General features: G+C 46.2%; 7 protein-coding genes, 1 long non-coding RNA gene and 2 other non-coding genes across 21 annotated transcripts; 3 read left to right on the forward strand and 7 right to left on the reverse strand.

Moving 5' to 3' along the window:
* Positions 1–605: 605 nt before the first annotated feature.
* TMEM115 (transmembrane protein 115) lies at positions 606–4905 on the reverse strand. Of its 2 annotated transcripts, none has more exons than XM_029052458.2 (2): positions 3786–4905; positions 606–960 (listed from the first exon to the last, which is right to left on the reverse strand). In XM_029052458.2, the coding sequence occupies exons 1-2, from the start codon at positions 4562–4564 to the stop codon at positions 756–758; spliced, it is 984 nt and encodes a 327-aa protein (XP_028908291.1). In that variant the 5' UTR covers positions 4565–4905; the 3' UTR covers positions 606–755. The 2 variants fall into 2 exon arrangements, with proteins under 2 accessions (XP_028908291.1, XP_028908290.1); XM_029052457.2 differs by having other exon boundaries at positions 3711–4903.
* Positions 4906–12600: 7695 nt separating this feature from the next.
* Positions 12601–555798, reverse strand: CACNA2D2 (calcium voltage-gated channel auxiliary subunit alpha2delta 2). 6 transcript variants are annotated; one of them, XM_029052857.2, is made up of 39 exons: positions 555278–555797; positions 512297–512378; positions 393341–393457; positions 166911–166970; positions 106924–106968; positions 75901–76039; positions 63095–63226; positions 62607–62664; positions 50908–50958; positions 50288–50387; positions 49215–49373; positions 47316–47423; positions 42159–42237; positions 41336–41385; positions 38441–38530; positions 37333–37404; positions 36770–36844; positions 36243–36317; positions 35735–35806; positions 35357–35428; positions 34865–34926; positions 32045–32121; positions 30617–30637; positions 26020–26080; positions 21698–21795; positions 21107–21197; positions 20630–20692; positions 20105–20148; positions 19459–19557; positions 18257–18345; positions 17760–17807; positions 17514–17585; positions 17147–17299; positions 16849–16901; positions 16392–16447; positions 15799–15922; positions 15331–15440; positions 14713–14795; positions 12601–14427 (listed from the first exon to the last, which is right to left on the reverse strand). In XM_029052857.2, exons 1-39 carry the CDS (start codon positions 555403–555405, stop codon positions 14296–14298), a joined length of 3300 nt encoding a protein of 1099 aa, XP_028908690.1. In that variant the 5' UTR covers positions 555406–555797; the 3' UTR covers positions 12601–14295. The 6 variants fall into 6 exon arrangements, with proteins under 6 accessions (XP_028908690.1, XP_028908688.1, XP_028908689.1 ...); XM_029052855.2 differs by having other exon boundaries at positions 20105–20208; XM_029052856.2 differs by lacking the exon at positions 30617–30637 and having other exon boundaries at positions 20105–20208.
* Positions 555799–566941: 11143 nt separating this feature from the next.
* Positions 566942–567084, reverse strand: LOC114807544. Its single transcript, XR_003755603.1, has one exon. It is a non-coding gene; the product is annotated as a small nucleolar RNA SNORA7 (small nucleolar RNA).
* A 109176-nt stretch (positions 567085–676260) lies between these two features.
* LOC114807498 lies at positions 676261–676397 on the reverse strand. Its single transcript, XR_003755559.1, has one exon. It is a non-coding gene; the product is annotated as a small nucleolar RNA SNORA7 (small nucleolar RNA).
* Positions 676398–731905: 55508 nt separating this feature from the next.
* LOC103171144 lies at positions 731906–733882 on the forward strand. Its single transcript, XR_486610.2, has 2 exons — positions 731906–732006; positions 732475–733882. It is a non-coding gene; the product is annotated as an uncharacterized LOC103171144 (long non-coding RNA).
* Positions 733883–857826: 123944 nt separating this feature from the next.
* Positions 857827–874228, forward strand: LOC114807400 (high mobility group protein HMGI-C-like). 3 transcript variants are annotated; one of them, XM_039910522.1, is made up of 6 exons: positions 857828–858091; positions 863603–863706; positions 864643–864871; positions 869336–869416; positions 870028–870087; positions 874052–874228. In XM_039910522.1, the coding sequence occupies exons 3-6, from the start codon at positions 864713–864715 to the stop codon at positions 874178–874180; spliced, it is 429 nt and encodes a 142-aa protein (XP_039766456.1). In that variant the 5' UTR covers positions 857828–858091; positions 863603–863706; positions 864643–864712; the 3' UTR covers positions 874181–874228. The 3 variants fall into 3 exon arrangements, with proteins under 3 accessions (XP_039766457.1, XP_039766456.1, XP_028908968.1); XM_039910523.1 differs by lacking the exon at positions 863603–863706 and having other exon boundaries at positions 857827–858091; XM_029053135.2 differs by lacking the exons at positions 857828–858091; positions 863603–863706 and having other exon boundaries at positions 864586–864871.
* Positions 874229–884303: 10075 nt separating this feature from the next.
* Positions 884304–904682, reverse strand: CX2H3orf18 (chromosome X2 C3orf18 homolog). Of its 2 annotated transcripts, none has more exons than XM_029052465.2 (5): positions 904160–904682; positions 893409–893793; positions 891312–891337; positions 890004–890133; positions 884304–885157 (listed from the first exon to the last, which is right to left on the reverse strand). In XM_029052465.2, exons 2-5 carry the CDS (start codon positions 893634–893636, stop codon positions 885077–885079), a joined length of 465 nt encoding a protein of 154 aa, XP_028908298.1. In that variant the 5' UTR covers positions 893637–893793; positions 904160–904682; the 3' UTR covers positions 884304–885076. The 2 variants fall into 2 exon arrangements, with proteins under 2 accessions (XP_028908298.1, XP_028908299.1); XM_029052466.2 differs by having other exon boundaries at positions 904497–904681.
* A 1838-nt stretch (positions 904683–906520) lies between these two features.
* On the forward strand, positions 906521–948518 carry HEMK1 (HemK methyltransferase family member 1). 3 transcript variants are annotated; one of them, XM_029052424.2, is made up of 11 exons: positions 906521–906647; positions 911299–911595; positions 913364–913461; positions 914392–914485; positions 932869–933036; positions 933677–933741; positions 941096–941145; positions 941809–941917; positions 944236–944331; positions 944856–944969; positions 947875–948518. In XM_029052424.2, the coding sequence occupies exons 2-11, from the start codon at positions 911359–911361 to the stop codon at positions 947975–947977; spliced, it is 1134 nt and encodes a 377-aa protein (XP_028908257.1). In that variant the 5' UTR covers positions 906521–906647; positions 911299–911358; the 3' UTR covers positions 947978–948518. The 3 variants fall into 3 exon arrangements, with proteins under 3 accessions (XP_028908257.1, XP_039766496.1, XP_039766495.1); XM_039910562.1 differs by lacking the exon at positions 911299–911595 and having other exon boundaries at positions 947875–948517; XM_039910561.1 differs by lacking the exons at positions 911299–911595; positions 913364–913461 and having other exon boundaries at positions 947875–948517.
* A 140764-nt stretch (positions 948519–1089282) lies between these two features.
* CISH (cytokine inducible SH2 containing protein) lies at positions 1089283–1099932 on the reverse strand. The gene is made up of 4 exons (XM_001513444.5): positions 1099906–1099932; positions 1099514–1099779; positions 1093113–1093339; positions 1089283–1091916 (listed from the first exon to the last, which is right to left on the reverse strand). Exons 1-4 carry the CDS (start codon positions 1099915–1099917, stop codon positions 1091399–1091401), a joined length of 1023 nt encoding a protein of 340 aa, XP_001513494.4. The 5' UTR covers positions 1099918–1099932; the 3' UTR covers positions 1089283–1091398.
* A 22127-nt stretch (positions 1099933–1122059) lies between these two features.
* On the reverse strand, positions 1122060–1122698 carry IFNB1 (interferon, beta 1, fibroblast). Its single transcript, NM_001242721.1, has one exon. It carries the CDS (start codon positions 1122696–1122698, stop codon positions 1122060–1122062), a length of 639 nt encoding a protein of 212 aa, NP_001229650.1.
* Between the last annotated feature and the right edge of the window lie 30735 nt (positions 1122699–1153433).

Raw genomic sequence — 1153433 nt, forward strand, 5'->3', positions numbered from 1 at the left:
CTGCCTTCCAGCTCTGCCAGGTCAGAAGCAACCACCTTCACCTGAACACGGCAAAAAGGACAAAAAAAAAAATCCAAACTTGAATACTAACCTCTGCCCCAGTGGGCAGCCCAGCAGTGGCTGGGTCCCTTTCCTCCCAACAACAATCCTGGCCCCAGGCTCCAGGTTTTCCTTTTGGCAAATTCCTGCCTGGCAGCCGCTGTGGGGGGGCAGGGGCTTTTCCAGCACCTGGGATCAGTTAAAGGACCGAAGGATCCAGAGGAGGAGGAGGAAGTGGAGGGGCCAGCATCTCCAGATGCAATTGACCGCCATGAAGACCCAAGGATCCATTCAGGGGTGCTGCCTTGAGCCTGAGCACGGCCTCAGAGTGCCGAGGCGGATGCGGGCTGTGGCCCCCCGCTATCTTCCAGGGCTGTCCCTGGTTGGAATAGTCTTCTGCGGGCAAGTCGGTTCTTAGCCTGGTGTTTCTGACAGGGAGGCCACGGCAAAAGCAACAGCTGAATGGAGCAGTGTGACCTTAGCGCTATCGGGCTGGAAAGGATTCCTTTCTCACGGGGCCAAGGTAGCTGTGATCCTCCCTCCCCCATTCCCGCCTCTCCCCCCCCCCCACCCCCCACCCAACAGAAGCAGTCGGTTCCCTAGTGCAGCCAAGATAGGAGGAAAAGAGTCCCCGCTCTGAAGGGAGATGATCTCAAGTAGCCCACTGAGACAGCTGTCCAGGCTGGGGAGAAGGAAGGTGTTGGTGAGGCGTGGCATTACAGCTGTGGGGGGGCTTCCTCAAAGGTGATCAGACTGGACTCGGGTGCGGCCTCTTTCTCAGAGGGCCCAAGGCTTTTCTCAGCAAGCAGGAGGCTCTCCACCTTGGTACTGGCCTCATCGTCCTCGTCCTCCATGTTGGGCCAGGCCGTCTGGTCCTCCACTCGCTTCAGCCGCTCATTTAGGGCTTTCAGGGCCAGTTGCCTAGGGAAGGGGGGTAGATAGAGGAAAGGTTACTCCAAAGGTCACTGGTCAGGCTACAGGGTAAGGACTACAGGTGCCAGCTCGCTGAGGGCATTCCTAACCGAGGAGGGAGAAGAGGGAGGGGTCCACCCTGGACTCCTTCCCTTTCTGGCTAGCCCCAGATGACTAAAGTTTCTGCCTGGGTCCCTCGCCACTCCTTCCAACCTGAAATCCCCTGGCCCATCCTGAACCCCAATCCTCCATTCTCCCTCACTTCTTGTTCATAGTTCAAGCAGGAGTATTCCTCCTGGAGTGACCTGACCCCGCCTTTACATCCAGGCCAGCATTAAATCCTGACAGTTCTCTCTCCTGGCCCATCTCCCAGGAGATGTTCAAATTAACAGCCACACGTTAGGCAGCATCTCGATTTTGATTTAAGCCTTTCGCCCTCTTCTAAAGTCAATCTAAAGTGCCAGAGTGAGCAACCTTTCTCTCTGTCATTAATGCTTCTTGTCCTGATCCTCATCCTCAGCACCTTTAACCTGCCCCTGCCTACGTCTCCAACTTCCGCTCCTCTATTCCCCAGGAAGGACGCATGGCCTGGCCGGGGAGGAGCAGCGTGGCCTAGAGGAAAGAGCACGGGCCTGGGAATCAGAGGACGTGGGCTCTAATCCTGGCTCTGCCACGTGTCTGCTGTGTGACCTTGGCTAAGTCACTTCATTGTGCCTCAGTTACTGCATCTGTAAAATGGGGATTGGTGCTGATGGGTGCGGACCCATCACTTTTGACCAACAGAGCCTTTGCACAGACCCGGCCTGAGGATCCTGAGCCCCCAAGGCCAGGTGAGAGCGACACAAAGCCAAGCAGTCAGGTGAGGGCAGACCCCGGGCCCCCTGTTTCAAGCAGGGTTTGCAGTCCTCCTGCCAAATGAGAAGTGGCCCGGGGTCTCAGCAAGTCTAACCTGGCACTCAAAGACCCTTGCCCAGGACCGGTAGCAATGCGCCAGCGACGGGGCGGGCTGGGTCTAGGCTATGCCTGGCCCCAATTTCTTAAAACCCTCTTGAGGCTTTTTTGGCCAAGGACCCCTTAAGGGCTTTCCCTTGGAAGTTTCCCACACTTCAGAAACACCTCCTTCCATACTGGGAAATCTATTCCTCTCCCAGTTCTCGCTCCCCTGTCCACTGGAGTGAAGACTTCACTGCTGAAAATTTTTCTTTCTCCAAGGCTCCCACTGTCCCAGGGCTGGCTGTTCTCAGCCTTGCTTGTTGCAATCCCTGAGGTGGGGCACGCTGTACGGTTGGACAGGAAACTCCACTTCCTAAAGAACAACGTCACCAGCCGATAGGCTCACATCTAGATCCAGGAACTACTTCCCTGTACCCAGCAACCAGCTGCCAGGGTGAAGAAGGATGCCCTTTGGTCGGTAAATTTATGAAATCCAACGAGAACCCACACCATATTTCCCTGCTGTTGCTGCCCCTCTCTGGGACAGGGGAATTTTCCCAGTAGAGGAAGGGTACCCGATCAGGTTCTTGCCTTCCTCTGATTAACTTTAATAAGTAACTGGTGGGTCTGCCCCCACAAGGCCACAGCCCGCTCCTCTGGGGAAACCAAGCCGCATGGCAGGAATGAGCTCCAGCTGAAGGCTCCAAGGACCCGTGAGCCCTTCACAGATGCAGAAACACCACGTTCTCATAAGCTGCAGTGGGGGCTAAAGTTCAGCAGTTGTTGAAAACGTAACATTGGACAGAGCTCTCTGCCAGAAAGTTACTTCAAGAAAGAAAAATTAAAATCGTCAAGCCAAGAGTCTCAGGTAAAGAGAGCGAGCAGGAAGTGAGGCTGTCCAGTCTCATCTAGCCCATCCACCGAGATGGGGAAACCAAAGCAAAACGGGTTAGGCACGGGTTTCAGAACCACCTGAGAAGCCGAGCGTACCGTGGGCTCTGGGGGGTACAACGGGAAGGCCAGTTTGGGGGATGCCATGTGGGTGAGGAGGCTACGTGAAGGGACCCAGGAACCACCCGGATCCATTCCCCACAGGGCAAAAGATGCATGGCTCCAAACAGAGCCCAGAGAGGTTCCTGCAGCACCCCCCGGCCCGGCCGACACCCCCAGGCTCTAGCACCACTGTGACCAGGCCGGACTGCCACGTCCCCATGACTGACCGGGGCCCGGGCGGGAACTCCGTCCCTCCGTCCACTGTTGTTTACCAGAATGAGCTGACGCTCCGAGGTGGGGAGGGAGCTGGAATCGGACAAGGTGCCACTGGGTGAATAATTAAGCCGACGCCCCAGAGACAGCAGCTCAACGCTCAGGAAATGAACCCCCCCGTTTCCCTTTCTGAGACGAGAACAGCCGATCCAAACAGCTCGAATCCCGGGTAGCGGTGCAGACGGTTGGGGTGCTGTCACCCGCCAAGAATGAGGACGTCCCAGGTCACACAGGTGAAAGAGGGCCCGTTCCATAAACTCTGCAGCCAGAACGTGGGTCTGGGCAAGCGCCCGTTTCGAAGAAGACGGTCGGGTTAAGGATCTAGGCCACCCAGTAAGCGTGACCTCGAGCAAGTCGCTCATCCCTACGGACTCCTCCCGAGCGAAACTTTGGCGGGACCGCTCCCTGGCGGGGGGGGGACGGGGACCCCGAGGAAGCCCAGTGAGGTTCCCGGAAAGCTCTCTCAACGACTAACTCGGAGGCGCGTGCCGGGCCCAGGGTGCCGAGAACGTCGCCTAGCACGGTAGCACGTTTAGGTTTCTCGAGACCACGTACGGTACCTTCTCCGCTCAGCATCCTGGGGATCTGTCCCGGGCAGACTAATGGTAATGGACGACGGGGCCCCCACGTCATACCGCTTCACCGTTTTCCGGCAGACTCTCGCCTTCACGAGGAGACCGTGCACGAGGTTCGCCGCCAGCCCCACGACGGGCTGAAGGATCTCCGGGAAGAAGGTGGCGAAGGCGAAGTGGTCCGACATATCCCCGCGGCCTCGGCTGTGGCGCTGGTAAAAGCGGAGATAGATCCAGCTAGAGAGGACCCCGAAGCCGTAAGAGGCCAACGCGCTGCTCCGCACCAGGGTGGTCAACCGCAGGAGCACGAGGGACAGGAGCAGCAGCATCGGGACCACCTTCATCCGAACCTGCGGCACCTTCAGGACGATGCTGTCCCCCATGGTCTGCTTGAGGGCCACGAGGACGCCACCCAGGAAGCCCAGCACGCCGGAGATCCGCACGGTGAACAGGTAGGCCAGATCGAAGGACGCCATGTAGGTGAGGAGGTAGGCGAGGGCCCCCAGGCACCCCACCGACACATTCACTACTACGAAGAAGACGAGTAACTCCAGCGCTCCCCAGAGGGGCTCCAGGAGCCGCCCGGCGACTATCACCGTGGCCAGGCTGACACCCACGTCCCAGACGTGCCGCTCCACCAGTCCGTGGGTAGCGAGGGTCCAGATCCAGAAGTTGGGCGGGAAGAGGTAGCCGGGAGTGACGGCCAGGCCCGGGGCCGTGTCCACGGCGAAGGAGAGCAGGTAGAGCAGCACCACGGCCGAACACAGGGCCTTGACCACCACGCTGGCGCCGGCCAGGGCCACCCCCAGGTGCTGGCGGGCTATGGGGAGGGAGCGGTGCATCTTCCCGGCGGGAGCGGGGCGCGCCTCGCCCCCGGCCCCCGGCCGAGCCGGACGCTGGGGTGGCCGACGCGGGGCGGGGCAGGGGCGGGGGAGGGGGCAGGGGCAGGAGAGGGGGAGGGCCCGCCCTGGGCTGGGCCTCAGGGCGCGGCTTCCCCCATTTAGGCCGAGCCCGGCCGGGCGCTTCTCCCTCAGCGTGGGCGGGCCTCACCCCCCGCCCGTCCCCGGCCCGCGCGCCGACCGTCCCGCCCGGGCCGCTTCGGCCCCGTCCCCCTCCAGCAACGAGCCGGATCGGCCTCCGTCTCCTCGGCCGCCGCCGCTCCTCCGAGCCTTTGACAAACAGGAGAGCTGCGCCTGCGCGGCGGCGACGACGGCGATGCGCTCCGGCTCCCGCCTCCGTCCCCGTGGCACGACGGGAGATGGAGTCCTACTAGGGCTCTCAGGGAATTTCCTTTAAGGCTAGTGTTCTTCTAGAGAGCCTCCTCCCCGTTGGGTCAGGAGCGATATAGAAAAGAAACCGGGAAACAGAGCTCTGCCCATCTCTGAGACCCATGGTGCATCTGAACTCAGAATGCCATTAAGTTCTGGTTGCACCATCTTAGGGAGGACGTGAAAAGAGCCGAAGAAATTATGGAGAGGGGAAATTGAGTTGGTTGGGAAGGGAGCGGCTTCAGAAAGACCGAAAACGATTAGGATCCACTCTAGAAAGGTGAAGGCTGGGAGGGGTATTGTACTCATTCGAGTTTGTAGTACAGTACTCCACTCAAAGAAAGCTCTCAATAAATACGATTGGTTGACTGATTTGGTGGGGGCGGGGGGCGCTAAGGTTGAAATTGACCAAACCATGAAGGATGTGGGACAGGGTTAAGTAGCAGCATGGCCTAGTGGAAAGGGCAGAGGTCTGGAAGTCAGAGGACCTGAGTTCTAATCCTGACTCTGCCATTTACCTGCCATGTGACCTGGGGCAAGTCACTTCACTTCAGTGCCTCAATTCCCTCATCTGCAAAATGGAGATTCTATACCTGTTCTCCCTCTCGCTCGTAGTTCTTTACGGCGGCCGAGCCGCCCGCGCCGGCGGCTCCGACCCTCCGGCTCCGTCTGGCTGGAGCGGGATCGGAGCGGGTCGGACCCCCCCCGCTCGCCCTTTCTGGCCCCGTATGCCCTCAACCGGGCGTGCCCCTTCCGTCGCCTTGCTAAGGACGGGGCTGCTGCGGGTGATCGGGGTCCGTTTAATAATAATAATAATGTTGGTATTTGTCAAGCGCTTACTATGTGCAGAGCACTCTTCTCAGCGCTGGGGTGGATACAGGGTCATCAGGTTGTCCCACGTGAGGCTCAGTTCATCCCCATTTTCCAGATGAGGGAACTGAGGCACAGAGAAGTTAAGTAACCTGCCCACGGCCACGCAGCTGACAAGTGGCAGAGTCGGGAGTCGAACCCATGACCTCTGACTCCGCAGCCCGGCCTCTTTCCACTGAGCCACGCCGCTTCCCTAACCTGGCTTGATGTCCGTCTCCCCCGCCCCCTTCCAGACTGAGCTCGTGGTGGGCGGGGATTGCCTCTCTTGCTGTAGTGGCCTTGCCCGAGCGCTTAGCACAGTGCCCCCCACACGGTACGTGCTCAATGGAGAAGCAGCGTGGCTCGGTGGAAAGAGCCCGGGCTTGGGAGTCGGAGGGCTTGGGTTCGAATCCCCGCCCCGCCGCTCATCAGCCGTGTGAATTTGGGCAAGTCGCTTAGCTTCTCTGGTCCTCAGTCACCTCATCTGTGAAATGGCGATGAAGACTGTGTGCGCCACGTGGGACAACCTCATCACCGTGTATCCACCCCGGCGCTTAGAACAGTGCTTGGCACGTAGTAAGCACTTAATGGAAACCATCGTTCTTATCATTATTGTTAATAAATACCATCGATTGACTGCCTTGGGACTTTTAATGCTCCCAGTGGGCTCCAGAGCTGGGCCAGGTCGGAGCTGGGTGGGGTGCGCTCCTGGAGCCATGCAGAGGGGTTTAGAGCCCCCAGTCCCACAGGGAGCAGGAAGAGATGGTTCCTAGCTGCAGTTTGGGCACCTCTGACCATTTCCCAAGGCAGACTGGGAGCTTTCGGTGCCTATGGCTGGGGGTTTCTGGGACTCCTAGCTGGCTTCTACCAGGACGTAGGGTTTGCACTCCCATGGCCATCCCTGGGACTGAGGTGGTGGCTCTCCCGTCCTTTGCCTAGCCTGACTGGGAGTTTTGGGATGGTCATTTTTTGGCACGCCCGATTTCTGCCTATCTTCTTCTCTCTGGGTGGGCCTCTCTGTCTTCCAGGATCACTTCTCTGTCTTCGATGTCTCTGTCTCCTGTCCCCCCAGGAATGCCGCCCCAAATTTTCCCTAGGCTCCAAGTGCAAAGTTGGCACCTCTACCCCAGATGCACTCTGTGCCATTATCGGAGAGAGTTCATCCCCTTGATCCCATTTATCGCTATTGTTCTTGTCTGTCTGTCTCCCCCGATTAGACTGTAAGCCCGTCAAAGGGCAGGGACTGTCTCTATCTGTTACCAATTTGTACATTCCAAGCGCTTCGTACAGTGCTCTGCACATAGTAAGCGTTCAATAAATACTATTGAATGAATGAATGAAGGACACTAGAGTGGGATAGGCTGGCGGCAGCACACATAAATGATGGATACAGTCGCTGGGAAACGGAGGCGACGATATTCAAAGCAACCTAGCTGATATCCCGCTCCCTGGATTAATTCGTGGAAACGGAAACTGGCAAGAACAGGGCTCCTTGGTGCCCGAACACTAGACGATCTCAGACGTGCCCCGTTAAAAACATATTTAGCTGATGATTTGGCTGGGGAGGTGGGAGGTAAAGATAGCCTCCCTCCCCCTCCCCAGCCCCTGGTGCTCCTGCCCCGGGTAAGTAAAAGGGTTAGGGTGTGTCCGTGAATCGATCAGTCGTGCTTACTGAATGAGTACTCTGTGGAGACCACTGTACTAAGCGCTCGGAAGAGGGCACCGTCAGCTATAACACTATTAGAGACACAGTCCCTGCCCACAACTTCTTCCCTTCCCTGCTCTTTAGGGTCTCGCTTGCTTGGGGCAAGTGAATTCTGCTGCCTCCCTCCCTCACTCCCTCCCTCCTTCTATGACTGTGGTTTCGGCTGCCAACTGCCTTCCTCCTCATCTGCCTGGTACCTTGTCCCGTTCTTCCCGTGAACGCCACAGATGATGACAGAGCGCCATGGCTGTCCTTCAACCTTGTGCCTGGCTCACGCTGCCAGTGCCTTCCTTAGGCAGCAAGGGGCTCTCAGGGAATTTCCTTTAAGGCTAGTGTTCTTCTAGAGAGCCTCCTCCCTGTTGGGTCAGGAGCGATATAGAAAAGAAACCGGGAAACAGAGCTCTGCCCATCTCTGAGACCCATGGTACATCTGAACTCAGAATACCATTAAGTTCTGGTTGCACCATCTTAGGGAGGACGTGAAAAGAGCCGAAGAAATTATGGAGAGGGGAAATTGAGTTGGTTGGGAAGGGAGTGGCTTCAGAAAGACCAAAAACGATTAGGATCCACTCTAGAAAGATGAAGGCTGGGAGGGGTATTGTACTCTTTCGAGTTTGTAGTACAGTACTCCACTCAAAGAAAGCTCTCAATAAATACGATTGGTTGACTGATTTGGTGGGGGCGGGGGGCACTAAGGTTGAAATTGACCAAACCATGAAGGATGTGGGACAGGGTTAAGTAGCAGCATGGCCTAGTGGAAAGGGCAGAGGTCTGGAAGTCAGAGGACCTGAGTTCTAATCCTGACTCTGCCATTTACCTGCCATGTGACCTGGGGCAAGTCACTTCACTTCAGTGCCTCAATTCCCTCATCTGCAAAATGGGGATTCTATACCTGTTCTCCCTCCTACTTAGACTGTGAACCCCATGTGGGAACTGATGATTTCAGGTCTGCCCCAGTGGTTAGTAGAGTGCTTAGCTCCTAGTAAGCGCTTAACGAATGCCATAATTATTACTTATTGGTCACCAAATCCCACAACAAAAGGGCTAGGGGATAAACACTCAAGCTCCAAGGCGGTAGGTCTCTAGGAAACCCTTCTTCACAGAGTGGGTGATAAATGGATGAAATTCATCACTTCAGAAAGTTGTGCCGGCAGAAAACATCAGCAACTCCAAGAAGAGTTCGCATAAATTCATGGGTGAGAGGTCCGAATTTATTAGAGAGTGAAGTTAGGGATGCGAATAGACTCCAGAAGGGTTTGGATACATTTATGAATGGTAGATCCACTATGGGGTATTGGAGGGAGAAATTAGAGATGTTATCTGACCATCAGCTTTAATGGTCTCCACCGAGTGGGGCCCTTTCTCCTCTCTGATCTCTTTTCTCCTCCCAAGCAAACCTCCTTTACCCTCAACTCTTCAGCCTGCAGCCCGTGGCCTATTGCTCACGCCTCTCCCCTACCTGGAACAGCATCTTTATCAGTCCACTTTCCACCGAGTGCCCCAAGGGGACAGGGACTCTGTCTGATCTCTTCTGTTATTTATTCCAGGGTTTAGTCCAAGGCTTGACCCATAGGCGAGGGCTTAGTAGATAATAATGTTGGTATTTGTTAAGCGCTTACTATGTGCCGAGCACTGTTCTAAGCGCTGGGGTAGACATAGGGGAATCAGGTTGTCCCACGTGGGGCTCACAGTCTTAATCCCCATTTTACAGATGAGGGAACTGAGGCACAGAGAAGTGAAGTGACTCGCCCACAGTCACACAGTAGATATCCTAACCAATGCACTCCCCTCTCAGCTTTACCAACCACCCCGCCCTGAACCCTTCTAAAAAGCCACCTCCTCCAGGAGATGTTCCCTGATTCACCCCTCACCTTGCTAATCCTTTCATTCCCTTCATCATCTCAGTTCTCTTATATGTTTACCTGTTGATTTTTATTGGCTTATAATTTATTTGTCCTCTTGGGTTTCTAGCTAGTCTCAGCCTTTCAACTCTGGAATATTTACCCAAGGTGATTCTGCTATTTCCCCGCTCTAGGTTGGAAACTCCTCAAGAGGAGTGATCATGTCTTTAATTTCTTCTGTCGGGTTTCCAAGTGCCCAGTACACCTCTCTGCCCACAGAAGGTGCTCAAGAACACTGCCGGGATTCATCATGATGTTGATGATGGTGGAAGCCCACTGTGGGCAGGGAATACGTTTGCTTATTCTCTTGTATTGTATTCTCCCAAGCGTTTAGAACAGTGCTCGGAACATAGTGAGCACTAAATAAATACCATTGATTGATCGATGTCAAGGAGGGCACCATCTGACTCGGTCGCCATGGTGGACTTTCAGCTTCTGTCCCAACACTCATGGAGTGGGCGTGTTCCATCGTTGGCTGTGGCTGCTTGTTCTCTCTTGTTCCCCCTCCCCCAGGACCCCCTGACGGATAGCTGAGGAGTAAAAGAGTCACCAGGGTAGGGTTGGTGTGTGTTGAAGTGAAAATATGAACATTATTTAATAACTGATCCTCTGTCATAAACCATTCGCCAATATTTTACAAGGAACCACACACACGATATTTTACAAAGTTTTTTTTGTCTTTTTTGTCATGTTTTTGTTTTCCCACTCATCTGTACAAAAAAAAAAAAAGAAAAAGAAACAAACCTGGAAAAGAGAGAAAGCAAAAGAACCCCTCCGCCCCTTCCCCGCCCTCCTCCCGTTCGCCATTCCTCCCCAGCCCCTCTCAGAGGGAGGGAGGAAGAGAGGGAGGGAGAGAGAGGTCAGGCGGGCGGGAGGGCCGGCGGGTGGGTGGGCTGGCTGGCGAGGTGCCCATTCGGATGAGAGACGAACAGGATTCGCAGTCAGCAGCAGTTAGGACAACTACCTGATGGTTTTTGTCTGCTTTTTCATTTTTAAAACTTAAAATATATGTATATATATTTATATTTCTGTATACTTTTTAAGATCGTTTTTGTTTTTAATTCTCAAGTGAGCACCGGACTAGACTACAGAATTACACACACTCCCATTACATGGAGCCGGCTGGCTCGCCAGACACAGGCCCAGGGACAGACCAAACACACACCGAAGCAACAAGCAACATGACCATTAATTAACGAAGCCATTAATTAATGAATCACTCCCCTTCCCACCCCCCTCCCCTTCCTTCTGAGAGTCAGAGCTCTCCTTGGCCCCCGACCCCCCCACCCCCCACTGCCTGCCCCTGCCCCTCCCCCACAGCCCCCTAGCCAGGTGCCTTTTGGGGGAATGTAAGTGGAATGCACTGAGCGACTCTGGTGGGGGATCCTGTCTCCGCCCCCATGCCTCCGCCGGGCCGGGAAACAGGTGGGTGGGGGGTGGGGGACAAGCCTGGGCAGCTGGGGAGATGGGAGAGTAGAGTTTGGGGGGAGCTGGCGGGGCTTTAGGGAGCAGGCAGCCTGGCACCAGTTTAGGGGGAGCCAAGAGGGGCTTGTCATGAGGGGGCGGGGGCTGAGGGAGGTGGGCCCCAGGGATGGGCTGCATCTGTTGGATTCATGTGACTATGGGGGGGGGGGCGGGGAGGTAATCAAAGGTTGGAGGGGTGTGGAGGGGTTTTGGATAAGACTAAGTGAGTGTTCTGAAGGTGGGGGGGGGGATCGGGGACAGTAAATAAGCCCTGCTTGGGGGAGGGGTGTAAAGCTGATGATTGCAAGGCAGGCAGCCGGGCCTTGAAACATCCTGGTGGAGTCCCCTTCTGCCCGTCAGGAGACCTGGCCTTCCCAGCGAGGCAGTCTGGGGTTTCAGGAGAAGCCCTCAGCCAGTTGCCTTTTGGGCTCCTGATTTACTTCTTGGACAGTAGTGGGAGCTGCCGGGGTCAGAAAGCAAAGACTCTGTGAACCTCCAGGAGTGAGAGTCAGAGTCAGAAGCAGAGGGGAGATTGGGCAAGGCTGAGCCCCAGTGAGGGAGTCAGGAAGCAGGGGGCAGCATATAACCATCGTGTCTACTTCTCACCCGGGTATTTTTTCCCAACGCTTAGTACAGTGTTCTGCACACAGTAGGCGCTTAATAAATACTATGGGTACAGCTGCTACTACTATTATGATTACAACTAGTCTTCAGCTCTTCTTGCACTCCTTGGTGCTTCCTCCAAGTCCTGTCTTCTCTGCAGAGCTGCTCCGCCTCCTTGGCCTCTTGGTTTTCACATCCCCCTAGAAACCCCACTCCTCCCAACAACCCTTCCTGAAGTAGGCCGGATTTAGTAGGCCCCCCTGAAACTGAACCCCTATACGTGTTCCTCCCTCCAAGCCCCAGGGCACTCTAGGGCTGAGTGGGGGCCTGGGGCAACTGAGGGGTGCAGGAAATCTTGGAACTCTTGTCAGTTGGGCGTGGAGGAAGTGGCTCCCTGAGGGAGAGAGGAGCTGACGCGGCCAGGGAGGCGCTGCTTAGGTACAAGCAGATGGGTCCCAGGCACCGGGGCAGAAAACCTTATGCTCTGTGGGGGCATGTTACCCCTGGATACCTCTAGGTCAACGTCCCCATCAATAGCATCACCTCAGAGTACAAAGGACAAATATATATATATGTGTATAGCTATATCTATATACATAGATAGATAGATGCCCCAAGGGAGGCGGAGGGCAGAGCAGCAGACCTGGCGCCATGCCAGATGGTGCCACCTTTCTACCCTGACACGAGAAGGGAAGAATAGCATTTGGTGCTCCTGGAGGGGCCCAAGTCATGAGGAGGCCGAGAGTCAGGCCTCCTTGAGCCCAGGCTGGGAGACGGTGTCCATCTCTGGCAGTTGAAAATCAGAGAAGGAACAGGTGGGTGGGTCCGGGGATTTGGGCTGGCCGTTGTGGGCCTGGAGCGACCCAGCTTCTCTGGGAGCGACTGGCAGTGAGGCCAGAGTTTCATCCCCCACCTGCCTGGGATTTGGCATGGTTTCACATTCAGCTTCTGAGAAGTCAGAAGGCTTGGGGTGGGGGGCAGGAGGGAGGGAGAGAAACTGAAGCAAATTGAGGCCGGAGGGCCACAGGAGTAGGGCAGAAAGGTGAGGATTGAGTGGCTCCCAGCCCCCAAACAAGGTTCGCCCCCCCCCCCCCCCCCCATCCTCCGGCTGGTCAGCTTTCTGCCCATGTAGACCCAGGATTGTTCCTTAAGGCAGAACCGCAGCCCGTCTCCCTGGAAAGGTCTGTCAGTCGGGGACACAGAACTGTCCCGCGTGAGAATGGCACAACCCCCTCTGTTGTCCACGGGGCCGGGAGTGGGTGAAGCCAGAATGCAGCAGGGGACCCCGATCTGCCAGACCAAAATCTGGCAACTCTAGACGGAGGTGGAGGGGTTGCCCTGTCAATGCCCAGACGGTCCTGCCCTGCACTCCATCCCGCTGCCTGTGTGTCCCAGCTTCTCTGCACTGGGCTGCTGAATTGCTCAGTGCATCAGGGAGGGTCACACTGCCTGGGGTGGGACTCCTGGTCAGAGTGGAGGAAGGAAACGCCCTCTCCTGCAGAAGCCAGCAGAGATGGGAATGCCAGTGGCCTATTTACATGGGGTAGTCCTACCGCCCTCCTGCCCCCCCCAGTCAGCTAGGCCAGGGACTTAGGACCAGCCGAATTCCTCACTGGTGTTCCTCACCGAAGACCTACTCACTCCCCCACATAGCTCCCTAGCACATTGGAAAGGTCTCCAGGCTCCACCTGGGCCTGGTGGGGAGGGACGGGGAGGCCAACTTCACCCCTCTCCTGATGTCAGCTCTTGCCGCCTGAGGAGCAGCCTTGGAGGGGGGAATGATAAGAGGGTCCAGGGGGCCGGAAGGAAATGGTTCAGGGTAGCTGATCCTCACTGCCCCTAGACTCCAGTCCCTGGAGGGTGAGATGCTGGGGAATGCTGCCCCTTCCCCCTGAGCCTGGGGTGGGAGTGTGGGGCAGGAAGGGAGGGAGGAGCAGTGGGGGTGGACCGGCTGGTGTCTGGGAGGATTGGCTGGAGGAGCAGAGAGAGGATGGGCAGCAGAGGAGAGTGCTCACAGTGATTCTGGGAAATGGAGGGGCCTGCTGTCATTTTGCTCACGTTAGTAGCAACTTTCGGAGTGCTCCTAGCCCAACTCCCTCTGCACCCTCATCAACCCCCTGCCAAACGCAGATGTGTTGGGAGCCCTGGAGATGATCGGTGGCAGGGAGGGGCCGGGTGTTGGGTTGAGCTTGAGAGTGCCCTCTCTGGAGTCGCCTGCCCCGCTTTCCCTCTCCGGCCCCCAACCACAGCCTTGTTCAGAACAAACCACGCTGAGCTGCAAGCCAGGATCAGGTGCCCTAGAGGGGGAACGGAGGAGTGTACAGAAGCTGCGGGTGGGGGAGTTGGCTGAAGTGGAGAGTCTGCTTGCTCCTTGCTCCCTCCCACCCTGAGCCCAGGCTGGGGCCAGTTTTCAAGTTTGGCATCAGCACAAGACAATCTTTCTGACTCTGGCTCTTCTGCTCGTTCTGAGGGAGGATGAGCAATATCATGACAGCAAAATGGTGAAACGTGGCCTTGGGGCCATGGAACCCGCAAGGGCTTCACGGGGAGAGAGCCAGGCCTCCTGCTTTACCACTCCCCACCACTTCCCCCAGAGTCTTTCCTTTGCCACTGCCTGGAGTGGAATCTGGGGAGAGGGAGGGTTTGGGGGGGGGGGGCGAGACGGGCGAGCACCCAGAGGCCAGAGGCCTGGCAGGGCCTGGTGTTGGGGCGGGGGCAAAAAGCCGGAAGGAAAGGGCTAGGGCGAGCAGGGGGAAGTGGGGAGGCGGGGAAGGAGAAGGGGCTTAAAGGCAGGACGTGCAGAGCAGCAGCTGGGAGTAGAAGGGCAGGCCCAAAAGGAGTAGCAGCTGCAGAGACAACAGGACCCCCAGGGAGGGTTTGAAGGATGCCCCTCGGCCACAGTCTGAGGTATCTTCCTGTAGAGGAGAGAGAGAGAGGGAGAGGGAGAGAGAGAATGAACATGAGAGGGGGAGCGGTGGGCCTAGGAGGGGTTGCATCCAGAGCTGGGAAAGGAAGTCAGCTTGACAGAGAACCAGGATGGGGGTCCACGGAGGGGGTCAAAACCGAGAACTGCATGGGGGCTGGAGAGAGAGGTGGGACAGGGGCCAAGGAGACAAGGATGGCTCCCAAGGCACCGAGTGCCTACTTCCCCTCGCCCACTGCTTCTACCGCCCCATGCCCCACAACCCCTTCCCCCTTACTGTTGTGTTGTAGTCGAAGCAGATGTGGGGCCCTTTCCGATACCGCGGCTTCTGCACCAGCTCACACTGCTCTGGCCCATCCGCTGGGCACAGCAGGAGGATGGGTCAAGGAAATGAATTTCTGTACCAAGGCCTCGTGGGAGGGGGGAGGAAGGGAGGTATTTGCTTTGGGGGCTCTGTGGAGATGGGAGGGGGTCCCCAGTGCCCTCCACCAGGCCACATCTCTGGCAACAGGTAGACAGGGAACATGTCTACCAACTCTGTTGTATTGTCCTCTCCCAAGTGCTCTGCGTACAGTGCTCTGCGTACAGTAAGTGCTCCGTAAGTACCATTGATTGATTGATTGATCACCTCCCAACCTAAGGTTCCTCTTGGAAAGCAGGGAGGACAGGATGCTGTTGGTGGCAGTGGCGTGTGCTTAGAGATCCTCTCTGGCTCCCGGGATCTGAGTTCTCCCCCCTTTCACTCCACCCCTACCTCCCTGTCTCATGGCTGCTGAGGCCAAGACCTCCACTGCAGAGAGGAATGTAGGGAGCCACTGGGGAGTCAGAGGGACCAGGCCTCAGTCTAGCCACAAGGGAATGGGAAGAGGGGAAATCCCGCAGTGGCTCAGGATACAGCGCGTCTCAGCTTGCGTCAGTTTAACAGACTCGCACTGACTACAGAGGGGTTTCTCGGCCACCACGAAGAGCAGGTTGGTGTTGGCCAGTCTCTGAGCATGGAACAGCCTGGGGGAGCAAGCTGGGTTGGTGAGGTGGGCCCTCCAGGAGGCACCGCCCCCCCCCCCCCCATCCCATCAGCCCCACTCTCCCCACCACTCCGACCTGCTCTCCAACCACCCAACAGATCCTGGTCCCAACCCCTCTTCCTGAGTTCCCCTCCCCCCAGGGTCCCTGGGACTTCAGGCCTGGTGTCCTGGCCATGGGGGCTGGGGGCCACTAAGTCCCTGGTTCAGGAGGCCTAGCGTCTGTCTGGGAGAATCCCCGGGCTCTCTCTCTCTCTGCACACATCCTCAGGGTCACTGTTTGTGCCCTCCAGCCCTTCCACGGCTCTGGGACTCGGTCTGGGAGGCCCACCCTTGCTGACCTGGAGCAGTTGCCACAGTCTATCATGCTGTTATAGGATGCGTTGACACTGCTGAAGTAATACTGGGTCTGCTTCATGATGCAGCTGGTCTCCCGGGCCTCCATGCTGTCTGCCACCACGTCCTCTGTGCCGGGAAGGAGGAGCCGGGGAGGGGGGCGGGGGACGGGACAGAAAGTCATCCCATGGCCTTGAGCCCCTGGCCACTTCGGGTCAGCAGCTTTCCTCTGTTTTGAACTTCAAATCTCTCCTTCCCTCTCTCTCCATAGGGGCCTTTTCCCCCAAAGCCTGACACCCATCTCCTCCTGCAAGTCCCTCCTCTATGCCCATTACTTCTGAGAAGTCTCAGGCAACTCCAGGCTAAGTGCTTAGTCCAGTGCTCTGCCCACAATGAGGGCTCAATAAATACCATTCATTGATTGACTTCAAGGGACAGCTCTGGACCCAGGGGACTCTTTCAAGACCCTGTCTCCAGATGCCCTTGCCCCCTAGCCCACTCTTGCCCTAGGGCTGCTGTTAGTGACCCCCTGGAAGTCTTAGTGCCTGCCTCTTGCTCGGCCCCTCTCCACACCCCTGCCCACTGAGCCCCATTTTACCTGATTGGAACCAACTGCCATAGGCGAGCCCGTAGAGAAGCTGCTGAAACAGGGACCTGTTGGAAGGGGAAGGGGGCCAGCACTTTGAGGCTCCAGGGTATGCTTGTGGTGGGGAGGGGACGTCTTTGAGGTATGAGTGTGTTGGGGGGTGGGGGAGGAACCAGGTGGGAATCTCTCTTCCCCACTAGTAGAGGCAAGGGGGTCCAAACTTTTCTGGCCACAGGTCGAAGAAACTAACTCTCCACCTCGGCCAGCTGTGCCATTGTTCTTCTCAAGGCAGCTCTTGGCCACTCTTTTAGCTTAGCTCAGGGCCTGGTGATGGTCTGCCCTGTCCCAGACTCCCATGCAATGAAGGCTGGCGGTCAGGGCTGTCCTGATGGATGTTCAGGTGAAATATATTGTCCCATCAAGTCTATGGAAGGTGGGGCTCATCCCAACCCCACCCAGTTGCTCTTACCAGGCTACAGCTGAGGTCCACCAGGCCAGGTTGAGAACGTCAGCAATGGTGGGCTGGGAGGGTGGGCAGAAGGGGAAGAGAGAGTGCAATGGGTCAGCATTCCTGGGGCCTCCCTAGGGAGTCCCCCTCCCCCTGGCACTTCTAGAAGGAGTAAAGGATCCCAGTTGTCCCCAGGCTGTTGGCATGGGCCTGGGAATGGATTGGCCCTGGGGAGAGCAGAGTCCACTCCCAGCCCTTGCAGGGGAGAGTCCTCTTGCCCATCCACACAGCTACTGCCCCACCATCTCCCCCCACTTACCACAAAGACCCCACGGGGCCCAGCGCCTGTGTTGCTCTGGGCCCGGGGAGCACAGACGGCTTGGTAGTCAAAAGACTCTTTGCGCTTGAAGAAGGAGTTGTTGTACAGGGCCAGCATCAAGTTGGCATCCACCTCACTGAAGAATTTGCCCACCTATGGGAGTCCGCACGGAAAGAAGGGCAGTGTGAGGGCACGGTGTGTGGCAAGGATGCTGGGGGGGGGGATGTGAGGAACTGTCATGGTGCAGAAGAGGAGGAGAGGGAAGGAGAAGGAGGAGGAGGCGGGAGGAGAAGCTTCAGAATGGAAGGGAAGCAAGCCATAAACACTCCAGCCCAAGCTCCTTACTGGCTCTGGCTTGTTCTCCTACCTGGTCCCACTGATTATTCTGGTTGGAAAGTACCAGAAAGCCACCGTCATCGATGAGGACACAGAGCAGGTCCTGCAGGAAAGTGGGGGTGGGGAGGGGTTTTTCAACTCTCCTCTGGAGGCTTGGGCAGCCATGCCATCCCCTCTCCCCACCCCAACCCCCACCCAGAAGTGGAGCACTGGCCCAATCAGATCAGGGTAAGTAGCTTTGGGGCTTGAATTTGGGCTCCCTGTCCCTGATACCTACCTCGTTGTTAACCTCACAATCCATTTCACATTGGCTATTGGGCCCACACTGTCAGAGGAGAGAGAGAGAGAGTGAGGGAGCTGGGGTGGGGGGCAGGTCCACTTAGGAAGATAAGAACACCCTCTCTTCCCCAGCCCAGCCCATCCCTCGAAGCTTCAGGGAGAGGGGAGGAGGGCTATAAGGCTTCTTTACTTCTGGGGAATGGGGGTGCCTGCTGTTTTTCCTTCTTCTCCCACCCCAGAGCCTCAGCGATCAGGAAATCAGAGATAAGGAGGTGAGAGTCAGTCAGGAAGTGAGGTATAGGAGCTGAAAAAGGGTCAGGGGCATAGAAGACACAAGCAGAGATGTGCCGGGCTGGCTGTAGAGGCATGGAGATGATGGGGCCTGCCTCTGGGTGAGTCCTGTCTTGTTAGGCCCTCCTCAGTCCTCTCCTCCCCACCCTTAGTCCTCCACCCGCAAACTATGTGGGCACCTGACTACCCCTTTCCACTCGCTACCTTTTGTGGCTGGTCACGGTCAGTGCGGTTGCTGGCCAACACCTTGAATTTCTCAGCCCAGGCCTCCAGGTCCAGCTTCACACCTACCACTGTGGAGAGGAATGGAGTTATCTCAATGCCCTCATCCAGGTTGGCATTCCGGAATGGAGTTATCTCAGTGCCCTCATCCAGGATGGCATTCCTATGTCGACCTGGGCCAGGGATTTTACTCTGGGCAGGCAGGGGGCCCGGGTTGGAAGGGACAGCTGAACTAGGATATCTGGCTCCGGATGGAGGGAGGGAGGGATTTAAGCAACTCAATCAGCTCTCTCCCCACTACCTAGCCACACTCTCTTCCCACTTCACCTCAGCTTGCGGGCTTCACACCTCTCAAACCTCGCTCTTGTCTCTCTCGCCATCCATCCCTGTTCCTGGCTTCTCTCTAGCCTGGAACTCCCTCCCACTTCATAGCTGAGAGACCACCATTCTCCCCACCTTCAAAGCCTTATTAAAATCACATCTCCTCCAAGCCTTCCCCGACTAAGCCCTCATTCCCCCCCACTCCCTCTCCCTTCTGCTTCACCCTTCCACTTGGACCTGTATCCTTTATTGACACCACCCTCCGAGCCCCACAGCACTTACGTACAGATCCATAATTTATTTTAATATGTCTCTCCTTCTAGACTGTGAGCTCTTTGTGGGCAGGGAATGTGTCTACCAGCTCTCATAGCGTACTCTCTCAAGTACTTAGTACAGTGCTCTACACACAGTAAGTGCTCAATAAATGCAATTGATTGACAGACCACCACTGTCTCCATCTTCAAAGACCGACTAAAATCACAACTCTACCAGGAAGCCTTCCCTGACTAATCTTTCATCTCTCCACTCTACTTCCCGTCCCTACTGCATCTCCATGCACCTGAGGCCTCCTACCACCCGCTCGCTCCTAGCACTTTGATATTCACCCCCCCCTCCCCCCCCCCCCCCCCCCCAGCACTTACGTGTCTATCCCTACACTCAGTTGCTTACCTTATCTGTAATGGATTTTAGTGTCTGTCTTCCCTACTAGTTTGGAATTCCCGGAGGGCAAGGATTGTGTCTACTTAAACTACTGTCCTTTCCCAAGGGCTTAGTTCATTGTTCTGCACAAAGTAAATGCTCAATCAATACCACTGATTGATTGATTGGAAGGAGAGAGGGGTTTCTCCTCCCCACCTTCTCACCTGCGGGCTTCAGGGTTCGACCCCCGATGCTGAGCTCCACCGCTGTGCTGACAAGGATGCCAATGGTGTTGTTCTCTAGCTCCAGTGATTTGAGGCCAGCTGGGTAAGGGAAAATGGTGGGGAGAGAATCCATCAGCCTTGCTTGGAGGAAGTCCTGACTCCTCGTGGGTAGCGATGATTTGCCCCACACTCATTCCCCTAGGGTTAGGGCTAGCAGTGCCCCTTCTGGCGTTTGGGTCTGGACATGCGGTCCGGGGCTGTGCCATCCCCTCCCCCAGGCCCCCTTGTTCTTCTGGTTTCCCTTCAGCCTCGGGACCCAAGAAGTCGCTGGCCCAGTGCCTCTTCCCTGGAGCAGGTGACCCTAGGGGATGGAGATGGTGCTGAGCAGAGAGCCTTTGGCTTTCTACTTCTTTTGAGAACTGACCCTGGGCCCTCTCTCAGGGGAGGAGAGTCGGCTGGCATACCGCTCTGCATCTCATTTGCATTGTATCTCCACTGCATAGTACCTTGAAGTTAGCACCTGCCCCTTCCCCCACCCCCTCCCCCCCCCAGGTCCTCTTCCTAGATGCTCTGTTTTGAGGGAGACCTCCCTCAGACCCCCTCCCTGACTTGGGAGGGATTGTGGGGGCAGGAGGGTGTGACTCACGGTCCCGGGATGGGGGCTTGAAGACGTAGCCATGGTTGTCCAGGCTGCGGCGGTAGAAGCTGGCGTTGTAGGGCTCCGGGTCCTCCTCCCAATCCTCCGCCGCTCTGTCCACCCCCCCGCCCCCCACCCCACCAGGATGTATTAGGAGGGGGATGGGGAGAGTTGTAAGGGGAACGAGGGAGAAAGCATAAAGCCGGGCTCGCGGAGGGGAAGAGCCGAGGCGGGGGAGCGAGTCGGAGGCCAGAGGGGGACGAGGGGCTGCCGAGACCCAGCACAAGGATACAGTTCAGATCAAAGGGTGGCAGCGGACCTGGGGTAGCTTCAGTGCCCGGAATGCCAGGAGAGAGCTGGCTCTGCCAACCGCCAGCCTTCTGGGCTGGCATCCAGGGGGCAGTGCCCACAGGGCCGCCCAGCCCAGCCTGAAAGGTTCTGGGAAGGCCCCAGTGATCCCAGAAGGACGGTGGGGTCCTCTCCTCAGCAGGGGACTCCTGAGGGGAGGAAGTGCGGTGGGGTGAGGCCACTCACTTGTTGGGGAAAACTCGGGTGATGCCACCGTCGGTGGCAGCGAATACTGCCAGGAGGCTGTACCTGTGGGGAGGGCATAGGGGCACGCTCGGACAAATGAGCAGGGGGAGACCCCTTATCCCCAGGGTCGAACCCTTCCTCGTCCTCAGCTTCAGGCACAGGAACTCTGACACAGTCCCCGACAGCGCCCTCCCCATGACCCCAGGCCCGTGAGCTTCCTCCCAGTAGTGCCCTGCTCAGGCCCCTAGCGCTTAATTTTTCCCCAGAAGGCTCCTCCCGCACCCCCAAGGTTACAAGCTTCCCCGTATCGGTACCCTGATGGTGTCCCCTCAGATTTCTGGCCTGTCGGTGACCTCAAAATGGAATTCCTGGATAGATGGATGGATGGATGGATGGATGGATGGATGTAAGGTGCTATGACTGAGCCCATGCCTGTGGCTGGCACGGTTGTCTGAGGTAGGAAGGGGCGATGCCTACGTGTTCAAGTCTTGGTCCTTCCACACCTTCTCCACCAGTTGTTGTGTGATGCCCGTGTCCAGGATGAGGTTGTGAAGTAAGAAGTTGTCACCTTGGGAACCAATATGGACAGGGAGGGAGTGGGGAGGGTGGGGAAGGGGGCACTTTGAGTTTCTGCTCTCCTCCTTCTCATCCCTTCTCTCCTTGGGGCTCCGCTGCTTCCTCTGGACTGCCTCTACCTCTCCCTCCTGGCCCGTCGTCTGCCGAGCACCCAGCCCCGCCGCAGGCCCGGCTCGGGTGGTCCGACCAGACCTCTAGATGCTGTCCTTCTGCCCACCAACCCACTCTGCATGTCCAGGGAGAACTCTTGCACCTACGGTCCCTTATAAAAGGTCTGAACGACTGGCCTCAAGCTAATTTCCAGTGTCCTTGCTTCTTTCGACCCAGTACCTTCCCTCCCACTTGCCACACCAGCTGCTTCTGCTTTTCTCCTCAGGGTCTTCCTTTTGTGTCCCCTCCCTGCCCCCCTCCCCGCCCCCCCAGGGCAGACTGGGCTCCGTGCAAGGAGTAGCCGGCTGCAGGGTAGCACGGGCCCCGCCCTATAGCACTCACACTGCTTGGAGTCGGGGGTCACCTTCTCCATGAGCGCAATGAAGTTCTCCAGGAACTCGGTGTTGTTGTCCGACAGGTCCAGGTCATTGCAGTATGCTCTGGGGTGGAGGGTGGGGGAGGGGGGCGAGAAGGGGTGGGGTTTGGAGTCTGAGAAACAGAGCCCACGTGGCAGGAAGTGACAGACAGAAGAGGCTGAACGTGTGAAGGAAAGGGGAAAACACACTAGGGACGTGTGCAATCCGTGTGCATGCTGTTGAGGTATAAGAATGTGTGTGAATGGGGCTGTGGTGTGTGTGTGTGGGGGGGGGTGACGGTGTCTATTTATCAGTTTGTGCGTGGGCATGTGTGGATGAATGGGTATGGCTGTCTGCAGGAGGTATGTTTTCCTGGATAGGAGAATGGTGGGTGTGAATCTGTATGATGTGTAGATATAGGTTGTAGTGGCGGGAGTTCTGAGTGAAGTGGTGCATAGGTGGGTAGGGGTTTGTATAGGGCTCTTTGAGTGGATGAGGTAGTGAGTGCATTTAAGTACAGTTGTGTGTGTGTGTGTGTGTGTGTGTGTGCTTAGGCGGTGAGTGTCGGAACATGAAGTTACCCGTGGGTTGTATGTGTCCATCCTGGGTAAGGGAGTTATTGCGGCTTGGATCTCTGGCAGTAATTCTGGGGGAGCATCCCTGGGTACTCCCATTAGTTGATTGTGTAGGGTATGGCTAAGGCTGGCACAGTAGAGAGAGCCATGGGGTTTTGAGGCGTTACGTAGGGCAGAAAAGAGAGCCAGAGAAGAGGTTTTCCCTCAAGGCTCGGAATGACTCGGAAAGGGCATCACCAAGGTTTATGTGGTCAGGGACTGTGTCTTCTTTTGTAAACCCATAATACCAATACAAGGCACTCTGCTTCTGGAGGGTGTCCAATCAATACTGTTGGCTGACTGACTGGCCGTCCCTGGCTTGGACAAAGGAGAATGCACAACATGTGGAGATGCTGAATTTATTCTAAGGTCTTCGATAGGGACAGCAGGATAACTGGCAGGGTCTCAAATTGGCAGTGCCATCCAGGCAACTGGCCCTGCCGTGAGTTGGGAGGAGTAATTTAAGGATCCTATGAGCAAGCACGAATGATGGCGATATCCCTTCTTGCCCTGGGCCAGGGATATTCCTGGGGCAGATGGTATCAGGAGGTGGAATCAGTTGGGGGTGGGCTCTAGTTTAAGGAGCGGGATCCTCTGCAATCCCTCAGTTAAGAAGGTCACTCTCAGGCCTACTTGGCAGGCTAAGTACAGCCCTGGCATTCCTTTCAGAGTCATGAACTTTGCCTGGAGGGCATAATCTGGGTGGCCAAGAGGGTCGGCTCTTCTTTTGACCTGATGTGTGCTCAGATGTGGGTTGTTTGCCACCTCGCTGGAGCTGTCAAGTGACACAGTAAGAGTTCTGGGGCCTGTGAAGTAAAGACTCTGGGATTGCCCTGTGGTCTGAGAGAGGGCTGCTGGGTAACACCTCTTGCACCTCCAATCCTGAAGGGGCTCCACCAGCTGCCCCAGGGACGTCTGCTCCAGGCCTGGCCCTCTTTATAATAATAATAATTGTGGTATTTGTTAAGCGCTTCCTGTGTGCCTGGCACTGTACTAAGCAAATCGGGTTGGAAACAGTCCCTGTCCCACTTAGGGCTCACAGTCTCAATCCCCATTTGACAGATGAGGGAACTGAGGCACAGAAAAGTGAAGTGACTTACCCTCTTTTTGCCAGCCTGAATTAACCCTGTTGGGGTTGGGCCTATTCGAGCCCATCTCTGGAGCTTCCAAGCCTTTGGAGGGGGGTGGTGAACTAAGGAGTCTGAATCTGGTTGAGAGTCTCCTCAGAGTTTAAGGGTTCCCTTTATCATAAGGCCTGAGAGATTTACCTGAACAGGGGCTAGAACTGACTTGTTCGTGGGCACCATGGATCTGATTATTGGGAGAAAATACCCAGACTCCTGGAGTTTAGACCTGGTTGTGCCACTGACTGGCTTGGGAGTCATGCTTTCTCCCTGCTGTGCCTCAGCTTCCTCCTCCATGCAGTAGGGGCCACTGACACTTACCTCCTGGGGATTGTAGCGTCATCAGCAGAGTGTTGAGAGAAGCCTAGACAGGTGAGTACCCGAGTGCCTGGACCTGGCTCTGTTTTAGGGGCCTGGAGCATGGGGCCATATGCTTACAGTCAAGAGACACTCTCATCACCATACACACATTCACCCTCTAGTCTACACTCATTTTCGTCCATATCCCAGGCGCTCCCAAAGCGCACGTGCGCACACACACACACACTCCTCCATTTCCACACTCACCACCCAAAATACCCTCTACATCTACATATTCACTTCCCACACTTACTTGGACACCTCTCCACCCGCCAAGCACACCCCGCATCCCCCGACCTCCGTTTGTACACTCAGTCCCACCCATCACACCCCATACACGCTCCCCGATCCAAATTGGGCATGAAGAGAGACAGGTTGCTGGAAGAGGAATGTCCAGAGCACAGACATGAAGTGTGCAATGTGTGTATGTGTGTGTGAAAATGACAGGAGTGTGTGTGTGTGTGTGTGTGTGTGTGTATGCACCTACACAAGTACTCTGTTGTCTTTGCCCCTCAAACTCTCCCAAGAGGTGACAGAAATAATAGGGACTCTCCGATGTCTGTTTCAGCCTCAGCAATATTGGTCTCTTGGTCTCAGGGCCCAGCACCTCCTGGCCCCTTCACCTCCCTCCCACTTGGAGGTGCTGGGCCCTGAGAACCTCAGGGCTTGGGACACCATTTCAGGTGGCCGGATGGGAGGAGGTTGGTGAAGCCCTTTATCCCTGGCCAGGATGAATCCCCAGGTTGCCCAATGAGTAGGATAAGCCCCCTGGCCCCTGCCTGCAGGCTGCATCTCTGGGCATGGGCCCCCACTCCACAGGGGTATCGGGGGGGGGTGATAGACCCCTGCGGCTGTTGAGAGTCTAGTCTCCCAGCCTCACTCATCCCAGGTCCCTAACAGGACCCGAGGGTGTCCAGAAAGGGCTGAAAAGACCCTTCGATAGTGGATGCCTGGCACCTGGGGTCCCCGTCAGGACTCCACGTGGATCCAAACCTATCTGGAACCCCCACCCCCCTCTCCCACATTGCCAGACCCCATGGGCTGGGGTTCTGGAGAGAAATCATTTCATTTAAGGGGGAGGCACTTCCTCCTCTGCGAACTGAAGAGGATGCCCCTGGGATGGGGGTAGGAGGGCACCTGGGCAGAAAGTGAGGCTGAGGGCCTGAGCCTAATGCCTCTGGGAGTCCCAGCCCCTTACTGCCTGAGGGGCAGAGACAGTGGCTAGAGGACTCATGACCAGTTCCAATCTGACCACTGCTCCCCATTCTTTCTCGGCAGCTCCCTCAGCTCCTGATATGGGCCACTGCCTGGAGGGCCCTCGTTACAGACCACTGACTGAGTCAATGCCCACAGAGTTGTTCAGTCCACAGGAATTTCGGGGCCTGTTCTTCTTTCCCCCTCTCCTTCTATCTGCCCTCCTCCATCCTGTTCCTCCCTCACATGCAAAGAGATACCAACTTGGTTCAAGGGGATCCCATGCCATAAAGCAATAGGTGCCTGCAGGAGGAGTTAGGATCTAAATCGGGGTGAAGAAAGAACTCACGTCCCCGGGGCAGAAGACAGAAAAGGCAGCGGGGATATCAGGCACCTTGGAGAAGGGGCATTTAGTGCCTAGACCCCAATCCCAACCTCCTGACCTCCAGCTCCTCTCAAGAGCAAAATCCACTTGGGTAGGGAGGTGGCCAAAGTGGAGCTCCGGAGGACCCAGGCCCTGGAGATGGGTACCGGGCTGGGGACTGCCATCTTAGGACTGCCTCAGAGGTCTAGGCACTAAAATCCTCTCCCACCTAGATCAGGGCCAGACCACTGCCTGGCAGTCTCTGGGCTTCTAGTCTGCTGCTCGCTGGGGTCGCCTGGCGGGGTGGACAAGGGCCAGATAGTGTCTGGATACATGTTCCTGTATGTCTGCCTGCCTGGACTGGCAGCCACCCATACAGAGCTCATGTATATGAACTGGGCAGGGAGGTGGGCACGGGCAGAAGATCCCCTCGGAATGGGGAGGAGGGTTTCTATGGGATGCGAAGGAAGAGGGGAGACACACTGACACACAACACAGACACAAGAGAGATCAGAGAACAAGGGCTGGACACGATGAGAGGTGACAGTGCAAGGGAGGGGAAGGAGGAGTGGGAGAGGGAGGTATGAGGCCCAGGGTCAGCAGGGAGACAGAAGATGGACACCTCAGCAAGCTCACACACACGCAAAGCTACCTGGGAGCAATGAGAACATGTCCCTCGGACTCAAAGCTGTTTGGCAGCAGGAACTCAAAATCTGCAACAGAAAGGTAAGGTTATCCGGCGGGGGGCCTGGGGAGGAGAAGGAGCTTCGGGTCTCAAAGCTGGACTGAAGGGGAAGAGAAAGAAGAAGAAGAAGAGGAGACGGGAGAGGAGGAGGAGGAAATGGAGGAAGGAAAGGAGGAGGAATGGGGAAGAGGAAAGGAAGGAGAAGGAGTGGGGAAGAGGAAAGGAAGGGAAAGGAGTGGGGAAGAGGAAAGGAAGGAGAAGGAGTGGGGAAGAGGAAAGGAAGGAGGAGGGGGGGAGGAGGAAAGGAAAGAGAAGGAATGGGGAAGAGGGAAAGAAGGAGAAGGGATGGGGAAAAAGGGAGGGAAGGGCTGGGGAAGGAGGAGGGGAAGGGAAAGGAGGAAGAAGAGTGGAGGAGAAGGGATGAGGAAAGAAAAGGAGGAGAGGGAGGAAAAGAAGAACTGGAAGGAGAGACACCAGAAAAAAAAGGAGACCCGACAATTTCACTTGTGTGAAGGAGAGAAAGGCAAAGGGCGGGGTAGCCCGCTGGTAACTGCAGCATCGCAAGAGAAGGAAAGTTATAGCCAATATGTTGCCCACATTTGGGTGGATTTGGTCCTTGTTTTGGATTCATGTTCTGAAATGAAGTATATTTGCTTGGTTGTATATGTATTAATATAGGCTGTATATTTACATATACACATACACACACACACATATATATACACACACAACTATATATATATGCATGTTTGGTAGGTAATGTGGGAGTCTCTCTCTTATTACATTGAGAAAGAAAAAAAAACTGCATGCTATGCTTGTGTTGGAAGAGACTTTACAGAAACAATTTGTTTTAAAATACAGAGATTTTTCTTTCTTTTTTTTTTTCAGGCATCAACATGGCCAAACTGGGATCTTTCATGGAGACAGTCCAACCAGAGATGCATACACAGGAAGAGTGGGGCTGCAGTACATCACAGGGGCCCTGTTAACTACCAGGAAACTGAGATTGGGGTTAGGGGATCCCCCAAATCTTGCTAGGTTGGAAGGGGGACATGGACAGGTGGCAGGGTGACACCCCCCACCCCCTCCGACTTCTACTCAGTACCATTCCAATATGCCACTAAGACAAATAGTTGACTCCTCCCACATCCCCTGCTCCTTAGCTCCGCTGTCATCAGCTCAAGTCACAATCACCCCTCCATTCCCAAACACTCCCACGTTCTCTCATCTCAATTCTTGCCTTCTTCTGCCCTTAGACTGTAAGCCCTTTGTGTGCAGGGATCCTGTCTACCAACTATGTTATACTGTATTCTCCTAAGAACTGAATATAGCGCTCTGTACCCAATAAGCACTTAATAAATACCACTGACTGACTGACTGATTTTTCCTAAAGGCTAGTCCATTTGGCAGAAGGAACTGAGGCTCAAAGTCAGACTGCCCAGTCTGTCCTGGCTAGATTCATTTGGAGAGGATGTGGAGCTGGGAATGAGGATCCCTGGGTTCTGATCCCAACAGGTTGCTGGTCTGGGGCTTGGTCCTTTGAGAAAGAGATGGAGGGTGGGGAGAAGAGGCAGGGCACTCCGAATGCCACCAAAATTTGTGGCCATACAGATTTTTCCCCTTAATTCTGAGGAGGGGAAAGTCACATATTCTGTCTGCCTACAGACTAGGGGGCACTCAGGATATAGGCCTGAGAGGAAGAAGTTTAACACCGGGAAAGAGGGCCTGAGGAGCCCAGTTGGCATTTTCAAAGAGCCGAAATTAGGGTCTTGCTGGCCGATGCCCATTCTTTCACTCCCAACAGCTCCTGGCCCCAGTCACCTTGGGTACCACCCTCAAGTGGGTAGGGTGCCATCTGCTCAATAGAACCGTGCATGGTCCTGGACCTGGCTAGGATATGAAACAGTGGGCGGGAGAAGGGTGGCCAACATTGCGACCTGTAGAAACTGGGGTGGCTAAGGTGCAGTCACACCTGTACGATACATGCCTGCATGGAAGTCCTTAGGGGTTTGCTGAAACTACAGATCCCAGCAGCCAGGCATGCACGATTCACAGCACGTGTCGGGCCCCACCCACACGGAGACAGAGACAGAGAGTGCAAGAGAGAGTGTTCTGTGTGTGCATGGTGGGGGGGTTGGGGGGTGGGGGGGGAAGTGTCTGGAAGAGCTGAGGACAGCAGTCCCTTGGGATCCCCACATCAACACCAGAGGCCCGGGATGATGGTTTTCTGTTCTCTTGAAGGGTCACAAAGTACAAGGGACAAGGACTCCAGAATGACAGGATTGCCCGAGAGAATGCCTCCAGGAATTTCCAGAGAAGGGACTGAGGTGCCAATCCTCAAGAACCCCCAAGATAAAGGGGAACGTTCATGAATTTCATGAAAGGGTAGTGTTCACAAATAAGGCAGGGACAGCTTCCATCTGGCTCGGTCTCCAATGGGGACAAGACTATTGACTGAAATTCAACCTGGCCTCTATCCCTTGCCAGCCCCAAGAACTCTCACCTTTCCTCACCAAGAGGCTACCATTTCCCTCCCTTTGTAGGCAGTCTGTTCATGGAGAAGTCTCCCCAAGGCCAAACAGGCCAGAACTTCCCCTCTCCGGCTCCATCGCTCTTGTGCTTCTCCCAAACCTGCTGCTACTCTGACAACTTCCCACAGTGCACCACCAGACACAAAGGGATGGGAGGGAAATGGGGGAGGGTCTGGAGGAAGTTACCCTGCCACTGGTTGGACTGTTGCTTTCTGACAGGACTGTAAGGCAGGGTCTGGATACAAGCCAATGAGTGGAGAAGGAGGAGGGAGAAAGGAGAGGGTATAAGGAAGGGAAGAATATGGGACGCTGGTCATTGTCTCATCAGCATTACCATTGCAAGGTCATCGGGCGGGGAAAAGGAGGAGGAGGAGGAGACGAAGGAGACAACTCAAGCTAGACAGAACAGGGCATTTCCCCCACTCCCCACTTATCTGATCCTCCCCTTTCCACTTGTCTCAGGGGTCTCTGCTGGGGCAGCTTGACATCTCCTGTTCTGGGGCTTAGGATGTCCAGAAAGACCGAACCTCCAAGAGCCACGGCAGGGGGAGAGGGGTGGCCAACTCCCTGGTGAAAGAGAGGCCCTGACCTCCATTGCTTATCTCCCAAACAAATCCCAAGGTCCCAGAGGCTAAGATCCCCCAGGGCTACCAGGAGAGAGGTGAGTGGGATATACTAGATATTTAATATTGATGGGGAAGAGGAGGAGAGCCCCTTCCTGCTCTAGGTCTCACTGTTGTGATCTTGGGAAGAGCTGAGTTGGAGACCCAGAGAGAGAGAGAAAAACACACACAGAGAGAGAAGGAGAAGATGGTGGGGCCAAGAGATTTAATAGATGCTGGGTAAAATCACTCAGCAGGTTCTTCCCACCTGTGGAGCTGCTTCTCTTCTGTCTTAGTTAACTCCACTGTCAGCCGATCGCCTCCCTTCTTTTCTCCCTTCTCTCCACCCCTTCCTCCTTTTTCTCTTTTCTTCCCTCTCCACTTCTTTCCTTCCTTCTCTCCTTCCCTCCTCTCTCAGTCTCAATCTCTCAGTCTCAACCAAGCACTTAGTACAGTGCTGAAATGCTTAGTATAGTACTCTGCACATAGTAGGCACTCAATAAATAACATTGATCTCAGTCTGTCTCTCTCTTCCCCCTCTTCCTTTTCTTCATTTCTTTCCTTGCCTTCCTTTTCTTTCTTTCTGTTTTCCCTTTCCTTCCCCTCCATCTCCTGCCCATGGGAAACTTGTATCCCAGGGAGCCCCATCCTCCCACATTCTTCCGGCCTGGTCCCTACCACTCAGGGCCTGGGAAGCCCAGAAGTGGGCCCAACTGAGGAATGCCACACCACAGACAGTTCTTCTGGGCTCAGCTTGCTGGGCTTTCTAGGGACCTGAACTTTGACCCGGAATCCCCAGGTTGGGGAATTTGGCTCCCATTCTCTCTCGAGCACAGTGAGGTTTCCTGGGATTGGCAGGTTCCAGCTAGCCCTGTTCCTGAGAGGTTGAGTTGACTTGAAGAAAGGCAGGGAGGAGAGGAGGGACCGGTGCTAGGAAAGGGAGAGGGTTTGGTGAAGGGAGACAAGTGGAGAGGGAGCAAAAAGGGGAGGAGGAGGAGGAGAAAAAGAAGGGCATGTAGGTTTGGGGGAGAGGAACAGCAGGCTATCAAACTAGCTATGCAGAAAAACCTTGCTGGAGAGAAACCAAATGAGGGCAGGTGGCTTGGGTTTGGGAACGAGCCTCGGCACAATGCACAGGCTAGGGAGGGGGCAAAGGGAGCTCAGCTGTGAGGAAGCTCTCATGAACAGAACAAGACATGTTGCTTTCAAAGAAAAGGGTTGGGGGGGGGGGGACTCGAGGGATGGGGTGGGGAGTCCGCGGTTTGCAGGTTAGACGTGGCAAGACGGGCAGGGAGATGGGGCAAGCAGGTGGGGGAGAGATCCAGTGAGGTGGAATCGGAGGGGGGAGTGGGGAGAAGGGAGGGAGAGAACTGGACATGGGGAGCAGGGAGGGGGTGAAGGGTTTAGTGTTCTAATTCTGAATATACTTGCCCTTCATTTTGATGGTTTGCACTGTGTGAGTCCACCATAGAGAGAAAGCAAGAAAAACAAACAAACAAAAAAACAAAAAAACAAAACAAAAAAAAAGGGGTTGGGTGGAAAGGGGAAGGGGCACAAACAATATTTTATTCAATCGTTGTTTGAATAAAAATATTGTGTATCATAATCATACTGAAAGGAAACCTCTTGCAAAAAACGACATGAGAGAGAGAAACTCAAAAAAGAAGTCCACGATATAACCTAAAGGAAAGGCCACAGGAAAATGATAGGAACCCAAATGTCTAGGTATTGTTCTAGAAATATATAAATATATATATATTTAACAACCAAAAATAAAAATGAAAGTCAGTAGCAAACAACTGCAACAGTCTTGATATAGAAATGTTCTCACTACATTAGCAGGACATGCAGAAAAGTCAAGGCTAAATCCATAGGTGAGAAAGAGTGGAGCAGGGAGAGGGAGGGAGAAGGGAAGAGAGTTAGGAGAAAAGAAAGAGAGAATGAGGACCAGAGGTGAGAAGGCAGAGGAGTGACGGGGTGAAGAGAGAGAGAGAGGGAGAGGGAGTAAAGAAGAGAGCCAGAGGGAAAAGGAAGGGGGGAGAGGAGCAGCAGCAGCGGTAATGGGGTGGTAGTCGTAGTTGTAATCATAGTCGTAGGGGTGGTAATAGTAGCATTTATTGAACGTCCATTTGGGAGAGGAAGGAAGATGGAGGGAAAGAGTGAAGAAAATGTGGGAGCAAGGGGAAGAAAGTTGGGGAGAGACCAAAAAGTGAGGGAAAGAGAAGGGGGGGGGCGGAGGCGGAGGCACCAAGAGAAGGGAAGAAAAGATCCGAGGAGAAAAGGGGCAGATTCAGAGAAAGAAAACGAATCAATAAAGGTGCGGACAGTGAGAGGACAGAGGAGAGAAAGCAAGAAAAAGGAGAGAGATAAGGGGAGAAAAGAGAGAGGGTGGGGGCAGAGAGAGGAAGGCAGGCTAACACAGCAATACACAGATTAATAAAATAAAACAGAAACCTAAATGTAAACAATAAAAATAATGGTTAAAAACCCAAATTATAATAAAAAGGAGAAACATGCCAATTTCCACAGGACTTTCCATTTAGCAGGCTGTTCCAGAACCATCGCTGAGCGCGGAGGCAGCAGCAGGGCCCAGGGGGGTGCAGCTGGCCTCAGGGTTGGTTTGGAGTGCCCAAGGGGGAGGGGGTCTGGGTGATGCATCCAGCACTGCCACTCAAACGCTTTTCCTTTGAGCTTGCTTTTTTTCTTTTTGCACTTTCCATGGCTATAAAGTTTTCTCTTTAGGAGCAGCAAAAAGTTTTTGTCGTCTGCTGCCCCCCGGCGGCACCAGCTGGGGGAGGGTGGGGGTTCAGGGACAGAGGCAGGTGACAGGGCAGCAGGCAGGGGGCGGCGGTTACTTACACTTGACCTGGAGGATCTGGTCGCTGAGGTTGGCGCGGATGTAGTATGTGCTATACGGGGGGAGCACCAGGCCAAGGCTGCAGTTGGTTGGGGGTTGAGGCAGGAGAAAACAGAGAAGAGCTCCCGTCATTCCCTCAGAAGGGGAACACTCAGCCCGGTTGGGATAAAGCCCCAGCCCCAGTGGTAGCTCCAAGTGCAAAGGACTAGAGGGGGCAGGGAGCGGGCCAGGGTGAGCTGCCTGTGCCTGGTTGCTGCTTCCCTCTGGAGGAAGAAGCCTGCCCTCTTTGTCGACCCCGGTGGAGAGGGCTGGGTGGGGCTCCGGCTTCCTCTGGGTCTCCACGCTATTATTATTATTATTATTTGTTAAGCGCCTACTACGAGTCAAGCACTGAGGTAGATACAAGTGCTGAGTGCTAAGGTGGATACAAGTTAATTAGGTTGGACACACTCCCTATCCCGCATAGGGCTCGCAGCCTAAGTACAATGGAAAAGAGGTATTGAATTATCACTGTAAAGTTGAGAAAACTGAGACACAGAGAAATGAAGGGACTTGCCCAAGGTCACCCCACAAGCAATTGGCAGAGGTGGGATTAGAACCCAGGTCCTCTGACTCCTAGGTCTGGGCTCTTCCCACTAGGCCTTGCTGCTTCCTAACGTTAGGGACTCGGATGTCCCTAACATTCCTAGTCCTTAATCCTCCCTTCCTCACTGGGACAACTCCTCCCCTCCCACCCCTGTAGTGCTGACAGTGGGATTTCTGTGTTTCCTTGATGGAAAAGGCGGCTCTGTGGCTGCTCACTGAGACTGAGTACTAGGTTCGTTTCCTCATTCCAGGCCTGAGCCTTCTGCGGCAGGTGCCTCTGGCGTAGTCCTGTTGGGAGCAGCTGGGATTGAGGAAGAGAAGGGATCAAGGAACCAGATAAGGGTGATTCCAAGACGGCACCTGGATATGTCAGTCCTGGGACTCTGAACTGCTAGGCCCATCTGGCCAGGAGGGGAACTCAGGGTTGGTTTCCCTAGGGAACTCACGGAAGCCCCACTAGCAGTCAGAGATAGAGCTGGCTGCGCTGGAGGGCCTCAGATTCAAACCCTGGGCTTGGGGGTTTCCCTCACATTCTGCCCCACCCCACCTCATACCCCCTCGGGGATTCACGCCAATATCCCAACTGTGGAGCTCTCCCCAGTGTCCTTTGAACTCCCCCCAATCCCCTTCAGAGCCTTTGGCTCTCAGTAGAAATCCTACAACCACCTCCGGGGCAGAAAAGTCACATCACACCCCTGCTGGTGCCACCTCCATTATTAATGCAGCTGAAATCGGGAGCAGAATAAAGGCTCATCTGTGAACACCTTGGTGCGAGGGGCATATGGCCCCTTCTGATACTGGCGATCTGAGAATGCAACCTGGAAGTCTACGATGGAACAGCGAGGGTGGCTTTCTCAGGGGTGAGAACACGTGATATCCACCCAGGGTGGGATAAGACAGTCTGGAATTCCGGGGTGTGGGCAAACCAAGCACGGTATAATATCTGGCTGGGATTTCAGAGGTTGCTATCTGGAATGGCTTCAAGCAATCTGAAATTCTCAGTGGGGGCGGTGGGGATAATGAAGTCTATCATCTAGTATGGGGTAACCCCAACTGATATTTGGGGTGATATGATGCAGGTGGAGATCCGTAGCCTGCCATTCTGGGGTGCGATACCTCAGCGTGACATTCTGGGGGTGGGTGGGTTATCCCATCCACAGTCACTGTAAATTACAGGCCAGAGTTGTGGCTGGACTATGCCACATCTCTATCCTGTAATTTACGGTTGGAGAAGCGGCCATGTTCAGATTTATCAACCCATAGGCTAGAACATGGCTGGAACTCACTATTCCAAAGGTACATTCCAGTGCAAAGTGATAATACGGTCCATGTTTTAGGGCAGGTAAAGACTCTGGGCCAGTCTCATATTTCCTCCTTGCCAGCAGAGGGTGGGTGCAGATATCCCACCCTATCTTATTTAATAACAATAAACAGCCGTAGTGGAGTTTGTTAAATGCTAATTAGGTGCCAAGCACTGTGTTGAGCATTGGAGTACATTCAAGATAATCAGGTCAGGCATAGTCCTTGCCCCAGATGGGTCTCACAGTCTAAAGGGGAGAGAGAATAGGTATTGAATCCCCATTTTCCAGATGAAGAAACTGAGGCCCAGAAAAGTGGAAGTGACTTGCCCAAGGTCAGGTGGTAGGCATATGGCAGAGCGTGAATTAGAACCCAGGTCTCCTGCCTCCTAATCCTAGGCTCTTTTTACCAGGCTATGCTGCTTCTCTGTTTGAGCTGGGCTCTGCTCTGTGCTCTTCCCAACCCCTGCTCCCCGGGACAGCAGTAGGGTGGATGCAGGAGAGGCCTTGAGCAGTTACGAGGTAGAAGCCAAGAGCTAGCTGGGAGGAAGGAAAGAAGGGCAGGGGGAGTTAGGTCTTCTAGAAGGTAAGTCCCGGGCAGAGCTTGCTACGGGAAGCGATGATGCAGCTCTAACTCCCCTCAAAGGCTGAAGTCCCAGCTCAGCCATTCAAATGTCAAGCAGTTAGTACAGTGCTCTGCACACAGTAATTGATGGATTGATTGAGATCCTGGGACTGACTCTGACTCTCCCACCAGAGGGGGCTTGGGAAGAAGTTGAGGGAGGACAAGAAAACAAATCCAGAGAGGTATCAGGAAAAAAAACCAAACCCATGGTAGGGATGAGACCACCTCCCACCCTCTCCACTGCCTTCACCTTGGAGGGATCTGTGGGCTGGGAACCACATTCTGACCTGTCTCCCCTACTCAGCCCTCCTCACCTGTAGTTAGTACTCTTGATGGGGGCCCAGGTGTAGTTCCGGATCACTTCATCAATGTACCGCTGGGAAAAGGGGATATGAAGAGTCAGGGAGGGGGGAAATGGACCTTTGCAAGCCCCAGGCAAAGAGGTAGACAGGTGTGGGCACCATCAGGGGCCTCTAGCCATCTCACTGCATTCCTGACTCTAAATAGAGCAGAGCAACCAAGAGATTTGGCACCTGGGGGGACTGACTGAGGGGGAGTTGTTACTTGGAGAAGCCTGACAGGGCTAAAATCTGGTACAGAAGACCAATGAGACAAGTTTGGGCTTTAGAAATGCAATATAAGAGCATGATTCCTTTGATGGGCTCTAATGCACTTACACACCCCAAACCCAACCAATATAACTACACTCCTGGCTGGGTTGTGGAACAGAAGGTTGTGATCTCCCTTGGGGTCCGTGGGAGCTTTCGCCCACTCTGTTTCCTACCCATCCCCGGTGTCAGCCTCACCTCATCCAGGGATTTGATCAGCGTCTTGACTTGTCTGTGTCCCTCGTTCCCATCGATCATGCTTCTCCGGATCTGGAGAAGAGGGGGGGTGGGAGGGATGACTCGGTACAGGGGGTGGGTTTAGCTACAGCAAGATTGGGTGCTGGGTACAGAGATGTGAGGGGGATGGGGACAGGAGGCTGGGGAGCAGGCCTGGCCAAATGGATGGCCCTTTCAGAACTACCAAGGCTGTACTTCCAGTGGCCATCTGGCAGGCTCGGCCCAGCCGGAAGGGGAGTCAAGCAATTACAGAGTGCCGTTCTGGTTGAGAGAGACCATTTTTCTTGCCCATCTCCCACCCCTACCTCCTCCTCCTGCCTCCAGGAGGCCTCCTCTCACCTCCTCTTTATTCTCATCCTCCAGTTCTGCATCCAAAAAGTCCAGGGTCACTGGTTCCCGGAAATTGATAATCTGAAGGGACAGAGCGGGAGACTGAGGGGACAAGTGGCTCAGGAAAGCTGGGTCCTGAATGACATTCAGCTGGGAGGATGGGGGGCAGGGATCTCCTCCATCCTTCCTGGCCCCTTCACCCTCTGCAGGGGTCTAGGCTGATGCTGCCCTACTCCAGACCCCTAGAGAATGTCTCCAAGGCTTTCCCATTTTCTGACCGTAAGCTCGCTGTGGGCAGGGAATGTGTCTGGTTTCTGTTATATTGTACTCTCCCAAGTGCTTAGTCCAGGGCTAGAGCCTTTGGAGGATACTGCATTCTCCCCTCCAGTGACATTCTATCATCCACAGAGCCCTCCAGTTGGACACTGGTTGGCACTGGACTTCTTCCCCTCTGGGATGACCTGAGCAGTGGGGCAGATCTGAGAGCCAGGAGCAAGGGCTAGGCATTGATGCTTACCTGGGGTTGCAGGTTGGGATGTAGGAGAACGTAGCCATTGAGGTCAATGGAGAACACGTAGCCATTAGCTCCCAGCTGTGAGAAGATGATGGGGGTGGGAAGGAGGGAGTGGGGGGAGGGACACAGTACCAAAGAAGTCAGTGGCAAGGGAACTACTGACTCCTTCAGTCTGGGTGCCAGCTTTCCATCCGGATAGGTCCCGAGTTGCATGAAAGTCAGGCCATCTGCACCTCCTGGACTGGCAGAAATCTGTGATGCCCAAGATTGGTGATCTCCACGGGTTGCAGAGGGGTTAGGGATGCAGGTGCCATCCGGGCCACTGGTCCAGGGTAGTTCCTAGAGTTCTGGGCCGGCAGGGAAGGGAGGCCCCAGCCTACCTCTGGGAGCCTGTCCAGCTTTGGGGTAGGGAATGAACTGAGATCCACTTTCATGCAAGAGGGCTAGGGTAAGGAGGAAACTCTGAGAGGGGAGAATTGGGAAGGGAAAGGTTTGGGCAAGCAGACGGGAGGGTGGGGCTTCACACTCACATTATAGCTTGGAGTCAGCTTCTTGATGTCATTCAAAGCCACATCAATGCCCATCACACCTAAGATGAGCTGGTTCTAGGGGAGACACGAGAGGCATGTGAAAGAGGCCCAATGGAGAGAGCCTGGGGCATAGGCAGGGCTGTGTAGGACATGGGTCTGTCTTGCCACCATGTCACCCTTGGGTTATGGGTCATACTAAAGCTCTGGGATCAGGACATCTGGATCTCATGTCCAGCCAAACAGTGGAGTGTCCTAGGCTGGAACTCTGGCCTTTCGGGGGACTCAAGCTAACATAGGGAGAATTTGCCTGCCCTACTTCATGGGTAGGGGGTGAAGCAGGGCCTGGGAGCAGAGAAGAGAACCGGTGGGAGTCCCAGACCTAAGTGCCCGACATGGGGGATGGGAAGGGGAGAGGTTGCCTCACTGTCTCCTCATCTCCTGAGACACAGTCCAGAAGACTGACGCCTCCCTCCTCACCCCAAGATCCTCACCGCCCCCCGCCCACACACACACATGTGTGTGCCCTGAAGGGGGAATGGAAACTGTTGCCATGATGGCCAGACCTTCCTCTCCCCGCTGCCATCTTGGGTTAGGTTGAACACTGGCAGGGTTCCTGTCACCACCAGCCCCAGACCCTGTGGAGAGAAGGAAGAAAGTGGTGACATTAGTGTGGACAGATCTGGCTGGAGAGCACCTTAGTCCCAAAGTGCCTTTCTGTCCATGTCATCCTGGGGACTATGTTTGCTCATAGCCTTGGATGGGGCTGAGATCCAGGAGAATACCCCTGCACCCTCATTGATCGAGCAGCATCCGCAAAGCCTGTGCGGCAACTGGGTTCTCTGCATAGGGTGTCTTAGTACAGTGCCTGGCACATAGTAAGCATTTAACAAATACCATAATTATTATTATTACTATTACAATAGCTCCTTGGGGCTCTTTTGTCTCCTTTGTGCCCAGGGCACTGTTCCACCCTTGGACAGGGCAGGGAATTTTCAGAAGTAGAGTATCTAGTTCAGCCCCTATCATTGAGCAGGTGGCCTCTTGCCTTGGCTTGGCCTGGCTCCCTTCGGGAAGCAGCATGGCGTAGTGGGTAGGGCACGGGACTGGGAGTAAGAAGATAATGGATTCTAATCCGGATTCCACCACCCGTCGGCTGTGTGACCTTGGGCAACTCACTTAACTTCTCTGTGCCTCAGTAACCTTATCTGTAAAATGGGGCTCGAGACTGTGAGCTCCAAGTGGGACAAGGACTGTGTCCAACCCAATTTGCTTGTATCCACCCCTGTGTTTAGTACAGCGCCTGGCACATAGTAAGTGCTTAACAAATACTATTATTATTATTATTATTATTATTCTCTGAGTCTGGCATCCCCCCCTCCAATTCCTGATCCCAGATGTGAAAGGGCTAAATAATAATGATGGCGTTTGTTAAGCTCTTATTAGGTGACAAGTGCCCGGATAGATACAAGACAATCAAATCAGAAACAGCCCCTGTTCCACATGAGGCTCAAGGTCTAAGGGGGAAGAACAGATTTTCTTCAAAATCCCCATTTTGCAGATGAGGAAACTGAGGCACAGAGTGATTAAGTGACGCTGACAGAGCTGGGACCCGAACCCCGGGGGACTGCAGGGGTGGAGAAAAAGGTTGACCCAGGACCCAGGTCTTCTTACCAATGCATCCTGGTAGACGTTGGTCCACTGTACCTGCTTGGCCTCATTCCCTGCTAGAACCATGGGCCTGCCCAGCACGTCAAGATACTCCTGTAGGGGAAGGATGGAGCATGAAGGGAGGGGACTCAGTAAGTATGGAGGCAGTGCCAGTGGTTCTCACTCATCAGTGGGTGCATGTTCCAGCATTTGCTCTTTGGTGCACGCTACAGGTGACTTCCCGGGAATCCACTGGGAAGCCTGTGGTGTTGCACAGATGCCCCCCTGGGAGTCTCTGACCTTGGACTTCAGCTCTCAATCAGGGCCCTTCTCCATTCTGCTTCTCAGTGGACTGGCCCATTGCTCCTATTCCCTCCCTGGCTCTGCCTCAGTCTGTGGCGATGGGGGCACTTAGGTTCTTCACGGCAGAGGGAGGAAGGAGGATCTGACTCTGCAGTGGCCCTCTCTTCCGTATCCTGGCTTCTATTGCATCTCTAAAGCCTAGAAACCATCCCCCTCCATACTCAGGGTCCTCCAGAATCTCTTAGGGAATGAGTTGCCTAATGTTCAAAGATTTTTAAAACAATCTGCCCCACCTGGGGCCAGGAAGCAAGAGAGTCTTTCTTCCTAGGGGTGTGATTTTTTCTCCTCTTCTGGCAGAACCCATTCTGCTCTCAGCTCTCTGCCCAGGAGACTCTTGTTTGCCTCAAAAACTGCTCATCTTCTGCCAAGACCTCATCTTCCAGCCTCTGGGGAAGGTTGGTAAAAATTGAAAATTCACCGCTCCTTCAGCCCCAGAATACTTATGTACATATCCATAATTTATTTATATCAATGTCTGTCTCCCCCTCCAGACTGTAAGCTCGTTATGGGCAGGGAGTGTGCCTACCAACTCTGTTATACTGTACTCTCCCAAGGACGTACTACAGTGCTCTGAATATTGTAAGCGCTCAATACATACAATTGATTGATTGATTGATGGTAGGTGTATATTAGTATAGGTAGAAGCCAGGGCTCTTAGAAACAATCCTAGTGTCAGGAGCTGGGGAGAGTGGCACAGAGGAAGAAAGAGGAACTCCTAGAACAACTATGTTTTCTGTTTCATATTGGTCTTTCACTGATGTTGCTAACTCTGAGGGATTGGTGTGTGTGTGTGTGTGTGGGTGGCGGGAGAGTGAGTGTGTGCATGGGTATGCATATGTCTGTTTCGCAACCTGCCCAGTCGGTCCAAACTCTGCCTTAGGGAGGAGGAAGTATACTCAATGTCACTGCCTGCTTTAAAGCAGCCCTGGGCTATGAGGAGGAGGAGGAAGGACAGAGCCCGGACAGACATCGCTTTCCTGGAGCACTTTTCCTCTGTGGTCAGTCCCGGGGCAGTCTTTCCACGAGGGGGAGCTCCAGCTCCATTAAAACAGAGATGTTCAGCCCAAAAGACTGCAGCCTTTGGGTAGAGAGAGACATTCATCATCATCATCATCATCATCATCATCATCAGTGGTATTTATTGAGAGCTTACTGTGTACTGTACTAAGTGCTTGGGAGCGTACAATACCACAGAGTTGGCGGACACATTCCCTGCCCACAGCGAGCTTCAGTCTAGAGGTGGAGATAGACATTGATGTAAATAATTTATAATATATGATTTATAGACATATTCATTCATTCAATCTCATTTATTGAGCGCATATTAATTGAGTGCAGAGCACTGTACTAAACGCTTGGAATATATACATAAGTACTGTGGGGCTGAGGGTGAGGCAAATATCAGATGCCCAAATTCCCAAATTCTCTCCATCTTTAAATCGTAACAAGATTCCACGGAACTGGCCGGCAAGGGGAGGGCCTAGAACCAGAGTAGTAGGTCCCTGGTGAGCCAGAAGCTCAGAAAATCGTCTTAGAGTTTTTGTTATTAGGTGGTGTTATCCCTGGGGGACAGGATCCAAGCTCCCCAGTCAAGAAGATTGAGCCCAGGCCATAGTCCTGTTTGTCCAGAGAGGGCAGAATCCCCATCGTAAGAAGAGAAGGATCTTCGGGAGATCACCAGAAAGAGGAAAGACAGAAAAACCTGAACCTTCAAATGAGAGTCAAGCTTCTTCTTTTGGAGGAGTGTGGTACCCCCAAAGTTGAGAGATGATCTCCCCTTCCTGTTCTACTTCTCTACTTGACTCTCTATATTTCTCTGCATCTGTTTGTCTCTCCTTCCCAATGCTCCAGCTTGAAGAATCAGCCTTAATTTGAATGGAAAGCTGTAAGCTCTGACTCCCTGCCTCATTTTCAGGGCTGCTAATAACTCATCCCCAGCTCTCTCTCTCTCTCCTTTCGTCACTGTTAATAGTTTGATAGATTGGCTGGCTCTACTAGCTTTCCTCCACGCTGATTAAAGCACAAAGTCTCATCATTAGCCACTTAAACATTCCTCCCCTGCTTCCCCCCCCATTTCCACTCTCCATTTGCCAGTGTTTTTAAACACAGTCAGATCGGCTGAGGAGCTTGGCCTAGAGGAAAGGTGGCTCACAGCTTTATTGGCATTGCTGTTGGGGTTGGCTTCCTGCTTTTGTGCTCTCTCACTTTCTCTGATGGTTTTGGATGCCTCAGCCGAGGAGGTCTTCACAGGTGTGCCCTTGTAAAGCCACCAGAGAGAGTGAACCATGGGAGTAGGATGGAATACCTGGTCCCAAGAGCCCACTGCGAGAGCTGAAGGGGTTAGGAAGTCACTTCATATCTTGGAGACCAAGGAAGTCTGGGTCTAAGGAGCGCAGCACTAGAGACCCAAGAAATACCCAAGCTCTTATCTGCCTAGGCCCTCTTTCCTGGACACCAAGGTTCTGACTCTTTTCTTCCTGTTGGGGAGAAGGAAGGGTGGGAAAGCAAACCCTTCGTGGGTTGGGAGCAGTAGAGTGGTGGAGACAGATGGCTCACCTGGGTGTTGATTCGGATGGCCCCGATGGAGGGGATCTCAAAGTAGTAACCTGAGGAGAGAAATGCATCCCAGCATGAGGGAGGGACTATGTAGACAACTCTGGGCCACCTCTACTTCTCAACTCCTGTTTGCACATCACCCTTGGCCTGCCAGGCTCTGTCCTATGGGTTAGTAGGTGAAGGCCAAGAGGCTAACCCACATCAGCACCTACCTCACCACTCTCATATTAAGCTCTGGAAGCCAGGGGGAGTGGAAGGAAAGCCCACAGGGAGAGAAGAAAGGGGTCAGAGCCAAAAGAACCTGACGGGAACCCAGCTGACAGTCTATGGGTTCTCCAGCTCTGCTCCTTACACTCCAACTCAGGATCCCAGCGGAGACACCATCACAAAGAGGAGCTTCCTTCTGAGGGGACTAATCTGGGTCATGTGAGTGGGGCCAGGTGGGGACCGAGGACTCTGGATCCACAAGTAGGACCCAGACCCTAAATCTTTGGACTGTGCTCCAGAAAGGTCAGGGACCAGAGAAACTCAGCGACAGTTTATGTGGGCCAGGTGGAGAAGTGGGCAACAGAAAAGTCTGCATTTCTCCAGATCCTCATTTCCACTCCTTCCCGAGATCTAAGAGGCATACACACACACACACACACACACACACCCCCCACCCCCCACCACCCCACAGCTCCCCTATACATCTCCCTTTTCTCAAACCTTCTTGCCAATGACTTCACCCTCCATAAGTAAGCCCTGGTGTCCAGGGTTCCTGAGATTCATGAGCGGCTATTCTGTTTAATTGTTTCTAATTTCCCGTGGGTGGGGTCGGTACCTTTGTTGGCACAGGCCATCCACTGCAGGGGGGTGACATCATAGTTGTGCTGTCCAACAGAGAATGTGAACACACGGACCTGGGAAAGCGAGGAAGGGGTTGATTTATATGAGGAGCATCCCATCTGCACCGCCCGTCCCTCACCCCCCCACCCCCCACCCCCACACGAGACCAAGAACTGTAAGCTGCAGGACCTCACCATGACCTCCCCCACACCACCCCCTGAAACTTTCCTCCCCCTGCATCACACCCTGACAGCTCACTCCCATCTAACCGTATCCCCTGTCCTGTACCCCCTCTACAATCCAGTCTATAATGTGGCCCATGGAACTCCTGCTGCATCGTGGGCCAGCTCTCTTTCACTGTTAGTCTGTTCCTATCCTAGTCACTGTCACCCAGATCTAGTAGTAGTTAATGGTATTTATTGAGAATCCACTAGGTGCAGTGTCCTGTAGTAAGCACTTGGGAAAGAACAACAGAAGTACAAGGCATGTTCCCTGCCTATTCGGAGCTTAATGTCTGAAAGAGGAGATAGACATGAGAATATTGACAGGTAGAATAATCAAAGGAAGTGATTGAATGTGTAATCGAATCCCACATATCCATAGCACTCAGGATGAGTATAAGTGCATCAGTGCTGGAAATGGCTGCTGGGTTTGGATGACTTGGGTGTTGGGAACTGATCAGCGAAGGCTTGCTATAGGAGGTGGTGTTTTAGGAGGGCACTGAATACGGGAAGTGCTGTGGTCCGTCAGATCTGTGGAGGGAGTTACAGGCTCTGAGGAGGGGGACAACCTGGATGAGGAAATGAAGGTTAGATCAAGGCTTTAGATAGAGATACAGTTAGATGGTTAGCTTGTAACGAATGAAGAGAGAGAGCTGGGGAGTAATGGGTGAAGAGAGTAGATATGCAAGATTGGGCGAGTTGTTTGAGAGCCTTGAAGCCAAATGTGAGGAGTCTTTGTTTGATTTAGAGGGATCTGGAAAGCCAGTCGAGGGTATTGACAAAGGGAGAGAGAAGTGGGCCTAGCGACACTCCAAGAAGAGAATCCCTGCAGGAAAGAGCAGTATGGATTGGAGTGGGGAGATCCGTCTTTCACCTGATGATACTGTTGCCTTTGTTGTTCTCTCCTGAGGAGGCCTCACCTACTCCCACCTCCCCCTTCGACTCCCAAGGAAAGAGCCGTAAGTTTGGACTGCTCCTCATCTTCTCATTCAATTGCACTGATTGAGCACTTACTGCGTGCAAAGTACCGTACTAAGTGCTTGAGAGAGTACAATATAACAATAAACAGACACATTCCCTGCCCACAATGAGCTTGCAGTCTTACCATGTCATTTTGCACCATCCCACCCCCTCCACCTTCTCCTTCTCCTCTTTTGAAGCCCACCTCACCTGCCTCTACCACTCACTATGATTGCTAGTTACACCTCTAGACTGTAAGCTCCTTGGGCTCAGGTAATGTGCCTCTCAACTCTGTTATATTGTACTCTCCCAAGCACTCAGTACAGTGCTCTGCACACAGTAAGTGCTCAATAAATACGATTGATTGATAGAGTCACCTACCACTCTGCTGGCCCCATCTCAAATTTTCTGAGCAATTCTGATGCCTTCCTTCTCTCTGCCCCCTCTACACTGACCCTTGTGAAAAATCAATATCCATGTGGATATTCTTGATGATCTCCCAGCCGCCCACTTCTTCTCATTCCTCAACTCTGCCAACCACCTAGCTCCATTCCACTTCACCCACTCCCCAACTTGACACCTGGTGGTTCCTATCACTAACCACTGAACAATCTCTAGCCTCACCATCCCGACTCTGCCACTTGTCTGTTGTGTGACCTTGGGCAAGTCGCTTAACTTCTCTGTGCCTCAGTTCCCTCATCTGTAAAATGGGGATTAAACTGTGAGCCCCACGTGGGACAACCTGACTACCTTGTATCCACCCCAGTGCTTAGAACAGTGCTCGGCACATGGTAAGTGCTTAATAAATACCATTATTATTATTATTATTATTATCTCTGAAATTCCACTCTTACAACTACCTCCCCTGCCTTCTCTCCCACCCTCCTCTCTGTTTCCAGACCATCATGCCCCAAATGGACTCTCTACCCAACTTCTCCTCTCTGCATACCCAAATCCATATCCTCAACTCTGCCCTGCTCATTGAACCCATCTCCCTTGCCCCCCTGTCATGGATCACTTCCATAGTACAGTTCTTCTGCTCCTGCATTCATGCTGTTGACAGAAATCTAGGCACCAAGTCAACTTTGAGTCCTTCAAATTCACCCTTAGTTGCTTTATGCTGTCCTCTCTTCCAGCCATAACATTTTTCTCCTCTCTCAGCTACTCCCATGTCCATTGCTGGCACCAACAATTTCAGAACTTTAACTCCTTCCTGAAACCCCCAGTGTCCCACCTCATCCATCTCTCTTCCATGATGATCTCACCAACTACCATACTCTGTCGGAAAAATCAAAACTATGAGCTTCCCTAAATCTCCTCACCTCCCCAGTTCCTTTTTGCCGCCACAACCACTCTCGTGCTTTTCACCATCTCTCGAGAGATCTCCCGCATGGTCTTACAATCACCCTCCTCCACCTGTGCCTCCGACCTCATCCCTTGGCACCTAATAAAAACACTTGCACCCAACTTTTTGCCCCTGTGCCTGCCATTTTCAATCACTCTGTGATGGCTTTTTCCCCTCAATCATCAAACATGCCCACATCTCCCTTATTTTAAGAAATCCTTCTGTGGACTCCACTGTACCATCCAGCTATCACTCCAATTCCAGCCTCCCATTCCTGTTCAAATTCCTTGAACATTAAAAATGATAACTGTGGTATTTGTTAAGCACTTATTATGTGCCAGGCACTGTACTAAACTCTGGGGTGGATATAAGCAAGTTGGATTGGACACAGTCCCTGGCCCACCTGGGGCTCACAGTCTTAATTCCCATTTTCCAGATGGGGTAACTGAGGCCCAGGGAAGCGAAGTCACTCGCCTAAGGTCACACGGCAGACAAGTGGTAGAGCTGGGATTAGAATTCAGGTCCTTCTGACTTCCAGGCCTGTGTTATATCCGCTTGGCCATGCTGCTTTTTAAGTCCATCAAGTCGTATACATCTCCTGCCTCCACTTTGTCTCTGCTAACTCCCTCCTTCACCCTCTACAATCACTTCACTCCAGTGAGACTGATCTCTTCCCAGTCACCAATACCTCCTTCTTGCCAAATCTCATGGACTCTGTTCTATCCTAATCTTCCTCAATTTTTCAGTTGCCTTTAACACTGGACCACTACACTCTCCTGGAAACATGATCTAACCTTGGTTTTTTAAATTGTATTTGCTATGTGCCAGGCACTGTACTAAGCGATGGGGTAGATACAAGCTAATCAGATTGGACACAGTCCATGTTCCATGTGGGGATCACAATCTTAATCCCCATTTTACAGATGAGGTAACTGAGGCACAGAGAAGTTAAGTGACTTGCCCAAGGTCACACAGCAAACAAGTGCTGGAGCCAGGATTAGAACCCAGGTTCTTCTGACTCCTAGACTCTCTTGCTCCCCTCTCCTTTGGCTGATCATTCTTAGTCTCTTTCATTGTCTCTTCTTCTGCCTCCCACTCCCTACTGTGGATGGCCCTCAAGATTCTGATCTGTTTCCCCTATTTCAATTTACACTCATTTCCTTGGGGAGCTTATCCACTCCCATCTCTATGTGGCTGACTCCCAAATCTACCCTGCTAGCCCTGACCTCTCTCCTGTACAATCTCGCATCTTCTTCTGCCTCCAGGCAATCTCTACACAGATGGCCCAACGTCATCTCCAGTTTAACACATTCCAGACTGAACTCAATCTTGGCATTTTCCTTGACTCCTCTCTCTTTCTAACCCCCATATTAAGGCTGTCACCAGATCCTGCCTGTTTTTCCTCCACAACATTTCCAGGATCCAGCACTTCCTCTCCATCCAAACTGCCACAAGGCTGGTCCAGGCAGTTGTCATATCCTGCATTAACTATCGCATCACAACTCCTCTCTGACTTTCCTGTCTCCAGTGTCTCCCCTCTCCAGCCCATTCTTTACTCCACGCTCGAGTCATTTTCCAAAATGTCATTCTGCACGTCTCCCCACTCCTCAAAAACTTCCAGTGGTTGCCTGTTTCTGTTTACATCAGACTGAAACTCCTGACCACCCAATCAATTCTCTCCCTCCTACTTAGCCACTCTCTTTTTCCATTACACCCCTGCTCACACTCTTCATTCCTCTGAAGCTAAGCTACTCCTTGTGCCTCATTCTTGTCTCTCCCATCACCCACCTCTCGCTCACAATCTCCTTCCTGGAACTCCCTCTGCCTTCACATCTGACAGGCCACTGGTCTCTTCATATCCCTTCTGAAATCACATTTCCTCCAGGAGGACTTCCCTGATTGATTTCTAATCTCCCAAATTTCCATCCCCCCAACTGCCATTTCAGCCCTTCTAAGACACCTGAACACTTAAGTACTCACAAACTCTGTAACTCTTATGTACACATCTTATGTACTCTAGTGCTTTCACCTCTCTGTAATTTACTGTACTGTTTGTCTCCCTCTCTAGATGTGTGCTCATGTATCCTCATTTCCATTGTACTCTCCCATGAGTTTAATGCCGTAATCTGCACCCAGCAAATGCTCAATAAGTGTTATTGACTGATTGCTTGTCTGGGCCAGTGAGGAGAGGCCCGAGGATAGTTGATGGGGCCCAGGCTACTACTCCAGGGCAGCAGTGTGACCTTAGTGGAAAGAGCCTAGTCCTGGGAATCAGAGGACCTGGGTTCTAATCCCGACTCTACCATGTACCTGCTGTGTGACCTTGGGCAAGTCACTAAATTTATCTGAGCCTTAATTCCCTCATCTGTAAAATGGGAATTCAATACCAGTTCTCCCTCCTACTTAGACTGTAAGTCCCATGTGGAACTTGCTTATCTTGTATCTAGTACAGCGTTAGGCACATAGTAAGCATTTAACAAACAAGTTGACCAAGTTTGCAGGGTTGGACAACTTGAAACAAACTCCTGTGCTTCCCTAAACCTGCCCGACGTTTGGAGATTCTGCTGTGCGTACTTATGCCATCCACCTAGCCACAGTGCTCCTGCCCCCCGCCCCTCAACCTCACCGTCCGGTTGGGCCAGTTGTACTTCTCAAAGACATCCTGCACACGGTCCTCTCCACCGTCTGTGAACATCATGATCATCTTGTTGCAGTTGGCCCGGGTGATGTTGGACTGTTCGGGGAACAACGGGCAGTAGGTTGGGGTGGGGTTTCCGGCAGTGTGGCCTCACCAGGCCAAGAGAGATGGGCTGGGCAAGCTTCCCCCTTCTCTCCAGTCTGGCTCCTTTCAGGGATGCTGACTGGGGGTGGAGATCTCCAAGAGTTGGGCCAGGATAGGATCTTAGTGCTTCCCACCCCTTGCTCAAACTGTTGTGCCTTCCCTCTCCAGACACCATGGTGGCTTTGGTTCCAGGGGAAGGCCCTCTTCATTTCCCAACCAGGGGCAAGAAATGGCCAACCAACATCAATTGTCAGCACTTCCCTTTCATGGGGCCTGAAGAGGCTTCTGATTCTTAGAAACTGCTTTGAATTGGGTTGCGGGTATGGGGAGAGTAGCCTAGCTGGGACTGCCATGGAATAGTCAGCTACTGTGAAGACTGGGCACCAGGATTGCTGACCAGTCCAACTCCTTCTTACAGCCAAGGACTCTGGAGAGGATGGGGTGGTTCTGGGTCTTTCCCTTGCCTCTTAGGCCCAGGGATTAGAGTTGCTGTTTCGTGGGCCTGGGGAGCTCCGTAGAGACCCATAGAAGAGTGATAGGACCCTCCAGGTGAGGCCAATAGCTGACCAGTCCTCTGGGCCTTCTGGCCAGGAGAGATCTGCTCAGGCTATCCTGGACCCTCAAGAGGGTCAGAGGCAAAACTAGAGCAGTCCTGGAACCAGAGGGAGGGAACTGGTAGGCCCATGGCAGCTGGGCTGGCCATTTTTGATTCTATAGGATGCAATCAGCAACCTAACTGGCATGGGCTCGAGACAGCAGAAGGGTTCAGGAATGTGGACTTGGGCTAGCAGACTGCAGTTTCCCCCTGGGCCCAACAAGCAAGCCCCCAACCCATATCTAAATGACTTTCCTTCCGGTGAAGGAGCGGGACGAGTCCCTCATGTACTAGAAAGGGGCCTTTGAGACCCAGCTTCCCAAGGAAGGTTTCTGGCTTCCTGCCCACACAAGCTAAGAGTCAGGCCAGCTTGCTGCCCAAGATGCTGGGGATGAAAAATCTATTTTCCCAGCCCGTTTCTCTGGGGGTGAAGGTGGTGCCGGTGAGTTGGGCGGCAGGGAGGGTGGAGGATTGGCTGGATAGAAATTATGTTGTGGCTATTACTGTTCACAGATTAATAGGCCTATTCATCTTGATTTCCAAGGCGTCGCACGGCTGCGGCTGCTGCCAGCCTGTGCGCACTGGCCCCGCCACCTTCTCCACGGATAGAAAACCGCAGCTGGGAATCAGCGAGGCTCTGAAAAATCCCCCTGTGTCCCTAACTCCTCCTCTCATGAACCGCCTGGGTCAGAAGATGGACGGAGGGTACCCAGAGGGACCATAGTTCTCCCTGGCTGTTCTGGACACTGCCTTGGGTTATACTGGGCAAGGGAGTAAGGGGAGAGACCCTGCAGGAAACCAGATGAAGCTGATTTCAGCAGCAGTGAGGAGAGGTTCTCATGCACCCAGGAAGGAAAGAGGTGGAAATTCAGTGTTCAAGGAGACAGGCCCCCTGAAAGAGTCAAGGGGCAGGCAGAATTGAGGGACCCACCCCAGTGCTGTGCACAGAGGAGAGCACCTAGTCACAGTCTGTCTCCACTTATGTTAATGGGATAGCAAGCAATTGCCTTGGCACCGCCTCCTCCCCGCCCCCCTGGCCCAGAGCGATAGTGAGGCCTGGACTGACACTCAGGTTGCAACTGAGCAAGGCCTTCTTCGAGGGACAGGAGAAATCGCATGAGAACAGCCAGGGAGCAAGCAGGACTCACATTCTGGAGCTGGTCAAAGGCATATTCAAAGCCGGCCTTGTAGCCTGTGGTCCCCTTGGCCACCATGTTCTGTACGGCCTCCTTAAAGACCTTCTTGTTGCGGACGTTGGCCTGCACAAGCTGGTTGAAGCAGGACACGGGCTGGGCCTTCTCGTTGAACTGGAGAGCCACACAAGGGAAAGAGGGGCACGGGGAGAGAGAAGGAGTTAGGGCTCCAGGGTTGGGAGGAATTCAAGCTCTCTGGATGAGAGAGAGAGAGGCAGAAGGAAGCAGAGGCTCGGTAACCTGGCTCTGAAGTCAACTCCCTGGATCAGACAGCTCACGACCCAGGGTGGGACAATTTGTAGCCTGTTGAGCCATTCCTAACTAATCCCTCCCCAACATGTTTCCCCAAAGATGTCCTTAATAGCCTCACAGAGCTCAGCATCATAATCAAGCCATCAAGGAAGATAAATGGAGACGCAGGGCCTGAAGGTGCTGCTTTTCCCACAGATTCCAAAGGAAGGAGAATTGAGGAGGGAAGGACAGCTAGGGGCAGGCAGGGCTGAAAGCAGCATGCCATGTCTCACAACTTCTTTCCCCTTTGCTCTTTCCTCTCAGTCTCTCCCTCTCTACTCTCCTGTATGCCTGCCCTGATTACAGTGCTTATCTAAAGCACTTTCTCTCACTCTTTCTCTGCTGTAATTGGGAACAGAAGGAAAAAAAAATCTCATTTTCCCTTCAGGTCATCAGAATCTAAGGCGGCCTTATCAGAAACCGGCAGTGGGGGCAGCTGCCCTCCCACTCCTGCTACCCTTAAGGTCTGGCCTGCGCCCCCTCTGTGGCTGAGGGATGCCCCTGGCCCACCTCAAACCTGGGTCCTCTTGCCCCTAAATCAATCTCTTCCCCCTTTCAGTTGTTCTCTTCCTCCCTGGGTTTGGATCTCAGTTCTGACCCAGTCCAGGACCTGGACACCGAAGAGCTTTACTTACACCAATACTTAGCCTAATACCACATCCCATTCAGCCCTCCCCCACCATCCCCCCACAAGCCCCAATTTCCTTTTCTCCCCTGTTCCATCACCTGACACTAACCGAAGCCACATTGACGTAGTCATCATCAGAGAGGGTGTCCAGCATCTCACAGACGGATGTTTTCATTAGCTTCAGAGTCAGGCCGCTCACACTCCCGCTCCTGGGGAGGGGGATGGGGTGAGGGAGGGGGAAGAGGGGAAAGGGGGTGCAGAGCACAAGCACAACTGTGGATACCCAAAGCAGCGCCAGCCACTCAGCCCCCAAAGGGAAACCCCAGGCTCAGGTCGCAAGGGTTGCTCCTCATGGGTGTGGGCTCCAGCTCAGAGAAGAAAGTTCTTTCATACCTAAATCATTTCCAGCTCTTGGGCTGGGGGGTGCTGTTAAAGCCCCTAGAGGCTTTGGTGAACAACTTCGCAAGAGTTTGGACATGGAAATGGCACTTCCAGTGGCCCAGCCACACCCAGATGCCCCAGCCTTGAAGACTGGATGGAAACCACTACAAGAGAATCTCTACTGTGATTTCTGATAAACCTTACTGCCACCAAACTCTGGTCATTGTCGTTTTGGACTCTTCTGCCAAAAGAAAGAAACTTGAATTTTCCTCCCCGGCCCAGAGACTGTTTCCTCTTCCTGGATGGCTGAGGAAAAATCAGGATGGCTACCCCATTTCCTGCACTCACACGTCCACGATGATGACCATATCCTTTGGGGAAGAGGCTCCTTGGATGTACCTGTGCAAGAGAAGATCAAGAAGTCAGAAGGAGGGGCGAGGGTTCCAAAGTGAGATTGGAGGAAGGATTTACCGTCTTCCTTCCCCTGGCCCTTCTCTGCAGCTAGGCAGGCAGAGGGCTCTGGGTGGAGTTTGGTGATGCCCTCGGGTCCTGAGAAAATCAATTAGGAGGCTCTCCCCGCTCCTTGGTCTTTCCCCATGCTCATCTTCTGGCTTTCTGGCATCCCCAGCCTTGCCCTGGCACAGACTGCCCAGGCATCTGGGGCTTCCTCCGAAGAACATCATCATCATAATAATAATAGTGCTATTTGTTAAGTGCTTACTATATGCCAACCACTGTACTAAGCGCTAGGGCAGATATGAGACAATCAGGTCCCTCATAGGCTCACAGTCTAAGTAGGAGGGAAAACAGATAGTGAATTCACATTTTGCAGATGAAGGAACTGAGGCACAGAGAAGTTAAGTGATTTGCCCAAGGTCACACAGCAGAGCCAGGATTAGAACCCAAGTCCTCTGACCTCCAGGCCCGTGCCTTTTCTACTAGGCCGTGCTGCTTCCAGGTCACAGGCAAAACCATTACCAGATCAGTCAAGTGGTCCACCCAGTTTGTGTCAGGCGGTGGCAACAGGATGCTTGGAAGAAATGTGCCATAAGTGCCTAAACATAAGTTCCTCTTGCTCAGATCCAAGAAATCCCATAGCGGCCTTCAGCACGGCACCAACGTGGCCCTGATGTTGAGGGGGGTGGAGCATGAGGGGACAGAATGGCATGGGCCCGGAGGCCGAGGAGTAACGGACAAGGTAGTTGCCCTATTTGGGGCCGGGTGGTAGGAGACATCCCTAGGGTGGGCATTCTGGGGAGACCTTGGTGTCAATCTGGTTGTGGGTCTAGAGAGCAGAGTTGTGGCCCCTGCAAGTAGCCGTGAGAATTGGGGCGGGATGTGCTGGGGGTGCTGGAGTCCTCTTCCTGATGTTTTCTGTGCCCGCAGCCAGCTTCATGATTAGGCCCACTGTTCACATCCCTTCTGTTCTGCTATCTACCCCCTGCTGCTCCCACGGGTCCAGGCTTGATTAGGATATTTTTAGCAGCTCCGGCCGGGGTTCCTGCAAGATTATTCTTTTCAAAGAATATGCGTGGAGGGGTTTCCAGGCAGAAGGGAGGATGGGAGGCAGTACTAAGGCAAATGAAGTCCCATCTTGAAACACAGAGGCACAGGGGTGAATGAATGCCTTCTGTCCGGCCTCTGTCTCTCCAAACGAAAGCTCTTCTTGCAGGGGCCTGGGTCAAGTCTCACTCTCTACCTTAAGCCTCCTACAGCCCCGTCTCCTCCCACTGGCTCTTCTCAACTCCTCCACGGGCCTCTCATTTCTCCCAATCTTCTCCCTCCTCCTGTTAGTTCCATTTGCCAGGATGGGAGAAGGGGCAGGCAAGAGATGGTAGACCAGTGATGGGCCAGGCTGGTTTCCCATCGATGGGGTGGGAGAAGTGGGTCTTGTGAGGTTGTGGTGTACAGGGCTGGGTGGGCGGGTGGCCTGCCTGACTCTGGCATCAGAGAGGTAATGTTACTGAGATATGTGGGAGTCTCTGTAAAGTGACACGCTAGAACTGGGTGGTTCTGCTTTCTGAGTAGCTTTCGTCCTTCAGGTGTAGCTTTGTGGGTGTGCATGTGTACGAGTGGGTTGTTTTGCATCAGTGCTTGTGTGTGTGTGTGTATCAGAACACAGATGTGTGTAAAGTGGGTTATATTTGCCAGTGGATACCAGACTCTCCTTTACTGACCCAAAAGTATCAGATGCACATCACGTAGATTACAGAGGCTGCGCAATGTCTCGTAATGCCACCGTGTGGAACCTTTTGCAAAAGTTTGAAGAACCTAGAACTTCTCTACAAGGGGACCCCCCTGTCCTCTGCCTCCCTCAGACCCTCATTCCCCGCCCAGGCACCATTTCCAAACCACCAGACTCAGTGGCTGGAGGTTGAGCACTTCAAATAAAACTACTGGATATAAAGGTCACCCGTGCCTTATAAGTACCAGACAGGGAACTGAACAACTGAATGCAGTACTGCCCTAGTGCCTTGTGGAAAGAGCATGGGCCTGGAAGTCAGAGGACGTGGGTTCTAATTCCTGTTCCGCCACATGTCTGCTGTGTGACCTTGGGCAAGTCACTTAACTTCTCTGTGCTTCAGTTACCTCACCTGTAAAATGGGGATTATTAATAATAATAACGATGGTATTTGTTAAGCACTTACTATGTGCCAAGCACTAGTCTAAGCACTGGGGTAGATACAAGGTTATCAGGTTATCCCAGGTGGGGCTCACAGTCTTAATCCCCATTTTACAGATGAGGTAACTGAGGCACAGAGAAGTTAAGTGACTTACCCAAAGTCACACAGCTGACACATGGCAGGGCACAGATTAGAACCCAGAACCCACAACCTCTGAGTCCCGAGCCCGTGCTCTTTCCACTAAGCCATGCTGCTTCTCATAAGTAAGCACACAGAAAGTGCTTAACAAATACTTATATATCTATATATCTATAGCTATAATAATAATGTTGGTATTTGTTAAGCGCTTACTGTATGCAGAGCACTGTTCTAAGCGCTGGGGGAGATACAGGGTCATCAGGTTGTCCCACGTGAGGCTCACAGTACTGTCCAGGATAAGACTGGATGAATGGCCACCCTATGGATAATGTATGTGTTGCCCCATACATTTTGTGTGTGTGTGTGTGTGTGTGTATGTAAGCAGTGAAGGATGTGGGGAGTGAGGGCCAGCAGATAGCGTGTTGGGGAACCTCCATCTCCCCTGATTTCTGAATTCTGTGTGGGGGGTGGGCCAAGCCAGGCAGAGTGGGTCCTCTCTCCTTCCCCCTTAGTGACTGGCAGTTTCCCACAGTCTAAGTGCCCATCTGATGGTGAGTGAGCAACTTCTGGGAAAGTAGTGATGAATTTTGGGGCTTGAAGCGAGCCCAGAAATGCCACCCTACTCTCCACCAGGAAACAGTCAGTTGCCAGTTCCAGTCAAAGGGGACACAGCCATGGAGTACAGGTAGGGCACTGAAATCAAGCCTTACTGAAGACACATCTCCTCCAGGAGGCCTTCCCTCACTAAACTCCCCCCTTTCCTCTTCTCCCACGCCCTTCTGCATCACCCTGACTTGCTCCCTCTGTTCTTTTCCCCTCTCAGCCCCACAGTACTTATGTACATATCTGTAATTTTGAAAAAATTATTAATGTCTGTGTCCCCCCTCAGACTGTTAGATCGTGGTGGGCAGGAAATGTGTCTGTTTATTGTCGTATGCTCCCAAGTGCTTAGTACAGGGCTCTACACACAGTAAGCCGCTCAATAAATACGATCAAATAAATGAAGGCACGCACAATCACATACACATCCCACCTGTGTACTTGTTTCTAATGGTTAGTACAATGCTCTGCACACAGTAAGCACTTGATAAACACTATTACTTTTACAACACCACCACACGGGCAGCATGAGAATACCAACAAAGGCATAGAAACACACCTACAAAAGGAACAAAGACACAGATACAAATTTAGGGCAAATACAGATCAATCAACCCATCAGTGGTATTTATTGAGTATTATTGTGTGCAGAGGACTGTACCAAGTGCAGATCCACAGACTCATCTACAGACACACCCACACACTGAGAAACACAGACAAAACATCCTGAGACACCCCAAGTGCAAGCACGCAAGAAAATATGTTCTCATAAACAGCATATGAACAGTAGATGAGATCTCTGTTCAACGCATATATATACACAGGTATGTACCTTTCCCCTGCTTCCACCCCACCCAAAATATCAGAGCAGAGACATCCATTACATCCTCTGACCGTCCATTACCAAGGCAGGACCACCTGGTAAGAAATAAGGAAATCAAGGTCCAGTCACATGGCCCAGAATTTACCTTCCCAATATTCAGAGAGCAGGGAAAGTTGTGGTGGATGGGATCTAAGATGAGAACTGCCTCCTTCAGTAGTTAAGTACCTGCCGTTTTCATGTTGTCCCATTGTTGCTTTGGCTGAATTTTGGTGTGTGAAATTTGACGACTCAGACAAGAACCCAAGGAGGCTTTCTCCCCCTACCCCCAAAGGGTTCAGAAATGGTAGGGTGAAGAAAATCTTGCCAGGAAAGTTCATGAATTGTGGAGGAGGGGGAAGCTTATTTTCCTTTCCATCCCTCCCCCACCCCTCCAGCCCCCATTTTCCCAACTGGCAACAGCCCCTGGGTATTTAATGCTGTTTACTAACAATTAATGAAAAGTAACCATTGGGGAGGAGACGCCTGAGTGCCTGGTAATTACTTAACTGTAGCCATCACTATGTTGGTAAATGAGAGAGAAATTACAGCTGATTTTCGCTTGCCATTGTAAAAAATAGCAATTACTCAAAATTACCAAGAAACCTTGTGCTACCCCGTAGTAATATTTTTTTCCCCAAGTACGTATATTCGTAAGTGGACTAATTAATATGAAATTACCCAACATTACCAGCAATTCATCGAGATGAGACAAATTGATTTCCAGGTATTTAGAGTAGGGATGATTCAGGTACGTGAGTGTCCCCGAGTTCCCCACCCCACATACAGTTATCCTGGTGCTTGGTTCTGCCCAACCTTTCTTCCATCATCTGAACCTCTGCTGCCCTTATAACCTCACCAGCCTCCCTAGGACAATATATTCCAAAGCCTTGAGTTAGAATCTTGTAAGCAGCAGCTGGTTCCTGATCAATCACTACCGCTCTCTTGGGGTTTAGTTTTGTCATCTGAAATGGGAGCAAAGTGTGTGTATCTATGCACCGTGAGTAATAGAATCATCAGTATTGTGTGCAGAACAGTCTATTAGGTGCTTGGGAACATGCAATAGAAATAGAAGACGTGATCCCTGCATTTGGGGACATTTTAATCTAATGGGGGAGACAGGCAAACACAAATTTGTTTACATACAATGGAAACGAGAGTAAAACCATAGATACATCTGATATAAACACAAGTGGGCAAAAAGTGAAGAAATAAATATAATGAATAAGTGCTCTAGGTTCATGAGCCGACGGCATGACAGGACCAGGAAGGTGGGCATTAGCAAGAGAGGAGTGTTTATTAATGGCAATTTGATAGTGGTTTGATGTCAATCTGGTGCATGGCAGTGGTAACGTTTGCCATGTCCCTGGGCATACTCCTCTAGATGTGCACGTGTCTGGGCAGAGCCGCATAGGAACATAAAGCCACGTTGGACATTCCTATGGATGGCGTGAGCTGGGTGCCTGTTGCTGCTGCCCGCTGCTATCAGGGAGACATTAAGGGGGAGAGAGATAGCTGTATGGGGATGGCTTCCGTTTCATACAAATGACCCAACGAAGATGCTCTATATTGGTTTGAAGACATAAGATAAGAAACACCCCAACTCTGGGGACAGCCTCCAACCATCCCTGCCAGTTGACTCTCCAATCCAGTGCCTGGCACACTCTCTGCACTCTCTGCAGAGGACCCTCCAACAGACACCTCTACAAATCACCTCAAAATTCACTCTGGCTTGAGAAAGTCAGAAAACGGGGCCAGGGGAGAAGCAAAGGTATTAAACCTGGCTGTGGTTGGCAGGATGAGCGAGCCAGGGCATGGGTCTTCAGAGAGGTGGGTGGATCTGCCCTGAAGTCAGCCTGTCTCTCTGTCTGTCTGTCTGTCTGTCTGCCTGCTTTCTCTGGCATCAGGACTCTAGGAGGCAGGCTTTGCAGCTCTTGGCCAGGGTGGTATGAGGCAGGGGAACTAAGACGCTGTTGTTAATGGCTTCTGGCAGGGCATTTATCTCTGGGCACTGCACTCAGATTAATACTTGCAGCCCTAGAGGAGAAGGCTTTATTTAATAGGGCCATCTATCAAGGGATGGAAGAAGCAGGAGCTGGCTCCCAGAGGCAAGGGGTAAGCTTTGGTGTGGGCCTCTCCTTCTCTTTGAGATTTGGCAGGGGCCGGGGGGGAGGGGGGGAACAAAGAGCGGTAGCATTTGGCTCTCAGGATGCCAGGCAGAATGAATTGGGTTGGGCAGCCAGACATTGAGGAGTTTGGGTGGGTGGTCAACCTGTGGGACTTGGATGATGCCAGGATCTGGGCGGGGCGTGTGAGTCTGGCTCTGCAGTGCCCTGGGATCCCTGACCTTTTAATTCAGTTCTTCAGTGCTCAGCTTCACCAGGTGGGCTTCTCCATTGGCTCCTGGGTCAAGAACCTGCTCCTCTCTCCATCTTTAATTGTCAATCTCCAGTTCCTGACACCTTCCCCTACTCCTCTATGCAGAGCATTTTTGCATCCCAGAAGGAAGGTGGGTTCTGACCTCTGGCCTAGGGAAGGCCCAGGCCATATTGGTCTCACATGGATGGGAAGAGGGGGCTCTACTCCTATCCTCCCTCAGGGTTTATTTTGGGGCTTCAGTTCCAGTGCCCCTCTCCTGCCCCTGGAGTCACAACATGGGATCAGTAGGAGCCCTAACATTGCTAAAGAAGCAGTGTGGCTTAGTGGCAAGAACACAGGCTTGGGAGTCAGAGGACGTGGGTCCTAATCCCAGCTCTGCCACTTGTCTGTGTGACCTTGGGTAAGCTGCTTAACTTCTCTGTGCCTCAGTTACTTCATCCACAAAATGGGAATTGAAACTGTGAGCCCCACTTGGGACAACCTGATTACCTTGTATCTACCCAACGCCTTGAACAGTGCTCGGCACATAGTAGGCACTTAACAAATACCTTAGGGTTCCTGCTCATGCACAGGAGTCTGATTCCTTTCCCCAGCCTCAGTCCTTGGGCCCTGTGAGCTTTGGACTAGGGCTACCTGCCTGGGGGACTCCTGGCTGTCACCCACCCAATGCCCCCAGACCTAAGGGTAGGAGGAAGCAAGGAAGGGAAGACTAATCCAGGTCTTGGTCTAGGACTAGACCCTGGGATCTGTCAATCTCCACCCCACCCCACCCCTAATGACCAGCACAGATGCAGCAATCGAGAAAAGTGAATAATGAATGTGGAGCAATCAAAGACATTTAACCATAACGGTGGGACCATTAATTTCCTGACAAAGAAAGAGTCTAATCTGCACCAGCGTGGCCCTCCCTTCTGGAGAGTGGACACTGGACAATCGATCAGTCTGTCGAAACCAAGGGACGGGGGGGAAATACCATTTCTGCTTGCCCTGGGGTCCTGCCCTAAGCCTGGGCCAGGGACACAGGGTCCAACTCTTCTGTCCCTTGCAGCTTGCTTGGATTGCACATGAAAGCCTGAGGTGGGGGGCGGCTGCTATTTTTAAGAATTTGTCAATGCTTCCATTTGGAGGCTCTGGTTTCAACAACATTCATAAATAGGGCTGTCAATCCTCTCCCTAGGCAGAATCTGTGCAAAAAAAAGAACCATTTTACAAGGGCAAAGGGGTGGGGAGGAGGAGTAGTGGGTTAGGAGGGAGAGGAGGAAAGAAGGGGAGAAATTCTGCCAGGCCACAGATGAAATGGTGAAAACACTAGGAGGCAGCAAAGGGCCATACTCTAAGCCACACATCCTGTTTGCCCTTCACTGATTTACCACACAGAGATGGGAGATCAGCGGCACAAGTTAGCTCTCGCTGGGCTAATTCCTTCCATTTTAAGGGCCCTGCATGCCATACCTGGGGGGTTGAAGCGGCCCCACCTACAGTTATCAGGACTTCTCCCCTACCTAATGTTCACTCCTCCTTCAACCTCTCCCCCGGGGAGCCTTTAGTTCAGGGAATGGCAAACCCAGTTTCCTCCCAAACCCAAGGAGACCAGACCCAGTGGGGTTAGAAAGAAGCAGCAGAGCTTATTCAATTTCTTTTGGGCCCGGTTGGTGGGCTCATACTTCTTTGCATGATTGAGTGTCCATTTCGCCCTTTGGGAGACACGTTCGCTCATCTCTCATTTGCTCAACAACATTCCGGGGTCTTGAATGATAACAGTGATAATACCTAACATGTGTAGAGTGCTTTTATTTCTCCAAAGCGCTTCGACATCAGTTAGCTCATTTTCTTGCCCAAGGCCCAAGAGAAGGTCAGGGTCAGAGCTGCTATTCAATTATGATTCCTAGATTCCTGCTCTTGCCGCTAGACCCCACTCCTCCAAAAGAGAGAGCCTCTCACTTTCTTCTCTCTGGTAGGACCAGGTGCTGGTTTCTTATGGACAGTCTTTAGCCACATGACTAAGCCTGAATCAGACTACCAGAGAGAGCATTTGCGGGGAATGGGGAGGTTTGAGGGTCCCATATGGCTTGACCTCTGTCCCCCTTTAGTGATATAGTGCATATTGTTTCCAAACCTCAGAAGGTGGGTGCCCCACCTCCCATTATCCTGACATCCTGGAAATTTGCCTGGCCTGAGGGAGTCCAATCTCGCACCCCACTCAGGAGCCTTAGAAGATCAGGGGTCTGAGCCCCTCCACAAGATGGCTTGAGAGAGAAAGGAGCAAGACAAAGTGGTGTTTCTATTAGCACAGAGATCTTTTTTAAAAATTTTAAACGTTTTTAAACATCCTAAATGGGACTTACAGTCTTAATCCCCATTTTATAGATTAGGTCACTAAGGCACGGAAAGGGTAAACTCAAGATTCCACAACAGAGACTTTCCCCTCCCTGCCTGGAGGGGGAGCCATGTGCCAGGATGATGATGATGATGGTATTTTTAAGCACTTACTATATGCCAAGCGCTGTTCTAAGCACTGGGGTAATCAGGTTGTCCCACGTGGGGCTAACAGTCTTAATCCTCATTTTACAGATGCGGTAACTGAGGCCCAGAGAAGTTAAGTGACTTGCCCAAAGTCACACAGCTGACATCCCCTTGATTCTATTTATTGCTATTGTTTTTGTCTGTCTGTCTCCCCCGATTAGACTGTAAGCCCGTCAATGGGCAGGGACTGTATCTGTTGCCGAAATGTACATTCCAAGCGCTTAGTACAGTGCTCTGCACATAGTAAGCACTCAATAAATACTATTGAATGAATGAATGACAAGTGGCAGAGCCGGGATTGGAACCCATGACCTTTAATTCTCAAACCCGTGCTCTATCCACTAAGCCACGCTTAGGACCAAGCCCACTTCATCTGTGTAAGGGCATTTGCACACATACACACATGCACCTATTTATTGCCATTGTTCTTGTCTGTCCATCTCCCCCGATTAGACTGTAAGCCCGTCAAACGGCAGGGACTGTCTCTATCTGTTGCCGACTTGTTCATCCCAAGCGCTTAGTACAGTGCTCTGCACATAGTAAGCACTCAATAAATACGATTGAATGAATGAATACCACAAACACCCATTCACACTCACACAATTCATTCATTCAATCGTATTTATTGAGTGCTTACTGTGTGCAGAATACTAAGCTAAGCACTTGGAAAGTACAATTCGGCAACAAATAGAGGCAATCCCTACCCAGCAACGGGCTCACAATCGCACTCACAAATCCAAACCCCAAAGCAAACATCCATTTACATCCACAAGCCAGCCTCTTTGTTTAAGTGATCCAAGAAGCAGCCAGCTCTTCCCTGCCTGATTCCTGGGGCTCTGCATTTAAGGACTGATGCAACAGTTGTCCCCAGTGGGTCATCATTCTTGCTGCTGGAGCCTAGTAGTCACTGGTCCTGGGGTCACTGGCTGCTGCTGTTGGAGCCAGTTGTCTGGGCTGCTGCTGTTCTGCTAGCACTGCACCCCCAACTGTCCCCAGTCCAAATGGTCCTCTCTGGGTTGCAGTATAAATAACCCAGGCCACTTTCCTATAATATCTTCCTAGTCTAGAGGCCAAGAGGTTGTGGAGGGAGAGAGGTAGGAAATAAGGGGAAGAGAGGGAGAGGTATTTTCAATCACCTGCAATGTCTTAAGTCTTTCTGCTGCAAGCCCAGCCCTGTCAGTCTGGCCTTAATTTTGAGAGCTATCCTCCCCATCTTCCTTGTTCTTTCTTTGATCCCCAGACTGAGACCCTCATGTTCACAGCTGATTTATGGAGTTATCACTACCCAACTGCTTAATTCCAGTAGAATGGAATCTGTGCTGACAATTTGTGCTGTGCCTTGTGGGTTGTGGCCAGCAATCCCCTCTGTCTCTGCTACTTGTCCTTTTCAGCTTTACTCTCACTCCTCTTGGCCAGATCTTTCTGAAGCCTGTGTGTACTCCTTTTCAGCGGGAGGGGGGTTGCCCCGGGGCCATATCTCTCCAAGGGATCACCAATTTCCCACTGCGCACTGTATCCACATTGGTCTGTCCTTTCCTCCTGGCTCTACAGTGTTGGGGAGAGGTGTTGGGGGGGGGGGAGGGGCGTGGGGAGGCCCAGGGGGCAGGGTGGTGGGGAGGGGGCAGGGGGAGTGAGATGAAAACTGCATCCTCAGTGCTCCTGCCTGTGTTATTGTAGCCATTTTCCAGTGGCAACGATGTGTGAAATGAAAATTGGACAGAGCTGGCTGCTCCTCGCTCAGAGGGCTGGAATATCATAGAGGTGAGGAGAGAGGGAGAGGAAAAAGGAAATGGAGAGGGAGAGGGAGGGGGAGAGGGGAGGGGAAGGGAGAGAGAGAGGGGAGAGGGAGAAATGGGGGGGGGGGAGAACTGGAGCAGGGAGAAAAGAGGGAAAGAGAGGTGGAAAGGGGGAAGGGAAACAGGAGGGAAATCATAGGAGAGAGAAGGGCAGGCAAACACAAGAAGGTACAGCCTTGGAGAGAAGTTAGGGGCTTCTGCTTTGCATTGCATTGCTTTGCAGATATCCTATCTGCAGAGAGGATATACGAGAGACAGCTTTCCATTTCCTGGTGATAAATTCTGGCTTCTTTGCCCCACTTTCCCTGGTAGGTAGATTTCTGGGGACCTAGGACCCACTACAGATTCCACCCCCCACACCACTCCCTGACCCAGATCAGCATAGTGGGAAAGGACTTGTGACTCTCTGACTCCAGCACCAATGCTGAACAAGGGCAGAGATGTTGCCCTCTGGAGTCATATGCTTCTCAGTTTCATGCCCTCTGGAAGCAAATACAGTGGGTGGAGAAATGAGGCTGAGGAGCGGAGGAAAAAGCAGAAATTCCCTTCTGGAAGTCACTCAGCTCTTTTGACTGAGGCTGTGGGATGCTACCCGGGTTTTATCCCTAGTTTGAGCTCCGTGTGTAGTCTGTGGGTGGGACTGGGGTGGTCTGGGGAGGAGGGAGGGAGAGAGTTTACTCTTTCTGACTCCATGGCTGGGAAGGATCCTCTAAGTATGGTGCAGGAATAGGGGATGGGAAACCCCTCCACCTCTCATTCCCGTGGCCCTCATTGTATGCTAGGATTACAATAGGATTCAGTGACTTGGGATCTCTGAAGTTCTTCTACTGCCAGGTGTGATGGGTGGTTGAGAAATCCTTCCATCAGTAAATCAACCAATCAGTGGCATTTACTGAACACTTACTGTATGCAGAGCGCATACTCAGCTCTTGGGAAAGTACAATACAACAGTGTTGGTAGACACGTTATCAGCCCACAAAGAGATAGGGGAGAGAGACAGAATTTGCCCCATGTGGGTGAAGCCGAAGTTGGGTGGGGCTTGAGGTGGGCGGTACCACTGTTCCCTTCTTTATGCTCCCCTCCCTCCCCCTGTCCTCCCATCCTCAAAAGTAGCCCCTTTCTGCTCACCATGGCCGCCGGCGCACATCATACAGGTCAATCTTGTTCGGCGCTCTCCAAGGGGTAGCTGTGATGGAAGTAGACGGATCGTAAGAACCACGTGCAGAGAAAGAGAGGTCAGAGTGGGGGATGAAGGGGTGGGGATGGGGTGGAGGGAGGTGAGGGGCAGAGAGAGAGGGAAGAGGGAGAGGGAAAAGGAGAAAAAGGTTAAAGAAGGGAGAGGTTTAGGTCTAGAGGGACTAGGACAACTGGGTTTTGGGCCCAGTCATGACTTTGACTCCTTCTGAACCATGAGGCATATGAAGAGGGACAATAACTTCACCTCTTCGTATTCCAGCCAGGCCCCAAGGGGACAGAATGCTACATGGAGTATCCCGGCCCGGTGAGGGCTCCCCACCGCCCCCCGTTTCCTAGGATGCCATTAGGAGGGACAAGGCTCTGGAAGAGTGAGCTCTCTGACCTGGCAGCTGAATCCCCTGGAAGTGGCTGTGACTCACCTGGGTAGTAGCGGGTGACACCCGTGGCACTACCAAACACCTGCCAAAGCAGAGAGGGATCTTCCTTCCGGTTCTCCACAAACACGTCCTCCAGGGCCTCTGTCCAGTTCAATTCATTGAGGATAACTGTGGCTGGAAGGCAAGGGAAAGAAATGGGAGAGTCTCTAGAGCTGTCATAAAGGCAGGAAATACCTAACTGGAACTCAACCAGTGGTTTTTCTAGGCTGATCTTGTTCAATTTGGCACAGCGAGGAAATGAGATGGGGCTGGAACAAAGTGGGTATTCCTGAGGGGGTAAGGCCAAAGGCAGAATGCTTCATGTGATAAGGAACGGGGGCTAAGGAGCATGGGCTGGGAGGCATGAAGTGAAGACCAGGCAAATTTTATGCAAAGTCATATGCAAATAGACACACCCTAGTTAAGTCGACAACTCAGGCCATTTTTATTGCAGGAGGGCAGGGTTCTCTCCCCATCATCCCTGACCTGAGCTGGAATCGAGTGGGAGCCAAAGGTGAACAGTGTGAGTGGCAGAATCAGGGCTCTCCTAAGGCAACGGTGAAGAGGAAGGGGGCCTGGGACACTGGGGATGGATAGCAGGTGCCAATCACCTCGCGAGCAGCCAGGGTAGATAGGAAATGTATCGGCCCCCTGTGCCTCTTCTGGGCCGTCTCCTGTGGACTGTAAGCTCCTTTTGGGCAAGGGAGCATGTTTCCCAAGTCTACTGCAATGTACTTTCCCAAGCACTTAGCATAGCAACCTGCACATCATAAGTGCTCAATAAATACCATTGATTGATTGATTGAGTAGGGGGTGGGGGCGGGGGGGACTGACCCCAGGGAGCTTGCCCCATTCAGCATGCACTGAAGCATGGTAGCAATTAAGGTACCTGCTAGGATGGGCAAGGAATTATTCAGTTATTAAGCAACTAATAAGCTGCAAGCGACTCAGCTCTGTGATTAATCAACAGGGGCCAGGGTGAAGGGAGAAGTTACTGTTGTTGTCACCTCTGCAGCTGCAGCTGCTGCTTGTTGCTACTCTTTGAAATTACCATTCCAGATGCCACTTCTAACTGGACCTTGGCAGGGGAGGGTTGGGCCAGGGACGGGGGCCCAGGGAGGATGGGCCCAGGGGACACTGCCAAACCCCACCAAGACTCAGTCCTGGGCTCTCTGTTGTTCTCTATTCTCTTTATATACTCTCTTGTGCCCTGCAGAAAGGACCAAAGTTTTGGGAGTTCTGCCAACCATTCTGGACAGGGCCTATCAATCACGTGCAGCTACAAACTAATCAGGAAGCGGGCCTGAGGAAGCAATCCCACGACAGTCCCACTTTGTCTCATACGGCTAAATGGTCCGAGCACAATTTAGAGTTCCCAGCCCTAGCTAAATGGTGACAAACAGTGTTTTTTGCCAAGTTCTCTTATGGTAGCTGGCCAGCTCATCAGACCGTGCTAGGGTGGTTTAAGAAACAGCCAGAATTTGCAAAGTTTTCCCAATCTGCTACTGGGTTTCCCCCACACAAGCACAAGCTGTGTGTGTTGACAAGGGGATTGAGGAAGGGGGATGGAGGGGATGTCTTGGCCAGCAGTGACAGATGACCATTCCGGGTGTCCAGAGGGAACAAAAGGCCAAGGCCCTTGGGTAAGGGTGGGCAAGTAGGGAGGCAACACAGCCTAGTGGAAAGAGCATGGGATGGGGAGTTGGAAGTCATGGGTTCTAAGCCCAGTTTGGCCATTTGTCTGCTGGGTGACCTGGGGGAAGTCACTTCATTTCTCTGGGCCTCAGTTTCCTCATCTGGGGATAAAATGCATGTTCTCTCTCCATCCCTCTTAAGACTGTGGCACAGGGTTTGTGTCCAATCTGATTACTTTGCATCTACCTTAGGGGTTAGCACAGTGCTTGGCAGATGGTGTCTAATTATTATTATATTATAATATGATTATTTGGTTGGAGGCCCACTTAAAACTGGTTTGAGTCAGCTGCAGGGGGCTGCACCCCTAAAAGGTTCTGGATTCCCAATACCTCTCAGTAAAACTCTCAACGGCATTTAATATTTAAAGAACTCTTCGGGTTGTTTCCATACAAATGCATATTCCTTACAACCATGGGAATAAGCAGGATCCAGAATATCAGGAATGATATTACTGAGACTTTCGCTTATTCTGGGAGGGATATTGGGCTGGGTGGAATCAAGAGAGGAAGTGAGTAGGAGATGAGATCAGCCATGTGGGCTGGGTTATCAGGGGACCTTAGACGTGGACTACAGATGCACTTTTACCCTTCAGATATTACTCACATATTTAAATCCATTCACGCAGAAATACATACCATTTTAATGCACGTGAATTCCCAATGACACCCAATCACACATGCACATCTGTACACATATACTCACAGTCATGCCCAGTCACTGAGGAACATACTCTTACCCGGATCTGCATGGCTCAAATGAAGTGGAGTTTTGAACAACTCTCTGATTCACTTCATCTAGTCTTCCCAACTGGACAATTCAGGTCTCACAGTAAATTCTTTTGTAGAGGGGGGGTTGGGGTGGGGGGTGGGGGGCAGGAATTATCCATTTGGGCTACCTCCAGGGAGATAACCAATCAGATTCCTCCACCTAATATCCAGCCAGTGTCAATCAATCAATAAATGGTATTCATTGGGCACTTACTGTGTGCAGAGCACTGAACTAAGCCCTTGGGAGAATATAACATAATAGGGTTGGTAGGCACGATCCCTGCGCACAAGGAGTTTACAATCTAGTGGGGGAGAAAGCCATATAAAGCCATATGTGTCACATGCACAGTCACCTAAGGTCGTCGTCGTTCCACCCCCCGCCCAAGTCACACATAAAAAACTTGCATTGACAGACATATATGCACAACTATGCGCATACACACTCACACACAGTGCGCCTACACACTCACACCCATGTAAGTCTGTGCTGGATAGGCCAAGACTCCTCTTTAAAAATTCTGAGAAGTGTTTCCTCTAGAACTTATCTTTTTCCATAAATTTCCTCTCAAGTGTATTGTAAGATTAGGGATTTCTTTTTCCCCTCAAATGATCTTTGAAGGTGTTTCCTGGGCATAACTAATCCCCAAGCAAAGATACATGAAATTCAGGGAAAGTAATTGGTGATTTCACAGGCTCCAAAGCCACTGCCTGTTTTCAAAGGGAACTAGACCTAGCACTTGTTTGGAGTTTCTCCCTGGGGGTTGACATAGCAGAAGAGCGTGGCTCAGTGGGAAGAGCATGGGCTTTGGAGTCAGAGGTCATGGGTTCGAATCCCAGCTCGGCCGCTTGTCAGCTGTGTGACTTTGGGCAAGTCACTTAACTTCTCGGTGCCTCAGTTCCCTCATCTGTAAAATGGGGATTAAGACTGTGAGCCCCACGTGGGACAACCTGATTCCCCTGTGTCTACCCCAGCGCTTAGAACAGTGCTCGGCACATAGTAAGCGCTTAACAAATAACAACATTATTACATTATTAAGATGGAAACAATACACATGAGGAACTGGGCCTGGAACCTGGCCTGGGGAAAGCGTTATGTAAAGTGTTATGTAGAGGCAGGCAGGATAGGCCTTTGGTTGGGTAAGGTTTGCTGAGGCAACAAAGACTCCAGCAGAGAAGTCTGGAGAGGATACAAAGAGAAGGTCTAGTTTGGATTTGAGTGGTGCTGCCCTCTCTAGAATTAAAAAAACAACAACGTTGAAACGCTACTTTAAGATTAAGTCTCGGGAAGGGAAAGATTGTGTTTTGTCACGGGATTTGACTCTGTGCTGTTAATAGCTCGTACTCATGCTGTTTCAATGATCTGGTCCATGTTTTTGAAGTGCATATGGCTACGTTCTTTTGCCTAATAATCCAAAAACTCCCTCAGTTTCAGGAAAAGTGATTTTATCCCTTTTGGAGCAAAAGAAATATGTTTTGGGCATCCATATCTCTGACTAATCAGAGAGGATTTTCTGTGAGAGGAACAGAAAACCCTCCAGCAAAGGCAGTCTTAGTCATAATTTGCCTTCATCCTTGCAACACCTCCTGTGGAAAGCATGGGGAGTCATATAGGGAGGGAGCTGGTTTGGGAGACACTGAGTTTAGCACGTTCCTATTCTACCTATTCAATAATTATGGTAGTCGTTAAGCACTTACTATGTGCCAAGCACTGTTCTATGCACTGGGCAAACTGAATCCCAGCTGTTTCCAGGGTCAATTTGGGGAAAGTTGTCAAGTGGGCTATCTAGTAAAAGTGAATGTCTTGAACATTTGGGCTGTTCTATAGGGGGAAATGCCTCATGCAGCTGAGAGGGAAGCTGGAGATCCCAATTTGGGGTGGACAGCCTAAAGTCAGATCTGGCATAGACAGAGGGGAGCTTTGAAGGGTAGGTACAGTCAAGAAAAGTCCTGGGCTACAGGATGAAAAGTCACAAACACACTCCTAACTCATCCATATGCATACATATCCAGACTCCCCCTTGCCCCTGTCCCCCCACCCCCCGCCCTCGGGCAAAACACACACACACACACACACACACACACACACACCAGTTCTCACAAAGGAGAGTCCAGAAGGGAAGGTCATTCACCTCATGTCATGAAATGACTTGAAATGGCTCAAATTGGGCCTCTGTGGGTCTTCCATTAGGGGAGGAAGACTCTTGTCCCATGAACTCCCAATTCCCTGGGCCCTGCCCTTTAACTCTGAGATCTCACAAAAACCTTTCCTTTTTTGTTTAGTCTCACTGCTTCCAGCTAGCCAATCAATGTAAAAAACTCTCATGCTTTGCCTTACCAGGGGTGAGAAATATGCTTTGTATATTGATTTTTCTCAATTTCAACAATAAAGAGCAGACAAGGGAAAACAAGAACTTCATCTCCCTGGGCTCTCCCAGAACTCCGTTCTTCACTTGAGCAGTGAAAGCACAACCCTTGCTCACTCTCTAACAAAGCCTGTGTCCCTCCAGCTGTTTTACTCATTCCTAAAAAGCCGGGAAAAGACTTGGCGACTGCAGAAATCATGATTCATCTTCATCCTTACAACACTTCCTATGGAAAGTGTGGTGAGCCGTATAGGGAGGGAGTTGGTTTGGGAGACACAGTTTAGGGAGTTCCTGTTCTCCCTATTCTCACACGTTGCCTCTTTCTAGCTCTTGGTTTAGGGGAACCCCTCCTGCTTTAGAACCTAGAAAGAAGATGTTTCTTCAGAGCTTCCACTGTTTATATAACTGGTGTCCATGGGAGCTTGTGAGTCTCCAGGTACTCTTCCCTGCTGGAAGTGTGTGTGTGTCTCTACATCCAGCTGCTCTTGCCCTCCCTCTGCTCCTAGGCCTCCCCTCCAATGCCTTCCCTGCTCCCCATCCCCATCTCATTCCCTCATTCTTGGGCAGAATGTGCAGGTAGAGTGATGGATAGAGAACCCTCTTCTGGAAAACTGAAGTAGCATGGTCTAGTGGATAAAGCATGGGCTTGGGAGCCAGAGGACCTGGGTTCTAATCCCAGCTCTGGCACTTGCCTGCTGTGTAAACTTGGGCAAGTCACTTCACTTCTCTGGGCCCGTGTTCTCAAATGTAAAATGGGGATTCAATACCTTTTCTCCTTCCTACTTAACTGTGAGCCCCAAGTGGGACAGGGACTCTGTCCCACCTAATTAACTTGTATCTATCCTAGCACTTAGAACAGTGTTTGGCACACAGAAAGTGCTAAACAAATACCATTAAAAATACAAAAACAAAAAAAAAGGATTTTCCTGGGGAGAAAAAGAGTAAACTCCCTCTCCAGAATGGGGCCTCTCAGCATGCTGGGAGTCAGGCCTATCTCCTGTGCCCTGGCATCTTCCCTCCCACACTGTGGGGAGCATGGACAGGGTAGAACAAAACTCCATGAGAAAGGGATGCCAGGGAGATCCGGTTCTGACCCAGACCACCCCTTCCTCTCTGGCTGCTTCGGGGGCTGAATATTTGCCTGAGAAGCCTGAATTCCCTTCTGTTCCTCTGTTGTAAAGAAAAGGGAGGGTAGAGGGAACAGGGAAGATGGCCAACTAATTGTAGAAGTAAGAGAGAAACAGAGGAAGGAAGGAACCAAATGGCCTCGACACCAAGAGGAAGCCTGAATTCCCTTCTGTTCCTCTGTTGTAAAGAAAAGGGAGGGTAGAGGGAACAGGGAAGATGGCCAACTAATTGTAGAAGTAAGAGAGAAACAGAGGAAGGAAGGAACCAAATGGCCTTGACACCGAGAGGCCCACTTTACTTATCTGCTCTCTTCACCTGCTCTTCCCCAACTCATCCTCAAGCCAACCTTCTAACTGTACCTCAGCTCTTGACTCTCCCACCTCCATCCCTTCACTCACACTGTTCCCCCAGCTTGTAACTCCCTCCTTCCCCGTATCAGAGAGACCTCAGCTCTCCTCACTTCAAAACCTTCCTAAAAATCCCACAGGCTGTCCCTAATTATTTCCCAACACCCCAAGTCGTATCATCTCACCAGCCATCTCCAGCACTTTTGTATTTACCTATTCCCATCCTCAGCACTTATGAGTGTATTTGATTGTCCATTCAATTATTTATACCGATTACCCTAGTTGTAAACATTTTCATGTCTGTTACCCCCTTTACAGTGTAAGCTCCTGGTGGGCAGGGAACCCATGTCTTCATTCTGTTGTACCTTCCCATGCACTTTAACAGTACATTCATTACACCCAGTGGGTGCTCAATGAATACTATTTCTACTACTATTGCTCTTCAGGGCATTACGTAATGACGGAACACACACGCAGAGACCCGAAGACACATTTGATGATATGTCCTTCCAATGATGATACCCATCTGAGTACCTAGAGAAGTAGCATGGCCCAGTGGCAAGAGCATGGGCTTGGGAGTCAAAGGATGTGGGTTCTAGCCCCAGCCCCATCACTTGTCTGCCGTGTGACCTTAGGCAAGTCACTTAACCTCTTTGGGCCTCAGTTACCTCATCTGTAATATGGGGATTAAGACTGTGAGCCCCATGTGGGACAGGAACTGTGTCCAACCCGATTACTGTGCATCTACCCCAGTGTTTAGAACAGTGCTTGGCACATGGTAAGCGTATAACAAATACCATTATTATTATTACCTTCTTAGTCACATGCAAACCATGACATGTACACTCACAAACACGTACAAAATGGCTCACAAGCACAATACATACATATATGCACAAAACAGGCACGACAGTCCCCTTCTCCTTCTTTCTTCCTGGACCACCATCCTCTTTCCATCCCTCCCTCCCTTTCCTCTCCCTACCCACCATGCACTAGCTGAACAAGCACAGGCATACAAAGAAACCGGGGGACCGCACCCCTCAGGCAAGCGATTACAGATTTAATTAAAAGTGACACAGTAAATAAAAAACATATAAAATGTAATTTGTGTGGGTAGTGAGGGGTGACTGTGGAGGGCGGTGTAGTAAATGTTTTAATTAGCATGCCAGCTTGCGATAGTGCCCCTCTAGTGCCTTGGCCCCCAACATCCCCCACAGCGTGAGGCAGGGAGGGAGTCAAAGAAGGACCTGCTTAGGGGCAGAGATTCCACCACTGGCAAGCCAAGGGGAACGGTGACTCATTTCATCACCAATGCTTCCCTCCTCTCTCCTGGAGGATCTGGTGGGCTTCTCACCCCAACCTCCACCGGGCAGGGGTGCTATCTTGGCCCATAGTCCTAGGTGTTCCTCCTCACCGCCTTACCCTGAGATGGACTGGACATCCAAGCTTCTAAAAGAGATTTGTTAAGAGCATCACACATTTCAGTGCAAAATGGGCACGGCCCCAGGCCATATTTCCCAATCTCTCCCTCTTGCTTTTAGGCCAGTCTAATGCCTGATTTCCCTAGTCAATGGGCCAGGGCCAATTTTCACTTTGGCAGCTCTCCAGCCCTTCGCATCTCCCCAGCGGAAGGCCCCCAGACTGTCCTATAGCCAGGACAATTGCACAGCTCCCAAATGGGCAGGTCTCCCTCTCTTGGGACCCTGTAACTGGGGAGCAATTCAGGACCTGCATAAATCCTCCAGCTCTCCTGGAAGCCCTGGTGAAAGGCCAGGGGGAGGGGTTGAAACCGGGTGGGCCAAAAAGCCTGCCCGTCGCACAAACTATGCTTCAGAACTGGAGAGAGCACAGTGGGGTTTGGAGGCAGAGGGTGAACTCTGAATAGGCAGGCCAACACTCTCCCCATGTTCAAAGCCCTACTAAAATCACATCTCCTCCAGGAAGCCTTCCCTCACTAACCTTTCATCTCCCCACCCTGCTGTTCCTCCTTTCTGAATGACTTTTGGCTTAGATTCTGTTGTACCCTCTAAGCACTTAGATACCCCATCCACAGACCCACAGCACTTACCTACAGATCCTTATTCTCAGTAGCTTCCCCAACTGTAACTTAATGTCTGCTTCCACCTCTAGATTGTAAGCTTCCTGAGGGTAGGGATCTATTCTATTCTATTCTATTCTCCCAAGCACTTAGTACGGTGCTCTGCAGGCAGTAAACCCTTGATTGACTGTTGCTAAAGAGAGGACTGTGATCAGAGATTTGGGTAGGATAGTTGTACCGTATGCTTCTCTGGAGGCTCTCATTTGTAGTGCTCCGTACTCAGGCCAGATGTGGACTGCCTAATCTGGAGAGCCCCAGTGGATGACAAGGGGGCTTCTCAGGGCTATGGGGATTGTGACAGTCCATCCCTCTCACATGGATCAATCGATCATACTTATCGAGTGCTTACCGTGTGCAGAGCACTGTACTAAGTTCTTGGAGAGTACAGTATGACAGAGTTGGTAGATATGTTCCATGCCAGCCGATGGGGAAACTCTTGGGGAGGGGAGGAACCCAGCCAAGCCATAGGTCAAAGATGAGAGTTGATGGAATTGGGTCGAGTTTCTGGTATTGCCCATTACTTCTGAGTGAGCTGGATGCCCCATCCCCCCCGGGCCAGGAGCCTCTCGCTCGACAGGTGTCCGACAGCTGCTATGTGCGGAGGACATGGAGAGGAGTCACTACGGTCAATGCCCAGGATGCTAGAAGGATCAACAGCTGCTTGAAGAGCTCTGGGGTCCCTGATAGAGATTTGCCTTAAGACAGACGGTGAGCTCCGTGTTAGATTCCAACTTACAGGGCCTAATTTGAGCCGGGTGAGGGGCAGAACGGGGTCCATTGCCGCTGCACGGCCCCACCTGTCTCTGCGTCCTAATCAATCCTCTCTTGACCAGTATGCTTAGGTGGGGAGGAATTTTCACTTCTGAAAATCCTCTACTGCTGGGTCCGAGTCTGCAGGCCGGGCTGGTAGCACTGGCTCCTAATAGCAGTGTTCGCAGTAAACTGGGTGGAGGGTCCTGGGCAGATCCTAGGAGCAGGGCTCCGACACAGGTCTCAAGGCTCTTATTTTTTTTTTTTGTTAAGCACTTACTATGTGCCAGGTACTGTACTAAGTGCTGGGTTAGACACAAGGTAATCAGGTTGGACACAGCTCATGTCCCACATGGGGCTCATAGTCTTAATCCTCATTTTGCAGATGAGATAACTGAGGCACAGAGAACCCAGATCCTCTGACCCCTAGGCCCATGCCCTTCCCACTAGGCCATGCTGCTTCCTTAAAGCTCTGCTTCAAAGAGATCAGGGTTGAGCCCCAGCAAGTCCCAACACAAGTTAAGCCCAGCCGACGAGGCCCGATTCCCAATTTTTGCTCCACTATTTCAAGCCAAAAGCTCCTGCTGACCCCGAGGCACTTGGGCCTCTGCCTTCCTCTCCTTCCTACTCCTTGCCTTCTCCAGCTGGCTTGGCCCTCATCATTTCAGTGAGGAGCCTGAATTTTGCTATTCCAACCCAACAAGTGTGGAAGTGCTCATGGGTAGTTCTCTAAAGAGGAGCTGGGGGTGGGGACAGCAGGAATTCCAAACGCCTCTCCTCTTGTATGATTTCTCGATTCCTTTCTCCTCCACCTCTCCTCCCAAGCCAGCCCCCTCTCCTAGTCATTATTCCCCTGAATGGGATGCCACTCCCTGGAGAGAGTTAATCTTCTATTTGATTTTGTTCCATAACAGAGCCTGGTGATTTATGTGGCTTAGGTTGAGCACTGGGGACTGTGCCGGCTGAGAACCAGGAGGTTGGAAATCATGAATATTTCACTCTATTTCCTCCTCTCATCCTCCCCAAACTGGGCCCCTCGCTTTCTCTCCCTCCTTCCCATTCTCATGATCTGCTTCATTAGTTGCTTGGCTGGGGCTTGTGGGATAATAAAATTAATTGTAATTTCTAATCTGCAGATGCCAATGTAGGGACAAGGGCCGGGTCTCAGGCCAGGCTGGAGAATGAAAAGGCAAAGGTTGGGGAGAGAGAGTTGGACAGGGAACTGCTCAGGGGAGGGCTGTGTGGGGGTGGGAGGGAGTGTGACTCAGAGGTCAGGCTGCTGCATGGAGACGGGGAGATTATGTGGAAAAAAGTTGGAAGGCCGAGTGTGTGGGGAGAATACTGAACATGAGTGCCTGAGTGCGGCGGTGTATATATTAGTGAGGGTACTACAACTCTATGAGTGAGCTTTTCTGCACTAAACATGTACCCAGCGAAAGTGTGTGTTGTCAAGTCCCCTGCCTATGGGCCCATTTTGGGTCAGCACCAAACTAAACCTGGCTGGACTTGAGCTGGGTTGGCTACTCCTCCAGTGCCTTTGTGGCCCTTTCCCTTTCAGGCTGGGAGGGTTAAAGTATAACAGCTGGGGTGTTCTGGGCCAGAAGTGGCCTGGCTGCCCCTCTTGGGACTGCTGTCATAGCTTTTGTCACAGTGGTTGCGTCCTGGCTATTAGGGAAGTGGCGTGACCACGTGGATAAAGCAAGGGCCTGGGAGTCAGAGGACCTAGGTTCTAATCCCACTTCTTTCACTTGCCCACCGTGTGACTTGGGTAAGTCACTTAACTTCTTTGTGCCTCAGTTTCCTCGACTGCAAAATGGGGATTCAATACCTGTTCTCCTTCCTACCTAGACTTTGAGCCCCATGTGGGACAGAGACGGTATTCGGCCTGACTAACCTGTATCTACCCCAGTGCTTAGAACAGTGCTCGACACATAGTGAGGACCATTAAACAGTGATCCTGTGCAGCGTCACTTTCTGTTTGGCCCAGGCTTAATTCGAGGCAGATGTGGATCAGGACTAATCTCGTATACTGCACTCCCAGCTTGGGCTTACACCAGGGGTTTGAGCCATGGATTTTAGTGTTCAGAACTCTGCCCGGGATCAGGGATTAAATGGGACTAATGCAACTGGAGCTCATGGCTACATAGGGCTGGGAAACGCTGGGCCTTAGGGGATGTTTGGTGGGTTCCCAGAGCTCAGGGTTAGGGAGGTAAGAGGGCAGGCCTCCCATTCTGGCATGGTCATCTCTGGCCTTTGGAAGTTGGTTAACCCAGTTACCTTTCCCCTCTACAGAGCCCTGGGTCTCCTGTTCCAGGCAGGAGAAGCAGGGCTGTTGAGTGCAAGTTCAGTTTCCTGAATCTTCACCTCACCATGCCTAGGGAGAGGGCTGGGTGGGAGAACTGGAGAGACAGCAGGTGACTCAGGGTGTTTTTGATCTTAACTGCAAGGCTGAGCTGAGATCTTAACCCAAATTCCTCATCCGCGAATTAGGGAGAGGAAGACAGAGTCACCATACAAGATGGGAAGGAGAAGAAGAGCAAAGCTTAGAGGGCTTTGAATTTCTCGGAATCACGGGAATCAGAGTCACTGGACTGAAAGGGGTCATATATAGCAGGCAATCCTCCTGCCTGTGAGCAGAATTGGACTCAGGCATCTGTCTACTCTTTCATTAAAAATTTCCCGAGATGGTGACTCCCAGCCTTCCCAGGGGTTCAACCTTTACAAGGTTTCTCACATTTAACTTAAATCCCTTCTGCTACAATTTAAACATATTCCTTGTCCTCAGAGACAAAAGAACGGCAGCTCCCCAGAGCCTATATAATTTCCTTTCAGTAACTTGAAACTGTTACACGGTCTCCACTCAGTTTTATCTTCTCCAGCTTTAACCTAGTTCCTTTAACCTTTTTCCTTGAAAAGGTGCGGCAGATTCCCACGCAAGTCAAGAACTCTAGACATGAAATGCAACAGAGAAGCAGCGTGGCTGAGTGGAAAGAGCCTGGGCTTGGGAGTCAGAGGTCATGGGTTCGAATCCCAACTCTGCCACTTGTCAGCTGTGTGACCATGGGCAAGTCATTTAACTTCTCTGTGCCTCAGTTACCTCATCTGTAAAATGGGGACGAAGACTGTGAGCCTCACGTGGGACAACCTGATTACCCTGTATCCACCCCAGCGCTTAGGACAGTGCTCTGCACATAGTAAGTGCTTAACAAATATCAACATTATTATTTTATTATTAACAGAGACCCCAAAATGGAAAGACATCGCCATGCTGCTGCCCCACTACTGCAAAGCAGTTCCTAGGCCAATGAGAAGCAGTGTGGTCTGAGGGAAAGAGCGAGGGGATGGGAGCCAGAGGACCTGGGTTTTAAATCCCAGCTCTGGTCTGTAACCTTGGGCTATTTACTTCACTTCTCTGTTCCTCAGTTTCCTTATCTGTAAATCAGGGATGGACTAAATACCTGCTCTCCCTCCTACTTAGACTCTGCACCCCTTGTGGGAGAGGGACTGTGACCAAACTGATTATTTTGTATCTACTTCAGCGATTAGTACAGTGCTGGGCACAGAGTAAGCACTTAACAAAAATACTATTGTTAGAGAAAGGGAGAGGAGTCACAGAGAACAAAGAAAATAGGGTCTGGGGGAAGAGGCATGTGATACTCACAGCCTTTGTAGATATCCGTGGGGATCTGGACCGCAGCATACGAGTAGTTAACCTTGGTTTTAAAGTTCAGGTCTTCGGTAAAGTCTAGCTTCAGGGAATTGGACTTCTCCCTTGTAGTCTCCTCACCCTCTGGATCGTCCTGAAAAAAAAAAAGAAGAAAATGCACAGCGTCAGCCTTGAGGGGGAACAGAGGGAGAAAGAAAGAGATGGACAGGTGGTGGACTGGCTTAAAGAGAGTTGAGGGATACACTGCTCCAGTCTATTCCCCTGCAGAATAGATAGAGCTCAGGCAGGACCACTTTTCACACTCCAGAACTTAAGTGAGAAAGAGAGAAAGATAATGGCTCCTCCTGCCCACAGCCTTTACGCCTGTTCCCCTTCCTAGAGGACCACCATTCCAGAAAGAGTCCATGGGCCTCTTTATTGATTTATTTATTTGCTTATTTTAATTACTGTAAGCTCGTTGTAGGCAGGGAATGTGTCTAATTTTATATTGTACTCTCCCAAGCGCTTAGTACCACGCTCTGCACCCAGAGAGCACTCAATAAATACAATTGACTGACTGGCTGAGCCGGCCCCAGCCCCACTGTGATTCTTTCCAAGGAAGAGTAAGATTGCAGACCTGGAATTTCTTCCCAAGCCTCCTCCCCACTTAAGTCTTGCTCTGTTCCCTCCCTCTCCTCTTTTAACTGAATTGGCCCTCTTGACCCTTCAGGCTGGATGTTTCCATGGGCTGGCCTCCCTAGTAGGTGTTGTGGTGTCAATCCAAGCCCAAACCTGAATCGGAGCCCTGTCCCATGGTTTGGGCTGGGCCAGAAGAAAGGTGAGCTGGGCTAGGCTTGGGTTCAGACAGCTCTTTCTTATGGTATTTGTTAAGCACTTACTCTGTGCCAGGCACTCTACTAAGCACTGGGGTAAATGCTTGGCACATAGTAAGGGCTTAACAAATACCTTTGTTATTATTATTACACAGGCTAATCGATTGAACACAGTCCATGTCCCTCCCACAAGGGACTCGTAGTCTTAATCTCTATTTTCACGTGAAGTAACTGAGGCACAGAAAAGTTGAATGACTTGGTTATGTGACAAGGTCACACAGCAGATGAGTGGTGGAGCTGGGATTAGAACCCAGGTCCTCTGACTCCCAGGCGCATGCTCTTTCCACTAGGCCACGCTCTTTCCCCGAGCTGTGATGGTGACCGGGAGGCTCCCATGTTCAGTGTTTTGTACATATGTGCAATCAGAGACTCGAGTGACTCAAACTACAGTTTTCAGCAGCCAGTCAGGATGGTATGGGTGTACAGCAGCCTCATCCTAGAAGGGAGGACGGTGCCCATTTCTGTTTCCTCTTGGATGAATGGTCAGGTCTACATCAACATGGGCTATGAGGTACCAGGACTTTGGGCAGGGCAGGGCAGGATGGGCTGTGAAATTGTGGCATGTGCTCCTCTAGACCACAGCACCTCAGGACTCCCCAGGGAGCATAAGGAAGCCCGAGGACACTGGTGGCACCAACATCAATAACAATGATTTATTGTGACTGCTCTATTTTTAAATATTAATAATAATAATTATGGTATTTGTTAAGTGCTACTATGTCCCAAAGCACTGTTCTAAGTGCTGGGATAGGTACAAGGTAATCAGGCTGTCCCACGTGGAGCTCACGGTCTTAATCCCCATTTTACAGATGAGGTAATTGAGGCACAGAGAAGTTAAGCGGCTTGCCCAAGGTCACACAGCAGACAAGTGGCAGAGCAGGAATTAGAACCCACGTCCTCTGACTCCCAAGCCCGTGCTCCTTCCACTAAGTCCTGCTGCTTCTTTAAATATATTTTTCTTTCTCTCTCTCTATCTCTCTCTCAGAGTGGCAACTTCATGTGGGCAGGGGATGTGTCACTTCTTTATTTGAAGCAGTGGGACTTTGTGTAAAGAGCCCAGGGCTTGGGGTCAGGAGATCTGGAGTCAAATCCTGGTTCTGTCACTTGCCTGCTGTGCAACCTTGGGTAAGTCACTTCACTTCTCTGGAACTCAGTTCCCTCTTTTCTGAAATGGGGGTTCAATACCTGTTCTCCCTCCCTTTTGGACTGAGCCCCCCATGTGGGGCAGGGACCATGTCTGACCCGATTACTGTGTATTTACCCCAGGGCTTAGCACAGTGCTTGGCACATAGTAAGCACTTAACAAAATCTCAAATGATTATGATTATTTTGTACTTCCCCTAGTACAAAGCCCCTTGTTAAGTGGCCACTCAATAAATACTAATGCTAGTACAACATCCAGGTCCATCCTTGCCAGGTCCCTGGATTTAGGCCCCTCATTTCCATTTGCAGCCGCAGGTATTAAATCAAAACTTAAGAAAGAAAAAAAAAACCTTCCCAAATCCTTGAAAATCAATTAGCAGCACAAGGCAGCTATCAAAGAACAAATTAAAACAGAGTGAGGCTTAGTGTTCTGTCAATAAGTAATGCAAACAATATTTAATTATGGAGTAGAAATGGCAAATTCCCTGCTGCTGGAGCCAAGCTGCTCCCTCTTTTTCACACCCCACTACCGCCCTCTCCGCCCCGCCCCCCAACTCCACTGCTTGCACTTTCTCTGGCAATGGAGCTGAAGAGTGGAGCTTCCAACTGGTTTTTAGAGGACCTCACCTGCTCAGGAGGAGAATTGCTGGATCTGGGTGGCAGAGAGTGGGGAGCCCAGGGGTCCAACTGGTGTGGGGAGAAGGTGGGGAAGCAGGGGGAGTTGGCCGGGAATTCCTTCCCAGCCACGAACGCTCTCTATTGCAATAGGAACCCAACTCCCTTTGCCTGGAAATGATGGGGGAAGTGGGGAGATGGGCTCCCAAATCCTGGTCAGGGCACCTTGTGCCCTGATCTGAGACCGACCCAGTCTCTGAGGGACACCTGCGCTTGTCACAACTCCCAGGACTCGCCAGTGCTCAGCTGGCCCTCTCCCACCCTGCCCCTTCTCCGCAAGAGCAGCTGCCAGCAGGGTGATTAGGTGAGCCAAATCATTCCCAGCCCAGCCCAGGCTACTGGGTAGTCCCACTGCTCCAGGCTTCATGAAAGAACATTCCATACATATGCATGGGTCTTCCTACCAGCTAGAGGTCCCAAGAACCTATAAGGGGAACTCTTTTAATACCAAAAGCATGCAGCCACCATGCTTTCTGAGAGCCTTGCCTTCCCCTCCCTAACCCCAGGTAGAGACCCAAATTGGGGCAACAATGACTGCCCTTAACTGTACTTTTCCTACAATACTAAAAGCCCTGATCTCAGGGATTTAGTTATTTAGGCATTCACTCACGTCCACTCTCTCCATTTCGTCTCTCTCGTTGCCAAACCCTTGCCCACACATCCTTCCTCTGGCCTGGAACTCCCTCTCCTTTCAGATCTGACAGACCACCGTTCTCCCCATCCCCAAAGCCCTACTAAAATAATTTCCCCTCCAAGAAGTCTTCCCAGATTAACCTCTCTTTTCCCGACTCTATTCTCCCTCCTTTCTACATCACCCATGTACTTGGATCTGTACCTCTTAAGCATTTTTATACTCACCCCACCCCCAGTCTCACAGCACTTAGGTATAGGTCCTTAAATTTTGTCCCTTCCCCTTGCTGTAATTTATTCTCATGGGTCTTTCCCACTGTCAACTGCTAGCTCCTTGTGAGCAAGGATCGTGCTACTCACTCTATTGTACTGTACTTCCCCAAATGCTTAGGACAGTGCTCTGTGCACAGTAGGCGCTAAAAAAATACTGTTGATTGATTGATTTATATCTATTTTCTCACTCTTCATTCTGGCTTATTCATTCATCTGTGTCCCTCTGAGGGCCAGGACTGTATCTTTTACTCTTTGTCCCCCGCCCCAGTGACTAGTACAATGGAATGTACACAGTAGGGGCTCATCATGTAGCAGATATATACCCTCCTGGAGGATGCTTGGGCTGCACACCCCTCCCCGCTGAGGGTATCACCTAACGTGCACAGTGGCTTCAGGATGGGCTGGGGGGGTGGGATGCGGGGAACAGACTTGGCTGTCCCCAGAGGTGACTCTGGCAATAGACACTCAGCACTAACACTGAACATGCAAGAGCTTGAGAAAGGCAGGAGTAAAGAGTGGGCACCTGGAGAAAAGCGCTTATGTTCTTTCCAAGAGCTCTGCACACAGTAAGCATTCAATAAATACGATTGAATGAATGAAATCAGTCTTTCCTAGGATCCCTGTGGAAGACTGTGATCTGATTATCCTGCATCTACCCCAGTGTTTGGCACGCAAGAACAACTTAATAAACACCATGATTATTATCATATGATTATATTATATAACAATAATAATACTAAATAAGCCATGGTGGTCTGTCTCTCATGGGAGAGATGAGGTGTGTATGACCAGTTGGAGGGGGGAAAGTCTGGGAGAACAGAGGGGAGGTCAGAGCTTCCACTGGGCCCTGGTTTGAGCCCCATTTGGAGGCCCAGGAATTCCAGGTACAGATGAGGACTGAAGGGCGGGGAGAGGAGGAGGAGGAACATATCCTGAGCCTGGACCATTTCAGAGAAGCCACCCACAAGGGAAGGAATCCCTTTCTCCTTTCAGACAGCTCATTCTTCTCTTTCCCATTTAACCTTATTAAAAGCCAATGTGTTAGGCTTTTCATCTCAGTTGCTGACTATATTGCAGGCACTATTGGTCAGCAGGTGGGGAGAAGCTTCTGTGTTGGTCCTGCTCAGAAATTGAGGCTCTGGGAAAGAAAAGGGAGCAGAAAATGGGAGTCGGAGAGAAAAGAGGAAGAGGGAAATGGAACGAGATCAGAGAAAAAGGAGATCTGAAGTGGGGAATGTGGGAAAAGAGGGCGTGTGGGGGAGTGGGGAATGGCAAAGGGAAAGATGTTGCCCCAGTTACAGTAGTGCTCTGCACAAAAAGGAGGAATTTGGTTTGGGTGGAGGCAGGATGGGGGCCAATGGGGCACTGTGGTTGGTGTTGTGGTTGAGCGGGGCTTCATTCATTCATTCATTCATTCATTCAATAGTATTTATTGAGAGCGTACTATGTGCAGAGCACTGTACTAAGTGCTTGGAATGTCCAATTTGGCAACACATAGAGACAATCTCTGCCCAATGACAGGCTTACAGTCTAATCGGGCTTGAAGAAGTTACAAGGATGGCCTAGGGAGCATGCCCTACGCACACAAGCAGAGTGGCCCAGGAGTCAGAGGACCTGGGTTCTAATCCGAGCTCCACCACTTGACTCCAGAATGACCTTGGACAAGTCACTTAACTTCTCTGGGCCTCAGTTACCTCATCTGCAAAATGGGGATTCAATACGTGTTCTCCTTCCTACTTAGACTATGGGGCCTGATTATTTTGTATATACCCCAGCCCTTAGTACAGTACTTAGCACATAGTAAGCACTTAACAGAAACCACAAATCTTATTACGCATACCAGAACAAAATCAATCAAGCAAACAAGCGTTTGCACTAAATTTCAGTAGCTAATATTCCAGCCCCAGAACTACTGATGTGAAAAAGCCATCCAGCCCCCAAAGACATCTCAGTATCTATCTCCAAACCAGCTTCCAGAATCAGTACCTGTGCATAGCCAATCAGTGGGTCCCAGTAGAATGAGTGGAAGTCTCTGGGACCGGTGGCCTGGGGAACTGGGCAGGGAGGCTGGTGGGGAAGGAGGGCTTATTCATAGCTCTCAACACTGCCTCGACAAGGGGCTGCAACTTTTGTCTGGAAAACAGGCTTGAAACACATTCAATTTCTAAAAACAGCCCTGCCCTCCCCAAGGCGTCATGCCCACCCGTGACAGGTGCCAATTATGGCACTTCACCACTATAGACATGAGCTGCGGAGCAAACCACCCACTCTTGGCTCTGTCTCAGCTGACAGGACCCAACTGTTTAATTGGAGCCCCAGCCACAGTAGCGAGGAGGAGAAGTGGGGAGTGAAGAGACAGCAATTTGCCAGTGCAGGTGTGTAAGGGAGAGGGAGAGCAGGGAAGCAAAGGGAGAGATGGATGGTAGAGGGAAGGGAGAAATAGAGAAGAGGGAAAGAGGGAGGAAGGGTTAGAAAAGAATAGAGGAGGAGGGAAGTAAAAGGGGTAATTAGGAGGGGCAAAGCAAGTGGAAAGGCAGAAAGAAAGGGAGAAAGAGAGAAAGAAAAAAAGTGGGAAGGACAAAAGAGATGGAGAGGTAGCACAAGGAAAAGGGAAACAGAGGGACGAGTGAGAAGGCAGGAGAACAAAGTTGAAAGATGGGAGAAAGAGGGAGAGCAGGAACAATGAGTGGGAAAAAGAGAGAGAGGAGAGTTTGGCAGCATTCCATCTCCCCTGGTCTCTGGGCATCAGGCCTAGGGCAGACCAACCTGAACTTTTGGCAGAAAGCTGAGGAAAACAGGAGATGGAATCAACTTCAGAGAGGTGTTGGCCCCCTCTATTTTACCCACCCTATCAGGCCTCATCTCAACGTTCCACCTCATTGAACCGGAGGAGCAAAGGAGGAAACTATTTCCTTTGGGACCCTAAAGATTATTTTGTTTTTTTCTCTTGGCCAAGATGGGGACAGAGTTGGGGAGTGGAAGAGTGGGGACACTGTGGGCTGGCAGCTAGAAAAGCCACAGAGAGGTGAGATGAAGAGAATGTTCTTTACAATGCAGGGAACCATTGCTTGGGTTCTAATCACCCCTTCCCCTCTTGATGGCATGATGGAAAGAAAAGCTGTTTCTGTGGGTGGTCTTGCCAGGAAAACCTGCCCATTCTTTTCCCTCCCCCTCCCCTTTCCCCCTCAACTGGATAAATCAATCCACATATCCTTTTATCCCTTTGCTGAGCTTCAAATCGACCTGTGCCCAGCTCCCTGCTGTGTTCAGAGTATGGGACCCAGAGGAAAGGGCTCATGGAAAGTGACCAATAACCAAAGTTAATAATAATAATCATGGCATTTGCTAAGTAAGTACATCAAGCACTGCACTAAGCATGGGGTAGATACAAAATAATCAGATCCTACATGGGGCTCACAGTCTAAGTACTCATTAATTCAATAGTATTTATTGAGCACTTACTGTGTACTAAGCACTTGGGAGAGTACAATACAACAGTAGACACATTCCCTGCCCACACTGACCTTAGGGAGAACAGGCATTGAATCCTCATTTTGCAGATGAGGGAACTGAGACCCAGAGAAGCTAAGTGACTTACCCAAGGTCACACAGCAGACAACTGGCAGAGTCAAGATAAGATCTCAGGTCCTCTGACTCCCAGGCCCGTTGTCATTTCACGCGGCCACGTTGCTTCTCTGAAGTTAGAACCAAATTTCCCTTGCTACTAATCCTCTCTGGATCTCCCTCTTGATTTTTCAGCAAGAGAAGGTCTCCAGTTAGGCAGGTGCTCCTTCCCTTTTAACTCCATTCCTTTCTGCCAGAGGGCCCAGGAAGAGGAAGCTGAGAAAGACTGCCAGCTCAGCGGCTCACATGTTTGCTCTTTTACCTGCAAGATTGCTGAACCCTCCAATAAATTCATATATTTATCAATCAATCAAATGTATTTAATCAGTGCTTATTCTTTGAAGAGCCTTGTACTAAATGCTTGGGATAGTGCAATAGTTAGTAGACTCAATCCCTGACCTCAAGTTGCTTACAATCTAGTGGGGAAGACAGACAAGAAAACAAATGAATAATAATAATTGTGGTATTTGTGAAGCACTGGGCTAGATACAAGATAATCAGGTCTGACACAATCTCTGACCTGCATAAGGTTTTCAGTCTAGACAGGAGGGTGAACCTGTATTTAATTCCCATTTTATAGATGAGGAAACTGAGTCCCGGGAAAGCTCACTGGCTTACCCAAGGTCACCTAGCAGGTAAATGGCAGAGCAGGGATTAGAACCCAGGTGCTTGACTCCCAGGTCCATGTGTTTTCCACCAGGCAACACGGCTTACAGGTAGGGGGAAACAACAGAGTTTATCCATATGTACATAAGTGTTATGGGAGTGGGGGTATGTGGGGAGGAGTACCAAAGTGCTTAGGTGATGCTGAAATGCTGGACTGGTAGTAGTGGGGGAAATAGGGTGGGGAGATGAGACATTAATCAGGGAAGGCTTCCTGGAGGAGATGTTAGATGGATTAGTAAACATTTAATGAATACCAAGTACCAAAGTGCTTAGGTGATGCTGAAATGCTGGACTGGTAGTAGTGGGGGAAATAGGGTGGGGAGATGAGACATTAATCAGGGAAGGCTTCCTGGAGGAGATGTTAGACGGATTAGTAAACATTTAATGAACACTATTAAAAAATGGCTAAATGGCTCTTAAGTTGGGGAAATCAGTGGTCTGACAGTTGAAAAGGAGGAGGGAATTTCAGGCAGAAGGGAAAGTGAGAGCAAAAGGTCAATGGCCAGAGATGATTGTGCTGAAATCCAGTAGGAGACTTAATAGAGTTGGGACCCCAGGCTAGGCAAAGTCTCTATCCTGAGAAAAATAAGCTTGCTGCAGTCCTCCTAGATTCTGTATCGCCCTAGTGAGTTTTGACTTGGGCCAAGGGAGCAGGCTAGTGAAAAACACAGGTGGCTAATGCTGCTCTTTGGCATTATTAAACTGGTAGCAGCAGGAAGGAAATTGATCAATCAATAATTAGTATTGATTGAACACTTTCATTTCCCACTGAATTATCCACTGCTGTTTTTAACACCAGTGTAGATTATAAGCTCCTTGAGAGCAGGGAATGTGTCTACTAACACTAATAATAATATTAATAATGATGATGGTATTTGTAAAGTGCCTATTATGTGCCAGGCTCTGTACTAAGCGCTGGGGTAGATACAAGCAAATCGAGTTGGACACAGTCTCTGTCCCACGTGGGGTTCACAGTTGCAATCTCCATTTTACAGATGAGGTAACTGAGGCACAGAAAAGTGAAGTGACTTGCCCAAGGTCACACAACAGACAAGTGGCGGAGCTGGGATGAGAACTCATGATCTTCTGACTACTAGGCCCATGCTCTCTCCACTATTCAACGGTACTGTACCCTCTCAAGCACTTAGTACAATACTCTGTACAAAGTAAGTGCTCAATAAATACCAGTAATGGATTGATTGGTTGATTCCAACATTTATTTGGCAGCACACAGAATGAAAGAAGGTACATAAGGGGAGAATAATCTTTAGTAAAGCCTTTTCAGTTTGGCTGTAATGGCAGAAGCTTCTCAAGTCAGAGGTAAGCCCCAGTAATGACAAAAAACTAGACTAGAAGAGCAAGCAGTTAAGGCTAAATAATAATAACTGTTGTATTTAAGTGTTTACTATGTGCCAGGCACTGTACTAAGTTCTGGGATAGATACAAGATAATTGGGTTGAACACAGTCCCTGTCCCATATAGCACTCACGGTCTCAATCTCCATTTTACAGATGAGGTAATGGAGGCACAGAGAAGTTGTGACTTGCCCAAGATCACACAGCAGATAAGTGACAGAGCCAGGTTTAGAATCTAGGTCCTCTGACCCCCAGGAGAAGGATTTCTTCCCCTCTTCAAAACCCTACTTAGAGCTCACCTCCTCCAAGAGGCCTTCCCAGACTGAGCTTCCCCTTTTCCCTCTGCTCCCTCTGTTCCCCCTCTACCCCCCTTCATCTCCCCTCAGCTAAGCCCCTTTTCCCCCACCTTTCCCTCTGCTTCTCCCCATCTCCCTTCCCCTCCCCTCAGCACTGTGCTCGTTCGCTCAATTGTATATATTTTCATTACCCTATTTATTTTGTTAGTGAGATGTACATCACCTTGATTCTATTTATTGCTATTGCTTTAATGAAATGTTCATCCCCTTGATTCTATTTATTGCTACTGTTTTTGTCTGTCTGTCTCCCCCATTTAGACTGTAAGCCCATCAGTGGGCAGGGACTGTCTCTATCTGTTGCCGATTTGTACATTCCAAGCACTTAGTACAGTGCTCTGCACATAGTAAGCGCTCAATAAATACTATTGAATGAATGAATGAATTTCTACTCCTGTGGAAAAGGCTGGAAGTCAACTTAATAAGTCTTGAAATACTCTCATCCAGAGGACAGTGGGCAGCTGCTGGTTCTCAGTAATGAGACTAGGAGAGGAAGGAAATGGATATATACTAGTGGCAGGAGGGATTGAAGTTAGATTCTAGTACCTCTCTCTGCAGAGGACCAAACCAATTTAGCTATGTGGAGAGTCTAACGATGTGAGTCCCAGTTCCTGCCCAGCCTGCTGAACCCTTCAGGAAGTCTCATGTGGCTCAGTGGAAAGGGCCCAGGCTTGGGAGTCAGAGGTCATGGGTTCTAATCCCGACTGCCACTTGTCAGTTGTGTGACAGTGGGCAAGTCACTTAACTTCTCTGTGCCTCAGTTACCTCATCTGTAAAAATGGGGATTAAGACTGTGAGCCTCACATTGGACAACATGATTACCATGTATCTCCCCCAGCGCTTAGAACAGTGCTATGCACATAGTAAGTGCTTAACAAATACCAACATTATTATTATTATTCTCAACTTCAACATTGGCTAGGTTGTAGTTCTTCACATATTTTACTCTTAGTACTTTGGTTTCCTGAATTTGAATAGGCTCTAACTGTTGCTTGTAATATATTCTTATTCTTCTATATGCCTGCCCTCCTTCACTTATATTATGAGTTCTCTGTGGAGCAGGGTCTGTGCACTGATTTTCTTCCATTTTCCCCAGCACTCAGTATGCTGAAAGCATTTAATAAATGTCAGTAATAATCATAATAATATTTCCCTCCACCCTCCCAATTTTTTCCAATGGATGCAAACTGTGCAAACAAGTCCTGCTCCACTTATGCTCAAATCTCAAAAGAATGATGAAATGGCACACATTGCAGTAATTCTATACTAATGTGGTTTCATTATTTTGCCCCCTGCAGACAATATAGTTTTGACCAGGGGTGTTCTTTTGTTTGCCTTTGGATTGGTCAGGAGGCTGCCTGATTGATTCACTTCTGCCTCTTCCAGGTCCCCATTCCCACTTGAGAAAAGAAAATGTCAAAATGTTTGAAACATTTATTTTGTTCTTTCTGCAATTAGAATGTTGTTATTCTATCTATCCAAGGAGCAGAATTCCTTGCAGATCAAAGACACCAAGTTGATTTAGGACAGGAAGGGGAGAACTTTTCCAATTCCTCTCAATGGACTATTAAATTAGGGAAAAATTATTAAAAACAATGCCCAAAGAAGTGTTTTACTTTGCCAATGTTATTACTATGGAACTTCCTGTCTGGAGAGTTTGTTAGCCCTGCTTTCTCTTTAGCTTCCTTATCTTCCCTCTTCCATGACCCTAGAGAGAGAGAAAAAGATAAAATCTCACAATCAAACCAGCAGGATTGAGCCCAAATCTGAGATCCAAAGGCAAAGCAAGGAAATCTGCCATAAATACAGTAAGGGCAACTTGTCAATTGGACAGATGTGCTAACATCAGCGTTCCTGGGGTGGGCCCTGGGGCAAAAAGACTGGTTTCTAGCTTTAGAATTGCTCACCCTGTCTTCACAGGGCCCTTTCCACAAGTGTTGGATTGGTATAAGCAATTGAGAAGCAGTGTGGCTCAGTGGAAAGGGCACGGGCTTGGGAGTCAGAGGTCATGGGTTCGAATCCCGACTCTGCCACTTGTCAGCTGTGTGAGTGTGGGCAGGTCACTTAACTTCTCGGTGCCTCAGTTACCTCATCTGTAAAATGGGGATTAAGACTGTGAGCCTCATGTGGGACAACCTGATGACCCTGTATCTACCCCAGCGCTTAGAACAGTGCTCTGCACATAGTAAGCGCTTAAAAAATACCAACATTATTATTATTATAAAGAATGAGATTTGCTCCATCTAACTACAGGGCCCAAGAGGAATTATATTAGGAAGATTAATTTTAAAACTCACCTACCCTTTCCCCATCCAAATGATGCAGGTACTTGTTATATCCCAGCTTGGCTACTGATCCCCCTCTCTCTGGTCTCTCCCCTCTCCAGTTCTTATATCACATTGTTACCCAGATCATTTTTTTACAAAAGGTCGTTCTGCACATATCTCCCTACTCCTCAAAAATCTCCAGTGGTTGGCCATTCATTTCCACATCAAACAGAAACTCCTGACCATTGAATTTCAATAATTCAATCAGCTCTGTCTCCCACCACACCCCAGCTCACACTCTGAAGCTAAACTACTCACTGTGCCTCATTCTCCTCTCTCCCACAGCCAACCTCTTGGTCATGCCCTCCCTCCTCCCTGTAACTACCTTCCTCTTCACATCCAACAGATCATTGCTCTCAGTATCCTCAAAGCTCTTTTGAAATTATAAATCCTCTAGGAAGCCTTCCCTGATTCATTTTTATATCCCCTCAACTGCCTCATCAGCACTTCTGGGCCACCTCAGCACTTAAATAACTCACAACCACTTATTACACTTTGTGCATATTTTTATTCACCCTATTACCCACACTAACTCAGGTACACATTCCCTTTGCCTTCTTGATAATAATAATAATGATGATAATAACAATATTTATTAAGCACTTACTACATGTCAAGCACTCTTCTAAGCACTGGAGTAGATAATGTATTTTAGTGTCTATCTCCTCTCTAGGTCGTTAGCTCCTTGAGGACAGGGTTCATGTCTACTGATCCTATTGTACTCTCCCAAGCACTTAGTACAGTGTTCTGCCCACAGTGGGTGCTCAATAAATACCACTGATTGACTGATGATTGATACTTGCCTATGCAAACACAGTAAATGAAGTACTGTTTGCCCTTGAGAGTTACTGAACATTGGGATGCACAACTAAGGAAAACTGAAGAATCTTTCTCTCTGGAGGCCTTCCAAACTAGGTTAGAATCTCACTTTTCTGGGATAGTTTAGATATAGTCTTGACTAAAGGCAGAAGGATGGATTAGAAGACCTCTAAAAGGCTGTTTCAAACCCAGGATTCTGTGATTCCATGACAGGATTAGGAAACTCAGAGAAATGCACCATCGGTTTGGAAATGCTAGTAAAGGCTAGAAAGGCCAAGAATCCTTGAAGACTGTGTAGAAATGTTCACAGTGTGGAAACGCCCATTCCATGACAGGATTGGGAAATTCAAAGAAATGCACCATCAGTCTGGAAATGCTAGTAAAGGCTAGAAAGGCCAAAAATCCTTGAAGACTGTGTAGAAATGTTTATGGTGTGGAAATGTCCATTCAGCAACTATTTTTTTTCCCTTTTTGTTCTTCTAATTTTTCTGTCTCTTTCCTGTTTCCCCATTTCCCCTCTACCTTTTACCTCTTTCCCCACTTCTGGTACCCCTTTTCCATTCTCCTCATTCTCCGTTGCCTTCTGGCTCTGCCTTTTTCAAGATACTGTCTCTTTTAGATCACACCACCTGCCCACCGAACCTGGAGTTCTGGTCACCTTATTCTGAAGCTCTTCATGCTGGGGGCAGTTAAGTCTTTGCATAGTAGCTTAATGTAACCAAGAAGGGGCTAGATTTCCAGAGGTCACCTCACCCATTCCCCCGTCTCCAGGCAGGATTGCATCTAACCTAATTCAGAAAGTTGGAGGATTCTGGGAAAGGAGATGTCTCACCCTTCCTAGACCACAGGTTTCCCTGTCTCAATTCCTCATAGTCCCAAAATTTACCCTTTATCTCACAATGACTCCACTTTTCCTCTACAAGGTGGGGAGCATCATTCATTAGCAGAGACCTAGGAAGATAAATGAACAGCTAGATAAGTTTTTCTGAGTTCCTTGAGAAAAGAGGCATCTCAGTAGGGTCAAGGGAGACATTTCTGGTGCTCTGTCTGGCCCTTTGCTCATTTCCTGACCCTAGATAGTCTAGAGCTGAAATAGATGAGACTGAGTCACATATCAGTCTGAAATCCTGAGTGCTCAGGAAAGCAGACAAGGTTGTTTATTAAATGCAGGCAATAGGAGCAGATAAGTGGAAGGGAAAGAGTGAGGAAGGAAAGAGATAATGAAGAAAAATGTCTAGGGACCTAGAGGCAGGCCAAAGAAAGGAAAACCAGAAGAAGGACAGTAAGTCTGATCTGAAACAGCCAAGTCCCGGTCCTGTCCCTCTGTCGATTTCTCACAACCAACCCCCAGACCTGGACCACCGCCACGGAACTCTGCTCCTGAGCACTTGCTGCAGAGTGCTGTTGGTGGAAATCCAGACACCAGACTGATTTTGACCACTTCAAATTCATCCTTTCATGCCAAAACTAGGCCCTCTCCCCTGCTCAGCAACATCACTTCCCCTCCTTCATTGACTCCCATGTCCATTGCCCCAGCTTCCTATTCCAGACCTTTAACTCTCTCCTGATCCCTCCTCTTCACCACGTGCTCACCTCGCCAACTACTTTGTTCACAAGGTCAAAACCATCAGGCATAAGCTCCTCCAAATCTCACCTTCCCAGCCCCCTTCCACATCCTTTTTCAAATTTTTCTAAGCCATTCCTTGAGAGGAATCAACTACCTGCTTTCATTATGGATCCTCTCCATCTGTACCTCTGACCCTATCCCTTTTCACTCCTAAGATAATTTGCACCCAGTCTTCTTCCCTCCCTGACCAGCATCTTCAACCACTCACTCTCTGATGGCTCTTTTCCCTGGGCCTTTTCAATGCATCCATGTCTCTCCTCTCCTTAAAAAAAAAAAAAAAAAAAAAAAAAACAAACCCAAACAAAACCAAAAACCTCTCTGGACCCCACTGCACCATCCACCTATAGCTCCATTTCCCTCCTCCCAGTTCTGTCCAAACTCCTCAAGTGGGCTGTGTACACCTGCTGCATCCACTTCTACTCCTCCTGTTTCCTTCTTAACCCTCTAAAATCCAGTTTCCACCCCCTTCACTTCACTGAGACCACTCCCTTAAAGGCCACCAATGACCTCCTCCTTGTCAAACCTAATGGACTCTACTCTATCCTGATCCTCTTCCATCTCTTGGTTGCCTGTGACTCTGTGAACAACTCCCTTCTCCTGGGAATGCTATCTAACTTTGGTCTTCTCCTGGTTCTCCTCTTACCTTTCTGGCTGCTTTTTCTCAGTCTTTCACCAGATCTTCCTCTGCCTCTCACCCCCAAACTATGGGTGTTCCTTAAGTCTCTGTGTTGGGTACTCTTCTTTTCTCCCTTTACACTCACTAACTCATCTGCTCCCAAACCTTCAGCTGCTACATCTATGTGGATGGCTCCCAAACCTACTTCTCTAGCTTTGACATCTCTCCTTCTATGCAATCTCACATTTCATCCTGCCTCTAGGACATCTCTATGTCCTGGAACCTCTAGCTCAATGTGTGTAAAACTGCACACCTCATCTTCCCCTTCAAATCATCTCCACATACACCGCCACTATCCTCCCTGTTTCTCAAGCCAATATAATCTTTGTGTTATCCACAACTCCTTTCTCTCAACTCCTATATTCAGTCTGTTCCAAAATCCGATTGGTTTCTTCCTCCATGACATTTCCAGAATCTGTGCCCTCCTCTCCATTCAAATGGCCACCAAGATGGTCCAGGGACTTGTCATATCCCAGCTTGACTACTATATCAGCCACCTCATTGATTCCTCTGCCTCTAGTCTTTCCCCTCTTCACTCCTTTACTCTGTGGCCCGGATCATTTTACTAAAATGTCATTCTACCCCCAGTACTTCTCAAAAACCTTCAATGGTTGCCCATTTCTCTTTATATCAAGCAAAAACTCTTGACTACTGGCTTTAAGGCATTCATCAGCTCTCTCCCTCCTGCTTCTCTACTCTTTTCTCCCACTGCTCCCCAGCTCGCATTCTCAGTTCCTCTCAAATTAAGCTACCCACTGTGACTCATTCTCATCTCTACTACTGCTGTCTCTGGCTTTCCCTGTGTAGATTGTAACCCTCTAGACTGTAAGCTCCTTGTGGGCAGGGAACATGTCTACCGACTCTGTTGTTTTGCACTCTTCCAAGCGTTTAATACATTACTCTGCACACAGAAAGCACTCCATAAGTACTAGTGATTGAAAGATCCATATTTGATAAACCACAGCTCTTCCCAACTTCAAAGCCCTTCGCAGATCACATCTCTTGCAAGAGGTCTTCCTGGCATAATCTCTCATCTCCCTAATTTAAATTCCTCCCAACTGCCACTTCAGCATTTCCAGTCCACCTAAGCACACAACCCTTTGAACACTTATGTACATATCTTATATATTACTTCCTCTTATCTGAAATTTATTTCAGTGTCTGTCTCCCTGGCTAGAGGTTAGGGATTGTGTCTTCTCTTTTGTAATCCTTCTGGCACTAACTGTGAGTGCAATATCCTACTAATAAATCCTACTCAATCAGTGGTATTTATCAAGCACTTACTGTACGCAGAGCACTGTACAAGGTGCTTGGGAGAGTAGGATAGAGTTGGTAGATAAAATCCCTGCCCTCAAAGAGCTTACAATCTAGTGGAAGGAGGGCTTAAAACAGTGATTGGCACATAGTAAAAGCTTTACAAATACCATCATCATTATTGATTGCTTGGATGGAAACTACGATGAGAAGTCTCCAATTTTAACAGGGAGATTCCTCTAGCTGAGTTTCTGCCTTGCCGAGCATCCATTCATGGACATGTATAGCTACTGACACTTCCATACAATAATTCACAGACCCATTTTCCATGCTTCTACTTGCATGTACACACACATGCTTGGACATTAGGCTGAAATCTTAAGGTGACATCTAGAGCTTGAAAAATTGGCTTTAAGAAGCTAGCTGGTAGCCTGAGATGAGGAGCTGTCTTTATAAGCTTTTTCGCTCAAGATGTTAAATCTGGAGAGATGGAGGCGGGAGGGTGATGAGGGGGAAAGGCCCTGAAATGTCAGCTGCAGATGCAGGGCATTGCAAAATTTAATCTCCTAACTTTCTCAACTAATGTGACATTTGGATTTCATTCTGATAAGCTATCAGCTGGAGAACTTTTTTTCTTTCTTCTTTCCTTTCTCCTCCCCTTTCCTCTGGCGAGTAATTTAAAAATAAATGGTCTAGAAAGATCTCTAAACAGTACCTTTGACAAAGATTTAAAAAAACAGCTAAGAAGAGAGTGAGGGAGAGCAGATGTAGGAGAGGCTGATGGTGGGTTTGTCCTCAGTGAGATGCCAAATGGCCATGAGGGCTGGCAATCAAGGGGTCCTCCCTTCTTAGATCAGCCAGCATCTCCATTTGATTCCCCTCCCTATGAATTCCCATTCTGCCTCTCATATCCTTCCTAGGCAGAGGGCCTTGTTTTGTCTTAGATTTGGAATCAAATGATCCGGATAATTTCCCACCCACCATAAGGAGTACACAGGCACTTGCACCTTGGGTAGGAGCTGATTGGGACAGAGCAGCAGGGGGGAAGCTGATTGTTGGCCAGGTGTGCCCTCAGTTTGGGGAGGGAGAAAGGTGCTAGCCAATTTGTTCCAGAATTGGATTCTGCCCCAGCCAGTGCCCAGATGAGTCTCAGTTTCCTCACTCCTTGTCATTTCAGCCTGAGCAGATCCTTGGTTGCTTCTGACAGAGTGCAGAAGCCCCACCATACCCATATGCCCCTCCACCCATTTTCAAGTATGAGGAAACGTCTGGTTTCATTCCGAGGCTTTTCTACCTGGCTAGATATGTATGTAGAAGAGAAGCAGTGCGGCTTAGTGGAAAGAGCATAGGCTTGGGAGTCAGAGAACGTGTGTTCTAATCTTGGCTCCACCACTTGTCTGCTGTGTGACCTTGGCCAAGCTGCTTAACTTCTCTGTGCCTCAGTTACCTCATTTGTAAAATGGGGATTAAGACTGTGAGCCCCACGTGGACAACCTGATTACTTTGTACCTACTTCAGCACTTAGAACAGTGCTTGGCACATAGTAAGCACTTAAATACCATAATAGTAATTAATTAATAATTATGGAGGTCCTGCCTATAGGGGCTGACAGAAGGGCAGGCCAATCAGGGCCCTTGCCTCTAGCTCCAAAATGGAGGATGCTGAAAGGGAGCAGCACCAAAGTCACCCCACTTGTTGTTGGAGCACCCCCATCTCTGGCAAAACTTTATTTCAGTACGTCACCAGATCTTTCTCATCCCTGCCCTCCCTTCCTCTGCTGAGTCATAAAGAGTGACTGCAGCATCAAACATTTCTGTGAGTTGTGGACAGGGTGGGGAGAAGGGAGAGGAAGAGAGGAAGAACAGGTGAGTGTGTTTCTGAAGGTTTTGTCCCTGGACTTGTGAAAATTCACATTAGGCTCAGGGAAGGGGGAGAGGGCTGAAGGAAGGCTCTCACAAAAGCAGGTGAAATCTGCTTGCCCCAAATCTCACAAAGGCCCTAATAATAATAAGCAGATTATTATTATCATTATTTTATTTGTTAAATGCTTACTAGTGTCAAGCACTATTCTAAGCACTGGGGTAGACACAAGTTAATCAAGTTGGACACGGTCCCTGTCCCACATGGGGCTCACAGTCTAAGTAGGAAGGAGATGAGATATTGGATCCCCATTTTACAAATGAGAAAACTGAGGCACGGAGACACTTGTCCAAGGCCACATTGCAGGTGAGAAGCAGAGCCAGGATTAGAACCCTGATCCCCTGACTGGATCTGTGATCCTTCCCACTAGGCCACAGACTGTACCCTGATCCAAACAGGTACAGAGATGCCTTCTAACCCAGCTTAGTGGGGTCGGAAGAAGACCAGAGGACACTGCAGAACCCCAGCATTTGATTAGCGAATCTGACCACTGCAGCTTTGTGTAGAAGAAGCTGGGGGAGGGGGGTGATCAGCAGGATCGCTTTGCCAGGACCCCTTGGAGTTCCAAGTTCTACCTTCAGAGTTCACCTCGGGAAGTCAGCGGGGGTCCTCTGCCTGGAGCCTCCCTAATGATGGGCCCATATGGGAATCAAAGCAGGCAGACAGCTCTGAACTCTGGTGCATACTAATCAACCACTACAAAGAGGAGGACATAATGGAGTGATGAGAAACAGAGGTTTGGTAATTGTATGCAGAAGCAGTTCCCAAATAAAATCACTAGTAGGAAAATCCTGAGAACTGGCTTTTGCAGTTTGAAAGTCTAAAAGCAGCTCTAACCACTGCCATCCCCTGGAAAAACTGAGGAACACTGTCTTTTTATCCCCCAGTCCAACATCACCATGAGGTGACCCGGGGTCAGAACCCAGGGTCTCCGTTTTCTCATCCGTAGATATTATTATTATGGCATTTGTCAAGCACTTACACTGTGCCAAGCACTGTTCTAAGCCCTGATGTAGACAGGAGTTTATCAGGTGGCTCACGGTCCCTGTCCCACAGGGGGGTCACAGTTTAAGTAGGAGGGAAAAGAGGTATACATAGGGAACAAACTACCAAAAAGGGAAAACTTTTGTTAAAAGACAAGCTCTGGGGATCCAAAGGCTAACTACTGGCCCTGTGGAAAAATCCCTCCCACTCGCTTTTGGGGACAGGGAACCGCAGTCTGGGTGGGCTTGCCCAGCTCAGCACTGGGTTTTATTGATGGTATCTATGCTCCCTTGCTGTGCAGGATACTGGGGAACTGGACTCAAGGAACCATCAGGTGGGAGCTCCTCGATGTCTTCTGTACCTCACCTTCTCAGTCCCCTCCGTTCTCACACATCCCCTCTTACCTCTTTCTTGGCTCTTTCCCCTCTGCCTTCTAACATGCCCACCTCTCTCCTATCCTAACATCTTCTCTGTTAGAGACTGTGAAAGAATATACCTGCCAGGTGTCACAGTAGTGATAACAGATGTCAAGAATATATGACTCATTATGGTTATTAGGTCTCTGCTCTGGGGATTAAAAAAACAAATCCACCATCCACCTATCACTCCATCTCCTTCCTCCAATTCCTGTCCAAACTTCTTCAATAGGTTGTTTACATTTGGTGCCTCCACTTCCTCTCCTCCAACTCCTCCTTGGCCCTCTATAATATGGTGTGTGACCCCTTCCATCCACTGAGACGGCTCTCTCTGAGGTCTCCAATCACCTCCTTCTTGCCAATATAACACTCTACTCTGCCTTAATCCTCCTGGTAATTGGGGGTGGGAAGGGGTGGAAATAGGGGTCCACTGCTGGGAGGGATCCCAGTACCCCTATAGCTGTTTCAAGCCTTTGTTCTTTTGGAAGTCTTGGAGGCTTGAGGGGTGGAAGACAGTTTCAGAGAGAAATCATCCAGGGATGGGTGAGGCTATCCCAGAACAAATCAAAAAGGGATGGACACAAATGGAGAGGATAGAAGGAATAGGAGGATAGGGTGAGGGGACCACATGAGACATTGTTGAGAGAGAAATTACAATTCTGGGTTAAAATGCGCTTTGTTCTTAGGGGCTCTGAGTCTGACCAGGCTTGCCCCTACCCTTTGTAGCAATAAAGGCTGCTGCCGCTATTTTTTTTCTTTTCCATTTCTCAAAATAGTGCCTTTTGCCTGCTTTATTCAAAATGGTGCCTTTTGGCTGCTTTGGGAGTCTTTAAATCCTTGTTTTTTCTGCACCTAGAACCACGTCTCAAAATCAGCAAAGAGGTATGGACTGCCTTAAGACACTTAGACTGCGAGCCACATGTGGGACAGGCACTGTGTCCAACCTGCTTAACTAGAATCTACTCCAGTGCTTAGTACAGTGCTTGACACGTAGTAAGCACTTAACAAACACCATAATAATGACAACTGACAATGAATTTGAAGACTGTTATTTATGCATCAGCCCACCCCTGTCAAACCCTTCACACAACTGAGGATTGGTGACATGGGGAATCCTCTTTACCTGAGGAGCACATTGTCCAAGGATGCCAAGATAGACAGGGAGGTAGAAAACCAAACCTAGAAGGCTAGTGGGTCCTTTGGGAGACTCAGAGAGTTGGTACCAAGACCAAACCATAGAGAGGATATTACCCAAATGATTTAACATGAAGATAGTAAATTCCAAAAATAGGAGTGGATTTATTTTTTTAATCCCCAGAGCAGAGACCTAAAAACCATGATGCATCATAAATTGTTGATACTTGTTATCACTACTCTGCTGCCCGGTGGGTGTATTCTTTCATCAGTTTTGATTCCTTCTCCATTAGATATCTGGCAGAAAGTGTTTGCTGCCACTGTTCAAGGTGGGATACAGGCCAGGTGCAAAATGTTTGTGACTTTTAGCTCATCTGGTTCCTTAACGGTAGCTCTTTTGCTGAAGTTTTTCTGTCAGCGCCTCTACTCCAAAAGACAGCCACGACACTCCTCCAGGTTCCTGTCGTCACCTGCTTTGTGGCTCCCAGAGCCTTTGGCATCTTCCTCTACTGGATTTCCCAGATGCCTCTCTGTGCCTGCACAGTCTTCTCTGCATCCCTGAAGCATCTCCATCCCACCCTGCACCACCCCAGAGGGACAGAGAACAGCTGCTGCAGCCTGGCTCCACCTCCACAGAACCTTGGGAAGATTGGGCGGCTGCTGCTGGAGAGCTCACTGTGGTCCCGGTTGGGACTGTGGACTCTGTCTGAGCTGTGAGGAGCCTGAGATTCTGTTCCTCCTGTGACAGTACCCTACTGAGCTTTGTTGTGCTTTTGTGTTGTCTTAAAAATAATAATAATATTAATAATAATAATTATGGTATTTAAGTGCTTACTATGCAGCAGACACTGTAATAATAATAATAATGATGATGGCATTTGTTAAGAACTTATAGTGTGCAAAGCACTGTTCTAAGGGCTGTGGAGGATACAAGGTGATCAGGTTGTCCCACGTGGGGCTCACCATCTTAATCCCCATTTTACAGATGAGGGAACTGAGGCACCCCTCCTTGACCTCTCAGCTGCCTTTGACACTGTCGACCATCCCCTCCTCCTCCACACCGTATCTCACCTTGGCTTCACGGACTCCGTCCTCTCCCGGTTCTCATCTTCTCTCTCTGGCCGGTCATTCTCGGTCTCCTTCGCAGGCGCCTCCTCCCCCTCCCATCCTTTATCCGTTGGAGTTCCTTAAGGGTCAGTTTTTGGCCCTCTTCTGTTCTCCATTTACACTCACTCCCTTGGTGAACTCAATCGCTCTCACGGCTCTAACATCTTTACGCAGATGACACGCAGATCTACATCTCTGCCCCTGTCCTCTCCCCCTCCCTTCAGTCTCGCATCTCCTCCTGCCTCCAGGATGTCTCCACCTGGATGTCGGCCTGCCATCTAAAACTCAACATGAGCAAGACTGAGCTCCTCATCTTCCCTCCCAAGCCCGGTCCTCTCCCAGACTTCCTTACCACCGTGGATGGCACGACCATCCTTCCTGTCTCTCAGGCCCGCAATCTCGGTGTCACCTTTGACTCGTCTCTCTCGTTCACCCCACACATCCTATCCGTTACCGAGACCTGCCGGTCTCACCTTTACAATATCGCCAAGATCCGCCCTTTCCTCTCCACCCAAACAGCTACCTTACTGTTACAGGCTCTTGTTATATCCTGGCTAGACCACTGTGTCAGCCTTCTCTCTGATCTCCCTTCCTCCTCTCTCGCCCTGCTCCAGTCCATTCTTCACTCCGCTGCCCGGCTCATCTTCCTGCAGAAACGATCTGGGCATGTCACTCCCCTTCTTAAACACCTCCAGTGGTTGCCTATCAACCCCCGCTCCAAACAAAAACTCCTCACTCTAGGCTTCAAGGCTCTCCATCACCTTGCCCCTTCCTACCTCTCCTCCCTTCTCTCTTTCTACTGCCCACCCCGCACACTCCGCTCCTCTGCCGCCCACCTCCTCACCGTCCCTCGGTCTTGCCTATCCCGCCGTCGACCCCTGGGCCACGTCCTCCCGCGGTCCTGGAATGCCCTCCCTCCTCACCTCCGACAATCTAATTCTCTTCCCCTCTTCAAATCCCTACTTAAAGCTCACCTCCTCCAAGAGGCCTTCCCAGACTGAGCTCCCCCCTTTTTCCCTCTGCTCCCTCTACCCCCCCTCACCTCTCCGCAGCTAAACCCTCTTCTCCCCCCTTTCCCTCTCCTGTCCCACCCCCTCAGCACTGTACTCGTCCGCTCAACTGTATATATCTTTATCACCCTATTTATTTTGTTTATTTTGTTTAATGAGATGTACAGCATCCTGATTCTATTTAGTTGCCATTGTTTTTATGAGATGTTGTTCCCCTTGACTCTATTTATTGCCACTGTTCTTGTCTGCCTGTCTCCCCCGGTTAGACTGTAAGCCCATCAAACGGCAGGGACTGTCTCTATCTGTTGCCGACTTGTACATTCCAAGCGCTTAGTACAGTGCTCTGCACATAGTAAGCGCTCAATAAATACTATTGAATGAATGAAGTTACTTGCCCAAAGTCACACAGCTGACCATTGGCAGAGGCAGGATTTGAACCCATAACCTCTGACTTCCACGCCCGGGCTCTTTCCACTGAGCCACACTGCTTCTCTAAGAACTGGTGTGGATAAAAGCCAATCGGGTTGGACACAGTCCCTGTCCCACATGGGGCTCACAGTCTTAATCCTCATTTTACAGATGAGGTAACTGAGGCACAGAGAAGTTAAGTGACTTGCCCAAAGCCACCCAGCAGATAAGTGGTGGAGTCAGGATTAGAACCCATGACCTTCTGACTCCCAGGCCCATGCTCTATCCAGTACCCCATGCTGCGGCTTAGTGTTTTGTTTCCTCTCTCCTCATTTTCCTGTTTCCAGTCCCCTCTCCCCCTTTTACAAAAATTTGAGATTATGAGACACAAAGGGACAGGGACTATAACTAATTCCCAGCTGTGTATTTTTCCCAGTGCTTAATACAGTGCCCTGCATACTGTAAGTGTTTAAAAAATATTACTACTATTATTCCAACCACTACTACATGAACCTGGAGAAGAAGTGCAGCTGATTGGGACTGCACCAGGCAAAACTATCAGCAGGTGACAAAACAAATCTCCTGGATCTTACTGGCACCTTAGTAGGATTAATGCTATTTGACCAGCTACCTAAGAAATATGGTAAGGGGATCAGATACCCTGATCTTTCCCAGCCCTGAAGGGCTGAAAGCATGAAGCTGCGACTGGGCAAATCAGAGAGATTCTCTTCTCTTCCAGGCCTTTGAATAGTCTTACGAGGCTGCCTAGCTGACAGACTTCCTGTACTCTGAGGTTTAAGGTCTTTTAATTAGGTGCTGACTTCAGGGTTTTGAGAACAAAGCATCAAATCACTTCAAGCTTTTTTATGGTATTTGTTAAGCGCTTACTATGTGTTAAGCAGTGCAGCTAATACAAGTTAATCAGGTTGGACACAGTTCTCGTTTCATATGGGGCTCACAGACTAATTAGGAGGGAGAACGGGTATTGAATCCCCATTTTGCCATTGAGGAAATTGGCAGAGAAGTGAAGTGATTTGCCCAAGGTCCCACAGCAGGCAAGTGGTGGAACTGGCATTAGAACCCAGATCCTCCCGCTCCCAGGCCTGTGTTCCTTCCAGTAGGCCATGCTGCTTCCCAATCCATCAGGCCCTGAGCTTCCCTTGGTCCCATGGAGAAATATTTCCCAAAGATTTGCCCCATCCCTCAAAAAATGGGAAAAAAGAATCTGCTATGAAAAGATAGTGGGTTAGCAGCAACCTAAAATGAATAGATGACTCAATCCCATTTTTCCCCGATTTAAATCTGGTATGAGTTTGTGAATAAAGTCACAGTTTCAGTGAATAGGCATTGTCTGTTAGAACTAACTTCATTTCAGGAAGATCATGCTCAATTTAAGTTTAAAAAATAGAGCTAAAAAAAGCTCACTGAGGTTTGCTATTCATTCCCATTTGCAGACGTGCCCGAAAGTACCTTGATTTCATCATCAGAACTTCCACTGCCACAACTGCTGGCTCCTGTCTCCTTTTAGGATTTTTTTTTGGGGGGGAGGAGAAAAAATAGAGGTTTGGGTGGGGGTGGGAATTAAATTATTTGGGATTTCACTGGGACCAGTAATTGTTTTAATAAATAGATTCTGTGTACAGCAAATTACCACTGCTTTCAATCAGACCCATGCACCTTAGAGAGAGAGAGAAGAAAATTTGAAGTTTTCAAAGCATAGCCTAGAGGGAAGACCACAGGTCTGGGAGTCAGTAGGCCTAAATTCTAATCTCTGTTCTGCCACTGGACTGCTGTATGACACTGGACAGGTCACTTAACCTCTCTGTGCCTAAGCTTCCTCACCTGGGGATGGGGTTGGCTCAGAGGTGGGAGAAGCAGCCCTTAGAGGAGGAAGATAGAAACGCTGGTTCCCTACTCTTGGGCTGGTGACATAGCACAAAGACAGTTGGGGACAGAATTGGGCCCTGTGCACCTGTCTCCCGGTCAGGTGCTGAAAGCAGAGATCCCAAGGCTGGCCTAGAGGGCCAAACTCAGGGCGGTCAGAACTCCCACCAACCATGTTTTAGTATGATGGCAACAATTTGAAGGTGGGTTCTACACCTTTTTCAACACTTATTGCTAAAACAGGACCATTGAACGTTGTCTCTGTGCTTGGTTCTACACCATGAACTTTGATGGCAGGAGGATTTTTGCCTAGCATCCTAAAATCTGAGAGTTTTGGCCCAGTCGCATGAGCATTTGAAACGGGAAATGGAGATGTGGGTAGACGTGCATCAGCAAGCCTGCCTGGGGCTGTGGTGGTAGAGAGTTGATGGGCTTGGGGAAAAGGCTGGCTTTGGGTCTTTCCCAGGCAGCTTCCTGAGAGTAGTTAATTGGCAGAGCAATGAGAAGCAGCATGGCCTAGTGGAAAGAGCACTAGCCTGGGAGTCAGAAGACCTGGGTTCTAATTCCGACTCCGCCGCTAGCTTACTGTGTGACCTTGGGCAAATCACTTCGCTTCTCTGGGCCTCAGTTTCCTCAACTGTAAAATGGGGATTCAATACCTGTTCTCCCTCCTCCTTCAACTATGAGCCCCAAGTGGGACAGGGACTGTGTTCAACTTGATTGACTTGAATCTACTCTAGAGCATAGAAAAGTGCTTGACACATAGTAAGTGCTTAATATAATAATAATAATAACTAAGGGGAGCGGAGGGCTTACTGCAGCCCCTCCTCATCCCCCTCGGCTGCCAGCCGTCACCGTCCCTGTCGTTCACTTCACTGCTGGGGAAACTGGGCCAGGGTGTAGCCCAGAAAAATCCTCTCCTCCCCTTGATGGGGTTCCATCAAGGCTGGGTGTCTGGGGTAACTGCCAGGGAGGCTCTAGGGTCCAAAAGCCCACCGAATGACCTGGTACCCACCACACTTCCAGTTTGATACCTCACAAAGAGTTCAAGTCCAATTCCAATCTGTTTTCACTGCAAATTCTCCTCTTTCCCATTCTGGGGAGGAACCAAACGTTCAGCGGTCGCACGGTGTAATGGTTAGCATACTGGACTCTGAATCCAACGATCTGAGTTCAAATCTCTGTGGAACCTTAAAACTTTTGGAGAAGCAGCATGGCCCGTGCTGGGCCTGGGAGTCAGAAGGACCTGGATTCTAATTCTGGCTCTGTCACATGTCTGCTGTGTGACCTTGGCCAAGTCACTTAACTCCTCTGGGCCTCAGTTACCTCATCTGTAAAATGGGGACAAACAGTGTGAGCCCCATGTGGGACAGGGATTGGGTCCAAACTGATTAAATCGTATCTACCCCAGGGCTTAGAACAGTGCTTAGAACATAGTAAGTGCTTAATGAGTACCATTAAAAAAACCCCAAATGGGCAAACCAAGGCAGATGATATAGGACAAAGTCAAATGACCCAAGATTCCCAGGTAACTGGGGCTGGAACCTGGACTTTTGGCTGTAGGTCTACCCTCTGATCCACCCTCTACCCATCTCAGGATTAGCTATCTTGGCAGATCACTGGGGAGCCTGGCAGTGGTATTTACCCATCCCAACCTCTCCTTTCTGTCCCTATCCCAAAGTTTCCAGAAGCAAAACGGATTACTGCGTTCTTGGACTCTGAGCATTAGGGTTGGGACAGTGATGCCAGGCAGAGTACCTTCATTAGCCTTCCAGTCTTCTATTCCCCATCCACCCTGTAGCCTCCCATTCTTCAACCTGGTGTGCTGGTCCTAGGGAGGACCAGAAGCAGCTGCCTACTCCAATCTCTTCCCAGATCAGCTATTCCAGGAGAATCCCACAGAGCCACTATGGCAGACATTCTTATGTGGCAGAGGGGGGCAACCAACTGGTCAGAATTGGGGGGGAGGTGCAGAGGCTGGAAAGAGGGCATTACTGGTGTAGGAAAAGTGAACTGCTTGAAGAAGGGCTTCTTTCCTCACTCTCTCTCTTATCCTAAAGCCAGTAACTCTTTCAGGATGTTCCAGGGATCAAGCTAGTAGTAGTGCCGAATCTCGGGGGGTGATTTGGGTGATGGCCCCTATAGCTTTCTGGGCTGTACTTCTAGTCATGCTCAACCCAGATTTCTGACATGATCTGAGAGTTTCCCATCGGGGCCGAATGAGCCCAAAATTGTGGTTTCCGGTCAGTCAGTTACTTGAAGTCTGGCCCTTCCAGATCCCTACCCTCTTGAAAATTCCCACCTCCTTTTTTTCCCCAACTCTCAAGTAGAAAAGTTGGTATCTATGGATCTTGTCACCCCTCAGGGTACAGAGGAGAGCTGGTTAGGATGCCCAGACTCCACCATGGGAGGAGTCTCAGCCGAGTGCTCCATTCCCAGAAAGACTACAGGGCTTCAGGTGGGCAAAGGTGGATCATTGGGATCTGTGGCTGAGCCTCATCAAAAAGAGTCGGCTCCGGCCAGGCCCTGGGGGAATTGTGAGGAGCAGGAAAATTAAAGATCTCTGGCTTATATTTAATGCACTGATTGCTAAAATTACAGCATGCCTTTGCCAAGAGGGGGGTAAAGAATTAGATTCAGTGTCTAATTAAAGGTTTGCTTTTCATTTGAATTTCAGATTTCAGCTTTAATTTTAGAAACTTCTCTAAGAAGCATGGTGGCTCAGCCGAGTGGCAGTGCACCTGCTCTTCCTCAGGCTTCCTGGCTCCAAGGGGGTCCCTGAAAGCACTCCTCACCCTTACCCTCTGATGGCACTTCCCACAACTTGCCATCCCTCTCCCAGGTTGAGGCGGGGCTGAGATAGCCTCAGCTGCTGGATGCAGAGGCTTGGCTCAGGATGGGGGAAAAGGGAGACAGGGGGCAGAGGAATTGTACTTCCTAGCTGAAGGAACTTTGCCCTACCCTACCCATAAAGAGGGCCATGCCACCCCAATAATACTAATAATAATGGTGGTATTTGTTAAGCATTTACTATTTGCCAAGCACTGTCTCAAGACTGAGGTAGATACAAGAATCAGACCAGATACAGTCCCTGTCCCATAGTCTAAAGGGCGGGGAGAACAGGTATTGAATCCCCAATTTATGGATGAGGAAACTGACGTACAGAGAATGATAATAATTATGGTATTTGTTAAGCGCTTACTATGTGCCAGGCACTGTACTAAGCACTGGGGTACATACAAGCTAATAGAGCCGGATGCAGTCCTTGTCCCACATGGAGCTCACAGTCTTAATCCCTATTTTATAGATGAGGTTACTGAGGCACAGGGAATAATAATAATAATAATAATAATAATAATAATAATAATAATTGTGTATTTGTTAAGTGTTTACTATGCACCAAGCACTGTACTCGGCGCCGGGGTGGAGACAAGCTAATCAAGTTGGTCCCAGTCCCTCTCCCGCATGGAGCTCACAGTCGTAATCATCCCCATTTTACAGGAGGTAACTGAGGCCCAGAGAAGTTAAGTGACTTGCCCCAGGTCACACAGCAGATAAGTGGTGGAGTGGGGATTAGAACCCAGGCCTTTCTGATAAGTTAATTAGGTTGCACAGAGTCCCTGTCCCGTATGGGGCTCACACTCTAAGTAGGAGGAAGAACAAGTATGCATTTAATCCCAATTTTCCAGTTGAGGAAACTGAAGCAAAGAGAAGATAAGTGACTTGCCCAAGGTCATACAGTAAGCAACTGGCAGAACTGGGATTAGAGCCCAAGTCCTCTAATTTCCAGACCTGTGCTTTTCCATTAGGCGATGCTGCTTCTGGGTTTGATTTTCAACTTCCTTGTCAAAGCTGCCTCATTAGAAGTACGCTGCCTAGGTGATGATGTTTAGCTCCGTGTTGCCAATGAAGATCTTCGGTTGCCTGAAGGGTTTCCTTATCAAAAACTGAAAAATGGCTTCAATTTTATTTTAGATTTATCCATCCCATGGTGCCTGGCTGATTGGCTGAAGTGGTGAACAGTCGTTTCCATGTCATCTTGGGTCTCTAGATTGCAGTCATCTGTGTACAGTAGTTCTTGAACGAATGAATGAACGAGCGACTGTTTCTAGGATTTTGGATGATGCTCTTAGCCTGTTAAGTTGGAAGTGTTCCTCTGAGGAGCAGAACTGTATATTTCAGTGCTTGCACATAAATCCCTTGTTGCATTCACCCACAAGGCCGCTTAGAATGAATTGAACAGGACCAGGCCTACTCCACTTTCTTGCTCTACCCCATTAGTGATGGGGAACGGATCACAGATAAGGTCCCTTCTAGCTCTGACACAACCAGCCATGCTATCATGAAGCGGTCTCAGAATCTTAATGAACTTTGCAGGGTAGCCAAATTTAGTAAGCAGTTGCCAGAGCTCAGGTTTGCAAGCAGTTGCCTGGCAGGGTATTTGTAAGGTCTACGAAAAATGAATTGAGATGTCCGTGCTGCCCCCTGCACGGCTCCTATATCTGACAGGCTGTGAAAATCACATCCATGGTGTAATGTGCTAGTCTGAAATCGCACTGCTATTCTAGGAGAATGTGGCCAATGTTGTTCTTCAGTAGCCAGTCCAGAAGGACTTTGGCTAGGATCTTCCCAGCAATAGAGAGCAGTGGGATGCCTCAGTAAGTTACCATAGTTGCCTTTCTTCTTGAAGGCTTTGAGGATGATGGCATTTTTGAAATTCTGTGGCAACTAGCCCAGTTTTCCAAACATGGAGGAAAAGCCTGGGGAAGTGCATAAAAGCCTGGGGAAGTGCATCCCTTCCCTGCTTTTCAGATGCTTTGCCATTTTTTATGGGCAGTTTCATGGCAATTTCCTCAATGGTTGGGGCAGGTACCACATCCTTGCACATTGATAGGGTTTCTAGGTTTGGCAAGGGGGTGGTGGTCTCAACTTAGATAGTAGAAGGTGTGTTTTAGAAAATATTTAAGAAATCCCTCCTGTACTGTAATGGGGCTGGAGTCATCTTCCCTCTTCAAAGGTGTTGTGATGGCACCTACTTGGCCATATAACTTTTGTAATGAGGTGTACAACTTTTTGGTTTTGGTGGCAGCTTGCATAATCTGGAATCTCTTGCTCTTTGGAAGTAGTATAAATAGCAGTAGTAGTAATAATAATAATGGCATCTGATAAGCGCGTACTAGGTGCAAAGCACTGTTCTAAGCGCTGGGGAGGATACACGGTGATCAGGCTGTCCCATGTGGGGCTCACGGTCTTCAACCCCATTTTACAGATGGGGTAACTGGCACAGAGAAGGGAAGTGACTTGCCCAAAGTCACACAGCTGACAAGCGGCTGAGCTGGGATTTGAACCCAGGACCTCTAACTCCCAAGCCCGGGCTCTTTCCACTGAGCCACGTAGTAAAAGTAGTGTAATAGCAGTAGTAATAATAGCAGTAGTATGAGTAGTAACAGCAGCGTGTACTGTGAACCCATTGGATACTAGGCACTTTGGGAAGTACAGAGTAAAGAAGTGACACAATTCCCTGCCCACAAGAAGCTTCTATTCAACCCGGAGAGACGATCTTAAAAAAAACTTACAATTAGAGTGGACAATATAAATAACTGAGTGCACATATATACATGAGTGCCGAGAAGGGTATAAATAAGTGAATAAATGCTAGAGTTTATGAAGGGATGATATGATTCAGGATGCCGGGAAATTAATAGGAGGAGGCTTGTTGGAGGAGGTGGGATTCTGGGGGGGTGGATTTTAATATGAATTTGAAGCTGGAAAGGGTTGTGGGCCAGAGAATTCCCCCTGAGAAGGGACTTCCATGTCAGTTTAATCATCCGTGGTGAGGTGAGAAGGGGATGACACTTACATATTCTGTGTCTGCCTTGGAGTCATAATATTCGATGTCCTCTTCCTGAGGGGAGAAGAGAGAAGCACCTGTCAGTTCAGAGGTAGATCCAGGTCCCTAGGAATACCTCCCCTTGCCCCTATTCCCTCCAAAGCACTCCCCACTTTCCCCCGCCCCCCAAACACACACACATACCTGAACACCGCTAACCCTGCAGGGAGACAGGCAATGGAGAATTGACCCAGAAAGATGTTTGGTCACCAGCTTTATCTGCAAATGTGGCAGACCACCCAAGCCCGACTTAGGATAGAAGCTTTCATCTCCCTATCCTTGCTGGGCCAATTCCTCATTGCCTATCTCCTTGCAGGGTTAATTAGTTGGGTCTCCTCAAAAAAGACAGATTTTACCCTTTGCAAGGCCTCCTTGTGATCTCTTACCCAACAGCCTTGCAATAGCAGCCCCCAGGGACTTTTAGGGCTACTCTTTGAGGGAGGAAGAGAGGGAGGATCAAAGGGAAGACAGAGGCAAACATGCTCAGCCTGCCTCTTCTCAGATCCCAAGAAACAGAACCCTGAAAGGCAGGCCCCCTGATCAGTCCGTCCACCCTGAGGGCTTCTCTCCCCACATCCATTTGGGTATTTAGAAACTATTTAAGGAGAAAGGTCCTGCCAAGATCTGTCTCCCCATTCACAGGGTGCATAGGAGCTGATAAAATTCAGAAGGAGACAAGCAATTCGGAGAGCGGTAATACTGTCAAAATAGAATTTTCTCTTCCATCAGCAGGGGTAATTAAAGGGCACTCTGTGAAGGCGCTCTGCATGTGAGAATGAGGGTCTCTGGAACAGCTCCCTCCCTCCCTCCCCGCCCCTCCTTCCTCCCCGGCCATTCGCATGGTGGCATCCTAATGTTTTCTCTTTCTATTTGGAGAGGAAAAGGAGGCCTATTGAGAACATTAACACATTCATTGCACAATTAGCTCCCTCCCACAATCATTGAAGTCGGTGCATCTCCGGAAACCTCTGCTTACAAGCATCTCCGCGGCTCTGGCCATGCGCCATCATGCTGCAGATGTAAGGGCAACTTGAATCAGGTGGGCTCTTAAGACCTTGGCTCAGCGACCCTGCTGATTGGTAGATGGGGCCAAAGGGGATCAGGATGTTTTCCTTTTAGCCATTAAAGCCCCAACCTTCACTCAACAATGACCTAAATCTGGTTCTCACTCTTTTCTCTCCCTCCAAAGATGGGGAAGATGTGCAGTTAGTGAGGTCAGGAGGGAGGCCTGCAGAGATTATTAGAGATGTGGCTAGGGAATTCATTGAGGAGACACGAGAGCTAGGTTTGAGTCTCAGCTCTGCAACTAATTGTCTGTTGGATGTTGGGCAAGTCACATTTATTTTTGGGGCTCCTTTTTGCCCAGCTGGTCAATGGGGCTGAAACACTGGTCCTATAGCAAATAACTGAAAATAAACAACAGATTCTTTAAGCATCACTCTAAGCCCATTGATCAAATGCTGAATCATCAAAACAGTATGAGAAGCAGGAGGACCTGAGTCCTAATCCCAGCTCTGCCACTTGCCTGCTGTGTGACCTTGGACAAGTCTTTTAACTTTTCTGTGCCTCAGTTATCTCATCTGCATAGTTGGGATTAAGACTGTGAGCCCCATGTGGGACATGAACTGTGTCCAACCTGACCAGCTCGATTCTACCCCAGGGCTTAGTACGGTACCTGGCACATAGTAAGTGCTTAACAGATAGTATGTGATTCTATGGGGAAGCAGCGTGGCTCAGTGTAAAGAGCCTGGGCTTCGGAGTCAGAGGTCATGAGTTCGACTCCTGGCTCTGCCACTTGTCAGCTGTGTGACTGGGGTCAAGTCACTTAACTTCTCTGTGCCTCAGTTACCTCATCTGTAAAATGGGGATTAACTGTGAGCCTCAAGTGGGATGACCTGATTACCCTGTATCTCCCCCAGTGCTTAGAACAGTCCTCTGCACATAGTAAGCGCTTAACAAATACCAACATTATTATTACCCCAGGGCTTAGTATAGTATCTGGCACATAGTAAGTGCTTAACAGATAGTATCTGTTAAGCAATATATATGTATATGTATATATATATATAGATATATATTATAATGTTGGTATTCGTTAAGCGCTTACTCTGCCAAGCACTGTTCTAAGTGCTGGGGTAGATACAGGGTAATCAGGTTGTCCCACGTGAGGCTCACAGTCTTAATCCCCATTTTACAGATGAGGGAACTGAGGCACAGAGAAGTTAAGTGACTTGCCCAAAGTCACACAGCTGACAGGTGGAGGAGCCGGGATTAGAACCCATGACCTCTGACTCCTAAGCCCGTGCTCTTTCCACTGAGCTACGCTGCTTCTTTATATAAAAAGCATCATGGCCTTGTGGAAAGAGCATGGGCCTGGGAGTCAGAGGACCTGGGTTCTAATTCCTGCTCTGCCATATACCTGCTGTATGACTTTGGGCAAGTCACAACCTCTCTGTGCCTCAGTTCCTTCATCTGTAAATTGGGGAGTAAGACTGTGAGCCCTATGTGGGACAAGGACTGTGTCCAACCTGATTATCTTGTATCTACCCAGTATTTAGTACAGTGCCTGGCACAAAATAAGTGCTTTACAAATACCATAAAAAAAATTAAAACAACAGTGAGAGCTCCTCCTCATCACCCTTCCTCTTTCTCTTATCCTGACACAAAATCCTCCCCTTAACCCTAAACTCTACATCCCTAGACTTAATCCTAAACCAATCTTAATCATTGTTTGAACCCTAACCCTTGCCTTAACCTGGTTTAACTTTAATCCTAAATCTTTCCCTTCTCTTAATCTAATGCATTTTTCGGAGGGGGGAGAAGGAAGGGGGAGGGCGATTTTTCCAATGACAGAATATTTTCACTTTTGACTTTGTCAATGAAATATCCATGTCAGATTTTGACCATTGTCATTTAATTTTTCACAATTTCTCATCAAACTGAAAAACTCCTGCTCCTCAAAGGGTTAAGTGCCTCTTGCATTGGGGTCACTTAGGAGAAGATGAAGCTTGATATGGGGATTGGGACTCGCACATAGTAAGCACTTAACAAATACCACAATTATTAGGGTCAGAAAGACAAGAAGGGGAGATGAACACCTCCAGCCACTTTCCTTTGGAAATCTGCTCATACTCTGGGAAGGAAGAGAAGCATGAGCAGATTTCCAATGGAAAATGAGAAATTTTTCACAATTTTTAAAAAATGGTATTTGTTCAGCACTTGTTATGTGCCAGACACTGTACTAAACACTGAGGTAGATAAAAGCTAACCAGATTGGACACAGTCCCTGTCCCATATGGGACTCGGAGTCTTAATCCCCATTTTACAGATGAAGTAACTGAAGCACAGAGAAGTGAAGTGATTTGCCCAAGGTCACACAGCAGACAAGTAGCGGAGTGGGGATTAGAGCCCAGGTCCTTCTGACTCCCATATCCTTGCTCTATCCACTTGGCCACACTGCTTCAGAATTTATCAACAAGCAGAATAATTCCTGTTCCCCAAATGGTTAATTGCCTCTTGTATTGGGGTCACCTAGGAAAAGATGAAGCCTTGTACTAAGCACTGGGATAGATATGCGATAATCAGGTTGGACACAGTCCCTGTCCCACATAGAGCTCACAATCTAGTAGGAGGAAGAACAGGTTTTGAGTCCCCATTCTACAGTTGAGGAAACTGAGGCACAGAGCTAAGTGACTTGCTCGACAGGTAAGAGGCCGAGCTGGAATTAGAACCCAGGTCCCCTAACTCCCAGGCCCAAGCTCTTTCCCGTAGGCCATGCTGCTTCTCACACATAGACTATACTCCCTCTAGACTGTAAGCCCATTGTGGGCAGGGATTGTCTCTCTTTATTGCTGTTTTGTACTTTCCAAGCGCTTAGTACAGTGCTCTTCACACAGCAAGTGCTCAATAAATACGACTGAATGAATGGGCCTTTTTAATTTCTCTTATGTCTTCGGTTCCCTAGACATTCTGCCGCCAATTCCTCTCACAGTATTTCTTAGGGAGATGAAACACATTGGCTGGGATCAGTTAGCCTCTGCTTGGGTCACTGCCTTCTCCCCAGAAGATGAGACAAGGTCCAGGGCTTAAGGAGGCGGCAGGTACACAGACTGCTCCACTGCTTTCTTCTTGTGCCAGGTATGAGAGCTTAGATTCTCCTAAGAAATTCTCCCTCATAACAGCTGCTGGATCGAGGCTCTCTTCAGAGCCCCGTTTGAGAGGTCAAATGAATAATAGGAACAGAAACTCTACCTCTGACTCCAATTCTAACCCTAACTCTAACCTTTCCTTATAAACAAGTTGGAGAAGTGTCCCAACTTCACCCCCTCCTCCAGGGTGGAGATGATCTTGGCCATAATGTAAATTCATTCATTCAATCATATTTACTGAACGCTTACTGTGTGCAAAGCACACAGCTAAGCGCTTGGGAGAATACAATATAACAACAAACAGACACATTCCTGTCCACCACGAGCTCATAATCTAGAGGGGGAGACAAACATTAATATAAATTAAATAAATAAATAAATAACTAAATAAACTACAGATATATACATATGTGCTCGGGGGATGGGAGGGAGGATGAATGAAGGAGCAAATAAGAGCAGCCCAGAAGGGAGTAGGAGAAGAGGAGAGGAGGACTTAGTCAGGGAAGGCTTCTTCAAAGAGATGTGCCTTCAATAAGGCTTTGAAATAGGGGAGAGCAATTATCTGTCTGATATGAGGAGGGAGAGCATTCCAGGCCAGAGGTAGGATGCAGGCAAGCGGTCGGTGGAGAGATAGACGAGATCGAGGTACAGTGAGAAGGTTAACCAAGTGTTAATTTAGAGGAACGAAGTGTGCAGGCTGGGTTTTAGTGGGTTTTAGTAGGAAAGTAGTTAGGTGAGGTAGGAGCGGGCAAGGTGATTTAGTGCTTTGAAGCTAAGGGTGCAGAGGTTTTGTTTGATGCGGAGGTGGATGGGCAACCACTGGAGTTTCTTGAGGAGTGAGAAACATGGTCTATGCTATCGGCATCCTTCTCCACTCTCCTGGAATAAAGTTTGACTCATTCCGGATGGGTAAGGGAGTGGCTATTGCCAAGACTGCCCCAACACTCACAAAGCAGCCACATCAGATTTCTCCATCCAGAGTGAACAGAATGCAAAAGGCAAACAACAGAAAAAACTGCTGAAGCTTAAATTCAATTTTAAACACTCCACTGGGATGAATTAACTCAGTGTGTTATTAGTAACTGACACGGACAGAGTTGCTAAGAATGTCTGATTTTTACCTTGTTGCTTTCCCTACAGGGAAGTTGGGAGGCAATGGGCTCCTCCTGCACCTACCTACTGCACCATCCAAACATACAGCCACACAAAAATACACCATACCACATAAACTCATGCATGCTCACATGCACTTAGGGAAGCAGCGTGACCTAGAGGAAAAAGGTCAGTGGACCTAGGTTCTACTCCCAGCTTTTCCAGTTCCCTGCCATGTGACCTTGGGCAAGTCACTTCACTTCTCTGAGCCTTAGTTTACTCATCTGTAAAATGGGGATTCAATCCCTGTTCTTTCTCCTAGAGTGTGAGCCCCATGGGGGACAGGGACTACGTCTGACCTGATTAACTTGTATCTACCCTAGAACAGTACCACAATTAAAAAGAGCCTGTGCTCTTAGCGCAGTTGAAAAAATGATGCTAATTTTTCTATTCTCCATGTGCGCTCTATCAAATTGCCAGGGGTTGCGAAGGTCACCATTGGCTTGGTGGTGGACTGGCTGACATGGTGGGACCACCCACTGGACTCCAACAGAGAAGACCCTCGCAAGAGAGGTGGGGACTGGGAAGCTCTTGACTTTCCCACTGATGATCTCTTGCAAACATTTTTCTCCTTCCTGAAACTCCCTCCCTCCCCAATCCACCACACTTCAACTCTCCTCACCTTCAGAGCCCTCCTAAATCCCATCTCCTTCTGGAAACCTATTCCCCAACCAACCAATCAATCAATCAATCAATCAATCATTTATTGAGCACTTACTTGTGCAGAGCACTGTACTAAGCATTGGGAAAGTACAACACAATATAACAAACATTCACCAACAGTCACCCATAGCACTAAGGGATTTTACTCCTCTCCCCAGAACTTATGTATATAGGTCTATTTGTACTCATATATTTCAATCATTTATTTAATTATTTCATCCCGATATAATTGTAAGGCTTACTGTTACATCCTTATCCTTCCTCCAACTCGTAAGTATTGGTAAATGATTTTGGTCTGTCCGTTTCCTCCATTAGACTGCCAGTTTTTAGAATGTGTGCCTTGCATCTTTCATACTCTCTCAAGTGCTTACTACAGTGCTTCACCCTCAGTGGGTGCTCAATAAACACAGCCCTGATCGATCGATCACAGCCCTGATCCTTCTGGCCTCCATTTCCCTTTCCAGTCTTCTCCTACTGGGGGCCTGGCTTAGGAGTGACACTGTCTCTTTCCTTATTGCCCCTGCCCTGCCGGACTTTTCATTTTGCCCATCAAAGCAGCCAACGAGTCCATGCCACTCAGTGCCTGGCAAGACCCTGGATGGGCATCTTGAACAAGGGGATTAGTATCTGACTGGGCACGGCTGGTTCTTGCCCAAGCTGCTTCCTTTCCCAAACACCAACTGCACAGAAGAGCGAGGGAAAAATTGGGAGTAAAAACAAAGCGAGAGAAGTAATGAATTGACTCTGTATCTTTGAATTTCTGCTATTAAAAAGACTAGTAATTATGGGAATGTACTTATTAATTATCTGTGATTTGTTGTGAAATGCAATGGGGTTTACAACAACAAGAGAAGGAAAAAAATTAATTTAGATTCAGCTCCCTCCCCGGGCCTCTTCTTCCCTGCATGGCTCTGCCCCCTTTCCAGAGCCACTGTGTCCCCAGGTTCTTGGCCATCTGCACTTCATAATTAAAAGAACCCCCTGGAGACCCGTAACACAAACGAGCTAATTTCATGTTTAATGATCTTTAATCAGAAGTGAGTGTGACTAACAACAGTCATCCAGAAGGTGCTTTGTTATTCATTTTAGTTTTCATCATTAAAAAAAAATAAAATAAAAGAGAAAGATCCACATTCTCCTTTGGCATTTGGTAGCTATGGCTCCCCTGGAGGGGCTGGGGAAAGGGGAGGAGAAAGAACAGAGAATCTGGAGAGAGAGAGATAGAGAGAGAGAGAGAGAGAGAGAGAGAGAGGAATTTGTCCATCTCTATCAAAGCCCTGGGGCTAGCACTAGCCCTCTTTGTCAGCCCTAAACTCAGGACAGCCCCTGCTCTTTTTGGCTTTCTCTTCACTTGCCCAGAAAAGGAATTGCTCTGGAAGCCTGGGGTACTCCCCACATGACAGAGAAAATTATCTCCCTTGGCTCCGCAGGCATCTCTAGAGCTCTGATCAGGGAGTCAGCACGGCCTAGCAGAAAAAGGAAGGGACCAGGAGTCCTAGAATCTAGTCCTGTCTCCTATTCCTTTTTTTTTCAAATGGTATTTTTTAAGTGCTTACTATGTAATAAGGCACTGTACTAAGCACTGGGGTAGGTACAAGATAATCTTGTGACCTTGCACAAGTCACGCAGTAGACAAGTGGTGGAGCTGATATTTGAACCCACGTCTTCTGACATCAGGCCTGTGCTCTTTGTACTAGGCCACACTGCTTTTCTTACCTGTTTACCTTCTTTGTGACCTTGGGCAAGTGACTTAACCCCTTCTATGCCTCAGATTCCCCATTTACCAAATGGGGACAAAATACCCATCCTTCCTCCCTCTTAGACTGTGGGACAGGGACTGTGGCCAATCTGATTGCCTTGCCCCAGGCCCAGGACTAAGCATGATGTTTGGCACATAGCAAGCACTTAATAAATGCCATTATCATCACTGTCCATTGTACTCACTCATTGTCTCTCCTCCATCCTACCCCACTTCACCTAGGGAATCTCTCCTTTCTTGAACTGAGGTCCATCTCCGGCTGAAAACTGACAAGGGAAGGGAAACCCTGGAGAAGAAATGAGGGAGGCTGGGGGGGTGAAGAAACAAAAGCCATAACGGTGTCATGGCGGGGAGGGAAGTAGGTAGGGTCGTGGGAGAATGGCAGAGAGGGAGGGAGATGCCGAAAAGGGACAGGGCATGAGTCTGGAGCACAGACCCAGCAGCAGGAAGTGGGAAAGAATGTTTCATATTGATCCAGCACCCTTATGGACTGGGCGCTGGACAGGTCACCCACAATGCATGGACCCTGCCCCATTGCAGTAGCATAACTGTCCTAGGTTTTTGAAGATGGCACCACTAATGGTGAGCTTCTATCTGGGTACATGAGAGTGACTGGAGCTCAGGCCCAGGTGAGAGGACGATGGCATCAGGACCAGAGAATAGAGTTGATTCCAGTTGATTCCATCTGACCAACAGAGCTATCGTGTAAAACCAAACTTCATAACGGATACGATTGATTGGTAATGGGGCCTTGGGCTCATAACAGACTTCTGATCTCACCTCCACCAGTCTGTCGGATCTCTCCTGTCCCCTTAGGGGATTGTCAATCCCCAGAGAGAAGGGACCTTGTGGGTTCTTGGTAGGGCCAGCCCACTCATCCATATTAAATCTATCGATTCCTCAGCCACCCCCTTCCTCTCTCCCACCGGGTTGGAGTGCCTCAGTATTCTTTCTCTGGCTCCAGGCTTCGTTGTGATGTTCCTCTCTGCCTCTCTGCCTCACTTATTTTTTTTTAAAAACAGTATTTGTTAAGCACTTACTATATGCCAAGCCCTGTACTAAGCACTGGGGTAGATAGAAGTCGACAGAGTTGGACACAGTCCCTGTCCCTCAGGGGGCTCACAGTCTAAATAGGAGGGAGAACAGGCATTGAATCCCCATTTTACAGATGAGGAAGTGGAGGCCCAGAGAAGTGAACTGACTTGCCCAAGAGACAGTCGGCAGGACTGTGCCGCTGTGAGTTGGTGCTTCCCCTCCCACCTCTGCTGACTTCCCCATCCCAGCTACTCTTGCCCGGCACTCACGCCAGGAGGCATTAGTTCCAAAATCTCCAAACTGCTCTAGATACTTAGGCGGCGATGGTTGAGGTTTAACAAGCCTAATTATGCGGCTGAGAATAACATGATTTCTCAGCTCTCCCTGGTCGTCCTGATTGCTCCCTCCGCTTTCCTTTGCAGGACTTGTAATCGGGCTCCTGAATGGGTTTTCTCTCTGCCCTCTCCTTTCCCTTTCCCCCTGTCCCTCACTCCCCCCAGTCCCACCTTCCAATCCTGTGCTTCTGCTGCGCTTATGTGAGGCTGCTCTCCCCTTCGCTCTTTAACCTGCCCAGAAAACAAACCTTGCTCGCTTTCCAATTAGTATCCATCTGTTAAGGTAGGGGTAGCACTCCCTGGCTGGGGGATGGGGGGGGGGCGGGGGGCTGGCTGGCTCTGGGTTAAATGCATATTAAATGCACCATCTGATCACTGGAATCACTCAAGTGCTGCTTCCAATTTCGGAGCCAGAGTCAGTGCCAGCTCCATGGGCACACTTGCAACGGCGGCAAACCAACCCGATGTTTTGTTGGGGCAGTGGGGCGGCAGCAGCTGCCACCCAAGGGTGTGGTGCAGGTTCGATGCCCCATGGCCAGGGAGTGCAGAGAAGAGACTTTCTACCCCTCTGCTTTATTCGGGAACTCCGGATTGGGATGGAGTAGAACTTGACCGGGGAGAACCACAGAAGGGAGAGGCCGGGAGGTTTGAGCACTGGGTCTGAGAGTGGGTCAGAAACAGCCAACCCAAGGAGCTGGAAGGATCCTTGGTGGGATCAAAGTGATCTCTGAAACCTTTCCTTAGAGTGAATACCCTGTGGGCAGGGAACCCGTCTACCAACTTGGTTGTATTGTCCTCTCCTAACCGCCTAGTACAGTACTCTGTACACAGGAAGCACTCAATAAACACTTTTGATGAGACTGACTGATCCAGAGCTACGAAACTATAGGACCTAGAAATTCTCTGGATATTAACTGATGCCCCATTAATTGGATGGAGGAATAGGTTTGGGACTGAAGTTATAAATTTAAGCCTTTCTTTATTCTGTTCAATGACAATCCTACAGAAGGCAATTTAATGATCCACAGTAACAGTAAACTTGTGTGTTTGTGTGTGTGTGTGTGTGTGTGTGTGTGTGAATCCACAGACGCACTATCTTGTGTGTCGCTGTTTCCAACTGTCCCAATTAGACAGCACTCCTCAGCTCCACAGCACTCATGTACATAGCTATAAACGATAAATTATTTATCTTGATGTCCATCTCTCCCTCTAGGCTGTAAGCTCCTTGAGGGAAGGGAACATGTCTACCAAATCTGTTGCACTGTACTCTAAGTGCTTAGTACAATGCTCTGCACACAAAAAGTACTCAATAAACGCCATTGATTGATGGATTGATCATTAGCTTGCAGCTGGTTGCCAGGGGTAATTGGCTGGGAGGGCCCCAGTATAATCCCCCTCTTACCTAGCTACCGGAGCACTGCTTCCCAGAGGAAAAAAATACACTGAATGGGGTAATAATGATAATAATAATTATGGTATTTGTTAAGCGGCACTGTACTAACGGCTGGGGTGGATACAAGCAGACGGGGGTGGAAACAGTCCCTGTCCCACGTAGGGCTCACAGTCTCAATCCTCATTTTACAGATGAGATAAGTGAGGCACAGAGAAGAGAAGTGACTTGCCCAAGTCTCACACATCAGACAAGCAGCACAGCCGGGATTAGAACCCATGAACTTCTGACTCCTAGGCTGGTGCCCTATCCACTCCACCATGGATCCACGCATTGGCCATCCCCCGCCTACCTACCTACTAACCTGAGGCAACAGCCTCCATAGGAGTACAATTCGGCCTGTGGCCAAGACCAGCAGGACTTAACAAATGTCTGGCCTGTGGATGCAGTGGTCATCAAAAGGGTGCCCAGAGTAGCAAGATAAGGTAAAGGATACTACGGCTGCCACAGAAGCTGCTGATTCCCTGGGTTTCCTGCATCTGGTAGCTCCTTCAGGCTGCTCGCCAGGTAATCAGAGTGCCAGCTAAGGGGAGAAAGCGGCTGGTTTGGCAGGTGCAGTGTCTTTTGTTTCTGGTGTGCACTCTCCCAAGGTATTAGCACAGTGCTCTGCACCCAGTAGGGGCTCAATAAATAATACTGATTGACTGATTGTATGAGTCTCCCAGGACGCCACTTGTTTGGTCTGCAATTAACGTGAGAGAAGTGTTTTCTTATTAGTTTGAAAACAAAAAGCTTAGGGAATGTGGCCAGGAATGGATGGAAATACAAACACTTCTCATTCCAAGAAGGTAGAGACATTCTGGCCTTCCTTTTTGTTATTTTAAGTAGCTTGCATTTATTTAGTTAATTTAATAAAAAAATATGTTGGAAAGGCTGGCAAAGGAGTGTCCAGAATTTTTGAGTGCTCTAAGTGGCTACCCATGAGGCAGTCCTATGTCCACCTCCTAGGATGTGTGTGTATGTGTGTGTGATATGTGTGTTTGCCTAACTATATCACTGTCCTTCATTATCAAAGATGATGCCTCTGACAGGGAGATGCTATCATTACATGCAGATGAGGCTGAACAGATCGATGCCAGACTGGCAATTTACTCCTCACTGAAGGCACGTAAAGAAAATTCCATGCTATGCTGATGCATTTGTCTGTCTCTGTTTCAGACCTACTTCTTGGTCTCCTGATCTTTTAGAGAAGCACCATGGCATAAAGAAGCAGAATGGAATGGTGGAGAGTGCATAGGCCTGGGGGCCAGAAGGTCATGGGTTCTAATCCTGGCTTTGCCACTTGTCTGTTGGGGGGCCTTGGGCAAGTCACTTCATTTCTCTATGCCTCAGTTACCTCATCTGTAAAATGGGGGTTGGGACTGTGAGCCCCACGTGGGACAGGGACTGTGTCCAACCCGATTTGCTTGGATCCACCCCCGTGCTTAGGGCAGTGCCTGGCACATAGTAAGCACTTACAAATACCACGATAATCATTACTAGTGAAGCTATTGCTCAAGGAGAGCAACCACTGCCCAGACCGCTGCCCGGCAGGCTGATCTATCTGCTTCAGTGATCTCCCAACCGTCTATCCCTACGTTCCATTGTTTGAAATTGTGCTTCAGTACGTCTTGAAAAAATTTATTCTGCATTCACTGCTTGTATGTTCCCTTGTTCAGTGTTCCAAAAAGCAACTATTTGGATGTCCTGCTATTATTCATTCTCCTCACTTGTTTTGCTCAAGGTAGCTGTGTGGCTGTGAGCTAACACTGTTCCAGGTCCATGTTGATGGTAATCTTGCCCTGCCATTCGATTAAAAGGGCTTTTGGAGAAACTGCTCAAGAATTTCAATTTGTCTTCTGTGGGAGATCCAGGTCTCTCATCATATAGAAAGTTGGCCATCATTGCAGCTTTCTATGTCTTTAGTTTCAGAGGGAGCATCTTAAAGATTGGGATACCCAATGCCAGCCTCTAAAACAGACAGGCTCTGCAATCAACAAACCCATCAGTGCAGCCAGGAACTGTCTTTATGGGCACACAGTGTGGAATGGATGATCGCTCAATCAATGGTGGTATTTATTGAGCACTTACTGTGGGTAGAGCACTGTATTAAGTGCTTAGGAGTACAGTACAAGAGAATTAGTGGACATGTTCCCTGCCCATAATGAGTTTAGCATTCACAGTCTACAGTCTGATCAGTTACAACACATCAGTCTTTTCAGCCACAATACATCAATCTTTTCAGCCTTACCCTTATACACGGATAGACTTTCTCTGTCAGGAGTCAACAAAGGCCTTGACCCTACTCCTCCTTCCTAAGACATTTAGGACCCAACTGGGACAAGCCTCCTGCCTTCAGTGCTGTTTGTGTATAGCCAGCATCCTAAAGGCCAGAGGCCAAGGTGCTGAACACAGTCAATCCTCAACAATCACCCTCTCCTCTGCTCTCCTTTCATTTCTTTCTTTCATGATGAAATGAAGGATTTAGAAATGATTATTTCAACTTCATTTTTATGGCCTAGCCTCACAAGAACCCACCTGCTCCACCCAGCACTCCCAAGTATTTTTTCCAGTTGCCAGGAGGACTATCTCAGGCCCCCCACTACATGCTAGGGAAACAACGGTCTGTCAGAGATACTGGACATTGTGGAGAGAGGCAACGGTAGAATATCCGAGGGCTGCTAGGGGCAATCAAAACATACAACTCTTATCTCTTTCAGTATTTGCTTACATGGCAGAAGGAGGTTTACACAGCTCCAGGGCAATTATTGTGCAGAAGAAATCCTCTGAATTGCTTTGCCCATCTCCTTTCTCCACCTGGCAGCTTCCCCCAGCTCGTCCTATGCCCCACCCATTCCAGAGTGGTGGAGTGGAACAGCCTGTGAATGCCCAGGGAAGTATTCATTTCAATCAATGAGAAATGCATCCAATTGAATATATTTGGGTCCATTTGCTGTTTGATTTGAGAAATCACTGTTTGCTCTGCTATAATCCCTTGCCTGGTAACCAAACCCATGACTGGCAAGGCACCCGGTGACCTTGGGCAGCCTTAAAGCTGGGGAGAGTGGAATAAGATTGAGGAATGGAACCATTGTGAAGGGGGCTTGGACTAGATAATAATAATAATTATGGTATTTATTAAGCACTTACTATGTGCCAAACACTGTTCTAAACGCTGGGGTTGATACAAGGTAATCAGGTTGTCCCATGTGGGGCTCACAATCTTAATTCCCATTTTACAGATCAGGTAACTGAGGCACAGAGAAGTTAAGTGGCTTGCCCAAGGTCATGCAGCAGGCAAATGGTGGAGCTGGGATCAGAACCCAGGTCCTCTGACTCCCAGTCCCATGGTCTTTCCAACAAGTCATGCTGCTTCTCAATCCTTGATCTGGTTGCGGGGAGCAAGATGTTGAGAACCAGGAAAGAGAATGTGGTGAAGATGGCCGTAAGAAGGTGAGAACTGATCAGATGTTACAGAAGGACAAAGGTCCCTCAATCCCTACAGCACATCCAACACCCATTCGGCCCCACCATTCCCTTCAATCAATCAATCAATCGATGGAATTTATTGAGTGCTTACTCTGTGTGGAGCACTGGACTAAGCACAACCTTCCTCCCCCATTCCTGAGTTTCCCAACTCACTGGACCCTTGGCCAATGGCGACGAGGAAGACAAGAATTGGGCACAATCCTCCCACCCCTGCACTGACCACATCCAGCCCCTCTAGGTCCTGACCGCTGCTAGCCATGGCTTAGTGGAAAGAACACGGGCTTGGGAGTCAGAGGCCATGGGTTCTAATCCCGACTCCGGCACTTGTCAGTTGTGTGACTTTGGGCTAGTCACTCAACTTCTCTGTGCCTCAGTGACCTCATCTGTAAATTGGGGATTAAGACTGGGAGCCCCACGTGGGACCACCTGATAACCTTGCATTTACCCCAGTGCTTAGAACAGTGCTTGGCACAGAGTAAGCGCTTAACAAATCCTTGGATGGATGAGGTTCAGGACGGATTGGGTCCAATCCCCTCCACCTCCACTACGCTGGTGCCCTAGTTCCTTGTCTCTGTTTCCACTGCAGAACAGGATCCAGAGAGCTAAGGGACAGGGGATCGGGGGCGGGGGGGAGGCTGACAGACTGAGGCAAGGGGAGGCAGAGAGAGTTGGAGGGAACAGGGTGACCAGGGGGATGAGGATCCTGAACATCCTCGATCCCATTCCCTCGCCTGGCTCCCCACTTTCCACTCAGGTGTCAAGGACATTTGATCGCCCTCAACTCCACCGCACTTAGGTATGTATCTTTAACTTACATATTATAAATTTCCTATTTATTCATATTAATGTCTGTCTCCCCCTCTAGACTCTAAGCTCCTTATGGGCAGGGAACACGTTTGCTAATTCTGTTGTACTCTCCCCAGCGCTAAGTACGGTTCTCTACACAGAGTAGGCACTTAATAACATTCGATCGATTGATTGGAGGATTGCGGGGATCAGAGGGAGGGAAGAGATTTGGGATGGTTGGGGATTCGAGATCCATTTCAGCTCTGGGCTCCTCTGTCAATCCCGGAAGTGGAGCGATAGAGAGCGAGCGGGTCACCTAATCTAAACAAAGTCGCCAGCTCCAGGCTTCCTATCATTTCAGGGGGACACAAAGTGAGAGTCACCTCCTCTCTCGGCCACGGGAGATTATTTCTCTGGGGCCGTGCGACCCCTAGTGGAGTAGTTATAACTCTATAGCAGACATGTGAGAGGAAGGAGAGGGAGGTGACTAGACTTTGTGGATGGATTTAAGGGGGGAGAGTTCGCCTTTGCTGCTTGTTTAGGGTCTCCTGGACCATGCTCTGCTTTTTCTTGCTCCCCATTCCAAGGGCGCTGGGGAGACTGTGACAATTCATCACCTGAGGACAGGTGTCCTGCACTTCATCTGCCCTTTACGGAAGCGACCTTGAGCAGGGTGGGGAGAGGAGGTGGGAAGGATGGCTGGGCGAGCAATCGTTTTCTAAATGTGAAGAAACCTTCCGGATGTGTTTTTTTCTTTCAAATTAAAAATCTCTTCTCATGAATTTTTCCTACACAGCACCAGTTCCATGCAGAGAATCCCCAAGAAGAAATTTACAATGAGGAAAGAAACCATGGAAAGTTATGGTCCCTCCTTCCACTTGCTCCCTCCCTCCTCCTCCTCCCCAGTGCCAAGGGTCAATGGCATGAGGTCACCGTTTCCTGGATGATGGTAGATAGATTTCCACTATGAAAATTGGAATTTTCCTAATTCAGAAGAAATCGGGACACAGGGAGTCAAGCACGTCCCTCAAAGCAATTTTCAGCCAATGGTATTTCCCTCTCCCCACTGAGGGATATCTTGTCAACAGAGGACTGACCTATCTGCACTGGCCAGTATTCCCACTAAAGCCCTTATTTCATCCACTGCAAGCTCAGCTCGTTGCTCTTGTCATTTGCCGTAGAGTCTCAGACACCCGAGGTAAGGAGCCAAGGTGACCCTGTCCCTATACATTTAATTTATATCCCCTGCTGATCCTTTCAGCGCAGAAATGAAAATACCAAGTTAATAGACAATTAATTAAAAAACAAATCTCTGAAGCTCCTAGGAGTGATAGCTTGACCTAGTTCCAACCAGGGAGAACACTGAGCTCCAACCCCAACTTGGTAGCTTGCATGCTTGAATGTGTACGTGTGTGTGTGTGTGTGTGTGCATTTTTGTGTAAACTAGCATATGTGCACACATCTAGGTATGCATCAACGACACTAAAAGGGTCAACCTTTTTTTTTTTCATGCCCAATGTGGCCAGGTCTGTGGATCCCACATTGAACTTTTTACACACACACACACACACACACACACACACACACACACACACACACACACACTCTCATAGCTGAATTTCACCATCAGTGAGCTTGTTGTGGCAGGGAAAAACTCTGTTTTATTGTTCTCTCCCAAGCACTTAGTACTGCTCTGCACACAGTAGACAATCAATACAATTAAATGCAAAGTACAACTCTATATGTGTGTTGGGTGTGTGTGTGTGTTTGTGTGTGTGTGTGTGTTTGTGTGTGTGTGTGTGTGTGTGTGCACGTGCACGTAGACCGTGTGTGTAATGGCAGAAAAGAAGGAATTGGTTTGAATCCAGGACAAAGGGAACCAATGGAAAGGTCCCAGATACAGTAAAACATTTTCGCCCAGGAAACCGCTCCCATCAGAAACATCCAATGTCTGGGTCGAACAAACTTCTGTGGGAGGACAGATTCTGAGATGGAAACAATTTAAGGAAGTTCTTCTTTATATCTTACCAGCAACTTAAGTCCCTTTCTTGCCGCAGTTTATGTCCATTTGGTCTTATTCTGTCCCCAATGAACTTGGAGAGCTATTACATATCCTTGACTAGATTTCACTCAAGGACATATCTTTGGTTAAGGGACGAAAATCTGGAAAGCTATGGGCCGAAAACCAGAGTCTGACTTGTCCTTTCCCCATCTCCAGGATATTAAGACTCGGTCTGGCAGAGAATCCAGTGCAATGTGTGGGTTGGTCAATGGAAGAGGGGGTCATAATCTCCCCAGCAGCAACCAAGTGGTCCATTTCTGACTGGACCCAGTGGTAGCCCACTGAGACTATAATTGATGCTTAGGTTCCAGCCCATGTCCCAGAATCATCAGGCACTCCAGTCATGCACGGCACAAGCAATGGGAGGAAATGGGATTTTGCCTGGCACGTGGCTTTTGTCCGCCCAGCATCTCCTGGTGCACTACAAGGCAATGAAGTAGAGCCTGAGGAGTTGGGTTAGGGGAGGGAAGGTGCAGCAAACTCTGTGGTCTGTATGAGGGCAGTGGTCTAATGATACCTCCATCATCACCTAGGGCCCAGAGGAGTAGTAATAGTAATGACATTGATTATTAAGCACCTGCAGGGGGCTGAACACTGTACTAACTGCTAGGGTGAGCTAGTGCTAGGGCAAAGAATATGGCTACCAACTCTATTGTATCATACTCTAGAAGCACTTAGTCCAGTGCTGGGCAAACAGTTGGTGCTCAATTAATACCAGTGACTGATTGATAGGGAGAGTACAAAAATAAGGGAATTCAGACCTGCTCCTTGCCCCACATAGGGCTCCTAACCTTGGTTGGGAAGGACAGACATTTTCAAGAGAGAAATCAATTAGAGGCAAGGCACAGACCAGAGGAGTGCTTAGGAAACAAGAATCAAAAGCAAAGGGGACTAGAGAGGTGAAGGAACAACACTTCACCAGTCTGTGGAGGGGGTGGTCCTGATGATCTTCTCCCACTTGAGGCCGTGAGACCACTAGTCTAACCTTCACCAGTAAGCAAGATGACTTGATCTCCTCACAGGGTCCCAGGAGGATGGAGCTGAGGGCTTCAGAGGTCTCTGGCAATCGATCAATCAATGGGATTTTTAGAGCGCTTACTGTGTGCAGACCACTATACTAAGTGTTTCGGAAAGCATACGATCCAATAGAGTTGGTAGACGCGATCCCTGCCCACAAGGGATGAAGGGACTCTTCTGTCTTCATGGCCTTCAAATGTACCCTTCTGGGGAAGGGGGAAGCACTGTTACTTAGGGTGGAAGTGTGTCGATGTCTTAGGTGGGAAATGTATGAGGGTGTGGGTGTGGGCGGGGGAGTGTGTGTGTGTGTGGATCTCTCTGTGTAAACATATGTATGGGTCAAGCATGTAAATGTACCTCAGAATGAAGGAGAGTATGCAAGCATGCTAGGGGAGCATATGTGTCTGGTGGACTGGGTGAACATCAGCCTGGACTCTGCCTGTCTGGGTCGCTCCTGTTAGGAATACAATAAGGTTACCCTGCAGAACCTTTCCCCAGTACTGAGACCCTGTGCATATCTAGTAGTCTGCATAAGGGAGAGAGAGTGGGACATTTCCATACTTCATCAATTCATCCCCACACCAACAACCTGATTCTGATTTCTCCTCAAGAAGCCCCTTTGTCAGGGACTCAAGTTAAACTGGCAGTCCTAGGTCCTTGACTTGACTTCCTTGCACATGATTCCTCTCCCTTCTACCCCATCGGCCTTTCTCAAATGGCCCGTTCTAAAGATCATTTGTGGTTAGGCTGGATCCAGGCCTGGCTTAGTTCCAGCAGGGCTATGTCAAATCTTGGAATTTCAGTCCATGACAGTGCTCAGCTTTGGACTGCTGATCTCCCCCTCCCCCATCTAGTTACCCCCAGGCCACTGGGGAGAGGAATGAACCATTTGGGTCAACACTATTTTATATTGCCAGTGAAGCAGAGTGACCTAGTGGAAAGAGCACAGGCCTGAGAGTCAGAGGAGTTGGTTTATAATTCTAGCTCTGGCAATCGCTTACTGTGTGACCTTGGGCAAGTCACTTCACTTCTTTGTGTCTCTCAGTGACCTCAACTGTAAAATGGGGATTCAATGCCTGTTCTCCCTCCTACTTAGACTGGGAACCCTATGCGGTACAGGGACTTTGTCTGACCTGATTATTTTTTATCTTCCCCAGTGCTTAGAACAGTACTTGACATAGTAAGCATTTAACAAACACTACAATTATTAGTTAAGAGAAAGCCAGCTGAAGACCTGAGTTAAGTGCTTATAAATACCACAATTATTATTATTATCTAAGAGAAAACCAGTTGAAGACCTGAGTTTTTTTGTGAATAATTTTCTTGGTCTCCTTTCAGTCAGTCAGAATGGTTATTCAGCTAGGTTGGGGCTTTAACACAGGAATTTGCCCAGTGCCCTGTGAGCATAATGAAAGCTGACATTATATCAAACACAATAAAGACTCTCAGTTGATGAAGATCATTCCTGAACACACAAACCTATTAAACCGAAAGAAAAAAATATCAATTCTACACACTCGCCGCTGAAAGAAAATGTGATTTGTTATCTAAAAGGGGGTTTATAAACGCAGCTTCAATGCACTTTCTCTGCTGTAATGAAAACTGGCAAGATGACTGCAAATTAGAGTATTTGATTTTATTTTCTAACTTTTTAGGTAAACCTTCCACAAGGGCAAGGGCAAGGTTAAAGAGACCGTTTTCCTGTGTGTAGCCTGTAAGTGGGTCCCCTAATTAGAGGAGGATGAAAATAAAAATAGGAGGAAGAGTGCCGTTCTTCCTCTTCTGCTGGTACTTTGAAGATCCAGTCTTCACTTCACCAGGTCCGCTCCAGGAAGGAATGAATTAGATCTGCGCCTTTTGAGCATTTGCTATTCACCCCGCCCTTAGTCCCACAGCACTTATGTACGTTTCTATAAATTATATATTATAAATTAATCATTTATATTGTCTGTCTCCACCTCTAGAGTGTAAGCTCATTGTGGACAGCTCATTGTGGACAGGGAACATATCTACCGACTCTGTTGTATTGTACTTTTTCCCAAGTGCTTAGTACAGTGCTCTGCACACAATAAGCTCTCAATAAATTGATCGATTGACCTGCAACCCCCCCCCCCCCCCCCGCCCACCACCAGCATTTTAAATGGAGAACAAACAAAATCACAGAGGGTGCTTAAAGCTTCCTTCTCTCCTGAGGGGAGGACAGGAGGAAACAGGTCCAAATGGCAAGAGGATAGACCTAGGTTAGGTAAGAGGAAAAACTTCCAGACAGTAGGGATTCTTTTCCCCTTGTTCTCATCTCTCCTGCTACTGACCTGTTGTTCACTTCATCCCCATAGTCTGAAATTCCCTCCCTCTTCAAATCTGGCAGACCACTGCTCTCCCCAGCTTCAAAGCCCTTCTGAAGTGATAACTCCTCCAAGGGGCCTTCCCTGACTAATTTTTCATTTCTCTGGCCACTCCCCTGCTCCTATCCCTTCAGCACTTCCATGCCACTTAAGCACTCAAGCACTCCCCCCCCACCTCACAAAGCATTTATGCACATATCATATACTCTTTCATAACTGCCTAGCTATTATTATTATTGAGAGAAGCAGCGTGGCCCAGTGGAAAGAGCACAGGCTTGGGAGTCAGAGGTCATGGGTTCAAATCCCAGTTCAGCCACTTGTCAGCTGGGTGACTTTGGGCAAGTCACTTAACTTCTCAATGCCGCAGTTACCTCATCTGTAAAATGGGGATTAGGACTGTGAGCCCTACGTGGGACAACCTGATCACCTTGTATCCTCCCCAGTGCTTAGAATAGTGCTTTGCACATAGTAAGTGCTTAACAAATGCCATTATTATTATTATTGGACATTTATTATTTACTACAAGCTAAGTGCTGAGGTACATATAAAGTCATCAGATGGGACACAGTCCCTATCTCAAATGGGGGTCATGATCAATTTTATCCACATTTTACAGATGAGGAACTGAGGCTCAAAGAGGTTAACTGACTTGCCCAAGGTCACAAAGCAGGTTAGTGACAGAGGTGGGACTAGGACGTGAATCCTCTGATTCCAAGTTACATGCTCTTTCCACTTGGCCTCCCTGCTTAGGTTGTAAGCTTCTTGAGAGCAGAGAATAATAATCATAATGATAATAAGGGTATTTGTTAGGTGCTTACTATGTGCCAAGTAATAAGCTAAGCAGTGGGGTAGAACCAATGCAATCACATCAGATACAGTGCCTGTCCCACATGGGACTCATAGTCTATGGGGGAGGAGAACAGCTATCTTATCTCCATTTTTACAGATGAGGAAACTGAGGCCCAGAGAGGGTAAGTGACTTGACCAAGGTGACAGAACAGGTAATTGGTAGAGCTGGGATTAGAACTCGGGTCTCCTGACTGCCAGTCCTGTGTTCTTTCTATAAGACCAAGCTGTTTCTCATGCATCCTAATTATATTGTGTCGTCCCAAGCACTCAGTACAGTGCTCTGGACACAGTAGGGGATTAAAAAATACCATTATTTTATTATTATTGCGAACTGGATTGCTAGTCAAGGCAACAAGTGACAGAAAGGGAATGTAGAATCTCCTTTCCAAGCTAGATCTTCTTTATTCTGGACTAGGTGATTTACTGAACCTATATTATATTTTCAAATCAGGTTTATTGGTCTCGATTCCCCTTTGGCTTCCAACCGCCTGTCCTCTGGAAGCTGACATACAGTCAATTGATCACACATATTTTTGAGAGCTTTCTGTGCGCAGACTACTGTATTGAGAACCTTGGAGAGGACAATACAACAGAGTTGGTAGACACATTCCTTGCCCTCAAGGAGTTCACAGTCTAGAGGGGGAGACAGACAAAAGAAATTACTGATATCTATAAAGGTGCTGTGAGGTTGAGGGTGGAGTGAATAAAAGGTATATATCCAATTGCAAGGGTACCGCAGAAGGGAGAGGGAGTAGGGGAAATAAGGGCTGGACTTATTCAGGGAAGGCCTCTTGGAAGAGATGGGTTTTTAATAAGGCTTTGAATCCTGAAGCTGAATGATCCCAGCCCTGTACAGTCAACATCCCATAGCCACCACCCCTGCAGCCCAGCAAAACATCCGAGATTCTGTACTATCTCACCTATGAATTGCTGGGGCATTTGAGACACAACCAAATTTCCAATCATCAGCAGAAAGAAACCTGGCAATACCCCTTTCTCTCTGCCTTGGGAATACCACACACCCTTTAATTTCTTGGCTTTACAATATGGAACAAGAGCATGCTGAATGAACAGTATGTACCAGTTGACCCAATATTCCATTCCCATCACTGCGCTTTTCCTTCCAGAAAGGAAGCCCTGCTGAGCCAGGTGCAAAACCGATCCTGCTTCAACAGGTCAGGCCATGGGGTGAGGGGGACTAACAGCTGTGGGGCAAAGCCAGATCTCTGCTGTCGGTATCAAGGTGCATACTGATTGCTATCCTGAATGAAAACCGCATGAGCACCTGTGTCTCCCTGGCCAACCTTATTATCCACACTGTACTGAAGCCCAGTCCAGCTATGCTTGGAACAAGGCAATAAAATGTTCCGAGTCCACCAGCTCTCCACTTTTATAAAGGCATTTCTATTCTTGCTGCACAAACATGATTTATCTCTTGGGGAAAGTTTGGTGGAGAAATGGTGGCTTGCTGTGAGCTTGCTGTGGGCAGGGAATGTCTGTTTATTATTGTATTGTACTTTCCCAAGTGCTGAGTACAGTGGTCTGCACACAGTAAGCACTTAATAAATATGATTGAATGAATGAATTAATATCTCAAGAGCTCAACTTGCACAGGAGTGGAGCTTAGGGGCAAGGGGATGAATAAGAGTATGTGGGTGTTGGGGACAACGGGCTGGGGGTGGTGTTATTTCAGGCACTACTTGGAAATTGGATTTGACTTAAATCTCCACTCTCCCTGGACCAGGAGACTGGGCCCCAAACTGGATCGGTGAGCCAATTTTCTCCCCTTTCCTAGGCTATCATGCCAGCCTTACCCCAGTTCCTCCCACAGGGTCTGGGAGGCATATTCACTCAGAGAGGCTATAGTTGGAGCTTCCAAAGGCCTGTAAATGACCTTGGAAAATACAGTTCTAGGGCCATCATGGTAGCAGAAACCAGGTGGCAGAGGATGAGTCTCACACTGATTAGAGAACCATGTCAAGTGGCTCCTCCAGTTGTGGCTTTGTTTTTTTTTTGTCATTTTCACATAATGGCTAATGTCATCAAAAGTAAAACAATGACATTAATGTAATAATACTAATGAATATGTCTTCAGAAATGTATAGTAGAAAAACACTATAATACCCACTATAATTGGCTCATCAGGAAACAGCTCCAGGAGACAGATTGGCACTATTAGTTTTATTTGGCCACATTTCTCCTATCCTAAAAAAACCTTCTCTGGACTCTCCTGCACCATACAGCTATGGCCTCATCTTCCTGATGCCATTATTCTTTGAATGGATTGTATGCACCTGTGGCCTCTAATTTTTAAAATTTTTATGGTATTTGTTAAGTGCTTATTATGTGCCAGGCACTGTGCCTAAGCACTGGGGTAGATGTAAGATCATCAGGTTGAACACAGTACATGTCCCACGTCGGGCTCACAGTTTTAATCCCCATTTTACAAATGAGGTAACTGAGGCACAGAGAAGTCAAATGACTTAATGAAGGTCACACAAAAGACAAGTGGCAGAGCCGGGATTAGAACCCAGGTCCCCTGACTCCCAGGCCCGGGCACTATCGACTAGACCACACTGCCTCTCATCCTTCCTCTCCAACTCCCTCCTTGGCCCTCTATGATCCAGTTTTTTCCCCTTTTCACACCACTGAGTGCACTTTCTCTAAGTTCACCAGTTGGCTTCCTAGTAGCCAAACCTATTGACCTCTATTCCCTTTTCCTCATCTTTGACCACTCAGCTGCCTTGGACACTGAGGATTCTCTTCTCCCGGAAAATCTGGAGATTTCTAAATGAAGGACTAGGCTCCTGTTCATTCTGAATGGCTTAGGGGTTTTCCGGCTTGGAGGCAGGGAAGAGATTTAATAACCTCTTGAGGTCCCTTCCAGCTGCAGGATTCTGTGTACCAGAGCACTCTAAGCCTGATAGAGATCCTCGGAGTCCATCCCCCTGAATCAAATTTAACACCGAGTCTCAGAGTCTCTCACTTTTTTAAAACGGTATTTGTTAAGTGCTTACTATGTGTCGGGCACTGTGCTAAGCACTGGGGTAGATCCAAGAAAATCCCTGTCCCACATGGGGCTCCCAGAAGTAATCCCCATTTTACAAATGAGGTAATTGGACACTGAGAAGTTAAGTGACTTGCCCAAGGTCACACTCCAGGTAAGTGCCGAAGCCTGGAGGTGAGCCCAGAACTGTGCCCAAGTCACAATCCCAACTTCCTGTGCTCTTTCCTCAACAGAGTGAGGGCAACCAAGTAGGAGTGGAGGGATGGAGAATGCTAATCCATAGACCTCCTTGGAATCTGTTATTCATTCAATAGTATTTATTGAGCGCTTACTATGTGCAGAGCACTGTACTAAGCGCTTGGGATGAACAAGTCGGCAACAGATAGAGACAGTCCCTGCCGTTTGACGGGCTTATAGTCTAATCGGGGGAGACGGACAGACAAGAACAATGGCAATAGAGTCAAGGGGAAGAACATCTCGTAAAAACAATGGCAACTAAATAGAATCAAGGCGATGTACAATTCATTAACAAAATAAATAGGGTAACGAAAATATATACAGTTGAGCGGATGAGTACAGTGCTGTGGGGATGGGAAGGGAGAGGTGGAGGAGCAGAGGGAAAAGGGGAAAAAGAGGGTTTAGCTGCGGAGAAGTAAAGGGGGGATGGCAGAGGGAGTAGAGGGAGAAGAGGAGCTCAGTCTGGGAAGGCCTCCTGGAGGAGGTGAGTTTCAAGTAGGGTTTTGAAGAGGGAAAGAGCATCAGCCTGGTGGAGGTGAGGAGGGAGGGCGTTCCAGGACCGCGGGAGGACGTGACCCAGGGGTCGACGGCGGGATAGGCGAGACCGAGGGACGGTGAGGAGGTGGGCGGCAGAGGAGCGGAGCGTGCGGGGTGGGTGGTAGAAAGAGAGAAGGGAGGAGAGGTAGGAAGGGGCAAGGTGATGGAGAGCCTTGAAGCCTAGAGTGAGGAGCTTTTGTTTGGAGCGGAGGTCGATAGGCAACCACTGGAGTTGTTTAAGAAGGGGAATGACATGCCCAGATCGTTTCTGCAGGAAGATGAGCCGGGCAGCGGAGTGAAGAATAGACTGGAGCGGGGCGAGAGAGGAGGAAGGGAGGTCAGAGAGAAGGCTGACTCAGTAGTCTAGCCGGGATATAACGAGAGTCCGTAGCGGTAAGGTAGCCGTTTGGGTGGAGAGGAAAGGGCAGATCTTGGCGATATTGTAGAGGTGAAACCGGCAGGTCTTGGTAACGGATAGGATGTGTGGGGTGAACGAGAGAGACGAGTCAAGGATGACACCGAGATTGCAGGCCTGAGAGACGGGAAGGATGGTCGTGCCATCCACGGTGATAGAGAAGTCTGGGAGAGGACCGGGTTTGGGAGGGAAGATGAGGAGCTCAGTCTTGCTCATGTTGAGTTTTAGGTGGCGGGCCGACATCCAGGTGGAGACGTCCTGGAGGCAGGAGGAGATGCGAGCCTGAAGGGAGGTTATCTCCTTTCTGGTGAAGAGTCCTCCCCTCCTCCTAATGTAGCAGTGGTTGTGGTTTTGTGGGGAGGTGGTGGTGGTGGGGGATGTACTGAGGGCAGTAGGTTCTGGTGTTCTCTATGCTTTGGTCCCTTTCCACCCTTACTACATCACTGTTTCAGGCACACTCCATTCACTGACGGCAAGAGAATCGGGGAAGCCACGACAATGCTTCCTTCCTCCTCTATGAGAGATTACTTGTCCGTTACAGTCTCCCCTTAACCTGGAGTGCCCCACACTTCAACCTCCAAAATCCTTCCCCTTTCAAACTCTTCCAGAAATGCTATCTCTTCTAACAACCAGGAGTGCGGTTGCTACTCATGAAAGGCTAATTATTATTATTGTTGTATTTGTTAAACACTCGGCTCCAGGAGGGAGAGTCAAGCAGAAGCATACCCATTCCGTTCCTGGCATGGGCAGTGGTTAGCAAGTCGAAACTCACTCATGCTGGACAGCGGCAGCATGGGAGAGAGTCGAGGGCAGAGACTCAAGTTGACTGCGCGGAAGGTGGCAATAGTAAACCACTTCCATATTTTTACCAAGAAAACTGTACGGATACACTACCAGAATGATTGCAGATGGAGAGCAGGGAGTTCTGGGAGAGACACGTCCGTGGCGCCGCATGGGTCGGAACGACGACGGCATAAGACAGGATGTGTCGATCCTTGTCCTAAGCGCTGGGGTAGATACAAGTTAATCAGGCCGGACCCAATCCCTGTCCCACATGGGGCTCAATTTATAAGCAGGAAGGAGAACAGGAATTCATCTTCACTCACCACCTCATTAATATAGACAGAGGTCTCCCTCATTTTCAAAACTGACATAACTGACGGGGTCATTCTATCCATGCAGGCCTGTGTGGCTTAAAGGGCTGATGCACGACTGAAACTTCCTTCTACATTGTGGGCATGGAAAGATAATTGCTGTGCACTCAATGTTTTGCCCTATTCAGGGCCTGTCTCTGCTTTCAAGCCTGCCTCTTAGTATTTTGATCTTTGCCAAGCCTTGGGTCAAAGAGAGCTGTCCCTGTCCTACTGGTCTGTCTGACGCAGAGATCTCCCACTCTGTTGCACTGTGCGATACTACGCTTCACCATCAATCAATCATATTGATTGAGCGCTTACTGTATGTTGAGCACCATTCTAAGAGCTTGGGAGAGTTCAACATAACAGAGTTGGTAGACCGCTCCCACCCTCTCAGGATGGCACCTGGAGAGTTTCCAGTACTCTACCATGCTTGGTTACGGGAGGGAGAGTCAAGCAGAGGCATACCTATTCTGTTCCTAGCTCGGGCAGTGGCTAGCCAGTGGAAAGCAATCTACTACAAGTCAAAACTCACCAGTGCTGGGTGGCAGTGGCATGGGAGAGAGTCGAGGGCAGAGACCCGAGTTTACTGTGCAGAAGGAGGCAATGGTAAACCACTTCCGAATTTTTGCCCAGAAATTCTATGGATACACTACCAGAACGACTGCAGATGGAGGTGAGGTGTTTTGGGAGAGATGTGTCCACGGAGTCTCTATGGGTCGGAGACAACTCAACAGCATAAGACTGGACAGACTGTTCCCTGCCCACAAGGAGCCAGATCTTTAAATCATTTATTCTGGCTCCTGTGTTTGCTTGACCCCTCTTTCAATCCCCCATAGAGCAGCAGCTATCATTCATTCTCCTCAGGTGTCCTGCCTGGTGAGGCTATGTTGCTGTGAGTATTGCCTCAATGCTGGTGAGCTGACCTCATTCCAGGACCTCACTGTTGATAATCCTGTCTCGTCATTTGATATTGAGCGGGTTATTAGGTGATGTTGGTGGTACTGCTCAAGAAGATGGATGTTCCTTTTGTAATAGGAACAGGTCTGTCAGTCATATAGAAGATAGTTTTCTAGACTTTTGATTTACACCATGATGCCAAACTTGGTCAATCTCCCAAAAGCCATCCTGGTCTTTTTCATTGTGTTTTTAATTTCTTGGACTATCTGTGCATCACTGGACGGTGTACTGCCTAGGTAGAAGAATTCAATGATAACATTAGGTCTGTATTGCCAATGAACATATTTGGTTGGGTGTGGGAGTTCTCTTGTGTTTGGTTTCTTGGATGTAGGCTGGTACGTAACTTCTTTGTTGCTTCAGCTATTTTGTCAGTCCATAACCCTGTGCAAACGTGCAAAGCCATTCATGATCATTTGCATGTCCCTACATGTATGTGGTTCAAGAGCAGAGTTGTTGGCATTTAACATTCCTCAATGACTCCCTCAAAGAAATTTGACGATGCTCATAGCCTTAAGCACTTTGCTACTCACCCCAGCCCCACAGCACTAATATAACTATCCTTATATTTCCCTATCTGTAATTTATTTTAATAACTCCTCCTTTAGACTGTAAGCTCCTTGTGGGCAGGAATCACATCTACCAACTCTTTTGAATTATACTTTGCCAAGGACTGAGGACAGTGATTTTCACAGTGAACATTCAGTATATACCATTGACTGATTAATAGCCTGTTGAGCTGGCAGAGTTTTCTGATGACTCGGAAGCATATTCTAATTCCAGTTTCCAGATCTCCCCTGAGAGAATAAATAGGTAGGATAGGGCTGGGGCTATCACGCAATCTTACTTCACTTGGTTTGCACTATGTGAAGGCTCTACTTATGTATTTAATGTTTGTGTATTGATCTGCACACCCTCAATATTTCCATCTGCATAAAGATTGTCTTCCTCAGAATTTAAGTATCTGGTGAACAGGGGCTCTGTGTTACATCTCCTGAACAGCTTCCAAAACAGTGTCATGCAGATGAGTAAAGAGAAGATGGATGGGAAAGAGAGGAGCTCCCCTGAGCAAGAGGTGATTAGCTCATGAGCTTTCTCAGTAATGAAGCTTTAGTAATGAAGACAAAGCCAAAGCATTGCAAAACCAGGGGCTGGGACACCTTTGGTAATTATTTGCTACAAAAATGAAGGCCCCTCCTTAGCTTTCCTCAGCGCTATCACTGACCGTTGTGTAAATGCTGAACAGTTTGATAATCCGCCTAGCAGGCAGGGTTGGAGGTGGAGGAAGGAGGGAGCTGAAAAGGTATTCCATCCATAGTGGTTTGATGTACAGTCCAAGAAATCCTAATCACTTTCTTATTTTTTTTCTCTGCACAGAGTCTCCACCCTGCCCAAGAGTGCTGGGAGCAGAGTTAAATGAAACCATTGGAGAAAATGATTATGGGTAGGCAGGGGGGCACTATTATAGAGGCAGCCTGGAAGGGAGGAGAAGGCACCAGGAGTTAAAGTAAAATGAGAGAGATTGAGTGGAGAGAGGGAGAGAAAGGGGAAGAGAGAATTAAACTTATGAAAATAGATTTCACCAGAACAGGAATTTATGTTCCAAGAGGAAGTAAAGTAAAGAAAGAAAAATCAAAAGAACTGGGGGCAAGATAGAGACAGGCAGATAGAGACAGAGAGACAAAGGTTAACATGAGAAATGAGAAGGCTGAGGAAGGAAAGAATACTGGGAATAAGGAGACAGAACATTTGTGAAGTTCACCATTAGAGAAATTCAGGAAAGAGAATGAGGATATTAGCCCGCTTATGCATGCTTCCCCAACGTCAGATAGAAATTGGAGTAGGATTTGGGGAGAAATTGGGATATAGAAATCCTCTTCCTGCAAGAAAGACTGAGTGGGGGCTCTCTGGTCCCAATTTCTCTGCAGGCCCCCAAGTTCTTTGTCAGGTGGGGATGGGGGAATGTCAGAGAGGCCCCTCTGGCCCTATAAAACCATTTAAATTCTGATGCTGTACAGGCTTATAAGGATCAATGAGAGAAATCCAAGAGCAACAAATTTATCTAGGGCAATTGATCAATTGCCCTGCAGAGCTCCTACTCTGTGCAGAGCCCTGTACTCAGCACTTGGGAAAGCACAACAGAGTTGGTAGACACGTTCCCTACCCTCAAGGAGCTTACGGTATAGAGGGGAAGACAGACAGGAAAATAAATAAATTATGGATATGTGCAGAAGTGCCACAGGGCTGAGGGTGGGGTGACTATCAAGTAATAATAATAATGATGGTATTTAAGTGTTTACTATGTGCTAAGCACTGTTCTAAGTGCTGAAAATTTCTAGGCAGTGTTTTTATTACCAAAACGCCTTTTATTATTTAGTTATTTCCTCACAACACCCCTGTGAGGTAGGGTTCAGGTATTATTACCCCCAATTTACAGCTAGGGAAACTGAGACATGGACCAGTATGTGACTTGCCCAAAGCCACATAGGGAACGGGTGTCAGATCTGGGACTCGAACCCGGGTCCTCTGGCTTTCTGGCCCATGGCTCTTCCATCGCACCATGCTGCCTCCCCAAGGGCCTCAAAGGTATAGAACCAAGTGCATAGATGATATAGAAGGGAAAGAGAATAGGAGAAAGAGGGCAAAATTGGGGAAGAACTCTTGGATGGGTGATGGGGATTATTGAAGCTGGGAGGGGAACATTTCCTTTGAGGAGCTTTCCAATGTCAAGAGTAAAACATCACTCTGAGGAAGATAACCTGTTAGTTCTACTATCCCCTCCTTCATCCCTGTCTCACTACAGAATGTTCTAAATTTTACTGAATGTTTTAGCAGCTTTAGGACAAGCTGCTAAAATGCTAGCATGGTCTCATTTCCCTATTTAAAACTCCCAGGGGTCCTACTTCACATCAGGAATAACAATGATAATGATGATGATAATAATAATGATTACAATAACAATAGCTGGTATTTGTTCAGTGCTTACCATTTGCCAAGCCCTTGGATAGATATGGGATAATCAGGTTGGACATAGTCCGAGTCCCATACATAGCTCCTATTCTAGGGGGGAGGTGAACAGGTATTGAATCCCCATATTATAGCTGAAGAAACAAGCTCAGAGAAGTGAAGTGACTTGCCTAAAATCATACAGCAGGCAAGTGAGCCAAGAGCTGTGCCTAGGCATCAGAGGGTGGAGGTGGGCTCCTCCCATTTAAGTGCTGATCGATCTGGCACCAGATTAGCTACAGCACCTGTTGTCTAGGCACCGATTCTGGGCCAGCTCATGCCCCTAGGCTTTCTCTTCCTCTCTCAGATAATGCGGCACACACACAATGGGAGTGACTCCCGCCTACTTGATCGGGTAGGCATATACACACCTCTCTTCCCTATCTTTATTCCCTTCCACTGCCATCCCTACGTTAGATGGGAAAGCAGTATGGCCCAGTGGATAGAGCATGGGCCTGGACTCAGAAGGTCGTGTTTTCTAATCCCAGCTCTGCCGCTTGTCTGCTATGTGACCTTGGGCAAGTCACTTCACTTCTCCATGCCTCAGTTTCCTCATCTGTAAAATGGGGATTAAGACTGTGAGTCCCACGTAAGACAGGGACTGTGTCCAACCTGCTTGGCTTGTATCCACCCCAGAGCTCAATACAGTGCCTAACCTAGCACATTGTCTTATCTTATGCCGTCGAGTCGTTTCTGACCCATAGCGACACCAGTCAGCGCTTAAATTCCACAATTATTATTATTATAGTATCCCCTGCACGCACCTGAGCATACTTTCATTCTCATTATTATACTCAACTGGGAAAGAAAAAAAAGTCCACGTTGCACATATATTTTTCTACTTGTAAGATATACAGGGCTGTCCTTTACAGAGTCCCTCATTTATCACCTCCCAAAGAAAATGTGATGCCCAACTCTGAGCACTGGGAGTACTGCTCTGAAATACATTAATGGAATCCAATCGAACACAAGAGATTAACGGGATATTGGTCAACTAAATCTAGGGTTTGGCCAGGCCCAGGCAAGCTTATCTGCTACTTTAAAGGGTGTTATAATTCAACAGATGCAGAGTATGTGAAAAATATTTCTCTACTAACTCATATTGGGACACAGACACACCCACACAAGCATCCGTCCTTTGGACAGGGATGAGGTTGTCTGGGAGTCCCACACCACATAAGACATGCTCAAATGTCAGATCCCCAACCTGGCACCTGATAAATGGCCAGTAGCAACCCCCAAAGTATCATGGTGGGAGCAGCCATGGGGTCACATGCAGCTGGGGGCCGGGGAAAGGACAGCCAGTTGGGAAGTATGTAGAGAGAGCCCACAGAACTGTCCCTATCCCAGTGCTGTTGACTCCTTTGCCCTTGGCAGGCAGTTCTATCCCCACAGTTGCCAGGGATCTGCACTGGCCACCCTGCCCATAATCCCCCAGCCCCAGATACAATCTGGGGAGCAAAATCTTAGAAGCGGGGGTGGCGGGGCTTGGGCCACTGACTCGGATCAGGGAGGGAAGAGGGACAGCCTCTCTCCTTGCTTAGCTGCTGCTGCTTCCAGCAGGTTCTCTAGAGCAGCAATCACCTGGGTGTTGTATGTGTACATATCTGTATATATGTCACCCCTGCCTGTGTGTATTTCTCTCTCTTCCTCTCTCTGCCTGCTCCTCTCTTTCTGACTCACTCACTGCCCCTTTCTGTCAGTCCATTCTGTCTCCTGTAGCTGTCTTTCTCTTCCCCACTCCCATTTTGTATTACTGGCCTGGCCCTTACCCTTATCACTTATTTACTAATTTTTACATGTCCTCAGCACACATAAATGGAGATTCAATACCTGTTCTCCCTTCTGACTAGACTGTGAGTCCCATGATAGGGACTGTGTTCAATCTGATTACCTTTATCTACCCTGGTTCTCAGAACAATGCTGGCCACATAAGTGCTTAAAAGATATCTTAATCATCATCAGTAATAGCTGTATTTGTTAAACGCTTACTTTGGGCCAAGCACTGGACTAAGTGCAAGGGTAGATAAGAGCTAATCAGGTTGCACACAGTCCCTCTCCCACTTGGGACCCACAGTCTAAGCATTTCATTGCTACCGCAACTCAGAAATGAGGACAAAGAGCAGAGAAAGAGAGAAGGGAGAAAAAGAGTGAGCAAGAGAAAGAAGAGGGAAATGCTTGCACTATGGGCTTGGGCTTGAGGACGGTCTACAGCAGGTGAGGGAGACAATGACTCACCAAAAGGGATGGATTTGGGTTGGGGGGAGTACAAGAAAGAATAGAGATTTTCAGCTGCGGCAGTGAAAAATGCAGGAGGGAAAAGGACTCTGAGAAAAACAACAGTAATAAACATTTTATGAAGCAGAAAATGACTTATAAAGAAGTCAACTTTTAAAGGCAATTTATATAATCCTGCCAAAAGCACATAAAAGAGGCAACGGCTCTCTCTGCCGTCACTAAGTGTTTTCTTACAGGGATGACAGTCTGGACAGCGGGCCCTGGAAAATCCAGCAAAACAACCACCACCACATGAAATAGGAAATTCATCTCCCTCTTTTTGGCCAGCACTCACCCAGGACAGTTCAGCTCAGATGATGACAGCTGGTTTTCCACTAAGTCCTTCTGTTATCTAATTTGACTGTTGGGCTGGCGGTGGCACCTGGAGGTCAATTTGAGTAAGGTCACATGGTCCGGGGGTGTCAGCGCTGCCCAGCTGCCTAGATTTCTGCTCTTGCCTGACTGATTCCCTGGCCCCAGGCCTCCCCAGTGAGCAGCACTGGCTCTGGCCCCTAGTGGGCTGCCTGTGGATCAAGGCCAGGGGGAGCTGGTGCCATCTGCTTCAGTGAAGCAGAATATCATGGGCATCTTGGGCTAAAAGCAGTGGAGATCAAAGGTGAACGAGTAAGCAAACCCAGCCCAGCAAACCCATCTCACCACTCCTCATTTTTCCTTAATCAAGAAAACATTAGTATGTTTACCTAATCCACCAAGGGCCCATGCCCTGCCCCAGCCCCTCCATCAATCAGTGGTATTCATTGAGCACTTGCTGTGGGCAGAGCACTGTACTAAGTGCATAGGAGAGTACAGTAAAACAGAGTTGGAAGATGCGCTCCCTGCCCACAACGAGCTGTTTCTGGAGGCATCTGATTTAAAGTGATCAAATGTCCTAATTTTGATGAGCCAGGTCTGAAATTGAAGGGCCTGTCCTCCCACCCACTTCAAGGTTTACACTGAGTTTTCCCTTGCACTTAGTCCAGTGCTTGGCCCAAAGTAAGCGTTTAACAAATACAGCTATTACTGATGATGATTAAGATATCTTTTAAGCACAAAGCTGCCTGAGATGTGGGTGAGAGTGCACCTCAGTCAATAGGACCATGCTAGTTGTAAATAGTAATAATAATAATAATGATAATAATGATGGTATTTGTTAAGCACTTACTATGTGCCCAGCACTGTTCTAAGCACTGGGGTAGATACAAGGTAATCAGGTTGTCCCACATAGGGCTCACAGTCTTAATCCACATTTTACAGATGAGGTAACTGAGGCACAGAAAAGTTAAGTGACTTGACCAAAGTCACACAGTGGACAAATGGCAGAGTCTGGATTAGAACCCACGACCTCTGACTCCCAAGCCCGTGCACTTTCCACTAAGCCATGCTCCTGCACTGTGCTATTTCTTAAGCACTTGGTTAAGCCAAGCAACATACTAAGAACTAGGGTAGATACAAGGTATTCAGATCAAACACAGTCCATGTTCCATGTGGGAGAGATGGAGGGAGAACAGATATCAAATCCCCATTCGATGGATGAGAAAACAGAGGCCCAGAAAAGGTAAGTGACTTGACCAAAATCACACAGCAGACAAGAGCGGGGAGCAGCATGACCTAGTGGAAAAATCATGGGCCTGGAAATCAGAAGACCTGGGTTCTAATCCCCTCTCTGCCACTTGCCTGCTGTGTGATGTGGGGCAAGTCACTTAACTTCTCTGCAAAGCGGGGATTCAATGTCTGTTGTCCCTCCTATTTAGAATGTATCTACCCCAGTGCTTAGTCCAGTGCTTGGCATATAGTAAGCACTTACATGCACCACAATTATTAATATACTATTATTGATTAGTAATACTACTATTAATAGTAATTTAAAAGCCTCACAGTGCTTTCCTAGGGTCAGTCTGCCAGTCTGTCCAACCCAAGGTTCTGTCCATGACAGTATCAACAGGATGCTTGGAGGAACCATATAATGGTTAAGTATGGACCATTTACGATCACTAATTTTTCCCGTCAACATCCCTAACTTTCCCACTAGCCCCCATTATGAATCTCTCATCTATGAATGTCACTAAAGCCCTCTTGGACTTGTTGATATTTCCAGCTATACAACTTCCTGGGGCAATAAATTCTCTACCTATAGTCTGGGTAAAAAATGTCCTTCTCCATCTTTGTCTTGAATGTATTGTCTTCAAGATTCAGTGTGTGTCACCTTTTCCTGGTGGTGTAGGATTTAGTGAAAAGCAATGGTGTTTAGTTAGTCATGGAATTGTGCTCACTATGTATGTATGAGAAGCAGAATGGCCTAATGGAAAGAGCATGGGCCTGGGAGTCAGAGGACCTGGGTTCTAATCCCATCTTCAACACTTGCCTGTCCATAAAACAGTACCAAGCCCTGAACAAAGTCCTGGGATAGTTCCAAATGTAACAGACCACACACAATCCCTGACCCAGATGAGGCTCATAATCTAGGGGTTTTCCCCATCTACTTCCTTCTTGACTTTGCAGAGGCTCAGGACAAGATGAAAACCATACAGAACAATAAGCTACTCATCGGGATGGGGTGCCCTGGGCAAGGACAACCGCCCGCCCCTGCTTCAGTCCAGACTGAATTAGAATAGCCCTCTTGGCACCTAAAACCACACAAAGCTCCCCTATGCTTCTGCTTTAAATCTCCAGCAAATTGCCACACACCAGGAGCAAGGGAGAGAGAAAAAAAACCTAACAGCCAGGGCCACATTTGAGCTGAGGATGAGCAAGAGGAGGGAAGGTGGAAATTTAATTGAAAAAGTCTTTCCATTCGCCTAGATCCATCCGGTCCTTTCAGAGAAGAAAACTTGAAAGGAACAGATCTTTCTCCTTTCTTCCCTTCAAAATTAATATTTGAACCCAGAGCTGATAAGCTGAGATTGAAAATTAGCGGAAGAGCATTGCTGGGGAGAGCTCTCACTGCCTTAGGAATGAAAGGGGAGTTGGGGAGGAAAGTCAGGTTCAGCTGCTTTGAGGTTAATAGTCTAAATGCATTACAAGCACACCCCTGTGGTGCCTCAGAGTGGGCAGACTTCTACTCATTCATTCAATCATAATTACTGAGCACTTACTGTGTGCAGAGCACTGTACTAAGCGCTTGGAAAGTACAATTCAGCAACGGATAGAGAAAATCCCTACCCAACAACGGGCTCACAGTCTAGAAGGGGGAGACAGACAATTACCAAAACAAGTAGATACTCCCGCTAAGAGGGTGGGTGGTAAGGGACAATGGGGTCACCACTGAACTTTTCCATCCTTTTGCTCCTAAGCTTGAACTAAGGAATTTGGCAAACCCAGGCTTCGCTTTGAAGGAGGAGTTTGGCTTGGCTTTGCCTCCGACTCTGCCTCCATTCAGAGAATTAGGGCAAATCTCTTACCTCCCCTGGACGTAATTATCCTCCATCTGCCAAATGGAGAATTCTGGCTGCACCCTTCTGCATATACCCCCACCCCCATCCCACCCAATAAGATATCATTGACAGTAGTGTTGGATCTGCAGCCAGAAGGATTTAAATTAGACAAAAGGAAGTATTTCCTTACAATGTTGAACACAACATTGCATGATCAAGTGAAATTCTGGAACCCTCTTCCCTCGACTCGTTCAATTAGACCCTCTTCTTTCCTCTCTGCTCGCCTCTCCCCTCCGGTCTGGAAATGGCAATCAAATCCCAATTTCTAGCTCCTGATGGGATAATATTCTCATTCTACTAGACTGTAAGCTTCTTGTGGGCAGGGGTCATGTTGACCACCTCTACTGTCCTCTCCCAAGCACTTAATACAGTGCTCTCACACAGTGAGTGCTCAATATATACAACTGATTAACTCCCTCTGCCTTCTTTGTGACCACTTCATTGCCCCCGCAGAGCAGGGGCAAGGGAAATAAAAGGTGAAACTCTGATCAATTCATTTTCTCTTTGCGAGCTGCCCTGGTAGAAGATTTCATTTGGGAGGATGGTGTAACGAGTGAGTCAAATGGGATTTTTGGATTAGGGGGGACACTGCCCCCATGCCCCCAGATAAATGGGAGTTAACTGTACCACGACTACGTCTGAATTAGCAATTTCCCCCTTCTGCTCAGGAACACAGTCACCAACCCTTCCCTCTCTCCTTTTCCAGTCCCGTTCCCTGCCCTGCCAACCGCAACAGCTCATAGGCCTGAAGAGGCCCGGTATGAGCCCCAAACCCTAGGTTTTGAGGCTTTCTTTAGGAAGAGTGAGGAGTGGGAAGGAGGAAGAGCAGGTGGGAGAACCAGGGGGCTGGGAGGAGCTGCTTGGGCCTCCCTGGAGCTGTCACTGGGAGGGGAATCCTCTCCGTGCCATCTCCAAGTGCAGTTTCAGTGAGCAACATGTGGGCGTCTGGCACCAACAGCCTCGGCAGGCTTCCCGATTGCTGTCAGGGGAGCGGGAGGGAAACACCAGCCGAGTCCAGTGGTAGAGTGAAACAAATCCTGTGCCAGGAGAGGAAAGCCTCATGCAGTCTCCATTAGCAGAGGGCTGGGCTGGGTGCTGGGTTCCTAGACCCCATTTCCTGCCTCCAGGATGGACTCCTGAGGTGGTAGGCCTTCTACACTCAAAGAAGTGCTCTCTGGGTGCTACCGCTGCAGCTGGTTCTGCTTCCTCCCAGTGAGGCTCTTCATTTCATGCTGAGAAGATGTCAACGCATCAGTATGAGATGCAGCAGGGCCTAGTGGATAGAGCACAGGCCTGGGCATGAGAAGGACCTGGGTTTTCTAATCCCAGCTCCTCCACTTGTCCGCTTTGTGACCGTGGGCAAGTCACTTAACTTCTCTGTGCCTCAGTTCCCTCATCTGCAAAATGGGGATTAAAACTCTGAGCCCCATGTGGGACATGGACTATGTCCAACCTGATGAGCTTATATCTACCTCCTCACTTAGTACATTGCCTGGCACATAGTAAGCACTTTAGAAATATAAAAAAAAGATGTCAGAGTGGGTAGCCACAAAGAAGACAGAATTGGCCCCAGTATGTGCAACCAACCTGCCTTCTGGAGTATCCCAATGACCCTATTATTATTATTATTATTAAATATTGATACAAATAAATATATATTAATACAATTTATTTATTTATATTGATGTCTGGCTCCCCCACTAGACTGTAAGCTTCTTGTGGGCAGGGAACGTGTCTATCAACTCTGCTGTATTGTTCTCTCCCAAGCGCTCAGTATAGTGCTCTGCACATAGTAGGTGCTCAGTAAATATCTGACTTCAGGGGTACGCCAATCCCAGAATGCCATAGCATTGGGAGCACGGGGCAGGTCAGGAATATTGTCCTTTAGTAGCAGTAGTACAGTCATGGCATTAACTGAGCATCTATTGAGTGCCATGTAATGTACTAAGTGTTTGGGGAAGCCTAAGAGAAGCAAAAAACTCAAGGACAACAAGGACAGAGAGGGGAGAGGTGGACTTAATAATAATTGCCTATATTTGAATAAGACCAGTCACCAATGAATTTGATGTCCTTCACTGAATTTGCCTCCAGTTTTTCCCTCCCAATGTCCCCCTGAGGTGGAGAAGGGCAGGGATTATAGTTGCTCCATTTCACAGATGGGGACACTGAGAAACAGAGAGGAGAATAGATGGAGAGATCAGAGATGAGGGGTGAGGAGAAGAGATGAAGAGAAGGGAAGCGGTGTGGCCTAGTGGAAAGAGCACGGGCCTGGGAGCCAGAGGACCTGGGTTCTAATCCTAGCTTTGCCTCTTGTCTGCTGTGTGACCCTGGGCAAGTCACATAACTTCTCTGTACCTCAGTTACCTCATCTGGAAAATGGGGATTAAGACTGTGAGCCCCATGTGGGACATGGACTGTGTCCGACCTGATTATCTTGTAACTACAAGAGTGCCTGGAGCAGAGTAAGCACTTAACAAATATCATTAAAAAAACAAACAAAAAAAAGATAAACCTCCCAGTTCAATGATCTATCCATTCTCCTATTTATAAGGCAAAACATGCAAATTAGTGGGGGTCCATTGGCCCTAGACCAGAAAGATGTTGACTGAAGACTAGAAAAATGGAAAACAAGACCTCCCCCAAGCCACTCTCCCACTGCTACACCCCTGGCACTGGTTCTGTGGCTTTTTTAAAAGTTCCTGCCACTTATAACCATCAGATGCATCAATTCTATGTATCGTGAAACTCCTGCAGGCTGACTGACATTCTGTCAGGCTCAGGGAGATTTTAAACTTATCTACAAGGGTGTGCTATGCCCTGCTCCCTCCCCCCGACCTCAGCCTCTCCTACTGTGAGTTGGGGCAGGAGGAAATATAGGCAAATGGTTTCGGTTCTCTCCCCTGGCTAGCTGGGTCCCCCGCCCCCCTGCTCTCTCTGCCTTCCAGGAGTCTTCCACTGGGCTAGGGGGAGGAGGGGCTGAGGTCTCCCAGAGTGTTCGGCCCAGGAACGCTGTGTTCCAAGCTCCATGATGGAAACCACAAACTGGGGAAGAAGGGCCCTTCGGCTCCATGGAACTGGCAGCTGAGAGGAAGACTGCAATAAAAAAAATCATAGAAGTCATCTTCTCTAATTTTTATAGGTACATTTTGCACCTGTCTCTCATCTGAGTGAAACAGCAGTGGGAGGACTGGGTCCCTAGTAAACAGTAAGACGGTGCAGTGAGTCCAGAATGAGGGTCTTCGGGGTGCCAGCAAGTCAGTTCTCTTTGGGGATATCAGCCAGGTGGTGGGGGAGGGGCGGCTGGCCCTCAGCCAGTAGCCCCTCGCTGCTCTCCTGTCCATTCCCCTTCAGTTCCCCAGCTACATTTGCTGGATGGGCCAAGGAAGCAGTCGGCCACTGACGGGTGTCCTGAAACCTTAATATGGGCAGTTCTTTTGGGTTCTGGTGGCATCGTGAGGGCAGGCAGATCCTATTCCCTACCAAGTAGATTTTGCTTTTTCAAGTCTCGGTCAAGGAGGGGGAGGGTACGGTGTGGGGCTCCTTGCCATCTGGGCAGTACCCTGGAGGAGGATGACCACGGAATCACGGGAGGGAGGAAGGGAGATGGCGATGAAGCCGAAAGCTCCCGGGGGGCAGAGGAGTCAGACGGGTCGACACCTGTCCCAGGTCCACTGCTGAACTGTGAAGGCTCAATCTGCACGCCTTCCAGCAGACATCTTAGCTCCTCACCCAATAACCTGCAGTCTGCTGTTCAGTAGCCACAGCTTCAGAAAGATGCTTTATGGCGTAATGGGTAGAGCACGGGCTTAGGAGTCAGAAGGTCATGGGTTCTAATCCTGGCTCCGCCACTTGCCTGCTGTGTGACCTTGGGCAAGTCACTTCACTTCTCTGGGCCTCAGTTACCTCATCTGTAAAATGGGGATTGAAATTGGGAGCCCTACAGGGGAAAGGGGCTGTGTCCAACCCGATTTGCTTGTATCCACCCCAGCGCTTAGTACAGTGCCTGGCATATAGTAAGCGCTTAACAAATATCCATAATTATTATTATTAACTTGCCCTCAGAAACAGCACTGTACTGAGGGCCAAAGCTGGGGGAGAGGGTGGGAAGGAGGGATCGTTTGGGGACTTTCCAATGTGGACAATAATTTCTTTAGAGCCCTCCACTGCTCAGCCAAATACATCTCAAGATGCCAGAAGTCCCTGGGGTTGGGAGGGGACCTAAATTCCAGGATGTGGGAGTCAAGTGCTGTTGGAGATGGGCGGGGAGAGCTGGAATATAGACACACGGTCCTGCGTGGCAGCCCCGAAGAAAGGGAGTGGGGAGGTAGGAGAAACAGAGAGGTGAGAGAGAAAAAAAGAGAAACACCTAAATGACAACTTTACAGCCAGCAAAGTGGAATTAATTCTGGATGCAAAAGACAAGTATGAATTGGCTCATGACTTATGCAGATCTACGCAAATCATTATGCAAATGACCCAAAAAGGGCCAGGGGGGCATTTGCAAATGGTAATGCTACCAAGCTGTCACTTCTGCCACTCGAGTGCTCATCATCAGACTAAGACTGAGAATCAGAGCCCTAGGATCATGCACCGGCAAGCAAAGCACAGGAAAGGAAGGCAAGCCGTCTGGGGTTACGAATATGTGGTGTATTCTTTTTTTTACATTTTCGCCCAGGGCAAGTCCAAAGCGGAAGAGGACTGCACAAAACATAAGCTTACGGGAACTCGGGAGGCCCTGGCTTTCCCCAGCAAAGGTGTCTGACTGACCCACAGTGGGGTGAGGGTCTCAGGAAAGCGGACTGCAGGCTCCATAAGGAGGATCCCGTTGGTTCAACATCGCTAAAATCTGCCCTTTCCTTTCCATCCAAACTACTATCACATCAATCTAAGCTTTTATCCTATTTCACCTTGATTACTATATCAGCCTCCTTGCTGACCTCCCTGCCTCCTGTCTCTCCCAACTCCAGTCCATACTTCACTCTGCTGTCTGGATCAGTTTTCTACAGAAAAGTTCAGTTTATGTTTCCCCACTTCTCAAGAACCTCTGGTGGAGGCCCATCCACCTCAGCATCAAACAGAAATGCCTTACCATAGGCTTTAAAGCACTCAATCACTTTGCCCCCTCCCACCTCGCCTCACTATTCTCCTACTATAACCTAGCCCTCACACTTCACCCCCCCAATGCCAACCTACTCACTGTACCTCGATTTCATCGATCTCGCTGCCGACCTCTCACTCACATCCTGCCTGTGATAATATTTCTTTATATTAATGTCTGTCTCCCCCGCTGGACTATAAGCTCATTTTGGGCAGTGAATGTGTCCATTACAGTGTGTTGTTCTCTCCCAAGCTCTTAGTACAATGCTCTGCACACAGTAAGAGCTCAGTAAATACTATTGATTGATTATTTGATTGATAGGATCAAGGCAGAGAGGGTCAGGTCAAAGGACCGAGTTCCTATGTTAAAGGGGTTGGCCAGAGACTAATGATGATCTTTAGGACTAAAGAATGGGCTAAAGGTGAGTTCTAATTCCTCTCTGTCTTTAATTTGCTCAGTGATCCCTTGGGAAGCCACTTTTCCTCTCTGGGCTTTTGTTCCTCCTGCCCCCGCCTTCTAGCCTTCCTTCTCAGAGCTACTGAGAACAACGACCAGCAAGCTTGTCTGGAGACCACTTTGTAAATCTGAACTACGGTTCCCTTCCTTTCTCAGCTGGACCACTAAAGTCAGGGCTGGGGTTCCATTGGAAAGTTTCTCCACAACTCCCTTGCTACCTCCTGGCACTTGCCCAGCGAAGGCAGGAGAAACATCTTCAGAAGGATGGAGGAAGAGTCTCCTCTGTGTTTCAAATAAGCTTGCGATGAAGCCTACAACATTCAACAGTCCACAAAATCTTTAAGACCCATTTGGTCAAAAATTCCCATATAAAGCCAAGTGATTTTGTTTTGTGAAAATGAAGAAAATTACCCAGCTCAGAGCACAGAATGAAAAATGATGCTATCTGACCTGATCTACTCAGCTAGCACATTAAATAATATAGAAACACCATATTTCCCATTGGCCTGCCAGGAAGTGTTACTAGCCATGGGTATGTGGGCAAATGTCTCTCTACAAACCTATTATTCAGCATATTATGCCCTCATAATATTTCCACAAATGGGAGCCAAATGGACAATGCAATATAGGAGCCTACTTTACAATAATTCATTGAAAATCACGCAACTAATGGCCAAACACAGAGCAGCACATTTCATGCATAATGTCAAAGACTGAGGGCCAATCACTGACAAAATCAACCACTGAAAAACCTTATTAGGGCTATGCTTAAGGTCTAAGCTTAAGGTTAGAGCCTTGCTTGTTCATAAGGATCTCTGAACAAGTAGATTTCACAACCGAGTCTGGTGGCATCTGGTCGAGTGGCCAGGTGGGAAGATCAGATGACACGGAGCCAAGAGACCTGGGTTCTGGTCCCAGCTCTGCCCCTGGCCTGCTAAGTGACCTTGGCCAAGTCACTTCATTTCTCTGGGCCTCGGCTTCCTCATCTGTAAAATAGAGATGAGCTAGATTGTGAGTCCCGTGTGGGACATGGACTGCATTTGATCTGATAACCTTGAATCTCCCCCAGTGCTTAGCACCTAGTATGTGCTTGAGAAACACCATAATTATTACCTTCTAAACAGTGTTCCAGACAGCTATGGTGCGTGAAGGGTGGAGTCAGAAACCCAGTGAAAGGCGGAGGGAAGAAAGAGAAGGGAGGCTGAGTTAGAGAACTAGTGCCATTTGCTATAATTGAAAGTGAAGGTGAGTGAAGAGGAGAGGAGTTTCCCATAAACCCATTCTTCAACCCAAACTTCTGAAGGTTACTCTAAAGGACACTGTTGCAGACACAAGAGAGTTAGAAAGGAAACGCTGGCATGCGGTTGGAAGAAAAAAACCCATACAACCCCCCCGACCCCCCCTACCCCCCCTTCACGTAGGGATCACAGTTCTGACTGATTGCCCAGCCGGTGATTGCTGGAAACAGCCTACCAGCCGCTTTCACTCCTGCTCCTGTTTCATTTTCCCCTGAACCTACATAGCAACCCATCTGCAGTGAGTGACTCTAATGTTTAATGGTTCTGCCATTAGCACTAATGCATTCCAAACACTCAGCATCTGCCGTCGCGCACTCAGACGGAAACACAAAAATAACCACGCTCACTGCAATCTGTCATAAACTCCAGCTTGAGGTTATAAAATGAAACACTGGGAGAAGGAGAAGGAGGTATGTCCAAAATTAACAAGTCGCTTGATAAAAAAAGACAGAAAGAGAGAGAAAGGGAGAGAGGGAGAGAGAGAAGCGGCCTGAAAACCACAGGCTAAATAGGGTTAATAATGTGCAGATGGACAGGTCCAGAGATGGGGCTTGGGTCATGAGTCCTGTGGTCCAGCATGAAATTGCTTATTGGACACACCAGGTAGATGTAAACAACGAAGGGAGATAATTTGGAAAATAAAATTGCTTTGTCCTCTCAGGAAGCGTTATTTGGAAATAAGCACTTGTGGCACACACAAGTATTGATCCAGCAGAAGGGGAACTTTATAGACCGAGACATCCTGAAACTCTCTGCGAATTACCTTTCTGTGCATTTCAATACGGTAGGTGAAATTCTCAGCTCAGGGGTTTGCATTATGTTCTCATTGGCAGGGAACGGGGAGTGGGTGTTCCCCTCATAGAATCATTGGGCTGGCTTGGTGGCTTTATTTTTATTTGAATGCGGGAGCTTTGGACTGCATTACAGTATAATTACTGCCCACTGAAGCCTGAAGCCCCCTAAGCCCATTGAGCCCATTTGGACACTGGGGACTAACATGTTTCTGGATTTTTGAGTAACTGGGGGGAATGTGGGAAGATGGGGAGCAACAGGGATTGAGGGCTCTGGTGCCCGCCTTCCCAAGTTTCACTTTCCTATCCCAGGGCACCAGGCTGCTTGGTTGACACGCCAGAGAAATGGAAAAGGGTAGACCCATGAAGTCTAGACATCTCCAGGAAACAGACGGTGGTCTTTATCTGATGGCACTCTTAAGAGACCCTCTCTCTGCCTAGCATTTCTCCTTTTCAGCTCTTCCTTGCTTCACAAGATATTTTGTGGCTGTGCTCTGAAATTGAGAACCAACGTCAGGGCTCAGGGAAAGAGAGGTGCCCATCTGAGCCAGGGGCCAGGCAGACATATGCTGGGGAAACTCTAGTTGCAACTATGTCCTTACCTCCCACTCTCACTAGGAGAATCTTTGCATGGTTCTGCCATTGTTTCTCCATCCTGCCCTAAAGTCCCCTGGGTTCCCCAAGGCAGCATAACCTAATGGAAAAAGCACAGGCTGGGAATTGAGAGACTTGGGTTTTAATCCCAGCTCTGCCACTTGCCTGCGGTGTGATCTTGGGCAAGTCACTTCACTTTTCTGGTCCTCAGTTTCCTCAACTGTCAAATGGGGGTAAAATACATGTTCTCTCTCCCTCTTAGACTGGCAGCCACACGTGGGACAGGGATTGTGTCCGATCTGATTACCTTATATCTACCCTAGCGCTTAGTATGGTGTTTGGCACATAGAAAACACTCAACAAATGTCAGCGTTATTGAAGGCAAGACCCCCCCAGAGGCATCTACCACACTCTTATACTTTGCTCTACAATTCTCCAGTTACAGGTGATGATCGAGGTGCAGCTGTGCCTCTGAGCTCTCAATGCTCTCCATGCCCTTTTCAGTCCAGATGGACAGGTGGGAAAAAAAGATGGAATAAGAGCCATCTGCCTTTTGCCAGTTAGCCTCCCTCTAGCCTTGGGAGCTCAGTTTCATGTGAATCAAAAATTTGCAGCAAACCATAGACCAATTGCTACATGCCTGCTGCCTGGCTGCCCTGTCCAACACCTATTCTGGTGTCCAACTCCAGGCACCAGAAAAGTCATCAACCTCAATAGTACCACCCTAGCTAAGTTATCCCATGAAATCCTAAGAATCCACTGGAGCAAAAGACACTGGGGCAGAGTGGAAAGACAGTCACCGTGGACATCACTCACCATATGGCAGGGATTGCATCTACCAATTTTATTTTGTTGTACTCTCCCAAGCCCTTAATACAGTGCTCTGCACACAGTAAGTGCTTAATAAATACCATTGATTGATTGATATCAAGGAGAGAGCCACAGAGCGAGACTGGTATGTTCAACAGTGTCACCTAGCGGAAAGAGCACAGGATTGTGAGTTAGAAGACCCGGGTTCTAGTGCCGCTATGCCACTGGCCTGCTGAGTGACCTTGGGCAAGTCACTTAACTTTTCTGGACTTCAGTTTCCTCATCTTTTAAATGGAGATAAGATAGATTCTGAGCCCTGTGTGGGCCCGGGATGGTGCCTGCTCTGATAACCCTCTATCTACCCCGGCCCTTAGCCCAAAATAAGCACTTAATAAATGCTTTTACTACAATTATTACAGCTACTGATGCTTTCAGTCTTCTTTCCAAAGATAGAGGAGGCTGAGACCCCCCAAATCCCAGCTTCCTCCAGGCAGAAATGGGCTCCTCAGGGCCAGCTTTTCATCTCTGAGGAAAGAATTTTTTGCACCCCATCACCCTGCGGTTCAGGTGGTCTTGGTCAGGCTCTTAAACCAGACAAGGCTTAGGGCTTTAATGGTAGAATGTGGCTCTTTCAGTCCATCCTGAATCCCCCATAAGGAGATGTGGGTGGTTTCTGTCAGAGTCAAAGAACTTGTCTACAATTCAGCGGGACTAGAGAGCTTTGCTCTGAGCTGGCTTGGGGAATAAGTCGGTATGCACTTGAAACCAGTAGGGTCTGGCTGGAGGCTTGCCTTCAGGCAAGTTGAGCCAGCAATTCTAAATGAGATCATTTCTAACTCACTTCTCCAGCATCCCTCTAAATTCTATATCTCCAAAATCACATTCTCAGATCTCCTGTGATTACCCACAGCCCCAACTCCTATACAGCACACTCAGGCTGTTCCTATGCTGGCAATATAAGCACATTAACAATTGCACAAATTCCGGGGAGTCAATCACTTGATTTGCAAAGCACCCACTTTCCTTTGTTAGTGTAGAAACAGTTGTAGTTAGTCTATCATGGCCACACTGAACCCAGAGGCTTGTTCCAGTATTTTTCCAGTATCCTGTGGTGGGTAGAGGTCAAGAAGGACAAGAGAACTGACCTGGCCTCTGGAAGGGAGTTGGAGACAAACATTTTGGAACCATCCTGGGGCTCACAGATCCTTTAAGCTGTTAGCAGCTCAAGGCTGAAATGGATTCCCTCTGGTATCCCTCCAACCTCCTGCTTCTCAAAAACACCCTGAAATAGCCAGATAGTTCAGGACAAAGTACATTTTGTGGCATCAGTTATCCATATCGTTTATATGTAGACCATGCCTTTTTTATCCTGCCAAATTTAGCCTTAGCTAATCTTTTCCTTTTCTGAGTGTATACTTGATTCTTGTCCATACACACACTTCTTCCTGTTGAAGTAGAGGCCTTCCCAGACTAAGCCCCACTTTTCCTCATCTCACACTCCCTTCTGCGTCACTCTAACTTGCTCCCTTTGCTCTCAGTCCCCAGTCCCCCAGCACTTATGTATATATCTGTAATTTTATTTATTTGTATTGATGTCTGTCTCCCCACCTCTAGACTGGGAGCTCGTTGCAGGCAGGGGATGACACTGTTTATTGTTGTATTGTACTTTCCCAAGCGCTTAGGACAGTACTCTGCACACAGTAAGCACTTAATAAATACGATTGAATGAATGAATGAACTTTATCCTGTTTCGGACAGAGTAATTTATTGCGATCATTTTGCGTTTGATTTTTGATTTTTCACAAATCTACCCAACTTAGTTTGTGAAGTTGTTATGTCTACTCTCTCAATTCTTACACTCAGATCGTTGATAAAAAACCATGAATAATATTGACCCCTGGGCAGATCTTCACTGGATTCTCTTCCATATTACCCTTCGGGTTAACAATGAGTCATTGAAAACCACTCTTGAGTGATGAGATGGTGGCGTGGTCAGTAATATCCAAGTTGTAGTGCCTTTTGTCATGTTTCCAGGGGTCCTCAGTTCTAAATCCCAGCTGAAAGAGCCCCTGGGGTCACAGTGCCCAGATACCTGTCAGCCTCTGCTGGGTCCCAGGATCCTTCAGCTCTTTTGTTCTCTTCTGCTCAGTGCTCCCCAAGTCCCCGCACCCCTAGCACTGCCACCACCCTTTGACTAAAGCCCAGGTGCCTCCATAAAGGAGAAAAGGAGAAGGGGTCATTGGGGACTAGCCTACTACTTCTGTTCTGGGGCTGGCTACAGGAATCTCATGGAGAAAGGGCTCCCTTCCATGCCCAGGGTTCCCAAGATCCATGTGTCCCCCCACAGCACCCTAAGTTTCTCTTCCAGTCCCTATGCAGGCAGACACCAAGATCTAAGATCTCAATAATGTTTAATAGTTTCCTAATTTGGTGTTAATGAAAACAATTCCGGTTCAAACCACTTTTCCCTGCACCTAATACTTTTCCTCCCAGGACCCTCTGTGCTTCCCTTTAGGCATCCTAAGGCTTACATTCTTTTAGTTCTTTTTGCTCCTCTGTCACGGCATGCTAGGTCTCAGTCTCACCCTATCCAAGTCCTTTGGAATGGGGTCTCTCAGTGTCCTTGTTTCATTCCCCCTGAGTCCTAGGTGCCAGACTCTGAACCTCCAGGGTTCGAATCCCGGCTCTGCCACATGTCAGCTGTGTGACTTTGGGCAAGTCACTTAACTTCTCGGTGCCTCAGTTCCCTCATCTGTAAAATGGGGATTAAGACTGTGAGCCCCACGTGGGACAACCTGATTCCCCTATGTCTACCCCAGCGCTTAGAACAGTGCTCGGCACATAGTAAGCGCTTAACAAATACCAACATTATTATTATTATTATTATCCCCCTGCATTCCCTACCTCTTGCCCCTAATGACCTAGCCACATACTTTATTGAGAAAAGTGAGACCATCAGGCATTATCTCCCTAAAATCTCACCTGCTTCTCTCCAGTCCCTTCCTCCTCCTTCCCCTTATTCAACTCTCCAGTCTTTCCCAACAGTATCACAAGAGGAATTTTCCTGCCTCCTCTCAAAAGCCACCCACTCCACCTGTGCCTCCGACTCCATCCCACTGCATCTTATCAAAGTGCTTGACCCCTCTCTTCTTCCCTCCCAGACCACCATCTTCAACTCTTCACTCTCTAATGCCTTCTTCCCCATAGCTTTCAAACTTGCTTATGCTTCCCTTATCCTAAAAAACCCTCCCTTGACTCCACAGCTCCCTCCAGTTATTGCCCCGTCTTCTTCCTACCATTCCTCTCCAAACTCAGTGTGCGAGTTGTTTACATCTGCTGTCTCCACTTCTCCTATAATTCTCTCCTTTATCTCTTCCAATTTGGCTTCTGCCCTATTACTCCACAGAAACTGCTCTTGCAAAGGTCACCAGTGCTCTCCATCTTGCCAAATCCAGTGACCGCTATTCCATCCTAATCGTCCTTGACCACTCAGCTGTCTCTGACACTGTTGACCACCCTCTTCTACTAGAAACATTATCCAACTTTGGCTCCACTGACATTGTCCTCTCCTGGTTCTCTTCCTATCTCTCTGGTCACTCATTCTCAGTCTCTTATGTGGGCTCCTCCTCTGCCTCCCATCCATTAACTGTGGGAGTCCCTCAGGGCTCCGTTCTGGGTCTCCTCCTATTCCCCATACACCCACTACCTTGGAGAACTCATTTGCTAAATCTAATGGCTTCTATTCTACCCTAATCCTCCTCGACCTCTCAGCTGTCTTCAACACTGTGAACCATCCCCTTCTCCTGGAAATATTATTTAACCTTGACTTTACTGACAGGGTCTTCTCCTGCTTCTCCTCCTATCTCTCTGGAAGCTTCTTCTCAGTCTCTATTACAGGTTGCTCCTCTACCTCCCTCCCTCTAAGGCTCAGTTCTGGGTCCCCTTCTTTACTCCATCTATGCCCACTCCCTTGGAGAACTCATTAGTATGGTTTCAACTACCATCTCTACAGAGCAGAATGGCCTAGTGGAAAGAGCATGGGCCTGGGAGTCTGAAGTCCTGGGTTCTAATCTCAGCTCTGCCACTTGTCTGCTGTGTGACCTTGGGCAAGTCACTTAATTTTTCTGTGTCTCAGTTTACTCAGCTGTAAAATGGAGTTTCACTACTTGTTCTTCTCCTACTTAGACAGGGTCAGGGACTGTCCAGCCTGATTAACTTGTATCTACCTCAGCATTTAGAACAATGCTTGATACATAATAAGGACTGAACAAATAAAAATAAATTACAGGAAATAAATAATCTACACAGATGATTCCCAAATCTACCTCTTCATCCCCAACCTCTCCTCTTTTCCACAGTCTCACATTTCCTCCTGCCTTTAGGACAGCTCTACTTGGATGTCCCACCGATACCTCAAACTTAACATGTCCAAAACAGAACCCCTCATCTTCTCACGCAAACCATGCCTTCTCTCTGACTTTTCCCATGATTGTGGACACCACCTCCAGCCACTCTGTCTCACAAGCCCATAACCTTAACATTATCCTTGACTCCTCTCTTATTCAACCCACATATTCAGTCTGGCACCAAATCTTGTTGCTTCTCCCTTTGCAAGGTCTCTAGAATCTGTCCCTTCTTTCCCACAGAAACTGCTACCTTGCTTATCCAAGCACTTATTATTTCTCACCTTGACTACTGCATCAGCCTCCTTGCTGACCTCCCTGCTTCCCGTCCCTCCCAACTCCAGTCCATACTTGACTCAGTTGCCCAAATCATTTTTCTACAGAAATGTTCATTTCATGCCTTCTCACTCCTCAACAACCTCCAGTGGTTGCCTATCCACCACCATATCAAACAGAAACTCCTTACCATCGCCCATAAGGCCCTCAATCAGCTCTCCCTCTCCTACTAGGCCTCACTCATCTCCTATTTATAACCCAGTCCTCACACTTTGCACCTCTAATGCCAACCTATTGCTGTTCCTTGATCTCATCTTTTTCACCACCGACCCCTTGCCAATATCCTCCCTCTGGCCTGGAACTCCCTCCCCATTCATATTCGACAGACCACCACTCTATCTTCAAAGCCCTTCTAAAACCATATCTCCTCCAAGAAGCCTTCCCTGACTAACCCCTCATTTTCCCATCCTATTCTCCCTCTCCTTTGCACCACCTATGCTCTTGGGTGTGTACCTCTTAAGCACTTTGCTACTCACCCCACACCCAGCCCCACAACAATTACGTTCATATCCTTATATTCTTCTGCTCCCCCTATCTGCAGTGTATTTGAATGGCTGCCTCCCCAACTATGCTGTACGCTCTTTGTGGGTTAGGATTTCATCTACCTACTCCATTGTATTGCACTTTCTCAAGCACTTATTATAGTGCTTTGCACACAGTAAACACTCAATAAGCAATATTTGATTGATACCCATCCTCAGGACTTACATGTATATGTATAAATGATTGTACATCTAATTACTCTGCTTGTAAATATTTTATGTAGGTTTCCCTGTTAGAGTGTAAGGTCCTTGTGGGTAGGGACCATGTCTCATGCCTCTGTTGTACTTTCTTAAGCTCTAACCATCTTCCCCATTTTAGTTTGTCATTGCTCCCTCCCAACTAAAATGGCACTTGCTCTGGTTGTAAGATTACTGTTGAACTTTTCCAAAAACAGAGAGAAAAAGAGCATTTAAAACCTCTACCTTTTTTGCAGCCATCTGATATCAGCTTTCCATCCAGATCTTCCAAGAAGATGACATTTTCCCCAGTCTTCCTCTTCTGCCTCATATAATTGAAGATGTTTCCTTTACCTTTTACGGTATCTCCCTCGCAAGCTGCATCTCTTTTCCTGTTTTAGCTTTTCTGATCTTGTCCCTACACATTTGGCTATTTCTTATTCTTCCTTAATTTGATCAGAATCCCACTCTTTCAGGCTCTCCTTTGACTTCTCAGGTGCTGTACAATTCTGAAACGTAACCAGACCTGGCATATTGCTATTGTTCCTGAGTTGCCCATTTATTCTTTTGCCCTCAGCACTGTTTTATGTAAAGGGTAACTCACTCTCTTAGAGTCCTCTGTCTTCTGACACTGGCACAAGTTATGGCCATGAAATTCCCTTGCTGTGAGAATCTATGAAAGAAGGAAGCCTAAAACAAAATTCTAAGTCACCTCTTTCCCCTCCATTGTCTTTCCCCTCCATTGTGCCCATTCCCTGGCCACTGGCCACCAGACAATGATATGGTTAGGAGAGGGTGCTGATGATGAAGTAAAAGACTTCCACACCACATAACAACAATAATAACGCTAATACAAATGATCATAACAACATCGGTAATAATGATAATGGATGATGCTGTTGGGTCCTAGCTTTCCTGGCGGCCTGAACTTATGTCACCGTGCCCTGTGATTTTTTTCCAACAGGTCCTTCATACCAGTGCCCTAAGGTTGCGGTTGTGGTCTCAAAATGTGTTTTCTTTATCTAGATAAGTTCTCTACTTCTTTTCCTTAAGAGCCCAAATCACCTCGTGTTTGAGTCCACTGAGGCTTCTCTCTGTTAGTCTGTTGACTGATCCCTCAATTTTCACAAGAACTAACTCAAGCAGAACCTACGCCTCCATTGATTTCTCTTCCTTCTCTATTCAGACATCCCATGCCCCAACACGCTCAAAGAATATGTTTTGTTGGTGGAACAATGGAGATGGAAGGAGCCTCGAGAGTTCTTCTGGGCAAACCCTCTGCATGCAAGTAGATAAATGACTAAAGCATCCAGGGCTGTGGGAGGTTGATCCTTCCCTGAAAGACCACCACATCCTTTCTCAGTAGCCTATCCTCAGGCCCGAATCCCTGTCCTTGTTTTTTTAGGGGGGGTGGGGTGGGGGGGAACTGAGAACAGGATACAAGCCAATTTTTCCAACCAGGGAACACCCAGCCAGATGAGCAAACTGTTTTGGCAGGGAGAGGGTGAAATTTTGAAAAATAATGAGCTGACAGGAGAAGCAAGAGGAAACACAAAATTTTCAATATAATATCGTGAACAAGAAAATTGATTTTGCGTTACAGCCTTCTCTTTTCTTCCTCATTTGGAAGGAGACTTAAGGACATGGCATAAAATCAAACTGTGTGCTGTACAACCAATAAAGAAGTGGTTTTCCCAGCCATGGGAGTGAAATACCTGTCCAACTGAGGAAGTCAATTTTGCAGCAGGTGTGTTTTGTCAAATGTCCCCTGAGCAGGAGGAGAACAGTGAGATGGGGAAGTAGGAGCCTGAGTTTGTGAACCGGTGCTCAGGGCGACAAGCTGCTAGCCCAGACTGCTAGGCTCTCTGCCAATGCGTCATTCCTCACAACTTGGATTTCCCTCCCAGGCCTGTTAGGAGATGCCGTTACCCAGAATGGGAAAGCCTCATGAGGGATTAGGGATGCTGAGATGAAGGGTGATGCCATAGTGACTTTCTAACCCTTTAGGTGAAAGCTGTGAGCCAGCTGGACGCTGACCTAACCCTCAGCTCCCTCTGAATATGTCAGCATCTGGCTAGAATATCCAGCCTCTGGTCCTCAATTAAGGATTAGTCTGGTATTATCAGACTCTGGGCAAGGATTACCCTTGAGGAAATGACAGAGAGCCACAGTCAGGTGTACAAAATGATCAGGAAGGTCACACACCTATGTGTGTAAAATTTACATAAAACTTATATGTACTGTAGCCTGCCCAGCTGTTAGCATAATTTCTGCAACATCTTCCTAAATTACAATCCTCAGAGTGGTCATTTCTTGAATTTTATTTTCTCTTCTCTGCTACTAATAATGGCCCTGATTTCCCCATACCAAATGTTGGCTTTTCCTGATTCAGTGTCACCCTCTGATCCAGCCAAACAATTTGGAAGAGGAAGGAAGACAAAATTCAGACAGCCAAGACCAGGCAGAAGTTGGATCCACTCCCCTTCCTTCTGCTCTTCCAGTTCATCCTATCTTTACTGTCTTCTGATTTGTGCAGCTCCCTCATTGAGAGTGAATAGTTCTTCCATTCTTGTGGCTTTTGGAATTCCTCTTTCTCCCCCAACCCCCAACCTTCCAATGTCCTTGGCAACCCTTGATCCATATCACCAATGTTGCAGTGCCTTCTAATACCAGCAGACTTCACAGCCAACAACAAACCAGAGATGATAACAGATTCTCTTATGCAGACTTGGAGAAGGTGGCATGGCTTAGAGGATAGAGCATGGACCTGGGAGTCAGAAGGATGTGGGTTCTAATCCCGCTCTGCCACAAGTCTGTTGTGTGACCTTGGGCAAGTCACTTAACTTATCTGGGCCTCAGTGACCTCATGTGTAAAATGGGGATTAAGAGTGTAAGCCCCATGTGGGACAGGGACTGTGTCCAACCTGATTAACTTGCTCCTAACCCAGCACTTAGAACGGTGCCTGGCATACGGTAAATGCTTAACAAATACCCTAATTATTATTATTGTTATTATTAGGTACAGACCTTCTGGGAGGCAAGGGGATGATTGCTTGAGAGTTCTCTCACTCAGCTTTCGTGTTGCGTTTAGACTCCGATGTTCCTACTGCAGAGTGTCCTAGACTCAGAGTTGAAATGTGGATTCTAGTTCCAGCTCTGAGGGTCCTTGGTTTCACAGTGTTCTCTTCTTTGAACTGGGGATAATTCCATAGGGCTAAGGGGGCTACTGATGGCTACTCCATTACTGGCTTCCCACAGAATACCAGTCAGGGAACAGACAAGCTGAAAACCAGACTGTCTGGTAGAAAACCAGACCAACGGCCACCCGATTGGGCCCCAACAGATCATCCAGGGGTCCGGAAGATTGACGGGCAGTCGGAAAACCCCCACCAGGCTTCTAGGAAGAGAGGCAATTTTGAACAATCCCTCTATTCTGGACAGTCCCACTCTGTCCTGGCCAGGGGTCGAAGGAAGGGCTCAGCTCTCTGGGATAAATAAGAGATGGGTGGGGCGAGGAACAAACAGAAGAACGAAAACCCTTACTGCGTAGATGAACTCTTTCTTTAGTTCCTATTTGAAACATAAATGCCAACAGGCTGAGACCTGAAATGAATCCTGAGTAAAGCGCTGAACCGAGAATCAGGAAGCTTTGGTTTAATACTCAACCTGCCTCCGGATGCACCAGGTGATTTGGACCATTAACCCCATGTGTCTGAGTTTCCCCTGGAGCAGGCCATGTCAATGTTTGCCAAATGCTCTGCGATCCCCTCAGGAAGGGGAATTAAAAATAGACCCTGCAATGGGGTGACAGGCACAGTGTGAGCAGAGCTCTTTTTGCATCTGTTTCTGCACCTCTTCCTCTCATTTCCATCTATATTTCCAACTGAATATGGGGCCTGAAAGAGAGAAGAACCAAGGATAATGGCAAGTGTGTGGGCTTTAGAGACCGGGAGGATGGTGAAATTGTCAACTCTGATGGGAAAGTTAGGTGGAGAGATCTAGCTTTCTCAGGACCACGGACTGGAAGTTGCAGTCACTCAGAGACAGCAACAGGAAGCTGCATTCCTCAAGGATCAATCAATCAGTAAATCAATTTATTTATTGAGCGCTTACTATGTGTAGAGCACTGTACTAAGTTAGCGCTTAATAAATGCCACTGATAGATTGATTTCTAACCTCACCAATTAAGAAATCCTACTCTCTCATCGGGACTTCCTAACCAGCCTTTTCTCCTATGCCCCACATCCCTGAAAAGCTGCCCTTTCCCCCACAGAGTCTTCTGATCACTAGAACCTCTTCCACATAACTCAGGCCAACATGCCCCTCTTGCAGGCTCTGAACAACCTCCCCTCTCTTGATGCACTCCTTTACTGCTATTTCTGAAGCTAATCAAAAGGACCAGGGAGTTCTCAGAGATGACCTGTGGCATACTGGTGGAGAGAGAACAGGGAAACCTCCCTAGAGTCTCTTTCCTTTGACTGGGCAGGTGACAAAACCCCTTGTCAATCAATCAATTAATCGATGATATTTACTGAACACCTACTCTGGGCAGAACACTATTCTAAGTGCTTGGGAGAGTACAAGACGAAGGAGTTGGTAGAGATGATCCCTGCCCACAAAGGGTTTTCTGGGTAAAAGGGGACACAGACATTAAAATATATTACAGATAGAGGAAATGGTAGGATATAATGATATGTACGCAAGTGCTGTGGGGGGTGAATAGCAAGCGCTTAAGAGGTATAGATCCAAGTGCACATCATGCATAAAGGAGGGTAAATAGGGGGAATGAGAACTTAGTCAGGGAAGCCCTCTTGGAGGAGATGTCATTTTAGGAGGGCTTAGAGGGTGGGGAGAGTGATGGTCTGTTGGTTATGAAGGAGGGAGTTCCAGGCCAGAGGAAGGGTGTGGGAAAGGAGTCACAGACAGACTCCTCTGTTCAATGAAAAGGCATAAGGAGAGGACAATGGGAGCCATAGAATCAGATGGAAAGGTGTGAACAAAAAACTCTTCTGATCCCTCTCTCTTTTTCTCGCTCTCTCTTTCATACTCTCTCTACACACACACACACAATCTCCTCTGATATTTAGTATCTTTACTATTAGTATTTAGTATTTTTACGAGATGTTCTTCCCCTTGACGCTGTTTAGTGCCATTGTTCTTGTCTGTCTGTCTCCCCCGATTAGACTGTAAGCCCGTCAAACGGCAGGGACTGTCTCTATCTGTTGCCGACTTGTTCATCCCAAGCGCTTAGTACAGTGCTCTGCACATAGTAAGCGCTCAATAAATGCTATTGAATGAATGAATGAATGAATAGTATCTGCTTCAAGCCCAGGTCCCTGATGGGAGGATTGGTCCATCACAACCAAGACCAATCAATCAGTCAATTAATCAATGGTATTTGTTGAGTGCTTACTATGTGCAGAGCACTGTTCTAAGCCATTGGGAGAGTAAAGTACAACAGAATTAGCCGACACGTTCCCTGCCCATAATGAGTTTACAGTCTAGAGAAGCTTATGGTCTATGCAACAAGTTTATGGCTGTACTCTGCTGAATTGAGGAGAGGGGGGTGGAGGGATGCTGTGGTTAGACGAAGCTGCCATCAAAGCAAGGAAGCCACATATTCACAGGCTTTGTACAGTTCTTTATGCTATATCAGGGTCCAAGAGGCTATATATAATCCAGCCTCCCATCTCAGGGAGGCCAGGCATAGTCCCAAGCCCAGAGAAAGTCATGATAATAGTTCTCGGAAATCTCTCATTTCAGCAAGAACCAGACCCACAGTTTGGGGTTTCCTCACTAATTAAAGAAATGTAAGCTGAAATGACATTAAGAGCTCACTCAATAGGAGTGATCTAAAGAGTGTCTGACTGTTGTCTGGGAGAAAATGGAGAAGCCAAAGGGGGTTGTTCAGGAGAATAGGCCCTGAAGACGAACCAGGTGGTGACAGGGGCAGCCGGGCAAGAGGCGGGACTGGGCAGACCCATGATGAGACCTATGCTGGTCATGGGGTCTTGACCAGCCCCTGGGTGTGGCCAATCCACAGCCCAATCTTCAATGCCGGTGCCCTTTCAGGGTGCCTACCTCTCATAGATTTCCTGCCAGCTTGTCCTTCTTTCCCATTTCACTCTCTTGCCCCCATGTCTAACTTTTCCCTTCTTTTATAATTCTCCTTCAAATCTTCTCCCTTCCCCTGAAAACAAAAGAGAAACTATAAGCTTCTCCTTGAGGGCAGGAATCGTGTCTGCCTACTCCTATCATATTGGACTGTCCTAAGCACTTTGTATAGTGCTCTACATTCAGTAAGTGCTCAATAATAATTAATAATAATTATGGTATTTGTTAGGTGCTTACTACGGGCCAGGCACTGTACCCAAGCATAGGGTAGATACAAGCTAATCAAGTTGGACACAGTCCATGTCCCACATGGGGCTCAGAGTCTTAATCCCTATTTTACAGATGAGGAAACTGAGGGACATAGAAGTGAAGTACTTGCCCAAGGTTGCAGAGCCGGGATTAGAACCCAGGTCCTTCTGACTCCTGGGCCCGTGTTCTATCCACTGGACCACTCTGCTTCTCTAGAAATACCATTGATTGATTGATTAATTGATTGAAACAAAAGTGGAAAGAAATAAACCAGTATGATGCTACAAACTCCCCTTGCTCAGATATAACTAAACACTTGTCTCAGATGGAATGTATAAGGTTTCTATTCATTCCCACAGCACCCAACGTGGCACTGGCAAGAGGGAGAAACGTCAGTGATGACAGAGTGTGTCCTCCCCCTTGCCCCCCCGGGGCCAGAATGATTGACAGCAACTGGTAGAGGGCGCATCCTTCTTTGGTCCTGGCAGTGCCTGGCACTTTCTCCAAACTATAGGCCCTGGTGGATCCCAGTTGCTATAAATTTAGACCTCCATATGTCTTGTTCTGCTTCTCCATTGGGTCACTGTCTTCTAAGGCCAGAGGCTGTTCTTTTCAGAATCCGCACAGCACCCGACACTGGGATTGGTGATTAAATGCCAAATAGAAGATATTGGAGGGAGAAGAGAGTCTGCTGTCTCCCTAATTGTTTTTCTACCTATCTTCTGGTGCTTTGCTGGTCTTCCACATTTCCCTGCAACTGCCCAAATGGCATCTTTTCTCCATGACTCAACAGCTACCAATGACTTCTCTTTACCCTAGTAACCTACTAGCTTCTTAGTACTGATCTCTTTATGCTCAGCCAATCCCCGGCATTTTGGGCTGTCCTCTTCCTCTGGTACTTGCCAGGCATCGACCCCTTTCCACCCTTGTAGTGGTGGACATGTAGAACACTTTGGAGTAGGGATAGCAGGGAATCTGCACCAGGGGATTTGATCATCGGGCCCTCCATTCAGCCTTCCTCCTTTAATTGTAGGCTTCGGGGCTTCACCTTCATTACAACCTAGCCTCTCCTACTACAACCCAGCCCGCACACTTTGCTCCTCTATTGCTGCCCTTCTCACTGTACCACGATCTCATCTATCTCGCTGCCGATCTCTCGCCCACATCCTGTCTCTGGCCTGGAACGCCCTCCTGCCTCACATCTGACAGACTATTACTCTCCCCCACTTTGAATCCTTACTGAAGGCACATCTCCTCCAAGAGGCCTTCCCTAAGCCCCCCCTTTCCTCCTTTCTCACTCTCTTCTGAGTTGCCCTGACTTGCTCCCTTTATTTTCTCTCCCCTCCCAGCCCCACATCACTTATTTGTAATGTATTTATTTATATTAATGTCTGTCTCCCCCTCAGTGTAAGTTTGTGGTGGGCAGGGAATGTGTCTGTTTATTGTTATATTGTATTCCCCCAAGTGCTTAGTACAGTGCTCTGCACACAGTAAGTGCTCAATAAATACAATTGACTGACTCACTCTCTGGCTTACCCCGCAGGACCCTCAAGTCCCGTCACTACCGGACTAGGCTCCAGTTCTCCTCACACATGGTGCCCTGGTCTCCTCTACTTCATGTTTAGAGGGGACACAACACATCACAAACTTGGGTCTCTGAAAGTGGCTGTTCTAGTGGGCTCTGAGCAGTGGTATAGATCAAAGCGTGTGTGTGTGTGTGTGTGTGTGTGTGTGTGTGTGTGTGTGTGCCCACAGTGGGATAGTTTGGGGGATACTAGGCTTGTTTGACTTGGACTGGTATTTGGTTGTCTGAGAGCAGTCAGCTCTTTAGGATGGAAGGGCTCTCTAGTGTGCTAGTGACCTGCAGTTTTTGTCTGAGGTCCTCCAGGAGGCTGGTTCATCTGGGGTTGAGCATTTCCAGTTTTCCACACAGCTGGTCTCCCTGGGCTTTGCGGAATCCATTTGCCCCAGTGCCAGCAGTAAAAGGAAAACAATCTTTTCTTCCTTTTGTATTATTGTTATAATTTGAGAACATTTCCAGGCAGAATCCTCCCTAGTTCCCCGCTGAGCTTTTTCACGGCCATAATTACAAAGTCAAACGCAATCATTAAAACAACATTTTCCCCATGCCAGACAAGCTTGCTCGTTTCCCCCAGAACCAATGCCCAACTGGAATCGTTGGAGGACTGTCAGGGGAACGGGGGAGCGAGCGGCTCGATCACCCTGGAGCCCCAAAGACAACTGGCGGGATTACATGGTCAAGATGCAAAAGCTCAAGGGATCTCTTGCCGGGGACCGCGGGCCAAAACATTAACCGTTAGCTTGACCTTCACTTTCTGTCACTGACTGCTCCTATTACCTGGGTGCACAGACAGGCGCCCGCTGGAAACGAGATGAAAATGACTTCATCCACTTTCATTACCACTAGCAGGCAACAGGGGCAGGGCAGACGAGTAGGAAGGGGCTCTGGGGAGATGAGCAGTGTGTGGGAAGAGGGGCTGGAGAGAAAGGGATGGGGTGCGGGGAAGGGTGAAGGAAGACTCAGTGGAGGAAAGGCATCTGAGGAGGGGAGTAAAGACACAGTAGAGGAGCTAGGAGGGAGCAAATAGGAAAAAAAGCCTAGTGTGAAACAGTCGACAGGAGGAATTTTTTTTCACGAATGTTATCATCATTACCAAAAGGTTCTGGAACAGGGGCTGGCAAAACCCGGGAATTTAGGATAAAAATTTGTTGAAGTCAATAATAAAGGTTCCTAAAAGTGAATTAAGTGGACAAGGCCCTTACTCTCTAGGAGATTAGAGTTTGGGCATGGACAGATACGAGATGAACATGAAGAGTTACAGACAACCTGACAGACCTGGGGCTAATGCGTGAAGTGAATCAACCCATCAGTTCATTTTTAGGTCCCCTGTAAAGAAAGTATTTTACAGCAAAAGCATATCAGTCAGTGGAAGAGTGAAGAGGGGCATGTGGAAGCCCCACAGTCAAAGTCAATGGTCAGAGAAGACATCGGGACTCACCTTGATGTTGTCCTGCCAGCGATGGGCCTTCTGAAACTTCTCAGCTGCATCCGCTAGCCTCTGAAAGCAAGAGAGCACAGGAGACTTGGTCAGAGGGGCAGGAAAAAAAATCCAGCGGGAAAATTAACACGGCACGCCCAAGTTGCTTTGATGCCAGGTCTTGGGCAACTGAATCCAGTGCCCTTGTAGCCTCCAGGCAAGTAGGTTGAGAGGGCAGCAGATGTTTTGGCTCCAACCCTGATTCAGGACCTTGCTAGCTTGGTTATTCCTACCCTCATGCCCTAACTCCCCTCTGCTCAAGCTCCCCTCAGAGACAAAGGAGTTCTACTGCTCAGAAAACCCTGGGTCCAAACTTTAGCCAGTACCTTCCACCCACTCCCCTTCTTTATTCTACAATCTCATGCCAGCAAAACAAACAAACCCTCCCAATCCTATTGAAATTGTGGAAACCACGGAGAGGTGCATTGGCCCAGACCACTACTGTATCCTGGCCATGCTTTGTCCATCCCGAGGCTTTTTGCTCTTAAGTTTAGTATTTCCTCCCCCTCTCTCTATAGATTCCACACCGCTCAGCCTGATTTTCCTCCTCCAGCCTGGGGAAGATATGTAGCTGATTGCTTTTTCCAGGTAGAAGCTTTCACCCAGTATTTGCTGCATGGGGAGTTTTTCACTCTGGGAAGTGGCAGAATCACTCGGACATGCTGACCACCCCCAGTCAACTGCAGAAGGGGTAAGTGGTGGAGTTATGTACAAGTCAGGTATGCGTTAGCTCAACAGCTCTGCTTTTAATTACGGAGTGCAGTGGGAAGCTTGCAGGCTGCAATTGCATTTAAAGACAGCCTGACAAGGTCTAATCAAAGGGTAGGTTAAATGCAGACATGAGAACACATTTTTCAGTTAAAATGTGAGAAATTAAGCACGGGTGGTGGGGAGGGGGGAAAATGGAGCTCAAAACAAAGAGCTGAGATGGTGATATTCCCTGCCACTTCACTCTATGCTCCATCCTCTCCTCTAGGATAGGCTCCAGAGCCCAGCACTGAGAAGGAAATGGGGCAGTGTTGGGGTGTGAAGGACAGGGTGGATTGGCTCCCTCTGAACATCTTGACTAGTTCAGTCCACTCTGGTGGCTGGAGGCTCTTTACATAGGCAAAGAGCTAGTCACAGTGCAAAGGGCCCAGGGCCACTTGGATTGTATGGACTTGCATCGGGCCAGGCCAGGCCAGGCCAACCTCCAGGTCTCTGAGACAACCAAGGGCTAGGTCACCAGCAGCTCACTAAAAATCAAGCTGCTGCCAGAGGGAGAGCTGAATCTCTTCTAATGAGGAACAAGCCATCAGGCTAGTACAGGGCACATGCTGCTGAAGAGTCTAGCAGGACAGAGGGTGTGGGGAGAGAGAGAGAGAGAGAGCACCCTCTCCGCAGAAACCTTAATCTTGGAATATTTCAGTCAATCAATCAATATTATTTATTGAGCACCCACTGTGTGCAAAGCACAGCCCTAAGCACTGGAGAAGAGGACAAGAGTTACAGATCACATGGTGCCTGCCCCCAAGAGCTTACAGTCTAAAGAGAGAGGCAAGCAGGCACAAATAATTTACACACAGTGGAAGCGGTAGGAAGAGCAAAGGTTCTAGCAAGAGTATGGAAGGGTGAAAAAGATGAATAAATGAGTGAATGAATAAGAAATAGTAGGAGTATAGTAGTAGTGGCAGGAGGAGTAGCGTTTACTGAGTGTCCAGTGGGTACAGTGTACTCTACTAAGAACTTGGGGAGCTCAAAACAACAAATGAAACATTCTTGGCCCACAAGAAGCTTATACTTATCTGAGGAAGTCAGACAAGAGTATTTATAAACCAAGTAAACGTAATACATCATTGAAGGTGGAATTGAATAAATATATCTCTGTAAGTGCTGAGGATGGGTATAAATAAGGTTGAAAATGCTAGAGATGGTTGATGGGTTCATATGATTATTTGGGAAAAACATGTGGGCTTTCAGGAGGGGTCCATGATGGGGGTGTGATTTGCATGAGGCGTTCGGAGGGCTCACGAGACTGTCTAGGCATCCTATGAATTTCGCCAATCCCTAGGTGAAGGGATTGAACTGTGATCAAACATGGTGCTGCCTCCCCCTGCCAGCCATAGGATACAATCTGACCCCAGACTGGCGCCTATCCCCATCTGCATCCATGATAGAAGGATCCCGGGCAGTGCTCTCCTGCTTTCCCTGCTCCAGCCGCTGCTCCAGAGCACTTTTTACAGAAGGAGCCCGGGCAGTGCTTTCCGGCCTGAGTAGTGCTTCTTAGAGTCTGTGGCAAGAACCCACTTTCCTGCTTTCCCTGCTCCAGCTGCTGCTCCGGAGCACTCTTTACAGAAAAAGAAAACTGACACGAGGTTTCTTGCAGGTAGAAGTCTTCTCTGCACCCTGCAGGGAGCCTCCCAGCTTCCACCCCTCCTATAGTTCTAGCTCAATCTAGTGGTTAGAGTACAGGCCTGGGAGTCAGAAGGACTTGGGTTCTAGTCCCAGCTCCACCGCTTGTGTGACCTTGGGCAAGTCACTACACTTCTCTGTGACTCATTTACCTCATCTGTAAAATGGGGATTGAGACTGTGAGCCCCATATGGGACATAGACTGTGTCCAATCTGATTACCCCAGTGTTTAGAACAGTGCCTGGCACATTAAAAAAAAAGTTCCAAGTGGTGGCAACAGCTCACCATGGCCTTCTGGGAAAACCCAGGCTGCAGCAGCCCAGACTGGGGTCCCTCCTGCTTCGGGTGTCCAGTTCAGAGAAAAGTCCCACCGCCCTCTTCCCCGGCACCAACCCTGTTCGGAAGGTCGGCGACTTGGTGATTTAAACTATGCAGACACAAGAGCAGGAGGTGCTATAAACCGTTCCTTTATGGGATCGCCTTGAAGGATTTTGCTCGGCATTTCGTATTGCAAAATGTGCCAATCTGTCATGGAAACAGCAGGCTGGGGAGTAGAGGGTGAAGAGAGCAGACACGTAAAGTGGGGTGAGTTGGTGGAGAGCCTCAAAGCCCTTCGTGAGGAGTTTTTGCTTGACGCAGAGGGACTCAGGAAGCCCGTGGAGGATTTTGAAAAGCAGACAGATGTGTGTGGAGCAATGCTTCAGGAGGGTAATCTGGGCAGCAGCTGGTAGTCTAAATCGAAGAGGGAAGAGGCTGGAGGCAAGGAGACCAGCAAAGAATAGTTGAGGCATGTTATGACCTGAACTTCTACCAAAGGGATAGCGGTTTGGGCGAGAGGAAGAGGTGGAACTGGGAGATGTGTAGGAAGAACTCGCAGGATTTGGCAGTAGATTGGATATGAGAATTGAAGGAATAATGTCAACATGGTGGGCTTCAGGGACAGGAGGGATGATGTGCCATAACCTGCCTCTGCCCTGGAAGGCCCTCCCCCCTCAAATAATAATATAATAATAATGATGATGATGGTATTTAAGTGCTTACTATGTGCCAAGCACTGTTCTAAGCACTGGGGTAGATACCAGGTATTCAGGATGTCCCATTTGGGGCTCACAGTCTTAATCCCCATTTTACAGATGAGATAACTGAGGCACAGAGAAGTTAAGCGGCTTGCCCAAGGTTACACAGCAGATAGGTGACAGAGCCGGGATTAGAACCCATGTCCTCTGACTCCCAAGTCTGTGCTCTTTCCACTAAGCCACACTGACTCTCAATCCGACAATTACTCTCCTCACCTTCAAAGTCTTATTGAAGGCCCATTTACTCCAAGAGGCCTTCCCTGACTAAGCCCCCCTTTCCTCTTCTCCATTCCCTTCTGTGTCACCCTGAGTTGCTCCCTTTCTTCATCCCCCCTCCCAGCCCCACAGCACTTATGTACTATCTGTAATTTATTTATATTAATGTCTGTCTCTCCCTCTATACTATAAGCTTGTTCTGGGCAGGGAATGTGTTGTTTATTGTTATACTGTATTCTCACAAGCACTCAGTAAAGTGCTCTGCACACAGTAAGTGCTCAATAAATATGATTGAATGAAAAAAATGCTATTGACTGAGATGGGAAAGTTAGGTGGAGGGGGGTTGGAAGGAAGATGAGTTTGGTTTTAGACATATTGAATTTAAGGTGCTGGCAGGGCAACCAAGTAGAGATGTCCTGGAGGCAAGAGATGTGAGGTTGCAGGTTAGAGAAGAGGAAGATTTGGAAGTTATCTGCACAGAGATGGTAGCTGGAGCCCTGTGAGCCGATGAGTTCCCCAAGAGAGTATGTGCAAAGTAAGAAGATTAGGGGACCCAGAATAGAGTCTTGGGGGGTACCCACAGTTAAAAGTTGAGAGGCAGCATAGGAGCCCAGTGAAGAAAACTGAGAATGAGCAGCTGAAGACGTAGGGGAGATGTAGCTGGGGGGAAGCAGCATGGAGTAGTGGATAGAATATGGGCCTGGGAGTCAGAAGTTCATGGATTCTAATCCCAGCTCTACCACCTGTCTGCTGTGTGACTTTGGGCAAGTCACTTCACTTCTCTGTGCATCTCATCTGTAAAATGGGAGTTGAGACTGTGAGCCACATGTGGGTCAGGGACTAATGTGTCCACCTCGAATTGCTTATATACGCCCCAGCGCTTAGTACAGTCCCTGGCACATAGGAAATGCTTAACAAATACCATCATCATTCGAGGAGAACCAGGTACAATTAAAAGGTTAGCTTGGGAGGAATGAAGCAGTAATCAGCTTACTCCTCCATCATTTGCTCAGTGTCTTTTAATAGGGTCTTAGTGTCTTCAGGCTCGAATTCACCCAGCTGAGCTTCTTCTGATTGCCCATGAACATTACTTTTGTGCTAGCCTACTTTGCTCGAAGACAAAAAAGCCTGAAAGAAGGAGTAGAGGGAGACTATGCACTCCTCTATGGCCCCTAGAAGTCACACAATTAATGACTTCTCGGGCTCTCTAAGGAAAATCTCATTTACGCTCCGAGGCAACTCTCCTTCCTCAACTTGGGGACAGCATGAATACTGGGAAATTGAGACACAGGGAAGGAGAGGAACTTGGCTAGGGTGGACCAGCAAGTTGGGGTGGAAACAGAAACTGACCAGAACACCAATTCACCAACACCTTGGGATGCCCTGCCGCCCCTTATAAGGCCCAAAGCACCATCCACCTGAATGGAGCCACTACGGGTTGGCGGTGAGAGGAGAAGAGATTTACAATAAAAAAAAGTGAGGGATTGATTTGTGTAATGAAACAGGAGAGAAAGAGCAGCTGTTGAGGCCTTTTAATTGAGCTGCAAAGAGCAAATGTCAAGACGCTTGAGATTTCTAAAGGGATCAATACTGCATCAGTAAGTAAATTAAAAAACAGAAAGCAAACTAAGTGGCACAATTAAAATAGAAAGTTCTCTCCAAACCCAATCAGGAGCAGCTCTATTGCCACAAGACCCTCTTCTGTCCTCAGACAAATCCCAGGTCAGTCAAGATGTAGCAGCTGGATATAGAGTGGAGTGGAAAGACCATTTGACAGGTCCAGAAAAAGTAGAGAGCCAGATGTGGTAGTGCTAGACAGCCATCTGACAGGCTTCCACCCCATTTTGTGCATAAATGCTCATAACGTCCCCCTTTTTAAAGATGTAACATTGAAGCCTAGGAGTCAGTGGAAGGGTTGTAATTAGATGCCCTATCATCATCATCATCATCATCATCACCTCCACCACTACCCACAATATTTACAGAACACTTAAAATGTCTCTATATACAGAGAAAAAAATGATGAACTACAGTCCTTGCCTACAATGAGTTCACATTCATGCAGCTCACATCCTGACTCAGTGTCGTACATTAACAAAAACAACTCAAGCCAAAGGTGATGCCCATCGTGGCACTAGGAATGGACAACAGTCATCTGTCAATTCCTTCCCGGTGGGAAGAAAAGGGGCTCAGAGCATTCCTGTAAGAATCTATGCCTGTAGAAAGCAGACCTCAAAGTCTAGACCAGTCTGGGTCAACCCAGATCCCAGGGCCCCTACTTCGAAGGAGGAAACAGATGTAGAACCAGCATGGGGAAGGGAACTGGGAGAGGTCCGGGTCACGGCTCCACAGGTCTTGAGCCAGAGAAGCCAATCCTCAAAGAATTATAGGCAAAAACAAATGGGAAAGGGAAGGGAAACAGTGATAGCAGGGCAGGCGGCACTTTTCCATGCACTGGAGAGACAGGTCCTGACAGTGCATCAGGCAAGCAGGGAGTGTCATTGCAGGTAATATCAGCTTTCCCCCCTTAAGGTGCTTTATGATAAGGAGAACACAAAGGGGTTCCTCTGAAATGTCAATCTTAGCCCTCGGAATGCTATGCAGGAGTAGATGGACGTTGGCTTAGGGGTGTTTGCTCCCTCTCAGTCCCCACCACCCATCTCCCAAGAAAAGCTGGTATCCTTCAGTTCTGGTTCTACCTCTATGGGCAGGGCCCACATACCCTCTGGTGGCTTTCAATGCTATGAAATCAGGTAGGACCAAGAGGAGGGAAATATTGATTCCATTTGGAAAACGGTGACAACGCTGGGGAGAGTGACCAGGCTAGAAACAGTCTGGAGAAAAGATAGCTGCTGATAGAGAGTAACAATTTATCCCAGGCTAGTGGTATTAGAAAATTGATCTTATGCATTTTCTTTTCTAGGTGCTCCTTGCGGGGAATGCTGAGTTCTTGGAATTATTGGGGGTGTGTGTGTGTGTGTGTGTGTGTGAGTCCTTTTTTTCACCTTATCTGCAAGGTTGGGTGAATCCTGGGGTTTCCTCCTTTCTGATCAATCTATGGCCTCAAATCCTAAAATCCCTGACTCCTCTTCACTTGCCCACCAAAAACTGGCCCTAGAGCTGAGCTCTCTAGAGATTCCTCCCTACCTCAGCCCAGCCACTGTGAACAAATGAATCCTTTCTCTCCATCCTACCCCACCATCTCCACCCTGCCCCACCCCTACAGGCAAACAGCCATGTATCAAGCTGAACTGGCTGTCAGTCTCATGGACCACTTGAGCAAAGCAGACACGGGAAGATCCTGATAATGATACAATGTGGGACTATCACCACCCCGGTCTCTTTATGACTTCCTCCCTCCAATACTCCTGGAGGTGGGAAATGTTAAATGATTCAGCAGTTCTTAATGGACACAGAGCACAAAGCACGATGGATAATGTTTGGTGATCATTACTCTTTGGATGACTGAATGCACTGTGACAGAAGGTAAACCATACCAATAATAATGAAGAGGAGGAAAAAAAAAACAGCCATCAGGACTCATTAAAACTTCAGCAAATAGACGTTTTGAAGGGTTGAATGTAGCTAAAGTTCTATTGTATTAGAAACTGATGCTAAAACTCTTCTTTCCATCATTCCCTTTCTCTGTCTCTCCCATTCTATTTAAAAAATCCCTATCCCGGCGACGAAAACAAGCACTGACCCACCTCCTCAGGCCTAAACGAAGTGACCTAGTGAAAGTCAGGCAGTGGGTAGAAAAGAAGCAGAAGAGTCCCTGCCTCTCCTTTATCTTCTTTTTTTATTAGGTTTTAATGGGATACTGCCTAGCACTTGAGTATGCAAGCCGGCAGACTGTGTTCAGCTGATCTAGTGATGTGGGAAGCAGTAGAAGGCGATCAGAATGGCTGGGAGAGGAGAGGTTTCAGGAAATGATATTTGAAAATGATTTGAATGGCTGTTGAGCACATTCTGGACTCTGACATTTGGGGCAGGGAGTCTGTCTCCCCTAACCCGATACTTCTCCTCCATCTCCCTCCCCCTGGGTTTTTATGAGTGACTATGAAAATGGGTACTTGGCTTACGGAATGGGGGAATAAAAATGGATTGACTACCAACCCACTGCAGAGTGACCCCCTTCTGCCTCTGAGCTAAAGGCAAGAGGTTTTGAACTTCCTTTCCGGGAGATCTTTAAGAATAGTAGAGAACCCCATCTCCTTAAGCTGGTATTGTGAAGCCAGCATGGAGACAGGGGGATAGATGAGATGATCTGTGGCATTTCCTTGCAACCTGAGGATTTGATGATGCACAGCAATCAACGGACCCACATTGATGCTTAATTCTTTTCTGTGAAATGTCCTGTAAGAACAAGCTTCTTCAGGGGATGTGTTGTCCTGAATGGCTGCCTTATCTTTAAGGCCATACTAGTCTATCATGAATAATGGGACTACAGCTTCTGTGACCAAAGGATTATTTCTCATCCTCAATAATGATAAGTGCTTAGTACAGTGCTCTGCACACAGTAAGTGCTCAATAAATATGACTGAATGAATAAAACCACAATTTTCTTCAGTGTTACAGATCAATCAATCCATCTCCTGGCACGATCTGTGCAGACTCTCTAAAATGCCTAGGGGGAAAGCTGTAGACTGGAGGGAGAATGGGAAAGGGGAAAACAGAGGAAGGACTTAAGGAAGATGAGGATTTTTTTCCTGGTAAGGCCAAGAAGAACAGGTTCTTCGGTGGTCTGAGGGTCTGAAGTCAAACATGAGTGAGAAGGAGTGCCATTCTACAACTGCCCTGCAGCAGGAAACAACAGGATTAGACATAAGAAAGGAGGTCTTGATAGCTGTCCCTCAGAAGTCCTTTCCAATCTCACCTAGGAAAGGATTCATTGAGTACTTAAAACCTTCAATGCCCCAAGATGCCCCAAAGGAAGCACAGCAGACTCTCCCTGTGGCACTACAAAGAGGGACCATGTGATTCAGTAGTCTTTCATTATTCATTCATTCAATACTCTTAATTATGCACTTACTATTTTCAAAGCCTTGTACTAAGCACTAGTAAAAAATACAAGTTTGAGAATTAAATAACAGTTTTTAGGTTTCCAAGGGGCTCACAATCTAAGAATAATGGTTGGTGGGGTGGGTGGGGTGGGGGGAAGCTGGTGATAGAATAAGGCAAGATAAAGCAATTAATCCATAACATAAAATATAAAGAAAATGGCAGCTATAAGAGGAATAGGGTACTGTGGAGAGAGAGAGAGAGTTTCAGAACAATCACAATCACACCAATATTCATGGCCTTCTTGGTATTCTAAAGGATGAGTAGTCATTATTATTTCTGCTCCTTCTCTTTGCCTTGGTGGAGCAGAGCAGGGCTGATGGGAAGTCCTCGTGACGTGGTGGTAGGGCAGCTTTTCTTCAGGACAGAAGTCCTTGGTCTTGTGGAGAAGGGACCAGCTGAGGCTCTGGCTATTTTTTTATAGCATTTATTAAGCGCTTACTATGTGTCAGGCACTGTTATAAGCACTGAGGTAGACACAAAGTAACTAGGTTGGACACAGTACATATCCCACATGAGGCTGACAGGCTTAATGCCCATTACACAGATGAGGTAACTGAGGCACAGAGAAGTCACGAGGCAGACAAGTGATGGAGCGGGGATTAGAATGCAGGTCATTCTGGCTCCAAGGCCCATGCTCTATGCACTAGGCCATGCTGCCTCTCACACTGCTATTGCTTCTATACAGACCCAGGAGCAAGTCCAGTTCAGTCATAAGAACCACACCCTTCCTCTTTCTTTTTTTAGAATGGAGATGTGATGGCAAATATTTGGACTCCCAAATATTGACTCATCCAGATCATCTGTTTTTTGGGAATCCACTGGAACCTCTCCCCAAACAGGAGCTTGGAGTCACACACTCAGTTATTTAAAGATCAGATTTTTATGGGGCAAAATTAGTCCTAGTCCTTAATAGATACTGTTATACAAATAAAGCATATGGAACTGCGTAGCTCTCACTACCGTGCTTGCCAAGAAGGGGCAGCACTTTGTTTAAGAGGAAGGTTGTTGATGAAAGGGCTGGGGGCTGTTGATGAGTACCAGAAGAAGAATTTAGGATCCTGAAGGTTCTAGTCCCACCATTTTCTCTGGGACTGTCTAAGCAGTTCTCTGTTCCTTGTCAAGTGGCAAGAGCCGCTCTGGGAATCAGCAGACCTGGGTTCTAATCCCAGTTCTGCTCATAGCTGGCTAAAGTGGGCGAAAACAGACCACACTTGCATTTCACAACATGCTGCCATCCCCACCCACTGGCCTGCAACTTGCTCGTTACACTCTGTAATAATAATAATAATGTTGGCATTTGTTAAGTGCTTACTATGTGCCGAGCACTATTCTAAGCACTGGGGTGGGTAGATACAGGGTAATCAGGTTGTCCCACGTGGGGCTCACAGTCTTAATCCCCATTTTACAGATGAGAAAACTGAGGCATCGAGAAGTGACTTGCCCCAAGTCACACAGCTGACAAGTGGTGGGACCGGGATTAGAACCTATGACCTCTGACTCCTAAGCCCCTGCTCTATCCACTGAGCCACACTGCTTCTCTGTACCCTGGCAGGGATGACAGAATGCAAGTAGCATTGCATGAATCACTAGCGGTAAAATCAATTCCTTCCTACAGGTTCTGGGTCCTGAAGTCTCAAGACCGAGGCTCATCCATTGTTCCCGAGGACAGATTCCATCCATCTATTAGAGGGGCCCCAAGGCTGTGGTTCGCATTTGTCTATATGAATGTGCGGCCTAGACTCAGAATGCTTTTAAATTAAGATGCTATTTTTCCTCTCGTCAAGGTTGTCATTTCTTGATTTTTTTTCTACTTGGTTCCTTTTCTCCTTTGCCTTCCATCTTTCCCCTCTTGGATCCTGATACCCTTATCCAGTTGTCAACATGAGAGAAGAAAGGGAAGGCACAATAACAACTGAAACCACTGCCTGTTTTGAGAAGAGTGCTCTCAAGTGCTTTGTGACATAAGAGCGAGAGGCCTACCAGCCAGACTGGGCACTGTTAGGGACTTGCCTATGGAGGGAGGGAATATAATATTATTTAAAAAAGTATTTATTAAGAATTTACTGTGCCTAGTACAACCCTGAGATACATGGCTAAAGTCGCTGTTTAGAAATCTTGCCAGTTTCCCATTCAGTGACTGCAGGGCTGAGGGAGAAGAAGGGAAGAAAAGGGCTCAATAAATACTATTGATTGACTGACGAGCACAGCAGAGTGTTGGCCAAAGACCCTTTCCCTCTTTCAACTGGCGTGGTTCCCGTTTGGTTGGCTCCATTGGATTGATCTTTCCCCTCTCTCCCCAGAGTCATAACCTCTCATGTGACAAATTCTAGACCTTAATTCTTCCCATAGAGGCATGAGGAACAGGTTATCAATCAATCAATCAATCAATCAATCAATCAATCACAGCCATTCAGTAGGTGCTTACAGTGTGAGAAGCACTGTACTGAGTGCTAGGGACAAGTCCCTGGCCCACAGACAGCTCTCAATCTAAAGAGGGAATGACAGACACACAGAGAAATATCCACCAGGAGTTCAAGTAAAGAGGTTAATTTAACAATTCAAAAGTAACAGAAGTAAAAAAAAAATCACTGCTGAGAATAGCTAGTCCTCAGCCTCCTCGGCACTCTGGCAAAACTATCCATGGCCCAAACTGCTACAGCCCTCTCAACACTGTAACTGGGATGAGGGTAGGGGAGAAGAAGGCAGATTCAAACTTCAGCCATCTGAGGAAGGTGGAATCAAAGGGAGAAAAATGCAGAGTCTTGTGCCCTTTGTAGCCCTGGGAGCGGCTCTTTTCCCTGGAACTTTCCCCTCTGGCAGGGCTGCTCTGGCCTCTGGGTAAATAAGGAGAGAAAAGAGTAAAAAACCCAATAAATTGAAGACTAAATAGAGATTTAGAGATGGAAAAAAGAGAATTTAAATGAGCCTGTGGGTCAGAGAAGGCCAATCCTCGCCTTGGGATTTACAGGTTTCTCTAGCTCCCAAGGCTACACGTGTCTGGATGCCAGAGAACTGATGGTTTAGACGGTGGAGGAGGAGTGGGAGGGGGACAAGGCAGATGGATGACTATTTATTTACTGTTCCCTGTCTTCTTTCTCATTCCACACACTCCTTCTCTCCTCTTCAGTCCTCACCTAGGCAAATCCATCCTGAGCTTTCTCTTCAGAGCTCCAACTCAGGCAGGGATTAAATAGCATCAGAAAAACCACTGACTCAGAACTCACAGACAATGACAAATGGAAGTGGCTAAGTTTTGAGAATTGGAACGAAAGGCCATGCAAACAGCTCTTCATCCTTCTCCCAGAAGAAAGGGAAAGGTGGGCCAAGGGTTAAGGAGGTGGGGCAGGGAGGGAGAGAAACACTAGAATTATTAAAGAGTCAGGATTCAGATCAGGGAGTACTGTACCTTCAGGGCATTAGCCATTTCAGTGGTTAAACTGGGAGGTTTGGGGACTTGGAGTCACTTTCCCTAGATCTGTTTCATTCCTTTGTTGCTCCTGGAGGTTTTCTCTCTCCTCTCAATGTCTGTGTGTCTATGTGTGTGTGCATGCATGAGAGAGCAAGATAGAAGGGGAGGGGGAGAGAGAGAAATAGAGAGAAAGAGAGAGAGACCCCCTGTGTGTGTAACGATCCTTCCCAATCTCAGCTGGAAAATAGCTGCCTCACAATAACATACTAGACCCTTCTGTGACAATTCCTGCCACAGTTGTCCATTGTAAGGTGAAAAGTCATTACCACATTACAGATTTAGAGAAGAAGGGGAAAGGAGCCAGAGAAGATCATGGGCACTGAGAGAGTAATCCTTTTAAGGGAAAGCAAAGTTTTGGAAGAGAAGAAAGAGCAGAAACTGGGAGTGACTTAATCAATTTTATTTATCGAATGCTTACTGTGTACAGAGCACTGAACTGAGCACTTGGGCGAGCACAGTACAATAGAGTTGGCAGATATGTTCCCTGCCCTCAAGGTGCTTAGAAGCAGATGACTTGAAATGTAGTTTAAAGCATAAATAAATTAATTATGTTCTAATAAAGCATTCATTGACTGGGTTGGGATTGGTTTAGTCAACAGGATTCATCTGAGTGAAAGTGGGGGGTTTTAAGACACAGTGGGCTGAGTGCCTCTACTTTGAGCTAGACTGACAGCCAATCCCATAAACTCACAGCCATTTAAAATGCCGGTTCCCAAATTGTCAACCTTGTTCTCATCCTGTGACACTCTCGAGAATCAGCTGAATCCAAGTCTGCCACATTGGAGTGGGCAGGGATAGTGTCTACCAACTCTGTTGTATCATCCCCTCCTAAGGGCTTAGTACAGTGCTCTGTACACAGTATGTACTCAATAAATATCACTGATTGAGTTATTGAGCGGATCATAGTCTGGTGTTTGGCTCTTTTCTTCTATTTTCCCCCATCTTCTTCCTTTGTGAGCCCAGATGAGCCATTTTGTCATCATTTATCTTCATTCAAGCCCTAGGACCTGTTTGGTTCGCCCTACCCTTTCATATATGATAGACCAACATTCTTACCACTTTAAAAGCCTTATTAAAACCACATCTCCTCCAAGAGGCCTTCCCCAACTGGTCACCTAAGCACTTGGATTTGTATCCTTGAAGCACTTGATATTCGCCCCATCCCTCATTCCCATAGAACTTATGTACATATCAATAATTTCTGTCTCTACTGCTAGACTGTAAGCTCATTGTGGCAGGGAATGTGTCTGTAATATTGTTGTGTTGTACTCTCCCAAGCACTTAGTATAGTGATCTGCACACATCAAGCGCTCCATAAATATGATTGATCGATTGATTCTTTAATGTCTGTCTCCCCCTCTACTACAAGCTCCTTGTAGGCAGGACACATATCTACTCACACTTTTGTATTGTACAACACAGAAGTGGACAGTTGGGAAACTACTGCAGGAGTCAGGCCAGCCTGTAGGTAGCAATCAGGAGAAGGGATGCTCGAGGTGACTGGAGGTTCTGTGAAGATCGGGATACCAAAGGGGTCGACTTGAAGACAGAGGCAGGGCCCGCTAGGACAAACAAAATCACACAGCAAGCACCTATCTTTACCTCTGCACAATGTAGAAAGGAGTATGGGTCACATATTAATCTTTTCAATCACACCTACACACATGCACTTAGTACAGTGCTCTGCACACAGTAAGCTCTCAAAAAATACGATTAAATGAACAAATGCATAGGTTCTCACCATTAGGAGTGTCACCTTGGAAAATGAAGCACTGCTATACATAGGTTCAAAGTACCATTCTTGAGGGTACCATTCTTGAGGAGTCCCCTTGACCTGAACAATCCCTTGTAATAATGATAATTGTGGAATCGATTAAGTGCTTACTATGCATCAAGCACTGTTCTAAGCACTGGGGTAGATATAAGATTATCAGTTCGATCACCATCCATGTCCCACATCTCCTGCTTATCTTATGTATGAGTCGTGCTCTGGTTTCAACAGCCCAGGAAAGTGCTGAGTCTTGTAAATACAATATGAGCTCTTCAAAACAAATTCCATTAGGCAAAAATCCCCTCAAACCTAAGTTTTCCATTAGTTCCAGCAATTCACTGGGCAATTTAGTACTCTATTAAAACAGAACTCCCAAATAATCCAGTCTCCAATCAGACCCACCCATTTTGTTATAAAGAGGTTTATACTGTGTACCCAAACTTATTTAAACTTTTTAATATATTCCAGGAAGATTTTCTCCACACCCCCCCCAAATACATTTAATTCTATATATGGGCTATTTTGTATCCTATGAAAAGAAGCAGATTTTAAAAGAAGGTTATTTGAATCGACATGTGTCCCCAACTTCACCGAGCTGGATTGGCTTTGTTTTACATTTCCCAGACACCTCCGCCCATCTTTTAGGGTTTTGTTTTGGAACAAACCACTTTTTACTAAACTGGACAGTGTCCATAATATTGTGGGAACACGACATCATAGTTTACTACTATGGAGTGACAGGGAGAACGTATGTGTCACTGTATGATAACGATCAGGGTGACAACCCCAAACACCCTTTTGGTAATTGCCAAAGCATCAATGTCACATTATTCATAAACAAGCAAATAGCAAATCCATTTATGGTTATAGAAGATAAAGTTCTCCTCCAGCATGAAAGCAGCTCTTTAGCAGAAGCATTTAAAGAAACCTAAACTCTTCATCAATATGGAACAATAGTGTTATTCTCACTAATGAGGGCATTATTGGGGATTATGGACTAGTTTGGCTAGAAATACTGAGGCCTCTGGAGAGGGCATTAGCAGATGTTAGCTCAGCTTGGCAAGCAGTATGCCCTGGATATTCCTTGTCAAACTAGGTCTGCTTTCCTCCATAAAGCCCTCTCTGGGGAGCGTGGCACCACTTGCCAGGTTGGACTGAAACATTTCAAAATGCCCTTTCTCCAGGGAGGCTGACTGGCATCCTTTGCCAAGTGAGGCTGTAATCCACGATCATTTTGCTTGGCATCCCTAAGAATCATCGTGTCCTAGTGGAAAGAGCACTGGTCTGGGAGTCAGAGGACCTAGGTTCTAATCCAGCTCTGCTCCTGGCCTCCTGGGTGGTGAGCTTGGGCAAGTCACTTAGAGAAGCAGCATGACCCAGTGGATAAAGCAAGGGCCTGGAAGTCAAAAGGATCTGGATTCTAATCCTAGCTTCACCACTTGTTTGCCTTGTGACCTTGGGGAACTCACTTCACTTCTCTGTGCCTCAGTTACCTCCTCTCTAAAATGGGGATTAAGACTGCGAGCCCTATGTGGGACAGGGATTGTGTCCAACCCAATTATCTTGTATCTACCCCAGCGTTTAGTACAGAGCCTGGCACATAATTAACACTTAAAAATACCACAATTATTATTATTCTCTGGGCCTTAGTTTCTTCATCTGTAAAATGGGGATTCAATGCCTGTTCTTTTAGATTGTAAGCCCTAAGTGGGGCTGAGACTGTGTCTGATCTGTTTGTATTGAATCTACCCCAATTCTCCACACGTAGAAATCATACAACAAATGCAAATACCACAGTTATTATTGGAACTTATAACTCTGCACTCTTCTTCCTACTGGGTTGTTGGAGAACCATTTTGGTGAGGTGGACGTATTGGCTTGGAAAGAAAGGGAGGGAGCTTGGAGGAACAGCCACCTCTGCCTACACACCCTTAAATGGGTGCCTTTTCCTTGTCCAAGCTAGACTATGCTGACCTTTGCTGAGCAGTTATTGAGTGGATTTACAGGTTGGTCCCAGTGAACCTCTGGGCAAATGCAACAGAAAACTCGTTGATATGCTGTTGTGTTTTGGATCCAAGCACTGCAGTTCACCCTGGAAAAGTGAGTAGTAATAATTAATAATAACAATAATGGTATTTGTTAAGCTCTTACTGTGTGCCAAGCACTGTTCTAAGTGCTGCGGTAGATACAAGATAATTAGGTTGCACACAGTCCTTGTCCCAGATGGAGCTCACAGTCTTAATTTCCATTTTACAGATGAGGGAACTGAGGCACTGAGAAGCGAAGTGACTTGCCCAAGGTCACACAGCAGACAAGTGGTGGAGCTGGTATTAGAACCCAGGTCCTTCTGACTCTCAGGCCTGTGCTCTATCCACCAGGCCTTACTGCTTCTCTGTACTGTGTCCACAGGGGGCACCCAGTTTATTGAAAAACAAACTAATGAGCCAGGCCACACCGGGAAAAGCTCTAAGTTTAACCACTGGTAAATATCATCAAGGCCAAGTTCAGATACTGCCTCTTGCAGCTCATGCTAAACAATGGTGCCTTCGGAGGATCAATGGGGGCAAATACTTGCTCAAGGAGGCCAGAATAACCCCACTATCCCTCCAGCTATTTTGTTACAATCACAAAGCTTTCACATCATGTGGTCGACTGGAATTACTAAGACTTCCAGTCCCATTTTATCTTCTACGAGGTACAAACCGAGAAAGACACCCAGCAACTACTACTCCAGGCTAGAATTAAGATGTCTTATATGAAATTACTGTCTTATTTATCCTAAATCCTATCTAGATTGTGAGCCCCAGGAGAGCCAGGGACTGTTGAATTTCCAACTGTGTATTCTTCCCCAGTGTTTAATGATAATAATAATAATAGCATTTGTAAAGCGCTTACTATGTGCCAGGCATGTACTAAGCACTGGGGTGGATACAAGCTAATTAGGTTGGATACAGTCCCTGTCCCATTCACCCAAAAGGCCAAGGCTGCTCAGTGGCTAGTCTGGAAGGACAAGTGGCATCCCAGAGCAGTAGGCAGAAGTAATGAAATGCCAGACTCTGAGCAAGGTGAGGTTTACGAGGTGAAATCTCAAGGCAAGTGATTCCTCTTATCACTAGTCTAAAGTGACATCCCTGACCTTGTTTCTCCTACCCCAAGCATCTTCCCCAACCCAGAGTACCAGGACATCTGAATGCACACATGAATCACTTGATTCTGATTCTCCATTTTGGGGTCATTTTCATTTGTTTAGAATCACAAGTCCTTCATCTCCAGGAGAGAGAAAGAGAAAGAGACCGAAGAAACAATAACGATATACTAATCATGGGAAGCAGAACGCTATCAAAAAATTATCAACCGGCGACAAGACTAAGACAACCCCCTTATATGCACACAGGGAATATAAATCTTTAGTAAACACTATAAAGCAATGAAGCGTCTCATCCTGTAATAATCTCCGAGACAGTTGATCCCCGGGCTCTTATTACCCCAGCAGCCCTCATCTGAAATCCACTAGACAGCAGGCTTAGCCACGGCTGAGTATTGATCAAGGAGGCAGCTTCAGAAAATGTTGCGGCATTTTTCTTTCAAAGCAGTAACTTGTTTGTCAATAAGCTCTTGGCTGTGCAGCCAGGGCAGGCTGAGTGGGGCATGGAGCTAGTTGGGGTGAGGGCAGGGGTCAGGGGAGGGCAAAGCAGATCAGAACAGAGCAGATCTGGCATATTGGCTTCCCTCTAACTGAGAAATCAACTCATTTCCAGTGAGAAAGGCTGATAGGGTCTGTGGTTACAATGACCAGACGTCCTGCATTAGGAGAGATGGTCACAAGTCAGTGCTCTATCCCATCACCCAAATGGCCTAGAATAGAACCCATTAGGAGCCAAATTTGGGCTAGTAGCTTCAGTGGTGTAAGCCCTCCTCCGTTCCCCATTAAGCCGACCTCCAGGGCCCACCATGCGGGAGAAAGGCTTGCCGGTCCTAATGCCACTGCGACTCCCATAGGCCCCTGCTCCCACCGAGGAAGGACTCAGAGACAGCAGCGTGTGGTCTTCCACTCCTCTCCTTACAGGTGACCACCAGGATCCAATGGGGGGGTGGGGGGGACTGGCCCAACCCCATGCCACTGGAACTCCCATCATCCCCTTCTCCAGCCCAGGAAGGACTTGACCAGTAGAAGCGGGTGGAAAGGCCACCGCTGCGCTACGGCTGTGACTTCTGGGACTGCTGGACTGAGCTGGGAGGAACCTGAAACCCTGCCGTTCTTGCCGGATCAATAGTCGTCTCTGAATTTTATATTTTTGTTTCATATTTCCTTATGTGTCTGTTGCCGACCACCTCCCCCAACCCCGCTACTCTTAAATCACGAGCTCCTTGGGAGCCAGGGACCATGGCTACATCTCATCTGTGCATTTCTTTCCCATGGCATAGCATAATGCTTTCTACTCAGGACATTCCTAGTAAGTACTATTATTACTGCTGCTACTCCTAGCGGCGTAGTGGATAGAAGACAGGCCTGGGAGTCAGAAGGTCATGGGTTCTAATCCCAGCTCTGCCACTTGCATGCTCTGTGACCTTGGGCAAGTCACTTTACTTCTCTGGGCCCCAGTTACATCATTTGTAAAATGGGGCTTGAGACTGTGAGACCCACATGGGACGGGGACCGTGTCCAACCTGATTTGCTTGTATCCACCCCAGTGCTTACTACAGTGCCTGGCACATAGTAAGCACTTAACAAACACCACAGTTATTATTATTATTGTTATTACTACTATAGCAGCCTGGCAGCAGGGAGGAACGGGAACAGTAGCCGCCACCACTTAGGTGTAAGTAATTGTGGCCCTGGCTTAACAGCCCCTCCTGGGCCTTTCCACTGGGGCTGCTGCTGATGCTGCTGTTTCTCCTTCAATGATGGCAGCAGAGGATGTTGAGGGCAGCAGTCGGTGTTAGCCCTCTCTCTTCTCCCCCTCCCATTCCCCTTCTCCCTCTTTCTTTCTCTCCCTCTCTGGCCCACTCCCATTCTGTTCCCCATGGAATCCCACATTCTGGAGGCCGTGTTCTGCCCCACCTTGAATTGGGCGAGGGAACCTGGCGACCTTAACTTTGGCTTCATTTTGCCAATCACCAAAGGGCTGGGAAAAAAAAAAATCTGAACTGCAGCCAGCAGGTGGCGGGAGCACTGAATTTTTCAAAGATGCCCATTTTAATTTTCTTTTTTTTTTGATCATTTGAATGCCTCGGAGTTTTTGTTGCACAGGACGGAAGTGAGGCTCGGAAATGTCAAATCTCTGGAGCCCGCGGAGGCAGTAGAAGAAATGACTGTGACCCAAGAACCATTTGGCCTTCATCAACCTGTACCGATTGCAGATCTGTGTCATATGAAACATGCACGGAGAACGTGGTTATTGCCCCTATAAGAGCCAGCATAGTAAAGGAGAGAAGGGGGACAAATATAGATAGTTTATCTTTAAGAGATTCTGAGAGGGTTAACAGTAGTCAGCCTCAATGTCCAGTGTCATAGAAGAGTGGCCATCCTGGGGGTCAGAATTGTTCCAGGACTTGAGAGGAATAAAAATCTCACAAGCCCACAGGACAGGCTGCCCCACTTCGCTCTCTCTCCCAAGTGGGAGAAAAACAATTTGACTCCAAGATCACCCCCTAAGAGCCACCAATGTGAACATGCTTGTTTGCCTCAGTGCACTTTTCCTCTCTTCAGTCACTGGAGTGGACACCAAGGAAACAAGTTCAGCAGGGCATATTTATCTCCTCAGTCCTTTGCTTGCTTTGATTTGGTGGGCTTTTTTCATCTTCTACTGACGGTGTTGTCCTCCCCTCACCGCTGACCCCCCAGCATCACCCATACCTACTTCGCTTTGGAGAATGAGAGCAGCTTTTTCTTCCACAGTTTCAAACAAATCTTGGTCCTCCTCCTCAGGCCCTAAAATCCTCCTTTCCCTTCAGACAGACCTCACTTACAGTCCAGACATGAGGTGGCAGAATTGGTGCTTTTTCCCCCACAACTCACCCTCGCAGACCCTATCCTAAAAAAACAAAAACAACTAAAAGATCCTCCCTGGACTCGCCTTCTTCCTTCTCCCATTTCTTCCTAAAAAACCTAGAATGAGTTGTACAAACCCACTGCCATTTTTTTAATGATATTTGTTAAGCGCTTATTATGTGTCAAGCACAGTACTAAGATCTGGGGCTAGATACAAGCTAAATCAGTTTGGCTCACATTCTTAACCTTCATTTTACAGGTGAGGTAACTGAGGCACAGAGAAGTTAAGTGATTTGCCCAAGGTCACACAGCAGACAAGTGGCAGAGCGGGATTAGAAGCCAGGTACTCTGATACCTAGGCTCATGCTCTTCCCACTAGGCCATGCTGCTTCCCATTTCACTTCCTCTTCTTTAATTCCCTTCTCAACTCCTTACAATCTGGTGTTCGCTCCCTTACCCCCACTGAGATCACTCTTTCTGGGATCACCAGTCAGTCAATCAAATTCATTCAGTCAAACATACTAATGGATCGCTTTTTGTGTGCAGAGCACTAAACTAAGCACCTGGGAGAATACAATATGACAATAAACAGACACCAATGACCTCCTTTTTGCCACATCTAATGGACTTTCCTCTAACCTAATCCTCCTTGACAATCTTAGCTGCCTTAGACACTGCCTACGAAACCCTGCTCCTATCAAAATTGGTTTGTCACAGTCCTCTCCTTCTTCTCAGCTCTTCCTCTGCCTTCCCCCACTGAACTGTGAGTGTCCCTCAAGGCTCTGATCTGAATCTCCTTCCCTGCTCAATCTTGGGGGGGTTCAACTGCTCCCCAATCTTGGGGGGTTCGACTGCTCCCCAATCTTGGGGGGGTTCAACTGCTCCCTTGGCTTCAGCTACCACCTCTTTGCAGATGTTTCCTAAGACTTTCTCGATAACTCGGCCACTCTTCTTTGCTTCAGTCTCTCAGTGACCTCCTGCCTCCAGGACACCTCCACACAGGTGTTCCATTGGCACCTCAAGCTTAATATGCTGATAACTGAACTCATCAATTAATTAATCAATCAGTAAATATTTATTGAGTGCTTACTGTATGCAAAGCACTGTACTAAGCACATGGGAGAGTACAATTGTGTATGTATGAACGATCGCTGCCCTCAAGGGACTTACCATCCAGTGGAGGAGACAGACACTAAAATAAATTACAGGTAGAGGAAGTAGCCGAGTGTAAAGTTATGTGCGGGGGCTGTGAGAAGAGGTGGGTGGAGTAAGTACCTAAGTACTTAAGGGGGTACAGATTCAAGTGCTTAGGCAATGACGTATGGAGGGAAAATAGGATGGGACGATGAGAGATTAGTCAAGGAAGGCTTCCTGGAGGAGATATGATTTTGATCTGTCAGATGTGACAGGGGAGAGAGTTCCAGGTAGGAGGGAGGGCAGGAGCAAGGGGCCGATGGCAAAATAGATAAGAGTGAGACGCTGTGAGTAGATGGGTATTAGAGGAGCAAAGTGTGCAGGCTGAGTTGTAGAGGGAGAGGAGTGAGGCTAAGTAGTGGTGAGAGAGTTGACTGAGTGTTGAGGAGTTTCAGTGATGTGGAGAGGGATGGATGGGAAACTAGTGGAGGTATGTGAGGAGTGGGCCTGGAGAATGATGTTTCAGAAAAATAAACTGGGCAGCAGTGTGAAGTATGGCCTGGAGAGGGGAGAGGCTGGAGTCATAGAGGTCAGCTAGGAGACTGATAGAACAGTCAAGACGGGATATGACTAGTGCTTGGACCAATGTGATAGCAGCTTGGATGGAGATGAAGGAACAGATTCTGCAGATGTTATCAAAGCGGAATCAATAGGATTTGGTGACTGACTGAACATGTGGGTTGAAGGAGAGTGAAGAGTCAAGGATAATGGCCCGTTTATGGGTTTCTGAGGAGGATGGTGGTACTGCTAATAGTAATGGATGAGTCAGTGGCAGGGGATGGAGAGGATTTGGGAAGAAAGATGAAGAGCTGTGTGTTTTAAACAGGTTGAGTTTGAGCTGTTGGTGGGACATCCAAGTATAACTATTCTGAAAGAAATGCAAGATTGCAAAGAAAGGGGAAAAATGGGCCTTGTTGATAGATTTGGGAGTCATTCGTGTACAGATGCTTGTCTGCCCTCCAAAATGCCCTCTTCCACTTAACTTTCCCAACGCAGTTGACAACACCACCACCAGCCCTGTCTCTCAAGCCTAGTGACCTTGGCATTATCCTTGACTCCTCGCTCGCTTTCACCCCAACACATTCAGCACTTACCCAGCATTTAAGTACTCACATTCCCTGTTGTACTTATGTACATAAGTAATATATTCTATTACTTCCTTGTACCTCTAATTTATTTAAGGGTCAGACTCTCCCTCTAGATTGAAAGCTCCTTGGGGGCAGGGATCATGTCAACAAATTCTACTCTACTTTCCCCAGTGCTTAGAACAGTGCTCTTCACCCAGTAGGTGGTCAATAAATGAGAACAATGAATTGAGAAGCGGTTAGTAAGGTAGTCAGTGGGGTGTAGGGGACTCTTTCAGGTCCAGGCACCTGTGACCTTGGCAAAGACACATGCGGTTGTTGTATCTTGAAAGAGCAGGCTCAGAGCACCCAAATCCAGGCTGGTATCTGGGGCTGGGCTTCTGTTGAGGTCAATTAGGGATCAAAGATGGCAGTCCTGAGGCAGACAGGACAAAAAGACCTGGGTTGGGTAGTTTGTAAGGCAGGGACCTTGATGCTTGGGATATGTTAGATCCTGAGCAGCAGAGTGATACTGGTTAAACACCACCAAGGCCCTTGTCCTGGGGGCTGACATCATGCTGGGCTCTTGGGCTCTTTTGCTGCTTTTGCCCTGCATCCCAGGGGGACCCTGATACTCATCCTTCTTTCCTTTGTGCCTCAGGCCAGCAGGCCCAAATGGTGGGGAAGGAGAAATCATTTCTGACCCGCCCCCTCAGTAGTTTGAAGATCTCCTGGGAAGGCCCAGTGTTATCCCCTCTCCCAAGTGGGGAGTTGTTATTCCAGGACTGGTTGGTTATTTTGTTGCTGAGGCAGCAGAGGGAGCTCATAACATTGCATTTTGTTATTCTTGCCAAAATAGCAACTCCCTGTGCATCGATGGGTGAGGATTTCTTTTGGGGTTTCAAGCGGGGGGGAATTGTGGAGGAAGGTTTTCAAAGAGCCTCATGACAGATTTTCCATTCTCCTTTCTTCCACTGTGATTAGTAATACTGCAGCTACCACCTGCACTTAATTTGGAAAATTCCAAGCAAGAAAATGATCCAGGACTGGGTTTTCTTTCTGAGTTTGGGCATGTGATGGAGAGAAAGGTGGGCAGATTCCAATCCACCTATCCTTCCCAGCACCGTCCAGGGCAGGAGACACCTGCCTCACTGACCAGTAGTGGTCTTCAGGCATTTACAGGGAGGGCCTAGACTGATGCGAGAGTTGATTTTATGTTAAATCAACCATAAGACCATAAGGCCGCCTTTAAACTTGTTCCATCCACCTACTTGGCCTCTTTGATGACCCTTCCTCATTCCCTACAATCTCATACAAACAACTGTCCCTATACCCTCCAATATGAAGCAGATTAAATCCATTCCAAAGACTGTCTGAAGTTTGGATTACGAGACAGTAAAACTCTTTCGGAAACCTATTGTCGTAAGTGGAAATATCATGAGGCCAATTTCAACATTAACTGCTCTTCTTTAGTCTGGTCAATTTGTCTTTCCCTATCACCAACAGAGTGAAACAAGGCTGTGAGTTTTGGTTTTTTTTCCAAATGGTATTTGTTAAGCATTTACTGGGTGCCAGACACTGTACTAAGCACTGGGGTAGAGACAAGCTAATCCTGTTGGACACATGGGGTCTCACGTGGGGTTCACAGTCTTAATCCCCATTTTACAGATGAGGTAACTAAGGCCCAGAGAAGTTAAGTGATTTTCCCAAGGTCACACAGCAGACAAGTGGTGTAGCCAGGATTAAAACCCAGGTCCTTTGATTCTCAGGCCTTGGGCTCTTTCCACTAAGCAATACTGCTTCTTAATCCAGTATTATTCAATCTATCCTATGCTGCCATTCTTGAGGCTACACCACGGAGATAGGGAGGCTGGAGGTCAGATTACACTTCCCTTACAGCAGGAAAGTCTTCCAGCTCAACAGTCTATGATCATCAGCAAAAATATTAAGAACAGTCACCTAGGAACTGATATAAATTGATGACTGTGCTTTTGAGGTGGAGGCTGCATGGTCTGCTGGAAAGAACACAGATAGGGAGTCAGAAGATCTGGGATCTAACCTCAGTTCCACCATTGGCCTTTTGTGTAAACTTAGCCAAGTTTATAAAATAATAATAATAATAACAATTGTGGTATTTGCTAAATTCTTACTATCTGTCAAGCACTGTACTAAGTGCTGGGGTAGGCACAAGGTATTCAGGTTGGACACAGTCCCTGCCCCAAGCAGGGTTCACATTCTAAGTATGAGGGAGAACAGGTATTGAATTCATTCATTCATTCAATAGTATTTATTGAGCACTTACTATGTGCAGAGCACTGTACTAAGCGCTTGGAATGAACAAGTCGGCAACAGATAGAGACAGTCCCTGCCGTTTGACGGGCTTACAGTCTAATCAGGGGAGAAAGACAGACAAGAACAATGGCAATAAATAGAGTCAAGGGGAAGAACATCTCGTAAAAACAATGGCAACTAAGTAGAATCAAGGCGATGTACAATTCATTAACAAAATAAATAGGGTAATGAAAATATATACAGTTGAGCAGACGAGTACAGTGCTGAGGGGATGGGAAGGGAGAGGGGGAGGAGCAGAGGGAAATGGGGGGAAAAGAGGGTTAAGCTGCGGAGAGGTGAAGGGGGGGTGGTAGAGGGAGTAGAGGGAGAAGGGGAGCTCAGTCTGGGAAGGTCTCTTGGAGGAGAGGAGTTTTAAGTAGGGTTTTGAAGAGGGGAAGAGAATCAGTTTGGCGGAGGTGAGGAGGGAGGGCGTTCCAGGACCGCGGGAGGATGTGGCCTAGGGGTCGATGGCGGGATAGGCGAGACCGAGGGACGGTGAGGAGGTGGGCGGCAGAGGAGCGGAGCGTGCGGGGTGGGCGGTAGAAAGAGAGAAGGGAGGAGAGGTAGGAAGGGGCAAGGTGATGTAGAGCCTTGAAGCCTAGAGTGAGGAGTTTTTGTTTGGAGCGGAGGTTGATAGGCAACCACTGGAGGTGTTTAAGAAGGGGAGTGACATGCCCAGATCGTTTCTGCAGGAAGATGAGCCGGGCAGCGGAGTGAAGAATAGACTGGAGCAGGGTGAGAGAGGAGGAAGGGAGATCAGAGAGAAGGCTGACACAGTAGTCTAGCCGGGAAATAACGAGAGCCCGTAGCAGTAAGGTAGCCATTTGGGTGGAGAGGAAAGGGTGGATCTTGGCGATATTGTAAAGGTGAAACTGGCAGGTCTCGGTAACGGATAGGATGTGTGGGGTGAACGAGAGAGATGAGTCAAGGATGACACCGAGATCGCGGGCCTGAGAGACGGGAAGGATGGTCGTGCCATCCACGGTGATAGGGAAGTCTGGGAGAGGACCGGGTTTGGGAGGGAAGATGAGGAGCTCAGTCTTGCTCATGTTGAGTTTTAGGTGGCGGGCCGACATCCAGGTGGAGACATCCTGGAGGCAGGAGGAGATGTGAGCCCAAAGGGAGGGGGAGAGGACAGGGGCGGAGATGTAGATCTGCGTGTCATCTGCGTAGAGATGGTAGTCAAAGCCGGGAGAGTGAATGAGTTCACCAAGGGAGGGAGTGTAAATGGAGAACAGAAGAGGGCCAAGAACTGACCCTTGAGGAACTCCAACAGTTAAAGGATGGGAGGGGGAGGAGGCGCCAGCGAAGGAGACCGAGAATGACCAGCCAGAGAGATAAGAGGAGAACCAGGAGAGGACGGAGTCCGTGAAGCCAAGGTGAGATAAGGTATGGAGGAGGAGGGGATGGTCGACAGTGTCAAAGGCAGCAGAGAGGTCAAGGAGGATTAGAATGGAGTAGGAGCCGTTGGATTTGGCAAGAAGGAGGTCATGGGTGACCTTAGAGAGAGCAGTCTCGGTAGAGTGGAGGGGACGGAAGCCAGATTGGAGCGGGTCCAGGAGAGAATGGGAGTTAAAGAATTCTAAGCAGCGATTGTAGACGACTCGTTCTAGGATTTTGGAAAGGAAGGGTAGTAGGGAGATAGGGCGATAACTGAAGGGGGAAGTGGGGTCAAGAGCGGGTTTTTTCAGGATGGGGGAGACGTGGGCATGTTTGAAGGCAGAGGGGAAGGAGCCATTGGAGATTGAGTGGTTAAAAATAGAAGTTAAGGAATTCCCATTTCCCAGACGAGGAAATTGGGTACCTTGAGGCTAAATTACTTGTTCAGGGTCACAGCTAGTATTAGAACCCAAGTCCACTGACTCCTAGGCCCGTGCTTTTTCCACTAGGCCACACCTTCTCACTTAATCTTTCTGGGCCTTAACCACACTTAACCTTTCTGTGCCTCAGTTTCCTCATCTGTGAAATGGGGATAAAATAGTTTTCCAGCCCCGCAGTGGGACAGAGACTGTGTCCAATCTCATAACCTTGTGTCTACCCCAGGGCTGAGCACATAATAAGTGCTTAAATAAATGCCACCATCATTATTATTATAATTAGTTAACAGATTTAGGGTAGCACTATGGCCGGACAATACATCTGAAGCAAACTAAGGTTATGTACTAGCCTGCACCCAGGAAACCCTAAACCTAACTGAAGATATTCATCAGCCACAGATATTCATTAGAGAAGTGATGGCAAGCCAATTACATCACACTCCCCACTGGATTCTCTGTCTCTAGCCTCTACCCTGTCCATCCAAGCTCCTTGCTGCTGCCTAGATCACCTTCCTGAAATGTCACTCAGATTACGGATTCTCTCTCCTCAAAGCCCCCCGATGCCTGACCCACACCAACCTTTTCTGATAGTCTTAGACAGCATATGCCACAGCGGGATAATGGAACCAGCAGCAAGCAATCCGGTACTTTACTAACCAGATACTCTGCACCTCCTTTCTAAAGTAGACACACACTCATGAGGCAAGACCTTATTTTCCCAAGGGAGGAGTTGTATGCTTGATACGCCAGAAGGAACTTGGGAAAATCATCCCCAAGAAGCCTTTAAGGCCCAACCCTGACCTAGCCAGTTCCCCGGGGGAGTCCTCAGCTGATGTAAGTCCAACATGAACCTAAATGGTTCTGATTACTCTCAAAAAAGTTAGAAAAACATCATGTTGCCTGGGGCATAAGGTCTTAGTGAAATCTATCTGGAGGGGTTATTCCTGAAGATGGACCCAACTTTTCCATCAGAAAGGGCTCTGTTGAGCCAGTCCACACTGATTGCTCCTTTCAGAAATTAGGCATCCTGTCCAAGATGCCACTGCTAAAGTTCTGCACTGGCCATTCTTTCTTCATTTCCTCCCTGCCTCCCCCACCCACACTAACCTATCTCTCCTTTTCCATTCTTCTCTTGAGTGCATAAAATATCACTGCTGGGTGTGGTGTGCCTTTAATTTCAGTGTAGGATGTAAATGGAAATTCAAAGGCTACTCTAGGTGATAAACTCAAGCGCAGCAGTTTCAAATGGTTCTCATTTCATACCTCTCGAAATGTTCTGGTGTCTATATCGCAGTAATGCATTCTTTACAGCTGTCTCAGCCACATATATTTTATAAACATTTTTATCTGTATATTTTATGGTATTTATACCAGTCTGTGCAGAATTGCCAATGAAGGGGCAGTGGGCTAGATGAAGGTTTTGCACGTATTTATGATGGGTATTTGTGTATGTGTGTGTGTTTAGTTCATGGTTTTGAAATATAAATATATATACACCTATATTGGAGAAGCTGATTCTCAAGCGATGTTTCAATACATAAGTGGACAGTGACACTGAAAAGTGGACAAAAATTATTGGACAACCTGGGATTAGTAAATGAACAGCAATGGTCTACTTGTGGTCAGTGAATATGCCAAACATCAGCTTGTAATTACCAGGACAGTTTTTCATTTACTGAATAAGAGAAAGACATCTTGGATGCACCCTAGATCGAAGCAGCGGCACCTTATTGATTATATCATCATCTGGTAGTGAGACCTGAAAAGTGTTCATATCAACTGCTGCGATGCACGGTTTTGAATGCTGGGCTGATCACTGCCTGATATTTTACAAACTTTCACTAATGATCAATCCAATTTTTCACAAAGTGGCATCCAGATTCCCAGGAGGCTGAACGTCAAACCCCTGGAGAATGAGGAAATTTTCTCATGCAAGAAACTTTGTGAGTGAAATTGGGAAACCGAAAGCAAGGAAGACAGAGAAATGTTTTAAGGACCCGGTAAAACAAACCTGCATTTCAACTGAAAATGGGAGTGAGTTGCCACAGACAGACTGGCATGATGCACTGCAATCAAGAAAGGAGTGGCTCTTTTCAAGCAGAAGCTTCAAAAAAATGATGAAAACGGCGCTAGGCGTTGCAAACAACGGATATGATAAGTACAGCCAAGGACGGTCCTTGGTGTACTGATAAACACAGTTTTGTGGGGACTGGGAATCTTTCACTGGGCTTTCCAGTCACACACCCACATAGGTGAATTTCACTGTCAGTGGCATCTTCTTTGAGTAGTTTTATTTGGGTGTGTGTGTGTGTGTGTGTGTATGGGTGTGTGTGTATATACACACACACACAAACGGCAACCTGTCCTATTTAGCAAGTAGAATCTCCACTTGTCATGCTAGAGCCCCAGGCATTTTTCCCAGAAGGCACCTCCCTGAGGTAGCATCCATCTTTTGCAATCTTGTCTAGGTTACCTTGGGGTAAAGGCAGGGAGGTCATTTCTGTCATTGGTTATGGGAATGAATGTGTTCTTCTGTGTAAAGTAGCCTTGCAGGGAAATGCAATCAGTTTTTACAAGTCCAACCCCGTGACTTGTCTTTACTATCCAGATTCCACAGCCCGCATTCATTTTCACTGGACTACAACAGATGGTTAGTCTCTGGAAGGATATTATAGAATGCTTTCAGATCTATGGATGAAGAAGGTCTTAAAAAGAGTGTTTACAATTTGCTTTCTATTAATAATGAGGGCTTGGGATAGCCTGAATGATTGAAATTATCCAAATAATTCACAAAAAAGATTTCAACCTCCTTTTTTTTTGTTACTTCTGTAGTTAACAAGGTTAAAAATGGTCCAATTTCGAATTATCTCCTTGCTTTGCCCTTACACGCCCTCACTGATGAACATAAACAGTGCTTTACTAGGTTTAGGTCCAGTCAGACAAATATTCTGCTGCCAAAAGTGGCACCAATGGATGCTTGAAAGCGCAGTATGTTCTCTTTTCAGCCCACTCTCATGTCTTCACTCGGTGGAAACTGCCCTCTCTAAGGTCACCAGTGATCTCCTTTTTGCCAAATCAGACAGCCTCTTCTCCATCCTAATCCTCCTTGACCTTTCAGCTGCCTGGGACACTGTGGGCCAACCCTTCTCCTGGAAACATTATATAACCTTGGCTTCACCGACACTTCCTTCTCAGTCTCTTTCACAGGCTCCTCCTCTGCCTCCCACTCCCTAACTGTAGGTGTCTCTCAAGGTTCAGTTCTGGGTCTCCTCCATTCTCCATCTACACCCACTCCCTTGGAGAACTCACTCACTCCCATGGCTTCAACTACCCTCTCTACATAGATGATTCCCAAATCTATCTCTCTAGCCCTGACTTTTCACCTTCTTGGCAGTTTCCCATTTCCTCCTGCCTTCAGGACATCTCTACTTGGACATCTTGACAACACCTCAAACTTAACATACCCAAAACAGAACTCCTTATCTTTCCACTCAAAACTTGTCTTCCCCCTGACTTTCCCATCACTACAGATGGCACCACCAACCTCCCCATCTCAGAAGCCTGTAACCTTGGTGTTATCCTTGACTCATCTCTCTCATTCAACCCACATACTCATTACAGCCTGAACATTTTGCTCCTCTACTGCCACGCTACTCTTTGTACCTCAATCTCATCTATCTTGCCACTAACCCCTTGTTCACATCCTCCCACTGGCCTGGAACTCCCTCACCCTTCATATATGACAGACCACTACTCTCCCCACCTTCAAAGTCTTATTAAAATCACATCTCTTCTAAGAGACCTTTCCTAACTAAGCCTTTACTTCACCTACTCATTCATTCATTCGATCATATTTACTGAGCGCTTACTGTGTGCAGACCACTGAACTAATTGTTTGGAAGAGTACAATACAATAAACATTCCCTACCCACAGTGAGCTTACAGTCTATGGGATGGGAGACAGACATCAAAACAACTAAATAAACACAGATATGTACATATGTGTTGAGGGGCTAGGAGGGGGGAAAACAAAGGGAGCAAGTCAGGGTGATGCAGAAGGGAGTGGGAGAAGAAAAAGGGGGGGATTAGTCTGGGAAGGCCTCTTGGAGGAGATGTACCTTCAATAAGGCTTTGAAGCAGCGGGAGAGTAATTGTCTGTCGGATTTGAGGAGGGAGGGCTTTCCAGGGCAGAGGCAGGACATGGGTTACGGGTTGGCAGCGAGATCGAGGCACAGTGAGAAGGTTAGCACTAGAGGAGCCAAGTCCCTTCTGTGTCACTTGATATTCACTTGATAGTCATCCTGCCTTCAGCCCCACAGCACTTACATGCATATCCATAATTTATTTTATTATCGGTCTCTCCCTCTAGACTATAAGCTCCTTGTGAGCAAGGAATGTGCCTACCACCTCTGTTTTTTTTGTACTCTAGCACTTAGTACAGTGCTTTTGAGAAGCAGCAAGGCCTAGTGGAAAGAGCATGGGCCTGGGAATCAAAGGACCTGGGTTCTATACTGGATCCACCACTCGCTTGCTTTTGACCTAGGACAAGAACTTCTCTGTGCCTCAGTTTCCTCATCTGTAAAATGGGGATTCACTACCCTCCTACTTTGACCTTGAGCCCCTGTCACAAGACAGGGACTGTGTCTGAACTGACTTTCTTGTATTTCAGTTATCTTTCTTCTAGATGGAAAGCTTGTTTGGGGCAGGGAACATGTCTACCAAGTCTGCTGTATTGTACTCTCCCAAGCTCTTACTACAATGCTCTGCACACAGTAAGTGTTCAATAAATACTGTTGATTCTTCGATTTTTATCTACCCCAGTGCTTAGTTCAGTTGTTAGCACATAGTAAGCACTTAACAAACACATTATTATTCTTGTTTTTGATATTTTCTGCCAAGATAACCTCCTGTGGAGGTGCTAATAAGCAGTAAACTACTCCCTAAAGGAAGGTTGCAGTAAGGTGACCACACATCCTGGTTTAGGCAGGAAAGTCCTGATAGTTAAGAGACTGTTTTTCTACACACTCTAGATTCTTTAGGCACATCAGTAGCTTGAAAACCTAAAGCTGATTTACCACTCCGTCACTCTGGCTGACTGAATTGCATATCCATCTCAGCCCACCGTGAGGGGTGATATAGGGAGGAAGATGTATAGGAAGAAGAAACGTTCTGGGCATGTCACCCTCCTGCTCAAAAATCTCCAGTGGTTGCATATCAACCTCCAAATCAACCAAAAACTCCTCACTATTAGCTTCAAAGCCCTCCATCACCTTGGGCCTTCTTACCTCACCTCCCTTCTCTCCTTCTACAGCCGAGCCCACACCCTCCACTCCTCTGGTGCCGCTAACCTCATTGTGCCTCGGTCTCGCCTGTCCCGCTGTCGACTTCTGGCCCACATCCTACCTCTGGCCTGGAATGCCCTCCCTCCTCAAATCTGCCAATCACACTTCCCTCCTTCAAAGCCCTTCTGAAGGCTCACCTCCTCCAGGAAGCCTTCCCAGACTAAGCCCCCCTTTTCCTGAGCTCCCCCTCCCCCCACATCACCCCGACTCATTCCCTTTGATCTGCTCCACAGCACTTGTGTACATATGTACATATCTATAATTCTATTTATTTATATTAATGTCGGTTTACTTGTTTTGCTGTGTATATATATCTATAATTCTATTTATATTGATGCTATTGATGTCTGTTTACTTGTTTTGATGGCTGCCTCCCCCTTCTAGACTGTGAGCCCATTGTGGGCAGGGATTTTCTCTCTTTGTTGCTGAATTGTACTTTCCAAGCACTTAGTACAATGCTCTGCACACAGTAAGCGTTCAATAAATATGATTGATTGATTGATGTACACACATGTTGGCATGCATCTACCTCCTTCCTTGTATGGAGAAGAAAAAAACTGGAGAGAAGAAAGGGGCTTGGATTGCTGTGGTGCCTCACAAACCAAGCCATTATCCACTACTCTGCCACTGCTGTCACCTGGGCAGAAGCACCCTTAGTAGTCCAGCCCAGAAGGACAATCAATCCATTAAGAAAAGCAGTGTGATCCAGTGGAAAGATCCCAAACCTGGGAGTAAGAGGACCTGAGTTCTAATCCCAGCTCAGCCACTTGCCTACTGTGTGACCTTGGGTAAGACACTTAACTTTTCCGGGCCTCAGTTACCTCATCTGTAAAATGGGGACTCAATACCTCTTCTTCCTCCTACTTAGACTGTGAACCCCATGTGGGACAGAGACTTAGACCTGATGAAGCTGTAACTATTCCAGCACTTAGAACAGTGCTTGACACATACATACATAGTAAGTGCTTAACAAAATCCATTATTATTATTATTATAATTTGATCAATCAGTGTTACTTATTGAACACTTCCTGGGTTCAGAGCACTGTATTAAGCACTTGGGAGAGGACCATGCAACAGAGTTGGTAGACATGTTCCCTGCCCACAAGGGACAATGGTCTTGGCAAAGCCCGGTCTGTGTGGTTCCGGTGGTTACAGCTTTGGTGTTAGAAGATGGCTGTGTTTGGGGAGAATCCTCTCCCCTTTCTTTCCCTTTAACTTCTGTCCTTTCTCCCTTTCCCATTTTTCTCATCTCCTCCTTTCCCATCTACATTTTCCCTCTTTCCTTCTCTTCCCCTTTCCCCCCTCCCTTCTTTCTCCCCTGCTTCCCTCTCTTGGTTCCATTTGTCCCCACCTCCATACTGCTTAAGTTGCAGGATCTAGAAGACAAGAGACTCCAGGGTAACTTTCAAGCTGAGTGATTCAAAGACACTTGAACCATCATCATTGTCTTCATCCTCTTTCTCCTCACTACCATCAAAAAAGTGGTCTTTAAAGTTATGCCTAGTTATTGTAAGTCACAGCAGAAGGTGCCTTAATAGGGCAGGACAAATAGATGGGGAAAGGTTTTTCTAACCTCTTTCAAAAAGTGGTGCTTCAGAGCATACCAGTTGGTACTCTGCCCCAGACCTTCGGGTTATCGTGTTGGTTTTGCTAGGGGAAATTATTGTACTGGTTTTCCCTAGATCACCAATAGTGGACCCTTTAATATATAGGAACTCTTTCTCCACCTCAGACCCCAACTAGGGAGGTTACAGTGGTAATAATAATGATGTTGGTGGTATTTGTTAAGCGCTTACTATGTGCAGAGCACTGTACTAAGCATGGGATAGGTACAAGAACATCAGGTCATAAACAATCCCTGCTCCTCACTGGGGTCACAGTCTAAGTAGGAGGGAGAAAATACATTGAATTCCCACTTAACAGATGAAGTGAAGAAACTGGAGCAGAGAAAAATAAAGTAACTTGCTCAAGGTCGCCCAGCAGGCAAGTGGCAGAGGTGGGAGTAGAACCCAGTTCTTCTGGCTCCCAGGCACATGTTCTTTCCTCTAGACCACACTGCTTATCACCTGAGTGGTAGCCCCCCACAAACTCATCCAATCTGAAGGTCTTGGGATACTCAAAGGTACCACAGATCCAAAGCTGTATATCTGGGTTGGAACTGGCCCATATTGCAGAAGAATTAGAGTACAATAATAACGTTCAACATTCATATGGCATTTAGATCTTCTAAAAGCTCCCCAAGGTCAAGAGAAAGATTGCAAAGAATAATTCCACTTGACAGATTGACTTTTCTCCTTCAACTCTAAGGTGTTGCGGCACAGCAGAACTACAAGACAGAGTCACAAAAGAGGGAACTCCAAGATGTTGGGGAACAGGTGGGCCCCGTGTCAGTTAAACTGTACAGTCTTTCAGTCACCTGTTCAGCTCCACCTTGGAAGGCAGTTTCCGTCTTTCTAATTGTAATCCCTTCTTTCCCTCTCCCCGCTGCTCTATCCCCAGAGTAAAGTCAGGAACTCACATGCTGCTTTCCTGCCTCTTGTATCCCCTGGCAGCCTGTCCCAAGTACCAGACTGTAAGTGGGCCCGGCACACGAGTCAATCACATTTATCGAGCGCTTATTGTGTGCAGAGCACTGTACTAAGTGCTTGGGGAGTACAATATAACAATAAAGACACATTTCCTGCCCACAATGAGCTTACAGTCCAGAGATGAAAGTCAAAAGTCAAAAATAAGACAGATTTTCCCTGGACATAAGCTACTCCTTGGGAGTAATTCGGACCCCCATGGAAGCAGAGGTGGAATGACAAAAGGGCAGTCAGGGCTATTGCTCTGGGGGCCCATTTAATTTCCTTAGACACCCTATTTGCTAGTGGTTGTAGCCCTGGAGCTCTGAGTGATTTCATAACTGTGCTGGCTATGAAGCAGTTATCCTAAATAACAATTAATAATAATAACTGTGACATTTGTTAAGCAATGATTGTGTGCCAGGCACTGTACTAAGCCCTGGGGTAGATACAAGCTAATTAGGTTAGACATAGTCCCACAAGGGCTTCACAGTCTTGATCCTCATTTTACAGATGAGGTAACTGATGCACAGAGCAGTTAAGTGATTTCCTCAAGGTCACACAGTAGACAAGTGGCAGAGCCAGGATTAGAATGCAGGTCCTTCTGACTCACGGAACCATGCTTTTTCCACTAGGCCATGCTGCAAAACCCCAGAGTTCACATTTGGAGTTTGCAGCTTGGAGATTTCCCAATGTTCAGGGTCTAAACCCAGGGACCACCTGACTAGGAGGGGCTTTAAGGTGATCACCAAGTCCTACTTCCATAATCATGTTATCGTAATGCCATGATGTCTAGGAGGGAGGAGCCTCAAGCTTAAATACAGCTTTGGGGTTTTTCTGTTGTTGTAGATGAATGGGATTTTGTTATTTGGGGGTTCCCATCATGGGAGTTAAGGAGTCAATCTTAAGCAAGATCCTTTCCGTCATCACTCATCTCCATGCTCCATGAGCTTTCTGTCCCTTTCTCATTCTGTTCTGGGTATCTTTATTCCCTCTCCCACCCTCTGCCAACATCCACCCTGACAAGCAGCTTCCCCTCCCCACCCTAGGATGGGAGTGCTCCAAGGATACAAGATATGCGGGGCAGGAGGGGTGGGTCTTGCTGCTTCCCCCCAGAACAGACCCAGGATATGTGAAGGTTCTGAGTACCAGGGCCCAGCCTGTAACAAGCCCAAGATGGGGAGACGTGAGGTAGGAGAGCTCAAGGGAAAAACAGGTTCCTTGATGCCATTGTTAATCTTTCTCTCTCCTCCCTTGCCAACTGCACTCTCTCTGTGTTTTATTACTGTCATTACTATTACAATCACAGGGCTTTTGAGGTGGGTTTCGTTAGGTTTTTTTCTTTCTTTTCCCTGCACACTAGGCAATTTCTGTTCCAGTCAAACCCCCTCTCTCGTTGTCCCTCCCTCTTCGCCTGTTCTCCTTCACCCCTTTCCCTTTCCCATTCTCTCATTTTCATTGTTTTTCAGACCCATTCCTGATGCATTTTAATTCATTATTCCAGTCTGGTTGCCAATACAAAATGTTTTCATTATCCTTATGCCTTCTCCATGTAATTTTCACAAAAAGCCTTTTATGGGGATAGGGCGCCACAGCAGGTTTTAGACTTAAAAACTTGACAAGAATTTGCAGTCACATCAATCATCTCTGCCTCCGAGAGGCTGTGGAGTTCACCTGCTGTCCCGCAGACCCATTTCCCCCATCCTGCCCTGTGACAAGGTCAGTCTGTCTGTCTGGATTTTTGACCATCTTTCACCAGGTCCCTCTGTCAGCCCTCCCACCCGAAAGCACTCTGGAAGCAGTTCGCTCTCAATGCGGGTCCGGGCTCCAGGGAAAGGAGATGAGATTGGCAGGGGTTGGGGCAAGAGAAGGGGAGAGAACTTTCCAAGCACTTAGTACAGTGCTCTGCACACAGTAAGTACTCAATAAATACGAATGAATGAATGAATGAATGAATGGATGGAGAGAGGATAGGCAGTTGTTCTGTTTGGGGACTCAAACCTGCAAGGCCAGCACAGTGACATTGTCCTCCAACACAGACTCTTCTGAACTGCTCCACCCAAGGGAGATTTTCTCTGCTTGAAGTAAGGTGAACAATCATCTGGGCGAGTGCCTGAGGGCCCTCCCTGCCTCTGACCTCCAGTTCACTCTCCAATGTGGGGCTGGGGCAATAGCCACCATGCTTCTGTGCTCGCCCTACCTTAACTGTCCACTACCTCAGGTCCTGAAAAAATGTGATTGGGTGGAAAAGTCAAGCAGCAAGCCAAGGAGAATTTTAATAGTCAGAAAAAACAGAGTATGGGTCTTGGTCTTTCTTTGGGCCTGCACCCTGACAGTTGAGGACTTCGGTGAGGGTGGGAGGGGCTGAAGAAGGCACCGGGGGTGACGGGTTTTCAGAACCCATCTGCATGGCTGCGCTAAACCATTGAAAAAACGGGGTTAACCAAAGTGAGACCCTCCCTCCCCCGGGGAGTTGTTGGGATTACCTAATTGGTGGTGATAAAATGCTAGATAAATGTAAAGCTCTGTGGGCATGCTGCTGTTATTAATAGTAGTAATAGTATTAACACATGAGGCTTGTGAAACTTAATTAATTAGTATTTATGAAGCACTCCAACGCCTTGATTAAAGAGGATCTGATGACCAGATTCTTATTTGAGGGTCTCCCTCTGTGCACAGGCCAAATTTCCCAAGCGACCGCTCCTGCTCTGAAATCTCTCCCTCCCACCCTTTTGAAATCCCACCCATGATCACTAAAGAATGAGACGGGGAAGGCAGGACATCGCTTAAACTGGGTTGGATCTGGGCAAAGAGACACCTAAACCTTGTGCTGCTCATGACACACAGACATCGGACAGGGGGCAGGAGAACATGAATGAAATTTGGCCTTCATTATAACTTGCCCACAGGCTGAGACTTTACAGTCTGCTTTCTGTGAAGTATACCAAAGTACCTAGCTTTGCAAGCTCAATGCATAACACCTGATGATGGAAATGATCCATGATGGTAATAGCGGTGGTGGTGATAGCGGGAGAAATGGAGAATACCAAATCTGGTGGGGTCAAGACAGAACCTTTCATTTTCCTCTTTGCAAATACTGTAGGTGACCAGTTCCTGATGCCGTTGCTGAGTTCTGGGGCAGTTCTGGGGCAGTTCTGGGGCTCCTACAGCATCAGGCAGAAAAGGAGCAGATTCCTGCAGCGATGGACCCTAATGCTGAGCAAAGGGGAGGTAGAAATCCATACTAGCCAAGGGCACTTTCCTGGAATGGATTTGAGTCTATCTTGCATGGTTCCCTGATGGCCATGATCCCTCCTATTCATTTTTAATGGTATTTGTTAAGTGCTTGTTATGTGCTAGGCACTGTTAAAAGTACTGGGGTGGATAAAAGGTTACAATAATAATAATAATGATAATTATGGCATTTTTTAAGCACTATGTGCCAAGCATTGTTCTAAGTGCTACAGTAGATACAAGGTAATCAGGTTGTCCCGCGCAGGGCTCACAGTCTTAATCCCCATTTTAAAGATGAGGTTACTGAGGGACAGAGAAGTTAAGCGATTTGCCCAAAGTCACACAGCTAAGTGGCGGAGTCGGGATTAGAACCCATGACCTCTGACTCCCAAGCCCATGCTCTTTCCACTAAGCCACGCTGCTTGCCCTGCACAAGACTCATAGTCTAGATAGGAGGGAGTAGGATTTAATCCCCATTTTACAGATGAGGAAACTGAGGCTCAGAGAAGTGAAGTGACTGGCCCAAGATCACACAGCAGACGACAAGTGGCAGAGCCGGGATTAGAACCCTGGTCCTCTGACTCTCAGGCCCGGGCTCTTTCCACTAGGCCATGCTCCTTCTCATCTTATAGAAACACCTCAACTTCTCCATCTGAGAGAAGTGTGAGCTATTGAAAATAGGCTCTAGAGGGAAGTTGGTGCATCTCCTTCCCTGGATAGCTTTAGGAACCATGGTTGCCCCACCGACTTCGGTTGGAGTAGATACAAGTTCTGCCTGGAGGCAGGAGGAGGGATCTGATTTTACACTGTGAGCCCCACAGAGGAAAAGGGCCGTGTTTAATTCCCACCTGTGCATTTTCTCCCAGCACTTAGTACCGTGTTTTGCACTAAATAAGCACTTAATAACAACAATGTTGGTATTTGTTAAGCGCTTACTATGTGCAAAGCACTGTTCTAAGCGCTGGGGTAGATACAGGGTAATCAGGTTGTCCCACGTGAGGCTCATAGTCTTAATCCCCATTTTACAGATGAGGTAACTGAGGCACTGAGAAGTGAAGTGACTTGCCCACAGTCCCAAAGCTGACAAGTGGCAGAGCCAACATTCGAACCCATGACCTCTGACTCCCAAGACCGGGCTCTTTCCACTGAGCCACGCTATTACTACTATTATCTCAATCTGATAACCTTGGGGCCTGCTGCTTTTTGGGAGCTTGCTATGTCATGAGTGTCCACAGCCAGTTCAAGCCTTGAAGTTACCCATTCTAGCCGCTTTGAGAATGGGATTCTCAGAGGTATCCGCAGGGTCTTAGGGCCCTGATCCTTTTTTTATGTCTGAGGCAGAGATTTTCATAGAGGCACGACCTAGTGAAGCCTAAGACTGTCCCACAGATGGCTACCATCATCACTTGCATGCTCAGGCAGCAGGTGCAACATCCAGGTTCTAGCCAGACAATCCCCCTACCTAAAGCCTGAATTGCTGAGGCTCGGGGAAGTGGAAACATCCATTCCTCACCACAATAGCAATCCAAAACTCCTGAGTCTCTCTCTCTCTCTCTCTCTCTCTCACACACACACACACACACACACACACAACCTGGTGCCGTGGAACTCCCTCCCCCTCCATATACACCAGACCACCACTCTCTCCACCTTCAAAGCATTATTAAGGTAACGTCTTCTTCAAGAGGCCTTCCCTGATTAAGCCAAGAGGCCTTCCCTGATTAAGGCCTCTTTTCCTCAGCTCTGGTTCCCTCCTGTGTCATCTATGCACTTGGATATGTGATCTTTGGACATTGGATATTTCCCCCACCCTCAACCCCACCGCACTTATGTGCATATATTTAAATGATATATTAGAAATGACTCATTTATTCACATTAATGTCTGTCTCCCCTTGTAGACTGTATGCTCATTATGTGCAGGAAACATATCTGCTAAATAAATACCTTTAACTGATAATGAATCAATCAATCAATTGTGCTTATTGAGTGCTTGCTGTGTACAGAGCACTGTACTAAACGCTTGGGAAAGTACAATATAACAATAAATAGATACATTCATTCCCTGCCGACAGTGAGTTTACCCTGAACTCTACTTTCCAAGCGCTTGGTACAGTGCTCTGCACACAGTAAATGCTCAATAAATATGACTGAATGAATGAATGAATTGATATAAATAAATAAATTATGGATATGATGATGATGGTACTTGTACGCTTGGTATGCTTACTATGTGCCAGGCACTGTTCTAAGCGCTGGGGTAGATACAAGATAGTTGTGTTCATTCATTCATTCAATAGTATTTATTGAGCGCTTACTATGTGCAGAGCACTATACTAAGCGCTTGGAATGAACAAGTCGGCAACAGATAGAGACAGTCCCTGCCGTTTGACGGGCTTACAGTCTAATCGGGGGAGACAGGCAGACAAGAACAATGGCAATAAATAGAGCCAAGGGGAAGAACATCTCATAAAAACAATGGCAACTAAATAGAATCAGGGTAATGTACATCTCATTAAACAAAATAAACAAAATGAATAGGGTGGGAAAGATATATACAGTCGAGCAGACGAGTACAGTGCTGAGGCGGTGGGATGGGAGAGGGGGAGGAGGAGAGGGAAGGGGGGGGAAGAGGGTTTAACTGCGGAGAGGTGAAGGGGGGGTAGAGGGAGCAGAGGGAAAAAGGGGGGAACTCAGTCTGGGAAGGCCTCTTGGAGGAGGTGTTTTAAGTAGGGATTTGAAGAGGGGAAGAGAATTAGATTGTCTGAGGTGAGGAGGGAGGGCATTCCAGGACCGCGGGAGGATGTGGCCCAGGGGTCGATGGCGGGATAGGCGAGAAGGGGGGACGGTGAGGAGGTGGGCGGCAGAGGAGCGGAGCGTGCGGGGTGGGCAGTAGAAAGAGAGAAGGGAGGAGAGGTAGGAAGGGGCAAGGTGATGGAGAGCCTTGAAGCCTAGAGTGAGGAGTTTTTGTTTGGAGCGAAGGTTGATAGGCAACCACTGGAGGTGTTTAAGAAGGGGAGTGACATGCCCAGATCGTTTCTGCAGGAAGATGAGCCGGGCAGCGGAGTGAAGAATAGACCGGAGGGGGGCGAGAGAGGAGGAAGGGAGGTCAGAGAGAAGGCTGACACAGTAGTCTAGCCGGGAAATAACGAGAGCCTGTAGCAGTAAGGGAGCCATTTGGGTGGAGAGGAAAGGGCGGATCTTGGCGATATTGTAGAGGTGAAACCGGCAGGTCTTGGTAACGGCTCGGATGTGTGGGGCGAACGAGAGAGACGAGTCAAAAATGACACCGAGATTGCGGGCCTGAGAGACGGGAAGGATGGTCGTGCCATCCACGGTGATAGGGAAGTCTGGGAGAGGACCGGGTTTGGGAGAGAAGATGAGGAGCTCAGGCTTGCTCATGTTGAGTTTTAGGTGGCGGGCCAACATCCAGGTGGAGACATCCTGGAGGCAGGAGGAGATGCGAGCCTGAAGGGAGGGGGAGAGGACAGGGGCAGAGATGTAGATCTGCGTGTCATCTGCGTAGAGATGGTAGTCAGAGCCATGAGAGTGAATGAGTTCACCAAGGGAGTGAGTGTAAACGGAGAAGAGAAGAGGGCCAAGAGCTGACCCTTGAGGAACTCCAACAGTTAAAGGATGGGAGGGGGAGGAGGCGCCTGCGAAGGAGACCGAGAATGACCAGCCAGAGAGATAAGAGGAGAACCAGGAGAGGACGGAGTCCGTGAAGCCAAGGTGAGATAAGGTATGGAGGAGGAGGGTATGGTCGACAGTGTCAAAGGCAGCAGAGAGGTCAAGGAGGATTAGAATGGAGTAGGAGCCATTGGATTTGGCAAGAAGGAGGTCATGGGTGACCTTAGAGAGAGCAGTCTCGGTAGAGTGGAGGAGACGGAAGCCAGATTGGAGGGGGTCCAGGAGAGAATGGGAGTTAAGGAATTCTAAGCAGTGATTGTAGATGACTCGTTCTAGGATTTTTGGAAAGAAAGGGTAGTAGGGAGATAGGGCGATAACTGGAGGGGTAAATGGGGTCAAGAGCGGGTTTTTTTTAGGATGGGGGAGACGTGGGCATGTTTGAAGGCAGAGGGGAAGGAGCCATTGGAGATTGAGTGGTTAAAAATAGAAGTTAAGGAAGGGAGGAGGGCAGGGGCGATGTTTTTAATAGGGTGAGAGGGAATGGGGTCCGAGGCCAGGAGGAGGGGGTGGCACTTGTGAGGAGGGAGATCTCCTCTGAGGATACTGCAGGGAAGGATGGGAAAGTAGGGGAGAGGGTTGGTGGGTGGGAGGGGAGAGGCGGAGGGGTGACTTTGGGGAGCTCAGACCTGATTGTGTTGATTTTTGTGAGGAAATCGGTGGCCAGATCATTGGGGGTGAGAGATGGGGGAGGGGGAGGAACAGGGGGCCTAAGGAGAGAGTTAAAGGTCTGGAACAATTGGCGGGGGTGACGGGCATGGGTGTCGATGAGGGAGGAGAACAAGTTTTGCCTGGCGGAGGAGAGGGCAGAGTTAAGGCAGGAAAGGATAAATTTGAAGTGTGTGAGGTCGGCTTGGTGCTTGGACTTTCGCCAGCAGCGCTCAGCAGCTCGAGCATAGGAGCGTAGGAGGCGGACAGAGGAGGTGATCCAGGGCTGTGGGTTAGTGGAGCGAGAGCAGCGGAGGGAAAGGGGGGCGAGAGAGTTGAGATGAGTAGAGAGGGTGGAGTTGAGAGTGGAGACCTGATCATCGAGAGTGGGAAGTGAGGACAGGGCGGCAAGGTGAGGAGAGATGCTTTTGGAAAGACGGATGGGATCAAGAGAGCAGAGGTCTCTGTGGGGGAGTAGCAAAGATTTGCAGGGTTGGACAGAGTCCCTGTCCCACATGGGGCTCCCAGTCTTAATCCCCATTTTACAGATGAGGGAACTGAAGGCCAGAGAAGTGAAGTGACATGCCCAAGGTCACACAGCAGACAAGTGGAGGAGGTGGGATTAGAACCCATGACCTTCTGACTCCCAGGCCTATGCTCTTATCCACTAGGCCATGCTGCTTCCCACATATAAGTGCTGAGGGGCTGAAGGAGGGGTGAATAAAGGGTGCAAGGGCAAGGGCGAGGCAGAAGGGAGAGGGCCTAGAGGAAATGAGTGCTTAGTCGTGGAAGGCCTCTGGGATAATGAACAGAATACGAGCGCTACCTTAGTCAAAGAATTAACATAAATCATGCAATCAATCTTAAACCAAATTCAGGATGAATTTATTTATTGGTCCCTGGTACTGGAACTTTTTCTCTAAAAGCAGAGTCTCTATCAAAACTGCTGCACTTACCTGCAAATAGCTCTTCTGTGATCTGCCTCACTTATGGTCTGCCTCATGCATGGGCCTTCTTGGACAGTTCACCTAGCTGATCCTTGCCTACTTTGTAGCTCCTGTTACTCAGGATCCCAAGATGCAGACTGCCCCGACTGAACCTAGAATGGTTACTTTGCTAGTCACCTCCTCCTTTTCCCAAGTCCTTCCCTGCAACTGGCTATAGTCCAGCTGATGTCATATAGTTTTCCCCTTGGAAGAGGGATTACGGAGTAAGCAGTTACCTGCTCTGGGAAATTTCTGGGCTTCCCCTGCCTCCTTATCTGTAGGTATCTTTATTCACTCCTCCCTCAGTCCCACAACACTAATGTACATGCCTGTAATTCATTCATTTATATTCATATCTGTTCCCCTCTCTAGACTCTAAGCTCGGTGTGGGCAGGGAACATGCCTACCAAATCTGTCATAGTGTACTCTCCCAAGTGCTCAGTACAGTGCTCTGCACAGAGTAAGTGCTCAATAAATGTGATTGATTGATAGGTGAAGGAGAGTCTGGCTTGACAATTACAGGCAAAAAGATGACCTGAACTGATCTCTTGAGTGGGATGGTGAAGGAAGGGATAAGGACAGTTGCACCTAGATCCCTGGTATTCAGGGCCTCTTAAACCTAGTTGTCCCTTTTAAACCTCACCAGTGTTATAATGGACACCCCAAAAACTTTTAGCACTTAAAGGGCTGCTCCTTCCCTCGTCTCTTTTTTATTCAGACAAAATGCTTGGATAAGCTTCAATCATTCAATCCTACGACATTCCCAAAATCACATTCAAGTAATCTGTGGAGCTCCAGTTATGATCATCAAGCAGGACTTGTCACAGTTCAAAATCCATTACAATAACCACAAGGCATTTCAGCTGCAATTATAAGAGATAGTTTCACTTAAAAATCAATTTTACTTAGAGCTCGGGGGAACTGTTTTTACTAAAAAAAAAGAGAGAGAGAGACAGAGAGAGAACGAGAGAGAAAGAAAGAAGAAGAAGAAAAGACATAGCTAGCTATTTGGCTCAGAAGGGGGGCGGAGGAATTAACCCAAGTTGATCATATTACTGAACAGGGCAGTGTAGTATCAGATATCATAGTAAACAATCTCCCCCCCAAAAAAGAATAATTATTCTCACTGAGCAAATAAGAGACTTTTTCCTTTCAAACGAAGTATTTGAAGTTCAAAAAGTGAAACGCTTGCAATCATGCCTCTGGTTTGTTTGCTGATCCGCGAGCACTGGAGGATCAACATTCCAAGTGGCTAGGCCCACTGAAAGGAGAATTAAAGGAGAATTAAAGAATTAAAGGAGAATTAAAGGAGAACCTTACTGAATCCATCAGGGGATCACTTCCCTACAAGAGATGTGTTGGTCTCAGGCCGACCCTTCTTCAGCAAGGTCTGAGGTCAGGGTCCCCCCATGAGATTGTAAACTGTCCTGAGAGCAGGGATTGAGTCTACTCACTTTATGTCCTCTTCCAAGCACTTCATACAGTGCTCTGCACACAGAAGGACCTCCTGTCTGGTCAAGCAAACGGGATATTCTTCAGGTTTTTGACTCTGACCAGGAATGCCCGCCCTCATCAAAATTCGACAGACAATTACTCTTCCCCACTTCAAAGCCATGATTTAGAAGAAGACCTGGGGGTAAACAAGGATGATACCCGACAGATAATTACTCTCCCCACCTTCAAAGCCTTATTGAAGGCACATCTCCTCCAAGAGGCCTTCCCTGACTAAGCCCTCCTTCCCTCTTCTTTCACTCCCTTCTGTGTAATCCTGACTTTGCTCTCTTTATTCATTTTCCCTCCCAGCCCCACAGCACTTTTGTAAATATCTGTAATTTATTTATTTATATTAATGCCTGTCTCCCCCTCTAGGCTGTAAGATCGTTGTGGGCAGGGAATGTATCTGCTTATTGTTATAGCGAACTCTCCCAAGCATTTAGTACAGTGCTCGCACAAAGTAAGTGCGCAATAAATGTCATTGAATGATTGAATGTCTTCTGGCCTGGGGAGGCGCAGGAAGGAGAAAGTCTCGAGAGGTTTCCATCTGAAGTGATTTTGGGTGTAGCAGTGGGGTGGTTGGGTGTTGGAGTGTTGTGCACGTATGTTTGTTTTCCATTCTATATTCTGGAGACGTTCAGTCAGTCAATCATATTTATTAAGCACTTACTGTTTGCAGAGCACTCTATTAAGCTCTTGGGAGAATGTAATAAAACAGAGTCAGTAGATATGTTCTCTGCCCACAACGAGCTTACAGTCTAGAGAGGGAGACAGACACTAATATAAATTATGTATAAATATCTAAGTGTTGTGGGGCTGAGGGTGGGGTGAATAAAGGGTGCTACTCCAAGTGCAGAGGAAACCCAGAAGGGAGAGGGAGTCAGGGAAATGAGGGCTTAGTTGGGTAAGGCCTCTAGGAAGAGATGTGATTTTAATAAGGTTTGTGTGGGGGAGAGTGATCATATTTTGGATACGAAGGGGAAGGGAATTCCAGGCCAGAATCAGGATTTGGGCGAGGGGTCAGCGGTGAGATAGATGAAATCAAGGTACAGTGAGCAGGTTTGCCTTAGATGAACAAAGCGAGTGTCCTCCCTCATAGTAGGAAATCAACAAGATAAGATAGGAGGAGGTGAGATGATTGAGTGTTTTAAAGTCGATGGTAAGGAGTTTCTGTTTGATGTGGAGGTGGGTGGGTGACCACTAGAGGTTCTGGAGGAGTGGGGAAATGTGGACTGAATGGTTTTTTTCAGCAAAATGATCCTTTGAGATCAGCTGTGATTCCTATCTGTATGATATATTTTCAGAAATAATGTAGGTTTTTATGTTGCTTGAGGCTGGATGGGAGTTTCCATACTGAATGTTAGAGCTAGATTTAATATATATATATAAAGCAATAAGTTCCATTATTATGGACCTATTCTCCCCTTGATACACATGCATAACTCTCAGTGACATTAATGGGAACTGGTCGTGCATCAGCAGGAGAACAAGACCCTTTAATATGGGCTGTAATTACACATATCGGATAAAATAGATATTTCTCCAACCTATTTTAACCTCTGACCCAAGGGATTCTCCCCAGAGCTGCTTCAAAAGACCTTGGGCACAAGCCATGGTAGTTTGGGTAGGGTTGGCTGGAATTACAATGTATTTCTATGGATTAACTATCTAGCAGCATGAGGCACTATACTAGGCTTTGTTCACATTTCAGCTAAAGGACATGGTCCTGGTCCCCAAGGAATATATAGTCTAGTAGATAAAAGCCAAAGAATGATTTTTTTCTCAAATGTAATGTAGTTGGGAAGATTATTACACCTTTCTTCTGAAGGGTTCAAGACCCTTTAAAAATGACTGCAATTGTGCAAATTACTTTGACGATGAATATTTCTAAATTCCCTAACACTGAAAAATTGTGATGAGAGAGAAGGAGCAGATGGGAAAGGAAAAGGAGGGGGACCCTGGGAGACAGAAAGGGAAGGAGGAAGTAAGGACATAAACAGTCATAATTCTTAAATGATACAAGTCAGGAGAAGTATTTGCTTTATCAGGTCAAGGGGGCTGCTGAAAGAATTGCAGTGAGAAGGGCAAAAACAGGTGAACCAGGATATCTGCTAGGCCAACCCCTCAACTGGGCCTCACTAATTTTCTCAGGACCTCTTGTTCCGTTGTTATATACTGGGCTCACACATACATTTATAGGTGCATTTCACTGCCAGTCTTTGTCTTCTTTGAATCTGGAGGACAACTCTCTCTCTCTCTCTACATATATATATATATGAATATATTGGGGTTAATTAGAGAAGAGTGAGGTGCCGGCAGTCATGGGACATTAGATTTTAAAATGAGAGTGACTCCCCACATTGCAATACACCATGTGTGAACTAGATTTTTTTTAGGAGAAGGCATGTTTGGAAACCAATACCTTTTTTAGGCCACTAGTGGGTGATTTAATACATTAGCCTAGAGCAGTAACTTCAGTTCACTGATAGAAGCAGTAGTAGTGATAGTATTCATTCATTCATTCATTCATTCATTCATTCAATCGTATTTATTGAGCACTTATTGTGCAAAGACCTGAACTAAACTCTCAGTTGGAGTGGTGCACTGTCCTAGGCATTTGGGGATTACAGAATAGAGAAATGACACTTTCCCTGCCCGCAAGGAGATTTATAGTCTATGGGGGAGACAAACATAAAACATATTTACAACTAGAGGGACGGTGTAAATTAGTTCATAAGTAGTAGAGCTGCCTGAAGGAATTATACTTATATATATATTGAGAAGCAGCATAACCTGCTGGTGGAGGGGTAGGGAGACGATCTCTGGCCATGTGATTCAAAGTGGGTGGCAATTCACCACAAAGCGGCCAAGGCAACTGGAAACTGGAAACTGTAATTTCCAGGACCTGGAAGTTATAAGGTATTGGGGTGATATGTTATCTAATAATGCTAATTGTGGCATTTGTTAAGCACTTACTATGTGCTAAGCACCACTCAGTGCTTGGGAAGATTCAAGATTAGCAGGTTGGTCCTTGGCCTCCATCCTCAGTACTATCTAGAATAATGTTAGGTACCTTGTGGGGGAGGGGAAGCACTCAGCAAATTTTATCTGAGGATGAGAGTGCTTTATTAAATTTGCTTAATATAGGCACACTCTTTAGACCAGGTACTCCAAACCTTCATATTTCACGTTAAAAACTACAGTTGAAATCGGATTCAATTTCACAACTTCTCTGTGTGGTAGGGAGAGAGGGGTATAATTATTATTCCTATTTTACAGAGAGGGGGTAGGGTCACTGAAGCATGGAGAGGAAAATAAGCTTGCTCAGGTCAGGACTAGGACCCAGCACTCTCCTGTGTCCCCAAGCCATTTCATCTACTAGAGCGTGCTGCCCTTGAGGACTTTTTTTTCTGTTTTACTCTCATCTCCCTAAAAGAGAGTTTTTCTCTCTTTGGATATCCATGCATAAAAATGGATAAAAACCTATAACAGCTGCAGACATTTTTCACATCTCCCAAGAAGAGGGAAATGGGGCCATGTGATGTAAAATGCCGCCTCCCCACTTTTACAACAGATTGCTCGCAACTTTGAGAAAATCCCATCTCTCCAAGAGGGACGCTGATTACTGAATTCATTTTGTCTGTCTGGACAGAAGCATCTCCAAGTGATTACTAACCTCACCCCAGATGGCAAGCAGCAAAATGTACAAATAAACATAGAGTAATGTCTGGGCGGAATGAAGGCAGAATTTTCATAGAAGTTTTTTCCCTTTCTTCATCCCTCTACTTGCCCCAAGGAGAAACCTGTGTAATGACTGAATATCAGGGGAACCCCTGATGTACACATCTCTTATGGGGTTGTTCACACCTGAAAATATGCCTTCTGAATGGTCCCTGTCCCCTGATTACACTCACTCTCTTACATACATGCTCATCTCTCACATTCACACACACACACACACACACACACACACCGTTGTGGAGCATATCGGATGTGTGTTTCTAGCATATAGTCTTACACCACCAACTAATTCAGTGAAGGCAGGGACCATATTTTCTCTTTGCTCCATAGAGTGCCATGGTGAATCTTCAGTCAAGAGCCAATTCATCAATCTAAGAGCAGTAGCTGCTTCCCAATAACAATAATTGTGGTGTCTGTGAAGCACTTCCTACATGCCAAGCATTTTGGCAGGAAACAAGAAAATCCGATTGGAAACAATCCCTACCCCACACGGAGCTCACAGTTTTAGGGAGAGAGAGAACAGGTATTGAATTTTCATTTTACAGATGAGGAAACGGAAGCGCTGAGAAGTCAAATGACTTGCCTAAGGTCTCACAGCTGGCAAGTGGTGGAGCCGGGGTTAATAACTCAGATCCCCTGACTCTAGGACTTTGGATAGTTCCACTAGTCTATGCTACTTTTCCTGTGAGGAAGCATCCTGAACCAGGCAGGAGACTTTGGAGGTCATCTAGGGAGAAGACAACACGGTTTCTGTAAGGGGAAATCGTGGCTCACAGATCTTTTGGAGTTCTTTGAAGGGGTCAGTAAGCAAATGAATATAGGAGAACCAGTGATCAAAATATACTTAGATTTTCCAAAGGCCTTTGTTTAACATCTTTATGAAAGATCTGGAAGAGGGAGTGTGCAGTGAAATCTCCATGTTGGCAGTGACACTAAGCCCTTCTAGGGAGTGAAATTTATCATAAAGCTGGGCGAGTGGGTTGAAAATCGGCAGACGAGCATCAGTGTGAGCAAGTGTAAAGAAATACTCCTAGGGTGGGAGGGGGGAAATAATATATATTGAAGATGATAGGTTTGGAGCTATCAGTCATGACTGAGGAGAGACGGAAAAAGATTAGCACTCTTCAGTCTGTTAAGATGAGGGCTGAGAGGAGACATGAATGAAGTCTATAAAATGATGAAGTAGCAGGGTGAGCACAGAATTGTTGTTCACCCCCAAATTCTCCAACAACAGGATGAGAGGACACCTACTGAAGTTTGAAGATTGTAAGTAAAAAATGCACAGGGGGAATCATTTCTTCACACAGCATTTGGTATCAAAAAGGAATTTACCACTGGAAATTGTGAGACTGAAAATAACAGTAGGATCAAGTGAATTTGGATACATTCATGGATGAGCATTCCATAAGGGTTACTAGAGGAAAAATTAGGGGTGTCTGATGGTACATTCCTAAACGGTAGGATGGATGTCAAAGAGGCAACCATCACACGGCTTCTCCAAGCATCCTCTTGCCACCATCAGAGACAGAGTGCTGGGCAGGATGGACCACTGATCTGAACTAGTAATGACATTTCTTGGGTTTATAGCTTTATTATCCCCTTGCTTCTGATCAGGAGCATACTTAACCCTGGCCCACTAGACACTGGCTCAGGAAGGTGTCTATTTGTCTCCTTTAATCATTTGTTCCAACATCTAAAATGATTCCGTCAGGAACTGATCTGTGTAGCTAAGTTACATCCCTCCTGCCATGGTCTTAGACCATTCCCTTCTGTTCTATTATAAGTGATGATAGAGAATAAGTGGTCACCATGCCTTTCCCTAAGATATTTTCAGGATGAACCACAGCAGATGAAGGGGAGAGAGTATCCTCTGCCCTTTAGTACTCTGGTGCCAGGCTGGATAAAAAACCCAATGAATGATCTTGGTGACAAGAGAAGAGAGGTTCTCCTTCCTAGTGTCCCAGCACCCCGAGTCATATCATTCCTCCAGTTCTTATGAACTTACTTACACTCTCCTCTGCACTTGTGTGTGTATATATATAAAGAAATCATATCTATGTATACATACACACATACATATATACATATCTCTATCTGTTGCCAAATTATACTTTCCAAGCCATTAGTACAGTGCTCTGCATACAGTAAGCGCTCAATGAATACAATTGAATGAATGAATGATTTATTTTGACAACTCTAGTTGTAAATACTTTTATGTTTCTCTCCCCATCAGAGTGCAAGTTTCTTGTCATTTTATTTTGTCCTTCCCAAGTGCCTCATATGGCACCCTGAACCAAGAGGGCACTCAATAAATACCACTACCAGCATTACTACTAGAAAACACTGTGGATAGGACCCAAAGGCCAATCCAAGAGCTAAGGATGGGAAGGACCAGGATCTGGCTTGTTTCCCAGAAGGATCATTCTGTGGGGTCAACATGAAGACCTCTAAACTGTAGGACACCAGGAGAAGATATTATGCCAATTTGGTTTCAGGAAAATCCTACCCCCTCCTTCTGTCCTTCTCCAGGAGAGAAAGCCTGGCTCATCTACATAGGCTGGCCCACTTAATTCTGACATTCCCAACAAAAACAATAATAATAATCATCATTGTGATATTTGTAAAGTGCTTACTACGTGCCAAGCACCATACTAAACCCTGGGATAGATACAAAATACCAGGCTGGACAGAGTACCTGTCCCATGTGGGGCTCACAATCTAAGTAGGAGGGAGAACAGACATTGAATCCCCATTTTACAGATGAGAAAATGGAGGAACAGGGAAGCTAAGTGACTTGCCAAGGTCATAGAGCAGGTAAGTGTTCGAGCCGGGAATAGAACCCACGTCCTCTGACTCCCAGGCTTGGGCTCTTTTCACTAGGCCAGGCTGCTTCTGTGCTCCAAGTGACTTGTGGGTAGGCTCTGACTTTCCGGGTGGCCTCTCGGCCTGCACGTAGTCGCCCTGAAGCAGTTGGCTATTTTGTCTTGGCTGGTAATTACCTTCACTGCCATCAGTGGTAACAGCGAAGCCATCCCTCTCATTACTCTGTGTTCCCTGCAAAGGTTTCATGGGAATATTTCTTCTCAGCATCCTCACTGTCAAACATGTGACAATGATGTGCTGAAGAGTCACTCACTCCTGTGGTGAACAGTAAGGCCTGAGGGGATCCTAGTGGAACAGTGGCAAAGATGAATGGGTCGGTGGAAAGAGTGAAAGGGAGACCAGAGTGGGAGAGGAGGAAACTTAGAAACAGGGAGAGGAGAACAAAAGGGAGAGAAATCCCTGGTTGCCAAATGTTAATGGGGATGTTGCATCTGGGCTCCACATGCTCTCTTAAGTATTTAAAAACCAGCTGGATGCTCCCTCTGTCACCACCTTGCCCCAGTCTGTGTAAAGTGCTGCTAGAGAGGTGTATGATATCCTCTTACCACCTTAAGCAAGAGGTGAGAGACACTGATTTACCTGCCCTAGGCAAAAGCCCCCTTGGCCTTACCATGCTCTGCCACCTCCAAATTGTTTTGACTCTCAAAAGAGCTCTGTAATTGCTTTAAATTAGAAGAACAAATAAATATGCTTCATACCCTGCTCCTGCTTCTCCTCTTCTGATAACTATTATTGAAATTATTATGATTTTTTCTAATGCTGACATCAATATAGGCATCGGTGACTTAAAACTGCTAGGCAACTCTGGTCCTATGGGGCAGCTTAGGCAGGTTCCAGGGCTAGGCAGTGGCACCTGTCAAGTGACCCAACTTTGAATTCCTGCTTTCCCAGTAGAGTGGGGTCGGGGGTGACTCAGTTGGAGCTCTCTGAGATTCTGGGCTTGGCTCTGGTGACAGACAGTGGAGGCTCAGCTGGACCCTTTCTTCGGGGGACAGGAGGAAAGTCCACTGGAAAGGCAGGAACTTCTCTCTCCCAGTGGGCACCCATGACCTCACCCCCCTCCCATTCTGTCCATGGCCTTCGAAGAAAGTCACTCAGATGGAACGGAACCCTGTCTCTTGGACCCCAGATAGGTACAAAGTGTTGTGCTCGCCTTCAACGGTGTTGGGGGATGGGTTCTCCGGCCAGACGGTGAACCCATTTTGAACCAGGCAGGGAGTGGAGAGATCTCAATTCTACTCCTACCTGCTTAACTGCATCACAGGTTAAACCTTGGCAGGAGAGTCCTCTCTACCTCTTTTGATTTTTTCTGTTTCTCTCCATGGGCCATGGAGTGGAGATTACTTGCTTCCTGCCTAAATCAGAACTGTACCAAGAGGGATAACAAGATGGGAGAGAAGCCCTGATGGACAAGTATTCATTCAATTGTATTTACTGTGTGCAGAGCACTGTATTAAGCACTTGGGAGAGTACATTGCAACAATAAACAGACAGGGAATGCCCTGCCCACAATGAACTTACAGCCTAGAGGGAGGCATTCTGATTGCTCACTAACGATCTCAAAAAACAATATATCACCATTATGGGTTTTTTTCTCTTCCTAAAAATTACAATCCACTTTTCAATGATTTCTTGGAATTATTTCAGAAGATGGAATTTCCCCTGTAATGTCACAACACCCAATAGCTGACATTTCAGCATCAGTCAGCACAGAAACAGTCTTCTTATTTTCTGCTACACCTCTGTATTCTAGCAGCAGCAGAAGCAGTTCTGTATTGTGGATTAATAGATACTAAATACAGATTTTCAATTTTCAGAGCTGTTATGGTCTAATGAGTAAATAATATACATATTTAAACTATCTAAATCCATGGCTGCATAATTAACATATCTGCAAAATAACCAAATGAAACTCAACTTGGCAAAATGCAAGCCAATACATCTTGCTAGGAATAATAATGTGAAACCCAGGCATTCAAGAGGAAAGGGAAATCTGGAAGGCCATTATTTGGAAAGAGACCTGGGGGTGAACAAGGATGATATTCAACAGATACTTCTCCCCGCCTTCAAAGACTTATGGAAGCCACATCTTCTCCAAGAGGCTTTCCCTGTCTAAGTCCTTATTTCCTCTTCTTTCATCCCTCTGCATCTCCCTGACTTGCTCCCTTTATTCATCTCCGCTCCCAGCCCCAGAGCACTTATGTGTGTATCTGTAATTTATTTATATTCATGTCTGTCACCCTCTCCAGTCGGTAAGCTCGTTGTGGGCAAGGGATGTGTTTGTTTATTGTTATATTGTACTCTCCCAAGCGTTTAGTACAGTGCTCTGCACATGGTAAGCACTCAATAAATATGATACAATTGAATGAAGGAATGATGTTAGGTAACTAATGCCTGACATCCGCACCCACATTGAAATGGTAAAAAAACCAGGCCAGATGGTGGTCACCGTTCTTGAGCTAATGGGCAACCAATCTGACTAGAATCCTCAGCTAGACACCTCTCAGTCCCAGAAATACCTCAGGAAGCAACTGGGGCTACACTCAGTTCTCCAATGATGCAGAGGTTATGTTCTTGGCAAACCTTGCTTCAAGGAAAACTCTAGTTATGGCACACATGCCTTGATTGATATTGCATGCCTGGGCACCCACTCTTTTTCTAGCATATCACGTTTTAGCCAGAGAGTTCCCTAACAGTGAGAGGACAGGTAGATCCATCAGCCTAGGGATGGAACTAGGGAAAGGATAATTCCATTTGAATATCAGGAAAGGGATGACTCATCCACGCCGAGACCGCCCATCTCTCCCGGGAAGCTGAGCCTTGTCATCGCCCGGAGCCTTGGAGCCATTACCACGTGGGCTCGGGATCTCTGCTCCCCTGTGGGTGAGTCTTAGACCGCTGGTCCCGCTCTTCCCAGCCAAATCGGCCACCACATGGACTCGGGAGCTCTCCTCCCAGGCGGCGGTTCCTTGGCCTGCCAGCCCCCATTTCCAGGCTAGCTCTTTAGCAGCCTTTTGGACACCGACTGCCGACTTTAGCTGCTTTTTGGCCACCGACCGCTGACTTTAGCAGCTTTTTAGCCACCGACCGCCGACTCATCCACGCCGAGACCGCCCCTCTCTCCCGAGAAGCTGAGCCTTGTCATCACCCGGCGCCTTGGAGCCATTACCGCGTGGGCTCGGGATCTCTGCTCCCCTGAGGCGCAGCCTCGGCCTGCCCGGCGCTGATTCCCGACAAGCCCCCGCTTCGCCTCCCACTTGCCGACTCATCTGCCCCTCCTCCGCCTCCCCCGGGGAGCTGAGCCTCGGACCGCCCGGCCCCACGCCTGCCTCATCCTTTCCCAACCTGGACCTCCGCACCCCCGCTCGGGAACTCCGACACTAAGGATCTTCGCCCCCACAGACCCCCAGCCACCAGCTCCCATTCCACCCCCCCGCTCGGGCCCGGGGACATTGCGCCCTCTGGGGACATTGTGTCCCACTGCTCGGGCCCGGGGACATTGTACTCCCCTACCGCCCCCCCGCCTTCCGCCTGAGGCGGCCATTTTGGGAAGCCCCCACTCCGCCTGAGGTGGCCATTTTGGGAAGCCCTCACTCCCTCTTCCCCCCTGAGGTGATTCATCTCCCCCGCCCCCACCCCGAGTGACGATGTCCTTGTTCTCACCGTGTTACCTTACCTTAGCCGCCGCCTATGGCCGCAACCCACCCAGGACAACTCAGGCCCCCCCCCCCCCCCCCCCACCGCCACAGGGACATTTGGTCATGAGCTCTGGGACTCTCTCGGCCGCTGGCTGCTTGACTTTGAGATCGGGAAGGGTTGGGTCGTCTCCTGACCCTGGTCATCGCCTGCTTATTAACACTATTGTATTGTGTCTTACTGTACCATGTTGCTATATTAGCGATTTTGCTTGTTATTGTTTATTGTCGTCAGTGCTGCCACCCACCTCTCTGGCCTCACCAGCCGCCTGACTTTGAATTTGATCAGGTCAGCCCTTAATCGAGCCTACCCCCGACCCTGGTCATCGCCCGCTTATTAACACTACTGTACTGTATCATACTGTATCATGTTGCTATATTACCGATTTCGTTTGTTACTGTTGATTGTTGTCAGTGCTGCCACCCACCTCTCTGGCCTCGCCATGTCCCTCCTCCCCCCCCCTCCCTCCCGCCCCTTCCTATCCTCCCCTTCCCCTTCCCCTCTCTCGCTCAGCTCTTTCCCGCTCTCTCCTCTGCCTCCTCCCCCCTCCCCTCCCCCGCCCTAGAACCCCACTTTACCAGCTCTACCCCACTTCGCCCTCCCCCTACTCTCCCCCCCACCAAACACCCTCCTCACCCCCTCCCCCCTTCTCTCTTCCCCACCCACACTCCATCCCAGTCCTCCTGTCCCACCGCTACCCCTCATCCCCCACTCCCCGTCCAGGGCCCCGCCACCTCCTTCCCATCCAAACCCTCCCCTCCCCCCGCCCTTTCCCTCCTCCCCCCCTTGCACCCACAGCTACTTTCAAGTGTGGCCTCAGGAACCCCCGCTCTATTACAGGTAAGCTACCTTTCGTCCATGACCTTTTCCTCTCCCGCTCTCTCCTCCTCCTCGCCCTTTCAGAAACGTGGCTCACTCCCGAAGACACGGTCTCCGCCACTGCTCTCTCCTGCAGAGGCCTCTCCTTCTCCCACTCCCCCAGACTCACCAGTAAGGGAGGAGGCGTCGGCTTCCTCCTCTCACCCCGTTGCCGCTTCCGCACTATCCCTCCTCCCCCCTCCCTCTCCTTCCCCTCCTTCGAAGCCCATATCATTCGCCTCTACCACCCCCTCCAGATACTTGTCGCTGTCATCTACCGCCCTCCCGGTCCCACCTCCGACTTCTTCAACCACCTTGACCCCTTTCTCACCTTCCTTCCCTCCTTCTCTCTGCCCATTCTGATCCTTGGAGACTTCAACATCCATATGGATGTACCCGACGACTCCTCTGCCGCCGCCTGCTATCCCTCCTCGACTCTGCCGACCTCCTCCTCCACCATACCGCGCCCACTCACCGACTCGGTCACACCCTCGATCTCGTCATCTCCTACCGCTGCACTATCTCCTCCCTCACCGACTCTGAAATCCCTCTCTCTGACCATAACCTTCTCACCTGCCTCATCTCTCACACTCCCTCCCCCTGCAAATCTTTGCTACTGCCCCACAGAGACCTCCGCTCTCTTGATCCCATCCATCTTTCCAAAACCATCTCTCCTCACCTTGCTGCCCTGTCCTCACTTCCCACTCTCGATGATCAGGTCTCCACTCTCAACTTCACCCTCTCTACTCATCTCGACTCTCTCGCCCCCCTTTCCCTCCGCCGCTCTCGCTCCACTAACCCGCAGCCCTGGATCACCTCCTCTGTCCGCCTCCTACGCTCCTATGCTCGAGTTGCTGAGCGCTGCTGGCGAAAGTCCAAGCACCAAGCCGACCTCACACACTTCAAATTTATCCTTTCCTGCCTTAACTCTGCCCTCTCCTCCGCCAGGCAAAACTTGTTCTCCTCCCTCATCGACACCCATGCCCGTCACCCCCGCCAATTGTTCCAGACCTTTAACTCTCTCCTTAGGTCCCCTGTTCCTCCCCCTCCCCCATCTCTCACCCCCAATGATCTGGCCACCGATTTCCTCACAAAAATCAACACAATCAGGTCTGAGCTCCCCAAAGTCACCCCTCCGCCTCTCCCCTCCCCCCCACCAACCCTCTCCCCTACTTTCCCATCCTTCCCTTCAGTATCCTCAGAGGAGATCTCCTCCCTCCTCGCAAGTGCCACCCCCTCCACCTGCGCCTCGGACCCCATTCCCTCTCACCTTATTAAAAACATCGCCCCTGCCCTCCTCCCTTTCTTAACTTCTATTTTTAACCACTCAATCTCCAAGGGCTCCTTCCCCTCTGCCTTCAAACATGCCCACGTCTCCCCCATCCTAAAAAAACCCGCTCTTGACCCCATTTACCCCTCCAGTTATCGCCCTATCTCCCTACTACCCTTTCTTTCCAAAAATCCTAGAACGAGTCATCTACAATCACTGCTTAGAATTCCTTAACTCCCATTCTCTCCTGGACCCCCTCCAATCTGGCTTCCATCCCCTCCACTCTACCGAGACTGCTCTCTCTAAGGTCACCTGTGACCTCCTTCTTGCCAAATCCAATGGCTCCTACTCCATTCTAATCCTCCTTGACCTCTCTGCTGCCTTTGACACTGTCGACCATCCCCTCCTCCTCCATACCTTATCTCACCTTGGCTTCACGGACTCCGTCCTCTCCTGGTTCTCCTCTTATCTCTCTGGCTGGTCATTCTCGGTCTCCTTCGCAGGCGCCTCCCCCCCCCCCCCCCCCCCCCCCCCCCCCCCCCCCCCCCCCCCCATCCTTTAACTGTTGGAGTTCCTCAAGGGTCAGTTCTTGGCCCTCTTCTGTTCTCCATTTACACTCACTCCCTTGGTGAACTCATTCGCTCTCACGGCTTTGACTACCATCTCTACGCAGATGACATGCAGATCTACATCTCCGCCCCTGTCCTCTCCCCCTCCCTTCGGGCTCGCATCTCCTCCTGCCTCCAGGATGTCTCCACCTGGATGTCGGCCCACCACCTAAAATTCAACATGAGCATGCCTGAGCTCCTCATCTTCCCTCCCAAACCCGGTCCTCTCCCAGACTTCCCTATCACCGTGGATGGCACGACCATCCTTCCCGTCTCTCAGGCCCGCAATCTCGGTGTCATCCTTGACTCGTCTCTCTCGTTCACCCCTTCACATCCTAGCCGTTACCAAGACCTGCCGGTTTCACCTTTACAATATCGCCAAGATCCACCCTTTCCTCTCCACCCAAACGGCTACCTTACTGCTACGGGCTCTCGTTATTTCCCGGCTAGACTACTGTGTCAGCCTTCTCTCTGATCTCCCTTCCTCCTCTCTCGCCCCGCTCCAGTCTATTCTTCACTCCGCTGCCCAGCTCATCTTCCTGCAGAAACGATCTGGGTATGTCACTCCCCTTCTTAAACACCTCCAATGGTTGCCTATCAACCTCCGCTCCAAACAAAAACTCCTCACTCTAGGCTTCAAGGCTCTCCATCACCTTGCCCCTTCCTACTTCTCATCCCTTCTCTCTTTCTACTGCCCACCCCGCACGCTCCGCTCCTCTGCCACCCACCTCCTCACCGTCCCTCGGTCTCGCCTATCCCGCCATCGACCCCCGGGCCACATCCTCCCGCGGTCCTGGAACGCCCTCCCTCCTCACCTCCGCCAAACTGATTCTCTTCCTCTCTTCAAAACCCTACTTAAAACTCACCTCCTCCAAGAGGCCTTCCCAGACTGAGCTCCCCTTCTCCCTCTACTCCCTCTACCACCCCCCCTTCACCTCTCCGCAGCTTAACCCTCTTTTTCCCCCATTTCCCTCTGCTCCTCCCCCTCTCCCTTCCCATCCCCTCAGCACTGTACTCGTCTGCTCAACTGTATATATTTTCATTACCCTATTTATTTTGTTAATGAAATGTACATCGCCTTGATTCTATTTAGTTGCCATTGTTTTTACGAGATGTTCTTCCCCTTGACTCTATTTATTGCCATTGTTCTTGTCTGTCCGTTTCCCCCGATTAGACCGTAAGCCCGTCAAACGGCAGGGACTGTCTCTATCTGTTGCCGACTTGTTCATTCTAAGCGCTTAGTACAGTGCTCTGCACATAGTAAGCGCTCAATAAATACTATTGAATGAATGACACAAGGGGAAAACAAAGGAAACAACATGGCTTAGTGGATAGAGCATGGGCCTGGAAGTCGGAAGATCATGCACTTTAATCCTGGCTCTGCCACATATCTACTGTGTGACCTTGGGTAGGTCACTTCACTTCTCTGGGCCTACTACCTCATCTGTAAAATAGGGATTAAGAGTGGGGGGCCTCTGTGGGGCAGGGACTGTGTCCAACCTAACTTGAATCTACTCCAGCACTTAGAACAGTGCTTGGCACATAGTAAGCACTTTACAACTACCATAATTATTATTATTCCCTAATCTTTTTTTTTAAAGTGATTGGGCAATGCAGCAAGTCATGTACTGCATGCACTGAGAAAACAAACTTGAGGTCAACCGGTGGGCTCTCAGGCTTAAAGCAAACTGGAAGGGCCTAATTTTTGTCACTTCTAGCACACAAATAGACATTTCTGGAGGTAATGCAGTTCCTACATTAAGAAGCGAGAACACCTGATTCCTAACTCAGGTACCCCAGTGACTTCTGTGATTCCAAACACTCAATCAGCTTTCCCTCTCCTACCTACCTTACCTTTCTGATCTCCTTGTACAACCTGACCTGCATCCTCTGCTCCTCTAATGTCAACCTTGATCTCATTTTTCTCACCGCCGACCCCTCGACCACATCCTCCACCTGGGCTGAAACTCCCTCTTATCTTCATCTACAACAGACCACCACTCTCCCCATCTTCAAATCCCTGTGAAAATGATCTCTCCTCTAAGAAGCCTTTCCTGACTACCATCTTGCCTCCTCATTGCCCTCCCCTCTGTGTCACCTGTGCACTTGGGTCTGTAACCCTCCACCCTACCCCCAGTCCCACAGCCCGTATTTACTTATCTATCTGTTGAATGTCTGTCTCCCCCTTTAGTCTGTAAACGTCTTGTGGGCAGGGATTGTGTCAACCAATTCTATTCGCCCAAGCTCTCAGAACATTGCCCTGCACACAATAAGCACTTAATAAATACTATTGATTGACTGACCGATACCTCTTCCCATCCAAACCTCAGTTACTCCCTTTGTAAAATGAGAAGTGTCCCTATCCCTGGAGCATGGTTAAGATCCATGATTTTGAGGTTTGACTCCCTGTGGCAAGATCGTCTGACTTTGGACATACTTTTCAGCACTAATTGGAGAGGTAGGTAGCCAGCTGGGGAAACCAGTTCCAATTCCAGTTCCAGAAAGGGCTCAGCTAAATGATAGGTTATATTCAGAGTGTTTGCCTTATTAACAGCCACTGAAAAGCTTGACCCATCAGGACATCAATTAGCTTTCAGTGTCACAGCAAAGAGCCAGGTCGAGAGAGTGACAGTGGTGGACTGAGTCCAAAAACAATGGAGCATCTGTCCAGAAGATCCTTTCTGTCAGGGCAGGGTAAAGGTTTTCTGCAGTCTGGGTTCTGTCCAGGATGAGGGGAAGGGTAGGGAAGGGGAGGGAGGGAAGTCCAGGTAACATTACCACAGAAGAAGATTTTCTTTGGATAGGTTGCTACGAGAAATTATTTTTCCCTAGTCCAGGTCTGTGAGATATTGAAGGCAACCAGGTTTGCCTGTTTTAGCAATTGAGGCCTACCCAAGACTGACCAGATCGGCCCAGGATGCCCCAGACTCAAGCAGGTAATATCCTCAAGGTGACCACTTCCTTTGCTTCAGAGGCAGAGGCCTAAAGTCTGGGGATTTCCTCTCTTCTGTCCCATCCCAACATGACCCACATGGTGTCTCCAGCCTATAAAGATGAGGGAGAAAGGAAGTCGGAAGCATACAGGATACTGACATATTGACATGCCAAACTAACTACGGTGAGGCCACACTAAAGATCTGACAAGTTGGGAAATATACCAACTAAGCCGTGATCCTCAGCTTGGCTTTTCTTTTTCTTCTGTCCTTATTCCCCGCCCAACACCTTCTCTTTCCCAACCTCGGAACTGCAGGTTGCCTCCCTAACCTCACCCTCACCCACACCCCCACTTCCATTATGAAACTCTTCTTCAACTCCTGATCCTGTTGCCCATGAAGGGACAGAACTCTTGGCATTATTTCCTTCCCCACTTCCCCTCACTTTACACATGCCACCTCTTTGCAGTTTCATGATTTTCCATTCCTAAGTTCCTCTCCTATGTACCTATCGGTAATTTATTTATTTATTTATATTAATGTCTGTCTCCCTCTCTTGACTGTATGCTCGTTGTGGGCAGGGAATGTGTCCGCTCACTGTTATAGTGTACTCTCCCAAGTGATTAGTACAGTGCTCCGCACACAGTAAGAGCTCAATAAATATGATTGAATGAATGAATATTTTGCCTCTCCCTTATCTTTCACTTTGATGTTGCTTTTAAGCCAATGACAACACTGCCCTGTCTCTAATGACTCAGCTCACACTGGGAACAAGTTCTGTCCTTCAGGCGTGCCCTGATCTGGTGTTAGCCAGAAAGGAGACATTGTAGTTTCTTTATGGGTAAATCCCATTGTCTCCCATCCTCAGTGCCATTCAAGAACAGGGAAATCGACTTTACACTCATTGGCTTCTCCACGGAGAGCTATGTCTCACCCGCTTTGGACAGTTCTTCAAGAGTAACCCATCACTGCTATAATGAAATGGCCAGGGTATTCCCATCAACACCCAGAACATGAGGGCTGCTCTCCTGCTATGCCAGTATAGTTGGCCCCCGAGTAGTACATTGGTTCCTAAGGTCAGGAGACATCAGCCTAGTGGGTACCCTCACCGACGATGGGAGCGGACAGAGGAATCTCTGGACAGGCTACTGTGGCGATGTGTGGGTGACAGTGGAAAGAGTCACTCAGAAGCTGTGGCGAGAGGAGAAAATGCCTGCAGATGTCCCCCACCCCAGCTGGACTTCAGTTTCTTGACAGTAACTGATAGAAAGGCACAAAATAAGATGGACAGGCCTAATGCTCCCCCCCAACCTATTTCTCTGGAAGTGTCACCTTTTTGGTATTTTAGCATCCCGGTCCTCACTTTATTTGATGTAGCTGGAGTCAAGGATCTGTCTTCCCTCAGGCAGCTCCCCTTTGCTCTTGGCCTCCGGCTCCAACTCCAGGATTTTAAGGGAGAGTGAATGAAGTGCTATAACAGCCCTCTGTGCCTTAGCAGTATAGGTTCCCCTTGGGATTTAGGTAAGAGGATTGTCTGAACGTGAGGCATGTTAGCTTGGACAAAATAGTTGCTGGAACTAGAGGGACTGGTCAAATGAAAAAAGCCTGGCAGAGCTATAAGGGTCTCTGAGAGCCATTTGCTCCACTCCCCAGTAAATGCCCTCGTTCTCTAGTTGCTCAGTGGCATATTATTTCCAGGAAACGTTCATGGTTTTCTTGGCCCAATTGCAATCAGAAATAACCCTTCTCATTCTCCTTTCTCTTTTTCCTCTATAATTGGTGAAAGAGCATATTGAGCATTTATCATTAAAACTGGAAAAATCAAAACAACCAACATGGGGCTTTTATAACTGGGTATTTATTTGGGGTTTAAAAGGTAAAAATATAGAGAAAATCCACCCCGAAACACACACACACACACACACACACACACACACACACACACAGAAATAAAAGCCCTCCGGGGAAAGTCATCAACTGAAACAAGATTTCGGCAGCTACACATTTCCTGACCTTTTCCCCAGTCAGATCTTTAATGTTTCCCTGACGAAGTTGATAAAAAAAATTAATAAAATAGATTTCATTTTTTTAAAAAAGGTCAGGACAAGTGTTATAGGGAAAAACTCATTTAGGTTTCTACTTTCCATCTTCTGAAAGGTGAAGCCCGCACCTTCTCCCTCCCCCCATTTTCAACTCAGGGGATGCTTTCTTTCTCATTCATAGCCTATGGAATGGCACCATTGATTTCTGTTGGCATGTGTTTCTCCTGCCCAGAACTCGATCCATTTTTTTTCCCAGGACAATCTGATTAAGTAACCAGTCACCAAGAAGGAGATACACACTTCCTAGTCACCAAGGTCCCAGGGGAATGGCAGTTTAAAACAACAGAGGATAACTGCAGCCTACGGAGTGTATTGGAAAGTTAGACGGGAGAGAGCCAGCAGTGGCTTGCTTCCAGACACAGTCCAGTCTCACTCAGCAGGACACTTTAAGGGCAGTTCAACTGGCTTGAACTGGGGTGTCAGTTCCTTGTGGGCGGGGATTTTGTCTACTGACTTTATTGCACTGCACCCTCCCAAGTGCCCTGCCACTGTGGACCACCCACTTCCTCTGGAAACATTATCTAACCTTGGCTTCGCTGATATTGTGTTCCCTTGGTTCTTCTCCTATGTCTCTTTCTCAGTGTCTTTTGCAGGCTCCTCCTTGGTCTCCCACCCTCTAACTGTGGAGGTCCCTCAAGGCTGAGTTCTAGGTCACCTATTTTCCAACTACATCCCCTCCCTTGGAGAACTCATTCACTCCCACAGCTTCAACTACCATCTATCTCTACACAGGTGATTCCCAAATCTATCTCTCCAGCCCTGATCCCTCTCCTTCTCTGCAGTCTTTCATTTATTTCCTCCTGCCTTCAGGACATCTCTACCTGGATGTCCCACTGACACCTCAAACATAACAGGTCCCAAACAGAACTCCTCATCTCTCCAGCCAAATTCTGTCCTCCCACTGACTTTTCTATCACTGTAGACAACACCCCCACCCTCCCTGTCTCACAAGGCTATAACCTGGGCATTATCCTCAACTCACTTCTCTCATTCAACCTGCAGAGTCAATCTGTCGCATCTGTCAGTTCTACCTTCACTACATCTCTAGAATCAACATCCCCTTGCCCACATCCTCACTTAAGGCCTGGAACTCCATTCCCCTTTATATCTGACAGTCCCTCACACTCCCCACCTTCAAAACCCTCCTAAAATCATATTTCCTCTAAGAGGCCGCAGCATGGCCTAGTGGAAAGAGCATGGGCCAGGGAGTCAGAAGCCCTGGGTTCTAATTCTGGCTCTGCCACTTGTCTGCTATATGACTTTGGGCAAGTTACGCGACTTTTCTAGGCTTCAGATTCCTCATCTGTAAAGTGGAGATTAAATTCTACTTCCTTCTTCTTATACAGTGAGCTCCATGTGGAACAGGGACTGTTTCTGATCTGATTATCTTGTATAATAATAATATTAATAATATTTGTTAAGTGCTTACTATGTGCCAAGCACTAAGCGCTGGGGTAGATACAAGGTAATCAGGTTGTCCCACCTGGGGATCACAGTCTTAATCTCCATTTTACAGCTTAGGTAACTGAGGCAAAGAGAAGTTAAGCGGTTTGCCCAAGGTCACACAGCGACAGGTGGCGGAGCCGGAATTAGAACCCACGTCCTCTGACTCCCAAATCTGGGCTCTTTCTACTAAGCCATGCTGCTTCTCTACTCTAGTGCTTGGTACAGAGTAAGTACTTAACATGTACCATTTTAAAAAAGAGACCTGCCCTGGCTAAGCCTTCATTTTCCCCATCAGCCCTCTCTCTGTGTTTCCTTCACACTTGGCTGTTTACCCCTTAAGCATTCTGATACCCCATCCTCACAGCACACATACATATCCTTATACTCTACTATTTCCCTTATTTTTAATTTATTTTAATGTCTCTGTCCCACTGCAGACTATAAGCTCCTTGTGGGCAGGGATCATGTCTAAACACTCTCTTTCAAGGGCTTAGTAAATTGCTCTGCAAACAGTAAGTGATAAATGAATACCACTGATTTATTGACTAATTGGGTTCTAAGCCGCCTTTCCCCTTTTCATATGAGCAAGCTACACTTGCAGGTCTCTTTGGGGGAAACAAGTGAGAAACAAGGGGGAGAGTAGAAGAAGTTTGGCCTGGATGGTGAGCGGTGGCCTGGGCCCAAGGCCGGGAGTGGTACTGCAAGGCTGTTGGGCCAAGCTAGGCCAACATTTGGTCAGGGATGGTGGCCTGAGGACTGAATCTGGAACTGAGCCCCAGTGATGCAGCCACCCAGCGTGTGAAGCAGTGCTGTGGCCATGGTGACCACACAAAAAACTACCCCTGAGCTCAGGGGAGAGCAGCAGAACCCAAGAGGTTTGCCAAGTGGACGAGGTGGAGGAAGGGAGGAAAAAGCAGGGGATAGGAATCAAGTCACATATTCAGTGCCTAGGCCAGGGAGCAGAGCTATAAACCCTGGCATATGGTGCCCTCAAATGGAACCTTTCCTAATGGAGCAGGCCAAGCTCAGATATAAGATTCATTCACTCATTCATTCAATCATATTTATTGAGTGCTTACTGTGTGCAGAGCACTGTTCTAAGCACTTGGGAGAGTATAATATAACAATAAGATGGCACTCTCCTTTCCCAGACTTCTCATGGCTTCGTGGAAAGATCTCGGGCTTGGGAGTCAGTGCCTCAGTTACCTCAGCTGTAAAATGGGGATTAATAATAATAATAATAATAATAATAATGATAATGTTGGTATTTATTAAGCGCTTACTATGTGCAGAGCACTGTTCTAAGTGCTGGGGGAGATACAGGGTCATCAGGTCGTCCCACGTGAGGCTCACAGTTAATCCCAATTTTACAGATGAGGTCACTGAGGCACAGAGAAGTGAAGTGACTTGCCCCCAGTCACACAGCTGACAAGTGGCAGAGCCGGGAGTCGAACCCATGACCTCTGGACTCCGAAGCCCAGGCTTAAGGATTAAGACTGTGAGCCCCACGTGGGACAACCTGATTACTTTGTATCTACCCCAGCGCTTAGAACAGTGCTTGGCACATAGTAAGCGCTTAACAAATATCATTATTATTAAACCAACCCCATTTCGATTGGGCCTGCTCAGGCTGGGATATGGCATAGGAAGAATCTGCTTGTCCAAATGTGATTTGTGGAAGGTTTTTTTTTTTCTTAAAAGAAAAAAACAGTTTACATAAGTTCAGCTATATGTGATTTACAGCTCACGGACAACAAACAAACAAAAGTAAAACTCCCTCCCTGTGTTGAGCTGAACCCTAAACCAAGAGTGCCTTTACAAATTACAATTTCCAAGGAGCTTATCATTCATGTCATCTAATCACTGTGGGTATTTCAGAAAGTCGGGGAGAGGTGGTAGGGGGACCCACCCATAAGCCAAGCCCACAGACCTCTATCCTTGTAAATCAGCTAAGCGGGGTTGCAAATTTTCCCATAACTTTGCCATTTTGTAGGGGGTCTTAATGAATTATAGCAAAATGCAATTCATCAAACTTTATTAAAAAAAATGACCCTGATAAGATCGCGCCAGGTTATTAGGCAGTGACAAAGGGGAAAATTACAGCAGAGTCCATTATATAGCATTTCTGCTAGGCTGAATCGAAGTAAAAGTGCACAATGAATGGAGAGCAGTTATTAATCAGGACATTAGTGTAACAGTATAATATCCTCCATTCAGAGGGGATGTTTCTATGTTTCACAAAGCAAAGTGAAGACATAGGTGAGAACCTTTGGTTGGTAGGAGTTGAGGACAGGGGTGCAAGGTTGCATGGAAAACACTCCCTGTTCCCACTAGCGGTTGACACAAGATTCCCCAGGGAAGGAAGAACAGTATACGCTTTGAGCATGGCTCACTCAGCTGGGACAATGTCTTTCATCTCATCCTCAGAAGTTCAAGTTCCCCTTTCTGTAATTAATGAGTTAATTATGGTATTTGTTAAGTGCTTATTATGTGTCAAGCACTGTTATAACCTCCCGGGTGGATGCGAGGTAACGAGGGTGGAAACAGTCCTTGTCCCAAAAGGGGCTCACGGTCTAAGTCAGAGGGAGTGGGATTTAATCTCCATTTTACAGATGAGGTAACTGAGGCCCAGAGAAGTTAAGGGACTTGTGCTGGGTCACACAGCAGGAGTGGAAAAGAGCCTGGGCTTCGGAGTCAGAGGTCATGAGTTTGACTACCGGCTCTGCCACTTGTCAGCTGTGTGACTGTGGGTGAGTCACTTAACTTCTCTGTGCCTCAGTTACCTCATCTGTAAAATGGGGATTAACTGTCAGCCTCACGTGGGACAACCTGATTACCCTGTATCTACCCCAGCGCTTAGAACAGTGCTCAGCACATAGTTAGCGCTTAACAAATACCAACATTATTAATTTACAGAGCCGGGATTAGAACCTAGGTTCTCTGACTCCCAGATCTGCGGTATTTCTACTAGGTAATGCTGCTTCCCATGGTAATAGTAGTAGTTATTAAGCAGCAGTGATAGCATGCTGTAGTAGTAATATTAGTATTAGTAAGCATTTTTTGAGCACTCCCGGGTGCTAAGTGCTTGGAAACTGCAAAACAAAAATGTGATACATTCCCTGCCCACAGAGAGCTTACGTTCAAATGGGAGAGGCAGATATAAGAACATTTACAACCAGAATGATCAAAATAGTTGAATGTATGATTCGAGAAACAAATGCAGATCAGTGTTGAGGTCTGGTATAAATAAGTATGTAAGTGCTGGAGATGGGTGACAGGTTAATATGACTTCGGATGCTGGGAATTAATTGGGGAAGGCATGTTGAAGAGGTGGGATAAAAGGAGGTTTTTGAACATGGAGAGAACTGTAGTATGATTTTGGGGTGGGGGTGGAGGGGAGGAAGTTCCAAGTCAGAGGAACACCATGAACGAGACTACGGAGGCAGAGGAGTCAAAAGCAAGGTAGGTACAGTTAGAAGGTTGGCTTGGGAGGAATGAAGAGAGTGGATTGGGAAGTAGAATGAAGAGAGCAGATCTGTAAGGTAGAGTGAACTGGTGGAGAGACTTGAAGCCAATTGTGAGAGTTTTTGCTTGATGTAGAGGGACTCGGGAAGTTAGTGAAGGGTTTTGAAGAGCAGAGAGATGCGTGCAGAGCAATGCTTCAGGAAGATGATTCTTGCAGTGACATGTAATATTGACTGGAGAGGAGAGAGGCCGGAGGCAGGGAGACCAGCAGGGAGGCTGATGTAGTGGTCTAGACCCAATATAACCAGAACTTGTAGTAGTAGTACGAATAGTATTTATTAAGCACCTACTTGGTGCAGAGCATTACACTAAGTTCTGGAAAAAAATACATGGGAAAGAATTAGACAAGGTCCCCGGCCCTTTAAGGGCTCACAATCTACTTGTACCCAAGTGGTAGTGGTTTGGGTGGAGAGGAAAGGACAGATCTGGGAGATATTATGCAGGATTTGGCAGAAGATTGGATGATTGGAACACAGAGTCAAGGATGGTGCTAAGGTTGTGAGCTTCTGAGATCGGGATGACTGAGTTAGGAAAGTGAAAAGTAGATTTGGGAGAGGAGCATGACCTAGTGGAAAGAACACGGGCCTGGGACTCAGAGGACCTGAGTTCTAATTCTGCCTCTGCCAATTGCTTGCTGTGTGACCTTGGGCAAATCATTTAACTTCTCTATGCTTCAGTTTCCTCATGTGTAAAATGGGGATTAAATTTTCCTCCCTCCAACTTGAACTGGGAGACCTATGTGGGACAGGAACGGTGTCCAATCTGATGAACTTGTATCTATGCCAGTGCTTGGAACAGTGCTTGACAGAGTAAGCACTTTAAGAAATATCAGAAAAAAACAACAATGAGTAGTTCAGTTTTACATATGTAAAGTCTGAGGTGTGGGTGGGACATCCAAGTGGAGATGTTTTGGAAGCAAAAGCAGATGAGGGATTGCAGATTAGACACAAGCTCACTGTGGACAGGGAACATGTTTACCAATTCTGTTCATTCATTCATTCATTCATTCATTCATTCATTCATTCAATCGTATTGAGCACCTTCTGTGTGCAGAGCACTGTACTTAGCGCTTGGAAAGTACAATTCAGCAACAGAGACAATCCCTGCTCAACAACAGGCTCTCCCAAGCTCTTAGTACAGTAAGTGCTTAATAAATTTGATTGATTGAGATGAGAGGTCAGATCTAGAGAGGTAGAACTGGTGGTCACCCACATGCAGGTGGTAACTGATGAGAGCAGATGAGCTCCCAAAGAGACAACATGTTGAGCAAGAAGATTAGAGGACTCAGAATAGAGCCATATGGGATGTCCACAGAAGGTTTGGGAGGTGGGGGAGGAGCTTCAAAACTGAGAAAGAGTGATCAGAGAGGTAAGAGGTGAACCAGATTAGTTCCGGGGCAACTAAACTGAGGCCTGAAAATGATTCAAGGAGTAGAGAGTAGTCCACATCATCAAAGGCAGCTGAGTGGTCGAGGAGAATTAGAACAAAGCAGAGTCCACTGGATTTGTCTATGAGGAATTCAATGGTGAACTTAGAAGAGTGCTGTCTGTGTGGAACGCAGGTGTCGAATCTCATTTTCTACTCCTACTACATCAGAGCCACCCATTCCTTAATTCAAAAATAAAGTGTTATTTTTTACTCTTATTCCACAATCCATATTTGCATAGGTATTGATGACTTGTAACTTTTTCATAAAAATAGAAGCGTCTCAGGGCAGAGGAGGACTCAGAAAGTCAGTTGGTCCCTTCCCTGACTCTGGGAAGGCCACAACTAAACCAGTCTGCACGGAGAAATTGTTGACACTGCTGACGGTTTTAAGCATGTTAGCTGCCAGAAGGCATGGGCTGCTTTGGCCAGGCCCCATTCATATCAACCCCAATTCTTCCGTTACAGATGACCCTTGTTTTATACGGGGGATTCATTCTGGGATAAGACTGTGCAGAGAAAATTGTTGTAAAGTAGAGAAGTGAAAGACCCCTTTAAACTATAAAAGTATAGGCGATGAGTGTGATGATCAAGAGGAATTCTGCCTTTCTCCCTCTCCACTACTTAGACACGCCCATTTGCTGTGAAACATACCTTTACTTTTCTCCATGCAGGCCAGGAGGAGGGGAAACTTGCACAGGGTTGCAAGGGGAATCACCCGGAAGGGAAGGCAGAGGACACTGCAAAATACTCTGCTGGTGGTGGTGTCTAAATGCTGACATCAAAGTAAGTGCAGTCAGGAACTTCATGGACCAGACTGCTTTACTCAAGCCCGTAACTGTGGCCTTATCCTTGACTTCTCTTAATATCTTAATATCTTATTTATTTAGTCGCTAGGCAAATCTGACAGTTCTTTCTTCCACAACATTTCCAGAATCCATCCTATCTTCTCCATTCAAACAGGCACCTCACGGGTCTTGACTACTTCATCAGCCTCCTTGCTGATTTCCCAGCCTCCAGTCACTTCTCTATTCAGTCCATATTATGCTATGTTGCCCAGATTATTAAAAAAATTTTTTTTCTGGGCTTGTTTCTCCATTACTCTCCTCACTCCTCAAAAGCCTCCAATGGCTGCCCATTCCTCTCTGTATCCAGCAGAAAACTCCTGGCCATTGGGTACTTAATCAGGAGCTCCATTTTCCTATTTATCCACGCATTTCTCCCACTACACCTCAGCTCAAACTCTTTGTTCCTCTCAAGCTAACATGCTCACTGGGCCTCATTCTCATCTCTGCCACCATCAGCCTCTTGCTTTCTGTCTAGAACCCTCTTCCCTTCCACATTCATTCATTCATTCAATGGTATTTATTGAGGGCTTACTACGTGCAGAACACTGTACTAAGCGCTTGGAATATACAATTCAGCAACAGATAGAGACAATCCCTGCCCAATGACAGGCTTACAGTCTAATCGGGGGAGACAGACGGACAAAAACAAGACAACATAAACACGATAATGTTTATGTACACGATGTACACCTCATTAACAAAATAAATAGGGTAATAAAATATATACAAATGAGCATAGTGCTGAGGGGAGGGGAAGGGAGAGGGGGAGGAGCAGAGGGAAAGGGGGCTTAGTTGAGGGGAGGTGAAAGGGGGAAGGGGGAGGGAGCAGAGGGCGGAGCGGGAGCAGAGAGGGAGCAGAGGGAGCTGAGGGAAAAGGGGAAGCTCAGTCTGGGAAGGACTCTTGGAGGAGGTGAGCTCTCAGTAGGGCTTTGAAGTGGGGAAGAGAGTTAGTTTGGCAGAGCTGAGGAGGGAGGGCATGCCAGGACAGCAGTAGGACGTGGGCCAGAGGTCGACGGCAGGATAGGCATGAACGGGGGATGGTGAGGAGGTGGGCGGCAGAGGAGCGGAGTGTGCGGGGTGGGCAGTAGAAAGAGAGAAGGGAGGTGAGGTAGGAGGGGGCAAGGTGATGGAGAGCCTTGAAGCCCAGAGTGAAAAGTTTTTGTTTCGTGCAGAGGTTGATGGGAAACCACTGGAGGTTTTTAAGGAGGGGAGTGACATGCCCGGAACATTTCTGCAGGAAGATGATCCGGGCAGCAGAATGAAGAATAGACTGGAGTGGGGAGAGAGAGGAGGAAGGGAGGTCAGAGAGCAGGCTGACACAGTAATCCAGCTGGGATATTATGAGAGCCTGGACCAGTACGATAGCCCTTTGGATGGAGAGGAAAGGGAGGATCTTGGCGATATTGTAAAGGTGAGACCGGCAGGCATTGGTGACGGATTGGATGTGTGGGGTGAATGAGCGAGCTGAGTCAAGGATGACACCAAGGTTGTGGGCTTGAGAGACGGGAAGGATGGTGGTACCATCCACAGTGACAGGGAAGTCAGGAAGAGGACAGGGCTTGGGAGGGAAGATAAGGAGCTCAGTTTTGTACATCTTGAGTTTTAGGTGGCGGGCAGACAGCCAGGTGGAGACGTCCTGGAGGCAGGAGGAGATACGAGCCTGAAGAGATGGGGAGAGAACAGGGGAGGAGATGTAGATTTGGGTGTCATCTGCATAGAGATGATAGTTGAAGCCGTGGGAGTGAATGAGTTCACCAAGGGAGTGAGTGTAGATGGAGAACAGAAGAGGGCCAAGAACAGACCCTTGAGGAATCCCTACAGTTAGAGGACGGGAGGGGGAGGAGAAGCCCGCAAAGGAGTCCGAGAATGAACGGCCAGAAAGATAAGAGGAGAACCGGGAGAGAGTCCGTGAAGCCAAGGTGAGATAAGATGTGGAGGAGAAGGGGATGGTCTACAGTGTCAAAGGCTGAGAGGTTGAGGAGGATTAGGATAGAGTAGGAGCCATTGGATTTGGCAAGAAGGAGGTCATGGGTGACCTATGAGAGAACAGTCTCGGTAATAATAATAATAATGTTGGTATTTGTTAAGCGCTTACTATGTGCCGAGCACTGTTCTAAGCGCTGGGGTAGACACAGGGGAATCAGGTTGTCCCACGTGGGGCTCACAGTCTTAATCCTCATTTTACAGATGAGGGAACTGAGGCACAGAGAAGTGAAGTGACTTGCCCACAGTCACACAGCTGCCAAGGGGCAGAGCCGGGGTTCGAACCCATGACCTCTGACTCCAAAGCCCGTGCTCTTTCCAGTGAGCCATGCTGCTTCTCATAGCCACGAGAGTGGAGGGGATGGAAGCCAGATTGGAGGGGGTCCAGGAGAGAGTTGGAGTTGAGGAATTCTAGGCAGCGAGTGTAGACGACTCGTTCTAGGAGTTTGGAAAGGAAGGGTAGGAGGGAGATAGGGCGATAACTGGAAGGGGAAGTGGGGTCGAGAGAGGGTTTTTTAAGACCACTGCTCTCCACATCTTCAAAGTCCATCTGAAACCACATCTATCTTCTCCAGGAGACTTCCCCTGGTTGATTTTTGATATCCTCACCTTGTCAATCAATCAATCAATTAATAGTATTTATTGAGTGCTTATTGCGTGCAGAGAACCTTAGGCCCCTCAACTGCCTCTTCAGCCCTTCAGCTCTATTTAAGTACCTAAGTATTCCCCAACCCCATTGCACTTATGCACATAGCTTATATATTCTATTATTACTTTTTAGCTTTGTTTCCTTCTTTCACTCTGCTGCCCAGATCATTTTTCTGAAAAAACATTTAGTTCCCAACTCCCCACTCCTCAAAAAGCTCCAGTGGTTGCCCTTCCACCTCCGCATCAAACAGAAACTCCTCACCATCAGCTTCAAAGCACTCAATCAGCTCTCTCTCTCACCTACCTAATCTCACTGATCTCCTACTACAACCCAACCCACACACTCCGCTCCTCTAATACCAAGCTACTCCCTGTACCTTGATCTCATTTAATCCACCACTGACCCCTTGCACATGTTCTCCCTTGAGCCTGGAACTTCCTCCCCCTTTTCATCTGACAGACCACCACTCTTCTCACCTTCAAAACCCTCCTCGAATCACAACTCTCCTCCAAGAGGCCTTCCCAGACTAAGCCCTTTATTTCCTCCATCCTCGCTCCCTTCTGGGTTGACTCTGAGTTTAGCTGTGTACCCCTTAAACACCCTGGTACTCACCCCAGTCCCACAGCATTTATGTAAATATTCTTATACTCTACTATTTACCCTACCCATTATCTATTTTAATGTCTCTCTCCCCATGTAAGCTCGTTGTAGGCAAGGAACGTTATGCACTCACTAAATACCACTGATTGATAGATTGGGAAAATCATGCCATGGTGATTGTGTCTTGATGACTCCAATTGTTTTCAGTGATTTTTATTTGGACACCTAACCTTAAATATGATTTATTCTGGAGGTCTGAAACATTGTTTTGTTCTCACACTGTTGGTTTGTCAATATACCGACAAGGGAAGAAATAAACTAGGGACGAGCCCCTCTTTCCTCTTGCTGGATGGTCACTCCTCTGACTGCTACTGCTGCCCAAGCCCAAGCCCAGACACTGCTATGGAATGAAAATTCAACAAACATAAGCAGTCTGGATGAACCTCTCTTATCTTGGGTTCTCTGGGGAAAGCCAGCTGCAAACCACCCAGCTTGTGGTTTGGATGTGGCTGGCTGGGCTGGCAAGGAAATGTCTGGGTAGGGTAGGGCAGGGCAGGATACTCTTTTATTGCTTTCCCCTTTTTGTGAAGCCATCTCACTTTGAACAATACCTGGCTACAAGAATCCAGGTGGAGGCTGAATGCAGCCTCCATCACCAACTCAACACGAAACCTAAAACCTCAGCTCAGGAGGACTCCGTTACCATCATCCCACTCCAGTGCCTCAGAAAGGGGCTCCGATGCCTGGAAAACACCGAACACTAAGGAGAATCATGCTTCTCTTGTAGCTTGGTTAAAGCGTCTGGCTGGGTAGGCGGTGGTTTGGAGAGCTGGAGTGTGTGGGGAAACTGTGCAAATGTTTGTTTAGACAAGAGTGAGAGTGACAGTCAACAGAGCATTCAGAGCTACAGACTGTTGACACCCTACATCTGTTGAAACTGTAAAGGAGAATATTTTGAGACATTTTCAAAATAATTGCAACAGTTTTCTATTTGTACTAAGCAGTTAATTAACTGGTATGTAAACAAAGTGAAATGGGAAAATCTTTCATTTTTGGCTGCCTGTCTTTGACCAAAAAAACTAGAAATGGGCTTGTGGGGCCCTCACGGAGTCCACTTCAGCAGGCGACAAAATGCTGCTTTCTCTCCATGAGCCTCTAACTAATAATAATAATAATGTTGGTATTTGTTAAGCGCTTACTATGTGCCGAGCACTGTTCTAAGCGCTGGGGTAGACACAGGGGAATCAGGTTGTCCCACGTGGGGCTCACAGTCTTAATCCCCATTTTACAGATGAGGTAACTGAGGCATCGAGAAGTTAATAATAATAATAATGTTGGTATTTGTTAAGCGCTTACTATGTGCCGAGCACTGTTCTAAGCGCTGGGGTAGACATAGGGGAATCAGGTTGTCCCACATGGGGCTCACAGTCTTAATCCCCATTTTACAGATGAGGTAACTGAGGCCCAGAGAAGTTAAGTGACTTGCCCACAGTCACACAGCTGACAAGTGGCCGAGCTGGGATTCCAACCCATGACCTCTGACTCCAAAGCCCGTGCTCTTTCCACTGAGCCAAGCAACTGCTGCTACTGAAGTGGTAGGCAATGTGAGCAAATGACCAGACAGCCATGTAGGCCTCTAACTGTCTCCAGGTCAGCTGCAGGGAACACTCTGTACCTAGCCCTCACTACCCGGTCATTTCCCCACCCTATTCGCTCTCCCTTTTTGTTTGCCTCTGGACTTGGGCCTGTACCCTTTAAGCACTTTGATCCTCACCCGGCCCCCAGCCCCATGGCACTTACGAACTTACTCTGCCAATTCCTCTATCTGTAATCAATTTTAACATCTGTCTCCTCCTGTAGACTGTAAGATCCTTGTGGGTAGGGATCATATGTCTACAGTATGGTACTCCACTCTGCACACAGTAAGCACTCAATAAATGCCACTGATTAATTGACTGCACACAGTTAGTGCTCAATTGATAGCACTAATTGATTGGGTAGCCCAGGAGAAGTCAGCAAAATGGTGGAGCCCCATCAGGAATAGACACTACAGAGCAGGCATTGGGGTTTCTTTACTTTTTAAGATTTTAACTTTTTCTCTTGGTAAGGACTTCTAAATCTGACGTGGGCTGCTAAGAAGAGGCGCTGGAGCTGCTTATTAGCACTGCCTTCAGCCAGCAGCATCATTGAGGGTTGGAAGGCCCTTGTGGAATCCCTAAAACGCGAGGTTCCTATGTCTCTGGACTCTAAGCCGTCTCTTCTGGAAGCTTGGAGGGGTGGGGTTACACATGGTGATATTCTATTTTATCTTTCAAAATCTCAGAAAACAAACCCCCTCCTTCCCCCAGCCACAGCAGGACTTCCTCTTGACCGCCCCCCCCCCGAATCCAGGCAGAAAGTTCTTCCCTATAGATGGTCAAAGTGTCACCTGCTGCAGCAACGTTAGCCCCTTTCCTTTTTGTCCCACTTCTAAAGGCATCGGAGAATAGTAATAAAAACTGTGGTATTAGTTAAGTGCTACCTGTACTAAATATTGGGGCAGATACAAGATATTTAGGTCAGACGTAGGTCCCATCTCATCTTTAAAGCACTCAATCATGTTGCCCCTCCTACCTCACATCGTTACTCTCCTACTGCAACGCAGCCCGCATACAATTTACTCACTGTACCTCTATCTCGCCTATCTCACCGCCAACTTCTAGCTCACGTCCTGCCTCTGGCCTGGAACACCCTCCCTCTTCATATCTAACAGACAATTACTCTCCTCCCCTTCAAGGCCTTATTGAAGGCACATCTCCTCCAAGAGGCCTTTCCTAAGCCCTTGTTTCCTTTTCTTCCACTCCCATCTGTATCACCCCGACTTGCTCCCTTTATTCATCACTCTCTCCCAGGCCTCAGGTCTTATGCACATATCTGTAACATATTAATTTATATTAATGTCTGTCTCCCCCCTCCAGACTGTAAACTCACTGTGAGCAGGGATTGTGTCTGTTGTGTTGTACTCTCTTAAGTGCTTAGTATAGTGCTCTGCACACAGTAAACACTCAATAAATATCATTGATTGAGGTTTACAGTCTAAGTAGGAGGGAGAGCAGGTATTTAATCCCCATTTTACAGAAAAGTAAACTAGGAAACAGAGTCGTTAAATGACTTGCCCGAAGTTACACAGCTGGCAAGTGGCTGAACTGGGATTAGAATCCAGGTCCCCTGACTCCCAGGCCCCATACTGTTTCCACTAGGCCTCAGCTGGTCCACTTCCTTCAGTTTATGAGTGTCACCTTTCCATCCACCTGAAATTGATTGTTGAAAGAAACTAACCACCAACCTGTCCATAGCACTGTTGCTTGGGTTTTTCTCAAGAGGAGAAGGACAGTATGCTCTTTTTTACACATAGCAGTGTGGACAAAATAAATCTAACACACTGCCTCTTCTTAATGCTTCTGACCAGCGAAGGTGGGCAGGTTGGAGAAAAGAACATGCTGGATCCTCTGCAATTTCATCCCCTTGGGATCTGCTTTATGGCCACAGTGGACTGGTGTCTTAATCCTTCTGGACTTGCTTTAGTACCTCCACCTGCAAAATAGGGCTAAACAGTGCCTACCTCCCCTGGTCCAAGATTTCAAAATGAAAATCCTATTCCTGACCATGGATTCCACTTAGCCTAAGAAGGGCCTGTCCTGAAATGATTTGACATCTGAGTCAATGAAAGTCAGTGCTAACCAGAGGAGAGGCTTCTGCACAGGGGATCTGGGTTTAAATCCTACCCAGACACTCTTGTCCCATGTCTGTTTAGTTTTAGAAAAGTCACTTAACTTCTCTGTGCATCACAATCTCTATCTGCAAAATGGGGACCATCAGAGTTTCTCCTATTTGAATCCCAGGGTTGCTATCTGGAATGAATGAGGCCAAAGTCCTTCTCCTGTCTCTACTGCCTCTCACCTCCTTTTGCCTCTGAAGTCCCTGAGACCTAGCTGGATGTCCCGAGAGAGCTCAAGTCTCCCTCCAACAGCTCTAACTCTCTTTCAGAGATATTTTTAAACATCACTTAAAATATAACACCAAGAAAGAGGCTTCTTGACTATATTAACATTAGGAATCTAATCAACAATCAGACAGCTCATAATTTTCTGATTAGCTCTGATTATACTCAATCTTAGGGAAAGAAAAAAAAGAAAGTAAAAGGGGAAAATAATCTATACCTACCTACCTCTCAGCTACCAGGCGAAGGGGGAGAGTGAGCTTGGGAGGAGTCAGTGGGAATGAAGCTTAATGTGGTTAAAAGGAGTAAGATTTGTGGAATTCCTGGAATGTTATGGAGCACAGGAAAAGGAGCTAGAGCTAAAGCTGATTCTGACATTGCTTTTTCTGACAGAGAACACAGGTGAGGCTGTATTATGGCCAGCCCGTATGTTGGACAGAACTACAGCGGTGTCTTCACTCTCACCATCAGCCATGGACGGATGATAGGCCTAGAGTTTTTTGGGGTTTTTTTTAGTTGGTTTTTTGTGGTATTTGTTAAGCGCTTACAATGTGACAGGCACTGTACTAAGCACTAGGGTAGAAACAAGCTAATCAGGTTGGACACAGTCCATGTCCCACAGGGGGCTCACAGACTTAATTCCCATTTGACAGATGAAGTTAAATGACTTGCCCAAAGTCACACAGGAGGCACGCAGTGGAGCCTGGTCCTCTGGCTCTCGGGCCTGTGGTCTACCCATTAGGCCATGCTGTTTTTCCTAGGAGTGTGAGATTTGGGTCAAAGCATCTGGACTGTCAGCCTGTGGGGATAGAATTAAGTACTGATGCAGGAATGCTAGGTTTATATTGCTTTCCTCTTAGAATATTCATTCAATTCCTTCAATCATATTTATTGAGTGCTTACTGTGTGCAAAGTACTGTACTAAGTGCTTAGTAAACCCTGGAATTTGTTCTGGGGGCCCAGCTGGGCCCTCACTGAGCATTTCTGCTATTTGCCAGGAGAGTGTTCTCCTGATTTGCTCTGCCCAAGGGACAGCCCAGGCTGCAGAGCTTCTGGCAAGAGTGTTTAAGCTGTTATTACAAATGGCCATGGTAACAGCGAATTGCGGGACTGCCCATTTAGCCCACATCTACAAGAAGGGCTACAGAGGTGAGTCTTTCTCTTCTTTAACTGGCAAATTAGTCAACTATCTCATTAAGTTTAGGCTCAGTGAGCACTTAGAAAAACACAACCTGTGGGGAGAAAGACAACGTGGTTTCCGTAAGTGTAAATCACAGCTCACTGATATCCTGGAGTTCTCTTGGGAGGTCAACAAGCATATGGAGACATAATGAATTAAAATCTTTCAAAAGCATTCGACAGGGTTCCACACTAAAGGCTTTAGGAAAAAGAAATGATTAGTCATAGGATTGGAAGGAATGTTTAATCGTGGATTAAAAAATCAAACTACTGGCTAAAAGATGGCAAACAAATGCCCATTTTGGGGGGTGAAAAGTGTCGTGGGACCCCCAGACATCAGTCCTAAAACTAGGCTTTAGTTAACATCTACATAAACGATTTGGAAGAAGGACTATGGTAATGAAATCTCTAAGTTTGCAGCCAATAATAATTGTGGCATGTATTAAGTGCTTACTTTGTGCTAAATGCTGGGGATAGGAACGCAGCTATGAGATCAGACACTCAACTCTTCCGGGTGGTGAAATGCCATGCCAGAGGGGGAGAGGTTGCAGGAGGATGTCATACGGCTGAAAAAAATGGGCTGAAAAAGGGCAGATGAGCTTCAGTGGGAATAGGTGCAGGTAGAGAAAAATAATCCAAATTACAACTCCATGATGATGGGCTCTGGGCTATCAGGAAAGAAAACTCTTAGTCACTGGTGACTGTTATTTTATATTCTGAGACCAGTTATTATATATTCTGAGACACCCAAAAAAGTCCAACCACATTTGGGGCACCATCAGATGGGGATGGAAAACACATGGAAAATCATAGTTTTGAATCTGTATAGAAATGTAAGTGCAATTCTGGTCACTCTTCTCAAGACCAAAAGAGACCCCTCAGGCCCCAGGGTGACCACGAACATGGCTGTTCCTTGATGTGTTGGACTGTCGCGAGAGGACAGGTGATTTCCTGGCCCACTGCCTCGGCTCTACATGATCCTGAGGACCTGAACTGGAGACTCAAGGGAAGCTGATGGCAAAACGGAGAAAACAGGGGAGCAGAAGAAGGATGAATCACAGGTGGCAAGTATTTGCTTGAGATCTAAACTCTCAGTGTAGCTTCTGGGCACCCTGCAAGCCCTGCTTGATCATACCTGCCCAAGTTGACCGGCTGAACACTCCCTTCAGTTACACCCTGCTAAAAATGAGATGTTTCCACAATGAAACCACCTGCATTCAGAGTGACCCAGGGTCACTGAGACCATGGCCTTCCAGCCTTTTAGTTGCTGAAATCTCTTTCTCCTCGCACTCCTCACCCTGTAATCACATTCACCGTGCCCTCTTTTGTACAAGCTGCGCTGCCAAGGTAATTAGTTTGGGGTGACCTCTGTTGAAAAGAAAAAGTTGAAGTTGAAAAAGAAAAAAATCTCTGGTTAATGCTATGTAAATTGCCACAGAGGCAATCAGACTGACTCTTTAAAAGCTGCCCCGTTGGAGCAGCTCACAAGCCAGGCTCATTGTCTTTCGATCAATTTGCATCTCATTACCCAGAATGCTCTGCTCATTGGAAGTAACCATTTCTTCTGGTGGGAAGGACAGGTGGAGGGAGCGTGTCGCTCTGCATTTTGGAGTGTGGTGAAAGATGCTATTCATGTTGGCCAGGATCGGATGCTGACTGGGCCCCAAAATACAACTGTTCTGGGGACCACTGTGTAGGTGAGCCCCTTTCCTCTGCTTTTGCCTGAAAAGTCAATTAGGAGGGACTCCGTGTACTTTCCCACTGCCACCGCGGACCTTCGCTGCAAGGCTTGGCGTTTGTCACTGTGCAGGAGACTCTTTGGAGCTCACCGCTGCTGAGAAAGAGCTACTAGAGACTGCGGTTGTCATGCCATTGCACAGAGAGAATGGGGGGATGAGAGATGGAGAAGATGGGTCAAGTAAGACTCCTCCTTGTCTTAGACCCTCCCCCTTCTCTACCCTTGTCCTCTGGACCAACCTTCTAGACCATCCACTGATGTACTCAGGAGGGACCAAGCCTCTCTTTGTCCCTCTCTCCATCCCCCCACTCAAATTTACCAGAACAAAGCCCTCCTCATAAACCATCCCCCTCCAGGAGTCTCCTTCTATTTTCCATCTACACCCACTACTTTGGAGAATTCATTCATTCTCATGGCTTCAACTCCGACCTCCATATGGATGATTCTCAAATCTACATTTCCAGCCCTGATCTCTCTCTTTCCCTGCAGTCTCTCATTTCCTCTTGCCTTTGGAATATCTCTATCTGAATGTCCCGCCGACACATCAAACTAAACATATCCAAAACAGAATGCCTTATCTTCCCACCTAACCCTGTCCTCCCCCTGCCTTTCCCATCACTATAGACAACACCACCATCCTCTCTGTACTTTTCTACACACCTAGCTTAACCCCAGGAAAGAAGGGCACATGAGGGAGGAACCCATCCATTATCTTATTGCCCAACCCTAATACGTGCATAGTGTTGCCTAGTGAAGCAGCATGGCCTAGTGGAAAGAGTCCGGACCTAGGAGTGGGAGGACCTGGGTTCTGCTCCTGGCTTTCCCTCATACCTGCTGTGTGCTCTTGGGCAAGTCACTGCACTGTTGTGACTCAGTTTCTTCATCTGAAAAATGGGGATTCAATATCCGTTATCCTACTTAGACTGTGAGCTCCATGTGAGACCTGATGTTCTTGTATCTATCTGCTCCAGTTCTTAGTAGAGTGCTTGACACGCTGTATGTGCTTAACGAATACCACAAGTACTATCATTCCTTTAGGCAGACATTCCCACTCTCTAGCCCATCACAAACCTGATCTGAATGGCCTTTAGCTAAAAAGAAACCCCCTTGGGTTGTGTAGAAAATAGTCCCACCCTCCTTCTAAAGTGTCATTCCTCTGATGACACCTTAAGAATGTGGAAGTAACAGAACTTTGTAATATAGGTGGTTGAGAGTCAGTCTGGCATAGTGGAAAGAGCAAGGAGATGGGAGTCAGGAGACCTGGGTTCTGCCCCTGGCCTGCTGTGTGTCATCTAACTTCTCTAAGCCTCAGTTTCTGCATCGGTGATATGGGGAGAAGATTGTGAGTCCTATGTGGGGTGGGGACTGAGTCCAATCCAATTATTTTGTATCTATCCAGCCCTTAACAAAGTGCTTGGTACATGCTTAATAAAGACCATTATAAATAGATTACTTTGTACCAAGATCTGACCTGTCTGCCCCATCAGACTGTCAGGCACCATGTCTTCTCATCCCCCTGTGCTTCTCTCTTGCATCTAGTTTAGTGTGTGTGTACGTGTGTGTGGTGGGGGAAGGTATGTGTGTCCCCTGTCTCTCCCACCAATCTGATAACCCCCAAGGGCAGGAGCTGTGCCTTCCCTCATTCATCCACTCAATCAATCATATTTATTGAGTGCTTACTCTGTGCAAAACATTGTACTAAGTGCTTGGGGGAGTACAGTATAACAATAAATAGATACATTCCCTGTCCATAATGAGCTCACAGTCTTAGCCTCTTCCCCCAGCCCTCAGTACAGTCATGTCTAGATGCCACCCAACTCCCCCATCACAGTCAGCTCCCTTCTCTCCCAATTTTTACTTTTACTTCTTTACTTCAATTGTCCCCAAGCACCCAGTACAGTGCTGTGCACCTAATAAGTGCTTAATATAATGCTGTTGTTGATGATATCTCTCAGGGTCGCACCTGGAGAGTTTCCACTACTTTACGAGTCTCAACTATGGGAGGGAGAGTCAAGCAGAGGCATATCCATTCCATTCTCAGCTTGGGCAGTGGCTAGCGGCTAGCGAGTGGAAGGCAATCTGCTACAAGTCAAAACTCACCTGTGCTGGGCAGTAGCGACATGGGAGAGTCGAGGGCGGAGATTCAGCTTTACTGCACGGAAGGAGGCCATGGTAAACCGCTTCCATATTTTTACCAAGAAAACTCTATGGATACACTACCAGAACGATTGCAGATGGAGAGCGGGGCATTATGGGAGAGATGTGTCCATGGTCTATGCATAGACACATAGAGATGTGTCTATGGGTGGGACACGATTCGACAGCATAAGACAACAACAACAATTGTTGATGATAATGATGATTGCTTTGTAACTTTAATCTTACCAGCTCTAACTCAACACTGCTGTGGGGTGGATACTGCATAGATAATAACGTTCCCAAGGTACAGAACGGGAAGCCGAGGTCACCCAGAGTAGGCTCAAGAATCTTGACTGCTGCCAGTTCTGTGCCCTCTATACTTTAGCCTGTAACCACACTGCCCCCATCCCTCTTCCCCCAAGAAATTTACCACGGCTACACCGCATTTCTATCGTGCCATTCACCCAAAGAGCTTGGAACCTTTTGCACTTATGAGCTCATTTAACCTTATGACTGCCCAGGGTAAGAGGCAGGTGAATATTCTTCCCATTTTACACCAGGAGAAATGAAGGCCCAGAGAAGTGTGATGACAATTCACTCGCAGATATGGGACAAGAGCTTCGGTATCCTGAGTTTTCCCACTCACTCCCTGAGTGCATTGACCCCAGTGACCTGCCTCAAGCCCAGAAACAGCAGCACGGCCTAGTGGAAAGAGCGCAGGCACGGGAGTCGGAGGACCTGGGTTCTAATCCCGGCTCTGCCACTTGCCTGCGAGCCACTTCACTTTTCTGTGCCCCAGTTTCCTCATCGGTAAAATGGGGATTCAATATCTGTTCTACCTCCCCCACAGAAGGTGAGCTCCAATGTGGGACAGGGACCGCCGTTCGACCTAATTATCTTGTATCTAGCCCAGTGCTTAGTGTAGTTCTTGGCACAGAGTAAGTGCTTAAAAAGTACCATGATAATAAGAAACCCTCTTTTGTAAAGCCTTCTGGCAAATCCCATTTGCAAGGAAATTTTCCCCTGCGAGGTAGCAAAATTGAGATTTTACCAAGACCAAGCTAAGCATCCAGCCCATCTCCCTTCCCCCCAGCCCCTCACTCAGGGGTCGTGTGAAGTCGGCTCTGCTCAGTGCTCCCCAGTACTCAGAGCCAATCAGGAAAAGCCACATCATGTACCCAGAGCAAAGGTGGCAGCACAACAAAGAGAATCTTAATAGCCCAGAGAGCACTACTGTGAAGAATAAAACCCGATAATTTAAAAACTCCTTTGAATAATGGGGCTGTGTCCTGCTGTTCAAATCAGCCATAGAATTTTGTTATTATGATAACTAAATATGGCAGATTTTAGCAGCTGGAAATTCAGCAACAATATTTAAAAGAATTTTTCAAATTGTCAGGATTTTATTCAACAATACAGTGATGGTTTCTCTTTTAGTAAAAAAAAGGCAGAAGGAGAAAGAAAAGGGGAAAAACATAAAGCTCTTTCTGCACCGTGCTGGTCTGGCAGCATCCTGGGCAGCTCCTTCCCCACCATGTGCTTGGCAAAGCCAAGGACAACACCAGCATCACACACCACAGTCGAGAGCATGGAGCCAGTGGGGTTGGCCATGGGAGGGGGCACTGTGGCATTAACTTGCTCTTTGCATCTCCATTTTGTCTGTCAACTCCTTTCTTTCATTCCCATCTTTCTTCTTCTTTCTCCCTTATCTCTTTCTCCTCTTCATAATGATAATAATTGTTACTCTTATTATGGTATTTGTTAAGGGCTTACTACATGCCAAGCAACGTTCTAAGCACTGGAGTAGATACACGGTTACCAGTCCCTGTCCCACAAGGGGCTCACAGTCTAGGTAGAACTCCTAAACTCCTTTTGCTTAGATTCATTCTCATTTTTCTTCTTTCCCTCTCCCCATAATAATAGTAATTCTAATAATAATGGCATTTGTTAAGCATTTACTATGTGTCAAGCACTGTTCTAAGAGCTGGGCCAGATACAAGCTAATCAGGTTGAACACAGCCCCTGCCAAATGGGGCTCACAGTCTTAATCTCCATTTTACAGATGAGGGAACTGAGGCACAGAGAAGTTAAGTGACTTGTCCAAAGTCACACAGCAGACAAGTGGCGGAGCCGGGATCATAACCCAGGTCCTTCTGACTCCCAGGCCCGTGCTCTATCCACTATGCCATGCCGCTTCCCCTTGTACCTCATTTTGGTACCATTGTCCATCTGTGTTCATGGGGAGGAGTGACTGAAAGATATTTGCAGAAAAGCTGTGACTCTCAGACCAAAGACAGAAAACCAAACCTACCTACGTCCTTCTGCATCTTCAAAGTCCCTCTAGAAAACCCACATCCTTCAGTCAGGCACTAGTATTTATTCAGTCAGTCACTTGATGACATTTATTGAGCACCTATCATGTGCAAAACCCTGTACTAAGCTCATAGGAGTGTACAACAGAGCGAGCAGATAGGATCCCTGCCCTCAAGAAGCTTCCGATTTATTGTGACTGTTGTGTATAGAGCATTGAACTAAGTGCTTGAGCAAGTACAAGAGGTGGAAGACAAAATACTGCCTTCAAAGGACTTATAATCAAATGAGGCAGTCTGATGGAAAATAATGGAGATAGTAAGAAGCAGCAGCAAAGTGATACATTCAGAAATGCAATCGGTGTCTGTGTGTGCATAAGTGGCAAGAAGGCTATGACCTGGGGAGAAGAAAAAGCCACTGATGAAAACTTCCTGGAGGAGGTGGGATTTCAGGAGGCCTTTGAAGATGTGGAGAGCTGAAATTTGGCAGATTTGAACATGGAGGAATTTCCAGGAAGATGAAAGGGCATAAGCAAGAGGTCAGAGGGGGGAGAGTTGAAAACAAGAAAAGGTACCAAGTTTGACTTGAGAAGAACAGAGTGCGAGCTGAGGTATAGTGGAAGAATAGAGTTGATAGGTAGGAAGGAGAGACCAGATGAAGTGCCTTAAAGGAGTTTCAGCTTAAAACAGAGAGGAATGAGCCACCATTGAAGGTTCTGGAGGTGTGGAGAGACATTTTCAGAATGATGTTTTAGAAAAATGATCTAGGCAGCAGAGCAAAGTATGGACTGGAGAGGGAAGTAGCTGGAGGCAGGGAGATAAGCGAGGAGACTGACACAGTAGTCTAAGGGGGATATGATGAGTGCATGGACCAGGGTGTAAAGAAGAAAGGGGTTGATCTGGGCAACTATGATTATGGGCTTTGAAGATCAAGGTGGATAGTAGTGTTAATTGATGGGAAAGTAAGCTGGAGGAGAAGTATATTTGGGAGGGCTGATGAGGAGTTCAGTTTTAGACATAGTGAGCTTAAGATGCTTTTGGGATATCCATATGGTGATATCCTGGGAGCAAGAGGAATTGCAAAACTGCTAAAGTGGTAAGAAGTCAGGGCTCACATTATGGTTTTGGGGATCATCCGCATAGAAAAGGTAACTGAAACCATACAGCAGATGAACTCCCTGAGGGAGTGAATATCAAATGGCAAGAGTAGGGCAACCAAAACAGAGTCTTGAGGTCCCTCCACATTCAGGGGATGAAGGAGAGGTGGAAGAGGATCCAGAGAAAGAGAGCAAGAAGGAGTCGCCAGAGTGGTAGAAGAACCAGAAGAGAACTGTGTGGATAAGCCAAAGGTTATATAGAATTTCCACAATGTCAAAGGTGGCTGAGAGGTCAAGGATGATTGTCATAGAGGAGGAGGTCATTTATAACCTCAGAGAATCAGGTCTCAGTGAAACTAAGGGTTTTGGAATACCCATTATGTTATAATAATAATGATAATGATAATATTTGTAAAGTGCTTACTGTGCGTTAAGCACTGTACTAAGCATGGGATAGATATGTTAAGTTAGACACAGTCCCTGTCCCACAGGGGGCTCACCGTTTAAGAAGGAGGGGGAGTAGGTATTAAATCCCCATTTTACAGATGAGGTAACTGAGGCCCAGCGAAGTAAAGTGACTAACCCAAGACCACACGGCAGATAAATGACCGAACTGGAATTAGAACCCAGGTCCTCTGGCTCCAAGACCCGGGCTCTTTCCACTAGGTCATGCTGTTTCTTGTGTTCCAGTGCAGGGAGTTGGAGAAGAAAAAGTGGAGGAATAAGGTACAGTCAATCTGACTGAGAGTCTGGACAGGAATGGGAGCAGGGAAATGAGGTGCCTCTTGGAAGGTGCAGTGAAGTTCAAAAAAGGGCTTTTAAGTATAGGGGAAACTTGAGAATATTTGTGTGAGCAATTGAAGATGGTGATTAAGAAGGGAAGAATGGCAGTGGGATGAAGAGTTTTTAGAAGGTCAATGTAATCCCAACAGTCATCCCACCATATTCCATTTATTTTGTCATTTATGTTTTTGGTTTGCTTTTAGTTTATTCCATGCTTTTGTTGCCATCAGTTTTTCCACCTACTTCCAGTTTTTCCACCTACTTCCAGTGCAAGTCAGCAAAGTTTGTCTGTCTGTCTCCCACATCAGACTGCAAGTTCCTCAAGGCCAGGGACTGTATTTTCTACTTTAAGTGCACTCGCCTAAGTGCCTGTTAGAGTGCATATGGAAGGTGTTCAATCTATACTAATGGAAGAATGACTTTATTGTGGTGTATAGCTTAAATCTCAGGTACAGACTCTGGTTTCTTCCCTCTCCACTTAAACAAATTTAATCGATCAAAATCTTATCTTTTCCTTAGAAGGGAATACTAGTTATTATTGTAGTATTTGTTAAAGGTTTACTATGTGCCAAGGACTGTACTAAGCACTGGGGTGGATACAAGATTAACAGGTTGGACACAGTCCTTGTCCTACATGGGGCTCGAGGTCTAGCGGGGAGGGAGAACAGGTACTGACTCCCCATTTTACAGATGAGGGAACTGAAGCCCAGAGAAGCGAAGCAACTTGCCCAAGGTCATACAACAGGCAAGAGGCGGAGCCGGGATTAGAACCCAGGTCCTCTGACTCCCAGGTCCATGATCTTCTGAAGAGGCTAGATTTATAATGATACTAAAAGGACGCCTACCTTCTCTCCACACTATGCACAATACTACACACTGCTGTACGGATGACTTTCCTGGCAACTCACTCAGCAAACACCTTTCCGCTCCTCAGAATCCTTCACTGGCTTCTTATGAGCTTCTGCCTTAAGCAAAAACTCCTCACAATTAGCTTCAAAGTTCTCTTACAACAATCCTGACCTTACATATCTGCTCTCTTCACCTGTTACTAATTACCCCACTCCCTTCATTCCTCCTTCTAGCTGTAGATAGTTCTTGACTAGTGTCCCCATCCCACATTCACACTGTTGCCCTCCCTCCCCGCATCAGACAGCTCACTGCTCTCCCCACATTCAAAGCCCTCCTGAGATCCCTGACTAATTCCCTGCATCCCAAGTCATAGAAACCCATCAGTCATCTTCAGCACATATGCACTTATTTATATCCACCCTCAGGAGTCAGGTATAAATGCTTATTCAACTGGATAGTCAATTTTGTATATTGATTACTCTCTTGTCATCCACTTTTATATCTGACTCATTCGTTAGAGGGTAAGCCCCTTGTGGGCAGGGAATGTGTCACGAGTGCTTTAGTAGAGTTCAATGCATCTATTAGGGGTTCAATAAATGCTATTGCAACCACTACTACTCCTCTCTAGGGGTGAGCACGCAAGAAGCAAAGAATGCAAAAACAGAAGGGGAAATCTAAATACTGAGCATGAGGAAGTTAAAGATTTGCTTATTTTATTTGCTAAGAAGAGCCGGGGGAGAGCCAGAGAGCAAGTGAAGGTAGGGACAGAATGAAATAGCAGATACGCTCTACCCTTATCTGACATTAGAACCTCAGAGAGTAGGCTTTTGGAGAGAAAGCTAGGTGCCAAAGAGCATGGTGAACTTTCTAGAGATAGGGACACTGAGGCAACTGAATCAAGACGAGTGGATGTGACTTGTTCCAAGGTCACCCAACGAGTCAGTGGTCAAACCAGAGAATGAAGTGGGGAGTGCTGACTTCCAGACCTCAAATCCCTTCACTAGATGCTTACTGAGAAAGGAGAAAAAATGAGAGTGAAGAACTGAGAGCCAGAAGAGTAGAATCAAGAAATTGAAAAGAAATGAAGAGAGTCAGGTTCAGATGAACAAAAGGCACACACTGGAGCTAGGAGAAGGGAGGAGGAGGGGGCTTGTGCTGCAGTGACCCAGGACAAAAGCATTATCTTAATGTTTCATTCCCAGGCTCCTGTGCCCTTCACCCTGTTTCCCATTTAATGACCCTCTATTCAGTATGTGTCCCCATGAACTGGTAATTATCCTTCACGTACTAAAGACGAGTTCTGTGGCACAAATGCTCTCCTCTCTAACTCTGCCACAGATCGATATTTCCTCAAGGCCTTTTGCTATTGTTTGGAGAAGGGTATTGATCTGTGAAGAAGGGAGAAGGGAATGGGAGAAGAAGGGAGAGGAAGGAAAGGGAAAAAGAGGAGGAGCTGGGGCAGAAGAAGAAGGGTGGGGGTAAGGAGAGAAAAAAACCCCAAAGATATGGTTGTGCCAGGCTCCATTTAGGTCTGAGTTATGAAGCCTGTGAACCCATCAACCTTGCCCAACCCAGGCAGCAGTGCCATATGCCAGGCTCTTTTAATATTATTGTTATTATTATGGTTAATAATGATAATTGTGAAGTGCTTACTATGTGCCAAGCACTGTACTAGTGCTGGAGTACATACAAGTTAATCAGGTTGGACACAGTCCCTGTCCCTCATGGGGCTCACAGTCTAAATCTTCACCTCCTTTTCTGGTAAACTGCAAATACTGTAAGGTCTGCTGATGCCTTCCCTCCTAGCAAACACCCACTAAAAAACTGATCTGACTGTATGGTATCAACTCCAAGGCTTATGCTTGGCACATAATTAGCAACCAACAAATTCCACAATTATTAACATGCTCTCCCACTTTTCAAGAAGGCCCTTTTCAGGATATTCCCTGATAGCCAGGAACACCTAAAGGAGGTACATGCTGCCTCTTCCTGGGAAAAATTTCCTACTCCTCCAGGTTTCCTGGGATCAGCTACTCTCTACCATTGCCAAGGAGAAGGTTAAGGGACAAGAACTGAAGTGTAAGACATACTCCACTTTGAACCCACATCATGAATTGACCCAGGATGGCAAGCGAGGGCTGAATTTTAGTTTGCATTAGGGAGGCAGAAGCTCTGCATTCTTAGTGCATTCTCAGTAGCTGGAGATTGTGACAGGCCAGTTTATCCCTGGATGCAAGGGAAGCAGTGTGGCCTAGTGGGAAGAGCATAAGCCTGGGTGTCAGATGACCTAGATTATAAACCCAGCTCCACCACTTGTCTAAGTGACTTTAGGCAAATCACTTCACTTCTCTGTCCCTCAGTTACCTCATTTGTAAAATGGAGATTAAATCCCACTGCCTCTCTTACTTAGCGAGACCCGTGTGAGACCGGGATTGTGTCCAACCTAGCTTGTCTTGATCTACTCCAGGGTTTAGTACAGTGCTTGGTACATAGTAATCACTTAAGTGCAATTCTTTTTAAAAAGTGGGAGGGTGGGGGCACATGCCTTCCCTGGAACTAACTACTGGCCTGGAAAGGGCTGGGAATGAGTGAGCGATAGGTCAGCGCCCTTATTCTGAGAAGAATATGCCGATAAGGCCAGGGTCAATAATAATGCTGATATTTGTTAAGTTTCTACAGCATGCCAAGTTAAGAACGATGCTAAGTGCTGAAGTAGATCCAAGATAACCAGAACAGACACAGTTCCTGTCCCACACTGGCCTCGCTTTCTAAGAGGGAGAGAGGACAGGATTTTATCCTCATATTACAGAGGAGTAAACTGAGGCACTAAGCCTCTAAGCAAAGTCATAAAGCAGGCATGTGGCGGAGCTTGGACTAGACCTAGGGTCTCCTGACTGCCGGGATCAGTTCCACTAGTATCAAATTGGTGAAAGTACCTGCCAACGCTCTCTACGCTCATATTCTCTGCACTTAACCTGGCCCAGGCAGACGACGTTATCTCCTAGGCTTAAAACAGTAAGGGCCACCATCTTCCTCAGTTACCAGGTCCTAGACTGCACCCTTCTGAGCACTGGGCAGGCCTTTATATTTCCCACATGTCCTATCACTGAACTTCAGTGAGTCCCATAAAAATGCATAACGATGCCTCGCTGCCTTCCCTCTTCCCTTGCTTCTCTTTGAAGCTCCCTTCAATCTTCTTATTACTTTCTTCTGTTAGGGAGAAAAATGACTAGGTTAGTCACCTAACGCCAGCAGCTCTGTGGCTACAGATGAAGGAGGAGACATTGACTTGACCTGAAATGTTGACTATGTAAATTCAATGTCTCTTTAAAAACTGGATCATCGTAGGAGCTCTGATGTGAGGTGACCCTGTTCAATTGCTAGCGTTGAGCTTCTATTTAATCCTGCTACAGCTTAACTGACAGGAGTTCCCCAGTCCCTTTAAGTCTTGTTCTGGGGGTGGGGGTTGCTTTTACACTACACCCTGGCACAAGAAGGAGCAGATATGAGTCCTGGAGTGTGAGCTGGCATAAAGCTTTAGAAGAACATATAAATATAATCTGCGCCGTTCCACCTGGTCTCAGACAGCAGAAGCACTATGTGCTCTCCAACTTATTTCAACAAACTCTCAGAGGGCCCAGATTCTAGTCTCGGTGCCCTGTGCTGCTGCTTGGTTTGGGCTGTCTGTTCACTTACACACCCAGAGACTTCTTGAGCATCCGCTCTCTCGATCGGATAATGAGATCTCAATTGGCTGATGTAGGGAGCTATGTGGGGAAAGCCTTCTTGAATTCAGAACTCCCCAAGGGGCCCTTGAACTTTGGGCTGCAGGAAGTCCCAGGGAAAAGACAGACCGTGGGTCCCTGCAGAGATGAGGAATGGGGTGAGCAGGGGTTGAGGACTTCTTAACCAGATGAGTTGGCAGGGGCACAAGTCAGTCAGCCAGTCGGTCAACTGTATTTATCGAGTGCCCCATTTCAGGCTCTGAGGTGCCTCCGGACCCCCGATGCTCCCACCTGCAGGTTCAAACCACCTCGAACCGCAGCTATCACTCCTGTAAGTGGGATCGCCCATCAGGTCTGTGCCCCTGACAACTCATCTGTTTGAAACTCTGTAACTCCTACTTACACTATTGTTGGGATCAAGCTCGGTGTTGTCTCAGTCCCTTTCCTGTTCAGACACCATCACATTTAATCTCCTTTGGACAGCTAACAAATCTGCCAGCACAGCTTGGGTAGGAAGGGGGCTGGGAGCTGTGCACTGGAGTACTGACAGCCATCCTCCTTGCCCTGGCAAGACTCGAGCTGGCCTGGGCTTGGGGAAAAACTGGGCCTGGTGGTAAGTAACTTCAGTGAGGATGAGGAGAAAAGCCATTCTCTTTTTCTGAACTCTCACAGAAGTGTTTTTGAAAAACACCAACCAGCCACTTTTGAGGCAGTGTGTGGTATTGATTTCTGCTTGACTTTTATTTATGGTGAGCTCATTCAATTGCTTTCAAGATGCAGACATTGTCCCAGCATAAAAGAAGGAGAGGAGAGGGTATGCCAGTGCACTTGCAGAATGGGGGAGGGGAGCAGTGGAGCTGATACCAACCTAGGAAGATTGGAGATGGTTCCCAACTTGGTTGCTTTGCATATTCACTGCAGGGCTTTCTTACTATCTCTGCCTCCAAATTGGACATTCTCACTCTTTGGTCCTCCACATGGGGCCAAACAGGCAGAGCTATGGCCTTGGTAAAATTCTGACATTTATTTTGTGTCTCAAATTCCCTAAATGCTCCCAATGTTTATAGCACAGCCGCCTGCGCAACTTGGGCGGAAACCCATTACTGAGGAGACGGGAGAAAGGGAGGGAGGGAGAGTTAAAAGGGTACTTGTAGTATTTTCATGTTCTGTGTGGAAATTGTACGAGGCAGATGTTTTCAACAGCTCCCTGCTTTGTGGGAGCTCTTATTGCTGTTAACTTGTTTCCACGTCTCATATTGAATCCAAAATGATGAAAGACAGAACACCACGCCTTTCCTCTTCCTGGCTGGCCCCGGCAATGGTGGCGGTGCCGGCCACCACAGAGGTAACCACACTTCAACCTCTATTTTCCTGATCTCTTTCCGAGTGGGATTCTCAACACTCCATTGACTGAGCCATGCTCTTTGTGACAAGAAAGGACAGGGCAGGGTGAAGGCAGAAAGAAATGTGTGTTAAGGGGAGAAACCAAGATCTGATCTCAGGGCCATTTCTTTTCAAATCTGCCAAGCTCCAAAATAATAATGATAACAATAATTATGGTACGTTAAGTGCTTACTGTGCTGGGGTAGATACCAGGTAATCAGGTTGTACACAGTCCCTGTCCCACATGGGGCTTGCACACTTAATCCCCATTTTACAGATGAGGTAACAGAGGCCCAGAGAAGTTAAGTGACTTGCCCAAGGTCACTGCAACCATTTTTATCAGGGTTCCCTTGGCAGCCCGGCAGCACATGCTCTTCCTAAAGATTCCACCTCCCTGCTCCAGCTCCCTCAGTTCCCCCCCGGTGGCTCCACTTCTGGTCCCTTCTCTCCCTCTCGCCCCTCGGTATCAGGACCACGAGTGCTGTCAATCAATCAAACTATAGTGTTCCCTGAACAATGTCTACATGCAGAGCATCTGACTTTGGAAAGTGATCTTAGCAGAGTTTGGAGACGGCAAGCGGTGGGTCCACCTGGTGGGAGCCTCTAAGCAGAGAGGTAGCTCTACTGTGAAATCACACCTCCTGCCTCCTGGGCCCCAATGCTATGATTAAAGCAAAGACTTTGAAACATTCTGGAGGTGTTGCACACAGGAACACAGGCTCTGCTCTACCTCCTAGTCTCTGCTACTTGTTTTCCATCTTCATAATTTCTCTCTCCTCTCCCGTTCCCTGTGGGGAGTCTGCTTTCCAACTCCCCTTCTCTCTATCTCTCTCTCTCTCCCTCTCTCTAGCAGCAAAGTGCCTCTACACCTTTGCAATTAAATTTCTCTGTAAATAGTCCACCTCGGTGAAACAGGTTGCAGGAGCCATGGAGCATGGGGCTAATGCACTTCCTCCATTAAAGTTAAACCTCCTTCTTGACAGTATTACACAGCTGTCAAAGTTTCCACTTGAGACAGGTGATAGTTAAGGTAGAATTGCTGTACAATGGATTAGATCCCTGCATCCCCCGACAAAGGCCTTGTTCCTACAGGAAATTTCTGATGCAGTTGGGACAAGCGATAAAGATATCTTGGTGCTTATCCCTAGCACAGCTCCTTAACCATCTTACTCCTTTTGAATGGTGGGTGCCATCAGATGTGGAGTGATACTGTTTTAAGGAAATACAGTGCTCCCGAGTAGGGCTAAAATAGTATGTGCATCGTCAGCTGGAGGAGAACAGCTGAACATTCATTCAGTGGTCCTTGTGCAGATCCCTGCCTGGGAAGCAGAAGAGGTTCTTGCTGCCTCCTGGGGCCTGCTCGTCTCCTTTTCACAGGCAGATGCCTTGCTGAGGTCAAAGGGACTTTTCCCTCCCCATAGATGGAAAGCAAGACAGAATCCTGGAATGAGGGAGAAGACTGGGTGGGACTATCCCAGGGGGAAATTGGGTGAAATCCTTGGGGCTTGGCCATCAAGGTAGCTCCAAGAAGCCTTCTCAAATCAAAAGTAGACTTAAGTTTCTGCACCTGTCCCCTAATGCTTGCCCCATCCTCTGGAAGCATCTTCTGCACCCCCATCCTCTTCCCCATCCTCTGGAAGCTGCATGGGCTGGGAGTCAGAGGACCTGGATTCTAATCCCGGCTCCACCTCCTGTCTGCTGTGTGACTATGGGTAAGTCACTTAACTTCTCTGTGCTTCAATTCCCTCATCTGCAAAAGGGGGATTCAATACCTGTTCTCTGTCTTTCTTACTTACACTGTGAGCCCCAGGTGGGACCTGCTTATCCTGTTTCTACCCCAGCCCTTAGTACAGTGCTTGGAACATTGCAAGTAGCTAAATTATTACTATTATTATTATTATTATTTTATATCCTGGAGAAAATAAAGCAGCAAGTACATTTTAAAGGGTACGATGGATGTCCTTGATATCATTACATATTTAATGGAGAGTCACATATCCCCTAACTCGGCTCATTAACTTGAAACAGAGAACTTTCCCCCTACTCTTTCTAAATAGGTCATTCAATCCTGGCAGGGGCTGCTGCTGGTGGGGAGGAGTTAAGTAAATGGAGTATATGCTTGACACCTTTATACTCATTAAAATGTTAACCACAGAAAACCCATGGTGAAAAGATTAATTTCACCAGAAGTAGGACTCGGGAAATAAAAGTAGTAGTACTGGTAATAGTAGTAATCTAAGACTGGGTGTCAGAAGTCCTGGGTTCTAATCCCAGTTATGAGAAGCAGCTTGGTGGAGTGGGTAGAGCACGGGTCTGGGAGTCAGAAGGTCATGAGTTCTAATCCTGGCTCTGCCACTTGTCTGCTGTGTGACCTTGGGCAAGTTGCTTCACTTTTCTTTGCTTCAGTTCCCTCATCTGTAAAATAGGAATTGAGGCATGAGGGACAGGGACTGTGTCCTTCTCCATTAGCTTGTATCCACCCCAGTGATTAGCACAGTACCTGGCACATAGTAAACTCTTAACAAATACCATAATTATTATTAGTTCCGCTTTTTGCCTGCTGTGTTATCTTGGACAAGTCACTTGACTTATCTGGGCCTCAGGTTCTTAATCTGGAAAAAGGGGGTTTAATGCCAATTCTCCCACCCTCTTAGACTGTAAGCTCCATGTGACGTAGGACCAGTATCTGATCTGATTGTATTGTATCTACCCTAGAAGTACAGAACAACCAAGTGACATGTCCCTAACTCACAGGTAGCTGTTCTCTTCTCCCCCTGCCAAGGGCTCCTTGCAGCTGTAGGCAAGTATCTCTCCCCCTCTGCCCCTGACCCAGTGGTTCATGCTGTAGTTTGGCATCCCCTGACTTGAACTGGTTTCTGGAGATGGACACTGACCTAGACTGGACTGTTGTATTCTAGGTTGCAGACCAAGGCAGGGGTCTTTTATTAACTACATTCTCTGTAGACTGTAAGCTCACTGAGGGTAGTGGTCATGCTACCAACTCTATCACATTGAACAATTCCAAGTGCTTAGTATGGTGATCTGCTCAATAAACGTAAATGATTGAATGATTTATATTACCTTAGTCACCCACCCAGAGGGCATGGGCAGAGTTCCCTGAAGTCCTGGCCAGGGTCTGACACCCTTAGGGGGAACCTAATCTAGAGTAAGTGATAATGGTAATGATGATGAGGAGTGGGACATAACTGCTCTACATTTGGAGCAAGTTAATTACTGGAAATAAAATATTCTACATCCTTCCTAGACCCTCTACCCTCCTGGGCTTCTCTGCTTCTTTCTTCATTTGTTCTCTACAATACATTATTGTGAACCTAAAAAATAGAGTGAATAACAACTTATTGAGAAAGCAGAGTAATAATGTATTAAAATAATAATCCATCAAGTCCAGGATTCATAGCTATAAATAGGGACAGAAATAAAGGTGGACAAAAGACAAGCCTTTTAATTTCACCAAGAGAGATGCTTGCAGAAACAGAAGAGGTTAATTTATAAATAGGGGGTTCAGGAATTGAGAGGGAAAATATTGCATTGGATAACCTTTGGCTGCCATTTTACTGGAGGAGGCTTTTCAGGGGAAAACTTTTCTAGGGCAGAAACACCACCCTGAGGATAAATGTTTTGCTAATGGGAACAAATCGCCTGGGTGCTGATGACCATAGCAGGGGCAGAAGGGAGATAAAAATAACTTGGATTTTGCAGACAACATGGGCTTAGAGTGTTCTACTTCAGACAATTGTCAACTTGATTTTCTTTAAGAAAAATGAAAAGGGCCCAATGAAATCTTTATAAACCTACTGACTAGTGAGTGGTGGTCTGTAGGAAATTGATAACTTTCTTTTGTTATCCTCTTTGCAGGGAACGTGCCTCCTAATTCTGTTGTACTGTACTAAGAACTTAGTACAGTGCTCTGCACATAGTAAGCACTCAATAAATAGGACTGACTGATTGATTTGCCTAATATATGAAAAGAAGACAGGGAGATGACGACTGCTGAGTCTGGAAAACACCTTTCTTATTTTCTGGACCCTGAGTTAGGATTCTTGCTTTTCTTACTTTCCTTACACAGACAATCTCAGAGCTCAGAGAGTTAGAGCCCAGAAGACTCACAGTGGGACAAGAAGCAAGTCATATACACTTTGGTACCTCTGGGATGGAGGGGAGAGGGTGGGTTCTTGTTCGGGGTTCACTGCCTTGGCACTGGGGTTGCTAGGAAGCTAAGGCAGAAGTTTCAGCTGAAATGATCCCTGTGGGAGCTCCTTTGTGGTCGCAGGAGGTTCCACCCTGGAGAGCTGGGGTGGTTTGGAGGCTGACCTAGAGGTCCAAGTTCCTGCCTGGAAGGGCTCAGGATTTGGTCCATTCTGGAGCCCTCAGGATATCTCCCCCTGCCTCACCCCATTGTTAAACCTGCCTCTGCACCTCAGGGGCCGGGAAATAACCAGCCCAGCCCTCACAGGAGCTGGGTGCCATGTTCTGGGGTCTTTGACCCAAACATTTGGTTCTTTGCTGGACGTCATCAGGCTGCCCTATTAAAATACCAGTTCCCCCTTGAGGACAAATGCAGCAGCAACTAGAGAGTTCATGCAAATAAGCAAGGGGTCCCCAAAGACAGGACAGAGTCTGAAGAGTCGGTTCTAATCTCAACTGCCAGCTATGTGTGCCTGACCTGGTGGCATTTAAAGAGCTTGGAGAATGCCGTGAAAAGTACTGTGTAAATACCAAGTTGTTCCTATTCCCACGGATATCTGCATTTACCTGGCCCTAGATTCTATTCTGTACTGAGCCCCATGTTGGGTATCAGAAGGCCTTAATTCTTCTCCATCGCCCCTGCCCTCCATCGCCCCTGCCCTCCTCCCTTCCTTAACTTCTATTTTTAACCACTCAATCTCCAAGGGCTCCTTCCCCTCTGCCTTCAAACATGCCCACGTCTCCCCCATCCTAAAAAAACCCGCTCTTGACCCCACTTCCCCCTCCAGTTATCGTCCTATCTCCCTACTACCCTTCCTTTCCAAAATCTTAGAACGAGTCGTCTACAGTCGATGCCTAGAATTCCTTAACTCCCATTCTCTCCTAGACCCCCTCCAATCTGGCTTCCGTCCCCTCCACTCTACCGAGACTGCTCTCTCTAAGGTCACCCATGACCTCCTTCTTGCCAAATCCAATGGCTCCTACTCCATTCTGATCCTCCTTGACCTCTCTGCTGCCTTTGACACTGTCGACCATCCCCTCCTCCTCCATACCTTATCTCACCTTGGCTTCACGGACTCTGTCCTCTCCTGGTTCTCCTCTTACCTCTCTGGCCGATCATTCTCGGTCTCCTACGCTGGAGCCTCCTCCCCCTCCCATCCTTTAACTGTTGGAGTTCCTCAAGGGTCAGTTCTTGGCCCTCTTCTGTTCTCCATTTACACTCACTCCCTCGGTGAACTCATCCGCTCTCACGGCTTTGACTACCATCTCTACGCAGATGACACGCAGATCTACATCTCCGCCCCTGTCCTATCCCCCTCCCTTCAGGCTCGCATCTCCTCCTGCCTCCGGGACGTCTCCACCTGGATGTCGGCCCGCCACCTAAAACTCAACAAGAGCAAGACTGAGCCCCTCATCTTCCCTCCCAAGCCCGGTCCGCTCCCAGACTTCTCCATCACCGTGGATGGCACGACCATCCTTCCCGTCCCGCAGGCCCGCAATCTCGGTGTCATCCTTGACTCGTCCCTCTCGTTCACCCCACACATCCTATCCGTCACCGAGACCTGCCGGTTTCACCTCTACAATATCGCCAAGATCCGCCCTTTCCTCTCCACCCAAACGGCTACCTTACTATTACGGGCTCTCGTTATATCCCGGCTAGACTACTGTGTCAGCCTTCTCTCTGACCTCCCTTCCTCCTCTCTCGCCCTGCTCCGGTCTATTCTTCACTCCGCTGCCCGGCTCATCTTCCTGCAGAAACGATCTGGGCATGTCACTCCCCTTCTTAAACAACTCCAGTGGTTGCCTATCGACCTCCGCTCCAAACAAAAACTCCTCACTCTAGGCTTCAAGGCTCTCCATCACCTTGCCCCTTCCTACCTCTCCTCCCTTCTCTCTTTCTACCGCCCACCCCGCACGCTCCGCTCCTCTGCCGCCCACCTCCTCGCCGTCCCTCGGTCTCGCCTATCCCGCCGTCGACCCCTGGGTCACGTCCTCCCGCGGTCCTGGAACGCCCTCCCTCCTCACCTCCGCCAAACTGATTCTCTTTCCCTCTTCAAAACCTTACTTAAAAATCACCTCCTCCAAGAGGCCTTCCCAGACTGAGCTCCTCTTCCCCCTCTACTCCCTCTGCCATCCCCCCCTTTACCTCTCCGCAGCTAAAGCCTCATTTTCCCCTTTTCCCTCTGCTCCTCCACCTCTCCCTTCCCATCCCCACAGCACTGTACTCATCCGCTCAACTGTATATATTTTCGTTACCCTATTTATTTTGTTAATGAATTGTACATCGCCTTGATTCTATTTAGTTGCCATTGTTTTTACGAGATGTTCTTCCCCTTGACGCTGTTTAGTGCCATTGTTCTTGTCTGTCCGTCTCCCCCGATTAGACTGTAAGCCCGTCAAACGGCAGGGACTGTCTCTATCTGTTGCCGACTTGTTCATCCCAAGCGCTTAGTACAGTGCTCTGCACATAGTAAGCGCTCAATAAATACTATTGAATGAATTGAATGAATGAATTCTCCAGCTCTGTCAGTGACCTGATGGGGAATTTAACTTCACAGACAGGAAAACTCACTTTGTCCCTCTCTCTCTCTCTCCCTCTCTAGAGAGAAGAAAGAGTCTGGCATCAAGATTTTCTGCAAGGAGCAAATGAGGAAAGAATGTTTGCACTTCATGGTCGAGGGAGGTATGCCACGGTTAGCTGCCTCCACATCTATAAACTGATGGATTTGGAAAAGCTCTAATGTAAAGTGGGGACTGAGAGAGGTTGGGATTGGGGAAGACACCTTCCCCCCACCCCACACGACCAAACACATACAGACCTAGAATGAGCACACAGTGGTTAAAAACAACCCCGAGTCAACCAGGACCACAATACAAGGTCAAGTCCAATTTATCCCTCCCTTCCTGCTACTACACAACATCCCAATCTGCCTTCTGGGAAACAGAAGAAATATGCTCCCCATCCTCCTCCGGCAGCAACATTCATTTCCTCTCAATACAAATTAATCTCCTATTGATTCTAGGCTTAAAGAGGGCTTAGGGCCGCTCATCACAGGCAGTTTTAACCATCGGGTTTGCTGACCTCGGGGGTTGCTGTACTGGAGAAAGAGATTCGAGTTCCAGGGTTCTGTCAAGAAGGAGGCGATGTCGAGGATGGCTGCAAATGTGGGCTGGGTAGCCATAGTAAACCAGGTCACTGCCATAGAAAACCACTTAAGGGAAAGTCAGAGGAGATTCTCCAGAGCCAGCCTACGCACTAGTAGACAGAAAAAAGGGCGAAAGAAAAGGTTGTCCCTCAGTTGCACTTATCGTGCATGTGCATACAAATATTGTACGCACATACTTTTAAAGCACATACACACATATGTCTGTCTTTAGATTCTGAAAATGATCCTCTGCTCCAAAAGTCACCCCACATCTAATGGTCTGTCTGCTGCCAAATATGTTGTATTGTACTCTCCCAAACACTTAGCACAGTGCTCTACAGACAGTAAAATACTCAATAAATACCACCGATTAACTGACTGATGGCTCCTCTTTCCCAGATATCCACAGCTACACCTCAGAGTCTTATTTTTTCACTCATTCTGCCTTTAAAATGTTTCTTCCATTCACCACAGAGTAGCAGCTGTTTGGGTATTTTGCCGTTATCCATTATCTTCACATGTCTCACCCAGCCAAGGTAGAGAAGCAATGTGGCCTAATGGATAGAGCAGGCGCTGGGGACTCAGAAGGACCTGAGTTCTAATACCGGCTCCACCGCTTGTCTGCTGTGTGATCTTGGGCAAGCCACTTAACTTCTCTGTGCCTCAGTTCCCTCATCTGTAAAATGTGGATTAAGACCGTCTGTGAGCCCTTTGTGGGATGGGGACTGTGTCCAACATGATTAGCTTGTACTTACCCCAGTGCTTACTACAATGCGTGACACATAGTAAGCACTTAACAAATATCATCAAAAAAAATTCTACACTGTGTTCACAGAAATGATCGTCCCCCAACTCTCCACAGAGCTGGAGGTTGTGCTCTGTCATGTCTTTAAAATGTTGGTTCTGCCCTTCCTGTTTATCTACACCCCAACTCTCCTCATCATTTAACAGTTGCTACCCATTCTTTACAAGTATCCCACCCAACTAAACTGTAATTTGAGAGCTGTTGCCTCAGTGTTTATGGGAAGACTGCATTTTAGGGATTTCCTGTGGCAGATACTGATTTGCCATTTGATGTCAAGGATTGAGCATAGATGACATGGCTGAAAAAGCTAGAGAAACTGGATGTCACAGTAAGTGCTACTACAGTACTCTGCACACAGTAAGTGCTCAATAAATATGATTGATTGATTGGTAGTTCTAAGTTTTGCACCTAAATAGGCAACTGGAAAGTCCTCTAACTTTGAAGACCTACAGTTTGGTATGAAGCTTCATGCTATATTATGGTCTGACTTTCCAACTGACAGCTTCTTTAAGTAGAAATAGTAGTATTTATTGGTATTTATTGAGCAACCACTGGTGCAGTGCACTGTACTAAACACTTGGGAAGGATTTGCTGGTCTTCTCGGTTCTGTTTTCTTCTCTTCCAGCTCAATAGAGTCATTCTGGAACTGCTGCCTGCAGACAGCTGTTCTCCTGGAGCACATACACAAGAAGACATGCAGATGATGATGAATCTCTTCGCAGATTTTTTAAAATAGCTGAGACAGGGAACTGAGACACAGAGAAGTTAAGTGACTTGTCCAAAGACACACAGCAGACAAGCGGTGGAGCCGAGAGCAGAACCCATGTCATCGGGCGCTCAGGCCCATGCTCTTTCCACTAGGCTGCACTTGGACTGACAATGTCTGAAGAAAACTGAAGTTTTATACCTGCCTACACCTGGAAACCCCATACATGATCCAAGATTTTCATAAGCAACAGAGAACTCAGAGCAGTCACCAAATTCTCCTACCTAGGCAGTGCCCAGTCCAGTGATGCTTGGAAAGACCCAGCAGTAGGAAACAAGAATAAAAAGGCCAGCATGTCTTTTGAACATGACACTGAGGCATTGGGTTCTATACTAAATTGAAGGCCCCAAAAGGGGTGCCCAATCTTCTAGTTGGCTGTGAAAGCTGATCTACAAGAGAAGATACATCCAGCTTCTTGAGCAGTTTCACCAGGGTGACCTAGAAACCATGTTCAACATCAAACATCAAAGACTTCCAGTAATGAGATCCTAGAAAACAGTCAGCTAAACTGCAATGAAGTGACGCTCAGAGAGCAACATATCTTCCCTGGGCAGGACATGTGAAGAGATCGGGTGATTGCAGGATACCCACACAGCTACCATATGGTGTGAATGAAAGGCAAGCTTGGAAATGGAGGCAGGCCCTGTATGGGACACACCCATTAGCCTAACTAGGAACCTCCTTTCCATGCGTACCATGAATAAGGGAAAGTCAGTCAAGCATCACTCTTTTCAGTCACACTCGCCTGCAAGGATAGGATCTCACCGTCAGTGGCCTCGTCAAAAACAAAGGCCTGTTCTCTCTCTATAAATGTCTTTGTCCATGCACTATGGGACGGTGCCTAGCAGAATTTAGTGGAAGCACTAAGCTCTAAGTTATTCTTGAAAAGTTTTTGGCTGCATGTTACGTTTTCTTGATGAAGGCTGCCCTACAACCTTGGCACTTAACCGAGGTTAGAGAAACTTACCAGTTAATCATCTGCTTGTAGAACTCTTTTGTTTCAGGATTGGCAGTACTAATTTTTTGACCTGTTGACTCTGCAATGGGCAATTTTCAAGCTGCGTTGTTTTGACACTTTCTCCTGTACCCCTTTCTCCTACTCCATTGACCCCATCTAGAAAATATAAGCATCTCCCTGTACAAATACACTGAATTCTGTCCCTTGCCAACCAGGCTCTCCTGTCTGTTTTCCTTTGGGTCTAACCTGTTTTCTTGAAACAGAAAACTGTTACTATACACTGATGCGTGAACCCTGGGAGCACATACCCAGAAGGACAGGCAGATGATGATGAACTCTTCTCAGAAACAACAAACTGCTCTGGACTGACAGCTTGAGGAAGACTGAGGTCATATAGACCTGCACCTAGGAAGCCACACAGAGAAGAATACTGCCACTGAGTTCAGTCACCTAGGCAGAGCATTACTCTATCTCTTTCTTGATCCTGGCATCACTGAGCAGTGATGCCAGGATCATGAAAGAGAAAGAAAAACAAATGAAAAAGACTAGTGTGTCCTTTGAAAGACTAAGAACATGATGCCATCGTGGCATCGAGATTTATAACAAACAAGGTCTACAGAGCAACCTTCTTTACGCTTGTGGGACTTGGACCCACCACAGATGCCACATTCAATTTCTAGAGCAGTTCCACTAATGCCACGCTTACCTGTGATACTCAGCATTAAATAGCAAGGCAGGATCATGAATAAACAGAGCCTGGAATGTGTCAATATCCAGGCTGCCTACTTTGTAGAATGGTACACTAGGGTAGGGTAGGATAGGGAGTTTCTCACAGTCAGCTGGACATGTACTCGAGTCATTTTTCTAACAATAGGTGTGTGGAAGCAGCAGGGCCTATTGGAAAGGGCACAGGCCTCAGAGTCAGAGGACCTGGGTTCTAATCCAGATCCACCACTTGCCCGTGTTATGACCTGGGGCAAGTTACTTCTCTGGGCCTCAGTTTCTTCAACTGTAAAAAGGGGATTCAATACCTGCTCTCCCTCCCACTTATACTGTGAGCCCCACAAGGGGAGGGAACTGTGTCCAACTTGATGATCTACTCCAGCAATTGTACAGTGCTTGGCACATTGTAAACGCTTAAAAAATACCACGGCAATAATTAGTAGTAGTAGTGATGATGATTTGTGCTGAGTTATCCACACTGTCCTGCCTCATCTCTCTGCGACCGGCAGCAGGCCTTGTGTGATAGGTGATCAAGTTAAGAGTATCGTCTGTGCTCAAAGGGCAGGAGATCTTGTGTCTGATCTGCCCCCACCTGCTTTTTTTATTCCGTGGGTGAGTGTGGAACTCACTTTCCCTATGAAAGCTGTTGGTTTCTTTATCTGGTTATCAAAGGGCTGCCTTTCTATGGACTATTGGGTGGTTTGTATATTTTTAGACATACATTGGCCTCTAGGTATCTGGGAAAATCGTTGTCTGAAAAGTTAAGAAATTTTAGGAAGGGTAATAAGAGCTGGGGAACGGGTCAAGGTAATAAAAGACTGTAGACCTAGAAACCAACAAACTATTACTATTTGGAGACCTTCATAATAGGGTTTGGACTAGCTTCACCCTTCAAGACACAAAGCATTTGTGCTCTCTCGGGATTCAGCCTCAGAATCTTTCTTTCAAATTCACACTTCAACTCCACTTATTTTCTGCCCCTGAGAAACAACAGGCCACTTTTGTTGGGAGATTTCAAAAATAAAAAGGTGGCAGACCAGCTTCACCCCTGGAGAGACAGATGAGTGTTAAGGGAGCTGAAAGGATGGGGGATCCATCAGGAAATGTTTCTTGGAGCAGGTGATTTTCTAGGGGATTTTGGAGGCACTGGGGGAGGAGAGTGGTAAAAATATGGTCTGGTGGACTATAGGACTCAGGAGTTCCATGCAGGGAGAAAGGTGAGAACAATTTATCAGAGTTGGGAGGGTCAAAAGAGTTCTCACAGTTAGAAAAGGTTAACTTGGGAACTGGGAGGCCAAATGGGCCTCTGGAAACCAAATTAGCCTCATGTCACTGAGCTGTCACTGCCAGGCGGAGACTTCCCAGGATCTTCTGCCAGTCCCTTGGCTTAACAAAGTCAGGTGTTTCCAGAGATCTCTTTCTATATTTGACTCTCTGGTGAAATAAACCCCACCAAGGTTCCACACACCCTATTCTCTTTTGTCAGAGGAGGACTCGATATCTGGTGGCCAGACCCTGGCAGGAAGAAGAACGAGGATCCCTATGAGATCCTGTCTCTCCAGGGTAAGAGGCATCGTCAAAGCTGTAGATGAGAAATTAGCACAGAGCCTATTTATACTGCCCTGACTTCGGCATCCAGGCTTTGATTAGCACTGAAGCTGACACCTAAATTAGCATGGGTGCACCAGGTCTAGAAGAAATCAGGCTGGGATTGGGAAAAATTTTCATAAGAATTGAAAATTGAACCTACATCATCAGCCCTGTACCTCTTCAGGCTCCCGCTGTTCCCAGCCATCAGCTGTACCGTGGCTCTAACAATACAGAATGTAAGAATGCCTGGAGTACTTTTCTTGCAGGCTGGTAGATTGCTTTGAACCAGTCCATTTTTGCATTCTATAAATTCTCACTACAGGCACATCAGTCACCTTCTCTTCAGGAAACCAAATGGTGACTCCAACCTCCATGTTCGAATCCGATTTCGAGACGGCCTCATGAGTTTCCCGGAAATGTGTTTGGCTGAAGTCCAACAACCCCAGCCTGGGCTGGCCCTGGGGGAAATGTCATCCGTATTCTTTTCAGAAAACTTTTATTTCCTCTTTAGCTCCCTCTCCAGTCCCTGCTCCCTGTTTACGAGTTAACTTCTCAATAGCTAGTACTTAGCATCCTGCAGGCTTTTTTACCTGAGTGCAGCAGCGAAATCGTTTTTAAAAGTTCAAATCTGCAGCACCTGAGGGCATTAGACCAGGATAAGGGAGGAGGAGGAACCCACTAAATTGTTATGATTCTGCAAAGGTTTCTGTTTTCTTTTTCGTTATCCTAATAACCCTTTTATGGAGCATGTTGTTGGCAAAGCTCTCTGCTGAGGCAGCCGGTTTCTGTGTAGGCAGAAGACAATTTGCAAAAAGCAATAAACTGACATTCAGCTGGAAAAGTCTGCTAGAAAGATGAACTATCAGCAAATCCCCTCCCTCCCAACTCCCCAATGCTTGGCTTTAAAGACACATTAGTTTTGCTCTGCAGTCACCAGGAAAACAAACCTGAAACAAACATACAAGACCACAAAGAGCACCTGGAGAGAAGCCCTGATGCCTGCATTGAAAACCACCAGCTGGCCTTCTCTGGGTGGTGGGGGGAGATAGAGGGGAGAGAGGTGAGGGAGGGGGCGAGGGAGAGAGAGAGATATGTGACTCTTCCTCAGAGCTAAGCTTTGAGCACTGAGACTCAGGTCTCTGAGGCTGAAGATGTTGGGCCTGCAAAACCATTGCACCAGGACACTAGTGTGTGGTGATCTCTACTGTGGAAGTCCTGCATGGGTGAAAACTCCAGGCCCTGGCCTGACAGTCTTTCCTTTTTTGCCTGGGCCCAGCTGGGTTCCACCTGACTATTGGAGAGTGGTCAAAGGTGATCTGTAATCTCAGCAGGTGTACACAGATTTCTTTGTCAATGAATGGAAGCACCACCCGTTGCCATCTTGCCAGAGGCTGAATTTCTCATTGACCTGGCCTTGAGGCTTTGTAAGGGGAGGGCATAGAAAGAGCCCTGAGCCATCCTACCCCAGCATGAGCTGTGCCAGAGACTCACAGGTCCAGTTTGGTCATATGCGAGACGCTTACACCTAGCTGTGCAATTCCAATAAACATCGGGGCTTGCTGGGGAGGGAGGTTTGGGAGTAGGAGAGGCTTTTAGGGTGTCAGCTCCTGGAGGGCAGGGAACTTGTCACTTCTTGATTCTGTACTCCCCAAGGGCTTAGGACAATGTGGTGCACCAATTAGGTGCTCGATGATTGCTATTTCTACAAATATTACTACTGTTACTTAGGGCTAGGAAAACGGTGCTTCAGCACCTGATTCACTGAAGAATCCCCACACCTACACGGGGAGGCCCCTTGCTCTGTGAGAAGAAAATTATTGGTTTCCTTCAGCTATCTCTACAATCCTATCAAATTTCCACCACAGTCACCCCATTAGCCAGTCTCTAGATCTCACCTTTCCAGGAGTTTGTGTATGGGTTGGGGGGGGGGGGGGGGGAAGGAGGGAGAGTCCATGCTTTTTAGGCCTGACAGGAGGCTCTCTGTTGCAACTGCATAATATAACAGGGACCCGACATCTCATTATCAAGTAGAAGTTTACAGGGTTTTGCTCCAGGCCCCATGTCTGTCAGTATTTTTTTTTTAATAACTTAGATGATGGAGTAGAGAGGATGCTTGTAAAGCCTGCAAATGATACCAGGTTGGCAGGATTTCAGAAGGCCAGATGAGAATCTAAAGAAATCTAGCCAAATTGGAGGAATAACCTGAATTAAATGGGAGGCAATTCAATAAGAAGGGCTACAGCACGTTATTGCACCTTAGGAAGGATTCATAAATCCTACAAATGCGAAACCCCAAAAGTTATGGGAGAGAAGATCCTGGGGGCTTATAGTGGACTCCAATGTAGACATAGGACCTGTGTTCTAATCCCAGGTCCTTCACTTGCCTACTATGGTACCTTGGGCAAATCACTTAACTTCTCTGTGTCTCAGTTTCCTCAACTGCAAAATGTGGATTCAATACCCGTTCTCCCTCCTATTTAAACTGTGAAGCCCATGTGGGACAGGTACGGTGCCTTACCTGATTAACTTGCATCTACCCTAGAACTTAGACCAGTTTGTGACACATAGTATAGTACTTAACAAATACCATAAAAAATGAATACTCTTTTTGGGCACATTAATTTGTTTCAGACCTTAGCCCTGTATCCCACGGGTGGGTATCTCAGGAATTCTGCAGGGCTTTGCTCTGTCACATTGTGGGAGCTCTGCTGATGGTACGCTACGGTCATTTGGAATTCTTATTCACTCCCCTGGAGATGGACATTCCTGCCCACTGCTTGGGGATGATGAAGCTGAGGGCCCACACTTTTTGGACAATTTTAACTGGACTGCCTTGCCTCTTCACTTTATTCCCTGGTATGACCCTCACAAATAGGTTACACCAGACAGCTGTGGGCACCAGAGAAGCATCCTGACCTATTAGAAAGAACACAGAACTGGGTGTTAGGAGACCTGGGTTCTTAGCTCAGCTCCACCACTTGTCTGATGTGTGACATTGGGCAAGTCACTTAACTTTTCTGTGCCTCTTTTTCCTCATCTCAGAAATGGGGATGAAATACCTATTCTCTCTCCCCTTAAGAGTGTGAGCCCCATGTGGGACAGGACTGGGTATCCTGTACCCAGCGCTTAGAGGAGTTCTTGACACATAGTAAGCAGTTAATGCATACCATAATGATTAATTTATTATTATTATTATTGTTATGGAGCTCAGAAAAGAAACTCAGCAGTGCTCAGCTGTTTAAGGAACAACCCTCGGGAAGGGTATGGGGAGGAAGGAAAGGGAGGGGGAGGAAGAGGGAAAGAGGGAAGGAGGGGTGAGAATTCACTGTAGTCTTAGAGAAGCAGCATTTGCATTCTGTTGGGTATCCCTGCCCAGATGGCCATGTAAGGGAAGGAGTTTTGGGTTGTCTGTCAGGCTGTGATTGGTTTAAGTGGGAATCAGTTTTACTCAGAGCAAAGGCATAGATGATAATAACATTTTTCTTTTCATGCTTTGGGATTACTTAGAAGGATGCTAAAAATAGGAATAAATGCAAAAATGCTGTTTTACTATACATATATATGTGTGTGTGTGTGCGTGTGTATATATATGTATGTATGTGCATATATATATATATGTATGTATATATACGGAGAGAGAGAGAAAGAGATCTGAAATTCAACGAACCAGGGAGCATCCTCCAGCTCAAGGTACAGAACTCCCTCAGATCTGCTGGGTGACCTTGATGAAAGTCCCTTGAAAGGGGGTGTGACATCTCAGAGGTTTCTAAAAGGCTTTCAAAACTCACACTCAAAAGGTACTTAGATAAAGGTCCATGAGCTTGTTGTGAGAGTGGGTATAATTTCTTATCTGTGGTTCTAATGTCTTGGTTCAGTAAAATTTGGAGGGTTCCAAGAATCTCTTTAATTTGAAACATCAGTGTCATACTATGATTTCAGCTCTGCTTTTGTGTTCATTCCTCACTGTGACATGAGCTAAATGTGATTGTCAATGCCAATTCTTTGCCTTTTTGTTCTTCTTGAAAAAAAGCATCTCCCCATTTCCCAGGTCCAGATTTCTTTTTCATCCCTAGTCACCACTTCATTTTCCAGTCTTAAAAGTTAGCCTAGTGTGCAGGACTTAAGTCGCAAGGCTAGCCTAGGGTAGATCAACTCCACACAAGGCATTCTTATATAGCATTTCTCTTTTTTATTGAAGGGGGAGAGTGGTATCTTAAATCCCTTTTTGGCAAGGCTGGAGTTTTCCCCTTCCACCCTTCCTGGAATGCATGCACATGCCTAACTTTACAGGTAACATTCCCTTGGGGGAGGTGGCATGACATAGTGGATAGAGCACAGGCCTGGGAGTCAGAAGGTCATGGGTTCTAATCCCGGTTCTGCCACTTGTCTGCTGTGTGACCTTGGGCAAGTCACTTAAATTCCCTGGCTCTCAGTTCCCTCATCTGTAAAATGGGGATTGAGACTGTGAGCCCACGTTAAGTGCTTTGGGAAGTAGTGTGGCCTAGTAGAGAGAGCATGGGTCTGGGAATCAGAAGACCTGAGTTCTAATCCTGGTTCTGCCAATTCTTTGCTGTGTGAGCTTGGGCAGCTCACTTACCTTCTCTATGCCTCAGTTTCTTTAACTATAAAATGAGGGTTAAATCCTACTCCCTTCTACTTAGACTGTGAGCCCCATGTGGGACAGGGACCGTGTCCAACCTGATAAACCTGTACCTACCCCAACACTTAGAGCAGTGTTTGACACATAGTAAGTGCTTAACAAATGCCATAAAGAAACCATTGGGGTAGATACTAGATAAGCCAGACACATTCCTTGTACCATATGGGGCATGAATAGCAAACTGAGTTAGAGCAATGACCCATCCAGTCCAGAACTCTGTCTCTAACAGCAGCAAGAAAAGGAAGCTTGGAGGAATCTGTGACCCCTGTTCTCTCAGATGTCTATCGCCACGGATATGGATGTGCCATATAACATCCTTACCTACACTCAAAAGTGGGCCCAAAGTAGAAACTTGGATGAAGAAAGAGAAGAATTTAAGCAGCCTGGAAAATCCTCAGACTGGATCATAATTCCCTGGAAAACTGAGATTTGGCTGTGCCCTATCTTTGTGGGCTGTGGTGGCTCTAATCCCAAACTTGTATCTGTGACCTTTGGACATTTGATATTTGTCCCACCCCCAACCTCACAGCACTTATGTACATATCTTTCAGTGATATATTATAAATTATTTATTCATATTAATATTAATAATAATAATGGTATTTCTTAAGCACTTACTATGTGCGAAGCACTGTTCTAAGTGCTGATAATAACTGTGGTACTTAATCGCTTACTATGTACCAGGCACTGTACTAAGCACTGGGGTGGATACAAGCAAATCGGGTTGGACACAGTCCCTGTCCCACTTGGGGCTCACAGTCTCAATCCCCATTTTACAGATGAGGAAACTGGGGCCCAGAGAAGTCAAGTGACTTGCCCAAGGTCCCACCGCAGACAAGTGGCAGAGCTGGGTTTAGAACCCATGACCTTCTGACTCCCCAGCCCATGCTCTATCCACTATGCCACGCTGCTTCTCATAATGTCTGGCTCCCCCTTTAGACTGTAAGCTCATCATGGGCAGGGCCGTGTCTGCCAATTCAGTTGCACTGTACCCTCCCAAACTCTTAGTAGAGTGCTCTGCCCGTAGTAAGCATTCAATAAATACCATTGATTGATTGAGTGCTTACCATGCTACAGAACACTGTACTAAGCACTTGGGAAAGTACAATCCAATAGAATTGGTATACACATTCCCTGCCCAGAAGGAGCTTACAGTTTAGAGGGGGAGACAGACATTAAAATAAATTACAGATCTGTCCATAAGTGCTGTGGGGCTGAGGTGGGGTGAATGTTGTGTATCTGAGGGATACAGATCTAAGTTCACAGGCAATGCTGAAGGGAGAGGGAGTTGGGGAAATGGGGGCTCAGTCAGGGAAGGCCTCTTAGAGGAGTTGTGATTTTTAATAAGGTGGGCATAGTGGTGGTCTGTCATATATTAGGTTCGTCCAACATCCAGGCTTGAGGTAGATTGCAGGGAAGGAAAGTATAGGTGTGAGAGTCATTCAAAAGATTCACAGTCTCTAGATTCTAATCCCAATTGTCCCTGACCCACCATGTGAGCCAAGGCAAGCTAATTTCCCCTTCCCAAGCCTCAGTTTCCGCATCTGAATAACTTGAATAGCCTGCTGGAGAGGGCTGAGGATTAGTTAACAGGCCAGGTGTAGCTTGGCCTAGGTGTATTGTTTCTTGGGACAAAGCTTCATGCTCCACAGACTAATCCAGTTAGGGCATTGAGAAATAACCCAGTTATTGAGGAGTTGATTTCCCAGCTTTTCCAGGTGCTACAGTCCTTGAGAGTTGGTCAACCAGAGCAGCTTTTAGAAACGGTGCAAATAGGCGATGTAACTCTTTGGGTGGATTAACCCTAGAGGTCTTTCCATGGCTTTATGGGATTGGACATTGAATCTCCCAAGATTTTTCTCCACAATCGTCAGTACTGAGGAGAAACCAGCCAAAGGAGAGCCTGGGGATTTCTTGGGGAGAGGGGAGGTGAGGGGTGGATGAGGAGAGGGGTTTTAGCCAGAGGCTTACCTCAGCCAGTCGGATGCTGACAGGGGACTAGAGCTGTTGAGCTGGGACCTAGTGAATTCCATTCTGAAGGGAGAGTTGGAACATGGTCTCACAGAGGTAAGAATTTGCTCCTCTAAAGTGTGTATGAGGAGGATGGGAGAGGGGGTGTAAATAGCACTCTGAAAATAACAGAGCAGCTACTCCACTCTCCCTTAAGGACCTGGGTGAAATGGACTCAGTGAGTTAGGGTTATCCTCCCCCAGTACTGGCAGCTCAAACACACCAGTACTCAAGTTGCCCTATTCCAGAGCTTTAAGGGAGGTTTACTAATCAATGAGGCTAATAGGATTTTTGAGAGCCTTGTCCTTTCTTCCCTTCAGCAAAGAATACAAAGGCTTTAGCGCCTCAGCCAAAGTGGAGCCTGAAATTGTATAATTACTTCTCACTTTTGGGTCAAACCACAATGCCTAGGGTAGCCTGGCTTAGACCAGATGGGGTGATCTGATATTTCCAAGGCACTGATCCCTCACTTTCATCTTATTTGTGATGTCTAACACCCCATACCACCTTAACCCCTCCTGTTTTGCCATGTTTTGATTAAAATTGTTCTGTGGGGAGCTGATGGGGAAGGGGGAGTTCTTGAGAAAGAGCTGCTTCTTTCTCCATGGCCCCTTTTGCATTAGGCAATTTGGAAAGTTTTTCCCTTCCAACCACTGTGGTCTGAGGAAAGAAAAAAGTGACTTTTTTAAGGTATTCGTTAAGCACTTGCTGTTGTGCCAGGCACTGTTCTAAGCACTGGCGTAGATTCAAGTAATCAGGTTGAACACAGTCCATGTCCCACATGGGGCTCACAGTCTTACCCCATTTAACAGATGAGGTAACTGAGGCCCAGAGAAATGAAGTGACTTGCCCAAGGTCACTGCAACCATTTAAATCCACTTTAATCAGGCTTCCCTCAGCAGCCCAGAGGATGAGTTTACAGTCTAGAGGAGCGATTTACCCAAGGTCACACAGTAGACAAGTAGCAGAGCCGGGATTTGAACCCAGGTCCTTTTGACTCTCAGGCCCATGCTCTATCCACTAGGCCATGCTGCTTCTATAGTTTTATGTGTTCTCATAGTTCTCACTGAAGGACTGGGGAGGGAAGGCAGCAATCTCTTGTTTCATGTTATCTTGGAAGAAACTAGGCGGAAGAATGAGGGAGGGTAAGAGGGACTGATCAGTTGTCCTTTGGTCTGGTCCTATTCTTGTGACATAAATAAACATGGGGGGTGGGGGAGAAGAGGAGAGAGAGAAAAGGGTGGAGTGAAGGGGGTGGGAGAGAGAAGAAAAAGGAGAGAAATATAAGAGAAAGAGACAGGAGAGTGAGAGAGATGGGGAGAAAGGGAGAGAGAAGAGGGAGAATGAGGAAAGAGAAAGACAAGAAAAAGATAGAGGGGCTGAGTAGAGAAAGAGGAGGATGAGGAGAAAGAAGGGGGAAGAAAGAGAGAGAGAGAGAGGAGAGAGAGAGAGAGAGCCCGAGAGTCTGTAGATGCTGGGTATGGCCAGGGAGGTGAGGGACAGGACTGATGAGATTTGCTAGATTTCTTTGATCTGAACCCCTGATTCCACTCCTAAACCCCCTCAAGCAAGCCTAAACTCCTTTACTCCTTCACCCTTCATTCCAAATCACCTGAGCTTTTATGGGCATCATCAGTGAAGCTTCTCAAGTCCCCTCATTCTTTCCCCCACTTCTCCCCTGACCCTTACTCTTTCTTCCACCCAACTACTTTCCTTTCAATCCCACCAACCCTGCTTCCCAGAAACTGCAAACCACAATAACTGGGTCAGCCTTTGGCATCTGGCAGGCATAGCAATCTTTTTGAAAAGATGAGATGCTTCTTATTAAGATAACTAACTGCTCCATTTAGATCTAAATTGACCTCTTCCAATTATCCTATTTTCTACTACATTTCACTAGATTGAAATTCCTCATCTATCGTTCTCTAGCATCATGCTCCCCCACCCCCAGCTTCATAGCTCCAAATCCTCCTCCTAGCAACTAAAAGCTCCTCCTCTATCCCAATCTTTTCCATTCTACTCCACCGGCCAACTTCTCACTTGGCTACTGTGTTCCCAAACCCAAAGAAACCCGCCCTCTCCAGCCCCAGTGCTTCTCCCTCTCAGCCACGGTTCCAGAGTCGAGATTCTTCCACTTCCTCCACCACGGGGCCTAACAGATGACACCCTTACTCCTTACCCCTGCCAGACATGTAAGCACTGTGCCCTAGCACAGCTCAACGGGCACCAAACCATATCCTGGTTCCCAGGCTCTTCACTTGTCATGCCAGTGCCTCCCTCAACTCGGAGCACAGATTTAATTTCATCTGGTAATGTTATTCATCAAAGATCAAGCTCTTAACTACCCACTCTCTCTAGCTCTTCCCCCTCTTTCTTTCGCTTTCTTTTCCTTCTTCTTAACAAGATAAGAACATCTCACTGGAGCATACCGGTAGGTCTTTTAGATCCTTTTGCGTGTTTCATGTTTCCTTTATTCTAAAAGATGCTTTATGCAGCTGTCTGCACAAAATGAGAATTTGTATTTTTTTCTTTAGTACATTCTTTGAAATAAGGATGTGATGTGGGATCAATTTTTTTATGGCAGTAAAGTAAAAGGGGAAAATGGTAGCAATTTTCTCTTCTGAACATGCCCTATTTAATGGAATGGATGTCACGGAGAAGTTTTATCCGAGAGAGAAGGGGAAAAAAGGCACAAATGATACTGTGGTCAATCAAAGATTTCTACACTACAATTTTTTTTTCTCCATTTCTTTTTATCTCTCAGCTCACCCTCCTCCTTTCTGCTGCTTCCTCTTCCCCTCTCTCCAGTTCTATTGCTTTCCCTCAATGGGCTGGGGGCATTTGCTGAAAGAGGAGATAAAATGTGGAGGGGGAAGGGGAGTGAGCTTGGATGCACAGCCTGAGCCTGCCTGCCTGCATAGATGGAATGTTCTCTCTACTGGAACAGGATCTGCTGCATTACCGGTGGAATATGCAGCTCAATTGGAAATGAAAGAAAAGAGTCAAAGCACCCAAAGAATGGGGGATTTAAAAGAATCTTTATAGTTAAAATATTGTTTGATCGCTACATCCCTCTAATAATGAATATAAAATGCACATCTCTTACGGAGGAGGTTGGGTTCTGACACCCTCAGGGTACCTAGATGTTAATTAGGGTTATAAAATACTCGGTACTCCAACTGCTTCCCAAGATCAGCGGGAATGTTGCCTTCATGTTAAATTCATGAGGCTGCAGCTTTCATTCTCAAGCCAGATTGTAGAGGAGGAGAGAGAAAGAGGATCCAAGGAAGCAGCATCAACAGCAGTTCAGAAGAGAAAAGTAGCTGAACGGAGAGGAGGGAGTGAAACTCCAGGGGAACGGGGAGAGGGAAGAAAGGCATGGGAGGAAGGGAAGGAAAGCAAATGAGTAAGAGAAGAAGTGGGTAGGATTAAAATGAGGAGAAGAAAAGAGTTGGGGTGGTGGGATGGGGGAAAGGTGGGAGAAGGGAATGGGAGAACAGAAAGAGGATGAAAGAAGGGGTAAAAGAGGCAACTTCCCATTGTCTCCATTCCACAAATGGCTATGAGACACAAGGGAAGAGAAAATTCCACTGTCACCTACCCAGATCCATAGCAGAAAATACATGCAATACCCATTCTGAGACATCTGGGAAATGTGACACCCACGGCCCCAAGGGAAAGGAAACCTCTGAGGATGAGCAGTTCACCAGAGAATTTGGGCAGCATAAAATGAAAGATGGAAAAGCGGTGTTTTGAACATCAAGAGATTTCACAAAATCTCATGGGGAAAGAATAATTTTTTTGTTCCCCACCCAAGCCCCCAAATTTTAAAAAGTAGTTCGAGTTTCTAAACACAAATGTTTCAGGGCTCTCCATTGAGGCACAGTCTAGACTGAGGCAAACAAGGGTGTGAAATGCCTAAATATCCCAGGTTCCAGAGTCTAACAGCAGTTTTCCTTCCAGATCCTCCTAAAGTGTCTACTTGGCAGTTTTTTCTTAACTGCAAGTATAGAAAGGTTCTCCGTATGGCAATGGGGCTGGGCTCTGCAAAGAACCTCACTGGATGTTGTAATTGAACAACAGATCTGCCAACAAACTCATTGAAAACCAAACAGGCTGTATTGCCAAATGGACCTCTTTTTTTCTGATAGAAGCAGTTCATCCTAGTGACTTGGGCAGTGTTTCTTGCACTTTCTTCATGTGCTCTGTAAAAATGATGTTGACTTAGGCACATTACAAACATGACACAACACCTATTTGACTTGTCTATAGGCTGGCTGAGGAACCGGCAGAGTGGGCCCGAGACTTTGACAGAGTGAATAAGAGTGTGAACCGGCAAAGAGTGAGAACTAGAGAATTTAAGAACTATATTTACAATGCCGCCCTCAGGTTCACAACATGATTGGTTCCTGAAAACTGCTTCAAGTCACAACATTGCAAGTTAGGACAAATTTTCTCCGAGAAACAAAGTTATAAATGTAGGATTGGGTCTGCTATTTTTCCATCGAATAATCAGAATTGTGTACTGAATCCAAAACAGATGGGTAAAATGCACTGATCATTGCATCAGTGTATTTTTACTGAATCGGAAAGGCTCCACAACAGGCCAGTCGAATTTGGCTTTGTCAGAAGTACAATGGTTGTGCCTACCCTCTCTAGAGACCTCTCCTAGTGATCAGATAAAAACAAAATAAAAAACTCCTCCTCTTGACATTTTTTGCTCTGCCCCAGCCCACTCTAAACTTTCCTCCCCTTCTGTCCCCCTACTGCACTTTTGAGGCATTTCCCCATTTCTCTGTGGCTCCCTAATGCAACATCCCCTCCGCCCCCACTCTGGCCATTGCCCGCACCCCCAGAACTGGTCTCGTAAAAAAGGCTGGTGTTATTAAGTTGAAAACTGATGCAGTGTAAAGCTGAAACATGGTGTAAATTGAGAAATCTTGTAAAGCTCCATTTGTCCTAACTCATTTTAAGTTGAGGACTGCCTGTATCTATTTTAAAGGCAAAAGGGAAACATAATGCATACGCATAATCTCTCCCACTCCTTGTTCTTCCCTGCACTGATGACGCAGAGCTTAACCGAGGCAGGCATTCCTAGGAGGTTTGATACAGAGTCTTCTCTGTGTGAGGAGACACAATTGGGGAATTTGCTCTGGGTAGGTAGGTAGTGCTTGGCTTTCCTCACACGCCGCTGGTGGGCTTCAGCCTCCTTGCTGACCTCCCTGCCTCCTGTCTCTCCCTATTTTAGTACATACTTCACTCTGCTGCCTGGATCATTTTTCTACAAAACCCTTCAGTCCATGTTTCCCCATTCCTCAAGAACTTCCAGTGGTTGCTCAATCACTTCCACATAAAATAAAAACTCCTTACCATAGGCTTTAAAGCACTCAATCATCTCACCCTCTCCTACTTTACCTCCCTGATTTTCCACTACAACCCAGCCCAGACACTTCGCCCCCCTAATACCAACCTATTCACTATACCACGATCTCATCTATCTCACCACTGGCTCTTGCCCCTGTGCTGCCTGTTGCCTGGAACTCCCTCCCTCTTCATATCTGGTAGACGATCACCCTCGGCACCTTCAAAGCCTTACTGAAGGTATATCTTTTTTTTAAATGGTATTTGTTAAGCACTTACTATGTGCCAGGCACTGTACTAAGGGTTGGGGCAGATATAAGCTAATCAGGTTGGACAGAGTCCATGTCCCACATAGGGCTCATAGAATGATTATCATTACTATTAATAATAATGATTAAGTGCTTACTGTGTGCCAAGCACTGTTCTAAACACCAGGGGTAGATACAAGTTAATCAGGTTGGACACAGACCCTGTCCTACATTGGGCTCAAACTCTTAATCTCCATCTGTAAAAGATGAGATAACTGAAGCACAGAAAAGTGAAGTGCCTTGCCCAAGATCAAACAGAAGACAAGTGACAGATCTGGGATTGGAATCCAGGTCCTCTATCACTAGGCTACGAGGCCTTCCTTGAATAAGCCCTCATTTCTTCTTCTCCCACTCTCTTCTGCATCATCCTTACACTTGGATTTGCATCCTTCATTCACCTCTCCCTAAGCTCCACAGCACCTACGTACATATCTGCCATCTATTTATTTATATTAATGTCCATCTCCCTCTCTAGACTATAAGCTCCTAGTGGGCAGGGAACATGTTAAAGCAGCAGCATGGCATAGTGGATAGAGCACGGGACTGGGAGTTAGAAGGTTGTGGGTTCTAATTCCGGCTCTGCCACTTGTCTGCTGTGTGACTGTGGTCAAGTCACTTTACTTCTCTGTATCTCAGTTGTAAAATCTGTGAAATGAGGATTGAGGCCGTGAGCCTCATGAGGTACAGGGACTGTGTCCAACCTGATTTGCTTGTATTTACTCCAGCGCATAGTACAGTGCCTGGCACATAGTAAGCTCTTAACAAATACAATAATTATTATCCCCCTTCTAGACTGTGAGCCCGATGTTGGGTAGGGATTGTCTCTATTTGTTGCCGAACTGTACTTCCCAAGCGCTTAGTACAGTGCTCTGAACACAGAAAGCACTCAATAAATACTATTGAATGAATTAATTCAGTAAATACAATTGACTGATTGGTGGACTAGACCAAGCCAGGACTCTAGTATGCTGATCTTTAGAAAGAAGTAAAAAAATAAATGAAACCACTTCCCAAACCAAGGCCTGTGGTCCCACAAAAGAGTCTCCCATTTTCTTTCTTTTTCGCTATGTTTTCAAAAATTTGACCCAATGTCTCTTTCTTTGCCACCCATCCATCCGCCTGATTCTGGCTGATTGGGGAGGCAGGCAAGCGAACAGAGATTAAAGGGGGGAAAAAGTGAGAGTCTCCCCTTTCCCGTCAATTTCTCCACATCTTTTCCTGGATAAGGAAACCATAGGTTGAAATGAGAACAAACACTCTCCAAAGAGAACAAAATAGGAGAAAGCTTCAGGCGAATGGTAGAACCACAGCCAGTTGGTTCTACATTTTCTTCTCAAGAGATGATTCTATGGGTCCCGTACTGATTTGTGTCAGATGTGAAGGGTTAAGAAGAAACCCAGATTCATGTCATAATTTATGTTGATTCACTGAGGTCAAGACAGCCTCAGCAGATGTCATAGAATATGTCTAATTCTAATGGTATTCTTTCAACTGCAGCTAGGTCATTAACCCTACATCTCCATCTCTGATTTGTGCCATAAATGGTGATCTCCACTTAATAAGGATTAATGTCTTTGCTACGAGACAAGCATGCAGGCAGTTGGTGTGGTCAGTGCCTTCTCTGGAGGGAGGCCATGTATGTCCCTGAACAAGGAAGTGGTGGGGGGAAGAAGTGAAGCAAGGCCAGGAGAAATGTTATGTCTCTCATATTAATTGCATCGTGATAAACTCTGAGCATTGAAAAACATACACAAGAAAACGGGGGTTGATGAAGACAATCTCCTCTGCTGCACAGACCCTGGCAACAGAGCTAGGTTTCTGGCTGGCTGGACTCAGTGCACAGTGCACAGATGTGGAACGACTATTTTTTATTGAATGAAGTCCCTCGGTAAATCAGGAGCAGGATTTATTCTGCCTTTCAGAAAAATCCTGGAGTAGAAAGCTCCCCACACCAGGGATGGGGACAAAGTAAGTCTTTCCAACCTTAGAAGCCAAGAGGAGGGCCAAGTAGGAGAACCAGGGAAGTTTGAGCAAAGTGAAGTAAGAAACAGATAATAAGCATGTTGCCGGGAGCAGCTTAGTGGACTTTGCAACCCTTTCCCTTTTGCCTGTTGCTCCACTAGTGGAAAAGAAATCTGCTTTGGGTTTTCAATGTCTCGATTTCCATTTTATCGCTTGCCCCCCTCCTGATGGGATTGACAGCTTTGTCTCCCTGCCTTCTTTTCCCAGCTGTGGCCTGAAGGGGGGGAAGTTCCAGCAGGGGCTGCTCTTTCCCTGCCCCACTCTCAGGGCCTGCATCTTGCTTGTTTATGAGTGCACTGAGCCAGAGTTGGCAGGGAGGAAGGTTGGGAAGGAAAATGCTCCCCCAGTCTGCCAGCTGATCCTCTTCTTTCCTGTCTCCCCCTTAGCAGCATGGAGAAAGAGGCACAGGCTCATTTGCCTGGCCCTTTCTTTGTGGACCCAGAAAGACTGTTGACCTTCTGCCCCAGCAGCTCCCAGTAGGAAAGCCCAGGGGCCTTGATGCCCAAATCCAAGGCCCAAACTTTGCCACCTCAAGCCCTCCATGGCTGGACAGGGGGCCCAGGGCCTTGCTGGGCTTGGTACTTTTCCCTTTGAGGGACTATTACACCAATAATTGATAATCAAGGAACTGCTGTTCCTTTTTCCACCCCAACCTTTGGGGCAAAGCAGAGAGTGGCGGGGAAGCCATTTTCTGAACAGGTCCTTTCAGATATTCAACAGTGTAGTTTGAAAACTTATACACTGTTTTGCGAGGGGCCAGGAAAACAGCAAGCAATTTTCTGGCCATCGCCTGCATTTGAGGGGACCCAGGGGCAGGAGCTTGAATTGCTTGCTATTGTGTACTAGAGCAGGAGCAGATGAAGGAAAAGGGGCAAGGGGGCCAGAGGAGAGGGGAGTTGTGTCCCCGTCAGAAGTGCCTCCCCTCCCCATTTATGCTCAACAGCTCACACCTGTGTCTCCTTGCAGCGTGCTGTGTCTGTGACTGGCACAGAGGCTGAGGGAGGAAGTAGGACTGCATTTGCCTGCACTGGCTCAGGCAGCCTAGATGGTGAGGCACCCTAAGAGAAGTGGGGAGATTAGGAGTGTTAGGAGAGAGACGATCAAATAAGGGACTGCGAAGAGAAGCGGTGTGACCTGGTGGTAATAGTAGCACAAGCCTGAGTCAGGAGACCCAGGTTCTCATCCTTACTCTGCCTCTTGCCAGCTTTGTGGCCTTGGACAAGTCACTTCACTTCTCGCAGCCTCAGTTTTCTCATCTCTAAAATGGGGATAAGAAAACTGTACTCCTTCACCTTAGATTTGTGAGTCCTGTATGAGACAAGGACTGGGTCCAATCTGATAGTCAATCAGAGAAGCAGCGTGGCTTAGTGGCAAGAGCACGGGCTTGGGAGTCAGAGGACGTGGGTTCTAATCCCACCTCTGCCACTTGTCTGCTGTGTGACTTTGGGCAAGTCACTTCACTGCTCTGGACCTCAGTTACCTCATCTGTAAAATGGGGATTAAGACTGTGAGCCCTGCGTGGGACAACCTGATTACCTTGTATCTACCTCAGTGCTTAGAATAGTGCTTGGCACATAGTAAGTGCTTAACAAATACCATTATTATTATTATTATAGCCTTGCACTTACCCGATGGCTTGGCAGATGATCAGTGCTTAACAAATACCACCATTTCTTGTGGTATTTGTTAAGTGCTTACTATGTGCCAGGCGCTGAAGTAAGCGCTGGGGCGGATACAAGCAAATCAGGTTGAACACAGTCCCTGTCCCATGTGGGGCTCCCAGTCTCAATTCCCATTTTACAGATGAGGTAACTGAGGCCCAGAGAAGTGAAGTGACTTGCCTGAGGTCACACAGCAGACAAGTGGTTGTGCTGAGATTAGAATCCACGACCTTCTGACTCCTAGGCTCGTGCTCTAGCTACTACTCCATGTTGCTTCTTGATGCACTCCTGGGTGCTGAGGTGGAAAGCCCTAAATAAGTGCAATTGATTATTCCTCTATAGCAGCCCCTGTTGCACCCACACAGCCCATTTTTGCAGGACACAGCGCAGCTTGTGTCCTTCCTCAGTTGGTGCCTCTCCTTTAACCCCGAAAATGTCCCATTTACATGATGAACACTACTGCAACCCACCCCACCACGGCCAGGATTTTGCTGCGGGATCCATACTCCTCAACACCTCCCCACGGCCAGCGGTTAGCAGCCTGTCTCCTACCACTCAGCATGGAAGTAGAGTCCGGCAGCTGGCCTGGGTCTGAAAGGCTCCTTCCCACCTACCACCCAAATGTCCCCTCTAAAGGCTTGGGGATTTGGCAAACTGTCATGGGTTCACTCTAATGAGAGAGCCCTCAGTCATCTTTCCCCCAGCAGCATGGTATCTGAGCAAGAAAAGCTGAAGCATGTTTCCCCAGGCCTGAGCCAAATCTCCCCCATCTGCAGGTGCTGGAGGCACTGGAGACCACAGAGCCCATGAGCTCCTCTACCTGGCAACAGATGTAGCCAACTCCTCGTTCATGGCTGGGCTTTTGCAATAATTAGCAATTCTGCACTACAAAACACTGTCCCGGCGGGATAATAAACTCAAACATCTGTCAGAAGTGCTAGCGCCTATCAAATTGCCAAGAGAAACATTTTTCTCCTTATTCAATTCACATTTAAATTGAAAACAACCCCAGAAAGTATCCGGTGGTACCAAATCACTATACATCTCTGAGAGCAAGCAAGCTGTTCACCATTGCCGGAAAAGTGTTTTGGCCACAGAGCGATCACTCACTCAAATTAACAAATCATTTTATTTAGATATGAAAAGAATTTTGTAATTGACTGATGGCAAGGCCCCATATGGTTGTGTGAACCAGAGATGAGAAAGGAGGAGAGGGGTGAATACTCCATCGGATCTGACCCTTCTAGCATCTCTCCCTCTTGGAAAGGAAGAAAGAATATTCCTGGCAGGGCCTACTGTGGGAGAGGTTGGCTGAGAGAAAATCTCAGCTATTCCAGTTTCTCCCTCTAGGTCTGGCAACTGGGAGACCCTTAAAGGTCAGAGATAGTGTCTGCTTCTGAGCTTGCCCTGCCAGCCTGCTGGATGTCCAGTGGCTTTCGTGGCAACCATTCTTTCTCATGCCAGAGGGTGGGGTGGGGAGAATGGCAGGAGAATCCCTGACTTTCACAGGAAACCCACCCTGCACTAAAAAGAATTGCTTCCGGCCTCCTTGTCCTGCTTTCTCACCTCTATTTCTCGGGTGCCAGCCTGGCTCCTTGGCCCTGTTCTCCTGTGGCCCCTCACACCCCCGGCCCCAATCTCTCCCAGCCCCCAGATCTCTCCCCCAAATGCTTCCACTGCTCCGTCTGTGCACAGCCCATGCCCCCTACCCCCAAGTCCTCTGCCATCTTCAGCTTCTGTGCCTCACTAGACTGTAGGGACCATGTCTATTAACCTGACTGTACTGTCCTAAGAATTTAGAATGGTGCTCAATAAATTCAGTATGTGCTCAAGACATACTTTTGACCGACTGATTCCTCGATTATGCTGCTCCCCTTTGCTACTGCGGTTCCCCAGGTTCGAGCCCCTGTTAGTCATTCATTCATTTATTCATTCATTCATATTTACTGAGCACCTGTTGTGTGCTGAGTACAATGAAAATCAAAGACACAGTCCCTGCTCTCAAGGAGCTTACAGTCTACAGGGGTATATATTATGTCCCACCAGTTGAGTCACTTTTAGAGATACAATCTGCTGGAGGACAGGGGGACACACAGATCAAAAATGGGACAGAAATGGGATGGTCCTGCAGAAAGCGGGATACCTTTTAACTGGGAAATGAAAAGGAAAGGCAGAAAGAATCCAAACTATCCACTTGGCGCCTTGTGAGCGGCTCTGAAAAAAGATTTGCTAAGGGGAATGGTGGAAACCATACAATATTTGCTTCTTGATGACCTGTGGATTTAATCGATCCAAGACAACTCCTAATTATTAGAATTACGCAGCACCTTTCCCCCACAAATCATCAAGAGTGGCTGTTCCTCCATCGAGGCGGATGTTATAGCTATCCTGATATTTAGTCCAAGGACAATTCTACTCAGGAATCTTCACTGTGAGTCTGCTCCCTTCAGCTGTGCCATACCCTGATGTAGTCTGGCGTGGGTGACAGGGAATAATGAAAGATGGAAGACAACTCCATCCTATACTGTGAAAACTTGGCTCTAAAGCAAATGAAGGGGTTTATCCCCGGAGCTCTGTGAGCTCGCTGTGGTCAGGGAATGTCACTGTTTATTGTTGTATTGTACTTTCCCAAGCACTTAGTACAGTGCTTTGAACACAGCAAGCACTTAATAAATACGATTGAATGAATGAATAAATGAATGACACAGTCCATGCCCCACATGGGGCTCACACAGTTGCAATCCCTATTTTACAGATGAGGTAAATGAGGCAGAGAGAAGTTAAGTGACTTGCCCAAGATCACACAGCAGACAAGTGGCAGAACCAGAATTAGAACCCAGGTCCTTTTGATTCCCAGGCCCATGCTGTATCCCCCAGGCCACGCTGGCATATAGTACAGTGCCTGGCATATAGTAAGCACTTAACAAATACCATAAAATGACAATAAAAAATAAAGTACTAGGCAGGATCACAGACAAACAAGTCCTGAAATACAGTCAGTCCATCGGGATTGAAGCAAGTGCTCTGCACATAGTAAGCGCTCAATAAATATGATTGATTGACTGAATGAATGCTCATCACATCACACTTTTGCTGGACAGGACATGGGAAGAAACTGGATGGCAGCAGGATGGATGAACAGCTGCTGTATGCTGAGGTGAGAGATAGCAGCCGAAGGCAAATCAGTCTGCTGTGCAGTCACAGAGTCTTTGGAAGGATTGCAACCCTACAAAGGAGAAATAAAAATGGCCCCAGGCACCGCGTGGGTCACAGGGATGCCAACTTTTCGATTCAAGTGCAGGGGCAAACTTGAAGCAGGGACTTCTGGATATGGGAGCTAGGAAAAAACGAGAGGCACAGACACATACAGGAGTGGGGAGGTGGACACACAGATATGGCTAGGAAGGTAGACACACAGTAACCAAGGTCAAGGAGAATGGACACAGCAAGGATATACACACTCATGGAGTCAGGGAGATGGACACACGCTACACCCACATACATGCACATACACAGCCAGGGTGTTGGCCCCACAGATGCACACAGGCATACATACTGACATATATACACTGGAGTCAGGGATGTGGACCTGCAGAAAGAGGCCCACACAAATGGGGTCAGGGAGAAGAAAATGCCACCACATACCTAGGACTAAGGAGGTGGACGCACAAACACACAAACACACGGCCAGGGAGTTGGACAAGCAAATGCACGTGCACATACACAGGGCCAGGGATGAGGACTCACAGACAGGGAGAATATAGGGAAAGACAGATTCACCCAGGGGAAGCGGCTGAGGATTAGTGGAGATCCCCTTTTGGCTGGGGAGATGAGAGGCCACAGCCTGAAGTGCTGTCATGGCTCCAACCTCCGACCAAGCCCCATCTCACCGGGAGGGGAGCCCTAGAAGCTGTGGGAGCAAAGCTAATGGATTCATCCTCAGAGTCCCAATTCTGTGGGGGGCATAGCTGCCACGCCCTGCCGAGAGTTGGCACCCCCATCCTGGGAAACAAATAGAAGGTGAGAGGCAATGTCACCTTTACATTCAAATGATGTGGAAGGAATTATCAGTCCTATATGGGTTTTTATCAGCCGAACTCTCACCATCTGAACCAGATGGCTCTTGGGAGCCGGTAATGGTGTATCTTGCTTCTGCTGAACTCTCCTAAGGACTTAGGTTAGTGTTTTGCATTCGGTAAGGCTCAGTATATATCACTGATAAAGACGTGAGACCCCCGTGAGCTAGGGACTGTGTCCAACCTAATTAACTTGTACCTACCCCAGCTCTTAGAACAGTGTTTGACACAGAGTAAGTGCTTAACAAATACTATTATTATCATTATTACTACTAATAATTACTGATTATTACTTACTAATTACTAATTACTTACTAATGATAATTATAATAATACTATAATGATGATGATTATAGCTAAGGGCATTCACTTAGCCCATAATATATGTTTTCACTATGCCTCTTGGTGGGAATGTCATTAGAGAATTAGAGAATGTCCATCTGACAATGCAAACTTGGTTGGACTTGGTCTTCTGCCTGATCAGGAAAAACTGCTTGCACCCGGTTTTACTTAAAGATAGAGTTTTGCGGAAATGCAACCCTCATGTTATCAGAAAACCGGGAGTACAAATTAACGAGAGACAGAACGAAATCCCTGTCTGTTGGCTCAAAGTAGCTGATGTTCTGGGTATTTTATGTTGACTCCACAAACTACCCTTCCCTGTGGATCCTATTCCACAGATGGGAAAGCTAAAGCACAAAGGAGAGATGACAGGGGCCGGGAGAGGAAAAAACTTGTTCGTGGTTATTAAAGGAGCAAGTGGCTGTGTTAGGATTAAAAAGAGTTTTTAGCACTTAGTCCTGGGCTCTCAATATTTGCTGATTGCCATGCTTACTGGCTCTCCAGTTTTCCATTCCCCATCCCAATCTGGCAGCTGTGACACACGGTACTGCACTATATTGGCTTTGGGGTAAACCACTCTCCCTACTTCTGACAGCTATCCATTGAAACTCAGATCCTGATCTGAAAATAAGCTCCCTGATGACCTGGCATGCTGATTTCTATGGGGCAGCTGTGAAATTTGAGGGTCTGCACCACCGTCGGATTTATTTTTTCAAGACATGCTTTTTTGAGGATGGGCAGCCCTGAAAAGTCCATGCTTAGTATATACTAGTCCTCTGGAAGAAAAAAATACTGGTCTACATCTCAATTGTTGGAAGGAGTGGCACAGGGAAGGGCCGAAGAGTAGAAGAGGGGGAAGGAGGGCCTTGGGCCTGGGAGTTGTGTCAGTGACTCTGCAAAGGGGGCTCCACAGTGTTGCCACCTGAGCAGAAGTGACAACAGTCAGGGCTCAACTGGCCCATCGCATATCAAGCATCATCATGCTGCCGTTTCAGGGGTTGTTGCAGCAACAGCAGCAGCAGCGGAAAGGAGGGATCTCTTCCTTTTCCCCCTTTTCCTCTATCCCCTGGTCCCCTATCTGCTAATCCACACACTCCACTGAGGCTGGGGCCAGGCTCTAGATCCCCCAGCAGTAGGTGATCAATAAACAGGTTTGGTTTATGGTTGCAAAAGTTTGGCATAAATACAACTCTGCAATTGGAATAGAAGCAATGCAGTGACGAGAATTACTCAATTGCCATAAAGCTGCTCGAAGCCATGACAACTTTATCCCCACTGTGAACTTGACTCTATCGGAAATGAAAATTCAATACCCTAGAATCTAGAGAGCATAAAGACACCTGGGTGGTCCCCAGAGAATAGAGAGAGAGAAGGAGAGAGAGAGAGAGGGGAGGGAGAAAGGAAAGAAGGGAGGGAGGAAAAGAAAGAGAAGGGGTGGTAGAAAGGCCAGAATAAAAAAAAAGCAAGTGTGAGGGGAGTTATTCACCTTTATTTATTTTGTCAGTTGCAGTTTTGCCAACCATGCACAATGTCGAGCAAAATTTCTCTCCTTTTTCAAAATGTCAAAATTGTTATGACTGCATCGTCGGAAGCATTCCATCAAAAGAAGAAAACTCCCTCCAGTGTCTGCCAGTCAACTGAGCTACAGGGACCCCCATGGATCCCACAGCTTTTCCTGACAGTACATCTATCACTGAAGAAGGAAAAGTTGGTTGGTTGTTGTTTTTAAAAAACAAAAAAAAAAAACCAATATTTTTCTGTCCCTCATATTGCTCTGTTTCCCTTTCTTCTGACAGTTAAAGTCAGAAAGACACAGAGAGAGAGAGAGAGAGAGAGAGAGAGAGGTGGGGGTAGTGGGGGAGTAGGGAAGGATGAAAGAGGGAGAACTCTTTTAGATGGAAAACCTTAAAAGAAACCTAGAACGATATTCTCATGAATTAGTGTGGGGTGGGAGGGCTGAGAGTAAGTGTCGGAGAGAAGATGAGAAGAGGAATGATGGAGAAATGGAGAAGAATAAAGGTCACCCCTTTGGCCCACATGGCTCTGCCCTCTGAATCAGCCAATCAACGAGGGCTCGGCTGGATATACTCAGTATTCACCAGACTCCTGGAGGAATTCTCCAGCTCTCATTTTTCCTGATTGGAAAAGACATCAAGACTTTATCTCTTTCCAACAGATGAGGGGTAGGTGGAGGGGAGGCGGGGACTGGGAAAAGCACGTGGGTGTTGTTGGGGTCTTTTTTGTCTCAGCTTTCTCATTTAAAAAATCCAAGCAAGTCAGTAGAAACACATGGGCTAATACTCTGAGGGAACAAAGACATCTGCTAGCAATAGTGCAGACTGCTTTCCTTGTTTCCAGACCCCCTTCCTTCCTTCCAGTCCCTAGCTGACACAAGAGGTCTGTTCAGCTGAGAAGTACAACCACCCTCATCTTGATCCCAAATTCCTCCTATTCCAACTATTTGGAGAGAATGAAGAGGAAAGACGGCAGCTAGGAGGAAGAATAATGAATGTTCCTTGACTCATATCCCAAGGCTTTTGATGCTGTGGAATTTTGCAACTCCTAGACCTTATGTGATCTGAGTCATAGGACTTCCAGATCTTGTCCCTCCCTCCTTCCCATGTCCCTTAAGCAACCCCCACCTCTGGAAAATCAGGTAGCAGACCAAGGGGCAAACACCATACCACAGGACTAAGGATTGCAAAGTTCCAAAAGCCATCATTAATCAATCAACCAACCATATTTATTGAACACTCACTTTGCACAGAACACTGTACTAAGAGCTTGGGAGAGCAATCAATGGTTGATATACACATCACCTGAGATGAGATGAGAAGCAGTGTGGACTAGTGGAAGATCATGGCCCTGGAAGTTAGAGGACCCGGGTTCTAATCCCAGCTCTGCCAAATGCCTGCTGTGAGACCTTGGGTAAGTCACTTCACTTCTCTGTGCTTCAGTTTGCTCATCTGTTTCCTCATCTGTAAGTGCCTAAAAATGCTACTATAATATATACATATATATGTAATATAATTTAAAAGTACACATACACATATACATATATGTATATATAATTATAGTATATATAACCAAAGGTAGTGAGGAATCTTGCCTTAATTCTTCCCATTTCTCCGCCCTTCTCCCTCACTCTGCAGCTCTCATAACTGGATTTGAACTTGGAAACTGACAATTCTGGAACTGCTTTTTTTTCTCAAGATACAGCCATTGGGGAGGGCTGTGGAAAATGCACAAAAGGGAGTTGTTCTACTGGGACACCATGCTGAAGCTACATTAGTTTGAGGCACGAGGCAGAGCTGTTGTTCAAACAGAGAATGCAACCCTTTTTTCCATCTTTTTATTTATTTATATTAATTTCTGTCTCCCCCCTCTTGACTGCCACCTAATTGTGGGCAGGAAGCTTGTCTACCAACTCTGTTATATCATACTCCCCCAAGTGCTTAATACAATGTTCTATACACAGTAAGCACTCAATAAATATGATTGATTGGTGGACTGATTGATCTCTTGTGTGAGTGTGGAACATGGATAGAAATGCTGCATCTCTAAAATTTTGAGGAAATCAGGTGTCATTCTGTAGTTCTGGCAATGATACATTCATCAGAATGAGTTTCCTGTGAGCTGTTTGCTTCTTCCCTCCTTTTCATTCGTGGACCTGACTGGGTCCCCACATTGGTCCCCCAGAAATCGACCGAATAGCTGATCCCTAGAGCTTTGAATTTTAAAGTCAAAGGACGGAAATAAAGTTAAATTACAAAACAGACTAATTGGGCAGAAGCACAAGGCAGAGAAACTGCTCTGCAAGAGGAGCATGATGGGGTTCTGTCTCCTTGGAGATCCGAGTTCTAATTCTACTTCAGGTTACAAGCTTAATATGAGCACCAGGAAGATTCACCTTATTTTCTTGATAAAAATAAGAATCTCAGTGCTTGTTAAAACCTTACTATTGGTCAAACCTTACTATCGGTCATGCACTGTACCGTGCTGAGTTAGAGAAAATAAGAGCACATTTAGACACAATCCCTGTCCTGCATAGGGATCACCATCTCAAAGGAAGGAGAACAGATATTCTAGCCCCATTTTACAGATGAGGAAAGCGAGGTCAGAGAAGAGAAGTGACTTTCCCAAGGACAAATAGCAGACAAGCAGCAGAATGGGGATTGGAACCCAGGTCTCCTGACTCCCAGTCCTGGGCTCTTGCCGCTAGGCTAAACTGCTTTTTAACAGTCACTCACTACTCTTTCAGAGAGGATTGATCCCTGATCTCCCAGGCAAAGACATAAAGTACTCATTTCTGTAGGTTGACACACCAGGGGTGTTTGATGGAAATTAACTAGATCTACCAGAGTGAAGTTGGTCAACACTGGAGCAGAAGAGGAAAACCTAGCTTTACCATATTCAGTCGAGGTAACAGTCCTCTTTATCCAAATGACAAGCACTTGATATTTGGTATGAGTATTTGACAACTGTCTTCCATACTTAGTCCCAAATACTTCATTCTAAATTTGCCATGTCTTACTTTGTCTCAGGGCAGGATTTTGTATTTTTCTTTTCAATGATATCCTATATAGGATTTCACCCTACATGCCTCTGAGGATTCTTGGTGAATATTATTAATTAAGAGCAGCAAAAAATAATGCAAGAAACAGGTTTGTAGAGAAAAGAGGGCAAAGGAAAGTAAGGAGTACAAGAAGAAAGAGAGCGAGAGAACGAGAGAGAGCGTGATTTTACAACAGTCTACTTCCTCCCAAAGCAATTTGCTGGAAAATAGGGCAGAGAACTACAAGAAAAGGGCATTACAGCAGGCAGGCAGAACACAAAGCCCAAAAAGCCTGGCTAATTGTGGCAGGCCCATCCAGGTTGAGGCTGATGTTAATGTTCTAAAGCAAAATTAAAAGTCCAATTGGCACTTGTAAAGCTGTCCAAGGTATGGTGCCGCAGGCTGAAGATTTATCAGTCCTATGAAGACTGAATTTTTTGAATGTCTCAAACCTAAAGATTAATGACCAGAGAGGAAGGAGTTTAACTAGGAGATGAAAGAGTTTTGTAAAAAGCAAACCCACAATTATGTTCAGTTCAGTCGCAAAACACGTGCTCTCCTGGAGTTGTGGTGGGTTTACCTACTTCTTTCCTTTTTTCAAGAGGACTGGCAAGGGAGGGAGCATTAGAATAATGTGATTTCCACATAGATCGGTGTTATCTTTCAGGATACCGGCAGCCTACTCTCCCATCTCGCCAGGTTGGAAGAATTGAGCTCCCTTGGCCCTGGAGATGCCACACAAGAGAAGTTAGTTTTCAAAGTGCAGAAAGAAAGGGGGCAAGAGGGGAACCTGGGGTCTTCTAGCCACGGAGGGAACATCATGAGGCTGGAAGGAGAGGGGGTTGGAGAGAGGGAGACAGATCACAGAGGCAGCAGCCAGAGATCTGCTTGTTGACATCTCCTGAGTAGGGGGCAGTGTGGCTTAGTGGAAAAAGCATGGGCTTGGGAGTCAGAGGACATGGCTTCTAATCCTGGCTCCGCCACTTATATGGTGTGTGACCTTGGGCAAGTAACTTAACTTCTCTGTTCCTCAGTTACCTCATCTGCAAAATGTGGATTAAATGTATGAGCCCCACGTGGGACAACTTGATTATCCTGTATCTACCCCAGTGTTTAGAATAGTGCTTGGCACATAGTAAGCACTTAACAAATACCATTATTATTATTATCATTATTATTATCAATCAATCAGTCAACCAATCACATTTATTGGGAACTGAATGTGTGCAGAGCAAAATAATAATAATAATGTTGGTATTTGTTAAGCGCTTACTATGTGCCAAGCACTGTTCTAAGTGCTGGGGTAGACACAGGGGAATCAGGTTGTCCCACGTGGGGCTCACAGTCTGCATCCCCATTTTACAGATGAGGTAACCGAGGCACCGAGAAGTTAAATGACTTGCCCAAAGTCACACAGCTGACAAGTGACCGAGCCGGGATTTGAACCCATGACCTCTGACTCCAAAGCCCATGCTCTTTCCACTGAGCCACGCTGTTTGGGAGAGTTCAATACAACAGAGTTAGCAGAGACATTCCCTGCCCTCGAAAAGCTTATAGTCTAGAGAAGGAGACAGACATGTTGCAGTGAGGGTACATATATAGTTTCACTGCAATTGAGAAGCAGCATGGCATAGTGGATAGAGCATGGGCCTGGGATTCAGAAGGTCAGGGGTTCTAATCCTGGCTCTGCCACTTGTCTGCTGTGTGACCTTGGGCAAGTCTTCACTCCTCTGTGCCTCAGTTACCTCATCTGGAAAATGGGGATGGAGGCTGTGAGCCCCATGTGGGACAGGGACTGTGTCCAACATGATTTGCTTAGTGCTTAGTACAGTGCTTAGTACAGTGCCTGACACACAGTAAGGACTTAATACCATTATTATTATTAATAAATTTGCCCAAATCATCTCACTGTTCTCCCAGAAACAGGGAATATCCCCAGACTATCACTACCCTCGACACCCAAATTTGCTGGCTACATGGCTACCTAAGCAGTCAATGGCATTTACTGAGTGCTTACTGTGTGTAGAGCACTGTACTAAGCACTTGGGAAAGTAAAATATGATAGAGTTGCCGACAAGGAGCTTACAGTCTACAGCAAAGGACCATGGTTTGCGAGAAGAGCAGTGTTGAACTGGACCCACTTGAGACCATGTGGCACTGAAAGGCAGAGTGTTCCAGTGAGTGGAAAGAGCACAGGCTTGGGAGTCAGGGTACTTACTAATAATAATTATCATTATTATGGTATTTATTAAGTGCTTATTATGTGCCAGGCCCTGTAATAGGTACAGTATATGCAGATTGGACATAGGCCCTGTCACACAGTCTAAGCTGGAGGGAGAAAGGGTATTGCATCCCCATTTGACAGATAAGGAAACTGAGGCACAGAGAAGTTAAGTGAGTTAAATGGAGCCAGGTGTTGGGTGGGTAGATGGGTGGCATAACGTGATGGAAAGGGGCCTGGGATTGGAGTCAGGAAACCTGGGTTCTTGTCTCAACTTCACCATCTGCTTACTCTAACCAGGGAACATTTGCGTAGTGTTTCAGGTTTTCTATCTGTAAAACGTGGAAGTCACTGCCTCTCATCCCAGCTTTCTGTTATTGTTTCTGGGTTAATGAGATTAAAATGCTTCTAATATGTTGAGTCTCTTGGTGGAAAGAGCAAGATTTCAGTTAGGATTATGGTGTCCTTCAGGCTCTTATACCAGTCTGGCATAAGGGTTAAAAGAAATGACAAGTCCATCCAAATTTTGGGATCCTTCTACACTAATAATTCACCTTTTAATCAGTTTTTTGCACTGTCTAGGAAATCAGAGCCACTATAGGGCAGTGCAATTGAGGAATGGAGAGGTGTAGCATGGGTTAGTGGAAAGAGCACAGGCCTGGGAGTCAGAAGGACATGGGTTCTAATCCTGACTCTGTCACTTACCTGCTGTGTGACCTTGGGCAAATCACTTAACTTCTCTGTGCCTCAGTTTCCTCATCTGGAAAATATGGATTTAGACTTTGAGCCCCATGTGGGACAGGGACCATCTCCGATCCAATTACCTTGTATCTGCCCCAGCGCTTAGAGCAGTGCCTGGCACATAGTAAGTACTTAACAAATGCGCAGTTATTGTTATCATTATTCTTATGTGGCCCCCAACTATGACAGGCAGTGTTTGACCACATATTGGTCCAACCAAGAGCCTAGCGAGACAGGAGTAGAGGGTCACATAGCTAAACTAAGAGGCAGCGGGAAAAGCTGCAACGCTTTAACTGAGCTTGGGACATTTGGGCACAATAATAATAATGTTGGTATTTGTTAAGCGCTTACTATGTGCCGAGCACTGTTCTAAGCGCTGGGGTAGACACAGGGGAATCAGGTTGTCCCACGTGGGGCTCACGGTCTTAATCCCCATTTTACAGATGCGGGAACTGAGGCACCAAGAAGTTAAGTGACTTGCCCAAAGTCATACAGCTGACAAGTGGCCGAGCCGGGATTCAAACCCGTGACCTGTGACTCCAAAGCCCGTGCTCTTTCCACTGAGCCACACTTATTACCCCAAGTGATCACATCTGGGTTGGAAACATGGGGAAGGACTCTCTTTTCAAGTCAGCCTCCCCAAACATTGAGCCACAGCCAATGGAATCTGCCTCTGGCTGCTGAAGGCCAATAGTAAAGTCACAGTAGTCAACGCTGAAGGGTGCTAGCCTTCCTTGCTGACTGCAGAGTTTAGGAGCAGGCAAGGAGTTAAAGGGGAGCAAGCTACTTTTTCCTCTGCCGCAGTAACATCTTAGCATACTTAGTGTAGCACTTCAGGATATTTAAAGGGCACATTCACTGTAATCTCAATGTAATGATTTGCAGAACCAAGTGTATTCATAAGAGCATAAGACTAGTACTTCTTTGCACAGTTTGCATAATTCCTCAGAATTTGACACAATGAAACTCTTCATTTGAAATAAATATGAAACAGGATCTGAAATGTCATGTAAGAAACACTTTTAATTTCTACACTGTCAAGGGGGGAAAAAAGGAAAAAATAGATATATAATTAAAGATGAAGGAAGGAAGCACACCTCTCAATTGACACCTTCCTCGGTACCTAAAAGTATCTGTTTTGATTCCGCAGCATAACATGACTTGGAGTTTGGCTGAAACACAAAATCTGATGTCCTCAGAAGAGGGCAGATGTGCACAATGGGGAAAGAGAGCAAGAATATGGAATGGCCCATTTCTATAAAGTAAGCTTCTCTTTGGAAAAAAATGTAAAGATTTGTAACTGCAACTCAAAACCAATTTCACTTCCCCCAAACTAACTTATCTTGTGCAGGGTCTCTAGGGCCAAGGGAGTCCAACTCTTCTAACATGGGGAGATGGGAGAGAAAGAAGCATGCACCCTGAAAGGTGATACAAGAGGAGACTCCAAAGAGAAAGATCATGGAGGATATTTTTTGAGAACATTAGACAATTTTAGTCATGGGCGGAGACATCCAGGAGCAGATGAGATCATTTCTGCTTTTCCAGTTTTCCATGCAGGCTAGGGTTCATTCGTTGATTACATGAATGGCGAAGACTGGGGGAAATGCCTGACTCAATTAGTGGATTCATTGCCTAGTTCATTATCCAGGAATGAAACCACGTTAGGATGTGATTTAGGGAAGAGCACATGGGATTGCTTACCATTCCAAAGGTATCGCCAGCCTTCCCCACCATATAATTGTGAGGAAAAAGCACTCTGCTCTAACGAGGCCAGATGGAATGATATAATAATAGGAATAATCAACATTTTATTTAGGATCAATCCTGTTAATAGAACCATATACCGTCTGGGTGTCATACATTACAGAGGATGTAAACATTGCAAGGGCCAGGGAGGCCCTCAATCCCAGCCACACCTCTAATAATAATAATAGTAATGATATTTGTTAAGCAATTACTATGGGCCAAGCACTCTACAAAGTGCTCGGGTAGATATAAGATAAATAAGTTGGACATGCCCCTGTCTTTCCTGGGGTTCACTATTTAAGGGGGAAGGAGAACAGGCATTGAATCCCCATTTTACAAAGGAGGAAACTGAGGCCCAGAAAAGTTAAGTAATTTATCCAAGATCACACAACAGGTAAGTGGTGGAGCTGGGATTAAAAAACAGGTCCCCTGACTCCTAGGACCTCTAACAGGAGATACTAAATCATCTCTGCAAGTTAATGTGGCTCAGTTTTCCCATCTGTAACATCTCTAGACCATAAACTCATTATGGACGGGGAATGTGTCCACTAATTCTGTTGTATTGCACTCTCCCAAGCTGTCCATCCCCTTACCCCCTCCTACCTCCCCTACTCTTCTCTCCTTCTACAGCCCAGCCTGCACACTCTGTTCCTCTGGTGCTAACCTCCTCACTGTGCCTCGTTCTCGCCTGTCCCACCGCCGACCCCGGCCCACGTCCTACCTCTGGCCTGGAATGCCCTCCCTCCTCACATCCACCAAACTAGCACACTTCCTTCCTTCAAAGCACTACTGAAAGCTCACCTCCTCCAGGAGGCCTTCCCAGACTGAGCCCTCCTTTTCCTTTGCTCCTCCTCCCCTCCCAATAGCCCCGACTCCCTCTCTTACTCTACCCCCCTCCCTGCTCCACAGCAGTTGTGTATATATGTACAGTTATTGTTCTATTCATTTTATTAATGATGTATATATCTCTATAATTCTATTTATTTATATCATTGCTACTGATGCCTGTCTATTTGTTTTGTTGTCTGTCTCCCCCCTTCTAGACTGTGAGCCCGTTGTTGGGTAGGGATTTTCTCTATTTGTTGCCGAATTGTACTTTCCAAGTGCTCAGTACAGTGCTTTGCACACAGTAAGTGGTCAATAAATATTATTGAATGAATGAATGACTTAGTATAGTGCTCTGCACATAGTACACGCTCAATAAACACGATTGATTGATAAGGGTTCTGTCTATTCTTATTTGGCTCTAATGCACTGTGAGACTCCAAGTAAGTAAAATGGAAGATACTTTGCTGCTCTTCCATGCTTTTCTTTCTCCCCATCCAGAAAGATCCCTACCCTGGATTCAAGATAGAGGAGAAGCTACCCAAGAAACATTTGAAAAGAGGATACGTTTGGAAGGGATGAGTGGTGGTTTAGGATACGAGAGTAACGCAAGGAATTACCAGACTTCCAGAAGTTCTCCAAATTACTAGTTATGGCCTATAGGAGAGTCAGTGCTTCTAGAAAAAGGGGACCCCACCTACTTATGAACACAAACAAATCTAATAAGGCAGTTATCTATCATGCCTTGATCTAAAGTCAAGGTTTCATTAGTAAAGTTCTTTGAGATTTCCAGCTGGATAATATTATTTAATAACACTTTTTACTTGTTTGTTTTTGATGGTATTTAAGTGCTTACCATGTGCCAGGCACAGTACTAAGCATTGGGGGAGATACATGATAATAAGATTGGACACAGTCCCTGTCCCACACAGGGCTCACAATCTTAATCTCCATTTTACAGATGAGGTAACTGACACACAGAGAAGAATAATAATGATGGTATTTGTTAAACGCTTACTATATGCCAAACACTGTTCTAAGCGCTGGGGTAGATACAAGGTTATCAGGTTATCCCACGTGGGGCTCACAGTCTTAATCTCCATTTTACAGATGAGGTAACTTGAGGCAGATGAGGTAACTTGAGGCACAGAGAAGTTAAGTTCTTTGCCCAAGGTCACACAGCAGACAGTGGGGGAAACAGGATTAGAACCCAGGTCCTTCTTACTCCCAGACCTGTGCTCTATCCACTAGGCCATGTTGCTTCTCTTGTCTTCTTTGCTCAAGGTCCTAGAGCCCTTCGACAAGGAAAGGTTAACTATGAAACTGGGCCTGGCCTGGTGAGGGTAACAGGAAGGCTTTCCAGAAGCCAGACTCATCTGTTTAAATCATCGCTGGCTAAAGGCCAATGAATAGAAAAGCGTAAACAGTGCCATACTAAACAGCCCTGTTTTCTCTTTCTAACAGTGACGGAACCAAGTATGGTTTGAATACCAGCATGATAATTCCCCTACATGATAGCCAACGTCTTGGTTCCAGATACACCATCTAACATCCCTAACTTGTCCCCTCCAATAACCCGCCATGAACATATTATAGTTCATGAATAGCCCTAACTTTAAATATCCCTCTCTTCAAAGCCTGCCTGAAAAACCACCTCCTCCAACAGGCATTCCAAGGTTTGGCTCCACCTTCTCAGTCCTGTCAGTCCAACAACTTCCCTTTACACTAATGTTTAAGGCACCTGTCCTTAACCCTTACCTTGATGTGTTAATTACTTATTCATGTTACTATAGGCCTATCAGCAGTTTTAAGACTGTTCTTTCTCCTGCTCCCACTATTTGTAAACAATTGGTGTCTGCCTGTCTCCACTAACTTGATGGTAAGCATCTTTAGGGAAGGGACCATGTTGCTAACACAGTTGTGCTCTCCCAAGTGTACAATACAGGGCTCTGCACACAATAGGTGCTCAATAAATAATATTGATTGATGGATGGTTAGATTGAACAGAAAAGTAAATCCCAAGTCCCTTGGAAAATGTCAAGTCTTTCATGAGCTACTGTCCTCATGGGTTTTCCCTCAGCCCCTATTTCTTTGGTTGTAGGATATGTCTCAAGTGATGGCACCTCTTTATATTCATGGGCACTATCAACGGACACAGTCATGTACTCTGGGCCTTATGGAGTTGGCAGCCCACTGGAACAGATGGGTAAGAGGGGTGTGCTTGTGTGTGTGTGTGTGTGTGTGAGAGAGAGAGAGAGAGAGAGAGAGAGAAAGAAAGAATGAAAGAGTCTGTGGAATCTCTTTCCCTGGAGATTTTTAAGAACAGGAAAATGATCTTTGGGATGAGTTGGTGCAATCCTACTTGGAGTCAGGGGGGCTGATGGAAGGCCTGACCAACCCAAGCTTCCATGATTCTGCCCTTGCCCTACCTGGTACAGCCTTATTCATAAAGGCAATTCCACTAAATCATTTCCAAACCAGTTCCCTTCCTTCTTCTAAATCCCCTCATGCCTCAATAAAACCTCCTTCCCCCTCCTCCCAAAATAAAAAAATAAAACCCCAAAATAACTGATCACTGAAAACTAGAATGCAAAAGTTAAAGGACAAAACACAGGGTATTATTTAAAGTCAGACTTAATCCCTTTGAGGCTGGCCCTTTATAGCTTCTTGTTCAGTCACCATTTACAGAATCGCTATTCAGAACTGGGTCTGGCACCCAGAACACAAAGGGGAGTTCAGGAATGAATTACCCCAGAATGCTCAGTCGTCATAGGGAGATTAAAAATGCACGTTTGTTTTACATATATATTATTCAAGTGTTGACTGCTGCTTGTTCCTTCATCTCCACTCCCCTCTTCCCCCTTCTGGAGAAGAGGAGGAAAAAAAATGACAGATGCAATATGTTGCAAAATGAGATAATTATATACCAGCCACATGGGGAGATTAGATTGGTAAGAGATTTCAATGCAAGAATATTTAATAAAAATGAGACACAGGTACATGAGAATGTGCACAGCAAAAGGTCATCATCATCATCTTGAGATTATGAAACAAAATGCTTATGACCTAGCCAGACTCTGATGCTTTTTGCAGTAATTCTATGGTTATTGCAAAGGCAAGTAATCAGATTATTTTGAACATTAAATTCAGAGTTGCACAAAGACACATATAAACACACACCAAGGGAGAGAAAAAACATCGCCAACCCATGCTAAATTAAACCAGCTAAAAACCAGGGAATTCAGAGTTATGACAGCAGCTCCATTTTTAATTCACTTCAATTTATTATGTCTGGCATGATGAAATTTGTGGTTTTCCCTCCGAATTCAAAAGTCCACTGGTTCAGCAGGATAGGATCAATCAATCAATCAATCAACCAGCGGTATTTATTGGGCAGCAGTGTGCAGAGCACTATATTAAGATTTCGGGAAAATTTAATAGAACCGGGAGACATGATCCCTGCCCTGAAGGAGTTTACAATCTAGAGGGGAAGATGGACCTAAAATGAATTACAGGCAAGGGAAGCAACTGACTATAAGACTAGATTTTCCCCCTCTAGAGTGTAAACTCTCTGTGGGCAAGGATTGTGCCTACCAACTAACTCCATTCAATTGTACTTATTGAGTGCTTACTATGTGCAGAGCACTGTACTAAGCGCTTGTAAATTGCTCTGCACACAGTATGCCTTCAATAAATACAATTGATTAATTGACTGATTGCTGTGGGGATAGGGTTTGGGTGAGAAGCTAAATGGTTAGGAGTCACAGATTCAAGTACATTGGTGACGCAGCAAGGTGGGTAGGAAGGATAGGTTCTCTCTCCAATCTAAGCTTCTAGATTCTTCCTGGGCAAGATAGGATTATTTTAATGCAAATCCTTAACCTGAGTTTACAAAAAATCTTTTATTTAGTTATTTGTTTTGAAAAGATCCTGAAAAAGGAAGAAAAATAAAGAGGCCTTACATGGTAGGAGAAAATGCCAGACGCAAGACGGCCTGACTTCTTCAAAGAATTTGATGGTACAAACGAGAAGGGACCAATTTTGCTGTGATTAAAGGAACTGCTGTAGCAGTCAACTAGGTAAATAGCATGTCAAGTAATTTATTTTGAGACTCAAGTTACTTACTTCATCCTCCTATTGGTTAACACTGAGGGGGAGGGGCTGTATGAAGAGCTGGGTCCTCAGAGCTGTTGCCCTGGTTGTCTGGAAGAATGCATGCTTCGCTGCAAGCCTCACAATTGCTGAGACATGCTCAGTAAAAATTTGCTATGGCTGCTTTTCAAGTTTGTTTTTTCCCATTTTGATGAAGATGCACTTTTTTCAGAGTTCACTCCAGGCTTCTGCGTATGGCACCCAAATCCCCACCCAAACAATCAAATTCTGGACAAACCTGACTTCTTGGATCCATTATCTCAATCACGCCATCGCTTCAGCCACTTCAGAATTCTTATACCGTTATCTGTTTATTCCTTATAGATTTGTATACCCATTTTGTTAATGGAAGCTAGGGGCCAAAAAGCAAGAGAGAGGGAAGGGGAAGGGGGCTAGAGAGGGACAGAAGACTGAAAGAGGTAAACAGCCGAGGAGTGGGGGAGGAGTGGGGGCAGAAGATGGAAAGAGATAGACAGAGAGAGGGGTACAGAGAGGGAGAAAAGGACAGAACGAGTAAGACAGTGGGAGATCTGGAAAGAGAGGAAGAGACAGACCGGATCCTACTTTAGGCTCGTGGTGGCGGAGGTCCCAAGCAGTCCTGGTGGCAGTGGCCCAGCAGCAAGGAGGTGGGGAGAAGAGAGAAGAGATGGTAGGGACTCAGGCTCACTCAACTGCTGTTTCCTGCACCACGGGCGACACTGGGGTCGTGGCTGCAGGGCAGAAGCCGTTAGCTGGCACTGACTGCTGTGGCGGCTGCCCATAACTAGAAATATATCCTGCCAGCCATGCTAGAAACTTTCAAGAAACAGCCCAAGAAGACTCACACCGTTAGGGTGGGTGCTTCTGTCAACCAATCAATCATTCAGTGATATTTCTTAAGTGATTACTATGTGCTCGGGAGAGTATAAAACCACAAAATTAGCAGACTTGTTCCCTGCTCATAACAAGCTTATGGTTTAGAGGAGGAAACACACATTAATTTGAAAGTCCTACGTCATCCCTGTCACCGGAGAATCAGAGAAGGCAGAGACAGGGGAGGCTCTCCTGCTCTCCTCCATCTTCCTGCTGATTAAGCTGCCACTACTGTGGCTAATGAATTCCTTCCCACCACCCCAGAAGGCCCCTCTCAGGATCGCACCTGGAGAGTTTCCAGTACTCTACCAGTTTCTGCTATGGGAGGGAGAGTCAAGCAGGCATTTCCCTTCCTGCCTTGGGCAGTGGCTAGTGAGTGGAAGGCCATCTGCTCCAAGACAAAACTCACCTGTGCTGGGCAGCAGCGGCATGGGAGAGAGTGGAGGGTAGAGACTCAAATTTACTGCACTGAAGAAGGCAATGGTAAACCACTTCTGTATTTTTACAAAGAAAATTCTTTGGATACACCACCAGAACAACTGCAGATGGAGAGTCGGGTGTTCTGGGAGAGATGTGTCCATGGAGTCGCTAAGGGTCAGAAACGACTCGACAGCATAAGACAGGACAAGACCCTGGCAGGATATTATCCTTCAAATGATCCTGCCAGAGGCCTTTCACAGATGGGACAAAACCCAGAAAACATAGCCATATTGTCTAATGTGAGAAACCTGACCATTTTACACAAGTGTAAAATTATGAAATATGTCTCCTGGTCCTCCCCATTTCAACTATAAACTCTGCGAGGGCTGGTATTGCAACTTTTACTTTCGGTACGTTCCCCAAGTTCTTAATGCTGATGGAGTCTCCCATTAGCAGGGATAGTATTCACTGAACTCTTAATGTGTGCAGAAAACTGTATGAAAGCCCTGGGAAAGAATACACAGATGGGAATTAGACACAGTTCCTGTCCCTTGGGGGGATTCACAATCTGAAAATAAAAATGGGGAGAGGAGCTAGTATCAGACACATAAGGAGAGATGAAACAAAAGACAAAAAACATCAGCAAAGACAGCTGCACGTAGAACCTGAGACTTCAGTATTGATAGCTTGCACAAAGGAATTGATTCTAGTGCTTTTGGTTTGCCCTGCCAGTGTCGTTACCACTGGGACATGGAGGGCAGTGAGCGAGTAGGGTTGTAACACAGCACAACATACAGTTGCGACGTATGCCCACATCAACCCGCTGTAGGCAGAACTGGGACTCGAAGTCACATCTCCTGATTCCCAGGGCAGTGCTCTTGCCAAAGGACAAGCAGCAGTGTTAAGGATCTAGTACAGTGCTCTGCACATAGTAGATGCTCAGTAAGTACCTCTGAAGGTGATAAAATCCCAAATGCACACCATACACCTGAGTAAACTGCTGCCACACATGCTAGAGAATCCTGAATATTCTTAGGAGTAACAAGCAGTCAATCAATGGGATTTACTAAATGCCTACTGCCTGTACTAAATCATTGCCCTGTAGTACAATAGAATTAGTAGGTGGTGCTCCCTGCCTTCAAGGAGTTTACAATCCAACTGCTGAGAAGTCTGTCAGCACCCGGACAGAGAAAACTCTAAGGGAAACCACTCCGCCACTGACATGACACAAAGAAGATTGACTTTGAATGACCCAAGGAAAAAACGAGAGTCAACTATCATTTGCTTATCAGAAAATAGAGTGGGGTTCAAAGAGTGGAAGAAAAAAGAGAAAAAAACTAAGGGAGAGAGTGAGACGTCATTCAGAGAACACTGATCTTCTAAAAATACTTTATTAATATGCTGGAAGCTCTTTCCATGGGCACTTTCTTCTGAAGACACCTGCTGTGGGATCTTGGGCAAGTCACTTGACTTCCCTGTGCCTCAGTTCCCTCATCTGCAAGATGGGAATTCAATACTTGTCCTTCATATTTAGATTATGAGCCCCATGTGGGCCCCGATTATCTTGTATTCACCCCAGTACTTAGTATAGTGCTTGGCATATAGTAAGGACTTAACAAATACCACAAAAAATATACTTGTTTGAGCAAGGAAACTGCATGACAAAAAAGTTTGGTTGATTTTAAAAAGTGGGAAACAAGATTGCCTTTCAAGGAACAAAATGAATTAGTATGCACCAAAGGAGGAATGCCTGCACAATCCTCTCAAAGTCAGATGGAAAAATTATTAATTCAAACAAACCTAAGACTTATTAATCCATAGCCATCAGAGAAAGGCAAACCTAATTTATAAACCTGTTTAAATGCATCCTGTAGATCAAATACCAATGATATTTCTTCATTGTTACCAGCAGAAACTTCACCTCCCCAGAAAATAACACGTGTTAATGAATAAAATAGAAAGACATATGGAGTCTTGGCTTCCTCCTCAATCCTCATGCAGTGGATTGATTCTGCTCCGAGGACTTCAAACGCACAATTCTGTTTTTTTCCGGACCCCTAAGGAGATGCCCACTTTTACACCGGTTATATATAGACTGGGCCAACAGGAACCCTTTCCCTATGTCCAGTGACTGCATTCTGTCTGGACAGAGTTAGCAGCCAGTGACACCATGAACATAGCAATTCTGGTGTTCAAAATTGATTAACTAAGGCAATGGGATCCTTCCTGGCTTTCACTGCTCAAGGCCTCTCCTCTCCTTTTCCTTTTCTGTTACCATTCTCTTCCCCCTCTCCTGCTTCTTCTCCTACCTCTCTGACTGTTCCTTCTCAATCTCATTCACTGACTCTTCCATTCTTCATCCCCTATATCCGTGTGTCCCTAAAGGCTCTGATATGAAGCCTTAGGTTTTTCTTGTTCACTCTCTTGGGAAGCTCATCTGCTTGCATGGCTTCAGGATAGGGATGGTGTCTACTAACTCTGTTATACTGGACTCTCCTAAGTGCTTAGTACATTGCTCTGCACACAGTAAGTGTTCAATGAATACCATTGATTGATGGATTGATTCAACTACCACCTCTATGTGGATGACTTCCTAATCTGTTTTACCATCCCCAACCTCTTTCCTGTGATACCATCTTACATTTCCCCTTCCCTCCAGGACATCTCCAGGTGGATATACTTCTGGCACCTTAGAGGGAATATGTTTAAAACTGAACGCTTCATCTTCCTCTAGACTGAAAGCTCCTTGTGGGCAGGGAATTTGTCTACCAACTCTGTTATACTGTACTCTCCCAAGTGCTTAATTCAGTGCTCTGCACACAGTAAAGCACTCAAGAAATACCACTGATTGATAAATACGATGAATTGATTCCATTCTAAACCTTCCTCCCCCCCACACCTTCTTACCAACTTCCTTACCTCTGTCAACACCACCACCACCCCTCCAGTCCCTGAAGCCTGCAAATTTAATGACATCTTTTAGCTTTTTGCTAAATTCTGCCAGTTGTTCCTTCACAATATGTCCTGCCTCTGTCCCTTCCTTTCCCACCAAATGGCAACCACCCTGATTCAAACTCTCTTTAATCTCTCAAATTGAATAACTGGATCTGCCTTCTTACAGGTCTTCCTACCTCCAATCTCTCCCATATTCAGCCTCTACTACTCTCCATAGCTCAGGTCATCTTTCTCCAGTGTCATTCTTCTCACAGCTCTCCCTTCTTCACAAAACTTCAATGCATACCCATTTTTCTCCATATCCGGCAAAAACTCCAGACTATTGCTTCAATGTTCTCCGCCGGTTCTCCTTCTTCATCATCTGCCCTCTTCAACTGCTAAGCCTCAGTCTGTTCTCCATGTTTCTCCCAAGTTCACCTTCTCACTGTCCATCATTTTCAACTCGTCTACCTCCAGTCCCTTGTGCATGACCTCCCTGCTGCCTGGAAATCCCTCGCCCTCCAAATCCACCAGAACACCACAGCTCAAGTCACCTTCAAAGTATTTCTGAAATCCCAATTTCTCCAGGAAGCAGTCCTTGATTAATTTCCTTCTCCCTGGATCATATCTTCCCAACTACCACCTCAACATTTATGTCAGGAGTGGCTAAGCCTCATGAACTGAAGAGCCACAAACAACATAAAATGGCTGAATGTTGCAAATCCAAAAACCTTCCTCTAATCGGAACATCAAGCAAGAGATCCGGGGAAAAGGAGGAGGGAGTGGAGGTGTGGCGGTGAGAGGCAGAGACTGAGTGTTTCGGGGAATTGAAAGGGAGTAGTGTTGTGAGCAAGAGACAGCCAGACAGGCATGGGGACAGACGCCCTACCGCTCTCTGGCATGGGCCCATGTGAGCTGGGATGCCGCTACCACCAAAAGAGCTGTTGCAGTGGCATTCTGCAGCTGACTGTGATGGTGAAATCATAAATAATATTCTGTGAACTACATAGCAAGTGAAGAAGAGACACATGTGGCACACAAGCTGCTGTTTGGCCACTCCTGGTCTAGATGATTCCTGGGGTTGCCCTCTCCCGACTCTTAAGTCAGGGTCCATCCTGATCTCACTGATTATGAACTCTCTCTTATAATAATTATAATAATTGTGGTATTTGTTAAGTGCTTATTATATGCCAGACACTGTACTAAGACTGGGATGGATACAGCAGATCGGGTTGGACACAGTCCATGTCCCACATGGGATTCGCAGTCTTTATCTCCATTTTACAAATGAGGTAACTGAGACCCAGAGAAGTGAAGTGACTTACCCAAGGTCACACAACAAATGAGTGGCAGATCTGGGATTAGAACCCAGGTCCTTCTGACTCCCAGGCCTGTGCTCTATCCACTAGGCAACACTGCTTCTGAAAGGAGTTGTCCCTGAGGGAACCAGAGGAACAGTATCCCACAGGGGTAGACCCCATGCAAGAAACCTCCTGCTGCTGTTTGTAGATTGCACCCCTTCATTAATGTTGATAATTGAGGGCCAACCATCCACCTATATCACTCCCTCTTTTACCTTTTCATTATGTGTGTGTGTTCGTGTGTAGGGGCGTGGGGCACAAATAACCCAGAGAGTCAAACTTTCAAATTTTGAAGGCAGGTGGTACTCTAGGAAAACTAGTTACGGAATTATTTGGAAAGGGAAAAAGTATGAAAATCCTGATTTTTTAAATGGTATTTGCTAAGCGCTTACTACGTGTCAAGCACTATTGTAAGTGCTTGAGTAGATATGAGTTGATCAATATACTTGAATTTATAACCAATGCGGACATCACTTCATACCAGTATCATAAAAACCCAACTTGCTTTTAATAAGCATGTTTCTCTCTATTAAATTAACAGGACTGTTGGTACTAATGAAACTGCACAAAACCAAGTCCTCAGAACTACATTAAATACAAAGTTAATACCCAGGGAAGGGGGAGGGGATGCTGGGCATATATCCTCCAGAGACCACCTTGGGGATTAGAACAGAGCTTGGCACATAGTAAGTGCTTAACAATTACCATAATTATTATTATTTTTTATAAAAGACACGATTCCTGCCAAGGGAATCATGAGAAGCAGCATGGTCTAGTGTAAAGAGCATGGGCCTGGGAGTCAGAGGACCTGGGTTCTAATCCCAGCTCTGCTACTTGCCTGCTGGGTGACCTTGGGCAAGTCACTTAACTTCTCTGTGCCTCAGTTACTTCATCTGTAAAATGGGGATTAAGTGCCCACTCCTGGTCTAGATGATTCCTGGATTGCCCTCTCCCGACTCTTAAGTCAGGGTCCATCCTGATCTCACTGATTATGAACTCCCATGTGGGAGAGGGACTGTATCCAACCTGATTATCTTGTATCTACACCAGTGCTTTTACAGTGCCTGGCACATAGTAAGTGCCTGATGAATACCATTAAAATAAAGGGGAGGCTTACAATCAAATGGAGGTCTTGCACCTACAGACTGTAAGCTCATTTTGGGCAGGTAATGTGACTATCACTCTGTTGTACTGTACTCTCCCAAGCTTTTAATACAATGCTCTGCACAAAATAAGCACTCAGCAAACACCATTGATTGGTTATATCCATAAATTATTTACTTATATTAACATCTGTCTCCCCTTGTAGACTGCAAGATTGGTGTGGACAAGGAGTGTGTCTACCAACTCTGTTGTATTATGCTCTCCCAAGTGTTTAGTATACCGTGCTCTGCACTGTAAATGCTCAGTAAATGCTCAATAAATGCCATTAGTAGATTGATTGCATGGTAAAATATTGGCTGAGCCTCCCAAAAGCATTTTGATGTTGGGACTGGACCAGATCCTGATTAAAAATGCAAAAGCTCATGGAACTGGCACTTATCTTTGAAGTGTGAGACTGCTTCCCCCAGGCTCCAGGAGTCCTTGGCTTCACAAATCCATTCTGCCCTCCAATTGTGCAGAAAGGGTTGATTTATCTCCCTCCTTAAATAACCAGTATCACGGTCATCTACAGCGAACATGTCTACCATCTCTGTTACATTGTACTGTCCCAAGAGTTTTTAGTACAGTGATCTGCACAGAGTTAGTTCTCAATAGATACGACTGATTGATCGAATCCTTTCTGAAGTTCTTGGGTGACCCAGTTTGGAATAACGTGAAATGTTTTAGTGTCAGCAGGGTAGATCACATGAAGAGTTCACCCATGCCTGGAATCGGTACAGCAACTGGAGTCAGCGGCTAAGCTCACTTACTTACACTAGCCCCTAAATCCAAATGCTCGATGCCCCCAGGGAGGCTCTGGAATGCAAATGCCATAAATGGAAGCTGAGTAGGGAAGGTTATTTGCAAGTTCAAGGCTGTCCTGAGGTCTGTAGTATAGACTTCCCCTAGGAGCTTGGGAACTCTGCAGCGAGAGCTATCTTTCAAAATGGGGCTTTAGCTTTTTTCCAGTTTTTAATTTAAATTCAAACTGAGTAAAGGAGATTAGCTCTTATACAGTAATCATAATCCTATTTTAGCCGATAAGCTCCTGGAGGGCAGGTTCTGTATCTGCTGACGTAGCCTAGTGGAAAGAGCACAGCATGGGGAATAAGGAGACCTGAGTTCTAATCCCGGCTCTGCAACCTGCCTGCTGTGTGACCCTGGGCAAGTCACATGTCTTCACTATGCCTTAGTTCCCTCCTCTCCAAATGGGGATTCAATACCTGTTCTCCCTCCTACTTAAGTTTCCTCATTTTTAAATGGTATTTGTTAAGCACTCACTTTGTGTCAAGCACTGTTCTAAGTCCTGGGGTAGATATAAGTTAATCAGGTTGGCCACAGTCCCTGTAGGACTCAATAGTCTAAGTAGGAGGGAGAACATGTATTTAAGCCCCATTTTACAGTTGGGAAACCCGAGGCACAGAGAAGCTCCAGTGACTGCTCATCAAACAAAAACTCCTCACTATTGGCTTTAAAGCACTCAATCACCTTGCCGCCTCCTACCTCACCTCGCCACTCTCCTACTACAGCCCAGCCCACTTTTTTCACTCCTCTAATGCTAACCTTCTCACTGTACTTGGATCTCATCTATCTCACCTGCAACTTATTTCCCACATCCTGCCTCCGGCCTGGAATGCCCCCCCTCCTCATATCCAACAGACAACTATTCTCCCCGCCTTCAAAGCTTTATTGAAGGCACATCTTCTCCAAAAGGCTTTCCCTGAGTAAGCCCTCCTTTCCTCTTCTCTCACGCCCTTCTGTGTTGCCCTGACTTACTCCCTTTATTTTTCCTGCCCCCTCCCAGCCCCACAGCACTTATGCACATATCTGTAATTCATTTATTTATATTAATGCCTGTTTCTCCCTTTAAACTGTAACCTTGTTGTGGGCAGGGAATGTGTCTTTATTATCATATTGTACACTCCCATGCGCTTAGTACAGTGGTCTGCACACAGTAAGTGCTCAATAAATACGAATGAATGAATGAATGAATGAATGAATGAATGAATGAATGAACTTACCCAAGATCACACAGCAAGCAACTGGCAGAGCCGGGATAAGAACTCAGGTCCTTTGACTCCCAGTCCCCTGCTCGTTCCACTAAGCTATGCTGCTACTCGGTAAATTGGGAATAAATACCTGCTGTTTCTCTCCTATAGACTATGAACCTCATGTGGGACAGGGACTGTGTTTTATCTAACTATCCTGTATGTACCCCAATATTTGGTCCATAGTAAGAACTTAAATACCACTGTGATTATTATTCTTAGACTGTGGGACAGGGACTGTGCCCTAACTGATTATCTCTTTTATTCATTCATTCAAATTATTTACTGAGGGCTTACTGTGTGCAGAGCACTGTACCAAGCACTTGGGCGAGTACAATGCAATAAACAGACACATTCCCTGCCCACAACAAGCTTACAGTCTAGAGGACCTTTAGATGTTTCCGCCCGGTTGCGAACCGTGGACCTTTCACCTGCGAGGGGAACGTGATAACCACTACACTATGGAAACACTATGGGTCTCTTGTATCTAGCCCTTTTTAAAATGGTATTTGTTAGGCGCTTATTATGTGCCAGGAAATTTACTGAGTGCTAGAGTAGGTACAAGCTAATCAGGTTGTCCCACATGGGGCTCACAAGTCATCCCTATTTTACAGATGAGGTAACTGAGGCACAGAGAAGTTAAGTCATTTGCCCAAGGTCACACAGCAGACAAGTGGCAAGCCGGGATTAGAACACAGATCCTTTCGACTTCCAGGCTCGTGCTCTCTCCGCTAGGCGACGCTGCTTCTTTTTACTAAGCCTAGTGCTTAGTAAAATGTTTAGCATATAGTAGGTACTTCAAAAAATACAATAATTATTATTGAACTTGTTTTGTATAGAGCCTTACCCAGGACCTTGTCAATCAATCAATAATAATGTTGGTATTTGTTAAGCGTTTACTATGTGCAGAGCACTGTTCTAAGCACTGGGGGAGATACAGGATCATCAGGTTGTCCCACATGAGGCTCACAGTTAATCCCCATTTTATAGATGAGGTAACTGAGGCACAGAGAAGTTAAGCGACTTGCCCACAGTCACACAGCTGACAAGTGGCAGAGCTGGGAGTCGAACCCATGACCTCTGACTCCGAAGCCCAGGCTCTTTCATTCATTCATTCATTCATTCATTCAATAGTATTTATTGAGCGCTTACTATGTGCAGAGCACTGTACTAAGCGCTTGGGATGAACAAGTCGGCAACAGATAGAGACAGTCCCTGCCGTTTGACGGGCTTACGGTCTAATCGGGGGAGATGGACAGACAAGAACAATGGCAATAAATAGAGTCAAGGGGAAGAACATCTCATAAAAACAATGGCAACTAAATAGAATCAAGGCGATGTACAATTCATTAACAAAATAAATAGGGTAATGGAAACATATACAGTTGAGCGGACGAGTACAGTGCTGCGGGGATGGGAAGGGAGAGGTGGAGGAGCAGAGGGAAAAGGGGAAAAAGAGGGTTTAGCTAGCTGCGGAGAGGTAAAGGGGGGGTGGCAGAGGGAGTAGAGGGAGAAGAGGAGCTCAGTCTGGGAACGCCTCTTGGAGGAGGTGAGTTTTAAGTAGGGTTTTGAAGAGGGGAAGAGAATCAGTTTGGCGGAGGTGAGGAGGGAGGGCGTTCCAGGACCGCGGGAGGACGTGGCCCAGGTGTTGACGGCGGGATAGGCGAGACCGAGGGACGGTGAGGAGGTGGGTGGCAGAGGAGCAGAGCGTGCGGGGTGGGTGGTAGAAAGAGAGGAGGGAGGAGAGGTAGGAAGGGGCAAGGTGACGGAGAGCCTTGAAGCCTAGAAGCAGCATGGCTCAGTGGAAAGAGCACGGGCTTTGGAGTCAGGGCTCATGAGTTCGAATCCCAGCTCTGCCACTTGTCGGCTGTGTGACTGTGGGCAAGTCACTTAACTTCTCTGTGCCTCAGTTGCCTCATCTGTAAAATGGGGATTAAGACTGTGAGCCCCATGTGGGACAACCTGATTCCCCTATGTCTACCCCAGCGCTTAGAACAGTGCTCGGCACATAGCGCTTAACAAATACCAACATTATTATTATTATTAGAGTGAGGAGTTTTTGTTTGGAGCGGAGGTTGATAGGCAACCACTAGAGTTGTTTAAGAAGGGGAGTGACACACCCAGATCGTTTCTGCAGGAAGATGAGCCGGGCAGCGTAGTGAAGAATAGACTGGAGCGGGGCGAGAGAGGAGGAAGGGAGGTCAGAGAGAAGATTGACACAGTAGTCTAGCCAGGATATAACGAGAGCCTGTAGCAGTAAGGTAGCCGTTTGGGTGGAGAGGAAAGGGCAGATCTTGGCGATATTGTAGAGGTGAAACCGGCAGGTCTTGGTAATGGATAGGATGTGTGGGGTGAACGAGAGAGACGAGTCAAGGATGACACCGAGATTGCGGGCCTGAGAGACGGGAAGGATGGTCGTGCCATCCACGGTGATAGAGAAGTCTGGGAGAGGACCGGGTTTGGGAGGGAAGATGAGGAGCTCAGTCTTGCTCATGTTGAGTTTTAGGTGGCGGGCCGACATCCAGGTGGAGACGTCCCGGAGGCAGGAGGAGATGCAAGCCTGAAGGGAGGGGGAGAGGACGGGGCGGAAATGTAGATCTGCGTGTCATCTGCATAGAGATGGTAGTCAAAGCCTTGAGAGTGAATGAGTTCACCGAGGGAGTGAGTGTAAATGGAGAACAGAAGAGGGCCAAGAACTGACCCTTGAGGAACTCCAACAGTTAAAGGATGGGAGGGGGAGGAGGCTCCAGCGAAGGAGACCGAGAATGACCGGCCACTGAGCCACGCTGCTTCCCAATCAATCAAACAATAGTAGATTGATCGCACAATAAAATGTTGGTTGAACCTCCCAAAAGCATTTTGATTCTGGGGCTGGACACAGACCACTGAGCACTTTTTGTGTGCAAAACTTGGATTTGTACCCTTCATTCACCCCTCCCTCAACCGCAAAGCATTTAAGGTACATAGCTGTAATTTATTTCTTTATATTAATGTCTATTTCCCCCTCTAGACTGAAAGCTCATTCTGGGCAGGGAACATGTCTGATACTTCTGTTGTATTGTACTCTCCCAACTGCTTAGTACAGTGCTCTGCATATAGTAAAGCACTCCATAAATAAGGTTGATTCATCAACTGACTGAAAGCAAAATACTCTAAGCACTTGGGAGAGCTGTGAGACAAGATCCCCGCCCTCAAGAAATTTACAATTTAGCAGGGGAAATAGACATTAAAATAAATTAGAGGTAAGGGGAAGCAATAAATTAGAGGGAAGGGGAAGTTTAAAGATAATAGATTGCAAACTCTTTGCGGGCAGGGATAATATTGTACTCTCCCAAGCACTTAGAACACTGCAGAGCAATCAATCAGTCAGTTATATTCATTTAGCCCTTACTCTAGGTGGAACCCTGTGCTAAGCTCTTAGGAGAGTACCATATAACAGAATTGGTAGACAATGTTCCCTGGGCACAAGGAGCTTACAGTCTGCACACACCGTGATTGACTGATCGATACGCACATGAGTGCTTTGGAGGGAGTGAGTACTCAGGTGCTTAGGTGACACAAAAGTCCTGGAGTGGAGAGATGAGTGATCAATCAGGGAAGGCCTCCTTCAGGAGATGTGATTTTAGAAGGGCTTTCAGGAAAAGAAGAGTAGTGTTCCTCTGGCCTTGAAGGGGGAGGAGGTTTCCAGTAGAAGGGAAGGCGGGAACAAGAAGTGGATGGTGAGAGAGATGTTGATATATTTGTTAAGTGCTTACTATGTGCAGAGCACTGTTCTAAGCACTGGGGGAGATACAGGGTAATCAGGTTGTCCCATGTGGGACTCACAGTCTTAATCCCCATTTTACAGATGAGGTAACTGAGGCACAGACAAGTTAAGTGACTTGCCCACAGTCACACAGCTGACAAGTGGCAGAGCCGGGATTCGAACCCATGACCTCGACTCCCAAGCCCAGGCTCTTTCCATTGAGCCATGCTGCTTCTCAGCCATCTAGGCATATACAACTGAATAGGTTGGCTTGGGAGGAGGGAAGAGTTCAAGTGGGAGAGGAGAGGAGAAGCAGCAGGGAGAAGGGAGAGAGTCTTTAAACAATCAATCATTGGGACTTATTGATTGATAGGTGGCTGCCCATCCAAGGCCACATGCAGTGGTTTAACGTGGGAGAAAACCCAGTCCACCAGCCCTGATTGGTCGTTGCAATTTGAAGCTATATTTCCTCCCAGATGGAAAACAGGAAGCTCCAGATCCTTAAGCTTCATCTTTGGGAAACTCCAACCTAAAGGCCACACGTGAGGTATACATCTAGTATGCCTCACCATGTATTCCTCATGCCTGTACGCCTCACATCTAGAACACACATTCCTCCCACAAAACTGCTCTCCAAATGAATATAAAGAACCTCCTACTAAATGATTAAATCTGGTTCACGATGACAGGAACATAGGTTTACTTCCCCCTGATAAACCACTCCACGTCACAAGTAATGATTGAAGTTTGACAGAGGGTCTGGATCTACTGGCTCACCATTTGCTCTCCCCAGGGTCCATGTTAACCCCAAAACTAGCCATGGTCCTTTTCCTTGACACCACCCCATTTATGGCTCCTCAGCGGGGCTGGTTCCTGGAATGGGAAGAGGTGAGGGGGCACTTGGGGAAGCATATGTGGCTTCTGTCTGGGTATATTCTCTTCTGAGAATCTGCAGAGGGAACTGCCAGTCTCTTTGATTGTCTAACCCTTCAGGAAATCTTAGCCAAGGCATGGTATATTTCTAATCGTGAGTAATGCAGGAGGCTTAAGGAAGAGGAGTCTGCCCTGCTCTCAGCCTGTCAAAGTCTGACTAATGAAGACTACCGGGGACTGTATGCATGTGCTGAGGGAAGAACAGGGATTCACGGTCATTATATTACTTTGGGCAGGTTTACATCCTTTCTCTTGATTGCTACCCCTCTGGTGACTGGGGGGCAAAGAACATGGCACCTGTCACTCCCTGCTGCCAAGTGCATCTTAGAATAGGATGGCAGGAACAGTTGCTACCCTCTGTAGAGGGAACCCTGCTGACTGAGCTCCAGGTGCAGCCAACATTTTGTGTAGGAAATATAAGCACATAAACACACCCTCATCTGGAAATCCAGTCCTGCTCTCTGCTCCGCTCCGCTGGGCTGATGGGGGCGATCTTTCCCTGGAAATTTAAGCCACAGGAGGGCTTGAAACTTAATTCTAACCTCTTGATTTCAATTGAAATTCCCGAAGGAAGAACAGCCTTGAGAAAGTCAAGAAACGGAACGTGCTGTCTTCAGGAACTGAAGGTGAGTGCAAGGATGCAGGTGAAGGGTGATGGTAGCCCAGTGTTGTAGGAGAGCAAGCAGAGAGAGAAGGAAAAAAGGCGAGGCACCCCTTAGCTGCAGACATGATAAAAGCATCAGCCTTTCAATTTGGGCAACATCATAAATAAAAGAACGAAATGGCAGAACAGGAAAGGCCGCCTAGCGGTATTCCCCCGTGAGTCCTATGTTTCCACAAGTGAAATATCATTGGTGTAATGGGCAAAGAGGTCAATATCCACGCTATACAGCACTTTCTAGTATAGAAGGGGCCAAGACACAAGATTCCTGTAGCCCAAACCTCTCTCCCTGGTGCCTGGGCTCAGTGTTTTAGAAAAACACCCCCCCGTATGCTTTGCCCACACACCCAGCCTCTTTTTCTGTATACACTTTTAAAGTGGAGCGAGAAAGTAGTGCGGGCATTTATAATCCAACTTTACCTGTGCGTGCCTCTCGTCCCAGTAACCCCCTTTCCCCATACCACTACATGCTTTAGATTCAGCTCTGGCTTTTAGTCATTCTGCTTCTGGCAGTTTTGGTGCCATGACCCATTTTCTCTGTCCCCAACTGCAATTTTTTATTTGGCATCTTCCTCTGTCACCTTATCTACCTCTTACCTCAAAATGCCTATCTCCTGACATCTCTAACCCTTTCCCGATGTGCTTTGCATGACACGACACACAGCCCATTTTGTTGTGGCTTCTGAAAAGTAGTAGAGACCTCACCACTGGGGCAATACCAAACTCTTCAAATACGACTTCAGCTCCTCTAGAACCCTCTTAGATGGGAGAACGTCCCTCTCCCCATGTGTTAGTAACTTCGGCACCAATTCAGACTGTTATGTCTATGTCCTTGCACCAGCATCTCTGCAGTCAATCACTCAACCGTAACTCATCTGAATTCTCTACGAAGATTTATCGAGTAGCATCCTTTGTTCTTGGCACAGTGCAAAATCGGAATCTAGGGTTACCTCTCCTCTCACCTTGATAATCACTACACCTTTCCTTCGGTCTTCAATCAGGGCTGCAATTCCCACACTATCCCCCGGGAAAAGTAGGTGCCCAGAACCCCACACCTTCTGGGAACCCAAAGACATCGTCTTCAGATGGCCTCTCTTCATTCCCTGAATCAGGCCTGAATCAGATTCTTCTCCCTCAACTTCCCTGGCTCTCAATCTCATTTCATATCTTGGGTAAAAATACTCACTTCCTTTCCCTCTGCTCAGGCACCTTACAATCTCCCCTCACTAGAGTATAATTCCACAAGTACACTACACTTTTGATTTTCTATGTGAATGGCAAAACTGGCAAGACTAGAGAATCCAAAAATAACTTTCCCAATAAAGTTTGGAGGGATGAACGACTTGGGCTCACTGCCCACCCAGCTGACACTTATGAACTTATTTAGATCTTCCTCAGCACACATGTCAACTGTCATGACAAGAGCTGGGGCTTTGAGCAGGACTGGATATTCCAAGTCCTGCTCACTGCACATACCCCATTTAGAATTGAGAATTCACCATATAACATCTACAGGAACTCTACAAACACAATCAGGGAGATACGATCAGAAAGCCAATTTAAGAAACCCATTTTAATACAGGGAAAAATAAATTCTGAGTTATTTTCATTAGCTAGATGCCGGGAGATAAATATCTTCAGAGTGGTTCTAGAAAAGAAGAGGATATATCACTACCGGGATGGTGAACAGAAAGTGAGGAAGATACAGTGCCACTAACATGGCCTTGGCATTCCACCTGTCTGAGTAACTCTGAGTTCCCATCTTGCTAAATACTGAGCCAGAACAGGATGAGATATTCCTCATCACTCCAGTGCACTTTAAATAGATGGTATTCCAGATGGTATTGACATAGCTAAACAAATTGTGAAACCCACATGGCAAAAAAACTGTGGGTAAACACACTGAGCCACCCCATGCAACAAAGAACGCTCTGAAAACTGCAATCATCATCAACTTTAAATGCTACGCATCACGAAAGAGAGGTTAACTGCAATAGCTACATTTAAAAGATATAAGGCGACACATGAAGAGAGAAAGCCAGACTCAGTGGACTTGATGTGGGTGGGGCAAAATTGCACTTGTGGCTCTAGCCCTCTAGGTAGGATCTCCAAGCCAGGAGGAAGAGGTAAACATTTGACGGATGGGTCAACAAAACTAACTGAACAGATTAAGATCTATGGCTTTGCTATAGGCCTTGGATGAGTCACTTTCCTGGATAGAGGGGCAAATCAGTGGCTAGCATCCAGTAGCCTGTCTTTCCAAAATGAGTGGGAGAATAGGGTTGGTTACTGACAGTAAAGGTATAGGAGGATCATATCTGCTATCCCATAGAACGCCTGGGCAGCAGGCATTACTGCACCCATTTCTCAGATGGCAGAATTGAGAGGTTAAATGATTTGCCCAGGACCACCCAAATGAATTAATCAAGGGCAGAGTGACAATTAGAATGTAGGTCTTCAACTCTTCGGTAAGCATTTTTCTCACTAGACCATCATAGCTTCTGCTAGTCAGTCCACCTATCATTAGGGAAGCCCCTGATGTCAACTGGGGCATTTTGGGAATTCAAAATATTAACATTCTTTCCCCCTAGCAAAAAAAATTTCCCCGTGAATAGGAGTACCTCAAATTAAACTGGAAGGCACAGGAACTAGCTCTTAGACAGTGAGCTCCTTGTGGGAGAGGACTGTGTCACTTCCATTCAGCTCTTCCTCCTCCTCCTCCTATTCTATTTGACAATGACTGGCTGTTTTCCTCCCTTTTGTTTTGGGACTGGTCTGTTTCTCCATGAATAAACTGATTGGGGTTCCCCACATCCAGGTAACTGTGACCGGCAACTAAGGGCCCATGAAACTGTGATCTAATTCCCACTGAGGGTCTAATAGTAATAATAACGATTGTAGTATTGTGTTTACTTTGTGCCAAATGCTGAACTAAGCACTGAGAGCGATACGAGATCTCTTCCCCACCCATCTCTTCCCCACCCATCTCTTCCCCACCCACCCTTCTCTCTTCCCCACCCATGCCCCATCCCAGTCCTCTTGTCCCACCGCTACCCCTCATCCCCCTCTCCCCGTCCAGGGCCCCGCCACCTCCTTCCCATCCAAACCCTCCCCTCCCCCCGCCCTTCCCCCCCTCCCCCCCTTGCACCCACAGCTACTTTCAAGTGTGGCCTCTGGAACCCCCGCTCTATTACAGGTAAGCTACCTTTCATCCATGACCTTTTCCTCTCTCGCTCTCTCCTCCTCCTCGCCCTTTCGGAAATGTGGCTCTCTCCCGAAGACACGGTCTCCGCCGCCGCTCTCTCCAGCGGAGGCCTCTCCTTCTCCCACTCCCCCAGACTCACCGGTAAGGGAGGAGGCGTCGGCTTCCTCCTCTAGCCCCGTTGCCACTTCCGCACTATCCCTCCTCCCCCCTCCCTCTCCTTCCCCTCCTTCGAAGCCCATATCATTCGCCTCTACCACCCACTCCAGTTACTTGTCGCCGTCATCTACCGCCCTCCCGGTCCCACCTCCGACTTCTTCAACCACCTTGACCCCTTTCTCACCTTCCTTCTCTCCTTCTCTCTGCCCACTCTGATCCTTGGAGACTTCAACATCCATACGGATGTACCCGACGACTCCTCTGCCGCCTGCCTGCTAACCCTCCTCGACTCTGCCGACCTCCTCCTCCACCATACCGCGCCCACTCACCGACTCGGTCACACCCTCGATTTTGTCATCTCCTACCGCTGCACTATCTCCTCCCTCACCGACTCTGAAATCCCTCTCTCTGACCATAACCTTCTCACCTGCCTCATCTCTCACACTCCCTCCCCCTGCAAATCTTCGCTACTGCCCCACAGAGACCTCCGCTCTCTCGATCCCATCCGTCTTTCCAATAGCATCTCTCCTCACCTTGCCGCCCTGTCCTCTCTTCCCACTCTCGACGATCAGGTCTCCGCTCTCAACTCCACCCTCTCTACTCATCTCGACTCTCTCGCCCCCCTTTCCCTCCGCCGCTCTCGCTCCACTAACCCACAGCCCTGGATCACCTCCTCCGTCCGCCTCCTACGCTCCTATGCTCGAGCTGCTGAGCGCTGCTGGCGAAAGTCCAAGCACCAAGCCGACCTCACACACTTCAAATTTATCCTTTCCTGCCTTAACTCTGCCCTCTCCTCCGCCAGGCAAAGCTTCTTCTCCTCCCTCATCGACACCCATGCCCGTCACCCCCGCCGATTGTTCCGGACCTTTAACTCTCTCCTTAGGCCCCCTGTTCCTCCCCCTCCCCCATCTCTCACCCCCAATGATCTGGCCACCTATTTCCTCACGAAAATCAACACGATCAGGTCTGAGCTCCCCAAAGTCACCCCTCCGCCTCTCCCCTCCCCCCCACCAACCCCCTCCCCTACTTTCCCATCCTTCCCTGCAGTATCCTCAGAGGAGATCTCCTCCCTCCTCGCAAGTGCCACCCACTCCACCTGCGCCTCGGACCCCATTCCCTCTCACCTTAAAACCATCGCCCCTGCCCTCCTACCTTCCTTAACTTCTATTTTTAACCACTCAATCTCCAAGGGCTCCTTCCCTTCTGCCTTCAAACATGCCCACGTCTCCCCCATCCTAAAAAAACCCGCTCTTGACCCCACTTCCCCCTCCAGTTATCGCCCTATCTCCCTACTACCCTTCCTTTCCAAAATCCTAGAACGAGTCGTCTACAATCGCTGCTTAGAATTCCTTAACTCCCATTCTCTCCTAGACCCCCTCCAATCTGGCTTCCGTCCCCTCCACTCTACCGAGACTGCTCTCTCTAAGGTCACCCATGACCTCCTTCTTGCCAAATCCAATGGCTCCTACTCCATTCTAATCCTCCTTGACCTCTCTGCTGCCTTTGACACTGTCGATCATCCCCTCCTCCTCCATACCTTATCTCACCTTGGCTTCACGGACTCTGTCCTCTCCTCGTTCTCCTCTTACCTCTCTGGCCGGTCATTCTCGGTCTCCTTCGCTGGAGCCTCCTCCCCCTCCCATCCTTTAACTGTTGGAGTTCCTCAAGGGTCAGTTCTTGGCCCTCTTCTGTTCTCCATTTACACTCACTCCCTCGGTGAACTCATTCGCTCTCACGGCTTTGACTACCATCTCTACGCAGATGACACGCAGATCTACATCTCCGCCCCTGTCCTCTCCCCCTCCCTTCAGGCTCGCATCTCCTCCTGCCTCCAGGACGTCTCCACCTGGATGTCGGCCCGCCACCTAAAACTCAACATGAGCAAGACTGAGCTCCTCATCTTCCCTCCCAAACCCGGTCCTCTCCCAGACTTCTCTATCACCGTGGATGGCACGACCATCCTTCCCGTCTCTCAGGCCCGCAATCTCGGTGTCATCCTTGACTCGTCCCTCTCGCTCACCCCACACATCCTATCCGTTACCAAGACCTGCCGGTTTCACCTCTACAATATCGCCAAGATCCGCCCTTTCCTCTCCACCCAAACGGCTACCTTACTGTTACGGGCTCTCGTTATATCCCGGCTAGACTACTGTGTCAGCCTTCTCTCTGACCTCCCTCCTCTCTCGCCCCGCTCCGGTCTATTCTTCACTCCGCTGCCCGGCTCATCTTCCTGCAGAAACGATCTGGGCATGTCACTCCCCTTCTTAAACAACTCCAGTGGTTGCCTATCGACCTCCGCTCCAAACAAAAACTCCTCACTCTAGGCTTCAAGGCTCTCCATCACCTTGCCTCTTCCTACCTCTCCTCCCTTCTCTCTTTCTACCACCCACCCCACATGCTCCGCTCCTCTGCCGCCCACCTCCTCACCGTCCCTCGGTCTCGCCTATCCCGCCGTCGACCCCTGGGTCACGTCCTCCCACAGTCCTGGAACGCCCTCCCTCCTCACCTCCGCCAAACTGATTCTCTTTCCCTCTTCAAAACCCTACTTAAAAATCATCTCCTCCAAGAGGCGTTCCCAGACTGAGCTCCTCTTCCCCCTCTACTCCCTCTGCCATCCCCCCTTTACCTCTCCGCAGCTAAAGCCTCATTTTCCCCTTTTCCCTCTGCTCCTCCACCTCTCCCTTCCCATCCCCACAGCACTGTATTCGTCCGCTCAACTGTATATATTTTCGTTACCCTATTTATTTTGTAAATGAATTGTACATCGCCTTGATTCTATTTAGTTGCCATTGTTTTTACGAGATGTTCTTCCCCTTGACTCTGTTTATTGCCATTGTTCTTGTCTGTCCGTCTCCCCCGATTAGACTGTAAGCCCCTCAAACGGCAGGGACTGTCTCTATCTGTTGCCGACTTGTTCATCCCAAGCGCTTAGTACAGTGCTCTGCACATAGTAAGCGCTCAATAAATACTATTGAATGAATGAATAAATACTATTGAATGAATACGAGATAAATCAGGTAGGACACAGTCTGGCCTAGAACTGACCTGGTATCCTATAGGCCTGAGGTCCGGGATGACTCAGACTGATTCAATCTACTTCCAAACTTGGCTACTTCCAAATTCAACCCAATGGGTTTGAGAGAATCAGAACTTTTTTTCTGTCTTCCTCATAATATCCCTCCCCACTGTCCCCTCTCTGTCACTCCTGCTTCCCCCAAACTCCCAGGACACAAATAGTAGCCGGGCACCGTTCAGCTATATATTTTAGCTCCTGTTCTGGTGACTTTTAATGAGTGGAGATTCTTATCAGAACATGCCCAATTAAGCCATTAATTCCCTTTAAGGTTGTCCAATTCCTTAAGTAGAAGAGAAGTCTGGGTTTTTGACTTAATTTCTAAGCAGATTAAGACACAAATAAGGAAAGTCATAAAACACAAAAATATCCACTGATATTTAAAGAATACTTGCAGGAATAATTGGCAGCATTCACACCAAAAAATGAAAGGAACAAAATTTCCAAGGTTCAAAGTGGGTAATAGAGGCAAGAAAAGTGTCATGAAAAACAACACAGATCACTTGACCATGTTAATTAATTACAGCAACAAATTTCTCAAAAGAATTCCCTGAACAGTAATGAGATTTTCTGGGGACGGGCCTCATGTCATCCTGCTAATGACTCTCCTTCCATAATTTCTATTAAATAATGTTTAAAAGAAAAGATTAATGACTGGAGGAAAACACACATGACATAAAATCCAAACCATATTATTTCAACCCAAGCGGAAGTTACTCAGTGTGATTGCTGCTCATTTGCCCCTAGAAGACTGCACCAGAGTGAGGTTTTGGGGCTCTTTAAAGAAGGGTTAGCCCTTGACTCACGTCCCAAGCAGGGACGGATTAATACAAGGGCTCAAACCCAAGGGCCCAAGAGTAATGAATCCCCCCCACATAAATACCCCACAAAGTTGCTCCCAGTTACAGGAGCTAACTCTTCCACTTCAGCCCACCCCCACTCTAAACTGGCCCTTAAGCCCAGCCTGATGAACTTTCCCTCTCAATCACTCCCTGTCCCATGCAGAACTCCCTCTCTTCCCTATTGCTCTAGCCTGCTGCTGGAGCCAATCCTGACATGATATTGGCAGATGAGAAGACTGTACTTGGTGGGATGATGTGGTGGGAGAGGGGGAGATGAAGGAACAGCGCAGGATAATGGGAAGATGACGACACAGAGAATAGGCAGGTTAGGATGGTGAGAAAAAAAGGGAATGGCATCTTGGGGGAAGGAGAGAGTGGAGACCTCAGGTTGGCTGCTCCCATCCAACCAGTCAGAGTAATTGTCTGTCGGATATGAAGAGGGAGAGCGTTCCAGGCCAGAGGTGGGATGTGGGTGAGAGATCAACGGCGAGACAGATGAGATTGAGGTACAGTGAGTAGGTGAGCAGTAAAGAAGTGAAGTGTATGGGCTGGACTGTAGTAGGAGAGTAGCAAGGTGAGGTAGGAGTGGGTAAGGTGATTGAGTGCTTTGAAGCCAATGGTAAAGAATTTCTGTTTGATGCGGCGTGAAGGGCAACCACTGGAGGTTCTTGAGAAATGAAGAAGCATGGACTGAAGTGTAGAAAAATGACCTGGGCAGCAGAGTGAAGTATGGACTGGAGTGGGGATATAGAGGAGGCTGGGAGGTCAGCAAGGAGGCTGATACAGTAATCAAGACGGGATAGGATAAATGCTTGTGTTAACATGGAAGCAGTTGGGATTTGGTAATGTTGTGAAGGTTGAACTGACAGGATTTAGTGCTAGACTGAATATATATGTTGAATGAGAAAGAGGAGTCAAGGACAATGTCAATGTTACGGGCTTGTAAGACAGGAAGGATGGTGGTGTTGTCTACAGTGATGGGAAAGTCAGGGGGAGGTCAGGGTTTGTGAGTGAAGATAAGGAGTTCTGCTTTTGCCATGTTAAGTTTGAGGTGACAGCAGGACATCCAGGAAGAGCTGTCTTGAAGGCAAGAGGACTGGAAATCCGCAGAGAGGAAGAGAGATCAGGATTGGAGATGAATATTTGTGAATCATCTGCATAGAGGTGATAGTTGAAGCCATGGAGTGAATGAATTCTCTAAGGGAATGAGTGTAGAGAATAGAAGGGGACCCAGAACTGAACCTTGACGGACACTCTCAGTTAGAGGCTGGGAGGCAGAGGAGGACCCCATGAAAGAGACTGAGAATGAGTGGCCAAAGAGATAGAAAGAGAACCTAAGTCCAGCTCCACCACTTGTCTGCTGGGTGACCTTGGGCAAGTCACTTAATTTCTCTGTGCCTCAGTTTCCTCATCTGAAAAATGGGGACTAAGCCTGTGAGCCCCATGTGGGACATGGACTGCATCCAACCTGATTGCCTCATATCGACCCCGACACTTAGTACAGTGGCTGGCACATAGTAAAGCGCTTAACAAATGCAATAATAATAATGATAGTATTTGTTAAGCACTTACTATGTACCAAGCACTCTCCTAAGCACTGGGGTAGATATGAGATAATTAGCGTGGACACAGTCCCTGTCCGATATGGGACCCAGGACTCTCGTCTCCAGCCCAAGGATGCTCCAATTCACCTTAAAATCAGACCCAACAACTCTCCCCTCGAATCATTTACTGCGACCAATGAGACTCAGCTTATATTTGAAACGTTTTCATTCACTGTCATGCTGTTCAAGATTCTCCTCAGACTGCCGAGAATCTGAAGGAGCCAAGCTACTCCTCCTCTGCTAGTGTTAAATGCCAAAACAGAAGCTCTGGCCACAGAGCAAAAGCGCCTCTGGTAACCCAGTAAAATGCACAGTGCAGCACAGAAGCTCCTAATTCAAACGTAGCCTGGATCAGGGCCATTTCCGTCCTGCAGTAATGCACCCACGTACCAACAGGCACAGTCAGTTTAATTAAGGGCGGACCACACGATGTGTCTATTCCAACTTCAGAAGCTTTCAAAGGAAGAAAGTGAGGAGAATAGAATGAGGGTTTCAGGTTGAGGGAGAGATGGTCAAAGGCAGAGAAGAAACCCTATCATCCTCATGAAACACATTCAATAGCCCAATGCTTCCTTTGGCCAGCCAGGAGACTATCTCCCTCATTCACATTGCTGAGGCAGGTCTCACTCCTCTCAAAGACAGTCTTGCTTGCTTGGATAATGAAGTGAGAGGAAGAATGCAAGACCATCTTGAGTAAGGACTGTTTTCCACAGTGACTGTGCAGCAGCACAGCTGTACTCAGAGTAAAAAGTTAGTGCTCAACACAGAATAAGCCTTAATCCATACCATCAACGGCAGCATTATTATTATGGTAATGAAAAAGCCACATGCATTAGAAGACAGTTCTCTATTGGCTAGCGGTTGGTGCAGCCCATCTAAGGAAATATGCCCTTGGACCTTTCTGGTCAAACTTGAAGAGGCCTAGAAGGAACCTCTAGGCTCACATGGATGAGAAGCAGCATGGCTTAGTGGAAAGAGCACGGGCTTTGGAGTCAGAGTTCATGGGTGCCAATCCCTGCTCTGCCACTTGTCAGCTGTGTGACTCTGGGCAAGTCACTTAACTCCTCTGTGCCTCAGTTACCTCATCTATAAAATGGGGAGTAAGTGTGAGCCCCACATGGGACAACCTGATAACCTTGTATCTATCCCAGCGCTTAGAACAGTGCTTGGCACATAATAAGCACTTAACAAATATTCATTCATTCAATAGTATTTATTGAGTGCTTACTACGTGCAGAGCACTGTACTAAGCGCTTGGAATGAACAAGTTGGCAACAGATAGAGACAGTCCCTGCCCTTTGACGGTCTTACAGTCTAATCGGGGGAGACAGACAGACAAGAACAATGGCAATAAATAGAGTCAAGGGGAAGAACATCTCATAAAAACAATGGCAACTAAATAGAATCAGGGTGATGTACATCTCATTAAACAAAATAAACAAAATAAATAGGGTGGTAAAGAGATATACAGTGGAGCGGACGAGTACAGTGCTGAGGGGGTGGGATGGGAGAGGGGAAGGAGGAGAGGGAAAGGGGGGAGAAGAGGGTTTAGCTGCGGAGAGGTGAAGGGGGATAGAGGGAGCAGAGGGAAAAAAGGGGGAGCTCAGTCTGGGAAGGCCTCTTGGAAGAGGTGAGTTTTAAGCAGGGATTTGAAGAGGGGAAGAGAATTAGATTGTCTGAGGTGAGGAGGGAGGGCATTCCAGGACTGCGGGAGGACGTGGCCCGGGGGTCGACGACGGGATAGACGAGACTGAGGGACGGTGAGGAGGTGGGCGGCAGAGGAGCGGAGTGTGCGGGGTGGGCAGTAGAAAGAGAAGGGAGGAGAGGTAGGAAGGGGCAAGGTGATGGAGAGCCTTGACGCCTAGAGTGAGGAGTTTTTGTTTGGAGCGGAGGTTGATAGGCAACCACTGGAGTTGTTTAAGAAGGGGAGTGACATGCCCAGATCGTTTCTGCAGGAAGATGAGCCGGGCAGCGGAGTGAAGAATAGACTGGAGTGGGGTGAGAGAGGAGGAAGGGAGATCAGAGAGAAGGCTGACACAGTGGTCTAGCCAGGATATAACAAGAGCCTGTAACAGTAAGGTAGCCGTTTGGGTGGAGAGGAAAGGGCAGATCTTGGCGATATTGTAAAGGTGAGACTGGCAGGTCTCGGTAACGGATAGGATGTGTGGGGTGAACGAGAGAGACGAGTCAAAGATGACACCGAGATTGCGGGCCTGAGAGACGGGAAGGATGGTCGTGCCATCCACGGTGATAAGGAAGTCTGGGAGAGGACCGGGCTTGGGAGGGAAGATGAGGAGCTTAGTCTTGCTCATGTTGAGTTTTAGGTGGCGGGCCGACATCCAGGTGGAGACATCCTGGAGGCAGGAGGAGATGCGAGCCTGAAGGGAGGGGGAGAGGACAGGGGCGGAGATGTAGATCTGCGTGTCATCTGCGTAGAGATGGTAGTCAAATACCATTATTATTATTATATTCACAGGGAGGCGGTCAAACAGACTCCACAGTGCATAGTTTGCAAACCAAGTCTGAGCATGCCAAGATGCCAGACACAGTCTGTTTTCTCACTTTGTCGTTTTTGCCTTCGGACAACCTAAAAATATACCATCCTGCCATGTGGACATAGCTGGACTGTGTTATTATTGAGTAGGTTAGTTTGAGAGGGATGAAGGGGGTGAGCTGGGATGGAGTGGAAGAAGAAAGTGCATAAGGAGGAGAGAGTTGATTAAAGCCAATGGTCACAGGCTTTTGCTTGATGCAGGAAGGAGTGAGGAGATATGTGCAAAACAACATTTTAGAAAAATGATTTGAGGAGCAGAATGAATGATGGATGGAAGAAGGGAGATAGAAGCAGGGAGACCAGTGAGGAGGCTGATACGGAAGTCTAGAAGTGGCATGGCCTAGTGGAAAGAGCACTGGTTTAGGTTCTAATCCCAGCTCCACCACTTACCTGCTATGTGACCTTGGACAAGTCCCTTAACTTCCCTGTGGCTCAGCTCCTTCATCTGTAAAATGGGGATTCAATGCCTGTTCCCCATCCTACTTAGACTGTGAGCCCCATGTGGAACCTGATGATCTTGTATCTACCTCAGTGCTTAGTACAATGCTTGGCACATAGTAAGTGCTTAACAAATACCACCATTATAATTATTATTAGTTGGGATATGATAAGTGCCTGGATCAGCATGATGGCTCTATGGGTGGAGAGGAAGGGGTAAATCTGGGAAATGCTGTAGAGGAAAAACTGACAGATTTTAGTGACAGACAGACTGGGAAAGAGGAGAGAAAGTGAGAAGTCAAGGTTGTAACCTTGAGATATGGGGAGGAGGGTGGTGGTGTTATCTGTGATCGGAGAGTTAGGTGCAGGAGAGGATTTGGGAAGGAATATGAGTTCAGTTTTAGACATCCTGAGCTCTAGGTGTCAATAAGACATGCTCGTGGAGATATCCTGATGGCAAGAGGAAATGAGAGACTGCAGAGATCGGGTTAGCCGGGAAGACTTTGGAGTCATCCACGTTGAGGTGGTAATTGAAGCCATGGGATTGGATGAGCTCTGTGTGAGAGTGAGGGTAAAGTGAGAAGAGAAAAGGGCTCAGAACAGAGCCTTGAGGGATGTGTGGGACGCTTCCAAAAAGGGCAGCCCCAAAGGACATCAGCAACTGTTAGGGGCTTCCGGGGCATTTAACATGGATCTCTCTCTGACCTGCTAGTTCAGTGAGATGTAAGAAGGGCCTGTCAAAACCAGGAGGGTCACATGAAATTTGGAGTTGAGTTTAGGAGCATGGTAGCTTGATCCTTGAACTACTCACCATCCCTACAAGCAGTGGGGCTAAACTCCTCCCAGGCAGGAATTACGTCTACCAACTCTGCTGCTCTCTATTGTATTTTATTGTCCAAGTGCTTAGTACAGTTGGCCTGCACATAGTCAGTGCTCTATAAATACCACTTACTAATTGATTGATTGAATGCCAGCCTTCGGATGGAGCTTCAGAAGGCCTCCACCTCCACCTGTATGAGGTGTGAACAATGAAGGGTCACTGCTCCTCAGATGCCAATGGAGACCTGGAGAACAGGAGATTACCAAAGCAACGGAACATGTGAAATAAAAGGGGAAGCAGCGTGGCTCAGTGGAAAGAGCCTGGGCTTTGGAGTCAGAGGTCATGGATTCGAATCCCTGCTCTGCCACTTGTCAGCTGTGTGACTGTGGGCAAGTCACTTAACTTCTCTGTGCCTCAGTTACCTCATCTGTAAAATGGGGATTAACTGTGAGCCTCACGTGGGACAACCTGATTACCCTGTATCTACCCCAGCGCTTAAAACAGTGCTCTGCACATAGCGCTTAACAAATACCAACATTATTATTATTATTAAATAATAATAAAAAAGAACCCAGCAGAGTATACTTTTTTCTCTTTCTCCCCAGCATCACGGTGCCTGTAAGTGCTGGCTAGCTTTCAGCGATCTGTCACAACAAACAGTAGGTTGATAACAAGTTTACTAAAAGGCATATGTTTGCAGACAGATGCAGGCATGAAAGCACACACACACACAGGCTCACACACGTATCCACATGATGTATACACACACATATATACACACTTTTGGCTAGTGTATAAATCAGCTACTCTGCAGGAAAACCACAGCACACAACATAATGCTGAGTAAATAATGGCTCATAAGAGAAATGACCTTCTTGTTAAAGATTGTTATAGCAGTGACTGTGCCACTTGCAGGCACCTTCGCTGAGAAAATACAAATTACAACATTTACAAACCCATCGTTAGTAAACTGACTTCAAATATCAAGACGAGTCTAACACACACTCAAAACACACACTGGTGCTATCTCACTGTCCTTGCTTGTCAAAGCCTTCAGAATAGATGACTAAAAATACTGAAGTCACTGAGAGCATTAACACCAACCATTTCTAAATCCCTCTACATTAGCAAAGTGCATTACCATCATCTACACTGGTTAACCTTTACACTTTGGTGAGGAAAGTTGCAATTGCTCTTCCCACTTTCCTCTTAAGGAAACTAAGGTATGGAGAGGTTGAGGAACTTTCCCAAAGTCACACAGAGGCAATCAATCATGTGACAGGGTGAGGCCTCCGCTCGCTCCCTGGTTTAATGCAGATACCTTGGGCTCTACCCAATCTTTCTAACAAGATGAGAATGGGAACAGCAGAAACCAATGCAAGTAATGCCATTAATCTCTGCTTTATCAACAGATCAATGGTATTTACTGAGCACTTACTGTGTGCCGAGTACTCTACTAAGCACTTAAAAAGGTACAATAAAGGAAGCAGATAGGATCCCAGTCTTCGAGGAGCTTATAATCAAGCCAGGGAGGCAGGCATTAAAATATATTACCGGTAGGGGAAGCAACTGAGCATACTGATATGTACAAAAGCTCAGTGGGTACAGACACACGTGAATAGGCGACACAGTAGGGAGAAAAAATAGGATGGGGAGATGAGATATTTGTGAGGGAAGGCTTCCTGGGGGAGATGTGATTTTAGTAGGGCTTTGAAGATGGGGAGAGCAGTGGTCTGCCTGATGGAGTTTCAGGCAGGAGGGAAGGTGTGAGCAAGAGGTCAATAGTAAAAAAGCCAAGAGAGCGAGCTCTTCTTCATCTACCCCTTTTTCTGATCCCCATATTTTGCCCACTACTGGCATTTTCTAATCCATCAATCAATCCATTATAATAATTGAGCACTTACTATGTGCAGAGTACTATACTGAGTGCTTGAGAGAGTACAACAGTGTTAGCAGACATAATCCCTGCCCTTATTTTTCCATACTACTCTATAATCTACAAGTGAGTTATTCTTCTTGCCATTCACCAAGGTATCCTGCTCTGCCAAGCTGACATCTATTGCATTTACTCCCCTGTCTCCATCGAATAATTGCCTCACCCTGCTTTTTGTAGAGAAAATGAAAGGCCATTTTCGGGTACAAAAAATGATAACAGCATCTGCCAGGGAAGATGAGAAGGGTCAGAACACAAAAATGCCTGGGGAAGGGGAACTTCTTTAAAATGCATGTGCTCTAGACAAGGAAGAGGCAAGGTCATTAATTCATTGAGGGCACTTGTATGTGACACTTGGGAGAGTGCGATAGAAGTAAGAGATTCCCTTGCTCCCTTGCCTTTCTTTTCCTTCCCCCCTCCTTTTTCTCTTCTCATTCTTCCCCTGCTCCCCTCATTGTTAAACTTAATTCCTATATGACCCCATAATGGCCCCCTTCTTGTTTTAATATTATAAATATTACACTAAAAAGTGGGGCAATTAGGTGCGTAAATATGGTATCATAATGCACCACTGCTCCTTTCTGGGGATATATGCTGTATTCAGTTTGAGAGTCTTAGGTAATATGTTCTTCAGGGTAAGGACCTGTCTTATTTGAGAGTAAATGTGCCATGTTCTTCCTTGGTGATATATAAATTAAAGTCTGTTAGTTTTATAGAGTGCCTTTTGTTAAAGGTTCCCAAGAGGGTAATAAATATAAACAGAGCCTGCCCCTACCAGTAAACAAAACTGGACATTTGTGGGAAAAGTGAGAATTCTATATATAGATTTGCATCTGATTTTCCAAGTATGAAAATTTAGGCAGGCCTCTATTGCAAGGCCTGAGGGCAAGCTGCAGGATGATGAAGACACCCCCAGATATCTGGCCTCAATGTCCAGAAGAACTTGACTCATTTTTCCAAATCAGAGACTGGAGTTCAGAGAGGTAAATTGACAGCCATCTTTGTAGGGACCAGAAATTGTAATTCTCCTGCTGACCACAGCAATATCCCCAAATCTCAGTCTTGCACATAAGGATACAAACGGCACCAGTCCATTTTTCTGCTGCCCAAACGTAAATACCCAGGTACCAAAATAAATTAAGGCCTGAACTACTCATCCAAAATAAACTGTGAGTTGTTATGACTGAGTCAGAAAGTCAATCGTATTGAGTGCTCACTGTGGGCAGACCACTGTACTAAGCACTTGGGAGAGTACAGTATAGCAGTGTAACAGACGTAATCCCTGCCCACAATGATCTTACAGTCTAGAGTCCCTTTAAATAACAAGCTAGCAGTGGACAGTTGGAGACTACTGCAGCAGACAGATTAGTCTGGCAGCCAGCAGTCGGGAAAATGAACGTCCTCCTTGAGCAAAGACTTTCCAAAAATCAGGCTACCAAGAGGCAGGCTGAATAAAAACAGAGATGGATGAGTTTCCAGGTTATATTGTCTGATGGATAGAAAGGGGGACACCCACACCTTCTGGAAAAGGTTAAACCAAGTTTAAAAACAGGTTTTCCTCTCAGCTCCTCTGAAGGTTGTGACATACTGGTTGAGAACTGCAAGTACTAAAGTCTTAGAAGAAGATTTAAATGCCCGGGTGCTGGAGGGGATTAACTTGAGTTGGACAGGAATAGCAGTTCCACATATAGCCAAGTGAATCCAGCAGGTTGGCCAAGCCTTTTGTTTCTAACAGCTCCTGCTGAAATTTGCCATCTGACCTCATTTATAGTGCAACAACCTTGATATAATATTGAAGGGTTCCAGGGGCCTTGATGCCTCTCCTTGCCTAGTTACACCAGAAGAGGTGTAGGATGCAAGTAGATCACCGTTCAACTACTTCCCAGGAGAGCCCAGTATGTGACAAACCAGCCCCTCCTCAACAGAAAAGAGAAAGAGAAAAAAATCTTCAGAGCAGGACGCAGATTTGGAAGTGCCTGCTCATCAATCAAGGGTATTTACCGTTAGAGTGCTTACTGTGTGCAGAGCACTCTATTATGCAGTTGGGTGAGAGTACAGTATAACAGAATTGGTAGACTCATTTCCTGCTCACGAGGAGCAGTCAGTCTAGAGGGACTTGGTTGAGTGGTGTTGGCTACAAGACTCCAAACCAACTCCCCAACCCGACAGTATGATATACCCCCATAGTTCGTCAATCCTGACATACACTCGCCCATTCCATTCCTCCCATTACCTCCCACTCACAACTATGCCGAGACCTTGGATTGGAGTGCTGAAATGCAGGACTTTGCCATGGGGAGAAGGTGTTTTCTTGGGTGACCTCAGCAAAGAGGTTTGACTGCTCCTTAAGATTAACAGATGGGCATCAGGACTCTGGGTTGGCTCTCCTTGTGACGCCCCTTGACAGGTCATTTGAGCATGCCATTTCCTTCTCTCAAGCCTCACATTTTTCCAGATAGAAAAGGAAAGAAAGCTGTTGATTGGGGAAAGTGTTTTGAGATTTGGGACAGCAAAATGCATCAGTCAAATTCAACTCAGAAAGAGCTGAAATTTCTTAGCACTCTGTATTGGTTCCAATTTCAGTGAGATTCTAAATAGCCTGGGTTTGGGGTCGGGGAGAGCCAAGGGATGGGAGTTCCCAGAAGAACAGTTCCCCCAGAGAAGCAGTACAGCCTCATGGGAAGAGCACAGGCTGCAATTTGCCTGTTGTGTGATCCTGGGCAAGTCACTTCACTTCTCTGTCCCTCAGTTCCCTCAACTATAAAGTGGAGATGAGGTAGCTATTCTCTCTCCCACTCAGACTGTGAGCTCCACGTGGGACAGGGATTATGTCCGACCTGATGATCTTTATCTACCTTAGCACTTAGCAGAGTGCTAATAAGTGCTTAACAAATACCACTGAAATAAGTATATACCCCACATGTCCCAAGCATATCCTAAAAATTTGCATATGCACAGTTGAGGCATAGTACCTTGGGCTCAGTTCCCTTGATTCGGTCAAGTCCCTTAGTTAAACTCAATGCAAGGAAAATTGAAAATTTCCCTTATTCTCCAAAGATGAAATTTCCAATGTAGGGACAAAGAACACTGCTGATGAACACTTCTGGGGAAGGACAGGCAATTCTCAATGATCTGTGTTCCTAGGGTCAGAGGGAATGTTAGAGTCCACAGAGCATCCAAAAACTTCATTTTACTCCACAGGTTCTGTCCCCTTTCCTACCACCTTCTTCACCGTAGTGGCTCATCAGGGTCACAATTGGTGAGTTTGTATTTCATCTCCTTTGCTTTCAACCAATCAGTTGTATTTATTGAGCACTTACTATGTCCAGAGATTAAGTACCTGGGAGAGTATGATACACAGAATATGTTTGATTCTGAGGAACAGGGAAATTGCCAAACAGCAGAGCTGATGGAAAAGTTGGAAAAGCAAAGTGAATAGGTAAGCCATAAATGCAACAATCAGATACTGGAGAGTTTCCCATGGTAGAGGAAGTGGGAAGGTAAAAAAGGTTGTTGAGTCAAAAGAGTGGAAGAGGGAGATATTGTTGCCCTCCAAGATCTCTCCAGGCTACAAACCAAGAATAGTGTCATATTCTAATCAATCACAGAAAAGAAATGGAGCATAATTCACCACTGTTAGGTCAAAGGGAAAGGAAAATGAAGATGGAAAGGGGAAAGAGAAACCTTCCTCATTACTAGCACATGCCAATCTTAGATTGTGAGCCCCAAGTGAAACAGTGACTGTATCTGATCGGATTATCCTGTACCTACCCAGGTGCTTAGCACAGTGCTTGGTACAGCATAAGCACCTATTAAATACCATTACTGTTCTTCTTCTTATCAATATTTTGAAGCTCATCACAAGAGTAAAATATCTGAGAGGGGCAGGGAAGGTAAGCCTATATGATCGCAAAATATTCTAACTTGAATATACATTCCCATCGGTGTATATTTCACATGCCCACACATTTATGCATCTGCACAGCTGCAGGCAAAATGTGACTAAAGAGCCTTAAAGAATCTCCAAAGAGTTCCCTAGGGAAAGAAGCAGGCAGAGGCTCCCAGCAGTTTCAGGGGTCTCTCGGTGACAATCTGAGTGCCTTGATGTGATTGCATCAGATAGGGATACTGACCAGGCTTCAGGGGACTGGGCATGAAGAGGGAGGAGAAGCAGAGTTAGGGGCTCTTCCCGGGCCCTTCTTCCCCAATGCACAATGAGTTTCCTGTTAAGGAAAATCATCACTGGAGTTGTGGAGTGGGAGGAAGAAATCAACCATATACCTGGGTGAAGCATCATGGCCTAGTGGAATGAGCACAGGCCTGGGAGTCAGAGGACCTGGGTTCTAGTCCCGTCTCTGTCATCTGCCTGCTGTGTGACCTTGGGCAAGTTGCTCACCTTCTCTGGGCCTCGGTTTCCTCCTCTGTAAAACACCTGTTCTTCCTCCTTCTTTGACATTGAGCATTATGAGGGACAAGGATTGTGCCTGGCCTGGTTATCTTGGGTCTTGCTTGACATATAGTGAATGCTTAACAAATACCACTAGTATAATTAACTTCCCAAGATGGAAATGTTGTAATGAGGAAATAGTAATACAGAGGTAGTAGAAGAAAGAAAAGGAGGAATATAAATGATTTAGTGCTTAAGTAATAGAGTATGCAAGATATGTACAGGAGTGCTACTATGGTTGTGAGTAAATGAGAAGCAGCACGGCTTAGTGGAAGAAGCCCGGGCTTGAGAGTTAGAGGACCTGGATTCTAATCCCAGCTCTGCCACTTTTCTGCCGTGTGACCTCGGGCAAGTCACTTAACTTCTCTGTGCCTCAGTTGCCTCATCTGTAAAATGGGGAAGGAGACTGTGAGCCCCACTTGGGACAACCTGATTACCTTGTACCTACCTCAGTGCTTAGAACAGTGCTTGGCACATAGTAAGCACTTAATAAATACCATAATGATAATAATAATAATAATAGTAAGTACACAGTTGGTAAAGAAGGGATGAAGTGGCAGCTGGGAGTGATAAAATCTGGGGAGAACAGAAATTAATGGGGAAATGCTTCCTGGAGGAGATGTGGCTTTAAAAGAGCTTTGAAAATGTAGAGAGCTGTGGTCTCTTGGATTCGGAGGGTGGGGGAATTCTACGTACGTGGAAAAGTGTGAGCAAGAGGTCAGAGGAGGGTACAAGGAGAACGAGGCACAGTGAGTAGGCTAGCTTGGGAGGAATGGAAAGTGTGAGCTGGGATGTGGCAGAACAGAGTATTTAAGTGTTCCAGGATTAGGATTTAACTGAGTGAAAAGAGGTGTGGAGAGAAGGCATAGTTAAATCACAAGGGAACCCAGGGTAGTATAATCCATCAAGTCTGTGCAGCAACCTGGAACTAGCACCGGGGGCAACCAAGACCACCACTCTGAACTGCCCAGGAATCAAAGGCAACATGGGGTATGGGTGCCTCAAGGGAAGGCCTTCCGACAGAGCCATGGAGACCAGGCATTTGCCCTGTGAGTTGGCATGCTCACCCTAAACTTTTTATCATTTGGAAGAGTAATCAAATTGAAGCCATCATGATGCTCTCCATTTTGCCCCACAAGTCACCTCCCCACCTCCATTCCCCTGCAGCTCTCTTCCTACGTCAAATCAGAGCGGCACCTCATTTTCACAAACTTGCATCTCCTAGGTTAAGCTAAGTGGAACTTCTTAGTGATTCTTCCAGGCCCAGTCTTTTCTCAGGAATCAAATGACACCTGTGCTTTTCAGTCAAGTAAGAAATGGTGATACTTGGTGGACAGCCTGGATCATGGCCTCTGAGATCATGGACCACAATGGCCATCTGTTTATTTTTTTGTCTTCCTTGCCTGCCGTGGATTGGAAGCTCCTTGTGGGCAGGGTTCATGTCTACCAACTCTATTATAGTGTACTTTCCCAAACGCTTAGTACAGTGGTCTGCACATTGTGAGTGCTCAATAAATACCCCTGATTGATTCATTGCCAGATGAAATGGTTAGGTTCAGCTTGCCTGACGGGTGGCTAAGAGATGGGATCAACCACGTTCTATGCCACTGCTGATACCCAAGTTCCGGATGTCTCCTCTAAATAATGCATGCATACTAAAATGATGATTCCCCAAATCAATTAATTCCTAGGAAATAAAAAATTCAGATAATAATAATAATAATAGTAATAGTAGCATTTGTTAAATGCTTACTACATGACAGGCACTGTAAGTGCTGGAGTAGATTCAAGGTAATCAGGTTGGACACAGTCCCTGTCCCACATATGGCTCACAGTCTTAATCCCCATTTTACAGATGAGGTAACTGAGGCACAGAGAAGTTAAGTGACTTGCCCAAGGTCACACAGCAGACAGGTGGCAGAGTTGGGATTAGAACCCAGGTCCCTCTGACTTCCAGGTCCATGCCCTAACCAGTAGACCATGCTGCTTCTCACTGGGCCATGCCTTAGTCCAGGGAGCTGTGGCACCTAAGGATACATCCACTCTCTTATTGATCAGAGGGTGAGAAATCCTCATTTGGTAGGAGTGAACAAGCCAAGATTGCGGCCACATCCTCAGGCTCTAGTGGCCCTTAGTCACTTCTGTCAGAGGGACCTAGGTGCCTCACAGGGTGCCAAGATTATGATTGCTGGTCAGCAGAGCATGTGAGAGAAATCCCTTTGTATCTACTGTTCTAGTATCTCCTGTGCTAAACACTCTTTTCCTCTGAAGGGTGGAGATAAACTAGCTGCAAGTCCTCCGTAAAAAAAAAAGATGGTTAGCTGACCACTGTTCAGTTAATCAATCTTCCACTGTATTTGCCATTTGGTGAAAACTGAATCCTAAGTGAACACAAGCACAGGCCACAAATATTTCTACTAGGAAGGTATGTATTTACCATATTTAGAAGAATTAAAATGGAGTTTAAGGCACACAGTGGCAATTTCTGGATATATGCCAGGGGATATGCCAGCTTGGCATTCAACTGTCTGGCCCAAGGCCCCGGGATTTCCAAGTTTTCCATGACTCTGGGGTTGCAGGCAATCTTAGTGTTATCTCACTCTGGTGGCCGAATCCCTGCCGCCATCTTCGGTTCCCCGTCACCTCTCCCTTGTCCATCCGTGTTGCTGCTTGGGGGTCAGGTTTATTGTCAGGAGGTTTCAGACACAGAGGTGGCAAAGCAGTGCAGAATGCAGAATTGCTATGGAATCCCGAAACTGGGCTTTAAATGACTGCATCCAAGCCCTGGCCAAAAACTGCTTTCAGGTAAGTGGCTCACACTCAGTAGTATCCTTCCCCTTATGTTTCTCCAGAAACAGCAAAGAAAACAAAAATTCTCTTTAACATCTTGATATTAGTGAACAACACTCCCTCGCACCCCCATGCCCACCTCCCCCACACATTCACTCACTCATGTACAGTACTTCAGGCACAGCTATTTTATAACCTGTACAGGGAAGCCTGATCTTAATTATGTTAAATACCTCACAATTACACTGGCAATTCAGGTGAAAGGCATCCGATGTATACAACAAAAATCTAGCAGCTCTTCATTTTTAAAGATGATGATGCATGTGATGCAGATGTATGTGAAAAGCAATAGTGTGTCCTAGTGGAAAGAGCACAGGGCTAGGTATTATAGGATCTGAGTTCTAATTTCACTCTGACACTTGCCTTCTGTGTGACCTTGGGCAAGTCACTGAACTTCTCTGAGCCTCAGCTTGCTCATCTGTTAAATGGGGATTCAATACCCATTCTCCCTCCTCCTTAGACTGTGATCCCCATGTGGGGCAGGGACTGTGTTCATTCATTCAATAGTATTTATTGAGCGCTTACTATGTGCAGAGCACTGTACTAAGCGCTTGGAATGAACAAGTCGGCAACAGATAGAGACAGTCCCTGCCGTTTGACGGGCTTACAGTCTAATCGACATGATTATCTTATATCTACTCCAGTGCTTGGTTGTATTTGGCGAACACTATCGTTTATTATTATGTGAGTATGCCTAAAGAGACTGATGTGTGACCGACATTACCTTCTTCAACGTTCACATATAAAATTAGATCCCTGGGGAGATAATGGGGTTGGCCCATATAGGCCTTGTTTCTGGCTCTAAACTTACCTCTTGGTAGCCTCAGCTCTGCATAACCTTTGCTTGAGGAGAGCCAGTCCTCTCCCAACATCAGCCCACCAGGATGATCTGTCTGCTGCTGTGATCTTCCAACCATCCATTGCAATGTCATGTCATTTAAAATGTATGAGGTACCTATCCCCTAAAGAGCTCAAAGTACTTTCACCACCAATTTTTTATCTCACTTATCCTTCAACATCTCTGCAAGGCACAAAGAGGAAGAAATCATTATCCCCATTTTATAAATGGAGAAGTTAAGGGAGCGTTTCAAGATTATGCAGCAAAGTGGAACTAGAACTCAGGACTGCTGATTCCCAGAATAGGATTTTAGCCACTAAACTGTACTGCTGACTGTTCTACTCACAACCAAAAATAGAACCACTAAGTACCCTGCTGCTGCCTCTTCCAAATCCAAAATAAGGAAAGAAAAAAAATAAACAAAAAGGAAGAGTAGAACACTATAATGACTAGCTTTTCTGGCTGTCCTCCATTTGCAGGTGTGGGGAAGGAGATTTCTACTTGGAACATACTTATTTCAGAACAAAGGAAGAGACCTTAAAACACGTTATTAAAACCCAATTAAATTCTTCACTTCTTTGTTCTTAAATTAGGCATGTCGGTTCTCCCACAGCACATACCGCCTCTTGTGATACTCACCGCCAATGTGGCCAGCTTCTCAGAGGGATTACGGTGTTCTAGATGCATTCATTCACCCGCATCTGCATCTATTCTCCTTTATCTCTCTCTCTCTCCCCTTCTTCTTGGCCATACTCCTCCTTCCTCCCGCACCCCCCCAAGTTTGGTGACTTTGCTCTGAAATCTTTCTTGGGCTTCACATTCCATTTCTCCTGTGAAGGAGCCTGAGGCCTCCTGTGATGATGAAAGAGGGAATAATTCCCTTCCCCCACTATTTTATAGAATTCCTCTGGGCTTGGTGCACTAGAGACCTGAGCAAGAGTGAACGAGAGGAAAAATTACAAGTCAAAATCCCAACACCCAATGACATTCCAATGTTAGAAGAACCACTATGGTGCATATGCCAAAGGAGAGGGGCTACATGAACCCAACTGGGGCTTAAATAAGGAAGGGCTTTACAGGGTTTTAAGTCTGGGTCCCTTTGGGGAGGGGCCGAAAAGGATCTTCAGTTGGCATTGTGAGCAGTGCTTGTGGCAGAGGGTCCTACAAAATGGGTGGAAGAGGAGGTGGGTGAAGAACCTAGATCACAAAACATTTGGGGTCCCTGAGAAGCATCCACCAGAGAACCCATGATCTGGGAAGGCACCATACAGCTGGTGTGTCCACTAATCCAAAATAAATTCAACATTTAGTTAGCATCCCTTCTCACCAGCATCCCGCACCCTCATCTACCACACCACCACCACCACGAAGTCTTGGTTTTAGATCAGTTCAAAGGAGGACCCTGAAGGGAGTCCGTAAGGGGTCCAGTCTTGTCCCAGTGGCAGAGATGTGTCCAGGATCAACTTATTTGGGTGGGAAATCCCCCTGGAACTGACCTTTGGAATCCTGAGGACTAACAGCAGATCAGACATCCAACCAGAGCCAGCTCTGACCCTCTCTGAGTTGGTAGCCTACATGGTCCCAGAATTAACAAGGGAGAAGGCCAAAGCACAAGTCCACACCTGACATATCAGCATTTTTCTTAGTGGCTGAAATTCATTGGGGATTTTGGGGTCCTGGTGGATGTTGAAATAGTCTGCCACTGGAAAGGAACCTCTCTCATTACTACTATGCAGATGACTAAACAATAGTAGAACCAGGGTTTCATTTTGACTCCCTCCACAGCTCAGCAGAAGTCTGCCACTGTTCATAAGTCAGGTTGAAGGAAGAAGCCCTGTGGGCAAGTGCTCACTGAACACTCCTCCATCCAGATTGCATATGCCACTGGCCAAACACTTGCCCTATTTTGGGAGGAGAGAGGATTACTCTATGAACTATATGTGTGCATGTGTTTGTAACTACTAATTCTATTCAGTTATCTCTCCAGGGCTGGGAAATGGAGCCTAACTGAAATGGAGAGAAGGAAATACATCAGGAAAAGAAAAAAAATGCAGAAAATGGACCAATTATTCCTGTGAAGATGTGTGACAGCTCGTATAAAATGTAAAGGAGTAAAAAATGAAGGGGAGAGAAGAGAGGGAAAATAGGATAAAGAAGACAGAATAGGAAAGAGGAAAGAAGTGGAAAAGAAGAAAGGGAGGTTGGGGAAGACAGGAGACTGGGGGTGGTGGGTGAGAAAGTGAAAGGGAGAGAGAGAAAGACACAGAGAGAGATACACATACAGAGAGAAGAGAAGTATCTGTAAGAGGGAAAGGAGAGGAGAGAGGAAGCAGAGAGAGATGAAAGGGAAGATTCAGAAGAAGCAGGAGCTGGCCAAGATGAAGAATTTCAAAAATGTCACCTAGAGTAGTAATTACTAGAGCATCCATCCATATCGAGATCCAAGGGACTGCCTGACACCTCAACACAGATCTGCAAAACAGAAATGCCTGAGGAATGGCAAATCTGTCATGAGCAGGGACTGTTTTCATGCCCCTTTGTATTAGTATAGCTCCAAGGCTCCATGTGATAATGCTGATAGAGAGGCATGAGCACCAGCAGATGTAGAAATGTGTATGGGCGCACAGGTATAATTGTTTCCTTATTTTTTAAATGATACTTTTGTACTAAGCACTGTTTTAAGCAACGGGATAGCTGCAAGATAATCACATTGGATACAGTCTCTGTCCCATATGGGGCTCACAGTCTAAGTAGGAGGGCATAGGAATTAATCCCCATGTTACAGATGAGGAAACTGAGGAACTGAGAAGTTAAGTGACTTGTCCAAGGTCATACAGCAGACAGGTGGAGGGCCCAGGATTCAAACATGCCCAAAATAGAACTCCTTATCTTCCCACCCAAACCCTATCCTCTCCCTACCTTTCCCATCACTGTAGATAGCACCACCATCCTTCCTGTCTCACAAGCCTGTAACCTCGGCATTATCCTCGACATCTCATTCAATCAACATATTTAGTCTGTCACTAAACCCTGTCAGTTCAACCTTCACAACATCGCTAAAATACACCCTTTTCTCTCCATCTGAACTGCTACCACATTAATTCAAGCACTTATCCTATCCCATCCTGATCACTTACTTCCTTACTGACCTTCCTGTTTCTCGTCTCTCCCCACTCCAGTCCATACTTCACTTTGCCGCCCAGATCATTTTTCTACAGAAGTGTTCAGGCCAAGTTTCCCCACCCCTCAGAGCCTTCGGTGACTGCCCATTCTCTTTTGCATCAAACAGAAACTCCTTATCATCGACTTTTAATCACTCAATCACCTTGTCCCCTCCTACCTCACCTCGTTACTCTCCTACTACAACCCAGCCCGCAGTCCTTGCTCCCCCAGTGTCAACCTACTCACTGTACCTCGATCTCGGCTATCTTGCGTCCGACCTCTCACCCACATCCTGTCTCTTGCCTGGAACGACCTCCCTCTTCCTATCTGACGAATGATCACTCTCTGGACCTTCAAAGCCTTATTGAAGGCACATCTTCTCCAAGAGGTCTTCCCTGACTGAGCCCTCATTTCCTTTTCTCCTACTCCTTTCTGTGCCACCTTTGAACTTGTATTTGCACCCTTTAGTCACCCCTCCCTCAGTGCCACAGCACTTAAGTACTCTCTGTAATTCATTTATTTATATAAATGTCTGTTTCTTCCTGTAGACTGGAAGCTCGTGTAGGCAGGGAACATGTCTCACAACTCTGTTATATTGTACTCACCCAAGCGCTTCATAGTAAAGGCTCATAGTACGGGCTCAGTAAATACAATTGACTGATGGAACCCAATTCCTCTGACTCCCAGCTCTGTGTTCCTTCCATTAGGCCTTGCTGCTTCCCACTTATCTAAACTTAATTCTTCTGCTTTCTGTTTGAGGCATAATGACATGATACAGAGCTCTCACCAGCCTGGCAATCAGGAGGTCTGAGCTCTCATCCTTGGTTCCTCCACCGGCCTATTGTATGACCCTGAAACAATCATCCAACCTCTTTTTCTTGCCTGTAGACTGCAAGGTTCTTGTGGGCAGGGATCGTGTCTATCAACTCTATGTTCTGTATTTTCCCAAGTGCTTAATACGGTGCTCTGTACATTGTAAGTACTCGATAAATACCACTGATTGATTGATTGCCTCAGTATACACTTTTGCAAACAAGGACATTGGAAGGATGCATGAGAGCATTCTGAAAATGCTCTTGGAGTTCCAAGAAACAAAAGGGTCAGATAAATTCAGGGGTTTCCTTCAGGTCTTTGAGGACTCAGGTCCTGAAAGTTTAAAATATTTTTTCATTTCTACCTCTCTCAGTTGGGACTGAGTGAACAGGGCCCCGGAAGCCTCGAGGTATCCACCTTGTGAGAAGGGGAAGAGGTTAGCTGTGGACAGACAAGTAGCTGCTAGAAATCCGTCCTTGCCGGAAGTTATCTGTCCCCAAGGGTTGAGCGGCAACCAAAAACAGCCACCCTCATCATTTAGGTTTGACATTCAGAAGGACTTCCTGACAGTATGCATCGGTAGACACTAGAGGAAGCTCTTTCTCAATTTATTTTTAACAGGATGATTTTCATCAGTATGGGGTGGCTTGGGAAACAAACCTCAGTTTGTCAATGACTCCACCTTCTCTTTGCATCACAACAAAGGCTCTTGAATAGAGATAGATGAGGGAATGCTGGGCTGGGCACCATGGGTTGTTCGTACGCCCCATGGCTGCAGTGAGTATTGGGGTTATTGTACTAGTCACGGGTTGCTTACATTGATTCCAGGCACAGGGGCAGCTAAGCGAGCACTTGAGACATTTTGCAGCCTGCCCATCAGCAAAAGGCAAATCCTTCCAACCCAACCCTGAGACCAACACTCATGGCTCAGAGCTGAGTAGGTTGCTTCCCCGCTCTCACAAACCCCCTTGTAATCTCTTCTCCCTGCATTCTGACCCTCTATTTGAAGGTATAAAAATTTGATTGAACTTCTATCCTGTTGAGTCGATCAGCAGGGAGTGAAAGGAAAGGGGAGTATGGGAAAACAAGAGGCAACCAGACCAACAAGTGAACTCTGGATGGGAGCTGCAACTCTCTTCCAACTACCCAGTGCTGAAACAACACAATAATCCTGGGCTGAGCCAAGCCAATTTACCTAACTTCTTTTAATGTAAAGAGAAAAGTGGTCTCTTCTCCAATCCTGCCTATGGCTTCTGTTCATTCAATAGTATTTATTGAGCACTTACTATGTGCAGAGCACTGTACTAAGCGCTTGGAATGTACAAATCGGTAACAGATAGAGATAGTCCCTGCCCTTTGACGGGCTTACGGTCTAATCGGGGGAGACAGACAGACAAAAACAATAGCAATAAATAGAATCAAGGGGATGAACATCTCATTAAAACAACAGCAAATAAATAGAATCAAGGTGATGTATATCTCATTAACAAAATAATAGAATCAATGTGATGTACATCTCATTAACAAAATAAATAGGGTAATGAAAATATATACAGTTGAGTGGACGAGTACAGTGCTGAGGGGAGGGGAAGGGAGCGGGGGAGGAGCAAAGGGAAAGGGGCTTCCCCTGCCACCTACTCGTTTCTAGTGAGAAATATTGTGGCCTAGTAGAAGAAACACGGGCCTTAGTTGTCAGAGGACCAGGATTCTAATCCTGGTTCTGCCACTTAACTGCTCTGTGACCTTGGGTGTCACTTCACTTCTCTTTGCTTCATTTACCTCACCTGTAAAATGGGGGTTAAGACTTTGAGCCCCAAGTGGGTCAAGAACTGTGTCCAACCTGATTAGCTTTAATCTACACCAGTGGTTAGTATAGTGCCTGGCACATAGTAAGTGCTTAATAAATACCATTTAAAATGTGTGTGTATATATATATATCTTCTGGTACTCAAAACCAACCAGTCTGGCCTTTACCCAAAGTCTAAAGGACTACCCAGAAAAACCTCAAGCTAGAGCTGCTAGCTTTTCAGAAAGGGACGGAGGAACACGTGCATTAATAGGACATTAAACGCTAGAGAAAGCACAGCCTGGAATAAGCCAAATGTTGGGCAGCCCTAACCAATCAACAACCAAGTCCCGGAGCCTATCCTTCACCCCCAGGGCACACTGCCTGCTGCCAATAGGATTCTCCTGCTCCTGGCACTGAGAGGGTGCCCTCTAATTGAGTTTCCTGGTGGTGTCAAAGCCTCCAGTAGCACATACATGAGAAATAATTGTCTTCCTTCTCTCTGTTTCCCTCTCTCCCTTCCTCTTTTTTCTCTTTGAACACTCAGCTTGTTCTTAAAAGGGAACACAATACTCGAGAATAATGGTTTGCCTGCAGACAGAAGCGAGAGCTGTTCAGCGTGTCCCAGTTAGCAGGAGATGCCTTGAGTTTGTTTTTACAGTGTTCAACACTAATCTAGTCCATGTAAATTTGACCTTTTAAACCCCCCAAAAAGAACAAGAAACTGTGAACTTGCTCTCCTCTTCATCTGAGCAAATGTTTAACCAACCAACGCACTTCTTTGCACTGCTGGCTTTAACTTCCAGCTCCATACAGATGGCTCTCTCAAAACAACCTCTCAAGCCCCGACCTCCCTCCTTCTCTGCAATTTTACATTTCCTTCTGCCTCTAGGACATTTCTGCGTGGATGCCCAGCCTATACCATGCGCTGAACATGTCCAAAACTAAACTTCTCATCTTCCCTCCCCATTTCTCTCCTCCACCACCTAAATTTCCCATCCCAGTCGACAACACCACACCACCATCTTCCCTATCTCTGTGACCTGCAATCTTGGCATTATCCTTGACTCCTCCCTCTCTTTCAAACCCCTTATTCTGTCTTCCGACAAATCCTGTTGGCTTTTCCTTGATGACAGTTCCAGGACCTGCCCCCTCCTCTCCATACAAATAACCGCCACTCTGGTCTCGGTGAAGCAGCGTGGCCTAGTGTCAGAGCATGTGCCTGGGAGTCAGAAGGACCTGCATTCTAATCCTGGCCCTGCCACTTGTCCTCTATGTAACCTTGGGCAAGTAACTTCACTTCTCTGTGCCTCAGTTACTTTATCTGTAAGATGGGGATTAAGGCTGTGACCAACCTGATTAGCTGGTATGTACCCCAGCACTCAGTACAGTGCCTGGCACATAGTAAGCACTTAAAAAATACCACAATTATTATTGCCAAGCCGATACTCTGGACTATTGGCTTTAAAGCACCCCAGTAGCTCTTCCCCTCCTAGTTATCCACTGCATTCTCCCACTACACCTCAGCTCGTACTCGTCATTCCTCACAAGCTTAGCTACTCACTTTGCCTTCCTCTTTTCTCTCCTGCCACCAACCTCTTGCTCAACCCTTCTACCCTTCCTGAAACTCTCTCCCCTTTTATATTCAACAGAGCCCACATCTTCCCATCTTCAAGGCCCTTGTGAAATCACATCTTCTCCAGAAAGGCCTTCCCTGATTAATTTCAAATCTCCCCTAACTGCCTGTTCAGCACTTGCATGCCTCCTAAGTATTCCAATCCTTCAGCACTTTCTGTATAGCCCTATGACTTAAGCACTGACTCCTGGACATAGCCCCTTTCCCTTTTCCTCCTATCTGAAATTTATTGCAATGTCTGTCTCCCGTGCTAGACTGTAAGATTGTTGAGGCCAGGGATCACATCTATTAATTCTATTGTACTCTCCGAAGCGATCAGTACGGCCCTCTACACATAGGAGGTTTTCGATAAATACTACCGATTGACAGATAGATTAGTAAGAGAAAGCCCAAATATGCCCAAGGCCAGTTCTGCCCCCTTAACGTCAGAGACATTATGCTCCAATAGTAATAATCTATTCTGTCCTCATTCCAGTGAGCAGGAAACACAACAACATCAGTGTTTGAATAAGAGCCCAAACCGCTATGGGGAGAGAGAGATCCTGCTTCTCGGCCCAATTCCACTTAAGCGACAACTTCTTCTCTCCCAAGGCTCCCTCTTCTGTGGTCTTCTTTCCCATTTTTTCCTTCTTTCCCATCTTCCTCCCAGTGAATCTCAGTCTCTTCAGGAAAAGTGCCTCAGTGGATTAGCCAGGTTACCAAACATTCTCCCATTTTGACCAAGCATCACTGAGGGGTGCGAATGTCCACAGTGAGTCATTTTGTGGATTAACCTCCACACCTAACACTAGGCCCTCGTGGTTTTCTTAATGGAAATTTTCAGTGGAAAGCTACGAGGTCTTTTTTAATCATTCAAGCTACTGCCAGCAGTGAGTGGGTCGTGTAGTGCAACAATTGTTACTGGAGGCAGATGCCATTAGTCAGTCCCACCTCTGAGCTTCCCATAGGAGTCTGGGTGTCAGTACGTCACCCTGATTCAGAAAGCACACCAGACGCTTTGCCACCCCATCATCCCTGACTCCCACATCCATGTGTCAGTGTATACGCTCAGGCCACTTCAGAAGCACCTCCAAGGGCAGTACAACATGAATCTCTCCTTTATTTATCTCCCCTCCCAGCCCCACAACACTTATGTACAAATCTGTAATTTATTGATGTATATTAATTTTTGTCTCCCCCGCCCCCCATCCAGACTGTAAGCTTGTTGTAGACAGGGAATGTGTCTCTTTATCGTTCTACTGTACTCTCCTAAACAGTACAGTGCTCGGCACACAGAAAACGCTCAGTAAAGATGACTGACTCATCTCCACCTTGTGTTGCAATCTAAATTGAACTGGGCTCAGCTTTGCCACATACCAACCACTCTCCAGTGGATTGAAAATGAGGCTGAAGACATTATAGCTATTAAGCAGCAGGCAGGATCCACTCAGACTCCAAGATTTATTTATTGTTTTTTCTATCTGCATGCCATTTGCCTGTTGGAAACAGACTAGTATACTCAGGGAAAGGTTAATCTTCCAAATTCAAAGCTGGAGAAAGAGATTGGAGAATTGCCTTTTTCAACCGGTTTCACTGGCATCTAGGGCAATGCCTAGCACCCTGAGGGTGCTCTATCAATTATATTAATGCAGCAAGGATGCTGGACAGTTATAAGAGATGTCTGTTCATGTGTCAATAAACATTAACATCCTTTCTGCCATTCTCCCTGGGTAACAAAAGAAGGGCCAGGAAAAGATCTCTCACCCAGCCTTTCTACCCCCCACCCCTTCCCAGCTCCCCTTTAGCTCTCATTGGAAAACTTCAGGGGAGAGTAGCAGGGAGTCAGAAGAGAGACCAGTGGTGCTATGTCAAGGTGTCTCACCAGGACTCCTGACCTCTACTCCCACAAACTCCCCCGGGATAGTTGTCTCCTGTTGCCTTTACTCTTCATCATTTGCCAAAGACTTTAGCCTAGAGGTTAATTGTTGCTTGGCTGGGAAGATAACCCAGTTGCTTCATTCCCAACAGAAAGAGGTGTTAAAGCCCATCAAATCAGTCAATCAATCAGTGGCAGAGCACCATACGAAATACTTGAAAGTGTACTCTGGAATAAGCAGACAGGAGCCCAGGCCTCAGGGAGCTTACATTCTAGCAGGAGAGATGGACATTGAAATACATTTCAGGTAGTGGAAGCAACAGAATAGACAGGTTTGTACATAAGTGCTGAGACGGAGATGGTCGGGGCAGGGGAGGGGTGTGGCGTGAGCACCTAAACTCACACAGTCACTCACACAGTCAGGCGACACAGTAAGAAGAGAAACAGAATGAAGAGATAAGAGATCAATCAGGGAAGCCTTCCTAGAAGAGATGTAATTTTATTGGGCTTGGAAGCCGATGTGAAGGAGGAGGGAGTTCCAGGCAGGAGGGAGGGTTTGAGCATGAGTTTGATGGTGAGAAAGAGGAGAGCAAAGCACAGTTGAGTTGGTTGGTGTTAGATGAGCGAAGTGTGCGGGTTAGGCTGTGTTGGAAGAGGAACGAGGATAAGTGGTACGGGGAGAGCTGATTGAGTGCCTTGAAGTCGACAGTGAGGAATATCTGTTAGATGCAGGAATGGTTGGACAATCATTGGAGGATTCTGAGGAGCGGGAAGACGTGCACAGAACAAGGCAAACGAGTGAATTCTTCCAATTCTTCCATATCTATGACTGATTAGATGCAAAGCAGATGAAATATTTAATCTGCATTAATGTGAAACTGATCATTCTTCAATGCCCCATAGTGACTCTGAGTCCTGAGAGAGTGCTATTTCCAGACAAACCTCCCACACCTTTCCAAGAGCATCTTTCCTTAGGTAGGATAATTCTAGGCCAGCATCTCTCTCCCCTGCACCCAGAATCAGCATATGGTTTTCACTCTCAAGGTGAGGTTTTTATGGATACATTTGAATAACTCTTGAATAGCTCACTCCAAATCACATCTGACCAATGGGGATGTATTTGAGTGGTAACAGGAGGGGGTGGGAAGCTGGTAAAGAGAAGCCGTGACAACAACCCAGCTGCTTCAAATGTTGCAGCAGTGTAAATTCCAGCCTACACTGTGGCTTGCACAGCACAGTGAATAAATATCCATGTTAGCTTACCTTATTGGTAGACAGGGTGGATTAAAAAATATGCTTTCGTTTGTGCCCAAATGGCTCTCATGAGTGTGTGTAGAGCTAGACAAGTGCTTTGGGTTGTATTGATGGTGAACTGGTATCCTTGTGTGTGAAACAATCAATCAATGGTATTTGATTGGGCATTGTAAAACCGTGTGGCCTAGTGGAAAGAGGACGGGCCTAAAGGAGTCAGAGGACCTGAGTTCTAATTCTAACTCTGCCACTTGCCTGCTGCGTGACCTTGGGCAAGTCACTTAACTTCTCAGTGCCTCGTTTCCCTCACCTGTAAAATAGGGATTCAATACCTGTTCTCCTCCTTCTTACAATGTGAGCTCCGTGTGGGAGTGGACCTGATGATCTTATATCAACCCCAGCACTTAGAACAGTGCTTGGCACACAGTACTTAACAAACACGAAAATTATTATTATTATCATTATTTATTGAGTGCTTATTGTGTGCAGAGCACTGTACTGAGCCCTTGTGAGACTACAACAGATTTGGTAGATACAATCCCTGCCTGCAAAAAGCTTACAATCTAATGGGGGAATGTTGTCAAAGTACGATCTCTGACACATTCTGTCCCTGAAAAAATAAATAGGAGGGTATCTTTCCTGGCTCCGTGGCATTCAGGGTGGAGCATGACATCCTGACATCCTGCTCAGACACCAACAATATCTAGTTCAGAGGCAAAGCACTGAATGCCAAGTAAAGACAAAACAAAACAAAAATCCCTGGCTCTGGCTTCCAACCTGGGGAGTAATGTCTCCCACATACTTCTTTAAATTACATCTTGTTAACTGCCTCATTCCTGGTAACGGTTCTGAGGGTGTAGCGTGCCAGTATCTACATGACAGTAGGTTTGCTACAAAGCGTTATAGAGTCTGTCTCCATTTTTTAAAAAGAGGCAAATGCATAAGAGAATGATGTAAAGGTGTTTATACAGTGGCAGCCCTCTGTGACTCGAGGAGACATTTTGCTATTGACACATACAAGGTAATCTCAGCAGTTGAAGGATGGCAGTTCTATACCTTTCGTGGGGCTGAAAGACTATAACTCAAACACTCTGTAGGCATCAGAGGGCCATTAAGGCCTTCCTTACAAGGGAAACACTAAAGTAATAATTTTGCCAGTTGAATAACAGATTTCAAGAGAGGGTGCTTTTCTCCCCTCTTAAGAAATATTTTTGGATTAAATAAACGAATGCATTAACCTGACAATTTAAACTGCCATCAGCCACTCAAAAGCAACTGAGTTCCATAATAACAGCTGCCACTACACTGCCGACATTTAGCCTTGGGCTAAGTCTCTTTAGCTGGAGACCTAGGATCAGCAGGGGGTTCACGAGAAGCTGTGGTCTAGTGGATAGAGCACAGGTCTGGTAGTCAAAAGAACCTGAGTTCTAATCCCAGCTCTGCCACTTATCTGTTGTGTGACCTTGGGCAAGTTACTTTTCTGTGCCTCAGTTACCTCGTTTGTAAAAAGGGGATTAAGACTGTGAGCCTCATGTGGGACATGGACTGTCCAACCTGATTAGCTTGTATCTACCTCAGCACTTAGTACAGAGCCTGCCATATAGTAAGTGCATAACAAATACCCCTTAAAACAAAAACAAGATTGGCAGCTTGAAAGCCCTAGGCTTAGACCACTAAAGGGGTGGAGGTCGGGGGCTTCAGGATCCAATTTTCTTTAAAATAACAATAATAATACAACTGTTTGTCTTACAGTGCTGGATGCTGAGGTTTACTTTTCCTTACCATTAATAATGAGAAGACTTACAATGATAATAACCACAATACTGATTCAAACAAGATTCTCAGTTTCTCTTTCTGCCAGAATAGTTTTATACCACCCAGGATGGTGATTTTGAGGGCGAGAGTTGAGGTAAATTCCTTTGCAGGGGAGAGGGAGGAACCATGTCCTTTACTGTTACTGTATCTTCTTAAGTGTTTAAAACACTGCTCTGCACCCAGTAGGTACTCAATAAATACCATTGATTGATTGACGTGAAGGAACTTGCCCGTTATTTTGTTACCCTTTCATCATGCCATTTACTTAGCATTTTCCCGGTACTGTCTGGAATGGAGAAAAGTGAGGGAGAAAAATTCCTGCTCCTGCAGACATGCCATTATTAAATCAACACCTCATGTCCATGAAAAGTGAATGGAATCAATGTACATGTCTTTAAAGGGATTTTTCTTCTTCTCTTCTTCTTAAGCAGAGACTGTGGGCATCGAAGTGCCACTATTAGAAATGTATTCATGAGTAGTGAAGTGACTTGCCCATTATTAGGGTGGCCAATCATCCAGTTTTTAGCTGGTCTGTCCCATCCAGTGTGGATAGGGTACCAGATGTCTTTATGTCCCGTATTGTTATTTTAAATATCCAGCCTGTCTCCACCTCGGCTCTTGCCACTGAGTCCCATAGTTCAGAAGCAGAGTCCAATTTCACACAAACCTAGGAATGGAAGGCTCTGGAGCAAGTCGGGAGGCTCCCTCCCACCAAGAAAAGCGCTCTAAGTTTGGGAGAACACAACTTACTTCTGCAAAATGATGTGTATGACATCATCACGGCATATGACATTATCACTTGCCACTGGGTGCACAGTGTAACACGTCACCTCAGGTACGTATCAGTGTTCCGTACGCCCGAGTGTCACCCTAGCTCCCACCAATTACACCTCTCAGAGACTTGATGGCTTCGGACAGATTCTGTGTTGCACAGATTCTCCTGCCTGCCACAGAGTCCAAGGTCATTTTTCCACTTAGGTTGGGAAGGAACTGACAAAATGCAGAAAGCCCTAATAATCCAAACAGCAATTATGACTCCAGTGCTTGTAAACAAAACAGCAGAGGTTCACACAATCGAGAACCATGAGAAGGAAAGATGCATAATCAGATATCAGTTAACCAAACAGACTTCCCTCCTTGGTGTGCAGGCAAATGGTTTCTTCTGAATCCTATGGGAGAGCAGTCTGCAGTGGTGAGAATCCTCCTCCTCTCCTTTGTTACCTGATCCCTTTGGGGCCCTCTTCCTTCCTGCTCATTCCTCTAGATGGGCCACCCCTCTCTCCAACTAAAATGCTTGGACTCTGAGTGACTCCAACTGCTGCAGAGCTGCCCTACCTTCTGCTTAACACGGTTTAGTCTAAAACCTCAAACAGGGGCATGCAAATGATTTGGCCCATGTTTGATCCTGCGCAAGTCTGGCTGTCTCCTTTATTATCTGGATTGAATCCAGCTAACGGGTCACAGAAGGCAGGCCAGCTTCACAACACACACTTAGCTCAACAGCATTTCTCACACCCCAATCTCATTAAAAGCAGCAGAGTTCTTCATTCCCCCAAACAGTATCCTAGGGATGCCTATCCCCTGTGGCTTGATGTCTTTTCACTCCTCCCCAGAGCAGCTTCAATATTTTTGAATATGGAGGCAGGAGTCCTAACATTGCACTCTCTCCAGCCAACCATTCGATCAGCATTTCTTGACCACAGGGCTTGCAGCAGGGCACCAGTTCCAGTTAAAGAACATTTACGGTCCTAAAGGACACATTCATTTTGAAACCTCCAGCCCGCCACTTCACATTTCTGTGCTCCATAATAGGACAATGGAGATAACAATGCAAGCTTCACTGGTTTAGCTTGAGTCTTTTTGTGTTGATATACTCTTTGCTTGTATTTCATTACATAAAGCTAGATGCCCTTAACACAGAGTCTGCCTCTTCTCAGGGCACACCTCCCCAGTGTAAAGTGAGGTCCACCTGGAGTTTTTAACACCTGAGCTGCTCGGGGCTTTGTCCTCACAATATTTCCTTCAGGGTAACCAACAACTCAGAGCTATCATAGAGTGCATGCCCCATATTCCTCACTGGCTCCTAGGCAACTAGCTAAGAGCCAAAGTTATTTCAGAAAGCTGGCCAACAGGAGAGCAGTGCTGCAGGTGACCCCAGGCAATGGTTTGTCTGTCATGTAACCTTGGCCTAGTCACTTCATTTCTCTGTGCCTCAGTTACCTCATCTGTACAATGGGGATGTAGACTGTGAGCCCCATGTGGGAGAGGGGCTGTGTCCAGCCCAATTTGCTTGAATCCACCCCAGCACTTAGTACAGTGCCCGGCACATAGTAAGCACTTAACAAATACCACAATTATTATTATTATTATTTTAGGGCCTTTTTCCCTAGGAATGAGATCCAGGATCCAAACTGACTCAGAAACTCTCACAACATGATAGCCACATGGTGGTCAGACTAATTTTGGCAAAACCATAGCTGAGTATCAGGCACACTTTAAACCCAGTCATTGTTCCCATTTTCAGAAAACTGCACTGTTAGAATAGTTTTGTGGGGCATGTCCACTTGGCATGGACTACTGTGTCAGCCTTCTCTCTGATCTCCCTTCCTCCTCTCTCTCCCCACTCCAGTCTATTCTTCACTCTGCTGCCCGGCTCATCTTCCTGCAGAAACGATCTGGGCATGTCACTCCCCTTCTTAAATGCCTCCAGTGGTTGCCTATCAACCTCCGTACGAAACAAAAACTTCTCACTCTAGGCTTCAAGGGTCTCCATCACCTTGCCCCTTCCTACCTCTCCTCCCTTCTCTCTTTCTACTTCCCACCCCACACGCTCCGCTCCTCTGCCGCCCACCTCCTCACCGTCCCCCGTTCTCACCTATCCCGACGACGACCCCTGGGCCACGACCTCCCGCGGTCCTGGAATGCCTTCCCTCCTCACCTCTGCCAAACTAATTCTCTTTCCCTCTTCAAAACCCTACTTAAAGCTCACCTCCTCCAAGAGGCCTTCCCAGACTGAGCTCCCCTTTTCCCTCTGCTCCCTCTATGCCCCCCTTCATCTCTCCGCAGCTAAACCCTCTTCTCCCCCCTTTCCCTCTGCTCGTCCCCCTCTCCCATCCCATCCCCTCAGCACTGTACTCGTCCGCTCAACTGTATATATTTTCATTACCCTATTTATTTTGTTAATGAGATGTACATCACCTTGATTCTATTTATTTGCTATTGTTTTAATGAGCTGTTCTTCCCCTTGATTCTATTTATCGCCATTGTTCTTGTCTGTCTGTCTCCCCCAATTAGACTGTAAGCCCGTCAAAGGGCAGGGACTGTCTCTATCTGTTACCGATTTGTTCATTCCAAGCACTTAGTAGAGTGCTCTGCACATAGTAAGCGCTCAATAAATACTATTGAATGAATGAATGAACCAGCCACTGCTCACATCAGCAGAAAGTCAACAATGGGGAAATGAATGTGCCCAGGATTTAGTGTTCATTTAGCTTCTGCATATTCACAAAGAGAAAATGCCTAGTCCAGTATCAGGCATTCTGGGGTCACTCCAGAAATGTCTCTTACTTACCTACTGTTGCCCTAGGAAGCGAAAAAAATCAGGCATTTTATGAAGACAATAATAAAGAATAAATAAATGATGGTATTTGTTAAGCGCGTACTATGTGCCAAGCACTGTTCTAAGCACTGGGGTAGATACAAGGAAATCAGGTAGACCCACGTGGGGCTCACAGTCTTAATCCCCATTTTACAGATGAGGTAACTGAGGCCCAGAGAAGTAAAGTGACTTGCCCAAAGTCACAGAGCTGATAAGTGGTGGAGCCAGGACTAGAACCCACGACCCTTGACTCCCTAGCCCATGCTCTTTCCACTAAGCCACGCTCCTTAGTGGGTGAAAGAAGTCCACACTCAGGAAAGCTCAGGGGCTCATCGTTGCTCACTGCCACCTAATGTCAGCTCTACTCAACAGAGCAAAACCCCCAATGACCAAAGGATCGATCCCAGAAGTATGGGAAATATTAGTAGTTAAGGTGGGCATTGGCCCATCGCCAGTGATAATATTTCAAGCCAAATTTTGAGGACTAGTCATAGTAATAGTAACATTTATTGAGCACCCACTCCATATGAATTGGAGTTGGAAAGTTCAGAATAACCAAATGACACCCTCCCTGCCCACAAGGACCTTACACTTTAATGGGAGAGATGAGAAAAAAATATTTCCAACTAGAGTGGGAAGTAAATAAATTGGGCAGATATATATACGTGAGTGCTAAGGAGGGTGGAAATAAGTTTGTGAGTGTGAGAGTTGGCTGAAGGGATGATACGGCTCAGGGCGCTGGGAAATTAACCGGGGAAAGCTTGGGAAAGACTGTATTTCAAACCTAATTCAAGGTAAACACTACTGCCTAAGAGTTTATATTGAAAACGTTTATAGATCCTTAACTGAGATGGGGGATAACAGGCAGAGCCATAATTATATATAATTCAGATTCCTACTATAAACACCAACTTGTTGCTGCTGTTCAAAGGTATAATTCTTTAGCAAGTGTTCATTTAGCAGGCTTGTATTGTCGCTAGCTAACTATGGTTCATTTGGCTGTTCCAGAAATGTATTACATTTAACCTCAGTGATCTCATGTCCCAATTTTAGCACCATGCCTTTATTACAAACTCACCATTTTCTAGAGCTAAGGCTTTGATAAAGAGGATGCAAAACACCACATGTGGGTTGTTGTTTTTTCTATCAAAGTTAAAGCCTACTTCTCGGTATCTTTCTCCCCAAAGGGAGCATTACACTTTGCATAGAACTCTGTGATGTTTGGGTGATGTGAACATAATCAGACTTAAATGCAGGCAATCAGAGAGAAAATGCCTTCACAAACACCCTAATTTCTCACACTCACTCCTAATTGGCTCAATGTATTACTTTTCTTTCAAGAGATGGAAAATGGATGGGTCAAGATCTTTTAATGCACATAATGGATAGGATGCACAAAAAACCACATTTAAAGTTTAAGAGTAAATACCTTTTAATTACATAAGGGGAGAGACAGAAAAGGAACAGTAAGGTGCATGGTGGAGGAAGATAATACATAAAACATACACGCACATGTCTATATTTGTAACTAGCTCGATGCACAGTAGTCTTTCATACCTGCTTTTAAAAAATTACAATGGTAAAAAGTACAGCAATCCTGGATTTCCTAAGAAGAAGTAGATAGGAGGGAGGGGAATCTGCTAACTGTGGATTCCACTTTTTTTTTCGACCATTTTGTATTTAGTCATCAGTGAGATTGTCCAGACAAGGGGAGAGGTTTGCTTCTAAATGTCATTTGTCACCATCATTGTCATCTCGTCATCATTATCATCTAGATTTATTGATTGTCTACTGTGGGCAGAACTTGTACTGGGTGGAAATAATGAAAGGACAGTCAGTTCTTCTATATCAGGCCTACCAACTCTGTTGTATTGTACTCTTCCAAGCGCTTAATACCATCCTCTGCGCACAGTAAGAGCTCAATAAATATGATTGAACGATGAGGGAGTTACATTTTTAAGGAAGCTCACATTAAACAAAACTCACATTTGTCTTGCCTCGTCTAGCCTCGTATGATACCGCGCCCTTTCTCCCGACACTCTGCTGTGTTCAAACCAAATGGACATACGTTGTTGGAGGAATGTTCGCTAATTCTGCATTATCATCCTATGTAAGATTCATAGAGAAAACGTGCCAACTAGGACAAATGACTGCAGAAGAAACAGTCCCTGCCCTCAAGAAGCTTGAAATCAAATAGGGGCAAACACTCAGACACAGAGAGTACATTTACAATGGAACAGTAGAGAAAACATGGATACAGCTGATAATAAGTTGCACCACCAACCCTGAGTCATCTGAACCACCCGCACAGTCTGCTTCTTCCCCTCCTGCACCTGTGCAGCTGAATGTAGCTGGAGGAAATCCAGGCACTGGTCAGACTTTTTCACTCATTCATTCATTCAATTGGATTTATTGAGCGCTTACTGTGTGCAGAGCACTGTACTAAGAGCTTGGAATGTACAGTTCGGCAGCAAATAGAGACAATCCCTCCCCAACAATGGGCTCACAGTCTAGAAGGGGGGACACAGACAACAAAACAAAACAAGTCGACAGGCATCAATAGCATAGAGAGGTATCAGCAGGGCCCCACCTTTAACCATGGATAACGGAATCGTTTACCAAAAACAGCACTGGGGCACCGAGTTAGGGTTGTCTGTGTCTCTGGTTTCCATCTCTATTAAAAAACAGAAACGAGAAACCTGGCCAGGTCCCCCTACTCGAAACAGGGTGATAAGAGGCTGAGGGGACTGTCCAAACCTTGTCAGCCCAGCCAACTCAACCTAGCCCTTCGGGCTAGGCACCCAGGGGCTTTCTATAACTGTGTAAGGTTCTATTCTGCAGCAGCAATCTCAGGGATCCTTCTATGAAGAAACTGGGGCATATTGCCAAAGACATGATGGTCTCTTTTTAATTTGGATAAGTGTACATTACTGATTAAAGGGCACTGGATATTGCGTTTAAGTTTTTTCTTTTGGAAATTGGAAAGAAAAATGCTGACACTCAGAATCTTTGTCCCCTGGAACAGAGGCACCATATACATACCAAGTTCTTCAGAGGCATTATTTCTTCTTCCACCTCTCCTGCCAGGGCAGGAGAAGTCAGGGTTGGGATCATTTTTCCCATATCATTGACAGAAGGGAAGAGGAGATGCTCAGGCACTGGGGGAATTCTGAGGTGGAACCCATAAATTTGGCATTATCCTCAACTCATCTCTCTCATTCAACCCATATGAATCTATGGGTTCAATCTATCACCAAATCCTGTCGGTTCTACCTTCACAACATGCTAAAATCCACTCTTTCCTTTCCATCTAAACTCCTACAATGTTGATTCAAGTACTTATTCTATCCCACCTTGACTAATGCATCAGCTTCCTTGCTGACCTCCCTACCTCCTGTCTCTCCCCACTTCAGGCCATACTTCACCCTGCTGCCTGGTTCATTTTTCTAAAAAAGCATTCAGTCCATGTTTCCCCACTCCTCAAGAACCTCCAGTAACCACCCATCCACCTCCACATGAAACAGAAACTCCAAACCATTGGCTTTGAAACAGTCCTATCTTTCCTCACTGATTTCATTCATTCATTCATTCATTTGTATTTATTGAGCACTTACTGTGTGCGGAGCACGGTACTAAGTGCTTGAGAAAGTACAGTACAAGAAACGGACACATTCCCTGCCCACAATGAGCTTACAGTCTAGAGGTGGGGAGATAGACCACAATAAAAATAGATGAATTATTGATATGGAGATAAGTGCTGTGGGGCTGGGAAGGGGGAAGAACAAAGGGAGCTACTACGTCCTCTCACCCACATCCTGCCTCTGGCCTGGAATTCATATCCAACAAATCATCACTCTCCCAACCTCCTAAGCCTTATTAAAACTAAATCTCCTCCAAGATGCCTTCCCCGACTAAGCCCTCATTTCCCCTACCCACTCTCTCTTCCTTCTCTGTCATGCTTGCACTTGGATTTGTACCCTTCACTCATCCCACCCTCGGCCTCATAGCAAAAGCTCACCTCCTCCAAGAGGCCTTCCCAGACTGAGCTCCCCCCTTTTCCCTCTGCTCTCTCTACCCCCCGCCCTTCACCTCTCCACAGCTAAGCCCTCTTCTCCCCCCTTTCCCTCTGCTCCTCCCCCTCTCCCATCCCATCCCCTCAGCACTGTACTCGTCCTCTCAACTGTATATATCTTCATCACCCTATTTATTTTGTTTAATGAGATGTATATCACCCTGATTCTATTTATTTGCCACTGTTTTAATGAGATGTTCTTCCCCTGGACTCTATTTATTGCCACTGTTCTTGTCTGCCTGTCTCCCCTGATTAGACTGTAAACTCGTTAAAGGGCAGGGACTGTCTCTATCTGTTGCCGATTTGTACATTCCAAGCACTTAGTTCAGTGCTCTGCACATAGTAAGCGCTCAATAAATACTATTGAATATCTAAAATTTATTTTAATGTCTGTCTCCCCCTCTAGACTGAAAGCTTCTCCTGGCCAGGGAACATGTCTACTAACTCTGTTGTACTATACTCTCCCAAGCGCTTAGTACAGTACTCTGCACACAATAACCACTCAATAGACACAGCAGATTGATTGAACCAAGACTCTTGCTCCATATATCTCAATCAGTATCCTCTTGCTCAAGAATCAATTCCCCAGGTATTGCCCACACATAAAATATCATTTTCCATTTAGAAACTCAACCTTAAGACCTCTCTGGATATCTCCCTCTCTATTTATTTTAGAATTTGCACCAGCTCCTGTGAGGACAACCCATTTAAGGCATTTATCTTGAATTTTAGCCTGACTCTGCTGACCTCAGAGGAGGGCTGAGGAGGGAGATGCGGATTTGGCAATCTGCAGGTGTCTGACACACTCACCGTTTCCTCTATTCCAATAAAAGCCTGCAGGCTCTTCATCATCTGAGCAACACAGCAGAATCAAATTGAGCAACATGAGCAAAAGCTCAGCTGGCTTTTGGATTGTCTAGGAGGCTACTGGAGCCAGCAGACAAGAACCCCTTAAGGAACGCTTTTAAAAGACAGCAGTTTTTAACTGTACTGTAATCACAACAACCATGAACTTAGAAGATGACCACTGTGAATATCTTCTCCACTTTGTTCCCTGGTCAGGTGCCTTTCTCCCAGCTGAGCCATTGGTCCTTTCAGTTCCCCCTCCTCTGTCCCTTTTGAATCTTCTTTCACATAACCTACTTTGCTGGAAGCCCTTGCCGAAGGCTTGGAGCTGCAGGCATATTTACAATATCAAGTTCCCCGGGAGCCCTTAAGAGGTGTCACTTTTCCCATGGACAGTTTAGAACTATAACATGCCTCATCCTGTTCCAGTTCTGACATTTCTTCAGTGAGGAGACCTGGGGCTTCTCATTACTGTTGTGCACGTGCACACACACACACACACACACACACACACACCAATACACACACATACACCCTCTGCACAGATGTCTCCCCAAGCCACAGCTGTCCAGATAGTTTTTGGGTGAACTACAGCTTAAAAGCATCAAACTTTGTTTAACCCTGAAAACTATGAACTTCAGGAAGGCAGCTATGCTACATGAGCATATTTCTGATTCAGTCACTAAATTATAAGTCAGAGGTTTTCAACCTTATTTGGAAACGAGGCCCCTTAAGAGGACTTAAGGTTTAATCTAAATCAACCAGTCCACACTTGGGAGAGAACAATACAGTTGAATTGCTAGACGCATTCCCTGCCCACTAGGAGCTTAGAGTTTATATACCTAAAGAACTCATCCCGCATAACCATCCTCTCTGCCCGCCCACCTCCCTGAACGACCTGTAATGCATTTTAGTGTCCCTGTCCCCAGCTAAACTGTAAGCTCCATGCAGGTAGCTCTATTACTTCTATTGTTTTTTACTCTCCCAAATACTTAGTAGAGTGCTCTGCACACAGAAAGGGCTCAATGAATACCACTGATTGATCTAGGAATGCTCACCTGAGCCAGTAAAGGGAGCAAAGCAGCAGTATTAGTCCGTATACATGAGCAGAAAAACGGTTTCTCCTGCAGCGGCTATCACCTTTAGCTCTCCACAGTTGGTGCCTCTAGATCTGCAGGGCCACTTCTTGCTCGCCTTTTGATGGGGATAGAAATTCTGGCCAACCTACCCACACAACTTCTCAATTCACCCTGGGGGGTCTGGGCCATTGGTGGTAGCCATTTGGTGGCAGCTCTCAGGGAAGGGTGAGGAAGGGGAGACAAAGAGGTGCTACTTAGAACACATGTGCTGACTGCTAATTCTTAGATGGCCCTATCTGTAATCTATTTTAATGTTTGCCTCCCCCTGTAGACTGTAAGGTCCTTGTGGGCAGGGGATCACATCTACCAACTCTGTTGTCCTGTACTTTCCCAAGAGCTTAGGACAGTGATCTGCACACAGTAAGTGCTCAGTAAATACTACCGATTGACTGATAGATAAATTGATAGAGAGCAGGACTGGAAAGGATCTGATAAGCAAGGATACATTTACTGGATGGGACTGGATCTGGAAATTCATAAAACAATGGTATTTATTGAATGCTTATGCTGTGCAAAATATTGTAATAAATGCTCGGGAATGTGCAACCAATCAAGAGTAGTTAATGAGTGCTTACAGTATGCAGAACACTGTACTAAGCACTTTGGGAGAGTACAATACAATAGAATTGGTAGACATAATAGAAAGCCTCATGACCAGAGCATATTGCTAACAGGGATCCTTCAAGTTTGAGAAGCAGTATGGCTTAGTGGAATAATAATAATAATGATAATAATAATAATAACAACAACAAATTTCAGTGTTTGTTAAGCACTTACTATGTGTCAGGCACTGACTGTTCTAAGCACTGGGGTGGATACAAGCAAATTGGGTTGGACAGAGTCCCTGTCCCACATGAGGCTCACAGTCTTAATTCCCATTATACAGATGAGACAATTGCAGCCCAGAGAAGTGAAGTGATTTGCCCAAGGTCACACAGCAGCTACATGGCAGAGCCAGAATTATAATCCAGGTCCTTCTGACTCCCAGGCCCTTGCTCTATCCACTGGGGCATGGAAAGAGCACGGGTCTGTGAGTCAGAGGACTTGGGTTTTAATCCCAGCTCAGCCACTCATCTGCTATATGATCTTGGACAAGTCACTTCACTTCTCTGTACCTCAGTTACCTCATCTGTAAAACAGTGATTAAAACTGTGGGCCCCAGGTAGGACATGGAGTGGGTCCAATCTGATTAGTTTGTCTCTACCCTAGCGCTTAGTACAGTGCTTGACACATAGTATGTGCTAAACAGATACCATAAAAAAGTCCAACTGGAGACCGCTGAGTAGTTGAAGGTTACTCTTGCAAAGTTCATTTTCATTCCTAGGACAGAGCACTGAGCCCTATTGCTGCTTCCCTTTCTCTTAGTTCACTGCTCCCTCTACTGCTCCTTCCCTCCCACCACTTGATCCCCACTTGACCACTATGGAGCAAAGCCCATATTTATTTATAAATGTTTTTATTTAGCTATTTATATTAATGTCCGTTTCCCCGTCTAGACCGTACGCTCCTTGTGAGTAAGCAATGTGTCTACCAACTCTGTATTATTGTACTCTCCCAAGCGCTTAGTACAGTGCTTTACAAGCAGAAAGCTCTCAAAAGTATGATTGATTGATTGATTGATTTAGTAGACCCCTTTAATTTCACTTAGGGAAGGAGGGGCAGACTGGAGGTGGTGAGGCGGTGGGGGATGGGGGGACAGAACACAATGTGACCTCAGTCCAAGCCAAAAACTAAAGGAAACCTTTGCCATTTTCCGCCAGAAATGAAAGCTGAGTGTTTAGGAAGGAGGGATGAGATGAAAAAGCCCCCAATCTCCTGAAGTGCTATTATATTCCCAACCCCATCCAAAGAAAACTCAGTTAAGGAAGCCAATTATCAAGCTCACTTGTACTAGCCCATCGAGACTATCTCTTGTGAAAGGCAACCTTAAAACAGAAACCAAGTATACTACACAGACTTTAAGGAGGCAGCTAAGAAGCCTCAATCACTGAATGTTTCTCAATGATAGCTTGACGCCTGGGGCCAGCAACAACATTACCGTGAAATAAATCTGCAGTCATATAATTAGCAGGGATGGCGTTACAACCCACGTTTTACTGCTGTTAAACATATAGGAAATAAAACCTCAAATGGAATCTTCTGACAGCTGTAGTTGGAGTCCATCGAGAAAGAGGGAATGGTGATGTCATAGGGAAAAATCCAAGTGAGAAGAAACTAACTTTGAGGCTACCTATTTAGAGAAAAAATGGCCATTTTTGCATCTTAATGTACAGTAGGCACGCAATAAATCCCCTAAATGATGATTTATAAAACAATAAAAACACTAGAGTATAAGGTGAAGCAAAAGTATAAAGATGGATGTGGGGATGTCGTGATTGGGATATGGTGGGAAGACCAATCAGGGAATGCCTCTTGGAAAAAGTAGCATTTTAGAAAGGCTCTCAAGGAAAAGTTGAGAGAGGTGTGCGTGTGTGTGTGTGTGTGTGCACGCGCACACTTGTGTGTGTGTTTTCCAGGTGGAAAGAATGGCATGAACAAGGGACAGTTAAGAAATTTGCTTGGGAGGAGTGGAGTGCACAAACTAAGGTGTGGTGGGAGTAGTAGTACTAGTAGTAGGAATGATATTTATTGTACATCCACTTGGTGTAGGCCATAGGCCACTGTATTAGGTACTTGCAAAGTAGAGAATAATAAAAGGATACAATTCCCTGCCCACACACAGCTTACGCTCTAATAGGAAGGGAGGAGAAGGGAGGAGGTAGGGAAAAGAATGAGGCTTGAAATCAGTGGTCAGAAACTTACGCTTTATGAGAGTGGTAATGAGGAGCCATGAATTCCACGTGTTTAACAGCTACCTGAAGCCCAATCACCTTCTTCCCTCCTTATCCCTCCTCCCCCTACTCCGATGATTCCCTCAACTTTGTTGATAAAATGAAAATCACCCACTCCTTTCTCTTCCTTCTCAGCTGTTTCTCAGGCAATCTCCCACTTAGTCTCTAAATCTTCCCCTTCTATCTGTGCCTCTGACTCTATCCTTTCCCAAGTGTGCAAAAAGCACTTGATTCCACTCTCCTACCTTCCCTTACTGCTATCTTCAACCCCTCATTCTCAAATGGCCCCTCCTCTTCTGCCTTCAAAGACTCGCCTATACTAAAAAAGCCCACTTCGGATCCCACAGACCCCTCCGGCTATCACCCCATCTCCCTTTGCCTACTTCTGCCTGAATTCCATGATAAGGTTGCATACACTTGTTGCCTAACTTTTTCTAACTCTCTTCTTGACCCTCTACAGTTAGGGTTTTGCCTTTGGCACTGTAAAACCACAGTGTCCCAGATCCCTAGTGATCTCTTCATAGCCAAGTTCAATGGGCTCTACTTTGTCCAAATCCTCTTTGACCTGTTGGACCCTTTCAACACCACTGACCAGCCCTTTGTCCTCGAAATGTGATCAGATATTGGTTTTGCTGGGGTGGTACTTACCCAGTTCTCCTCTTATCACTCTGACCGTTTCTTTTATTTTATTTTATGGTATTTGTTAAGCTCTTACTATGTGTCAAACACTGTTCAAAGTGCTGGAATAGGTACAAGCCTATTAGGTCAGTCACAGTCCCTATCCCACATGGGGCCCACAGTCTAAGGCGAGGAGAGAAGAGGTATTTAATCCCCATTTTACAGTTGAGGCACAGAGAAGTTGAGTGACTTGCCCGAGGTCAGACAGCAGGCAATTGGCAGAGCCGAGATTAGAACCCAGGGACTATGATGCCCAGGCCTGTGCTCTTTCCATGAGGTTATGTGGTTTCTCACTAGGCCATGCTGCTTCACTGTCTCCACTTCCATTTCCAATTCTTCTGGGTGCCCTATTTTCCTCACTTTACACTTACTCTCTTGGGGAGAGCATCTGGCAGCATGGCTTGAGGGACCACATCTACGTGGATGACTTCCAAATTTACCTCTTTAGCCCTGACCTTTCTCCCGCTTTTCAATCTCGCATTCCCTCTTTCCTCCAAGACATCTCCACTTGGATGGCCTGCCAGCACTTCAAATTTAACATGTTCAAAACTGACCTTCTCATCTTCCCTCCTCCCAACTTTCTCATCTCTTTCATTTACACTAGAGAAGCAGCATGGCTTATTGGAAGGAGCATGGGCTTGGGAGTCAGAGGATGTGGGTTCTAATTCTGGATCCGCCATGTATCTGCTGTGTGATCTTGGGTAAGCCACTTAACTTCTATGTGCCTCAGTTACCTCATCCGTAAAATGGGGATTAAAACTGTGAGCCCCACGTGGGACAACCTGATTACCCTGTATCTACCCCAGTGCTTAGAACAGTGCTTGACACATAGTAAGTGCTTAAAAAATACCATCATTTACACTATCATCCTCCCTGTCCCAGAAGCCTGTAAACTTGGTAGTAGAAATAGTATTAAGTGCTTAGACGCAGTGTGGCCTAGTAGAAAGATCATGGGCCTGGGAGTCAGAGGACATGGGTTCTAATCCCAGCTCTGCCACACGTCTGCTGTGTGACCTGGGGCAAGTCACTTAACTTCTCTGTGCCTTAGTTACCTCATCTGTAAAATGGGGATTAAAATTGTGAGCCCCATGTGAGACAGGGACTGTGACCAACCTAATTACCTTGTATCTACCCTAGGGCTTAAAATAGTGCTTGGCACATAGTAAGCACTTAATAAAAATATCACAATTATTATTATTGGGTGTAAAACACTATACCAAGCAATGGGAAAAAGTAAAAGGATAAATATTAGACATAGTCCCTGGTCCATAAGGAGCTAGTGATTTAAGATTCTTGATGTTATCCTTCCCTCTAACTTTCAGTTTTAACATTCAAACAACTGATAAATCCTACCAGTTCTTGCTTCATAATATTTTCTGGATCCACCACTTCCTCTACACACAAACAATCATCATCCTGATTCAAACACTCACCATATCATGGCTAGATTACTGTATTAACCTCCTCATCAGCCTCCCTGCTTCCAAGCTCTCCCCTGGTCCATACTCCATCCTGTTTTCCAGACCATCTCTCTGAACCATACCTCAGCCCATTTCAGATTGGTGAGGAGTGGTGTGATCTAGTGGAAAGAGCACAGGCCTGGAGTAAGAAGACCTGGGTTCTAAGCTCGGCTCCGCCACTTCTCTGCTGTGTGACTCTGGGCAAGTCACTTCATTTCTCAGTGCCTCAGTCTGCAAAATGGGGGTTTATTACCTGTGTTCCCTACTACTTAGAATGTGAGGCCCATGTGGGACCTGATTACTTCTCTGCTTACTGGATCATTTTTCTACAGAAACATTCAGGACATGTTTCCCCACTCCTTAGAAAAGTCCAGCGGTTGCCCATCTACCACTGCATCAAACAAAAACTCCTTACCATTGGCTTTAAAGCACTTAATCACCTCTCTGTTCTCCTACTACATCCCAGTCCAGATGCTTCACTGTTCTAGTGCTAACCTTCTCCCTATGCCTCACTCTGTCTATCTTGCCACTGACCCCTTGCCCATGTCCTGCTTCTGGCCTGGAATGCCCTTCCTCCTCAAATCCGATAGACAATTACTTTCCCTTCCTTCAAAGCCTTATTGAGGGTACATCTCCTTCAAGAGGCCTTCCCTGACGAAGGAAGTGCACTTCTCTTCTCCCACTCCTTTCTGCATCACCCTGACTTGCTCTCTTTATTCATTCCCCGACCCCACGGCACTTATGTACACAGCTGTAATTTATTCATTTATATTAATGTCTGTGTCCTCCCCCCCTCCCCAGACTGTAAGTTCATTGTGGACAGGGAATGTGGATGTGTCTCTTAATTGTTGTATTGTATTCTCCCAAAAGCTTTGTATGATGCTCGGCACACAGTAAGCGCTCAATAAATATAATTGAAAGAATGAATGACCTTAAGGATTTTACTATTTTACAGTTTATATGTACACCTACTTATCTGTTTGTATATATTCATGTGTACGTTCAACTTTCTAATTTGATATTTCATCATGGCATATTCACTCTAGGACCCAGAGTGGTTCTTTCTCCTGCTCCTGTTATTTGTAAATGATTTTGCATGTCTCTCTTCCACAATAGAGTGAATGGTCCTTGTGTGTTTTGCTTCTGCTGTACTTTCTCAGGGCTTTATATTCACTGGGTGATCAATAAATACCATTGATTGATTAATAGCCCTATTTATGTATCTGCAGGTATATATGTGTCTGCTTATCTTATTATGTTAGTAAATTGACATTTCCCCCAGTGACCAATTTGTCAAATTTTGTCCATCTAATCCTTTCCACCATTACTGTAGAAATAAAGAAGGATATAAGGGTGGTGGTAAATCTGGTCTCTTTCAACTTTTTCTAAGCCACTGTGTTTGATGACGAAACAAGGCCTGGAAGCTGGAGTCAGAAAACTGTTGCTGGCACATTGCTCTTTTTGGCCACAAACACAATTGTTCAGTATGAAGAATGGTTTTATAATAGACTTTCCCATCAAGAACAATAGACAAGCCTTGATCCTGAGTCTTCAGAACCGAGAACATCCATGAAGGAATTGATGAGAGTGTTAATCTCATGCTAGTACTCCTTTAATTCTCTCAACCCTGCCAATCATATTCCTGCTGAGAAAAGGGGTGCAGTGAGAAATAGGCAAACAGGAGCACAGCATATTAATCCATGTAAGCAGAGGTTTTCCTTAAATTCAGGACCGCCTTGATTACTGTATCAGCTTCCTTGCTGACCTCCCTGCCTTCTGTCTCTCCCCACTCTAGTCAGTTCTTCACTCTGCTGTCGGATCATTTTTCTACAAAAATGTCCACGTTTCCCCACTCATCAAGAAACTCCAGTGGTTGCCCATCCACCTCCGCATCAAACAGAATTTTCTTACCATCGGCTTCAAAGAACTCAATCTCTTTGCCCCTCCTACCCTACCTCACTACTTTCCTACTTTGTTCCTCTAATGCTAACCTCCTCACTGTACTTCCATCTTGTCTATCTAGTAGCTGAACTCTTGCCCACATTCTGTCTCTGACCTGGAACACCCTCCCTCTTCATATCCACCGGATAATTACTCTCCCTTCCTTCAAAGCCTTACTGAAGGCACATCTCCTCCAAGAGGCCTTGCTTAAACTCTCCTTTCTTCTCCCACTCCCTTCCGTGTCACCCTGACTTGCTCCCTTTATTCATCCCCCCCACTCCCAGCCCCACAGCATTTATGTACATGTCTGTAATTTTATTTATTTATATTAATGTTTGTCTCCCCTTCTATACCATAAGCCGGTTGTGGGCAGGAAATGCGTGTGTTGTACTGTACTCTTCCAAGAGCTTAGTACAGTGCACTCAGTAAGTGATCAATAAATACAATTGACTGGCTGACCCTTTTACAGTCAAAATGACCACAGTGTCACAGTGTCATAGAACCATAAGTCAGCAGTTGATTATGTTAGCCAGCTATGCTTCCGGATTCTTCCCAGAACACTCTAGATGGTTCTTCAATTAGAGACTGTAAGCCTGTGGTGGGCAGGAAATGTGTCTACCAACTCTGTTTTGTTATAGTGTACTCTCCCAAGCGCTTAGTACAGTGTTCTGCACTAAGTAAGCTCCTAATAAATATGATTGATTGAGAGATTGATTGACTGAGAGACCTTGACCCTTGATGGCAGAGCCCTGGCAGGAATTCCCCTATTTGCAGAGGAAGCAGCATGGCCCAGTGGAAAAGCATGGACCTGGGAGTCAGAGGACCTGGGTTCTAACTCTACTGAATCCTCCCAAGTGCTTTGTAGAGTGCTCTGTACACAGTAAGCACTTCATAAGTACTCTTGAGCTAATGACTGATTGAAAGAAGTGTTGCTAACCAGCACTGTAGTGAGGTAGGAGTGGGATGGAAAAGGCAGAGGTGAGAGGAAAGATATTTGAATGAACTGAACCTGAGCTTGCCAGGGATCTTAAACATGGGGGACGGAGTGGGGGAGTGAAGAATAGAAGTCAAGGAATACATCTGGACAAAATTTAACTGTCATCATGCAACCAGCTCTGCCGAATAAGGTTCTGTTGCCCTGACCTTCGAAATACCACCCGGAGAATCTAACAGTTATTTTATCTCAAACCAAGTTACCAGTGGACTAACTCTCCAAGTATAGTTATTTCAGTCTTTCCTTTCGGGTCAAACCCATTAAACCCACAATTAATTCTGCCATCTTTCCCTCTGATGAAGAGCTGAACTTGGAGGTTCAGAACAAAGCTGAGGATTGCTCTAGAAATCACTACTTTAAGAAGACTTAGTGTAACAGAGGTTCCGGTGGCATATAGTAAAGGGAAACAAGGATAATTATTATTATTACTGTTGTATTTAAGTGCCAAGCTTTGGGGTAGACACAATCCAATCCAAACCACAGTCCCTGTTCCTCATGAGGATCCTAGTCTAAGGGGGAAAGAGAACTGGCAATGAATCCCCATTTTACAGATGAGGAAAGTGAGGCACAGAGAAGTCAAGTAACTTGCTCAAGGTCACCCAAAAGACAAGTTGGGGAGGCAGGATTAGAACCCAGATCCTTGGACTCTCGGTCACCCAAAAGACAAGTTGGGGAGTCAGGATTAGAACCCAGATCCTTGGACTCTTGGTCACCCAAAAGACAAGTTGTGGAGTCAGGATTAGAACCCAGATCCTTGGACTCTCGGTCACCCAAAAGACAAGTTAGGGAGTTAGGATTAGAACCCAGATCCTTGGACTCTCGGTCACCCAAAAGACAAGTTGGGGAGTCAGGATTAGAACCCAGATCCTTGGACTCTCAGGCCCACACTCTTTCCACTAGGCCACTCTGCTTCTCGAGGATACTATAAAACAGCAACACAACCTACAGGTTATTGAAAGATCAGTGATCCATGCTGGTTAAAGAAGCTGGGTTTTCAGGAGGGAAAAGCTGGACTTTTGAAGGAGTTAAAGGATCGGGGCCCCAGAGATGCTTTCAAACAATCAGTGGTAATTTTTGAGTGCTTATTGTGTACATTGTACAAAGCGCTTGGGAGAGTACTATACAACAGAGTTGGTAGACATGTTCCCTGCCCACAACGAGCTTACAGTCTAGATGGGGAGGCGGACATTAATATAAATAATTCATAGATATGTACATAGGTGCCATGGGGCTGAGGGTGAATACTAAATGCCCAAAGGGGAAGATCCAAGTGCAGAGACAACACAGAAGGGAGCAGGGGAAAAGAGGGCTTAATCAGGGAAGGCCGATCAGTGCACTCATTCCACAAGCACTAGGGAGCCGTCTGCCCCAGTACTTTGCCAAGACCTTACTCCCATATACCTTATGAGCCACGGTAGAAAGTCATGGAGCAGTCCATCACAGTCCTGACTCTGTGCTGCTGGCTAGTGCCCTTCTACTCCCATACGTCCCTTTATGTCTACACAAGGAAGCTCTAAGAAAGTTTGTCTCCACAGTGTCTGGGTGTCGGCAGATAATTTATGTTTCTTCTGCTTCCTCATGCAAGAAAAATGGGAAGAGGAAAGGAAGAAGAAGGGGAAAAAGGCCAGTGACCGATTTTTCTATTTTAAAGGAATCTGAGATAAAAAATGATGGTGACCTTTTAACAAGACTCAGAATGGGGAATTTGTTTGGAGCTGTCCTAAAAGCGAGCTGGAAGAAAGCCCTGAATGCTTTCTGCCTGACAGAGCTGGCTTTTTCCAAGAACAGATCACAGAGGCCGGTACCAAACTAGCATTAAGTTGATACCATCTCCATCATGTTATCGCCAGCTCTTTATCACAATTGTCCACGCAATTTACATTCTTGTCGGCTTTTTTATTTTATTTTATTAAGATTTACTCGATAACCACTGAAGATGCGTTACCCATTGTACCGACTTCACTCAAGACTTTTATGGACATCAGCTCCTTGAGGAATCTCCAATGATGCCTCGTTTTTAGCCTAGGCTCCCAGCGTTAAAGGCAGGTAGAGCTGTCTACCCCGGAGGGAGCCCAGCTGCAGCTGACTGCAGGGTGGCAGGCAAGGTTTATAGCAGTAATCGTTTTATTTCTCCCATCAAATTTTGTGGTATAGTCGTTAGAGCCGATTAAAGCTTGGCATTGACATTTCTGGCTCTTGAAAACAAGGTGCTGTGCAAGCTTTTGTGATGGATTGGTGAGCGCCCCTCTCCCCTCCCCCTCCACGGTTCTGACAATCAATCCCACTCTTGTTCCTCTTTGGCTTTACTACTGCGTCACAACCTTAAACGGCAGCTCCTCCTCCTCCCCCAAGCTCTGACCCCTTGCTTTCAGCCTCATCTTCCTCCCATTCCACTGAATGTGTCAGGCCTGGAGACAGTTTCAGTTAAGGAGTGGGGTTCCCACGCGGGTTCTTTGGAAGAAAGTAGGGAAGGGAGAGAAACTCAAATCCAAATTCAAGATGCGCAAAATCATATCCATCTCAGCTCTGGTCTACCTTGAACTCCATCAAACGATCAATCAACCAATCATATTTATGTGTGTGCAGAACACTGTATTAAGTGGTTGGGAGTGAGCAATACAGGGGAGTTGGTAGATAAGTTTCCTGTCCACAGAGAGCATAGGCAGCAACAAAGCCGGCTGACCTTGCTTGGGTCCATGGTCTCCCCTGGCTCAGACCCACTGGCAGGTAGCTTGAAGGAGCCTGACATGGAGGAAGAAGAGAGCCAGATGGCCACCGTTTGAATCAACCAAAGGCAGGGAACGTGTCTATTAAGTCTGGCATATTGTTCCATCCCATGTGCTAAGTAACGTGCGCTGCACACAGTAGGAGCTCAATAAATACAACTGATTGATTGATGCTCAACTTGGGCGCATAGTTAAACCCCAGTTCAGGCAGGGGCTGGGGCAGAGCCCAACAGATGCTTGTTCTGAGGCAAAAGAAGGCTTTCCCACTATTTCGTTAGTTGGCAAAGGGAGGCTGTGGGATTCCCTTCTCTGGAGAAGCAGCATGGCCTAGTGGAAAGAGCATGGATCTGGGAGTCAGAGGACGTGGGTTCTAATCCCGACTCTGCCACTTTGCTGTGTGTCCTTGGGCAAGTCACTTAATTAATCTCCTCCCACCCCCCATCCCCGTTCAAAGCCTTATTGGAGGTATCTCTCCTCCAGGAGGCCTTCTGAGACTGGGTCCACCTTTCCTCATCTCCCACTCCCTTTGGAGTCACCCTGATTTATTCCCTTCTGCTCTTCCCCCCTCCCAGCCCCACAGTAATTATGTATATATATTTGTAATTTTTATTTATTTGCATTCATATCTGCCTCCCCCCACCCCCAGACTGCAAGCTCGTGGGCAGGGAATGTGTCTCTTTATTGTTGTATTGTACTCTTCCAAGAGCTCTGTACAGCTTTCTGCACACGATAAGCACTCAATAAATGTGATCGAATGAATGAACTTAACTTCTCTGGGTCTCAGTTACCTCATCTGTAAAATGGGGATCAAGACTGTGAGGCCCATGCGGGACCGGGACTTTGTACAAGCTGATTTGTCGTCTTATGCTGTCAAGTCGTCTCCGACCCATAGCGACTCCATGGAGACATCCCCCCCCAGAACACCCCACCTCCTCTTCAATCGTTCTGGTAGTGCTTCCATAGAGTTTTCTTGGTAAAAATACGAAAGTGGTTTACCACTGCCGCCTTCCGGGCGTCAATTTGAGTCTCTGCCCTCGATTCTCTCCCATGCCGTCGCTGCCCAGCACAGGCAAGCTTTGATTCATAGCAGATTGCCTTCCCCTCGCTAGCTACTGCCCAAGCTAAGAATGGAATGGGTAGGCCTCTGCTTGACTACCTCCTGTAGCCAAGATGGGTAGAGTACTGGAAACTGCCCAGGTGCGATCCTGAGAGGGTTCAACCTGAGAAGCAGCGTGGCTCAGTTGAAAGAGCACGGGCTTGGGAGTTAGAGGCCATGGCTTCCAATCCCGGCTCAGCTGCTTGTCAGCTGTGTGACTTTGGGCAAGTCACTTAACTTCTCTGTGCCTCAGTAACCTCATCTGTAAAATGGGGATTAAGACTGTGAGCCCCATGTGGGACAACCTGATCACCTTGTAATAATAATGTTGGTATTTGTTAAGCGCTTACTATGTGCAGAGCACTGTTCTAAGCGCTGGGGTAGATACAGGGGAATGAGGTTGTCCCATGTGAGGCTCACAGTCTTCACCCCCATTTTACAGATGAGGGAACTGAGGCACAGAGAAGTGAAGTGACTCGCCCACAGTCACACAGCTGACAAGGGGCAGAGTCGGGATATCCTCCCCAGTGCTTAGAACAGTGCTATGCACATAGTAAGCACTTAACAAATGCCATTATTATTATTATTATTACTAATGGTATTTGTTAAGCGCTTACTAGGTGCCAGGCTCTGTACTAAGCGCTGCGGTGGATACAAGTAAAATCAAGTTACCTTGTATCTACCCTAGTGCTTAAAACAGTGCTTGGCACCTAGTAAGCGCTTAACAAATACCACAACTATTATTACTAGAGAGCTTTAAGAATCATTGACACCATCTCCCTGGGACTGCTGAGAGGTGGTAATGCCTAGAGACAGAGGGGAAAGAAGGGATGATCCCTCTTTTCCAATCCAGAGAAGAGTTTGAGTCACCCTGGATTTGTGCCAACTATCCACTGAAAAATGTCCATGCCATAAGATAAATGAAAATGCACAAAACCCTCAGTCACGTTAACATTATTAGACGGCTGGTTACATTTCGCCATAAACCATTCCAATGCAGCTTTGATAGACTTGTTATAAACAGCTGATCATCCCTGATTAGATTAGACAATAAACTCCCATCCTGGCGTGTCTGTATTGTTAAACTCTCTCTTTGCAATCCATAAATTAGAATTCCAGACCTGAGAGATTGGATTTAAATTGGATTACTGGATCGAGTCCAGCATAAGAGGAACAATCAGGGGAAAAGTGAGAGAAAGCAAGACATACATACACATACACATTTGGGCTGGCCAAAAAAAAAAAAAATGAAGACAACCAGCCAGAATTTGATTAGAAGTGAATTAAAAATATAATTAAAACAAAAACTACCAACCCCAATTAGTGAAGAAGAGGGAGCTGGGATTGTCACTATTAATTAACAAAGCATAGAGATTATACCTTTAAATGTTTTCACTACAGCCTGATGGCTTCTTTTAAAGCAAGCCTACAGCAGAGGAGGTTAATTTCCATTTCTACTGTTTCCTCCCATAGAGGGTGCTCTCAGGGAATTGTTAGGCAGGGGTAGAATTGTCTTTTATATTGTTGTGTTGTATTCTCCCAAGCTTAGTACACTGCTTTGCACACAGTAAATGTTCAATAAACAGGACTGATTGATTGATTTACCCTCATTCCCTTGATAACCCCATCAGCTCCCTTCTTTTCAATTACCACTCCTATGGGGATGACGGTCAAATCTTCCTCTCCAGTCATGACCTTGATCTGTCTCTGCATTCGCACATTTCCTCCTGCCTCCAGGAGAACTCTACGTGAATGACCTCCTGGTATCTCCAGCTAGATTTGTCCAAAACTGAACTCCTCATCTTGCCTCCCAGATCAACTCCTCCACCTAACTTTCCCAGAACAGTGGACAACACCACCATCCTCCCCATCTCTCAAGCCCACAATATCCATATTTCCCTTGACGCCTCCCTCTCTTTCAGCCCACTCAGTCAGTCTGTCATCAAATCATGTCATTTCTGCCTCCACAAAACTTACAGGACCCGCTCCTTCTACCCTATCCAAAAGGCCACCATGATATTCCAGGCACTTGTCTTATCCTGGTTTAACTATTTTATGGGCCTTCTCACTGATCTCCTTGCCTCCAGGCTCTCCTCTCTCCAGTCCGTACATCACCATGCTGCTCAGATCATTTTTCTGTACATGTCTCCCCATGCCTCAAAATCCTCCAATGACTGCACATTCCTCTCTGCATCCAGCGGAAATTCCTGACCATTGGCTTTAGGGCACTCAACCAGCTCTCTCCCTTCCACTTAGCCACTCTCTTCTCCCACTATGCCCCAGCTCAAACCAATCTCCTCGCTGTGCCTTGTTCTCGTCACTTTCACTGCTGTTCTCTTGCTCATGTCCCTCCATCCTGCTTGGAACTACCTCCTGACTTAATACTATGTCTGATTCTCACCTTGCAATTCTTTCCCAGAGCTTAGTATAGTGCTCTGCGCACAGTAAGTGCTTAATAAATACTATACTACCACTCCTCCTCCTCCTTCATATCCTCCGGACCACAACTCTTCCTACCTTCAAAGCCCTTCTGATATTGCATTTCCTCCAGGAGGCCTTCACTGATGAATTTCTAAGCCACTTCAGCACTTTCACCCCACCTTAGCACTTAAGTACCCCACCCACCTAGCAGTTGTACCCTTAGTTTACAAAGTCTTTCGTTTTCTCCCATCTGCAACTTATTTTAGTGTCTGTCTCCCCCACTAGGGTTAAATCTTCTTTATGGTAGGGGTCATGTTTCTAATTCTACTGTACTCTCCTAAACACTCAGTACAGTGCACCAGGCACAGGGGGTGCTCAATAAACACTACTGATTAGTTGATGGTTGGCCCACTGTCACACTCTTGAGAATTCCGGACCCAAACAGGCAAAGAAGCTCTCCATTCACCCAATGATCTAGAATTGTCTTGGGGGATAAGGATGGGATGGTTTCTAGGGTCCCTAGAGAACCTGATGAAGTCACTGCTACAAAGATGATGGATTCCTAACAGCTAGTCTCAACTTCAGGAGAGGTCAGTAAGACTGTCGACCATCCCCTCCTCCTCCATACCTTATCTCACCTTGGCTGCACGGACTCCGTCCTCTCCCGGTTCTCCTCTTATCTCTCTGGCCAGTCATTCTCGGTCTCCTTCACAGGCGCCTCCTCCCCCTCCCATCCTTTAACTGTTGGAGTTCCTCAAGGGTCAGTTCTTGGCCCTCTTCTGTTCTCCATTTACACTCACTCCCTTGGTGAACTCATTCGCTCTCACGGCTTTGATTACCATCTCTACGCAGATGACACGCAGATCTACATCTCTGCCCCTGTCCTCTCCCCCTCCCTTCAGGCTCGCATCTCCTCCTGTCTCCGGGATGTCTCCACCTGGATGTCAGCCCGCCACCTAAAACTCAACATGAGTAAGACTGAGCTCCTCATCTTCCCACCCAAGCCCGGTCCTCTCCCAGACTTCCCTATCACTGTGGTTGGCACGACCATCCTTCCCGTCTCTCGGGCCCGCAATCTCGGTGTCATCTTTGACTCGTCTCTCTCGTTCACCCCACACATCCTATCTGTTACCGAGACCTGCAGGTCTCACCTTTACAATATCGCCAAGATCCGCCCTTTCCTCTCCACCCAAACGGCTACCTTACTGCTACGGGCTCTTGTTATATCCCGGCTAGACTACTGTGTCAGCCTTCTCTCTGATCTCCCTTCCTCCTCTCTCACCCCGCTCCAGTCTATTCTTCACTCCGCTGCCCGGCTCATCTTCCTGCAGAAATGATCTGGGCCTGTCACTCCCCTTCTTAAACACCTCCAGTGGTTGCCTATCAACCTCCGCTCCAAACAAAAACTCCTCACTCTAGGCCTCAAGGCTCTCCATCACCTTGCCCCTTCCTACCTCTCCTCCCTTCTCTCTTTCTACTGCCCACCCCACACGCTCTGCTCCTCTGCTGCCCACCTCCTCACCGTCCCCTGGTTTCGCCTATCCCGCCGTCGACCCCTGGGCCACGTCCTACCGCGGTCCTGGAATGCCCTCCCTCCTCACCTCCGCCAAACTAATTCTCTTCCCCTCTTCAAAACCCTACTTAAAACTCACCTCCTCCAAGAGGCCTTCCCAGACTGAGCTCCCCCCTTTTTCCCTCTGCTCCGTCTACCCCCCCCTTCACCTCTCCGCAGCCAAACCCTCTTCTCCCCCCTTCCCTCTCCTCCTCCCCCTCTCCCATCCCACCCCCTCAGCACTGTACTCGTCCGCTCAACTGTATATATCTTTCCCACCCTATTGATTTTGTTTATTTTGTTTAATGAGATGTACATCACCCCGATTCTATTTAGTTGCCATTGTTTTTACAAGATGTTCTTCCCCTTGACTCTATTTATTGCCATTGGTCTTGTCTGCCTGTCTCCCCCGATAAGACTGTAAGCCCGTCAAATGGCAGGGACTGTCTCTATCTGTTGCCGACTTGTTCATTCCAAGCGCTTAGTACAGTGCTCTGCACATAGTAAGCGCTCAATAAATACTATTGAATGAATGAATGAATGAATGACTGGAGAAAGAAAGGAAGGGAAGGCAGAAAGGTCATAGAAGGAAAACCCTAGGCAAATGACATGATTAGGATTATAAATACTTATTTCAAGTTTCCTCTTTCTAGGAGTTTAGGAATCTCCTCCCTTTAGATCATCTCTTCTTCTGAATAGTTATTGGCAGCTCAGAGAGCTACAAGGCAGAAGATTTAGAGAAGCAGCGTGGCCTAGTGGATAGAGCACGGACCTGGGAGTCAGAAGGACCTGGGTTCTAATCTGACTCCACTACTTATCTGCTGTGTGACCTTGGGTAAGCCACTTAGCTTCTCTGTACCTCAGTTACCTCATTTGTAAAATGGGGATTAAGACTGTGAGTTCCATATGGGACAGGTACTGGGTCAAACCTGATGAGTGTGTATCTACCCCAGCGCTAACTACAGTGCCTGGCATATAGCAAGCACATAATAATAACAACAATAATAATTATTATGGTATTTGTTAAGCACTTATTATGTGCCAGGCACTGTACTAAGCACTGGGGTGGATACAAGTCAATTGGGTTGGACACAGTGCCTGTCCCACATGGGGCTCACAGTCTCAATCCCCCTTTTACAGATGAAGTAACTGAGGCACAGAGAAGTGAAGTGACTTGCCCAAGGTCACACAGCAGACAAGTGGTGGAGCCGGAATTAGAACCCATGACCTTCTGACTCCCAGGTCTGTGCTCTAGTTGAAGTCAGCAAGGATGGATCAAGTGCATAGATAGGGTAGCTGGGTATGAAAGAGCTAGTCAGTGTACCTACAGAGCTTCAAAACAGTATGCCAGGCATTCGCAACGGACAATACGGTTCTTTTTGGCACCAATCAATAATCAATATCAATCATATTTATTGAGTGCTTACTGTGCACAGAGCACTGTACTAAGCACTTGGGAGGGTCACATGTTCCCTGCCCACAACGAGCTTATACATTCGAGTGCTTGCTTGTACTACGTGCTCCAAAGAGAACAATAGAGTTAGTAGATTCCTTCCCTCCAGGAATTTACGATTTGGAATGGGAGACAGATGCTGATGTTTTTGAACTCATCATGGTGAAATTCAGAGAATCTAACAAGGAGCCCAGCCATCTCCAGAAACTCATACAAATGTAGGTGCCCAGATTCAGGAGGTTCAAGGGACTTGGACTCACTCAAGCAGCTCAAGTAGCTTTTGTAATGGCAGGACTTCTTCACATATGTAAAAATGGCCTTTCTCAATTCTGTGACAATTAGGTTAATGAGCCTTGACTTGTTCGGTTATAGAGTTATGCTGTAAACCCATACAATTGGAATCCATGGCAACCAATCAGATGGTTTCTTTTATCCTGCACACACAGTACATACGTATACATAATTCTTCATGTAATGAATACATCGATCAGGTTTTAATACCCAGGCACCTTGAAAATCTGAAACATTTATGTGGACACCTGTATGTGGGGTATTCACTGGATAATGAAACACTGCCTTTTGAAAAGCTGTGTGAGAAGGAGCATGAATACTGATAGAAAAGGATCTGGAATTCTTTGAACATTCATACTTTATTGCCCAAGTATGGCTATGCACAGTTTTTCCTTTGGTAGACATGCACCCACTCAGCTGGCAGAAGGTGTGTCTGTGCTGAAATGCACCCACAACAACTCTTCTAGCCTTGAGAGACTATGGCAGGAGCTTTGTTTCAAAAACAAACAATTGGGATCACACTGCTTTCAGTCAGTCAATCATATTTATTGAGCGCTTACTGTGTGTAGAGCACTGTACTAAGCACTTGGGAGAGTACAATTTAGCAACATAACAGATACAGTCCCTGCTGTCCTCTTGGTGTCCCTACAGCTCTCTCCCTAATTCACCCCACCGGAGCATCCAAATGTTATTATTTGCAAGACAAAAAGATGGAGCAGATGTGGGTTTTCATGCAAACTGGATGATTATTTCATCTCTACTGGAAGAGCAGCTAATTCTACCCACCCTGGATGACCCAAATCCTCATACCATTGCAGGCAATATGGTCCTCATTGGGAAGTTCCCAATCCATGGGTTTTAACTGCTCATAGACAGTGCCTGGGTGGAATGGAAGTGTGTGCGGGGGGGGGGGGGGGGGGGTGTTGGATGGGGGTGGCGGGGGGGGTGGGGGTTGTGAATTGCTTACAAAAGAAGAGAAGGAATCTTTCAGGAGCAAGTCAAAAGTAGACAGAGGCAAAAGTCAATCCTTTGATTTCCTCTAGTCATGCAAATCTCTTCTCCAATTCTCACAGGGTAAGGACATCTTTTATCCAATCCTTGAAAGATGAGTGCCATGCTAATTAGAACTCTTACCTAAATCAACCAGCACCTGGGGAGGATGTGTGAGCTACATTCAGGCTGGGTCAACTCACAAAAGCATTACGGAGCCAGAGGAGGATCCAGCAATCATGCAATCAGTGCTATTTACTGAGTGCTAGCTGTGTACAGGCCACTGTACCAAGCAGCATGGCAGAGTGGATAGAGCACGGGGCTGGGAGTCAGAGGGCCAGGGGTTCTAATCTTGGTTCTGCCGCTTTGCTATGTGTCCTTGGGCAAGTCACTTCACTTCTCTGTGCCTCAGTTACCTCATCTGTAAAATGGGGATTAAGACTGTGAACTCCATGTGTGACAAGAACTGTGTCCAACCTGTTTAGGTTGTATCTACCCCGGTGCTTAGTACAGTGCCTGGCACACAGTAAGCACACAAGTACCACAACTATTATTAAGTTAAAGCAATGGTGACAGACTAGCTCTAGGCGCTTTTACTAGGTCAGTTCAGTATATTACCTTTCTTGGGAGTCAGAGGTCATGGGTTCGAATCCCGGCTCTGCCGCTTGTCAGCTGTATGACTGTGGGCAAGTCACTTAACTTCTCTGTGCCTCAGTTACCTCATCTGTAAAATGGGGATTAACTGTGAGCCTCACATGGGACAACCTAATTAACCTGTACCTACCCCAGCGCTTAGAACAGTGCTCTGCACATAGTAAGCGCTTAACAAATACCAACATTATTATTATTATTACCATTCTCTTTCTCTGAATTTCAGCATTTTCAAGCTCAGTTGCAGCAAGGCCAAGGCACCCCTCAAGAATGAAGAATCAAGTACAAACAGCATTAACACCTGGTGGTGAGCCAGACAGAGGAGTGACTCTTTGAAGTGTGGAGTGTGTGGCTGGCTGTGGTTGAGAGGGCAGAGGAGGTCTGCACCCAAAACACAACGACCTGAGTCAGCGTCCTCAGGAAACTGCCTCTCCAGGCACAGGTCTACACTAGAAATCTCTGCCAATGACTACTTCATATCTCCCCAAACCACCTTGTAATTTACAGGGCAGAAGAGTTGCCAAGCTCCACAAAGCTTTATAGACAGGCTTGGAGTGCCTCGCCCTACAGCCTTTCATTCATTCATTCATTCATTCATTAAAGAGTATTTATTGAGAGCTTACCATGTGCAGAGCACTATACTAGGCACTGGAAATGTACAAATCAGCAACAGATAGAGACAGTCCCTGCCCACTGATGGACTTACAGTCTAATCGGGGGAGACGGACGGACAAAAACAATAGCAATAAATAAAATCAAGGGGATGTACAACTCATTAAAACAATAGCATTAAATAGAATCAAGGTGATGTACATCTCATTAACAGAATAAATAGGGTAATAAAAAATATATTCAACTGAGCGGATTACAATTGAGCGGACGAGCACAGTGCTGAGGGGAGGGGAAGGGAGAGGGGGAGGAGTAGAGGGAATAGGGGGGAAAATGGGGCCTAGCTAAGGGGAAGTGGGGGGGGGGGGGGCAGCAGAGGGAGCAGAGGGGAAAGGGGAAGCTCAGTCTGGGAAGGCCTTTTGGAGGAGCCTTGAATCTAGTGCACGTGGGAACAGTAGTTTACTCTCTCAAAACACCCAAGTCTGCACTCCTTGAGATGTCTTGGAACACAGGGAGCTAGGCAAAGGGTAAGGTCAAAATGGAAGCCAACACTACTTGCCCCATACAACTGAAGCTCTTCCGGGAAGCAGGTGGCCGGGTTACTGGGAACTGGCCATGAATCCATCTTTTCTAATGGACTCATCAGCTCGGGGAGGAGGGAGACTCCTAAAGTGCATTTACCTAGAAAGGGAAGTCTTGGGCATTTCTGATTTTGGGCCTCTGTGGAGATGTTTAGATCCTCCAAGGCAGGCATTTGCCATTTATCCCTGTTCTGAGGCAAGTGAGATAATTTGCTGCCTTTCTCAGAGGTGATCTGTAGGCAGGAACCAGAGGGAGAGGTAAGGCCGTTCCTCTATTATCCTGCTTAGCTGTCTCAGTTTGGATCCTGTAAACCTACCACTGCATTTAGGGTGGGCACAGTCGTACACCTCAATCCAAAAAAGGATGATTGTGATCATTATCATTATTACTTGATACATGTCTTAGAGTTTACTTGGTGCAAAACCTTATACTTTATATGAATTCTCCAGCCCATGCATTTCACTCCTCTAATGCTTACCTTCTCACTGTACCTCCAACTCGTCTATCTTGCCAGTGACTTCTAGCTCATGTCCTGCCTCTGGCCTGGAATGCCCTACTTCCTCATATCCAAGAGACAATTACTCTCCCCCAATTCAAAGTCTTTTTGAAGGCACATCTCCTCCTAGAGGCCTTCCCTGACTAAGCCCTCTTTTCCTTTTCTTCAACTCCCTTCTGCATCACCCTGACTCGCTCCCTTTATTCAGCCCTCTTCCAGCCCCACAGCACTTATGTACATATCTGTAATTTATTTATATTAATGTCTGTCTCCCCCTCTAGACTATAAGCTCGTTATGGGCAGTGAATATGTCTGCTTTATTCATATACTGTACTCCCCCAAGTGCTTAATACAGTGCTCCGCACACAGTAAGCATTCGGTAAATACAATTGACTGACTGACAGGCTGACTGTTACCTTGTAGAACCTTGCAAGGGAAAAGGTATAAGGATTTTACCTCAGACAAAGTTTGGATAGGGCTAGTGGCTGGAAAGCCCTGGGCCCTATGGTGCCAGGTTACTGTCTGTTTTTGGTTCCTGTCACTATTTTACTTAAGTCATCTATTTTTTTCCCTCTCTGCTATTTCTGTCATATTGCATGGCCTTTCTCCCGTCACCTCAAACCTGTTTGCAAAAGGAGAACACTGTTATCATTTATACGTGCTGTTTACATATTCTACTCAAACATCACATGGGGCAGTTCTGAGAGAAAATGTAATAATACAGCTTACAGTGTCTGTTATCACTGCCACTATCACCATTCTCATTACTGAGGACTGGAGCCCAAGCAAGCCAAACAAAATGGAAAAGTAAGGAGGGGGCTGAGTCTGGTGAGGTTATTTTCTGCCCCAATTTCCCCTTCTTTCACTTTTCCCTTCCTTTCTCTCACCAACCTTCAACTCTGTAGTCTCCAGGGCCAGTCACTTGCAACTGCGATCGAATCTTATGAGTCAATGAGTTATAAGATGCAGCAAGCAAGCGAGCAGGTTTCTTGCTAAGCCTTGGTTCCATTTTTCATCCCCATGTCACAGGCAAGTATTTCTCTCCTTAAACGGCTTCTCTCACTTCCCATCTCAGCTCCTCTAGGGTACCAGGAGCAGCTACCTTCTGAGTTGCCAGAGGATGTGTGCCAGGAGCTTGCTCTGTCTAGTTCATTCTTCCCTGTAGTGTATAACAAGGTTGAAACCCGAGCAGAGGTCTACTTGTGGGTAGATGAAATGATGTGGGTAGAATTTCAAGAGAAGTGAATCCATACCTGTCATTTTGCTGTCAGTTCTTACTTTCCCCATTACTGTTTTTCTTTCTTGTGGATTCGGCATCGGCAGTAAAGAGGCACCTGGCTTGAAAAGGACTGGGATAGCTGAAAAGATGCAGAGAACCAACTCTACATCTTACCATGTGGTAGGCTGATTAATTCATTGGTTTTAGTGACATGTAATTGTGCATCACCCACCCAGGCATGCAGACAGACATCTTTTGGTGTTTCAGGAGCTCCCCCTCAGTTCTGGGGAAAATAAGAGTTCCACAAGAGCTTAAATTGCAGTGGGAATTTCCATCAGGTAATAAAAAGATCCTCCCGGCTAAAAGGATTGGAACAATGGAGAAAAATATCAAAGGAGATTCTTTCCTTGAACTTCTTCAAGAACAAGATAAACACTCCCTGAAGTGACTTACTTGAAGTTCCCTGGAGGGAGGGAGGGAGAGAGGGAGGGAGGGAGGGGGAAACCTCAATGACTTTCAGAAATGTCATCCAGACTGAGATATACTCCTATGCAGATCAGTGGAGTCAATGAAATGAAAAGGTGGCTGTTTTCCTTCCCACTCTGGTCTCACAAATGACCCTACCATTTAGCCAATAACTAGAGCAGTTTCCCACAGCGTCTATTACTCTCAGAGACTTTGTGTCTTCGCCTCAGAGTCAGCATGATGCTTTTAAGGAACTTCATTCACTCTAGCCAGATGGCTACAGTCTGCATAGTTTTTGCTTTTGTTTTGCTTCATGGTATTTGTTAAGCACTTACTATGTGCCAAGCACTGTTCTAAATGCTGGCTGGGCACAGTCCCCATCCCACATGGGGCTCACAGTCTAGGTGGATTAGGATTTAATCCCCAATCTACAGTTGAGGACACTGAGGCAGAGAGAAATGAAGTGACTTGCCCAAGTTCACAGAGCAATCAGTTGGCAGAACTGGGATTAGAATCCAGGTCCTCTGACTCCCAGGTCATTAGTCTTTCCATTAGGCCACACTGCTTCTCACTAGGCCACGCTGCTTCTCTGCCCAACCTGGGCCTAGGAGGTGAAAGCAACCACCCTGTGGCACTATAAAACACAAAAACGTTGGGCTGGATGGCACACTGTGGCATATGGATGGACCGTGCAGTGGTCTCTCCTTGAACAGCTCCCTTTTCCTGTTTTGTGTAGAACTGCCCTACTTCTGGAATTTTGGCATCCTTGTCTCATCTTTTTTCCTCTCTCATGATCCAATCACCGGCAACCAAACTGCCATGAGTGTGACAGCGCAAAGAAGAGAATCTCAGAAGCAAATTTCCTAGGAAATTCCTGGGTTTTGAGTCCAGAGCCTTGAGGAACTGCTTTCCAGAGTTATGGACTGAAGTGAGGGAGAGTCCTGCCGGGTAATTAATCTTGGGAGTGGGCAGTGACCAGAGGTGATTCACTGATACTCTCCTTGCTGTCTCAGTGCTACTTTGCTAGGGACCACTAGTGAATGCAGGGGTCCCTGTTTGGGTAGGCTGGTTCCTGCAGTGCAGGAAATGGGAGGAAAGAAACGCAATTGGGAATTTCTCCACTCCCACCTCCACACAGGTCAGCAAGAATGGATCAGGACTGGCCAAAGAAGACCCTCCCTCAGAGTCGGGTGGCAGGAGATGGCTATTCTTGACGTGAAGATGTCGGCACTTTAATGGTTTTATGGTTTATTCCCCAAGCCCAACTCCATCAGATTCTGCCCTGATTAGACAATGAGCTCATTCCACTGGGACGTCTAAAGTACTCAAAATCATTCATTCATTCATTCATTCAATAGTATTTATTGAGCGCTTACTATGTGCAGAGCACTGTACTAAGCGCTTGGAATGAACAAGTCGGCAACAGATAGAGACAGTCCCTGCCATTTGACGGGCTTACAGTCTTATCGGGGGAGACAGGCAGACAAGACCAATGGCAATAAATAGAGTCAAGGGGAAGAACATCTTGTAAAAACAATGGCAACTAAATAGAATCGGGGTGATGTACATCTCATTAAACAAAATAAACAAAATCAATAGGGTGGGAAAGATATATACAGTTGAGCGGACTAGTACAGTGCTGAGGGGGTAGGATGGGAGAGGGGGAGGAGAGGGAAGGGGGGAGAAGAGGGTTTGGCTGCGGAGAGGTGAAGGGGGGGGTAGACGGAGCAGAGGGAAAAAGGGGGGAGCTCAGTCTGGGAAGGCCTCTTGGAGGAGGTGAGTTTTAAGTAGGGTTTTGAAGAGGGGAAGAGAATTAGTTTGGCGGAGGTGAGGAGGGAGGGCATTCCAGATGACACGCAGATCTACATCTCTGCCCCTGTCCTCTCCCCCTCCCTTCAGGCTCGCATCTCCTCCTGCCTCCGGGACGTCTCCACCTGGATGTCGGCCCGCCACCTAAAACTCAACATGAGCAAGACTGAGCTCCTCATCTTCCCTCCCAAGCCCGGTCCGCTCCCAGACTTCTCCATCACCGTGGATGGCACGACCATCCTTCCCGTCCCGCAGGCCTGCAATCTCGGTGTCATCCTTGACTCGTCCCTCTCGTTCACCCCACACATCCTATCCGTTACCAAGACCTGCCGGTTTCACCTCTACAATATCGCCAAGATCCGCCCTTTCCTCTCCACCCAAACGGCTACCTTACTATTACGGGCTCTCGTTATATCCCGGCTAGACTACTGTGTCAGCCTTCTCTCTGACCTCCCTTCCTCCTCTCTCGCCCCGCTCCGGTCTATTCTTCACTCCACTGCCCGGCTCATCTTCCTGCAGAAACGATCTGGGCATGTCACTCCCCTTCTTAAACAACTCCAGTGGTTGCCTATCGACCTCCGCTCCAAACAAAAACTCCTCACTCTAGGCTTCAAGGCTCTCCATCACCTTGCCCCTTCCTACCTCTCCTCCCTTCTCTCTTTCTACCGCCCACCCCGCACGCTCCGCTCCTCTGCCGCCCACCTCCTCGCCGTCCCTCGGTCTCGCCTATCCCGCCGTCGACCCCTGGGTCACGTCCTCCCGCGGTCCTGGAACGCCCTCCCTCCTCACCTCTGCCAAACTGATTCTCTTTCCCTCTTCAAAACCTTACTTAAAAATCACCTCCTCCAAGAGGCGTTCCCAGACTGAGCTCCTCGTCCCCCTCTACTCCCTCTGCCATCCCCCCTTTACCTCTCCGCAGCTAAAGCCTCATTTTCCCCTTTTCCCTCTGCTCCTCCACCTCTCCCTTCCCATCCCCACAGCACTGTACTCATCCGCTCAACTGTATATATTTTCGTTACCCTATTTATTTTGTTAATGAATTGTACATCGCCTTGATTCTATTTAGTTGCCATTGTTTTTATGAGATGTTCTTCCCCTTGACGCTGTTTAGTGCCATTGTTCTTGTCTGTCCGTCTCCCCCGATTAGACTGTAAGCCCGTCAAACGGCAGGAACTGTCTCTATCTGTTGCCGACTTGTTCATCCCAAGCGCTTAGTACAGTGCTCTGCACATAGTAAGCGCTCAATAAATACTATTGAATGAATTGAATGAATTCCAGGACCGCGGTAGGACGTGGCCCAGGGGTCGACGGCGGGATAGGCGAGACCAGGGGACGGTGAGGAGGTGGGCAGCAGAGGAGCAGAGCGTGTGGGGTGGGCAGTAGAAAGAGAGAAGGGAGGAGAGGTAGGAAGGGGCAAGGTGATGGAGAGCCTTGAGGCCTAGAGTGAGGAGTTTTTGTTTGGAGCGGAGGTTGATAGGCAACCACTGGAGGTGTTTAAGAAGGGGAGTGACAGGCCCAGATCATTTCTGCAGGAAGATGAGCCGGGCAGTGGAGTGAAGAATAGACCGGAGCGGGGCGAGAGAGGAGGAAGGGAGGTCTGAGAGAAGGCTGACACAGTAGTCTAGCCGGGATATAACGAGAGCCCGTAATAGTAAGGTAGCCGTTTGGGTGGAGAGGAAAGGGCGGATCTTGGCGATATTGTAGAGGTGAAACCGGCAGGTCTTGGTAACGGATAGGATGTGTGGGGTGAACGAGAGGGACGAGTCAAGGATGACACCGAGATTGCAGGCCTGCGGGACGGGAAGGATGGTCGTGCCATCCACGGTGATGGAGAAGTCTGGGAGCGGACCGGGCTTGGGAGGGAAGATGAGGAGCTCAGTCTTGCTCATGTTGAGTTTTAGGTGGCGGGCCGACATCCAGGTGGAGACGTCCCGGAGGCAGGAGGAGATGCGAGCCTGAAGGGAGGGGGAGAGGACAGGGGCGGAGATGTAGATCTGCGTGTCATCTGCGTAGAGATGGTAATCAAAGCCGTGAGAGCGAATGAGTTCACCGAGGGAGTGAGTGTAAATGGAGAACAGAAGAGGGCCAAGAACTGACCCTTGAGGAACTCCAACAGTTAAAGGATGGGAGGGGGAGGAGGCGCCTGCCAGAAACCTTTCCCAAGGAAAAAAAAACCCCAAAAAACAAAACCACCAGCACTTCCCTCAAATGCAACTTCTGCAAAGTAATTAAAGAATAAAAAGAATGAGGTTGTAGGCAAACTTTCTTGCCTCCCTGACCATTATGGTTTCCCTAATGTTTGCCTGGGGAGCCACAGGCTCTGGCAAGAACAGCACCTCTTGGCATCCCTCAGGAGCAGCTTCTGAGAGACGCATGGCCTAGGGAAAATAGCATGGGCCTGAGACTCAGGGGACCTGGGTTCTAATTCTGGCTCCACCACTTGTCTGTTTGTGTGACCTTGGACAAATCACCTAACTCCTCTGTGCTTCAGTTTCCTCATCTGCATAATGGGAATTCAATACCTGTTCTTCCTGCTACATTGACTGTGAGCCCCGGGTGGGACCTGATTATCTTGCATCTACTATATTGCTTGGCACATAGTAAGTGCTTAACAAATATTACTATTGTTATTATCTCTCTGGGTCAGAAAGGATATTTTGCCTTCCTTCCTTGAAGCTTTTTCAGAAAATGCTGCTGCTTCTCTGCTACAGGAGGGCAGGTTATGGGAATGTACTTTCTAGCCAAGATGTCATGGGAATATGTGTGTCATTCCTTAATGAAGCTTTCATAGGCATGAAGGGAGAAAGCAGACAGGGTCAGGGTTGTTTCTGACTGGATCATTCACAGCCAGATTTGAGTACATTCACATTCCATCCCAAACATCAGCATAGATAAGAAAGCAATTTTCTGAGTTACAGCTTTCAAAATGGTCCCTAGAAACTAGGATCCCAAATCTGGGATTTTCCTTCCCTCTTGCCTGTCTTCCTTCCCTCCTTCCAGCTTCCCTCTCCTCCTTCCTTCCCTCCCTTCTTTACTTTTTCTCTCTCTCTCTTCCCATTCTCCCTCTCTCTTTCCATGCACCCAGTGGAGAAGAAAGTGATCCTGCAATTGTTACTGTCCACTCTGCTGCAAACAGCCAGCCCTTCCACTAGAGAACCTCAGCTCCATGATTAGCTCATCTAAAGGGAATTAACAGACCTCCTCCCCCCACCCGTCCCCCGGCCAAAAAGGCAGTACCAGGCACCACTGGACATCAGAACAAAAAGAAGCTCAGAAAAACAGATGGAATTGATCCCTGCAAATGAGCTTCCCCGCCTCAGGGAAATTATCCAATTCCATGCCAGACACACAGGGTCCTGGCAGGAAGAAGAGCTACATCTGGGTAGCAATTTCCAGCTTGAAGCTGGAAGAAGCAGGACAAAGGTTCCCCAAGATGACATCAGAGGTGGAACTCCTACACAAGCAAGCAAGACATCTGGCTTGGCGAAACGTCAAACCCTGGCGAAACGTTTGACCTGATAATGCCACTGGCTAGATCTTCACCTTTGTTTTATATTGACACTCTGAAAGAAAATTTGACAGAAAGGCAAAGATGTACACGCGCTGTGCCGCCCCCTCCCCCCGCCCCGCCCCCTCCCACACCTTACTTCTGCATTCCTGTTGAGAATCTGCTGGCTTCTGTAAGGCCTTGGGTCTGGATGCAGACCAGGCCTCTTCCCCCTTCAATAGCGGGAGATGATAATAATAATAATAATTATGGTATTTGTTAAGCACTTACTGTGTGCCAGGCACTGTACTAAGCGCTGGGGGTGTATACAAGCAAATCGGGTTGGACACAGTCCCTGTCCCACGTGGGGCTCACAATCGCAATCCCCATTTTACAGATGAGGTAACTGAGGGCCAGAGAAGTCAAGTGACTCACCCAAGGTCACACAGCAGATAAGTGGCAGAGCCAGGATTAGAACCCATGACCTTCTTGAAAGAAGAAAAGAGAAAGAACAAGAAGAAAAGGCAAGCCCACTTTCCTAAGGGGAACTTGTGGTCTCTGTTGGTAGGCCCAGGCCCAGAAGTTGAGCAGGAGTCATTCATTCATTCGTATTTATTGAGCATTTTCTGTGTGCAGAGCACTGTACTAAGCACTTGGGAGGGTACAATATAACAGTAAACCATTTTGAAGGGACAAGGAGGAATATGAAAGAGTTTCCCAACATTTATAAAATCCAGAAGCCAGGGTAACCCATAGCAGTGTGGATTCACGAGAGACTGCACAGGAGTTTCTCCTGCTCCCTTCAGAAGCCCTGCAGCCACCCCAGAGTGCTCAAATATACACTTACCTTCAAAGCCCGGACTTTCTTGGCTAGCAGGCTTTCGATATCTCCAGCCACTCTCTCTACTAGTTTGAGAGGCTCATTTTCTTTGATCTCAAACAAATTTCTGTTGTCATTGTAGATCTAAAAGGAAATTAAGGAAGGAGATAGTCACTTCAGGGAAGCAGGACAGCACAAACTCCTAAGACATAGCCTCTTATGTGGCAGATTGCTTTATTTGAACTCAGATCAATACCAGGGTGCTCTGTCAATTTGCACAGAACCATACTGAGAACGTATTATGTGCTAAACGCAGCGCTAAGTGCCGGGGTAGATACAAGATAATCAGGTCAGACACAGTCCCTGGCCCACATGAGTCTCACAGACTGAAAGGGAGGGAGAACTGATATTTATCTCTGTTTTGCAGAGGGGGAAACTGAGGGACAGAGAATTAAGTGACTTGCCCAAGGTCACACGGCAGGCAAGTGGCAGAGCCGGGACTCAAATCCAGGTCTCCTGGCTTCTCGTTCCGTGCTCTTTCCGCCGGGCAGAAGAAACACACTTTGCTCATCTTCCACCCTCCCCTGCCCGTCTAGGATAGACTGAAGAAGAATGCACTGAGCCCCCACTTTGTTATAAAGAAATCAGTTAGACATGGTTGATAATTCCAGTATTTGTTAAGTATTTACTGTGTGTCAAGCACTATAGTAAGCGCTGGAGTAAATTCAAGATAATAAGGTCCAGCAAGGGGCTCAAAGTCTAAGTAGGGGGGAGAACAGATATTGAATCCTCGTTTTGCAGATGATAATAATAATAATAATAATGTTGGTATTTGTTAAGCATTTACTATGTGCCGAGCACTGTTCTAAGCGCTGGGGTAGACACAGGGGAATCAGGTTGTCCCACGTGGGGCTCACAGTCTTAATCCCCATTTTACAGATGAGGGAACGGAGGCACCGAGAAGTTAAGTGACTTGCCCAAAGTCACACAGCTGACAAGTGGCCGAGCTGGGAATCGAACCCATGACCTCTGACTCCAAAGCCCATGCTCTTCCCACTGAGCCACGAGAGAACTGAAGCACAGAGAAGCAGGTACGGCATTCTAATCCCGGCTCCACTTATCTGCTATGTAATCTTGGATGAGTCACTCACCTTCTCTGTCCCTCAGTTACCCCATCGGGAAAATGGGCATTAATCAATCAATCAATCAATCAATCAATCATATTTTCTATGTGCAGAACACTGTACTTGGCTCTTGAGAGAGTACAATAACAACAGAATTAGGAGACACACTCCCTGCCTGGTCCAACGTGGGACGTGGACTTTGTCTGATTCAGTGCATAGCACACAGTAAGCGCTTAACAATTACCACAAAAAAGAGAGTACATGGCAGAGCCAGGATTAGAACCCAGGTCCTCTGACTCTCAGGCTGTGTGCTTTCCACTTGGCCACACTACTTCTCAGCTTCTTATGCTGATCTTGAGGGTTCCTTCCCTCAAGGTGTTTGAAGTCTAAGGGGGAAAAGGTGCAAATAGAAAATTTCAGGGAGGCAGCATGGCCTAGTAAAAAAATCCAAGGGGCTGGTTCGCGGCCCAGCACTGCCACTGCTCTGCTGTGTGACCTTGGCAAGCACTAATAATTGTAGTTGCGTGTTAAGCTCTTCCTCTGTTCCAAGCACTCTACTAAGCGCTGGAATATATACAAGAGAATCAGGTCAGACACAGCCCCTGTCCCACAAGGGGTCTCTAAATCTAGTGGGGAAACAGAGGTATGGAGAAAGTGAAGTGATTTGCCCAAGGTCACACAGCAGGCAGGGGCAGAGCTGGGATTAGAACCTAGTTCTGATCCCACGACCCATGCTCTTTCCAGTAGGCTACGCTGCTTCCAATCTCTCTAGGTCACAATTTCCTCATTTGTGAAACATGCTGCGCTTCCCCCTACTGCTCAGATTGCAAGGCCTGTGTGGGATAGGGACTTTGATTTAATTTGCCTTGGCATTTCCACCCACATGTCCAGCCAAAATCTCAAACTCAACATATCTGAAATTGAAACTTCTTTACCGTGAAACTCACTCCTCCTCCAAATTTTTCTTCTCTGGCAATGACACTGCCATTCTCTCTGACCCACAAGCCCACAAATTTGGCAACATCCTCAACTCTTCACTACCATTCACTATCATTCAGGTCTCACATCTGTTGCACAGATCAATCACCTTCTTGAAGAATTCTTAGGCACATATAATAATAAGAATAGTGGTATATGTTAAGTGATTGCTATGTGCCATTATGTACCATAATTATTATATATATTATATTATGAATAATTATAATTATGCACCATGCATTATGGTATAACTGAGTGTTCTTCCTACTTAAACTGTGAGTCCCATGCAGGACAACCACTGTATCCAACCTAATTAACTTGTATCTCCCTCAGGTCTCAGAACAGTGTTTGACACACAGTAAGCCCTGAACAAGAACCACGAAAAAAAAAGATCCCCATTTTACGATGAGGTAACTGAGGAACGGAGAAGCTAAGTGACATGCCCAAAGTCTCACAGCAGACTTGTGGCAGAACCCAGCTCCTTTGATTCCCAGGCCCGTGCTCTTGCCCACGTCCTACCTCTGGCCTGGAACGCCCTCCCTCTTCATATCCGGCAGAAAACTCTCCCCACCCTTCAAAGCCTTACTGAAGGCACATCTCCTCCAAGAGGCCTTCCCTGACCGAATCTGACTTTTCCTTTTCTTCCACTCCCTTCTGTGTCACCCTGACTTGCACCCTTTATTCATCCACCCTCCCAGCCCCATAGCTCTTATGTACATATTCATAATGTATTTATTTATATTAATGTCTTTCTCCCCCTCCAGACTGAAATCTTGTTGTGGGCAGGGAATGTGTCTATTATAGTCTTATGTCATACTCTCCCAAGTGCTTAGTATATCTTGCTCTGCATACAGTAAGCACTCAATAAATACGAGTGACTGACTGACTGAATGACTCCCAGGCCTGTGCTCCTTCCATTAAGCCACACTGCTTCTCCACTTCCCCTAATATGATCAATTTGCCTACCTTTCAACAAGCAGTAGTAGCAGTAGAAATAGTAGTTGTTTCAAATAGTATTTATTGAACACTGGGTGTGATGCACTGTTGTAAACACTTGGGAAGTGCAAAACAAGTAAGTGACATATTCCTTCCCACCAGGAGCTTACGCTCTGAGATAGACATAAAATGGTTTACAAACAGAATAATCACAATAAATTGAATAAATGTACCCAATGGGTATAAAAAGTACATGAGTACTTATTCATTTATTTATTTATATCAATGTCTATCTCCCCCTCTAGACCATGAGCTTGTTGTGGGCAAGGGAATGTGTCTATTGTTATATTGTTCTCTCCCAGTCGCTGTGTGCTTTGCACACGGTAAGTGCTCAATAAATACGACTGGATGGATGAATGAATGAATGAATGAATGAATGAATGAATGAATGAATCCTAGAGGTGTCTGCTGGGTTTGTATGACTTGGGATGCTGGGAATTAATCAGGGAAGGCATTGGAGGAGGTGAGGTTTCAGGAGAGTATTGAATATGGGGAGGGCTGCGGTCTATAGGATTTGAGGGAGAAGAGTGTTCAAAGCTGAGGGAACAGCATGAGAGAAGGAACCAAGGCAGGAGAGTCAAGAGCAAAGCAGCATCCTTCCTCCCCGTCTCCTTCCCCGTGCCCCTCCCCTCCCAGCACAGCTTGTTTTTCTTCATTTCCATGAGGGAACAAGAAACATGCTCAATTAATACACCTGGCAAACACCAGCTTCTGCCCGATGCTTGGTTAGAATTCAGGAATAACCAGGCAAAGGGAGTGGCAGGCCAAATGGGGACTGTTCCTCTCTAGTCCACTTCTTGAAGGGAGGAGGCTGGTGGCTGAAGATTAGAAACGCAGTCAAAGACGGCCAAGACAAAGACTTGCACAGATAAACTCCTCGGTTGTTTTTTTCCCCTCGTTCCTTGATTCTCCTGAAAATATCTGCGCCGAAAGGTGAAGCGAATGGTCTGTGGACAGCAGGCTTCAAAAATCTGAAGGCAGCTGGAGGTGCATTTCAGCATCAAAAAGCCTAGTTCCTTTGTGTCTCTCTTTCCTCTCATCCCTCCTGGATGAAACAAATGATTTTAGAAGTTTGGGTCACACTCAGTGCCTTCTGATGCTGAGCAAAAAGATGCGCTTTTCTCTTTTGACCACCCTTAAAGACGTTCCTGCAGGCTTTCTCCCCTCGTGACAGCCTTCCTCACTTTTTTTCCTCACATTCAGAGTGAAAACACACTACAGCCCAGGAAGAGTCATGGTCTGGGCTTCAGGAGGTCTGGCTTCTCTTTCCAGCTCTGATCCTGATTGGCTACACGGTCTTGGTGAAGTTACATGGCCTCTCTGTGTCTCCATGTCCTCTCCCTCTATTCTCCGACTACCTCAAAGGAACGAGGTAGCCTGGGAGCTTCAGGGAAGGAGAGCATTATGAACAGATCAAATAATCATCAAATCGGAGTGCCCAATGAGTTGATAAAATGCTATCTAGTCCCTCTCTTTGCCTGCACGCTGAATGCCTACTCAGTTATCCAAAACAGATGACTTACCTGTTCTTAAAGATCTCCAGGGCTGAAGCTCGGGTTTAGTGTGTCACTTTGCTGGAGCAGTGAGAGTCAACACTAGAATTCACCTGAAGAGGTGACTTGGCTGTGTTGTAGTCTTCCCTTAGCCTTCCTTTTTTATTTTTATGATATTTGTTAAGTGCTTACTACATGCCAGGCACTGTACTAGATTCTGGGGTAGAAACAAACTAATCAGGTTGGACATAGTCCCTGTTCCATAGGGGGCTCACAGTCTGAATCCCCATTTTACAGATGAGGTAACTGAGACACAGAAAATTTAAGTGACTTGATCAAGGTCACATGGCAGACAAGTGGAAGAGCCAGGATTAGAACCCACGTCTTTCTACCTCCCAGGCCCGTGTTCTATCCACTAGGCCATGCTTTCTTCTTCCTGCCACACGCCCCCCCCGCCCCCAGGCTGCAGTCTCACAGAAATACTTGCTGGCTGCACTGGGGAAGTTCATGTATCTGTATCTGGTTTTCTCCATTCCTAAATCAGGCTTGTCCCCGCTCCACTGGGTCACCGATTCATATTCCCATGAGCCGGTAGGTAAATTTGCAGGGATTCCACCCAGGAAGTGTCTACTTGCACTTCTGCTGTGTTTCCAGGAAGCAGAGAAATCAGATAGAGACTGAATTTCCAAGATGTAAATTTAAAGTGAATGCCTGGGGAATTGTACCACAGTAAAAACTGGCCTTGAGGGGAATCCCTGAGAAGTTATTTGAAATTTAGGAAAAAACAAAAAAAATCAAAAAGCTTCAGTCCTCCTTCCCTATCCTCCCACTCCCCTAGGTTTGCTGTTGCCTGAGGTGGAGATGGAGTACCAGGTCACTGCTCCCCAGGCAGTAATCTATCTTGGCTCCAATTGTACTTTCAGGAACCCCATTCTCTGAGGCCTTTGGATAAAGTGACCAGATCTTCTGGATGTCAAAGTGAAGTAAGGGAGTAAGGGGTGTATGTGGGAGGGAAAGAGGGGAGGAAAGAGGGAAAGGGAGACAGAGCCAGAGCCAGAGAGTCAGGGACAAAAATGGAGGCAGAGAAACAGAGAAAGGCGGAGAAATAAAAAGGCAGGGGAAATGGGCACACATGACTACGCACAATCAGACACTCTCAGAGACACTCAGAGAAACCCATATCTACTCACCCAAATGATTCAACTTGGTACAGAGCTGAGGAAAAGGAGCAGCCTTTTAAAATAGCTTACTCTTGCCTGGCCTTAAGGCAGCCTGTCTCTAGCACTGGTCTGAGGTAGAACTTTGGGCAGTCAGCAGGGGCAGTGGTTTCACTCAACTGCCGTCACTGACCTCTCCCTGACACCGTCGCCCTCGCTCCTTGCCGGGCCCCTTGTGTCACACCACGGTGGCCACAGCCGAATGCAGGGCGTTCGCCAATCCTGACTGCCTACTATCCGGTGGCCAGTCCAGTGAGAAAAATTCATGATGGTTTCGCCCAGTGCAGATCACAGATTTTTTCATGGCCAAAAGATATGTAAGATATGTGCCCAAGTTCTAAGGTAGATTGTAAGTACACACCTGCTTAGGTGGCATGGAAGTGCTGAAGTGCTGGTTCTTTTTTATGGTATTTGTTAACCACTATGCGTCAAACACTGTTCTAAGCACTGGGGTAGGTACGAGTTAATTAAGTCGGACACAGTTACCTGTCCCACATGGGACGCGCAGTGTATGTAGAGGGAGAACAGGTATTCAATCCCCATTTTACAGTTCAGGAAATAAAGGCACAGAGAAGTTAAGTGACTTGCCCAAGGTCACACAGCAAGCAATTGGCAGAGTTGGGATTAGAACCCAAGTCCTATGACTCCCATGCCCATGCTCCTTCCACGAGACCACACTGCTACTCAGTTGGGGGGATACAGACTGGGGAGATAAGAAATTCATTCACGAATATCTCTAAGGAGAGCTGTGATTTTAGAAGTGCTTGGAAGATTGGGAGACCTGCCAACTATCAGAGAGGGTTCCAGGTGGCAGGGGGGCACAAGAACAAGAGGTCTTCGGCAAGAGAGACAAGAATGAGGCACAAAAGGAGGTTAGCTTGAGAACAAAGAGGGGGAGCTGGGCTGTAGTGAGAGAAAAGAATGGATAAGTAAGAGGGAGAGAGAGGTAATTGAATGCCTTAAAGCTAGTGGCCAGGAGTTTCCATTTGATGCTTTTTTTATCGGATGTGTTAAATGCTTACGTGGCAGGCACCGTACTAACTTCTGGGGTTGATACAAGCTAATCAATGCTGTGCTGAGCAACCATTTGAAGACATTAATGACAACAGAAAGCTAATCACACACTTAGGACACTATCTATCCCTCCATCTCTTCGGTCGGGGGCAGAAACAGATTTCTTGTGAAGGCACCGTTACTTCCAGGTGAGTAGGAGGAGGAGGCAGAATCATATTTGTTGAGCACCCACTGGATGCAATGTACTAAATGGTTGGGAAGTACAAAACAGAGAAAGGACATGTTCCCAGCCCACAAGGAGCTTACACTCCAATGGGGGAAGACACATAAAAATATTTACAAATAGAGTAATCACAGTAAGTGCTCCAGATGGGTAGAAGTAAGTGCATAAGTGCTGGGTCATGGGATTGAGAGAGAACTTTTTTAATATGGGGGAGATTTGAGGATGCTTAAAGGTAGAATGGAAGGAGGTAACAGAGATTGAGATGTTGAAAACAGCAGTGAGGTGGAGAAGGAGGGGGGCAGCAAGTGCTTTTAGGAGATGAAATGGGTAGGGTCACTGGCATAGGGAGACCAGATGGCTTGAGAAAGCTGGGTGGGAGATCTCCTCTTAAGAAATGACTGGGAAACATGAGAAGGATGAGAAAGCAGCAGTGGAGTGGTGAGCGGATGATGGGGAGACAGTGACAAGTTCAGGCCTAATACTTTCAATTTTACCAACAAAGTAGTTGGCAAGATCATCAGGGGTTAAAGTGCTTCAGGTGGAATTTGAAGGTGTGAATAAGTTGGAGGGTGTTGTGATCATGGGAGTCACTGAGGGAGGAATAGTGAAGTTGCCAAGTGGAAAAGAGAGCTGAGTTACAACAAGAGAGAGCTAACATGTAGTGGCAGAAGTCAGCCCTGATCCTGGATTTCTGCCAGCTGCCGCCTGTCCCACAAGCACGGGACTGGAGGAACTACACCCTGGTGGGGGTTAGTGAGGTGGGAGCAACAACAGGAGAGTGGGGTGAGGAAGTCGTGATCGGTGCAAAGAGCAGAGTTGTGCTTTGGCGTTTAGGGATGGGAGGTTTGGCAGGGAATAATGACAATGGTATCTGTTATGCGCTTACTTTGTGCCAAGCACTGTACTAATTGCTGGGGTGGATGCAAGTAAATCGGGTTGGACACAGTTCCTGTCCCACATGGGGGTTCACAGTCTCAATCCCCATTTTACGGATGAAGTAACTGAGGCACAGAGAAGTGAAGTGACTTGCCCAAGGTCACACAGCAGACAAGTGGCAGAGCCGGGATTAGAACTCACGACCTTCTGACGCCCAGGCCTGTGCTTTATCCACTACGCCATGCTGGAATACAGGAGGGGCATTATCTCCTGGGAGAGGTGGAGTGGGTCTGGGGTCCGGAGACCACGGAAAGGGGTATGCCAGACATGGGGTCTGGGGGAGGTGGAAGGCAGGATGGTTATATTTGAAAGGGGTAAAGTAGAGTTGGTGAGGTTAGAGAGGAGGTGCTACTTCGATACGATTAAGTCCGGTGTCTGTCCAAGCAGAGTAGCTGCAATTAGTGGAGCAAAATGAGAGTGATCTTCAAGGAGAAACGAGTGGTAAAAGGGCATCCTGACAATACTACTTTCATGTTATGAAACCACAAATCAGCTTTCATTGGCTGCTAGGAGCAAAAGGGGCCCATCCACCAAGGGAAAAGTTGGTTCCAATGCGCTCTGGGCACAGCCATCCCCAGACCCAAAAGGCCTCCTGCAGTGTCACTCAAGTGACACAGGCTGATTTTCTAAATTGCACTCCCAGTTAATTAGAACATTCTGATACAAAGTGACCTATAAAAATGGCAGTCCAGGCTGAGAGAAAGCTGCTTCTGTCACCCTCCCATGTTCTTCAGGACCTGTCCCTTCTGCCTCCATCCCAACCACCTCTCTATTTTCACTCCACCCCAACGTCCCCGCACCGGCTCTGATTCTGAGGCGTTATCCCAGTGGGCATGAGGGACAAGCAGCTCTCTGCTATGGCCTCGTTCATAGGTCCTTCTACATTGTGGGTAACCAAAGGGCAGAGCTCAAGCTTCCCCAGCCATGGCATTTGCCCATTGCTGCTATACCAGGGGAGACTGGCCCTGGAAATGCAGGGAAGAGCCTGGGAGCAGGCTCTGCCCGCTCAGACTTCCCTGGTAACAGTCCCACATACTGCAGTCCTGGGTCTGAGCCTTGAAGCTGCTGCCTGGGCCCCTGCAATCATTTAATTTGGGCAAGTCGCTCTACTTCTCTGTGCCTCAGTTACCTCATCTGTAAAATGGGGCTTAAGACTCTGAGCCCTCCGGGGGACATGGATTGTCATGTCCCACCCGATTAGCTTGTATCTACCCCAGTGCTTAGAAGAGTGCCTGGCACGTACTAAGTGCTTAAAAAATACCATGAAAAAATATAGCTATTCCACGGCAGTGACCTCCACAAAGAAGCAAACAGGAGTGCAGCACAGGGAGTCCAGATCCAGCAGTAGCTGAGGCTTGGAGACCATGCCAGAGCTTCAGAGGCACAGGCAAGTACCCAACTTCCCCCTGTGCCCTGAGACCAGCGGGCACAGATCACAGAGCCACGGAGGGGCTTACACCTGTGGCAAAGCTAAGAGTGAGATGGGCCAATGTCACGCTAAAGGCAAAACAGTCACTGGGGCCCATGGAATCCCTCATCCTTTAAGAGAGTGATGCTGCAGCTGTAGAACCTGGGGAGCTGTAGGTACTGCTGGATCAAGATTAACCAGATGATAGGCAATCTGCCAAGAACAGACAATTTCTTCCCCTTCATTCTTCATTTTCCCCTTTCCCCCCCTCACCTAATCCATCCCTTTACTGATCCCACCTCACTCCAGCAGGCTGCCCTAAATCTGTTCACGCCTATCTCCTCGAAAAGGGAAACAGAAACACAGGCACATAATTTTAACTCCTGAAGGGTTCTTTGAACTCCAAAAGGGCCTTGCTCAGATTGCCCCTTGCGATATTGCTATTTCCAATGAATGAAAGAGGGCAAGGCCCCTAGATTGATGGTGACGGGTGGAAGGTGAGGACTGGAGCTTTCTTTAGGACCCAAATTTCTGTTGTTCTTGGTCAGCATTGATGGATGAACCATGGTCTTGAGACTTCAGGATGACGAGCTGCCTGGAGGAATTGATTCTAGAGCTAGTGGTTCACACAGTGCCACTTGCTCTCTCTCATAGCTCCCTGCCATATTCCCGCTGGGGTGTGAGTGAACAGATACAAGGACAGAACTTGTAGCACATCGTCAAGTGCGCGTGCAGTCTTCACCCAAGGGAAGATTCGCTTCGTGGCTCAGTGGAAAGAGCACGGGCTTTGGAGTCAGGGCTCATGAGTTCGAATCCCAGCTCTGCCACTTGTTGGCTGTGTGACTGTGGGCAAGTCACTTAACTTCTCTGTGCCTCAGTTCCCTCATCTGTAAAATGGGGATTAAGACTGTGAGCCCCACGTGGGACAACCTGATTCCCCTATGTCTACCTCAGCGCTTAGAACAGTGCTCGGCACATAGTAAGCGCTTAACAAATACCAACATTATTATTATTATTATTAGATGGCCCTGGCTCCCAGATTTCCCCAAATTGCACCATTGGATACACCATCACAGGTTGTTGCTCTTTGGGCCCAAAGATCAATGAACAAATATTCCAGGTGGGTAGAAATGGCAGAATGACTGAGATAATCCGTTCTGGGCAGCATATCAGTACAGTCACTAAACAGCCAAATTTGGAAATGGGATCACAGGCTGATCAATTGGGGCTGCTGGTGTCTGTTTGGGTGAGAGTAGTGGTGAAAGTCCCAGCACTAGCGGTCAATGCTCTGGGCTTAATGTTATTACCATGATGACATTTGTTTAGTACTTATTATGTGTAGATTCTAAGCAATGAGGCAGAGATAAAATAATCTGGGGCAGACACAGTCCCAGTCCCTGTCCCACACGGGGCTCACAATCTAAGATTTCCCCATGACAGTCAGCTAAACAAAAAACATTCTAAAATTCCATCTTGGCACTCTTCCAATTTCAAGTCATTTAAATAGGGTAAACATTCTGAAGATGTTCCTTACGAACAGGCGGCTCTGGGGCCTGCTTCTGAAGCAGGTTTGGTGGCTGAACCAGCCTCATCCTGGGAAGGGACAACTCCAGCTCTACGCTCAGACACCTGAAGCCCCAGTTGATTGGTCTTTGATCCCATTTCCAGATTTGGCGGTTTAGTTACTGTACTGATATGCTGCCCAGAACAGATTCTCTCAGCCCTTCTGCCATTTCTACCCACCTGGAATCTTTTCTTCACTGATCTTTGGGCCCAAATTAGTCTTTGGTGGTTTTCGATATTCAATTTTTTCAAACTCCCCACAGTTGTGCTGAAATTGGGTTATGCTGAGCCTGATACTTTTCCCACATAGTCCTGCCTCTAGTACTGGGAAAGGCAGAATATGATCCAGGACACATTACTGGGGGCGTTGGGGGTGAAGGGTGTAGCAGATAGAGCCAGAAGGGAGAGAGAGTCTCATAGACTTGATCATGACCACTCCCGAGGTGAAGTCTCGGGGTCATTGCCCAGTTGTAGTTCGAGCTGAAGATTCCACTCCCTCTGTGAGAAGAAACAGTCCCATAAGGCAGCCTGAAAAGTAATGCTTAAAACCAGGTCTGTCAAATGCATGGCCCACAGGGAACAGCTGGTTAGTGGCAGCAGGGAAACAAGTGGAAAGAGTGATGGTGTGATGTTGTCTATCTCTGACCTCAGCCAGCAGCCCGGCTTCTACTGGACCGGAGGAGCCACTGTTTCCAGGGGGGTTTTCAGGGACCTGTCTAGCACTCCATTTTCCCATGCCAGAAATAAATCTCCAGGGGCCAGCCCCAACAAACATTCAAAGTAAAGAACTGGAGAGGTCGGGATGGGCAGCCTCCTCAGCCTCTTTCCCGCTCCTCCCATGGTTGGTGTCTGGTGGGTTTCAGCCTCCCTCTTGGGGAGTCAGGAGATCTGGGTTCCAGCTGTGGCTCTACCACTTACTTGCCTGCTGTGTGGCTTTGGGAAAATCACTTAACTTCTCTGGGCCTCAGTTTCCTCATCTGGAAAATGGGAATGCGATACCTCTTCTCCCTTCCTCTTATACTGTGAACCGCATATGGGACAGGGACTGCATCCTACTCGATTGCATTTACCCCAGCATTCAGCATAGTGCTGGGCCCATAGTAAGCACTTGTCAAACATGACAATTATTAGGATCATTCTCCTCTTTCTCCCTCATCTTTTCTCTTCCCCCCTACCTCTCCAATTTCGGCCCACTGTCTCCACTCTCGTGGAAGCCCCCTTCACAGACTTATTAACACGCTTCTACTCAGCAGTCTTATGCCTTTCTAATCATAATGTTTCAGGTTACAAATTATTTCTTTGGAATTTGCAGTTTTTTACAGTGTGTACAAATATATAACCCTATAAACAGCCCATCCATGAAAATGCATCTGCCACGCTAGCCTTAAGTCCTCCTAACCTCCCAGCAAGTCACCAGGATCACTTACCTCCGCTCAGCCCCACTTACCCAAAGCAAGGGGAGGAATGAAGGTAGAAATCTGTACAGTGGAGAGTGGGCTGGAGATGCTGGCACAGCTCTCGTTCCCTGCTTCCCAATCAGTGGGTTTTTTTACCAACAAGCAGGGAGTTAAAGAGTAGGAGCTGGGGTACAGAAGCATGATTCCTCTTTGGTCCATCTTCCCACCCTCTACACATAACAGAAGCTCCTAATCTGGGGGTTCTTGACTGGGAAGGCAACCGGCAGCACTGCTCGCCCACCCACCTGGTGGCCAGCTAGCCCAGGCAAGGAAGGGTAGGTGTTCAATTTCATATCCTTCGGAAGGTTCTTGCCCCCTGGTAGATTATAAGGTCCTTATGGGCAAGGATCACGTCTTCTGCTTCTATGGTACTCTCTCGAGTGCATAGTACTGTGCTATGACCACAGAAGACCACCCTCCACCTAGTTATCCCATTTCATACTAAGTTCACTATAGCCCAGCCCTGCCTTGTCACCCCTCTATGAGGACCTGAACCCCTTATCCCTACAGTGCTCTGCCCCTGCGAGCCTGCAATAACAACTTGTTGATGATGATGACCTTTGAAACGGAGTCAATCTCATGTCTGTTTCACTTCTAACCTAGGAGGCCACAGGAGACTCATCCATCACTGACATTCCCACTTCAGCTGAAGCCAATAGCATGAGGGTTTAACTTTTTATGCTTCATAAGCACCTCCTACCCCAAGTCAGGTGAGTTGAAAGAAGTCAGAGGAAGGGACTAGTCCCTGCATCACCCTTCCCCCGCCTACCCTGACCTGCAGCATCTCCCCCTTCCCCCCAACCCCGGCCTCCTGCTAGTGAACTTTCTGGGAGCGAGACTGCGGCAGGTTGCAAGCCCCAAAGTCAAGAACCGGAGTTGGATCCCGCTTATATCCCCCACCGCACCCACCCTCCTCAAATTCTATCGTCTGGTGCTTATATTTCATGCTATGACTATAATCACTGTGGTGTCTATATTACATTAACAGGATGTCAGCTTCTGTGTAGCGCCAGGGATAATCAAGCAGGCAGTGATAAGAGTGACATTGGCCCCACTGTCATTATGAAGGAACAATTTGTGCTGCCTGTAGCATGTTACATGAAATATAACATACACTGCCAAAGCAGCAGGGAGCGAGGAGGAAGGGGTTGGGGTTGAGGGGGCAGGATTCTGTTCAGTGCAGGTAGGAAGAAAGTTGTTGCGTCAGGGAAAGAGAAAGAGTATGGGGATGAGGGAATTGGAAGGAGAAATCAAACATAACAGAGCAAGGGAACTGAAAAGAGGATTAAAGGCAGAAGGGAGAGGGGGAGCGAGGGAAGGTTATGGCTGGAGGAAATGGAAGGACCAAAAAGGACTGGGAGTGAAAGGCAATGAGGGGATAGCATGAGAGCACAGGTCAGATCGAAAAGCATTGCTCATCTTCATCAGGCTGGGGTCAGCTGCCAGGCAAGCTTTTCTTGTGGTCTGGGGAGGGGAATGGCATACCTCAACAATCCCTTTTCTACATCTGAGGCTCTGTCTGTGGCCTCAGTGCCAATAACTTGCCCCCCACCCCCCGCTTTAGGAACGGAAGGAAAAAATGTACGTTTAGGATGGGAGGCAAATGTAGCTGACTCAAGAGCCGGTGCCCAGGCACCCAACCTGGAGTCAAATTCTTTCTTACAGCCCCTCCCGCATTGCTGCTGCTCCCCCTCCTCCCTCCCCCCAGATCCCTTTTCTTCATCTCCAAAATATGCAAGAGGGACTAAAAGAGGAGGGAGAGGAGCAAAACCTACATAATTGCTTTGCCTTAAATCTCCATCTAGGCGACCTGTTTTTTTCCAATTCCCCCATTTAATAAAACCCCCCGCCTCACTCCCAGGGTTTTGCAATGTTGTTACAGGGGAGATAGAGAGGGCTCTGTAGTGAAGCGGTTCCTTGGGGAGAGCTTGCTATAATGAGGCAAACAAACCGCAGAATAAAAAGGCTTGCTTCCTTAATGAAGCAACACAGGAAAATGCAGCAGCACTGCATGATACCATAGGGGAAATGAAGTGGAGGTGGGGAAGAGGGGTTGGGAGAGCGGGGGCAGTGAGGGGCACCACAGGCAGGGAGGAGAAAGAGGAGAAGGAGGGGGGAGGAAGAGGAGGGTGGAGAGGAGGAGGAGAGAAGGGAGAAAAAGAAGAGGTGGAGGAGAGGCGGGAGAAGGAACTGGGGCGGCGGGGGGGAGAGGAGTAGGAGGAGGAAGAGGAAGAAAAGGAGAGCTTGAGGGCAGAAAGAGAGAGTCCATACCACCTTTGGGAACATCGGGGATCAGCAGCTGCCTCTTTTCTAGCCCTCATCCTTGACTGGCCCATCATCTTTCCCTCTGCCCTTCAAGATGAATCCCCATTCAGCACGATTGCTACAAGGTGCAGCTACTTTCCAAAACAACTTGGCTGAATCGCAAACACAAGCCTCCTAAAATAACAGGTACCAGAGCCTGACTGACAACCCACTGGTATTAGAACAGGAGAGTCGGGCATTTATTCCAGACAGAAACACAGGTTTGTCGCAAAGTTGGCATCCTGTAACAATTTCACTTCTATCATTCCCCTCTCAGATTTCACTTACTCCCCACTAGTTAGTAGGAGGAATCAACCTCAAGAAGCCATGATACCTGAGAGTATCCCAATTTGCCTTGTCATCTGTGGACGTGCAGTAGAGGTGTTAGGCAAAGGGGGGTGGGGGGTGGATGTTGATCACTCCTGACAGTACGTAAACAGACTCTCCCTCCTTTCCCTCCTAAAATGAAGGAAACTGTTCGACAGAGAGCTTGTACCCTGTGGTTGCTGTTCTGCCCATGGCCACAGTAACACTAATGGCCCTATTCTTGCTTGCCAAAACTGCAATCCCTTGGCCCCTATTTGTTCCTGGCTTCTGCTACCCAACGACTCTTAGAACCCCACTCCCTCTATTCTGTTTTCCACCATCTTGCCGCACCCCTCCCCCCCCCCCATTCTCTATTCACACCTGGCTCAAAGTCTGACCCTTCTTTAGCTGAAACCAAGGAGCATGAGAAGGTCTCTGACTCCCCACCCTGCTCCTGTGAGAGAACACACCAGTTCCTTTAGTACTATGAACATAAACACAGAAGCATAGAGAGAATCATTTATAGGAGAAAAGGCATTTCGCAGTTGTGATAGCTCCCTCACCTCTGATGCTGTACTGAACATCGTGCCACCTGATAGGAGTCACTCTAACCCATTCTCCTTTTGGGTGCTAGACACAGGGACCTCCCTGAAAACAGGGCCCAGCCCTCTGAAACCCACCAAAAAGTTTTCTCTCTCTCTTACAAAACCCTAGAAGAGGGGGATGTACTGGAAGATTCTCTGAGAGGGGCCAGAAATTCCCAGAGGAGGCCTCAGGACCTCAGGAGTAAAGTCACTGCATTCCTGCTCGTATAGGGATTCCAGCTGCAAAGGAATATGCGGGCAGTGGAGAGGAGGAAGAGAGGAGGGCAGGACAGGGTCATTTTATTTTAGAGGAGACCCACAAGTTTAGTGGGTTGTGTTATTTCTTTTCCAAACGCCTCTTTGCCGATGTGAAGATTCAGCCACTGAAGAACACTGTGGGTCTCTCCCCATCTGCAAAACAGGGATCGGACCATTGGCTCCTGGGCCCCACACTGCTTGCAGATGGGGTGTGGACATCGGTCAATACAATTTGAGGAATCATCATCATGATTGGCCCCATTCTGTGTACTACCTCTCCAGTTCAATCACATACATTTTAACACCCTCCCCAGACCAGAAAAACAAGTAGCATAACATCCTATGAAAAATAGGGCCCCTTACTGCTCTGGTGTCACATTCAGGACTGTCTAAGAGCAACTCTTCCAAGCTGTTCAGGACATGGCATTCTGTCTTTTTTCATATATGTATATTCATATATTTTTTTCCCTCAGTCCAGGGGCAACTGTCCCATTCCAGCACTGACAGCACTTGGAGGAAGCCTTAAAGAGAAAACCGAAGCTCCAGTGGGAGCCTCTAAGCCAAGCACAGCATCTGTGACACCCCTGTGAGTTTATTCCTCCATGAGGCATTCGTTTGGTTGCATTGGTCCTGAACCAGAAAGTCACAATCTACTACACATGATGCCTGGGGATTTCGTTTTCTTTTGTGGTGGGGGAAGGAGGTGATTAGCAATTCAGTTGCACAACACTCCCGTCTGGTGGGAGAGATTGGAGGAAGATATGCTTGGAAGGTGGGGGCACTCTGTCAAAGCCACCGGCTGAGATTAATTTGCAAATCTCCAGCCTGGCAAAATAGCATGAAGACCAACAGAAACCTGAGGTTTTTCCAATGAAGTGTCTCCAGACCTTCGGTAACATCAGCTGCAAAAACCGTGTCCAGCAGGCTTATTGATTTTAGCATCTAACCACCATCTCCTCCCCCTTGGGAAGGGAATTATGAACTGACTCGGCTAGATTCCCCGAGCTAGTGTGCGCATGAGAGGGCTTGGAGAGGATTCCAGGGTTTGCAGAGGCACGTATGCTGTCATCCTACATCCTCTACTGAGATGCTTGAGGGGTGCTGTCACCACCGAGAGACACGAGGGCTCGCTCACATACACACACACATGCTGGCTACAGCATCACCTACTGCCATTCGCAACTAGTAAGGAACATTGGGCATCACTTCCAACAGACAAAGACAGGTTGCTTTGAACTCAGGGAGAAATCTGTTGAAGATTTTGTAGCTGATGCATTTTGCATTAGGCTGCCCAGACAATTCAACAGTTCTGCCTATACCCCTCCTCCCCCATTCTCCATCCTCTTCACACTACTAATGCCTGCCATTATTCTTTGCCCTTTATCTATATATCTATATATAATATATAGATAGAGAGAGAAAGAGAGGAAGAGATAGAGAGATTTCTGTCCTGTACTCGTTGTGCTCCCAATCTTGGTTTCACCAACTCAGAACTCTCCTAGTTCTCTACCACCTCTCTGACTGATCCTCATTAGTGTCTTTTGCTGGGTCCTTTTCTGCCCCTCATCCCCTAACTATGGGGGTTCCTCAAGGCTCAGTTCCTGTCCTACATGGGACTCACGGTCTGAGGGAGAGGGAGGAGGGGTATTTAATCCTCTTTTTATGGATGAGGAAACCGAGGCCCAGAGAAGTTAAGAGACTTGCCCAAGGTCACACAGCAAGCAAGTGGCAGAGCCAGGAATAGAACGTATGTCCTATGACTCCCAGGCCTGTGCTTCTCAGACATTCCCCTGTCTCCAAACAATGGCTCACGCCCTTCCTCTATCTTAGAACTCCTTCCCTCTTCAAATCAACCAGACTACAGTTTTCTCCATCTTCCAATTCCTTCAGAAATCCCACATCCTCAAGAACACCTCCCCAGTTCATTTATCTTCTGCCCAGGTCACAATCCTCCCAACTATCATCTTAACACTTTGGCCCCACCTCAGTCTTTTGACATTCACAAGTGAAACTTCTCATTTCAAGTTTGTGTGACATATTCTACTATTTGAGCACTTCTTCTTCTTATAGGTACATTATTGGGTGTCTCTTCCCCCCTTTAGTGTGTAAACTATCTGTGGGCAGGGATCACGTCTTCTACCTCTACTGTATTATACTCTTCTAAGTGTTTAGTTCAGTGATCTGCATAAAGCTGGCACTTGATAAATATTATCATTGTTTTGGTGGACTGGTTGTGATCTCTCTCTCTGCAATTTATCAAATGTAGGGCCTGTGTCAGTTTTCTTGTTTGGCCAAGGATGAAAACTCCTTGAGTGCAAGGATCTTGTCTTCCTGGCTTTATTTTTGAATATCTTTTGGTACAAACCATTGAGCAGAGTGCTGTCCATCAGTGAATATTAAATGATGATGACATTAAAGATATCTCAGTCAGAATCTCATGCTGCCCTATTTCAACTGTCCACAGGAGTTTTTCATCAAGGTGTCAAGGATCAACAATCCCCTTGCTGTTGTGGACTAAATCTACAACAACAAAAGGCAGATGGGTTACCTCACTACCAGAAGAATCACCCTATTGATGCAGAGAGCAAAGGAGACATATGCCATGACTCTAGAGCCATATCCAAGCGTCTGAGGCTGGATGAGGGGGTTAGACTGTAAAGTCCTTCTGGGCAGGGAATATGTCTACCAGCTTTACTGTATTGTGCTCTCTCAAGTGGTTAGTACAGTGCTCTCCACACAGCAATAAATACCACTGACTGATTAATTATTAGAACCTCCAGTTGCACCCATTTCTCAGCTCTAGAGCCAACAGGGACCAGGAGAGCGCTCGAGTCTTGCTTTTGGCTTGGCAGGATGGACTTCAGCTCTGGACCTACATTTGGTCCCTGATGGAGTGTTTGAACCTCTGGCTGCTCCAGCAGAACATTAATCAGGGGCAGAAATGAATCACTCTTGATGGTGGGTTGCCAATTCTGCTCATGGCTCATCTATGGTCGCATGCGGCCACACGCATCCTTTCCTTTGCAGACTTGATGCCAGCTTTGACCAACTTTAGATTTTAAAGTAAACCAACACCAATCAACAAAAGCTCCAAGGAAATATCAAATGGGATGGGGCCAAAAGAACAAAGGAGCATTCAAAGAAACAAACACCAAAGAAATCAAAAACATTTCTATGAAACACACTTTTCCTTCTACCTGGAATGTCAATTAGTGAAACTCAAAATAACCCCCAAAACAATGTGTAAGATGGGGATACTTCTGCCATTTTTAAAGCAGCTCTGGTGGTCACATTAAAGATTGGGCCATGAGAAGAGTGATGTTTCCAACCAGCTTTTCACTCTTTTGAGTGCTGTATTTTAAACTTTCTTCCTCTTCAGATAAGTAAAGGAGAGAAGAGCCAAACACCCGTAAACTCTGAGGTGCCATTCATTTTAATCTCTTTGCCAGATGCTCCTGATGAATGTATGGCTATCTTGCTCTGAAAATATCAACCCGAACTCAGGGCTCCAGGATACTGAGACGCTGAACCATACTCAGATCCAGAGGGAGAGAGTCTCTGCTCCCTTTCTGCAGAGCTCTAGGTTTTCCAATGCAGGGTACTCTGACAGAGCATGAAGATAGCTTCAGCCATATCTTCCCTATAGCTAAGCTAAATATATAAACAAAGCCCAGGTGTTTGGGCTGCTGATACTGCCAGGGTAATGATGATGTTACAGGCTAGCAACCTGATATCCTTTGTGTCAGATGGCTGGAGGAGCAAGAATCTTACTGACAGCATTGGCCTCTTTAAACTCTGATGCCCGGAGCAAAGCACCGGGAATCTGGAGAGAGAGTCCCCAGGAGGGGAAACAAAATATGGCAGAGAGAATATTCAAAAAAAAAAAGCAGCTCACTTTATATTAAATTGTAGATGATGGGCTTTGAGCTATTGGTCGTGACTCAGAAATGAAATCCTGGTATCATTATCAACTGCTCCTCCAAAGCTGTGACCTGATATACGGACATAGCAAAAAAATCAAGCAATAGTATTTATAGTATAATAGTATTTATTAAGCACCTAGGAGTGTGTAGAGCAGCGTGTGAGAAGCAGCGTGGCGCAGTGGAAAGAGCACGGGCTTTGGAGTCAGGGCTCATGAGTTCGAATCCCAGCTCTGCCACTTGTCAGCTGTGTGACTGTGGGCAAGTCACTTCACTTCTCTGTGCCTCAGTTCCCTCATCTGTAAAATGGGGATTAAGACTGTGAGCCCCACGTGGGACAACCTGATTCCCCTGTGTCTACCCCAGCGCTTAGAACAGTGCTCTGCACATAGTAAGCGCTTAACAAATACCAACATTATTATTATTAGAGCACTGTACTAAATGCTTGGGAGAGTAAAATGGGGTTTGTGGACATGATTCCTGGCTTCAAAGAGCTAGTGGGGAAGAAGATGGTGATCAGGTAGGGAAGAAGAGTGGGCACAAGTGTTTTTAGAATGAAAGAAGGGATGGGGCCAGAGTACACCAGTGGGAGGGGGTTGAGTTGGAAAGCAAGTGGGAGATCAACTCTTGGCAAGACAGTGAGAAAGGATGAAAAGAGTGGAAGTGAAAGTGGGAGGGAGTTGGGACAGGGAATGTGTTATAATGTACTCTCCCAAGCACTTCATACAGTGCTCTGTACTCAGTAAGTCTTCAATAAATACCACCAATCGATTGATTAATGAACAAGGCCTGTGTCACGCTTGACCATTCCCTGCTGAAGGGGGAGTTTTATGGTTTGATTTTTCTCCCCACCTTCCACTGAACCCCCAAAGAGGATTCTCTCAACTTTGCTTTCATTTCAGTAAAAAAAGTCCTCAAAATCTATTAACCCAGAGTCACAGTGCAATTTTTGGGGTCTTGTTCTTGTATTAAAAAACAACAACTAACCAGTCACCAAGCAGACAAGAACAACATCAACAACAAAAAAAAACAACCCAGGACTTTCTCTCCAGGATTCGGTTTCCCCATCCATATTAGTTATTACTGTCTCGGCATGGTTTCCAGTTATGTGTGCATTTGGAAAAGAGAAAGAAAAAAAATTACCTCCATGAAGTGCCTTCATCTAAAGCTTTTCCAGAAGCCTCTATGAATATTTGGAATGAAATGACCCATAAACATTTAAAGTGATTAACAGTTTATTAACGTGAAGGGCATCTTGCCTTCAAAAATAAATAAATAAACCAGCAAGTCTCCAGAAATATCAGAGAGCTTGCTCAAACACATAAAGAGGCTGATGCACTACTGCAGTTACTGCTCTCTCTGACTGTAGAAAATTCTTCCATTTTGCATGTTTTTCTTCTACCTTTTTTCCCTCTTTTTCTCCACAAGGTATACAGTGACTTTCTCGGAAGCATCATTTCCTGCTGCAGGTGTTTTTCAATACCTCTTCCAGTTCCAGCAAGCAAAAAAGCCTGATATTATGAGTTTTCATTTCAGGACAGTTGGACTAAGATGTAAAAGCCCTTTCCCTCCCTTGAAACATAAATCTACCATTACCCAAGTCTGTGGTGCCTATCGCTTCTATCATAACTCAAATCTCTGTTCTCTTATTTTTTCCTCAGCCTTATCCTTGCCCTTCCATCCCCCACCCCCCTCCTCTTCCTAGCAATTTCATCTGTGCAGTGATCTCATCCCATACATCCCTCATCTCCCACACTTTTAGTGAGGCCCAAGGGAAGTGCTCTATGCAATTCAAGACAAACTTGGGTTTAGATGTATAACAGATTGAGGGGAGGGGGAGCAGCATGGCTTAGTGGAAAGAGCAAAGGCCTGGGAATCAAGAGTGCTGGGTTCTTATTCTAGCTCCACCACTTGCCAGCTGTGTGGCTTGTGGCACATTACTAAACCTCTCTGAGCCTCAGTTTCCTCATCTATAAAATGAGGATAAAAACCTTGCTTTTCCTCCCTGTTTGACTGTGAGCCCCATGACCTTCACTTTGACCTTCCCCAGCACTCAGTACAGTGTCTGGTACATGATAAGTACTTGATAAATGCCATCATTGTTATTGGGCTAATAACGCTCTACTTCGTAGCAAGCGGAGAAAATTTCCCACCCTGTCCCCAGCACCATTTCGGCAGTAGATTTTGTAAGCAGGAAGGTTCTAATCAATGCCTTGTCTCAGCCCTATTCACTCAAGTCTCCTGCCCCTAACTACTCAATATGCTCTCTCACACTCCTTCCTTCTTTTGGATAATCATCAGATTTGCCAGGATTCCCTCCCAAACCTCTTTTTCCAAACCCCCTTCAACATCTCCTCTCTCTGTACTTTCTGCTGATTGAGAAAAGAAAACAATAGGGGAAACGATGGTATTTATTGAGTACTTACTATGTGCAGAGCGCTGTACTAAGTACTAGAGTGTACTACACTCTACGCCCACCCTTCTCCCCACTCTAACAAAGGAAAAGACCAAAAAAAGATACATCTTTTGCCTAATCACTTGTCTCTCTGAAAACATAAGCTCCTCCACATGGGTAGCATCATCCTCCCTATGTCCTGGGGACCAGCTAACAAATGAAGCTGCTCAATCCAAATAAGTCAGAAGTGGTGATTTTGCCACCAGGCAGGAAGAGAGGATAGGTCACCACTGCAGCATCAAACTGTAAAGTGCTTACCTCCTCCGGAAGAGATGCCTAAGTAGTAGCAGAGGCTTAACCACTTGCCCGGTCTGAAAAGCCACTGGCTCCAGGCAAGATGGAAAGGGACTATTTGCTAAGATCTACCATTCCAGCCAGGGGCAGAAAACCATGACAGAGCACTGGTTATTAGAGATTTTACAGATCCCCTCGAGGTTCTATCCCTCTAGGAAAGTTTTGCAGAGGGAATAAAACTTAAACCCTGCTATCTTCTCCTCCCCATCATGAGGTGAGGGAGGAGAGACGAGGAGAAGGAGAAGGAGGAAGAAGAGGAGGAGGAGAAAAGGGGCAAGAATCTCAGCTCCCAACCATTCTAGTCCTCAGAAACAGCTGCTGGAAATGTCATGAAAATAACAAAATGTGCTCTAACGTGATGGGGGAGAAAAGAGAAAAAAGAGAATAGAGGAAAAGCCCTCCAGCAATAATAAAAATGCATTTCTAGAAATCACAAAATGCCAACAGACATTTACTATTCCCTCGAGTCTCCAACAACAACACTGTTAAGATATTTTTTAATAACTGACACTAAATGATGTAATGGGTGTAGTGTAATTATGCTTAAGTGCTATCCACGTTAAATGTCATTTCGGTTATCACTTTTTAAATGCAATTTTTATTGAGTGCACAATAATAATTTAGCGAGTATATGAGAAAGTAAAGAAAAATAAAAAGGAAATGTGGTTGGGGCTGGGGCAGGGAAAGAGAAACTTGAAATACAACAACAAAATTTCCTTGTAATCAGAGAGATGGTCCCTTTGAAAGCCTTTGGTAACAGTCATAGAAAGTCCAAAATTATAAGGCTGTAAATTATAATAAATTGCAGTCTCTTCTAAGGCAGATAATGGGAAATAGATGGGGGAGGGGAGAACTGGGGAGGAATTTACATAATTTGTCATTGCTGACCCAAGGCAGCTGTAAGTCTGTGAAGAGCCCATTAAATATTGTGACATTTCAGAAACTCCAGTTAGCAATGGACCAGAGACGGGGAAGGAGGGTTTGTGCAGGCAGGCAGCCACAAACACACACACACACACACACACACACACACACACACACAATTACTTTCAACTTTTAACCTACCCAGCTTCAACCATTGGCCTCCTTAGAAATCTCTCACCTATGCCATTTTAAGCAAACCGATGACAAACAATCTCATTGGTAGTTTGTTAAGGTTGGTTATGGTTTGCCCTCTTAGAACAGGTTCAGACTGCGGTTCTCCATGTCAATCAATTAACCAGTAGTATTTATTGAGGACCTACTATGTGCAGAGCTCTGGACTAGGCACTTGGGAGAGTAAAGTAGAATTAGTAGACTTTGCTCTCTCACCTCCATGGTCTTATAATCTAGTGGGGTATACAGACACTAAAATAATTTACAGATAGGAGGAAGCAATAGAATATAAGGTGCTATGGGGGATGTGAGTATCAAATGTGTAGGTGACACAGAAATGCTGAAGAGGAAGTTGTGGGGGATATAGGGTGGGGACAAGAGAGATTAATCAAGGAAGGCCTCCTGGAGGAACTGTAATTTTAAAAGGGCTTTGAAGATGATGAGAGCAGTAGTCTCCTGGATCTGAAGGGGGAGGGCGTGAGCATAGACAGATTGGAAGGAGTCTAAATTGTAATGGAAGAACTGCGGGAGATTCCACATCTGATAAATCTGCTGAAAGAAGGTACTTTGTTATTTAAGATGACTGGTACTGGATAAAATACAGAAGAGGAGGGGAAAAAGAGAAGGCAGAGAGGGAAGAGGAAGAAAAGGAGGCAAAGGAGGAGAAGAAAGAGGAGGCAAAGGAGGAGAAGAAAGAGAAGGAGGAGAGAAGAAAGAGGCAAAAGAGGAGAGGGAAAGGGAAGGGGAAAGGAGGAAGTGGAGAAGGAAGAGGTGAAGGAAGATGATGAAGAGGAGGAGGAAGTGGAGGGAGGGAATGAAAGCAAGAAGGAGGAGGAGGTAAAAGAGCAAGAGGAGAAGGAGGATGAGGAGGAGGAAGATTAAAAAGGAGTAGGAGAAAAGAAGGAGATAGAGGAAGAAGGCAGAAGGAGAAGTGATATTTTTCAAGATCAGGAGACTTAAAACCTATGGAGAGGGAAAAGTCATTGGAGTAAAAACAAATAAGAGCAGCCTAGTTTCAGAAGAGAAGATGAACTGGATCCTAATCTCTGGAAAATTAAATCAGAAAGAAAATGGAACGAAAAAAATGTTGGCTGATGCAGAACAATTTTTTTCTTTCATACCCATTCACACACACTCCCCCTTTCCCTAGTACAGCAGCTCTGCTGGGCTTGTCAGATTAAAACTCTTTAGGCTACTGGATAGAGCAGTTATTTTAATTTTGGGTTTTTTTTCCCTGCACGGCATTATTTATATATTTATGTTCAAGGTCAGGGGGAAAAGGAGGAGGAGAAGAGGCTCTCACACTTGATATGCTCCACAGGGATTATGCTTTGCTCAAAACCGCAATATGTGTTATGTCCCTGTCTGTTTCAATCCTATTTAGAAAACGGGTTTGCAAGGCACTGGCATCAGCCACCAGAGACTAAGCTCCTGTGACATTGGGAGGGTGAGAATGGTAAAAATTAGGTATAATGGTAAAAACGTTTGCAGTTTGGAGGATTTTTTTTTCAGCTGTCTGCAAGGCTGACATCTACTGGAGACTGCTGATAGGGAAGCAGCATGACCTAGTGGATACAGCACGGGCCTGAGAGTCAGAAAACCTGGATCCTAATCCCAGTTCCATCCCTTGTCTGCTGCGTGACCTTGGGCAAGTCACTTAACTTCTCTGTCTCTCCATTACCTCATATGTAAAATGAGGATTAAGGCAGGGAGCCCCACATGGGACATGGAGTGTGCCCAGCCTGATTAGCTTGTGTCTATTCCAGCACTTAGTACAGTGCCTGGCAAATAGTAAGGGCTTAACAGATAACATTTAAAAAAAAAACACAAGGCTTCTGTGGGCAGGTATTCAGATCTACCCCTGCAGAGTGTATCTGGGGTGTGAAATAAATGCCTGGAAAAAAAGAAATTTCGACTTCTTGTGGATGCTGTCCCTAGAGTTACCCCATCAGTGGTGTAGACTGGGGAACGCAGTCACCCATTCACAATTGTATACCTTCACAGGCTGGGGTACCCATTTTGACACCCAAGATCAGACAGGTTTGTGTGCTTTGTGGTAGGGTTGGAAAGTGAAAGGGGAAATAACTGCAAGCTGGGGAAACCAGCTTTTCTATTGAGTTTTTCTCATGATCTGTGGTGCACTAATAGCTCTCATCCATGCTAGTGCTCCTAGAGGTGAGCATTGCCTTACTCACAATCCTCCTTCAGTGGCTCCCTGGAAGCCCCCTGGTCTTGCTCCTATGGATTCTCTGTCCTCTTCCAGTCCCATTCACCTCCACCTGGTCCTTCCTCAATCAAAGTCCTAGTGCTCTCTACTCCAGGTAATCTTGTCTATACTGCTGCTAACCTCTTACCCACATCCCGCCTCTGTCCTGGAACTCCCTCCCGCTTCACATCTGACAGACAATCACTCTCCAAACCTTCAAAGTCTTATTAAATGCACATCTCCTCCAAGACGGCTTCCCCGACTAAGCCCTCTTTCCCTCTACTCTCTCTCCCTTCTGTCACCCTTGCATTTGGATTTGCACCCTTTATTTATCCCACAATCAACCCCACAGCATTCACATACATAGCCACAATTTATTTATTCATATCAATATCTGTCTTCCCTTCTAGACTGTAAGCACCTTGTGGGCAGGGAATATGCCTGCCAACTTTTTTTATAACATACTCTCCCAAGTGGTTATACAGGGCTCTGCATGCAGTAAGCGCTCAATAAATATAATTGATTGACCGTCTTTCGATGACCCCATTCCATCCTTGAACATTCCTGAAGAACGTGGATCTATCCCAGTGCTTAGAACAGTGTTTTGTCACACCATAAATGCTTAAATATAATGATAATAGTAATAATAATAGTAATGAGTCCTTTGTTCATTTTAAGGGAAAGTCCAACAGGAGGAATAGAAGACTGAGAAGGAGAGATGAGATTTTTCTCAATAAGGGTGCTGAGGGATGATGAGCTGTGCCAGTAGGACCCTTGAGTGGAGCTGGGTCCAAGGGGGACTGTAACCTCTTTTTTATGGTATTTGTTAAGTGCTTACTCTGGGTCAAGCACTGGGGTATCTACCAGTCTATCAAGTTGGACACAGTCCCTATTGGGGGCAGGAGGATTTAATCTTCATTTTACAGATGAGGTAACTGAATCAAGAGAAATTAAGTGACCGACCCAAGGTCACACAGCAAGCAATTGGCAGAGTCAGGTGTAGAACCTTGACCCTCTGACTCGAAGGCCCACGCTGCTTCTCTTTAACATGGGAGTCCTCTTCAAGGACTAAGCAAGGAGGTCTTTTATCCAGGTGGGAATTGAGATCTCACAGAAGGCACCTGTCTCCAATAATGATGATGGCATTGTTTAAGCACCGGGACAGATACAAGGCAATCAGATTGGACACCTCTGTCCCACATAGCACTCATAGTCTATCCCCATTTTACAGGGGAGGGAATAGATAGGCTAACTGACTTGCCCAAGGTCACACAACAGGACAGTGGCAGAGCTGGGACTCCCAGACCCGTGCTCTTTACACCGGGCCACACTGCCTCATATGTCTTCACAGCCACATCAGCCTGAGTGCCAACCTCGGAGATCGAGGAAGGTAGAACAGCACAGTTGTTCTCTCAGTGTTCTGGGATCTTGGCGGGCGAGGGGGTGGCTGGACAGGAATGTCCCTAAGGTAAGGCCCTAGGTTCCTCACACTAGGTGCTTGGCACATCTCAATCAGTCAGTCAGTCAATCGTATTTCTTAAGCTCTTACTCTGGGCAGAGCACTGTACTAAGCTCTTGGGAGAATACAGTATAATACTATAACAGACACATTCTCTGCCCACAAGGAGTTTACGGTCTAGTGGGAGCAGACAGACATCAACATCAATAAAAAGATTACAGATATTTGCATAAGTGCCGTGGGGCTGGGATGGAGAATGAATAAAGGGAGCACATGGGGGTGATGCAGAAGGGAGTGGAATAAAAGGAAAGGAGGGCTTAGTTAGGGAAGGCCGCTTGGGGGAGATATGTCTTCAATAAGGCTTTGAAGGCGGGGAGAGTAATTGTGCGTCTGATATATCACAATAACAGGGACCCTAGAGAGCTACAGCTGCCTGTGGGTTGCACGGAGGAATAGCACGCTTGTGCCCAAGTCACCAGTACCCCTTTGCTCTTTCTCCTCCTGCTGATCTGCTTGGTGACAGCCTGCTGGAGTTCCGCTTGCCAAGAGGACTGGAGTTCACCAAGGCACAGGCTCCACGGTTGTTCAGAGCACCACTGGTGGAGAGAAGGAGATGGCAATGGCACGTTCTTTTAGAGCCCCACCACTACAGTACATCAGTAGAAGAACTGGAGGAAGTGGGAGGGTGTAGATATTAGAGCAGAACTTCCTCTCTTTGACTGACAGCCCCGTATCAAGTTCATTACAAGGGACGCCTTCCCTCTAACCTAAATCCTAGGGTCTGGAGACCTCATGGTGGCATTTGTTAGGTCCTTATTCTGTGCCAAGCACTGAACTGAGTGCTGCGATAGACTGAGGATAATTGGATCAGACACAATCCCTGTCTCACGTGGGGCTCCCAGTCTAAGTTGGAGGGAGGACAGATCTCGAATCTTCACTTTACAGATGAGGAAGATTGAGGCTGGAGTCAGGAGGTGACTTGCCCAAGTGGCGGAGCCAGGATTAGAACCCAGGTCCTCTGACTCCCAGGCCCAGGCTCTTTCCTCTAGGCCACGCTAATCAGGGCAAAGGGGATGCAAGTTTCAGAGAAGCCCAGACAACATATATGCTCATCCCCAGCAGGAGCTGAGGACATGCACTTAACCTGGATTTTTTTTTCCAAAGTGCTACCATTTCAGATGCACAGGGATGGAGACAAAGTAGGTAGGGGAGAATGCTCCAGAGATCAAAACTGAAATAGTAGAAGACTGAGAAGTTCAATAATACCTGCCTCCACTTTACAAGCTCTCTGCTGTCTTCTTGCTGTTCTCACCCATCTTCCTTGCCAATCCTAGGTTGTTTTCTGGATGAGAACAGCAATGTTCTATTGCTCTACTGCAGGTACACTGAGTTCGATCATAACAGTGCTTCTCCTACGAATTTTGACTAGAACACTCCTAGGAAATTAGGGAATGTTTGTCCACCAATGGTGGGCCTGTTCAGATACAGTTTGTGCCTCAGTGTAGGAAGAAGCTGCTTAGGAGCAAGCATGTGATATCAGGCTGGGTGAGCCCTTTAGTGCAAGTTTTCCTCAACTTACGTCATTGTGTGAAAATAACCACCACATTATAGGGGAACCTGGTGCACAATTTTTGTCTCCCCTATAATATCGCCCTGGGTTTTTCTTCTAATGTGGAATCCACTGCACAAGAACAGGATTTTCTTGCTTCCATTTCTTACTTCAGACTTTTGCTTTCCCTCCCTGCCCCCTGTACCTGAATGGAGAGAGTGTATCCTATCTCGGATGAAAGTTGACTTCATTAGCTAAGTTGCATCATAGGAAATTTGTGTTCTTCAATATCCCTTATGGAACTGATTATGTGTTGGCCACGTGACCAAGTTCCTCCTGCCTTAGCCATATCCTCTTAATAATAATAATAATAATAATGGTATTTGTTAAGCACTTACTATATTCCAAGCACTGTTCTAAGCACTGGGGTAGATACTAGGTAATGAGGTTATCCCACTTGGGGCTCTCAGTCTTAATCCCCATTTTACAGATGAGGTAACTGAGGCACAGAGAAGTTAAGTGACTTGTCCAAAGTCACACAGATGATAAGGGGTGGAGCCAGGATTAGAACCTACAACCTCTGACTCCGAAGCCCAGGTTCTTTCTACTAAGCCACGCCACGCTGCTTCTCTTTACCATGTGAGCCCCACGTGGGACAAATTGATTACCCTGTATCTACCCCAGAGCTTAGAACAGTGCTGGGCACATAATAAGTGCTTAACAAATGCCATCATTATTATTCTCAGTCCTGGCTCAGTGTAAAGAGCCTGGGCTTAGGAGTCAGAGGTCATGGGTTCGAATTCTGACTACACCACTTGTCAGCTGAGTGACTTTGGGCAAGTCACTTCACTTCTCTGGGCCTCAGTGACCTCATCTGGAAAAATGGAGATTAACTGTGAACCTCACATGGGACAACCTGATTACCCCAGTGCTTAGAACAGTGCTCTGCACATAGTAAGCGCTTAACAAATACCAACATTATTATTATTATTATCCACTTCCCATTTCTCATCAACCAATCACATTTATTGAGCACTTACTGTGTTCAGAGCACCGTACTAAGCGCTTGGGAGACAGAGTTGGTAGAGGGCTTAGCCAGCGAAGGCCTCTTGGAAGCGATGTGCTTTAAATAAGGTTTTGAAGGTGGGGAGAGTGATTGTCTGTAGGATATGAAGGAGGATGGAGTTTCAGGCCAGAGGCAGGATGTGGGTAAGAGATCAGCAGTGAGATAGAGCAGTGAGAAGCAGCGTGGCTCAGTGGAAAGAGCATGGGCTTTGGAGTCAGAGGTCATGAGTTCGAATCCCAGCTCTGCCACTTGTCAGCTGTGTGACTGTGGGCAAGTCACTTGACTTCTCTGTGCCTCAGTTCCCTCAACTGTAAAATGGGGATGAAGACTGTGAGCCCCACGTGGGACAACCTGATTCCCCTGTGTCTACCCCAGCGCTTAGAACAGTGCTCTGCACATAGTAAGCGCTTAACAAATACCAACATTATTATTATTATAGATGACAGTGAGGTACAGTGAGTAGGTTGGCATTAAAGAGGGCCCAAGAAGTTTACGGTCTAGAGTGGGAGACAGGCATTAATACAAACAAATAAATTACAGGTATGTACATAAGGACTATGGAGCAGAAGAAGGGGTGGATAAGGGTGCAAATCCAAGCACAAGGGCAACACAGAAGGGAGTGAGAGAAGAGAAAATGAGGGCTTAGCCAGCGAAGGCCTCTTGGAGGCGATGTACTTTAAATAAGGCTTTGAAGGTGGGGAGAGTGATTGTCTGTAGAATATGAAGGAGGAGGGAGTTTCAGGCCAGAGGCAGGATGTGGGTGAGAGATCAGCAGTGAGATAGATGACATCGAGGTACAGTGAGTAGGTTGGCATTAAAGGAGCTAAGTGTGCGGGCTAGGTGGTAGTTAGGAAATCAGGGAGGTAAGGTAGGAGTGGGAAAGGTGATTGAGTGCTTTAAAGCCTATGGTAGGGAGTTTCTGTTTGATGCAGAGATGGATGGACAACCACTGGAGATTGCTCATCCCACAGAATTCCAGGTGTCACGCCTTCTCTTCCTCTTCCTACTTCCCAGGTCCCCTTTTGGCCAGCCTCTGCAGCAATACAAAGGGCTTGGGATGACTTTTTAAGTAAGGGTGGTGCCAAGGAGCAGAAGAGAAAAATCTTTAGTGGTCTGAGACACCCTCCCAAGCCCCCCATTTTGTACCCTTCTTGACATCCCAGACCCATTTACAATGTGCTTTGGCTCTGTCCCATCCCCGCTCCCCACCCATGCCTGGAACACCTAAGAAGGACCCGTCGATCTCTCCTTCCATTTGGAGAGTCAGGATGCTGAAGGGGCAATTAAAAAAATGAGGACAGCAAGGCAAGGCTCAGAGCATGAATGGGAGAGGTTGAGGGGCTGGCAGACAGCACCTCTAGTGCTGGCTACTTGCCTCCTATCATTTGGGGAAAGAGTAGATATTGATCAGAGCTGCTAAACGTTCCCAGGAAAAGGAGAAGGAATCCATAAGTTGGCATGCTTATCTCTGAGATAATACTATCTAATCCAATGGACTCAGGGAAAAGAGGCACATTTTAGGGGCAATACAAGCTCTGAAATGCCTATCTTGCCATTCTAAGTATCCCAAGCTGTTACCTTTAACATTTACTCCCTCTTCTTTGTTCCCTCAAACATCCTGCTGCTGCCATTCTCCTAAAGGCCTGGATTCCTTGATTTTCTCCCAAGCACTGTGCCAATGAGATGCTTGGGTCCGGCCTACTCTTAGATCTGCCTTCTTAAGGGAGTACTGGAAGCCAACCTACACAACATCCCACACAACACATCAAGCATCATTGCATTAATCATCACAATGCTGCGGCTTACAAATGAAATGCAGACATCTAACAGAGAGGTTCTAATCTTTCTGGGAAATGTTTCTTTTCTGGAGGGGCAGTAACTTTTTCAGGCCAGTGGGGTCCCATTTAAGATCCTGAAGCAGTAACTCCTCAGATCTGGGGCAATCCATCACTAGGCAACAATGACGCCTTCCACGATCTTTGAGGCTGAAGATGGTGTCATCTTTGACTCGGCTCTCTCATTCACCCCACACATCCAATCCGTCACCAAGACCTGCCGGTCTCACCTTTATAATATTGCCAAGATCCGCCCTTTCCTCTCCACCCAAACGGCTATCTTACTGGTACAGGCTCCCATAATATCCCGGCTGGATTATTGTGTCAGCCTTCCCTCTGATCTCCCTTCCTCTCGTCTCTCTCCGCTCCAGTCTATTCTTCATTGCGCTGCCTGGCTCATCTTCCCGCAGAAACGCTCTGGGCATGTCACTCCCCTCCTTAAAATCCTCCAGTGGTTGCCCATCAACCTCCGCACGAAACAAAAGCTTCTCACTCTAGGCTTCAAGGCTCTCCATCACCTTGCCCCCTCCTACCTCTCCTCCCTTCTCATTCATTCATTCATTCAATAGTATTTATTGAGCGCTTACTATATGCAGAGCACTGTACTAAGCGCTTGGAATGTACAAATTGGTAATAGATAGAGACAGTCTCTGCCCTTTGACGGGCTTACAGTCTAATCGGGGGAGCCAGACAGATAAGAACAATGGCAATAAATAGAATCAAGGGGAAGAACATCTCATTAAAACAATAGCAAATAAATTTGCTATTTATTATTCTCTCTTTCTACTGCCCACCCTGCACGCTCCGCTCCTCTGCCGCTCACCTCCTCATCATCCCCCGTTCTCGCCTATCCCGCCGTCGACCCCTGGGCCATGTCCTACTGCTGTCCTGGATTGCCCTCCCTCCTCACCTCCACCAAACTAACTCTCTTCCCCTCTTCAAAGCCCTACTGAGAGCTCACCTCCTCCAAGAGGCCTTCCCAGACTGAGCTTCCCCTTTTCCCTCTGCTCCCTCTTCTGCCTCTCTGCCCCTCCCTTCACCTCCCCTCAGCTAAGCTCCCTTTCCCCCTTTCCCTCTGCTCCTCCCCCCACCCCTTCCACTCCCCTCAGCACTGTGCTCATCTGCTCATTTGTATATATATTTATTACCTTATTTATTTTGTTAATGAGATGTACATCCCTTTGATTCTATTTATTGCTATTGTTTTTGTCTGTCGGTCTCCCCCGATTAGACTGTAAGCCTGTCAATGGGCAGGGATTGTCTCTATCTGTTGCCGAATTGTACATTCCAAGCGCTTAGTACAGTGCTCTGCACATAGTAAGCGCTCAATAAATACTATTGAATGAATGAATGAATGACTACTGAGGCCTATAGTGTCTTTGTCTAACTTGGCAGGTTAAGAGAAAGAGTGAGAGAGATGGGGAAGAGGGAATAAGAGTACATAAATTTGGTTTGAGATCTAACATTATGATCTTCCAAAATCTGCTTTTCGGGCAACAAAAGGCTGCACTTGAACACCACTGTCACCACTGACTATCATCACTGACCTCGATGATATATGAAAGATGGCTTCTCAGGGATGGAAAATACTTACCATTGACTTGAATGGTATGTTAACAATACACCATTATTTACCACATCACCTTCTTCGTTCATTTAATCGTATTTACTGTGCGCTTACTGTGTGCAAGCACTATATTAAGCGCTTTACAATTGCATATATAGAGAGAGCTATTTTGTAAATTCTTATCTGAGAGTTCCCTTTCTATCCTTGATCCCCTTTTTATTTTCTGATTTTCCTATTATCTTCTCTTCTACTCGGGAGGCTCTGGCTTAAAACACTTCTCACATCACCTACCTACAGCTGGCTGCAGTTTTCTTTTCTTTTGGCCACTTTTCCTGCCTTCAGAAAAAGTTCCCATTCTGCTTCTGACAGATCTTCCCATAATCTTCTCACTAAAATTTGACTTCCCCTCACATTCTACCCCTACATAAACTTTCTCTTCTCTCTCTTCTTTTCTCCTACCTGCACTTGGCAGATTTATTCCTGCCTCTCCCAGACTTGTGACTCCACATAAACTCTTACTTCCACACTAAATTGAGTGGCTTTTCGTTGAGAAACCTGACAGCATCCTGAGGAAAGCAAACGAGTTATATCATCTCCAGAAGAGTAAGAGCTGGACAGGGATAGAAGCAGCTTTAAAAGCTTCTTTCACAACATAAAGGAAAGGAAAAGAAAGGAAAGGGAAAAATACAATTATGATCCTTGTGAAAGGACTTGTCCAAGGGCTCATAGAGCTTATAATAGAGCTTGGAATGGAATCAGGTAACCTCAGCCCTCACCTCTAATCACGAAAAACAACTGAGTGCTCCACTCCCTCCTTCTTGGACTGAAAGGATGTAGGATTGAGATGACAACCTACCATATTTCAACCTGTAACCCACTTAATACCTGCTCGGTGAAGGAGCACAGCAAGATGAGGGATGTAGCTGGGCTCCTCATCCTCCAGGAAACCTCAGCCAGGGGCACAGCAATTTAAGAACTTATGGAATGGTGTCCTGGTGACCTGAAAGAGTTTATTTCCCTAGAAAAGGTGAGCGGGCTATTTAATTGAGATGTATTTTCAGATCACCACCCACAATCTCACACATCAATGGCTCTTTGTTAGAGAAATGCAGCATTTAAAACTCCTCAGATGACCCCAGAAAAAAGGGTTAAATATCCTTGGATGCCTTAAAAATAAGGAAAAGAAAATCTTCCAGCAAATGAAACATTTTTAGCAGCTCACCCTCATCCAAAGAAAGTACTCAGAAAAATGAATGAAATCAACATTCAATACTTTTTGCCTCGCATAAATCTCTTCACTTAATGGGCAAGGGACAGAGTGACTTTTTGCAAAGCTGACTCATGCGAATGGAAACTGAGTCTTTACTTGAGAAGACTTCTCCTTCCTTCCTCCTTTCCTCCCTCCCTCTGGGTGCTGGACTGGGGGAAATTCCATTTTGGAGAAATTTAGTGTGGAGCTGGCCAATTGGTCCCTTTATATGCCACTGGGGATTGGTGTTACCATCTACATGGCATCTCTTCCAGATGTCCCAGCTGGGCCCCTTGTCCAATTGATATTCTCCTACCCCTTAATATTCACATCATCTGTTCTCAGGGACCAGGTGGGTGGACAGGAGTGATTCTAGGGACTGCCAATATTGCTTGAGCTGAAAGAATGAGAAGGGGGAGCATTATCTGTTAGCTAGTGCTGATTTTAGCAGCAATGCTAAAGGTGCATTCAAGTCAAAGAGCAGTGTTTCCCTCTGCTCCATCCCTGAAACCTAAATCCCCTTGTGAGGTTTTTTTCCCAACAGACCAACTGCATTCTGAGCTGAGGCTATGTTAATGTTTTGATGTCACGGACCCCATTTCTCTCTGGGCTCCTGGGAGCACAGGGCATAAGGGAATGTAGTCCCCCTCCAGGTATGCGCCTGCTTCAATTATAGGGTCATTCTTAAGCCATGTGTGCTATGCCATCCATAGCAATGAGGCAAGGTTAAGGTTGTGCCTCCAGTCCCCTAGCTCTGTAATGATTTAGGGCATTTGGGGGAGGCTGCGCTGGGCAGCAGGAGACCCTGAGAAGATCTGAGTCAAACCAAAGTGGTTCCCAATTTCAAGGACTCTCATGGAGGGGCTGGGATGTTTTATTCAAACTCTGCTCACTCCAAGTAACTGAAACACAACTAGTCCTCCATTTTGTGTTCTTCCTAGGGACTGACCAGGGAAATATAGAAAAGCTCCCCAGACAAATGAGGATCTGGAGACCCCAAGGCCAGACATGTTACTTCAATTCAGCCGCACACATCGTTGCAGGGAGACTGAAGATCTCAAGTGTGTCAGTCCAGAGCGGGGGATTTATCTGAGTCAGGGAGGGCAAGGTAGCTGTTTTTTCCTTGGGAAACACTTTCCTATCAACCTTCTTCATTCTCCTCTTCTGACAGTCCTTCACCAGTGTCCAGCCCTCCCCACTACTTGAACGAACCCCAGAAAAATGGAGTTCCCTCCTCCAAGTTACTCATGGCCCCAGAGCTGATGACCTATCATGTAGCCATGTTTGAGCAAAGGAGCTGAAATGTGTGGCTAAGCAGCACACTCTAGGTTTTGCCATTTACATAACAGGTTCCACATGACACCATTATGTTACAATGGGTAATCTGCACATCGTACACAACATAACTTAAGCAACGTAATTTACATCTGCGTTGGCAAAGGGGTGTTCAGTATTCAGTATTGTTCAGTAGTGTCGGGGCCCACCTTCATTTCACAGAATGGGGTTTTTTTCTTTTGAAGGCTGGTCATGGGTTTGGTGATTAATCTTCATATTCTCTTGGAGTTTGTTTCCCTGTCTGAAATTTGTAGCCCACACATCTTTCTCTCTGCAACTCCGTTATGTTTTTTTCAAAGTTAAAGTTTAGTTGACTATCATCCATTATAGCAATTAGTATATTACATCTAATTATGCAATTAGTGTAAAAACGTGCATTCATAGAATTAGCCTGGGTAAATTACCACATGTTATCATGCTGTAAAACCAATGTCATAAAAATGCTGAATCTCTTTTGAATAATAATAAAAAAAACCCGACTTAAACTCCAAGTAAGCAGCTGTAAAGACCAGTCTTTAAATTTCCTTAGTGGCCAGAATTTCTTGGTTTTTTTTTATCTTATGGGTACCCAGGGTGTAACCATGCCTGTGTTTAGAGGAGCACTAAAGAATTCAGAGAATTCTCCACTTGATTAGACTTTGTTTCTTTCAAAGTGTCAAAAATGAGCAAATCTTAAAACAGTGGAAATCCAATGTATCCATGCTAAGATCTTTATTTGAGGCATGTCTCTGACAAATTGAAGTGGGTGGATAACAACATAGTGAAGTTCAATGGAGACTAGTAGTGGGTAATTTATTTAGGGAGGAAAAGAATACAGTACAATTGCAAGATGGAACAGAACTGCTTTTGCTCAAGTGATGTTCAAAAAAAATTAAGAGGAGAAAGTGGGGGCAAGAGTGGGGCCATCCTGATGGATCCTAACCCAAGTATGAGTTGGTAATGTGATGCTGTAGTTCAATAATGGGAGCAGCACAGGCCTGGGAGTTAGAGGACCTGGGTTCTAATTCCAGCTCTGCCACTTGTCTGCTGTGTGACCTTGGGCAAGTCACTTAACTTTTCTGTGCCTCAGTTTCCTCAACTGTAAAATGGGGATTCAATACCTGTTCTTTCTCCTCCTCCTCAGACTGTGTGAGCCCCACGTGGGACAGGGACTGGGTCCGACCTGATTAACTTGTACCTATCCCAGCACTTGTCACATATAAAGCACTTAACGAACACCATAATTATTATTACAGGAACTTCCTTTCTTGTCCTGGTTTTCTTTTTAAAAAAATTTGCCTGTTATTTGTACCAATGTGTTTTATCTGTAGCCTAAGGTATCTTTGAGTGGCACATCCCATGTCTATTGATAATAATAATAATTATGGTATTTGTTAAGTGCTTACTAAGTGCCAAGCACTGTTCTAAGCGCTGGGGTAGATACAAGGCAATCAGGTCGTCCCACGTGGGGCTCACAGTCTTAATCCCCATTTTACAGATGAGGTAACTAAGGCACAGAGAAGCTAAGTGACTTGCCCAAAGTCACACAGCTGATAAGTGGCAGAGCCTCCTTAGAACACACAACCTCTGACTCCAAAGCCTGTGCTCTTGCCACTAAGCCACGCTGCTTCTGTTCTCACTGTCTTACAAGAGACACTTCAGGAGACACCTCTCTAGTCTAGGTTTTCTTAAAATGATAAAACTAATCCCAAGGGCCAGTTGTAGGTCCCTGCCCCAGTTATGTTTAATTCTGGGCAACTGAACCTGTCCAAAGGTTGCCACCTCAGAGATGCTCATCCCCAAGTCTTAATTTTTCTTCATATCAGCTATCATGCAGCAGTGCAACAGCTGACCCGGCTGGTTGGAAACAGGGAAGGATCTGGGACCGAGCTTTGCCCTCGAATTAAGTCCGCTTCTCAAAGTGCTGGAATGCCAGCTCATTTCTAAGTCAGCAGTGGAGTGAGGGGCCAGAAAAAGCCAGCCAGCTTGGGCTGAATGGGGAGATAACTAAATCTTTCCAAAGCAAAATCCACCTATCTGAGCCTTCTGACAGCCTAAGAAACAGCTAGATTCTAGCCTGGCCTCTATTACTGCTGCACTAAATGTTCTGGAACAAGTGTCCACTTCTCCCTACTCCTACCCTCCAACCATGCCTTGCTTCATGGTCATAAAATGTCTAGGGGCTGATGAGAGAAAAAATGGGATTTAATAAAATGTGTGTAGTACTGATTAAAAAGAGGAAACTGCATTGACACAATGTGTCGCTTTAATGTCTTGAAGAGCTGGAATTTTTGTTTGGCCTGGCACAGAGCAGTCCTGACTAGAAAGAGATGGCTAGGCTAGATGATAGTGACCTCATGAGGTCCCCACCAGCTTTAACATTCTGTCTTCAATCAACGGTATTTACTGAGCACTGACTGTGGGCTGAGCACTGTACTCAGTACTTGGGAGAGTATACTACAGCAGAGTTAGTCAATTTGATCCCTGCCCACAAGGAGCTTTCTGTCTACAGGAGGAAATAGACAATAAAATAAATTTGGTGCGAGTTTAAGGAGATGTTAGCCAAGTCAATTCTGGATTCAATTCATTTCAATTCTGGAGTCAATTCAGAGGACCTGGGTTCTAATCCTGCCTCTGTCACTTGCCTGCTTAAGCAAGACATAACTTCTCTAGGCCTCCATTCCCTCATCCGTAAAATGGAGATTCAATACCTGTTCTCTCTCTCCTTAGACTGTATGCTCCATGTGGGTCCTGATGATCTTTTTTCTACCCCAGGGCTTAGTACAGTGCTTGGCACATAGTAAGTGCTTAATGACTACAACATTCTTTTATTATTATTATAATTATCATTATTTGAGGATTGTTGATTCATTTAGGGAATTATTCATTAAATTTAATTATTCACTAAAAAGAGGAAACTGCATTGACACAATGTGTCACTTCAATGACTTAAAGAGCTGGAATTTCTGTTTGGCCTGTATTTAATTCAATAAATTTTCAATAAATTTGTATTTATTGAGCATTTGCGTGCAAAGCACTGTACTAAGTGCTAGGGAGAGTACAATATAACAATAAACAGACACAATCCCTGCCCACAATGAGCTTACAGTCTAGAGGGGGAGATGACTATTAATATGAATAAATAAATTACAGATATGTACATAAGTGCTGTGCGGCTGGGAAGGAGGATGAATAAAGGGAGCAGTGAATTATCCCTTCACCCCATCGCCTTCGCTCTCCTGCTGCCTATCTGTGGCCATTTCACTACTTGCTAGCACATCCCCAGAGGGTGGGCTGAGCTCTGGAGAGGAGGCAACAATCCAATCAATTTATTTTGTTCTCGTCAGCAGCTCTTGTAGAAGACTAGTTAGGCGACGCAGTTGAAGCAATTGGTTTACATGTAGTTTGCTGATTATCTGGAATTTCTCACTGTCTCTCGATAGCGAGACCTGCTATCAAAATCTAACCCCTCCTGCGTCTCCGACCCTATTATTATTATTATTATTGTATTTAAGTGCTTACTATGTGCTGGACACTGTACTAAGCACTGGGGTGAATACTAGCAAATCAGCTTGGACACAGTCCCTGTCCCACATGGGGGTCACAATCTTGATTCCCATTTTACATATGAGGTGACTGAGGCACAGAGAAGTGAAGTGACTTGTCCAAAGTCACACAACAGACAAGTGGCGGAGCCAGGATTAGAACCCATGACCTTCTGACTCTCAGGTCCATGCTCTATCCACTACTCCAAGCTGTTTCTCCATCCTCTCTCACCAACTAAAAACACTTACGCCCACTTTTCTTTCCTCTCTGACCACTATCTACGACTCACTCTCTCATAGCTCCTTTCCCTCTGCTGCCTTCAAACGTACTTATTCCTCCTCCCCATCCTAAAAAACAACAACAACAAAAAAGAAAAAAAAGAAAAAACTCTTCTCTGGACCCCACTGCACCATCCAGCTATCTCCCCATATCTCTGCAAACATTCCTGTCCCGACTCCTTGAAGGGGTTGTTTACAACTTCTGCTTCCACTTCCTCTCCACTAACTCTCTCCTTGACCCTTCAAATCTGGCTTCCACCTCCTCAATTCCACTGAGACCGCTCTCTCCAAGGTCATACACCCTTCTTGCCAAGTCTAACAGACTCTATACTGTCCTAATCCAACTCAAATTCTTGGCTGCCTTTTCTCTGTGGACCACCCCTTCTCCTGGAAACACTATCTAACCTTGGTTTCTCTGTGACTGTCCTCTTTAGGTTCTCCTCCAGCCTCTCCGGACACTCCTTACTTAGAGAAGCAGCGTGGCGCAGTGGAAAGAGCACGGGCTTTGGAGTCAGGGCTCGTGAGTTCGAATCCCAGCTCTGCCACTTGTCGGCTGTGTGACTGTGGGCAAGTCACTTAACTTCTCTGTGCCTCAGTTCCCTCATCTGTAAAATGGGGATGAAGACTGTGAGCCCCACGTGGGACAACCTGATTCCCCTGTGTCTACCCCAGCGCTTAGAACAGTGCTCTGCACATAGTAAGCGCTTAACAAATACCAACATTATTATTATTATTATTACTCCTTCTTGGTCTCTTTCACTGGCTCCTCTTCTGTCTCCCACTCCCTAACTGTGGATGTCCCTCAGTGCTCAGTTCTGGGTCCTCTTCTATCCTCTAGCTAAACTCACTCCTTTGGGGAGCTCAGCCGCTTTCATGGCTTCAACTGCCACTATAATGTAGATAATTCCCAAATCCACCTCACTAGCCACTATCATTCTCTTTCTCTGTACTTCTCACATTTATTCTACTCCCAGCACATCTCTTCTTGAATGCCCCACCACCACTTCAAGCTCAACATGTCCAAAACTGAACTCATCTGCCCTTCCAAATACTCTCCTCCCCCTATCTTCAACAGGGTCGATAACCCCACCATCTTCCCCACCTTTCAAGCCCCCAACCTTGACATTATCTCTGAATTCTCTCTTTCAACACTGATGTTCAGTCTTTCATCAAATCCTGTTAGTTCTATCTTCACAACATCTCCAGAATCTGCACTTTCCTCTCCAATCAAATTACCTCCATGCTGGTCCAAGCATTTGTCCTAGTCTGACACAACTACTGCAACAGCCTTCTTGCAGAACTCCCTGATTCCAGTTTCTTTCCACTCCTGTTCATTCTTCACTCTGCTTCCTGGATCATTTTTCTAAAATGTTTTGCATACATCTCCATAGAACCAATTCTTATAATGATTGCTCACCCCTCTATGCATCAATCAATCATATTTATTGAGCACTTACTGTGTGGAGGGCACTGTACTAAGCGCTTGAGAGAGTACAACTCAACATAATAGACACATTTCCTGCCCACAATGAGCTTACAGCCTTGAGGTCATCAAGCACAAACTCTTGACCATGGGCTTAAAAGCACTCAATTTGCTCTTTCCCTACCATATATGTTCACTTCTCTCACATTACAACCCAGCCTACAGGCTTCACTCCTCAAAAGCCAACCTGCTCACTCTTTTTTAAAAAGGTATTTGTTAAACTCTCACTATGTACCAAGCATTATACTAAGCACTGGGGTAGATATGGGTTAATGAGAATCGACACGGTCCAGGTCCCACATAGGGCTCACTGTCTTAATCCCCATTTTACAGATGAGGTAACTGAGGCACAGATAAGTTAAGTGACTTGCCCATGGTCACACAGCAGACAAGTGGCAGAGCAGGGATTAGAACCCAGGTCCTTCTGACTCCCAGATCCGAGCTTTATCCACTAGGCCACGCTGCTTCTCTCTGGGCCTCAATCTCATCTCTGTCAACACCAACCTCTTGCTTGTACCCTCTCTCCTGCCTGGAACTCCCTCTCCTCTCACATCTGATGGACCACTGCTCTCCCTAACGTTCCCTGATTAGTCTCTCAACTCCCCACCTTATCCCCCCAACAACTGCCACCTCAGCACTTCTGCATCACCTAAACGGCAGGGTACTCACTTATGTAGATAATTTTATAATATGTTGCTTCCCCTGGCCTGTAATTTCTTTTTGTATCTGTCTCTCCCCCTAAACTGTAATCTCCTTGAGGGCAGAGATCATGTCTACTATCTCTATTGTATGCTCTAAAGCACAGAGTCCAGTGCTATTCCTAGAACAAGTGGTCAATAAATGATAGATTGATTGATTGATTGATATTGTCTTTTTTCCCCTGCTCCACCCCGACTTTGGAGTTAGCTGACTTTAACATTGCCAAACAGTTCAAGAATTCTTTCTAGCATTCTTGCAGGAAGCAAACACTGAGGCTATTCCCATTTAACAGATGGGCAAACCCCGGGAACAGTTTCCAAACCTGTGGTGCTTCTCTGGAATGCTCCCATGGTTCCTATGGGTCCCACTCCTTTCCAGTCTTCCACGTTAAATAGGCTGAGAACGGCATCCTTGCTGATCTCATACAGGCTAGTGTTCGAGGCTCAAAATTAAGAATGAAGCCAAACAAAACAATAAAGACCACCCACTCACCCTCTATCCAAATTCAAAGGAAAAAATATTGACAACTGTATTTTTTCCAGTCCAAAAAAAAAAAAGGCAACCTTGAATGCTGCCCCAGACATACCAGCTGGAATGTAGGAGTGAGAACAAACAAACATTCAATTCAGCAGGCTCACCACGAGTTGCATGGATGGCTTCACTGCCTTTCTGTTTTCTTTATGAGAAACATATTGTTTATTCCCATATCTGTTCCCTCTTCCAGGCTCTTTTTCTCTGCTCTATTTTCTCTCTTCCCTTCATTGTGTTTTTGCCCTTCTCCCTCTTCTATTCCTTTCTAGTCCTTCTATTATCATTATTCCTTCTATTATTTCTATTCCTTCTCCCTCTTCTATTCCTTTCAGAATGCTCACTCAGGGAGTTTCTCTCTCATTTTTTTTCCTCCTCCTTTAGCAGTCACCTCACAAGGAGGCAAATCAACCCTGGTTGATTTGCCTGCTCCACCAGAGGGAGGGTATCAGCCTGGGTGGACCTCGAAGGTTCAGCCTGTTGACTCCAGATCACTCCAGCTTCCCAAAATCCCCCAGGTGGGCTGGCTAGTTCTAGGTCCAACACAGAGGTTCTTGTTCACTTCAAGTAACTCTGGTTGCATATATTTTTTATGTCTGTATCACCCATTGGAGTGTAAGCCCCTTGTAAGCAAGAAATCTTGTCTTGTGCTTCTGTTGTACTTGTACTTAGTACTGTGCACTGCACCCAATGAGTGTCCAATAAATACCTTTATGACTACAAGTCTACCATTAATGATGACCTGTAACCCCTGGCCACGGAACTAGCCTATTTCCTTCCATTTTATCTGGACTAGGGGTGACCAGGGACAGCCCAACCCAGAAGATATGGGAATTAGGTTGACTTCCAGAGACTGAAGGAGAGCAGGGCATGTGTCTCCAGATCAGATAGCATGTAATATTCTTCTTTCCCTCTGTGGGCAGGGAATGTGTCTACCGACTCTGTTATACTGTACTCTCCCAAGCAGTTAGTACAGGGCTCTGCAAACAGTAAGCACTCAATAAATACTATGGATTGATTGATTTTCTCCCGAATGAAATCCATTTCTCTCTGCCCCATGGTTCTTTATTTAGAGTCTCTGTCCTCTCTTTCTTTTTCCTTCTCATTCCTGTTCAAGGGCACCAACTTTTCCCGCCTCTCAGCCCAGAGCAGAAGGGCAGAAGCCCAGTGAAACAGAATCCACCATCCTCCGTGCCTCTAAGACCCAGGTCTTATCCTTCCAATCCTGACATGCAATAGCAGAAGAAGAGCTGGAGGGGAGGGATCCTGGAGGAGGAGAGAAAAGTGAAATCATATATAATCTACATACTATACCATTGGAAAGAGGGATTTTAATCATTTAAGAGTTTTAATCCTTTATCAGAATTTCACCTCAGAGGATTTTGTCACATACACAAGATTTGGTACATAGTCACCGACAATAATTGAACCTGTTAAACAGGTTTAGATTTCCAGATGGGAACTTATCTGGAGAGCACATTATCCAGAGGTCTGTGGAGAAACAGAAAAAACCCATCTACTCCTTGTCCACTCTTTCCTTCCAGCAAGTGAGGAAACAACAGGGGGCCAGATGAAACTGACAGCAAAGCCCGGTCCCCATTCAGTTCGCACTGCAACACATTCTGGTGGGCTTCAGCAGGTGTAAGAGGCTGGATAGCTGTAATTTATAGGATGGATGGTGAACATATGGAACTTTCAAGGCACAAGAATCACCCTTGCAGGTAACCATCACCTATGACTCCAGCTTTCCTGGAAAACAGATGGACTCTCCTCATCTCTGAAAACCCCATTCACACTCTCCCTGTTGCATAGGGCTCAGAGGGTTCCCTTCAGACTAGCTCCAGCCTCCCCTTTCTCCTCCACTCCACTGCCTTCAAGCCTTGAACTCCAGAAAGCATGCAATGGAGATAGCTGCCCAGGATGGCTTTCATCCAGACCGTATTTTCTACCTTGAAGAGTATCATCAAAAGAAATGAAATGATCAGTATCTGAAAAAGTTGGGACTTTGGTTAGCAGGAGAGTATTGGGAAGACACCCTAGGAAAAGAGGTGGGATTCCCTACCCTGCCTGGTATCTCCGCAAGCAACCTGACTCCCCATCCATGTTGGAAAATATGGGACAGTTAACATTCCTGAGCCAACAAACTGGGCAGGCAGGGATTTTCCCTAGTTGACTGAAATTCAATTTTTGCGTTTCACATTCCAACTGTACCTCACTCTCAACTCTCCCCCTTGCACATACCCTTCCCCCTGCCTGGAACTCCCTCCATCTTCAAAGTCCTCTTGAAATTCCACTTCCTCCCAGAAGACATTCCCTTAGAAATTTCCAGTGACCCTGATCCTGAGCTCCCAACAGTCACACTTGGTATGTATGGATATACAGATTTTCCCACCTCATTTATTTATGGCACATTAATCTACTGAGCACTTCCTGTTTCCAGAGCACTGCACTAAGCACTCAGGAGAGTACAATACAACAGATTTGGTAGACACATTCCCTACTCACAAGGAGCTTAGAGTCTACAAAGGGAGACAGCTATGAAAATAAATTAGGAGTACATACATAACTGCTGCGGGGCTGAAGGAGGGGTGCTTAAGGGGTAGATACCCCAAGTGGGTAATTCTTTCTTTCCTACTCTGTTACTGATTACTTCTCTTTTTCCTCCTGCTCCCACTCTATACACATAAAATTTGTGTCTTCCTGTATCCACTCTAAGATAGAGAGATCCTTGAGGTCAGGGACCAGGACTTTTCCTCTTACTGTTTTTTTCCAATGGTGCCCAGCACAGTGCTTTGTACATGCAGTAAGTACAACCCTGCTGTTGGTCCAGTGGAAAGAGCATTGCTCTGGGAATCAGGAGCTCTGTGCCCATGTTCTGGTTCTGCCAGCTGGGACTATGGCATATGTGGTGAAGGATTCTGAGCAAAGAATAAACCTAGGGTATTCTGCAAGATGGACAGGCCTAACAGGAATCCTGAAAAATAGCTGGCTAAAGTGGGCAGCAAAGAGAATAGCGGCTACCGAGGGAAATCGCCTGCTGGGTCATGGTGCAATGGAACACCATGGGCACCATGACGTGCTCACCTGGGTTGTTAATGGGTCCTGCGTATACCCCAGACCCTTGGCCACGTGCTGCCCCCCGGCCTGCTTACTCCCTCGTTGCCTTCTGTGAGAACTCCACTGAGGGGGGATGAGAGAATGTCAGTGGCGCTGCACAGACCTTAGCACCGCTAATTTCCCCAGTTAGGTTCTCAGTCCTGAAATCTCAGGGTCAAGCCTCATCCAAATGGGAGACTCCATCATCATCTCCGACCTCAAACCCCTGGTCTGTGAGGAGCCGAAAGTCTCACAACACATCCTCCTATTTAGGCTGTGAGCCCCATGTGGGACAGGGACTGGGTATCTACCTCAGCACTTAGAACAATGCTTGACACTTAGTAAATGTCTACCAAATACCATGATAATAATAATAATAACAATGATAATAATAATAAGGATGGCATTTAAGTGCTTACTATGTGCCAAGCACTGTTCTAAGCGCTGGGCAGATACAAGGTAATCAGGTTGTCCCACGTAGGGCTCACAGTCTTGATCCCCATTTTACAGATGATGTAACTGAGGCACAGAGAAGTTAAGTGACTTGCCCAAAGTCACACAGCTGATAAGTGGCGGAACTGGGATTAGAACCCAAGACCTCCAACTCCCAGGCCCGGGGTCTTTCCAATAAGCCACACTGCTCCTCATATTAGTTGACCAATTCTGGTGGCATACTGGTCTGGACCTTTGAAACCCACAGGATACCTATTCTGCTAACCTGCTACATTAGCCCATAGCTCAGCTCTTCTGTGCCCCTAATCAGTGGAAATTACAAGAGAGGCTCCCACAGAGTTCGCATCTACCAGCTTTAGAATCTACAATTGCTGCTAGTCCTTTCACAAGCAGAGCAGAGTAATATGCATCCATTTATATCACCACCTCATAATGAACCACCCTGTGGCCCCACTGCATATAGAGAAGCTTGTGGAGGGCTTGGAAACCTCAATCTTCCCTCCCCTCCCCTCTCAACCCAGTGGGTTGCCAGGAAGCAAAGAGATTATGCTCTCCTTCCTGCCTCAGTGAATGTGCCTGGCATCCAGGGTTGAGGCACTGAAAAAACAAGCACGATGCAGAGAAAGGGAGAAGAGAGCATGAGCAGGAGACCTGTTGCCCCCCAAAGGAACTCGGATCCCCTTTTAAGCAAGAAAGCAGAAAGAAAAATCTGCCTGACCTAGAAATACAAAACATTATCTAGTCTACGAAGCTTGGGTTAGAGCGTTCTAACCAGTCTTTTTTCCTTGCAGTCTATGCTGCCATTGCCACACGGAGACCAAATTGAATAAAACTGACAAGGTCACCACTGGCCTCCTCCTTGCCAACATCTAATGGATTCTATACTATCCTAATCCTCCTCAACCGCTAGGTTGCTTTTGACACTGAGGATCACCTCCTTCTACTGGAAATATGATCTAACCTTGATTGCACTGAAAACAGTTCTCTACTGGTTGTCTGACAATTTCTCTGGCCTACCCATCTCCATCACTTTCATCGGCTCTTCCACTCCTTAACTGCGGGGATTCCACAAGGCTGTCCCGGGTCCCCTTCTATTCTTTATTATCACTTACTCCCTTGGGGAGCTCATCTGCTCCCACAGCTTCAACTGCCACCCCTACATGGATGATGCCCAAATCTACCTCGTTAGTACAGACCTCGCTCCTTCTCTGCAATCTCGCGATCCGTCTCCTCTGCAGCCTTGCATTTCCTCTGGCCTCCAGAGTTGCTCTACGTGGATGCCCTGATGGCACTCCAGCTCAACATGTCTAAAATGGAACTCATCTTTCCTTCCAAATCTCTTCCACCTCACTGTCCCATCACAGTTGCCACTGCCATCACCCCTATTTCTGAACCCTCAACTTTGGCATTATCCTTGCCTCCTCCCTCTCATTCAACCCTCATGTTCACTTTGTCACCAAATCCTTTTGATTTTTGGCTCCACAACATTTCCAGGATCTGCCCCTTCCTCTTCATTCAAATAGTTACCGCACTAGTCCAGGAATTTGTCCTTTACTGTGGTATTTGTTGAGCGCTCACTATTTGCCAGGCACTGTACTAAGTGCTGGGGTGGATGTAAGATAGTCGGGTTGGACAGAGTCCCTGTTCCACAGGGGGCTCACAGTCTTAATTTCCATTTTACAGATGAGGCAACAGAGGCACAGAGAAGTTAAGTGACTTGCCCATGGTCACACAGCTGACTGGTGGCAGAGCCAGAATTAGAACGCAGGTCCTTCCGACTCCCAGGCCCGTGCTCTATCTAATACGAAATACTGCTTCTCCTTTAGACTGTGCACACTGTGTGGGACAGGAGCTATGTTGGATCTGATTATCCTGTATCTACCCCGGCACCCAGCCCAGTTCATGATACATAGTAAGCCCTTAACAAATACTATTATTTTCACTATTATTGTTGTCATATTCCTGCTTACCTTCTGCATTATCCTTCTCAGAAATCTCTCTGCCTCCAGTCTCCCCTATCTCCAGTCCATACTTCACTTTGCTGCCTAAATCATTTTACTAAAACTTCACTCTGCACGTGTCTCTCCACTCCTCAAAAACCTGGAATGGTCACCCATCCTGCTCTACATCAGGCAGAAATTCCTATTCATTGACTTTAAAGTAACCAATTCTCTTCCTCCTACTTATGCTCTCTATTCCCTCACTACAACACAGCTTGCAGTCTTCGTTTCCCTCAATCTAACCAATTTACTGTGCATCGTTCTCATCTCTCCTGCAACCTGACCCCCTTCCTGCCCCAGACTGGAGCTCCCATTCCCTTCAAATCTGATATAACACAGCTTTCCTCATTTCCCAAACCCTCCTGAAATCATATGTCCTTCAGGAGGCCTTCCTGATTAATTTCTAAACCCCTAGGGTTATATTTCCCCATCCCTTCTTCTCCCACTCCCTTCTGCGTCACCTTGACTTGCTCCCTTTGTTCTTTCCCCCTCCCAGCCCTACAGGACCTATGTACTTATCCATAATTTATTCATTTATATTAATGTCTGTCTCACCCCCCACAGACTGTAAGCTCATTGTGGGCAGGGAATGTGTCTATTTATTGTTGTACTGTACTCTCCCAAGCGCTCAGCACAGTGCTCTGCACACAGTAAGTGTTCAACAAATGATTGAATGAATGAATATCTCCACAAATGGCACTCATTCCTTCAATCAAATTTATTGAACGCTTACTGTGTGCAAAGCACTGTACTAAGTGCTTTCTGAACTTGTACTCTCAAACTCCCAAAGCACTTATTTATTTATCTTACATACACTGTTACTTACGCATTACTCCATGGACATATCCCCTATTGCCTCTTTCTTCTACCTCGAATTTACTTTAATGTCTGTCTCCCCACGAGACTGTAAGCTCCTTGAGGGCAGAGGTCATACCTAGTTACTCTACTCTCTCAAGTGCTTAGTACAGTGACCTGCTTACAGTAAATACTCAATATATACCATAGATCGACTGATTGATGGCTAATTCTTGTCTTAAAACTCATGGCTCTGACAAATGTCATAGGTTACTGTCTTCAGCTAATGGATAACAATAATAATAACAGTATCTGTTAAACTCTTATGATGTGTCAGGCACTTCCCACACCCCTATTCCAAATCCAAACCAATCAATCCCAAGGGCTTCTGGGAGGCTAGTTTCATTTTGGAAGCAGTTGAAAAATTCTAGTCTATTACAGGGTGGATTCATTCAATCGTATTTATTGAGTGCTTGCTATGTGCAGAGCACTGTATTAAACTCTTAGAAGATATGGCTTCCTGGGTCTTGGACCTCGAGTCTATCCCAGACTAGATCTGAACTCTTGGATTGGCTCTAGGACTGAACCAGTCTCCCGGGAGGATGCCGACTCAGGTGCTGGCCTGAACCCCTCAGAACTTCTCCTTCAGAACAAAGCAGATCCTCTATACCCCTTCTGATTCAGACCTGAACTCCAGGAGTGAGCAGGAATCAATCCTGCCTTCACAGGTGAGAGGAAAGGGGAAATTCAGCAGATAAAAATAATAATAATTGTGGTATTTGTTAAGCACTTACTAGGGGCCAGGGACTGTACTAAACGCTGTGGTGGATACAAGCAAACTGTATACAGTCCCTATCCTGCATGGTTCTCACAGTCTTAATCCCCATTTTACAGATAGGGTACCTGGGGCCCAGAGAAGTTAAGTAAGTTTCCCAAGGTCACACAGCAAGCAAATGGCAGAATCAGAATTAGAATCCAGGTCCTTCTGACTCTCCAGCCTATGTTCTATCCACTAAGCCACACTGCTTTGAATATCTGTAGCATTTCCCTTAATGTGAGTCTTATAAAGAAGCAGCGTGGCTCAGTGGAAAAAGCACAGGCTTGGGAGTCAGAGGTCATGGGTTCAAATCCCGGCTCTGCCACTTGTCAGCTGTGTGACTTTGGACAAGTCACTTGACTTCTCTGCGCCTCAACTACCTCATCTGGAAAATGGGGATTAAGACTGTGAGCCTCACGTGGGACAAACTAATCACCTTGTATCCTCCCCAGCGCTTAGAACAGTGCTTTACACATAGTAAGCACTTAACAAATCCCATCATCATTATTATTATTATTAATAATTCCTAATGGCCTTGGGCAAATAAACAGGTCTCTCCTCTCCACTATCACTGGGGATGCTCCCCCAGTGCAGGCAGAAGCCCCTGGACAACAATTATAATTTTGGGAAAGTTGGAACACTTTTTTTTTTCCACCTGGGGTTATGTGCAAAGGGCAGTGAGGTATCCAAGGAGAACAATTCATTCAATCGTATTTATTGAGCGCTTACTGTGTGCAGAGCACTGTAGTATCCAAGGAGAACAATGTTACTCTCTATCATAACTATTCAATTGTTCTGTTTTTTTCTGTCTTTCCCTGCTGTGATTCATTCCCTTTGACTTTGTGCCTTTCCCCTACCCTTCCTCCAACTTTCCCCTTTAGATAGTGAGTTCCCTGCGGCCCAGAGAACATGTCAGAAACAACGTCCATGAAATCTCCCCAGACCCTCCATGCAGAATTTCACCTAGAATAAGCATTTAATCAAAATGAGTGTTATGGATCATTATCTGATCGGACAAATTATGCCAGTGTGTGGGTGTTTGCACCTGGCCCCTTGTATTCATCTTATAGCCCTTTCCTTCCAAAGTATGGGAAAAATCCACCTTCTCTAGCACCTCATCATGGATTTGAATTACTAACAATGGAGAATGTTCATTAGGAACTTTCTAATGAAAGTAAATGAAGATCCCAGTTTTTCCACATACCTCAGCAAAGACGTCAATTTTTCAGAGATCTGCTGCTGAATGAGGACATACTACATAGTCAATGGCAGATTGATGGAGTGATTCAGTGATTGAGACTGAGGAGATCCTAGTTTTAGCTCCCAGCTCGCTGAGAGGCAACAGATTCCCATCAATTATGTAAATCTACATCCATTACCTCATTTGTCTTCATAAAACCCCTGTAATTTGGCTAAATTCAGGTATTATTTTCCCTATATCACAGTTAAAAAGACTGGGGCATAATCTCTTTCCCAGGGTCTCAGTTCTGGTAGCCATTTGTATGACTTTACACTGGATGATCCACATTTCAACTGGTCCAACCCTTGTCCCTGTTAGAAAACTGGACACTTTTTTTTTAATGGTACTTGTTAAGCACTATTTGCCAAGCACTGTATTAAGTCCTGGGGTAGATGCAGAATCATCAGGCTGGATATAGTACCTGTCCCACATAAGGCTCACCATCTCAATCCCCATTTTACAGATGAGGTAACTGAGGCACAGGGAAGTTAAGGGACCCACCCCAAGATCACACAGCAGACAAGTGGTGGAGCTGGGATTAGAACACAAGTCCCCTGACTCCCAGGCCCATGCTCTATCGACTGAGCCACCCTGCTTTTCTATGTTTATAGTCTTTCTTTTATCATCCCCAGCACCGTGGCATCTGTGGTGGAGCTCCATGGCTCTGATATTGTGCCACAATTCGTATAGACTTGTTAGAGGAATGTGATGAGTTCAATTCTTAAGGTATGGTGTTTAAAGTGCTATTGAGTTGTCTTTGTAGAGATGTCCCTAAGGCTGCAGGAAATACAGGTGGTGATAGAGATGAGAGAAGAGCAACTGGAGATGGAAATATCAGAGTCATACACAAAGAGGGGGGAGCTGAAATAATATGTGGGGGTGAGCTCCCTAAGAAAATAGAGAGAAAAGAATAGTAGACTCAAAATAGAGCTTTGTGGCACTCCCACGGTTTGAAATTGAGGAAAGGATAAAGAGCCAGCTAAAGAAACCTGAGTCTCTCACCTCCATCCCCCCGTTCTCACCATTTCCTCAGCTTGGAACACCCTCTTAGTCCAAAACTGATAGACCACAACTCTCCCCATAGTCAGAGTCCTCTGAAAATTCCACTTCCTCGGCAAGCCTTCCCTGATTAATTCCCAGCACCCCAAGGATGATGATGATGATGATAATGCCTCAGGTTTTGTACAGCACTTGTAGTCCCAAAGCACTTTCACTTTACTGTTGTTATTTTTGCTTTCACAATAACCTGTGAGGTAGGTAGAAAGGCAGCTTTTATCCCCATTTTGAAGATGAGGAAACTGGGGTACGGGAAAATTGAGTGACTTGCTCAAGGTCACACAGCAGGCTGGTAGCAGAGTTCATACTCGAGCCCGGGTCTACCAGCTTCCAGCCCAGTGCTTTTCCATTATGTAACACTGCCTTCCCTACATGATGATGAGGGTTTTTTAACTAGACTTTCATATGGCCATGGAAATGAAAATCCATAAATGACTTTTCACCAATTCTAAGCCACTGTGACATAATAAGTCTTCATGAACCAGGTTAAGACTATGAAATCTACCCTCCCTCCCTCCCTTCCTTCCGAGATAAGCCCTGGCTCCCTCAGTTGCCCCGACCCATTCTCAATCCTCTCTGCAGCATTCTGCCACATGTTCTTCACCGATGACTTTCTTGGAAATGACTTTCACCCTGTCGAAAAGAACCGAAGTGTTGCTGGTTGGTTTTGGGGTGGGAATGAACCCAACAGAAGCAATACGGGATTCTCTTTTCTTCGCCATGGAAACATCACAAGCAGAACTATCTCCTCTGACCCATACTCAAACACCCCACCCACACCCCTGGACCCAAAGAGATTCCCACTGTAGAGCTGGGGACCCAGGTAGAGTTTCTCCCGCTGCTTGGAGAGAGTCATCTGAAGGGGGACCCTACCAGTTTGAATGAAATCAAATTTACCCCCTCTACCTCCAAAGGCATCAGTTCCTACCTGGGAGTTGATAGTGGCTCTCACTCAAAATGGCCCTTCCCTCAACAGCGTGCTTAGCAGGAGGGAATAGAATTCTAAGTCCTCCAAATTCAAGTGGACACTCTCACACCATATGACACACACACACACACACACACACACACACACACACACACACACACACACACACCACCCCTCCACCCCACCCAACTCCAAAATATCCAGGGCAGTTTATCCTGCCGACGGGTGCATGCTGATGCACCAGGTTACACTCCCGGGGGTAACAGGACTCTGAGTCAGTAACGTATGTGCTGAGTGCGCTGGCGGACTCAAGCCCCTGTCTGGGGAGGAGGCAGGAAGAACTGTGTGGAGCCTCACAGCTGTCGCTCGTTAGAGCAAGCACATCTGTCAGTTAGAGGGGGCATTTCATGCTTTGGAATAGGAAACACAAAAAGGATTAACAAGTCTCCTTGCGGCAAAGAGCAAAGGCCAGTTTCCGCCCTTTCTTTCAACACATTAAAGCCCACAGTTATCGGCTTCAAACGGTAAGCAAAGTAAGCGGTCACCTCAGGGCAGTGCACGTCAGGGGCCGCCACATGTCTCGTGGACCACTTAAGATGGCCACTGCTTGTGACATCAATACAATGGCACCTGGACCAGACCTTCTAAAGATAGCCACCGCACATGAGCACAGCCCCCACCCCCTCCGCCATCGATGCAGGTGTGTAGCAGCCATCTTGGTTTCATTTTTCTGTGATCCTCCCTCCCCTACACATCCCTCCCAACAGACCCTGGAGATGGTGAAGGGCAGCGGGGGGAGCAGGGGAAGGGCTTAGAGGGGATAATGGGCGGAAAGACCTAGAGACTTGGAGAACAGGGGAAGTGCAGTGGGTGGATGGTGTACAGCAAGATAGGGAAAAGGAGGGAGTGTGGTGTAGTGTTTCAACCCCTTCCCCACTTTGGAAAGGCCCTCCAGTTCCTCCACCTGCCTCCAGTGTGACCTTGGGCAAGTCACTTCACTTCTCTGGGCCTCAGTTTCCTCATCTGTAGAATGAGGATTCAATAACTGTTCTCCCTCCTATTTAAACTGTGAGCCCCATGTGGGACAGGACAGTATCTAAACTGATTAATTTGTACCTACCCCAGCACTTAGAATAGTACTGGACACATAGTAAGCTCTTAACAAATATAATAACAATGATAATAATAATAATAATGAAAAAGATTCATCCTAAACTATAGCCCTCCAAATTTTCAGACTTCTCGGAAGCTCTGTGGAACTTGGGACATAATTAAATCTCTATATGCAGTACCCACAGTTAGTATCTTTCAATTGTGTGTACTCTTAATCTAATCAGGAAACCTAGAGTATTGGTCACCAGTCAGCTGGGATCAATTGTAAGAAACACCATGCCATGCCATGGTGTATGGCCAGAAAACAAGCTTCAAATGGTCCAACTGTTGGAGAGAAAGCCAGTGCTGCCACTTTGCAGTAGTTTGCCTGTGGAAACAAGATACCACAGTTCTCCTCCAATGACCATCCACTGCGAACCAAATGAGAGGTGTAGATACTAGAGGCTGGGCATATTCAATTTGGCATTCAACCCATTAGCATCTGTTCATGGTTCCCATGGTTCCCATTAAGCCCAGCCTGAATTCCTTTGAGTCCTGGGCCTGTATTTTCATGGCTGATTTATAGTTTGGGTGGTTTTTTTTCAATCTCACAAAACTCCCATGGCACTTTAGGTGATGAATCATCCCACTTCATCCCATACCCTGTCCCATCAGAAACTGAGCAGAAGTGAAATAATAATATCACTAATGACGGCATTTAAGTGCTTACTATGTGCCAGATACTGTACTAAGCGCTGGAATGGATACAAGCAAATAGGGTTGGACACAAGCCCTTGTCCCACGTGGGGCTCACAGTGTCAATCCCCATTTTACAGACGAGATAACTGAAGCACAGAGAAGTTAAGTGACTGGCCTAAGGTCACACAGCAGACCAATGGTGGAGTCGGATTAGAACTCAGGTCCTCTGACTCCCAGGCCCGTGCTCTTTCTACTAGGCCATGCTCCTTCTCACATCCACCCTGAAGCACCCCCCAACCCTTGACTTTATATTTATCCAAAAGGAAAGCCTGCATGGGGCAAACACATTAGCACAGCAAAGGATCTATCTTCACTTGCATACAGTGTGGAAGGGAATGAGAGTCAGGCATGTGTCTCTTCAGCCAGGATCACACAAAGAGATTCAATTTCACTGTTAATTGTTTTGCCTTCAAAAATGAAGTCTCAGCATGCTCTCTCACTCATCTGTAAAACACACACACACAAGTGTGTGGGTGTATGTGTGTGTGTGTGTATATATATATGTATGTGTGTATATATATATGGATGTACATACTGTAACTGAGCTATTCCAGACAAAAAATCCAGCCAGGAGAGGTTGGTATTTTGGGATAATGGTTCTCAAGGAAGATTTGGGTGTTCTGTTTTAAGAAGACATGCCCAGAGGAATTAGTGGCCTTCTTTGACACGCAGAGTACTGAAGCCCAAACTCCCCTGACATCTGGGTCAGTGTGGTCCAAATTCCCCTGACAACCATCTATTAGATGGTCAGCTCTTCAAGGGTATGGGCAAGGTCTTATATTCCTGAAAATTCCTTTTGGGCCTAGTACATTGCTTGGCACCTAATAAGCACCTTGGAAATAATGGCTTGTGCTCAGATAGAGAAGGTTTCCCCAGTTTGAGAATACAAGGGAGTAGAAAAGGAAACAGGACCCTAGGAAGACAAAGCAATTTCACTCAGCAAGTTGCCGTGCATTTTTCAAGTTGCTAATTCACTCCACTGCTCAATATTCAGCCGTTTCTTTAATTAGAAAATTGCTAATCTGTTCTGAAAAATGTAAAAGTGATTCTTGCTGACGCAGGTTGATTGGAAAATCTGAATGGGTGGGGATTTTTGCTTGTTTTGGTGGGTTTTTTTAGATCCTCTCCTAACTGGCCTGTCTCCCCATCTGCCTCACCTTCCCTCCACAGTGTGAATGGGTTGAGAGGTCTTTGAGGCTAGCCTAGGTAGATCCAGAAGGATCCAGGTCTCTCAGGATTGAAACCCTCAAGATCCACTGGAATCCCAGGAACCAAAACTGATTTAGCTGCAGTGGACCCCCTTAACCGAGAGTAGGCCTGCCTCGACTGAAATAACTCCAATTGGTTTCAATTTACAGAAGTCCCAGGGGGCCCCAGATTACCTTGCCATTTAGGGAGTTCCTCCGGTGAACCTCACCTCACCTTCAGAACCACAGCACCTATGCATATTTCTATAATTTATTTTAATGTCGGTCTCCCCTTCTAGACTGTAAGCTCCCTGTGGCCAAGGACCCTGTCTACCAAATCTCCCCCAAGTGCTTAGTCAAATTAACAGAGCAAGCGCTTAATAAATGTCATTGGTTGGTTGAGTCTAACTCTTCCAGTAGGCCATGCTGCCCATCCACCCCATTATTCTGTCTCCAACTACAGAGAAAATACATGAACAGAGAATTAGCAAAACTTTAGTCATTGGTTCACATGGTCAGCAACTCTGGAAAGATTCAGGGATGGAGACTGAGGAGAGAGCAGTTGTCTGGGGAGTCACTCCCTAGATGCTCACTTCAGAAGCCCTAGGCGGCAGCAGCTCGAGGATGCTCAGGCTCCCGTTACTATTCATAATTATTATGGTATTTATCAAGTGGTTATTATGTGCCCAGCAGTATATAAAGAACTGGGACAAATCCAATAGAAACAATTCAGATGTCATCTCTGCCCCACAAGCAGGGCTGTATTAACTGAAGTGTGGGCCTGGGGCTGGATCATCTAGGAGGACCCCTCTTCACCCATGATAAAGATGGTATTATGCGAAGCGCTGTGTGAAAAGGGCATTACAGCAGCACCAGAGTGGTGGCAGAGATGGAAGGGAGCTAATAATAATGACAATTGAGGTATATCCTAAGTACTTACTATGTGCCAGGCACTGTACTAAGCACTGGGGGAATACAAGCAAATCTGGTTGGACATAGTCCCCGCCCCACACTGGGCTCACAGTCTTAATCCCCATTTTACAGATGAGGTAACTGAAGCCCGGAGAAGTGAAGAGACTTGCTCAAGCAGACAGCAGACAAGCGGCAGAGCCGGGATTAGAACCCATGACCTTCTGACTCCCAGGGCCGTGCTCCACCCAGTAGGCCATGGGAACTGTGGGTTCTCTCTTCACATGCGCAGCTGGGAACCTGGGGCCAGGTAGCAGGAGTCAGGAGAGCAGCCCCCGTGACCAAGTGGCATTTCTTGGCACACCTCTCCTCACCACTTCTTCCCCATGCTTCACCCCATGTCTTAGTCTCCGATGACCCAGGAGGTTGTGGGGGGAGGGGTTGGAGGAAGGAAGAGGGGGAACAGGGAAGCACTCCCCTCCATCATAATGATACTGTGCAGAGCAATGGGGCAGCACCCTGATGAGTGAACGGACACCTTCAACCTGAGGTCATAGATTTTTGTGTCTGGGTTGGGGGACTGTGGTCACAGAGGGAGGGAATTAACCACCCACAGCCAGTCCTGGTGGCCAGGGAGAGCTGGGGCTGGACTGCCTTTTGATTGGTGGGAGACCTTTGGGAGAGCAAGGGTCAGAAGGATCTCTGTTGTGAATGAGCACCTCTCTGCCCCCCTCCCTACCCATCCTTTGCCTTGTGGTTTGCCTTTCTAAAAGCCAAATCAGTTGTGAGCCAGTCCCTCTTCTCCCCTCCCCGACTCCCGGGCAGTCTCAGTGACACCTTTCAGGGAAGCACTCAGATGAGTAAAAGTACACACACATGTTTCAGAAATCTCCACCAGAGTACAGGCTGAGATTTCTGATTGTCCATTTCATCTAATCCCTAAATTACCTCTCAACAGCAGACCCATTTTTCCCCTCTCTTTTTAACTCTGCTTAATGAATGACTCACCAAGCCCAAGCAGCGGCCATGTTAGTAAAATTGGGAACAGGAATGATTTTAGGGGATGGGAGACTGGAAGAGGCCCTCCTAAGCCCAAGGACCAGCTCTAAAGCTTTGTTAGAACCTGTGTTAATCCAGCCTGCCCACAAGGAACTCACAGTCTAAATAGGAGAGGATAGACAGTAAGACTAAATCACAAACAACGATAAAAATTAAGGATTCAAAAGACCAAAATAAGCAGTGTTCAAAAAGTGGCTAAAGAAATATACCTGGAAGAGGCAAGTCACCCTAAGTAACAGTCTTCTGTTCCAAACTGCCAGTCTCCATAGTATTCTAAAGGTTATTATAGACTTCACTCTTGCAGTGGTTGGCAGGAAGGAGGCAGTCCTAGCCACCGGGCAGTTTTCCACAGATCCCAGAAGTCTTGATGCTGTAGAGATGCAGGGCTTGTGGGTCCTAGGTCCCATGTGGCCCTCACTGCTTCTGCAGGAGGTGGGACCTCTGTGAGCCCCCACACTTAGGATTGGGAGGTGGAAGCCAGGAAGGTCACTCTGTGGTGTCCTTCCTCCCTGAGGGAAGTGTAAGTGCCATTGCAAAGCACTGTTAGAACTTAGAACTTAGAACAGTGCTTTGAAGTGCCATTGCCTGGGAGACTGTGATTGGCCCGGGATTCTTAGCTGTGCTGAGGGAGGTCTCCTGTTCTCCCTTCCAGTCTCCTTGGTAATGCTGTGAGCATCACCTCGGGCTCCTCAGAACAACTGGCACTTCAGAGAAAAAAAGTTGTCAAGGTTATAGACTTTGGGCCCCTGGCTGCAATGTGGAGGTTGTAGAGGGCTGTTCAGGGAAGGGGAAATAAGAGAGAGAAGAGAGGGGTCAAGAGTGGAAACAATCTCAAATGAAACCCACTTGCACTCTGTTTTCTTTCTGATCTTGCTATTAATCTTTTCCTTTCAATAGCACTAATTCAGAAAAGATGTAAACACTCACACAAGTCACTGCTTTTAGAGGCTCTTGTATGTTAGTACACTGGTTGTTTAGAATTGCTAGGTTGTTCCGTGCAATTTTACCTTCTATAATAAATTCAAGGTAATCCAAATATATGCAATCATGGGGCAGTAGTGGCTGAGTTTATCCCAAGGAAAAGAAGCAGACATCTCATGGTGGTGGGGTGGCATATATGCATATATTTGCACTGAATTCCTTCTTACTAAATATCCTTAAGCATATAAGGGAATTCAATTAGCATTTAAAGGGAAAAATACAATTTTGTAAATACTGAATAGGTACTATCTTCTCTATCTACTGCTCCTTACAGGCTTATAAATACAGCAGTGTCAATAGAACCATTTATCTTCCTACCTGCAGTGGGCTAGGCAAATCATTCTTCTGATAACACTAAAAAAATCCCCTCATTTCCTAAAAACAAGACACTTTAAGCACACAGTTTAGAAAAATCTCCGTCACTTAATACCTGATCATAAATCTGAACCGAAAACTGAGTGAGCTCCAATCCTGTAGGCAAATACTTTAGTTAAATAAAATGCTCACGACTGCATAAAGGTGAAACATTTTCTCAGCATTAGACTATCCTTTTATCCATGCTTTAAAAGGCACCCTGTCTATTCTAAGTTCTTTTAGAACCAGTTTCCTTCTTTATTTGCCCACTGCTTTTTGGGCCATCGGTATTTAATATTCTAGTAGCCCTGGTCAATTAGTTATTCAAGAACCTAGCTCCTTTTTAATTGGTTTACAAACCACCCAATCTCCTTCTGGAAGGACAGATTAGGTCCCAAGGAACCCGGGATAGGCTGAATCTTTCCCATCTCTCCACAGGGTTCTAATGTTTGGGGTGGAGGCTTGAAGATTTGAGGGGTAAAACTGATATCTGTAAGGGGGCTAGGGCACTCCCAACCCAGAATGCCTGCTCAAGACCCCTGACTCAAATCCTGGAATCTTTTCACCTTTCCCAACCTCAAGGCGGGCACATCAGGCAGAGCTGAAAATTGCTCTGAGAGTTGATAAGGATAGGGAGGAGAAACAAGGCCAGAGGGTTGGAGCCAGACACGCAGATGGAAAAGGGCACAGCACAGAGCCAGACAGGAGACATGTTCAAGTCAAATTCAACGAAAAGTTAGGCAGAGGGGTCGGGGAGCAAAGAGAGGAAGAGGAAATTCCTAGAATGGTTTCAGTGAAAACTAGGGGAGAGGAGGAAAGGGTGACAAAGATAAGCCCTTAACCAAGGTCACTCACTACCAGTTAACCAGTGGCGGGGTCAGTAACCAAACCTATGCATTTTGACTCTCTGTCCTGTAGTCTGCTGTCTTACTCAAAGACCCAGAAGCCCTGTCTCTTCACCACCCTTCAATTTTACAGGCAGGCAAGAGAGGGCATTAAAAAAAATTCAGAAGGGAAGGGGAGAAAAGTAAAAAGGCTTTTAGATTAAACAGAAACAGAACTCAATCAGCATATGATGGAGGTGGCTTTTTTAAATGCATTAGGTTGGTTTTTTTTTCATTGTTTTCACTTTTCTGTCTGCTGTTTGGAATCCTTTTAAGGCAGCAGCATCTTTCGCTAGTGTAATTCTGGTTTCCTGCTTTTCCCTTTTTTCCTTTTCAATGCCAGCAATTGATTTCAATTAACATTTCCATTCCTCGGCCCTGCTGTAAATAACCACTTGGCAGTTGCATTTTTGAAGCATAACGGGCAGTAGATGTTCATTCCCTTTCCTGGCAGCTGAGCTGGGGGAGTGCTGAGTGCACAAAAGCAACAAGAAGTTTCAAATTCTGTAGTTTTCAAATGCAGGGGAAAGTGTCCTGATGGGCTTACGGACATGAGAGAGAGAAGGAGACATGAGGACAAGGTAGAGACTCATTCAAACTAAAGCAGAGTGAACTCATGGCTGGGCTCGAGGAGGTACAGGCATCACTGACCTCAGAGGTACCACGGAGATGGTGCCACTATGTGCTTAATACAGTGCTTAGCACTCAGGATGTGATCAATCAAAACTGGCTTGATTGGCTTCATTTATTGATTGATGAGATGACCAGATCGCAGAAACCTGTTGCCCATGACCAGGATGGCCCTGCATAGCCCAAAAGAGACAGCATGGTCCAGTGGACAGAACTCAGGGTTAACTGTCTGTGTTCTAGATCCAGCTCTCACTGACTGACTCTATTACCTTGCCCAGATAACTATCTTTCTCAGTTTCCCCAGCTGGAAAATGGAAAGAAAAATCCCTTCTTTTTTTCTGAATCACACAAGGTTTGGAGAGTTTCTTTAAGACTTTACCAGAAAGGGGTGGGGGGTGGGGGGGTGGGGGAGTCTCCCTGAAAATGCTTGGAACTCCTTGGAAATAGGTGCCATAAATCCATAATGGTAGTATTTATAGAAAGTTTAAATTTGCATTCTTCCCCCTCTGCTCTAACCAGCCAACCCCTCATTGTTCTGGTACTTTGATCATCCTTATCACACCTCCACACCTTCCCTCTTCTCCCTGGAAAGTAGCTCCCCTTCCAAGCCTTTTTTCAGTCCTCCTCCAAAGAGATCTGATACCCTGCTTCCTCCTCCACAGAGCCCTACCTGAGGTAGTAATTTCCCTACTTCCCCCACCACTCCAACACACAACCTAATTTTCCACGGGGAAAAAAAAAAAGGAAAAAAAATCACTGGAACTCACACTTGTACGTGATGCATCTTTATTCCTTTAACTTACTGACTTGTAGAGTTGCCTGTGTGTGGTTTGTCCTTGGAGTGGTTTGTATAAAACACTTCTGTTCTTTTCACATTCTACATCCCCAGAAGGCTAGAGCCCAAGCTGAGTTTCCTAGTCTGTCCGGGTGGCAAAACACTGAAACAGGTTAACCAGGGGGCTTGTGGAATCTCCATTCCTGGAAATCTTTAAAAATAGGAGAGACAACCATCTCAGTCAATCGATGGCATTTGTTGTGCATCTACTGAACGCTAAGCACTATACTAAGCACTTAGGAATATGCAACAGTAGGAAGACTCATAGTCCCTGCCTTCTAGGAACCTAAAATCTAATGGGGTAGAATTATTTACAGATAGTGAGAGCTGGAGGATGAAAAGGATACAGCAGGTAGCAGCACAAACACATTAGGATGAAACAGCTGAACAAATATGCAGAAAAAATACATATGATATATAAATAAAAAATACATAAGTACAAAGACACTGACTACAGGATTAAAATAAACAATTGTTATTTGTCTTGTGTTTCTATTGTACTTCCCAAGCACTTATACTCCCTCCAAACTACTACCACGTTAATCCAAGCATTTATCCTTTCCCGCCTTGATTACTACATCAGCCTCCTTGCTGACCTCCCTGCCTCCTGTCTCTCCTCCACGCCAGTCCATACTTCACTTTGCTGCCTAGATCATTTTTCTACAAAAACATTCAGTCCATGTTCCCTTCTCCTCCAAAACCTCCAGTGGTTACCCATCCACCTCCACATCAAACAGAAACCCTTTACCATTGGCTTTAAAGTACTCCATCACCTTGCCCCCTCCTGCCTCACCTTGCTGCTTTCCTCCTACAACCCAGCCCACACACTTATGCTCCTCTCATGCCAACCTACTCGATACATCTCAACCTCATTTATCTAATAATAGTAATAATGTTGGTATTTAAGTGCTTACTATGTGCAAAGCACTGTTCTAAGCGCTGGGGTAGATACAGGATAATCAGGTTGTCCCACGTGAGGCTCACAGTTTATCCCCATTTTACAGATGAGGTAACTGAGGCACAGAGAAGTTAAGTGACTTGCCCACAGTCACACAGCTGACAAGTGGCAGAGCCGGGAGTCGAACCCATGACCTCTGACTCCGAAGCCCAGGCTCTTTCCACTGAGCCACGCTGCTTCCCCAACCTCTTGGGCTTCCCCAATCTAGCCACCAACCTCTCACCCACAACCCACCTCTGGCCTGGAAAGCCCACCCTCTTCATATCTATCACTCTCCCCACCCTAAAAGCCTTATTGAAGGCACATCTCCTCCAAGTGGCCTTCCCTGACTAAGCCCTCATTTCCTCTTCCACTCCCTTCTGCATCACCCTGATTTTCACTTACCTACACAATCTGTAATTTATTTATATTAATGTCTGCCTCCCCCTCTAGACTGTAAACTCACTGTAAACAGGGAATGTGTCTACCAGCTCCGTTATATTGTTATACCATACTCTCCAAAGTGCTTAGTACAGTGCATTGCATTCAGGAGGTGCTCAATGAATACCACTGTTTTACTAAAGATGGGCATCAGGCTGACATGATGGGGGGTACTGAAATTAATTTGGAATGGCTTCCTGAAGCAGGTGGGATTTTAGGAATGTCACAAAAATGGGGAGAGCTGAGGTCTGTTAACTTTAAGAAGAGCAAAGGGTGTTTCGGACTGGGGAAACAGTCTGAACTAGGGGTCAGAGTCAGGGCAGTTGAGAGAGAAGTACAATTAGAAGGTGAGCTTGGGAAATGGAGCTATCTGTTTTAACAGGTTGGAGGTAGTTTTGCCCACAGGCAGGGGACTGGACCAGATGATTTTCTGTGGCCCCTTCCAACTATAGGATTTTGTGATTCTCTGTCAAGTTAACTTGCTTTGAAGGCTGCCTGGCAGAGTGCCAGCTGTGTGTGGGCACTTAATAAATGCTATTTGATGATTCTGATAATCATTATGCCAAAAAGATAATCAATGTTAAGGGCAGATGGCTGTTTGCCCGTGCACTCGGGGTCAATACTGACTTGTAGTGGACCAGAAGTAAACAATGTTAATTTTATTTATTAGATTTTCAGTGGAGTGCTGACTAGGTTGCCAGCGGAGAAGGGCTGATGAAAACTTTATGGAGGGTTAGTGAGGAGGTGGGGGTGGCGGGGAGATGACGGGAAGAGAGCGATATTTTGTGTCCATTAGTAAGGCTAAACATGACATTACTAGAATAACAACATTTCCCTCGACTGAAAAGGACAAAAATTCACCTCGAAAAATCCAGGGCAAATCAATCCACATTTTCTAGAACATTGCACAGCTCTTCCAGGCTATTCTCCTTCAGAATAGGTTTCTGCTTCCCTTCCCATTCTTGCCACCTGAGTCATGTATGGCAAGGCCAGGTGGCCCTCTATGGAGGAGAGATGAAGTTCTTTGCCATGACCATTCCACTAATTTGGCCCAGGAACCTGAGCCAGGGTCAGTCAGTCAATTAATTGCATTTAGTGAGCGCTTACTGTGTGCAGAGCACTGTACTAAGCACTCGGGAGAGTACAGTATAAGAATATAACAGGTACAGGCCTACCCACAATGAGGATCTTAGCCTCTCTCTGTTTTCCCAACTGGAAAATGGTAATAGTGATGTTTGCTACTTCCCAGCACAGTTGTGAGGGTTTGTGATGTGCAAATAATATCAACTCCTCTTTCAGGTCTTTGGAGGAAGGGGCTACACACATGCTCAAGATTACTTTAACATTAGATATTCTCTAAAGAGTTATTTAACCAACTCCTACTAGATAGGAGCAGTGAGGCCCCGCAAGCAGGTTTTCTTATCCATTATGGTGCCCCAGTCCACCATACTTTGTACAACCTAGAGCAACTTTAACGCTTGCTGGGGTGCCCTGTGGTTAGAAGGGGTGCCCTGCACTGCTTTTGTTCCATCATGGCTGCCGGTCTGGTTATTAATAACAATAATAGTAACAACAATAATAATAACTGTGGCATTTGTTAAGTACTTACTGTGCACCAGGCACTGTACTAAATACTAGGGTGAATATAAGCAAATCGGGTTGGACACAATCCTTGTCCCACATGGGGATCACAGGTTTAAAGCCCATTTTTACAGACGAGGTGACTGAGGCACAGAGAAGTTAAATGACTTGCCCAAGATCACCCAGTAGACAAGTAGACAGTAGAGCCAGGATTAGAACCCAGGTCGTTCTGACTCCCAGACCTGGGGTCTATCCACTAGGCCAGGCTGGTTAAGAATGTGGGGGAGAGGGGGAGAGCAAAGACGGAGCTCCAGGCAGATGAATGCTCGTGGAGGACGAAGAGAGGGTACACTGAAGCCTGGGTGCCTCCCTGGCTTCCACTGCCCAGGCCCCACCAGAATCTTAAACTGGCCTTGGGATCAACTCGTTAGGTAATACTATGCACCTTTCTAAATCCCCTGGCCATCTGTACAGACCATGATGTTTGAGAGCTCAAAGTGCACCTTCATCCACCTCCAACAGCACAATGCTGCTATGCCTCCAAATGCTGCAGGCCCATGGTCCAGAAATGAATGCGCCCTCTGATTTACTGGCTACTAACACCCCAGAGGTCACAGGCTGAATAAAAAGCTACAGTAGTTATGGTGCTTTCTGCTGAATTTCAGGTCTCTTGGGTTCCTGTGGCTGGGGACTGTTTCTGAAGTACTTGTATACCTCAAACCCAGAACCTAATATATCCCAGAGCCAGCTCTTGAACAGTCAACCTCGCTCCCACCCCCTGCCTTACAACCTCTTTTCTCCCAATGGTGCCAATCTAGGAGGAACAACATATTGGCTCTGGTACAGACTGCACCTCCGCTCCAACTCCAGGATTAAGTACTCAGTAGTGGTTAATCCCCCACTCCCTCTCCTGATTATGCTGGATGGAAAATGGCCATTTTCAAAATGCTCTCATCTTACAGATGGAGAAGTGACAAAGCAACAGAATGGGAGTTGGCAGGTTTGGGATGCAAAGCCTCATGGCACGCTACCCAGACACTCCCCTCCTCTCTTCCTTCCCCAACATCAGCATTCAACAAAGTAAAATATTCAGACTAATGGTGAATGCGCATTAGAGTCAACCACAGGCCAACCTATACAGTAAATGGCTAAAAGCTTGCTTTTGGAGGGTTCCCAAGGTTGTCCTAACTTGTTCCTGGGTGGATCCCAGTACCCTGCTGTGTGACCACGCAAGAGGCCCCGAAGTGGAAGTTTCCAACCACTGCCCATTCAGTGTTGCTGCCGTCTTCTACCTGAAAAACCTTCTGGAGTTAAGGGAGGACTTGGACAGGTATCATGGACTCTCCTAAGTCCATGGAAGGTTTGACACCAAATCTTCTTAGGAAACAGGAGTCAAGCTGGAGCAGAGGGTGGGCAATTAATCAATAGCATTGACTGAGTGCTTAATCTGTGCACAGTGGTGTGGTAAGTGGTTGAGAGAGCACAATAGAGTTACTAGACAGGACCCCCTAACCTCAAGAAGCTTATGCTCTAAGGAGAGAGGCAGACCCTAAAATAAATTACAGGTAGGGAGAAGCAACCAAGAACAAAGACATGTACTCGAGTTCTATCGGGGGAGGAGGTGGGGTGGGGGGATGTGAATACCCAAGTGCTTTGGCGATGTGGAAGTGCAGGAGAGGTAACGGGGAGAGATAGGCTAGAGGGCAGGGGGATGAAAGACTAATCATAAAATGCCTCCTGGAAGAATGTGATCTAGGAAAGGCTTTGAAGATGAGAAGAGTAGTTGTCCACCACATGCAAAGGGAAAGCATAAGGAAATTGGGGGTGAGAGAGACGAGTTCAAGATAGAGTGAGGAGGCATTAGAGGAGTGAAGTGTGCAGGTTGGGTAGTAGTAGGAGATCAATGAGGTAATAAGTTAGGAGAAGAGGAGTTGATTGAGTGCTTTAAAGCCAGTGGTCAGGAGTTTCTGCTTGATTCAGAGAGATAGGCAACCATTGGCAGTTTTAGAGGAATGGGGAGACAAGGGATGAATTTTTTTTAGTAAAATGACCTGGGCAACCGAGTGAAATATGGAACGGAGACAGGAAGATGGGGAGAGAGATTGGAGGCAGGGAGATCTGAGAGGAGACTTATCCAGTAGTCTGCATATCACTGGGACACCAAGGTTCATCCAGTGGCCACTTCCTTCTTCCAGTCCAGTTGAAGCCCAGCCCCTCCAAGAGAGCAGAGGATGACCATGAGCCACAGTGAAAACATTAGGAAGGTTGAGATGTCTTCTCAATCGTATTTACTGAGCACTTATTGTGTACAGAGCACTGTAGTAAGTGCTTGGGAGAGTACAATATAACAGACACATTCCCTTCCCACAACGAGCTTACAGTCTAGAAGGAGAGACATACATTAATATAAGTAAATGAATTATGGATAAAATAAGAAGAAGAAGAATTGTGGTATTTGTTAAGTGCTTACTATGTGCCAGGCTCTATAGTAGGTGCTGGGTGGATACAAGCAAATCAGGTTGGACACAGTTCCTGTCCCATGTGGGGCTCACAGTCTCAATCCCCATTTTACAGATAAGGTAAGTGAGGCACAGAGAAATGAAGTGACTTGACCAAGGTCACACAGCAGATTAGTGGTGGAGTGAGGATAAGAAACTATGACCTTCTGACTCCCAGGCCTGTGCTCTATCCTCTATTTCTTACTGCTTCTCTCTAAGTATATAAGTCCTCAGGGGTTAAAAGGTGCTAATAATTTTAAGCAGGATAAAAAGCCCCTCTTGGAAGAAGTCATTCACTCACTTGTCCAGGATAAGTGATAAGAGACTAGATGAGTGCCAACTTAATTTATTATTGTACTTTTTGGCAACAGAATAGGTTGGTAAAAAATGCAGTACAACAAACTACTAAAATTCACCTGTAAGGCTGGGTTAAAGCAAGGAAGCTGACGTTCAAAGAAAAGAAGTGCTCCAACTCAAGGTCACCTGGCTTGTGAGTTGTGTCTTTTGAATAGAACCCAGGCCTTGACTCTCTCACAGGATTATACTCAATGAAATACCATGACTTTTTTTTTAAGAATTTGCACCTTCTCTCAGCACTGCAAAGTTGAGCTGGTTTGAGGGAATAAAAGGAAAAAGGAATATGTCAGGAAATACTAAAACCACAAGTCTTCTTGAGCATTGGGAAGAGATCCCGTCTTGACCATGCAAGGCTTGGGGTTCTCAAAATGAAAGAATGCCCCAGAGGCAGGATTGAGGAGGCTCCCATTCCCTCCTTTTGGGAATTCCATTCTTCTAGACTAATAAGACCTGGCTTGGTGACCTCTAGGGATACATTTTCCAGGAATTGGGCTGAGAGAGTGATTCATTTATACTACACAATGACTGGAATAAACATCAGAAGTTAAAAAAAACCCACCTTACTCCTATGCCAGATCTGCAAGGGATAAGACCTATTTTTAGATAGGATTTTTGTAGGGAAAATTCATTTTATGACCATTCTCTTTCCAGGGTTAACCTAACTCTCAGTCGGGAAGTGCTCAATAGATACCACTGATCAATAGGGATAGTGTAATTGGTCACTAATCTAAGATGATTGGAATGCTAGTCCCCTTAGGTAAGAGGGGGATGCAGTCTAAAGGGATTTGGGGGTGGGAGCATATGAGCAGGCAGAGCCGGGCAGGGTCAGAGGAGGCACAGAGAATTGAAAGGAAAGCTGAAAGGCAGAAGGCAGAAGAAGAAAGGAAGAAAAAGGAAAGCAGAGAGGGGAAGAAAGAGAATAGAGAGAAGGAAGTTGAAGAGCTCTGTCTGATGCTATCTATCCCAATTCAGTTTCTTTGAACTATATCCAACAACCCCCTACAACAAATTTTACCTACATCCCACACAAACCTTCTGCTATCTCATGAGAATTGCTCATTTTTCTCCCAGCTTGCTCAATCATGAAATTGAGGTGAGAGACAATGTGTGTTTAAAGAAATGAATCTTGCATCTTAAGATGCTTATACAGTTTTCTCTTATATGCTTCATTAAGTGTCTTTGTCCCACAACCAGATTTTGCCAGGTTGAGTTATATAGGTCTTTGGTAAAAGAGAAAGGCTTCACGTGAAAAGATGCTGCAGTAAAATGCTCTAGGCCTGTTCAATCTTATATTTTAGGAAAGAAAAGTCTTATAATGTGAGAGAGATTGTTGGAACATCAAGCTGGTTATAAAAAGCAAGGTTCTTTGTGAAATAGGAGAGAAAATGTATGCAATCTCCAATTTGAGGTGTTTTAATAAAATTAAAGTCAACATGGACTAGAAATTAATAATAATTGTGCCATTCATTATGCTCTTATACTATGCTGAGCACTGGGGTAGATAGAATGCAATAAAATCAGGCACAGTCCCTGTCCCACATAGGACTCAGTCTAAGAAAGAGGAGGAACAGGTATCTTCTCCCTATTTTATAGATGAGGAAACTGACGGACAGAGAAGTTAAGTGATATGCCCAACGTCACACAGCAGGCAATCGGTTGAGCCAGGATCAGAATCCAGGTCTCCTGATTTCCAGTCCTGTGCTCTTTCCACTAGGCCATGGATCAGAACAAGGACCAAGAAAGTGGAGCAAGCAAGAAGCTACCAGAGTTAAAGGGGAATAAAGTAGCTATAACTCAAGAGCTCAGGCCAAACTCCTTTCTGTCCAATTTATCCAACTGGGGAAAGCTTCATATAAATGCAGTAAAACTCTTTGTAAACTGGATGGATCTTTGAAAAAGGGGATTAGACTAGATGACCGTTTGAGGGTCAATCCAGCTTCATGACCGCTGAACATCTGGAAGGGTGTGATGGGACAGGAGCGAAATATGACAAAATTCATTGTGGTTTACAAAAGACTGCAGGGTACCCCAGAGAAAGTGGGTTAAGCCTGGAGTAGACCTTAAACTGCTCCTGGTTGAAATAAGAATGAACATCGATCATTTTCATTTCCTTCCACTGAACAATCCTGCTGCTTTGATGAAGTCTTTGAGATTATTTCAGAATAAACTCAAGAGTTGTAGAAAATGAGATGGAGGTAGAGGATTCGGGAAGGAAGGCTGTTCAAAGTTTGTCTTCCTCTGTTTGTTGCTGAAATCACCGTATTTGGCCAGCTTGGCATCCCATTGCAATATTCTGCTTGGATAAGGTTCTCGGTTTTGATAACCAGCTCCAATTAGGTGTTACTGTGTGCTCTGAAAACATGCTGTTGTACCTGTGCAAACAAAGCTAGCAATGAGGGGCAAAGTAAAATAACAAGGTAATGTCATCTGCGCTTTCTCAAAACTTCTGCCACCATCTGCTCACTTCAAGTGGACCGAGGCTAACCAGAGTGACTTGTTTTTTTTTCCTTCAGTCCAGACTCAAAAGCCAAGTTGCTCTGCCTACCCACCTCCTAGAAGCATCGACAGAGCATGGCCTGGGAGTCAGAAGGTCATGGGTTCTAAACCTGCTCTGCCACTTGTCTGCTGTGTGACCTTGGGCAAATCACTGTGCTTCTCTGGGCCTCAGTTACCTCATCTGTAAAATAGGGATTGAGATTATGAGTCCCAGCTGGGACAGGAACTGTATTCAACCCAATGTGCTTGTATACACCCCAGCGCTTAGTACAGTGCCTGGCACATTGTAAGCGCTTAAATACCATTACTATTATTATTAACCACCATCAATGTTAGGTCAACGTGTGTAATCCCAAATCCTTCTAACATTTTACATTCCAACAAGCCTTCTGCTAACGGTTCTGATTAATCACGTGTCCTGGTGTTCGTTTCATTTAGCTTTTACATAATGGGGTTTAGCAGATCATATAAATTGGGTTAGATGGCTGAATTGTTTTTGTAAAAGATGATAGACTATAGGAGGCTTTGAAATTACTGTTTTTTCACAACTTTCTATTAATCACCATTAAAAAAAAAATAAAGCACTTCAGGTTTACCCAGCCCTCACCTTCCCAATAATGTCATTCTTTTGGCTACTTTGGCAACCAAGTATTTATCCATGTGTCTGCTGTGTGACCTTGGGCAAATCACTTCACTTCTTTGGGCCTCAGTTCCCTCATCTGTAAAATGAGGACTGAGACTGTGAGCCCCATGTGGGACAGGGACTGTGTCCAACTCCATTTGCTTGTATCCACTCCAGGGCTTATTACAGTGTTTGGCACATAGTAAATGTTTAAATACCATCATTATTATTAGTAGTATTACAGTACAGTCCTTTTTGCTCCTCACTTCCTGTACTTTCTCTTTTTCTGAATCTTCTTGTACCTCTCTACCTGTCCCACATATTCTCTCTTCCTATCCCCTGTGGTTGTCCTTTTTATCCTCTAAGCTTCTACTTGATTAGTTTTTGCCTATCACCCATCTCTCTTCCTAGATCTCTCCCTCTTTTTTTTGTCAACATTGCTAGCTATCCCACTCTATTCCCTAATTTTCCCTACTGCCTCTCTGCTTGTCCCTCTTCTCTCCTTTCTTTCATTTTCCTCCCCTTCAGTCTTAGTCTACCTGATTCCCTTTCCCTCGCACAGCCCACCTTGTTCCCCTACTACTCTCAGTCTTCTTTTTCCCTCCCTCAGGATCTGAAACATGACCTAGTTATGCCTTGTAATCTAGATCTACCGAGGAAGGATGACTAAAAATACCCCCCTCATTTCTAGATATGAAGGTTGTAGAGAAACAGAACAGCCTAATGGAAAGAGCACGGGCCTGGGATCAGAGGGGCTGGGATCTAATCCCACCTCCATCACATACCTTGCTGGGTGACCTAGGGCAAGTCACTTAACGTTTCCGTGTCTCGGTTCCCTCATCTGCAAAATGGGGATTTAATACCCGTTCTCCCTCCCCCTTAGACTATGAGCTCCATGTAGGACCTGATTAACTTGTATCTACCCCAGTGCTTAGAAAAGTGCTTGAGACACAGTAAGCACTCAACATACATCATAATTTGTATTAGATGATCCAGTAGACTTTTTAGTTCTACTTTCAGACTCTGGGGGTTGGAGGTGGATAGGAGAGTTAAATGGGAGGGCTCTCCTTGGACCCCAGCCAAGCCCTGAGACAAGGGACACAAATGAAGTGTGCTGCATTTGCTTTCATGCCCTATCCTGTCCACACATACAAATGGAAGAGAATCAGGCCAGTTTGAACATTGGCTGCCTTTTAGATAGCAAGAGAGTCACTAGAGAAGCAGCGTGGCTCAGTGGAAAGAGCCCGGGTTTTGGAGTCAGAGGTCATGAGTTCAAATCCCGGCTCTGCCACTTGGCAGCTGTGTGACTGTGGGCAAGTCGCTTCACTTCTCTGTGCCTCAGTTACCTCATCTGTAAAATGGGGATGAAGTCTGTGAGCCCCACGTGGGACAACCTGATTCCCCTGTGTCTACCCCAGCGCTTAGAACAGTGCTCTGCACATAGTAAGTGCTTAACAAATACCATCATTATTATTATTATCAGGAAAGGATAATCATGAGAATGGGAGACACTGCCCACCCTGCTTGGTTTATTTGCCCCTGGGCTGCCTGTTTCCAGTTCTTTTCCCCTCTAGACTGTAAGCTTATTTTGGGCAGGGAATGTGTCTGCTATATTGTTGTGTTGTACTCTCCCAAGCACTTGGTACACTGCTCTGCATACAGTAAGTGCCCAATAAATACAATTAATTGATTCTACCTAGTGAACAACCAAGGGGAAAAAAATGATGGGGCGGCAATGGACTGGGGAGGGGGATGGAGGGAGATGGGGGACAGTGGTGGTCTCCTCCTGGCCCTATCCTGGCCCTGAGTTTCCATCAATGTTACATATTGAGTGCTTACTTAGTGCAGGACACTGTTCTGTGTGGTTGGGAAAGTACAATAACTACAGTGAGTAGATACATCCCTGCCCTCAAGAAGCTTACAATCTAACCTGGGAGACAGTAAAATAATTGACATGTTTAAAGGTTCTCTCCTCCCTCTTTGGAACCCCTAGTATGCCAGAAATCTTGTCTGAATCACTCACTAAGAACAGTGCTGTGCCCATTGAAAGCACTCAAGTCCTAATCATCATTCTGACTCAGTTACTGATTTGGTGTGCGATGTTGAGTAAGGCTCTCAATCTCTGTGCCTCCATTTCCCCCATCTAAAGAATGAGCTCTCTCACAAGCTTTCAGGAGGAACACCTAACAAAGATGAATGCTAAGAACTTTCTGTCAGGAAGATATTGCTAAATACTACTCTCTGTGGCGAGAGCTCTTCAGGTGTGTGTGCTCATCCAGGGAACAACAAGATTTGAAGAGGAGGCCTGGAGTGGATCTGAAGAGTCCCTAAATCTGCCAGAAAACAAGAAAAATCACCACCCTTATTTTTATTATCATTGCTAATAGAATAAAAAGATTTAATAATGGGGTGCAGCAGAGATGAAAATGATCCGAGGATTTGGGGCATTGTTGTTTCAGTTACGGATAATAGTGGGTTTTGAAATGAAGCCCAGCGGGTTGGGAAGATCCTTGGAGAATTGTAATAGGCACTAGTGCCACTTTGTTCTGTGCCATTCATGTTATACCAACTGCAGGCCCAAATTCTTCTAAGCTAAATAATAAGTCAAAGTGGATTAAAATGGGGTTCTGTTTGGGTGCACATCAAGATGTGGCAAGGGCTCTGCCGAGGTCAATCCTGAACTTGGGGAGCAATCGATCTTGATCCTTAATGATTCAAGTAACCGTCTATACCAGGTGGGCCTAAACCTACCGGAGAGAAGTTGTTGACCTGCCTTCACTCACTAAGGTCACTAAAACACTAGCCAGTTAGTCCATGCCCTCTGCTCCAGGGCCTCAGAGAGATTTTCAGGGTCAAAAAACAATTGAGCTCTGGAAAAGTCATTGTAACAAACCTGAAATCATGACCAACAGAACGGGCTCCAACGAGTTTCCAAACCATCACCCTCGGACACGAGGAAGGAGACAGTACTTAAAAATAATAGCCGTGGTATTTGTTATTATTATTATTATTAAGCACTGTGTGCCAAGCACTGGGTTGGATAATAATAATAATGTTGGTATTTGTTAAGCGCTTACTATGTGCAGAGCACTGTTCTAAGCGCTGGGGTAGATACAAGGTAATCAAGTTGTCCCATGTGAGGCTCACAGTTAATCCCCATTTTACAGATGAGGTAACTGAGGCACAGAGAAGTTAAGTGACTTGCCCACAGTCACACAGCTGACAAGTGGCAGAGTCGGGATTTGAACCCATGACCTCTGACTCCCAAGCCCGGGCTCTTTCCACTGAGCCACGCTGATTCTCTAGTATAATCTAATTGGAGGGCCCCTGTCCCACATGGAGTTCATAGTCTAAAGGGGGGAGAGGACAGTTATTGAATCCCCATTTTACAGATGAGGGAACTAGGGCACAGAAAAGGTAAGTGATTTGCTCAAGGTCAGGCAAGTGGTGGAGCCAGGATTAGAGCGCAGACACCCTGCCTCTCAGTCCTGTGTTTTACACTAGACCATGCTGCTTTTTGAGTCATTTTCAAAAACTACTGTAAAATCAGGTATCACAAGGAAATTGAAGTGGAGAACTGAAGCAATTATCCAGATCATTCAGACTTAAAAGAATACTCTTGTCTCCATTTCCTGGTTATTTCAGGCAAAAATGTTATTTGGCCCTGAATGATTGCGCCAATTCTCCACTTGGTTAGTTAGATCAGCCCTAAGATAATTTAGTTTCCTGGAAGAGGACATGCACTATCATAGTCCTCTTTTAAACCCTTGAGGGAGTAAATGAAACTACCAAAGTTAGCACTCTAAGTTGCCAGTGGGCAGGGGTTGTGTTTTTTTACTCAAATTTTGTGCAGCATCCAGCACAGTGCCTCGAGGAGAGCTTGGCCTAGTCCAGGCTTGAGCCAGGATGGGGCCTCCCCAGACTTTGTGGCTGCAGCTCCAGCTTTTATCTGGTTAGAGCATGGGCCTCAAAGTCAGAAGGTCCTGGGTTCTAACCCCAACTCCACCATAAGTCTGCTGTGTGACCTGAGGCAAGTCACTTAACTTCTCTAGGCCTCGGTTACCTTATCTGTAAAATGGGGATTGAGAGTGTGAGTCTCATGTGGGACAGGGACTGTGTCCATCCTGATTAACTTGTATCTACCCCTGCACTTAGAACAGTGCTTGGCACATAGTAAGTGCTTAACAAGTTCCAAAATTATAATTATTATTGTCAGGCCCACTTTCATTGAAGAGGGATTTATCCTGACAACATAAGACTGTAAGATAGTTGTGGGCAGGGAATGTGTCCATTATATTGTTCTCTCCCAAGTGCTCAGTACAGTATTCTGCACACAGTGCTGTGCCATGCCTACAGCACACAAGGCTATGTCTTTCCACGTGGGCTTGTGAAAAGAGCATGTGCTCGGAAGTCAGAGGATGGGAGGACCTGAGTTCTAATCTTAGCTCCACCACTTGTCCGCTGTGCAGCCTTGAACGAGTCACTTAACTTCATGTGCCTCAGTTTCCTTACCAGTAAAAATCAGTGTTCATTACCTGTTCTCCCTCCCAGTTGGACTGTGAGACTATGTGGGTCAGGGACTGTGTCCAATCTTATTATATCTACCCCAACACTTAGTACAGTGCTTGGCATATAGTAAGTGCTTAACAGATACCACAGTTATTATTATCGGTATTATTTCTGGTAGAAAGCTATATATCTCCAAGGGCATAGTGGAGTAGTAGGCATAGTAGCTCCACTCCTTAACTTAGGCCTATTTTATTTGATATCTGTTGATTTTTTTCCTGGACTGAGGTAGTCTGCCACTCGGGTGAAGGGTAAGGTGTTCATTTGCACACTGGACAGTCTGATTTTCAGCAAGCCTGTCTCCTCTCTAGTCCCAATATGGTTATATGTAAAGTTTTAAAAATGGTACCATGGAGCCTCCTTCCACTGTAGCTCCTGTTGCCAAGTTCCATAACTGACAAGCCGCCAGAGTTCATAAAATGTGACAGAGGCAGGCAGAGGCTCTGGAGAAAATCGGTAGGTCAAATATCTCCCAGGAAGGATGCTCTAAAATCAGGTGGAATCAGATGGACTTCTGCAACAAAGAGTGCGTCTATTATGCAGCCTGCCTGGCAAAGGCTAGCAGTGGCCCCCTCGGGGTGGCACTGTCAGGCCTAGGTCATCTTGATGGGGGATGAGCGGGATATTCACTGGGGCATCACTGGCAGGGGATATCTATGGGGCTAAGAGAGCAGGCCGGAGTGGCCTCCCCGGCTATTTGTTCCCAGGTGGAGAACCTCCTGCAAGTTTCCGCTGCCTCCTTTTCCTCTCTCCCTCTCCCCCCAGTTTCCACCAAATGTTGGGGCAGGGAATGGAGTCCCATCTGCCCCATCTCGCCTTCCTATTGGTAGTATTCTGAAGTAAGCAGGGCCCTGAGAATTCAAAGCCCAAACCATGTCAGCCATTGCTCCCCATCTCGGGGCTGACACTGGGATCTCCCACAGACAAGGAACCTCGGACCATGACACTAAGGGCCTGGACAGCTGGGTCCCCGTCCAGCTGAGCTTGGAGTCCAACCATCTGACCTTCCTCTTCCTGCTGGGAGGTAGAGACTGAGGCCCTCCTCCATTCCTCATCCCATCCCCACAGTTCATGAAAGGTTCTACAGTACAGTCAGCTTTGTGGATGAGGGTGCTGATAATCACACACACACACACACACACACACACACACACACACACACACACACACACAAAACCACTAGCCATCAACTCCTCCAGTTTAACCCATTTTCTTTTAAGTCATTCAGTTATCATGCTAAAGGGGCCAGGAGAATCTGCTCTGCATGGCCAATGAGCCAATCTGATTGGCTCATCAAGGACAAATAATTGCTTTTGCTAAATTCAGCTGCAGCCAATCAGGAAGCAATCAAGCACACAAGAGGCCTGATTGGCTAATATTGCCTCAGAGTTTAGTATTGTTGACATTTCAGTGTGTGTGTGCGTGCGTGCGCGCACACACACATTCTCAAAAAATATCTGGGTTTGTTCACCTGGATATTTGGCCTATCTTGAATAAGAATTTTTATTTTGTTTCTTTGGGAAGATGCTAGCTGAGGGAGAGGGACCACAAGATTTATTTACAGGATAAGGCTAAGAAGTTACGAAAGATTCAAGGAGGTGGGTAAGACACTGAAAACTGACTGGGCAAAGTGGAAAGTGGCAAAAAGGCAGCCCTCATAATGCACTGGAGAGAAGGAGGTAATGTTACACTTCCTGTCAGAAAGAACAGGAGTGGAGAGCAAAAGATTGGACTTGGGAAGGATGGGTTAGATTGAATTTTCTAAATTAGTAATGCTTGGGTCAAGTACAAGAGTTTAAAATAATTTGGCTCCTGTAGATTTGTTCTAAGGGGAGTAGAAAGACGATATGAGAACACATCTTTGGCTGTCAAAGGAAGAGGACCTGGTTCTTTTATTATTCCCGTGATTAAAGTCCTGCCTAGCATAAGTTACACAAGGGGAGAATATGTGTGTGTCTGTGTTCCTCTGAACAAATACAAGGAACTTTTAAAGTGGCGATATAGGGTGGTTCAGAAAAAGAAGTGATGGTGTGGCACACTACTACATATCAGCTCACTGCAAGGCAGACTCTGTTCTCACCTCACCTGTCCCCACAGACACTTTAAGGTAGTAAAATAAATGACATGGACTTAAGAAAATGCCCCGCCCAAACTGTGACTCAGCCAGAGTGAGTGGCTTTTTGCAAAATTGCCCATCTCTCTGCATATTAAAAAAAAAAACTGATCCAGAAATACTCTCTAACTTTGGTTTTTCTGACTAATCTTCAGGTTTTCCTTTGGCCAATCTCAGGCTCTTTCATTTGCTCTTTTTCTTCCTACCATCCTCTAAATGTCAGGGTTTGTCAAATATCTGTTCTAGGTGTGTTTCTCTTTTCAGTTTACACTCATGCCCTTGGGGAGCTCATCCACTTCCTTGACTTCAACTATCACCTCTCTGTGGATGACTCCCAAATCTACTTCTCTGGTCCTGACCCCTCTCCTTCTCATCTCCTATCTCTACAAAGATGACCCAGTGACACCTCAGGTTCAACATGACCAAATATGAACTAATATTTTCTTTCCCAAATCCTCTCCTCCACTTAACTTCCCCATCACAGTCAACACCATCACCATCCTCTTCATCTCTCAAGCCTATAACCTTGGCATTATCCTTGACATCCCTCTCTTTCAACCTCCATATTCAGTCTGTCGCCAAATCCCATCAGTTCTTCCTCCACAACATTTCCCAAACTTGCCCCTTCCCCATCCAAATGGCCACTATACTGGTCCAAGAACTTGTCATATCCTGGCTTGACTATTTTATCAGCCTCCTTACTGATCTCCCCACCCTTCATTTTACCCTTCTCGAGTCCACACTTCACTCGACTACCCTGATCATTTTTTTTTTTAAACATCACTCTGCACACATCTCCCCCCTCCTCAAAAACCTCCAAAGGTTGCCCATTTCTCTCCACATCAAGCATAAACTCCTAACCATTGCCCCCATCCCCCCGCCACCTCCCTTATTTATCCACTTGTCTCCCTGGATACCCCACACATCATCATTTCTCTCACAGTCATCATTTCTCTCAAGATAACTTACTCACTGTGCTTCATTCCTGTCTCTCTTGCTTCCAACCTCTTCCTCACACCCTCAACCACTGCCTGGAACTCCCTCCACTTCATATCTGACAGGCCAGAGCTCTCTTTATCCTCCCTCTAGACTGTAAGCTCATTGTGGGCAGGGACTATGTCTGCTTATTATTATACTGTACACTACAAAGTGCTTAGTACAGGGCTCTGCACCCAAGAAACACTCAATAAATACAATGGCTTGAATGAGTGAATGAATTCAAAGCCTTTGTGAAATCACATCTCTTCCAGGAGCCTTTCCCTGATTCATTCCTCGTCTTCTGACCCTTTTTCTCCCCACCTGCTACTTCATTCCTTTCGTGCCACCCAACTCCCTATAGCACTTTCATACATATCCTTGTATTGTACTACTACCTCCTATTTGTAATTTATTTGTCTGGCTTCCCTACTAGACTGTCTGCTCCTTGAGGGAGGGGATGATGTCAATTTACTTAGTCTACTGTCCTGGCCCAAGCACTTAGTACAGTGCTCTGCTCATGACAGGCAGTCAGTAAAATGATGTAATATAAACATAAAAATAAATGATTGAAAAAAGAGTGGGGACACCCACAGAGGCAAGAAGAGTACAGATTTAAATTGTAAATGCAAATTAAATCTACTTAGGAGGGGCCTCTCTGAAACATTTTAATCAGATCCTCTTTCAAAGTTAGCTGGTGGATAGTGTGCTTCTTTTCTACAACCACTTCACAGTGAATCATAACATCTCCCCTCAAGGAAACGTATCCCCTCCCCCACCTCAATCAGGTCAGGGGAATGCAATTCTTCAATCTCTAGCTGTGCAAATACTAATACTGCAGAAGCTAATTTTACAGAGTTCCACTCTGAGGACTCATCTTTGTCCCAGAATTCCTCAGCTTGGGAGATTAGCTGTGTAGAGATTGGAAAAAATAAGTTATTTTAAAATTCAGCATAAAACTCGCTCCAACCCAGTGAGCTAAAAAAAATTGATTGGAAAAGAGTCTCACTGCAACAGAAAGGTGTTTTGTGGGGCAAGGAGGCGAGGGGTAGAGAGATGGAGGGAAGAAAGGGTCCAAATAAACTGAGCAGTAATTGAAAGTCCAGAAGGAGCATAAATCCACACCCCTATAAATCCCAGTTCTTGTTCTCTTTCAAATCCTGCCTGTCACCCTCCCACCCATTCTAAATTTTCACCTCCAATTTATGACCTGGGGTTATCTTAAACCTACACATCATTAACCTGACTATCCTCTCAGGAGGAGCTTGAGAAAAGGTGTTGGCACCTTATTCCCAATTCTCCACCTGCACTACTTCCCCCCATGATAAGTGTTTTGGGACCCCCAATCCTGAGGCAGCTCTTGCCACATTCAAGTGCGGTTGGAAGAGCCTGCTTTTCCCCCAGTCACTCCCCCTCTTTCTGTAAAAATATGTAAAAAGTGCTTACTATGAGCCAAGCACTGTACTAAACATTGGAGTAGATACCAGATAATTGGGTTGGATACAGTCCCTGTTCCACATGGTAGGAGGGAGAAGCAGTATGGCCTAGTGGATAGGGCACGGGCCTGGGAGTCAGAACGACCTGGGTTCCAGTCTGGGCTCCACCTTTTGTCTGCTGGGTGACCTTGGGCAAATCACTTCACTTCCCTGTGCCTCAATTACCTCATTTGCAAAATGGGGATTAAAACTGTGAGTCCCATGTGGGAGAGGGACTGTCCAACCTGATTCCTTGTATCTACCCCAGTGCTGGCACATAAGAAGGGCTTAAAATACCATAAGAAAAAAAAAATCCACATTCTAGAGATTAGTAAACTGAGGCCCAGAAAAGTTAAGCGACTTGCCCAAGGTCACACAGCAGATAAGTGCCAGTTCTGGGATTAGAACCCAGCTTCTCTGACTCCCAGGCCTGTGCTCCTTCCACTAGGCCGTGCTGATACTTCTGCGGCATAATTCCCTCCCTCCTCTCCTTGCAGCTCTGGTCTGTTGCAGGAGACAGAGAGTAGGAGGCGTGCAGGAGTGGAAACCTCCAGCTTGGCAGGGAGGAAAGTGGGGTCAAAGAATCATCCCCTCAGCTGCCCTGTTATCCCCTTCCACTGCTTCACGAACCCTTGGCTGGGAAGGAGCCCAACCACCTCACAATAGCACTTCCCTGGGACTGACCATGTTCATAGCCTCTTTACCACGTAATAGGAGCGATGCCCAAGGCATACAAGGGAAAAATCTGTCTCTACCAGGCTGGGAGCATGGTGATAGAGGCTCAGGGGTTTCCTAGGGGGAAGGGATGGAGCCAGTGTGGGGATAGGGAGGCTCTTCACCTTGTGCAAATCAATGAGCAGCATGGCCTAGTGGAAAGAGCACGGGCCTAGGAGTCAGAGGACCTAGGTTGTAATCTGTCAGTTGCCTGCTGTGTGACCTTGGGCAAGTTACTTCACTTCTCTGGTCCTCAATTTCCTCATCTGTAGAACAGGGAATCAATTCCTGTTCTCCCTCCTACTTAGACCATGAGCCCCCATTTCGGACAGGGACTGTATCTAACCTGATTCACCTATATCTACTTCAGTGCTTAGGAAAATGCTTGACACACAGCAAGCACATAACAAATACCATAATAATAACAAAGAAGTTGGGGAGATGGCTCCAACGGTGTCTTGCAGTGGGGTACTAGTAACGTCACACATCACCTGGAGGACCCCACAAAATGCATTAACCCCAGGCCCATGGAGAGAAGGGACTGTTAACGCAGCCATGTCATGAGAAGCTTCTTTTTCGTACCTCTAAGACAGAGGGTCCCTCGGAGGGCTCTCTTCCTCTTTCCAAAATTATTAAATCTAGTTTCCAATCAACTCTGGTGGTGTTGAAGTCAGCTAGGACTACAGAATTAGGGCCAGGTAGAAAAGGAGTTAGTTGCGGGGGTGGGGTGAAGGGCAAACACACTCTCTCTCACACACACACAAACACACACACAATCCGCCTCCATTCAATGAGCAGGAGGCAACCGAGGAACATCTTCTAGCAGGAGTTCATGACGCTTGTTTATCTTCATTTTGCCTGTAACAGATGAACAGCATAATAGCTCTGACTTTCTAGATGCCAAGAGCTCAGAAACATCCTAATGAAAAATAAATGTATTTACAGGGAGACGTCAAAACCACCACGACGCATCAAAGTAATGTGCCTGCTTTGGGGACGAGGGTTTTTATTTTATCCCCCTCCACGGCCTGTGAGTCGTTCCTCCAGCATGGAGAGATAAATATTTTAAATAGGAACACTTGCCGATGCACAGTTATGCAAGACAAGGAATAATTAGAAAATAAATTACTTTAAAAAAAATACAGCATTACAAATGTTGCAAGAATTAGATTACCGACAAACATCAAGCCCAGGAGTGCTTTCGTCACAGCAAGGCTACTGAACAATTTAAAACTTTAGAGAGAAAAAAGAAAATGTCAACCCAACAATAACAAAAGAAAAAAAAATTGAATCCACCAGAGAACCCAAATAAATGTGGTTTCCAGAAAAATGCTGAAGATCTGCCTGGTAACTTCCATAAATCTAAGAGATGGAAGATTTTCTCAAGCTTCTCACTCAGTATCTTGGTCTAAAAATAGCTTAATCTCCTTGAAAGCGAAGGGAGCAATCAACAAAACAGAAACACCCACCCCAACACGTTCACCCGCACATTGAGATGTCACGGTTGCCCAACTATTCATTCCCCGAATATGCCTTGGTGCCTCCACAAACCCCACATCACGTCACACATATTGAAGAATTGCTACGGGCTCCATACTTGGAGCAAGATGTCCTGGATGGGCTTAAGGCACAGGAATGAAGATGATGTAAGATTTCCCCCTAAACTCCCCCTCTAGACTGTGAGCTCGTTGTGGGCAGAGAATGTGTCAGTTTATTGTTGTAGCGTACTCTCGCAAGCGCTTAGGACAGTGCTTTGCACACAGTAAATGCTCAATAAATACAAGTGAATTAATTTCCCTTCATTGGGGCCCCCTTGCTGTATCATTCTGGAGTAAGTACCTGGAATCCCACACACCTGATATTCAGTGTTTTGCTCACTTATCTCAAGCCCTCCTAATCTGTTCAAAGGCATCAGTGAACATCTAATAATCCTGGACCCACCTCTCAAACTTGCTAAGCCACACTCACCAATGCATATATCCCCACCATGACTGGCACCAATGAGAAGGAAAAATTCTGGAAGGATGCAGGACAGATTAATCACAACAGTACTTATATCTGACATGTGGATTCCCAGAAGAGATTTTCATAAACGTGTGCGCAGTGATGCCAAACTGTGAAGAAAAATAATTGGACAATATCGGATTGGTGAACAAACTGCAATGGCTGACTCCTGCTCTTGTTTGTGTTTAACATCCGCTTGAAATAACCACATTTTTCACCTACCAAGAGAAACACATCTTGGAGGCACCCGAGATCTGAGGAGTGGCACTCAAGTGATTATAGCATTACCCAATAGCCAGACCAGAAGGATTGATCATCACTTGAAACATATGCTTTAATTGTTAGTGAAAGTAACAAATGCATTGCAAAGTTGTATCCAAACTACTCAAATGGCTACATGCCAAACTCCTGGAGAATTTAAGTAGATTGCAAGCAACTTCATGAAAATATTAATGAAGTTGTACTAGGAAAGAACCCCATTGCCTCTGCCAATGTGACCAATGATTGGGTATTTCCATTTGCTCACCACCAGGGTGAAAGCAATACAGATAGCAACATGGCTCTGCTGGGCAGGTCATGGGAGAAGAATGGATGACAGTAGGAATCCTAACCAACTGCTGCAATTGGATCGAAAGGGGACACAGGTAAGACAGGAGGCTAGAATAAACGTTTTAAAGAAATGATAAAGAACAGCTTCAAATAATATGAAATAACAGTGCAACTGACGACCCTGGGGATTAATAATTGGGAATGAGACTGTTCTCTTCAAGACTTTACAAAAACTGGGACCAAGATGCAGGCTCTCCCCAAGATATGTGTCTTCCAGGATGATCTTGCGGTTCTAGGTGTTGGTTTTCTGTTACCCTACTGTGTTCTCCAAGGGGCTCCTGCCTTAAGTGAGAAAGCAGTGTGGCCTAGTGGAAAGAGCACAAGCCCGGAAGACAGAAGACCTAAGTTCTAATCCTGATTCTGCCAATTGTCTTCTGGGTGATCTTGGTCAAGTCACTTTACTTCTCTGGGTCTCGGTTTCCTCAACTATAAAATGGGGATTCAATACCCATTTGAAACCTGTTGCCCCTCCTAATAATAATCCTGGTATTTGTTAAGCACTTACTATGTGCCAGGCATTGTACTAAGACTGTGTGCCCCATGTGGGGCAGGAATGGTGTCCATCCTGTTACTATTATCTACCCCGGCACGTAGAATAGAGCTTGACACATATTAAACACTTAATTGTAATAATGATGATGATGATGATAAATTCTCGCACTGATTTCTATCCTAGAGGTCTAGCAGTCTTCTGAGTGCCCTCCCCAAGGTTTCTGCCTTTACCTAGATGACTTTACTTTCTAAGTGTTAGTTCTGTGTTACCATTCTAAGTGTTGATTCTAAGAGCTTGCCCTGAAAGAGGCAAAACCATTGGCTTAGCAAGAATTGGTCCCTGAGTGCAAACAATGCAGAAGAGTGTGCCTATATCACAAGGTCCCTTCAGCCACACTTCTATACAGATTAGGATCCTACCATCACTGGGTGTGTATGTACACACACACACACACAAAAACAACAAACACACATTTGTTGTGGGCAGGGAATGTGTCTGTTTATTGTTATATTGTACTTGCCCAAGCACTTAGTACAGTGCTCTGCACACAGTAAGTGCTCAATAAATACTGTTCTCTCTCTCTCCTCTCTCATATATATATATTCTACCAGGCAGTCTTTATAAATGTGGGTTTGACCAGAAGAAAATACCAGGACTGGTTTGATGAGAATGACTCCAACACACAGGAAACAAAAAATAAAAAAACACTGCATCATCATCGTCTTGTGACTCCAGGAGGCCTACATCAGGGTTGTGTGAAGCCTACATCCCAAAATACAGAAAAAGCTCAGAGGCATGTGTCACATGTAGTGATACGCCAAGCTTGGTGATATATAAGGCACTGTGAACCAAAACCCAATCAAGGACTTTTTCGCATCCTCGAAGAGCGTCTTCAAACTACCACACACCACCTATGCGCTACTGAAGTAGAGATGTCTCAAATCTCAGAACAAAGAAGAAAACTTCAAAAGTTGGCCACAACCCTTCAGGGATCTCCATAACAATATGCCTTCCAACCCTGAGGATGACACTCTGTAAAAAATAGTTTGCTGCCAGCATGCGAAAACATGGCTTGTGCTCCAACACTCAAACTCACCCCTGCTGTTAAAGCCCTAAAGAATGGCAAAGCCCCTGGATCTGATTCATTCATTCAATCGTATTTATTGAGCACTTACTGTGTGCAGAGCACTGTACTAAGCGCCCGGAAAGTACAATTCAGCAAGAGAGAGAGACAATCTCCACCCAAAACGGGCTCACAGTGGTATACCAAAGATCCCCAAGTAAGGAGGGGGTGGACTGCTTACTCACCCTCACAGGCTCTTCCTTAACATATGGATACTGAGGAAATGCCAAAGGATTTCAAAGATAGCACCAATATCACGACCTTCAAGAACAAAGGAAAGAGAACTGACAGCAAAAACTATGGTGGAATCTCACTGCTTGCTATCGCTGACACGAGTCCATGGCCCAACCTCTGAAGAACATTACTATGTGCCCCAAGAAGTTCCATGTGACTTCCGATGTCAGCAGACCACAGCAAGGCACAGTAGACATGACTTTCGCTGTCCTTTAGATTCAGGAGAAATAAAGGGAATGAAAACAAGACTTTTATAAGGTGTTGGTAGGCCTTATTAATCAATCATGAAAATATTTCACACCCTCACACTTGGATCTGTGGCCTTTATTCACCCCACCCTCCCTCCCATCTCCCTCTCTAGAGCATAAGCTCCTTGTGGGCAAGGAACGTGTCTACCAACTTTGTTATATTGTACCCTCCCAAGTGCTTAGGACAGTTCTCTGCCCAGAGTAAGTGCTCAGTAAATATGATTGATTGATCAAAATAATAATAATAGTGGTATTTGTTAAGTGCCTACTATGCGCAAAGCACTATACTAAGCGCCAGGGTGGATACAAGCAAATCTGGTTGGACACAGTCCCTGCCCCACATGGGGCTCACAGTCTCAATCCCCATTTTACAGATGAGGGAACTGAGGCACAGAGAAGGTAAGTGATTTGCCCAAGGTCACATAGCAGACAAGTGCCGGAACTGAGATCAGAACCCATGACCTCTGACTCCCGTGCTCTTGCCATGCTTCTAAATGCTAGTGACTCATCTGGAAGCACTCAAACGAGATGTCGTGAAGCAGAGATTCTGGCGAAGATCTAACACCAAGAGGAATAACAAGCATCACGCAATAGTGCAGCAAGTAAAAGTGGTAGATGCATTTATTGAACATCCACTTTGTGGAGTGCACTGCACCTGAAGCTTGTGAAATACAGAATAATGAAGTGGCACATTCCCAATAATGAAGTGGCACATTCCCTGTCCACGAGAGCTTACGCTCTAAAGTGGGGAGTCTCACATACAAATATTTACAACTGAAGTGGACAAAATAAATACTTGATCAGATTTGTATACATCCATGCTAAGGAGTGTGTAAAGCTAACAGAGCACCAATGCTGGCCAAAGGGATGCTATGGATCAGGATTCTGGGAAATTTATTTGGGAAAGGTTGATGGAGGGGGTGGGATTTCAAGAGGGCTTTGAATGTAGGGTTAGCTGTGGTCTGTCTGACATGGGAAGGGAGGGAGTTTCCAGCCAGGGGAAGCGTATGAGTGAAGGGATGGAGACCGGAGAGTGGAGAGCGAAATTCAGCTAGAAAGTTAGCTTGGGAAGAGTGAAGTGAGCGGGTTGGGGCATAGAGGGTGAAAAAAGCAGATGTTTATGGTGAGGATAAACAGTGGAGCACCTTGAAGCCGATTGTGTGGAATTTTTGAGGTGGGGGGTGGGGTGGGAGGTCAAATGAATACTTTGGGGGAGGAGATAGTGTGAGCAGTGTTTCAGGAAATTGATCCATGCAGCAGCATATTGACTAGATTGGTGGGGGTACAGAAGCAGCCTGGTGTAGTGGATAGAGCACGGGCCTGGGAGTTGCAAGGTCATAGTAATCTTAGCTCCATCACTTGGCTGTGTGACCTTGGACAAGTCATTTCACTTCTCTGTGCCTCAGTTACCTCATCTGTAAAATGGGGATTGAAATTGTGAGCGCTACATGGGACAGGGACTGTAACCAACCCAACCTGATTTGTGTCCAACCTGACTTGCTTGTATCCACCCCAGCACTAAGTGCAGTGTTTGGCACATAGTAAGTCCTTAGAAAATACCATAATTTCATTAATTATTAGAGGCTGGGAAACCAGAGAGGAGACTAATGTGGTAGTCTAGCTGAGGCAGGAACCGAGCTTCTCCCAGAGTGGTAAGGATGGCGAGAGAAGGGTGGATACAGATGCTGTGCAAGAAGAACCAAGAGGATTTGGCAGAAGATTGAATATGAGAGTTGGATCATAGTGAAACATCATCTCTCTCTCTCTCCCTATATATATATTTATACGTACATATACACAGACATACATACATGTAATCTTTTTTATGATATTTGTTAAGCACTTAATATGTATCGAGTATCACTCATTCAATTGTATTTATTGAGCACTTTCTATGTTTAGAGCACTGTACTAAGCATTTGGAAGAATACAATACAACAATAAACAGACACATTCCCAGCCCACAATGAGCTTACAGTCTAGAGGAGGAGCTTTGTTCTAAGCACTGGGGTAGATAAAAATTAATCAGGTTGGGCACAGTCCCTGTCTCACATGGGGCTCACAGTCAAGTAGGAGGGAGAATGGGTATGGAATCCCTATTTTGCAGTTAAGGAAACTGAGGCACAGAGAATAATAATAATTGTGGTATTTGTTAAGTGCTTGCTATGTGCCAGGCACTCTACTAAGTGCTGGGGTGGATACAAGCAAATTAGGTTGGACACAGCCACTGTCCCATGGTGGGGCTCACCGTATTAATCCCCACTTTACAGGTGAGGTAACTGAGACCCAGAGAAGTGAAGTGACTTGACCAAAGTCACAAGCAGACAAGTGGTGGAAACGGGATTAGAACTCAGGTCCTGCTCACTCCCAGTCCCAAGCTCTAGCCACTAGACCGTGCTGCTTAAGTGACTTGCCAAAGGTCACACAGCAGGCAAGTGGCAGAACTGGGATTAGAACCCAGGTCCTCTGACTCCTAGGCCCGAGCTTTATCCATCAGGCCACCCTGCTTTCCAATAATTATTTTTTCACACCATCTCTGGGAGACAGGTAAATAAAATTGTTTCCAGTAAATATATGGAAAATTATGGTAAAAAGAATTTCTCTCACTCTGGAGGAATCTTTTAAAGTCAGGGTTGAAAGCAGCATTATCCATCACAAGTCTTGAGTCACCTACCTGTGCTGAATTCCTCCACGTTTGACCAGTCATTAAATCATAGAATCAAAGAGCTGGAAGGGGACCTTGAAAAGTCATCTAATTCACTTCCCTATCTTCAGTCAGAAGAGAATATATCCTGCTTGGTGCCCCCGTGAGAGAAATTTCCCATGAGAGAAATGATGTACAGACAACATGAATCTGGGAGTCCTTTCCAAAGGGACTAGATATTGCCTTGTTCCTCTAGGGCTCCTTTCCCAGCTTTCCCAGTAGTGAATCAATCAATCAGTTGGATTTATTGAGCACTGACTGTATGCAGAACACTGTATTAAGTGGTTGGGAGAGTACAATAACAATATAATAGAGTTGGTAGACACACTGGCAAAGACACACACTTGTCTAACCTTAAAATACATTTTTAAAGTCTCTGAGTAGAGTTCAGTCAATCGGTACTACTCACTGAGTGTTTATTCCATGCAGAGTACTGTACTGAGCACTTGGGAGAGTACAATAAAATTAGTGCCCTCAAAAATTTTACACTCTAGCTGGGAGAGGGACTGTAAAATATATTATAGTAGGGTGGTAGGAGGAAGTAACAGAGTTTAAAGTTACACCCATAAGTGCCATTCAGATAGTTTCCTGATCGCGCCTACACAAGACGAAACCAAATGGACAGTCCGGCCGCCTGCATTAAATAAATTCTCCAAAGTGAATTTTTTAGTCTAAATTATCCAGGTTGGCTTCCTACATTAATCAAGTTAACTGGATAATTGCTGAACATCCGCTTCCCTTTCTGCTGTTTAAGTAAATCCAAGATCACAGTGAAAATACACCCACAATTAACAATTTGCAGGAGCCACCTGTCACCAGATTACAAAATTACACAATCAGCTCAAAAATGCCTAGTGAACGGCATTGAAACCGTGAGCATATGCTATGGCAACACCCCAGTTGAGCCTAAAGAGAGAGACTGGGCTGAGCATCAGATCCTGAATATATCTATTTTTTAAATCAAATCATAAAAACTGTGTAACCTTGGGAAAATCACTCAACTTCTCTGTGCCTCAGTTATCTCATCTGTAAAATGGGGATTAAGACCGTAAACCCTATCCACATAGGGACACAGGGACTGTGTCCAACCTGATTATTTTGTATCTACCCCAGTGCTTAGTACAGTGCCCGGCATTTAGTAAGCGCTTAAGCAGCATAAAAATTAAGAAGAAACATTCAGAACTATTTCTTTGAGTGGATTAAAAAAGAAAAAAAAATCAGACTAACCCTTTCTCCCATTTTTCCATCTATATTAACAGGACATTTGAATATTTTTCAGATCCATCCCTCCTCTCCACCCAAACTATCACTAGTTCTGGTCATATTCCAGTTATGGGTATCATTCATTCATTCATTCATTCATTCAATAGTATTTATTGAGCGCTTACTATGAGCAGAGCACTGTACTAAGCGCTTGGAATGAACAAGTCGGCAACAGATAGAGACAGTCCCTGCCATTTGACGGGCTTATCAGCTACCCAGGGCCCTGCTGTATAGATCATCTTCCTGAAACATCACTCAGCCACATCTCTCCGCTCCTCAAAACCCTCCACGGGCTTCCCATACCCTCAGCATCAAGCAAATCCTCACAATCAGCTTCAAGGCTCTCCACCCACTCACTCACCCACCTTACTTATGGGCTCTCTTCACCCTCAACACCACAACCCACTCTCTTCAATCATGAAGCTAGCCTTCCTTAACCTAACCTTCTTAAAATGAACCTGCATTCCTAGATCTAATAATAATAATAATAATGTTGGTATTTGTTAAGCACTTACCATGTGCCGAGCACTGTTCTAAGCACTGGGGTAGACACAAGGGAATCAGGTTGTCCCACGTGGGGCTCACAGTCTTAATCCCCATTTTACAGATGAGGTAACTGAGGCACAGAGAAGTTAAGTGACTTTCCCACGGTCACACAGCTGACAAGCGGCAGAGCTGGGAATCGAACCCATGACCTCTGACTCCCAAGCCCGTGCTCTTTCCACTGAGCCACACTGCTTGGTAGAGAAACCAAAGTAGGACCTGACTTACAGGAAGCGAATGTCTTCTTTTCAAACTCAAATCGTCTCTTTTCAGGCCTCGAAGAATTTAGGTAGAGAAATGAAATAATAGGAGATTATTTGCATGAAGCAAATATCACCTCTTCTGCCTTAAATATTTAATGAGAGAAATGAAAGCAGGAGTTGATTTTCTTGACACAAATTTCTCCTTTTAAGCCATAAATTTTTGCATTTGAGGCCTTGAAGACCTGAGGTAGAGAAATAAAAGTAGGAGATTGTTTGCATGAAGCAAATTTCTCCTTTTGAGGCCTCAGGTATTCTTTTTCCATGCTTAACCTTCTAAGTGAACCTTCTAAGTGAGCCTCTCCCCTGACTCTCCCACCTATACCCCCTCGGTCACGCTCTTCCCCTAGCTTGAAACTCCCTCGCTCCCTTTCCATAGTCAAAGCCTTCCTGAGGGCCCCTTCCTCCAATATGCCTTCCCTGATTAATTCCCAGCACCTCATCAAATAAACCCATCAGCTATCTCTAGCACTTATGTACTTATACCCATCTTCAGTACTTATGAATATGCATTTATTCAATTATTTACCTTGATTAGTCAATCAGCTTCCTCACTCCTCTCCTACTACAGATCAGCTTGCAGGCTTTGCTCCTCCCAAGCCAGCCTATTCACTGTGCCTTGCTCTCATCTCTCTCACCAACAACCTCTTGTTCATGCCTCTGTCCCTCCCCCTTCACCTCCAGCAGCTCACTACCCCCCGATCTCCAAGACCCTTTTGAAATCACTTTTCCTCCAGGAGGCCTTCCCTGATTAATTTCCCATCCCATCTACTCCCCCCTTTCTCACCACGCCACCAACTCCAGCACTTCCAAGTCACCTAATGACTTGGGTACTTATCCCTCTCCCCAACCTGCAGCACTATGTATAGATCTTTAAACTCTGTTACTTCCACCTACCTGTAATTTATTTTAGTGCCTAAAATAGTGTCTCCACCACTAGATAAGATCTCTGAGGGCAAGAATCATGTCTCCTAACTCTCTTGCACTCTCCTAAGCACTTAGTACAGACCTCTACTCAGAGAAAGAACTCAATAAACACTAAGTGATTGATTGTATTCATATCTTTCTCCTCTATTTCAGTATAAGCTCCTTGTTGACAGGGAATGTGTCATTCATTTGTTTTGAACTTTCCTAGGGCTTAGCACAGGGCATAGCTCCAGCTGGATGCTTAATAAGTTACTACTAGTACAATAATTTAAAGTATAGGTCCAGGGGGTTAAAAAAAATATTACAAAATTTTGATTCCCTGAAACTGTGACCTGCAACAGAAGTGAGGCTTTCATGCTAGTTAGGCCCTTCCTCTGCTCTGAACAATATATCCATACCTAAAAAACACAGCCATTATAATAGTTGGCTGACCCACAAAGCAGTATCAGGAGGTACACTGATACTGACTGATTGAAATAGAGCTTGAATTATTGTCGAATTTCCCCTGAAGGAAAACACGTGTTGTAGTTTTAACCCAAGTCTGAGTCCATTTGCGTGGGCACAACCATGTCTTCTGCAACCGTGTCGCACGGTATACAGACAGAAGCAGGCTGTCAGGTGAACATTCCTTTATTATGCTGTTGTGTTCTAACCCAAGCATACGGTGAAAACACTTGATTGGGCCGAATTGAGTGCTCCTAAGAAGGAAAGTCTGAGGCACAGATTGTCATGTGTTTTCAGCTTGGACAGGTGATAACTGGGACCAAAGGCTGGACTAGTTCCAGGATTCCTAATAGATCTCTCTAGGACCTCCTCCAACGCATCAAAATGAAGAAGAGGATTCTGGAACTACAGTGCTTGGGAGAACATGCTAGAGTTAGTAGACATGATCCCTGCCCTCAAGGAGCTTACACTCTAGTAAGGGGTGACAGGAAAAAGAAATAAATTACAGGTAGGGGTAAGCACCAGAGTTTAAATAACTGTACAGATGTACTACCATGGGGGCAGGGTGGAAAGAGGGGTGACTAGCCTAGTGCTGAAGTGGCAGTAAGGTGGGAAATAAAATTATGGTGTTTAAATACTTACTATATTCCTTTCCTCTCCATCCAATCTGCTACTATGTTGATCCTAGCACTTTTTTTAAAAAACAGTATTTGTTAAGTAAGTGCCAGGAACTGTCCTAAGCACTGGGGTAGATACAAGGTAATCAGGTCGATCACAATCTGTGTCCAACATGAGGCTCACAGTCTCAATCCCAATTTTATAGGTGAGGCACAGAGAAGTGAAGCGACTTGCCCAAAGTCACACAGCAGACAAGTGGCAGAGCTGGGACACCCATTATTAGGGAGTGAGAGGCAGAAGAAAACCCAGTAAGAGACAGAGGAGAACCAAGATTGCATATAGAATATACTTATTAGAAACAGCGTGACCTAACGGAAAGAGCAGGGGCCTGGGAGTCAGAGGACCTGGGTTCTAATCCCAGCTCTGTCCCTTGTCTCCTGGGTGACCTTCAGCAAGTCACCAACCTTCTCTGCATCTAGGTTTCCTCATCTGTAAAATGAGGATTAAATCCTACTCCCTCCTATCCAGCAGGCAGGGAGCCCCATGTGGGACAGGGACTGGGTCCAACCTGATAACCTTGCATCTTCTCCAGTGCCTTAGGACAGTGCTTGGCACATAATAAGTGCCTAAATAAATTATAATCATATTATTATTAGTCATCTTTCATTCTTGAAGATGATGCTAGTGAAGGTTCAACGGGGGCACATGTGACTGACATGGCCAATACGGGACACCCTAGTCCCAGCTGCACTGGACAAGCACAAAGGTTGACTCTTACTGTTTGCAGCTCTTGGGGCCATTTTAGCCTCTGCCTCCGGGTTTCATGATCCTTATGGAGCTTCTGCTTCAGCAGAGACACTCCTTTTCTTGATGCAGTGTGCCAAGCTGGAAAGTGCAGTGAGATCCAGATAAATTTTTTAGTAGAGGGGAGACTTGAACATGTTTAATGACAGAGTGGGAGGAGCAGTCAGAGAATGAGGAGCTGAAGATGGTGTCCAAGAAAAGAAGATTGCCGGAAAGTGTTATTAGAAGGTAGGAGGAGATGGGGTCAGAAGTCCAGGCAGAAAAGGTGGTCTTTCAAAGCTAGCTGGAGAACCCCTTTTGAGAGGTAGCTAGGAAGAGGAACGAGAGAGTGCTGGAATAGAACAGACATTTCTTGAACCAGATTATCATGTTTTACAGTCCTAGGAATCAATTATTTCCCAAACAAATTCTGGGAATCTCCAAGCTGTGGACATGATATTTACTTGCCTGGATGAAGACGTATGGAAAATAGCTTCTACTCAGCAGCTTCTTCCTAGTTTTCTGTATCTCTCTCTCAAAAGATTAGCAGTCAAATAACATTTACAGCATATCTTAATGGGCCTGAAGAAGAGGTAATTCACACAGTATAAGTAGTTGGTGAAGGAAAGGGTAAGATATTAAGTGATCACCACTTAAAGTGGTACAAAGTTTGATGGAGAGCCAGAGAAAGGAAACATCTATAGAAGAGGAAAGATGAGCAGGGAACTACCCTTTCAACCACAAAACAAGGAAGGTCATACAAAAATTGGTAGATGTATACATAGAGAAGGAAACTTTTTCTTTATATTTAAAAATTCTTCCTATATATAGTTCATCTGAATATGATTACCTTAAGAAACAACATTAGTTTTTTTATTTCTTCTGTCTCTAATTTGTCCTTGTTTAATTACTTTGTACCCATTTTCAGATTTACCTCTCCAATAAAAAGATGATCCCCAGTGCAAATTTCAGCTGCAAATCTCCATTCTTAGTTTTGAAGCTATCATGTATCTTCTCTTTGTATGTTAAAACTCCCAACTCTGGGTCCTCCAGTTCATTAATACAAGCTCCATCCCAGCAGGAAGGACGGAAGCAGTGCCACCTCCACAGGATGTAGAACGTAAGAAGGACGCAGCTGTGGCCGTCCCTGTTACTGTTGGACTTCGAGCCAGGAGAACCCTCTAGACCGTAAACTCAATGAGGGCAGGTACCGTGTCTGTTATATTGTCATATTGTACTCTCCCAAGTGCCTAGTGCAGTGCTCTCCACACAGTAAACGCTCAATAAATATGATTGAGTGAGAACCCAGAAACTCTGCTCCTTTAGTCATGGTGCCTTATGGCTTTTATTTTATTTAGCATTTATCCCTATCCTCATATTGTGTTTTCATTGAATTATTTTCTCCATGCGTGCCTGTCACCAGCTCCCTTTCTCCCTTAAGCAGTAAGTCACATGAGAGCCCGTGTATTCTTTTCCTCAATATCTTCACATTACTTTACACACAGTAGGTACTTAATAAATACTTATTACAACTACTCCTACCACCAAACCCTCCAAAAGCCTTTCACAACATGACAATCTGACAATAGGTGCTGCAGTGTCTCCATTCCTATGCAATTCGTCCTTGGACAAGAATTATTAGCATTTTCTACCTTCATATTGGTTTAAAGTCTTAAAGTCCCATTCATCACCAACGACACATCTTTTGGCCTCCTATTCAGGTTCAACTTATTCAAGTTGTGGGAAAGTTCCTTTTGTTTCTTCTTCAATTTACCCTTTCCATTGCACGACGCACTGCTGTTTGTTTTGAATCTCTCCTTTCTTTTTGTTCCAGATCTGACCTAGTTACTCCCCCAAAGTCTGAGAATGTATGTAAGGAACAGTCACATGGGAAAAACAGTTAATAATAAAGGTTGCAATCTCCTCACCAACTCTCAAAACAGTCCATCACCCAAGATGGGTCCTCTAGGATACTTGCTCTCTGGGCTGTCAGCAATAAGGGACATGTTTTTATTGTAGCATGAATTTTCTGTTGACTTTTTCAAGATAAAAAAAGAACAGAAATATCCATATCACCTGGCAGAAGACAAAACTGCTACTCTGAACCAACGAATTGCCAAAGACTTTCTCCAGGTTCAAGCAAGGTTCTCTTTAAAATGTGGGAAATCTATTCCCCTATTCCAGTAATGCCTTCAGAGTACCAGCTTCTGAACATCCGAAAAACTTTCATTTGTTCGAATAAGCAGAAAAAAAGCCTGAAATTTGCATCTGTTTCCTTTATATAAGCACCCCAGAACTTACTCTTTCACATTTAATGCACATTAATAATAAAAGGCATGAAGACGAACTTGAACTCAGTTTCCCCCAGTACAGCATTGAAGATTAACAAGTGAGCTACCTGGGTAAACAGAAGAAGGTCCAATCCAACAAATAGAATCTGATTTTCCGTAAATTTAGAGGCTTTCATCCCACGAATGTGCCTTCTCAGGGCCAATCCAGTTTGGACAGGTAACAATAACAGGTAACAGTACTTCACAAGAGTAAAGGGGAAGGCAGTCCCAGGAAATCCTTCTTGAAATATTTGTGTGAGCCCTGGAACAAGAAGCAGCATAGCCTAGTGGATAGAGCACGAGCCTGGGAGTCAGAAGGGCCTGGGCTCCAATCCCAGCCACGTCACTTGTCTCCTGTGTGACTTTGGGCAAGTCACTTCTCTGTGCTTCAGTTACCTCATCTGTAGTAATAATTATAATAATAATGATGGTATTTGTTAAGCATTTACTATGCTCCAAGCACTGTTCTAAGCACTGGGATAGCTACAAGGTAATCAGGTTGGACACAGTCCCTGCCCCACATGGGGCTCATAGTCAATCCCCATTTTACAGATGAGGTAACTGAGGCATGGAGAAGTTAAGTGACTTGTCCAAAGTCACACAGGAGACAAGTGGCAGAGCCAGGATTAGAACCCACATCCTCTGACTTTCCAAGCCTGTGCTCTTGCCACTAGGCCATGGATTGTGTGCTCCATGTGGAACATGGACTGTGTCCAACCTAATTAGCTTGTATCTAGCCCAGCATTTAATACAATGTCTAGCACATGGTAAGTGTTTAGCAAATACCACAAAAAAAGCTGCTCTTAACCTCTCACACATGCACCTACCCTGAACTGTTTTCAAGTTTCCTAGACTTTTCATCCAGCAATCAATTAATTGTAATTACTGAGTGACTACTGTGTGCAGAGCACTGTGCCCTTGCTAGAGTACAATACAACAGCCTTGGTAGAAACAGTCCCTTCCCATAATGAGTTTACAGACTAGAAGGGGAGACAGACATTAATAAATAAATAAATTATGGAGATGTACATAAGTGCTGTAGGAGAACTTCAGAGACTTGGAAATGGTTTATTCTCTGCAGTTTCTCTTAGCAAGAGAGACCATTTACATAGTGTAACAAATACAACAGGTGAGAGAAAAAACACCCATTATGTTTCCTTTGGGAAAAGGAAAAAAAATTAAGTTGTAAACGCTGATTTTACATTTCTCTCCCTCTACCAGGCTGAATCAGGACACCGAAGTTGTTAAATGTGGAAATTTAGTGGTATTTCACTTCTATCCCTTTCCCTCTCCTGGCATTTTGCAACTATTAAATAATGATCTGTCAGGCCCTTTAAGAACGGAGCTCTGCTTTCCACTGAGAAGCAGTGAAAAGAACTATTTTGACGAGCAGCTGTTAATGGAATAACCTTGTTAAAGAGAGAATTTCACAGTGGAGAAAGCTTTCAAAAGCCTCTGATTTTTAAACACATATCCATTTAGTGTTCATGTACAATCTAAGAAACAAAACAAACCTTTGTTTGACTTAGCCAGTTGGAAAGGAAATAATAATATTGATGGTCTTTTTTTAAACGCTTACTATAGCCCAAGTAATGTGCCGAATTCTGGACTAGTTACCAAATAATCCCACCAAAAACAGTCCCTGTTCCAGCTGGGGCTCATAGCCTAAGAGGAAGGACAGGTATTTTATCTCCATTTAACAGGGAAACTGAGGCACAGAAAAGCTAAGCAACTCACCCAAGATCACACAGCAGGCAAGTGGTAGAGTTGAGATAGAACTCAGGTCCCTTGAATGCCTGGTCCTATTGCTCTTTCCACTGGGCCATGCTGCTTTCCAAAAGGTGTTTGTGTTTTTCGACCCAGTTCCTCCCCAAACCTTCTCCTTTTCCTTTGGATATTGCTGTCAGGACACAATCCTGTATTCCTGACATCACGATCCTCTCCCGTGGTAGCCAACACAACAGGACTTTTAATCACTTCTCCCATTGGATCCAGTGCAGCAGCTGCTAAGAGAAAGCAACTCATATTCAAATACAAATATCTGCAATAGAAGCTAGGAGAATACATAAAAATTACTGGCATGGTAATTGCTTTTTGTATAAATGTTCTTTTTTAAAGTTTTCCCCAGTGTGAAAGTCCCTCTCTTAAAAGAATACATTTCCTGCACATCAATTTATTCAAAGCCTGTAGAGTCAGTATAATGAAATCATCCTAAGTAAATATCTGATAAAGGAGTAAATGGTTACCACTTGACCCCAGGATCTGGGATTTTTCAACACGGATGGGCTAATGCATAACTGCAGGAACTTCAAGTGTTCTAGCACAGAGGAGTATAACCAATGAAACTTGGAACAAAAAGGCCAGTTTGCTGGGGATCTCGGGTTAGTGCTATTATTCATTATTACCTTGAGAGACTTGGATTCCAATTCTCCTGCTTCTCCCTAATCCTCCAAGAGACAGGGAGAGTTGGAATTGCAACAGGCAGGTTAACATTAGGGAGAAGCAGCATGGCCTAATGGAAAGAGCACGGGCCCGGGAGACGGGGGTCCTGGGTTCTAATCCCAGCTCTGTCATGTGTCTGCTGTGTGACACTGGGCAAGTCACTTCTATGCCTCAGTTAGCTCATCTGTAAAATGAGGATTAAGACTGTGAGCCCCATGTGGGACAAGGACTATGTCCAACCTGATTAACTTGTATCTACCCCAGCATTTAGAATAGTGCATGGCACATAGTAAGCGCTTAACAGATACCAAAATTATTATTAGTGTTACTACTAGTCCCTCTCCATCACACTTTGAGGCTGTGCTTCAGATGACTGCCAAATTTACTTCACCTGTCCTGACGTCTTCTTCTCTGCAATCTCACATTTTCTCCTGCCTCTAGGACCTCTCTACATGGATGTCCCGCCAGCACCCAGGGGCTTGGCATTTCCAAAACTTAACTCCTCATCTTCCCACCAAAATCCTCTCTTCCACCTACCTTTCCCAATCACAGTTAACACCACCCCCATAAACCCTCTTTCTGAAGCCCATAACATTGGCATTATCCTCTGTAGACTACAAGCTGATGGTGGGCAGGGAACAAATCTACCAACTCTGCTATACTGTACTCTCCTAAGTGCTTAGTACAGTGCTCTGAAAACAGTAAGTGCTAAATAAATACCATTGATTAAGTAGGGAGGCTTTCAGCTCATCCCAGGACAATAATCCTGGATAAATGAACCCATAAAATTGGAACGCTGGCTCTAATCATGCCTTGAGCTTCTAGATAAAAGTCTCACTATTCTATTTGTCATGCACAGTTATACACAACACACACACACACACACTCACACACACACACACATTCCCACCCAGAGAGTCTGAATTGGTTTCCTCTGTCCCACAGATGTCAGTGACAGCACAGATAAGGAGGGGGACAGGTCCAGGTAAAGATAGATAAGAAAAACAACAAAACAGAAAACCTCTCTCATTCCCAGTACTCCAAAAGTGGCAGTGAAAGACTACAAGAGGAAGGATGCATGTGAATGCGAGTGTCTGTGAGCATTTGTAAATGATCTCTTCACTTTGAGCAGAGACTTTTCAGCTCCACTAATTAATTGCTTAAGTACTTCTGCTATATCTCGTTGACACAGAGCTATCAATATCTTTACTTCATAGCACCCTTTTACCATTACCTGAAGGCATCCCACAGCACTTTCTCCTGATCTCTCTCATGCACTGTCAGTCCCCTGTGCTGTTCCTCCCTCCTCCATATTTACAGAAACCTCACTGTGAGACAATTTACACCATAAACACATTCAGATCAGAAAAATCACACAGCCCTTACTTTCAAATGCCTCATCTTCTCCCTTCCAATAAACAGCCACATAAATAAAGCCACAGGAAATTCCAGCCAAATTCCTCTGAGATCCCACTCCATCACTCTACTTCTTGATACTGGAGGTACCGTCCCCCTGCTTCTCTAAATAAATGCCAATGTTTTTGTGTCTTCTCCATCTCTAAAAAGGGAAAAAGAAAGGGAAAGTGGTCTACATTTGCTTTCAAAGTTTTTACTCCGGAAGCTCCCAGGCTACATTCAGACACCCTACATCCAGCAAAAGAACCACTGGTGGCATCATAGGCTCATGGGAGAGCTTGGGGCTGGGAGTCAGAAAGCCTTCTCTGGTTATGGTCAGCCCACCCTTGAAGCATGACAGAAATCCCTATGATCTCAAGTCATCTCATAAGCTGGGTTGGGGGAGGGAAGACAACTTTGAGCCTGGCTCAGGCTGGAACGGGATGGCCTATTCACCTTCCACAACCCTAACCTGTACCTGTCTCTGCTCCCCTTCATGCCTTCTTGGATGTTGGGCCAGACCTGAACAGGATTCTGAGGCATATCCATGCTCTGTGCCTCAGTTTATTCTATCTGCAAAGTAGGGCTAACAAGCCCTGTCTTCCTAAGGACACTGTGAAGATCAATGGGCAGATGTCTGCAAGATACTTGAGGTTGCCTGGAGAAAGGGGCAAGATTAACGCAAGGTGCTTTATTACTCTGTCTGGGGCTGTTAATCTGCCATTTTCCACAAACACTAAATTCTCCCTTAAGGGAGAAAGAAAAGGCTGCACTAAAAAAGTTAGTGGCCAGCCTGAAGGGTTCGCTGGAAGTCTGGAGCATGGTTAAAGACGCTTTTACAGCAGCACTAAAGGTGAGTGAACACCAGAGCTTTTTGATTTTCTGCCTGGTCTCAATAAATGCTGTGCTTGCTGGCACCCAAGGGACTGCTGTGGTTTGTCAAAACCAATTAATTCTTTTCCTAGGAGTGCTTCAAGTACTTCAGGATATTGTCCAATTGCAGCTACCACCATCACCACCACAGATCCAGAGAGATAGGTAGAAAATACATAGCAGCACAGACTGAGAAAAATTAGGGTGATCATTAATTTCCCTACAGATCAATCATAATGTCCCAGGGATTGCAGGGTTCTGCAGAAGCTATTCTGCTCTATGCCCTGGCTTCAGAGAGATTATCCTAGTCTTGAAATATTTCAAGAGAAAGGGGCTCCGGTTCCAGTCTCTGTCATCAGCCTGAAAGTTCTTCCTAGTGTCTAACCTAAATCCCTCATGAAACAATTTAATCCTGTTTCCTTTTGAGACTGAGTCCTATGCGGGACAGGGACTGTGACCTCAACCTGATTTGCTTGTTTCCACCCCAGCACTCAGTACAGTGCCTGGCACTCAGTAAGCACTTAAATACAACAATTCTTCTTCTTACTTTGTGCTGTCTTTATGGAGGTGTAGAATAGCTGGCCACCAGCCTCCATACACTTGAAACCCATCAATAACAGACCTTTAGTTACCTTTCCCCAGGAGACTTGTTCTCAGTCCCTTCAAACGTTTTTTGCCTGTTCCCCTCTGGCCATTTACATTCCTGAGGACAGAGAAACAGTGACAAGGAGAACTCAGCCAAAGGAGTATACTGGACCTACCAGTGAAGGGAAATTTCATAAGGAAGTTCCAGGAAACAAACTCAGGGAAGCAGCGTGGTCTAGTAGAAAAAGGAATGGCCTGGAAGTCAGAGTACTTGGGTTCCAATCTCAGCTTTGCCACAAGCCTGTTGATGGAGGTACTTATAAGCAGGAATATGCCCACGAGGTGAAAGAGGATGGAAAAAATTACAAACTGGACAGAAACCTCTAAAAGCCTGAAAACACTGATTCATTTATTCAATCATATTTATTGAGCACTTACTGTATGCAAAGCACTGTACTAAGAGCTTGGGAGAGTACAATATAACAACAGACACATTCCTGCCCACAACAAGCTCACAGTCTAGAGGGGGAGACAGACATTAATATAAATAAATGAACAGGTAGAAATTAAAAAACAAACTAAAAAAAAGTCATCCTACATTTAAAGTCTTTGCGCTAGTTTTCAGAGACCCTCAGAGCATATAGATCAGTGAGTTGGGTACCTGGGTTCCTAAACCCAGCTCTGACACAACTATGCTGTAGGGCCTTAAGCCCCCTAACTTCCATTTTAGAATCACCTGAGCAGTGGTGAACTCCAAACCTCTTGTAGTGTTTTATGTACATATCTTAACTAACCTAATTTTTAAGCACTAACTCATGTACACATCCCCTTTCCCATCTTCCTCCTACCCACCAATTATTGAAGTGTTTCCCCTGCTAGACTGTAAGCTCTCTGAGGCCAGCGGCCATGTCTACTAATTCCCAGCTCTGCCACTTGTCTGCTGTGTGGTCTTGGGTAAGACCCTTAACTTCCCTGTGCCTCAGCTACCTCATCTGTAAAATGGGGATCAAGACTGGGAGCCCCATATGGGACAGAGACTGTGTCCAAACTGGTTTGCTTGTTTGTATACACCCCAGAGCTTAGTACAGTCCCTGGCACATAGTAAGTGCTTAACAAATACCCTAATTATTATATTATTATTACTCTCCCAAGCACTTAATGCAGAGCTCTACACACAGAAGATGAGAGTAGTCTCTGACCCCAATTAGCTTTGTGGCCCAGGGACCCACTAGCCGGGTAACCAGTGCTGGATTTTCACCCTCCAGTACCCCTATCTCTGGTTAAGGCATTGTCCCGATCCCTTTGATCCGATCCCTTTGATGTGTCGCTTTTTTTTAAATGGCATTTGTTAAGTGCTTACTATGTTCCAGACACTACACTAAGAGCTGGAGTAGATATAACATAATTAGGCTGGACACAGTCGAAGTCTGACATGGGACTAATGGTCTTAATCATCATTTGACAGATGAGGTAACTGAGGACCAGAAAAGTTAAGTGAATTGCCCAAGGTCACACAGCGGACAAGTGGCAGAACCTGCATTAGAACCCAGGTCCTCTGACTCCAAGGCCCAGGGTTTACCCACTAAGCCACACTGCTTCTCAAGAACACTGCTGATTCTTTGGGTAACTATACTAGGATGCTGGGATGGGGGTGCTGTGGCTTTCTGAGGAGTTCTCTTCCAGGACCTTGTTATATTATCATTGGAGGGTGGTGGTAGATAACAGGTAGACCTTCAATTTGGCATGGTGCTGAAAGTCCCATCGTCACCATACACTAACTTGTAAGTCTTCCAAAGGCCATGCTGGCCTTTTCAATTTTGTTTTCTATCCAGGCCCTATTGGACAGAGTACTGTTTAGGTAGCAGAATTCAGTTACTGCTTTAAATTCTGTGCAGTCGATGAAAATCTCTGGCTGCTTGTACGGTTTCCTGGACATAGGTTGTATTTTAAGTCTGAAGAAAACAGAAATTTTATCATTTACAAAGCAATCCATAATCATTTGCATAACTTTTTGGATATGTGCCTCCAGAGCAGTCAGCTGCATCTAGCAGTTACCCAACCAACTGTTTCAAAGACTTTTAATGATGCTCAAAGCCTGTTGAGCTGGAAGTTTTCTGGTGATTGTAATTATATCCCATCACCTTCCACTATATAATAAGCCTTCGTAAACCTCTCTCCTGTCCCCCATTCTCAAGATATGTCTTCCATTTGTAGATGGTTCTGATGAAACATGATGGGACTGTGGGGTACCAACTTTCTCCTTTTTTGTGTGCTAGAAACAATTAATCCCAGTGGACCTTCAGGGAAAAAAATGAGTAAACTAGTTTCATTCCTCCTGCAAGATAGAGTCAAGGCAAGCCCCGGTTTTGCCAGGCATACACAGCTCACTACCTGCAGGTCTGAATAATAATAATGTTGGTACAGGTTTATCTGAGCAGAAACCAATCAAACAGCGAGAATTAGAGGTATATCAATACCTGCAGCCATTTTCCATTATCACATGCTTATCCACTTTCCCCAACCCACCAAAGGCAATCCTCACTAAGTTAAATAATAATAATAATTGGGGGGGGAGCATAGTCATTGTCCCTCATGGGGACTCCACCATCTAAATAGGATGGTTGGCACAGGAGTTAAATTCCCATTTTACAGATGAGGAAACTGAGGCCCAGGGAAGATAAGTGGTTTGCCCAAGGTCACACTGCAAGTAAGTGGCATGGCAGGATTAGAACCCAGGTCCTCTGACTCCCAGCCCCATGGTCTTTACACTAGGCCTTCACTGCTTCTTTTTACCAAAAGGAAAAAAAAAAAAAAGAAAATCCCACAGAACAACCTTGATAGAGAAGAAAATCACCTGGAGTTGAAAGAGCAGATGAAGATGGTGAGTCAAGGCCAGGAAATTAAATTCATAAGGAAAAAAAGAAAGAAGAAGAGACAGAAACAGGAGCAGCCAGTCTGTTGCCCCTGCTTCCATGCTTTTATTCTTAAAGTAGAAAATGATACGAACCATAGAGAGGCTGTCCATGCCTCTCCAGCTTTGAACTGACTGCCCATCTCATCCAGTCCCACCAGCACTAGCCATTGTTTAGAAGATTGGCTAGGATAGCTCAATGTGGGCAGGGAATGTTTCTACCACCTCTATTATAGTGTATTCTTTCAAGAGCTTACTACAGAGCTCTGCACACGGTAAGCTCTCAATAAATACTATTGATTGATTAATAGCAGTTGTCACCAGGAGAATATACAGTAGACCTGTCTGCTGCTTTTAAGAGCTGCCCCAGAAAGGAGGTCTTCTTTCTCACTTCAATCCTATCATTTAAATTGTTTATCAGGGACATTGACATACATATTGATAATAATAATAATGTTGGTATTTGTTAAGCGCTTACTAAGTGCACAGCACTGTTCTAAGCGCTGGGGTAGATACGGGGTAATTGGTTTGTCCCACGTGAGGCTCACAGTTAATCCCCATTTTACAGATGAGGTAACTGAGGCACAGAGAAGTTAAGTGACTTGCCCACAGTCACACAGCTGATAAGTGGCAGAGCCGGTATTCAAACCCATGACCTCTGACTCTCAAGCCTGGGCTCTTTCCACTGAGCCACGATTCTGTTGACTCATCCATCCACCTGCTTCCCCTTTTCACTTTTCTACTCTGCTTTCTTCCTGCTCCACTCCACATCAGCTACTCCCCCACTTGAACACACCCTGGATTTTATTGTTACGAGACCCTGGCCCCTATTTTCCTTCTCCAATTCTGAGTTCTTCAAATGTCATCTAGTTGTTTCCAACCTACCAAGACTCCATGGACACATCCTCTTCATAAAGTCATAAAGTTGCTCTGGTATGTTTATCCCTAGAGTTTTCTTGGTAAAGATACGCAAGGGGTTTACCATTGTCTTTTCCTGTGCAGGAAAATCTTGAGTCTCTGCTATTGTATTTCAGCAACCTTTTGCTCTCTTGACCATCCACTTTTGACTCTTTCCCATACCACTGCCTCTCAGCACAGGTGAATCGGCTCTGTCTGACACTTTGGCTTAGACCTTTCCAATGTGGGTAGCACTTATGTGGCATACCTCTAAGCCTCATCAGCTAACGCAAATTCTCCTGCCACAATAACATGTCGATTCATTGGAGAATTATGAATTACCACAGTCTAATTATAACCTCTTAACCTGCCACCTCACCCACATACCCTCAATCCCTGAAGGTGTCCCCTGGGCTCTCCCCACCTGTCCCATGCTATTACACCTCCCCTGGATTTCCTAACAACCTTCCCCTTTCTTGATGCAGAAATCCACACTGAACTATACCCTCTCTACTGAACACAGCTAATTTGCCTTCGTGTCCTGCCACCACCCAATCCTGGTCCACCCCAACAGTACAAATAATGATAATAACCATAATAATAATAGTATAATAAAAATAATAGTTAAGCACCGTTCTAAGCACTGGGTTCTAATCCCAGCTCTTCTACCTGCCTGCTGCATGACCTTAGGTCACAACTCTTCTGTGCCTCAGTTTCCTCACCTGTAAATTTTTTCCATCTGCATAACCAACAGAATTGCATATTGCATTTTATTCTCTTACTGCCTCAGGTGGGGATGAAAGATTCAAAGAGATGAGGCCTATGATTAAGTTCCTTGTGATAAGGAGCCTACCTGCTAACTCTGATGTAGTGTACTCTCCCAACTGTTTAGTGGTGTGCTCTGCACACATTAACCACTCAATTTCACTGACTGATTTAGTGAATCACCTTTGATTTATGGTTGGAGCAAGAATTGTCTACTTTGAGCCCCAGCACCCTGTGTCTCCCTTGATGGGGCACTCTGATTTTTAATTTTAATGAGAGAGAGAAAGACAGACTTTCTTTCCTTATCACTCCCAAGATGCTTCGGAAACCCAAGATCGCCACTGTGCCTCATGTTTAAACTGGGGCCTGGACTAGAAGCTTAGAGATGACTGATGAATGATTTACAGCAATGTCCTTGCTGAAAACGAATGCCCAGGCTTTGCTTGCAGCCAGGTTTCAAGGCGGGAAATCAACTGGGGAAGGTGTCCTTCCCCTTCTTGCAGCCAGGTTTCTTGATGATAGATGTCTGCTTTGTCCAATGGCAAGAATGAAGGATATTAAAGACAGGGAGGAATCCAAGCTAATCTCAAGGTCGTGAGATTCGGGGACAGAGATGATGATGGTATTTTCAAATGTGATGGGAAAGTTAGGAGGGAAGATGAGGAGTTCTGTTCTTTTCATATTGAGTTGAAAATGCTGGTGGGATACCTGTATGTTGATATGCTTGAAGTAAGACAAAATATGAGAGGTCAGGGCTGACTAGGTAGATTTTAAAAGCCATCTGCCCAGAATAGAGCCGTGTGGGTCACCCAGGGCAAAGAAGAAGAAGGAAGCTAGGAAAGGAGCCTGAGAAGTCAATATCAGAGAATGTCAGAGAGGTGTGAAGATAACCGAGTGGTGAGGAGCAAATAGGCAAACCAAAACTGGATAGGAATATTTAACTGTGTTGCAAGCACTCAAGAAAGTGAAGTTTAGGGCAGACTAGGGCCTGTCGGGCTTACCTATAAGGAAGGAACCTATATTGGAGACTTGGGGCCCATGGTTTCAGGAGAGCAAAAGAGGGTGAAAATTTGAGCATAGTGAGTTGAGACTAGAGTTAGTTTGAGGAGAGGAAGTAGAGGCAGTAGATGTGAGCAACCCTTTTGAGGAGTTTGGACAGGAATGGGAGCAGGCAGATGAAGTGAAAACTAGAGATTATGGTGGAATCCAGAGATGGCTTTTTTGGCATGGGAGATTTGAGCATCTTTGAAGGGGGAAGAGAGTAACTGGTTGAAGATGGCAGAGAGGGAAGAAATGTGGTATTAAGTGCTTTTAGAGAGTAACTGGTTGAAGATGGCAGGGAGGGAAGAAATGTGGCATTAAGTGCTTTTAGAGAGTAACTACTTGAAGATGGCAGGAAGGGAAGAAATGTGGTATTAAGTGCCTTTAGTAGGTGAGAAGGGATAAGGGCTATAGCACAAATAGAGAGGCTTGATTGTTAAAGCAGGCAGGAGACCTCATCCTGGGAGACAACTGGAAAGAAGAATGTAGGTATAGGGGGAAGAGAGCATTGAAGAGACAAGGGTGACCCTTCAGGAAGTTCATATCTGATGGCCGGTATCTTGTCAACAAAGCAATCAGTGAGTTCATCAGGGAAGCTCCTTGTGGGCAGGGAACCTGTTTACTAACTCTGTTTAATTGTACTTTTCCAAATGCTTAATATGGTGCTCTGCTCTCAGTAAGCACTCAGTAAAAGCCATTGATAGGAGAGGGAGGAAGTAGGGGCACTGAAGGCTTCAGCACTCAATTAATATGATTAATTGAGAAAGGAATGAAAACCTGGCAGAGTTGGTGAGGTCTGTGGGCCTGGGAGTCAATGAGGAAGGTATGTACTGATGCTGAGCAGAGAAGATGGCAGAATTATAGTTGGTTTGGGTAAATCTGAACTGGCAGAAATCGGCATGTTTTCTGCATTCACACCAACAATCCTCAGGCATACAAGGGCTACTTAGACCATGGGCCCCCATGTTGGGTGGAAACTGTGTCTGACCTGATTAACTTGTATCTTCCCTAATGCTTTCCCCTTCCCCCTAGCAATCTTCAGAGCCCATCTCTTCTAAGAAGAGCCTACCCTAATTAACCTCTCAGTTCTCCACCCTATTCTCCCTCCCTTCTGTGTTACCTATGTTCTTGGGTTACCTCCTAAGCACTTCTGATACACACCCATCTACACAGCACTTATTACCTTGTTGCTTAATTTAAATATAATTCAGTATCTGTCTCCCCCACTAAATTGTAAGCTCATTAAAGGCAACTTCCAACTGTACTGTAGTCTCACAAGTGCTTAGCATAGTCCTCTGTGCACATTAATTATTCATATACCATTGAGTAATTGATTTATTGGGACTGACTGATTTGATTGTACTGTATCTACCCCAACACTTACATAACAATATCATGAATATTATCCTTAGTAGTCGTAGTATTGTTATTAACTAACTTTGCTAGCTGGTAGCCATCTGCTCTCCCTTTAGAATTCAGAAAAGGAAAGCAAAGAGAGGTCAAATCCAGATGGTCACTTTCTTTGTTATCTCCCCCATCCCCCAAGATTTGTGGAGTGAGTTTTTTTTTTTCTCTCCTTCTTAACACTTTTAACTGTCTGGATTCCCAATCAGTGAAGCTGCCATTTGAATTATCTGTTCTACTCTTGGAAGATTTGTCCCATGCCTTATACGACCTCATGAATTCCCCCCACTGAGTGTAAAAGAAAAGAACCATATGGAGAGAATAATAAGACAATTAACTTTCCATTAAAGAATAATATATGTGTGTTTTTAAGGAGGCGAGCTCTAACAATCTTGGGCCACAGATTCATTTGAGAAAGTCGAGTGTGTTGTTGATGGTAGAGTTGTTTTCTTTTTATATACACATATATCTATTTTAAACCTTCTGGTCCTAATGAATTTTGTCTTATATTAATGTGGCACCACACGGCCTCTCAGAGGGGGAAAATGCAGAGCCAGAGAATAAATGAGATCATTAACAAGACCAGAATCCGGAGACTGTTGTTCATGTGGCTCCATAAAAAGGAAAAACCACGGACCCTGATGGGCTTAATTTGGCACCCAGAGGACTTCACTGGCTTTAGCAGTTGCTGACTAGGTAAGATGCCTGGCAATGCCCGTCCTTGCACCTGGTAAGCAGTGCCTTCCACGAAAAGAGTCTGCGGCTTTCCAGATTGGGCCTTATAGTATTCAGCACAGAGTAAGTGCTAAATAAATACCACTGACCAACTGGTTTACTGGAGTCTAGTTACATAACCATCTAACGGGGAAGGGAAAACCTCTGTGCAACTGAAGAAGAGAAGAGAAGCAGCATAGCTCAGTGGAAAGAGCACAGGCTTGAGAGTCAAAGGACCTGGGTTCTAATCCCACCTCTGTCAATTGCTTGCTGTGTGACCTTGGGCCAATCACTTAACTTCTCTGTGAGCCCTTAGGCTGTGAGCCCTATTTAGGTTGTGAGCCCTATGTGGAACAGGGGCTGTGTCCAATATAGTTAACTTGTATCTAACCAACGCTTGGAACAGTTTCTGACACATAGTAAGTTCTTAACAAATACCATTAAAAAAAAATTTGGAAGCACAGCTAATGCAGAAGATACTTTGTTGGTACCTATCACAGTTCCAGCTCCACAGACAAAGGCTGGTATCAAGGGGCAAGACCCCAGGATATCATCCAGGATGTGGCTCTAGGAAGACTATTTCTGGGCAAATAAAGCAAAACTTTTTAAAAGGATGTTCTTTTGCATCACTATTTCCTCCCCAAGATCTGCCCTCACCCAGTAGCTCTCTGCTTCACAGGTTGCCCAGCTGCAATTGAAGACCATCTCTATTTCAGAATGGTTTTGAACAGGGGTCTGGCTCTTTTTCAAGTCTATCAGGAGAACTTATAAAACCCCAACCTATGCATGCAGATTGGTTTCCTCCAGAGTCATTTTTCAAACCATATGTCTGCCCCTAAGGGCCCTCTCCTTACTGGCCTCAGCATACGAAAAACTCCCTAGGGACATACATGAGATGGGAACCATTTCAACTATATTTCAGTCTATGCCTGGAGCAGACTCCAGATGTGGCACTGCAAATATTAATTACACATGCACAGAAAACTTCTACTCAGAAGGAGGTGAGGAGGAGGGAAAAGAAAGGAAACTGGGAAAAAAGAGACAGTAACAGAGGTGAGCTATCAGCTTGTACTTTAAAATAGTTTCCAATCATTAAGGACATGATTCATGGATCCCAACTTTCATTTCAGGCAGTGTTTGAGAAATAGAATCGTAGTCCTCGTGGAGGAGTTCTAAGGGAGAGGCAGCAGCTTAAGTCATTAGCAGAATTTCCTTGCCCCTTACCTTTCCCACCACATACCCTAAGACTCCCACAGTATTCTTGTTTTAAAGCTACTCCATCTGCTACCCCATCACCAAAACTACAAGTTTCCAACCCATTCCATCCTGTGTGCTTCTCCATTTCAATCAATGGTATCTGAGCGCTTATGTGCCGGGAGAGAACGATATCACAGGGTTGGTAGACACGTTCCTTGCCCACAACTAGCTAACAGTCTAGAAGGGTAGACAGGCATTAATATAAATATAGAGAAGCAGTGTGTCCTAGTGGAAAGAGTATGGGCCTAGGTTTCAGGGGATCTGGGCTCTAATCCCAGCTCTGCCAATTGCTTGCTGTGTGACCTTGGGCAAGTCACTTAAGTTCTCTGTGCCTCAATTCCTCAACTGTAAAATGGGGATTAAATACCTGCTCCACCTCCTACTTAGACTGTGAGGCACATGTGGGACAGGGACTCTGACTGACCTAATTAATATTCTACTACCCCAGTACTTGGAACAGTGTTTGACACATAGTAAGCAATTAAATATCATAAAAAATATTATAGATATGAACGTAAGTGCTGTGAGTAATTACTATTTCTGGCCAGTGCTTTAAAAAATCAGTTAATAGTATTTATTGAGAACCTACTCTTTGCAGGGCACTGAATTTAGGGTTTGGGGGATTACAATAGAATTAGTGGACCTACTCCCTGCCTTCAAGGAGCTTCTGATCTAGCAGGGAAGATTCTCCCTATTTTAAAAGGGCTTAAACTGACTCAGCTCTCAGCACTAAGAAGGCTTGTAATGTGCCTTCCGAATTGCAAAACAGTGTTTAATACTATGAAACTCAGAGACGCTTTCTACTACCTATTATACATTCTTACTGAAGTGCTTCGTACCCCATGTTCAGGTGATTCTTATTTCCCTGAGTACTTGAAATCACCAGTTCTAAAACCTCAGGAAAGCAAAGGAAGTGGTGGGCCAGATTGGGATCTTTTCCTGGACATATGGAACAAACTCTGTCCTAATTCTCCTCCACCTCTCGACACCACACTCCCTTCTTCTAGAAACTATCTTAACCTTGCTTTTTCTAGCTGTAAATTATTCTAGAGTCAGTCTCCTCTGCTAGATTTTAAACTCCATGAGGTCAGGGATTATGTCTACTAACTGGATTGTATGCTCCCAAGCACTAAATCCAGTGCTCCACCCTTGCTAGGGGCTCGATAAATCCCACTGATTAAAGTCTGAGCTCTCCAAGAGCAGAATCTTTCTCTTCCCCACACCCTGTAAATCTGACCCCTCCTATTCACTACCTCCCAGGGCAGAGTAATATGCCATGTGCCCAAGAGGAGCTTCATAAATGGACTATCTAATGAATAGGCCTTCTGGTCTTCATTTTCCCCTCTCTTAAAAGGGTTTAAACTGACTTAGCTCTCAGCATTAAGAAGGCTTCTAATGTGTTTTGCTAAATGCAAAGCAGTGCTTAATGATACTCCAAACTCAGAGACACTTTCTGCCATCCATTATAGGTTGTTATTGAAGTGCTCTACATCTTCCTGTTCAGGTGATTCTTGTTTCCCTGAGGCTTTCTAGTCACCAATTCTAAAACCACAGGAAAGCCAAGGAAGGGATGTCTTGGATTGGGGTCTACTCAGCCCTTTTGCCAACTGAAATAGTTCTTGGCATCACTTTATGGGGACCCAGATGCTTGATAATATCCTTGGAGACCTCTGGTTTTTCCCTTCTAGGGACAGAAGGGAAAGAGATGCAGAGAAGCAGTGAGGTAAAGTGAATAGAGCACAGGCCTGGGAGTCTGAAGGTCATGGGTTCTAATCCCTCCTCCACCAATTGTCTGTGTTGCCTTGGGCAAATCACTTGATTTCTCTATGCCTGTTACCTCATCTGTAAAATGGTGATTAAGACTGGGAGCCCCACATAGGACAACCTGATTACCTTGTATTTACCCCAGTGCTTACAACAGTGCTTGGCACATAGTAAGAACTTAACAAATACCATAATTATTATTATTATAGGCAAGATCAGAATTTCACTCCACACAAAGCCCACTCCTGCACTCTTTTGACTGAGGCACAGAGAAGTTAAGTGACTTATCAAAGGTCAGATGGCAGAAAAGTGGCTGAGCCAGGATTAGAACCCAGGTTGTCTGACTCCCAGACCCAGGCTCTTTCCATTAGGCCTCACCACTTCTCTAAATGCAGGCATGGAAGCTAGAGAGGTCTCCTGGGTTCCTAATACCCAAACAGAAAGGATTTTTAACAAGTCAATTAAGAAACATATAAAAGAATTCCAGTTCATAAACACCTCTCCCTTTCCTTAGCGGCTTTTTGCCATATGCTTACACCAATCATGTCGTGCAGTGCCTAATTCTTACTAGAGGGCTACAGAGACAAAGTTGAAGTGGGGAAAAGGAAAAGGGAGAGGAAAGAGGAGCAGCCAAAACCATAGGAGCTCTTTCACTGCTGCTAAGTTTTCAGGGCAGATTTAAGTGAGCCCAGGTGTTTGGAAACCACCCCTCCACAGTTAAATTTAATTTCCATCTGGAGGTTGAGCTTCAGGGCCAAATTTGAAATGAGCATATTTTGGGTTTGTCATACTCTCACTCCCCACAACTCAAGCAAGCCCAACTGTGAGCTCCAGGTGGGACAGTGCCTCTGTCTGATCTGATTGCATTGTAACTACCCCAGGTGCTTAACACAGGGCTTGGCACATAGTAAGTATTTAACAAATACTATTTTTTATTATTACAATGGGTGGGTCTGTGAAATAGCTGGTCCAGAACAGAAAGCTGAGATGATAGAGAGAATCTGTCCATGAAGAATAGACCTGAATGGGGCCTGAATAGGCCTTAGGTCTATTTTAAATCTATTTATCAAATTACAGGAATGTAATTCATGTTGAGATGTTGATGGAGATGCATCAGCACAGTTAGGGAAGGGAAAGGAGGAAAAAGTAGAAGAAAAGTGAGGGCCCTGCCTTGGTCTCTATTCAGCACCACCAGCCCCTCCCTTCTAAGCCTCATCTAGATGCAACCACCATCACTAAACACTTCTTTAAAGCAACCTGCTAAGTGCAGCTGCCAAATAGTCAGCAGGAGGCAAAGAGCTGAAAAAGCAGGAGAGGAAATCTGAACATCCTGCAGGGCTGCAGCCTTTCTTGCCTCGGAAAGAAGAGAGATGGTATAAGGGGTGGCGGTGACAGGAAGGGTGGAAAGGAAAATGTCCATTAAACAAAACAACTCCAGCTATTTTATTCTTCCAAGGGCCCTGGGGTCTTTCCCTCCCCAGAGAGAGATGTTCAGAGTTTATATATCTACTGTGTGACTGTGGGCAAGCCACTTAACTTCTCTGTGCCTCAGTTACTCATCTGTAAAATGGGGATGAAGACTGTGAGCCCTATGTGGGACAACCTGATTACCTTGTATCTACCCCAGTGCTTAAAACAGTGCTTGGCACCTAGTAAGTGCTTAACAAATATCATAATTATTATTATCCTTGCCCACAAGGAGCTTGCAGTCTAAAGAGGGAAGACAGTCATTAAAATAAATTACAGAAAGGGGAAATTTCATCTTTAAGTTTTGATAAAAGCCCACAGAAGGACAAGGTCTTCCACATACTCCTAGATTCGTCACTGCACAGGGGAACATTCAAGTGCAAATGGGACCATGCAAGAAGTGCTATACAGAAAGGCTATAAGGAGTTCCAACATGTGTTTTATAGAGTAAGCACATCCACAGCTAAGAGAAATTCCTCTGACTGATGTGAAAAAGCATTTTGGATTATGTTGGAGCTGGTGAAAGGGGTTTTAATTTCCTTTAACATCAATCCCGTGGGTTTTCACCACTTGAGCGAGAGCCATTCTGAAATATGATCAAAGAATGAAGGAGACAGATGAGCTGGAGTCATAAATCTCCTTGGGGAAACAAGTGCACACCAACATCCTCTCTAAATGGTAAGCTCCTTGTGGGCAGGGATCATGCCTATCAATTCCTTTGTATCACACTCTCCCAAGCACTTAGTACAGAGCTCTGCACACATTAAGTGCCTGACAAATACCATTGATTGATTGAAAGAGGTCCAGGGAATAGTCCTCAGCCCCCTTCCTTCAAGCCTCCCAAAATGGAATAGCCACTTCTGCCAGCTAAGAAACTTCCCTGAAAGACTAGATCTTCCAGCCAAGACATTCATTATCAACAGTGACATCCTCAATGTCTGCTAAAGAAGATTCATATTTCTGAGGCATTTGTTCATTTCTGAGGCATGGTATTTGTTAATTATGGTATTTGTTAAGCTCACGTGTCAAGCATTGTACTAAATGCTGGAGTAAATAAGTAGAGTGAGTAGGATTTAATCCCCATTTTACAGATGAGGAAACCGAGGTCCAGAGAAGTTAAGTGACTTGCCCAAGGTCGCACAGCAAACAAGTGGCAGAACAGGGATTAGCACCTAGGTCCTCTGACTCCCAAGGCCCATGCTCTTTCCACTAGGCCACAGTGCTTCCCATGGGCTTCCCACACTGCCCTCACAGAAGTTCCTTGCTTCTTCCCTATTGGGTGCCCTGCACACAGTAATCAATCTATAAATGCAATTGAATGAATTGGGTGATTCAGGCATTTTGTCAGCTAGGGACTGACAACATTCAACATGATGGTATAATAATAACAGTAATAACGATAACAATATTGGAAAAGGAAAAGGAAAAGAACAGCAAATTTGCATCCCAAAGAAATGGAGGGACCTGTATAAGTTCAAAGCTGAAAGAATTTTAACCTATCTGCCCCTGCCTAAAGTCAAATTAATTTTCGGGTCCAAACTGAAGGAAGCTACTTAGCAATGAAGTTCAGCTGGGAGCAGAACTCAGCTTTCTGAACTCCCTCAGTTACCCTTGTGACAGATTTGTCTTTCTACTTCAGCACCTTCATTTCTACCTTCTTAACCAACTTCCATGAAAATCTTCCCCTTACATGAGTACCTCAATGCATTTAGCAACTAAGATATGGTGATTCACTTCCTCTGTTTAGTAGTGAGATAAGTAGAAGTGTTTCATTTGAGAGAACAGAAACGGGAAGATATCCCAGTCTGGGTTTGAGCACATAACACAAGTGGATAAGTTTTTGCCATTTGGCTCTCAGCTGTAATGATCACTTCCCCTAAAATCTTAATTGGATCCAGCCTTCATTCCTTTTCCCATAGTGGCTCACCCTTATACGTGCAGTTCAGTCAGCTTGCCTATCATTTGGGAGTTATGTTATTGAAAAACCCTGCCTAAAGGAAAACTCACCCTGTAGGGACTTGACCAAAAATGCATTCTTGACCTAGGGGTAAAATTGTGGCTCTGCCATTTGTCTGCTATGTAACCTTGGGTGAGTCACTTAACTTCTCTATGCCTCAGTTACCTCTGGACATAGTAAGTGCTTAGTAAATGCCATTGATTGATTACCCTATTTAGGACAGGGACCATGACCAATCTGATTATCTGATTATCTTGTATTTACTCCAGTGTTGAGTGTGTGCCTGTCACATAGCAAGTGCTTAATGAATACCATTTAAAAAAATAAATGCATGCATACAATCTTATCTGACATCGCCTTCTGTGCAGACACACATGATGTCAGAAGAATGTTATGTAATTCCCCAAAAGTACTCTATCCAAAAAGACACCATGAAACACATGTTGTGGGAGAACTGGCTGGACACTGATTTTGGAGCCTACTAAAGGGGAGTCTATTGTGCCCCTGGGTTTTTTGTAAATTTAGTTTAATCTCAGGGACTTTCCCCTGGGGAGAAAAAAACATTCATGGAGAAAACCACCAAGAAGGAATTTGAAATCAACCAAAAATTTTAAAAATCTGCATCTCTCTCTCTCCAGGCTCAATGTTGCATCAGGATAATGAAATAGAGAAACCATGTGGCCTAGTGGATAGAACACAGGCCTGGGAGGCAGAAGGACCTGGATTCTAATCCCAGCTCTGACACTTGCCTACTGTGTGACCTTGGGCAAGTCACTTAGTTTCTCCGTGCCTCAGCTACCTCATCTGTAAAATGGCAATTAAGACTGATTCCCATGTGGAATATGGACTGAGTCCAACCAAATGATCTTGTATCTACCTCAGTGCTTAATACAGTACCTGGCACATAGTAAGGGCTCAACAAACACCTTTTTTAAAAAAAAATAGAGGTTACCAAGCCCTTGCAACTAGTTTTAGTGGCCCCATAATGAGGCATAGAGATGTTCAATGGCTTGCCACAGGTCACATAAGTCAGAAATAGGGAAAAAAATTTAGCCCTCGAATCCCTAATTTGAAGCTCAGCCCAGCTCAGGTGGCTCTCATTTTATTATTTGCTCCCAGGATACACCAATATCAAGAGTCAGTTTCCCCACCAATAAGGAAGCAGTCAGAGTTAAAAACCACACATCAAAAACCAAACATTTTCTGTTTGTTTCTCACTGACTGCCTGTTGTATGTCCAGTCTTTTCTGTTCTGATGCCTCACACTTCCCAAGCATTCAACTTGAATGTCTAATAGTGATGTTCCTTTGCTATGAAATAAGACGACAGAATCGCTGATGGCTTCCCAAGGGACTTAATCAATAAAATCAATGGTATTCAAGACTTAGTAACTTTCCCATGCCCCAAAAACAAATCATCTTCCTCTTTCTCGATTTACTTTGGCCGTATCTTCATAGGGCAAGTACTGATTTAAGAGATTTTTTTTTAATATACCATTGGCCAGATTCTGCATAGGACTAGCCAATGCTAAATGTCGACAACTTTAAACAGCTGAACAAGGAACCCGAAACGACTAGTTCCAAATCTCTCTGGAGAGCCTCACAGATTGGCATGTTTTCCTAATGGATAGAAAGTATTTCAGGCTTTTCCAGACTCAGCTCTCTTCGGCCATGCTCGTAACTTGCTGTGGTAACTCTGATCATGCTCGGTCATTCATCTGACTTAAAAGTGTACCACTGGGACTTGTAATTGACATGTCAGATGAACTGATCTCCCCAGTACCAGTGTCTACTACCCCTCACTGTCAGGAAGTTCTAATCTCCCAAACCTACTAGCCATTTAAGGTGAGAAAAAGGTTTCTGCTTTTTAAGAAGTTGAAAATATTTCGATCATTGGCTTAAAGAAAATGTAATACCATCTATTCTTGGTCAAGTACTAGTATTCATACATATTGAGTGTCCACTGGGTGTAATGCACTATGTTAAGCACTTGGGAAGCACAAAGACAAGAAGTGACATGTTGCTGCCTACAAGGGGTTTCCACTCTAACCAAGTAGAAATTAGAAATTGATTGTTTCATGGAGCAGTGTTGGGCACAACAGATTCACTTCCACTGAGAACTTTATCATACTGAAATTGTAGCTAGCTGTCTTGACCTCCTTCTTGCCAAATCCAATGGCCTCTACTCCAATTCTAATCCTTCTTGATCTCTCAGCTGCCGACACTGTCCACCACCCCCTTCTCCTGGAAACATTATCCAACCTTGGTTCCTCTGACACTGTCCTCTCCAGGTTCTCCTCCTTTCTCTGACTGCTCCTTAACGGTCTCTTTTGCAGGCTCCACCTCGGCCTCCCACCTATCTGTGAGAGCACCTCAAGGCTCAGTTCTGGCTCCCCTTCTATTTTCCATCTACTCCCATTTCTTTAGAGAACTCATCTGCTCCCCTGGCTTCAACTGCCATCTTTACCCAGACATTCCCAAATCTGCCTCTCCAGCCCTGACCTCCCTCCTTTTCTGCAGTTTCACATTTTCTCCTGGTTTCAGGACATCTCGATTCCAATGTCCTACCAACACTTCATACTCAGCATGTCCAAAACAAAACTCCTTATCTTCCCACCCAAACCCTGCCCTGACTTTTCCATCACTGTCGACCCCACCATCCTCCCTGTTTCACAAGCCCATAACCTTGGCATTTTCCTCAACTCATCTCTCTCATTCAACCCAGGTATTCAGTTTGTCAAAACAGCACTTATGTATATGTCTATATATCTAGAATTCTATTTATATTGATGCCCGTTTACTTGTTTTGATGTCTGTCGCCACCCCCCCTCCCCCCGCCCAGACTCTAACCCCTCTGTGGGCAGGGATTGTCTCTCTTTATTGCTGTATTGTACTTTCCAAGTGCTTAGTACAGTGCTCTGCACACAGTAAGTGCTCAATATATATGATTGAATGAATGAATGAATTCTTCACTACATCTCTAGAATCCACCCCTGCCTCTCTATACAAACTTCCACCCCAATCCACACACTTATGCCATGCTGCCTTGACTGAGTCAGCTTCCTCCCTGACATACCTACCTCATGTCTCTCCACACTCCAGTCCATACTTCACTCTGCTGCCTGGATCATTTTTCTACAAAAACATTCAGTCCATGTCTCCCCACTCCTCAAAGACCTTCAATGGCTGACCTTCAACCCCCACATCAAACAGAAACTCCTTACCATTGGCTTTAAGGCACTCAGTCAGCTCTCCCCATCCTACCTAAACTTGCCCCTCTCCCACTACAACCCAGCCCGCATACTCTGCTCCTCTAACACCAACCTACTTGTTGTACCTCAATCTTGTCTCTCTGGCCCGAGACCCTTTGCTCACTTTCTCCCTCTTGCCTGGAACTCCCTCCCCATTCCTACTCTACCAGCTACTATTCTCACCAGCCTCAGAGCCCTATTAAAATAACATCCTCCAAGAAGCCTTTTCTAACCTTTCACCTCCCCACCCTCTTCTCCCTTCCCTCCATATCGCCCAAGCACTGGGTTCTGTATTCACCAAGCCCTTTGATATTCACTCCACACAGACCCCACGACACTTATGTACAAATCCTTCTATTCTGCTGTCTTCCCTATCTGTAATTTAACATCTGTCTCCCCTAGTAGATTGCAAGTGCATTGAGGGTAGGGTCATGTCTGCCAACTCTGTTATATTATTCTCTCCCAAGAACTTAGTACAGTGTTCTGCACACAGTAAGCCCTCAATAAATACCATTGACTGTTTCTGTCCCAAGCATTTAGTACAGTGCTCTGCACCTCTGTTTCTGTCTTTACACAAACACATCCCTGATAGCAGAAGTTCCAGTGGCAGAGCCAAGGAAGTCCAACTCGGAAGGAGCAAGTGGCACTTTTTCAAGGTCTCAACCCATGTCTCCAGTCCTAACTGGACCACTGTAAGACTCACAGGTCAATTCTGGGACCCTGAGGGTCTCTAACAGAAAGCAGTAGCTTGATCCCATTCTGATTGCCCGTGAGTGGGAGAAAATGGAGATGGAAACCATTCCTTCTTCCAGACCAAAAGCAAAATTATATTGCTCCCAGCTTTGGCAAACTGTATGTAGACTCTCAGCACCTAAATAACAGGGATGGTATGTTCTACAACCATCACAGCAAGAGAGCTCAGTAATTACTAAAACAACAAGTAACAAAATGACTAGTGTGGACAGTTCTTGCTCTTCCATTCTTGTAAGCAAGGCAGAGTTCAAACCATAGTTTATGGGGGAAGTGGTGTTCACAGTGAGGATGCTCATCCCCAAAGAGATGAGCATATGAGAATCCCAGCTAAACAGTGGGACACATAGCCCGCATCTGAGAATTACCCACCAGCTCAGCTCCTGATTGATTCTATGGAAAAGAAGTATTTAAAACAAACCATGCCAGCAGGTCAGAAGCAACTGTGTTCTTGTCTGGACTAGTAGGGAGTCCAAAATGTGTGCAAAGCTTAAACAAAGGATAGAAATCAAACACACTGGGTACCTGCATTCTTCCTATTTAACAGTTACAAGCCACCAGGAAGGACATGTTCCCAGCCCTGTCTCTACATGCAAAAGAGTGAGATATTTTATCATCATAAGCAGGAATGCATGCAGGGTTGCAAGGAAGAGAAACCAAGAGAGACAGGCTTACCCCTCTGAGCTGCTGGACACCACCGAAAATCTTCATCACTCCATCAATTTCCTGTTCCAGTCTTCTGGACCAATACTGCATCCTGTAAGAAATAACAGGACACAAACACAGACAGACATACACTCAGTTAGAATAGGAGTCTGGGCACTATGGAAAAAAGCAGGATAACTGAAATGGGAGGCAGGAAAATCAGTACCCCATCTTGGTTTATGGCTTTCCTTTTCCACAGCATTAGGTAGAGGCAAAATGTCAAGAACTTACAAAGAGTTACAACTGGGCAGATTGTAAACACTAAACTTCAAGCTCCTTGAAAGCAGGGATCGTGTCTACCAACCCTATTATACTGTACTCTCCCAAGTGCTTAGTTCAGTGATCTGCACACAGTAAGCACTCAGTAAATACCATGGATTAATTTATAAGCTTCTGATCTTGGTTAACATGCAAGGCAAAACAAAGGACAAAAGAAACAAAACATAGCTCTGTTCTTTGAAGAACGATTAAAGTGCATCATTTTGAATCCAATATCAAGCATTCTTTCACTGAATATATAGTTGTAATGAGAGTAGAGTCATCCTTTGGTGATGCTGCATCCATGAGACTGCCCTTGGAAAAGAATCTCTTGCATAATTTGGACAACGAGTCCATAAGAGTCGAATAGTGCACTTTTTCTGCCCCCCATCATCCTGGTGAGCAATACCAGTAGTGACGAAGGAAAAAGTGTGTCCTCCCACCAGTGGAAGATGCACTTTTTTTTCATTAATCATAATAATAATAATGATAATAATGGTACTTGTTAAGCACTCATTATGCACCAAGCACTGTAGAAAGTGCTGGCGTAGATATAAACTAATCAGATTGGACACAGTCCCTGTCCCACATGGGGCTCACACTCTTAATCCCCATTTTTACAGATGAGGTAACTGAGGCCCAGAGAAGTGAAGTGACTTGCCCAAGGTCACACAGCTGACAAGTGGCAGAGCCAGGATTAGAACTCAGATCTTTCAGACTCCCAACCATGTGCTCTATCCACTTAGCCACGCTGCTTCTCTAAGCAGTAGTGGTGAGATTTTGGGCTGAACCATCCACATTCTCTCACCAGATATATATGTACATATCCTTAGCCTGCTTGTGTGCTAGAATCTCAATCCATTTCAGCAGTACCCATTAATGCAGTCCCCAAACCTCATCCCCCAAAGATGTGGCGGGTCTTCTTTGTTCATTCTAAGAGCCCAGTGCAGGTTCCCAGTAAATGTTACTAGTGAAATAAGTTCAAATAATAGAGATAGGTGGAGAAGCAGCATGGCCTAGCAGATAGAGCAAGGTCCTGGGAGTCAGAAGAACCTGGGTTCTAAACCTACTTCTGCCTCATCTGCTGTGTGATCATGGGCAATTCACTAAACTACTCTGTGCCTCATTCACTTCATCTGTCAAATGGGGATTAAGACTGTGAGCTCCAGGACTGTGTCCATCCTGATTATCTTGTATCTACCCCAGTACTTAGTACATTGCCTGGCACATAGTAAGCTCTTAGAGTCCATTAAAAAAATATATGTGTGCATATACACACACACACACACACACATATTTATACACAGACACTCACTTGCCCGTATTGATTTATACCCTTGCTAAGCTCATCTTCAAACTGTACCTTGGCTCAACCCTCTTCACTTCCCCTCCTCAAAACACCTCCTCCAAGAGGCAGCCCCATTAGACTGTAAGCCCGTCAAACGGCAGGGACTGTCTCTATCTGTTGCCGACTTGTTCAACCCAAGCGCTTAGTACAGTGCTCTGCACATAGTAAGCGCTCAATAAATACTATTGAATAATCACCACCTTCCTGGTAATGTCATCCAATTAGCCACCTTAGCCCTCATGGGAAGAGCGATTTGTTATCTCTTGAATTTCTTTCTTAGGTTTGTAGCATTTCTCTCTATGATCTCTCATCAATTAATCAACTGTGTTCACTGAGTGCTTACTGTGTGCAGAGCACTCTACTAAGCATTTGGGAGAGTACATAGCTCACCTCCTCCAAGAGGCCTTCCCAGACTGAGCTTCCCCTTTTCCCTATGCTCCCTCTGCTGCCCCTCTACCCCCCCTTCACCTCCCCTCACCTAAGCCCTCTTTTCCCCCCTTCCCCTGCTCCTCCCCCTCTCCCTTCCCCTCCCCTCAGCATTGTGCTCATCTGCTCAATTGTATATATTTCTATTACCCTATTTATTTTGTTAATGAGATGTACATCACCTTGATTCCATTTATTGCTATTGTTTTAATGAGATGTACATCCCCTTGATTCTATTTATTGTTACTGTTTTTGTCTGTCTCCCCCGATTAGACTGTAAGCCCGTCAATGGGCAGGGACTGTATCTGTTGCCGATTTGTACATTCCAAGTGCTTAGTACAGTGCTCTGCACATAGTAAGTGCTCAATAAATACTATTGAATGAACAATATAACACACATATGATGGCTTATTTGGCAGTTTGTGTATTCTTGACTCCGACTCAATTCTAAGCTCCTCGCGGCCAGGGACCACATCTTTTTATTTTGTTGTATATTCTCAAGGGGCTACAAATACAGTGCCCTGCACACAGAAAGTGCTCAGTGAATGCTGTTATAAAACCAGTGCACGGCTGAGGCGTTCGAGAGTTTGTCTGCCTTACAGAGTTTCCCCAAATCATTAGCCAACCAAAATTCTACTCAACCTATACAATTTCTGGCCCTGTCTACATTGAACCGTACTATCCTCTCCCCATCTCACTCATCTGCATCTCCTCCTTCTGCTCCCTATTATCACTAGATTAAGGGAACCCTAACATCTGCTTGCAGTGAGTACACTTCCCCCTCCCCCACCCAACACAGACTTCCATGAAAATCAAATGAAACAGTAGAAGAAAGAAGAGACTTAGAGGCATGTTCCACAATGCATCTCTGAATCATGCTTACTCTGCCTGTTCAAATGTGTGGACAGTAAAAATCATTTTAGCTATGATAATATAGATAGAACAGATCTGGTAGTCTATGAAATATCTTCTGATGCTTGGAAAAGTTTGCACAAAACCAGCCCGTTTCAGTTTGTAAGCCTCCGAAGCAGCCAAGAAAACTGAATATGAAAATCCCAGCATGACTTTTAAAAGCAACAAATTATTTATTCAAAGTAAATCACTACAAATACACCTGTAAAGTGAAGAGCTTGACACAGTTCCATTTGGCAATGGGTAACTTCCCAGCTTATTTTTCTTCAAGTCCCTCTAAGTGGTCATTTAGCAAAAAGGGGAATGAGGCAAAAAGAGAAGCTAGGCTAGGAGTCCAAAACAGTAGCTTTCATGGCATCAGTGAGCCACAGGCAGGTCAATGGGGCAAAAGTTCATTAGATTGTAAATCCTTATGGGAAGGGACAACGTCTACCAATTCCACTGTACTCTCCCAAGCATTTAGTAATAGTGCTCTGCACAAAGAAGGCACTCAATAATAAATTCCATTCATTGACTGAGCAACTGGGTAGGGGTTAGGATGGAGAAGTAGGAAGACATAATGCAGTCACATCTTCACTTTAGCTCTAGTTAATGGGGATTCTTGTGTAAGAACCTGGAGCAAACTGTGATTTTCATCATCATTCTCAAAAGCATAATAATAATTGTGGTTTTTGTTAAGCACTTACTATGTGCTGAGCACTACTAAGCGCTGGGGTAGATACAAGATAATCAGGTCCCACATGGGGCTCACAGTCTAAGTAAGAGAAAAAGCAAGTATTGAATCTCTAGCTTTCAAATGAAGGAATGGAGACACAGACATGAAGTGACTTGCCCAAGGTCACACAGCAGACAAGTAGTAGAGCCGGGATTAGAACCCAGGTCCTCTGACTCCCAGACTCGTGCTCTTTCCACTAGGTCATGCTGCTTCTCATCTATTCATCATGTTAGTGTGGTGCTATATAAAGAAGTGCACAGGCACATTCCTGACTCACCATCTCAACCTCCAGTCACCAGGAAATAGTGAGTCCTACTGTGCAGAGCACATGTTGGCAGGGAGTTACAAAACAAAACCAAAAAAAAAAACCCAAAAAAACCCCAGACACAGATTGTAAATTCCTTGAGAGGCAGACACAAAAGTGTGGCCTGAATAAAGGATGCAGAAACCACAGAACAATGTGCATGTAAGTTAAGTGAGACATTTATGTTGTGAACAAGCAAAGGGATAAGTGCCTTAGTGGGGTGATGAGGGCCAGGGAAATCACCAGCTCTCTTATTCCTCAGGGAAGGCACCTGGAAGAGATGGGATTTCAGGTTCCATCTAGATGATGGGAGAGATTAGGTTTGGCAAACCAGGCAGGGGACAATTCCAAGCACAGGATCAGAGAGGAGAGCCTTAGTCAAATTCTTCCTCTTGTCTGCTATGTGACGTTGGCAAGTCATTTAATTTCTCTGTGCCTCATTTACCTCAAAATCCTCACTGGACACTGAATGAATTTTCCTGGGAATGGTGACAAAATAGGGCAAGACAAGTGAAAAGTGTAAGCAACCTGGTGAAGGATTTTGCAAGAGGGGGTGAGAGAACTTGGGTCTTAATCCATAGTATGAATGTGAAACCAGCAGAAAATCTCAAAGAGACTCAACCTTCATTTTAGAAATGTAAAGTCTGAGATCTAAAGGCATATTATTCAGGTAACCCAAGTTCAAAAGGCAGAGTCAGTTACAAAACATGGTTGGAAGGGAGTTTATACCTACCTAGAAGCCCTGATTTAGTCTATTCTGCTCACCATCCAGTTATCTTCCCATCCCCTAGTACCCAGACAATTTTGAAGAGGCCCTGGCCAGATCTTTTAAGGTCTGGCACCCATAAGCACTCTCTCAGAGGGGAAAAAAGTAGACGGCAGAGGAAAAAAAAAACCACAACTACCAAATACATGCATTACTTGCATAGATTAAATTGTTGCCAGTTGTTAATTTTATACATGAAGTTGTTGATCAGAATGTGATTTAATCGTACAGTATAATCCAGGCTTTTAGAATAAATTATGTAGAATACCCATCTATAATTAAACAAATCAAAAACTCAGAGACAGGTGACACAGCAATTTTGCCCTCCGAAGGACAAAGGTGCTGTAGGAGCACCTGGGGTGGAGAAGGAATGAGATGGGAGCAAGGGCATATAGTCAGTGAAAGGGATCAAGATAGCATCCAGTACATTATACACATGAATGTGGGTGTACGTGTGTGTGAGTGCACACAAGTAAACAGAAAATTAGCTTTGCAGATAGGCATATGCCCAGGGTCAGCGATGATTGATGCAAATTTATTTCTTTATTAGTGTGTATGATGACCAGTGCCACTGGCCTCCACGCTTAGGAAGGTTGCTTCGGGGTGCCTCTCCCTGAGGGAAATGAAAACACTTAGCCAAGCCATAGTGAAGAATTGGGCCATCTTGGAGGGAAAGGAAGACCCTCGGGCATCTTGGAGGTGAGGGGTTAGCAAACTGTGTGCCTAGGAGAGCAGGGCACAGGAAAAGTGTATACTGTGACACAGTATGGGCATCGGGCACACGGGGAGGGATCGGAGAGGGTCCCTAGGGATTGGGACCCCAGAGATTAAGACTCTCGAGGAGCAAGGCTCCTGCTCCTGAGAGGGAAAAGAATGTGAGTCTCAGGTTGCTCCAGGGAGTATAGAGGGTCCTGTGGCAGGAGGGGGTGGGGAAGTAGTAGGTCCAGGGAAAGGCACTTTGACCTAGATTTTTTTTCATTTGTTATCCTTAAGAAGTTATAAAATATGGTTGAGCTCTCAGATCTTGGTATCTGCATGTGGTAGGGGTTGGGGAAGATGCTCTAAAAGCCAGGAAGACACATGGACTGGGGAGCCATGGGTAGGGGAAGGAGTGCTTTGTCCACGGGTTTCCTGTAGCCAGCCGCAGGTGCGGGGGAGGTCCGTGACTATCTCTATACCTTTGGGGAGATGCCTGGGCTCAAAGAGGAGTGACAATGATAGGGGTGCATTGCCCTCAAACCTGTTTTAGGAGAACTTGAGGATTTTAGGGCCCAGTGGAGGCTGACCAGGGTCCAGGTGCTCCTTAAGTGACTCCAGGGGCTCCTGGAGTCCTCGGAGGATTTAGGGGTGGAGAATGCCCCGTAATGTCACAGCGTGCTACCCGGACAAAGGACAGCCTGAAAACATTGAGAGAAGGAAATACGTGACGTGAAAAGTTAAGCTAGCAGGGCAGTGTCAATTTCAAAAGTAGCAGGACAGAACTGTCCACCAGATTCCTTCAATTACATTTGGGCTCTGGATCCACTAGAATCCATGGGGTGCACTCTCTCCCTCTCTCTGCCAACCCCGCCCCCCCACCAACCCCCACCACCATGGCATGCTAACCAATTATTGCTTGGCTCCAGTGGGAGATTACCTTTTTAAATAAAGTGTTATTAATTATTCTTATTATATTTCATTTGGCCTGCCACCTCTCCACTGGCCCTTGCAATTTTCTGAAGCAAAAAAATGAAAGGGGACTTGAGCTAGGATGAAAAGGGTAAAGTAACTGATTCGCTATTACGTATATAGAGCTTTCACTTTGAAGTGACTCGAGTATATAACAGATAAGTGATCAGATATGACAGTCCCTGAATTTCTGGTCCATTATTGCACACCTCAGGTAGTATTACAGGGCTAAAACATCAATAATTCCCAAAGATGCACAGCCCTGGAGTGTCTTACTCATGTTAGAAAATGGCATTTATAAATGAAACGTAAAGAAAGACAGCCAGACCTCTGTATAGACCAGGCTCTTTTAACCCTTCTTTGTCTCCCTAAAATTATCCTCACGATTTCTGCACCTCAGGTCCCTCACTTTTGAAATAAGACTCCTTCTACTTTCACTTGGCAGGGAAGAGTGAAAATGCAATGAGAAAGTGCATACATTTGCATTGAGGAAGGATTTGATCATGACATCTCATCTCCTAAAAGCCCTATAGTGATTCCCATCACCATTCTAATCAATCTCCCACTCAATCAATCACTAGGATTTATTGAGCAATCACTGTGGGCAGAGAACTGCACTAAGCAGGTGGGAAACCTAGTATTCATTCAATATTCATTCATTCAATAGTATTTATTGAGCGCTTACTATGTGCAGAGCACTGTACTAAGCGCTTGGGATGAACAGGTCGGCAACAGATAGAGACAGTCCCTGCCGTTTGACGGGCTTACAGTCTAATCGGGGGAGACGGACAGACAAGAACAATGGCACTAAACAGCGTCAAGGGGAAGAACATCTCGTAAAAACAATGGCAACTAAATAGAATCAAGGCGATGTACAATTCATTAACAAAATAAATAGGGTAGTAGATATGATCCCAATCCTGAAGGAGTTTACCATCTAGTAAGGATGAATCAGTCCCAAAGAAAACTAAGAATGTACCCACATGCACCAAAGAAACCCTCCATCTAACCAAAGATCATTAGCAAAATGGAATTAATGCCGTTACAGAATAAGACATCCAAACAGCAAACTGTCCAATGATGTACCGATAGACAAGGAAGCAGAAAATTGAATCAAGAAGGCGAGTGTTTCCTTTGGGCGACGGTCAGACAGAGTGTGGCGACAATGTGGTATTAAGCTTCACACCAAAATGAAGGTCTATGAAGATGTATTGTTATTGAACTGTCTTTATATGGTTGGGGGATTTTGACCTACCTCAAATACTACATCTGGCTCATTGAGCAATTTCATCATAATCACCTAGGTACCATATTCAACATCAAGGGGTAAGACAGGATCATAAATTACAAAAGTTCTAGAATAAAGTTAGTGTACTAGCATTGATGCTATACTCACCTTAAAACAGCTTTGCTGGGTGGGCCACGAGAAGAGAATGGATGACAGGAGAATGGATAAAGAGCTACTGCCTGGTGAACTGATATGGAAAGACTGAAAGCAAGGAGGACTGAAGAGACACTTTAAGGTTGCAATAAAGCATGGTTTCAGACAATTTCAGGAGACAAAGTCAGCAGATTAACCAGCCTCGGGACTCTAAGAGAGGCTTTGAGGAGAATATTAAAAAAATACAGCATCAGGTTCCCCAAGCAGATCGGTACAATGCTTGTGTGTGCAAGAAGCCTGGATTGTCAGTTCCATATAGGCCTTGCTCATAGGTAATTATATCAATGTCACCTTTGAATTTGAAGGACACTATAAGGTACTCTTTCCTTACAAGGAACTCTAGTGTCTCTTGTTCTAGTGGTTTCATTTATACTGAAGCCACCCTGGGATGTGGGAAATGGGAGGTATTCTTCCCAGCCCCAATCCTTGCCTTTCCCGCTTCCTATCCCCCACAGAGAGAGAGAGAGAGAGCTCAGAAACGTGGTCAAGATCACTCAGTGAAGCAGAGGTGCTGTTGGAGAAGTTCCATGCCAGCCTGATGCTGATACAGCTCGGATGTGATTCTGACGACCCTGCCTGTCGTTACACAGGTAAGCCTTTTCATGTGTATTTCTCTATTTGCCCCACCCTTCCCATGGCTCTTTTAAATCTCATCCCTGCAGCTCCCCTGAGCCCCTTTGCCCCAACTCCACTCCTGAACCAGCCCCATGTCCCATAAACCCAAACCCATTCTGTACAACTGTTTTGGGAAGCAGGATGGCCTAGTGGAAAAAGCACAGGTCTAGGGGTCAGAGATCCTAGGCTCTCATTTGGGCTCTGCCACTTGTCTGCTGCGTGACCTTGGGCATGTTACTTCAGTTCTCTGGGCCTCAGTTCCCTCAACTGCAAAATGGGGATTCACTAATCCATGCTCCCTCCTACTTAGACTGTGAGTCCCATATGGGACAATTAGTTTGTAGTGCCTGTCACATAGTAAGCACTTAACCATCTATGATTTTCAAAACCTTGCCCTGCTATGGCTGCCCAGTCTTTTCCCACAGTGTAACCAGCTTGCAGTTTGCTCAAGGCCTCTCTCAAGTTGTGGACCACTGAGGGAACACTCCTACCCTCCCTCTTAGGTATGGTCCATCCCACTCCCAGGGCTTTAGAAGCCCCAAGCCAGGGGATAGATGGAGTGAAGGGGAGAGGCTGTTAGGCAGTTGTGGGGCAGGGAAGAAACAAAATTTGTTCACAGAGCCACATGGGTTAATTTCAAGATATATAATGGGGAACTAGCCTAGTAATGGCAGGGAGGGCTCTGAAAATTGGGTGGGGGAGCTATAAGGCCCGAGATGGGACATTCTGAAGAGAGTGCATCCATGGAGTTGCTATGGGTTGGAAATGACTTGACAGCATTTGAAGAATTCATTCATTCATTCAAATTGATCAAGCACTTACTCTGTGCACAACTCTGTACTAAGAATGAAGATGAGGCAAAAAGTGGGGCACAGAAAGAGTCATGTGGTGAGTGGGAAAAGAGGTGGGGGGGAAGAAAGGAAAGAGATGGGGGATGGTGGGATACATAAAGAAAAAAGAATAAATAAAAAGGCTCAGCTGGGTGACCGTTGGGGTGCCACATACAATCATGGGCAGTGGGTGTTGACAGCAAGTAAAAGGATGGCTGTTCACCTTCAGAGACTACACCATAACTCTAGTGTCTCAAAAACAGGACTCCAGGTGCAGCCTCTCTCTCGCCCTATAAAAAGCCCCTCCCATCATTTCACAGGTGGGGAAATTAAGGCTAGGTCACACACAGTTTGTGCTATGGTCTGGCAAAATCTTTAGTTCCAAAGAGTTTTATTCTCATCACAACACCTTGATGCATCCTTACCATAGATATGATGCTAATTAGTACACACCTCTCCTTCTCCCCACCCCATGTCCCAGTGCACACATTCATTCATTCAGTTCCTACCATAATCTCCTGAGAGCATATGCAGACAAGCAAGTAGAAAACCAATTTTCTAAATGAAAATACTTAAAACATATTTCAGCTGCAAAGAAAGTCTCTTTTACAAGTTTATACCTCACATAGTTTATTTGTCCAGTAACATTTCACTCCAATTTATGCATCTTGGAATGCTGCCCAAATACTGCTCTTTAATGAGGTTATTAATTATTTTGCTGTCCTTTTTTTGCTGTTACAGGAACTTTTCCTTTTAATTGGCTCATTCTGTTGATAGTTCCTAATCATATAATGCCAATCATGTGAGTGTATGTGCCCAGTTACTTGGCTAATTGGGTCTCCTGGTTTCAGTGGATGTTTACCCATAAAAGCTTGATGGAGGGAAGGAGAAAAATAAGCAAAAAGAAGAAACAGCAGAGTTACTTGCTGGAGAATGCTGATTGATGTCTGATGAAACTGTGTTGAGTTCAGAGACCTTTCTCATCTTCTCTCATCCTCTACCCACTAATGAACACGACTGATAATCCCTGGTGTAAGATTTGGATCATGGGTGAGCAAATATGTTAAAGAAGATGCCCGATGCCTTATCTTAGTAGAAATTGCATTTACTGGCCGCCCACTAGGGGCAATGCACTGTACTAAACAGTTGGGAATTACAAAACAAAGAAGTGGCCCATTTCCTGCCCATAAGAAGGCTACATTCTAATAGAGAAGGCAGGCATAAAAATACTTGCCAATAGTGTTGTTCGGATGGAGAAGATGCAGACACAAACAAGACAGAGTAGGAAGAATGGACAAGTCCTGGTAGCAAATTGGATATAAGAGTTTAGAGCCTGAGAGTACTCGAGGATGACACAGAGATTGTGGGCTTCTGGGACCCAGGGAATGATGGGAAAATTAGAAGAAGGAGTGGGTTTAGAGAGCAAGATGGCCCAGAGTGGGATTGAAAGGCTCAACCTCTATTAAAGTGAAATCACAGCCTTAAGAAGGATTACAATCATTTCAGGCTTCTCGGGTGCCCTTCACACACTGTCCCCTCCCTCTCTCCCTTCACTTCTAAGCCATACCAGGAGGCAAGTCTACTTACCAGCTCAGTGGCAGAGAAGTCACTGCCTCTCTGGAGATCCAGTAGGGGGTCCTGACTAGCATAAGGTACCAAGGCTTGGGGACAGTTCCTGCTGGCCAACCAGTGGCTCTGTTGGGTGGACCTCCGGCACTCTGGTAGAGAAATGCAGTTTGTCAGGCTCCAAGAGCACTAATTATTAAATTCCTGCTCCAGGGTACTAAAGATGGTGGAATGTGCCATCTCCTACTGAGTGAGTCAGCAGTTGCCTGGAAGTCTGCGGGACAGTTTATGAGCATTAACTCTTTCAGCTCCCATGGGAACCATTCATTTCATTGCCCTGAAGAAAGAATGTCCTCATCAGGACGCCCATGGTTCAGCCATGGAACTGATCCAGTGAACCAATTACCACACTTCCCATCAGAGAGGGATAAGCTACATCCCCTCTTGGAAAAGCCCCAGTCTTTATTCCACCAACTGGGAGATCGGCACAGCAAACCCAACGACTCTCAGGCCAAGCCTCTTCCTTATCTTCCTCCAGGGAGGGGAGTTGGGGTTGCGTTGTGAGGAAAGTGAGAAGGAAAGCATGAGGCCAGGGAGCAAGGAGAGAGACATTAGAAGGCCTAGACAGTGAGCTGAGAGAGCCCTCAGAAAGTGGTTCTCTTACAGGATTATCTTTTTGCCACATGAATTATTAAACACCTTCATGATGTAATGACAGACACGCTGGATTCTTTGTTTATTCTGTGCATAATTCATGTCTCTCCTGGGAGGTGAGAGAGGGATCATTGCATTGTGCACTTGTTCCAGGAAATGGGAGGAGAGCACACAAAAAGAATGCTCAGCTGTCCAAAGGATAAGAAGCCAACTGAAGCCCTGCAACAAGTCCGACCCAGGCCACAAAAAGACAAGGAAAGCTGGGAAGGACCCAGGAAGCACTACAAATGTGTTGCTATCAAACGGATGTGTTTGAGCAATACATCATCCATACTTGGATATATCTGTATGTCTACTGGAATTACATGTCCCATTGACCCCCAGACACATAGCGGTCTTTCGTATTTGAAGATGCCGATGACAGCAGAATTCATCTGTGAATATACGTGTGACTGGAAAGGCCAATGTAGTCATTCAATCATATTTAATGAGTGCTTGCTATGTGCAAAACACTAATAATGATAATAATAATAATAATGGTATTTGTTAAGCACTTACTACATGCCAAGAAGTATTCTAAGCACTCGGGTAGATACAAAGTAATCAGGTTGCCCCACGTGGGGCTCACAGTCTTCATCCTCATTTTGCAGATGAGGTAACTCAGGCACAGAGAAGTTAAGTGGCTTGCCCAAGGTTACAGCAGTCAAGTGGCGGAACCAGGATTAGAACCCACATTCTCTGACTCTCAAACCCATGCTCTTTCCACTAAGCCACACTGCTTCACTGTACTAAGTCCTGGCCTTATAGTGTGCTCCATAGGTCTACTCCTAGTTTTGTCATGTTTGATGTTTGCAAAGCTGTTTGTGGTCTTGCGCTGTCATCTCTAGTTGCCCAAGGTCTCACAGCAAGTAATTGGAAGAAACAGGATTAGAACCTAGGTCATCTAACTCCCAGACCCATGCTCTTTCCACTAGGTCACGCTACTTCTCTATATCCTAAGCAGCAACCCAGAATGGTTCACAACAGTCAATTTATTAGGCAATGTCTTTTACTCCCTTCCAAGGGCCCAACTAAATGTGAACTAATGGAACCTGGCAAATGACTTCAAAAATGTCCTCAGATAAAATGTACACCAAGTCTCCCCCAACGTGCATTCACCATCCCATCCAATTCATTCATATTGACATCTTTGGCCATCATCTCACTAGCTTAGAGAAGACAATGGCCTGCCTCCAGCAAACACAATCACTGTTCCTCCCTCCAGACTCTGAGTTCCATGGAAACCCAACAAATAGGGAAGCAAAAGGAAAGGAAGAATTCAAGAGGTATGTGCTTATTTGCAAGCCTGAGCTAAGATGCTAAGAAACTTGCAAGTCCAAAGTGAAGCTAAAAAAGAGATGGAAAAGGTCAAGGCTAAGATAAAGTACTGCTTTGAATTTTCATAAACCAACTCAAAAAAGTCCAAATGGTATCTCAGTCCTCCTCACCTCGCCCATGATCCAGATGAAGAAACAGAAGCAAATTTCCCATAGCCCGACAAAGAACTGAACCCCAGTTTTGTAGACCCAGTTGAACCCTTCTGGATTCTGTCCATGCCTCAATAAACTTGAAAAAGGAAAACCAATGGTTTGGTGCTTATCTTTCTCTAGAAGAGGCAAGTCCAATGTTTGGCTCAAATGAAATCATTGGCCCAGGTTTTCCATTCGTGGAGAAGACAAACCTATTAATATGATGCTTCTTGATGGTTTCTTATGACATCATCAGCCTCTTTCTATTTAGAGTAATGACTTCTTCCACACGCCAACAGACTTGAAATTACCTGTGAAATATATTTCCCCAGGCGCAAGCTCAAGAAGCATGTAAATTACCCATCTTAATGGCCTCTAGAATCTCTGCCTCCCTCTCTCTCGAGATGGAAATGTTCACATGATGTCATAAGAGATCTGTGAAGCAGTCCGCATTTGACTTATGGCTGAAACAAATGAAGTCCAGGTCTCCCCTACTGCAAAACCCAGTGGAATTTTGGGTGGGGGGAGGGGGAGATGAAGACTGGGAAAAAATGAGGTGAGTGACGGTTACCTGGGAACAGTCCCTTGTTTTCCCCAAGAATGGGGAAAGCAAATAGACTGTCATCACAAATTGCAATATTTATTTAGAATGCTCCTCTGAGAAAAGCAGCTGGCCATAGCATATACCTTGTTGAGTAACCACTCTCTCCTTTAGTGAATGGCCAAGCTTATTCAAATAAACAGAAGCAGTGTGGTCTAATGGAAAGAGCACAGGGCTGGGAGTTAGAGGACTTAGGCTCTAATTCCAGCTCCAACACTTGTCTGCTGTGTGAACTTGGGCAAGTCGCTTGACTTCTCTGTGCCTCAGTTATCTCATCTATTAAATGGGGATTAAGACTGTCAGTCCCATGTGAGACAGGGATGTGTCCAACCTGATTGTTTTGTCCATTCATAGACTTGTCACTTGGGGATACTGACCACTTATGCGTCAGAGGAACATTCATTCATTCAATAGTATTTATTGAGCGCTTACTATGTGCAGAGCACTGTACTAAGCGCTTGGAATGTACAAATCAGTAACAGATAGAGACAGTCCCTGCCCTTCGACGGGCTTACAGTCTAATCGTCCTTATTAGCTGTCTCTGGAAAAAGCATAAAAAACCTCCCTGTCGCTACCAGTTGTCAGTTGTCATCAAGTACATCATTTGTTTCTCTTTACCCGTCCCCGACCCTGTAGTTTGGGGAGACTCTACCTAACCCCCACTGCCGCTTGCTTGCCCTCTCCCATGAGGTATAGTAGTATTTGTTGCTGTTGCAGTAATAATGATAATAATAATGTTGGCATTTGTTAAGCGCTTACTATGTGCAGAGCACTGTTATAAGCGCTGGGGTAGATACAGGGTAATCAGGTTGTCCCACGTGAGGCTCACAGTTAATCCCCATTTTACAGATTAGGGAACTGAGGCACAAAGAAGTTAAGTGACTTGCCCATCGTCACACAGCTGACAAGTGGCAGAGCCGGGATTCGAACCCATGACCTCTGACTCCGAAGCCCAGGCTCTTTCCACTGAGCCACGCTGCTTGTATTTTGTTAAGTGCTTACTGAGGGCCAGACACTGTACTAAGAGCTGGGTGGATACAAGCAAATAGAGTTGAACACAGTCCCTGCCCACGTGGGCTCACCCTCTCACCCTCTCACTAGACTGTGAGTCTCATGTGGGACAACCTGATTACCCTGTATCTACCCCAGCGCTTAGAACAGTGCTCTGCACATAGTAAGCACATAACAAATACCAACATTATTATTATTTATAGAGTGTGTAAGCACTGTATTAAGCACTTGGAGAGTATAATACAACAAAATTTGTAGTAACATTCCCTGTCCACAATGAGCTTACAGTCCAGAGGGCATCTCTGGGCCACTTAATGTTTTTGGTTTGCAGCTCTTCAGGCCTTCAGTTCTCGAGGCTTGACCACCCCTGGTATAGAGATTATCCATCAGGGCATAGAAAGGCAGCAGCCATACCATCAAGAAGGCTATGGATTAAGCTTCTGGAAAACAAAAAAAAAACAACCCTGCAAAGCACTCTGTGACAGGGTCGGTACAGTCCTATTGGAGCGAGAAAGTCTACATGGAGAAGGTGGATCTTGAGAAGAGATTTGAAGAAAGGGAAGGATGAGATCTGATGAAGAGAAGATGGGATGGCATTCCAGGCAAGGGAAATAGCATGAGTGATGGTTCACTAGCAGCTGAGATACATAATTAGGACACAGGGCAGATTCAAAAACTCCTCTCCACTGGGCTTTCAGGCACTCAATCAGCTTGCCCCCCTCCTACCTTACCTCACTGATCTCCTACTATGACCTGGCCCATACTCTTGGCTCCTCTAATGCCAATCTACTCACTATAACACAATCCAGTGTACCTCAGTGGCTAATCTTGATTTTTGTCCTCCCTCTGGCCTGGCACTACCTCCCCCTCCATAGCTGATGGACCTCGAGCTCTGGGAGGGTCTTGTCAGATTCTTTCCTCATCATCGATGGACTAAAGCAGGGCCGTGTGCTAAGTCTACTAGAGTTCAATCTATTGCACGTAGCCATGCTTGAGTTTGCAAAAAGGAATTTGGATGTTGGAGTCAGTAGGATGCTGATCCTCTGAGAAAGTCGTTCACCTCAATAGGCTTAGAGCATCAACAAAAGTCCTGAAAACATACATATAGTAGATCCCAGATAGTGATGCCTGTGCTTTGCAAGCACACGCTCAGTGTTTCTCAGAATCAGCAAAGCACTCTGGTCTGGCAATTAGTTTGAAGAAAGTCTAGGTAATGTAGCAGCTTGCACCTGGCAACCCTTGGGGACCAAGAGCTGAATTCAGCTATTTAGGCAGCACACTGTCTGTCCAATGATGCAGAGCTAAGTATAGAAGTAGGAAACTGAATCGAGAAGGCTGGCAGAGTGTGGTGCCAAGATTGAGAACAAACTGAAGGTCCCTAGAGCAAGTGTAGGGTCCAACCTTCTTTCTATCTTTCACAGATACAATACAACTTACAGTCTATTGGCAAGACACGATCACAGATGATGAGGTTTGGAAATGTTGATTGATTGATAACAAGCATCACGATAAGAAGCAGCATGACCTTCTGGATAGAGCACGGGCCTAGGAGTCAGAAAGACCTGGCTTCTAATCCTGGCTCTGCCACCTGTCTGCTGTGTGACCTTGGGCAAGTCACTTAACTTCTCTGCACCTCAGTTATTGGCCAGCAATATCATTGTGAGGTAATTCTGTGCACCTTGACATATAGTGAGTGCTCAATAAATACCACAATTATTACCATGATGGTTATTGCTAATCATCATCATGATCGTAATCTTAGTATCTTGCTAAAACTTCCCAAAGCAGCCGCATAGTTTCAGTAGTTGCCAGAGCCAAGTGTACTGATCAGTCAAGCAGTGGTATTTATTGAGCGCTTACTGTGTGCAGAGCTCTATACTAAGTGCTTACTGATGATATCGAGTGCTTTTGCAAGGTTTCCAAACACCTCGTAAAAGCTTTAATGTCGGTGGTCTCCACCCTTCTCCTATATCTGACTGGTAGCCCAAGATTATCTCTGCTGTGGTCTGACACCTGATGTAGATTCTGGAAGTACATGGTTAACAATCCTCCTCAGTAGTTCACTCAAGAAGACTCTGGATAGGATCTTGCAGGCTGAAGGAGAGCAGTGGAATCTCATCATAGTTTCTGCAGTCACCTCACTTCAGTCATGTTGGTATTTGTTAAGCGCTTACTATGTGCAGAGCACTGTTCTAAGCGCTGGGGTAGACACAGGGGAATTAGGTTGTCCCACGTGGGGCTCACAGTCTTAATCCCCATTTTACAGATGAGGTAACTGAGGCACAGAGAAGTGAAGTGACTCGCCCACAGTCACACAGCTGACAAGTGGCAGAGCTGGGATTATTTATTGAGCGCTTACTGTGGGCACAGCACTGTATTAACAGCTCGGGAGAGTACAGTATAACAATAATCAGATACATTCCCTGCCCACAACAAACTCTCTTCCCTTTCTTCATGCAGGTGGTGATAGAGGTGGCTGGTTAACCACGCTTTGTAAAGCAACATCCGCTGGCGTGGAAAGTGTGCTATGGAACTCTGCCGCATCTCCTTGGGCTTAAGATACTTCGAGGAAAATCAGCAGATCACATAGCTACAACTTTATCATCTTCATCATCACAGACATGGGTGGGGAAGGGGTGCAATGACTTTCACAATATAGTCTCTCCTGCACAGGTCTGGGTTCTATGGACTGACTCCCAAGGCCAAATGAAGGAGATAATCAAAGTGAGGTTCTGAGTAGGAAGCACACCTAAGCCAAATGCTTGAACACCAGAGCTGCTGCAATGGCTGTGACCTTTAAAACTAGCAGTACACTGATCATCAGGCACTAGCCTACCAGAATGTGCTTCTTTCTCCCAACTTGAGAAATAATGCTGTCTTAGGCATGGTTGGTTTAGAATAATGAGAAGGTGCATTCTTCCATGTCATCAAAAAAAACAAAACAACCTAAAAGTATTTGCTATGTTGTTTTCTTTTTTTCATTTTTAATGGTATTTGTTAAGCACTTACTACGTACTAAGCTCTGGGGTAGATGCAAGCTATCATGTTGGACACAGTCCATATCTCACATGGGGCTCACTGTCATAATCCCTATATTACAGACGAGGTGACTGAGGTGCAGAGAAGTTAAGTGACTTGCCCAAGGTCACACAGCAAGAAAATGGCAGAGCCTGGATTAGAATCCAGGTTCTTTGACTCCCAGACCCTTGCTCTTTCCACTAGGCCATGCTGTCCAGTAATCTTGGCTGCTATCCATGGCCAAGATCAGTAACTTCCTGCTGATCTACAGTAGTAGTAATTACTAAGTGTTTATTGCATGTAGAGCACCGTACTAACCACTGGGAGAGCATGGAAGGATAGGAATGAGACATAGTTCACAATCTGAGAATATAAGAGGGAAAAGGGACTAGTGACAGATACATCAGGAGTGATGAAACAATAAATAAAACAATAAAAGATAAGGACAAATATGCAGAATAAAACCAAAAAATCAGGAGAATACAATAGCTAGAGGAGCAGAATTTCAGGCCCCTCATAACTCGAATCCATGTGCGCCCATAGCCACAGTGACTGCCACAGCAGTCACCAGTCTTCCCAGGTTTTCTGTGAAGGCCTTACGCTGCAGAAGCTGTTCTGTTTCCTCCAAGGTTGGTGGAAGGCAGGATGAGGTGGAATCTCCTCGGTGTATCAGTTCCCGGGGGAGGAAGCATGGCTGGATGTCAGGTGAGGGAAATTTGAGGATGCTCAGCTGCAGCTTAAATTCTCATGGCCTGGTGCACCTAGAGCATTTGAGCCGGTGAGGATATGTATTTGCCTATGAGTATAAAAAGGGGTACACAATCCAGACTGACAGATCTCTCTACCAATCAATCTATATTTATTTATTGAGCACTTACTGTGTGCAGAGCACTCTACTAAGCACTTAGGAGAGTACACTACAGCAGAGTTGGTAGACACATTCCCTGCCCACGATGAGCTCACATTCTAGAGGAGACAGACAGTCATATGAATTAATAAATTACAGATATTTACATAAGTACTGTGGAGCTGAGGAAGGGGTGAATAAAGGCTACACATCCAAGTACAAGGGTGTGGGAAAAGAGGAAATGAGGGCTAAGTCAGGGAAGACCTCTTGGAGGAACTGTGCTTTCAATAAAGTTTTTGAAAGTGGGGAGATTGATACTCTGTCAGATATTATGAGGGAGAGCATTCCAGGCCAGAGGCAGGACATGGGCAAGAGGCTGGTGGCGAGATGGATAAGATCTAATTGCAGTGAGTAGGTTGACATTAGAGGAACAAAGTGTGGAGGCTGGGTTGCAGTAAGAAAGCGGCAAGGTAAGGTAGGAGGGGACAAGGTGGTTGTGTGATTTAAAGCCAAAGGTAAGGAGTTTCTGATTGATCAGGAGAGGGATGGGAAACCACTGGAGGTTCTTGAGGAGTGGAGAAACATGGACTGAATGCTTTTGTAGAAAAATGATCTGGGCAACAGAGTGAAATATAACTGGAGTGGGGAGAGACAGGAGGCAGGGAAGTCCCCTAAATTACCCCATTCTGTCTTGGTTCTCTGTTCAATAAAAACCATTTTCCCACTTTGACTAGGCTGTTCCATTTGCCCAGTTCCCATTTCCAAAAAAAATATAAATGGGACCAAGGAGGAGGGTAAGCCTAAGGGCCTGAAGGGGGATCCATCAATTTTTTCCCATTCAAGGTAAAATCAGGAGGAAGTCATGGCACCTCAGTCTCACATGAAAAGGATGTTGGAAAACGACAAAGAGGAAGAGGTAACTAAATCCCTTTTTTTAATATACAATAATAATAATAATGTTGGTATTTGTTAAGCGCTTACTATGTGCAGAGCACTGTTCTAAACGCTGGGGTAGACACAGAGGAACAATAAATCATCCAAACGCAGGACATAAACCACCCAGTTGTGTATTCTTAATGAAAATAGTGGGGATAAAGCAGCAGCAGCAGCAACAAAAGGGAAAGAGACCAATGTGTATACACTCCAACTGTCAGAGTGCTAGCCTAGGCCTAAATGCACTTGGCCTCACCTTTTTCAAACAATTTCTGGCTTGTGGGCTGTGAATAATTAACTGCTGCTACCTCGAACCCTCTTCCTTTTTCTTTAATGCTATGCATGACAGGCTGGAGGACGTCTACTTTTACCTCAGGAAACTATTCCTGACAGGGGAACAGCACCTCTCAGCCACCCTTGAACACTGTTTTCTAGTTATACAGCACCCTTCTGCGTAATGCATCCAGACTCTAATGTGTAAGGCAACCTCCAGAAGCAGTGTGGTCTAGTGGAAAGAGCATGGGCCAGGGAGTCAGAGGACCTGGACTCTAATCCCAGCTCTGCATTTGTCTGCTGTGTGACCTTGGGCAAGTCACTTAACTTCTCTGTGCCTCAGTTATCTCATGTGCAAAATGGGGATTAAGTCTGTGAACCCCATGGGAGATATGGACTGTGTCCAATATGATTATCTTGTATCTACTCCAGTGCTTAGTACAGTGCGTGGCACATAGTGTTTAATAAATACCAGTAAAATAACAATAATAATTATAATAATGAAAAGAGGAGATGGCTGTTCAGGATGAGCTCTTTTGAAAGCAGGAGCAGATGGATGCTCAGCTAATCTCTGCCCTAAGCAAACCAATGATCACCCCTGCCCCAACAACCTATGTCTAAAACAAGGGCTACACAAGGTGCTGCTGATAAATACATTCTTCTGATGAGAGTAGCCTCGGGGAAAGACAAGGCATTTATACAACAACCTTATTATAATGGATATAGTTCAGCAATTTGAGCAGCCAGGCCATGAGCATTTCATCACTTCAGAGGGAGTGTGTTATAAGACAGACAAAGAATTTGCTTAATAAATCAGCTGGCATATAATCAATAGCTAACTCATTTACTCTTTAAACACACATACCCACACAGACCATATAATACAACTTGGCTTCTCATTTGGAAGGAAACAAAGACTACATTCCTCGTATTAGGGGACTTGCTGCTGCCAGAAAATCCAGCCAGAATTAAGACACAGTAGCTAGTGTTCAGCACCGGTCACTTTCTCCCTCATAGCTTCTAGAGGGCAATTCCTGAGGTGGGTCTTGACCACCCAGTGTCCCATATAGAGGTCACCTATTCAAGAATGAGGATGATTTGTATGGGAGTGTGCAACCTGGCCCCTCCCTTCCATCCTGCTTAATCATTTTTCTATCCAGAAGCAGGGGATACCCAGCCCTGCCCTCTCTTCAGTAGCTCTGCCGTTCAATTTTCTTTCCTCCTAGACCTAGTCTGTCAGTAGCACTAGGTGGCAAGTAAAGAAAACATCGAATGGGGAAGTTCCGAGATTTGTTAAAGTATGCTCTGAGGAGTCCACCGGAGAATTAAAAACAAGAGGAGCAGTAATGGTGTTTACTGAGGGCCTACTGAGTATCCCCTTTGGGAAAATACAACAGAAGCAAAAGACATATTCCCTGCCAAAGAGAAGCTTACAATTAAATGGGGCAGACAGACATACAAAGTATTTACAAATAGTGTGAACAGAAGGAAGAACCATATCAACTAGGGAGTACAACAAATATGCCAGGATGAAACCGAGAAGCAGCATGGCTTAGTGGATAGAGCACGGACCTGGGAGTCAGAAGGATCTGGGTTCTAAACCTGAACCTGCCACATGTCTGCTGTGTGACCTTGGGCAAGTCACTTCACCTATCTATGCCTCAGTTACCTCATCTGTAAAAAATGGGGATTAAGAGTGTGAACCCAATGTGGGACAGGGACTCTGTCCAACCTGATTAACTTGTAACAATCCCAGCACTTAGAACAGTGCTTGGCACATAGTAAGCGCTTAACAAGTACCATAATTATTATGAAATATCTGGAAAAAGCCAGCAAAGACAATTGACTATATCATCCAATATACCTCCGTATGTATGTAAGCGTTAGGAGTGTCTGCTAGGTTGATATGACTCAGAGTGTTGAGAAGTAATCGATGGAGGTTGGCTGGAGGCGGTGGGGATTTAAGACGACTTTGAAGATGAGGGAAGGCTGAAGTCAACTGTATTTATTGAGTGCTTACTGTGTGTAGAGCTCTGTACTAAATGCTTGGGAGAGTACAGTGTAACAGAGTTGGTAGATATATTCCCTGCCCACAACAAGCTTTCAATCTAGAGGTATGGTGGAGTTGGTGGAGAGGGGGAGTCCAAGGCTGGCGGAACAGCACAAGCGTTGCTGGGATGAAGGCAGGAGAATTGAGAGTGAAATACAGTTGAAGGTGAGCTCGGAAGGAGCAGAGAATGTGAACTGGAAAGTAACGGGTAAATAAGGCCAATGTGGAAGACGGAGCAGACCGGAGGAGAGTCTTGAAGCTCATAAGAAGGAGTTTCTGTCTGATGCACAGGGGGATTAGTAGCATTTGGCAGTTTTGGTGACATGTTCTCTGCAACATTTCAGGAAGGTGATCTTGGTGACAGCATGCTGTATGGACTAAAGCAGGGTCATGGCAGAGGGAAGGGGAGTCTAGAGGCAAGGTGACCAGTGAGGAGGCTGATCCTTCCGTACACTAATAGAAATATGATGGATGCTTGACCTGGGCGGGTGGCTGTTAAGATGGAGAGGAAGGGGCAGATCCAAGAAAGTAGAGCTGATTGACCTTGACAGACGCTCTGCATCCTCAAATGTGGAAGGCACAGGACCAATCGATCTTCTGCTTCCACCAACTGCTGACACCGAATTGAGCTTTGGACCTTTTTTTAAAAAAATGATATTTATTAAGTGCTTACTATGTGCCAGGCACTGTACTGAGCACTGGGGTAGATAATAATAATAATACTAATCATAATGATGGTATTTGTTAAGCACTCATCATCTGTCAAGAACTGTTACAAGTTTATCAGGTTGGGTATAGTCCCTGTCCCACGTGGGGCTCAGAGTCTTAATCTCCACTGTACAGATGACGTACCTGAGACCCAGAGAAGTGAAGTGACTTGTCCAAGGTCTCACAGTAAACACCTGGTAGAGCTGGGATTAGAACACAGGTCCTTCTGACTCCCAGGTCTGTGCTTTATCTACCGGGCCATGCTGCTTCTCAAAAACTACTGAAGAGTCTGCAAATACCACAAGGGAGTCATTTCCTCTTCTCTCTTAGGTGGAGACATATTAACACTCAATCAAACAATGATATTTATTGAATAATAATAAGAACAGTACTAATAACTATGGTATTGTTAAGTGATTACTATCAAGCACTGTACTAAGCACTGGGGTAGATTCAAGATAATCAGGTCCCACCTGGGGGTTCACAGTCTAAGGGGGAAGGAGAACAGATACTGAATCCCCACTGGGCAGATGAGAGAACTGATGCCCAGAGAAGCAAAGTGACTTGCCCAAGCTTTCACATAGCAGACGCATGGCAGAGCTGGGATTAGAACCCAGGTCTTCTGACTCCCAGGCCTGTGCTCTTGCCCCTAGGCCATGCTGCTTGAGTGCCTATAGTGTACTGACCAGTGTAGTAAGTGCTTGGGATTGTAGGAAGACCTCATCCCTGCCCACCAGGAGCTTACAGGCGCTTTCCCCTAATTTCCCTGTAGAGTAATTTGATTTAGCCTCAGAAAAGTCGACTCCAGGTATCTGCCACACTGACCCCCTGCTTCCTCCTTAGAAAAGATTGAGCGATATCATGGGGTGAAAATGTCTTTGTAACAGCACTTGATCCTGTCAAGGAAAGGTTCTGTGTACATTCAAATCCATCTGATCCTTATGTGGCTATGGAGGAGCAGCATGGCCTACTGGCCAAGAGCTTGGGCCTGTGAGTCAGGAGATCTGTGGGTTCTCACCCTGACTCGTCCCCTTGCCTGCTGTGTGACCTTCGGCAAGTCACTTAACTTCTCTGGGCCTTAGTTTCCTCATCTGCAAAATGGGGATTCAATACTTGTTCTACTTAGACTGAGAGCCCCATGTGGGACAGGAACTGTGGCCGACCTCATTAACTTCTATCTACCCCAGTACTTGGAACAGCGTTTGACACATATTAAGTGATTAACGAATGCCATAATTATCATTATAATTATTATATGCATGGGGCAAAAGCTTCTTCCCAGTCTCACCCTGCTTGTTTTCCCCTACAAGCCCCACCCTCTTATCGCCCCCACAAACAAAATAAAAAGTTGGCCAGATATAGAAATACTTTGAAAATAAATAAGGAAATCTATGTGTGCCTTAGTGGTACTACAGATATCTTACTTGCTAGTCAGCTAACATTGTGTAGCAGCAAGTCCTACACGCTGCATCCCAGATCATTTTTTTGAAGCACTACTTGGTATACGTCTCACTATTCCTCAAAATCCTCCAACGGCTACTCCTCTCCCTCACCATCAAGGAATAAAATCTCCTGACCATTGGTTTCCAGGACCCGCATTAGCTTTCTCCATCTTCCATGTCAGCTCTCTTCACTTGCTACTCCCCAGCTCTTCCCAAGCTCTCCTTCTAACTGTCTCTCATTCTCATGTCTCCAGCCTTTAAATCATGCTGTTCCCCCAACCAGGCAGTCTGTCTCTGTCTGCTCCAATCACCAGACTGCAGTTCTCTCCATCTTCAAAGTCTTCCCCCCAAATCCCACTTCTTCCAGGAAGCCTTCCCTGATGGATTCACAACACCCTATTCGTTCAGCACAGCACCCGCCCCTTGATCAATCAATGGAATTTATTGGCACCTTCTGTGTACAGAGCACTGTACTAAATATGTGGGAGAGCACAATACAGCAGAGTTGGTAGACATGTTCCCTGCCCACAAGAACCTTACAGTCTAGAGTATATATTGGCATAATCAATTCTTTATTCAGCTATCTCATCCTGATAAATTGATGTTGCTTCCTGTCGCGTCCCTCCTCTTCATTTTGCTCCAGCTATTCGTAAACACATTTTATCTTCCGGTCCCCCCAGTTAGACTGTAAGCTTGTTCGAAGCAGAGTGTGATTTGCTCCAATCGTGCTCCCCAAGCGCTCACTACAGTGCTACACACTCAGTAAGTGTTTAGTAAATAACATTGATAGATTGATTGACTAACTAGGCCTGGGAGTCAGAGGCCCTGGCTTATAAACCCAGCTCTGCCACTTGTCTGCTGTGGCATTTCACTTCCAAGTGCCTCAGTTCCCTCATATATAAAATGGGGAGTGACACTGTGAGCCCCATGTGGGACAGGGACTGTGTCCAACCCAATTAACTTGTTATCTACCCCAGTGCTTAGAGCAGTGCTTGACATATAGTAAGTGCTTAATAAATACCATCATCATCAACTCAATCAGAAAGGATGTAAGAGTGACAGATTGAGCTGGAACAGATAAATATTTTTTGCTCTGCAATTGTGTCATTATGAGAACCTCCTGACTAGTACAAAGATCAACCTAAACAACAGTTCTTGCCGTGGAGTCTTGGTGACTCTGTACTCCCCGTCGTCACTCTGCCATAAACCCATCTCCGCAAACCAGAGAAAGATATGGACTAAATAATGGAGGATCTGGACTTCATTTAACCCACCTCCTCTATGCATTAACCCCAATCAGATGGCCTGATTTCTTTCAAGCCCCAGGCATGTTAGTCTGTGCTTTTTTCATGGCTGCCTTGGAAATTAGGATTATAATTCAAAACTTGCTCTGCTGGGGCTTAAACTTTGATTTGTCGATTTGCTGAATTCCATTTTTCCCCATTAGATTGTTAACTCCTTGTGGGCAGACATTATTTCTTGTATTTTCTCTGTAAGTTCACCAATGCATGTTGTGTCCAACAGAATCTTGTAAAAAAGAGAGCAATCTTGGTGGTAGTAAATATATTTATTGAGCATCCACTTACTGTAATGCACTGTACTATGCACTTGGTTGATTACAACAGATACATAACACATTTTCCCTGCCCACTAAGAGCTTACATTCTAACAAGGGAGAATGACATGGAAATATTTACCCATTGAGTAATCATAATACATAGTTGACTGTGCAATTGATTATGCATATAAACACAAAAGGATATGAACACAAAGAAGCAGTGTAGCCTAGTGGATAGAACACAGGCCTGGGAGTCAACAGGAGCTGGGTTCTAATCCTGACTCCGCCACTCTGTCTGGTGTGTGGCCTTGGGCAAGTCACTTCACTTCTCTGTGCCTCAGTTACCACACCTGTAAAATGTAGACTAAGACTGTGAGCCCCCTGTGTGACAGGGACTGTGTCCCACCTTATTACCTTGTACCTACCCCAGCAATTAGAACAGTGCCTGGCATGTAGTAAGTGCTTCGCAAATACCAGAAAAAAAGTGATGCTTTGGGATTTGCACCTTGTAGCAGCATGAAGTATAAATTGGAGAGAGGAGAGGATGGAAACAAGGCGACCAATGAGTAGGCTAGCACCATAGACTAGCTATCATGTAACAAAACCTTGGACCAGAATGGAAGTAGTTTGGGTGGAGAGGAAAGAAAGGGCATGTATGTAATGTTGTTTTGTGTAGGAAGAAGCTGAGGTCTGCTAGTGTTTCAAGGAAGAGGGAGTGGTCCACAGTGTCAAAGGCGGCCCGAGAGATCAAGGAGGATTAGGACGGGTTACAATATTGGATTTGGCTATGGAGAGGACATTGTTGATGGTAGAGAATGCAGTCTTGGTTGAGTGAAAGGGTGGAAAATCTAATTGTAGTGGGTCAAGAAGAGAGCTCAGAAGCAGCGTGGCTCAGTGGAAAGAGCACGGGCTTGGGAGTCAGAGGTCATGGGTTCAAATCCCAGCTCTGCCACTTGTCAGCTGTGTTACTGTGGGCAAGTCACTTAACTTCTCTGTGCCTCAGTTACCTCATCTGTAAAATGGGGATTGACTGTGAGCCTCACGTGGGACAACCTGATTACCCTGTGTCTACCCCAGCGCTTAGAACAGTGCTCTGCACAGAGTAAGCGCTTAACAAATACCAACATTATTATTATTAGAGCTGATGGAAAATAAGTGCAGGCACCAGGTGTAAAAGACCTATTTCAGAGGGTGGATAGGAGTGGAATAGGGAAATATGGTGAGAGCTGGAGGAGGCTGTGAGATCAAAAAAGGGCTTGGTTAATATGGGGGAGGCTTGGGCACGTTTGAAGGTACACAAGAAGGAACTATCATCAGAGAAGGACGGTGATAAACTGAAGAAGGGGCTAAAACCCCACTTAATGCACTTCAATAGGGTCAAACGCAGTAGAATACATTTAAGAAAAACAAAATGAATATAAAGTAAGGAAATGATTAACAGAGTGGCCTAATGGAAAGAGCGTGGACAGGCCCAGGAGTCAGAGGACCTGGGTTTTAGTACCTGCTCTGCCACTTGCCTGCTGTGTTACCTCGGACAAGTCACTTAAACTTCTCTGGGCTTCAGCTTCCTCACCTGTAAAATGGGGATTTAATACCTGTTCTCTCTCCTTCTTTGACTGTGAGCCTCATGTGGGTCAGGGACCACGTATGACCTGATTATCTTATATCTCCTTCAGCACTTAGTACAGTGCTTAACATACAGTAAGTGCTTAACAAATACCACCATTATTAAAAAATCCAGGGACTAAAAATGAATCATAGACTTAACACATAGTGAGCGATGTAGAGCTCTCGTCATAAAAAGCCAGCACAATAGATTGGGCTGAATGACAAGAAGCCATCATCCTCAGCCAGTGGTGAGTAATGAGTCCAGTTCTGAATTCCACAACTAAAGAAGAACCTGGAGAAAGGGGTTTAAGCAGGACAGATTTAGGTTAAATATGTGAACAAAATCTTCTGACGATGAGAATTTTTGGACATGAATAGATGGCTCGGAGAGGTTGTGGAATTTCCTTCTTTGGCGGTCTTTAAAGCCTGAAAGGCTTTCATCCATCTTGGACGGTTGGATTGCTGTTCCGTCTATACGACATACTAGGTGACCTCGTAATAACACAGCCCTGTGTCTTTCTGATTAATTTGGAACACGTATTTGTAAGGTTGCTACCCCTTCCATTACCTTCTTCCTCTCTTACGGCCCCCTCTCAGCAGCGGGGACTGTCCAACCTGGTGGGAAATTGCCAAGTTTCATCAATCACCTGAGGTAGGTAGGCCAATCAGTCCATCCTGCCTCAGGCATCTATTCAGGGGGGCACACACACTAAAGATCTTTAATCTGGACCCAAAATAGCAGTCCCCACGAACAAATATCACTTCTTCAGTCAAATCAGATTTGTGCTTTTTATCTCCATCCAGCACACTCTGTGGTGCAATCACACTGAGAAACAAATAACGATTTTGTTCTGCCTCCACGACCCACTGGAAAATTCTTTTGCAGTAAGAGAATCTGGCAGAAGGGTATAATGGAGGCAATCTCTTACTCGCCTGGGGGTTAGGCAGACTCATTCTCCATGGAGATACCTCAAGTGTTCAAGTGCTAAGATGACGTGACCTGACCTCACTGCCTAGGCTTAGATCCCCAACCCAGAAGCTGCCCCTCTTTCCTAGAGCATCCACCAAAAGCAGGAGGGTGCAAATGAGAGCAGTGCCCTGGCAGAAGGCAACCCTAGGCTTCTTGCAAAGAGGTATCCCACTGAACCAGGGCTACATTCTCCAGCAAGCCTACGGAGAGCAATCACGGTAACGATTTAACTCATATGCTGCATTTTTCAAGCTCAATGCACTTTATGAATATGATCTAAGCTCCCAAACATCTCTGTGAGACATGATCTTCCCCCTTGATAGAGAACAAAGTCACAGAGGAGGCTGGACCACCGGCTTCAGAACAAAAGGGGGAGGCTGAGATTACCGTGACCGTTGCTCCTGTAATGATAATAATTATGGTATTCGTTAAGTGCTTACTATGTGCTGAGCACTGATGCAAAGTCTGTATCAATATCCGAATCATTCAGAGATACAGTTTGAGGGGGTAGCCGACTGTGTAAAGATCAGTGTCTGATCTGAAGTCCCTCCCACCCGGAGTCTCACGGTCTTTCCTCTGCCTGGAAGCTTGGCTGCTGTTTGCAGTGTTTGTCAGTCAATACCTTGGGGTCCAAATCCTCATCAACTCTTTACTGCCTCCTCACCTCAAGATTGACTCTTCTTCAGTCTATCCAACATAAAGCTGCTCATTTCATCTTCTTAAAATGCCATTTGGAACAACTCATCCCCCTCCTTCAACACCTCCAATTCTACTCATTTCTGCTTGCAAAAAACCCAAAAACTCCTGATGATTCCTTCCACTGTGCTCCCTCTCAAGCGTGTAGAATCCACTCTGCACAAAGTAGTTGCCCAATAAATGCTACTGAACAAATGTCTTGGCTTCAAGGTTTTCCGCCAGTTGTCTCCTTCTTAATCTACCCACTCTCTTTTCCTGCTACACCCCAGCTCTCACGCTTCACTCCTCACGAGCTAACCTAGTTGTACCTCACTTTCTCCGGCCCAGTGCTCACATCTTTCACCGTTCGTGAAGTTCTTGGCCACCTCGGTTCCACTAAAACAAATCCATCCCTGACCTAGAAAGCCTTCTTCAATTGGCACCTCCCCCATGAAGCTTAGCCTGATGAAACTTCTTCCTTCCTGTTCATTTTACCCCATCAGCCATCTTAGCATGTGGGTGCTCTGTTATTGGTCTGGGGAAAAATCTTGGCCTTGGGGATTAGGAAAACATAGCTCTACTCCTGGCTCTGCACACAGAACCAGAGAGAGATATGGCAGAGAGAGGATATGGCCTCCCCTTGGGAGAGAACAGCGGGGGAGGCCATGTTATCTGGAGTGAGCCAGGTCTTGGTGGTGATGAGGAGGAGCAGTGACTGGGTTAGGAAAAGGTCGAGGATGAAGAGGAGTTGGCCCACACTGGAATAGGGGTTCCGTAGACCACATTTAGATAATAATAACAATGGTATTTATTAAGCGCTTACTATGTGCCAATCACTGTGGAGGATACAAGCATATTGGGTTGGACACAGTCCCCGTCCCACATGGAGTTCATTCATTCATTCATTCAATAGTATTTATTGAGCGCTTACTATGTGCAGAGCACTGTACTAAGCGCTTGGGATGAACAAGTCGGCAACAGATAATAATAATAATAATGTTGGTATTTGTTAAGCGCTTACTATGTGCCGAGCACTGTTCTAAGCGCTGGGGTAGACACAGGGGAATCAGGTTGTCCCACGTGGGGCTCACAGTCTTAATCCCCATTTTACAGATGAGGGAACTGAGGCACAGAGAAGTTAAGTGACTTGCCTACAGTCACACAGCTGACAAGTGGCAGAGCTGGGATTCGAACTCATGAGCCCTGACTCCAAAGCCCGTGCTCTTTCCAATGAGCCACGCTGCTTCTCTTAAGAAGATAAGAGAGAGACAGTCCCTGCCGTTTGACGGGCTTACAGTCTAATAGGGGGAGACGGACAGACAAGAACAATGGCACTAAACAGCGTCAAGGGGAAGAACATCTCGTAAAAACAATGGCAACTAAATAGAATCGAGGCGATGTACAATTCATTAACAAAATAAATAGGGTAACGAAAATATATACAGTTGAGCGGACAAGTACAGTGCTGTGGGGATGGGAAGGGGGAGGTGGAGGAGCAGAGGGAAAAGGGGAAAATGAGGCTTTAGCTGCGGAGAGGTAAAGGGGGGATGGCAGAGGGAGTAGAGGGGGAAGAGGAGCTCAGTCTGGGAACGCCTCTTGGAGGAGGTGATTTTTAAGTAGGGTTTTGAAGAGGGAAAGAGAATCAGTTTGGCGGAGGTGAGGAGGGAGGGCGTTCCAGGACCGCGGGAGGACGTGACCCAGGGGTCGACGGCGGGATAGGCGAGACCGAGGGACGGTGAGGAGGTGGGCGGCAGAGGAGCGGAGCGTGCGGGGTGGGCGGTAGAAAGAGAGAAGGGAGGAGAGGTAGGAAGGGGCAAGGTGATGGAGAGCCTTGAAGCCTAGAGTGAGGAGTTTTTGTTTGGAGCGGAGGTCGATAGGCAACCACTGGAGTTGTTTAAGAAGGGGAGTGACATGCCCAGATCGTTTCTGCAGGAAGATGAGCCGGGCAGCGGAGTGAAGAATAGACCGGAGCGGGGCGAGAGAGGAGGAAGGGAGGTCAGAGAGAAGGCTGACACAGTAGTCTAGCCGGGATATAACGAGAGCCCGTAATAGTAAGGTAGCCGTTTGGGTGGAGAGGAAAGGGCGTTCACAATCTCAATCCCCATTTTGCAGATGAGGTAACTGAAGGCCAGAGAAGTTAAGTGGCTTCCCCAAGGTCACACAGCAGACAAGTGGCAGAGCCGGTATTAGGACCCACAGCCTTCTGACTCCCAGGCCTGTGCTCTATCCACTACGCCATGCTGCTTCTCACGATGTTATAGGGTGGGTAACCAGTGTGGGGATGGGTGGTTTGGAATGGTGGTGAGAGAAATAAACAAGGATTTGGTGTGGTGACCAGGGGGTAGGAGGGGACATAGTCCCTGGCACTGAGTGAATGCACCAGAAGGAGTGGGAACACAATCGATAGGGATAAGAGTGTGAGTCGTGCTGCACAGACAACTAGCAATATAATCAGTTCGTTCCCATAGGTTCTCGGTCCTGAAGTCCGAGTTAGTTACAGTATTTATTAAGTGTTTACTATGTATTAAGCACTGGGCTAAGCCCTGAGATAGACACAAATATAGCAGATCAGACATAGTCCCTGTTCCACACAAGGCTCACCATCTAAGTGAGGGTTTACAGATGAAAACAATGGAAACAGTGAGTTGCAAACAACAGCAACAAGCAACAGAGTCAATGAACCCAGACAACAATGTCAAGACAAGGACATGAACAGTTCCAGGCAAATCAACTCTCTAGACTGAAACTTCTCCTTCATTTCAACAGGAGACTCTGGGACCATCATAATTGATTTAAATTAATTGCTCGCTTCTATTATTATTACAGCCAGTTATGTATTTATTCTTTTACTTTTTGCATATTTTGCAATGTGTCTGCCTGTCTCTCCATTAGACCATAAGCTCCCTGAGGGCAGGGACCAAGTTTTTCATTAATTCTTTCTTCCCAAGTGTCTAGTACAGGGCTCTGCACATAATAGGTGTTCAAACAAGGCTGCTGCAGCTGACCAGATTAGAATAGATGAACCCCCAAAAAGTGGATCTCCAGTGGTCTTTGAGGCATTAACTGAATGTGAACCAACCCAGAGAGGTGAATATCTGTCCTAATTATAAAGGCTCCCAGGAAAGGTGATTTTTCAACCTCCCTCAGTAGATGGTCTTAACAATCCTAACAAGAATCAAGTTCTTCCTGATGTCTAATATAAATAACTTGAGAAGCAGCATTGCCAAGTGGATAAAGTATGGCCCCAGGAGCCAGAAGGACCTGGTTCTGATCTCAGCTCCTGCAATTATCTGCTGTGTGACTTTGGGCAAATCACTTAACTCTTCTGTGCCGCAGTTACCTCCTCTGTAGAATGGGAATTAAGACTGAGCCCCAGGTGGGCCATGGACTGTGTCCAACCTGATTGGCTTACATCTATCCCAGTGCTTAGTACAGTGCCTGGCACATAGTAAGTGCTTAACAAATACCCTAAAAAAAACAACAAACCAAACCTGAGGCCGCCATTCCATCTAGTTCTGGATCTCTACCTAGCCATGATCTGTCAGCCTCGGAGTTCCGCTGCAGATTTATCACACAGGCAAAAACTTGCAAATTTCTCACCATAATCCCAGCTGGTTGGGATTGGGAATAGGACCAGGATTGCCCACGGCAAGAAAATATCCCATCCCACCCAAGGGCAACCCTGGCAACTTCCAGTTGGGAAGGAAGAATGGGCCGAGGATCCCATTCTCCGCTGGCCACCACCTTACCTTTCTTCAGGCCCTCCCCAACTAAGTCCTAATTTCCCCTACTTCCTCTTCCTTCTGCGTCATCCTTTTTGTGTTCCTTTAGGGTAGTTGTTAAATGCTTGCTATGTGTCAGGCACTGTTCTAAGCACTGGGGTAGATATAAGTTAACAAACCCCTTGCACTTGGATATGCAACCTTTATTCACCTCACCCTCAACTACAGCATTTACGTCTAAATCTGTATGCTCCTTTAATGTCTGCCTTCTCCCCTTCTAGACTGTAAATTCCCTGTGGAACTTCCCAGTTATATTGTACTCTCCCAAATTCTTAGTACAGTAGTCTGCACACAGTAAGTGTTTGATATACATCACTGATTGATTGATTCTCACACCCCGCCCACTTCCTCAAAATGAAAGACAGTGTCTTTCCCACTGTCCCAGGACTGCCTTGAGAAAGCCCTGACACAATAGCAAATCAGGTCCCAGTATCTCTTCAAGTCTGACGTATCTATTACCTCGTCCCACAGGGCTATATATTCTTATAGCTCTGTACTCACAAGACAGGTCTCTGTAAACAGGGATAGGTCTCCGAAAAACTCCAAGTTAACACATTCTTAGTGAGTGTTAAGCGAAAGTGTCCTAAAGCAAGCATGGGTTCCTGTAGGAAACGGTGTAAAGCCCAATGATGCAACCCCAAGATACAAAAAAAATGACCAAGAACAATGTAGTTAACACTATTTATTAATGTACATGATCAGATATCAATGTAATAGAGGTCAGTAATAAAGAATGATAAATTTAAACAATTAGATAGTAACATGTACTTTACAACTGTCCTCAACAAAAGCTTCGCATGCTTTTATCTGATGCTCCCATGAGTCCAGACACTTCAGCATGTCTAATTTAACTGCCAGACTTTACCTCTTTAGAGCACCCCAAGTTCCAAACAGTCCACAATATGTACAATTTGGAGATCTTGTCCCATCGCGCTGTTCCTCCCTTGCCCTTTTCTGGCTAGGGCAGGGAGCTACGATGGCACCAATGACTTGGCCACATTTGGCAGCAACAACTGTTTCTATAAACCCAAGTTGAAAAAAAGAAAAAAAAAACTGGAGCATGGGTGTGGGGAGAAAGGAGAAGAGGAGCAAGTCAAGGCAGAAGGGAAAGGGAAGCCCCTAGGAACAGGAAAAGAGAGTGGTATGGAGGTGTTTATGGAGTAGTTTTCACTTACTTGTTGGCCTGGTCATCACGTCAGGGCAGATTCAGGAACGGAAGCTAATAGTATTCACTGAGCATCTACTGTGTTCACAGCACTATGCACTTGGGAGAATATGATAGTTAGTAGACATGAGCCATACTCTAACCTTGAGGATCTTATAATCTAGTGGGGAAAATGCTAAAAGAAAAAGGTGTCATAATGGAGGATTTGCTATACACATATATCTCTACTACCTCTGCAACTGTTTGCCCATAGTGACTTATGTTCAGTCTTTCTATAATCTTCATATTTATACTGAGTACAAAGGTGAGTTTGAAGAAATATGTTCAGATTTAAAAATCCCTTCAGCCAATTTGAGTTATACCACAAGTATGCCATTTTTCCATTCTGCATTTTTTTAAAAATTGGGGATTTTTTTGTTGTTTTAAAAAAATAGGTGTCAACCATAAAATGATTGACCTTTAAAACTTCAAACTTAGCATTTAAGGATTACCAGAGGAGGCATGCATACCTTGTTAAACCTGGTGAAAGAACACAGCTTAGAAACTGTAAAGTTATTAAAAACCTAAAATGCCATGCTGGGTGATAGCAAACTGCTGCCATATAGGGCTCAACTCCATAATGATGAGATCAGTGCCCCTACCTGCCTATCTCGGGAAAACACACATACAAAGGCAAGACAGCTCTTCCTTTCGTTTCCTGCAGTCCATGGAGTACGTTTATAGTAACTACGCACAAGTTAGTTGCGACTTGAGAGAGCCATTCCTGAAGCTTGAGGTTTACCAAAAAGCAAAAACAAAAAAACACACGTACCCCTCTGACTCGGTTTCTCTTTGCCCTAATAGCCTTCTCTCCTTTAGACTTGTCTCATTTACCATTATTTTTCTCTGTAACAAAAACTCAAAGAATTAAAATTCAAAGTACCCTTGGAGGTACGGTGGTAAGCTCCCAAATTTGGAAACCCTGAGAAAATGTGCAGAGTGCAATAATTCTCCAGCCCTCCCCCAAAATGTCACTCACTGCTCATTTAAATTTATAAAGGCATTCAAAATACTAAAAAAGTCATTTGAGCCAATTAAACTTTCTAAATGAGCCTAACTTTTTGTGTACTTTATTGTAATGCAAGGCATCTAAAGTTCCTCCTATTGATCCATTATGGAACTCTTCTCTGTGAATTTGTCCAATCTCCTCTTGAAACTGCTGTTATTTTCACCCTGCACATCTTCGGGTAATGAAGCGATGTTTCCTTCTGCTTCTTTTGAACTGACCACCTCTAGGCTGGAATAGGTGCCCCTTCATCCCAGTGTCGTGGCGTTTGGAGAACAACAATTTGTTGTTCACTCTGCCCTCACCCTTCACGACTTTACGGATTTCAATCTTGTTCCTTACCAGCCCGTATTTACCCAGGCTGAAGAATCCTACGCCTTTCAGGTCAATAGGAAGTGTCTACATTCCTCTGATCATCTTGGTTGTCCTCTATAAATTCTCTAGTTCTATTATGTCTTTCCTAAACAATGGCAACCAAAGCCATCACCCAGTATTCCATGTATGGGTGTGCCTTGGTGTTATGAAAGGGCTAAACTGTGTCTTTGGCTAGTTTTTCTATCCCTTTCCTGATGACACTCAGCAAAAGACTGCGAAAGGGCTGCTTTCACTGTTAAACATTTAGCTTTCCCCTCCATCACAAATAAAGCACTTTTTCCAATCTACTGAGACCCCACTGTTGCTATAAGTTCAAGGCACGAGCCAATATCATACGATTGCCTTATCTATCGAGAAAACCTTAACTTTAACAGACCGAAGGTTCAGCCTGATCTCCGGAGAAACCCTTTAGAGGCCTGTCCATAATACTTCTGCAAGAGCAAAGGGAATGCTGATTCAAACTTGCCAGGAAAACGATTATTTACAAGGAAATCGTAGGAAATCATCTAAAATCCCAAAGAGGAAGGAATTCCTTGGCCCGATCCTCTGAAGCTGCAAATTTTACACACTTTTTAATCCCCCTTTCCATAAAAGGCACATGGCTAAAATGTTTTTTAGCACTTCTGTGGTGCTTGAATATTTCATTAGTCTCAAAACAAAACCAAAGCCCGAGGTTATAGATGAAGGTGGGTTGTTTATCCCACGTTTACAGAGCTGTACAGTGTGTAAATATACTAGCACTTAAGCCCTAAAGAAGTCACCACTGGCTTTTCAAAGCCCTAATGCCATGAGCCATGCTTGAGGATAAACTCTCAGGTTTCCATTAACCCCCCACTGACCTCCTCTGCTGGAAATATAAGGGAGCTTTACAGAGAAAAATGGCATCTTGAAATGGATTCTTTTCTGAATCAAACACCGTTTGCCAGCCGCAGGCACGCAATTCAAAGTTTGGGAGGGGGGAGGAAGAGTCAAAAAGCTGCTGTGTTGGCATGCACACACACATACACACGCGCATACCTGGGACTCAGGGTGAAGCAAGCCAGGAGTGTCCAGGAGTGACCTTTTCCTTGGCGATTGGGCTTTCCTAAGCAAGGAAACCACATTATTCCTCCCCGATGAGGACAGGACTCCTCAATCCTCACCACTGGCTTTAAAGCACTCAATCACCTTGCCCCTCCTACCTCACCCCTCTACTGTCCTACTACAACCCAGCCTGCACACTTTGCTTCTCTAATGCTAACCTTCTCACTCTACCTCATTCTCATCCATCTCGGCACCTACCTCTCACCAGCGTCCTGCCTCTGGCCTGGAAGGCCCTCCCTCTTTATATCTGACAGACAATTGCTCTTCCACCCTTCAAAGCCGTATTGAAGGCACATCTCCTCAAAGAGGCCTTTCCCGACTAAGCCCTCTTTTCCTTTTCCTCCACTCCCTTCTGCATCTCCCTGACCGGCTCCCATCATTCATCCTCCCTCCCATCCCCACAGCACTTAGGTAAATATCTATTAATTTTTTTATTTATATTAATGTCTTTTTCCCCCTCTAATAATAATGTTGGTATTTGTTAAGCGCTTACTATGTGCAGAGCACTGTTCTAAGCTCTGGGGTAGATACAGGGTAATCAGGTTGTCCCACGTGAGGCTCACAATTAATCCCCATTTTACAGATGAGGTAACTGAGGCACAGAGAAGTTAAGTGACTTGCCCACAGCCACACAGCTGACAAGTGGCAGAGCTGGGATTCGAACTCATGACCTCTGACTCCCAAGCCCGGGCTCTTTCCGCTCTAGATTGGAAGCTCACTGTGGGCAGGGAATGTGTCTGTTAGTTATACTGTACTCTCCCGAGCACTTAGTACAGTGCTCTGCATGCAGTAAGTGCTCAATAAATGTGACTGTCTGACAGGACAAACTTGTGAAATAGGTGAAGTGGCAGAAGGAGCTGGGAATCTGTCCATTTCAGGTTCTTAAGTGAAGTTCCTTTCACTCTCTTTTTCTGACAGGATAAGGCAGGAAGCAAGAGAAAGGGAGGATAACCTCAGGAGGGAAAATGGGGATCTTACTCGAAACCTACTGAGTCAAAAGCATCAGGCACACACTCATTTCCTGCCCCCCACCAATGTCACAAGATGGATTCTCACCCCACTGTTAAGGAAAGCCAGTCACACAAGCCTGACAAAAGAGTCTATCAAGTCCCCTGGGTTGCTATCATTCTAAGCTCCCCCTCTAGTCTGTAAGCTCATTGTGAGAAGGGAATGTGTCTGTTTATTGTTATACTGTACTCTCCCAAGCACTTAGTACAGTGCTTTGCACTCAATTACTACAATTGAAGGAATGAATAATTACTTAAGGTCCCTTCCCATCTACACTTCTACCCAACTCCAAGCCAACTTCACCCCAATTTTGTAAGTAGGAAACAGACAGTCAGCCCTGTACAACTGAAATTCTGCTTTCTCCTAACCATTTCATAAGCTGTCCCCAGTGCTTGTCCTGGCTTCTTCTCAAATGTGAGCCATATATTAACATCTATTTGGCATCCACAACCTGTTGGGAGAAACTGTCCCTATTTTTAGGGAGAAGCCATTCCAAAGGACGAACACTGACCTCTTAATTTGATGAGCCATTTAAACCAAGCACTCAGTGGGATCTGTTTTAATAATAATAATAATAATAATAATAGTGGTATTTGTTAAGTGCTTACTATGTGCCAGGCACTGTACTAAGTGCCGGGGTGGAATAAAACATCCAGCGTATCTTCTCGGGTGAGGGTAAAGAATGCTGGGAGTGAATCCACGGAAAGAGATGGAAGGCACAGTCTTTAAGTGAAGCTGAATAGAGCACCAAACACCCCTGAACCCAAGAGGAACAGCAAATATTGTGCATTTATTGGGAATTTAGCATCTAGGCAACAGTTGAGGAAGGACGGGGTGGCAAAAATGGGAAAAAAGAAGCCAAAATACAAAAAAAGAGTGCATTTGGGAGGTAGGGGTGGATGAAGAGAGGAGCTCAGCTCAGAGTCGACACAGGGCCCAAGAGATGCATGGGGAGGAGCACAATCCGCAAGGCAGTTGACGTCATTCACGGTGGGCAGCTTCTCCAATGGAGACGTGAGTTTACAGTGCCCCAGGTGAAGGGGTTGGATGGCCATTTAATAATGAGGCCCTCCCGCTACTGACAGACTCACGTCACCTCCCATTATCACTAACAGGAAAACATCCCTGACGGGAAACCATTTGTCAAACGTCCAATCACTTCAAGAAATAGGCATTTTATTTCACAACAACAGTCATAATTAATCTGCTGGATCTTCATACTGGAGGCCGTTGTAACCACCACGGGAATTTCTCGGTCACTCCGACGCAAACGGAGCTGGGCATTAAGGGAAAATTAAATGAGCCACTCAGAGTAATGAGGCAGTAGTTTACACTCTCATCCATGATTTATCCCGCCCAAGATAGTGCCAGCTTCCCCTCTACAGAGAGCATCTATCCAGACAGGTGGCACCGAATAGCCACTGCTACCCCGGTGCAAGACACAATCCCAACAGCTCACCTAGAACCAGCAGGGGCCAACCCCCGCCCCCCACCCCCACTCCGGGACAAGAGCCAAGTCCTCTCCTGGCCAGCACCCCAGGGATAAAACCCCAGAAGAGGAGAGAGAAACAGCCATGGGGAGTGGCTGAGCCAGACCGAAAAGAACAAAGAGGTGGACAGAACCAGAAGTAGAGAGGGGCAGAAGAGGAGGAGAATGCGATCGCACTGCTCAGTTCCAGGCTCACGAGTGCAAGAGACAAGAGGAAAGGGATTATTTTCTTTCTCCCCAATACCCTCCAAGAGGACTCTTACCCCTCTTGTTTAAAACAGCTTGCACACGTTCTGTGGTATCTAGAAGTGTTCACCCTAACCAACTCTTGCTCAGACTGCTTACCAGCCCGTTTCATTCGTGCTGAAGGAGAAAAATCCTTCATCCTTCCTCTTGGGAAGCTTCCAGAAAAGACCAGAATGATTCGTGACTCCAAACTCATTCAATTTTCCAGACCTAGAGAAAACAGAGTTGCCCCCCAGCTACCAATGAAGAAGATAATAATGAAACCAAGTTAGGGCTTGGGCAATTTAGCAGAACGGGTAACAAAGAGAAATGCTCTGCCCAAAAGATGCATCTTCATATGGATTTACTGTAAGGGAGCCAGACTACCACTTGGTTTTGCTAATTTATGGTTGAGGAAATTGCTGGGGAAGTTTACTGCACCAGCTACTGCTACCCAGAATTTCTCTACTTCACCGCTTTTCACTGTAGACCTAAGTAGCCATGAGATGACTGACGGTCCTGTCTGCTTCTCTTTCCCTTGCCTTTCTCCGCATGGCGTAGTGGATAGAGCAGGGGCCTGGGAGTCGGAAGGTCATGGGTTCTCATCCCGGCTCTGCCACTTATCTGCTGTGTGATCTCTGGCAAGTCATTTCACCTCCCTGGACCTCAGTTACCTTATCTATAAAATGGGGATCGAGATTGTGAGCCCCAGGTGGGATGGGGACGGTGTCCAAACGGATTTGCTTGTATCCATCTCAGCACCCGGCACATAGTAAAGCGCTTAACGAATATCGCAATTATTATTTCTCCTCGAAACCGAAATGAGGATTCCTACTGCTTCCAGTTGCACCAGACTTGCACCCCCATTAGGGCGCTCAATGAGCACAATGATTCTTAGCCAGGCAGCCCTTGGGGTAGGCAATGCTGGAGGTGAGCCTCATCCCCACCCACCATCTTCTGTCTCTCATGCTGCTGATTTCCTTGGTTTCACACCTCTGTCCTCAGGGTGCAGTCTGAGGCCTGCCCTCAGCACAATGTTGCTCGGGTGAGAGTGAGAGGGTGAAGAAGTGATGTCGTTTTTGGTTTGGTTCTAACAAGAGCCTCAGATCAAATAAAGATCTGTGTGCAAACACAAGTGACTCCCTGAAGGCATGGGGGCTCACATGGATCAAGGAATTAGGCTTCTAAATCCAGGCTATCAGAGTATCCTCTCCGGAAGGGAACGGGTCCACCCCGGCCCCCTAACTGCAGTTCAAAAAGCACAGCCAAACAAAACCAAAGGTAATCAAGGCTCAACAGGCAGGAATTTAGATGCCAGCTCCCTTCAAGCACTCCTCTTCTCTATTCATTAGGTCTCCTTCTCGTCCTAGCCCCTTCAGCATAAGAAAATGACCCAACCTTTCAGCCTTAGGACCAAACACCCACCACCATTTTGTGAAAACTTAGGTATGCACGATTGTCATCTGGGTACCGCTGCAGGTTGCAGTGAGGGAGAAACATCTATTTTAAACCTGGACTAAAGGAGCCATGAATTTGGCGATAAAGAATAATGACCTTTGGCCAGAAACCCAGTTGAGATCTCAGCTTTAAATGGGGGACGGGGCGGGGGGTAGCCCCCATTTTCCTGCATATTAGGCTCAGTCTTTTTAAGTTTAATGGAAGAAAAAAAAGCACACACTTTATTGCAAATATCACAAAACACTCTATAATGCCCCCACTAAAGGAGAAAAAAAACCCACTTTCATGTGCCAACCAGAATTGAAAATCAAATCATCTCTTCTAACCCATTTTGGGGTGTGGCATGATAAGAGAATGACAAATAGACATATATAGACAGACAGGGGGGTTGGGATGTCTGAGTACGGTTTTCATTCCCAAGGAAAGCCTGTAAATGTTTGAAGGTTTTATGAATTGCAGAATCAATGCCCTTATACCTTAGAAGAAATCACCAAAATCAATGTCTACCTCGCCTTCTACTTCCCTCCCCGCCACCCCTCCCCATCTCCCCCCATCCTCGGGTCGCAGCAGTTTGGCCTCAAAGGTCAGTAATGAGCAAGTTTAAAAGGCCAGACCCCATGGTCTCTGACAGTGCTAATAGGGCTCTTTCCAGTCAGCTAGAGAGGTAATTACATGCAAAGGCTCACACTTAATAAAATATGGGTAACTGCTCCCAAGAAACAATTCTGATTGTACACTCCCACAAACACATTTAACAATGGCTCCCTGAGTTTAAATATTTACAAGAGCACTTTGGTGACTTGATGAATTAACCATCCTTAAAAAAAAAACCCAAACCACAAACCCCTCCTTCGTTTGTTAGCTTGCATCACAACAACCTGTGTTGATTAAACATCGGAACCGAAGTGAAGCTGACATTGACATTAAGACATTTCGCTGTAATTTCGCCCTTCACAGCTTCATGCAGGGTGGGTGCTGTTCCCTCCTCCTGCCCTCCTGTTAAAATGTGGTTAAGGGATTATTCCCCCCCGCAATTACAATGACAACTCTCGAAGACTCCTCTTCCAAGAGGGTTAAGGGTGGACCGGGGACGGGGTGAATAAAACCCTCTGGGAAATAAAAACCTGGGAGGAACCGCTCTTACACCAAGTCTTTGGAAGGAGAAACTACGTAGGGGAGAAAAGTCAAAAAATCCGACTGCCACGACGTGTTTGCCTTTTCTCTCCTAGATCCCAAATCTGCTCTTTTTCAAACGAAAGACCAAAGACCGAGACGTCAAGTTTTCGAGTTTTCCTGCTTCTGTAGCCCCCAAAACAATACGTGTTCGTTTACAGAAAAATAACCCCCAAAAGGGGAGGAAAAAGTCAGAGAGCTGGGGAGAGGGAGACAGAAAGAACTACGGGGATCAATCTATTATTAGCGTTCTACTAAAATCTGACCTAATAGCCAGTCCTTAAAAGGCAGCGAAAGTCGCATTTGTTTCTCCGTCCAGACGAACCTTCTTTTCCTGTTCATCACCGTTTCCCCGCGGGATTTCGTAAACGCCTACTTTGATCGAAGCACTGAACTAGGCTTCGAATCTTTTGCTCCTTCCCCTCCAGAAAGACAAACGCCACTGAGCTGGAGCAGGGGGAAGGGGCTCGCTGACATGAGACGGGACCTCCAAGAACTCGTAGAGGCAGAGGCGCCTCTCCTACGAAGACGGAGCTGTCATTTCCAACCCGGGCCCAATTGGCGCCCCGGTGACAAGGGGACCGCCGAGCTGAAGATACATCTTGCGACCCCCACGGGTGGCTCGCCCCGGCGCTCTCTGTCTCCGTCCCGCCCCCGGGCGCCGCGGAAGCTTCGGGGGACCCGTCAGCTCCTCCGGGGCGAGCCTACTTTCCGCAGCTCACCTTAAGGCACTTCTCCATTTCCCTCCTCCCCCTCGTCAGGAGTCGGTGGTCTGGGAGGGAGGCCGCCTTGCCCTGAGAAGGTCGGGGAGGAGGCATGGGGACCACGGGGGCGGCTCCCTACCCCGTCTCCGTTCCTTCCTCCTCCTGCCCCTCTTCCCTCTCTCCCCCGTCCTGCCTAGCTGCCCCATTCTCCCCGCCGCCGGGCTCTTCCCCTCCTGCCTCTCCCGTGAGCCTCCCTCTCGTCTCCGCTCTCGTCCCGTCTCGCTTCCACTCCCCAACCTCCCCTCCACCCCGCACCGGCTTCCAGCGCTCAGCATCCCGCTCCGGCCCCCTCCCGGGACTCGCCCGCCCCAAGTTGCGCCTCCTCGGGGGCCACGTCTACAAGCAGCCCCGCGTACTAAAGAAACTCAGCGCGGTCCAGTTCAGCGCAACCTGTCTGCTCCCCCCCGCCCCGGCCCCCGGTTTCTTCGACCTCCCTTCCTCGAACCCCCGGGCCAAGGAAACGCAGCAGACCCCGGGGCCCGCGCGGGTGGGTGCGCGCGTCTGTGTCTGTGCCCGCGCGGAGATGCGTGTGCGGGTCGGTACGCGCGTGCGTTCTGCGCGTGTACATGCTGGGGGATGGGGGGCTGGGGGTCGTGGGAGCAGACGGGCTCCTCGTCTCGCCGCCCCGGGAGGGAGGGGTGCAAGCAGCCCCCGGGCCGGGGGTCCCCGGCCGACTTACGTGGGCTGCTGGGGGAAGGTATAGCCATGGGCTCCGGGGGCCGACAGGGCGAGCAGCAGGAGGAGGAGGTGGCCGCACAGAAACAGGACGAGGGAAGATGCGCCGCAGGTCTGGGCCGACATCGCCATCTTTCCATTAAAAATTCAGTGCAAATAGGGAAAGCGGGAGCAAGAGCGTGACTCCGGCCCGCCTGCCGGCTCGCCTCGGGGCCGGCGGCTTCCCGGGGCTAAGGACGCACGGAGACGAGGGAGGGACGGCTCCGCAGCCTCCTGGCCGCGGCCACGAGTACGGTGCCAGGCGGGAGTCGAACGAGGGCAGAGAGCGACGGCTCCTGCGCCGGTGACTCCGGCTGCCGCCGATGCGGCGGCAGCGGCTGCCTCTGCTGTCTCTGCTGCTGCTACTGCTGCCGCCGCCGCCGCCGCTATTGCTTCTGCCGCCGCTACGCACGGGCCGGGGCAGCTCCGGCTCCCGCCGCTCTTGCCTCTGTAGCAAACACACTGAGCGAATACAAACTGATACTTTCCCTCAAATATGCAACCGCCGACCCGCCCGCCCGCCTCCTCCCCTCCGCAACCCTCCCTTCTCCCCTCCTCTTTCTCCCCCTCCTCCGGCCCCCCGCTCCCTCCTTCCCTCCTCCCTCCATCCTGGATCCTCTCCAACCCTTTCCTAGGCTCCCGAGCGCCTCCTTCTCCTCTCCTCCTCCTCGTCGCCTCTTCCTCCTCCTCCTCCTCCTCCCTGTGCCCCCCACCCCGCTTCCTCCACGCGCCTGCCTTGCCGCGCGCCCGATGGGTGCGGCACGCGCCCTGGCTCGTGCCCCGGGCCGGAACGCGCGAGTCGACATTGTTGGCTTTTGGCGCGAGCCCATGCGTTCTTGCACGCACTAGCCACCTCCCTCCTCTCCTCCTTCTCTCCTTCCTCCCTTTCCTACTCTTCTCCTTCCCTCTGAACCGTCTTCCCTCCTTCTCTCTGCACCTTCACCCCCTTCGCACCTCCACCCGCCTCCTTCCCAGCCGGGCAGATCAATGATTCTCCACCTGCCGTACCCATCCCTGTTAATGCTTGAAAAGTCCCGAGCCTAGACCCTGCCCCACGGACTTCGCTGAGATGCCCGTACCCCCGATTTCAGCTTCTCGTTCAGAAATGCTTCTGCAAGTCGTTCCTGGGCCTCCTTAACCCTGCCTCACCAAAAAAACTCCCTTAACTCTGTCCCTTTGCAAAAATGGAATCACTTTGTTTCCTAAAGTAGGCTACGCAGGTCCTTGGATTTGCGCTGTAGTTTTAAATACCGAACCCTCCCTGAGCTGCTCTTGTGAGCCGACTCTGAAAAGCTGTAAGAGACGGGGGAGGTTCCTGGAAGGAGGGCCGAGTTAACCCGTTTGACTCGGAGCTGGTTAACTTTGCACCTGCTAGTGAACAGGTAAACCTCAGGAACTCCCAGCCAGGGCTTCTTTTCCTGCGGTCATGTCCTCTCATCTTCATTTGGCTTTTCAGGAAGAGACTGTCGTCTCTCCTGAACACACGACTGTGCTCGCCAAAACAAGAGTGTGGTCTAGAGGGAATAGAGCACGGGCCCGGGAGTCAGAAGGATCCAGGTTCTAATGCTGACTCTGTCACGTGTCTGCTGTCTGACCTTCGGAAAGTCAGCTTCTCTGTGCCTCGGTTTCCCCCTCTGTAAAATGGGGATTGAGACCGTGAGCCCCATATGGGACATGGACCGTGTCCAACCTGATTACCTTGTATCTACTCCGGGGCTTAGAACAATGTCTGGCCCATAATAAGCAATTAACAAAACCCGTAAAAAACAAAAACGAGAAAAAAAACTACTAAACGACCTCCGTGGCCAACGCCCACGATGGCAAACCCCACCCCTGAAACTTCTGAAAACATATCTGTGTCTGATTTGGAGGTCCAGATTTGGTTCTGTTGTGGATAAGTGTGGTTGAAAGATCGTGTGTGACTTTAGCCCCTACTGCCCTATATACACCTGAAGACTGTCCTATGGCTTTTGGCTGCAGATGCCAATTTTACTCTGCTTTTCAGACTAGGGATCGTGTGCCTCAGGGACTGTGGCTGTTCTCATTGCGTTGTTTCTACCCTGACACTAAGCACAGTGCTTAGCCCTTAACGAACAGCACTATTATCATTATCGTTGTTATCCAGAATTTTGCTCCAAATGAGCCACGTGATCCCTGATTCTCACACACCAACCAGGTCTGTCTGCCTCCCTGCCACATTGTTCAAAGCTGTGTCGTCTTGACAGGGTTCTGTGTCTTCTGTCAACCCAGTTCAGCTCTTAGAGCAACTGTTTGGGCCCTATACTATCAATCATACATGTCCCACCCAGCAAAATTATGTGGCAGAGAACGGAACTTCATTGCTAGTCAATTGACTTCGATCCAGGGCCTCATTGTTTGTAGCCTTGTCCTGCCACTTGATGTTAAATACTGTCTGTCTTGTAGATGACACTGATGAGACTGCTTAAGAAGGAGGATATGTTATAGCCAAGTTAGCACCACATTATTTCAGCTAGCGTCTCAAAGGACCAGCTGATTTACTTAATTCACTTTTCTACTTCTTTGTCAATTAGAGCAGCATGGGACAGTGTTGTCTGGGTAGTGCAATTCCGTGACAGCTTTCAGGTCCAAACAGACAATGAGAATCATAACCTCTGGGGTTTTTTTTCATGCCTATGTTAGATCCATAATGGTGTGCAGATTCTGCAGAGATATTCATGATTATCTGCATTTCTTTTTGTTGGTGTGTTTTCAGAGCACAGTCATCAGCATACAGCAATTCATGAATGACTGGATCAAGGACGTTCAATGATGCTAGTGGCGGGTTGAATAGGAGGAGTTTCCTAGAGGACCAGAAACCTTCTGAAACCAGCACCCAGGTTCCTCGTTGTCTCCTTAAACTTGGCTACATAGCTGGATAAATTAAGTTAGATAAGACTCGACCTTTTTTTTCCAGTAGTATTTGTTCTAGGGCTAACTCTGTATCAAGCGCTCTATTAAGCACTGGGGTAGATACAAGATAATCAGGTCAAGGGAAGCAGCATGGCCTAATAGAAAGAGCACAAGGCTGGGAATCAGAGCACCCGGGTTCTAATCCCAACTCTCCTTCTTGCCTGTCGTGTGACCTTAGGCAAGTCACTTTTCATTTCCATTCGATGAGTTTAGACGCTGTGGCAACCAGGACTTTCACCACAATGCAGTTTATCCAGGCAGAAAATTAAGAAACTTCAAGAATTCTGCAGATAGGGGCATCTTCCTAAGCCTTAACAAGGTATGTCCCAATATCTGGAGTGCTCCCAGCTCCTGGGAGAATTCAGTCTGTCTCCAAATCCTTTTGGTTCTTCCTCCACAATATTTCCAGGGTTCCTCATTCCCTCTCTGTCCAAATGGCCACCGCATTTATCAGGCACTTGTCATATCACGGCTTGACTACTGCCTCAGCCTCCTTGCTGATTTCCCCGACTCCAGTCTCTCCCTTCTCCAATCCACACTTCACTCTGCTGCTTGAGTTATTTTTCAAAAAAAAAAAAAATTCTTCACATGTCTTCCCACCCCTACAAAACTCCCAATGGTTGTCCATTCCTCTCTAAATAAAGGAGAAACTCCTGACCTCTTAATCAGCTCTCCTCCCACTCCTTATCCACTCTTTTCTCTCCTTACACCCAAGCTCACACTCTTAGTTCTCCTCAAGCTAACCTACTCATTGTGCTTCATTCTCAACTCTCCCACTGTTTACCTCTTGATCACACCTTTCCTCCTGCCTGAAACACTACCCCCACCCGCTATACACACTTCACATCGGGCAGACCACTGCTCTCCCTGTCTTCAAAGCCCTTTTGAAATCACATCTCCTTCAGGAGGCCTTCCCTGATTGATTTCTAATCTCCTCCATTCATTCATTCGTTCAGTCAATCATATTTTTTATTGAGAGCTTACTGTATGCAGAGCACCGTGCTGAGCACATGGAAAGTACAATTCGGCAGCCGATAGAGACAATCCCTACCCAACAACGGGCTCACGGTCTTATATCTCCCAACTGTCATTTCAGCACTTAAGCACCACCACTTAGATACTCACAAACTCACAATCCTCCTGTAACACTTATTTCTTCTTCCTATCTGTAATTTATTTTACAGTCAGTCTCCACCATTAGATTGTAAGCTCCTTGAGGGCAGGGATCATGTCAATAATTCTATTGTACAATGTTTTGCATACAGTAGAAGCTCAATACATCCTGTTGATTGATTGAGTGAATTCTGCATTTTCCCAGGCCCTTGGCCATTGTCTGCTGAAGGAATGACTGCCATTCTTCAAAGGTGTGTTAGCTCAAGACAGCATTTTAGAGTTAAGCAGGCTTTACCAGGGCTGCTCCTCAGGAAAATAATGTGCAAATGGCAGTAGGATCTAATGGGATGGCTACTTAAATCCTGTTTCTGGATGTTCCTTAACTTCTATTTTTAACCACTCAATCTCCAAGGGCTCCTTCCCCTCTGCCTTCAAACATGCCAACGTCTCCCCCATCCTAAAAAAACACGCTCTTGACCCCACTTCCCCCTCCAGTTATCGCCCTATCTCCCTACTACCCTTCCTTTCCAAAATCCTAGAACGAGTCGTCTACAATCGATGCTTAGAATTCCTTAACTCCCATTCTCTCCTAGACTCCCTCCAATCTGGCTTCCGTCCCCTCCACTCTACCGAGACTGCTCTCTCTAAGGTCACCCATGACCTCCTTCTTGCCAAATCCAATGGCTCCTACTCCATTCTAATCCTCCTTGACCTCTCTGCTGCCTTTGACACTGTCGACCATCCCCTCCTCCTCCATACCTTATCTCACCTTGGCTTCACGGACTCCGTCCTCTCCTGGTTCTCCTCTTACCTCTCTGGCCGGTCATTCTCGGTCTCCTTCGCTGGAGCCTCCTCCCCCTCCCATCCTTTAACTGTTGGAGTTCCTCAAGGGTCAGTTCTTGGCCCTCTTCTGTTCTCCATTTACACTCACTCCCTCGGTGAACTCATTCGCTTTCACAGCTTTGACTACCATCTCTACGCAGATGACACGCAGATCTACATCTCCGCCCCGTCCTCTCCCCCTCCCTTCAGGCTCGCATCTCCTCCTGCCTCCAGGACGTCTCCACCTGGATGTCGGCCCGCCACCTAAAACTCAACATGAGCGAGACTGAGCTCCTCATCTTCCCTCCCAAACCCGGTCCTCTCCCAGACTTCTCTATCACCGTGGATGGCACGACCATCCTTCCCGTCTCTCAGGCCCGCAATCTCGGTGTCATCCTTGACTCGTCTCTCTCGTTCACCCCACACATCCTATCCGTAACCAAGACCTGCCGGTTTCACCTCTACAATATCACCAAGATCCGCCCTTTCCTCTCCACCCAAACGGCTACCTTACTGTTACGGGCTCTCGTTATATCCCGGCTAGACTACTGTGTCAGCCTTCTCTCTGACCTCCCTTCCTCCTCTCTCGCCCCGCTCCAGTCTATTCTTCACTCCGCTGCCCGGCTCATCTTCCTGCAGAAACGATCTGGGCATGTCACTCCCCTTCTTAAACAACTCCAGTGGTTGCCTATCGACCTCCGCTCCAAACAAAAACTCCTCACTCTAGGCTTCAAGGCTCTCCATCACCTTGCCCCTTCCTACCTCTCCTCCCTTCTCTCTTTCTACCACCCACCCCGCACGCTCCGCTCCTCTGCCGCCCACCTCCTCACCGTCCCTCGGTCTCGCCTATCCCGCCGTCGACCCCTGGGTCACGTCCTCCTGCGGTCCTGGAACGCCCTCCCTCCTCACCTCCGCCAAACTGATTCTCTTTCCCTCTTCAAAACCCTACTTAAAACTCACCTCCTCCAAGAGGCGTTCCCAGACTGAGCTCCTCTTCTCCCTCTACTCCCTCTGCCATCCCCCCTTTACCTCTCCGCAGCTAAACCCTCTTTTTCCCCTTTTCCCTCTGCTCCTCCACCTCTCCCTTCCCATCCCCACAGCACTGTACTCGTCCGCTCAACTGTATATATTTTCGTTACCCTATTTATTTTGTTAATGAATTGTACATCGCCTTGATTCTATTTAGTTGCCATTGTTTTTACGAGATGTTCTTCCCCTTGACTCTATTTATTGCCATTGTTCTTGTCTGTCCGTCTCCCCCGATTAGACTGTAAGCCCGTCAAACGGCAGGGACTGTCTCTATCTGTTGCCGACTTATTCATCCCAAGCGCTTAGTACAGTGCTCTGCACATAGTAAGCGCTCAATAAATACTATTGAATGAATGAATGAATGAATGTTCTGCTGCTGGAGAAGACTACCCTGCATCTGGAAGAATTGTTCCTCTGTGAGGTGACACTGCCGGTGGCAAGACTGAGTATGTCTGTTGAGAGAATCTAAACAGTTTCTAAAAAGAACACACTCAGTCCACATCTCCCCACTTCTCTGAAACCGCCAGTGCTTGCCCAGCTAACTCCACATCAAACAGAAACTCCTTACCATCAACTTTAAAGTATTCAGTAAGCTCTCTCCCCTTCCTACCGTATCTCACTGATTTCCTACTATAACCTCCTCCACTCACTTCACTCCTCTAATGCCAACCTACTCACCATATCTTGATCTTGTCTGTCTCGCCACAGACCCCTTGCCCACGTCCTCCCTCTGGCCTGAAACCCCCTCCCCCTTCAAAGCCCTCCTAAAGTCACAGCTCCTCCAAGAGGCCTTCCCTGACTAACCCTTTATTTCCCCAACTATTAACCCTCCCTCCTGAGTCACCTTCGCAGTTGGGCCTGTACCCCTCAAGCTCTTGGATTCTCTTCCCATCCCAGCCCCACATCACCTCTGAGCATTTTGATACTTTGATATTCATTCCACCCCAACCCCACAACACTTATGTTCATACCCTCATACTCTGTCATTTCTCATTGTGGAAATCATTGGTCCGCTATACCGTAGGTGTACAAGCTGCTGGTCCAGTACTATCTATCTTGTGGCTAGACAATAAATACAATAAATACTTGACTGATGAAGTGTGTGTGTGTGTGTGTGTGTGTGTGTGTGTGTGTGTATTCGTGTGTCCAATTCTATCCCTAAGAATTATTATGGGGATGAGTCTCTAGGAGGATTTAAGATCTGTGCTTTAACTATTCTAGTACCTTGACAGAACTGTTTCTCAACCCTCTCCCTCATCTGCTCAGAACCTTCTCTCTGTACATTATACCCACTTTTCTTCCCCTGGTGAACACAGATACTTGTTTACCTCTCCCCTCTGGCAGAGCAGAGGTACCTGGCAATCCAGGGAGGTGTGGATGGAGGGTAGCAGAGGTGGTAAGGGGGCAGTTAACAAAAGTGGCAGAGGGAGTAACAGTCTGCCACATGTCAACTTTCTCTTGGGTGCTTAGCCCATGATGGCTGCTAAGCTTTCTATACCCTTATCACAGCCCTAAACTTGCCTCCAGCCTAGGATTTGGTTTCTCTCCCAGTGCTTTACTCTTACAATTGTGAAACTTCAGCTGTTTAACTCAGCTAAGGGTTTAGAGGAAATGTTTTGGTCAGTCACTTGGCTTAACTGGCCATCAGGTAGCTGTAAGCAGCTCACCTTTTATGGGCCACGAGCGATGATTTGCTAAATTCTCGTTCTAATAATAATAATTATGGCATTTGTTAAGCACTTACTATGCCAGGTACTGTACTAAGAGCTTGGGGTGGATACAGACCAATTGGGTATCCCTGTGTGGGACTGTCTCAAACCCCATTGTACAGATGAGGTAACTGAGGCCCAGAGAAGTGAAGTGACCTGCCCGAGGTCACACAGTTGATAAGTGGCAGAGCCAGGATTAGAACTCAAAACCTTCTTACTCCTAGGCCTGCGCTCTATCCACTCTGCCATGCTGAGTCTAAATGATCCCCCTGGGGCCTGAAGGAATAAAGAAGTTACCTAAAGAGTGACCAAGTCAAGGACTGCTCCTAACTCAGCTCATATGGAAGGGTGTCTGACCTGCAATTAAAGATAGCTCCCTTTGAAGATGGAATACGTCTACCAGCTCTATTGGTCGTCTTCTCCCAAACTCTTAGTACAGTGCTCTATACAAGGTTAGTGCCCAATACATACCACTGACTGATTGAAGAAACTCTATAGCCTCCCACCCTTCCAGAGTCTGCTGGAAATGAGGGTTGAGGAAGGGGGCTCCTGATCCAGAGAAGAGTCATCTTGATTTGGGTTCAGTTCCATTTGATGATGTGGCAATCATTTCTAATTAAAATAATTAAAATTCAACTCCGCCTTAGCAAATTTGCCTAAATAGCAGCTTCGCCCTGTCCTCCATAGCCTTGCACCCTATAGTGTCATCCTCCCTGTCTCTTGGCTTTCTCTGGTGCCCTTCACTTCTTGAAGTGCAAGTCATTTCACTTCTCTGGGCCTCAGTTACCTCATCTGTAAAATGGGGATTAAGACAGTGAACCCTATGTAGGACAGGGACTGCGTCCAACCTGATTAACTTGTATCTACCCCAGTGCTTAGTACAGTGCCTGGTACATAGTAAGCTCTTAAGCTCTTCCTAGTCCGTGAATCACCTTCTCCCCACTTCTAGTTGTCTGCTGAGTGACCTTGGGCAAGTCACTTAACTTCTCTGTGCCTAAATTTCCTCATATGTAAAATGAGTATTAAATACCCATCCTCCCTCCTACTTAGACCGTGAGCCCCATGTGGGACAGGGGCAGTATCCTACCTGATTGTCATGTTTCTACCCTAGTGTTGAGTGCAATGTTTGGCCCATAGTAAGTCCTTAACAAACACAATTACTATTATTATTACTTTTGTATCTCGTATTTATTGTTTATTTGTAGCTCCAGCGGGGCATGCACCCCGGCTCAGGAGAGGAGATGGAGATCAGAGGGGACAGACGCAGGAGAGCAGTTAGATCTCAGAGAAGGTTCAAGTTTGGTAGTGGGAGGGGAGGGTGGTGGGAGGGTTGCAGGAGAGGATCTGAGACTCTTCCCTGGCCTTCCGCTCCTCCTCCACTTCCACCGGCTCTTCCCCTATCCTACCCTGGCCTGCCCAGGCATTGACCCTCCCCCGCATTGAGGTTCATCGTATTGGAGCTGTGGAGTGGAAAATCGAAGGAGGGTCTAAGGAGGAGGGGAAGAGCAAGAGACATATGGGAATCAGAGCAGAGCCAGCTTTACATAATCAACAGGAAAGGGGGTCGAAAACATAACTTCAGAGGCTCCTAGAGCAGCTCAAGTCGCCCCTCTGCTGGGTAACTTCCCATGGTGAAGCAGAGTGCCCCCTGCTGGAGAGGATGGCACTGATGGCGTTCGGGGCACCCACCCAAGACAGGCTCAAGAAATCCAGGTCCCAGATACTGTTTGGCTTAAACTACAGCTATGTCCTCAACAGATGTGCACCTAAGTGCACCTAATTATAGGTGCTGCTGCTGAGTGAAAGGATGGAAAATTTTGGTTGACATACCGTTAAAGGAAGACAAATAAGAATAGGAGGTAATTAAGAGTAAACAGATAATAACAGTTTACATATTCTAACTTCAAAGGCTTATTCCTTCTATCCAGCTTTCTCCAGTCTGAGCTCCTCAGCAGATGATATATGGGGCTTCTCTTCGCCAGATATTAGTATTTCGCAGAGGAAAAATAATGCACTCCGCGTTAATAGAAAAATAATAACCGGCTGATGCGTTTACCCACAACTTAGAGAAAACCTGCTCGGAAGCGGAGCAGATCTCCAGGGGGATTCAAATCATACAGGCCCAGTAGCTGCAAAGATGTGTAGTAGGCAGAATAAAGGGGAAGGGAGTGAGAGGGTGAGTCGATGTGCTACAGCAAGTTCAGAGCCCGGCAAAAATGAAAACTCGCAGGCTCCTGTAGCACCAGTTCTTTGGGGCTCGGCTCCATGATCATCCCTCAGAGAGAGCCAAGGCTCAAGGATGTGGAAGGTTCGTGTTCACCTTCCATCATGGGCAATTACCCTAGGTTATCCCAGACACCTGCCCTGACCATAAAAAGGAAAAGATTCTACAGCTCCTTAGGAGAAAGAACTGTTCCCCTGAAAGTATACTTCCTTGGAGGCGAATTCTGATCAATGTTGTTGATCTTCAATCAGCAGCCTTCACACCTTCATCTCAAATGCCCTTCCTCCTTTACCCTTCCCCCACTCACCCTTACCTGGATCCCCACTAGCAGAGTAGGACAAAAACACAATACTTGAGGGTGATATGTCCCGATAAGGGAGGGCCCTAATGGATAAGGAAGGGGGCACTGTGGGTCACAGCTGCTTGCACACAACCGGCAGCTGCATCACTTCCTCCAAAATAGACCTTGTTCCTCGGGGACAGGCATGTGAATTTGTTCACTTGCCAGAGGATTTTGTATGTCTAAAAGAATGAGAGGATCCAGCTCAGCTGAACAGGTGGTTGGATTTCATTTTATCTGTCTCGCAGGCAATATGACTAATATCCCTCCTCTGAATATTTTATAGCATCTTTCATGCAATGATTAACCCAAGTTCAGTTTAGTACTAGTTACTATGACAAACGATGAAAGTTGAATTTAACCCTTTTAAAGAGGGGGAAATCTTTCCATCTGGTGAGCGTCATTGTTTGTGTAACTCCTTCAATGTCCATGATGCTGCTTTCCCAAAGTTCAGAGGATTCAAAGAGGAGAAGAATTAGAAGAGAAGGAGCTCAGGATTAAAATAGCATGGAAGCAAATGCATGGCCTGGTGGGTAGAACACGGGCGTGGAAGTCAGAAGGACCTGGGTTCTAATCCTGCCTCTGCCACTTGCCTGCTGTGTGACCTTGGGCAAGTCACTTCACTTCTCTGGGCCTCAGTTACCTCATCTGTAAAATGGGGATTAAGATGGTGAACCCTATGTGGGACAGGGACTGCGTCCAACCTGATTAACTTGTATCTACCCCAGTGCTTAGTACAGTGCCTGGTACATAGTAAGCTCTTAACAAACACCATTAAAAAATTAAGAAAAGAGATCACAAATTGGGCCCAGTCACCATTTTACAGCTTGCTTGTCAGGCAAGATGGGAGGAAGCAAGATGGGAGGAAGGGTTCCTTTGGCTGTCTAGAAGAAGGCTAGATTGTAGGCTCCTTGAAGACAGGGATCATGTTTACCCACTCTATTGTCCTGTACTCTCCCAAGCCTTTACTACAGTGTTCTGTTCACAGTAAGTGCTCCATAAATCCCATAGGTTGATTGAGGGAAACTGAGGCACAGGAAAGGATGTGGACATTCTCAATCGACCAATCAGTAGTATCTCCTTTAGACTGTAAGCTCGTTGTGGGCAGGGAATGTGTCTGCTAATTCTGTTGTATTGGGCTCTCCCAAGCCCTTAATAGAGTGCTCTGCATATAGTAAGCACTCAATAAAAACCATTGATCAATTGATTGAGTAAGTGTTTATTATGTGTTGTTGTTGTTGCCTTATGCTGTCGAGTTGTTTCCGACCCGTAGCGACGCCATGGACACCTCTCTCCCAGAACGCCCCACCTCCACCTGCAATCGTTATGGTTGTGGATCCAGAGAGTTTTCTTGGTAAAAATCCAGAAGGGGTTTACCATTGCCTCCTTCCGCGCCGTAAACCTGAGTCTCCGCCCTTGACTCTCTCCCATGCGGCCGCTGCCCAGCACAGGTGAGTTTTAACTTTTAGCAGATTTTCTTCCACTTGCTAGCCACTGCTCAAGCTAGGAATGGAATGGAATGGATATGCCTCAGCTTGACTCTCCCTCCCGTAGTCGAGACTGGTAGAGTACTGGAAACTCTCCAGTTGCAACCCTGAGAGGTGTCTATGTGTAGAGTACTGTATTAAGCACTTGGAAAAGTACAATACAATATGGCTGGTAGACACAATCCCTGCCCACAAAGAGTTTGCAGTCTATAGAAGAAGAGATAGGGATAGAGCCCAGGAATTTTAGTTCCCAGGCTCCTGCTCCAGCCACCAGAGGACTCCTGGATCCTCCACGGAGATCTGTGTTGATACTGAGATAGCTTACTGAGAAGGGCAATTTATGCACCATATTGAGTGGTCCTCAGTCCAGGTGCACCACCAATATTTCCAACTTCAGTCGTCTGCTCTAACAGTACCGACAGGGCCTGAAAACCACTTACTTCCCCCTTTGCTCGAATTACAGCACCACAAATTTTGATCACATGTAAAGGAGAGCATCTTCTCTTGCAGGCTTGTGAGGCCATCAAGGTTACCGAGGATATCTGTGGACTCTCCTCCCCAGAGATCTTTTACCAACTCAAAAAAGTTTTATAAAGGCAAGTGTAGTTTAGTTCTGTTAGTCTCGGAACCTTTTGCTTCATGAGATTGGGATGGGGCCATTTAACTATACTACACCAAACTCACACTTAATAAAATACCACAATTATTACTGACCATCCCAGATTCAGAGCAATGTAAAGGAAATGCGGGATTAGAAATGGCAGCCAGAATCTTGCTGATAGTTCAGGAAAGATCCCGGTAAATCATGGTTGGATCAGATTTCTAAACAGAATAATGGCCACAGTGTAGATTGGAAAATTGGAAATACCAATGGAGAGAGGCAAAGACTATGATTTACAGAATGTTATTTAAAGTCCTTGAGGTTTAAAGCTGCAGATGCAAAGCTTGATTGCCTGATTCACGAATCATACTCATCACGTGCTTAGTCAACCAGACCCCTGAAGGCTTTCCATTAGGAGAAGTGAATGGATGAGGTTTCAGACAAAAATAACCACAAATTAGCTCAATCTAGCTTCCTTTTTACCTAGGTAGATCCTAAACAGAGTACGCCATCAGAGTACAAAACAGCACCAAGAGCATGGGTTTGGGAATCAGAGGACGTGGTTTCCGGCTCTGCCACATATCTGCTGTGTAACCTTGGGCACCCACTTAACTTCTCTGTGCCTCAGTTACCACATCTATTAAATGGGGATGAAGACTGTGAGCCCCACGTGGGACAACCTGATTACCTTGTGTCTACCCCGGCACTTAGAACAGTGCTTGGCACATAGTAAGCGCTTAACAAATACCATGCTTATCATCATCATCATCACCAAACTTAGACTTTTTCCCCATGTTTCCCCTGAAGAAAACTCTTTCTTGCTCAGAGTGGGTTAGAGCATTCCCTTTATTGAAAGAGAAGCCAAAGTCTTCCCCAAATTCCCCAATATCTCCTGAGACATGTGGACTAAACCAACCTCTTTGAATCCTGGGCTTTGTAGTTCTTCTGGTCTTTTCTCCCCATGCAGTTCTCTTGCCAGATCTTTGGTCAGACCTGCTTGAAAGGGTTTTAAGCACACTGCTTTGGCCGTAGCATCTCTGTCTAGCAGTAGCACTGAAGAAGAAAAAGTAAGCCTCTCAGACAGACGATGATAACTGCAGGCATGACTGGCTATGGATGATCTAGGTCGCAGTGAGGACAACTCAATGATCATGAGTCAGTATTGTCTTAAAAAGCAGATGATACTAGGTACATAAATAGGAATAAAGCAAATTAGGACTTGAGACAATCCTCCTGTCTTTTTGTTAACTGCTTACTATGTGCCAGGCACTATAATAAGCACTGGGATAGATGCAAGATAGTCAGTCTGGATCCAGACCATGTCCCTTACTGGGGGGGGGGGGGGAGTCACAGTCTTAATCCCCATTTTACAGGTGAGGTTACTGAGTGAAGTGACTTGCTCAAGGTGACACAGCAAACAAGTGGCGGAGGCGGGATTAGAACCCAGATCCTCTGACTCGCAAGCCTGTGCTCTCTCCACTAGGCCAGGCTGCTTCCTAGCCTCCGACTGAAATTGATCCCGCTGAAGAGTTTCGAGGCTTGGGAGGAAGGGCCGGTGTTCAGAAGAACCTGGGAAGGGAAGGCATGGCTCTGGAGCATGGGTCGGTGGGGAAGGGGTTCCCCCGGAGAAACTCTCTCTAGATTCAGGTGGTCCCAGACAGCCTTCCACAAGATGGTGTGTAAGTCGTTGTTTCCACTATTATACTTGCTACACCGCCTGTGCCTCTTTGTCTAGTGGCTGCAAGGACTGTCAGTGGCCACTTTAGCTTTCAGGGGTCACCCCACTTCCTGTCCATGGTTTTTTGGTACCCTCTCTTGCCCCTAGCTGGTCTTTTCTCTTTAGGCCAGCTCATGGCCTTGAAGTTGCAGGTGTGCAAATGGCTCTCCCTCTCTCATTCCTCCAGCTATTGTCTTTGTAATGAAAACATGTGTTATTGTTTAAGTGACTATTTTTAAACGGGCTTCAAGTACAAGAAGGGAGGACAGTGGTCAAGTGGCCAGAGTGGGGCAAGAAGAAATGGGCTCAAGTGGCAGAATCAGGGAGGGAATGTGTCGCTGATTCTCTTGTATTGTACTCTCCCAAGCGCTTAGAACAGTGCTCTGCACATAGTAAGTGCTCAATAAATACCATTGTTTGATTGACTGATTGATGTTAGACATAAAGAACAATTTTTTGACAATAACGTTAATACGTATCAGAATAGGCGGCTGACACAGGTTACGGAATCTTCTTCTTTGGAGATATTTAGAAGCAAAAGAGATCCTCATCTGCCACAGATGTGTGATTCAACTTGCTATTCCCTCTCCCTTCTCTGTCACCTAATCACTTGGATATGTATCCTTTAAGCACTTGATAGTCATCCCACCCACAACCCCACAGCACTTATGTCCATATCCGTAATTCATTTTTATGCCTGTCTTCTCCCCCTCTAGACTTTGTGGCCAGAGAACTTGTCTACCAATACTATTATACTGTACTCTCCCAAGTGCTTAGTGTCAGTGCTCTGCACCCAGTAAGTGCTCAATAAATACCACTGATGGACTGATGGGTTGATGATCTTCCAGCCCTAGGATTCCCTGAAAGGATTCACTCCCAATCATCTGAGCTGAGGATAGGGGTAGCAATGGCTAGAGACAGGCAGGGACAATTTGAGATCCTCACGATGTCCTCCTTTTCATTCATTCATTCAATAGTATTTATTAAGCGCTTACTATGTGCAGAACACTGTACTAAGCACTTGGAATGTACAAATCGGCAACAGATAGAGACAGTCCCTGCCTATTGACGGGCTTACAGTCTAATCGGGGGAGACAGACAAAAACAATAGCAATAAATAGAATCAAGGGGATGCACATCTCATTAAAACAATAGCAATAAATAGAATCAAGGGGATGCACATCTCATCAACAAAATAAATAGGGTAATAAAAATATATACAGATGAACGGACGAGCACAGTGCTGAGGGAAGGGTAAGGGAGAGGGAGAGGAGCAGAGGGAAGGAGGGGGAAGGGGGCTTAGCTGAGGGGAGGTGAAGGGGGTGGTAGAGAGGCAGCAGAGGGAGCAGAGGGAAAAGGAGAAGCTCAGTCTGGGAAGGCCTCTTGGAGGAGGTGAGCTCTCAGTAGGGCTTTGAAGAGGGGAAGAGAATTAATTTGGTGGAGGTGAGGAGGGAGGACATTCCAGGACAGTGGGAGGACGTGGCCAAGGTGTTGATGGCAGGATAGGCGAGAATGGGGGACGGTGAGGAGGTGGGCGGCAGAGGAGCGGAGCCTGCGGGGTGGGCAGTAGAAAGAGAGAAGGGAGGAGAGGTAGGAGGGGGCAAGGTGATGGAGACCCTTGTAGCCTAGAGTGAGAAGTTTTTGTTTCGTGCGGAGGTTGATAGGCAACCACTGGAGGTTTTTAAGGAGGGGAGTGACATTCCCGGAGCATTTCTGCAGGAATATGAGCTGGGCAGTGGAATGAAGAATAGACTGGAGCGGGGAGAGATAGGAGGAAGGGAGATCAGAGAGAAGGCTGACACAATAATCCAGCCGGGATATTATGAGAGCCTGTACCGGTAAGATAGCCGTTTGGATGGAGAGGAAAGGGCGGATCTTGGCGATATTGTAAAGGTGAGACCGGGAGGTCTCGGTGACGGATTGGATGTGTGGGGTGAATGAGAGAGCCGAATCAAAGATGACACCGAGGTTGTGGGTTTGAGAGACGGGAAGGATGGTCGTATCATCCACAGTGATAGGGAAGTCAGGAAGAGGACAGGGCTTGGGAGGGAAGATAAGGAGCTCAGTTTTGGACATGTTGAGTTTTAGGTGGTGGGCAGACATCCAAGTAGAGACATCCTGGAGGCAGGAGGAGATACAAGCCTGAAGGGAGGGGGAGAGGACAGGGGCAGAGATGTAGATCTGTGTGTCATCTGCATAGAGATGATAGTTGAAGCCGTGAGGGTGAATGAGTTCACCAAGGGAGTGAGTGTAGATGGAGAACAAAAGAGGGCCGAGAACTGACCCTTGAGGAACCTCAACAGTTAGAGGATGGGAGGGGGAGGAGGAGCCTGCAAAGGAGACCGAGAATGAACGGCCAGAGAGATAAGAGGAGAACCGGGAGAGGATGGAGTCCGTGAAACCAAGGTGAGATAAGATGTGGAGGAGGATACTGGGATTCCATGATCGTGATGGCTTGGACCATTAAAATCCAGTAAAAAAAAATGAGTCACTTGAGTTATTTGAACATGAGAGAAATGCAGAGTCATTTGCACTATCTCAGCCATCCTCGCAGTACTCAGAACAGCTCTGACTTGTGAAAAATTCAACCTGACAAAAGGATTTGTCTACCATTCCACTCTTTTTCTGCCTGGATGGTCAGTGGGATGCATGTTACAGGTTCCTAGCCAGTATCTACTGATGTGGTGATCCCCAAAAAGTGAGTTGGAATAAGTGACATCCTCAGGGGTATCCTTCTCTGTCTGGAGATGACTTAAAAAGAGGGACTTCTGGGGCTATTGCTGAGTCCAGCAGCCTATAGTGCGAAGCCACTGGATGAGAGCACTAAGATTCCTGTTTTCATTGCTAGCTCATGGCAATTCCCCTTAAAAAGACAAAATGCTCCTTTTCCAGACCTTTTGAACATCCAACATGCAACTAGCAGCCGCGCACTCTTGTTTCCTCTACCTTTATTTTCCCTCGTTAGCCTTGGTCGAAGAGGGGTTGACTTTGGCCATACATCTCAGAAGGGACTTGGAGTGAGGAGTGGTGTGAAAGAAGAGGAAATACAGTAGAGCAGGAATGTCCACAGGCCCCTCTGGAAACTGCTAACCATGGAAGTAGATTGGCCAGGAAGCTTAAGGCTATGAGTTAAGTGGATAAACCCAGGAGTCCTGATTTCCACTCATTTCCAGACATCTCTACCGGGATGTCTTGCCATCACCTCAAACTTAACATGTCTAAAACAGAACTTATCTTCCCACCCAAACCCTGTCCTCCCCATGACTTTCCCATCACTATAGACAGCACCACCATCCTTCCTGTCTTACAAGTCCATAACTTTGTTGTTATTATCCTTGATTCCTCTCTCTCATTCAACCCACATATTCAATTTATCACTAAATATTGTCGGCTCAACCATCACAACATTATTAAATTCTGCCCTTTCCTCTCCATCCAAACGGTTACCACATGAATGCAAGCACTTCTCCTGTCCCACCTTGATTACTGTATCAGCCTCCTTGCTGATCTCCCTGCCTCCTGTCTCTGCCCACTCCAGTCCATGCTTGACTCAGCTGCCCAGATCATTTTTCTACAAAAAGGTTCAGTCCATGTTTCCCCACTCCTCAAAAACTGCCAGTGGATGCCCATCCACCTTTGCATAAATCAGAAGCTCCTCACCATCGGCTTTAAAGCACTCAATCACCTTGCCTCTTCCTAGCTAACCTCACTACTCTCCTACTATAACCCAGCCCGCTCACTTCACTCCTCTAATGCCAACTTATTCACTGTACCTCGATCTCATATATCTCGCTGTCGACCTTTAGCCCACGTCCTGCCTCCAGCCTGGAACGCCCTCCCTCTTCATATCCGACAGACATTTGCTCCCCCCAACTTCAAAGGCTTATTGAAGGCGCATCTCCTCCAAAAGGTCTTCCTTGACTGAGTCCACAGTTCCTCTTTTCCCACTCCCTTCAGCGTTGCCCTGACTTACTCCCCACCTCCCAGCTCCACAGTACTTATGTACATATCTGTACTTTATTTAGATTAATGCCTGTCTCCCCTTTTAGACTATAAGCTTGTTGTGGGCAGGAATGTGTCTATTATATTATGTTGTACTCTCCCAAGCACTTAGAACAGTGCTCTGCACACAGAAAGTGCTCATAAATATGATTGATTGATTGATCGATCAGTACAGTTCTCTCCATGACCTCCTGCTGCTTCATTTTGCTTTGGAAAAAAAAAATCCAACCACAGAAATGTTCCCCTGTGCAAGTCATCTGGGCCCTAAACTACACTCTCGAGATTAAAAAAAATATGCTAAGACCAAGACCTGGATTGACAACCCATCTTTTACTCACACCAAGATTTGTTTGTCCCCTGCAGACAGAAGTGGTAAGCGTCATTGCCAAGTTTCAGCTTGAACTCAGACTCTAACTGCTTTCTGGGGTTTAAATCAGACTCCTAATGCTCCATCAGTTCAGGAATCCCTGATCTCTACACTGGGTTAGAAAACCACTTTGTACAAATAACTGACTTCAGGCTACTCACTGGGTATGTTCAAAGTGCTAGCCACTGCACAGAATGTACCCACCCTGTACACTCTACCCTCTGGTGACATTTTAACACAGCAAGACAAAGTGGCCTGAACCATTTTCCTTTTCTTGATTTAATTTAGGGATTTTTATAAATCAGCAGACTGGAGTAGGAAGGGAGGCAGGGGAAGGAAGGAAAAGGGAAGCTTGGATGCTTGGTAATTCGATGGAGGATGTTAGACTCACTGTTCTCTTTCTCTAATGGAACAGAAAATATTTAAATGGCTGCATCTTGATGGATTTAGGGTAGATGGACTGAAGAATTCCCAGGCTAATAGGACTCTTTGTCATAGAAATGGGTTGCTGTACTTTGCTTCCGTGAAGATGTATAACTACAGGGTACATTCTCAACTGAGTCTGTGAAGAGGCTTCAGGGTCCTGTCCCACCCTGGGATTCAGAATCTCCCAGTTCCCTTACACCAAGCCTGCTAAACTGTTCAGATACCAGCACATAAAGAAGACCTTGTTTTTCCCTAAACTGAGCAACAACTGAGAACCCCTGGAGGGAAAGAAGCATTTTCAGTGAGAATCCCTGGTTTAGGGACAAGCAGAAGGGTAAGTAAAGCTAAGAGGGTAATCCCTCTTTATAGATCAGCACCTTGTGTTACAGAATGATGGATTCAGGTTATGTCAGTCTCGGCCTCTCTTTCATCATTGAGAGGGCCAGTGCAGGCCATATCTTCCGCCTGTGCCTCAGTTTCCTCACACCTCAGATTTAGCATGTCCAAAACAGAACTCCTTATCTTCCCACCCAAACCCCATCCTGCTCCTGATTTTCCCATCACTGTAGCCAGCACCACCATCCTTCCTGTCTCACAAGCCCATAACCTTGAAGTTATCCTTCACTTATCTCTATCATTCAACCCACATATTCAATCTATCACTAAATCCTGTTGGTTCAGCCTTCACAACATCGCTAAAATCTGCCCTTTCCTCTCCATCCAAACTGCTACCATGTTAATCTAAATACTTAACCTATCCCTCTTCGATTACTGTCTCAGCGTCTTTGCTGACCTCCCTGCCTCCTGTCTCTCCCCACTTCAGTCCATACTTCACTCTACTGTCTGGATCATTTTTCTACAAAAATGTGCAGTCTGTGTTTGCCCACTCAAGGGCCTACAGTGATTGCCCATCCACCTCTACATCAAACAGAAACTCCTTACCATCAGTTTTAAAGAACACAATCACCTTGCCCCCTCCTACTTCACCTCATTGCTCTCCTACTACAACTCAGCCCACATACTTCACTTCTCTAATGTCAACCTATTCACTGTACCTTGATCTCATCTCTCTCACCACCTGCCTCTAGCCTGGAGCGCTCATCCTCTTCATGTCCGACAGACAATTACTCTCTCCACCTTCAAAGACTTATTGAAGGCACGTCTTCTCCAAAAGGCCTTCCTGGACTAAGCCCTCATTTCCTTTCTCACTCCTTTCTGCATTGCCATGATTTGCTCCCTGGAAGCAGCGTGGCTCAGTGGAAAGAGCCTGGGCTTCGGAGTCAGAGGTCATGAGTTCGAGTCCCGGCTCTGCCACTTGTCAGCTGTGTGACTGTGGGCGAGTCACTTCACTTCTCTGTCCCTCAGTTACCTCATCTGTAAAATGGGGATTAAGATTGTGAGCCTCACGTGGGACAACCTGATTACCCTGTGTCTACCCCAGTGCTTAGAACAGTGCTCGGCACATAGTAAGCGCTTAACAAATACCAACATTATTATTAATACTACTCCTCCCTCAGCCGCACAGCTGTCTGTATCCCCCTCTAGACTGTGAGCTCATTGTATGCAGGGAATGTATCTACCAATTCTGTTATGCTGTACTCTCCCAATTGCTTAGTGCAGTCCTCTGCATAAAGTGCTCAATAAATATGATCGATTGATTGATGTAAAATGGGAATGATGCCTCTTGGAGGGATTGTGAGGAGTAACTAACATTTTATTTAAAATTCCTAATAAATAGAAAGAGGCACATGTGGAATGGCTAAGCAGCGACAGTAGTATGGGCCTTTGTGTCTTACTCTTGTGGAGGTCAGAACACCTGATTCCCTGGAAGTCAGACCCTGTGTCACTTTGCACGTGTGTCAAGTGACAGAGATGCAGGGTCACCCAGGGACAGCCAATCTGAGTCCCCACTCAGGATTATTGTTTCTCACAGCTCCTTTCTCTGCTGATGTCAATGAAGTTCAACCAGAGGGTCTCTACTGAGATCTACAGCTAGAGGATCTTCCTTGATTCCTTTCATTTTCACTAATGATCTCTCCTCACTTTCTTCACTTCAGCTTTCAGGTCAAGTTGATTAGTATTTTTCAGAGACAGTGATACCAAGGAAGTACTGCTATCAGCTAAAAGCGGCCTATTCCCACTAGCCAAAAGAAGAACAGGCTAGGTTAGGTTGAGGAGGGTAGGACTTTCAAAGGGAGAACAGATGTGAGATTGGTGTTGCATTTCCCTGCGGAAAAATAACAAAAAAAACCCCAAACACCAAGGTGTGGAGGCAAGAGCCCTCCAAATAGAAGTACTAGAAGATACTGTTATGTTTGCAGTTCCTGATTTGCATGGTTAGTTGAATGTTAAATTAACAGCAACTCAAACTCTCTTTTTTCTTATTCTTGTTTACTTTCCAGAGTCTGATGTGCAAAAGGCATATCCACTATTACAGAATAAATATCTTGCTAATCTGCCCAGCAGGCAGTGAGGATGCTTGATTATCCCCATTTCACAGATGAGGAAACTGAGGGCCAGAGGCATTAGGAGTTTGATGGATGTCACTTAGCAGGTCAAGGGCAGAGATAGGAATATTATCTAAGTATATAAATTATATATTAGATTTTATATTCATACTCTAAATTATGTATTTCTGTTAATGTCTGTAGGTTTATTGTGAGCAGGGAACATGTCTACCAACTTTCTTGTATTAAACTCTCCCAAGCACTTAGTACTGGGCTCTGCACACAGTGAGCGGTCAATAAATACCATGGATGATGATGATGAAGAAGATGAAGTCTCCTCCTGACTTCCAGTCCAGGGCTCCAGCTTCTAGTCCAATGCTTCTGCGCCTTTCTTTTGTCTGGGGACACCACCAAGGCATGAAAAGCAGTCATAAGATCATAAAAACACAAACAGTGCTTTTATTGGCTAGAGCATTGGTCCATCCAGCCCAGTATTCTGTCTCCAACAGGCAACAGGAGGGAAAGATATCCTGCTGAACTGCCATCCTTAGGCTTAGGGATAGGTCACCTAACATCCCTAACCTATTCCTCTACCTCCCTAACTTTGTCTTTTAGCCACCCATTATGTACTGCTTGTCCATGAACGAATCCAGACCCTTATGGGATATACTGATATTTCAGTCTGCACAACTACCTATAGTGATGAATCTCGTATGCTTACCACCTGCTGCGTGAAGTATTTCTCTGTGTTCCCTTTAGCCCTGACCCCGTGGGATTTGGTGAACAACAATTTCATGTTCAACCTGTCCACACCCTTCGTTATTTTTAAATTTCAATTTTCTACCCTCTTAGCTATTGTCTTTCTAGACTTGAGAATCCTAATGTTTTCCGTTTGCCCTACTATGGAAACTTTTCCAACACACTGATGATCTTGCTTGCCCTTCTCAGTACTTTCTTATATTTTATATGTGTACATATATATATTATGAGAAGCAGCATGGCTTAATGGAAAGAGCACGGGTTTGTGAGTCAGCGGTCGTGGATTCTAATCCCAGCTCTGCTACTTGTTAGCTGTGTGATTTTGGGGAAGTCACTTAACTTCTCTGTGCCTCAGTTACCTCATCTGTAAAATGGGGATTAAGCCTGTGAGCCCCATGTGGAACAACCTGATTACCTTGTGTCTACCCCAGCGCTTAGAACAGTGCTTAGCACATAGTAATCCCTTGACAAATACCATCATTATTGTTATATACCTATACCTCTATTATGACCTTCCTAAAACACAGTAACCAGATCTGTAATGATAATGATGAAGTTCATTAAGCATTTACTACAGGCTAGCTCCGAGATAAAACAGAATGGACCCAGTGCCTGTCCCAGACAGGGCTCACAGTCTAAGAAGGAGGAAGAATAGGTGACCTTAACCCCATTTTATGGATGAGGAGACTGAGTCACAGAGAAGTCTGCATGAAGCAGAAGCAGCATTGCTCAGTGGAAAGAGCACAGGCTTAAGAGTCAGAGGTCATGGGTTCTAATCCCGGCTACTCCACCTGTCTGCTGTGTGACTTTGGGCAAGTCACTTAACTTCTCGGTGCCTCAGTTACCTCATCTGTAAAATGGGGATTAAGACTGTGAGCCCCACGTGGGACAACCTGATTCCCCTGTATCTACCCCAGTGCTCAGAACAGTGCTCAGCACACAGTAAGCGCTTAACAAATACCAACATCATCATCATCATCATCATCAAGTCAAATGGCTTCTCTAGACTGAAGGCTTGTTGTGGGCAGGGAATATGTCTTTTATATTGCAGTGGTGCATTCTCCAAAGCACTTAGTACCGTTCTCTGCACACGGTAAGTGTTAAATAAATACAACTGATTGATTGATTGACTCGCCTAAGGTTACACAACAGGCAAGTGGCAGAGCTGGGACTAGAACCCAGGTCTCCTGGCTCCCAGGCCCGTGCTTTTTTCACGAAGCCATGCGGCCCCTCAGTGTGGGTGAATCATGGCTTTTTACTCTCCTGTTTATACCCTTCATTTTTTAGGCCTTTTGGGCTGTAATGCATACAGGACCAGCGATGTGTGGGAACAGTCACCGTTGACAACAAGATTTCTTTCCTGGATAGTGACCATTACTTAGAGTCCCTCATCATGGATTTGTAATTTGGCTCAATAAATCCTATCGATTGACTGAGTGCTTATTTTTCCCTTGGGGCATTACCTTGCTTTTGCTCCCGCTGAAGCTCATCTGTCACCTTTTTTGCCCACTCACTAAGGTTTATCAGGTCTTCCTATAGTTTCTCCCCATCTGCATGGCATTTCACTACAAGGAAGAGTTTAGTGTCAGTGTGGGGATACACCCTCCCACATCTGTGGGAGCGTCTATGGGAACATTTGTGAAGCAATGTGGCTTACTGGAAGGGGCACGGGCCTGGGAGTTAGGGGACCTGGGTTCTAAACTTGACTCTGCCACTTATCTGCTGTGAGACCTTGGGCAAGTCACCGAACTTCTTTGTGCCCCAGTTACCTCATCTTTAAAATTCATTCATTCATTCATTCATTCAATAGTATTTATTGAGCGCTTACTATGTGCAGAGCACTGTACTAAGCGCTTGGAATGTACAAATCAGTAACAGATAGAGACAGTCCCTGCCCTCTGACGGGTTTACAGTCTAATTGGGGGAGACAGACAAGAACAATGGCAATAAATAGAATCAAGGGGAACATCTCATTAAAGCAATAGTAAATAAATAGAATCAGGGTGATGTACATCTCATTAACAAAATAATTAGGGTAAAAGCGCTCAATAAATACAGTCGACTGAATAGGAAGGAAATATACACAAGTAGAGTTAAATCTGTGTATCTGGTGTGCTGAGATTAAAGGGGGGGGGTGCTCGTACTAAGATTGTGAGCCCCATGTGGGATAGGGACTGTGTTCAAACTGATTACTTTGTATCTACCCCTGTGCTTAGAACAGTGCTTGACACATAGTAGGTGCTTAACATATATTATTATTATTACCATTATTTTTATTATATTATCTTTCAGAATATCACTGTGAGGGGTGTGGTGTGAAAAGGGACCTAGCAGGACTCTTGCCTCATGTTTGGCAAGCTCCCTATTTAGGCCCACCTCCAACCTAATTTGACCCCCGTGCCCCTGCAATGCTGAGAACAAAGATGGCAGTGCCCCAAAAGTTTGGGGGCACAAATCCCATGGCCAGGCTTCAGTCCCTCCATTGGAAACCACTGCTTCCCAAAACTCAATGTCTTTCTGCTTTTAGTCGGGGGGAAGGATTAGCTGAGTTCTCTAGGCCAAATCTAGGCCTTCAATTGTAGGCTAGGCATCCCCCGCTCCCCCTCGATTAATGATGTACCGATCAGTCCCAGATGATGAGGGAATTAGAAAATTTCACACAATGACTAAGCCAGCCTTTCTGTTAGCATCTGATTTGGAGTCTATTAGCTCCCTGAATTCCGAATCAGCCTAGCACAGTCAATCCTGTGACATCCGCTCCTCACATCAGCTAGCACTTGCTCAAATCTCTTCGAGTGCGCACGTCATGTTTATGGAGAAATGGACAAACAAAAACAATTGAGGCGGAACTGGAGAAAAAGACAGTAAGACGAGGTTTTGAATGTGTTGGGAGGGAGGACGAGACAGTCCAAGGGCCTGTTGGTTAGCAAGGGAGCTTTGAAAAGCCTCCGACAAACAAGCCTCAGGCAGGTTTGCCACTGCTGGCTAACTGTAACCATTCCCTCCAGGGGCTTCAAGTCCATAGGTTACTTAGCTCCTGATGTCCCTACACTGCCCTGTACATTGGGTTTTTCTGGCTGGTTGGGGAGATTAAGGTCTACAAATATCAAAACGATTCAAGGGCCTTGGGACCGCAGGGGAAGCAAAGGGAAAAAAAAGGGTATTTTCTGAAGCAGTTCTCCATGAAATCGCTGAAATCAGCTTTGTCCTGGGGGATAATAGAACGGATCATTAGGCGCTTCAGAAAGTTCACATTGGATTTTGAAGCCACCCTGCTCGACGAAAAATCGGGATTTTAGGCAAAAAGAAAAGCAATAAAAGGATAGCTAGGCCCCTTTAAGTCTATCAACATTTGGGGGTTTGGGGGGAAAGGTTTACAGCCAGAAAGAGACTCTGGTTTCCTTTAGGTAATAAAGAAATTGAGGCAAGGTAAATTTCTCCTCCTCTGCCCCCTCCTTCCTCTTCACATCCTCACCACTGATGATTTAATTACGCACCATATTGTAAATCAAACCTCTTTCTTTTTCTCATCGACTATGAATTAGTGCCTAATTAGGCAAATGAGTGAAACTTCCAGTTCAGATGAAATGCATCTTATTAATAGGTTGGGCTACCCTTTGTGTTGAATGGAAAGGTTAAGGCATATGTGAAAAGAACTTGATAAGTGTGTTTTATTTCAAGCCTCTGTTTCTCAGTATTGTTTGAAATGAATGTCAACACAAGGCAGGGTTTGGGGCTTTGAAGGGGAGGCAAGTGAGCAGCGGTAAAGGAAAGAGTTTCTGACATTTCCAGGTAATTCCCTGCCTATCTACCTTAGGGAGAGATTTCATTTTCACATGGTCATTTCATAATCTCCTTGGGTTGGGAGCTGGGCTCTATCACTAGATTATAAACACCTTGATGGCAGGGATTGGGTCTCCAAGTACTACTGAACTCTCACAGGTGCTTAGCGCAGAGCTCTGCAAAGAGTAGTGATCAGTAGATATGATCGAATGATTGATTGGTTGGGAGAACTCTAGAACAGGGAGCATTGTATGTTGGACGTATCAGGCTGGGGGTTCAGGACACCTAGTTTGTCCCGAATCTTGCCCAACGTAGCTTTGCCCAAGCTCCGATTCAGCTCTCTGCTTCCATTTCCCTTATTGCTGTATTGAAAAATATATTCTAGGAAAAGACTCCCCATGCTGAAAGGTGCTTTATAAGAATAAATTATTGTTATTAATTGCAGAGTCTATTATCCTTATTGTTTTTGAATTCATGGAGAAAACCATCGGCGTACTCTGTGCCTGGTATCTCCAGGCTAAGGGACTTCTTTATGAGGGCAAATGGTTTTCCATCTAAGTTCAATAAAACAAAATGAAAATGATTACTACCCTTGAGAGAGACTTTCTTAAAACATCAAAAGGGAGCCCAGTGAAATAGGAGCCTAGTTTTATGCTAGCTAAATAAAAATTAACTTGGCCGATAGCTTTATTCACGTTCCAGGAATGAGTTCTCCGTTAAGCACAAATCTACCATCATCGATGCTACGACTAAAATATGAATAACTAAATCAAAAGGCGTACTGGCTGGGCTGCTGGGGAGAAAGAAAAAGACATCATTTGAAATCTCTTTAAACCTAATTGAAAACTCTTCCTGCTTCCAGGGCCTCAGTTTACCAACTTGTCAACTAAGAACTAAAATTCTGCTGAGGATTCTGTTATTAGCCTATGAAACATTAGAAGGAGGACAAAGCACAACATCACAGGTAAGAAACAACAATTTAAATCCAAGGTTGTAAAGGCAACCAGATTTCCATTCATCTGCAAACTCATGGGATGGAATGCAGGTGGTCTTACATTGGGAGTCACCAGGTGAACTCCAAACCAAGGATGTGCCCACCAGATCCCAGCTCCGCATCCCGAATCCAGAATTTGACCATGCTATTATTCATGGATTTCTAAAGCACCCACCCACCACTGGCATATCTAGGGATTCTGGCAGCCTTATCATGCCAGTACTGCATGGTACACTCAGTTCTGCCTTTGCACACACTTTCACTCCTGGTTGGGACTACAGTGTTGTTATGGAACTTTGACTTGCCCCAGGTCTCCCAGAAAGCATCTGGAGAAGCTGGGATTCAAACTCTGACTCCCAGTCCTGACCCTTTCCAGTAGGCTATGGGTTCTTCTGTTCAATGAGCATTAAGTCTCAAAGAGCAAGGCCCCAGGAGCCTGTATGATTTCTTCTGATAGGTCAGAGGCCCACAAGTAGAGATAGGCTGGCATTTCCTAGTGAGTACTCTGCTGTCTGGGATTGGAGACAGATGTGAGAGTTTCCCAGAATTGGATGCTGAGCAAGGAAGGGCCATGTTTCTATTTTACAGTTCAGACTTGGGGGCAATCAGGGCTGAGCAGAGGGCATGTGGTGAGTCATACATTAAGTACACAAATGGCGTGGGCACTGGCAGGACCAGTTCTAAAACATGAGAAAACAATTGCCACTCCCTAGAATGTTCCCCTGGGGGGATTCCTTGCTCTGGAGCCATTACATTTCTCTTCTGGGTCCCTTGGAACATAGGAACCACTGGAGAAGGAGCATAGCCTAGTGGGAAGAGCTTGGGCCTGAGAGTCAGAAGACGAGTTCTAATCACGACTCCACCTTTTGTCTGCTGTGTGACCTTGGGCAAGTCACTCCACTTCTCTGGACCTCAGTTACCTCATCTGTAAAATGGAGACCAAGAATGTGAGATCCAAGTGGGATATGGACTGTGTCCAACCTGATTATCTTGTACCTACCACAATGCTTAGTACAGTGTCTGGTATATAGTAAGTGCATAACAAATACCATTAAAATGAAACTGTGGGATTCCCTCCATCTTGAATCCCATCACTGAGTCCTAGTGAGTCCTTAAGGAGCTGCCTTCCTTGCTTACTTTATAAAAAATAATAATGGTGGTATTTTTAAGCACTTACTATGAGCCAAGCACTGTATTAAGCACTGGAGTAGATAAAAGATAATCAGGCCACACACAGTCCCTGTCCTACAAAAGTCTCACTGCCTGAGGAGGAGAGAGAACAGGAACTTAATTCTTGTTTTTAGATGAGGAAACAGAGGCACAGAAAAGTTAAGTGACTGGCCCAAGGTCATACAGCAGGCAAGTGGTGGAGCCAGAGACACTCACTCCCTCGGTGAACGCATTCGTTCTCACGGCTTTGACTACCATCTTTACGCAGATGACACGCAGATCTACATCTCCGCCCCTGTCCTCTCCCCCTCCCTTCAGGCTCGCATCTCCTCCTGCCTCCGGGACGTCTCCACCTGGATGTCGGCCCGCCACCTAAAACTCAACATGAGCGAGACTGAGCTCCTCATCTTCCCTCCCAAACCCGGTCCTCTCCCAGACTTCTTTATCACCGTGGATGGCACGACCATCCTTCCCGTCTCTCGGGCCCGCAATCTCGGTGTCATCCTTGACTCGTCTCTCTCGTTCACCCCACACATCCTATCCGTTACCAAGACCTGCCGGTTTCACCTCTACAATATCGCCAAGATCCGCCCTTTCCTCTCCACCCAAACGGCTACCTTACTGTTACAGGCTCTCGTTATATCCCGGCTAGACTACTGTGTCAGCCTTCTCTCTGACCTCCCTTCCTCCTCTCTCGCCCCGCTCCAGTCTATTCTTCACTCCGCTGCCCGGCTCATCTTCCTGCAGAAACGATCTGGGCATGTCACTCCCCTTCTTAAACAACTCCAGTGGTTGCCTATCAACCTCCGCTCCAAACAAAAACTCCTCACTCTAGGCTTCAAGGCTCTCCATCACCTTGCCCCTTCCTACCTCTCCTCCCTTCTCTCTTTCTACCACCCACCCCGCACGCTCCGCTCCTCCGCCGCCCACCTCCTCACCGTCCCTCGGTCTCGCCTATCCCGCCATCGACCCCCGGGCCATGTCCTCCCGCGGTCCTGGAACGCCCTCCCTCCTCACCTCCGCCAAACTGATTCTCTTCCCCTCTTCAAAACCCTACTTAAAACTCACCTCCTCCAAGAGACGTTCCCAGACTGAGCTCCTCTTCTCCCTCTACTCCCTCTGCCATCCCCCCTTTACCTCTCCGCAGCTAAACCCTCTTTTTCCCCTTTTCCCTCTGCTCCTCCCCCTCTCCCTTCCCATCCCCACAGCACTGTACTCGTCCGCTCAACTGTATATATTTCCATTACCCTATTTATTTTGTTAATGAATTGTACATCGCCTTGATTCTATTAGTTGCCATTGTTTTTACGAGATGTTCTTCCCCTTGACTCTATTTATTGCCATTGTTCTTGTCTGTCCGTCTCCCCTGATTAGACTGTAAGCCCGTCAAACGGCAGGGACTGTCTCTATCTGTTGCCGACTTGTTCATTCCAAGCGCTTAGTACAGTGCTCTGCACATAGTAAGCGCTCAATAAATACTATTGAATGAATGAACCCAGGTTCTCTGGCTCCCAGGCCGGGGCTTTTTCCACTGGGTCATGCTACTTTTCAAAGTCTAAAGTCAGGCTTCAGCAGTGGGGGCACCTAGGGCCCCTAGCTTCCTAATTATAATAATAATAATAATTATGGTATTTATTAAGCGCTTATTATGTGCCAAGCACTGTTCGAAGAACTGGGGTAGATACAGGGTAATCAGGTTGTCCTACGTGGGGCTCATACTTTTAAGGCCCATTTTTTACAGATGAGGTAACTGAGGCACAGAGAGGTTAAGTGACTTGCCCAAGGCCACACAGCAGACAAGCGGTGGTTCTAATCCACGTCCTCTGACTTCCAACCCCATACTCTTTCCACTAAGCCACACTGCAGTCCTCAGTCATGAGACCAGCCTCTTTCTGTAGAATGGAGGGATTGACATAGAGAACTGAGCATAATGGGAACTCAAAAGATAGAGAGTTGGCCTTCCACTGTCACCCTGTGTGGGATGCGGGTGACTATTAGATTGTGAGCCCCTAGAGGGCTAGGGACCCTGTCTGATTTCCACCCAAGCATTCTTTCCCACCGCTTAGTACAGAGCTGTGCACACTGTAAACACTTAATAGGTTCCTTTTCTACTACTACTACTGTATGGTAATCTGGCCACTTTTAAGGGATGGACTTCCCACAATTTATTTGACATGGTGGGGGGAGGGGGGCGGGTCTAAGTGGGCAATAACTTTCACAGTCACTGCAGGGCTCTTGCTTGGGATTTCTAGCTTTCTACAGGGGAAACTTTTGGGGTTTAGCTAATTGGTCCTGCACCGAGTGGGCCCACAGTTACAGTTGGGAGGGAATACCCAATGGCCTACCTCATCAATACAACTGCGAATCTGCCTAAATCAGTGGGATTCCCAGCATACAGAATACACAGGCACCCATCTTTGGGCATGAAGAAATAACCAAATATGGACCCTTAGATAACAATTTGTACTGGTATACCTCAGGTTACCACCATTCCATAATATCTACAAGCCAGGGATGCAGCCAGTACTGTTTGACATCTTACCCTGGAATACAACTCCCCATGATAATAGTAATGATAATAATATTTGCTAAGCGCTTACTATGTGCCAAGCGCTGTACTAAGTGCTGGGGTAGATACAAGATAATTAGGTCCCATGTGAAGTTCATATTCTAAATAAGAACAGGTATTGAATCTCCATTTTGCAAATGAGGGAACTGAAGCACAGAGAAGTTAAGTGATTTGCCCAAAGTCACACTGCGGGTGAATAGCCAATCTAGGATTAGAACTCAGATCCTCTGACTCTCAGGCCTGGGCTTTTTTTGCTGGGCCATGCTGCTTCCACTATTCAAACAACCCAGGGATCTAACCAATATTGTTTAATGTGTTACCCCACACGGAAGCCCAAATGCCCTAATGTTCTGTCTGAGCATTACAGGTGAGTAAATCATCATCATCATCATCATCAATGAGCACTTGTTGTGTACAAAGCACTGTACTAAGCACTTGGGGGACTACAATAACACAGAGTTGGTAGACACGTTCCCTGCCCACAAGAAGCTTATTCCCCTCCTCCTCCTCCCTGTGGCTGAGAATGAAGAGATCTTGGAGGAAACTCTGCTCATAGTATATGTCGGATTTTCAAGGCGTTGAAGAGACCTCTCGAGCAGATAACCAAAGAAGGTGTTAATTTAGAAATGGATGTTCCAGATGCCAGTGAGTTAATTCCATCTCATTCAGAGGAACCGTTGTCCAGCGAGGACCTCGTTGAACTTTAATAATCTAATGCGGCATTGCAAAATGCTGAAACAGATGATGAAGATTTTTTTGACCTTTGCACCACCAGTAAAGATTTGGGGATTAAGATGACTGGCCTCAATACTCAAGAAAGTGGATAAACTTAAAAAAAATGATCGAAAAATAAGATCCTAAAGGAGAGGGGAGTTCAAAGATACACGGGGGTGTTCGGAAGGAGTTAGCTTCCTACGTGGTGTTTTATAAAGAAAAACAGGGTGTTGTTCAACATAAAATGAACAAATTCTTCTTTAAAGTTGACAAGCTTCTACCACAGCCAACACAACAAACTGCTGCTTCTGCAACTTCCTGCAAAGACTCAAAATCCTATGACAACTCACCAAGCCTGCCCTAGTGGACAGAGCAGGGGACTGGGAGTCAAGTGGCCTGGGTTCTGGTCTCTTCCAGTTACTTGCTTGATGTAGCCTTTTTATTGTTTTCTTTTATTCATATCAATGTCTGCCACCCCCTCTAGACTGTAAACTCACTGTGGGCAAGGAATGTGTGTGCTAATTCTGTTGTATTGTGCTCTCCCAAGTACAGTGCTCTGCACATAGTGAGTGCGCAATAAATACAATTGATTGCTTGATTGATTGGGTATCTCCCAGCAGGTTCCCTTGATGACCACCAGCAAATATTGAGGTGTCAGGGAAACCACAGGGAAGACTACACCATGGTTGTGGCTTCTCATTTGCCAGTTGATGTTACCACCTCCACCGCTCTGGCCTGCTGGCTACTGGAGGAACAAGGATCTCTGTATTAACCATCCTGGCTGAAAGAGGGGTCTTAATGGGTCCCATCAGCCCCAATTCAGGTAGCAGGACAGCGATCAAAATTCTGTCACCCTCCTGACTGAATTGGAATATCTGGTCCCTTTACCCTTAGTGGGTGCCAGGCTTAGGTTTCTTTCACCGGATTGCCTCAGCAACCTGAGCTAAAGTGAGAGGGACCAGCACACGAGGAGCAGAGAGGTTGAGAATGAATTTGGATGGCTCCCAAATGCATCACATTCAAACTCTGTTCCACCAGCCCAGGATTTAAATTTTTCAGATGAAGGAGAGTAGTCACTTAAGATAACGTTACATTGATATGACTCTGGACAATTTCCAGCTTTCTCTAGCAATATTCTCAACCCCCCAAAAGTACCCTTTTGGTCAGTTATCGCCTCTGTAAACCATAAAATAGACCTCTGGACAAATTAACAGTGCTTTGCCTGGGGTAGGAAAAAAAAAGTCTTAGGGAGAGAGCACCCGGGGGAATAGAGGCTGTGGAGGAAGAGAAAAGCCAATGATTAGGGGTCCCAAAAGAAAAGGGAATCCAGGAGGGAGGGGTTGGAATCATTGAGCAGAGGGAGGGGTAGAGCAACAGGCGAAGAAAAACTTTAGGGGGAAGGGCATAACTGGGAGGAGAGAAGGCAGCTAGGAGAAGGGAGTTTCGATTAGAAAAGGGCAACTTCAAGGGGAGAAAATTTTTTCCACAAAAGACAGCTTCATGTTAACCTGCCCAAGAGAGGATATTTCTAAAAGCTTGCCAGTAATGTGCAGTCAAAGCAAAAAAACAAATTCTACAATTCAATGCTTACACTATTTTCTCCATTTCAGAGTCATTTAAATCAGGAAAACATTCCAAAACGGATCCTATTTGCCAACAAACAACTCTAGTCCGGCTCACATGTTTGGGGGCTGAATTCAGAGAGACGTGACTAAGGAATCCCCACTGAAGGCATATGTGCCAGCACTGGTCACTGACTCAACCTGAACTGCATTGGTATACATCCCCAGATTTGGCAGTTAGTTCCTGCATTGAAGGCGACTGGAAAGGTCTTGAAATGTGTGGTGAACAGAGAATGATGAGGTGGGGATGGGAGGGGGCAGTCTAAGCAGGTGCTTTCAGGGGGGCTTTGTTTGTCATGGGCCAGAGTCTCAGCCCCTGTGAAAGGAAATTGATTTTCCTTACTGGAGCCCCCGAAGGGGTCCAAGGTATCTTATTGATTCCTTACTACAACCCAGCACACTCACTTTGCTCCTTTAATGCCATCCTATTCACTGTACCCTGATCTCATCTAGCTCACAGCTGACCCCTCACCCACATCCTGCCTCTGGCCTAGAACTCCTTCATAGCCGAGAGACCATCACTCTCCCCACCTTCAAAGCATTATCCTTGTATTTGAATTTGCTCCCTTTATTCACCCCGTCTCAACCTTATAAGACTTACGTACATATCCATAATTTATTTATTTATATTAATAAATTGTGGTATTTGTTAAGCGCTTACTATGTGCAAAGCACTGTTCTAAGCACTGGGGGATACAAGGTGAACAGGTTGTCCCACGTGGGGCTCACAGTTTTAATCTCCATTTGATAGATGAGGTAACTGAGGCACAGAGAAGTTAAGTGACTTGCCCAAGGTCACACAGCTGACTAGCGGCAGAGCCGGGATTAGAACCCGTGACCTTTGACTCCCAAGCCCGCGCTCTTTCCACTGACCCATGCTGCTTCTCTGCCAGTCTTCCCCTCTAGGCTGTAAGTTTCTTGTGGGCAGGGAACATGTTGACCAACTCTGTTGTATCATACTCTCCTAACCTCTTAGTACAATACTCTGCACACAGTAAGTGCTCAAGAAATGAGAGTGATTGATTGATCTGCTCCAAGGTGCCCAGATTTGGGAACTCGAAATGGGACAAGAAGTGGGGCTAGGAGGTAAGGTCAGGGCCAGGATTGAAAAGAAAGGAAAGACGGATTCAGAGCCAGAGATGTACAGAGGCAGAGGGAGAAAAAGGCAGAGAAGCAAGGAAAAGATAGAAAGAGAAAGAGGGTGAAAGACATAGAAAATGAAAGGGAAGGGAGACAGAGGGAGAAGACGACAAAGAGCGTGGTTGGGAGGAGTAAAGAGAACAGGTAGATCAAAGAGAGGAATATGAGGATGGCAGACAGGGAGTACTACAAACAGGTCTGCCCTTTCAAAGATGACGTTACTGATAGTTAGAGCCTATCCATGTGTGCAAGGGTGGTTGAAATGAGCAATGCTGGGCTGACACTCCCTTTTTCACTGTTTATAAGTAAAGCTAGATCCTTGCTGTGCTAATGGGTTTGCTCCTTACAGATCCTGTCTCTGTTTTTGAGCCTGCCTCTTGGAACCCCAAACTCGGCTAAACCTTTGTTCAAAGAGAATGACCCCTCTTCTGATTGTTGCTTGCCAAGCAAGGGTGCCTGCTGCAGTGGTCTCCCAGCAGTTCATCACTAAGGCAACTTGACTGAGGCTGTACTTCACTCTTTCTTCAAACCATATATTCTGCCCTCCAGGGTTTCTGTGTCCCCTTTCATTGCTGTCATCCATTCTCCTCACATGTCCTGCTCAGAAAATTGCATTGCTGTGAGCATTACCGCAGTGCTCATTTGTCTGATTGCATTCAGGGCCTTGTTATTGGGAATCTTATCCTGCCATTTTTGATACTGGATGGTTCATAGGTGATGCAGGTGAAACTGCAAGCAAGGGACACTCATTTGTCTGAGGTTGGATCTGAAATGCACATTTGAAAGCAAGAGGGATTGATTGGGCCTAGGATCACCTCTCGTTTCGCTCCTGATACACAGACACACACATACCTATTCACACACAGAGTCACACACATACATCCAGACACACACTGAGATCCATATCTATGGAAACACATCTAGACTCACACACATGCAGAGACAGTCACAATAGACACAGAGAGGCACAGAAACAAACTCAAACTCATGAAGATATACAGAGAATCATAAAGACACAGGGGAAAAGCATAAATAGAAAGATGGGCAACCATATTCAGATACAGACACACACTGACCTTGAGTCACAGATCCTGATGTGGAAATACACAAGTGAAATATCACACCATTAGTTTGGGATCATTGTCCTAACCTGAGGATTGCTGCCACTGTCACCATCTTGACCATGTTCCAGGTGGGAGTAATATAATGCCCCACCTGCAGCTGTCATCCAATCTGGCCAGGTGCATCCTAATGTGGGATAGTTGAATGAGTGAATGAATGAAAGGCTGGATGAATGAATGGTAGTATTTGTTAAGCACTTACTATGTGCCAAGCACTGTTCTAAGTGTTGGGATTGGCACATGATAGTCAGATCAGACACAGTCCCTGCCCCACGTGGGGCTTACAGTCTGAGGGGAAGGAGAACAGGCATTGAATCCCTACTGTACAGATGAGGAAATTGAGGCTCAGAGAAGTGAACTCACCCAAGGTCTCACAGTAGGCAAGTGGTGGAGCAGTGAGGTAGGAAGCTTCTTGCCAGGGCATGGAAGGGAGCGGACCATGTCCATCCTGATGAATATGCACTTAGCATCAGGGTGGACCCAGAAAGAAGCGACGGGCCCATTATCATTTTATTTACATGGAAAATCTTTTTCGCTCCCACCCATTTAGCCAATTTGCTATCCATTTTCTATCACTATAATTCCATGCTCAGGTTGACCGCTCTATGAGTTAAAAATTTCACATGGCACTTTACTGAAAGCTTTAGTAAAGTTCAGCTACACCATTCTGTGTATATTCCCCTAATCAATAGCCTCACTGACCTCCTCAGCAGAGAAATTACACTGATCCGGCATGATCCATTTAATAAACAACCAGTAGCTCCCATTTATAACCTTCTGCTCCTCATCGGTTTCCCTCAATCTCTTCTTTAGAGTGGGAGCCAGAAGTGTATTGGTCCCTGGGTCCTGATTCACTCATTCCAGTTATTCAGTCTAGCAGGCAAAATAATGACACTGGGACCCCTGAGGTTGATTCTTAGTTCTTCTCGCTCCTCCCCATACCCCTACTTGTTAGATGGCAATGTCCCTTAGTTTCTCTATGCCTGGTTTTCAGTCTGGACAGTGTAAATAACTCCCTACCTATCTCATGCATCATGGTTACCCAGTGCTCTGAAATTTCTGGCCAAAATACCCAAAATAAATACCAATCCCAGGTGAGCCTAATGGTCCTATGAAAAGCTGGCCAATTGAAAGCCTCAAAATATTAAACGGGGCATATCTTTTCTTAAGTCTCCTTTTGAGAGAATCTCCTTTCTGAGAGATTCTTACAAATCTGTTGGGAGTGATTAAGATGCAGGCTGGTAGGAGTAATAATATTTATTAAGCACTTATCATGTGCAGAGCACTGTACTTAGCACTGAGAAAGAAACACAGATGGAAATTAGACATGGTCCCTGGCCCTCAAGGGGCTCATAATCTAAGAATATAGGCGGGAGAGAGGACTGGAGACAGACACACAAGGAGTGATGAAACAATAAAACATGCAAACAACAGGAGGCAAGGACAAATACATAAAGGAAAAGCAAAAACAAACAAAAAAGATGGGTTCTGTGCCTAGAGGAGAAGAGGTTCAGGCTCCTTCTGCTCAGAGTCCATCCAACAGCCACAATCACAGCCCCAGTCACAGCCTTCACACGTTGTACATTTTGAGGAGGACTCATGTTGCAGCTGTTCTGTCCTTCTCACCAGAGTGGTGCAAGGTAGCCTGGTGGCAGGAGGATGGTGCAAATGACTTCTTCAGGTCCACTGGGATTCTGTAGTTGGTGATCAATCAATCGATCAGTCAATCCATCAGTGGTATTTATTTATTGAGCGCTTACTGAACAATTCACTATGGCATACCTTGAAGAGGCTCAATTAGGCTCTTGGGTGATAGGCAGTTGTGCTGTGAGATCCGTGCTTCCAAGGCTTTTTTCCTCTCTGCTGGTTGCCAGTCTGTTTAGACTCCAGGAATTGCCATATGACCCTATCCCAGAGTGGCAGTGAGCCATGAGGGAACAGGGAATGGGGTGGAAAAAACCTGACTCTGTGCTAATTAGGTATACACACTGAGGCCGGAGCTACTGGGGTGAGCTTGGAAGTGGAGTTTGGGCGACCTACCTCTCTAAAGTTACTTTTGGCTATTTGGCTCCAAAACTGCTATCATTAGGTTGCCAGGGCAAGTTTGACCGATCTGGTATAGAAACTTAGTCAAATTAATATTTTCAGCAGAAAAATTCCACCACCCCCACGTAATACACAGCCACCGTTTGACCTTGAATGAGTCACTTTACAGTCCAGCACCTCAGTTTCTTCATCTATAAAATGAATAAAAATGGATTTCATAATTATTGCCCCCGGTCTATAATTTTGGAATTTTGAGAGGATGTATGAGATCATGTGGAGGAGGTTTCTTGAGCTCTTCGAAAGAAAAGTGCTATATAAATCCAAGGTGGAATTATTATTTATTAATTCTCTGCAACTCCCCTTGCAACTTAAGGTACACTCCAGCAGCCTAATATATGCCTTGTCGTGTCTTGCTGCTGCTACTGTACTAGAGAAGTAATCTGCCTCCAGTTTTGGCTAATTGGAGTAGCTTTTTTTTCTCTCTCCCTCCCCCCTGTCCCCCAGTAAATTATGTGAATTTCCAAAGTTTAAGTCCTGAGTGATAGACAGTGTGCTGTCACAGCAATGTTAAGTGTTTAGAGAGTGATTGTTCTCAGAAGACTTCCATTTTTTAAACTTGCTTTTATGAGGAGCTGAAAGGGGGCAAAAATAAAAACTCCTAACTTTATCCTAAGTATAAATCCCCCTCCCTGGACAAAGCCCTTCAAACAGAACCCTCTAACCAACAACTCTAATGCTTGTCAGCGAGAAGACATAGCTCCTTTCCTGCCCTTCCCCCATTGGAGTAATGGGGTTTTCCGGGGGTATTATCCTTGTCATAACAATCAGAGAACTCCTGAGAGGAATTGCTCTTAAACCCTCAATACACACTTTTATAACCTTTCTATTTAATAAGAGAGAGACAGCACCAATTAGTTGAGAATATTCCACACAAATGGGATTATTTTAAAAGCTCTGGCAATATTATAAAATAGCTTCAGTAAGTGAACAGCTGTCGCATCAGCAAGCGGTATACTGCCTTATTGCTTCCTCCTCACCCCCCTCTCCAAGATTTTCTTCTTTCTAATGCCTTGGAGAACTGTTTATAGCCCCCAGAACCAAGGACCTGAGGAACTCTCCAGGCAGCCTCAGTTACATGATTGACCCTGCAGTCTTCCTCACCTGGGGGGTCTGTCAGGACCCCAAGGTTATTTTTCAGGCTGGAGACTTTGGACTGATGTTATTCATTTAGTTACTGCTACTTTGACAACTCTGCCAGGAATATGGCTGGCAGAATACTGTGTCAGAGGTGCCAACTTCATTTTGAACAGCAGGGAAAACGTAGGGTGGGAGCATTGTGTGTCGGGGGGTGGGAGTGGAAGGGACTGGGTGTGGGGAGGTGGGAGTTTGGTGGGGCAAACCTTTGAGGAAGAGGGAGGAAACAGAGAAGGAAAGGAGGGGGAAAGGGATAGAAGAGGGGAGAGCATGAGGGAAAGGGATTTGGGGAAGAAGCCAAGGGGGAGATAAAGAGGGAGAAGGGAAAAAGAGAGAGGGAGGAGGAAAGAAAGAGGGGAGAGGAGGAAGATAAAGGGAAAAGGTTATGTGCCCTCCCTACCATGTCATCTCCTTCTCCTCCTCCTCCTCTTCTTCTTCCTCTTCCTGCTTCTCCATGCTGTAACAGCTGTCATCAGCAGCCAAGTAGCAGTGGTGGTGGTGCTGGCCCAGGATGAGCCAGCTGAGCCAGAGTCATGGCTACTCCTGTGGTGATGGCAGTAGCAGCCACTTCTTTGGGCTGAGAAGCTGTGTTGGCTTTACACAGACACTGCTATTCTTGATCTCCAAGACCTGTTTTGCCCCTGGAAAGGCCCCCAGGTTGTCTTCAGGGGCCAGGGGAGGAGGGCATAATAATCATAATTATTATCAGAATCAGAATCATAAATGCAATGTTTGTTAAGCACTTCCTATGTGTCCAAAGCTGTACTATGTGTTGCTGTCAATACAAGATAAGCAGATTGGATACAGCCAGGCGACCCCCTTTTTAAAATGGTATTTGTTAAGCACTTATTATGTGCCAAGCACTGTATCAAGTGCTGGAGTAGTTACAAGCTAATGAGGTTGGACACAGTTCGTGTCCCACATGGAGCTCAGAGTCTAAATCCCCATTTTATGGGGGGGTAACTGAGGTACAGAGAAGTCAAGTAACTTGCCCAAGGTCACACAGTGGAGAAGCAGCGTGGCTCAGTGGAAAGAGCACGGGCTTTGGAGTCAGAGGTCATGGGTTCAAATCCCGGCTCGGCCACTTGTCAGCTGTGTGACTTTGGGCAAGTCACTTAACTTCTCGGTGCCTCAGTTACCTCATCTGTAAAATGGGGATTAAGACTGTGAGCCCCACGTGGGACAATCTGATTCCCCTGTGTCAACCCCAGCGCTTAGAACAGTGCTCGGCACATAGTAAGCGCTTAACAAATACCAACATTATTATTATTATTATTAAGTGGTGGAGCTGGGATTAGAACCCAGGTCGTCTGACTCCCAGGTCCTGGCACTTTGTACTAGATCACGCTGCTTCTCCAGCAGCTGTCTCCCAGGGAGCAGTCTCTGTCTCACGGGTGGCTTACAGTCTAAGGGATAGGGAGAACGAGTATTTAATCCCCATTTTACAGATGAGGAAACCGAGGCACTGAGAAGTTAATTGATTTGCCCAAGGACTCACAGAAAGCAAGTGGTCTAAGCTCTTTCCACTGAGCCACACTGTTTCTTCCTCACTGGCTCTTACCCGTTGAGTTCTAGGATCAGTGGTGAGGTGTGAGAAACCGCAGTGTCAATCTTGCACCACCAATCCCCAGCCTTGGCTCACCTCCACAGTACACTTCCTCCGCTCCTGTGTTCATGCTGCCGAGCGCTGTTGGCAGAAATCCATGGATCAGTCTGACTTCCGCCACTTCAAATTCATCTTTGCTTGCTATGACTCTGACTTTTCTTCCTCTCAACAACATTACTTCTCTCCCTCATCTACAGGTGAAGAAACATGGCATAGTGGAAAGAGCTCAGTCTTAGGAGTCAGGAAGCCTGGATTTTAATCCTGGCTATGTCATTTACCTGTGCTTCTTAGGCTGTGAATCCTGTGTGAGACAGGGACTGTGCCTCATCTGATTCCCTTGTACCTACCTTAGAGTTCTGTAAAGTGTTTGACTATGCTTAAAAATACCATTATTATTATTATTATCGTAGACTCTTTTGACCATTGCCCCCCAATTTTTCCCTTTAACTCCCTCCTGAAGAATCCAGTGCTTTAACCTCCCCACTCTGTATCCTGTGATGATCTTGCCAACTACTTTGTTGACAAAATTGAAATCATCAGGTGTAAGCTCTCCAAAGTTTCCCACTTCAGCTCCCCAACTCCCTCCCACCACCACAACCACCATCTCATCCTTTCTCTGCTGTATCTCAAGAGAAGATATTAAGCCTGCTTTCAAATTCCACTCTACATTCCACCTCCTACAATAAGCCTTCCCCAATTAGCTACCAGCCAGCACCCCAAGTCATCAAAGCCACTTGCAATATCCAGATGAGCTAATAACTGGGTGGGACAGTAAGGACCAGAGAAGGATTTTTAGGGTACAGGAGATATGGATGTGTTGGAAGAGAGAGGGGAAGGACCCCCCAGAAAGCGAGATGTTGAACAGGATGGCTCGGGAGGGAAGAACAGTGGGCTCAAGTGGTTTTAGAAGGCGAAAAGGGATGGGAACAGAGGTGCAGGTAGAAGGAGTCTATTTTGAAAGTAGATGGGAGATTCCTGGAGAGACATCAAAGAAGGATGAGAGAGTGAATGGGGGGGACAGGAGGGAGCTGGGGTTCAGGGAGAGAGTTTAAGAGCTCTCACATAATGGTTTCAACTTTGTCAAAGAAGTTGTTGCCAGGTCTTGAGGGGAGAGAAGGAAAGAGGAGGAACTGGGGTTTCAGGAAGGATTTAAAGGTGTGGAATAGTTGGTGAGGGCAAAGGGGCATGGGAGTCAATAAGAGAGAAGTAGTCTTGCTGAGTGGAAGAGGGGACAGAGTCATAGCAGATGAAGATGAATTTTAAGGGAAAGATATTGGTCTAGTACCTGGGATTTCTGCCAACAGTGTTCTACAGCATAAGTGCAGGAGCAGAGAAGCATACTGTGGAGGTGATCCAGGCCTGGGAATTGGTGGTGTGAGATCAACATAGAGAGAATTAGGCAAGGGTGTTGAGTTTGGCAAAGAGAAAGGAGTTGAGGGAGAGGATTTATGCATCATGAGAGGAGAGTTTGGATAAAGAATACAAATGGGGCATGATGACCTGATATAAATAGAAGGTTCTAGAGATTGGTGATCACTGTTTGGAGAGGACAGTTTTGCAAGGAGTTAAGGCGTGGGACAGGATATGGGTAAAGAGATTGTGGGATTCTGAGTTTGGGAGATTAGAATGGTATAAGTGTGGTTTAGATCCAGAATGTGTACAAGTAAATAGGTGGGTGAGGTGGAATGGAGCAGGATGTTGGCAGAGTTGAGGAGGGGAAGCAGAAGGCCAGGAGGTCATTAGGAACATCCACATGGATGTTGAAATCCCTGAGGATCATGTAGGGATAGAGAAGAAAGAAGGAAAGTGAGAAAGACATCACTCGCTCAGGGTGGTAAGTGCCAGTCACTAGTTGTTGTCGTGGATGGTTGATGGGGATGATGCGGGCTTCTGAGGAAGAGTAGAGGAGGGATGGGGGAGGTGAGATATGTAAAAGCCACATTGGGGGTGGGTGAAGAGGGCCAAGGGGATTAAGACTGTGAGTCGCATGTGGGACAGGGACTGTGTACAACCTGATTATCCTGTTTCTACCCCAGCGCTTCGTACCGTGCTAGGCATATAGTAAGTGCTTAACAAATACCATTTTGAAAAAAAGAGGAAAAAAACTACATTTCCCAGTAGGCAAAGGGTCTGATTGCCTACATTTCCCTGGAATGTTTCTCTTGGAAATATTACCCAACCTTGGCTTCACTGATACTTTCAAGGTGGGGGTGGAGGGGGGGGGAGTTGTCCTCCTCTGCCTCCCATATCCTAACTGTGAGAGTCCCTCAAGGTTCAGTTATGGGTCCCCTTCTATTTTCAATGTATGTCCTTTTTCTTGGAGGACTCATTCACTCTTATGACTTCAGCTCTCTGCTCCGTGTGGTTGATTCCTAAATCTACATTTTAACCCTGATCTTTCTTTTTCTCTGCAGTCTCACGTTTCCTTTTGCATTCAGGAATTTTATATTTGCATGTGCTGAGGACACCTCACACTCAACATCTCCTAAACAAAGCTCCTGTCTTCTGACCCAAGCTCCGTCCTCGCCGTGACTTTCCTATCAGTGTAGAGAGCACCACCATCCTTCCTGACTCACAAGCTTGAAACCTTGGCATTGTCCTCGACTTATCTCTCTCATTCAACCTACATATTCAATCTGTCACTAAATCCCGTCGGTTCAGTCTTCACAACAACACTAAAATCTGCCCTTTCCTCTCCATCTGAACTGCTACCATGTTAATCCCCAAGCCCTTATCCTATCCCACCTTGATTAAAGCATCAATTTCCTCACTGACCTCCCTACCTTCTGTCGCTCCCAACTCCATTTCATCCTTCACTCTGCTGCCTGGATCATTTTTCTACAAAAAAATTTGGTCCATATTTGCATACTCCTCAAGAACCTCCAGTGGTTTCCCATCCTCCTCTGCATCAAACACAAACTCCCTTCCATCAAGTTAAAAGCACTCAGTCACCTTGCCCCCTCCTACCTTACCTTGCTGCTCACCTTCTACAATCCAGCCCTCCCACTTCGCTCCTCTAATGTCAACCTACTCACTGTACCTCAATCTTCTCTAGCTCACTCCTGACCTCTCGCCCACATCCTGCCTCTGGCCTGGAATGCACTCTCTCGGTTCTGCTCCCTTTATTCACCCTTCCCTCATCCCCACAGCACTTATGTATATATCCATAATGTGTTTATATTAATGTCTGTCTCCCCCTCTCGACTGTAAGCTCGTTGTGGGCAGGGAACACGTCCTTTATATCGTTCTCTACCAAATGCTTATTACAGTGCTCTGCTCCCATTAAGAACTCAATAAATACTATTGATTGGTTGATTGATTTCCCAGAAACCATTGAGGCTTTCTGGGCCACTTGTTCTCCACTGCCTGGGATGGAGCCTTCATCCACCTCTGGGGTGGAGCCAAGCCTTCATAAGAGGCCATGCAAACCAAAGTATCCCTCTACCTACTCTTTTGCTGTCTGACTCCATTAGAAGAAGATTTCCCTCTGCTTTACTCCCAATCTGACCCATGGGCATGTGGTGAGTTTCTCTCTTTAATTAATTAATCAGTGTGTGGGAGAAAAAATGGCCAGATGAATAAGGGTTGGTGACTCACTTTGAAAGAGTAATACAATTTTAAATCTCAATTTTCCCTCTTTCATACTTTTTCTAAGCAAAAGCTTTAGAGCAGGGGCCTGCGGCCCATGCCTCGGGAGTCAAAGATGGCTCTTCTTTAAGTCAAATGTGGCTCTTGAGCCAAAGTGGAAGAAGGGAGTTGGGGGAATGGTGGCCAAGGGTAAGGGCAGGAGCAGGATTTAGACTTCCACTACACAGTATCAGAAAGCCCTCCCCTAGCCCTGCACTCAAGTGGCACAGCTGAAACCTGTCTCTGTCCTTGGGGAACGGGAGAATCCTGGAGAGAGCAGGACCCACCTGTCCCTGGAGACCGGGCTACAGCCCCTGTGGGGGACTCCTGGACTAACTGGGGGTGGGGAGGTGTCCAAGTGGCAAGAGAGGAGCCTTGCTGCTGCTGCTCCCCTTGTCTGGCCTCAAGGGCACTGCCCTCACATCCCAGTGAAGAGGAAGGGAGGGGGGGAGACAGGCAGAGACTAACCATTGCTAGTGCCAGCCTGACAAATCTCCCACTCCCCCTCCCTTGCCCCACTGAAGGAAATAATTGTTGCTATGAACAACTGTTTCTGTGAAGCAGCCGTACAGCACAATGATATCATGCTGCACCATGTGCAGTGTGACTTCACATGTCATGTGGAGGTCCCTAAAACCAAGTAACCCTGGGCCAGGGGAGGGTAATAATCCCTCCCACTCCTGTAGTACCAAGAAAGCATTGTGTGGAGATGGGTTGGGAGTGAGGCCTGTAAAACCATTAGATTGACAAGGATAAGGGCAGGAGCAGGGTTTAGATAAGGTAAACTCAATTGCATGATTGCCTCTTTCCATGCCAAACGCTTCATTTTGTTTGGCTCTGATGCCCAGAAAGGGTGCTCAACCCTGGTTTAGAGTAAAGGTGTCCCTGTTGTGAGTCCTAGCCTGAGCACCTGGTAAAGAGCCCCATTATCTCCTAGTCCATCCTTGGGGATAAGGATAATAGAGGAATAAAGGCCTGGCTTTCTTGTTTTGCAGGATCTCCTTCCGCTGTGTAGTTCAAACTTCAGTTTGTGGGTGTTTTCTGGATTTCATCTGTAAGAGCTTCAGGTGCACTTTGATTAAAACAATAGTGGCTGGCCATCACTGTGCCTGGGAAAATATGACAGGCTTGTTCAGCAAGGCTTCTGTTCAAATTCTGACCAGGCTTTTTGCCTCTTTCCCTCCTTGCTCCCTCGTTCCTTCTGACTGCTCTGGTTATAAGAGGGCCGGTAATCCTGATCCCTATTCAGTGTGGTTCAGCAAGAAAGCCGTCAGTCTAACAAGGACAAAGGGGTGAGGCCCCCAGGGGGCAGTGTGGAAAAAAATCAAGAAAGAGAGAGAGAGTTGATAGTTGGAGAGGACATGGTCTCAGAATGGAGCCAGGGGTCAGGGACTTCAGCTACAGGAGGCCAGCTCCAGAAAGTAAACGAGGTAAGCAGTCATCTCAGGGAGTCACGTAGAGTGGGGGAGTGAGATGCTTGAGCCAGAGCTTCCAAAATATGGCAGCTGCATGACTTCTCTCAAAAATCAATCAATGAGTCAATAGTATTTATTGAGTGCTTACTATGTGCAGAGCACTGTACTAAGTGCTTGGGAGAGTACAATACAAGTGAATTAGCAGGCACGTTCCCTGCCCATAACGAGTTCACAGTCTAGAGATGACTGCACTGCTCTCGTTCTCAAAGATGGCAGTGGGACAGAAGTGATCTGTCAGCAGAGTGTAAGTTGGGGTCTTGGAACCCAGATGGCCGGAAGATCAGTTGAGGGGCAGCCGAGGGGGTGACAGCGGTTGCAAAATGTGGAGTGTTTTATCATTATGGTATGTTACATGTGCAGCGAGATTGTTTGTGATGGCACTAAGGTCTGTCTCACCTTCTAGGATCCATGGAGATTCACAAAAACACGTGTAGGTAATTAGCTATTTATACCATCAACTAAATACCTAAAGGGAAATAGAAAGTACCTATGCCATCTGTCTTCATTCTCATTAGCTGAGAACTTTAGCGGGGTGGTTTTCCTCCATTAGGGCCGAGAAAGCCTGATTGCCTGAGGCCTGTAATACCAGGGTCCCACAGAGCGCACAGGTTGCTTATTTGTGATTCAAAGTATCGATCCTAATCTTGGAGTTTTGTGACCTGCTTTCTCTTCAGGTTGCTTCTCTCTGCCAATCTGCTAAGGTGCCGCTGGTGATACTGAAATTTAGAACATCAGGCACCAATAAGACCCTCGCCTCCTCCCACTTGGCCTCCCACTGCTGAGTGATGAGGGCTCTCCCGATCTCTTCCTCTAGCTTTGCCTCGTGACTTGCCTGCAAGCTGGAATCCGCATGGCGCTTCGCTATCAACGTGGATCTCTTCTTTTTCCTATTTGGAATATTGAAAATACAAATGCAATGTGGAAAGCATAACTTTATAACAAGCTTTTTGTTGCTCCTGTTGTTATTTTCACCCAGCTATCAGTAGAGCACTTGAGGGAGAAGCATTTGTCAGAAGTGGATGTACCACACAAAAGCAACCTGGCCTTATCTTATTAATTACTCCTGAGACTCCCCAAATCCTATCGTGCTGCCAGTTACTAATCAGCGAGGATATTGCCATCTCCTGAGAGTTTGCAAAGCTGAAACGGGTCCTGTTTCTAGTTTCCGCTTTGGCAAATTTCCTCACTCTTCTCAAGTCAGCCTACTCACTGTGCCTCATTCCTGTCTCCCCCACAACTGACCTCTTGCTCATAACCTCCCTCCTGCCTGGAACTCCTTCCCCCTTCACCTATGGCAGACCACTGCTCTCCCTAGCATTCAAAACCCTTCTGAAAACACATCTCCTCTGGGAAGTCTTCCCTGATTATTTTCTCATCTCTTCACCCTATTTCCCCACCTCAGCTGACAGGTCACAGCACTTACCAGTCACCTGAACACTGGGTAACTCTCACCTCTCCTCTCAGAGAAGCAGCGTGTCTTAGTGAAAAGAGCCCAGGCTTGGGAGTCAGAGGTCATGGGTTCTAATTCCGGGTCTGCCACTTGTCAGCTGTGTGACTTTGGGCAAGTCCCTTAACTTCTCTGTGCCTCAGTTACCTCATCTGTAAAATGGGGATTAAGACTGTGAGCCCCACGTGGGACAACCTGATTACCCCAGTGTTTAGAACAGTGTTTGGCACATAGTAAGTGTTTAACAAGTGTCATCATTATTATCATTATCTTCCCCAACCCCACCCCCACCCAGGCAGCACTTATGTACATATCTTTATAATTCATTACTTTTTATCTGCAATACATTTTACAAACACCCTTTAAAATTTTTTTAAAAGTAGTGTCTACTCTCTACTAAATGTCCTGAGAGTGGAGATTATAATAATAATAATGTTATTTAAGTGCTTACTATGTGCAAAGTAGTAGGAAAGTAGTGAGGTGAGGTTTGGGTAGGAGGGGGCAAGGTGATTGAGTACTTTAAGGCCAATGAGTTTTTGATTGATGTGGAGGTGGATGGGCAACCATTGGAGTTTTTGAGGAGTGAGTAAATATGTCCTGAACATCTTTGTAGAAAAATAATCCAGACAGCAGAGTGAAATATGGACTGGAGTGGGGAGAGGCAGGAGGCTGGGAGGTCAGCAAGGAGGCTGATGCAGTAATCCAAATGCTTAATTATTAAATGCTTATCAGGGACGAAACACTGGGGTAGCTTCAAGATAATCAGATTAGACATCATGTTTGTCCCAGTCTAAGGGATCCAGAATAGATTATCCCCATTTTGCAGATGGAGAAACAGAGGCATAGAGAGGTTAAGTGACTTGCCCAAAGTCATATAGCAGGCAAGTGGTGGAGAAGGCACTAGAACCCCTTCCCCCACTAGATTGTAAGATCTCTGTGGGCAGGAAACATATCTACTAACTTGTGTTGTACTCTCCCAAGCACTTCGTCCAGTGCTCTGCACACAGTAAGCTCTCACTAAATACCACTGACTGAGTGAATCCAAACCTCCTGACTCCAGCTCATTGGAATTTAGCTCTTAGAGAGGCAACATGGTTGGAATGCCTCTCTAAAAGCTAAACTCCAATGTACTGGATTCTGGGATTCTGTCATAAGCCACCTGTTCCTCAAGAGCAGTGGGAATTATATTTGCGGCTAAGTTTCTCCCAGAAAGGTATCGACTGTATAAACACTCCTCACCTCTTGCCTCTGATGCATTGAGCCCAGTTATAACACGGTGATTGCCCATCACCAAGGCAGCCTTCCTAGTGATCTGATCCAGAATAGAAATGTGTGTACTTCTTGGGGATAGAGTAAGTGTGAATGAAGGTTGGCTGAGGTGTAGGAAGGAAATTCAGCTTCACCAGATGGAGAAAACAAGGAACTCAGCTCACCTCAGCACCACACATTTGCTCACTCAGGATATTTAATTTGAATGGAAAAGCCTGCAGTAATAACGCAACTCAGGCTGCGGAACACCTGCAAGTCAGGAAATGAAAAAGCTCCAGTTGTAATTATAGAATTAGAGAGCTGAGACCTGAAGAAATCATCTTGTTCAGTTCTCTGCCTGCATATAGACCTTGTAAAGCTAGTTCCTTGGGCTGATGCACTTTCCAGTTTGTAGGGTCAGACCTGGATTTTGAGATGACCTCTTGATATAATAATGAAAAACATAGTGATGGGGCTTATTAAGCACTTACTGCAGGGTGTAAGATATGACATCATGAGATGGGACAGAATCCCTCTCCCATTTGGGGGTCACAATCAATACCACTCTCCATTTGACAGTTGAGGAGAGTGAGGCCCAGAGAAGTTAAGTGACTTACCAATTCCAAACAGTAGACCAGAGGCAGACTGACCTCCTTCCTGACTTTGAGTACTGACCTCTTTCCATTAGACAACACTGCCTCCCTACACTTTGTTATGATATTTTTTTCTGGTATCAAGCCCATATTACGTGTCAAGCAACTGCTCTAAACACTGGAGTATATGTAAGTTTATTAGGTTGGACACAGTCTCCATCCCACATAGGGCTCACAATCTAAGAGGGAGAAGGATTTAATCCCCCTTTTACAGTTGAGGAAAATGAGGCACAGAGAAATTAAGTCACTTGCCCAAGGACACACAGCAGATAAGTGGCAGGGCTTGGATTAGAACCCAGGTCCTCTGACTCCCAGGCCTGAGCACTTTCCACTAGGTAATGCTGCTCATGATCTTCGTGAAGGCCCTGATCATGGAAAGAGCAACATGTCTCCTGATTGCTGCCCATGAGGCAGGATTTCATCAATCCATTGCTCTGTCATTTTTTTTAATAAAATGGTATTTCTTAAGTGCTTACTATGTGCCAGGCACTGTAGATCTAGAGTACATTTGGATTCAGCTTCCAGGTCCCTACTCACATGCATCCTCCAGCAAGGCACCAAAGAGTTTGAAGACAAGCAGTGTAGCCTAGTGCAAAGAGCACAGGCCAGGAAGTCAGAAAACCTGTGGCCTAATCTCTGCCGTGTGACCACAGGCAAGTTACTTAACTTCTCAATGCCTCAGTTTCCTCATCCTAATCAGGTTGGAATGACTCCCTGTCTCACATTGGGCGCACATTCTTATGCCCATTTTACAGATGAGGTAAATGAGGCCCAGAGAAGTGAACTGACTTGCCCAAGGTCACACAACATACAAGTGGCAGAGCCAGGATTAAAACCTATGACCTTCTGACACCCAGGACCGTGTTCTATTCACTACACCATGCTGCTTCCCATACTGCAACACTGATGGGGGAAAAGTGCAGACAGAGCATTTCAACTCTGATTCAGCTGAATATACATACTGTCCAGTCTAATTCTCACTAGTTTATTCTTTCCCAGCCCTTAGTATGTTTTGCACACAGTAGGCAGCAGTGTGGCCTGGTGGAAAGAGCATGTGCTGGGAGTCAGAAGAGTTGGGTTCTAATCCTGACTCCTCCACTTGTATGCTGTGTGACCTTGTACAAACCACTTAACTTCTCTGTAGTTAGCTCATCTATAAAATGGGGATTAAGACTTATGCCCCACGTGGGATAGGGACTTGTATCTTGTCTTATCTCATGCTGTCGAACTATTTCCAACCCATAACAACTCCATGCACACATCTCTCCCAGAACCACCTACCTCCATCTGCAGTCGTTCTGGTAGTGTGTACACAGAGTTTTCTTGGTAAAAATACAGAAGTGGTTTATCATTGCCTTCTTCTGCTCAGTAAACTTGAGTCTCTGCCCTTTACTCTCTCCCATGCCGCTGCTGCACAGGTGAGTTTTGACTTGCAGCAGATTGCCTTCCACTCGCTAGCCACTGCCCAACCTAGAAATGGCTGCCCAACCTAGAAATGGAATGAGTATGCCTCTGCTTGACTCTCCCTCCCGTAACCGAGATTGATAGAGCACTGGAAACTCTCCAGACACGATCCTGAGAGGGGTGACTTGTATTTAACCCAGTGCTTAGTACAGTGCCTGACATATAGTAAGTGCGGAGACTCAAATTTACTACACGGAAGGAGGCAGTGGTAAACCATTTGTGTATTTTTACCAAGGAAATTCTATGGATACACTGCCAGAACGATGGCAGATAGAGGTGGGGCATTGCGGGAGAGATGCGTCCGTGGTGTCGCTATGGGTCGGAGATAACTCGACAGCATAAGACAAGACTACTATTACTAACATTCTTTAGGACTGGAAGATAGAGGGACTCAGTAAGTGTGTAGTGTTTTACTGCATCTAACTGATACTAACTTACTGAATGTTCAAAGAAATGCCATTAACCTCTCTGAACCTCTTTTCCCCAACTGTGAAATGGGAAAAAATCCTATCCCTCTATGGAAGGTGTTGTGAGGATGAAGTCCTGTGAAAAGTGCTTTGCAAATGAAATCCTATGTGCTTGCAATATATGGTAAATTAGAAACATTAATTTACACCCTTATTATGCTAATGGAGCAGTGGGTTTTTTGTCTCCACCTCAGCAAGCTATTGGTTGTCTTTAAGTTCTGCTCTTAATGGATTCATTTTCCCTTCTCCCTAATGGAATTACCCAAACCCTCAGATTAGGATGATTAAAGTGGTGGTTTTATATTTACCTTCAGATTCTGTCTCTTTGGCAAACATGAAACCTCTGTGTTGCCTTCATTAAATATGCAGAGGTTGGAAAGAGATTTCAGGAAGAATTCCTGGCCAAGAGAGTTGTTTGGCAATTTTCTGGAGATTTTTAAGGACAGGCTAGGTACTCATTTGTCTCAGCCCTACTAAATACCATTCTTTCTAGAAATAAGTGCCTGGACCTCCCCTCGTGACTTGAGGATTCTACAGATCTGAATATTAGCTTTGCATCCTTTAGACCACAGTAGCTTTGTCCATGTGTACCAGTGCCTATCTGAGACATCATGTTCTAGCCACTGGGCAATTGGCTTGGGCACTAGAAGAGACCTGGATTTTATTCTTCCCACTGAACCCTTTTGAATGACTTGGAGTGAATCCAATTCCTTCATCCTGTCTCAGTTTCTCTAATGGTTATATGAGGTGGTAGACACTATCCTAATCAGGTCAATGATCGGGTACTTAATCAATGGTATTTATTGAGCGCTTACTGTGTGCAGAGCATGATACTTAGACTGTGAAGCCCCCTGTAGGACAGGGATGGTGTCCAACTTGCTTATCTTGCATCTACCCTAGCACTTAGTACAGTGCTTGGTACATAGTAAGCTCATAACAAATACCATTATCATTACTATTCTATTGCCATTGCATATGTCCTGGTGATTAGCACTATACTTTGCCCATGGTAGACAGTCAGAAAGTGTTGATTTTTAGGATTATTAGGACATTTAGGTTTGGGCTGCCCTTTTGGGTTCCTTATAGAGGCATGAACAGGATAATGAGTGAGTCATATTTCATAGCTGCCTTTTACCACAGTGGATTATTTTAGCTATGAGGTACTGTATTAGAATATATGTTCAAGATGGAGCCCTGAGACGTGGATAAATTATTCACCATCTTTTGAGATGCATTCAGAGGTCTAAATAGATTCGCAATTTCCATTTTTAACCAATTGAGTGTTAAAGTGACATAGCTTGAAACTCTTTGAGATAAAGAGCCCTGCAATCTGTGATTTTTTTTTTTTGCTTTATAATGGAAAGCTAAAGTATGTTCAGTATAATTTATGGGTGCAATTTGATGTCTGCTTAAAAATGTTAACTCTGGACCGGAGCATTGCCAGAATCAAATAATATACTTTTCTAACCCTCCCTTACCACTTGTCCAGTAGCAGTTAATGTGACACACCATTCTCTTGACATCATCACTGAGGCGGGAGTTCACAAAAGGCTGGTTTGGCAGGCACGGGAGACTTACAATCCAAGGTTGTTGTTAAACAAAAATAACCACGCTAATTTCAGCATCATTTCAAACCTGGGAAATGGCAATTGCTCAGTGAAAGGAAAAAGGACAAAACCGGGGGGGGGGGGAAACCATCTTCAAATTGTTAAAAGGGTTTATACACACAATGGAGAGTTAAAGGAAAAAAATTAAAACCTATTTGAAAAGATGATCCATAATGTATTTTTTAAATTCCTGCTGACTTCTAATGGAAAATGTTGAATACTATTCTCTTTAGAAACAAATCTGTTCCATGTCACTTATTTTCCCCATCCTTTCAGGGTTTTTTTGTGTGTATTTTACAAGGTACCAGGGTTAGTTCCATGAAAACAGGCTATTGGTTCCTCAACAACATGCCTTAGGGAACGATTTGTGCTGGGACTTGTTGGGGCTCAGTCCTTAGGTTTCTTTAAGGTGAACTGAGTGCAGCCTGTACCACTCATGACTTCCTAAAATCCCACCCTGCCCCTGGAAAAACTTTGGAACCTCAGCACCCCAGAAGCACATTTGGTGCCAACTAAGCACTACCCTGCCCCATATCCCAGGGAAACACTGTGTCATTGTAATTTTTCAGTCAGAACAGAAACATAAAGAACAATTTCCTTCTACTTTGGCAAGAGCACCTAGACTTTCTTGGGTGCAAGTCAGTTGTGAGTTCCTGGTGATTGGTGAGATCCTGGATAAGACTGCAAGCTCCCTTTTTTTATGGTGTTTGTAGAGCACTTATTTTGTGTCAAGTGCTGGGGTAGGTACAAGTCAATCAGGTGGTCATAGTCCATGTCCCACATGGGGCTCACAGTCTCCCCCAACCCTACAGCACTTATGTACATATCTTTAAATTATGTGTTATTAATTGAATTATCTATTCATATTAATGTCTGTTTCCCCCTCTAGATGGTAAGTTCTTAAGGGCAGAGAATACGTCTGCTAATTCTCTTTACTCTCCAAAGTGCTTAGTACAGTGCTCTGCACATAGTAAGCACTCAAATACCATTGATTGATTGATAAGTAGGAGGAAGAAGGGGTATTGAATCCTCATTTTACAGTTGGGGAAACTGAGGCATAGATAAGTTAAGTAACTTGCTCAAGGCTACACAGCAGGCAAGTGACAGAGCAGGAATTAGAACCCAGTCCTCTGACTCTCAGGCCTGTGCTTTATCCACTAGGCCACACTGCTTCCCTCATTCAATCAATCAATTGTATGTATTAAACATTTACTGTTTGCAGAGCACTGTACTAGTTGCTTGGGAGAGTACAGTATAATAGAATTGGTAGACACATTCCCTGTCCACATCAAGCTTACAGTCTAGAGAGGGAGACAGGCATTGATATAAATAAATAAAATATTGTACTCTCCTAAGAACTTAGTACACTGCTCTGCACACAGTGAGCACCTAATAAATATGATTGATTGATGTTCATCTGCATTTTTTTGCTTCAGGTGCTCCACATGAAGAGATGGAAAGATGATGCATCCCTGCCCCTCCGGCAGACTTGTTTCGCCCACTTATCAGGGAATCCACTGGGAGTAAATCAGGCCCTGGAAGAGGAGGGCCCCTAGTGACCCCATCCCAGAACTGCCCCACGTACTTCCCAGGAGTTGACATGACTCTGTAATGAAAGATATTAGAAAGCAAAATGTAATAAACATTTTTTCAGGTTCATGTTAACTTTGTGATTCAGGAGAAGCAACAAGCAGGTTCGAGCTTCTACTCCTCTAAAGGAACAAGCCACAAACCCAAACATATGACAAGGAAGTCAAAATGTTTCTGCATAAAATGAATGTGAAAGCTCTTCTGAGGCATCCGTGGTTGTATGAGGTGATGTAAATCGGCTATAAACCAACCAAGAGTATTTTCTAAGTGCCAGCGATACAGTATTTGGGCAGGAACGTATGTTCAGCTCTCATGTAAGAGGATATAAACACCTTTAATGTATATACTCAGCTTGACTTTGTAATGCTTGTACACACGTTTGGTGCTGAGCAGACAGAAAGACAGGCACTGTTCCAATGTGTAGAGCTAGCCTGGAAACACAGAGGAGCTTCCGCAGATACAGCATTTTTCATTTGAAGATTTCCAAGGGGTACTGTTTTAGAATAATTACAAATATCCCAACCCACCATATTGTCTTGAGAGCTGGTCATCTCTGTGTATTGGCTATGGGGGCCTCCTTCTCAAAGTTGGCCACTATTTTTGCTGAAGGCTCTATCAATATTAGCCACTTCTGCCTCTGTCTTCAATTCAGGTATAGTATTTCAACAGTCATTGTGATGGCTGCTTTCAAAACACCCTACTTTTAGCTCTTCGATAGAAAAGTTAATTCCCATTGCTCCAGATTGTGCTTGAAGACCAATTTACTGTAAATTGAGACCTCAGGTGCTTCTAGAGCTGAGATTTACGTGGCAGTGCATCAGTGACTCCAAAGATTCCTAGGGCAGAGAAGGAACCTTGAGAGGTCACCTAGCTGAGCTTTTAACCCCTGACCCTCTCAAATGATCCCAGACACTTGAGAACCCAACCTGGATTTAAAGGCATCCAATCAATCAGTGAATTAATCATACTGAGCACTTACTACGTACATAGCAATTGTCTGTTGGATATGAAGAGGGAGGACATGGGCAAGGGGTTACAGGTGCAAGAGACAAGATTGAGGTAGAGTGAGTAAGTTGGTACTTGGGGAGCGAAGCTGAGGAAACCGAGGCCCAGAGAAGTTAGAGGACACATTCCCTGCCCATAATAAGTTTACAGTCTAGAGGGGTAGATGGACATTAATATAAAAAACTAAGCAATTTATAAATATAATTTAAAGATATGCACATAAATTCTGTAACGTTGTGGGTGGGCCAAATATCAAATATCCAAAGGTCACAGATAAAAGTACCTAGAAGACACAGAAGGGAGTGTGAGCCGTACAAAAGAGGACTTAATTTCAGAAGGCCTCTCGGATGAGATGTGACCTTAATAATGCTTTGAAGGTGGAAAGAGTGGTGATCTGGTGTATATGGAGGAGAAGGGAGTTCTAGGCCAGGGGGTGGATGTGGGGAAGGGGCTGGAGGTGAGATAGATGAGGTTGGGGCACAGTGAGTAAGCTGGAGCTAGAGTACTAGAGTGTGAAGTCTGGGCTGTAGTAGATCAGTGAGGTAAGGTAGGATGGGGCAAGCTGATTGAGTGCTTTAAAGCCATTAGATAAGGAATTTCTGTTTGATGTGGAAGTGGATGAGCAGCTCTTGGAGACTGTTGAGGAGTGGGGAGACATGAGCTGAACATTTTGTCGAAAACTGATCCATACAGCAGAGTGAAGTGTGGACGGGAGTGGGGAGAGACTGGAGGCTGGGAGGTCAGAGAAGAAACAGGTGCAGTAGTCAAGGTGGGAGAGAATAAGTGCTTGGATCAGTGTCGTAGCAGTTTGGATGGAGAGGAAAGAGTGGATTTTAGCAATGTTGTGAAACAGACAGGATTCGGTGACAATGAATATGTGGGTGGAATGAGAGAGATGAGTCAAGGGCAATGCTGAGATTACGGGTTGGTGAGAAAGGGAGGATAGTGGTATTGTCTGCAGTGATGGGGAATGCATGGGGAGGACAGGGTTTTGGTGGGAAGATAAAAGGAGTTCAGCTTTGGATGTGTTTAATTTGAGGTTTTGGCGGGACATTCATTTAGAAGTCCTGAAGGCAGGAAGAAATTTGAAACTGCAGGGAAGGAGAGAAGTCAGGGCTGGAGATGGAGATTTGGGAATCATCTACAGAGATGGTAGTTGAAGCCATGGTGGTGAATGAGTTCTCCAAGGGAGGGGGTGTAGATGGAGAATAGAAGGGAGCCAGAACTGAGGCTTAAAGGACCCCCACTGTGAGAGGGTGTCGAGGCAGAGGAGGAGGGGTCAGCAAAAGAAACTGAGAAAGAGAGGTCAGAAACAGGAGAGGAGCCAAGACAGGACAGTGACAGTGGAGCCTAGGTTGGATAGAGTGTCAAGGAGAGGAGGTTGGTCTACAGTGTCGAAGGCAGCTGAGAGGTCTAGGAGAACTAGTGTAGAGTAGAGACCATTAGATTTGGCCAGAAGAAGGTCACTGGTTACCTTAAAGAGGGCTGTTTCTGTGGAGTGAACTGGAACTTTCCCTGGAACTCCTTCCCCCTCCATACATTCCAGACCACAACTCTCTCCACCTTCAAAGGGTTGTTAAGGTCATATCTCATTTAAGAGTCGTTCCCTGATTTACCCCTTTTTCCCCTGCTCATTCTCACTTCTGTGATATCTATGCACCTAGATCTATGTCATTCGATATTTGCCCCACCCCCAGCCCCACAACACTTATGCACATATCTAAATTATATACTATGAATCATTTATTTATATTAACATCTGTCTCCCATTCTAGACTGCAAACTCATTATGGGCAGGGAACGTGTCCACTAATTCTGTTGTATTTTACTCTCCCAAGTGCTTAGTACAGTTCTCTTCACAGAGAATAATAATATAATAATGTTGGTATTTGTTAAGCGCTTACTATGTGCCAAGCACTGTTCTAAGCGCTGGGGTAGACATAGGGGAATCAGGTTGTCCCACGTGGGGCTCACAGTCTTAATCCCCATTTTACAGATGAGGGAACTGAGGCACGGAGAAGTTAAGTGACTTGCCCACAGTCACACAGCCGACAAGTGGCAGAGCTGGGATTCGAACTCATGAGCCCTGACTCCAAAGCCCGTGCTCTTTCCACTGAGCCATGAAGCAGTATGATGTAGTGGATGGAGCACGGGCCTGGGATTCAGAAGTTCATGGGTTCTAATCCCAGCTCTGCCACTTGTCTGCTGTGTGACCATAGGCAAGTCATTTCACTTCTCTGTGCCTCAATTACCTCATCTGTAAAATTAGGTAAAATGTGCTCTGCACCCAGTAAGCACTCAATAAATATGATTGATTGAATGAATGAATGAAGGCACATGGTGGGGGCTAATGCATAAAAGAAAGAAAGCCCCAAGGTGCAACACTTGATCTGTAGAACCCATTGGTCACCACAGATTCCTCTATTAGGCAGTGATTCAGCAGCTCCCAGCTGGGGGATACATAAATTCTGAGCTGCGATTAGTGAGTCATTAAAGCTTCTCCTCCAGGCCCTACTGAAGGCAGACACCGAGGTCAGAGATCTCAATAATGCTTAATAGTCTTCTCGGAAGTATTCTTAGTGCATTAATTAGGTAACAAACAAACAGAAATCTGGCACAAACCACCTTTCACTAGATCTACTACTTTTCCCCTCCCAGGACCCTCTACAATAATAGCAATGATGGTATTTGTTAAAAATAAAAAAAAAATGTTGGTATTTGTAAAGCACTTACTAGGTGCTGAGCACTGTTCTAAGCGCTGGGGGAGATACAGGGTAATCAGGTTGTCCCACGTGGGGTTCGCACACTTTTAATCCCCATTTTACAGCTGAGGGAACTGAGGCACAGAGAAGTTAAGTGACTTGCCCACAGTCACACAGCTGACAAGTGGCAGAGCTGGGAGTCGAACTCATGACCTCTGACTCCTAAGCCCAGGCTCCTTCCGCTGAGCCACAGCTGCAGCTTACTATGCTTAGGCAGTGTACTTGACTCTATTTATTGCCATTGTTCTTGTCTGTCTGTCTCCCCCGATTAGACTGTAAGCCCGTCAAACGGCAGGGACTGTCTCTATCTGTTGCCGACTTGTTCATTCCAAGCGCTTAGTACAGTGCTCTGCACATAGTAAGCGCTCAATAAATACTATTGAATGAATGAATACTAAGCACTGGAGTGGATACAAGCAAATTGGTTTGGACACAGTACCTTTCCCACATGGGGCTCACAGTTTCAATCCCCATTTTACAGATGAGGTAACTGAGGCACAGAGAAGTGTAGTGATTTGCCCAAGCTCACACAGCAGACCAATGGGAGAGCTGGCGTTTCTGTAGATGTTTCAGGGCTCACATTTCCCTGGTCCTTTCCCCACTTTTCTCGGGGTATCCCAGGTTCTAGTATCATTCTCTCTGAATCTTTTGGATGTGTGGGCAGCTGTGCTGATTTTCCTCCTCAAGAGCAGCCTCTGGACCCTAAACCTTAAGGATCCTTGAACCTGTTGGGATCACATTGCCAATCCTTCCTGTTGCCCTCTCTCTTTTCATGGTCTCAACTCTACACCTTCCTGATGTCCTGACCTCCCAGAATCATGGCTCAAACCTCACTCAGGTATGAGCAAGAGTTTGGCTGTGAGAGAGATTAGAATGAGGCACGGTAAGTAGGTTAGCTTGAGAGGAACAAATATCGCCAGCTGGGGTGTAGTGGGAGACGAGTGGATAAGTGGATAGGGGAGAGAGCTGATTGAGTGTCTTAAAGCCAAGGGTCGGGAATTTCTGCTTGTTATGGGATCACTATCAGGAGACTGTGCTTTTGAATTGTTTTTTCCAGTAGTTGTGATGGTTTTCACTGAGATATCCACTCTCTTGCCTGCTTCCCCCATGACCAACAGCAGGCGTGATGAGACGGCTGATTAGGATTTGGAGGTTTGAGGGTAGTGGCCTGTAGTAGCTGCCCCTGTTTTATCTCACCTACGTTTTGTGCCTCTGTGGAGTGTGGCATTCTGCTGTCTTTTTTTCCTACCAGAGAGATGTAGTTCTATAGACTGCTAGATGAACTGCTGCTTCCAAGAAGAAAATTGGGAAAATCATGATCTGACTGAAAGCTGGACCCAACTGCTTCTTCTTCTGCTACTCCTGTGATGTCCAATGGAGGCTACTTGCAGGTACTAGAAGTTGACCCTTGGTGGGAATTAGTAGGTACAGGACCCTAACTCATAGACCTTCTCCTCATAAAAGTGTTTCATATATTGAAAAAGAGTAATTACCTCACAGATTTCTCTTCTCCAGGTTTAATAAGACCAATTTCTTTGCTCTTTCCTTTTAGGGCTGATTCTGCCCCCCTCCCCATTTTTCCATCATGTATGCCATTCTACATTTTTAAAGTGCAGGGATCAGAATTGGCTACAATCCTCTACTAAGACTGAGCAGTGCAGATTATAGAGAAGGACTTGATTCCTGTTTTATTTTTGCTATTACATTCTAGTACAATGTTTGTTCTTACTGATGGTATCACTATCCTTAATATCAATCAGTTGTCTTTATTCAGTGCTTATGCTTGCAGAGAACTGGACTAAGAGCTGGGGAGAGTACATGTTTCCTGCCCACAACGAGCTTACGGTCTGGAAGAGGAGACAGATATTTATATAAACAAATAAATTATAGATATGTACCTAAGTGCTGTGGGGCTGGGGCTGAGGGAGAAACAAATTAAAGGGCACAAATCCAAGGGCAAGAGCAACACAGAAGGGAGTGGGAGAAGAAATTCTGTTACCATCAACAGTATTCATTAAGCACTTACTACTGTAGACAAAGCACTGGGTTCTTGAGGAGCATACAGAAGAAGTAAAGGATGTGATCCCTGCTCTCAAGGATTTAGGTAAAGACGGTGATGAACAAGGCAACCAGACATAAATTGATGAGTATGCAGTAGCTAATTCATTCAATCATATTTATTAAGTGCTTACTGTGTGCAGAGCACTGTACTAAACGCTTGGGAAAGTACAATACAGCTAGCTAAGAGAGTGTGAGAACAAATCCAAGTCGATTGTATTAATCACTTAGTGTGTGCAGAGCAGTGTACTCAAGTGCTTGGGGGGAGTACAACACAAGAATGTAACAGACACATTCCCTGCCTACAGTGAGAAGTGATAAACACAGGTGAATAAATGAATCAATAATAAACAGATGAATGTATGAGAAGCAGAGGTGGCTGAAGGATGGGCATGGCAGAGAAAATAGGGAGGATTAATTGGAGAGTGCTTTCATTGCTAATCCATTATCTACTTCTAGTTGTCTGACCCACAAGTCTTTTCCTACCTACACAGCCTTCCCCCATCCTGTGTTTGTGTTGTATTCTGTTCTGTTCTTAATTGCCCTTCCTAATGCTAATTCTTATTTGAATCACCCTGTTTTTGTAGGACCATATTCCTCCCAGCTATCCTACTACAGCCAGCCCGCACACTTCGCTCCTCTAATGCCAACCTATTCGACGTACCTCCGTCTCATCTATCTTGTCACCGACCTCTCATCCACATCTTGCCTCTGGCTTGGATTGCCCTCCCTCTTCCTGACCAACAGACAATCACTCTCCCCACCTTCAAGGCATTATTAAAGGCACATCTCCTCCAAGAGGCCTTCCCTGACTAAGCCCTCATTTCCTCTTCTCCCTTTCCCTTCTGCATCACCCTTGCACTTTTACTTCTCCGTGCCTCAGTTCCCTCATCTGTAAAATGGGGATTAAGACTGTGAGCCCCACGTGGGACAACCTGATTCCCCTATGTCTACCCCAGCGCTTAGAACAGTGCTCGGCACATAGTAAGCGCTTAACAAATACCAACATTATTATTATTATTATTTGCACCTTTTATTCACCCACCCCTCGCTCAGCCCCACAGCACTTAGGTATATATCCATAATTTATTCATTTATATTAATGTCTGCCTCCTGTTAGAGATTTAAGCTCATTGTGGGCAGGGAACATGTCCTTCAACTCTGTTATATTGTACCCTTCCAAGTGCTTAGTACAGTGCTTTGCACCCAGTAAGCACTCAATAAAATGTGATTGATGAATTGATTGGTCTAAATCACACTGCATATATCATTGTCTTCCCAAGTTCGAGCAATTTCACTGAATTATCAATCAATCTAGTGGTATGTTTTCAGTACTTCTTGTGTGCCTAGCACTGTACTAAATGATTGCATGTTCTCAATTTCTTTGTCTGGGTCCTCCATGAAGATATTAAAAATTGGCCCTAGGAGATGTTTCCCAAAGGCATCCCCCCTTCTGCCTCCGCTCATATCCTCCTTGCCAGAGTGGAGGGATTCTTAAACCTTCTTTTTTTGCTGCTTCCCAGTAATGGAAATGATAGGTTGTTCCCCATGTTGCAGTTCTGGAGTCTCATAGATCTCCCATTATGCAAATGGTTTAGCACTAATATATCTATATGTAGCTGTCACTTGATTTTGAAGAGGACACCACTGACTATTGATGGTGAGATCCTACCCATGCTTGAAGAGTGTGACTGAAAAGACCCCATGCTCCCTCCCGCATTTTTCACAAGTAAAGATAAATCACTGCTGTGGTAATAGATTTGTCCCTGATTATTTTTGAGCCTAACTTCTGGTGCCCAGGTCTTCAAGAAGACCTGGCTCAAGGAAAGCAAGTTATTTCTTTATTTCTACCCATTAGCTTGGCCTGTCGATTGAGAATCCATAGCTGTGTTGCTGTGAACGTGGCTTCAGTGTTGGCCCCCTATGGTATAGGCCCTGAGGGGAGGGGATCCTGTCCTGCCTTTTGATGCCAAGTCTAGTTCATGGTAGTTTGTCATTTTTTGTTAAGTGCTTACTCTGTGTCAAACACTGTTCTAAGTGCTGGGATTAATACAGATTAATTAGGTTGGACACAGTTCCTGTCCTTCTCACTGTCTAATTAGGAGGAAAAGCAGGAGAACTGAGGTACAGAGAAGTAAAGAGTTGCCCAAGGTCCCATAGCAAGCATTTGGCAAAGCTGGGGTTAAAACCTAGGTCCTCTGACTCCCAGGCCCATGTTCTTTCCACTAGGCCACACTACTGACAAAACAGCACTGGAAGCTGGACGTGTCTTCTATAATAGGCCCATAACTCACAGCCATATAGAAGGTTGGACACAACAACTTTATAGACCTTCAATATGGTATGAAGCTTGATACCCTGTTGTAACCACATTCGGCCTTGTAGTTTTCTGAAGGCCATAGTTGTCTTCTTCTGTTTCTTCTTCTTACATCATGGGGGAGTGTACTGCCTAGATTGTGACTAACGGTTGTGGACATCTCCCTTTCATCAGTAATATCCCAGGGTTCCTGTAAGAGAAATCCCCCAAAAGGGAAAGAACCCATCCATCATCCTGGTATAATTACCAATCCAAGAACAAGAGGACACATCAAGAGATCTAAAGCAATGCAGTTTAGTGGTTCACCCGACACTGTTGTACAGACCAGTGGACTCCAACCCACACACTGCCCGTTGTGCCTCCTATCACCCCTTCTGATGTATCTCCATACATCTACCTGGTTCCACCCTAAATGCAGGTTTCCTCACCTCCATTGTCACTTTGGGACAGCCTGCGGTGTGTCTGTGTATTTTGGGGGTGTTCCCTGGTCTGTGTAGTCCTCATGAAAGATCATGGTCAGGACAGCTAGTATGACCTCTGAACTTGGAGAGCACTTCTGTCTGATCATCTGGAGAGAGGTGGGGGTGATTTTCCATCCCTCTGAGATCATGCTCTTCCTGGAGGTGATGGAATCATTTGTTCTTGTTGCAGTCCTGTTCTTCTCTGTGCCAGTAACTACTTTGATTCCATTATCCTGCCTTTTGTATTCTCTTCATCACTATGCTGCTACCAGTAACTGCCACAACTCATCCTCCAGCACCTTCCAGTACTCTCCCCATACTCACAGTGTGAGTACCCTAAACTTTTTATATATACAGGCCATATCCCCCTGCCCCCCCACCAACCTCAATGTCAACTACCCAACAGTGACTACTTTAAGTTCTGCGTTGCCAAAGAGTACCTTTGGTTGTGTATAGGGTTTCTTGGCTGTAGGGAGGTACATTAACTTCTGTTTTCTTCAGGCTTGCTGCCAGGCCATAACCCTCTGATGAATCTAGAAAGTGATTCATGATCAATTGCATGCTTTTTGGCATCTGTGTCTCAATAATACAATCTTCTGCATATGATCTGTTGTCTCAAAGACCTTTGAAGTTGCTTATACATTGCTGAGCTGGAAGAGTTTCCACAAAGATGCCTGGATATTCTTGCCTGTTTGCAAATCCCTCATCACATCATTGAACATTCTGGGATAATGATGATGATGAGGATAGTAATAATGATAATATTAATAATCATTATGATGATGGCATTTGTTAAGCACATACTTTGTGCCAACCACTAATCTAAGTGCTGGGGTAGATACAAGTTAATAAGGCTGGTCACAGTCTCTGTCCCCCCCATGGGGCTCACAGTCTAAGGATAAGGGAGAACAGGTATTAAATCCCCATTTTTCAATTAATCAATTGCATGTATTGAGCACTTACATTGTGCAGAACACTGTTCTAAGCACCTGGGAGAGTATGGCCTAGTGGCAGAGCACAGGCTCGGGAGTCAGAGGACATGGGGTCTAATCCCAGCTCCACCACTTTTCTGTTTTGCGACCTTGGGCAAGTCACTTCACTTCTCTGTGCCTGAGTTATCTCATCTGTAAAATGGGGATTAATAATGTGAGCACCACATGGGACAAACTGATTACCTTGTATCTATCCCTGCGCTTAGGACAGTGCTTAGCACATAGTAAGTGCTTAACAAATGCCATTATTATTAATATTAATAAACCTGAGTTGGTAGACACATCCCCTTCCCACAATGCGTTTACAGTCTAGAGGGGGAGATGGACATTAATAAATTACGCATATGTACATACGTGCTGTGGGGCTGAGGGAGGGGTGAATAAGGGTGAAAAACCAAATGCAAGGACAACACAAAAGGGAGTCGGAGAAGAGGAAATGAAGGCTTAGTTGCGAAGGCCTCTTGGAGATATGCTTTTATAATAAGGCTTTGAAGGAGGGGAGAGTGATGGTCGGTCAGATATGAAGAGGGAGAGTATTCCAGGCCACAGGCAGGATGTGGTGTTGGAGGTGAGGTAGATAGGATCGAAGTACAGTGAGTAGGTTGGCACTAGAGAGAAGATGAGGAAACTGAGGCCCAGAGAAGTTAAGTGATCTACCCAAAATCACACAGCAGACAAGTTCCAGAGTCAGTACTAGAGCCCAGGTCCTTCAACTTCCAGGCCCGTGATTTTTCACTAGGCCATGCCGTTTCTCAGTAGGATAGAATAAGTTGAACAGAACCAGATCTACCTCACCATTCTGCCTTATTCCAACAAGGACGGAGAAAGGATAGATGTGGTTCCCTCATCTCCGACTCAATTAACTATTCTGTTGTGGAGTAGTCTAAGAATCTCAGTGAATTCCTCAGGGCAGGAGAATTGGCTTAGCAATTTCCGGAGCCCTGGCCTGTTGATGGTGTCAGGTGCTTTTGCAGGGTCAATGAACACGGTATAGAGGTTTAATGTTGCTCTCTGCAATTTTCTTTTATCTGTCACACTGCAACGATAATGTCTACTGTGCTGCATTTTAGTCCAAAGCCCCATTGTGCCCCATTCTCATTGAGAAGCAGCATGGCCTAGTGGAAAGAGCACGGGCCTGGAAGTCAGAGGAGCTGAGTTCTTATTCCGGCTCCACCAATTACTTGCTGTGTGACCTTGGGCAATTCGTTTAACGTCTGTTCTCCCTCCTACTTAGACTGTGAGCCCCATGTGGGACAGAGACTGTGTATAACCTAATTGACTTGTCTACCCTAGTACTTAGAACAACCCTCTCTCGACTCCCCTTCCCCTTCCAGTTATCGCCCTATCTCCCTCCTACCCTTCCTTTCCAAGCACCTAGAACGAGTCGTCTACAGTTGCTGCATAGAATTCCTTAACTCAAATTCTCTCCTGGACCCCCTCCAATCTGGCTTCCATCCCCTCCACTCTACCGAGACTGCTCTCTCAAAGGTCACCCATGACCTCCTTCTTGCCAAATCCAAAGGCTCCTATTCTATCCTAATCCTCCTCAACCTCTCAGCTGCCTTTGACACTGTCGACCATCCCCTCCTTCTCCACACCTTATCTCACCTTGGCATCACGGACTCCTTCCTCTCCTGGTTCTCCTCTTAGCTTTCTGGCCGTTCATTCTCCGTCTCCTTCACAGGCTCCTCCTCCCCCTCCCATCCTCTAACTGTAGGGGTTCCTCAGGGGTCAGTTCTTGGCCCTCTTCTGTTCTCCATTTACACTCACTCCCTTGGTGAACTCATTCGCTGCCATGGCTTCAACTATCATCTCTATGCAGATGACACACGAATCTACATCTCCGCCCCTGTTCTCTCCCCCTCCCTTCAGGCTCGTATCTCCTCCTGCCTCCAGGACGTCTCCACCTGGCTGTCTGCCCGCCACCTAAAACTCAACATGTCCAAAACTGAGCTCCTTATCTTCCCTCCCAAGCTCTGTCCTCTTCCTGACTTCCCTATCATTGTGGATGGTACGACCATCCTTCCCATCTCTCAAGCCCACAACCTTGGTTTCATCCTTGACTCGGCTCTCTCGTTCACCCCACACATCCGATCTGTCACCAAGGCCTGCCGGTCTCACCTTTATAATATCTCCAAGATCCGCCCTTTCCTCTCCATCCAAACGGCTATCTTACTGGTACAGGCACTCATGATATCCCGGCTGGATTATTGTGTCAGCCTTCTCCCTGATCTCCCTTCCTCCTGTCTCTCCCCGCTCCAGTCTATTCTTCATTCCCCTGCCCGGCTCATCTTCCTGCAGAAATGCTCCGGGCATGTTACTCCCCTCCTTAAAAACCTCCAGTGGTTGCCTATCAACCTCCGCACGAAACAAAAACTTCTCACTCTGGGCTTCAAGGCTCTCCATCACCTTGCCCCCTCCTACCTCTCCTCCCTTCTCTCTTTCTACTGCCCACCCCGTATGCTCCACTCCTCTGCCGCCCACCTCCTCACCGTCCCCCGTTCTCGCCTATCCCGCTGTCGACCCCTGGCCCACGTCCTCCCGCTGTCCTGGAATGCCCTCCCTCCTCACCTCCGCCAAACTAACTCTCTTCCCTTCTTCAAAGCCCTACTGAGAGCTTACCTCCTCCAAGAGGCCTTCCCAGACTGAGCTTCCCCTTTTCCCTCTGCTCCCTCTGCTCCCCCCTACCTCCCCTTCACCTCCCCTCAGCTAAGCCCTCTTTTCCCCCCTTTCCCTCTGTTCCTTCCCCTCTCCCTTCCCCTCCCCTCAGCACTGTGCTCATTTGCTCATTTGTATATATTTTTATTACCCCATTTATTTTGCTAATGAGGTGTACATCCCCTTGATTCTATTTATTGCTATTGTTTTTGTCTGTCTCCCCCGATTAGACTGTAAGCCCGTCAATGGGCAGGGATTGTCTCTAGCTGTTGCCGAATTGTACATTCCAAGCACTTAGTACAGTGCTCTGCACATAGCGCTCAATAAATACTATTGAATGAATGAATGAATACATGGTAGGCATTTAACAAATACCATATAACTAACAAACGAACAGTTGACCATGTTCCTCAGCAGCCTGCCCGGAATGACTTATGGCTGGAATCTTGCCTGCAATGGCAAGTAGGGAGATTTTCCTGTAGTTTCACTCAATGCATTCCTCTGCACACAGTAAGTACTCAAATAGTTTGACTGACCACATGGATGGAGAGGAAGAGATAGTACAGAAAATGTTGTGAAGGAAAAGTCGACAGGATTTAGTGACCTACTGAATGTGAGTCAAGGATAATCCCAAATTGATGAGTTTTTGAAGTCATTATGATAAACCTTTCCATATCTTTATACATTTTTTCTTTCTCTTCATCACTTTTGATATTGTTGGGGCATATGTGCTAATGATGGAAGCACAGGGCTTTGGCTTTAGAAGCAGGTGTGGGACATCTATAGGTCACTTAGAGCTCTGGATAGATTTGCGTGGCCAGACTGCCCGACTGCAAATCAGACACTCAAATGGTGTCTTGCTGAAGAGGAGAAGCCTCTTCAGAAGCAAGGGTAACAAGCACCTGTCTCTGTGAACTAACATCAGATAGTTGAATCTCCCTCAGTGCCATGATGTAGAGTGGGGGCTAATTCACCAGCAAAAAATGCTGTTCTTTTAGCTATCATCATCATCCCATAGCCTTCGGGTATTCCATGATGCCATGCTTGATTTCTATCTATACACTGGCTTTCTCTTTGTGACTGCACTGCAAAGTTCATCTTGAACTCAAGAGAGTCTTCTTGAGAGGCAGCTTTTAGTTTGTAGAAGCAGGTGATTTATATGGCACCCATTCAAGCCCCTTCCTAATTCAGGGTGAACAGTGTATGCCTCAATAGGGCTGTTCAAACACCCAGGGTTTTGTTTTGTCCAAAGCCACCCCTGCTGTATCAGCATTTAAAAAGATGAATATACTGAACCACCTCCAAGAGTACGACTCTTTTTGGAAGATTCAGAGAAGGGGGTCACCGTACCCTCAGCACCACAACACTCATGTACATATCCATAATTTATTTTAATATGTCTCCCCTTCTGGACTGCAAGTTCCTCGTGGGCAGGGAACATGTCTACAAACTCTGGTGTATTATACTCTCAACACTTAGAGTAAGTGCTCGATAAATGCAATTTGATTGGTGACACCTTTGCATTTGAGGTAATGTATCTCCAGACCATGCAGCAGTGTTCATTTGCAACAAGGTTACGTGGCTATCAATCGGTATTTATTGAACACTTTTTTTTAGTGGCATTTGTTAAGCGCTTACTCTATGCCAGAGTAGATACAAGCAAATCAGGTTGGACGCAGTCCCTGTCCCGCATGGGGCTCACAGTCTTAATCCCCTTTTTATAGATTAAGTAAATGAGGCACAGAGAATGTAACTTACCAAAAGTCACACAGCAGACATGTGAAAGAGCTGGGATTTGAATCCAGATTCTCTGACTCCCAGGTTTCCTGTGTGCAGAGTACTGTACTAAGCGCTTGGGAGAGTGCAATACAGCAGAGTTGGTAAACATGTTCCCTGCCCACAAGGAGCAGGGAAATATTGTGATTTACCGTGATGTTAGTTTCAAGAAGCATACTCCCCCACTTCCTTCTCTCCTCTGTGAGCTCCCTGCAAGCCACACTTAGTGGCTTCTAATTTCCACTTGACACTACTGTTACCATCAATACCAATAATAGCTATTTCAGTTACCCTGACTATTCACACAGTAATTCATGATAGTTTGTTTTGTTACTCTTTGCACCATCCTTCAGTGGTTTAGTGACTTGCCTTAGGTTATGGAGTGAGTCAGTGGAATTGCTGGAAATAGGTCAAAGGTTCATTCTTTCCAAAGCTCTTGCAAGTGGGTATTATGTATGTGTGAGGTCCAGGGTTAGTCTGTGGGGAAGTGTATGTGTGGGTAGAGAAAGGCAGAAATATGACCAAAGAGGGACTTTGTTGGAGACTAGAGACAGGTTTCTCCATGCCTCCACCAAAGGCTCTCCTTTTCCTCACATGGGAAATGTGTATGTGGAAGGGAAGGTGGTGGAGAGTTGAAGATGGGTAAAATGTGTGTGTGTGTGTTAATTGGATTGATTTTAGCCCATAGACATTTTATCTGCTAAGTTGCCCCTATGACAGAGAGAGGAGAGGAGTGGAGTGGTTCAGCAAAAGGACCATCCATCACACTCGGGTGCAGAGAGGTTTATAATGATCAATAAAACAAACAATTATCCTGTCATTACCCAATATACTATTACAATGGCCCCTAGCACTAACCAGTGATGGATAAATAATAATAGTGGTTGAGAAGGAATCTGGCTCCTCATTGACTGACCTATTCACTCCAGGGAGATACCCTGAGGGACTGCCTCCTGATGGCAGCCAGAAGGAGTGAGCAGAGTACTTGGGGAAGTAGGAGGGGCTGCTGGAGAATTCCACTCAGCTAAAACTGCTGACTCCAGCATGGGATTTACTAACCCTCTGGAAGAGAAGAATCCATCCTCCTGACTGACTGACTGACATATTCACTCCAGGGAGATACCCTGAGGGACTGCCTCCTGATGGCAGCCAGAAGGAGTGAGCAGAGTACTTGGGGAAGTAGGAGGGGCTGCTGGAGAATTCCACTCAGCTAAAACTGCTGACTCCAGCATGGGATTTACTAACCCTCTGGAAGAGAAGAATCCATCCTCCGGTTCTGGGAATGAGGAGGCATTAACAAGGAAGTTAACTGAACTACCCTGTGGGTGCAGAAGCTGAGTCTTCATTGTATTCTTTTCATCCCTTTCTTTCTTTCTCTCTTTCTCCATTCTTCTCTTCCTCCCTCCCTTCTTCCCTCTTTCCTTTCCAGGTGGCCCCTGTGGCTTACAGCTATAGGGATGATACTGAAATCGTAGAAACTCTATCCCCATTGTTGCCATTCTTTGGCCCACCGGAGACCTTCCAAAGCTTTTGATTTTTCCCAACATTTATCACAATTTTTTTCTGGAAGGGAATAACAATTATGGTGTTTAAGCGTTCACTATGTGCTAAGCACTATACTAAGTAGATACAAGGTAAACAGGTTGGACACACAGTCCCTGTCCCACATGGGTGTCTCAATCTAAGGAAGAAAGAAAGAAGGGAAGAAGGGAGGGAGAAAGGCAATGAAGGAAGGAGTGAATGAGAGAGAGGAAAGAAAGGAGTAAGGAAAAGAAGGGAGGAGGGGAGCTAGAGGGAAGGGAGAGGAGGAAGAAAGAGAGAAAAAGTAAGGAAGAATGTGGAAAGGGAAGAAGAGAGGGTTGGAGGGGAAGAAAAAAGAAGGGGAAAAAGAAAGGTAGGGAGAGAGAATGCAGAGGGGAATGTTATGTCATTTCTGGATATTATGCTCTGGAATAGTTTCAGAAAGCCTAGCCTGCAGGGTGCTGTGGGAGTCATTAAAGAAAATTGTTACTGCCTCAGCTTACGCTTCATAATAATGGCCCAAAGACCTCAGTTAACCAGTTAAGTGGGGCCACTGGTCCAGCATTCCACTTGGGTCAGGAGAGAATGGTTCTTCTGTAGTACTGGGATAATCGATCCATTTATTCTGGGGAAAAGATAATTTGGGATCCTAGTGAGATAGAGGACCTGCAAGCAACTGGTTAACATAAGTGCATGCAGAGAAGGTGCTTTGTCATACTGTTCGGTTGTTCATTTATTTTATTCTTTAAGTGCAAGTGGTTCAGCTCTGCACTTATAACAGCTGGAGAGGTTTTATAGCAACACAGATTGTGGTGCTTTGTAGCAGTCTCACCCTGGAATGGCCTTGTCAGGATTCTGAAAACATACTTGGAAGAGAGAGATGTCATCTAGTTCACTTTCACTCTCTCCTGCTAACCCTGATCTGGAGGGTTGCAGGTAGCCATCTACAAGCCCTTCTTGCTCCTAGAAATGCCCACTTTGGCTGTCCCAGAAGGGGCTAATGGTGACAGCTACCAGAAACAACCTGGCATCTGAGAGCAGACATTCGAAAGATGAAAGAAAATGCACCCAGTCAGTTAGGATGCTTTCCTGTTTATCCATTTCTCATCTCTCCTTTTCGCTCTATCCAGCGTCCCTTCTTTCTATCACTCTCCACTCTGTCCCTCTCCTGTCAGCGAAATTACTGTGGAAATTATTAATTGTTCAAATGTAAATATTCCGTTCGGCTCTCTCAGAAGGAAGTGGCCTGGGCCTATGGGATAGGGCATGAGTGGCCACAGAGGGCCACTTCATGTCCACACTTGCCTTCCCTGTTCAGAGAGTAGCTACACTAAGGAAGATAAAGCACAGATATGAGTGCAAGAACAGTACAGAGATAAGGACAGCAGAGGAAGAGGAGGGGAGAGAGTGATAAGCCAGCATGAAAGGACAGCGTTGGAAGGAAAGAAAAGTTTCTTTACTCTAGAGACTTGGCTTCAATCTGGGATCCTTTTCAGGATTCTTGTTTTACTTCCAGTCTTTGTTACCTGCCAACCAGACAAGATGACCAGAAAATCTCTAAAGGGCTTAGTAAAGTGCTCTGCACACCATGAGTGTTCAATAAATAGTACTGATTGAACAACTGACATAGAAGAGCAGCACAGTTCTTTCTCCTCTTCATGTGGAAGCTATTTTCTCTCAGTTGAATAGTAGCTTCCACATAGAGGGGAAAAGAGCTAGGCTGCTCTTCCATGTCAATCAATGGTATTTACTGAACACTGTACTATGTGCTTGGGAGAGTACAGTTTAACAGAGTTGGTAGACATGTTCCTTGCCCACAAGGAGCTTAAAGGGGGAAGTAGACATTAATATAAATGAATAAATTAAGGGTATATACACTTGTTCTGTGGGGTGGAGGGTGGGGTGAATTAAGGGTACAAATCCATGTCAGGGACATTTAGGGTACAGTGGTGGCCTGGATCCAAGGCCCCAAGCTTAGCGTTCCAATGTAGGGTTTGTGGGAGAGGGAGACTAATATCTCCACCTCCCCTCACAAATCAGTGGTGGAGTTGGTCTAGGGGGTTCAGTCATCATCTGCCATATCTGAACACCAACGATGTATAGAACACCATACTAAGTGCTTGGGAACATCCAACTTAAGGCCAAAATGCTGTGCCTGCCCTCAAGGAACTTGCAATTGAATCTCTAATGGTGCAGTATTACTAGAACTGGACCCCAGCAGAATTGTGAGTAGTTGATCTAGGCGATAGAGACTCTAACTGTTATTTAGGACATGGTTATTTTTATACTGTACTCTCCCAAGCACTTAGTACAGTACTTTGTGCACAGTAAGTGCTCAATAAATACTATTGAATGGATGAATGTAAAATGCCCCCCCCCACCCCGTTAAAGGCCAAGAGCCTTTCTTGGCCTCATTCACTCCAGCTGTGAAATGCGGGAAGTGGTCAGAGACCACTTCCCTGCTTCCTGAGTGGGGTGAGGAAAGGAAGGATCTGAAGAATTACAACTGTTGTAACTCTGCCTTTTTACTAGCAAAATTGTGTTATTCCTTCCTCATTTACTCTCTTTGACTCACCACATTTCATGTCTTTAATTCTGTTTTAAAGCCTCCGGTGTCCCTCTCTCCTCCTCCTCCCCCCCCCTTCAACTCCCAGTGACCTTGTAAACCATTTCATTAATGAGATAGAGGCTATCAGATGTGAGCTCTCTTAAGAGTCTCCCTCCCCCATCTGTCTTTTCCTCTTTCCCATCTGACTTCCACAAAGATATGTCCAGGCTACTGTTAAAAATTCAACCCCTCTGACAGAGATTTGGACCCCATCCCTCCCCCATTCTTAAACATTTGCCCCCACCTCCTGTCCCTCTCTATTACTTCTTTTTCTTTGGCTCCTTCCTTTCTTCTTCAAGCCCAAGTATCCCCCATACCAGAAAAGATAATCCCTCAACTCTAAACCAACTCTATTATATTGTACTCTCCCATGGGCTTAGTAACAGTGTTCGGCACACAGTAAGTGCTCAATAAATACCATTGATTAATTGATTACTTGATCCTCTAGCTATTGGTCTAGATCCCTGCTTCCTCTAATGTCCAAACTTCTTATCCAGTTGTAGGTACCTGCTGCTTTCACTTCCTCTCTCTATATTCTCCTCTTAACTGTCTGAATTCTGATTTTCACCCTCTCCACTCAACTGAGACTGCATTCCCCAATCTAGGCTCTTCTCTGTCCTAATATTCCTCAGCCTTTCTGCCCCTTTCATCTCATTTTACTCACCTCTCCTCATAGATATTATCTCCAGCCTTACCTTTTTAATCAATCAATCATATTTATTGAGTGCTTACTGTGTGCCGAGCACTGTACTAAGTGCTTGGGAGAATAGAAGTTGGTAGACATGTTCCCTGTCTACACTGAGCTCTTGGGTCATTTCTTCTCATCCTTTCACTCTGGGTGTTCTGCAAGACTCAGTTCTAGGAGTGGTTTCTTTACACTCGTCCTCTTGGGCTTCCACCTGTGAATGACTCCATAAATCCAATTCTAGCCCTGATCTCCCTTTTGTGTAGAATTTTCATTTTCTTTGGGCCATATCCATTTGGGTGAGCTGCTGGCACCTTAAACTTAACATGGTCCAAACAGGATCTCCAGCTTCTTAAACCTGCTCTGAAACCTGGCTCCTCTTGTAAGCTTTTCCCATCACTACCAATGATATAACCATTCTCCCTTACCCAAAGGGCAAAATCCTTGTGCCATCTTTGGCTCCTCTCTCTTTTACCTCCCACAGTCCCTGCATCTGTCATCAGTTATTCCTCCAGAATACTCAGGAGAATCTACCCTCTCCACCCTTACTTCCTGCCCCCTCCTCCATGGTCACTGAATGCCATAATTATTATCTAGCTGCAAGTACGTTAAGCCCTCAAGGGAACCTTGTGCCTGTTACTCGCTTTCAACACTCCCACCCCTGACCCATTGCTCATAATTTTTCCCCTCATCTGGAACAACCATCCCCCTCAATTTGGCCAAATCACATCTTTCTTTGTCTTCAAAACCCTTGCAAAAAGTCACCTCCACCAGGAGGCATTCTTCATTAATCCTACAATCTTCCTGGTTAGGCTACCATCCACTCTAGACTATAAACTCCTCATGGATAGGAAACATTTCTGCCAACTCTGTCATATTGTACACTCTTAGTACAGTCCTATGCACACAGTAAGTGTTCAGTCAATATGATTGATTTGATCCCCTTAGCATTCTCAGCATGTATGTATTCATCTGTTTATTACTGATTATTATTGGTTTAATCATTTAAATGTCTTCTTGCTCTTTTTGAGTTATTCTGTATTCATCAGTTTATGTGTCTTTGCCGCCCACTGGATTGAAGCTTCTCAAGAAGAAGTGTCAGTTCTATCCACCCACCCTCGCACATTGTGGCCTAGTGGAAAGAGCACAGGCCTGGGATTCAGAGGACTTGGGCTCTAATCCCAGCTCTGCAGTGTGCCTTTTATGTGACGTTGGGCAAGTCATTTAATTTCTCTGTGCCAATTTCCTCAACTGTAAAATGGAGATTCAATACCTGTTCTGCCTCCTATTTAGATTGTGAGCCCCATGTATAGGACGAGGACTGTGCCTGACCTGATGATCTTGTGTCTTCCCCAGCTCTTAGTACAATGCTCGACATATAGTAAGCACTTAACACAGACTAGAATTATTATTGTTATTATTATTTACAAGTAAGACTAGATTCTGGTTGCACTAATGGGCTTGTTCCACATTGGGTCTGTTTCTGCTTTTTACTCTGCCTCCTTATTGCCTGGTCTTTGTAAAGCCTTCAGTGTAGGAGAGGAACCCATCTCCCAAAGTTTGCCTGCTAAACTGTCTGTCAGCTGCAGTGGGCTCCCATCCATCGCTCTGGATTGTTTGAGACTATGCTTCACACCGTCTTTAAAACATTTTTTTCTTCCCTCCTGAGTTGTATTTCCCTACAGCAGATATTTAAGTTCTCAACACAGCAGCTGTTGGGTATTCTCCTGTCATTCATTCCTCTCACATGTACCACTCAGAAAAGCTGTGTGCTGGTGAGTGGACTGCATTTTAGAACCTTGTTCTTGGTAATCTTGTTCTGCCATTTGAGGCTGAGTGTGGTCAATGGTGTCTGACCTTGCTGCAGTCTGACCTGAAGCAGTTCTACTCCCTTCATATCTTCCATTTCGGTTTAATTGAATCCACCAGGTGGATCCAGAAGGTGGAGGTGCCTTCTGTTATAGGGCTCTCAGCCATAGAGAAGCAGCATGGCTTAGTGGACAGAGTCTGGGCCTGGGAGTCAGCAGGTCATGGCTTCTAATCCCAGCTCTGCCACTTGTCTGCTGTGTGACCGTGGGCAAGTCACTTCACTTCTAAGCATCTCAGTTACCTCATCTGTAAAATGGGGATTGAGCCCCGTGTGGGACATGGACTGCGTCCAGCCTGATTAGCTTTGTATCTACTTCAGTGATTAATAGAGTGCTTGGCACATAGTGCTTAACAAATACCATTTAAATAAAAAAGGCTGGACACCACAACAGCCTTGTAGACCTTGAATGGCACTTGATGCCTCCTTGCCTACATGCGCTACTTTGCAGTCATCTGGTGGTCAGGTTGGCCTTTTCGATTCTGGTTTCTATCTCTTTACCTGTGCATCATTGGACAGTGCACTGCCCAGGAGAAACCCTGCATATACTCAAAAGTTTTGAGCAGCAACATAGAATTCAAAATCCTAAACCAGTCACATGGAAAGCATACCAAACTAAAAGACACAATCCCTGCTCTCATATAGCTTTATTTGGGAAATGTTCTGCTCACTGCTGGCTCCCGATAAATGGTGTTTAGACTGAAACTGACCAGAAGAATGACTGAGCTACCCATGAATTAGATGGTGACAGTCCCCTCTGGATTCCAGGGTTCAGAGCCATTTTGGGGAAAGGGTCATCTCAACTTAACAGGGGCTTTCTAGGAAATAGAGTTGGGGATTCTTGCTTGCATTTGGAGGGTTGTGTTTCCTTAAGCAGCATGGGGTAGTGGATAGAGCATGGGCCTGGGGGGCAGAGGACTTGGTTTCTATTCCTGGCTCTGCCAGTTGCTTCTGTGTGATGTAGGGCAAATCACTTAACTTTCCTGTGCCTCAGTTACCTCAGCTGTATAATGGCAATTAAATCCTCCTCCTTCCAATTTAGACTGTGAGCTCCATGTGGCCCAGGGACTGTCCAATCTGATAAATCTGTGTCTACTCCAGCACTAGAATGGTGCTTGACATAGTAAGGGCTTAACAAATACCTTAAAAAAGCTAGATTTACTTGTTCTAGTGTTTTAAAGGTGCATTGGCTCAGGATAAAAGAACAATGAGTGCCCTTAAGTAGTACTTTATGAACTGGAACTCTAGAAGGATGAACGTTTTAATGAAATATCCAAAAGTGACTAAAGCACTTCCAGCAAATAACCTATACACTGGGAGAATCTGGATGCTGCCCACCTTGTGCCAAGCATTGAATGGGGTCATGCTTATAAGCCATCCCTGGAATATTAGAATAAACATTCCAAAGCAGATGATACACAGATCACACAGACTGAGCCCACACATCCAAGAAAACAACTACACCAAAATATTCCAGGGTTTGGGTTCTTGCTTTCCATTCTTTCCATTTTAATTTGCCACTTTCCTCATTTGAAAGCCATGGCATGGATATGCTTGGGGCTGGCGATTGCAAGGAACTTTAATTTGGGAAGAGGTGAGACTCCTAACCCACTCCCACTTCCTCAGGATCCAGTGACGTATCATCTTTTGGGTTCAGCTGGCAGGCCTGGGCCCCGGGCTGCTATGTGATGTGGCTCTCCTCTGCAGACACTCTGGGCAGGTGGCCATTGGATCATTGCACAAATTCTCTGGCATGATTTCTCAATCAGGGAGGAGGAGCAGGGAGCCACAGCTCAGCTACCGTATAACTGCATCTCAGAACTCATCAACATGGCAAAGGGCTCCTTCTTGGACATGATCTCCTGGCTCATAGTGGGGCAGACTTGACCCTCTTGTCTCAGAACCCTTGAGTCAAAGGACAGTGTATTTGAGATAAAGGAAATTTACCCTCCACACATGGCTCCTTTCCCAGAGTCTGTGCTGGTTCCCACCCAGCACTGGAGACATGGATTTGGACTCCAGAGGGTCTGGAGCAGCTGAAAGGAGCCTGGTCCTTTCCAGGTCATAGGACTCTGGAAAGACCAGTTTGCTCTGGTTTGGAACTAGAGGTTTAGAAGTACTCTAGGTCTGGCTTCTGTCTTTAAGCTCCAGCTTCATCCTGGGCCTATCCAAGTGAGGACCCCAACTCTTGGGAATAAGTGGCAGCTACCCTAGTCTCCTGGGTAGTTTTTCAGAGAAGGGATAATCCAATATTGGGTTGGATTTTCCCAGGCTCCTCCAGATCACATCTGCATGCTTGGGGCTGGACCACTCAGTCAGTTGTATTTACTGAGTGCTTACTGTGCGCAGAGTACTTGGAAGAGTACAGTATAACAATAAACTGATACAGTCCCTGCCCACAGTGAGTTTACAGTCTAGAGAGCAGACAGGCCTGTGGGTAGAGGGAGTCACATGGCTTTCCTCACCTAGCTTGTACCAATTCACTCCTTAGATGCTGACAACCAAATCCCCACTGCTTGTCAGGAATCCATATAAATTTCTGCTTACCTCTGCCGTGGTACTATACACCAGGCTCTAATGTGCATGTCGGCTGGTGTGTGAAGATGAGCCTTTTGACACGTTGCTGCCTGATTTTTCCCTTTGAAAATACACGTGACTTGTTGCATATGATATTCAGTAATTTGCTGGTGACACTGATTTTTGACAGCTTGAGAACGCTTACAAAGAACCGGTAATATTTTAAATGATGAATAAGTTCCACTTTGGGCCCGACAAACATCACATTGGGGCTGGTGAGGAGCAAGCCAGGTGTAATTAAGGTCTGGGAAAAAAAAACCTGGAGTGAAAACAATTCACTCCACCCCATTTTCTGCGGGCACCCCTGCAGCTTATGGCTCTCTTGCTCTTGACCAGCTTGACCGTAGATAGAAAAAATGCCTCTGGGATGCTGGTATCCTTTTTTTTTAAAAAAAATAAACGAAACAAAACAGACTTTCAAATGTCACAAGCGAAGCAGGGTCAGTGCTTGCTTGGGAGAACTGGATAAAATAATGCTGGGTCATTGTCAGTCAGTTGTAATGATTGAGTGCTTACTGTGTGCAGAGCACTGTACTAAGTGCTTGGGAGAGTACATTATAACAGACACATTCCCTTCTCACAAGCAGCTTACAGTTTATAACAGACACATTCCCTTCTCACAAGCAGCTTACAGTCTACAGAGGGAGACAGACATTAATATAAATAAATTACAGATATGTACATGTGTTGTGGGGCTGGGAGGAGGGATGAATAAAGGGAGCAAGTCAGGATAATGCAGAAGGGAGTTGAAGAAAAGAAAAAGAGGGCTTAGTCAGGGAAAGCCTTTTGTAGGAGATGTGCCTTCAGTAAGACTTTGAATGGGGGGAGAGTAATTGTCTGTTGGACATTAGGAGGGAGAGTGTTCCAAGCCAGAGGCCGGATGTGGGAGAGAGGTTGGCGGTGAGATAGACGAGATTGAGGTACAGTGAGAAAGTTAGCATTAGAGGAGTGAAGTGTGCAGGCTGGATTGTAGCAGGAAGGTAGTGAGGTAAGGTAGGAGGGGGTAACATGATTGAGTGATTTAAAGCCAATGGTGAGGAGTTTCTGTTTGATGTGGAGGTGGATGGGCCACCACTGGAGGTTCTTGAGGAGAGGGGACACATGACCTGCATGTCTCTGTAGAAAAATGGTCCAGGCAGCAGAACGAAGTATGGACTGGAGTGGGGAGAGACAGGAGGCTGGGAGATCTACAGGGAGGCTGATTCAGTAATCAAGGCGGGATAGGATAAGTGATTGGATTAACGTGGTTTCTATGGAGAGGAAAGGGCAGATTTTAGTGATGTGTGAAAGTCAAATCGACAGGATTTGATGTGGGTTGAATGAGAGAGAGGAGTCAAGGATAATGCCAAGGTTCAGGCTTTTGAGACAGAAAGGATGGTGGTACCATCTACAGCGATGGGAAAGACAGGGTTTGAGTGGGAAGATAGGTTCTGGTTTGGATATGTTAAGTTTGAGGTGACAGGAGGACCTTCAAGTAGAGATGTCTTCAAGGCAGAAGGAAATGCAAGACTGCAGAGAGGGAGAGTGATCAGGGCTGGAGATGTAGATTTGGGTACCATCCCCATAGAGGTGGTAGTTGAAGCCATGGGAGCAAAGGAGTTCTCCAAGGAGTGGGTGTCGGTGGAGAGTAGAAGGGGACCCAGGACAGAACCTTGAGGGACTCCCACAATTTGGTGGTGGGAGGCAGAGGAGGATCCCATGATAGAGACTGAGAATGAGCAGCCAGAGAGATAGGAGGAGAACCAGGAGAGGACAGTGTCAGTGAAGCCGAGGTTGGAAAGTGTCAGAAAGAGGCACTGTGTCTCTGAGTCGCTTACTAGGATGGGGAAGGGAATGAAGGGTGGGATGGGAAGAGTCTCATCTGGAGGGGGGATGAAACCGCTTAGCTAAGACCTGGACCACATCACTTTTGAGCCCAAGGAAGGCTGAGGCAGAAGATATTTTAAAGTGTGGCAGTGTGCTCCTCCCTGGCTCTGGGTCAGCCAGGGATCCAGTTAGCAGCCCCCTCCTCTGATCTTCTAGGGGACAGTCCCAGAGGGCTGGGGAATTGCTAGCTGTATCTGCGGCTGGCTCAGAGCCAGGCTGGATTGGGCCAGAGGGCTGTATTTTGCCTGTCCCTGATATACAAGGTCAGACAGCACCACGGCTCTGCAGACCTTCAATCTGAGAGATGAATAAACATCAAACGACAGAATCAAGCTGAACACACCTAACTTGTCGACTGCCTATTTCTTTCTTCACTATCCATCTGCTTCAGTTGTACCTTTTCGTCTCTGCAAATAATGTAACATCCCTGCATCTCTGTGAGTAAATGTCTGTCTGCCGGTGTCTTTGCTGCCTGTTTCAGAGTGCAAATGAGAAGGCAGGGTGTGCTTGCATCACAGTGCTTTAAGCAGCATAATATGCAAGGGTCCTTCATAGATATTCAGGCTGATTGTCTACAAGGATGCCCTCGGCTTTAATGCAGGAAGAAAGAAACATCTCTCTTCCCTACTCTCTCCAAGCAGCTGCTCTGCACTGTACCCATGCATTCCTCAGGTGGCGGATGTTAGGCTGGGGTGTGTCAGGAGCCAAGCAAGGCAGAACCACCAGCAGCAAAGCTGGAGTGAATCTGCTGCCATGCATCTCTTCTCTGGGTAGCACAGAGCCTAAGCGTGGCTGCCATAAACCTAGATGGAGGAGAGAGTCCCACTGCTGGAGGGATTTCATCATGCCCTCCTGAGTCTGGTTCTGTTTCTCCACTGCGCAACCACCCCCCCCCCCCCCAACACACACACACTTGCACAGAAAGGAGAAATTGCTATTGACTCCTGACTGCTGCTGAGAAAAGATGAATTCTCTTAGCTCCCACCCCTCTTCAGGATTCTTTCTTTTAGGTACGACTGACCTTGATAGAGGGGGAAATAGACCAGCATCCAAAGGCAATGGCTCCCAGACTCTGGCTGCCAGAAGAGGAGGTAAAAGCTTCTGATCCAATGGCAAAAAGTGTTGGTCTGACCATACAAGTCTAACTGTTGGCCTGGGTGATTTTTTTTTAATGGTACTGAAGTGCTTAGTACTTGCCAGGCGATGTACTAAGCGCTGGGATTGATACAAACAATCGCTTTGGACACAGTCCCTGTCCCACATGAGTCTTACAACCTAAGTCAGAGAGAGGAGGATTGAATCCTCATTTTACAGATGAGATAACTGAGGCACAGAGAAGTCAAGTGACTTTCCATGGCAAATGAAAAGGGCACAGGCCTGGGAGTTAGAGGACCTGGCTTCTAATTCTGGCTCTGCCAATTTCCTCAACTGTAAAATGAGGATTAATTCCTACTCCCTCCTACTATGTCCAACCTGATTAACTTGTATCTACCCCAGCACTTACAGTGCTTGACACATAGTAAGCACTTAAATATAACAATAATAATAATAATAATAATAATAAATCGTAAGCTTCTTGAGGGCAGGGATCGTGTCTACCAACTCTGTTGTACTTTCCCAAGATCTGTGTACAATGTTTTGCAGAAAGTAAGTGCTCAGTGAATACCATTAAATGATTGATGTCACTGGTATGGCTGCAAAACTCTTGGCAGAGTCCTGAATGATGTCCAGGGAAATATATTTGACATAACTTTGGCAAAGTGGGTTTGGAAAATCCATTCAGACCACCCTCTATTTGCTTACCACTGCATGTCTCTTTCTGGTGCTGGGCAGTAAAGAGTTCCTTGGGTGAGATAAATGGCCTTCATTAGTTCCTGGTTGCTGACTCTGTCTTCTGCACTCCTGATCTGCAGTTGTTCCCCAGGGCCAGGATTCAGGCTGGTCAAGGCCCTGGTAGAGCCAGTGTCTGCAGATGGGGGTCCATGGAAACATCCATGCTGTTTTCAGCCTGTAGCCAGTTGCAGAAGAGGGTTATTACCCCATTAGCCAAGAATTGTAATTTAAATGCAACGGGAAGTTGCTTCCCAATTCTTCTGCCACCTTTCCCAACACTACTTTATGCCCAGTGCTTAGAATGGTGCCTGGCACATAGTGAGCACAACAAATATCATAATTATTATTAATTATTAAGCCCTGTTGACCTTGGAGCTTGGACCAAACTTCCTCTTGGTGGACTTGCTCTGATTCCTGTTCCAGAAAACATCCTTGAAAGACATATTTCTGTCTCATAATAATGTTGGTATTTGTTAAGCGCTTACTATGTGCCGAGCACTGTTCTAAGCGCTGGGGTAGACATAGGGGAATCAGGTTGTCCCACGTGGGGCTCACAGTCTTCATCCCCATTTTACAGATGAGGGAACTGAGGCACAGAGAAGTTAAGTGACTTGCCCACAGTCACACAGCCGACAAGTGGCAGAGCTGGGATTCGAACTCATGAGCCCTGACTCCAAAGCCCATGCTCTTTCCACTGAGCCACGCTGCTTCCCTACAGTCCTTTGGGGACTTCCTTTGGGTATTATTTCTTGGGCTCTCCATAAATCTGGGCACTCTATGAAACAGTGATTTGACTGTGTGATTTTGGGGGGGAAAATTGTCCAGTCTTTCTATTCCTGTCTGTCTCCTGACCTTCTCATGAGCATGATGTGAGAAATGATTAGATTCAGTAATTAAAAAACATAAAACCCTTTGCAAATTCTCAGAGATGGGTTCTGTGTGAACGATTTTTCCGATTTCCCTCCCTGTGGCAGGGTGGAGGAACCCCTGCCTTGTAAGAAGTAGCTAATCAGTTGGACTGATTAGAAGGCTGAAGAAAATCCTTCTGCTTTCCAGGGGTAATGAGGAGATGCAGCTGGAATGACTAAAGGCATAGTACAAAATCAGATAAGGGCAGGTGAGTAAGTGGAGGAGAGAGCTGGGAAGGCGTAAAGACTTGTTCAGAACTGGTTCAAAGTGAAGTAGCTTGTTGTCGTCATCATCATCATGACCATCAGTATTTACTGCTTTCTTACTGTGTTCAGGGTCCTGGATTAGGCACATGGAAGCCTGCTACCAAAGTAATGCAGTCATTGCCCTTGAGTTGCTTGCAATCTGAGCCTAGCTCCTCCTCCTAATGATGTCCCATAAGGTATCACCAACCTCTACAACCCTTCCCCTTGTAGCTCTACCCTGTGGCTCTATTTCATGAAAATTTGCCCAGCCTGTCCAGAGGAGTTACTGCAGTCTGATCTGGGACACCTATGGTGCCCTGGAGGATATCCCAGTCTAGGTTAGACAACTAGGTAGGGACAGACATGAAGAAGATACAGATAACTGAAATGATGTTCAATTAAAAACCTAAAGCAACAAGATGTTTCCATTCTGTCCCAGCAAAGGGGTGAATGCATTGTGAGGAGTGTGGAATCCTGGATATCCCGAGAGGATTTCTACTGTAAATTCCCTCCTTCCGTACCATCCCCAGGGCAGCATGCTTCCCTCCCTTCCCTTACTCTGCCCCATCCCTGAGTTAAGCGCAGTACTGCTCTGCCACCTCTTTGGACCTACACTCAAGCTCAGTGGGATTTTCCTGGGCCTAGCTCTATTAGCAAATCACTGGATTACAGAGGAGAAGCAGCCCCTTTGGACACTTCACTGTAAACCCGTCAAACGGCAGGGACTGTCTCTATCTGTTGCCGACTTGTTCATCCCAAGCGCTTAGTACAGTGCTCTGCACATAGTAAGCGCTCAATAAATACTATTGAATGAATGAACTTCACCTATGGGCGCCCTATGTTTGTAACAGGCTGCATTTGTTCTGCATTCCATGCTCAATTCCTGATGCCAAGGCAAAGATGAGGTAGTTTAGAGAGGTCCCAATTTGCCAATGGAACCCGTCTCATTTCTATAAACTGGATGGGGATTTTCGAAACCCACAGAGCCAGCAAGAAGTCACTGCCAGTTTGTTTTTGGTCAGTCAGACTCGTCCTCTTTTTGTTCCCCTACTCTCCTCTTCTCATCACTTACTCCACCCCCCTCTTACCATCCCTAGCCTGTGTGTCTGTGTGTTTCTCATTCAGGCTCTCACACCCTTCTCACTGTGTCTCTTTCTTCCTGTCTTTCTCTGCATGTGTCTCTCTTCTTCTCTGTCACACACACACACACACACACACACACACTCACACTGCAAGGGATGGGTGAAGGGGCCAGGAAGAAGGGGAAAATGTAATATCAGACAACAAATGAATAAACCACCCTTGGCTTACTTAGTGCTCCTTTTCCATCTAAGGATCTCAAAGCACAGGTCAAAAATATAATTGTCACATCAGACTTGTGTTATCTCAGCTTCACAGAGAGAGAAACTGAGGTTAAAGGACTAGGTGGCAATAACGTGTCAAAATGCGGTCCAGAGTGGCCATTTTCCAGCTTCTAGGTCCCTTCTAAATTTAAATGGGGTTCTTGGCCTAAGCCCCATTAGCTTAGGAAATACCTCCTGAGGTTTGAGCTTATCTATTTGGCATGTGGGGCAGCATTCTCCCATGACCTCTCTTACCTGTCCCAGGGGAGATGAAAAGGCTCCTTACAATACACTGCTGGCATAAATTATCCCTTATAGATTTCTCCCTTGTGCTGATATTTCCTATAATGCCTTGAGCTGTATGCGAGAGGAAATCTCTCTCCATCAGACAAAAAGAAACGAAACAAGAAGTGATTTATTATTCTGTTCCATTATGCCTGTTTCCAGAGAAACTAATTATTCTGCATTGTTGTATTAGATACTTTAAGAAAGATTACATTTTCTTACTTTTGGCTGATAAAAAAATTAAATCCATCAGTTTTCCTAAACACATTACAGTAAGGGCAGAAATGCTGGTTCTAATTATTAATCAGTCGGATTTGGGCACGTAAAGCATTTGACTTAAGCTCAATATATTCACGAACAATGTCTCAGAATCACATTTTGTATTGGAACAATTTTTCAATTTATTGAAAGTCTCCAAGAAAGGGGAAGCTGAACTGCAGTGGTTGCTCAAGGTCGTTCTGATTTCAGGGGGGTTGGGAGGGGTTGAGTGGAAGGAGGATTTCGGGAAAGTGCTTAGTACAGTGCTCTGCACACAGTAAGTGCTAAATAAATATGATTGATTAATTGATTGAGAGGAGGAGACTTGGCACTTTTGACTTTCCAGATTCTGCTACTGTTGAGTCCAGGAGGGCTTTCCCTTACCTATTGAAAGCAATCAGATCGAGAGTGAACTGTCAGCAGAGGCTCTCCTCTCTTTGGCCTTTGACTGTTCCCCTCTAGCACTCAAATATGGCATCCCAAAAGGTTGTCACTCTTATACCTTCCCCCCTCCCCTAACCACCCCCACATAACTTTTGCCCCACTTTCCCACTCTTGGTCTCCCTCTCCTGAACTGGATGGTCACCCTTGCTTTCCAGTTATCATTAGAAGAACCCTTCTTTCCTAGCCTTTATAAACTCACAAACTCAGTGCTCATTCCAAATTTTCCAGTGAGCTGGTGGGAGTCAGCAGCTGTCTCACCGTCGAGAGAGAGAGAGAAATGTGTGAAAGCTTCCTGAATGGAGAATGAGTTCTGTTCATTGGTCTACAACTGATTTGCCAAGTGATACTGATCAAGCCAGTTTGCTTCTCTGTACCTCACTTTCTTCACCTCTAAAATGGGTTTAAATCACTGCCCTGGTCCTAGGGATGTTGGAAGGGATAGTGACTGATGATAATGGCTGAAAAACTATTTGTGCATAACATGACTCTGTTGGCCAGTGAATTCTTGGCTTTATTCTGGGACATACCTGATGTCCTTTTTCATGACTGAGGTGTGGAACCATGGTGGTGACATCCCCCGTCATTTCCTGTATGCTCCATGGACCATGCCCACTATATGAACTTTGGCATGTACCCTGACAGATGCACCTGTTTGCCAACCTCTCTTATTCCCCATTTTGTAGACCGACCCACTTCCCTGGGAGTGAGGGGTTGAATACTGTGGAATCATGCCAAGAGGGCCAGTTGGTCCTCACTTTAAAGCAGTTTACAAGTCCATCTAGGAGAGTTTCCACTACAAGGCAGTAGTGGAAGAAAAGCAGGTAAGAATTTAACCTGCTTTTCTCCTCTAAGTTGCTTGGATCCAACTGGATGTTACTAGCCTCACCTCCTTCCCATGTTCTGCTGGTGATAATCCTTATGTCTGATGTTTGTGTTGTGATGGAGTGGAAATAGAGCCTTTCAGAGTCAGTTTTGGCCAAGTAGGCTCCCCGCTCCTGGGATTCAGTCCACCCATGGGAGGAATGTCTCTTCCCTCTAACACATCTTCTCCGTCAGTCAGAATTCCCATTCCTCTCTCTCCTCTTCTCCTGTGGAGATGTTCCCACCCCATCAATCCTGTGTCCCTCGAATTTTCCTACTGAATCAGCCCTTTGACCCAGGCCCAGCTGTCTCCACTCTGAAAACCACCTCTTGAGAGGGAGGAGGGCTTAGTAATATCTAGTTCAAATAGCCCAGTAGCACCCAGAGGACCTTGGTGTGAGATTGACAGATTTTGTAATTAAAATTTTTGTACATCAGATCAAAATTCTCCTAGTTGAGGTTAATTTGGGCCAGTTCCTTGTGTCATTATTATCAACAACATTCATTGAGTCCCTTGGCATTATTCTTGATGCCGTCTTCCCTTTCAAGCCCCATATTCAATCTTCTGCCAAATCCAGTCAGTTTTTCCTCCACAGTATTTCTGAAATCCTCCTTTTTCTCTCCATCCAAACGACCACCATGCTAGTCCAAACATTTGTCTTATCCTGGCTTGTCCACTGTGTTAGTGTCCTATCTGCTTTCTCAGGCTTCAGTTTCTCCCCTCTCCAGGCTTTACTGCTCTCTGCTGCCCAGATGATTTTTTTCTGAAATGTCATTCTGCACACATCTCGTATGAGCAGCTCGTACTCTTTGTTCCTATAACTCACTCACTGAGCCTTGTTCTTATTTTGCCTGCTGCTAACCTAATAATAACAACTGTGGTATTTCTTAAGTGCTTACTTTATGCCAAGCACTTTTTTAAACACAGGGGTAGATGCAGTACAATCAGAACAGACACAGTCCCTGTACCACAAAGGGCTCATGGTCTAAGGAGAAGGGAGAACAGGTATTAAGTCTACATTTTACAGATGAGGAAATTGCAGCACAGAGAAGTTGTGACTTGCCCAAGATCACACAGCACACAAGTGGCAGAACCAGATGAAAACCCAGCTCTCCTGACTCCCATTCCTGGGTTCTTTCCACGAAGTCATCCAGCTTCATCCAGCTTCTCTACTCCCTCCCCTTTCATATTGAGTATACCACAGGTCGCCGATCTTCAAAGCCCATGTAAAATCACAGCTCCTCCAGGAGGCCTTTCTAATCTCCCCAGGTTATATCCCCACAACAGTCACTTCCGCACTTCTGTGCTACCTTAACACTTCAGGATTCACAACCTCCCGTGGCACTTGTGTGCACATCTTACCTACCCTGTTACTTAAGCACTGACTTGTGTTCATATCCCCTTTTTCTTCTACCTCTTATCTGTAATTGATTTCATAGTCTATCTCCCCTACTAGACTGTAAGCCCCTTGAGGACAGGAACATACCCACTGATTCTGTTGTACTCCCAAGAGAATAGGATGCTGCTCTGCATGCAGTAAGTGCTCAATAAACACTATTGGTTGATTGTAGGGATTGGGAACATATGACAGATGACAATCTAGTCTCTACCTTGGAGGAGCTACAACCGAAAGGGAGAGTCATTCTTTGGCAGTGAAAACTAAGAGTCCATCCCCATTAATGTGAGCCTAAACTAGTAAAAATGATTAGACCCTCTTGTAGAGAGTCCCCAAATCCATCAGTCAATGGTATTTATTGAGTGATCACTGTGTGCAGAGCACTATACTAAGCACTTAAATCGGTGTAAATATGCAAATCACAGGGCATTGCTTTTCACAGCCGGTCATTGGTTAAGAGGAGTGGAACATTCCCTCCATTTTCACAGTGTTTGTCCAGTGGGGCAGTCTCTATGCGGGCTTCTATGGCCCCAAGGACAGAGTCAGTGGACAGGGGCAGAATAGTCACTTCCCCCCTGCATCCCACCATCCCTGGAAGACAGTCTGCCCGATCCTTGAATGGATGATGCAAGGGGAGGTGCTGGCTGCTCAAGAGACTAAGTGGAAACATCCTCTGCATGTTGTTTGGGATTGTAAACTCCACAGGGGAACCCCAGTGTCCCACTGGGACATGGCAGCTATAGCACAACTGACCTGCTGGACTTTAGGCCGGGCCCATTTAGTATTTCTGCATTTTATTTCTGAAATTCCTCTGCTCTGTACACATTAGAGCTCAATTCATTTGTGTCATCTTTTGTTCATGTAAGAAGCTCCAGGTTAGATGACTGGGAACCCAAAGTGCCATTTTCTGAATTGAGGCCAGCATATAGTCTGTTTGTTAGGTTTTTTTAATGGTATTTCTTAAGTGCTTACTATGTGTCAAGCACTGTTTTAAGCACTGGGTTAGATAAAAATTAGGTTGGACACGGTCTCTGTCCCATATGGGGCTCACAATCTATGTAGGAGGGAGAACAATTATTGAACCCTCATTTTATAATCAATCAATCGTATTTATTGAGCACTTACTGTGTGCAGAACCCTGGACTAAAGTGCAGAGAGGTTGAGAGATCAGGGCTGGAAATGTAGATTTGGGAATCATCCACAAAGAGGTGGCAGCTGAAGCCATGGGAACAAATGAGTTCTCCAAGGGATTAGGTGCAGATGGAAAATAGAACCAGAACTGTTCCCTGAGGGACTCCCACAGTTAGAGGATGGGAGGCAGAGGAGTAGCCTGTGAAAGAGACTGAGAATTAGCATCCAGAGAGATAGGAGGAGAACCAGTAGAGGAAAGTGTCAGTGAAGACAAAGTTAAATAATGTTTCTAGAAGTGTCAGTCAGCTGAGAGGTCAAGGATAATTAAGATGGAGTAGAGACTGTTGAATTTGGCAAGAAGGAGATCATTTATGACTTGTGTATATGAGAGAGAGTGGAGTGAAGGGGGTGGAAGCCAGATTGGAGGGGTTCAAGGAGAGAACTGGAGGAAAGGAACTTGATACAGTAGGTATAGACAGCTTGCTCAAGAACAATGGAGAGGAATGGTAGGAGGGAGATGGACAATAACTGGAGTGAGCCATGGGGTCAAGGAAGTTTATTTTTTTTAGGATGGGGAGACATGATCATGTTTGAAAGCAGTGGGGAAGAAGCCACTGGTTAGGGAACAGTTGTAGATGGTGGCAAGGGGGGGAAGAAGGGAGGGGGAAAGTCCTTTGATAAGGTTTGAAGGGACAGGGTCAGATGCACAAATGGAGGGTGTGGATTTTAAGAGAAGGCAGGAAATCTCTTGAGCTACTGCTGGGGAAGATGGGAGAGTTGAAGAAGGGGCAGGAGGAGGGCGGGACTAGAGAGGAGCAGGGGAGATTTTGGGAGTCTCACACCTGATACTTTCAATTTTCTCCAAGTAGGTGGCTAGGTCTTTAGAGGCAAGAGATCAGAGAGGAGGTGAAATGGGGTTTGAGGAGGGAGTTAAATGTCTGAAACAATAGGGTAGGACAATGAGCATGGGTGTCTATAAGGATGGAGAAATAATTTTGCTGGGCAGAGGAGAGAGCAGAGTTAAAGCACACTCAGATAAACTTGATATGGACAAGGTCGGCCTGATATCTAGATTTCTGCTAGTGATGCTCTATGGCTCTTGCACAGGAGCAAAGAAAGGGGACTGTGGAGGTGATCCAGGGCTTTGGGTTAGTAGTATGACATCAACAAAGGGATAGGGAAGCAAGTTATAGTTGGGGAAATTGAGGCACAGAGAAGTTAAATGACTTGCCCAAGGTCACAGCAAGCAAATGGTGATGGTGGGATTAGAACCCAGGACCTGACTCTCAGGCCCAAACTCTATCCACTAGGCCACACTGATTCCCAAGTTGTTGTCTCAGCCGTATATAGAGTTACTCAACTTCCCAGGGTGATAATTGGCTAGATTGGATAAAAATCAATCGTACTTATTGAGTGTTTACTGTGTGCAGAGCACTGTACTAAGCATTTGGGAGAGTACAGTATAATAATAAACAGACACATTCCCTACCTACAACAAGTTTACTGTCTGTTTTCATTACGTGCTTCAGAGGGACCGTGTTTAGGATTTAGGGAAGGTTCTTCCCAAAACGTGTCTGTTTGAACAGAGCATGATGCAGTGTGGGAAGAAGCAGTTTTGCCAATGAGCGCGGCATCAGACACAGTGTGAGTACAAAACTCAAATTTTTGTGAACTCAAACCTTCATTTGTTTCAGTTCGTTCTATCAGACTTCCAAATTTATTCATCTTCTCTGGGTACTTTTATCTTAAAAATTATTAGTAGACAATGCAATTTGAAAAGGTTTTGGGAGATTTTTTTTTTTGCTTATTTTTCTGTATCCCAAAGGACCTGGAGTATTAACAAAGACTTTAAGTATAAGAATGCTGTCTTCAGAGAGATGAAATTATCTAGGGAAAAATTTTCCTTCTTGTCACTTCAAGAAAAACCTCATTTTTATAATGTTTCAAATCATTTCTGAGCCGTCTGCCGGTGTTGATTGAGGAACTCAGCCTAAAATCCTATAAATTACCTCACTTTCCCCAAAGATTAAGCGGTCACCCTCCAACCAGGCCCCTTGGCTCACGTCCAATCTTTTCCCCATCTGCTTTGCCCTTTAGCTGTCATCTGCCCTGATATCTGCCTAGATGGGGTCTCTGTAGTACCTAGGTTTTATGGGCATCTAACATGCAGAATGCAAACTCCAGTGTCTTAGCAGTATTCAGAGCCCCATAGGGTGAGAGCAGAGCCCAGATAAAAATATTCAGGCACTCCAGATGGAGCTTACATTGGAGTTTCTAAGCACCCTTCCATTTCCCTTGACAAAGACAGAGGAGCCATGTCAAAAACTTCTGAGACACATTTCCCTGGCTCTACATCTATCTGCCTATCTGCCATGTCTATCTCGTCTTTCTTCTCCTCTGCCTCTGTTTGTACCTGTCTACTATATATAGATGCAGGGCTGTCATGATTTATATTCTCACCAGAAATTTTCAATAGGAACAGAGGCTTCCAGGTAGCAATAGGGGTGTTGCAATTTCTGGAAATACTTGAGGGGAGTGCTCACTGTGGACATCTAACACAGTTCTCACTTTTCTCTTCCTTAGTGCCCAGTTAGCATCCTTCAGACAATGATATCTCGGAGATAAAAATCATGTGTTTTTTTTTAAGGGATATTCTCTCTCCAAACTCCTAATATGTCTCAAGACTGTTAGAGCTGAAGTGATTTGAAGGAACTAATTTATTTTCTGTCCTAGCAGTGGCTGATTTTCCTTCATTTTTTTTGTTTCTGGGTCATGGAAAGAGAAACTTTTGTGGGGGATTTAGCTAATCTCCCTTTCAGGTATTCTCATTTAGCACCCAGGCACTGAGTTGGGGTTTCCAGTGTGTACACCCTGGGAGTAGAAGGAGGGAATAAAAAGGAAGTAGAAAGTGGAGGGAACAGAGGAGCACAAAAGAGCCTTCTGAACAAACTTCATCTCCACCGGCAAACCCTTAAAACCAAATTTTCTGGAGGCAACCATCCAGTTAGGCAGTTGAAAGGAGCCAAATTCTCTGGAAAATTCTCCAAGTATGTGCCCCAGCTGTATAGTCATTTGAAATTTTTAAGAATGTTTAGTTCATTTTTTAATCTTTTAATCCTGAAAATATCTTGAGCCAGGAAGCACCAGCCAAGAATAATAATAGTCATAATCACTGTGGTAATAGAAAAGTGTTTATGTGCCACACACTGGGGTAGAGACAATAGGATTGGTCACAGTCCCTGTCCCCCATGGGAGGCACGGTCTAAGAGGGAGGGAGAACAGGTATTGAATCCCCATTTTACAGATGAAGGAACTAAGACACAGCAAAGTTAAATGACTTGCCCAAGGACACACAGCAGGCAAATGGCAAAGCCGGGATTAGAACCCCTTGTTCTGTGCTCTTTCCACTTGGTCACGCTTCTTCTCTTCAAAGAAATGAAACTTCACCTACAAGAAATCAGGCTGGGAGCAAATGATGCTTAGATAACAGTTGCCAATTGCTTTTGTAAATATGCCGTATCCGAATGGGTTCAGATGCTGGGCAGGGGAAAACCCATAGATTATTGAAACCATCTTCAAGGCTGATCACTACCCATACGGTTGCATTTTGTAAAGTTGACTTCTCCAAATGCTTAATTTTAGAGAGCAAATAAATGGTTTGCTTCTCTTGAATATCTCTGCTTTTCTCTGCTCACCATCAGATTTCTCTGTCTTTTTCTCTACCCACCCCCTCAGGAGAAACATAGCTACACTGCACACTTCTGAAAACCATTTCATTTTAATGAGATTCTTTGATTTGGGCTATTAATGTTTTTTGAACTCCTCAGGTATTCAGAAAGATGGGGAAGTCAAAGATTGCCACTTCCCCCTGCTAGCCGCCACCCCCCCCCAAAAAAATCCCAATGACTCCAACAAGTAATTTAGCTTCCTTGAACATCATTTCTCACTAAGGTCCCATTACAGTGCCAACATTCCTGACAAGTGGTTCAGAGATCTGATGTGGATCAAAGAAGCATCAGGGAGCACTGCAATCTAAAATTTTTGTGGGAGAGTCAGATAGCAATAAAACATTATCTCATGAAAATGATAATCATGATAATAAGAGGATGGATGAAGAACTAAGAAAGAAATGCCTTTATTTACCCCATATTCCTTAGGTGTAATTAGCCAGTAGAAAGAGTGGCAATATGTATTGATATAGCTCAGTGGGTCAGGGCAGAAACAGAGACATCAGAGGAGCATGAGCAGAGCAGTGAAACTGCTACAAAGTCTTTGAACAGGGTTGTTCAGTAAGGTGATTGAGTTTTGGGGGGGGACTCAAAATGGAATGTGAGGTTGGGGTTTTAGGAGTCAGGGCTGAAAAAGCAGGAAAAGAAGAGAGAAAACAAACCAGAGAGAGGGTCAGAGACAAACCAAGAGAGGCGAGACAGGGAAAGGGGAGACAGTGGAGAGCAAGGATGACAGACACACCCATACATATGTACATCTGCCCATGCATATATACACAGACCCATATACATTCACTCACACTGCACTCATCCAGCGATTGCCATTTCTTCTATTGCTGCTGCTTCACTGTAGTAGGGGGCGCTGATGTCTCAGGCTGTATCCTGGAAGTTTATAGTGCTGTTGGATGTCAGGACAGACTAGCTGTCCCCAAAACTTCCAGGAAATGGCTCTGGAGGTGGACAGTTTAACTAATGTTGCTGAGGAGGAAGAAGAAGAGGAGGAGGATCAGTTTGACTCGGTTGAATGAGGTACAGCCAGAAGGCTGACTTGGGAGAAGACAATGAGTTGGGAAACGGTGGGTGAAAAGAGCAGATAGGTAAGGTCAAGTCATTTGAAAGGCAAGGTGTTATCGCTTTATAGCCCTGCTACTCTATACAGGTGCCGAAGTAGACACATTCTAGGTCAGTGGTTTGTAATTGGTGTGCTACAATGGCAAAGACCCTGCCATTTTGATTCCACTTGCTGGGGCGAGAGTGCTCTCAAGCTAGGGATCAGAGATAGTAGTACTGTAAACTGGGAAAGTCACCACTGTACTGATACATCAATCAATCAGTCAATCAATGACATTTATTGAGTCCTTTGTACAAAGCATTGTACTAAGTGCTTGGGAGAGTATAATCCAATTTAAGAGAAATGGTAGACATGTACCCTGCCCACAAGGAGCTTACAGTCTAGAGGGGGAGACAAATAAATTAATCACTTACAAATATACAAAATACATTACTGAATGCAAACTCCCCAGCCTCTCTCCCTTGGTCATTCAGTAGGAATGGATAATAGGGGGAGGCTCAGATGGCTTGTCCACTGACTATTCATCCTGGACTGGGGGTGACCCCAATCAACCAAGTGCTGGGAAGAATTGGTCTTGGTGATTGAAATTGGTCACTTAATCATGCAGGGTGGGAAAGGGGTGGAGGGGAAATCTAGCCATCTGGTCCACTAGAGAAAGGCACAGGAGGAAACTTGTCCAGGGTAATAAATATTAGATAGAAAGTTTTTATTCCTAGCTTCTCAGACCAGTTTATATTTGTCTTATGGCATCTGAATGGGTTTCTGAGCCCCAGTTTCTGAATCTGTCAATTGGGATACATAAGGCTTGCGACTTCTCTGTCTCAGGGAGGCCTTGATGAGATAATGTGGCAACAGAGGCAAGTCATGAAGAATAAAATTGATATCAAATATATTCGGGACTATTAGAACAGGAGGAAAGAACCATATTTTCAGGGGATCAAAGTGAAGCAGAGGATGGGGCATCCAAAGTCTCTCAGTGGGGATCAAGCCCAAAGGGTGCACAAGAGGGAGAGAGAAAGAAAGCCCGGTATGGGCAGGGATTGTCTCTCTTTATTGTTGAATTGTACTTTCCAAGCGCTTAGTACAATGCTCTGCACCCAGTAAGCACTCAATAAATATAATTGAATGAATGAGAGAGAGATTAAGTGGGGGAAGAGAGGAAAGGGAAGAGAAAGAAAGGATTGAAGAAGTAGAGAGAGGTGCAAGAGAGGGGAGCCGAGAGAGACATGGGTGGGGGGAAAAATAAGACCAAGACATACACTCATAATGCAAGCCAACATCACTCACACAACTGGAGCTGCTTCCTTGTCTCATCCTCCATTAAAATGTGGCTGCAGGAAGTGTGGGGTCCAGGCACCTAAACCCTTGTATTGGGGTCTGGAATGCTTAAACCTCACAGCTGTGGCTCTAGTACCTGAAGGGCACAGAAGGGAATCACTCAAGGAGTTTGGAGAGGAATGGTAAGAGAAGGTAGGGCACAACTGGAGGGTACTGGGGGGTCACAGGAAGCTTTTTTGGGGGATGGGAAGGCATGGCAATGTTTGAAAGCAGCAGGGAAGGAGCCATTGGAAAGTGAGTGCTTGAATTAGTGGTCAGGGAGGAAAGAAGAGAGGGGACAAGAGTTTTGATAATGTGGGAAGGGGTGGGGTTGGAGGCACAGGTGTGGGGGGTAAAATTTGACAGGAAAGGGGAGCTGTCATCCTTAGATACTGCTGGGAAAGATGGGAGAGTTAAAGAGGGGGCAAGAGGAGGAAGAAGGGACTGGAGAAGAGCAGGGGAGATTTTATGGAGATCACGCTTGATATGTTCAATTTTATAAGCAAGGTATGTGGCAAGGTCAATAGGGGCAAGAGATGGGGTGGGGCAGAAGGATGTGGGTTTGAGAAGGAAGTCAAAAGTCTGAGTGAATAGTGGTATTGCCCAGGAATATTTTTAGAGTTCTGGGAGATGGGGAGGGAACAGGGGATCCCAAGGTATTTCCTGGAGCTCCTGACAGGCTGGCCAGAGACCTGCACTCAAGATTAGGGGCAGTCTGCTCTGGTCCTGCCATCCCTGAGGACCCTGCAAGGGAACAAGGTAATCTATGATCTCAAAGACCTTACCGTGAGGCCTCAGAGGACGATGGACCCCTGCTGCAGTGTCCTGGCCAGAGGCCGCCCCCACTGACTCCCATCAACCCAGGTGGGGAAAGTTGGCACCCCTTTCAGTCAGCCTTTTGGGCCAGGTCCCCACCAGACTTGAGTTAAACCGGATCTGCCTCATCCCCTAACAGTCCTTCATGCCAGAGAGTAAGTTCTTATGGCTCCAGCCAAGATATGCCACCCCAGAGGGTGGGGGTTGGGGAGGAGGAAAAACTGAGACAGTTCTGTCCCAGCTCCTTGGGAGGGATCATGCCCACCCAGGACATTCTGCTATATAATCTCCAGCCCCTGCAGCTGCTGCCCCTTCGGTAAATGGAGAGGAAGCACTGGGGGGATCTGGGAGGGGTGGTGTCAGTGGAGGAGTTCAGAGAGAAGGTGAAGGGGAGCTCCAGGAGAGGAGATTTCAGTGAAGGGGTCAGATAGATGGCTCCAGGATGGGTAGAAACTGGACTCACTGGAATGAGTCACCTCCCTCTTCCCTGGCTCTTCCCCCTTTTCACTAGGTTGGTGACTACCGTAGTTGAAACCACTTAGACAATGGATGAGGCTGTGAGAAACTGTGACAGCTTATCCATTCATCTTGGAGGACTTCACCAGGTAAACAGTCGTAGTTCAAAATGACGATAATCCTTCTTGGATACAGAGAGAGCTCTGTTTCTGAGTGCCCAGGACCAGAACCTACAGCAAGTATTTCTGGGCATCTTCCTGTCACAAAGATGTAGACAAATTGGAGAGAGTTCAGGGAAGAACAACTAGAAAGATTAAGGAGCTGGAGGAAGTGACTTATGAGAAAATGGTTAAAGGAACTAAATAGCCTGGCCGGACTAAGAACAGATGAAGAGCAGTCATGATTCCTCTACAAATAAAGGAAATGTGTAAAATGCCAAGGCCAGTGGGAGATTGCTTAGGCTGACAGAAGAGTGGGAAGAATAAAAAGAAATGCCTTTTAACCTTATGGGGCTATAGAGAGCCTGGCTAAACAGAGCAATCCAGAGGGCTCTCCCTTCCTCAGACCAGCCCAGCATAGTAAGAATTTCAGGGGAAGCTGGAGCCCAGGGAGGGTCAGAGACCAGCCCACAGTTGCACAGTGAAGCAGGGTTTAGCCAGGACTAGAAGTGAGACATTCATTGATGAGCTAAAGATAGGTTACTATCTGTGAAAATGAACAAGAACACATGGCTTTTATCCCAAGTGCCTTTGCAAATAATCTGTGTCCCTAGACTATTTAGAAGGGGTTTTAGGGTGGCATTCTTCCAATGTTATTTACCATTCCCCTCTTTTTAATGGCTTCCTGGTGCCTCCTTGTGACATTAGTTCCTCATGGCCCTTAAAATAAAGTTAATTTCCATCCCCCAAGTCCCCAGAGCCGTGGGTAACACTCTCAGGGCAAGTGAGCCTGCCACAAACTAAATGTTCATCAATGAGAGAAAGCAAATATTTTCTTTCTGCCTGCAACCATTTAAAGAGAACATTAGGCCTGAGCATCCTCAGTCCTAGCAACTGTTCATAATAAAAACTGGTATTTGTGAAGCACTCTATAAACAATGGGGTAGATACAAGATAATCAGATCCCACAAGGGGCTCACGGTCTAAGTAGGAGGGGAAACAGGTATGGAATCCCATTTTGCCGATGAGAGAACTGAAGCATAAAGGAGTTAAGTGACTTGCCCGAGGTCACACAGCAGCTAAATGGCAGACCTAGGAATGGAACCCAGGGTCTTTGACTGCCAGGCCCGGGCTCTTCATGCTAGTTGGATCCAGGTGTGGCTATCAGTGCAAGAGTTAGCTAACTTTATATGAAAGCCAACCTGTGTTTTCAGTGAGCCTGTATAGGATCTCACTATCAATAGCATATTTTCACAAATGAAGGTCATCTTTATTTAGGATACAGATGGAATTAAATGCAGGTCTCACTTGTGGCTGGAGAGAATCTTAGAGATAGGTGTTGAGCAAGTTTATAATATAATAAATATAATAATTATGGCATTTGTTAAGCACTTAATTATGTGTCAAGCACTGTTCTAAGTGCTAAGGTAGATAAATGATAATCAGGTGGGACAGAGTCACTGACCCGCGTGGGGCTCACGGTCTAAATAGGAGAGAGAACAGGTAATAAATCTCCATTTTACAGTTGAGGAAACTGAGGCACAAAGAAGTTAAATGACTTGCCCAAGGTCACACAGCAAGCAAGTGTCAGAGCTGGGATTAGAACCCAGGTCCTCTGACTCCCAAACCCATCTTTTTCCATTAGGCCATGCTTCTTCCCAGTTTGGAAATTTAAAGTCAAAAGATGTCTAGCTTTTCTCCTGAATATTGGACTAAGCCTCTAGATAGGAAAGGATGGAGGGGGCATTTGGAACATAGGAAAAATGGTGATGGGAAAAACCAAACTGCTTAGAATGGGACTCAAACCACTGTCTCCCATGGGGTATGTGGCTTCATTTTGGAGATCAGTCAATCATTGATATTTATTGAGCATCTACTGTGTGCTTAGCACTGTACATGGGGAAGGAGCATGACCTAGTGGAAAGCAAACAGACCTGGGAGTCAGAGTACTAGGTTAAAATCCTAGCTCTGCACTTGTCTGCTATATGACCTTAGGTAAGTCACTTAATTTCTTGGTGCCTCAGTTTCCTCTTCTGAAAAATGGGGGAGGTCAATATCTGTCCTCCCTCCTACTTAGACTCTGAGCCCCATGTGGGAACTGATTCTCTTGTATCTACCCCAGTGCTTAAAGCAGTGTTTGGCATATACTAAGTGCTTAGCAAATACCACAATTATTTTTATTATTATTACTAAGTACTTGGAAAAGTACAATATGGTAGAGTTGGTAGGCACATTCCCTGCCTCAAGGATGTTACAGTTTAGAGGGTGATGCTGTCCTGAAATCTCCTCAGTGGAAATTCTGAGAAGGTAATCTCCTCGCTCTTTGGACTAGACTCCCTGGTCTTAGGAAACCTATTTTCTCACTGCCTCATCCAGTCTTTGACCGAACACCAAGGGCTATGTACCCCTACAGAGCTACATAGAAATAGCAGCCGACCTGGGCCATGTTTCACCACTGAATGTCTCGCTTTAAAGGTCACTTTAAACTGATGAGTTCTGTTTCCTTGGGAGCCCTGGTCCAATTTTGAATTTTTCCTGCAGGGCAGGCACCTTAAAACCCTGGGTTCTATGGCTTTCTTTCCCTAGGAGCAAAATCAACGTCATTAACCAGATGTATGTGTATGCATGGGTGTGCTTGTGTGATTGAGAAGCGGTATGGCCTAGTGGAAAGAGCAGGGCCTGAGACTTCTCTATCACCATGGATGGCACGACCATCCTTCCCGTCTCTCAGGCCCGCAATCTCGGTGTCATCCTTGACTCGTCTCTCTCGTTCACCCCACACATCCTATCCGTTACCAAGACCTGCCGGTTTCACCTCTACAATATCGCCAAGATCCGCCCTTTCCTCTCCACCCAAACGGCTACCTTACTGCTACAGGCTCTCATTATATCCCGGCTAGACTACTGTGTCAGCCTTCTCTCTGACCTCCCTTCCTCCTCTCTCGCCCCGCTGCGGTCTATTCTTCACTCCGCTGCCCGGCTCATCTTCCTGCAGAAACGATCTGGGCGTGTCACTACCCTTCTTAAACAACTCCAGTGGTTGCCTATCAACCTCCGCTCCAAACAAAAACTCCTCACTCTAGGCTTCAAGGCTCTCCATCACCTTGCCCCTTCCTACCTCTCCTCCCTTCTCTCTTTCTACCACCCACCCCGCATGCTCCGCTCCTCTGCCGCCCACCTCCTCACCGTCCCTCGGTCTCGCCTATCCCGCCGTCGACCCCTGGGCCACGTCCTCCCGTGGTCCTGGAACGCCCTCCCTCCTCACCTACGCCAAACTGATTCTCTTCCCCTCTTCAAAACCCTACTTAAAACTCACCTCCAAGAGGCGTTCCCAGACTGAGCTCCTCTTCTCCCTCTACTCCCTCTGCCACCCCCCTTTACCTCTCCGCAGCTAAACCCTCTTTTTCCCCTTTTCCCTCTGCTCCTCCACCTCTCCCTTCCCATCCCCTTAGCACTGTACTCGTCTGCTCAACTGTATATATTTCCATTACCCTATTTATTTTGTTAATGAATTGTACATCGCCTTGATTCTATTTAGTTGCCATTGTTTTTACGAGATGTTCTTCCCCTTGACTCTATTTATTGCCATTGTTCTTGTCTGTCCGTCTCCCCCGATTAGACTGTAAGCCTGTCAAACGGCAGGGACTGTCTCTATCTGTTGCCGACTTGTTCATCCCAAGCGCTTAGTACAGTGCTCTGCACATAGTAAGCGCTCAATAAATACTATTGAATGAATAATCCCAGCTCTGCCATGTGTCTGTGCTATGACCTGGGACCAGTTACTTCACTTCTCTGTGCCTCAGTTACCTCATCTGTATAATGGGAATTAAGATTCTGAGCCCCATGTGGCACATGAACTGTGTGCAACCTGATTAGCTTGTGTCTACCTCAGAGCTTGGTACAGTGTCTGGCACATAGTAAGTGCTTAACAAATACCATTAAAACAAACATCAGCCTCTTCACCCTGTCAGCTCCCTGTGTCAATCTTCCATGAACCTCTTCTTTTGCAAACTCTCTGTACCTATAAAATTATTGGCCTGCAGGGGCTCTCATCTATTACACTCTTCGATCACCGGGCAAGACTGAACCTGGGCATCTGGCTGACTCTTAAAGATTTCTAGGTACTGTGGTAGACTTTACATCACACATCAGCTAGTAGAAAATAGAATTGCCTTACAGAATTGCACCTTTTCTGATACTAACTCTCTTGATCCACATTTGAAAGTAACCAGCTTAGTGTTGCCTATCTTAGGCCAGTTTTCCCCCAGGTGGAGGCAGTGATCTTCCATGGGGTCCCCCTTACTGCAACACCTGGGCACTAGAGTCCATTAGACTCTAAGATCCTTGAAGGCAGGAATCGTGCCGACCTACTCTGTTGTATTCTCCTGATACTTTAGCACAGTGCTCTGCTCACAGTAAGTGCTCATTAAATACCACTGATTGATAAATTGATTCTATGCCCCCTTGCACTTAGGCACTCATCCCGTCCCCTCTCCCCAGACACTTATATACATATCTCTACAATTGGTTGCTTTCTCTATCTGCAATTTATTTTCACATCTGCTTCCCCCACTACACTGTAAGTTCCTGGATGGTAGGGATCATGTCTACTACCCTCTCAGGTGTTTAGTAAAGTCCACTGCACAAAGTGCTCAATAAATGCTATCGATTGATTGATTGAAGAGGTCTCAAGGGGAATGTCACGGAGTCCCTGAGGGACAAGGCACCAGGAGTAGGATTTAGCACAGGAGAAGGAAGACTTTAGGAAGATTATCTGCACACACTGGAAGGTTTATTAAGAGAAATGAATGAGCCCCTGAAGTTAATGCCTTACTCTAACCTTTGAGACTATGCTAAGATAATGGGTTCAAGCCAAAATACCTTCCCCATGAGTTCGACTAAACTGAAAATGCAGATCTGAGTTCTGTTTCTGACTCTGCCACTTGCCTGCTTTGTGAGCTTGGTCAAGTCACTTAATCTCTCTTTGCCTCAGTTTCCTCATCTGTAAAATGGGGTTAAAACCTCTGTTCTCCCTCCCTCTTATACTATGAGCCTCACAGAGGACAGGGACTGTGTACAATCCACTCATCTTGTATCTACCCCAATGCTTAACACAGTGCTTGGCACATAATGAGTACTTAATAAACACCATCATTATTCTTTCCCTCACCCAATTTCTTCCCTTCCTTCACTCAATAGAAATTACTAAGCACCTACTGTTTGCAGAGCCTCTTTACTAGGCACTTGTTACATGGCTGTGAGGCATGGACATCATAGGGATGGCAGGTAAAACGACTGAGGCAGTTAGCCGGGATAAAGTGGCAAGATCACTGCCCGAATCCCGAACTCCTGTCATGTTGTGGGGTCACCGACATGGAGGTGATGACTCTCAGGGCTCAGCTGTGATGGTGTGGTCATCTACCCTGAATCGATGACAAAAGGATTCTTGTGATGATCTTCTCTGGAGAACTCAGCACTGGGACACCCTCCACAGGAGCCTGAGGGAGAAGGTATAAAGAATGTACTGAACGTGCCTCTTAGAGTGTGCTCTACTGATAGCAGCACTTGGGGGCTCATTACCTGGGACAGACTCGCTTGGCCTCAGAGCTGCCATTTTGTTCTTCAATCCTTAGAGAAGCCGTGTGGCATAATGGATAGAGCATGGGGCCGGGAGTCAGAGGACCTAGGTTCTAATCCCGTTCTGCCACTTGTCTGCTGTGTGACCGTGGGCAAGTTACTTTACTGCTCTGTGCCTCAGTTACCCCGTCTGTAGAATGGGGATTAAGAGTGTGAGCCCCATGTGGGACATGGACTGTGTCCAACCCGATTACCTCGTATCTACCCCAGAGTTTAGTACAGTGCCTGCACATAGTAAGTGCTTAACAAACAGCATTTTAAAAAAAGTGAAGCAGCATGGCCTAGTGGAAAGAGCATGGGCTTGGGAGTCAGAGGACCTAGTTTCTAATCCCAGCTCCACCATTTGTCTACTTGTGTGACCTTGGGCAAGTTACTTCACTTCTCTGTGCCTATCATATTATTTCATCTGGAAATGGGGATTATGACTGTGAGCCCCATGTGGGACATAGACTGTGTCCAACCTTGTATCTACCCCAGCGTTTAGTACAGTGCCTGGCACATAAGTGCTTAACAAATGACATTTTAAAAAAATGCACTGCCACAATGAAGGAGAAACACACTAGGCAAAAGACAGTTTCAAGTGCTGCAGAATAACTAAAGCTGCCCTCAGTATATTCCATGTGAGGTTGGCTGGACATTTCATATCTCATGCCCTGATCTCCATGTACACCTCAGAAGTCACCGGGCCAAGTCTTGCCCATCATTTTTGATGGGACAATCCCATCATCACTTGGCCCTTGGGAGCCAACAATAAAATGATAGGACACAGCTGTCCTTAAGGAGATCTAATGATTGCTTGTCCTGACTCTTACCCCTATCAGGCATGTTACTCGTCCCACCATGGGCACACTTGCTATCTGGTACCCTTCTCCCCATTTCCCATTCTCCCATGGCTGAGCTTCTGGGCACCCCTGGCAAGCCTCAAGTTTCCAACTGAATGGAAGCTGGGGAAGCATAGAAAGAGCTACTTTTAGGATCCCAAGCTGCAGAAAGAACTTCTTATGAATTAGGAGGAAACTCTTATTGGCTTTGATGGTAATTTGTACAGTGACAGACAGCACAGTCCCTCACCAGCTGTTTTTCCTGCTTCAAGTGCTCTGCTCACTCTTGCTCACATTGCATTCTCTAGGACTTCATTTTTTTTACCCTTAAACAGAGAGCTACCAGCTGGTGTTTTACATCACACCCCCACCAACAGGCAAAAAGGCCTCACACTTTACATAACACTCCTATTCCCCACCCCCCTTCTATTTTCCCACTAATAAAAACATTGTCATTTAAAACAAGTATCAAGCATAAGGCCTTTCCTCCTTTTCTATGAAGTGGGTTTGTAGTGTTTTGAATAGAAAATTGCTTGGCTTCAGAGTCAGGGGAGAGAGAGAGAGGAAGAGAGAGGATAAATTTCCCCAAACCCAACCTAGTCTAGCCCCTGATTAGTGTCTCTCGCTCACTCAGTCAACAATGGGTTTGTCACCTCCTCATCATTTGTAATGAGGAATTTGGTCTCAGAAGCCATTGGCCCTGAAGAGTCCTTCTAGATGCCTGGTAATGGAGATGGAAGGGAAAAAGGAAGCCTCAAACAGTGCAGGCTCCTCAGAGAGTTGTGATCCAAATGTCAGGCTACCCAATTTTGCTCAAGGCACAAGAATGCACATGCTTGTAACAATCTTGAACACCTGGACATTCACCAAGCAACCTGGAGACCAGCAGCTCTGCTGTAATTCCAGAGACTCTGGTCAAAATGTACAGGGAGAGTAACTATACCCATGGCTAAGCTCTAGAAACCTGTGGTAAACAAAGCCATTAATCGATCAATCAATGGTATTTATTGAGTGCTTACTGTGTGCAGAGCACTGTACTAACCACTTGGGACAGCACAATATATAAGAACTGGTAGATATGTTCCCTGCCCACTTTGAGTTTGCAGTCTCAATGGGAATGGGACCATCTAGAGCAGTCTAATCTGTTCTCCTTCCATTCTATACTGTGAGCTCCAAGTGGGACAGGGACAGTGTCTGACCTGATGATCTTGCATCTACCCCAGTGCTTACTATAGTGCTAGGCACATAAGCACTTAAGAAATGCCACTAATTGTATTACTATTACAAGCTCCCTTGTGATAATTTGAATTAGCTACACTGCTGATGGTAGTGAAACGGGAATTTAAAATTAATATTATAATGAGGGACCATGTCTTTCTTCCAGGAATCTTCATTTCAGGGTGCATTTGGACTATTGTTCCTTTAAGAACTCCATCATACATTACAATGTAAAAACATACCATGGACGATTCCACAATACATTATAACCATATATTCAAAGATTCCAAAATCAATATGCTTGAGAAAGATGTCAGTCCATACCTGTGGCCCCTTCCATAATCATACAAGGCAAGGAGTTTGAGGTGCCACAAATTGAACAGAAAAATACAAGCCCCCCTAAAATTCAAATACAAGGTAGCCTCAGACATTTCTTCATCAAAACCCCACAGGAATGAGTATATTTTACACAGATAAACACACCTCCAGCTGCTGAAATGTTATTGCTGAAAACATTCAAATGCCAGCTAAATGCTGTAATAGAAATCATTAAAAATCTTTAAGCCATGTTGGGCGATATGGAGCAGTAGCAATATCAACGTCATCAGGATGTTTTAGAGCCTACTGTGTGCAAAGCTTGGGTAATATATAAAAGAAATATAAGAAGAAAGCCTTACCCTCAAGGAACTTACAGACTAACGAGGAAGACGGATGTTAGCAAATATACCAGAGTTAAAAGTAAAAGAATAGATATACGTAGTTCCTTTTGGGCAGAGATCATGACTTGTCCAAGGTCAAACTGCAGGTCTGAGCTGGGATTAGAATATGGATCTCCTGATCCCCAGTCTCATGTTCTTTCCGCTCAGTCAGGCTGCTTCTCATGAGCCAATGTTAGAAAAGCACTCTTTTCTTCTAAACGATAGTAGTTAAGCCAAGCTCAGTTCTAAGTGCTGTGGTAGATATAAGATGTCCCACACTGGGCTCACAGTTTAAGTAGGGGTGAGAACAGGTATTGAATCCTCATTTTACAGATGAAGAACCTCAGGCTAAGAGAAGTTAAGTGACTTGCCCAAGGTCACACAGCAGGCAAGTGGTAGATCTGGTTTAGTACAGTGCTGTATACACAGTAAGTGCTCAATAAATATGACTGAATGATTAGAATCCAGTTCCTCTGACTCCCAGGCCCATAATCTTTCTACTAGGTCATGCTGCTTCTCATTCAAATCGAAAGAGATTGCTACCCGCTTCCTTCCCTAATTTTCTCTAGTTCAACCCAGCCATGAGAATTAGTGCATGTCAAGTGATAGGACCCCGAAAGAAAGCAGCAGGACCTAATGAAAATCTGGCAGTGGGAGAAATGCAAACTGAACTATCTTTGCTTTCCAGGCCCTTGGTGTTCTGTTTTCATGGTTTTCATGGGACTCTGCTTCAGCTGGGGATCTGTGAGTGAGCTGGCTGCAAGGCGACAACTTGCTTTCTGTTAGCCTGTGAAATGGGGTACAGTACATAAAGATGGAATGGCCTAAAGGAGAAGGAAAACATTGAAAAATATAGTCAGTTTCAATGCAGCATGGCCTAGTGGAAAGAACACAGGCCTGGGAATCAGAGGGCCTTCAAAGCTTTATTAAGGTCACATATCCTCCAAGAGACCTTCTTCAATTAAGCACTCTTTTCCCCGGCTTCCTCTCCCTTCTGCATTGTCTGTGCACTTGGACCTCCACCCTTTCGGCCCTTGATATTCACCCCAGTCTTTTCTCCACAGCACTTATGTACATATCCATAATTTATTCGTATTAATGCCTGCTCCCCTTCTTGACTGTAAGCTTGTTGTGGGCCAGGTAACATGTTTACCAACACTATTATACGGTGCTCTCTTAAGCACTTAGTAAAGTGCTATGCACATAGTAGGCACACTGCACTGATGTTGGGAATTCCCATTGACTGAATTAAGGTGCGGAAACAGCAAGGTTATATGGCTTTCTGCGGGTCCAGAGTGTTAGCTGCTTCATGCCCTGGATCTTTAGTGGGAGGAACGGACTTAGTTTTTGTTTGTTCTCAGCACAAAATACAATGGTAAGCACTAAGAAGGCACTAGATTGGGCATACTGTGCTATTTATAAGTTTTTCTTATAGCTGAGGCTATATATATATATATCTATACATATGCACACACACATCCGCTGCATGTGTAGAAATCCGTAAGCCTCTCTGCGCATAGATGCACATACACACTTATATATATGCCTTTTCCTGAAACCTATGCTGTATTTAAACGTTTCCTTAAATGAATGGAAAGACTTGGTTCCTTGGACTTGGATGACTATCACAGTTCCTGTTTCTTAGCAAACTATCCTCATCAATCAATTGTATTGAATGTCTAACTGTGCACAGAGCTCTGTACTAGGCATTTGGGAGAGTACAATAGAATTAGCAGACACGACATGATCCCTGCCCTCCAGGAGCTTACAATACAGTGGGGGGAAATGTACACTAAAGTACATAGTACAGACATGGCGTAGTGGATAGAGTATGGACCTGGGAGTCCGGTGATCATAGGTTCTAATCCTGCCTCCGCCACTTGTCTGCTGTGTGACCTTGGGCAAGTCACTTCACTTCTCTGTGCCTGTTACCTCATCTGTAAAATGGAGATTGAGACTGTGAGCCCCTTGTGGGACATGGACTTTGTCTAACCCAATTAGCGTTTTTCTATCCCTGCGTTTAGTACAGTGTCTGGCACTTGGATACAAACAAATTGGATTGGACACAGTCCCCTGTCCCACATAGGGCTCATATTTGTTTGTAATAACAGGCAAGGGAAGCAGGGCTACTAAATGTCTCCAAAATGCAGAGTCAGGATGTTCAAGATCTTTCCCTGCCTCAGGAAACTGTGAAGGAAGACCGTGGGGTGAGGACAAGCCACGTAAGAACACGCCTGAAGTCAGACTGTTGAGCTGCGGAAAAACCAAGGACAGATAAGGACCCCTCAAGCCTTTTAATACTATGGAAGTCTGGATTCAGGACAGGGGTGCATATTAATCTGGATTTTCATTTACATTAATTTGCCTTAATAAATGTTTCATAGACCTGATAGTATCTGTGCTAAAGATCAGTTGCTTGCTGATACAGATAGCTTGTTGCTTTCTGTTATTCTTTTAGCCCATCGATTTTATGCCTCTTTACAAATTCAAACCTAAGGTAGAACCGTTTCATAAGATTCCATGCCACTGAACATTAAGAGCTGGAAGCTCCCTAGATAAAGCAGCAAGAAATTAAGCCAAAATGATCTTAAATTTCCCAAATACTGGTTCAGGAAGACCTATACAAGGCACTTAGTGGAGGCAGCAGTTAAAAGGTTTCCTTAGCTGGGGAGAACTCAAAACAGCTCAAGAAGGATTAGGGATTGTGTTTTATTAGCCCTGATGTTATGGAGCCTTGGATATTTCAGGGGAACTGTCCAGAAAACAGGCCCAGCATGTCACAGGCACTCAATGTATGTTATTTTGCTGCTGTCGAGCAGCGTGGCTCAGTGGAAAGAGCCCGGGCTTGGGAGTCAGAGGTCATGGGCTTGAATCCCGGCTCTGCCACTTGGCAGCTAATAATAATAATAATAATGTTGGTATTTGTTAAGCGCTTACTATGTGCCGAGCACTGTTCTAAGCGCTGGGGTAGACATAGGGGAATCAGGTTGTCCCACGTGGGGCTCACAGTCTTAATCCCCATTTTACAGATGAGGGAACTGAGGCACAGAGAAGTTAAGTGACTTGCCCACAGTCACACAGCCGACAAGTGGCAGAGCTGGGATTCGAACTCATGCGCCCTGACTCCAAAGCCCGTGCTCTTTCCACTGAGCCACGCTGTGTGACTATGGGCAAGTCACTTAATAATAATAATAATAATAATAATAATGATGATGTTGGTATTTGTTAAGCGCTTACTCTGTGCAGAGCACTGTTCTAAGCGCTGGGGTAGACACAGGGGAATCAGGTTGTCCTATGTGGGGCTCACAGTCTTAATCCCCATTTTACAGATGAGGGAACTGAGGCGCAGAGAAGTTAAGTGACTTGCCCACAGTCACACAGCTGACAAGTGGCCGAGCTTGGATTCGAACCCATGACCTCTGACTCCAAAGCCCGTGCTCTTTCCACTGAGCCACGCTGCTTCTCTACTCCTCTGTGCCTCAGTTACCTCATCTGTAAAATGGGAATTAAAAAACTGTGAGCCCCACGTGGGACAACCTGATCACCCTGTATCTACCCCAGCACTTAGAACAGTGCTCTGCACATAGTAAGTGCTTAACAAATACCAACATTGTTATTATTATTATTATTATTAAACCGGTCACATTTGGAGGTGCATTGACTAAAAATAATAATGATGGTATTTGCTAAGTGCTTACTATATGGCAAGCACTGTTCTAAGCACTGGGGTAGATACAAGCTAATCAGGTTGGACACGGTCCCTGTCCCACATGGGGCTCACAGTCTTCATCCCCATTTTGCAGATGAGATAACTGAGGCACAGAGAAGTTAAGTGAGTTGGCCTAGGTCACACAGCAGACAAGTGGCAGAGCCAGGATTAGAACCCAAATCTTTCTGACTCCAGATCTGGGCTTTATCCACTAGGCCATGCTGCTTTCCACAGCATTTAGTGGTATAGTTTGCAGCCCCATGGTTTTCCAGTAGAAAGAGCGTAGCTCTGGGAATGAGGAGGCCTGGGTTTGTGTCTTCCTCCTTCCTACTGAGGTTTTGTCATCAGTAATGAAGGTTTCTGCCTGAAGAACCAGCTAGGATATTCATTACTGGACAGGTCCAGTAATGAAGACCACAGCTGCTACCAAGACAACCATCTGCAGGCACTTCAGCCACGGGTCTGGCATTGGGTGAGCTTCTCAGTGTGCTTCACTACTGTCCGCTTAATTGCTTGTTGCACTCTGTGCCCCAGAAGGAATGTGACAGCAAGGGAAGAGAGAGTGTGGGTCTTGCTATGCAAATCACACTCACTGCAATCAATTATCCAACATTGGTTCTTGGCAGGGAATGTGGTGCTGTTATAATGTTGTGTTGCGCTCTCCCAAGTGCTTAGTACAGTAAAGTAAATGCTCAATAAATACGATTGATCAATCAATTGATTATTGGTCCTAAAGTCTCTGGATCGAGGCCCATCTGTCACTTCAGATGAGAGATAGCTGTCAATTGTTTTAGACCAAGGATAAGGTTACCAGATCTTTTGTATATATATATATATATATAAATATATATATATGTAGTTATCTCATTGTTTCTTATTTCTTGCCTTATCCCGGTTTCCCAGAAAAGACATTGCATGACATATTTGTATGAAACAGCCTTCCTCATTGTGGGCAGGGAATGTGTCTACCAACTCTGTTGTATTGTATTCTGCCAAGTGCTTAGTACAGTGCTCCACAAACAGTAAGTACTCAATAAATACCATTGATCAATTGATCAAAAAGCTCTCTTTCAGTACTTTCTGGACAACCACTATAGCCCCAGGTTTGCTATATTCAAGCAGGCTAAGTCATATGCCTCCCATGGGCATCTATTTTTCCAACTCATAGGACTGAGTGCTTTTCTGACTTCTTGGCAGTCCATAGCAAAGGTGGAGGTCCCTTTTTTTAATGGTATTTGTTCAGGACTTACTATGTGTCAAGTACTATTCTAAGCACTGAGGTAGAAACAAGTTAATCAGGTCAGACACAGTCCCTGTCCCAGCTGGGGCTCACAGTCTAAGTACTGAATCTTCATTTTCCAGTTGAGGAAACTGAGGCACAGAAAAGTTAGGTGACTAGCCCTTGGTCACACAGCAGGCAAGTGGCAGAGCTGGAATTAGAACCCAGGTCCTCTGATTCCTAAGCCCATGCTTTTTCCACTAAGCCATGTTGCCTTCTGCATCCTTTATGTTCCATGGGGCTACACTCCTTTGTGCAGAGAACGTCTTCATTTTTCTAGGGATTCAGAGTCAGTGTCCTGCCCAGCGAACCTTTGGGGAAGTGATGGTGAGGGGTGGGATACGGTAGGTCTGGTCAGGGACTGCACTGGCTGCTGCTCTTAAGAGGTGGTGGAGGAGGCTAGGCAGGGGCAAAAGAAGAAGTGCTGACAGGCTTGAAAGAGTCAGGGAAAAGAAGATTGATTTAGAGAGATGGCTGCCTGCTATCGTGAGGCTGTCATTGCAGAGCAGGTATAGGGAGAATAAAAGGATTCTGCAGGGCCTCACTCTCCCCATTGCTTACCTGGAGGCAGGTGAAATTGTACATATGGCCAAAGACTCAATTTCTTCAGGATTTATAGCAGGTTTTCTGCTTCTTCCATGTGCCGGAAATGAGAAAGCAGAGACACAAGGGTGCCACACTTTGCTCACTTTTTTAAAAATAAAAACTCTCCACCAAATAATAAAAAAAAACCCTAAACAATTACACGGCTTTCCACCTACTCTCCCTATTTTCATTGTTCCTGAATAGAACTTGTCAGCTTTCCATCTATAACAGAGACTAAAGGCAGGCTGGAAAGGGGGAAGGGGAAGGATGGGGGCTAGAGCCATTTAAACTGTCACTGAGTCCCTCAGTGAATTTCAATCACTGACACTGAATAACAGTGCCATATATTACAGTTCAAAAACAACAACAACTGGGATGGTGGGGATGATGGGTTGTGGGGAAGTGGGACAGGAGAGGTGAATAACAATGGAGGGATGATGTTTTTCTAACCTTGCTGTGGCTTGGTATCCACACAGCAGATGTGGGGAAGGTAGAGATGGCAGATCTGGGGAACATCACGGTGGATACAAGGGGAGGCCTTTGCCAGCAGCAGGGCCAGGGTTCCTGCCCTGGCCTCTCTCCCCTCAAGTTTCTATTTCCAGCAGCTTCAACAGCAGCAGGTAGAGGATTCTCCAGAGGCAGTTTTGCTATGGGAGTGGTCAGCCCTGACCATCTGGAATCTGGTCTCTGTGAGGCTCTCAGGTGGATGTCTAAGGAAGCAGTGAACTGCTGCTCCTTAGTCACTTTAATGTTGATTTTCTAACATATGGTCAAGGCAAGGATTCAGGAGAACCAGTAACAGTTTGCCTTGTTTCTTTTTGGGGTAATGTGGACCCCTGTTCCTCAAAAAGCCCTTCAACATGGTTGTGGTTAAAAATTGCCTTTATGGTCTTTAATGGTCCCCTTGGATCTTGCTTCATTTTTATGGGATGATGGACTTCCCCTTCTCTCTTTAAAGAAGAAGATCACTTCTTCCCTTTGATAAATCTGATGGTGATTGTCTCTGTGATTTTGGATTTATAAAGTGGATAATTTGATTAGGCCTAGTTTGTTGACTTCCTATTGCATTTTCAAAATAATATTAATATTAATAATTATGACATTTATTAAGCACTTACTGTGTACCAAGCACTGTACTTAGTGCTGGGGTAGATACAAGATAATCAGGTTGTATACTGTCTCTATCCCACAAGGGGCTCTTAGTCTAAGTAGGAGGGAGTAGGATTTAATCCCCATTTTACAGATGAGGAAATTGAGACCCAGAGAAGTGAAGTGAATTGACCAAAGTCACACAGCAGGCAAGTGGTGGAGCCAAGATTAGAACCCAGGTACTCTGACTCCCAGACCCGGGTTCTTTCCACTAGGCCACACTCTTTTCCATCTGAGCATGATTTGCGTTTCACCCTGTGTTTTCACTCCCCACAGTTCAATAAAGTTTTAAGGGAGAGCCATATTTGGGTACTAGAGGGATACGTTTACAGAACGGAGAGATTTAAATGTGTAGTTCCACCAGGACCTCCTTGTCCTCAATACTTTCCTGATCCAATAGCTCCATTTTTCTCCTTCCCAGCTGTCTTCCAAGAGGAGGTCTGCCATCTACTCTTAAAATCCCACCCCTCTACCTGGGCTTGATCCCTTGTACCCTCTTTGCCCTTAAAATAGCCTTCTCTCCTCTCTCACTGCTATTTTTCACCTTTTGCTCTCCTCTGGGTCCTTCCTAATCTGCTTTCCAATAAACCCATGTCTCCCCCCATGTTGAAAAAACAATCCGTTCAGGCTTTGCCTCATCTTGTTAGTCCCGTTCCTGTCTAAACTCCTAGAATGGGTTTTCATAGCCACTGTCTCCATTCAATCTCTTTTCTTGATTCCTTTTCATCTGAATTTCATCCCCTTCACTCTCCTGAGACTGTACTCACCAAGGACTCCAATGACCTCATTTTGACTAAATCTCCTGGACTCTATTCTCTCTAATCCTCCTCTGGATTCAGTTGACCATTCTCTCCTTCTAGAAACTCTCTCCGGACTTGATTTTTCAGATCTGGGACCCTCCTGGCTCATTTCCTCCCCTTCTGCTTTTTGCTTCTCAATCTCTTTTGCTGGCTTCTTCTCCTCTCAAATTTTAACCGTGGGTGTACCATAAGGCTCTGTTCTCGGTTCCCTATTCTTTTCTCTGTTTCTACACTCATTCTTTGGGTGAGCTCCTCCACACACATGACATTGTGGCAGCTATTGAAGCATCTCATTGCTCTCCCTTGCTAGCAAGATCCTGGCCAGAGTACACTTGGATCAGCTACTGAAGAATAGATTATAAGATCCTTGAGGGTAGGGATCATGTCTACCAACTCTATCGTACCCTTCCAAACACTTAGTACAGTGGTCTGCACACAGAAAGCACTCAGTAAACACCACTGATTGATCGGTTGATTGATCGTTGACAAGAGTCTCCCAGAATCACAAGGTGGCTTCGGATCACAGCTTGACATGGCAGACATGATCTTTGCTTTATGACAGTTATGAGAAAAATATAGAGAACAGCACCACGGCCTTTACATAGCTTCCATAGACCTCACCAAAGCAGGAGTAGATCTGTGCTTTGGACATTACTTAGGAAATTTGGTCACCTTGCCTCACATCAAGGTTGTAAGACTACTTCACGATGGCTTGACAACCCAGATCAGAACCAAGGATGCCCTATCTGATCCATTTCCCATCACCAGTGAGATGTGCAGTGGGCCCAATCTTGTTCAACTAATTCTATGCAGCCAGGCTGGAAGATGAAACGAGAGACCTGGATGAATACATTTTACACCTCTGGGAAACTTCCAAATGAACAGCCTTTCAAAAGTGATAAGCACTTAACAAATACCATTAAGAAAAATAAGGAGAGAGAGGGGGAAGAACCAGGAACAATAAATTCACACATCAGGCAGACAGTGGTGAGTTCAAGCCCATGGGAAGATAGTTCTTGCCAAAGTACACCACATTCTGTGGGGTGTAACGATCTGGCAGGGCTTCTTCCATTTTCTCCTCTTGGGCTGGCTGATAGATTGGAAGTGCTTTTTCAGGACATTACATTTTTAGCTAACCCACAGCCCCTCAGTCCTGCTCTACTAAAGAAAGCAGGTCTTGGCCCAGGCCCCACCAGTTGGGCACATGGTGCCTGGTGCGGGCTTGTGATTCCTTTGCAGCGTCTGAGAGCCCTGATTAGGAGCCAGGATTCTTCTGCTTGCAGCAATCCTACCATTGTCTTTGATTGCACGGTATTAACTGTAAATTATACCCTTTGGGAGGCCGCATGTAAAAATAAAATAAAAAAAGTGTCAAAAGACTGAGAAAATATTGATTCTGGAGGTAGCTGAAACTATGGCTTGGTTAAATTAGAACTTGGGGGAGAAAAAAACAACACAATAACAAAATGAATCTACCAAGAAGGAGAAAGAGGCTCACACTGAAGGGAGCCAAACGAGTCAAGGGGAAGAGAAGGTGGCTGTGGGGAAGGGGTGGTGGCCGGGGAACCCATGGATCAGAAAGAGGCAGGGTCCTTGGAAAATGCCTGCTGCATTAAAGATCAACTAACAGCTGAAGTCAGTCAATCATATTTATTGAGCACTCACTGTGTGAAGACCAATATAGTAAATGCTTGGGAAAGTACAATATCAAAATAAACAGACATATTCCCTGTCCACAATGAGCTGACAGTCTAGAGGACTAAAGGAGTCCAAGCAACCCTGAGACTGGGAGAGTTTGGGGCTTCAGTGAGGTCACTGGGGCCAGTCAGATGCTTGGGTCAGGGTGGTGCCTGAAATCACATCTCCAGGAGGCCTTCCCTGATTGCTCTCTATTCTCTCTACCTTCTATTCCCTCACCTGCCCTCTCAGTCCTTCTGCTCCAGCTGAGCACTTGTGAACGCACAACCTCCCGTAGCTCTTATGTACAGATCTTACATACCTTGTTAGTGAAACACTAGAGTATATACATATTCCCTTTTCCTTCTCCCTCCTATCTCTAATTTCATTTATTTAGTAAGTTGATTTTTTTTTAGACCTGAATAGTCCAATTTATCATCAGAGGGTGAGTTGGGCCCCAGGGCATCAAATTCCACAACAGCTGTTATCACCTTCTCCATCTACTCAACATCTTTCCCAACCTAGTCTCCCTGGGGGTGCCCCATTTCTGTGTCCTGTATGGGTGGTATAATAGTATTAATAGTATTTGTTAAGCACATACTATGTGCCAACCACTGTTCTAAATGCTGAGGTAAGATACAAGATATTCAGGTTGGACACAGTTCCTGTCCCACATGGGGCTCACAGTCTAAGTAGAAGGAGTAGGATTTAATCCCCATTTTACAAATGAGGAAACTAATGCACAAAGAAGTTAAGTGACCTGCCCAGGGTCACACAGCAGAGAAGTGGTGGAACTGGGATTAGAACCCAGGTCTTCTGACTCCTAGCACTGTGCTCTTTCCATTAAGCCATACTGCTTCCCCAAGTGTCCAAGTGTAAATGTTTGATATTGAAGCATCCGTGGAAGGAATAGGTTAACCCATCTCCCTTCAGCTGAAAGGAGGGAAGAACAGAAAAACATGATGGGACTGATTGCTTGAACCCCTCTTAATCAATCAATGTGAAATGACTAATCATTCTTGACTGAGTGCAGATGAACTGTGATATGAACCCAGAGCCACATTTCAGAGCAGACCCACAGTTGGGATCAATCTGGCCATTCCTGGAATCTGGATAAAGGGTGCTTGTTTGTTTTGGTCTCTGTGCATGGTAACAAGCTGGCAGGCAGCCAGTGAAATGCTTTTTGGTGACATCAGCACCCCTCCTTGAAATAGTCCTCAAACAAGGGGGAACACAGAGGTCTGCCCTCCCACCCTCCACATGGATATTCACCACTTGAATCCAGCCTTACTGGGATCCACAAAAAGAAAGAAATAAACAGAAGAGCCCTCCAAAGCCAGAGGGTCTGTGTTTCTCTGGTCTGGTGGGATTTGATCTTTCTCATCTCTCTGTCTGCCCCCTTATTCTGCAGACATGAAAGATGGGAGAGACCGTTGGAGCCAACTCGGGGGGCTACCAATTATCTTATGGAGCTACTAAATCTCCTTGGACTTTTACTTTTAGACAAGTGCCCAGCAGCAACTCTGCCAATTCAGTGAGACTTTGCTGCCTGACAGCTACTGCCTGCAACATGGTAGGCTACAGATCTGTCTTTGACCCTAAACTCAGCAAGCCCAGGATTAAGCTGCATGACTTTGGACAAGGCTTTGGACAAGGTCCTTCACTTCTTTGCCTCAGTTACCTCATCTGTAAAATAATGAGTAAGACTGTGACCCCTTTGTGGGACATGGGCTCTGTCCAACCTGATTACCTTGTATCTACCCCAGTGCTAAGTATAGTGCCTGGCACATAGTAAGCACATAACAAATATCATTGGAGAGAGAGAGAGAGAGAGAGTTCTAACTTCAGAATGTCACTCAGACCAGAAATTGATCATCTCTACAGCACCCTGCTTCCAATAAAAGCTTGAGCACCCTGATCCAGTATATAAACAACTTCACTAGCAGGAAATTCTCTATCCCACAAACTTACCTCTACTCTGCCTGAGATCACTGGGTCCCTTGGTCTTCAGATGGAGCTTTTATTGATAGAGTTGAGTTTGAGTATAAACATGAACTCCAAGTAGGGTCTCTCCTTCTCTTTATCCCAACTTTCACCCAACACCCCCATTCTTCCTTTTTGCTCCTGATTGTCCTTGATCGCCCAATGTGTCTGCAAGTCTAGTTCCCCGAGGAAATAGACTGAAATGGAAATAGAGAGATCTAGGTTGGCTAAAAGGAGGAATTTCCTGCTAATAAAGTCGATTATATACTGGAACAGGGTGCCCAAGGCAATTGTGGAATCTCCTTTCTATAGGTCTTTAAGAGCAAGATAGGCAGCCATCTGTCTTTGTTAGTTTAAGAGCAGCCCTGCTTGGATAGAGATGGTTAGACTAGAATGCAGCCTGAGGTCACTTCCTGGTCTAGGTGTTTATGATTCTATTATCCTTTGAGTCTCTGACCCTGTCCTCCCTCTTAACATGGCTGAGTGGCTCAGAGACGGGAAAGCTGCACAAGCACTTTGAGCCCCTCCCCCTATGACTGCCATGAGGGGGTCTCATTTCTCCTCTTTCTGCCCCTCCAGCAGTAACCCCATGCTCACTGTCAGGATGATAGGGGATTTTTCATGGCTTGATCAAGGTAAGATGTAATCGGATCTGGGGACCCATAGTGCATGGTAGCTAACTGTAATGAAAAGCTTTATCTCTGGATTTCTAGCTCAGGGCTCGGGTACACAGCTTCATTACCTTCCCTGTACACCCTGAGATCAAGCTGACAGATTGACGGTTCCTGGAAGGAACAAAAAGGTGTCTGAGTCATCTATGAGCCTCATTCAGAGAGGAGAAAGAATGGCTGGGAGACAGAGAAGTTCATCTAAAAAAGCAGAAAGCTCTATTCCTGATGGGCACTGGCAAGTTTCAGTGTACACATGACATAGATTAGAGGGGCCAGTCATCTGACTTTACACTGGCCAGTCCAGTTTTCAGCTGGTCTGTCCCCTGATGGACACAGATACGTCACTGGTTAGCTTCACAGCTCAGAAGCATCTCCCAACCTCACAGGGACCTGGGAGGGGAAGCCAAGGGGTCCTCCCTGGAGAAATGCTCTCTGATCTGCGGATTTCTGTCTCAGGTTCCCTGCGATGTCATTGTGTTACAGTGTATAACTGGCAAAAGATGCATACCGGAATGAGCTCCTGTTATTTTCAGGTCAGCAAAAACTGCCTGGCACCCGCGAGCACCGTAAATGACGAGCCTAAGTCTGGGTCCTGAAAGCTTCTCTTTTTGAGGGCCATTAGTGAGGGCTGTTTGTTTAGTGTTTGTTTTCCATCTGGATAAGCAAGAGAGGTTTGGGCATCTTCTAGCTTGAGAGCAAGGTAGAGAAACATCTGTCCATAGAGGATGATTGAGAAACAATTCTGTCGACAGAGTGGATACGATGACCTTTGAGGACACTTCTATCCCCGGGAGTCTCTGATTCTGGGATAGAATGTGGATTTTGATGAATATGTTGAATGTGATGGACTCATGAGGAAAAAAAAACTGAAAACTACATTTTACCCTAAAGAGAAACTTGGTAGTGTGGCTGCCCTTCTCTCCCTTCATTGTAGGCCAACCGTTTGGATTATAAAAAACAAAGAGGGGAAAGAGAAATGACCTTCATCCAGAGACCCATTAACTGGGTTCCAGAACTCAGGATTTTGGAGAGGAAAGGATGATTTTTTTTTTCACTAAGGGGCTGGTTGAGAAGCTGTAGATATGTTTGGATGAGGCGGTGTACTCTGCCTTTTCCTCCATCACAAATCTTTTATCAGCAGCCCCTGATCTCCCAGGACAGCATCGCCTTTAGGAGACAGTGGAGGGAAAGATAAAAAAGAAAGAGGAAGGAAAGGTAACTGTGGTTAAAAAAAAAACCCAAAAAACATAAATCACACTTTACCCAAAATACACTTTCCCCAAAATAAGTTCATAGGTAGTTCAGCCATTCAAAGTTCAGCCAAGCACAAGTCCGGAGCCCAAGGCTTGAAAAAAATGAGACTGGGTTTGGAAGAACTGAGGCAGATGATGAGGATTTTTAAAAGTTCGAAATGTTCATTTATTCAATTGTATTTATTGAGCGCTTACTATTTGCAGAGCACTGTACTAAGCACTTGGAATGTACAGTTCGGCAACAGAGACAATTCCTGCCCAACAACGGGCTCACAGTCTAAACGGCACCAATGTCCACCAGTGCCTTAAATGTGCCCTTAAATGCTGGTTCTTGGCTTCCTTGGGATATTTATTGTCATCATCATCATCAACCAACATTGGGAGCACAACACTATGTGGGGCCCCTGGGGAAACAGAAAGCTCAGATCCACGACAACTATGACAGTAGAACAAGCGAGAAGGACTGAAGACATTTTTGCAGGCTGGATTTTTCTTATTACAAGGCTGGCTGGTTTCCAGCTAAAATATATATGTCAAAGGATTCAAATCGATTCAGTGAGTGGCATAAAGAGACAGAGCTTTTGGCTTCAAAGCAATCCCCACCCTCAACCCCCCAAAAAGAATTTGCGAAGCTTCCAACTTGAAAGCTGCAAAACTTTTCTGATAGACAAACCATAGTCCAGGGACAGGAAATGACTTGTCCACAGTGTCACTTAGTCCGTCAGTGACAGGAGAGGGCATTGAACCCAGGCATCATGAAGCTGTTATTCAGTGTTTGTCCCCTGCAAGGGAAATGCCACTTTCCTGCAATCTACAGTCTGGCCCAAGCCCGGGAGAAATCCCTGTGGGGAACCATCCTGAATTGAACCCTGGGAACTAAATGAACTGCAGATGATGTGATGACCTTGCAGGCGCTTTTCTCCATCCCTGATTTCTATGGCTGTGTCATTTTCCCCACCAGGACATAATCATCTGAAGGCAAGTGAAATTGGTGCCCTAAAACAACTAGGCTACCTAATTTCCAATCCCACGCCTGTGGCAGTGGATGGAGAATCGAAAAGAAACACTGTTTTCTCTCCTTAGTGGTCCAGCCTGGCACACTAGAAACTGCAAGCCTTCATCAACATTGCAGAAGCAGCCCAGCAATAACACTTCCACACATTGCTAAATGTGCAAACATAGTTCATCGAAGCCGGGCAAACACCACTGTGCCTGAGGAACAGACAGAATGCTTCTGGGACTATAAAGCTCCCTGTGGGCAGGGAACATGTCTATCAACTCTCTCGTACTGTGCTCTCTTAAGTGCTTAGTACAGTGCTCTGCACACAGTAAGCGATCAATAAATACCATTGGTCGATTGATTGGGAACAATAGGGAAAAGATCAAGCAGCATGGCCTAGTGGATAGAGCTTGGGCCTGGGAGTGAGAAGGACCTAGGTTCTAATTTTGGTTCTGCCACTTGTCTGCTATGTGACCTCGGGCCAAAGTCATTTACCTCTCTTTGCCTCAGTTACCTCATCTGTGAAATGGGGATTAAGACTGTGAGCCTCATTTGGGACATGGATAGTGTCCAACTGAAATAACTTGTATCTAGCCCAGTACATAGTACAGTGCCTGGCACATAGTAAGCACTTCTTCAGATGTCATCGAGTCATTTTCATCCCATAGCAACTCCATGGACGCACCCTCTTCAGAACATCCCATCTTCTGTCATAAGGTCATTTTGCTATGTGTATCCGTAGAATTTTCTTGGTAAAGATACCGGAGTGGTTTTCGATCATTTTCCTGGCTTCTAATCAATCCATCAGTAGTATTTATTGAGCATCTACTATGTACAGAGTACTGTACTGAGCCCTTTGGAGAACATAGTGGTGTGAGAAGACGGGTTGCTTGTTCTCAAGGAGCTAGCCCATTTGACCCCAGAAATGAACTCTTAACCCTAGCTTGAAACTGACTGGATAGGCTTCCCCTAGCCCTAATCTATTTTAATAGATAATAGATTTATCTCCCTCTGTAGAAAGTTAGCTCCTAGTGGGCCCGGATCATCCCTACCAACTCTGTTGTATGGAATTTTCCCAAGTGCTTAGTATAGTGCTCTGCATGTGGTAACCACTATTTACCTTTGAGTGATTGATTGATTGATATTGATATTTTATGTTGCTAAAGAGGCTGAGGGAGCACTCATACATTCTGGAACCCAAAGGAATCTTGCCCTGTAGATTGTAAATTATTGGAACCATTTGATAGCTGAGAAACTTGTATCAGAGTGATGCTGATAGGGTGATGCTGGCAACTGAGACATAGAGTTGTGGCTCAGCTATTGTTAGAAGGTGCCCTGCCTCTGTTTTGGAGATACAGTGGCCAGTCATCCCAGTTTATATCGGACAGTCCTGTTTGCCACTGGCCTGTCCCTTATCCAAAACAGAAGTGGGCACTTTAAAATCCATTTGTTTTTCCTTTTCAAAACTGAGCCTCACTCCTCTGCCCCTCCTGCCTTTGAGTTCCACGGCTCAGACGGTGCTCCAGACTTCACACATACCTGGGAGGGGAACTCATAGCCTCAGGATCAAGTGGGGAGTTTAGAGGCTCCTCCAGAGAAACATTCTAGGATAATGTGAATTCCAGAAAATGGCATCTGGTGTGTCATCAGGTTAATGTCAGAGGCCTGGTGAAACACAGGGGGCCATCTTTTACATCTCTTTGTTCTGTGTCCGGGAAGGCCATCAGTGGCCACCCTTGTTTTAGTTTAGGGGGCAGCTACTCCCTGGAGGCCCAAGGATCAATCTAAAAAAGCTATGTCTTGTGCAAAAGGCAGGTCCACCCTATCCTGGAACATTCCCTGGTCACTGTGAAGCCACATGCACATATCTGAGGCAAACACAGATATGCACATGGCTGCCTCTGCCTCAGTATAGGCTCTAAAAGAATATTGCCAAGCGTGCACCCACAAAGGAGCTTTTGCTATAATGGCTGATGATTGAGATAGTAGGTTCTCTGACTTCCTGCTGGGATTTGCTTCAGGGGAGAGGGATTGAGGGTGGGATAGGAAATCAAGGGGTTTCTTTTTATCCTTCTGCTTCTGAGAGCCAGGACAGCCTATTAACATTTCAGTGCATTTTATTAGCAAGGGATCCAGGACAGTGATGTTTCTTAAACTGATTGGAGTGATAAGGCTGGCAAAAGGCCTGGCAAACAGCTACCATTTCAGGGATTTGGGGAAGAGCCAGGAACACTAGCAAGCGTGGGCCTGGGAATCAGAGGATCTGAGTTCTAATTCTGATTTTACCACTCGTCAACTCTGTGACCTTCGACGAGTCATTTCATTTATCTGGATCTCAGCTTCCTCATCTGTAAAATGGGGATTGAATCATACTCCCTCGTATATGGACTGTGAGCCCCGTGTGAGACAGGGAATGTGTCTGACCTGATAAAATCGGTATCCAGCCCAGCACTTAGAATGGTGCTTGACACATAGTAAGTGCTTAACAAATACCACAGTTATTATTATCATCAGAAACTCATCAGCTAGAGATGAGAGGGAAGAGAAAATTGAATCCTAATTAGTTTAGGACAGGGATCTGCAAACTGTGGATTGGGTGACTCTTCTTGGGATGAAATGTGACTCTTGAGAAGGGGGAAAGGGAGAGGGAGAAAGCATTTCAAATCTCTACCCAGAACCTCGTGTTGAGTGTGGGGCCTCCATCCAGCACCACACAAGATGGGGCAGGAAGAGGGGCAAGGGCAGGAGTGGGATTTAGATGCTCACCACACAGTATCGGGAAGCCCTCTCCCAGGCCTGTACCTGAGCAACACAGATGAAACCTGTCTCTGTCCTTGGGGAGATGATGGATCCTGGAGAGATCAGGACCCACCTGTCCCTGGAGACTGCACTGTAGCCCCTGTGGGGGACTCCTGGACTCATCTGGTGGGTCCAGGGGGCAAGGGAGGGGGCTTGCTGCTGCTGACTCTGTCTGACCCCCATGGGCACTGCCCTCCCATCCCTGGGGTGAGAGAAGGAGAACGGAAGGGAGAAGAGGTGGAGAGGATACCATACAGTCTTGTCTTATACCGTCCAGTCGTTTCTATCCCATAGCGACACCACGGACACATCTCTCCCAGAATGGCCCACTCTCCATCTGTAATCGTTCTGGTAATGCATCCATAGGGTTTTCTTGGTAACAATACGGAAGTGGTTTACCATTGCCTCCTTCCGCTGAGAAGCAGCGTGGCTCAGTGGAAAGAGCCCGGGCTTGGGAGTCAGAGGTCATGGGCTCTGATCCCAGCTCCACCACTTGTCAGCTGTGTGACCTTGGGCAAGTCACTTAACTTCTCTGTGCCTCAGGTACCTCATCTGTAAAATGGGGATGAAGACTGTGAGCCCTAAGTGGGACAACCTGATTACCTTGTATCTACCCCTGCTCTTAGAACAGTGCTTGGCACATAGTAAACGCTTAATAAATACCAACATTATTATTATTATTCCACGCAGTAAACGAGTCTCCGCCCTCGACTCTCTCCCATGCTGCTGCTGCCCAGCACGGGTGAGTTTTGACTTCTAGCGATTGCCTTCCATTCGCTAGCCACTAGCCAAGCTAGAAATGGAATGGGTAGGCCTCTGCTTGACTCCCCCTCCCATAGCTGAGACCGGTAGAGTACTGGAAACTCTCCAGGTGCGACCCTGAGAGGGGTATCACAGAGTAAGCATTTCATAAATGTTTTCAGTGGTATATGTTAAGTACTTACTATATATCAAGTACTGCATTAAGCACTGGGGTAAATATAAGATGATCAGTCCCTGTCCCACATGGGGCTAAGAGTCTAAATACAAGGGAGAAATGGCAACAAAGCCCGATTTTATAGATGAGGAAACTGAGGCACAGAGAAGTGAAGTGACTTGCCCAAGATCACAAAGAAGACAAGTGGTAGAGCTGACATTAGAACCCAGGTCCTCTGACTCCCAGGCCCATGCTTTACACAGCTTCTTCCTCAGCCTATTTGGGAGAAAAACGAGTCATCTAATCTTGAGTAAGTGTGGAGATTTGGAAGGCAGGGCCCAACAAACACTTCCCTTGGCTTTGGCCCCAGTGGGCTATATTGGGGAGACTTGATGGTAAAGTGCTTTGAGATCAGATCACTGGCTCCGGCAAGGATAGTGTCTTCTGCATGGTCTCCAGAGTGCTGAGCACACTGTGGAGGCTCAATCACTATTAATTAATTAATGAGATGATGCTGATGATACCTCAGCTGGACCAGTTTTGTTTTGATTTCCCATAAGGCTAGAAGCCAAAGTCTGAGTCTGTTGTGGCATGGCTATTACAGGAATCGTTGTCACCTGCCCCTGGGGGAAGGCGGGGGAGGAAGGGATGATTAGCCTAGAAATGCCAATGCCAGGCTCCTGGGTGCTGCAGTTTTCCGGGCTGCTCGAAACAGTTACGGCTGACGCCAAGGCCCCAAGGTTTGGCTCAATGGTGCTGTTCTCAGGCCTGGTGTGCAGATGGGACACACACACATACACACGCACAAAACCGCAGTAGAACTCCAGTTATACTTTCCCGCTTCCCCTACCCAGCTCTCCTGAGAGAGGCCCAGTCGCCAAAACATGTTGGTTACGTCTATGTGTCAGGACACCACAGCTGGGGAAGGGACAGGATTTGGCCTGCGGGGGGTGGGTCCACAGCTGCCGGACTGTTGGAGACACCAGAAGAACAGGACACGTTGCCAGGTCCCAGACAAGTTCCAGACAGGCAATGCTGGAAGCCAGTCACAGTGGGCACCAATTCCCAGCAAAATACTTCTCCCAGAAGAGGATAGCAGAGAGAGTCTCAAGGCCTCTTGAAGCCCGAAAATTCCTCCTAGCTCTCATTTCAACTCAACTCCCTCACTAATCTCTCATCTCCCCATCCCATGTCCCCCTCCAACTGCCACATTAGCCCTCGTGGGTCATCTAAACATTTGGGTACTCATGCAGCACTTATGTACATGTCTTTTTACTCCATTCACTTTCTCATAGCTGTCATTTATTTTAATATCTACCCCACCCACAAGATGGTAGGCTTCATGAAGGCCAGGAACATGGATAATCAGTCTATTATAATCTTTCAATTGCTTAGTAGGGTGCTCTGCACAAAGTAGGAGCTCAATAAATAATATGAATTGATTGGTTGGTCACAGCATCCCACATTGACATCCATGGACTAGGATCCAGGGGCCTAGGCTTCTGCCAATTCTGGATAAGATCCAGAGAGCTCCCTCAGGTGGCCCTAGGGCCATTATGGGCAGGGAATGCATCTGTTTATTGTTATATTGTACTCCCCCAAGCACTTAGTTCTCTGCACACAGTAAGCGCTCAATAATTGATTGATTGAATGAACGAATGAATGAATGAATGAGAAGCTGGTCCTCCAAGCTTATTTCCACTTAGTTGGGGAGTCCAGTGATCACCCCTTTAGGTAAGATTGGGATGTGTGGCAGGGACCTACTTTTGGCGAGGAGTGCTCACTATAAACCAAGAAGTAGAGGAAAAATGGGTGAGTCCACAGCACAAAAAATATGCAAGTGAGGAGCCCTCCTACAATCTAGCTTCCACTCCCTCCACACCACTGAAACTGCCCTTTCCAAGGTCAAAGATTGACATCCTTCTTGCCAAATCCAATGGTCTCTACTCCATCCTAATCCTCCTCGATCTCTCAGCTGCTTTCAACACTGTGGACCGCCCCCTTCTCTTGGAAACATTATCCAACCTTGCCTTCACTGACACTGTTCTCTCCTGGTTCTCCTCCTATCTCTCTGGAGGCTCCTCCTCAGTGTATCTACGGCTCCTACTCTGTGTCCCAACTTCTAAGAGTGGGGATTCCTCGAGGCTCAATTCTGAACCTCCTTGTATTGTCCATCTACACCCACTCTCTTGGAAAACTCATTCACTTCCATGGCTTCAACTACCCCTTCCTTTCTCTGCAGTTCTGCATTATTTATGATTCTTGTTCAGTGTTTACTCTGTGCCAGGCACCATACTAAGTGCCTGGGTAGATTCAAGATAATCAAGTTGGACACAGTCTCTGTCCCATATGGGGCTCACAGTCTAAGTAGGAGGGAAGAGGATTTAATCCCCATTCTACATATGAGGTAAAGGAGACACAGAGAAGTTAAGTGACTTGCCCAAGGTCACACAGACATATAGTTGAACCCACATTAGAACCCAGGTCCTCTGAGTCCCAGGACCATGCTCTTTCCACTAGGCAACACTGCTTCTCTAGTGCCTAATAATAATAATAATTGTGGTATTTGTTAAGCACTTACTATGTGTCAGGTACTGTACTAATAGCTGGGGTGGATACAAGCAAATTGGGTTGGAAACAGTCCCTGTCTCACATGGAGCTCACAGTCTTAATCCTCATTTTACAGATGAATTACCTGAGGCACAGAGAAGTTAAGGGACTTGCCCCAAGTCACACAGCAGACAAGTGGCGGAGCAGGGATTAGAACCCAGGTCCCTCTGACTCCCAGGCCCGTCCTCTATCCACTAGGTCATGTTGCTTCTCAGAACATAACTAGGTTATGTTCTGCCAACACCTTAAATTTAACAAATCCTACACATAATTCCTCGACTTTCAACCCAAACCCTGTTCTCCCACCAATTTTCCCAACAGTCTTGATAGCACCACCATCCTTCCTGTCTTACAAGCCAGCAGACTTAGCATTATCCTTGACTGCCCCTACCTGAAATTTAAAGGCACTTCTCCATCACTAGATTACAAGATCTTTGAGGGCAGGGATTGTGTCTCCTTACCATATTACGCTCTCCCAAGCTCTTAGTACAGTGCTCTACAGACAGGAAGCACTCAAATACTGTTAATGGATTGTGGTTTGCTTAAATAATGGATTGACATTAGTAAAATCTCACTTCCTTGTTGCACTAAGCATTAGGCCTCGGGGATTAAGGAAAATTAAATTAGCACTCTGTCTTGGGTTTATATACCTGGGCAATGTTGTCTTGCCAGCGATTATCGGGGTAAACCGTGGGGGCATGTGGATGGAGGATGGGTGAAATAGGCACAGTTTGGAGCCCCCCTGAAACTGGAGCTCAGTTTTTTCGCCCAGGAGTGGATTTACCATGTTAATGTCTATAGGCATTCACTTTATGATTACCCCTTAGCTGACAATTTATGAAATTGTACATAACTGTGAAATTGTGATTCATTATGAAAATAAACAGCTGACCATATTTATGTATCATGTTTATTCTATTATGAACATACAATTTGAAATTTACAAAGCGCATTGCCTCACCTCCCTTTCTGCAAAGGAATGGATGATGTCACCATAGGAGATCAATGACAATAAGTCTCTAGTGCTTTTTTCTTGAGCCAGTTTTTCAGTGGGAGCTCCGCTCAACCTTTCTGTTCTGCATTCGTTATTAAAATAAGGAAAAACCAAATAAACCACCCAAAAAGCCTTCGATGGTCTGTTTGCAACGTGAAGCAGTGTGGTCTAGTGAATAGAGCACGGGCCCGGGATTCAGAAGGACCTGGGTTCTAATCCCAGTTCTGCCACTTGTCTGCTGTGTGACCTTGGGAAAATCACTTCACTTCCCTGTGCCTCAGTTACTTCATCTGAAAAATGGGGATTAAGACTGTGAGCCCTATATGGGTCTTGGACTGTGTTGAGACTGCTTTGCTTTGTATCTATCCCAGCGCTTAGTACAGTGCCTGACATATAGTAAGCACTTAACAAGCATCATTAAAACAAACAAACAAAAAACATGCTGCTCCTGAGGTGAGCTCATTTTGGGATGGCCGCTGCCGTTACTGTGATGCACTTTGCATACTTAGGAATGCAGGGAGGCAAAAATGAAAACGTGGTATGGATACCTTGTGTTATCAATATAAAAGCTTTCCCTTTTTTTAATCAAGATTTTTCCTGAAAAATTGTGTCTCCACTCTAAAATTTACCACTTTAGGCAGGGACCATAGACCTGTTGAAAAAACTGTCAATGGCTTCACCCAGAGAGTGTAAGAGTCTCATTGGCTTGATCCCAGAAAAGATCTTCTCAGGGATGAGCGTGCTAAAGTAGCTTTCCTTTGCTTTGCTCTGGGTATAGCACGGAGAGGAGATTTTGGCCAATGTTGCCGTCTTAAACCAGCTGATGCTCAAGGAGCCTCATTTCTGGGTCATGTCTGAGTTTGGCAGGGCTTTGAACTCTTTCAGGACCTTGCTTTTAGTTCCATCCCATCTATCCCAGTCTTTAGGGGATCAAGGTTTTTCTTAAGTGTGGTATTTGTTAAGCATTCACTAGATGCCAAGCACTGTACTGAATGCTGGGGTAGTTGCAACCTATCCGAATCAGACACAGTCTCTATGCCACCCAGGGGGCACCATCTACGTAAGAGGAAGAACAGGTATTAAACCTTCATTTTACAGATGAGGAAACTGAGATACAGAGGAGTTAGGTGATTTGCCCAAGATCACAGTGCAGGAAAGTGGCAGAGCCAGGATTAGAACCCAGGTCTCCTGACTCCCAGGCTAGGTCCCTTTCCACTGAGCCTCACTTCTCCTCAGAAAACTTTGGCAAAATTTCTCCTCTACTAAGGTTTCAGTCTCTCCCATTCCTCAAAGTTCCAGTCTCACACTTCCATCTCACCTAGCAGCCAAACATCCCCATCCTCAAAACATTCCAAGCTGTACTAGCTGGAAGAAGCTGCCCCACTATACCCAGTCATGCCCTCAGCTGACCCTGCCATTATGGGTCTGGCAATATTGGTTGATTTTCTGGCTGAGTATGGTGGGCAGATAAGTGGATCTAGGAAGTGGGAGAGTTGAGGCTTCTCAGGAGAGAATTGCTAATTCCTGTTTAATTCCCTCCACCATATTCCTAATCATATCACTGCAAAAGCCGTTTGCAGCAGTATAAATAGGAGCTGTAGCTGGAGGGAATCATGCAGAGTCTGTCAATTTTTCAGCACCCAAATGTGAAACAGAAGCAATTAAACTCTGAGGGAAAAAAGTAACCGTGTGGAACACATCAGGAGCCGGGTCATGAATTCACACAGATGGGAAAGCCAGGAAGCGGTGGGAAAGAAGGATTTTGATTGACTCACCGTCAGCAGCAAATGAGGCATTAGTGGTTTACTGTCAATTTTTTGCTTTTCAATCCATAAGTTCCAAAGGTGAAGACACCCTTCCCTTTTCCTTCCCCACTGTTTGGAAGTATGGGAGACAGGGAAAGCAAGAAGCAGGGGAGAGGGAGAGACAGAGACAGAGAGAGGCAGAGAGGGAAGCAGAGAGAGATTGTCAGAGATCGAGAAAGAGTGTGCTGAAGGACGGAATGGGGAGCCACGAGGAGACAGGTGGCAGGAAGGCGTCTCTCAGAGACGGTGAGAGTTGAGTGAAAAGAGTTTAAAGATTTGCTAATCTGGAGAGCCAGGGAGGGTAGGATACTGGAGGAGAGAATGACAGACTGCCATCGAACCAGGATTAGAAGAAATATTGATAATAGTCAATTAATGACTACTTAATGTCTAGACTGTAAGCTCATTATGGGCAGGTAATGTGTCCATTGAATAATGTTGGTATTTGTTAAGCACTTACTATGTGCAGTGCACTGTTCTAAGCACTGGGGGAGATACAGGGTAACCAGGTTGTCCCACGTGAGGCTCACAGTTAATCCCCATTTTACAGATGAGGTCACTGAGGCACAGAGAAGTTAAGTGACTTGCCCACAGTCACACAGCTGACAAGTGGCAGAGCCGGTTTACTGTTATATTGTATTCTCCCAAACGACTAGTACAGTGCTCTGCACACAGTAAGCGCTCAATAAATATGACTGACTGACAGTGACTAATCACTGAGGGAGGGCATAGTGCTAGTCTAGTATAGGGACTAGATTTTCTCTATGTTAAATTGAGCTAGCTTTCTCCAGGGAGTGGGGCCTTCGGGGGATGGGGCCAATGCTCTTTGTTCTGAACTTAGGAGGAGGAGGAGAGAAAGAGGCAGGAAGGTGATAGAGGGAGAAAAGGAGGAGTGAGAAATACGTAGGAAAGAGAAGCAGGAGACAGACCAATTGCCCTTGATTATTCCAAGATTTTTGGCTGTGGATGCCTTCTGTAGCCAGATGTCAGGCCCCATTTCTGCCCTGGCCACGGATCCCTCACTAGAAACTGCAGTCCCATTCACGTCAACCATGGCCCTCTGCCCCATCCCTGCAGACTCTGCAGCACAAATGATCTAGGCCATTGCTATGTTTATGGAGCCTCCTTTGGCCTTTTGGCTCTAATTTTCTTTTTATAAGATTAGCAAAATTAGTTTCTGGTCCCAAAAGGGATTTCCAGGCTTTCCCACACAGAACTCATAGAGTTGCAGAACTTAAAAGGGATCCCAAGAGGTCTAAGACAACCGGGACACATGGTAGCCTATTCTATTTTTGACTATCCCCAGGAGTACTGATTCTGGGGTTGAAATTGTTGGGAAAGCAGTATGGCTAGTGGAAAGAGCACAGACCTGGGAATCAAAGGACCTGGGTTCTAATCCTCACTCTGCCACTTGTCTGCTGTGTGACCTTAGGCAAGTCACTTACCTTCTCTGTGCCTCATTTTCCTCCACTGTAAAATGGGAATTAAATCCTACTCCCTCCTACTTTGACTATGAGCAACATGTGAGACAGGGACTGTGTCCAACCTGATTGCCCTGGGCATTTCTAGTCTTTGATTTATGGGGAATTCTGGGTTAGAGAGCAGGAAGAACTGAATCATAGCAGGAAAGTAGCAGGGAACAGAGGGAAAACAGGGAAGCAGGGAAAATAGGGAAGCAGCATGGCCTGGTGGATACAGCATGGGCCTGGGAGTCAGAAGGAACTGGGTTCTAATCCTGGCTCCACTACTGGTCTGCTGTGTGACCTTGGGCAAATCACTTCACTTCTCTGTGTCTCAGTTCCCTCATATGTAAAATGGAGATTAAAACTGTGAGCCCGATGTGGGATATGGACTTGTGTACAACCTGATTATCTTGTATCCACCTCAGTGCTTGGTACAGTGTCTAGTTACCTAGTAAGTGCTTAGCAAATAAAATTAAAAACAAAAAACAAAACAAAAAAATCATTCTTACAGTAAAGAAGTTCTTCCTTGTGCTTAACTCAACTCAGGTATAATCTGTCCATTTTCTCTTGTTTGGCCTTTATACACCTAAAAGGAATTCTGAAGTCACTCATCTGTTCTTCACCCTTTTCTTTTCTGGGCTAAACTGCTCCAATTCTTTAAGCATTTAGCTTCTTCGGTTCTAGTTTCCCTCACTGAATCAGTTTTGTTGTTGATCTTTTTGGACCCTTTTATGGATGAGATAACTGAGGCCCCGAGAAGTTAGTAATTTGCCCAAGATCACACAGACCCGGCCTCTTTCCACTAGGCCACACTGAGGTACCCTTTTGTCAGCACAACTGAGTGGGCTTCTGGTTAACTCAGAAAACTTGTGTTCTCATCCCAGGCCTGTTAGGAAATTGCTGGGATCACATAATTTCCTTTTCCTAAAGGTCTTCTTCATGAAAGAAACATCATAGTACTAAGTGACTGTGCAAGAGGCTTGGAAAGGCTCATGGATATTTACCCCAGAGCTTAGTACAGTGCTTGACTCAGAGTGAGCACTGAACAAATGCCACAGTAACTGTTAGAAATGACTCCTGTAAAGCAGGAGCCAAAGGGGTTATTGCTCTAATGATCAAAAAGGAAAGACAAACAGTATTTCCTCTTGCATACCTGACAGGCGAACGGGATTCCTTGTTCAGTGCAGCGTGGCTTAGTGGAAAGAGCAGGGGCTTGGGAGTCAGAGGTTGTGGGTTCTAATTCCAGCTCTATCACTTGTCAGCCATGTGACCTTGGGCAAGTCACTTAACTTCTCTGTACCTCAGTTACCTCATCTGGAAAATGAGGATTAAGACTGTGAGCCCCACGTGGGACAACCTGATGACCTTGTATTTACCCCAGGTCTTAGCACATAGTAAACTCTTAACAAATACAGTCATTATTATTATTATTATTATTACAGTGCTCAGCACATACGTTCTACCACTTGCCTGCTGGGTAACCTTGGGCAAGTGACTAACTTCTCTGTGCCTCAGTTTCCTCATCTGTAAAATGGAGATTCAATACTTGTATCACTCCCCTTTGGAGTGTGAGCTCTTTGTGAAGCAGGGATTATGGGTCATCTGATTGCATTTCATCTGCCCCACTGTTATTACTGTTAGTATTATTATTATTATTATTGTTATTATTTTTACTATTATTACTTGCCTAAGGACTAAATGGCAAAACCAAGATTAAAAGCCAGGTTTACCCAGGTCCCAGGCTGATTTGCTGAGCAACCCAAAGAAGAAGCTACAGGAGACCAAGATGTTAATAACATAAGAACATAAGCAATGCCATATTGGGTTAACGCCAAGGTCCATCCAGTACAGTATTCTGTCTCCAACAGTGACAACAGCATGCTTGGAGGAACCGTTGATGGTTGCCTCATGACATCTATCCTAATGATTATAGATATACTATCTAACATCCCTAGCATTTTCTCTAATAACCTATTATGAACCTCTCATCCATGAATTTATCCAAACCCTTCTTGTACTTATTGATATTTTCTGCCTGCAGAATCTCCTGGGATAACAAATTTTATATGCTTACCACCCGTGGTGTGAAGAAGTGATTCCTTTTGGTGGTTTTGCACTTATCACCTTCAGGCTTCAATGAGGGAAGCAGCATGGAGTAATAGAAAGAGCATGGGCCTGGGAGGTGGAAAACTTGGGTTCTAATCCGGGACCTGCCTCTTGTCTGTTGGGTGGCCTTGGGCAAGTGATTCGACTTCTCTGTGCCTCAGTTACCTCATCTATAAAATGGGAATTAAGATTGTGACCCCCAAGTGGGATATGGATTGGGTCCAACCTGATTAGCTTGTATCTACCCCAGCATTTAGTACAGTGCCTGGCATATAGTAAGTGTTTAACAAATATCATTAAAAAATAAGAGCCTACTGATTCTGGTGCTGTGGAATTTAGGGAATGATAATTCCCTGTGAGCACCTTTCTTGAATCTATAGACTTCTGTAATGTTCACTCGGAGCCTGCATCTTTCTGAAGTGATCAGGGGAATGAAGAATCCTAACCTTTTTCAACTTTCCCTGCCCTCCCCCTACAGACAGTGAGCCCCACGTGGGACAAGAACTATTTTCAACCTGATTATCTTGTTTCTACCCTAGAGCTCAGTACAGTACATGGCACATAGTAAGCACTTAACAAGTACCATTATTATAAATTATTATAAATTCTTAGTCTAGATAAGCTTATTTGTTCCCCTGGTCATCTTGGTTGCCCTCATTTATATCTTCTCCTGCTCTAATATGTCCTTTAGAAATGATGGCGATCATAACTGAACTCCGTATTCCAGGTGAGAACACCCCATAGTTTGACACAGGGGCAAAAATCAATCAATGGTATTTATTGAGTGCTTATTGTGTGCAGAGCACTGTATTAAGCACTTGGGAGAGTATAGTGCGACAGAGTTGGTAGACACATTCCCACAGGAGCTTACAGTCTAGAGGGAGAGACACATTAAAATAAATTATAGAGATGTACATAAGTGCTTAATTGTTGTGGGGCTGAGGGTGGGGTGAATATTGAGTACTTAAAGGGTACAGATCTAAGTACAAAAGTAAAGGCAAAATGGTGTCTTTTATTTTGTTTTCTGTTCCCTTCCTGATGATGCTCAACAGTTGCCCTTTTTGGCTGCAGCACACATTAGTACAACGATTTACAAGACCAAGTTACCAATGACTCTATATTTGTTTTCTGAGTGGCCGATGATAACTCTGAATCCATCATTTCAAACTTCAGTGGAGGAAGTTTCTGGTATTGTGATACTAGGTGAATAACACCTGACACCATCATTGCGGATTTTGTAGTCTTTAATCATGCCCTCATCTTTCTAGATTAAAGATTCTTCGTCTTGTCGGTCTTTTCTCCATGCAGAAGCTACTCCGTCCCTTCATCATGCTGGTTATGCTTCTCTAGACCCTCTCAAGCTCTTCTGGTTCTTCCTAGTGCCTGGAAAAATTATTATTATGAAATGCTGTGGAGTCGTTTCCAATTCATGACAATTCTATGGATATATTTTCTCCAGAACATCCTATCTTCTGCCATAATCTGTAACCTTACTAATGGTTCTTCCATTATCATTGTTATAGTTTCTATCCATCTAGCTGCTGGTCTGCCTCTTCCATGTTTTCCCTGGACTTTTCCTAGCAATACTGTCTTCTTCAGAGAATTATTCCTCCTGATGATGTGTCCAAAACATGCTAATCTTCTATTAGAGTCATTTGGCCTTCCCAGGACTACCTTGGTTTAATTTGCTTCAGAACCCATTTGTTTGTTTCTCGGTCAGTCCACGGTATTCACAAAAGACTTCTCCAACACCACATTTCAAAAGAATCGATGCTCTTTCTGTTCAGTTTTTTCACTGTCCAGCTTTTGGGTCCATACAGTATTGCTAGCAACACCTGGGTAAATATGTGATCCAAATCCTGACCAAAACCAACAGTGAACTAGGGCTGAAATGAAAGAATTCTCCTCATCTCCAAGTGTGTATGACCTTGTTCTCTCTACTAAAGGGCTTCAAAGTAAGGAGAAGTTATGTTCCTGCTCACTAAGAGATTGCAGATTTAATCAGAAGAAAAGGCTGGTGTGTGTGTGCGTGTGCCTGTGTGTGTATGTCCAGAAACATGGTTTAGTGGAAAGATAACAGGTCTGGGAGTCAGAAGACCTAGATTCTAATTTCATCTTCACCACTTGTCTGTTGTGCTATCACATACAAGTCACTTAACTTTTCTGGGCCTCTCTTTCCTCATCTGTACAATGGCCTCTTCTCCCTCCTACTTAGACTGTAAACTCCATGTAAGGCAGGGACTGGGTCTGACCTGGTTAACTTGTATCTACCCCAGTATTTAGAATGGTACTTGACATACCTTAAGCACTTAAAATATACCACAGTCATTAGCTCAGACTAATAACTGTCACTGTCTCTTCCTTTTTGTCAGTATGAGAGAAGCATTGTTTCACCACTTTGCTCACCTCCAACTCCTCATAGATACCACAGCCCTGGGTTTGTCTCCTCCCACATCTTGAAACTCAGCATTCCTATCACCTGATAAACAGCCCAGGTGATGAGATAAATCCTGTTATACTTCTGGAGCATTGCAGGCAGAAGCCAGGGTGAGCAGGAAAAACTGTTTGCCAATAAACCTGACCTGATTTTCCCTTCACCAATGGGGAGCTGGCAACTGTGAATTTCTAGCAACATAAGTAGATGTACCCACTCATTCACATTCTCATTCTCATTCTCTCTCTCTCTCTCTCTCTCTCTCTTTCTCTCTCTCTTTCTCTCTCTCTCTCACTCTCACTCACCCCCCCCCCCCCCCCCCACACACATCAGTACATTGCTACCAAGAAAGGCAGTAGATCTGAGATCATGTGAGATCCCACCTGATTTCAGTCCAATCTGAAGCATATGTGAAGACTGGATTAATCAAATTCTAACCTCCTAAATGATGCAGGAAAGTATTAGGTCCGGGACCAGATGAATCTGGAAGGGAGTACGTGATTGTAATGGATCGATAAGATAGTTGGAGAGGAGATGAAGGCAGAAGATATATATATATATATATATAAAACCCATTCCAGAAGTTTTCATCAGGAATGGGGTGATATCTGGAAGGTGCAGTGGGAACCAGAGAGGACTTTTTTGCCACAGGGGATAATTGACATTGTTGGAAGACAGAGGAGTGGAGCCATCTGAGAGTAAGACATTGAAGACAGCAGTAAAAGCTTAGATATGGTGAGGTCAGAAGCATGGATGGAAGGGGTAGAATTAGAAACAGTAGGGAGACCTCCACTTGAGAAGTAGTTGGGAGGGAAGAGAAAGAGGTGAGGATAGCTGAGTGGTGAGAGGTGGTACAGAGACTTTGAGAAATTCAACCCTGATGTGTGTATTTTACCAACCAAGTAGTTAGCTATGGTACTTGTTAAGGGCTTACTATGTGCCAAGCACTGTTCTAAACACTAAAGTAAATACAATTTAAGCAGGTTGGGCACAGTCCCTGTCCCACATGGGGCTCACAGTCTTAATCCCCATTTTATAGATGAGTTGGTGACATCAGGACAGAACAGGGAGTGAGTCAAGGAGGCAAAAGAGAAAACAGAGTCAGGGGCTACACACATTAAGCACAACAACATAGCATTGGCCCTATCAGCCACACACGCATTCAGAGGGTGAACTTCAACATCTAATATCTAATACCTAGATATAAAAGGAGGGAGACAGTGGGGGCAAAGGAGGCTTCTCCAATGAGATTACGGATTGGAATGGTTGGTGGGGAATATGGGGATGGGAGTTGATGAGGAAGGAGAAGAAGAGTCGGCAAGTGAAAGAGAGAGATAGATTATAGCATGACAGAGTGAATTTGAAGTGGCAGAAGTTGGCCCTCTGCCTGGATTTCCAACAGCTAAGTTCAACTGCATGAGTGCAGGAGCAGAGGAAATGTGCAGTGGGAGTGATCCTAGGCTAGGGGCTGGTGATGTGAGAAAAATGGATGGACAAAGGGGCTAGGGATTGAGTTTGGTGGAGGGGGCAAATTTTAGAGCATCAAGGGATGGGAGGGTTCATTCATTCATTCATTCATTCAATAGTATTTATTGAGTGCTTACTCTGTGCAGAGTACTGTACTAAGCGCTTGGAATGTACAAATCAGTAACAGATAGAGACAGTCCCTTCCCTTTGACAGGTTTACAGTCTAACTGGGGGAGACAGACAGGCAAAAACAATAGCAATAAATAGAATCAAGGGGATGTACATCTCATTAACAAAATAAATAAGGTAATGAAAATATATACAGTTGAGCAGACAAGCACAGTGCTGAGGGGAGGGGAAGGGATGGGGGAGGAGCAGAGGGAAAGGGGGGAAAAGAGGGCTTAGCTGAGAGGAGGTGAAGGGGGGGTAGGGGGGAGCAGAGGGAGCAGAGGGAAAAGGGGAAGCTCAATCTGGGAAGGCCTCTTGGAGGAGGTGAGCTCTAAGTAGGGTTTTGAAGAGGGCAAGAGAATTAGTTTGGCGGAGGTGAGGAGGGAGGGCATTCCAGGACCGCAGGAGATCGTGGCCCAGGGGTCGACGGCGGGATAGGCGAGAACGGGGGATGGTGAGGAGGTGGGCGGCAGAGGAGCGGAGCGTGCAGGGTGGGCAGTAGAAAGAGAGAAGGGAGGAGAGGTAGGAAGGGTAAGGTGATGGAGAGCCTTGAAGCTTAGAGTGAGAAGTTTTAGTTCATTCATTCAATAGTATTTATTGAGCGCTTACTATGTGCAGAGCACTGTACTAAGTGCTTGGAATGAACAAGTCGGCAACAGATAGAGACAGTCCCTGCCGTTTGACGGGCTTACAGTCTAATCAGGGGAGACGGACAGACAAGAACAATGGCAATAAATAGAGTCAAGGGGAAGAACATCTCGTAAAAACAATGGCAACTAAATAGAATCAAGGCGATGTACATTTCATTAACAAAATAAATAGGGTAATGAAAATATATACAGTTGAGTGGACGAGTACAGTGCTGAGGGGATGGGAAGGGAGAGGGGGAGGAGCAGAGGGAAATGGGGGGAAAAGAGGGTTAAGCTGCGGAGAGGTGAAAGGGGGGTGGTAGAGAGAGTAGAGGGAGAAGAGGAGCTCAGTCTGGGAACGCCTCTTGGAGGAGGTGAGTTTTCAGTAGGGTTTTGAAGAGGGGAAGAGAATCAGTTTGGCGGAGGTGAGGAGGGAGGGCGTTCCAGGACCGCGGGAGGACGTGGCCCAGGGGTCGACAGCGGGATAGGCGAGACCGAGGGACGGTGAGGAGGTGGGCGGCGGAGGAGCGGAGCATGCGGGGTGGGCGGTAGAAAGAGAGAAGGGAGGAGAGGTAGGAAAGGACAAGGTGATGGAGAGCCTTGAAGCCTAGAGTGAGGAGTTTTTGTTTGGAGCGGAGGTTGATAGGCAACCACTGGAGTTGTTTAAGAAGGGGAGTGACATGCCCAGATCGTTTCTGCAGGAAGATGAGCCGGGCAGCGGAGTGAAGAATAGACTGGAGCGGGGCGAGAGAGGAGGAAGGGAGGTCAGAGAGAAGGCTGACACAGTAGTCTAGCCGGGATATAACGAGAGCCCGTAGCAGTAAGGTAGCCGTTTGGGTGGAGAGGAAAGGGCGGATCTTGGCGATATTGTAAAGGTGAAACCGGCAGGTCTTGGTAACGGATAGGATGTGTGGGGTGAACGAGAGAGACGAGTCAAGGATGACACCGAGATCGCGGGCCCGAGAGACGGGAAGGATGGTCGTGCCATCCACGGTGATAGGGAAGTCTGGGAGAGGACCGGGTTTGGGAGGGAAGATGAGGAGCTCAGTCTTGCTCATGTTGAGTTTTAGGTGGCAGGCCGACATCCAGGTGGAGACATCCTGGAGGCAGGAGGAGATGCGAGCCTGAAGGGAGGGGAAGAGGACAGGGGCGGAGATGTAGATCTACAGAGGTTGATAGGCAACCATTGGAGGTTTTTAAGAAGGTTGATAGGCAGTCCAATAATGGTCCTTCAGCCATATCAGAGATTGGGCACCATAACAGCCTTTCAACCTCCAAACTTTGTGTGGAGTTAATAATAATAATAATGATGATGATGATGATCGTGGTATTTGTTATAGGCTTTCTATGTGCCAAGCACTGTTCTAAATACTGGGGTAGTTACAACATAATCGGCTTCGACACAGTCCCTGTCCCTCATAGGGCTCACATTCTTAATTCTCATGAGGGAACTGAGGCCGGAGAAGTTAAGTGATTTGCCCAAGGTCACACAGCAGACAAGTGACGGAGCCAGGATTAGAACCCAGGTCCTTCTGACTCCCAGGTCCTTCTGACACCCGAGGCCTCCAGCAGATTGCTGGTCTCAGGACTCGGGGGAGATAGGACTAGTTCAAGCTGCAGGGCTGAAGAAACCCCTTCTCTCCCAAGAGCCTCCAGCTCTAATATTTTTTTTAATATATATGGTATTTAAGTGCTTACTATGTGCCAGGCACTCTTCTAAGTGCTGAGGTAGGTACAGGTTGGATACAGTCCATGTCTTACGTGGGGCTGATGGTCATAATCCCCACTTTACAGATGAGATAACAGGCACAGAGAAGAAAGAGGGCAAGGAGGGAGTGGAATGGGGAAGAGAGGCTAAAGAGAATGAGAGGAGGATTGGCCTGTGCCATTTCCAGGTCTATGCTCTATCCACTAAGCCATGTTGCTTCTTGATGCCCCATTGTCACCACCCTCTATCTTGAAGTCTACCAAAAGCCTTGTAAGAACTATTAGAATGTTGAGAAAGCTGAGTGTTCTGTTACCAAAGGATGTGCCCGAGAGCAGTGAGAAAGCTGCATTTTGTCCCCTCCGAATGCTGTGTATTCTTTACTGTGCTTAATTTTTTGTTGTTGAATTTTTAATTTTGATTGTAATTTCTTTGTGTTCTTATGTGTCTGTCCTCCCCTACCTAGATTGCGAGAATTGCATAGAGCAACCTGTGGGACAAGAACCGTGATTGGACTGTTAATCTAGTATTTAGCCTGGGGTTTACCACAGTGCTTGGCACATTAAGAGAGAAGAAGCGTGGCTTTGTGGATAGAGCATGGGCGTGGGAGTCAGAAGGATCTGGGTGCTAATGCCGGCTCCACCATGTGCCTGCTGTGTCTCAAGTCACTTTAATTTTCTGTGCTTCAGTTACCTCATCTGCAAAATGGGGATTAAGAATGTGAGCTCCATGTGGGACAGGGATCGTGTCCAACCCAATTTGTTTGTATCGTTTGTATCCACCCCAGCACTTATGCCTGGGACATAGTAAGTGCTTAACAAATACCACAATTATTATTAATTATTATTATTACCACATAGTAATTATGTAATGGATATAGTAATAATATAGCCATAATAGAAGAGTTTTAATAAAAGAGATAATCATCATTAACCTGAGTTCCTTGGGTAGCAGAACCTCATTAAGTTCTGATGCTGCTAATGAAAATCTTTGATTGTGTGTAAGATTCCTGGGAGGAGGTTGATAAATATATTTGGTTTCCTTGGTTAAGATTCCCTCTGTGTCTGAGTCAGGGTGGCTCCATCTTTTCAGCTTTGGCTTCTCACCATTGATAGTGCAGATTCCTTAGCATTTTTTTTTAAATGGAACTAATTAAGCATTTACTATGGGCCAGGCACTGTAATAAGCACTGGGGTAGATACAAGATAATCAGGTGGGACAGAGATCATGTCCCATATGGGGCTCGCAGTCTTAATCCTCATTTTGCAGATGAGTGAAGTGAGGCACAAAGAAGTTAAGTGACTTGCCCAAGGTCATACAGCAGACACATGGCAGAGCCAGGATTAGAACCCAGTTCCTCTGACTCTCAGGCCCATGCTCTATCCACTAGGCCATGCTGCTACTCTTCACCTCTGCATATACCTCTGCAAAGTTTTGTAAGCTTCATTGAACTCCAGTAGCTAGTAAATCCTAGGTACTGCACCCTAGGTTTTAAGAGATTGCTCTGGGAGCAGTGTGGCTTTGTGGAAAGAGCACGGGCTTGGGAGTCAAAGGACATGGGTTCTAATCCCCGCTCTGCCATTTGTCTGCTGTGTGACCTTGGGCAAGCCACTTAACTTCTCTGTGCCTCAGTTACCTCATCTGTAGAATGGGGATTAAGAATGTGAGCCCCTCTTGGGACAACCTGATTTCCTTGTATCTACCCCAGCACTTAGAACAGTGCTTGACACATAGTAAGTGCTTAACAAATGCCATAATTATCAATTAGTATTATTACACTGATGGAACAAGTCAGGGAGAGGACAGGGTTTGATTAAAATGGGGATTCAATACCTGTTTTCCCTCCTACTTAAACTTCGAGCCCCACAGGGGACAGAGACTACATCCAATTTAATTACCCCAGTACTTAGAAGAGTGTATGATACAAAGTAAGTGCTTAACAAATATAATAATAATAACAATAATAATAATACCTATCTACTTTTCCTTCTTCCACCTATCTGTAAATTATTTTAGTGTCTGTCTCCCTTGATAAAATGTAACTTCCTCAAGGGCAAGGATTGTTTCTAATCACTCTTTTGGACTCTTCTAAGTGTTTAATACAGTGCTTTCTACACAGTAGGTGTTTAATAAATGCTTATGATTGATTGACTGAGGACTTGTGATTGTTTGAGGTCACTGAGGATCTCTACACTTTAGTTTCCCCAGTGACAAAACTACTGCTGAGTTTACATTAAACAGTTTTATTTGTAGAATTTCTCCTAAGGGATGTTAAAATCAAACTAGAACTGTCATCATTGCAGGTCTTACTCAAATGCCCTTTGAGATCTAATCTACCATATTTTTTAGAGTAAGAGACTTTCCTTTCAAAGCTCCAAATCCAGTTTTACTAAGCGACAGCAATTCTCACCTGAGCTCACTGGTAAAGATGAAAATGGTCCTATAAACACAAGAACTGATGTATAAAATGCCCTGGCAATTGTTAGGACTCCATCTTAACAAATACTTGTTTTCATTCTGGATCCTAATATATTTTCATCTTCCCAACAGTCCTGGCTCTGTGTCAGAGAGGGCAGAGTGTCTCTGCTGGAACTCAGCTTCTGCTTCTCTAGACCTTATCAACCCAGCTCCAAATCAACCTTTCTTATGAACTTGTAACTGTTTTGCCAATGTTCTGTGACCTTCCTTGTGCTGCTAGAACTAATCTAGTTGTTGCCATTATGTAGCCGATATTCTCTTGACATCCGTCAATCAATCAAGCAATGGTATTTATTGAGTGTTTACTGAATGCAGAGCACTGGACTAAGCACTTGGAAGAGTACAACAGAATTGGTAGACATGCTCCCTGCTAACAGTCTAGAGGGGGACTCAGCCTTTAATATAAATAAATGAATTACAGATAAGTACATAAGTATTGTAGAGCTGTGGGTGGGGTGAATATCAAGTACCCAGAGGGTACCGATGGGAATGCATAGATAACCAGAAGGGAGAGGGAGTTGGAGAAAAGAGGGCTTAATAAGGGAAAGCTTCTTGGAGGATATGTGACCCGACAGGTGACAAAAAAGGGTCCACTCTTTTCTTCTATTTACAGCCCCTCCAATCTAGATGGAGCATGGTCCTTCTGTTCTCCAGGGCTTATATTTTAAATGTGGTTTGCATTTAGCTGTCCTTCCTTTCTCCAAATCCCCAGACATACACTGATTTTGATCCCCGATAGGTTTATCTCACTCATTCGGGCTTCAGTTTAACTAGTGATGTTTCATTGTTTGGTAATGACACCCCCCTTTTCTCTGATTTGTCAGATTAGAGGGTTTAACCCCTGAATGGGTTGTCTAACCCTTAGGACATGCCACACTGTTTGGTGTTTCCATTCTTGTTTGTATTAAAATTGCCTTTAGTCTTTTCCAGTGTCACAGGGCTTCGCCAGAAAAGAAACATTTCAGAGAGTTCACTGTGACCTTGCTAATATGGAACCTATCCTATCTCTGTTCCTTTGCTCCATCTCTTTTCTTCCTGCTCTCCTTTTTCTTTCCCCTTCCCCTTCCTGTGTATCCTTTCCCTTCATCAAGTTAGTGTCCTCATTGTCTGCGTGTCCTTCAACCACCTGCCTCATCTGTCCCTAGTGGATAGCTGTCAGTCTCTGGTCCTCCCTCCCATGTTCCCTTTCTCACTTCCCTTCCCTCGGAAGGTCGGGGTGTCATTCAGGATGCTGGATCAGAGAAAGCTGCTGGAGGCCCAGACATGGTTCGAGGGTTGCCCTCTCCACCAGGTGACCGGGCAAGGTCCAAGTCCGTTCCTGCCTTGGACTGAGGGGGTTAGGGTTAGTTATGAACTGGTGGCAAGGAGAGTGATCAAGTGGCATGTCACAACATCAGAAAGAAATCTGGCCAATGCAGTGAATTCAGTCAAGGGGTCCCTGGAAGTTTTTCTGTTTTGTTTTGTTCTTTATGGTATTTGTTAAGCACTTACTATATGCCAAGCACTGAACTAAGCACTAAGGTAGATACGAGATAATCAATCAGGTTGGACACAGTCCATGTCCCAAATGGAGCTCACAGTCTTAATCCCCATTTTACAGATGAGATAACTGAGGCACAGATAAATTGAGTGATTTTCCCAAGGTCATACAGCTGACAAGTGGTGGAGCTAGGATTAGAACCCTGGTCCTCTGACTCCCAGGCCCGTGCTCTTTCCACTAGGGCACACTGTTTCAGAGAAAAGTAGCCCAGAATTCTATGGGTCTTGATCAGGCTTTCCAGAGCCTCACTTAGGACAGTGCTCTGCACATAGCATTCACTCAGTAAATATGACTGATTGATTGAAACCACCTAAGTAGAATTTATAATAATAATAATAATGTTGGTATTTGTTAAGCGCTTACTATGTGCAGAGCATTGTTCTAAGCCATTGTTCTAAGCACTGGGGGAGATACAGGGTAATCAGGTTGTCCCACGTGAGGCTCACAGTTAATCCCCATTTTAAAGATGAGGTAACTGAGGCACAGAGAAGTGAAGTGACTTGCCCATAGTCACACAGCTGACAAGTGGCAGAGCCGGGAGTCGAACTCATGACCTCTGACTCCGAAGCCCAGGCTCTTTTCCAATTTATGCTTGGAGACTACATTCAGTTTCCTCTCTTCTCCCATCTCTCCCACGTTGGATTTCTGTCCCCTTTCCTGAACTTTGATGGAGGCAGCAGGTAAATTTCTTTAGCCTTCCTTCTTTGTTTATGTCCAGGGGGCAGTGAAGTGGAAGCAGAAAGCTGGCAAAGCTCATTAAATGCAGGAGCACGGAAATGGAGAGCGGCACTGCCCATTACTTCTCCCTCGAACGTCGCTTCAGATTGTTTAACATTCAGCTGGGTGTCTCCTTCCCTTCCCTCTTTCTTCTATCCCTCCCTCCCTCCTTCCCCAGGTCCCTTTGACTGCTACTGCTTCTGATGTCAGAGCAGGGCGCTATGTTAGTCTGTCACAAGCGTCCCCTTCGGGGCAGATCCAACAATCCCAGGAAGCCAATTGGTGGGGCAGGGAGGGGGTCAGGAGGCTGCAGGCTTCTGTCCTCAGGTCTAAGCCCACCAGTCTACTGATAGAAGATGGAGAGACTGCCCTAGGTCTGGCTAGTGGTTCCTTCTTCAGCAAACATGTCATCTCACCAGGCTAGGTCAGGCAGCTGCTTCTCCATTTGTCCTACTGAGGATGTGACCATGAGATATGATCAAGGGTGCCCACCAGTACTATCAATCAATCATTGGTATTTACTGAGCACTTGCTATCTGCAGACAACTATATTAAGCACTTGGGAGAGTTCAACAGAATTAGCAGACATGTTCCCTGTCCCTAACCAGCTATCTCCTGTAGCTGCTCAATCAGTTAGCACTTTAAAGCAATCAATCACTGCCCCCTCCTACCTCACCACACTACTCTCCTACTGCAACCCAGCCTACACACTTCACTCCTCTAACGCCAACCTACTCACTATACCTCGATCTTATCTACCTCACTGCCGACCTCTGGCTCGCATCCTGCCTCTGGCCTGGAATGCCCGCCCTCTTCCTATCAGACGGACAGTTACTCTCCCCAGCTTCAAAGCTTATTGAAGGTACATCTCCTCCAAGAAGCCTTCCTTGACTAAGCCCTCATTTGCATTTCTTCCACTCCCTTCTGCTGATTTGTTCCCTTTATTCACCCCCCTCCCCCACACCCCAGCTCCACAGAACTTATGTACATACTTGTAATTTTAGTTATATTAATGTCTGTCTCCCCCTCTAGGCTATAAAATCATTGTGGGCAGGAAACATGTTTATCAACTCTTGTACTCTCCCAAGTGCTTAGCACAGTGCTCGGCAGCCAGTTACAGCTCAATAAATACAAGTGATTGATCGGTTGATTGTAGGCACAATCAATTCAAATCCAGAATACCTGACTCAAAATGTCAGGAACAAATTGACATAAACATGGTGGGGTAGGCATTTAATGTCTAAACAGGCAGATATTTCTCAAGTCCTTGCAAACTCACCCCCTCCATTTTCCAGCTTGACACGTGGTTGGGCTTCTTCTCTTAGGTGCACACACCCTCAGCTTTGACCTGCGAACTGCTGGGGCTGCATCAACGGAAACTCCTGATTCTGGGTCTGAACCTGAGAGCCTCAGGTCAACTCTCCAGTGAGGTATGTCTCTCCCCTATTCCTGTCCAGCAGATGTCAGAGCCCGTGACAGGCCCTGGAGGCTGGCGGCCTCTATCGGGCAAAATAAAAAACAGCGGGAGGCAGCAAATAGGACTGACCACCCCTCCCCCCTCCTCCTTTTTATGGTATTTGTTAAGCACTTACGATGTGTCAGGCATTGTATTAAGTGCTAGAGTAGATATAAGATAATTAGCTTGGATAGAGTCCCTGTCACACATAAGGCTCACGTCCTAATCCCCCTTCTAAAGCTGAAGAAACTGAGTCCCAGAGAAGTGAAGTGATTTGCCCAAGGTCACAGCAGAGATGTGGTAGAGTCAGGGTTAGAACCCAGATCCTGGGACTCCCAGACCCTTGCTCTTTTCACTAGGTCATGCTGCTTCTCAACCTTCCCACCCATGTTCTTGTGATACCGATAGACGTAGCTCCCCCTGGAAAGATGGATCTGCTCTGAATGGATCACTTGAGCCTTGGCCTCTCAAACTGACACTTCCACTAGGTCAGCCAGTTGCTAGATGTAGCTTAAAATCAAAAGCCAGAAATGACCTTGGATCTGTCCCTCTCTGTGCCTGGGGGCGGGCTAGGATGATAATGCCTACCTAGATTACTTTAGGGTTGTTGTGAGGTGTTCCTAAGAAAAAAAAAAGGATTGTTAACTCTTTTTACCAAGAGAAATGCTAATTGATTCTGATTGGTCACTGGTTTGGTAACAATAGCACTTTAGATTTGCTCATTGAGACAAACCCTAGGGAATATCGAATTGTTTTAGGATCATTCATTCAGGTTCTCAGGCTGCTCCGAAGTTGCCAGCTGGGTGTACAGGGATCCAGTGTGTTTGGGGGTTAGGAGGTGGGAGAGGGGGAGTGTTGTCCTTAGGTCCCTGAACAAATCGGGGAGAAAGAAAAGACTGGGGGCTGGGACTGGTCATTAGAGACTCGGGACCAACTTCATCACAAGGTTAAAGGGATTCTGAGCTCAGCCCCATATTCCCTTTACCCTTGCTGCCCTAAATCCCTGGGGAGCTTGGCCGCCAGAGGACGGAGAAGTTGAGGAGACTCAATAAAGCTGTTTGTTTTTCCCCATTGAATGGTTTATTTGGCAGTTAATGGAATGGAGTGAGATGAACAACCCTGATGAGCGCTCCCTCAATTAAACCTTTTATTGGGAAGCCTCCTTCCCTGCTGGCAGCTGAATCTGGTTTGTGAAACAGTGGGTAGTGAGAAATAGGCAGACTGGGTTTCATGACCAATTCTGCTGGTAGCTTGTAGTGATCTTGGATAAATCTCTTTCCTTGTTTGGACCTCACCCTTCCCTTCTGAAAAGTGGAAACAGTGGAACTCCCTACACACTTGGCCTCAGAAGCCTTTAGAGGCTGATAAGGCATGTGTTATCCATACTGCTCTGGATTATTGTGACTCACTGGCATGGGTAAATCTTCAGCTCCCAAACCAAGAAAAAGCCTAGCAGGAGATGAGGAGAGGGCATTGCCTGTTGGAAGGGAGGCCTACTGGTGGAAGTAGAAGAGGATTCAGGCCTGGGATAGTAAGAAAGCTATTGGGCAGGTTGGAGTTTTATGGCTAGAAGGATGAGAAGGGGCTGAATTTATTGAGTTGGTTACCAGCAGCTTTTCCAAGCCTTGAGATGATAATAATAATATTTATGGTATTTGTTAGGTACTGTACTAAGCAATGAGGTAGGTACAAGATAATTGGGTTGGACAAAGTCCCTGGCCCACAGTCTTAATCCCCATTTTACAGATGAGGCAACTGAGGCACAGATAAGTGAAGTGACTTGCCCAAGGTCACGCAGCACACAAATGGCAGATCCAGGATTAGAACCCAGGTCTTCTGACTCTCAGGTCCATGCTCTTTCCTCTAGGCCATGCCACTTCAAGTTAAGTAAAGATAATTTTGTAGGAAGGCTGAGGGGGGCATGAAAAGAACAGGTAGATGAAGAAGCTGTAACCCAAAGTCAACCTCTCCATTTTCTCATGCACATGCTTTTCTTCCCTTTCTGACTAATAAATTACATTACTCTGTCCTCTCCTGCTCAAAGAAAGAAAGCAATGATAGACCTGTTCCACTGAGCGCATGGGTGTATGACCTGAATAAATAAAGGATGCAGGGCAAAGATGAGCAGACTATGACTACCTCATGGTTATCCAATTATCCTGAATTGATGCAGAGCAGAGGTGGGGAGGGAAAAAAGAAAGGTGGGAGAGAGCCAGGACTTTTGTCAAGTGCTCGATGTTCCTTTCCAAACAAGAATGGGTGGTAAGTAGTGGAGCTTCAGAATGAAATGCCCTCTGAGGTAAGGCCCCAGGTGTTTGCCCCATCATGTGGTACACTGTGTGACATCATTATGCTGTGCTGCCTATGTGAAAGAGCAATGAGAAGCGGCTGGAGCCCTAGGACACTCACTCCGATCCTGGGCAGCATCTGGTTGCCCACTAAGCCCTGGGAGGATGGGGTAGGTGCCAGACTTGGAGAAACAGGGAGGAGGGATGGCACTGCCAGGGAGGTGGGTCATCCCCTCCCCCCAGCAGAGAGCGACTTAACTTCCCAGCTCAGCCCCGACAGGGTCCAGCAGCTTGCCGAGCTGAGGGCTTAGGGGAAAGGGGAGCACTGGCCACTGGTTCCCAGAAAATCCCCATGAATAGCAGGGAACACCACTACTCCACCAAGATGAAGCAGCACCCAAGCCTCCCCTTACCTCTCAGTGTGTCTGGATATCCCCACTTTCCAAGGCTCTGGTCCTTCAGCTTGTCTCTGGCTGTCCCCCGGCCCCACTGCCATCTTGGCTTCTGGAGCCATAAGTTGGCAGTTAAGTTAGGGATGTGTTGCTTTCCCCTCCGCCCCCCCACCCCCCGGCTGTTCCCTTTTGACCACCATGGTTTTAGCCACTTAGCTCACAGGGCACGATGTTTGGTCCACTTGGTCAATAGGTCCTTCCTGGATTACCCCCCAGTGTCTGGCTTCAGGGCCAGAAGTGGCAGTTGCAGGCTTGAGTGGGCTCAGGTGTCAGTCCCCGGGGTGCAGCCAGATGGACAGGGCCAGGGCTCCCACTGGGCTCAATACCCTCTCCCCAACATCGTGCCCAGATCCTCCAGCTGAAGGTGAGGCTGGAATCTGGAAACCCACACTCCCACTAGCTGCTGTCCTCTTTCACCACCTCCCACACACCATTTAACTTCCCTGCCCTGCTGCCTAAGTAAAATAATTTAAACAACAAACCTTGTGGCAGGGATGTTCTTATTTCAAGGAACAGAGGAAGGGATGGGGAAAGAATAAGGCTCATTGAAAATTGAAGCAATTATTGCCACTGAGTGGATTCTGCACATGTGTGGCATCCATCTTGATGGGGGTCTTTGGTACAAGTACCATCTTGAATGTCTCAGATGGTGGCCACCTTGGGAGGGTTAGGAGATGCAGTGTCGCTTTGACCCCTGAGTGACTACCCACCTCGCATCCCATCTGAAGCGGGTCTGGGTAGCAGGTGTCTTGAGAAAATCACTCTAATATGTTGTGATCCTGCTTGAAGGTAGGAGAATGAATTAGATGACTTCTCAAGGTCATTGTCTATCTGAGGATTTAATGTTTCTGTAAGGTAACCAGTCCACAGTGGCCACATGGCTGTTATGACAGCACCTTCTGCATTGCTCCAATCTCCTACTTTGATGCATTTAGTTATTATTAGTGGCACCTTGACAGTCTTGAAGGTGGGAGGCTGTTTTCTTAGCTGAAGAACCAAAACAACTACAGCTGAGATGAGTGTGGGCACCCACTGAGGGGGAGGAGGAAAATGAAGTCAGTAGGCAGGGGAGCATGCCCACTTGGCATGGAGTGGGCCATGCTGCAGTGGTAACAGGACAAGGTCACCTGGGGATAGGTGTCTAGGATAGCACATGGGCAGCATGGATGGTCTAAAAGATCAAAGAATCAGATACCACTTGGCTAGAAAGGAACTTCAAAGGTCATTTTCTCCATCCTCCTACCTCTGAGATTGCCCCTGACAGCGGCACAGAAGGGAGTGAGAGGAGAGGAGGGCTTAATCAGGGAAGGCTTCTTGAAGGAGGTGTGCCTTCATTGAGGTTTTGAAGTTGGGGAGGACAATTATCTCTCTGGTTTGAGGAGGGAGGGTGTTCCAGGTAGGATTTGGGCCAGAGGTCAGCGGCAAGAGAGACGAGATTGAGGTACAGTGAGAAGGTTAGCATTAGAGGAACAGAGTGTGGGGGCTGAGTTGTAGTAGGAGAGTAATGAAGTGAGGTAGGAGGGGCAAGGTGATTGAGTGCTTTAAATCCAGTGGTGAGCAGTTTTTGTTTGGTGTGGAGGTGGATGGGCAGCCACTGGAGTTTCTTAAGGAGTGGGGAAACATGGTCTGAAGGTTTCTGAAGGAAAATGATTCAGGCAGCAGAATGGAGTATGGACTGGAGTTGGGAGAGACAGGAGACAGGGAGGTCAGCAAGGAGGCTGATACAATAATCAAGGCAGGATAGGATAAGTGCTTGCATTAATGTGGTAGCAATTTGGATGGAGAGGAAGGGACGGATTTTGGCAATGTTGCGAAGATGGAACTGACAGGATTTAGTGATGGCTTGAGTATATGGGTGGAACAAGAGAGAGGAGTCAAGGATAATGCCAAGGTTATGGGCTCATGAGACGGGAAGGGTGGTGGTGCTGTCAACAGTAATGGGAAAGTGAGCAGGAGGACAGAGTTTGGGTGGGAAGATAAGTTCAGTTTTAGCCTGGTGGATTAGAGCATAGGCCTGGGAGTCAGAAGGACCTGAGTTCTAAACCCTATTCCACCACTTTGCTGTGTGACCTTGGGCAAGTCAATTAAATTCTCTTTGCCACAGTTACCTCATCTGCAAAATGGGTATTCAGACTTTGAGTCATATATGGGATAGGGACCATGGTTGGAGTTTCTCAGGGGTCAGTTCTTGGCCCTCTTCTGTTCTCCATTTACACTCACTCCCTTGGTGAACTCATTCGCTCTCACGGCTTTGACTACCATCTCTACGCAGATGACACGCAGATCTACATCTCTGCCCCTGTCCTCTCCCCTTCGCTTCAGGCTCGCATCTCCTCCTGCCTCCAGGACGTCTCCACCTGGATGTCTGCCCCCCACCTAAAACTCAACATGAGCAAGACTGAGCTCCTCATCTTCCCTCCCAAGCCCGATCTTCTCCCAGACTTCCCTATCACCGTGGATGGTATGACCATCCTTCCCATCTCTCAGGCCCGCAACCTCAGTGTCATCTTTGACTCGTCTCTCTCGTTCACCCCACACATCCGATCCGTTACCAAGACCTGCCAGTCTCACCTTTACAATATCGCCAAGATCTGCCCTTTCCTCTCCACCCAAACGGCTATCTTACTGCTACAGGCTCTCGTTATATCCCAGCTAGACTACTTTGTCAGCCTTCTCTCTGATCTCCCTTCCTCCTCTCTCGCCCTGCTCCAGTCTATTCTTCACTCAGTTGCCTGGCTCATCTTCCTGCAAAAACGTTCTGGGCATGTCACTCCCCTTCTTAAACACCTCCAGTGGTTGCCTATCAACCTCCGCTCAAAACAACTCCTCACTCTAGGCTTCAAGGCTCTCCATCACCTTGCCCCTTCATACCTCTCCTCCCTTCTCTCTTTCTACTGCCCACCCCGCACGCTCCGCTCCTCTGCCACCCACCTCCTCACCGTCCCTCGGTCTCGCCTATCCCGCCGTCGACCCCTGGGCCACGTCCTCCCGCGGTCCTGGAATCCCTTCCCTCCTCACCTCCGTCCATCTAATTCTCTTCCCTTCTTCAAATCCCTACTTAAAGCTCACCTCCTCCAAAAGGACTTCCCAGACTGAGCTCCCCCCTTTTTCCCTCTGCTCCCTCTACCACCCCCCTTCACCTCTCCGCAGCTAACCCTCTTCTCCCCCCTTTCCCTCTCCTCCTCCCCCTCTCCCGTCCCACCCCCTGTACTCGTCCGCTCAACTGTATATATCTTCATCACCCTATTTATTTTGTTTATTTTGTTTAATGAGATGTACATCACCCTGATTCTATTCATTTGCCATTGTTTTTATGAAATGTTCTTCCCCTTGACCCTATTTATTGCCATTGTTCTTGTCTGCCCGTCTCCCCTGATTAGACTGTAAGTCCGTCAAAGGGCAGGGACTGTCTCTATCTGTTGCTGATTTGTACAGTCCAAGCGCTTAGTACAGTGCTCTGCACATAGTAAACGCTCAATAAATATTATTGAATGAATGAATGAATGAATAATCTGATTAGCTTTTATCTACCCCAGCACCTAGTACAGTGTCTGGCACATAGTAAGTGCTTAATAAATACTATGAAAAAGAAAAGATTGGCCCAGCCTAGGGTTACATGCTGGGGCAAACTAGTTAAAACATCCTCACAATGATTCCTCTGGCTTGTCAGAAAAGGGGAAGTCATCAGCATGGCTTAGTGGATAGAGCATGGTCTTGGGAGTCCAAAGGACCTGGTTTCTAACCCTAACTCTGTCACCTGTCTGCTGCATGACCTTAGGCAAGTTACTTCACTTCTCTGGGTCTCAGTTCCCTCATCAGTAGAACGGGGATTGAGTGTGAGTCCCATGTGGGACAGGGACTGTGTCCAACCTGATTAACTTGTGTCTTCCCCAATGCTTAGTATAGTGCTTGGCACATAGCAAGAGCTTAGCAAATACCATTATTATCATTATCATTAATAGAGGCTCCTTGTGGTTCCTGCCCTTGGGTATACAGTAGGTCTGCATCTTGCTAATCTATGACTCCCACAGCAAATGAAAGCCTTCCATGAAAGCTTTGTATTTCAATTCATAAAACACTGGTTTTGTAATCTGACCCTCCCACCTCCTCTTCAGACCAGTTGAAAACCAGACTGTCCAGTACAAAACCCATTGAATCGTCACGCTGGAAGAAGCAGGACTGCTGATGGAGAAGCAGGTGGGTGTAGGAGACTGAAGGGAAAGAAGAATAAGACGGAGATTGGTGTATCTTAGAAGAAACTAAAATGACAGGTGCATAACTAGAAATTTCAAATGTTCAAATGGAGTTCAGATATCCAACTGAAGGCCAGAGTCTGGCCTTGGTTACTGAACAGGCCCAGTATAATTGCTGGGGTTATCCTGAATTTCCCAAGTGCCTAGGACAGTGCACTTCACCAAATGGGCACTCAATAAATGCTACTACTACGGTTGCTACTACTGTTACTACATGTCTATCTCCCGTTCTAGGCTGTAAGCTTGATGTGGGCAGGGAGCATGTCTGTTATATTGTACTCTCCCAAGCACTTAGTATAGTGCTCTGCACACAGTAAGTGCTCAATAAATGATTGACTGACTATTATTACTACTACTATTAATAACAATAATAGCATTTGTTAAGCATTTACTATTTGCCAAGCACTGTACTAAGCGCTGGGGTAGAGACAAGGTAAGTAGGTTGTCCCACGTGGGACTCACACTCTTAATCCCCATTTTACAGATGAAGCAACTGAAGCACAGAAAAGTGAAGTGACTTGCCCAAGGTCACACAGCAGACACTACTGCTACAATTACTACTACTTCTACTGCTTCTGTGCTGCTGGCACTTTGGCCATGAATGGATTTTGAAAGTAAAATTTTTGAGCCCCATGTGGGACAGGGACTGTGTTTTATGTGTTTATAGGGTAGCAACCCCAGTGCTTAGTACAGTGCTGGGCACAAAGTAAGTGCTTAACAAAGAGTGTTTTTAGTTTCATTGTGGTTGTGAGCATCGCAAAGTGCTGTGTTCCTGCCCACCTACTCAACCGTTATACTCCAATTGGAACACAATCCGCAAACGACTAGCACTAGGAGCAGTTTTGTCAAACAGGTTCTCGGTCCCAAAATTGTTGTGACTGAAACAAGGACAATCCATCTTTTATATTGGGAATCTCCATCATCATCCTATTAGTATTACTGGCTTAATAATGAGAACTCCTGAACCTTCCTGTCTGGAAATAGCAGCGCCTATGACATTTATCAGCCTCTCTCTCAATTGCTTTGAGAAAAAGCAAAAATGTCTTTTTCCTGAATGTATCTCCCGCTGTCCTCTTGACTCTGGTCTTTACTGCTTAAATTGTTACTGTGGCACCAACAGGCAAGGAATGTGTTCTATATGTCACTTGGGAAGCTTGTTGATGCTCAATAATTCTCCACTGTGATTATCATTAATAATAGTGATACTAATGATACATTAGTCATCTGTACTGATATAATTCTTTTCTTCCAAGAGGCTTGGCATCCTGATGAGTTTTACCTGCACTGTCTGGTTCTGGGTTTTTTCCTCCCTCTTCTCTCTCTCTCTCTCTCTGCCATTCCTGCAGTTGTTTGCTATTGTATGGTTTATGTAGGGTAAACTAGGGTGAGAGGACTTCAGCAAGCAAGGGTTGGAAGGTGCTCTTAACGGGTTCTAGGACTGAGATTAAAATCCAACAGGAAAAAGGAAAGTAGTTATATTCACTGTTCCTAGACAGAAATCCTGTCCATGGTTAAGGGTCGTTGTTTCTAAGAGACGCAGTACAGCCTAGTCGATAAGGCATGGGCCTAGTAGTCAGAGGACCTGGGTTCCAACTCCAGCTCCACCACTTGTCTACTGTGTGACCTTGGGTAAGTCAATTAACTTCTATGTACCTCAGTTACCTCGTCTACAAAATGAAGATTAAGACTGCAAAGCCTTATGTGGGACAAGGACTGTCCAACCTGATTAGCTTGTATCTACCCCAGTGTTTAGTACAGTGCCTAGCACACAATAAGTGCTTAACAAATACCATAAATAAGAGGTGTCCTATTGACCATTTGTTTTCTCTACCCCTTACTACCTGCTCCCCTCCTTGAACACCTGTCCCTTTACACACACACATTCTCCAGTGGTTGGCTTTTTGTTAACTACTATACTGAAAACATAGAAGTGTTCAGAAACTTTGAGAGGGAAGGCCACTAATCCAAGCAAAATAGTATCTTCTCTGTTTACTAGTTATGGGCCTGTTTACTCAAAAATTTGATTGCTCCTTCACTTTTCTCCACTGCAAAATGAAGATAATAATGTTCACCTCTTTACCTCCTTCAAGGATATTGTGAGGATTTTATCTATGTTTCAAGATACACAAATTGCCTGAGTGCATGAAGATCCATAAAAGGTGGTTGACAAGGACAAGAATTTCAGGTGTTCTGGCATAGGTATGTGTGTGTTTGTGTGTTGGGGGAGTGGGGAAGAGGTTGGGAAAGTTTGCTCAAATCTCCACAAATTGATTGATTGTTTGATGTAGTCAATCATCAATAGCATTTATGAAGTACCAACTGTGTGCAGAGCAGTGTAGTAAGCATTTGGGAGGGTACACTTGAATTAGTGAACATGAGCCCTGCCCTCAAGGAGCTAGCAATCTAACAGGAAGACAGCCTCTAAAATAAATTACCAATAATAATGGTATTTGTTCAGTGTTTACTATGTGTCAAGCACTGTTTGAAGTCCTGGGGCTGATAACAAGCTGATCAGGCCAAATACAGTCCCTGTCCCACATGCGGCTCACAGTCTACATAGGAGGGAGAACAGATATTAAATGCCCATTTTACAAATGAGGAAACTGAGGCACAGAGAATTTAAGTGACTTGCCTAAGGTCACACAAAGGATATTGGCAGAGCTGGAATTAGAACCCAGGTCCTTTGATTTCCAGGCCAATGCTCTTTTCACTAGGCCATGCTGGTTCTTTAAGAGTAAGAGAAAGGTATAAAGGTGTGCACATAAGTGCTAGGGGGGATAAGAAGAGAGGTGAGTACACAAGTTCTTAGGTGATGCAAAAGAGCTGAAGTGGCAGTTTGATGGGATATAGGGTGGGAAGATGAGAGATTAATCAGGAAAGTCTTCCTGGAAAAGATGTGATTTCAGAAGGACTATGAAGATAGTCTGTCTTATGTGAAGAGGGAGGGAGTTCCAGGAAGAAGGGAAGACATGAGTAAGAGGTCAGTAGTGGGAAAGCTGAAAATGAGCCATAGTGAGTAGCCTGGCTCAAGGGAAATAAAGCATGCAAGCTGGTGTGTAGTGTGAGAAGGTGAGGATCAATAGGGGAGAGAGAACTGATTGAGTGCTTTAAAACCAATGGTCAGGAGTTTCTGTTTGATGTGGAAAGGAATGGGTAATCATTGGAGGTTTTTGAGGTGTGGAGAGATGTGTGTAGAACAACCTTTTAGAAAAATGCTCCAGGCAGCAGAGTGAAATATGGATTTGAGAAGGGAAAGACTGGAGACAGGGAGACCAGTGAGGAAGCTGATGCAGTAGTCAAGTCAGAATGCGATAGGTACCTGATCCACAATGGTGGCAGTTTGGATGGAGGAGTGGATTCTGGAAATGTTGTGAAGGAGTACCCAACAGGATTTGGAGGCAGACTGAATATTGGACTTGAAAGAGAGGGAGGAATAAAGACTAGATCTAACATTACAGACTTGAAAGACAGAGAAGATGGTGGCATTGCCCACTGTGATGGGAAAGTTAGATAGAGGAGAGGATTTGAGAGAGAAAATGAGTTCAGTTTTGCACTCCTCAAGCTTAGGTGCCTGTGGGCCATCCTGGTAGACATAGTCTAGAGGCAGGAGGAAATGTGGGATTGCTGAGAAGGAGAGCGGTAGGAGTTAAAGAGGTAGATTTGGGGGTCATCCTCATAGAGGCTGTAGTAGAAGCCATGGGAGCGGATGAGTTCTCCAAGGCAGTGAGCATAGATTGAGAATAGGAGATCAATCAATCATATTTATTGACCTCTTACTGTGTGCTAATCACTGTACTAAGCACCTGGGAGAGTACAACATAACATAAGACACTCATGGTTAGGGAAAACCTGTGATAGCCTGAGGAGGTTTGACCAGAGAGGTAAGAGGAGAAGAACAAGGAGAGAACAGTGCCAGAGAAAACCAAGCTTAGATAGTGTTTCTATGGGAAGGAAGTGATCCACAGTGTCAGAGGCAGCTGAGAGGTCAAAGAGGATTCGAGTAGAATAGAGCCATTAGATTAGCTAAGTAGATGATCATTGGTGACCTTGGAGAAAGAAGTCTCAGTTGAGTGAAGGGGGTGAAAGCTGGATTTCAAAGGGTCAAGGAAGGAGTTGAAGGAGAAAAAGTGGAGGCAGTTTGAGCAGGGATCTACCCCCAGCTAATCTCCCATTCCTTCTCTTCCGGCTTCTCCAGCTTTCTAGTCCCCCCTTCATTTTCAGTGTGCATTTGTGGTCCTAATAGGAGTCACTGCCTGTCATTCAGAGCTGTGTGTGCCTTTGCTGCAGTCGCTCCTGGCTCCATGCTGAGAGTGTGCTGCAATATTTTGTTATGACTAATTGGCTAACACCCCCCTGGGAACATAAGATGAATCTGGAGATGGCAGTTCCACATATATACTCTACTCCACACAGACATGTACCATATATCCCGCTTTGCATTTATATGTGAGCACATGCACAACAGACATGAAAATAGATACAAATGTATGCCTGCATTCCCCGTTTAATCATTTGTAGGTTGGTACTGCTTGCCTCCTGTGCCGAAAACAGGATTAATTATCTGAAGAAAATTTACACTGGCATTGAGCTCCCCCCTGCCCCATTCCCCCCTGGTGCTGGGCTTTAAACAGAGGCCTCACTAGATGTGATAAAGGGAACTTAAAGCTTTAGTTAAAGAGAAACAATTGCAGATTGCTTCCAGACCATGAGGAGGAGGCAGGGATTAGACCAAGTAGACCAGCACAGGGAGATATTTCTGATCCACAATATGTGTGTAGAGGGGCCTGTGAGAATGTGGTAACCCAGGCATGGTACACAAGACAGGAAGGGTTAGTCTCAACCTCTGGGAAAATCCCCTAAAAGCCAGACTTCCAGGGTTGGTGACATCATGATTGATATCATTAGGGGTGAAACAGAGATTGAACTTCATCAGAGAGCTACCACTTCTCTTACTCCCCAGTAATTCCTCACAAAACTGTGAGATATCTGTAGGCTACTGGGAAAATGCCCTAATATCCTCTGAGGTTAGATAAACACTAGACTGGTTAGTATCATGTTCATCCATTCTGAATTATGAAGGATAATAATGAATTTTAACCCTTGTCATGCAAAGTGACCTGCAAGACTTCCAAAAGTCTGGCTTGTGGCTGGGGTAATAGGGGCAGGCATGACTACAGCAGTATTAGTGGCAAATCCAGCTTTGACCTTGCTAACCTCTTTGTTGACAAAGCTGAAATCATGAGACCTGAGCTCCCTAAAATATACCCCTCACCTCCCCAGCTCCCTCCCACTCTCACATGCACTGTCTCTCATCCTTCTCAGCTGCCTCTCAAGAGGAGGTCTTTGGCCAGTTTTCCAAATCTACCCCCTCTACCTGCACCTCTGACTCCACTCCTCATTTTCTAAAAACCTTGCAACCCCTCTTCTTCCCTGCCTGACTACCAACTTCAACTGTTCAATCACTTATGACTCCTTCCCCTCTCCCTTCAAATTATGTTCCCTTCTGCCTTCTCCTAAAACACCTTCTCTGGGCCCCACTGCATCGTTCAGCTATCTCTCCAATTCCCTATTCCCACCCCTCAATAATAATAATGATGGCATTTGTTACACGCTTACTATGTGCAAAGCACTGTTCTAAGTGCTGGGGTAGATACAAGGTAATCAGGGTGTCCCATAAAGGGCTCACAGGCTTCATCCCCATTTTACAGATGAGGGAACTGAGGCCCAGAGAAGTTGTGACTTGCCCAAAGTCTCAAAGCTGACAAGTGGCAGAATCAGGATTAGAAGCCATGACCTCTGACTCCCAAGACCAGGCTCTTTCCACTAAGCCACTCAAGAACCTCCAGTGGTTGCCCATCCACCTCTGCATCAAATAGAAACTCTTTACCACCAACTTGAAAGCATTCAATCAGTTCACCCCCTCCTACCTTACCTCTTTGATTTCCTACTACAACCCAGCCTGCACACTTCACTCTTCTTATGCCAACCTACTCACTGTACCTCAATTTCACTAACCTCACTGTCAGCCCCTTGCCCACCTCCTCTCTTTAGTCTGGAACTCCCTCCCCCTTGATATATTGCAGACCACCTCTCTTCCTATCTTCAAAATATAATTGAAATTACATCTCCTTCAAGAGGTCTTCCCTGGCTAAGCCCTCATTTTCTCTACTCCCTCTCCCTTCCAAGTTTCCTGTGCACTTGTTTCTGCACCCTTTAAGCACTTGATATTCACCCCACCCTCAACCCACTTATGTACATATCTGTAATTTATTTGAATATCTGTCTCCCCATCTAGACTGTAAGCTCCTTGTGGGTAATCAATTGTAATTTTTGAGCATTATGTGCAGAGCACTTTACAAAGCACTTGGTAGAATACAATAGAATTAGCAGGCACGTTTCCTGCCCATAATGATCTTACAGTTTGGAGGGGTAGACAGACATTAATGTGAATAAGTACTTTATAATATATAATTTTAAGATATGTACATAAATGATGTGAGGTTGGAGGTGGGGCAAATATCATATGTCCAAAGGCCACAGATCAAAGACAAGGTGCATGTCTACCAACTCTGTTGTACTGTATTCTCTAAAGCATTTAGTATAGTGCTCTGCACACAATAAATACCATTGATGGATTGACTGAGTCCTGTCTAAACTCATCAAAAAAGTTATATACCTTTGCTGCCTCCACTTCCGCTCTTCCAGCTCCCTTCTTGACCCTCTGAAATCAAGTTACTACCACCTTAACTTCACTGAGACTCCAACATCACCAATGACCTCCTTATCACCAAGTCAAATAAATTCAACTCTGTCCCAACCCTCCTCGACCTCTGAGCCTTGTTCAACACTGCAAACTATTCTCTTCCACTGAAAACACTTTCTATCCTTACTTTTTCTGACAGTTCTCTCCTAGTTCTCCTCTAAGCTCTCTGGATGATTCTTCTCAGTTTCTCTTGCCAGCTCTTCCTCCACTCCCTTCCTCCCCCCATCTATGAGTATCCCTCAAGACTTTCTGTTCTGGTTCCCCTTCTTTAAATTTATACTCATTCCTTTAAGGTCCTTATCAGCTCCTACAGTTTCAACTATCACCTCTATTCAGATAACTCCAAAGTCTACTGCACTACTCCTGATCTTTTTCCTCCTCTACAATCCACATTTCTTCTTGCCTCCAGGATATCACTAACTGGATGTTCTGCTGCCATCTCGAGTTCAACAGGTCCAACACTAAGACTCCTCATCTTCCCTCCTCCTAACCTTCCGATCTCAGTTGACAATACCACCGTCCTCTCCATCTCTCAGGCCTGTAACCCTGGTAATTAGCCTCAGCTCCCCCCTTTCTCTTCACCCCATATTCAGTCTGCCATGAAATCTCATCAGCTATTCCAGAACCCACCTCTTCTTCTCCCCTCAAATGGCCAATGCGCTGATCTGGGCACTTTTCACATATTGACTCAACTACTGCATTAACCTCCTTGCTGATCTCTCTCCCTGCCTCCAGCCTCTCCAGTACATCTTTCGATCTACTGCCCAGATGATTTTTCTAAATGCTGTTCTGCACACATCGCCCCACTCCTCCAAAACCTCAAGTGGTTACCCATTCTTCTTCACATCAAAAGGAACCTCCTCACCATTGTCTTTAAAGTACTCGATCAGCTCTCTCCCCCATACTTATCCCCTCTTCTTTCCCACTACAGCCCAACTCCACACTATTCATTCCTCTCAAGCCAATCTACTTACTGGGCCTCAGTTTCATCTCTCTCACCACTAACCACTTGCTCATTTACTCTCTCCTACCTGGATCCCCCACCCTTTCACATCCAGCAGGCCGCTGCTGTCTCTACAAAGCCCTTCTGAAATCTTATTTCTTCCAGAAGGCCTTCCTCAGTTGATTTCTAATCTCCCCATATTGTATCCAACAAATGCCACTTCAGCCCTTCTACTCCACCTAAGCGTTTGGGTTCATACACTCACACATCATTACAATTATGTACCTATCTTTATACTCTATATCCTCCTCCTGCCTGTAACTGTCTTCGCCTGCTGGGTGGTAAGCTTCTTTAAGGCAGGAGTCATGCAACTAATTCTGTTGAACTCTCCCAAGTGCGCACAGTAGGTGCTTAAGAAATACTATTGATTGATTGATGGGAGGAGGGACAGCGGAGCTCCCCTCTCTCACAGTGATCTTGCCTTTACCACCCTAGCTGTGGTGGTTGCCAATCAATGGTATTTATTGAGCATTTAGTGGCTGTCATGTGCTCCTGGGGGATTTCTGGCATATATGGAACAGGGTTCAGGGCAGCTGCACATTAAACTGCCCAGACTCGCCCTCTGCAGGTGAGCAATGGTGGGAACAGCAGCAGCATTTCTACAGCTGGACAGGCAGTGGCCACAGTAGCTAGGGAGAGGCCTTGCTGCTTGTCTAGCCACTTATCTGCCTGCAGCTGAAAGGTTGTCAGAGTGAGTTCTCCTGTATGTGCCTGGCACCTCTGTGCTTGCACTCTGTCCCCTCTCTATCTTGCTGTCCCTCCTGTCTTTGTGTTCTCTCTATCGGTGTGAGCCACTTTGCAGCCTTAAAAGCATCTCTCCCTCTAGCTATGCAATCTGTGTGAGTCCCCATATTGACAGGTGTCTGGCCATGTTTTGGGAGTTGCCTGGATCTGGTATTGTCATTCTTTCCCGTTGCTAATGTTATTTTCATCTCGCTGCTAGTGTTCTCTCTTTTCCACCCTATAATTTCTAGCTTCAGAAATTAACCTTGAACTTACTGAGCTGTACTTTCCTTTTCAACTCTATTCAACAGTATTTCAAGGTATCTACTGAGTTCCAGTAGTGTTCATGGCACCATACTGCTTGCTTGGGGAACATATAGAAGTATAAGAGGAGGTCTTTGCCCTTAAGGAGTTTACAATCTAGTAAATGAGACAACTAACCACAGATTGATCGATTTATAGTACAGGGAGCTTTCTTATGATTTAGGTTTTATTAGAGGAAAATTACATCATAATTGAGCATCAGTGTGGTTTGGTGGAAAGAGCAGTGGCCCTGGGTTCTAATCTGTTGAAAGCAGATGAATGTGGTAAGTCCACAAGTGGTGGAGCAAAGCCTGAAATTAACCTTTTAGTTTGTGATTCTGTGAACAACAAAGGCACTCTAATTGAAGCAGGTGATTGTGGGACTGTGGGGGTGGAGCATCGAGGGAGGTGTGGCTTTCTCTCCCTGTTCTACCCAGTAATGGGCCTGGACCAATCAATGACTGCCACATAGTTCCCCAGCGGCAACGCCTAAGGCAGATAAAAGGCTGTTGCTTTGAATTGTGAGAGGGCAGGTGCAGGTAGCATGCAGAGAAAGCATAGAGAAGTAAGCATTGAAGCAGCAGGAGAGCAGCACTTGAAAGCAGAAAGAAGAAGCATTAGTAGTTTGGGCTCCTTTGACTAGAGACTGATATTGGACCCTTGAGTGGTGGGGTGAGGTGTGTATGTGTCACTCCCTTGCACATTTGGTAAAACTAAGTAAAAAAAAAACAAAACTTTTCACAGGAACCTTGGTGATCAGAGGTGTGGTTTGACTTTTACTATATGTCACTTAAGCTCCCCTGGTCCAGGAAGGTCCTGGTTGGTACAAGCCGGGTGGGCTTGTGACACTGATAGGTTGAGGAAGATTAGGATGGAGTAGAGGCTGTTGGATTTGCCAAGGAGGAGATCATTCATGGCATTTGAGAGGGTGGCTTTAGTGTATGAAGCCAGATTGGAGGAGGTCAAGGAGGGAATTGAAGAAAGTTGGTCTAAGAAGAGCCCAAAGCACAACAGAAGAGAACAGAGAGATTAGAGCATGCCAGCTGATGGAAAGTCTCAATGCTAACAATCAGGAGTTTTTGTTTTATAATAGAAGCAATAGGGATTCCATACCTGTTCTCTCTCCTACTTAGACTGTGAGCCTCATATGGGACCTGATTATCCTATATCTATCCCAGTATATCTACCTCACTGTATTAAGATTCAATGCTTGACATAAAGTGCTTAACAAACACCAGAATTATTAAGTCATGAGTAACAATTGAAGATTATTTTAAATTGCAGGGAGGGTGTGATGTCCTCTGTTGTTTTAGAGAGTTGATACTCAGAGCTGTATGTTAGCTAGCCTGAAGAGGGGAGGGGCTTAAAGCCAGGGAGGCTAGTAACTGTTGGTGGGGGCGGGGGGAGGGATGCATACTACTGTAACTGTCATTCCTGCAGTCCTTGATTTTAATTCTTTTTTTTTGATTTCCTATATTACTTTTTTTTTCTTTACCCCATCTTTCTTTCTCAAAACCTATATCTCCCTTCCTGGGATCCATCTTTTTTAACTATTGTGATTCAACTTACAAGATGATGGGAAATTTTCCAACTTCAACTCCCTTTGAAAACATTAAACCTGAGAGTTGGACATTGGCATTTTCATTTTAAGGCTTATTCTTAATGTTTAAAAGGGCTAAGATGTGCCCTTAGAGCTAACTAGGGTTCCAAACCTACCCCAGGTCTGCCAGGCAGAGTCTCCAGATGGGGATCAGCCAAATCTACAGCATTAAGAAGTCTGAAATGCTGGGGGAAGACACAGGTGGGAATTAGAATGGGTCCCTACTGCTCAGGGGACTCACAATCTAAGAGTATATGTAATGGGGGCGGGGGGAGGCTGGAGACAGGTGCATGAGGAATAATGAAATAATAACACCAACGGAGACAAATACACAAAATAAGAACAGAAACAGCAGGCTCCTTATGGCTCAGAGTCCAAGGCACCCATGCAGCCACACTAACTGCTACAGCAGCCTCCAGTATTCCTGAGGTTTTGTAGAGGGCTCATGCTGCAGGTTTCTTTCTCTTTCCCACTGGGGTGGTGGAAGATAGGATGATCTGGGGTCTCCTCGGTGGTGCAGAGGAGAGCTGGTGCTGGTTCCCAAGGAGGCAGCATAGCTGGCTGTCTAGTGATGGGGACACAGAGAGTACGTGGAAGCAGTTTGTATCCCTGTCCCGGCACAGAGCATGCTGGGACTAGGGGACCTCAGTGGATGGAGGAAAAGTGGTAAGACACCATAAATGCTTTGCTTGGCCTTGGTGGAGCAAAGCCTGAAATTAACCACAGTCCACTACTGTTCTTTCTTTTTATTTGGTGTATTTGTCCGTGTCTTTTATGTTGTCTTGGTTCTTCGTGTCACCTCTCCTTAGGTGTCTGTCAACTCCCTCCCTTCTCTACTTCATACTCTTAGATTGTGAGCCCACTAAGGGCCAGGGCCAGTGTCTATTTCCCACCTGTGCATTCTTTCCCAGTGCTTAGTTCAATGTTTGGTCACAGCAAGCACTTTAATAAATATCTACTTCTGTGGCCTGGCTATGAGTCCACTAGTCATGAACAGCTGAAGGGGATTTGCTGAGAGCCCTGTCTTCAGTGCTCCATAAGTTGACCCTCTCCCCACTTAGGCTAACTTCCCTCTGCCCCTGGAGCAACACTTCATTCAACTCCACATTGTTCTAGCTGAGCCTAGATGCTTGCTCAGCAGGGCTAGCCTGCTTAGACATTCTCAGAGAATCACTTTCACTGCACACAACTGAAAGAGCCCTTGGGGTCAGGCCAAGCAGAGGGGACGGGTGGTCTGTGAAGTACACAGAAGGAGCACTCAGACTTCAACAAAGAGGCAACGAGCACAGGCACAGTTTACAATAAACTCAGAATTGCTCCAGATTGCCAGTCTCATCTCATCTTGACCTTTATGGGCTGTCCTTTGAGTGACAAGGACCTCTAGCTCAGTGAGGGGGAATTCTTGCCCAACCCCTGGAGAAAAAGGGAGATCCCTGGGTCAACACTGTTGATCTCCAAAATTAGTGAATTAGCTCCAGATTCCATCCCCACTCAACAGAGACCTGAGGGATAATTCAGAGGCAAATGCTTCTCAAGTAGACCAGGGCAAAACTAGCAATGAGGAAGGGAAAGGGTATATCTCTTGGTTCTGACATGGTTAATTTAAGGCCCAGGTGACAGACTCTGGCAGACTGAGAGGCACATTTTTCTATGAACTCACTTGAAGGTTGGGGCCAGTTTGGAGTTGGAGCACAATTGGAGGCTGGATGGTGGAGTGGGTCATTTATCAGGCAGGTTTCTGAAGGATAGCTGGGTCTGATTCTTCTCTCCTGGGGGAGTTGATGGAAGTTCCACCTGGTTCTTCTGGCTCCCCATCAATTTAATTTGGCATTTCTGGGCTGCTTCCCCAGCATCTGTCGCTTTCCCCCAAGGCAGTGGGAGTCAGGGAGATGACCACAGAGGTGTGCTATGCACTGTCCTAGATACAGTGCAATCAAACACAGTCCCTATCCCACATTCAATCAATTGTATTTATTGAGCACTTACTGTGTGCAGAGCACCTTACTCAGCACTTGGGAGGGTTCAATGCAACAGAGTTGGTAGAAAGGCTCCCTGCTCCCAAGGATTTTACAGTTGAGAGGGAGAACAGGTACTTAATCCCTATTTTACAGATGAGAAAACTGAAGTACTGAGAAGTTGACAGAGTTGCCCAAAGTCATGCAACAGGGAAGTGGGAGATTCAGGATTAGAACCCTGGTCTTCTGACTCTCAGGCCTGTGCTCTCTCCACTAGGACCTGCTGCCTCCTGCGTTGGTCTCTGGCCCCTATCGTTGAAGGAAGAGGTCTTTTTTTTTTCTCCCTTTTCTCTCCTTAAATACGAGGGTGACATTGCTGGGCACTGTTGAATGACTGCTATGTTTCATGCTAGAGGTGGCTGCATTCCAGGAAAAATTTGTCAAATCAATGACTTGTCCTATATGATATTGACCCAGCACTTTCTTTTAAGGCAGCCAATATGCATTCATGTCCATCATCTATTTGATCATTAGAGGATTCCTATGGAGCAGGAGGAAAAGGGATTCCACTACCTTTTTGACCCACCTAATCATCTAAAGAGTACTACTAGCCCATTGGCTGTGTGGGATTCTAGGAGGAGAAGGGTTAAAACAGGTAGGCATGGCAACCCCAAGGCAGGCCTTCCATTGAACAAACCTCAACTGCTGCCATCCATGCTATTCCTGCTGCCACAACCACTGTCCCTCTCTTCTGATTGCCACTGCTTTCACTCAGGCAGCAGGACAACACAAAGAACACAGCAGCCTTAAAGGCGGGACCCAGGAGTGATTGCAGTACAGACAGCAGTTAAACTCCAATCTGAAACCTGGCATGGGCTCTACCCCTTTTCCTCATGCCCCTCTCTGACTGGCATGGCAACAAAAATCTTTACCAGTTCTTGGGTGGGGACTACTGAGGCTATGAAAAGGAGAAGACACTTGCTGGCTCCCTGACAGTGAAAGAATCAGGATTAGAACTCAGGTCTCCTGGCTCCTAGCTCTGTGGAGTTTGCAAATTGTTTAACAGCCCAGTGTATGCAAAAGACACTAGACCCAATGACATGGGGTTGGAGTCCTCAGTGGTCAGCAGGGAGGCCTCTATGATGCAGTCTGGATTTTGAAGGAAGCAGGGTGTCCGCTTCCCTAACTAAAGCAAATCTCTGTGGTTGTTAATCCCAGGGTGGGGGGCAGAGTGCTGCAGACATACATGCTCAACATCACTGTCTTCTCCCAGATGCTGAACGGCATGTGTGTCCCCCTAACAAGACCTCCCCAGTTGAATTTCAGAAATGGAAGACAGTTTGGGTTGAAACCCCTGAAACCCTGATGTGGTAATCTCTGGAAGGAAGGCTAGAGTCAAGATGAGGACAATGGAGGACTTGAGGAGTGGGACATTGAGCACATCTGGTCCAGAACAGGCCTCTGGGACACTGATCAGACCCCCAAGATTTTCCCAGAATTGCAATGGGCCCATCAGATCCAGGATCGTAACCCATTTGCTCTCTTGCCCCCTTCTTTCCTAGAAGCAGCATGGCCTAGTGGATAGAGCATGGGCCTGGAAATCAGAAAGACCTGAGTTCTAATCCTGGCTCTGCCATTTGCTGCTGTGTGACCTTGAGCAAGTCACTTCACTTCTCTGTGCCTCAGTGACCTCATCTGTAAAGGGGGATTAAGACTGTGAGCCCCTCATGGGGCAGGGACTGTGTCCAACCTGACAAATTTGTACCTACTCCAGCACTTAGTAGAGTCCCTGACACAAAGTAAGCACTTAGAGTCCATTTAAAAAAAACCTGGCTTCTGGCTTGTCCCCAAGTTTTGCCAAGTCAGTAGAATTGGTTGAGTATAAAAGCTGGAAAGAAAGTGGATGGCCATGAGTCTCTAGGCTTCTAAGCGCATGCCAGTGATGGCTCCCTGGCTGCCCTCACCACATCCCATAACCCCATGAGTATGTGCAGCATACAATGCGGTGTCTAAATTGGCAGCTTTCTATGGACACCAGGTATTGTCAAGGAATCAGGGTGGTGCTCTGCTCTATGGAAGGATAGGGGAATCCAAAGAATGATGATAATAGTATTTGTTTTGCTCTTATTATGTGCCAAGCACTGTACTAAGTGCTAGGGTAGATAAAATACGGTCAGGTCGGACAGAGTCCCTGCCCCATGTGGGGCTCAAAAGTCTAAGTGGGAGGAAGGACAGGTATTAAATCTCCACTTTACAGATGAGGAAACTGAGACCCAGAGAGATGAAGTGACTTGTCCAAGGTCACACGACAGGCAAGTGGCAGAGCCGGGAGTAGAAGCCAAGACTCCTGGCTCCCAGGCCTGAAAGTGCTCTTTCTACTAGGTCAAGACTTCCTCCTTCCACTACTCCCAACTGGTGTTGGGGCGGTGGGGGAGAGGGTGGGGTTGCTGCCACCTTCATGTGGAAGGAGTTAAAATAAGCACTTGCTTTCCGTGGTCCTGCTAGGTAGGTGAAAATAAATAGGATTTAACTGCACTCTCAGGCAGTGCAGATTACACTATAATTTTGTTTTTAGTTATTCGTGACTGAGCCTCTCTCTGGCACATTTAGTCACTGAGCCTGTTTGCTTGTATAGCTCAAGTTGGTTTCAGCTTTCAGCATTCAGGACGGTGGTGTCAGAGGGATGGGCCATGGAGAATGTTGCCGCTCCATCTACCGATGCGAAGCCTCATTTCTTGACCCCGACCCTGGCTGGACGTCAGAAAAGAGGACAGAGTAGGGGCAGATTTCGTTACCATCCTCAGAGGAATGGACTGAGCAAGTAGCAGAATGATAATCAGAAGAATTGTGGTATTTAAGTGCTTACTATGTGCCCATCACTATACTGAATACTCAAGAAAATGCAAGATAATCATGTCAGACACAGTCTCTGTCCCAGAAGAATCCACCTCTCTTTGCTTCCAAGTTGCCATTCCTTAGGCCTCCTGCTCATTTCCCACTCACACACCCAAGGAATCTAAGACGTTTATAACTCATTGGCTGCTCAGTGGAAGAGTCACAGATCAAAAGGGGAGCGTAGTGGGTGAGATTAGGGGTTTAGGAAGGTTCAGACCCATAATCCATGATTGAAAAAGGTCGTTGTCAAGTAGAGAAACAGTGTGGTCTAATGGAAAGAGCACAGGTCTGGGAGACGTGAAACCTGGGTTCTCATCCTGCTCTGCCACTTGCCTGCTGTGTCACCTTGGACAAATCACCTGATTTATAACTCAATTTCCTCATCTGAAAAATGGGGATAAAATACCTGCTCTCCCTTCCTTCTAGATTGAGAGCCCCAAGTTATATAGGGATTTTGATTGCATTGTGCTGATTGCCCAACTAGTAAGTGCTTAAAAAATACCACAGTAATGATTTTCAGGTTTGGCCCGGGATTCTAAATACTCTTCCTTCACCCCACTCAGACATTTTAGCCCCAAATCAAACAATCAGTGGTAATTGTTGGGCACTCACTGTGTGCATAGCATTTTGCTAAGCGCTTGAGAGAGTACAATGCAACAGAGTTGGTAGACACATTCCCTGCCCATAAGGAGCTTACAGAGTAGAGGGAGAGACAGTCATATAAATAAATAAATAAATATATAAATAAATAGCGGATTTCCAAAGGGAAAGAAGTGTGATTTTTTTTTGTTTATTTCTTTTTGTGATGGCTCCCTCAGAAACCAAGGTGGGGGGAAATGTTTCCCCGTTGGCTTCTTTCAATAATACAAACGTGTGTGAGCTCCCTCTTCAGGCTCCCGCGTGGTCACGTTGTCAATAATTTGGCTGAGTTATCCCTGCTGGCTCCATTTCAGTAGAGATGTTAAAGATAGATTTCAGGGTCCCTGACAGGGATGCGATTTGAATAAGAGGAGTTTGGTTAGCTTACGAATTTTTCTGGGCATCCAATCAACTCTACTAATCCCGAGGCAAAGGAGTTGAACTATAATTCAACATGGTGCCACCTCCCCCTGCCTGTCATATACTGCAATCTGACAGGTGCCCACTGTGGACAACGGGGTGGGTGGTGAGCTGTGGGGTGGCCCTTGGAGGGGTCAACTCTGGCCAGTTTTTATTTTTATTCGTTTTTATTTTTGGTTTCTTTTTTTAAATAAAAAAACAAACAGACATGAAGGGACAGGCGATCCCAGCTTTCCTGCTTCGCCCACTTTGGCCACCATTCTGCAGCCCGGGAAAATGAGCCAGGTCAACGCAGTTGGCCTTGGTCTCTTGCTTCCTAGCTTCACACAAAGTCCCACCTCCCTCTTCCCCGGTGCCACCTCCTGCACGGAAGATTGGGCGACCTTCTCATTTAAACTATGAAGCCGATCAACCGGTAGCCATTTAAACTACTTACCTAGCATATCATCTTGAAGGATTTTGCCTGATTAACATTCCATAAATCAAAAAGTGCCAACCCATTGTGAAATCGATTTCAGGTGGCCCAAAAGCCACTGCGCCCCCTGACCCTTGCCAAACATCAGCTGCTGCTCCAGTGGCAATCCTGAAACTGGGCATACTCCTATTGCCATGGCTCATAATGCCAAGGCCCCAACAGGAAAGCAAACGAGAAAGACATATTAGTTTCTGCTCTATTAGAAACACAAGAGGCCAGAAGGGGGAAATCAATGTTTAGTAAATGGGAAAAGAGAAAATCGTTCAGAAAAGACATTTTATTTTCAGGCAGGAGAGAGGTTTCATAAACAGCAGAGAATAACACGGGAAAACAAATATCAAGATGATCAAACAGGAGCGGAGCACACAGAGGAATTTACACTTATCAGAAGCTAATACGGGCACGGTAAAGTGAGTGGCCGGGTAATTACCGGGTTTCCGAGGGCTGTTGCCGCTGAGTTAGTGCCCCGTTTCCATGGAAGGATGCTCACTATTTCCAAAATAATGACAAGCGGGAACAGCATTGTCTGACTGACTGCAGGAGCTCAAGAGCTGAGGCTATTTCTTTCTTCCATAAAAGAGAAAATTGTTTCTATATAAAAAAGCGATTTCCGTCTCATGTATTGAAAACGGGAAAGCTGGGTTTACAGGTTCTTCCCAGATCCACCAATCTATGGGCAAACTTGGCCTCAGCTGCATTTAAAGGCCAAAGAGACAGCCAGATCCCAATCAGGCCTTCAAAATCCTCATCCTGTTGGGTGCACAATCCCAGGTGATTGGGTGACTGATTTGTGTCAGTGTTGAGGTTGCAAACCTACTTTTCATTTTCACCCCATTTTTCATCCTGTGATCTCCAGGTAAAGACTGACTTGCTAAAGCCCCCAGATGAGGGGCTCAATTCACCTAACTTTTTTGGAAATCAGCTGTACCTATGTGGGACTCCATCAACCCCCTGGTCCACTCTCTCCCCTGGGGGCTGGGAGTGTGAATGAGATAAGTTAACTTAAAAATCCTCAGAGCTCCTAGGAGGAGATGTCCTTTGGGTGGGTAAGGAAAAACATAGCTCAAAATATGGCAACTTTCTTTTTAAAGGTATTTGTTAAGCACTTACTGTGTTTTAAGTAATATTCTCAGCACTGGGGGAGAAGCAAGGTCTGCAATTTGAACCCAGAGTTCAGATCCTCCTTGGAGAGGAAAGGCCCTTAAGATGTTTGAGCGTGTAAGATGAGGAGATGCCTTCTGAGCTTTAAGAGGAGTACACTGATATTCAGACTATCGATCAATCGATCAATAGCATTTATTGCCCGCTTACTGTGTTGTTATATTGTACTCTCCGAAGCACTTAATATAGTGCTCTGCACACAGTAAGTGCTCAATAAATACGACTGAATGAATGAATGTGTGCTGGGCACTCTAGTAGGCATTCGGGAGAGTACAAAAGACTTGGAAGACAGAATCCCTGCCTTCAAGGAGTTTATAGTCCAGTGCAGGAGAAAGGCATTTAACTAAATTATAGGTAGGAGGAGTAATAGCGTACATGAGATACGTATATTGGTGCTTTGCTTTGGTAACTAAAGTGCTTAAGTGGCATGGAAGAGATGAGGTGCCAGTTGAGTGATAGAAAATGGGGATATTAGAGCTTACTTGGGCAAGGTCACCTGGAGGAGGTGTCACCTCAGAAGGGCTTTAAAGAAAGGGAGAGAGATGGACTGGAGATTTTGAAGAGGGAGGGACTTCCAGGCAGTGGGTAAGGTGTGAGCAAGAGGTTGGTGCTGGGAGAGATATGAACAAGGCACAGTGAGTGGGTTAACTTGAAAGGAACCAAGATTGTGAGCTGGAGTGCAGTGGGAGAGGAGAGTGGATAAGTAGGAGGACAAGAGCTGATTGAGTCCTTAAAGCCAATGATTAGTAGTTTCTGCCTGATGCTGAGAGGAATGAGCAACCATTGGAGGTTTTTGACGAGTGGGAGACGTGCAGGATGATGTTAGAGAAAAATGATCCAGGCAGCAGAGTGACATATGGTCTGAGGAGAGTCTGGGGGCCAGCAGATCAGCAAGCCAGCTGATGCAGTAGTCAAGTCAGGATATGACAATTACCTGGTATAGTGTGGTGATTATCTGGGTGGAGAGGAAGGCATGCAGTCTGGAAATGTTCTGGAGAAAGAGCTGGCAGGATTTGGTGACAGGCTGAATGTGGGGGCTGAAAGAATGGGAGGAGTCAAGGATAAAGCTGAAGTTACAGGCTTGAGAGATGGGGAGGATGGTGATGTCACCATCTGTGAGACACAAGGTAAGTGGAGGAGAGAATCCGTGAGGGAAAATGAGGAGTTCAATATTGGACATACTGAACCTGAGGTGGTTGCAGAACATCAAAATAGAGATGTTGTGGAGGGAGGAGGAAATGCAAGATTACAGAGGAGAGTGATCAAGGCTAGTGAATTAGATTTGAGAATTGTCTGCTTAGAAGTGGGGGTTGAAGCTATGCTGTATCAGATGAACTCCCCAAGAGAGTGAATACAACTTGAGAAGAGAAGAAGACCCAGGAGAGAGTCCTGAAGGCCACCAACAGATAAGAGGGAGTGCGAGACAGAGGAAGAGCCAATCAAAGAGACTGAGAAGAATCAGTCAGAGGTAAGAGGAGAGCCAGGAAAGAACTGTGTTAGAAGTATGTTAGATTGTGTTTCTAGGAGAAAGAACTGGCAGTGGCAGCTGAGAGGTCACAGAGAGCAGGAATGGGACAGAATACAGTCCATTGGATTTGGCAAGAAGTAGGTCACCAAAGACTATACACAGTGTGGTCTTAGTGTAGTGAAGGGGGCAGAAACCAAACTGAAGGGAGTTGGAGGAGGAAGTGGAGGCAGCAAATGTGTATAACCAGTATGAGGAGCTTGAACAAGAATGGGAGGAGGGAGATGGTGCAGTAGGGACTATAAATGATATTTTTTAAGGCTAAGGGAAATGTGAGCATGTTGGAAGACAGAGAAGAATGGTGCCATCAAAGTGAGCAGTTAAGGTGACAGTCAAGGAGCAAAGAAGAGTGGGTGCAAGTGTTTTTAGAAGGTGGGAAGAGATGGGGTCAGAGGTGGACTGGGCAGATTTTGAAAGCAGGCCAGAGATCTCCTCTTGAGAGATGGCTGCAAAGGATGAGAGGACGGAGATGAAGGGAAGATTTGGGGGAGCTCAATCTGATGATTTCAGTTTTGTCAACAAAGTAATTGGCATCTTCGTCAGAGACAAAAGAATGGAGAGATGGGAGGTTAATATAGTAAAAAATTGTCAGAGTTCTCTTGGGATATTGGGAATTCTGGGTCCCTACCCATCCCACAGTTAAGTACCCATCCATGGGCTCTCTATCAAAGCTTAGGGAAAACACTGGCTCTAAAATGAAAAGTAAGTAGGAAATCTAGTCATCCCCCATGCACCTTAAAAGGGGAAAATGAGGGCTTCTGTTATATCAAACATAAATCTACCTTACATCAATGCAGACCTTCTCTCTTAATCTCTTTTTAGAACAGTTGTCACAATTCTCCAGTAGCACTTATCTGTTGAGTTCTCATCTGGGTCCCGACGAGGGATTAGTAGTCAGCCTGTCAGCCTTCTCTTCCCCAGGTTACCTAATCCCTGTTCCTTTCTTTGTAATAATAATGATAGTAATGGTATTAAGTGCTTACTATGTGCCAGGCACTGTACTAAGCACTGGGGTGGGTACAAGTAAATTGGGTTGGACACAGTCCCTGTCCCATGTGGGAGTCACAGTCTCAATCCCCATTTTACAAATGAGTAAATGAGGCACAGAGAAGTGAGCCAGCCTTCTCAGTGTACCTCGATCTCGTCTATCTCCCTGCCGACCCCTTGCCCATGTCCTGACTCTGGCCTGGAATGCACTTCCTTCTCAAATCTGAAAGGTAATTACTCTCCCCCAAGCCTCGCCCTTCAAAGCCTTATTGAAGACACATCTCCTCCAAGAGACCTTCCCTGACTATAAACCCTCCTTTCCTTTTCTCCCACTCCCTTCTGCAACACCCTTTGCTCCCTTTATTCACCCTCTACCCAGCTCCACAGCACAGAATTACATTTCTGTAATATATTTATATTAATGTATGTCTCCCCCTCTAGATTGTAAGGTCGTTGTGGGCAGGGAATGTGTCTGTTCATTGTTATAATGTACTCTCCCAAGTGCCTAGTATAGTTCTCTGCACATAGTAAGCGCTCAATAAATACGTTTGAATGAATAAATGAAAGTGACGTGCCCAAGGTCACACAGAAGGCAAGTAGTGGAACAGAAATTAGAACCCGTGACCTTTTGACTCGCAGTAGTCTTTCCCACCTTTTTTCCTTCCCCTTTAATTCTTCTCTGCTTTGCCTGAGGGAAACCATCTCCAAAAGGGCAAGCGTAGAGGGTCACATGTCACCATGGTTAGAATGAGAAGCTGGCGGAGTCAGCCAGATGTTTGGCTGCATCCCGAAACTCCAGCCCTGAACTGTTCTTCGATGCCATTGCAGCAAGGTAATTTCCCTTTCTGTTCATGTTCCTCTTCCCAACTTCCTCATTCCCTGGACCTCCCCACTCCCACCTCCCTCCAAGAGCTGTCAGCACTAATGAGTACCAAAACATCTTTATCTAACCCCTGCCAGCATCTCCTGCATCAGAACTCCCAGCTAATGGCTTATGGGAACCTTCCATTGATTGGGTTAATAGAGAATAAAATTATCTCGTTGTCTATTCTCTTTGGTTTTAGAATGATCTGCCCTGCTCACAGGGCATCGTCCCCCCATGACCCACATATGAGCAGTTAACGCTTTTAGGCCAAGAGAGATCTTAGTGAACATTTCTTTCAATTATTCAGTGGTATTTATTGAGCACCTACTGTGTGTGAAAGATTGTAATAAGCCCAGGGGTTCAATTCAGGAAAGAATAAATGAGTCAGTCCCTGGCCCTGGGGGCTCACAGTCTCGAAGGGGGTCTGAGAGGTTGGTGACAGGGTCATGAGGAAAGAGTGAGTAGATGAATCAATCAATCAATCAATCATATTTATTAAGCGCTTAGTGTGTACAGAGCACTATACTACGCCCTTGGGAGAGTACAATAAATAATCTAACAGACACATTCCCTGCCCACAGTGAGCTTACAGTCTAGAGGGGGAGACAGACATTAATATAAATAAATAAATTACAGATATGTACTTAAGTACTGTGTGGCGGGGGTGGGTGGTAAATAAAAGGAGCAAATCAGAGCAATGCGAAAGGGAGTAGGAGAAGAGGAGATGAGGGCTTAGGAGGGAAGGAGAGAAAAAAACAATCGAGTCTGAAAAACACTACGCGATTCATGAGAAACCCAGCCAGCAGGGCCCTAAAATAGTCGGAAATGGTTGGAACAGTAGGGGTAGGGAAAGTTTGTCTTGCTAATGTAGAGAGCATAACTCCCTAGAGTTAAATTGGAGTCATTACCAAGCCCTGCACTGGTTTAGGAATAAAGCCACAACCAGAGCCTATGTAGGCAGAATATTCCTGAGGAATGTGGAATGAGAGATTTTCCAGACATTTCTGTGGCAGGGTCAGATGCCTAGGCCCCGCATGCACAGGAGTTGACATCCTGATGTCCAAGAGTGCTGCAGGCTGTTGCCAACCTGCTTGGATTCCAGAAACAACCCTGAGGCCATTCAGAATGGATGATGGTGAGGACATAACAATAATAATAATAATAATCATGGTATTTGTTAAGCACTTACTCTGTGCCAGGCACTGTATTAAGCACTGTGGCGAATAGAAGCAAATGGGGTTGGGCACAGTGCCTGTCCCAGGTGGGGCTCACAGCCTTAATCCCCATTTTATAGATGAGGTTGACTGAGGCCCAGAGAAGTGAAGTGACTTTACCAAGGTCACACAGCAAACAAGCAACAGAGCCGGGATTAGAACTCCACAACCTTCTGATTCCCAGGCCCGTGCTAAATCCACTACGCCAGAGTCACGTATTGATAAAGGTTCCTGGGAAAGGCTGGGATGCAGGACTAGAATTGTTGGATCCCTATACACCTGACATAGTGGAAAGAGAACAGGCCCAGGAGTCAGAGAACCTGGATTCTAATCCCAGCTCTGCCACTTGCCTGCTGTGTGACCTTGGGCAAGGTACTTCACTTTTCTGGGCCCCAGCTTGCTCATCTGTAAAGTGGAGATTCAATACTTATTCCCCTCTTACTTAAACTGTGAGCCCCATGTAAGACAGGGACTGTGTTTCACCTGGTCAACTTGTATCTGCCCCAATGCTTAGAACAGTGCTTGACACAGAGTAAGCGCTTAACAAATACCATATTGGGTTTTTTAGTTATATGGGTCGAACAACTCAGGACTGGGCTTCTCCTAGGTCTCGGCAGACCCGGAGGCTTAATTGTCCCAGGGGAAGGACCTGTACTAGAGGGTCCCGGGGGGAGTGGGTGAGCTGATGGTGTGTCAGTTGTCCCTATGCATTTCCCTGTGACACAACCCCACTGTTTGAAGGGTTTATGAGTAGGAAAATGGCCAATGTACTGGCAACAAGAGGAGATGCCAAGAAAGTTAAATAATCCACCTCCTGGATCATCAGCTCCTGGATAATTGAGTTACTTGAGATGTGCTTGTGTACAGCAGTGACCGTAGCCATGGGGATACTGGAATCCTCGCACTTTGGCCCTTTCCCTTGGTCCGTATTACCACCTTCCCCTCCAGTAGGAGACCCGCTCCAGCAGTCAATAACTGGGCTAGGTCAACAGTTGCCTAGGCAACAAGGAATACGGCCTGCCCTGGTCCCGATGACTCTGGTGATTCAGGGGCCAGTCATGCCTAGACCCTCTTCCTCCATTCTCCCCAGTCCCTGAAGGGCCACTCTTTTATATTCTCTCAAGTGCTTAATATAGTGCTCTGCTCAGAGAGAGGGCCCAATATTAACTGTTAATATTAACTATTAACAGACTGATCAAGGATGAGCCTTCCCTCCCACTCCCCTTCCTTGCTCCCCTGAAACCCCCAAAGTTTTTTTACCATCACCCTCAGAACTGACTCAGTGGAGAACCCCAGACCAAATTAGAAGAGATCCCCGCTCCAGGCATAGAGTTCATAGCTCTATGTGTCACAGCACTCTCTGTTCCCCCACTGGTAGTGATGGGGTGGTGAATCACATTATGGCGTGTGGTAATTTTAGTAACGCTGCCTGGGAATATTACTAAATATAGAGATGGGTGTGAGCAAAAGGCCTTCCTGTTATCAGGCATCGATACAGATTCTTGGCATCTCAGTGATACAGGTCGTGCTGCTTTTGCTTTAAAGCTCTGGAGGATCTTTGTCGGGGATGTGCCTGTCCTTCATAGAGCCCAAAGCTGCCTGGAGTCAGCAATAGATTAAAGTGAATGTGAGGTCTCCCAGGGCCAGTTGGCTAGCTGGCACCTTGTCAAGGTAAAAGTGCTGCCAAGTGAACATGCATCGAGCCACCAAGAATTTCATCAGGGTGCTGCTGCCTGTGATTTCTGGGTGCTGGGCGGGGGAGGTGGGGTCTCAGGACTGCTGTGGGGCAGGACCTGAAACTGGATGGGGTGTGATTGCAGGAGGTCTTGCCAATTGCAAGTGGGCTCCCTCTGGGTTGAGGGGAGGGAGGTTCTTTCCATATTTTTTCTCTCCCGCACTCCCTAGCCGAGCACTCTTCATCATGAACAGAGTGGGGAGGAGCGGTAATGGCAGGACCAGAGCAAGCAAGAAGATGGCCAGTACACCAGGGTGATGGGGCCAAGGATGAACTCATTGGAAATATTCAACTCTGAGAGGAAGCTTAGTCTAGGGTAGCACACTGGGCTGGGATTCTGGAGACCTGGGTTCTATTTCTGGCTCAGCCAATGGCCTGATGTGTGACTTTAGGAAAATTCACTTAAACTCTCTGTATCCCCTTCCCACCTGTACAATGGGATACCAATCCTTGCCTTACCTTACCTTCCAAGGCCCAAGAAAAATCCTCTTGAATAAAATCCTGGAAGAATAAATGGGAGAATAGAGGGGGAAAGGGAGGGGTCTTTAGGTCCCTTGCAAGAAGTGTCCTCCAGAAACCCACAGTCTCATTAGCAGCAGTATGGTTACCTACCTATTGATGGTATTTACTGAGTAATTTATGGTGTGCCAAACACTGTACTCAGCACTTGGGAGAATTCAGTGCAGTAGAGTTACCAGTGTCATTTGGCTGCCTGGCAGCAGACAGGGGTGAGTTGGTTCTGTCAGTGGGGAGGTGGGGGGGGGGTCCTCTCCTCCTGCCATCGCGACTGGCAGGAGGGGCCATGTTGTCCAAGGATCTCTTTCCTTCTCTGAGTCAAGGAGGTGAGGAGAGATTTGCCCTGATAGGATTTCTGCCTGCTTGAGGGACTAATAGTGAAGGGGATGTGTCAACTTCAGGAGAGAGGCTGCTGCTGCAGGAGTGAGTGTGTGTGTGTGTGTGTGTATCTGTCTGTCAATAGGAAGAGGTCAGCTAGAAGGCAGAGAGCTTTGAAGGTAAAAAGAAAAAATGCCTTCAAATGGAGAAGGGGGTGAGGGACTCTCCCATCCAATAGTCCTAGCCAGGTCCAGAATTAGCCTAAGCATGGCCCTGCAGAGGAAATGGCCATGTGGTGAATCCCTGGATCAGGGGCCCCTTAAGCCACAAATGTTGCTATCCTTGGACCCTAGAGGTCCTGCAAGCAGGAGAGAGCTGAGAGCCACAGCTGCCCCTGACTACCCATCTCTTTGGCTCACCAGAAGTGGAGGGACGGGTGCCAAAACCACCATTCACACGCAAACCCAGATGACTATATTTATGGAGTTGGAGAGGAAGGAGGCAAAGTAAAGATGGAAGGGCTAGGATGAATTTTAGCCTGAAAGCCCAGTGCATTACCTGGGGTTGGGATTGGAAATAATTTATTCTGTGAACCCCATCTCTTCTTGTCAGCATGTCAAAGAGTTTTATATCCTGGAGGGCCTGAGTCATCCTGGAACTGCAGTCTCTTCATTTCCAACTCTGGAATGGAGAACCCCAGAAATGTCTCCCAAAATCAGACATGGGAATCTCCACAGGGCAGTAGAAACCTGACAAAGCAACATAAATGTAATTCTGGAAGACTTGTCTGGGAGTGCTGGTGGGCAAGTGCTGGAGCAGGAAGCAGGCAAGCGGATGGATGCAGGTTGCCAAGAAGGAAATATATATGTTGGCTCAGATGACAACTTGCCTTGGGTACAGTCATTGAACAGGTACTTCCAGGCTCAGGGAAGGAAACCAAGGAATGGACTGTGGTCTTCCATAATAGGCCAAGGGAATAGGCTTCCTGCCCCTGGGCATAGAGAAGAGAAATTGAGAGGGGAAGGCAAGGGGACATCTTCTCAGGACAGGGGGAATTTCAACTGGTTCATGGGCCAGTAGAGAAGGGAGCCTGATAGGGTGGGACCACCTACCTCTTGAAAAAATGGGGAAAAATGTGTAGACTAGTGGAGAGAGTCACTTGCCGCAGGCAGGCGTGCAGTCGCTAGGAGGATGGAGGAGGAGATGGTTGAAACCTGGAATAATATTTGAAAAAATCTGCAATAATTAACAATTAAAAACCAACAAGACAACAGTTTAAAAAATGAAAGAAGTGAATAAAAATAATTAGCTGAGATGAAAAAACAGGGATGGGAGTGATATAAATTGAACCTATTATGAAACACTAATGGCATTCGGAAACCTAATTTTTACATTGTCAAACCATTTTGATTAAGTGTTAAATGCTGCTCTTCTGAACTTGGCATATTTTGTGTTAGAGAAGTAATTTCTGCATTTATTTGCCTTTATCTTTTTCTCTCTTAAAAGGTGCTTCTGTGTAGAGATAAAGAGTGGGAGACAGGGGGGATGAGAGACAGAGAAAGAGAAGAAAAATGAGAGGCGGAGACTACAGAATTCCAAAGGAAAAGGGGAAATAAGAAAGGGAGAAGTAAAACCAAGAAAGGTGGGGATGGGGGGGAGAGAGAGAGAGAGATGTTTAGGAAGGGATGAAAAAGAAAGATGCAGAGAGGAAGCAAGGCAAAGAATGTCCTCATTATCTTTTTCATCTGCTTCCTTTGCTGGGTGTGCAGTGAAGTCACAGCTCTGTGATGTCACTGTCATTGCCATGGTTACAAAGCATCCTGCCCTAGCAGGACAGAGGAAGGAGGCGACATGGGAGCAAGGTTGAGTAATGATGGAGAAAGTTGCAGTTGATGGGAAAAAATACATCTTCATAACAGGGTGAACCTTTAGAAAATGGAATAAGTCAAATAATTGAGAGAGAAAATTGAGTTTTTATTGCTTTTTAAGTGTTTAAGTGGAAGTTTCATTTAGTAAAATTGTCATTATTTGTATTTGCAGTTACACAGTACTTGGCCTTCCTCCTGGAAAGCCTTGAAATGAGTGGAGGGGACAGTGGGGGACAGGGTCCCCTAGGGGTAGAAAGGCTTGTATCACCTGCTGACATAGTGCCTTGGATGCTAGTTTGTAAGCTCCTTGAGGGCAGAAATCATGTCTTCTGCTCCTGTTAAACATTTCCAAACACCTAGTATTCATTCAATAGTATTTATTGAGCACTTACTATGTGCAGAGCACTGTACTAAGCGCTCGGAATGTACAAATCAGTAACAGATAGAGACAGTCCCTGCCTTTTGACAAGCTTACAGTCTAATCAGGGATTGTGCTCCGCATGTGGTCTGTGCTCAATAGGCACTGCTGTTGTTGATGACGATGAACTGAGACCTCCCATTCTTCAGATAGAAGAAATGAGACAAAAGGTGGAGAACTCCACGACAAAAAAATCGATTTCCTGGGCAAGAATGGCAAGGCAATCAATGGTAATGGATGACTCAAGGCTCACTCCCGAACACCCCAAGTCACAGCCATTCAGAAGCCTCACTGGAGCAGACATCAACTCAAGATGGCTGGAAGGAAGCTGTCCTTCGCTCTGCTCCCAACTGCTCTGGCTCCTTCATCCAAGGCTGAATCCAGGAACTGGGGATTTGCAAACATTTTCATTTGTAAGAAGAGGGACAATGAAACCAACAAGAGAGTAGACACCAAAAACAGTGGGGTTCATTTCCACTGGCCAGCTGGGTAGTGTGGCCTAATCTAGACCTTAGTTTACCCAGATGGCCATCAGTCTTGATGATCCCCCCTCCCCATGAAAATTATCCTGATTCTCGATTAATTAATGAGTGCACCACAAGGACTTGGGACCTGTAGATGAAAACAGTTGTGTAAGTGCAGTTATTACTGGAGCTCAGTGAACTGTTTGTCTCTCAGTTAGAATTATTTTTGAGAATCGCACTGGGAGAAAAAGCCAATAAGAAGGGATAAGACACAGCTGCAGCAGGAACCCCTAAGATGCTTCCACTTCTGCTCCAGCCGAGTCGCTTCAAACCTTGACATTTGAATATCCTTTTAGCATTTGCTTCCCTCTATGGTATAAACAGAATATGTGATGAGCACCTGTGGGATAGGGAATGGATCTCATAGGGCGACGAGGAAGAGGAAAGAGAACAAAAGAGGCTTTTTGCTCCTTACTCCAAGTTTGGTGTGGCTTTCTAGACAAACACAGAATTAATAGCACACAGGATGTTGCATACTGGGGTCTAGGCACAAAGCGCTTGTTTAAAAAGGATTTCCCACGTGACAATAGTCGCATAGCTAGAACTGAAAACACCGTAAATGTACCTGGGACCATAGGTGTGATTTCTGGGTGCCATTCCAAAGAAAAGTAGGCAGTGGACTGGTCTGTTTCACCTGTGGCTGGAGATCAATTTCACATGCTTGTCCCTGGAAATTCTTATCAGTTGTTTTGTTTGGGATTCTCCATGTTGACCCAAGCCTCTGCTTTGACAATTTTTCTGCTTTTCATCTTTCAAAATCCTCCTCAAAATGGTTTCTTCAGGGAAGATTTCCCTCAAGCTCACCCTGACCAAAACATCACCCAGAATGGAGAAAGGGGGTGTGGCAGTAACCTTGTCATGTAGATGCCTCCTGGGGCTCTCAGTTGCTGAAAACCTTATTTTGATGATGGGGCTGCCTGTGTCTTATATTCTGGTACTTCTCAATGACTGTCAAAGGCCATAAAATAAATGTCAAATTCAACCAAGTCTTTCCCTTCATTTGGACGGTACACAGTGCCTCGGTGGGGCCCTGACTCTCTGGCTGTTTCTATTGTCACAGGAGTCTCTAGGCCTGAATCTCACTGTCCGTTTCCGCCAGTTCCTCCCATTCCTGCCTAACAGATCCCTTCCAGCTCTCTCTCGTCTGCCAGCTTTCCCTCCTGATGTCTCTATTTTGTCCCTCTCCATTTTCCTCAGATTCTCCCTCTTTCCATCTCCTTTTGTCGCATTCTGCCCCTCATCCCTCTTTCTGCCAGTGATGTAGCTCTCTCTGGGCCACCATTCTCTTTCCTGGCCCCTAGTCAGCATCCTTTTCCATTTTTTGCCCTCACCTACATTTCTACCCCTGCCAGTTTCTCCTTCCCCTGCCTCTGCTGTTTCTCCTGGCTTTTGTCTGCCAGCAACCTTATTCTCCCATATCCCAGGAGCTGCTTTCCTAGGAGAAGTTTAGTCGAATTGATCTGTCATTTAATTGCCTGATGTGTTCATTGCCTGTGCTGGCTGTTGGTAAATAGGCGTATGTGTGTGAATCTTTCTAGGCTGGGGATCAGGGAGTCAGGAGAGGAGGAGGGCTGTCAGCCAGGATGTAGCTCTTCTGAAATGAGCCACCTGCCAGTGGCACCTGCACTCCTCACTGGGACCTGCCTACCTTGGGTGGACACCAGAGTTGGTGGGATAGCATGTGTCTTTTCTCTGGCACCAAGCCAACCCTGCACAACACACCTACTGTCAGTAACAAGCCCAACAGTCAGCTCGGCACCGTCAAGAGACAAAAACCTTCCCCTGCCACCCCCACCCCACCCCACAGATCTGAACACCATCACAGGCATGGACTTGGGCACATGCACAGGCCCGGACACTGCACAGAAATGGAGAAATCATAAAACAGCCTGGAAGGATCCTATAGACTGAAAGGGGCCTTGAGAAGTCACCAGTAAATCAATGGTAATTATTGAGCAATTACTATATGCAGAATACTGTACTAAGCACTTGCGAGAGTGAATTAAAACAGAGATGGTAGACATATTCCCTGTCCACAAGGAACTTACAGTCCAGAGTGGGAGGACAGACATTAAAATAAATTATGGATATGTACATAAGTGCTTGGGGATGAGGGTGGGGTGAAGATGTAGTCCATCCCTTTTCCAGAGCCCCATCTTGGATCTTGGGTTGGGTTGAACCAGGCCAAGATCCAAAACAGGAAGGGTTTGGGCTGGGATGGCTGCAACACTCTCCAATTTGGGGTCATCTAGAATTTAGGGTCTTGAGGGACATGAAAGGCATACGTTACATAGGTATGCTATGCAGGTTATGCAACATAACATAATGATGTTGTATGGAACTTTTTACAGAAAGCCAAAGTTGGTGGGTGGGAGGCAGAGGAGGAGCCTGTAAAAGAGATTGGGAAGGAGCAGCCAGAGAGAGAGGAGGAGAACCAGGAGAGGACAGAATTAGTGAAGCTGACTGGTTAGAAGCAGCGTGGCTTAGTGAAAAGAGCACAGGCTTTGGAGTCAGAGGACGTGAGCTCTAATCCTGGCTCCGCCACCTGTCTGCTGTGTGACCTTGGGCAAGCCTCTTCATTTTTCTGTGCCTCAGTTACCTCATCTGTAAATGGGGATTAAGACTATGAGCCCCACCTGAAATCTACCCTAGTGCTTAGAACAGTGCTTGGCACATAGTAAGCATTTAACAAATACCATAATGTTTCCAGTAGTGGGATGAAGTCCACAGTGTAGAAGGTGGCTGAGAGATCGAGAAGGATTAGGATGAAGTAGAAACCATTGGTTTTGACAAGATCATTGGTGACCTTAGAGAGGGCAGTTTCCTTGGAGCGAAGGGGGCAGAAGCCAGATTGGAGGGGGTCATAATTTGGTTCTATACCCCTTAAGCACTTTGATACTCACCCCACCCCCAGACCACGGCACTTTATTTTTTTTAGTGGTATTTGTTAAGTGCTCACTGACTGAGTAGGAGGGAGAACAGATATTTAATCCCCATTTTACAGTTTAGGAAACTGAGGCACAGAGAAGTTAAGCGACTTGCCCAAGGTCACTCAGCAAGCAGTTGGCAGAGCTTGGATTAGAACCCACACCCTCTGACTCCCAGGCCCATGTTTTTTCCACTAGACCATGCTGCTTCTCATATGCATATCCTTACATTCTTCCAGCTCCCTATCTGTTATTCATCTTAATGTAATAATAATAATAATAATGTTGGTATTTGTTAAGCGCTTACTATGGGCCGAGCACTGTTCTAAGCACTGGGGTAGACACAAGGGAATCAGGTTGTCCCACGTGGGGCTCACAGTCTTAATCCCCATTTTACAGATGAGGGAACTGAGGCACAGAGAAGTTAAGTGACTTGCCCACAGCTTGTGGACAGGGATCATGTCTACCAATTCTATCATACTGTACTTTCCCAAACACACAGTGCAGCATTCTGCACACAGTATACACTCAATAAATACCATCGATTGCTTGATAAATAGCAAGTTGCTTAACAAATACCACAATTATTGACTACTAGCGCTCATAACCGCCCCTAGCCACTGTCACTTTGGTTCAGGAAGTGGGTAATGGTCGGGTACGGCAGTCCTGTCTGAAGTGGCAGAGGGTGATTGGAGAGCAAAGCCACTGCAGGTCAGTTGGTATCCCTGTCCCCCTTCCTCTGTTCTCCCCACTTCCCCCTCTCTGCCTCCAGCTTTTAGCGGGAGTGTGTGAGCAGACAGAAAAGAGCTTCAGGCAGCTAGGGTTGGGAAGAACTGAAACATAGTGACACCCCAAGAGGAAAAGAACTGAGAGACCCAGACATACACAGTGCTGGGAGGGGGAACAGTGACACACATGGGACTGTGGAATGGAGAAGAGTTGAATTAGGGCAAGCAGCACTACCAGTTTAACTTGAATGTCACTGGAAAAGAGACTGCACTGTCTCTGGAGGCCCATCCAAATTATATTTGTCAGTATCCAAATGCTTAACCCAATCCAATTGTGATCCTGTACACACTCCCAGACATCTGGATGGTACCTCTGGAAAATTCAAGCAAAAATCACTGTATTTGACAGCTTATTATTATCAAGTGCCACCAAGTAATTTCTGATTCATAGCTAGCTGATCGAAAAGCAACAGTGCCTGGCATATAGGAAGTGCTTAATAAATAATAATAATAATAATGCTATTTGTTAAGCTCTTAATATGTGACAAACACTGTTCTAAGCACTGGGATAGATACAAGGTAATCAGGTTGGACACAGTCCCTGTCCCACACGGGGCTAACAGTCTTAATCCCCATTTTACAGATGAGGTCACTGAAGCACAGAGAAGTGAAGTGACTTGCCCAAGGTCACACAGAAGACAAGTGGGGGAGCCGGGATTAGAACCCATATCCTCTGACTCCCAAGCCTGGGCTCTTGCCACTAGGCCATGATGCTTCCCATACCATTATTATTATTATTATTATTATTATTATTAGACAGGTACTGTTGGGATGGAGTATAGCACTGTGGACCCTGGGGATTTTATGTGCTCGTGGACTTGCCCAGAATGTACACACACACACACACACACACAAACACACACACACACACACACCCCTCCCCCACCAACACCAAACTGCCATGGTGCATCCCCCAGCCTCTGTCCCAGAATGCAGTCCACCGAGACTCCTGGAACCATTGCCACCACAGGACACTTCCAGCCTCCTCCCCATCACATCTTGGGATTAACACTAGCATGCCATGTTTCCCCAACATCGTGGTGTTTTGTGGGATACCTGTCTCTGGACCACGTGGCTCTAAGTTAGTGGATTTGGCCACAAGGTGGAGGTCAACAGGAATAATGGAGGAGGGACTAAGAATGATGAATGGGTGCCACTGAAGACTGAAGGGTGCTGACTTCCTGCTCAGTCACCAATGAGAAGTTGCAGAAGGTGACTGTAGCATGGGGACAAATTGAGCTTCGTGCTGATCAAATCATCTGTGGGAAGGCCTAGGGGAGCTGACTGTGTCAGTTTTCAATCAATCAGTTGTATTTTTTGTGTGCAGAGCACCGTACTAAGCCTTTGGGAGAACATAATATAACAGAGTTGGCAGCAAGTTCTTGGCCCCCAATGAGCTTACAGTCTAGAGATTGAGACATACATGAATTTGTATTAATGTTCACAATTGCTACCAGGCTGAGGTAGGGGTGAATAAAGGATGCAAATGCAAGTACAAGAGCAGCAAAGAAGGGCTTGGGAGAAGAGGAAATGACGGCTTGGGGAAGGCCTCTTGGAGGAAATGTGCCTTAAAAGGCTTTGAAGGTGGGGAGAGTGATTGTCCGTCAGATATGAAGGGGGTGAGCATTCCAGGCCAGAGTCAGGACGTGGGGCAACAGGTTGGTGGCGAGATAGACGAGATCGAGGTATAGCGAGTAGGTTGGCAGTACAGGAGCTAAGTGTGCAGGCTGGATTATAGTAGGAAATCAGAGAGATAAGGTAAGAGGGGGCAAGGTGATTGAGTACTTCAAAGCCGATCGATGGTAGGGTGTTTCTGTTTAGTGCAGAGGTGGATGGGCAACCACTGGAGGTTTTGGAGGAGTGGGGAAACATGGACTGAACATTTGTTTAGAAAAATGATCTGGGCAGCAGAGTGAACTATGGATTGGAGTGGGGAGTGACAGAAGACAGGGAGTTCAGCAAGGAGGCTGATACAGAAATCAAGGTGGGATAGGATAAATGCTTGGATTAATGTGGTAGCAGTTTAGATGGAGAGGATAGGGTGGATTTTAGTGACGTCACGAAAATTGAATTAACAGGATTTAGTGGCAGATTTTGTACATGGTTGGGTTGGGGAGCCATTATAAAGATGGAGGGGACTCACTTTTTTACCTCTTCCCCCTCTTTACCAAGTAGAGAGGAGCTATCTGCTAATCCCTTCCCTTGTATCCCCTAGATGAATAGTTCTCAAACTTTTTCATCTCAGGACCCCTCCTTCCCCAGGTCTTCCTCTGACCTCACCACTCAACCATGTCTTTTATCAAAAAACCTACTCTTTGCCCCTTGGATTTGCAGCAGATCATCAAGTCAAGGCTCCTTGGCCATATAAGCCCACTGTCTGCACTTACTAGCACCATCAACTGTTACCATTGGCTCCACAGTCCTGCCTCCAGATCCCTCTAAGAACTCTTCTAACCATTACTTGGGAATGTCCATGTGAGAAACACTGCCCAGAATCAAGGCAAATCCCATCCGTCATCCCCCAATAGGATAGACCACCAATCTGTAGGTAAACCCCTCTCATTTCAGACTCCCCAAGTGGCCACTGAGGTTCAGATGCAGGGGGTCGTGCCAGTACTGATCCCACTCCCCCATCACTTTCCATCACTTCTGTCCATCTGTCTTCTGGAGCTGAAAGAGATAAAGGTTTGCTGAAAGAGGGAGGCTGGTGTGCCAGGGAGGGGAAAGACAGAGAGATTTCCAGTTCTGCCTTGACCTAATCAGAAACATAAAGAGGAGGAAGTTCATTATCTCCCATTCTATTCATTCATCCAGCAGCCTGAATGCCAGAGTTCAAGGGAAGCAATAACAAGGTAAAGGAAAATTCAGTCCTGAGCAAGAGAGCATTTTTCAATCTGCATCAGCCACAGGGGGATCCAGTCAGTCATGTCCTGATTGCCTGTGTGCAGTGATATCATTATTTCCACTTCAGTGTCCAGCTAATGGGATTTGTGGCCATGTTAAATGAATATGGATTTGGGCTTCACTGACTGGAGTTGGGGGCGGGGGGAGGATGTGTGTGTGTGTGCGCACACACGCGTACACGCATGCAAGAATTCATTTTTCCCCTCCATTTTAGATGTGACCAATAAACTCCTGTCGCTAAGCCGAGCATCTTCTTTCACCTGATCTTCCTCAACCCTTCCCAGATTTTTCCAGACCACTCATTCCTGGGTGCCTGCCTTAGCAAAGAGTTTGGAGTATCAGCAAAAAGCTGTGACATGCCAGTAAAAATGAACGGATATCCCCTTTTCAAAGAAATTGCCAATGTGTCCCCAAAACTCTTTGGGGATCAGAAAATGATCCCCTTTTCCAAATATGAAGGAACAAATAAGTAATTCTTTCACCTTTGCATTAGGATTCCCCTAGATTTCAGCTATATGAGCCCATTGGCTTTAAGTCATCAATCAGCTTGCCTCCTCCTACCTTATCTCTCTTATCAGCCCACACTCTTCGCTCCTCTAATACAAACCTACTCACTGTACCTTGGTCTCATCTATCTAACCACTGAACCCTCACCCATGTCCTACCTCTGGCCTGGAACTCCCTCCCCTTCGTATTTGACAGACATTCACTGTCAATTTCCAGCCTTATTGAAAGCACATCTCCTCCAAGAGGCCTTCCCTGACTAAGCACTCATTTTCTCTCCTCCCACTCCCTTCTGCGCTACTCTTGCATTTGGATTTGCAGTCTTTATTCACCCCACTCTCAACCCCACAGTACTTATGTACATATCTGTAATTTATTTATATTAATGTCAGTCTCCCCCTCTAGACTCTATGCCCCTTGTGGACAGGGAACGTTTCTACTGATTCCTTTATATTGTACTCTCCCAAGTGCTCTGGACACAGTAAGTGCTCAGTAAATATGATTAATTGAATGATTAATGAACTGATTCCCAGGTGTTGGTAAGAAGGCAGTCTGGAATCAGAAGTGCCCTGCATGTGATAAATCTCACCCATGGGCCTTAACCAAACCTGACACAGAAAATAGGTAACTTATGCTAGGGGCGAGAGAGAGGTGGAATGACTCTGAGCCTTCCCAGGCTAGGGCAAAGAGACATTTATGACTTGGAAATTGACACATGTCATATAAATGAGCATGTGCAAAAGCCTCGAGTCCCAAATATCTACCCTCTCAATCAATCCATCAATCTATCAGTTGTATTGTTAAGCGCTTACTATGTGCAAAGCACTGTTCTAAGCACTGGGGGGATACAAGGTGATCAGGTTGTCCCTCATGGGGCTCACAGTCTTCATCCCCATTTTGCAGATGAGGTAACTGAGGCCCAGAGAAGTGAAGTGACTTGCCCAAAGCCACACAGCTGACAAGTGGCAGAGCTGGGATTAGAACCCATGACCTCTGACTCCCAAGCCTGTGCTCTACTGTGTGCAGAACACTACTAAGTGCTTGGGACAGTACAGTACGGTTTGTAAACACAATCCCTGCCTGCCCTTCTCCTCCAAGAGGCCTTCTCCGACTAAGCCCTCCTTCCTTCTTCTCCCGCTCTCTTTTGTGTTGCCCTGACTTGCTCCTTTTATTCATCCCCCTTCCCAGCCCCACAGCACTTATGTGCATATCTATAATTTATTTATATTAATATGATTCCCCCCTCTAGACTGTAAATTCACTGTGGTCAGGGAATGTGTCTAGTTTTGTTGTATTGTACTCTCCCAAGCACTTAGTATAGTGCTCTGCACATAGGAAGCACTCAATAAATACAACTGACTGATTGATTGATAGTGTTAAGCTAGATGTGGGGTCCTGAAAATTGGGCTCATGCAAGGCCCTTTGTGACCAAGGTCTCTCAGAGATATATTCCAGCAGAACTGCAGTAGAATGCTAATCTTCATTATTCCAGTTTCGAAATTGTGTCCTTGGCTAATGTCTTCTTTGTGCAACTCTGTGTTGTAATAGTAGTGATGGTGGTCATGGATCAGTGGAAAGAGCCTGGGCTTGGGAGTCAGAGGTCATGGGTTCTAATCCCAGCTCCTCCACTTGCCAGCTGTGTGACTTTGGGCAAGTCACTTAACTTCTCTGTGCCTCAGTTCTGTAAAATCTGTAAAATGGGGATTTTAAGACTGTGAGCCCCACACAGGACAACCTGATCACCTTGTTTCCCCCCAGTGCTTAAAACAGTGCTTTGCACATTGTAAGTGCTTAACAAGTACCACCATTAGTAGTAGTAGTAGTATTATTGGTAGTAATAATAGTAATAGCTGTAGTAGTAATTATTGAGCACCCACTGCATGCAATACTCTATACTAATTAAATGTTTGGAAAGCCCTATGCAAACAAGTAACACAATTCTTGCCCATAGGAGCTTACATTCTAATAAGGAGAGACAGATATGAGAATATTTACCAATAGCCTAATCAGAAGAAGTAACTCTCAACACACTGTACAGGGCCTCTACACACCGTAAGCGCTTAATAAATACTATTGCTACTGCCATTAATTGAATGTACAATTAGCGTGGCTTAGTGGAAAGAGCCTGGGCTTGGGAGTCAGAGGTTGTGGGTTCTAATCCCAGCTCCGCCACTTATCAGCTGTGTGACTTTGGGAAAGTCACTTAACTTCTCTGTGCCTCAGCTACCTCAGCTGTAAAATGGGGATTAAGACTGTGAACCCCACGTGGGACAATCTAATTACCTTGTATCTACCCCAGTGCTCAGAACAGTGCTTGGCACATAGTAAGCACTTAACAAATACCATCATTATTATTATTATTATTAGCATATCTACAGAAGTATTTGGGATCATTCTGAAAAGCACTTTTAACCTATATCAGGGAGCTGGGGTCAGGAGAAGAGTGTGATGGGCTAGGGGAAAATAAGCTTGGCGCACGCAGTGGGTCAGGAGAGAGAGCACTATCACCACCAAGCGATTCAGGTCACACCTCAAATTGACCAGTTCGCAGGAAACCACCTCAAAACCCCAACCGCCCCACCTGTAGACACTGTTTGCCAACTCTGAAGAAACATGGATGGGACTGGGCTTCAGGATATCCCATGGGCTCCTAAGTTCCCTGGAGCAGGGCCATCTGCCAGGAAACTGACTGGGTGGCCTCTTGCTGAGTTACAGAATAGAAGGGAGGAAGCTGATATGGGCTCTTCATCTCCCTGGGCATTCATCCCCATCTCTTTTTCACTATGGAACAGCTGCGTATGTGGAAGGAATGACTGGGGAAATAAGATGTCCCTTATATTAAAAAAAAGAACCTCAGGGAAAGAGGCAAAGAGCACTGTACTAAATGGTTGGGAGAGTGTAATATAACAGAGTTGGTAAACACATTCCCTGACTGCAAGAAGCTTACAGTCTATAGTGTTGATGCAAGCCTATGGTCCTTGAGGGATGGAGAGAGGACAGGGGATCAGGGAAAGGTTGGAGCAGAGAGCAGTTCCTCCAATGTTAGTTTGGGTAATCTCTGCCCTTCCCGTCCCATGTCTGCTGGAAGACCTTGGGCAAGTCACTTCACTTCTCTGTGCTTCAGTGACTCATCTGTAAAATGGGGATTAAGAGTGTGAGCCTCATGTGGGACAAGGACTGTGTCCAACCTGATTAACTTGTATCTACCCTAGTGCTTAGAACAGTGCCTGACATATAGTAAGCGCTTAACAAATAGCATAATAATTATTAGTAGTAGTATTCAGCGTTGCTCAGTGGAAAGAGCCCGGGCTTGGGAGTCAGAGGTCATGGGTTCGAATCCCGGCTCTGCCACTTGTCAGCTCTGTGACTGTGGGCAAGTCACTTAACTTCTCTGTGCCTCAGTTACCTCATCTGTAAAATGAGGATTAACTGTGAGCCTCACGTGGGACATCCTGATTACCCTGTATCTCCCCCAGTGCTTAGAACAGTGCTCTGCACATAGTAAGCGCTTAACAAATACCAACATTATTATTATTATTATTATTATTATTCCCTCTGCCATTCATTCTTTGAATATCTTTACAGATTTTATTCAGTGAGAGACTCTCTGTAAATGCTTTCAGTTTTTCTGGAAGAAAAACTAAAAGGAAGCAGTCTGGTCTACTGGAGAGATCATAGCACTGGGCATCAGGTGACCTGAGTTTTAATCCTGGGCAACTTTGTCATGTGTCATCATGTTCACTGTCAGGAGATTAAAACTGCTGAATGTGTGTTTCAAGGCCCTCGACCAACTAGTTCCCACTCTACCTAGCTTTCTCAGGCTTTCTGTTTCATCCACAAACTTGCTTGCTTTCCCTGTACTAGATTCTTCAGGCTATTTTACATGTCATTTCCTTTGTCTGAAATGCTTCACCCTCTCCTTTGTCCTCCTTCCTTCAGAGGTCTACTCAATATCCACTTACTGCAAGAAACCTTTGCATATTTGGAGAGCAGTGTGGCCTAGTGTCAAGAGCCCAGGCCTGGGAGTCAGAGGACAAGGGTTCTAATCCTGGCTCTGTCACCTGCCTGCTGTTTGACCTTGGACAAGTCACTTCACTTCTCTGGGCCTCAGTTTCCTCATCTGTAAAATTCATTGCCTATTCTCCCTCCTACTGAAACTATGAGCCCCATGTGGGACGGGAACCCGTATCTACCTCAGTGCTTAGAACAGTGTTTGACATATAGTAAGCGCTGAACAAATACCATAACTATAACAATAATATTAATAATAATAACCCCACCCATGATCCTTACAATGCCAATCTATCCTGCTGCCCCAGCATTTATGTGCATCTCGATAAATCTTGTATTATTTCTTTTACTTATACCCTTGTTTTATGCTCCACAACTTGTGCTTGATCTAATTTATATTTGTGTGTTTGTCCTATTACCCCCCTCTATTATAATGACTTAGCAAAACATTGGCTGTCAGGAGTTTCTGCCGATCAAATTTGCCAATACTATTTATTGTGCACCAACTGGATACCAGATACTGTCCCTTGGAGAACATATGGAAGTAAACGATAGGCCCTTACCCTCAAGGATCTTTTAACTGCCTCTACAGAGAGTGGAAGAAGGGATAAGGAGAAAATCACCTGGGTAATATTGGGGAAGGAGCAACAAAAAAGGTGAACTCTTATCAACTTGGCTGCCTCTTTTCCCTCAACCTCTGGACTGTCTCTTTTAGATTTGATTCAAAGTTCTCTGAGGACAGGGACCATGTCTAATTATTATTTCATCATATCCTATAGGCCTAGTAATACTCCCTACAGTAAGTAAGGCTACAATATAGATGATGAGGAGGAAGAAGAGGAGGGGAAGGAGGTGGGGGGGGGGGAGGAGGAAGAGGAGGAGGATAATCAATAAGGTCAGCCTCCATGGGAGAGGATGCCACAGGTTGAGTTGACTTTCCTATAAGTTTTGCAGAAATCTGCTGCAGTTTTGTCAATAAGAGCCAAAAGGAAGAAAAATTTTTAAAAATTGCCTTCTACCTCACTGTACATAAGACATCTTTGGTTAGGAGTCAAAAGTTGATGGCTAGGAGCCAGGTCTCTTGGCAGAATTATGCCCAGATTCAATAACTTGTTCCCTTATTGCAATTCAGATTATTTTTGTGCTGCTTCTCTTTCTTCTTTTTGAATAGCTTCAGTGCTGCATCTGTGTGTCTGTGTGTTTGTGTGTGTGTGTCTGGGACACGTTTAATATCGGATTGGCTACATGTTCCTCAAGTTATTCCACCTTGTCATTTTATTAGACTTGCCATTTGAGATTCCTGGAATGACAAGAAGTGTGAAACCAGGACACAAAACACAGCGACACTTAGCCCTGCCCCAGTGGCATGACTAGAGAACTGAAAGCTGACCATACAGGCTTTGGAAGAGAGGACAGCCTTGGAGGGAATGGGGGAGGTGGGTGGCAGGGACTAAGTATGAGCTCCAGTGCTGCTCTGCCCTCTCTGACAGTGCTTGTATGTGACACCCATTTCAATATGGTGTGATATGAGCTCATTCTTAGGGTGTCCCAAGTTGCAGTCATCTTGATAGGATCAAGGGGCCTGCAATTACTGTCTGAAGCAGCAGTAGTTTGAATCATAAGACTGAATTCTGGCTGTGGACCACCCCCTCCCTGCAACTTGATCTGGGGTTGCAACATCTAAAGCTTTTGTGTTAATCCAGCCTTGGCCAAGCACTGAAGTAGTTACAAATTAATCAGATTGGACACGGTCCTTTTCCCACAGAAGGCTCACAATCTTAGATGATAGCAGGCATTTTATCCCCATTTTATCATTGAGGAAACTAAGGCACAGAGATTAAGTGACTTGCCCAAGTCCACACAGCTCACCAGAGCCAAAGCTGGGTTTCAAACTAGCATCTCCTGACTTCCATTTCTAACCTCTTTCCTCCATACTTGTGATTTATGTATTCACTTAATTGCTTACCTGTGTTTTTATCACTTATATTAATTCACTCACTCTTTTACCAGTTGAATATTTGACACTTGGATACTTTCACTTCCTCCATGAGATTGTAAGCTCCTTGAAGGCAGGGATCACATCTTTTATTTTGATTATATTATCCCCAAGTACCTACTTAAGTGTTCTGCTCACCGTAGGCACTCACTGCATTCATTCATTCATTCAAACATATTTGAACGCTTAATGTGTGCAGAGCACTGTATTAAGTGCTTGGGAAAGTACAATACAACCTTAAACAGTGACATTCCCTGCCCACACAAGCTTATAGCCAAGAGGGGGGAGACAGACATCAATACAAATAAACAAAATTACAGATATGTACATAGGTGCTGTGGGGCTGGGAGGGAGAAGAGCAAAGGGAGCAAGTCAGGGTGATGCAGAAGGAAGTGGGAGATGAGGAAAAGTGTGGCTTAGTCAGGGAAGGCCTCTAGGAGGAGATATACCTTCAATAAAGCTTTGAAGAGGCTGGGGGGTGGGGGGGAGTAATTGTCTGTTGAATTTGAGGAGGGAGATGTTCCAGGCCAGAGGCAGGACTTGGGCTAGGGGTCAGCGGCAAGACAGATGAGATCGAGGCACAATGAGAATGTTAGCACTAGAGGAACGAAGTGTGCAGGCTGAGTTGTAGAAGGAGAGAAGCTAGTTGAGGTAGGAGGGGGCAAAGTGATGGAGTGCTTTGAAGCCAATGGTGAGGAATTTTTGATACAGAGGTAGATGGGCAGCCCCTGGAGCTTTTTGAGGAGGGGGGTGTCCTGAACGTTTTTGTAGAAAAATAATCCAGGCAACAGAGTGAAGTGTGGACTGGAGTGGGGAGAGACAGGAGGCTGGAAGGTCAGCAAGGAGTCTGATACAGTAATCCAGGAGGGATAGGATGAGTGACTGTATTAACGTTGTAGCAGCTTGGATGGTGAGGAAAGCTCACCTCCTCCAAGAGGCCTTCCCAGACTGAGCTGCCCTTTTCCCTCTGCTCCCTCTACCTACCCCCCTTCACCTCTCCACAGCTAAACCCTCTTCTCCCCCCTTTCCCTCTGCTCCTCCCCCTCTCCTGTCCCATCCCCTCAGCAATGTACTTGTCCGCTCAACTGTATATATCTTCATTACCCTATTTATTTTGTTAATGAGATGTACATCACCTTGTACATCACCTTGATTCTATTTATTTGCGATTGTTTTAATGAGATGTTCTTTCCCTTGATTCTATTTATTGCCATTGTTCTTGTCTGTCTGTCTCCCCCATTAGACTGTAAGCCCATCAAAGAGCAGGGACTGTCTCTATCTGTTACCGATTTGTACATTCCAAGCGCTTAGTACAATGCTCTGCACATAGTAAGCACTCAATTAATACTATTGAATGAATGAATGAAAGGGTGGATTTTAGCAATGTTGTGAAGGTGGGACTGACAGGATCGGTGACGGATTGAATATGTGGGTTTAATGACAGAAAGGAGTAAAGGATAATGCCAAGATTATGGGTTTGTGAGACGGGAAGGATGGTGGTGCAGTCTACAGTAATGGGAAAGTCAGGGAGAGGACAGGATTTGGGTGGGAAGATAAGCAGCTCTGTTTTGGACATGTTAAGTTTGAGGTGACAGGAGGACATTCAAGTAGTGATGTTGTTGCTGCTGCTATTGCCATTACAGATGTTTTGCTAGAGGCTGAAGAGAGCTCAGAACCATTACCTTCAGAACAAACTCCACTCTCATCCCCACCACTTCACTTATGGAAGCTTAAGCTAACTCCACAAGTCTTCAGTTAGACATAAGGAAAAATCTCTCCACCATGGTCACCAATTGCTAAGAATACTTCTCACAAGGGAGTGGCCAGAACAACACAGAACAACTTTAAATGAGGAGGCGGTGGCAAAGTGGCAGTAGCAGTGACTATGGCGATGATGCCCTTGGAGTTCCTCCTGCCCCTACCCTAGGGTGGCATATTTCAGCATTCAAATTTTTTTTTTTTACCAAATTTATGGACATGACCACATTTAGCTCATTTTTATGGACTAACCATGAATTTCCAGATGGTTGGCAAACTTTCCCTCCGCAATGAGGGTTGTTAACTGCTAGACAGCATGGTGGGTGCCTAGGCATTGGGAGGGGAGTCTGGAAACACATCATTGATTGACAGATTCTCGGTGAGGTGTTGTGGAAGGTTAGTAATCCACGATCTAAAATTGATTAGGCTGTCACTCAATTCTTTCATTTTAGGAGAGGGCTGGGCCAGTTCAACTTTATGGGTAGAGATGCTCATGTATGACATATTCCCCCAAAATGACCATTTTAGAGATGGTTTTACAAAGCAATATTTCTCTTTCTCAAGCCTACTAAAACTCGGCTTCAACATTCTGAATAAAGAGGGGGTGAAACTGTGAGAGGAAGCAGGGAGGATTAGGATCCTGCTGTGTTTTCTGTGGGGAATCTTAGTCCAAAAGGAGAAAAGCTGCTACAAAAGCTCTTCTAAGCCCCCATTAGTTGGGACCAGGATCCAGCTACCCCACGCTCCACCACCACCTCCTTGGAGACCACTCACTCATTCCCACTTTTCCTGAAGCTGAAAGCCTGGGTCCTGAGCGAGTATGATTTGACTCAGATTTACCCTCCTGGTCACCCTTGCCTAACCAAAGACTCCTATCAATCAGTCAATCAATCATATTTATTGAGCGCTTATGGTGGGCAGAGTTGGGAGGGGCCGAAGTTTGTTTTAGCTTACTCTCCTACTAGTTTGCAGCTCATTATCGGGATTCAAAAGAAATTGAAACTCCACCAGGTTTGTAAGGAGAGAAAAACTCCTCTCTCCCTTCCACCTCAAACTCCAGTAATCACATCCAGATTTCCAGTCCCTGCTCCTCCAACCTCCCACAGTTTCTGGTATTCCTTTTCCCAGAGTTTTTGCTTTTGCTAAGGAAAGAACACGGGATTGGTAGACAGAAGACCTGGGAAACAGAGTGCCTGCTGCCATGAGAAGCAAGATACAGTGTGTGATGGGTGTCTACTAAACCCACCCTCCTGGGTTCAGTCCCGAGGGACTCAACAAACAGATTTTCCCACCAATCGGATCATGCTTGGAGAAGCCAATCAGAAAAGGGGGTAGGAGGGGCATATCCTAAACCAATATTTTAATTAGAGGAATCCAAACAACAAAGGTTTCCCAGAAGACTTCCATTTGTCATAGGAGTTGTAGGTGAGCAAACCTATCATGTACACTGCTTCAGTAGCCCCCACCTTAATGTCTAAACCCTTGACACATTCCTGTTTGGGGTACAGATGATTGTTCTGGGCTCTATACAAAGCAAGTTAAACAGGTATGGTCCCTGCCCTCTGGGAGCTTATACTGAAAGACATCATTGGCCTGGACAGTATAAGATTGAAGTAGACAGATACAAGTTTAAAAGACAAATTCCTAATGATACAGCAAAAGGTCAAAAATGATTGTCTAAATTAATTAGATTATGTGCGAGTTGCTGTTGGAATTTCTGGAGGCCACTCTGTCCTTTGAGTGACCCAGCAGAGTGCTTAGCACATATCCAAATGCATTCATCAGCTTGATAAATATTATTTGATAATGGTGAACTAGGGGAGACAAGAAGCATTGAGAAAAACAACCTGGGCCCCATAAAAGGAAGCATTAAATTCGTGGATGTGACCTTAGGTTTCTTGGACACAAGGCTAAGGCATGGGGCGGAGGGAGAAGGGGGTCTCCAATTCTCACCAAAAATAGTCGAGGGAGAAATGGATTCTACTGTGGTTTCAGAGAGGACTGTGGAGCAACTGGAGGACAAAATGACCTGCACTAGATATGGGAAAGGGAGGAGGGGAGGAGAAAAGAACACAGAGAGTCAGTTAGGGCTGCAGGGAAAAGATAAGGGCAGTGAAAAAAAGCAGAATGAGTTAATGCTAGCCAAGGGGATTAAGGGGAATAGGGAGGCCTTGGACAAATATATCAGGGGGAATGGAAATCCTAGAGAGAAAGCAAGCCTTTTAATGAGCGGGGAGTGGGATGAAATCCACAATGGCTCTAAAATGGCTGAGCCACTAAACTGCTTTTCCATATCTAACTATAACAAGGAAAATAAGGGGAAAGAGGGCTGTGCTATTAAGAAGTATTGAAAATCTCATGCAAGGAAAGGTGGTGAGGGGAAAGCCATTGATATGAAGGTAAAGGAACCCTTGAAAAAAAACATATAGCATGTCCAGCTCCATAAATCTATGTATCAGGCATTTGAAAATATTGGTTAATGAATTCATGATCCCTATGGCTATTTCCCAAGGATTATAGAGGCCCAGAGAGTGTTGGAAAAATGCACAAGAGCCGGGATCCTAATAATTTGCAGGGTACCCTTTCCAGGGTCTCAGAGCTCATCACACTCTTTCTTCACTTTTTCTTTCAGAATTCCTCTGTTACCTCTGTTTTAGTTCCATTTTACAAAGGAGAAAACTTAAGGCAAGGCTAAAGGAGTGGGGAACCTAGGACAAATAGAGCTAGAAGGGACTTTAAGAGGTCATTTGGTCCAGTTCCCTGCTTCCAAGCAGGTGAATGACTAACCTCCCCACAGGGTAGGTGATTATCTGTTCTTAGAGATCTCCAGGGATAGTCATTTCATGCCCTCCCTTGAGGATTTTATCACTGTGAATGCCAAGAGATTCTTGCTCAGTATTCCATGGGAAACTCTCTGGGTTTCTTTTAAACTCAGGGTCTCTTGGGAGTCCTCTGTGAACATGGAGAAGACCTAGTCAACATTCTTCCCATGAATGTCCTTCATATGCTTAGTTTTCTTGTCTCCAGGCTAAACCACCCAGATCAGCTCAACTCTCAATCAATCAATAAATCCTATTTATTGAGTGCTTACTGTGTGCAAAGCACTGTACTAAGTACAAATTTTCTATCCCTTTAATCATTTTTGGAGCTCTGTGTTTCTGTGCATTTTGCAGTTTTTCCATATCCTTTCTAAAGAAAGGACACCAAAATGGGACTCGGGACTCTAGTAAGGGTGTAATCAGTACAGAGCATGTTTGAGAGGATTTCTTCCTCACTCCGGCAGGTCCCAATCTGACTGATACACCTTAGGACTAAGTTGGATTCTTTCTCCAGGGGGAAGCAGCGTGGCTCAGTGGAAAGAGCCCAGGCTTCGGAGTCAGAGGTCATGGGTTTGACTCCCAGATCTGCCACTTGTCAGCTGTGTGACTGTGGGCAAGTCACTTCACTTCTCTGTGCCTCAGCTACCTCATCTGTAAAATGGGGATTAACTATGAGTCTCACGTGGGACAACCTGATTACCCTGTATCTACCCCAGCACTTAGAACAGTGCTCTGCACATAGTAAGCACTTAATACCAACATTATTATTATTATTACAGGAAGTGCTCAGTAAATACCATTGATTGATCTTATCACTGTGATTATGCTTATCATACTTGCCCCAGGTGGAATGACTCTGCAATGTGATTCTGATTCATTCAGCCCGGGGCGACTATGATCCTTGAATTATTTTTGGCTGTTGTTGCATACCTAGCCCATCTTTCCCCATTCTGACTCTATGCTTACATTTTGTCTCTAACTGAACTGCTTGGCAATGTCCATATTCAAATTCAGTTTGTACTAAGTCATTAATGGAAAGAGGATTGAGCCCAGATGTGGACCCATGGGTCACTTAGATGTCTTTGAATCTGTTTCCACCCAACCACAGTTCCGCCCCTTCAAGGAATCCAGTGGAAAATAATTTCCCACAGGGCAGAATTCATTGGAAAAAAAAGGACATCTCTCATAATTCTTTAAGCACTTGATATACACTCCACCCTCAGCCCCAAAGCATTGAGGTACATATCTGTAATTCATTTTTTATGTTAATGTCTATTTGGCATTTGAGAGTTAATAATGTAGAGTTAATAATAACTGGGGTATTCATTCATTCAATAGTATTTATTGAGTGCTTACTATGTGCAGAACACTGTACTAAGCGCTTGGAATGTACAAATCGGTAACAGATACAGTCCCTGCCCTTTGATAGACTTACAGTCTAATCAGGGGTACCTCTTAAACACTTACTTTGTGCCAAGCACTGTAGTGTGCTGGGGTAGGTACAAGAAAATCAGGTCCCATACGGGGCTCACAGTCGAAGTTGGAAGGAGAACCGGTATTGAGTCCTTATTTTACAAGTGAGGAAACTGAAGCACAGAGAAGTTAGGTGACTTGCCCAAGGTCACACAGCAGGCAAGTGGTAGAACCTGGATTTAGAACCCAGATCTTCTGACTCTCAGGCCCGGGCTCTTTACACTAGGCCATGCTGTTTCTCATAGGAGTGAATAGGTGTTTCAGAAGGCTAGGTGTAATCCCTTGTTCCTGGCATAAGTGCCTCCTCTCTAGATGCAATGGCTTGTAGACCGGAGTGGTGGTCGAACAGAGGTTGGTGGTGGTTGAAGTGGTCCCCTTGGGATGCAGTGCTTTTTCCTAGTCTACAGGGGCCTGGATTCATTGCTCATGAAACTAAGCAAGTGGCAGGGTCAGGTAACCTGATTTGGCTCTGGGCACTGAGACACCTTCTAAAGTGGACTGCCAGTCTCCTACCGCAATCTGGGTCTGGACTCCCATCTGGCTCTGATACTGCTTCTCTGATGGCCTAGGCTTAAACTGGGTCAAACTTGACAATGGCCTGAGGACAGACAACCTCTACCAACTAGGAGGAAGTTTGAGCACTGGCTCTCAAAGCAGTGGTTCCCTTCCATTTTTGTTCTGAGGCACATCAAAGATGAGAGGACCAGCCTGTGTACTCCTCTCCCTCCCCCATTAAAATACTGTTCTCCCTCCTGCTTAGACGGGAAGCAGCACGGTTTAGTGAAAGAGCTCGGGCTTGGAAGTCAGAGGACGTAGGTTCTAAGCCCAGCTCCGCCACTTGTCTGCTGTGTGACTTTGGGCAAGCCACTTAATTCTCTGTGCCTCAGTTAGCTCATCTGTAAAATGGGGATTAGGACTGTGAGCCCCACATGGGGACAACCTGATTACTTTGTATCTACCCCAGCACTTAGAACAGTGCTTGACACATAATAAGCACCTAACAAATACCATAATTATTATTATTATTACTGTGAGCCCTATGTAGGACAGAAACTGTGTCCTACCCCAGTGCCTAGAACAGTGTTCGATACATAGTAAATGCTTAATATAATAATAATAATTCTAAGGCAGGGCAGATTGGAGCTTAGTGTGTTCACCAACTACCCTCTGGGCTTCAGGATGCCTCTGGATGAAATAAGCCCTATACATTTCCAAGCCTTCTGGGAAACACACCAGTGCAAAAATCGATGGTACTGGGGCTCCTCAGGTTCTTTTGGGAGAAATTTCCAGGGTCAACTGCTGTTTCCCATAACCTTAGGCACGGGTTGTGGCATTCAACCCATCCAAACACTACCGATTCACACCTTATTCAATAAGTTTTTCTAATTCCATTTTACCTGAACTTCTTCACTTGTGACATGGAAGATGGAGAAGAAAAACTTATTTACGCTACCAACCCAAGCCACTGGGCTTGCCAGGTATAATGGAAGGTACATAGGGAAAGATTGGGTGAATTTTGGTACCCTGCAGTGATTTTGAAATGGGACTTGACAGTGGGCAGGCTGACACTAACTCTGACACTTTCATCCCAAGATCAGCTGCAAGCTGCTAAAATGCAGCATGGAGCACATTAGATTCTGTTCCAGCACCTGCTGGTGGTATTCATTACAGTCTTATAAAAGGCTCTCTAGGCCTCTCCTCCGAGCAGGTTGCATAATGGCTGGACTTAGCCTAGTTTGTTGGGTTTTTTTCTTCTCTCTCTTGCTGGTTCCTGCTTTTTTCACCTGCCTCTGCAGTCCTGTTTTGTGTCCCTCCTGCTTTGACTTTCTGCCTGGGGAGCCAGCACACTTTACCTGCTGTGTTCCCAAGCCCCACTTCACCTGCAGAACCAATCCCCAGTGAATAAGTGTGCACCCAAAAGGAGCCGTAGCACCTTTTTGAGGGATATGCAATGTCAAACAGTCCCCTCTACCTCTCCCCCATCCCCCCCAACCCCCTTTGCACACACACACACACATTGCCACCCACACATGCTTTCCTGTACAAATTTTCCTAGACTGATTGAAATCTAATGAATGATTCAGTCTCTGTAACCTCTTTGCTGCTGATGACTTCTCAACTGCATGTAATAACTAAAGCAAGAACACGGATGATTTTATGAGTTGAGGTCTAAATGTTAGAAGAATAATAATGAACAGTTCTTTGTTTTCAGTTTCCTATCTCTGTCTATCAATTCTTATAGTGTCTTTCTCTGTAGTAGCTTAGAGAAGCAGCATGGCTCAGTGGAAAGAGCACGGATTTAGGAGTCACGGGTCGTGGGTTCTAATCCCGGCTCTGCCACCTGTCAGCTGTGTGACTTTGGGCAAGTCACTTAACTTCTCGGTGCCTCAGTTACTTCATCTGTAAAATGGGGATTAAGACTGTGAGACTCATGTGGGACAACCTGATTACCCTGTATCTACCCCAGCGCTTAGAACAGTACTTGGCACATAGTAAGCGCCTAACAAATCCCAACATCATTATTATTATTATGTCACTATAGGGACCATTCCTGTAGCAGTGTGGGGAAGGGGCTGGCCCAACGCCACCAGGACTCCCATCAACCCCTGCTCTATCTAGTCTGGGGATGACTCAAATGGTGGCAACAGGGGGAGTCTCCAAATGGTTCCCCCTACACCTGATCTTTGGGGCCTATGGCAAAGGAGAGAAGTTACTCCCCCAGGATGAGCTGTTCCAGCATGGACAGGATTCAAATGCCATCATCTTGTGGCCTTTGCAGCTTTTAGCATGTTAGGAAGGGCACCCCTGGGGCTAGGGCTGTGACTTCTGTGAGAGTTGGTCTGAACCATGAGAAGCCTGAAACCCTGCTGCTCCCTGTCAGATTTATCATCATCCCCATCTTTGAGATTTTTATCTTTCCTCCTTGGGGAGACAGTGTGGTCCTGTGGTAAACTCAAGAGATTGGGCTTCAGGTGACCTGGGTTCTAGGCCCATCTAGTTAGCTATTTGTGGTGTGACCTTGGATAAGTCACTTAACCCCTCTGGACCCCAGTTTCCTCATCTTAAAATGTAGATAAGAACTCCGCTCTCCCTTCTTACAGTGTGTCCCCGCCCACATCATCATCACTGTGTGACTGTGGCTAGTCCTTTGCCTCCACTTTCTCTCAAATTGAGGTACACAGTACAGGTGGGCTGTAGCTAAACCTTGTTCAATTGTTCTCCAGGGGTCCCCAGGTGCCCTTCTTTGATTGTATCCCACCTAATTGAAGAGGCTGATTGATGGTACTCATGGACCCTGTCTTCTGATTGGTTCATGCAGAGAGGATCCGATTGGTTTGGAACATCTGCCAATCATTTAATACTCAGCCTTAATAACCCTTGCTTTGGTCCCATCAGCAGTGTGGCCTAGTTCATTCATTCATTCATTCAATAGTATTTATTGAGCGCTTACTATGTGCAGAGCACTGTACTAAGCGCTTGGGATGAACAGGTCGGCAACAGATAGAGACAGTCCCTGCCGTTTGACGGGCTTACAGTCTAATCGGGAGAGACGGACAGACAAGAACAATGGCAATAAACAGTGTCAAGGGGAAGAACATCTCGTAAAAACAATGGCAACTAAATAGAATCAAGGCGATGTACAATTCATTAACAAAATAAATAGGGTAACAAAAATATATACAGTTGAGCGGACGAGTACAGTGCTGTGGGGATGGGAAGGGAGAGGTGGAGGAGCAGAGGGAAAAGGGGAAAATGAGGCTTTAGCTGCGGAGAGGTAAAGGGTGGATGGCAGAGGGAGTAGAGGGGGAAGAGGAGCTCAGTCTGGGAACGCCTCTTGGAGGAGGTGATTTTTAAGTAGGGTTTTGAAGAGGGAAAGAGAATAAGTTTGGCGGAGGTGAGGAGGGAGGGCGTTCCAGGACCGCGGGAGGACGTGACCCAGGGGTCGACGGCGAGATAGGCGAGACCGAGGGACGGTGAGGAGGTGGGCGGCAGAGGAGCGGAGCATGCGGGGTGGGCGGTAGAAAGAGAGAAGGGAGGAGAGGTAGGAAGGGGCAAGGTGATGGAGAGCCTTGAAGCCTAGAGTGAGGAGTTTTTGTTTGGAGCGGAGGTCGATAGGCAACCACTGGAGTTGTTTAAGAAGGGGAGTGACATGCCCAGATCGTTTCTGCAGGAAGATGAGCCGGGCAGCGGAGTGAAGAATAGACCGGAGCGGGGCGAGAGAGGAGGAAGGGAGGTCAGAGAGAAGGCTGACACAGTAGTCTAGCCGGGATATAACGAGAGCCTGTAACAGTAAGGTAGCCGTTTGGGTGGAGAGGAAAGGGCGGATCTTGGCGATATTGTAGAGGTGAAACCGGCAGGTCTTGGTAACGGATAGGATGTGTGGGGTGAACGAGAGGGACGAGTCAAGGATGACACCGAGATTGCGGGCCTGAGAGACGGGAAGGATGGTCGTGCCATCCACGGTGATAGAGAAGTCTGGGAGAGGACCGGGTTTGGGAGGGAAGATGAGGAGCTCAGTCTTGCTCATGTTGAGTTTTAGGTGGCGGGCCGACATCCAGGTGGAGACGTCCTGGAGGCAGGAGGAGATGCGAGCCTGAAGGGAGGGGGAGAGGACAGGGGCGGAGATGTAGATCTGCGTGTCATCTGCGTAGAGATGGTAGTCAAAGCCGTGAGAGCGAATGAGTTCACCGAGGGAGTGAGTGTAAATGGAGAACAGAAGAGGGCCAAGAACTGACCCTTGAGGAACTCCAACAGTTAAAGGATGGGAGGGGGAGGAGGCTCCAGCGAAGGAGACCGAGAATGACCGGCCAGAGAGGTAAGAGGAGAACCAGGAGAGGACAGAGTCCGTGAAGCCAAGGTGAGATAGGTATGGAGGAGGAGGGGATGGTCGACAGTGTCAAAGGCAGCAGAGAGGTCAAGAAGGATTAGAATGGAGTAGGCAATTTCAAAGTAGTTGAAAGCATGGGCCTATCAGTCAGAGGACCTGAATTCTAGTCCCACCTCTGCTATTTGTCTGTGGTGTAACTTTGGGAAAGTCATTACTTCTCTGTGCCTCAGTTTCATTATCTGTAAAATGGGATGCAGTACCTGCTCTCCCTCCTACTTAGACCATGAGCTCATGTGGGTCTGGGATTGTGCCTGATTCAATTAACTTATATCTACCCCAACACTTAGAAGAATGCTTGACACACAGTAAGTACATAACAAATCCCGTCATCATCATATGCAGAGAGTAGGGTCATTTACTCTCTCCACTAGGCCACAGTGCTTCACAGTGGGTCTAATAATTCCCAGCCCATCTACTGACATGTGATCTGTGAGCTGAGTTCAGACCGGCTTGGCTCTGAGAACATTGGCCCACAAGAGTTTGAAACTGGCAGGGAGAATTGGAACCAGAGGGTTGTGATAAATGGCCACATGTCCTCTGGCAGGAGGATGATTTGTGGATGCCATAGGGATCAGGGAAGCAGTCAGGTCATTGTTAATGATCCAGAAGGAGGAGGAGGAGACAGAATCTTAATTGCCCTCCAAGGAGGGGAGCTGCTAAGAGCAACATATACTAGGGAGTAGTCTGCGTGGATCTTTATCAGTGATATGCTCCCTTTACCCAGACATCAAAAACCAAAATTGAATTGTGGTATTTGTTAAATGCTTTCTAGGTGCCAAGCACATACTAAATACTGGGGTAGATGCAAGATAATCAGATCAAATCCAGTCCCTGTCCCTCATGGTGTTTATGGTCCAACTGGTTAAGCGCTTAGTACAGTGCTCTGCACATAGTAAGCGCTCAATAAATACTATTGAATGAATGGTTGGAGAACAGATATCGACTCCCATTTTACAGATGAGCAAACCAAGACACAGAGAAGTGAAGTGACTTGCCTCGGGTCAACAACAGTCAAGTAGAAGAGCCAGGATTAGAGCTCAGGTCCTCTGACTCCCAGGCCGAGCGCTTTCCATTAGACCACGACACTTGCAAGCAGAAACAAGTCTCTTTGCTCTTTAGCTTAATCACTGTTGTACCTGTGATTGGCCAGGTTTTTTATTTAACTTTACCCACTATTGCACTTTCACTTAGCATCTCCACAGAGCAGTCAGTCGTATTTACTGAGTGCTCACTGTGTGCAGAGCACTGTAGTAAGCACTTGGGAGAGTACAATATAATAGACATTCCCTTCCCACAGTTAGCTTACAGTTTAGAGGGCAAACTTACAATCTAGAGGCTCTCTTTGGTGCCCCTCTTTTGTGACTGAGGAAATGGCAAAGATTGTTTAAGACTTACCAAACCACCTAGGGTCGTACAGCAGGACAGGAGATTCGGGAATTGAACCTGCAGTCTTTTCCCTTCCAGGCTACTGCTCACCCAAAGAACTCTGAAGTCTTCCCAAGTAAAAACCTCCCCACTGGTACTTCCAAAGGATATGGATTGCAAACCTAGAGACTGGAAGAGTAGAAGAAAGCTGGAAAGCAATGGCACCCAGAGAGCTCAGGATCGAGAGAAGAGCAGAAGGGTTCAGGGCTCACAAATAGAGAGGGATGGAGCAAAAACAGGCCAGAGACACCATTGGCCTGTGGAGACCTATGTCCCTGAGACAGAGAGGCGTGAGATTGTAATGAAACTGCATCTGGAGTCTGGCTCGCAATTGGGCACCTTGGCAACAAAAGTTATGCAGATAAAATGGAAGGTAGTTTGGGATAGAGCAACAGATATGATTAAGGGGTCAGAGAGATTGATTTATGATGGAAGATGAAAGGAGCTTAAGTATGTGTCGTTTGACTAGACAGTGACAGAGAGGAAGTGGGTGAGGGGGCCAGGAAGAGAGTCGGTAAATGAAGCTGGGCCAACACCGAGGAAGGTGATGGAATTAAGAGGGGAGAGATATAGAGAGAGCTGCAAGTATTTTATTAGGGAGCTGGCTTCCCAGGTGGGAAGACAACCCCCAACCCCCATATGCATTCACCCCTCAGCTGCTTTTGAAAAGTCTTTAACAACTTAAGTAATAATAATAATTTGTATTTTTGTCTTGTTTTTAATATTTGTTAAGTGCTTACTATGTGCCAGGGACTGTACAAAGCACTGGGGTAGATACAAGATAATCAGATTGGACACAGTACCTGTCCCACATAGGGCTCAGAGTCTTAATTCCCATTTTACAGAAAAGGTAACTGAGGCAAAGGGAAATTTAGTGACTTGCCCAAGGTCACACAGCAGAGACGTGGCAGGGCCAGGATTAGAATGCAGGTCCTCTGACACCTGAGATCTTTCCACTAGGCCATGCTGCTTCTCATAGTATTCGGGTCATAGCTTACTACATGCTAAACACTGTACAAAATGCTGGGACAACGACAAGATAATCAGGTAAGACCTAGTTCCTGTCCCACACAGGGCTCACAGCCTAACTAGGAGGGAGAACACTTCTGTCTCCCACTCCCTAACTGTAGGAGTCCTTCAAGGCTCAGTTCTGGGTTCCCTTCTAGTCTCCATCTACACCTACTCCCTTGGAGAACTCATTCGCTCCCATGGCTACAACAACTATCTCTATGCTGATGATTCCTAAATCTACATCTGCTTCTGTCTCCTACTCTGCAGTCTCACATTTCCTCCTGCCTTCAGGACATCTCTCTTGGATGTCCTACTGACACCTCAAACTTAACATGACCAAATGGAACTCCTCAATTTCCCACCCAAATCCTGTCCTCCCCTCTTCTTTAATGTTAATGTTGGGATTTGTTAAGCGCTTACTATGTGCAGAGCACTGTTCTAAGCGCTGGGGTAAACACAGGGGATTCAGGTTGTCCCACGTGGGGCTCACAGTCTTAATCCCCATTTTACAGATGAGGGAACTGAGGCACAGAGAAGTTAAGTGACTTGCCCACAGTCACACAGCTGACAAGTGGCAGAGCTGGGATTCAAACTCATGAGCCCTGACTCCAAAGCCCGTGCTCTTTCCACTGCGCCACGCTGCTTCTTTATCATCACTGTAGACAGCACCACCATTCTCCCTGTGTCACAAGCCCATAACCTTGGCATTATCTTTGACTCATCTCTCTCATTCAACCCACATATTCAATCTGTCACCAAATCCTATAGGTTCAACTTTCACCAAGTTGCTAAAAATCCACTCTTCCCTTGGCATCCTAATTACTATTCCACTGATCCAAGCCCTTTTCTGTGGCCTAGGGGTAAGAGCCCAAGCCTGGGAAGCAGTGAAACTGGGCCTAACCCTGGCTCTGTCACTTGCCTACTGTGTCACCTTGGGCAAATCATTTCTCCTTTTCTCAGTTTCTTCATCTGTTAAAAGGGGATTCAATCAATGAATCAGTGGTCTTTATTGAACGTTTACTGTGTGCAAAGCACTGTACTAAGCACTTGGCAGAGTACAGTATAACAGAGTTGGTAGACATGTTCCCTACCCACAAGGAACTTATGGTCTAGAGGGGGAGACATATTAAAATAATTGATATGTACATAAGTTTTGTGGGGCTATGGGTAGGGTGACTATCAAGTGCTTGAAGGGTATAAATCCAAGTTCAAAGGTGATGCAGAAGGGAGAGGGAGTAGGGGAAGTGAGAGTTTAAGTAAGGCCACTTTGGAGTAGATGTGATTTTAATAAGGCTTTGAGGCTGAGGACAGTGGTGGACCATTGGATATAAAGGGAATGGGAGTTCCAGACCCAAGGGAGGACATGGGCAAGGGGTCAGTGGTCAGACAGATGAGATCAAGGTAAGGGGAGTAAGTTGGCATTAGAGGAGCAGAATGTGCAGACTGGCTCTAAGTAGGAGGTCAGCAGGGTCATAAAGGAGGGGGAGAGTTAACTGAGTATCTTAAAACTGATGGTAAAGAGTTTCTGTTTGATACATGGCAACCATTGGAGGTACTTGAGGAGTGAAAAGTGGACATTCAGAAAAATGATCCGAGTGAAGTACGGACTGGAAAGGGGAGAGACAGGAGGCAGGGAGGTCAGCAAGGAGGCTGATGCTGTAGTCAAGGCCAGCGGTTAGGGCCAGGGCAGGTTTGGCACAGGAAGTGGGGTAGAACAGGGCAGGTCTTGGACTAGTACTATGAAATTTTACCAGCACTTATTAATCCTCAATTCTATTTGCATTTTGACATTTCATGAATGCCCCCTACTTAAAAGCCTCCCCTCTGTTTTCTCCCATGCTTCAAACAAAAGTTGGAGCCGGCTCATCCAGGTTGGGGGAGGGGGAGGAGAGGGAACCCAGCACCTGGAAGGTTGTCCAGGTGGGCTATAGACTGGAGACATAAACAAGGTTCAAATTTAACTTTATAGGGGATCTCCAGCCCCTTGAAGTACCGTTTACTCTGGATTATTCAGGAGTTGATCATACAATTTGGGACTTATTCAGGCCCCTTTCATGGTGTTTTTTTCTGCTCCTTCCCTGTCCCTCCTCACTGCTCATCAGCACCCTCCATTCGAAGGTGAATAGGAGAAATAGAAAGAAATGAGAAGAGGGAGGAGGAGGAAGACAAGGTCAAAACTATGGTAAAAGGAAATTTGGGGAGTTCTTAGTGTATTTAAATAATCCAGGCTCTCCCTGTCTCCCATGACCAGGGATAATAGGGGTGTGACTGAAGTCACTGAAGCAGAATGCTCTGCTCCCCTATTATCTTAATATTATGAGCTCCAGCAGCTGGAGAACTGTAGACCATAGCTATGTCTTTGTCTCTCCCAGACAGGACTGGAAGCAAAAGAGGCAGATGCCAAAGCATCAGCAGATGGGGATAGAAGTAGGCAGGGTTGGGGAGGAAATGGTAGGGAGGTGATAGTGGTGGTTGAGGAAATGACAGTAGAGCTGGAAGCAACAGCTAGCATGAGGTATCGACGACCAGGGCAGTTTTAATGATGAAAATCTTGCTTGGAATTAGAAGCAAGGAAGAGTCCCATTCTTCCATCTGCCAGCTGAGGCCTATCCTGTCTCGACAGGAAACCCGCCGGCTCTCAGAAGTTTTACCGTATCCTTTCCATGCTGGCATGTGCCAGGAAGACATCTGGCAGAGGCTTGCTGCAGAGGCCATTAGAGTGGTGCCTCCTGCTTCCACCAATGTTGAAACAGGGGTTCCCTTATGACTGTGCTTGCTTCTGCTAATCTTCCCCATTCTCTTCCCTGCCTCTGGCTCCGCCCTCTCTCTCTCCATCAGAGTTAGCCCCTAGACTGAAATATGACCGTGAAAATCTCTCTACAGTGATTCGTTCTCACCACTTTCTGCCCTGCCTAGTACAGATCTCTCAGTTAATAAAAACACCAACTGTCTACCTTGATTGTCAAAAAATACGATTAATAATTAATAATTGTTGGACTGATATGTACCAAACCTGCATTGTTGGCATCCCCTACCTCTAGACAGCCTGTCACCCTGCCTCCCTGGGATCTGGCAAAGACTGTCCTCTCCTCCGTGTCATCGAGAGGACTCCATTCCATCCGGCATCCCACCACCTGGTGGGAAAGAGAAAACTACCGGCAGCATGAGGCCTCCTCAGAAATGTCTGTCTCTCCTTCTAGACTGTAAGCTCGTTGTGGGCAGGGAATGTGTCAGTTTATTGTTATATCATACTCTCCAAAGCATTTAGTACAGTGCTCTGTACGATTGAATGAATGAATCTCAGGAAGACGGGTGGCTGCTACAGCGGTCGCTGTGACTATGGTTGTGTTTGAACTCTGAGCCACAGGGAGCCTGAAATTATGCTCCTCTAATCACAGCACCCTGCTTATTTTTGGTTTTATGTTGTCAGTCAATCATATTTATTGAGCCCTCACTGTATGCAGAGCACTGTACTAAACGCCTGGGAGAGTACAATACAACAATAAACAGACACATTCCCTTAGTACTTGCTTTGGTCTTTAAGCTGTTTTAGTGCTTTATCCTTTCATCATTTCTTATATGCCTGTCTCTATTCCACCCTTCCCCCATGTATTTTCAGATTGGGAGCCCCTCGAGGGCCAAGGACTGTGTCCGACTCTCACCTCTGTATACTTTCCCAGTGCTCTGTGCAGAGTAAGAGCTTAGTAAATATGAATATTACTTTCTAGAATAGTTCATTGTAAGGCTTCTGGAGAATGAAGGCTCCTGCAAGGTATGCTGCAAGAAATTATAGCAGCTTTAGGAACCTCAACTCCAAACTCCAACTCAAACAGCAGATGAGTGATTCTCTAAAGTCCTGCAGGCAACCATCAAGACACTGGGTAGGGCTAGTTGGCTAGTTGACTAGTTTAGCTAGGGCTAAAATGGGTTCAATGAAAATGACTCAGAGATTAAAGAACTACTTGCAACAATACAAGCAATACATTAACATCTAATGATCCCTGGTGATCCTGACAAATCAGTGGCATTTGAGAGCTGTACTAAGTGCCTCATTCATTCATTCAATCATATTTATCGAGTGCTTAACTGTGTACAAAGCCCTGTACTAAGCGCTTGGAAGAGTACAGTACAACAGAGTTGGTAGACACATTCCCTGGCCCCAACTAGCTTACAAAAGCCTTTTTTTGTGTTCTGCAAACCAAATTCAGAGAAAGGTATGAAGAAATGGTGGGATTCCATGGCTGAAACATTCATTCGTTCAATCATATTTATTGAGTGCTTACCGTGTGCAAAGTACTGTACTAAGTGCTTGGGAGAGTACAATATAACAACAAGCAGACACATCCTAGGCAATGTAGACTTCCCACCAAACCAAAGACTTCAGACATCACTGGAAGCTATATGAACCTATGCATGCCTTCACAGTACCCCTGTGGAGAGGGGTCCACCCTAATTGTCAATAAAGAAGGAACCCTGTAGAGATTACAGTTTTAACATGCACCTTAATACACTTCCTACTGTTGCTGATGGGGGCCCCTACAGCATTCAGAGATCTGGATCTCAATCAATCAATGGTATTTGTGGAGCACTTGCTAAGTGCTAGGCACTGCACTAAGCACTTGGGAGAGTATAACAGAAGCATGACCCTGTCTTCAAGACTCTTAAAGAGGGATGAAACACAGCACTAAGACATTATAAAGCCATGGAAAAATACACAAAACAAAACCAAAAATCAGTAAGGTACTGTGGTTAGGAGAGCAGAATTTCAGGCTTCTCAGGGTTCAGAGTCTACAGTCCCACCCATGGCCACAGTGACCAGTCCAGCCTGTCAATCTTCCCTAGGTTTAGTGGAGGCAGGGCCAGGGTGTGACTGCTTTTCTCTGTCCCACCAGGGTGGTGAGAGGTGGGTTGGGATGGAGGTTCTTCAGTGACATGAAGGAGAGCCAGAGCGGGGTCCTGGAGAGGCAGCATGGCGGTCTGATAGGGAAAGACCCCGAGAGACCTGGATTTGCTGTTCTCTGGAGTTGCAATGAAAAGGGAGCAGGTTCCCGATTTTTTTGCTTGGCCACCTGGTAGAGAGAGCAAAGCCTGAAAGGAATGTGCTGCAGCAACTTAAATCCCCTCACAGCCCAGCACGCACAGGGCATGTGGGAACAGGGGCCTTAGGCTGTAGTTCATGCCCATTGGTATCTCAGCTGTGTGGGAGTGAGCAACTTATGGAAGTTCTTTTACTTCCATCTCACCACTCTGACTCCCAGCTAAGGAGTCACTTCTGTCTTGGCATCAAGGGATTTTCTGGCTTGAAGTCAATCAGAGCAGTGAGACTAAAATAAAGGTGCTCCTATGCCTTAAACCCATGCTCTACTTTTCTAGCTTGGCCCCTGAGGGACTTCCAACACTTTTAATCAGGCCCCTGTATAAATAGATTACTGGTCCCATTAGTCAACTGTTCTAGGCCTCTTGGCCTTGGCAAAGTGCTTCATGGTTATTAATTTGTTGATTCTCGGACACCTTCTTGGGACGTGGGTCAGATTGTGTCTCCCCATTTCCTAGGGATGGAAACTGGGGCTGAGTGCAGGGAAGTGTCTTGTAAAGACATTGGCATTGAAGTACCAGGACCCAGGACAAGGAGATGTAATTTTTGTTGGACTTCAAAGATGGGCAGTGTGGCAGTCTGTCAGATATGAAGGGGGAAGGAGCCTCAGGCCACTGGGAGCGTGGAGGTGGCGGAATATATGAGACTGAGGTACAGAGAGTAGGTTGGTGTTAGAGTAGCAAAGAGTGTGAGCTGGGCTCTAGTAGGAAATTGGGGAGTTAAAGTAGGGGGAGGAGGGATGATTGAGTGACTTATAGTTGATGATAAGGAGGAAAACCACTGGAGGTTTTATAAAAGAGTGGGGATCTGAAGACTCTGAGTTCAGTCATTCCCATTCTTACCAAGGATAAGAACTCAGGAAAGATCATGCTGAGAAGCACTGGTTCATAAGACAGTCACCCATTTACCAGGTTTTCATGGTTTAAAAATAAACATTTCCTCCCTCCTCCCATGTAAGAAGCCAAAGGTTCATCTCTCTCCCTCGTGCCACTCAAATATCATATCATACCAAACCTGGTTCCTGTGCTCACTAACCTTGTTGGAGAATGGTGACCAGACACCCCGCATTAGATAGAACAGTCACAAACTTCAGTCATCCAGCCCTCCACCAGACAGGTCTTGGAGGAAACCAAGTAGGAATTTCATTTATATTAATGTCTTTCTGCCCCCTAGGCTGTTGGCTCACTGTAGGCAGGGAATATGTCTGTTATATGGTTATACTGTACTCTACCAAGTGCTTAGTACAGTACTCTCCACACATTAATCGCTCAGTAAATGCAATTGACTGAGTCCAACTACTTCCTCTCTGGACTGTAAGCTTGTTGTGGGCCAGTAATGTGACTACCAACTCTGTTATAGTGTACTCTTCCAAATGCTTGGTACAGTGCTCTGAGCACAGTAAGTGCTCAAAAAATACCACTGATTGATAGGGAAGACCTGATAGTTGGGTAGCAGTGGCATTTAGTCACATGGCACCAGGAAGGAAGGGGAGAAGTGGAGGAATGATCCTCCAACCTCCTACTCTATCTGTTTTTCTTCCTCCTCTTTAGCAGTGTCCATAGCCATCACTGCTATTATGGCCACACATGAATAGGCCTGACCTGGACTGTTATTTGGTGTTTTTAGTGATGTGGGAAGGCCATGCTTTCAAACATAGCAGAGACTTGGATGAACAACTCAAAAAGTGTCAGTTCAGCTGGGGTGGTCTCCACTGCTACTTCTGCCCCCTAGATGATGATGGCTCAGTGGTGTGTGACAGAGCCAACCCAGGCAGTGGCAGTGCTGGCTAAAGGGGTGGCTGGTGGTAGAGGCTAGAAACAGTGGCTTGGTGAATTGCTATGTTTTCTCTCCTCCCTTCTTTTCTTTTCTCCCCGTCTTTTCACTTCTCCTGCTTTCCACCACTCTCTTTGTTCTCTCTCTCTTCTCTCTGTTTGTCCCCTCTCTCTCTTTTGGTCTCTTTACTGATTCCCCCATTCTCTTTCAGCCATCTCTTGGAGACCCTGGCCCTGGACCTCTTTCAGTGACCAGAAATTCAGTAATTTTAGTTTTAAACCCTCAGTCCCTTTTCAGTGAGTCCATACAGAGAAACAACATTCTGGGTCTTGATGTGACCAGATGTCAGTGGTCCTGCTCTATAAATCTCACTATCAGCAACAGTTATCTAGCACAAAGAATAGCTCTCTCTCTCTTTCTCTCTCTCTCTCTCTCTCTCTCTCTCTCTCTCTCACACACACACACACACACACACACACTCTTCCAGAACTCAAGGTAGTGACTCTTACAGGTCTAAACTCCTCCTGCACAACAGAGCTATTTAATCTGACCTCCCCCCACCTTTGGCTGGAAGGAATAATTAATGAGGATTTCCTAAGCACTTTGAAACTTAGGTGCCTTGGGCTCTGGTAGCTAGCACTCTAGACTGCGAAGGAGAAGATTCATGACTTATTCATATCCTAGCTTTCTCACTCACATCAACTCACACCAATTCAGGAACATGGAGGAAATTGAAAAGCACAGATGTTCCTCAGGACCACAAGCTGCATCCAACCTCTCCATCCTAAGGTGGGTGCAGATGTATTCTTTTCACACTTTTCTCTGAGTTCAAGGGCTGCAGTGTGTGTGTGTTGGGGTGGGGGCACTGGGGGGCCTCTGCCAGAGTAAGACATGCTCCTTGATCATTTTCCGGCTCATGGTATTTGACTTCTCTTTTCTGAAGCTTGGGCAGGTCTCACTGGTAAACCACAATATCAGTCAATAGGACACCAGAATCAATCTAGTCAGCAGAGCTGAGAGAGTCTCTACATTCAGTTGAGGATTTGATTTGAATATACTGCCCAGTCTTAACTGGACCAGAATCACCCCTAGGCTTGGAACCAGCCCGCTTTTGCTAGGAGATGGTCCCTCAAATCATCTTGCAGGTGGTTCCCTGAATCAAGGCCTTGTCAAGGAAGACAACTATTTATCCTTCTGCCTCTGGTCTGCCTGACATCTCTTTATGACTGCCTGATTGGCTTCAGATGTTGAAGTCACTTAGCTGGATGGATAGGCCACTGCTCTGAGCCACAGCTGAAAACGCAGCCCTAGTGTCCCTTTACCATTATTATGAGGGTCCAGGGCTCTGTCTGTAGGCCCAATATGATTACAGCATTGATCTAGTGATAAGACTTTCAGGGAGAGCACGGTGTTTGTTTAGTCTTGAATAACCTGCAAACCAAAAGAACTGACTCTTTTTCTCCTTTCACCATGGTTATTTGCAGGTGGGGGGGGGGGGGAGAGCGAGGGGCATTTTGTATTTTTATAAAAAGGTACCCTAGGTTGGCCAGAGTTTGGGCTGGGCCAGGGAAACTCTTGCTGTGTGTGTGTTGATTAGGTGGTTGATAAGGGACTTCTGAATAAAATCTTCAGTCAGGGTTTATGATGCTTCCTGGGGTATATACATTAGCTAGCGGGAATAGCTGATGACTTGCCTGTAAACTAACACACTTCCCTGTGTCCCTCATGTGACTGGCTGGCAATCAGCAGGTGACAGCGTGGCTCAAAGCTGGCTTTCAAACACTCATAGCTCTCTGTTCTCTCTGTTTGCTCTCTATCTACTGAAACGTGTAGCTCTCCCCATATTTTTTGCCCCTGTCTATAGGGTTGCTGCTAAAGAGATTCTCAAAAGGAAGGTGCAGAAAGAATAAATGAAGTTGTCTCTTTGCTTGGAATATACAGCAACCTCAGTGTCTTTATAGCAATGAGAACCTTGGCAGCGTCTGTACCAGAGAAGGAGAATCAAACAAGAATCAGGCAATGGCCCCAACCCAGCCCCCATCGCGACCATCCCTGTATTTAAGCATTCTTTTTCCCGTGTTCCCTTTCCTTAAGTTGCTGCAGGTCCTCCTGTTGTTCCTTAGATCCCCTTATCCACTTGAAAACAACAGTGAATCTCTCCCCAAGCCTATTCTCAGCTGTATTGGTACTCTATGAAGCTGAGGAAGTTAGAGCTGGAGTTCTCGGGGGCCAGAGGCAACCCTAGAGATAGGCCACTGGAGAGGTCTGGCTACTTGGGACAACCAAGATCCAATCGCTGCCTCCCTGGCATGAGGCAGCTCTGCCTGAAGGCCAGGGGAGGACCACTCTAGGATCCTGCCAGCCTTAGGAATCTGGGAGTCAGTGATAAGTTTGTTTCTGCTTGAGGAGAACCACATTTTTGCTGCTTGAAGGAGCAATAGATGTTGGAAGTCAAGCCCTGTTGCCTCCCCATGTCCCCACATCTCACCCTTAAAGGGAAGAGGTCAGGAGTGGCCTCCTCTCACTTTCATCAGCACTGTCTTGGTGCTGACTCAACTCAACTGGCTCTGGCTGTGTTCCCTCCAGGGCCCCCAGGAAAACGTAGATTCCCAATTCTCATTCCACCCAGGTCTGTTTCCCACTGTGTTGGCTCCTTGAGTTAATCGAATAATTATCGGGGGTCAGCACAGTGATGGCATTCCTGGAGCCTGGGTACCACAAAGCTCTTACTAGGAGCCTGATTACTTATCGCATGTAAACAATGACACTTTCAGCCCCATCTTTCAGTTTTCCAGCTTTGGAATGCCTGGCACATAAGAGGTGACACTTTATTGAAGACAAAAGAGACACTAAACAATGCTTTTATTGCAGTAGCTAATGCCTTCCTTTTTATTTTAATCTGTTAAGTGCTTACTATGTGCCAGGCACTGTACTGTAAGCACTGGGGTTGCTACAAGCAAATTGGGTTGGACACAGTCCTTGTCCCACATGGAGCTCATGGTCTTAATCCCCATTTTACAGATGAGGTAACTGAGGCACAGAAAAGTGAAGTGACTTGCCCAACGTCACACAACAGACAAGTGGTAGAGCCGGGATTAGAACCCAGGTCCTTCTGACTCCCAGGCTCGTGCTCTGCCCACTAGGCCAGACTGCTTCTTTTCCCCTTCCCTTCCCCTGCCACCCTGGAAGAGCAAACCAGTGGGAAGAGGACACCAGGTTTGGGTTGGATTCCATTATCCTAGCAGAACAACGATGCTTCCTAAATTAAAAGGTCATAAAATGCCAGATGGAATGAGTCCAACATCCTTAAAATGTGCTGCATTCCTGAGGTCAGGCTCTGGTTGAATTCTTCAACTTTTAATTAGGAATGGCCAGGGTTAGTCTAGGGAGTTCTGCTTCCAGTAAAGATAGTCCTGGGGGACCAAGAACCACCCCAGCATCCCTGGTCCAAGGATTCCAGGAGAGAGTAGATTTTTCTCCACCCTACAGGGTTTGGTCACTGTTGGAGTTGCCTGGATGGACTCAAAACCTTGGTCCTATTGAACAGCAACCTAGATGACCAAGAGGACTCTCAAAACTAACCCACTTTTTTCTTGGCCTGGATCCAGTATGAATCAGGTCTGATTTGAAATACCCTGGGCCACTTGATCATTGGGAAGAACATCCTTCAGAAAGTCCTGGTCTGGACTGACCCAAACCTCTTTTCTGTTCTACAATCCCACATTTCTACTTGCCTCCAGAACATTTCCACATGGCTAGCCTACCAGAACCTTAAAGTCCACATGTCTAAAACAGAACTTTTTATCTTCTCTTCTAAAACCACTTCTCCTCTCAGCTTTCTCATCACAGCTGACAACGCAACCATTTTCTATATTCCAGAAGCCCCAAGCCTTGGGGTCATCTTAAATTCTTCTCTGTTTTTCAACTGTCACAATGATTCAATTTCTAAACCTTGCCAATTCTTCATCCAAATCATTTCCTGTATCTGTCTCTTCCTCGCCCCCCCAAATGGTCTTTACCCTGGTTTAAGCTCTCATCATCTCATTATTAGGCTGCTTATGAACCTCCTCACTGGCCTTCTTGCCTCCAGCTTCCTCCTGGGTCAGTCTCTACTATGCACTGCTCCTTCTTTTACTAAAACCTCATTCAGTACACATCTATCCACTCTTCAGAAACTTTAATGGCTACTAATTTCCCTCCACATCAAACAGAAGCTATTGACTGTTGGTTTTGAAGCTCTCTACCAGCTCTGTTTTTGGGGGGGAGTGTTTTAAGAACAACCCTATACTTTGTTAAAATAGTAAAATCTCTTTAAAACAAAACTGGTGAGGATCTGTAGGTGGGAGGCATCTTTGTTATAGGGGAATTCATTTTATAGATAATGTAAGCAAATGTCCCCCATTAAGGAGGATAGTTCTGGATTTGGGGATTCTTTCTTACTGTCCAAAGGGTCTCCTAAAGGCTTTCAGCAAGGGTTGCAGGGAAAGGGCACACTAGCCATGGAGTCAGTGATGACAGCACAGTGACATGGAGGTGGAGAACAGGTTGCCCAGTTTCCCCTTCCTCTTCCTCCCTCCTCCCTCCTCTTCCACCCCTACTATTGCCATCATGGTATTGAAACTAACTGTTTCCCAGGTCATTTCTTGGAGGTTGCTCACAAGGCCAACTTTATGGGTTTCTAGTGCAATCGAAATTTCTTCTTTCCCTGACCACCATCCTCGATGACTCACTCTCTAATGGCTACTACCCTTCTGCCTTCATACCCACCCTCACCTTCCCCATCCTAAAAACACTTTCACCAGACTTTACTGCACCCTCCGGCTATCATCCCACCTCCCAGTTCCCACTCCTGTCCAAGCTTCTCCAACGGATTGTACACACCCGCTGCCTCCAGTTAATAATTGTGGTATTTGGTAAGTGCTCACTATTTGCCAGTACAGGGACTGGCAAATAGTAAGCTATTTGCCAGTACAGGGACTGGCAAATAGTAAGCACTGTACTAAGCACTGGGTTGTATACAAGCAAATCAGGTTAGACACAGTCCCATCCCATGTAGGGTTCACAGTCTCAATCCCCATTTTACAGATTAGGTAACTGAGGCCTGGAGAAGTGAAGTGACTTGCTCAAGGTCACACAGCTGAAAATTGGTGGATCAGGATTAGAACCCACAACCTTCTGACTCCCAGACCCATGCCCTATCCACTACACCATGCTGCTTCTCAGTTCTTCACTTCCAACATCCTCCGTGACCTTTTACAATCTGGTTTTTGCCCTCTGCACCTCACTGAAACCACTTCCTTTAAGGTCACCAATAACTTCCTTTTCGTTAAGTCTAATAGGTTTCATTCTGTTCTCATCTTCCTTAACCTCTCAGAAGCCTTTGACTCTGGGCCACTCCCTTCTCCTGGGAACATTATCTGACCTTGGTTGGTCTCACACAGTCCTGTCCTGGTTTTCCTCTTACCTCTCTGTCTTTTTTGCCAGATCTTCACCTGACTCCTTAGCCTTTCCTTTCCTGCATTTTCACTCCCTATTTAAGTTCCCTCAGATCTGGTTACCTTATATACAGAGATGTTTAAAAAATGCAATAAATGACATAGTGGGTTGCCAGGACCAACAAAACCTTTCTGTGGAAATTTTAGGATAAAGAAATTTGTCATAAAGGCTTTTACTCTTGTTCCTTTCAGAAACTCTCTGCTTTTAAGTCATTTTTAATTCATGCTCATAACATTTCATCCTCACAAAACATGAGGTATGATGAAATGAGGGTATTGGTACCCTTGTAGAGACAAGGAAACTGAAAGGCAGGGTGATGTACACAGTGATAGTGGAGTCAGGACACTAGGTGGGCTTCTTGATGGCCTGAAGTCTGACTAGGGTAGCCATTCATCCAGTTTAGGTCTGGGCAGTCCAGTTTTCAACAGTGAGCTCGTCTTGGGCAGGTAATGTGTCTACCAACTCTGTTGTACTGTACTTTCCCAAGTGCTTAGTCAGTGCTTTGCACACAGTAAGCACTAAATAAATAAGATTGATTGATTGATTGGCCTATTCTCTGCCCAGAACCGATATGGTACCAGGCCCTTGTATAGCCGGTATACTTATTTTCAAACTATCAGCCTCCCTCCACTAGAAATCCTACCACAAAGTTCCACTGCTCAAATGCTGTGCCTGAGTGCACACAGATCTGAGAGAGGAATGCAATTTAAGGGCCCCTGAGATCAATGTTCTAGTTTCAGAGTTTCAGGCTGGATTCCCATAAATGGAAATTGTATGATGTCTTCCTATCATGCTAGCATGTGTGTCATCATGTGCCTCTGGGGTCTGGATTTTTCAGCGTCCACCCTGGACACAACCCGGGCCTGGAAGTCAGAGAACCTGGGTTCTAATCTCAGTTCTGCCACTTGTCTGCTATGTGACCTTGGGCAAGTCACTTAGCTTTTCTGTGCCTGTTTCATCATCTGTGAGATGGGGATTAAAGCCTTTTACCGAAACTGTGAGACTCATTGCAGGATGGGGACTGCGCCCAACCTGTAACCTTGTATCTACCCCAGCACTTAGAACAGTGCTTCATCTGTAAAATGGAGATTAAGACTGGGAAGCCCATTTGAGATAGGGACAGGGAACATGTCCAACCCGATTTGCTTGTATCCACCCCAGTGCTTAGTACAGTGTCTGGAACATAGTAAGCACTTAACAAATACTACTAAAAAAAGTGTGTGGCACATAGTAACCACTTAACAAACACCATAATAATAATTAATAAGAAAAAGAACCCAGGGATCCTCCCCAGGAGCTGAACCCTGAAACCCTTCCCCACACCATCCTATGGGAGCCAAGATGCCAAAGCCTAATCCACGCAGCAGAGTTTAGCCTGCCTCTCTGGCTGGGCTTGGGTCTCACCAGGTGCCAGGAGCAATCTAGTGATGTCATATGAAGTGTTGGACCACACTGCGCCCAGCACAGGGTGATGTAATAGTGACACACTCCACCTGGAGGGACTCCACAAAATCTAACAGTCACAGACCCACAGGAGAGTTAATCCAGGCCTGCTTTAGGATGTTTTAGGGTGGGAGTTTGGCATTCCAGTAGAGTAGGAGTGCATTTTGTAAGCAGAATCAGCCCAGTTTGTTGCGACAGAAGATTGATGATCCAGACTTGGAAGGAGACTAATCTATGAGATGGTGAAGTTAGGGTGAGCCACTCAGACTGACTGATTAACTTTATGCATAGTGTGCTGAGCCAGGTCCCAGCCCCTGTAGGGAGTGACTGAGGAAGGATAAACCAGAATCCTTGGCTCTGAGGAGCTTACAGTCTAATGGGGGGGATTATAAGGTACTTAGTAATACATAGAAGACCTGTGGGAGTCATTACGGTGAGTAGTGGGCTCCCTGCAACCAGGCTACTTTGTACTCACACCCCAGAATCAAATCCCAGGGCTGACTAGGTGCGTGACACCTACTAAACAGCAGCTCGTTAATTTGATTTCCATACCAGATAATGATCCTACTGCTGCCTGATTTCCTGTTGCAGTCTGCCCCTCAGCATAGACAGGCCTCAAAGCAACAAGGCCAAGAAAAGGCTGATCCTAGCTAGAGTTTGGTGAGATGTGAGTGGGGGTGTGGGGGAGTAGGTCAAAGTCAAAACTGACTACTACTGAGGCAGGGAGTAGGGCCAAGGTGTTCAGTACAGGGCTGGGGGCAGTGAGATTGGGGGGCTTTGGGGAGAGAAAGAAAAGCTGCGATGGGGGCCACAGTGAGACACCAGAGGAGGGGACCCTTACAGATCTGGGAGCCAGGCAGAGGCTGTGTGTCTGCTGGCTGAAAGAGGAACAACAAGTAGGAGCTGGCTCCGTTTCAAACCGGAACAGCTTCACTGGCACTCATCTTTTGACTTGGGCCTCTTTCAGATTCATTTCCTCCCTGCTGGGCAGTCTAGGGACTAAAATCTCTTCCACTTCCAGGACCAGGTCCTGCAATCCACTTGTTTCCTCTCAGGTGAGGTGAAATTGTTATGTAAAGGAAGATTTTTTTAAAATTGTATGCGTTAAGGGCTTACTGGGTGTCAAGCACTTTTCTAAGCACTGGGGTAGACACAATTTCATCAGGTCAGACACCAGTTCCTGTCCCACATGAGGCTCGCAGTCTAAGTAGGAGGGAGAACAGGTACTGAATCCCCATTTTACAGTTGAGGAAACTGAGGCATAGAGAAATTAAATGACTTGCCCAAGGACTTGCCCCAGATTAGAACCCAGGTTCTAGTACTCCCAGGCCCATGCTCTTTCCACGAGGCCACAGTGCTTCACTATTCTCTTTTTGTGTCAAATTGTATCTTAGCAGTGGGTCCTTTGCCCAAATGAGCTGGAGGCTCCAGCCCATTTCCCCAGGAAGAGCCAGTCAAACCTCAGTACAAGTTACCCATGACTTTCCCTTAGTGTAGCTCCTCCTAATTAGAGGCAGTGGTAGGGAATGCTGCCATGTGATATAGACCCAGTTAGAATCCTCTTCTTCCCAGCAGTCCCTACCACTGCCTCTAATTAGTAGGAGCTACCTCTAAGGGAAAGTCCTAGGAAGCTCAAAGATCTAATCTCATCCTCCCTCCCCCCATTTCAGTGAGAGCCTATTTTGGTTCTGAAACTAGTGCTTTGGTTTCTTCTCTCTACCTCTGTCCCCTAATTAATTCACAATATTGACAGCCAATCAATGATGTTCAATGAAGAATCAAAGCAAAGCAGCTTTCAGCAAATTAATATCTGATCCTGAGTCTCCTCATAAAAGTGTTTCTGCTAAGCTCAGCTTAATTTACTGGATCTCAAATCTCTCTCATTTCCCATGCCCAGGGCCCAGGAGAGAGCGCTCTTTTCTCAGTTCCTAGCTCTCTTTGTCTTTTTTTCTCAAATGTCCTGTTGTTCTTTCCGGACCAAGCCTCAAGTGCCACTTCAGATAGGAGACTGAGTGTCATGGCCTAGTTAAACAACAGATTTTTAAAAAAATGAGCCCAGTCTTCACTATTAAAATGTATTCTTTGCACTTCGTCCTTGAAATTGTGTTCCTAGGCATCATGCTTTCACCTGAATTCCCTGACTCATTTCTTTTTTAATCTCTGAACAAAATTGATCAATTTGATCAATCATTTCTCCTATCTGTAATTCATCTGTCTCCCCCTGTAGACCGTAAGCTCTTTGTGGGAAGGGACTGTGCTTGCCAACTCTATTGAACTCTCCCAAGTACTCAGTACAGTGCTCTGCACATGACTTAGTGGATAGAGCAGGGGCCTGGGAGTCAAAAGGACCTGGGTTCTAATCCCCTACTTGTCTACTGTGTGACCTTGGGCAAGTCACTTCACTTCTCTGTGTTTCAGTTGCCTCATCTGTAAAATAGGGATCAACACTGTGAGCCCCATGTGGGACAGGGACTGTATCCAACCCAATTTTCTTGTATCCCCCCATCCCCTGGTACTTATTACAATGCCTGATACATAGTCAGCACTTAACAAATGCCATAATTATCATTATTATTATAAATACAATTGATTGATTAAGAGTTGGCCCCTGCTCTGTTGGGAATCTTGAGGAGACTGGGAAAGGTGCAATTCACACAGGACCCAAGACTCTAGGGGCTCCAAGCAAGTCTCAGGCTCTTATGTGGCTCTGTGATCTTCTGCAGCCCCCAGATGAGTTGTAATTGTGCTCCACACAATTGTCTCTAAGGCTTACTGAAAGTACTGCTTACCACCTTGTCTGAACTGTTCAGTCCTGCTTTCCACTCTGTCATTCTGGAAAACAGACCCTGTTTGCCAAGAGGCAGGCAGCAGGAACAAAGTGACATCTCTCTCCTCTCCCTGTCCTTTCTGGAAAGCTGGCCACTTCAGAGCCTTGTCAGCCTTCTGGAAGGGGAAACAGGGGATTTGGGTTTTCAGAGGGGAACTTGCCTTCTGAATCTGACCTCAAGGCAGGGGGAATCTGAGGAATACCCAGGGACCCCCTGAGGGAATTGGATAATAATAATGATGGTATTTGTTAAGCGCTTACTATGTGCCAAGCACTCCCAGAAGCATATCCCCTCTGAAGAATTGCACCCCCATTTTCATCTCCTTCCTCCATGAAACGATGCTGGGCTCGGAGTTGCTCAGCTTTTCAGGAAAGGGAAAATTGGGGGTTTCCAGAGAGGAGTCCTCTATGGGATCTGACTCGAGATGAGGTTCTTGGGATCACTCAAAACACGCCTCGGGGTTGCAGGGGGAGATCTGGGTGCCAGGCTTTCCTGGCATTTCCACCCTGATTTACCCCTCCTCCCCCTTAAAAGGTAAAGGCTAAAATTGTTTCTGATTCAATATGAAGAGAAAATCAGGATACCAAATGGCAGAGAAGCATCTGGCACTCAGATTCCTCCCTCTAGGAGGCAATGCTCGGTGCAGAGGGTAGATTGTTGGGATTTGATATACACTCCCTTGCTTCCTTTCTTTCTTTCCTTTTGGAACACTGCCCCCATCCTCCTTTAAGTAGAGTGGGTAAACCTGAAATATCTATTCTCCAGTCTGACCATCGAAATGGTTTCCTTTCCCATTCTCTCAGCAACCCCAGATTTACCTCTCTTGTCCCTGTGCTGAGAAGCAGCATAGCTTAGTGGATAGAGTACAGGCCTGGGAGTCAGGAGGACCTGGGTTCTAATCCTGACTCCGCCACTTGTCTGCCTTGTGACCTTAGGCAAGAAACTTCACTTTTCTGGGCCTCAGTTCCCTCACTTGTAATAGGGGGATTAAGACTGTGAGCTCCATGTGGGACAGGGACTTTTGTCTAAACTGATTAACTTGTATCTACTCCAAGGCTTAGAACAATGCTGGCACATAGTATGCCCTTAACAAGTACCATTATTATTCTCTCTCCCTTTTGCATCTTCTATGCACTTGGATCTGTACCCTTTAAGCACTTGATATTCACCCCACCCTCCGCCCGACAGCACTTATGTACAAATCCGTAATTTATTGGTATATATAAATGTCTGCCTCACTCTCTAGATTGTAAATTCACTGTGGGCAGGGAAACTGTTTGCCAACTCTCTCGTATTATACTCTCCCAAGCTTTTAGTGCAGTACTCTGCACACATTAACCACTCACTAAATACCACTGGTTGATTGATTAATTGATTAACCAGAGAACCCTACAACCAAGTCAATGTAGGAGCCCACCTGTAAAAGGAGCTCACCTTAGAGAATCAGTGTGGCTTATTGGAAAGAGCACGGGCTTGGGAGTCAGAGGTCGTGGGTTCTAATCCTGGCTCTGCTACTTGTCAGCTGTGTGACTTTCGGCAAGTCACTTAACTTCTCTGGGCCTCAGTTACCTTATCTGTGAAAGGGGGATTGCACATGTGAGCCCCATGTGGGACAACCTGATGACCTTGTATCTACTCCAGCACTTAGAACAGTGCTTGGCACATAGTAAGTGCTTAACAAATGCCAACATTATTATTATTATTATTATTATTAAATGGGCCTGGGCTCCCAAGCTCCTGCAAATGGTGACTTTTCCTTCTTTCCTAACCCCTCAACCCTGTCCCCTTCCTTCTTGGGTCTCTGCAGCAAGAGGAGCTGCAACCAGCAAATCAAAATCTATTTGATTTTTGTTCCCTCGATCACCAGACACCAGATGTCTATCACTCAGCATTGCTTATCTGCTGCTCCCAGCCTGTCTGTTGCAGCCACAAACTCCTGTGGGGCTCGGGATGGGTGATACAGCAAGGTGATAATGCAGGGTAGCGCCTTTTTGTTGGAAGGAGGGCCAAAACACAGCTATGCCCTTGCAGTAGACGTTCCCAGACTAACAGAGTCCCTGCTCTTGGGAGGAGCAGGAAGGAAGGTGCTCACCTCTTGCTGCCCTCATAGGCTGTATTGTGGGAAGGAGCGAGCGCAACCTATTTCCTTATCCTCAGGTAACAAAGAAAGCAATGTCACTTCCAATGACTTTAGGGAAATAGTGTGGCCTAGTTGAAAGAACACAGGCCTGGGAGTCAGAGGGCTTGGGTTCTAATCCCAGTTCTGCCACTTGCCAGCTGTGTGATCTTGAGCAAGTCACTTAACTTCTCTGTGCCTCAGTTCCCTCCTATGCAAAATAGGGCTTTAATGCCTGTTCTCCCTCCTACTTAGACTGTGAGCCCCAGGTGGGACCTGATTGTCTTGTATCTGCCTCGTTGCTTAGTACAGTACTTGGTACATAGTAGGCACTTAACAAATGCCACAGTTAGGTAGAGACAGTGCTGACACGAGCTTCTCCCCATGCTCAGCTCTTTCAGGGGAGCTTAGCTCCATGTCATGTCACTTTTTAGGATGCATCCTTTATTATTAATAATAATAATAACATAAAAAATGATCATGGAATTTGTCAAGCATTTACAGTGTGCCAAGCACTATGCTAAACACTAGAGTAGATACAAGGTAAGCAGATCGGACATGGCCCCTGTCCCACATGAGACTCACGGTGTAAGGGTGAAGGGTAACAGGTATCTTATACCCATTTTTACAGATGAGGAAACTGAGGCACTGAGAAGTTAAATGGCTTGCCCAGGATCACACAGCTGGCAAGTGGCAGAGCTGGGATTAGAACCAGGTCTCCCAGACCTGTGCTCTTTCCTCTTTCCTCAAGACTCTAGACTTGTGATCAGGGAATATGTCTACCAACTCTGTTATAGTGTAGTCTCTCTACAGTGCTCTGCACACAGTTTGTGCTCAATAAATATGATTGATTGGTCGACTAGGACAGGCTGTTTCTCACTGTTACTGTTCCCCATGGCTTTCTATGGAACCCTAAGCACCTTCTGGGCTTCTGTTCTCCCTTCTGAAAAAATAAGAGTGGAATGATCTTCCTCATCCTTATCTCCTGGGAGTTTTGATGAAGTGGGCTGAATGCTTATTTGATAGACTCTATAGAAAGACAAGTGAGCTACTGCCCTTAGTGATGCTGCACATTTGCTCACCACTCCCTATCAAGAGAAGCCTGGAATCCAGCTTCAGGAACTTTTTCTTTAGATTGCACAATCTCTCTCTTCCCAGGCAACGTTCTCCAGATCTGAGAGAGGAAACTAGGGCTCCTGATTCTGCTGAGTCTTGCCCTTGAATTTGTCAAGGTATTTAGAGAAGCAACCTAGCCTGCTGAATAGAGCACAGGCCTGGGAGTCAGAAGGACCTGGGTTCTAATCCCAGCTCTGCCACTTGTTTGCTGTGTGACCTGGGGCAAGACACTTAACTTCTCTGTGTCTCAGTTACCTCAGCTGTAAAATGGGGATTAAGACTGTGAGCCTCAGGTGGGACAGGGACCCTGTCCAACCCCATTTGCTTGTATCCACCCCAGCGCTTAGAACAGTGCCTGACACATAGTAAGTGCTTAACAAATGCCACAATTATTATTATCATCATTATTATTATTATTATGAAGTGCTTATGATGTGCCAGATCCCCGAGCTAAACGCTGGGATAGATACAAAGATCATCAGCCAGATATTGATCCTGTGAGCCACACATGACTCACAGTCTAAGAGGTAGGAAGAGCAGGGGTGTTATCCACACTGAACAGATGAGGAAAGTGAGGTACAGAGAAGTTAGGCAACTTGACCAAGGCCACCCAGCAGGCTAGTGGCAGAGCTGGGACTAGACTCCCAGTCCCATGCTCTTTCCACTAGGCCAGGTTGCCTAAAGTCAAAATTCTCTTTCTCTGTGATCTTTGGTTGTAATGCTATTTTGTTCTTTCTTAGCATTCTAGCTCAAGCCTTGCACAAATTCCCCAGAGATGGCAAAGATCTGCCATCTCCAGAAAGACAGGGAAAGGAAATGCTGGGTGATTTACCCAAGTCCCTGAACTGAGCAGAATTAAGGACCCAAGAACTCTGGCTACTAGCCCAGTGCAGTAGCCCCAGGACAATGCAAACCACGGTGATGGATGTGAGCTGCACTACCAAAACACCACTCGCAAGCCTCCAGGGTGCCTGGTGGGATGTGTGAACAAGAAACAATGTCTTTAAAACTATTTCCTCTGCCTGTCAGTAAAACAATACAATAAAAATAAGAGAAATAAACCAAGTTAACATGTAATGAGCTGTCTTATTAATGCATTAAACCTGTAAGAAATGTTTAAGTGCTTAATTGGCACCTAATGGGAGTGCCAATTAGGGATCATTATGCGTATCTTAAAAAATACTGACAGAGGGGTATTTTAATCACTGTTTCTGAGCGAGCCCTGCACTTGTGGCTTAAGTGAAAAAGCCGGCTTTCACAGCCTTGGCGGTCCACCAGACTGTCTCATGTTTTAGGCATATGGCCAAGGAGACAGAGCACAGGTCTGTGGATCAGAGCACTGGGTTCTAGCCCAGGTATGCATTTGACCTGCTGTGTGTCTTTGGGTAACTCACTGAACATTTCTGTGCTTTGATTTCTCTGACTAAACTCTCATCTCCCCCACCCCGCTCTCCTTCCCTTCTGCATTGCCTTTGCACTTGGGTCTGTACCTCTAAGCACTTTGATACGCAAACCACCCCCACATATCCTAATACTCTGTTGTTTCTCCATTACCTGTAATTTATGTTAATATACATCTCCCCAACTCGATCGTAAACTCCTTGAGGAAGGAATCATGTCTACTAACTATTGCACTCCCCCAAATGCTTAGTATATGGTGCTCTGCACACAGTAAGCACTCAAATGATTGATTTTTCCATCTTTAAGGGACGGGGGAATTTTACTTGCCATTTCCTCTCTCTTTTCTCCTTTTTCTTCCTCCCTCTCATAGACATTGTGAAAAGAAGGGACAATCTTCAGGAAAGAGTTTTTAGCTTTGATTCTACTGCATTCTTTCTGGTTGTGAACATGCTCAAGTTGCAAGTTGGTCCCGGAGAACAAAGGCTTCAAAATTTCTTCTTGGGTAGTCAATTTTGTGACACTGGGACAACTGTTCTTTGAGAATTTGACAAGTTTGACTCCCAGTCTCATGCTTCGTGGTCCCAGGAGAACAATTCCATTCAATTTTAGAAGCCCAGGTCACACAAGGCAGAGGAAGCTTCTTAACCACCACACTTCTGCTGCCGTATACCTGTTCTGAGTCTATAAACCAAAATGCCAATCCAGACTAGCTATTCTAAGGCCCAGAAAGTCTTCACCAAACTGTACTCCCAAAGAAAGAGGGAAGGCAGGAACACAAAGTTAAATATTACACATCACAGGGATTTAGGCCTGGGTTTTGGGGACAGAGAAGTGCAAGAAGGAAAGGAGATGGCTTTGCAACTCACATCACTACTTTTGGCTCCTGATATTTTCCTGATCATTCCACATGTCCAGAGGAAAGGTAGCCTAGGCTTTGCCTTTTGTTGTCTTGGATTTCGAGCATTTGAATGGCAAAAGAATAGATGGATAGATAGATAAATAGACAAAGATACCTATACTTAATTTGGAGCCAATCATTGCCCATCTATCTATAGAGAGAGAGGAAAAGAGCTGTCCCTCATTTTCAAAGATGATGTTACTGATGGTGAGATCCTATCCATGAGTGCAAATATGGCTGGAAAGAAAGAAGGGACTGACATTCTCTTACACACAATATGCCTATAAGAATTGTCAGTTGCCTAGCTGATCTGTTTAGCTAAGAGCTAAAAATGGAGCTTGTCTCCATTTTGGAACCTGTCCTTGAATCCTAACCTTTACAAAGCCTTTGCTCAAGGATTGCTGGTTGCCGGCCTGATCCATCTACTACAGTGGTATCCCATCAGCCCACTGCTAGGTCTCCTTGTTTGAAACTGTGTCTTACTTTATCTTTCAGTGGCTTATTTCACCCTACTGGCTTGCAGCTCATCCTACAGCAGCAGAGACATGTTGCTCCGAGGACTGCTCAATGCTCGTGAGCTAACTGTGCATCTCTCTGTTGGTAATTTTGTCTTGCCATATGATGTCAACTAAGTGAAATTTTAAAGAAGCCACCTGTGTTTTGTGTAGTAGTTCCAGGAGCCCTAGCTGACTAGTAAGGATCTTGATGCTAGAAAAGGTATGTCTCTTCCCTGCCATGCCATCTTTAGACACACATGCTCACTTCGTATTCTAACGTCTACCCCTCAAAATTGAAGCAATGCGCACAGCACCACAACTCCCCTGAGCAGGACATGTGAGGAGAATGGATGACAGCAGATACCCAAACAACTGCTGTGTGATGAACTGAAAGGGGCAGATGCTAGCCTGGAGGGTAGAATGCACAATATAAAGTCATAATGAAGCACAGTAGCAAACAATGGAACATCGCTGTTGTGGATCCAATGCAGATGATGACCCATGAAGGTAACCGACAGACATTGATACACACATGTACACGTGTAATGTCACGCGTTATATCAGGCACGCAGCATAATGTAATATTGTCATATGCATCATTTTGCAGTATGCCAAGGTCTCCCAAAGCAAGGAGACACCTGACCACCCCACCACCACCTACTCCTCACTTACTTTAGAAGCTTTGTTTTCCCCCTTAGGTCCCTCTCAACAGGCACACCGTGTCTGAGCCATGGAACTCAGGAACAGGAACTGTGGCAGATGTAGGCTGAGTGTTGAATACCAACACTCAAGAAACAGCATGGCCTAGTGAAAAGAGCACAGGCCTGGGAGTCAGAGGACCTGGATTCTAATCCTGGCTCTGCCCCTTGTCTGCTGTGTAACCATGGGCAAGTCTCTTGACTTCTCTTTGCCTCAGCTCCCTCATCTGTAAAATGGGGATGAAATCTTCCTTCCTCTTAGACTGTGGAGCTTTATGCAGGACAGGGAAAGTGTACAACCTGATAAAACTTGTAAATATTCCAGTGCTTAGAACAGTGCTTGATATATGGTAAGCACTTAACAAATACCATAAAAAATGCCAGACATTAAGACATCTGGTGCCATGGTTGTATCAATCAGGGAAGAGACCCGCTGAAGAGCAGACTGCATGGTATAAAACCAGATGCCTGGCCATTCTACCACTAATAATACGGATGGCATTTGTTGGGTGCTTACTATGTGCCAGGCACTATATTAAGCAGTGGGGTGAATACAAGCAAATCGAGTTGGACACAGTCCCTGTTCCATGTGGGGCTCACAGTCTCAATCCTCATTTTAAATATGTGGTAACTGAGGCACAGAGAAGTGACTTGCCCAAGGTCACACAGCAGACAAGTGGTGGAGCCGGGATTAGAACCTGACCACTCTAGCAGACGGACTAGCATGGTGGACAGCAAGAGGGAGAAGAGATGTCCTCCTTGAGAAGAGCCTCTGTGAAGATCAGGTTACCAAGAGGCAGGGCTGAACAAAAAGCTCATACTGGACTCATAATTTGCACAGTAAAGATGGCGCTCTACAGGTGAACAATGCAGAAGAGGGTGTCACGGCACATCAGTTTTTTCAGCCAAAGTCACATGCATGGATAAGATCTCACCATCAGTAGCATTTTATTAGGAAATGAAGGGCAGTGCTATATATAACCATCTCCAAAAGACTTTGATGGAGAAGGCTGGTGCCAGGGACAAGATCTATAGGATTCTGTCTGAATCAAGGCCTGATGCCAGACATTATTAGAATCTGTGGCCAGACGAACAGTCAGTATCTGTAGTTGTAGGGTGTGTGACTGAGCTTGGTACCTGGTTAAGTTAAGGGATGACATTATGTGCAGCTTTCAGCACTTGCTATAGCTGGAAGCAATTTCTTTTCTAAGTTTTTGTGATAAAAATAATAATAATAATAGTGGTATTGTTGTTAAATGATTACTATGTGTCAGATGCTCTACTAAATGCTGGGGTAGGTACATATCTGTAATTTTATTTATTTGTGTTGATGTCTGCTTCCCCCACTCTAGACTGTAAACCCATTGTGGGCAGGGACAGTATATATGATGTTAGCTTTCATAAATTACATGCTTCTTGAGTGTACCCAAGTAGAATTTGGAATTAGCAGCATTCAGTTCTTTCTATAGTCCTCCAGTCACTAGGGGGAAAAGTCATTAAAATCAGACAAGTTTGAAGATTAAACCATATGCCTGATTTTCCTACCAAGATTGGACTCAAGGAGCCTGAGGAGGAATTTCATAACTGATTTTAGTATTTGAAGGATTACTATATAAAGGAATGGTACCAGCTGAGCTCCGTCTCCAGTGAGAAAGGGTATTAAAAAGAATACATAGAAGCAGGGGAATGGATGGATTTTGGAGGAGGTGACCTCTTGGAATCTTATGACTGTCATTCTTAACTAAATGGCTGAATATCCTTCATGTTATGGGGAAAGGGCTCCCTAGTGTCCAATTTTCCAGTTGCTCTTAAATTGATATCCAGGCTGCCAAAGGCAGGAACTTGTAGGTTTTATTCAGTATACTGTGGACACACAATTAGCTGTAATTGAGTAAGGGGTTGGGTGGGCGGAGAGGGGAGGGTGAACAATTTTGAGGCTTGGCCTGAAGTGAACTCCCTCAGATCTTTCAAACCTTTCAGGAAGGATGGCCTGTGCTGGCTGCCATATTTTCCACCATTCACAGTGCTCACCACGATTGACTCAGATATCTTGCGTTTCCCACATGCTTCTAGTGAGGGGAGTGGGAACTGTTGTAGGCTGAGGCCAACAGGAACTTCAACCTGGTCCCCACTTAGCTCTCCTCTCAGCCTTAAGTGGTTTTCCAGGACAAAATACCCTGTTCTTTTTCCCCAACACCTGATACAACCTTATCAGACTGAGTTGGGAATAGCGCTTGTCACTTCAGAGGTCAAATGTCATCACCTCCCTTCCCTTCCACCCCCTCTTGATTAGATAAGAGGAAGGAGGCTCTGTGTGGGTGATATATGACTTAATGGGGCCTGACAGCATCAGGCACTGAAACAAGTTCAAATCTCGGTCTGGGAGGGCTGAGGCAAGGGAAACATTCATTGATGAATGACTACAGATTCTATCTCAGTCCAGAGTGGGGCTGCTCCAATGTGGGATGTGGAGGCTGAGGGTCAGAATCTGAAGATGCTGCTGCTTCATTAGCGCCTCATTTACACTGATTTACAGAGGTGTGCCCTAGGGCATATGAGAGAATGCTGCCCCTTGGCAAACCTAGAAGGGGAGCCAAAAGTTTCCTCATAAACCTGTTTACAAGGCACAAAAGGGGATTACAAGAAGCCATGAAGCAGAGAAATTCTGTCCAGATATACCCCGTGATAGTCACTCATGCTAAATCCATGTTTTCAGGGGACACATTCTGACTGTGTCATGGGGTGTGCTTTCCCATAGACCAACGTGTTATAATTTGAGATCTGTTAAATTGCATTGCTGTTACATTCAGCATCATCATTAAAAATGTTGAATCTCTGTAAAAGTAATTCAAAAGATAACATAACATTCTTTGAATTTGGAGTATGATTATGGATCTTTGCAGGAGGCCACAAATGCAGACATTTTTTCCTCTGACAGATAAAAATTCGCCCAGCTTTGATTGAACAACAGCTTTCTTGCCTTCATAAAGCACCTTGTAGCAAACCGATTGCTTGAGAATGCCTGGTCCCAAATTTGAATGCCTCTTTTCCACCAAGGTCTGCTTCAATCACTTTAATCAGTTCATCTGCTTTCTCTAAAAATTTATGCAGTCTCCAAATTTATTGAAAGACCATCACTCCTTCATTCGTTTCAGCATCTTGCAATGATGCACTGGTTTGTAATCCTGTAATCTTGCAATCTTGTAATCCTGTCAAGGTATCAAATCATAACAGCTGTATCCTTGAATAGCAAGTGCCATGGGGTGGCTGTAATCTGGGGTATCAATCAGTGGTACTTATTGAGTGCTTACTGTATGCACAGCACTGTGCCAAGCACTTGGGAGAGTATACTATAACAGAATTGGTAGACATGCTCCCTGTTCACAAGCAGTTTAGAGTTGAGAAGATATGCCTGTACTTGAATTACTGTTCCTTGAACTCGATGGCTCCCTAACCCTCAAAAAACACATGATTGGGCTGTCTTGTCATGCAAAATCCTGGCTTGAAGTTTTGCAGAACTTTGATGTGTTTGTGTTTCAGGAAGGCAGGCAGGACCGCCAACCTGTCAAACTCATGCCCCAGGAGGATAGCTCACTTGGCTAAGCTACAGCCTTGAGACATAGAGGCACAGAGACCTATAGGGTATACAGTATGATCTCAGCAAAATTGTTGCCTTCCTGTTTGTTGCCTCAGCTTCCCTGCCAATACATAGAGAAGCCACAGCAGCTGGAAACTTTGGTGAGGTGACTAAGACTGAGAAGCAGTGTGGCTCAGTGGAAAGAGCATGGGCTTGGGAGTCAGAGGTCATGGGTTCTAATCCTGGCTCTGCCGCTTGTCAGCTGTGTGACTTTGGGCAAGTCACTTAACTTCTCTGGGCCTCAGTTACCTCATCTGTAAAATGGGGATTAAAACTGTGAGCCCTACATGGGACAACCTGATCACTTTTTATCCCCCCCAGCACTTAGAACAGTGCTTTGCACATAGTAAGCGCTTCACAAATACCATCCTTATTATTATTATTGTTATTAAGTACGGAGGGAAAGAAAGAACCAGAGGGGTAAGACCAAGTACAGAAGGAGAGAAGGAACCAAGGGGTCAAGGAGCAGTTTCTGCTGGAAGTAGTTTTCCTCCTTGTTAATTTAACCAGTTGTGATGCAACTCTTCATTTCAGAGTATGATTTTGCAAGGACGTTTTATCGCTGCCTTTCCCACCTCCTGTCAAACCCTAGTGTGGGGTTCAACACCTGGAAGCAAGCCAGAGTGGGGCTTGGAAAACAGAATTCCCTCTTGCAGGCATGGCAGGGTGCACTTCCACAGAGCTCCATCAGTCAGTTTTCTAGCTGGGCTTGCTTAGCATGACATAGCAGGTGCTAGAGACCTTTGAAAATGTGGCTAGTCTGGGGGAATGGAGGGAGAAGGAGCAGGCTTTGGGAACCTAGCAGGATCTGGGAGATTTCAGTGCCTTTAAGTATTAAATCAAGAAAATATAAATACAGATTTTTTTTTCCATCAAGAACTCAAGCGGTTTGGGTTACTATGACTAGAAAACAGATCCAAATCAGTTCTCTTTCCCCATAAGATAATAATGATAATTGTGGTATTTGTTGAGCCCTTACTATGTGCCAAGTACTGTACTAAGCATTGGACAAGCAAATTGGACCTAGTCCCTGTGGGATTCACAGTCTAAGTAGGAGGGAGATCAGATATTTAATCCCCATGTTACAGATAAGATCCCTTCTTTGCCTTAACAGACCTTTCTCTCCATCTCTACCCCTTAGTTTAACAGTTTCTTCATCTCCTACACAATTGCTTTTCTTCCCTCCACAATAGCATTCCTTCTCAGTCTCTTCTAGCCCAGAGGGTACCCAGGATGCAATGCTCTGCTCTGTTTCCCTTTGTGCTATGGGGCCGATTGAATTCTGGGTTCGGAGGATTTCTCTGCTTCCAGAGGCCCTCTCAGTCCACTGTCACCATCAGGAAAAGCAGACATCTGTTCTTTTGTTGCACTGCTCCTTCCCAGTGAAATGGAGCCATGGGAGAGGCAGACAGGGAAAGGGGAGAGTCAGGCAGGGAAAGAAGGCAAGTGTGCCCAAATGCCATGCACATTTTATTCCCCTAGAATGGAAGAAAAGAAAAAGAGAGGCAGCAAAGGACGAACTTCTGAGACAGGGGAGCTAAAGAGGCATCCTTTTTGAATTTTGTATTCCAGGTCCTTAAAATATCAGTCTGGGTTCCTTTCATCCCCCCCTCTCCTAGACCTCCCCCTCCACCCCCCACCAAAAAGGAAAAAAAATCCACTCTCCAGAAAGGGCAGCTAATGCACTATTTCCCCTCTAGGCTAATGAAAAAATAATTTTCCAATGTGGAAAATGGACCAGTCCCCTGCTTTGTTGACTTAAGTAGATGTACTGGAATCTCCTTTTCTATCCCCCTCCCCTTGCCTACCTCAACTTCAATCCCTAGACATATTAGAGAAATAATTAAAGGAACCAATCTACCCTGACCAGATCTAGTGAGGAAAAAAAAACAACCTAGTAAGCTTTATTTGGACTTGCAGGTGCTGCCACTTCCAAAATTAGCCTGGGGCAGCCTCTGTTCAGTTCCCCAGTCCTGGTTCCAGGCTCAGAGTTCAGAGATGCAAGTGGTCCTTTTATTCCCTGCAGCTGCCACCTGTTCAGGATCCCCCAGGCAGCTAGAAATCAAGTTCTCCATCTAGCATCCATAGGAACATCGGAAATGTCTAAGACTCATGGAATCAAAGCACTTAAGAGATCATTTGGTCCAGTCCCCAGCCTCAGGCAGGAAGGTAACCAAAGCTTCCAAATGAATGGCTGTCTATTCTGATCTTAAAAGTCTTCAGGGATGGAGAAGCTACTTCCTCCCTTAAATATTGGAAGTTCTCACACATATACACACATAAATGTGCACGTGAACACACACACACACACACACACACACACACCTGCCCTTCATTTTCTAAGATGTTGCTACTATGCAAGCATGACTGAAAAGATGGATGAAAGACCCGTTTGCTGTACTAATTAGGTTTGTCCCATATAGATATGTAGTGTAAAGAACCCTACATATCTATATGGGACAAACCTAATTAGTCAAGTGGTCCTTTTATTCCCTGCAGCTGCCACCTGTTCAGGATCCCTCAGGCAGCTAGAAATCAAGTTCTCCATCTAGCATCCATAGGAACATCGGAAATGTCTAAGACTCATGGAATCAAAGCAAGATTCCATGCTTTTGCCAAGTGAATCTCTGCACTTGCACTCGGATCTGTATCCTTTGGGCATTTGATATCCATTCATTCATTCATTCATTCATTCATTCATTCATTCGTATTTAGTGAGCAATTACTGTGTGCAGAGTACTGTACTAAGCGCTTGGAAAGTACAATTCAGCAACAGATGGAGACAATCCCTACCCAACAACAGACTTACAGTCTAGAAGGGGGAGGCAGAAAACAAAACAAGTAGAAAGGCATCAATAGCATCAGGATAGATAAATAGAAATATAGATATATATACACATCATTAATAAAATAAATATAATAATAAATATGTACAAATATACACGAGTGCTGTGGAGCAGGGAAGGGGGTAGAGCAGAAGGAGTGAGTAGGGGCGATGGGGAGGGGAGGAGGAGCAGAGGAAAAGAAGGGCTCAGTCTGGGAAGGCCTCCTGGAGGAGGTGTGATCTCAGTAGGGCTTTGAAGTGGGGAAGAGAGCTAGTTTGGTGGATGTGAGGAGGGAGGGCATTCCAGGCCAGAGGTAGAACGTGGGTCAGGAGTCAACGGCGGGACAGGCGAGAACAAGGCACAGTGAGGAAGTTAGCTGCAGAGGAGCGGAGTTTGCGGGCTGGGCTGTAGAAGGAGAGAAGGGAGGTGAGGTAGGAGGGGACAAGGTGATGGAGAGCTCTGAAGCCAGTAGTGAAGAGTTTTTGCTTCATGCGAAGCCCCTGTCCCATGTAGGGTTCACAGTCTTAGTTGGAGGGAAGAGGATTTAATCCCCACTTTCACAGATGAGGTAACTGAAGCACAGAGAAGTTAAGAGATTTGCCCAAGGTCACACAGCAGACAGGTGGCAGAGCTAGGATTAGAACCCAGGTCCTCTGACTCCCAGGCCTGTGCCCTTTCCACTAGGCCATGCTGCTTCCCACCCATGGTTTCCTTGTTGTGGGCAGGGAATATGTCTACCATTTCAGTTGTATTGTACTCTCCCAAGTGCTTAGTAGTAGTGCTCTGCACACAGTAAGTGATCAATAAATACCACTGATTGATTGGTTGACTGATGGATCCTCTTGTGACTGTGCCTCAAGAGCCTTGCCATATGCACATGGTAATCCTCCAACTATTGTCTCGAACCTTTGATGATGCACAGAGCCTGTTCAATTAGATGAGTATCTGGATTGGATTGGAAATTTATTCTGGCTCCAGCTTCCCAATCTCTCATCGTGCCCTCAAGCATGGGCAGCCTAGGATTAGCTGAACAGAACTGGACCCATCGCACAGCCCTGGAATGAAGTGCTAGGGCTGGAGATGGTTCAACCCAGATGAGTGAGGGTGCAGGGGGAGGATGTGAGGAGGAGGAAGGGATGGAGAAGCTTTTTTTATGAGAATAGCCTGGAAAGATTAGGACTCTTCAATTTAGAAAGACAAAAGCTGAAAAGGACATGATTAAAGTTTATAAGATTGGGAAGGATGTGAACAGGGTAGACATGGAATTGTTCATTAAATCCCACAATCACAGGGAGAGGGGACATCTGTGAAAATTTGAATGTGGCAGGTTTAAATCAAAATTTCTTAACTTGGTGGGTGATGATCATATGGACTTCTTTACCACAGGAAATTGTATAGGCCAAAAATATTAGTAGTTTCAAGAAGGCTGGAATAAATTGATGGATGAGAGGTTGATAATGGGTAACTAGGGAGGTGTAAACTGTTAACCTCCCTAGCTATTAGGCTGGATGACTAATCCATACCACATTTTTTCCAAGTGTTCGGGCACCACTCTGAGAAACAACACTGAACTGGATGAGCAGTTGTCCTGAACCAGTACCAATGCCGCCTGCATTCTTAAATTCTTTAACCCATTTCCTCTTATCCAGTTCACAACTGACCAATTTTGAGAGCAAATAGTCAGCATTCCTCTCATAAGAATCTTTCTTACATTAGAAAAGAGTTCAATCATCCCTTAGCCTTCTCGTGGCTTAACCAAATAAGCCCATTCCCTTTCATCTTTCTTTATAGCGCCAATTTTCCACCTCTTTAAATCATTTTTGTCACTTTTCTCAAAGCCCCCCTCCAAATTCTCTACCATCCTTTCACAGTGGGGTGACCAAATCTAGACACAGTACTCTAATACATTATGGTATTGGGTAGATATGAAATAATTAGATTGGACTCGGGCCCTCTCCCACACACGGTTAACTATCTGGGGAAAAGAGGCACCCTTTCTCTATTTTACAGCATGGGAAACAGGCCTAGAGAGGTTGTGATATGCTTAAGGTCACACAGCAGACCAGTGACAGGGCTAGGACCAAAACCTGGCTCACTTAGCTGCCTCCCCATGCTCTTTCCATAAGGCTATGCTGCCTCCCCAATAAGAACCTGGCAGGTGTAGAGATCACCTCCCAACTCTCCGTAATGTATAGAGCATGGGTTTGGGAGTCAGAAAGTCATGGGTTCTCATCCCGGCTCCACCGTTTATCTGCTGCATGATCTTGGGCAAGTCACTTTACTTATCTGTGCTTCAGTTACCTCATCTGTAAAATGGGGATTGAGACTGTGAGTCCCACATGGGACAGGGATTTTGTCCAACCCGATTTGCTTGTATCCACCCCATTACTTAGTACAGTGCCTGACACAGAGTGAGCACTTAACAAATACCACAATTGTTATTTATTCAATAGTATTTATTGAGCGCTTACTATGTGCAAAGCACTGTACTAAGCGCTTGGAATGTACAAATCGGCAACAGTTAGAGACAGTCCCTGCCCTTTGACGGGCTTACAGTCTATATTATTATTGTGTGGCAAACTCCTGTTAATGGATCCTAGTTTTGTCACATTGGCCATTGCTACCCCAAGCTCCACTCTGACTGTAAGCCCGGATTTTCCAAACTGATTAGGGGAACAGAAGGTGTGGTGCCACCATTATCTCTGCCTCCTAAAGCCATTTCCAAATTTTGGATGCCACAGAAGCCAAAAGCCTGTGTGCCTGGAGAAGCTGGAATAGAATATTCCAGAGTAGGGAAAAGCCTAAAGTAGCCTGATTAATTTCTGCCCCCTCCGCCCTTCCACCCCTCGCCTGTTCTTGGTAAACCATCACCAACTGGGACATCCTTTGGTAGCAGTGAGCATCTTGCCCCCTAACCACCCCCCCCACCCCACTCCCTACTACAGTAGTGCTAGGCTTTGGAGAATGTGATCTCAGAAGGGGAGTTTTGAAGTTGAAGAGAGCTGTGGTCTGTCACGTACAAAGTGGGAGGGAGTTCTAGGCAGGGGGCTGGTGGTGGGGAGCGGGTGGCAGTGAGCAAGAAGTGGGCATTAGGAGAGATGGGGATTCATTCATTCATTCAATAGTATTTATTGAGCGCTTACTATGTGCAGAGCACTGTACTAAGCGCTTGGAATGAACAAGTCGGCAACAGATAGAGACAGTCCCTGCCGTTTGACGGGCTTACAGTCTAATCGGGGAGGCGGACAGACAAGAACAATGGCAATAAATAGAGTCAAGGGGAAGAACATCTCGTAAAAACAATGGCAACTAAATAGAATCAAGGCGATGTACAATTCATTAACAAAATAAATAGGGTAACGAAAATATATACAGTTGAGCGGACGAGTACAGTGCTGTGGGGATGGGAAGGGAGAGGTGGAGGAGCAGAGGGAAAAGGGGAAAATGAGGCTTTAGCTGCGGAGAGGTAAAGGGGGGATGGCAGAGGGGAGTAGAGGGAGAAGAGGAGCTCAGTCTGGGAAGGCCTCTTGGAGGAGGTGAGTTTTAAGTAGGGTTTTGAAGAGGGAAAGAGAATCAGTTTGGTAGAGGTGAGGAGGGAGGGCGTTCCAGGACCGCGGGAGGATGTGACCCAGGGGTCGACGGCGGGATAGGCGAGACCGAGGGACGGTGAGGAGGTGGGCGGCAGAGGAGTGGAGCGTGCGGGGTGGGTGGTAGAAAGAGAGAAGGGAGGAGAGGTAGGAAGGGGCAAGGTGATGGAGAGCCTTGAAGCCTAGAGTGAGGAGTTTTTGTTTGGAGCGGAGGTTGATAGGCAACCACTGGAGTTGTTTAAGAAGGAGAGTGACATGCCCAGATCGTTTCTGCAGGAAGATGAGCCGGGCAGAGGAGTGAAGAATAGACTGGAGCGGGGCGAGAGAGGAGGAAGGGAGGTCAGAGAGAAGGCTGACTCAGTAGTCTAGCCGGGATATAACGAGAGTCTGTAGCAGTAAGGTAGCCGTTTGGGTGGAGAGGAAAGGGCGGATCTTGGCGATATTGTAAAGGTGAAACCGGCAGGACTTGGTAATGGATAGGATGTGTGGGGCGAACGAGAGAGACGAGTCAAGGATGACACCGAGATTGCGGGCCTGAGAGGAAGGATGGTCGTGCCATCCACGGGATGAAACAGAGTGAGTAGGTTGGCTTGAGAGGAGCGGAGATCACGAGCTGGGGTGTAGTGGGAGAGAAGATTGATTCAGTGGGAGGTAGAAAACAGAGTACTTTCTCTGCTGACGAAGCCAGCTTCCTTTCTGCAGGGGCCCTACATCACTGATCCAGGGGATCAGAGGTCAAGGAGAGCTCATGGTATCATGTAGGGAAGAGAAGATGGAGTGAGGTTGCCCAGGGCAGGCAAAAGGAAGGTGGGGAATTGGAGAAGGCAAGGAAGACACACGAGCAGCCTTGTACTGGGCTCTCTGTGCCCTGTCCTTCAGAGAAATGAGTAATGAGAGAACTGGGCAGAGGCTGGCATCACAGAGATTAGTATGCCCTGCAGCTGCACAATCAGAGGTCTTCCGGTGAGAATATGTGTGAGATGTGTCTGTTTGGGGTGGGGAGGGGACAAGCAACAGAAAGGAGACTAGTGTAGCCAGGGCAGGGGAAGAATTGGCTTTGGAGGACAGCACCGGGGTCTCCTATTGGCTGTGTCCCCTCTCGTGCTATCTTGGCAATTATACTCCTGGGAAACGGGTCTCCTGAGAACAGATACTGAATCCCCATTTTGCAGATGAGGAAACTGAGGTACAGAGAAGGCAAGTGACTTGGCCAAAGTCACACAGCAGGTAAGTGGCGGGGCTGGGAGTAGAACCCAGAGCCTCTTATTCCCAGGTCCAGCCTCTTTCCACAAGGCCACGCTGCTTCGCAACAATCTCCCATTCAGCATTATAAATACTCTAGGTCTTGTAGGCAGGAAATGCGTCTACCAACTCTGTTGTATCATAGTCTCCGAAGCGCTCTGATCAGTGGTCTGTATACAGTAAGCACTCAATAAACGATTGATCGATGGAGAAATCATTACAATCCCCATTCGCCACAAACTCGCCAATCTAGGACCTCTATCTAGCCAACACTTGGTTACTCTGCTTCACCCCTCCTCTTTTAGGTAATTTTCTAACCCCTGACTCAACTCTTTACAGCGCTTTTCATTTAGACTGTCAGTTATCCCTTCTGGCACATAGAATTGCCCCCCTCCTCACCAGCTCTCCTTCTCTTTATTTTTCCACAGCATTAAGTCACCAGGTGCCAATGGGATTGAAGACTGATTTATTGAGTCCCAGCCACAAATGCCCTGGGTGTCACCGCCACTCTCAACCAGAGAAAATCTCTGTGGAGGCCAGGGGAGGACAGGGTTACTGTGGGGAAAAACGAGAACTGTTTACCTCAGGTCAGCTGGCGGCATCAAGGAGTTTCTCCCTGAGAGGGGCAGCGACACCTAGCGAGGTAGACAAGGATAGACAGGGAGCCAACGAAGCCCGGCCAAAAGCCCCCCAGCCCCAGCCCCCCGGGGGAGCAAGATAATATCCCTGAGCATGGAGTCCAGCTTTAAAACCCTCTTCATATGCCACCGTTCATCTCCTGCGGGACACCCACCCCCCTTCCCCTGCCAACTGTGCCAGGTCTACAGTTTCTAAGGGATTAGGGTGCTTCCCCGTGGATTTTTTTCAAAAAAACAAGATGCTATGTTCCCAAGTCCCCCAATCAGACAGCACTCCGAAAAGGCAATTAACCCAGAATCATTGCTAAAGTTTGGTGTCGTGTTTACATAATTGATGTACACCCTGTAAGTTTTGACCACACACACATGCACACACACACACACACACACACTCTAAAATACCAAAGCCCAAGTGTCATTATTCATCTTCTCTCCCAGCAGCTAAAAACAGATCTTAAGAAAATCAAGCATTATTCTTCCGTCGTCAGGCCTGCCTGCTTACACATGATCACCAATAATCATCTTTGCAGTAGCAGCTTGTTTTCTGCTATCTGGCTTGTTGGAGATGATATATGAAGTATAAAGAATACTGCTAGATTTTTTTTTCTTAAACTATGTTAAGCACACTGTTGCTGACTGCACCAAAAAATACAACTTGTTTAGACAAGTGAATTGAGCTAATGTTGACATGGAACCAGAGAGGAGAGGATGAAGTAGTCACTAGAAAACCCCAATAATCCGGTCTCTATCTGGTGCCCTCTGTCCAGGACCAGCAGCTCGTGTTAATGGAAAATCAATCAATCCATCAAGCAACGGTATTTATCGAGTGCTTACTGTGTACAGAACCCCCAACTGGTCTGCAGTCATGGTGGCTTGCTAGGAGATAGAGTGGGGTCAGATATATATGGTAGTTGCCGCCGGATGCAATTGGTCTGTCCTGAAAGACACAAAAGATGATTGTCTGAAATGCAGCCACTTCTGAGGTGGAACAGGGTTTGCTCACTCGCAGCTTGCTGGATCCAAGCAAACATGCCATGTACCATGCCCCGCCTCAGTCACCTCTTCGGCAGTAGTGATAGTATTTATTGAGCACCCACTGAGTACAAGACAATGAACTGAAGTTCTTGGAAAGTCCAACAGAAGCATTAGCCCTCGAGTCGTCTTCTCAGCACTTTGCAATAAAAGGAGAGTGGAAGGTCCACAGAGCTTTCAGTTGGGAGCTGTTTTTCCTGCCCTACTGTATTGTACTGTACCCTCCCAAGTGCTTAGTACTGTTTCTGCACAGAGTAAGCACTAAGTAAATACCATTGATCGATCGATTGAAAACCTATTTGCTTTCTTGAATCTGGAATGGTCACCAACAGCAGACATATTTTGCCACCTCCAGGTTCTGACAGCTGCAGCTGCAATGCAGGCAACAGGGATTTGAAAATCGATGGGCCTGAAGCCTCAGTTTGGAGATGCCACTCAGCCCTGCCAGCTTTAGTCCAACTTCCAAGGTGCTTGGTGACTGCACACTGTCAGGCAGTGAAATAGAGAGGAGCACTGGAAGGGGATTGAGAAAGCTCAGTTTAGTTGGTACCTCTGTAACTCGTGTGCATCCTAAACCAGGAGTGACTGGAACTGAGGTGATGAGGTGCCTACAGATTATAGTATGTTTGCAAGAAGTTAGTCTCCCACCTGACCAACTTCCCCCAACCTCTGGATGTCTGACAGGGTGTATCTCGTTTTGGTGAGTAGGATTCCCAGAAAGAACTGGGATGAAACACCTGAGGAAACTAAACTTCCTCTTCCTCTGTTGCCCTGGGCAGGAGAGTCTGTTGCTGCTATTCTTTCCGCTGCGCGGGTGTATCCAGGTCATCTATCTGGCACTGGATAAGCTTCACTGACTGCCTATCCTTTTCAAACAGTGTCTCCATAAGCGTGACCTGTATAGTAGGTGGTACTTCACAGTATGTCTGGTGGAACTTTTTTTCTCTCCCACCTAAGTAGCCCCTGCTGATATCAAGTTTGAGGTCTTGGAAGTCAATTAAGTGCTGCACATTTAACACTCAGTTAGGTTCTCCGTTACCATGGGTCATGTGAAAGGAAAACTCTTTATCTCTCTTGTGGACCAGCTATCCCTTTGGATGAGTTAGGAAGGGAATGGCCACATCTTCCTTCTGGGTCCTTTCATTGTCACAACCTGCATGGACTAGGAGAAAGAGCATGGGTGGGGGGGTGGGGGTTAGAAGACCTGAGTTTTAAACTTGACTCTACCACTTGCCTGCTGTGTGACCTTGGGTAAGACACTTCACTTCTCTGTGACTCGGTTTCCTTATCTGTTATAAAAAAATTAGGAATAAATCTGATCTCCCTACCTCTCAGTCTGTGATCCCTGTGTGAGAAAGGAACTATGTCTGATCTAACTGTATTGTATCTGCCCCAGTGCTTGGCACAAAAGAAATGCTTAACAAACACCACACTTAGTATTACTGGGGGAAAGGTCTCCCTCCAATTGTATGCAGTCTTGGTCTCCTCTGTCCCTTTGTTAATTTAGGGTTCTTAAAGGCTCTCCTCAAACTTACAACAAAATTGGTACCTGGCAACGGCATTTTACAAATCAAAAAGTTCTAAATCCTAACCAATTTTCTCATCAGAACAATGTTATAAATGGGAAACCAAAGAAAGAATGGTGACATGGTCCGAAATCCTTCACGCACCCACCCTAACCCCACTATTACCACTCAAACTGACTCTGTCTCTTTGTGTGTGTGTGTCTTTCTCCAATAGGTGCTAGGGGGAGGCATATATGTGGATGCACGAGAGATATGAGATACCTGTATGATGCATAAGAACGAACTCAAGCACCAGGTATGATGCTATTACGATTAGCAGTAAATATAAAGAGGGGAAGCACTTGGCCTCAGACAATGGAAGATCTAGACATTACCCTACCTCATAGAAGATCTGATCATCACATTTCCCTCATGGCAGCCCTGGTCTAAAGAATTCCTTCTCTCTGTAGAGTCTGTGTAAGCCTGTAGGGAGAAGGGAGAAAGAATGGACTTATCCTCTTTTTCTGTTTATCTGCAAGGTTGCAATAAAGTCATCATAAACTAAGGAGGGAATCATGAACATTTCTAACCCCTAAAAGGATGTAAGGAACTGTGCTAACGCCTCAGGGAGAATTCAGTGAAGCTGGAGTGTGGAGGAAGAACCACATTCTTAAAATAGAAATTTGATCCTACCGCCTCTCTATTTAATACAGATGTATACATGCAATGCATATTATAAAATATGGAAATAGAAACCTGAATTGTCTGCAATGCTGAAGGCTCCATGGCCACTCAGAGAATGTGCTTTCAATCTTAAAAATTTTTCTTTCTTTTTTAAAGCTTTCCAGTTCTCCTGTCAGGGCTGGAGGACACTTAATGAACAAGTGATGGAAATGAACACACACTGAATGCTCCAGTGGTGCTGAGTAAACAATTGGGAGCTGGGGGTGGGGCAAGAAGGTGAGGGAAGAGGGATGAGGGGAGAAGGAATAGAGGGGAAGGGGGAAGGAAAGGAGGGGAAGAGCAAAAGAGGAGAAGAGGCAAGGAGGCGAGCTATCAGGAATGCTTCCTGTGCTGCAGACAGCCTGGATGGCAAATGAGGAAATTGCAGCAATTTTATTGAGAAATCAGAGGTGTAGGAGGATTTGAAATTTCCCTAAGCATCGTAACCCAGATGGTTTGGAGGGAAAGATTCAGAGAGAGAGTTGTTGAACTGAGTGCAGAACTGGCTGCCTTTGGCTTTGGGTTGTGTTGGGTCTCGGTTTGTTCCATCTGTTCAATGGGATTAGTCAGTGTTCCTCCTGATGAGGTGGTAAAGCAATTGATCAGTGGCATTTTTTGAGGCCTAATTGTGTACTGAGCACTATACTAAGCACTTGGAAGGCCACAATAGAGTAAATAGACATGATCCCTGCTCTTCTCTAGACAGGGAGATAGACATTCGAATAAATTACGGGTGGTGAAGCAATCGAATATAGGATCTTTTCGTAAGCCCTTTGAGGGCTGGGAGTGAGGTGAGTACCAAAATGCTTACTGGGTATGGATTCAAGTTCATGGGTAATGCAAGAGGGATGGAAACTAGGATGGAGAGGGCAGAGAGTAGTCAGGGAAGGCTTCCTGGAGGAAGTGTGACTTTAGTAGAACTTTGAAGATGGAGAGAGTGGTGGCCTATCTATAGGAAGGGGGAGGGAGTTCCAGGCAGGAGAGAGGGTTTGTGCAAGAGGACAACACATGAAAAGCACTTAGAGACTTGAGGCTACTACTTGAATGGTAATTAACAAATATAATTAGGAAGATACTTTGACTCCCTATGCTGTCCGTCTTTACTCCAAATTTATAGCAATTCACAGAGATATCCAGGGGTCTTCCTATGATCAGGAGACAGTTTATCTTGGAGTGAAATATCTCACCCCAGTGTAAAGCTTCAGAGGAATGCAGTTCACTAGTGTCCCTGGAAGACCCTACAAGTTTCATGGAAGCAGCCGGATTTCACTAAGGCCAAGGTCAGCAATTAATAACTGTGAAACTTGTTAAGCATTTACTATATGCTAAGCACTATACTAAGTGCTGAGGCGGATACAAATCATTCAGGTCCCATGTGGGATGTACAGTCTCAATAGGAGGGAGAGCAGGTATTGAATCCCCATGTTGTAGATGAGGGAAGTGAGGCACAGAGAAGTGAAGTGACCCAGCAGTGTCAAAGTGCAGATGGGATTAGAACCCAGGTCCTCTGACTCCCAAGCCCGTGCTCTTTGCACTAGGCCACACTGCTTCTCATGGTCATGGTCTCTGTCAAAGAATGAGGGAGAGATAGAGAGAGGTTCTATGCATCTTGCTATTCCATCTGTGTAACCATGAATATATTCTTTTTAATACATTTATTTCTATAATACCTAGTTTGCCTCTCTGATCTCCCCCCTGAATTGTAAACTCGCTGAAGGCAGAGGCTGTGTTTAATGAAACCCTGCAAACCCTCAGCTCACACAGTGGTTGCTTCCGACAGTTTTGGATGACGAGTATCGTGGGAGATCGACTCACCCGAGATCCCTTGGAGCTTTGGTGCAGAGCAGAAAACCCAACTCTTGTGCTCTGCTCTAACTACAAAACCATGTTTCTATGCAGGATATGAAAGCAGAGCTGTTTGCTGCTAAGTGCTGGGCCCGTGCCTCTATCTTGTATATCTCACTGCTGACCTCTCACCCACGTCCCGCCTCTGGCCTGGAACACCATACCTCCTCATATCTGACAGATAATTACTCTCCCTCCCCCTTCAAAGCTTTATTGAAAGCACATCTCCTCCAAAAGGCTTTCCCTATAATTATAATAATATTGATGGTATTTGTTAAGTGCTTACTATGTGCCAAGCACTGTTCTGAGCACTAGGGTAGATAATAGGTAATCACGTTGTCCCACATGAGGCTCACAGTCTTAATTCCTATTTTACAGATGAGGGAACTGAGGCACAGAGAAGTTAACTGACTTGCCCAAAGTCACACTGCTGACAAGTGGCGGATCTGGGATTAGAACCCAAAACCTCTGACTCCCAAACCTGTGCTCTTTTCCACTGAGCCATGCTGCTTCTCAGTACAGTGTTCTGTGCACAGTAAGCACTCAATAAATACCACTGATTGAATCTGGAAGGCAGGTACTGTATATTTTTCTTCTATTGCAAGTTCCCAAATACCTAATAAATGCTCTGTTCACAGTAAATATGATCAGTTGAGCAATCTGGACATTTTTATGGCTTGATTAAGGCATTTTAACATTAGGAAAGTGTTAAAGGAAGCAGAGTGGGGGTGGAGGTAAATGTAAGGCAACTTTGGCATTTGGAACAGTGAGGGGACAGTTCCCTGCTGGGAACAGGGGGGAACCAAAGCAGATGTGGCAGAAAAGATTTCCAAAAGAAAATTGCAATGGGATAGGGTGAGGGTGAATGTCTCTAACTTAGAGGGAAAAGAGGCTTGAAATAAAGAGATTTTACAGAAACAGCATTACTGGGTCCAGTAAGAAGGTTGTACAGAAGCCAAAACCAAAGCAACTTTCTCATTTTACATCAGATGAACCCGGGAGAGAAAGAGAAAGATGTTGCCTGGCTAATGATGGCTTGGGATATTTGGGAAAGTGAGAGTAAAAGAGAATACGGAGGTCTGGGGCAACATAGGCAAAACTTGCCCAAGAAAACTATGGAAGGAGAAAGAAGTGGCATGGCCTAGTGGAAAGAGCATGGACCTGGTAGTCAGAGGACGTGGATTCTAATTCCAACTCTTCCATTTGTCTGCTGTGTTACCTTGGGAAAATCACTTATCTTCTCTGTGCCTCAGTGATCTCATCTGTAGACTGTAGATTAAGATTATGAGCCTCACGTAAAACATAGAATGTGTCCAACTTGATTATCTTGTATCTACCCCAGCCCTTAGAACAGTGCCTGGCACATAGTAAGCTCCTAACAAATACTATAAAATGAAGAAGGAAACACAAGGACATTAATATCTGGATACCAAATTGTCAAAGATTCTCAAATGGTGTGGGTGAAGAATTCGGGAGTCCAGAAGTTGGAGGTTCCAGCTTCTAGAATAAGATTGCAAGATGTTTTTAAATCCAGGAACCATGGACTGCAAGAAAACTAGCTCTTGGGAGTGATACTTTATGTCAAGTCAGTCTGTGGAGTTGTTTAGAGGGAGACTGGAGGATGAGCTGGGGTAATGAAAAGCAAAGTGGGGAATGGGGGAAAGCCATCTGGAATAAGGGGAAATGGTGTGTGGTATTTTTAATAGATATGTCAATATGACTGATTTTATGAACTGATTTTCTAAAATGACTTTTGCAATACTCCCCACCCCAATAAAAAAACCCCTTCATTAGAGCCCTCAAAAGCTCTCTCAGTCCCTAGTCTCTTAGCCCGATGAATTCTGTTCTCTATGCTGAGTCAAGACTTTTTGCTAATTCCTGTTTGCCTGTTTCCAATCAGTTAATCACATCTATTGAGCATTTACTGTGTGGAGAGCACTGTACTAAGCTCTTGAGAGAGGACAGTATAAGAGTTGGTAGACATGTTTTCCATCAGTGGTATTTATTGAGCATTTACTATGTGCAGAGCACTGTACTAAGCACTTGGGAGAAGACAGTGTAACAGACTTGATAGGCACATTCCCTGCCCACAAGGAGCTTACATCATGACTTCTGCTGGTGGGCTATTCTGCCTTGCCTGCCGTGATCCTGTGACTCCAGCCACTGAACTCCATCCATGTGTCACTTTCCCGACTCCTGTAGTATCCATCCTAATGTTTAGAGATGGACCATCTAACATTCCTAAACTTCCCTGTAGCAACTCATTTATGGAACTCTCATTCAACAATCCATTTCTTCAAGCACTTCTTGGAATTACTTCACAATTGGTTCCTGACAACTGAGTCTTACCAGACAAAATATTTTTAAGTCGGAACCAATTTTCTCATAGGAACAATGTTATAAATGGGAAATTGTTTCCGGAACCAAGATTGAATATCCCTTTGTGACTCAAATTACCCAGACTTGTACATTCAACATATCGTAGATAAGTAATGTAGCTACATTAATGTAGTTATACTGAATCTAAGAGACTCCCTGATAGGGCTGTCAACTTATACTTCATCAGGGTAAAATGGATGTGTCAATCCTTCCTGGTGACTCCTCGCTGCTCTTTGACCTCACTAACTCACCCCCCACCCCACCCTCTCTACATATTCTCCACTTTTCCCCTCCCCATTTCGGCTTTTAAGATTGTTGCCCCATTTCCCTGCTGCTTCCATGTGCCCCTGGAAGGTAGTGCTATAAACAAGGCTAGTGTTGTAAAGTTGAAACCTATGCATTGTATATTTGAAGCCGATGTGTTGTAGAGCTGAAATGGGCAGTAAATTAAGCAAGACATGGAAGCCATTCATCTTAATTTAAAACATCTTAAGTCAAGTTCTACAGTGCTGAAATTTTCTAGACTGCACAACTTCTGCTTACAATTGCTGAGTGAAGAAGTGTGTCCCTTTATTGGTCTTGAACTTACCACCTTCAAGCTTCAGTGAGTGTCTCCTTGTCTTGAGGGTGTGGATTTTGGTGAACAACAATTCTGTGTTCACCTTGTCCACACCCTTCATGATTTCGTTGTCTTCATCTTCCCATCTCAGCCGTCATCTTTCCAGTTTAACCTCATCCTGAAACTTCTTCATCCCACTGATCAATCAATCAATTGTATTTATTGAGCGCTTACTATGTGCAGAGCACTGTACTGAGCGCTTGGGAAAGTACAGTGCAACATAATTAACAGGGACTTTCCCTGCCCATAGTGAACTTACAGCTCTGGGGTAGATACAATCTAATTAGGTTGGACACAGTCCCTGTTCTACATGGGGCTCACAATCTTAATACCCATTTTACAGATGAGGTAACTGAGGCACAGAGAAGTTAAGTGGCTTGCCCAGGGTCACACAGCAGACAAGTGGTGGAGTCAGGATTAGAACCCACATCCTCTGACTCCCAAGCCCGTGCTCTTTCCACTAAGCCACGCTGCTTCTCTAGGAGATTAGTGAGGTGAGGTCAGATAGGGAGAGCTGATTGAGTGCTTTGAGGCCAAAGGTAAGGCATTTCTGTTTGATGCTGGGGTGGATGGGCAGCCGTTGGAGGTTCTTAAGGAGTGGAGAGATATGAACTGAATTTTTTGTTGATAAATGATTCATTCAGCAGAGTGAAGTATGGATTGGAGTGGGGAGAGACAGGAGGCTGGGAGGTCAGTGAAAAGGCAGATGCAGTAATCAAGACGGGACAGGATAAGTGCTTGGATTAACATGGTAGCAGTTTAGATGAAGAGGAAATGGCAGATTTTAGCAATGTTGTGAAGGTAGAACTGACAGGATTTGGTGACAGACTGAATATGTGGATGGAATGAGAGAGATGAGTCGAGGCCGGTGCCAAGGTTACAGGTGTGTGAGGTAGGGAGGATCATTTTGGTTATCCTTCTCTGAGCCTATTCCAGCTTCACTTTGACCTTCCCAAGATGCAGCAATCACAACTGCATTCAGTTTTCAGGGGTGGACGTGCCATGGTTCAATCAATCAACTGTATTTATTTAGTGTTGACTATGTGCAGAACACTGTATTAAGCGCTTGCGAGAGTAAATACAACATAATTAGGAGACATGTTCGCTGCCCATAATGAGCTTACAGACTAGAGAGAGAAACTGACATTAATATGAATAAATATTTTATCCTGGGGAATTCCAAGTTAACAATTTTGCCAATATTCACCAATTCACTGGAGAAATGAAGCGAAATACTAGGATCATTTTGTCCCAGTATGCTTCTCTAAATTGTGGCATTTGTTAAGTGCTTACTACGTGCCAGGCACTGTTCCCAGCACTGGATACAGGCAAATTAGATTGGATGCAGTCCCTGTCCCACATGGGGCTCCCAGTCTTAATCCTCATTTTACAGTTGAGGTAACTGAGGCACAGAGAAGTCAAGTGATTTGCCCAAGTTCACACAGCAAAGTGGCAGAGTTGCGATTAGAACCCAGGTCCTTCTGACTCCCAGGGCTATGCTCAATCCACTTGGACATGCTGTTTCTCTAAATGACCCTCTTCTTTAACCAACATCTTGAACAGGTTTGCTGAGGCGATTCCCTTTATGATTCCTTAACCAAGTAATGAAAGGGCCCCATATGGGATTAGGTGGGCAGTGCAGGCCCTTCCTGCAGTGATGATGGGGGAAGCAGCATGGCCTAGTGGGAAGATCCTGGGCCCGGAAGTCAGAGAACCTGGATTCTAAACCCAGTTCTGTCACTTGCCCTGTGCATCTGTGAAATGGAGATTTAATAGCTGTTCTCCCTTCCCTTAGACTGTGAGCTCCATATTGGACAGGGACTGACTCTGTCTGATTGGATTACTCTGTATCTAACCCAGTATTTAGTACAGTGCTTTACACCCAGTAAACAGTTACCAAATATCATGGTGTAGTGGATAGAGCATGGGCCTGGGAGTCAGAAAGTCATGAGTTCTAACCCTGGCTCTGCCACTTGTCTGCTCACTTTACTTCTCTGTGCCTCAGTTACCACATCTGTAAAATGGGGATTGAGACTGTGAGACCCCTGGGGCCAACTGTGACTGTGTCCAACCCGATTAGCGTGTATCCACCCCAGCATTTATTATGGTTCCTGGCACGTAGTAAGTGATTAACAAATACCACAATTATTATTATTATTACAAGACAGCACCCACACTCCTTGTTACCCTCTGCATCTGACTGCAAACTTGCACTCTGCTAGCCGTATATGCCTGAATAGCTGGACAGTAAATCTGCTGCACTAAGTGTTGTTGTTCAGCAATTGATTTATCCATATTTTCTCAGGACTGTTGGAAATTGTGCGTCTTAGGGAACTGATCTACTCTGAGAGCAGGCCCAATTTGTCATCCAAACCCTTGTGCATCTAACATTTTGTAAACCTGCCTTGGGATCCTTTTGGTGGAAAGGGCTCTGCTGGTGGGAGTCATTTGCAGTAAGGGAACTCACAGCGAACGGGGTTTATTGTAAGGTTGCGAGGGAATGTGAAGTGCTAGACAAAGGTTGAGTGGAATTGCTGCATCCACCTTGGACTGGGGAGCAAAGAAAAGAAACCAAGATCCTCTTCTTAGTGGTTTTGGAACACCCCCACCCCCACCCCTCAAGGCTAAGTCTCTCTTGACAAAGCAGATTTCTCCCCCAGATTGTCCAGGTGATAACCTCGAGTCTCCCCTTCGTTTTGAGAGCTGCACTTCAAATTCCAGCTCCTGAGAGTGGCTAGGTGTAGGATTCTGCTCCATCTGTAGAAGAGCTCAGGTAGGAGAGAGGAGGCACAATATGGGGTGGGGAGTGGTGGGGGAAGGGAAATTAATTAATGGAGTATGAGGAAAATCTGCAGTGAAGAACGGGCTCAGCAGTCGCCTGACTTCCCTCAGAGTGATTCATTAATAAATGGTTAAGAGATGCTTCCCAGAGATCGCTCTATGTCTGAAAGTCTAGGGAGTCCAATCTTTCGACTCAATGAGGGTGGGTGGAGAAGATATCAGAATGAGCAGGCTTTCTGAGGCTGACTTTGAAACCAGGGTGACCACAACAGAGGCACTGTAATGAGGTGAGCCCGAAGAAACTCAGAGCTGACCCTTTAAAAGGCATCCAAGTGCCTGGGTTAGCTGACTCAGCTTCTGTGTCATTTCAATGACAAGAAAAGACTCGTGACTTGCCATGGAAAGAGACGCCCTAATGTGTTTGTGGATGTCGCTGTTAACCCCCAAAGCCTGCTTTGAATATTTCCCAGCTCCCATTTCTCTTAGCTCAGAGTTAAGGTGATCGTGCTCTTCTCATCCCAGACCCCCTCTTTCTGTCTCTCTGCAGAGGGGGGCCGGCCAACAGTTGGCCTTTCCTATAAGAGGGGGCTTCGTGTTCATCCTTTACTGAGTTATCTTGAGAGTCCGATGGCTTCTTTGCTTTATGACTTGATCTCTTCTACCCCTCTGCTGCAACTCCAGGGAGTCCTGCCCAGCTCCAAGGACGGCAGGCGAGTCAGGGAGTACAGAACTAGACACATGTGGCCTCGCTCAGAGGTATCAGCGTCACGGCTGAGTTTGACACTTTAATAATAGATTTACTTTTGTCAGATGAAATTAATCTTGGATTATCTGCTTCACCAATCCCAATGTGGGCTGCAGCATTAGAATCCTCTTCTCCTCTGCTTCCAGCTCTCAGGAAAGGGAGACAGTATAGGCTGGGTTATCTCAGAAACAGACAAGATATTTGCTGTATGCAGGATCAGCCCAGGTAGGAAGTAATGATCTGCAGGAAAAATAATGATTATTATGCTATTTATTAAATGTTTACTATGGGCCAAACACTGTACTAAGCTCTGAAGTAGGGACAAGTAAAACAGGTTGGATAGGTTTTATTCTAAGATCAGCCTGACACACCAAGAAGGCACAATCTGCCAGCCTGAGGGCCTCCAGGACATCGTCGTCAGTGCCTTCCACCCCATTCATCTTTTGGATGTGACCTGGGCCTCTGAAAACCAGATCTAGGCCCTAGAAATCCAGGGTGAATGGCTGAGGAGGCATAACGGAGTGAGAAGAGCCCCAGGCTTTGCCACAGATGTGTTTCTAGCCCTATTAAGCTAGTGGAACCCTAGAGATGCCACTCAGTCAGTCAGTCGATCCATCAGTGGTATTTATTGAATGCTTACTGTGTGCAGAACACTAAACTAAGTGCTTGGGAGAGTGCAACAGAGGTGGTAGACATCTTCCCTGACTAGAAGGAACTAACACACCCTCCCCTCTGCCTCAGATTCCCTTTCTTTAACTTTCTGTAACTTCTTTTCACATCCAGTCCAGGGATGTGGTCTCCCCAGGCCAAAGAATTACTATAATGTTATGCTGAAAATTTATATTTTGACAGGAATAGAAATAATGATCCAGGTAGAAGCTAAGGAATGAAATTAGATGTTAGATTGCTGAGCAGTAGACTAGGCTACCAAGGGAGGTTGCATAGTCTCCTTTTCTAGAAATCGTTTCAAATACCCCAATCTGAGGTGACATGGGGCTGCCCTTTCTGGTGACAGGAATTGATGCCCGTTTATCCTCTCGAAATCCTATCTAGAATTCTGGGATTTGATACTTGCGAAGCACTGGGGCCTAATGGAAAGTGCACAGGCGTGGGAGTCAGAGAACCTGGGTTCTAGTCCCAGCTCTGCCACTTGCCTGCTGTGTGACCTTGGGTAAATCACTACACTTCTCTGTGCCTTAGTTTTCGCATCTGTAAAATGGGAATGCAATTCCTGTTCTCCCTCCTAATTTAGACTGTGAGCCTGATGTGAGCAGGGGACTGTGCCTGACCTGATTATCTTGCATCTTCCTCAGTGCTTAATGCGGTGCTTGGCACATAGAGCTTTCTTTCCTCTCCATCCAAATTGCTACCATGTTAATACAAGCATTTATACTATTTTGCCTTGATTATTGATTCACTCTGCTGCCCAGATTATTTTTCTACACATTCAGTCCATGTTTTCCCACTCTTCAAGAACCTCCCATAGTTGCCTATCCACCTCCGCATCAAACAAAAACTCCTTTCAATTGGCTTTAAAGCACTCAATCACTTCGCTCCCTCCTGCCTTACCTCACTACTCTCCTACTACAACCCAGCCCTCACACTTCGCTCCTCTAATGCCAACCTACCGACTGTACCTCGATCTCGTCTATCTCACTGCTTGCCCCTCACCAATGTCCTGTCTCTGGCCCGGAATGCCCGCCCTTTCATATTCGACAGACAGTTACTCTCCCCTCCTTCAAAGCCTTATTGAAGGCATATCTCTTCCAAGAGGCCTTCCATGATTAAGCCCTCCTTTCCTTTTTTCCCACTTTCTTCTGCATCTCCCTGACTTGCTCCCTTTGTTCACCTTCACCACAAGCCCCACAGCACTTATGTATATATATGTAATTTATTTATTTATATTAATGTCTTTGCCCCCCTCTAGTCTGTAAGCTTGTTGTGGGCATGGAATGTGTCTGTTATATTGTTGTGTTGCACTCTCCCAAGTGCTTAGTACAGTACTCTGCACACTGTAAGCACTTAATAAATACAATTGATTGATTGATTGCTAAACAAATGCCACTAAAAGCCTTTTGCTGAGGGGATTCCACATGCCTTTGGCTGTCAAACCCTGCTAGAAAACAGGTAAAGCACACCGGCACAAGGTTACAGAGCTTCCCAGGGACCCAGCCCAGACACAGCACCCAAGGAGTATACCTGTATCAGCAATGTGTGCTGCTGTTCTATGGGCTGTGTCATTACCCTTCAAAAAGACTTTACCTAATTAGTATCTGCAGTGGGGAAATCTGACACTTCATTTGATGAGCGCTCACCCTCATCTTCAGCCTCTGCTCTGCGATGCTCATGTTTGAGAGCTGCCAAGAGTGGGGAATCCAATGAAGGAAATGTAGCTGAAAAAAATGCCCTCACTTAGTCATCTCTCCCTGCTCTTGCAGCATCTCTTAGATTACATTTTTCTGGGGGGATTTTAGGAGAGTACCTGAGAGCTAACGTTCTCTGCTCACAGGTGGCTTACACTCTAATGGGAGAGACAAACATAAAACTTGTTACAACTAGAGTAGTCCAAATAAATCAATAAAGAAACATAGGTCTTATACATGAATGCTGAGGATGAGTGTAAATGAACTCATAAATACTAGCTGGGCATCCTACATTAGCTGGGATAATGTGGATCTATACCCTTAGTGTATTTGGTATTCATCCAGTCCTCAGCCCCATAGCACTTATGTACCTATCTGTAAATTTATGTTAACATATTAATGTCTGTCTCCCCCTTTAGACTGTAAACTCATTCTGGGCAGGGAATGTGTCTACCAATTCTATTGTATTGTATTCTGCCACTTATCTGCTGTGTGACCTTGGGTAAGTCACTTAACTTCTCTGGGCCTCAGTTACCTCAACTCTAAAATGGGGGTTAAGAGTGTGAGCCCCATGGGGGACAGGGGCTCACTTACCTTGCATCTACCCCAGCAATTAGTAAATGCTTAACAAATACCATAATTATTACCATTACTCTCCCAAGCACTTAGCATAGTGCGCCGTATACTGTAAGCCTTCAATAATTATCATTGATTAATTGATAATCAGGAATCTGGGGGTTCCATCACACCATCTGCAAGGATCCAAATTTGAGATAGATGGAGGGAAAGGGTGTAGCTGCAGCAAAAAGGAAGTCTGCCTAGTCTCTCCCTCCATTTCTTTTGCTCGTCGTAGTGGCCACTGCAGCCACTGCACTCAGAACTTCAACTGGAATGATCACTTCCTGCTATGGCTACTGTAATGTGGTGGTGCCAAGCCAGAAACCTCCAGGATTCTTCTAACTGGGGTGAGAGCTCTGCCAACTCTAAAACAGTAGTCCAAGCAGCAGCAATGGCAACAGATGTGGCACTGAGCAGTGTTTGTGAATGTCTTTATGACTGTACCTATGCTCGGGTCCTTGAGTCTCTGTGTACACGTTCGTGTGACTGTGTCTGTGTCTATCTTTGTATATGTCCTTCTGTGTGCCCTAAGTGTGTGAATGTATCTGTGTGAATGTCTGCTTGTGTGTGTTTATATGTCTGTATATGTGTATATATGCCTGTGAACATCTGTCTCTGAATCTGTGGTGAGCCTTTGTGTGTTGCATGTGTGAGTGTTCATCTACCTAAATATGTGGATGTGTGTGACAGTGCTCACCAGCTCACTTTTCTGCCAAGGCCAAGAGATTTTTGGATAGGGAATGTGTTTATTGTTATATTGTCCTCTCTTAAGTGATTAGTACAGTGGTCTGCAAACAGTAAGTGCTCAATAAGTACAGTTGACTGACTGTCTAGTTTACTGTTATCTTAGAGGCCAGGATCCTGACTTGTTGGCATTCCCTGGATGCTACCTTTAGGGACTTGGAAGCCCAGAAGACTTTTGGCATGCTTCAGCTGGCCATAGCCAGCTTGAAAGGAAAAGCATAGACCTCCTTAAGTTATGACTCCCTAACCCCTGCTGCCCATCTGGACTCTTATTTCTGAAGCTGCTCTTTTTTTTAATGGTATTTGTTAAGTGCTCACAGTTTTAATCCCCATTTTACAGATGAAGTCATTGAGGTACAGTGAAGTGACTTGACCAAGGTCACAAAGCAGACAAGTGGCAGATTCAGGATTAGAACCCAGGTTCCTCTAACTCCCAGGCCTGTGCTATAGCCACTAGGCCATGCTGTTCCTCTCTGAGTCCTGAGGGAAGCCAGCATAAAAGTCTTAGGGCTAGAGGAAGTACAAAGCTGGAACTGCTATTTCAGCAGTCAGACAGGGACACAGGCAGTGCTCCAGTGATATTGGGAGAATTCCCTAAACTCTTGTTCTCTGTCAGAGACTTGGGATTTAGCCAAAAGGAACAGGGTGGCAATGGAGATTAACTCACAGAGATTGCCAGGGCAGAACTGATCCTTGATGGGCAACTAGACTCTACCAGCTAGAACTGGTCTGGTCTCAGAGAGGTCTTCCAGGATTCTAGGGGAGGAGACAGGAACAGAATAGCACTGGCCTTTCATGAAGCGACAGGAGTAGCAGCTGGGGTGATGAGTGTGTTGCCCACTCAATCCCCTATCCCATAGATTATCCTGGCTGGTAGAGCTGGGAAAGGCCTCCTGGGTTATCTTATTAATGAATTATGGCCTTTACTAAGCACTTACTCTATGCCAAGTGCTATGGTTGGCACAAATCAGTCAGGTCAGATACTGTCTCTGTCCCAGCCGGGGCTCACAATCTAAGAGGGAGGAAGAGAATATTTTATCCCCCTTTTGCAGATGACAGAACCAAAGCCCTGAACTTGTCCAAGGTCATGCAGTAGGCCAGGAAACATCCCTCTCCCCACTAAGTTCCTGGAGACAGAACTACAGGACAACAGAGGCTAGGCATAACTGGCCTTTGCGCCGCCTGACTTCGCCCAGAATCTGGGCTATCCAAGCAAACTTAATCACTCTTCCGGATCTGTGGAAGATTTCCAAGATGAATCATGTCGAGGTGCCCGGCGGATGTTCCAGAGTGTCATGTGAGGCCACAGAGAAGCCAGCTGTGGTCAGCTCCTGCAGAAATGATATCTCATTAGCTGAAGAGCCTGCCGACCCAGCCCTAGGGTTTAGCGGCGTGCCCAGGCTCAAAGTGCTCGGCAGGGTGAAAGATCCTTTTTTGGGACAGGTAGCACGGAGAAGCAGAGGGGTGCTTCTTCATCTTCCTCGCTGAGCTGTCACTGGCTGGTGGAGCAAGATGACACTGGCACTTCACCCACCACTGACTGCATTGTTTTAGGAGAGGCTGAGTTGTGCCTAGGCACTGGGGACAAAGCCTTACAAGTGATGTTGGAGAGGGATTGATAAAGACACCCTTCAGGGACCACCTGACTCTCAGGGGATGCAAATGGAGAGGCAAGTTACTGTACGCTGTCAAAAAGCATCTTCCAAAGGACTCTCTCAAGTGTTGAATAACTTGCCAATGGTCCTACCTAGAGAAAAGAGGATGGGAGAGTCACAGAATCCTTGGGCTGGAAGGCCCCAATAGATCTTAGCCAACCTAACCTTCTTTTTTCTAAGCAGATCTGTTTTGAATTTATTTGAATCTATCCTTTGGAAATGAGGGCCTCTTCTTCTTCTTCTACTACTACTCCTCTGGGTAACCAGAAAAGGAGATCCCATGTGCTTCTTTAACCACTGTTTAGGGTTCACTAGATACTATGGCCAGAACTCTTTCCCTCCAAGAAATTCTGCACTTCACCATTATCCACAGTATTTACCAAAGATCTTCTGGGTGCAAAGCTGTACTGGATGCTGTCCCAGACCCATAAAACACAGTTCTGGGAGACAGGACTAATAATAAAAGCAGAAACATGTGTAAAATGGGTGTGGTGCCATGCTTCCAGGCACAGCCTAACCTTTGCCTCATACACACACCCAGTGCACCCACCAGTGAGGCATGTAGGGAAAGAACACTCAACCCCATTTGACAGAAGGATGAGGCAAAGGCCACGATGGGCCAATGACTCACCCAAGATGGCATGGTGATTCAGTGGCAGAGCTGGGGTGGGAAGCCAGCTGCTTGCCAACCTGCCTTGGATGAGCCTTCCAGAGAAACTGTAGAGCTCCTCCAAATACCAGGGCACTGCAGAAAGCAGAGTCCTTGTAGCTCTCTGGAAATCTTTGCTCCTTGGGGAAGGAGGAGAAGAGTCACATTACTTCCTTGTTTGCATTCAGGATCCCAAACCCCACTGCCAAAGAATTGCATTTAGCTCCTGGTGGTTATTCCAAAAGTTGACCCTCTCCAATACCCCAGTGCCAGAAGCAGAAACTAGCAGTGACCGAGCTCAGAAACTTGCTTCGGAAGCAGACCCAAGTGTACATACATTATAGGGTCGGGAGAAACTCTAATCATCACCATATAATCAGAGCCATAGACTGATAATTATATTATTAACAAAACAGAAATCCATTCAAAAGCATCTTCAAATGGGCACTGAAATTAGACCGAGCTGACATGTCTTGCTGGGAGTATTCTCGGAAGCTACACTGACTGTTCCAGGAAGGTCAGTGTCAGAATTCCTTTTCCAGTGCGGGTGAAAGGGAGGGCAAGGAGAAGCCTGGGAAAAGGTCTTGGAGCTTTCACTTCTGGGTCAGTGGCTCAAATCCAGCCAAGTAGGCACTGACCCTAGGTGCTGACCCTCTGCAGGTTGCTCGCTGCCCCAGAGAGACTGGAGTCATTTGGCTGATTAGGCTATTACAATGTATAGGTGACCCCATGGTTTTTAGCATCTGACTCAAGTTCCATGACAAATGAGCTTGCAGAGGTCCAATTCCAAAGCCTTCATTGTCTGGGTCACTGGGGTACCGTAGGGGATGTTGCGGGACCGGGGTTCCCTGGCCATGAAGAATGGGGGTTCCTGTAACAACTTTCCACCAGATTGGGTGGCCTCCATCTCATTCCCACCCTCGGGAAAAGAGAACAAGCTCAACTCCCCAGGAATCAGGGAAGTCATAGAGATGGAAAAGACAGGGCAAAAGGTAAGTGGGGACTGTAAGAGAATGGAGAGGGCAAGACTCAAGGAAGAAAGGTTCAAGAGAAAATGAGAGGTGAATTTTGAGGTGGGTTGAGGGTCAAATCTTGGTGGGGTGAAAGGCAGGCTGGGTGGGGCTATCTGGTCTGTATGCTGAGGATTCAGGTGCATCTTGAGAGGTGGTAGGTAGTATGGTGGTAGGGTTCTGCTGAGAAAGGGGAGTTCACATCTGCCTTGGGATTCGGTGAAAGGAGTAGCAAAAGGGATAGCATCCGTGGCCTAATGTGAAGCAGTGTGCTCTGATGGAAAGAGCACAGGACTGGAAGGCAGGAGACCTGGCTTCTAATCCTGGCTCTATCACTGGCCTGCTCTCTGGCCTAGGGCAAGTCACTTAACTTCCCTGGGCCTCAGTTTCCTCATCTGCTAGGAAAAGCCCAGGGAAAAGGTGGAAGAGGCAGACCAGCAGCTAGATGGATAGACACCATAACAACAATAATGGAAGAACCATTAGCAAAGTTACAGATTATGGCAGAAGATAGGACATTCTGGAGAAAATATATCCACAGAGTTACTATGAATCGGAAACGACTCGACAACATGTGATGATTTGATAATAAAATGGGGGTTAAATGCCTCTTTTCTCTCCCCTTTAGACTGACAGCCTCATGTAGGACAGGGACTGTGTCTGATCTGATTATCTTGTAACCACCCCAGTGTTTAGTACAGTGCTTGACATATAAGAACATATAGGACATATAGAGAAGCAGCGTGGCTCAGTGGAAAGAGCCTGGGCTTCAGAGTCAGAGGTCATGAGTTCGACTCCCGGCTCTGCCACTTGTCAGCTGTGTGACTGTGGGCAAGTCACTTCACTTCTCTGGGCCTCAGTTCCCTCATCTGTAAAATAGGGATTAAAAGTGTGTGAACCCCACGTGGGACAACCTGATTACGCTGTATCTCCCCCAGCACTTAGAACAGTGCTCGGCACCTAGTAAGCGCTTAACAAATACCAACATTATTATTATTATTATTAGGAAGCATTTAACAATTATTATTATTATCATTATTATTGTTGTTGTTGTTGTTACTTGGGGTCCGAGATGATGATGAGGGTATTTGTTCAGCGCTTACTATATGCCAAGGACTGTTCTAAGCACTGAGCACTGTTCTAAGAGAGAAGCTGGGGGTGGGTCGGACTCAAGCAGTTCTGCCTCCTAATCATTCCTTGCATAGGATCTGTTTCCTGGAATTTTCTCGATCCCTGGGGTCCCATCAAAAAGGCTCTCCAGCTCCAATTCTGCCTTATCTCTCTTAACCACCAACCAAGTCACTTTAACTGGCTTCTGAACGGCTTGTCTAAGCCAACACTGCCTTCTGGAGCTCACATAAGGAATTACCGTGATATTTTTAGCTTTCTCACAAAGTTCCAAGTTCTCCAACATATAGGATTCTCTCTCCCTTTCTCTCTTCCTTGCTCTGCCCCGGACCTTCCTCCCCCCTTCATCCCTCTTTTCTCTCACCTTCTTTTTTCCCCTCCTTCTTTCCTCTTTCCCTCCTTCTCCCCATAAAGCTTGCACAAAATAATAAGCTACATACAAGTCTATTTCATGGTGGGGCAGAGGTGTCCTTAGGCTTACCACTGTGGAGGTGATGCCATTATTTTGGTTCCCACAGCATTTTGGGCAGGATGGCACCACAGCCCTTTCAAGTTGGAAAAGAAGGTGGAGCTCAGATGTCAGTTCCACCTCTTAATCCCCAAGGCCAAGAGAAGGAAGAAAAGGAAAATGAAACAGCATGAGGGGCTGGGCGTGGGCAAAGGGTCCATGTAACAGGCACTGAAGATGGGTGTGGGTGGGAGACCTTGATGCCAGTGCCGGGATACTTACAGCATGAGCGGGGCTGAGTGCAGACTGGAGTCCTGCAGTGGGAGCTGGGCACAGATGGGACGCCACCACTGTGGGATCGGGCAGAAACCGTCTCTGCCAGACCAGGTAAATTGTGTGGTGGCAACGGCCACGAGCCTTGACTGTGGAACTAGGCCAAAGGATTCGAGCCAAGGGCGATGGTGCTTTTGTGGTGCATGTCGCCTAGGCGAGTGAGTGGACAGCTGCAGAATGAGGACCAGGAGAACCTCTAGCACCTAGCCGCAGTACCTGGTTAGGACTACAGGGGCAGCAGTGGAGAAGGAGGAAGTGCCCTTTCTTTTGGTCCTCCTTCTTGGACCTTTCTTTTCCTTCCCCTCTTTCTCCCTTTTCTTCCCTCTTCTTCTCCCCATCAATCCATCAATTATATTCATTAAGCACTTACTGTGTTCAGAGCACTGTACTAAGCAGTTGGGAAAGTACAATAAACAGAGTTGTTTGACATGATCCCTGTCCACAGAGAGCTTACAGTCTGTTCACTCAAAGCCCCTACCCCAAAGCCCCTTCAAATCTCCTCATCAAATTCACGCACAAGTTCAAATGAAAGTTGTTGCCTCTGAGGTTGAGAATTGTTAACCTGTCTTAGAAAGAGGAAAAAAGAAGCATATCAGTTGGTCAGTCAATCATATTTATTGAGCACTTACTGTGTGCAGAGCACAGTTTTAAAGTCTGGGGAGAGTACAATACAACAATAAGCGGACACTTTCCCTGCCCACAATGAAGGCATGGGGCGATGCAATAATGAGCTTCCTCACTGGGCAAGTGGTGAGACCAGGTAGGCTACCTGAGTAATCATGTAGCTCGGGGTTGGCAACCAATTACTCTCGTGCTATGTCTGACTCATCTAGGAGCCTAATGTGGCTTGTTAACAAAGCCTCGGGGTAAGGGGGACCCTCTACCAGCCACTGTATAATGGCACTACCATGCATGGCACTGTAGCCACAACCTACCTAAAAGTCATGGCATAAGCCATGGTGCCACTGGACTCCATCCAACCCATTGCTATTGAGGTTGGGGGGCAAGAGGAGAGGGGAAAATTGCAAATAGGCAACACTGCCAGAGCACCTGTTAACAATAGGGAGTCCAACTGGGGTGCTCCACCAGGTCAGGCAGGTGGACATTGATCCCCAGAAGGCCAGAGACCTAGGCACCCCTATGGGATGCTAGGGCCTGAGGAGAGCAACCCCAGGTATGGCTAAATTTATGCTATTCTGACTGCCCTCCCTGTGCCATTTGGACAGGGGAATCCTTGGCCTATTCTGCCCATGAAGGGAATTCCCACGCCTCTCTCCAGCTAGAGGGAGGGGAATACTGCTTCCTACCCCCCACCCACCCAGAGGTTTCCAGGGTTCTTTCGAGCCAGGAGGAAAAGAGGAAGATGGAGGACTACAGGGACAAGGGCAGGAACGGGAGTAGGAGTGGGAGTGGGAGCAGGAGTGGGATTTAGTCCTTGGTAGCCATCCTCCCTAACCTGCCTGTGCAGGGAGAGAAATTCCCTGCTGAAACCTATCACTGTTTGCAGGGAAGGGGTGGATGATGTTCCTGTGATCCCAGAGACCTCGCTATAGCCCCAGTGGAGGAGGGTAAAGTGCTCCTTTATTACTGGGTCCTGGCATCAATGAAAAGGGGTTGTGCTACTGTTGTTCAAGCCCAGACTTGTGGGCACTGCCCTCCTCATACCTAGGGCAAGGGGAGAGGAATGGAGGCAGAGGGAGATGAGACTAAACTCTGCCAGTGCCAGTCCATTGTATGGTGCCTCTTCATCCCTTCCCACCCTCCCCTCTTTAATCCTCTTCAAGCCTCACCCTTCTCCTTTCCCATCTCCTTTCCCATCTCCTGCCCTCCCCCTCTTGCTTCTTCCTTCTCTTCTCCTTTCCTCATTTCTTAATGGTATTTGCTGAAAGCTTACTATGTGCCAGGCACTGTACTAAATGCTGGGGTAGGTACAAGCTATTCAGGTTAGACACAGTCCATGTCCCCTATGGGGCTCACAGTCTTAATCCCCATTTTACAGATGAAGTAACTGAGGCACAGAAAATTGATGTGACTTGCCCAAGAACACACAGTAGCAAAAGGCAGAGCTGGGATTAGAACCCAGATCCTTCTGACCCCTAGGTCCATGCTCTATCCACTAGGCCACTTTATAATGTTGGTATTTGTTAAGCACTTACTATGTGCCAAGCACTGTTCTAAGCACTGGGATAGACACAGGGGAATCAGGTTGTCCCACGTGGGGCTCACAGTCTTAATCCTCATTTTACAGATGAGGTAACTGAGGCACCAAGAAGTTAAGTGACTTGCCCAAAGTCACACAGCTGACAAGTGGCCGAGCCGGGGTTCGAACTCATGACCTCTGACTCCAAAGCCTGTGCTCTTTCCACTGCGCCACGCTGCTTCTGTATGGCATCTTTATGGCATCTCCTGTCCCTTTTAAAAACCTGGCAGTTATGTCACTTCCCCTCATCCCCCTATCTGACTGAACAGAGGAGAGGGAAGTCTTGCCAGGGGTGTGGGGCTGGATGGGATGGCTTGGATGTAAATTATTGGAGACAAAGGATGGATGGATGATCAATCCATCTATCAGTGGTATTTATTGAGCATTTACTGTGTGCAGATCACTGTGCTAAGTGCTTGGCAGAGTTCAACAGAATAGTCAGAATAAGATTAGTGAGTCCTGGATTCCAAACTCCCAAGAAGAGGGAGTTAAGAACAGTACAAAGGGCTTCCACTAATAGAAAGTGCTTGCTTTCTCTCTCTCTCTCTCTCTCTCTCTCTCTCTCTCTCTCTCTCACACACACACACACACGCACACACACACACACACAAACACACACACAGAGACTCACCCTGACTCATGCTCTACTTCAATTAAAATGCACACCAAGTTGGAAAAGGACCCAAAAACACATACCCATAACATTGTACACTCTTGCCTGCTCACTCATGCTTCAGAGATGGTTGAAACCTAATGAATCTTCTGTTCTCGTTTGTTTTTTTCTCTTCGTCTACCCTTTCTAATACAACCTGATAATTTTAGTTAATTGTTATTTTTTAGGCTGGCAAGCTTCCTGCTGAGTACAGCATACTAAGGGGAAGGGTGGCTTGCATATGGAAGGAGAATGAAAGTGCTCATGCTGGGATCCTCTGTGGGAAAGGAAAAAGACTTTTCAGAAACGATGAGGGTATTTGGGCTCAAATCACCCGATAACTACCCGGCCCTCAAAACGAGGCCCCTTGAAGACATTAGCGGAACATCTGGGAAACAGATCCATAAACATTGGGGCTCTTACTGCCCCCACAATCTCAGACCCCATACCACATTCCCTTTCCCAGCCCCTGGAACTTGGAAAAGTGCTCAATAAATACCAGTGATTAATTGAATGATTGATGGGGCCTTCCAGAGCTGAGGAGCACTGGGATTCCTATGCTGGGGTTTATAGGGGCTACATCCAGGACCTGTGGGAAGAGCTCTCAGAATGTCTCTGGAGCCCTGAGAGGGTCTCTGGATCCCCTGAACCTTTGGATAGAGATCCAGTGAGGAAGGTGGGGTTCTGAATGGGTCAAAGGTGACCTCATCCGCCAGAGACTGGAACGATTAATGAAGCACAACAGCTGGAAGTGATAGTGCTTGTCGAACCCTTCTTGCCCACCCTTCACTCTCCAACATTCAGAAGGAGATTGATCCATCAGTGGGAGAGAAACCGGTCTGCCGCATTTCAGTACCCTGGCACTTCTCCCAAATGAAATTCAGAACTGGGTGCCTTCTGGAGGTCTGCCCTGATTCATTTCTCATTTCCCCACCCATATTTCCATCCATCCAAACTACCACTTCAGCACTTCCATGCCAATTAAGCAATTGGGTCCTCACCCCACCTCTCCCCCGCCCCTCAAGCACTTATGTACATATCTTTATAATGAGTTACTTCTCCCTACCTTTAATTTATTTTAGTGTCACTCTCCCCCACTAGATTTTAAGCTTTTTGAGGGCAGGGATCTTGTCTACTAACTCTATTGTACCTTCCTAGGTGTTTAGTATGGTGCTCTGTGCAGATTAAGTATGTAGTGAATATGTATGTACTTGGGCAAGCCTTGGGCACTTCCTTGTGCCTCAGTTACTTCATCTGTAAAATAGACTGTGAGCCCCATGTGGGACAAGGACTGTGTCCAACCTGACATACTTGTATCCACCCCAGCACTTAGTACAGTGCCTGGCATGTAGTAAGCGCTTAACAAATATTTGATCACTTACTGTGTGCAGAGCACTGCACTAAGCACTTGGGAGAGTACAGTGTAACAGAGTTAGTAGACATGTTCCCTGTCCTCATGTAATAACCTGCTTCAAAATTAATCAATCAATCATATTAATTGAGTACTTACTGTGTGCAGAGCACTGTACTAAGCACTTAAATATTACAATTATTATTATTACTTATTATTATTAACCTTTGATTTTTGGTGTTTCTCTGCAGGAAATATAAATCAGCATTCAATTGGTTTCCTTTGGGTTTTGACCATTTGAAGAGGTTTGGGATTTGGTCTTGATTGCATTTTAGTGAATAGTCTCTTCTTGTTTTTTATCTACACTCAACCTGTACCCACATACAAACTCTAATTACCCAACCAGATCCACAACTTTACACAGTCCTGGGTCAGATTGGATAAATTACTGCAGTGCTGTCTGACACTCCCAAGGTGCCCGTCTGGCCAGTTCCTGTGTAGCCTCTGAGCACTGGTGCCGCCATCCTCTTCTGTGCAACCTTGGGCAAGTCATTTAACAGATCTGTGCCTCAGTTACCTCATCTGTAAAATGGAGATTGAGGTTATGAACCTCACATGGGACAAGGGACTGTATCCAACCCGATTTGCTTGTATCCATCTCAGCGCTTAGTGTACTGCCTGGCACATAGTAAGGACTTTACAAATACCATAGTAATTATTATTATTATTACTGTCCCTAAGTGGCAGCAGTCCTGGCTTAACCAGCCCTGATTTAGCTAGCCCATCTTACACTGACGGCCATTTCCACTGCCTTATGGTCAGTATGAGCATTAAAAATAACAAGAAAATCAAAAGATGCAGAAATGTACCTTGATCCCCTTCTTCTCACTTTTCCCTTCTTCCCCTACCCTTCTCCCTGTTCTCCCCTCCCTTTGCTCCTCTCTTTACCCTTTCCCCACAAGGCGACCCCAAAATTTATGGTTGCCCCACTGGCCCTCTAAAACCTTAATCTGTCCCTATCAGTCAACCCCCTTTAGGTCCAAGGGCCTAAAGACAGAGCTGAAATGAAAATTTTGGTGGCAGAGCTGAACTTACTCAGAACTTGGGAAGTTTGGATGCCTAAGGGAAAGCATCATATCAGTCTGTTTTGGGGGAAATCTAGGGACAGGGCTGGTTGAAACCTCTCAGCTTCTGTCCTGGATGGGGGATGGAGAGGGGGGTGGAGGCGGGCTGCAAAGAAGAGCCCCATTTTAAATGTGGGGAGAGGGTGTGGAAACTCCACATCCTCATTCTTGTAGTTTTTCCCAGAGAGTTTAAGGAGGAGCTGACATGAAAATTTCTCTGACAGACTTGCCTTATCCATCTGGGATTCCAAATTTCCAAGTCCACTTCTTGTTCTTTCCCCATCCCCATTCTAATAATTCTATAGCTCTTCCGCCATCCAATTCTGCCTGTGAATTAACAGGCTCCTTAGCTAGCTGTACTGCTATGTCTTTCTGTTAAGCTGCTAAAAATATGTCATTAACTTAAAATAAATAAAGAACTTAATGGTTTGGATGGCAGCTGGGCATGCCATACTCAACAAAGGTGCAGAAAATGGATAAGGGTACACAGCATCTTCTGCAGCAAAAGGCACATGGATATATTCTATTTCATGGCCACAGATTGCACCCTTAACCCCAACTCAGCCATCTTCGCAATGCCTGATGATGGTCCCAGGAGACTGAGAGTGTGGATGGCTCTGTGCAAACCTTCACCACTACTGGAAAAACGTTTCAAGTGCTTGCCCTACTGATGGTGGGAAACCCCCTCCCCTAATCCCTAAATCAAAGTCCCAAGAAGGTTGGATCACTGATGAAGCAGTAGCTTTACTTGGCCACACCCTGAGTGTCTGAGCAATCCTACTTAGGGATGTGCTGCTCATTATGAATGAGGTAGAAGCTAGGAAAGGTGTCCTGGCTCACTGGAGTACCAGGCTTACTGAACCTTGAACTGTCAGTACAATAACAAGGGAAAAAAATCAATGATCATCCTTAAGAACTGCATAGACTAGTGGAAAGAGCCTAGGCCAGGGAGTCCAAGGACTTGGGTTCTAATCTCAGCTCCACCACTGGTCTGCTGTGTGACCTCAGGCAAGTCACTTAACTTCTCTGGGCCTCGGTTACCACATCTGTAAAATGGGGGTTTAGACCGTGATCACCATGTAGGGCATGGATTGTGTCCAACCTGATTATCTTGTATCTACCCCAGCATTTAGTACAATTCCTGGCACATAGTAAGCACTTGTCTATAATTTATCCTAGTTAAAGGCTCTACCTTTACCCTATTTATTTTGTTAATGAATTGTACATCGCCTTGATTCTATTTAGTTGCCATTGTTTTTACGAGATGTTCTTCCCCTTGACTCTATTTATTGCCATTGTTCTTGTCTGTCCGTCTCCCCCGATTAGACTGTAAGCCCGTCAAATGGCAGGGACTGTCTCTATCTGTTGCCGACTTGTTCATCCCAAGCGCTTAGTACAGTGCTCTGCACATAGTAAGCGCTCAATAAATACTATTGAATGAATGAATGAATGAATCAACAGTCTTGGTTACTGATGAAGGAAATAGTGCCTATATTCTCAAAGAAGACTGGGTCAGGACACAGGGATTGCAGGAGGTAAGATTTGGATATCCCCTATTCCATCCTATAATAATAACTGTAGTATTTGTTAAGCTCTTGCTATGCCCCAAGCACTGTGGTAGTCAATAGGACATGGTCCCCATCCCACATGGTCTAAGGGGCGGGGAGAGAGAATAGATGTTTCACTCTCATTTCACTGATGGAAAACAGTGAGGCACAGAAAAGTTAAGTGATGCAGCAAGGAAGTGGTGGAGCTGGGATTAAGAGAAGTATCATGGTCTAATGGCAAGAGCATGGGCTTGGGAGTCAGAGGTCGTGCATTCTAATCCCAGCTCTGCCACTTGTCTGCTGTGTGATCTTGGGCAAGGCACTTCACTTCCCTGTCACTCAGTTACTTCATCAGTAAAATGGAGATTGAGACTGTGAGTCCCACGTGGGACAACCTGATTACCTTATATTTACTCCAGCGCTTAGAACAGTGCTTGGCACATAGTTAGCACTTACCAAATACCATACACATTCCCGGTCTACAGTGAATTTGCAGTTGTAGAGAGAGAGACAGTCATTAATATAAATAAATAAATTACAGGTATGTGCATAAGTGTTGTGGGGTTGGGAAGGGGGGGATGAGTAATAATAATAATGTTGCTATTTGTTTTATTATTTTACAGATGAGGGAACTGAGGCACAGAGAAGTTAAGTGACTTGCCCACAGTCACACAGCCGACAAGTGGCAGAGCTGGGATTCGAACTCATGAGCCCTGACTCCAAAGCCCGTGCTCTTTCCACTGAGCCACGCTGAGTAAAGGGAGCAAGGCAGGGTGGTGCAGAAGGGAATGGGGAAAGAGGAAAGGAGGACTTAGGGAGGGCCTCTTGGAGATGTGCCTTCAATTAGGCTTTAAAGTGGGGGAGAGTAGTTGTCTGTAGAATATGAGGAGAGAGGGCATTCCAGGACAGAGGCAAGAGAAGGGTGAGAGATCAGCAGCGAGATAGATGAGATCAGGGCCCAGTTAGAAGGTTAGCATTAGAGGAACGAAGTTTGTGTGCTGTGTTGCAGTAGGAGCACAGCGAGGTGAGGTAGGAGGGGGCAAGGTAATCGAGTGCTTTAAAACCAAAGGTGAGGAGTTTCTGTTTGATGTGTTTGATGTGGAGATGGATGGGCAATCACTGGAGGCTCTTGAGGAGAGGGGAATGTAGCCTGAACGTTTGTGGGCTCTAGAGGCTCAAAGCAGCAGAACTCAGGCATAGAGCATGGAGGGCAGCTGCTCCAGGCATGGGTAAGGGCACCGAGTGACCAAATCACTGTATCTCATCTCCAGCCATACAAAGTGGCCCCAGAAGCTCCACGCTGGAGGCACCTCCAGGATCTCTCCTGACAGCTGGACAGTTGAACTGATGGTTTGATTATTCCATGAAGTCTAGGAGCAAGAGAAAGGTGGGTTCTTCAACACCTTTCCCCTTTCCCCAGACTGTGCAGGGGTGGGAGCAGAGCCTGAAACCCCAGTCTCACATTGGAGAAATTGACCTCACCTGAAAAACTATCTAGACACATTTCTGGGTAAAGGGTTCAAAAGATGCTCACCTGTGACCTTGATCCCAACCCATTTTGCTGTCAAGTACAGCTACATTTCATGCTCCTATCTGGCTACAGTTTACCAGGGCTTAATCGAATGGAACACCATATCCCTAGAGGATATAGCTTCAGAAAGTACAAATGAATTGAAAATGCTAAAATGGTTAATGGCCACTGTCGGATTTCGCTTCATCCTAGTTAAAATGTAGCAATCTCAGTTTATGTTCATAAACATGAAATGCTCAACTTATCTTCAAAAATCAGCTCATAAACCAGGAAAATATTATCAGAACACATATATAATATGTACTGTTTTAAAAGGTAAAGTCCCCTGAACAAGCAGTATCATTTCATGTATTGTACATTTTGTTTGTAAACCGTGACGTTCGAGGAGGCTTTAGTATGCAAATGGCTTTCTTCTTTTGATGCCAGCTTCTTCGTTTTTTCACATTCCTTGGGTAGAGGCTGTTACAATTTGTTCCATTTATGAGCTGAGTCTTAGATTACCACTCTAGTTCCCAAAATAGTTCGCTTATTTAATAGGTCACTTTCTCCTGAGCCATCCATGAATATTCATGTACATGTACTGTAATGCTGCTTTCTACAGAGATGAGCACCTTGCCCCCAGTACACAGAAGCTTGGCCAGAGAGCATGGCAATCCCTTGACCTTCCGCATACCAGAAGCTTTACCTATATACACAAGTGGCAGACAGGAAAAAAAGTCACAAACCTAACATCTTTACTATTCATAAAATAAGGTTCTTGGATGTATCTTATTTGAATGTGAATCTGATACAAATGATCAGAGCACATTGTAAGGTAAATAGTTTGCAGGGTGCAATGCAGTGGGATTTCTCACAGAGGCTTTGGGCAGCACAATGATAAACCCCCACATTCTTCCCTAATAATAATTATTATTATTACAGTATTTGTTGAGCTCTTACTATGTGCTGAGCACTGAACTAAGTGCTGGATTCAATACAAGAACATCAGTTCAGACACAGTCTAAGGGGGAAGGAGAATAGGTACTGAATTCCCAGTGTACAGATGAGGAAACTGTGGCCCAGAGAAGTTAAGTAACTTGCCTAAAGCCATTCAGCAGGCACATGGAAGAACCAGGATTAGAACCTAGGTCCTTTGACTCCCAGACCCTTGCTCCTCCCACTAGGCCATGCTCTTTCTTTAGCATAAGCTTGTTGAGTACCCTCTGGGTCAGGTACTGTGTGAGAACCAATGTCCCCATACTCTCCCCCTGTCTAGTGCAATGCTTGGCACAGTATAAGCATAAAATAAGAGTGAGAATTGAAGTTTGAAAGAAGATATCCCCTGTGCTGAAGAGTGCATGTTTCCAGGCATGGAATTCAGAAATCAGATGCCTGGTTACTTAAATTAGGCCTATTAGTGTTGATGTGACAGTAGTTTCTCAGATCCAGGTAGGCAAGAGCCACAGCAAGATGTCAGTGTGTTTTAAATTGATCTACATATGCAGTATTGAACAAGTGAATTCAGTACAGCATGTATGTTTATTCTAAATTTTTGTATTTGATATCATAGGTTGACCTATAAATGCATTTTCTTCTTTTTTTTTCTTAAATGGCATAAGAACTTCAGGTAGGGACTTAGCCAGCGTAACATCAATTTCCTTGGCACTAAGTTTTTATTTACCCATGAAATGAAGGTTTGTGCTTTCTCAAGAATGTGTCTAAAATGGCTTGACTCTGCATGGCATGTGTAGATTGTTTCTCAAACCATTCCCTGCTTCTTTAGTGTGCCTCTGCCCCTGAAATAGACCCATGCCATTTGGCTGCAGATAGAGTTGCTTGTAGAAACAACTAAGCATTAAGTGTGGTCTCAAGTCTATATGGTCACTGTTTTAGGATCTGAGTTTAGTATCTGTTTTTAAACCCCCAAGTGATCGGTTGTGGGGTTATATTCTATTTCAAATTTAAATTATTTTCACAAATCCTGAACCTGATGACATTTTCTAATACCTTCTTTAAATCCATTCATGCCATTCATGGAAAACAATAGGCTCCAATTGGCTCCAAATTGAACATAAATTAGGTTGGAATTTTGAAACAAACATTTTAATAATAATAATTGTGCTACTTGATAAGTGCTTACTATGTGCCAAATACTGTGGTAGATACAAGATCATCGAGTTGGACACAGTCCCTGTCCCACATGGGGTTCACAGTCTAAGTAGGAGGGGAGCAGGATTTAATCACCATTTTCAAAGGGGAAAACTGAGACACAGAGAAGTTATGTGACTTGTCCATGGTCCCACAGCAGACATGTGGCAGAGATGGGATTAGAACCCAGGTCCTCTGACTCTCAGACCTGTGCTCTTTCCACTAGGCCATGCTGTTCCCCTGATTTTAAGTATTTTCGGAGCCAAGCTATATTTAGATCTCTAACCACCAGGAGAACCAAAGGGCCAGCTGCTCACAATGTCCATTGTCCTTAAATAATTCACCTTTGGCCTGATGTCTAGTGACCTAATAAAAAGGACAAAAAATAGATCTTATAAAAAGACCCTTTCACTGAAAATGTTTGAACTGCTCACAAATAATTACAGGCAATCCAGTTTTGGGGAGTTTGCACTAAAGTGGGTTGCAAGAAATTTTTATCCAGCCCAAATGCCTGCAATTTAAAAACCAAATTCTGCTGGCTTCTCAAATATAAGCTTTCTTTTTACAAGACTTTGTTTTCTACAAATAAAGTCATGTTTTGCTTCTTTCTGCACTTGTCTGTTTGCATTCAGTCAAGTACAAACATTGCCCCTGAGTTATCCCATTAGGCTGTTTATCAGTTCGCATTGTTCCACTTAGATTTAGCAACCTACAAACATTCCCAATGAATTGCCACATTAGGTCTTCTGTCCTTGCCTGTCAGTTTGTTTTGTCCTGCCTAAATGTAATCAGCAGCAAACAACTTCACTTTGATTTTGTTTAATTTTGGGGGGCCCACACACACACTTTGGCAGAATTTTGTAAATCGATTTATGCCTAAATTCTAAATTCCTAATCTGGCTCCCTTCATCTCTTTGTTGTCTACAAATAATAATCACATTTTGGCTGCAATACATCTACATCAATTCTAGTATTTCCAGGAAGAAAGTCCTTTTTTTTTCCATTTGCCATCTATGAACAACACACCAGGGGAGACACAGGTGAAAATTGAACAATAGAATCCCCACACACACAACCATTGTAGGGACAACTGAATTCAGGAAACAGAAAGCAAGGAGGGATGAGGAAAAGCAGTATTGCCTAGAGGATAGAGCATGGGCCTGGGAGTCAGAAGGACCTGGGTTCTACTCCCAGCTCTGCCACTTGCTTGCTGTATGACCTTGGGCAAAACACTTCACTTCTCTGTGCCTCAGTGATCTCACCTGTAAAATGGGGAAAGAGATTGGGAGCCCCATGTGGAACATGGACTGTGTTCTACCCGACTGGTTTGTATCTACTCCAGCACTTAGTACAGTGCTTGGCACATACACAGTAAGCACTTAACAAATGCCATTATAAGAGAGGACACATTTTAAGAAAACAGTAAAACCAACGCTCAGAAAATGCTGCATCCCATCATGGCAGGCTGCAAGCATCAAACCAAACCTCTTAGTACTGCCACATGAGAATCCAATTGCAACCATAAAGGTGAGGTGGGTGGATAAGTGGATCCTCTTTGTGGATGTGGGTGCAAGATGGAGGGTTAGTGGACTGATCAGTTTTGCAAGTCCCCACATGTGATCACGTTGTTGGGGAGCAGTGAGGAGAAAGGGTGGAGGAGAGAGAGAAAGAGAGAGAGCGTCATGCCAGTAAACTCCCCTGGAGTCTCCAGAACTTCCCTTCCCTGCCCCCCGCAAACAGATCACACCGGACCTAGGTTGAGGATATCCAAGCTCCTCTAGTGGCACTCTCCATCCCACCACTTCTCCCACCAACTATTTTTTTCTATGTCTCCCTGAGCTGAGCTGTCAGGCCCCATGAAGGACAGGTCCTGTGGTGAGCAGGTTGAGCAAGTGAGTGACTGCTCAGGTGCCTCTGAGTACTACAGACTGTGTATGGTCAGTTTGGGTGGGAGGAGGAGGAGTTCTGTTTTGTACACGTTAGGTTTGAGATGCTGGTGGGATATCAAAGCTAAGGTGTCCTGGAGGCAGGAGGAAGTACAAGATTTTTTTTATTAATGGTATTTGTTAAGCACTTACTATGTACCAGGCACTGTTCTAAGTGCTGGGTTAGATACTAGCTAATCGCATTAGACACAGTCCATGCCCCACATGGGGGTCACATTCTTAATCTCTATTTTCCAAATGAGGTAGCTGAGGCCCAGAGAAGTGAAGTGACTTACCCAAGGTCACACAGCAGACATGTGGCAGAGCTGGGATTAAGAACCCCGGTCCTTCTGACTCCCAGGCCCATGCTCTATACGTTAGGCCACACTGCAAAAGGTTTTTTAAATCCCCATATCTGAGATGGTCGTTTTGGCATCTTGCAGGGAGGTGTTGGCTTGTCGAGGTATCATGTCATAGTGACGGAATCGCTGAGTTATATATGTATCATGGAATGGCTGTAGCCTGGATCAGGCCTACACTCTCACAAATGCTTAGTCCAGCAGGCCCTCAATAAAAACTACTGATTAAACACTATATTAGAACCACTGACAGGATTTATACAGTAATACAGACTACAGTATTAGTAGATACCAGGGGCTGCTAGACTGCAGGTTGCAAGCCACACGCAGCTAGGTACCTTATTCATTCATTCAATCATATTTATTGAGCACTTACTGTATGTAGAGCACTGTACTAAGCACTTGGGAGAGTACAATACAACAATAAATAGAAACACTCCCTGCCAACAAGGAGCTTACAGTCTAAAGACCATGGCCATTACCCTGGCCATGACTATTAGCCATAGCTTCTTCTTCTTCAAATTGCAGAAGTCTAAATTCCTAAATTTCTCCTCCCCAGAATCCATACTCAGTATTTCAGTGTTTTGGTTTTTTAATAATGGTATTTGTTAAGTGATTACTATGTGTCAGGCACTGACCTAAGCTCTGGAGTTGATACAAGCTATTCAGGTTGGACACACTCCATATTCATGCCATAATGGATAGAGCATGGGCCTGGGATTCAGAAGGTTATGGGTTCTAATCCTGACTCATCTGCTGTGCGACATTGGGCAAGTTACTTCACTTCTCTGTGCCTCAGTTACCTCATCTGTAAAATGAGGATTGAAACCGTGAGCCCTGCGTGGGACAGCATCCCACCAATTCGTTTGTATCCACCCCAGTGCTTAGAACAATGCCTGGCACATAGTAAGTGCTTAGTAAATACTACAGTTATTATTATTCCACAGGAGGGCCTCCCAGTCTTAATCCCCATTTTACAGATGAGGTAACTGAGGCACAGAGAAGTGAAGTGGCTTGCTCATAGTCACACAGCAGAGAGGCAGCAAAGCCAAGATTAGAATCCAAGTCCTTCTGACTTCCAGACCTGTGCTCTATCCATTATACCACACTGCCTCCAGACATCTCGGCCACTAGACAGCCACAGGAGAAAGGCAGAGAGCAGAACCATGGTCTTCATTAACTTCACAAAGGCTTCTGACTGAATAAATCTCTGCACATTTGTCAACACCAAAAGGTCACTCTACCCTGGGATGGCATCAGAGTTTAAGGATCAAGGTTGCTTTATGACACCTTTCACTTTCAATAATACCATCAAGTAAGGCTAGGTTCTGGCACCAACACTCTTTACCATAATGTTTACTGCTTTGTTGACATTTAAAGGTGTAATGGCCTGGCCAGTGCTGTGTTTGGAAAGCCAGACTATCTGCTCTGGAAAGTACAGAGGAGGCTGTCTGAAGACAAAGATTGACATCTACTGTGCTATTGTCATCAAAACATTGCAGTGCAGCTAGGAGGCTTTCAGGCTATGTTTCCCCACTCCTCAAAAAACTCAGTGGTTTCCCATCTTCCTCCACATCAAATAGAAACTCTTCACCTTTGGCTTTAAAGCACTCAATCACCTTACCCCTTCCTACCTCCCCTCGCTACCATCCTCAACCCAGCCCTCACACTTCACTCCTCTACTGCTAACTTTCTACTGTACCTCGATCTTGTCTATCTCGCCTCTGACCTCATGCCCACATCCTACCTCTGGCCTGGAACGCCCACCTTCTTTATATCTGACAGACAATTACTCTCCCGTCCTTCAAAACCTTACTGAAGGCATATCTCCTCCAAGAGGCCTTTCCTGGCTAAGCCCTTCTTTCCTCTATTCCGACTCCCTTCTGCATCACCCTGACTTGCTAGCTCCCTTTATTCATCCCCCCTCCCAGCCCCACTTGTGTACATATCTGTCATTTATTTATTTATATTAATGTCTGTCTCCCCCTCTTGACTGAAAGCTTGTTGTGGGCAGGGAATGTGTCTGTTACATTGTGCTCTCCCAAGCGCTTAGTACAGGACTCTGCACACAATAAGCCCTCAATAAATATGATTGACTGACCAACCGTCAAACATAATAGAACAAACATAACAAGCCCCCTGACCAATTTCTTCTGGGCTGCCTGAGGTGGAGAGCCAATATAAAATAAGATCTTTGGGCAATAATGCTTGGTAATTTGTGGTATGATGTAGGCTCTCTTGACATCAGATCTTCCGGTCAGCACTTGGGTCTTTTGAGGGCAAACATATTGCTGCAGCAAAGGGGAAATGTGCTAAGCCAAAGGCTTTTGAGGAGCTACACAACAAGCTATACTAACCTTCACATCCACCATGTGCACTTGACTGTGGACCTCAGGCATTGGCCAGGGCATCCACCTAGCAACACACCAAACCAAGGGCTACTGCGTGATCTTGGGCCAAGTCACCTAACTTCTCTGGGCCTCAGTTAACTCATCTGTGAAATGGGGATTGAGACCATGAGCCCCATTTGAGCCCGATTAGCTTGTATCTACCCCAGTACTTAGTACAGTGCCTGGCACATAGTAAGGGATTAAGAAATACCACAAAAAAAACCAAGGCTAGTCCATGCTTTTCCATGAGAGACTCTATCACTGAATATAAGTTATCAAATGCAGATAGGTAAAGCATTTAACGTTTGCAGAGTTCTTGACAAAGAGAAAGTGCATGTGTGTGTGTTTCACTCTTAAATGTGCAGCCGGGGCATCCTAAAATCCAAAAAGTAAAATTACCTTTTTCTGACACTCCCAAGAAAAGCATAAACTTGGCTAGGTTATTTTTTTTGAACTCTGAAGTAAACCTGATGAGCTGTCCTTTCGCGTCTGATGATTCATCAGTTAAACATCCTACACACTTTTTGTGGCAATTTTGGGTCAATATTCTCCCTACTTCAGAGAGGGAAGGGCAAGCCATTGCACACCTACAAAAAGACATGAATGTGCCACGCCCCCCTTACCCTAGCTGCAGACCCATTTGTCATACAGGGCATAGGATCATTTGTTACAGCCTTGGGCTTCAGCATTAAAAAAAAGAGCCCCAAACCAGGCTTCTTGCCATTTGGAATTTGAGGGGCAGGGAAGAGACCAAACACTTTAAAGCTCAAAGTATGACATGGGTTGGGAGGGGTGTTCCAGGGGCAGAGTAAGGGCTCCGAGACAGAGACAGAAAGAGAGAGAGAGAATGAAAGAGGAAGTGGGGCAACAGTCAAACACTCAAATACACACACAACCACACACACTCACGCCGATTATGTAGATATGAGTTGCTCTGGAGCTGCTGCTATGACTGCCATTTTCTATACCGTGACCCCTGAGCTGTCTGAGATGGCTTCTTAGCCAAGACAGAAACCTCAAGGGAACAGATTGCCCAAGTGGCATCGACAGAAGCAGCCATGGCATCTACACTGTGGTAGGGGCAGAGGTAGTGTTTTCCACTTACCAGTCTACTGCAGGTCTCCACACTGTAATCTCCATCATTACACCCACCAACCCAACAGAAAATGGACCTTTTGAGGGCCTTGCCAGCCATTTTTCAGATGCTATGAGAGGAGACGGGAAGAAGCATAGCCTAGTGGATGGACAATAGGCCTGGAAGTCAGAAGGACCTGGGATTCATTCATTCATTCAATAGTATTTATTGAGCGCTTACTATGTGCAGAGCACTGTACTAAGCGCTTGGGATGAACAAGTCGGCAACAGATAGAGACAGTCCCTGCCGTTTGACGGGCTTACAGTCTAATCGGGGGAGACGGACAGATAAGAACGATGGCACTAAACAGCGTCAAGGGGAAGAACATCTCGTAAAAACCGATGGCAACTAAATAGAATCAAGGCGATGTACAATTCATTAACAAAATAAATAGGGTAACGAAAATATATACAGTTGAGCGGACGAGTACAGTGCTGTGGGGATGGGAAGGGAGAGGTGGAGGAGCAGAGGGAAAAGGGGAAAATGAGGCTTTAGCTGCGGAGAGGTAAAGGGGGGATGGCAGAGGGAGTAGAGGGGGAAGAGGAGCTCAGTCTGGGAACGCCTCTTGGAGGAGGTGATTTTTAAGTAGGGTTTTGAAGAGGGAAAGAGAATCAGTTTGGCGGAGGTGAGGAGGGAGGGCGTTCCAGGACCGCGGGAGGACGTGACCCAGGGGTCGACGGCGGGATAGGCGAGACCGAGGGACGGCGAGGAGGTGGGCGGCAGAGGAGCGGAGCGTGCGGGGTGGGCGGTAGAAAGAGAGAAGGGAGGAGAGGTAGGAAGGGGCAAGGTGATGGAGAGCCTTGAAGCCTAGAGTGAGGAGTTTTTGTTTGGAGCGGAGGTCGATAGGCAACCACTGGAGTTGTTTAAGAAGGGGAGTGACATGCCCAGATCGTTTCTGCAGGAAGATGAGCCGGGCAGCGGAGTGAAGAATAGACCGGAGCGGGGCGAGAGAGGAGGAAGGGAGGTCAGAGAGAAGGCTGACACAGTAGTCTAGCCGGGATATAACGAGAGCCCGTAATAGTAAGGTAGCCGTTTGGGTGGAGAGGAAAGGGCGGATCTTGGCGATATTGTAGAGGTGAAACCGGCAGGTCTTGGTAACGGATAGGATGTGTGGGGTGAACGAGAGGGATGAGTCAAGGATGACACCGAGATTGCGGGCCTGCGGGACGGGAAGGATGGTCGTGCCATCCACGGTGATGGAGAAGTCTGGGAGCGGACCGGGCTTGGGAGGGAAGATGAGGAGCTCAGTCTTGCTCATGTTGAGTTTTAGGTGGCGGGCCGACATCCAGGTGGAGACGTCCCGGAGGCAGGAGGAGATGCGAGCCTGAAGGGAGGGGGAGAGGACAGGGGCGGAGATGTAGATCTGCGTGTCATCTGCGTAGAGATGGTAGTCAAAGCCGTGAGAGCGAATGAGTTCACCGAGGGAGTGAGTGTAAATGGAGAACAGAAGAGGGCCAAGAACTGACCCTTGAGGAACTCCAACAGTTAAAGGATGGGAGGGGGAGGAGGCTCCAGCGTAGGAGACCGAGAATGATCGGCCAGAGAGGTAAGAGGAGAACCAGGAGAGGACAGAGTCCGTGAAGCCAAGGTGAGATAAGGTATGGAGGAGGAGGGGATGGTCGACAGTGTCAAAGGCAGCAGAGAGGTCAAGGAGGATCAGAATGGAGTAGGAGCCATTGGATTTGGCAAGAAGGGGATCTAATTCTAACTCCACCACTTGTCTGCTATGTGACCTTGGGCAAGTCATTTCACTTCTCTGTGCCTCAATTACCTCATCAGTATAATGGGCATTAAGACTGTGAGCCCCATGTGGGACATGGACTGTGTCCAACTTCATTAGCTTGTATCAACCCCAGTGCTTAGAACAGTGTTTGACACACAGTAAGAGCTAAACAAATACCATAAAAGAAGAGACCTAAATTGGCTGGGTGTGGGGGAGCAGCTACAACAAAGGTGCCAAATATTTAAAAAAGCAGGTGGGGATTTCAAGAATGAACAGGCCTGATAGTCTTCATTTTAGTTATTTTTTTCTTTTTTTAATGGTATTTTGCTTAGCAGGTTAAACAGGCAGTCCGTGTCCCACATGGGGCTCATATTCTTAATCACTGTTTTACACAGATGAGGTGACTGAGGCACAGAGAGGTGAAGTGACTTGCCCAGGGTCACATTGCAAACAAGTGGCAGAGCCAGGATTAGTACCCAAATCCTCTTGTAAATTCTCAAATCTTGTCCAAGATCTCGAATGAGCTGTGGGAAGCTATGTGGCCTAATGGAAAGATCACAAGCCTGGGAGTCAGAGGACCTGGGTTCTAATTCTGAATCAGTTACTTGACTTCTCTGGGCCTCAGTTTCCTCATCTCTAAAATGGGGTTTCAATACCTGTTCTCCCTTCCACCTAGACTGTGAGCCCAATGTGCGCCAGGGCCTGTGTCTAACCTGATTGATCTTGCATCTACTCTAGTGCTTGACACATAGTAAGCACAGAACAAATGCCATTATTATTAGCTCTTCCATCATCCCCTTGGAGTGGGCATTTATGCCCTACACTCCCTCCGAGAGACTCATGAGTGATGCACTGTGGGAGGCAGCAAAAGCAACTCTATTCCAGGGAGCAATTCTCTGCCTGAAACAGCCAGCTTTGAACAGAGAATATGAGAGTGGGAAAGAGGGAAAGTCTTCACTCTTCGGCTTTGGTGGGCATATTGTTGTACCCTCGGGAGGGATAAGGAAAGAATAAGAATCATTCTTTGAGCTGAGAAAATCTTCTGTAGTTTGAAATATATTTTCCCCAATACTTAATTTGAAGCTCGCTATTCACATAGGATATTTTCTCAAAGATTTTGTGACATTCCTTAGTCATAACTAATTTTTTTAGGATTACTAGGTCTTGAATAGTGTCAACCTGTATTGAAAATATGCCAGACTTCCTAGCATTTTCACTAGTATTTCAGATTTATTAATTAAGCCACCAGTGCTCGAAGATAATATGGTTCACTTTTCATTTAGAATTAGAGTTATATAAGTACTTTTCTTTCATTACTTTTTTATTTGCTCTAGCTAATGCAGATTCAGGGTATTCTTTGGGTATGACTTTATACTTTTTCAAGATAAGTAAAAATTCAAAAAAATATCCCAAGGCATGCTAAGTCATTGCCTTAATTTGATGCTGGCTCATTTGTTCATGGATAATTGAATCTTTTTTTAAACGAATAACAGAAATAGAGACCGAGACAGAGACAGACAGAGAGCTGTCTTTCCTATTTGAAGATGAGGCTACTGACAGTGAGATCCTACCCATGCATGAAGGATGGATGGGTGACCAACTCTCCCCTCTGCTTTATGTGCAATTAATGATAGTTCTTTGCTGTGCTAACACATTTGCTTCATACAAGGACTGTCTTACTTTTGGAATCCCGGTCTTCTCAAAGCCTCTAATCATGAATTGGCCTATTTTCTTTTCTTTTTCCCTAAATTGGATATGTACTCCAGGTAGGGAACTTTCCAGCATAACATCAATTTTCTTTCTATTCACTGGTTTTCTGTTCGTTACAGCATTGCCAGAATAAAATCCACAGGCACCGTCTTCTGGTGAGCTAATTTTGAGTTTGTTAAGGCAGGCAATTTTTAGTGGAACTTTTCTACTCCCTTCACGAGGCAGTATGGCCTAGTGGAAAGACCATGAGACTGAGAGACAGGAAAACTCTGTTTGAATCCCAGCTCTATCTCCTTGGACAAGTTGCTAGGTCTCTTTGAATGTAATTTTCTTCATCTTTAAATTGGGGATCAGCTATCTGTTCTCCCTCCCTCTTAGAAGGTGAGCCCCAGGTGGGAGGGGGACTGTATCCAGTTGGATTATCTGTCTCTACCCCTGTGCTTTGGCATATAATAAGAATAAAATAAATACTATAATTCTCATGCTAATTCAGGGTGAGAAGAGGAGGAGGCACTCTAGTTCCCCTCCCCAAAAATGAACAAGTCATTCTTATACTAGGAATCCACTCAATATTTCAACCAGTCAGAACCCTAGAAACCCAGAAGTTGTGTTTACCCTAAACCCTAAAGTTGACTACCCCTAGGGCACCAAACCTTTATATTTTTATAGCTGTATTCTGTAACTATTCTCCCTTAATCCAGACTCAGTCCTCCAGAGCCTGAATCTGGTGATCCAAATACCAGCAAAATCCTATTAAAACCAAAGTAGCTATGATAAACTATTAGGATGAGAATAAGAGCCACCTGATATGGAGAATAGTACTTGTTTCCCATGAGATAATCCTCCTCAATCTCTCAAGTGCCTTTGGCACTGTAGACCAACCCCCTTTTCCTGGAAACCCTATATAACCTTGACTTCACTAACACTGCTCTCTTTTAGTTCTTCTCATCTCTCCGGCTGCTCCTTCTCAGTCTCTTTTGTAGGCTCCTCCTCTGCCTGCCCCTCTCTAACTGTGGGTGTCCTTCTCTTTTCCATCTATACCTACTTCCTTGGAAAATTAACTTGCTTTTTTTTTCTTGACTTGACTTGCTCTGTTTTCCTGATTATGAAACAGTTTAACAATGCAACCCTTTGAGGACTTGCATTATGAAGCATTCCGATGGCTGGAAATAGAGGTTGCCATTTTCATGGCCCTCTTTTCCTGGGTCTGTATTTCTCCACTCTTTTACACCCAAAATAAATTTGCTGCAATCTGTGATTTTACTATATGTTTGGCCCAGAAAAAAGAACCTGCTGTGAAGAATAACTGAGCCAAGGGCACTGTGTACCATCTTCATGATGAAATGCAGATGTCCCATTAAATGGCAAATCCATTTCAAAAGGTTGAATAAGATGGTACTTTAATAAATAACTCTAACAGCCTCAAATTAGGGCTGTGAAAGTCCAGTACAAGAATTTTCTAGGGATCTCTAGCATTTTCATTTGATTGTGAATTGGATAAATCTTGATTTGCCCTCATTCCTTGTCTCTTCATACTTTTATCTGCAATTGTCAGGCAGAGGTCATTAAGCATGTTGGTCTGAGCAATACCTGCTCCCTTACTTAACTGATCTATTTCTCTTTTGTCATTACCACTTTCAAATGTCCTCATGATGAATTGTGCAAGAAATGATGATATTTTCTGTTTTGCTGCTTCATGCTGCCAATATAACTTTCTTTTCTAACTCCTTTACAGCCAGTCTATCCTGCCCTTTTGCTTCTTTGAAGACACTGTATGCTTGCAAAAGAATGAAATGAAGGCTTTATAATTCCTTGCTTGCAGATTAGGACTTTTTCTCCCATTTGAGAGAAAGATCGAGGATGGACTACCAGAGAGCATTCAGGTATGTAGCTTTTTGGTCTATGGAGTAAGCTGCATTTCTTTCCCTCTCCCTAAATGTCCCAAGAGAACAGGAGTATCCCTGGCCCCTTCATGATGTCAAAAATTTTCCAGAAACATCAACCCTGGAAGTAGTAGAATCTTGGGAATCTGCTGAAGGGCAAGAATTGTGAGAAGCAGTGTGGCCTAATGGATAGAGCACAGGCCTGGGAGTCAGAAGAACCTGGTTTCTACTCCTGTCTCCACTTGTCTGCTGGACCGTAAGTTCACTGTGGGCAGGGAACATGTCTACCTACTCTGTTATACTGTACTCTCCCAGTCGCTTAGTATAGTGCTCAATAAATATGATTGATTGCTGTGTGACCTTGGGCCAGTCACTTAGCTTCCCTGTGCCACAGTTACCACCTCTGAAAAATGGGGACTAAGACTGTGAGCCCCATGTGGGACAGGGACTTTGTCCAACCTGATTAGCTTGTATTTACCCCAGCACTTAATACAGTGCCTGGCACTTAACAAATATCACTTTTTTTAAAAATCGGACCATGTTTTTAAATAATCCCCTCCTCTTATCACACCAAACCACCCAGGCTAGGCTGGCTAGCCACCTACACCTCCCAATCAATCAATTGTACTTACTGAGTGCTTCCTTTGTGCAGAGCACTGTACCAAGTGCTTAGGAAAGTACAACACAACAGATTTGGGAGACAGGAACCCTGCCAGCAAAGAGCTTACAGTCTACAGGGGACAGACATTAAAACCGATCACCGATAGAATCTGTCACCCCTCCCACAAATTCCTCCCACTTGCTGGTCCTCTGTGCTCCTGATGCCGATACAATCTCAAAAACCAAAAGGAAGGAAGGGTGATACATTTCAGATGGAGTTGCCTCTCCTGCCCCCATTTCCCAACCATCCTAACTGGGCCTTTGCTATTCTAGAAAAGGGAAGCTTCAGGTACAGAGATATGTAGTAGTAGCAGAGGCAGCGGCCACAGCACTAATAGTACTAGGGACAGCAGCAAGAGGAGGAGGAGAGGCGGCAGTAGTAGGAGCAGCGATAGCAGTAGTAACGGTAACAGGAGCAATGGCGGTGATAGCAGCCTCAGCAATGTTGTTGGCCGTGGCAACAACGGTAACAGCAGTGATGGTGATCGCAGTGGCAGCAGTGGTATTGGTGATCAGAGCGGCAGCATTGTGGATGATGGGAGCCGCTGCTGGTGCAATGTCAGTAGCAACGGAAGCGGCAGCAGTAATGGTAGCAGCCGTAACGGTGACTGTGGTAGCAGCAGCCGCCGCAGTGATCGTGGTAGCTGTATTGATGGTAGAAGCAGCGGCAGCGGTGGTAGTGGCTTCAGCAACAGCAGTGATGGTAGCAACAGCGGTATCAGTAGCAGCTGCAAGGACGGTAGCAGAAGCAATAGTGATTGTAGCTGCAGCAGCAGTGATGGTAGCAGGAACTGCAAAGGCAGCGGTGTTCCTGGTGGCAGCAGTAGTCTTGGCGGAAGTAGCGGCGACGCTAGCCGCAGCAGCATTGATCCTAGCATTAGCTGCAGCAGCAATGCTAGTGGCACATAGTAAGCGCTTAATAAGATTGAATGAATGGCTAGTGGCAGTTATCACCACTTTTGCCGCTACTGACATTGCTATTGCTGCTGCTACCGCCATCGCTCCTGTCATTGCTGATCCTGCTGCTACTACTGCACCTACCATTGCCGCTGCTGCTACTATCATTGCTGCAGCTGCGGCTACTGTTGCTCCTGCTGCTCCTACCATCGTTGCTGCTGCCACTCCCATTACTGCTACTACTACCATCACTGCTGCTATAATGGATGCTGCTTCTCCTATTACTTTCACTGCTGCGGTTGCCATCACCACTGCTGCTGCTACTACCATAGCTGCAGCTGCTGCTGCTCCTATTGCTGCTGCTGCTTCTACCGTCATGGCTCCTCCAAACTCCTTGAGAGACTTCTTTCCACCTGCCATCTCCACTTCCTATCCTCCAATTCTCTCCTAGATCCCCCTTCATTCGACTTCCACCCCCTTCACTCCACAGAAATAGCCCTCTCTAGGGTAACCAATCACCTTTTTACCAAATCTAATAGCTTCTACTCCATTCTAATCCTCCCAGCCCCTTTCATTCATTCATTCACTCGTATTTAGTGAGTGCTTACTGTGTACAGAGCACTGTACTAAGCACTTGAAAAGTACAATTCAGCAATAAAGAGAGACAAACCCTGCCCACACCGGGCTTACAGTCTAGAAGGAGCGAGACAGGCATCAAAACAACTTAGACTGTGAGCCCATCATTGTGCAGGGATTGTCTCTATCTGTTGCTGAATTGTACATTCCAAGCACTTAGTACAGTGCTCTGCACATAGTAAGCACTCAATAAATATTATTGAACGAATGAATGAAGTAAAAAGGCATCAGTATAAATAAATAGAATTATAGATATGCACATATAAACACAAGTGCTGTGGAGCGGGGAGAAGGGGTAGAGCGAAGGGAGTGAGTCGGGGTGACGTGGAGGGGAGGAGGAGCTGCAGAAAAGGGGGTTTTAGTCTGGAAAGTCCTCTTGGAGGAGGTGAGCCTTCAGTAGGGCTTTCAAGGGGGGAAGTGTGATCGGCAGATTTGAGGAGGGAGGGCATTCCATGCCAGAGGTAGGACATGGGCCAGGGGTCGACGGCGGGACGGGTGAGAACGAGGCACAGTGAGAAGGTTAGCACCAGAGAAGCCAAGTGTGCGGGCTGGGCTGTAGAAAGTGAAAAGGGAGGTGAGGTAAGAAGGGACAAAGTAACGAAAAGCTTTGAAGCCAATAGTGAGGACCTTTGACACTGGAGACCACCCCCTTCTTCAAATGCTATCCAAACTTGGATTCACTGTCACTGTTCTTGGTTCTCCTCCTAAGTCACTGACCCCTCCTTCTCGATCTCTTTTGTTGGGTCCTCCTCTGACTCCCACTCTCTAACAGTGGAGGTCCCTCAAGGCTCATTTCTAGGTCCCCTTCTATTCTCCCTCTACACCCACTCTCATGGAGAACTCATTCGCTCGCATGGCTTCAATTACCACCTCAATGCAGATGATTCCCAAACCTACATCTCCAGCACTGACCTCTCTCCTTTCCTGCAATCTTGCATTTCTTCCTGTCTTTCAAGGTGTATCTACTTGGATGTTCTGCCAACATTTCAAACAGGTCCAAAACTGAACTTCTTATCTTCCCACCCAAACCCTGTCTTCCCACTGTCTTTCCCATCACTGTAGACAACACCATTATCCTCCCTCCCTCACAACCCCATAATCTTGGTATTGTCCTCGACATCTCTCTCATTCCACCCACATATTCAATATGTCACCAAATCCTCTCAATTCTACCTTCACAGCATTGCTAAAATCCACCTTTTCCTCTTCATTCAAACTGCTACCATGCTGATTCAAGCACTTTTCCTATCCCGCCTTGACTATTGTATCTGCCTCCACTCTGACCTCCCTGCCGCCTAACTCTCTCCACTCCAATCCATACTTCAGTCTGCTGCACTGATCATTTATCAACAAAAACATCCAGTTCATGTCTTCCAACTCCTCAAGAACCTCCAATCCCATCCCATCCACCCCAGCGTGGAACAGAAACTCCTTACCATTGGCTTCAAAGAACTCAATCAGGTGCCCCATCCTACCTCACCACTCTAATCTCCTACTGCAGCCCAGCCTGCACACTCCCTTCCTCTAGCACCAGTTTACTCACAGTGTTCCGATCTCATCTATCTCGCCACTGACCCCTTTCCTATGTCATCCCCCTAGACTGGAACTCCCTACCCTTCCAAATATGCCATCATTCTCTCCACCTTCAAAGCATTACTAAGGTCATATCTCATCCGAGAGGCCTTCCCTGATTAAGCCCTCTTTTCCCCGCCTCACTGTCCCTTAGATGTTCTGTGTCATCTAAGCACTTCATACTGTGCCCTTCGACATTTGCCCCACCCCCCATCCACAGCACTTATTTACATATTTACATATCTTTAAATTACATATCATAAATTACTTATTCACATTCACATCTGCCTCCCCCTTTAGCCTGTAGGCTCATTATGGGCAGGAAACATGTCTGCTAATTCTCTCGTATTCTCCCAGGATTTTAGTACAGTGCTCTAACATAGTGAGCGGTCAATAAATACCGTTGATTGATTAATCATTGCTGTGGCTGCTCCAACTACCATCGCTGCTTCTATTACTACCACCATGGCTGAGGTTGCCACTGCTACCATCACCGCTGCCACTGTTATTGCCATTGCTGCCACAGCTGCTGCTACCATTGCTGCACTAGTGGCATTTGTAGCAGCAGGAGTGAGGGGAGTAGCAGCAGCCCTGGGGATGTTGGTACCAGCAGCTGCGATGGTAGTAGTAGCAGCAGAAGCAGTTGTAGCTGCAGCATCATTAGCTGCAGCAGCAGCAGCAGCAATGGTATCATCAGCTGCAGGGATAGCAGCAGTAGAAGCAGGATTTGCAGTCATAATTAGTGGTAGCAGTGATAGTAGCAGCAGCAGCTGTAGTCATAGTAGTCACAGTGATAGTCGTAGCAGCAGCAGCAGCAGCAGCAGCAGCAGCAGCAGCAATTTTAGTAGCAGTAGCGGTAGCTATAGTAAAAAAATCTGTAATTTATATTAATATTGGTCTCTCTCTCTAGATTGCAAGCTCACTGTGGGCGGGGGACTGTGCGTTTATTGTTGTATTGTACTCTCCCAGGTGCTTAGTACAGTGCTCTGCACACAGTAGACACTCAATAAATATGACTGCCCACACAGTGTGACCAAGTGGAAGCTCCTTGGATCAATCGATCAAACAATCAGAGGTATTTCTTGAGTGTTTACGGTGTGCAGAGTATTAAGTACTTGGGGGAGTAGAAGGGAGGTGAAATAGAAGGCAGAAGGAGTTGGGAAAATGAGGGCTTAGTCAGGAAAGGCCTCTTGGAGGAGATATGATTTTCATCCGGCTTTGAGGGTGGGGAGAGTGGTCATCTGATGAATATGAAGAGGGAGGGCATTCCAGGCTGGAGGCAGGACGTGGGCAAGAGGGCAGCGGAGCGATAGACGAGATCGAGGTACAGTGAGTAGGTTGGCGTTAGAGGAGTGAAGTGTGTGGGCTGAGTTGTATCATTATCAATCATATTTATTGAGTGTTTACTGTGTGCAGATGACTGTACTAAGCGCTTAGTACACTTTAAAAAAACAGTAGTAGTAATAGCAGTGCTACTAAAATATTCTGAAATGACCACTTAAAGGTAATTGTATTTAATTGTGACTATTTCGGTAGCTGTCCTATTTTTAACTCTGGCTGCTGTGTTGATGAGTTTGCTGATTGTTCTTGTAAGAGCTGATTAAACTGGAGTGCACAGTCTAGCTTCCAACTGATTCATGGGCTCCCAGACTCTTATTCCAGAAAGCATCCTTCAGCTCTCCTCCAGAAGGATGCACTTCTCCTTGGGGGAAATAGGATGGCCCAGTGGAAAGAACAAGTGCCTGGAAGTTAGAGGATCTGAGTTCTAATTCCAGCTCTGCCACTTGTCTGCTGTGTGACTTGGGTTAAGTCGCTTAAATGCTCTGTGTCTGTTACCTCATCTGTAAAATGGAGATTAAATTCTACTCCCTCCTACTTAGATTGAGCTCCATTTGAGACAGGGACTGTGTCCAACCTGATTATCTTGTACTGACCCCTGCACTTAGTACAGTGCTTGGTGCATAGTATGGGCTTAACAAATACCATAAAAAAAAAGAAATTCCTATCTCATTCCTTAGATCTCCATCACACTCTTGGCTTTGGGCTAGTTCAGGCCTCTTCAAGACCACTGATACCTATGTTCCCACCCTGCTCCACATTAGCTTCCCAGGGCTACCATGGGGCTGGGTCCCTGCCCACAGTTAAACCAGGAATGGAGTGGCATTGACTAGCAATGTGACCTAGCAAAGTTTACTTCATCATTTCTAGGTTTTGGTTTACCATAAGGAGAAGCACTGTGATCTAGTGGCTAGAACCTGGGCCTGGGTGTCAGAAGGACCTGGGTTCTAATCCCAGTCCACCTCTTGTCTGCTGTCTGATCTTGGGCAAGTCACTTAACTTTTCTGGGCTTCAGTTCTCATATCTGTGAAATGTGGATTAATCCTGCGAGACCCATGTGGGACATGGACTATGTTCAACCTGATTAGCTTGTATCTACCGCAGGCCTTAATACAGTGCCTGGCACATAGTAAGCACTAGGGAAATTGCCAAAGAAAAAAAGAGAGACAATTTTCCCCGGTTCAGTCAGAGGTCTTTAGATTCAGTAAAGGAATAGCTGCAGAGGAAGGGACTTGTTTGGCATAGATAGATTGGTTCTTGAAGAACTAGAGAAGTAGGGAAAAGAGCAGATGAGGGGGTGTTGACTGGATGGCTCCACAACGAGGCAAGCCAACTTTCTTTTTTTATGGTATTTGTTAAGAGTTTACTATGTGTCAAGCCCTGTACTAAGCGCTGGGTTAGATAGAAGATATTGGGTTGTCCCACACAGGGCTCACATTCTATTTTCTCACTTTACAGATGAGATAACTGAGGCCCAGAGAAATGAAGTGATTTGTCCAAGGTTGCACAGCAGACAAGTGGCAGAGCCAGAATATGAACCCAGGTCCTCAGACTCCCAGACCCATGCTCTTTCTACCAGGTCATGCTACTTCCCCGGCTTTCTTGAAAGCAATCATCGTGTCGGGCTAATTTTCAGATAGGGACTGACTTCCCAGAGACTTGAAAAAGTGATTCTTCCATTTTTCAAAGGCTACACTGGATCAGCTTTGATTCACCTACTACAAGCAGTGGGTGGGGTGGAGGAGGAGGCAGGGAAGGAACATCTCAAGACAGACAGGAGAGTGTGGTCTCCTCCCCACCAGCAACCACCCATTCTCTCCTCCTTGGGCCAGATAAATTCTCTCCTGAAGGAGTCTGGGGTGTCACTGCCCTCTCTACTTGCCTCCCCTTCTCCATCCCCCCAGTTGTCTCAAAACCCACCCGGTTCCCCCAGACCCACCTCTTCTTTGCCTTTCTACCCACTGCAGCCCTCCCCATTCTTTTTGTTTGTTTTATGGTATTCGTTAAGCACTTACTATGTGACAGGCACTGTGCTAAGCACTGGGGTAGATACAAGCTAATCTGTTTGGACCTAGTCCCTGTCCCATTGGGGCTCACAGTCTTAATCCCCATTTTACAGATGAGGTAACTGAGGCACAGAGAAGGGAAGTGACTTGCCCAAGATCATAGAACAGAAAAGTGGCCAAAGCCAGAATTAGAGCCCAGGTCCTTCCGCCTCCCAGGTCCATAGTCTATCCACTAGGCCACGCTGCTTCTCTTCACTTCCCAGGGATGAAAAACCTTGGAACTGCGGTACCAAGGGACCAGCCTCTTTTCTTCTGTTCCAGCAGTAGAGTTAGGGTTAGGGAGGCTGAGTCTGGAAATCAATCAATCGATGGTATTGATTGAGCAACTACTCTGTGCAGAGCACTGTACTAAACATTTGGGAGAGTACAATATAACAGAGTTGGTAGACATGTTCCCTGCCACAAGCAGCTCCCAGTCTAGAGGGAGGTATCACTGTTTTGTTGCAGGAAGAAATTGTGTGACTCAATAATGTCATAGGGCACAACATGAGTGAGTTGTAGCCTATTCATGTGCCAATGTTAGGGGAGTACTTTGATCTCTGCTCTCAGGGTCTTGACGAACAGAAACCAGTTCCTCACCACCAGGCTTGAACACACTTTTCCTTGCACTAGGTGAGAGTTGGACCTGGATTCTGATTCCTTAAGGGTGGAATTTCTGCAAGTTGGGATTTAGTTAAACAAGAAATTATTGCCATAGGAAGGAAAGAGCCATTGGGCTCTGAACTTAATGAATTAAATGAAGAAGAGAAAAAGCCCATCAGCTGAATCCCTTTCACAAGCCATTACAATACCTGTTGCCTTCCACCATATCACTGAGGGCATAACTATGTAGAGTCACTTGAGCACTGTAGATTTATATTCTGCTAAAATGTTTTTCACTGGCTTTGTATCCAGTTCACTCTGAGGGCAATACTAGTCCCGCCCTTCTCCTCAACATCTCAGCTGCCTTTGTTGCTGTGGACTATCCCTTCTCCTGGAAACATTAACCAACATCAGCTTCACTGACACTGTCCTCTTCTGGTCTCCTCCTCTCTGGCCACTCATTTTTAGTCTCTTTCATGGGCTCTTCTTCTGCCTCCTACCCCCTAACTGTGGGGGTTCCTCAAGGTTCAGTTCTGGGTCCCCTTCTATTCGCCATCTACACCCATTCCCTTGGAGAACTCATTTGCTCCCATGGCTTCAACTACCACCGCTAGGCAGATGATTCCCAAATCTCTATCTCCAACCCTGATCTCTCTCCCTCTCTGCAGTCTCACATTTCCTCCTGACTTCAAGATGTCTCTATTTGGATGTCCTGCTGTCACCTCAAACTTAACGTGACTAAAACAGAACTTATCTTCCCACTCAAACCCTGTCCTTACCCTGACTGTCCTATCACTATAGATGACACCACCATCCTTCCTGTCTCACAAGCCCTTAAATTTGGCATTATCCTTAAATCCTCTCTCTCATCCAACCTAAATATTCAATCCACCACTAAATCCTGTAGGTTTGACCTTCACAACGTCACTAAAATCTGCCCTTTCCTCTCCATCTAAACTGCTACCACATCAATCCAAGGGTTTAGCCTACCCCACCTTGATTACTGTATCAGCCTCCTTTCTGACCTTCTAGTCTCCTGTCTTTCCCCACTCCAGTCCATACTTCATTCTGCTGCCCAGATCACTTTTCTACAAAAACGATCTGGCCCTGTTTCCTCACTCTTCAAGAACTTCCAGCGGCTGCTCATCCACCTCTCCATTTAACAGAAACTCCTTGTCATTGGCTTTAAAGGACTCAATCACCTTACCCCCTCCTACCTCACCTCGCTACTCTCCTGCTACAACCCAGCCCACACACTTGGCTCCTCTAATGCCAACCTTTTCACTGTGCCTCGATGTTGTCTATCTTGCCACCAACCTCTCACCTGCATGCTGCCTCTGGCCTGGAAAGCCCTCCCTCCTCAGATCCGGCAGACAATTACTCTTCCCACCTTTGAAGCCTTATTAAAGGCACATCTCCTCCAAGAGGCCTTCCCTGACTAAGCCCTCATTTCCTCTTCTCCCTCTCCCTTCTGAGTCGCCTTGACTTGCTTCTTTTAATCGTCTCTTCTCCTGGCTCCAGAGCACTTATGTTCCTATCTGCAATTTTATTTATTTATATAAATGTCTGTCTCTTGCAATTTTATTTATTCATATTAATGTCTGTCTCCCCCTTTATATTGTTAATTTGTTATGAGCAGGGAATATGTCTGTTATATTGTGCTCTCCCAAGCGCTTAGTACGGTGCTCTGCACACAGTAAACACTCAATAAATACGATGGACTGTCTTGAAGCCGGGGGACGGAGTCGACAATTTCCCAGCCTTGTACTGCCACCTGCTGGATATTCTTTGACAATGCATCTGACTGCTCGTCAGAGCCAGAAAAAAATCTCATTCATTCATTCATTCATTCATTCATTCATTCATTCATTCATTCATTCACTCACTCACTCACTCACTCACTCACTCACTTACTCACTCACTCACTCACTCGTATTTATTAAGCGCTTACTGTGGACAGAGCACTGTACTTAGTGCTTGGGAAAGTACAATACAACAATAAACAATGACATCCCTGCCCACAACGAGCTCGCAGTCTAGAAGGAGGGGGGACAGATATCAATACAAATAAATAAAATGACAGATATGTACATAAGTACTATGGGGCTGGGGGGTCGGGGGTAGGGCAAAGGGAGCAAGTCAGGGCGACGCAGAAGGGTGTGGGAGATGAGGAAAAGCGGGGCTTATTCTTGCTCCTGACCCCTGATTCCTTTTTCCATAAAACCTGGAGACGTTGCCAACTCTGCCCAAAAGGTAACTAAGATGGGCATCTTCGGGGAAGAGGAAGAGGCTCACTGGATTCTCACTGACTTAGCCGGGTGTTACCCCAGCACTGTGCCCCCAAAATCAAGGGCCAGGAGCGAAAATATCACCCTGAGATTTCTTTGAGCTGGGACAGGCTCGCAAGTGTATTGGCAAAGAAGCACCAGCAGGTGACAGTGCAAGGCTTTGGACTTGCTGGCAAGGTCGACGATCGACTTTGGCTCAGGAGACTGATGGCATCTTTGCGCGATGCCTCAAAAAAAAAACCAAAAACCATCACTGCAAAATCCCATGATCCTGAAGGGCTGGGTAGCAGCCGCCCACCCCGACCACCACCACCCCTGTGTCCTGCTCCCCTCTCCATCAGGAAAGGAGGAATGTTTATTTCTTCTTCCTTTCACAAGCTGAAAAGAGCATGAAGCAGCTGGAAAGCAGCATGGCCTTACAAGACCAAAGGTCTGGGAGTCAGAGGGACCTTGGTTCTAATCCCAGCTCCTCCCCTTCTCTGCCCCGTGACCTTGGGGAAGTCATTTAACTTCCCTGTGCCTCAGTTACCTCGTGGCTCGGTGGAAAGAGCACGGGCTTTGGAGTCAGGGCTCATGAGTTCGAATCCCAGCTCTGCCACTTGTCGGCTGTGTGACTGTGGGCAAGTCACTTAACTTCTCTGTGCCTCAGTTCCCTCATCTGTAAAATGGGGATTAAGACTGTGAGCCCCATGTGGGACAACCTGATTCCCCTATGTCTACCCCAGCACTTAAAACAGTGCTCGGCACATAGTAAGCGCTTAACAAATACCAACATTATTAGTATTATCATCTGTAAAATGGGGGTTAAGACAGTAAGCCCCATGTGGGACATGGACTGTATTCAACTTGATTAGCTTGTATTTACCCCCACTGTTTAGTACAGTGCCTGGCACCATAAAAAAAGAAGTCTGTAATACAGCTCCATGACTCACACAGTTCTTCTACTAATGCTTTGTGCTCTGCTATTCAAGGGATTGAATTTAGGCCATCAAGTTCATATCCCCAAATCCTCAGGGTGTCAGAGGTCTCCAGGGGTCACATCATGCATTCCTCTGCCTCTGGACAAACTATAAATTGCATCCAAACTATCAGAGCTCCAATTTATTCTTGAAAAACAAATTGGCAGAAAAAAGCCCTTTCTCACAGACAACTATCTAGCAGCATACTACACATAGATGCCACTGGCTTTTAAGGACCTCTAGGAAGGAGATCCTTAAAATCAGAAGCAGCATGGCCTAGTGCATGGGTCTGGGAGTTAGAAGGCCCCGGGTTCTAATCCTGATCCTGCTACTTGTCTGCTGGGTGATCTTGGGCAAGTCACTTCACTTCTCTGAGCCTCAGTTACCTCATCTGTTAAATGGGGATTAAGACTGTGAGCCCCATGTGGGACATGGACTGTGTCCAACTTTAAGTAGCTTGTATTTACACCAGTGCCTGGCACATAGTAAGCTCTGAACAAATATCATTTTTAAAAAACAAAAACATAAAAAAGGAGATTCAATGTCCTTTTTCAGTACCAGTTCCAGTGTCTTTTGTCCCAGAATTTCTTCCTTATATCTAATTCACATCTCTCACTCCTACTATTAAAGTCCATTTCCTCCTGTCCTTAAAGGAGACAGAAGATAACCGTTCCTTTCCTATCAATCAGTGGTATTAGTTGAGCACTTATATATGACAAGCACTGTTCTAAGTGCTGGGATAGATATAGGTAAGATCCAGTTCCTGTCCCACTTAAGGCTCACAGTCTAAAGAGGAGGGAGAATAAGTGTTTTATCCTAATTTTACAGATGAGGAAACTGAGCTATGGAGAAGTGAAGTGCCTTACCCAAGGTTACACAGCAGGCAAGTGACAGAGTCAGGATTAGAACCCAGGTCGTCTCACTCCCACCCAAGCCCGTGTTCTCTTCTCCCTCCTTTTCTTCCTCCCCCCTCCTTTCTTCCCTCCTTCTGTCTCACTTACTCAGGCAGCTAGATGTGGATGTTTTCTATTCTTGTGGTTCATTGCTTCCTCTCTGGAGTGGGAAGCAGGTGCCTCCATTCATTCAGTCAGTCATATTTATTAAGTGCTTACTGTGTTCAGAGCACTGTAGTAAGTGGTTCAGGGAGTATAATATAATAATAAAAAGAAACATTCTCTTCCCACAATGAGCTTACAGTCTAGAGGGAAGACAGACATTAATGTAAATCAATTACAGATATGTACCTAAGTCTTGTGGGGCTGGGAGGGAGACAGTGAATAAATGGAGCAAATCAGGAGGACTCAGAAGGGAGTGGAAGAAGAGGAAAGGGGGGCTTAAGGAAGGCCTCTTGGAGGATAAGGCTGGGCCTTTATCTACTCTGCCTAGAAAAATAAGCACTTTCAACTCCCACATTCTGGAGAACCTAGAGACCACCTCAGCTCAAAAAACCAACCTTATTTCAGGCAAAACTGAAAGGAGTGGATTGTCATGAGGCACAGGGACCAGTGGGAAAACATGGGAGTTTGAAAAGAGAACTTTAAAGAAATAGTATTTATTAAGTGCATACTATGTGCCAAAAACTGTACTAAGTACTGGGATAGATACAAGATAATCAAGTTGGACACAATCCCTGTCCCAGATGGGGCTCACAGTCTAAAAGTCTCCCCTGGAGATAATCCTCTTTTAGTCTGTGATTCCTCATGCCCTGGATTTCCTTCTTGAATCATCTCCTCTCCATGGCTCATTCCTTAACAGCTAGCTCTCTATGCTTGTTTTTTTCTTATGGTATTTGTTAAGTGCTTACTTTGTACCAGGTATTCATTCAACTATACTTATTGAGAGCTTACTGTGTGCAGACCACTGTACTAAGTGCTTGGGAAAGTACAATACAACAATAAACAGACACATTCCCTGCCCACAATGATTTTACAGTCTAGAGGTCACAGTTCTAAGTGATGGGATAGATAATAATAATAATAATGATGGTATTTGGTAAGCGGTTACTATGTGCCAAGCACTATTCTAAGCGCTGGGATACAAGGTAATAAGGTTGTCCCACATGGGGCTCACAGTCTTCATCCCCATTTTAAAGATGAGGGAATTGACAGCCAGAGAAGTTAAGTGACTCGCCACAGCAGACAGGTGGCGGAGTCAGGATTAGAACCCACGACCTCTAACACACAAGCCCATGCTCTTTCCACTAAGCCACACTGCTTTCAGGTTGGACACAATCCATGTCCTACATGGGGCTCACAGTCTTAATCCCCATTTTACATATGAGAGAACTGAGGCCCAGAGAAGTGAAGTGACTTGCCCTAGTCACCCAGCAGAGAAATGGCAGAACCAGGATTAGAACCCAGGTCCTTCTGACTCCCAGGCCTAGGCTCTAACCAGTAGATTGTGCTGCTTTCCCACTGGGCCATGCATTCCCAATTCCAATCCATTGTGTAGTGGGAGCCACCCAGAAGGGGGAATGCTGACGTAGCTGAGTCTTCCATTGCAGATGACAAATGAGCTTCAGTCCTGAAATTTCAGGCCCAAGAAACTATGGAAAGGAACAGGTTATAGCCCTAATGGCTGATTCTCTCATTTTGCTTCGCCAGTCATTCTTTCATTCATTCATTCATTCAATCATATTTATTGAGCACTTACTATGTGCAGAGCACTCTATTGAGTGCTTGGGAGAATACAGCATAACATTATGTACTTAATAATAATAAATAGCATAGCAATAAACAGCATAATGGTCATGCTCCCACTGTGTCATGGAGTGTGATGAGTCAATAAGTGGGCAGAAGGCTGGTGCCGTGTCATGTCCTGGCACCATAGCCCAGCAGGTGATTGCCTGAATAGCTGCTCCGGATTTTGCTGCTCACACTAGCCAGCTATTTTCAGGACTCCTTTTGGGCCTGTCCTATCTCTCAGAATGACCCGAGTGGTTCTTCATTCACCCCTTATGGCATAGCCCCAGCAAGCAGAATCAGGATTAGAACCCAGGTCTCCTGATGCCCAGAACAGTGCTCTTTCCACTGGACCAACAGCAGGGCTGACCCTGAGTGTTAAGCAAAACTACAGTAATTGTGTCCTTGGTATTTCAGTCAGTGCATCAACCAGGGAAAGCACTCTCTCCCTCGGGTACTCCATTTACATTTTAAATTAGTAGATGGCGTGCAATGTCACTTCAATCCAGACTTCCCTGCCCTTCTCCAGAATTTTCTCCAATAAATGGACTGAAGAGATGAACTTTTCTACCCAATCCCATCATGCCTATCCTACCTGCTGCATTAGGTCCCAGACGACTGATGGGGCTAGATTTCTGTGGAATGAAAGTGAGTCACCAGATAGGCTGCTTGATTGATTGATTTGCAGAAACATGGAAGGTACTGAACTCACCAAACATAAAAATAGAAAGGACAGAAGAGGTAGTGAAACCTTCCACTATCAGTGCCTCTCTTCCCACTAGCAAGGACATGGCCAACATAATAACTGTGGTATTTGTTAAGCATTTACTAGGTGCCAAGCACTGTACTAAGCTCTGGGGTAGATACAAGATAATCAGGTCCCACATGGTGCTCACAGTCTAAGTAGGAGAGAGAACAGGTAACAAATCCCCATTTTGCAGATGAGGGAACTGAGGCACAGAGAAGTTAAACGACTTGTCTAAACTCACACAGCAGGTACGTGGCAGAGCTGGGATTCATAATAAATAATAATGATGGTAATAATAATGATGGTATTTGTTAAGCACTTACTATGTGCTTTATTAATCACTGTTCTAAGCGCTGGGGTAGATACAACCTGATCAGGTTGGATGCAGTCCCTGCATGGGGCTCACAATCTTAATCCCCAATTTACAGATAAGGTAACTGAGGCACAGAGAGGTGAAGTAAGTTGCCCAAGGTCACACAGCAGACAAGTGGTGGAGCCTGGATTAGAACCCATGAACTTCTGACTCCCAGGCCCATGCTCTATACACTAGGCTACACTGCTTCTCCTAGGCTACACTGTGTTCTGCCATTCCTGGATTAGAGCAGTGATCCATCCAGTACAGTACTCTGCCTACAACAGTAACAATAGAATGCTTGGAGTTCCCAGAAGAAGGTTGCCTCCTTGACACCTATCCTACTGTTAAGGAATGTGCCAAATATATATGCCTAACAGTCTGCTCCACACCTCTAACTTTCTCTTTAGAATCCATTAAGGGCTATTGATTCATGAATTTATCCAAACCCCTCTTGAATTTAAATTGTGCAAAATGGGGATTAAATCCTTCTACTCCTTTTACTTAGCCTGTGAGCCCCATGTGGGACAGAGACTATGTCCAACCTGAATATCTTGTATTCCCCCCAATACTTAGTAGAGTGCTTGGCACATAGTATGTACTTAACAAATATTATTATTATTATTACAAAATACACTCAGCTCCAAAGATCAATGAATCGGGAATTTTTTAGAATCAGGAAGAAGAGGGTTTCAAAGTTAAGAGCCTTTGGCTCTTTGTAAAGCAAATCTCTTAACCAGAGAAGGAGTGTGGCCTAGTGGAGACAGCCCAGGCCTAGAAGTCAGGAGGACCTGGGTTCTAATCCCAGTTCTAATCCCTTGGGCAAGGCACTTAAATTCTCTGTGCCTCAGTTTCCTCAACTATAAAATGGGGATAGCTGTTCTCTCTCCTACCTAGACTGACATGAGGGACAGGGATTGGGTCCAAACCAATTAACTTGTACCTATCCCAGTGCTTAGAACAGTGTTTGACATATAGTAAGCACTTAACAAATACCATTAAAAAATACCCAGCATGTGTCTGTGGATCTCAACTTGTCAGGGCAAACATGGGTGTTAGGATCTTTCTATCTCATTAAGTATCCCACCTACAACTGCAAGTGGAAATGAAGGTCCTTGAGGGCAGAGATCATGCCTATTAGCTCTCTCAAACTCTCCAAAGCGCTTAGTACAGTGTTCTGCACCCCTTGGGTGCTCACTATATGCTATTGATTCACACAAAAGACAAGCCCTGAATGGAAACCCTAGGATTTACAATACAGAATCTGCAGGCTGGGGGAGGGGGTAAAGAGGAGGAGGGAGACCACACACTGGACTTGTACCTAGACAAGTTTTGAGGCCTCCTCAGGGGAGATCTGAGATCTTAAGGTGGTCTTATGACCCAATCTGGACTTCCTGGGGGCAGCTCTGAGCCAGACTAGGTTCCTCTGAATTGTATCCTGCCCGTTCATTTGCTGTCTCTGGGGCAGCAACCAGAAACAATGTTTGCTCTAGGCATGAAGGGGCGGGCAACCAACCAAAAACTAGACAAGTACTTGATCGGCTGTTTATTTGGTGGCCAGGCGCACCAGAGAGTCCGGCTATTTTCATGCTGGCTCCAGAATGTCGGCTTACCTGAGAGCTGGGATCTCAGAGGAGAGGACTGACCTTCAAATATATGACCTGTGTAACTGCCTTCAAAGATATAAAGTCCATTGTTTTTTTGTTGTTGTTATTCATTTCTTTCACTTCTAGAGAGCTTTATTTTTCCAAATCTCTTTGATGATGATGGTATTTGTTAAGTGTTTACTATGTGCCAGGCACTGTTCTAAGCACTGGGGTAGATATGAGCTAAGCAGGTTGGACACAGTCCAAGTCCCACATGGGGTTCACAGCATTAAGCCCCATTTTACAGGTGAGGTGACTGAGGCACAGAGAAGTGACATGACTTGTCCAAAGTCACACGGCCAACAAGCCTCCAAACATCCCTGTAAGATAGGGAGAGGGAACAAAAGCATGGAGAGTAAGGGACTTGCTTGAAGTCACCCCACAGGGCACTGATGAAGTTGGAAATAAAGCCCAGGTCTTCTGCCATCTAGATCATTAGATTGCATCAACTAATCAATCAATCGATCATATTTATTGAGCGCTTACTGTGTGCCAAGCACTATACTAAGTGCTTGGGAGCGTATAATACAACATAATTGGCTGGCATGTTCCCTGCCCACAAGAAGCTTACAGCCTAGAAGGGGAAACAGGTATTAAAATAAATTACAGGTATGTACATAAATTCTGTGGTGCTGAGAGTGGGGTAAATAAAGGGTATAAACCCAAGTGCGAGGGTCAGGCAGAAGGGAGAGGGAGTGGTAAGCTCATGGTGGGCAAGGAATGAGTCTGTTTATTGTTGCACTGTACTCTCCCAAGAGCTTAGTACGGTGCTGTGCACGTAGTAAGTGCTCAATAAATACGATTGATTGACTTGGGGAAATGAGGGCTTGCCTCTTGGAGGAGATGTGATTTTAATAAAGGTGGGGAGAGTGATCGTCTGACAGATGTGAAGGGGGAGGGAGTTCCAAGCCAGAGGCAGGACGTGGGCGAGGGATCGAGGCAAGATAGACGAGATTACGCATTGTCTTCCTTTCCTAAAACTTGCTCAGAGTTTCAAGCTTGCTCTGAAATAATTCTGCAGGTTTTCTTTTTCTACTGCCTAGCCCTACCTGCCCTGAAATCTGACTGAAAACAGCATTTCAGTTACTGCTCCCCAAGTCCACCTCACTCTCCAGATCTTTGGCAGTTCAAATTTCTCTGAAACAATCAACCCTGTTAGCAGACAGTAGGGGCAGAAGTTAGGGTGATCATGATATGAAGTGTCTCCTCTCTTCTCTCCCATCCTCCCTCCCACCCTACCTTTCACCACTACTCATATCATTCATTTACTAAGTACTCTCATTTTTAGAAACAAGGCAGAAAGATTTCTGCAAAATCCCAGCCATGCAACAGCTCAAGAAGTTTCACTTAGCATCATTGTACAGGGTAGCCTTGGGGTATTTAGCAGAGCTGGCTGCTCCCCCAGGCATCATTCTTGGAAGAAGTCTAAGGAAGTTACCTCATGTAAGAACTTCAGAAGAGAGACAGAGTGAGGTTGTTGCAGGTGTCTGTTTCTCCCCCACCCTACCTCTTTCCTGCCCCCTTTTTCTTGACTTCAGCATTATCAACATTATGATCAGTTGTATTTAGTGAGTGCTTACTGTGTGCAAAGCACTGCACTAAGCACTTGGGAGAGTAAAATACAACAGAGTTGGTAGATGCGATTCCTGCCCCTGATGAGCTTACAGTCATTTCTCCAACAGCTTCCAATTCTCTGGCCCTTGAGGCCAGATTCCAGGGAGCTGTCCAACCCTTGGACTGGTGAACTTACTCTCTATGATGGTGGTGGAGTTTTGGTTTTTTTTTCTCCCCCTTCTCCCTCGCCTTCTCCTTCTTTTCCTCCTCATCACAGGCCCAGTAGACACAATTCCTAACAACGTCCTCCCAGGGAAGTACCCAGATTTGGTTACCAAGGGTTTTTGTCGTGAAAGGTGAGAGAAGGTAGATAAACAGGCAAACACTCAGCCTGCAGATTGAATTGAATCTACACATAGAGGGCGTTCAGAATTCATAATTGACATGGGCGACTCAGTTTTTACACTCTCCCTTCTTAAATGCTCCCTCACCCCGCAGGTTTCTCATTGGAAAAGAGGACAAATGAATGAAGCAGTCACAGAATCCTTGGTTGGGACGACTAAATTGGAATCCCCAACTCCTGCCAAACATATTTCAGGCTGAAACCTCTCTTCATTTGAACTTTCCTTTCGAGGGTCTTTCCCAATCAGTTGTTCCCAGGGGCAGGGTTGATGCAATGAAGTCACTGCTCTGAACCCCACATTCCTAGGGATCCCAGAGCCAAAAAATTCAGATGTGCTAGTGTGCGCTGCATTGACCACATTAGACCAAGTGAAACATGGAAGTGCCTTTCCTTCTGCTGAGCTCTAACTGGCTTCAAGCCAGGTAGGGGACATGATCAAAGTAAAGGAACTTCTACTCCTCAAAGCCTCCCTCCCATCTCTGCTCTCAAGGCTTGGCCTTGCCAGAACCCTTAGTCTGGCCCTGCCCGCAGGGCCGTTTAATGGGTGAATGGAGAATGGAGCGGAGGAAGCAAGAACCAGTGAATGTTATCGTAAAGAGATTCATAGCTCTGTTATCTTCACCTGCAGACTCCCCAGTTCGGTTCACAGCCTTTGTTCCTCCTAAACCAGTGTCTCACACTCGACTTGCCCACCTCCAACCCCATGCTCACGGCCCTTCCCCCTGCCTGAAATTCGCCCCCTATTCAAATCTATCAGGCTACATTCCTTCCCATATTCAAAGCCGGAAGGCATTTTTCAATTAATTTCCACCACTCCTCTATCTCGATCTCGTCTCACTGCTTCCCCTCCCCCTCGCCCACGTCCTGCCTCTGGCCTGGAACTCCTTCCTCCTCCTTGGTATCCGGTGCACAATCACTTTCCCCATCTTCAAAGCCTTATTAAAATCACATCTCCTCCAAAGAGTCCTTCCCTGAGTTAAGCCTTCATTTCCCCTACTCCTTCTCCCTTCTGTGTTGCCCTCACCCTTGGATTTGTACCCTTTAATTACTCGACCCTCTTCCCCACAACACTTAGGTACCGGGCTTGGGAGTCAGAGATCATGGGTTCGAATCCCGGCTCTGCCACTTGTCAGCTGTGTGACCTTGGGCAAGTCACTTAACTTTTCTGTGCCTCAGTTCCCTCATCTGTAAAATGGGGATTAACTGTGAGCCTCACGTGGGACAACCTGATGACCCTGTATCTACCCCAGCGCTTAGAACAGTGCTCTGCACATAGCAAGGGCTTAACAAATACCAACATTATTATTATTATATCTGTAATCTAATTTAGTATCTGTCTCCCCCTCTAGACTGTAAGCTCTTTCTGGATGGGGAAGGTGTCTAACACTTCAGTTATATTTTACTTTTCCCAACCACTTACTATAGTGCTGGGCACATGGTAAGCACCTAATATATTCAATTGATTAATTGATTGATTGGTCATGTCACTGGACAGGACCTGGGCAGAGATTGGATGCAGATGCCTCCACCACATCCACACACTGTGTGAAAATGTGAACCTGAATTTCTGTTTTCTTTGCTGTCCTCTATTTTTCTTTCCTCACCCCTTCTTTTATGCACGCTTTACCTAATAGAATTCCCCAGGGTCATTCCATGCCTGACAATCTCGAAAACGTTGTTTCAAGTTTTCTGAGTGAACCGTGCAAGTTCAAGCTGTAGAGGTTTACGATGAGTTTCGTTTTTGATTTTCATTAAATGACACCCCAGATCCCCAGATTTCCTATTCAGTCAGCAGCAGATCTATAGAAACACACCAGAAACACAAATAAGAGGTCCCTGTGCCTGTGAGTTTCAGAAAGGCTATATGTAGACATTCTGACACAGAATGAGCTGGGGTGACTAAGAAGGAGATGAGCATGTACAGTATATGGTCTAGTAGCCACAGCACCAGACAGGGAGCCAGAAGACCAATAAACAAGTCGTGACTTGGCCCCTGCCTCACTGGTAAGTGCCTTGGTTTTCCTCATGGTGAAAGCGGAAGGGTTGAGCTTCCCTGTTTCCCAGGAGCAGGCTCAAAGAGTGAATGAGACCGAGTGAAGCATTTTAAGGTACTGTGTACAGTACGGAATCCAGGTGCGCGGGGGAGGGGTAGTGTTTAGACAGGAAAGCTCATGTTTTTGTTACAGTTCTTTGAAACTTCACTTTTAACCTAACTCTCTTAGAGCTCTGTCACCTCCGACCCTGAACTTTTCTTCCAGGGTCTCGGTCTCTCAGGCGGGACGCTTACCGCTCCCTAAATACCTAGGGCCCTGCTCCGGCTCGGGAAACCTGGAGTGGAGGGTGCTTCCTTGAAGCATAGCCCGTTTGCCTGCCAAGGGCTTAGCTACACAGCTCTAACCTCGCCCACCACCCCTTCCCTCTTCCCTCCCCTTTCTCCCCTCTCTCTTCCCCTCCTCTCCTCTCCTCCCCTTCCCCACCCCCGTCCAACCGTCATCCTCAATTAGATTTTTTGTTTGTTTGTTTTTTCAGAGGGGAGGCAAAACGATTAGGAAGGGCGTGCACCGGACTGGTTGGGCGGCAGGGAGGTTTTTTTTAATCTCTTTTATTTCAGTGACCGAGCCCAGATCGGGGAGGTAACCTCACTGTTGCTGCTGCGGTGGGCCGTCTCGCCGAAGCTGTTGGGTCCGGGGCTCCGGTGATGAGGATGCGAGGTGCCCCTCTCTAATGCGGGAGGGGGTGCTGGCCGTGTTCTCGGATCCCTCGGAGCTGTCCAACGGCTGGCCAGGTAAACCCGTGTCCTCCCAGCACCATCGGCATCGTCTGTTTTCCTCCATCCCTCCCTCTCTCCTTCCCGGGGCTTCCTTTCCCCTCCGCTGACCCCCAACCTCCATCTCCCACCCAACCCATCCTCACCCCACCCCCAGCCCTCAGGGATCCCTGTCCCAGCCCACGGCAAAGGGAGAACTCGCCCTGTCTTCTGACCCCCGGCCCACGGAACGGTCCTTGAGTGGGGCGTGGTGGGAAGGCGTGGGGGGCCGAGGGGGAGGGTTCTGGACCCTGGGTCCTAGTTAGGTTCAAGTTCGGGGAAGCAGGAGGTTATTTCATCTGGACCAGATTTGCGGAGGTATTGGGGCTCCCTTTCCATCCGAGTTAGTTTAGTTCCTCGGGAAGCTGGTAACTCTTTGAATGGGGAGGGGGAGGAGGGGCCGAGTTGTCCTCTCTGCAGGGAAGCTCGCGGCCTCCCCACTGTCTCCCATTCCTGGCTTTTCTGACTCAATTCCCCTCTCTTCCCCTACGTGTCTTCCCCCCATCCCTTTTGCCAAGCCCTGTCCAGCTCTTCAAATTAGTTCTGATTCCCTGAACTCCAGACACTCTGGCCTCCCAGAGCCTCTCCCATGACATTTCTGGACCTCATGGATATGTATTTTGTCTAGCAAGGGGCAGTTCAGGAACACCTTCTCTTTCCCCACTTCTTGAGTCCCATGAAAACAGAGATATTCAAATGAATGCAAACTTCTCGCCCAAACCCTCCCATCTCCACTCCTCATAAGCCCTGGGGGAATTCAGATGGATTGGTTGACCTGACTCAGTGAGCGACACCCAGATTCATCCCCACCAGAGTCTAGGGTCTTGGGGATGTCTGATGTCTAAGACATCCCCTGACTAAATTCTCACTTCCTCTACTCTCCCTCCCTTCTGTGTTGCCCTTGCCCTTGGATTTACACGTTTCATTCTCCCCTCCCTCAGTCCCACAGCACTTATATATATATATATATCCATAATTTATTCATTTATATTAATGCCTATCTCCCCTTCTAGATTATAGGTTCTTGGGGGCAGGGAATGTGACTAGCACCTCTGTTATATTGTACACTCCCAAGCACTGTGCTCTATACGCAGTCAGCACTCAATAAATACTATTGATTGATTGATCAATCCCTAACCTGATGTGTCTTCCCCAAGAAAGGATGTTGGGGGAAACCTGCTACTTGAGAGTGAATCTGGGAAAATGACTTCTTTAATGTTGTCGCCTTTCCTTCCATCCTAGCTCTTACATATCAGGGGCAGAGAAACCATGAAGCAGGGTGAGAAAACTCAGTTAGAGGAGTTCTTTTGGACCGCAATTTCTCCCACAGATCTAGTCTCTGGAGAGAGTCAGATTTGTGTAGATTTCCTTCTCTCAGAGTTTGGAGTTCTGTATCCCAAAGAGCCCATATTACATTCTTCTTCTTCCTGTCACCACTTCGGAGCCAGGCTGACTCCCTAAATTGTAAAGTGGCTAGAGCTGTTTCCTGGAACCTGGGTTGTTCTTGGCATTCCTCTGGGATTTAGGGATAATGTAACGAGAGGGATAGGGGCTAGTTGAATGGAGAGTGGGATGGTGTGGACTACCAATCCTTGCTGGGCCAGAAAGGTCAGCATGCGACTTTCCCTAGCCCCTCCTGCTCCTGGGGCTATCCCTACTTGAGCCCCATTAGAGGAAATTGGACAGGTGGAAAAAGCCCACAGGCAGAAGCAACAGAAGCTGGGGAGGACCTGGGAGAGGCCGCTACTTCCACAGTCCCAGTCTGACCACTAAGAAGACAAGTGTCTCAAAAAGTAAAAGTATCACTTCCTCTTCTCTGCAAGGCAAGCAGCATGGCCTAGTGAATAGAGCATGGGCCAGGGAGTCAGAGGACCTGGGTTCTAATCCTGGCTCCACCATTTGTCTGCTGTGGGCAGTCACTTAACTTTTCTGGGCCTCAGTTTCTTCATCTGTAAAATGGGGATTAAATCCTACTTAGACTGAGGGATGGGGACTGTGTCCAATCTGAATATCTTCTATCTAGAGAAGCAGTGTGGCTCAGTGGAAAGAGCCCGGGCTTGGGAGTCAGAGGTCATGAGTTTGAATCCCGGCTCTGCCACTTGTCAGCTGTGTGACTGTGGGCAAGTCACTTCACTTCTCTGTGCCTCAGTTACCTCATCTGTAAAATGGGGATTAACTGTGAGCCTCATGTGGGACACTGTGATTACCCTGTATCTACCCCAGCGCTTAGAACAGTGCTCGGCACATAGTAAGCGCTTAACAAATACCAACATTATTATCATTATTATTATCTACCCCTGTGCTTAATACAATACTTGGGCTTGTGCTTCACAAATACCATTATGATGATTATTATTAAGGCCACACCAGCCAATCAATCAGTGATATTTATTGAGTGCTTACTAGGTGCAGAGCACTGTGCCGAGCACTTGGGAGAGTACAACAGAATTAGTAGACACGTTCTCTGCCCAAAAAGAGGTTAAAGCCAGCCACCATCCTACTGACTGGCTTCCAATTCCTTCTTCTGAGGCTCAGGCTATTCCTTGCCTGTCTCCCTCCCATTGGGTAGCCTGCTGTTCTGCCTCCCTGAACATTTCCAAGAAGTGGCCTCGCTTACATTTAGAGTGGCAAAGAATTTACATAATAAGGTAAGTGGATGGTGAAAAGTTGGATGAGAAACTCCTGACCATTGATTTCAAGGCTCTCCACCAGCTTTCTCCTTACATATCTGCTCTCTTCACCTGTGACTCCCCAGCTCATTGGCTTTGCTCCTCCACCTTTTCACTGTACCTCACTTCTGACTCTGACTCCAACACCTTGCTCAAGGAATGTATCTACCACCTCTATTGTGGTGGCACCTACTCTCCCAAGTGTTTAGTACAGTGCTCTGTAAACAATAAGCAGTCAGTAGATGACACTGATAGGTTGATTTTCCCCTGCCTGGAACTCCCTCTTAAAATCCATCAGACCACAGCTTCCCATATTTTCAAAGCCCCCCAGAAAATCTACCTCTTCCGGGAGGACTTTCTAATTCCCTTAACCTCAAGTCTTGTCAACACAACAGACTCCCTTAGTACTTCTGTTTATACAAAAATCCTTAACTTTTATGTTTATTTGGATTCTTATTTCTTTCACTTATTTTTACGTTTAATTCCCACTTGTGCATTTTCTCCCAGTGCTCAGTACAGTGTTCTGCATACAGTAAGCACTTAATAAACACTATTACTCCTCCTCCTACTAGTGCTTAGTACAGTGCCTGACACATAGTAAGCACTTAACAAATAGCATAATTATTATTATTACTATTATTCATCTATTTCTCTTTCGACACTCCCGCCATTACCAGCAATGGCTTTGATCTTCCTACTGCTCTTAATCCTTATAAATAATTAATAATATTAAGTGCTTGGGAGAGTAAATCAAGTAAGTAGATGTGATCCCTGCCCTCGAGGAGCTTGCGAGTTTAATCTTTGGTGGATTCTCACATCTCAAGACTACTATAATTCTATGCCTCCTTGCCTTCACAGATTTTTTTTATTTGGTTAAAGTAGAAATGTTGATAACAAATAAAGATTACTAATTCTTATGTTCTTTAAAAACTTCTGGAGACCTGCCTTGTTTCCAAAAGGCTGAACTTCCTAGGTTCACTAGGCTCAGGGTTTTGCTTCAGCATATCTTCTTTCAGCTGGTTGGGTCAATAGAACATCTTTTTATTCTATCTTGAGAATGAGTGAAGGTGCCCTGGTTTGGAACCCATTACCTTTCTAAGGTTTTCAGCCAACAGTTTACAGAATATAATGACTTGGAGGGTCATCTCTACTTTTTTTTTTGTTTTATGTGTGTTTCATCAGGGGTTTATCCAAGGCCATACAACAAGTCAGTGGCCAAACAAGAATGGAACTGGGGCCTCTTGACCTCCAGCCCAGTGCTTTAGCAACTAGATTCATTCATTCATTCATTCAATTGTATTTATTGACCACTTACCGTGTGCAGAGTACTGTACTAAGCGCTTGGAAAGTACAATTCAGCAACACACTGCTTGAGTAGATTCTTGACTTTGATACACAAGTGAGGCTTTGTTACACAAAATTTATAACGATGGTTTTCCAGTAGGCCATTATCCAAATAAACCAGATTAAATCACTCTTATCCCTCATCTGCGGCCCTTTTTTATAGTAGAGTTGGAAGAGCTCTTGAAAGATCACCTAGTCCAGCTCCCATTCTCCGGGCAGATGAATGACTAAACCACCCAGGACAGACAAGTGTCTATTCCTTAGAATCTTTAGGGATGGAAACTCCACAACAACTCTTGGTAACTCATTCCCAAGTTTCACCATCCAGTCAAAACAGGAAAGTCTTCCTAAAATCCAACCCAAATTATTCCTGCTTTAACTTAAGCCCACTTCCTCTTGTTCAGCCCTCAGTGGACACAGAGAGCAATTGGTCAGCCTGTCTCCCACAGAACCCTTTCTCTTCTCTAGACAAAGTAACCCCAAATCCTTTAACCTTTCCTCCAAGTACCTATTTTCCATTCATTGAATCAGTTGTGTTGCCTTTCTAAATACCCTTTGCCGTTTACTACATCTCATTTAAATAATAATAGTAATAATAATATTTGTTAAGTGCTTACACTGTTCTAAGTGCCAGAGTAGCTACAAGTTAATCAGGTTGGACACAGTCCCTGTCCCACATGGGGCTCACAATCTCAATTCCCATTTTACATATGAGGTATCTGAGGCACTGAGAAGTTAAGTAACTCACCAAGCAGGCAAGTGGAAGAGCCGGGATTAGAACCCATGTCCTCTGACTACCAAGTCTGTGCCACACCACTAGGCCATGCTGCTTCTCCAAAAGTGGACACAGTAAGACTCTGATTAGGTCAGAGCAAAGCAATACTTACTCTCAGCTCTTGTATGTGATACGCCTGTAGCTATATCCCAGGACTGTGTTGGCTTTTTTCTTTAATAATAGAAGTACACTGCTGACATATTCAGCTTGTGGCCAACAAAAACTCCCCTGTCTTATTCTGCAGTGTAGGCAGATCAAAAGAAACAGTGTGACAGTGGAAAGAGCCTGGGCCTGGGAGTCAAAAGACCTGGGTTCTAATCCTGGCTCTGCCATTTGTCTGCTGTGAGACCTTGGGCAGGTCACTTAACTTCTTTGTGCCTCATTTTCATCAACTGTATAATGGGGATTCAATACCTGCTTTCCCTCCTACATAGACTGTGAGCCCCATGTGGAACAGGAACTGTGCCCAACCTGATTGATTTGTATCCACTCCAGCACATAGAACAGTGCTTGACACATAGTAGGAGCTTAACAAATACCACCGTTAGTATAATTATTGCTCTCCCTTCCACTTAGAGCTGTGAGCCCCATGTGGGACAGTGACTTTGTCCCACCTGATTATCCTATATCTACCCCAGCACTTAGTACAGTGCTTAGCACATAGTAAGGGTTTAACAATTACCTTTCTTATGATAATTACAGGTCCTCACAATTCCTGCCCAAGGAGGTAACACAGGAATTTATTAAACATTTTCAGGCACTAACTTGAAACAAGAAGTGCACATCTTTTCCAGTTGCACTGAGAGGTAGGTAGATATTCTGCTCTCCCTCCTTCTTAGACTGTGAACCCCACAGACTGTTCAACCTGATTACCCTATATCTACCCCAGCATTGGCACAGTGCTTAGCAATCAATCAGTCAGTGGTATTTATTGAGCGCTTACTGTGTGCAGAGCACTGTACTAAGATCTTGGGAGAGTGCAATACAGCAGAATTAGCAGGCACATTCCCTGCCCATACCAGCTTACAAAGAGGGTCTCTGCCTTTTCCACCTGTATATTCTCTCCCAGCATTTAGCACAGTGCTCTGCCTACAGCAAGGACTTAATAAATATTACTGCTACTACGACTACTTTTGATTTTTTACATTTTCTTCTCCCCTGGTCCCGTTCTCCCAACTACCCCTTCAGCACTTACGTTCTCCCAGCCATACATAGCACTTCTGTTCAGAGTGATTTACTTTCTCTAAGATTTAAGCCTTCATTGAATCACTTATCCATCTCCCCAGTCTCTTGTTCCAACCCGATGCAGCTCTTTTCCTCCCAGCCATAAACAACTCTGTGTCTGTCCCCCCCATTGGACTCTAAACTCCTTTTTATCTCTACTGTGCTCTCCCAAGAATTTATTTCAGTGCTTGCCACAGAGTAGATGCACAAAAAATACTTTTGATTGATTTTAAAGCTGGAGCGCCATCTTCAGGACCACTCAATCTCTCATTAAAAATACATTTCATTCCGTTTCATTTTAAGTGCACGTGAAATGTGTGTTTGCACATACACATCCTGAGCTATTTCAATAATCTCATTTGCATTCAAGCACACCCACACACTTCACTGGCTCACCATACACTCCAGTGTATTCACAAATCTGTGTGAATCTGCAGAAACGTACCTTCACACACCTTCAAGACTCTGGTCCCTAGCTGGCATAACCCGAGTTCCACTTTTTCTTTTGTTCATTGCAGGTGCCAATCCACACAGGAACTGCAGAGAGGAACGCGAACACCAGGCCTGGTGTCCGTGTTCCTTTTGTCCATGGAGAAAACAGCCTATTCTGTTGAGAGAAATATCAGAAATTGCTATCCAAAGGAAAATATGGATGGGAACGACAATAAGAAGCCTGAGAGTCTAGAAGCTGCTTTGCCTTCTGAGCCTCCAAAGAGAAGGCGGGGAAGACCACCCAAGAAAAAGGAGGTGAGTCCTGGAACCCCCTAAAGGAACTCCCTGGCCTGGCTAGGTGGACAGCTTCCGTCTCACATTCCCACCGTCCAGTCAGCCTCCCACTCCCACCGCCTCACACACCCTTAGTGATTTTCATGCTGGGGGTTAATAATAACTGTGCTATTTGTTAAGTGCTTACTATGTGCCAAGCACTGGGGTAAATACAATAAAATCAGGTCCCATATAGGGCTCATAGTCTGAGTAGGAGGGAGAACATTTTGCAGATGGGGAACTAAGGCCTAGAGAAGTTAAATGACTTGCCCAAGGTCACACAACAGGTAAGTGGCAGAGCTGGGATCAGAACCTAGGTTCTCTGACTCCCAGGGCCATAGTCTTTCCACCAGGCCAGGCTGGGTTGGGAGGAGCAGAAAGGAGCCTGCTATGAGAAGGTAATTTTGTCATCAGTGCCAATTCCACCCCACTGTCACTACCATTACTACTCAGCTATGAGCTTAGCCAAACTCAAATTAGTCAATGGTAATTATTGAGCACTTTATCTGTGGAAAACCCAGTACTGAGGGCTTAGGAGAGTACAGTAGGGTAAGCAGACATAACCTCTACCCTCAAGAAGCAACTGAGTATAAGGATATGTACATATGGACTGTGGGGCTGGGGAGTGAGGTGAGTAGCTACCTTCTTTGGGGAATGGACTCAAGTGCATGTGTGACTCTGTTGGAGGGAAAATGGTGTAGGGAGATAAGAGATATGTCAGGGAAGGCTTCCTGGAGGAGATGTGATTTTAGTAGGACTTTGAAGATGGGGAGTGTGGTGGTCTGTCAGATATGAAGGGGGAAAGAGTTCCAGGCAGGAGGGAGGATGTGGGAAAAATACTGACAGTGAGAAAGATGAGATAGAGGTACAGTGAGTAGATTGGAATTAGAGGAGTAAAGTGTGTGGGCTGGATTGCGGTGGGAGAAGAGTGAGGTTAGGTAGGAGGGGGATAGCTGATTGACTGCCTAAAAGCCGATGGTGAGGAGTTTCTTCTTGATGTGAGGATGAATGGGCAATTATTGAAGGGTTTCGAGGAGTGGGGAGATGTGCACTGAACAAATTTTTAGAAAAATAATGAGGACAGCTGAGTAAAGTGTGAACTGGAGCAGGGAGAGGTTGGAAGCAGGGAGGTCAGAAAGGAGGCTGATCCAGGAGTCAAAGCAGGATATGATAAATGCTTGGACCAGATTGGTAGCAGTTTGGATGGAGAGGAAGGGACAAATTCTGGAGATGTTGGGAGATAGAACTGGCAGGATTTAGTGACTGGCTCACTCTGCAGGTTGAAGGAAAGAGGAGAGCCAAAGATAATGCCAGGGTTCCCAGATTGTGGGACAGGGAGGATGGTGGTGTTGTGAAAAGTGATGGGAAAATTAGGGGGAGGAGAAGGTTTGGGAAGGAAGATGAGGAGCTCAGTATTAGACATGTTGAGTTTTAGTTGTCAGCAGGACATCCTTCTAGACTGTGAGCCCATTGTTGGGCAGGGATTTTCCATATTTTTTGCTGAATTGTACTTTCCAAGTGCTTAGTACAGTGCTCTGCACACAGTAAGCACTCAATAAATAGAACTGAATGAATGAATGAATGAATGAATGAATGAATCCTTGTAGAGTTCTGAAGGCAGAAGGAAATGATTGTAGAGGAGAGAGGTTGGAGCTGGAGCGGTGGATTTGGGAGTCATTTGTGTAGATATGATAGTTGAAGCCATGGGAGCAGGTGAGTTATCCAATGAAGTTGGTGTAAATGGAGAATAGAAGGGGACCTAGAACTGAGCCTTGAGGAACCCCCCACAGTTAGAGGGCGGGAGGCAGAGGGGAAACCAGTGAAAGAGACTGAGTAAGAATGGCCAGAGAGATAGGAAGAGAATCAGGAGAGGACAGTGTCTGAGAAGCCAAGGTTCAATCAAGCTTCCCAGAGAAGGGTGTGGTCTACAGTATAAAAGAATGTGGAGAGGTCTAGGAGGATTAGGATGGCATAAAGTCTGTTAGATTTGGCAAAGAGGTGGTCACTGGTGACCTCGGAGAGAGAAGATTCAGAGGAGTGAAGAGGGAGGAAGCCAGTTTTCAGGGGGCCCAAGAGGGAGTTGAAGAGGAGGAAGTGGGTGTAAACAACTTGTTAAAAGAGTTTAGATAGGAATGGTAGGAAAGAGATTTGGTGATAGCTGGAGGGTGCAGCAGGAAGAATATTTTTAGGATGGGGGAAAAATAGCAGTGTTTGTGGGGGTGTTTGGGGCTTAAAGAGGGAGTTAAAAGTTAGAAACAGCTGGCACGGCGATGGGCATGAGAGCCAAAAGGGAGAAGTTGTGCTGCTAAGCAAAGGAGGGGGCAGAGATGAAGAAGGTGAGGATGAAGTTGATGGATGAAGTAGGCTGAGTTTCTAGCAACTTGAGCACAAGAGTGGAAGAAGTGTCCTATGGAACTGCTCCATGGCTGTGGTTGGTGGCACGAGATTGATGGAGGGACAGAGTTGCAAGGGAGGAGTTGAGGGCATGGATTTGTCCATCAAGAGAAGGTAGGTTGGGTATAGAGACCATATGGAGCATATTGGCCTAGAATAAGTAGAGGGAATCAAGAAATCAGAGGTCTCTCTGTGGGGACAGAACAGTTTTGCAGGGAGAGGGTGTGTGGGAGAGAAGACAGGTGAGAAGGAGGTTGTGATCAGTTAGGGATTACAGAGTTATCTCAAAAGGAGAAAGAGGGTGCCCCTGAGGTGGGGTTGGAGGGAAACAAAGACACAAGACAATGTTCCCTTCGTTGCTGCTGAGGTCACTATGAGGAAACCCCCTGGCTCAGTTCAGGCTTCTCTGCTTACACATTTACTCTTAACTTCTCACTCTCCCTACCTCATTTGAGAAGCGAATACTGGGTATTCCAGGAATGTTTGCATTTTCCTGAGACAGCAGGGCTGGGGGTACTGGGGAAGAGGCCAGGGAGCCTTGTTGTCAGGCTTTCTTATCTAGATTCTTGTCTAGATTCTGTCCTGATCAGGAGCTGGATATCAAAGTCCATTTTGCATTCACTAATAAATTTCCCTGAGCTTCCCCAGCTAGGAGCTTTCACAGATAATGCAATGAACCTATAGTCATCCATGTGTTAGCCACTTCTCTAGAACTCCCCAGTTTGGTACTCCCATTGAAGAACTGAACCCAAGACTTGGTCATTATGGAAGGATTATGGTAAGGGGGTTCCTTGTACAGTGCCATGCCCATAGGGGTGCTTAATAAATATTTGAATTTAACTGAAACATCTTGTGACCCCTGCCTGGTGTTAGACCTTGGAGGATTGAAGTCTGTGAATTATCTGGACTAAAGTTAGGCAGAAGGGTGAACTAAAATGGAGCCTAAAATGTGGGGAAGCTGGGCGGACCTAGTAGACAGAGCACTTGCCTGGGAATCTGAGGACATGAGTTCTAATCATGGCTCTGCCTCTTGCCTGCTGTGTGACCTAGAACAAGTCACTTAAATTCTTTGGGCCTCAATTTCTTCATCTGTAAAATGGGGATTCAATACTTGTTCTCCCTCCTACTTAGACTGTGAGTCTGATGAGAGACAGGGATTATGTCTGACCTGATTATTTTGTATCTATCCCAGCGCTTACTACAATGCTTGGCACATATACTTATTGCTTACTGTGCACATAGCACTATACTAAGCAGTTGGGAGAGTATAATGCAATAGAGCTGGTAGACATGATCCCTGCCCACAATGTGCTTACAGTCTAGCAAGTGAGACAGGCATTTAAATAAATTACATGTAGGGGAAATGGCAATGTATGAGGATACAGGCACAAGTGCTGTGGGGCTGAGGGTGAAATGAGGATCAAAGTAATTAAGGGGTGTGGACCTGAGTGCATAGGCAAGGCAGAAGGGAGAGTGAAAAGGGAAAATGAGGGCTTAGTCAGGGAAGGTCTCTTGGGAGAGATGTGATTTTAGGAGGACTTTGAAGTTAGAAAGAGTGATGGTCTGTTGAATATGAAGGGGGAGGGAGTTCCAGACCAGAGGGAGGAAGTGGGCAAGGGGTTGGCAATGAGACAGAGAGGTCAAGGTACAGTGATTAAGCCGGTGCAAAAGGAGCTAAGCATGTGGGCTGGGCTTTAGCAGATTAGCGAGGCAAGGCAGGAAGGGGAGAACTGATGGAGTGCTCCAAAGCCGATGATAAGGAGCCTCCACTCGATGCGAAGGTAGACGGACAACTGATGGTTGCCCTTAATCTTACTATTTGGGGAAAAGTTGGGGAAGAAAAGTCACAGGTCCTCAGATCTGGTGCCATTTGGAATGTGTGCCAGGTAAAGGGGATGGGATAGGCAATACAAAAAGGAAATTTGAGGGGATTTTGCTAAATCCCTGGATGGGCACAGGGTGCTTGGCACTGGGCTAGGGGAGCAGAGATAGCTGGCTCAGTCTCTCTCAGTTTGGTTGCAACAGGAAATGTTTCTCCCCGCTTCTGAGCAGGCACAGATTGGCCCCTTACCTGAAAAGAGACCACGAGGCAGACCCAAAGGAAGCAAAACCATCAATACCTCTGGATCTATGGTAAGATAAATTATTATGTGGCAATATTTTAGAGTCACCTTTGGCACTTGATTAGCCCAGTGTATTGTGGACCTGGGTGGCTGCTCATGCCTGGCCTATGACATTTGGCCACCCGTCATTACCAGTGGTATTTATTGAATGCTGATTGTTCTGTGGGCAGAGCACTGCGCGAGACTTTCAGGAGAGATGCAAATAAAGAATGATATGATCCGTGTCCTTCAGAAATTTACAATCTAATGGGGAATACATGTTGGTGTATATTGATAAAGCAATGATTAAAAGAGCATGAGCGGAAATATCGATGGACTGGGTTGATGTTTGGCACAAGCGTAAGTCCCACCTACCCTGAGCAAATCAAGGTTGAGCTCCTCTCCCAAACCCTTTCTGACCACAAACAGGGCTTAAGTTGATCTGAGAGAGATCCTGAGCTGGTGAATGCTGACAGGGAATCGTCTCCCAGAATGAATGCTTGGCTAAGAAGGGAGGAATAGAGGCAAGAATGCAGTGGAGATGGGAGGGCCAAAGGAGTGGTTAGCTCCCACAGAAAAGTACCTCTCGATTTCGGTCAAGGCTATGGGACTGCCCATTATGGCAGGTTTTCTCTTTTTCAGCTCCAGGTCGAAACTTTGGCCAAGAAGAAGCCAAGAGGGAGACCCCGGAAATGGGAAAAGGCAAGTACCCTATCTCCTTTCAGGTAACCAGAAGCTGGGGGGTGCCACTTTGCTTTGGTGACATGGCAGAGAGCCCTTCCCAAGCTTCTGGGTCTGGGTGGGTGAGAGCACCTGCGGGCTCAGCCAGACCAGTGGTTAAACCGCCGCCAGGCAGGAAGCAGGAAGGATATGGGCCCAGCCGTGACTCAGACTCCTGCTCTGGTGATTGCTGGAGGAGCCCAGCCATGGGGCTGGGGGAGAATATTTCCCTGCCAGGTGGGGGGAGGTGGAAAGCAGGTGGTGGGGAGCAAAGATAGAGAGGAAGTTGTGGGGTTGAGGGTTGAGGGAAAAACTGACATCTTCCGGTGGGGCCCCATCAGCTGTGGAGGGAGTGGGAGAAGAGATAGTGAGATGAAATCCAGTGATTTCAGTTTGAGGACAATAGTGTGGCAGGCAAAGCAAGATCCACAGGAACAGAGTCCACAGCAGATTTTCATGGCAGCAATGTACTACGGTTGAAAACACAGAGGGAGACATGCTGGCATATGTCAGATGCTGGTTGACCAAACTTTTTTCCAGAAGGTAAACAGAGGCCCAGAAAGATAGGACTCCCAACTTAAAGCTGGCTCTCAAAGATTCTAAAGAATCCTTCCTGGCCCAGACCTTGCTTATTCCAGTCTTATAGAAAGAACAAGAGTATGTATTAAGCACTTACTGTATGCTGAGCACTGTACTCCATGTTGGTAGGGAATACGTGGGAATTAGACTCCATTCCTGCCTTACCCAAGCCATCCCCTCTGTAATTTATTCATTTATATTGATGAATATGAGTCTCCCCCTCTAGACTGCAAGTTCCTTGTGGGCAGGCAACGTGTCTGTTACGTTGTTATACTGTACTCTCCCAAGTGCTTAGTTCAGTGCTCTGCACACAGTGAGCTCTCAGGAAATATGATTGACTGACTATCTGGTCCCCCACCCCAGTTGCCAGCTCACAGAACCTGAGCCACAAACACTCGGGGCAAATCCGCCCTCAGTTTCTTAGAAAGTTCTCTGGAGATTCTATGTGATAAGCAGTTGCAGCCTTCTGTTATTTGCGGGAGGGGTGGGGAGAGGTTGTTCAGCCCCACCCTCTGTTTACTTCCTGCTGCCCACGCACTGCAGTGACATCAGGAGGCTATGAGCTTGTAACCAAGGGCCCCCTTTTCTGCAGGGCTCCGGCCCCTTCAGGTCAACCGGAATCTTGAGTACAAGGTGTGTAGGTCAGGGGGTTGTGATCACTGGGATCTTTCCTTACTCTGCCTCTAGCTAGTTCCAGGACGAAGAGCCTTTACCCTCGAGCTTGGACATCCTAGGCAGACACTGCTATTTCCCCTCCCTCTGCTCCTGTCCCATCCCTTTCTTCTTTCTCTTTCTTCCCCTTCTGACTCTCACTCAATCTGTCCCTCAAGAGAAAGAGGCATCAGGGAACCTACATCCTAGTTTGGGCTCTGCTGCCACTCAACCTCTCTGGGCCTTAGTTTCCCAACCAATAAGCTGGGGAGAATGTCTCCCAACCCTTGCCCTTCCATTTATTCAAACAAGCCTAGTGGAGAAGACTGTTCTGGAGGTGTATCTGATGTAGAGAGCCCAGCAGGCTTCTCATCGGAGACTCTCCCATCTGGGTTGCACAGTTTGAACTGAAAGGGACCCTCACATGTAATAGGACAAGTGTGGCCAAGCTTCCTGAACAGAAGAGCCCAAAACCAAATACATAATGTAGCAAAGGGCTGCTGTTCCCCCAAATTCCTTGAATCGGAACAGGGAGCAGTTCCCGGAGGGGTCAGAGAATGTTGGCGAGCGACAGTGGCAAGTAAGGGATGGCCAGGGCAGGGTCTGGCGTAGCAGAGAATGGTTCAGGGACTTCTGGGTCCAGCCACAATGCAGCTGAGTCAGAATGTGGAATAGGGGGTTGGGTAGAAAATAGACTTGGCGTAGAGGGGCAGACTGAGGTATGGTGGCTGAATTGAAAAGAGGCAACCCACATCTAAATCGCTGGCCAGTGGGTGAAGGCTGGTGATGCAGACAGCATGGTTGCTTGTGCACCAAGTTAAGGGAGGGGGAGGGGAGTGAAGAGAGCAGTTCCAAGAAGCACAGTTTGCTTTCTGTTCCATGTGCCAATTCTCCGAAATTTACGGGAAGATGGTGGTTATGCAGACAAGCTCTTGGAAGCTGGGCAGTAAGGGTTGAGACCTAGAGACCGGTCAAATCTGGGGTGGGGGGCAGGAGAGTTTCCTAACGGCTGGCAGAGGTGGTTTATTTGGCTTTGCTCTTTGCTTGCAGCTGCCCATTTCCTATGATGAAACTACTTCTAGATCAGACATTGGGCACCCTCTGGCTGACCACCTCCCCCGCATTGCTCCCCCCCATGCTCCTGCCTCTCCCAAGCCGTACCTCAAACCACAGCCCCACAACTTGACTGATTTTAAGACCAAGTCACTGAGGTTAAACTGCACCCAATGCACTCAACTCTCCTTCAGTCACAGCAGCAGCAACTTCTGGAGCTGCTTTTGCTGTTGCCCTGAGCTTAAACAGAGGCAATAGGACCTCTACTCTCTTGTCTTTCTCCCCTGGCCCCCAGTTTCCCAATTCCAATTCTCAAGCACAGTCTTTGTTCATTTACCTCATAACCATTGGCACCCAAAATAGTGTTGCGTGGCAGGAAAACAAGCTTGAATTTTGTCCTTGTCTTTGTTCTAAACACACAATGACGTTTTTCAGGCCTCAGTTTCTCCTTCATTTAGTCCCTCACAATTCCTCCAGGCCATATCACACTTATCGTCATGACTGAAATTCTTTCCTATTCCCACAGGTCTCTAGGGAAAGGCGATTTTCAGAACTAGCCGTTCTCAGATCATCATCAACATCATCATCATAAACACCAGTATTTAATGAGTTGCTACTATGTGCAGAACACTCAACTAGGCACTTGGAGAGGACAAAAAGAAGTAAAAAGACTCGGTCTCTGCCTTCATATAGCTTATAACACAATGAGAAAGTATTCAATGGTATTTATCTAGCATTTACGGTGTGCAGAGCATGGTTGGGAGAGTACAGTAGATTTTGTAGACACGTTCCCTACCCCCAAAGAGCTGACCTAACATAAACAATAATCAAAGGACTGAGAACTGAAATAAACCAGCAAAACAAAAACAAGAGTTCAAAGTTTGCAATAAAGAATTCAAGAACAAGTTAGATCAATTCAGTAGCAAATAAACACAGAAACTTTGAAGAGTCCTGAGGTGGAGGAGATGTGATATGAAGAGAGGTGGGGGATATTCAGAGGAAATGCCTCCTGGAGGGGGTAGCTTTTTAGAAGGACTTTGAATAAGCTAAAAGCTATAGTTTAGCATAGTGGAGGAAAGGGGTGAGAGCAGAGGGTCAGAGGCAGTGAGGGACAGTTTAGAGGTAAGGCAGCTTGGCTCAGGTACCTGGAGTCACACAAGTCGGCACCTGTTCTGTAGAGACCATATTCTCCAGCTGTGGCCTACTGTGGTCTGAGGACGTTTGACTCTGGTCCTTGTCTATCTTTCCCAAACTATCTTATTATTCTTGCCATTGCCAGTACCAAGTCCCCTGTCCCATGTACATAGCCTGATTGCCTATACTAATTGCTGCTCTATCAAGCCCTCTACTTTCTGCTTCTCAGCCTCTAGATGGGTGCATCTAGCTAAAGGAGAAAGAGCTGGGAAGTGTGAGAGGCCAAAAAGAGATAGGAGGGGAGGCAGAGACCAAAGAAGAGACTAGCAGAAAGCTAGGGAAATGGAGGATGGGGAGAACAAAAGGCCAGATATTGACAAACATATCAAGCAATGGCATCTTCAGTTATTCAATCAAAGCTACTTACTGAACACTTACTGTGTGCATAGCACTGTACTAAGTGCTTGGGAACAAGCGTTCCCTTGTAGCCTAATTCTTTCCCCCTCTTTCCATCCTAATTTCCCTTTAGGCCCCAGTGGAAGAGGCTGCCATAAAACCAGAGAAAGAGAAGACCTCTGCAGATCCCGTGGCATCATCCTTATTCCCTCACGCTCCTACTCACCTGAGACCAAGTGACTGCGAAGCCGGAGAGTCTTAATTTGATCCACTGGCCACTTGAATGAAATAAAGAGACAAGATCTCTGTGTATCTTTGTCACAGCAATTTCCAAGCCCTGGGGCAAGGCCTCAGTTAGACCGGTTCCCACAATAGCAGTCTTACGGGAAGAATACAACTCCTTGCCCCAAGAAAGAGTCTTAGTCTGAATCTTGCTGCCACTTTCTAAAATACTCTTTTCACTCTCTCCCTCTCCCTTGGCCTGGACCAGACCCTCAGGCTACAACGTGTACTCTGAGAGGGGTTCATGTGGGGCTATGTTGTTCTATAGAGAAGAAGCAGCGTGGCTCAGTGGAAAGAGCCCAGGCTTGCGAGTCAGAGGTCATGGGTTCAAATCCTGACTCCGCCACTTGTCAGCTGTGTGACTGTGGGCAAGTCACTTCACTTCTCTGCCTCAGTTACCTCATCTGTAAAATGGGGATTAAGACTGTGAGCCTCCCGTGGGACAACCTGATTACCCTGTATTATCCCAGCACTTAGAACAGTGCTCTGCACATAGTAAGCGCTTAACAAATACCAACATTATAGGCTTTTTTTTTTTTTTAGGCAATGGGCTCCTGGCATGCTGAGCCCCCTATGGAGCCCTGGAAGAGAAAAAGGGAAAATGGGATACGAGAGCAGGAGAATGGGAGGCAAGTGGTCTGCCAGAAATCAGAAAGTGTTCAGAGTATTTCACTTCAGAGAGCTCTGGGTGATTTAGGAACAACAGAAAAATCCCTGTGTTCCATGTCAGAATGCAGTGTGGCTTCACTGCTGGGGAAGCTGGCTCAGATGGAGGACAACTCACCTATTACCTCCTTCCCTGTTCCCAACCCATTTTATCTTAGACTGGTGGGCCATTCTGTTCTCTCTGCTTGGCTAGGTCCTTTAATCAAGGTCCTGGGACTGGGCTCAACTTCAAACACCCAACCAAGTTTGACCTCTCTGTTTCTCAGCTGATTCCCAGCAATTCTCCTGCGGTCATTTGTCTTCCCATGAGTGTTGGCTCACTTCATTTCTTAGGGTCACCGTGATTTGATCTGTCTTGTTGCTTAGCTATCTTGCTTCTAACCAAACATCTCAATCCACTTCATTGGCAGGGTAATCACCACCCTCACACACAGGTAAATAAAAGACAAGTGTAGGAGAGGCATGGGGCAAAGTTGGGGGGCGGGTGGTAGGGTGGCAGTAGAGGAGGGTATCAGGCTACTGGATTTCCTGACTAAAGTTTCTCATAGGCAATACCTGTCCACATTCTCTACTCCAACGTTCCAGATAGCTAAATGGGCTTGCAGTTTGCTGCCTTTCTCACAGTGGTGCTTGCAGGCTTGACAGTATTATTGCTGTGTGTGTGCCCTCCCTCTAGCTGACTGAATGTAACAATACAGACAGGAATCTTTCCGCCTCACCACCCCCCACCCCCTGCCTCCACTGACTTTGGTTCCTTCTCCTAGAGCACTTGAATCATCCACAACCAGGACAGTTGAACTCAGACCTGTGGGGAAATGCCAAGATGAGATCGGTTAGTGTAAAATAGGGACAGACTAAGGGACTGAGGTGATCTTGTTGATAAATAACCCTTCCTACAGAGATGTGTCCATGGAATCGTTATGGAGTCGCTATGGGTCGGAGAAAACTCGACAGCATAAGACAAGACAAGACAGAGCAGGGGGTGGGTCACTGGACCTCACAGAAAGATCACTTAGACTTGAGAACCCTGAAAGGGTCTCCCAGGTATCTTATGGACCAGTTTTGCCTTTAGGTGGGGTAAAGCCTGGAGGTTTCAGGATGAGAAGAGGAAGGTAGGAACAGAGCAGTCGAGCCATCGGCTTGAGACTGGCTTGGGCAAGACAAGGTTGGAAAAGCACAGCCTTGAGGCTACTCCTGGATAGTAGTGCTTCACTGAGCCCTGCTGGTATGGCCCAAATTCAAACACTAGCTACAGTCACATGCAGCCTGAGGTGCTGGATAGTCATGACCCCTACACCTGGGCACCAGCAGACACAGCTGGGTAGTAAAACCCAAGGATCCTAGGTCACACATCACTGGTCCAACTCCAAGCCCATGGCCCCCCTCAGGCTGTGTACTCCCAGCTGAGACAGAAGGTCAGTTTTCTCTCTGCTCACTCCCACTCCTGGAAACCCCTTCTCCTCTCCAAACATTCATCGTGAATATGGCATTCTTCCACCCTGGAGAAAAAGAGAGTTTGGGAGCTTGTGACCATTTCCAAATTTTTCATAGTCCCTGCAGTTCTCATTTTCAAAAACCCAGTCCTTCATTCTCTCCATTCTGGTAGACGAGGGAGAAAGCTGTGCAGTGCTATGTTCTCTTGGATCTTTTAGGGCCCCTCCAACCTCTCAGAACCAGGCCAGCAGTTCTGGGGTATGAGCTTTTAAGTTCAAATGCTCATCTGGGTAACTTCAGGTTACAGGCACTTGTAAGACAAGTCAGAACTCTGTCAGGTTTACTTAGTGTCTGTGCTGTGGACTAGGAAGAGCTGGGTTCTAATCCTGACTTTGCCAACTATCTACTGTGAGACCTTGGGCCAGGCACTTAACTTCTCTGGGCCTCAGTTTCCTCATTTGTAAAGTGGGAACTCAATACCCATTTTCTCTCCTCCTTATCCTGGGAGCCCCATGTGGGACAAGGGCTGTGTCTGACCCAATTATCCTGAATCTACCCCAGTGCTCAGTAGAGTGCTTGGCCCATAGTTAGTACTTAGATACCACGATTACATGAATTTATGGAGCCACTCAGACTACTTCTCCAGCTTACATAGTTACTTCTCCTGTGGTGTTGGCATGGCTGAGATACCATAAAACTCCCCCCTCATGGAACCACTGGACCACTCCTCTTGTCTGTCATATGCACCATGAATCTTAGGGGATGATCAGAGCTTAGCAGAGCTAAGACTTCTGAATTTAGACAGGGAGAATAATAATAATAATGTTGGTATTTGTTAAGCACTTACTATGTGCAGGGCACTGTTCTAAGCGCTGGGGTAGATACAGGGTAATCAGTTGTCCCACGTGAGGCTCACAGTCTTAATCCCCATTTTACAGAAGAGGTAACTGCGGCACCGAGAAGTTAAGTGACTTGCCCAAAGTCACAGAGCTGACAGGTGACAGAGCTGGGTTAGAACCCATGACCTCTGACTCCTAAGCCCGTGCTCTTTCCACTGAGCCACGCTGCTTCTCTAGGCTGGAGAAGGCTGGAGTGATGAGGGCCAGTGGGCAGAATTCCCACTGAAAGTTGAATGCTATGGTGAAGTTCGCTTGCATGATTGGGAGATGCAGCTTGCATTAGACTCCATAATGCAGACTTTCCATTCACGTCCAGAATCTATTTCGTCCTCCCCATCCACATGACCACCATGCTGGTCCAGGCATTTGCCATATCCCAACTTGATTGCTGCATTAACCACTTTGCTGATCTCCCTTCCTCCTATCTCTCCCCTTTCCAGTCCATACTTCATTCTGCAGCCCAGATCATTTTTTTTTTCCCAAGTAATGTTTTTTCCCATAGCTCCATACTCCTCACAAATCTCAAATGGTTGCCCATTCCTCTTCACGTTAAGCAGAAAGTTCTGATCAATGGCTTTAAGGCAGTTCATTCATTCATTCAATCGTATTTACTGAGCACTTACTGTGTGCAGAGCACTGTACTAAGTCCTTGGAAAGTACAAAGCACTTTGAAAGTACAATCAGGCAATCAGCTTTCTCCCTCCTACATAGCCACTCTTCTCCCACTACACCCCAGTTCATACTCTTCATTCCTCTCAAGGTTACCTCTTCATTATGCCTTGTTCCCCTCTCTCTTGCTTATGCCTCTTGGCTCAGAACACCCTCTCCCTTTGTTTCTGACAGACCACAGCTCTCCCTATATTCAAAGCCATCCTGAAATCACATCTCCAGGAGATCTTCCCTGATTAATCTCTAATTTCCCCACTTTATATCACCCAACTACCACCTCTGAACTTTCATTCCACCTAAGCACTAGTGTCTATGTTCATATCTTTTATTACTTCCTTCTATCTATAATGTATTTTAATGCCTTTCTTCCCTGCTAGATCAGTACAGTGCTCTGCACACAGTAGGCACTCAATAAATATTATTGACTGATTGATTGATGTCTGCTGCATATTCAGTTCCTTGTGACTACCTCTAATTCCACCCATGTTTCTCAATACCTCAACTATCACAACCCAAAACAACAACAAAACACACACACTTGAAACAAGCTCCAGGAAGCTAGGAAAATTCCACATTTTTTTTGTACTGTGCTCCCTGGCATGGTCCCTGATTCACCTCGGCTATTTTTTTTCTGCAATCATAATTCTTCCTATAACCCAGGCAGAGATATGTCAGAGACAAAGCGAAAATCTTTGGCAGTACAGAGTTTCATCAAGTTGGAGGATGTCATTGAATCTTTTCCTTAATACACATATGTCTCTAAGGCTCTCAGTGTACTGACTTGATATTTTTACTCTTTTGGCTTTTGGTTTATGTAAACTGATCTGCAAGCAGAACAGAGTGCTTTTAAAGTTGTACTGATTGAAGGGAAGCAGTGGTTGGGAAAGACGAATTGGCTACAAATACAGGGGAAAGGAATTTCGGTCACTCAACATGGAGAAGATATTACTAAAATTGTCCATTGAAAACAAGTTATATGAAAAAGTTTTAAAAATAGTGGCCCCATATTTTCTCTGCCTTTTTTTCCAATTCACCATTGCCCTCTTCATCACTTTGCTATCCACCCTTAGGTCTGCCTCTAAATAAACATTCCTTCATTCCAGCTCTCCCATAAAGCATTAGTTCACAGAGAGAAATTTAATTGGTAATCCTCAGATTTTAGCTTTAAAAACACTGTACAGTCTTACTTTATATGTTAAAACCCTCAGGTTTGGGTCCCCCAGTCAGTTCCTTGACCCAGGTCCTCCAGATGTTTTAGTAGCATTAAACTCTATGATAAAAAGTCATTCCTGTTCTTCCGACCTTTTGCAGCTTTTCCTTGAACAGACTTACATGTGTGGCCTCTGGCCTCTTCATGTTAAATTTGCAGTGTCAGCGGGACATCCAAGCAGAGATTGGGAAGCCACATGGCCTAGTGGAAAGAGCATGGGCCTGGGAGTCAGAGGACCTGGGTTTTAATCCCAGCTCTGCCACTTGTCTGCTGGATGACCTTGGACAAGTCACTTAATTTCTCTGTGCCTCAGTTACCTCATCTGTAAAATGGAGATTAAGACTGTGAGCCACATAATAATGTTGGTATTTGTTAAGCGCTTACTATGTGCCGAGCACTGTTCTAACCACTGGGGTAGACACAGGGGAATCAGGTTGTCCCACGTGGGGCTCACAGTCTTAATCCCCATTTCACAGATGAGGTAACTGAGGCACCGAGCAGTTAAGTGACTTGCCCACAGTCACACAGCTGACAAGTGGCAGAGACGGGATTCAAACCCATGACTTCTGACTCCAAAGCCCGTGCTCTTTCCACTGAGCCAAGCTGCTTCTCAAGAATAATGCCACATGTGGGACATGGACTGTATCCAACCTGAGTAGCTTGTATCTACCCCAAGTACAGGGCCTGGCACATAGTAAGTGCTTAACAAATACCATTTTTAAAGAAAAATGAAGTGGCATATGTTTGCCTATCAACACTGCAAAGGAATGACTTTTAATGGACCTTGTAAACTGTGGATGATAAGTGTATATGCACTATGCACTGCATATCTGTAGAGAATGATGCAAACCTGAATCCCCCTTTTAAAAAGGGCAAATGGACCAGAAAAATGGGTAAAATATACATGTAGGGTGGTCATCAAAAAAGAGGGGAGAGACCTGCTTATTCGACCATTCGATGGTGGAGGCTGCTGCTGTAAGATTTGAGAGTAGAATGAGGAGGATGGATACAGACTCTTTCAAAGACAGAAGGGTCAAAGATGTGGAGAACTCATTCACTCCCAAGGTTTCAACTACCATCTCTACGCAAATAATTCACAAATCAACCTCTCCAGCTCTGACTTCTATCCTTCTCTGCAGCTTCATATTTCCACTAGGCCATGACCTTCTGACTCCCAGATGCATGCGCTATCTACTATGCTATGCTCCTTCTCATGGGCCTGGGTTCTAATCCTGGCTCCACCTCTTGCTGGCTATGTGACCTTGGGCAAGTGACTTCACTTCTCTGTGCCTCAGTTACATTGTCTGTAAAATGGGGATTAAGATTGTGAGCCCCATGTGGGACAGAGACTGTGTACAGCCTGATTATCTTGTATCCACCCCAGCCTTTAGAACAGTGCCTGTCACATAGTAAGTGCTTAACACATACAATTAAAAAAAAAATATGTCTGGGGTGGGACATTCCATAGAGCTTGTGGGTAAGGAGCCTACTCTCTCCTCACCCAAAAAAGGTATTTATAAGAACCCCAGGCAAAAACCAAAACATGATATAAAGTAGAAACATGGCACATGGCTCATAGGAATGAGGCTAAGGGCATTAAACAGCTCATCAGGTAGAGCCTAGGGCCAGGGTCACAATGTTTCAAAGAGACTTTTGATGTAAATGGCACCGTCTCTTGCAGACCAGTGGCTCTGATCAGATCCTGGCTTAGGCTGAAAGCTATTTCGATCTGATGGCTGTTTGATGACTTTTGGAAAACAAGATCATTTTCCTCAGTCTAGTGGCTATAGGTATCCACATCTTAGATGACAATCTGCAAAGGGAGACAGAGTTTCACTCCCTTGCCCGGTTTCATTCACAGGGAGTAAGAGCAGTTGTCACATCCATTACTTCATTGGCCTTATAAATTACATTGTTTTTGTCTCTATAGTTGGCCATCTACATTTATTTTGGAATTAAGAATGCCTTTATTTGGGGGAATTCACTTTAACTGCTTGATACTGTACAAACTTACATTCATTCATTCATTCATTCAATATTATTTATTGAGCGCTTACTATGTGCACAGCACTGTACTAAGCGCTTGGAATGTACAATTCGGCAACAGAGACAATCCCTGCCCATTGACGGGCTTACAGTCTAATCAGGGGAGACAAATAGACAAAAACAAGAGCAGTAAATAGAATCAAGGGGATGTACATCTCATTAACAAAATAAATAGGGTAATAAAAATATATACAAATGAGCGGATGAGCACAGTGCTGAGGGGAGGGGAAGGGGGGGGAGCAGAGGGAAAGGGGGGGGGAGGGGGCTTAGCTGAGGGGAGGTGAAGGGGGGGCAGAGAGGGAGCAGAGGAAAAAGGGGAAGCTCAGTCTGGGAAGGCCTCTTGGAGGAGGTGAGCTCTCAGTAGGGCTTTGAAGAGGGGAAGAGAGTTAGTTTGGTGGAGGTGAGGAGAGAGGGCATTCCAGGACAGTGGGAGGACGTGGGCCAGGGGCCGACGGAGGGATAGGCGGGAATGGGGGACGGTGAGGAGGTGGGTGGCAGAGGAGTGAAGTTTACAGGGGCTGTGGGCAGTAGAAAGAGAGAAGGGAGGAGAGGTAGGAGGGGGCAAGGTGATGGAGGGCCTTGAAGCCTAGAATGAGAAGTTTTTGTTTCGTGCAGAGGTTGATAGGCAACCACTGGAGGTTTTTAAGAAGGGGAGTGACATGCCCAGAGTGTTTCTGAGGGAAGATGAGCCAGGTAGCGGAATGAAGAATAGACTGGAGCAGGGAGAGACTGGAGGAAGGGAGATCAGAGAGAAGGCTGACACAATAATCCAGCCGGGATATTATGAGAGCCCGTACCAGTAAAATAGCCATTTGGGTGGAGAGGAAAGGACATATCTTGGTGATATTATAAAGGTGAGACCGGCTGGTCTTGGTGATGGATCGGGTGTGTGGGGTGAATGAAAGAGCCGAGTCAAGGATGACACTGAGGTTGCGGGCCTGAGAGACGGGAAGGATGGTCGTGCCATCCACAGTGATAGGGAAGTCAGTAAGAGGACAGGGCTTGGGAGGGAAGAAAAAGAGCTCAGTTTTGGACGTGTTGAGTTTTAGGCGGCGGGCAGACATCCAGGTAGAGACATCCTGGAGGCAGGAGGAGATACAAGCCTGCAGGAAGGGGGAGAGGACAGGGGCAGAGATGTAGATTTGAGTGTCATCTGCATAGAGATGATAGTTGAAGCCGTGAGAGCAAATGAGTTCACCAAGGGAGTGAATGTAGATGGAGAACAGAAGAGGGCCGAGGACTGACCCTTGAGGAACTCCTACAGTTAGAGGATGGGAGGGGGAGGAGGAGCCTGCGAAGGAAACCGAAAATGAACAGCCAGAAAGATAAAGCAGATAAAGCTTACATAAAAAACACCTTCTGCTGTATGTTTTGTGTATATCTCAGGATTCCACTGACCCGTGGGAAACTTAACAATGGAGCCACTGTATTAGGGAAGGGTTTGAATGTGTCCCTTGGAAAACTGACTCACTCATTTCTCATCTGATCCATCCATTCAACTGTAGAGGGTCACTATGTCACAAGGTGTAGTTTGATATGTATATGTTGTTAAATTCATGCCATTTTTTTTAAAAAAGTCTCTCCCAAACTGCTCTAAAATGGGGAAGGATGGCAGGAATGAGGTCTTTTCAGTCGTTTGACATATGTCATTGTGACATCTTATGTCACATAGTTCAGTGCTCTCACTGGCATTCAATAAATGGCCTAAAGGAGCCACAAATGACCAAAGCAAAAGGTGACCTTAAGAATTCAGAAATGTCATTCTGGAAATCAAGAAATGGAATACTTGAATATTCTATACTGGGCTTCTCATACATTGAAGATACAACTATGCACACACACACACACACACACACACACACACCCGCACTCATACTTTTTAAAGAGAACAAAAAAACATTTAAGAGGCTCCTGCTCATTTTCATGTAGACAATTTTTAATTACACCTTAATGTCCACACATGGAAACACTCAGAGTAAAATTACATCTTAATATTAGTACTAAATTATTTGTCTACCTCCAAGAACACTGAAGTGTTAACATTTATAACATCCTTCAGTAGAAATTAATACATTAGCCTTTATCGGTACTGGCTTTTTAAAAGGCTTTATCTCTCATTGACACACGGTATTTACACAACAGAAATACCTGTGAAAATTCTCTCCTCCTTTTATTTACAGCACTTATGTACATATCCGTAATTTATTTATTTATATTAATGTCTGTCTCCGTCTCCCACTCTACACTGTAAGCTCATTGTGGGCAGGGAATGTGCCATTATATTGTTCTTTCCCAAGCTCTTAGTACAGTGCTCAGCTTACTAAATCCAATTGATTATCTATCTATCTCTTTCTAGGAAAAGCTCCAACTAGTAGAAGTTGGAGGAGGCTTGGCTGGCTTATCCAACATTCTGTTTACATTCACCTGAGCTGTCCTTAACACAATACTGTATCTACATTCATAACAGAGTTACACTTTCTGTAGGGTAAATGTGCTTTTTGTCTAAAAATTTATAGCTTGCCTTAGAGTTCCTTTTCAGTGACTTTTTTTGTTTGTTTAAATTACAACCACAGGTATCTCACTCCTATAAAATCCTAGGGATGCCAGGGTTAAACTTAAATTCAATTCCCTTAAATTGCCTTTTCCATGGAACTAAGATCAATGAAATTAAAACAGGTAGCTTTTTCCAACTTCCTGTCCCTTCCCATCTCATCCTCTCACCCCTCCCCAGGAATGTTTCTCAGACACTCAGCTTCCAGGCTCTTTCGCCATCCTTCAAGCCTGGAATTCTCATGTTTAGAACATCCCAGCTGCAGAGTGGAGGAAGGCGGGGGTGAAGGGGCACGCTGATGGGAATGGGACAGGTGTGTGTGATTTATTAAATCACAAAAAGAACACCAGTTATTAACTCCTGAAAAGTGAGACCTGGGTAATCAAGTGACTCTGAGGCTCACCCTGTACTATTAGTCCATGATATTCCTGAAAGGAAGCAGCATGGCCTAGTGGATAGAGCACGGGCCTGGGAGTCAGAAAGACCGGGGTTCTAATCCCGGCTCCACCACTTGTCTTCTGTGTGACCTTGGGCAAGTCACAACTTCTCTGTGCCTTAGTAACCTGCTCTGTAAAATGGGGATTAAGACTGTGAGCCCCATGTGGGACATGGACTATGTCCAACCTGATTAGCTTGAATCTATCCCAGTGCTTAGTACAATGCCTGGTACATAGTAAGCACTTAATAAATACCATAAAAAAGTATCTTCTGCCACCGTCTGTCCTCAGCTGTCCTTTACATCTAGGTACTAATGTGTAAACATCAATGAATATTCTACAGATTTGAGGATTTCTTCTCAAAGTCACTGAGTTGCCCTCTCCTATTTGGCAGAGACATAGTGTTGGAGGACTAATAAACTCCAAATAAATAGACTAACAAGGAAGGGCTTGGGCAGCTACCAGCTTCCCCAAGCTCACCCCCTGGCAAATTCTGCCTTCCACCTCCTCCAAGATAGCAGCCTGTTTCTCCAAGGAAATATATACTGGAGCCCCTCTTAGAGACTGGAGAAGTGCCTGAAGGTCACACACAGTTTGTGTTGTATTCTCAGGAGGAAGTTGAGCCAATACCAAGTCCTCACCCTCCCCTACCCTACCTTTGTCCTGCAATACTACCAGGCATCATCCTTTTGGACAGGCATTTACCCATCAGCATTTGTACCTGGTTCGCACCAATCAGCAGTGAAACCAGACTCTTGGCAACTTGTTGCCTTTGGGTGACACCCCCTCTCCCATTCCCACCCCCACCTCAAATGGCTACTGCCACCACGACCTAGAGATGTTCCCAGCGAGATATGAGCAGTCCAGAGTCCGATATTCCTCCCCTGAGTCAGCAGGTGGCTGACACTGTCAAAGCCCAGGGGGACTCCATCCTCCCAGATCCTGGAGCTGGGGAGGGCGCCCCTCAAGCGTTGATGGCGTTCGCCACATCCGTAAATACCAACCGGCTGGGTCTCTGCAGTGGCCCCTGACTCGTGAGGAGGATCTGAAAAGCGATAACACGAAGTGAGGAAAAGGGCCAGACACATCTCCAATGGACCCACCTTGAATAAGTCATTCTTCCTGGCTAGACAAATCATTTCAGCCCTGATACCCCAACAAGCTTGAAAAAGTCTGAAACCTGGAAAGATAACACCAATCTGCATCGCCAAAACCCACATCCATGCAACATTAAAGCAGTCACCGGGAATTTGGCAGAATCGAGGAATGCAGATGTCCATTCGCTTTATTACTTCCACAGCTGAACTGGCCATCCCATTCCAGCCCCAGGAGGTGTGGTAGGGTATCTGCTGTTTTGAGACCTGCAACATCTGCACCTCAGTGTTTCAGGGTGCAATTCTTACACTCCATTTAAAAAGAATTTCTGTTTGTAATTGCCTTGGTTCCTTTCCAAAATCACAATAAAAACAAAGGAAGAAGAAGAGAGAGGAAGAAAAAGGACACAAATGACTGGATGGGGCGAGGACCACACTAGATGATGAAGTGAGAACATAAAATTCCCACTTTAAGAAAAACTCCCACTTGTGTGCAAAGCCAAACACAAGCGAAAAACTGTTTCTTCCAACACCATGCCACAAAGCTAGGCAGATGAGCATTGTCAGAAGAACGTGCTCTATATCTGCCATCACTTTCGATCCAAATGCGGGTGAAAACACGTGTTCTAGAAGAACCGATCAATTAATCAAAAGCATTTACTGAGTGTGTATTGTGGGCAGAGCACTGTACTTAGCACTTGTGAAAGTAAATACAACAGAGTTGGTAGACACATTCCCTACCAACCATGAGTTTACACAGACTAGCTGGAACAGTCTGTAGCTTCACTGTAAGCTCATCCTCTAGACTGTAAGCTTATTGTGAGCAGGGATCATGTCTACCAACTCTGTTATATTGTATTCTTCCAAGGCTTAGTACAGTGCTCAATAAATATGACTGATTGAATCCTGGATGCCATACCAGACTTACTCCAGCAATCTGGGGAGTCTTGGTCATGGGCAGTAGGTCATAGTGGGAGTGAATACAAAAGCCAACAAGGTAGAAGTTTCTTACTGGGGTAACCAGACACCTCCCTGGAATTAAATAAATACTCAAGAGGATCCCCTTCTTTGTCTCTCACATCATTTCCTTTGCTGAGTCCTGACATCAAACTGGAGATGACAGTCTCAGGGAAAAGGCAAAGGACAGGGCTTCTGGGAAAGCATCAAAGCTCTGGGTATGGAGAGAGGGTGGTAGTGTACTCCCGGGTGAAAATAGATCCAGGCATAATGCACCTGTACCTTCAGTAGCCAACCTTCCCCTGGCTTTGGAACCAAGGCAGAACTGACTTCCATGGTCCAAGTCTATGATGAATTAATCAATCAATAATATTTACTGAGTGCTTACTGTGTGCAGACCATTGTATTCAGTGCTTGGGAGAGTCCAATCCAACAGAGTTGGTAGACACATTCCATCATCTAGCTAGTACAGTCATTTTTCAAATTTCAGTGAAATACCAGGGAGAGAAGATTCTGTAGAGAATAGTGAATGCTATTAGATAAAGAGCTCACAGTCAAGATGAAGGAAGACAAATCTATTGGGAGAGTCCCTTCATCTGGGAATATTAATATCATTGAGCTTTTTCTGGTGTCTTCTAGTTGGCCTAGAACTAAACAGGTTTTTTCCAGAGGAATTAAAGAAAAGAGCTTTTCTTCCCCCTCTGCCCCAAACAGTGAGGCAACACCATTTAGAAGCAGCATGGCCTGGTGGAAAGAGCTCGGCCATGGGAATCAAAGAACCTGGGTTCTAATGCTGGCTCCACCACTTTTCTGCTGTGGGACCTTGGGCAAGTCACTTAACTTCTCTGCATCTCAGTTTTCTCATCTGCAAAATGGGGATTCTATACCTGTTCCACTTCCTACTCAAACTGTGAGCCCCATGTGGGACCTGATTATCTTGTACCTACCCCACTGTTTAATACAATGCTTGGCATATAGTAAACACTTAACAAATACAAGACTGAACTCCCCTTTTCCCTCTGCTCCCTCTACCCCCCCTTCACCTCTCTGCAGCTAAACCCTCTTCTCCCCCCTTTCCCTCTCCTCCTCCACCTCTCCCGTCCCATTCCCTCAGCACTGTACTCGTCTGTTCAACTGTATATATCTTCATTACCCTATTTATTTTGTTAATGAGATGTACATCACCCGGATTCTATTTATTTGCTATTGTTTTAATGAGATGTTCTTCCCCTTGATTCTATTCATTGCCATTGTTCTTGTCTGTCTGTCCCCCCGATTAGACTGTAAGCCTGTCAAAGGGCAGGGACTGTCTCTATCTGTTACCGATATGTACATTCCAAGCACTTAGTACAGTGCTCTGCACATAGTAAGTGCTCAATAAATACTATTGAATGAATGAATTATCAACACCCTTACGACACTTTCATATTCCAAGTTGACCCACATTCTCTTCTTCTGGCTGGCTCTACCACCTTCCTTGGTACAAGTAACATCACCTGCAAGAGCGCTTGACTAAGAATCAGCGGACCAGGATTCTCCTGAATTCTCCTTGCACTTGGATTTGCACCTTTTGTTCACCCCTCCCTCAGCCCCACAGCACTTATGTACATATCCGTAACTTTTCTTTATACTAATGTCTGTCTCCCCCTCTAGTAGTTTTACCCTACTTAAAACTCACCTCCTCCAAGAGGCCTTCCCAGACTGAGCTCCCCTTCTCCCTCTACTCCCTCTACCACCCCCCCTTCACCTCTCCGCAGCTTAACCCTCTTTCCCCCCATTTCCCTCTGCTCCTCCCCCTCTCCCTTCCCATCCCCTCAGCACTGTACTCGTCTGCTCAACTGTATATATTTTCATTACCCTATTTATTTTGTTAATGAAATGTACATCGCCTTGATTCTATTTAGTTGCCACTGTTTTTACGAGATGTTCTTCCCCTTGACTCTATTTATTGCCATTGTTCTTGTCTGTCTCTCTCCCCCGATTAGACCGTAAGCCCGTCAAAGGGCAGGGACTGTCTCTATCTGTTGCCAACTTGTTCATTCCAAGCGCTTAGTACAGTGCTCTGCACATAGTAAGCGCTCAATAAATACTATTGAATGAATGAATAGACTGTATGCTCATTGTGGGCAGGGAACATGTCTACTGACTCTGTTATACTGTACTGTATAGAGAAGCAGCGTGGCTCAGTGGAAAGAGCACAGGCTTTGGAGTCAGAGGTCATGGGTTCGAATCACGGCTCTGCCACTTCTCAGCTGTGTGACTGTGGGCAAGTCACTTAACTTCTCTGTGCCTCAGTTCCCTCATCTGTAAAATGAGGATGAAGACTGTGAGCCCCACGTGGGACAACCTGATTCCCCTGTGTCTACCCCAGCGCTTAGAACAGTGCTCTGCACATAGTAAGCACTTAACAAATACCAACATTATTATTATTATTATTGTATTCTCCCAAGACCTTAGTACAATGCTCTGCACATAGTAAGTGCTCAATAAATACCACTGATTGATAGATTGACTACACTGTGCTCTCACAAGTGCTTAGTACAGTGCTCTGCATACAGTAAGCACTCAAATACAATTGATTAATTGATTGATCTTTTTTCTGACCTCACTGCCTTAACCAATCTGTCCCTTAATTTCTATCTCTGTAAAATAATAGAGTACAACTCCTGCTTCTACACCTCCTTCAGTGATGTGGTGAGGATGGCAAGTGAGGTTTGCAAGATGATTCAATCTCCTTGGAGACCAGTGCATGAGTAACAACCTAGCCAACAAATACTAAACATTTCTCAGCCCACCCAAATCTTTTCCTGGCCTGTCCTCATTTTGGAAGACTTTGTTTTTTGTCCTCCTTGAATAAACTGCTACACACCTGACGGCAACTGGGTAAGATGATACTCGGAAGGAGCCAATCACCACTGACAGAGCCAGAGAGAAGAAGAGATTCATTTCCTAAAGAATGTAATTTCTTTATTGGACTTTTAAAATCAAGGGAGCAGGGATCTTATCCTGGGGGCGAGGGGGTGGCGGAAGCTGATAAAGGCAGTTCTTCTCCATCTGTTCTTTTTTTTTAAATGGTATTTGGTAAGCGCTTACTATGTGCCAGACATGTACTAAGTGCAGGAGTAGATACAAGCTAATGAGATTGGACACAGTCCATGTCCCATATGGGGCTCACAGTCAATCTCTATTTTACAGATGGGGGAACTAAGGCACAGAGAAGTTAAGTGACTTCCCAAAGTTACATAACAAGTGGCAGAGCTGGGATTAGAACTCAGGACCTAGGACCCATGCTCTATCCAGTAGGTCATGCTGCTTCTGTTCCACACAGACCCTGAGGTTTATCCACCTATCAGCACCAAAAAAACCTTCCTTCAGCACACTCAAATATGACAGACACCACTGGCCTGGTCCCTTGCATCACAAACTGACAACTACTTTCTGGAGTATCCCCGATCCAGAGGAAGAGGCTGCAGGTCTGGGACCCTCTGAAAAGCAGCATGAGGGATGGTGGAGAAGGGAAGATAAGATGCAAGAGAAAACATTTTGGTAGCCGGCGCACAGAAAAATGCAGCGACATGCTGTATTAAGACAAGCTTCCCATTCTTTTTAACTCTGGAGAAGCATATGAAATAAAAGCAGCTCCCCAAGAGGCTCTATTACTTAAGAAGCGAATTGGGCAGGCTCGGCCAGGTGATCATAATGGGGTTAATATTTAACTATGGAATCTCTGTCTATGGAATCAAAGACTCTCTGCAGGAGGACAAGTTGAGTACAAGCAGTGGGGAGGGAGGATGAAGAAGAGGGAAAAGAGCTGGGTACCTATGAGAAACATCAGCCTACCTTGTTCTGGGAGGCCTGGCCTGAGGCAGAATCCCTCCCATGCTCCAGCAGCTCTTGCTCCAGCTCATCCTGCTCCTCTGTGGGGTCAAAGTTGTACATGGGCATGAGCTGATGACGTAGCTTCTCCAGCCTGCAGTGCAGGTTGGGGGAGAAGAGGGAGAGTGAGAACCAGGTAGTGTGAGGTCAAGCGCATCCTCCCATCCATCCCCTGCTGCAGAAGAGAATGCAGGAAGGCGACAGGTACCCCAAGCAAATTTGCAAACTTGTGTGGACACCTGAAATAAATTGGTCAGGCCTGTCCAAATGTGTGAGCAAACAAGTGTGTGCAAATATGTAATTGGAGAGGCAAGTCTTGATTTCTGCGGCAGAGTTCTCCCCATCTTCCTAAATCCTCTGCATCCATCTCTGGTTACAGATTTCCAGCAAGTCCTTTGCCCAGCCTGAAGTCCTGCCAAATAGAGCATTACTTTTTCAAGCAGGCAATTCCCATGGTCAGACATTTCTGTTCAGTCATCCTCATTACCTTCCCAGCATTTTAAGCCTCCTCCTGCTGTGTCCTTAGGAACTCTAGCGTGTGCCAGCCCTCCCCAGATTTCAGCTATTATCCCAGATACATCATCGTACACTCCAGGCCAATCATAGAGATGGATACAGCAACCAATGTCTAACCACAAAGTAGCATTTTAAGGGCTTGAGAACAGCACTGTCCTTGCAGGAGCTTATTTTCAGAAGAGACTTCCATACTTGGAAACTGCAATGACTTTCATGGATGGGATCGGTTTTGAGCTCTCTGCTGGACAATTGGGTCCCCTGGGTTAGGAGTAAATGCTTAGGCGTTGGTAAGGATCAGTAAGCACTTAACTGAATGCCATAATTTTGAGAGTATCTTTCCTTCAGAAGTTAAGGTGAGAGTGAACTTGCTCAGGCAGCCAACCAAAGACACCTAATCCATCAGTGGTATTCATTGAGCACTTACCGTATGCAGAGCACTGTACTAAGTGCTTGGGCGAGTACAATACGACAGAGTCGGTAGACATGTTCCCTGCCTACAACAAGCTTATGGTCTAGAAGGAGCTTAGAGACTGTAAGTTCCTAAACTAAAGGATTTAGGCAACTAAAAGGTAAATCTAGCCTTGGGGCCCAGAATCCTCTACTATAGCTCTGCAAAGATCTGACAACTCCAGAGCCTGTGGGCCTGTCGATATCAGAGAACACCTAAATGAGTCTTCCTGTCTACATCATCTATTCAGCCAAAGGGACACCCTCCAGCCTCTCCACCCAGCCCTCCCCGGTTTGAAGGTAAGTTACCTTTTCTGCTTCCTGATGTATAGGACCTACAGAAGAAAGAGAAACAGGATTAGCAATAAGCCTCCTGGAAGGGGGGCAGGTCGGGATCCTCTAAGGTAGACAAGGAATGGAAGGAGACATTACAAATGCAAGTATTTTTTCTGGGAGGCAAGCATGTTGTGTATTGCACCCTTTGGGAAAGCAATTTATGGCTGATGGAATTATGAAGTCCATGATCATCTTGTTTTGAGGATCCCTAGAAAAGGGTGAATGGGAGTAGGGGTGGATAGGGTCTCCAGGATCCCCCTCTAATCCCCTTGTATCCCTACTGACTATCCCATCTCTCCAGGTTTGGCTCCCAAACTTGGGGTGGGACCCAGGAATCAGCAAAGCAGATATCTGGCTGACTGACAATTGCAGCCTAAACAAAAAAGGACAGGATAGGCAAATAGGTCCCCCAAGACCTAGCTATACAGTCCAACAGAATGCAAAGCCTCAGGCAATTACCTCAGGCACCCATGCCTGATGCCACCTCTGCTTGTCTTTGGCACTGTGCTTCTGGCCTGGGTCTCCAGCCCCTGAGGCTGCTGAGAGAAGACAGTTTGAAATAGCAAGAATTCTGCTCAGAAGAGCTCCATGTGAATTTATTGGGAATTTGAGGGGCTTGAAAAAGGATTTTCAGCTGGCACTGACTTGATTAATACTGGGAGATGGGTGAGGACCTGATCTAGATTTGGGCTCTTTACCCCACCAGATTGGGGTTGTGGGGATCAGATTATCTTTAGGGTAGGACACTGATCCAAACATAGATTTGCTGTCTCTTCCCCTTTAGAAGCTGAATCAAAATAACCCAGGAAGAGTGAAGAGATCTGATCTGAAGGCAGTGACCTCAGGGCAGTGCCAAGAGATCCGGTGGAGCTAGGCAAAGATGGAGCCAAAAAAACAGTGAGAAAGGTCAGTGTCAAGTGCAGTGGGGGAGGCTGGGTTGGCGGATTGAGTCTGATGAGTCACTGTTCACTCTGGAGGGGCCAAACCCACTGTGATGACCTGCTTTGGAAATGGGGATGCCGCCTCTGCGAGCCCAAAGAGTTGGGCCTGGCAGTTTCCTGTGGAACTGCACCTGGGGAATACTCGACTTGATGGGATTTCCATATTAGCAAGGACAGGAAGAGCAACTCAGAAGACTCAGAATTTGGGTTCAGCTGAGATGGAATACAGCATTTAGGGAGATCCTACTCTTAACCCAAATTCTCCTCTCTATGCTCTGGCTGCCAGATGGATACAGGGTCCAATTCAAGGATCTGGACTTTCTCTTTCTCTCTTTATAGGGGAATGAATCCCCCCTGGCCACCTCGACTCCTGCAAAATGACCTCAACTATACCCTGCCCTTAGCTGACTGCCAAAAGCAGGCTGTCTCTAGGGAGCAGGTTGTGTGTGGGAAGGAAGGAGGGAGGAAAGAAAGGCATCCTTTCCTGGTTGAGCAGCAGACTCATGCATCTCTGTGTCCCAGAGCTCCAGTCGAGTCCAGGCATCAGTTCAGACCCAATTTCACATATGTTGGCCCTTGGGCTGACCTAGGCAAGTGGTGAGAATTCCAGAACAGACTGAGAGGTGAAGATAATGGGGATGCGTGCTCCTCCCTCCTCTTTGTAACATCCCTGCTGGAAAAGCCCATTGTCTTAAGGCTAAGGTACCCCTCCACCAGGTGACATTGCAAGGCAGACAGAGACTAAAGTTCAGTCACCTTTTTCCAAAAACCGCTTGTCCCCACTCCGAACACTTCACAACTCCTTGTGACCACCCCTCCCCACCTGGATCGGGTTTTTTTGCCATGAGGTGGCTTCCTGATAGTGTCAGAATAGCACTAAACCCATCTGGAGGCCTAAGGAGATATCATTTCTTCTCCACATCTCTTCTTTTTCAGGAGGTCAATCAGCAGACATATTTTCCTCAAGCCTCTACTTCCCCCAGATCATGCAGCTTTCATAGGGAGAGAGTAGGGAGATAGGGAGGGGCACACAATGGGTTTCATACTAAAGCCCTTTTGCTTTCCCAGTTTTAATGGTTCAGGAAACATTAGTTCCAGACATTCTCACCCCACCTTCCCTGTCTCTTACCATGGCTACTGCCAACCCAATCACAGTGATAATTCCAAATGAAAGCAGCATTGTCCCCATCCCAGGTCCACTCCCGGCCACATCTGGAATTTTGGTGCTGTTAAAGCTGGTGGTTTCAGGGGTGATGGTAACAGTCTCTGGGGTACCCCTGTCTGGAATGGTCTTCAGGTCCGACTCGGCGATGGTGCTGCTGCTATGATACAAGTCCTGTGTCGCACTGTAACTCATCCTGCTCCAAAGCCTGAGGCCTGCCTTGGGGAAGCGTTTTCACCCCGATCTAAGGAGTTTTCCTTTAGAGCTACCAAGATTCTGGGTTTCTCCTCCAGCCACAAGTCATTCTCTCCAGGGAGACTGCCTTCTTCCAAGAGAATCTAGTAGCTTCTCCCTGGGGGAGGGGGAGGACAGGAAGGGCAGGATGAGAGAGAGAGAAAAGGTGAGAGAAAGAAAGAGAAAGAAAAGGAGAGATAAGGAGAGGGAGGAGAAGGAGGAAGAAGAAAGAGAGAAATTAATTCTTAACAATCTCAAAACTCAGCATATGAAAGATAGATTTAGTGGTTCAGTAGTCCAGACATCATGATGCTGATTGTTCTTAGTCCATAAATGCATTTTCCTTACAGTAAGGTTTTCATTTTCATCGCTTGTGCTGCCCAGCTTATAGCTATGCAGGTCTGCAGGGACACCTGCTTAGAAATCCTTCTCTAATGAAGTGACTCATCTCCAAAAGAGGAGACGAGAAGACCAAGAAGAGAGGGCCCATCATCAGAGGAAAAATCAAGAAAGTTAACTTGAAGTTTGAATGAATGACTCTCTTTCTAGTTCTCTTAGCTTTAAGAGACAGCCACTGGTATTCCTTAGTGGGAATTTGCAGAGATGTTCAGTTAGAAATATCAGCTTCTCAAGTACTTGGGCTACAGTTTGAGGGAGGCTATCCCTCTTCTGATTTGAGAATCATCTTTTGTGTTCCCAGGTTAGCATCTTTCATGGACACAACTGCAGTGGTCAGTCCAGCTGTTCTTGCTATCACTAACAATAAGCATTTCCCTAGAATTCTGCATTTGCCAAGCCCTTTACTGCCATTTACTAGTTTATCTAAATTAAGCTCAGAAATCCAATGTCTGGGAGGCTCAATTTTTCATGGAAAGGGGACCTGTAACAATATGTCCTTCTCTCCCCAATCCTAAGTGAGAAATGAGCAAAATAAGAGATTAGCTCCTCCACACAGCTCCAGAACTCCCTGTGTCTGCTTCTCCCACTACTCATTGCAGTAGATCAAAACTCGTGAGAGCAAAGACAGTGTCTTTTATAGAGTCTCTGCAGCACACACAATACTAAAGATATTGAATGAATGTTGTTTACCACTACATTCGAAGTAGCTGCAGAGAACCAGAAGATTCAAATCAGGAGCACTTTCTAATATGACTTTTTTCCTCTTAAAAATTTAAAGACCTCTCATCTTCCCACCCAACTTCCTAAAAACCCTGATTCCAACAGCTATGCAACGGGGCAAAAAGACCCTTGCCTTTTCATCCAGGAGGTGAACTATGTGTGCTGAGTGAGGATTAAAGACTTTATTTCTTGTGGGCTTCCTGGGGAGAAGGTAGCCTGGGGAAAAAAAAAACCTGTCAGGTCCAATGACTTACTGAAACTATTTACAAGGTTGACTAAACTATCCAAACCCATTTCACTCTGGGCTTCTTGTGACAGCACTGATCCTGAGGTAGTGTGGAGAGAATTAGTTTGTGAGTGACAAGAGGTTTATATTCAATAATGCCAATGTATTTTCCCTGTTTGAAAATAGGTATACAAACAAGGAAGCCACCTTCACATAATTATTTATATTAATGTCTGTCTCCCCGGCTAGACTGTAAGCTCATGGTGGGCAAGGAAAGTGTCTACCAATTCTGTGGTATTGTCCTCTCCCAAGTGCTTAGTTCAGTGCTCTGCACACAGCAAGTGCTCAATAAATACCACTGATGATGATAATGATGATGATGATAAGGGCAGTGATAACTTCCCCATCTCCCCAGCCATTTCCTCCCTAGTACCTCCTCCTTGGGCGATTCCCAGGGTAGACAATAGCAATGAATAAGGCAAGAGAATTGAGTGACTGGAAATCAAAAGGCAGGGGTGGCAGTAGAGTCATCAGGGCGACCTCTGACAGGCAACCGTCGAAAAGACTGTGCAGAGAACATGGGATGGCTGTATCTACTCCAGTGCTTAGCTTAATGTTTGGCAGATCATAAGTACTTAAATTTAAGAATTAAAATCAATCTGACACCGGGTGAAAGGAGTCAAGATGGAAGACCGTTCCAGGGAAACAGCTGGTAATTTGGTGTAGGTGTCCCCTGGGTTAGGGTGAGGTTGCATCAGTGTAATGCATAGGCAGCCACGATCTCCTTTGCGCAAGGTTAAAAGAAAGTAGTGGTATAAATGGTTCTAGGAATGAAGGAAAGAGGAACCCTGAACCTTGACAGAAAGAACTCTAGAGAGCAAAAAAATTCGCCCTTCAAACACACAAACCACTGCCCCCACCCTCCCTACACAATCCAGTCCTGCCCTGTATATATGTGCAGAAATGAATGCAAAGTCAGAGGAATGAGACCTCCATATCCTGGATGGAAATGGCCGGAATTGCTGGCCAGATCCACCAGGTGCAGCAAACTGGACAGCTATGCTACCAGCCTGATCATTCATACACAGCAGCCTCACAGAGGAGTCTTTTCTATTCACCTACAGATGTCAGCATGGTTCAACACAACCCAGAACTGTTTGGTGGCCCAGAGATATGGCAGGGTGGGGAGGGGATGATTGAAAATGGAGAATTCATTTTTAAGATTCTAGAGGATTATGAGGCAGCAGCAGTATATAATGCACACTTACTGTGTGCAGAGCACTGCATTAGGCAATAGGAAATGTGATGATGATGAAGTCACCCAGCAGGAACCCACTGGGAAGCAGAGTGCCATAGTGGAAAGAGCACAGGCCTGGGAGTCAGAGGACCTGGGTTCTAATTCCGGCTCCACCACTTGTCTGCTGCGAGAGTCTGTGCCTCAGTTTTCTCATCTGCAAAATGGGGATTCAGTACCTCTTCTCCCCCCTACCTAGAGTGTGAGAGCCACATGGGACCTGATTGTCTTGTATCTATCCCAGCGCTTAGTAAAGTGTTTGGCACATAGTAAGCATTTTACAAATACTACAATTACGGATGTGCCTTGGTCCTGAAACTACAGGACAGAGAATCTGCACAGAGGAATTGATTCTAGTGTTAGTGATTTACACCAGCGTCACTCACACTTTCTTGCCCTTGCCTTTCATGTTCCCACTGGGGCCCAGGTGCAACAAAGGAGTAGGCGGGAATGGGAGGAACCCATTGCCAAGTGTCTGTAAAGTCTTCACCCACGTTAACCAGTTACAGGCAGAACTGGGATTTAAACTCAGGTCTCATAATTTCCAAAGCAGTGCTTTTTCCACTGTACCAACAGTAGTGCTTCCTTGGGAAGAAATATAAGTTACAATCCCTGACCCTGAGGAATTTTAAATCTAACGGGAAAGACGAGTGGTCCTAATGTCCCACTAGACAAAGGGTAAGAGTTAAAGCATACACACACACGATAAAAATTAAAGTTGGTAATTAAGCCTATAACAGAGATATACATGTGAGTGCTAAGATGGCTCGAGTTAATAATTGTGGTAGTTAAGTGCATACTATGTGCTATAATAAGCACTGGTGAAGATACAAAATCATGGAGTCAGATACAATTCCTCACTGGGATCATAGTCTAAGTAGGAGGGAGAACAGGTATCCCTATTCTGGATGGGTAATGAATCCCCATTATGCAGATGAGGAAACAGGCACAGAGAAATTAAGTGACTTGCCTAAGGTCACACAGCAGGCAAGTGCTGAGAAGCAGGGTGGCCTAATGGGAAGAGCACGAGCCAAAGAATCAGAGGATCTGGGTTCTAATCCTGGCTCTGCCACTTGTCTCAAGGTTCAGTTCTGGATTCCCTTCAATTCTCCATCTACACCCACTTCTTGGAGAACTCATTGGCTCAAGTGGCTTCTATGAGGAGGATTCCCAAATCTACATCTCCAGCCCTGATAATAGTAATAATAATAATAATAATGATCGTGGTATTTGTTAAGCATTTCCTATGTGCCAGACACTGTACTAAGTGTTAGGGTGGATACAAGCAAATCAGTTTGAATTTGGTCCCTGTCCCACCTGGGGCTCTCAGCCTCAATCCCCATTTTACAGATGAGGTAACTGAGGTAAAGAGAAGTAAAGTGACTTACTCAAGGTCACACAGCAGATAAGTGACAGAGCTAGGATTAGAACCCATGATCCTCTGACTCCCAGGCCTGTGCTCTATCCACTATTTCATGGTGCTCCATCCACTAGTGATTTCTCTTTCTTCTCTGCAGTCTCCCATTTCCTCCTGACTTCAAGACATCTCCACCTGGATGACCCACCAGTACCTCAAGCTTAACAAGTCCAAAGCAGAATTCCTGATCTTCCCACTCAAACCCTGTCCTCCCCCTGATTTTCCCATCACCGTAGACAGTACCACCATCCTTCTTGTCTCACAAGCCTGTAACCTTGGTGTTATCCTTGACTCATCTCTCTCATTCAACTCACATATTCAATCTATCATTAAATCCTGTCGGTTCAACCTTCACATTATCTCTAAAATCTACCTTTCCCTCTCCATTCAAACTGCTACCATGTTAATCCAAGCATTTATACTATCCCGCCTTGATTACTCTATCAGCTACCTTGCTGACCTCCCTGCCTCCTGTCTCTCCCCACTTCAATCCATACTTCACTCTGCTCCCCGAATCATATTTCTACAAAAACATTCAGTCCATGCTTTCCCACTCTTCAAGAACCTCCAGTGGTTGCCTTACCATCAGCTTTAAAGCACTCAACCACCTTGCCCCCTCCTACCTCACCTCACTACTCTCCTACTACAACGCTGCTCGCACACTTCTCTCCTCTAATGTCAATCTACTCACTGCACCTCAATCTCGCCTATCTCACCATCGACCTCTTGCCCATGTCCTGCCTCTAGCCTGGAATGCCCTCCCGCTTCATATCAGACAATCACTTTCCCCATCTTCAAAGCCTTATTGAAGGCACATCGCCTCCAAGAGGACTTCCCTAACTAAGCCCTCATTTTCTCTTCTCTCCGCTCTGTTTTGCATCACTCTGATTTGCTCTCTTTATTCACCCCTCCCTCAGCCCCAGCACTTATGTACATATCCATAATTTATTTATATTGTCTGTCTCCCTCTCTAGACTGTAAACTCATTGTGCGCAGGAAATGTGTCTACCAACTCTCTTATACTGCTGAATTGTACTCTCCCAAGTGCTCAGCACACAGTAAATGCTCAATAAATACTATTGATTGATTGATTGATTGGGACCTTAGGCGAGTCCATTAACTTGTCTGGGCTCAGTTACCTGATTTATAAAATGGGGATTATTATTGTGAACCGATGTGGGACAGGGACTCTGTCCAACCTAATTATCTTTTATCTACCCCAATGCTTAGGACAGTGCCTGGCACATAGTAAGTGCTTCACAAATACGATTAAACAAAGAAAGAGGTAGAGCTGGGATTAGAATACAGATCCTTTGATTCCCAGGCCATGCTCATGCGGCACAGAAAGCCTCTTGGAAGGATGTTGCTTTTAAGACTGTGAGCCCCATGTGGAACAAGGACCATGTCCAACCTAATTACCCCAGAGTTTAGAACAGAGCTTAGCACAAAGTAAGCTCTTAACAAATACTCTAATTATTCTTTTCAGGACTTTGAAGGTGGAAAGGAACTGGTTTGGCCGATTTCCTAGTGGAGGCAAGGGAAACAGCATGAGCAATGGCTTAGGAACAGGAGAATCAAAAGAGAGAACATTGAGAAGATTAGCCTGGGAGGAGCAAAGAACATTCAGCGGGGGTGTAAAAAATGTGAGCAGGTAGGTAAGAGAGAGACACCTGGTGGTGAGCCCTGTACCCAATGGCCAGGAGTTTTAATTTAATACAAGAATACCAGGCCATTGGAGATTTTTGAAAAGGGGAACGATTTGTTCCAAAAGGATTTTTAGAAGGATGGAATGAGCAGCTATATGATGGACAGCCTGAAGAAGACTATCCCTTATTGATGCCCATGCTCACTCTCCTTACCAACTATTCCAGGCTTCTCCCTCAATCAATCAATGGTATTTCTTGAGTGCTTACTGTGTTCAGAGCACTGCATTAGGCTCTTGGGAAAATGTAATACAATAGAGTTGGTAGACCTGATCCCTGCCCAGAGGGAGGGCAGTAAGAAGCACTAAGAAGAAGTGTGATCTAGTGGATATAGCATGGGCCTGGGAGTCAGACGGACCTGGGTTCTAATTCTGGCTCTGCTGCTTGTCTGCTGTGTGACCTTGCACAAGTCACTTCACTTAACAATAATAACAATAATGTTGGTATTTGTTAAGCGCTTACTATGTGCAGAGCACTGTTCTAAGTGCTGGGGTAGATACAGGGTAATCAGGTCATCCCACATAAGGCTCACAGTCTTAATCCCCATTTTGCAGATGAGGTAACTGAGGCCCAGAGAAGTTAAGGGATTTGCCCAAAGTCACACAGCTGAAAAGTGGCAGAGGCCACTATGTGCCTTAGTTACCTCATCTGTTAAATGGGGATTAAGACTGTGAGCCCCATGTGAAACACGGACAGTGTCCAACCTAAGTAATTTGTATCTATCCCAGGGCTTGGAATGGTGCCTGGCACATAGTAAGTGCTTAACAAAAACCATAAAAAAGAAAACAAAAAGAAATAAGGAACTTATAGTCTACAAGTTGAACCCCCAGTGGGATCACCTGCCTCTCTCTCACCTCAATGACCATGCCAACTTTTTGTTGACAAAATTGAAACCGTCAGGTATGAGCTCTCCTAAATCTCCCTCTCAAACCCACAGTTCTCTCCTCTGCCCCACTGACTTTCATCCTTTCTTGTCTCTCAAGAGAAGCTGCCTGCTTTCAAAATCTAGCCCCTCCACCTGGGTCTACAAACTCATCCCCTCATACCTCCTAAAAACACCTATGCACACTTTTCTTCCCTTCCCTGACTGCCATCTTAACCACTCACTCTCCAATGGCTACTTCCCCTCTGCTTTCAAACGTGCCCACGTATATACTACCTTAAAAATCCTCTCTCGACCTCACTGCACCACCCAGCAATCATCCCATCTTCCTCCTTCCATTCCTGTCCAAATTATTTGTACAAGTTGTTTTTATAGCTGTGGCCTCCATTTCCTCTCTTCCAACACCCTCCTTGAGCCTCTACAATCTGGCTTCCACCCCTGTCACTCCACTGAAACTGCTCTCTTCAGGGTTACCAATGACTTCCTTCTCACCAAATCAAACAGATTTGGGGGTGAGGGGTGCCAGAACACTGTGGCCTAATGGAAAGATCCTGGGACTGGGAATCAGGAGGCCTGAGTTCAAATTTTGGTTCCATCACTTGCCTGCTGTGAGAATTTGGGAAAGACACTGACCCTGTATGCCTCAGTTTCCTTACCTTTAAAACAGGGATTAAATACCTGTTCTTCCTCCCCCTTAGACTGTGAGGACTGAGGAAAAGGGTTGGGTCTGATGTGATTATCTTATATCTACCCCAGAACTTAACAAATATTATTATTACTATTTTGATGTGCTTTAACCCACTTGCCAATGTGGAATCAGTGTAGGTGTGTACCTGTAGATGTCTGTTTACTTGTGGGCAGAGCTAGGTATATGTGGGCAGGAATATGGGAGGGAGGGTATACTTGTGTACCTGTATTTGTACATGTTGGGGGGGGGTGAGTGTGTGTGATTGAGAGAAAGAGAAGAAAGATGTGAAAAATACTAAAAATACTGTTCTTTATAACCCGGACAAGCTTCCCTCTAAGCATCCCAGCAAGGCTTTGAGGTTTGCCACAGGGCCTGCCATCTTCAGTTTAACTTGAAATCCCTTGTAATCTATCATTACCAATGAGTTAAAATTAGAGGGCATTTTATTTAGGATGGATTGATCATCTCCCCCTCTGCCTTGACCTTTCTAAACTGAAGTCATTTTGTTCTGAGAAATGCCAGGTACTCTCACCAAGACCAGTGAGTCCTTGGGTCTCTGCCTGCCCGATCAGATGTAGGCTGGCGGCAAGATGCCTGAAGTTTTCCTCTCTAACTACACTACTCTGACATTGGTCGAGTCCACTGGCTATACACACCTCAGAGATCTGCCTCCAGCTGCCACTCTCACACTCTGGCCATAGTATGACCTGTCTGGCATCCTACCCAGTGTCTCCCTCCCCTTGTTTCTTCCCCACCCATTGGCCTTGGAAATGGGTCCATGAGTCTCAGGAGAAAAGATCCTTAGGACCCTTTTCTCTCTTGTCAAATTGGTAAGGGAGAAGGATGAAAGGTCAAAGGAATTTGATGTGTCTTCAATAAGGCTTTCAAGGCAGGGAGAGTAATCATCTGTTGGATATTAAGAGGGAGGGCAGTCGAGGCCAGAGGCAGGATGTGGGAGGGAGGTCAGCAGTGAGAGATGAGATCATGGTACAGTGAGTAGATTGGCATTAGAGGAGCAAAGTGTGCAGGCAGGGTTGTAGTAGGAGAGCAGTGAGGTTGAAGGAGGATGGGGCAAGGGGGCTGCCCACCCCCATCACTACAACCCAGGTGAACAGCATCAATAATATTAATACTAATAATAATAATACTATGTGCAGAGCAAGCTACTAAGTGCTTGGGAGAGTACAATACAAGAGTTGGTAGACACATTCCCTGCCCACGACGAGCTTACAATTTAGGGGGGAGACTTAGCAATTCCAATATTAATAGCTGATATACCACTGGAGATATTTCCCTACTTTTTAATGGCATTTGTTAAATGCTTACTATGTGCCAGACACCAGGGTAGGTACGAGTTAATCAAGTTGGTACACAATCCCTGTTCCATGTGGGGCTCACAGCCTTAATCTCCATTTTATGGATGAGGGACCTGAGGCACAGAAAAGTGAAGTGACTTGCCCAAGGTCACACACAGACAAGGGTTCTTTCCCTCCACATCTCATGTCTCTTCTTCATACTAGGCTTCATACCTACTAGAAACGGCTCTGGTTGTTTGGAGTGAAGGAAAAATCAATCTTCCTTACTTCACATTTCCCAAAGTTGCTAAATGGCATCCCTAATGCAGAATAGCATCTGGGGTGCTCCCTAGTGGCAGATGCATTTCAGGAAAATGGCCCTCTCGAAACACACTTTAATAATACCTTGTTTTTGTGGAGGGCTTTTATTTTTTCAAAATACTTTTCCATGATTGATCTCATTTGTCCACACACACCCTGAGAGGTAGTAAGGAGAGGCAGATATTACCATCTCCACTTTACAGATGCAGAAACTAGAGCCCAGGGAGGTTCAGTGATTTGCCCAAGGTCCCACAGCCGAGTAGGGAAATTGTGCCCTTCCACCTCCACATCAGACAGAAACTCCCTAACATCAGTTTTGAAGCACTCAATCCCCTTGCCCCCTCCTACTTTAACTCCCTGGCTTCCTATTACAAACCAGCATGTTCACTTTGCTCCTCTAATACCAACCTATACCCTGCACCTCATTCTCATCTATCTCACCTCTGAGCCCCTGTCCACGTCCTCCCTCTGGCCTGGAACTCCCTCCCCCTTCATATATGTCAGCCCACCACTCTCCATACATTCAAAGCCCTATTAAAATCACAACTCCTCCAATAAGCCTTTTCCACTTAAGCCCTCATTTCCCCTACTCCTTTCTGCATCACCTACGCACTTGGATCTGTATCCTTTAAGCACTAGATGTTCACCCCACCCTCAGTCCCACAGCACTTGTGCACATATCCATACTGTACTTTATTTTTATTAATGACTGTCTCCCCCTCTAGGCTGTAAGCTCCTTGTGGGCAGGGAACGTATCTGCCAGCTTGCTTGTGTTGTACTCTCCCAGGTGCTTAGTACAGTGCTCTGCACACAGTAAGCACTCTATAAATACCATTGATTGATAGGGCCTTGTCTCCTGACTCCCATTCCATGTTCTTTCCACTAGACCACACTGCTTCCCTGAAACACATACTGTTTCTTTGGGGGAATTCTCCACAGGCCACACTCTCTGGTGCACCATATTCTGTAGTTGCCAGGCAGAAGCTAACCAAAGAGGCATTTCTGGGTGACTCCCAGACTGCTCCATCCACTAGGAGCATTAAGTGAGTGTCCTCCAGTGAGAAATCAGAGCTCCTCTCAGCTAATGGACCCCCATGAAGTGGGGTAACAGCCCTGAGGGTTTAAAAGAAAATGCCTCTTCCTGGCCTGGCAAGCTCTGGTGAGGTTGCCCCACTGGGCTCCTGGGGAAGGGCCCTTGCTTAGGAGATAGAGCACAGTCAGGGAGAGACCAGCTGGTTTGGGGGGAAAGAATGACCTTCTGACATGATGAGTATCCAACCCAGCGGGGGCAAGGGAAAAGAGGAGGCACAATTAAACCACTGCACAAAGAACAAAACAGATGAATTCATGGGATCGCTCAGCCCCTGGCAGGGATTATTGCTGCTAGTGCTGCTGCTGCTGCTGCTGCTGTTTCTCCAGTTCTTTCCCTCCCCCCGCCCCCACCCCCACCCCCCATCTCTCCTACCTCACTTTCCAGTTGAACAGGCTGTTAACAACCATACTGATAGCTTGAATAGAATGGTAAGAGCAGCACTTACTTAATCTTTACCACATGAATCTTTCTTCTGGTTTCATCACCTATTTCAGAACAGCCAACGCAGCCCAGGCCAAGATCAAAGGATCAGCCGGGTGGGTGGGAACCCCGATGCTCCAGAGGCTGCCGCTCGCTTGGTTCTCCCCGTGCTGGAGAACTTCCCTGATCTTATCTTCATCCACCAGTGGGTCACCCCTATCCCAGCAACCAGAGGAATGGTTGGGAAGGCGAGTCACCGATTCGCATAGAAGAAAGGCAAGGGCACAGAAAACTGCCCCGCAGCTCAGAACGAATGCTGGAAACGGGGCACCAGCAAACGATTTCTGCAAAACGCCACTTACTGAAGCTACAGAGAGCAGGCTGGTGACATCGGGAACGGGACTAGTGGAGGGATTGCCGCTGATGTCATTGTATTGGTTTCCATTGTATTTTCCAAGATGCCAGGAGCAGCTTTTCCCTCCTCCCCATCTCCCTGAATTCAGACTTTGATCGCTTCCCGGTTTAGCATTGGTAGGTTGAGGATCGGGCTGGCGTTCAGGATTGGCCCCTTAGCGTGCCACTCTGGAGCTGCCTTTGCTTGTTCTGGCCTCTGGGGCTAGTCAGCTTGAAGCAGGGAGTTCGTGACCACAGGAGCTCGCCATCCTTAAGGAGGCTTCCCGGTAAATGCAGGAGTGGGTAGGAAGGGTGTTGAAACCTGCCACTTACCCTTTCCTCCTTGGGTATTGGAAGGCACTTCCAGGCCTCCGGTAATAATAATAATGGTATTTGTTTGTGCCAGTAAGCGTTTAGTACAGTGCTCTGCACAGAGTAAGCGTTCCATAAATACTATTGAATGAAAGGCACTGTACTAAGCTATGGAGCGGATACAAGCAATCCGGGTTGGACACAGTCCCTGTCCCACGTGGGGATCACAGCCCTGATCCCCATCTTGCAGATGAGGTAATGGAGGCACAGAGAAGTGAAGTGACTTGACCAAGGTCATACGGCAGACAAATGCCAGAGCCGGCATTAGAACCCATGACCTTTTGACTCCCAGGCCTGTGCTCTATCCACTACACCATGCTGCTTCTGGTACTACACTGCTCTCTCATTCCCCAAGGAGGGGATGGCACATCCACACACATTTACCAACCTGGGCTCCTGTCAGAGCAGGGAAGAAGTAGAGCTGGATAATCCATCTGGAAAGCCATACCCCAGGCCCCAAGGTCAGCAAATCACTCAACTTTCCCTTGTGTCAATTTCCCCTTCTGCTCAGATGAATTCATTCGATAGTATTTTGCAAACCTCCCAATGACTACATCCACAAACACCCAGGCATGCAGAGGTGCATAGAAACACACAGTTGCACATGTTGTAGAGACACCAAATTGTACAACTTTATTTCTGGCACACACTTATACAATCACAGAAGCAGCATGATCTAGTGGAAAAAAGCATGGGCTTGGGAGTCAGGACCTGAGTTCTATTCCTGACTCTGTCCCTTGCCTGCTGTGTGACCTAAGTTCTGTGCCCCAGTTTCCAATATCTATAAAATGGGGACACAATGCCTGTTGTCCTTCCTACTTGGACTGTGAGCCCCATGTGGGACAGGATCTATACTAAGCACTGCGGTAGAAATAAGAACATCCAACTGGATACAGGTTCTATCCCACTTGGGGCTCACAGTCTAAGTAGGAGGGTGACAGGTATTGAGCCCCCATTTTATAGGTGAGAAAACTGAGGCAGTCTCTGTGATTTGCCTAAGGTCACCCAGCAGGCAAGTGGCAGAGCTGGGATTAGAGCCCAGAATTGATGATCTCACTAGAGCCCCAATGGCATCACCTACTAATTTAATATCATCTGTGCATACACAGTGCACCGGGCAGTGCCTAGGACAGGTTAAAGGCACTGGCACTGCTTTCAAGGAGCATCTATTTTAAGATCTGCTTGCTGCTTCTGACCACCGGTGACTGCATTTGTTCCGACTTCCCTCTGTAACCCTGCCCCTCCTTGCCCCGATCTTGTTGAACTGCATCTTCCCTGAAATGGGGACCACAGGCCGGATCAGGCGGAGCTCTCGTAGTTAACCCCAAAGATGGGCCAGTAGCTGGAGCTGGATTTAAGCAGCCTCACCACATCCCTGTCTTTAAGCGCTTACTACGTACTAAGCACTGCACTAAGCGCCGGGGTAGAAACAAGAACATCCGGCTGCAGACAAACTCTGTCTCATATGGGGCTCGAGGTCTAAGGTGGAGTGCAAATAAATATCGAATCCTCATTTTTCAGGGGATTTACAAGCGGGAACTCTGTGATCGTAGGAACTCTCCGCTAGGGCAGCCGTTGCCTGGGCCGATTGCTTTGCCTGCAGCCCCTCCAGGAAGTTTCTTGTGCTTGATAGGGCCGGTTGCGGCAGCTGCTGCTGCTTTTTCTCTCCCTCGGTCCCTCCCTGCTGGGACCCAGTCACCTCGTCTAAACTCCCAGGAATTGAGTTGAGCTTTCTGCAGGCCCTCCAGGTAAACGTCCTTAGTTGCTCAGGGTGCTGAAGCGCAGTACTCCCCCCGAGGCTGATCGCATCCGGCAGGTTCTTGGAAGGTCTCTGGGGTCATCCGGGAGGGGCAGACCTCCCCTCCGAAGGATCGGAACGTTGCGGGAGAGGCAGCGTGGTTTAGTGGGAAAAGCACGGGTCACAGAGGACCTGGGTTCTAATGTAGATCCGCCACTTGTCTGCTGTGTGACCTTGGGCAAGTCGTTTCACTTCCTCTGGGCCTCCGTTTCTGAAAAATGGGGATTAAGACTGCGAGTCCTAAGTGAGACATGGACTGCGTCCGACCTGATTAGCTTGTATCTACCCCAGCGTTTAGTTCAGTGCCTGGCACGTAGTGAATAAATAACAAACACCATTTCAAAAAGCAGAAAATTCCATCGGTTAGAACCGTGGACACACGAGATAAGGAGAGTGGGACTTCTGCCTCCCTGCCCCTTTAACGCTACCTAGGCCCTCCCTCTTCTTGTCCTTGGAATTCTATTTAACACTTATTATTTGTTTTAATAATGGTATTTGTTAACTCTTTACTATGTGTCAGGCTCGGTTCTAAGAGCTGAAGTAGATACAAATTAATCGGGTCAGACACAGTCCCTGACCCACCTGGGGCTCACAGACCTTGCTTTCTTCCCTGCCTCCCCCCACTCTGTCCCTTCTTCCTACCTCATCCCCCTTCCATTGTCTATGCCTTTCTATTTCAAAATATATATATGCAGAGCACTGTACTAAGCCCATTCTATCCTTGCCTCTCTGTCTTCCTCAGCATCTCCTCTCTGACTCTTCCCCCTCACTTGCCTCCTTTCTTCCCCTTTGCTCCTTTGGAAACCTGGAATTTGATCAGAATTGGGCTATTTTTAGCTTATTTCTTGCTGGAGTCTGGGGCTACAGTAAATAAGAGAAACTTACACATATATAGTGAACTCGTGTAACTGAAAAAATATCAGATATGAGGTTCAACGATGTGAACATTTGTCTGTATTTATGTAAAGGTTTCTGGTATTTTAATCAATAGATACTAGTAATGATATTTATAAAGCATCCACTGAGCATAGTGCACTGTATTAAGCACTTGGGAAAGAACAACAGAAGCCCATGGCAAGGTCCCTGCCCACAGGGGAGCCATAGACATAAAAAGATCTACACTTAGGAGAGTGAGAATAAATAATTGACTGTAAAACATTGATTATACATATACACCAAGTACTGAGGAAGGTAAAAAAAATACATAAGTGCTAGGGGTGGCTGCCAGGTTGATTTGACTCAGTAGTTGGGAATTAATTAGATAAGACTTCTTGGAGGAAGTGGGATTTAGGGGGCTGTGAAAATGGGAAGATATGTGGTCTGTCAGATTTGCTTGTCCCCTACTCTGTACCGTAAGCTCTTTGAGGGTAGGGAACATGTCTACCAACTCTCTTGTATTCTCCAAACCTCTTACTACAGTGTTCTGTACACAGTGAACTCTCAATAAATACATTTAATTGATTTGGTGGTGTCAAGCACTGGGGAAAGCACAGTGGAGGCAAAGGACACCATCTCAGCCCTCAAGGAGCTTGCAGTCATACGGGGGAGACAGACATAAATTTATATACAGTTAGGGGGGAAAAGTGAATGGAAAGATGGTCAAACGAATAAATAATAATAATAATAATAATGGTATTTGTTAAGCGCTTACTATGTGCCAAGCACTGTTCTAAGTGCTGGGATAGATCCAAGGTAATCAGGTTGTCCCACGTGGGGCTCACAGTCTTAATCCCCATTTTACAGGTGAGGTAACTGAGGCACAGAGAAGTTAAGTGACTTGCCCAAAGTCACACAGCTGACAAGTGGCAGAGCCGGGATTAGAACCCACAACTCCCAAGCCCGTGTTCTTTCCGCTAAGTCACGTTGCTGAATAGTAGAGTATGTAAATTGGTGCATATATCAGTGCTAATGGTGGATTTGGATACCCAAGTGCTGAAGTGGCAGGCTTTTTTAAGTTTCTTTATGGTATTCGTTAAGCACGTACTGTGTGCCAGGCACTGTACTAAGTGCTGGTGTAGATACAAGCTAATCATAGTGGACACAGCCCCCGTCCCACATGGGTATCATATTCTTAATCCCCATTTTACAGATGAGATAACCGAGGCCCAAGGAATAATAATAATAATTATGGTATTTGTTAAGTACTATGTGCTAGGCATTGTACTAACTGCTGGGGTTGGACACAGTCCCTGTCCTTCATTGGGTTCACAGTCTGTAACTGAGGCACAGAGAAGTGAAGTGACTTGTCCAAGGTCACACAGCAGACAAGTGGTGGAGCCACGATTGGAGCCCATGGCCTTTTGACTCTCAGGCCTGTTCTCTATCCATTACGCCATGCTGCTTCTCTAAGATTATGCTGCTTCTCCCAAGGTCATACAGCAGACAAGTGGCGGAGCCAGAATTAGACCCCTGCTCCTTCTGACTCCCAGTCCCATGTTCTATCCACTAGGCAGTGCTGTTTCTGGCAGTTGGGAGAATATGAGCTGGGGAGAAGAAAGTTAACTGGGGAAGGCCTTCAGGAGGATTGGGATTTCAAGAAAATTTTGAAATGGCAAGAGCTATGATCCAACTGATCAATCAATCAGCAGGATTTATTGAGCACTTACTGTGTGCAGAGCGTGTACTAAATACTTGGAAATGTACAAAACAGTGGAGTTGGTAAGCACAATTCCTGCCCACAAGGAGCTTGCGATCTACAGGAGAATCTTACAATGTACAGGGCTGATTGGAAGGGAAAGGGATTCCAGGCGAAGGGAAGGGTTTGAGCCAGGCACTTGAGGTGGGAGAGGTGAGAGTGAATGACAGTGGGAAGATTCACTTGGGAGAAGTATAGTTCCTCCCCAATACAGAGCAGTTCTGCTATATCCCAGTTAGAACTCTTAATGGATGCTGTAAAAATCAGTCAATCTGTCATTTTTGTTGAGTGCTTACTGTGTGCAGAGCAGTGTACTAAGCTCTTGGGAGAGTACACTATAACAGAGTTGATAGATGTGTTCCCTGCCCACAACGAGCTTAGTCTAGACTGGGAGACAGACATTAATATAAATAATGGATATGTTCGGAAGTGCTGTGTGCCGGGCGGCCGGTTGAAACAGAGTATTAAGTAAAAAGTGAAACTATAGTGTTCCATAGAAAATAATGTAATTTTCTTGACTGCATTTCCAACATCCCCAAAAAGATGGAAAATCACAGTAGGTACATGCTCAAATGGTAATGTAAGTACATACTAATAAGGAAAGATTTGAGTTAGTGGTTTTTATGGGTGCATATGAAATTACCAAGTTTTCAAAGTACTTTCTATTTCACATCTAGGTTCTCTCATTCTCTATGCTAAATTTAGCTGCCATATTCTAATGTTAAATTGGAATGGGCTTTAACCACTCTATTCTAGTCCATCAAAACACTTCCAAGGTTCAGGAGGATAGGGAGGGAGGTGGTTAAGCCAAAGTAAACTGCAGCATTATCTTGAAGTGAAGACTGTAAGAAATGCTGACTTTAAAAGAGCTCTTAAAAGAAGATGGCTGTACTTCTGTTTCATATTCCTTTATTTGTCCATCTTTGTCCTGAATCACTCCCATAATATTATAAATTTCTCTGTGATTCCTCTCAGGGCTCAGTTCAGTGCACACAATAAATGCTCTGACCGACTGACCGATTGACTTACCTAAGGCCGATCATCTCCCCACTTTAGGGCTCGGTTTACTTGCGAGATGGGAGGGCCACACCTACATCCTGCCATGCTCACTAGGATGATTTGTGGGTAAAAGGGGAGTTGGGGGGTTAGAGGGGTAGGGCTTGCCTGTGAGAGAGAAGCTGGGAGACAAACACTGAATGTCTTCACCCTCTTGTCCATTCATCAGAACGACAGGATTTAAGCTTGGGGGAGAGCTAGATTTTTTGATGGGTGGAGGAAGAGGTTGAAGATAGCAGATAGCAGCGAAGAGGGAGAGAAGAGTGCCAGTAAGAGCTTTTAGAAAGTGAGAGGGTATCGGGTCCCTGTCATAGGAAGAGGGGGTGGATTTGCAAGCTGGATGAGAGTGACCTTTGGGGAATCAGCTGAGAAGCAGGAGTATAGCATTGAGAGGGTGATGGGTGGGAAGTTCATATCTGAAGGTTTTGATTTTACCTGAAAAGTAATTGGTGAAGTCATCAGGTTGGGATTTCATGATGGCTGGAGGAAGGAAGCTGTCTTAAAGTGTGGGCACATGGGAATGCCCTGACCATTCTTTCATTTCTCCTGGGTCAACAGACATGCCAGGCCAGGAAGGACTGGGACTGCTGGCCTGAAACTATAGGATTCTTCCGAGGTTTAATGAGAAACCTCAGGCTGGAATTGATCAAAAGGAGGACATTCCCTCCAAAACCCTTTATTTACCCCTTGCCCACATGCCCAGCCCCACAGCAGTTATGTACATATCCATAATTCATTTTTATTAATGTCTGTCTCCCCCGCTAGACTGTAAGCTCCTTGTGGGCAGGGAATGTGTCTGTTGTGTTGTACTTTCCCAAGCACTCAGTACAGCTCTCTGCACACAGTACACAACACTCGATAATATGGTTGTTCAACTGATCGAACTGAAAGTCTCTTGATGTTCCCTAAGCAAGGTGACCCAAGACGGAGGGAAGGCCTTGCCTGATAGGAAGCCGGAGTCCCCAGAGAAATGAGGCATTGTTTCAGGATGCTGGGGACCCTCCGCTTCGGCTCAGGGAAACAGAACCACGCACCAGGCTCCACCATCACCGGTCTGCTCGTCAGGCAGAATCACAGTTCCCAGGCTGGACCAGTGACAGCCGTCGACCTTGTCAACCATTGGGAGGCAGTGTTTGAAAAGAACGGGATCCCTGAAGCACGAGAGTCCAGTGAATACATCGTCTCCCACGTCCTTGGAGCTAAAACAGTTATGTTTTGTCGACACTAGGCGGGGATGGGGAAGGGAATGGAGAAGGGATAGCGTGAGCAATGCTCAGTGTGCTGTACAAATCTTTTGATGTGAGGATCTATGCCGTCCTTAGCAGAGTTGATACAGCAGGGGTGAGCTGCTGGTGTCATCCCTGGCAAGGCAACTCTCACTATGCCTTAGCCAAGCATCTTCATTCGTGCGTCTGCCACATCTAACCTTGGAATGACGGTGCAAAGCTGGAACGGACTGAATGGGAACACCTACCAGTGATCCAAATTCAGAGTTAATCCTCTCCAGTTGCGTCATTTAGGTCATTCTCACATTGGCTTATGAAAAATTGATTAGGCAGGGAAGGGGAACATACTTAACTGAGTCCAGAAGTTCAGACACAAATTATTGAGAGAGTGGAAGAGTGAGATACAACTGAAGAGGGCATAGCTTAAGGAAGATTGACACAAGCATGAGGGAATGTAGGACACTCCAACAGTCCAGAGTCTCGGCTCTAGGTTTGCCACGTCTTCCTTGGACGCATTAATCCAGAGTAGGAGTGAAAGGGCAAGCGGGTGCCTATTCTACTCCCCACTGTGCTGCTGCCTCAAAGTGGGTGACCTGGGATGGGTCACTGAGCTTCTCAGTTTGCTTTCCCATAAAGAGGGTAATGATCCTTATCACACACTAATGGGCTTTGATTTCTGAGCCTGTGAGCTGGAACACATACCAGGTGCTCTGCACCATGGTCACTACTGCTAGAGAAGGGAGTTTTGGAGTTGATCAAGCCTCCCCTCTTCCATGGGCTTTCTGGATCCCTTGACGCCCAAGAAAAACAACCCAGTGACTTGGGATTTTTAATGGTATTTATGTGCTTACTATATGCCGGGCACTATACTAAGCTCTGGGGAAAGTACAAGCTAATCAGATTGGGCAAAGTCCATTTCTCACATGGGGCTCACCATCTTAATCCCTTTTTATAGATGAGGTAACTGAGGCACAGAGAAGTGAAGTGACTTGCCCAAGATCACACAAAAGACAAGTGGTACAGCTGGGATTAGAACCCAGGTCCTCCTGACACCCAGGCTTGTGCTCTATCCACTAAGCCATGCTGCTTCACAGCATGTCAGTCTATCTTGCAGGTTCTGTCCAACCTGCAAGATTTTTGTAATCAAAGCCTTATTTCTGAATTTCCATCAAAATGGAATGGCTTAGTAACTCAAGCAGAGATGGGAATGGTAGTTCCTCCAAGAGTAGTTGGGAATTAGGAAACTCACTTTCTCTCTTTTTCCATCCTATATATTCCTAGCAGGTAGCGGAATTTAAGACACCATTCTTTTGGTGCTTACTATCACAAAACTAGAAGGAACCTTCAAAGATTATCTCATCTCATCCAATCTCCTGCCTCAAGACCAGTTTATTTCTAGAGCTGATGAGAAAGGGGATTTTCAGCTACTTTTAATTTTCTTCAGAGAATCAGAGCAGGGCTGATTTAAGAGATTGGGGAGAGGCTAAAACTGATTCCAGAAGTGGTCTCTTGAGTTCTGTTTACCTTGTTGGAGAAAACCCACTCATTCATCCCACACCCTCAAAGTGCCGAGAGAATTAATGGGATCTGGAGAGAGCCTCTGAATGGCTCCAATGGCTCGTGAAAGGCTCGAAGAAAAGGCCACAGGTGGTTATTTTGTTTAGTTCAGCATGGGCGATGAGTAGGAGGGAGAGGGTGTCTCAGGACTCAGTGAGGTGGGGTAAGTTGCTCAAGCCACCCTGTGTTTAGTTTCAGAGCCTGAACCAGAGGATAGACTGTTGTTCCACGCCCCTCACCGCCATACAACTGACACGGATCCAGGAGCTAAGCAGCCTTAGGCTACAGAGGTGAGAGCTTCCACCTGGAACCGAACCTTCCTCTCTCCTTCTCCTCCCTCCCTCATGCGGTCTTTTCACCTTTCATTCCCCAGGTGGTAAGGGGGAGAGAAGACTGCCAAACAGAACCTGTGAATACACTGTGGTTTCCAGTGGGAAGAACCAGGCGATCTCATTTCCTCTCAAGTTCTCAAGCTGCTTCTCTTTTCCTTAGCCAGTTAATCCCATCCCTGGGTCTTATGTGTCCCTGGGTCCCTGTGACAGAACCGATTGTTTTATGTCTGCCCCAGCGCTTAGTACAGTGTTTGACACATAGTAAGCATTTAACAAATACCACAATTACAGTCCTCTTCCCACTAGTAACAATAATAATAATAATTGTGGCATTTACTTGCCAGGCACTGTATAGGCTACAAGCTAATCAGTTTGAGCACAGTCCATGTCCCACATGGGGCTCCCAGCCTCAATCCCCATTTGCAGATGAGGTAACTGAGGCTGAGAGAAGTGAAGTGACTTGCCCAAGGTCACACAGCAAACAAGTGACAGAGCTGGAATTAGAGCCCAGGTCCTTCTGACTCCCAGGCCCATGCTCTATCCCCTCAGCCATGCTAAAATAAAATGATTATCATAGGGCACTCCTGCTTGAGGGTTATAATGCCTACAGCTTTCTCCTTGGTGCCATTATTTTGTTTGGAAGAGCCAGAGGCTAATGGCTTGGAAAGTCGGTCAGTCGGTATTTATTAAGCACTTATTGTGTGCAGAGCACTATACTAAGTGCTTGGGAGAGTACAATATAACAGACACATTCCTTGCCCACAACACACTTACAGTCTAGAAGGGGAGAAAGATATTAATATAAATAAATGAAATTACAGATATGTCCGTGGGAAAATACAGTGTCGGCATGGGGTGGGCTAAGACTGCGGGATCTTTGTGTTTCAGGATGCCAGTCCAGTATGTCCTCGGAGAGTGGGATTTCCAGGACCTCACCCTCAAAATGGCCCCACCGGTATTTATTCCTCGGCCTGAGACTGAGGTAAGGTGATGGGACCTCAAGGCGGTATCAAACTTCTCAGCTGAGTAGAGCAAGGAGGAGTCCTTGCACAGTGTTAGGGTCACTCTCCCCCCGGCCCCAACAGTTCTTCTCTCAAATCAACGCTCCAGATTCCATTTTTCAATAGGAAGCTCCAGTTTAGCCCTGACACCCTATAGAATGAGCCCAATTCTCCATGAGTCTGATAATAATTGTGATATTTGTATGCTAGGCATACTGTGTGCCTAGCACTGTACTAAATGCTGAGGTAGATACAAGACAATTAGTTCCCAAATGGGGCTCACAATCTAAGTCGGAGGGAGAACAGGTATTGAATCCCCATTTGGCAGATGAGGGAACTGAAGGATGGAGAAGTTAAGTGACTTGCCCAAGGTCTCACAGCTGATAAGTGGTGGAGCCAGGACTGGAACCCAGGGCCTCTGACTCCCAAGCCCATGTTCTTTCCACTAGGCCATGCTGTTTCTCGGCAAAAATTAACTGTAGGTGGGTGGTATAGAAACAACAAATCTACCTCTAATTTGTCCTGCCTCAATCCTCCTGTTTGAGAGAGAGAATTTCTGATTTTGCCACTGTCTATTCTATTACTGGCTCAGGTGGCCTCAGGTCAGTCTCTTGAGTCTGGGCAGGCTGTCAATCAAGCAATGATATTTATTGAGTGCTTACTGTAAACAGAGCACTGTACTAAGCACTTGGGAGACTACAGTAAAATAGAGTTGGTAGACACGATCCCTGCCCACAAAGAATTTATAGTCTGCAGGGGGAGACAGATGGGAAAATAAATTAGAGATTAGGGAAATGGCTGAGTAAAGGGATATGTATATCAGTGCTGTGGGGCTGGGGCTGGGGTGGGTATAAAAGTGATTAAGGCTAAGGGTGGGTGGGAGTGGGGAGTGTAAACAGTGGGTAAGTCTGAGCCAGTCAGGAGGAATGACAGGAAAGCTATACCATGCCTTGTCAGTTCCACCATTGTGCCCTCATGGCCAACCATCCTGAAGGTGGACAACAGAAAGACATCAAATTGGGTGTTTCTGACCCATTTGGTCTTTGCTGCCTGCCCACTTCATCCCTGTGCCCTCCCCCTTTTTCACTCCCTTCCCCTGTTCCAAAACCCTGGTTCCTAGATTAAGCTAGGGCCTGGAGCCTGTTATTATTATATTGTTATTATAATTATATTTGTAAAGCGCTTACTATGTGGTAAGCTCTATTCTATGTGTTGGGGTAGATATAAGTTAATCAGGTTGAATACAGTCCCTGTTCCACATGGGGCTCACAGTCTAAGTAGGAGGAAGTAGGATTTAATTCCCATTTTACAGTGGAGGAAACTGAGGCAAAGAGTAGTTAAGTGATTTGCCGAAGGTCACACAACAAGTAATTGGTAGAGACAGGATTAGAACACAGGTCCTCCGACTCCCAGGCCCAAGCTCTTTCCACTAGGTCATGCTGTTTCTACCTTTTATGCAATGTAGATAATAATAATAATAATAATGGTATTTGTGTGTTAAGCACTTACTATGTGCAAAGCACTGTTCTAAGCGCTGGGGGATACAAGGTGATCAGGTTGTCCCACGTGGGGCTCACAGTCTCAATCCCCATTTTACAGATGAGGTAATTGAGGCACAGAGAAGTTAAGTGACTTGCCTAAAGTCACACAGCTGGCAAGTGGCGGAGCCGGGATTAGAACCCATTACCTCTGACTCCCAAGCCCGGCTCTTTCCACCGAGCCAAGTGGCTTCTCACAGGCAAGACAAGCTATTGGAAAAGGTCACCTACTCCTGATGACTGGAGTCTAGGAAAGAAGGAAGCGAGTATGATTTTCTAATTGATAGGAAACGCTGAAGCCACTTTAAGAAGGGAGTCCATATGTATGTGAAGGATGACCCTGCCCTTGGAAATCCCAGTGAAAGGACCATTGTTCACCAAGATTTGTGGTTCATGACCCATTCATTCATTCATTCAATAGTATTTATTGAGCGCTTACTATGTGCAGAGCACTGTACTAAGCGCTTGGAGTGAACAAGTCAGCAACAGATAGAGACAGTCCCTGCCGTTTGACGGGCTTACAGTCCGTCCCATCCGACCCATCCGACCAAGGCTACTGCAGCAAGGGATCACAGTGGCTGGAGGGATGACCTAATTGTGTTGAGATACGCAGCTGTGGCATTATATAAACCACCAATTATAGAAAGCTGCTAATGTACCCAAGCCACATTTTCAAGTAGGTGGCAGATTTATGTAAGCTTGAAATTGCTGTAACTGCCAATCATGGTGGTGGGCAATTTTTTCTCAAGTGTCGAATTTGGTTCACGCTTCCAGGCCTAATGCCCACTGCCAATCTTAAGCTCCACCATATGGCTTTAAAGCAAGGCTCAGAGTGATTATGCAGGCTCAGTACTTGTGCAGCCTGCATTTTCTTTTCAAGCAAAATAGCAGAATTTTAAGCCAGATGGCACTCATGGCACCTGGAAAATTCTGGCCGCACTCCTGAAAGTGATGGTTATGCACTACGAAGCTTGCTGTACAATTATGTTGACTACATGATTGAAATGAAAGCTGCCAAGTTTATGCCCGCTGTTAGATGATGCAGACTGTGGGAATAAGCAGCTGAAATCTCAGAGATACAAGCTCTGCTGGGGCGGCCTATGCAGAGAAGCAGAATGGAGGCAGGATGACAGCTTCTAGAAAGAATAGATATGCCACTGCCACCTGATCACAAACATTAAAATCCAGCTCATTTTCATTATTTCCCTCTAGCAGATTTTCACCACTGCTGATCGATATTAATAGCATTAGTTTAACATGCAGTGAATGTGAACGTTATGCAGCAAGCAAGATTCACTCAGACATCGATTTTTTCTTCTCTTAGAGTTAATGGTTGTAGACATAATGTTAGTGAAAAGTTGGTTTTCCCACTCCCTGGGAAAAGACCCCATCAGGCGAAAGGCATTCAGTATGACTGGAGTTTGGCCACTACTGCTTCCTCTGCCCTGACTCATAGCCCACAGTTCAGCTATAATAATAATAATAATTGTAATCAGTCTTTTGCCAGAGGTGAAGCCAAATTTTGATTCTCTAGTGTGACCAAATCAAACCTTCGCCAAGTAGCTTAGAGAGGGAGCCATGGAAACACTATGAGATTGTATTCAGCCTTGAGGGACAGGATGGACAAGGGAATTGAATTGCATGCAATGATTGAACCTAAGTTTGAGCAGGGGCTACTTCAGTCAGTCAATCGCCTAGCTCCGCCACTTGTCAGCTGTGTGACTTTGGGCAAGTCGCTTAACTTCTCTGTGCCTCAGTGACCTCATCTGTACAATGGGAATCAAGACTGTGAGCCCCAAGTGGGACAACCTAATAACCTTGTATCTATCCCAGTGCTTAGAACAGTGCTTGGCATATAGTAATCACTTAACAAATACCAACATTATTATTATTTATTGAGTGTTTACTGTGTGCATTTTTCACACTGTGCCGAGCCGATGTAATAGCACCTGCCACTGTTTTAGAATCCACCCGTGGTTACCCTAGTCAATCAGTCAGTCAATCAATGGTCTCCTCATTGCTCCTCCACGATGTTTATTGAGAATCCTTCACTATGTTAAGCGTAGATTGAACACAGAGCTGACTGGATCCTATTAGAAAGCTTTTGTTGGTAGCTTTCCACTAGAGGGCATTCTGACTTCATCTACCTTGATTTCTCAATAGTGTTACTTGACTTCTAGGAATTATTTTCCATTGGTTTAGTTATTAACCTTTTAATAAATGCCCACAGGCATAGTCCCCGAGAACAACAAACAAAGTCTGACTTAATCAATGGCACAGAGGCTAAAGGGGAGGGGAAGGTTTAGTCCGGTTAGTTAAGGTAACCAGCCAGGTCCTTTTGATTGTTCAACCTGTTCCAGAACCGCTGGAAACCAAAAGTTTCCTTTCCTGCCTTCATAAATGGTATTTACTGAGTGCTTACTATGTGCAGAACACTGTACTAAGTGCTTGGGAGAGTACAATGCAGCAGAATTGGGAGACACGTTCCCTTCCCAGAATGAGCTTACAGCCGTTGCCTATATCCTACTCTCAATCTATCTGAATTTCAGTCGCCATGAAATCCAGACTGGCTTCTAAATGAGGTTTGGATTCCTTGATGCTTCCTAAGGGCCCCTAGGTGCCAGGGCAGATGAGAGTGTCTGTCATCTTTCCTTAATAATAATAATTGAGGTTTTTGTTCTATCACTCCTTAATTCCACTAACCTCCTGCTCCACCCACCTCACCCACTCACCAACTTGGACACACACTCTATGTCATCATCTCTAGTCACTGTAAAAGCTCTACCCTTACTGATGCTGAAATCCCTCGATCCGACCCCAACCTCCTCACCTGCCTTCTTTCCCACATACTTCCTCCCCACAAATCTGTCTTATTCCCCCACAGAGACCTCCAATCTTTTGACCCCATCCAATTTTCTCAAGTCATCATGCCCCATTTAGTCTCCATACCCAAACTACCTTCCCTTAATGGCCAAATAGATACCCTCAGCACCACCCTCTCTACTGAACTCAACTCACTTGCTCCCATATCCCTTTTTCGATCTCATGCCACTAACCCACAGCCCTGGATTGCCTCCACAGTCTGCATCCTTCGCTCGTGTGCACGAGCCGCAGAGTGTTGCTGGCAGAAATCCAGATATCAGGCTGATCTTGCCCACCTAAAGTTCATCCTTGCCTGCTTTAACTGTCCTTTTCTCTGCCTTGGCAACATTATTTCTCCATCCTTATTGACTCCCATGCCCATTGCTGTTGCTATCTGTCCACTGCCTCCCCATCTCTTACCCCTAATGATCTGGCCACATACCTTACTGAGAAAATTGAAACCATTAGGTGTGATCTCCCTAAAATTAGACTGTAAAATTAGACTCCCCCGATTAGACTGTAAGCCCGTCAAACGGCAGGGACTCTCTCTATCTGTTGCCGACTTGTTCATCCCAAGCGCTTAGTACAGTGCTCTGCACATAGTAAGCGCTCAATAAATACTATTGAATGAATGAATGAATAAAATTTCCCTTGCTCCTCTCCAGTCCCTCCCTTCTCCTGCCCCTTCTTTAATTCTCTCATTTTTCACAGCAGTATCTCAAGAGGCGATCTGACTTCTCTCAAAATCCACCCCCTTCTACGCCTCTGACCCAATCCCTTTCCACCTTCTCAAAATACTGACCTCCTCCCTTTTTTCCTCCCATACTGCCATCTTCAACTGTTCACTCTCCAGTGGCTTTTTCCCCACTACTTTCAAACATGCTCATATCTTCCCTATCCTAAAAAAAACCCTCCCCTCGATCCCAGTGCTCCCTCCAGTTATCTCCTCATCTCCCTCCTACCACTCCTCTCCAAACTCCTTAAGTAAATTGTCTACACCTGCTGTCTCCAGTTCCTCTCCTCCAGTTCTCTCCTTGATCCCCTCCAATCTGGCTTCTGCCCCCTTCACTCCACAGAAACTGCCCTCTCAAAGGTCACCAATGATCTCCTTCTTGCCAAATCCAGCAGCCTCTATTCCATCCTAATCCTTGATTTACCTAAGGGCACACAGCAGGCAAGTAATGGAGCTGGGATTAGAACCCAGGTCCTCTGTCTCCTGGGCCCGTGCCCTTTCCACTAGGGCATGCTGCTTCCCATGACACCCATGTTATGGAAAAACTGGGTGTGATGTACATTTATATATAAACATTAAGGTGGGAATACATGCCGTAATACCCGGGTGGCCTTCGAAGGGTGCCTCACTGTCACATAGAGGATAGTTTAGGTCTTGTTAGAATCTAGTCAACATCCCCTCCCATCTTCCTGGCAAGGAAGAAGGAGCAAGGAATAACAGACAGGGAAAGAAGGCCTAGAACAGGGCCCACAGTGATGGCAGTGAAGCTTTGAGAGACCTGGATTTATTAACTAGGCCGGGTGGCAAGATGATTGTTCCTCTATCCTGTAAGTTGATTGTGGGCAAGGAATGTGTGTACCCTTCCAAGAACTTAGTACAGTGGTCTTCACACAGTGGGGGCTTAATAAATGCCACTGATGGATTGTTTGATTGATTCCCAACTCCTTTCAGACACTTTCATAACTATTTAATTTTTCCTTCTGAATATTCCAACCCTACTCCTTGCCTTTCTACAGCAGTTCCTCTTCCCTTAAGACCAATTTCCAAATATCTCTTGCTACTTCTGCCTACGTTCCCAACTCTGCATGTTCCCAACTCTCCACATCACTCTCATCCAATGTATCTACCTTGCAGATGCTGTCTCCGTATTTGGAATGCAGTTTTGAACATAATGTGGGCGATAAGGGCTGTGGAGTGAAGATGGGGCCAAGCAGGTGAGGGATGAGATACCTTTCCAAAATAGAGTAAGAGGGAAAGCAGCGTGACCTAGTGGAAAGAACATAGGCCTGGGAGTCAGAGGATTTGGGTTCTAATCCCAGGTCTGCCACATGCCTGCTGTGTGACTTTGGGCAACTCACTTAACCTCTCTGGGCCTCAGTATCCCCATCTGTAAAATGGGAATTCAAAACTTGTTCTCCCTCCCTCTGTGAGACTGTGAGCCTTATGTTAGATAGGGACTGTGTCTGGCCTGATTATCTTGAATATACCCCAGTGCATAGCGAAGTGCTTGGCACATAGTAAGCAATTATCAATTACCACAATTATGGTTATCGTTACATTCTTGCAGAAGCCTGCATTAAGGAAAACTTGTATTGGAGTAGTCACCATGTCCAGCAGGGTGCGCACAGCAATTTCTTCCGATAAAGCATTATGCTGTATCCAGGCAGGCACACACTGTTGGAAGAGCATTCTCTTATTCAGAATATGTAGTGAAAACATGCATTGTGGCAGAAATGAGTGTATGTGTACTCACACACACACATATGATAATATGATCTATGTGTATAGTTGTTCTTTGCTTTCCAAGAAGAAACACTGATGGTGAAGATTCACCTAGAGAATGGCTGGAAAGGCCAATGTGGCATTCATAGGGCTGACCACACAGTATACATACAAAGATTTTCTGTGATGTGATCTTGTGTTTGTTATCTGTAGCATCGTGTGCCGCTTTCACTTCTGCCTTTTGGTCTCATGATCCTCTCAAAGCTTCTGCCCCCAGAGTGCCTCTTCTTTCTGGATTGCAATGTGCCATGCTGGTTTTTGTGCTGCAGTTGTTTCCCAGTTTTCTCCTGAGGGGAAGTATTGGCTGAAGCTTTGTTCTGCTCCATCCTCAAAACGTTTTCTCTACCCCCCGCCTGGTTTTCAGTTGCCCAGTGTCAGCTCACCGTACAGTGTGCAGCCGTTCGGGTACTCTCCTGTTATTCATTCTCATCACATAGTCCACCCTGCCAAGCAGGGGTGAGGTGAGCATAGCTTTAGTGTTAAAGGATTACCTCATTCCAGGACTTGTTCGAGATCCTGCCTTCCACTTGACGTTGAGTATGGCCCATAATTGATGCTGAAGGTTTGGCTTCAGGAACTGGGGGTGGCTTCTGAGGGGTGCTCAGGTCTCCCAGATGCAGAAAAGGTTGGACTGCACCTTAGCTCTGTAGACCTTCAGTTTGGTCTGAAGCCTGATACCATGTTGCCACCACACTGTTTGAGAGCCTCCCAAAAGAAGTCTTGGCCTTCTTGAATCCATTTTCTACTTCCTTGTCTGTTGTTTAGCACAGCAGTGTGCTGCATTGGTACTCGAGTTATATGACAGTGTTTAGCACTGACTTGGTTTGTGGGAAGGGTTTCCCTGGTGCAGGCTGATACATTACTTCAGTGTGCTTCACTTATCATCAATCCGTTGTGCCTGGCTGATTCGGCAATGCGATTTACCATCATTTGCATGTCTTCTTGAGTGTGTGCTTCTAGGGCGCAGTCATCCGCATAGAACAATTTTTGAATGACTCTTTTGAATGCAGAAGTTTCCTGGAAGAAGCGGAAGTGATTTCTAATGCCCATATCCAGTCCCTTGGTATATCCATCAACAAGGCTGTCTAGAGTAAGTTGACCAGAATTGAGCCTGCTAAGCAGCCTGGCTTTACCCCCTTGTTGATTGGCAAGACATTAGATAGGGTATACCCAGGTCAGACATGGGAGCATCATGAGTGAGACACAGTTAGAAAGTTAACTTGGGAGGAATGGGAGTCCAAGCTGGGGTGTGTCAAGAGAGGAGAGGGAAAGACCGAGAAATATCTGGTGGAGAGCCTTGAAGCCTGTTATTTGGAGAAAGAAATAGACAGCTATTGGAGATTTTTGAGAAGGGAAGAGTAGTAAATGCTATTGTCTGCCTAAGGCCAATTCATTTACTAACCCCATCTGCTTCAGTTTCCTTGAATAGCCATCAAAGTCTACCTTTATGAGCCATATTGAATGAATGAATGAATCTCACTCACTTTCACCCTGCCGGCCTGACATTAGCCCTAGAGATTCTTCTCCAGTTACTGATTGTAGGTGGGTGGTCACAGTAATCAGAGGTGGGCAGATCTGGGCTATTGCCTAATTGGCAGTTCAGATAACATGGGCTTCCAGGAACATGCATTTCTGGAAAAACGCTTGAATGCACAAACGAAAACATTCCCAGGAAAAGGAGGTAAGAAGGGCAGTTCTACTCAGCTGCCCCTAGACTGGCTGGGTTCAGCTTCGGCCTCTCAATCCCACCCCTCCCACATGTTATTTCTCTAGGGGTCTATGATCGAGGACTTCAACCAGGGAACACTGCCTACACTCTCATGCTTTTTCTCCTTGCTTTTTGTGTCAAAGTTCAATGCGAGGAGCAGAAGCATTAAGCTTTCAGGCAGGTCCTTTGGGAAAGCGAAGATGCAAAGCAAAATTGCCATGGCAATAGCCCTGCCCTTGTGCCACAATCCTGGACCACAACTCCGCTGCACCCCAAGAGCTTTCCATAAAATCGACACTTTCCATATAGTTAAGGAGCTTAACCTTCTAGTGGGGGAAACAGAAGTTTTCTGAGAAAAGTAAGTTAAGACCGTCCGTTTCCATTCACTTGTGAGCCCACTTCTCTGGAAGGGAAGAACAGACTTCTCTCCCCAGTTATTTTGTCAGGTGGGGGACAAAGTAGCCAAGGGAGGAAACTCGGCTTCCTTCTCTTTCCATGGTAGCCATGGCCAGGACATGAAATGACATTAGGGTTTCTCCACTGAGTCAGAATTCTAGGTGATGAAGAAAGAATACTTAAGAATTACCGTGATGAGAGAGACTCTAATCCATGGCCCTGCCTCACCACCACTTAACACTTCACCACCTCCCCCAGTTTGGTACTGTATGTTTCCTGAGTGAATAGTGCTTTCTGGTCAGAGCTATGCGGCTGAGGAGCTTGTGGTTTGGATGTTGGTAGGCAATACACTTGCTTTCTCTCCGTGCTGCTACAATTCTCAGAACTCACAAGATACGCAGCCATAAGAAGTGACGAGACTGGGGGAACAGGGAGGTGGGAGAGGTAGTAGGAGCAGGAGGAGGGGGAGGGGGAGGGAGAGGAGGGAGGGGGAGGGACCCGATACCAAGAAACAGCGAGGTCGAGGACAGCGAGGTCGAGGACAGAGAGGTCGAGGACGTGGGCTGTGGTGGGCTGTGGGAGGAATTATTTGCTGCTGTATATGTTTTACCTTTTGGGTTTTCTAAATGATTAACTGAGAAGAGACGGAAAAAAAAAGGCATGGATAGTTTAAGTTGGAACAGTGACAGAGGTTGACTAGGTAGTGGAGTGGGACAGGGAGGGATGAGATTGGGATTTCCTTAGAAGCAGCGTGGAAAGAGCACAGTACTGAGAGTCGAGAGCCCAGGGTTCTAATTCATGATCATGGGTTTGAATCCCGGCTCTGCCACTTGTCAGCTGTGTGACTGTGGGCAAGTCACTTAACTTCTCTGTGCCTCAGTTACCTCATCTGTAAAATGGGGATTAAGACTGTGAGCCTCACGTGGGACAACCTGATTATACTGTATCTACCCCAGCGCTTAGAACAGTGCTCTGCACATAGTAAGTGCTTAACAAATACTAACATCATTATTATTATTATTAATTCCAATAATAATAATAATAATGTTGGTATTTGTTAAGCGCTTACTATGTGCCGAGCACTGTTCTAAGCACTGGGGTAGACATAGGGGAATCAGGTTGTCCCACGTGGGGCTCACAGTCTTAATCCCCATTTTACAGATGAGGGAACTGAGGCACAGAGAAGTTAAGTGACTTGCCCACAGTCACACAGCCGACAAGTGGCAGAGCTGGGATTCGAACTCATGAGCCCTGATTCCAATATTGCCACTTGCCTCTGTATGACCTTGTTCAAGTCACTTAACTTCTCTGTGCCCCAGTTTCCTCATCTGTAAACTAGAGTTTAAATATCTGCTCTCCCTCCCTCTTAGATTGTGAGCCCTGTGTGAGACAGGGACTGTGTCTGACCTGATTATCTTGTCTCTACCCCTGCACTTAGTATAGTGCTTGGCACATAGTAAGCACTTAGCAAATATCACAGTTATTATTAGATAGCCCTAGCCTTTTGTGCTTCTGACAGGATTACCCTTTCTCTGCCCATTGCAGCTTTGATCTTTTCTGAGTGGAAGATTTCCAGGGATTCTAAGCCAATGGATAATACCGATAACTGTTTTCTCTCCCTGTTCTCCCACCTATCTAGCTCACTCCCTTTGCTGTACCCCACAGTGCTTTTCACATTTCTTTTCTCTTGGCAGCTCTTGGGCCAGCTGTGGGAAAGTATCCCAATGTATGCCTGGCTAGTTTCTTGGGGTCAGCCACTCAGAACTGTGCTCCTGGTGTATCTCAGCGTGTTTAACGGATCACCTCCAGAACCTTTAGAGGCTCTTAACCATTAAGGGAAACATTAGACAAAAGCCAGTGCATTTTCCCTCCTTCCCTTACCAGGGAAGTCACGCCTTCTTTGGAAATGAGGTAGCTACCACCACTTTCCCCCAAACCCTCTGATCTGGATCAATGTAACCTGCTTTGGTAGATTTCCCCGGGGCAAATCTTGCAAATGCTAATGAAGCAACGTGTTATTGAAGTACAAAAGCAGGAGTGTGGCTGGAGGGTTGGTGAAGTCAATCACTCATTGTTTTCAACTCTGGCTATCCCATACTAAAGATTTGTGTTGCGTGGCCTCCTGGAAAGAGAGAGCCTGGCCTGGGAGTCATAGGACCTGGATTCTATTGCCGGCTCTGTCTCTTGTCTGCTCTGTGACCTTGGGCAACTCACTTCTCATTTCTGTTCCTCAGATGTCCTCATCTGTAAAATGGGGATGAAATACCTATCCCTTCTCCCCCTTAGACTGTGAGCCTCATGTGGGACAGGGACTGTGTCCCACCCAATTATCTTGTTTCTCCCCTAGTGCTTAGTACACTTAGCAAATGCCGACTTGTTCATCCCAAGCGCTTAGTACAGTGCTCTGCACATAGTAAGCGCTCAATAAATACTATTGAATGAATGAATGAATAGTACACGGTTTGGTTCACAAGTACCATAATAGTGACGGTGATGTTTACTATTATTGTTATTATTATAAGGCTCCACCACTACTGAATGAGAGGAAGATCTTGGAGAGAGTTCAATGGAAAGCCTACCGAGTGATTAGCTCCATGGAAAACAATCATTAGAAAAATGAGACTTATGAACAAGGCTAAAAGAAGTGGGGTTGCATAGTCCATAAAAGAGAGATTATGAATATGACAGTTTTTTTTCTTCAGCAGCTGGCTCTCCTGAATCAGAGTGTGAGAGAATGGGCATAAACTGCAGTGGGTAGGATTTAGGGTAAGCATAAGAGAGAATTCCCTGACAGTGTCAATGAGAATTGTTAAAAATTGCAGTGGACTACTGAAGGACCTTATGGGCTTCCCTGCCTTAAAAATTTTGAAACACAGGAAGAGCAGCATAACCTAGTGGAAAACACACCTGCCTGGGAGTCAGAGGACCAGGTTTCTAATTTTGGCTCTGCCACTAACCTGCTGTGTGACCTTGGGCAAGTTACTTCACTTCTCTGTGCCTCAGTTCCCTCATCTGTAAAATGGGGATTCAATTATCTGTTCTCCCTTCTACTTAGATTGTGAGCCCTGTGTGGGACAGGGACTATGTCTGACCTTCATTTTCTTGTATCTACCCCCTGGCTTAGAACAGTGCCTGACACCTAGTAAGTGCTAACAGATACCATAGGAAAGAACATCCATCTGGGATGTTGTTCACCCCACCCTCCACCCCTCAGTACTTATATACATACCCATAATTTATTTTTTATATTAATGTCTCTTTATCCTAATAGACTGCAAGCTCATTTGGGGCAGAGAATGTGTCTACCATCTCTGTTGTATTGTCCTCTCCCAAGTGCATAGTACGGTGTTCTGCACACAGTAAGATTCAGTAAATACCATTGATTGGTTGACTGACGTAAAGCAGGGGAATAGATGAAATTATCTCTCAAACCTCTTTCAACAATTCTGAGATTAAAATTAGAAGGGGTGGAGGGTGGAAATTTATGCCTGGAGTTATATAACAAGTCTAATTGTCCTAGTGCTTTGAAGTTACTCCGAGGTAGTAAATTATGCCCTTTAGGCAGAGTACTAGCTCTTAAAGTCCACTTGGACTATTTAGTGCCATCGTGTAATTGTGGGGCATAACATTAGGCATGAGGAAAAGTAGGGTCAATTATAATGATATTTCAGCATGTTGCATACTTACCATTGGTTGGTATGTCTGAGGCTGCTGAAAGAAGGAACGTCGTGTTTTGAAAAGCAACACTGAAGTGGTTATTTGGGAAAATGAGTATGTTAGAGCCTCTTGGACTTGGCTTTTGTTTGTGAAATTGAAAGCAGAATTTTCAGGCTTTCCAAACCACAGCCACAGTAAGACCATATTGATGCCAGAGATCTCCCTCGCCTCTTGTCTGAGATTTCAGTTGATGTTGCCAATTCCCTTTGATGGGAAGGGTTGTTCTCTCCATCTTGCAGGTAGGGGAGCGAACCCCTTGCCAGGCCCACTGACTTGACTGAGGCCATCAAAAGAGTCCAAAGGAGGAGCTAGGGTTGGCGCCCAGACGTCTTAGCCCTGCAGTGACTCTATCTATCTATGCATTAGGCAAACAAATAATGATAGAAGTGCCAGTCGGCTTCATGGGATATGTGACTGGGGACCGGCAACCTGAACTCCACAGTGCGTATGTGAGCCATACTTGTCTGGTTCAGGACTTTCCCTCAGACATGCCACCCTGAGGAAAATCTGAGCAATCCCTGATAAGCAACTTTCCATTTACAAAAACACTGGGGAAAACCATGCTGTGCCCCAACCCCTACCCTCTAAGTCTACCATTCCTCTCCCCTACTGTTGCCTAAGTGACAAATTGTTGTGGCCCTGACTTAGGGGTCCTCCTGGGTCTGATTTCGGTCCCCTCAAATACAATGGACGAGACCCAAGAGGGCTTCTGCACCATGTTCCATCTCAGGCTGACTTGTCTTCTGGGCAGTGGCTGGAGCTTGGCTGCGGAGCAGCGTAGCTTAGTGGAAAGAGCAAGGGCTTAGGAGTCAGAGGATGTGAGTTCTAATCCCAGCTCTGCCACTTGTCTGCTGTATGACCTTGAGCAAGCCACTTAACTTCTCTGTGCCTCAGCTACCTCATCTGTAAAATGGGAATTAAGACTGTGAGCCCCACGGAGGACAACCGGATTACCTTGTATCTACCCCAGTGCTTAGAACAGTGCATAGTAAGTGCACATAGTAAGTGCTTAATAAATACCATTATTATTATTATTATTATGATTATGTGGACAGTGGTGTTTGCTGAGAGGGAACTGCTGCGAATGTGCAAACCATCACACGTGCATGGCCGTCACTGTAAAGTGTCAATTCCATGGGGCTTATGGAGGGTTTTCGGCAAAAACATTGATTTTTGTCCTCACAGCTTTGGGAATTGGGCTCACAGCCATACTCACCCCAGATCATCGACAAGGTCCGAGAGCCTGGAAACAGTACTGAAAAGAGCTAACGGTGTTTAAATAGGACCAGAAAGACCCCAAATTGTGCCTTTTTTGAGCCTTTGTTTGAAGCCTGTCTACCATTTAATCAATCAATCCGTGAATATTTATTGAGTACTTAGTGTGCAGAGCGCTGTACTAAGCGCTTGGGAATGTACAATTTAACAGAGTTAAGCTGGCTCGCCCTTCCCTCTTAGACACTCTGACCCCTTTCCATACCCATACCTAGCCTGGACCCCCCCTGCTCTGGGTCCGAGCAGACCCAAGCCGGACTTGCACATTGGATCCCTGGGCTTCTGCTTGGCCTGATGGGACCAAGAACCTAACTGGGACCCAACCAGGTCGAGAAAAATCTAGCCCATTCAAGACTGGAGTTGGCGTAACCCAGCCTCTTGGGACCTTCTGGGAACAGTCCAAATCTTCAAAGTTCTTCTCAGGCACCTGCTGGTAATTGCTTCATCAGAAGTTACTATCTATTGTTTATGAAAGAATAGCCAGTTACTGTGGAAATAGTTTTGATGTGGCAGACAGATGGGAGGAGGCAGCTGGAGCAAATGAGCCCTAGAGAACCAAATATCCTGTTTTTGTGCACAGCTCCTTTGCATTGCAGCCCTGGGGCAGAGACATAGACAATTCAGTCTGGCTATTTCCGGAAGCGAAAGTTTTTGAAAGTTTCCCCCAAGGCACAGGTTGCTTTTCATGCCCTTATAGAGAAGAAAGCACAAACATACACCTAACTGAGCCTTTGCACTTAACCCCCTCCACCCAGGTAGAGTCACCTGAGGCCATAAATACTTATAGCTAGCCTAGACATGTCCACACCTCTACCCACATTCCTCTTCCCAAGACATTTATCCACTGACCACACCCAGACCTATATATACCTTTTAGTCTTACCCCTGCTGCGAACACTCTGACGTTCACACTTTACAGGCATTTGAAAACTCTCCATGTGCCATGTGACTATACACTGTGCAGTCCCACTTCACAGCCAGAGGAAGAGTCGCACACTAGACAACATCACCTGCTAGAGCCATTCAAATAACCAGTCCTCTCTCTCTAACTAGCTGCAGCTCACACTCCTGCTGAACCCCTGGAATCTTTGTAAAATACACATTGCATGGGGCTGCATCTACCCAGATGTCTGGCTGTTTTTCAGGTGTAGTTTGTCTGACCTGCCCGATTGCAGTTAGGAAGGTTTCCAATCAGAACAGCTGTTCACTGCATTTTGGTACACCTCTCCCTGGCAAGCAGATGCAGATGTAGCAGGGTGTGTGTACACACAGACACACACACACACATACACACACACACATTTTCTTTCTGCACTTAGGTTCATAAGATTGAAACCTAAACTAGGACAGAGAGTGAGGGAGTTGGAGAGGGCTGGCTTTTTTGCGTACGTGTTTGTATTTGTGTGGGCGTGCACTCAGAACCACAGTGGACACCCCTGGGCTCTCCTTTAATTCTCAGAAATGAACCAGTTTATGCACCGAAAGCAGGGTCAGCAAAACCATTGCTGAATGCTGCCACTAATGAGGTAACTTCCAGTTTGCACTGTAATACAGCTCTCATGCATCTGAAGAGTAACCTCGAGCAGGGCTCCTCCTCCACCACCCCAGTCCCTCTGTCAGAGGAGCAGATGGGCCACATGCAAGTTCCCTACAAGGAAAAAAAGCTTGGCAGAGCCTTCCGAAGGTGTTTGATTCAGTATTGCTCCAGTAATTCCACAGAGACCCTTGGCTTTCATCTAGGTATATTCCCTTACTGGTCCATATTTTCCCGGCCCTGAGAATCAGAGTACGAGGATTCTAATCTCAGCTCTGCCACATGTCTGCTGTGTCTGCTACTTAATTTCTGCAGGGCCTCAGTTCCCTCATCTGTACAATGGGGATTATGACTGTGAGCCCCATGTGGGACAGGAACTGTGTCTGATCTGATTAACTTGTCCCTACCCTAGCGCTTAAAACATTGCTTGACACTTAGCATTTAACAAATATCACAATTATTATTATTAGTTCACTGAGTGCCTACTGTGTGCAGAGCACTGCACTAAGCACTTGGGAGAATACAGTACAGCAGAGTTGATAGACATGATCCCTGCCCTCAGAGAGCTCATAGTCTAGCAGAGGGAGAACCAAAATGACCAGGGTGGGTTACGAACCGCCTTAACCACTTAGTCACCTTGCCATGGTTCCAAACACTGCCCACGGGAACATGAGTCCGAATGACTTGGATCTTTATTGCTTAGGAGAGCCCATGGAATGATAGCAAGAATGGGGAATGGGATACTGTTACCCTATTTCACCCGGGAACCAAGGCAGCAATCCATCTGACTCAACACTGGGGAGATGAGTTCTGATTGAATGATGGCCATGCTACTGGGAAGTCGGGTACTGGCAGCAGAGAAACTGAGCAATCTGCTCGTGAGTCAGGCTGGTCCACAGTTGGTGCTCCTGAGAAAGCAGTGGACCCTCCTGGACAGTCCTTGGAAGGAGATGTTTGGGAAATCAGAAGGAGGGAAAGGGGATTATTATATTATTTGTAATGCTATTGGTAAAGGGTTTTTTATGTGCCAGTCACTGTACTAAGCGCTGGGGTAGAAATAAGATCATGAAGTTGGACAAAGCCTTTGTCCTACTTGGGGCTCACAGTCTAGGTAGGAGGGAGTAGTAGGGAAGCAAGGTGGCCTAGTGGAAAGAATATGAGCCTGAGAGTCGGGGGAACCTGGGTTCTGATTCCAGTTCTGCCACTTGTCTGCTATGTGACCTTGGACAGGTCATTTCACTTCTCTGTGCCTCAGTTCTGTCATCCGCAAAATGGGGATTCAGTCCCTGTTCTTCCTCCTACTTAGACTATGAGCCCCATGTGGTCATGATGATCTTGTATCTACCACAGTGCTTAGTTCAGGGCTTCGCATATTGTCAGCACTTAGGAAATAAAAACAATTATTAGGCCGTAGGACTTGATCCCCATTTTACAGATGAGGTAACTGAGGCCCAGAGAAGTTAAGTGCCTTGCCCAAGGCCACACAAAAGACAATTGGCGGGGGCCAAGATTAGAACCCAGGCCCTCTAACTCCCAGGAACATGCTCTTTCCATTAGGCTATACTGTTTCTCCTGATATTGACCTCATTTGAAATTGCAGTCTATTCCCGAGATATGATGGGGAGCCTCCCACTCCCAGCACTTGATTCCAGAAGGCAGAGGGCAGGTAGTTGGAGCAAAGAGGGATTATGCCTCTGTTGATCTCCTGGAGGCTTTCTCTCCTTTCCCTTCCTTCAGGGTTGAATTTGCTGCTTCTGCCATGTTTCCAACCCCTACCTACCTCAAGTTCAGGACCCATGCCATCCCTGGCACTCATGACTCTGTGGTCTTCAACCCATTCTTCCCTCTCCTGTTCCTAAGTCATTGCTCCTACCTTTCCCCCTTCATGGAACACCCTTCCCACCTATAAATCTCCCCCACTTCAGCACACACCCCCTCCCGCACAAACGCACCATATAAAGGCACTTTCTCCAAGAGGCAATTCCTGAGAAACCCCCACCTTCCTTCCTTCCATCTGCCTCCTTTATTCATTTGTCTATTATTACTATGTATGGTCTTTGTTAAGCACTTATCTTGTGCTAAGCACTCTACTATGCGCTGGAGAAAAGTAAATGGATACTGTCAGAAATTCTTGCTGGCTCACAGGAACTTGGGCATGGACTTGGCAGGTGGCTGATGACAGACTACCTTTTGGTTTTAGCATTTGTATCTAGGTTGTTACTCTCACTTACTGTGTGTTTGCAATTCCCGACACCCATTCAAATGGAATTTCTTCTAGAAGAAGGATTAGGTCTTTTATTTCTATTGAATGCTCCCAAGCATTTGTGCTGTGCATGCAATAAGTAGTTGCACAATAAATGCTCTTGGTCCATCAATGAGTGGTATTTATTGAGTGCTTACTGTGGGCATAGCACTGTACTGAGCACTTAGGAAAGGACAGTACAACAGACTTTGTAGACATGATCCCTGCTCACAAGGAGCTTACAGTCTAGAGGTGATGGTGATGATGCTCTTGTGTAACATTCCCTTTCCTGTTGAAATGTTGGGTCGGCCAGGGTTGCTCTCCCAAGCGCTTAGTCGCTTAGTACAGTGTTCTGCACACAGTAAGTGCTCAATAATTACAATTGATTGATCAGGGAGTAGGTAAGGGAGGGAGTTTTGACTTTTCTGGTTTTCAGGCCTTAATGATATTTCCCCAGCCTCGCCCTGTTACCCACTTACCCACCTTTCAGTTTAGCAATAGTTCAGCCTCCTCCCCCTCTGCTCCCCACCCCGCTTCCCAGCCAGATGATTAACCCTCGCTTTTCTCCCTCATGAACAAGGAGCTTGTCAACTTGGTGCTGAAAGAGAAATCCCTGAAGAACATGGGGTCCATGGAAGCAGCACCTTCATTTCACCAGCTACCTGACTTCCCCACAGGCCCCTTGATTCTGGAAGTGGGCTGTGGCTCAGGAGCCATCTCCCTGAGTCTGCTGAGCAAGCTGCCCCAGGTGAGCCCAGGCTTCAAGTCCCAGGCTTGGAAAAGAACCTCCTTCACAACCTCCACCCCTCACCTTGGCATCTCTAAGGCCCTGGTGGGAGTTGCCCTTTAATCCAGGAAGCCACAAAGTTTTCCCATTCCCAGTGGCTGTCCTGAGTTCATCCCATTTTTACAATGTTTGAGTCAGTCATCTGTCTTCCTCATCTCTCTTATACCGGACTTTAGGTATACAGGTAACCCGGGGTCTGAGTTGGTAGGAGCAAGCCTCAGAGATGAAGAAGATAGAGTCAAATACATATGGTGGGACAGTCCTGGTTTGCAGTGATTTTCCATCCATCTGTGCTGGCCCTTATTTCAAGACATGTGGTAGAGTCCAGTTGTAGCACTCCTAGATGAACCCTTTCTAGGCTTCAGGATGCTTGATAGGCTCTAGAGAAACTCACTGGCCCTCTTCCAATGCCCTGTAGCTCAGTTTTCCCATTTGTAAAATGGGAGGGCAGAATCCCAACCACTTGCCTCACTTCCTGGAGAAGAGGGAGGAAGGCTGAGCCGGTAACCATATGAAAGGCCATCTCATAGGATATCTCTGGTCCCCGCGACTCTTCCCTTTGGGCAACTTGTGTACAACCCTCTTTCTGTCCTGTCATCAGAGCCGGGTGATTGCTGTGGACAAAAGCGAAGCTGCTGTGAGGCTCACCAGGGAAAACGCTGAGAGGTAAGGCAAGGAAATGATGCCCTGAATGGGTTTAGAGCCATTTATTGCTCTGACAGGCCAATAACTTCCCAAAGAAAACTTGAGCTCATGTCTGAGGCTCACCTACCCCTAGGCTCTAGGTGGAGTCCCTCAAACTGTGGAGCAACTGGTAAGCTGGCTACTGCAATGTTCCCACCAGAGCAGTGACCTGGCTTGAAGCTATTAGCACAGTGTGGCCCTTGGTGGGCTATCATTTCGTGATTGATTGACACGGTGTCAGAAGGGAAGGTTATCTTCAGAATATGAACATAAAAAAACCCACCAAGAGTCCTGTAAAGGAACATATCCCTATTCCCAACATCCACAAAAATTCCCCCCTTTTATGCCTGCATGCTTAAGTGGATCCTTTCAAAATGCTGGTCCTGCTGGTAGCATCTCAGTGAAGATGTTTGTATGGCATCTTTGTCCGGCAATGAAGGTGTGTCAACATCATCATCAGTGGTATTTATTGAGCACTGGCTGTGTGCGGACCACTATACTAAGCACTTGGGAAAAGACAGTACAATGGAGTTGGTAGAAACATTCCCTGTCCACAACAAGCTTACAGTTTAAAGACGAACTTACATTTTAGAAAATCACTGCAAACATCCATTGAGCCATTCCTTTGCATTCGGTATTTTTTTAATGGTATTTGTTAAGCGTTTACTATGCGTCAAACACTGTTCTTTCATTCATTCATTCATTCAATAGTATTTATTGAGCACTTACTATGTGCAGAGCACTGTACTAAGCGCTTGGAATGAACAAGTCGGCAACAGATAGAGACAGTCCCTGCCGTTTGACGGGCTTACAGTCTAATCGGGGGAGACGGACAGACAAGAACAATGGCAATAAATAGAGTCAAGGGGAAGAACATCTCGTAAAAACAATGGCAACTAAATAGAATCGAGGCGATGTACATTTCATTAACAAAATAAATAGGGTAATGAAAATAAATACAGTTGAGCGGACGAGTACGGTGCTGAGGGGATGGGAAGGGAGAGGGGGAGGAGCAGAGGGAGATGGGGGGAAAAGAGGGTTAAGCTGCGGAGAGGTAAAGGGGGGGTGGTAGAGGGAGTAGAGGGAGAAGAGAAGCTCAGTCTGGGAAGGCCTCTTGGAGGAGGTGAGTTTTAAGTAGGGTTTTGAAGAGGGGAAGAGAATCAGTTTGGCGGAGGTGAGGAGGGAGGGCGTTCCAGGACCGCGGGAGGACGTGGCCCAGGGGTCGATGGCGGGATGGGCGAGACCGAGGGACGGTGAGGAGGTGGGCGGCAGAGGAGCGGAGCGTGCAGGGTGGGCGGTAGAAAGAGAGAAGGGAGGAGAGGTAGGAAGGGGCAAGGTGATGGAGAGCCTTGAAGCCTAGAGTGAGGAGTTTTTGTTTGGAGCGGAGGTTGATAGGCAACCACTGGAGTTGTTTAAGAAGGGGAGTGACATGCCCAGATCGTTTCTGCAGGAAGATGAGCCGGGCAGCTGAGTGAAGAATAGACTGGAGTGGGACGAGAGAGGAGGAAGGGAGGTCAGAGAGAAGGCTGACACAGTAGTCTAGCCAGGATATAACGAGAGCCCGTAGCAGTAAGGTAGCCGTTTGGGTGGAGAGGAAAGGGCAGATCTTGGCGATATTATAAAGGTGAAACCGGCCCGTCTTGGTAACGGATAGGATGTGTGGGGTGAACGAGAGAGACGAATCAAGGATGACACCGAGATTGCGGGCCCGAGAGACGGGAAGGATGGTCGTGCCATCCACGGTAATAGGGAAGCCTGGGAGAGGACCGGGTTTGGGAGGGAAGATGAGGAGCTCAGTCTTGCTCATGTTGAGTTTTAGGTGGCGGGCCGACATCCAGGTGGAGACGTCCTGGAGGCAGGAGGAGATGCGAGCCTGAAGGGAGGGGGAGAGGACAGCGGCGGAGATGCAGATCTGCGTGTCATCTGCGTAGAGATGGTAGTCAAAGCCGTGAGAGCGAATGAGTTCACCAAGGGAGTGAGTGTAAATGGAGAACAGAAGAGGGCCAAGAACTGACCCTTGAGGAACTCCAACAGTTAAAGGATGGGAGGGGGAGGAGGCGCCAGCGAAGGAGACCTAGAATGACCGGCCAGAGAGGTAAGAGGAGAACCAGGAGAGGACGGAGTCCGTGAAGCCAAGGTGAGATAAGGTATGGAGGAGGAGGGGATGGTCGACAGTGTCAAAGGCAGCAGAGAGGTCAAGGAGGATTAGAATGGAGTAGGAGCCATTGGATTTGGCAAGAAGGAGGTCATGGGTGACCTTAGAGAGAGCAGTCTCTGTTCTAAGTGCTAGGGCAGGTACAAGTTAATTAGGTCGGACACAGTCCCTGTGCTGCATGGTTCTCACAGTCTAAGTAGGAGGGAGAACAGGTATTTAATCTCCATTTTACAATTAAGGGAACTAAGGCACGGAGAAGTTAAGTGACTTGCCCAAGGTCACACAGCAAGCAATTAGCAGAGCCGGGATTAGAACCCAGCTCCTCTAACTCTCAGACCCGAGCTCTTTCTACCAGACCATGCTGCTTCTCCGGTATTGTACTAGGAATTGCTGATCTGCATTTCCAAGTTCCTTGTTCCATCCCAGGCAAATCTAGGGTATAGCAGGTGCTCTGGGGCTAGTCATTCATTCATTCAATAGTATTTATTGAGCGCTTACTATGTGCAGAGCACTGTACTAAGCGCTTGGGATGAACAAGTCGGCAACAGATAGAGACAGTTCCTGCCGTTTGACGGGCTTACAGTCTAATCGGGGGAGACGGACAGATGAGAACAATGGCAATAAATAGAGTCAAGGGGAAGAACATCTCGTAAAAACAATGGCAACTAAATAGAATCGAGGCGATGTACAATTCATTAACAAAATAAATAGGGTAACGAAAATAAATACAGTTGAACGGACGAGTACAGTGCTGTGGGGATGGGAAGGGAGAGGTGGAGGAGCAGAGGGAAAAGGGGAAAAAGAGGGTTAAGCTGCGGAGAGGTAAAGGGGGGATAGTAGAGGGAGAAGAGGAGCTCAGTCTGGGAACGCCTCTTGGAGGAGGTGAGTTTTAAGTAGGGTTTTGAAGAGGGAAAGAGAATCAGTTTGGCGGAGGTGAGGAGGGAGGGCGTTCCAGGACCGCGGGAGGACGTGACCCAGGGGTCGACGGCGGGATAGGCGAGACCGAGGGACGGTGAGGAGGTGGGCGGCAGAGGAGCGGAGCGTGCGGGGTGGGCGGTAGAAAGAGAGAAGGGAGGACAGGTAGGAAGGGGCAAGGTGATGGAGAGCCTTGAAGCCTAGAGTGAGGAGTTTTTGTTTGGAGCGGAGGTCGATAGCCAACCACTGGAGTTGTTTAAGAAGGGGAGTGACATGCCCAGATCGTTTCTGCAGGAAGATGAGCTGGGCAGCGGAGTGAAGAATAGACCGGAGCGGGGCGAGAGAGGAGGAAGGGAGGTCAGAGAGAAGGCTGACACAGTAGTCTAGCCGGGATATAACGAGAGCCTGTAACAATAAGGTAGCCGTTTGGGTGGAGAGGAAAGGGCGGATCTTGGCGATATTGTAGAGGTGAAACCGGCAGGTCTTGGTAACGGATAGGATGTGTGGGGTGAACGAGAGAGACGAATCAAGGATGACACCGAGATTGCGGGCCTGAGAGATGGGAAGGATGGTCGTGCCATCCACGGTGATAGAGAAGTCTGGGAGAGGACCGGGTTTGGGAGGGAAGATGAGGAGCTCAGTCTTGCTCATGTTGAGTTTTAGGTGGCGGGCCGACATCCAGGTGGAGACGTCCTGGAGGCAGGAGGAGATGCGAGCCTGAAGGGAGGGGGAGAGGACAGGGGCGGAGATGTAGATCTGCGTGTCATCTGCGTAGAGATGGTAGTCAAAGCCGTGAGAGCGAATGAGTTCACCGAGGGAGTGAGTGTAAATGGAGAACAGAAGAGGGCCAAGAACTGACCCTTGAGGAACTCCAACAGTTAAAGGATGGGAGGGGGAGGAGGCTCCAGCGAAGGAGACCGAGAATGACCGGCCAGAGAGGTAAGAGGAGAACCAGGAGAGGACAGAGTCCGTGAAGCCAAGGTGAGATAAGGTATGGAGGAGGAGGGGATGGTCGACAGTGTCAAAGGCAGCAGAGAGGTCAAGGAGGATTAGAATGGAGTAGGAGCCATTGGATTTGGCAAGAAGGAGGTCATGGGTGACCTTAGAGAGAGCAGTCTCGGTAGAGTGGAGGGGACGGAAGCCAGATTGGAGGGGGTCTAGGAGCGAATGGGAGTTAAGGAATTCTAAGCATCGATTGTAGACAACTCGTTCTAGGATTTTGGAAAGGAAGGGTAGTAGGGAGATAGGGCGATAACTGGAGGGGGAAGTGGGGTCAAGAGCGGGTTTTTTTAGGATGGGGGAGACGTGGGCATGTTTGAAGGCAGAGGGGAAGGAGCCCTTGGAGATTGAGTGGTTAAAAATAGAAGTTAAGGAAGGTAGGAGGGCAGGGGCAATGGTTTTAATAAGGTGAGAGGGAATGGGGTCCGAGGCGCAGGCGGAGGGGGTGGCACTTGCGAGGAGGGAGGAGATCTCCTCTGAGGATACTGCAGGGAAGGATGGGAAAGTAGGGGAGGGGGTTGGTGGGGGGGAGGGGAGAGGCGGAGGGGTGACTTTGGGGAGCTCAGACCCGATCGTGTTGATTTTCGTGAGGAAATAGGTGGCCAGATCATTGGGGGTGAGAGATGGGGGAGGGGGAGGAACAGGGGGCCTAAGGAGAGAGTTAAAGGTCCGGAACAGTCGGCGGGGGTGACGGGCATGGGTGTCGATGAGGGAGGAGAAGAAGCTTTGCCTGGCGGAGGAGAGGGCAGAGTTAAGGCAGGAAAGGATAAATTTGAAGTGTGTGAGGTCGGCTTGGTGCTTGGACTTTCGCCAGCAGCGCTCAGCAGCTCGAGCATAGGAGCGTAGGAGGCGGACGGAGGAGGTGATCCAGGGCTGTGGGTTAGTGGAGCGAGAGCGGCGGAGGGAAAGGGGGGCGAGAGAGTCGAGATGAGTAGAGAGGGTGGAGTTGAGAGCGGAGACCTGATCATCGAGAGTGGGAAGAGAGGACAGGGCGGCAAGGTGAGGAGAGATGCTATGGGAACTTGAAGATTTCCCAACAGTTTAGGTCAAGGCCGAGAAAACAAGGTAGATGGTGATGGAGTTGCAGGGTGGCTTTAATGCTGCTCAGTGGGGTGGCAGACTGGAAGCTGTAGACTGTAAGCTTCTCGTGCCTTGTGGGTAGGCAGTGATCGTATCTACCAACTCTGTTGTATTGTAATTTCCCAAATGCTTAGTACAGTGTGCTGCACACTGTAAGGGCTCAGTAAGTATGATTGATTGATGTACTGATTGAATTGTCCAAAGCTGGATGTAATTGTTTGGTTACCAAACTGGGAGGTCATCAGCTTCCTCACTCTGCTGGGGTCCATGGGTGGGAGCACGGTTTGAGTACATAGCAAGGGCTCTGTGGACTTGTGCCAGGGATATCTCTATGTATACTTGGGTATGAGTAGGGAAGCAGCATGGCGTAGTGGATAGAGCACAGGCCTGGGAGTCAGAAGGTCATGGGTTCTAATCCCAGCTCCACCACTTGTCTGCTGTGTGACCTTGGGCAAATCACTTCAATTCTGTGCCTCAGTTACCACATCTGTAACTGAGAGACTGTAAGACGAAACACTCTGGGCATGTCACTCCCCTTCTTAAAAACCTCCAATGGTTGCCTATCAACCTCCGCACGAAACAAAAACTTCTCACTCTAGGCTTCAAGGCTCTCCATCACCTTGCCCCCTCCTACCTCTCCTCCCTTCTCTCTTTCTACTGCCCACCCCGCACGCTCTGCTCCTCTGCCGCCCACCTCCTCACCGTCCCCCATTCTCGCCTATCCCGCCATCGACCCCTGGGCCACGTCCTCCCGCGGTCCTGGAATGCTCTCCCTCCTCACCTCTGCCAAACTAATTCTCTTCCCCTCTTCAAAACCCTACTTAGAGCTCACCTCCTCCAAGAGGCCTTCCCAGACTGAGTTTCCCCTTTTCCCTCTGCTCCCTCTGCTCCCCCTCTGCCCCCCCCTTTACCTCCCTTCAGCTAAGCCCTCTTTTCCCCCCTTTCCCTCTGCTCCTCCCCCTCTCCCTTCCCCTCCCCTCAGCACTGTGCTCGTCCTCTCAACTGTATATATTTTCATTACCCTATTTATTTTGTTAATGAGATGTACATCCCCTTGATTCTTTTTATTTGTTATTGTTTTTGTCTGTCTCCCCCGATTAGACTGTAAGCCTGTCAAAGGGCAGGGACTGTCTCTGTTACCGATTTGTACATTCCAAGTGTTTAGTACAGTGCTCTGCACATAGTAAGCGCTCAATAAATACTACTGAATGAATGAATGAATGAATGAATGAATGAATGAATGAATGACTGTGTCTAACCCAATTTGCTTGTACCCGCCCCAGAGCTTACAACAGTGCCTGGCACATAGTAAGAGCTTAACAAATACCATAATTATTAATTATTATTATTATTCTGAGCCCTCTTCAGTGCTGAGTGTGCAAGTGGGAATGGGTCCTGAGCTCTACCTGTCCCAGTGAGGGATAGCACGGTCAGTCTCGGTTGCCAAACAGCAAGAGGTCAACAGTTCAAAGTATAGGCCTCCTTTAATACCCATTCTCATCCTGAGAGGGCTGCTTCTCAGTGCAATAGGCAGAGTAAAAATAGCAATTTCCTATTCCTGACTTCAGACTTTTATCAGTCAATCATTGGTACTTTTTAAGCTCTTACTGTGTGCCAAGCACTTGGGAAAGTACAGTACAACAGAGTTGATAGGCACGATCCCTGCCCACGAGGAGCTTACTATGAATCCAGCCCTCCTGCCTCCTCCGCTAGCTGGGCATAGCCAACCTTCCCAGGTCTCCCCCAAGTGCAGACACTTCCCCTTCATTTACAGAGTTTTCCTCATCACCACCAGCCTCCAAAGCCTCACTCCACTGCCTCTGCATCCAGTCACTTAACTTCACTTTGGTTCATTCCATGGTTAAAGTTCTCTTTGATATGGGGTTCTCTTCACTCAATCTTGTTAGTTGGCACTAGGCAGGCCTGTCCTTGCTCATTTTCCAGTTTTCTTGAATGATGCTAATTCAGGCTCATGTCTTTCTGGTTCTCTTGAACATATTTCAGGCCTGCATCTGCCAGGCCTCAGGGGCCTGGGTGACTGTGTTCTTGTGGACATGCTATAGCGATTTATTGATTGGATTGGCACTGTATGAATGTGTTTGGGGGTCCTATGTGTTCATTTGGGGGTGGTGCTTTGTGTTCACAGGTGAGCATGTTGGTTTCACCTTGCTCTTTTCTTTTCCACAGACTGCATTTACAGGACAGAATAAAAATCATTCACCACGACATCTCTTCCAGTAAGTTTCTGTCAACTCTCATCTCCTTTGCCTTGGTGGAATCAAGTGAGCGAAGGGAACAAAATGAGTGAGAGGCAGTGTGACTTAGAGGAAAGAACCCAGGCCTGGGATTCAGAGGACCTGGGTTCTAATCCCAGCTCCACCACTTGCCTGCTGTGTGACATTGGACAAGTCACTTTACTTCTCTGGGCCTCAGTTTCCTCATTTGTAAAGAGAGGAGTCAATATCTGTTCTCTCTCCTAGAATGTGAGTTCCATATGGGACAGACCTGTTTATCTTGTATCTACCCCACTGCTTAATGCAGTGCTGGCATTTATTGTTATCATTATTATTATCATTTTTTTAAAAATGGAAAGGCAACTAGTGCAAAGGAAATCCCTGTTCTGGCTTCTAGGCCTCTTGCAACATGTTTAATTTTAGAATTATTTAATCTGCAAAGCAACATGGCAAATTGTCATTTGCTTGCTCATCTTGAGCAACTAAGGATGTCTTTCAAACAGATGACAAAGACATCAGCACTTATTTTATTGCTGGTGTGCTTGTTGGAGGAGAGTGGGCTAGAAAACACATTTTGGATACTTATAGGATTTTCGAATAGAGTGCCTACTGCCTACTATAAGCTATTGCTTATAGGATTAGTTGTGGCTCTTTCCTTGGATGTAGGAATGAACTGGCAACAACTAATCCCTTGGGGCCCCGTGGACCTGGTGGTCAGCAACCCCCCGTACATCTTCCAATCAGATATGGCTCACTTGGCAGCAGAGATCCTCAGGTACGTGACCCAATCTCAGCTCCTTTTCTGTGCTTGAGGGGGAGAGGTTTAGGGTTGACGGGGAGGAGAGTGGCAGCGGGAAGTAGGGTCAGAAGGGGTTTGGCTCTTGCCGGGAGTTGCTGAGCTCTGAGAATCCTGTGAAGTTTTATTTATATTATTGTCTGTCTCCCCTTCTAGACCCTAAGCTCATTCTGGGCAGGGAATGTATCTACCAACTCTGATAATAGTAATAATGATATTTTTTAAGCATTTACTATATGCCAGGCACTGTTCTAAGCACCGGGGTAGATACAAGCTAATCAAGTTGGACACAGTCCCTGTCCCACATGGGCTCATAATCTTAATCCCCATTTTACAGATGAGGTAACTGAGGCCCAGAGAAGTGAAGTGACTTTCCCAAGGTCACACAACAGACAAGTAGCGGAGCCCAGATTAGAACCCAGCTCCTTATAACTCCCAGGCCTGTACTCTATCCACTAGACCATGCTGCCTCTCTATTGTACTCTCCCAAGTGCTTAGTACAGTGCTCTGCACACAGTAAGTGCTCATTAAATATAATATTTGTGATATCTGTTAAACCATTACTATGTGCCAGGCTCTGTACTAAGTGCTGGGGTAGATATAAGCAAATTGGGTTGGACACTGTCCCTGTCCCACCTAGAGCTCACAGCCTTAATCACCATTTTACAGATAAGGTAATTGAGGCACAGAGAAGTTAAGTGACTTGCTGAAGGTCACACAGACAAGCGGCCGAGCTGGGATTAGAACCTAGGTCCTTCTAACCCCCAGGCCCGTGCTGTATCCACTGGGCTACACCATTTCTAAATATCATTAACGATGATGATGAAGCAAAACATTAGGGGACAGGCTGACTAGGGATGGAACTAGGCTTGGGCATCCCTATTCATCTCCCCAGAGAAAGTTCCTGGTGACCTTGCAAAGTTTTTAAAAATCAGTTTATTTGCTATCATTTTCCATTGTCCTCCCACTCTAACCAGCTCCTCTTTCTTCCTCCTGCTCCTGATATTCTGCTAGTGAAACCATAACCAAGTATCTTCTTGCAGCAAGCCCTCATAATTCGTTTTCCTGCTCCCCTGCTCCGATTCCTACACAAACCAAAGCAAAAAGGAATAGGAAGAAAAGAAAAGGAATATTTGATTTCTCTTGGTCCGTGGTTCGATTTTCTCAGTCAATCCTATTTATTGAGCACTTACTGAGTGCAGAACACTGTACTAAGCTCTTGGGAGAGTACAGTGTAACAAAGTTAGTAGACACATTCCCTGCTCACAACAAGCTTACAATCTAAAAGGGGAGACAGAAAATAAATAAATGAATGAATGAATGAATGAATAAAGTAAAAATACAGATTTGTACGTAAGTGCTCTGGGGCTGAGAGAGGGATGAATAAAGGGTGCAAATCCTAGTTCAAGGATGACAGAAGGGAGTGGGAGAATAGGAAATGAGGGCTTAGTCGGGGAAGCTCTCTTGGAGGAGATGTGTTTTTAATAAGGGTTGCTCAGGGGTCATGTTGAACTTTAGACCTGCTGCTTGATTTCCTTTAGGCTCAAGGCATATGGGCCCCTGCGTATTTTAATGGCTGTTTTCAGCACGCTCTAGAAGATTATTTCTAAATTCCTGCTGCTCTGAGTCATCTTCAGTTTCCCCAGGCAGGGAAGAGGCTGCAGGTCTGTGGGTCATTGTAACTGATGCTGTCTGGCCAGCAAACAATGTTCCAGTAGCTCAAGTTCTGACTGTCCAACCCAAGGAAATCAATCAATCAATGGCATTGATTGAGCTCTTACTCTGTATGGAACACTGTTCTAAGTGTTTAGGGGAGTTCAGGAAATTTATTAGACTCAATCCCTGCCCTCAAGGACCTTACAATCTAGCCGGGGAGACCAATACTAAAATAAATTAATTGTAGGAGGAAGCAGCAGAGTTTAAAGATATAGTCTAAGGCATAAGTGCTGTTGGTTACAGGGTGGGGACAAGTGCAAAGATGACACAGAAAGGGGGGAATGTGGGATGGGAGTTGAGAGATTAGTCATGGAAGGCTTCCTGGAGGAGGTGTGATTTCAGGAGGTTTTTGAAGGAGGTAAGAGAAGTGGTCTGCCGGATATGAAGGGGGAGGGACTTCCAGGCAAGAACAAGATTGAGGAGAGTGAGACACAGTGAGTGGGTTGGGGTTAGAGGAGCAAAGTTTGCAGGCTGGGTATAGTGGGAGAGGAGCGAGGATAAGTAGGGGGAAAGAGCTGATTGAATACCATAATGCTGCATGTCCCACAGGGAGACTGCTTCACCAGTGTTTTTCCCTTCAGCTATGAAGACCCAGATGCCCTGGATGGTGGAGAGGATGGAATGAAAGTGATCAGAGACATCTTATCCCTGACCCCTTGGCTCTTGAAAATTTTTGGGTGAGAATATGAGTGCAAAAGGAAGAAGAGGAGATTGGATTTTCCTTTGATATTTCTCCTTTCCCATCTCTTTCTTTTGTGGTCATGTTCATGGACGGAATGAGCTGACCTCCCAGGAGATGTGAGGAGATATTTGTGGTTTCTGTTTGTTACCAGGGAGGCGATGCCAGGGCCCAAGGTATAACACCTTTCCTCCCAGTGCCCCAGGACCCATAGCCTTGGGCTGGGGTGAACCCACCAGTTTCTCTAGCAGTCGCTGATCTGTGACTGATGGCTCAGTTCAGAGCCGATTCTGCCTCCAGGAAGTTGCATGCCTCAGCTGGCTAGTTTGGGCAGTGGCAGGCAACACTGACTCTTGCTTATTTTCACCACATTCTTGGAGCCGCCTCATCGGAGCTGGCTTTTTCCAGGGCTTGCACTAGCTGGGGGCGAGGAAGCAAGGGAAGTTTCTGGAGGGCTGAATCGGATGCTTATGAGTTGGTCAGGCAGCTCGCTGAGTGGTTTGTTTCCTTCTTTCTCTGCAGAAGTGTCTTCCTTGAACTTGATCCCCGGCACCCAGAGCTGGTTGGGAACTGGTTGGCAAAACAGCCTGACCTATTCCTCTCTCTATCTGCCACCCACACTGATTTCTGTGGCAAGTAAGTGTCCCATTGCTTTTCTTCCTCCCTACCCTCTTTGTCTTCACTTGAATCTCTCCTAATGCCAATGTGGGACATGCAGCATTAAGGCATTCAATCAACTCTCCTCCCCTACTTGTCCTTGCTCCTCTCCCACTACACCCAGCCTGTCGACCTTGCTCCTCTAACCCCAACCTACTTACTGTGTCTTATTCTCGTCAATGCTCTTTTGGAGGAGATGTGTTTTTAATAAGATTTGCTCAGGGGTCATGTTGAACTTTTGGCCTGCTGCTTGATTTCCTTTAGGCTCAAGGCATATGGGTCCCTGCGTATTTTAATGGATGTTTTCAGCACTCTCTGAGTCATCTTCAGTTTCCCCTGGCAGGGAAGAGGCTGCAGGTCTGTGGGTCATTGTAACTGATGCAGTCTGGCAGCAGACAATGTTCCAGAAGCTCAGCTTCTGGCTGCCCAACCCAAGGAAATCAAGCAGTGAATGGTATTTATCGAGCCCTCACTCTGTACAGAACACTGTTCTAAACGTTTGGGAGAGTTCAGGAGATTTAGTAGACTCATTCCCTGCCCTCAAGGACCTTAGAATCTAGCAGGCAAGACACTAAAATAAATTACACGTAGGTGGAAGCCACAGAGTTTAAAGATCTAGTCTAGGTTTAAGTGCTGTTAGGTGGTGAGGACAAGTGCAAAGATGACACAAAAAGGGGAGGAATATGGGATGGGAGATGAGAGATTAGTCATGGAAGGCTTTCCTGGAGGAGGTGTGATTTCAGGAGATTTTTTAAAAAGGGAGAGCAGTGGTCTGCCGGATATGAAGGAGGAAGAACTTCCAGGCAGGGGATGCGTGTTCACCAGCTTCTCTCTACTCCTACCCCAGGCACATGGAAGCTAGGCCCCCTTTTGTGTTGGCCTTGGGTATATATATGTTGGTATTTGTTAAGCACTTACTATGTGCAGAGCACTGTTCTAAGCGCTGGGGTAGATACAGAGTAATCAAGTTGTCCCATGTGAAGCTCACAGTTTTCATCCCCATTTTACAGATGAGGTAACTGAGGCACAGAGAAGTGAAGTGACTTGCCCACAGTCACACAGCTGACAAGTGGCAGAGCTGGGATTCAAACCCATGACCTCTGACTCCGAAGCTCGTGCTCTTTCCACTGAGCCACACTTGGGTAGAAAACCAGGGCTGTTTCTCCACAACCTTCCTCCAGGCTGTGAGATACTGAGCCCCATCCCATTTCTGTAGGATCCCAAGCCAGCTTCACTAGCTTGGGAAGCAGTGCAGCCTAAGGGAAAGAGCCCAGGCCTGGGAGTCAGAGGAACTCGGTTCTAATCCCAGCTCTGTCACTTACCTGTCGTGTGATCTCGCCTCAGTTCTGTACCTCAGTTTCCTCAACTCTAAAATGGGGATGAAATACCTGTTCTTCCTTTTGCTTAGACTCTGAGCCCCATGTGGAACAGATACTGTGTCTAGCCTGATTAACTTGGCTCTACCCCAGTGCTTAGTACCATGCCTGGCACATAGTAAGCACTTAAATGTAATAATAATAATTATGATGATAATAAATAATAATTTGCTCTGTAGCTCCAAATCCTTCTCCCTCCCATACTGTTGCCTGCTCCTCCTCCTCCCTCCCCCACTGTCCACCCCCAATTTCTAAAGTTAGAATGTATAGGGTTTTTTTTTTTAACTTCAGTATCTTCATCACTTGGTAACCCAGAAGGTACTTAGTTTTGTGCTAAACACCTGCTGAAAACTACTCAAGCTTTATTCTCTCCTCCAAACCTGGGAGGCTCCCTCCCTCCACCTCCCTCCTGTGTTCTCTGCCACAGGCAGGCTTGCACTGCTGCACCCAGAAAATCAGCCATCCCTTGGTCATCTTTTGGTAGTTGTTAGCAAATGACCGCCAGCTCTCTGCTCATCCGGAAAGGGTGTAGGCAAAGACCTGAGCAGGGTGGGTGCAGGAAGGCTAGGAAGCACACCCTGGAAAATTTGGGGAAAGCACATTCACCAGTTCTCTCTTCCTACTACCCCAAACACTTGGAAGCTAGGCCCTCTTTTGTGTTGGCCTTGGGTAGAAGACCAGGGTTGTTTCTCCACAACCTTCCTCCAGGCTACTCTTTACTTACTGAAAAGAGGGGTGAAGCAAAACAAGTGGATTTTCTGTTTCTGGCTGCTGTAAAGGGAAACTAAGATCAAGGTGCCAAAGATTATTATTATTATTATTATCATTATTATTGTACTTGTTAAGCATTTACTATATGCCAAGCACTGGTCTAAGTGCTGGGGTAGATACAAGTTCATCAGGTTGAACACAGTCCCTGTCCCACACGAGGCTCACGCTCCTAATCCCCATTTTACAGATGAGATAACTGAGGCCCAGAGAAGTTAAGTGACTTGCCCAAGGTCACACTGCACATATATGGCAGATCCGGGATTAGAACCCAGGTCCTTCTGACTCCCAGGCCCCTGCTCTATCCAGCATGCCACACTGCTTCTCTGGATTTGAGGGTTTGCTCTCCCTCCTCACTTGGTCTCTTTCATCCCATGCTGAGGAGGGCTCAACTGGGTCCCTGAATAGGTATTCACATGGGCATGCTAACCCATGCTAAACCCAAGCTCTCCTAATTTTTGCAATAGTACTGTTTGCACACTGCAGCATGGTTTGGTGCAGAGAATGTCTTGGCTCTGACATGTGCCCGTTGTGTGACCTTGGACAACTCACTTAACTTCTCTGTGCCTCAGTTTCTTCATTTGAAAAAATCCCTCCCTCTTAGACTGCGAGCCCTGGGTGGAACAGGGATGGTGTCGATTAGTATTAGTTCCTTGCATCTATTCCAAAACTGGACACATAGTAAATGCTTAAGAAATGCCATCATTATTATTATTGTTTGTGTATCCTTTTTCCCATAGGCCCAGGTTCCTGCATATTCAGAAGATGGTGTCAAACAGCAGCAGTTGCTCGCAAGGCTTCTCTGTCGCTCCAAGTTCCCAACTCTTTGGAGTTCTCAGTTGAACATTCTGTGGGAAGATTCTTTCCGGGGATTTCCCAAATGAATCTGGGGTAGATTTTTCCCAGCTCTCTATTTCACTGGCAGGTTTAAGATTAGAAGAAGGACTAAAGAAGCTCAGACTTGAGCATTTGCTACTGTCTGACTTGTGCCTGGTCAGGGAACTTCTCTCAGCTAGGGACATTTTCAAAATGGGGAAAGAGCACTCAGAAGACCTCACTGATGTTGTTTTTGGATGTCCAGAGCAACAAATCTGTGAGCCAGTCAATGCTGCTACAAGTCTCAGTGCTCCGGGGAGGGTGGGTAGGTGGTGCATGGTGAATAAATTGACTCTATGCTTGGTCAAGTGGTCTCTTGGACTCATGCCAAACAGGCATGCCTGGTTTGTTCAATCAGTCAGATGGCTAACTTACAAAAATGTACCCATATTGAGTTGTTTTGATTTCTCTACTGATAGATGAAAGGACTGAGGTCACTGAAAAGCAGGGCACCATAAGGGTCTGAAGACTAACCAACTGCGCCCAAGAACATTCTCAATGATAGTAATAGTATTGGTATTTATTAAGCACTTACTAAGTGCACAGCACAGTTCTAAGCGCTGGGGTAGATACAGGGTAATCAGGTTGTCCCACGTGAGGCTCAAATTCTTCATCCCCATTTTACAGATGAGGTAACTGAGGGACAGAGAAGTTAAGTGACTTGCCCACAGTCACACAGCTGACAAGTGGCAGAGTGGCAAGCAAGTGCCCCCGACTATGATTGTCACTACAGTGGAGCTGGTGACCTGCCACCTAATCCAAATCATTATCTACCAGTTAAGAGAGATTCCAGTTATAGAATGCGAGCAATGCCATTACAGGTTCAATATTTTGATTTTACAGTGGCACCGGGACGTGTGGGGGAACTCTGCAGTTGGTACCCTCCTTGATATCCATCCCAATGTTTCATAACAGTAATAACAATAATTGTGGTTTTTGTTAAGTACTTACTGTGTGTCAAGCACTGTACTAAGTGCTGGGGAAGATACAAGATCATCAGGTCCCACATGGGGCTCACAGTCCAAGTAGGAGGGAGAACAAGTACTGAATCCCCATTTTGCAGATGAGGGAACTGAGGCTCAGAGAAGTTAAGTGACTTGCCCAAAGTTACACAGCAGGCAAGTGGCAGAGCTGGGAGTAGAACCCAGGTCCTCTGACTCCCAGGCCCATGCTCTATCCACTAGGCCATGCTGCCTCTACTAAGTATATACCATCCACCATTCCTAACTCTAATTACCTGTTATAGACTACATGGACATGAATTCATCCAACCACTTCTTGAACCTGCTGATACTTTGAGCCTCCACAGCTTGATAGGATATTAATAGTAATAGTGGTAGTTTTTCTTGAGCACCCACTTGGCGCAGTGCACCAGTTTAGGTGCTTGGGAAGTACAGAATGAAAAGGTGCTTGCACTCTAACAGGGAAGACATTTGGTTACCACCCACTTGGGTGAAGAATTTTTTTTCCTTCTGTTTGTTTTAAACCTACCCCACTTCAAGTGGTGTGCCCATGGTCTAGAGATATGGAATTGTTGAACAGTCATTTCATACCCTTTATGATTTTGTAGACTTCAATTATGTCCATCTCAACTTTTGCTTTTCAGACCGAAGAATCCCAATCCGGGGCATCGGGGTGAAGCAGCTTCATCCTCTTAGTCATGTTGGCTGTCCATCTCCCGATCTTTGCCACCTCTGTTATGTCCTTCCTAAGATGTGGTGCCCAGATTCCAGTATTCCAGATATGGGTGTATCATTGTTTTATATACTGGTGTACCCCTGGTTCTGAACGACCACAATACATAAAATCCAGCAATATGTCATGCACTAATTTCTAACATAAGCGTGCCTGATTTTACATCCAATCACTGCAGGGAATTCAATTTCCTCCCTGCCCCACTTCTGCTCTTCCCTGTACACAAACTGAAAACTGGGTTCTCTGCTCTATCCATAAGCAAGAGAGAGATCTGAAATGAAAGCTTCAGTTTACTTTTCTTCAAATTCCCCTTGACAACAGCAGCCCAGCCTTCATTAGTTACAGTGCTTTGTAAGTGCCCTGCACACAGTAAGTGCTCAATAAATATGATTGATTGATTCAGCACAGTATGTCCACCCTAAGGTCAAGGACAAGTGTATACATCCTCAGTAAACCATCAATAACCAAACATTGGCATTGACACAGCTTTTCCAAATGGCTTTTAGAACAAGGAAAATATGGAAGATATAGAGAAAATCTGGATGCAAGGTCCTAACAAACTGCATAAGCCTTTCTCATCCAATTTTACTATGATAATACACTATCAAGTAGTCACACAGGGATACGCAGCACTGACAAGCTGTTTTCAAAAGCCGAGGTTCTTTGAGAGGAGAGTGGGCGACTGGGGAGAGAATGCCACAGCGACGTTTCATGTTTCCCATAACAGTTCATCATTGTTATTTCAATGCTGTGGGTGGAAGCTTCAAACCACAATTCAGTGGGAGGCCTTCAACTCAAACTCAAAAGGTGTTTTTTATCACTTGGGACTCATCTAAGGAAACTCACCCCCTTGAGGCCCTTTGGAGGCAGTTTTCTGATTGTGGTGCTCACCTGTCCCAGCTCACGGTGCCAAGGACAAGGTACGGGGAAGGATAGCAGCCACTCCACCCTCCTGGATGTGTTGATCTGGATAAATCAAGGGTAGCATAAGTGAAGCCAACCCACAGGAGAGTCAAATGTTTGAAGCAACAGCACCATCTGAAACATCTCAACCAAGGTCAGCTCTAACTCAAATAGACTAGAAGGATAACTAGAAAAGGAATTAGAAAGACAGGAGCGCAAGTATATTCTTTCAGATGTGACATGAACATATACCTACCACCATGACAGGTTTCCTATATCTGTGTCCCATGCAAGGAGCCCATGACCCTAAGAGACCAGGTATCATAATTAGTTTTATGGTATAAAAATAATGTTAAGTGCTTACTATGTGCCAGGCACTGTTCTAATCACTGGGGTGAACACAAGCAAGTCAGGTTGGACACAGTCCCTTTCCCATGTGGGGCTCGCAGTCTCAATCCCCATTTTATAGATGAGGTAACTGAGGCATAGAGAAGGGAAGTGACCTGCCCAAGGTCACAGCAGACAAATAGCTCAGGTATGTGTTCTGTTGACCAGAATGAACAAGCACATCATAGCCACAGACCCACTAAGGTCGCAACTACTCTAAGGAGACCTATCTGTCACCTGGATAATAATAATAATGTTGGTATTTGTTAAGCGCTTACTATGTGCCGAGCACTGTTCTAAGCACTGGGGTAGACATAGGGGAATCAGGTTGTCCCACGTGAGGCTCACAGTCTTAATCCCCATTTTACAGATGAGGGAACTGAGGCACAGAGAAGTTAAGTGACTTGCCCACAGTGACACAGCTGACAAGTGGCAGAGCTGGGATTCGAACTCATGAGCCCTGACTCCAAAGCCCATGCTCTTTCCACTGAGCCATGCTGCTTCTCCATCCCACCTGGATGGGATTTAGAACCAGCATGTTCAGCTTCTGAGCCTCTCCCTCTCCCCTCTGGCCATCCTCCAATCTTGGTCACTATTTTAATAGTCCAAGCACTGTGCCAGAATTACATTCTGTACCCCCAGTTAGTTATGGGATGTAATAGCAACAGACAAAAGTACTTTTAACTGGAGGAGTTGAGGCCTAGCCTCAGAGGCTCATTGACTAGGCTCCCGAGGACAATGAAGAGCATAAAAACCTCCCCCAAGGCAACCCTAAATGAAACTAAGGAGAAAGAAAGCTGTGGAGAAGAGAATATAATAATAATGATAGTATTTGTTAAGCACATACTATGTGCCAAGTACTGTTCTAAGTGCTGGGGTAGATAGGTAATCAGGTTGTCCCATGTGGGGTTCACAGTCTTAATCCCCATTTTCCAGATGAGGTAACTCAGGCACAGAGAAGTTAAGTGGTTTGCCCAAGGTCACTCAGCAGACAAGTGGCAGAGCTGAGATTAGAACCCACAACGTCTGACTCCCTAGCCCGTGCTCGATAGCTGGGGGAGCAAAAGGAACCCAATAATTGGATCCTTGCTATAATCAGTGTTATGGGGCTCTTTTGCACCCAAGATCCTGCTCCAAGGAGGGAGTCCACTCGGAGTAGGAAAAACTTAGTGTTTGTTGTGGGAGAGTTCAGTATTAGCAACAAAATGCAGCTGGATGTTGTTGCAGACCATGGGGCCTGATATCAAGAACTTAATAATTATAATAATTGTGGTATTTGTTAAAGCACTTACTGTTCTAAGTGCTGGGGTAGTTACAAGGCCATAAGGTCAGACAGTCCCTGTCCCACATAGGGCTCACAGTCTTAATCTCCATTTCACAGAAGAGGTAACTGAGGCACAAAGAAGTTAAGTGACTTGCCCACAGTCACACAGCAGATATGTGGTGGAGCCAGGTTTAGAACCCACATCCTCTGGCTTCCAGGCCCATGCTCTTTCCACTAGGTCATGCTGCTTCTTGGGTAGGTGTGCTTGCTTGGGTAGGCATGTCTACCAAATCTATTGTACTCTTCCAAGCACTTAGTACAGTACTCTACACACAGTAAATGCTCAATAAATACCATTGATTCATTGATTGCTTTGTTCCAGGGTCTTGGTGGCTCTTGGAGCAGGGGAGGGAGGAGACATTATGGGGGAGACTTGTGCCGTGGCACGCCATGACTTTGGGGGAGCCAAGGCTCTTGCTGGAGGTGTCCTGTGAGACCCCAGGAGTAAGGTGGTAAGCCAGAAAAACAGTATAAACAAGAATGTAAATTGAAAGACCAGCTGCTGCTGGCTTTGGGCATTGTGGACCCCCTAGCAGGGAGAGCGATAAAGAGATCCTTGAGTCAGTAAGAAAGTTCAGCAGCTGGAGGCGATCAGCTATGGGAGCTTGTCAATTGGAGGATTCCATGCAGGAAGGTAACAGAAGAGGTCGTCCCAGTGCACACTGAGAAGCAGCGTGGTTCAGTGGAAAGAGCATGGGCTTTGGAGTCAGAGGTCATGAGTTCGAATCCCAGCTCTGCCACTTGTCAGCTGTGTGACTGTGGGCAAGTCACTTAACTTCTCTGGGCCTCAGTTTCCTCATCTGGAAAATGGGGATTAAGACTGTGAGCCCCACGTGGGACAACCTGATTCCCCTGTGTCTACCCCAGTGCTTAGAACAGTGCTCTGCACATAGTAAGCACTTAACAAGTACCAACATTATTAATAATAATAATAGTAGTAATCATTGTACTTGTTAAGTGCTTACTATGTGTGAAGCACTGTTCTAAGCACTAGGGTAGATAGAAGTTAATCAGATTGGACACAGTCCCTGTCCCATATGAGGCTCACACTCTTAATCCCCATTTTACAGATGACGTAACTGAGGCCCAGAGAATTTAAGTGACTTGCCCAGGGTCACCCAGCAGACATGGCGGAGCCGAGATTAGAACCCAGGACATTCTGACTCCCAGGCCCGTGGTCTTTCCACTAAGCCACGCTGCTTCCTAACGGTACTGTATGTAGCTAGAAGAATAGGGTTTCGGCTTTTCTTGCCTCAGAATCCCAAAGTCGTGACCACAGCCGCGACCTTCCAACAGTTCTATAGTGTGTGGAGGTGGCACACCATCACTCTTTCTGTCTTTTCTGCTGGGATGGAGCCAGGCAGATGGGAAAAGAGGCCCCAGGATAACATAGTGGGGTGGGGGGGTGGGGTGGAAAGAGCAGGACGGGGAAGGGGCAGGAGGGCTCGGAGATCCAGGAGATCAAAAAGGCAGAGGTGCACACCACTGCTATTTCTATTCTTCCCATCAAAATGGAGTGAGGCGGGTCCAGATCAAGGCCCGATTTAGGCATCAAAATTAGGTTGCTAGCCTTTATAAAGAGGAAATAGGGTTTGAAAGAGCTGTTATAAGACAGCCTTATTTAAATTGTAAACTTCATATTCATTTTCACTTTAAGAATATATATGCTGAGTCAGTCGATCAATCAACAGTATTTGTTGAGCACTTACTGTGTACAAAGCACTGTACTATGTTCTCAGGAGAGTACAAAAGAGTCCTCTTTTTATATTTAAATTTAAATTTTACATTTAAATTTTAACCTGGTAGCAGAATTTGCTGCAATAAATATAACCATTCTGTTTCTGTTATGCTCTTTTCACCCTTCATTTGACTAGGTATGAAAAATAAATCAATAGCCACCTCTTGAAATTTCACAAGGTATTGAAAACAGACTATCTAGAATACCTGAGAAATTTATTATTATTATTATTATTGTATTTGTTAAGCACTTATTATGTGCCAGGCACTGTAATAAGCCCTGGGGTGGATACAAGCAAATTGGGTTGGTCACAGTCCCTGATCCATGTGGGGCTCACAGTCTCAATCTCCATTTTACAGATGAGGTAACTGAGGCCCAGAGAAGTGAAGTGACTTGCCCAAAGACACACAGCAGACAAGTGGTGGAGCCGGAATTAGAATTCATGACCTTCTGACTGCCAGGCCCATGCTCTATCCACTACACCACGCTGCTTCTGAATGACACAGAAGCCTGTATTTTTACTTAAAATTATTAATCAGATTAACTTTTCCTATACCAGTTTTTTCTCAAAGAAAATAAGCAACTTTTTTAAAATTTCATTTTTATTATTCATTCTTTTTCCCTCACAGTGATTACTTTTTTTAGGTTGATATTTGTGTAGGATTTATAAGGCTTCAAGCCTTAAGTATTAAGCGAACTAGATCCTTGAGTACTGGATTTTGTTTTATTTTTCATCTTTTTATTTTGGAATTGCCACTCATTACCATGATTAATCCTTTTATGTTGATATTTTGGACAGAGTTTGTTAATGTTCCGATCTGGATAAGAAGTCCAAAGTTTTACAGTCAAATTAATCAATCAATGGTATTTATTAAGCACTTATTGTGGGCAGAGTACTCTACTAAGTACTTAGGAGAGTACAATGCAGCAAAGTTGGTTGACCCGTTCCCTGCCCACTACAAGCTTACAGTCTAGAGGGGAAGATAGACATTAATATCAATAAATAAACTGTGTTGAGGGGCTGAGAATGGCCAAATGCCCAGAGGGTACAGGTCCAAGTACATGGATGAAGCAGAAGGGAAAGGGAATTGGGGAAAAGAGGGCTTACTCGTTAATAGTTTAATAGTTTTAATGGTTTAATTTTTAAGTTTAATTAGTTTTAACAGTTTAATAGTTTCATGAAATCTAAGAACTATTTTGTAATAGCAGCTTTAAGCCAGCCGCCGATCACTATTAGTTCCTCAGAGTTTCTACCCTCTTGTCCATCAGGTGATTACTTGAAACAGGATTAGAAAAAGCCCTTGTTAAAATGGTAAATTTGATTTTAAAAAACTGGGTGTGAGTTAACACCATAAATTAGTCTTTCTCACAGGTCACTTAAAAGCAGGCAGGACTGGGCCAGGCCTGAAAGAGTGCAGTGCTGTCTGGTTTTTGGGTGGTTAAGAAAGAGGTTTCCACTTAGCAAATATCTCAACAGGAGACCTTTTTGGAATCTTTCCATCAGCCATGGCCCGGTTGGACCTGTTCCTTCTGTTTGTTTTTTATTCTTGCATCACTCCTCGTTTACAGCACCAGAGACCAGGGAGCAACATCTAGGTTCCCATTCCTCAGGACCCAAATCCCTGGCCCTAAACAACATCAGCCAGGCTAACCTTCTCTAAGTGAGTTATATTGTTTTTTTAATGGTATTTGTTAAGCACTTACTATGAGTCAGGCACTATATTAAGCACTAGGATAGATACAAGCTAATCAGGTTGGACACAGTCCATGTCCCACAGCGGGCTCACAGTCTTAATCCCCATTCTACAGATGAGGGAACTGAGGCACAGAGAAGTGAAGTGACTTGCCCCAGGTCACACAGCAGACAGTGGTAGAGCTGGGATTAGAACCCAGGCCCTTCTGACTCCCAGGCGTGTGCTCTATTCACTAGCTGATGCTGCTTCTTGGGTGGCCCCAAATGACCTTGGTGGGGTATTGGGCAGGTCCCCTACTGCCAGACAGGCAGCATGGGGTGGTCTTGAGGGTATGAAGTCCAGTGGCTGACCTCATGGGCGCTAGTGTTTGTCCAGGCAAAGAATGCCAACCCTTAACCGGAAACTCCAATAACTCAATGGCAATTCCCAGGGTGTGGGGCTGGCTTAGTAAAAAGCTTAGTGTAAAAGCTTAGTCCAAAATTTGGGGTTAGGTATTTGGTTCCATCTTCTGAAACTAGGGGCAAAGGTCTACAGCCAACCCCCTCCCCATACACAGACTCTCGTCAGACTTTCACATGCTAGAGACTGCGGCAGTGGTCAGCCAGGCTGGTTTAAACCTCTAGCCTCTTCGCCCTGGCAAGACCAAGGCAGAAGAGCTCAAAAGAGGTTGATGCTGGAAAATCTAGGAAGCTAAGTGGACCTCCACCCAGCAAATATTGATCATCTAGAAATCCGGCAAGACTTTCTTCTTTTGATTCTTTCTTTTTTGTGCCTTTCTCCCCATTCCTTGTGCGAGAGCCCATATAGTAGTGTCCCTTTTCCCATTTCTCAAGAACCAGACCCAGATTCCATACAAAGTTTGTATAGACCCTTCCCTCCAGACCAGCCACTGCTCAACAGGAGTCCAGGACTGCAACTACAACATTCCCTGTTACTGGTTATTATCACTGGGACTCAGAGTTAGGGCGAGATATAGACTTGATGTGTGAATGAGACAACAATGCAGAGGTAATGTTCCCACTTGTCCCGAGTATGTTACTAACAAGAGGGAGTCACCTCAGGGGAGGTAGAAGCAGGTGGTGGTCAATGTGGGTTTTAGCATTAGTCAAAAATTGAAGTGGGTTCTGTGATATCAGGAAGGACCTCAGGGTGTGCTGTTTCTCTTTCAAGGTAGTGCATCTTGTGAGCCCTGCTAAAGAGCCACTTGAGGTGAGGGAGGAAGTGGTGGGGAAGAGGGGCCAGAAGTCAACATGTGGCTTGAAGTCAGTCAGTAGCATTTATTGAACATTCGTCATGTGTGAAACCCTGTACTAAGCACTTGGGAGGGTACCATAGAGTTAGTAAACATAATCCCTGTCCTCAAGGATCTTACACTCTAATGGGGGAGACAGACATTAAAATAAATGACAGATAGTCAGAAGAAGGGAAGGAGGATATATGCGCGAGTTAGTGTTTAAGTAATAGGGTATATGTAAGACAGGAAAAAAAGGGATATGGGAGATTGCCTAAGTGCTTAGGTGGTTCAGAAGTACTGAACAGGCAGTAGGGGGGATGTAAGTAAGGAAGAGCAGAATCTAATTGGGTAAGAGAGCTTTTGGCTTGTCTTCTTCCACTCCAAGGGTGATCCAGTACTCCAGTACCCGAAATCAATTCCAGTTCTTACACTCTCGCGACAAAACCCTCTGGCAATATTCCCCTTCTCTGATTAAGTAGAAATGGGTAGAGGATTCCTACTCGACTTGTCCAATCGAATAGAGGAATATATATGCCAAAAATGTACCCCTATATGTCTTTTCACTCTTCTTTAACCTGAAGGTTCTTAAGAATAGGTACCATATCTGGTCTGCGTATTAATTTTTTTGTGCGTTTGGTTTGGTTTTTTTAGTGGTATTTGTTAAGTACTTACTATGTAATGATAATCGTAATAATGGCATTTGCAAAGCACTTCCTATGTGCCAGGCACTGTACTAAGCACTGGAGTGGATGGAACTGCTCTAAGCAGTAGGGTAAATACAAGGTAATCGGGTCTCACATAGGGCTCACAGTCTTAATCCCCATTTTACAGATGAAGTAACTGGCACAGAGAAGTTAAGTGACTCTCCCAAGGTCACGCAGTAGACAAGTGACGGAACCGGCATTAGAACTCAGGTCCTTCTGACTCCTAGGCCTGTGCTCTATCCACTAGGCCATGCTGCTTCTCAAGTGGTTTGTCAAAAGTGACACCATTAGGCCAGTGGCAGGGTTGGGATTAAGACCCAGGTCTCCTGACTCCCAATTCTATGCTCTTTCCACTAGACCTCACCTCCCTCTGGTAAATACGGAAATCTCTGAGACCCTTAGGGGAAGGGACCAAACTAAATTCAGAGAAGTAAGCATATCTCCCTCTCTCTGCCCCTCTTTTCTCTCCCCCTTCTATTTTCCACGCTGGGGCGTGGAGGGTAGCGGGGAGGAAACAGGCTGCAGAATCTGCTTCTTTTTTGCCTTGCATCATCTGTCCATATCTGGCTCCTCCAGAATCAGGAAGGAAACAAACAGGCAGACGTTTGGCCAGAAGCCCCACAGATCCTACAGAAAGGGCACCCAACCTGTCTCCACAGACCAATCTGACCCTCCCTACACTATTCTTTAAGGCAGCTCCTGCTGGGTCAATTTGAGGTCCTGCTCCCATGGCCTCCAAAGTCAGACTCTCACCCTGGCTCTTCCAATCTAATTATGTGATTCGGCTTCACCCCTCTATTTCCCCGGAGGCTCATTCTTGTCCACCGACCATCCATAACAAATGGCTAGCTGAGTTCCTCTGAATGACCAACTAATGCTCCTAAAGGCAAATACAGTCATTCAAGGGGCTGATTCTCCAGGCTTGTCTTCTCTCTTCACTGTCTACTTCCTCTGTTCCACCAGAGGGTGGGTAAAGGCTGAAGGAGGAGTCAGGCTGGCCCCAGGAAGCGGCTCAAGTTAAGGTTTGGTGGGGGAAGAGGATAGACCTATTGGCTTACATAAGGTTTGGCAAATGTGGATTTTTATTATTTATGCTTTCATTGCCTTGAACACTCCCACATTGGCTGAGTCTTTTGATAACCTCCACTCCCTCTAGCTCCCAAGACGAGGCCTCTCCCAAAGCCCAGAGAATGGCCCAACTTGCAGGTTGTTAGGGTTCTACTGAAGCTCACTCTACAAGTTTCAGGGAACCTATTCTAGGAGGCTGACCTTCCATAGCAATTTGCAGGTACTTACGGGGGTGGGGAACGATACAGGTGTGCATAGGCTAAATTTCGCTTGATCGGATTACGGGCGGATGCCCCTGAGCCCCCTTCTTTGGGGAACCGTTTCAGGGCACAGAACAGTCTTTCTGAGCTGAGATCGGCAACTCCATTTGACAGTGAGGCGAAAGGCCTTCACCATCGGTAGAGGGTGCTGCAGTTCTAGCACTGGAGTCAACTAGCTCGATGCTTTTCTGCTTCCCAGAGATGTATTGGTTATCAGTCAGAACCGGAGATTTCAGAGAAAGTTTTCCTTCCATTACTGAAAAAATCTTTATTTTCTCAATTGTCACATGAGCTGAGAACCTGAAATGTGACTGTGAGCTTGATGAAGACAATACAACAATGAAATAGGCATTGTTACATTCTATCAAGAATTTCAAACTTTATCCAATGCTTCTTTCAGCATCTCCATAGGGTACAGAATGGGGTTCTGAGACATGAAGGGGGAAACTCACCCAAGTAGCTAAACGTGGGTCAAGGACTGTGTCTGACCCAATTCATTTGTATCTACCCCATTGCTTAAAACAGTGCTTTGCACAGAGTAAGTACTTAATACCACAATCATTAGTAGTAATAATAATAATAATAATAGTGGTATTTGTTAAGCACTTACTCTGTGCAAAGCACTGTTCTAAGTGCTGGGTGGATACAAGGTGATCAGGTTGTCCCACGTGGGGCTCACAATTTTAATCCTCATTTTACAGATGAGGTAACTGAGGCACAGAGAAGTTAAGTGACTTGCCCAAAGTCACACAGCTGGCCAGCGGCAGAGCCGGGATTAGAACCCATGACCTTTGACTCCCAAGCCTGAGCTCTTTCCATTGAGCCATGCTGCTAGAATTACACTGTGGGCCAGGGTTCCTCTTTGGCTTGGGATGTCAATCAATCAGCCATATTTATTGAGTGCAAAGCACTGTAGTAAGTGCATAGAAGAGTACAAAAGAAGATACATGTTCCCTGAATGCAAGGAGTTTACAATCTAATGAATGGCCCCAAAGTAACCCCTGGAAAATGGGGGATTGTCAGAAGTCCCCACTGTAAATAGATCTAGTTGCTAAGGACACACCATGACTCCTAGGAAATTCCTGTTTTGAGACAATAAGTACCTAGGGTTAATCCATGATAGTCCCAAGACCCAAGGAGTCACCGCAGGGGACCCCAGCAAGTAAAGTGGGTTGTGGGGATTTTCTCTTGGATGTCCGCGGCTCCCACCCAGGGAGCCCCTAAAGTGAATTCTGGTAGATAGTTTTAGCCTCAGTGACTTGAGCCAGGCTGTCCTGTCTCTTTCTGAGGAAAATAGGGTGTAGGATAGGAAGAGGGGAATGAAAGTCAAACCTGATAGAGACAGGTTCAGGGCTGGAGCTTGCAAAGGAATTTGAAATGAGGTGAGAGTATGGCCAGAGATGGGCCAGGTATCAACCCAAAGCCCTGAAGGTCAATAGAGTTCAAAGAGGGGAGTGTAGAAGCTCCAATAGCTGGGGGAAGGGAGGGAGGCAGCATGGGTCTATATGGGACATGTTTTTCAGCTGCTGTCTGGGACCTAGGGAAGAAACCACCAAGGACTCTCTGGTAGAAATCGATGAGAAGGCCTCACAGGCCTGAATACCCATTTGACCCCAGCTCCCAAGTCACTGTAGTTAGTCTTCTGCAGTAAGAGACTCCAACTCCTGGAACTGCCATTGTCTTTTTTCCCTTAGATTTGGGAGAGACCAATTTTTAACATCTAAGTCTAGTTTCATCCTCACATAAGTGAGGAGTGGGGAAAGCCAACCCACAACAGCTCAGGTCCCCTCCTACAGACTGGTGTGGCTCAAGCATGGCAGACAAAGTGATTCCAGGAAAGGCAGTGCCAGTCTGGCTGTCCCCAAGGGCTTGGGAGGCACCATCCACCACCACCACCAGATCTAGCTTGTTGGGAGAACTGGATCAATGCTTTGTCTCTCAACCCATCTAGGTAACCCTCACAGAGCTCTCTCATGACAGTTATTTAGCTTGCAGTCTTCTTCTAACCATCTCCTATTAAGAGAATGAATACTCCCAAGAGTTAGGGGACCCCAACACAAAACTGTCTTGCTTAGGTAGACCCTTAAATTAGGCAAGGTCTTAGACCCAGTAACTTGTTTGGAAGGGTCTAGGGAGAGAGGTTCAGGGGGTGGACAATGTTTTTGGTCAGCATTTTGCTCTGCACCCAATAAGTGTTCAACAAATACCATGGATTGATCGAGAGTTTACCTCTAGGGCAGGAGCTTCCCTCACAAGTAAACTGACTGTTGGGAACAGAATTAATTATCATATAATAGTTGGGGTGTTTGTTAAGCGCTTACTACAAGCAACACTCTGTTAACCACTTAGGTAGATACAAGATAATCAGGTCAGACCCAATCCCTGTCCCACATGGGCCTCACAGTCCTTGCTCCTGCCACCATCGTTGTGTCTTGGCCAGGTAAGAGGTTAATCTTCCTGGAACCAGCTCTGCCTCTTGTACTGCCAGAACACACTAAAGTTTGGAAGGAATGAGCTGGAACCTGACTGTCATCCCAAAGTTAACTCCGGGTCTCTCGATCTTATCTTCATCAGGGATCTCCCTGGTTTGCTTGGCCCAAGCGGGAGTATCCCCCACCCCAACCGGACCCAGGGGGATGCTCGTGGGGAAGAACAGACATTTTCCCTACCCCACTCCCAAGGGAATGCACTGTGAACCATGTCTTCACTACCTCCCAGGCCATAGGGGCAAACCCTCCTTTTAAAAGGATTCCTGCCCCTCTTCACAGTAAGCTCCTTGTGAGCAGGGAACCTAACTATCAGTTCTGTTATACTGTACTCTCTCAAGCACTTAGTAGAGACTAATACAATATATACGATTGATTGGTAGACTGAATGACCACACAAAATTGTGGTCGGCTTTGTTGAGTCCTTGTGAGGCACTCTTGGAGAATTCCCACCTAGCCCTCTCCACTGTCACTAACCACTAGGTGAAAGGGTCCCACTGTGGTGAAGCCAGAAGAGAACTCGAGGACTGACTCACACCCATCATGTAAAAGATATCCTCTCCAATCCCCTCATAGGCTGGCCGGATCTTAAGTACAATGGGAAACAGGGAAAGCTGACCTTAGGTACCATCTTTTCATAGAAACCTAGAATCTTGGCCTGGCAGGGATTTGGGGAGGTCATCTGGTCCCTCTCACTTCCTCTAGTCAGAGCTACTGACTTTTTAAAGACCTTTAGGAGAGAAAAGCCCAGAGCTTACTTCCCTTATTTCATAACCCCTGCTCTAAATTTTTCTTGCTGCCTAACCTAAATCCTTCATGCTTTTACCAAAGACTATTGATAAAATAGTCCTGTTCCCAGAAGAACTTGAACTTCTTAACACCTAAACAGGCAAGGTCACACTACCATGCAGTGTAACCTGAAACACTTTCTTAACTCACTGTTCCTCAAAGAGGCTTTTCCTGATTAATTTCTCTTCTCCTTAGATTTCATCCCCCTAACTACAGCCACAGCACCATGACACCAATCGCACATTTCTGCACTCACAACTACCTGTAACATCTCAGTGTCCATCAGCTTACATACTTAATTCCCTAGGCACTCATTCATCTGCATACCCACTTTCCCTTCTCTCTTCTATCTGTAAATTATTTTAGTGCCTATCTACCCCATTAGGTTGCAAACTCTGGAGCTTGTGGATTGAGTTTACAAATTCTGTTGTACACTCCCCAGCTCTTAATATGATACTCTCTGCACACAGTCATTGCTCGGTAAATATTAGTGATTGTTTGATTCTTAACTTGATCTGCAGGTCTTATTGCAGGGTTTTTCAGGACTGTATTTGGGTTTAACAACAAGGAACTGCAAGGTGTGGTTGATTCATCTCTTGCTTTGCTGCAAAGAGTTTTTAAATTGCCTAGTGGTTTTAATCAAACCAGCCTTGTCGTAGTTACAACGTTGATGGCTGCTCAGGAAGGAGTATCACTGATGAGCCTTAGCTGTCTCCACATATTATAAACTTAAGACACTGCAATATACACAAGTGTTTAAAGGTGTACTGGTGTGACAAACCAAGGTGGGGTTTTCAGAGAGGGCTTCAAGGAAGAGGAGATTTTTGATCATTGTTTTGGAACCTGGTTTGGCAGAGAAGAGAGGGAGGGACCTTCTAGATAGGAGGATTGGAATGTGAAACGGCTTGGAGGCAGAAGCAATTGGGTCATGGGTAAAGGATGATAAACTTAGCAGGAACAAAAATTACAAGCAGGGGCATAGGATAGGAGATGAAGACAGCTGAGGGAGGACCTCAAAGCCTGTGATTAGACATCTTAACTTGAGAGAAAATTGGGAGCAACTAGTGCCGTTAACCGCTGAGGGAGCTATGGCCTGAATCTATTTTCATCCATGATTTCCACTCGTTCTCCATGTATTTCAGAAAGGGAGCCTGTTCTCACACTGAAATGGAATTGTAGCTGTTGGGTGACTTTTTCCTTAACATTTGGCTGGGAGAGGAAATAAAGCACAACTTGCAAGAAAGCAGTTCTCCAAAAACAGCTGTAGCCAAATGTGTTTACCACCCTTTTTCTTCCCTTTCCCCTGCTACTTTCATCTTTCTAATCCTTAATGTGCAAGACTAACGTCATACGTTTGCAAAATGCTTCTCTATAAGACCCTTTCATCACTTTACTAAGATCATCTCGTTAATCTTCTCTGTAGCCCAAAGAACCAGGGAGGTGCAGGGCTGGAATTTCTCAGCAGACGTTCTGCTGCATTGGAAATGGGAATCTCAGTTTTGAGCCCTTTTCCTGCTCCATGGTCAGTGTGTCATGTTTTCCAAGCTCTCCCAGTGCCAAGATTTGGGAAAGATGTTCCAAGAGGCCAGTCCAAACAAAACTCCAGTTTCTATAACATTGCTTCCTGTGGCAATGAACTAGCAGATCGGAAAAGTCGGGGATCCTAAAAGATTCATTCCCAAACATAAGGATGGATGTAAATAAGGAGAGCAACCATCTCCCCGACCCTCCAAATATCCTCTGGAACCACTGTCCAAAATCGAAACCTGGGCTAGACGTCTCATTTGTCTAACACAGTAGAGCATTGCTGATGCTCTTATAATGAATGGATCAGTTAGAGGTATTTATTGAGTACTTACTGTCTGCAGAGCACTGTACTAAGTACTTGGGAAAGCACAATGCAACAGAGTTGCTAGATGCAATCCCTGACTATAAGGAGCTTACAGTCTACAGAGGGATACAAATATTACAATAAATTGAGGATAAGGGAAATAGTAGTGAAGTCCCCATACAAATCCAAAGGTGCCTACACTGACATTCACAACTCCCGTTCCAGGGAGTCTCCCTTTCTGTGCTCAGAGCTCCCGAAGGAAGTATTCCCCAACCTCAAAAGGGTTGAAAATAAAGCCAACGGGTGAGAGGTTTTGCTTGAAGTCATAAGCACTGAGAACCTGGAAAGAGCTTGGTTCCCTCAGAGGTATAGGGCTTGGAGTTTTAGACCATGCAAATTAGTACTGGTTGAGGAACAGGGATCCTGGGCGTTCCCTAGTGCTGTTCAGTGCTCTGTGCTAAATGGTGACTCAGCCTGGATTGCAACCTGATTGAACAGGCAAATAAGGATTATGCTAAATACGACTCTGGCCCCTGGCTCTGAACTAATCCCTGCTACCGACACCCACGATTATGATTATGATTATGGCATTGGAAGAAGGGGGAAAGGTGCTAATAGCCGAATAAATGATGCAAAAGTTATTCATAAATACAACTTCTGGTGATTCAACCCAGTTAAGAAGCTGCTCCCTCTCCATTCTTGCAGAATTAAAGAAGACAGCCTACCCTCAGTATTGCTTAGGCTGCTAACCTCAGTGGCTAGCACATGTGTTTGAGCACCCTTACCCTTCCCAGCCCTGAGGCTTTCTAGCCATGGATCATCAGATCCTCCAGCAGGTTGGGTTCTCAGTCTCCTCCTTCTGAGCCACTGTCTGAAAGAGGAACTTGAACTGATTTCTTACATTCACCTGATTTGACCTTTATTGCCCCAGGCAGAAGAGCTTCTATTTCACTGGCTCACCTGAGGTGAACTCCCAAACTGACATGGGAGGTAGAACAACCTGACTTGAGACAGAAAGCCTATAAGAGAAGTCAATATCTGGCTCCTCAGTACTGTGTAGCAGCCCTCAGATTGGGCATGGTGATTTGGCAGTGGGAGGGGTATTGGGGTGGGTGGGGGAGAGGGGGGATCTGGGTTTTTTCTTCTGATTTTCTTCCAAAATACCCTCTTTGGGCTTAGGAACAGACTTGTGACTGGAGAGAGGCTCATTCTCCCCCAGTGAAACTTGGAATGGGAATTCTGCCAGGCTGTATAAAGACTATTAAAGGACCATGTCTTCTAAGGGGTCTCTGCTAAACAGAACATGAGCACCCCATCCAGCCCCATTCCTCTGAGAAGGCAGGGCAGCTGGTGGTCAGGAGAGAATAGCTCTGAGTTGCAAGGAGTTGGCTCAGAATTTGCAGAATTTGCAGGTTTACACATAGAGGAAAAGCCTCAAAGCAGCATAGTTTCCAGGGTTGAATTTCCCCCACTGCCTACTTATTGGACCCTCCCTAGATTCGGGACACTTTCAAAACACAGGAACCCTTTGAGATGCAGCCAACAGGACAGAGCAAAAACTGTCAGGGGTTCAGGTTCAGGACTCAGATTAAAGCAAAAGTGCTCTGACGTGTGTTTCTGAGAGCCATTCCAGGTCATGGTCTTTCGACTTGGAGCTTCTACATAAAGCATCCAAGTTGGTGCCTTATCACTGGAAGTCCAAAAACAACCCAAGGAGAAAGGAATTTACAAGTTCTTCCTATGACTTGAAACTTTGGAACAACTCCATTGCTCTTTGAATGCAGCTTGCTAATACTTTGCTTCTTGCCACAACACTGGTAGAGAAACCCAGTTCTCTCCCAGACACCTATCTACTTGACAAAATAAGGTATGAGGCTCTAAAACCCCTTCCTTTCCTCAGATAATATATACCCTACAGAAACAGCAACTCTGCTTAACACCCAGCTCTATGTGAAACAATGACCCTGCTCTGGGACCAGGGAGACTCCTGCATGAGATTTACCGCAAAAGGTTCTGAAAATTTTCAAAGACAAGGATATAAGAGAGGAGGAGGACCACCCATGCCATCCAGCCAAGTCTTGTGCCCTAAGAAAAACAGAGTTCAACTTTGCAAAAACAGGACACTTTGCCTCCCTCGCTCCTGGGACTCGGGAAGTGGGGCTATAAGCAGCATTCTGGTGTCCAGAAGAACCTCAAAGCCCACTGGACCCTACATACTGCTAAAATACAGCTTTCTGAAAGGGAACGTTCAACAGTGCTTCACATTGGTGAGGGCAAGTAACTCAAGGATACCTCATTCTCACAGTTGCTGTGGATGGAGGGAGGAAAGTAGCAAACTGTTTTTAAGAAGATGGGTTAAAAAAAGTTTGCTCATCACATGTATTTGTGATATATGGAAAGGGCAGGCTGTACTTGACCACTTGCAGTCAGCGAATGTAATGTTCTCTCTAAACCTGGAGGGGAGCTATAGGGTCAAAATGTAAACAGCATCAAAATGGGGCAATAAGGGTCTTTAAAGTAGCTGTCTGTTTGCCAAGTTAATTTTGGCCTTTTAGTATCATACCAGTCAATAGCATTTGCTGCATTAATAGCAATCACTGGGGTTTCCCTTCTGGTACCTTATTTCATACCATTCCAGCTGGGCTGGACCTGGAGGCAACATGGCCTAGTAGAAAGAGCACGGGATTCTGACTCTTGCTCACAACGTGACCTTGGACAAGTCACTTAACTTCTCAGTGCCTCAGTTTCCTCAACTGCAGAATACCTGTTCTCTCTCCTCCTCAGACATTGAGTCCCATGTGGGACAGGAACTGGGTCTGACTGATTGTCATGTATCTATCCCGGTGCTTAGTGTAGTGTTTGGCTCAAAGTAATGCTTAACAAATGTCAATTATTTCTTTATTATTATTATTTTGAGATTCAGCTGCCACCATCCAGCAATGCTACACAATGGGATGGAGAGTCAGTAAACCTACTCTCTCGCCCCAATTTACTGGCCAAACCTTCATGGAGTAGGTGTATTTTTGGAACAGATTCTTTACCCCTGGAAAAACACATTTTTGATTCTAAATTGCACAGGGCGCCCCAACCTTCAGCACCAACCCAACACTTCAGGGATCACACAGTGCAGACAAGATGCAAATCACTTGGCAGCTCTACATCTCAGTTTCCCCATCTGTAAAGTGGAGCCTTACTGTTTTCCCTCCTACTTACACAGACAGCCCCATGTGAGACAGGGACTGTGTCTAACCTGATTAACTTGTATCTATCCCAGTGTTTAATACATAGTAGGCCCCTAACAAATACCACAGTTATTGAATTGGGATACCATTGTCCTAGGCTGACTGCTGCTTCTGCTCTCTGTGGAGAGAGCTATTAGAGACTTTCTGAAATTCAGTTGGGCCATAAAGAGAGGGCAAAAGACAAATGGTGAGCCGATTGAGACAAGGACAGGAGTAGGCAGAATTCAGCTCTATTCTATTTTCTGATGTGACCCCAGAGTGTTCATCAGATTGTGAGATGCTCCTCATTGTTTGATCATTTGGGGGCTTGAGCTGATATAGTCACATCCCGCCTACTGAAATTATCTGTGCTCTGGAGTGCCATGCCAGGAACTCTTCAGCTGCAATTTCCAATATCTCTTTATCAGAGTCTGTAACCGGGGTTAATGTGGCCATTTCCCATTTTCTTAGAAATAGAGTGTTTTGCAAGAGAGATTCATTTTCTACATTTCCTCATTATTGTTGACATGTAGGGCAGAGGGGCTGAGCAAATTAATGGCAGCAGATCGCTTGTATTTCCTTCAGAATGCCTAAGTCATTTCTGGAGAACTTTAGAGCATGTCTTCTTGAAGCAGCGTGGCTCAGTGGAAAGAGCACGGGCTTTGGAGTCAGGGCTCATGAGTTCGAATCCCAGCTCTGCCACTTGTCGGCTGTGTGACTGTGGGCAAGTCACTTAACTTCTCTGTGCCTCAGTTCCCTCATCTGTAAAATGGGGATTAAGACTGTGAGCCCCACGTGGGACAACCTGATTCCCCTATGTCTACCCCAGCGCTTAGAACAGTGCTCGGCACATAGTAAGCGCTTAACAAATACCAACATTATTATTATTATTGAAGGCTTCAGACTGCTTCCCACCCATTCTGCCTCAGGTGGTGCAGAAACCCAGAGACTCCCTTCCCTTGGCTGGCCGACATAGACAAGCCGCTTTCTAAGGGGGTGCTTCTTTGGCTGCAAGTTTCGTTGCCAGCGGTGATTTGATTCCATGCCAAATAGCCATTCAGCTCTAATTCTCCCAGGTGAGTTCCCTCCCCCAAGACAGGATGCCTTTCTGAAACCACACACAATGTAAATACAATACAGGAGAGTTGCTTGACATATCCTTGCCCACAGGTAGCTAACAGTCTCTGCAGGCTTCAGTCAATCATCAGTCAAGCAATGGTATTGATTGAGTGCTTATTATGTGCAACGCACCGTACTGACCACTTGGCAGAGTACAGTACAATGGTGTTGGTAGTCATGATCTCTGTCCTCAAGGAGCTTACAATCCGTTGAGGCACTTACAATCTAGTGACTTGGTGCAGAATGTCACCCTTAGAGTCAGTACCTGACCTTGCCCTGTACAAGGTCCCTTGGTGACACTATCTCAAAGACTACTCTCCCTTGGAAGGGGACAAAAGAGGTCATGGCCAGGGTCTGACAATTTCAGAAGGAATTTTCTCAATAGCTGGTAGGGTAACCCATCCTTTTCAGAGAAGTGGAGAGGGAAAAGGAGCTGCCACTAGATACCCTTGTCCCTCTTGGAAAACAAATGCTTAGCTGGATGCCCCACTCGTCTGAATTAGTACAAGTCCTTGAAAGCACAATGGAGTCCTGAAGAAGTCACAGATTGCCCAGTTAGAATTATGTACTCAATCACAGGTTTTTTAATGCTATTTCTTAAGTGCTTACTATGTGGCAAGCCCTGTTCTAAGCATTAGGGGAGATACGAGGTAATCAGGTTGAACATAGTCCCTGTCCCTCATTGGGCTCACAATTTAAGTAGAAGGGGAGAACAAGTATTTCATTCCCATTTTACAGAAGAGGAAACTTGAGGCAACTAGAAGTTAAGTGACTTGCCCAAAGTCACACAGGCAGATGGAAGAGCCAGAGCAGCAATATTAGGTACACTGATGTATTTTTTTACTGAATTAGAGAGGTCCTTCAATATAGCAGCCAATTTTTACTTCATCAGTAGTAAAAATAGATTTACTGAACCTCTATTGACCCTCCCTGATGACTCTCTGCCTAGTGATCAGGTAAACCCTCTCTCTCTGGCCCCTGACAGCCCCCCACCTCCAGAAGCTAGTGCCATAAAGTCAAAGCTCATATGTGTCCAGGTGAAACAGGGTCTAAATTTAGAAATATGTGCCACTTATCAACGCAAACATCTTAAATCGAAGACTCCAGGTGTTGCTTATGGTCTCATGTGTCTGAGGACCTTCGAGTGTAATGCTAATTTAATATCTGCGGATTCCCCATTACAAACTTGACTTCAATCAAGCAAGCAAGTAAGCAGTAGTATTTTTTGAGCACTTACTGGGTACAGAGCTCTGTATTAAGTGCTTGAGAGAGTACAATAGACATGTTCCCTCTTCACGAAGGAATTACAGTTTAGAGGGGGCAGGCATTAAAGTAAATTACAGAGTTGTACAGAAGCGTTGTGGAGCTAAGGGTGGGGTGAGATCCAAGGGAGAGGGAGTAGGGGAAATGAGGGCTAAAATGGGGAAGGCCTCTTAGAGGAGATGTGATTTTAATAAGGCTTTGCTTCACATTGGTGAGGGAAAGTAACTCAAGGATACCCCATTCTCGCAATCACTGTGGAGAGGAGCAAAGTGTGTGGGTGGACTGTAGTAGGAAATCAACGAGCTAAGATAGGAGGGGGCAAGGTGATTGTGCACTTCTGAAAAAAATGTCTAACTTCGGCTTCACTGACTCTGCCCTCTCCTCCTTCTACTATCTCTCTGGCTGCTCATTCTCAGTGTCTTTTGCAGGCTCCTCCTCTGCCTCCCACCTCCTAATTGTGGAAGTCCCCTAAGGCTCAGTCCTGGGTCCCCTTCTATTCTCCATCTACATCTACTCCCTTGGAGAACTCATTCACTCCCATGGCTTCAATTACCATCTCTATGCCTATGATTCCCAAATCTACATCTCCAGCCTGATCACTCTCCTTCTCTGCAGTCTCACATTTCCTCCTGCCTTCAGGCCATCCCAACTTAGATGTCCCAACACTTCAAACGTAACATGTCCAAAACAAAACTCATTCAACTGTATTTATTGAGCGCTTACTATGTGCAGAGCACTGTATTAAGTGCTTGAGAGAGTACACTATAACTATAAACGGACACATTCCCTGCCCACAACGAGTTTATAGTCTAGAGAATTCCTCACCTTCCCACCCAAACCCTGTTACCCCACCCCCCAAACCCTGTTACCCCACCCCCCACTTTCCCATCACTGTAGACAGCACCACCAACTTCCCTGTCTCACAAGCCCATAACCTTGGCATTATCCTCCACTCATCTCTCTCATTTAGCTCCCATATTCAGTCGGTTGCCAAATCCTGTTAGTTCTATCTTCACAGCATTGCTAAAACCTCTGCTTTCCCCTCCATCCAAACTGCTACCACGTTGATCCAAGCATTTATCCTAACCTGTCTTGACTAACAAATCACCCTACTTGCTGACCTCCCTGCCTCCATTCTCCAGTCCCACCCCAAGCAGAAAGACAAAATCTCCTAAAAGCGCCAGCTCCACTCACTTCCCTCTGTCTGGGTGGGCTAAAGTATGCATTAGTTTGGAGGGAAAGATTGTTTGGGTGATCAATGCTGCACTCAAAAAAATGCCATACAGCCCTTTGCCTTCTCAAAGGTAACTGTCATGCAGAACATTATGTGGTATGCCTAGGCACAAAATTTGTAACAAAATAGTATCAAAAGGAGATGCAAAAAGGTTCTTTGTAGTCGCCTAACTTCTTCCATTGCTCCAAGGCTCAAAGATTCCCCTTCCAGGTCACCATAAACAGGATGCGGCTGCCTGGCCATTGGATTCAGCCATCTGAGCCGAGAGGGAGGGACATTAGGAATTTAAAATAAAATTACTCGATGTCAAGGTATTCTGTGCTTACTAAGTACCATTCAGGCCACCAGCCAGCTGAAAACTGGACTATCTGCTATAAAATCGGACAAATGGACACCCTAACAGCTGAGGAACAGCCAAATGGAGAAAGAGGTGAGGAAAAGGGCCGTTTGGGAGTCAAACTACTTTGGGGTAGCTTGAATACTTTGGTCAAAGAAATGGGAGGTCTCCTGCTTGGTCACTCCTTGCTATGGCTCCTCTGATCCATTGCCCTCGCTAACATTGGGGTTGAACAACTCTGACATAATCAGAATTTAGCATCTCAGAGGTGAGGCTCAGCCCCAGATGTCTGAGAATTACCTAGTGGGTGAAACAGCCCCGAGGAGGGGAGAAAAGACAGTGTACCTAAAGAAACCTAGCCTGAGATCTCCACCTTTAAAACGGGGATACCCTCTCTTGTCCCCAGGAGCCTCAGAGGGAGACTAAAGAAGACAATGTCTACAAGTGCTCCGTACCCTGGAAAAGAACGGACTGGCAGAAAGTAAATACTTAAAGGAGGGTGGGTCAGGAGGCAAAGCAGAGTTCAGTGGTAATCCTAATCCTAGTTCAGATCAGAAAGGTCATTGCATTCTTTCCTCATGCCCTCTGGAGAACAGTTTCACATTTGGGTAGTAGAGAGAGATCATTAGACTATCTGCAAAATTTGCTCCTTCCTTCCCCCACCCCATCTTGTCCTTCCACCTCTCTAGGCAACGCCCTCTTTTCATGGTTCCCAGTGCAGTGGCCAAGAAAAGGCTCTGCGCAAGACCTAGGCAACAACTCCACGGTGCCCACGGCCTTTTGAGATTGTTTGCCGACCACGCTCATCTCAGATTTTTGACAAGATCAGGAGTTTTCAGCGAGTACCCAAAGGGGAGACTTTCAGGCTTGTTTCGTCTTTGATGCCCGTCCCCTCCCAGTCCCCATCGCTCCAACCAACCAATCAGTCAATCAATAATATTTATTGAGCGCTTACTGTGTGCAGAGAACTGCAGTAAGCGCCTGGGAGAGTAAAGTCGACTGACAAGTTCCCTGCACACGACGAGCTCACAGTCTAGAGGGAGAGAGAAAACCCTTGCCCTCCTTGTTCCCGTTCAAATTCAAACTGAAAGGTGAAAGTCGTTATTTCCCAGAGACCCCTGTTCTTTCAGGTAAAAAAAGCCAGGTAGCTTCTAAACCGTTAAACATTCCCAAGTCGTTTCTCCCTCGCGCTTTCCAAGAACAAGCGCACGAGCTTCCATTCCCTGCCGCCCCCTCAGCCTCTGCTGGGAAAAGCAACTTAGTTTATCTCACTGTTCTTGGAAGTCAGCACGACGCTGGGAGAAAGCCGCTTTTTCTTAAACCAGGACCACTTGGAGCAAACGGAAAAAGCAGATCAGCCTTAATCCCCGCCTTCCTCGGGGAGGGGTTAACCCTGACTTTACCAAAGCCAGGGGGCTTGGTTTCTCTTTCGCTGCCTTTTGGGCATTTTCCCTCGACCGTAGAGACCTGGCTCCACAAAACTCAAGGAGAATAAAGCTGCCTCCCTTACACAAAAAGGAGAGTCAGAGTTCTCACACATTTGCAGTGGCTTTTGGGCAGGGGGCAAAGGGGAAGCCAGACTGAGTGTGGGAAGAAGGAAAGAGTTAAAACGTCTCCTTTTGAAAACCAGAGAGTGTTTACAATTCAGCCAGTGATTCACTGTTCATTAGCACCTTCATCGAAGTAGGGGCGGATTTCTTTTGGGGCCGGAGAGCTGCAGCTCCCCGCAAAGGGACCCAAAGGCCCCTTCAAAGAAAGGGAAAGAAAAGAAGCCTAAGGAGGAGGAGAGAGAGGGACATAGTTGTCGCACTACCCTCACGGCCCCTCATTAATGGCATCAACAATATTGAGTACCTTCTGAGTGCGGAGCACTTGGAAAACTGACGATATTAGTCAAGGCCAGATGCAATTAATCAATAGTATTTATCGAGCCCCTGGTGGGTGCAGAGCCTCCTACTATGTAGTAACCCTTCGGAGAGTACAATAAAAGGAGAAAACTCAGATCCATGCCCTCCAGGTGCTCAGTCTTAGGGAGAAGGGAAACAGACACAAATCGTCTAATATACAACAGGCAGAGGGGGGAGAAAACAGACACCAATGCTAGTATAATTGAATACATCAAGCAAGCAATAAATACGTGAATACGTGAATCCCAAATTGCTAGGAGGGGTAGTGTGAAGGGGAAAGTGAGGGACTTAACTGGAGACTGCCCCTGTAAGAGGTGGCTGTAACCACTGATGCATTTGGGTAGCAGGACTGTCCTGTGCCAAAGGACCGCACACCAGAATCATGCCCGTCAACAGATCCTCTCTTTCAAAGCACCCCACTGGCCCCGCATACCAGGGTGCACCATCCCAACATAATCTGATAGACTCATGCCTTTACAGCAAAGCCTTGTCTTGTGCCTTTTGTAGCCAAAGAAATCCAAACTCCCATCACAGACTCCTCCCCTTAGTTCCAAGTTTAACAGAGAGTCCTTCAGGATGAGCAAATTCCTCCTTTCTTTTGCTGATGGTAGTAGGGAACATCTCTTCTCAGATTATCTCCTCAAATGAAATTCCTCTCCTGGTGATGTAAATAGTACTGCTTCCTTCCCTTGCTAGTATGTGAACACACCTTAGTTGAGAACTTTTTGCTTGATGCAAGTATGCTTGAACCTTCTCCTTGAGCAGGTCCACAGATGACCAGATTGTCTATCGTCGGCTGATGCAAGCTCAGTGTGGGTATCTTGCTGTGATTATTTTGCTGCTGGCACACCTTGTGCCAAGTGGCCCCCTGAACTACTGGTAACACTTCCACACTTTTTACCTCTCTAGAAATTCAAATACAAATGCCCAGATTTGTCATTCCTGGACTCATTTATCAGGTCTGGATTAGTTTGTGTCTGGCTTTAGGACAGAGTCTTTGAGTGTTTTCTTTGAGCTATATGACTTTCCCCAAACATTTGGTTCCTCCTCAGTCTGAGCAACTTTTTCATCTCCACCTTCTGTAGTTGGGGCCAGAAGGGTACAAGGGTATAAGGGGTACAAGGGGTAAGATACAAGGGTATCTCCCCTGACTCACACACAATCATCCTCTTAATCCTAAACTGGCCCCACATCCTTTTCCCTCCCTTGGACCCCCATCCCTGGATCTTTCTCAATTCTTCCCTAAACTGGCATAACCCCACATCAAGACCCCATTCATTTTCTACCTCATCCTTTGACAGCCGTACCTCAGAATGTGAGATAAAGACTGATAAACTGAGGTCTGGATCAACACCAAGATCACTTCCAGGGCAGTAATGTGCTCTGCTGTTTTATGATCTCTTACCACAGAGCCTGGATTCCCCCTACTGGAGCCTAGATCAGCAGTAGCAGTGTGGCTTAGTGGAAAAATCACGGGCTTGGGAGTCAGAGGTCATGGGTTCCAATGTTGGCTCTGCCACTTGTCAGCTGTGTGACTTTGGCAAGTCACTTAACTTCTCTATGCCTCAGTTACCTCATCTGTAAAATGGGGATTAAGACTGTGAGTCCCAACTGGGACAACCTGATTACCTTCTATCTCCCCCAGTGCTTAGAACAGTGCTTGGCACATAGTAAGCACTTAACAAATACCATTATTATTATTGTTATTATTGATCACTTCTTTCTTCTTACTCAGATTCACCTAGCTTTTCTTCCTGTTTGCAGATCCAATTACCCAGGGTTAGCAGGGCTTGAATGCTGGTCATAGCCAGGGTAATGGGATTGGGTCAAAGAAAAAAGCTTGGGAGTTGCACAGCTATAACAAAGTACATGGCCTGTGAAGTTTTATACCTCAAACTCTTTGGGGGCAAATCCAATCCCCAGAACAAATGGGGAGGGGGAGAGAGGAAAAGATAGACTGCAAGGGCGGTAGGAGGGAGGGAGAGGGAGCAGGGGAGGAGAGAGGGAAAGAAGAGGGAAGTAGGGGAGGTAGGAGGGAGGAAAGCGGGGGGGGGGGGGCCCTATCCCCAGCCTAGACCTGACACCTTCCTAAACTCTTATTTCCAGGTCAGAACCTCTCTCAAGCCAATTTGTTCTCGTAAATGCCCTCCTCTTTCATTCTGGATTTCTTCAAGCTTTTGTATCATGGCCTTCATAGAGGCAAGAGTCTTGTGTAGCTGTGGTTTTGAGCTAGGAGTCCCAGCAGGAGTTATTCAGCTACCGCTTGTTTCTGCTTACAAATTTATGCCTTGGCTAAGAAAGAGGTTAATCATCCTGGAACCAGGTCCTCCTCTTGCATTTCCAGATCCCGCCTAAATTTGGAAGAAATCAGCTTGGACTTGACTCCCATCTGGAAGTCAGATCCTGGTCTCCCAATCTTCCTTTCCTCAGGGATCTACTCTGGTTCACTAGCCCTAGCAGGGGTATTCCCAGCCTCACCCAGATCCATGTTCAGAGGTGGTCAATCAATCCATGAGACTTTTCATGGGGAAGAGCAGACATTTTCCCTACTCCAATTCCAGGGGAATATACCCTGAATCATATTTTCACTACCTCTTGGGCCATGGGGGCGAACCCTCCTTTTAAAAGGACTCCTGCACCTCTTCCCTGCAAGTTCTTTGTGGGTAGGGAAACTATCTACTAACTGGTACACTGTACTCTGCACTCAGTAGAATGTTTTGCACTCAGTAAGCATTCAGTAGATATGACTGATTGATTACCCTGGCGGACTCAACAAAGCTGTCCAAAATTTTGTCAGGTCACTCTTAAAGAGCTCCCTTTCCTTTGGATTCCTATCCCTGAATCTTTCTCAACTCTTCCCTAAGCAGGCAAATGTCCCCTTAGACCATGTTCATTCTCTACCTCCTCAATTGCCTGCGGTTCCTCAATCTGGGTCACTAAGACTGACATAACTGAGGTCTGCACCAAAGCCTTCTGTTGCTCCTCTAATTCTTCTAGGGCAGTAATGTGTATCCACAGTTTTGTGGCCTCTTTCCACACAGCATGGATTCCGTCCCCTAGGGCCCAGATCACTACTCCTTTCTTCTTACTTCACTTCATCTTCCTTTTCTTCCTGTCCACAGATTCCCAGTGGCGAAGAACCACTCAACCTCTCCCAGGGACCTGAGGAAGTCCTGCATTTTGCTTTATGAGACTGGATAAACATACCTAAATATCCAGCTCCTTTCAATGCTGACATCAGCTTTGTCATTTTTGGTTGTTCAGGCTGGACTGACAGTAAACACTTGCATTCCCAAAGATGTTACTGCCCTCTCTCTGTCCCTACCCTAGGTGAGAACACCATACCAGTCGCTACTCCAAGTGACAGCATTATGTTACCACTGCCCCAGAGATTCCCCCTGACATTAGCCATTTACCAGGTGGACCTAAATGGGTCAGGAGCCAGTTCCCCGGGGCCTTAAGGGTTGGGACTGCACCTCCTTTTCCATTATTTCTCTACTGTGCCTCTTTTGTCCACTCTTCCACACTCTCCCCTTTCACTATTACAGGGCAGAGGAGAGTGTGATAGCAGAGTGGGGAGACAGGAGGAAAGGTAGCATTACTGGACTGAGGTACAATACTGCCCTGCGCTGTAGGGGGCTAGATGGGGAATTCTGTTGCTTTACTTGCAGGGCTCGGGGTCCCCAGTTCAGACACCCGAGCTAGAGGCTTAGCGCTTGCCCTATACAGCCCCTGGCCAGATTCACCTGCCACTCTGGCATTCCCATTTTCTCACAAGAAGCAATTCCCCATTGACAAAGTCAGACAGATCCCCCTTAGACCCTGACATAACAAAATATTTCCCATTTAACTCACCATCCCATCTCCCTCTGGCCCCTGGGTGACCTGTAGTTTATAACATTATATGGGTATAGGATATTGGGCCCCCTTCTAGCATGAATACAGGACTAACAGGGCTTGAATTGCTGGTCACAGCCAGGGTAGGGGGTTGGGTCTAGGAAATAAGCTTGGGAGTTGCACAGCTATAACTGATCACATGTTGTGCAAAGTTTTATACACCAAACTTCTTGGGGACAAATCCAATCCCCAGAACAAATCGGGGTCGGAGTCGGGGGTTGTAGAGGAGGAGAGGAGGGAGGTGAAAGGGATCAGGTGAGGTAGAAGTGGGTGGGAGAGGGAGGAGGGGCTGGGGGGGGAGAGAGTGAGGTGAGTGGCACCTTGCTAAAGGCATAATCCCAGCTCCAGACCTCTCTCAAGCCAATTTGTTCTATTAAATGTCCCCCTACCCCCACTCCCTTCATTCTGGATTTCTGCATAGACACATAGACGTGAGTGTCTGGTGTAGCTGCGGTTTTGAGCTAGGGGTCCCAGCTGGAGTTATTCAGCTACTGCTTGCACCCAAAAACTTCTGTTGTTCTTCCATTTCTTCTAGGGCAGCAATGAGCTCTCACTATTTTATGGTGTCTTTCCACAGAGCCTGGATTCCCCCAACTAGGGCCTAGATCACTACTCCTTTCTTTTTACTGGACTAAACCCACTTTTCCTTCCTGACCAGAGATTCCATTCACCCAGGGGCGAAGTACCCAACAGTGTCCTTCAAGGACCTGGTAAAGGCCTCCATTTTGCTTTATATGAGACTGGATAAACACCCAAATACCCAGCTCCTTTGAATGCAGACATCACCTTTGTCGTTCTTGGTTGTTCAGGCCAGACTCATAGAACACACACATAACCCCAGAGATGTTACTGCCCTCTCCCTGTCTCTACCCCAGGTGAGAGCACCACACCAGTCACTACCCCAAGTGACAAATCAAATGGGTTGCTACACCTTCCTGCTCACAGCAATTTATGTTACCACTGACACATTGGGGTAACAGGACTGTTCCTGGTCCTTGCAGTCCATATTTTGAGGTCCCTGGGAGAGTGTCAGTCCCTCAGACCCATATCGAATGTGCCCATTTCTTCAAGACATCTGAGGTCATGCCAGGCACCTGTGATCATCCAGAATCTTCCGTGTGAGGCCCGAGAGGTTTTCCCTGACCGTTTACTACGGGGACTTTTAAATGGGTCAGGAGTTAGTTCCCTGAGGCCTTAAGGGTCTGGATTGCACCATTTTCTTTTTTTTCTAGTTGTCCCTTCTTTTTCACACCCTTGATCTTCTGCTTCATTGTCAAAAGGCAGAGGAGAATGTGAGAGCAGAGTGGGGAGACAGGAGGAAGGGTAGCCTTACTGCACTGAGCACAGTACCGCCCTGTCCTGTTGGGAGCAAGACGGGGAATCCTGCTGCTTGACTTGGAAGGCTCGTGGGCCCCAGTTCAGATAGCCGAGCTAGAGGCATAGCGCTTGTCCTACACAGCTCCTGGCCAGACTCCTCTGCCACTATGGCATTCCCATTTTCTCCCAAGAAGCAATTCCCTATTGACAGAGTTGGATGGATCCCCTTCAGACCCTGATGTAATGAAATATTTCCCACTCAACTCACCATCCTATCTCCCTCTGGCCCCTGGGTGACCTGTAGTTTATAACATTATAGGGGTATAGGATCAGTGCCACCCTCTAGCATGAATAAAGGGTTGGCAGGTCTTCAAATGCTGGCCACAGCCAGGCTAGTGGGATTGGGCCTTAGAGAAAACCTTGGGATTTTCACAGCTGTAAAAAAGCACATGTCATGCGAAGATTTACACCACAAACACCTTAGGGTAAATCCAATCCCCTGAAAAAATTGGAGGGGGGGGGGGAAGAAAGGGGGGAGGTAGGAAGAGGGAGGGGGAATGAGAGAAGGGGAAGGAGGGGAAGCAGAGAAAGTAGGGGAGGTTCTCCACAGCCTCAACCTTGCTCCTCCCTAAACTCTTATTTCCAGGTCAGGACCTCTCTCAAGTCAATTTGTTCTCTTTAATGCCCCCCTTTTTCATTCCGGACTTCTGCAAGCTTTTGTATCGTGGTCTGCATAGAAGCAAGAGTTTTGCTTAGCTGTGGTTTTGAGCTAGGGGTGTCAGCGGGAGTTATTCAGCTACCGTTGGCACCGAAAAACTTCTGTTGTTCCTCGATTAGCAGCATGGCCTAGTGGAAAGAACACAGGCCTGGGAGTCAGAGGTTATGGCTTCTAATCCCGTCTCTGTCACATGTCTGCTGTGTGACCATGGGCAAGTCACTTAACTTCTCTGTGCCTCAGTTTCCTCATCTTTAAAATGGGGATCAAGATTGTGAGCCCTGTGTGGGACATGGACTGTGTCTAACCTGATTACCTTGTATCTACTCCAGCGCTAAGAACAATGCTTGGCACGTAGTAAGCTCTTAGCAAATAGCAAAATTATCATTATTATTATTCTAGGGCAGCAATGTGCTCTTATTATTTTGTGATGTCTTTCCACTGAGCCTGGATTTCCCCAACTACGGCCTAGATCACTACTCCTTTCTTCTTACTGGACTAAACCCACCTTTCCTTCCTGACCACAGAGTCCATTCCCCCAGGGGCAAAGTACCAAACAATGTCCTTCAAGGACCTGGTAAAGGCCCCCATTTTGCTTTATATGAGACTGGATAAACTTACCCAAATATCCAGCTCCTTTGAATGCAGACATCACCTTTGTCGTTCTTGGTTGTTCAGGCCAGACTCATAGAACACACACACAACCCCAAAGACGTCCCTGTCTGTACCCCAGCTGAGAGCACCACACCAGTCACTACTCCAAGTGACAGCATCAAACGTGTTTCTATACCTTTCTGCTCACAGTAATTTATGTTACCACTGATGCAGTGGGGGGAAAGGAACGTTCCTGGTGCTTGAAGTCCATGTTTTGAGGGCCCTGGGAAAGTGTCAGGCACTCAGACCTTTACTGAATCTACCTGTTTCTTCAGGAGGTCTATGGGCTTGCCAGGCACCTATGACCATTCAGAATCTGCTTTGTGAGACCTCGGAGGGTTTCCCTGACAGTTTTCTATATGGACTTAAAAGGGTCAGGAGCCAGTTCCCTGAGGCCTTAAGGGTCTGTTTTTTTCCAGTTGTTCCTTCTTTATCCACTCCCTCGCTCTCCTGCTTTACTCTCCCAAAGCAGAAGAGTGTGTGAGAGCAGAGTGGGGAGACAGAAGGAAGGGGAGCCTAACTGCACCAAGCCACACTTGGGGGCTGGATGGGGAATCCTGTTGCTTTTGACTAGCAGGGCCCGGTGTCCCATGTCCCCTGTCCAGATACTCTAGCTAGAGGTCCGGCGCTTGCCCTACACAGCTCTTGGCCAGACTCCTCTGCCACTCTGGCATTCCCATTTTCTCCCAAGAAGCAATTCCCTACTGACACAGTCTGAGGGATCCCCTGCAGGTCCTGAAGTAATGAAAGACTTCCCATTCTACTCATCATCCCATCTCCCTCTGGGCCCTGGGTGATGTGGGGTTTCCAACATGGCAGGGGTATAGGATCAGGGACCCCCTCTAGCATGAATAAAGGATTGGCAGGGCTTGAATTGCTGGTCACAGCCAGGGTAGTGGTATTGGGCCTAGGAGGAAAGCTTGGGATTTTCACAGCTATAACTGAGCACATGTGCATGTTGTGAGAAGCTTTATACCCCATACTCCTGGGGGGCAAATCCAACTCCCAGAACAAACTGAGGGAAGAGAGGAAGAGGGGAGAGGAGCGAGGGAGGGGGGTGGAGAGAAGAGAGGGGGAACCCTACCCCCAACCTCTAACTGACATTCCTCTAAACTCATATTCCCAGCTCAGGACCTCGCACATGCCAAGTTGTTCCTTTAAATGCCCTCCTCTTTCATTCTGGATTTCTGCAAGCTTTTGTATCATGGTCTGCAGAGAAACAAGAGTCTTGTGTAGTGGTGGTTTTGAGCTATGGGTCCCAAACTCCTTGGGGACAAATCCAACACCCAGAACAATTAGTGTGTGTTGGGGTGGGGGCTGGGGGAGGGGTGGGTGTGGAAGAAATGTGGGAGGGGAGAGGGGAGGAAGAGGGATCAGGGGAGGGGGTAGTTGGGGGGAAAGGGAAGAGGGCGTGGGGTTGGGGGGAGGAAGTAAGGGGGTCCTATCCCCATCCTCTACCTGTCACCTTCCTAAAATCATATTCCCTGCTAAGGACCTCTCTCAAGCCAATTCATTCTCTTAAACACCCCCCTGTTTCATTCTGGATTTCTGCAAGCCTTTGTATCATGGCCTGCATAGAAGCAAGTGTCTGGTGCAGCTGCGGTTTTGAGGTAGGGGTCCCAGTGGGAGTTATTCAGATACCACTTGAACAAAAAACTTCTGTTCTTCCTCAATTTCTTCTAGGGCAACAGTGTGCTCTCATTGCTTTATGATGTCTTTCCACAGAGCCTGGGTTCCTGCCCCTTCCCCCACCCCCACCCAGCCTAGGGCCTAGCTCACTACTCCTTTCTTCTTACTAGACGTCATCTACCTTTTCTTCCTACCCACAGACTCCAATCTCCCAGTGGTGAAGTTCCAAATGATGTCCCTCAGGGATCTGGTAAAGGCCCCATTTTGCTTTATATGAGACTGGATAAACTTACCCAAATACCCAGCTCCTTTGAAAGCAGACATCACCTTTGTCATTCTTGGTTGCTCAGGCCAGACTCATAGAACACACACATAGCCCCAGAGATGTTGCCGCCCTCTCCCTGTCCCTGTCCCAGAGCTCATAGCACCACACCAGTCACTACCCCAAGTGACAACATCAAACGGGTTGCTATACCCTCCTGTTCACAGCAATTTATATTACCACTGATGCAGTGGGGGAAAAGGAACGTTCCTGGTCCTTGCAGTCCTTATTTTGAGGGCCCTGGAAGAGTGTCAGGTACTCAGGCATACTGAATCTGCCTGTTTTTTCAGAAGGTCCATGGGTTTGCCTTGCACCGATGATCATTCAGAATCTGCTGTGTGAGACCTGAGAGGTTTACCCTGATGGTTTACTACAAGGACCTAAATGGGTCAAGAGCTGGTTCCCCAAGGTCTTAAGGGTCTGGATTCCACCTTTTTCTTTTTTTTTTTAGTTGTCTCTCTTTGTCCACTCCTTCACTCTCCTGCTTCACTTTCACAGAGCAGAGTGTGAGAGGAAGAGTGGGGAGACAGGAGAAAGGGGATTGTGACAGTACTGAGGCATAATACTGCTCTGTCCTCTTGGGGGCTGGAAGGGGAATTCTGCTGTTTGACTTGCTGGACTCAGAGTCCCCAGTTCAGATACCCAAGCTATGGCTCAGTGCCTGCCCTACACAGCTCCTGGACATACTCCCCTGCCACTATGGCATTCCCATTTTCTCCCTGGGAGCATTTCCCTATTGATCTATTGACAGAGTCAGATGGATCCCCTTCAGACTCTGAAGTAATGAAATATTTCCCATTCAATCCACCATCTCATCTCCCTCTGGCTGCTGGGTGGCCCATAGTTTCCAACATTATAAGGGTATAGGATCAGGGCCCCCCTTTAGCATGAGTAAAGGAAATGGCAGGGCTTGAATTGTTGGTCACTGCCAGGGTAGTGGGATTGGGCCTAGGAGAAAATCTTGGGAGTTGCACAGCTATACCAGAGCTCATGTCTTGAAAGGTTTTATGCCCCATATTCCTTGGTCTAATCCCCAGAATGAATTGGGTGGGGAGCAGAGGGAGAGGAGAGGGTGGGGGAACAAGGGAGGGGGAGCAAGTGGCACTATACGGTTTATTACCCTAACCTGCCCATAGCTCCATAATGTTACCACTGACTCTTCTGGGTAACAGGACAGTATGTCTAGGTAGTCATTACCAAAATGACTCCAGGATCGTGGCTTTTGACAGATCCTCATTATCAACGTGACCCATTGACCTCACTTGTCAACCAGTGTAATCTGGTAAATAACACACCTTTACAGCAAGGGCTTGTTCCCTTTATAGTCAAAGAAATTCAAATTCCCAAATGCTTCCCAGACTCCTCCCTTTAGTTTCAAGTTCAACAAAGAGTCCTTCAGAAGGAACAAGTTCCTCCTTTCTTTTGCTGTTAGTAGGAGGGAACATCTCTTCTCAGGTAATCTCTTCTCAAAGGAAATTCCTTCAGGAATCTCACAGGAAATGCCTCTCCTGATGTAAACAGAATGGAGTACTGATTCTTCTCCTTTTGTTGATAGTAGGTGAAAACAACTTTCTTGAGAAGCAGCATGGCCTAGTGAATAGAGCACAGGCCTGGGGTTCAAAAGGACCTGAGTTCTAATCCCAGCTCTGCCACATCTGCCGTGTAACCTTGGACAAGTCACGTCACTTCTCTGGGACTCAGTTACTGCATCTGTAAAATAGGGATTAAGACTTTGAGCCTCAGGTGGGACAGGGACTGTGTTCAACCTGATTTGTTTGTATCTACCCTGGCGCTTAGTACACTGCCTAGCACATAGGAAGCACTTAACAAATACCACAATTATTATTATTTGAGAGATCTTGGTTTTAATGCTAGTATGAGTCAACCTTCGTGAGTAGGCCCAGAGATGACCAAACTGTCTGCCCCTGACTTAGGCAGGCTCAGTATGGATGTCTTGCTGCAATTATTCTGCAGCTGGTCCACTGTGTAGATCACTAGTAACAGCGGCTATTCAGGAAGGTGTTGAAGGAAGAAAGGGATGAAAAGGAGGAGGTAGAGAAGATTCCTAATTACTACTAATCCCATGTATAGGGAGCCTATCTATCAAAGGCCTGGACACAGAAGGCTTTCCCAAATGACAGCACAGTCTGTGCTTTTCTTCTCTCTGAAGACCTTCACAAGTCTTTTCTTTCTTCTTTGTGTTATTTCCTGTTCATAGGGAATGGACACCACAAACATTTTACTTACAGTGACATAAAAATTAGTTACCCTATTGTGGGGCTTTTCTGACTCTAATCAATTCAATCAATGATATTTACTGAGCACATCCCGAGTGTAGAACATTGCACTAGGGGCGGTAGATAGTATCCAGTCTAAACCTCTGACAAGAGCCTCTTTGACATTCTTTCATGCCCTAACTAACACTGAGCAAGTGGTCTTTGTTCTAAATCACCCAATAATCTAAGTGGTTAGGCACAACCACTCTTATTTAATGACCTGAAATGGTGAAGAAACATATTCCCAAAAAATGGGTTGGGCAGGTCAGGCCTGTTGTCAAGACTTTAGGACAGGTGGAGACTGGGATCTGAAAAGTGGGGACTGAAATGTGGAGGCAAGACCAGGGAATTTGGGCAGAAGGACGAGTAGATGAGGACCAATTCAGGGTCTCCAGTTGGACAGTTCTAGGAGCAGGAAACATTTCTAGAGAATTGCATTTAGAACTTGGGATGTATGGTTTTCTATAAACTCCTAAGGACAAGAACTCAGTTTAATAATGATGGCAATTATGATGTGCTTACTATATGCCAAACACTGTGCTAAGAACTGGGGTAGATTCGAGATAATCAGATTGGGTACAATCCCTGACCCACAGGGGGCTCGCTGTCTAAGCAGAATGGAGAATAGCTATTTAATCCCCATTTTACAGATGCGAAAACTGAGGCATAAAATAAGTTAAATGACTTGCTCAAGGTCACACACAACAGCCAGGCTTAGAACCCAGATCCTCTGACTTCCAGGCCTGGGCTCTTTCTCTTAGGCCATGCTGCCTTGTGTAATGCACCATGTTTATGAGGGAGTTTACTCAATCTGGTGTGAGGATTGATTGATTGATTGATTTGCTCCCCACTTGGGATTAGTAAACCACTATAAGAGCCAACCCAAGTAACACACTGTGTCCCAGGCTCAGAGAGCAGCAGGGAATCCAACCCAGTTTGAAGTTTAGGAAGTAGCCCTCTGCAGAACCTCAGTAGCAAACTGAAGCAGCCAGCTGCCAATGGGGAAAGTTATGAGTAAACTAGAAAGAAGCAGAAGCCAAAGTTGGTTTCCTCCCAGGCAAACCCTGCTCAGACCCTTTGACTTTCACATCATGTAGCTGCAGCAGTGAAAGCTGCCACAGCAACCAATAACTCTTTCAAGAGAGTGATGAAGACCAGACTAGATCTGGGGAAAAGGAAAGCTTGAACTTTGAAGAGAAATCAAATATCCTAAACAATACAGCACCAGTGGACCTCAAAGAAATTAGTATGAGGCCAAAGGAAAGAGTTTTTGTGCTTTTCATGGGTTGAAAATGTGTCATCTACATTGCGGGGCCAGAAAATGATAGTAGAACATATAATGAACTCATGTGGACTGAATCTTCTAACTACGTGACAAAGTTACTTGGGGGTAAAGCACTGCATCATAAATCGCCACCATCATCATAATTATTTATTAAGTGCATAATCTGGAAGAGAATGGAATGCATAATCTGGAGGAGATGACAAAAAGCTCCTTGTCCTCTCTTCCTCACCATGCTTCTGTGAGCTGTATTCTGCCCATTTCCCAGATGAAGAAGCTAAGTTCCAGAGAGGAGGCCAGACTTACTCATTGTCACCTAGCAGCCCACTCATGTTCAAGATGAAACACCTTCAGAGTCCCCCAGCTCTTGATCTGATTCTCCACCTACTGAGCCCTACTCCACCTACTCTGTGTTTCAGGGAAAGGTCTCAGGGAACAGGACTGGGAGAGCTATGAGGCATAGAAATTTCAGCCATCCCTGTGACCACTCTTTGTGAGGGCCCAGGCGGGAGTCCAGTAATTTTAGAGACAAAGGACTTCCTCAAACTAATCCCTCAGCCTTAATCAGTCATTGCTTTTTCTGATACTCTGACAGAGCTGTGTATCTAAAATAGAGTTTCTCATATTGAAAGTCATAAGTGAATAGCTGCTCAGTGGTAGCAGTGGCAAAATGTGGTCTAAATGAAAAGGATAACCCACCTCAGAGACCTCCCTGCTCGCCCTTTCCTTTCTTTCAGTTTTTAAAATGTGCTTTGAGTTCATGCACAGAAATCATGGACTGTTTTGCCCAAACTATAAGAGTTAAGTTTTTGTGGTTTTGAGTGGCAGGGACTATGGGGTGATGAAGATCATGGAAGCACTCAGAAGGAAGAGCAAGATGAAAAAGGTGGAGAGCCACGGCCCATGGGTGGCCACAAGCCCTCTCTGACAGAAAAGTTGACCAGGGGAAGGTCAGGAATCAGTCACTCAGTGGTATTTCTTGAGTGGTCACTGTGTGAAGAACACTGTACTAACCACTTGGGAGAGTACAATGCAACAGAGTTGGTAGACACATTCCCTGCCCACCAGGAGCTCACAGACTAGATGGGGAATCAGGCATTAATGTAAATAGATTATGGATAATTACATAAATACTGAGTGGTAAATGGATTTACAGATATGTCAGGAAGCTACCAGAGATTTGAGGAAGGAATCATCATCAGTGGTATTTATTGAGCAACTCCTGGCTCCTGTGTGTAGAGCACTGTTTACCCAGTTCTACAGTGCAAGTTTTCCTTAACTTAAGGTTTGTCAAGGACATAACCTCTTCATTATAGGGTGTATTTATTGTCACCCTAGCCTAGCCTAGCCATTCTAGCCAAAACAAGTAGTGAAAGCTCCACTAGGACAGGGATTATGTCTTTTAATGCTATTGTACTCTCCTGTGTGCTTAGTACAGAGAAGCAGCGTGGCGCAGTGGAAAGAGCACGGGCTTTGGAGTCAGGGCTCGTGATTTCGAATCCCAGCTCTGCCACTTGTCAGCTGTGTGACTGTGGGCAAGTCACTTCACTTCTCTGTGCCTCAGTTCCCTCATCTGTAAAATGGGGATTAAGACTGTGAGCCCCACGTGGGACAACCTGCTTCCCCTGTGTCTACCCCAGCGCTTAGAACAGTGCTCGGCACATAGTAAGCGCTTAACAAATACCAACATTATTATTAGTACAGTACACAGCTCTGCACCCAGTAAGCACTCAATGAAGATCAACTGGTCGATTGGACAAACTGAAAATCTGTGTTCTGGCAGAACAGAGTACATTGAGCATTTGTGGGGAGTACAGTAGAAGCCAAAGATACTGTGCCCAGCCTCGTTAATAACTGTTAGTGAAGCCTTCCAAAGGAGAATCCAGAATCCAGGAGGCCATTAGAAACATACTGGAAACTTCAGGGCTCTGAAACTTTGAACAGCTTCTCAACTTATGCCCCACAACAGTTACTATAAACTCGTTGTGGGCAGGGAATGTGTCTATTTATTGTTATATTGTACTCTCCCAAATGCTTAGTACAGTGTTCTGCACACAATAAGTGCTCAATAAATACGATTGAATGAATGAATGAATGAATGAATGAATGAATGAATGAATGAAAATAGGTATGACAGGATCTCTACTACAGACCCTCCAACTACACATGGGCAGAAGCTTTCTGGGACCATTTCAGAGCAATCAGTCAAACAACCAATAGTATTTATTGAGTGCTTATTGTATGCAGAGCACTGTACTAAGCATGTGGGAGAGTACAATACAACAGAATTAGTAGAAACGTTCCTTGCCCACAAAGAACCTATAGTCTGGGGGTGGGGCGAAACAGACATTAAAAGAAATCACAGAAATGTGTGCAAATGTTGTGGGGTTCAGGGTGGGAAGAACAAAGGGTACAAATCCAAGTGCAAGGGGGACACAGAAGGGAGAGGGAGCAGGGAAATGAGGACCCTGTAGGGGACAGGCAGCCACCACTGCCTGGGGAGTTTCATGAGTGACTGGGCTGGGTGCTCATGGGAAGATGGGGGAGGGGACTGGGGGAAGAGTGGCGCCATCTATATGGAACCTGAAACTTTGAGGTTACTCTTCTTAGTAATTCTGTTTCTGGGAACCGGCTGCATTTCGGAAAGAAAGGAAAAAGAAAGAAAGAAAGCCATCAGTGACCCAAACAATCCCCCACCCACTTGTCACTCTCTCCTCCTCAGGACTGAAAAGGGAGAGTCCCCCAGGCCTCTCCAGCAGAGAAAGATAGGTGACAGGCTGAGTCAGACCATAGCCTAGAAACCTGCCCAGCTCTCCCATCCCCCCCCCCCATTCTCCTCCTCTCCTCCTCTCCTCCGCTTCTCCCCCCTAGGCCCTCCAGCTCTCCCTCCCCCAGAAGTCTTTAGTAGAGGGTGGGGCAAACCTACTTCTCTCCCAAGGGAGGGGAAATCCAAGCCTGCGAGATGACACCCAGCAGGGCCCCCAAAGGAGGAACTTTAACCTTAGGCTCCTTTTTCAGGCAAGGTACAGTACCTCCTGTTTTTTTTGGTTTGTTTTTTAATGGTATTTGTTAAGCATTTGTTATGTTCCAGGCACTGCACTAGGCACCGGGGTAGATACAAGCAAATCAGGTTGGACATAGTCCCTGACCCACAAGGGACTCACAGTCTTAATTCTCATTTTACAGATGAGGCAACTGAGGCACAGAGAATTTAAGTGACTTGCCCCAGGTCACACGACAGACAAGTGGCAGAGCTGGGGTTAGAAATCACCAACTCCCAGGCCCCGGGCTCTTTCCACTAGGCCATGTTGCTTCTCAATCCCATCAACCTTTTATCAACCAAGCAATGGTTTTGATTGAGCATTTACTGTGTGCAGAGCACCATACTAAACTCTTGGTAGAATACAACACCACAAAGTTGGGAGACATGCTCCTTGCCCACAAGGAATTTACAGGTTAGAGGAGGACCTCTTATTCCAATTGTGGTAAGTCAATGGCTCAATTCAGAAGGGTCTGCCTTGCTTCCTCCGGGTGCTATTCCAAGACTGCCAATTCTGAAGGTTAGATGGTCACCGATCACCCTTGGTGATACACACAAGACATCACATGCATTATAGAGTCACACGTGCAATTTTGTGGAAGTATGGTGTGTTTGGGGCATCCTAAAGCATTTTTCCAGGACTGACCCCAACCCCCCCCACCCCACACACGCTTTTTTCAGAGCCATTGTGCTGGCAGATGGAGTGGAGACTAAGTGCTGAAAATTTAAGTTCAGGAAAGTGTCTAGTGCTTAATCTGTACCAAACAGGTGACAGACCAAAGAAAACCAGATTGTTCATTGTAACAGTAAGCTCTTGACTTTAAGCTTGTTGTGGACAGGGAATGTGCTTGTTTACTGTTTTATTGTACTCTCCCAAGTGCTTAGTACAGTGCTCTGCACACAGTAAGTGCTCAATAAGTATGATTGAATGAATGAATAAAGGCCGGATGACTGGCTACTGAACTGAAGGTTTGGGTCTGGGGTTGGGTAAGCTCTGGGTCCAGGGTAAGGTGACCATATGCCCAGTTTTATACCCTATAGTTTGGTTTTCAGCTGGTCTTTTCCTTCTCTGGGTCTTGGGTTGGGGTCAAAGGATGCAACAGCCACTTGGATATTCTGCTGCTATCCTTCTTCTCACTTGCCTGCTGTGTGATCTTGGGTAAGTCACTGGACTTCTCAGTGCCTCGGTTTCCTCATCTGTAAAATGCAGATTCAATCCCTGTTCTGCCTTTTTCTTTCTTGGTGTATGTTAAGCTCTTACTATGGGTCAAGCACTAAACTAAGCACTGGGGTAGATACAAGATAATCAAGTCAGACACAGCCCCTGTCCCATATGGGGCTCACAGCCTAAACCGTCTCCCTCCTACTTAGATGGGCACATAGTAAGCACTAAATAATAATAATAATATTACCATTAGACTGTAAGCTCATTGTGGGCAGCGAATGTGACTGTTGTGCGCTCTCAAGTGCTTAATACAGTGCTCTGCACACAGTAAGTGCTCAATAAATACGATTGATTGAATGAATGACAGGTCAGCAGAGACATATCCTCTATTATTAAGGGCACCAGCCCAGGGATTTGGGGCTTCCTGGCTTGGGGAGAGGGTGTAGCTACTGTAGCCACTCAGATCTCTCACTGAAGTCACAGTTGAGGATGAACTAGTTCACCTGGCTACCAACCAGAGTAAATTCCTCCATTAGATGTTTAGCTCCTTGAGGACAGAAATTGTGTCTACAAACTCTGTTGTAGAATACTCTCCCAAGCGCTTAGTACAGTGCTGTGCATACAGTAAGTGCTCAACGAATACCACGCTCAACGAATGCCACTGACTGATTTATTGAAGTGGGGCACATGGGTCCCAGTTGAACTAGTTCATTCTCAACTGTGTCTCTGGGCTGCTGGGAGGAAGTGGCAGAGGCAGTCGTGACGGAAGAGGCAGTAGTGGAGAAAACAGTTTAAGTGAGTGCTGCCTCTTGCCCTGGCTGCAACTCCTCAGTCTGCCTCTCTCTCCCCTTTTGTCTGCACACAACTGTTTCCCTTTTGCTTCCTTATTCTCCCTTTCCCCTTTTTCAGGAGTCCTTTCCTTGGTTCCTCCTTCTCCTTTTTTCCTGCTCTCCCCCCTCCTTTTATTCCCTTCCCCTTCTCTAGTCCCACCCTCTTTTTATGGCCCCAGACCCCATCATGCCTAAAATGGCTTCTGATCACCTAATCAGGATCCACACTGCTGGGTATTGGCTCAGAGTCTTTGACTGAGAGAAAAGGTGAGAGCAGAGTGATCCCTGGTGTCACTCAAGGGTGTCAGACACTGAGATGCATGTGATGTCATGTGTGCTATGCTGGGCATTTTGTGGATATATGCCAAGTTCACCAGAACCTAGAGTGTTTCCCCGAGTGGCTGCCTCCCACTGGTTCCAGAGCCTTGTCATTCTCTTTCCCGAGGCACAAGAACATGGATACCATTTCTGAGTCACAGAACTTGACTGCTGCAACTGTGGTGGAGGGAGGCTGATTGCTGAAAATAATAATACCAGACATAAAGACTTCCAGTACCATACCCATCCTAGACAGGGAAGCAGCATGGCCTAACGGATGGAGCACGGGCCTGGAAGTCAGAAAGGACCTGGGTTCTAATCCCAGCTCTGCCACTTGTCTGCTGCGTGACCTTGGGCAAGTCATTTTACTTCTCTGTGCCTCAGTTACCTCATCTGTAAAATGGGGATTAAGACCCATGTGGGACAGGGACTGTGGTCAACCCGATTTGTTTGTAACTATCCCAATGCTTAGTACACTGCCTAGCACAATTAACAAAGCACTTAACAAATACCAGGGAAGAACAAACCAAAAAGAGGGGGTAAGGGGTAAGGATCATATTAAACAAAACTGAGGTTCTGATTTGCCTGTACCTCAGCACTACTGATGCCGTCATTTCCTTTATTACTCCTGACTCTTCCCACTGTGCAGCGGAGATTGTCATCCTCCTGCAACTTTATGTGACTCTCTGACTGTGGCTCTAACTTTTAGGTACAGCCACAGACACATACCACCAAAGGGGACAGGACCAGTGAGGTGGAGCAGTGGGAGCTGGGCAGGGAAAGGTGGGGTAATGTCGGATCAAAAATGGGGGATGGTTGAGGGCAGAAATGCAGCCACCATTACATTCACTTGGGAAACTTTGCTCTTCTGCCTTTGAAGTACTTTCCAACAGGTTGCCAAAAATTTCATTCCCATCACCCAGGTAGGTGTTCAATAGACAGAAAATTGGCAATGCCAGAAACCGAAGTTCAGTCATTGATGAGATCACAGAAAATGGGCTAGGGTTAGGATTAACTAGGTTTAGGACTAGGGAACTGGTGAGAGTCTGTTTTATGAACAGTCATCACCAAGCCCTGGATTACCCCCACAGTACACTTTTTCTGCTCCTGAGCTCAAGTTGCAAACTACTGTTGGCAGAAATCACCAGGCCGACTTCCGGCACTTCAAATAGCCCCTTTTTTGCTTCATAACTCTGTCCTTTCCAAGCTGCAGTGTTGTTTCTCCTCCCTCACCCCTTGACCTATATAGCCCCCACCAATTATTCTAGATCTTCAGTTCCCTTCTGAAGCGTCACTGTCCCTACTCTACTCTCTGGCCCCGATGACCTTGACAACTACTTGGTTGACAAAATCAAAACCATCAGGCACAAGCTCTCTCCAATTAATCAATCTATAAATCCATCATATTTGTTAAACACTTATTGTGTGAAGAGCACTGTACTAAGTCCTTCGGAGAGTACAATATAACAGAGGTGGTAAACATGTTCCCTGCCCACAAAGAGCTTACAGTCTAGAGGGGGAGACAGGCAATTATATAAATAAATGAATTGCAGATATGTATAAGTGTTGTGGGGCTGAGGGAGGGGTGAATAAAAGGCACAAATCCAAATATCCTCCTCACTTGCTCAACTTCCTCCTGCCCTTTAATCCATTCTCATACTTCCTATCCATTTTTCCAGGGTAGATTTCCCATCTGTTCTCAAAATCTACTCCTTCTACCTGAACCTCTCTCCTCATCCCCTCTTACCTTCTAAATACACTTTTTTTTCCCTGATTTGTTCCCTTTTCTCATACCCCCTCAGCCCCACAGCACTTATTCATTCATTCATTCATTCATTCATTCATTCATTCATTCGTTCGTTCGTTCATTCATTCAATCAAACTAAGCGCTTGGAAAGTACAATTCAGCAACAGAGACAATTCCTACCCAACAATGGGCTCACAGTCTAGAAGCAGGGAGACACAACAAAACAAGTTGACAGACATCTATAGCATCAAAATAAATAAATAGAATTATAGATATATACACATCATTAATAAAATAAATAGAATAATAAATATGTACTTATATAAACAGGTGCTGTGGGGTGGGGAGGGGGAGTGCAGCAGAGGGAGGGAGTAGGGGCGATAGGGAGGGGAGGAGGAACAGAGGAAAAGGGGGCTCAGTTTGGGAAGGCTTCCTGGAGGAGGTGAGCTTTCAGTAGGGCTTTGAAGTGGGGAAGTGAGCTAGTTTGGCAGATGTGAGGAGGAAGGACATTCCAGGCCAGAGGTAGGACGTGGGCCAGGGGTCGAGGACAGGACAGGCGAGAATGAGGCACAGTGAGGAGGTTAGCGGCAGAGGAACAGACTGTGGAGGGTGGGCTGTAGAAGGAGAGAAGAAAGATGAGATAGGAGGGGGCAAGGTGATGGAGAGCTTTGAAGCCAATAGTGAGGGGTGTTTGCTTCATATGAAGGTTGATAGGCAACCACTGAAGATTTTGGGGGAGAGGGGTGACATGCCCAGAGTATTTCTGGAGAAACATATACATATCTATAATTTATTCATTTATATTAACGTCTGTCTCCCCCAGTAAACTGTAAGCTCGTTGTGGGCAGGGAATATGTCTGTTATATTGTTATATTGTACTCTCCCAAGTGCTTAGTACAGTGCTCTGTGTACAGTAAGTGCTCAATAAATATAACTGATTGATTGATTCCCAACCCTTCTTATCTTCCTTTTCACCATTTTCAATGGCCCACTTTCTAGTGGCTCTGTCCCATCTGCCTTCAAATATGCTCAATTCTCCCCCATACTGAAAAATGACTTCTCTGGATCCCACTGCACCTTCCAGCTGTCACAATGTTTTCCAGCCTCACTCCTGTCCAAATTCTTCAAAGCCATTTATATATTCTCTGTCTCCATTTCCTCATTTTCTTTTCATCTGATTTCCACCCCCTCCACTCCACTGAGACTGCATTCTCCAAGTTCACCAGTGACTGCCTCCTTTCCAAATTTAGTGGGTTTAGTCTATCCTGATCCCCCTTGACCACCCAGCCACCTTTGATACTGTGGAACATGCCCTCCTCCTGAAAACACTACCCAGTGTTGGTTTTGGCAACACACTTCTCTCTTGGTTTTCCTCCTAACCTTTTTGGATGCTTGTTCTTAATTTCTTTCACTGGCTCTTCTTCTATCTTTCACCCTCTGAATGTAGGTGTCCCACAGGGCTCTGTTCTGGATCCTCTTGGGGAGTTATTTGTCCCATTGCTTTAACCAATGACTCAAATCTATCTTCAGGTCCCACAAGGGGCTCCTAACCAACAGCTTTAAGGTATTCAATTAGCTCTCCTCCTCCTATCTTATCTCGTTGATCTACTATAACCCAATCCACATACTCCTTCCCTCTAACACCAACCAACTCTCTGTACCTCAATCTGGTCTATTCCCTCTCCCACCGTTTTTTAAATGATATTTGTGAAGCGTTTACTATCTGTCAGCCAGTTTTAAGTGCTGGCATAGATACAAGTTAATTATGACAGATACAGTCCCTGTCCACATGGCACTCACAATCTAAGAAGGAGGGAGAACAAGTATCGAGTCCCCATTTTTCAGATGAGGAAATTGAGGCCCAGAGAAGTTCAGGGACTTGTCCAGGGTCACACAGCAGACAAGTGGTGGAGCTGGGATTAGAAACCAGACCCGCTGATTCCCAGGCCCGTGTTCTTTCCAATAGGCCAAGCTGCTTTCCCTGACTTATATCACCAAAGACAAGTAATGGTGGCAAAATAGTCTTATAGTATGCCTTCCTAGAAAAATCACTGCATGCCACTGCTCTCTGGGTGGGTGGCTCTTTCTCTTTCTCCTTTGTCTCTGGCTCTGAATGGCATTTCTGGGTACCCTTTTGAGGCTCTCTGGCTGCTGTCTTGGGTGTTTGATTCAGAGTGTATCTCTTTCCTGTCCCTAGAAGCCCCTGGAAGCCCCACCCCAAGGCTTTCTCCACATTCAACCCTGTAAAGTTGGCACATATGTATGGCAAATCAGGAATGTCAGGCAGGGGAATGGCATGCAGAATCAGGAATGTTAGGAAGGGGAATGGCATGCAGAATGGCTTGGAGGTATGCAAATTGAGATCTGGAGAACAAATTCGCTGGCATTTGATGTGATGAGGAATGGGTAATCAATTTGATCAATCAGTGGTATTTACTGAGTGGTCCCTGTGTGCAGACCTCTGTGCTAAGTGCTTGGGAGAGGGCAATACAACAGCAGGTAGACACATTCCCTGCCCACCAGGAGCTTACGGTTAAAAGGGGAAGATAGACAATACAAATGAATAAATTCCTGATAGGTACATGCCTGCTGTGGGGCTGAGTGGTGCGTGAATATCAAATGCTTACAGGGTACAGATCCAAGTGCTTAGGTGATGCAGAAGGGGGAGGGAGTAGGGGAAATGAGGGCATAGTTGGGGAAGGCCTCTTGGAGGAGATGTGATTTTAATAAGGCTTTGAAACTGGAGAGAGTGGTGGTCTTTCATAAATGAAGGGGAGGGAGTTCCGGGTCAGAGGGAAGAAGTGGGCAAGGAGTCCATTCATTCAATCATATTTATTGAGTGCTCACTGTGTGCAGAGCACTGTACTAAGCTCTTGGAAAAGCACAATATAGTAATAAACTGACACATTCCCTGCCCACAATGAGTTTACAGTCTAGAGAGGGGAGACAGACTTCAATATAAATAAATTACAGATATGTACATAGAAGCAGCATGGCCTAGTGGAAAGAGAGTGTGTCTGGGAGTCAGAGAGCTGGGTTCTATTTCCAGCTCCACCACTTGTCTGCTGTGTGACCTTGGGTAAGTCACTTAACTTCTCTGTGCCTCAGCTACCTCATCTGTAAATTGGGGATTAAGACTGTGGGCCCTACGTGGGACATGGGCTAAGTCCAAACTGATTAGTTTATATCTACCCCAGTGCTTTATTCAGTGCCTGGCACATAGTGAGCCTTTAACAAATAGCATTAAAAAAAATCAAGTTACAGTGAGTAAGTTAGAAACAGAGGAGCACAGTGGAATGACTGGATTGCAGTAGGAAATCAACAAGTTAAGGTAGGAAGGGGAAAGCTAATTTAGTGCTTTAAAGCCAATGGTGAGGAGTTTTTGTTTGATGAAAAAGTGGATAGGCAACCATTCGAGGTTCTTGAAGAGTGAGGTGAGGTGGAACTGACTTTTTTTAGAAAAATGGTCCTGGCGGCTAGTGAAGTATGGACTGGACTGGACTGCAGGAGTCAGGGAGGTCAGCAAGGAGGCTGATGCAGAAATCAAGGTGGGATCTCACAAGTGGCGATTTAGAAAAAAACACATTTTTCTATATAAAAAAAGAGCAGTGCCTCAATCAATGTAGTAGCAGTTTGGATGGAGAAGAAAGGGAGAATTTTAGCTATGCTGTGAAGGTAGAACCGACCCCTGACCCACATGGAGCTCACAGTTTAAGGGGGAGAGGGAGCAGGAATTGAAGTCCCATTTTACAGATGAGGAAACTGGGGCCCAGAGAAGTTGATTTACCCATTCAAGGCCACACAACATGCAAGAGGTAGATCAAGGATTAGAACCCAGCTCCTCTGACTCCCAGGCCCGTGCTCTATCCACTAGATCATGCTGCTTTCCTGCACACAGGGCTTTGGAAGCCATCCACTGACCCTTTAAGCTGTGAGGAGCCATCTTGCCTAATCTTGGCAGTCTTGGCAGTCTGAGTTACCCCACCAGTGAGGACAGTGGGCAGAAAGCCCAGAATCATGTGAGCCAATAGGAAGTAGTGCTGTCACCATGACTATTGCAGCTTCTGGCTGGCCCCCAAACCTACTCAGAGGGGCAGAGCAGACTAGCTTCAACTGCCTGCCTTGATCCAAACATGTTGGGGATTAAGTTAATGACTAAGCCCCCAGCTCTATTTCCAGCCAGGGCAACCACCACCATAGCTCCCTTCTCCCCTGGAGTTAGAGTCCTTATTACTATAACATATTACCAACTTCCATCAGAATACTTCTAAAAAGCCACCTCCACTATGAAACCTTCCCAGATTAACGCTGCCCAACTTTAGTCATTCTGTGACTGCCTTCCTTCCAAAACTCCTCAAAACTCAGCTAATTCTAATCATGCCAGCTCCTCCTAGTCCTTGTAGGATTAACAATCAATCGACTGTGTTTATTGAGTGCTTACTGTTTATGTACATTACTACAATTGATTTGTTTTCTAAAGCAAGCTGAGAAGCAGCATGCCCCACTGAAAAGATCCTACGTTTGAGAGTCAGAAGACCTGGGCTCTAATCCTGGCTCTGCCACTTGTTTGCTGTGTGACCTTGGGCAAGTCAAGGAACTTCTCTGGGCCTCAGTTACCTCATCTGTAAAATGGGGATTAAGGCTTTGAGTCTCTTGTGGGACATGGACGGTGTTCAACCTGGTTATCTTGTATCTCTCCCAGTGCTTAATACAGTGCCTGGCAGCTAGTAAGCTCTTAACCAATACCATTAAAAATAAAAAGTAGTTCTTCTACTCTAAGGCTCATTCACTGGCCTTTATAGCTATGTTGTTTTGCTATTGTTGTTGACTTACTCCCCCCCCTGGGGTTTTTCTGAGAGGAGTACAGGCTTGCAAAATTGTGTTCCAGGTGATCTACGGTTAACCTCTTGTTATCAGGAGTCCAAAGTACCACAGAGGTGGGGAAGGTAGTCATGAGGAAAAAGGGATGAGGATAGAGTTGAAAAGGGGATTTGAGAGCAGAGAACCTCTCTCTTCTGTGGCCTAGAACAACTGAGAAGCAGCATAACCTAGTGGAAAGAGCATGGGTCTGGGAGGCAGAGGACCTGGGTTCTAATCCTGGCTCTGTCACTTGTCTGCTGTGTGACCTGGGGCAAGTCATTTTTCTTCTCTGTGTCTCAGTTACCTCATCTGTAAAATGGGGAATTTAGATTGTGAGCTCCACATGAGACATGGACTGTGTCTAACCTGATTAGCTTTTATCTATCCCAGTGCTTAGTATGGTGCTCAAATACCACTAAAAAACAAACAAAAAAACCTAGTTCACCCTTGACTCCAAAGCCCAGAAAGTTTCACTCTTGAATTCATGCCCAAGATCTTGCTGGCTTGGGAAAATTCCTTCCCTCCAGAAGTGGGAAAGTGGAGCGCTATTTCAGTTGCTATTGATATGATTTATATTTAACTGAAGTGAAATAATAATCATACAGTTACCAATCAATCAGTGGCATTTATTGAACATTTATTTTGTGCAGAGCACTGTGCTAAGCACTTGGGAGAGTACAACAGAGCTGGTACCCACATTCCCTGCTCACAGTCTAGAGATGGAGATATAAATTTATAAAAATAAATTACAGATATGTCTATAAGTACTGTTGGGCTGAAGGTGGGGTGTATATCAACTGCTTATAGAGTACAGATCCAAGTGCATAGGCAACACAGAAGGGTGAGGGCATAAGGGAAACGAGGGCTTAATTTTCTTGAAGGAGATGTGATTTTAATAAGGCTTTAAAGGTGGGGAGAGTGATGGGCTGTCATATATGGAAAGGGAGGAAGTTCCAAGCCAGAGGGTGGATACAGGCAAGGGGTCAGTGGTGAGGTAGAGGAGATCCAGGTGCAGTGAGTAAGCTGGCATTAAAGGAGTGAAATATGTGGGCCAGGTTGTAGTAGGAAAGCAGCGAGGTAAGGTAGGAGGGGGCGAGCTGATTGAGTGCTTTAAACCCAATGGTTAAGAGTTTCTGTTTGATGCAGAAGTAGATAGGCAACTCTTGGAGGTTCTCGAGGAGTGGGGAGACATGAACTAAATGTTTTTTATAGAAAAATGATCTGGACAGCAGAGTGAAGTTTGGATTGGAGTGGGGAGAGACAGGAGGCAGGGAGGTCAGCAAGGAGACTGATGCAGAAAATAAGGTGGGTTTTGACAAGTGCTGGGATCAGTGTAGTAGCCATGTGGATGGAGAGGAAAGGACAGATTTTAGTGATGCTGTGAAGGTAGGACCAATAGGATTTGGTGACAGATTGAATATGTGAGTTGACTGAGAGACACAAGTCAAGAATAATGCCAAGGTTACAGGTTTGTGGGAGAGGGAGGAGGGTGGTGTTTTCTACAGTAATGGGAAAGACACGGGGAGGACAGTGTTTGGAGAGGAAGATGAGGAGTTCTGCTTTGGACATGTTAAGTTTGAGGCATCGGTGGGACATTCAGGTAGAGGTGTCCTGAAGGCAGGAGAAAATGTGAGATTGCAGAAGAAGAGTGGTCAGAACTAGAGAGGTAGAGATGGTAATTGAAGACATGGGAATGAATGAATTCTCCAAGGGAGTAGATGTACTACTTTGGGGCAGGGAACATGTCTACCAACTCTGTTATATTGTACTCTCCCAGTGCTTAGTACAGTGCACTGCACACAGTAAGGACTCAATGAATATGATTAAATGATTGATTGATTGATTGAGAATAGAAGGAGACCCAGAACTGAGTCTTGAGAAACTCCCATAGGTCAGGGGTGGGAGGCAGAGGCAGAACCCATGGAAGATAGTGAAATCGAGCAGCCAGAGAGATAGGAGGAGAATCAGGAGAGGACAGTGCCAGCAAAGTCGAGTTTGGATAATGTTTCCAGGAGAAGGGGGTGATCAACAGTATCAAAGGCAGCTGAGGGATCAAGGAGGATTAGGAAGGAGTAGAGCCTTTATATCACTTGGGTTTTTCATTTCCTCATTAGCTGGAACCTTAGCTTTGGCAAACTAAGGGGATTCAACCCCAGTTGGTGGGATCCAGACAGAGGGAGCTATGTTGAAATAATAATTGTTGAATTTGTTAAGCACTTGCTACGTGCCAGGCACTGTACTAAGTGCTGGGGTGGATACAAGCAAATCAGGTTGGACACAGTCCCTGTCCCACATGGGCTTCACAGTCTCAATCCCCATTTTACAGATGAGGTAACTGAGGTACAAGTCACTTCACTTGCCCAATGTCACACAGCAGACAAGTGGCAGAGCCGGGATTAGAACCCATGACCTTCTGAGTCCCAGGCCCGTGCTCTCTCCATTTTTCCATGCTGCTTCATGGACCCTGTGGTACTTTATCATTCGGGAAACAACAGCTTGCCCTTGAGAGCCTCTCTTGGCTGTTTAAGTGGCCCAGGGATCTTGAAGTGTTGAATTTCTCTAGTGCCTTGCCTTGATCTCTCTTCCCACTTTTGACAGGGTGGAGCAGGGATCCAGCATCATATTTTACAGATGGGGAATCCAAACCCCAGAGAGGTTAAAGGCTTATATTATCAGCCAAACCAGGTCAGGACACTGGGTCTACAGACACTCCATTCAGGCCTCTATCTTTGATCGACTATATCTGATGTAATACCCAGGCTGCTTTCAAACTCAAGTACCTCCTGTGGAGAAGAAGAGGGGTAAAATATGCACCGAATGATCCCCGGTTCTCCAGGCTTTCGTTCATTCATTCAATCATATTTATTGAGCACTTACTGTGTGCAGAGCACTGTACTAAGCGCTTGGAAAGTACAATTGGGCAACAGAGACAATCCCTGCCCAACAATGGGCTCACAATCTAAAAGGGGGAGACAGACAGCAAAACAAAACAAGTAGTCAGGCATCAATACCATCAAAATAGATAAATAGAATCATAGACAATTGTTTTCTCACTATATGTATACAACTATGCAAGATTTCTAGACCAGAGATGGGCTGTAACTACGTGGTCTTTGCTTTCAGATTCTGTGCAGGTGGGTTCCCTTTTGAATTTAACTTCCTTTAGAGTAGGGATTCCCTAAACCCAAGGCCGTTGAGACCCAGGAAATCTACTCCCCCCTACTGAGGAGAAAAAGGCCACTGAGGGGAAAATTTCCTTCAATTGCCAACATAAACACCTCATTGTGTAAGTCCTGAAATCCAGACAGTGGTGCATTTCCCCAATCTCCTTCCTCTTCCCCTCCTCCTCCTCCTCCTTGGGGTTCCTTTCCTAGGCCTTCTTGCTCCTTGGCCTCCCTCATGCCTCTCCCCTGTCTGACTTGCTCCTACTTTCCCCATTTCCTTCTTTTCCATTTCCCCCTTTCTTTGTGGACTTTGGCTCCCTATATCCTTCATTCCTTTGCTGGAGGCTTGCAGATGGGCTAACAGACATCCACTTCCTGCCCATCTCTACCAAGTTCTTGATAAATTCAGTATTTCTCAGGCTCCACTTTCAGTTGTGTGGGTGGACAAGGAGCGTCCCTCCTCCATTCTTCTCTCCACCTGCTCTCCTCTTCCCCGAGAGCTCATTCAGGGCTGCGGTGGTTTATTCTAAGAAATTGCTTACCGTACCGTACTTGGTAAAAGTGCCCCTCCTTAGGGTGGAAGGATCAGCCCAACTAGGATGTTTAGTGAGCTCAGAGGGGGCTTGCACAATCTTATCACCTCCCACAAGACCCTGGAGAACAAGGCTCCCCACTGTCCCCCCAACCCCCCGCCCCCTTCCCACATACACACAGCCCTGAGTCACACTTCCCTTGTCAAAATACAGGTCGCTCTGTTTCCTTCTTTCACATATGCTGCTGCCTCCCGGCTGTGCAACAGAACAACCCTGCAGATGGGGTGAGAGTGGGAAAGAGACAAGGAGGTGGGCCTGCCTTTGAAAACTTGGAAAGATGCCTTGTCATATCAAGGATTTAGGGTACTGGGTTTGACAGGCATCTCACAGGGCCACCTCATCCAGCCCCCTACCTCCAGGCAAGTCTGCGGCTAAACCATTCTTTCCAGAGAGTTCCCACATCTCTTTGAAAAAACATTTCCCTCAGAATTGTGTCCCAGTGTCTCCTAATCGATCAGGACAGCTTTCCTCTGGTCAAATCCAGTTATTCTGGCTGTAATTTCATGGGATGCTCTGTTTATTGTTGCCACTCAGGATCCCCGATTCCCCGTCTGGAGGGTGGTTGAATTGACATCTATTTCTCCCATCCTCAACCTCTGCAGGGTGACAGACTGGAGGAGGTAGCATGCTGAGCAAATTAGAAGGGACTCAACCCAAACAAAGCCTTCAAGACACACTCAAAGTGCTTAGGAATTCATTTTCCATGCCCTTGCCATAGATCCCCTTATCTCTTCCATCTCGACATTCTGAAAACTTAGAAAGATCAGGTAATAATAATAATAATAACGATGATGACGGTGGTATTTGTTAAGTGCTTACTGTTTGTCAAGCACTGTTCTAAGTGATGGGGTAGATATAAGTTATTCATTCATTCAATTATATTTCCTAAGTGCTTACTCTGTGCAGGGCACTATACTAAGCACTTGGGAAAGTACAACACAACAGTAAACAGTGGCATTCCCTGCTCACAATAAGCTCGCAGTCTAGAGGGGGTGTTTGACACAGAGAGATAATCACTTAGCAGGTCAGGTGAATCCCCGACCTTGCAGTTATCTAATAGAAAACCGCTTTTTGGACCAAGCCTAGGTGTATGCTAGGCCCAGTGCATCCTGGGCCATGGGGGCTTGAAGGTGTGGCAGCACACCTCTCAGCCTCTATTCCCACCAGTCTACGGAGCGAAACCCTCAAGATCCCTTGAAACCCAGGTCCCCGCTCCCGACATGTAAGTGGACTCAGCATGACCTGGGTGGCAGAACCCTGAAGGCCCCTACAAATCCCTTTTCCCATCAGACTTGTCAGACAATGAATTTCATCTTTTATGTTGTTTTTGTGTCTAGATTATTTCATCTTTTTGACTGTGTCTGTTGCCAAACCTTTCCCCACCTCATTTTTAGAGCGTGAGCCCCTGGAGGGCCAGGAACCATGCCTAACTTTAACCTGTGTATTTTTTTTCCTAGCGGTCAGTACAGTGCTCAGCTCACAGTAAGTAGCAATAGTATTTGTTAAGTGCTTACTGTGTGCAGAACACTGTACTAAGCTCTGGGAAAGAATACCTGGAAAAGGGAATTACATATTTTCCCTTTTCCTCGGGGGGGCTCACAATCTAAGTATATGGTGGAGGGGGTGAGACTGGAGACAGACAAAGGGAGAGATGGAGCAAAACACTAAGAACAAAAAGATCTGATCAAATAGACAAAATAAAGAAATATCAGTAGGTCACAGTGGCTAGAGGAGCAGAATTTCAGGCCCCTTATGGCTCAGAGTCTACAGTCACAGCGGCAGCCACTGTGACCACTATAGTCAATCGAACAACCAATCGTATTTATTGAATGCTAACTGTGTGCAGAGCACTGTGCTAATGCTTGGGAGTGTACTATGAAATAGAGTTGGTAGATGAGTTCTCTGCCCACAACAAGCTTACAGTCCACAGGAGGAGACAGACATTAATATAAATAAATAAATTCCAGATATGTACATAAGTGCTGTGGGGCTGAGGGAGGGTTGAATAAAGGTTACAGCAGTAGCCGCCACAGTCTGCCTGAGGTTTTGTGGAGGCAGCCCAAGGCTGCAGCTGCATTTCTACATCCCGCTGGGGTCGTGCGAGGCAGGTCGAGATGATGGTTCCTTGGTGAAGTAAGCACTTCAGAAATACTATTACTACTACATTCCTTAGCCCTCCCTGGCACTAACTGCTCCTTCCATTGCCAACCCTTCCCCCTGCACATCACTACTTGTTCCTTGGTGACATTTTAAAATGCTTTGAGTTGAGCATTTGGGGGAAAAGAATAATTAACCCTTGCCCATATTTTGAAACACTACCACCTCCCATACAGTGAAAAGCCCTTTCAGAACCTTTCATGCAGTTCCAGTCTCAGCCATCAGCACAGTGCTTTGGGCTGGCAATTTGACTAAAGAAAATTGAGATCACTGTCCATCTTGGCTAATTCCATATACTATATTCCTATATTCAGGGACTGCTTTGTGGATTGGAAGGATCTCACTGAATTCTGCCACATACACGGTATAACATACAGTGAGGCAATGCTAGACAGTAAAGTAGAAAATGTAATCGAGAAGGGGTGTGTGTGTGTGTGTGTGTGTGTGTGTGTGTGTGAAACAGAGTATATAGCAACAATATATAATCAATATGTAACAGTGGTGGCCAAGACTAATCAACTGAAGAACCGCAAACCAAAGCCAAGGTATGGATGTGAGTCATAGATCAAAACAGCGAACAGGTGGTGGGGATGGAGTGCAGGTTGGGACAGCAAGTTGCGGAGCACAGGTGACTGGGGGAAGTGGTGGCATTCAGTAACAGTGACAGTGAGACAGCATGGCGGGGGGGGGGGGTGCCCACTTGGTAAGGGTCACTGCTGCCATCACCACAGCCACCACCAAAAAGGCTGGAGCAGTAACACATTGCAGCCTGTTTCCACCACAACTAACATAAACATTAAAACATTAGCTGCACAGTATATGAAGAAGTGCCACATGAGACTCGTGAGCTGCTGTCGTTCAGCCCTGAGCTGAAATATCAATATAACATCAAGACTCAGACCAAAGACAGGTCAGGAAACAAAAACAAAAGGAGGGCCAGGCACTGTCGATCACAAATACAACAGAGCAGCAAGAGGAAATCTGTAATGCAGACATATGTTGGTTGTATCAGCCACAACTGCAGGCACTTTTGAAAAATCTCACTATTAGTTTATCTTTCAAGTCCATAGAACTATAGATGCTCATACACAGCATGCTCCCCCCTCCCCCACCCCCACTGTTCTGTGCTAAGCACTTAGGGCAAACCAAAGAAACATCCATCCCACTCAAGAATTTAAGAGCTCGAGGCTGGGCAGCCTCAAGAGCCTTGATGATATTGAAAAAATGAGGTTATACAAAGGCTAGAACTAAGGGTTCTGATGCAAGGAGTACCCAATCAGTAGACAAGAGACTGGCCCAGTCTGATTCCATGTGAGCTGGGCTATGTTGTAGTGATCTGTTTTGGAGATTTATCCCAGTGAGGAAGCTATAAAAGAAACCCAAACTCAAATGAATCTCACTCTTCTTTCCACCTTCAGAAGGGTGCATTGGGGGAATAAAGATTATATTCAGATGTTCCAGCTCTCGAGAAGATGCTACATTCTAGATATGTCCCAGTTGTAAGTCTGGATCAGAGAAGCAGTATGGTGTAATAATGTTGGTGTTTGTAAAGTGCTTACTATGTGGAGAACACTGTTCTAAGCTCTGGGGGAGATACAGGGTAATCAGATTGTCCCAGGTGGGGCTCACAGTCTTCATTCCCATTTTACAGATGAGGGAACTGAGGTACCGAGAAGTGAAGTGACTTGCCCACAGTCACACAGCTGACAAGCGGCAGAGCCGGGATTCGAACCCATGACTTCTGACTCCCAAGTCCGGGCTCCTTCCACTGAGCCACGCTTCTTCTCTATGGTGTAGTGGATAGAGCTTGTGCCTGGGAGTCAGAAGGTCATGGGTTCTTATCCCAGCTCTGCCACTTGTCTGCTGTGTGACCTTGAGCAAGTCACTTCACTTCTCTGTGCTTCAGTTACCTCATCTGAAATGGGGATTGAGGCTGTGATTCCCCACTTGGGACAGGGACTGTGTCCAATTTGATATGCTTGTATCCACCTCTACCCTTAGTACAGTGCCTGGCCCAAAGTAAGTGCTTAACAAATACCTTATTATCTGGTGCTTGGCTGGCAAGTGAGTGAATTCATTCCCTTGGAATCTCTCTCTCTCTCTCTCCTGAAGATGATGAGTGCACTGAAGACTTAGATGGAGGCTAGAATAACTTGCCTGCCTAAGACTGCCATTCATACAACTTTGCACTATGGGAAGAGCAGGACAGGATTCTACATTCATCAGGTGAAGAAAGAGAGGAGGATAGGAACTAACCCCAATGCTTGGCGAGGGAGCAAAGGCTTGGAGCCATAAAATTTTCAATTTATAAGAAAGCTTTAGTGATCATCTAGTCAAGCTTCCTGTCTCCAAAAAGACCACACCCAATCCAGGGGTAATAGATAAGCATCTTATTTTCTAAGATAAAAACTCTGCCTCAGTACCCAGGAGCCACTCCTGTTATCTTAACAAAATCCCTCTTTGTATAATTTCAGTTGATTACCTCTTGTACTCTCCTGGAGGCCCAGAGGAATTAATTAAGTACCCTGACCCAGATTACACATTGTTAGTGGCCCAGGCATGACTAGAACCCAGTGTCCTGTTTCTCAGACTTAGGCTAACCACTAGATTTCCCAGTCAAGTTAGAAAAACCAATTGTGATATCACCAAAGAGCCTATGAATCTTTACCATTCAGGCACAACACCCCAAGCCTAGCTGTGCACACACTAGTGAGCACAGATGCTGACATGTGAAAGCTATATTATTAGACCCAGTTTGACGTGCATCAGGTGGTGCCGCGACAAGTAATCTATCCCTCTTTAAGGACCTTTTGACAGACAGTATTGCAGTGCCAGAGCCCCCGAAATACATATCTTGGGTGGAGTGATTTATTTTCTTTGGGTGGGGCAATCACTAACTACTGTAAAGCTAGCTCAGCATTAGGCAACCATTGAGATTCTTTCCTAACAATAATAATAAGAAGAATTGTGGTATTTGTTATACACTTACTGTGTGCCAGGCACTCTACTAAGGGCTGCCTTGCTGCAATAAAACAAGTTTCTCTATGTCTCTGAACATGGTCTTGTCAATATCTTTAGGTCTGTAAACACAGGGTCGGTGATCCTTTCTGATAGGAATGGTTATTTCCTTTACTTAGACAGGTGGTCTACACCAAGCCCACCAACTTGGCCCCACTTGACGGGTGCCCTCATTGTTGCCCAACATCCTGATGATTCCTGTATGTTTAGACAGCAAGGTTAGGCCAACTCTGCCAATGCAGAAATCTGACCAAAAGCAAACCCAATCAAGTCCCATCTGAAAGGGAAGAGTTTGGTCCAATTTTCAGACATTCAGTCAGTCAGTCAGTCAGTCTTACTTATTGAGCACTTACTGTGTGCAGAGCATTGTACTAAATCCTTGGGAGAGTACAATATAAGAATATAACAGCCACATTCCCTGCCCACAACAAGCTTGCAGTCTAGAGGAGGAGAATGGTAACAGGGAAGTGCCCTCAAGCTCTGGGATCTTAGGAAGGAAATGCAAGGAATCTTGGGAGGTTTTGGGGGTGTGGGCAGGGGCATGCCCAGGGTTCCATTATGTGGAGAGGAAATGGAGTTTGTGGAGAGGAAAATCTCTCATACATTGCCTCTATCTAGGAGAAGGAATCCTAAATAGAGCTCTTCCCTTTCCACTCCACTGTGTGTGTGGGGGGGGGGGGGATGGGTGGTTGGGAAAGGTCCAGGCTGGAGCATGGGGTGGGGTTGGAGTTAAATTTCATTTCAGTGAAATCGGATAGGAGAATTGGATTGAGAAGAATATCTATTTGGGGCCAAACAGACCGACAGACAGTGATGTAGAAAGATAGATATGCAGGGAAGGAAGTTTGTCCTTGGATATCTTGACTCTGAGGGGAGGGAAAATGTTTTTTTTTTTTTCTGACATCTGTGCTCTGAAATGTTATCTAGTAGCTAATAGAGTTGCTGCCTCACCATTTCCTGCTTCTTTTAACAAACCTGGGGATTGCAAAGGCCAGATCTGGAACAAAGAACTCTTTCATGTCAAGAAGTCTTTTACATCAAGACCCATAGTATTTCCCTTCTAATGTAAGACAGAGCAGCTTTCTGGTTGAAGAATAAAGAATGTGGAGATGGAGAGGCTGGTGGCTGGTTTTCTCCCTTCTTTCCAGAAAGAATAGGTCTTCAAATTCATTTTCCTTGCTCAATTTATCTAGAGCCAGACATTCTTGCTTGACCAGACATCCTGTATTAGGTTGAATGCTCAAAAATGTTAGGGTCCTATCCCACCTCTTAAAATGTCTCCAGAAAAACCCTTTAGAGACCTCTTTCTCAGTTGGGTGGAAGGAGGGGACTATCACAGCAACAGGGAAGAAAGTGGATAGCTTTGTGTCCATTTCCCAGTGATTTCTGCTGCAGCCATTCTGATGTGGCAGAGTCAGTGCAGAAGCCTCCAGGAAACTTCTGGCAACAGTGGCAGCTAGCCTGCAGGAGCCTCATAGCCACATTCCAGAAGACCCTGTGCCTCTGCCAACTCTGCCATGCAAACAGAAGCCCTGAAACCTGGTCTGGTGGCCAGGGGCACTGGCTGATGGTGAAGGGCAGCACCAATTGCAGCAGCAGCAGTAAATTCCTCAGTCTCAACTTTATCTCTTCCTATTTTCCCTCCTTCCCCTTATCATAGCTCATCTTTCCTGCTTCCTTTCCCTTTCCTTGTCTCCTTCTCCCCTTCCCCACTTATGCTCCCCTTTTTCATTCACCTTTCTCCAGCTTCCCCTTTCTCCTTTTCTCCCCATCTCTTACCACCCCCCTCACCTCTTCTCTGTCTCCTTTAGCTTCATCAGAAATCTCATCACCTTAACCCTTGCCAACTTCCACTCTTCAAGACCACCCTATCTTGCACCCACACCAACCTCTTCTATTTTTAACCAGCAAGCTATTTAACACCTATCACTCTATTTGGTTAGCTTGTCACTCCACTATTCTCATTTTTCAAAGAAGGTAATGAGCCCAAGAGAAGGACAGTGACTAGCCTCAAAGCATATAGCAATGTAATGACTTAGCTGACAATAGAATTCACAATACCCAGGTTTCTAGTCTCTTTGCTGAGTTACATGATCCAGAGAATCCTGGAGTTTTCCTATATACACAACAAAAGTTTCCTTGCCATCACTCATGATCATCATCATCATCAGTGGTATTTATTGAGTACTTACTGTGTACAGAGAACTGCACTTATCAGAGAAGTAATTGGGCACAAAGCAGTCAGCTACGTAAAGACCTGCATCTCTACATCTTGTTGATCAAGCTGCTTCTTATAACTGGTTGTTTGCTCTGTGTGTGTATGTTTGTGTCTGTGTGTGTGTGAAGTGGGGTAGGGAGGAGTTACTGGTAAAAATAGAGATTATCTCCCTTGTCGTGTTGAAAGTTCATCAGACTCGCTGCAGCTCAAGTTTACTGTAGATTCTTCCCACCTCTCCCCCTTCATCTCCCCCCACCCTTGTTTGCCTATCCTGAGGTTTGCATGTCATATAGCCAGTCTATCTGTTTCCCCAAATCTGAGGTCTGGGCAGTGTGAGAAGCCAGTCCCCAAGAAACCACAGCCTCAAATCCTGTAGACGCACAGTGTGAGATTGCTTTTTGGCTTTTTTTTTGTTTTCTTTGTCTTTTTTGAACAACACCCTTAAAAACCACAACATAGAACCCAGGTCATAGGAACCCACCTAGCTTTCCTGTTACTTCCTGCAAGACACCAACTTTTACAATAACTTCAGTCCCAGTAAGACAAAAACCGGGAGTCCTGGTGCCCCCAGAAATCAGCATGTGGGTCACCATCTCTTGGACTGTCTTGGCATGTAGAACTATTAAGGAGTCAATTGGCACAAGCCAATACTGGTTAGTAAAACTTCACAGGTGTCCCTGAAAGAGGGCTAATTGGCTATGTGGCTCTTCTCAGAAAGGAAATGTCTTGTAGTGTAATACTTCTTGAGGCAAAAGGTAGCCCCAGTTTCTAATAGGTCAGAGAGAGAGAGAAAGAGAGAGAGGGAAAAAGAGAGAGAGTATTGACGTAGGTTTGTAGAGGTGAACTAATGAACCAATATCACTTCATCCCTCAAAGCCCCTAGTCAGTCAGTCAGTCACTCAATTGCATTTACTGAGTGCTTACTGTGTGTAGGGCACTGTATTAAGCACTTGGGATAGTACAATAGAATGATAAAAGGACACATTCCCTGCCCACAGCACCAAGAGGCCTTCCCAGACTGAGCTCCCCCCTTTTTTCCCTCTGCTCCCTCTACCCCCCCCGCTTCACCTCTCCACAGCTAAACCCTTTTCCCCCCCGTTTCCCTCTGCCCCTCCCCATCTCCCGTCCCATCCCCTCAACACTGTACTTGTCCCGCTCAACTGTATATATCTTCATTACCCTATTTATTTTGTTAATGCGATGTACATCACCCTGATTCTATTTATTTGCTATTGTTTTAATGAGATGTTCTTCCCCTTGGTTCTATTTATTGCCATTGTTCTTGTCTGTCTGTCTCTCCCTATTAGACTGTAAGCCCGTCAAAGGGCAGAGACTGTCTCTATCTGTTACCGATTTGTACATTCCGAGCGCTTAGTACAGTGCTCTGCACATAGTAAGTGCTCAATAAATACTATTGAATGAATGAATAGTATTCTAGAGTCTGAGGAGACACCTGTATATCCATTTTATCCAGTAGTCTCGCCCCTGGTCCGTACTTGTGGCCTGTCCCAGAAAGGGCAAACAGGAGAGTTCGCAATAACCATGGTGGCCACTGCTCAAATGTAGCAAGAGAGGAAGAATGGAGGAGTAGAGTGCAAATCATTAGAGGGGATGGGACAGCTGTGATTTTGGCCTGAAATCTTCACTGCCCACTCCCCACCCCCTGCTCCTTCTGATGCCAAGCATATGCAGTGGCCATTTAATGTCTGTACAAACCTGTTGCCTGGTCAGAATGGATACCTCTCTAAGTGGCTCAACTCTGGCTCAGGGCAGGCAAGGGGATTGAAGGCCCAAGAAGGAAGCTGCATATCTCTGAGCCAGCAAATGAGGCCTGACTTTGGCATCCTCTCTGCCTGGCTGCCCTCTGCCCGGTCCCTAGCTGGCCAGGCCTGTCACTGCATCCTCTTGGGCAACGGGAGACCAAGGCTGCTGGAGCAGTTGAATGAGCTTTGAGAATCTGTACCGTGTGGGGTGCTGCTAGCTGGGCCCCCCTGGACTGTTCTACCTGGAGTCATGGATAGCTGAATCCCTGGGTTGCTGATTGAAAATCCCCATCTCTTTGCTACTGCTACCTCCTCCTGTTATCAACCATTAACAGTGACACCCATCCCGATCCTTCTCCTCCTCCTCCTCCTCCTCCTCCTCCTCCTCCTCCTCCTCTTCCTTCTCAGCTCTTGTTAGCCCACCCTTGGATTTGACTATGGAATTTCAATCCATTAACCCCCGCATCACTGCAGAGAAAAGTGTCCATGGTAACCGCAGCCTTCTCTTCTGCCATTGAAGATCCCTGCTCTCAGCATGCTCTGAGTGCCCTGGAACAGGGATAATAGCTGCTCCCATGCACTCTTGGACCTCTCTATTGCCTCAGAGAAAAGCACCATGGTAACCGCCACCTTCCCTCCTGCCACCAGGTGCCTACTTCCATCATATTCAGTGTCCACCAGGCCAGGAATTAAAAAAATGCTGCCCCGCGAGCACCCTCAGCAAGAGGCCTCCCCAAAACCCTGGGAAGGCTGGTGGGTGTGGGTGTGCCATGAACTCGTGGCTCAGTGGAAAGAGCACGGGCTTTGGAGTCAGAGTTCATGGGTTCGAATCCCGGCTCGGCCACTTGTCAGCTGTGTGACTTTGGGCAAGTCACTTAACTTCTCTGTGCCTCAGTTACCTCATCTGTAAAATGGGGATTAAGACTGTGAGCCCCACATGGGACAACCTGGTTCCCCTGTGTCTACCCCAGTGCTTAGAACAGTGCTTGGCACATAGTAAGCGCTTAACAAATACCAACATTATTATTATTATTAACTCTGAGCCCCAAAGGGTCTGAAATTCTGCTCTTCTAGCCCCAACACCCCACTGATTTTGTTTTTCCTTGTATATTTGTATTGTGTTTCAATATTTCATCATTCCTGATGTGTCTGTCTCCAGTCTTTTCTCCTTCACATATTCTTAGTTTGTGAGCCCCCAAAGGAACAGGGACCATGTCTAATTCCTACCTGTGAATTCTCTCCCAGCGCTTAGTATAGTACTCTGCACACAGAAAGTGCTCAATAAATACTGTTACTACTAATATTTGTCAAGTGCTCACTGTGTACACTCAGAAGAATACCATAGAATTAGTGTATTTGATCTCTGCTCTCCCGCAACTTACATAGTAATGGACGATGAAAGGCACTAAACTAAATTACAGGTAAGAGGAAGTAATAGAATATAAAGATATGTACATAAGTGCTATGGGGGGGTGGGGATGGGGGAGAGTTTTTTTACCCAAGTAATTAGGTAGTGTAGAAGTGCTGAAGTGGCAGTTGGGGGGATATAGGATGGGCAGGTGACATTAATCAGGGAAGGTTTCCTGAAGGAGATATGATTTCAGAAGGACTTTGAAGATGAGGATAGCTGTGGTCTGCTGGTTGAGAATGGGGAGGGAGCTCAAGGAAGTGGGGAGGATATGAGTAAGAGGTTGGCAGCAGGGGAGACCAGAAAGGGGCAGAGTGAGTGAGTTGATTGGAGAATGAAACAGGCGCACTAGGGTTTAGTGGGAGGAGAGAATGGATAAGTAGAGGCAAGAGAGCTGATTGAGTGTCTTAAAGCCAATGGTCAAGAATTTCTGCTTGACATGGAGAGGAATGGGCAACTCCTGGAGGTTTTTAAGGTGTGAGGAGATGTGTGTAAAATGACATTTTAGAAAAATGATCCAGACAGCAGAGTGAGGTGGGGGCTAGTGAGGGAGGGGCCTGGAAGCAGGAGGCCAGGCATATCTGAATACAAATGGACAATCATTAGTACCCATTGACACACCTCCTCCTCTTCCCCAGCTCTTGTGAGTTTCCACAGTCTTGGTTTTTTTCCAAGAGTTGAAGTTTGGAAGTCCAGTGGAGCCAAAAGGAGAGGGAGCAAAGAGAGCATTAAGGGGAGGGAGGAGGGAGAGGCCTGATGTGATAGGATGATGCCATTATGTCTCTACATATGACATTATCTGTGTTGTGCATGCGTCATGTGAAAGGCCTCACTAGCTGGTCCAACTCCAGGCTCCAGAGTCGGTTGATCCAGCCCTGGTTGTGCCACACTGAAGACCTTCAATTAACGTTCAGTGTTGGTGGCTAGATAAACATGAGGCCTCAACCTTTTCTAGACTGTAAGCTTATTGTGGGGAAGGAAAGTGTCTGTTTATTGCTGTATTGTGCTCTCCCAAGTGCTTAGTTCAGTGCTCTGCACACAGTAAGCACTCAATAATTACAATTGGCGGACTGACTGACTAACTGCAGTCTAGTGGGTGACTAGAACTCATTCCCCTGGGAGACACACTAAAGCAGGCAGAGATGTAATACTTGGAGCCAAATGTGAGACAATTAGGCCTTAATGTGGCAACATAAATAGCAGTCCTCTTCTTCTACATACCACAACATTACCTCTCAAAAAATGTCCGATGGCTATTTCATTGCTTCTCTTTGTCAGCTGCCTCCTTTCATATCTGCTCTCTTTACCTGATTCACCTCACTCATGCACACCTCCTAACCAACCCTCACCCTCAACTAGCTATGCTCTTTCAAGTAACCATTTCAACTTCTCAAGCTCTTTCTGATGATATTTTTCCAAACATCGCTGCATTTCAGTAAACACTTTTTTGGGTTAGAGTTGGAATATACTTTAGAATCAATTTAATCATGCCCAATGCCTTCTGTATTTAATCCTTTTTTGGAACAGTAATGCTTGTTACTTGATCTATAGCTATACTATCAGTTGACAATTTCTCCCTTAAACATGAAATTTCCCTCGAGCTAAATTTCAACTACTTTTATTCAGTTTCACGCTTGCCTCATGTATTTTGATCAGTGCTTCTTAAAGTATCTTTCTGTGTTCTTCTAGAGATGCATAAATGTCATCGATGTACAAAATGTACCCCTTATTTTAATAAATCCTTTCAATGGATTCTTCCAGAAGCTGAAGGTGCATCTTGGGAGGAAAGGCATTTGACTCTTTCCATTTATCTAAAAATTTCATCTCTTCTAGGAATGTGAAAATATTCTTTCAATATTCTTATTTAGTTTTGGGTGTTTTTTTTTAAATGTCCAAACATAATCTAAGTATTTTACTCTGTTCTTTTACTATCAATATTGAATGCACTCATTCCATAGGTCTATCTCATTTTTCTCTTATTCCCCACATTTCTACTGCATGAGGTTTCTCTTTTTATTTTTTCCTTAAAGTTAATTTGCATTCCTTAAGGCATGTAAGGCCAGAATTTAACTTTTCTTAAACTATGTACTATGTAACTCATTATATAGCTGAATAAGCTCTATATAGAAGAGTTTAAGATAAAGTCCTTGTCTTTAAAGAGCTCTAAATCTAAATATGAAATAGAAGCACACATCTCTGTGCCTCAGTTACCTCATCTGTAAAATGGGGATTAAGACTGAGAGCCCCACTTGGGACAACCTGATAATCTTGTATCTTGTATCTACCCCAGTGCTTAGAACAGTGCTTAACAAATACCATTATTATTATCATTATTATTATTATCATAAGATAAGAAACATACAATAGTTGAAAACATCCAATTAGATAAAAATAACAACCAAAGGTAGATAACTAGATAAATACCTAAGGGGATGTTTGAGTGCTAAGGTGATTGGGGTATGATTGGGATGAATGCTCTTAATCAGGGGATGTCTCATAGAACTATTTTAGAAAGTTTTTGAAAGCAGGAAGGCATGTGACTTGGAGATGCTGAACAGGAAAAGCATTACAAGAAAGGGGAATAGCATGAACAACTGATTTTAGGTAGGAGAGTCAAGTGCAAGGTGCAATTAGGAGATTTATTTGGGAGGAGTGGGGTGTTACAGGAGAAGAAGTTAGTGTGGCCTGTTAGTTAAGCAGTGTGGCCTGGTGGGTTAAAGCACACACTTAGGAGCCAGAAGAGCTGGGTTTAGCACTTGTCTACTTTGTGAACTTGGGCAAGTAACTTTACTTCTCTCTGCTTCAGTTTCCTCAACTGCAAAATTCAATACCTGGTCTTCCTCCTACTTAGGCTGTGAGCCCCATGTGATCCAGGGACTGTGTCCTGCCTAAGTTCTATCTACTCCAGCACTTAGAACAGTGCTAGACACATAGTCAGTGCTTAACAAATACCATTTTTTTTTTAAGTACGGAGAGGCAGCTTGCCAGCTGGTGCTTTCTTTTGGAATCAATAATCAACAGCCAAGGAGCGTCTGTTTTAGGCAAGAGGCACCGGAGAGCCATGGTAGATTTTCAAGGAAGGGAGTTGAAGTCTCTCTCTCTAATGAGAGTTTTACAGAAATTATTTCAGTAGCTGAATGTGAAAGGGACTGAAGAGAGGAGAGACTGGAGCAGGAGAGCACTGGGATTTGTACAAAGGTGGAGATGAAGGAAGTGATCCATGAAATATTATTGAGGCAAATTGAATGTCAGAGGCAAATGAGAGAGGAGTTCAGGATGACTCCAAGGTTGGAAACTTGTTGGTAAGAAAGGATGGATAGAGGTGGTCAATGAGGATAGGAAAGATATAAAGAAGAGAAAGTTTGGGGGAGACTGAAAAACTTTAAAGAAACAGTGTGCTCTAGAGAAGCAGTGTGGCCTAGTGGGTAGAGAATGGGCCTGGGAGTCAGAAAGATCAAGGTTCTAATTCCAGCTCACAACTTGTCTGCCCTGTGACCTTGGGCAAGTCACTTAACTTTTCTGTGCCTCAGTTACCTCATCTGCAAAAATGGGAAAAAAGAGTGTGAGTCCCATGTGGGATAGGGACTGTGTCCAACCTGTTAAGCTTATATGTACCTCAATGCTTAGTATAGTGCCTGGCACATAGTAAGAACTTAACAGCATAAAAAAACCTCTGAAGAATGCAGTTTTACTACATTCAGAATAAGGTGTCAGTGGTTCATCCAGTTGCAGATGTCCAAAAGGCAGTAGAAAACATCAGGTGGTGCATCAAGCCTCTGAACATTCATATGATTTAGGGGTAATTTGTAATCTGGGCAAATCTATTATAATATGAAATTTCCTTGGACACCCAAACAAAACTATTGCTGTTCTTCTCAAAGGTCACAAATGACCTCCTACTTGCCAAATCAAATGGTCTCTACTCCATCCTAATCCTCCACGACCTTTCAGCTGCCTTTGCCTATCTCACTATGAACCTCTCACCCATGTCCTGCCTCTGGCCTGGAAAACCCTCCCTCTTCATATCCAACAGACAATTACTCTCTCCCACTTCAAAGCCTTAATGAAGGCACATCTCCTCCAAGAGGCCTTCCCTGACAAGCTCTCTATTCCTTTTCTTCCACTCCTTTCTGCTTCACCCTGACTTGCTCCCTTTATTCATCCCCCCTCCCAGCCCCACAACACTTAGGTGTATATCCATAATTTATTTATTTATATTAATGTCTGTCTCCCCCTCTAGACTGTAAGCTCAATGTGGGCAGAGAATATGTCTGTTATATTCTTATATTGTATTCTCCCAAGCACTTAGTTCAGTGCTCTGCACACAGTAAACACTCAATAAATGCAATTGATTGATTCATTGTCCTATTTAGTATTCACTTAGTCTAATTTGACTGTTTCCATTCAGTTTTATATTTTCCGTTGTCATGTCTAGTTCTATAAATATGAAGTTGTCTTCTTGTTTATTCTTCTGCTGTTGTTTTTTATTGATGATCTCTGTCGCTCCTCTTTTTAATGGTATTTGTTAAGCGCTTACTATGTGTCAAACACTATTCTAAGCACTAGGGTAGGTACAAGTTAATTAGGTCAGACACAGTCCCTGCCCCATATGGGGTTCTCAGTCTAATTAGGAGGGAGAACAGGTATCCACATTTTACAGTTGAGGAAACTGAGACACAGAGAAGTTAAGGGACTTAATAATGTTGGTATTTTTTAAGCGCTTACTATGTGCAGAGCACTGTTCTAAGCACTGGGGTAAATACAGGGTAATCAGGTTGTCCCACGTGAGGCTCACAGTTAATCCCCATTTTACAGTTGAGGTAACTGAGGCACAGAGAAGTTGAGTGACTTGCCCACAGTCATACAGCTGATAAGTGGCAGAGTCAGAATTCAACCCCATGAACTCTGACTCCCAAGCCCGGGCTCTTTCTACTGAGCCACGCTGCTTCAACCAAAGTCACCCAGCAAGCAATTGGCAGAGCCGGGATTAGAACCCAGGTCATTCTGACTCCTGGACTTGTGCTCTCTCCATTAGGCCACACTGCTTTTTCTTTTTTGAAAGCTCTTTTGCTATTACAATCTGCTTCAAAGTGATTATAGCCTTTGTATTCCTAAGAGACTTTTCCAAATGAAGGCCTCCTTGTGACTAATAACTCCTTTCACATTTTTACACAAATTAATGTCATGTCCATTTTTATTTGATCCATCTTGACCAAGTTTTGGTTCTCTGCTGCCATATATTATTGCTTATTGTTGTTCATGCTGAAAGTTTCTTGTGGGCAGGAAACATGTCGATTGATTCTATCGTTCCCTCCCAGATGCCTAGTGCAGTTATCAGCACAAAGTAAGTGCTCAAACAATCAATCAATGGTATTTATTGAGTTTTTATTGTGTGCAGAACACTGTACTAAGTAAGCACTTGGGAGAGTACAATTTAACAGAGTGGGTAGACATGTTCCCTGCCCATGAGCTAACAATCTAAAGAGGGAGACAGTAAAATAAATAAATTATGGCAATGTTCATTGGTGCCTTAGGGCCGAGGGTGAGGTGACTATCAAGTGTTCAATAAATAGCACTGACTGAATTGTAGCCATAATGCATTAGAGTTGTTTGATATTTGAAGGTTTTATTTACATCCAGTTCTTTTTCCAAATGTCCACTTGTGAAAAAAAATTCAAGCACTGTTTTATTTCACATGTAAGAATCTGCTAGAATGTTCTATGTAGCTTCAGTTTAAATTCTTTAGTGATTTTACAGTGCCCAACTTTCATCTTTTGCCTGATAGTGTACCTGCAGCTTGAATCTTTCTATTGCTTTGTTATTCTTTGGTAAAGAGTAATCCTGGGTTATCAGGTGTTAGTTATTGTCTTCAGAGTATCTGACAGATTAGAGGTATTTAATTCTAAGAGTTTCTTCCTTTGATTTAGGAATATTGCAATCTTTTGAGGATCCTCCTTTAAATTTAGTCCTTTGCACTCAGGAACAAATCAAACTTTTGAGTAAAACTTTTCCAGTCAAGAATAACATTCACTGTCAGTAAAATAATAATAAATAATGATGGCATTTGTTAAGTGCCCACTATGTGCAAAGCACGGTTCTAAGCGCTGGGGTAGATACAAGGTAATCAGGGTGTCCCACGTAGGGCTCACAGACTTCATCCCCATTTTACAGATGAGAGTACTGAGGCCCAGAGAAGTTAAGCGACTTGCCCAAAGTCACACAGCTGAGTGGCAGAAGAGGGATTAGAACCCATGGCCTCTGACTCCCAAGCCAGGTCTCTTTCCATGAAGCTATGGCTATTCCAGGTCTAAATCCTTATGAGCCCCTCCCTAATTCCCACCTAAATACTCTTTTCCAGTGCTTAATACAGTTCTCAGCACACAGTGAGCATGCCATAAATACTACTACTATTAATAATAACAATTTTGGTATTTAAGTGCTTACTATGTGCCGGGCACTGTTATAAGCGCTTTGGTGGATACAAGATAATTAGGTTGGACGTACTCCCTGTCCCACACAGGGCTTGCAGTCTTAATCCCCATTTTATAGATGAGGGAACTGAGGCACAGAGAAATTAAGTGACTTGCCCAAGGTCACACAGCAGATTACTGGGATTAGAACCCATGACCTTCTTACTCCCAGGCCCATGCTCTATCCACTAGGCCATGCTACTACTACTACTAAATCAGAATTGCCAACTTTTTGATTTGAATACAGGGGTAAATTTAAGGTGAGGCTTTGGTTGTGGGAGGCAAAGTGTCAAGGGAATGGGGCTTTGATGGGGTAGAGGAGGATGAAAGAGAAGGAAAGAAGGAGAAAGGGAGACAATGATGGGAAAATAGTAGGGGGAGAAAGGAGGGGAAGGAAAAGAAGGAGGTGAGGAAAATTAGAGGAAAGGAAAAGACGTGGGGAAGGAGAGGATGGTAAAGGTATTCACCTTTTGCCCATGTTTTCTGTTCCTCTTCTCCTTCTCCTCCACCTCCACTGTCACCATGTCTTTCATATTCCCTAGCCACCAGGGCAGGGCCCACTTGGCCACCAAGCCTGGAACTCCATGAGGGCAAGCCAGGCATCCTCTCATGTCCACTGAGTTTACTCAATCAGTCTGGGGCATCCACTGGGAACTGGGCAAGGGCTATAGCAAGCAACAGTGGCCTGGAGACTAGCTGGCCTCATGGGGAGCACCCTGCTTCCATAACCCCTACCTTGTCCCTGGTAAATACCCACAGTTGTTCCAGTATATCCCCCCTCTGTTTCTCCTCCACAGCACAGCCCTAATCTGCCATGTTGGCTTCTGTATCAGAGAGGTGGTTTGAGGGGTTGCTGGGGTATGTGTGATGGTGTATGTGTGTGTGATGGGGGAGGGTCAAACCCGCTCCCTTCATCTGTACACATCCCCGAACAACTTTTTGCTTTCAAGGAGAATCCACCCCATGCAGCAAAGGATAGAGCACCTTCAGGGCTCCTTAAAAGGAAGAGTCCCCAAATGAACCTCTCGATCCGACTGTACAGACTGCAGCAGCACCCAGAGCCCAAAGGGCTTAGCAACATGCTTAACCCACGAAGTTTGGGCAACAGATTTGTTCTGTATTTGCCCTGACATGCCCTCTTCTTTGTGCACACCCTTCCAAATCCAATTTCAGAAAGGTGCTCGTACCAATCTCACTGTCTCTCTGCCTCGGTCTCTGTCTCTCCCCCGACTCTGGCCATCTGTATATCTGTCCACGTTTTTGCTTCCCTCCCTGGTTCCACGTTAGAAGCAACACGGTCATACTGCATGGAAATCCAAGGTAAACAGGCTTCAAGAAGCAGCAGCCCAAGGCTGCAGGCTATCAAGTACAAAAATTAGTTTCCTCTTTGCCCTGCTAATAGCTCCTGCCCCGGCCTCCAGCCCCAAGATTCTGGAAGAGTATAACTTCAGAAAGAAAGGACTTTGGAAGGGGTAGGTGGTTTTTCAAAATGCCAAATGGAGGAGGTGACTGATGGGAAAGAGCAAGTCCTGAGAAATGCTTGATTTTCTCCCTCACACCTACTCCCTGCCCTGCTAAGGGGAGAGGAGGGAAGAGTCACATTGTCCCTGACTGCCAGCCAGCTCACTCATCATCACCGCCTCTCAGCAGTGCTCAGCAGCTCCCTGCAGCCTGCCACCTGCCAAAGTCACCAGCTCAGCACTTCCAAAGGACTCAGCGGCAGCTAGGTCCAAGGGCATTTTCCCCATAGCACAGGCCGCCCCTTGGCTGCAGCTAGGGACATGGTGTACCTTGGGATTTAGCAACTACTTTAGCAGACCTCCCTGAATCTCACCCGTGCTCCAGGCCTTCCTCCTGCCTTTCTAACTGCCTCTGCCCTGGAGATATGGATCCAACATGGAAGGATTTCAAGCACACAGAACAAAGGTGATTGCGGCTTCTTTCTCCCACTCCAGATTCTCTGGTCCCTCCAGGGGAAGGTGCTCAGATCGATGTGTCATCCCAGAGCCTATGCATCCTGAGAAGCACAACCTAATCCCTCTCCCCACCCATGCCCCCGGGAGTACTAGAGAAAGGAAGGGCAGCCATCCAGGAGGCCAGCATTGGCTCTGTTTTCCCTTTCTGCACTTTTAAGTCTTCCTGCCCAGACAACAGTGGCAAGAAAGCGGGGAGGGGGAGGGGGTGAAGTAATGCCAGTTATAGGGAAGTCAGAGGTGAATCCACTGTGGCGTTTGGGGTTGGGGTGGTTGAGTGGTGGAGTGGGGCTGGGCCAGGGCTCCAGGTGAGGGCAGTGAAGGGGAGGAGAGGGCATGGTGAGGAGGAGAGCCCAGGGCAAGATGGTAGCACTTGTCTCGGCTCTGTACTGGGCTTGGGCCCCAGCTCTGGACTGGGTTAAGGTAGCAGGACTGCGGCAGAAGGAAGACCTGGGTGGGGAGATGGTGGGCCAGAGCTAGCTGGCTCTGGAATGAGTTCCACCAAAGGGGTAGGACAAGGGAACTGAAGTGGGATTTAGGTTTTCTGTGCCCCCTCCAGCCTCCACCTCCTCCTCTGGGGAGTAGCGCTGTTTCTGCCCATTACAGGGTCAGTGCAGGGAGGTAGGGGTGGGGAGACTTGTGGAGGCTGGTGGAGCCAGGTCCCTCTAACAAAAGCCAACGCCCCGCTGGCCAGCTTGCTGCAAAACAGTAAGCAACTTAGTCCTCTGAGACTGCTCTTTGTTTTTCCCAGTCACCTCAGGCTCCAGTTATTGCAGTTTTCGTCTGAATCATAAAATTAGATATTGAGTGTCTCTCCCTCCCTCCACTCGCCCTTTACCAGGAACCGGCTTCACTTATCTCTGCCAGCAGCTGCTCCTTTGCCTATCAGCTCAGGTATGGAGATGGTGAGGGAGAACAGCCTGAAGCTGAGAGGAGACTGAAGAAAATTTCTGTGAATAGAAACTCCCTCCCCATATGGTGGGAGTGGTCTTATCTTGTGTGCCTGGGGTGTTTCAGTTAGATTACACTTTATTTCACTTCATTCTAAAGAGTGAAACATGACTTAGCCTAAAGGGGACCTGAGGGAGGCCTGAAGAGGGTAGTTTGACTGATCACTGTTGTGCCTTATTCAAGGCACATCTCCTCCAAGAGGGCTTCCCTTACTAAGCCCTCATTTCCTCTTTTCCCACTCCCTTCTGCATCACCCTGACTTGCTCCCTTTATTCATCCTTCCTCCCAGCCCCACAGCACTTATGTACATATCTGTAATTTATTTATATTAATGTCTGTCTCCCTCTCTAGGCTGTAAACTCATTGTGGGCAATGAATGTGTCTACTGTTATACTGTACTCTCCCAAGCACTAAGTACAGTGCTCTACACATTCATTCATTCATTCAATAGTATTTATTGAGTGCTTACTATGTGCAGAGCACTGTACTAGGCGCTTGGAATGAACAAATCGGCTACAGATAGAGACAGTCCCTGCCGTTTGACCGGCTTACAGTCTAATCGGGGGAGACAGGCAGACAAGAACAATGGCAATAAATAGAGTCAAGGGGAAGAACATCTCCTAAAAACAATGGCAACTAAATAGAATCAGGGTGATGTACATCTCATTAAACAAAATAAACAAAATAAATAGGGTGGTAAAGATATATACAGTGGAGCGGATGAGTACAGTGCTGAGGGGGTGGGATGGGAGAGGGGGAGGAGGAGAGGGAAGGGGGGAGAAGAGGGTTTGGCTGCGGAGAGGTGAAGGGGGGGTAGAGGGAGCAGAGGGAAAAAGGGAGGAGCTCAGTCTGGGAAGGCCTCTTGGAGGAGGTGAGTTTTAAGTAGGGATTTGAAGAGGGGAAGAGAATTAGATTGTCTGAGGTGAGAAGGGAGGGCATTCCAGGACCGCGGGAGGACGTGGCCCCGGGGTCGACGGCGGGATAGGCGAGACCGAGGGACGGTGAGGAGTTAGGCGGCAGAGGAGCGGAGCGTGCGGGGTGGGCAGTAGAAAGAGAGAAGGGAGGAGAGGTAGGAAGGGGCAAGGTGTTGGAGAGCCTTGAAGCCTAGAGTGAGGAGTTTTTGTTTGGAGCGGAGGTTGATAGGCAACCACTGGAGTTGTTTAAGAAGGGGAGTGACATGCCCAGATCGTTTCTGCAGGAAGATGAGCCAGGCAGCGGAGTGAAGAATAGACTGGAGCGGGACGAGAGAGGAGGAAGGGAGATCAGAGAGAAGGCTGACACAGTAGTCTAGCCGGGATATAACAAGAGCCTGTAACAGTAAGGTAGCCGTTTGGGTGGAGAGGAAAGGGTGGATCTTGGTGATATTGTAAAGGTGAAACCGGCAGGTCTCGGTAATGGATAGGATGTGTGGGGAGAAAGAGAGAGACGAGTCAAAGATGACACCGAGATTGCGGGCCTGAGAGACGGGAAGGATGGTCATGCCATCCACGGTGATAGGGAAGTCTGGGAGAGGACCGGGCTTGGGTGGGAAGTGTTCAGTAAATACAATTGACTGACTGACTGACTAGAGAAGCAGTATGGCCTACTGGAAAGAGGAAAGTGCTGGGAGTCAGAGGACCCTTTTTTAAAAAAATAAGGTATTTCTTCATTCATTCAGTCATATTTATTGAGTGCTTACTGTGTGCAGAGCACTGTACTAAGCGCTTGGAAATTAAACACTTACTGTTTTCCAGAGACTGTAGTAAATGCTGGGATAGATACAAGATAACTGGGCTGGACACATAGGGCTCACAGTCTTAATCCTCATTTTACAGATGAGTTAACAGGCACAGAGAAGTCAAGTGACTTGCCTAAGGTCACACAGCAAATAAGTGGTAGACCTGGGTTCTAATTCCAGCTCCACCACTTATCTGCTGTATGACCTTGGGCTAGTCACTTGACTTCTCTGTGCCTCAAATCTCTCATTTACATAATGGGGATTCAATATCTGTTCTCCTGCCTTCTTAGACTGTGAGCCCCATGTGGGCTTGTATCTACCCTAGAATTTAGTAAAGTGCTTGACACCTAGTAAGTGCTTAGCAAATGACACAATTATTATTATTAGGAAGCACACCTGGTTTTCCCAGACCACAGGTACAGTTGAAATTGACCCACAATTTTTTGATTTTTTTAATGGTATTTGCTAATAATAAATTCTTATTGTGTACTAGGCACTATACTAAGCACTGGGATAGATACAAGATAATCAGGTTGCATAGGTCTCACAGTCTTAATCCCCATTTTAGAGATATAGTAACTGAGACACAGAGACGTTAAGTGACTTGCCCAAGGTCACACAGCAGACAAGTGGTGGAGCTGGGATTAGAACCCAGGTCCTTATTAATAATGATAAAATTGATAATAGTATTGTCAAGCACCTCCTATGTGCTAAGCACTGTCCTAAGCGCTGGAGTAGATACAAGACAATCAGGTCCCACATGGGGCTCACAGTCTAAGTAGGAGGGAGAACATGTATTGAATTCCCATTTTACAGAAGGGGGAACTGAGGCACAGAGAAGTTAAGTGACTTGCCCAAGGTCACACAACAGACAAGCTGGAATGAGAACCCAGATCCTCTGATTCCCAGGCCTGTGTTCTTTCCATTAAGCCATGGTGTTTCTCTTAGGCCACACTGCTTCTCTTCTCACAGTCTGCCCTTTATAATGGGGAACTGAAACCCTGTAGAGATAGAGTGCCTGCAGAGAACTCTGGGGCTTCTCTCAGGGCCCAGGACCAACTGAAGGGGTTTGGTTGGAAAGCCAGGGTTGCCCAGGGCCAGATGATTCACTCAGTCAATCCATCAATCAATTATATTTATTGAGCACTTACTGTGTGTAGAGCACTGTGCTAATCACTTGGAAGAGTACAATATAACAGAATTGGTAGACACATTTTCTGCCCACAGTGAGTTCACAGTCTAGAGAGGGAGACAGACATTAATATAAATAAATAAATTACAGATAAGTACATAAGTGCTGTGGGGCTGAGGAAGGGGTGAATACAGACAGCAAATCAGGGTGATGCAGAAGGGATTGGGAAAAGAGGAAATGAGAGCTTAATCAGGGAAAGCCTCTTGGAGGAGATGTTTCTTCAATAAGGCTTTGAAGGTGGAGCGAGTAATTGTCTATTGGATATGAAAAAGGTCAGGCCAGAGGCAGGACGCGGGCGAGAGGTTGGCGGTGAGATAGACGAGATCGAGGTACAGTGAGAAGGTTGGCACTAAAGGAGCGAAGAGTGTGGGCTAGGTTGTAATAGAAGAGCAGCGAGGTGAGGTAGAAGGGGGCAGAGTAATCGAGTGCTTTAAAGCCAAAAATAAGGACTTTCTTTTTGATGCAGAAGTGAATGGGCAACCACTGGAGGTCCTTGAGTAGTGGGGAAACATGGCCTGATTGTTTTTGTAGAAAAATGATCTGGGCAGCAGAGTGAAGTAAGGACTGGAGAAGAGAGACAGGAGGCAGGGAGGTCAGCAAGGAGGCTGATACAGTAATTAAGGTGAGGTAGGATATATGCTCATCTTAACATGGTAGCAGTTTGGATGGAGATAAAAGGGCAGATTTTAGCAATGTTGTGAAGGTTGAACTGACAGGATTTAGTGATAGATTGGATATGTGGGTTGAATGAGAGAGATGAGTCAAGAATAGCTCCAAGGTTACAGGCTTGTGAGACAGGTATGATGGTGGTGCTGTCTACAGTGATGGGAAGATCATAGAGTGGATAGGTTTTGGTGGGAAGATAAGGAATTTTGTTTTGGACTTGTTAAGTTTGAGGTGTCTGCAGGATATCCAAGTAGACATGTCTTGAAGGCAGGAGGAAATGCAAGACTGCAAAGAGAGAGAGAGAGCAAGGCTGTAAATGTAGATTTGAGAATCATCTACTTAGAGGTAGTAGTTGAAGCCATGGGAGAGAATGAGTTCTCCAAGGGAGTGGGTGTAGATGGAGAATAGAAGGGGACCCAGAAGTGGGCCTTGAGAGACTCCAACACTTAAGGGATAGGAGGCAGAGGAGGAGCCCACAAAAGGGACTGAGAATTAGCGGCCAGAGAGGTAGAAGGAGAAGCAGGAGAGGACGGTGTCAGTGAAGCCGAGGTTGGGTAATGTTTCCTGGAGAAAGGGGGTGGTCGACAGTGTCAAAGTGAGATGAAAGGTCAAGGAGGATTAGGATGGAGTAGAGGCCATTTGATCTGGCAAGAAGGAGATCATTTGTGACCTTTGAGAGGGCAGTTTCAGTGGTGTGAAGGGGACAGAAGCCAGATTGGAGGGGGTCAAGGAGAGAATTTGAGGAGAGGAAGTGGAGACAGCAGGTGTAGATAACTTGCTCAAGGAGTTTGGAGAGGAATGGTAGGAAGGAGATGGGGTGGTAAATGGAGGGAGTTGTGGGGGTCAAGGGAGGGATTTTTTAGGGTGGGGAGACATGGACATGTTTGAAAGCAGTGGGGAAGAAGCCATTGTAGAGCGAACAGTTGAAAATGGTGGCCAGGGAGGGAAGAAGGGAGTGGGCAAGAGCTTTGATAAGATGTGAAGAGATGGGGTTAGAAGCACAGGTGGAGGAGGTGGATTTTGAGAAAAGGCAGGAGATCTCCTCTTGAGACTGCTGGGAAAGATGGGAGAATTGAAGAGGGGGCAGAGGAGAGAGGCACTGAGGAGGGGCAGGGGAGATTTTAGGGAGAGCACCTGCCTGATGGTTTCAATTTTTTCAATAAAATAGGTAGCCAGGTCATTAGGTGCAAGAGATGGGGGAATCAGGGGGAAAAGGGGTTTGAGGAGGGAGTTAAACATCTGCAACAATAGGTGAGGGCAATGAGCATGGGTGTCAATGGAGAAATAATTTTACCGGGCAGAGGAGTGGACAGAGTTAAAGCACTCAAGGATAAACTTGAAGTGGACAAGGTTGGACTGATATCTAGATTTCTGCCAGCAGCTCTCCGCAGCTCGTGCACAGGAGCGAAGGAAGTGGGTTGTGGAGGTGATCCAGGGCTGTGGGTTAGTGGTTCCCAAAGTACTTGAGCCATCCACCACACTCCCACCCACTGTCTTCCAGAGAGACACATGAGAGAAGCTGAGACCCTGTTGCTACTGCATCTTCGGAATATCAATCAATGGAATTTATTGAGCACTTACTGCATGTTGAGCACTGTACTAAGCACTGGGGAGAGTAAACAGAGTAGGTAGATTGGATCCCTGCCCACAAGGAGCTTAGGATCTCTAGGGGGAACTCCCCATCCAGCTTCTGACTGGCCTGGTTGGTTCAGCAAAAAGTGGCCAGATTTTCTGGGCATTCAAAGTGGGGCAAGGGGTGGGGCTTCCGTGGAGGTGGAGCCAGTGGTCCAAAATTATTTCAGGAGAAAAAGGAGATGGATTAATAGAGACGGACCCCAGGAGAGAGACAAATACTCAAGCAGAGGAACAGACACAAACACACCTGCACACACTCAAATACCCACACACAGAAATAGAGTAATTATTCAGACAGCCGTTTCCCTGGGGCAGCTGATCATGAGGTCATCACAGCAGCAACAGGAAAATGGGAAGAGAATGGGGGAGAAGCCAAGACCACCCCTCTCCAGCTGCTGCCTTCACACTAATGCTGATGCCATTCTTCTTCAAGGCTGCTACAGTTGCTGCTGCTCAGTTTCGGGGTTGTCGATTTTCTTGTAGGAGATTGATCAATCAATCAGTGGTGTTTATGGAGTACCATACGCAGACCATCGTACTAAGCGGTGGGGAGAGTACAATGCAACAGAATTAGCAAAGACGTTCCCTACCCCACAACAAGCTTACAGTCTGGAGGGGGAGACAAACATTAATAAATAGTAAATAGTTTATAATATTTAAAATTATATATTATACAGTACTTATGTAGGGTTGAGGGTAGAGTGAGTATTAAATGTGCAAAGGTCACAGAGCCAAGTGCACAGATGACACAGAAGGGAGAGGGAGCCAGGGTAAAGAGGGCTTAATCAGGGAAGGCCCGATGGATGGGAAAAATTAAGGCTCTTCTGTTTTGAAGAAGCCCAAGAGGAAGGGTGAGAGCTCTGGTTGTTTTTTTTAATAGTATCTGTTTAGCACTTACTGTGTGGCAGGCACTGTACCTAGAGTTGGGGTAGATAACAAGCTAATCAGGTTGGTCACAGTCCATGTTCCACATGGGGCTCACAATCTTAATCCCCATTTTATAGTTGAAGTAACTGAGGCACAGAGAAATTAAGTAACTTGCCCAAGGTCATACAGCAGACATGTGGTGGAGCTGGGTTTAGAACCTAGACTCTCTGACTCCCTGGCCCATGTTCTTTCCACTAGGCCACACTGCTTTGCTCCAAGAAACAATATAGCACTCATTTTCTTCCTCACTTCAAATGCAACATACTTTTCTCTTTGGGGCCAAATGGGAGAGAACAATTGGTGGGGGTTACCTCATCATCCTCCTCTCCATCTCGCTCCTGACCAGACTTCCCCAAGCTGGGGTAGAGGCCAGGACACTCTTTCTTTTCTAAGGTTTATTCAAAAAAACTTAAAGAAATAAAGGTTGTGGTTGGACTGGGGGTTGTGGAGATGGGGATATGGGGAGAGATGTTAGCAAAGCCACACTCTGTGGCAACTAAATGAACATTGAGGTCAGGACAAAATGGTTTGGGGAGAGGGTGAACCTTACCTACCCAAAGCAGGTAAATCCAATAAAATGGAATGCCATGAGAAAGTCACTTCAACAGGAACAGGAAGTCAGTTTCACTAGAAAGTCATGAAACCCATTCCCTTAGCATCCATTTTGTGTTGCAAATGTCTGCATTTATAAATCCAGAAGAGGGATAAAGTTGCAGTTTCCAGGTGACAAGAAACTCTGCATTTCCCCAATTGTATCAATGCAGTTTCATACTGGTGGCAGGCAGAGTAAGGAAAAGATCAGCTACATATGAGAAATGAGAATTTCTATGACAATGGAAATAAAATAATAGGGTCAATTCCACCAGGCATTCCCAGTTGACAATCAGGTCATCCACCCAGTCCCTGACACCCAGCCTACCCCTCCCCAAGAAACAGTGTGGTCTAGTGGATAGAACACAGGCCTGGGAGTCAGAAGGAACTGGATTCTAATCCCTCTCCTCCACTAGTCTGCTATGTGACCTTGGGCAAGTCACTTAACTTCTTTATGCTCAGTTACCGCATAGAGAAGCAGCGTGGCTTAGTGGAAAGAGCCTAGGCTTGGGAATCAGAGGTCTTGCGTTCTAATCTCGGCTCTGCCACTTATCAGCTGGGTGACTTTGGGCAAGTCACTTCACTTCGCTGTGCCTCAGTTACCTCATCTGTAAAATGGGGATTGAGACTGTGAGCCCCATGTGGGATAGGGATTGTGTCCAACCTGATTAGCTTGTATCTAACCCAATGCCTAGTACAATGCCTGGCACATAGTAAGCGCTTAACAAATACCATAAAGAAAAAAAAATCGCAAGAATCATATGATGCCACACATCCTACACTGGCACACGGCACGATGTGTGGATTTGCCCAGCTGCCATCTTATGGAATTTTACTAGATTATATCAGAATGAGTCAGTCAGTCAACTGTATTTACTGAGCACTTACTCTGAGCAGACCACTGTACTAAGTGCTTTGGAGAGTATAATACAACAATAAAGAGACACATTTCCTGCCCACAATGAGCTTACAGTGGGGATAAAAGTGGGGAGACAGACATTAATATAAATAAATAAATTATAGATATATACATAAGTGCTGTGGGGCTGGGAGGGGAGACAAATAAAGGGATCAAGTCAGGACAACACAGAAGGGAGTGGGAGAAGAGGAAAGGAGGGCTTAGTCAGGGAAGGCCTCTTGGAGGAGATGTGCCTTAAATAAGGCTTTGAAGTGGGGAAGAGTAATTGTCTGTTGGATAAGAGGAGGGAGCAATTCACTAAAGTTTCCTGACCCTCCCACTTGCTCCAGAGCCTTTGTGTTCCCCTAGTTTGTCACAGGTTCTCTGCTGTGCATCTCAGACATAAAAGTGTACAGGTACTGAATCAGAACCAGAAGCATGGGCCAGGCCAGCTGAAAACCTGACACTCCAGCTTAATACTGGACCTCTGGGCAAAGCTAGGGGGATTGAACAGGGTTGGAGTACTACAGGAGGCCTGGGAGGAGGCTATACCAGTCCCAGCACCTTTATCTGGGTATGGAACTTGTTGTGGCAGCAGTGAAACAGCGGGGGGAATGGCAGTGCTGGATGGGGAGGCTTAGAAGATGGGGGATGGCTTTGGGGGACTGATTTAGGAGAGTGAAAAATGAGTGGGAAGGGTGACACAGGAGCCATGGAGAAACAAGGCCATAGTTGGGGGAAAAGGAAAAGCTAAAAAGGGATGGAGAGGGCAGGGGTGAGGCAAGAGAAGATAGGGCATAGAGTGGACAAGGTGGTCTTATGTGGTCAGCAGTCTGGGCTGTCAGGGTGGGGATATTATGACTATTTGATTTCCAGGGAAGTAAAAGTAGCGGCAGTAGTAGTAATGCCCTCAGTCCCACAGCACCTATGTGCGTATCTTTACACTCTACCATTTCCCCTTTCTGTAATTTATTTTAATGTTCATTCATTCATTCATTCAATAGTATTTATTGAGCGCTTACTATGTGCAGAGCACTGTACTAAGCGCTCGGAATGAACAAGTCGGCAACAGATAGAGACAGTCCCTGCCCTTTGACGGGCTTACAGTCTAATCGGGGGAGACAGACAGACAAGAACAATGACAATAAATAGAGTCAAGGGGAAGAACATCTCGTAAAAATAATGGCGACTAAATAGAATCAAGGCGATGTACATTTCATTAACAAAATAAATAGGGTAATGTAAATATATACAGTTGAGCAGATGAGTACAGTGCTGAGGGGATGGGAAGGGAGAGGGGGAGGAGCAGAGGGAGATGGGGGGAAAAGAGGGTTAAGCTGCGGAGAGGTGAAGGGGGGGCAGTGGAGGGAGTAGGGGGAGAAGGGGAGCTCAGTCTGGGAAGGCCTCTTGGAGGAGGTGAGTTTTAAGTAGGGTTTTGAAGAGGGGAAGAGAATTAGCCTGGCGGAGGTGAGGAGGGAGGGCGTTCCAGCACCGCGGGAGAGGGCGTTCCAGGACCGCGGGAGGACGTGGCCCAGGGGTCGACGGCAGGATAGGCGAGACCAAGGGGCGGTGAGGAGGTGGGCAGCAGAAGAGCGGAGCGTGCGGGGTGGGCAGTAGAAAGAGAGAAGGGAGGAGAGGTAGGAAGGGGCAAGGTGATGTAGACCCTTGAAGCCTAGAGTCCTAATGTCTGACTCCCCTTCTAGGAGTGTAAACTTCTTGTGGGCAGGGATCTTGTCTACCAACTCTGTCCTCTCCCAACCCGTTTGTGCAGTGCTCTGCACATAGTAAATGTTCAATAAATACTACTGATAGTATTTATTTAGGCATGTTCCAAGTGCAAAGCATTTGTAGGAATATAGATGGAAGAGAAGCAGCATGGCCTTGTGGATAAAGCATGGGCCTGGGAGTTAGAAAGACCTTGGTTCTAATCCTGGTTCCACCACTTGTCTGCTATGTGACTTTGGGCAAGTCACTAAACTTCTCTGTGCCTCATTTGCCTCAACTGTAAAATGGTGATTAAGACTATGAACCCTATGTGGGACATGGACTGTGTCCAACCCAATTAGCTTGTATCAACCTTAGTGCTTAGTACAGTGCCTGGCACATAGTAAGCTCTTAACAAATACGTTTTTTTAAAAAAAAGATATAAACAAGGTCACAGGCCCCTAAGAATCTGGGGGCAAGGGTAGTTGGCAATGGACACATAAGAAAAGAAGAAGAAGAATAAAAAAAGACAAGGACGATGATAAACAGCAGGATTTCAGTCTTCTCATGACTCAGACAAACAGACCCTAAAGTCACAGCTGCGGCAGTGACCTTCCCGATAAATGAAAAGTTGAGAAGGTCTCATGCTGCCAGTGCTTGAGTCCTTCCTGGGCTGGAGCAGGAGCTGATGGGAGTCCCAATCAATCAATCAGTGGTTTTTATTGTGCCCTTACTGTGTGCAGAGAGAAAGTTGTACTTAGTCCTAGTGGCATGGGGCGGGGTGCCATGTTTAGGGGTAGTTTGGCCTACTGACAGCCCCACTGTCACTGGGCTTAAAGAGAGAGAGCTGGAACCACCCTGAGGGAGTTCAGAATTTTCTTTCCTTGCATGTGTTTCTTTTTGTCACTGGACGGTCGAATTGAGGATTATTCTGGGGCATTTTTCCAATTGAGGGCTCCTTCCTTTGGGATCCTTCAGGGTTTCTTCTAGCAATGTTTGTGCCAGAGCCACTTTGGCCCCCATGTGACCTTAATTGAATTCTGGAGCTTCTTGAAATGTAAAAGCCTGGGACTGCATGAGCTGTCAAGAAATTATCAAGTCCATTCTTTGCCTCCAAATGGGGCGGAGTTGCATTCTTTGCTTTTTATTTTGGAAAAAGGGGCACATTTTCAGGAAGCGGAAATAGACTGTGTGTAATGCTCCAGTACCTCAGGGAAAGACAAACACAAAACCACAGTTACATAATTCTCAAACTGCAATTCCAGGTGTTTACTAGATTCTGCAGTCATGGAAATACTTACATAATTCCATACTTCATAAGAGAAAAGAGATATATTTTTCCACAGCTTAGAACTTAATGTTTTTGTCCTATTAAAAAACTCACCAGGGGAATCACACACACACAGAATTGCCACTTTGGTGATTGGAGAGTGTTTGGAGGGACATAAATGTTTATCTTGGACTCAAAAACTAGAAGGGTTTTATTTTGCTCTTCATCTGCCCAAAGCACAGGCAAACCATTTTTATTCACATTGTCCTCCAAATGTTTGTTGTGGGGGATATAGGTCAGGACTCAAATCCACCAGGATATCCTAAGCTTGCTGCACTACTTAGGTTTTAGACCTAATGGGGGACTGAAAAAAAGGCTAGGTATCAATCAATCAATCAGTGGTGTTTACAGAGCACTTACTAAGTGCAGAACACTGCACTAGGCACTTGGGAGGGTATAACAGAGTTGGTAGACTTGTTCCCTGCCCACAAGGAGCTTGTGTTCATTCATTAATTCATTCATTCAGTCGTATTTATTAGGCGCTTACTGAGTGCAGAACACTGCACTAGGCATTTGGGAAAGTACAGTTCAACAATAAACAGTGACAATCCCTGCTCACAACAAGCTCACAGCCTAGAGGGGACAGACATTGGTCAACTAATTGTATTTGTGGGCAGGGATTTTGTCTACTGACTCTGTGCTATTGTATTTCTCCAAGTGCTTAGTACATTTCTCTGCTCACAGTAAGAACTCAATAAATTATATTGATTGATTAATTGATTGATTGAGCACCTACTGCATGCAGAGCACTGTATTAAGCATTTGGGAGAGTACAAGAGTTAGAAGAAATGATCCCTGACTCACAAGAACTTTCAGTCTGGTGGCGGAGACAGGCCCAAAATAAAGCTAAAGATAGAAAAAGAGCAAAGGAAAAATAGATATGTAGATGAGTAAGTGCTTAAATAGTAGGACATGTACGTCGATATGTACCGAAGTGCTACAGGCAATGGACCTTCAGTTGTTTTCATGGAGAAGGAAATTCAGAACTTTTTGTTTAACCTTTAAAGCCCAGAGTGGAAGATGAGCAGATTTCTGGGAGCTCAGAGTGTATTGGGGTGAGGCCAAGGGGCGGGAGTGGGGCCAAAATGGCAGAGGGGGATGAAGATGGAGAGAGACAGAGAGAAAGGTAGGCAAAGGAAAGGAGAGTAAAAGGAAAGAGAAAGAAAATGAGGGAGAAAGGAGAGAATGACAAAGAAGGAGAAGGGTGACAGAGGAAGGAAGTGTCAGGAAGAGAGAGGACAAGGGAGTTGGGGTAAAAGGTGACCAGAAATCTGGTCATGTTCTGTAGGACAAGAATGGGACCAAAGGGGAAAAGAGAGGGGGAGGGGGGACAAAGAGAGAAAAGGGAAAAGAGAAAAGGTGGAAAGGCAAAAGGGAGAAGGTGAAGGAGAAGGGGAAGAAGAGAAAAGGGGAAGGAGGAGAGAGAGTGCTTCTCAGATACTCAACAGGGCCATGTTCTGGGTGACAGAGACTCTTCTGCTATATATATCTCCCTCCCAATGTAATCCTTTCTTATCAGCTGAGATGAGGAGGTCTCACAACCAGCAATTTTATTTTGGTTTTTGTCCTTTAGGATATTCAAAGCATGTATGCATCCAAATAACCTAATGCGGGTGTTGGTGCAGGCCCTGGACACCTGGTCAATTTATGAGACACTGAAGCAGTGTGGCCTACTTGAAAGAGCACAGGCCCGGGAGTCAAAGGACCTGGGTTCTAATCCCAACTCCACCTTTTGTCTGCTGTGTGACCTTGGGCAATTCACTTAACTTCTCTGTGCCTCTTACCTCGTCTGTAAAATGGGGATTAATACTATGAGCCTTATGTGGGACAGGGATTGTCTCCAATCCGATTATCGTGGCACAGTGCCTGGCATCTAGTAAGTGCTTAACTATTATTATTATCATTATTATTAATAATATTGTTATTATTATTCCCCAGGACCCCAGGGGAGGGGGGATCAGCTCTTGCAGAAATTGTGAGAGATTCAAATGAATATTAGGGTTTTATCATATCTTTTCCATCACTCTGTGTCTTGGTCTCCTTCCCACAACAACTTAGAAAACAAGTCAGCACGAGAATCCCTATTTCACAGATTTTGCAACTGAGGCCTAAGGAAAAAGGGAACCTGTTCCAAGGACTGAGTCAGTGAGAGAGCGAGTCAGGTCTGATGAGTCAGCATCTTTCTAAGAACAAAGCTCAAAAGCCTTTGCCTAACCATTAAAGGGCCAGAGACCTGAATAGAGAACTTGAAGAGAGGTGAGATGAGGCAGGATGGTCTCCCATTTTTTTTCAGGAGAACCAGAAATCATCAGACTACTTCAAACCATCCCACTACTTTTTAGCAGATTTTAACAGAAACTCCTTACCATTGGCTTTAAAGCACTCAATCAGCTCTCCCCATCCTACCTCACCTCACTCATCTCCTACTACAGCCCGACTCACACACCCCGCTCCTCTAAGTGCCAGCTTACTCAGTGTGCCCTGATCTCGTCTATCTTGCCGCTGACCTCTTTCCCACATCCTCCCTGCTAGTCTGAAACTCCTTCCCCATCCATATATGCAAGACCACCATTCTCTGCACCTTCAAAGCATTATTAAGGTCACATCTCCTCCAAGAGGCCTTCCCTGATTAAGCCTCCTATTCCCTGCCTTGCTCTCGCTTCTATATCATTTATGCACCTGGATCTGTGACCTTTGGACACACCTACCCCCAACTCCACAGCAGTTATGTACATATCTTTAAATTCTATCTTATAAATTACTTATTCATATTAATGTCTGTCTCTCCCTCTAGATGTAAGCTCATTATGGGTAGTCTGCTAATTCTGTTGTAATAACAACAGTAATAATACTGATGGTATTTGTTAAGCGCTTAATATGTGTCAAGCACTGCTCTAAGCACTGGGGTAGATACAAGTGAATCAGGGTGGACATAGTCCCTGTCCCACATTTTACAGATGAGGTATCTGAGGCACAGAGAAGTGAAGTGACTTGCCCAAGGTCACACAGTGGAGCCGGGATTAGAACCCAGGTCCTTTTGAGTCCCAGGCTCATGCTCTATCCCGCTAGGCCATGCTGCTCCTAGGTGCTTGGTACAGTGCACATAGTAAGTGCTGAGTAAATACCATTGATTAATCGATTATTTAGTTGCTTAGTTGTAATATTTATTAAGTGCTTACTATGTGCCAGACACTCTGGTAGATGCTGGGATCCTTACAGCACTCACATACATATCTTTATACTCAGCTCCTTCCCCTCCCTGTAATTTATTTTAACATCTGTCTCCACAGCTAGACTGTAAGTTCCTTGAGGGCTGAAATCATGTCTACCAACTCTATTGTATTGCACTCTAGACTGTAAGCCCAGTGTGGACAGGGAATGTGTCTGTTATATTGTAATATTGTACTCTTCCAAGTTCTTAGTACAGTGTTAATAATGTTGGTATTTGTTAAGCCCTTACTATGTGCAGAGCACTGTTCTAAGCGCTGGGGTAGATACAGAGTAATCAGGTTGTCCCACATGAGGCTCACAGTCTTCATCCCCATTTTACAGATGAGGTAACTGAGGCACAGAGAAGTGAAGTGACTTGCCCACAGTCACACAGCTGACAAGTGGTGGAGCCTGGATTCGAACCCATGACCTCTGACTCCCAAGCCCGTGCTCTTTCCACTGTGTACAGTGTTCTGTACACAGTATAAGCGCTCAATAAATATGATTGACTGACTGAGTCAGATACTGACCCAACCACTTAGTACAGTGCACAGCACAGGATAAGAGTTCAATAAATCCTACTGAGTGACTGATCAATTGATTACAAACATAACAGGTCAGGCATAGTCCCTGTCCCACATGGGACTCACAATTTAGGTGGGGGTAGACAGATAAAGTCAATGGTAACAGTGAATTGCAACAATAAGCAACTGAATCGACATTGTCGAGACAGTAGAAGAATGAATCTCGAAGGTGAGAGTCCTCAGTCTCCCCTCAGTATCAATCAATCAATCAACCAATCCTTGACACTAAAATGAATTTCAAACCATCACAGTCTCAGCCTCTCCAGAGTACCCGAGTTTGTACAGTTAGTCTTCCAGCGTGGGGTGTCCTGCAGCACCGAGGGAGGCTGATATGAGATGCAGCTGCAGACACCAGAGCCTTGATCTTAGGCAGACACCAAGCTACATGTGACTCAGTTTCTGCCCAGCCTTTGATATTTCCTCAGTCCACCTGCTTTGAGGCATCCTAGAGATGGCCAGGGAGGGGAGCTCAAACTGCACCTGTATATAAGCCACCACTTCTCCGTTTCTCCAAATGGAATGCCACTCAAACATTCCCGCTTCTTTTTGTTTTTTTTTAACTTAAACACTGTATGAAGTGCCCAAGGATTCATAGCTAAGCATTCCCCACATTGTGAATTTGCTCTCTTGTTCCCAAGACTATTGCTATTGTCATCCTCAAGATCTTCATTCCTGGTGCCTTTCCATCTAGGGATCTCAGAGCGTCCTGGACATTCAGGTGAATATTCTACCACTCCACCAGGGCAGACAATGAAACTGAAGGCTAGAGAAGTTAAGTCCCCAGACTAAACCCACACAGTTAGTGAGTGGCAGCATCCCCTTCCTATAATTATCAATGTTATTGTGATTACGCTTAGTATAGGAGTCAGAAGTCCTAGGAGATATTCCTAACACTGCTACTTACTAGTTGGAGGAAAGCCAACCTGACTCCTCTGGGCCTCAGTTTTACTGCCTGCAGAATGGGACTAAGAATCCCTTGATTTTGGCTTTAATAAGGCACCCACTGTCTGCATTTGGCAAAGAGAAGGAATGTTGTCTCTGGGACCCAGAGTTCCAGGTAAACAGGCTCCAGGCACCTCTGGTAGTTAGGAAACGTCTGTGTTTTCCCAGAGGAGGAAAGCACACTGCCAGGAGCTGCTCACTAAAGGTCCCAGGGCCAACTGTTGGAACATGATTGGATTCCACAGCATTCCACTCACCCCACCTTACGCTCTTGTGAACACTAAATCCCTGTAAAGTATACAACAGTGCCCAGCACTTAGAACAATGCTTGGCACATAGTAATTGCTTAACAAACACCATCATTATTATTATTACACAGAGCTCCAGATCCTCTGCCATCCCCAAACCTTACTGATGCCATTCATTGCTGTGGACAGAGCTTTGCAACCAGGAACAGTGAATGTTAATACTAAGCTTGTTAATGAAGCCACAGGGAGGTGGGAGGAAAGGGGTAGGAGGAAGGTAGAAATCGGTATAAATTGATCCCTCTTTCAAATAAAGAGCTGTATATTTACTGGGTTCTAAGGGGAATCTGGAGCAGAGGAGGCCCAGAGCTAATGGCTGCAGTGCTGAGCTGAGCAGGGAAGCAGCGTGGCTTAGTGGAAAGAGCACGGGCTTGGGAGTCAGAGGTCGTGGTTTCGGCCACTTGTCTGCTGTGTGACGTTGGGCAAGTCACTTAACTTCCCTGTGCCTCAGTTACCTCATCTGTAAAATGAGGATTAAGACTGTGAACCCCACGTGGGACAACCTGATTACCTTGTATCTACCCCAGTGCTTAGAACAGTGCTTGGCACGTAGTAAGCGCTTAACAAATACCATAATTATTATTATTATTATTCTAAGGACTCCTTGAAGGATTTACGAGGCTATTTGCTGACATAGCCACCTCTCTTTGTTCACCCAACCACAGGTCCCTCTGGGCCAGAGGGTGGGAGAGTCAGGGAAGTGGAATGGGACCCGTGCAGAGATGAAACTTGGAGGACACAGGGAGGACAGGATTTGGGTGGGAATAATAATGATAAGTCATATTTAACACTTTAGATCATATAAACCCAGCATCCATTTCTAGCACATGTTTATGCTCAACCTTAATACTTGTTTATGGTTGTCTGTTAAGTGCTTGCTATATGCCAAGCACCCTATTATTCTCTGGGGTAGATAAACGGGGCTCACAGTTTAAGTAAGAAGAAGAATAGGTACTGATCCCCATTTTGCTGATGAAGGAACTGAGGCACAGAGAAGTTAAGTGCCTTGTCCAAGTACCCACAGCAAGTACATCATGGAGCTGGGATTAGAACCCAAGTCCTCTGGCTCCTAGGCCCATGCTCTTTCAACAAGGCCACACTGTTCCTCGAGTTGAGGAGATGGAGGGAAAATGAGGAGTTCTGTTTTTGATATATTAAGTTTGAGGGGATGGTGGGACATCTAAGTAGAGCTGTCCTGAAGGCAGGAGGAAATGTGAGACTGCAGAGTAGTAGTATTTATTGAGCATTCACTGGATGCCATTCACTGCAGTATGCTTTTGGGAAGTACAAAACAAAGAAGTGACATGTTCTTATCCCACAAGGAGCTTACAACCCCTTGAAATAGACAGAAAACCATTTACAAATAGTCAGTATAAGGAACAGAATGTACAGTTTAATATACCTCTATACAAAAGAAGCAGCATGGCCTACAACATGGGCCTGGGAATCAGAAAGACCTGGGTTTTAAACCCCTCTCCACCTCTTGTCTGCTGTGTGATATTGGGCAAGTCACTTAACTTTTCTGTGCCTCAGTTACATCATTTGTAAAATGGGGATTAAAACTGTGAGACCCATGTCGGACTTGGACTGTGTCCAACCTGACTAGCTTGTATCTACCCCAGCGCTGAATATAGTGCCTGACACATAGTACGCGCTTAACAAATATTATAAAAAAGTACTAAGAATGAGTATAAACAAGTGCTAGAGATGGATGCTGGGTTTATATGAATTAGGGTACTGGGAATTAATCAGGGAACTATTGTTTGTTGGAGGATGTGGGATTTTATTCAGACTTCGAATGTGAGGAAAGCTGTGGTCTGTCTGATGTGGCGAGGGAGAGAAGGAAGGAGAGAAGAAGAGAAGGAGAGAAGGAGGTCCAAGCCAGTGGAGCAATGTGTGCGAGGGGGGTGGAGGTGGGAGAGTAGAGAGCAAAGGACAGTTAGAAGGTTGGTTTGGGAAGAACTAAGACAGTGTGTTGGGGAGTAGCAGGTAAAGAGAGCAAGTAGGTAAGGTGGGGACAGATGGTGGAGTAGATGAGTAATGTAGATAAATGCTTAAATAGAAGGCTGTGTAAGTTGATATGTACAGAAGTGCTACAGGAGAGTATAAATGCCTAGTTGTTGGCACATGTGGGCTGAGGTGGTAGGTGGGGGAGATGAGCTCGTGAGAGAAAAAACAATAGAGAAAGGCTGCCTGGAGGAGACTGTGTTTTAGAAGGGCTTTGAAGATAGGGAGAGCTGGAATTTGGCAGATTTGAAGTGAGAGAGAATTTCAGGCAGGAGAAAGGAAGTGAGCAAAGGGTCAGAGGTGGGAGAGATGAGAATGAGACACCATAAACAGTTAGATGATGATGACAGGCAAATTTATGCAGAAAATGCATACGCTGTTATCAGAAGCAACTTGTGGACCACCTAACTATTTCATACCGTGGCTGTTGCCCTGGAGAAATCCTAGTGGATCTGATTACGTGATCCAAAAGACCCTTCTCAGTCCTGTCAGTGAAGTAGGCACCAAGGTGCTCCTATTCTCTGAAGCAGCATGGCCTAGTGGAAGAGTACAGTGCCTGGCACATAGTAAGTGCTTAACAAATACCATCATTAAGAGCATAGTACTGAGAGTTAGGAGACCTGCATTCAATTCCCAACTCTACCACTTGCCTGCCATGTGACAGGTATGTCATTTAACTTCTCTGGGCCTCAGTTTCTACATCTATAAAATGAGGATTAAATTCCTGTTCTCCTGCCCTCTTAGACTGTGATTTTCCATGTGGGAAAGGCACTGTGTTTGATCTGATTAACTTGTATCTACTCAGAGTCTGGCATATGCTTGTGCTTAACAAATATTATTAATATCACTGAAGGAATCATTGGGGAGAGTATAGCTTGCCCTGTTCTTTTGCGGCTTTATTTTCCTCAGAGAAGATCTGAGATCGAAACAGAAAGTACTCTGCCATCTCTAATAGTTTGAAGAGAGAAGCACTTTGAGACTCCTTGTAGAGAAAATGGATGCAAGATTAGAGGTTCTGAACTGTAGTCATGGTTCTACACTGTCCTGCAGTATGACTTTGGGCTATTCTCTTAACCTCTCTGAGCTACTTTTGTTTCTTTTGCAAAATGAAGAGAAGAATTAAGGTAACACCAACCCAAAACTCAGGGTAGTAGTTGTGAGTTCATAGTATTTATAGAGTACCTACTGTGTGCAGAGCACTATGCTAACTGCTTGGGAGAGTACAATGGAGGTGCAAGAAGAGTTTAGGGGGAAAGTGACACAAAATGTTTTACAGCTAGGAAGGAGAAGAGATTGGAAAGATGGATATATAGAAAGGAAAGTGCTTAAATAAGAGAGGATGATATGTATGAAAATGCTATCTGTGGTTGGGAGTGCATAAGTGCTGTCCATGAATGAATGAGATGGTAATTGGGAGGATATGACCTGGGAGAAGAAAAAGTTACTGGAAAAAGCCTCCTGAAGGAAGTAGATTTCAGAAAGGTTCTGAAGAAGGGGAGAGCTATGGTCTGGTGGATTTGAAGTAGGAAGAGTTCCAGGAAGCAAAAGGAAATGCCTGTAAGAATCAGTTAATTAATCAATCAATCAGTGGTATTTATTGAACCCTTATTCTGCGCAGTGCACTGTATTAATTGCTTGGGAGGATACACTAGAGTAAGTGGACATGATCCCTGGCCTCAGAGAGTTTATAATCTAGTGGGGGAGGCAGGAACTAAAAGACAAAGGGGCAAGGTGAAGTAACAAGACTTTAAAGATATATACATAAGTGCTGAGGGTGGAGGGTAAGTACCTGAGTGTTAAGTGAGTATAGATTCAAGTGCATAGGTGACCCAGTAGAGAGGCAAATAGAGTGAGGAGGTGAGAGGTTAATCAGGGAAGGCCTTCTGAAGGAGATACAATTTAAGTAGGGCTTTGAAGATGGAGAGAGAGAAGCCTGATTGGATGTGAACAGGGTAGGGAGTTCCAGGCCAGAGGTTGTGGGCATGAGCAATGGGTCTCTGCAAAGCTGCAGAGAAGGTGAAGGGTCAGGGATAACAAGATAAATTTGGGAGTCATCCACGTAGAGGTTGTAACTGAGGCCACAGGAGGAGCTATGCTTTTGATTGTAATAATAAAAAATGTTTCTAACACCTAAGCACGTGGCTTGGCTGTCATTTCTCCAATCTACTTCTACCAATTTCCATCAAGTGCCTAGATTTGTTATCAGTGAATGCTGCATCTTAACTGCTTGTAAATCTTTAGGAAAAAGATGGAGGGGGAAGGAGAGGGACTTCTCCACCCCTTTGGCCAAAGCCTCTTCCTATCCCTGTTTTGGAGAAGACAGATTTTTGAATGGACTCTGTCACTTGAGATTGCCTTATGGAGGTGAAAGTCTGTGGTCCCTGTGCTACCCTAACATCCTTTTGTTGGGGCTTTAGATTAAAACCCAACAAAGAAATGAATTGTGACCCCACCCTCCTCAAAAACCTCCACTGTTGCTTCTTACATTAAACACAAATTTCTGAACATTGACATTTAGAGTATCAGCTTGTTCCCTCTAACCTATCTGCTCTCTTCTCACACAGTATCTCAGCCCATGGTCTTCACTACTTTCAAGCCAATCTTCTAACTGCCCCTCACTCTTGACTCTCCCATCTCTGTCTGCTCCACTGTTACCCCTTCCCTGCTTGGTTGGGGCAAAGGCATTAATGACCACTCAATCAACTGATTGGAATTTGTCTGTTATATTGTTGTGTCATGTTCTCCCAAGTGCCTAGTACAACACCCTGCACACAGTAAGAGCTCAATAAATACAAATGATTGATTGATTGAGCACTTACTGTGTGCAGAGCCCTGCACTGAGCCCTTTGGAGAGTACAATCCAACAGAGTTGGTAGACACACCCCTGCCTGCAATGAGCGTGCAGTCTGGAGGGAAGGCAAGAGACCCCCCAAAATCCTCCCTTCATCTCCAAAGCTGCTCATCCTACCATCAGCTACCCCAACATCATCAGGTACCTCTTAAAAATATCTGTTCTTGCTAGGACCCAGAGCCTGTGTGTTCATCAGGGCTTGGCCTGCTCAGGACTTGGGAGAGAAAACTGCCAAGAAAAGCCCACTTGGAGGGTCTAGGGTTTGGGATTCAGAAAGTGTCACTCTTCAAGTGGCTTGTGTTCTCTATGGGTTAGTGGATAGAGCACAGGCCTGGGAGTCAGAAGGTCCTGGGTTCTAATCCTGACTGAGCCACATGTCTGCTGTATGACCTTGGGCAAGTCACTTAACTTCTCTGGGCCTCAGTTCCCTCATCTGTAAAAGGGGGGTGAAGATTATAAACTCCCTGTGGGATAGGGACTGTGTCCAACCTGATTAACTTGTATCTATCCCAGCATTTAGAACGGTGCTTGACACATAGTAAGTGCTTAACAACTACCATAATTATTATTGTTATTATTCTAAACACTGGTACTACCCTCAACCTCCATCCTCACACATGGGCCAGCAAGCCTGGAAGAAGGGAGTGGAGAACAGGGCAACTGCTCCATGTGGCCTGGAGCTCCTGAAATTCTCCCTGACCTGAGTCTGGGATTCTCACTGAGAAGCAGTTATGCTCCAGGACTAAGAGAGGCAACAAGAGTAATAGAAACTCCAACAGGACTGGCTCCCTTGTATTTTTATGGTATTTGATAAGCACTTACTATGTGCCAGGCACTATACTAAGCACTGGGGTAGATACAAGCTAATAATAATAATGATGGTATTTGTTAAGCGCTTACTATATGCCGAGCACTGTTGTAAGTGCTGGGATCAGGTTGGACCAAGTCCAGATACCACATGGGGCTCACCATCTTAATCCCCATTTTACATATGAGGAAAATGAGGCACAGAGAAGTCAGGCAACATGCCCAAGATCATACAGCAGTTAAGTGGCAGAAGTGGGATTAGAACTAAGGTCCTTCTTACTCCCAGGCCCGGACTCTTTCCATTAGGCCATGGTGCTTCTCTTCCAGTTACAGTCTTACAAATGCTTCTCATACTTAACTGCTCTTTTCTCCCACTATCAATCAACTGAGAGTATTTATTTAGTGCTTACTGTGTGCAGAGCACTGCACTAAGCACTAGGGAGAATACAATGGAGGAGGTAGACATGATCCAAGCCCTCAAGGAGCTTACAGTTTAGTGGAGGAAGCACACACTAACAGATTTACAGATAAGAGGAAGAAGGAAAAGGGGCTATGTATCATGAGTTGGTTTTTAAGTAATAGGGTAAGTAAAATATGTACACAAGTGCTCAGGTGGCCCAGAAGTGTGGAAGTGGAAGTTGGGAAACTCTAAGACAGAAGCAGTATGGCTTATTGGAAAGAGCACAGGCTTAGGAGTCAGAGAATCTCAGTTCTAATCTTAGCTCTGCCACTTGCCTGCTGTGTGACCAAAAACAAGTCACTTTACTTCCCTGGGCCTCAGTTTCCTCATCTGTAAAATGGGGATTCAATACCTTTTCTCCCTCCTACCTTGACTGTGAGCCCTATGTGGAACAGGGACTATGTCCAAGATGGTTATCTTGTATCTTCCCCAGCATGCCTACTACAGTGCTTCATTCATTCATTCAATTGTATTTATTGAGAGCTGACTGCAAGCAGAGCACTGTACTAAGCACTTAAGAGAGAATAATGCAACACTAAACAGATACATTCCCTGCTCACAATGAGCTTACAGTCTGGGGTGGGGGGCAGACATTAATATAAATAAATAATAAATTATAGGTATATACATAAGTGCTATGGGGCTGGAAGGGGAGGAAAACCAAAGGGAGCAAGTCAGGACAACGGTGAAGGGAATGGGAGAAGAGGAAAGGGGTTGCCTCTTGGAGGAGATGTACCTTCAAAAAGGCTTTGAAAGTGGGGAGAGTAATTGTCTGTTGTATTTGAGGAAGGAGGACGTTCCAGGCCAGAGGCAGGTCGTGGGCGAGGGGTTAGTGGCGAGATAGTCGAGATCGAGCCACATTAAAAATGTTAGCATTAGAGGAGCTAAGTGTGCAGGTTGGGTGGTAATAGGAGAGTAGCGAGGTGAGGTAGGAGAGGACATGATGATTGAGTGCTTTAAAGCCAGGGGTGAGGAGTTTTTGATGAGGAGATGGATAGGCAATCACTGGAGTTTTTTGAGGAGTGCCAGGCACCTAGAAGTGCTTAACAAATGCCACAACTAGTATTGTCATCATCATCATTATCATTATTATCTGGGCAGCTTAGAAATTAATCAGTGAAGACATCCTGGAGGTGATGTGATTTCAAGAGGACTTTGAAGGTGAGGATAGCTGTGGTCTATAGGATCTGAAGGGGGAGGGAGTCCAGAGGAGGGGGAAGGTTGTGAACAAGATGTTGACAGTGGGAAAACAAATAACTAGGTACAGTGGACAGGTTAGCTTGAAAGGAGGGAAGAGTGAGAGCCTAGGGTGTAGTCAAAGAAAAGAGTGGATAATTAAGAAGTAGAGAATTGACTTCTTATTCAACGAGTGCCTTAAAGCTAATGATTAGGAGTTTCTGCTTTGTGCAGAGAGCAGTGGTTAACCATTTCGGGTTTTTGAGGAGGGAGGAGCCAATAATGAATGACATTTATTGAGCCCTTTCTGTTTGCTGAGCACTGTACTAAGTGCTTGGTAGAATACAGTACAACAGAGTTGATAGACACATCCTCTGCCCACAACAAGCTTACAGTCCAGACCCATGTGTAGACTGCTCTCCCTCCTATTTAGACTGTGAGCCCTATGCAGGATAAAGAATGTGTTCAACCTAATTAACTTGCAGCTACCCCAGCACTTCGAACAGTGTTTGACGCATAGAAAGCACTTAAGAAATACCATAAAAAATGTTATTTTAGAAAAACAATCTGAAAAACAGACTGAAGTACTACATACCAGCTCATTCTCTTTACTCCTCCTAAGATCATTGCCGAACTCTCATCTCTCCCACTTCTGGCTGATTGCTCACACCTTCTCCCCACAATTTTTAATGGTATTTGTTAAGTACTTACTATGTGCCAAACACGGATTACTGAACAAAGCTGTGACTATGGTGATGATGATGATGATGATGACATATAATGTTATCAAATACACTCCTTTAGCAGGGCCCTGCAATAACAAAACAGATTCTGAGTCTGATTCTCTCTTTTTTGTTTTTCCTCCTGTTCCACTTTCAGATTCTTTCCTGGAGCCAATGCCTTTCTGGGTCAAAAGCAGCACAGAGGAAGTTGAAGCAGATGGGACAGAGCAGAGACCACAGAGCAATCAATCAGTTGTATTTGTTGAGCACTTACTATGTGCAGACCACTGTACTAAGCACTTGGGAGAGTACAATACAACAGAAGGAAGGACAGAATTCTCCTCCTATCCCCTGTAAACCAGCATCAACTGTGTTCATGCTCATTTAAGGAAGCTTGATCTCATGCAGTTCTCACACAGGGAAAGACTAAATAGAAAAGCAACATGGCCTAGTGAAAGAGCACAGGCCTGGGAGTCAGAGGACCTGGGTTTTAATCTCAGCTCCGCCACTAGTTTGTTGTGTGACCTTGGGCAAGTCATTTCATTTCTCTGTGACTCAGTTACCTCATCCATCAAATGGGGATTAACACTGTGAGTCCCATGTGGGACAAGGACAATGTCCAACCCAATTTGCTTGTATTCAAAGCTGTGCTTAGTACAGTGCCTGGCACATAGTAGTGCCTGGCATAAAGTAAGTGCTTAACCAATACCACCACTGATGGAATGATGGAGGCTCATAGCCACAAGAGGTATTTCAAAGTCACTAATAAACCTTGTAATTTGCATGTTGGTTTTGCAGTGGTTTAGCATTTTTTTAGTACACATATTACTCTTCTCCTGGGAGTCGGACCTATATGAGAATAATGTAGACTGAATACATTTGTCTTTATGCTTTGAAAAAGGTACAGGGTGCCTCATTATTTTCATAATGGTATGTGTTAAGTGCTTCATTTGTGTCAAACACTGTTCTAAGAGCTGGGGTAGGTACAACAACTCAATTAGGTCGGGCACAGTCCCTGTCACTTATAGGGGTCACAGTCTGAATAGAAGGGAAAACAGGTATTTAATCCCCATTTTACAGTTGAGGAAAGTTCATGCTTGTAGATCACAGCAGGTATGTCAGCTGGCCCCCATGCTTTTCCATTTTTCGTAGCTGTGACTATTATGGTGACTTTCCCAGTAGTTGGAAGGAGCACTGTCTCGGTATGATGAAAGGTTTGGTATGTTTTTCAGGGCCTCATCTTCAGCAGTAGAAGTCGTGTTGAAGAGAACATTGAGAACACTCCCTCCTTGTCTGTGATGAGACTGAATCCCTCTTTACTTTTCAGAGGAACCATGATGGCCTGATCAGGGCCATATAATATCTTTGTTGATGTGTAGAAGGTTTTTGATTTGTGATAATCTGCATAGCCCTGGATCTCTTCTGCTGTGTCATCTCACCACTGGTCATGCCTGCTCCTCAATTTGGTTTGCAAGTCATGACACAGGTTTCTGAAAGCTTCATTTTTTGTCTGGGTTTTTAGGTGCTGCTTTTGCAATAGATGCTTCACAACAAGAAGACCTTTAACCTCCAAGTCATTTGCATCTATCTAATCTCATCTCCTGGCTGGGTCCAGTGACTTTAGGGCTGCTTGGAATGAGCATCACAGAGAAATGGTCATTCACTATGTTTACTGAGGGTTATGGTTTGATTTTCTTATTTCTTGTAGTGATGTTGTTGCAGGACTCCTCACAGATGATTTGATTCCCCAGGAGCTTAACATTCAGGTGTTTTGGTGGTCTGGGGGCCAGTTCTTGATGCAGTGGTACTGAGAACAGTATAATCTTGGAATGTTTGAGGCGGTGGTCCATCCAACATTCTGCTTCACACATGGCTGTGACGATGTGTACGTCTCTGAAGTTCCTCTGCCATACTATGAAGTAAACCTTCGAACAAACCCATATAGAATAATAAAAAAGATTAATAATAATGGTATTTGTTAAGCACTTACTATGAGCCAGGCACTGCTAAAAGCATTGGGGTAGACTCAAGGTAATCGGGTTGGACACAGTCCCTGTCCCATAAAGTGCTCACGGTTTTAATCCCCATTGTACATATGAGGGAACTGAGGCACAGAGAAGTGAGGTGACTTGCCCAAGGTCACCCAGCAGACAAACGGCAGAGATGGGTTTAGAACCCAGGTCCTTCTGACTCCCAGGCCCATGCTCTATCCACTGGGCAATGCTGCTTCTCTACATGTAATCATACACAGATACAGACACATACGAAGAGCATGCGCATAAATCCGTATACTGAAGTGTACCCTCTTGCTCAGTGAAGTAGGTTAAAAGGACTAAAAGGTAATGAAGATTTTTTTTCATTATATTAGAGGAAAGTTTTTACATTTATCTTCCTTTGGTTTCCCCCTGCCACTACATGCCAGACTGGCTTTGCTGTTCTTTCTGAACACATTGCACAAACTGTTTCCAAAACTGGTATCAATGGTTCTTTCCGCCCTGGGTTTTACTGACCCAGCTAGGAATGGCCAGACCTTAATGAGTGGAAAAGTTTATTAGGTGACTTGCCGTATGAGAAAATATCTATTAAACAAGTAGGCATAAAGCAGAATTTGAATTACAGTGTTTGCCTTGGAAAATGTGCCTTTTCCTCCCCTGCCCCACCAACACCAAGTTACAAGATAAAATCATCAAAATTTGAGGGAAAAAAAGAGGAGGTTGGGTCATTGTATTTCTCCTCTAACCCACCAGCAGTCCTTCAAAATGAAGGAAGGATAGTATTTCAGCCCCCAATCCCATCTCTGCCCTGGCATGAAATCAGTTACCAAAGCCTCCTGACTGCTTCCCAACTTCTCAGCCACCAAGGAAGAGAGAGATCGGCAATAACTGCAGCAGTTTGACCTGATGGTGAATGACTGAGGGCATTCTGACCTAGCACTGGGAGCAGTAGCAGCCAGCCTGTCTCAAGCACAGAAGAAGCCAGGGCCTGCCAGGAGACACTGCCTGCCCTTCCTCCAGCCTGCTCACATCTCCAAGTTTTTAGCAACAAGAGATGACAATCTGGCTGACATTAAAGTAGGATGAAGGGGTGGAAAAGTATGGGAATGGAGGGGGTGTAGAGAAATGCTGTTAAGGCCCTAGTGCTCTCCCCAGTACCAGCCACGTCTTCCTGTTCATCCTCTCTCCTTTTTCCCTTTTGGGCTTCTCTTGTTTCTCTCCTTCCCTTGTTGTTTAGTAGTTTACGGGAGAGCTCTGCGATGCTGGGCTGTGATTAGAGAGAGCCATCTGTTCTAGGAAAGGCTCAGTTGAGTCAGCAGCTGTGAATTCCAGTTCTAGGAATCATGGCTGTGGGTCCTGGTGGAAGCTTCCTGGAATTCTCCCTCTCCCTCCCTGCCTGCCCCTCCCCTTTCCCTCCTTCTCCACTCCAAGGAGAGTGAAAAAACTGTCACAATGACCTTAAAATCCCAAACATTCTGGAGCAAATATATTGGGAGCTTGTTTTTTCTAACATTGCCACAAATGCACTAGGAGCTTTCTGTTTTTTTTTTTCCTTCGGGGATTAACTGAGTAGACAGTAAAGAGAAAGAGAGAGAGAAGAGTCAAGAGAGATTCCCTGCAGGGATAGTAAACTCCCTGGTGTCAGCAGTGGTTGTGGATCCTAGTCCAAAGGTTAGGTAATGTGGAAATTTACAAAACTAAAGCTAATAAAAACTCAACTTAATATAATGAACTGGGTGAATAACCAATTTATCTGGGCACATAAATAGGAGAGAATGGGAGAGACAATAGCCCTGCTGGGTGCAGCAGTACAGTCACTAAACAGTAAACCATTGAACCTTGGAATGTAAGTAATCAAATGCAGCTGAACTTATCTGTGAGGGGCGATGCATGCGTGTCCATCTGGGATTGTTTAGACACATCAGGGAGCTAGTGCAGTCACAAAAGCTGACCACAAAGCAGCTACCCCTTCCCCCCCCTCCGCCCCCCAACCCCACCCCATTGCTTATTGCAAATCTGAACCATTTCAGAATGTCTTCACTCTGATCTGTTTGCACAAAACTAACAGTTAATTATGGTATTCATTAACTATTTACTGTGGGAAAAGCACTGTGCTAAGATCTGAGGTATTTACAAAGTAAACAGATTAGACCTATGCAGGACTCCTCATCTAAATTAAACTAATAATAATTATGGTATTTGTTAAAGCCCTTACTATGTGTAAAGCACTGTCCTAAGCTCTGGAGTAAATACAAGTTAATCAGGTTGAACCATGTCCCTTTCCCACATGGGGCTCACAATCTGTATAGAAGGGAGAACAGTTATTGAATGCCCATTTTAGAGGTGAGGAACCTGAGGCACAGAGAGGTTGAATGACTTGCCCAAGGTCACACAGCATTCAAGTGGAAGAGCTGGGATTAGAACCCAGGTTTTCTGACTCCCAGGCCCGTGTTCTTTCCACCAGGTCATGTTGCTTCATTAAGGAACTGTAAGTGACTTGTCAATAGGAGAAGGAAGGGTAGGTCCAAGCAAACCCCAAGTCATTTGCCCCTGGATAGTAGGGAAAAGAGTGTGGAAAGGGAGAGGGATCAAGCACAAAAACTAGGTCAGATGAACTTGGGATTTGTGAGGTGTCAGGTCTGCCATATTTGGAGTGGATAAGGCAGGCCCCTTCACAAGCGAGCCAATCCGAGCTAATTCTTCGGTGTCACGGTGGATGCCACTGCTAATCCTGAGCTCTGCACACCCTTTCCTTCTCGGTGAGTGAGGTAAGAAACAGAAGCAGAGAGCCTCAGTCTCTGGGGAGGTTGCAATAGCAGGATGAAGAGTGGGTGGAGAGGGATCACTGGGGAAACTCTAGCATCCTGAGAGAGGGTTAAAAAAATGCAGCTATCAATTATCCGGGCTGAGTCTGTCCCTCCCCCAACCCCCTGCAGGTTTGAACTGTCTCTATTTTAGGGTTCCAGCCCATCACTCGAAATTGCCTTGGATGGCACCCATTAAGAGTTCCTGAGGCCAGATTTCCCTCTGGCCTCCCAAAAGAGTGGCCTAGTAGACAGAGCACCGCCCTGGGTTCTATTCTCAGCTCTGCCACTTGTTTGCTGTGTGACCTTGGGCAAGTCACCTAACTTCTCTGGGCCCTCAGTGACCCCCATCTGTAAAATGGGATTGAATCCTACTCCTTCCTCAGCGCTTGGAACAGTGCTTTGCACATAGTAAACACTTAACAAATACCATCATTATTAGATAGACTGTGAGCTGCATGTGGAACAGGGACTGTGTCCAACCTGATTAACATGGTCCAGGCATTCATCATATCCCGACTAGATTACTGGATCAGCCTCCTCACTGATCTCCCTGCTTCCAGTTTCTCATCTTTGCAGTTCATATTACACCCTGCTCCTCGGATCATTTGTCTCAAGTGCTGTACTGCACACCTCTCCCTACTCCTCAAAAATCGTCAATTGTTATCCATTCCTCTCCAAATCAAAGAGTAACTCCTGACCATTGGCTTTAGGGCACTCAATCATCTCTTTCTTACTTGTCCACTCTCTTCTCCCACTACACCCCAACTTACACTCTTTGTTCTCTCAAGCTAATCTACTCACTGTGCCTCACTTTCATCTTTTCCCATTTCTAACCCCTTGCATACAGCTTTCCCCCCACCAGGAACTCCTTCCCCCTTCAAATCCACCATACCACATCTCTCCCATCCTCAAAGCCCTTCTGCAACTCCACCTCCTCTTGGGGACTTTTCTGGAATAATTTTTCCTCTCCCCAGGTAATATCCTCCCCCCCGCCCTGCAATCGTGTGCTTTCTTATGTATTCCCAACCTCCCGAAGAACTTCTAAATGTATTGACTTACATATTTTCAGCACTTACTGACCCACATATCCATCATTTTTTCTTCCCATCTGGAAATTATTTTGTCTTTAGGTCGGGTGCTCTGGGAGAGATGTGTCCATGGTGTCACTATGGGTCGGCGATGACTCGACAGCATAAGACAAGACAAGACCCTGCTGGATGTAAGTTTCTTGAGGGTAGAGATCCTGTCTACTAACTCTATTGTATTGTATTCTCAAAAGTGCTTAGTATGGTACTCTGCACACAGTAGGCACTCAATAAATAAGACTGAATGGAGCCTGTCTTAGATGCTTGGAAACCCTCCAATGGGAGGGGTTACATCTGATACAGACCCAGAATGGAGAAGTTAAACGACACCTACAGGACAGGGTAGACCATAACCATAAAACCCACTTCAAACATGTTGAAGAGACCTAAAGGAAACTGGCAAATAGATAACATGAATCCTCCCATGGGGAAGAAAATTCTACATATAACTGCATGGTGAGTCTCCCGATCTGCAAACATTTGTGGCTGTTGTACATGCTCCAGTAGAATTCAGTGAGGAACATCACTCTAACTGTAAAGAGTAAACGTGGCAGGGGAGCTGGGAAATAAACAAGAAAGAAGAGGCAAGGGCCACAGAGAGAATGAGGAGGTTGGCTCACAAATGCCACAGTTGTAGTAGGGAAAGTGCTAAGGTGAAACTTGAATAATGGAAATAAGGGGGAAAGCCAACAAAGGAACATATAGCTATCCCACAAGGGCCACTCAAATAAACAAACACACTCAGTTAAAACAGCCCAGGAACACAGACCCCACAAAAGAGAAAAAATTCCAGTGAAAAACAGGAAGCAAAGTCATGGAGACAAAGACACGGAGAGGCAGAGACAGAGATAGTCATATTTTTATAGATGCATAGCTATAGATATCTATACATAAGTATGGAGAAAGAGGGAAAGAGAGAGCTCCATTTTCAAAGATGTTTCTTGCTTCACTAATGTGTTTCTACTTTTCAGACTAATCTTCACTGTGCTGCTGTGAGCATTGTGTCAATAATGGTGAATTGACTGCATTCTAGGACATTGTTGTTGATAATCTTGTCCTGCCATTTGAAGCTGAGTCTACCAAATCTGTTATATTGTACTCTCCCAAGCACTTAGTAGATAGAATACTCTGCACACAGTAAACATTCAATAAGTACCATGATGGAATACAGTTTGTGAGTAGCCCTTCTGTGGGTTCAGTGGAAAGAGCACTGTTCCATCTAGGAATCAGGAGAGTTGGGTCCTCATCCAAGTTTGACTTCCTGGGTTTCTGCAAACGGTGGTGAAGGTTTCAGGCCAAAGAATCACCTAGGTGGTTCTGTGAGGTGGACAGAGGAAACAGGCCTCCTGAAACGTGGCCAGACAAGACCACAGTGGTTATTAAGGCAAACACCTGTAGAGTTACAGCACTTTGGCTGGAGATAGGTTCCTGCACATAAAAATAAAAATAAAAAATCTTCATGTGCACCTTGCAAAGCACTGCACCCCTGCCAACCTACTTTGCTCGTTGCACTCTGTGCCCTGCAGGAACCTTACCGGTACGGATGAAGGAGTGCAGGTGGCAATATACAAATATACAAACTGCTAGCACTAGAATCAATTCTGCACAAGTCTTTGGCCCCAAAGTCTCAGATCTGAAACTCATCTCTCATTCCTAACAGAAGACTCCATCATGGTTTATGGGCAACACTACATAAGCAGTTTATTAAGCTGGATGGTTGGCAGGTCCAGGTTCTCCTGGGCATATGGAAGACTGGACACTACTACAAAGTTGGACACTACTTCCACTCAATATAAAGCTTATTTTCCTGTTTGTCAAGCGCTTACTATGTGCCAAGCCCTTAACTAAGTGCTGGGGCAGATACAAGTTAATCAGATTGCTCACAGTCCTTGTCCCACATGGGGCTCACAGCCTAAGTAGGAGGGAGAAGAGGTATTGAAACCCCATTTTACAGATGAGGACGCTGAGGCATGGAGAATTTAAGTGACTTGCCCAAGATCACACAGCAGGCAAATGGCAGAGGTAAGATTAGAACCCAGGTCCTCTGACTCCCAGGCCCGTGTTCTGTGCACTTGGCCAGGCTGCCTCTCCAAATTCTGCTTTGCCAAATTCTGTCAAGTCATCCAAAAAGCCATGCTGGGCTTTTTAATATTTTCTTTTCTACTTGTTTGTCTCTCTATGCGTTGTTGGTTAGAAGGAACAGTTTTTTTAATCTCTGTCATTTTTTTATCCAGTCCATCCCTACCAGTGCCTTCTGGCGGTACCCCACAGTCTTGATGACTGCCTGATAGGCTGTGTCTCTGAGAACCATCCATTTGCTGTTCATGTTGATCCTTTTAGCTGGGGATCCTTATTCTGATACTGCTGTTGTGATGTTGTGCCAGAAGCCCTTGAAGCTTTTTTTGATTCTCCAGGAGCTTCATATTTAGCTTTCCTGATGGTTTGGTTGCCAATTTCTGATGCATTTTTGGTTGTACCAATAGCTTAAGTTTGGAGTGCCTGAGCTGATGATCAGCCCAGCATATGGGCTCTTACTTGGCCCCTTCAAGTCCCACTGATGGGCAATGATATCATCAAAGGAATGCCCCTGTTTAGACCTTGGATGCACCCACTGTGTCTTTCTCTTATTTGGGAGGCGGAAGAAAGTCCTGGTGATTATAAGCTGATGTCCTCCATATTAAGTGAGTTGAAGTAGACCACTGCTGTGTTTTGGCATCACTGCTCATCTATGCCTTGAAATCTCCTAGGAGATCAGTTTGTCTGATATTGAAACTGGTCCAATGATCCTAACCGGATCCTAACGTGATTTTTCTTCTCTTTGTGGTTGTTTGTCATTGTTGGAGCATAAAGAACTTTTGCTTGAGGGGCAGGTGTTGGTTAATCAGAGTTAAACCAATCTGGAGTTGGAGTCTGAATTTTGAATTGAAATTTTGAATACAGAAACCAAGGTTTTGCCCTGGGGCAGTTATTTTGGTGCTTGAAGAGTAGCAAAATATCCTCTGTGTTTCCAGGAGGTCAGGCTGCTTTACAATAATAATAATAATAACAGCAATAATAATAATATCAAAATTATGGTATTTGTTAAGCACTTACTATGTGGAAAGCATTGTATTAAGCACTAGGGTAGATACAAGATAATAAGGTCAGGACAGAGTCCCTGTCCTCCATGGAGCTCACAGCCTAAATTAAGAGGATTTAATCTCCATATTACAGATGAGGAAACTGAGGCACAGAGAAGTTAAGTGACTTGCACAAGTTCACACAGTAGACAAGTGGAGAAGCCAGGATGAATGGTATTTGTTAAGTGCTTACTATGTGCCAGGCACCATACTAAGTGCTGGGTACTGTTCTAAGTGCTGATTAAGCATTTACTGTGTTTCACACACTGTTCTAAGTGCTGGGATAGATACAAATTTAAATAGATCTGATGCAATCCCTGTCCCGCATGGGGCTCAAAGTCTAAATAGAAGGGAAAACAAGTATTTAATCCCCATTTTATAGATGAGGAAACTGAGGCCCGGAGAAGTGAAGTGACAGCAGGCAAAGTGGTGAAGTAGGGATTAGAACCCAGGTCCTCTGATTCCCGGGCCTGGGCTCTTTCCACTAAGGTACACAGCTTAAGAGGATTCCCAGCAGATATGTGTTGCATATTTAGGGGAGTTACAGAGACTACCTTAGAGCAGGGAGTCACAGAGACAGAGCAGAAGTGGAGAATCAGAACATAAATAAAAGGGGAGAGACACAGAAAAAGAGATTCAGTGATCCAGAGAAGTGAAAAGGCTGAAGCAAAGGCAGGGGCAGACAGAAAGAGGCTGTCACAGTCACAGAGAAATATACAAACAAAAAGACAGACTAAGACAAGCATAGAAAAAAGCAGTGACAAAGGCAGACAGAAATAGAGTAGCATATCCATTCGATTATAATCTTCTCCCATTAGACTGTAAACTCCTGCAAGAGGGAATATGCCACATGTTTTCTACAGTTTTATATTCCCATATTCCTTGCCTACTCTTCTTCCCATAAGCCAGTGCTCAAGAAATGCTGCCGATAATGATATTGATAAGTGAGGGAGTGTAATTTATTTATTTATATTAATGTTTGTCTCATTTTCCTCTTTCTTGCTGCCAAACCCTAGCCCACGTCCTTCCTCTGGCCTGGAACACCATCCCTCCTCAAATCCAACAGACAAGTGGGGAAGCAGCATAGTGTAGTGGATAGAGCATGGGCCTGGGAGTCAGGAGGTCATGGGTTTTAATTCCCGCTCTGCCACTTGTCTGCTGTGTGGCCTTGGGAAAGTCACTTCACTTCTCTGTGCCTGTTACCTCATCTGTAAAATGGGGGTTGAAACTGTGAGCCCCACGTGGGACAGGGATCGTGTCCAACCCAATTTGCTTGTATCCACCTCACCACTTAGTACAGTGCCTGGCATATAGTAAGCACATAACAAATACCACAATTATTATTACTCTCCCCCCCGTCAAAGCCTTATTGAAGGTGCGTCTCCTCCAAGAGGCACCCCCTTTCCTCTTCTCCCACTCCCTTCTGTGTTGCCCTGATTTTCTCCCTTTGTTCATCCCCCATCCCAGTCCCACAGCACTTAAGTACATATCTGTAATTTATATATTTATATTAATGTCTGTCTCCCCCACTCTAGACTGTAAGCTCATTGAGGGCAGGGAATGTGTCTGTTTATTGTTGTATTTTACTCTCACGAGCACCTAATATAGTACTCTGCACACAGTAAGAGTTCAATAAATACGATTCAATGAATGAGGCAGGCAAAGACAAGGACAGGGAGAGAGCAGAGGTCAGTAATCCCTAGAAATTTTTACTGTAGGTCTGTCGTGAACTTCTTCAGTTGACTCAGTGAATATAGCTAATGAAAGTTTTCTTCTGTGGTCTCTATTAGTCTTAAGAGTAAAGGGCCTGTTAAGAACTGGGAAGAGTTTACATCCTTCTTACATTAATTGATCATGTTCTTTGAATGAATTAGCTTTGTGTCTACAGTCATGGACCCCAATTTAAAAAGCACTGTCCTTTGGATATAGAGACCCAGTTCAATCGAATAGTAATAATCTGAGTTAGAAAGAATAAATATTTTTCTTCTTGACTGACAGTTTCTCTCTCTCTCTCCCCCCCCCCATCTACATTCTCTCTATTCCTCCATCCCTCTCCCCATGCCCTCTCTCCTACTGCCCTATTTTTTCACCCCCTTCTTTCTCTTTTTTCCCCACTGCTTCCAGGTCCCACCTTTAGCTCCTTCAATCTATAGCATGGCTTTTCTTTATTCTCTTATGCTGGTTTTTCTCTTGTCTCTTAATTCCCTTCAGCATGTGCCCTTACACCCCCACCATCCTAGGATACTTTTCTTGTCTTTCCCCTTCTTCTGCTAATTCATGTTTTTGACACACATCTTTGACAAAAGAAGTAGGACTTCTCCTCTTGCCAGAGAACCTGTCCTGGTCGTAGCCCAGACTTTGTTCACCTTCAGGTAGAAGGAGTAAATACAAGCATCTGTTTCCCCAGACCAATGCTACATAGCAGAGTTTGCAATTTAATGCTCAAGGCTTCCAAACATCACCCTGGCCTGGAAATTCTTGAAGGACTGTTTTCTGGGGGAAATACAAAAGGTAAAGATTGGCACCTTCTTTCATCTCACAGACCCTTTGTTCTACAGTTCCTTTCATTCTTTTTTATGGTATTTGTTAAGCACTTACTCTGTTCCAGGTACTGTACTAAGTGCTGATTAGATTGTATCTACCTCAGCACTTGGTACAGTGCCTGGCCCATAGTAAGCCATTAACAAATCTCTTTCAAGCTAACCGGATTGGATACAGTCCCTGTCCCACACAGGGCTCACAATCTTAATCTCTATTTTACAGATGAGGAGAAGGAAGCTCAGAGAAGTTTAGTGACTTCTTCAAGGTCCCACAGCAGACAAATGGAGGGGTGGCACTAGAACCCAGGTCCTCTGACGCCCAGGCCCATGCTCTTTCCACTAGGCCACACTGTTTCTCCTGCCTCTGGACACAGCCTGTTCACCTTGGCTGAGGACAGTGGAAATGCCTCACCTTAATAATGAGCCTCAGCCTCCTAACTTCACTTACAATCCTTTCAAAACCCAACCCCTCACCCTGCTACCCAAGGCAGACGCTAGTGAAAGCCTACAGATGCTGGCAGGCTTCCTGCCTGGACTTGTTTGCTGGGCTGAGCCAGAGCTGATTGTGTAACAAGTTCCCAAGAAGCAGCAGCAGCGAAGGGCTGTTTAGTTTAAAATTAACTTCCTCTTCTTAGTTAAGGTTCCGGGGCCTCCAATGGGGACTCAGACAGCACGGCCCTCTCACCCCAAGTTCCTAGAAGAGAACAACTTCCAGAGAAGACAGCCCCAGTCAGAGGGAGCAGTTCTATGGAAAGCGGGTCACAGATGGTGCCCGTTCAAGGTGCAGATTGCCCTTGAGACAGCTGGGTTTCCTTCCCTCCCACCAAACAACCCTCTCATTTTGTTTTTACTGAGGCACTTGACCATTCTCAACAATGTCCTCCTGATCAGAGAGCCCCAAGCTGACCAGCTCATCTGAGTTTTTCCCTGGGAAACTGCTTTGAGAGTCCTCTCTCTGGGAATTGCTGCTCAGGAGAATTTTAGAATTGGGCAGGTATTGAGCTCTGTTTTTCTTTTGCTTTCCATTTTACTCTGCTTTTCAAACTCCTAGGATTAGACAACAGGCTTTTAATCCTGATGATGGGGCTAAATGGTGAAGGATGAATGAAGCAGAGGTAAAGGATGTGGTAGAGACATTTACGGAAAGGCAAAACTCCTCTCACTGTTGTCACTATAGAGCAGCCTGCTCCCTTAAACTGATAACCTGATTAGTGAGGAAAAACAGAAAAGACCACTCCCACCAAGCTATCAATCTAAAAATGGGAGTGTTATTAGGTAACCAAAGTAGAAATAGCAAAAACATTCCAAAGGTACACCCCTGCTATCTGTTCCACAGACCCCCTAATAGTGGTGAAGGGCTTGGGTGGGCTATGAAACTTAGGATATTGGTTTTTTATTTCTAACTTTTCCTCTTCTAGTTTAGTTGCTGGACAATCATCCAAACACATCCTCCAACTCTGTTGTGTTGAACTTTTTCAAGTGCTCAGTACAGTGTTCTGCACACAGCTAGTGCTCAATAAATGTCATTGATTGACCAACTGATTTCACTAGCAAGCAGAGGCTTCCCTGATATAATGCTGATTTCACAAAGGAACAGCACTTTTATGGACAGCAATCCCACTATTTGGTGAATCCCTTAATAACTGGCAGCCAAGAGGCTCACGTGTTGGGCCAATACAATTATTTCCCAAATATTTAAATGTCACTTTTTAAAAATTGATTTTTGTTTAAACACTCTGTGCCAGGCACTGCATCAAGCACTGGGGTAGATACAAGACAATCAGGTTGGACATAGTCTATGTCTTTTATTGGGTTTACAGTCTTAATCCGCATTTTACAGATGAGGTAACTGAGACACAGAGAAGTTAAGTGACGTGCCCAAGTTCACACAGCAGACAAGTGGAGGAGCCGGGATTAGAACCAGTACTAGTGAAGAGAGGGCGTGGTAGGGGAAGGAAAGCAAGGTTGGACCTTCCTCTTGCCTTCCCCCATGTCCCTCTTGCTGTGTTCTTGTCACCCCTCTGGGAGCGAGCTGTAAATTTCAACTACGCTAAAGGTGTCCCATTCCTTGCCTGGACCAATTAGGCTGTAAAGTTTTCCCTATGCACATACTAAAACAAAACCTGATCTTGTTTTCTTCAGGGATTCTAGGACAATTCAAATGATAAAATATGGAATTCTGGGCAAATGCTGCATCCACTGCAGCCGCTGCGCCGTCCATGTCACCTGCCCAGGAGTGAGCCTTGAATCCGAGCGGCGCTAGGAAAGGCCCTCTCGACCCCACCAACCTCCCTAGCCCCCTGCCTGTTCCCAGCCTGGATGGCAAAATTTTTGCTATGCACATTTTAAAACAAAAATCTGACAGAGACGGGGATGGAGATGGATCCTGTCCCTGAAGTGCGGTGGTGCTTTACCATTTCTGGCATTTTTATCTCCCTCCCAGCACACCACCAATCATATCCTGTCTAGGGGAGCCAGTCAGAGGAAGCGACCCCTAAATGCCCCTAAAAATAATGCTTTTAACTGGTGGAATACGATCAAAGATTTGAGGCCAGAAACTGTAACCTCTTGTGGTGGATTGCACTTTAGCAAGGCACAAACTTCTCATTTTTCCCTACTGCCAGCTTCAAAGGTAGTAAAGAGCTGGGTCCTTACAAAGCAGATATGAATTTATATCACTGAAATCTTCTTAACTGACAACTCTGATGACTAAACAATGGATTGGGCCCTGAGGCCTGTGAGTTTCCATTGACTTTCTGTTGTCCTTGGGGCCTAGGCTCTACTTCAGTATCAATATCAACAGTATTTACTGAGCACCTAGTGTGTGCAGAGCACATTCTATTCATTCATTCATTCATATTTATTGAGCACTTACTGTGAGCAGAGCACTGTACTAAGTGCTTGGAAAGTACAATTCAGCAATAGAGACAATCCCTGCGCAACAACGGGCTCACAGTCTAGAAGGAGGGGAGACAGACTAGATGCTTGGGAACCTACAGCAGAAGTAAGACACGAAACCTTCCCTCTCTGTTAAATGGGACAATCATTCACCCATGGGGAATGCTTGAAATGCCCAAGGAAAATATCAACTATCAAAGAAATGCCTGGAGTAGGTTGGCAGCCAAAGCTCAGAGATCAAGAAGCGATAAGATCAGTGCTGAATTTGGGACCCATTCCAGACCCATAGGTGAAGCCCCAGGAATAAATCCTGTTGGTTGGTTGACTGACATTACTCCAGTAGTGTTACAGATGACAGCATGATGGGCAGAAGGAATATATGCTAATCCACCCGAGGCAGATGAGCTACTTATCAAGACCACCAGTGAAGGAAATCCAGTATCCCCTCCCTAACAATCAATCAATCAATGGTATTTATTGAGCATTTTGTGCAGAGCACTGTAGTAAGTACTTGGAAGGGTACAATAGAGTCAGAAGGCATGATCCCTGCCCTTTCAACAGATGTCAAAATAAATTACAGGTAAGGGAAGCAAACGAGTCCAAGGATACATACATAAGAACTGTAGGGGAGGGAATGGGGAGAATACTTAAGTGCTTAGCGGGGTGGTACCAAGTGCATGGATGGGACAGAAGGGAGGGAAAATAGGATGGTAGGCTTGCTGGTCTGTTGGATATATAGGGAGAGGAAGTTCCAGGTAGGAGGGAGGACATGAGCAAGGGGTCAATGGTGGATGAGGTGAAAGCTAGGGAGCAAAGTGTGAGGACTAGGTTGTAGTAGAAATGGGAATTTCCCTGAAAGGGAAATCTTCCAAGGATCTAAACTGAAATCCCTCAGCCTGCACTTCAAGTCTAAATCCTCTTGTTGGGGATGAAATCCCTTGGTTGAGGAGGAGAAGAGCTGGAGAATCTTAAGCTGCTCTTTTTCAACATCACCCCAAAATAAGAAAGGGTGCACTATTCTAGTTAAAGTTTCACAAGGAGAACACAACAACACAACGTGCTTTCAGCTGCCAATAGACATCTCAGAAGCTGGTGTGTGTACACATTAAACAAACGGGGTTATGCAGGCTTCCTCTCCAGGAGAAGCTGAAAAAAACAGGAATGTTTGCCAAGTGGAAAAGGTCAAAACTAATATAAAGAGATATTTTTTTCTAAGCTTCTAAGAGAAGTTGTTGCAGCAAGCCCTGGAGATGGCGCAAGGGTAAGAAGAAAAAAGAGAGGAAAAAAGCCCCTTTAAAAACTTGAGTTGCTATTTAAAATTCCAATTGAGTGGAATAATTGCATTATATGAAAGCTGGAGAAGAAAGGCAGCAGCATGTACTTCCAAGAAAAATTCTTTGGTCAAGCACAAAATGGCAAGTTAAATAAAAGAAAGGAGTGTTGGAAATGAGTAGCTGTTCTCTTTGTTCCATAAAAAGGGCATAGTTCACTGATCTCAATAAATAAAGGAGCAGAAGTTTACATGTATAGGTGGTGATTAGACAAAGTGGTTCAGTGTGTTGGAGAAATCCAAATGACCAGCATACTCAAAGCCACACTGGGCAAGTCAACAAATAAAAGAACCCCACAGAGCACTGATTTAAGCCATTCAGCACTTGGCTACCTCAAAACCAAGGACAGGAAGAAAGGGTCATTCTGCAGTTTTATGCTTTTTCCTTTCTTTTTTAAGCGAAGAAAGACACATTTTAGGTGAGGAATGATGCCATCGAGCTATGGTTCGGTAGTTCAAAATACATTGCCTTTCAGCCAGCGCCATTGATCAGAGTCAGTGCAATGGTTATTATTATTGATTTTGGGTTTTTTTAATCCTGCTTTGTAAAGTAATTAACCAGCAAATACTCCACAGCATCTTCCCAACTCTATTCGCAGGAATCATAAGACAGTGATATGCACCTCCCTTTGGGGATGAATGCTGCCTTAGAAATCAAAGCCTCCCAGGTACAGGGGCATACATAGTCACAGGATAGGTGAGGAAGAATAGAGCTCAGTTTAAAGTTCAGGGGAAATTTCCAGGCCCAAGTAGGGCAAGGTTGGAAGATAGCCCAGACACCTGGACTAATACCTCACTAACTAATGCAGTGAGACTTGGGTTCTCAAGGTAAAGGGCAAATATTTATTCAGTGTGGGTCTGAATTGGCTAGTGCTCCAGCTGAGATGCATTAAAATACTTCTCAAGTTGTGTTCTGGCTCTTGCAGAAAACCTGAGACGACTTCTCTGGGAAGAGAGGAAAATAACTTCATTTTACTGTCCTAGTGCATAATTGGATGGAATTTTTTTCATAGATAATGATGACTCAACCTCTACTCTGATGCCCTTGTTCATGTCCCGGGATTTAACAAGGGTAAGATCCAAGATGATTCCTGAGACACAACCTCTAGACTGTAAACTCATGGTGGGCAGGGAATGTGTCTGTTTATTGTTGTATTGTACTCTCCCAAGTGCTTAGTACAGGGCTCTACACACAGTAAGCGTTCAATAATTATGATTGAATGAATAAATGAATGAATGAACTGTTTAGAATGCCACTTTTGGGGTATGTATCGTTGGACAGTAAATGGAGATGATCCACTCTGGGAACACTTTAATAATAATAGTAATAGTATTTGTTAAAGCTCTTACTATGTGTCAGGCCCTGTTCTACGAATTGGGGTAGATACAGGGTTATCAGGTTGGACGCTGTCCCTGTCCCACATGGGGCTCACAGTCTTAATCCCCATTTTATAGATGAGGGAACTGAAGCAATGAGGAAGGGAAGTGACTTGCCCAAGGTCACACAACAGGCAAGTGACAGAGCTGGGATGAGAACCCAGGCCCTTTGACTCCCAGGCCTGTGCTTTTGCCACTAAGCCACTCTTGCTGAATTTTGGGCCTATCATTTAGCTGCACAAGTGATTTTCATCCTGATGAAGTTGGGTGGTCCTTGAACTCTATTTTGGGGCTAGGATCTTTGACCATATTTCCTCTTATAAGACAGAGCCAGGTAGGTAAGCAAAGGGACAAAGAGAGCCTTGACTTGCTGCTCGGAGGGCAGTTCACCTAGCTGAAAATCTCTTTTCCAAGTTACTGTTCTCCGGTTTATGACAAGATTTGGATAGCAGTTTGGCCCAGAAGGAAGTGTCCAAATGGGAATATTTTCTACTCACATCATGGATGGCTCCTGCCTCTGGTGGCTGAGTGGTGGAGACACATGGCAAAGCATCCAGAGCTTTCAGCTACCAGCCTCACCAGCTTGATCAATCAATCAATGGTATTTTTTCAGTATTTACTATGTGCAAAGCACTGTACTAAGTGCTTGAGAGAGTACAATATAACAGAGTTGGTAGACAAGTTGCCTGCCCACAAGAAGCTTACAGTCTAGAGGGGGAGACAGACAATAAAACAAATAATTAGATTAAATTACAGATATGAACATGAGTGCTATGAAGGTGAGGGACAGATGAATAAAGGGTGCTTATACTAGGGTAAGGGTGATGCAGGAGGGAGTGGCAAAAGAGGAAATAAGAGCTCAATCAGGGAAGGCCTCTTGGAGGACATGTGTTTTTAATAAAGTTTTGGAGGGAGAGTGAATGTCTGTCAGATATGAAGAGGGAGGGAGTTCCAGGCCAGAGACAGAATGTGGGCGAGCAGTTGGCCAAGAGAGAGTCGAGATCGAGGTACAGTGAGTAGGTTGGCATTAGGAGTGAAGTGTGCAGGCAGGATTCTAGTAGGAAATCAGGGAGATAAGGTAATAATAATAATAATGGTATTTGTTAAGTGTTTACTATGTGTCAAGTATTGGTGTAGATCCAAATATTTGGACCTCACATGGGGCTCACAGTCTAAGTCAGATGGAGAACAGCTATTGAACCCCCATTTTGCAGATGAGGGAACTGAGGCACAGAGAAGTTAAGTGACTTGCCCAAGTTCACACAGCAGACAAGTGGTGGAGCTGGGATTAAAACCCAGGTCCTCTGACTCCCATCCCCGTGTGCTTCACTAGGCCACGCAGCTACCCCAGGTAGGAAGGGGCAAGACGATTGAGTGCTTTAAAGCCTATGGCAAGGAGTTTCTGTTTTATGCAGAAGGGGATGGACAACAGGGATGGGGAAACATGGATGGAGCGGTTTTGTAGAAAAAATGATCTGGGCAGCAGAGTGAAGTATGAGCTAAAGTGGGGAGAGACAGGAGGGAGGGAGGTTAGCAAGTAGGTTGATGCAGAAATCAAGGTGGGATAGGATGGTAGCAGTTTGGATGGAGAAGAAAGGGCAGATTTTAGCAATGTTGTGAAGGTTGAATGACAGATTGAATATGTGGGTTGAATGAGAGAGACGAGTTGAGAATAATGCCAGGTTCATAGGCTCGTGAAACAGGGCAGATGGTGGTGCTGTCTACAGTAATGGGAAATTTAGGGGGAGTACAAGGTTTGGGTGCGAAGACAAGGAGTTCTGTTTTGGGCATGTTAAATTTGAGGTGTCGGTGGGACATACAAGTAGAGATGTTCTGAAAACAGGAGGAAATATATGAGACTGCAGAGAAGGAGAGAGATCTGGACTGGAGATATAGATTTGGGAATCACCTGCATAGATGCCAGGGAAACCATGGTTCCAGGGTTCAAGCAGAAGCAGTCTTTAGTCCGGATAGATTCCCTGCTATCCAAATGGAAAAACATAATGGAAAATGTGGATGGTGACTATATGCTACCTGGAGTGATAGAGGAAGAATTTAGCCTCACCCTCATTCAGGAATGAATATCTACCACATGGGCTTATTTGATTTCAGACAGACTTAAAGACTGTTGAAAATTAAACTGGCAGAACAGGTTAAACTGAGCCCAGCTCTGGTGGTGATGTATTGCTGAATTGGTGGATTGGAGGCAGAAGGGTCTGACCTAGTTTCCTCAGAAAGCAGCGTGGCTTAGTAGAAAGAACACAGGCTTGGGAGTCAGAGGTCTTGGGTTCTAATCCTGGCTCTGCCACTTGTCAGCTGTGTGACTTTGGACAAGTCACTTCACTTCTCTGTGCCTCAGTTACCTCATCTGTAAAATGGGGATTAAGACTGTGAGCCCCACGTGGAACATCCTGATAACCTTGTTTCTCCTCCAGCGCTTAGAACAAGTGCTTGGCACAAAGTAAGCACTTAACAAATACCATCAGTCTCATTATTATTATTATTATTATTATTAAAATTGCCTTTCTTAGAAACAATAGCCAAACCAGGTTATTAAATAACTTGACACAGAATAACTGTGGTATTTTTTAAGTGCTTACTATATACCAGGCACTGTACTAAGTTCTAGGGTGGATACAAGCAAATCGAGTTGGCCACAGAACTTTATTTCTACTTCCTGTTCTTTGCTTTTGTCTGATTCCCAAGATCGGGCTGGAGACAAGCCAAGCCCTCATTTCTGGTTTCTGGCCCGTCGGTCACTGGTCTCCCAGGCCTTTTCATTTAGCATTTCATGTTGTTTTGTGAAGCTCCGTCTGTTTCTGAGGCTGTCCGAAAGAGGAAACCATCACTGCACATTTCCTGATTGCTCCATCAACACAGAGGCAAGAGTTAGACTGCCACTACCACAGACCTCCCAAGGAGGCCAGCAGAAAAAGAGAAAATCCTAGGCACCTCTGAATGCCCAGCTTTCAGTCAGACCTGATGAGGAGGAGGGGCAGTTGAAAGCCTAAGGCACAGGAGACATCTGATTAATAGGTTGGGGAGATCCCTGGCCCTCAGCATATGAAGCTATAACTAATCTTCAATGTCCTATGGCCATTTTGAGATCAAGCCCAGCTGAGCAAGGACTAGCTCATCGGCTGGCCTTGAATGTGTGGTGGAGATGGAGCCCTGGACCCCCAGGGTTCAGGCAGGAAGAATGAGTTGCCTGCTGAAAGCCTCAATCGATCATTGGTATTTGAGTGCTTACTGTGTGCAGAGCACTGTACTGAACAGCTGGGAGAGTACAGTACAACAGAGTTGGTAGTTGCATTCCCTGCCCACAACAAGCTCAACTGCGGACTAGAGAGTAATTTTAATCAGCTTCCCAGAAGCTTTTATCAGCTTCTTTTCTCTTAGTGGTACTCCACCAGATCCCCTGAACTAGGAACTGAATAAGTAGGCCACTGAAGGCTCTCATGTATACTATACACTGAGACACACATGACACTATGGACACAGTAACATGCACAGTGATGCCACATGTTCAAGATGGCACAGACATAGGCCATTTCTCTGTGAAGCTACCTACTTTATGGTACTCTCCCTAATGCTTAGTACAGTGCTTTGCATACAGCATACTCTAAGGTCCTCGAGGGCAGGGATCATGTCTACCAACCCTATTGTACTCTCCCGAGTGCTTAGTACAGCGCTTTACACACACTGTAAGCTCACTGTGGGCAGGGAAAGTGTCTGTTTATTGTTGTACTCTTCCAACCACTTAGTACAGTGCTCTGCACACAGTAAGAACTCAATAAATACAATTGAATGAAGTGCTCCATAAATACCACCGATTTCCTGATTGACTGGGGGGCCCCAACCACCCCACCCCCTTTATCTCCAGAGCCTTTTCAGTCCCCTTAATTATTATTTATTGTATTTATTTATTTTATGGTATTTAAGTGCTTAGTATGTGCCAGGCACTGTACTAAGCTCTGGGGTGGGTACAGGCTAATCAGTTTGGACACAATCCATGTCCCATATAGGGCTCACTCCACTTTACAAATGAGGGAACTGAGGCACAGAGAAGATGTGACTTGCCCAAGGTCACACAGCAAACAAGTGGCAGAGCCGGAACTAGAACCCAGGTCCTCCTGACTCCCCAGGCCCATGCTGTATCCATTAGGCGATGCTGCTTCTTCAGGTGCCACTTCCTAATTCAGGTACCACTTCCAAGCCATGGAACCTAGTGGCAGAAGCCAAGATAGAGGGATACTGGATTCTTAGAACAAAAATACTAGATATATAAGCATTCAGGTATGTGTCCCTACCAGACAGGGAAAGATCAATTGAAAATCAGATGACTGGCCATTTTAGATCTGAAAGGGGGACTTGCTACTCGTGAGACGGTATGCTATCATCACCAAGACAGGATGCACTGTTGCTGTGTTGCATTATAACCTGGACACTTTAAGCAGAGATTTTGCAATGTTTGGATGCTTATCATATGATACTGAAGGTTGACGTTCAGGAAATGAGGCTGACGTAATATATTTAAAATATCTGAAAGGATGGATTGATAAAGCCTGAATAGAGAACATGACAAAATGAAGCTATTTTCTCTTTTTTAAATATGGGAAATAGTTCATTGCTCCTCAAAGGTGAGATGCACTTGTGATAACAAAAGAGTCGTTGCTTTAAACTGATGTCTATTGTGCTTAGGTCAGCAGTTGGATTCTCACATGCCAATTACATTGACTTCATTGCCCCTGGTCCCAGAGAATTGATCAGCATTTGGCTGGCTGTGGTCTCACTGTGCCTCTCAATGAGGGCAACTGCTTGAGAGGTGGTCTGGGTGTCAGCCTCACTGGACACAGACGTTGAAGGGAACCCTCAATGAGGTGAACTCTGGTGGTTCCTTGATGTTAGCTCTCTAGCTGCCTGATTTCCGGAGGCAAAGGGCTCTGTTATGGCATCTAGTACTTCTATTTAGCAAGGGCTTAAAATGTGCCAAGAACTGTAATAAGCACCCGGAACAGGTATTGGGCATATTAATACTGCCCCAGGCCGAGTGAGGGCAGACCCAGAGAACAATAAGACTGTAGTCTAATTAACCATGAATACAAGGTCAAATTAAACAAGAAGCAGGAAAACGGGCAGTCAGTGAATTATGCTACTTAGTATGTTGTCCAATTATAAAAGGAGATTGACAACAGAATCAAAAGGCCAACCTGGTCTTCAGAAAACTGCCAGGAAGTGTGGTGCTACAACAGGCATCAAGCTCCCTATCAAGTCTAAGTTCTTACAAGGCTGATGTGGTATCCAACCTTCTCTATAACTGTGAGTCCTAGACCTTCTATAGAAGACACCTCCAGTTACTGGAGCAGTTTTATCAGCATCACCTATGAAAAATAATCAGCATTGAGTGACAGGACAAGGTTACCCACCATTAGCTCTTACTTATGATGGGACCCTAAAATTCAAGTCCGCTCACCAACACTGAAGCAATGCTCATAGGAACCCGGCTATGCTGGGTGGGACATGTGAAGAGAATGGATGATAGCATGGGGGCTAAAAGGGGGGCATGCAATACCAAAGAGGAAAAAAAAAGTGTTTTAAAAGCATGGTGAAGCATAGTCTCAATCAATCAATCGTATTTATTGAGTGCTTGCTGTGTGCAGAGCACTGTATTAAGCACTTGAGAGAGTATGATATAACAGAGCTGGTAGACATGTTTCCTGCCCACAAGAAGCTTACAGTCTAGTCTCAAACAAGGTGACATAGCAGAGGATGATTGGCAGAAACCGGGAGGTGGGTTGCTCTCCTGAGCCGAGGCAGGACCTGTTTCAGATGGTAAGTGGTTAAGCAATTTTCTCAGGATACTTTACCATAGGGCTGGCGAGGATCCTCCTGACCCTTCCCACTCACTGACTCTTTTATGTTGTGCATACAACCATCATCTTGAAAATGTTTCAGATCTTCAGCAATCCTTTGCTTCTCAGTCTCTCCACAAACACCATCCTCCTTTGCTGCCCTCCAAAATAAAGTCATCAAAGAATTGTTTTATGAGGTTATTTATTAAGCTAAGTGCTTGGGAGCAATGGGATCCCTGGCTTTCCTCTCTTCATGGTGTAGTGGATAGTGCACAGGCCTGGGAGTCAGAAGGTCATGGGTTCTAATCCCAGCTCTGCCACTTGTCTGCTGTGTGACCTTGGGCAAGTCAGTTCTCTGTGCCTCTGTTACCTTATCTGTAAAATGGAAATTGTGACTGTGAGCCCCACCTGGGACAGGGACTGTGGCCAACTGATTTGCTTGTATCCACCCCAGTTCTTAGTACAGTGTCTGGCACATAGTAAGCACTTAAATACCATAATTATTATTTTTTCCCTTCCCTTTCCTTTCTCCCTCCTTCTCTTCTCACCTCCCTCCCTCCCTCTTCCTCCAGTCCCTACCTACCCTTATTCCCAGGGCTGCAAGGGCCCTATCAGAGGCTCCTTCCAAACCTGTTTTGGGAAGCCCTTAGTAGCTTTTGGTTGGGGGGAGGGTAGAAAGCCATGTGATGCAGTGGGAAGAGGCATGGTGAAGGAGAGCATGTCAATATCTTGTGTCTTTTCAAACACATTCAAATGCATAGATAGGATCTGACCACCAGTCATGTCATATTCAAAGACGAAGGGCAGCTATATATGCACCACCCTCAAAGTGCTTGAATGCTGACTTCACAGTGGATGTGGGTGTCTCATTAGCCAACACACTGGAAAGAAATTCAGAAAGAGCCAGCATCAGTTCAACCATGATTCTTCTGAGTTTTTTAGGGCAAAGGGTGTGCAAACTGAAATTTAGCCCAAACATTGAGCAAAATAGCTGAGACCTTCCTTTCTGCCAATAAAACGTGAATAAATCAGCTTGGCTCTAGGCTGACAAATCAATTAATCAATGGTAATGCTCGGGAGAGTAGACCAGAGGTCGAAGACATGCTCCCCGCCTTCAAAGAGTTTACAATCTAATGGGTAATATGATGGGAAAGTGGCATTGAGAGGCAAGGAGCAGGTTTCCCGTGAGGGGAAGTGGGAGAAAAGGAGGACCCCTCAGGAGAGAGCAGTAGGGGAGATGGTGTCATTTTAAGTGAGGCAGGTCTCAGTGACGGGGAGGAGAATAAGTGGCTGGGTCCTAAATAAGTGAAGCATGGAGGGGGAGTTTGCCTACATTTGAGCAGGGGTTCCTCCAGCTGCATTTAGGGTTATAGGTGGGGGGACGTGGGAGAGATGGCGTAAGGGGTGGAAATGGATTGAATGGGTGTGAGCTGACAAGAGGCTATGCAGGGGATGGATGGTTTGGGGTGGTGATGAGAAGGAAGGACAAGGATGAGGTAGGCAGAGGGAGGGAGAAAGAAGACAAGGGAGAAACACGACATGCTTCAGTCCCGGAACCTCAAGGGCCACGTTCTAAAAGTTATGAAGATAGGCTCCCAGAAGCAGTGCAGGGCAGAGAGGAAGTGGTTTCAGCCTGAAGGCCACATTGCCGTAATGCTGCATCCTAGTCCTTAGGCTTATACCAATAAATGATGTTTCTATGAAATGTCTAGGCAATTCTAGGTAATAAATTACATTTGTATTTATGTGCATTTTATGCTCTTGCCCTCAATTTTCTGTCGACTTCAGTCAATCAATCAATCAGTAGTACTTACTGAGTACATCCTGGGACCAAAGCACTAAACTGAGTATGTGGGAAAGTACAAATGAAGCAAGACCCCGATTCTCTGCCCACAAAATACTACCTAATGGGGGAGACATACAGAAAAAAATGATTTACCAATAACTAGCTTGGAAAGAGTGGAAAGTGCAAGCTTGATAATAGTTGGTGAAGAGAGTCAGTGCATGAGATGGGAAAAGGGCTGGTGGAAAGTCTTGAAGTCCATTGTGAGCAGTTTTCGTTTTTGTTTTTTTAATGCTATTTCTTAAGGATTTACTATGTGTCAAGCACTGTTCTAAGCACTTAATAAGTTAATCAGGTTGGACAAAGTCCCTGTACCACGTGGGGTTCACAATCTTAGCAGGAGTGAGAACCGGTATTTCCTCCTCATTTTACAGTTGAGGAAACTAAGGCACAGGGAACTTATGTGACTTGTCCAAAGTCACACAAAAGGCAAATGGTGGAGCTGGGATTTGAATCCAAGTCCTCTGAACTCCCAGGCCCGTGCTCTTTCCACTAGGCCACATTGCTTTTTTTCCCCCTCAATGCAGAGGGAGATGGGTAGCCATGGGAGGTGTTTAAGGAATAAAGAGATCTGCTCCAAATAACATTTCAAGAAGATGAGCCGGGCAGGAGCAGCATGTGGTATAGAACTGGAAGGGAGAGAGGTTGGAGTTTGGGAAACCAGAGAGGAGGCTGATACAGTAATCCAACCAAGACATGAGCTGTTTGGGTGGAGAGGAAGGGGTGGATCAGGAAAATTTTGTGGTAAAGAACTGGGTGGGATTGAGCAGTTTGTTTTTGTTGTGGTGCATTTTTTCTGCCCCTCCCATTTAATTGTAAGCTCTTTAAGGGTAGAGACCATCTCTTGTTTTCCTCTGTAACTCCCTCAGTACCTAGAATAGTGCTTTGCAGGCATTAGGCACACAGTAAATAATACCGAATGACTAGAGAAATGTCCTGTCAAATACAAAACAAAGTTCAGTAGGAACAAACGTGAGGCAGCAGGATTAGGGACAATAAACAAACAAACAAACAAGCAAAAAATATCTTGGAGTAAGACTGTCATTATTAAGGTATTTATTATGTGCTTACCAAGCACTGGAATAGATGTAAGAAAAACAATTCAGACCCACTCTGTCTAGCAGAAGCACAAAAGAAAAAAGATCTGGGAGTCAGGAGATCCCAAGATAAATGTCAGAAACATAGGGCTCTTATTAAAAGTATTAATATCATGCTGGGTTGCATTAACAGGATTATAGTCTTCAAGATGTAAGGAGACTATCATGTCCAGTATGTGTCTCTGCATTTTAAGGAGATGGAAAACCTGTAGAAAGTGCACAAAAGAACAAGAAAATGATTCAAGAGGGTTGGAAAGTAGGTTCTGTGAGGAAAGAGATAGCCTGGAGAAGAGATAGCAGAGGGGTGACTTATTAACTGTCTTCTAGTGTGTAAAGGGATTTATGAGGAGGACTCTGATTGGCCTTTATCTCCGCTGAAAACCAAGCAAGAGAAAATTGGCATGAAATGCAACCAGAAAGAATTCAGTTAATCATAAGGAAGAACTTGACTGTTAAAGGGATTTAAACGGGAATAAGATACCACTGCAGGTAGGGGAATTGCTGCCTGTCAATCCTTAAAAATGGGTTCCAGTCTCTCCTGCATGCTTTAGCAATTCATCTGCCAAAGGCAGAAATCTGCACAAGATCTTCAACAACAATATTCTCTGAGCCTCTGTTCGTGCCCCTCATCTAGGTGTTGTGGAGAGATACTTAAGAGAAATGAAACAGGATCCCAGCTTCCTGGGAATTTACAATTCAATAATGGGAAAGACAGACAAATACAGACACGGATGATATGCAATTAAATTAGAGAAGCAGCATGGCCTACTGGATGGACCATAGAAGGACCTGCGTTCCAATCCGACTCTGCCACTTGTCTGTTGTGTGACCTTGGGTAAGTCACTTAACTTCTCTGTGCCTCAGTTACCTCATCTGTAAAATGGGGATTAAGACTGTGAGCTCCATTTGAGACATGGACTGTGTCCAACCTGATTAAGGTGTATAATCATAATAATTGTAGTATTTGTTAAGCATTTACTATGTGCCTGGAACTGTACAAAGCGCTGGGGTAGATAGAAGATAATTGGGTCAGACACGGTCCCTTGTTCTATCTACCCAGTGCTTAGTACAGTGCCTGGCACATAGTAAGCGTTTAACAAATGCCATAAAAAATTAAAAAGTACAAGAGCTCATGAATAGCCAACACAAACAGAAATTTATATACTCCTCAAAACCTTCCACTGACATGTCATAACAAACAATACTCCTTATGGTCAGCAACTCTCAGGATCAACAAAAACTCCTCACACTGGGTTTCAAGGCTTTCAACAAAACCTGTCCCGTCTGGCATATGTCCTCTCTTCATCCATTATTCCCCAGCTCACTCGTTTCATTCCTTTCAAGCTGTCTAACAGTACCTATATCTAAAGTTGCAATCTAGTCTTCATTTCCTCATCCACATTCCCCAGACACCCAGCCTGGAACTCCCACTGCAAATCTGATCGACTATGGCACTCCCTATATTCAGTGTCCTCCTAAAATTCCACCTCATACAGCAAGCCTTCCCTGATTAGCTCCCAGCACTCAAGTAGCAAATTCAGCAGCCATTTCCAGCATTTTCATTCATTCATTCAATCATTCAATCGTATTTATTGAGCACTTATTGTGTGCGGAGCACTGTCCTAAGCACTTGTCCGAGCTTACGGTCTAGAGGGGGAGACGGACATTAATATAAATAAATAAATTACAGATATGTACATAAAATGCTGTAGGGCTGGGAGGGGGGATGAATAAAGGGAGCAAGTCAGGGTGATGCAGAAGGGAGTGGGAGAAGAGGAAATGAGGACTTAGGGAAGACCTCTTGGAGGAGATGTGCCTTCAATAAGGCTTTGAATGGGGGGAGAGTAATCGTATGTCGGATATGAGGAGGGAAGGTGCCCCAGGCCAGAGGCAGGATGTGGGCGAGAGGTCAGAGGCAAGATAGATGAGATTGGTGCACTTATACTCATCCTGAGCGCTATGGATACACGCAATTCATTTGTACACTCAATCATTTCCTTTGGTTACCCCATTTGTAAATCTCTTCATATCTGTCCCCCCATTAGAGTATAAGCCCCTTGTGGGGAGGGAATGTGACTCTTGCTTGTTTTACACTCCTCAGGGGCCTAGTACAGTGCATTGCACCAAGTGGGGTTTCAATACTATTATTACTACTGCTATTACTATTACTGGAGTAGATAGTTTAACCAGGGTAGAGGAGGAGTTCATCTGTGAGAGATTCATGCAGTAAGTTGATTTCTTAGTGAAAGGATTCAGTTGGACAAACATGGGTCAGAACACAATTCCACGGCTGGCAATGTGCTGTGAGAAGCCTTAGACATGGGAGAGTTATGAGGGAGGACAGTCAGGGCCTGCTTCAGGCATCTGGCCCCCCATGATTGGGAAAAAATTGTCACCCCCTCCCTCCTCTTCCGTACCTGCTATAATGTTATAATGTCACTACAGTGCTCTGCAGACGCATGAGGTATATAACACAATGAAGACATGCAGAAGCCATTCAGTCCCCCATTGCGGTGTGGGTTGGTTTTTTTTAACCTCAAATACCATCTGAAACTGGCCCTAATGTCAGTGGGAAGGTTGTTTGGACAGAGCAGAGAACATGAACTGGTTTGTAGAGGAAGAAGGCAGCAAGATAGCAGAGATTAAGCTGGTGCAGAGCTTTTATGACCAGCTCATCTAACCTCGGCTTCAGTGACACTGTCCTCTTCTGGTTCTCCTCCTATCTCTCTGGCTGCTCATTCTCAGTCTCTTTCTCGGGCTCCTCCTCCGCCTCCCATCCCCTAACCATGATGTCCCTCAACGTTCAGATCTGGGTCCCCTTATATTCTCCATCTACATCCACTCCCTTGGAGAACTCATTCGTTCCCTTGGCTTCAACTACCACCTCTATGTGGATGATACCCAAATCTACATCTCCACCACCATTGCTCTCTCTCCCTCTCTGCAGTCTTGCATTTCCTCCTGCCTTCAAGATATCTCTACCTCAGTGTCCTGCCCCACCTCAATTTAACATGTCCAAAACAGGACTCATCTTCCCACCCAAACCCTGTCCTCTCCCTGACTTTCCCATCATGCCGACAGCACCACCATCCTTCCCATCTCATAAACCCATAACTTTGGCATCATCTGTGACTTCTCTCTTTCCTTCAACCCTCATATTCAATCTATCACTAAATCCTGTTGGTTCAACCTCCACAACATCACTAAAATTCATCCTTTCCTCTCTACCCAAATTGCTACTGTGTTAATCCAAGCACTTATTCATTCATTCATTCAATAGTATTTATTGAGCGCTTACTATGTGCAGAGCACTGTACTAAGCGCTTGGGATGAACAAGTCGGCAACAGATAGAGACAGTCCCTGCCGTTTGACGGGCTTACAGTCTAATCGGGGGAGACGGACAGACAAGAACAATGGCAATAAATAGAGTCAAGGGAAAGAACATCTCCTAAAAACAATGGCAACTAAATAGAATCAAGGCAATGTACAATTCATTAACAAAATAAATAGGGTAACGAAAATATATACAGTTGAGTGGACGAGAACAGTGCTGTGGGGATGGGAAGGGAGAGGTGGAGGAGCAGAGGGAAAAGGGGAAAAAGAGGGTTAAGCTGCGGAGAGGTAAAGGGGGGATGGCAGAGGGAGTAGAGGGAGAAGAGGAGCTCAGTCTGGGAACGCCTCTTGGAGGAGGTGATTTTTAAGTAGGGTTTTGAAGAGGGAAAGAGAATCAGTTTGGCGGAGGTGAGGAGGGAGGGCGTTCCAGGACCGCGGGAGGACGTGACCCAGGGGTCGACGGCGGGATAGGCGAGACCGAGGGACGGTGAGGAGGTGGGCGGCAGAGGAGCGGAGCGTGCGGGGTGGGCGGTAGAAAGAGAGAAGGGAGGAGAGGTAGGAAGGGGCAAGGTGATGGAGAGCCTTGAAGCCTAGAGTGAGGAGTTTTTGTTTGGAGCGGAGGTTGATAGGCAACCACTGGAGTTGTTTAAGAAGGGGAGTGACACGCCCAGATTGTTTCTGCGGGAAGATGAGCCGGGCAGCGGAGTGAAGAACAGACTGGAGCGGGGCGAGAGAGGAGGAAGGGAGGTCAGAGAGAAGGCTGACACAGTAGTCTAGCCGGGATATAACGAGAGCCCGTAACAGTAAGGTAGCCGTTTGGGTGGAGAGGAAAGGGCGGATCTTGGCGATATTGTAGAGGTGAAACCGGCAGGTCTCGGTAACGGATAGGATGTGTGGGGTGAACGAGAGAGACGAGTCAAGGATGACACCGAGATTGCGGGCCTGAGAGATGGGAAGGATGGTCGTGCCATCCACGGTGATAGAGAAGTCTGGGAGAGGACCGGGTTTGGGAGGGAAGATGAGGAGCTCAGTCTCGCTCATGTTGAGTTTTAGGTGGCGGGCCGACATCCAGGTGGAGACGTCCCGGAGGCAGGAGGAGATGCGAGCCTGAAGGGAGGGGGAGAGGACAGGGGCGGAGATGTAGATCTGCGTGTCATCTGCGTAGAGATGGTAGTCAAAGCCGTGAGAGCGAATGAGTTCACCGAGGGAGTGAGTGTAAATGGAGAACAGAAGAGGGCCAAGAACTGACCCTTGAGGAACTCCAACAGTTAAAGGATGGGAGGGGGAGGAGGCTCCAGCGAAGGAGACCGAGAATGACCGGCCAGAGAGGTAAGAGGAGAACCAGGAGAGGACAGAGTCCGTGAAGCCAAGGTGAGATTTATCCCACCTTGATTTCTATATCAGCCTCCTTGCTGACCTCCCTGCCTCCTGTCTCTCCCCACTCCAGTCCATACTTTACTCTGCTACCTGGATCATTTTTCTAAGAAAGTATTTAGTCCATGATTCCCTACTCCTCCAGAACCTCCAGTGGGTGCCCATCCACCTCCGCATCAAGCAGAAATTCCTCCCCGTCGGTTTTAAAGCACTCAATCACCTGCATCACCCTATTTATTTTGTTTATTTTGTTTAATGAGATGTACATCACCCTGATTCTATTTATTTGCCATTGCTTTTATGAGATGTTCTTCCCCTTGACTCTATTTATTGCCATCGTTTCTGTCTGCCCGTGTCCCCCGATTAGACTGTAAGCCCGTCAAACGGCAGGGACTGTCTCTATCTGTTGCCGACTTGTTCATTCCAAGCGCTTAGTACAGTGGTCTGCACATAGTAAGCACTCAATAAATACTATTGAATGAATAAATACCTCACCTCGCTACTCTCCTACTACAGCCCTGCCCACACACTCTGCTCCTCTAATGCTAACCTACTCACTGTAGCTTGAGCTCTTCTCTTACCCCTGACCTCTCGCCCACATTCTGCTTCTGTCCTGGAATGCCCCCCACACTGCTCCCCCGGCCCTTCATATCTGATGGACAATTACTCTCCACCCCTTCAAAGCCTTATTGAAGACACATCTCCTTCAAGATGCCTTCACTGACTAAGCCTTCTTTTCCTTTTCTTCCACTCCCTTCTGTGTCTCCCTGACTTACTCCCTTTATTCATTCCCCCAGACTCATAGCACTTATGTCCATATCTGTAATTTATGTATTTATATTCATGTCTGTCTCCCCCTCCAGTCTATAATCTCACTGTGGGAAGGGAATGTGTCCGTTATATTGTTATATTGTACTTTTCCAAGCACTTACCATAGTGCTATGCACACAGTAAGTTATCAATAAATACAATTGATTGATTGCCTGAAGGAGTCATCCAACATGATCCCACCTGGGCCTGATCTGATTTTCAGATTTTTCAGTTTACCCACTGGTGTCTTGCTGGAAGTTGAAGATCCAGTGGACATAGGCAGACTTTAATTTATGAATTAAATTAAATTAATTTAATTGGGCACCACTGCCCAATTTGCCAAAGGCATAGAGCTCACCTGTGCCATTTAGTCTGAACTAGCTATGACCTTGAGTGGCAACAATATTGACCCCTCTAATCATTGACCCTTGGTACCCACAGGTTGTTGGACAAGAGCCAGGGATGAAAAGAGGCTCCTCTGGTCCTCATCCTTCACAAAATCTGTTAAGTCCTACAAAAAAACCAGGGTAGTTCAGTGGACAAAACCCTGGGATTCAAGAAGTCTGAATTCAGATTCCTGAATCACCATTCACTTCATAGGAAATCTTTACCCAAATCACTTCTTTCTCTGCCTCTCTTTTGCCACCTGTGAAATGAGACTCATATTACCAGCTTGTGAAAATTATTTGAATGATGGCAGTAAAATTATTGCTATCATAAGGGACAAGGAATTGGTGATATTTAAAGTCAGGAGTTGGTTTCAGTAGCTTAAATTCAGTAATAGACATGATCTATTATGGAATCTATGAAGGAGAAGCAGTGTGGCTCAGTGGAAAGAGCATGGGCCTGGGAGTCAGAGGTCATGGGTTTGAATCCTGATCTGTCACTTGTCAGCTGTGTGACTGTGGGCAAGTCACTTGACTTCTCTGTGCCTCAGTTACCTCATCTGTAAAATAGGGATTGAGACTGTGAGCCTCACGTGGGACAACCTGATTACCTTGTATCTACCCCAGCGCTTAGAACAGTGCTCTGCACATAGTAAGCACTTGACAGATACCAACATTATTACCTGGACTTACAGAACCACTTACAGAGGCCTAGGAAGATCTGAAATGTGTGGGAGAGGGCTCGGGTCAAACTACCCCACTCTGAGCCCAGTTCCCTTTTCACAACACGGCCCAGTGCAGAATTTTCTCGCTCACCTCTTGACAGCTTCTGGGAATAGCCTCACTGAATTTCCATTGTTCATGGCACTTCCCGCTTTTATGCTCTTCAAGAGGAAATATCTGTTGAACTTGGGACTCAGACCTGGGGACTCTATCTGCAAGTTAAAGATCAGGGTGTATCTACTCTACCTGCAGCCATCCACAAAAGGTGGAGGAAGTTGTTGCCTCTGTGAGATTTAGGGATTACCAGGTTAATCTCAATTGTTGAGGAAACAGAGGCAGGGACAGAGTCTACCCATGCAACAGCAGCACGCAGAACTGCAAACAATCCAAGAAGTTCTTGGCAGAGACAGCGTGACCTGATGTAAAAATACTCATGAGTCTTTTGATGCAAATTAGTAGAGGACCCGCAAGATTCCTTGTTAAATGAAGGGAGCAGTGTTGATCATGGCCCTAGTGGGCTCAGAGCATATATCCTGGGTACTGCACATCGAAGACAGAACGTGGTGTCTGACCCTAAGGAGCTGACAATCTAATGGGGCATAACTGTAATTCTGTTTGAAGAGAATGCCCCGAAGGTGGGATCCTAGCCATACATGTGGGTGTGGCTGAGGAGAGGGACATTTCCCAGGCAATCCATCCTCCATTGTGTGCACATTGAGATAGGGCCCATTTTGGCATTCAAGACTGCATCTCGGTGTCCCAATCTTTGTGACTTCTCCGCTTAGGAAGAACAACCCTTCTCATGATTGCTGCATGCCAGGCTGCTCTGTCGCCTGGGGTCATCTTCCAACAGTCCGGTTCTGTATCAAATATCCTTAGACTTTGCCATTCCTCCTATCTGTAATTTATCTAGCTGTACTTCATTTTAATGTTGGTCTCCCCCCTGTGGACTGTAAGCTCCCTGTGGGCAGCAATCATGGCTTAGTGGAAAAAGCCCGGGCTTGGGAGTCAGAGGACGTGGGTTCTAATCCTGTCTCCGCCACTTGTCTGCTGTGTGACCTTGGTCAAGTCACTTCATTTCTCTGTGCCTCAGTTTCCTCATCTGTAAAATGGGGATTAAAAGTGTGAGCCCCACGTGGGACATCCTGATTACCCTGTATCTGCCCCAGGGCTTAGAATAGTGCTTGGCACATAGTAAGCACTTAAATACCATCATCATCATCATTATTATTATTATCAACTCTATTGCACTGGTAATGTTCTGCACACAGTAAGCACTCAGTAAATATCATTGACTGATGGATGGATTGATTTTGATACCTGTCTCCTGAACTAGACTGCAAGCTCCTTGAGGTCATCAATAATTGTGGTATTTGTTAAGCAAATACTATATGCCAGGCTCTGTACTAAGTGCTGGGGTAAATACAAGTTAATGAGTTTGGACACATTCCTTGTCCCATATAGGGCTCACAGTCTCAATCCCCTTTTGCAGATGAAGTACCTGAGGTACAGAGAAGTTAAATGACTTGCACAAGGTCACACAGCAGCCACGTGATGGAGCTGGGACTGGAACCCAGGACCTTCTGACTCCCAAGCCTGTGCTCTATCCACTAGGCCATGCTGCTTCTCCACTCTAGAGGAGCTTGAAGTTACAGTAAGGGGTCAGGAATTGTGTCTACTAGCTCTATTGTATTACACTCTCCCAAGCACTTAGTACAGTGCTCTCTGCATGTAGTAAATGCTCAGTTGATGCCATTGATTGATGGGCTGAGTCTGTGCTTCACACTGTCTTTAAAATCCTTGTTCTCTCATCCCTGCTTGCATATGCCTCTTTGGATCACTAAAGAGCAGCTGCTGTTCATTCTTTTTACCTGTCCCATCCAATGAACCTGTGTTGCCATGAGCATTGCCTAGGTGCATGTGAGCTGAGTGCGATCCATCTCTCCGTTCATCATCGTGTCCTGCCCCATGATGTTGAGTGTGGTTGATAGAGGTCACTGGTGAAACTGCATAAGAAGCTGGATTAGTAGGTGCATGTCTCACAGAAGTTGTAGAGACCTTCAATTTAGTGTGAAAATTGGTGACCAGTTTTCCCCAAACTCTGTCAAAATCCCTAAATCCCAAGTGGCCCATTTTTCATTTTGTTTTCTCCCTATCTGTCTGTCTTCAGATAGTGTACCACTTTATTAACAGTGACAGAATTAAGTTCTGCGATGGATGGGCATGTGAAGGAGATGTGAACAGGCAAGAAGGGATGGGATCCTTCTAGAGAGGCTTCGGAGAGCAGGGTTAAAAGTTCCCTTTTTGATCTGGAGGTCAAAGGGGAATTGTGCATATTGGACTCAAATAGTTGTTAGGGTAGTAACGAAAGATCATTTCAGTGGCAAGACAGTTTACACAAGTGGGAAGAGGTTGAAGCTGTGAGACCACAGGTAGAAGAGTATAGTAGTGCAGGTGTGAAGTGACCAGGGGCTGGCAAGGGATTTGGAAGAAAGGAAGGATTTAAGTGATGAAGAGCAGAAAGCAACTAGACTTGACAGAGAATAAGAATACTGTGTGGCCACCTCGGTTTCTGCTGTCAGTTGAGTAAGAGGACTTCCGTTTGCTCCCCCCCCCCACCTAGGTGGGGAGAAGTGAGCTCATGTGTGAGAAGACCTTTGAGCTTTTCAGAAACGAGGAGGGGGGGTCATTGGGAAGTGGCCTAAGGACAAACTGGGGGAGCCAGACACTGCCCAGCACAATCATTTATATCATCATCATCATCACCAGTGGCATTTATTGAGTGCTTATTGTGTGCAGAGCACTGTAATAAGCGCTTGGGAGAGTACAATACAACAATGGATTTGGTAGACTCAGTTCTCTACCCCCAGTTAGCTTATAGTTTAGAGGAGAAAGCAGAGGGTCATTTGACCCTAGAGTCCCAGGTTTCCTAGAGCCAGAACGAGTTTGAGAAAACTGGGAACAATCTAAGAATCATTTCACCACTGGACTAGTGAAAATAATCTTGCTATTTCTCTGGCTCTCATTATTTCCCCTTGGCCACAGCCTCCCAGGCCTAGATCTCCCTTCATCATTCTCATTAGAAGCATTTATTGAGTGCAGTGTGGTCTAGTGGAAAGAATGCAGGCCTGGGAGTCAGGAGAGCTGGGTTCTAATCTTGACTCTGCCCTTCTAATCCTGACTCTGCCACTTGCCTATTGTGGATGATGATGACGATAATATTTGTTAACCATTTACTATGCGCCAAGCACTGTTGTAATCGGTGGGGTAGATACAAGAAAATCAGGTCGGATACAGTCCCTGTCTCAAATAAGACTCACAGTCTAAGGGGGAGGGAGAACAGGAATTGAATCCCCATTTTACAGATGAGGAAGCTGCAGCACAGAGAAGGTAAGTGACTTGCCCAAGGTCACACAGCAGGCCAGTGGCAGAGTCAGGATTAGAACCCAGTGCCTCTGTTTCCCCAGCCCCTGCTATTTCCACTAGGCCATGCTGCTTCTCTAGTCTCATAACTTCTATGCCTCAATTTCTTAACTGTAAAATAGGGATTAAATAACTGATCTTCCTTCTCCTTAGACTGTTGGGACAGAGCCTATATCCTCTCTGATTGTATGGAATCTACCCAAGTGTTTGATTTAATAATAAGTGCTTAGCAAATACCACAATTATTATGATTAGCAATAAGTGCCTATTTGACACTGCTGAATGTGAACAAAGCAAGTTAAGTAGATGCTGTCCCTGCTCTCTAAATGGTTACAATCTAAAACAGGCTGCACACATTGCTATACTCAAAGAAAGAAAGAAACAGTGAACAGATTCAAGAAATCTTGTATATGGCAAATTGACATGGCACAATTTTAACAACAGGCTGTTTATACTTTCCCTCCCCCAACCTCAGCACAACCGCACGTTTCTTGAAGAATGCAAGGACGCCTTTAACAAAATGCAGCTTTTATATGCCAATAGCCCTGCTTCCTCCCTTCCTCCAAAAGAAGGCAGTTTTGACCTAAAATAGGAAGCTTTTGCTCTACCTTGTGGTCAAGAAAAGCCTCCATTAACATGAATAGTTCCTGCATGGAGACTGACAGTGAACACCGCATCAGTAGAGGAAGCAAAACAGTGCTTTTTTCCCCCACCACTGTGCACAGATCTAAAAGAGATAGAGAAAGAAAGTCAGAGACATCAGAAAGGCAAGGGTAAGCTCAGAACAAACACAAAGACACACAGTCCCAAGGCCCCCCCCCAACCTATACATATATATATATACTGAAAAAAAATCAACAGCATTTTTATCAGTCAATGGTATTTACCACTTAGTACTAAGAGCTTGGAAAAGTGTAATACAATAGAGTTGGTAGACATGATCCCTGTTCACAAGTACCTTACAGTGTACAGACAATAAAATAAATTACAGATAAGGGAAATGGTAGAATGTACAGTTATGGAATAAGGGCTGGGGGCTGAGGGCGGGGTGAATATCAAATATCAAAGAAATGCATAGACATACAAGGAGAAGTTTGTAAACTCCTGGTGGGCAGGGAATGTGTCTGCCAACTCTGTTGTATTCTTCCAAGTACTTAGTACAGTGCTCTTAATACAGTAAGTTCTCAATAAATACCATTAATTGACAGATTGAGGGTAGGTTTAAAACACAAAGCCACATAGTCACACAAACCCAAGGAAATACAACATACAGACCTATAGGGAGACTCATGTATAGGAGATTCACACACACGCAAACACACACATGCACGCAAACACACACTCACACACAGATATAGAGAAAGATCCATCGATCATATTTATTGAGCGATTACTATGTGCAGAGCACTGTACTAAGCACTTGGGAAAATACAACAGAATTAGCAGACACTTTCCCTGCCCATACTGAGCTTACAGTCTAGAAGATAGGAAAGGTAGCCAAATGAAGAGACACTCAAACGCCTAATCCAGATATGGAAATATTTATGAATAATATTATCCATTTACGTATGTACTGTTCATAACTTTTCATAACTTTTTTTAATTTTTGGAAAAATCTGAGACTTGTAGAACCTAAACCCCTATTTCCCGTTGCCTCAATGACTAATATAAATGGTTTCATATGACATGGTGTTTTCCAAGAATGCAACTGTAGTGTTGCTTTGTTATTTGAGGTTTTATTGTACATAAATTAAAATGCCATTATTGTACAATGAAAAGAATACATGTATTTGGGCCAGAAGTGAGGGGAAGAAAAGGGGAATCCCAGGAGTAGCATATTTAGAAAGGGTGGGGTTGGAGAAAAATGATCATCCCTCTGCCAGTTAGTCAGGGACAGCTTCTTGGAGAAGGTGGATTTCTGGCTAGTTCTGCTCAAAGGTCATTGTGTCCTAATTAATTCATTCACTGGCATTTATTGAGGGCTTACTGTGTGTAGAGCACTGTACTAAGCACTTGACTGTACTAAGACCTAATGTACAGCTAGGTCTTCAGGCAGGTGACTGCCAGGAAATGCCTTCAAGGGCTTGCCAGCACAAATCAGCAGTAGGGAGCAATTTACCAGGAACTGTGAAGCCTCAAGAAAATGCATAGATATTGTCACAATTGAGCCATGGTGACCTGTTCTGAGGCCTAACGGAAGCTTGGCAAAGTCTGGATGTCCCAGTGACAACGACTTGTGCCTATTGATCTGTTTCAGCTGGGATGTGGTTAGTTCATTTGTTTTCTCGCAGCTGAAGACTTGCTCCCCCGCCTTTTGAATATGTGGCTGTGCCTCCCTCTAGCAAAAAGAGAACAGAGAGATAGCCTTCTTCTTCCAAGGGACCAGGCTCTACCCTGAGAAGCTGCTCTCGAAGCAAAGGTGATGAACGGAGAGATGGATCACACTCCGCTCACATGCACCTAGGCAATGCTCATGGCAACACAGGTTCATTGGATGGGACAAGTAAAACGAATGAACAGCAGCTGCTCTTTAGTGATCCGAAGAGGCATATGCAAGCAGGGTTGAGAGAACAAGGAAATGGTGGGAAGGAAAGCGTGGGAGACACCCTTAATAATTCAATTTCTAAGAGGGCTTGGCATTTGGGTTTGATGGTGGTGATTTTAAATTCTAGACATTGCTCCATTTTTTCACTCATCGATATTTTTCATCATTAGCAGCTGTCTTGGCTGTGGGGTCTAAAAAGTCTCCAGATGAGGATTCAGGACTGGGATGAATTTGATCATGGGATTAATGGCCGGCTAACCTGCCTGTCTTCCTTCCTGCCTGCCTAGTTCACCACAGGGAGAGGAAGCCAGAAGGAAGGATCTTTGGGGTGATCCCCGAAATGCTCAATACTCCCTGAGTCTCGGATGAAATTCGCTGATTATTTTTTGGAAACAAAGCTTAATGGAAACTCATGCTCCTCCTCCCTCTTGATCCCTCCACATGTCCCCACCCGCCTCGGGGAGAGGCAAGCCCTTGCATGCATTTCCTGGACCCCTACAGCCTTCTTAAAATCCCACTTCCTACAGGAAGCATTACCAGGTTAATTTCCTCTCCCCAGTTTTTATCCTCCCAACTAATGCTTCAGCACTTACACACTCAATTTTTATGCTCCCAACTAAGGCTGCAGGACTTACACACTCACAGCTGCTTTTGTTCATATTGATGTACAGATTCTGCCATTTCAGTACTTCTTTATTCACTCACACACGTACCACAGCCCTGATGTTGGTTCAGTGGATTGGGTACTATCCTGGAACTCGGGAGACCTGGGGTGCAGTTCTGGTTCTCCCTACTGCTGGCAAATGTGGTTGAAGACTGCACACGCTCTCCACAGTGTGCTGCATCTTTGTCTGTCAATCCCTTGTTGCACTCCATGCCCCATCGGAAACATGGCTGGCAGGGGCAAGAGAGAGTGAGTGGCGCTGTGCAAACCACTAGCACTAGAATCAATTCCTCTGCACGGGTTCTCATTCCTGAAGTCTCGAGAACCAAGGATCATCCTTTGTTCCTGACAGGAAACTCCATCATGATCACTCATCTTTCCATCTCCCGTTAGATTGTAAACCCCTCAAGGGCAGGAAATATGTCTTTTACTTCTATTGTACCCTCCTGAGAGCTTAGTACAATGCTCCACACATTGAAGGGGTTCAATAAATGCCATTGATTGATCAGTGATAATGCGGGGAGTAAGGGGAGTAAGGGATAAGATGAAGATGGTTAATGGAAAATAATAATAATATTGGTATTTGTTAAGCGTTTACTATGTGCAGAACACTGTTCTAAGCACTGGGGCAGATACAGGGTAATCAGGTTGTCCCACGTGAGGCCCAAGTCTTAATCCCCATTTTACAGATGAGGTAACTGAGGCACAGAGAAGTTAAGTGACTTGCCCACAGTCACACAGCTGACAAGTGGCAGAGCAGGGATTCGAACCCATGACCTCTGACTCCCAAGCCGGGGCTCTTTCCACTGAGCCACGCTGCTTCTCCAGAGATGATCCAGAAATGGGATACTTGTTAAATCCCTTGGTATTTGTTTAGTTATTACTATGTGCCAGGCACTGTTCTAAGTGCTAGGGTAGTTACAAGCTAAGTGGGTTAGATGCAGTCCATTTCCCACATGGGGCTCACTGTTTTAATTTCCATTGTACAGATGAAGGAACTGAGGCACAGAGAAGTGAAGTGACTTGCCCAAGGTCACACAGCAGACAGGCGGCAGAGCCGGGATTAGAACCCAGCTCCTTCTGACTCCCAGACCCGTGCTCTATCCACCTGGTGACGCTGCTAATTGAAGTACGAATGATTGATGAATAGACTGTACTCTGTCCTTTCAGAGCTCCACAGCTGGGTCACCAGTAGTACTAAAGTGACAGTGGACAGTAAGAGCTTGAACCGGTCCTTAATAATAATAATAAAAATAATGTTGGTATTTGTTTAGTGCTTACTATGTGCCGTGCACTGTTCTAAGCGCTGGGGTAGATACAGGGTAATCAGGTTGTCCCACGTGAGGCTCACAGTTAATCCCCATTTTACAGATGAGGTAACTGAGGCACAGAGAAGTGAAGTGACTTGCCCACAGTCACACAGCTGACAAGTGGCAGAGCCGGGATTCGAACCCATGACCTCTGACTCCGAAGCCCAGGCTCTTTCCACTAAGCCACACTGCTTCCCCTTGAAGTGTTAACCACCTCCCACATTGGGCTCAGATTCCAGCTTCATCTTTGATGAGCACTACTGTGCCAAGCCAGGTTGCAACGTTTTGGTTTGCTGACTCCAGGGTCAAGGGAGCATCCCACCCCCCTGATGTGGGGAACAAAGGCCACATCAACTGGTGAGATCATTTGGCTACGACTGGGGTGTTCTCACTTCCTCCCCCAGTCTGTGCAGGGACATGGATCAGTCTGAAACCTGCTCAGCAGCTCCACCCATTTCCTTCTGCTTGTCAAGTCAAACCCAGGAGGGCAGATGGCAGGAGAGACGCTGAGGAACCCACTGTTTTTGTCTGGAATCACCATACAGAGCTCTGACTGGCTACAGAAAAGGATCAGAAGAATTCTTCCTTTAAATTGGAAGCTCCTTGTGGGTAGGGAATGTGTCTACCAACCCTATTTTAAGGTACTCTCCTTAGTAGTACAGTGCTCTGCACACAGTAAGTGCTCAATAAATGACACCGATGATGGTAATGATGAGGATGAATCCGAGTGGGGAGGGGACACTGTGCAGAAGGAAGAGATATCTAGATTTTCCTCCCGAATCTTTCCACCAAGACGTAGAAGCAGCCATGGCCTTTCCCCAGCTCTTTCTTCTAACCCTGGTTAATCTATACTAGGCTGCACCAGGCTGGAGAGGAGCCAACAAGCAAACTGCCCCTGGCCTTTTGGGTGTGCCTGTTGGCATATTACGGGGAATCAACGGCTGCCTAAGAAAGGTGATGTCACTCTTTGGCTTTGGTGACAACTTTCAGGAAAAGTCAGTGTTCATCTCCACCACCCACTTAGACCACTCCATGTGAATGGACTTCAGTGCTGCTGCTACTGAGGGTTATGTTCTGCTCCTGGGCACAGGAAGCAGGGAGAAACTGAAGGAGCGTGCCACAGGCCCTGACAGTCTAGACTGGATGAAAAGATAAAGTTTGGATTGACCTACAGACTGATAAATAATGAGGCCATTTCTCCCAGTGCCTAAGCTATGCATACCCACTCAGTTTAGAGGGAATGGTGCAAATAGAACCCAGAAACTACTGGCTCTGCTTACTGTACTCTCACCTAAATGGAAAAAAGTTTTGCCTCGTCAAATGCCCTCCCCGCCCCCATCAAGCTTTCCAGCTGAGAGGGGATTGATTTGGTGTCAGAGATAGGCGGGACCATGCAGCAGCAATGGGAACTATTCCGGTATTCCATTCTCCTGGGACAGATTAAAGACTGGTGAAGTACCTCGCACTAACACTGACAAACATAGAAGAAAATACAAGGAGCAAGGTGGGGGATTTCAAAGAAAAAGGAAAAAAATTAAAGGCCACTTCACTTTCTCCCTTAGAATCACAGCTGTGCCCAGAGCACAGTCTACTTATCAGACTTATCCAGAGATGGCAGCTGTAGATCTTGGACAGTCAGACGTACATGGTGTCATGCACTTTTCACCAGGCATGCAGTGTAACCTGATGGCATAATGTGTAACCTTTTCTGGAAGCCCCCCCAAAACTAGGGTGTTTCTTTGAAGGGGATCCCTGACACCCCACTTGCTCCAGAGCCACTGCTTTTCCTTCCCTGAACATAGACACCATTCCCGAGTGACAAAGCACATGCTGGTGGGAGTCAGGGTAGGAGGAGGCTGTTGAGGTAGCCATTATGGGGGTAAGAGCTTGTGGAGTGGAGGAAATGATCGGTAATTGCTCTTCCATGAGCACCATCACCATCAAGTATTGCCTCTGCCACTGTCCAAATAGACAGGGAATGTCAGAGTAGGTCTTTGACCTAGAGGACCAGTCAATTCTTCAAGATGTGAGCTTCCATGTGAAAGATCACTGGAGGTCATTCCAGTGGGATTCTGTGGGATATCAGTAGAGGAGACTATTAGAGAAGTGTTCAGTGCAGGGATTTTCCTTCCTTCCAACTCCAAGGACAGACACCCAGAGAAATAACACAGAGAAAGACCACATGAATGCCACCCAACTACACCTCCATTTTGCCCACATCCCACCTAACACCCTTAATTTAAATATCTCTAGATGCACCAGGGATGAGCTGCTTGGGGAATTAGGTAGGACATTTTTTCGTTAACATTTTCGTTTCTCTTTGTATACTGCTCTACAGACTCCTTCTCCTGCTCCTTCAGCCCCGCTCCTTCCCCAGTATTCCTCCTTGTACCCACAACATTCCTAGACTGCTTCCAGCAGTCCCTTCCTCCCTATATGCTCCCCCATTCTTCCTTAATTTCTTATTCTGCTCAAGAATGAAAGTCAATTTGAAAGACTGGCAAAAGCTGTAAAATATATTCATTTAATATATCCAAATGAAATATTTGCTTTTTAAGAAAGCATAAGGCTTTTTATCTGTCTTGGTGGCCTATTAAAGTACTTTAAGGGAAGCATCTTGTTTTCTGGTCTAATTATGTATAGCGCTTAGATCAGTATCATGTAACAAGTCCCCACAGATCCATTGGCTGAGAGACAGTATTCTTCCCACTTTGCTCTGATAGAAGAAGTGAGTGCCAGAGGAGGAAACTGGAATTTGGAGTGTGGCCTCCTCAGCCAGGCTCTACCTATCAAGACCTCAGAAGACAACATAGCCTTGGTATCTTTAACCGACTTGAAATTCATTTCTTCATCTGAATGAGATATTTGCTTCAATTTTGTTTTCACTGAGTGTCCTGTGCTGCAGTGTTCCATCTGAGAGGGGCAGGAGGAGAAAGAAGACACTCTAGCTTTAAACAATGGGTGGTTCTCAAAATAAAGAAAAGCTATACTACATAATTCCACTCAAAGCATAAGCAAAGTGAAGGGAGGTGTGTGTAGGGGAAGGGAAAGAGAATAGGTTACCCTGTTTTGTTCTAGTGTTTCCTGAAGAAAGCCAGATCTGAATGATTTGATGGCTGCTCAGAAATAAATTCCCAGTGCATACTGACCGGACTTGAGATAATACATGTCTTGAAAAACCTGAATAGGCTTATTAATCAAGTCAGGCTCTGAATGCAGGGAGGCCCCCAAACTTCAAGGAGTTCACCAAGAAGATTTTGAAGCTGAGCATTGCCATGGCTTCCCTACCTCTTCCCTGAATGAAGAATCACAAAACATTTCTGGGATAAATTGTCCCCGGTACCTTTCAACTACAAGTGAGACCATTCCAAAGGTTATGAAGAGAGAGGTCATTTAACTTTCTACTTCTCCCCACCACACCTTTTTTTCAGAGCTGTTCCCAAAGAATTAAGTGGACTGGTTTGAGTTTCATTCTTTGGTGGCCTCTGCTTGCCGCATGGTGTGGTTATATTAGAACAGCAGACACACTATAAATGCAAGACTTGGGCAACCAAGAAGACATGGGTGTTGTTCCACCCCTGTTCTCCGGGTAATCTCATGGAATTTGGAAGGGCAAGAGAGAGAAAGAAAAGGGATCACTTTTTACTAAATCAAGAAGGACCGTTTCCCCAGACATAGCTTTCCCATTTTGCATTATTCAAGTGCCCCCTTGGACCCTTGCCAAATGTCCCCATCTCCACTTGAGGCCAGATCTTCCCAAGTTTTTTTCCCTTCCTTCCTACTGAGACATTGCCCAGGGAAGAAACACAGATGTGCCCCCCGCCCCCCACTTCCATTTTGCCCACATCCCACAAAGCTTAGGTCACCTGCACTAACCCCCCTTAGCTCTCCTCTTCTTTTAGACTGGAGCCATATTAATAAGCGTTATTAAGCTTCCTTCCCCACCTTCATATGGTACTTATGTCCTGGGCAGAACGGCAGTGTAACCACAGTATGTTTTCAGTAGCAATATTTCCCTTCTGGTGTTCCAATAGCATCAGTTGCTCTGAGTATAAATGAAGCCCAACACAGTAGGGTTGTATTGTTATCACCATTATTATTTTATTATAATTATTACTACAACTATAATGTAAATTGTTTATTGGATTTGTGTGGGTTTTCCTTTTTTTGTTCTTATTTGATCACCTTCCAAGAGTCAAGGAGGAAGGGAATGGGTACAGTAGTATGTGAAGCCAATTTCTTACACAGGAACACATATGTGCACGCACAGACACACACACAAGTGCACGCACTCACGCCCACCCACACACAACCCAAAATCTAATTGTGAAAACTAAACCACAATGTGTAGAGGCATGAAAAAAAAATGGAGAGTTGCTTAATGACATTTTAACTGGATGACTTGTGGATGGATGAGTGTGTGACTGTTTTCTTTTTGTGACAGACTCATTTTTTCATTATCTTGGTTTCACACTCAAGGGTCAAAAAAGAAGCGGATCAAAAATTTCAAAGATTATTTGGACCAGGGACTGGTTGTGATGAGACAGATAGACTTGGAGAAGCAGCTACCATATTTATTCACATAATTGCCTCCACCACATAATTCCCCCTGATTTTTGAAGAGGAAATAGAAGATAATTTTTGTAAGCAGTGAAGATGGCATGCACTGGGGTAGGAAGAGGAGAAGGGTCAGAATGTGAAAATGACCCAAATACAGGCTTGCAAGGGAGTATGTGGAGTATCCTCATTGAGACACAGCACACGCTGGGGGAGAAAGAGAAGGGTGGGAGGGGGGAGGATTGCCATAATTCATTGAGTGCTTATTGTATGCATCCCCTGGGGAGTGCAATAGACGTGAGACTAAAGTGCCCTCTGACCTTCCTCTTCCTTTTCCCTGCCTTTCCTCTTCATTTCCTCTCATTTTTCTCCTTTCTCCCTATACTGCTAAACGTAATTCCCCATATAATAGCCCCTCCCTTATTTTAGGGTTGTACAATGTATGCCCCAAAGTGGGGCAATTTATGCAAGTAAATACGATGTTTTTCTTCTGGGGGACTTGGAGCAGAGGTGATACTGGTTTGGATTAGATGACACTTCATTCAAGAGAAAGATTCTCAATTACAAATGAAATAATGGGAAAAAAAAATATATACATGGGTCTCACTGAGACCACTAAGCATCAGTTGGCTGTTCTGTAACGTGTTAAGGAGATGGGCTAGCATCACAGTGATAGGAGAGGCAATAGATCTGCTGCCACCCAGCATCACGTCCATATTATTTTTCACAAATAGAATAAATAAATAAATATTGTGAAACCGTGTATCCACCTCTACCCGGGGACAGGGAGGAGAGACCTCTCTAGCCTGCCCTCTGAGACTCTGCCATTTTCTTCCCTAACCCATTCCTAGACTTTAGTGAGGGCAGAGAGTGAGCTACATAAGGGACGATTCCTAGACCCCTCCCTTCCCATGAGCAGCTTTCTTGATCTGCTAGAATTATCTTGTGCTTCTTTGAGTGACTTCCCTCAAGATCTCAGTTAGCATCCCCTAGAGTTTGATTTCTTATTTTTTTTTCTTCAGGAGGTGGGATTGGGGCAGGTGGTGACAGGCCAGGAGAAAGACTCTTCAGTTCAGGTAGCTGGTGTGTGTGTGAATAGTTAAAGGCAAAGGAAAGCGGAAAGAAGGTAATACCCCTACTAGCTATTCAGGGTTAATAGGGTGATCTGAGCTTGGGCAGGTGCCAGGAGAAAAGAGGAATTAGTGAGCAACATGATTAAAAAAAAAATCTTCAGCACTGCCGAGACACTGCAGATTAAGGAAACAGCCACAGAAATAAATAGAAATGAGGGCAATGCTAAGGTCTCAGTCTGAAGGAGTTGGTGCCATGGGACTTCTGACATTCAGGTAGTGTGCCCGGGATGCCCGCTCCTGGCAGGACCAGTCTGTAAGCCTGTCCTCCATTCCACGGTTTGTGAGCAGGTCCAATGGTAGGGTGACTATAATTGGGGGAGGGGAGAGGAGGGGATAGAGACACAGCCCTTACTATTGGGAGTGTCCCGCCCAGTGCCCGCCCGATGGGGCAGAAACCCAGGGCCTCATCTTTTTCTGCTGCTCCTTTATCCTTTAAAAATGTGGAGCGGGCTGGGCTCTGTGGGTGTCTCCTGGCCCCTTGAGATGGGCAGCAGACCCCCTCTCAGAGCTGGAAAGGGTATTGTTTTAGATAGTCCCCCATCCGCTTGGGGAGAGGCAACTGGTCAACTTCCTTGGTCAGCTTATTGATCCTCAAACGGCACAAGTGCTGCAAACTGGGGGCACTGTTCTTGCGGCCGTAGGGCTGGATGAGCTTGAGATGCACAGCCACCATGGCAGCCACGGCTGAAGGTGAGTCCTTCTGGGAGGGTGGGAGTGGGGACGGGGGCGGGTAGGGGGCATCGCTTTTGCTTTCCATCGTACAAGACATAACGTAGTGCTGGATGAGGCTCACCACATCTGGAAAGGCCAGGATACGGGGCTTGGACAGGCAATTGGAGTCAAGCCTGAATTTGCTGTCGGCATATTCAATGCGTACATTGGTGGGACCCCGGTTGGTCTTCACTGAAAGGGTGAACAGGTAGCTAGGATGGGTGCTGTCTCGCACCAGGAAAGTACCCTCGGGCATCTTTTGGAGATGCTGCTTGGCTTCGCTGGCAGTAATGGATCCCCAGTACCAGCCTGGAAACAAAGACCACAGAGGAGAAAGTTGGTACTCATGTAGCTTTGGAAACAGCCACTCCCCTACCCCCGAGGGCAAATAACAACACATGCAAGTGAAAAGCAAAGAATAAGAATGGTATTTCATTCATTTCCCTTCCAGAGTTGCCTCGATGTGGGCGGACGGGCAAGGAACAGATTTTTTTGGAGGGGAGGGGGCAGTTAATCTTGACTGCTTAGTTTATTTTAGCTCATCCTGTATAGATCCCAGTGCTTAGTACAGTGCTTGGCACATATGATTATCATTATTATTATTAGTTCCAAGACTATAAATCAAAGATGGCCAGTCACACTACCTGATCAGAATGGGAGCATGCAAGGCAAGGACTTCTTGGTTCCTCTTCCAGTTTTGCCACACACTGACTAGGACACCTGATCCAAATGATTTCCCTTCTCCCTAAAACGTGAATACTCATCCCAGAGCCTGGCACCGGCAAAGCCTGAATTCACTCCCCAGTGGGTAGCACAACAACCCTTGCTGTCCGGTTCACCAGTTTCTGATTGTAGCTTAACTGCTGCCCCTTAGTCAACTTTCCACACCTCTGTTTATGAGGTTCCACAATCAGGCCAGAGCCCCTAGTCTTCTCTACTGATAAAATGGCTTGTTACCAAAACTGATGCCAGCGCCAACTGTGGTCTTCTGGGGGAAAGCGGAGAAAGAGGCGTTGCCCTTGTTACTGAGAAGGCCCTGAAAGCGCCTGGTCTCTTCAGCTGCCCCTTTCACTTTTCTACGGCAAAGCAGAGCGGGCCCACTTCTAGGAAGACACCGAGAAATTGCTCGGAGACAAAGGGACCCACTGAGCTGAGATCCAGGCAGCTATGCTCTTGCCTTTTTCATGGCTGAGCTGATTGATGCTAAAGGGGGATGAGATCATCATTGGCATGACTGGGGCTTATGCAGAAAATAGACATAATATTTTGGTTTCACGGCAAAGCCGATATCTCTGGTGGATGTGGAGTCCTTTGTGAAACTGACCCTGGTTTGACAGAGGCTGAGATCTGAGGTCAGAGCAACTGATGATACAGGAAAGAAGGATGAGCAAGCCCCAACCAATCCACATGAAGGTGAATATCTTGGGGAAAGTAAAAAGGGGATGGGAAAGCAAGTCTGGCTCACAGAGAGGACCAGCATTCCCTATGGGGTAGTGACTCCTTACCAGATTCTCTTAGGTATGAGAAGGTCTTGGCAATGCACAACAAATCTTCCTCTGGATCCCGCACCATGGGCAGGTCGTTCTCCAACCTAGGGGCCACCTGGCTTGGGGCTGACTCTTCCTGGAAAGCTGTGATGGACAGTGGTTGCATGACCTGCTCTTGCAATTCGTCTGCCCCGTGTGAGAATGATAACCTCCTGATATTTTCCTCTTCCAGAAACAGATGGGGTCTGAAAGAGAGGACACACTATGTGAGCCAAAGGCACCACTGAGCATCTGTCTGGCTCTAGATCACTCTCTTTGTGCTGCTTTCTGAAGTGCGGGATCAGGATTCCAGGATTAGTGTTGGTTGGGCCTAGAGTTCCTGAGGGTCGTATAATGCATCTCTCCTGATCATAGCCCACCCACCTGACCTTAATGATGCAGCCTAATGAAGTCACTCTGAGCCAGTAGCATCACAATCCCACTAAGTCCCACTCCTCTGCTCTCTCTCTCTCTCTTGGCATCTCTTCCTAAAGTAAATTCCACACCCCATTGCTCAATCTTCTTGTCCACACTCCACCTCAGGACAGCTGAGGCCCCTGGGAAACCAGTTTCCAATTGCAAGTGTTTCTTCAAATTCCCCCTACCAAGGAAACAAGGCTTCTTTCATAGCAGGACTCCAACGGGCCCCAGAGGGTGTGGTCAGCCTTGGCCAGACAAAGATGTGAGGAGGAAAGGTAGCAGGAATGCCGATGCCAGGACTTACTGGCTGGGGAAAAGGAATTCAGCTGAAGAGAGGGAAGATGATGCATCCCTTGGAATGGGACTCCAACAGGAGAAACTTCCTGGGATTTAATGGGCTGAGAATGTGATATTATCTGTATTCAAAGGAGCGCAAGTCTCTGGGCGCTCAAGCCTGCCCATCTCCTACTATTCAAACTCAGTGATGTAATGCAACAGCCCCACAGGCGCTCGTCTACCACTTCAAAGAACTGCTGCCAAGACCGAGAAAATGAGGTACAGAGTTAAATGAAGTCAAATAAAGCAACTGAGGAGGGAAGAAAGAGAACAGCTAATCCCCTTTGCCCACCAGATCTCCTGCTGCCCTAGCTCAGACCTGCCCTGCCCTATGCCCTATCCTTAGAGCAACTCAGTCTCAGTCCATTTCCCTCCTCCCCTCTTCCTATTCCAGATCTAGCTACAGTCAGCACAGGAAGTTACTTGTTCCTCCGGAAGAAAAGGTCTCTTCCATCCAAACTCATAGTGCCATAGGGGCCTGTGAGCATCCCTTGCTTAGCTCTGCTTTCCTGCCATATTTTCTCACCTGGGCAGATAGAGGTCAGGGTGTCTCTGAGGAGACCCGGTTTGCTCACTGTGCCAAGGAAAGTATTCTGCAGTGAGAAGGAAGAGTGAAAATGAGCCAAGGATCCTGGGTTTCCTGTAGAATAATTTAACTCGATGGCTGTCTCCTTACCAGCCTCCTATAGAAAAAGCCCAAGAAAACCTGAAGGATAATTCCCCACTAAGTGGGATCAAAAGTCACAAGGCAGAGACTTCCATAAGCTGGGAGATTCCAAAGAAATTAAACCTGGTGCCGAGATGATGTGGCCTCCTGAGCTCTCAGGGCTATTTCTTTCCCTTTCCCACCTGAGCCTTCCCACTTTCTCCTCCTATCCAAAAGTCTTCAAGTCAATGCAACTTTTCCTGTTTCCCAATTCTGGGATGAGGGGGAAGCTTTAATTGGCTTCTATCTTCTGGGGGTGGAGGGTAGGGGGGCGGGATGTAAAACAATCCTTTTACCCCTACCCTATTCTCCATAAGGTCCCCAACAGCAGGCAAAAGCAATTTTCAACCACATGCAGAGGAATGGGCAAAAGGAGACAAGGACTAGGGCTGAGGCCGTACCCTGACAAACCTCAGTTCTCGACCCAACTGGGTCAGGGTGAAAAGGCCTTTGATCCCATTATCAGCAGTACAGTCTACTTGCTTTCTTGCCTCGCCAAGGCCCTCCCAACAATTCTGAGATCTAAGCCTGCCTGGCAGGACACTTTCCCATTCGGTTAACCCTTTTGCTCCCAGCTTTGGTTCAGATGCCCAGATCTGAGAGGAGCAGCCCTCTATCTCCAGTACCGGAGACCCGAGGCTTCTCCAATTGCCCTGTTCTGCTCATTTCCAGTTTCTAGTCTCCCATCAACTCAGGCTTTGGAAGAGCCTTACCCCAAGGAGGGAGCAAATTTAGAAGACTCCCTTTGTTTCTTCTCCAGGGGTCCACACTGGAGCCCAATTCAACCCCTTTGGTATTGTTCATCAAATTGTTCTGCCTCAACATAAACTGTTCTGCCTTCATATGAAGATTCTAATTTCCTTTGCCCCACCTCCAAAGACAATAGTCTGGGTTCTCAAGGCAGCCACAGCAGAAATTAGTGAAATGAGAACACAGGAATTACGAGTGGGGTGCGGAAAGGAAGGTAGAGTTGAGAAAACGCCTGAAGTATGATGATGTTGCATTTAACAAGCCCGACTTCTCTGAGAAGCTCCAAGCCCTTCTGGCCAGTTTCAGAAGGTGGTCTGTGGAGGAAAAGTACTTACTCGTTTACAGCTGAGTCAACTGAGGCCAGGGCAGGACAAAGGGCACAAGCCCAGGATCCCTCAGCAATGCAGGAGTTGAGCTGAAATTACAACCCGGGATTCTTAACCCCGCTGTTTAGCTCACTATTCATTGTTCCTCTCTGGCTAGTTGACAGATACACCCTCATCCATGGGGTGTCCCTATCCCAGGGCTGCAAAAGAGGGATGGGCCACGAATTTCCAAGCTTGTCTCTATCTCTTAGATAAGGAATTAATGTGATAATTCAGAACTTGAAACAGGCTGATCTGATCCTGATCCTTTCTCTCTCTCTCTCTCTCTCTCTCTCTCTCTCTCTCACACACACACACACACACACACATACACACACACACTCTCTTTCTCTCACTCTCTCTCCTCTGTTTAAGAATCTCTTTATAAGGGTTTGCCTTCTTTCCTTTGTCTAGTGACTTCTTTTGTTACCATGTAGAAGTGGCTTTGTTAAAGCCCATTAGAGCTCCTTTGTGTGGCTAAGCTGTCCAAGGAGAAGGCAAAAGGGAAAAAAGCAGAGCTTAAGTCTCCAGCCCTTTCTTCTAGGAAAAGCCTCACCTGACTTCCCACACCTGCCGGTTCAGTTCCTCTGACCCCCAAATCGTCACCTACCTCCAAACTGGCCCGGCAGCCTTCCGCTGAAAGATACTCAAGCCAGACAAGAAGCTTGGTGATAGAAGGGCAGAAATCCTTCCTGCTGCTTCCTAGTCTCTTCCCTCCTTGGAAACTAAAATATTGCTGATTGGATCATAAATCCAACTGGATATAGAGCTGTTCCTTCTTGGGAAAAAAAAATGCTTGAGACTTTGAGGCTACCCTTGAGCCCAGTCCTTGGATTTTAAAGTCTGTTGTGCCAGCAAGAGCCACCTGGTATTACAGACTCAGATTCTTCAGGCTAAGGGAAAGGAGAGAGACAAGGGAATATCCTGTGCTCTCTGATTTCTGATACACAGCATAACCTTGAACCTGCTCTCATTCATCCACCCTGGGAGCCAGGAACAAGAACGACTGCCCAGGTCCTTAAGCCCACAGGAGGCATTGTCTTAACAATTTGCTTATTATAAGGCTCTGTCTCAGTTTTCACGTCTTTCACTTCAGTAGTTTTCCATCGCCTAATCCACGCCCTCATTCCCCTCCATCCCGAAACCTCCGTAACTCAGTAGGCATAACCCGATTTGGGCACTTTCTGAGGAAATAGCACGCCTTCCAATTTTAAACAAGGATCCGACTAATCCACTGTCCCAACCAGGGGGTTTATTTCTTAAAAGAATACAAAATGTCCATGTAAAAAGGAGGCCATATTCCTATAACTAAGATTAAAGTACTTTTTGTTCCTTTCTTTGTTTTACATTCTCTTTTTAGAGGATCCCAGAGGTGGATGTGTTTCTTTACACACATATGCACATACTGTATTTTATTTTTTTTTAGCATTGGCTGATTTTATCACCTCCAAATGGGTGTGGGAACATAGGGAACAACTCCCAAAGCCAAAAGCACCAATCTTGCCGTATCATACTTGGTGTGACATGACTCTGATACCTGAAGCTTTATTACTGATAGACTCATCTGCAGACCAATGGGAGAAGGAAGAAAATGGGGTTAAAATATATTTTTTTCAATCAGTGAGATTGAACCTGGGCTTGAATTCTGAAACAGGAAGTGGTGAATCTGGGCTGGGCACCTGGCTGTAGTTCTCCGATACTCTGATCGGCAATATAGCTATTCAAAATCATAGGATATGTAATCCTACGACGACCTGCATCATTTGGACTGCTGTTGAAGAAAAACAGGCTCTATATACTGAAACCTGAATTGAACTTAAAATTCTGCAGTTGAGAAACCTACTGTTCTATCAGTTAGAGGCAGAAGCAAAACCATCCTTTATTTCCAACTAAAGGGAAATAAAGAAATCGAATCTGTATGCTGTCATGCAAACTCAGGCCAGGAAAGCTCCTAAAGGCTAGGGGTTGCTAGGATAGGAAAGCGATTTCTGCCACCCAGTGCCCTCCCGTTAAGGAAAGACTGAAGGAAAAGGTAACATCAAGCATTCTTTAAAGACTGAGGTGTTTTTTTTAAAGAGGGAAATCCTGAAAGAGTAAATGAGAAGGGTATAAAGCACTAATATTACAGCTTTTTCGCTTCATCCTCTTCTTGCAACTTCAATATGCAAAGGAAAAGTGTAAAAGATTTTTTTGTTTTAATGGCACCGGAAATAAAGGGAGTAAGGAGAACGCAGGCCCATAAGTCCCGGAAGAGGTCAGAAGCGATGAGGATCCTACTAGAGCTGGTCGCCTGAACTTGAAAAATGCATCTTAATAATGATGATAATAATACTGTATTAAAGAGAGGGAAAGAGCAATAAAATCACAGATACCTTATCCCTCTAGTGGACAGGGAAAAGGTGGTGCAGAAGGCAACGGAGAGGATGTGGGACATGGTAAACAGTCTGCCTGATGCCCAAATCAGTAGGACTTGATATGTGTCCCACCACTTACTATTCTTTTTAGAAAAATGCATGGAGACATGCCAGAGTAACTAAGATTGGGAAAAGGCAAGTGGAGTATAGATTTTTGGAGAGACAAAATTGAACAATAACATTCACTGACATCCCCTTGGCAAAATAATACAAAAAAACACAAAGGTCTTTAGTACCAAAGCTATTAGTATAGGAAGAAAATCAACCTAGTTACCTTATTCTGTTGAATAAGCAGCCTTTAAAAGGGATAAGTAGCTGCTGCAATACAAAGAGATCTCAAGACACTACTTGACATTACTTCATTAAAAAAGCCAATAATATTGACTTGGCTGTGGACTCTTCCACAGGAACTGAAAATCAACATGAAACCAAGTATAGGAAAATGCAGGCTGAGCATCATGAAATATTTGCTAAGGCTCAGATTTATCAAGTGGAAATAGTTAACTAAAGGGCAAGGCAACACAACCAGACGAGAAGCAGTGTGGTCTAATGGAAAAAGCATGAGCCTGGGAGTCAGAGGATCTGACTCCACCACTTGTCTGTTGTGTGACCTTGGGTAAGTCACTTGACTTCTTTGGGTCTCAGTTTCCTCATCTGTAAAATGAGGATCCAATTACTGTTCTCTCCTCCTGTTGAGACTGAGCCCCATGTAGGACACGGTCTGTGTGTAACCCGATTATACTTTACCTACCCTAGAGTTTTGTACAGTGCTTGGAACAAAGTAAGCACTTTACAAGTGTCATAAAAAACAAAAAACAAAAAAGCCTAAACAAACAAACAAAAAAACCAGACACAAGGTTAGGTAGCAGAAGGAAGGAAACAGTCCCTGGAGCCTTCTACGTTCCATAAGTGATTCCTGCGGTAGCCTAGAAATAATTGAAAGTATACAATCGATGTTGTGAACTTAAATATGTGGTGGCCCATAACAGTACATGTAAAGTTTCTCATAAGTTCTCAATACTAGTTGTGTAAAAAGAAAACTTTTATGAACAGGAAAAGAACACAGACGACACCTGAAATCCCTGAAAAGTCTATGTGGATAACTAGTTTTTTTCTGTCAGGCAAACTGACAGCTCCAACTTTCTTCGCATGTCTCTCAGGTTAAAACAAGCAACATCCTCCCCTGTCTCATCTCTTCCTAGAAAGGGCTCTAAGGACCCAGAAGATTTCACACCTAAGAAGAGCATGCACACCCGAAATCCTTACCATTTCATTCCCTTTACACTAACAACAACAAAAACATGCAAACTCACAAACTCAGACAGACATGCGCTCGAGTCATTTTTTCTCAACTCGCGCTTTAAAAGTAAAGACTGTATTTTACCTTACCCCTGAACAGAGAGGATCATGTCACTCCAGGCCGAAGGAAAAAGCAACCAATTCTCAAGGCGGCCAAAAAACGGTCTCCCTTTCCTCCTCCTGTTTGTCTCCTTTTTTTCTTTCTCTTGCTCCACACGAAAGAAGGCAGCGAGACAGATCGCTGCGACCACCGTCCTGTCTGCTCCCTTAGGGACACGGAGAAGCCTGCCCTGGAAAACCTCTCGGTTTAGGCTCAGGAACTTGGGAGAGAGAAATGATCTGGTCCCGAACGGGATCTAAAAAATAATCGATAAATGAATGAATGAATAAATAAATGGAAAATAACTTCGAAATAGAACCCTCCGAGAAAAGGTATCTCAGAAAGACCGATCTCTTAGGCACCGAATCTCCTTCACTATGACCTCGAAATGCATCTCGGTGCTTCCACGGTCCCGAAAGCCCCACATCAGAAAACACCACACTCACTTCAAGTACATAACTCTGAATAATTTTTCTCTCCCCCCCCCCGCCTCCAAATCAGGGAAGAGGAGGAGAAAGAAACGCGCCTTGCTCCGCTGCCGTCTCTAGAAGTAATGAGCTCTGGTCGAAGCGAAGAGAGAGAGGGAGGCGGGAGCGGAGGGAGGGGGGTTTAGGGGGAATACACAATTGACTAATCTTTTGTTTGCCTCTTTTAATCTATTCCAGGAAGCGGAGGATTCCTGGAATTGTATTGTATTCACATCACTGTTCCGACATTTGAAAAAAAAAATACCCGGTATAAATAGACTTCTCCGTAAGGGATGTCTTGATGTCAGTTCCGCATGACTCCCAGACTGGGGACCTGGAGACAAAAACTGTCCAGGGAATTGGTCAAGTGCTTCAGGGACGGAAGAGATGAGCTCGCTTCTAACAGGAACCCGGCGACAAAGTTGTCGGCTGTTTGCTTTTGCGAGGACTGCTTGGCCGGCTGACAGCGAGCGCCCGTGGAAGGAAATACCTTTGATGGATTTCCAAGAACTTTCCAGGAAAGCAGGGCGGGGCCACGGGGCCTGGCCAATGGGACAGTGGGGAGGCTGGGCCGGGCCAAGGAGGCCGACCGATCACAGGCTGCCAAAACTGGGCTGACGCGACTGGCCGCCATGAGCCCCACCCACCTCCTCCAGAAACATAGCGGAGGGAGGGAAGGACAGACGGGCGAGAGCCGAGCGAGAGACGCCAGGGGCGGAAGAGGGAAGATAGAAAAGAAAGTGAGGAGACAGACGGTCGGGGAAAGAGAGAGCAAGAGAAAGACTCTCACTACAAAATCATGCGTCCTGCCACCCCCCCCCCCCCACCACTCCCATCCATTTACCCACATCCTTCGGCGCTCAGAACAGTGCTTGGCACGTAGTAAGCGCTTAACAGATACTGTCATTATTACTGGGGAAGCAGCATGGCTCAGTGGAAAAGAGCCTGGGCTTCGGAGTCAGAGGTCATGAGTTCGACTCCCGGCTCTATCACTTGTCAGCTGTGTGACTGTGGCCAAGTCGCTTCACTTCTCTGTGTCTCAGTTACCTCATCTGTCAAATGGACTGTGAGCCTCACGTGGGACAACCTGATTACCCTGTATCTACCCCGGCGCTTAGAACAGTGCTCGGCACATAGTAAGCGCTTAACAAATACCAACATTATTATCCTCAGAGGGTCCTTTCGGGGCCCTGGGAGCCATTTGGTAAGAAAAGAGAGAAATTCATCCTTCTTCTGACCGTCCCTGGACACTTCCCGTGACCCCCAAATGCACTTATATATGTATCCTTACTTCGGTTATTCCTATTAATGTCTGCCCCCCCCCCCCCCCCCCGACTGTAGGCTCCTGGTGGGCAGGGCACGTTTCTACGTGCTCGGTTGTACCGTACTCTCCCAAGCGCTTAGTACAGTGTTCTGCACACAGCAATGCTCAATAAATATCATTGATTGATTCCTTCTCCCCAGTATATAAAACCTCCGATGCATGTAGTTTAGCCTACTGGGTGTGCATCAGGAGAGTTTTCTTTTAATTTTTCAAACTCCCTCTCCCTAACTATCCCATGGGATCTTTATATCCTCTCTCGGGATTTCAGTGCTTCATTTGGTGATTTTTTTTCAACCGGTGATGGACTCTAGGGCTGTTCTGGTCCACAATCAATATTGTTATTATTTTAATGTTCATATTTAGTATTTTAAGAACTTTATTTTTTTCTATTGTATTTTCAGAACCTTACTTGCTGCTAAAATTCAAGGAAATACAAGAAGGTAGAAGTTTTATTTTCCTTACATCGTGTGTTTGTAGTCTAGGCTGCCCTTCTTACCTACTGTAGAAAGAATCATTCATCCCCTCTCCCAGCCCCACAGCACTATGCACATGTCTATAATTTATTAATTTATATTAATGTCTGTCTCCCCCTCTAGACTGTAAACTTGTTGTGGGCAGGGACTGTGTCTCTTTATTGTTGTATTGTAATCTCCCAAGCGCTTAATACAGTGCTCTGCACACAGTAAACATGCAATAAATATGAATGAATGAATAATGAATGATGAATGAATGAATGAATGAATGAATGAATGAATTGGCTGTCCCATATATGCATCCGACTAGAAGAGCTCCAGGTTTGTTTGTTTGTTTGTTTGGTATTTGTGAGGTAGCTCAGAAAAACTAGAGGTGCATCGGACTATACTTTGGTGCCTATTCAGTTAGTAACTGGGACGTTGAACTAGTTCAAAGGAGAGAATTCACCCTCACCACCCACTCCTCCAGTGACCCAATACCTCAGGTGTCCCCTGACACATTTGATGATGAAACATAATTGGTATGCATTATGTTTATGTTACATATTATCCAAGAGGTTCCACAAGTTCCACATTATGTTTGCAAGCTGGCAGTCAGATGTGGCCCAACTCTTCGAGAGAGGGGATGAATCCCCACCTCTTTCATCCCTCCTTCCACATTCCTCCCCTGGCCAGTTTGGATATCAGGATTTCATGAATGAACCGGCCTTGATGACTTATCCCCCACTAAAAATATAGCATGCCCTTAATTGCTCGGAAGTCCCATTCTCTATCCATACTCCCTGCCCCCAAATCCAGGGGAGGGGAGTGGGGATTTATTATCCCACTTCCGGCATCAAGAGATTGATAGAAGAACTTTAGATGGAGGAGAAACAATCTTCTCTTCTTTCCCTACATCTCCCTTTCCCTTACGCTCTATCTCTCCAAAAAGCACTGATCATACCTTGTCTAAAAATTTCTCTTTTCAACTCTGAATCCCACCCTACCTACACCAGCAAAATTATAAACTCATTGAGCTGCCGCTGGTCCATGCAAACAAGAGACACAGTGATCATCTAGTCCTTTGGTGATATAGCAAGAAAACTTCCAAAACATGGCCTTAAAGGAAGAAACCAGAGGACAAGGCATCTGTAGTTCTTGGCATTTTGCTTAGTACAGTGGCCTAGTGCATAGAGCACGGGCCAGGGAGTCAGAAGGACCTGGGTCCTAATCCCGGCTCCGCCATTTGTCAGCTGTGTGACCTTGGGCAAGTCATTTAGCTTCTCTGTGCCTCAGTTCCCTCATCTGTAAAATGAGGATGAAGACAGTGAGCCCCATATGGGACATGGACTGTGTCCAACCTGATTTGCTTGTATGTATCCCAGCACTTAGTACAGTGCCTGGCACATAGTAAGCACTTAACAAATGCCGTTAACAAAAATACAGTGTTCTACGCATTGAGGATGCTTATTAGATGCTATTAACTGAAGGATAGGGCTGTAGATGACTTCTCACCTACTATTTCCCAACTTGCACTCATGTTATTCCACCAGCCTGCAACTCCCTCCCTCACAAATACACCAGACCACAGCTCTCCCTATCTTCAAAATGCTTCTAAAATTCCACCTCCTCCAGGAAGCCTTTCCTGATTAATTCACCACATTCTAGTCGTAGTAACCCAACAGACCACTTAGGTATTTAATTTCTAACATCAGCATTTTAGTACATATGCATATTTCTTTGTATTTTCAATTATTTATTCAACTATTTCATCCTTACATAGCTGTATTCTTTCCTGTTGAATTGTGTATTTTGCCCCACTCCCACTATTTGTAAATAATTTTTGTTGGTCTCTCTTTAGATAATAAGCTCGTTGAGGTCAGGGAATGTGTCTATTTACTTCTACTTTATTCTCCTGAGCATATAGAGCAGTGATTTGCATTTAGTAGATACTCAATAAATACAACTGAATGATTGATTAACAGATTTGTTGATTGATTGATCTTCCTGGCAAGACTTTGGAAGACCTAAATGTGCTCTTGTAGTCCTTCGCCAAAAACACAGATGATGTTAAATTGGAAACCAGCAATTTTCCCCGGATCAAAAGATCCTGGGGTAAATGAGCTACTATTTTCAGGCAGGTAGGTATATTAGCCATTTAAATTAGGACAGAGCCCAAGACCCACGACAAGAAATCAGGCTAGCCCTAAAAGAAGTTGGACAGTGAGCAAGCAAACAATGGGAAGAACCTTTGAAATTCTAACTAGCTGTTTCAGTAATTTTGGGAGTTGACATTTTAAAATATATCTATAATCTATCTACCAATCGATGAACTCCATGTGTAATGAGTCAATCAATAGCATTTATTGAGTGCCCATTGTGGGCACTGTGTTAAATACTTCAGACCTCTAGACTACTAAATAAAGTGCTCTGCACACAGCGCTCAAAAAATATGATTGATAAATTGATACTACAGTGATCCCTTCTCTCAAGGAGCTTACAATCTAGAGGTTGTGAATGTGATACATCTCGTTACTCCCCTTAGCTGGCAACCCAGCCAAATCCAGGATCAGATACTAATGAATATTGTCAACCAAATGGTCCCAGAATCACAGTGTGCCACAGAGGAAATGAAATTTGCTGTGCATCAGATACAGGAAAAATATAGGGAATGGCATCAAAATTTCTACACAGTTGTCACAGACCTTATGAAAGAATTTGATATGGAAATGAGCAAATTTGGCTTGTCTGAAGATTTTATCGAAGTTCTATAGAAATTGCCATTTCATGATAGCATGGCTGAGCGGGTCAGAGCTGAAGGTGCCCTGTCTGGTCCTACCGAATGACTGAGTGATGGGTCTATTCCCCACTGCCAGTTGGGTAAAGCAGGGATGCATAGTGTTCCGGGCCTGTCCGATTGTTCTATGCAGCCCTGCTGGAGGTTGCAACAGGAAACATAAATGCAGATGTTAAAATACATTTCTATCTCTCTGGGAAACTTCCAAGTCAACTTTAAGTATCCTCCAAAGTGTGCCCTATAGACCCATTCTCCCCTTCCTTTCCCTCCACCCCCAGCACACTCTAAAACAAATGCAAATGGTTGTAAATCACTTCACCAAATCAGCCAAGCTTTATGGACTGACAGTGAATCTAAACAGGTTAGCAGCCTCTAACAGGGAAACTATACACTCATCCAAAAATGTATATGGGCAACACAGACCTAAATAATGTCACAAAATTCTGTTATATTGACAGCACACTGATGAATGACAAGGTGATAGATAAGGAAGTAGAAAATTGAATCAAGAAGTCAGCACATCCCTTGGGAGATTGTTAAACAGAATATGGTACCAACATGAGAGTAGGTCTACTGAACTATGGGGTTGTCCAACCTCTTCTAGACTGTAAGCTTATTGTGGGCAGGGGATGTGTCTGATTATTGTTATATTGTACTCTCCCAAGCGCTTAGTATAGTGTTATGTACACAGTAAGCACTCAATAAATATGATTGAATGAATTAATTCTCTATTGTTGTGAGAACTGGACTCCACATAGGTGCCACATCTGGATCCCTGAGCAGATCCACCATCATCATTTATAGGCCATACTCAATATTAAATGACAAGACAGGATCTGGAACCAAGTTAGTGTAGCACTGAAACTGAAAACCGGGAGTCAGTTACCAAGGAGGATAGACTGGCATGGCATAGTGCAATCAAGAAAATATGACTGTTTTTGAGCAAAATCTTGGGAAGGATCAAGACTCAAGGAGACAAAAGTAGAAACAGTTAAAGGACTGCAAGCATAAAACATGGCTACACAACAAGGGACAGCCATTTTGTTGCACAATGCAACCAGGATTGTGGTTCCTCGGTTGGCCTTTTTTGTAACAAGCACACCCACAGGCAAATTTCTCCATCAGTGGCAAATTTCTCCATCAGTAGCATCCTTAAATGTGATTAAGGTTCTGTCCATCAGTCTTCAGATTTTAGGAAAGACTGGCAGTGAGGTAAGGAAATCAGGACAGAGCTCCAGCTTTCTGGGTAGCAGTTGTCAATCAGATTCCCGGGCCAATAAGGAAACTGCTTCAAAAAGGCAGAATTCAATCCCTAAGAGTCTGTCTATCGAGGCGAAATATGATGAATATCGGGAGATTCATGAAAATTGAGTCAGATACTTTAGTTCAAAATTCCACCACAGTGGGTTGAAAGCAAGGCTGCCTCTTGCTGGCTGAAGTCATTTACCATCTCTGTGCTTCAGTTTCCTCATCTGTAAAATGAGGATACCTGTTCTCCCTCCCCTTTAGACTGCAAGCCCAATGTGGGACAGGGACTGTGCTGCATCTACCCCAGTGCTTAATACAGTGCTTGGCATGTAGAAAGCTCTTAAATATGCATTTATTTAAGGCTAAGAAGAATTCCATCAGTAAGAAACAAAACTGAAGGATTTTTTTTTTCAAATGGTAACATATTTTGCCCCAAGCAGACCCAAGTCAGAATATTCAAAAATGACACATCTTACCCAGGGGAACATAGAAAAGTCTGCTTTCCCTCAATCCATTACTTGTGTCTGGTCTTATTTTAATGTATCATTTGAAAAGGAGAAAGTCCCTCTCTACAGCTGTAGTCCAGATGGACAATATGTGAGTAGAACAGCTCCATGATCACTTTAAAGAATGTGGGTTGCTGCCAACCACGTCAGCTCTCTGGAGCTGATTAGCTGTAAGCTTGAACCCAGCCAAGAGAGATGTGGCTAATGCCAGACTGTAAGCTCCTTGAGGGGCAGAGACCAAGTCTACCTTTACTGTACGTTCCCAAGTAGTGTTCTGCAGACAGTAGGCACTTGGTAAATGATGATGATACTGATTATGTAAACCATCACATCTCTGAAAAAAAAAAATCCAAAGGGGAGAAAGAACATCCTGAAGAATGTTATTCCAACATCAATGGATATGAAAAGATTCAAAATCAGTAGTTCAGAACATGAATCCGATATGAAATCAAGTTTTTTGTCCCCTGCAAAATAATATAACTTCAAATAGAATAGGCGGATGCACTGTACATACATGTTTGTGGATTCAGATATGGCTAATAGTAATTGTAGTAGTTAAGCATTTACTACGCACCAAGCACTGTACTAAGTGCTGGGGTAGATGCAAGACAATAGATCAGACACCGTCACTGTCCCATATGGGGCTCACAGTTTAAGAGGGAGGAAGAATGAGTATTTAATTCCCATTTTACAAGTAAGAAAACTGAGGCACAGACAAGTGAAGTGGCTTGTTCAAGTTCACACAGTAGGCAAGTGGCAGAGCCAGGAATAGAACCCAGATCCTCTGACTCCAGGGCCCATGCTCTTTCCACTAGGCCACATTTCTCTTTTTATTGTGAAACTGAGGGTGCTACCATTACGTTGTCTTCCTATTGTCAGTAGGATTTTCACCAGTTGCTGATGGGGATGATGCCTAGTTTCACAATATTTCATTATTTACTTTGTTTTAAACAGTCAATCAGCAAGTGCTCAGTACAGTGCTCTGCACCCAGTAAGTGCTCAATAAATACAATTGAATGAATGAATAAGTAGGATGGGGAACAGGTTTCCAATCCCCATTTTGCAGATGAAGGAACTGAGGCATTGAGAAGTTACGTGACTTGCCCAAGGTCACACAGCAGGCAAGTGGCACAGTAGGTATTAGAACCCAGGTCCTCTGACTCCCAAATGTTGTTTTATCCACTAGGCCACGCTGCTTCTCCCAGACTTGTGAGTGTCTCTTACCATTGTGATCAAGCTCCACATAGTGAATATTCTGAAAACATCTGCGTGTTCTTGAAGCTCATGTGTGGCCCTAAGAAGGGTATGTGTAACTAACTCTTATCAGCTCCCCAGGTTAGAAGTGCTGTCTTATCCTGCCAAGGTAGATTTCACCACTGACATTATCATCAGTACTTACTGAGTGTCTGTCATGGGCAATGCAGTGTACTAGGCCTTGGGAACATAAGGTAGACGTAAAAGACAGTTCCTGCCCTTAAGGAACTTAAAATCTAATGGCATCCCCCAGTTCCTTGAAACTCCCACTCTGTACACTATGCAGAATAGCATGTTTCCAAATAATGGGCCTTATTAAAAAAGAATAAAGGCTCACTTTGGGGCGGTGGGAGGAGGACATTCACTCTCTCAGATTATTAGAATGTTAGGCCAGAGAGAGAAAGCATTAACAACTTTTTCACCAGAACAGGTGAATTTTCAAGTCATTAACCTTCCAAGGTTAACACTATGCTTAGTGAACAGGCTTATTTAAGCATTTCATGGGTTTCCCACATCACCTGGTGATTTTATTATGCTTGTCAATAATCAGCAGTATTTATTGAATGCTTACTGTGTGCAAAGCACTGTACTAAGCCCTTGGGCGAGTACAGTATAACAGAGTTGGTGGACTTGTTCCCTACCCACAGTGAGCCTTCCTCATTTCAGAGTCCTAGAATAAAGTTAGCCGTCTCAGGATCCCTTCCAGTACTCTACCAGTCTCAGTAACAGGAGGTAGAGTCAAGCAGAGGCATACCCATCCCCAAAACACTAAGGTACATATCTGTAATTTTATTTACTTGTATTGAGGTTTGTCTCCCCCAGTCTAGACTGTGAGTTTGTTGTGGGCAGGGAATGTCACTGTTTATTATAGTATTGTACTTTCCCAAGGGCTTAGTACAGTGCTCTGCACACAGTAAGTGCTCAATAAATATGACTGAACAAATGAATGAATAGCCATTCCATTCCTAGCTTGGCTAGTGAGTGGAAGGCAATCTGCTACAAGTCAACACTCACCTGTGCTGGGGAGCAGCAACATGGGAGAGAATCGAGGGCGAAGACTCAAGTTTACTGCGCGGAAGAAGGCAATGGTAAACCACTTCCATATTTTTACTGAGAAAACTCTATGGTTGCACTCCCAGAACAATTGCAGATGAAGGTGGGGTGTTCTGGGAGAGGTATGACCATGGAGTCTCTAAGGGTTGGAGAAGACTCCACAGCATAAGACAAGACAAGAATAAGTTTGCCTCTGCAAGGGACAGTCACGGTGAAGTGATCCAGGAAGGAAGTTGACGTAAGTGGAGGATGGGGAGCAGTATAAAGAGAAGGCAATAGGCTATTCTTACAATGGGTGTTGGTTTTTGGGGTTTTTTGTGTTTTCTTTTTGACACGGGCCAGCCCTAGAAGAAAAGAAGAAAATTCAGGGATGAGAAAATGTTTGGCTCAGATTGGGTTTTCAAGAAGCGGCATGGCGTAGTGGATAGAGCATGGCTGGGAGTCAGGAGATCATGGTTTTTAATCCCGGCTCTGCCACTTGTCTTCTGTGTGACCTTGGGCAAGTCACTTCGCTTTTCTGTGCCTCAGTTACCTCATCTCTAAAATGGGGATTGAGAGGGTGAGCCCACGTGGGCAGGGACTGTGTTCAACTCTATTTGCTTGTATCCACCCAGCTCTTAGTACAGTGTCTGGCACTCAGTAAGCGCTTAACAAAATACAAGCAGCGTGGCTCAGTGGAAAGAGACTGGGCTTCGGAGTCAGAGGTCATGGGTTCGACTCCCAGCTCTGCCACTTGTCAGCTGTGTGACTGTGAGCAAGTCACTTAACTTCTCTGTGCCTCAGTTACCTCATCTGTAAAATGGGGATTAACTGTGAGCCTCATGTGGGACAACCTGATTACCCTGTATCTCCCCCAGCGCTTAGAACAGTGCTCTGCACATAGTAAGCGCTTAATGAATACCAATATTATTATTATTATTATCTCGCAGAAAGCTACAATTTAATACCAGTATTAATAGCGGTGCCCAACCATTTCATGGCAAAGAGCACCATCTACTGGACATAGCTGTAGCCTCTGTATATAGCGGCCCTTTGGGTATGAAGATGAAGGTACAGGAAAAAAAAAGTAATGCCTGTTGTTATGAGTTCTCAGAGATCTTCAGTCTGTGACCAATTAATAATATTTCACGAGCACTATGTATGGAGAATGACACTACATACTTGTGAGAACCCAGTAAAGTTTATGGACACAATTCCTACCTTCAGGAAGCTGTAAACCTAGCCATGGAGACAGACACTAAAATACATTTCAGGTAAGGGGAAGCAAAAGATATGTAAAGGTATGTATTTAAGTGCTTAGGAGGTGAGGATTCAAGTACATAGGTTATGCAGAAGTTTTGACGTGGCAGTAGGAGGAGAGGTGAGATGTTAGAAAAGTCCTCCCGGAGGAAGGTATGATTTCAAAAGGGTTTCCTGGGATGGGGAGAATGGTGGCCTGCCAGACGTCAAGGGAGAGGGAGTTCCTTGGAGAAGGGAGGGCATGAGCCAGAGGTCTGAGGTGAGAGAGACAAGAGTGAGGCACAGTGAGTAGGTTGGCATTAGAGGAGTGAAACTTAAGGTCTTCATGGTAGTGGGAGAGGAGTGCAGATAAGTAAGAGGGAGAGAACCGATGGAGTGCCTTAAATCCTATCGTGAGAAATTTCTGCTAGCTGCAGAGAGGGAGAGGCAACTGTTGGAGTTTAGGGAATCAGTGGGGTTACTTGAAAATTGTGAGGTAAAAGGTGTAACTCATCTCTCCACTCCTCAAAAATCTTCAGTGGTGCCCCATTTTCCTCTGTATCAAATAGAAACTCCTAAGACACTCCACCAGGCATTCTCTTCTCCTACAGCACCCCAGCTTGCAGTCTTTGTTCTTCCCAAGCCAACCTACTCACTGCTGCTTCTTAGTCATCTCTCTTGCCCTCCACCCCGGCAACCTTGTTTGCATCTTTCCTCCTATTTGAAACTCCCTCCTGCTTCAAATGTTCCAGATTCAATCTCTCCCCATCTTCAAAGTACTTTTGAAATCCCACCTCATCCAGGAAAATTTTCCCTTCTAAATTTTCTCCTCCTCAGGTTCCATCCTCCCCACTATCATATCAGCACGTTTGCAAACCCAATCTCCTATTACATTTGATAGCCTATTAATTTATATATTCTCCTATTTAATCCCTTTATCTTCCTGTCTCTAAATTATTTTGTTTCTGTCTCCCCTGATATATTGCAAACACCTAGTGGGCAGGAATTGGGTCTACTAACTCTATTGTTCTTTCCCAAGTGCTTAGTATAGTGTTCTGCACAGAGTAGGCCCTCAATACGTGCTATTGATTAAAAGAGAGAGTTGAGAAGAGACCATTTTTCTCAGAAACAATCAGCCATTGTGGGACTCCTAGAGCAATATCTCAAGGGTCCAGTCTGCTGTGTGTGTTGCGGGGTTTGAGGAATAAGGCCAGTGAGGCAGGAGATGTGGGTGGGTGAATAAAGGAGAGAAATCAATATACCTGCATGTAGTTTTGCTCCTCAAAGGCATCTCTCCATCCTCCTAACCAAGATGTCAAGCAACTCAGCATCCTCACCATTTACCATTTGGAGGACTCAGGGATCTTGCCTGGTGCCACCAAATATCTAGAATCAGTTCTGTCCAAGTTGCAAAAAGGTCTGAAAAGCGCTGAATTGGACACTGCAAACAGAACTATGCCAAGCATATAAATGAAAAAGCAGGTAACTGGAGAAGCAGCATAGCCCCGTGGAAAAAACATGGGCCTGGGAGTCAGAGAACCTGCGTTCTAATCCCATCTCTTTCACTTGCTTACTGGGTGACCTTGGGCAAGTCACTTAACTTCTCTGTGCCTCAGTTTCCTCAACTGTAAAATGGGGATTTACCTTTTCTCCCTCCTACTTAGACTGTTAGCCCCATGTGGGACAGGGACTGTGTCTGACCCAATTAACTAGTATCTATCAGATTGTTGACACATAGTAAGTGCTTAACAAAGATAATAATAATAAAATCTATCTATGTGCAACATAATATTTAGGTGACATTGATATGCAGAACAACGTTTTAGTAGGCTAATGTGGGTAGCAAAGAGCATGGCATATTGAAGAGTGGAGTGGAGACCAGTGAGGAGGCCAATGCAGCTAGCTGGACCAGTCAATCCATCAATCAATCGTATTTATTGAGCACTTACTGTGTATAGGGCACTGTACTAAGCATTTGGGAGAGAACAGCACAACAATATGGATGAGCTTGAACCAGACTCCAGTCAGTAGGTGTGGAGTGGAAAGGGCTGCACTGGGAAATACTGTGGTGAGAAAATAAACATCATCATTATTATGATATCTGTCAAACACAGTTCTAAGCACTGGGGTAGATACAAGTTAATCAGGTTGGACACAGTCCCTATCCCACCTGAGGGTCACTCTAAGTAGGAGAGAGAGCAGGAAATCTCTGCTACTCTTCTTCCCATCTCAGAAACAGGTCCTCCCTGTTGTTATGGACACTGGAAATCACCTCTTCTCCTGCTTCTGCACTCTCAAGAGGCAGAGATTTGCTTGGAGTAGGAGCACTTCATAGGAAAAGCTGGTTAGTGAAAATTTTAATTAAAAAGTTAACTTCCAGTTTCCCATTTCAGAGTATTATTCTATGGGGAAGCAGCAGTGCCTAGTAGAAATAGCACTGGGCGTGGAGTCAGAAGACCTGGGTTCTAATCCCTGCTCTGCCACTTGTCTGCTGTTTAACCTTGGGCAAGTCAACCTATCTGTGTCTCAGTTTCCTCATTTATAAAATGAGGATAACAATACCTGCCTCTCACTCTTCACAGGGATGTTGTGAGGGTAAATTGGGTAATTAAGATGAAAGCATTTTGGAAAAATAAAATTGCCAAACAAATTGACTGTCTTCTCTGTTGGGTTCCTCTGATCGGACCATATTTGGCAGAATTATAACGTCCACAAACAATTCAGGAGTTCCAATCAAGTAGAAATTTTCTTCTTTTTAAGAGCTTCTAAATTGGTCCCACCAGAGGGGATTTGTGTCCCTGTGGGAAATTATTTTGTCTATGCCATCAAAATCCACTAGAAGGCACTATCACCTCACCCAAACTTAAAAAGCAAAAGAAATTCACTGCCAGAAAACAAGATAAATGAAGATATTGAGTTAAACCCACCACGAATGATATATTCTTCTATTCCAGCTTCTGCTTTTTTCCTTTCACTTTCAGTTAACTCACATTTACACCCTGTAATTATATACGCATTCACCCACACCATTCTGATCTATGCTCACACACTCTTCTCCCTATCTCGTACCCCTCAGTCACAGTTAGTATCATATTCACACACCAACTTCCTCAGGCAACCCAGTCTCAGTCCCCTCGTTGACTTACCTCAAGGTCAGGGCTGGATTAACCCTCCTCTCCCACCCATGGGCCAGGGGATAATCTGTTTCGTACATCCTCCCCTGAACCTTTTGGCTCCCTTGGACTCTTGTTCCCACCAGGAAGTGGGAGCGGACCATCAGTCAGTATCGGGGAATGGGCTGGGCAATGGAAGGCGTCTCACACAGCAGTCAAATCCAATTTGCTTCCCTCCCTTCCCCGCTATTCATCTGAGAGACCCTTCCCCTCCCCCAGTGGAGAGGAGAGTTTTGGTCTCCATCATCCCCTGGCTGACAGAGCAGAAGCCATGCCTAGGGGAGAGGGGAAGGCCGGAGGTGCTGTGTAGACTTGGCTTCCTCCAGCAGGGATTGCTGCTAGATGTCGCTCTCTTCTCACTTGTGCATATTCGCAGTTGCAGTGGACCCTCCTCTGATCCTGGCCATGGGAATGGGGCAGGAGAAAGAATGTGTGTAAGCTAGAGAGTAAGATGTGGTAGTGTTCCTTGCTGCTTTAGCCAAGACTGTCAAACCTGACCCCATTCACCACCTATCGGGGATATCGCCCCCGACAGATTCTAGTGAGACCTGGGATAGGGAAAGGAACAGAGCAGAGAAATTTCAAATGGCCACCATATAAGCTCAGTGTCAGAAGGAGCTGGGCTAGGGGTACATCAGGCAGGGGGATGCTGTAAGTCCATTCTAGTTCTTCACCACCCACTCTGATGTTGGACATGCATGGTGGCCATCTGGGGAAAATCTGTTTTAGGTCCCATCTTCATTATATCCCAACTGGTGGCAACATTGGTAGGGGCAGCAGGAGCACGATTGTCAACTAAAGTAGGAGTGACTTAAATTGTGCATCTCTGGAGGATGGTTGGAGCTCCCCATTAGCCCAGAGTCTGGGTCTGCAGCCCCCAAAGCCCCTATTTAAGTTTGGCCCTGCTCATGGGCAAGATAATTCCACTAAGGCTCACTGCCCTGCCCTTGTGGCCTCCTGTGGCCCAAACAGCAATTCCCCACCCTTCCCCTCATCTATCCTTGCCCATACTGGGGAATGGGGTCCAGGAAGGACTACTGCAGAGCAATAGAAACAGGAGCAGAGCCACAGAGGGTTCAGTCTCTTCCTTCCACTCCTTTTGTTTTTATGACATTCATTAAGCACATATTATATGCCAAGCACAGTACTAAGCATTGGGTTAGATACAACCCAGCTGGAGAAACAGCGTGGCTCAGTGGAAAGAGCATGGGCTTTGGAGTCAGGGCTCATGAGTTCGAATCCCAGCTCTGCCACTTGTTGGCTGTGTGACTGTGGGCAAGTCACTTAACATCTCGGTGCCTCAGTTCCCTCATCTGTAAAATGGGGATTAAGACTGTGAGCCCCACGTGGGACAACCTGATTCCCCTATGTCTACCCCAGTGCTTAGAACAGTGCTCGGCACATAGTAAGCACTTAACAAATACCAACATTATTATTATTATACAAGATATTCAGGTTGGACACAGTCCATGTCCCACTTGGGGCTCACAGTCTAAGGAGGAGGGAATAGGATTTCATCCCCATTTTACAGATGAGGAAACTGAGGCACAGAGAAGTGAAATGACTTGCCCAAGGTCACACAGTAGACAAGTGGTGGAACCGAGATTGGAACGCAGGTCCTTCTGACTCCCAGGTCCATGCTCTTTCCACTCTGCCACTTGTCAGCTATGTGACCGTGGGCAAGTCACTTAACTTCTCTGTGCCTCAGTTACCTCATCTGTAAAATGGGGATTAACTGTGAGCCTCAAGTGGGACAACCTGATTACCCTGTGTCTACCCCCAGTGCTTAGAACAGTGGTCTGCACATAGTAAGCGCTTACCAAATACCAACATTATTACTAGGTCATGCTGCTTCCCCTTTCTTCTGCGGAAAGCCCAGGAAGGCTCAGCTTTAGAAATTCTTAAGAAAAACATTCCTTTTTCTAGGCTGAGCTGAATGAGTCTGCATATCATCAAAAAGATATGGCTAGCCAAGAATTAGAAAATTGAAGTTAATTGTATAATAATTGTGGTATTTGTTAAGCATTTACTATGTGCCAGCCACTGTGCTAAGTGCTGGGGTAGATAAAAGTTAATTGGGTCGGACATAGTCCCTGTCCCACATAGGGCTCACAGTCTTAATCCCCATTTTACAGATGAGGTAATTGAGGCACAGAGAACTGAAGTGACCTGTCCAAGTTCACAAAGCAGATAAGTGGCAGAGCTAGGATTAGAATCCAGGTCCTCCGCCTCCCAGGCCCAGACTCTTTCCACTAGGCTGCTCAGCTTCTCTGTTTGATTCTGTTAGACTCTGAGTCTTTCTCCTTAGGAGGTTGAAAGTGAGGCCACACAACTGTCTAAACCCAAATTAGGATCAACATCAGTATTTCTGTATTTAGAGCAATTCAAAGAGAATATGAGAATAGAAACTCCATCCAGGATCCAGTTGACAGTTCTCTGACAGCCCTAGGGACCATATGGCTGACTCGGATTCCCCAACAAGATAACTGAAGTTGAGATTCAATCAGTACCACAAATTGGAAAGATCCCAATGGAAAATACCAAAGCGGAGGTTTACAAGGTAATATTTACAACCACCAAGGTTCAAAATTACCAGAGCCAAGCTTGAGGTTCTGCTTGACAGAAATCAGTCCCAAAATGATTTTGCTATTCTGCTGCCTGAAGACTTTTCTTGGGGAAGTGACTGGACAAAGGGTTGAGCCTAAAAATCACCTCAAATTAACTCACCTTAACTTCTTTTTTACCCCCAGAATAGTTTGTCTCATCTTATGCTATCGAGTTGTCTCCGACCCATGCGACTCCATGGACACATCTCTCCCAGAACACCCAACCTCCACCTGCAATCATTCTGATAGTGTAGGTCAAGAGAAATACTTTACCATGTGGGATTTGTTTTGCACACATCTCTCTAGAATGTAAGCTCATGGGCAGGGAATGTGTTTATTGCTATATTGTATTTTCCCAAGCACCTAGGATAGAGTTCTGTACAGAGTAAGCACTCAATATATACAGTTGACTGACTGACTGATTGACCCAGGAAGTGCCAACTTCCACAGCCTGAATTTTCCTAGCTTCTACCTCAGGAGAGCTCAGCACTGCTCCCGGGGGACAAGTTGGGGGAGATGGAAGTGTCAGTCTCCTCCCAGAATGTACCAATAGCTTCTGGAATACTCAGCCCAAACTAGCTTCTTTGTCCCTGGGTGTTGTAGTTCTTCTGCTCCTCCATTTCCTTCCCCACAGCCTTCCTGCCAAAACTGTTTTGCGAGGATATTTGAAACACACTGCTGTAACTTTGGGATCTAATAGTAGGGAAGCAGGTAAAAGGTAGCCTGGGTACCTTAGGGGTATCTGTTGGGCTGGGGCTTTGTGGCTCCTCAATCTCTCCCAATTCATTTTTTTAATGTGGTTTGTTAAGATGGGTGCTTTGATTTCCTCATTCACTTCTTGAAAATTGACACTGAGAATCTGTGCCTCCTCCAGAGTAGCACCTGTTCCTGGCCCATCCATGCTCCCTCTCCCGCTGTTGCCCTGTGCAGTAATTCTCCAGAGCCCCACTTGTCCAAGGCTGGGGAGAAGATGGTGACACATACAATACTGTTCCAGGTCTGAAGAGAGACTGAAGGGCAGAGCTCCATATACCCCCATCTCCACATTCTCACCCCCTGCACCCTGTACCAGAATACTTGCCTTGGGTCCCGCATACCATCTCGGTCCCCTTCCTCTAGGAGTTGGGATTGAGGAGCAGCCTGATCTAGTGGAAAGACCACGGGCCTGGGAGTCAGAAATCCTGGCTTCTATTCCTGCCTCTACCATATGCCTGCTTTGTGACCTTGGGCAAGTCATTTCACTTCCTCTGTGTGTCAACTACCTCATCTGTAAAATGGGGATTCAATACCTGTTCTCCTTCCTACTTAGATTGTTAGCCCTGTATGGGACAGGGACTGTGTCTGTCCTTGTTACCTTGTACCGTGCCCAGTGCTTAGAACAGTGGTTGACACATAGTAAGCACTTAACAAATACCGCAATTATTATAATTGTTATTATTGGTTTGGGCAACTGAAAGGGAGCTGGCAATCAGTTGTGACAGGACCATTGTCACTCTCGTGGGAGTCATGACTGCAGGAAGTGAGAGGTGGGGGGAAAATGTGGTATTTTACGGGTGACAGCAGCCATTCCACCTGGCTGAGACTGCCTCGAGCCACTTTTAGACTTAGACAGTCAGAGACCCAACAGTATAATCCCCAGAATGCTTTCAGCCACTTCTTCAGGTTTCTCATCATGTGCACCTGTGGCACCAATCAATCAATTGGTATTTTTTGAGTGCTTATTGTATTCAGAGTACTGTACTAAGAGCTGGGAAAATACAGTAAATAGACATGATCGCTGCCCTCAAGGAGCTGGGGAGGGAGGAGAGCGGAGAGAAACTAGAAGAGAAGGAAGAAAGGGGAAAGAAGAGCAGGAATTAACTGGAGGAAGAAAGGGAAAGAAATTGCCTGGGCCTGAGTTGTTTTTGTTTTCTTAGCAGTGAATGTTTTTTCTGCCCAAGTTTTCTGTCATGATTTTCAGGCTATTTTTTTTTTGCCAGAGTATAGGATTTGTGGAATTCTTGAACTTTACCTCCTTCCTCTAAAAGAATTGATTTGACCCCCTAAAATTTAAGATCTATTCATCTCCATAACCCCTATATTACTAGCTTTGTTTGGAAGAGAGCCACACCCCCTAAAGCCACACCCCCAGTTTGCCCCCACCCCACAAATGAAAAGTAGGGCCCCCTAATCATGAGGCAGATGCAGAAACAAAAGCAACCAGATAAGCAGCGTGGCTCAGTGGAAAAAGCCCGGGCCGGGGAGTCAGAGGTCATGGGTTCGAATAGGGGCTCTGCCACTTGTCAGCTGTGTGACTGTGGGCAAGTCACTTAACTTCTCTGTGCCTCAGTGACCTCATCTGTAAAATGGGGATGAAGACTGTGAGCCCCACGTGGGACAACCTGATTACCCTGTATCTACCCCAGCGCTTAGAACAGTGCTCTGCACATAGTAAGCACTAACAAAATACAAACATTATGGAGAAGCAGCGTGGCTCAGTGGAAAGAGCCCGGGCTTGGGAGGCAAAGGTCATGGGTTCGAATACCAGCTCTGCCACTTGTCAACTGTGTGACTGTGGGCAAGTCACTTAACTTCTCTGTGCCTCAGTTACCTCATCTGTAAAATGGGGATGAAGACTGTGAGCCTCACGTGGGACAACCGGATTACCCTGTGTCTACCCCAGCACCTAGAACAGTGCTCTGCACATAGTAAGCGCTTAACAAATACCAACATTATTACATTATTATGCCCTAACTTCACTCTACCAACTCTGTTGTACTTTCCCAAGTGCTTAGTACAGTGCTCTGCACACAGTAAACACTCAATAAATGTAACTGATTGATTGATTAATTGATGAACTGCCATGGCATCAACTTCAAATATGAAAGGCAACTCTATAGGTATGGGTTTGCAGGTTCCCTTTGATCTCAAACAGTTTCTAGCAATGTCTGAGCAATAGTAACTCACAGTTGCTGCCATTGTACTTTCCAAGCACTTAGTACAGTGTTCTGCACACAGTAAGCACTCAATAAATACAATTGAATGAACAGAGGGTCTCAAGCACTCTACTGGATTTGCAGAAAAAAATCTTATCATGGTTAATTCTCTTGAGCTTTAGCAAATACTCTAGTAAGCAGAGAGGTAAATTGGACAGGACAGGATTTGAATTCATTAGCCAACAATTTTGCTCTTGAATTCTCAGGTTTTTCCCTTTAATTATTACTGCTCTTATAACTTGCTTCCTGACATGAAATTATTTATCTGTCTTGTTTTAGTTTTCATATAAAGAGGAGCCAAGTAATCCATTTCTAGATTTTTATTGAAAAGTTTAAGGTCTTGAATTTACAAATATTCCCATGAGGTAAAGAAAGCAGAGAGGAGATGAGGTAAAAGAACAAGAAAATGAAACCGATTTGGACCTTGTCGGTGATGCAAAGACAAGTGAGTTTTGGAACCACACAGAAGAGAAGAGGCCCCACTGATGGCTGACTGAGAGAAGTGCAGTTCAGCTGCGCTCAGCACAGTAAAATCTACTGCCCAGGACTTTTATGCACACCTCACATTCTGAGGAGAAAATCATTCTCCTCAGTGCAGATAGATTCCCTGATGGTTATCCTGCTTATCCAGCCTCAGGATCTGGGAGGGGCTCTCTTCCCCTGCCTGTTAGAAATGAGATGAGGCAGTGAGCGGGCTGTAGAAGCTGTCTGAAAAAATAGGATGGGTGAGAAAAATTTCTGGTTTGACACCACCTTTTCCCTAGCGCATTTCTCCTTCACTGCCGCAATACATTTGTCTCCAAAAGACCGAATGGTTCAGATCCTGAGCCTTCAGGTACTGCTATCGATGTAGCACGCTCTGAGGGAGACCTTCGGTACGTCCCTGTACCTTTCCACTGGACACCTATGAGCATGCTCCAGTGCTGAGCTTTCCATTCAGTGTCATCTTGGGCCTCCTTTTATCATCTTTTCCTGTTAGATGACCAGATTATCATGGAAGAGCTCCAGTGGGCATCCCCTCGGTTTTTATGACCACACTGGACATTGGTGTTGGGGGTGTGATATTGCCACTTAATGTCAGCTAAGCTACCTCAGCACAGATGGAAATAATCAAGTCATTTATCTTCTATCGGTGAGGTGTCCGTACCTCACAAGTCATATGACAGTTTTTTTAATGGCATTTGTTAAGTGCTTACTCTGTGCCAGACACTGTACTGAGTGCTGAGATAGATACAAGCTAATCAGTTTGGTCACAGTCCATGTCCCACATGGGGCTCACGGCCTTAATCCCCCATTTTACAGATGAGGTAACTGAGGCACAGAGAAGTTAAGTGACTTGCCTAAGTTCACACAGCAGGCATGCGATGGAGCCAGAATTAGAACCCAGGTCTTTCTGACTCCCAGGCTCGTGCTCTACCCACAAGGCCATGCCACTTCTTCATGTTGTGATGGCAAGGACATGGTTGATCTTTGTCTTCAGGCTGACTCACCCTTCTTTCCAGAGTCGGTGTTCCAGCTTTCCAAATGTTGCACCAGCCATGTCAATGGGCCTAGAGATGTCACCATCAATAACATTTTGCAAAAGCACACTGGTCAATTAGTAGATGTTTTTGATGCTTTTAAGCTGCACACCATCAGTGGATAACATTAGAGCAGGAGCTGTGATCTCGGGCTCTGGTTGAAGCATGACTTTGGTTGTTTTCACACTGATTATCAGGTCAAACACTTAGCAGTGCATACAAAATGCGTAGCAAGTTATTGTATGTCTTAAAGAACATTGGCCACTAGTGTAGAGTGATCTGCAAATAGAAACTCATAGATGAAAGTTTTCGCCCCCTTTGTCTTTGCATTAAGTCACTGCAAATGTAAGAGTTCACTGTCTAGGTGATAATGCATGTAGGCTCCATGCCAAACCTGCAGTGAATGGCCCACACATCATCGCAATCTACTGAAAGCCCTCATGAAGTCAGTGAAGACCATGTTCAGGTACTGGTCCTGCTCTCTGCATTGCTCCTGCAGCAGTCTAGCAGTGAACATCTTGTCAGTGATTTGCAGCCAGATCAAAGGCTGCGCTACTTCAGAAACTGTTTTTTCCATCAGCGGGCCAGTTAGATCATTTGCCATTTCTCTGGCTAGAAAGGTCTGGATCGTTTGCCATTTCTCTGGCTAGAAAAGTCCCACCATGGTTGTCACAGGATGCACAAACGCCCTTCTTCTTACACAGGTGGATGACTGTGGCACTTCTTCCCAGGCCCAGATGGTGGGCAGCAGATCGTTAAGTGTTCAGGTGAGCTCGTACCTACCTTACTCATCTACCTCCATGACTGTGCCATCCAGACCGGCGGCTTGTCCCCCTGAAGTTTGATCTATAGCCCTCGGTAGTTTCGACATGGTGGCAAAGCAAGATGGATAACCGTGCAAAGCCTCTCCAGATCACTCACAGTTCTATCCTACACTGCCGTTGGACCACTGAGGACTTTGCTGCAGTGTGCAGCCCATGAATCCAGGACTTCCGTGAGATCAGTCAGTAGTTATTACTCATCAGCAGTTAGGATGGGATTAAAGCCACTGGGCATCGATCCACAGGCTTTGTGGAGTTCTTCGAAAAACTAGTTGCTCCTCAGCTTTCACCAGCCACCATGCCTTCTTCATATGGCTTAGTTGGGCCTGGCAGCAGCTGCATGTTGGACCCTGGACCCAGGACCCTGGCATGTGGATTCAATCAGTTCTCCCTCTTCTACCTAATCTTGCTCATCTTCTACTACAGCCCAACCCACATGCTTTGCTCCCTAACACCAACCTATTCTGTGTACCTCATCTATGTTACTGCCTGACTCTTAGGCAACTCCTCCCTCTGGCCAAGAACTCCCCCTTTTTATTTGACAATCTACCTATATCCTTATCTTTAAAACCCATCTTCCCTGACCTCTCATTTCCCCACTCTATTCACTTTCCCTTCCGAGTCACCTATGCACTTGGATGTGTTCCTCTTAAGCACTTGGATAATCACCCCTCCCCAGCCACCCAGCACTTATGACCATATCCTTATACTCTACTGCTTCCCCTATCTGTAATTTATTTTGATGTCTATCTCCTCGACTAAATTGTCGTCTCCTTGAAGATAGGGATCGTGTCTACCAACTCTATTGTCTTGTTCTCTCCCGAGAGCTCAGTACCATGCTCTGCAGAAAAGTATGCAGTCGATAAATGCCATTAATTGATGGATTTATTTAAAAAAGAAAATATAAATAGCCATTTCAAAAATATAGATTTTCCATAAAACAATAAATAACAAGATGAATAAATAAATACCCAGTGGAAGTGCAAAGTTGTCATGGAAGTTTCATTTCAAATCCAGTAATTTCCTAGTCCAGAAAGAAATAGAGGTCTCTTTCCAAATGACCATCTTCAGTCTTAGGAACATTTGTGAGGTACAGTTTCTGAAGAGTAAACTGTTCGCTTCTTATTTCTTGAGCTTTCTTGTGAGTCTGTACATGACTAGAAAGCATCTCTTGGCTTCCATTCGGGTCACCTCCCAGGCGCAGCTGCTGTAGTCTCTGCCCTTCAGATAATCCATCATCCCCTTGAAGTAGCTCTTAATGTGCAGGCTGACGTCCCCTCTCAAGGTGCTGTTTTCCCACCCCATTTCCTCTTCCAGAAACAGCTCCAGCCGCATCATCTCCTTATGGACTCCATGGAGGAATTTCTCAACAGTGGCTTCATCCCAGCCAGTTTGGGAGTGATTTCTGCCGAAGATGTTGAAGATGTTCTGGAGCAGGTCATGAATGGCCTCAGTGGCATTTTCCTGCTGGAACTGGTGTGGATGCATCATCTCTGCGGGCAGCTTGAAGTTCGTCTTCTCCTTGAGGCAGTGCAGAGGAAACTGTCCACCCATTTCATCCAGAAGGTGCAGGCTCTGCCAGTTGCTCAGCCATTGGTGGGAATACAGCTTGGGGTAGCCTTGAGCCATGATGGTCGTAGGGAGGAGCAGCCACAGAACAAATGGTAACGAACTCCTGTTGGTCATGGTGTTCGGGTGTTGTTCAGGGTTGCTGAGGTTGATGTTGATGAGATGGAGTGTCTGAAGCTCTCGGGCTTCCATGTGTGTTATTTATATGGGGTGAGCTGATTCCTTCATCTTTTTTGGTTTACTGGGATTTCCAAATTTCACTTCTCACTTGTAGTTTCCCTTTGTCGTTGAAAACTGATTCAATTTGTTTCTTCCCTTTGAGAAGTGGCATACTGCATGCATAGGATAAGACCTACATGTCTTTATTTGAGGAATGCTCTGGCGGATTTCAACACCAAATCATATATGACCCCAGGGACAGGCTGGCAGAATCAGTCTTAACCACAAATCAGTCTTATTATTTCGGATATCATGCTAGAATGAGATTTCAGTCAGTGGTGTCTATTGAGTGCTTACTGAATGCAGGACTTGGGAACTTATAGTACAACAGAGGTGGTAGAACTGATCCCTGGCCACAGGGAGCTTACAGTTTCCTCTGCAGAAGCCAATCTATGTCTTTATTCATTGACTGAGCAAACTCCTTCCTATAACATTGAATTCCTATCCTAAGCCATTTGGTCATTCTGTTTTCTGCTTTTCAAACAGAATCAAGCCTCCCAATTCACACTGCTCCAAAAGTCAGATCATCTGGAGACTTTGGGAGACTGTAAGCAGACACTTAGTTTCAAATGCTTTGAAATTTCCCAAACTAAGAAAATGGTGGACAATCCCAACTGTATCCCATAGGAAGGTCTACTTGCCAGATCCAAAGGATTGACTCAACTGGTTGGTTCATGAGGAACCTCATTTTTTCTGAGTGGTCAGGATAATTATGGTTTGGCAGCCTTGAGCCAAGAGCTTCCTTTCAGTCTGCTTCCCCCTCTAGACTGTAAGCTTGCTATGAGCAGGAAACGTGTCCACTAATTCTGTTGTACTGTACTCTACCAAGCACTTAGTACAGGAATCTGCACATAGTATGTGCTCAATATATACTACTGATTGTTTGATTGATTTATTATTGTCCTTCTTTCAGAGTAAGCTGTAATGCCTCCTCCTTGTGCGGATGGAGCTCTGTGTAGACTCACGGAGGGTTTTTGATTCCTTTACATGCATAAATAACTAGGCCAAGCTGAACCCAAGCTATGCTTATCCTTCTCTCTTTTTGTTGCTTTTTGTTTGCTTTCCTTGAGTGTTTTTCTCTCCCTCTTTCTGCTTCTGCCTTCCATTTCTTTTCCCAGTTTCCTTAACTCTTGTATCAATCTGTTTGCTTCTTTCTGTCTCTCCATGCATCTGTGTCTCTACTTCTTTGTCCCTCTCAGAGTCCTTGTACTTCCCATCCCTCTACTCTTTCTGCCTTTCTTGCCCCTTCTTGGTGTCTCCAATTCCCCTGTCTCTCCCTCTTCCTCTTTGTAACCTCTTTTCTCTCTTTTCCCCTTTCCACCTGCCCTACTCCTCTCCCCCTTTTTTGCCTCTTTCTATCCCTCCTTCACTTTCTTTCTCACCCATTCTCTTTGCCTTGGCTCTATTTTTCACCTTTTCTCTCTCTCCCCTTCAATGCCCTTCAACCCCCTCACATTTTCCCAGTTTTCTGACATTCTCAGCAGTCCCCCATCTACCCAGAGACCTTTGTCTCCCCAGCCTGACACGTGTCATTCTCAGCCAACCTGAGAGCAGAGGTTGCCCTAAGGAGTGTTTGGAATTCTGTCAAACAAGGGCCTGGCCTTGTTTCTTGATCCTCTCCTCCATGGAGGTGGTCACCAGCTGGGAGGGACACATGTCCATTTGATGATATTTCATTTAGCAACGCGCAGAAGACCGAGAATGACCAAGTGCTTGGAAAACGGCGATATTGGAACCCCAAAGACTGGGAGGAGGAGCTGAGGCCAGGGGCTTATGGAGGCTGGCAGTTGGTTCTGCAGTGATTTTCCATGAGTACTCTCCAGGGAACCACAGATGCCACTTGTTCAGGTAGTGTGTTCCCAGGGGGCAGGCAGTGGTGCCATGCCCCTCCCACGAAACACGGATGTCAGTTTTCCCTGGGCTTGGAAAGGAGTATGTGCAGTGCTTATATTCCCTTCCACACACCCCCGTTATCATAGCTCTATTTTCCTGGACCAATTCAGAGACACTGTTGGCCGCAACTAACAGTGTGGGAGTGGGGGAGGTGGAGGTGAGTAGCTGGCTTGGCTCAAGCTGGTGAGAGCCTTTTGGAGGTTTTGACAAAGAATCCCCAGACTGGGCACCGATCTGTCAAACCCAGTGGCATGTTGAGGCTCCAGGCTCAACAATCAATCAGTTGTATAGATTGAGCACCTATTGGGTGCAGAACAGTGGACTAAGCACTTGGGATTGTAATATAGGGTTGAAAAACATGAAACCTACTCTCAAAGAGCTTATATCCTAATAGGGGAGACAGGTACTAAATGATTCCTATGTAAGAGGAAAAAGGGGCTGGAAACATGGAAATAGGGAAAGAAAACAGCACAGCTCAGCAGAACCGTATTTCTGTCTTGGGGAGCATAGCAGATCCTCTTTCGATGTGGTTTCAAAATTCATATTCAAGCATCGTTCCACTCGCATTACATGTTAGTTTTCATTTTGCAATTGCTTACATCATCTCATTGTTGCTCTTGGCTTTGGGAAAGTTTGTCGAGGAAAGAGAACTTTCTCTAGAGCTTTAAAGGGACCCAGAAGGGAATCCCACTCATTCTTTGCTTGTGAGGAAAACTGTGCCAATAGTCAGACACTTCCCCCGGCATAGGAAGTGGGCTAGAGCATAGTTCTGAAGCAAATAACTGGAACAGACTTATAAAGCTGAAAGGCATAAGGTCACAAAACGAGGGGTGGTATGAGAAGAACAGGTTAAAAGGTAAAGGAAATCCAGCCAAGGAAGGTCAAATTCATTTGACTGATATGTGGCTTTGGCTGTGCTGAGTGAGCAGGCAGGCTGCGATGTTGTTGTTGACCCAGAGGAGCTGAATGAGCTGCACTCAGTGCTTCCATCAGGGGGTGGGTATGTTCCAGACAAACCTCGCCTTAAGGAAAACTCGTGCTTTCAGATGCTTCTCTTGACTAATGCCAAGTGCACGGGCAGAGTTGTTTCTGTTGATGCTGCACTGAGCTCCATCCAGACGGACGCGCTCTTGTGGGAAGAATGGTCCCTAGTTCCCCACCAGTGTAACTGAACAGTGAAAACATGCTCTAGGGAAGGATTGAGTGTATGCGGATACTCAACTGGATAGCAGGGGACAGGGGACCAGGGAGAGGAGGGCATGTACAGGGACACCCATGGGTGGGAGCAGAGGGAGCAATAGCAATCATTCAGTGAATCAGTCAATGGTATTTTTTGAGTGCTTAATGTGTACAGAGCACTAAACTAAGCATTTGGGAGAGTACAATGCAATGCCTTTCTGTTAGCACTCTCTGTCTCATTCATTGAACACAATCCTAAAAAGTTACCCAGAGGGGACAAGGGAGCAGAGCAGTGCCTAAGGAGCTGAAACAGTAAGACACAAGTCTGCAACCAGGGAAAATGTCTCCACTCAATCCTCACGGCAACACAGAAGGGGAATTTGGCCAAATGAATGTTTCAAGTGCAGTTGTCTCTGAGGCAAAATTTTCCATTGTACTTCCATACACACACCGGGTGTAAACCTACACTTAGGTGCTCAAAATGGCTGGTGCGCCTATAGAGTTTGGAGTGTTGTGGATTAAGCAGGGGAGGCTTATTGGAGGAGGTGGGATTTTAGAAGGGCTTTGAATGTGGAGAGAGCTGAGATCTGATGGACTTGGTGAGGAAGAGAGTTCCCGGCTGAATCAACGGTGTGAAGCAAGGGGATAGAGGAAGGAGAATTGTGTGAAGCGTAGTTAGAAGATTAGCTCGGAAGGAAAGAAATGAGGGAGCTGGAGAGGAGCAGGTGAAGAGAGCATTTATGTGAGATGGGGAGACTTGACAGAAAGGCTTGAAATCAATTGTGTAGAGGATAGAAGGAAAGGTTTGAAAAAAAAATTATTCTGGATGGAATAATAAAGGATAAGAGGGGACATGATTGAGTTCCTTGGTCTGGAACTCTCTGCCTCTTCACAACCAACCAACCACAGCTCTCTTCACCTTCAAAGCCTTTCTGAAAACCCAAGCCCAGTGCTGGCATGAGGTAAATGCTTCATAAACACTATCACAATTATTTCCATTATTATTATTATTCCACTAGGCACTTGCACCCAACCATTTCTTCCAGTGCTTTGGTGGATGGTGTTCAAACTGACTTGCTTCATCAGATGAATGTTCCCTAAGTTTCTAACAACATTCTAGCCAAAAGTGTAGTGGAAACACACACTATGATTGAACTGAGTGTATTTCATAATAATGTGTGCATACCTTATTACATATTTACTTATTTACTCATCAATCATATTTATTGAACGCTTGCTGTATGCAGAGCACTGTACTAAGTGCTGATTGATTAACAAAGAATACTTCTTTATCCTCATTTCCTAAACATTTCATTCATCTCTCCATAATAAGTGCTGCAGAAAGGTACAAGGTTAATCATTCAGACGAGGCCACAGTGAGTTCTTGATCTAAAAAGGGGGGAATAAAGGGTTATAGAGACACAAGGGAAGATATAACAAAAGCAAAAGCAATAAATGAACCGTCACCACCAATCCATCGAACAATCGTATTTATTAAGGACTTACTGTGTGCAGAGCACTGTACTAAGCACATGGGAGAATACAATATAATAGAGTTGGTAGACATGTAGACATGTTCCCTGCCTACAAGGAGCTTTCAGTCTAGAGAGGGAGACAGACATTAAGATAAATAAATAAATTATGGATATGTACATAAGTGCTGTGGGGCTGAGGGTAGGGTGAATATCAAGTGCTTAAAGGGAACACATCCAAGTGCCAGGGCAATACAGAAGGAAAAGGGAGTAGGGGAAGTGAGGGCTTAGTCGGGGAAGGCCTCTTATAGGACATGTGACTTTAATAAGGCTTTGAAGGTGGGGAGAGTTGCGATCTGTCAGATTCGAAAGGGGAAGGAGCTCCAGACCAGAGGCACTGTGTGTGAGAGGAGTCGGTGGCGAGATAGAAGAGATTGAGGTATAGTGAGTAGGTTGGCATTAGAGGAGTGGAATGAGTGTGTTGGATTGTAATAGACAAGGAAATGTGGGAGGGGGCATGTGATCCAGTCCTTTAAAGCCTATAGTAAGGAGTTTCTGTCTGATGCAGAGATGGATGGACAACCACTGGAGGTTCTTGAGGAGTAGGGAGATGTGGACTGAATGTTTTTTTTCAAGGAAGGCAGGCAGGTCAGCAAAGGAGGTTGATACAGTAGTCAAGGTGAGATAGGATAAGGGCCTGGCTCAACATCAGAGCAGTTGGATGGAGTGGAGAAGGTGGATTTCAGTGATGTGAAGGTTGAACTGACAGTATTTGCTCAGAACTGACATGAGCAAGACTGAGCTCCTCATCTTCCCTCCCAAACCTGGTCCTCTCCCAGACTTCTCTATCACCGTTGATGGCACGACCATCCTTCCCGTCTCTCAGGCCCGCAATCTCGGTGTCATCCTTGACTCGTCTCTCTCATTCACCCCACACATCCTATCCGTTACCAAGACCTGCCGGTTTCACCTCTACAATATCGCCAAGATCCGCCCTTTCCTCTCCACCCAAACGGCTACCTTACTGTTACAGGCTCTCGTTATATCTCGGCTAGACTACTGTGTCAGCCTTCTCTCTGACCTCCCTTCCTCCTCTCTCGCCCCGCTCCAGTCTATTCTTCACTCCGCTGCCCGGCTCATCTTCCTGCAGAAACGATCTGGGCATGTCACTCCCCTTCTTAAACAACTCCAGTGGTTGCCCATCAACCTCCGCTCCAAACAAAAACTCCTCACTCTAGGCTTCAAGGCTCTCCATCACCTTGCCCCTTCCTACCTCTCCTCCCTTCTCTCTTTCTACTGCCCACCCCGCACGCTCCGCTCCTCTGCCGCCCACCTCCTCACCGTCCCTCGATCTCACCTATCCCGCCGTCGACCCCTGGGTCACGTCCTCCTGCGGTCCCGGAACGCCCTCCCTCCTCACCTCCGCCAAACTGATTCTCTTCCCCTCTTCAAAACCCTACTTAAAACTCACCTCCTCCAAGAGGCGTTCCCAGACTGAGCTCCTCTTCTCCCTCTACTCCCTCTGCCATCCCCCCTTTACCTCTCCGCAGCTAAAGCCTCATTTTCCCCTTTTCCCTCTGCTCCTCCACCTCTCCCTTCCCATCCCCACAGCACTGTACTCCTCCGCTCAACTGTATATATTTTTGTTACCCTATTTATTTTGTTAATGAATTGTACATCGCCTTGATTCTATTTAGTCGCCATTGTTTTTATGAGATGTTCTTCCCCTTGACTCTATTTATTGTCATTGTTCTTGTCTGTCCGTCTCCCCCGATTAGACTGTAAGCCCGTCAAAGGGCAGGGACTGTCTCTATCTGTTGCCGACTTGTTCATCCCAAGCGCTTAGTACAGTGCTCTGCACATAGTAAGCGCTCAATAAATACTATTGAATGAATATTTGGTGCCATTGTATATGTGGCTTGAATTACCGCCAACAAATGGAAAGAGTATAAGCTACAATTTATTTCTGTTTAAGGGAAGAGTTTTCAAGCTCGCCATGGCTCCAGCAGAGTTATCCCTCTCCATCAGTCACAATCCCCGAGCCTTCCCCCTCAGCCCCCCGCACACCACGCTAGCAGCTGCTACAGATGTGCTGTGCTGCCGATGCCTCTACCTGCCTCACGCTTGCAGAATGAGGCTCTTCCCGGGTGACAGCAGGTGGGGATGGCTGCAGAGTTTACCGTGGCTCCGATGGAAGGCTATCCCGGGGCCACAGGCCTGCAGCTCCGTCTTCTTTGGAAATATTGGCACTTCCAGCTCTCGGGGGAATGAAGCTATATCAATCTGTTATTATTATCATTACTGTTGTTGTGTCAATAGTATCGCTATTGCATTTTGAAAAATGTTTTCCCTTTAACCATCTTCGATTTTCTTTATACAAGGTGATTTCCTGTCTGAGTAGTTTCTAGGGCCTATTTATGTTTCTTAGAAAGAAAGCGCCAATTTGAAAAGAAAAGTACAGTTTGGAATTATTTCGATGTACTCTTTTTAAAATTTTGTTTCAAACATTCCCCTGAGGCAGAAGGAAAGTAGTGAAAGGATGATGCAAAATAATGTGAAAATGGTCCATGGGAAGTTTGGAACCTGTGGTGAGGAAGAGAGCCTCCTGCTGACTCAATCAGAGAAATTAAGCTTTGCTGACCATGTTCTGTAAACTGCTGCTCAGGAGACTGTTTCCTCCGTAATGCAGTTTAATTCCTTGGAGTGCTAGCTTCTCTGCAGCGCTATCAGAGGGGTGAAATTGTGGATAGTGAATGCCTAATAAAGCCCTTCTATGGACCAGTTAAGGTGTCCTCTTTCATTAGCAATTGAAAGTGGTTCAAAGAGCTAAGGCCAGAGTACAGCAACATTTGGGTGCCAACAAGTCAGACAAAATGGACCCTTTGAGCAATCAGTTTAAGCATATGCTGATGTATCTTATTTCATTACTACTGCCCCCAATGTGGAAGCAATTTTAAATGTCTCTTGTCCCAGCCCCCACTGCCACCCCTTGCTCCTCCACAAAACTCCTGCTTGGCAGTGGCGGGGCCGGATTAACAGAGTTGCCCAGGGGACCCAGGGATACTCGGATTTATGGGGCCCCCATACAACCTGTTATATCAGTGCATCCTGCCTTATACAGCACAATGTGTGACAAAGCTGCCTCATAGCAACAGCTGCCAATGGAGAAGGGAAAAGGGGGGTGGGGGGAGGGGAGGGAGGTGGAAGAAAGGGGGCCCCAAATGGCTAGCACTGGCAGTGCTCCTGAACTCCACTTGGATAGTCTCCCAGGCATAGTTGCTATATAGGATGTTTTCTTTGTCCTTCAGATAATCAGCCATTCTTCTGAAGTCACTCTTTATGTGCACCCTGGGGTTGTTAGTGCCCAAGGTGTTATTTTTCTGGGTCATCTTCTGCTTCCAAAGGTGAACTATCTGTTGATGGACTCCACTGAAGAATTTCTCAACCTTGATGGCATCCCAACCAGAAGAAGCGGTATTGTCTAGTGGAAAGAGCCCAGGCCTTGGAGTCAGGGGACCTGAGCTCTAATTCCAGCTCTGGCACTTGCCTGCTGTGTGACCTCAGGCAAGTCACATAACTTCTGTGCCTCAGTTTCCTCATCTGTAAAATGGGCTTTAATACCGGTCCTCCTCCTCCTTAATCTGTGAGCCCCATGTGGAACAGGTCTGTGTTCAACTTTTCCCGGTGCTTAGTATAGTGTTTGGCACACAGTAAGCCCTTAACAAATCCCACCATTATTATTATAACTTGGCAGTTCCTTTTGCTGAAGATGTTGAAGAGCTGCTGGAGGATCTCCTGCATAGTCTCCACACTGACTATGCACTTGGCAGAGTATCCCTTCAGCACTTTGCTACTCTCCCCAGCCCCACGGTACATATATGCACATATCCTCATACTCTACTGTTTCCTGTGTCTATTTTAAGGTTTGCCTCCCTCCACACTTCCCCTCGGGAGTCTGTCTCCCAACTCTGTTGTATTGTACTTGCCCAAGCACTTAATACAGTCCTCTGCATACAGTAAGCGCTCAATAAATATCACTGATTGATTCCTTGATCACCAGCTAGGACACAGGCTCAACCTCATCACCTCTAGTCACTGTACAATTTCTACTCTCAACAACTCTGAAATTCCTCTATGTGACCACAACCTCCTGACCTGCCTTCTCTCCCACACACTCCCTCTCCACAAATCTGTCCTGTTTCCTTACAGGACATATTCTTATACTCTGCCACTTTCACTATCTGTAAATTATTTTAATATCTGTCTCCCTCACTAGATTGTAAACTCTTTGAGGGTAGGGATCATTTCTTCCAACTCTATTATACAGAACTCTCCCAAGTGCTTAGTCCTCCGCAGACAATAAGGGCTCAATAAATACCATTGCTTGATTGATTGATTATGTTGTGTAAAAAATATCTTTTACTTCCTGCCCCAAAATTAGGGTGGGAAAATGGTGCAGCGGAGGTAATTATGCAAATATGACAGCTGTGCCACATTAAGGTTCTGGGAGCATGAGGTCAACAATCTTCATCAGTAGCTGGCCCAGAAGGACTCTGGCTAAAATGTTGTCAGTGATGGAGATTAATGAGCCATAATTCTAGGCGTAGCCACCGAGGTTACAACCACTCTGCAATACAATCACACAGGGGATCTAAGCAGTATTGTCTGCTGCTTTACCTTGGGTTACAAACACTCTGTGATACAACCACCCCGGGGATACCACCTGTATTGTTTGATGCCTTACCTCATGCATATGCCTGACCTGGCCTGCTGTTCTGCCTGAGCCCTACAGGTAAATACATTCTTTACCTTCTCTCCCACCTGGGATGAAATTAAGCAATCAACAATGAGTGGATCTTGGAGGAAACTTTGCCCATATTTTGCTTCAGATTTTTGAAGTGAAAATCTCGAGGCAATAGCTAAAGAAGGTGTTAAACTGGGGAAGCAGCTTCATTTAGAAATGGATGATGCAGAAGTTGATCAGTTAATTGCCTCATATTCAGAGGACTCATTGTTCAGAAAGGACTCTTCTTCTTCCTCCTCCTCTTTCACTTCCTCTTCTGCTTCTTCTTCTTCTTCTCCTCCTCTTCCTTTTCCTTCTCCTCTTTCTCCTCCTCCTCTTTCTTCTCTGAGATTCATGGGCTACAAGCTAGGTGCTTTTGGGATAAAATATGTATTTTCAAGTATTTTCCACTAGGATTGAAGAAGTTAGTGCAAGAGGCAGAAGAGAGCTTAGAAAGTTCTTTCCATTCTAAACTCCTACATACTGTCCTTAGACGATGTCAGAGTGGAGCAGGAGCAGAGTATGAATAGAGGATTGAGAAAACATCTCCCTGACTCTTTACTGTATAGTGTACCAAATGAAATCAAGCATTTGCAAAACACAGCTCTTTTACTTTAGAGGAATAGCCATTTTTCATTCCCTTGCTGAATGGTGTTTAAGCCAAACCAGGCTTAACTTTCTTTAAGAATATAGAAATGTGCTTTACTAATTTGTGGCAAAAGCCACAGATTTAAGTGATTGAACACATGAAAGCAATACTCCCCAAAGCAATTCTAGTGACTCTATAATGGTGTTCACACTATGGAGGACTTACCAGAGTAATGTACAGTGCTGAACAGTGGAAGATTTATCACAGCATTTAATGAAACATGCACCCGGTGATTATCATAGAAAATCATCATTTGGTGTCTATGGCACCTCTGAGGAATTTGGCACTAACATTACAGGGAAATCATGTGATGGTGAAAACATTGAAAATGATGTGGATTTGCATAGGATTTGTAACTATTTGACTTGTAGGGCAGGCCATAAAAAATGACAACTTAACTCAGCTGCAACACAAACCTGAGCTAGCCCCAGGGGCTTGACTTCTATTTTAAATAGGGATTTAATAGGCCTTTGGTTGCTGGGTAGCACATCCACATTGTTTATCAGGGCCTTGACAATTTTACTGGCAACAAAGGAGCTGAACTAAGATTCTTCCACTCCAAGGACAAAACTTTCTAGCTCTTTACCACAATTCCACAACCACCATCGGTCTCAATGTTATAAAAACCACCAGGATGACCATAAAGGGTGTGTCCTTTGGTATTTGTTGATTACATTTGATGATGGAGAAGTAGAGGAAAATGCAGTTAGCAGCCAGCCTTCCATGATGTTTAGTTATCACAAATGCAATGACCTAGGAAAATATGACTTCAGATTATAAGGGATTTCTCTAAAACAGTAGGTTCCCACATCCAACTACAGATGCACTGTCTCCAAAAGCAGGGTGACATCTCAGAAGTGCTCTGAATAACAGTGCCCCATTCAAGAATTTCTTGGATGAATCTAGAGAATTTAGAAATCTTAAAGCTCTTGATTTATATAAGGTCCTGGCCAGCATAAAGCAGATTCCATTTATTTACATTAGTTCCTGTCTCCCCCCATAGACTATAAACTCTCTGTGGGCTGGGAATGTGTCTATCAACTCTGTTATATTATTCTCTCCCAAGGGCTTAGTACAGTGCTCTGCATGCAGTAAGTGCTCAGTAAATACAAATGAGTAATTAATTGGTTCACGGGTATGTAAGCATGGCTATACTTCTTTGCACATTTGTTGGAATGAAGGCTGTTTCTTTTTAGAGAGAACAATTTTCTCATAGCATCTCATGATCAATAGGATCTGACTCCCTGAAAATCTAGGTAGCAAGACCTTCTGAAATTATCAAATGGAAATAAAATAGTAGACATCATGGTATAAACATGCTCAATTATCTGAAGCTATTATTATTTCTGACATTTTTGAGCAGTGTTCTGGGTGCTGGGGTTAGCTTCAGATGCTAAGCAACTAAGGTAATTGCCTCAGAGCACAGTGTCAAAGAGGCTGCTGCCGGGAAGCAGCAGTTGAAAATTGGAAAGAGTCCAGCTGAATTGGAAGGCATGCCTATAGGAACCCGGAGCCGGGAGGGAAGCAAGGTGTGTGTATGTTGGGGTTCAAGGGTCCTCCCAGAGACCTCAAACGGCTATCCATGTGACATCAATACATTAAGCTGCATGTTTAACGTAATGATGTTATATGGAACGGGATGGATCAGTGAAATGCTTTTTTCTCCTAGGGCAGCCAAATGTCTGAAGCTGGTCCAGTTGAGTGGTGAGGAAAGGTAAAAGGGCATTGACTAAGATACAGTCCTTGCCTCAAGGGGGCTCCCTGTTTATTGTGGATTGATTTAATTTCTTTTTAACGTCTGTCTCCCTCTGTAGACTGTAAGCTCTATAAGCTTTGTGAGCAGGGGTTGTGTCTACCAACTCTGTTGTACTTTCCCAACCGCTTAGTCCAGTGTTCTATACACCATAAGCTCTCAATAAATACCATCGATTCATTGACCATGGTAGAATGGACCATGAAGCCAATGTTAATTTGATGATGATGATGATGGAGAACTCTCTCCTAAGTTGAATGACCGAGTGAGCCTGAGACTTCAGGACTGAGAGTATGCATGAAGGACAGGACTAAATTGCTAGAAGTTTGCACAGCACCACTCTTACTCCCTCTTCCCTGCCAGTTGTTTTTCCATTGGGACACAGGCAATGAAATTATTAAGAAAAACTTAAAACCATTAAGGGGTTTTCAGTGAGAGGGTTAGGTTTAATTCTAATCTTTTCAAAGAAGACTCAGGTTATTTTGGAGAAGGGGGGGGGTGCTAAAAGTCAGGTCAGATGAAATAAAGATCCTAAAATCTCTATCCTAAATATATTCAGATCTGCTGGGAATTTGAGCTACCCAGAAATTCTTGATAGGTCCACTGAATGTAGTACAACAGCACCTTTTTCTACTAAATCTCCTTGAATAACAGGTTTCACTGGGTTTGGTATGCCTAATCCTTGCAATTTTTTTTATTTTGGATATAAGCATTTCAGTGCCATTAGTTGGTAATGTCATATGTGCTTAAGCAAAATTCAACTTACAAATGACATCATTCCAAGCCAAAAATGATTTTGAAGTGCGGGCCCATCATTCAATCAATATTTTAGACATTGAGTGCCCCCTCCCCCTGGTATCTCTGGAGGGGGAAAGGTGGAGTTGTTCCCAGGTTTCATGGCGCCAACTCTACATTCACTTTTGCGTTAACTGTTCATTCCGTGTTCATTTATGACAGCGTTGTAAATTCAGCTGTCAGATTATTGGCCCAATGTAGTTTTATGAAGGTACATTCCCTCATAAGACATGGTTTCTTATATGAAGTGAGTTACAATCTAAACCAAATATCCAAGAGGAAAAAAAGAACATGTTCCATCTTGGCAGGAGGAAAGAAACCTGAAAAGTGAAATAAATGATATGATCTGATATAGAATGAATGATCAAAACTAATTGTGTAATTTATTTCTTCCTGATATCCTGATAAAGGTAAAGTCAGTGTATTGCCAAGTGGCATCCAAACCACCCAGATGGCTGATTGTCCAAAGCCTAAAAGAGTTTACAAAAGTGTCTCCCCTTTCCCTCTTCATCTCCACCTGTACAGCAAGTGAATTCCCTGCCCTGTGCCACTCAGAAAGGAGACTGAAGCTTTAGGGAGTGGCCTGGTCATCTTCTGCCATTGCCCCGGCAACAGTGGCTGCCCCAAGCAACCCAAAGAACCACCTTCTATACAAGGAAGCCAGCATCTGCTGCAAGATTCCCATGGGAATAATTATGATAATAGTAATTGTTAAGCGCCTATTGTTTTCCAAGCACTGTACTTAGCGCTGGGGTAGATACAAGATAATCAGGTTGCACACAGTCCCTCCCCATGTGGAGCTAACAGGCTAAGTAGGAGGGATTAGTATTTAAACCCCATCTTACAAATGTGGAAACTAAGGCCCAGAGATGTGAAGTGACTTGCCCAAGGTCACACAGCAGACAAGTGGCAGAGCCTGAATTAGAACCCAAGTCCTTTGACTCTCAGGCCCAAGCTCCTTCCACTGGACCGCACTGCTTCTCACTAGGCCACACGGCTTCTCATGGTGCAGGGGAAACGTGATTCCTCCACCCATTACCCCACTGTGTTATATTGTGCTCTCCCAAGCACTTAGTACAGTGCTTTGCACTCATTAAGCACTCAATAAATACATTTGGATGAATGAATGAACGGTGGCCTCTAGTGTGTACAGACATGGAAATCTTTTTATGGGTATCACAGACACGACAATTTCAGGTTATTTTTCTGCAAAGTTTGTGAATTTAGGGATGGTTGGCAACACTGCCAGATGATTGCATTTTACATTTTAAGGAAAGGGAGAAGAGAAGCCAGCAGATTCCAAAGCCAACTTTAGTAACAATTTTTAGCAAGTTTAGGCGACTAGTAAGGCTCTGATGGGAAGAAAAGCTAAGAGGCAAATGAGTTCAAGATAGTTCCTAAGTCAATCAATAATATTTATTGACCTCCTACTGTGTGTGGAACACTGTACTAAGGGCTTGGGAGAGTACAATCCAATAGAGTTGGTATACACAGTTCCTATCCTCTTGGAGTTTTCAGTCTAGCAGAGGAGCCAGACACTAAAATAAATTGCAGGTAGGTGGATGTAATAGAGTATAAATAATTGGACTTAAGTGTTACAAGAGTACTCTTAGGTGCAGGAACAAAATATTTCAGAGTGGGGGAAGAAGTGAAAATTGGAACCAAGATACCATGTGGTTGAGTTACTTTATGTAAAGATCTGAAGAGCAAATGGGAAAGCTACAAAAAGCATTGTCAGATCAGTAAAGAAGAGAATTCTCAGCTCTGCCAGAACACGTTTTCACTACGGATTTTGAATAGAATGACATTAGGGAACGTTCTTCCTCCCACACACGTCTTTTGTTATTATTGTATTTGTTAAGTGCTCACTCTGTGTTAGCACTGTTCTAAACACTGGAGTAGGTACAAGTTATTTATTATGATAGTAGTTGTTAAGCGCTTACTACATGCCAAGCACTGTTCTAAGCACGGGAGTAGATACAAGGTAATCAGTTTGGACACAGCCCATGTCCCACACGGGGCTCATAGTCTTAATCCCCATTTTGCAGATGAGATAATTGAGGCACAGAGAAGTGAAATGACTTGCCCAATGTCACACAGCAGACACATCATTCGCCTCTACCACCCTCTCCAGATACTTGTTGCTGTCATCTACCGCCCTCCTGGTCCCACCTCCAACTTCTTCAACCACCTAGACCCCTTTCTCACCTTCCTTCTCTCCTCTCTGCCCACTCTGATCCTCGGAGACTTCAACATCCATATGGATGTACCCGATGACTCCTCTGCCGCCCGCCTGCTATCCCTCCTCGACTCTGCTGACCTCCTGCTCCCCCATACCGTGCCCACTCACCGACTCGGTCACACCCTCGATCTCGTCATCTCCTACCGCTGCACTATCTCCTCCCTCTCTGCACTATCTCCGACTCTGAAATCCCTCTCTCTGACCATAACCTTCTCACCTGCCTCATCTCTCACACTCCCTCCCCCTGCAAATCTTTGCTACTGCCCCACAGAGACCTCCACTCTTTTGATCCCATCCGTCTTTCCAAAAGCATCTCTCCTCACCTTGCCGCCCTGTCCTCACTTCCCACTCTCGATGATCAGGTCTCCGCTCTCAACTCCACCCTCTCTACTCATCTCACTCTCTCTCCCCCCTTTCCCTCCGCCACTCTCGCTCCACTAACCCACAGCCCTGGATCACCTCCTCTGTCCGCCTCCTATGCTCCTATGCTCGAGCTGCTGAGCGCTGCTGGCCAAAGTCCAAGCACCAAGCCGACCTCACACACTTCAAATTTAGCCTTTCCTGCCTTAACTCTGCCCTCTCCTCCGCCAGGCAAAACTTCTTCTCCTCCCTCATCGACACCCATGCCCGTCACCCCCGCCAATTGTTCTGGACCTTTAACTCTCTCCTTTGGCCCCCTGTTCCTCCCCCTCCCCCATCTCTCACCCCCAATGATCTGGCCACCTACTTCATCACAAAAATCAACACAATCAGGTCTGAGCTCCCCAAAGTCACCCCTCCCCTTCTCCCCTCCCCCCCACCAAACCTCTCCCCTACTTTTCCATCCTTCCCTGCAGTATCCTCAGAGGAGATCTCCTCCCTCCTTGCAAGTGCCACCCCCTCCACCTGTGCCTCGGACCCCATTCCCACTCACCTTATAAAAAACATCGCACCTCCCCTCCTCCCTTCCTTAACTTCTATTTTTAACCACTCAATCTCCAATGGCTCCTTCCCCTCTGCCTTCAAACATGCCCACGTCTCCCCCATCCTAAAAAAACCCGCTCTCGACCCCACTTCCCCTTCCAGTTATCACCCTATCTCCCTACTACCCTTCCTTTCCAAAATCCTAGAACGAGTCATCTACAATCGCTGCTTAGAATTCCTTAACTCCCATTCTCTCCTGGACCCCCTCCAATCTGGCTTCCGTCCCCTCCACTCTACCGAGACTGCTCTCTCTAAGGTCACCCATGACCTTGCCAAATCCAATGGCTCCTATTCCATTTTAATCCTCCTTGACCTCTCTGCTGCCTTTGACACTGTCGACCATCCCCTCCTCCTCCACACCTTATCTCACCTTGGCTTCACGGACTCCGTCCTCTCCCAGTTCTCTTATCTCTCTGGCCGGTCATTCTCAGTCTCCTTCGCAGGCGCCTCCTCCCCCTCCCATCCTTTAACTGTTGGAGTTCCTCAAGGGTCAGTTCTTGGCCCTCTTCTGTTCTCCATTTACACTCACTCCCTCGGTGAACTCATTCGCTCTCACGGCTTTGACTACCATCTCTACGCAGATGACACACAGATCTACATCTCTGCCCCTGTCCTCTCCCCCTCTCTTCAGGCTCGCATCTCCTCCTGCCTCCGGGATGTCTCCACCTGGATGTCAGCCCGCCACCTAAAACTCAACATGAGCAAGACTGAGCTCCTCATCTTCCCTCCCAAGCCCGGTCCTCTCCCAGACTTCCCTATCACCGTGGATGGCACGACCATCCTTCCCGTCTCTCGGGCCCGCAATCTCGGTGTCATCTTTGACTCGTCTCTCTCGTTCACCCCACACATCCGATCCATTACCAAGACCTGCCGGTTTTACCTTTACAATATCGCCAAGATCCGCCCTTTCCTCTCCACCTAAACGGCTACCTTACTGCTACAGGCTCTTGTTATATCCCGGCTAGACTTCTCTCTGATCTCCCTTCCTCCTCTCTCGCCCCGCTCCAGTCTATTCTTCACTCCGCTGCCCGGCTCATCTTCCTGCAGAAACGATCTGGACATGTCACTCCCCTTCTTAAACACCTCCAGTGGTTGCCTATCAACCTCCGCTCCAAACAAAAACGCCTCACTCTAGACTTCAAGACTCTCCATCACCTTGCCCCTTCCTACCTCTCCTCCCTTCTCTCTTTCTACTGCCCACCCCGCACGCTCCGCTCCTCTGCCGCCCACCTCCTCACCATCCCTCGGTCTCGCCCATCCCGCCGTCGACCCCTGGGCCATGTCCTCCCGCGGTGCTGGAATGCCCTCCCTCCTCACCTCCACCAAACTAATTCTCTTCCCCCCTTCAAAACCCTACTTAAAACTCACCTCCTCCAAGAGGCCTTCCCAGACTGAGCTCCCCCCTTTTTCCCTCTGCTCCCTCTACCGCCCCCCCCTTCACCTCTCCGCAGCTTAACCCTCTTTTCCCCCCATTTCCCTCTGCTCCTCCCCCCTCCCTTCCCATCCCCTCAGCACTGTACTCGTCTGCTCAACTGTATATATTTGCATTACCCAATTCATTTTGTTAATGAAATGTACATCCCCTTGATTCTATTTAGTTGCCATTGTTTTTACGAGATGTTCTTCCCCTTGGCTCTATTTCTTGCCATTGTTCTTGTCTGTCTGTCTCCCCCGATTAGACTGTAAGCCCGTCAAACGGCAGGGACTGTCTCTATCTGTTGCCGACTTGTTCATTCCAAGCGCTTAGTACAGTGCTTTGCACATGGTAAGCGCTCAATAAATACTATTGAATGAATGAATGAACATGGCAGAGAGGACTGTGAGCCCAAGTAGGAGAGAGAACAGGAATTTAATCCCCATTTTACAATTGAGGAAATTGAGGAACAGAGAAGTTGAGTGATTTTCCCAAGGTCACAAAGCAGGCAAGTGGCAGAGTTGGGATTAGAACCCAGGTCCTCGGACTTCCAGGCTCATGCTCTCTCAAGTGCTAGTACAGTGCTCTGCACACCGTAAGTGTGACTGACTATGAGAAGTTGGACACCACAAAATCCCTATGGATTTTCAATTTAGTATGGCTCCTGATGAAAAGGAGACATACCAGTACTTAAAAGAGTTCATGATACATAGTAAGTGCTTAACAAATATGCTAATAATAATAATATTTTAGTAAGGTTTTGAACATGGGGAGAGTGGTAGTCTGTCCCACTGGACAGACTGGGGCTGCGGGGTGTGGGTGTGCTCCAAGCCAGAGGGAGGATATGAGCAAGGCCAGACATGAGTGAGGCAAAATCAAGGTAGAGTGAGTAGGTTGGCATTAGAGGAGCTAAGTGTGTGGGCTGGGTTGTAGTGGGAGATTAGCACAGTTAGGTACATTGGGGAGAACTGATTGAGTGCCCTAAACCCAATGGTAAGGAGTTTCTATTTGACATGGGAGATGAATGGGCAATCAATCGAGGTTTTTGAGTAATGAGGGGATGTGGACTGAATGTTTGATTAGGAAAATAATCCAATCAGCAGAGTGAGATGTGAACTAGAGTGGAGAGAGACTCGAGGCAGGCAGGTCAGGGAGGAGGCTGATGCAGTAGTTGAGGCGGGATACGATAAGAGTTGGGGCCAGTGTGGTAACAGTTTGGATGGAGAGGAAAGAGCAGATTCTAGAGGTGTTATGAAGGTAGAACTGACAGGAATTGGTGACAGACTGAATAATAATAATAATAACATAATTACGGTATTTAAGTGCTTACTATGTGCCACACACTGTTCTAAGCACTGGGATAGATACAAGGTAAACAATTTGTCCCACGTGGGGCTTACAGTCTTAATCTCCATTCTACAGATGAGGTAACTGAGGCACAGAGAAGTTAAGTGGTTTCCCCAAGGTCACACAGGAAGCAAATGGTGGAGCTGGGATAAGAACCCACACCCTTTGACTCCCAAGCCAGTGCTCTTTCCACTAAACCATGCTGCTTTCCTATTATGTGGGTTGAATGAGAGAGATGAATCAAGGATAATGCCAAGATTACAGAGGATAGAGGTCTTTTCTATGGTAATGGGAAAATCCAGGGGAGGAGAGGGTTTTGGAGTGAGAAGAAGAGGAGTTATGTTTTGGACATGTTAAGTCCACAGTGTCAGGACATTGAAGTAGAGTTGTCCTAAAGGCAGGAAGAAATTTGAGACTGCAGAGAAGAAGAGTTTGGGGCTGAACAGGTAGGTTTGGGAATCATCTGTGTAGAGATAATAGTTGAAGCAGTGGGAGCAAATGAATTCTCCAAGCAAGTAGATGAAAATGGAGAATAGAAGGGGACCAGAACTGAGCTTTGAGGAATCCCCCCCGCCCCCACCGCCCCAGTTAAAGGGTGGGAGGCAGAGGAAGACCCTACATAAAGAGACTGAGAAGAAGCATTTGGAGGAATTGGAGAAGAAACAGAAGAGGACAGTGTCAGTGAAGCCCAGGTTAGCCAGTGTTACCGGAGTGTTGAAGGCAGCAGAAAGGTTGGGGAAGATTAGGATGGAGTGGAAGCCATTGGATTTGGCAAAAAGGAGATCATTGGTGACCTCAGAGAGGGCACTTTCGATGGAGTGGAGGGGCCAAAAGCCAGATTGGAGGAGCTCAAGGAAAGAATTGGAGGAGAGGAAGTGGAGGCAGCGGGTACAAACAATTCGCTCAAGGAGTTTGAAAAGGAATGGTAGGCGGGAGATGAGGTGGCATAATTGGAGAATGCTGAGGGGTCAAGAGACCATTTTATTAGGAGAGAGGATATGTGGGCATATTTGAAAGCAGTGGAAAATCAATGGAGAGAATGTTTTTGACCAGAATGATTGGATTCATTTTAACAAGCTGTAACTACTGTCAAAACCTATTAAAAATGTAAAAGCCTCAAGCAATAAAACACTCTCCTTGTATATTTTGGAGTCTCCATCACAAAAGAAAACACTCAGAACTACAGGAAACAATGCATTGCACATACATGTTTTGAACCCCTAAGGTCTTTCTCATCAGCTCCGTGGTTTGATTTCTTTCGTGGAAAATTAGAGGAAATACAGTCTGTAGGATAAACTCAGACCAATCATTTTTTGGGATAGGGCTCAAAACCAGGAGATAACACGGTCTATATACTGTCCTTTTGCAAGCCAAAGCCTCCAAAAGAAAACATTCACACTACCTTCCCTCTTCTGATAAAAGGGATTGCTATAGCCCTTTATTCAACTGTCAACTCCAGCCCACTGACAAAAACATACTGTCAAATCCCTTCTGCTTTAATGGCTTTTGAAATGTCCCTATTTCCTACTGACACTTAGGTCAGGACATTTGGCTGCTACAACTGACAACATGTCAGGGACTAATCATGGTTGTGGAAAAGAAAACAATGTCATGACTCCATAAACACTGTAAAATGAGTTGGAAATAGACATACAATGAATGACCATCACACCTATTTTGACTCATCATTTCTCTAAAGAAATTTTATTGTATTCGATTGAGACATACGATTTCTTCTATTTAATAACTTTAAGGACCTTGCATATCACCACAGTGGGAAAAAAGAAATGGCGTGACCTTCAGCCTTAAATGAAATTTCCCTGCATTAGCTACTTTCACCGAAACTCAAATCCTAACCTTGACCTCTTATCTATTCCATACATTTGGTAATGTGGAAATGTTTGCAAAAGTGTTAAAGGCAGATTCAAATCAATGAACTGTACATATGACATAATTCCAGACCTATACATTTGGCAGAATGGCAGGAAAACACTTTCCTATACACATTGATGTAACCAACTGTCAGACCTGGGATTGTGATTTAATGTTGTATTATTGGTGCTGCTACAGACACCTCCATCTGAAATTGTCCATTCGCATCACTTGACTGGTTCAACCACAGAACCCAAGTGCCTCTTGCTGGCAAAGGTGAGCACTTTCATAACATATACAATTGTTACTGAAGAAGAGACAACATAAGAAGCAGTGTGGTTCAGTGGAAAGAGCACAGGCCTTTGAGACAGAAGACCTGGGTTCTCATCTAGGCTCTGTCACCTACCTGCTGTGTGTCCTTGGGCAATTCACTTAACTTCTCTGTGACTGTTTCCTCATCTGTGAAAGGGGGAATCAATACCTGTCCTCCCTCCTATTTTTTTATGGTATTTGTTAAGCGCTTACTATGAACCAGGCACTGTTCTAAGTGCTGGGGTACATGCAAAGTAATCAGGTTGAATACAGTCCATGTCCCACATGGGGCTCACAATTTCATTCTCCTTTTTACAGATGAGGTAACTGAGGCACAGAGAAGTTAACTGACTTGCCCAAGGTGACGCAGCGGACAAGTGGTGGAGTCAGGATTGGATCCCAGGTCCTCTGACTCCCGGGCCGGTGCTCTAACCACTAGGCCATGCTGTTTCTACTTAAACTGTGAGCCTCACGTGGGACAGGGATTGTGTCCAACCTGATTAGACAGGAGGACATGGGTTCTAATCCCAACTCCGCCACTTGAGCAAGTCACTTAACTTCCCTGGGCCTCAGTTGCCTCATCTATAAAATGGGGACTAAGACTGTGAGTTCCATGTGGAACATCAGGATTATCTTGTACCTACCCCAGCACTTAATACAGTCCCTGGCAAATAGTAAGCACTTAACAAATACCACAAAAAAACAAAAAAAGGATTAACTTTTATGTACCCCAGTGTTTCGAACAGTACTTGACACATAGTAACTGCTTAACAAAATACCATAATCATCAGTCATCATACACACAATTGTAAAATTTTGTTAGTTTGTTAGAGCAGTACAAGGAAGCCCAGAGATTCTGCTACTTGTCTTTCATTTAGAAAAATAGAGGGGTAGAAAAGAAAGTCCTGTGGTATATAAGTCCTTAGCTACCCTCAACGAGGGTCCCCAGTATTGCCCATCAATTTAAAAACACACACACTCATACACATACATTGGCTTGTATTTAGGTGTTCAGCAGAGGTGAGAGGGAGGCTACGGTTATGAGATAATCACATCAGAAACAGACCTTGTCCAAACAGAGCTTGCAGGCTAATAGGAAGAGAGAACAGGTACTTTATCCCTATTTTACAAATAAGGAAACTGAGTCACAGAGAAGTTAAATGGCTTGAGGCCATAGAACAGGCAAGTGACTCATCCAGGACTAGAATCTAGGTCTCCTGACTCCCAGACCCATACTCTTTCCACAAGTCCAATTATATCTGCACTCTCTGAGATGGACAATTAGCATGAAATGGACACAGTTCTGACTTCAGGGTCATGGGCATCAAGTCAGTGATGACCAGAGCAGTCACCTGGTCCATAATAATGATCAAAAACATGCTCATGAAGATTTTTCATGAAACGCTTAGCACTGGAGCACAATGTAAGGTGGTCAAAGGTTGAGGCACAAAGATGGACTGACTGAAGAGGACCCTCAAACCCTGCTCCACTAATGCTTAGAAATTTGGGGTATGAGACAGGTCCCCCTGGAAAGAGATCTGCCATTCAAGCTAGTCAGTCATTGAAAATAAATGTACTGCTGAAGTAGCCCCCAGCGGGCAGAGACAGTGTCTAATTCACATCGGTGTATTCTTTCCCCGCACTTAGTACAGTGCTCTGCACACAGTAAGTGCTTAATGAAAACTATTACTACTACTACTGTGAGGTCATCGTGGGCAGGGAATGTGTCTACCAACTTTATTGTATTGTACTTTCCCAAAACTTAGTACAGTGCTCAAGCGGTCAATAAATATGATCGATTGAATGATTACTACTACTAAAGAAGACATGTTCATTTATTCATTCATTCAATCAATTGTATTTATTGAGTGCTTACTGTGTACAGAGCACCGTACTAAGCGCTTGGAAAGTACAATTCGGCAACAGACAGAGAAAATCTCTACCCAACATCAGGCTCACGGTCTAGAAGAGGGAGACAGACAACAAAACAAAACAAGTAGTCAGGCATCAAGAGCATCAGAATAAAGAGAATTCTAGATATATACATGTCATTAATAAAAAATAGAATAATATGTACAAATATACACAAGAGTTGTGGGGCAGGGAAGCGGGTAGAGCAGAGGGAGGGAGTAGGGGCAATGGGGAGGGGAGGAGGAGCAGAGGAAAAGGGGGGCTCAGCCTGGGAAGGCCTCGTGGAGAAGGGGGGCTCTCAGTAGGGCTTTGAAGAGGGGAAGAGAGCTAGTTTGGTGGATGTGAGGAGGGAGGCATTCCAGGCCAGAGGTAGGACGTGGGCCAGGGGTCGATGGCGGGACAGGCGAGAACGAGGCCCAGTGAGGAGGTTAGCGGCCGAGGAGCGGAGTGTGCGTGTTAAATAAAGTAGGCTTTAAGCACTGCTCAACAACCAGTGCTAACTTTCAAGTACTCTTTACCTCCATGCACATCACTACAAACACCAGAATAGACAGGCTTCATGAGGATGTCCTGATGGCATTTTTAGCTCAATATGTCAAAAATTGAACTCCTCATCCTTCCTTCTAACTCCACTCCTCACCAGATTTTCTCATCCCTACATCACCAACCTTCCTGACTCTGAAGCCTCAAACCTTGATATTACGTTTGATTTTTCACTCTCTTTCAAATCTCACCCTCAGTCCTGTTGCTAAATCTCATCAGTGTTTTCCTCCACAGCATTTTCTGATGATTGCCTTTAAAGCATTGTCTCATCTCTTTCCCTCTTACCTAGCCACACTCTTCTGTGACTAAACACCAGCTCACACTCTTTTCTCCTCATAAACCAACCTACTTACTATGCCTTGTTCTCATTTCTCATGCCAATGACCTCTTGCTCACTTCCTTCCTCCTGCCTAAACTCTCTCCCCATTCAAATCTGCCATCTTACCGCTCCCTTCCGCCCCCGCCCCCCTGCCTCATCTTCAAAGCCTTTTTGTAATCACATTTTCTCCAGGAGTCCCTCATTAATTTTTCTTCTCCCCAGTTCATATCCTTCTACTTACCACCTCAGCACTTCTGCACTCACAGGTACCTGTAGCATTTCTGTATTAATCAACTTATTTATTTAAGCACTGACTCACCCATGTATCCATCTTTTAATTCTGTTCTCCCTCCTATCTTTTAATTCTCTTCTCCCTCCTATTTGTGATTTCTTTGGTGCCTGTCGCCCCTGCTAGATTGTAAATCCCTTGAGGGCAGGGTTCATGTCTTCTAACTCATACTTGCCCAAGAGGTTGTGGGTTCTAATCCCAGCTCTGCCACTTATCAGTTGTGTGACTTTGGGCAAGTCACTTAACTTCTCTGTGCCTCAGTAACCTCATCTGTAAAATGGGGATTAAGACTGTGAGCCCCATGGGCAACCTGATTACTTTGTATCTATCCCAACACTTAGAACAGTACTTGGCACATAGTAAGTGCTTAACAAATATCATTATTATTATTATTATTGTGCTCTGCACACGGGATGCTCGATAAATACCAGTGATAGATCGATTGATTGATTGGCATCCCCTTCTTGCTGTTTCTGTTTTGGGGGTTTTTTGGGGGTTTGTTTTGTGGGATTTTTTAAATGGCATTTGTTAAGCACTTACTATGTTCCAGGCACTATACTAAGTGAGGGGTTAGATACAAAGTAATCAGGTTGGACACAGTCTATGTCCCACCTGGGCCTCATGGTCTTAATCCCCATTTTACAGATGAGGTAACTGAGGCATAGAGAAGTTAAGTGCCTTGTCCAAGGTCATACAGCAGACATGTGGCAAAGCCGGGATTAAAACCCAGGTTCTCTGACTCCCAGGCTTGTGCTCTTTCCACTAGGCCATGCTGGTTCTGTTTCTCTGTCTTTCTTTCCTGAAGCTCTGGGCATCTACTCATGCCACCTGGTTTTTTATAGCAACTACAGATGCTTGCCCAATGCCTTGATCCAAACAGCGATGGGGCGGGCCCTGGATAGGAAACTCCTGCGCCAGATTGGGACAGTGACAAGGATTGAAGAGTGGTGATGATGGCTGGGAAGGACATAAGCAAATTTTTTTCCCAAGCAACACTGGATGCTTCTGCTGCCTTTTCACTTGGTCTTTAAACCCAAAGCCAGTCCTAACTATAGCCTGGCTTTGATGGTGATCAGTTCAACTCTCTGATACTGTTTTAATGTAGCTTCAGAGAACATCTGAGCTTTATTTTGAGGGCTGGAAGAATACAAGTCTTTCATAAAGAAGAGCTTAAAAAATGAATTCAGAACAAATCAGAACAGGAAACAGACACAGAATATTACTTTCATCTAACTGTGAATTCAGATGGTTGAGGGTGCATCAGTCAATCAGTCAGTGGTATTTATTGAGTGCTTAATATGTGCAGAGCACTGTACTATGTGCGGAGATTTCATTCATGTGTGAGTAGAGCCAAAAGACAGCCTCTTCCTCAGTGGTCAAATACAAAGATAGAAGGAGAATCTTTTCTAGTTTCTAGCCTGAGGGTGAGTAACAGTGATGGGGAAAGGAACTTCAGGAAAGGAGTTTTATAGGAATGAGAACTTAATTTTTGTGAACTGTGAATAAAGGACTCAGTAAATGATCATTCCCAAAATGTAATTTTAGTCAGAAATTGGACTTTTATTACAATCTAGATCACCCCCCCCCAAAAGGAAGAAAGAAATGCTCAATGATGGCAGGCCATCTGATCTGCTAATCAGACTCCTCCTCCAACTTCCTTGTGAACTGCCATAATGTAATTTAAAATTACACTTCCAATTAAGGTGTTTGTGAATTTATAATATTCTGCTGGTTTGGAACTCAACTTTTATATTATTTAGAATGTGTAAATCACTCCTTTGTGCAACACCCTGGTGAGCTAGGAGCTGAGATAATGATCCAGGTGTATTGTGCATAGCTGAAACATTTCTCCTTTTCTGGCAGCTTTTCAGTGAGTACACTTAAATCTAACATGATCTAACAAGAACTTCTAAACCTGGGAAGTCTTTTCTGTTTTAAACACATATACCCCCACACCCAAACGTACCCTCACCTATGTATATTTTCTCAAACTAGGCTATGAAAGTGAAATGGATCTGATATGTATTACATATACAAAGTTGTCCTCCTTCTCCCCTGAGGCTTTTCTTTATGTTACTCAATGCAGTGTTATGTCGAATGGAACGCAAAGTCAGTCTGTTAACTTTGGAACTGATGGAGATGACTGATGTAAAACCAAAGAGCCAGAAAACAACTTGAGAAAAGTACCTGAAAATGTATATTTATGATCCTATTTATTTCTAATGCACTTGAGTTCGGACAAAATCCACTGGTGCTTTCTGTGGTTGCTTGGCTAAGTCATTATTAAAGGCTTACTGTGTGCTGAGCACTGTGAAACAGGGATTCACCAGCCTATGTGTCTTTCCCTGGACCCTTAACCTGCAAGTCTGTTTTGTGGTGAAAATGGAATGGTCCCAAACAGCCAACAAACATGTTCTGAGGCTCTGGATGATTTTTTTCCCCCTAAAGTTTCTAGCCAAGGCTTGAAGGGTCATCTCAAGCTTACAAGTTTATTTCTATGCATACTTTGCTTTAGTGAGGCTTTCTCATTGATGTAGTCATACTGAGATGCTTGTTCCACCTGTAGTTAAAAGTACTGCTGCTCCTCTCCTCTTCCTAGATGGGTGTGGCGAATGGCATCACATTTGGAGCCTTCCTCAGTTCATCGCATGAGAAAAACTTAGTTGGAAAACTAAACAAGTCAAAGCCCACTGGATTGCAAAATCCTTGAGGGCAGGGATTGGGTCTCCCAACTCTATTGTATTAAATGCTCCCAAGTGCTTAGTACAGTGCTCTATATATGGTAAGTGCTCAATAAATACCACTGATTGAAAATCCCACACATCTGTGGGATGTAGAGTGGTCTGGTGAGGGAAGGAGTCCAAGTCACCATAACTCTATGAATCTTGTAATAATAATAATGATGATGATGACGTTTGTTAAGCACTTACTATGTTCTAAGTGCTGGGGTAAATACAAGGTAATCAGGTTGCCCCACGTGGAGCTCACAGTCTTAATCCTCATTTTACAGTTGAGGTAACAACTCATAGTTGTGTGGTAGCCAAACATACTGTTGGCAGAAACTAAAAAGTATCCCCCTGACCTCCCTGCCTCCTGTCTCTCCCCACTCCAGTCCATATTTCACTCTGCTGCCCAGATCATTTCCCTAAAAAATGTTCAGCCCATGTCTTTGCTCAAAAACCTCCTAAGCCTGGCCATCCACCTTTGCACCCCTTAAGCACTCTAATATTCACCCCACAACACTTAGGTACAGATCATTATACCCTATCATTTCCCCTATTTGTAACTTATTTAATGTTTGTCTGCCCCTCTAGTCTGTAAGCTCTTCTAGACTGTAAGCTTGTTGTGGGCAGGGAATGTGTCTGTTATATTGTTATACTTTATTCTCCCAAGCGCTTAGTACAGTGCTCTCTACATAGTAAGCACTCAGTAAAAACCACCGATTGATTATGGTTTTTCCAACACCAGTTGAAGTATTGGCATTGAAAAGCCTTGCATCCATTTTCAAGAAAGCAGATGAACTTATAAAATATGATTGAAGAAGACTCTAATAGAAAGAGGAGTTCAAAGGTGTACAGTGGTGCTCAGGAAGAATTAGCATGTTTCAAGATGCTTTAAGAAGAACAGAAGAAGGCTTCTGTTAAGCTTGAGTTGGACTAATTATTCACTAAGGTTGAAATACCATTCCCAGACTCATCAGATCAAACTTCTACTCTGCAGTCTTCTTCCAAAGACTCATGATCAAATTACAACTCCTTATTTATTCAATATTAACTCCTTATTCATTCAATTTTGTAATGTAATACAATTAATTAGCTTAATAACGATTAAACAGTAGTTTAATGGCATTTATTGTTACAGCAATTTGTAATATGTGAAACAATTTCACATTATTTTTTCCAGCGGCTCTGGAACAATTCTAATTTATAACATGTAAGTCTATGGGGAAAACATACCCCAGGCTACAGCCACATTTTCCAAGACTATAATCTGGCTGAACCACGGGATACGCTTGTGCTTTCGATCCCTTTGAATTCATTTTCCACCACATACAGGTTATGCCTAAAGTCAGACATTTGGCCACTTAGAGGCAGGAACCAATTTGCCTCCCTCACTCCTAGGGTGTTCAGCCGAGCCTGCCCAAACCTAAATCGAGTACTCGTAGTAAAATGAAAGATCGATGCAAACTCCTAACATTTTTGACCTTACGCTAAGCAAATCTCAAAATTTCCAAGCTTCCTATATTACAAATAGAAAGTTTGGGCGATATTTTCAGAGAGGCCATACTGTATTTACCTATGGCTGCCTCCTTTGATGTTATTCCCTGAAGCTGTTACCTCTCCTGCTTACCTTCTGGCCGAAGGATTAGCAGGAATGCTGATATGGCAAATCAAGGAAAGATACTCGCTCTTTTTTGCTGATGTCTCTTCACCAGTCTTTTTGTTCTTCTCTCTTCTAGCCTTTTGATTAGCTAGCAATCCACATTATTCATCTAAAACCCAGAAATTTTTTTTAAACCCTCTTCTTGGTCTGCAGTATCAAGCTCAGTACGTCATGCTGACGATAACAAGTGAAATAGTCAAACAGTGACTTGTTTACAAGAAAAATGATAATGATAATGATCATGATGATGATGAATGGAGTCTCCCCTTGTAAATGATGGTTGAGCCTCAGTCCAGTCATGAAAATGTTGGGGCAAAGAACCTGCGTGAAGGATTTGATTCTGGTGCTAGCAGTTTATACAGCACCACCTGCCTTCTTTCGATCCTGCCAGTCATGTCCCTCCTGGGACAGTGGATGCAACAAGGGAGTAGGCAGGCAGGGCATCACAAAGTGCAAGCCAGAATTTCATATTAAAAAATCTATTTACAGTGAAAGTGACCACAGCTTGGTGCTAATGTGATTCCTCTGAAACGTAGACCAGCAGGCAGATGCCAGGGAACTGCCTTGGTAAGCGTGACAAGCTTTGATGACACCTTCCCAACCTTCTTGTTGAACCTGTCCACCATGCAAAAGACCAACTAGACTGTAAATTCCGTGTGGGCAAGAAAAGTGTCCACCAACTCTAGTCTTGTACTCTCCCAAGCACTTTGTACCGTGCTCTGCACAGGGTAAGCCCTTAACAAATACCACTGATCGACTGATTTGTTTTTCAGTCAGAAGCCTTCACTGCTGATGCCATATTTTCCCAGGGAGCATGTCCTACTTATGTTTCATGTTTTCCCCCTACCCTACTAAAGTGAGGTGTGAGTTGTACCTCAGTGGAAACGTGAGTCAATCCTATTCCTGAAGTCAAGTGGCAAGATTGGAAATTTGTGCTACTTTTTCCTTCTGATGGCTATAAGAGAAGGTATGTTGGTGTGTGTGTGTGTATGTGTGTGTGTGTATTCGGTTCATTCATTCATTCATTCAATCGTATTTATTGAGCACTTACTGTGTACAGAACACTGTACTAAGCGCTTGGAATGTACAATTCGGCAACAGATGGAGACAATCCCTGCCCATCAACCTAACTAGCCCAGTAATGTTGTTCTTTCAGCTGATGCTTCAGCTGCAGCCATGGATTTACAGTTATATTTTTTCATAACCTCTTAATTGGTTTTGATGGTTTTCTTCTTTCTGTATTCTCCTAGGCAAAGATCACACTTGAATTTACATTCATGGTGAATGGACGAAAGGGCAATCATTTCTCACTCCCAGAATTAGGTAGAAAGTCAGTAAAAAAAAAATAATAGTATTACAGTGTGCATCTGCTAAAGCTATTGCAGATAGTAATCTGGTGTAAAAGGAAGCACGACAGTCTAGAGATATTTCATACAGCAATTAGCAGAGAGTGCAGAGCAATCAGCAGAGAGTGCAGAGCATAATACGGTAGATGTAGCATGCCCAGTTGTAAATCCACTAGGGGTCGCACCTACCTAAAAGAGATGCCTCTCTCCTTGCCGGGATTGGATTTACAGTCAAAAAATAAAAATCCTAAATGTTTTCAGCCCCTGTGAGCCCCTGCACCTCTACCTTCCCTCCTCCTCTCACCCTTTCCTCTTCTGTCTTTGGTGTTAAAATATTTCCATATTTTAGGCACCTTTCCAGTATTACACTTCATCCGCCCAGCTAATCACATGATGAAATATGGATGGACTGACATGCTTCCCTGGCAGCGTGTCTGGAACATTGAATTGCCTAAAAACCAAAGCCTGGGGAAAGTGAGGGGCATGGGACTTATGGGGGGCTAAACATTCAAGAAATTTGGGGTGGAGGGGGAGGCACGTGTACCAAATCTTACTCTGGCAACAGGAGATGAGTCTCTTTTGTGTAGGGGTGACCCAGGAAGGTTTGCAGCTGTGATGTGTAGGTAATAGTAAAGGTAATAGTATTTTTCAAGTGCTTAATGTGTGCAGAGCACTGTACTAAGATCTGGGAGAGAATGCACAGATGGGAATTAAACACATTCTCCATCAGTTTGGAGGAGAATATGTAAAATGTTTAATGGAGTACTCAGAGGTATGCATGACTTGGGTGAAGAACACTAAGTATCACTTCTGCCCTTGTCACGTGGTTTCAGGTCATCTTTACTTCTTGAAGTTTGGATCTCCATTGTAGAAAATTATGGAGAGAAACAGCTCTGCCCCAACTTTCCTAGGCCATCCCTCCCTGTTCATGCAGATTTCCTGACCCTCTACCACATCCTGAACTTGGTTGTCCAGTTTCCCTAGTTTCCTAAAAGTTGAGGAGCTGGGGCCGGACTGGGGTGGGCTGAGAGGGAGAGGAGGTGATGGCAGCTGCCATGATTGAGGTGGGAAGTCTTGCAGGAGGGAGAGGACTCCCCTTTCCCAGTTGTGTCCTGCTGCTGCCATCACCTACTCCCCAGCCAGGGCAGCAGAAGGGTGTGTGGCCACGGCCTGGGGGCCGGAGAGGAGAGGTTCATTCATTCAATCGTATTTATTGAGAGCTTACTGTGTTCAGAGCACTGTA

The sequence above is a fragment of the Ornithorhynchus anatinus genome, chromosome X2 (genome assembly GCF_004115215.2).
Source record: "Ornithorhynchus anatinus isolate Pmale09 chromosome X2, mOrnAna1.pri.v4, whole genome shotgun sequence".
Taxonomy (NCBI): Eukaryota; Metazoa; Chordata; class Mammalia; order Monotremata; family Ornithorhynchidae; genus Ornithorhynchus; species Ornithorhynchus anatinus.

Bases quoted from the DNA above. Each gene is read 5' to 3' on its own strand.
- TMEM115 (XM_029052457.2), bottom strand. From the start codon at position 4,564: ATGCACCGCTCCCTCCCCATAGCCCGCCAGCACCTGGGGGTGGCCCTG. The intron at 961-3,710 runs GTACCGTACGTG...CCCCTTCCCTAG, and splicing joins CAGGATGCTGAGCGGAGAAG to GCAACTGGCCCTGAAAGCCC.
- CACNA2D2 (XM_029052855.2), bottom strand. From the start codon at position 555,405: ATGGCGATGTCGGCCCAGACCTGCGGCGCATCTTCCCTCGTCCTGTTT. The intron at 35,429-35,734 runs GTGAGAGGAGGC...CCTCTTCTCCAG, and splicing joins AGGATGAGAATAAAGAGGAG to ATCCGGAGAAGCATGATCGA. The intron at 15,923-16,391 runs GTAAAATGGGGC...TTCCCGGCACAG, and splicing joins TGGCAGTTGGTTCCAATCAG to AGGACGTGGTGGCAGACAGC.
- LOC114807400 (XM_039910523.1), top strand. From the start codon at position 864,713: ATGGAGAAAACAGCCTATTCTGTTGAGAGAAATATCAGAAATTGCTAT. The intron at 864,872-869,335 runs GTGAGTCCTGGA...GCTTCTGAGCAG, and splicing joins GACCACCCAAGAAAAAGGAG to GCACAGATTGGCCCCTTACC. The intron at 870,088-874,051 runs GCAAGTACCCTA...ATTTCCCTTTAG, and splicing joins GACCCCGGAAATGGGAAAAG to GCCCCAGTGGAAGAGGCTGC.
- CX2H3orf18 (XM_029052465.2), bottom strand. From the start codon at position 893,636: ATGAGTTACAGTGCGACACAGGACTTGTATCATAGCAGCAGCACCATC. The intron at 891,338-893,408 runs GTAAGAGACAGG...TTTCTTCTGTAG, and splicing joins TTGGGTTGGCAGTAGCCATG to GTCCTATACATCAGGAAGCA. The intron at 890,134-891,311 runs GTAACTTACCTT...CCTGCACTGCAG, and splicing joins TACATCAGGAAGCAGAAAAG to GCTGGAGAAGCTACGTCATC.
- HEMK1 (XM_029052424.2), top strand. From the start codon at position 911,359: ATGAGGCATTGTTTCAGGATGCTGGGGACCCTCCGCTTCGGCTCAGGG. The intron at 911,596-913,363 runs GTTATGTTTTGT...CCCTGTGTTTAG, and splicing joins ACGTCCTTGGAGCTAAAACA to TTTCAGAGCCTGAACCAGAG. The intron at 913,462-914,391 runs GTGAGAGCTTCC...TTTGTGTTTCAG, and splicing joins AGCAGCCTTAGGCTACAGAG to GATGCCAGTCCAGTATGTCC.
- CISH (XM_001513444.5), bottom strand. The intron at 1,093,340-1,099,513 runs GTAAGGTAAAAT...CCTCTCTTTCAG, and splicing joins ATGATCCTCTCTGTTCAGGG to ACCCCATCTGTTTCTGGAAG. The intron at 1,091,917-1,093,112 runs GTAAGGAGTCAC...CTTTGTTTCCAG, and splicing joins CTCATACCTAAGAGAATCTG to GCTGGTACTGGGGATCCATT.
- IFNB1 (NM_001242721.1), bottom strand. From the start codon at position 1,122,698: ATGGAAGCCCGAGAGCTTCAGACACTCCATCTCATCAACATCAACCTC.